The sequence below is a fragment of the Bubalus bubalis genome, chromosome 3 (assembly GCF_019923935.1).
Source record: "Bubalus bubalis isolate 160015118507 breed Murrah chromosome 3, NDDB_SH_1, whole genome shotgun sequence".
Lineage (NCBI taxonomy): Eukaryota > Metazoa > Chordata > Mammalia > Artiodactyla > Bovidae > Bubalus > Bubalus bubalis.
Window position 1 is genome coordinate 61,442,296 of NC_059159.1, and position 1,140,729 is coordinate 62,583,024.

The 1,140,729-nt window shown below is 39.2% G+C and overlaps 3 protein-coding genes, 2 non-coding genes and 1 pseudogene across 6 annotated transcripts; 3 read left to right on the forward strand and 3 right to left on the reverse strand.

The window, feature by feature from the left end:
• Positions 1-43,090: 43,090 nt before the first annotated feature.
• Positions 43,091-43,917, reverse strand: LOC123465581 (actin-related protein 2/3 complex subunit 3). Its single transcript, XM_045164967.1, has one exon. The coding sequence runs from the start codon at positions 43,879-43,881 to the stop codon at positions 43,345-43,347; it is 537 nt and encodes a 178-aa protein (XP_045020902.1). The 5' UTR covers positions 43,882-43,917; the 3' UTR covers positions 43,091-43,344.
• Positions 43,918-107,013: 63,096 nt separating this feature from the next.
• Positions 107,014-107,086, reverse strand: TRNAF-GAA. The gene has a single exon. It is a non-coding gene; the product is annotated as a tRNA-Phe (tRNA).
• Positions 107,087-132,266: 25,180 nt separating this feature from the next.
• On the forward strand, positions 132,267-973,054 carry CA10 (carbonic anhydrase 10). The gene is made up of 11 exons (XM_025281290.3): positions 132,267-132,367; positions 133,351-133,894; positions 134,789-135,415; positions 260,488-260,562; positions 472,207-472,349; positions 814,290-814,475; positions 945,873-945,968; positions 961,061-961,133; positions 967,006-967,160; positions 969,723-969,897; positions 971,742-973,054. Exons 3-11 carry the CDS (start codon positions 135,355-135,357, stop codon positions 971,762-971,764), a joined length of 987 nt encoding a protein of 328 aa, XP_025137075.1. The 5' UTR covers positions 132,267-132,367; positions 133,351-133,894; positions 134,789-135,354; the 3' UTR covers positions 971,765-973,054.
• On the forward strand, positions 400,849-400,921 carry TRNAS-GGA. The gene has a single exon. It is a non-coding gene; the product is annotated as a tRNA-Ser (tRNA).
• On the reverse strand, positions 949,079-949,757 carry LOC102406520 (annotated as a pseudogene).
• A 162,235-nt stretch (positions 973,055-1,135,289) lies between the features above and the next one.
• On the forward strand, positions 1,135,290-1,138,992 carry LOC123332729. Of its 2 annotated transcripts, none has more exons than XM_045164968.1 (2): positions 1,135,290-1,136,924; positions 1,137,153-1,138,992. In XM_045164968.1, the coding sequence occupies exons 1-2, from the start codon at positions 1,136,528-1,136,530 to the stop codon at positions 1,137,437-1,137,439; spliced, it is 684 nt and encodes a 227-aa protein (XP_045020903.1). In that variant the 5' UTR covers positions 1,135,290-1,136,527; the 3' UTR covers positions 1,137,440-1,138,992. The 2 variants fall into 2 exon arrangements, with proteins under 2 accessions (XP_045020903.1, XP_045020904.1); XM_045164969.1 differs by having other exon boundaries at positions 1,138,081-1,138,992.
• The last annotated feature ends 1,737 nt before the right edge of the window (positions 1,138,993-1,140,729 follow it).

Below are 1,140,729 nucleotides of genomic sequence, written 5' to 3' on the forward strand. Positions count from 1 at the left end.
AAATTTTGGGTTGTTGTTACCATGAGGTTTAAATATAGATATAGATTAAACAGATAGATGGTCTTCCCTGGTAACTCAGACAGTAAAGAATCTGCCTTTAATGTGGGAGACCTGGTTTTGATCTCTGGGCTAGGAACACTCCCTGTAGAAGGGCATGACAACCCACTCCAGTATTCTTGCCTAGAGAATCCCCATGGACAGAGGAGCTTGGTGGACTTCAGTCCTTAGGATTGCAAAGAAAATTCGGAAAACTCAGCTCAGGCCATAGGACTGGAAAATTTCACTTTTCATTCCAATCCCAAAGAAAGGTATTGCCAAAGAATGTTCAAACTACCACCTAGTTCTGCTCATTTCACATGCAACTAAAATAATGCTCAAAATTCTCCAAGCTAGACTTCAATAGTACTTAAACCAAGAACTTCCAGATGTTCATGCTTGATTTAGACAAGCCAGAGGAAGCAGAGATCAAATTGTCAACATCCATTGGATCAAAGAAAAAGCAAAAGAATTCCAGAAAAATATCTACTTTCACTTCATCGACAATGCTAAATCCTTTGACTATGTGGATCAGAAAAAAACAAAAAAAAAAGTGGAAAATTCTTCAAGAGATGGGATTATCAGACCACCTTATAATCCTCATGTAAAATATGTATGCAGGTCAAGAAGCAACACTTAGAACTGGACATGGAACAATAAACTGGTTCCAAATTGGGAAAGGAGCACATCAAGACTGTGTATTGATACCCTGCTTATTTCACCTCTATACAGAGTTCAGTTCAGTTCAGTTCAGTTCAGTCACTCAGTCATGTCCGACTCTTTGCAACCCCATGAATTGCAGCATGCCAGGCCTCCTTGTCCATCACCAACTTCCAGACTTCACTCAGACTCAAGTCCATCGAGTCAGTAATGCCACCCAGCCATCTCATCCCCTGTCGTCCCCTTCTCTTCCTGCCCTCAATCCCTCTCAGCATCAGAGTTTTTTCCAATGAGTCAACTCTTTGCATGAGGTGGCCAAAGTATTGGAGTTTCAGCTTTAGCATCATTCCTTCCAAAGAACACCCAATGGACTCTCAAGAGTCTTCTCCAACACCACATTTCAAAAGCATCAATTCTTCTGTGCTCAGCTTTTTCTTTATAGTCCAACTCTCACATCCATACATGACTACTGGAAAAACAATAGCTTTGACTAGATGGGTATTTGTTTGCAAAGCAATGTCTCTGCTTTTTACTATGATATCTAGATTGATCATAGCCTGTCTTTATTCCAGTACCATACCTATTTGGAACCAGTCTGTTTTTCCATGTCCAGTTCTAACTGTTGCTTCCTGACCTGCATACAAATTTATCCAGAGGCAGATCAGGTGGTCTGGTATTCCCATCTCTTTCAGGATTTTCCATAGTTGATTGTGATCCACACAGTCACAGGCTTTGGCATAGTCAATAAAGCAGAAATAGATGTTTTTCTGGAAGTCTCTTGCTTGTTCAATTATAATCTAAATCAAATCCCTTACGATTATACAGTGGAAGTTACAAAAAGATTCAAGGGATTAGATTTGATAGAGAGTGCCTGAAGAACTAAGGACAGAGGTTCGTGACATTGTATAGGAGACAGGTATCAAGACCATCACCAAGAAAAAGAAATGCAAAAAAGCAATATGGCTGTCTGAGGAGGTCTTACAAATAGCTAAGGAAAGAAGAGAAGCAAAAAGCAAAGGAGAAAAGGAAAGATATTCCCATTTGAATGCAGATTTCCAAAGAATAGCAGAGAGAGATAAGAAAGCCTTCCTCAGTGATCAATGAAAAGAAATAGAGGAAAACAACAGAATGGGAAAGACAAGAGATCTATTCAAGAAAGTTAGAAACAAAGGGAATATTTCATACAAATATGGGAACAGTTAAGGACAGAAATTATATGGACCTAACAGAAGCAGAAGATATTAAGAAGATATTAAGAAGAGATGGCATAGACATCCTATAGGACCCAGCAGTTCACTTCCTGTGGTCACCAGAGTTATGTGCTCTAGGGCTACCCTCTATGTGAACCGCATGAATCCTTCTGTTGTGGTGGGAACATAGGAAGTGGTGACTGACCTGGCCTGGTTGATTCCCAGGCCCTGCCTTGTATGGGAGCTGCTTGTTACTGGTGTGGGCTTCTTTGCTGGCTCAATGATAAAAAACCTGTCTGCCATTGCAGGAAACCTGGGTTTGATCCCTGGGTGTGGATGATTCCATGGAGAAGGAAATGACAACCCATTCCAGTATGCTTGCCTGTGAAATCCCATGGACATAGGAGCTTGATGGATGATAGTCCATGAGGTCACAAAAGTCAGACAACAATTACATATATATATGTTATATATATATATATATATATATATATATATATATATGTATTATATATATACAATATTTATGAGTTTTTAAGAGAATAAATCCTGAGTTCTCATCAAAAGGAAAAGCATGTTTTGTTTTGTTTTTCTCTTTTCTTGCTTTCTCTTTTTATTGTAGCTGCACCACATGATGAATGCTAACTAAATTTATTGCAATAGTCATTTAACAAAATATTCACATTAAACCATTGTGCTGTAGGCCTGAAATTCATGCAATTATGTATGTCAGTTGTATGTCTTAACAAATCTGGTAACAATAGAAGCTTTGGTGAATATCTCAATCACTATAAACCCAGGACCTGCATCTGTTTTGAAAATTAAATTGTTTTAAAAACAAATTTAAAGCTTTTTTTTTGGGGGGGGGTGGGTCTTACATTACTGATGCACGAAAAAAAGTGAAAAATTTTAATCTTACTAAGGAAATATTGCCTTCAATTTTTCCCTGAACTTTTTAATATGCACTCTTATTATCCTTCCATTAATCACATTTCATTTTTTTCTTTAAGTAGGGTTGTTATATCCAAAAGTACTAACATGATATTTATGAAATCAGTAGAGAAATGAATAGATGAGATTCTGATTGAGACTGTGGTGGTTTTGCATTTTTACTTCTTAGATATATTTTTCTCCATTAAGAATTAAAGAATCATTAAAGGAGTCTATGCTATTCATAATGTTCTTCCTAGAGCCTTCATTTCAGTCCAGTTGCATTAATTTAATGCTTAAGTTTATTGATCTAGTCTAATGTATATTACTCTTGTCAGCATTAAATTTAATTTAGTGCAATGGGATAAATGAGTTGCTGAAACCAGATTTTAATTCCTAAGCCATTAAAATATGGTGCCTTTAATATATAAGAACTTTATTATATACCAGTAAAATGTATGTGCCTATACAGCTATAGTTCAGCAGAATGTGCTTTTTGAATAGCTTTTCCTTTTTAAAATTATGTTTACTGTCTTTCATCTGTATATATGAATGTTCCAAAAATATTGAACTATTGAGGCATTTTGTTCTAACTTTTCTTCTAGATTTTTCTCAAATGAATAAATAGGAAATATTCATGAAACCCCAGCCAGATTACAGAATTCTGCTGTAATCATGTTGAGATCTTCTTAGCAGTTGATTTATTTTAAAAATCTATTAAAAAAGTTAAAGAGCATTCAGGTATTTTTTGTTTGTTTGTTTGTTTGTGGTTATCATTTTTATTTATTTTTTAATTTATTTTATTTTATTTTTAAACTTTACATAATTGTATTAGTTTTGCCAAATATCAAAATGAATCTGCCACAGGTATACATGTGTTCCCCACCCTGAAGTTATGTATGAATATGTGTGTGCTAAGTCACTTCAGTTCAGTTCTGTTCAGTTATCGCTCAGTCGTGTCCAATTCTTTGAGACCCCATGGACGAAAGCATGCCAAGCCTCCCTGTACAACACCAACTCCTGGAGTTTACCCAAACTCATGTCCATTGAGTTGGTAATGCCATCTAACCATCTAATCCTCTGTCATCCCCTTTTCCTCCTGCCTTCCATCTTTCCCAGCAACAGGGTCTTATTAAATGAGACAGCTCTTTGCATCAGGTGGTCAAAGTATTGGAGTTTCAGCTTCGCCATCAGTCCTTCCAATGAACACTCAGGACTGAACTCCTTTATGATGGACTGGTTGGATCTCCTTGCAGTCCAAGGGACTCTCAACAGTCTTCTCCAAACTACAGTACAAAAGCATCAATTATCTGGCACTCAGCTTTTTTTGTAGTCCAATTCACATTGTACATGATTATTGGAAAAACCATAGCCTTGACTAGATGGACCTTTGTTGGCAAAGTAATGTATCTGCTCTTTATTATGCTATCTAGGTAGGTCATAACTTTCCTTCCAAGGTGTAACTGTCTTTTAATTTCATGGCTGCAGTCACCATCTGCAGTGATTTTGGACACCAGAAAAATAAAGTCAGCCACTGTTTCCACTATTTCTCCATCTATTTGCCATGAAGTGGTGGGACCGCATGCATTGATCTTTGTTTTCCACTCTCCTCTTTCAGTTTCATCAAGAGGCTCTTTAGTTCTTCTTCACTTTCTGCCCTAAGGGTGGTGTCATCTGCATATCTGAAGTTATTGATATTTCTCCTGGCAATCTTGATTCCAGCTTGTGCTTCATCCAACCTGGCATTTCTCATGATATATTCTGCATATAAGTTAAATAAGAAGGGTGACAATATACAGCCTTGACGTAGTCTTTTTCCTATTTGGAACCAGTCTGTTCTTCCATGTCCAGTTCTAACTGTTGTTTCTTGACCTACATACACATTTCTCAGGAGGCAGGTCAGGTGGTTTGGTATTCCCATATCTTTCAGAATTTTCCACAGTTCATTGTGATCCACACAGTCAAAGGCTTTGGCTTTGTCAATAAAGCAGAAATAGATGATATTCTGGAACTCTCTTGCTTTTTCGATGATCCAGCAGATGTTGGCAATTTGGTTTCTGGTTCCTCTGCCTTTTCTAAAACCAGCTTGAACATCTGAAAGTTCACGGTTCATGTATTACTGAAGCCTCTCTTGCAGAATTTTAAGCATTACTTTTCTAGTGTGTGAGATGAGTGCAATTGTACAGTAGTTTGAGCATTCTTTGTCATTGCCTTTCTTTGGGATTGAGATGAAAACTGACCTTTTCCAGTCCTGTGGCCACTGCTGAGTTTTCCAAATTTGCTGGCATATTGAGTTCAGCACTTTCCCAGCATCATCTTCTAGGATTTGGATTATCTCAACTGGAATTCCACCACCTCTACTAGCTTTGTTTGTAGTGATGCTTCCTAAGGCCCACTTGACTTCACATTCAAGGATGTCTGGCTCTAGGTGAGTGACCACACCATCGTGATTATCTTGGTCGTAAAGATCTTTTTGCACAGTTCTTCTGTGTATTCTTGCCACCTCTTCTTAATATCTTCTGCTTCTGTTAGGTCCCTACCATTTCTGTCCTTAATTGTTCCCATCTTTGCATGAAACCTTCCCTTGGTATCTCTAATTTTATTGAAGAGATCTCTAGTGTTTCCCATTGTATTGTTTTCCTCCATGTCTTTGTACTGATCACTGAGGAAGGTTTTCTTATCTCACCTTGTTATCTTTGGAACTCTGCATTCAAACGGGTATATCTTTCCTTTTCTCCTTTGCTTTTTGCTTCTCTTCTTTTTACTGCTATTTATGAGGCCTCCTCGGACAGCCATTTCACTTTTTTGCATTTCTTTTTCCTGAGGATAGTCTTGATGCCTGTCTCCTATACAATGTCATGAACCTCTGTCCATAGTTCATCAGGCACTCTGTCCATCAGATTTAATCCCTTAAGTCTATTTCTTGCTTCCACTGTATAATTGTAAGAGATTTGATTTAGGTCATGACTGAATAGTCTAATGTTTTTCCCTACTTTCTTCAATTTAAGTCTGAATTTGGCAATAAGGAAGTCACTTCGGCTGTGTCCAACTCTTTGTGAACCCATGTACTGTAGTCTGCCATGCTCCTCCACCCATGAGGTTCTCCGGGCAAGAATACTGGATTGCTATGCCCTCCCACAGGGGACCTTCTCAACGCCGGGATCAAACCTGCATCTCCTGTGTTGGCAGGCAGCTTCTTTACCACTAGAGCTATATGAGAAGCCCAAAGCAACATATACTTGTAAAGAATTAAATTAGTTCACTCTGTATAATAGGCTCCAGTTTCATCCACCTCATTAGAACTGATTCAAATGTATTCTTTTTAATGGCTGAGTAATACTCCATTGTGTATATGTACCACTGCTTTCTTATCCATTCATCTGTTATAGGGAGGGAGGTGGGAGTGGGGTTCAGGATGGGGAACACGTGTATACCCATGACGGATTCATGTTGATGTATGGCAAAACCAATACATTATTGTAAAGTAACTAGCCTCCAGTTAAAATAAATATGTATAATATCATATATGGAACGAGTCGCCAGTCCAGGTTTGATGCACGATAGTGGATGCTTGGGGCTGGTACTCTGGGACGACCCAGAGGGATGGTATGAGGAGGGAGGAGGGAGGAGGGTTCAGGATGGGGAACACATGTATACCTGTGGCGGATTCATTTCGATATTTGGCAAAACCAATACAATATTGTAAAGTTTAAAAAAAATAAGATAAAATTTAAAAAAATAAATAAAATAAATAAATTTATATTTAAAAACAAGAATTCAATTAGTATGAAATATTCAGAACACTGTCCAGTTTCATTATATATCTTTCTATATATCTTCTTTCCTCTCATCTTTTCTACTCCACCCTCTCTTTGTATATGTGTATGTGCATACATGTTCATTGGCAGCATATGTATTTACTAAGCTCTCTTTCTTTGCATAGTACATAATTAACCATTCAAAAAATGTTTACAGAACAATTGATTAAATATTTTATTTTTTTGCATTTATTAATTGCATACAGATGCATGATGCTGTATGTAAAACAAAGCAATCAAAAACAACCTCAAATTGACTGAAAATGAGTTGTATTAACTCACGTAAGAGTGAGTTTTCAAGTAAAATAGACTTACAGGTTGATTTATTGGCAGCTCTATGATGTTTTCAAGGCTTTTTTTTTTTTTTTAATGTCTCTCTTCTCTGTGAAAATAAGATGAATCCCATGTTTCCATAACAATTAGAGCTCCGTGTTTCCTCATCTTCTTTCATATTGTAATCATAATTGATTCATATGAGTATTCCTCAACTAGTTCCTAGAAAAGAGCATGAGAATTCATTGTATCAATCAGGTCAATTGCTGATTCCATTCTGAAAAACAGAACTGTATGCCTGAGTGGTAGCCACCAAGCAAAATCTAGTTGCTAGTAAAAAGAAAAGGCAAAATGTATCTGGGTTTATCACACAAAAACTCCTATCATAATGTAAATCTCTTAAGTTCTAAGTGTTTCAATTATTTCTTTGGACTCACGTATTGACCTCAAGAATTATTGATGAGAATTGTTTTTACATTTAGTAAAATGCTTGCTTTTTATTTTGTTCTTAATGTGGTTTTGGTTTTAAATTTTGTGAGGTTTTGTGTGTGTGTGTGTGTGTGTGTGTGTGATCTTTTGTTTTGTCTCATTTTTGTTAATATCAAAGCTTTAAATTAAAATTGTGGACTCTCCAGAGATTATTTAGTAATATGTTATAACTTTAAAGTAATATATATAAATTCTATTTAATAATTTAGCAATTTCAATAGTATTATTGATACCATGACCTGAAAAATGAGTACATAATTAAACTTAAAATGCCTTCTATATACTGTATTTTCCTATTCTTGATTTTGATTAGTTATTACATTTTACATTGTCAGGTTTTATACTTTTTGCATTACAGTCCATCTAGTATGGATTGTAAAATCTATTTTATATATTTACATACATACAATGATCACTGCTATTTCTTTTATCTTCCAAAATACTGACATTCATTTTGATTTCATTTTCCATTTTCTCTTTCTTCTGATTGGCTAGATTTTCAAAAAGGATTAAATCAATCCATCTGAGTACAATTTTCCTCTAAGTTCTTAAATTGTTGTTGTTGTTCAGGTGCTAAGTTTTGTCTGGCTCTTTGTGACCCCATTGACTGCAGCATGCCAGACTTCCCTGTACTTCACTATCTCCCAGAGTTTGCTCAAGTTCATGCCCTTTGTGTGGGTGATACCATTGAATCCTCTCATCCTCTGTCGTCCCCTTCGCCACTTCCCTCAATCTTTCTCAGCATGAGTCTTTTTACAATGAGTTGGTTCTGGCCATCAGATATCCAAAGTATTGGAGCTTCATCTTCAGCATCAGTCCTTCCAATAATATTCAGGATTTATTTCCTTTAGAATTGACTGGTTTACTATCTTTGCTGTCCAAGGTACTCTGAAGCATCTTCTCCAGCATCACAATTTGAAAGAATCAATTATTTGGTGCCCAGTTTTCTTTATGATCCAACTCTCATATCCTACATGACAACTGGAAAAACCATAGCTTTGACTATATGGGCCTTTGTCTGTAACGTGATGTCTCTGCATTGTAATATACTCTGTAGGTTTGCTTTCCTTCCAAAGAGCAAGCATCTTTTAATTTCATGGCTTTAGTCACCATCTGCAGTGATTTTGGAGCAAGAAAATAAAATCTCTCACACTATCCACTTTTTCTCCATCTATTTGCGATGAAGTGATGGGACCAGATGCCATGATCTTTGTTTATGGATTGTTGAGTTTTAAGCCAGCTTTTTCTTCACTCTTCTTTTTTACCTTCATCAAAAGTCTCTTTAGTTCCTCTACACTTTCTGCCATTAGAGTGGTATCATCTGCATATCTGAGGTTGTTGACATTTCTCCTGGCAATCTTAATTTCAGCATGTGAATCTTCTAACCTGGCATATCTCATGATGTACTCTGCATATAAGTTAAATAAGCAGGGTGACAATATGCTGCCTTTATATTACTAAATTACAGACATTATTTTCTACACCATTGTACAATAACTTAGCGGGGTATGAAATCTCTGTATTCACTTTTCTCACAATTCTGAAAATATTATTCTAACATATTCTCCTGGTGAATTGTTGCTGAGAACTGTGAAGCCTTTTTTTTTTTTTTTTTTTTTTTTTTTTAGGTATTTCTGTTCTACCTAGATTACAGTAGTAATTTTTATATCTTGAAATTCACTGTAACTTCTATGACTGTCATGCTTTAGCAGTTCTCCCTCTGCCCATTTGATCACATAGTATTTTTTTTGAATTTGTACACTTATGGCTTAATTTATTTAAGAAAAACATTCTTGTACTATATCCATGAATACACTCTGCAATGTGAGAACAATCCCTTGCAGGGTTTAGACTTCCTTCTTTTTGGGGTCATCCCATACCAAGGGATGGAACTTCCCTGGTAGCTCACTGGTAAAGAATCTGCCTGCAATCCAGGAGCCACAGGAATCATGGGTTCGATCCCTGGGTGGGGAAGATCCCCTGGAGGAGGGCATGGCAACCCCCTCCATTATTCACACCTGGAGAATCCCCATGGACAGAGGAGCCTGGCAGGATACAGTTCACGAGGTCATGGAGAATTAGACATGACTGAAGTGACAGCACACACACATACCAAGGGAGAAAATCATGCAAAGATGGGCACAATAAAGGACACTTGTAGACTTTTGGATCGCAGCCATTCTGACTGGTGTGAAATGGTACCTCATAGTGGTTTTGATTTGCATTTCTCTGATAATGAGTGATGTTGAGCATCTTTTCATGTGTTTGTTAGCCATCTGTATGTCTTCTTTGGAGAAATGTCTATTTAGTTCTTTGGCCCATTTTTTGATTGGATCATTTATTTTTCTGGAGTTGAGCTGTAGGAGTTGCTTATATATTCTCGAGATTAGTTGTTTGTCAGTTGCTTCATTTGCTATTATCTTCTCCCATTCTGAAGGCTGTCTTTTCACCTTGCTAATAGTTTCCTTTGATGTGCAGAAGCTTTTAAGGTTAATTAGGTCCCATTTGTTTATTTTTGCTTTTATTTCCAATATTCTGGGAGGTGGGTCATAGAGGATCCTGCTGTGATGTATGTCAGAGAGTGTTTTGCCTATGTTCTCCTCTAGGTGTTTTATAGTTTCTGGTCTTACGTTGAGATCTTTAATCCATTTTGAGTTTATTTTTGTGTATGGTGTTAGAAAGTGTTCTAGTTTCATTCTTTTACAAGTGGTTGACCAGATTTCCCAGCACCACTTGTTAAAGAGATTGTCTTTAATCCATTGTATATTCTTGCCTCCTTTGTCGAAGATAAGGTGCCCATATGTGCGTGGATTTATCTCTGGGCTTTCTATTTTGTTCCACTAATCTATATTTCTGTCTTTGTGCCAGTACCATACTGTCTTGATAACTGTGGCTTTGTAGTAGAGCCTGAAGTCAGGTAGGTTGATTCCTCCCGTTCCATTCTTCTTTCTCAAGATCGCTTTGGCTATTCGAGGTTTTTTGTTTTTCCATACAAATTGTGAAATTATTTGTTCTAGCTCTGTGAAGAATGCTGTTGGTAGCTTGATAGGGATTGCATTGAATCTATAGATTGCTTTGGGTAGTATACTCATTTTCACTACATTGATTCTTCCAATCCATGAACATGGTATATTTCTCCATCTGTTAGTGTCCTCTTTGATTTCTTTCACCAGTGTTTTATAGTTTTCTATATATAGGTCTTTAGTTTCTTTAGGTAGATATATTCCTAAGTATTTTATTCTTTCCGTTGCAATGGTGAATGGAATTGTTTCCTTAATTTCTCTTTCTGTTTTCTCATTATTAGTGTATAGGAATGCAAGTGATTTCTGTGTGTTGATTTTATATCCTGCAACTTTACTATAGTCATTGATTAGTTCTAGTAATTTTCTGGTGGAGTCTTTAGGGTTTTCTATGTAGAGGATCATGTCATCTGCAAATAGTGAGAGTTTTACTTCTTCTTTTCCAATTTGGATTCCTTTTATTTCTTTTTCTGCTCTGATTGCTGTGGCCAAACTTCCAAAACTATGTTCAGCCACTATGGAGAACAGTGTGGAGATTCCTTAAAAAACTGGAAATAGAACTGCCTTATGATCCAGCAATCCCACTGCTGGGCATACACACTGAGGAAACCAGAAGGGAAAGAGACACGTGTACCCCAATGTTCATCGCAGCACTGTTTATAATAGCCAGGACATGGAAGCAACTTAGATGTCCATCAGCAGATGAATGGATAAGAAAGCCGTGGTACATATACACAACGGAGTATTACTCAGCCATTAAAAAGAATACATTTGAATCAGTTCTAATGAGGTGGATGAAACTGGAGCCTATTATACAGAGTGAAGTAAGCCAGAAAGAAAAACACCAATACAGTATACTAACGCATATATATGGAATTTAGAAAGATGGTAACAATAACCCTGTGTACGAGACAGCAAAAGAGACACTGATGTATAGAACAGTCTTATGGACTCTGTGAGAGAGGGAGAGGGTGGGAAGATTTGGGAGAATGGCATTGCAACATGTAAAATATCATGTATGAAACGAGTTGCCAGTCCAGGTTCGATGCACGATACTGGATGCTTGGGGCTGGTGCACTGGGACGACCCAGAGGGATGGTATGGGGAGGGAGGAGGGAGGAGGGGTCAGGATGGGGAACACATGTATACCTGTGGCAGATTCATTTTGATATTTGGCAAAACCAATACAATATAGTAAAGTTTAAAAATACAATAAAATAAAAATAAATTTAAAAAAATCTAGGAATCTACCACGTGCATGCATTCTTAATCTATTCAGTCATGTCCAAACATTCATGACCCAACTTACTGTAGCATGCCAGGCTCCTCTGTCCATGGGATTTTCCCAGCAAGAAGCCTGGAGTGGGTTGCCATGCCCTCCTCCAGGAGAATTTCCCAACCCTAGGATTGAGTCTGTGACTCCTGCGTCTCCTATATTTCAGGGGGATTCTTTAGTGCTGAGCCACCAGGAAAGCCCTAAAACTACCATTCGACCCAACAATCCCACCACTGGGCATATACCCTGAGAAATCCATAATTGACAAAGACATGCGTAGCCCTGTGTTCATTGCAACACTGTACGCGATAACTAGGATATGGAAGCAACCTAGATGTCCATCAATAGGTGAATGGATAAAGTAGTTGTGGTACATATGCACAATAGAATGTTCCTCAGCCATGAAAAGGAAGACATTTGAGTCAGTTCTACTGAGGTGGATAAACTTAGAGCTTGTAATATAAAAGCTGTAAAATACAATATGTAAAAACACACTGTGGGGGGAAATAAAAATATTGAGCTTTAGAATGTGTTTTAATTTGAATGACCATCATCAAGTAGATATGAAAATAAAAACCTACAATAGATATACAAAAATTAAAGAGAAAGAAAAGGTTTTTATAACCAAACACTAAAAAAATCAATCCACAAGAGACTAACAGAAGACAAGAACAGAGAAGAGCTACAAAAGTAACAAGAACATAAGTAACAAAATAGAAATAAGCAAATGCTTATCAATTATGACTTTAAGTATCAATGTAATAAATGCTCCAATCAGAAGAGCTATGTTGGAGATTGGAATAAGTAAAAAGAAACATCTATGTGCTGCCTACAGGAGATTCACTTAGAACCAATGATACACACACTGAAAGAACAGAGATTGAAAAGTTATTTCATGAAAATGGAAATGAAAAGAAGCTTGTGTAGCAATACTCACATCAGACAAATTAGAATTTGAAATAAAGTTTATTTTGATATTTGGCAAAACTAATACAATTATGTAAAGTTTAAAAATAAAATAAAATTAAAAAAATAAAAAAAGAAATAAAGTTTATAATAAAGACAAATACGGGCATTACATAATTACAACAAAGGCCAACCAAAGAAGAAGATATAACATAATAAATACATGTGCACCTAATGTAGGAATACCTAAATATATAAAGCAAATACTAATAGATGTAAAGCAGAAATAATCAGTATTTCAATAGTAATTGAGAACTTTTTACCACACTTGCATCAATAGATAGAACATCTAGACAGAAAATAAATAACCAGTGGCCTTTAATGAAACATACAACCAAATGGATTTAACAGATTTAAAATCTACAAGCTTTTACATCCTAAACAGCAACATCACATGTTTTTAAATTGGACATGGAATATTCTTCAGGATAGATCATATACTATGTCAAATAACAAATCTCAATTAATTTAAGAAGATATAAATTATATCAAGCATTGTTTCCATCCACTATTGTATACTAAAAATCAATTAATAGAAGAAAACTTAAAAAAATTTTTTTTCAAACATGTGGAGAAATGCTACTAAATAGAACAATGGGTCAATGAATAATTCAAATAGGAAATCAGATGTTGTATTGCAACAAAAGAAAATTAAAACACAATTTTCCAAAATCTTTGAGACATAGAAAAATAGTTATAAGAAGGAAGTTTTTAACAATATTATATTACCTTGAGGTAGAAGAAAAAAATCTCAAACAACCTAATTTTTCATCTTAAGGTACAAGAAAATAAGAACAAACAAAACTCAAATTCAGCAGAAAGAAGGAAATATTAAAGACCAGAGCAGAAATAAATAAAACAAAAGCCAAAAAGTAGAGGAAAAAAATCAATGAAACTCTATATAAAAAAGTAAATCATACTGATAAAACTTTAGCCAGACTGATTATTAAAAAAATAAAGGGCTCACATAAACAAAAGTAGTCTAGAAGTAAGAGAATTACAACCAATACCACAAAATACAAATAATTATAAGAGAATGCTGTGAAATGTTATACACCCAGAAATTGGACAACCTGGAATAAATAGATTAAGTTTAGAAACATACAATCTTCCATGACTAAATGGAAGATTACCATGATACCAAAACTAGACAAAAAATACTACAAAACAACGAAAATGACAGCCCAATACCCCTGCTGCTCCAAGATGCAAAAATGTTCAATGAAAGAGTAGCAAACCAAATTCAGCAATAGATAGATAAAACCATGCACTGTGAAGGAGAGAGATTTATTCCAGGAATGCAAGATTTTTTCAATGTTCACAATCAATGTGATTCATCACACACACACACATACACAAAAGGATAGAATTCACATGACTACCTTAATAAATTAGAAAACTATTTGAAAAAAATCAATATTGGTTTGTGATAAAAAGTTCAACAAAGTTGTTATAGAGGGAGCATAACTCAGCATACTAAAGGCTGTTGTTACCAAATCCACAGCTAACAACACACTCAATGGGGAAAATGTCAAAACTTTTCCTTCAAGATCAGAAACAAGGAGGCACAATCTCACCATTCTATTTAACATAGTATTGGAAGTCCCGGACACAGCAATCAGAAAAGAAAAAGAAGTAAAAGGCATCCAAATTGGAAAGGAAAAAGTAAAATTGTTACTATTTGCAAATGATAGGATACTATATATAGTAAACGCTGAAGTCTCCACCAGAAAACTATGATAATCAATACATGAATTCAGCAGTTTCAGGATATAAGATTAATGTAGAGAAGTCTGTTGCTTTTCTGTACACTAATAACATCTAGTTAAGGCTATGGTTTTTTCCAGTGGTCATGTATGGATGTGAGAGTTGGACTGTGAAGAAGGCTGATCGCCAAAGAATTGATGCTTTTGAACTGTGGTGTTGGAGAAGACTCTTGAGAGTCCCTTGGACTGCAAGGAGATCCAACCAGTCCATTCTGAAGGAGATCAGCCCTGGGATTTCTTTGGAAAGAAGGATGCTAAAACTGAAACTCTAGTACTTTGGCCACCCCATGCGAAGAGTTGACTCACTGGAAAAGACTCTGATGCTGGGAGGGATTGGAGGCAGGAGGAGAAGGGGATGACAGAGGATGAGATGGCTGGATGGCATCACTGAGTCGATGGACGTAAGTCTGAGTGAACTCCGGGAGTTGATGATGGACAGGGAGGCCTGGCATGCTGCGATTCATGGGGTCGCAAAGAGTCAGGCATGACTGAGCGACTTCTATCTGAAACAAATGAAGAAACCAATCCATTTACCATCTCATCAAAAAGAATAACATTCTTAGAAACAAAATTAATCAAGGAGGTGAAAGACTTGTACTCTGAAAACTATAGGACTTTGATGATGGAAACTGTGAATGATTCATTTAAATGATCACCAATACCAATTTCTGCATAAATCAGCCAAGATTTTCATCTTCAGGTAAGAACTAAATTGTCACATGACAACAAAAAGGGCAATATTGATCAAGGTGATAATGGATTTCATCAATGACTAGAGATGGAATTTCATTAAGTTGCATATCAGTAAGCATGAACATACTAACTGACATTGTCAATGGTCTCAGCATTTTTAAAAATCATGTTGAAATGATTAGAAACAATTACAGAAGTGACAAATACTATGAGTTAGATGCAAAAATTAATGCATAATTTATCTTTCTTTGTATTTTATTACAAAAACTAAAGCAAAAGAGAAGATCTTCAAAGATTTGATTTTCCTCCCCGTCTTTAAATTTCTTGTTCAGAATTTTGTTTTCATTGCTTAATTTCTATAATCATAAGAGACAGTCTTATCATCTAAGCACTTTTCTGGCCTTTGTCTGCATGATTTTCTGCTGCCTATATATTTTTCATGGATGTCAGCAAAAGAGCAAGATAACTCTCTTTAAATTTGAAAAATAACTGTACCAGCGATTCAAACTGTAACTTGACTCACACAGCGGGTTTTTTTTTTTTGTTTTTTTTTTTTCCTATATGGCACCATCTCTTATTCTAATAATCAGGGAAATTTAAGAAACCCAACAGTTTCCTCTCACTTCCTGCTTTAGAGGAATTCATGAGCTATCACTTCACTAAATTAAGAAGAAGTGCCAGGGGAAAAAAAAATGTATTAGCTCATTGTCTCCAAATGTCCAACTCTTGAGAGAATTTTGAGTGTAGATTCACTAAATATTCTCTTACCAGGATAGTCTTTAAACTCTGAAAATAAATTTTGTCTTTCTGAGCCTTTATTTCATTTATACAGATTTTGCAGAATATCCCTAGAAGCTTTTCCAGTTCTAATATTCCAGGATTTACAAGAAAAACACAACTAGCATTGTAATAGAGATAACTGAGTGACAAAGTCCCTAATGATTTGTAGAAATAAAGAAGAATCAAAGCAAAATGTTATTGACTTTTAAATAGTAAATGTTCTCTCATTCATTTCCTCATTGGTAGTGAACATAATATTAATATAGAATCTTTTAAATGCCCTAGATGATAGTTCTGGAGAAGGAAATGGCAACCCACTCCAGTGTTCTTGCCTGGAGAATCCCAGGGACAGGGGAGCCTGGTGGGCTGCTGTCTATGGGGTCGCACAGAGTCAGACATGACTGAAGCGACTTAGCAGATGATAGTTTATTTTTCCAATTCCTACTTGAAATACACTGAATTTTACATTTTGAATGAATTGTTAAATATACTTCTGCATTTTTGTTTATTTTTAGTAGGGTTAATTGAACTTGGCAGCATTATAGCTACAAGATCTATAAGGGGTATTTTGCTCTCAAGTGCTTTCTTTGTACAGTAAGTATATCTTTTGGTCTAGATGCTACCCAGTGTGCATGATATAAAACCACTTTTTATAAAATATGTAAATTTGTAGAGGAAATGATGGGGGAAAGAAATGGGAAATCCTAGTCTCACACTGTGATCCACAGGGAAAATGTCTCTCTGGCTCTGTATTCAAAATGGGTCTGTTCCAAAACATTTACTCATCATCACATCTCCACATGCTCCTCCAGGGTGACAATATCTTAAGCACACTCCAAAGTCTTATTGTTTCAAATATTGTTGTTTTCTTTCACTTTCTTGTACTTTCCCTCCCTTAATTTTGCAAGACACCCAGCATAATCAAAGTAAATGCCCTCTCTGCAATATATTTTTCTTTTCTTTTCTAAATAAAGAAGTGGGAGGCAGGGTGAATTTGTTCTACTTGAGTGTTTCTGCTTTTCCCAGAGGAACAATTGAACTTAAAATATTTTTTCCTGTTTTTCACAGCACACTTTTACATTTCCAAAAATAAGTGTGGATTCTAAACCCCATTCCTGTCTCCTATTCTATCTTGCCCTCATTCACACCACAAATAATGTCTCAACATTTCCTGATATTTCTTTTGTCAATTTTTCTCTGTTCCTCATTTGCTTTACCAACAGAACTTTAGCTCTAGTCACAGCTGTTTCTCTGAATTCCTACTAATGAAAAACTTTATATCAAAAGTCTTCCTTGGTATATTTTTAGATCTTTGACTCTGGGAGTAAAAAGAGCTAGAAGTGGGCCTCTATGTAGTCGTTCAGTTCCATTGGCTTAGACAAAATATACCTCCTGTTCATTACTCACCTACTAAAGCAGCTTGCTCAGACAAAATAAGAGATATGGAACATGAAATCTCACAAATATCTTAAAAAAGAGAAACTAGGAAGAAACTTTAGGAAAAAAAATATTAAAAAGAGTTTTATTACAAAAGCTGGATTCCTCCAAATATGTCCTAAAATATCCCCCTGCCACTTGGCTTATACCTTCCAAAATTTCATCAAACCCAAACAGAGTCATCTCTCTAAATGTCAATGCTAATTGCCATGTGACTATAAAATTTTTTTTCAAGCCTCTCCCCACAAAGCATCCAAGGGTAATGTCTTGGCCTTTAGCATGGCATAACTTGGGCCTTCCTAGTTCTTTAGTCGTATCTCTTCTGTCCCAACTCTGTCCTGCACCTCCAACTTGTATCCTATGCTTCAGTCACACACTGCACATCACTTAATGCATCTTGTTCGTACATCTCAAGTGTACACCCATGGCAGATTCATGTTGATGTATGGCAAAACCAACACAATATTGTAAAGTAAAAATAATAATAAAATAAAAATTTTTTAATAAATAAATAAAATAAAATAAAAATTATCCCAACTCTACATATCTCTGTTTTTAAAACAACTCATGATATGAAACCAGCTCTTGACACTGTCTTGGAAAACATTATTTTTTTTTCATAAATTTATTCATTTAATTGGAAGCTAATTACTTTACAATATTGTAGTGGTTTTGCCATACATTGATATGAATCCGCTACGGGTGTACATGTGTTCCCCATCCTGAAACTCCACCCCCATCTCCCTCCCCATCCCATTCCTCTGGGTCATCTCAATGCACCAGCCCCGAGCACCCTGTCACATGCATCGAACCTGGACTGGTAATTCATTTCACATATGGTAATATACATATTTCAATGCAATTCTCCCAAATCATCCCACCTTCGCCCTCTCCTACAGAGGCCAAAAGACTGTTCTATTCATCTGTGTCCCTTTTGCTGTCTCACATATATGGTTATCATTACCATCTTTCTAAATTTCGTATATCTGCATTAGTATACTGTATTGGTGATTTTTTTTTTCCTGGAGTACTTCACTCTGTATAATAGGTTCCAGTTTCATCCACCTCATTAGAAATGATTCAAATGTATTCTTTTTAATGGCTGAGTGATAGACAGAGTGCTGGATGAACTATGGATGTAGGTTCGTAACATTGTACAGGAGTCAGGAATCAAGACCATCCACAAAAAAAAACAAATGCAAAAAAGCAAAATTGCTGTCTGAGGAGGCTTTACAAATAGCTGTGAAAAGAAGGGAAGTGAAAACCAAAGGGGAAAAGGAAAGACATGCCCATTTGAATGCAGAGTTTCAAAGAATAGCAAGGAGAGATAAGAAAACCTTTCTCAGAGATCAAGGCAAAGAAATAGAGGAAAATAATAGAATGGGAAAGACTAGAGATATCTTCAAGAAAATTAGAGATACCAAGGGATCATTTCATGCAAAGATGGGCACAATAAAGGACAGAAATGGTAGGGACCTAACAGAAACAGAAGATGTTAAAAAGAGGTGGCAAGAATACACAGAAGACTGTACAAAAAAGATGTTCATGACCCAGATAATAATGATGGTGTGATCACTCACCTAGAGCCAGACATCCTTGAATGTGAAGTCAAGTGGGCCTTAGGAAGCATCACTATGAACAAAGCTAGTGGAGGTGATGGAATTCCAGTTGAGCTATTTCAAATCCTAAAAGATGATGCTGTGAAAGTGTTGCACTCAATATGCCAGAAAATTTGGGAAACTCAGCAGTGGCCACAGGACTGGAAAAGGTCAATTTTCATTCCAATCCCAAAGAAAGGCAATGCCAAAGAATCCTCAAACTACTACACAATTGCATTCATCTCACATGCTAGTAAAGTAATGCTTAAAATTTTCCAAGCCAGGCTTCAGTAATACGTGAACTGTGAACTTCCAGATGTTCAAACTGGTTTTAGAAAAGGCAGAGGAACCAGAGATCAAGTTGCCAACATCTGCTGGATTGTCAAAAAAGCAAGAGAGTTCCAGAAAAACATCTATGTCTGCTTTATTGACTATGCCAAAGCCTTGACTGTGTGTATCACAATAAACTGGAAAATTCTGAAAGAGATGGGAATACCAGACCACCTGACCTGCCTCTTGAGAAACCGATATGCAGGTCAGGAAGCAACAGTTAGAACTGGACATGGAATAACAGGCTGGTTCCAAATAGGAACAGGAGTATGTCAAGGCTGTATATTGCCACCCTGCTTATTTAAATTATATGCAGAGCACATCATGAGAAATGCTGGGCTGGAGGAAGCACAAGCTGGAATCAAGATTTCTGGGAGAAATGTCAATAATCTCAGATATGCAGATGACAACACCCTTATGGCATAAAGTGAAGAAGAACTAAAGAGCCTCTTGATGAAAGTGAAAGAGGAGAGTGAAAAAGTTGGCTTAAAGCTCAACATTCAGGAAACTAAGGTTATGGCATCCGGTCCCATCACTTCATGGCAAATAGCTGGGGAAACAGTGTCAGACTTTATTTTTTGGGCTCCAAAATCACTGCAGATGGTGATTCCAGCCATGAAAATTAAAGACGCTTACTCCTTGGAAGGAAAGTTATGACCAACCTTAACATCACATTCAAAAGCAGAGACATTACTTTGCCAACAAAGATCTGTCTCATCAAGACTATGGTTTTTCCAGTGGTCATGTATGAATTTGAAAGTTGGACTGTGAAGAAAGCTGGCACTGCAAGGAGATCCAACCATTCCATTCTAAAGGAGATCAGTCCTGGGTATTCTTTGGATGTTTGGCCACCTGTTGCAAATAGCTAACTCATTAGAAAAGACCCTGATGCTGGGAAAGATTGAGGGCAGGAGGAGAAGGGGACGACAGAGGATAAGATGGTTGGATAGCATCACCAACTCAATGGACATGGGTTTGGGTGAACTTTGGGAGCTGGTGATGCACAGGGAGGGCTAGAGTGCTGTGGTTCATGGGTTCGCAAAGAGTTGGACACGACTGAGTGACTGAATATTCCATTGGCTATATGTTACCACAGCTTTCTTATTCATTCGTCTGCTGATGGACACCTAGGTTGCTTCCATGTCCTGGCTATTATAACCAGTGCTGCGATGAATATTAGGGTACACGTGTCTTTTTCAATTCTGGTTTCCTCGGCGTGTATGCCCAGCAGTGGGATTGCTGTGTTATATGGCAGTTCTATTTCCAGATTTTTAAGGAATCTCCACACTTTTCTCCATAGTGGCTGTACTAGTTTGCATTCCCACCAAGAGTGTAAGAGGGTTCCCTTTTCTTCACACCTTCTCCAGTATTTACTGCATGTAGACTTTTGGATAGCAGCCATTCTGACTGGTATGAAATGCTACCTCATTGTGGTTTTGATTTACATGTCTCTGATAATGAATGATGTTGAGCATCTTTTCACGTGTTTGTTGGCCATCTTTATGTCTTTTTGGAGAAATGTCTGTTTAGGTCATTGGCCCATTTTTTTTGATTGGGTCCTTTATTTTTCTGGAATTGAGCTTCAGGAGTTGCTTGTATATTTTTGAGATTAATTCTTTGTCAGTTGCTTAATTTGCTATTATTTTCTCCCATTCTGAAGGCTGTCTTTTCACCTTGCTTATAGTTTCCTTTGTTGTGCAAAAGCTTTAAAGTTTAATTAGGTCCCATTTGTTTATTTTTGCTTTTATTTCCAATATTCTGGGAGGTGGGTCATAGAGGATCCTGCTGTGATTTATGTAAGAGAGTGTTTTGCCAATGTTTTCTTCTAGGAGTTTTACAGTTTCTGGTCTTACATTTAGATCTTTAATCCATTTTGAGTTTATTTTTGTGTATGATGTTAGAAAGTGTTCTAGTTTCATTCTTTACAAGTGGTTGACCAGTTTTCCCAGCACCACTTGTTTTTTTTTGTTTTGTTTTGTTTTTTAATGTGGATTCTTTTTTTTTTTTTTTTTTACTTTACAATATTGTATTGGTGCACCACTTGTTAAAGAGATTGTCTTTTCTCCCTTGTATATTCTTGCCTCCTTTGTCAAAGATAAGCTGTCCACAGGTGCATGGATATATCTCTTGGCCTTCTATTTTGTTCCATTGGTCTATATATCTGTCTTTGTACCAGCACCATACTGTCTTGATGACTGTGGCTTTGTAGTAGAGCCTGAAGTCAGGCAGATTGATTCCTCCAGTTCCATTCTTCTTTCTCAAGATTGCTTTGGCTATTTGAGATTTTTTGTATTTCCATACAAATTGTGAAATTATTTGTTGTAGCTCTGTGAAAAAATACTATTGGCAGCTTGATAGGAATTGCATTGAATCTATAGATTGCTTTGGGTATTATACTCATTTTCACTATATTACTTCCTCCAATCCATGAATACGGTATATTTCTCCATCTATTTGTGTCCTCTTTGATTTCTTTCACCAGTGTTTTATAGTTTTCTATATATAGGTCTTTGGTTTCTTTAGGTAGGTGTATTCCTAAGTATTTTATTCTTTTGTTGCAATGGTGAATGGAATTGTTTCTTTAATTTCCCTTTCTGTTTTCTCATTGTTAGTGTTTAGGAATGCAGGGGATTTCTGAGTGTTAATTTTATATCCTGCAACTTTACTGCATTCATTGATTAGCTTGAGTAATTTTCTGGTGGAGTCTTTAGGGTTTTCTATGTAGAGGATCATGTCATCTGCAAACAGTGAAAGTTTTACTTCTTCTTTTCCAATCTGGATTCCTTTTATTTCTTTTTCTGCTCTGACTGGTGTGGCCAAAACTTTCAAACTATGTTGAATGGTAGTGGTGAGAGTTGTCACCCTTGTCTTGTTCCTGACTTTAGGGAAAATGCTTTCAATTTGTCACCATTGAGGATAATGTTTGCTGTGGGCTTGTCATATATAGCTTTTATTATGTAGGTATGTTCCTTCTATTCATGCTTCTGGATGGTTTTTATCATAAATTTATGTTGCATTTTGTCAAAGCTTTTCTCTGCATCTATTGAGATATTCATATGGTTTTTATCTTTAAATTTGTTAATGTGGTGTATTACATTGATTGCTTTGCAGATATTGAAGAATCCTTGCATCCCTGGAATAAGTTAACTTGGTCATGATGATCTTTTTAATATGATCTTTGTAATATGTTGTTGGATTCTGTTTGCTAGAATTTTGTTAAGGATTTTTGCATCTATGTTCATCAGTGATATTGGCCTGTAGTTTTCTTTTTTTGTGGCATCTTTGTCAGGTTTTGGTATTAGGGCAATGGTGGCCTCACAGAATGAGTTTGGAAGTTCACTTTCCTCTGCATTTTTCTGGAAGAGTTTGAGTAGGATAGATGTTAGCCCTTCTCTAAATTTTTGGTAGAATTCAGCTGTGAAGCTGTCTGGTCCTGGGCTTTTGTTTTCTGGAAGATTTTTGATTAAAGTTTCAATTTCCATGCTTGTGATGGGTCTGTTGAGATTTTCTATTTCTTTCTGGTTCAGTTTTGCAAAGTTATACTTTTCTAAGAATTTTTCCATTTCTTCCAAGTTGTCCATTTTATCGGCATAGTTGCTGATAGTAGTCTCTTATGATCCTTTGTATTTCTGTGTTGTCTGCTGTGATTTCTTCATTTTCTTTTTTTTATTTCTCCATTTTCATTTCTAATTTTGTTGATTTGATTCTTCTCCCTTTGTTTCTTGATGAATCTGGCTAATGGTTTATTAATTTTATTTATCTTCTCAAAGAACCAGTGTTTAGCTTTGTTGATTTTTGCTATGGTCTTTTTTGGGTTTTTTGTATTTATTTCTGCCTTATTTTTAAGATTTCTTTTCTTCTACTAACCCTGGCATTCTTCATTTTTTCCTTTTCTAGTTGCTTTAGATGTAGTATTAGGTTATTTATTTGACGTTTTTCTTATTTCTTGAGGTAAGCATATATTCCTATGAACCTTCCCTTTAGCACTGCTTTTACAGTGTCCCATAGGTTTCAGTTTGTTTGTTTTCAGTTTCGTTCATGTCTGTGCATATTTTGATTTTTTTAAAAATTTCTTCTGTGATTTGTTGGTTATTCAGCAGCTTGCTGTTCAGCCTCCATATGTTTGTATTTTAATAGTTTTTTTTTTTCCTCTAGTTGACATCTAATCTCTCTGCATTGTGATCAGAAAAGATGTTTTAAATGGTTTCAACTTTTAAAAATTTACCAACGCTAGATTCATAGCCTAGGATGTGATATATCCTAGAGGATGTCCCATGTGCACTTTGAAAAAAGGTGAATTTCATTGTTTTAAGTGAAATGCCCTATACATATCAGTTAGGTCTAACTGGTCCATTGCATCATTTAAAATTTGTGTTTCCTTGTTAATTTTCTGTTTAGTTGATCTATCCATAGGTATGAGTGGGGTATTAAAGTCTCCCACTGTTGTGTTATTTTTAATTTCCTGTTTTATACTTGTTAGCATTTGCCTTACCTATTGCGGTGCTCCTATATTGGGTGCATATATATTTATAATTGTTATATATTCTTCTTGGATTGATGCTTTGATCATTATGTAGTGTCCATCTTTGTCTCTTTTCACAGCCTTAATTTTAAAGTCTATTTTATCTAATATGAGTATTGCTACTCCTGCTTTCTTTTGGTCTCTATTTGCATGGAATATCTTTTTCCAGCCCTTCACTTTTAGTCTGTATGTATCCCTTGTTTTGAGATAGGTCTCTAGTAGATAACATATATAGGGGTCTTGTTTTTGTATCCATTCAGCCAGTCTTTGTCTTTTGGGTGAGGCATTCAACGCATTTACATTTAAGGTAATTATTGATAAGTATGACCCATTGCCATTTACTTTGTTGTTTTGGGTTCGAGTTCATACAGTCTTTCTGTGTTTCCTATCTAGAGAAGATCCTTTAGCATTTGTTGGAGAGCTAGTTTGGTGGTGCTGAGTTCCCTCAGCTTTTGCTTGTCTGTAAAGCTTTTGATTTCTCCTTCATATTTGAATGAGATCCTTACTGGGTACAGTAATCTGGGTTGTAGGTTTTTCTCTTTTATCACTTTATGTCCTGCCATTCCCTTCTGGCCTGAAGAGTTTCTATTGAAAGATCAGCTGTTATCCTTATGGGAATCCTTTTGTGTGTTATTTGTTGTTTTTCCCTTGCTGTTTTTAATGTTTGTTCTTTGTGTTTGATCTTTGTTAATTTGATTAATATGTGTCTTGGGGTGTTTTGCCTTGGGTTTATCCTGTTTAGGACTCTCTGGGTTTCTTGGACTTGGGTGACTATTTCCTTTCCCATTTTAAGGAAGTTTTCAACTATTATCTCCTCAAGTATTTTCTCATGGTCTTTATTTTTGTCTTCTTTTTCTAGGACTCCTATCATTTGAATGTTGGGGTGTTTAACATTGTCCCAGAGGTCTCTAAGGTTGTCCTCATTTCTTTTAATTCTTTTTTCCTCTCTGTTTAATTTATTTCTACCATTCTATCTTCTACCTCACTTATTCTATCTTCTACCTCCATTATTCTACTGTCGGGTCCCTCCAGAGTGTTTTTTATCTCATTTATTGCATTATTCATTATATATTGACTCTTTTTAATTTTTCTAGGTCCTTGTTAAACATTTCTTGCATCTTCTCAATCCTTGTCTCCAGACTATTTATCTGTAACTCCATTTTGTTTTCAAGCTGCTGCTGCTGCTGCTGCTGCCAAGTCACTTCAGTCGTGTCTGACTCTATGCAACTCCACAGATGGCAGCCCACTAGTCTCCTCTGTCCCTGGGATTCTCCAGGCAAGAATACTGGAGTGGGTTGCCATTTACTTCTCCAATGCATGAGAGTGAAAAGTGAAAGTGAAGTCACTTAGTCATGCCCAACTCTTAGCTACCCCATGGACTGCAGCCTACCAGGCTTCTCCGTCCATGGGATTTTCCAGGCACGAGTACTGGAGTGGGATGCCATTGCCTTCTCCGTTTTTTCAAGATTTTATATCATTTTCACTATCATTACTCTGAATTATTTTCATCTATCTCTTCCTCTTTTTTTTTTTTTTTTCTTTTGGTTTGATGGTCATTTATCCTGTTCTTTTACCTGCTGCGTATTTCTCTACCTTTTCATCTTGTTTAGATTGCTGTGTTTGGGGTGGCTTTTCTGTATTCTGGAAGTTTGTTGTTCCTCTTTATTGCAGAGGTTCCTCACTGTGGGTGGGGTTTGATGAGTTGCTTGTCAAGGTTTCCTGGTTAGGGAAGCTTGTGTTGGTGTTCTGGTGGATGGAGCTGGATTTCTTCTCTCTGGAGTGCAATGAAGTATCTAATAGTGAGTTTTGAGATGGCTATGGATTTGCTGTGACTTTGGCCAGCCTATATATTGAAGCTCAGGGCTATATTCCTGTGCTGCTGGAAAATTTGTGTGGTATGTCTTGCTCTGGAACTTGTTTGCTTTGGGGTGGTGCTTGGTTTCAGTGTAGGTATGGAGGCTTTTGAATGAGCTTGTATAGATTAATATTCCCTGGAGTCAGGAGTTCTCTGGTGTTCCCAGGTTTTGATCTTAAGCCTCCTGTCTCTGGATTTCAGTCTTATTCTTACAGTAGCCTCAAGACTTCTACATCTATCCAGCACTGATGATAAAACATCTATGTTGATAATGAAAAGTTTCTCCATAGTGAGGGACACCCAGAGAAGTTCACAGAGTTCAATGGAGAAGAGAGAGGAGGGAGATATACGTGACCAGGAGGAGAAGAGGGGGAATCAAAAGGAGCGAGACAGATCCAGCCAGTAATCAGTTCCCCAAGTGTTCTCCACACCCCAGAATATGCAAAGAGATTCCCAGAGTTGGGTAGAGAAGAAAGGGAGGAGGGAGGAGATAGAGGCAAACTGGTGGAGAAAAAGGAGAATCAAAAGGGGGAGAAAGCAATCAAGCCAGTAATCACACTCCCAAGTAAAAATGGATACTGAAGATTGGGTTCTTAAAGGTACAAAATTGATTCCAAATACCAAAAAACAAAGATTAAAAATCTAAAGTAGAGGTTAGACTCTCAAAAATACAATATTAAAAAACAAAACAAAGTCACAAGATATTATAATATATATATATATATATATATATATATATATGCAGTTTGTTTTTAAAATAGGGTCTTTTTCTTTTTTGCAAGGTAATAGTAGATTATAAAAATGTTGTTGTATGGCAAAACCTATACAATATTGTAAAGTTAAAAAAAATTAAAATAATAATAAAAAAATTTTTAAATGACCATTAAAGGAGCAATAGAGGACTTAAAATTTTTTTTTTAATTTAAAAAATGATAATAGTAAAAATATTTCTAAGAATTTGGAGCTTTTGCAGGCAGTGTGGGGTCAGCTCAGTTTCAGATAGTTCCTTGATCCAGCTTATACTTCTCAACATCTATAGGCCCCTTCCAATGTAGTCGGTGATAACTACAGGTTTTTAATCTGTTGCAACTGTCACTTCCAAAGCAGTTCCTTCTGTTTATTTTAACTTCTTCTGTTTGCTGTTCTCTTCAGTGTTTAATTTCCGCCCTGACACAAGGGGGCAAAGGTGGTCACTTATTTGGGCTCACTTGTTCAGTCGTGCTGTGGGGAGAGAGGAACACTGCAAACAAATACCACTGGTGTTTGTGGGGAGTGCTCACAGTATTTCAGCTGCACAGGGTTTGTCCCTGTTCATGGTCTATGCTTCTCAGGCTCTAGGTTGCTCTGCCAAGAACTTCCTGAGGTGGGCCCTGGGTTGCGTGCACTTTCCAGGTCTAAGCCACTCAGGTTCAGGTTCTTGAGTACTCCCCAAAGGCGCAGACTCAGTTGGACCTGCATTTTGTGCGCTTCCCAAGTCCAAGCAGCTCAGGTGACCAGGTGCTTGGCGAGAGCAGTCACCCCCAGATGGGTGGTAGGTCATTGCCTCCTCCATGCCAGCCACTCAGTTTTCTGGATGTACAAAGTGTGTGCCTTCTCAGGTGTGCTGTGTGTCTCTTCTGGGGAGTTCATCTCTGGCTACAACCCTCCCAGCATATGTCAACCATCCAGAATCCCAAGAACTCTTGGTTAGCAATGGAATCTGTTTGTAGCTTGGTAGAGGATGCCTCTCTGGAGCCGTGATTGCCTCTTTCAGGCTCTGGCTGCCTACCCCCTGACTGCTTATCTCCAGCAGGGGATGGGTTGGTCTGCATCTGGCTAGCTCTCCTCTGGTGTTTGCTCAGTCCTTTGTTCTGTGAGCAGGCCTGGCAGTGCCTCAGGTTAGGGCTTTTCACAGGATAATTCTCTCTCTCTCTCTCTCTCTCTCTCTCTTTTTTCCCCCTCTTTCTCTCTGGGTATCCCACAGTTTGGGTTGCTATCTCACGTTAGTTAGTGATAGTTAGCTGCTATCCCTCCTCAGGGCCTTGGGCCCAAGTCCTTACCCGAAGCAATGCAGCCCGTGCTTCCCTGTTCAGCCCCTGCTTGCTGGTGGCAGCTGCGAGTTGCTGTTAGGCATATACTCTGTGGGTTTTAATTATTTTTTTATTTATTTATTTTTCCTCCCAGTTATGTTGCCCTCTGAGACTCCAAGAATCCCCACAGACCAGCCATTGAGAGTGTTTCCTGATGTTTGGAAACTTCTCCTCTTTTAAGACTCCCTTCCCAGGACAGATCTCCAGCCCTACCTCTTTTGTCTCTCTCTTTATCTTTTATATTTTGTCCTACCTCCTTTTGAAGACAATGGGCTGCCTATATGGGTGTCTGGTGTCCTCTGCCAGCATTCAGAAGTTTCTTTGTGGAATTTGCTCAGTGTTCAAATGTTCTTTCAATGAATTTGTGGGGGAGAATGTGGTCTCCCCATCCTATTCCTCCACAATTTTCGAAGGAAAACTTTAAACTCTTTTTAGAATACAGATTTATCTTACACACACATCTATCAGTACATGAGCAACCCTTCTCGTTCTTACAACAAACAGTCTTCTTTTTCCAAGGAAACTGTATGTTCAATAAGGGAAAGAACATGTCTGTCTTGTTAATTTCTGACTCTATAAGGTCTAAGAGTGCCTGCCATATAGTAAGTGTTCAGTAAATTTAAACAAATGAACAACTTAAACCATAATTTTCCTTCCTAAAATTCTATCAATGAGCACCTTAATTTTTGAACATTTTATCAAAGGACCATAGGAGCCTCAAGAAAACACTGGGTTTACTGTAACATGTAGTGTGTTGTCTTTATAAATTATACAAATAGTCACCCATTCAGATATGATTGGGGATTCATTCAGTGTATGTAGTTTAGGATAAAGGAGGAATGAAGAAAAGAGGGTCCCACTTTGGACCCATAAAAATCTGAGTCATACCCAATTCATTTTAAATTATGAAATGTCTCAATTTTAATGGTGCAACTTTTCATTTTGGACAGGACAATAAATCTTCTAAATTGCAGTTTTAACACCTGTTGTCAACTCTTAAATGTCTTTCTGATTTAAATTCTAAATATTAAAATTCCACTCACTTTTTAAAAATCATTGAATGGTAGTCTTAAAATGAGTAAATTTAATGGTGTGCAAATTATACCTCAATAAAGCTATTAAAAAAAAATTCCAGACATCTGGATTATGTGCATGGTAAAAGTAAGGGACAGTTTTTCCTTTTTTTTTTTAATTTTATTTTATTTTTAAACTTTACATAATTGTATTAGTTTTGCCAAATATCAAAATGAATCTGCCACAGGTATACATGTGTTCCCCACCCTGAACCCTCTTCCCTCCTCCCTCCCCATACCATCCTTCTGGGTCATCCCAGTGCACCAGCCCCAAGCATCCAGTATTGTGCATCGAATCTGGACTGGCAACTCGTTTCATACATGATATTTTACATGTTTCAATGCCATTCTCCCAAATCTTCCCACCCTCTCCCTCTCCCACAGAGTCAATAAAACTGTTCTATACATCAGTGTCTCTCTTGCTATCTCGTACTCAGGGTTATTGTTACCGTCTTTCAAAGTTCCATATATACGCGTTAGTATAGTGTATTGGTGTTTTTCTTTCTGGCTTACTTCACTCTGTATAATAGGCTCCAGTTTCATCCACCTCATTAGAACTGATTCAAATGTATTCTTTTTAATGGCTGAGTAATACTCCATTGTGTATATGTACCATAGTTTTCTTATCCATTCATCTGCTGATGGACATCTAGGTTGCTTCCATGTCCTGGCTATTATAAACAGTGCTGCAATGAACATTGGGGGACACGTGTCTCTTTCACTTCTGGTTTCCTCAGTGTGTATGCCCAGCAGTGGGATTGCTGGATCATAAGGTGGTTCTATTTCCAGTTTTTTAAGGAATCTCCACACTGTTCTCCAAAGTGGCTGTACTAGTTTGCCTTCCCACCAACAGTGTAAGAGGGTTCCCTTTTCTCCACACCCTCTCCAGCATTTATTACTTGTAGACTTTTGGATCGCAGCCATTCTGACTGGTGTGATGTGTATTACCTCCCCTTGCTCCCAATTATGATCATTCTTTCTGCCTTCAGCAAGGTGGCTAAGTTTCTCAATTTAACCCAGAAGTTTATATTTGGAAATGAACAGGATAGTTAAAACCTGGCAATGTATTTTCAAGAGAATAATAAAAGTCAAACTGCCATTTGTACCTTGCAGGGCCAACTGAAACAGATGGGTCATGGTGGAGAGTTCTGACAGAACATATTCCACTAGTTAAGGGAATGGCAAACTACTTCAACTTTCTTACAATGAGAACCTAATTAACAGTATATATATATATATATATATATATATATATATATATATATATATAAAAGACATGACACTGGAAGATGAGCCCCACAGGTCAGTAGGTGTCCAAAATGTCACTGGGGAAAAGGAGAGAAATAGCTCCAGAAAGAACAAAGAAGCTAGGAAATGATACCTGGTTGTAGATGTATTTTGTGGTGAAAGAAAATTTATATGCTTTAAAGAACAATGTTGAATAGGAACCTGGAATGTTAGGTCCATGAATCAAGGTAAGTTGGATGTGGTCAAGCAGCAGATGGCAAGAGTGAACATTGACATTTTAGGAATCAGTGAACTAAAATGGATAGGAATGGATGAATTTAATTCAGAGGACCATTATATCTACTACTGTGGGCAAGAATCCCTTAGAAGAAATGGAATAGTCCTCATAGTCAGCAAAAGAGACTGAAATGAACTACTTGGATGCAATCTCAAAAAACAAAACAAACAAACAAAAAACATTGCCTTCTCCAGATTATACAGTGGAAGTGACAAATAGATTCAAGGGTTTAGAATGATAGACAGAGTGCCTGAAGATCTGTGGACAGAGGTTCGTAATAGTGTACAGGAGTCAGTGGACAAAGTAATTCCCAACAAAAAGATATGTAAGAAGGCAAAATGGTTGTGTAAAGAGGCCTTAAAAATATCTGAGAAGAGACGTGAAAGGCAAAGGACAAAGGGAAAGATACACCCAACTGAATGCAGAGTTCCAAAGAATAAGTAGATGGAAAGAATACACAGAAGAACTATACAAAAAAAGGTTTCAATGACCCAGATAACCACAAAGGTGTTATCACTCACCTAGAGGAAGTCAAGTGGGTCTTAGGAAGCATCACTGCAAATAAGGCTAGTGGAGGTGAAGAATTCAAGCTGAGCTATTTCAAATCCTAAAAGATGGTGCTGTTAAAGTGCTGCACTCAATATGCCAGCAAATTTGGAAAACTCAGCGGTGGCCACAGGACTGGAAAATCTGTTTTCATTCCTATCCTAAAGAAAGGAAATTCCAATGAATGTTCAAACTACCCCACAATTACATTCATTTCACATACTAGCAAGATAATGTTCAAAATCCTTCAAGCTAGACTTCAACAGTGTGTGAACTGAGAACTTCCAGATATCCAAGTTGGATTTAGAAAAGGCAGAGGAGCCAGAGATCAAATTGTCAACATTTATTGGATCATAGAAAACCACGGAATTCCACAGAAACATCTACTTCTGCTTCATTGACTGTGCTAAAGCCTTTGACTGTGTGGATCACAGCAAACTGGAAAATTCTCAAGGAGATGAGAATACCAAAACACCATATCTTCATCCTGAGAAACCTGTATGCAAGTAAAAAAGAAACAGAACTGGACATGGGACAATGGACTGATTCAAAATTGGGAAAGGAGTATGTCAAGGCATATACTGGCATCCTGCTTATTTAACCTATTTGAAGAGAACATCATGTCAAATGCTGGGATGAATAAATCACAGGTTGGAATCAAGATTGCCAGGAGAAATATCAACAGCTTCAGATATGGATATGATACAACTCTATGACAGAAAGTGAAGACAAATTAAATCATCTCTTGATGAAAGCTAAAGAGGAGAATGAAAAAACTGGCTTAAAACACAACATTAAAAAAAAAAAAAAAACCTAATATCACGGCATCTATTCTCAGCACTCCATAGCAAATAGATGGGGAGAAAATGGAAACAGTGACAGAGTTTATCTTCTTGGGCTCCAAAATCGCTTCAGTAGGTGACCACAACCACAAAATTAAAAGTTGCTTGCTCTTTGGAAGAGAAGCTATGACAAACCTAGATAGCATATTAAAAAGCAGAGACATCACTTGCTGATGAAGGTCCATATAGTCAATGCTATGGTTTTTCCAGTAATCATGTACGGATGTGAGAGTTGGACCATAAAGACGACTGAACACAGGAGAATTGACACTTTTGAATGTGGTTATGGAGAAGACTCTTGAGAGTCCCTTAGACAGCAAGGAGATCAAGCCAGTCAATCCTAAAGGAAATCAACTGAATGTTCATTGGGAGGACTGATGCTGACGATGAGGATCCAATACTTTAGTGACCTGATACAAATATCTGATTCATTGGAAAAGACACTTGTACTGGGAAAGACTGAGGGTAAGAGAAGGGGATAATAGAGGATGAGAAGGTTGCATGGCATCACCGACTCAATGAACATGAATTTCAGCAAACTCTGGGATATACTGAAGGACAATGAAGACTGTCTCACATCAGTCCATAGGGTCACAAAGAGTTGGACATGACTTAGAGATGGACCAACAACAGCAAATGGTACGACTCTGCTCTTGAATGTTTCTGATTCCATATATCCTACCTCATTTATTTGCCCTAGACGCAAATATTCTCCAACTATTTGCTAACCTGTCTTTGACAACTAGACATACCTATAAATGAGCATTCTTCACCGTGAGCGCTCTACTCATTTTACTAAGGTATAAAAATTTTGAAGCAATCATCTAATTCTTTTTCCTTTTCTGATTGAAGCTGTGTGTTTTCTGCAAAGAGCCTTTAACAGATTGTGTGCATGACCTTAGTCAGTATATGTAAGCTCTTTGAATTTCAGTTTCTACATCTATGAAATGGAAATAATAAAAAATTATAGTGCAATAGTTAAGATTTATTACAATAATGTGTATTAGAAGAAGTGTTTGTCAATAATGTCCGACTTTTTGCAACACTATAGATGGTGTATCTCCAGGCTTAACTCTCCATGGGATTTTGCAGGCAAGAGTACTTAAGTGGGTTGTCATTACTTTTTCCAGGGTATTTTTCTAGCTAGGGATTAAACTTGGGTCTCCTGCTTTGCAAATGGATTCTTTACCATTTGACCACCAGGGAAACCCAACTGTGACATGGTGACACAAATCTGTGAATTGAATTTATTCAAAAAGCTTTGAAACTGCTCTTATTTTCAGGTGTTTGAATGCATTGGTGAATTAGCAAATTTCTGGAGCTTTAACCTAGAATGTTGAGTCAGATAATAAACAATGGACAAATTACTAAAGTATACACTATTGTGTATATTGTTACCCTGCTTATTTAACTTATAAGCAGAGTACATTATGCGAAATGCTGAGTTGGATGAAGGACAAGCTGGAATCAACACTGCCAGGGAAAATATCAGTAACCTTAGATAAGCAGATTACACCACCCTTATGGCAGAAAGTGAAGAGGAACTGAAGGGCCTCTTGAAGAAGTTGAAAGAAGAGAGTGAAAAAGCTGGCTTAAAACTCCAACATTCAAAAAGCTAATCATGGTATCCAGCCCCATCACTTCATGGCAAATAGATGGGGAAACAATGGAAACAGTGGCAGACTTTATTCTCTTGGTCTCCAAAATCACTGCAGATAGTCAGTGAAGTCATGAAATTAAATGACCCTTACTTCTTGGAAGAAAAGCTATGATCAACCTAGACAGCATATTAAAAAGCAGAGACATTATTTTGCCAACAAAATCTGTCTAGTCAAAGCTATGGCTTTTCCAGTAGCCATGTATGGATGTGAAAGTTGAACCATAAAGAAAGCTGAGCTGAAAGAATTGATGCTTTTGACGTGTGGTGTTGGAGAAGACTCTTGAGAATTCCTTGGACTGCAAGAAGATCAAAACAGTCAGTCCTAAAGGGAATCAGTCCTCAATATTCATGGAAAGGTTGATGCTGAAACTGAAGCTCCAATACTTTCACCACCTGATGCAAAGAGCTGACTCACTGGAAGAGACCCTGATGCTGGGAAAGATTGAAGGTAGGAGGAGAAGGAAATGACAGTGGACGAGATAGTTGGATGGCATCTCTGACTCAATGAGGTGGAGTTTAAGCAAGCTCTAGGACTTGGTGAAAGACAGGAAAGCCTGGCCTGCTGCAGTCCGTGGGGTTGCAAAGAGTCAGACATGACTGAGTGACTCAACAACAACAACACTGCATTATAGAATGATACATGCTATAAATTAAAAGATAAAGTGAACTATACATAGGACTGAAAGTGTAGAGGAGGACAAGAGAGATGTAGGTTGGAGCATTAAGGAAAATGACTGAGAAATTATAAAATTTGGCCACACAGATCTCTCGAGAGTGTGCTGTCCAGAAGAGACACCCACTGCCAATTAGATGTTCAAGGGAAAATTAACAGGACTGTGATTTTGGAGCTGAGCAATGGAGAGGGAACCGGTTGGGGGCTGAGATCAGAAGTGAGCAGTATCAACTCTGTAGGGCAAGGGGCCATTGTAAGGACATGGATCTTTACTCTGAGTGAGATGTTAGTTGCCTTAACTGTCACTGAAGTTTTGTATGATGATTACTAGATCCGATAGATAGAGTTGTTGAAGAACTATGGATGGAGGTTCATGACATTGCACAGGAGGTGGTGATAAAAACCATCCCCAAGAAAAAGAAATGCAAAAAGGCAAAATGGTTGTCAGAGGAGGCCTTACACATAGTTGAGAAAAGAGAAGAAGCAAAAGGCAAAGGAGAAAAGGGAAGATATATCCATCTGAATGCAGAGTCCTACAGAAGAGCAAGGAGAGACAAGAAAGCCTTCCTCAGTGATCAATGCAAAGAAATAGAGGAAAACAATAGGATGGGAAAGACTAGAGATCTCTTCAAGAAAATTAGAGATACCAAGGGAATATTTCATGCAAACACGGGCAAAATAAAGAACAGAAATGGTATGGACCTAACAGAAGCAGAAGATATTAAGAAGGGCTGGCAAGAATACACAGAAGAACTATACAGATCTTAATGACATAGATAACCATGATGTTGTGATCACTCATGTAAAGCCAGACATCCTGGAGTATGAAGTCAAGGCCTTAGGAAGCATCACTAAGAACAAAAGTAGTGGAGGTGATGGAATTCCAGTTGAGCTATATCAAATCCTAAAAGATGATGCTGTTAAGGTGATGCACTCAATACGCCAGCAAATTTGGAAAATTCAGCAGTGGCCAGAGTACTAGAAAACCTCAATTTTCATTCCAATCCCAAAGAAACGCAATGCCAAAGAATGTTGAAACTACCACAAAACTGCATTCAACTCACACAGTAGCAAAGTGATGCTCAAAATTCTTCATGCTAGGCTTCAACGGTATGTGAACAAAGAAAATCCAGGTGTTCAACCTGGGTTTAGAAAAGGCAGAACCAGAGATAAAATTGTCAATGATCATAGAAAAAGCAAGAGAATTCCAGAAAAGCATCTACCTCTGCTTTATTGATTAAGGCAAAGCCTTTGACTTTGTGGGTCACCACAAAGTGCAGAAAATTCTTCAAGAGATTAAAATACCAGAGCACCCTACCTGCCTCCTGAGAAATATGTATGCAAGTCAAGAAGCAACAGTCAGAACCAGAATGGAACAACAGATTGGTTCCAAATTGGGAAAGAAGTTCGACAAGGCTGTATAATGCCACCCTGATTATTTAACTTACATGCAGAGTGCATCATGCAAAATGGTGATCTGGATGAAGCAAAACCTGTAATCAAATTTGCCAGGAGAAATATAAATAACTTCATATATGAAGACGAAACCACCCTTATGGCAGAAAGCAAAGAGGAAATAAAGAGCCTCTTGATTATGGTGAAAGAGGAGAGTGAAAATGCTGGCTTAAAACTCAACATTCAGAAAACTAAGATCATGGGATTCGGTCCCACCAGTTCATGGCAAACAGATGGGAAAGAGTGGAAACAGTGATAGACTTTATTTTCTTGGGCTTCAAAATCACTGCAGATGGTGACTGCAGCAATGAAATTAAAGATATTTGCTCCTTGCAATAAAAGCTATCATCAGTCTCGACAGCATATTAAAAGGAGAAACAATACTGACAAAGGTCTGTTTGGTAAAAGTTATGGTTTTTCCAGTAGTCATATATGGATGTGAGAATTGGACTACAAAGAAAGCTGAGTCTGAAGAATCGATGCTTTTGAACTGTGGTGTTGGAGAGTCCTGAGTGTCCCTTGGACTGCAAGGAGATCAAACTAATCAGTCCTAAAGGAAATCAGTCCTCAATATTCATTGGAAGGGCTGATGCTGAAGCTGAAGCGCCAATATTTTGGCCACTGTTGCAAAGAACTGATTTTATGCTGTCAAAGATTGGAGGCAGGAGGAGAAGGGGATGACAGAGGATGAGACAGTTGGATGGCATCACCGACTCAATGGACATGAGTTTGAGCAAGCTCCAGGAGTTGGTGATGGACAAGGAAACCTGGTATGCTGCAGTCCATGGGGTCACAAAGAGTTGGACAGGACTGAGTGATTGAACTGCATTGATGATGATTATTAGAATCTTTTTCTTATTCTTTTATTCCCTTGGTGTAATGCCTTCAGTGAATTATGGGAGTTTCAATCAGTGGTGAGTCTTGTGAAATTAATATTCCAACACATAGAGGTGAAGAGGAATTCTATTCTAGGCAAGTGCACCATCATGTAATTCTGAAAGGACATGACATACATGGATATGTGAAAAGCTCTGTCCAACTAGTTCGTAATACACATATCTGAGAAGAAAGGAAAGACAATGACTGGGAAAACGGAATGAGATAAAGCTGGATGTGTTAAGTCAGATTATAAAAAGAACTGTTCTCCTGCAGATTTTAAATTTTCTACTAAGAAATAGAGAACAACATAGATTCAGATTCTTTTTTTTTTTTTAAGATGACATATCCAAGCTGAATAAATTTTGTTGTTTTTTTTTATTAGTATTATTAAATAGCTGGAAAGGAGAGTTTAGAAACACATCCCTTGAAGTACAGTTACTACATTATGTAACAAACTGATAATATTTTGCCTCAAACATCCAAAAATCACCAATTCTTTATATTAAATCATGCATTCATTCAATAAATATTTATTAAAATTTCTTTGTGCTAGATTTGTGGAACAAAGTGTTGACCAAGACAAGTATAGTCCTGGTTCTTGTGAGTTTACAATCTATTGGGAAATAAACATTATTGCTGAAAAATCATACAGAACAGATTGTTACAGGTTGTGATAAATGCTACTACAATAATATTATGTAGCCATGGCATTTGCTGATGCTGTTACCAAGCTTTCAGATTGAGCTCACACTCATTATCCATAAGAAATGTCTATGGAAGTTACCTCAACAAAATAGCAGTGTTACATTATTCATGGTATTTGTCAAGGAATTTAGAGTCAGTAACCTCATCACCAGGCTTCCCAGGTGGTGCTAGTGGTAAAGAACCTGCATACCAATTCAGTAGAGATAATAGATGTGGGTTTGATCCCAGGGTCAGGAAGATCCCCTGGAGGAGGGCATGGCAACCCACTCCAGTATTCTTATCTGGAGAAGCCCATGGACAGAGGAGCCTGGTGGGCTACAGTCCACAGGGTTGCAAAGAGTTAGTCATGACTGAAGCAACTGAACACACACACATACACAACCTCATCACAAACCATTGTAATATTTGTAACATTTTTTGCTAATTGAAATATTGATAAATTATTAGAAATTGTTAATTTTTGCTATAAAAGAGAAATAGTCAGCTTTTCTAGGCAAAATTATTTGAAATGTATAGGTTTACTAGGAAAAAAGGACAGATGGCTGAGCTAATGTTAGTGACTACAAGGGGAAAAAATCAACTGTTGACCTGAAAATGCAACTGAATTATTTTTTATAACATTCTAGTGACTAGTTAGCTTAAGTTCCTAGATATTACAAAATTTAGAAAAAAATAGCTGACTTCAGAAAATTTCCATAAGTGCAAGAATACCAGGCCAATTCTCTACATATATCTATATCATCTTTCCTTTCTTAACCCTCACTTACATTTCTCTGCAGTGATAATCACTAGTTTGATCTTTGTATCTGTCTGTGAGTCTGTGTCTGTTTACTTATAATTGTTTATTGTTTTTATTTTTCAGATTCCACATATAAGTGAAATCATACAATATTTGTTTTCTCTGTCTGAAGTGTTCAACTAAGTACAAGTATCCTTCAAGTCCATTCATGTTGTTGCAAATGGCAACATTTTATTAATTTTAAGTTAGATCATGAACTCCTTATTGCCCAATTCAGACTGAAATTGAAGAAAGTGGAGAAAACCACTAGACCATTCAGGTATGACCTAAATCATGACTATGACTATAACTATACAGTGACTATACAGTGGAAGTGAGAAACAGATTTAAAGGACTAGATCTGATGGAGTACCTGATGAACTATGGATGGAGGTTCATGACATTGTACAGGAGACAGGAATCAAGACCATCCCCAAGAAAAAGAAATGTAAAAAAGCAAAAGAGTTGTCTGAGGAGGCCTTACAAATAGCTGTGAAAAGAAAAGAAGTGAAAAGCAAAGGAGAAAAAGAAAGACACACCCATCTGAATGCAGAGTTCCAAACAATAGCAAGGAGAGATTTTAGAAAAGCCCTCCTAACTGATCAATGCAAAGAAATAGAGGAAAACAACAGAATGGGAAAGACTAGAGATCTCTTCAAGAAAATTAGAGATACCAAGGGAACCTTTCATGCAAAGATGAGCTGAGGAAAGAACAGAAGCAGAAGATATTAAGAAGAGGTGGCAAGAATACACAGAAGAACTGTACAAAAAAGATCTTCATGACCCAGATAATCATGATGGTGTGACCACTCACCTAGAGCCAGACATCCTGGAATTTAAAGTCAAGCGGGCCTGAGGAAGCGTCACTACAAACAAAGCTAGTGGAGGTGATGGAATTCCAGTTGAGCTATTTCAAATCCTGAAAGATGATGCTGTGAAAGTGCTGCACTCAATATGCCAGCAAATTTGGAAAACTCAACAGTGGCCACAGGACTGGAAAAGGTCAGTTTTCATTCCAATCCCAAAGAAAGGCAATGCAAAAGAATGCTCAAACTACCACACAATTGCACTCATCTCACACACTAGTAAAGTGATGTTTAAAATTCTCCAAGTCAGGCGTCAGCAATACATGAACCGTGAACTTCCAGATGTTCAAGCTGGTTTTAGAAAAGGCAGAGGAACCAGAGATCAAATTGCCAACATCTGCTGGACCATCAGAAAAGCAAGAGACTTCCAGAAAAACATCTATTTCTGCTTTATTGACTGTGCCAAAGCCTTTGACTGTGTGGATCACAATAAACTGTGGAAAATTCTGAAAGAGATGGGAATACCAGACCACCTGACCTGCCTCTTGAGAAATCTGGATGCAGGTCAGGAAGTAACTGTTAGAACTGGACATGGAAGAACAGACTCGTTCCAAATAGGAAAAGGCGTTCGTCAAGGCTGTATATTGTCACCCTGCTTATTTAACTTATATGCAAGGTACATCATAAGAAACCCTGGGCTGGATGAAGCACAAGCTGGATTCAAGACTGCCGGGAGAAATATCAATAACCTCAGATATGCAAATGATACCACCTGTTGGGAGCCGTGTTAGGCATTACTGACAAAATGGAGGCACGACCCCAACCCTCTCTCCTCATCCCACAGGCACGGTCCCAGGATGAAGGAGTTAGGTCTTGTGATTCTGACTTGTTTTTTCCTTTCTTCGGTTGAGCTGGCTAGAAAGAATATTAAGGTGCTTATTGTTCTTGAGAGAAGCATGAGAAAGCACAAAACCTTCTGCAGTTGTGCCCAGAAAAAAATCTATAAAGTAAACATTGACATTTGTTCAAGGATCTTTACAAAGAATGTTCCAGGATGAGCACATAGACCACAGCTTGAGGCCATGGGAAGGATTATTATCTGGGACCTATTTGTAAGGGGAATGTCTATGGCAAAGGAAGTTTGCTGAGCTTAGGGTTTAGGAATAATTAAGAATCGCTAGAAGCCTTTTTAGGAGATAGTGAGCTTAGGATACTAGGGGCAAGCGAGATTTAGAAAGATAAGAAATAAACTGAGAGATGTGGTATGCAGCCCAGACATAAGCATGAGTTACAATGTAACTCTGGTTGAAGAGCAACAGTGATTTATGGAGGCATTAAATCTGGGTGAGGGGAAGCTGAAAAAGTCAAACCTCTGACCTAATGCTTTTGTAAAAGTATAAAAGAAAACCTGATGCTTGAAATAAACATACAGTCCCGCACCTTGAGTCAGAGGCTGCATCATTCTCTGCTGACATGGCTCATCTCTTCAGGCTGATTCCCTGGCTACTGAAACCACCTTTATGGCAGAAAGTGAAGAAGACCTGAAGAGACTCTTGATGAAAGTGAAAAAGGAGAGTGAAAAAGTTGGCTTAAAGCTCAACATTAAGAAAACGAAGATCGTGACATCCAGTCCCATCACTTCATGGGAAATAGATGGGGAAACAGTGGCTGATTTTATTTTGGGGGGCTCCAAAATCACTGCAGATGGTGACTGCAGCCATGAAATTAAAAGACACTTACTCCTTGGAAGGAAAGTTATGACCAACCTAGACAGCATATTAAAAAGAAGAGATATTACTTTGTCAGCAAAGGTCTGTCTAGTCAAGGATGTGGTTTTTCCAGTGGTCATGTATGGATGTGAGAGTTGGACTATAGAGAAAGCTGAGTGCAGAAGAATTGATGCTTTTGAAATGTGGTATTGGAGAAGACTCTTGAGAGTCCCTTGGACTGTGAGGAGATCCAACCAGTCCATCCTAAAGGAAATCAGTTCTGGGTGTTCATTGAAAAGACTGATGTTGAAGTTGAAACTCCAATACTTTGATCACCTGATGCAAAGACCTGACTCATTTGAAAAGACCCTGATGTGGGAAAGATTGAGGGCAGGAGGAGAAGGGGATGACAGAGGATGAGATGGTTGGATGGCATCATCAATTCAATGGACATGGGTTTAGGTGGACTCCAGGAGTTGGTGATGGAAAGGGAGGCCTGGCATGCTGTGGTTCATGGGGTCGCAAAGAGTCCGACACAACTGAGTGACTGAATTGAACTGAAGTAATAGTCCATTGTATTTTATGTCTGAGTAATGTTCCATGTACACCACATGTTTTCTGTGGTAATTGTCTTTTATGTCTAAGTAATAGTCCATGTACACCACATCTTCTCTGTGGTAAAAGTGCTGTAATGAAAATGGAGGTTCCTATATCTTTTTGGATCCATGTTTTCATTTTCTTTTGGTATATATCCAGTCCAGTCCAGGTTCAATGCACAATACTGGATGCTTGGGGCTGGTGCACTGGGACGACCCAGAGGGATGGTATGGGGAGGGAGGAGGGAGGAGGGTTCAGGATGGGGAACACATGTATACCTGTGGCGGATTCATTTTGATATTTGGCAAAACTAATACCATTATGTAAAATTTAAAAATAAAATAAAATTAAAAAAAAAGAAAGTCATATATATATATCCAGAAGTGGAATTGCTGGGTCATATGGTTGTTCATTTTTTTTATTTTTCTGAGGAACCTCCATACTTTATCCTTGATAGCTGTACCAGTTTATATTCTCACTAACAGTGTACTAAGTTTCCCTTTCTCACCTTTCTCAGAAACACTTGCTATTTGTTGTCTTTTTGATGATAGCCATTCTAACAGGTAGGAGGTCGTATCTAATGGTAGCTTTGATTTGCCTTTATGTGATGTTTAATGATGTTTAGCATCTTTTCACATGCTTGTTGGTCATATGTGTGACTTCTTCAAAAATTTATGCTCCTTAGTTCTTTTCAGGATCCATTGATATTTTAGGATTATTTGTTTTAATTCTATGAAAAAATGTCACAGATATTTTGATAGGAATTACATAAATCTGTAGATTGCCTTTGGGAAGTATGGACAGTTTAATGATATTAATTATTTTAATCCAGAATATGAGATATCTTCCCATTTATTTGTTTCATCTCCTGTTTCCTTCATTAAGTCTTTTAGGTTTCAGAGTATAGTTTCTCCATATCCTTAGATAAATATATTCCAAGGTATTTTATTCTTTATTATGTGGTTTTTAAATGAGGTGGTTTTCTTGATTTCTCTTTCTGATAGTACATTATTGCTATGTAGAAAAGCAATATATATTTGTATATTAATCTTGTATCTTGCAACTCTTTTGAATTCATTCAGATATTTATTGGTGGAGACTAGTGTTTTCTATATAGAGTAGATATCATCTGCAAATCCTGACAGTTTCCATTCCTACCTTCCAATTTGGATGTTCTTTATTTCCTTTTCTTGTCTGTTGTGTCTAGGGCTTCCAATGCTATATTAAATAGAAATGATGAGAGTGGGCATCCTTGTCTTGTTCCTAATGTTGGATGAAAGGCTTTAAGCTCTTTATCATTGAGTGTAATGTTACACATGTATGTCATAAATGGCTTTATTTGTTGAGTCTTGTTACTTATATATCAATTTTGTTCAGAGTTTCTAATATGAATGTAGATAAATTTTCTCAAAGGTTTTCACTGCATCTATTGAAATAATCATGTGACATTTATCTTCTGTTTTAATAATACAATGTACCATATTGATTTATTTGTTGATTTGTATCATACTCTGGATTAAATCTCAGTTGATCATGGTGTGTGATCCTTTAAAAATATTATTGAATTTGGTTTATGAAATTTTGTTGATAATTTTTTATTTATTCATCAGAGACATTGACCCACAATTTTTTTTTTTTTTTTTTTTTTTTTTTTTTGTATGTTGTTGCTGTATGGTTTTGGTATCAGGGTAGTGGTGACATTTTAGAAAGTATTTGGAAGTATTCCCTCGTCTCCAGCTTTGGGATTAGTTTGAGAAAGCTGGACATTAAGTATTCCATTAGTATACATTTTGCCAAATATTCCATTAGTATACATTTTGCCAAATATTCCATTAGTATACATTTGGCCAAACTTCCATGAGAAGATATCCAGTCCTGGACTTTGATTTTGGGGATAGTTTTGATTGCTGACTCAGTTTCAATACTAATAATTGATCTGTTCAGATTATCTGCTTATTTCTGGTTTAGTCTTAGAAGATTGTGTATTTCCAGGAATTCAACCACTTCTTTTAGGTTTTCCAGTTTTGAGGGGTATATAGTTCATAGTATTCTCTATATGTGGAAACTTTTCTTTCATTTCTTATTTTATTTACTTGTTTGTTCTCTCTTTCTTTCTTTTTTTTTTTTTCTGACATGAAATGTTAGAAATTTCTTTATTATTATTTATTAAGCACCAGCTTAATACTGCAGACATTTCAAATCACCAGGCAACAACTCATTTTTCCCCACCCATCCCACCCCAAATTCTTGATAAAGACCTCTTCAAGTACAGACACACGCTCTTCTCTCCTCTGTATAAAACTTTATGAAATAAAGGCAAAGAACTGTGTACATCTTGCTGTGAATGCTGCCCACGGCTGTGGAGCCAGGGTCCACCCGAGGCTGCCTTTATTGTCCAGGTCCTGAAAGACTCTTGTTCATGAACTGTCTCTTCACAAAGCAAGTCCACCACTTGCTGGGTTTATCATTCTGAGGGTCAAAAACTTTCTCACAAAGTCTCAGTCCAGTCTCTTGCCTCAGTTGTTGTAAGTAGGCCCTCATCACCTCATCTTCCTGTTTGTTCGCAGGTTTGGCGTAAATGGCATTAAGTGGAAAACCAGGCTCTCCAGGAATGGGAAAATTAGTGATTCCCAGTGTATACATTTCTTTCTCGCCTTGGCTTTTAGAATTGCACTTTTGGAGTTTCTTTAGACACTCAGAAATGTAGAGAGTTATATATATTAAGGTCCTATCGGCTTCATTCTTAATTTCATAGTTTTTGAAGAAGACATTGGCCTTAAAGTAATAGATAGCTTCATCCACAATATCTGTATCTTTTGTCTCTCTAGGGGCAGGTCCTTTGAACTGACTTCTGATAGGCAATAGTGCCATGTTTCCAATGAGTTTGGTGTCAGGGTCCATGAGGGAAGAGTGGTAAGCTGGCATCTTGCAGGCGCCCGGGTCTCCACCCCAACGAAGAGAATCTCTCTCTTTCTTTCTTAGCACCGCCAAAGGCTTATCAATTTCTGCTTATTCTTTTATCAAATTTATAGGACTTATCATATCAATTTCTGTTACTGTTTCAAAAGACTAGCTTTTTGTTTCATTGATGTTATCTACCAGTTTCTTTTTCAGTCTCTTATGTATTTCAACTCTAATTTTATTATTTCCTTCATTCTGCTGACTTTGGGCTTTGCTTGTTCTTTATCTAACTTGTTAAGTTGGTACATTAAGTTGTTTAATTGAGATTTTTCTTGTTTCTTGAGGGAGACTTGTATGGTTAAAAAAAAATCCACTTAGAGCTGTTTTTGCTAGAACTCAAAGATTTTGAAAAGTTGTATTTCTATTTTCATTTGTCTCAAGACGCTTTCTTGTTTCTTCTTCAATTTATTCATTGACCCATTGGTTTTCTCACTGCGTCTTTTCAGTCGTGTCCGACTCTATGCGACCCCATGGACTGCAGCCTACCAGGCTTCTCCGTCCATGGGATTCTCCAGGCAAGAACACTGGAGTGGGTTGCCATTTCCTTCTCCAATGCATTAAAGTGGAAAGTGAAAGTGAAGTCACTCAGTCGTGTCTGACTCTTAGCAACCCCATGTACTACACCCTACCAGGCTCTTCCATCCATGGGATTTTCCAGGCTTTTTTAGTATGCTTGTTTTCTTTTTGTTTCATTTTTTCTTGTAATTTATTTCTAGTTTCCTGTTGCTGGGGTTGGAAAAAGAAAGTTGGATATAACTTCTATCCTCTTAAATTAACTGAGATTTGTTTTGTGGCCTAGAATATGATCTAATCCAGAGAATATTTCATGTGCACTTGAAAGAAAGTGTATTTTGCTGTTTGGGAGCTGTCCTGTTGATGCCTACTAAGTCAAACTTGTTTAATATGTCATCTAAAACCACTGTTTCCTTATTGTTATACTGTCAGGACTATCTATTGATGTATGTGGTTGTTAAAGTCCCCTACTATTATTATATTACTTTCAATTTTTTCCTTTATATTGTTAAAGTTTCTGTATATACTTAGATATTCCTGTGTTAGGTGCATCTGAATTTACGAATGCTATATTCTGTTTTTTAATTGATTTATTTATCACTATATAATGCCTTTATTTGCTTTTCTTATAGACTTTGTTTTAAAATCTAATTTGCCTGATGTGAATGTTGGTGCAAAATTTTTAAAAATTTCACTTTTATCTGTTTTGTGTATTTAGCTCTGAAGTGAATCTCTTCTTTGTAGCATACAGATGTATCTTTGTTTATCCAGTCACTCTGTGTATTTTGATTGGAGCATTTAGTCCATTGAGATTTAAAATCATTATTGATAGACATGTCATTATTTCCATTTTATTACTTGTTTTCTAGTTGCTGTTGTAGTTTTTCTTTGTTCTTTTCTTATTTTAGTCTTTTCTCTTGTGGTTAATGATTTTGTTTAGTATTACATTCATGTTCCTTTCTTTCTAGGTTTGGATGTCTACTGTAGATCTTTGATTTGTAGTTACCAAATAATTTTGGTATAATTTTAACTATTTGTTTTAAACTTATAATCATTTCAGTGCAAACATAATTTAAAAGTTATATTTTTTACTTCCACACATTTTGGATTTTATGTCATGGTTTATATTTCGATATCTATTCTTTAACTTTTTAATGTACTTATAGATGATTTTAGATTTCTTTTTCCTTTTAGCCTCATACTAGCTTATTTAAATGATTCATCTACTGCTTTTACTACATATTTGCCCTTTTATTGGATTTTCCCCTCCTTATATTTTCTTCTTTCTTGTTATAGACTTTTTTTTTTCACTTAAAGACCATTTCACATTTCTTATAAGGTCAATGTAGTTGTGATGAACTGTTACTTTTTGCTTGCTGGAAAAACATTTCTCCTTCAGTTTTGAATGATATCCTTGCTGGATAGAGTATCTTAGAATGTAGATATTCCCTTTCAGCCCTTAAAAAATATCACGACACTTCCTTTGTGCTTGAAAAGTTTCTGCTGAAAACTCAGCTTATAGCCTTATTGGGGGGGGGGATGCCTTGCATGTGGTAATTTTTTTTTATTTTTCTTTAAAATTTAAAGAAATTTTAAAATTCTTTCTTTTTAAAATCCTTTAAAATTCTCTTTATTTTAAACGTTTGCCATTTTAATTACAATATTTTTTAATTTATTTCTTTTTAATTTAAGGATAATTGCTTTACAGAATTTCGCTGTTTTCTGTCAAACCTCAACATGAATGAGGAATAAGTATACATATATGCCCTCCCGTTTGAACCTCCCTCCAATATCCCTCCCCATCCCACTCCTCTAGGTTGATACAGAGCCCCTGTTTGAGTTTCCTGAGCCTTACAGCAAATTCCTGTTGGCTATCTATTTTACATATGGTAATGTAAGTTTCCACCACATTAATCTCTCCATATATCTCACCTTCTCATCCCCTCTCCCCATGTCCATAAGTCTATTCTCTATATCTGTTTCTCCATTGCTGCCCTGTAAGTAAATTATTCAGTACTGTTTTCCTAAATTCCATATATATGCGTTAGAATACGATATTTATTTTTCTCTGTCTGACTTACTAAACTCTATGTAACAAGCTGTAGGTTCACCTACCTTATTATAACTGACTCAAATGTGTTCCTTTTATGGCTGTGTAATATTCTATTGTGTATATGTACTACAACTTCTTTATCTATTCATCTGTCAATTGACATCAGGTTGCTTCCATGTGCCAGCTATTTTGAATAATGCTGCAATGAACAATGGATACATGTGTCCATTTCAATTTTTCTTTCCTCAGGGTATATGCCTAGGAGTTGGATTGCTGGGCATATGGTAATTTTATTCCTAGTTTTTTAAGGAATCTCCACACCATCTTCCATAGGGGCTGTATCAATCTACATTCCCACCAACAGTACAAGAGTGTTCCCTTTTCTCCACACCCTTTCCAGCATTTATTGTTTGTAGACATTTGATGACAGCCATTCCAACTGGTGTGAAGTGATATCTCATTGTAATTTTTATTTGGATTTCTCTGATAATGAGTGATTGTTGACCATCTTTTCATGTGTTTGTTAACAATCTATATGTCTTCTTTGGAGAAATGTCTGTTTAGGTCTTTTTCCCAAAGCAAGACCCTCTATGATCCACCTCCAAAAGTAATGCAAATAAAAACAAAATCAAATAAGTGGGACCTGACTAAATTTAAAAGCTTTTGTACAGCAAAGGAAACTATAAGTTAGGTCAAAAGACAACCCTCAGAATGGGAGAAAATAATAGCAAATGAAACAACTCAATACCAGAAAAATAATTATGATATATTTTCATGTGTTGCACTCACATCATCTTATTGAGACTCTACTTCTTTATTTTTTATGAATTTTTTGTAATTTTTTTTAATTGGAAGATAATTTCTTTAAAATATTGTGGGGGTTATTGCCATGTATCGACATAAATCACACATGAAGGAGATCAGCCCTGGGATTTCTTTGGAAGGAATGATGCTAAAGCTGAAACTCCAGTACTTTGGCCACCTCATGCGAAGAGTTGACTCATCGGAAAAGACTCGGATGCTGGGAGGGATTGGGGGCAGGAGGAGAAGGGGACGACAGAGGATGAGATGGCTGGATGGCATCACTGACTCCATGGACGTGAGTCTGAGTGAACTCCAGGAGTTGGTGATGGACAGGGAGGCCTGGCGTGCTGCGAGTCATGGGGTCGCAAAGAGTCAGACACGACTGAGCGACTGAACTGAACTGACTGAACTGAATATTCCATTGTGTATATGTAACACGACTTCTTTATCCATTCGTCTACTGACGGGCATCTAGGTTGTTTCCATGTCCTAACTATTGTAAAGTGTTGCAATGAACACTGCACTATGTACAATGTGTTTCTTTCAATTCTGCTTTCCTCAGTGTGTATCCCGAGAAATGGGGTTGCTCTGTCTTTGGCCCACTTTTTGATTGTGCTGTTTGCTTTTCTGGCTTTGAGCTCCATGAGCTGATTGCATACTTTGGAGATTAATTCTTTGTCAATTGCTTCATTTGCTATTATTTTCTCCCATTCAGAAAGTTGCTTTTTCACCTTGCTTATAAATTCCTTCATTATGCAAAAGATTTTAAGTTTAATAAGGTCCCACTTGTATATTTTTGTTTGTATTTCTAAATACTCTGGCAAATCGGTCATAGAGGATCTTGCTGTGAGTTTTGTTTGTATTTCCAATAATCTGGCAGGTGCATCAAAGAGGATCTTACTTGTTCTGGTTATGTTTTCCTCTAAGGCTTTTATACTTTCTGAACTTATATTTATATTTTTAATCCCTTTTGAGTTTATTTTTGGGTATGATGTTAGAAAGTGTTTTAGTTTCTTTCTTTTACATATGGTTGACCAGTTTTCCCAGCACCACTTGTTAAAGAGATAGTCTTTTCTCCACTGTATCTTTTTTTTTTTTCCTCTCTTTTGTCAAAGATAAGGTGTCCTGCCTGGAGCCAGCATGAGGAACTCTGCCCATGGCAAAGGTCATGAGGAAGGAGGCTCAGCATACACAAAGGCGGGATCGAGCCTCAGGAGTCCCCCTGGAAATCCTCGAGCACCTACCCCCAAAACCAGAGTATGCCTACTTTACTGCTTTGTGCTCTCACCTACACCTCTGACTTTATGGGGGGCTGTCCCCCACCACCTCTCTCTGAAAAAGAGTTAACTTACAGCTCCAGTTAATAAAGTTCCTGGGTGTGACAAGAGTGTTTCAACCTACAAACTCTTTTGGAAGCCCTCTAGCCTGCCTGAACATGTTCTTCGAGCCACATGTGATTGTTCAGAGGCTCCCAACCGTGAGAGGCATGAGATGTTCTAAACTCTCTAAATATAGATTCCTTTGAGCAGTTAAAAGATTGATTAGAAATTGTATTGGTGAAGGGTTTTTCACCTGTTGGGCCAATGTTTGCTGCTAAGTTTCCATATCCCTTACCTACTGTGTCCCTGGGAGTGTATTGATTAATATAATTCTTGTATAGGAATGTAAGTAATAGCTTTAATGTTTGTAAACTTGGACCCTTGAGTTAATTATTTTCTTGTTATAGCCCTCCACACCTTTGCCCTATAGGAATGCAACTTTATCTAATGCTTTTGGAGGGTGGCGCCTGACTTTAGAATAATCACCTTTAGAGAAAAATAAGTTTTCTGAAGAAAGGATATTAAAATGTTAACAGGCCTCCTGGCCAGAAGATGATGTAAATCACCTAAACTTTTGCATATGATAAGTTTTCAGGAAGAAAGCCTGGCTTACTGCTGACTCTACCCCTTCCCCCATTATCCTCTATGCACAACTTAAGGTATAAAAACTACTTTGGAAAATAAAGTGTGGGTCTTGTTCACCGAAGCTTGGTCTCCCCATGTCGTTCTTTCTCTCACCTTCTGGCTGAATTCCCATCTGGAGCGTGGAGGCTCGTCAAGCCTACTAATTTTGCCAGGGCTTCTAAGATCTGGCCAGGGAGGCCTTAGTGTCTCTTCTCCTTTGGGAGAATGGGAGGATGCCTGCGGCTTACTTAGGTGACACAAATTCCTTGTCTTGGAATTTTATTGGCTTTCCACGTAAACCAAGTTATTCAGCCTCTTTTCTTCACTGAATTTCTTCGCTGAGCTATCCTTATTTAACCACTCTTTATATCTTTAATTCTATCATATCCTGATTGCTGAAGCCATCTCCATTTTGAATTCCCTGGATCCACCGGGGCTGGACCCTGGCAGTGTCCAAAGGTGCATGCATTTATCTCTGGGCTTTCTATTTTGTTCCACTGATCTATATTTCTGTCTTTGTGCCAGTACCATACTGTCTTGATAACTGTAACTTTGTAGTATAATCTGAAATAGGAAGGTTGATTCCTCCAGTTCCATTATTCTTTCTCAAGATTGCTTTGGCTATTTGAGGGTTTTTGTATTTCCATACAAATTATGAAATTATTTATTCTAGTTCTGTGAAAAATATCATTGGTAGCTTAATAGGGATTGCATTGAATCTATAGATTGCTTTGGGTAGTATACTTTTTTTCACTAAATTGATTCTTCCAATCCATGAACATTTTACATTTCTCCATTTGTGTCATCTTAGATTTCTTTCATCAATGTTTGACAGGTGTGTATATACATGTTTTTTGTTTCTTTAGGTAAATTTATGCCTAAGTATTTTATTCTTTTCATTGAAATAGTGAATGGGATTTTTTTTCCCCCTTAATTTCTCTTTCTGTTTTTTTCATTGCAAGTGTATAGGAATGCAAGATATTTCTGTGTATTAATTTTATATCCTGAAATTTTGCTATACTCACTGATTAGCTCTAGCAATTGTGATTTTCTGGGGGTATCTAGAATGTTCTATGTTGAGGATCATATCATCTGCAAACATTGAGAGTTTTACTTCTTCTTTTCCAATCTGGATTCCTTTTATTTCTTTTGCTTCTCTGATTGTTGTGGCTATGACTTACAAAACTCTGTTGAATAGTAGTGGTGAGAGTGGGTGCCCTTTGATTTTAGAGGAAATGTTTTCAATTTTTCATCATTGAGGATAATGTTTGCTGCATGCTTGTCATATATGATTTTAATTATGTTGAGGTATGTTCCCTTTATGCCTGCTATCATGAGAGTTTTTATCATAAATGGTGTTGAATTTTGTCAAAGTCTTTCTCTGCATATATTGAGATAATCATTTGGTTTTCATCTTTCAGTTTGTTAATATGGTGTATCACATTAGTTGATATGTGAATATTGAAGAATCCTTGCATCCCTGGGATAAAGTGTACTTAGTCATGATGTATGATCTTTTTAATATGCTATTGGGTTCTGTTCACTAGCATTTTGTTGCGGATTCGTGCATCTATGCTCATTAGTGCTATTGGTGTGTAGATTTCTTTTCTTTTCTTTTCTTTTCTTTTTTTTTTTTTGTGCCATCTTAGTCTGGTGATGATGGCTTCATTGAATTAATTTGGGAGTTTACCTTCCTCTGCAATTTTCTGGAAGAGTTTGAGTAGAATTGGCCTTAGCTCTTCTCTAAACTTTTGGTAGAATTCACCTATGAAGCCATCTGGCCCTAGGCTTTTGTTTGTTGGAAGATTTTTGATTACAGTTTCAATTTCCATGCTCGTGATGGGTCTGTTAAGATTTCTATTTCTTCCTGGTTAAGTTTTGGAAAGTTATACTTTCCTAAGAATTTGTCCATTTCTTCCAAGTTGTCGATTTTATTGGCATATAATTGCTTATAGTAGTCTCTTATGGGTTTTTTTTTTTTAATTTCTGTTTTGTGTGTTCTGATTTCTCTATTTCATTTCTAATTTTATTGATTTCATTCTTCTCCCTTTTTTGCTTGCTGATCAGCTAAAAGTTTGTCTATTTTATTTATCTTCGCAAATAACCAGCTTTTAGGTGTTTTTTTTGTTTGTTTGTTTGTTTGTTTTTAATCTTTGCTAGGGTCTCCTACGTTTCTTCTCACTTATTTCTGCTCTGATTTTTATGATTTATTTCCTTCTACCAACTTTGAGATTCTTCTGTTCTTCTTTTCTATTTGTTTTAGGTGTAAATTACGTTCTTTATTTTAAGTTTCTCTAGTTTTTTGAGGTGGCTTGTACTGTGCTGAACCTCCCTCTTAGCACTGCCTTTACTAAATCATGTTTTGGGTTGTTGTGCTTTCATTTTCATTTGTCTCCATGCATATTTTTATTTCCTTTTTGTTTCTTCTGTGATCTGTTGGTAATTCATTAGTCTCTAGCCTCCATATATTTGTATTTTTTGAGGTGTTTTTTTTTTTTTCATGTAGTTTAGATCTAATCTTACTGCATTGTGATCAGAAAAGATGCTTAAAATGATTTAAACTTTTTTAAAATTTTCTGAGGCTAGTTTTATGATCCATGATGTGATCAATCCTGCAGAATGTTCCCTGTGCATGTGAGCAAAAGATGAAATCCTTTGGTTTTGGGTGAAATGCTCTGTAAATATCAATTAGGTCTGCCTGTCCATTGTATTATTTAAAGCTTGTGTTTACTTGCTAATTTTTCTCTTTTTCTTGATCTATCTATATGTGTGAATGGAGTAGTAATGGTCCCCACTATTATTGGATTACTGTTAATTTCCCCTTTCATACTTGTGGCATTTGCCTTATGTATTGAGGTGCTCCTATGTTGGATGCATATATATTTATAATTGTTGTATCTTCTTCTTGGATTGATCCTTTGATCATTATGTAATGTCCTCCTTTGTCTCTTATCACAGTCTTTATTTCAAAGTCAATTTTATCTGATATGTATATTGCCACTCCTCCCTTTTTTTGGTCTCCATTTGTATAAAGTATCTTTTCCCAGCCCCTCCTTTTCAGTCTGCATGTGCCCCTAGGTTTGAGGTGGGTCTCTTGTAGACAGCACATACAGAGTCTTGTTTTTGTATCCATTCGGCCAGTGTTTGTCTTTTGGTTTGATCATTTAACTCATTTATATTTATGGTAATTATTGACAAGTATGATCCAGTTACCATTTATTTTTTGTTTTGAGTTCACTTTTACAAACTTTCCCTGTGTTTCCTGTCTAGAGAAGATCCTTTAGCATTTGTTGAAGAGCTGATTTGGTGGTGCTGAAATCTCTCAACTTTTGCTTGTCTGTAAATTTTTTTATTTCTCCTTCATGTCTGAATGAGATCCTTGTTGGGTAGAGTAATCTTAGTTGTAGGTTTTTATCTTTCATCACTTTTAGTATATCTTGCCATTCCCTTCTGGCTTGAAGAGTGTCTATTGAAAGATCAACTGTTATTCTTATGGGGATCCCCTTATGTGTTATTTGTTCCTTTTCTGTTGCTGCTTTTAATATTTTCTCTTTGTGTTTGATCTCTGTTAGTTTGATTAATATGTGTCTTACAGTGCCTGATGAACTATGGACGGAGGTTCGTGACACTGTACAGGAGACAGGGATCAAGACCATCCCCATGGAAAAGAAATGCAGAAAAGCAAAATGGCTGTCTGGGGAGGCCTTACAAATAGCTGTGAAAAGAAGAGAAGTGAAAAGCAAAGGAGAAAAGGAAAATTATAAGCATCCGAATGCAGAGTTCCAAAGAATAGCAAGAGATAAGAAAGCCTTCCTCAGTGATCAATGCAAAGAAATAGAGGAAAACAACAGAATGGGAAAGACTAGAGATCTCTTCAAGAAAATTAGAGATACCAAGGGAAGATTTCATGCAAAGATGGGCTCGATAAAGGACAGAAATGGTATGGACCTAACAGAAGCAGAAGATATTAAGAAGAGATGTAAGAATACACAGAAGAACTGTACAAAAAAGATCTTTATGACCCAGATAATCACGATGGTGTGATCACTCACCTAGAGCCAGACATCCTGGAATGTGAAGCCAAGTGGGCCTTAAAAAGCATCATTACAAAAAAAGCTAGTGGAGGTGATGGAATTCCAGTGGAGCTATTTCAAATCCTGAAAGATGATGCTGTGAAAGTGCTGCACTCAATATACCAGCAAATTTGGAAAACTCAGCAGTGGCCACAGGACTGGAAAAGGTCAGTTTTCATTTCAATCCCAAAGAAAGGCAATGCCAAAGAATGCTCAAACTACCGCACAATTGAACTCATCTCAAATGCTAGTAAAGTAATGCTCAAAATTCTCCAAGCCAGGCTTCAGCAATACATGAACCGTGAACTTCCAGATGTTCAAGCTGGTTTTAGAAAAGGCAGAGGAACCAGAGATCAAATTGCCAACATCCGCTGGATCATGGAAAAAGCAAGAGAGTTCCAGAAAAACATCTATTTCTGCTTTATTGACTATGCCAAAGCCTTTGACTCTGTGGATCACAATAAACTGTGGAAAATTCTGAAAGAGATGGGAATACCAGACCACCTGACCTGCCTCTTGAGAAACGTATATGCAGGTCAGGAAGCAACAGTTAGAACTGGACATGGAACAACAGACTGGTTCCAAATAGGAAAAGGAGTACGTCAAGGCTGTACATTGTCACTCTGCTTGTTTAACTTATATGCAGAGTACATCATGAGAAACACTGGACTGGAAGAAACACAAGCTGGAATCAAGATTGCTGGGAGAAATATCAATAACCTCAGATATGCACATGACACCACTCTTATGGCAGAAAGTGAAGAGGAACTCAAAAGCCTCTTGATGAAAGTGAAAGTGGAGAGTGAAAAATTTGGCTTAAAGCTCAACATTCAGAAAACTAAGATCATGGCATCCGGTCCCATCACTTTATGGGAAATAGATGGGGAAACAGTGGAAACAGTGTCAGACTTTATTTTTCTGGGCTCCAAAATCACTGCAGATGGTGACTGCAGCCATGAAATTAAAAGACACTTACTCCTTGGAAGGAAAGTTATGAGCAACCTAGATAGCATATTCAAAAGCAGAGGCATTACTTTGCCAACAAAGGTCCATCTAGTCAAGGCTATGGTCTATGGTTTTTCCTGTGGTCATGTATGGATGTGAGAGTTGGACTGTGAAGAAAGCTGAGCACCGAAGAATTGATGCTTTTGAACTGTGGTGTTGGAGAAGACTCTTGAGAGTCCCTTGGACTGCAAGGAGATCCAACCAGTCCATTCTGAAGGATATCAGCCCTGGGATTTCTTTGGAAGGAATGATGCTGAGGCTGAAACTCCAGTACTTTAGTCACCTCATGCGAAGAGTTGACTCATTGGAAAAGTCTCTGATGCTGGGAGGCATTGGGGGCAGGAGGAGAAGGGACGACAGAGGATGAGATGGCTGGATGGCATCACTGACTCGATGGACTTGAGTCTGAGTGAACTCCAGGACTTTGTGATGGACAGGGAGGCCTGGCATGCTGCGGTTCATGGGGTCGCAAAGAGTCAGACACGACTGAGTGACTGATCTGTACTGAACTGGGTGTTTAGCCTTGGATTGATTCTGTTTGGGACTCTCTGTGTTTCTTGGACTGGAATGACTATTTCCTTCCCCATATTAGGGAAATTTTTGACTATTATCTCCTCCAGTATTTTCTCATGCTCTTCCTTTTTGTCTTCTTATTCTGGGACACTTATGATTCGAATGTCAGGGCATTTAACATTGTCCCAGAGGTCTCTGTGGTTGTCCTCATTTCTTTGTTTTCTTTTTTTTTTTTTTTCCTCTCTTCTTCATATATTTCCAACATTCTATGTTTCACTTCACCTATCCTGTCCTCTGCCTCAGTCATTCTACTCTTGGTTCCCATCAAAGTTCTTTTAATTTCAATTATTGCATTGTTAATTATTGATTGACTCTGTTTTGTTCTCAAGATTTTAGACCATGTTTACTATCATTATTCTGAATTATATTTCAGGTAGACTCCCTATCTCCTCCTCTTTTGTTTGCTTTGTTGAGTTTTTATCATGTTCCTTCACCTGCTGAATATTACTCTACCTTTTCATTTTGTTTAGATTTCTGTAATTGGACTGGAAGCTTGTGGTTCCTCTTAGTTGTGAAGTCTGCTCCCTGTGGATGGGGTTGAACCAGTGGCTTGTCAAGGTTTCTTGGTTGGGGGAACTTGTGTTTGTGTTTTGCGGGTACGGCTGCATCTTTTCTCTCTGGAGTGCAATGAAGATTCCCGTAGTGAGTTTTGGAGTGTCTATGATTTTGGCATGGCTTTGGGCAGGCCATCTTTTAATGTTCAGAGTTATGTTCCTGCTGGATAATGAGCATGGTGTGTCTTTCACTGGAACTTGTTGACTCTTTAGTGAAGCTTGGTTTCAGTGTAGGTATGGAGATTTTTGGGTGATCTCTTATCTATTAATGTTCCCTGAAGTCAGGAGTTCTCTGATGTTCTAAAGTTCTGCAGCTAAGCCTCTTGCCTCTGGGTTTCAGTCCTTTTCTTACAGGAGCCTCAAGACTTGATTACCTACACAGATGTTTTCTATTTCATTTCAAGTTGACAGAGAAGTTATCATAACCCTTTTCTTATGATTCTCCACTGGAGTTGCCCACTCACCAGGCTCCCACCACTCTTACTCTAGTAGCCCAGGACTGCCTGTGCACTAGGGAACACCATCTTCCAAGGCCAGGCCAGCAAGAGCCTTCACTGGACCATTTCTCATGCCCACCAAGATTCTGTTTCCTGTACCTTCATATCTGTTTCTGTCATCAAGTTAGGAAAGGTATTAGCCATAATTTTATCATATGTATTTTCTACCCTTCTCTCTCTCTCTTCTCCTTCTGGAATCTCTATAATGTGAATGTTAGTACACTTCATGAGTAAAAGAGGTCCTCTACACATCTCATATTCATTTCTTCTTGTCAGGGAGGGGGAGCTATTCTCGTTGGTGATTTCTACTAATCTGTCTTCCAAGTTGCTTATTCTTCTGTATCAGCTAATGTGCTGTTAACTCCTTCTAGTGTATTTTTCAGTTTAATTATTGTATTTTTCAGCTCTGACTGGTTCTTATCTATATTTCTAGTCCTTTATTTTAGTTCTCACTATGTTCATCTAATCTTTCTCCAAGTTCAATTTACATGTTTGTTGCTATTGCTTTGGACTTTTTATCAGGTAAGTTTTTTTCTTTTTTTAATAGGGTATTAAGATATTTTCTATGGTTTTGTTTTTTTTTTATTTTAAACATATTTCTTTGTTTTCTCACTTCCTTAACTTTCTCTCCTTGTCTTTATGAAATTAGATTAAACAGTTACCTTTCTCAGTCTTGAAGTAATATTCTTGTGTGGCATCATCCCTGTGCTATCTGCATGTGTCTAGTGTCTTTTGTGGAAGAGCTAAATCTTAACTGAGAGTTAACTGTGTCTTCTCCTAGGGTGTACTGGCAACCACTGCTATGGTGGGAATAGGGCTGGAGTTGGAGAAGCTAAAGCCTGAGCCAGGTGCAAGCTGGGGTTTTGCCTACGCTTGATGATTGTTATCACCCTGTCAGAGTGGGGCTAGGGCCACAACGCCTGTAGCATGAACCTTTGGGGAGTTGGGTTTTTCCTTTTTGTGATGGTAGTCTCCACTTGATTGGTGATATGATGAGGGCCTGAGTGCTTAGAAATGCACTTCTTAGCTAGTTCTTTTTTCTCAGTGTGCATGTCTTGGTTAGAGATGGGGTTGGGCTGGAGGAGTTGGAGCCATGCTACCGAGCTATCTCTGATCCTTTTCAGGTGCCATAACATGCATTGGTAATGGTGCCCTCCATCTTAGTGAGGAGCAGTGCCAGAGGAGGACGTGCTGAAGCCAGGGTTGGTGCAGATTGCAGGACAATACATGATAGGGTAGTACTGCAGGGCCATGCAGAACAGCTGGAAATTTTAATCTGCTGCCTTCACACTAGGACTGAGAGTAAGCAAGTATATATGCACATCCTTCAGGACTGTTGTCTCAGTTTCTTACAGCTATCCACTATTTCCCATTGGCTTTTAGACCATTTATAGGGGGTTGCTTTTCTGGTGTCAGGACCCTGGGTGGGTTGTCTCTTAAGTACCCCTTGCTTCCCAAGGAGAGCAACTATGTGACATCCTCCTTTTCTGAGTCACCACCTAAAGATGTGACCCCCAGGCATGTTACTTTTCCTCCCTTCCTATCAGGCTCTGTGCCAGGGTCCAGCCCCAGCTGATCCAGGGTATTCGAAGGAGAGACGGCATAGGCGAGGGTCAGGAAACAACTGCTTAATTACACTTTAATTAAGGATACAAAGAGTAATAGAATAAGGATAGCTCAGTGAGGAAATTCAGTGGAGAAAAGCGGCTGAAATAAGGATAGCTCAGTAGGAAAATTTAGTGGAGAAAAGAGGCTGAGTAGCTTGGTTTACGCGGGAGACCAATAAAACTTCAAGACAAGAAGTTTGCACCACTTACGTAGGCCGCAGGCGTCCTTCCGTTCTCCCGAAGGAGAGGAGACACTGAGGCCTCCCCGGTCGGATCTTAGAAGCCCAGGCATAATTAGCAAGCATGGTGGGTTCCGCGCTCCAGATGGAGACTCAGCTAGAATTTGGGAGAGAGAGTGACATGGGGAGACCAAGTTTCAGTGAACAAGGCCCGCACTTTATTTTCCAAAGTAGTTTTTATACCTTAAGTTATGCATAGAGGATAATGGGGGAAGGGGTAGAGTCATGCAGCAAGCCAGGCTTTCTTCCTGCAAACTTATCATATGCAAAAGTTCAGGTGATTGACATCATCTTCTGGCCCGGAGGCCTGTTAACATTTTAAGAAACTTATTTTTCTCTAAAGGTGATTATTCCAAAGTCAGGCACCAGCCTTCCAAAAAGCATTGGACAAAGCTGCATTTTACATTTCTATACACCCATTATATCAATCAATACACTGCCAAGGACACAGTAGGTAAGGAGTATGGAGACTTAGCAGCAAACATTGGCCCAACAAGTGAAAAACCCTTCACCAATACAATTTCTAATCAATCTTTTAACTACTCAAAGGAATCTGTGTTTAGGCAGTTTAGAACATCTCCTGCCTCTCACAGTTGGGAGGCTCTGAACAATCACATGTGGCCGGAAAAACCCATTCAGGCAGGCTAGAGGATTTCCAAAGGAGTTTGTAGGTTGAAACACTGTCACATCCAAGAATTATTAACTGGAGCTGTAAGCTAACTCTTTTTTTCAGAGAGAGGTAGTGGGAGACAGCCCCCTGTAAAGTCAGAGGTGTAGGTGAAAGCACAAAGCAGAAAGTAGGCAGACTCTGGTTTGGGGGGTAGATGCTCGAGAATTTCCAGGGGGACTCCTGAGGCTCGATCCCGCCTTTGCGTATGCCGAGCCTCCTTCCTCATGACCTTTGTCATGGGTGGAGTTCCTCACGCTGGCTCTCAGCAGTGATAGAATTCCAGTTGAGCTATTCCAGATCCTGAAAGATGATGCTGTGGAAAGTGCTGCACTCAATATGCAATATGCACTCAATATGCAATATGCCAGCTCCCGGCAGCTCTGTATGGTTTTTACTTTACATCCTTACTTGTAGAACTGTTCTGCTAGTTTTTAGGTCATTCTTAGAAATATTTACTCTCTACATAATTATAGTTGTGATGTATTCATGAGAGGAGATGAATTCAAAGTCTTCAGACTCTACCATCTTGACCCACCTACATCTTAAATTAAAATAATGTCTTTTAAGAGTGTATAACCATCACCTTTTCATATTTTGTTAAAATTTTATCTTTGCTAGAGTTCCTGTAACACAGTACTACTAAATGGGCTACTTAAATATATAAAAAAATGTATTGTCTCACATCTGAAGGCTAGAAATCCATGGTCAAGGTGTTACCAGGACTGGTTCTTTCTGAGAATTGTGTTGAATAATATCTTCCATGTTATTTCCTAATCTTCTGGTGGTTTGTCCTTCATCTTGACATGACATTTTTCCATGTGTACTGTTTGTCATTTGTCTTCCATTTCCTCTTTCTATAGATTTTACCATTAATTCTGGAATAACAGTAAAAGTATGTGTTTCATCCATGTTGGGTCTACAGTATGATGATCATACATCTAATGTAAAATTAAAGCAACTATACTCCAATAAAAAGCAATTTGAAAAAAAACCAAAACAAACCTCATACCTGTCAGCAGTCACTGTACACCTCCACAGACTTGCTGCTACTGCTAAGTCACTTCAGTCGTGTCCGACTCTGTGTGACCCCATAGACATCAGCCCACGAGGCTCCCCTGTCCCTGGGATTCTCCAATCAAGAACACTGGAATGGGTTGCCATTTCCTTCTCCAATGCAGGAAAGTGAAAAGTGAGAGTGAAGTCGCTTAGTCGTGTCCAACTCTTAGCGACCCCATGGACTGCAGCCCACCAGGCTCCTTCGTCCATGGGATTTTCCAGGCAAGAGTACTGGAGTGGGTTGCCATTGCCTTCTCCATCCACAGACTTAGACAGCCACAAATATACTTTGTGCCTCTATTTGTTTGCTTATTCTGCACATTTAATATATGTGGAATCATTTAAGAAAATAATTAGAGCAATAGCAAAGAGTGGCCAACATGGAAGAGTAAGAAGACACTGAACTCACCTCCTCCCATGTGGATATCAAAATTACAACCATTTATACAGCAACTATTGATGAGAATTACCTAAAGGATAGGAGAAAAGTTTTTCCAAAACTAAATATATAAAGAACTAACCATACAAATGTTGGTTAGAGGAAGGAGATGCAGGATAGTGAATACCCACACCTTTTGATTAGTGATCCACAATGGAGAAGATAATAAAAAATGCAGAGGTTCTTTTCAAGTAATAAAGGATAGGAAAACCTACATGAAGATCCTGCATTGAGAAGGACATTTGGTTTGAAGATCAATAGGTTTTGCTTTTAGGAGACCTACAGGGCTCCAGAAAATAGACATCACAGGTAAATGACACACAAAAAAGCACACTCTGAATGCCCAGAACAGAGGAAATAATTTAAAATGACCTGAGTTAGATGCATTGCTGATCTTGGAGAGCCTACTGAAAAGTCAGAGGCAACTAAGATTCTTCCTGGAGATACAGACACTAGAGGTAGACAGTTTGGGGACCTCATTCTACAGTGAGGACACTGATACTGACAAGGACCATTTGAAATCTTCTCTGTATGCTATTAACTTTGGGGGCTTAAATATCCAACAGCCAATTGACACCAGTTCAGAAAACTACAAGCCAAAAAGCCATCCATGTTGGGGCACACCCTAACCAGGCAGGCCTTTGGAAAGGGTTGACACCTTCCCAAGATCTGCCTGAGTTCCACGGTCAACCACCCTAGGCCTATCTCCATCTACCAATTGGCCAGTACCAGCCCTGGTACCTCTCAGAAAAACAGCCAGTTTCCCCAAGACCTTGTCCCACCAGATGTCAAGCACAAGCCCTGGAACCCACAGGATCCACAACCATCCCTGGAATTCCTGGACCCAACAGCAGCTGCTGTGATATCTGACCCACTCACTGGTGTGTCAGGGAAAGATTTGGAATGCCCAGGAGCACCCAACGAGCAGAGACTATCCTCCACATGAGGCAAGACTTGGCAGAAAACCTTGTCAGGAGTCAGCTCCCAACTTCCAGAGCACCCACTGCTGACAGCCATGCCACTACAGAAGAGCCTATGAAGCCAATGTAGGGGACATGCCTAGGGCATATAACTCTTGTGACTAGAGAAGAGTGTGCTGCTAGGACCACAGAATATCTCTTACATAAGACCACTTATTCAAGATTGGAAAAGTAAGCAACCTAACTAATGCATAGATTAAAAATGGAAATTAGCCAAAATGAGGCAACAGAGGAATTTGTTCCAAATGAAGAAACAAGATAAAGCCCCAGAAGAAGAACTGAGTGAAGATAACAAATCTACCTGATAATGACTTCTAGGTAATGACTCAAAGAGTGCTTAAAAAACTCAAAAGAAGAATGAATGAAAACACTGAGAAGTTTAACAGAGCATTAGAAAATATAAAGAACAAATTTGAACTGAAAAACTAACTGAAGTAAAAACTACACTAGAAGTAATAACAGTGGTTAGATGATACAAAGGAAACAAATAAGTGAACTAGTAGATAGAGTAGTGGAAATCACCAAAACTGAACAGGAAAGAAATTTAAAAATAAGGACAGTTAAAGAGATCTATGGAACAACATCAAATGTCTACCACTTGCATCACAGGAATCTCAAAATAAGAAGAAAATGAAAAATTATTTGAAGACAAAGTAGTTGAAAATTTCCTTAACCTGAGAGACCATTCACTCATCACTCCAGGAAGCACAGAGTCCCAAGATAAGATGAATTCAAAGAGGTCCACACCAAAACATCTTGCTTTTAAAATGACAAATAAATAATAAAAGATAAGAGAGGATCTTAAAAGCAGCAAGGGAGGAGAAAGTCTGTACAAAGGAACTTCCATAAGGTAATCAACTGACTTTTCACCAGAAACTTATATATTCAATATGATTAACGAATAACACTTATAACCAAGATACTATAACCACCAAGATTAACATTCAGATGTAAAGGAGAGGTAAAGACTATTACAGAGAAGCAAAAGCTAAAAGAGTTCAGCATCTCTGAACTGGCTTAATAAGAACTTTTAAAGGGACTCTGAAAGTGGAAAAGATAAGGTCACAGCTCGAAATAAAAAAATACTGAGAAAGAAAAAATCTCCTTGGTAAAGGCAAACATGTAGGTTTATAAAGCTACTAAAAATATTAAAATACAAAGGTGGTAAAATCATCTATATCCATAATTAGTAGTTAAGAGATACACAAAACAAAAAGATGATAAACATGATGTCAGGAAACATTAAATGTGGAGAAAGAAATAAAAATGTAAATATAAACCTCATGGTGGACACACACACACATATATATGTAAACACAAATTAAAAATCTATGATAGATATATGAACATAAAGGAGAAAGGAATTCAAACAGAGCAATAAAGATAGTGACCAAATTATAAGCGAAGAGACCAAAAGAAAAAAGGAACAAAAAAGAACCACAAAGGAAACCCTAAAACATTAACAGAATGAAAATTAGTATGTACCTATTAATAATCACTTTAAATGCAATGGGCTAAATTCTTCAATCAAAAGTCATAAAGTGGTTGAATGATTTAAAAACATGACATATACATTTATGCTGACTCTCACTTCAGATATAAATATACACACAAAATGATAGTGAGGGGATAGAAAAACACGTTCCAAACAAATGGAAACAGAAATCTGGCAAGAAGATGGTGGAGAAGTAAGATGGGGAGATAGCCAACCTCCCCACAAATACATCAAAAACTCATCGAGATATGAAACAACTCCTACAAGGCAACCTTTAACGACAGCAGAAGATCCCAGACCTCCAGGGGACAGGCTAAGCTCCCTGAAATGAGATAGAGAGGAGAGAGACATAAAAAGACAGAGAATTTCTGGTCAGGAGCCCCAAAGGAGGAAGGGAGCCGGGAAACAAGAGGAGTTCCCCTGCACAGGGAAACTCCCTCACAGTCGGGACCAAAGAGGAACTGTGAAATCTCAGAAGACCAGGCAAAGCAGGGACTTGGAGGGCAGTAAACATAGAAAGCTGCACTTCTCAGCCCCTTAAGAGCTCCTGGACTGTGGCCTCAAACAGACGGCGAGCTCAGGGAACCGAGAGTTGGGTAGCATACATACAAACCCAGCCAGCATGCACAACCCTTGCAGCACAGAGGGCAGGCCCAGGTAGCCGCGTGTGACAAACTGCTGACGAAAGGGCGGGACTGGGGTTCCGATAGAGGGGAGGTAGACAAACTTGGGCAGCGCACACAGCCCTTCTGACACAGCCGAAAGAACAAATAACCCCGGTGAAAGAGATTGCAGGCAGTAAGATGAAACAAGTGCACACAAGCACCGCGACACAGAGGGCGGACCTCGGGAACTGAGACGAGTGTACAAGCCCCGTGATGCAGAGGGTGGACCTCAGGAACTGAGACAAGTGCATACAAGCCCCATTATGCAGAGGGTGAGCTCAAGGGCTGAGGGATGCACACAAGTGACCACGACGCAGAAGGATCCACACAGGCACCTACCTAGCAAGTTTCTGCCAGCAGTACAGGGCAGGACAGGGAAACAGAAGCACCAGCAATGATCCCAAGGACAAGCAGGGGGCTGTTGGCACTGCAGATATGCTGAGAGGGCCACTTTGAAGCTGCTCTGTATATAGATGCGGCCAACACCACAAAAGCTAGAAGGACTGCCCAAAGGCATCCTGAACCCATACTGAACTCTTCAAAACCTATTACTGAACACTGCACTGCCCTTCAGAGATACGAGGTCCAGCTCCAGCAACCAGAACACAGGCACAAGCTCCCCCAACAAGGAAAACATCACAGAACACTAACCCAACCCCATGCACAGGGGCAGACTCCACAACCAAGAGTACGACCTGGAGAACCTTTTTAAAATATTTTTTTTTTCTGTTTTCTTTGCTTGTTTCTTCTTTTATAAATCATACTTTATTCTCCCAACATATCTTCACCATCATACTAGCATTTAGCGGTGCTATGGAGTTTTCCTCGTTTAAAAAAAAATTCATTTTAATATGTTTTTTTCTTATAAATTACATGGTTTATTCCCCCTACATATTTCCATCTTCATATTAGCCTTTTGTGTTGTTGTGGAGCAATCCTCTTTGTGTTTCTTGTCAAAAAAGAAAAAAATTTTTCATTAAAAATTTTTTTTTTCTCTTTCACTTTTTAAAACTTAATTTATTATAATTGGAGGCTAACTACTTTATAATATTGTGGTGGTTTTTGCCATACATTGACATAAATCAGCCATGGGTGTACATGTGTCCCCCCATCCTGAACCCCCTTCCTACCTCCCTCCCCATTCCACCCCTCTGGGTTGTCCCAGTGCACCAGCTTTGAGTTCCCTAGTTCATGCAACAAACTTGGACTGATGATCCATTTCACATAAGGTAATATACATGTTTCAATGCTATTCTTTCAAATTATCCCACCCTTACTTCTCCCACATAATTCAAAAGTCTGTTTTTTACAGCTGTGTGTCTCTTTTGCTGTCTCACATATAGGGTCATCATTACCATCTTTCTAAATTTCATATATATGTGTTAATATACTGTATTGGTGTTTTCTTTGTGACTTACTTCACTCTGTATAAAAAGATCCAGTTTCATATACCTCATTAGAATTGATTCAAATGTGTCCTTTTTAATACCTGAGTAATATTCTATTATCTATATGCACCAAAACTTTCTTATCCATTCATCTGCCAATGGACATCTAGGTTGCTTACAGGTCCTAGCTATTGTAAACAGTGCTGTGATGAATATTGGGGTACACGTGTCTCTGTCAATTCTGGCTTTCTCAGCGTGTATGCCCAGCTGTGGGATTTCTGGGTCATATGGCAGATCTATTTTCAGCTGTTTAAACATTTTTCACAGAACTAGAACAAGTAACTTCACAGTATGAATGGAAATACAAAAAACCTCGAATAGCTAAAGCAATCTTGAGAAAGAAGAATGGAACTGGAGGAATCAACCTGCCTGACTTCAGACTATACTATAAAGCTACAGTCATCAAGACAGTATGGTACTGGCACGAAGACAGAAATATAGATCAATGGAACAAAACAGAAAGCCCAGAGATAAATCCACACACCTATAGACACCTTATTTTTGACAAAGGAGGCAAAAATATACAATGGAGAAAAGACAATCTCTTTAACAAGTGGTGCTGGGGAAACTGGTCAATGATTTGCAAAAAAAAAAAAAAGAAAGAAACTAGAACTCTTTCTAACATCATACACAAAATAAATTCAAAATGGATTAAAGATCTAAATGTAAGACCAGAAACTAAAAAATTCCTAGAGGAAAACATAGGCAAAACACTCTCTGACATAAACCACAGCAAGATCCTCTATGATTCACCTCCCAGAGTAATGAAATAAAAGCAAAAATAAACAAATGGGACCTAATTAAGCTTAAAAGCTTTTTCACAATGAAGGAAGCTATAAGCAAGTTAAAAAGACAGCCTCTATAATGGGAGAAAAGTCACTCAGTCGTTTCCAACTCTTTGTGACCCCATGGACTTTAGCCAACCAGGCTCCTCCATCCATGGGATTCTCCAGGCAAGAATACTGGAGTGGGTTACCATTTCCTTCTCCAGGAGATCTTCCCAACACAGGGATTGAACCTGGGTCTCCCACATTGCAGGCAGACGCTTTACCATCTGAGCCACCAGGGAAGCTCAATAGCAAATGAAGCAACAGACAAAGAATTAATCTTGAAATATACAAACAGCTCATTCATCTCAATTCCAGAAAAATAAATGGTGCAATCAAAAAATGGTACCAAGAACCAAACAGACATTTCTCCAAAGAAGACATACAGATGACTAACAAACACATGAAAAAATGTTCAACATCAGTCATTAACAGAGAAATGAAAATCAAAACCACAATGAAGTACCATCTCACATCAGTCAGAATGCCTGCTATCAAAAAGTACAATAAATAAAAATACAAACAATGCCAGTCAGAATGCCTGCTATCAAAAAGTACAATAAATAAAAATACAAACAATAAATGCTGGAGAGGGTGTGGAGAAAAGGGAAACATCTTTCTCACTTTTTTTTTTCTTCATGAATTCTTTGGATTTTGTTTTTGATATATTCAACTGTTTTTCCTACAGTTCTTTACTGGCTGTAGCTATACATCTATTCATCTTTTCTATTTTTTTCTTTTCTCTGTCTCTCTTTTTTATTCTCCCCCTTTTCCTTCACTTTTTCTTCTTTTATCAGATAAGTTAAATTGTTGAGCTCTCTATGCTATATTCCTAGGTGGACCACTGCTCATGCTCAGATTTCTAGATCGAGCATTAGCTAACTCTGCTTTCAATTAGTTGATATCATCTCTAGTTTCCCTTGCTCACCAAGTCAGATTCCTGTACTCTTTTCTGTAGAACATTTTGGTTATAACTGTATGTGTGAAAGTATGTATATATATATATATATATATATATATATATATATGTCCCAGTATTTCTGTAAGTACCTCCTTTATCTCCATCCACTAGAAAACAGGCACAAGTCACATCTAACAAGAAATCAATAAAAACCACCCAACCAACACTTCCCTCCAAGGGCAAAAATCAAAAGGAAGAATTAATACAACCCTAAAGTCTGGGAAAAGGAGACCTCAAGCGGAGCAAGTTAGAGAAGAAAAGAAAAAAGATGAAAAGACCGAAAAATACAGCACAAATGAAAAAGCAAGGAAGAAACTCCCAAAGCCAAATAATCAAAGGAGAAATAAGTAATCTCCCTGAAAGAGAATTCAGAATAATGGTAGCAGAGATGATCCAAAGACTTGAAAATAGAATGGTGAAAATGCAAGAAGCACTTAACACAGTTAATACAGTCACCAAGGACATAGAAGAAATAAAGAATAAGCAAACAGAGATGAATAACACAATTACTTAAATTAAAAATACTCTAGAAAGAACAAATAGCAGAATAACTGAGGCAGAAGAATGGTGAGCTGAAGGATTGAATGGTGGAAATAACTGCTAAAGAGCAGAATAAAGGGAAAGAAATGAAAATAATAGAGGATACCCTCAGATACTTTTGGGACAATATTAAACACAATGACATTTGAGTTATAGGGATCCCAGAGGAAGAAGAAAAAAAAGAAAGGCAATAAGAAAATTTTTGAAGAAATTACAATTGAAAACTTCAGCAACACGAGAAAGGTAATAGTCATTCAAGACCAAGAAGCACAGAGTCCCTTGCAGGTTAAACCAAAGGAGAAACACATTAAGACACATTTTAATCAAGCTCAAAGAGATTAAGAACAAAGAAATAATATTAAAAGCAGCAAGGTAGAAGCAACAAGCAACATACAAAGGAAAACCCATATGATTCAGTTCAGTTCAGTTGCTCTGTCGTGTCCGACTCATTGCAACCCCATGAATTGCAGCATGCCAGGCCTCCCTGTCCATCACCAACTCCTGGAGTTCACCCAAACTCATCGAATCGGTGATGCCATCCAGCTATCTCATCCTCTATTGTCCCCTTCTCCTCCTGCACCCAATCCCTCCCAGCATCAGAGCCTTTTCCAATGAGTCAACTCTTGGCATGAGGTGGCCAAAGTACTGGAGTTTCAACTTTAGCATCATTCCTTTCAAAGAACACCAGGACTGATCTCCTTTAGAATGGACTGGCTGGATCTCCTTGCAGTCCAAGGGAATCTGAAGAGTCTTTTCCAACACCACAATTCAAAAGCATAAATTCTTCAGCATTCAGCTTTCTTCACAGTCCAATTCTCACATCCATACATGGCCGCTGGAAAAACCATAGCCTTGACTAGATGGACCTTTGTTGGTAATGTCTCTGCTTTGAATATGCTATCTAGGTTGGTCATAACTTTCCTTCTAAGGAGTAAGCATTTAATTTCATGGCTGCAGTGGATATTTCAGCAGAAACTCTACAGGCCAGAAGTAAATGGCAGGATATATTTAAAGTACTTAAAGAGAAAAACCTACAACCATTACTATACTCAGCAAAGATCTCATTCAAAATTGATGAAGAAATCAAAAACTTCACGGACAAGCAGAAGTTAAGATAATTCAGCACCACCAAACCATCCTTGAAACAAATACTAAAGGGACTCACACAGCCAGTAAACACAAGAGAAAGGAAAGACCTACAAAAACAAACCCAATATTATCAAGAAAATGCCAATAGGAACATATGTATCAATAATTACCTTAAATGTAAGTGGATTAAATGCACCAACCAAGAGATACAGACTGACTGAATGAGTACAAAAAGAAGACACACATATATGCTGCCTACATGAGACCCACTTCAGACCTAGAGACAAATAGAGACTGAAAGTAAAAGGATGGAAAAAGATATCCCATGTGAACGGAAACCAAAAGAAAGCTTAATGACAATCCTTATTTCTGAAAAAAAAAAAAAAAAAGGCTTTAAAATAAAGAATATCATAAAAGACAGAGAAGGACTCTACATAATGATCAAGGGATCAATCCAAGAAGAAGACATAACAATTGTAAATGTCTATACACCCAACATAGGAGCACCTCACTACATAAGGCAAACACTAATAGGCAAAAGAGGAGAAATCAACAGCAACACAATAATAGTAGGGGACTTCATCACCCAACTTTCACCAATGGACAGATCATCAAAAAAGGAGAATCAATAAGGAAACACCAACCTTAAATGAAACATTAGGCCAAATAGATCTAATTGATATCTTCAGGACTTTCCATCCAAATGCAGAAGAACACACTTTCTTCTCAAGTGTGCATGGAACATGCTCCAGGGTATATCACATCTTGGGCTTCAAATGAAGCCTCAGTAAATTTAAGAAAATCATAATTGTATCAGCTATCTTCTCTGACCACAACGCTATGAGGTTAGATATCAACTAGAGGGAAAAAACAGCAAAAAAATACAAATTCATGGAGATTAAACAATGCATTACTAAATAACAAAGAGGTTACTGAAGAAATAAGACAAGAAATTAAAATATTCCTATAAACAAATGAAAATTAAAAGACAACAACCCAAAACCTATGGGATTCAGTAAAAGCAGGTCTAAGAGGGAGCAATACAATCAAACTTCAAGAAACAAGAAAATCATCAAATAGACAGCCTAACTCTGTATCTAAAGCAGCTGGAAAAAGAAGAACCAAAAACCCCCAAGGTCAGCAGGAGGAAGGAGATCATAAAAGTCAGAGCAGAAATAAATGAAAAAGAAATGAAGGAAACAACAGCAAAGATTAATAAAACTAAAAGCTAGTTCTTTGAGAAGATAAACAAAATTGACAAACCAGTAGCCGGACTCATCAAGAAAACAAGGGAGAAAAAATCAATTCAATAAAATTAGAAATGAAAAAGGAAAGGTTACAACAGAGAACACAGAAATACAAAGAATCATAAAAGAATATTATGAGAAACTATATGCTAATAAAATGGATAACCTAGAGGAAATGAACAACAGCAACACATTAAAAAGCTCATACACCATGATCAAGTTGGGTTTATTCCAGGGATGCAAGGATTCTTCAATATATGCAAATCAATCAACGTGATACACCATATCAACAAATTGAAAGATAAAAACCATATGATCATCTCAATAGGTGCAGAAAAAGCCTTTGACAAATTCGGCATCCGTTTATGATAAAAATGCTTCAAAAAATGGACATAGAAGGAACCTACGTCAATATAGTAAAGGCCATGTATGAAAAGCTCATAGCAAACATTATTCTCAGTGGTGAAAAACTAAAAGCTTTCCCTCTAAGATCAGGAACAAGACAAGGGTGTCCACTCCCACTGCTATTATTCGACATAGTCTTGGAAATCCTAGCTATGGCAATTAGAGAAGAAAAAGAAATAAAATAATCCAGATGGGAAAAGAAGAAGTAAAAATCTCAGTTTGCAGATGACATGATGCATGATACTATACATAGAAAACCCAATCAAAACTATCAGAAAATTACTAGAGCTAATCAGTGAATTTAGCAAAGTTGCAGGATACAAAATTAATACACAGAAATCACTTGCATTTCTATATACTAATAATGAAAAATCAGAAAGAGAAATTAAGGACTCAATCCCATTCACCATTGCAACAAAAAGAATAAATATCTAGGAATAAATTTACCTAAGGAGACAAAAGACCTGAATACAGAAAACTATAAGACACTGATGAAAGAAATCAAGGATGACATAAACAGATAGAGAGATATCCCATGCTCCTGGGTAAAAAGAATCAATATTATGAAAATGACTGTACTACCAAATGCAATCTACAGATTCAATGCAATCGCTATCAAATTACCAATGGAATTTTTCACAGAACTAGAACAAAAATTTTCACAATTCATACGGAACCACAAAAGATACCAAATAGCCAAAGCAGTCTCGAGAAAGAAGAACAGAGCTGGAGAAATCACCCTTCCTGACTTCACATTACTACAAAGCTACAGTCATCAAGAAAGTATGGTACTGGCACAAAAACAGAAATATAGACCAATGGAACAAGTTAGAGAACCCAGAGATAAACCAACGCACCTATGGGTACCTTATTTTTTACAAAGGAGGGCAAGTATGTACAATGGGGCAAAGACAACCTCTTCAATAAGTGGTGCTTGGAAAACTGGACAGTTACATGCAAAAAAAATGAAATTAGATCACTACCTAACACCATGCACAAAGATAAACTCAAAATGGATTAAAGACCTAAATGTAAGAGCAGAAACCATAAACTCTTAGAGGAGAACATAGGCAGAACACTCAATGACATAAATCAAAGCAAGATCTTCTATGACCCAGCTCCTAGAATAATGGAAATAAAAACAAAAATAATCAAGTGGGACATAATTAAACTTAAAAGCTTTTGCACAGCAAAGGAAACTACAAACAAGGTGAAAAGACAACCCTCAGAATGGGAGAAAATAATAGCAAAGGAAACAACTGGTAAAGAATTGATTTCCAAAATATACAAGCAGCTTATTCAACTCAATAGCAGAAAAACAAACAGCCCAATCAAAAATTAGGAAAGGGACCTGAAGAGACATTTTTCCAAAGACATAAAGATGGCTAACAAGCACGTGAAAAGATGCTCAACATCATTCATTATTAGAGAAGTGCAAATCAAAACTACAATGAGATACTACTTCATACCAGTCAGAAAAGCCATCATCAAAAAGTCTATGAGCAATAAATGCTGGAGAGGGTGTGGAGAAAAGGGAACCCTCTTACACTGTTGGTGGGAATGCAAACTGATATAGCCATTATGGAAGACGGTATGGAGACTCTTTAAAAAACTAGGAATAAAACCACCATCTGACCCAGCAATCCCACTCCTAGGCATATACCCTGAGGAAATAAAAACTGAAAGAGACATATGTACCCCTAATGTTCACTGAAGCACTATTCACAACAGCTAGAACTTGGAAGCAACCTAAATGTCCATCGACAGATCAATATACAAGGAAGCTGTACTACATATATACAATGGAATACTACTTGCCATAAAGAGGAACACATTTGATTGTGTTCTAATGAACTGAACAAAACTAGAGCCAATTATACAGAGTGAAGTAAGTCAGAAAGAAATATAAATATCATATACTGGCAATATATATGGAATCTGAAAAGATGGCACTGATGAATTTATTTTCAGGGCAGCAATGGAGTAACAAACACGGGGAACAGACCTATGGGACATGATGGGAGGACAGAAGGGAAAAAGGGAGATGTATGGAGAGAGTAACATAGAAATTTACAATACCATGTATAAAACAGGTAGTCAATTGAAATTTGCTATATGACTCAGGGAACTCAAACAGGGGCTCTGCGACAGGCTGAAGGGTGGGTTGGGGAAGGAGATGGGAGGGAGGTCCAGGAGGCAGGGAACATGGGTGTACCTATGGCTGATTTTTGTTGATATATGACAGAAAACCACAAAATTCTGTAAAGCAATTATCCTTCAATTAAAAATTAAAAAACAAAACTAAATCACCATGTGAAAGTCAATCATGTCTGACTAGCTTATTTTCTTTTCCTGAAATTGGGATTTTCAGATTTTTATCCAACTTTAATAAGAATTTTTATTTCTGATACGACATTGTGGATTTAAAAAAGCAAGAGTTGAGTTATTGTGGTAGGAAATCCACGAAGTTCTGGATCTACTATGATAGCTGCTATACCAAGAAACAGCGAAAACTCATTAAATCAAAAATAACTTAATGCCAAGCAGAATAGGAAAGGTATTTGTAGCCATACTCTATGACAGAGTTAACAACTCTCGAGATTTCAAGGGGTTATAAGACTTGAGCTTTGTTACAGAAACATAAACATGCTCTTGTCAGGTACTGTAAAATATCAAGGAAACAGTAAAAGTCACATAAACTGCTAACCAAGTAATGCTTTTCAACTCACTAATTCAAACACTTTCTCCTAACAAACCTTTGAATATTAATGGGTCTGTGAAGAGCTTTATTAGCTTGAATTATCTTATGTCTATTTTCCCCTTGAGAGGGAGAAGGATGTTAATAATACTTGTGAAAATATGCTTCTTTTGAATCTTTAATAAGTTACTATTTTTACAGGAAAAGGAATTAAAAGGATATGGACCAACTATTTAAATGGTCAACTATTTAAAAAAATTCTCTTCAAGTCACTAACTTCCCTCAAAATAGCATTTTCTAGTGGCTGTTTCTCACTATTCTTCCCATGAAATATAAAACAGATTGGCATCCTGCCCTCTTCACTTCAGATTTTTTTATACAAAAAAAAAAAAAATTGGATGGAATGAGATATGTTTTTTCCTCTTGTAAAAGTGAATTTCAGAAGGAGGTGATAATTTTGGGTGTGCTGCCATAATTTTTGAATTCAGTTCAATCAATAACTAGTTGAAACATGTATATTATATGTGAAACAGATCACCAGTCCAGGTTTGATGCATGAGACAGGGTGCTCAGGGCTGGTGCACTAGGATGACCCCGAGGGATAGGATGAGCAGGGAGGTGGGAGGGGACCTCAGGATGGGGAACTCATGTACACCCATTGCTGATTCATGTCAATGTATGGCAAAAACCAGTACAATATTGTAAAGTAATTAGCCTCCAATTAAAATAAATAAATTAATTTAAAAAATAACTACTTGAACTAGTTTTCTTCAATAGTCCTCCTTAACCAAAGGAGGAGTATGCTCCTTAAAATGCAGAATGAGTGCCATGCCCAAAGAGTTCTCTTCAGAAGTTTCCTAAAATTTTTAAGAAAATTGACTTTAGTATTATTGAAATCTTAAGAAAGTGTCACAAAATTAAATAATGGAAAGGTTAGATAAGGTTCACTGGCATAAAGAACTTGGGTCTATAATGATTCAAAGAGTGACTTTTTTCCAAATTGTTTTGCCAACTAAATGCTATCAAGGAGTGTCTCTTCTATTACTTTCAGTTTCTACCAACTGTATACTTTAAATCAGCAGGGTGTAACATTGAGGTAGCATATATATACTTTATCCATGTGGCAAAGAAATGATCAAATTTAAAATGAAGGTAAGTATAGGTAAGAGAATTCAAGAACCTCAATCTAACCTCTTCCCACTGAGAGGAAGTGATTTCTGGCCACTCCAAATATTTGGAAGACTAGGCTAAAGGTAAATCTCGTTGCTCAAAATCATTTCCAATGAGGCAGTGATGCCATCCAACCATCTCATCCTCTGTCATCCCCTTCTCTTCCTCCTTTCAATCTTTCCCAGCATCAGGGTCTTTTCCAATGAGTCAGTTCTTCTCATCAGGTAGCCAAAGTATTGGAGTTTCAGCTTCAGCATCAGTCCCGCCAATGAATTCTCAGGATTGATTTCCTTTAGGATTTAACTAGTTGGATCTCCTTCAAGGGACTCTCAAGAGTCTTCTCCAACACCACAACACCACAAAAGAATCAACTCTTCAGTGCTCAGCTTTCTTTATAGTTCAACTCTTAGACCCATGCCTGACTACTCGAAAAACGATAGCTTTGACTACATGGACCTTTGTTGGCAAAGTACTGTCTCTGCTTTTTAACATGCTGTCTACATTTGTTATAGCTTTTCTTCCAAGGAGCAAGTGTCTTTTAATTTCATGGCTGCAGTCTCCATCTGTAGTGATTTTGGAGTTGAAATAATAATAAAGTCTCTCACTTTTTCCATTGTTCCCAATCTAATTGGCATGAAGTGATGGGACCAGATGCCATGATCTTAGTTTTTTGAATGTTGAATTTTAAGTCAACGTTTTCACTCTCTTCTGTCACTTTCATCAAGAGCCTCTTTAGTTCTTCTTTGCTTTCTGCCATAAGGGTGGTGTCATCTGTGTAACTGAGGTTATCGATATTTCAACCTCCAATCTTGATTCCAGGTTTGCTTCATCCAGCCCAGCATTTTGCATTATGTACTCTGCATGTACATAAATTACATGCAAGTTAAATAAGCAGGATGACAATATACAGCCTTGAAGTACTCCTTTCCCAATTTGGAACCAGTCTGTTGTTCCACGTACAGTTCCAACTGTTGCTTCGTGACCTGTATACAGATTTCTCAGGAGGCATGTCAGGTGGTCTGGTATTCCCATCTCTTTAAGAATTTTCCATGGTTTTTGGTGATCCACACAGTCAAAGGCTTCGCCATAGTCAATAAAGCAGAAGTAGATATTTTTCTGGAACTCTCTTGCTTTTTCAATGAACCAACGAATGTTGGCAATTTGATCTATGGTTCCTCTGCCTTTTCCAAATATAGCTTGAACATTTGAAAGTTAACAGTTCATATACTGTTGAAGACTGGCTTGTAAAATGTTGAGCATTACTTTGCTAGCATGTGAGATGAGTGCAATTGTGCAGTAGTTGGAATGTTATTATAGTCCAGGGTATGAAAATGAAGTGTTGCTTCTCAGTTGATTTTCACAGTGCTTAATGATATCTAAGCTATACTTTTCTCTAATACACCAGCAGTTCTTTTGTTTTACCCACAACCTTATAAATATTTGACTTCCCAAAGCCTTTTTTTTGTGTTAATCTCTCACTGCCATATGAAACTAAGCAGATTACCCTTTAATTTCTTCTCCTAGCATTGAATTTGGCAGTTCTTAGTCTTCATTTGTTTCACCATCGTCAAAGGCTGAGCTTCCTCATAATCACGATTGATTTATCAATTTCCCAAATAACCAGCACCATCCTTGGTGCCTCTCACATCTCCCTAGAACCTGCCAGATAACAATGTATGTACAGAAAGAAAAACATCTTCTGGTCTGGAGACTTGACCCTGATATTATCTGAATTAAAGAAGAAATGCAGATGATTTTTATTGGTGTTAGTTTTTGGAGGTCTTGTAGGTTTTCATAGAACCATTCAGCTTCTTTGACATTAGTGGTTGCAGCATACACTTAGATTACCGTGATATTGCATGGTTTGCTTTGGAAATGAAGTGAGATCATTCTGAAGTTTTTGAGATTACACCCGAGTACTGCATTTGGAACTCTTTTGTTGACTATGAGGGCTACTCTGCTTCCTCTAAGGGATTCTTGCCCACAGTAGTAGATATAATGGTCATCTGAATTAAATTCTCCCATTTCCATCCATTTTAGCTCACTGATTTCTAAAATGTTGATGTTCACTTTTGCTATCTCTGGCTTGACCACATCCAATTTACCTTGATTCATGCACCTAACATTCCAGGTTCCTATGCAGTATTGTTCTTTACAGCATCAGATTTTACTTTTACCTCCAGACACATGCACAACTGAGTGTCATTTCCAATTTGGTCCAGCCTTATCATTCTTTCTGGAGCTATTTTTTCACAGATTTTTATTTTGTTGGGCTCCAATATCACTGTAGATGTTGACTGTAGCCACAAAATTTAAAAAATGATTGCTCCTTGGGAGAATAACTATGACAAACCTAGACAGCATATTAAAAAGCAGAGACATCACTGCTGACAGAAGTGTTTATAGTCAAAGCTATGGTTTTTCCGGTAATCCTGTATGGCTGTGAAAGGTGGACCATAAAGAAGGCTGAGCCCTGAAGAATTCAAGTTTTTGAATTGTGGTACTGGGGAACACTCTTGAAAGTCCCTTGGACATCAAGGAGATCAAACTAATTAATCCTAAAGGAGCCCTGAATATTCATTGGAAGGACAGATGCTGAGGCTGAAACACCAATACTTAGGTCATCTGATGCAAAGGGCAAACACACTGGAAAAGCCCCAACCCTAGGAAAGATTGAGGGCAGGAGGAGAAAGGGACGACAGAGGATGAGATGGTTGGATGGCACCATTGACTCAATGGACGTGAGTTTGATCAAACTCCAGGAGTTGGTGATGGACAAAGAAGCCTGTCATCCTGCTGTCCATGGGGTTGCAAAGACTTTGACAAGACTTAGCAGCTGAACAACAGCAACCACACAACTGATCTCCAAACTTAAAGATATTTGTAGGAACTCAGAAAGTGAATATACAATATAAACCATAATAACTGAGCAAAGCTTAATGGCAGAGGTAAGTCATCCTAAATTCAAAACTGTACTAATCTTAGATTCTGTGGAAAACACTGAATAAACAGTCACTGAGACATGAATCAGAAGGCTGGCATTTGAATCTGAAATATACTTTTCACCCAGCTATGGGATTTCAAAAGATATTTGAACCCTTAAAGCCACAGTTTCTTTTGTAATAACAGGATAAAATATCCTCCATATAGAATTGTTGAAGCAGTAAATAGAATAAAAACATTTAATATGTGAGTGGTACTTAATAATTACTAATATAAATATACACAAAATTATGACTTGAAAATACAATATGTGACTCATGAAACATGTCAACCAGGAATTTTAAAACATCAAATACCAGGCACTCGAGTATCAAGTTATAGTTTTCATCCATCTTTCTCTTATATTCACATGCGTCTCATTCACAGCCAATACAATGGTCTTTGTTAAGCTGGTTGGGTTTGGAATTTAGGGAAGGTGAATTAAAGGGGATGCAATCAGATATTTCTATTTTAAGCCAATATTTACCTAACTAACATCTGCCAACCTTTTTTTTTTTTTTTTTATTCTGATCAAGGAGTAAGAACATCAGGAAGATAAGATTTGAAGAAGAACTGAAATGAGAACCAGAAGACATGTGCTCAAATTACCACTAAGCAATTTAGAAAGCATGTGGATGAGGTATTTACTTTCCCCAGTCTGGATTGCTTAACTGTTGTTTTCATTTCTTTCTTTCTTTCTTTTTTACTCTGTAATAGTTTGTGTCTTTACTGTAATAGGTGGATTAGTATCTTCCACTAGGATGTTTTGGGGAATAAATGAGATAATGCACACAAAGTGCCTGGTACAACAGTAAGGTCTAAATACATGAGGCTATCATTGTCAGTTGCTGAGCATTCAGCTTTTGTGGACACATCAGTGAAATATGAATTTGAGTCCTGGCTTTGCTGCTTACCAGCTCTGTGATCTCGGGTAAGTCACTTAAAATCTCTAGGCCTTAATTTCTTTACCTTAAAAAACTAAAAGATTAATACTGAATCTCCCTACTTCACAGGGTTCCTGGATAGTGGAGCTGATGAAAAAAATCAGTGCAAAACACATTATATGTGTGTGTGCATACGCATGCATGTGTGAGTGTATATGTATATATATGCATATTTTGCATGTATTCTTATATATATATATAATGCATTTATATACATATATCCACACATATATACATAGACTTTGATTTTGAAAGTCTTTTAATGTTCAATATTATGTAATCTATGGTAGTCGTGAGGTAGGAATTTACTGATTAATGCAACAAAATTCAGGAGATGCTGTGATAATTGAGGGAAGAAAATGTAGCCTCTCCTTTGCTATAGAGAAACATTAATATCTTTATTCTATTCATTAATAATTAATTGGTCCAGGTTCTGACTCAGGTATGATTGTACTCTATGAAAGATCACAGCAGAGAAATACTATGCAAAACATCAATTTTATCATAAATAATAAATATTCAATTTAAGTTTAGAATAAATTTGTGAGCTGGTAACCTAAGCTTAACATAAAGTCATGGCGTGTAAATAGATTTGGAAAACAAAATGACAAGAGTGTGACAATTTATAAAGTGTATGGAAAATCCAGGATTGCTTCAACACATTGACAAAAAAGTTACACATTACAGGAAAGGAAAGCATTGTCAACAATTTTATTGTGCTTTATAACCTCAGTAGTCCAGCAAGTAGGCTGAATAAAAGGCTTCTCATAGAGCAAGGCTTGAGGGGATATGAAAAGGTAAACCTCCCAGAATGATGTTTTCCAAGTACCTTTGGTAGGGCCTGGAATTCTTCAGTGTCAGTGAAAATCTTGACTTTAGAGAAGCATGAGTGAAAAATACGACCACGAATTGGCATCAAAAATTTTGGGGCCTGGTCTGCACACTATCTTTTATTTGTTGGCTAACTATGAATAATGCCTGTTAACATCACTAGTCTTCACCCTATACATATGAAAAGTGGGCACTAATATTATTGTTAAGGAGGAATTAAAATGAAATCTTTTGTTAAAGCACTTTGTATATATGATGGAGGTTAATGAATTTTACATAAGAGGTGAAATGTAATGTTGCTGCTGCTCTTTGAGACCCCATGAACTGTAGCATGCCAGGCTTCCTGTCCTTCACTATCTCCCTGAGTTTGCTTAAACTCAGAAGGAAATGGCAACCCATTCCAGTATTCTTGCCTGGGGAATCCCAGGGAAAGAGGAGCCTGGTGGGCTGCCGTCTATGGGGTCGCACAGAATCAGACACAACTGAAGTGACTTAACAGCAGCAGCAGCATGTCCATTGAGTCACTGATGCCATCCAACCATCTCATCCCCTGTCCTCCCCTTCTTTTTTTTTTTTTTTTTTTTTTTAAATTTTATTTTATTTTTAAACTTTACATAACTGTATTAGATTTGCCAAATATCAAAATGAATCCGCCACAGGTTTACATGTGTTCCCCATCCTGAACCCTCCTCCCTCCTCCCTCCCCATTCCATCCCTCTGGGTCGTCCCAGTGCACCAGCCCCAAGCATCCAGTATCGTGCATCGAACCTGGACTGGCAACTCATTTCATACATGATATTTTACATGTTTCAATGCCATTCTCCCAAATCTTCCCACCCTCTCCCTCTCCCACAGAGTCCATAAGACTGTTCTATACATCAGTGTCTCTTTTGCTGTCTCGTACACAGGGTTATTGTTACCATCTTTCTAAATTCCATATATATGCGTTAGTATACTGTATTGGTGTTTTTCTTTCTGGCTTACTTCACTCTGTATAATAGGCTCCAGTTTCATCCACCTCATTAGAACTGATTCAAATGTATTCTTTTTAATGGCTGAATAATACTCCATTGTGTATATGTACCACAGCTTTCTTATCCATTCATCTGCTGATGGACATCTAGGTTGCTTCCATGTCCTGGCTATTATAAACAGTGCTGCGATGAAAATTGGGGTACTCGTGTCTCTTTCCCTTCTGGTTTTTTCAGTGTGTGTTCCCAGCAGTGGGATTGCTGGATCATAAGGCATGTCTATTTCCAGTTTTTTAAGGAATCTCCACACTGTTCTCCATAGTGGCTGTACTAGTTTGCATTCCCACCAACAGTGTAAGAGGGTTCCCTTTTCTCCACACCCTCTCCAGCATTTATTACTTGTAGACTTTTGGATTGCAGCCATTCTGACTGGCGTGAAATGGTACCTCATAGTGGTTTTGATTTGCATTTCTCTGATAATGAGTGATGCTGAGCATCTTTTCATGTGTTTGTTAGCCATCTGTATGTCTTCTTTGGAGAAATGTCTATTTAGTTCTTTGGCCCATTTTTTGATTGGGTCATTTATTTTTCTGGAGTTGAGCTGTAGGAGTTGCTTGTATATTCTCGAGATTAGTTGTTTGTCAGTTGCTTCATTTGCTATTATCTTCTCCCATTCTGAAGGCTGTCTTTTCACCTTGCTAATAGTTTCCTTTGATGTGCAGAAGCTTTTAAGGTTAATTAGGTCCCATTTGTTTATTTTTGCTTTTATTTCCAATATTCTGGGAGGTGGGTCATAGAGGATCCTGCTGTGATGTATGTCAGAGAGTGTTTTGCCTATGTTCTCCTCTAGGAGTTTTATAGTTTCTGGTCTTACGTTTAGATCTTTAATCCATTTTGAGTTTATTTTTGTGTATGGTGTTAGAAAGTGTTCTAGTTTCATTCTTTTACAAGTGGTTGACCAGAGTTCCCAGCACCACTTGTTAAAGAGATTGTCTTTAATCCATTGTATATTCTTGCCTCCTTTGTCGAAGATAAGGTGTCCATATGTGCGTGGATTTATCTCTGGGCTTTCTATTTTGTTCCATTGATCTATATTTCTGTCTTTGTGCCAGTACCATACTGTCTTGATAACTGTGGCTTTGTAGTAGAGCCTGAAGTCAGGTAGGTTGATTCCTCCCGTTCCATTCTTCTTTCTCAAGATCGCTTTGGCTATTCGAGGTTTTTTGTTTTTCCATACAAATTGTGAAATTATTTGTTCTAGCTCTGTGAAGAATGCTGTTGGTAGCTTGATAGGGATTGCATTGAATCTATAGATTGCTTTGGGTAGTATACTCATTTTCACTACATTGATTCTTCCAATCCATGAACATGGTATATTTCTCCATCTGTTAGTGTCCTCTTTGATTTCTTTCACCAGTGTTTTAAAGTTTTCTATATATAGGTCTTTAGTTTCTTTAGGTAGATATATTCCTAAGTATTTTATTCTTTCCGTTGCAATGGTGAATGGAATTGTTTCCTTAATTTCTCTTTCTGTTTTCTCATTATTAGTGTATAGGAATGCAAGGGATTTCTGTGTGTTGATTTTATATCCTGCAACTTTACTATAGTCATTGATTAGTTCTAGTAATTTTCTGGTGGAGTCTTTAGGGTTTTCTATGTAGAGGATCATGTCATCTGCAAACAGTGAGAGCTTTACTTCTTCTTTTCCAATTTGGATTCCTTTTATTTCTTTTTCTGCTCTGATTGCTGTGGCCAAAACTTCCAAAACTATGTTGAATAGTAATGGTGAAAGTGGGCACCCTTGTCTTGTTCCTGACTTTAGAGGAAATGCTTTCAATTTTTCACCATTGAGGATAATGTTTGCTGTGGGTTTGTTGTATATAGCTTTGATTATGTTGAGGTATGTTCCTTCTATTCCTGCTTTCTGGAGAGTTTTTATCATAAATGGATGTTGAATTTTGTCAAAGGCTTTCTCTGCATCTATTGAGATAATCATATGGTTTTTATTTTTCAATTTGTTAATGTGGTGTATTACATTGATTGATTTGCGGATATTGAAGAATCCTTGCATCCCTGGGATAAAGCCCACTTGGTCATGGTGTATGATCTTTTTAATGTGTTGTTGGATTCTGATTGCTAGAATTTTGTTAAGGATTTTTGCATCTATGTTCATCAGTGATATTGGCCTGTAGTTTTCTTTTTTTGTGGGATCTTTGTCAGGTTTTGGTATTAGGGTGATGGTGGCCTCATAGAATGAGTTTGGAAGTTTACCATCCTCTGCAATTTTCTGGAAGAGTTTGAGCAGGATAGGTGTTAGCTCTTCTCTAAATTTTTGGTAGAATTCAGCTGTGAAGCCGTCTGGACCTGGGCTTTTGTTTGCTGGAAGATTTTTGATTACAGTTTCAATTTCCGTGCTTGTGATGGGTCTGTTAAGATTTTCTATTTCTTCCTGATCGAGTTTGGAAAGTTGTACTTTTCTAAGAATTTGTCCATTTCTTCCTCGTTGTCCATTTTATTGGCATATAATTGTTGATAGTAGTCTCTTATAATCCTTTGTATTTCTGTGTTGTCTGTTGTGATCTCTCCATTTTCATTTCTAATTTTATTGATTTGATTTTTCTCCCTTTGTTTCTTGATGAGTCTGGCTAATGGTTTGTCAATTTTATTTATCCTTTCAAAGAACCAGCTTTTGGCTTTGTTGATTTTTGCTATGGTCTCTTTTGTTTCTTTTGCATTTATTTCTGCTCTAATTTTTAAGATTTCTTTCCTTCTACTAACCCTGGGGTTCTTCATTTCTTCCTTTTCTAGTTGAATGCCCCAACCAAAAGACAAAGACTGGCTGAATGGATACAAAACAAGACCCCTGCATATGTTGTCTACAAGAGACCCACCTCAAAACAGGGGACACATACAGACTGAAAGTGAAGGGCTGGAAAAAGATTTTCCATGCGAATAGGGACCAAAAGAAAGCAGGAGTAGCAATACTCATATCAGATAAAATAGACTTTAAAACAAAGACTGTGAAAAGAGACAAAGATGGTCACTACATAATGATCAAAGGATCAATCCAAGAAGAAGATATAACAATTATAAATATATATGCACCCAACACGGGAGCACCGCAGTATGTAAGACAAATGCTAACAAGTATGAAAGGAGAAATTAACAATAACACAATAATAGTGGGAGACTTTAATACCCCACTCACACCTATGGATAGATCAACTAAACAGAAAATTAACAAGGAAACACAAACTTTAAACGATACAATAGACCAGTTAGACCTAATTGATGTCTATAGGACATTTCATCCCAAAACAATGAATTTCACCTTCTTCTCAAGCGCACATGGAACCTTCTCCAGGATAGATCACATCCTGGGCCATAAAGCTAGCCTTGGTAAATTCAAAAAAATAGAAATCATTCCAAGCATCTTTTCTGACCACAATGCAGTAAGATTAGATCTCAATTACAGGAGAAAAACTATTAAAAAATCCAACATATGGAGGCTGAACAACACGCTGCTGAATAACCAACAAATCACAGAAGAAATCAAAAAAGAAATCAAAATTTGCATAGAAACGAATGAAAATGAAAACACAACAACCCAAAACCTGTGGGACACGGTAAAAGCAGTCCTAAGGGGAAAGTTCATAGCAATACAGGCACACCTCAAGAAACAAGAAAAAAGTCAAATAAATAACCTAACTCTACACCTAAAGCAACTAGAAAAGGAAGAAATGAAGAACTCCCCTTCTTATCCTGCCTTCAGTCTTTCCCAGCATCAGGGTGTTTTCCAGTGAGTCAGTTCTTCGCATCAGGTGGCCAAATTATTGGAGTTTCAGCTTTGCATCAGTCCTTCTAATGAATATTCAGGGTTGATTTCCTTTAGGATTGACTAGTTGATCTCCTTGCTATTCAAGGAACTCTCAAGAATCTTCTCCAGCACCACAGTTCAAAAGCATCAGTTTTTTGGCATTCAGCCTACTGGAAAAACCATAACTTTGACTAGACAGACGTTTGTTGGCAAAGTGATGTTTGCTTTTTAGTATGCTATTCAGTTATGTCATAGCTTTTCTTCCAATTTAATGATTTTTAGTATCTTTTGTTGTATGTTTTTAAAATTCACACTCAAACCACCCCTGCAGCTATTTATTCAATGCTAAATCTCTTTCTGTAGTTGTGTCCATTGATGATTTTCCAGGCTGTGCTTGCACACCTTGAGTAATGAAGAAGTGAACAGAAAGTTCCAACCCATCTATGACAATGTTTTCCAAAAGTGTTTTTTTTTTTTTAATATAACAAAAGCCACTTTAATTACTCTTATTGCTTAGGATAATTCCAAGTGTTTTAGGAACTCTGTGACAGAAATGAGAGGGATACCAAATATGTATTTCTTATAAGTCACAATATCAGAGCAAGAGTTCCTGAGGCCTAAAACTAGGCCAAGTTTTTAGATTTTGGATCTGTTTCAAGGGTAACATCCATAGGGATTCACAAAGGTTAGAGAAATGAAAAAAATAGAGGAGCTAAGAAATTTATTATGGAACACAAGCATATCAACTTTTGTAAGCAGACTAAAGAACCAATAGGTCCAAAAAGTTTTATTAACAGATGAGCAATAATATCCTGACATATCTCATTGGCAACATGGCATAACATATACAACACTGGACTAAGAACTCACACTTTTCTGAGCATTTTATCACTTGTAATTTGACCTTGAGCAGAGAAATTTCTCAGTTTCTTTATGTGTAAAAATTAAAGTGTAAGCTAGATGCTCTCCAAAAGTCCATTTAGTTCAGTTATGCAATGTCTTGAAGGGTTAAACAGAACGTTCATTTGCTAATCCGTGATAAAAAAAAAAAGATAACCCAGGAGACCCCCTCAGATGGAAGGAGGCTTTACCAATAGCTCTCCTCCACACCTGTTTTGCTTCTAAGGAACAGGTGGGTCTCCGTCCCTATGAGATGCTATATGGGAGACCTTTTATGTCAGTGACCTTGTTCTAGATCCAGAGGCTCAGACCCTCTGGTCTTACACCATGGCCATTGGGCAATTCCAATAGGAAATACCCTTATGTGGTGTCAACCCATACCCAAAAGATTCTAAAGAGTCATCACTATATGCTCCAGGGACTCAAGTCCTAATTAAAGTCTGGAAAGATGGGTCTCCAAGGGCTCAACTCCAGCCCACGTGGAAGGGTCCCTACTCTGTAATTCTTTCTACCCCGACAGCAGTCAAGGTACCAGGGCATGAATCCTGGATTCACTACTCCCAAGTCAAGCCATGGAAGGAAACAGAAGAAGACACTCAATACACCTGTGAGCCCCTGGGAGATCTCAGATACCTATTTGAGACTACATAAAAGTGCCATCCTAATGAACACCCCAAAAATTAAGTTTCTGGGTATAAGCTTTCTCAGGATAGCTCTAAAGAGTATACTCAGCTTGGCAGGGTTGTAATCCAAAAGAGACAGGTGATAGATCTCCTGACCACTGAACAATGAGGGACTTTAGCCATCTTGAATAAGATGTGTTGTTTCTGGGTAAATACCTCCAACCAAGTTGAAGAAAGTCTCACAATACTCAAGAGAAACATTCGGATCCTACAGGATCTCAAAGCTGAAGAGTCCTCCGGGTGGCTTCAATCTCTCTTTGGGGGATCATTCTCCTGAGTAGAGGGTATTTGAAGTTGGCTAATGCCCCTATTAACCATTGTTATCTACCATATTGATACTGCTTATGATTGTTCCATGCATTGCCAGTTATTTAATTCATTTTGTCTCTGTCCAGGTCAACATGCTACAAAATGCAGTGCTATTTCAACAAGGGTATACAAAATTGCAGTCAACCATGGAAAATACCTATCACTCACCCTTAGACAGACACTGCTATAAAGATTCTGAAGCTTGAGGCTAGCAAGAGGGGGAGGCCAAACATCACTCATTGTCCCAACTCAGCAGGAGTAGCCAGAGAGATCGCAAAGCCCCTATCCCCAAAGAATTGGGTCCCCCCATCTCTTGAGGGGGGAATGTTAGGCAATTAGAATGGGGAAAATGAGTCCAAAATAGTGGTGGCTAAAAGACAAAGAAAAGGAAAAGCCCATGAAAGGGAACAAAGGAAAAATTCAGAGACCAGAGTGAGAAACTCAGGTGAAACCAACATGCCCCCTTCTTGGTTAGCCCTAATTTGCATAGAGCAGAATCAGGAAGAAGGAGACAAACATATAAGAAGAGGAATCTAAGACTAGTTGAGGCCGACACTATCCTTTGTTTGCCAAATAAAACTCTGGGCTGTAACCGAGCTGTAACACTAGTCTGCCTTTTCAAATCTTTGTCATGGTGAGACAGAACTGAGGAAATTACACACTCTATCTACATATTTTTAGCCCATTGGTAATATTAGGAGACTTTGTTTCATACGGGAAGTATTTCCTAAGTTAAAAATGTAGAATTCCATTACAAATGTAACCAGTGAATTGAGATATCATTTGAAGCTTGCATGGAGTCCCATTTTAATGATATGACCTATAAAACAAAGTGAGTAAATAGAAAATTACCTTACTAATGCCTGGGGCACAGAGAAGAGGTTCAATTTAGTTATTATACATCAACTATATTATATGTTTGACATGTTTTGAGTCTTTTCAGTTAAAAGATTAACCTGAAAAGTCAGTAAATGTGTGTTCAGTGGGAGAAGAAGTACACAATGATTTAATTACATGTTATAGCTTCATTGATTGATGGCAAAAGTACTGAGATATTTGGCTTGGTAAACTGAAACTTGCATGGAATAATAAAAGAGAAAACCTTGATTGTGTAATCAGAGCATGTTAACATACTGTTATCATTTCAAATATGTTTTTTCCTTTTTGAAAAAAAATCTGAAAGAATCTTGGTTTTACAATCCAAGATCATGGAATATAAACATAAGAACAGCAGTAACTAAAGATGGAAGGGAGGTAGAAATGGGAAACATTTATATAAGGTGAGAGAAAAATCTAGATCAGGGAGAGGGCAAATTTGAACACTATACCTTTCTTTTCCAACATTGAGTAAAAATTTTCTTTCATGGATCTTGTCAACTTTCTCTTATTAACACTTTCGGTCTTCCTGCACACACACAAAAACATGTTCATTTGGAAGCTTTCTGCCTAAAATCAACCAAGTAAATTACAGGTGAATGTATTTTGTGGCACTTTTATGTTCTCTTGGCTAATCATTCTCAAGCTGTAATGACCATAGGAATCACATATGGAACTTGTTGAACATGCAGACTTCAAGACTCCATCCCTCAGAGATTCACACTTGACGTCGAAGATGGAGCTCCTAGCTTACTTTTTTATCAAGCATCCCAGGTGATTCTGATGCAGATGGTCACACATCACATTTGAATATCCATCTCTTAAGAAGCAACAGTGTATGTAGTCAGGTTCTTCCCCTTCACTGTGTCATAGTTGAGCTGATAATATTAATTTTTCTTGTTTGAGTCATTTACTCTTGCTGAAATTCTACAAGCAAATGGGTATTATTCCCATCACCAAGCTCACATACTATATAAAATACAAAATTCAAACCTATGCTACTTAAGGCAAGTGCACCAGGAAAATGAAAGTATAGGTGAAAATTTTTTATTTCAGCTCAGTAGAATTCAAGGTAAAAAAAAATGAAATGGCAACAAACTGATTATTTTATACTACTAAAGGCAAAATCTGCAATAAAGATATAATAATTATGAACATTTATTCACCTATTAATAAAATATCAAACATATTTTTAAAATATAGCTTCTTTAAAAACAACATTTTTTAAAGTCTATAGTTTTATTGTAGCTATAAATCGTGGTCTTGAAATAGTCTAGTAGCTAATTTTATCCTTTCCTCTATATTTAAAGGCAAAAAATGTTTCAACCTACCCATTGGAACTCAGAGATCATGGAGGCTGAATGAAGCCTATTTCCTAATTAAGAAATGGGGCACAAAGAAAGACTTTTTTGCCAAAGAGCCCCACAGGTCCCTGCTCAACCTCAATATTACAAGCTCATCTTGTACAGATTGTGTCCAGGAGCTAGAATCAAGAATTTGTCAAAGAACTTGGTATTTAAGAAAATAATCTGTGTAGTAGGTTTGTTCATTGCTCATGGGTTGGCCTTGTTTTCAGGCCTTTTTAATGGATAGAATTATGGTGGAAATATACTTCATATGTGTATCATATGTATATTGAGGTATGTTATATATGTACATATGTCTTTTTACAGATTTACATGCATATTAATTTTTCATGTTTGTATTTAAAGATAAAGCACATTATAAGTTTATACTTCCAATTAAAATGTAGACAATTAAGTTTTAACTTAATCTCATCAATCTTACATCTATACATTTATCTTTCTCTCATGTCAAAAGTCTTCATTCCTAGTATCATTAATTTAATTTCTAATTATTTAAATTCCAAAATTCATAGTCGTCTCAGAATAAAGACACCAATGCTACCTCAAAGTCACGTACTGAGATTTTTTTTTTAATTATTACTTTTACTCTCTTCGGATGAATCTCTTTAGAGCTATTTGGCATAACAAATGTTTTAAATTTTGCAAAATAATTCTTCTTTTCCTTGCTGGCTATGCTACCCACTCAATACACAGCCAGGTTCCTTTATTTCATTATGATTATCATTTTTTGGAATTGCTATTTAAATTTTATTTTTATTTTTTGATTATGTTAAAAATTTGACCCCAAGATCAAGCATATAAAGCAAGATATATTTAGATATTTCTGGCTTTAATCTCTGTCCCCTATAACTTTTTCCCTTCCATTAGGTTATCATTTTAGTTTTTCAACATATCAATTAAAAAAAAAATGTAAATCCAGCACATTTGTTTGTATACTCTCTTTTCAAACACTTTTTCTCCATCTTGCATTTTTCACTTATTATATACCATAGACCCCTTTATAACAATAAATAGATGATATACTGTATTTCTTGTACTAAGTACTATAAAGTAATTTCACACCTGTAACACAAATCAACCTAAAAATCAATAGATTAAGAAAAGGACTCTGACCAAATTCTGTTTCCTTTATATTCTGTAATTGGTAAGTGAAACTACGTTTGAATGGCTACTGAAGTTTTCACCAAGAATACAGTTTTGTCAGCTCTTCTATAGGATTTTTCTGCTCAATATAATCACGTTTTCTTTTGAATAAACAAATGTTTAGAGTTCCATTCCAGAATTTGATATACCAAGACATACAAGATGCCTTCTAGTCTTAAGTGGCTAAAAAGTTAGCAGAGAAAGCACTCACTTAAAACTGATATAAGTATGTTAAGTGCTTGGTACATGATGCTTATGCCTCTCTTCATCACTTTCCCTTTGCTGTTTGCCTTAATGGCATTGAATAATGGTGAAGCATGTGGAAGGCAAGTTGAAAGATTTCAAGAGGCGTCCAGTTCAGTGCAGTATCTGGTTTAAAGTTACAAGGAGACACGTGGACATATAAAAAACATTAGCTTTTCTCTTCTTCCCCCAGAGTGTCACCAAACTTCTACTAGTTTATTATTTTAAAGCTCTCCTTTAAAGCTCTCCACCCCATTCCTATCCTCTTCTTTCCTTTCTTCTAATGCTTCTATTGTATAACTTTCCAGTCATCCCTTCCTGCTGTTTCCTCTTTTACTCTAATGTAACCAATTCCACTCCTACAAACCCAATTCATTCCAAAATGAGACTTAATATGCCATAAAACTAATGGGAGATTGCTCTCAAGGTGAGCAAAAAGCTGACACCGCATACGGGTAATATTTGTACAGCAATATTTGGGAAGTATCAGCCACTGCGCTAATTGTAAATCATAGGGCAATTATCAGCTTTAGGTCCTTAATCACCAGAGCAAAACCCTTCAATGGTAAACACAAATAGTGAACCTGGATGCTAAAGAATAATAAGACAAGAGAAAGACAACCTTAGGTGTCAGGTGAAAAGCAGTGGAAGGAGTGCCTCTCTGGGGTCTTTAGGGAGGCAGTGAAGTGGTCAGTATCAGAGTCTTTGATCTCAAATAGACACAGGTTAAAATCGTACCATGACCTTGAACCAGTGCCTTGGTTTTCTTCCACAGAAAATAGACATGATATTCCCACTTTACAGATTTGTTACAGGAATCAAATTACATAATGTGTCTAAAGTGATTGTACTTAATAAACTTAAGAAACATAAAAATGTTTCTTCTTATTATCAATGCCTTCATCTTCAACTACCAAGTGTTGGAGGGTCTCCTGTGGAGGCCTGGATTGGCAGGGGCTCACCACAGGAATGGGTCCCCCCCTTGGCATAAACCCTCTTGGAGTTCACCATTACCCCCTACCATAGATCCCAGGGCTGGGTCACCTCAGGCCAATTACCAGTGATGGAGTATAACCTCATTCATCAGCAGATAGTTGGAATAAAGCTTTACTGAACAAGGCCCTGACCACCAGAGCAATACCTAGTTGTTCCCATTGCCACTGCCTCCCATCAAGAAGTTTACAGAAGCCATTTAGCCTTGTTTATCAGAGAGCAGACAGAATAAGTTAAAAAAAAAAAAAAAAAAAAACACAGTCGCACAGTGGCTAAAACAAAGACCATATTACTGAAAGTTAGTCATGGTGAAAAAGAAGAAAATTATGTCCCAGATTAAGGGTCAAGATAAAACCCCAGAAAAACAGCTAAATGAAGTTGAGATAGGCAAACTACCAGAAAAATAACTCAGAATTACAAAGTGAAAATGATCCAGAACTCAGGAAAACAATGGAGAAGATGAAAGAAATGTTTACCAAAGACCTGTAAGAACTAAAGAACAAACAAACAGAGGTGAATAATACACTAGAAGGAAACAAGAGCAGAATAACTGCAACAGAACAGATAAATGACCTGGAAGACAAAATGGTGGGAATATCTGCTGTAGAACAGAATACAGAAAAAAAAAAAAAATGAAAGAAAATGAAGACAGACTAAGAGACCACTGGTAAAACATTAAGTGCACCGACATTTGCATTATAGGAGTCCCAGAAGAAGAAGAAGAGGGATAAAGGACCTGAGTAAATATAAGAAGAGGTAATAGCTGAAATCTTCCCTAACATGGAAAAGGAAATAGTCAACCAAGTCCAGGAAGCACAGAGAGCTCCAGGCATGATAAACCTAAGGAAGAACACACTGAGACACATAGTAATCAAACTGACAAAAATTAAAGACAAAGATAAAATATTAAAGTGATGAAAGGAAGAACCTACAGGCAAGAATACTCTACCCAGCAAGACTCTCATTCAGATTTGATAGAGAAATCAAAAGATTTTCAGACAAGCAAAAGTTAAGAGAATACAGCACCACCAAACCAACCTTGCAACAAATGCTAAAGGAACTTTTCTCTCAGGAAACACAAGAAAATGAAAAGATCTACAGAAAAGCAACCCAAAACAATTAAGAAAATGGTAATGGGATCATGCATATTGATGTGGTTGTGGTTGTTGTTAGTCACTCTCTTGTGTCCAACTCTTTGCGAACCCATGAACTATAGCCCACCAGGCTCCTCTGTCCATGGACTTTTCCAGGCTAGAATACTGGAGCGGATTGTCATTCCCTTCTCCAGGAGATCTCCATATTGATAATTACCTTAAATGTAAATGGATTAAATGTACTGAGCAAAAGACATAGACTGGTTGGGCAGATGAAAACATGTGCATGTACGCATTTCCACTTTCCACATCATTCTGCTTGAGCTCACAAATTGTATGTAGTTATTTTATATTGTTAAGTAAATCATGCTCCAATTATGACTTGCAACTGTAATTATCTTTTATTTTTTGCCTGGCTATTGGTTGTGAAAACTCTTTTTAAAAGATAAGCATCTTTTACTGCTGTGATTGTGTAACTATTACTCAATACCATTGTATCATGATTGGTCAACAAAAAAATTGATTTGTCTATATAACAAAAACTAAGATTTAATAGAAAAACCTATAATCAGTTCTTAAATTTATGACTCACTCACTGTAAGCAGTGATTTTGGAGCCAAAGAAAATAAAATCTGTCACTGTTTCCACTTCTTCCCCTACTTTTTGCCATGAAGTGATGGGACCAGATGCCATTACATTAGTTTTTTGAACGTGGAGTTTTAAGCCAGTTTTTTTATTCTCCTTTATCACCTTTATCAAGAAGTTCTTTTGTTACTTTTCAGTTTCTGCCATTAGACTGGTGTCACCTGCATATCTGAGGTTGTTGATATTTCTGCTGGAAATCTTAATTTCAACTTGAGCTTCATCCAAACATCATTTTGCATGATGTACTCTACATATAAGTTAAATAAGCAGGGTGACAATATATAGCTTTGTTACTCTTTCCCAATGTGAACCAGTCAGTTGTTCCAAGTCTGATCCTAACTATTGCTTCTTAATCTGCATATAGGTTTCTCAGGAGACAGATAAGTTTGTACATCTGGAAGTTCTTGGTTTCAGTTCAGTTCAGTTCAGTTCAGTCGCTCAGTCGTGTCTGACTCTTTGTGACCCCATGAATCACAGCACACCAGGCCTCCCTATCCATTAGCAATTCCCAGAGTTCACTCAGACTCACATCCATCGAGTGAGTGATGCCATCCAGCCATCTCATCCTCTGTTGTCCCCTTCGCCTCCTGCCCCCAATCCCTCTCAGCATCAGAGTCTTTTCCAATAAGTCAACTCTTCGCATGAGGTGGCCAAAGTACTGGAGTTTTACCTTTAGCATCATTCCTTCCAAAGAAATCCCAGGGCTGATCTCTCCTTCAGAATGGACTCGTTGGATCTCCTTGCAGTCCAAGGGACTCTCAAGAGTCTTCTCCAACACCACAGTTCAAAAGCATCAATTCTTCAGCTCTCACCTTTCTTCACAGTCCAAGTCTCATATCCATACATGACCACAGGAAAAACCATAGCCTGGACTAGACAGACCTTAGTTGGCAAAGTAATGTCTCTGCTTTTGAATATGCTATCTAGGTTGGTCATAACTTTCCTTCCAACGAGCAAGCGTCTTTTAATTTCATGGCTGCAGTCACCATCTACAGTGATTTTGGAGCCCCCAAAAATAAAGTCTGACACTGTTCCCACTGTTTCCCCATCTATTTCCCATGAAGTGATGGGACCAGATGCCATGATCTTCGTTTACTGAATGTTGAGTTTTAAGCCAAATTTTTCACTCTTCTCTTCACTTTCATGAAGAGGATTTTTAGTTCCTCTTCACTTTCTGCCATAAGGGTGGTGTCATCTGCATATCTGAGGTTATTGATATTTCTCCTGACAATCTTGATTCTTCCAGCCCAGCGTTTCTCATGATGTGCTCTGCATATAAGCTAAATAAACAGGGTGACAATATACAGCCTTGACGTACTCCTTTTCCTATTTGGAACCATTCTGTTGTTCCATGCCCAGTTCTAACTGTTGCTTCCTGACCTGCATACAAATTTCTCAAGAGGCAGGTCAGGTGCTCTGGTATTCCCATCTCTTGAAGAATTTTCCACAGTTTATTGTGATCCACAGTCAAAGGCTTTGGCATAGTCAATAAAGCAGAAATAGATGTCTTTCTGGAACTCTCTTTCTTTTTCCATGATCCAGTGGATGTTGGCAATTTGGTCTCTCATTCCTCTCCCTTTTCGAAAATGAGCTTGAACATCTGGAAGTTCACAGTTCACGTATTGCTGAAGCCTTGCTTGAAGAATTTTGAGCATTGCTTTACTAGCATGTGAAATGAGTGCAATTGTGCAGTAGTTTGAGCATTCTTTGGCATTGCCTTTCTTTGGGATTGGAATGAAAACTGACCTTTCCAGTCCTGTGGCCACTGCTGAGTTTTACAAATTTGCTGGTATATTGAGTGCAGCACTTTCACAGCATCATCTTTCAGGATTTGAAATAGCTCCATTGGAATTCCATCACCTCCACTAGCTTTGTTCATAGTGTTGCTTCCTAAGGCCCACTTGACTTCACATTCCAGGATTTCTGGCTCTAGGTCAGTGATCACACCATCGTGATTATCTGGATCGTGAAGATCTTTTTTGTAGAATTCCTCTGTGTATTTTTGCCACCTCTTCTTAATATCTTGTGCTTCTGTTAGGTCCATACCATTTCTGTTCTTTATCAAGCCCATCTTTGCATGATTTACAGATTGCCAAAGCCTAGCTTGAAGAATTTTGAGCATGACCTTACTAGCATGTGAAATGAGTGCAGTTGAGCAGTAAATCGAACGTTCTTTACATTGCCCTCCTTTGAAATTGGAATGAAATCTGAGCTTTTTGAGTCCTGTGGCCACTGATGAGTTTTCCAAATTTTGTAACAGAATGCAGCACTTTAACCGCATCATCCTTTAGGGTTTTGAATAGTTTAGCTACATTCCATCACCTCCACTAGCTTTGTTCATAGTTATGCTTCTTAAAGCCCATTTGACTTCACACTCCAGGATGTCTGATTCTAGGTGAGTGACCACAACATCATGGTTATCCCAGTCACTAAGACCTTTTTTGTATAGTTCTTCTGTGTATTCTTGTCACCTCATCTCAATCTTTTCTGCTTCTTTTAGGTCCTTACTGTTTCTATCCTAGTACCCATCCTTAAATGAAATGTTCCCCTGATATCGCTAATTTTCTTGAAAAGATCTCTAGTCTTTCCCATTCTATAGCTTTCCTCTATTTTTTTTTTTTTTTTTTTTTTTTTTTTTTTGCATTTTTTACTTAAGAAGCCTTTGTTATCTTCTTGCTATTCTCTGGAATTCTGCATCCAGTTGGTTATGTCTTTCCCTTTCTTTCACCAGCTTCCCTGGTGGCTCAGATGGTAAAAATCTTCCCTCAATAAAGGAGACTTGGGTTCAATATCTGGGTTGGAAAGATCCCCTGGAGAAGGGAACAAATACCCACTTCAGTGTTCTGGCCTGGAGAATTTCATGGACAGAAGAGCCTAGCAGGCCACGGTCCATGGGGTTGCAAAGAGTTGGATACAACTAACACACTTTCACTTCCCTTCTCTATTTCCTTTTGCTTCTCTTCTTTTCACAGCTATTAGTAAAGCCTACTCAGACAACCACTTTACCTTCTTGCATTTCTTTTTCTTTGGGATGGTTTTGGTCACCACCTCCTGTACAATGTCCATAAAAAACCTATGTCCATAGTTCATCAGGTATTCTGTCTACCAGATCTAATCTCTTGAATCTATTCACCACCTCCTTTGTAGAATCATAAGGGATTTGATTTAGATTATACCTGAATGGCCTGTGGTTTTCTCTACTTTCTTCAGTTTAAGTCTGAATTCTGCAGTAAGGAGTTCATGCTCTGCTGCTGCTGCTAAGTCGCTTCAGTCATGTCCGACTCTGTGCGACCCCGTAGATGGCAGCCTACCAGGCTCCCCGTCCCTGGGATTCTCCAGGCAAGAACACTGGAGTGGGTTGCCATTTCCTTCTCCAATGCATGAAAGTGAAAAGTAAAAGTGAAGTCGCTCAGTCGTGTCTGACTCTTAGCGACCCCATGGACTGCAGCCTACCAGGCTCCTCCATCCATGGGATTTTCCAGGCAAGAGTACTGGAGTGGGGTGCCATTGCCTTCTCTGGTTCATGCTCTGAGCCACAGTCAAATCCTGGTTTTGTTTTGTTTTTTTCTGATTGTGTAGAGCTTCTCCATCTATGGTTGCAAAGAATATAATCAATATGACTTCAGTATTGACCATCTGGTGATGTTCATGTGTAGAGTCATCTCTTGTGTCACTGAAAGAGAGTGTTTTCTGTGACCAGTGTGTTCTCTTGACAAAACTCTGGTAAACTTTCCCCTGCTTTATTTTGTACTCCAAGGCCAAATTTGCCTGTTTCTCTAGGTATCTCTTGAGTTCCTACTTTTGAACTCACATCCCGTATGATGAAAAGGACATCTTTGTGTGTGTGTGTATGTGTGTGTGTGTGTGTGTGTGTGTGTGTGAGTTCTAGAAGCTCTAGCCTACTCTAGTAGATATAATGGTCATCTGAATTAAATTTGCCCATTCTCATCCATTTTGGTTCACTGATTTCTAAAATGTTAGTGTTCTCTCTTGCTATCTCCTGCTAGATCACTTCCAAATTATGTTGATTATTGGATCTAATATTCCAGGTTTCTAAGCAATAGTATTCTTTACACCTGCTGCTGCTGCTAAGTCACTTTAGTTGTGTCTGACTTTGTGTGATGCATAAATGGCAGCCCACCAGGCTCCCCCATCCCTGGGATTCTCCAGGCGAGAACACTGGAGTGGGTTGCCATTTCCTTCTCCAATGCATGAAAGTGAAAAGTGAAAGGAAAGTCCAATTCTTGACACGTGACTACAAGACACGTGTCAAGTAGTGCGCCCATGGACTGCAGCCCACCAGGCTCCTCTGTACATGGGATTTTCCAGGCAAGAGTACTAGAGTGGGCTGCCATTTCACCACCAGACACATCCACAACTGAGCATTGTTTCTGATTTGGCCCAGCCTCTTCGTTCTTTCTGAAACAATTTGTAATGGCCAAATTTCTATTGAACACCTTCTGACGTGGGGTGGGGGGGTTTCATCTTCCAGTGTCACAGCTTATTGCTTTTCCATACTGTTCATGGGCTTCTCACAGCAACAAGACTTAAGTAGTTCACCATTCCCTCCTTCAGTGAACCACATTTTGTCAGAACTCTTCTCTATGACACTTCAATACGATTTTTTCCATAGGTACTGATTGTTTTAACAGATTCAGTAAAAGAGAGGAATTTCAAAGGTCTCTGTCTGGATTCAACATCTAATATCATTACTATATATAGATTTACGTAACTGGAAATGACTTCATTGAAAATGAAATTATTTTATTCCAGCTTTTCCATTCTTGAATGAAAATCCCATGGAGTAAAGTGACACATCTAAGGGCAACATTTTGCATTGTGCAAAATGGAAATTAGAACTCTGTTCTTTCAATCCCCAGGACCATTGATTTTTTTAATTTTGTAGATGGCTTTGGATTTTAATAAATTAAATAATACTGTAAGTGTCTTTGATACAGATCAAGTAAACAAATTATGACAAAGCTTAATAAGAAAATGATAGTTTTTCTATTTCTTTGAAAATCACATTAGGCCTGCCATATCCTGCTAAATAGGGCCTCCCTGAGCTCCTGAACTGACAGAGGTTTGAAAGATTAAAACTGGAATTGATTTTAACAATGGAAGAAACCTAGATGTCCATCAGCAGATGAATGAATAAGAAAGCTGTGGTACATATACACAATGAAAGAATACATTTGAATCAGTTCTAATGGGGTGGATGAAACTGGAGCCTATTATACAGAGTGAAGTAAGCCAGAAAGAAAAACACCAAAACAGTATACTAACGCATATATATGGGTTTTAGAAAGATGGTAACAATAACCCTGTATATGAGACAGCAAAAGAGACACTGATGTATGGAACAGTCTTTTGGACTCTGTGGGAGAGCGAGAGGGTGGGATGATTTGGGAGAATAGCATTGAAACATGTATAATATCATGTATGAAACCAGTCGCCAGTCCAGGTTCGATGTACGATACTGGATGCTTGGGACTGGTGCACTGGGACGACCCAGAGGGATGGTACGGGGAGGGAGGAGGGAGGAGGGTTCAGGATGGGAACACGTGTATACCTGTGGCAGATTCATGTTGATATATGGCAAAACCAATACAATATTGTAAAGTTAAAAAATAAAATTAAATTTAAAAAAATAAATAAAAAGTTCACACACTTTTCAGGTGTATACTTTTGAACTTAAAATTCATGTGTCACAGTTTCACAATCATGAAGTTTAAGGGAAACCAGTTTCTTTCTTTTTTTTTTTTTTTTTTCATTCAAATAACAAGCAGATACAAAGTGTTTTTGGTAATTCTACTAATCCAAATGTCAAGAGTCTCAGCTTTATATAGGAGTCATAGGGACCTGTTTCCCATTGGTCCAAGGTTTAATCTATTGTGGTAATAAAATGTGAGTAAAACACAGATTCTTGAGACTTGCCTCCTAAGGAAGTTTCCATTTCTGCTCACCTACTTACATTTGAGGTTTATAGTATTCTCTTTATATGTAATTTCTGAAAAATTTTCCTCACTTTCTTAGAATTTAGCTATTAGTTTACAGGACTTTCAATATATTTTTAATAGATTTTCTAGGAGTTTTTATTGAAGACATTTTCTGGTTATCTAGTCTATTATATTGGCAGAACTGGAAATCTGAGACACGTACTAAAGACTAAATTAGCTACTGTGTAGCACACAGAAGACTTCTCAGTGTTATGTGGTAGCCTGTATGGGAGGGGAGTTTGTAGGAGAATGGATAAATGTATATGTATGCTGAGTCTCTCTTCGTGCACCTGAAATTACCACAACATTTTTAATTAGCTACACTCCAATATAAAAAGTTTAAAAATTTTAAAAAAAAATACTTAAATAAATGAAAAAAAAAAAACTAAAAATTGAATTTAGGCAGTAAGGATATTTGAGAATCAGGCTAGTTGACTACAGATATATTCTAATTGTTCTCATATATTAAAAAAAAAAAAATCATAGGTTTCCAGTCTTTATGGGGAAACTACTCAAGCTAAAAGGCCTGCTACAGGATGAGGGCTAGAGGGTATTTGGTTCTTACTTAAACACTGAATTTTGTCCCTTCCTTGATATATATGTTTAAAACATATGATAAATTACTTGCAAATAGTGGCAGACTAGTTTGTCTTGTTTCTTAAGAAAAGTGAGTGGAAATTAACGCAGCATGTTTCCTATTAGTATCCTATTAGGATCAAGTCTGTCATTCTTGATCTCTGTGATCATTACCAGTATCTGTAAATCAAATGTTTCTTAAGATACTGTGTGTTGTTTTTTTCTCTTGCCATCAAATTAATAAACTAGTGGCAATTCTGGTTTGTAACATCACAAAGATAAGTCATTGAGATCATTACTACTGATAGTTTCATCAGTTTCATTTTTATCTTTTAACTAGAGTACTAAAATCTTATAATCTAAGATTATAATCAAGAATAACAATACTTCATCCAAAGCAATAAAGTGAAAGTGTTAAAGTGTTAGTCACTTAGTCATGTTCGACTATTCATGGCTCCATGGACTGTAGTCTACCAGGCTCCTCTGTCCATGGGATTCTCCAGGCAAGCATACTGGTGTGGATTGCCATACCCTCCTCAAGGGGATCTTTCCCACCCAGGGATCAAACACATGGCTCTTATGTCTTCTGCATTAACAGGTGATTTATTCAATTTATAGGCAGAATACATCATGCAAAATGCCAGGCTGAGTAAAGCTCAAATTGGATTCAAAATCACCAGGAGAAATATCAATAAACTCAGATATGCAGATGGTACCATCCTAATGACAGAAAGTGAAGAGGAACTAAAGAGCCTCTTGATGAAGGTAAAAATGGGAGCAAAAATCTGGCTTAAATCTCAACATTTAAAAAACTAAGATCATGGCATCTGGTCCCATGACTTCATAGCAAATAGATGGTGAAAAATTGGGAAGAGTGACCAAATTTATTTTCTTGGACTCCAAAATCTCTGCAGATGGTGACTGCAGCCATGAAATTAAAAGATGCCTGCCCCTTGGAAGAAAAGCTATGACAAACTTAGTGTATTAAAAAGCAGAGACACCACTTTGCTGGCAAAGTTCCATCTGGTGAACGCTATGGTTTTTGCAGTAGTCATGCACAGATGTGAGAGTTGGACCATGGAGAAGTTTGAGTGCTGAAGAACTGATGCTTTGGAGCTGTGGTGCTAGAGAAGACTTTTGATAATACCTTGGACAGCAAGAAGAGCAACCAGTCATTCCTAAAGGAAATCAACCCTGAATGTTCATTGGAAGGACTGATGCTGAAGCTCCAGTACTTGAAAACCTGATGAGAAGAGTTGGTTCATTGGAAAACACCCTGATGCTGGGAAAGATTGACAGCAGGAGGAGAAAGGGATGACAGAGTATGAGATGACTGAATAGTATCACTGATTCAATGGACATGAATTTGAGCAAACTTGGGGAGATAGTGAAGGACAGGGAAGCTTGGCACGCTGCAGTACATGGGGTCACAAAATTGGGACAAAATTGAGTGACCAAACAACAAGAACAGCATTAGCAGAATGGAAAATAATAAATCAAATGATTATTTCAACAGAGAAATATTATTTGACAAAATTCAACACTGAATCATGACAAAAATCTCAACAGAGTTGGTACAAGGAAACCTATCTCAACATAAAAAAAGCCATTTATGACAAACCCACAACTAATATTTCACCCAATAGTGAAAAGATGAAAACTCCCCCCCACCCCCTGCCATATCAGGAACAAGATAAAGATTTTCACTCTTGCCATTTCTATTACCATGATATTGAAAATCATAGACACAGCAATTAAACAAGAAACAAAAATTAATGGCATCCAAACTAGAAGAGAAGTAAAAATGTCACTATTTGCAGATTATATAATGCTATTTATAGTAAACCCTGACATCTCCACCAAAACGTTGTTAGCATTACTAAATGAATTGAATAAAGTTTCAGGATACCAAATTAATGTACAGAAATCTGTTTCTCTTCTATACAATAATAATGAATGGCCAAAAATAGAAAACAAAAATAAATTCCATTTTCAATTGAATCAAAAATATAAATACCTAGGAATATCTTTAATAAAGGATATGAAAGACTTATGCTGTGAAACATATGACATTAATTAATGAAACTGAAGATGATATAAATACAGATATAATGCAATCCTTATCAAAATACCCATGACATTTCCACAGACCTAGATCAAATAATCCTACTATTTGTATGGAACTGCAGAAAACCTGAATAGCTAAAAAGCATGAGTGACAAAGAACAAAGCTGGAAGTATCACACTCCCCGATTTCAGACTATACTATCAATACACATGTAAAGTAATCAAAGAGTATGGTACTGGTACAAAAAAGCCACATAGATCCATAGAACAGAGGTTAGAGAGTCTAGAGGTAAGCCACACATATATCTTCAAGTAATCTATAATAAAGGATGCAAGAGTGCATGATGGGCAAAAGACAGTATTTTCAATAAATAATATTGGGAATATTGGACAGATTTATATCAAAAATACAATTAGAATATTTTCTTACACCATATACAGAAACAATTTCAAAATGGGTTAAAAAAAAAAAAAAACTAAATTTAAGGGTTGACACAATAATACTCCAAAAGGAAACATAGGCAATATGCTCACTGACATGGATCTTTGCAATATTTATTTGTATGTGTCTCCTCAGGCAAAGGATACACAAAGCAAAGATACAAAAAGCAAAGGATACAAAGATACACAAAGCAAAGGATACAAAACAGCAAAGATAAACAGATATGACCTAATCAAATTAAAAGCTTTTGCACAGTGAAGGGAACCATCATCGAATGTAAAGGGTCTATTCCTGAATGGGAGAATACTTTTGCAAAACATGTATATGATAAGGGATAAGTATTTAAAAATCACAAACATCTCATACAGCACAACAGCAAGGAAAACAAAAGTCTGATTAAAAATCAACAGAAGATCCAAATAGGCATTTATCCAAAGAAGACATACAGATTACCACTATGCACAAGAAAGATGCTCAACATAACTAATTACCAGGGAAATTCAAATCAAAATCATGAGCCATATCCTCACACCAATTGCAATTCAGTTCAGTTCAGCCACTCAGTTGTGTCTGATTCTTTGCCACCGCATCCTATTGGAATGGTTATTGTCAAAAATACAATAAATAATTAACATTCATGAGGATGTGTAGAAAATGGAACCCTAGTACACAGTTGGAATGTAAATTGTCACAGTATTATGGAAAACAGTACAGATAGTCCTCAAAATATTAAAAATGAACTACCATGTGATACAGCAATTTCACTCCTGGGTATATATCTGGAAAAAATAAAAACAATATATAGAAAAGATATATGCATCCCAATGTTCATAGCAGTGTTGCAGGAAGGGGGGCCACTTCCAGGGCCTGAAACTGGGCTTGTGTCTAACACTCAGAAATGAATTGTCGGAGGAGACACATGTGCTGACAAAGCAAGAGATTTTATTGGGAATGGGCACCTGGGTGGAGAGCAGTAGAGTAAGGGAAACCAGGAGAACAGCTCTGCCACTTGACTCGCAGTCTCAGGGTTTATGGTGATGGGATTAGTTTCCAGGTTGTCTTTAGCTAATTATTCTGACTCGGAATCCTTCCTGGTGGTGCACACCTTGTTCAGCCAAGGTGGATGCCAGAGGGAAGGATTCTGGGAGGTGGTCGGACATGTGGTGTCTCCTTTTGACCTTTCCTGAACTCTTCTGGTTGGTGGTGGCTTATTAGTTTCATGTTCCTTACTGTAAAACAATTTATGCAAATGGTTACTATGGTGCTTGGCCAAGGTGGATGGTTTCGGTCAGTGTGCTTCCCCTAACAGTAGCATTATTTACCATGACCAAGAAATGGAAGCAACTTAGTTATCTCTCAACAGATGCATTGATGAAGAGTATGCTGCTGCTGCTGCTGCTGCTAAGTTGCTTTAGTCATGTCAGACTCTGTACGACCCCATAGATGACAGCCCACCAGGCTCCCCTGTCTCTGTGATTCTCCAGGCAAGAACATTGGAGTAAGTTGCCATTTCCTTCTCCAATGCATGAAAGTGAAAAGTGAAGTCGCTCAGTCGTGTCCGATTCTTTGTGACCCCATGGATTGCAGCCCACCAGGCTCCTCCTTCCATGGGATTTTTCCAGGCAAGAGTACTGGAGTGGGGTGCCATTGCCTTATCCAGATGAAGAGTATTATATATATATATATAAAATAAATACATATATACTGCTACTAGTGCTAAGTCAGTTCAGTCATGTCCGACTCTGTGCGACCCCATAGATGGCAGCCCACCAGGCTCTCCCGTCCCTGGGATTCTCAAGGCAAGAACATAGGAGTGGGTTGCCATTTCCTTCTCCAATGCATGAAAGTGAAAAGTGAAAGTGAAGTCGCTCAGTCGTGTCCAACTCTTAGCGACCCCATGGACGGCAGCCTACCAGGCTCGTCCATCCATGGGATTTTCCAGGCAAGTGTACTGGAGTGGGATGCCATTGCCTTCTCCAAATACATATATAAGGGGATATTAATCATAAAAATAATTTTTATGATTTTTCCATTCAGAACAACATGTACGTGTATGAACCTGGAAGGTATTATGGCTACTTAAGTAAGTCAGAGAATGATAAATACTATATTTTACACTTATATGTAGAAGCTAAAAAGTAAAACGAATGAATATAACAAACAGAAACAGACTCACAGATACAGAAAACAAATTTTTGGTTACTCCCAACTGGGAAAGACTAGGAGGGACAGAAATGATAGCAAAAAGAGATTCAAATGTACAGACTACTAGGTAAGAAATAAATTATAAGATATAATTACACCTCAGGGAATACAACCTACATTTTGTAATAACTTCAAATGGAGAATTATCTATAAAAATATAAAATGACTATATTATATACCTGAAACTAATATAATATTATAAATCAGTTATACTTTAATAAAAAAGAAAATAATTGTGAAACAATATTAATTGTGTTCAGTTCAGTTCAGTCAGTTCAGTTGCTCAGTTGTGTCCGACTCTTAGCCACACCATGAATCGCAGCACGCCAAGCCTCCCTGTCCATCACCAACTCCTGGAGTTTACTCAAACTCATGCCCATCGAGTCAGTAATGCCATCAAGACATCTCATCCTCTGCCATCCCCTTCTCCTCCTGCACTCAATTCCTCCTAACTTCAGAGTTTTTTCCAATGAGTCAACTCTTCACATGAGGTGGCCAAAGTACTGGAGTTTCAGCTTTAGCATCAGTGGTTCCAAAGAATACTCAGGACTGATCTCCTTTAGGATGGACTGGTTGGACCTCCTTGCAGTCCAAGGGACTCTCAAGAGTCTTCTCCAACACCACAGTTCAAAAGCATCAATTATTCAGCGCTCAGCTTTCTTCACAGTCCAACTCTCACATCCATACAGGACCACTGGAAAAACCATAGCCTTGACTAGACGGACCTTTGTTGGCAAAGTAATGTCTCTGCGCTTGAATATGCTATCTAGGTTGGTCATAACTTTTCTTCCAAGGAGTAAGCATCTTTTAATTTCATGGCTGCAGTCACCATCTGCAGTGATTTTGGAGCCCCAAAAAATAAAGTCTGACACTGTTCCCACTGTTTCCCCATCTATTTCCCATGAAGTGATGGGACCAGATGCCATGATCTTCGTTTTCTGAATGTTGAGCTTTAAGCCAACTTTTTCACTCTCCTCTTTCACTCTCATCAAGAGGCTTTTTAGTTCCTCTTCACTTTCTGCCATAAGGGTGGTGTCATCTGCATATCTGAGGTTATTGATATTTCTTCCGGCAATCTTGATTCTAGCTTGTGCTTCATCCAGCCCATTGTTTCTCATGATGTACTCTGCATAGAAGTTAAATAAGTTAGTTAACATCTGTTGATGGTTTATAGCTGCCAAGCTCTGTTCTAGGCACTTCATGTACATTAACTCATTTAATCTTTAATATACTTTGCAAAATTTTTTAAATGAACAGAAAGCTTAATAAATGAGACAGTTATTTTAAAAAGATGTTTCTGGAAAGGAACTATGTAAAAATTTACAAAATAAAAAAAATTGATAAGTAAATCCTCCAGATTATAAAAGGGATGAAATTTGGATGAAAAAAATGAAACACCAGTGTGTAATTCTAATGAGATTTCCAGAAATGAATCCCAATTTAAATACTTGAAAAGGGGTAAAGGCAGAATTCAACTCTCTGTTCTCACAAGCATAAACCTTGTTGATAATATCCACTCTTGGTGTTGAGAAAATGCATCGTATTTGAAAAGAGAAAATCCCAAGAAGTGTCACTGCTTTGTGAAGAAGAATTTTTGGTAATAATTCTCAGAGAATATTGACAGTGACTACAAAATATATATCTTTATAATTTATGAAACTTGTCTCATTTTATCCTCATAACAATCTGGATAAGTCATTTTTATTCTAAATAGAATGCAGATGATATAAGAGAAAATGAAGTAACCAAAGTTAATGCTGAAGGTTTATACCTTTATTGTTATTTATGTTATTTTAATGATTTGTCATGGTCATAATCCTCATTTTCAGATAAGGTTATTTGGGTCCCAAGATCATGTTCTATGAAACAGTTTGAATAAAGATCTGATTCGTAATTCTGGGCTGTTTCATTACACAGTATTACATACACACACACTAATCCCTGCTATTTTACTCTAACCTTTCTATCAATGGATGACAGTTCTTAAATGAATGTTGAGCTTTTAAAATAAGTTCCTGGAAATCCTATCTCAAATGGCAACTTCATAAATGGACACTGATGGAGGGATGATAAACAAGGCAATTAGTAAATCCTGACTCCTCTATGTGCTGGTTACTTCTCTGCCTCTCTACCCAAACTTAAGTTACACACAGGACCCCAGCAGTTGACTATCTTTTTATAACCTGGCACTGTGGAAACTGTACTTGGCATCTATTCCTGCTGTGTAAGCAAGGCAATGGCTCCATGGTTAGAGAAGTAGGCGCACTTTCCACATCTACCACTTTTTAGTTCTAGGGCTTTAGATTTCTAAATCATTGGAGGTGTCTTTTTTTCTTCTGCAATAGAGACATCAACATATTTGCCTCAAAGAGTTGTCTCAAATAATTTAATTGTTATAAATGCTACAAACTGTAGTGTCATCTTATGTTATTATCTTTCATTATTTACTGTGTCTTATGCATTAGTCTTGTCTTGACAACAAGACTAAAATTTTGAGTATCTGCTTCAGGTTTATTTTTGTTTCTCCTCCAAGAATAGTGAATAAATGCTAGGCCCTCAGCAAGTACTTACTAAAATTATGAAACTAAATAATTATGTTCTCTCATTCCATACATGTTACTGTCTATTTTTCCCACCAGAATATCAATTCCATGAGGGGACATTTTTTGTATTGTTCTTTGTTGAATTACAAAGGCCTAGAACCCTATCTGATATGTTTGGGCAGTCATTAAATATTTAATGATGAAAAAGTGAGGGAATGTATGACATTCCCTGACCTAAGCTAGTTTTGAGTAAGGAATCCAATTTTTTTCAACACTACGTTATTTTTCTGGCCTATTAGGCACATTAATTTTTTTGGATGAATTTTTTAAGTCCTTACCTTTATGAATATTTTGCTCCCTTTCTGTCTGTTCTCATTGCTTTCATTTTTGTCCAGGTAGAATTAAATCACTTTCATATTATTTAAATATTTTCATAATTTTTATCTAAAATCATTCTTTTGTACTCCATATTGTATTATGCTGCCAGAAAAATCTACTTAAAATACAGATTTCAACCACTTATCTGCCCTAAAATATCTTCAGTGGTTTCACTAACTGAAAAATTTTATTGTGATTTTCACTATCACTAACACTTTAAATTCATCTGACTTTTCATTCATTTCCCTTAATATTTCCTCCTGTATCTGAAACCATTACTTGTAGCTAGCCTATCTCTTCTTATGTCTTTCATTTTCCCAGTTTTACTACTTCAGGCATATTAGTCACTACCTAAAAGGCTCTTCCTCCATAACTAACATGTCTATTCATCCAGTATACTTTAAGTCTGAACTCTTTATCTAAATCATATAATGCTTATCCCCATATTCCCTTTTGGTTCAAAAGTTAATATATTTTCAACAAGATTATGGAAGATTGCAAACAAATCCTGCTATTTATTACAAATTAATTAATTAATTAAATTTGTTTTATTTTACTTATTTATAAAATGTACTTTCAAAAATAAGTTGAATTTCATTATGAATATTATAAGAAAGCAATTTGAGTGATTTAAAGTGAAGAGTGGCATGATCCAACTAATGATTATAGCCGAGTTTCTCAACTTCAGCACCATTGGCATTTAAAATCAGATAATTTTTTGTTACAGGGTGTATTCCTGTGTATTGCACGATGCTTGTGGCTTCTACCTACCAGATGCCAGTACACCTCCATCTCTATTGTAACAATCCAAAATGTCTCCAGATATTGTCAAATGTCTCTTGATGGGTAAGCCTGATCCCTTTTGAGAATCATTGTCTTGAAGAATCTTCCAGACTGCTATGTGGAGAAAAGACAGACTATAAAAACAAAGAAAATAAATTTTTGTTCAAACATACCCACCATCTCTCTTACTCCAATCCTTAAGTTTGAGGGCCCGGATATAAGAAAGGAAGCCAAACACACACGCAACCATATAGAACCAGCTAGCACCAAGATCTGACCTCCAACAGACTCTGAGTCTAAATTGACAAATATGTTGATTTTATTATATTAGCATATTAAATGACACAACTATTGATAACCAGGACCAAAAAGGAATAAAAGAGAACTGGCACCCCACTTGTCCAAAAAGCCCTCCGCTTTCCGCAGAAGACAAATGCATGTGCCTCCTCACCGTTAACCTCACTCCTCCGTTTGTCTTTACTTTTGAAATTCAAATCATTCTCCCTAGGTGAGAGAGTGAACTTAATCTGTGAACTTAGTTCTATTCTGCTTCTGCATTCTTTGCCATTGAATAAAGCTTGTGCGGTGACAATCTCAGCTTGGTTCCCTTATGCACCTGAAAAGTGAAAGTGAAGTCGCTCAGTCATGTCTGACTCTTTGCGACCCATGGACTGTAGCCTATCAGGTTCCTTCGTCCATGGGATTTTCCAGGCAAGAGTGCTGGAGTGGATTGCCATTTCCTTCTCCAAGGGATCTTCCTGACCCAGGAATCGAACCCAGGTCTCCTGCATTTCAGGCAGACGCTTTACCGTCTGAGCCACCAGGGAAGCCTTATTCACCTACTCAACACAAATGGAAAAAGAACCCTCCCCCACCATCTAGGCAGAGAGCCTGGGCCAGGCTAAGGCCTGACGAGGGTCCATACAATTTAATTGGTAACACTAGTGCAATATTCAGAGTTTAAAAGGTTGTTTCTTGTTTTGAGAGATTTCTTTCTGTAATCAAATATGAATAACAAATTGTTAGTAATGAATTGATAGGAACAGTGGCTCTGTTCCTGCAGCCTGTGACTGGGGTAACTATTTCTCTTTAATCCTAGCCTGGAACTCCAGGACACTCTGGACTCCAGAATCAATCCTGCCTCCTGGCAGGAATGACAGGAGCTCCATGTCTTTTACTTTTTGGATCATCTTTGAGTATATATTGCTTTCATTCTAACTCAGCTTTGGAATAAGCTTCCCAAGCATCTGGTTTTTAATTTGATTTTTCATCTCTCTTAATGCTTGAATTTAAAGTGTTTTAAACCAATTCTTCTCACCTTATTTAGATTGTTCCCACCATTTTTCTGATTCTGGCTACTCCACTACAAAATTATAGTTTTTTCTTTTCATTAAAAATTATTTCTATAATGGTTTTGAATTATTCACTGAAAAAAAAATGAGAACATGAATATTTATTACATAAAAACACAAGCACTTTTCAATATCTGGAGTTTGGAGCTGAGTGAACTAATCTCTCCAGCTATAATAATTATATAGCAGTAATAATAAAAACCATGGCAGCAACAGGTATGTATCAGAACACATTTTCTCTTTTTCACTCGTCTTTTCTGCTCTGTCTTATTTATTATAGGATTGAAGGTGTTCTGTAAGAAAAATGATGCAACAGGTACAATATTTGGATAATGATAATACTCTAAATTTTTACTCTGAGAGGAAGACAATGCAGTGTAGAGAGTTTGTTTATCTTGAATAAGATTCTCTCTTTAGCAGAAGACTACTGTCACTATCCAGAGTGTTAAGTCAGAAAGAAGGTCTGCTATCCCCTCTCCAGGATGGATCTCTGACCCTTGGGAGAGAGTGGAGGAGGAGAAAGAAGAAAGGATGGTAAGGAGAAGGAATGAGAGGCCCATGATAAAAGGGACACCAGGATACCCATTATATAATCTGATAGATGATTTAATGAGAAAAGTAAAGGGACATTTTGCTCCACATCTGGCCTCTATGAATTCATGTCTCCCTAATAGAATCTTCTTTTTATGTTAATAGATTCAACTTACCCTCCCTCCCACTGAGGAGGAAACACCACCACTCCTGTAAAAACAATAAATATTAATTAAAGGCTTATTCATAGTGCCCTCTTGCTAAGCCTTTCACCAGCTCTTCCTCTGTATCCTAACAACAAAGCCTGATTTTTTTTTTCAGGTTTCTTTCTCAATGAATTTGGAAAGACCTGTGCCAGATGAGAGTACAGAAATACCTTGAAAACTTTGCTGTCAGGCAAGTTTAGGACCAGAGATCAAAGTGGGGCAGGTATTTTTTCCTAGAGACTGACTATTCAAGGAACTGTTTGGCATTAAAGATGTTTTGTTCATTTTTCAGTGACAGGAGCCTAGGGGCTGTAGAGAAAAGGTCCTTGGGAGCCCAGAGCTGAATTAGAAGGCAGCTTTCCCTTCCTAGATTCTAACTGAATCAATACTCTCTGAGGATCACTCTTTTTTTTTTTTTTTAATTGGAGGCTAAATACTTTGCAATATTGTAGTGATTTTTGCCATACATTGACATGAACCAGCCAAGGGTGCTCATGTGTTTCCCAATCCTGAACCCCCTTCCCACCTCCCTCCCCATCCCATTCCCCAGGGTCATCCCAGTGCACCAGCCCTGTCACATATGATAATATACACATTTCAACGCTACCCTCTCAAATCATCCCACCCTCACCTTCTCCCACAGAGTCTAAAAAACTGTTCTTTACATCTGTGTCTCTTTTGCTGTCTCGCATATAGGGTCATTGTTATGATCTTCCTAAATTCTATATATATGTGTTAGTATACTGTACTGGTGTTTTTCTTTCTGACTTACTTTACTCTGTAAAATAGGCTCATTAGAGGATCACTCTTGAACAAGCTCTGAGGAGAGACTATTGCACTGTGATTACCCAGTCTTTTCACAAGTGCAGGATTTCACTTAGTGGCATACTAGAGAGCTAAATAGTGTGTGTGTGTGGGGGGCGGTGATAATACTTTGAAAATCTGGGTTGAATATATTTTCACTTGTATCTGATGTTGGGAAGCTTTCATTATTTGACACGGTACAGCACACAATCTTTTTCCCAATTCCTCACCCTCTGCCCTTTGTCACTAATCACCCCCATGAAGTGCGTGACTTTACAATAATGTTCAGTAAACTACATCTAGAGGGAGCTAAATCCTCAAAGTGAAGGCAGTTTGTCAGTGCAATACTAAAGTGTGGAGAAGGAACGCTTCCACAAAAGTCTAGTTTGAGAATCTTTCAGAAGTGTACTTAATTTGAGCTGACTCAGAAAGACTGTTTGGATTCTTAGGTATTTGTAAGCATTATGTTTAGGATTTATTTTTGTCCAAAGTCTGCTTGTAAAATCTGCGATCCATCTGCAAAAATGTCTTCTTGAGCTTAATCCTGAATCCTTACTAGCCTGGAGTACTTCTGTGTTGGCTCAACCTACCTTAGGGCTGTGTTGTGAACATTACTTCCTTGCTCTATTTTCCCATTCCTTCCTCAACCGTCACCACCTCACCCAAAAATGGCTGCTAGATATATCCCAGACAAATGATATTTTAGCATAACATCTTAACTAGTCTTGCTCTCTCCAATTTTTACTTCTTTCATCAAAAAATGATGCATACTATTTTCCACATAGTTGTCAAAATGACCTTTCAAAAATATATGTCCATTATATTTTTCTCCTGTTTAAACTTCTATGGCTTCCTGTTGCCTATTGATTAAATCCAAACTGTTTATAATGAAATGCATGGTAGTTCTCTATTTCCACCCACTGTTATGCTATTCCATAGTTTCCAAGCCTTCTATATCTCTGACTGGAATTCTTCTTCTTAATGTCACAACTGGGGAAGTTCTATTCATTCTTAAAAATCTCATTTCAATAAACATCTTTTTGAAAGGCTTCTTTGTCTTATTGTCTATGTAATCATTTCCTCCTCAAAGTTATTTTTGTCTGTTGCATATGCTTGCATTTGTGCACATATTAGGCATTGTAGTTTCCTTACACCTCTGCCATATCAAATTATAACTATTTGAGATAAAGATTGTATCTTACTCATTTCTGTATTTTTAACATTTAGTAATGTATTGGGTTGGCCAAAACATTCATTCGGGTTTACCCAAATGAACATTTTGGCAGCCCAGTACCTGACACAGTAAGCTCTCCACAGCTACTTCTTGATTTGTTTTGTTTGTTCACAAAACTGGTGAATGTTTGATGGAAGCCAAAACAGTGTACAGACATAGAAAGAAATATTATTTCAAGTGGAAAAATCATAAATCAAGTAAGTTGTACTAGATTGATTCTGGTTTCTTTTAATTGTATAAACTGGAAGAGGTATCTTGTTACTTCTGATAGGTGAAAATAATTATATTTCTATTTTCATAGTCAGTCCCTCCTCCCCTTTCTTCACTTTTCTCTCTCCCTAGAACTAAAAGACACTGTTCTGAGTGCCTTCTATCCTCATCCTTCATTTCTTTTGTTGGACTTATCAGGAAAGCATGAGATCAGGTTAACCCAAAATAGGCCTAGGTTGCACTTGTCCTATTTTCAACATGAAAAAATGAATCCTTTCCATTTAGAGTTTAAAGGATTGGACAATAAATTTTGTGACCATTACTGCATACACACACACATATGTCCACAAACACACACACACACACATACCAGAATCAGAAAGTTGAAAAATCATAAAATAAACCATTTTGAGAGTCACCTGTATAGGTTTTTATTTCTGATTTTTTAATGACCATCTCCATCTTAGATGTTCTAAAGGGCTACAGAAATCAACACATGCAGGGAGGAATTTTTACATTACTTTGTTATGCCCTTCTACCCTTCAGCTCCTTTGGTATTCCCTTTCATGAATGGCACTATCACCTCCTTAGAAGTTGGAGACAGGATTCTGCTTTTAAAAATATTTTCTTCCCTCTCACACATCCAATCACATATTCTGTAGATGTTAATATTTGAATATATATCCAATATTATTCTATTTATATATATCCAGTATTAATTGGATATAAATACATATTAATTGGATATATATTATTAACTTAATATTAATTGGATATATATATACACATACACATATATACATATATATTATATATATATAGCCAATAATATATATCCAATATTATTCTATGTATAATATTACCATGTTTGAAATCTGTTGATTTTAATAATCAACATGAATACAAAATATCAGGACTAACAAGAATGTTTTATGAATTAGATATGGTTAGCTTTGAAATCCCATAAATCCTAACTCTCCAAAATTTATAATCATACAAAACAGCTGATGCAGTCTTATGTTACCTTGGCACTCTCACCCACCCAGCCCTCATACCTGCTAAGTCGCTTCAGTTGTGTCCGACTCTGTGTGACCCCAGAGACGGCAGCCCACCAGGCTCCCCTGTCCCTGGGATTCGCCAGGCAAGAACACTGGAGTGGGTTGCCATTTCCTTCTCCAATGCATGAAAGTGAAAAGTGAATATGAAGTCGCCCAGTCGTGTCTGACTCGTAGCGACCCCATGGACGGCAGCCTACCAGGCTCCTCCATCCATGGGATTTTCCAGGCAAGAGTACTGGAATGGGGTGCCATTGCCTTCTCCGACCTCATACCTACTTCCCTCAAAGTAAGAGTTAGTGTTTTCCTTCTATAATGAACAGATATCCATTTATGACTCAGTCTATATCATATTTAGAATAACTTATTTTCATATTTGCATTCCCTAGTGGTCTGTGTAATCCTCAGAATAGGATATTTTATATTACTAATCTTCAAAACCACAGGGCTAATAACAAAGTGTCTTAATACACTGCAGATTATGAGTTCAGCAATTATTATTGAATTTTTATTACCTTCTAAAGACTGATACCCTGAAACTCTTTAGGGTTTTTAAAGAATGTAATAAATATGTGAAGATAATAAATTTGGCTTCCAACACAAGCAAATTTTATTCAGTTAGTAATTAGAGTCAGAGGATAAAGGTTCAATTTCCTGGATTATACCATATTTTCTTTCTGTGAGTTTAAGCAAGATATTTAAACTCTGAGTTTAAATTTGTTCATCATTAAAGTTAGGGTAACAATTCATGACCTGCCATTTTACTGTGCAGATTAAATGAAATCATATATGACAAAACAAGTTTATAAATTTAAAAATGCTTTCAAAAGCAAGATATTATGATTATCATAAAATATAGTTTATCAGATGTTGAAAATATAATTACTCTATAATTTGAAATAATTCCAATTGAAAAAAACAAAGCAAAAAGAACATTGGCTTAAGAAACAGAAGCCAGGACTTCCCCAGTGGTCCAGTGACTAAGACTAGACTCCATACTCCCAATGCAGTGGGCCTGGGTTTGATCCTTGGTCAGGGAACTAGATTCCATGTGCCATAACTAAGAGTTCACATGCTGCAACTAAAGATCCTGTATGTCACAACAAAGATCAAAGATCCTGGGAGTTGAAAAGATGGTGAAGGAGTAGGTGGACATGGAGTGTATCTCCAGTGTACAGGAATACATATGTAGATGCAGAAGATCTCACAGAACACCAGCTGAGTACTAGCAGGAGTCCCTGGTCATGGGAAAAGAATACATACATCCATAGGATGAAGGAAAGAAGCGAAAAAGAAGAGGAGAGTGAGGAGAACCAGAACTGCACCTGGGTATGGGAGAGCTGAATCAAGGGAGAGATCTCCACATCTAGGGGAATCGATTAGGACAGAAGGGAACAATCGGAGGCTGTCAGAGAGTGAGACGTCTGATGAATGACAGTCTGAATGGAATGAGAACCACGCAGATGATCCTTGGTGCGGTCCTATGTACCCCAGACAGAGACACAAGTCCACCAGAATGCATGGCGACTGGTAGCTGGGGCATGGAAATTAGAGAGCAATTCAGGGCAAAGGCTGCTGTTGACTGCTGGGAGATGGCCCACGGGGATTAGGAGGGGGAAATCTGTGGCAGGAAATGCCTCTGGAGGAAGGGTAGCAGCCATAGAGGCAGGGTGCTACTGCTGAGTCACATGCCAGCATGGAGTCATTACTATAGCCTTTCTCCCCACACACTGGCGACACCAGTTAGGCAGTGAAGAAAGACCCAGTGAGGGTGGCCCTTTGAGCATACAATGTACTGAGCATTAGAGAAGAACCAGCCAGGAAGGTGCTTTGAGCTCCAGCTGCCAGAATCTAGAAAATAATCCTAATAGAGCCATATCTCCTGTGAGCCTGGCACTGCTGGGGTTCTCCTGATCCAAGCAGCCATGCCAGCTTTATGCCTAGTCCTCACTGGGTCAGACCCAAGTCCTCCAGCACAGCCTCAGGAGCAAACTCCTAAGGATGACCCACGTGTAGAACTTGGAATAAAACCACACTTTTGCTTCAGAGGTGGAGAAACCAAGGAAGAGAATCAAAAACATTTCTATGAGCTATCCAACCTGCAGATTAAATCCACATGATCAACTAGGTAATTATTTGTGTCTATGGAATATTAAAAGGACAATGAGTATTCCCACAAAAGAAAATGCTCTAGGTCTGGCAATTGTGGACATTGGAGGCAAGAACCTGTACAAGTAGGCTTTCAATTTAGATTCTCCTTACAAGTACAGTGTAGAAAGATAAACACAAAAAGAATATAGACAGGAGAAGATTTAGAAAAAAGAAAGAAGTAATGGAAGAAAGCAAAACTCTCAAAGACAAGACAAAACAAGATGAACAAAGTTAAAATAGTTTTAATTGCCTTTCTGCATAAATCCCAACATGGCATTTACTTTATAAAGAGCAAGGCAGTCTTCCTCCCTGGTCTCTCCTGGATGCTATGCAACAATTTTTTAAGATTACTAGTGAATTTGGTAGAGGTATTTATATTTTTAAGGTATGGAGAAATTAAGAATAGCCTTTGTTTTCACTAGTTCTGTTAAAGAGAGATGAAGAGCATCTTAAATAAGCATTGTAAAGATATTTTTTGAAAGCACAAAGGGTCATGACTCTGTTCAAGTATCAATTTAATCGAAGAGTATATTTTGGGCTGTGACTACTCTATTGAACACACTGCATTTTGCTTTTTTCTTATTGAAATATAATTGATTTACTATAGTGTGTTAGTTTCAGGTATACAACAAAATCTTTATTAAAAACATATCTGCATATATATCTGTTTTTTCAAGTATTTTCCATTATAGTTTATTACAAGATATTGAATACATTTCCCTTGCTATACAGTAAATTCTTGTTGTTTACAGGGCATTTTACAGTAGAATAATTCTGCAGCAGATGGCCAATTTCTGTTTTGTAAAGAGTGGATTTGGGATACCTTTTGCTTTTGATCATATTGAAAGGTGTTCTAAAAATTCAGAACCTATCAATCCCTTTTTATGTTTCTCATTTAAGCTAAAGCAAAATTGCATTAAAACTACTATTTAAAAATAGTAGAATTGGAATATATAATTCCGTTCACAAAAATGAAGACATTAATCCCAATGATAAATCTGAGACCAGAATACAAAATCAGAGTAACCACCTGCTTCCACCATCATGTGAAAAAAAAAAAAAACACTTAGTAGAAGCTATCTATTATGTATTTCTTTACAGCTTTTCCCATCTCCACCCTCTATGCCTTTTTTTCTGATATTTTATGTAGTCCTTAACTTAGGCTACAAAGGTAGTGAGATAGATGATTTTTTAAAAGCTCTCTGCTAGAAACTATTCATGGCCTCCTTAATTTAAGGTCTATAGTTGCTTTTATAGGCAATGCTATCTACCAATGTTGCAGATGCTAGGCTTTTGTGATGGACATAACTACATTCAGTCTCTATTTTTTGATTCAAATCATGTGACAACATTTTCAAGTCTAACCCTAAGACACCAAACCCATTTCTAGTTGCTATGTGTATTTATTTATTTTCATTGGTCAAGAAGCCTTCAGAAAAATTCAGTTGTCAGCTTTAAATGTTGTAGCTATTAATCTCTTAAATTGCATAGACATGAAATAAATTTACTAATATGCAAAAAGTCAACATTTTTTTTTCTTTAAACAATAAATTCAGGTGCGAGATAAAAAGGCAGAGGAGTAAGAAGCAGAGTTCACCTCCCTTCACAGAAACATTGAAAATGCATCTACAGTTGGAGTAATTCACACAAAACTGCTACTGAATATCTACAGAAGAACTCAGACGTCCAGAAAGATAAGAAAACCTCCACAGGACCAGGCAGAACAAAAGGAAAAAAAAAAAAATCAGGCCTATGCCCTGGGGAGGAAGCTGTGAAGGAAGAAAGTTTCGTGCACCTTGGGAAGACTCCTCACCGTGGAGAGATTAGACTGGACAGAGGGAGAATTTCAGCACCTAAAGAAGGAAGACCCTAATGCTGGGAGGGATTGGGAGCTGGAGGAGAAAGGGTGACAGAGAATGAGAAGGCAGATGGCATCATCGACTTGATGCACATTAGTTTGGGTGAACTCCGGGAGTTGGTGATGGACAGGGAGGCCTGGTGTGCTGCGATTCATGGGGTCGTGAAGAGTCGGACATGACTGAGCGACTGAACTGAAAGAAGAGAGAGCAGCAACTGGTTTGTGGAAAGCAAGATGGAGAGTAGCCTACACAGAGGGTCAGAACCACCACACTGAGTTCCCCAACCTGAGATACCCCTCTAATAGTGAGGGTGGGAGTCAGGTGCTGAAGCTTAAACTCCAAAGCTCAGGCTCAGGGAGAGGACCAGGGTTAGGAGTGGAAACAGCCTATGTTAGATGTAGAAGCAGCCAGGATTAGATTGGGCCATGGCAAATGTCAGTATACCAAAAAGAAGCCTGGTACACCAAAGAGGCAAAGCACCATTATTGGCAGGTTCTGAGGAGAGGTGCAAGATCACCATCATAATTTATTTCCCTGTGAACACTCCCAGGTGATGGGACACTGCATTCAGGAGCTCCAGTGTGGGTATAATTCACTGCCACCATCTTGGGCTCCATAGGCAGACACTGATCACATCTTCTAGATCCATGCACAGACACCAGGTCCCATATCCACTAACTTAGAAGGGCAAAGACAGATTTCCCCACTAGAAATTCTACCATTGGGCCATACGACCTGCCCCAATTGACCTTAAATGTATGGACAGTTTCAGCTACTATCAATGCTACCAGCAGGCCCCAGGACCCGCTCTTGCTGATCCAGAAGGTTGCGGATAACTTTCCCAACCACTGGAAATTCACCAGTGGATGCCAGAGCTTGCCTTACTGTACCAGGACTGTACACAAATCTCCCACTTCTAAGAAATACACAAGTGGGTGCAGGGACCCTCCATGCTGTCCCAGGAGTACGCTGATACTTGGTGCTAGGAAACTTACCAGTGGGTTCTGGGACCTGGGGGAGGGGCTGAAACTACAACTGAACCCCAGGGGTGTATGACTAAGGAAGAAGAGCTGAAATCTCTCCTCATGGGTGCATGAACTTTGAAGTTACATCTCCACCAATGGCTTCCTAAATTCAGCACATGGGAAACATGCAAAAGAACAAGTGCTCTTACAGCTGATCCAGGTCTGGCTTTAGTAATGATTATCTCTGTGGGCATGTAAGCACAAGGATTAGACCAGACCAGAGTCTGAGCTGCTTCTATAGCTCCCACCACGAGTCCAGATACTGTTGTAGTCCTGGGACCTGGACTCAGTGGATCTTCACCAGAGGCCAGGTAAAAACACCTGAGAATCACTACAGCGAGTTACCAGCATACCAGTTAAGACAGGACAAAGAGTAGTATCAACAGTAGTATACTTTGTGAGCCTGCACAATGAGTGAAAGGGGACACAAAAGAGCACATTCACAGATGAAAATCTCCAGAGGAGGAATGCTTAGTGGCTTGTCTCTCAGCAAGGCTGCTCCAATCTTGCCTACCTCAAACCACAAATCAGAATCACAGCCAAGAAACAGATCTAAGGGTCTCTACTTCAATAACTAGGGAGCAAACCCTACCCCTGATAGGGCAGTGACAACCACAGAACAAAGAGAAGACACTGCTGGCCACGGCCTCTGGAAAAATCTCACCCACAAAGGAGGAAGATAACAGAAACAAGAGGAACTATAAGCGTGCATCCTGTGGAATGAGCACAATAATTTTGACAAAATAAGATGACTAAGAAATGTGCTGCAGATGAAGGAGGCAGGCAAAAACCTATAAGAACAATTAAATAAAGAGGAGATAAGCAATCTATCTGAAAAAGAATTCAGAATAATGATACTAAAGATGATCCAAGACCTCAGAAAAAGAATGGAGGCATAGATCAAGAAGTTACAAGAAAACTTTAACACAGATCTTGAAGAACTAAAGAACAAGCAAAGAGATGAACAAGACAATGGCTAAAATGAAAAGTACACTAGAGGGAATCAATAGCAGAATAACTGGCACAGAAGAACAGAAAAGTAACCTGGAAGATAGGATGCTGAAAATTTCTGCCACAGACAGAAAAAAGAAAAGAGAATGAAAAGAAATGAAGACAGTCTAAGAGACTTCTGAAACAATAAATTCATCAACATTAGAGTTATAGGGATGCCCAGAAAAAGAAGAGCAAGTGCCTGAGAAAAGGTTTGAAAAGACTATAGTCAAAAACTTCCCTAACATAGGAAAGAAAATAATTACCCAAGTCAAGGAAGCACATAAGATAAACCCAAGGAGGAACTCTGAAACACATATCATTCAAATGAACAAAAATAAAATACAAATAAAAAAATTTAAAAGCAACAACTAATATACAAGGGAATCCCCATAAGGTTATCAGTTGATTTTCAGCAGACACACTGCAAGCCAGAACGGAGTGGCAGGATATGCTTAAAGTAAAGAAAGGGAAAAGTCTACAAGCAAGAATACTCTACCTAGCAAGGTTCTCATTCATATTTGAAGGAGAAATTAAAAGCTTTACAGACAAACAAAAGATAAGAGAATTCAGCATCACAAAACCAGCTTTACAACAAATACCAAAGTAAATTCTCTAGGCAATAAAAGTAAGAAAAGAGAACAAAAGAGGAAGGAAAACAGACCTACAAAAATCCCCCAAAACAATTATGAAAATGGCAGTAGGAATATATATATCAATGACCTCCTTAATGCAAATGGATTAAAAGTTCCAACAAAAAGACATAGATTAGCTGAATGGATACAAAAATAAGACTCATATATGCTGCCTATAAAAGAACAAATTCAGACCTAGACACACAGAAAGACTGAAAGTCAAAGGATGGAAAAAGATATTCCACACAAATGAAAATCAAAAGAGAACTGGAGTAGCAATATTCATATCAAACAATATAAACCTTAAAATAAAGACTGTTAAAAGAGAAAAAGAAGGACACTACATAATGATCAAGGGATTAATCTAGGAAAAAGATATAAAAATTGTAACTATTTATGCACCCAAGGTAAGACCATCTCAATATATAAGGTAAAAACTAACAGTCATAAAAGGGGAAATTGAGAGTAGCACAATAATAGTGGGGGACTTTAATACCAAATTTACACTAATGGACACATCACCCAGGCAGAATATTAAAAAGGGAACATAAACCTTAAGTGACACTTTAGACGAGAGAGACCTAATTGATATTTCATCTGAAAGCAACATTTTTTTCTGAAGTACACATGGAGCTTTCTCCATGATAGATCACACCTTGGGTCACAAATCAAGCCACAGGAAGTGGAAGAAAATTTATTTTAGATGCCATATCAAACAACTTTTCCAACCACAATGCTATTAAATTTAAAATAAACTACAGGGGGGAAATTATAAAAAACACAATCACATGTAGCTAAACATTGTGTTACTAAATAACCAATGGATCAATGAAGAAATCAAAGAGGAATTTAAGAAATACCTAGAGAAGAGTGACAATGAAAACATGACAAACCAAAACCTACGCGTCACAACAAAAGAAGTTCTAAGAAGGAAGTTTATAGCAATATAATTTTACCTTAAAAAATGTTAGCCACAGCAATCAGAAAAGAAAAATAAATAAAAGGAATCCAAATTAGAAAAGAAGTGAAACTCGCACTGTTTGCCGATTATGTCACCTTGTACATTTGTTGCTCAGTCACTCAGTTATGTCTGACTTTGTGACCCCATGGACTGCAGCAGAGCAGGCTTTCCTGTCCTTCACTATTTTCCAGAGTTTTCTACACAAAGAAAACCATGAAGATGCTACCAGAAAACTGGTAGAATGAATTTTGTAAACTTGCAGGATACAAAATAAATAACACAGAAATCCCTTGTATTCCTATGCACTAACAATAAAAGATGAGAAAAAGAAGTTATGGAAACAATCCCATTTACAATCATAACAAAAAAGAATTAAATACCTAAGAATCAGATCAGATCAGATCAGATCAAATCAGTCGCTCAGTCGTGTCCGACTCTTCGAGACCCCATGAATTGCAGCACGCCAGGCCTCCCTGTCCATCACCAACTCCCAGAGTTCACTCAGACTCACGTCCATCGAGTCAGTGATGCCATCCAGCCATCTCATCCTCTATCGTCCCCTTCTCCTCCTGCCCCCAATCCCTCCCAGCATCAGAGTCTTTTCCAATGAGTCAACTCTTTGCATGAGGTGGCCAAAGTACTGGAGTTTCAGCTTTAGCATCATTCCTTCCAAAGAAATCCCAGGGCTGATCTCCTTCAGAAAGGACTGGTTGGATCTCCTTGCAGTCCAAGGGACTCTCAAGAGTCTTCTCCAACACCACAGTTCAAAAGCATCAATTCTTCGGCGCTCAGCCTTCTTCACAGTCCAACTCTCACATCCATACATGACCACAGGAAAAACCATAGCCTTGACTAGACGGACCTTTGCTGGCAAAGTAATATCTCTGCTTTTGAATATGCTATCTAGGTTGGTCATAACTTTCCTTCCAAGGAGTAAGCATCTTTTAATTTCATGGCTGCAGTCACCATCTGTAGTGATTTTGGAGCGCAGAAAAATAAAGTCTGACACTGTTTCCACTCTTTCACCATCTATTTCCCATGAAGTGGTGGGACCGGATGCCATGATCTTCGTTTTCTGAATGTTGAGCTTTAAGCCAACTGTTTCACTCTCCACTTTCACTTTCATCAAGAGGCTTTTAGTTCCTCTTCACTTTCTGCCATAAGGGTGGTGTCATCCTTATATCTGAGGTTATTGATATTTCTCCTGGAAATCTTGATTCCATCTTGTGTTTTCTTCCAGTCCAGTGTTTCTCATGATGTACTCTGTAGAAGTTAAATAAGCAGGGTGGCAATATACAGCCTTGACGTACTCCTTTTCCTATTTGGAACCAGTCTGTTGTTCCATGTCCAGTTCTAACTGTTGCTTTCTGACCTGCATACAAATTTCTCAAGAGGCAGATCAGGTAGTCTGGTATTCCCATCTAATGTTGGCAATTTGATCTCTGGTTCTTCTGCTTTTTTTAAATCAATGATACTCCAATAAAATGTAAAACAAATAACTTTGAAATTATATTGCTTTTTATGGACACTTTGCAAAAATGTAATTTTGAAAATATATAATGAAAATGTGCTCTAAAGATTGAATATGCTCTTAAAGCTAGGAGAGTTAGAAGAGTCTTTACCATTTGAGTTTCAACCTTCTCCACATCCCCAAAGATTTTACTCCCTTTTTACAAGTGAGGAAACTTTACCAGGCAAATGAAAAACTTCCCATGGTGCCATGAATCATTGGCATGGAATCTCATATATTTTTTCTGATCTGTATTCATTCTACTTTTCAATATGAAAGATTTTTGAAATATTGAGGGTGCATTCAAACCCAAGTTCATAAAAGAGCTAATGTTTAACTGGTTGTATTAAAACTTCTAAAAATAAAAATACATCAAAGTGATACAAAATGAATCATCCTTTTCAAACATATCTCATTAGAATGTAGTTCAAATTATATGGTCTTAAATGAATTTTGATTCTCTAATAGAGACCCTGACACCCTGCCTCATCCTGGACCACCATCTCTTGCAGAGATAATCACTGTTACTTGGAGATCTTAATGGTTACTGGGGTCTTACTTCATGTAGATGTTTCACCTGTAACCAGACTATTTCCACAAAGTATAGATTGTTATGTCTTACAAATGTGGAGCACAGGCTCAGAATAAACTCAAACTTTCCACATCCTTTTTAATATTGTGCTTGGACTGTGAGTCACCACCATCAGGCACTTATCCTCCATTTTAGTTAATTCATTCATCTAGGTGCTATACCAACCCAGCACCTCTCTTTTCTCCTGGTAACGAGTGTCCATAGTTTCTTACACCAACATCTCCTAAGCTTAGACACCATTAGGAGATTTGAAGATAAATGAAAAGTTTAATGTAGATACCATGGATGAAGGTGATCTGTGCAAGGCACAGAATATTGTGATGTTTCAGTGACACATGTGTTTCTCATCCAGAAGATCACATTAAGCAGCATTATTTGGGTAAAATGGACTTATGACTGGGAATGAACCCTTCCTTCTGATACAGGGCCATGCTTCTTAATCAAGGTTTATGTACCTTAAACTTTCTCCTTCATTATTGTTGCTATCATCCAAGGAACCTTGCAGATGTGCTTGAAAATATCTGATGTAGCAATAAATAAATTGATCAGTAACTGCTTTAAGAACTTGATATAGTTAAAAACACAACCAATTCTAATTTTGGACTTTAAATGAACAGATGATACCAGCACCCTAGAGAGGTTTATTTGTAAGGTTTGGGCATTGAGGGGCATTTGACTGAGAATGAGTGGAACATAGGAATTAGGTTGCTCTGTGCTACTGCCCACATTTACTATTCTTTCTCACAACAACAGCAATTGATCTTGACTCTCTGAATGGCTAAAATTAGAAACTGTATTGGAGAATACTAGCAATGGCGATCATACTGTAAATACAACTTACAGGCATATATCTATATATATATATATATAGGCTTCCCTTATGGCTCAGCACTAAAGAATCCATCTGCAACGTAGCAGATACAGAATATAAGGGTTCGATCCCTGGGTTGGGAAGATGCCCTGGAGAAGGCATGGCAACCCACTCCAGTATTCTTGTCTGAAGAATTCCATGAATGTAGAAGCTTGGTGGGCTATAGTCCATAGGGTCACAAAGAGTTGGACATGATGAAGCAATTTATCACACATGCACTATATATGCATATATACGTATATATATTTGTTCAAATATATATTCAAACATATATATATATGTCTTTTTCTCTTTAAAGGATGATTACCTTAATCTTCAGATTATTTCAGATATTTGGAACTACTTTATTTTAATTTTTTTTCTTTAAAATTTTAATACCTTTTCCAAAGTTTTATTGAGGTCTTGTTGGTAAAAATTATATGCATTTGAGATATATAATATGATGGTTTTATAGAAATTTACATTGTGAAATGATCATGAAAATCAAGAAAATTGCCTTTTTTTTTTTTTTTTTGTTATTCCACCCCACCCCACCGCATACTCCTCCCCTCTAGAAAGTCCATGCTTGTTCTCTGTATCTATGAAGCTGTTTTGTTATTCCTGTTTACTTGTCTTGTTTTATATATAGCACACATAAGTGAAATTACACATTATTTTGTCTTTCTCTGACTTATTTTGGTTAGCGTTTAACTCCTCTAGAAATATCAATGTTGTCACTATAGCAAAATTTGATTATTTTTTATGGCTGAGTGTATATATATCACTTTAAAAAATTATTTATCCATCAGTGGACACACATATCTTGATTTTTTGCAAATAATGCTTCGATAAACAAACTAGACAATCTAATCACATGGACCACAGCCTTGTCTAACTCAATGAAATTAAGCCATGTTGTGTAGGGCCACCCAAGATGGACGGGTCTTGGTGGAGAGTTCTGACAAAATGTGGTCCACTGGAGAAAAGAATGGCAAACCACTTCAGTATTCTTGCCTTGAGAACCTCATGAACAGTATGAAAAGGCAAAAAGATAGATGAACTGAAAGATGAACTCCCCAGGTGGGTAGGTGCCCAATATGCTACTGGAGGTCAGTGGTGAAATAACACCAGAAAGAATGAAGAGACAGACCCAAAGCAAAAGCAACACCCAGTTGTGGATGGGATTGGTGATAGAAGCAAGGTCTGATGCTGTAAAGAGCAATATTGCATAGGAACCTGGAATGTTAGGTCCTCCATAAATCAAGGCAAACTGGAAGTGGTCAAATAGGAGATGGCAAGAGTGAACGTAGGCTTTCTAGGAATCAGCAAACTAAAATGGACTGGAAGGGGTGAATTTAACTTAGATGACCATTATATCTGCTACTGTGGGCAGCAATCCCTTAGAAGAAATGGAGTAACAATCATAGTCAACAAAAGAGTCTGAAATACAGTACTTGGATGCAATCTCAAAAACAACAGAATGATCTCTGTTCATTTCCAAGGCACACCATTCAATATCACGGTAATCCAAGTCTATGCCCCAACCAAACACTGAAGAAATTGAAGTTGAATGGTTCTATGAAGACTTACAAGACCTTTTAGAAATAACACCTAAAAAAGATGTCCTTTTCACTATAGGGGACTGGAATGCAAAAGTAGGAAGTCAAGAAACACCTGGAATAACAGGCAAATTTGGCTTTGGAGTACAGAATGGAGTAGGGCAAAGGCTAATAGAGTTTTGTCAAGAGAACGCACTGGTCATAGCAAACACCCTCTTCCAACAACACAAGAGAAGACTCTATACATGGACATCACCAGATGGTCAACACCAATATCAGATTGATTATATTCTTTGCAGCCAAAGATGGAGAAGCTCTATACAGTCAGCAAAAACAAGACCAGGAGCTGACTGCGGCTCAGATCATGAACTCCTTATTGCCAAGTTCAGACTTAGATTGAAAAAAGTGGGGGAAACCACTAGACCTTTCAGGTATGACCTAAATTAAATCCCTAATGATTATACAGTGGAAGTCACAAATAGATTTAAGGTACTTGATCTGATAGACAGAGTGCCTGATGAACTATGGACTGAGGTCCATGACACTGTACAGGAGACAGGGATCAAGACCATCCCTATGGAAAAGAAGTGCAAAAAAGCAAAATGGCTGTCTGAGGAGGGCTTACAAATAGTTGTGAAAAGAAGAGAAGTGAAAAGCAAAGGAGAAAAGGAAAGATATACCCATTTGAATGCAGAGTTCCAAAAATTAGCAAGGAGAGATATGAAAGCCATCCTCAGTGATCAAAGCAAAGAAATAGAGGAAAACAAGAGAATGGGAAAGACTAGAGATCTCTTCAAGAAAATTAGATACCAAGGGAATATTTCATAAAAAGATGGGCTCAATAAAGGACAGAAATGGTATGGACCTAACAGAAGCAGAAGATATTTAGAAGAGTTGGCAAGAATACACAAAGAACTCTACAAAAAAGATCTTCATAACCCAGATAATCACAATGGTGTGATCACTCACCTAGAGCCAGGCATCCTGGAATGTGAAGTCAACTGCGCCTTAGAAAGCATCACTATGAACAAAGCTAGTGGAGGTGATGGAATTCCAGTTGAGCTATTTCAAATTCTAAAAGATGATGCTGTGAAAGTGCTGCACTCAATATGGCAGCAAATTTGGAAAACTCAGCAGTGGCCACAGGACTGGAAAAGGTCAGTTTTCATTTCAATCCCCAAGAAAGTCAATGCCAAAGAATACACAAACTACTGCACAATTGCATTCATCTCACACGCTAGTAAAGTAATGCTCAAAATTCTCTAAGCCAGGCTTCAGCAATATGTGAACCGTGAACTTCCAGATGTTCAAGCTGGATTTAGAAAAGACAAAGGAACCAGAGATCAAATTGCCAACATCTGCTGGATCATTAAAAAAGCAAAAGAATTCCAGAAAGACATCTACTTCTGTTTTATTGACTACACCAAAGCCTTTGACTGTGTGGATCACAACAAACTGGAAAATTCTTAAAGAGATGGGAATACCAGACCACCTGACTTACCTCCTGAGAAATCTGTATGCAAGTCAAGAAGCAACAGTTAGAACTGGACATGGAACAATAGACTGGTTCCAAAATGAGAAAAGAGTACAACAAGGCTGTATATTGTCACCCTGCTTATTTAACTTGTATGCAGAGTACATTGTGCAAAATGCCAGGTTGTATGAAGCAGAAGCTGGAATCAAGATTGCCGGGAGAAATATCAATAACCTCAGATATGCAGATGACACCACCCTTATGGCAGAAAGCAAAGAACTAAAGAGCCTCCTGATGAAAATGAAAGAGAAGAGTGAAAACGCTGGCTTAAAACTCAACATTCAGAAAACTAAGATCATGGTATCTGGTCCCATTACTTCACAGCAAATAGATGGGCAACAATGGAAACAGTGAGATCCTTTTTTTTTTTTTAAACTCCAAAATCACTTCAGATGGTGACTGCAGCCATGAAATTAAAAGACGCTTGCTCCTTGGAAGAAAAGCTATGACCAACCTAGACAGCATATTAAAAAGCAGAGACAAAGGTCCTAGACGAAGGTCCATCTAGTCAAAGCTATGGTTTTTCCAGTGGTCATGTTTGGATGTGAGAGTTGGACTGTGAAGAAAGATGAGTGCCAAAGAATTAATGTTTTTGAAGTGTGGTGTTGGATAAGACTCTTGAGAGTCCCTTGGACTGCAAGTAGATTAAACCAGTCAATCCTAAAGGAAATCAGTCCTGAATATTCATTGGAAGAATGGATGCTGAAGCTGAGATTCCAATATTTTGACCACCTGATACTAAGAACTAACTCATTGGAAAAGACCCAGATGCTGGGAAAGATCGAAGGCAGGAGCAGAAGGGAACAACAGAGGATGAGATGGTTGGATGGCATCGCTGACTCCATGAACATGAATTTGAGGAAGCTCCAGAAGTTGGTGAAGGACAGGGAAGCCTGACATGCTGCGGTCTATGGGGTCGCAAAGAGTTGGACACAATTGAGCAATTGAACTGAATTGAACTGCAATGTACCATCAAATCTACCATCAAATCCAGGACACAAATGTAAGAAAGACTGAAGTTATTTAAATAAACAAATAGACTAATTAAAAATTTCAGAAATAGTTAACAGAATTCCTGCTATTTATTCATTCTAAATAAGTCTTTCACTTTTAAAATCTTGCATGCAGAAGCCTGGATACTTGAGAGAGAGAGATGAATTGTAATGAAAAGAAGAAAAGTATAGTATGGGTATTGCTAATTTCCAAACTGAATTTTAAGTTATTGACCAAAACTCTATAGAGTTAGCATGTACCTTTTCTTAGTAATTATTCTTCTGTCCTAATTTAAATAACAAATAAGGAATAGTACTTTACAGAAATAAAATATTCATTGTCTCCACTAAAAAATGAACCTTCTTATGTTGGTTACAAATTATAGGATGGATGAGAAGAATCCTATTTCAAAAATACATCCTCAGAGACAAACTAAAATTTAATTTCTCAAGGTTCATGCTGTTACTTTTGCAGCATTTGATGGAGGATCTTTTATATATATTGTAATAGATAAAAATAAACCAGATTGCCATTCTTTTTTCTTTCTTTGTAAAAGCAAACCATGTACCACCTTTTTCGGTTTAAATTGTATAGGATAAGTAAAACTGCATTCTATTAACCAATATGAGTGTATTTCTGTAAGTGTAGTTAATTTAAAATAGATTTAAAAAGCAAAAGACATGTCCTATTTCAAAAATATGTCAACATCTTAATCCCTAGAATTTGTAAATATCTTACCTTCTGTGGCAAAGGGAATTCTGCATTGTGATTAATTTAAATATTTTGAGAGGGAAGAGATTATCCTGGATTATCCAGGGAACTCAATGTAATCACAAGGATCTTTATTTAAAAAAAAGGGGGCAGGGAATCAGGGAGTAAAAGAAGGTATGATGATTGAAGCAGAGGTTGAAGAGAAGGCAGTGCTGAATGTGAGCCATGAGCAAAGGAATGAGGACAACCTCTTAGAAACTGAAAAAGGCAAGGAATGAATTCTCACCTTGAGACTCCAGAAACAAAGCTACACTTCAGATTTATTTCAGAATTCTGGCCTCCAGAACTGAAAGATTAAAAATTTCTGTCATTTTAAGCCACTCAATGTGTAATAATCTATCACAGAAGCAACAGGAAACTAAGACACTGCTTGGTGGCCTCAGCTTGCATGCTGAATTGTACAATTGTAGATTGCTTTTGAGGTTCTTCTCTCCCACCTACTAACTCCTGAGGATATCATTGCTCACAATCCATGTCATCATCTGAGTCTTCATCTGATCCTTCTTCAATATAGTTCTCAATTTCACCTATGGTTTACCTGCTGTGTCACTTTCCATCACACTCTGCAGTTTGGTGTACAACCATGTATTTCCTTCTGCTACCACCTCTACATTAGCTTTTGATCTGCTGCAAGACCCCTTATCATTGTAGCCTAAGTGTTGGTATACAAATTTTCTCACAGTGTTATAGTGTTTATCAATAGTCATCTGAAGACACAATAGAAAAGAAAAACATTCAAAGATACTTTTTAAGTGGTTACTATATATGATTGCTCTCAAATTACAGAATTACATGCTGATATTACTGGTTTCCCTTGGGGTATGTTCCTGCCTTACTATAAGGCTTCCTCCCTGCCTAGCTCATAGCCCACATCCAAGTGGCAGAATCCAGCCATCACCATTAAGCATGCTCCTGAATATATAGACTCCTTTGTCTCTCATCCTAACTCAGAGAGATGGAAGTATTTTTGCTTGGCTCCACACTAAAAGCTCATCTTCCAAGTTTTAATTTATGCCCCAAAAATTGCCTCTCTCCAGGAATGACTGACTGGACAATTTTCACAAACTTCAAGGAAGCTCTCCCCATCTAATACTAGGGAAGCTTATCATATGTCCCCAAGAAGGTAGTTACATTGTAACTTAATAGTCCAATACTGATAAAATATATAAAGATACAGAGACAACATTAGAGCTAATTCTTTGACTGATAACTTCCAAATTAAAATAACAGTCAGTTCAGTTCAGTCGCTCAGTCCTGTCCTACTCTTTGGGATCCCATGAATCCCAGCACGCCAGGCCTCCCTGTCCATCACCAACTCCCGGAGTTCACTCAGACTCACGTCCATCGAGTCAGTGATGCCATCCAGCCATCTCATCCTCTATCGTCCCCTTCTCCTCCTGCCCCCAATCCCTCCCAGCATCAGAGTCTTTTCCAATGAGTCAGCTCTTCACATGAGGTGGCCAAAGTACTGGAGTTTCAGCTTTAGCATCATTCCTTCCAAAGAGATCCCAGGGCTGATCTCCTTCAGAATGGACTGGGTGGATCTCCTTGCAGTCCAAGGGACTCTCAAGAGTCTTCTCCAACACCACAGTTCAAAAGCATCAATTCTTTGGCGCTCAGCCTTCTTCACAGTCCAACTCTCACATCCATACAGGACCACAGGAAAAACCATAGCCTTGACTAGACGGACCTTTGTTGGCAAAGTAACGTCTCTGCTTTTGAATATGCTATCTACGTTGGTCATAACTTTCCTTCCAAGGAGTAAGCGTCTTTTAATTTCATGGCTGCAGTCACCATCTGTAGTGATTTTGGAGCCCAGAAAAATAAAGTCTGACACTGTTTCCACTGTTTCCCCATCTATTTCCCAGGAAGTGATGGGACCGGATGCCATGATCTTTGTTTTCTGAATGTTGAGCTTTAAGCCAACTTTTTCACTCTCCTCTTTTACCTTCATCAAGAGGCTTTTTAGTTCCTCTTCACTTTCTGCCATAAGGGTGGTGTCATCTGCATATCTGAGGTTATTGATATTTCTCCTGGCAATCTTGATTCCAGCTTGTGTTTTTCTTCCAGTCTGGCATTTCTCATGATGTACTCTGCATACAAGTTAAATAAGCAGGGTGACAATATACAGCTTTGATGTAGTCCTTTTCCTATTTGGAACCAGTATGTTCTTCCATGTCCAGTTCTAACTGTTGCTTCCTGACCTGCATACACATTTCTCAAGAGGCAGGTCAGGTGGTCTGCCTCTTGACCTGACTCTGGTCAGGCAGGTCAGGTATTCCCATCTTTTTCAGAATTTTCCACAGTTTATTGTGATCCACAGTCAAAGGCTTTGGCATAGTCAATAAAGCAGAAATAGATGTTTTTCTGGAACTCTCTTGCTTTTTCCATGATCCAGCAGATGTTGGCAATTTGGTCTCTGGTTCCTCTGCCTTTTCTAAAACCAGCTTGAACATCTGGAAGTTCACGTATTGCCGAAGCCTGGCTTGGAGAATTTTGAGCATTACTTTATTAGCATGTGAGATGAGTGCAATTGTGCGGTAGTTTAAGCATTCTTTGGCATTGACTTTCTTTGGGATTGGAATGAAAACTGACCTTTTCCAGTCCTGTGGCCACTGCTGAGTTTTCCAAATTTGCTGGTATATTGAGTGCAGCACTTTCACAGCATCATCTTTCAGGATTTGAAATAGCTCAAATAATAACTCCTATAATTTTTGATGCTTCTCAAAATCTGAGTAACATTTCACATAGATCAGCAACAGTTTGCTAAAGTTGAGCTTCTCTAAGCCCAGTTGGGCTACAGTTTATTAAATATATCCATTTCTGATTATTTATGATTATAGTCTGCCTCTATTTGCAAAAGCTAGTGATCTATTTTGATGGATAACCTTGAGACATAATGGACATAAAATAAACTTCACATGTTTAAAGTGCACAATTTGAGAACTTTTGACATATGTATGTATCCATAAGCCATCAATGCAATTAAGATATTGAATATATCCATTACTTTTAAAAAGCTTCTTTTTACTCCTTTGTAACATTTCCCTCCTGTCCCTCTTCATTCCCCTGTCTCCCTTCCCAGATAATCACTATTATTCTTGAGTTAAATATGTCATGGAGATCAGAAACACATGCTGAAATTGTGAACCTATTTTGCCTGAATATAAGTTGACCAAGAGAGCAGTAGGGAAGAGAGATGGATCTGCTTTGTCTTCTAATATATAGAAGATCTGCCTCAGAGAAATGTGCCGTGATGGATGTCAAATTCTCAAAAAATTTTATCAACCAGATGAGTCATTCCTTTTTCAGTGGGGCTGAGTAAAAGAGAAGGTGGAAAAATAATCCAAAGAATTTCAATATTGTTCTCTTCTAGGGAATGGAAGAGTCCCTTGCTTTTTTTGGGAAAACTGGAATGGACTCTCACACTTGGACTCAGTCAAGACTTTCTATTGTATATGTAACATACTTTGTGCTGAATTTGTAGTAGAGAAATGTAAAGTAGGAAAAAGACAAAGACAGATATAGCAGAGAGAGATTCTTTGTAGTTATTAAGACTTGGGTACAAGTGTAAGATGGACAGCCAGTAAGAAGCTGCTCTGTAGTACAGGGAGTCCAGTCTTGGACTCTGTGACAACCTGGAGGGATGGCTTGGGGGGCCCCAGAGGGAGGGGATGTACAGACAATTATGGGGGATTCATGTTGTTTTACAGCAAAAACCAACACAATATTGTAAAAAGTTAAAAAAATTAAAAATATGAAAAAAAGGATAAGAATAAATATTTTCTAGCTTCATAGTGTTTTTTAAACTTCTTTTGTTAGTTTCATGGGCTAAAAAATAAACACAAATAAAGAGTGAAGACAGATATTTTAAAATTAATACACGCTTTTCCTGAGTTATTTTGTGGATTAAGATGAAAAATTTCTTAGAAAACATGGGTTGAGCCTAGAAGTAACTCAAGAAAATATTGTTTTTTTTCCTTCTAGAAAATGCTAACATGGAAACTAAATTTTGAGTGACTTTGAATTCACTGTTGTCTTCCAAGTGCCAAGAACTGAGTTGGCACTTAGCAGGCACTCACATTCTTTCATTAGAAATGCCTTAGAGGAAATTCTTTGGCAGTTCAGTGGTTGGGACTTTCATTTCCAAGGGCCCAGGTTCAATCCCTGCTCAGGGAACTAGGAACTAGGATTCCAAAAGCTGTGCGATGCAGCAATAAAAAACAAACAAACAAACAAAAACACCTTTCATTATTCAATTTCCAGTGATCTTTTCTTTCTCCCAATTCTAGATAAGTTAAGTTCTAAACTGCATAATCTACCATTACATTTCAATATGCCTTAAATTTTTTATTGTGGCCTCTACCTCCTCAAGATGACAAGATGATCCATTTTATTTTCTACAGTGAAGGGAGATGGTCTGTCACAGAATCTGAATCTGAAATGCTTAGCTCTGATCTCTACACTGTCAATTAGTAGTTGTGAGACCTTGGACAAATAACCACTCTAGGGCTTTGTATTATCATCTGTAAAATGTAGGTAATAACAGTATTTCCCTCATATATATGATTAAATAAGATTATTCAAAAAAAAAAAAGATTATTCATGGAAGGGATTTGGCAATGCCTACCACATAGCAAACAATTGATACATACATGTTACTATTTTAGTTAAATACTATCCTATGAATTGATGTTTTTTGGGTTTTTAATTAAAAGGACTTGGTGGCAGAGAACTGATTAAATATTCCTTGAGAGGGCTGAAGGTGAATATACAGACTGAAAAAAGAAAATTATTATTTTACTGGCATTGGCTTTTAAGGCAAAATGTAGAAGGTAATATAGTTTATAAGCGTCTTGAAAACAAGGGTTATGAATTTTTAGTAACAAAACTCCAACGACTTGCCAGTGTGCTTGACTCATATCTGGCATTCAGTTAATAATTGCATAATTCATCAGTAAACAAATGGGTGCGCTGTATTCAGTCCCTCAGTGCTCAGTCCTGTCTGAATCTTTGCAACCCCATGTACCCTACCAGGCTCCTCTGTCCATTGAATTTTCTAGGCAAGAATACTAGAGTGGGTTACCATTTCCTACTCCACCGGATCCTCCCCACCCAGGGATCCAACCCGAGTCTCTCGCTTCTCCTACATTGGCAGGATTCTTTACCACTGCCACCTGGAAAGCCCAGCTAATAAATGAATCCTGGTATAAAAATCCAGGCACTGTTCTGCTTCCAGAGAGAGCTCTCCTGCTGGCAAGCAGATTCTACTCCGAAGTGCAGAAGGTAGGTCACTGTCTATGGATTTCAAAAGCTCCCTAGGGTGGAATCTGTTCATCTTTAGCAAACAAACAGCTTTCTCTCTCTCTTCAAAACTCTCTTTTGGGCGGAACTTCCTCCCTCTCCCATGTATCCTAAAATGACTGACTAGTTCTCACCATCTCGATTCTTTTAATATTTCGAGATCTCAGTGTCTTTCCTGCTGAGCTCTCTGCATAAGAATCCTGGATTTCCGTCATCTGGGCCTAGATTTTTAATATGCTGACCACCTGGAGACCCTGGCCTTCATCTCAGAAAACAGATAGCTCAGTCACACGTCTGTCTTAAAAAGCAGTCGTCTGCTTGTGGTTCTTTTTTCGAATCCCTGAAGGCAGCAGAACTAAGCAGCTGTGGCTCCCAAAGTCTGCCCGGCCGAGAAAGCTCATGCTATTCGCACTGCTCACTCTCCCTGCCCTCCACCCCAACCCCGCACCGGACAGCCACTCTGCAAAAAGGCGGCTGCACTTCTTCCCGAACAGTTAGTTCAAGAATCCTGGGAACGCTGCACTGAAACTCCTTTGGTTCCAATCCCGCACTCTCACAAGCCACACTGCCTGGCAGACTCACTAACTTTACTGTGCAGATGAATGGTAACCATTTCCCTTCTTCTCTTTATGCAGTTATTAGACCGAACCCCAAACCTCACACTGAAATGGTTTCTAAACCCCCCCAAATAAAAAGTACAAACAACAACAACAACCCTTGCGGGTTACGTGTCTTTCTTTGTTGTGTGTCCATCCGCGCTCGTGCAAAATCTCCAAACGTCATAGTTTGCAATCTGAACAAGAACTCAGAGCAATCCGAGATCATTTCAGGGATTTCCCCTTCACTGTCCTCTTCTTCAGCACTCCCAAAGTGTTGAGTCTGGGGTTTTCTCAGACCTCTATAGCAGCTATAGAGGCCATACAACTCTGCAATTTTTTTTTTTTTTTTTTTCCTTTCGTTGCCAGCCTTCTCAAGGAAACAGTTCTGAGCCCAGGGTCTCCTTCCGACTCCTTTGCATCTACACCGCGAGCTGTTGACCGGAAGCAAGCCCTTTCATGGTCGCGGAGGGGACCTTCTGCGGAACACCGTGAGGCTCCGACCACAGCCTCCGCCTGGGTGGCTGCTGGCGCTTCGGCCGCCCCCACCTTCCCCGAGGCCTAGGAGCCGAGCTCTAGGCTTGTGTGTGTGCGCGCTCGCGCGGTTGGTGCGGGAAAATCTGAAGAAGCTGCTGAGTATTGCTGGCAGTGATCTGAAGCCCAGCAAAAGCCTGTAAAGCACTTGAGCTTTCCGAAAGAAAAACAGAATAAACGAAAGAAAAGAAGCGAAGCCCGTTCTCCTAGAGCCCGGGTTTCCAATAGTCCTGGATCTTCCTGGAGCTAGGCAGAGGCGTGTTTGGCAGTGGCCACTGCCCGCACCCGGGCTTGGAAAGACGGGTTTTCCCCGTTTCAGGAGGATGGAGGTGAGGGACTTGCAGGATCTGGTCTAGAAGCCTGCAGAGAGAACTCTGGGGTAAGTACTGTTCTGACACCGGAGCGGAAAGGGGGCAGGAGGAGGGGGGCAGGAGAGGGACAGGAGAGAGGGAACGGAATGAATTATGCAAAGAAAAAAAAAAAAATCCCCAATACTCCACAGCGGAGGGAGCGCAGCGCAGCACTCGCAAGATGAGTCCGCCCGGGTCTCCCGCTCCTAACCCGCTGGCGCAAAGTTCTTTTTAAGGAGAGGGAAAATCTCCCCAAATCCTGTAGTGACAGCAGCTGCCAGGGCGGGGCAGAGTGAGGGGCTGCGGCTCGGAGCTGGGCCTGGGCGGCAGTGCTGCCCCGAAGCCCGACGTCCCGCTTCCCGTTCTCATGGCCGCGTTAGGCCTCGCCTCTCCGCCGCGCCCTCCTGCCTCCGCCCCGAGCGGCGGGCGGCCGGGTTGACGCTGGGCCCGGGCTCGGCGAGACTGCTCACCTGGCCGAGCCCCTCTCCCGCCTCCCCGCCCCCGCCTCCCCGCGGAATCGGGAGGCGCCGGGATCTGTAGACGAGGAAATAACGACCCCTGCAGTTGCATTGCGGAAAATCGCCGCGGCGGCGGCAGCGGCGGCGCTAGTCGCGGACCATGGAAGCGAGGGAACTGGAGGTTCTGGGGAGACCAGAAAAATAGGAGAGGGACAGCAGGCGCGCGCGCCGTGGGAAGCCCGTGAGCTCGCGAGGCCAGCGGGGAAGCCGACCCCGCAGGGCCCCTGCTCCACGCCCTGGAGTGTCGCTCGAGCCCGGCTCCGAGGCGGCAGGCTGCGCGCAGACTGGGGCGGCAGGAAGGGTCTGCGGAGGCGGCAGGAGGACGGCAGTCTTGGGCAGTAACCCCTGCCTCTCTTTCTGTCTCTCTGTATGCTGTGTCTGCATCCCTCTGGCACCCGGGAGCAGGAGGAGAACGGCGCGGCGCGGAGCAGCCACCCTCTGACCATGCCCCGGTGAGGGGGGCGGACTTCGAGGGCAACTCGTCGCGGACTGCCGAGGCATAGCCTGCAAACTGCGAGCGGCCAGGGACCTAAAACTGCACGGCCCGGCCCGGCGGGGGGCTATCGTCTATGTCTTCTTGGGGAGCCAGGCGGATCGGGGTCTCGTTTTTGCAGGAAGAGCCCAGAGCTGGTGCGTTCGGGTGGCTGCTGCCGCCACTGCTAGTGCTATTTCCACCGCCTGTGCAAGGAGCAGAGACCGGTGAGCAAGGAGACCTCCTGGGCAGCGAGGCATCGGTCATGTGTCAGCACGTCTGGGGCGCACGTCTGTCGAGCCCGAGGGGAAATTTGCTGGAACAGTTCAAACTGCGATATTGATCTTGGGGGTGACTGTCCCCGGCCGACTATCCGGTGGAAGTGCGAGTGTGCGCTCGCTAGGAAGTGTGCGTGTGTGCATGTGTGTGTTCCTTGTGGGGCTCCCCCTTCCCCCCCTGTTTTCACGTCGAGTGATGCACTTGGAATGAGAATCAGAGGATGGAAATAGTCTGGGAGGTGCTTTTTCTTCTTCAAGCCAATTTCATCGTCTGCATATCAGGTATGGGACGCGTGCTGGAGTCACGGGCGGGTCCGGGTTATGTTGTGGTCTTTGGAATGTATGGGGTTTTATTGTGTGTAGACAATTAAGTAGCCTTGCGGCGTGGGACGGAAGAGGGATGGTGGCAGAGACCCTTTCAGCTTTGTGGGTTTGCTGCCTTAAGAATTAAAAAGCTTCTAAACCCAGGTGTGTGTGTGTGTGTGTGTGTGTGTGTGTGTGTGTTGGAGGTAATATCTGTATGGAGTTCAGCTTTGTGGGTTTGCTGCCCTAAGAATTAAAAAGCTTCTAAACCCAGGGGTGTGTGTGTGTGTGTGTGTGTGTGTGTGTTGGAGGTAATATCTGTATGGAGTCCTGGAACATTGTAGGGGTGGAGAGATAAGAAAGAAGAGGCAAACGGGTGTTGATTTTCAACTGTTTTCCTGGTTGAGAACTGTGACAAGGAAATCGGAGCCTTGGCAACCCCTGCTGCCTTCCTCTGGCTTTCAAAGTTCCCAAACTAGATGGTTCCTGGTTGTAAAAATATATGCAGAGCCCTGCCCTAATATCTAGGCACTTTCAGGAGACTGCAGGAGGGTATGGGGACTGGAGAGTACCAGCAGGGACCAAAGGGATGTAGATATACTCCATGCCTTCCCCAAATACATCAGAACCACCCCCCCAAAAAGCAAAATCTATCTGAAACAACACAGTATCATAAATACCCCTTTAAATCATGATCTTTCCTAATTTCCAGTGGTAAGGTTGTACTTAATGGCTCAGACTTACAGACTTCAGGCTACTGGTGCCAGTGTGTGGATTTAGGAGCATGTGGGAAGCCAGGATATTGAAATGAATAAGGCAGAGTGTGTGTGTGTGTGTGTGTGTGTGTGTGTGTGTATGTGTGTGTGTGTATGTATGTGTGTGTGTGTTAGGAAGGATTTTGATTTCCAAATAGTGTTCTTGTCAGTGAAGGAAGTTGAGGGTATGTAGTAGAGATACAAGAAAAAGCTCCAGGCTAAGCAATATTTCCCCATTCAGTTCAGTGCCTCCTCCCACTGACAGTGTCCACACCATTTCTTTCACATTTATCATTTAAACACCTAGGGTAAAGCCTGTTTGCAGTACTCCCCTCTGCCTGCATCCCTCTGCAGAACTGGGGACTCAGCCAACTTCCCATGAAGTCAACAGAAGAGAACAGAAACCTTGCCTTTGTGAGCAGGCCTATTTGAGCAGGATTAGGATGGAGGGACATGTTTCCTCTTTGTTTAGCTGAGCCAGTCCCCACCCTTTAAACCAGACTTGATTCTGGATGTTAAAAAACCCTTGTCTGCCCTTATTCTGGATCCAGTTCCAAATATCATTATTCAGGACAGGAATGAGGGATCTTTTATTTTAAATCATTCTGTTTGAGGCTTGGCTACCGTTGTTAGAAATTTGCCTCTACAAACTTTAGAGATATGTTGTATACCTAGAAGACAAAAGTGCCCTGGGGTCACTCCCAATCCTCTACTCTTTTATACATCCTACATGTATGAGAAAAAAAATTGCAGGTGACCTGTAAAGGTTTATATCAGTCATATGTCCAGGGATAGACTAGGTGGCATCTTACAAGGCCATATTTTACATCTTTCTCTTCCACATCTCTTTCAAGTTTTCTCTCTTTTCTCCATGTTATTTCACTAGTTATAAAATAGCCTTTTCTTGCCTCTTTCCTCACATCATAAATGATTTTCAAATCAGACAAACTGAGTTCCTTTGAGATTTACAAAAGGTTAACATTAATGCTCTGGACCTCCCCATCTTTTGTCCCTAACCTCTACTCTGCATTTGGGTGGGCCAGCACAGAGGAGAACCAGCTGAGAACGAGTCCAGTCTGTTCTTAGCTTCCAAAAGAGGCATAGTGAAATGTTTGTCACAGCTATACTAGATTTGGTGTATCAGCAGCTAAATTATATAAATAGAAGCTATTTCCAACCCAGGAGAGTTGCTGTGTAGTATGTGGCCTTTCACATGTATTTATTAAATTATCATTGTTATGTAACGAGAAAATAAAAGTATAAGCAAAATTGCTAACTATTAGGTTAGCATTCCTAAGGCTGACTGGAATGCCTTGTTATGATGAGCATTAGTTTACTTTTTATGAAGATATTTAGGCAGAGATAGAACATTATGGACTCATTATTTACACACTCATAAACTTAACTTTAAAAGGTCATTCTTTCTCTAAAATCAAGGTGGCCTCCTCCCTCTATAAGAAGAATAGAGATGCTCTTCGGTGATGTCTATGTATGTCACAATTCTCATTAGTAATTTATGACTCATCTTTGCCACAGTTTGGGAGACTTTGTTTCCCATCTGGCAGCCCTAAGAAGAATGCAATGCACTAAGGTTAAATAATTGGCTCAGGGAGGGTTTAGTGGGCTTATCATTTCTGTTTCTGTGATTTGCAGTCTTAATTTAATCATGAATGAGCTTTACTGAAAGGAATGTAAGTATGTATTCATAGAACCTACTAAATCTTAAATTTGAAAACAAAATTTTTTAAAAAGCACCTCTCTACCATCTACAGATCGATTGCCCTGCTAGTAAATGGGTACTATTTGTTACTGAGTTACCAGGAGTCTATGTTTATTACATTTGTAGGGTTGGCTTCCTTACTGAGGAATACCAGAGTAGAAGAAGCCAGCAAAAGTCTGCAGTGTAAACATTCTGCAAAAGGAAAATTTTGGAAGTAAGTTTGGCCTATAGAAAGTATATTGACTGAATTTCAGTTGGCTTTCAGGAACACTCTGGAATTTTGTAACTTAGTGTTTCCTTTACCAAAGGTTCCTACCCTCAGGGGTTTCCCTGGTGGCTCAGAGGATAAAGAGAATGCCTGTAATGCAGGAGGATTTGATCCATCCCTGGGTCAAGAAGATCCCCTGGAGAAGGGAACGGCTACCCAAATCAGTTATTCTTGCTTGAAGAATTCCATGGACAGAGGACCCTGGCAAGCTAACATCCATGGGGTCACAAAGAGTCAGACCTGACTGGGTGGCTAACACTTCCTTTTTCCTACCCTCATCCTACCCCACCCCCTAAATTAAAAGTACACCCAAAGGAATTTTCTCCCTGGGTCTATGTGTCTGTTTTGTTTAAAATACAGACACCTGGGCTTGTATGTTTCATGGCTTTGCATTAATCATTTTGTTTTGTTACGATGAAACTGAGTAAATTGGACGAGGGGTCTGCTAGCTAGCTTAACCAGCTTTAGTTAGCTGCTGGGGACCATAGCATGTGTGCCTTCCATTTGAGAAAATTTGGTTACTTCAGGACAGCATAGCTAGTCTGTGAGGAAATGTCATGATCTGGGAGTTCTTGGGTCTGTATGTTTGGCTGACATCTCATTTTACTGAAAATGTCAGGCGGCCAAGATTTGTGGAGATGAGAGAGAAAGAGAGAGAAAGAATATTTCCTCTTGCTAGCAAGAACACTATTTCCTTCTTACAAATGCAGCTCAGATCAGCGAAAACGAATACTTAGCAGCACCAGGAGAGAATTTTCTGGTCCAAAGAGAGCTGTCTGATTTAATTTGTATTGAACATCCTACTTTTCTATATATAACTGTATATAACTTTAGTTCCTTGTCAGTTTATTCATAATAACTGCAATAGTAATTAGAATTATGTGATACTTTCACATGTATTATGCAATATTGCACATATTTTAAGTCATCTAGTATCAAAATGTGTAGGGTGATTTTATAAATGAGGCAACCAAAGCCCACAGAAGTTGAGCTTGAAGGATTCACACTCAGTTCTGAGTCAAAATTCAGTATATCATTTATGTTTTGGTATAAGATTTCTTTTAAAGTTTTTGTTATTTTTTTATTTTGATATCTCCAATTGAATGAGTAAATTGTGTTAAATGGAGATAAGGCTTAGAGAGTTTCGAACTGGAATTTTAGGGCGATTGCAGTCTAGATCTAGAATTAAAACAGTGTTTGCGTTGTACGTGACTCTGTCATTCAAACAGAGTGACAAACTTGCCGATTTGCCTCCAGTGTTTCACGATCAGCAATACCTGAAAGAAATGATATTTCATACATTTTCTCCTAATCTAAAAGTTAAATGGTTTCGCATCAATGGCTTACATGTAGAAAGGGATAGTAGTATATATCCCATGTTTGTCATATAGATTAAATAAGATAATATGGTCAGTGATTTTCACTTAGCACAGTGTCTTAGACATATTAAGTTTGCAATAATATAATTTTGCCTGCAAAATTTGCATGGGTTTGTGAGGAATAAATAGAATATTTGCCTTCATCCCATAACAGGTTGTTTAAAAGCAAGCCAGCAAACAAACAAAAACTCCAAAAACAAACATTAGCTAGTGCATTTTGTAATATTGAGTACAAATCCTACTTTCAGTGAGGTGTTGGCTTGAAATGTCTCTTAATTTTCTTTCTCATATAAATGAAACTGGTAACATTGGGCTTTGGTACATAGTTATGAGTGTGACCCACTTTATCCGTGTGAGCCCAATATTGAGATGAGGCTTGGAAATCACTGGGAGCAATGTAGTGCTTATTCCCAGGGGAGCAGCAGCATTTTTCTTTTTTTTGCTTGTAAATTATAACTCAGTATAGACTCAACTTTAAAGTGCTTCCAAAATGGCAAACTGTATATGCTGTCAATATGATTTGTAATAGAAAATCCCATTAAATATGAAAAAGATAAAGAATAAAGAATCTGATGACCTTCTTGGTGATACATTTTCTTTAAATTCAGTTTCCCATTGTGATGTCTTATAGTCACAGATACCATAAATGGCAGATACAATAGATATGACTCTCTTGGCAGTGACATGAGAGATTTCCTAAGTAATACATCCTTGGTGTGTTGGGGGAGGGTAAAGAATTGTCAATGTCAAAAAACATTTTGTTGGGTGGGGAGAAGGAGTTTTATTGCCATCCTAGACAGTATGTATTTGAGCCTGAGGTGTAGGTCAGAAAGAGATCTAGGCCCATAAATGTATATGGTAGCAGGCCATTTTATAAAGAATATTGGAGTTTGAAGATCCACCCTGCAATCAAACTCTGCCTTAGTTACCTATATGACTTTGGGCAATTCTCTTAGCCTCTTAGAGTCTCTGTTTCCTCATTTGTGAAATGAGAAGTTCTGTCTTGTTTGCCTATTTCAAAGAACTGTTGAGGGAAACATCAAAGAGTGATCTTGAATGTTCTTTGTGTTACACAAATGTAAAGTATCTATGTCTTTAGCATGTTATGCTTAAAATATAGTTATAAAAGTAGAGATATACACGTATAATGTAGAGTGATATAAAAATATGAAGAATACTTATGAAAGCAGTGTTGTAATGCACAAAATGTATTGTGATATAAAGCAGTATGAATAATGCCTAATTATTTGCTAGAGTATATAAATGCTGCCTATGGAGAAGGCCAGGCTTGAAGGCAAAAGAGAATATTAAATAGGTGTTAGAGGTTTGGATAGAAAAGTTAGAGGGAACTATATCATCAAAACGAGATGAATAGGAATGAGTAAGATCCACAGTGGAGAATGTCTCAATTGGAAAAAAAGATTCACTTCAGGAGATATTCAAAAGTTGGGAGGAGTCCACTTTAGAAGCTGTTGAATTGAGAGAATATGGAGTGTTCTAATATATTTAATTTCTTGGTGATTTTTATTTTCTCTTTTGGATCTTTACATGGATTCAATGGATTGAACTTGGTTAAGATTTGGGAGAGATAGAGGAAGGAGAGTAAGTAGTGCCAGAAAGGAATTAGGGGTGAGTCTTAAAGGAAGCTTAAGGGTTGACTTGGAAGACTTTTATTGATTGACCAGGAGTGTGATAGGGGAGGAATCATCAGAGGAAACAACATTAGCAAAGACAGGGTAATCAGATAAGACATGATGAATTCAGGGGACTGTGAAGAGGTAAGTAGGGCAATAAGTAGACGGTGAAGTATGATGGATGAGGCTGAGATAGAAGAGCATTTAGGAAATATGATTCTAATAATAATAATGCTTTACATATGATAGTAGTAGAAATCACCCTTGTGCCTCTCTGTGCAAGGAGAGCAACTTTAAAAGGAGGGTCTGTCCTCAGGAAGCTAGGTCTAGTTTATACCTTTCTCTTATTTAGGAATAGACCAGTCAGGGTTAAAGCTTTTGGGTTTAGTCCAGCTATGCTCTGTTTTTACGAAATCACAAATTATTTTCCAGTATTGTCTCTAGTTCCAAGTAGCTTATGAGAATCTTGATATCTCAGATTTAGACTACAGAATTTATCTCCTCACTTAGTTTGTATTCATGTAATTCTGCCCTAGGGAAAAGAGCCAGGATGCTATTGGCTAACCCTAGATTTTGCAGTGTGGCAATTTCGTCTTACTCCCTTTGACAATTGTCAATTGAATCTTTCCTGTTACTTTTTTGTTTTCATCTTGTGTAATCTTAAGCAAGACTAAAAGACTTCTAGCATGTGAAGGTGGTGTGGGGAGCTGTGAATGTTAAGAAATGGTCTGGGATTGCCTTCATGATAAAAGCAAGATTGAGCTGGTAATGAGGTAGCCATTATTTGGGTTTGATTTTATTTGCATTAAGGTGCCTTCAGGATAAAAGTGGAAAGATCGTCAGTGTTGTAAAGGAGGCAGCCTACAAATGCCTTTTCCTCCTGATCTGGGAGAGGTGGGGTCTTTTTCATAGTAAATGGAGAATTAATCTTTAACTTCCTCTAATACATCACGCCCAGAGGCTGAAGGGGCTGAGAATAGGAAATGAAGCCTGTGACTTTCAGGTGAATTTTCCTGACCCAAATCCTGCTGGCTTCACAACACATTTGACAGGAATGCCACAGTTGGAATAAACATGTTAACTGAAGGATATGAATCAAAATATTCCTCTTTTGCTGCTCCCTCTTCCTGCCATACACACAAGCAAGCTTTCACCCTCAAGGCAAACAGTTTTGATGGCAGACTTATTGAGTGAATACAGGGCATTCCTGCTCCATGATATTAGAATAATATAAATACCTCATAGGATTCTTAAGAAGGACAAATACAGGTACATGTCTGTGGGAGGATTTTCTCCCACCCTGAAGAAATTTAATGTGCTGGTTCATTAATCTCACAAATGTTAATAAATGCCTCCTATGAGTGAGGCACTGGGCCAGACAAAAATATAGTAAGCTAAACAGCTTTTCTCTCGTAGAACATATATTTAGTGATGCACGTTTTCCCCTTTGCTCAACCTGGGGCTTGACATTTTAGTAGATACTCAATAATGAATGTTTGAATTGGTACATAAATGAATAACAAAGATTGATTTAGAATGACTTTCCTTGCTTCACAGACACTGGGGAACACAATTGAGATCTTGTATGGAGGTTAAGAGTGAGGGAAAATGAAGAAGACATCTCTGTTAGCGGCCCTCTTGCTTCTTACTGTATGCAGTCAGAACTAGAACTTTTTCAGGGAGCAACTTATTGAATAGTTTTATATTTCCTTCTCAGACTCAACTTTTATCTGCATTAAAGACACCAGTGTTAGTTGGGGCACTTAACTTTGTTTAAAATGTCTTTCTGCTCCTTTGTGTTCTGAGATTCCACTCTATAAGACTTGAACTAAGAATCCATGGGTACATTGTTGTTCTTCCTCCATGCTTCTCTGCCTCTGTAAAGTAAAGTGAAGGTTGCTCAGTCGTGTCCAGCTCTCTGAGACCCCATGGATCATACAGTCTATGGAATTCTCCAGTCCAGAATACTGGAGTGGGTAGCTGTTCCCTTCTCCAGGGGATCTTTCCAACCCAGGGATTGAACCCAGGTCTCCTGGATTGCAGGCAGATTCCTTACCCATTGGGAAGCCCAAACCACTAGATAGCTAAAGATATGGTTGTTTTCTCACTTGGTTCCAGCTTGGAAGATGCCAGCACTTGAGAAGGCTCACTGTTAGCAATGAAATAGAGTGCTTTAGGTGAAAAGCCTACCCATTCTTTAGTCTTCACGCAGATCAACACAGGAAACTGGTTTCTAAGGTGTTCTCGATCTTCTGTCAGAAAACTTTACTTCACCTGTTTCCTTTTGTAACAGAATTGTGGTGCCCAATGGTTCTTAACCCTGTTGGGGAGCCAGGAGCCTAGAAATTGAAAAAACATAATGGATTTGCTGTTCTTGGCTGATCATTCTGCCTATGCTCTTCTAGTTGCTCTTCATAACTATGAGGAAATGGTCAGTTGGATGGTTTGTTGTTTGTTTGCTTGTTAATTTGATTATAGAAAACATTGGAGGATATAGAAAAAAAAGGCTCCTACTGTTAATCTTGCAGTAGATATAATAAAATTATACTGAGAGTTAGAGACATCTATGAATAATAAACGTCTGTTGTGTGGCCTGGGTGTGAATAAAAATATGTCACTGTCTTTCTGTCTTGCAGTACCCAGTAATGATACCAGCTCTAAGTAACTCACATCTTACAGAATGAAATACGAAGTAGTAAAGTCATTATTTTGTGTTATCTCTAACAGGGTCCTTTCCCATTTTCCACTTGGTGAAGATGTTCTTGTAGTTTTAGTCTGTGTCTTTGAAGTTCTGTGTCGTAGTGGCTAAATGAGTGTGTGCTTAGTCGGTCAGTTGTGTCCAACTCTTTGTGACCCCATTGACTGCAGCCTGCCAGGCTTCTCTGTCCATGGGAATGCTGCAGGCAAGAATACTGGAGTGGGTTGCCAAGCCCTCCTCCAGTGGATCTTCCCAACCCAGGGATCGAACCCATGTATCCCGCTTTGCAGGCGGGTTTTTTGCTATTTGAGCCACCAGGGAAGCCTGGCTAAATGAGGGTCTTTTGCAATTAAAATACTGTGTAAGTTGGTGCAGCTTTTTTTTTCTTCCTCTTGCTATTAGAACTGCTGAAATTAGAGTCTGACTGAGCTAGGTAAAGTTTTTTAATGTGCCATATCTAAAGGTAAAATGTGTTGAGCAAATTAAAAATGAGACTTTTATTTATGCATTTGCTGTTTAGGCTAATTGTGTGTTCAAGTTGAAATGCTCCTTCTTGATCATTGCTCCTTACGAGCAAAGGACTGTATATGCAAGTGTTTTAGTGTTACAAACATGAATGATACTAGAAGTCATTGAGGTAATTTTAATGCTAAATATGACACAACGGTAGTATCAAACAGAGTTTACAAAAACAAACTGTTTCTTCATAGGCTAAATTTTTAATTTCCCAAAGTTTGCAGTTATAAATTTTTTCCTTTAAAGCTTTGTACTTAAAAACACACACACACACACAACTTTGCATTATATCTAAGTATTCCCCTGTGTTGCTATTCTAGTTGTGTTAGTTCAGGAAATTCAGGGTTTTGTGTTCAGTAAGCCCAACAATCTCAGAAACATAACAGAGCAGAAGCTCACCTCCTGCTCATGTTAATTATCTAATTGGTGTGTGTGTGTGTGTGTGTGTGTGTGTGTGTGTGTGACAGAGAGAGAGAGAGAGAGAGAGAGAGAGAGAGAGAATAGGGCTTTGGTGAGGGGGAAAAGATAAAAGAAGACATCCTGTTTGTGTAGTGATTTAGAAGTCTCAAGGCTGATAATCTCTGCAATCTTCAAGACATGGCTTCCAGTGTTGTTCCCAGCATCAAGATTAATAATAGGAAAAAGAGTGAGGAGGAGGATCATGGGGGAGGTGTTTATGAGCCTGACAGAAAAACTGTATATCTCATGTCTGATCAGTCACATGACAATATCTTATTGCAAAAGAAACTAGAAATTGCAGGCTAGTCTTAGGTCCAGGAATAAAGAGAAAGATTTGGTGAACAACTGGCTAACATTTGCCACTTTAACATTTATGATTTTCTTTGTAATAGTTTTGAAATAATTTATTCATCTAAAATAGCATTGTTTATATTTATCTTTTCCCCTATTTTTGAGCACCTATGTTGTTTCCAGTTTTAATATTCTGGGCATATGTTTTTATATCTATAGATATTTATTTCTATTGAACTATTTCCTTAAATAATCACAGTATTGAGATTACTGGGTAAAAGAATACAAAGTTTTTTTGTGGTTTTACCATACAATAGGCAGAAGTTGGAAGAAGGAAGTTAGTTGCAAAGATTTAATTGTTTAAGGCAAGGTTACCTTCCTTTGGAGGACAGCAGGAATCTACCTGGCAGGTTACCTCTTTAGTACTGACTAGGAAATTCCAGTGGAGAAGGAAATGGCAACCCACTCCAGTATACTTGCTTGGAGAATCCCTTGGACAGAGGAGCCTGGCAGGCTACAGCCCATAGGGTCACAAAGAGTCAGACACGACTGAGCGACTGATCACACAGGAAATTCCAGAGTGACTGGTTAACATAATATTTCTAGGACAGGCTGTAACTGGAGTTAGGTTAGGTATTAAGTCTTAGTTTGATGACACAAGCCTTAGCATAAATGACTCCATTTTGAGCCTCTTGTTTCTTTTTTGACAGGTGTTTTCGATCGTGGTCCATCCCCAGAAAGTATTAAGCAAAAGCTGTAAATAGCCATGGCATTCAAGATGATATTTTTGCTTAATGTCAGATCAGACAGGAAACCAGGGTTAAGGACAAGCAAATATCTCGTCTGAGTCCAGAAATTTGAGTCGTCTTGAGTATTGTTCCTAGAGCATGTTTTAATAAATTATTGGGAAGAATGACTCAGTTGATTTTCAAAAAAGATTATTGGGATGGAAGTTAGAACATGTTTTGGTTAGTATTTGTTTTTCCACTGTGTTGTGTTGTAAAAGAAGTAGTTTTAATTGTCTGAATCCCAGTTTTCTCCTTTTAAACAAGGATATTGAACTGGGTAATTTCTAGGTCCCTTTCTAACTTGGAAATTTTTTACTGTTATGAAACTTTTAAGAAAATTATCAAAGTTTGCTGTTGGTGCTAAATTTTTCTAGTTTTTGAAATGTCACGACAGCAAGACTAAATTATAGGAAGAATTTTGGAGGTTGTGGATAAGCAGAAAAGTGGGAAATGACTTTTGAGATGGGCAAGTGTAAGGATAACGTATAATAAAAGACTAACCCAAACTATATTTGTAGAATGCTGACCTTGTACCTCTCTAGTAAGACCCTGAGAAAGAGTTAAGGGGTCGTCATTGACTGCTTCATAAAAGCATTTACTGAAAACCTTGGGGGAGGGTCCTATATATTATTTATTATTATTTTTTTTTGATACTTAGTAGACATTTAATAAATATTTGCTGACACGGGAAAAATATAATGCCTCAGAAGGAAAACAGATAGTCGACCTGTTAGGCCTCAGATAGAAATGTTAACATTTAAGACATTTCTTCTCATCTCTGAGAACTTCCAACCTAGCAGAGGATTTTTTTTTTTTTTTTTAATGTACACAGAGAACTTTCTACAGGGCAGAACTTTGAGAACAGCACAGACAAAATGCTATCAGAGTATAAAGGAGCAGGATGGTATTCTGGAATGTTTCATGGAGGTGGTGGCATTTTCATGGGGGCCTGGAGGGGAGGGAGGGGATTGGATTATGATAGTTAATGGAGGGGAGGAATGGAAGGTGAGAATGCAAGGAATGCTATCAGCTTCTAGAAGTTAGAGCATCCTGGGGGATGAGTGGGTGCCAAGGCTGATAGTCAGAGGGGGGCTGTGGAAACCAAGCTAAGGAATTGGGGCTCAGTTGGAAGGCAGTGGGGCTTCCCAGATAGTGCTAGTGGTGAAGAACCCACCTGCAAATGCAGGAGACATAAGAGACAGGAGTTCGATCCCTGGGTTGGGAAGTTGCCCTGGAGGAGGAAATGGCAAGTGGCAGCTTTTGCAAGTCAGTGACAGGAATTAGCACAGTTGAACTGTAGAATGATGACAATCACTTATCTCTTATCAATCACTTATCTCTGATGAGTCAGCAAATTCTGTGTGTCCAAAGTCACTCTAAACTGATAAATTTGGATCTAATCAGACTGTGAATTTGTAAATAAGGCCTTGATCAGGGAAAAGCATAGCATAGTCACACAAAGGTCACCTGGTTTGCCTAAGACCATCCTGGCTTTAGCCCTGAAAGTCCTGCATTCTGGGAAACCTCTCGGTTCTGGGCCATCCAGGATAGTTTGTCACCTTAACCTCCAGGGAAGTGGTACTGAAAATAATGTTTTTAAGACAGCTGTTCTGAGTAAAGGATATCCCTTTGTATTCTTGGGGAAGAATCCATTCCCCATTGACCTTAATGTGATCACAGAGGTAGCCCTGAACACTGGGTTTCGTTCCAGATTCATTTGCTCTGTGTACAGCAAGCCCAACGCGGGGGTGCTGAGGTTTGTAGCAGAGAAAGTATTTATTCACAAGGCAGTCAAATAAGGACATGGGAGAACAAGTCTCATATCCGCTTCCCCGAAGGCATGGGGTGGAGATATTTATGGGATAAAGAAGCAATGAGGTCTTAGGCATGAGGAAAGGTGATTGGAGGTCAAGGAAATGCCATTGGAGGTTGAGAAAAGGTGAAGTAATCAGTGCTTTACCCAGGCATATCTAGGTTACATGCTTCTTCATGGGGTGTATGTTCAAAAGTGGAGGTGCCTGGCATGATCTGAGGGTGGAGTTTTTGGCCCTCTGATATAAAAGAATTATTCATCAGATGTCTGTGCGGACACAGTTTTAGGATCAGTGATCCCAACCAGTCTTAGCCAGCTTGAATCAAACAGGGTCCAACTCCATGTTCTTGGAGAATAAAGTCTTTAGAATTTAATCTCAACTCTGTTGTTGCTCATTGTGTGACATTAAGAAATATCTTAAAATCTCTAACTGAGAGGGTAACAGGCAGGAAGGCCAGAGGTCCCCAAGCAGCAGGAGGAAATAAACTGTAAGTGGCAGATATTTTTTTTTTCCTTCTCTACACAAAATTAAAAGAGACTTATTTAATTGTGTTGACCACACCTGGTTCTGGCTTGAGTTAACCAATGAGTTTTTCTTAATGTTAATGAAACTATGTATTTGCTTTGGAATTTGCCTTTCTTCAAAATGGTACCACCTAAGACTAACATTTTTCTTTTCTCAAACCTTGAACTGATGATGGCTCAACAAGCCAGTATTCTTTTCAATTGTTTTATTGCTGTGGGATAACACACCTTGTGCCATCCTATCTCAGAAGTGCATATTGTGGGAAAGGGGCCTGATGAAACTCCCTCAGCCTTGAGGTGTCTTACCTGATTAATAGCTTTCTAACAGACGTAAAACACCTTGCTAAAAACTAGCAAGAAGGCACTCTTTCTGTCCCCTTCTGATGTCTATATCAGAAGCTTTCCCTATCTCTATTATACTTTAATAAAACTTTGCTGCACAAAAAGCTCCAAGTGGTCAAGCCTTGTCTCTGACGCTGGATTGAAATCCTCTCCTTCAGAGGTCACGAATCCCAGCATAACACATGGCTCACAGCAGCAACCTTTCATAACTAATCCTTAGTGTCCTTTTTTGTTAACAGGAGATAAAAACAGATGTCTTTGGAGTTAAGGGAGACAAATTTAAAATGCAGCATAGTGCTTGACATATGTACTTGATAAATGGTGGGTTTTGTATTGTTGTAGCTGAAGCTAAAAGAAGAAAGACATGTTGGGCAAAATTAGAAAGGAATTTGGCAATATCATGTAAAACATGAGGATTAAATGAGCCAATTAATGTGAAAGTGTTTAGCTCAATGCCTGACCATAACACATATTCAGTTAAGGTTGGTTGAATCTGATTCTCTAGGGGAAGCTAGGATGTTTGGAGAATATTTTAGAGATTATAAGAAAGAAGACTATCATGACTTTTTCATAAAATTATCTTCAGAGATAATTTGCTGAGTCTGGCCCACATTTTTCTTTAATAATTACAAAAAATTAATGATGCATTTTCATTTTACAACTAGAGCTTAGACTTATCAAGGCCTCTAATATAAGCCTATGGTCTCATGTGACTCAGTAAATACTCAACCTTTACAACAATGAAATAAACAAAATCCTGATTCAGAAATGTGCTCATAGTTTTTATTTATATGTTTTTTCACCAGAGCAATAAAGATTTGAGGCATTATGATCCAATCCATTTATGATAAAATATATAATATTTATATGTTCTAAAACTGTCACTCATTTGCTTTTACTAGAATCTCCTTGCTCTCTTTTCATTATTTTGTCTTGCCAGCTTCTTCAGGCATTAATACACACATGGTAGCCTTAATACACACATGGTAGTTTTTTCAATAGATTTTCAACATGAAAAGATCATTTTGATTTATGTTTTGTATTCACATAAAAGAATGATTTTTATTTATTTTTTATTTTTTAATTAAATGCTAGACCATTTGTCGAATTGCATCATGGTTCCTTTTCAAATGTATCTGTCCTGAGAATTTAAGCAAATGCATAAAAGAAAAACTGAAAAGAAATAGGACAGATGACAAATGCTATAATGATGTTAAGTAAAAGCAAGCAAACTATGACCCAAGTGTGCCAGTCTCTACCGAGCTGGCTTTGGAGCATTTTTGAGTGTTTGGATTTTTTCTAGGATTTTTTTCCCAATCACTTTGGTAGAGGCTGGATTACAATTGAGAATGCAGAGATTAATGTCCTGTTTAGACTAATCCACTAAGCCTCTACACTTATTTCTATTAAGTTGATTGAATTTAGAGAAGCCAAAGATAGGCCCAGACCAGCTACCCTGATATTAGATCCCAGTGAATAAATGGGTCTTAATAACTGTAAGTACATATAACCAAGATTCATGGCACCTTCATGTAGTCACTTTTGCATTAGAAAACTCAATTATTTGTTAAGTAGAGTAGATCCCAATGTGTTATTTCATAATCTTTTTTTTTTAATAAGAACGTTTTTTACATGATTGAATTTAAAATAATTCAATTTTAATTAATTTAGAGAATGAGAAATGAAACAGATCACCTGAAATCACATAAATTGAATGCAACTGTTTTTAACAGTTTATTTCTCTTTAGGTTTTATTTAGAAGCATTTTTACTTATTTGAAATTGTATACTTGAGTAAAAAGTAAACTGTTATACTTGAATAAAAAATCATGTGAGATAAATTTATTGTTTGTGTGCACTGAAGCAAGGTACACCTAAAATGTAGACAAAAACAATGTGAAAATAATTACGTAGTGAGATAGACATGACATTGATTTAAAAATCACAAACTTTTGCTAAATTAGTGAGCTCAGATTGGATGAAATTTGAATAGAATTTATTTAATTTTTTAATTTGTATTTATTTTTAAATATACATTTATTTATTTTAATTGGAGGCTAATTACTTTAAATTTCTACATCTTTCATTTGAATGTTGCTTTTGGAAAAAAATATTTAGTAGGAAGACAAAAAGATGAAGAAGGTAATATAGTATTGCGGATTTTGAGTAGGAGAAACATTCTGAAGAGACAGTTTAAAAATGAGATTTTAAAAATATTTTGTTTTAATACAACAATATGTTTAAATGCACTGAGAAGCCATTTAGAAGAATAATTTAAAGCTTACAGACAGATAGACTTACATTTAAACCCATAGTCTGCTTCTTCTAAGCTGGATGGCTTTGTGTAAATTAAATTCTTCTGCATCTTAATTTTCTAATCTGTAAAATTGGGATAAAAATAACCACCTTTGTGACCTTTTCTAAGTACTAAGTGATATATGATAGTAAAGCACAATTTATTACTATCGGTTTATAATATATCATTGTTATGTTATCACATAACAATGACTTAGTAAGTGTGACTCATTAGTAACATGACATTCATAATATGTAAGATTCAGCCAGTCTCATTGTCTTTCTAAAGGAAGAGGATTCTTTGAGTTGCCTGCTTTGAAGGGAACCTTGTACTAAGAGCTCAGGGATCCTCAATACCTCCCACTAACTCTACAAAAGAGTTCACACTGTTAAAATTGGATGTGTGATACTCCATAAACCCTTTCCGACTTTGCTCCAGTCTGCTAGCTCACTATTCTGTGAATACATTTTATGCATACTTGCCCATGACTTTGTTCTTTGTTGTGTTTCTCTACCTGATTTTTACTCACCTTAAACATACCCACCTCACAAGAAGTCTCCTTTTCTGTGAATGCTGTTGTGGTCAGTCCAGTTGGCAGTGGTCTCTTGGATCTCTACACTGCATCAGCTTTTATCGATTCTAGTGCTGCTTGTCACTAACTTTTCTTCCTCATCAGTTTCAAATGGAAAACTCATTGTGATCTAGTTTCATCTGGTCTGCTTATATATCCTATTCCTAATTCTAGCGATTGGCTGGGTTTTACTCTCTAATCTGTAATGATGGTTATGAGATTGTCTGTAGATATTCCAAGTAATATCTGTGGATCTAAGTTTTATTTTTTCTTTTCCAGCCTACCTAGTCCCAGTTCAGGACAGGGCTCATCAAACAGTAGCCAGTAGGCCAAATCTGGCCCACCATCTAATTTTGTAAGCGAAGTTTTCTTGGAACATAACCATGCTCATTCATTTGTGCATTGTCTGTGGCTGCTTTTACACCATAGCCAGCAGAGTTGAGTAGTTGCAACAGAGAGTGCATTGCTTGAAATGTCTAAAATATTTACTATGTGGCCCTTTACAGAAAAAGTCTGCAACTTCTAATGCAAACAATTAAGGCTTTTCTTCAGTGAAACAATTTTCCTCAGTGAAAGATGGGCTCAATTTTATTTTTAAATTTTTATTTTATATTGGAACATACTTGATTAATAATGTTGTATTGGTTTTGGGTGTACAACAAAGTTATTCAGTTATACACAGCATGTATCTATTCTTTTTCAAATTATTTTCCTATTTAGGTTATTATAGACTAGAGAGCAGAGTTCTCAGTGCTATACAGTAGATACTTCTTGGTTATCTATTTTAAATATAGTAGTGTGTAAATCCCAAACTCCCAATCTGTCCCTCCTCCCACCCTTCCTCCCTGGTAACTGTAAATTCATCCTTTAAATCTGTTTCAGTTTTGTAAATAATTTCTTTTGTGTCATTTTTAAAAATTTCATATATGAACAATCATATAATATTTGTTTTTCTCAGTTTGACTTACTTCACTTTCAGTCTGTATGTGTCTGTAGACCTGAAGTAGGTCTCTTGTAGGCAGCATATATACTGGTCTTGTTTTTATATATATTCAGCCAGTCTACATCTTTTGGTTGGAACATTTATTTATTATTTTTTTAATTTTTATTTTATTTTTTAACTTTACAATATTGTATTGGTTTTGCCATATATCAAAATCCATTTACACTTAAGGTAATTATCAATATGTATGTTCTTTTTACCATTTTCTTAATTGTTTTAGCTTCGTTTTTGTAGGTCTTTTTCTCCCGTTCTTTCATTTTCTTCTCTTGTGATTTTATGACTAACTTACGTGTTGTGTTCAGATTTCATTTTCTGTTTGTTGCATGTATCAGTTGTAGATTTTCAGTTTGCGATTACCATGATGTTTTGATTTGGCAGTCCATATGTGAACAGTATTGTTTCAGGTTGCTGGTCTTTTACTTTTCAATGCATATCCAATATCTTCTATTTGTGCTCTCCTCTTCTCACAATTGCTGGTTTTGATATATTTGCATGCAGATAATTTTCTACCTTTTTTAATGTTTGCCTTTGCTGGTGACCTTTTCCATTCCTAATTTTTTTTTGTTTCTACTAGTAGCCTTTTCTTTTCTGCTTAGAGAAGTGCCTTTAGCATTTGTTGCAAAGCTTGTCAGGTGGTGTTGAATCCTCTTAATTTTGGTTTGTCTGTAAAGCTTTTGATTTCTCGGTTGAATTTGAATGAGAGCCTTGTTGGGTAGAGTATCCTCTTTTTAAAATTAATTTATTTTAATTGGAGGCCAATGAGTTCCCAGTATTGTAGTGGCTTTTGCCATACATCACCATGAATCAGCCATTGGTATACATATGTTCCATCATCCTGAATCCACTCCCACGTTTTTCCCCACCTCATCCCTCTGAGCTGTCCCAGAGCACCAGCTTTGAGTATCCTGCTTCATGCATCAAACTTGCACTTGTAACCTATTGTACATATGGTAATATACATGTTTCAATATTATCCTCTCCTATCGTCCCACCTTCACATTCTCCCAGGTAATCCAAAAGTCTCTTCTTTACATCTGTGTTTCTTTTGCAATCTTGCATATAGGGTCATCATTACCGTCTTTCTAAATTCCATATATTTGCATTAATATACTGTATTGGCATTTCTTTTTCTGGCTTACTTCACTCTGTGTAATAGGCTTCAGTTTCATCCATTTCATTGTAACTGAGTCAAATGTGTTCTTTTTTATACCTGAGTAATATTCCATTGTGTATATTTATCACAAATTCCTTATCCATTTGTCTGCCAATGGACATCTAGGTTGCTTCCATGTCCTAGCTATTATAAACAGTGCTACGATGAACATTGGGGTACATGTGTCTCTTTCAATTCTGGTTTCCTCTGTGTATATGCCCAGAAGTGGGATTGCTGGGTCATATGGCAGTTCTATTTCCAGTTTTCTAAGGAATCTCCACATTGTTCTCTATAGTAGCTGTACTACTTTGCATTCCCACCAAGAGTGTAAGAGGGTTCCCTTTTCTCCACACCCTCTTCAGCATTTATTGTTTATACACTCTTTGGTGGCAGCCATTCTGACCCAGGCATGAGATGGTACCTCACTGTGGTTTTGATTTGCATTTCTCTGATAATGAGTGATGTTGAGCATCTTTTCATGTGTTTGTTAGCCATTTATATGTCTTCTTTGGAGAAATGTCTATTTAGTTCTTTGGCCCATTTTTTTAATTGGGTCATTTATTTTTTCTGGTATTGAGCTATATGAGCAGCTTGTATATTTTTGAGATTAATTATTTGTCAGTTGGTTCATTTGCTATTATTTTCTCCCATTCTGAAGGCTGCCTTTTCACATTGCTTATAGTTTCCTTAATTGTGCAAAAGCTTTTAAGTTTACTTAGGTCCCATTTGTTTATTTTTCTCTTTATTTAAATTCCTCTGGGAGGTGGGTCATAGAGGGTCTTGCTATAATTTATGTCAGAGAGTGTTCTGCCTATGTTTTCCTCTAAGAGTTTCATAGTTTCTGATATTACATTTAGATCTTTAATCCATTTTGAGTTTATTTTTGTGTATGGTGTTAGAAAGTGTTCCAGTTTCATTCCTTTACAGGTTGTTGATCAGTTTTCCCAGCACCACTATTAAAGATATTGTCTTTTCTCCATTGTATATTTTAGTCTCCTTTGTCAAAGTTAAGGTGTCCATAGATGTGTGGATTTATTGCTGGACTTCTTATTTTGTTCCATTGATCTGTATTTCTGTGTTTGTGCCAGTACCATACTATCTTGATGACTGTAACTTTGTAGTATAGTCTGAAGTTAAGAAGGTTGATTCTTCCAGTTCCATTCCTCTTTCTCAAGATTGCTTTGGCTATTCAAGGCTTTTTGTGTTTCCATGCAAATTTTGAAATTATTTGTTCTAGTTCTGTGAAAAATACAGGTTGGTAGCTTGACAGGGATTGTGTTGAATCTATAGATTGTTTAGGTAGTATACTCATTTGCACTATATTGATTCTTCTAATCCACAAACGTGTCATCTTTGATTTCTTTCATCAGTGTTTTATAGTTTTCTATATATAGGTCTTTTGTTTCTTTATGTAAATTTATTCCTAAGTATTTTATTATTTTCATTGCAATGGTGAATGGGCTTGTTTCCTTACTTTCTCTTTCTGTGTTCTCATTGTTAGTGTATAAGAATGCAAGGGATTTCTGTGTGTTAATTTTGTATACTGCAAATTTACTATATTCATTGATTAGCTCTAGTAATTTTCTGTTGGTGTCTTTAGGGTCTATGTAGAGGATCATGTCAAGTGAGAGTTTTAATTCTTCTTTTCCAATCTGGATTCCTTTTATTTATTTTTCTTCTCTGATTGCTGTGACTAGGACTTCCAAAACTATGTTGAATAGTAGTGGTGAGAGTGGGCACCTTTTTCTTGTTCCTGATTTTAGAGGAAATGCTTTCAATTTTTCACCATTGAGGATATTTGCTGTGGGTTTGTTGTATATGGCTTTCATTATGTTTAGGTATGTTTCTTTTATGCCTGCTTTCTGGAACATTTTTATCGGAAATGGGTGTTGAATTTTGTCAAAGGCTTTCTCTGCCTTTATTGAGATAATTATATGGTTTTTATTTTTCAGTTTGTTAATATGGTATCACATTGATTGATTTGTGAATATTGAAGAATCCTTCCATCCTTGGGATAAAGCCCACTTGGTCATGGTGTATGATCTTTTTAATATGTTTTTGGATTCTGTTTGCTAGAATTTTGTTGCAGATATTTGCATCTGTGTTTATCAGTGATACTGGCCTGTAGTTTTCTCTTTGTGTGTGTGTGTGTGGCATTTTTGTCTGGTTTTGCTATTAGGAATATGTTGGTCTCGTAGAATGTGTTTGGGTGTTTACCTTCCTCTTCAACTTCTTGGAAGAGTTTGAGTAGGATAGGTGTTAACTCTTCTCTAAATTTTTGGTAGAATTCACCTGTGAAGCCATCTGGACCTGGACTTTTGTTTGTTGGAAGATTTTTTATTACTTTGATTTCTGTGCTTGTGATCAGCAAGCTTTGATTGCTGAAATTAAATCAGAAGCTTTGATTTCTGTGCTTGTGATGTGTCTGTTAAGATTTTCTTTCTTCCTGGTTCATTTCTGGAAGGTTATACTTTTCTAAGAATTTGTCTATTTCTTCCAAGTTGTCCATTTTATTGGCATATAAGTACTCATAGTAGTCTCTTATGGTCTTTTGTAGTTCTGTGTTGTGTATTGTGATTTCTCCATTTTTATTTCTAATTTTATTGACTTGATTCTTATCACTTTTTTTCTTGATGAGCCAGATAATGGTTTGTCTAGTTTATATATCTTCTCAAAGAGCCAGCTTTTAACTTGTTGATTTTTGCTATAGTCTCCTTAGTTTCTTTTTTGTTTATTTCTGCTCTGATTTTTATGATTTCTTTCCTTCTGCTAACTTTGGGTTTCCTCTTTTCTTCTTTTTCTAGTTGGTTTAGGTGTAAAGTTAGGTTATTATTTGATGTTTCTCTGGTGTCTTGAGATAGGCATGTATTGTTGTGAATCTCCATCTTAGCAATGCTTTTGCTGGATCCCATGGGTTGTGGGTTGTGGTGTTTTCATTTTCATTAGTTTCTGTGCATATTTTTATTTCCTTTGTGATTTCTTCTATGATCTGTTGGTTATTCAGGAGCATGTTGTTTAGCCTCCATATGTTTGTTAGTTTTTTTGCTCTAGTTGACATCTTATCTCTCTGCATTGTGATTAGAAAAGATGCTTTAAATGGTTTCAACTTTTAAAAATTTACCAAGGCTAGATTTGTGGCCTAGGGTGTAATCTATCCTGGAGAATGTCCCATGTGCACTTTGAAAAAAGGTGAATTCCATTGTTTTTGAGTGAAATGCCCTATACCTATATTAGTTAGGGCTAACTGGTCCATTGTATCATTTAAAGTTTATGTTTCCTTGTTAATATTCTGTTTAGTTTATCTATCCATAGATGTGAGTGGGGTATTAACATCTCCCACTATTATTGTGTTACTGTTAATTTCCCCTTTCATACTTGTTAGAATTTGCCTTACATATTAAGGTGCTCTTATGTTGGATGTATAAATATTTATAATTGTTATATCTTCTTTTTGGATTGATCCTTTGATCATCATGTCATGCTTTTATGTTCAGTGCTCTTACGTTGGGTGCATAAATATTTATTATTGTTATATCTTCTTCTTGGGTTGATCCTTTGATCATTATGTCATGTCCTTCTTTTTCTCTTATCACAGTCTTTATTTCAAAGTCATTTTGTCTGATATGAGTGTTGCTACTCCTGCTTTCTTTTGGTCCCCCCTTTTCATGGGCTTCCCTCATAGCTCAGTTGGTAAAGAATCCACCTGAAATGAAGGAGACCCTGGTTCGATTCCTGAGTCAGGAAGATCTGCTAGAGAAGGGATAGGCTACCCATTCCAGTATTCTTGGGCTCCCTTGTGTCTCAGGTGGCAAAGAATCTTCCTGCAATGCGGGAGACCTGGTTTTAATCCCTGGTTTGGGAAGATCCCCTGGAGAAGGGAAAGGCTACCCACTCCAGTATTCTGGCCTGGAGAATTCCATGGACTGTATAGTGCATGGGGTCACAAAGAGTCCCCATGCGACTTTCACTTCACTTGCATGGATTATATATTTTCCAGCCCTTCACTTTCAGCCTGTATGTGTCCCTAGGTTTGAGGTGGGTCTCTTGTAGACAGTATATACAGAAGTCTTGTTTTTGTATCTAATCAGCCAGTCTTTGTCTTTTGATTGGCACATTTAACCCATTTAGATTTAAGGTAATTATTGATAAGTGTGATCCCATTACCATTTACTTTATTATTTTGGGTTCATTTTTAAAAACCTTTCCTGTGTTTCCTGTCTAGAGAACATCATTTAGCATTTGTTGAAAATCTGATTTGGCAGTGCTGAATTCTTTCAGCTTTTGCTTGTTTGTAAAACTTTAGATTTTTCCTTCATATCTGAATGAGATCCTTGCTGGGTAGAGTAATCTTGGTTGTAGGTTTTTATCTTTCATCACTTTAAGTATATCCTGCCATTCCCTCTGGCCTGAAGAGTTTCTATGGAAAGATCAGCCTTTTTCCTTATGGGGATCCCCTTGTGTGTTATTTGTTGCTTTTCCCTTGCAGCTTTTAATATTTGCTCTTTGTGTTTGATCTTTGTTAGTTTGATTAATATGTGTCTTGGGGTGTTTTGCCTTGGATTGATCCTGTTTGGGACTTTCTGGGTTTCTTGGACTTGGGTGCCTATTTCCTTTCCCATATTAGGTAAGTTTTCAACTGTTATCTCCTCCAGTATTTTCTCATGCCCTTTCTTTTTGTCTTCTCTGGGACACTTATGATTTGAATGTTGGGGCATTTAACATTATCCCAGAGGTATCTGGGGTTGTCCTCATTTCTTTGTATTCTTTTTTCTCTCTGCTTCATTTATTTCCATCTTTCTATGTTCCATTTCACTTATCCTCTCTTCTGCCTGAGTTATTCTACTCTTGGTTCCGTCCAGAGTGCTTTTGATCTCAGTTATTGCATTATTCATTACTGATTTGACTCTTCTTTATTTCTTCTAGGTCCTTGTTAAGTATTTCTTGCATCTTCTCAATCTTTGTCTCTAGGCTATTTATCTGTAACTCCATTTTTTTTTTTTTTTTTTTTTTTAAGATTTTGTGTCAACTTTACTATCATTATTCTGAATTCTTTTTCAGGTAGACTCCATATCTCCTCGTCTTTGGTTTGGTTTGGTGGGTTTTTATCATGTTCCTTCACCTGCTGAATATTGCTCTGCCTTTTCATTTTGTTTATATTGCTGTGTTTGGGGTGCCCTTATGCAGTCTTGAAGTTTGTGGTTCTTCTTAATTGTGGAGTCTGCTCCCTGTGGTTGGAATTGGACTAATGGCTTGTCAAGGTTTCCTGGTTGGGGGAACTTGTGCCTGTTTTTTGGTGTGTGGAACTGGATCTCTTCTCTCCGGAGTGCAATGAAATATCCAGTAGTGAATTTTCGGGTACCCTTGAGTTTAACATGGATTTGGACAGGCTATCTTTTAATGTTCATGGTTGTGTTCCTGTTTTGCTAGAGAATTAGTGTGGTGTGTTCTCACTGGTCGAGTTTGGTTTCAGTGTAGGTGTGGAGACTTTTGGGTGAGCGCTCATCTATTAATGTTCTCTGGAGTCAGGCGTTCTCTGATGTTCTAAAGTTTTGGGGTTAAGCCTCCTGCCTCTGGCTTTCGGTCCCTGTCTTACAGTAGCCTCAAAACTTCTCCATTCACACAGCATAGACGATAAAACCCCCTAGGTTTATTGATGAAACAATTCTCCACAGCCAGGAAGACCTAGAGAGATTCACAAACCTATATAGAGAATAGGGGCCAGGATCACCCAGAGAGATTCACACAGTTATATACAGAAGAGAAAAGGGAGGAGGAAGATAGGAGGTGATCGGGAGGAGAAAAGGGGGAGTCAAATGGGGAGAGAGCAATCTAGTCAGTAATCTAATCCCTAAGTGTTCTCCATTGCCTGGAACACCCAGAGAGATTCACAGAGTTATGTAGAGAAAAGAAGAGGGAGAAAGGAGATAGAGGTTACCTGGAGGAGAACGGGGAGAGTCAAAAGGGGAGAGAGCAGTCAAGCCAGTAATTAAATCCCTAAGTGAAAATAGATACTGAAGATTAGATTCTTCAAAGTACAAAATTGATAACAAGTATCAAATGTCAAAGATTAAAAACCTAGAGGTTAGACTCTCAAAAATACAATATAAAAAATAGAGAATATAATTAATTGCAATAATGAAAAAAATACTTGGAATTTGTTTTCTAAAAAAGTAGGTTTTTTTTTTTTTTGAAAGGTAATAGTTGGCTATAAAAATGAAAGTTAAAGGAGTAATAAAAAACATTTTTTAAATTAAAAAGTGATAATAGTATAAATATATCTAGGAATTTCACTGGAACTGCTGTAGGCATTGGGGGGTCATTTCAATGTCAGATAGTCCCTTGTTTCAGCTTTTACTTGTTCTCTCAAGGTCTGTAGGTTCCCCTCAAATGACTCCAGCATTAAATACAGGGTGTTTTAATCTTTTGCCTGTGTTACTTCCAAAGTGGTTCCCCCTTCTTTCTTTATTTTGGTTTCCTCTGTTTTCAAGTCTCTTCAGTGTCTAATTTCTTCCCTGACACAAGGGAGCAAAGGTAGCCATTTATTTAGGCTCACTTATTCAGTTGTGTTGTGGGGAGGTAGGGACACTCCAAACAAATACCACTGGCATGTGTGGGGAGTGTTTGCAGTGGATGGATTACAATGGGTTTGTCACTGCCCAAGGCAGTATGTACTTCCTGAGTCTACACTGCTCAGGCTCCAGGGTGCTCTTTAAGGGCACTGTACTAAGTGGGCTCTGTGTTTGGTGCACTTCCCCGGTCTCAGCCACTCATGTTCTTGGGTGCTTTGCAAGGGCAGACCCAGATGGGCTGTACATTTTGTGCCCTTCCCAGGTCCAAGCAGCTCAGACAACCAGGTGCTTGTTGAGTGCACTGTCCCAGGTGGGTCGTGCATCTTATGCACTTGCCTGGTCCTGGCCTCTCAGTTGCCTGGGTGTGCTGTGACAGCACAGCCCCTGGTGTGCTCCATGTCTCTTCTGGGAAGTTGATCTCAAGCTGTGACAGTCTTGGCAGATGTCAACCATCCAGCATCCCAGGAAGACATGGTTAGCAACTGAGAGCCTGGTCACAGTTTGGTGGAAGATGCGGTCTCTGGGGCCAAGATTGCAGCAGCCCCTTGCCTTTCGGCTTGACTGTTACATGCCTCCCTCTCTGCTTCCAGGGAAGGAGGGCCCTATATGGCAACTGGCTTTCTGTCCTTCGGTATTCACTCAATCCTTTGTTCTGTGAGCACACCAGGGGTCATGGTGAGGCTGTAGAGCCTTTCGCAGAAGTCTTTTTTTTTTGTCTGTCTGGTGACCCCATGAATTATCTCACATTAGCTCCCTCAGATTGCTCTCAGGGCATTCAGGCCCAGTCCTTACGCTAAGGACTGATGATGTAGCCCACACCTCTCTGCCCAGCCCTCACTTGCTGGTGGCAGATGCAAGCATCTGGGTCGTTTATTTGCTAGCAGTTATGGTTAGGCGTATATTCTGTCTGTGTCTGTGTTTTTCCCCCTCCCTTGTTTTGTTGCCCTCTGAGATTCTGAAACTCCCCACAGACATGCATGTGAGAGGGTTTCCTTCTGTGTGAAGACTTTTCCTCCATCACAACTCCCTCCCCAGGATGAGTCTCCATCCCTAAATCTTTTGTGTCAGTTTTTGTGTTTTATATTTTGTCCTGCCTCCTTTTCAAGAGATTGGGTTGCCTTTCTTGGAGCCTGGTGTCCTCAGCCAGTGTTCAGAAGTTGTTTTGTGGAAGTTGCTCAGCATTCAAATAATCTTTTGATAAATTTGTTGGGGAGAAAGTGGTCTCACCATCCTATTCCTCCGCCATTTTGGGACCATCTTCAAGTATTCTGGATTGTAGGCTCTTCGTTTTCATCACTTAAGTATGTTGTACCACACCCTTCTGAGTTGCAGAGTTTCTGCTGAGAAATCAATCAATAACATTATGGGAGTTCCCTTTTATATTTGTTGCGTTCCCCCTGTTTCTTTTAATATCTTTTCTTTGTCTTTAACTTTTGTCAATTTGATTACTCTGTGTTTTGATGTGTTCCTTGTTGGGTATATCCTGCCTGGGACTCTCTGCACTTCCTGAATTTGGATGACTATTTCCTTTCCCATGTTAGGGAAGTTTTCAGCTATTATCCCTTTATATATTTTCTTAGGTCCTTTCTGTCTCCTTCTTCTGAGATGCATATAATATGAATGTTGGTGTGTTTAAAATGTTGTCTGGAGGCCTTTGAGATTGTCTTTGATTCTTCTCATTTTTTTTCCTTTTAATCTGTTCTGCAGCTGTGATTTCTGCCACTCCTTATTCCAGCTCCCGTATTCATTCTTTCACCTCACTTAGTCTGCTATCGATTCCTTGTAGTGTATTTGTTATTTCCGCTGTTGTATTGTGCATCTCTGTTTGTTCTTTAGTTCTTCTAGGTCTTTGTTAAACATTTCTGCATCTTCTCTGTGTCCCATTCTTTTTTTCAAGATCTTGGATCATCTTTGCTATCATTACTCTCAATTGTTTTTCCAGTAGATTGTGTATGTCTACTTTACTTAGTTGTTCTTCTGGGGTTTTATCTTGTTCCTTCACCTGAGACATATTCCTCTGGCATCTCATTTTGTCTGACTTTCTGTGGTTGCAATTTATGTTCCACAGGCTGCAGAATTGTAGTTCATCTTGCTTCTTCTGTCTGCCCTCTGGTGGCTGAGGCTGTCTAAGAGGCTAGTATAGGTTTCCTGATGGGTGGAACTGGGTCTTGTCCCTCTGGTGGGCAGGACTGTGTTCAGAAAGACTTTAAGCCACATACCTATTGAGTGAGTGGGGCTGTGTTCCCACACTGTTTGTTATTTGCCTTGAGGTGTTTCAGCCTGAAGCCTACAGGCTGTTGTGTGGGGCCAGGTCTTGTGGATGAAATGTTGTTTTCTAGGAGGGCTCATGCCAATGAGTACTCACCAGAATTGCTGCTGCAGTGTCTTTGTCCCCATGCTGAGCCACAGCCACCCCCTACCTCTGTAGGAGACCCTCCAATCCTGGCAGGTAACTCTGGCCCAGTCTGTAATGAGGTCACTTCTTTTATCCCTGGGTCCTGGTATGCACTAGACCTTGTGTGCACCCTCAGAGGGTGGAGTTTCTATTTCCTCCAGTCCTGTGGAATTCCTGTGATAAAATGCCTCTGGACTTCAAAGCCAGATTCTCTGGGGGCTCCTGCTCCCATTGCCAGAGACGCAGGCTGGGAAGCCTCACATGAGGCTCAGGAATTTTACTCTTGTGGGATAATGTCTGTGGTATAATTATTTTCCAATTTGTGGGTCACCCTCCCAGCAGGTATGAGAGTTGATTTTATTGTGATTGTGCCCCTCCTATTTAAAAAGTTTGTTTGTTTTTTCCTGTTGATGGTTGTTCAGCAGTTAGGATTTTGGTGTTTTTGTAAGAAGGGGTGAACTCAACGGCTTTCTACTCTGCCATCTTACTCTATTGTCTCTAAATTTTAGATGAAATATTAAAAATAGTTTCTTGAAACCTCGAGACTTTAGAAACTCCAAAATCATCTTGAATTTTGTGGATGTATTGGCAGTTTTTACTACCCAAAGAGGTTCCTTAAGCTTGTGCGAATGTCAGTAACCAAAAAAGAAATCTCAGCTTGTGCTGCTTTCGATTTTTAAACCTCCCTTTGCTGTCAGAGGAACTTGGAGTAGTTATAGCCCTGCCCAGGTAAATATTCTCAGGGGAAGCCTCCCCTAAGGGATGGTTTGTGCTAGGGATGTCAGCTTGGCAGAGAAGGAGGAAGCTTTGAGACTACTGTTCTTCTGCCAGTTGTTTGAAATAATAGTGCTCTTCTTTTGGGAATGTGAATGTCAGAGCACATTCAAAATAAGAACATCAACTGACAAGATAAGCAATTTTAGGAATGACAACCTGAAAAATCAAACCTTTCCTCCTGATAATTGAGCCAGGCCCGACATATAACCTGAGTCATGATCAGTTGCTGTACTTGGATAAAGCATTTTCTCCAAAGGAAAAAGCTGATTGAGCTTTGTGGGCCTCTGGGAGAAAGTTGTTGTCCTTCTTGGACATATGGGGAAATTGAAGTCAAAGGAAGCAGTGGCTTAGCCTAACCACAAAGGACATGGGTTCTGGGAAGGAACCCACAGAACTCACAGGAGCTAGATTCCCACTCTGTTAGACAATAGCATTTGCACTGATAAGACCCTAAAAAGGATGTCAAGATACTGCTTGACAGAGACTCTTGAGCTATAGAACAGGGCTTGGCAAACCAATAGCCCATGGGCCAAATTCACTCTTGTCTGCTTTTACAAGGCCCAGAGCTAAGGATGATTTTTACATTTTTAAATGGTTGGGAGGAAAATCAAAAGAAGAGTAATATTTTGTAATACATAAAATTATATGAAAACAAATTTCAGACCATAAATAAAATTTTATTGAAACACAGCCACACATTTATTTATTGTCTTTCGTTTATAACTGCTTTGGAACTATAATAGCAGAGTGGAGTAGTGCCTATGGCTGGCAAAGCCTATGGCTGGCAAAGTCTAAAGTATTTGCTATCTGTCCCTTCATAGAGGGGGAAAACAAAGAAAAAAAAAGAAAAAAACAAAACAAAACAAAAAATAACCTTTCCCAAGCTCTACACTATAGAGTGCATTTAATATAATAATTAAAATCAACTTTATTGGAGTGTAATATATAAAATGCACTCATTTTAAATGTACTGTTTGATGAATTTAGAAAAAGAAGACAGTCGTATAGCAACTGCCACAATAAAGATAGAACATTTTCATTATCCCCCAGACTTCCCTGTTCTCCTAAGCAGTCACTCTCTCTCCTATTTATGAACTCAGACAGCCATGGATTTGACCTCTGTCAATCTTCAATTCAGTTCAGTCGCTCAGTCGTGTCCGACTCTTTGCGACACCATGAATTGCAGCACACCAGGCCTCCCTGTCCATCACCAGCTCCCGGAGTTCACTCAGACTCACGTCCATCGAGTCAGTGATGCCATCCAGCCATCTCATCCTCTGTCATCCCCTTCTCCTCCTGCCCCCAATCCCTCCCAGCATCAGAGTCTTTTCCAGTGAGTCAACTCTTTGCATGAGGTGGCCAAAGTATTAGAGTTTCAGCTTTAGCATCATTCCTTCCAAAGAAATCCCAGGGCTGATCTACAGACTGGACTGGTTGGAACTCCTTGCAGTCCAAGGGACTCTCAAGAGTCTTCTCCAACACCACAGTTCAAAAGCATCAATTCTTTGGCGCTCAGCCTTTTTCACAGTCCAACTCTCACATCCATACATGACCACAGGAAAAGCCATAGCCTTGACTAGACGAACCTTTGTTGGCAAAGTAATGTCTCTGCTTTTGAATATTCTATCTAGGTTGGTCATAACTTTCCTTCCAAGGAGTAAGCGTCTTTTAATTTCATGGCTGCAGTCACCATCTGCAGTGATTTTGGAGCCCCCCAAAAATGAAGTCTGACATTGTTTCCACTGTTTTCCCGTCTATTTCCCATGAAGTGATGGGACCAGATGCCATGATCTTCGTTTTCTGAATGTTGAGTTTTAAGCCAACTTTTTCACTCTCCTCTTTCACTTTCATCAAGAGGCTTTTTAGTTCCTCTTCACGTTCTGCCATAAGGGTGGTGTCATCTGCATATCTGAGGTTATTGATATTTCTCCCAGCAGTCTTGATTCCAGCTTGTGCTTCTTCCAGCCCAGGGTTTCTCATGATGTACTCTGCATATAAGTTAAATAAGCAGGGTGACAATATACAGCCTTGACGTACTCCTTTTCCTATTTGGAACCAGTCTGTTGTTCCATGTCCAGTTCTAACTGTTGCTTCCTGACCTGCATACAGATTTCTCAAGAGGCAGGTCAGGTGGTCTGGAATTCCCATCTCTTTCAGAATTTTCCACAGTTTATTCTGATCCACATAGTCAAAGGCTTTGGCATAGTCAATAAAGAAGAAATAGATGTTTTTCTGGATGTTTTGCTTTTTTGATGATCCAGTGGATGTTGGCAATTTGGTCTCTGGTTCCTCTGCCTTTTCTAAAACCAGCGTGAGCATCTGGAAGTTCCTGGTTCACATATTGCTGAAGCCTGGCTTGGAGAATTTTGAGCATTACTTTAGTAGCGTGTGAGATGAGTGCAATTGTGCGGTAGTTTGAGCATTCTTTGACTTTGCCTTTCTTTGGGATTGGAATGAAAACTGACCTTTTCCAGTCCTGTGGCCACTGCTGAGTTTTCCAAATGTGCTGGCATATTGAGTGCAGCACTTTCACAGCATCATCTTTCAGGAGTTGAAATAGCTCAACTGGAATTCCATCACCACCACTAGCTTTGTTCATAGTGATGCTTTCTAAGGCCCACTTGACTTCACATTCCAGGATATCTGGCTCTAGGTGAGTGATCACACCATCGTGATTATCTGGGTTGTGAAGATCTTTTTTGTACAGTTCTTCTGTGTATTCTTTCCATCTCTTCTTAATGTCTTGTGCTTCTGTTAGGTCCATACCATTTCTGTCCTTTATGGTGCCCATCTTTGCATGAAATATTCCCTTGGTATGTCTAATTTTCTGTCAATCTTAGCAGCTTTTAAATGTTTGTTTCTAGAGCATTTTGTGTCACTAGAGACTGTGTTAAGGAGGGTGGTGAGGGAGGGTGTGTGAAAACATTAGGTTGATTTCATTCTCTCATTTGATAACTCTTTAATTCTCTCCAAACACCCAGTCCAAACACCCACTTACCTGTTTATAGTATTAGTAGCTAATAGACACTGTGCAGAGCTCTCCATCTGTTATATCATTTAATTATTTAACATTATAAGAAGTTCTTACCTGTCTCCCATTTTATTGAGAGGAGACAGAGGCACCCAGCTTGACTTGCTGAGGACGCACTGTTGATAAGATGTAATCGCCATTTTTCTGAATTCAGACCTTGAACCATGCCACACCACACACCACACTTATTCAGTCTTCTCTACAAACCTGCTTGGGGATATAATATTGGCATTTTAAACTCAGAGAGATTAAGTGACTGGTCCAAGTCACCCAGCTACTAATTGCTAGTCGATAGAAGGCCCAGACACAGAGCAAATGAAAACAAACAAACAAACAAAAACAAACATTATTTTGAAAAATGAAAATCACCGTGTCCTGCAAAGAGATGAACCAAGGGCCTGGGTGAATAAGGTATAAATAATGAAGGGGTGAGAATGGCATAGGTGAAAAGAAGTCTTAAGTCAGGTATACTTTTGCTTTCTAAAGTAATGAATATGCCCAGACTATTTAATTTAATATAAACATCTAACGGGATAAAGTGTTTTGAAAATCACCGAAGGACACATCCATGTTGACCAGTATCAAGAGTCAGAATCTCTTTTCCCATCCCTTCACAAACAGCATTAGTATCCATCTGTTTAGATTGATGAAGTCTAGGAGTAGGGCCACATAGACTATTCTCTTTCCATCCTCCTCTTCCTCACACCTATTACAATGGATGGTGTTACTGACCCTTAGTTAGAATGACTGCACTGCCTTTCTTCAGAGACATTTTACTCAGAGCTTGGCATCTAAGAGATACACCAAAATATCATTTATTATTATATTCTTTAGGAGCACTTCCATCAGCCTCTCTGCAGGCTCTTCTTACAACCCAGGACAGGAGGTTTTGTCCACTGGGATCCTTAGTTATAAATAATCCTTTCAAAATTAGTATAAGCAGAAAGATTTGTTAAAGCAGATATTCACTGAAACTTTGGGAGGGCCAAATAATTGGAATTGGAGGCTACATTTACAAGACCGTGCTTTGGAATTAGTCTAGAAAAGACCCCTGGCCCTGCCACTGCTGGGCAGAGACAGCTAGATCCCAGCACTCATGTGAACTAGTCACTAGACACCACTGGTGTTCAGAAAGCTGGACAGGTCTGCTGCCATTCTCACCAGAAAATGAATTTCACTTAAGGCCTACTTTCTCATTGTTGTTCGCTTCAGAACTGAAGTCTCAGGCATCTGAGATTGGCCAGAATATGTCAATGCCTGTGGAAGTAAAAGTTGCTCTGCTGCTGCTGCTGCTGCTAAGTCGCTTCAGTCGTGTCCAACTCTGTGCGACCCCAGAGACGGCAGCCCACCCGTCCCTGTGATTCTCAAGGCAAGAACACTGGAGTGGGTTGCCATTTCCTCCTCCAATGCATGAAAGTGAAACGTGAAAGGGAATTCGCTCAGTCGTGTCTGACTCTTAGCAACCCCATCGACTGCAGCCTACCAGGCTCCTCTGTCCATGGGATTTTCCAGGCAGGAGTACTGGAGTGGGGTGCCATTGCCTTCTCCAAAAAGTTGCTCAGTCATGTCCAACTCTTTGTGACCCCATGGATTGTGGCCTGCCAGGCTCCTCTGTCCATAGAATTTTCCAGGCCAGAATACTGGAGTGGGTAGTTGTTCCCTTCTCCAGGAGATCTTTCCAACCCAGGGATTGGACCCAGGTCTCCTGCATTGCAGGCAGATTCTTTACCATCTGAGCCACCAGGGAAGCCCAAGAATACTGGAATGGGTAGCCTATCCCTCTTCAAGGGGAACTTCCTGACCCAGCAATTGAACCCGGTCTTCTGCATTGCAGGAAGATTCTTTACCAGCTGACCTACCAGGGAAGCCCAGTGTCCTATCAAAAGTAAAGTCCAGGATTCTACCTGGGTGGAATTGAACCCAAGAGGTAATAAGTACTACAAACATAGTGGGTTGGCTGAATAATGGCCCCTCTCAAAGGTATTTACATCCTAATCTTGGGATCCTGTGAATACGTTACCTTACACGGTAAAAGGGACTTTGAAGATGTGATAAGCTATGAATCTTGAGATGGGAAGATTATCCTGGATTATCCATGTGAGCCTAGTGTAATCATAAGGGTACTTAAAAGAAGGAGGCAGGAAGATCAGAGTGAGAAAAAGGAGATAGAATGACTGAAACTGAGGTTGGAATGGTACACTTTGGAGATGGAGGAAGAGGACTGTGAGCTATTAATAAATCAATGCTAAAGGTCTCTAAGTAGCTGAAAAAGCAAGAAAACAAATCTGCTCTTGGAGCCTGAAAAAGGGACATCGGTCCACTGGCACCTTGATTTTAGCCCCCAAAGACTCATTTCAGACTCCTGAGCTCCAAAATTATTAAGATAATGAATTTGTATTGTTTAAAGCCACCAAGGTTGTAACAATTTGTTACAGAAGCAATGAGAAACCAATATACACGGGAAAAGCATCCAAAATGTGATGGGAAACCAGAAAGCATGAAAAATGTCCAGCCTAGCAGCACTTAAGGAGAGCTTGAGGAATTGTTTCTACATGCACTTTATAGGGTTACATCTCTTCACCCTTTGAGAGCATTCTAATAGAGTCCTGAAGCTAAGTTGGGTAACCCTAACCCTAAATTGTTTCTTCACCTACTTTATTTATATTACATGATTTATTCAACAAATATACTACTCACTAATAAAATATTTACTGGAGTTAAGTGCCAAGCACTGTGAAAGATATTATGACTATAAAGAAATCAGTTCTAACGAGGTGGATGAAACTGGAGCCTATTATACAGAGTGAAGTAAGCCAGAAAGAAAAACACCAATACAGTATATTAACGCATATATATGGAATTTAGAAAGATGGTAACAATAACCCTGTGTACGAGACAGCAAAAGAGACACTGATGTATAGAACAGTCTTATGGACTCTGTGAGAGAGGGAGAGGGTGGGAAGATTTGGGAGATTGGCATTGAAACATGTAAAATACCATGTATGAAACGAGTTGCCAGTCCAGGTTCGATGCACGATACTGGATGCTTGGGGCTGGTGCACTGGGACGACCCAGAGGGATGGAATGGGGAGGGAGGAGGGAGGAGGGTTCAGGATGGGGAACACATGTATACCTGTGGTGGATTCATTTTGATATTTGGCAAAACTAATACAGTTATGTAAAGTTTAAAAATAAAATAAAATTAAAAAAAAAGAAATATAATTAGAGTTAATTAGTCAGTAAGTTCATAGACACTGTGTTTAGATTTCACTGATTTTTAGTTGTCTCTATGTATTATATCCCATCAAAAATCCACATTGAGGTGGTTTGGAAGAATGGGAGTTAGGATATCCAGATTATCTTAGAAAGAGCCCCAATAATGCCTTAATGAAGAAATTATAACGTGTGTGTGTGTGTGTGTGTGTTTGTATAAATATGTATATAAATTGAGCCCCTATTATAGCAGCAGTCAATACTTATTGAATATTTTATGTGTTAAAGGTGATGTTTAGTATTTTATATGCTTTATTTTTATATATTTATATCAAGCGCATGAGGTATGGACAGTTATTATCCCCATTTTACAGATGAAAAGACTATAGGAAATATGACCAAATTCACTTTGCTGGGTTACAGAGCTTGGATTTGAACTTGATTTTAACATCAGAATTTGAACATCTGACTCTTGAGTACATATGTTTTGCCACCCTGCCTACTTGTGTATTAAGCCCTGAGTTAGAGACTAAGGATTCACATGTATAAGAGAAAAAAATCTCCAGAGAAGTGAATCTCAAAATTTAGTAGGTAAAATAAACTAAGGAATGCAGGAAAGCTAAGGTAACTGATTTATATATCCTCATTAGAATATATGATTTCTGATTCCTTTGATGAAAGATGATACTGCAACTGAAGTAGGAGCAAACTGTATGTTGCTTTCGCTAATTTAAGTATAAAATATAGTCTAGATATTTTAGTTTTAAAATCACATTCCATAAAGAATATATATGAATCATACTTTCCCCTTTCTCTTCCTCCTTTCTACATTTAGCTATAAGCTAATGGGTCAGGAAGATACCCTGGAAAAGGAAATGGCAACCCACTCCAGTATTCTTACCTGGAAAATCCCACAGACTGAGGAGCCTGGTGGGCTACATCCACAGGGTCACAAAAGAGTTGGACATGACTTTGTGACTAAACAACAAGGTCAATGCTTTGGTCAACAGTATTGTTTAGATTAATGCCCCTTGAATCCTCTTTCCAGAAAGTGTAAAGGTTGGGGATGCAACCCTCTAGCACCCTGCTCTAAGCCAGGTGCCTCCTCTTTGCAATGGCTCATCAAGCACCCAAACAGGAAATGTTGAGGCTGAATTGGACTGGGAGCAAGGATACACAGATCTTTCAACTGAAGAAAAACACACAATCTAAAAGTTGTGTGCTATTTTATTTGGGGTCCTTACTGAAGACCATAGCCTAGGAGACAGCCTTTCAGGTGTGTATGAAGAACTGTTCTGAAGAGGTAAGGGAGAAACCAGGATATATAGCATTTTTTTTTGCAGGAAAAAACAAAACAAACAAACAAACAAACAAGAAAACCCCTTGAATGTATAGTTGAATGTCAGATTACTGGTAATCATGAAAAGCAGACATGTCAAGTTAGTGAATTCAGTGCTTCTCTATGTACAGGAATATACAAGGGTCTGGGCTCATTGAAATAGTTCCTGGATATGCATCTTCACCACTGAGAGTCAGTATCCTGTTTTTCTGCATCCCAAATTCCCCTCAGGGTACACTGGCTAGGGTGGCTGCAGTGGCTGATGGCTTGATGGTGGACAATATTCTTTGTTTATTGAAGTGACAGGTGACTTTTTTTTTTTTTTTTGCCCACAGATATCATTTATTCCTTGCAGGTTGAGTAGTGTGTAAAATCTCTTGACCTCTGAGCCAAGTGATACATCTTACCCAAATGGCACCAGAATGTTCTGCTCCTTGGGTTCTGGAAGAGGATGTTACCATGTTACCACTTAGCAATCCTGTTGACAGGTGATGTGCCCTGCTTATTAAGATGGAATCCCCACTCTGAGGGCCCGAGGCATGTTGGGAGACAGACTTGGTGGTGTTTCATATGGCTAAATGATCTGCAGCTCAAGAATGTGAAGACAAATATTCTACTTCATTGTGTATCTACTAACTAAAGCCTTTTTGAGTTTACTCCCTATACTTTGACAGGGCACATTTAGAAAAGTGAAGTACTCTCAGCACTTACTAGGTCCATCATCCCATCACTTTCTCTTACACTGTGTTAGCTAGACCCTTTTTTAGACTTGTCTTCACATAATCTTTTATATCAGTTATCCACTGATTATAACTGATTAAAGATTTACTGGTATAAAGATTAAAAATTTACTGACCATGGCCCCACCCATCAGAACAAGACCCAATTTCCCCCACAGTCAGTGTCTCCCATCAAGAAGCTTCTGTAAGCCTCTTATGGTTATTTATCAGAGGGAAGACAGAATGAAAATGAGAGTCATAGAAAACTAACCAATCTGATCACATGGACCATAGCCTTGTCTAACTCAATGAAACTCTGAGCCATGCTGTGTAGGGCCACCCAAGATGGGTGGGTTGTGGTGGAGAGTTCTGACAAAACGTGGTCCATTGGAGAAGGGGATGGCAAACCATTTCAGTATTCTTGCCTTGAGAAACCCATGGATAGTATGAAAAGGCAAAAAGATATGACACTGAGAGATGAACTCCCCAGGTGGGTAGGTGCCCAATACGCTACTGAAGAAAAGTGGAGAAATAACTCTGGAAAGAATGAAGAGAAGGAACTAAAGCAAAAACAAAGCCTAGTTGTGAATGTGACTGATAGTGGAAGTAAAGTCCAATGCTGTAAAGAACAATATTGCATAGGAACCTGGAATGTTAGGTCCATGAATCAAGGTAAATTGGAAGTGGTCAAACAGGAGATGGCAAGAGTGAACATCTAAATTTTAGGGATCAGTGAACTAAAATGGATTTGAATGGGCTAATTTAATCAATATGACCATTATATCAACACTATGGGCAGTAATCCCTTAGGAGAAATGGAGTAGCCATCAATATCAACACGAGTCCAAAATGCAGTACTTTGGTGCAATCTCAAAAACAACAGAATGATCTCTGTTTGTTTCCAAGGCAAACCATTCAATATAACAGTAATTCAAGCCTATGCCCCAACCAGTAATGCTAAAGAACCAGAAGTTGAATGGTTCAGTAAAGACCTACAAGACCTTCTAGAATTACCACCCCCTAAAAGATGTCCTTTTTATCATAGGAAGTCAAGAACTACCTGGAGTAACAGACAAATTTGGCCTTGCAGTACAGAATGAAGCAGGGCAAAGGCTAACAGAATTTTGCCAAGAGAACATGCTGGTCATAGCAAACATCCTCTTCCAACAACACAACAGAAGACTCTACACATGGACATCACCAGATCATCATTACTGAAACCAGATTGATTATACTATTTGCAGCCAAAGATGGAGAAGCTCTATACAGTCAGCAAAAACAAGACCGGGAGCTGACTGTGGCTCAGATCATTAATTCCTTATTGTTAAGTTCAATTTAAATTGAAGAAAGTAAGGAAAACCACTAGACCATTCAGGTGTGACCTAAATCAAATCCCTTATGATTATACAGTGAAAGTGACAAATAGATTCAAGGGATTAGATCTGATAGAGTGCCTGAGGAACTATGGATGAGATTCATGACATTGTACAGGAAGCAGGGATCAAGATCATCCCCAAGAAAATCAAATGCAAAAAAGCAAAATGGCAGTTTGAGGATGCCTTACAAATGGCAGAGAAAAGAAGAGAAACTGAAGGCAAAGGAGAAAGGAAAGATTTACCTATTTGAATGCAGAGTTCCAAAGAATAGCAAGGAGAGATAAGAAAGCCTTCCTCAGTGATAAATGAAAAGAAACAGAGGAAACGAATACAATGGGAAAGAATAGAGTTCTCTTCAAGAAAATTAGAGATACCAAGTGAATATTTCATGGAAAGATGGGCTCAATAAAGGACAGAAATGGTATAGACCTAACAGAAACAGAAGATATTAAGAAGAGGAGGCAAGAATACATAGAACTTTACAAAAAAGTTGGCCCAGATAACCATGGTAGAGTGATCACTCACCTAGAGTCAGACATCCTGGAATGTGAAGTCAAGCGGGTCTTAGGAAGCATCACTACAAACAAAGTGAGTGGAGGTGATGGAATTCCAGTTGAGCTATATCAAATCCTGAAAGATGATGCTGTGAAAGCACTGCACTCAATATGCCAGCAAATTTGGAAAACTTAGCGGTGGCCACAGGACTGGAAAGGGTCAGTTTTCATCCCAGTCCCAAAGAAAGGCAATGTTAAAGAATGTTTAAATTACCATACAATTTCAGTCATCTCACACGCTATCAAAATAATGCTCAAAATTCTTCAAGCCAGGCTTCAACAGTACATGAACTGTGAACATCAGCGGAATCAGAGATCAAATTGCCAACATCCGTTGGATCATCGAAAAAGGAAGAGAGTTCCTGAAAAATGTCTTCTTCTGTTTAATTGACTACACCAAAACCTTTGACTGTGTGGATCACCAGAAAGTGGAAGATTCTTAAAAGAGATGGAATACCAGACCACCTTACCTGCCTCCTGAGAAATCTGTATGCTGGTCAAGAAGCAACAGTTAGAACTGGACATGGAGCAGCAAACTGGTTGCAAATCAGGAACAGAGTACATCAAGGCTGTATATTGTCACCCTGATTATTTAACTTCTATGCAGAGTGCATCATGAGAAATGCTGGGCTGGATGAAGCACAAGCTGGAATCAAAGTTGCAGGGGGAAATATCAATAACCTCAGATATGCAAATGACACCATCCTTATGGCTGAAAGTGAAGAAGAACTAAAGAGCCTCTTGATGAAAGTGAAAGAAAAAAGTGAAAAAGAAAGTGAAAAACCTTAAAACTCAACATCCAGAAAACTAAGATCATGGCATTTGGTCACATCACTCATTGCAAATAGATGAGGAAACAATGGAAACAGAGATTTTAATTTTTTTTGAGGGGGGGGGGCTCCAAAATCACTGCAGATGGTGACTGCAGTCATGAAATTAAAAGACGCTCGCTTCTTGGAAGAAAAGCTATGACCAACCTAGACAGCATCTTAAAAAGCAGAGACATTACTTTACCACCAAATGTCCATATAGTCAAAGCTATGGTATTTCCAGTAGTCATGTATGGATTTAAGAGTTGGACTATAAAGAAAGCTGAGCACTGAAGAATTGATGCCTTTGAAATGTGGTGTTTGAGAAGACTCTTGAGAGTCCCTTGGGCTGCAAGGATATCCAACCAGTGAATCCTAAAGGAAATCAGTCCTTGAAAATTCATTGGAAAGACCGATGCTGAAGCTGAAACTCCAATACTTTAGCCGCCTGATGTGAGGAACTGACTCATTTGAAAACACCCTAATGCTGGGAAAGATTGAGGGCAGGAGGAGAAGGGGATGACAGATGAGGAGGTGGTTGGGATGGCATCACTGACTGGATGGACATGAGTTTGAGCAAGCTCCAGGAGGTGGTGATAGACAGGGAAGCTTGGTGTTTTTGCAGTCCATTTGTTTGTAAAGAGTCAGACATAACTGAGTGACTGAACTGACTGACTGATACTTTGAACCATTAAGAGGCCTTCCTATTTGTTTTTAAAACAGCATTGTTCAGACCTATTTCTTCAGAGAGATTGTTAGAGGAAGAGACAATGGCCTAGGCAAAGAAGGGGTCTGGTTATGAACCCATGTAGCTTCATCACAGATAAGTGAGATTAGAGAACAACCATGTTAACAAGCTGTGTATTTATCCTAAGATAAATAGGCAACTTTGAGAGGGCCTTAAGCTAGGTGGGGGTATGGTTCACCTGGTCATGTTTGAGTTTTAAGATTTTTCCAGCTACAGAGGACAGAATTAACTGGGGTGAGAGGGACAGACAACCTTGAGAGGGACAGTCAGGAGACTATGGTGGCAGTCTGATTTAGAGGTCATCTACTGAAGACGGTGGTGGATGTGACAGCAGTGGAGAGAATCCAGAACTGTTTCGGACATGGATCAATGGAGCTTAATGAACTGCATGTGGTGGGGTGACGGAGAAAGGTGGGTTAGAGTGAGACCCAGATTTCTGGTTCATGAGATGGTGGATGTTAGACTCACAGATCAAGGTAACAATGGCAGAGGGGAACCATCGTACTTAGCTTGCCTCTGCATTGAGTCACAGAGAATTGAAAGACAACTTGAAGACGGGAGAGACAGTTGCAGAGTTTGGGGATGGGGAGAAAAGGAAATAATAATGAAAGAAAGAAAAGACAGTGTCATCTACCAGAGACTATTCCAGGGCATAAGAACACCAAAACCTCCTATTACTACAATTTTTAACTTGTATTGGCAACACCAGTATTACTAGATGTTATTGATTGCTTAGTGTATGTCTAAACTTTCAGACTTTATTTTTTTGGGCTCCAAAATCACTACAGATGGTGACTGCAGCCATGAAATTAAAAGACACTTACTCCTTGGAAGGAAAGTTATGACCAACCTAGGTAACATATTCAAAAGCAGAGACATTACTTTGCCAACAAAGGTTCGTCTAGTCAAGGGTATGGTTTTTCCTGTGGTCATGTATGGATGTGATAGTTGGACTGTGAAGAAGGCTGAGCACCGAAGAATTGATGCCTTTGAACTGTGGTATTGGAGAAGACTCTTGAGAGTCCCTTGGACTGCAAGGAGATCCACCCAGTCCATTCTGAAGGAGATCAGCCCTGGGATTTCTTTGGAAGGAATGATGCTAAAGATGAAACTCCAGTACTTTGGCCACCTCAGGCGAAGAGTTGACTCATTGGAAAAGACTCTGATGCTGGGAGGGATTGGGGGCAGGAGGAGAAGGGGATGACAGAGGATGAGATGGCTGGATGGCATCACTGACTCGATGGATGTGAGTCTGGGTGAACTCCGGGAGTTGGTGATGGACAGAGAGGCCTGGCGTGATGCAATTCATGGTGTTGCAAAGAGTCGGACACGACTGAGTGACTGAACTGAACTGAACTGAAACCTTCAGTAGGTTTCAGTTTTAACAAAAAGCACGTTGATAAATATCATTCATCACCGCCTATATAGCTGAACAGACTGAGGCTCAGGGGGTAATTTAACTGGAGTTAGAAAGCTCACAAATGGCCAAGCTATAATTTAAGTGCAAGTTTGCTTGGTTCTGAAGAATATACTCAAACATTTAGGGAAAACTAATGCCACAAGGGACAGTTAAAAAGTTCAGGGTTACAATGATGTTAAGAATAAAGTATTGAGATAACAAAGTGTCTGATAAGAGGTTATTTTAGGGATATTTCTTGGAGATTTGAGGTCTGCTTGTTTCTAGTATACAGGCTAAATCTCTTGGTGCATTAGTTTGAAGCAAGAGTAATTAAATGAGACTAATAACACATAGGGTGAAGGGGGCATCGGAGAAGGATGTTTTTGAAACATTATTCTGTTTTATACACTTTGATGATGCTACTTTGTCAGTGTGATAAGGCTCAAATACTTAGCTTGGCCTATATGACTCTCATGACATGTTAAGGTATTAATACATTTATAGACTCACTTCCTGCCTCCCCTCTGTGCCTCCTATGTTTCAACCATAAAAGATTTCTCATTTTTTTTCTTTTCTCCCTTCTTCCCTCTTCCCTTCTTTCTGTGCTTCCTTTCTTCACTCTTTCCCTTATTCATTCTTTTTTTCTTTTTTTTTTTTAACTTACTCAGTGGTCATAAATTGAGCACCCATTGCATACAGTGCTAGGAACTCTACTGAGTCTTGAGAGTCTTGGGATATCCTCAAGGAGATCATGGGCAGCTATAAAACACAGAGTTCATCATATTTGTTCTTTGAAATACACTATTACAAATATTGAGTTATATGAAAACAGACTTCTCTAAAGGATGTAAACTTTGACATAGGAGCACGTAGAAATTGGCCAAATATGTAGAGGAGTTGAGCTTTTCTGAAAGAAAATTACATGTGCCTTTAAAAAAATAAGCAGCAAGTACTCAGAGAATGTAAAACAGTGTTCAACAAATGTAGATTTGAATGGGTTTTGAGATGTGACGGTTATTTTTTCCCTGTTACCTTCCTTTTCATTTCTCTTTCAAAATTCCAAGGCCTCTTCTTCCATTGGTTTCTTTTTTCTGCTTTTTTTTACCTCTTTGCTGACTCTCTGGATTAAACTTTACGTTTCAGATCTCTGACAGTTTCTCCTCTGCTTTGCTAACCAGCTTAAAAAATAGACATTTAAAAGCCTCTATGGCCTCCTGCTAAGTTATGGCTCTTGTGCTGTGTGAATTCGTGCTCCCTGCCCAGAGGATGTGTGCCCCACCGCTGGGGCTCTGGCACATGTGAACTTGCCAGTAAGGTTTGCACCATAGGCTTTGCTGACTGAGAGTTTGGCTTTGGCTCCCTGAAATCAGTCATCTGCCACATGCCTGCCTTCAAAAAAGAGCACAGCACCAGATTGCTTGCATATCAACAGAATGAGGCCTGGACAGGGCAGTGAGGTAGCCCAAATCAACATAGATCCGGTCTAGCATGATTCCCAGCTTTCTCTGATCTTCAGTGCTGCATCATCCTTATCTACATACTCAGCCTTCCTGAAGTTCTCTGGGCTGCTCCAGAGTGGAGGCTGATTTAATCTGCCTCACCTAGTATATTGGGCTCTGGTCTAAAACAGCTATGGTGCTGTCTTGCTCTGGACTTTGCCTCGGCTGAGCCATGAGATTTCACCTGTGTCTGAACTGAACCCTCAGTTTGCCACTTGGACTTGATAGGGACTCCACTTGTAACCAAGCCAGGGCTTGTTTGCCTGCCCTTGGTATGGAGGTACAGAAAACCAAACTCTGACATCAGGTGTTTGCAGCAAAGTAATGGTTTGCAAAGCACCAAGCAAGGTAGTGTGAGACAAATCACAGATCTACTTTTTGATCTTTGAATTGGGAATGTTTTTAAAGGGGGAGGACCAAAAATCTGGGATTAATCATCATCTTGTGACATTTCTGTGACATTTTTAAATTGTAGTCTCAAGGAGTCAGGATGTTTCCAGCAGGGTGGCCCATGGCTTAGGGGTCTACTAACTTATCTTGTCCTGGAAAGACAGCCTGGGCTTGTGTATTAATGATAATATTTACAACAGCAATTTCAGTATGCTAACAATGTTATAAACAGCAGCAAACTTAATCATCTGACTCTGGTTGATTAGTGCTTAGTCAGCACAGGATTGAGCTCAGAGGAGAGAAGCAAGAATATACAGTTTTAGATAGATTAATCACAAACTAGGTAGCAGAACTTGGTTTTATTGAGGCTAAATTCCACTCTTCCTGTACCTAGTGGCTTCATTTTTAAAGGTATACACAGGGACTTTTAGGTTAACGGCCCAGGGCTGTCCCTAAATTTGGTTCCACTACTCATGGGCTAGCCTCACTAAACCCCACTGGACTCAGGTTGCCAGAGACCCAGGAAAAGATGCTTAATTCTGAATATGCATCAAGCCTTCATTCCCCATTGCTGTCCCCATATACAAGTCAGATCAGTTCAGTTGCACAGTCATGTCCAAATTTTTGTGACCCCATAAACTGTAGGACGCCAGGCTTCCATGTCCATCACCAAATCCCAGAGCCTGCTCAGACTCATGTCGACTGGTTGGATCTCCTTGCAATCCAAAGGACTCTCAAGAGTCTTCTACATCATATTTCAAAAGCATCAATTCTTCAGTGCTCAGCTTTCTTTATAGTCCAACTCTCACATCCATCATGACTACTGGGAAAACCATAGCTTTAACTGGAAGGACCTTTGTTGGCAAAGCAATGTCTCTGCTTTTAATTATGCTGTCTAGCTTAGTCATAGCTTTTCTTCCAAGGAGCAAGTGTCTTTTAATTTCATGGCTGCAGTCACCATCTGCAGTGATTTTGGAGCCCAAGTAAATAAAGACTCACTGTTTCCGTTGTTTTCCCATCTATTTGTCATGAAGTGATGGCACCAGCTACCATGATCTTCGTTTTTTGAATGTTGAGTTTTAAGCCAGGTTTTTCACTCTCCTCTTTCACTTTCACCAAGAGACTCTTTAGTTCCTCTTTGCTTGCTGCTATAAGCGTGGTGTCATCTGCATATCTGAGGTTATTGATATTTCTCCCTGCAATCTTGATTCCAGCTTGTGCTTCATCCAGCCTGGCATTTCACATGATGTACTCAGCATATAATTTAAATAAGCAGGGTGATAATATACAGCCTTGTCATACTCCTTTCCAAATTTGGAACCAGTCCTTTGTTCCATATCTGGTTCTAAGTATTGCTTCTTGACTTTCATACACATTTCTCAGGAAGCAGGTCAGGTGGTCTGGTATTCCCATCTCTTTATGAAATTTCCACAGTGTTTTGTGATCCACACAGTCAAAGGATTTGGCGTTGTCAGTAAAGTAGAAGTAGATGTTTTTCTGGAATTCTCTTGTTTTTCTGTGATCCAAAGGATGTTGGCAATTGATTTCTGCTTTCTCTTCCTTTTCTAAATACGGCTTGAACACTTGGAAGTTCATGGTTCACATACTGTTGAAGCCTAGCTTGGAAAATTTTGAGCATTGCTTTGCTAGTGTGTGGGATGAATGGAACTTTGCCATAGTTTGAACATTTTTTGGATTTGCCTTTCTTTGGGATTGGAATGAAAACTGACTTTTTCCAGTCCTGTGACCACTGCTGAGTTTTCCAAATTTACTGGCATATTGAGCGCAGAAGTTTCACAGCATCATCTTTTAGGAAGTCAAGACCCCATTTATTGGAAATTATTATTTATTCTAATCACTATGTATAATATAGAAGTTGGGCTTCTTAGGTGGTGCTAGTGGTAAAGAATCCACCTGCCAATGCAGGAGACACGGGAGACACGGGTTTGACCCATTGATGGGGAAGATTCCCTGGAGTAGAAAACAACAATCCACTCCAGTATTCTTGCCTGGAAAGTCCCACAGATGGAGGAACCTGGTGGGCTACAGTCCTTGGGCCATACACAGAATATCAGTTAACACATAAGTGCACTTACCCTTCCCATTTTTGTGCTAGATGCTTGAAAAGAATTAACTTACATGGCTTCACAACTGCTCTATGAAAAAGGCATTTCATGGCACTGAGATTCCAGCTCAGGGAGACTTGCTCCAAAGTCCATTGGAGTGAAATCCACTCTGGTATTCTTGCCTGGAGAATCCTGTGGACAGAGGAGCCTGGTGGACTGCAGTCTATGGGGATCACAAAGAGTCCGACATGACTGAAACAACTTAGCAGCAGCATAATTAAATTTTAGTTTGGGTAATGAATGCATGTTTTCTCAGTTGCTCAACTGTGTCTGACTCTTTGTGACTCCTTGGACTGTAGTCCACCAGGCTTCTCTGTGGAGTCCACCTCCTGGTGGACTTCAGTCCTCTCTCCATGGAATTTTCCAGACAAGAATACTGGAGTGGGTAGCCATTTCCTACTCCAGGGGATCATCCCTACCTAGGGATCGAACCTGTGTATCCTGCATTGCAGGCAATCTCCTGCACTGACACACAGATTCTTTACCACTGAGCAACGTGGGAAGCCCCTTGTGTGATGAATATGGCTTATCTGGTAGCTCAGCAATAAAGAATCCACCTGCAATGCAGGAGACATAGATTCGACTCCTGGATTGGGAATATCCCCCTGGAGAAGGAAATGGCAACCCAGTCCAGTTTTCTGGCATGGGAAATTCCATGGATGGAGCATCCTGGTGGGATATATTCCACTTAGCGACTAAGCTGCCACAATAATTTTGCAGAGTAAGTTGGGAAAGGCAACATGGATGAGGTACTTGACCATGGCTTTGAGGATTAGTTGACTGGAGAAAGGCAGAGAGGGAGTGATGATTTAGTCTTGACATTAGGGCTGTCTCCTTCAGTGGAGCACTGATGACCCTTGTTACAGTGTTTATTATTACCTGTTAGCAAAGTTTCCATCCAAATAAACAAGAGCCCAGGGTTCTGAGTCTAATCTGAAATCTTGGGGACTTATATTAATCATGGGGATAGAGTGTGATTCTTCCTTGTTAAGCAGAACATTGATTGAAATTTGATTCAAAAGATAGTGTTCAGGGGTGGAGATGACCTGGAAGCTGGACTATCAAACTAAGTTCCCACTCAGTAGTTGAACTGGGAGTCAGACTAAAGGCATGACCCAAAATATTGGAAACTGAGGCCTTGGTATGAAAGGGAAGAGGCAAGCTTCAATGGAATTCAATTGACAAATTAAGACAAATAAATTCTAATAAGGCATAGATACATTAAGTTATATCATCAGATGCTGAATGAATGGAATCCTAAGGGAATTGGTCATAATACAATTTGTTCGTAATGATAGAGATGAAATAATTGAGGAACCAGCCCCAGGACAGATGCCATATTAGGTGACCCAGGAAGCCATTGTCAGGTTCAGATTGGAGGACACTCATGATTTTAGATCATAAGGGAAGAAATTTTATGAGATTGAATAGTGAGTATGTCTTTCTTTCAAAATATATTTATTAGCTTTCTACTGTGTTTAAGGTGCTTTATTTTTTGAAACAGTGATAGACACAGTGGCTCAGCCATGCATCTTTCCACTGAGAAACTTGAAGTCCAAAATATAAGGTAAATCTTATTCACAAATAGTTAATTCATGGTAGATGGCAGCACCTGATATAAACAAGGCAAAAATAAAGGGCCTTGGGAAGGCAGAGGATGGAATGATTGCTTGCAGTGGAGCCTGGTGGGTCATCGTCCCAGAGTAAGCATTGGAATCATGAAGCCTGGGTCTAGATTTCTGCTATACAACTTAGAGGATGTTGACACCTTGATAGGTACATGTAACTTCTTTGGCTATACCTTCATCTGTAAAATATGGATCAAAATGTTTCCTTTCTAAAATAGCTATTTTGAAAATAGGATAGTGCAGATAGATGGTGTATGCTGTGTGTCACTTAAATGATAATTGCTATTAATTCCAGTGTACTATTGCATTAGGATCATATCCAAGGAAAGTGTGGGTCCAGAAGAATCTGATATAAGGTATCTAGGATCAAACAATAGAATGGGTAAGACTAGAGATCTCTTTAAGAACATTAGAGATACCAAGGGAACTTTTCATACAAAGATGGGCACAATAAAGGACAGAAATGGTATGGACCTAACAGAAGCAGAAGATTTTCAGAAGAGGTGGCAAGAATACCCAGAACTATTAAAAAAAAAAAAAAATCAAAATGACCCAGATAACCATGATGGTGTGATCATTCACCTAGAACCAGACATCCTGGAGTCCTAAGTCAGGTGGGCCTTAGGAAGCACAACTATGAACAAAGCTAGTGAAGGTGATGGAATTCCAGCTGAGCTATTTCAAATCCTAAAAGATGATGCTGTTAAAGTGCTGCACTCAGTATGTCAGCAAATTTGGAAAACTCAGCAGTGGCCACAGGACTGGAAAAGGTCAGTTTTCATTCCAATCCCAAAGAAAGGCAATGCCAAAGCATGTTCAAACTACTGCAAAATTGCACTCATATCAAAAGCTAGCAAAGTAATGCTCAAAATTCTCCAAGCCAGACTTAAACAGAATGTGAACTGAGAAATTCCAAATGGTCCGGCTGGATTTAGAAAAGGCAGGGGAATCAAATTGCTAACATCTGTTGGATTATTGAAAAAAGAAAGAGAGCTCCAGAAAAATATCTACTTCTGCTTTACTGACTATGCCAAAGCCTTTGACTATGTGGATCACAAGAAACTGTGGAAGATTCTTCAGGGAATGGGAATACCAGACCACCTTACCTGCATCCTGATGAAGTTTAAGAAGCAACACTTAGAACTGGAAATGGAACAATGGACTGGTTCCAAATTTGGAAAGGAGTACATCAAGGCTGTATATTGTCACCTTGCTTATTTAACTTATATGCAGAGTACATCATGTGAAATACCGGGTTGGATGAAGCACTAGCTGGAGTCAAGATTGCTGGGAGAAATATCAGTAACCTCAGATATGCAGATGGCACTACCCTTATGGAAGAAAGCAAAGAGGAACTGAAGAGCCTCTTTGAAAGTGGAAGAAGAGAGTGAAAACCCTGGCTTAAAACTCAACATTAAAAAAATGAAGATCATGGTGTCCAGTACCATCACTTCATGGCCGATAGATGGGGAAACAATGATAACAGTAACAGACTTTATTTTCTTGGGCTCCAAAATCACTGCAGATGGTGACTGCAGCCATGAAATTAAGCCACTTGCTCCTTAGAAGAAAAGCTATGACCAAGCTAGACAGCATAAAGCAGAGACATTACTTTGCTGACAAAGGTCCATCTAGTTAAAGCTAGTTTTCCCAGTAGTCATGTATAGATGTGTGAGTTGGACCATAAAGAAAGCTGAGCACCAAAGAATTGATGCTTTTGAACTGTGGTGTTGGAGAAGACTCTTGAGAGGTACTTGGACTGCAAGGAGATCAAGCCAGTCAATCCTAAAAGAAATCAGTCCTGAATATTCATTGGAAGGACTGATGCTGAAGCTGAAGCTCCAACACTTTGGCCACCTGATGCACAGAAGTGACTCACTGGAAAAGACCCTGATGCTGGGAAAGATTAAAGGCAGGAGGAGAAGGGGAGGACAGAGGATGAAATGGTTGAATGGCATCACTGACTCAATGGACATGAGTTTGAGCAAGTTCTTGGAGTTGGTGATGGACAGGGAGGCCTGGTATGCTGCTATCCATGGGGTCTCAAAGAATCAGACACAGGTGAGCTACTGAAATGAATTGAACTGAGGATCAACTGAAGATTGAATAACCAGGGCAAAGTAGTAAAAGGGAGGCATTAACTCTAGAGATGTAGTGGAGAAATATCACTATCCTGAATGTCTTCCACTCCTTCAGGATTTACTTGCTTAAAGTATGTATATGACCCCAGAGACTTAGAAGTCACCAGTTTCTCCTTCTTTATTCACTTCCTCCCTAAATGTTAACACAGTGATGTCTCCTAACTAGAGTGGATCCTGGTGGTGAAAGTGTAAATTGGTATTCTATTATTGGTGAGCAAGTCCTCAGTACCTATTAAAATTTAAATGAAGAAAAGTATGAATGTCCTGAAGCCATAGTGATAGTACTTATACCTAGTGTACACCCTGGAGAAATATGTACTAGGACGTACATAGACGATATTCAGTCTTGTATGGTTTGAATGTAAATACATTGGAAATAGCCTGAGTAACATGCACAAGGAATGGGATAGACTAAGATAAACTATGGTAGGTCCCTATAATACTATACAGCAGCAAAAAAGGATGTGATAGTGCTCCAGAGCTCTTTGGTTGTCTGTGGCAGGGACTCCAAAACATATCCTAATAAACAAATTTTCTGGATAGTATGCACAGTGTGCTATTTAGGTAAAAATACATGTATATATGTGTAATCATATATTAAAAAGTCTAGAAGGATACACAGTAAATTAATAATAGTGATTACTTCACAAGTTTAGGGAAGTTATGATGGGAGAGATGAGGAGATCAGAGTAACTTGATCCTATGAATGTTCAGTAGCTCAGTCTTGTCTGACTCTGTGATCCTACGGACTGTGTAGCTCACAAGCCTTCTCTGTCCATGGGATTTCTTGGTTAGGAATACTGGAGCGAGTTGCATTTCTTTCTCCAGGATCTTCCCAATCCAGGGATTAAACCTACATCTCTCATGTCTCCTGCATTGGCAGATGGGTTCTTTATGACTAGCACAACCTGGGAAGCCTGTAAAAATATTGTCAGAATTATTGTGCGGATGTCTTCAGATTTTATTGTAAAATTGCAGATAAACAAGTATATAAATACAATACTAAATAAACCCCAAATGTTTACCCCTATTTGCCATATCTTCACTCCCAGGCTCCTTTCAAAATGGAAAATATCAGATTCTTTTTTAGCAAATGTGGTATAGAAAAAACGTCTTAGTTTATTTTCAGGTACTAACTCCTTTAGAGCTAGTTAAGAATAAAGTGTGTTGCCATTAATTTTTTTTTTTTTTTTTTTTTTTTTTTTTGCAAACAGTTGACAAATTTTGTTCTTAAGTTTTATGGAGAATGATTTAGTGTTTTCCCATACACTTCTGGCATGCAGATATATGTCCTAAATAAAAGTGAACTACAATAGAAATATAAACATTGATGTGAGATGGACAGTGTTATTTAGCTTCTTTCTCCCAGAGGGACATAAAAATGTCCATGTCAAGTTTAGACAGGAAAATTCCCATTATTTCAATAGTAAAGGAAAAATAATCCTAGAGGTTGATGCTTTCTAATGCTTTCAAGTGCACAACAGTGAACTCATGACTTTTCCAACCATGCAGATACAATAGCCAAATATTTAGATGAGGAATAAAGCTGTTAGACAGACATTTGTTCATTTTCAAATATCTAAATGAATAATGGCTTTAAAAAATTCATGCATTGAATAAAATTGGGTAAATAGAGATGTTCAGTTCAGTCGCTCAGTCGTGTCTGACTCTTTGCAACCCCATGAACCACAGCACGCCAGGCCTCCCTGTCCATCACCAACTCACGGAGTTCACTCAAACTCATGTCCATCAAGTCAGTGATGTCACCCAATCATCTCATCCTCTGTCGTCCCCTTCTTCTCCTGCCCTCAATCTTTCCCAGCATCAGGGTCTTTTCAAATGAGTCAGCTCTTTGCATTGGATGGCCAAAGTATTGGAGTTTCAGCTTCAACATATGTCCTTCCAATGAACAACCAGGACTGATCTCCTTTAGGATGGACTGGTTGGATTTCCTTATAGTCCAAGGGACTCTCGAGTCTTCTCCAACACCACAGTTCAAAAGCATCAATTCAGCGCTCAGCCTTCTTTATAGTCCAACTCTCACATCCATACATGACAACTGGAAAAACCACAGCCTTGACTAGATGGACCTTTGTTGACAATAGTACATAAAATAATAATAGCACATAATAATAATAATGCATACTTGGTATGTTTTCAATAGTGTATTAATTTCCCTACATACCTGAACCTTATGGAAATGTTACTAGTTATCTGGGACTTCACTGGTGGCTTAGAAGTAAAGAATCGGCCTGCCAAGGCAGGAGATGCAAGTTTGATTCCTGGGTCAGGAAGATAACCCAGAGAAGGAAATGGCAACCCACTCCAATATTTTGCCTGGTAAATCACTTGGACAGAAGGAGCCTGGCGGGCTACAGTCCATGGAGTCACAAAGAGTTGGACGTGACTTAGTGACTAGAAAATAACTAGTTATTTAGAGAAGATATTCGATCCTAAAGAAAAAACAACAACAACAACAACAACAAAAACAACAACAACAAAAAAAAACCAAAAACAACTGTACCATTTAGTTTCAGAGAGATTTAATAGGTTGGCCCAGGATGCTGCTGCTGCTGCTAAGTCGCTTCAGTCGTGTCCGATTCTGCGCGACCCCATAGACAGCAGCTCACCAGCCATCCCCATCCCTGGGATTCTCCAGGCAAGAACACTGGAGTGGGTTGCCATTTCCTTCTCCAATGCATGAAAGTGAAAAGTGAAAGTGAAATCATTCGGTTGTGTCCGACTCTGTGTGACCCCCATGGACTGCCGCCTACCAGGCTCCTCCATCCATGGGATTTTCCAGGCAAGAGTACTGGAATGGGGTGCCATTGCCTTCTCCTGGCCCAGGATAGCATGTGCAATATCATAGGCACATTTTCCCTCACAGCACTTAGCAGTAAAGTATATTGTATGATTATTTTTATTATTTTTTCTACAATTAATTTGTTTTGATTGGAGGATAATTACTTTATGATATTGTGATGCTTTTGCCATACACCAACATGAATCAGCCACAAGTACACATGTGTCCCCCTGATCCTGAGCCCCCCTCCCACTTCCCTCTATCCTATCCCTCTGGGTTGTCCCAGAGCACTGGATTTGGGTGCCCTGCTTCATGCATCAAACTTGCACTGGTCAACTGTTTTACATATGGTAATATACATGTTTCAGTGCTGTTCTCTCAAATCATCCCACCCTCGCCTTCTTCCACTGAGTCCAAAAGTCTGTTCTTTACATCTGTGTCTCTTTTGATGCTCTGCATATAAGATCATTGGTACCATCTTTCTAAATTGCATATATATACATTAATATACAATATTTGTCTTATTCCTTCTGACTTACTTCATTCTGTACAATAGGCTCCAGGTTCATCTACCTCATTATAACTGACTCAAATGCATTCTTTTTTATAGCTGAGTAATAATGCATTGTGTATATGTACTACAGCTTCCTTATCCATTCATCTGCCAATGGACATCTAGGTTGCTTCCATGTCCTAGCTATTGTAAATACCACTGCAATGAACATTGGGGTACATGTGTCTCATTCAGTTCTGGTTTCCTAGGGGTGTGTGCCCAGCAGTGGAATTGCTGTGTCATATGGCTGTTCTATTCTGGGATTTTAAAGAATCTCCATACTGTTCTCCATAGTGGCTGTACCAGCTTGTATTCTCACCAACAGTGTTAAAAGGGTTCCTTCTTCCTCCACACCCTTACCAGCATTTATTGTTTGTGGACTTTTGTGATGATGGCCATTCTGACCAGCGTGAGATGATATCTTACTGTGGTTTTGATTTGCATTACTCTAATAATGAGCAAAATCATGGAAAATGTTGAACTAGATGAAACACAAACAAGAATCAAGATTGCAGGTAGAAACATCAATAACCTCAGATACACAGATGACACCACGCTTGTGGCAGAAAGAGAAGAGGAACTAAAGAGCCTCTTGATGAAAGTGAAAGAGGAGAGTGAAAAACCTGGCTTAGAACTCAAAATTCAAAAAATGAAGACCATGGCATCCAGTCCCATCACTTCATGGCATATAGAAGTGGAAACAATAGAAAGAGTGACAAATTTTATTTTCTTGGACTCCAAAATTACTGCAGGTGGTGACTGCAGCCATTAAATTAAAAGAGGCTTGCTCCTTAGAAGAAAAGCTATGACAAACCTAGACAGCATATTAAAAAGCACAGACATTAGTTTACTAACAAATGTCCATATAGACAAAGCTATGGTTTTTCCAGTAGTCATGTATCAATGTGAGTTGGACTATAAAGAAAGCTGAGCACCAGAGAATTGATGCTTTTGAACTGTGGTATTGGGGAAGACTCTTGAGGGTCCCTTGGACTGCAAACCAGTCAATACTAAAATAAATCAGTCCTGAATATTCATTAGAAGGACTGATGTTGAAGCTGAAACTCCAATACTTGGGCCACCTGATGCAAAGAACTATCTCCTTAGAAAAGACCCTGATGCTGGGAAAGATTGAAGGCGAAAGGAGAAAGGGATGACAGAGGATTAGATGGTTGGATGACATCACTGACTCGATGGACTCTAGTATTAGCAAGCTCAGGGTATTGTTGTTGGACAGAAAAGCCTGGTGTGCTATAGTCCATGGTGTTGCAGAGTCGGACATGACTGAGTGACTGAAGTGAATGAGTGATGTTGAGCATCTTGTCATGTGTTTTTGGCCATCTGATGTTTTCTTTGGAAAAATGTCTGTTTAGGTCTTTTGCCTCCTTTTTGATTGGGTTGTTCGTTTTTCTGTTATTGAAGTGCATGAGCTGCTTGTGTATTTTGGAGATTAATGCTTTGTCAGTTACTTTGTTTGCTAATATTAGCAAACAAATATTCTGAGGGCTCTCTTTTCACCTTGCTTATACCTTCCTTCGTTGGGCAAAAAGTTTAATTAGGTCCAATTTGGTTTTTTTTGTTGTTGTTGTTTTTATTTCCATTACTTGGGGAGGTGGATCATAGAGGATATTGATGTGATTTATGTCAGAGAATGTTCTGGCTATGTTTTCCCCTAGGTGTTTTACAGTCTCTGGTCTTATTAGGTCTTTAATCCATTTTGAGTTCATTTTTGTGTATGGTTCTAGTTTCATTTTTTTGACCATTAATGTATGACCTATATCAAATCACTTATGATTATATAGTGGAAGTGAGATAGATTTAAGGGACCAGATCTGATAGACAGAGTGCCTGATGAACTATGGATGGAGGTTTGTGACATTGTACAGGAGACAGGGATCAAGACCATCGTCATGGAAAAGCAATGCAAAAAATCAAAATGGCTGTCTGAGGAGGCCTTACAAATAGCTGTGAAAATAAGAGAAGTGAAAAGCAAAGGACAAAAGGAAAAATACAAGCATCGGAATGCAGAGTTCCAAAAAATAGCAAGGAGAGATAAGAAAGCCTTCCTAGCGTTCAATACAAAGAAATAGAGGAAAACAATAGAATGGGAAAGACTAGAGAGCTCTTCAAGAAAATTAGAGCTACCAAGGAAACATTTCATGCAAAGATGGGCTCGATAAAGGACAGAAATGGTATGGACTTAACAGAAGCAGAAGATATTAAGAAGAGGTAGCAAGAATACACAGAAGAACTGTACAGAAAAGATCTTCATGACCCAGATAATTACGATGGTGTGATCACTCATCTAGAGCCAGACATCCAGGAATGTGAAGTCAAGTGAGCCCTAGGAAGCATCACTATGAACAAAGCTAGTGGAGGTGATGGAATTCCAGCTGAGCTCTTTGAAATCCTGAAAGATGATGCTGTGAAAGTGCTGCACTCAGTATGCCAGAAAATTTAGAAAACTCAGCAGTGGCCACAGGGCTGGAAGAGGTCAGTTTTCATTTGAATCCCAAAGAAAGGCAATGCCAAAGAATGCTCAATCTACCTCACAATTGCACTCATCTTACACGCTAGTAAAGTAGTGCTCAAAATTCTTCAAGCCAGGCTTCAGCAATACGTGAACCATAACTTCCAGATGTTCAAGCTGATTTTAGAAAAGGAAGAGGAACCAGAGATCAAATTGCCAACATCTGCTGGATCATGGAAAAAGCAAGAGAGTTCCAGAAAAAACATCTATTTCTGCTTTATTGACTATGACAAAGCCTTTGACTGTGTGGATCACAATAAACTGTGGAAAATTCTGAAAGAGATGGGAATACTAGAACACCTGACCTGCATCTTGAGAAACCTATATTCAGGTCAGGAAGCAACAGTTAGAACTGGACATGGAATAACAGACTGGTTTCTAATAGGAAAAGGAGTACGTCAAGGTTGTATATTGTTACCCTGCTTATTTAACTTCTATGCAGAGTACACCATGAGAAACACTGGGCTGGAAGAAGCACAAGCTGGAATCAAGATTGCCAGGAGAAATATCAGTTACCTCAGATATGCATATGACACCACCCTTATCACAGAAAGTGAAGAGGAACTAAAAGTCTTTTGATGAAACTGAAAGAGGAGAGTGAAAAAGTTGGCTTAAAGCTCATCATTCAGAAAACGAAGATCATGGCATCTGGTCCCATCACTTCATGGTAAATAGATGAGGAAATAGTGGAAACAGTGTCAGACTTTATTTTTTGGGACTCCAAAATCACTGCAGATAGTGATTGCAGCCATGAAACTAAAAGACGCTCACTCCTTGGAAGAAAAGTTATGATCAACCTAGATAGCATATTCAAAAGCAGAGATATTACTTTGCCAACAAAGGTCTGTCTAGTCAAGGTTATGGTTTTCCCAATGGTCATGTATGGATGTGCGATTTGGACTTTGAAGAAAGCTGAGTGCCGAAGGAGATCCAACCAGTCCATCCTAAAGGATATCAGTCCTGGGTGTTCATTGGAAGGACTGATGATGAAGCTGAAACTCTAATACTTTGGCTACCTCATGTGAAGAGTTGACTCATTGGAAAAGACCCTGATGCTGGGAGAGATTGAGGGCAGGAGAAGAAGGGGATGACAGAGGATGAGATGGCTGGATGGCATCACTGACTCCATGGACGTGAGTTTGAGTAAACTCTGGGAGATGGTGATGGACATGGCGGCCTGGTGTGCTGCAGTTCATGGGGTTGCAAAGAGTTGGACACGATTGAACGACTGAACTGACTCTGAACTGACCAGTTTTTCGAATACCACTTGTTAAAGAGACTATCTTTTTTCCATTGTATGTTTTTGCCTCCTTTGTCAAAGATAAGGTGTCCTCAGGGGTGTGAATTTATCTCTGGACTCTGTATTTTGTTCCATTGATTTACATTTCTGTACCACACTATCCTGAAGACTGTGTCCTTGTACTATAGTCTGAAGTCAGGAAGGTTGATTCCTCCAGTTTCATTCTTTATAAAAACAAATTGAAATCATTTCAAACATTTTTCTGATCACAGTGCTGTATTTTTTATTCTGATCTCTCAATAGAATGAAAACTTTATGAATGCAGGAGCTTTGCCTGTTGTTTTCATTGCCTAGAATCGTATTGAGCACATGGATAGGAAAATTTCCATAAATGACTGTTGCATGAATGACTAGGATCTGATCCTGAGCTAGCACATATCAGCATTCTTTCCACCACATGTCATCACCTATCTTATAGAGTGATGATTACAAAGATGAGGAGGGATCTCCAATAAGAAAAATCAAGGAGAATCTGAACATGACCTTCCTTCTAGGAAAGACAGGGAATGTATCAAAAAGAAAATAATCAGGGGTGACATTGAAAGAGTCAGTCACAAAGTAATTATGGTGAGCTGGGGCCATGATCCAAGAGAAATTGCCACCGACCATGACTCAAGGGGGCTTCCAAGAGAAAGTAACATCTCAGCTGACACCTTCTGGAAGACTGAGTAGGACGAGGAGGCAGAGAGCACTGCATATGAAAGGCTTAGAAAAGAGAGAGCCAGTGGTGTGTATGTGAAAATTGAAGTTTGTTCAGGGTGAATAAAGAATAGTGTGAGAGGACTTGATAAATGCAGGAAGAGGCAAGGCTTGAAGATATAAGTAAGAACCAGGTCTGGAAGGCCCTTGGCAAGTCATGAATTTATAATGATCTTTATCCTGAGAGCTATGGGAAGCCACCTAATAAATAGTATTGTGAGCACAGAAGAGAACAAGTCTTACTCAGAGAATTTCATAAATTTTATTAAAGAAGGGTTTAAAAAGATTAATATGAGTGTGCCAGGTAAACGAAGTTGGAGGGGCGTTGCAGAGGAAATAGCACACGTAAAGGCTTGGAGTAATGAAGATAGAGGGTGAGGGGTCTTGCAAGGTCACCATGGCTGGGACACCATGGCAATAACAGTGAATGGTAGAACAGAAGCTGGGAAGTCAGATGAGCACGATTATGGGAATCTTGCATATCATGCTAAAGAAGTACTATATTCTCCAACACCTTCTGAACATTTTTATATGAATTTCATATGTCACTTATTATGTCAGGCTTAAACTGACTACGTGTTACATATCAGGCTGCTGCTGCTGCTGCTAAAGTCGGACCCCATGAATGGCAGCCCACAAGGCTCCCCCATCCCTGGGATTCTCCAGGCAAGAACACTGGAGTGAGTTGCCATTTCCTTCTCCAATTCATGAAAGTGAAAAGTGAAAGTGAAGTCACTCAGTCATGTATGACTCTTCGTGAGCCCATGGACTGCAGCCTACCAGGGTCCTCTGTCCATGGGATTTTCCAGGCAAGAGTACTGGAGTAGAGTGCCATCGCCTTCTCCGCATATCAGGCTGAGGTCCCTCATTATATAACAGAATTATTTACTCATATGAATGTAGTGGTGAAGTGCTTGCCTTGGGAAAAGGAGGCCTGGTCCTGAATCCTGGATTTACTACGTACTGAGGTCTGGGGTCAAAACACAACTTCTCTGACCTTCAGTTTCACTGTCCATGGAATGGGACCAATGATAACTCTTGCCTTGCCAACTTCATAAGATTGTTTTGAGGACCAGCTGAAAAATGTATGTAAGAAATTGTCCATGATGGACTAAATTGTGTGAGCAGGGTGTAAGTTGAAGGAGAAGAAAACACATGCAGAATTACAGGTGGTAAGCTAGAGTATCAGAGTTCCAGGAAGTACATACAGAAAGAGCCCCATAATCAAAATGGAGAAAATAAGATTGTCAGGGAGAGGCTGGAGAGTTCAAGTGAAGCAAACTTAAGAGACACAATCTGTGGGACCGATCATTAGTTTGTTGGTTTTGTTGGTCAATAGGTATGAATGAATAAAGGTGCTCCATAATGCTTTTTAATGAATGATTGTTCTTTAAAAAGGTCAGAAGGCCCTACTCCCATGGATGCCTGTATCTATCTTAATGGCACACATATCCAATCCTGATACCTTTTAGAATGCAGTCACATGTTAAAACAGTGATGGTGAAATAAACTCAGAACTCACATGCTCATTTATTTATTCAATATGGATAGAAAATGAAGAAAATATAGATATTGTGGCTTATTAAAATGATAGAATTTCATTAATATATGTTTGGCAATTTTTTTTTTTTTTCCAAAACCCAGGGCCTGTTTAGAGGTAGGGAGAAAAAAATCAGTTTGATGGTACAAAAACTGGAAATTACTGATTAAAAAGGATTTTGTTTGCAGAACAAGACTGTGCTAAGTCTGGGGATTTCCAATAATCATCTTTCCTGAATTAAAGCCATCACATTTGAACCCAAGGAGAATGTTTAAGCTTTTTAATAGTGATTTAAGTAGAAATGGGCCTTCATTGTGCTATAATATTCTAAGGCCTCTGTTTGTATTTTACTGTATTTTTTTAATCTGGAAGACTATATTGGAAACCAGCACCTTTGTACTTCCTTGTGATGAGAATTCGCAATAATTTGGAGAAGGGCAGAATGAGGGTAAGATAAATGAGGTATTTTCCTTGGGTGCAAGTTTAAGGGGGTGCCAAAAACTTGGAAATCAAGAAAGTAATATTTTAGCAAAATATTTTTTTTAAGAAACCAAAATTGGTATGAACAAACCCCATGATGAACAAAATATCCAAGTTTTTAATACAGATACAGTCATATTACTGATTTTTCCTTTGTCTTAGGCTTCAATATGTTCTGTCACAGTACTCTTGATTTTTTATTCTTTTGTTTTTACTTTTAAAAATTGAATAATAATTGACCTACAATGCTATGTTATTAATACTTTCAGGTATACAGCATGGTGATTCAGTATATTTATACATTACAGAATGACCACCACAGTAAATCTAGTTACCATCTGTTAATACAAAATTGTTGTGATTTCATTTCCTACATTCCCCATGTACATTTCATCCACTTGGCTGGAAGTTTGCACTTTTTAGTCTCTCTCATCTATTTAATTAATCCTGACATCCACCTTCCCTCTGGCAAACACTTATTTATTCTCTGTATCTCTGAATTTTTTTCTGCTTTATTATGTTTTTTAATTTACTTTTTAGGCTCTACATTTAATTAAAATCTTATGGTGTTTGTCTTTCTCTGTCTGACTTACTTCACTTCATAGTGTCTAGGTCAACCCATGTTGTTGCAAATGATAAGATTTCATTCTTTTTTGGCTGAATATTTTATTGTATATATGTTCCACATCCTCTTTATACATTCATCAATCAACAGACAATTGCAATCTTGACTATTGTAAATAATACTGAAATGAACTTAAGGATTAATATACCTATTTGAATCAGTGTTTTCATTTTCTTCAGAAAAATACTCAAAAATGGAATACTGGTTTGTATGGTAGTTCTTTTTTTGTGATTATTTGAGGAACTTCCACTATTGTTTTCAGTAGTGACTGCATCAGTTTATATTCCCAACAACAAGTATGAGGGTTGCCTTTTATCCACAGCCTCACCAACACCTATTATTGTTTATCATCTTTTTGATAGTACTCATTCTGACAGGTGTGAGGTGATACCTCATTGTGCTTTTGGATTTGCGTTTCCCTTATAAGCAGTGATGTTGAGCAACTTTTCATGTATCTGGTGGCCTTCTGTATGTCTTCTTTGGAAAAATGTCCATTAAAGTCCTATGTTCATTTTTTTTTTCAGATTGTTATTGATGTTTAGTTGTATGAGATATTTGTATATTTTGGATAGTATCCTCTTATCAGATATATGCTTGCAAATACCTTCTATTCAGAAGGCTGCTTTTTCTTTTTTTGATAGTTTCCTTCTCTGAGCAAAAGTTTTTTTGTTTTGTTGTTATATTTTAGTTTGATATGTTCTATTTATTTTATATTTTCTATTTGTCTATATGTTCTATTTGATAGTTCCGTTTGTTTATTTTTGCTGTTGTTTTTTTTGCCTGAGGTGACATATCCAAAAAATACTGATAAGACTTAACGTCACATTAGAGTATTACCTATGTTTTTTGTAGGTATTTTTTGGTTTCAGGTCTTATATTTAAGTCTTTAATCCATTTTGAGTTTGTTTTTGTACATGGTGTGAAAAGGTGAGTTTAATTTTTTTCTGTTGAGCTATCGAGTTTTCCCAACATCATTTATTGAAGAGACTGTCTTTGTGTAATCTCGCCTCCTTTGCCATAGATTAATTGACCATATAAACATGGGTTTATTTATGGCTCTATATTCCATTCCCCTGACCTTTGTGTCTGTTTTGATACCACACTGCTTTGATTATTGTGGCTTTGTAGTACAGTTTGAAATCAGTGAACATGATACCTCCAGATTTGTTTTTCTTTCTCAAGATGTTTTTTGGCTACTTGAGGTCTTTTGTGTTTTCATACAAATTTTAGAATTATTTGCTCCAGTTCTGTGAAAAACTGGTATTTTGATAGGGATTGCATTGAGTCTGTAAGTTGCCTCAAGTAATATGATTGTTATAATACTATTAATTTTTACAGTCCTTGAGCATGGTATGTCTTTCCATATGTGTCATCTTTTGTCAGTTCAGTCAGGGTTTTTTACAGTGTTCTCAGTATAGATCTTTTACCTCCTTGGTTAGATATGTTCCTAGGTATTTTATTTTTTGATGACATTGTAAATTGTTTTCTTAATTTCTCTCTCTGATAGATTGTTGGTGGTATATAAAATTGCAACTGACTTCTGTGTGTTAACTTTGTATCCTGGAACTTTACTGAATTTATTAATTCTCAGTTTTTTTTTTTTATAGAATCTTATATATATATATATATGTGTGTGTGTGTGTGTATATATATATATATATACACACACACATATACATACATATATATATGTGTGTATATATATATCAGTTCAGTTCAGTCAGTCAGACAGTTCAGTCGCTCAGTCGTGTCTGACTCTTTGTGACCCCATGAATCGCAGCACGCCAGGAGTGACAGTTGATCATATGATTTTTCGTCCTCAGTTTGTTAATATGGTGTATCATATTGATTGATTTGTGGGTATTGAACTCTCCTTGCATCCCTGGAATAAATCATTTGATTATGGTGTAGTATCCTTTTAATGCATTGCTGAATTTATTTTTATTATTTTTTTAAATTTTATTTTATTTTTAAACTTTGCATAATTGTATTAGTTTTGCCAAATATAAAAATGAATCCGCCACAGGTATTTGCCAATACTTTGCTGAGGATTTTTGGACCTATGTTTATCAGTGATATTGGTCTGTTAAGTTTTGTGTGTGTGTGTGTGTGTGTATAGTGACTTGGTTTGATTTTGATGTCAGTTATTGATGCTGACTTTCCAGAATGAGTTCAAAAGTGCTCCTTTCTCTTCAGTTTTTTGGAGTAGTTTGAGAAGGATAGGTGTTAACTCATCTTTAAATATTTGAGATAATTTACCTGTGAAGGCATTTGTGTATTGGGACTTTTTTGATTACTGGTTTGGTTTCACTACTGGTAATTGGTTCATATTTTCTATATCTTCCTGATTCAGTATTAGGAGATTGTACATTTTTAGGAATTTTATCCATTTCTTTTAGGTATTCTATTGAATTGGTGTATATGTGTTCATTGCAATCTGATGGTACTTTGTATTTTTATTTGTCAGTTGTAACTTCTTTATTTTTCATTTCTGACTTTATTGATTTGGGTCTGCTCTCTTTTTTTCTTGGTAAGTGTGACTAGAGGTTTATTAATTGTGTGGTGTTTTTTTTTTTTTTTGAAGACCCAGCTCTTAGTTTCATTGATTTTTTTTTTTCTATTCTTTTTAAAAGTCTTTAATTTATTGCTCCTCTAATATTTATCATTTCTTGCCTTCTGTTAAGTTTTTTTTTTTCTTCTTCTTCTTTTTATAGTTTCTATAAATATAAGGTTAGGTTGTTTTAGATTTTTCTCTTTTCCTGAGGGAGGCTTGTATTTCCATAAATTTCCCTCTTAAAACTCAGAACACAGTTTTTGCTCTGACCCATAGATTTTGTATCATTGGTTTTATATATGTTCAGGTATTATTTGTTGTTGTTGTTGTCTCTTTGATTTCTTCAGCAACTCATTTGTTGTGTAGTAGTGTATTGTTTAGCTTCAATGTGTTGTGTTTTTTGAAGTTTTTCCTTGTATTTGACTTCTAGTCTCATAGAGTTGTGATTGGAAAAGATGATTGATATGTTTTCAGTCTTCTTAAATTTACTTAGACTTGTTTTGTGGCCTAGCATGTAATTTGTCCTTCAGAGTTTTCCATGTGCACATGAAAGAAATGTTTGTTCTGCTGCTTTTGGATGCAGTGTTATCTCAGTTATGCATTTATGCAGTTTATTATGCAGTTTTGGATGCAGTATAGATTAAGCCCATCTGGCCTAATGTGTTGTATGATGCCAGTGTTTCCTTACTAATTTTTTTTTTCTTGTTGATGTTTATTGATGTAAGTGGGATGTTAAAGTCCACTACTATTACTGTGTTATAATAAATTTCTCCTTTTATGTTTGTCAATATTTGCTTTATATATTTAGGTACACCTACATTTGGAGCATATATATTTATAATTACTATATCTTCTAATAGGATTTATCCCTTCATCATTATGTAATATTCTTCTTTGTCTTTGGTTACAGTCTTTGTTTTAAAGTCTATTTTGTCTTATATAAGTAGTGCTACCCTGGCTGTTTTTACATCTCCATTTGTATGAATGGTAGTATGCTCACTCACCTAAAGCCAGATATCTTGGAATGTAAAGTCAAGTGGGCCTTAGGAAGCATTACTACAAACAAAGCTAGTGGAGGTGATGGAATTCCAGATGAGCCAATTCAAACCATAAAACAGGATGCTTTTAAAGTGCCACACTCAATATGCCAGGAAATTTGGGAAACTCAGTAGTGGCCACAGAACTGGAAAAGGTCAGTTTTCATTCCAACCCCAAAGAAGGGCAATGCCAAAGAACATTCAAACTACTGCACAATCGCACTCATTTCACATGCTACCAAGCTAATGCTCAAAATTCTCCAAGCTAGGCATCAACAGTACATGAATGAGAACTTCCAGATGTTCAAGCTGGATTTAGAAAAGTCAGAGGAATCAAATTGCCAATGTCCATTGGCTCATAGAAAAAGCAAGCGAATTCCAGGAAAACATCTACTTCTGCTTCATTGACTATGCTAAACCTTTTACTATGTGAATCACAACACTGTGGAAAATTCTTAAAGACATGGGAATACCAGACCACCTTACCTGCCTCCTAAGAAAACTGTATGCAGGTCAAGAAGCAACAGTTAGAACAGGCCATGGAAGAGTAGACTGGTTCCAAATTGGGAAAAGAATACATCAAGGATGTATATTGTCACCTTCCTTATTTAGCTTCTATGCAGAGTACATCATGCGAAATGCCAGACTGGAGGAAACACATGCTGAAATCAAGATTGCAGGGAGAAATATCAATAAGCTCAGATACACAGATGACACCACCCTTATGGCAGAGAACAAAGAGGAGCTAAAGAGCCTCTCAATGAAGGTGGAAAAGGAGAGTGAAAAAGCTGATTTAAAACTCAACATTCAAACAACTAAGATCATGGCATCTGTTCCCATCACTTCATGGCAAATAGATGGGGAAACAATGGAAACAATGACAGACTTTATTTTCTTGGGCTCCAAAATCACTGCAGATGGTGAGTGCAGCCATGAAATTAAAAGATGCTTGCTCCTTGGAAGTTGTGGATATCAGAGTTGGACCATAAAGAAGGCTGAGCACCAAAGAACTGATGCTTTTGAATTGTAGTTTTGAAGAAGACTCTTGTGAGTCCCTTGGACAGCAAGGAGATCAATCCAGTCAATCCTAAAGGAAATCAATCCCAAATATTCATTAGAGGGACTGATGCTGAAGCTCCAATATTTTGGCCACCTGATGCAAAGAGCTGACTCATTAGAAAAGACGCTGGTGCTGGGAAAGATTGAAGGTGGGAGGAGAAGGGGATGACGGAGGATGAGATGGTTGGATGGCATCATTGACTCTATGGACATGAGTTTGAACAAGCTCTGGCAGATGGTATGGGACAGGGAAGCCTTGCATGCTGTAGTTTATGGACTTTCAAAGAGTCAGACATTACTAAATAGCAACAACAACAATTTGCATGAAATACTTTTGTGCATCTCCTCCCCTTCATTGTGTGTCTTTAGGTCTGAAGTTATTTTATTTTAGGCAGTGTATACTTGGGTCTAGTTTTTGTGTTCATTCAGCCACTCTATGTCTTTTGACTGGATCATTTAGTCCATTACCCTTTAAAGTAATTATTGATAGGGATGTAGTTATTGTCACGTTGCTATTTGTTTTGAAATATTTCTTATTTAAATTTTGGATATTTTTCATGCAGATTTTTTGTATTAACTTTGTTTCTTCAAAATACTGTTAGAATATCGATTTCCTTGGTTGCTGAGTGTTTTGACACAAATTAAATTTTGCCTCATCTGCTTTATCCTCATCACCTTAGTCCCCAGCACCTGTGGTTCTTTATACAAATTTGATTCTGCAGCTCTTTTTCTTTCTTTCTTAAAAAAAACTTTGTCTTATGCATCTCCAATTTATTAACTGTTTTGGGTTTGTTAACTGTTTTGGTTGTTAACTGTTTTAATCCCTTTGATTAAGGGATGTATAAAGGGATATTTGATAGAGAGAAAAAGTCAGTAAGAAGTATATTTGTTGAAGATATGTTGGTTTCCTTATCCCAGTGCTAGGATAATTAGGGTTATATTCTGGAAGATGTACTAGGGAAGTGGGGAGGAGTGAGTAGGTCATGGCTTTTAATGACTAGCTTCTTGCCTTAGGCTTCTGAAGGCTTTTGAATGGGAGAGGAGCACAAACATGGCAAGAGCAGGAGCTTTGTTTGGGATACAGATTTACTTTTTGCAACACAACTTATGCTGTGTGTTCTGAGTTGAAAGTATGATAAAACTGGTGCCTTAACAGTGATTGGACATTAATATCCAGCATTTTATCTTTCCTGTTGTATATGTGGTGTGTGTGTGTGTGTGTGTGTGTGTGTGTGTGTATGTAAGAGAGCCAAAAGTGCCCTCAATGTTTTCCTCTTTTATGTGATTGCTGGAGGATGTCCAGTAAGAGCCCACAACTCTATTTTATTTTTCAGTGAAATTCTCTTTCTAGTGAAAATCATGGAATAAGTTTATAGTTCCATATATCTAAGCTTCATAGAGTGATTTATGGAAGAGCTGTTTAGCAATTTTGTTTTGTATATATACTACTACTAGTTTAGTATATGAGTGGTGGAAAAAAAAAAAAAGTGATAAAGCCAGTATTTAATCCTAAGAAGTTTGACTGTAGAACAGGGATCAGCAAACACTCCTTGTAAAGAGCCAGATAGTAAATATTTTTGACCTTGTCAATCAATATGGTCTCTGTCTTATCTACTCCACTATACTGTTGTAGTTTAAACAACAATGAAATTCATTGTAGTTTTGATTTGCATTTCTCTAACAATGAGCATAAATCTATCCCAGGCGCTTTAACCTAGTCTGTATATTAAAAAGCAGAGACATTACTTTGGCAACAAGGGTACATCTATGTTTTTTCCTGTAGTTAAAGCCATGGTTTTTCCTGTAGTCATGTATGGACGTGAGAGTTGGACTATAACGAAAGCCTAGGGCTGAGGAATTGATGCTTTTGAACTGCGGTGTTGGAGAAGACTCTTGAGAGTCCCTTGGACTGCAAGGAGATTCAACCAGTCCATCCTAAAGGAAATCAGTCCTGAATACTCCTTGGAAGGACTGATGCTAAAGGTAAAACTCCAGTATTTTGGCCACCTGATGTGAGGAACTGACTCATTTGAAAAGACCCTTATGCTGGGAAAGATAAAAGGTGGGAGGAGAAGGGGATGACAGAGGATGAAATGGTTGGATGGTATCACTGACTCAATGTACAAGAGTTTGAGTAAGCTCTGGGAGTTGTTGATGGACAGGGAAGCCTAGCGTGCTGCAGTCCATGGGATCACAACGAGTTGTACATGACTAAGCAACTGAACTGAACTGACCAAATAATGAGCAATATTAGGCATCTTTTCATGTGTTTGTTAGCCATCTCTATGTCTTCAGCGATCAGTGCAAAGAAATAGAGGAAAACAACAGAATGGGAAAGACTAGAGATCTCTTCAAGAAAATCAGAGATACCAAAGGAACATTTCATGCAAACATGGGCTCGATAAAGGACGGAAATGGTATGGACCTAACAGAAGCAGAAGATATTAAGAAGAGATGGCAAGAATACACAGAAGAACTGTACAAAGAAGATGTTCACAACCCAGATAATCACAATGGTGTGATCAGTAACCTAGAGCCAGACATCCTGGAATGTGAAGTCAAGTGGGCCTTAGAAAGCATCACTACGAACAAAGCTAGTGGAGGTGATAGAATTCCAGTTGAGCTATTCCAAATCCTGAAAGATGATGCTGTGAAAGTGCTGCACTCAATATGCCAGCAAATTTGGAAAACTCAGCACTGGCCACAGGACTGGAAAAGGTCAGTTTTCATTCCAATCCCAAAGAAAGGCAATGCCAAAGAATGCTCAAACTACAGCACAATTGCACTCATTTCACACACTAGTAAAGTAATTCTCAAAATTCTCCAAGCCAGGCTTCAGCAATATGTGAACTGTGAACTTCCTGATGTTCAATCTGGTTTTAGAAAAGGCAGAGGAACCAGAGATCAAATTGCCAACATCTGCTGGATCATGGAAAAAGCAAGAGAGTTCCAGAAAAACATCCATTTCTGCTTTATTGACTATGCCAAAGCCTTTGACTATGTGGATCACAATAAACTGTGGAAAATTCTGAAAGAGATGGGAATACCAGACCACCTGATCTGCCTCTTGAGAAATTTGTATGCAGGTCAGGAAGCAACAGTTAGAACTGGACATGAAACAACATACTGCTTCCGAAAAGGAAAAGGAGTACGTCAAGGCTGTATATTGTCACCCTGTTTATTTAACTTATATGCAGAGTACATCATGAGAAATGCTGGGCTGGAAGAAACACAAGCTGGAATCAAGATTGCCGGGAGAAATCTCAATAACCTCAAATATACAGATGACACCACCCTTATGGCAGAAAGTGAAGAGGAACTCAAAAACCTCTTGATGAAAGTGAAAGTGGATACTGAAAAGTTTGCTTAAAGCTCAACATTCAGAAAACGAAGATCATGACATCCGGTCCCACCACTTCATGGGAAATAGATGGGGAAACAAAGGAAACAGTGTCAGACTTTATTTTTCTGGGCTCCAGAATCACTGCAGATGGTGACTGCAGCCATGAAATTAAAAGACGCTTACTCCTTGGAAGGAAAGTTATGACCAATCTAGACAGCATATTCAAAAGCAGAGACATCACTTTGCCAACAAAGGTTCATCTACTCAAGGCTATTGTTTTTCCTGTGGTCATGTATGGATGTGATAGTTGGACTGTGAAGAAGGCTGAGCGCCAAAGAATTGATGCTTTTGAACTGTGGTGTTGGAGAAGACTCTTGAGTGTCCCTTGGACTGCAAGGAGATCCAACCAGTCCATTCTGAAGGAGATCAGCCCTGGGATTTCTTTGGAAGGAATGATGCTAAAGCTGAAACTCCAGTACTTTGCCCACCTCATGTGAAGAGCTGACTCATTGGAATAGACTCTGATGCTGGGAGGGATTGGGGGCAAGACGGGAAGGGGACGACAGAGGATGAGATGGCTGGATGGCATCACTGAGTCGATGGACCTGAGTCTGAGTGAACTCCGGGAGTTGGTGATGGACAGGGAGGCCTGGCGTGCTGCGATTCATGGGGTCGCAAAGAGTCGGACATGACTGATCGACTGATCTCATCTGATGTCTTCTTTGTAGAAATGTCTGTTTAGGTTTTTCACCTCTTTTTGATTGGGTTTTTTGTTTTTCTGGTATTGACTTATGTTAACTGCTTCTATATTTTGAAAATTAATAATTTGTCAGTTGTTTGATTTGCTATCATTTTCTTCCCTTCTGAAAATTGTGTTTTCAACTTGTTTATAGTTTCCTCTGCTGTGCAAAAGTTTTTAAGGTTTATGAGGTCCCACTTGTTTATTATTTTGTCTATTTCCATTACTCTAGTAGGTGGTTTATAAAGGATTTTGCTGTGATTTATGTCATAGTGTTCTGTCTTGTTTTTCCTCTAAGAGTTTTATAGTTTCGGGTCTTATATTTAGGTCTTTAATCCATTTTGAATTTATCTTTATGTGGTGTTAATAAGTGTTCTAATTTCATTCTTTTACATTTAGCTGTCCACTTTTCCAGCACCAGTTATTGAAGAGGCTGTCTTTACCCCATTGTATATTCTTGCCTCCTTTGTCAAAAATAAGTTACCCATAGGTTCTGGGTTTATCTTTGGGCTTTCTATCTTGTTCCATTTTCTATGTTTCTGTTTTTGTGCCAGTACCATACTATCTTGATGACTGTAGCTTTGTAGTATAGTCTGAGGGCAGGAAACTTGGTTCCTACAGCTCCATTCTTATTTCTCAAGATTCCTTTGTCTATTTGGGGTCTTTTGTGTTTCCATATGCATTGTGAAGTATTTTGTTCTAGTTCTGTGAAAAATGCCATTGGTAATTTGATAGGGATCACAGTGAATCTGTAGAATGCATTTGGTAATATAGTTATTTTCATAGTATTGATTCTTCCAACCAAGAAACATGGAATATCTCTCCATCTGTTTATGTCGTCTTTGATTTCCTTCATCAGAGTTTTATAGGTTTTTGTGTACCACTCTTTTGTCTCCCTAGGTCAGTTTATTCCTAGATATTTTATTCTTTATGTTGCGATGGTGAATGGGGTTGATTTCTTAGTTTCTCTTTCTGATTTTTCATTGTTAGTATATAGGAATGAAAGTGATTTCTCTGTATTGATTTTGCATCCTGCAACTTTGGTAAATTCACTGATTAGCTTTAGTAATTTTCTGATAGTATCTTTAGGGTTTTCTATGTATAGTATCATGTCATCTGCAAACAGTGAAAATTTTACTTCTTATCTGATCTGTATTCCTTTTATTTTTTTTTTTTCTTCTCTGATAGCTATAGCTAGGACTTCGAAAACTGTGTTGAACAATAGTGGTGAGAGTGCACACCCTTGTCTTGTTCATTGTCTTAGAGGGAGTGCTTTCAGTTTTTCACCATTGAGAGTAAGGTTTGCTGAGGGTTTATTATATATGCCCTTTACTATGTTAAGGGAGGTTCCTTGTATGCCCGTTTTTTGGAGAGTTTTTTTTTTTTTTTAAATCATAAATGGGTGCTGAATTTTGTCAAAGGCTTATTCTGAATCTTTTGAGATTATCATATGGTTTTTACTCTTTGAATTTGTTAATATGGTGTATCACATTGATTGATTAGCATATATTGAAGAATCTTTGCATCCTTGGGATAAACCAAAAATGATCATGGCGTATGAGCTTCTTAACATGTTGTTGAATTCTGTTTGTTAGAATTTTGTTGAGGATTTTTGCATACATGTTAATCAGTGATATTGGCCTACAATTTCTTTTTTTGTGTGTTGTCTTTGTCTGGTTTTGGTGTCAGGGTGATGGTGGTCTCATAGAATGAGTTTGGAAGTGTTCCTTCCTCTACAATTTTTTGAAAGAATTTTAGAAGGTTAGGCTTTAACTCTTATCCAAATTTTTGATGAGGTGTCCTGCACAGGGTGCTGCTGGCAGTTGGATGATGCTGAGTTTTGTATACAGGTGTTTCCCTTTGTGGGAGTTCTCACTAATTAATACTCCCAAAGGTTAAGAATTCTCTGATAGTTTAGAGTCTTGGAGTCAGTGCTTCCATTCCAAAGGCTCAGGGCCTGATTTCTGGTAAAGGAATGGGGATTCCGTAAATGGTTTGTTATGGCATTAAATGGGATTAAAACCAACACAGAAAAACAAGAAACAAAAGACTCATCCCCAAGATCGCAAGTACAAGATTGGACTAATAATAACTAAAAAAATGTAATACACACACACACACACACACACACATATATATATATATATATCCATAAATAAAACCCAAACAGCCCAAACAATAAATAGTAAAGTACAATAGGTTGACTCAGTGAACAAAGGAAACCAACAATGATATAAACCAGTTAAAAATAGAACTTCCAAGGCACAAACTAGAAAATGAAGCTAAACCAAGTTGTCAACTGGGGATTAAAGCAATAAAAGTGAAACAAAATAGCAAACATGATGAGAAAAAGGAAGAAAAGATAGAAACAATAGAAATGCAAAGTTAAATTGACTTAGATGAAGATTTCTATATATTAAAGAATAGCTACAATGAGATAAAAATAGGAAAAACAAACAAAAGACTAAATCTATAAAAAATAATAAATTTAAATGCAAAAGAAACAAAAGAGACCATAGCAAAAAATCAGCGAAGCTAAAAGCGTGTTCTTCAAAAAGATAAATAAAATAGATAAACCATTAGCCAGAGTCATCAAGAAACACAGGGAGAAGAATCAAATCAACAAAATTAGAAATGAAATTGGAGAAATCAAAACAGACAACACAGAAATACAAAGGATCATGAGAGACTACTATCAGTAACAATATGCCGATAAAATGGACAACTTGGAAGAAATGGGCAAATTCTTAGAAAAGTATAACTTTCCAAAACTGAACCAGGAAGAAATAGAAAATCTTAACAGAGCCATCACAAGCACGGAAATTGAAACTTCAGTCAGAAATCTTCCAACAAATAAAAGCCCAGGACCAGACGGCTTCACAGCTGAATTCTACCAAAAATTTAGAGAAGAGCTAAAACCTATCCTACTCAAACTCTTCCAGAAAACTGCAGAGGAAGGTAAACTTCCAAACCCATTCTATGAGACCACCATCACCCTAATACCAAAGCTAGACAAAGATGCCACAAAAAAAAAAAAAAAGAAAACTACAGGCCAATATCACTGATGAACATAGATGCAAAAATCCTTAACTAAATTCTAGCAAACAGAATCCAACAACATATTAAAAAGATCATACATCATGACCAAATAGGCTTTATCCCAGGGATACAAGGATTCTTCAATATTCGCAAATCAGTCAATGTGGTACACCACATTTACAAAAGATAAAAACCACATGATTATCTCAACAAATGCAGAGAAAGCTTTTGAAAAAATTCAACATCCATCTATGATAAAAACCCTCCAGAAAGCAGACATAGAAGGAACATACCTCAACATGATAAAAGCTATATATGACAAACCCACAGCAAACATTATCCTCAGTGGTGAAAAATTGAAAGCATGTCCCCTAAAGTCAGGAACAAGACAAGGGTGCCCACTCTCACCACTGCTATTCAACATAGTTTTGGAAGTTTTTGCCACAGCAATCAGAGCAGAAAAAGAAATAAAAGGAATCCAGATTGGAAAAGAAGAAGTAAAACTCTCATTATTTGCAAATGGCATGATCCTCTACATAGAAAATCATAAAGACTGCACCAGACAATTACTAAAGTTAATCAATGAATACAGTAAAGTTGAAGGATATAAAATTAACACACAGAAATCCCTTGCATTTCTATATGCTAACAATGAGAAAACATAAAGAGAAATTAAGGAAACAATTCCATTCACCATTGCAAAGAAAAGAATAAAATACTAAGGAATAAATCTACCTAGAGAAACAAAGGACCTGTATAGAAGACTATAAAACACTAATGAAAGAAATCAAAGATGACACAAATAAATGGAGAAGTATACCATGTTCATGGATCAGAATAATTAATACAGTGAAAATGAGTATATTACCCAAAGCAATCTATAAATTCAATGCAATTCCCCTCAAACTACCAATGGTATTTTTCAAAGAATTAGAACAAATAATTTCACAATTTGTATGGAAATACAAAAAACTTCACCTAGCCAAAGCAATCTTGAGAAAGAAGAATGGAACTGGAGGAATCAACCTGCCTGACTTCAGGATATACTATAAAGCTACAGTCATCAAGACAGTATGGTACTGACACAAAGACAGAAACATAGATCAATGGAACAAAATAGAAAGCCCAGAGATAAATCCATGCACCTATGGACACCTCATCTGTGACAAAGGAGGCAAAAATATACAATGGAGAAAATACAATATTTTTAACAAGTTGTGCTGGGAAAACTGGTCAACCACTTGTAAAAGAATGAATCTAGAACACTTTCTAACACCGTACACAAAAATAAACTCAAAGTGAATTAAAGATCTCAATGTAAGGCCAGAAACTATAAAACTCCTAGAGGAAAGCATAGGCAAAACTCTCTCTGACATAAATCATAGCAGGATTCTCTATGGTCAACCTCCCAGAGTAATGAAAATAAAAGCAAAAATAAACAAATGGGACGTAATTAAAGTTAAAAGCTTTTACACAACGAAGGAAACTATAAGCAAGGTGAAAAGACAGCCTTCAGAATGGGAGAAGGGAATAGCCAACGAAGCAACTGACAAAGAATCTCTAAACTAAACAGACGTTTCGCCAAAGAAGACATACAAATGGCTAACAAATACATGAAAAAAAATGCTCAACATCACTCATTATCAGAGAAATGCAAATCAAAACCACAATGAGGTAACATCTCACACTGGTCAGAATGGCTGCTATCAAAAAGTCTATAAACAGTAAATGCTGGAGAGGGTGTGGAGAAAAAGGAACCCTCATACACTGTTGGTGGGAATGCAAGCTAGTTCAGCCACTATGGAGAACAGTGTGGAGATTCCTTAAAAAACTGGAAATAGAACTTACATACAACCCAGCAGTCCCACTGCTGGGCATATACACCGAGGAAACCAAAATTGAAAGAGACATGTGTACCCCAGTGTTCATCGCAGCACTGTTTACAATACTTAGGACATGGAAGCAACCTAGATGTCCATTGGTAGATGAATGGATAAGAAAGTTATGGTACATATACATAATGGAATATTACTGAGCTATTGAAAAGAATGCATTTGATTCAGTTCTAATGAGGTGGATAAAACTGGAGCCTATTATTCAGAAGCCTATTAGTCAGAAAGAAAAGCACCAATACAGTATATTAACGCGTATATATGGAATTTAGAAAAAATGGTAACAATGACCCTATATGCGAGACAGCAAAGAGACACAGAGGTAAAGAACAGTCTTTTGGACTCTGTGGTAGAAGGCGAGGGTGGGATGATTTGAGAGAATAACATTGGAACAAGCATATTACCTTATGTGAAATACATCTCCAGTCCAGGTACGATGCATGAGACAGGGTGCTCAGGGCTGGTGCACTGGGAAGACCCTGAGGGATGGGATGGGGAGGGAGGGTCAGGATGGGGAACACATGTACACACATGGCTGATTCATGTGAATGCATGGAAAAAACCACTGCAATATTGTAAAGTAATTAGCCTCCAATTAAAATGAAATAAAAAAAATTAAAGTTAGAAAAATAATAAAAAGGACAGCCCCACAGAACCAAAAAAGACCAGTGTAGAGGCAGAAATATTTAAAAGAAAGTAAAGCTGTGATTAAAAAAATTCTCTAAAGCTTAAATAGTACTAATATTATTAGTACTAATGTTAATTACTAGTACTATTAGTACTAATAATATTAGTACTAATTATTAGTATTAATAAAGTCAACAACTACAACAAGAGAGGAAAGGGGAGAAAAAGGAAAAAGATCCAGAAGCAACTACAGAACAAATCAAAACATAAGAATAATAAATGTTTTTCTTGAATCTTGGCTGTCAATGTCCTTTTCTTTGCTGGGAGTCATTTTCCACCTCACACACCTAGGATGCCCTCCAATACTGGGCTGGTCTCTGAACCTACTGTAGGGGCAGCTCAGACTAATCTCATCCTACTCCTGTGTGTTCTTGCATCCAGTGTCCACAGCAGTCAGAGCTAGTGTGTTCTTTTGTGGGAACTCTCATTGTTCTTTTATATATTCCATAGACACAGAGTCTGTCTAGTTGATCGTGTGGGTTTAATCTGCAGCTTATACAGCTGGTGGGAAAGTTTTTAGTCCTCTTCCTTAGCCACAGTGTCCATGGGTTTCAGTTGTAGTTTTATCTCCCCCTCTGTATGTGAATCATCCACAGGGTTTGCTCCTGAGCCTGCCCTTGGAGTACTTGTGTCTGCCCTAATGAAAACCAAGTGCGGAGGTCGTGCAGCTGAGTGGGTCGCAGGGGCCCTGGCAGCACTGAGTACTGACCAGCACTAAGCTGGTGGCTGGGACAGCAGGAAATATGGCGCTCTTAGCGGTTTTTCTTAGCCTCTAGCAGCTCTGTCCCAGTGGGGATTGTGCATTGGAGATAGCATGGTTGCTTGAATCACGGGGACCCTGGCAATGCTGACTTTGCAGGACTGCTGTTGGCTATTGTCACAGGGGATATGGAGCTATTAAGGGTTTTTCTAGCCTGTGGCAGCTGTGCTCAGTGAGGATTGAGCATGAAGGTGGAGCAGCTTCTTGGGTCGCAGGGATTCTGGCAGCACCAAGTGTGTAGGGACACCAACCACCTCAGCTGCAGGGATTATGGTCTTATCAGAGTACTTTTCTAGCCTCAGGCAGCCTGGAGATCAGAGGGCCTCTTTGGCTCGCCATTCTCTGTTGCTCTGCCCATTCAGGCACTTAAAGGGCACCCCTGGCTGGGGTCCTACTCAGTTGTCCAGCGCATCAGGTGCTTAAAGAACCAGCCTCTCTGGCGTTTTTCTCTATTGTTCAGCTGCCAGAGCTGGTGTGTGGGGAGAGAGGCTACAGTGATGGCTCCACCCCTATGCGTGACTCACAAGTTTCACCTTGCCTCCATGGCTGCCAGGTTTTCCTCTGCAGGCCTTTCCCACCATGATAGCCTCCCTCATGTCTCATTGGGCCATCTCTCAGCAGTCAATAACAGCCCTCGCCCTGGGATTGTGCTGCTATCCCTTGACTTCCAGCTCCCAGCTGCTGTGCTTTTTAAGGGATCCATATCCCTGTGCGAGGTAGGTTTGGCTGCGGCAAGATTGTCTGATTCTCATTCCATTTGGGATGTCACAGATTAGCTGCTTTACTCTCAGCCTCAAATGTTTCTCCTGTGTCCCAAACAATTGCCCCAATATGGGAATCAAACCTCTGCTTCAGTTCCCCCACCCACCAAGGGCACGTTCAGTCCTGCTAACTTTCCTCTTTTTCCCCTTACTTCCTTCATCCTATCAAGTTTTGTGTGGTTTTATATATTCTTTTCTGATGGTCAGATACTCCTGCTTGCTCTTAGCTGGCATTCTGCAAGATCTGTGTCTGAAGGCATATTCCTGATGTATCTGTGGAGAGAGATGTTCTCCATGCCCACCTACTCCTCTGCCATCTTGTTCTCCCCCATTACAGCATGATTTTAAATACCTGGAAATAGTGCTTATTTTGGTCTTTGTTGGCAAGGTACATAATCTCTGTAGGCTCATCTACAAAATGGGCCTAATAATGCTCCTAGCAACCCCTTCCCAGTGTTATTTTAACAAGTATGCAACACAAGTGACTGGTAAAATAAATGACTAATTAAATGTAGGAAAATTATGGTTTTGTTTTTTTATTATTGTAACTTGGTGAATTTACACTAGATCAGGTCATTGCTAAGTCAGTGAATGATTTATGTTGATTTATGTGATTTATGTGATTATGTGATGTTATATTTCACTTGTGGTAGAAAAAGATATTCTTCCAGGATTGTCTTGCTCTGCTTTTCTTAAATACTCTCAGCATTTGTGCTCACCCTGTCTAAGCTAATATGTTCTATGTACTGTGACCAGAGATTAGGGAGTCCAACACAAATGGACGGAAGGAAAAGGATGCCGTTCATACTGTAAGTCTACTTTGTAGAGGGAAGCAGCTCTGCTTTGTTCTAAGTGTTTCAGTTTAGGTACTCAGAGGCATCTGTTCTTTTTCGTACTTGGAGGGCTTTGGCACTTCATTTTTTAAAAATATAATAGCCTGCATCTAGAGTCTGATGTTAGATTTATTTCCTCCCCTATATTCTGGAGAATAAAAATGTTAGGGTTTATTCAGACTGATCATGTGGAAACAATAGTTTTAGTTATAAATATAAGTGGCTATAAAAAGGACAAGCCCTGTGTTTTCTAGAGAATGTTCATAGAAAAAAAAAAAAAAACTTAAAAATTGAAAGGATTTTAACTGAAATTATCCTCTTGAGAATTTCTCCGTCATATATATGTGCTTGCACTTACCTATGACGTAGTACATAAATAGCATCAAAATTCAAAGAAGCTCTAGAGATTCCATCCTATCTTTCTTTTCTGTATAGCAAAAGTTACAATCAGGACTAGAAATCAGGGCATTGGGCTAACGTGGGGTGTATACCACAACAGTTGTAAAGAATAAAACAGAGCCATGGGCTTGTCTTACGGAAATCTTTCACAGATGAGGAAGTGAATTGAAAGTGAAAGTCGCTCAGTCATGTCTGACTCTTTGCGACCCCATGAACTATACAGTCCATGGAATTCTCCAGACCAGAATACTAGAGTGGGTAGCCTTTCCTTTCTCCTGGGGATCTTCCCAACCCAGGGATTTAACCCAGGTCTCCCACATTGCAGGTGGATACTTTACCAGCTGAGCCACAAGGGAAGCCCAAGAATACTGGAGTGGGTAGCCTATCCCTTCTCCAGTGGATCTCCCCAACTGAGGAATTGATCTGGGGTCTCCTGCATTGCAGGCGGATTCTTTAACAACTGAGCTATCAGGGACAGGCCCATATGCACTCCTATCTCCTGGCTCCTGGCCATGTTTCTTTATAAATCATCAACTGTATTAAGTCAGATGATCTTTCAGTAATGAATATGCAAAAATAAGGCAGATGATTTAAGGTTTAGTTGAGATGAGTCTCTCTACACACATATAGTTGAACTATAAAAGTAGTTTGGAGTTCAAAAGGCCAGTACTTTCTAAAAGTAACTTTACAAATATCATGTATGAAACGAGTTGCCAGTCCAGGTTCGATGCACGATAGTGGATGCTTGGGGCTGGTGCACTGGGACGACCCAGAGGGATGGTATGGGGAGGGAGGAGGGAGGAGGGTTCAGGATGGGAAACACATGTATACCTGTGGCAGATTCATTTTGATATTTGGTAAAACTAATACAATTATGTAAAATTTTAAAATAAAATAAAATAAAATAATAAAAACAATAAAAAAAAATGTCACTTAGCATTTAAAAAAAAAAAAGTAACTTTAGTTTTTAACCTGTCAAAAACAGGTAGTACTTCACCTTATGACCAATAGAGGGCGATCAAGTTAATACAATCTTTTTGAGCTGTTAGGCTTTCAATTAAAGTATGTATTTGAATAAATTAAACAAAAAAGCAAATTAGCATCGGTGTTTTAAAACAAACTCTTTAATCAATATTCCCTATATGGAGGAAACATATTTTGGTTTAATATACTATAGTCATTCACCAAGGAGTATTACATTTATAGCGCAGCCTGTAAGAGTAAATTAATTAAGCCTCTGAAATCCAGGAGATCAAACCAGTCAATTGAAAAGGAAATCAACCCTGAATATTCATTATAAGGACGGATGCTGAAGCTGAAGCTCCAATACTTTGGCCACCTGATACAAAGAGTTGACTCATTGGAAAAGACCTTGATGCTGGGAAAGATTGAGGGCAGGAAAAGGGGCAGACAAAATGAGATGGTTGGATGGTGTCACCGACTCAATGGACGTGAGTTTGATCAAACTCTGGGAGATAGTGAAAAACAGGGAAACCTGGCATGCTGCAGTTCATGGGGTCATAAAGAGTCTAACACGACTGAGTGACTGAACAACAATAATGAAATCCAATTTGCTTGTTCCTTCATCACTGTCAGGGCTATGATGAAAGTCAGGTAGAAGACACAGGCATAGAACTTGCCATGTATTTTTGTAAGCATTTTAGAATTTTTGTATTAGCAGCAACAGACAGTAGTATTCTGCCAGAGTGCAAGGACCTCATAATAAATGTGATGGCAGTTCTTAAGTCATTCTTCATACCTCCCTCTCCCTCTGTATTCAATTTTCAGGGACTCAGTGATAAATCAGTGGTGGAGGATTCCGTCTCCCTGGCTCATTCCATTGGCAACATAAATCAGGTCTCCTTTTGATTAGAGCCATGGGCAGGTTGGCAGCATTTGGAGATGGAATGAATGGCCCCATGGTCAGTGAGATGTTTACAGTCTTGAGACATGGGCAAGATTCGTTTGAGAGTGAAGGCAAATACAGATTCTCTGGTAATTCATTCATTCACTTACTTAGGAAACATTCATTGAACTGATGTGTGTCTGCCACTATGCTAAAAGCTGGAGAAACAAATGCCAGTAAGATATTTTGCTTTGTTTAGTAACTAGTCCAAGGCCCTGCAACTGGAAATCAGAGACTATACCATATATGTGTATAGAAATAATGGTGTATTTGTGTGCTCAGTCATGTCTGACTCTTGGCAGCCTCGTGGCCTGTAGCCTGTCAGACTCCTCTGTCCATGGGATTTCCCAGGCAAGAATCCTGGAGTGGGTTGCCATTTTCTACTCCAGTGGATCTTCCCAACCCAGGAGTCAAACCCATTTCTCCTGCTTCTCTTGGCAGGCCGATTCTTTACCACTATGCTGCCTGGAAAGCCCTATATAAATTATATATGTAAATTATTATATGTGTAAGCATTGTACATGTAAGGACTTGAACCTGAGCCTGATTCCAGGGCTGGGAGCATAACAGAAAGCCATTGGATTTTTATAAAAAATATTTAATTCCGTTAGTGTAAGAATCACCTGGAAGAAGATTCCTTGATCTGAGTTTAGTGACTTGACTCTAATCATCTATAAAAATTATCTTGAAAGGTTTTAAAACTTATTTGGCTTCACCCTAGATCAACTGAATGCAAATCCCTAAAGGTAGAGTCTCAGTTCAGTTTAGTCATGTCCAGCTAATTGTGACCCCATGGACTGAAGCATGTCAGGCTTTCCAGTCCTGCACTATCTCCCAGAGCTTGCCCAAACTCATGTCTGTTGAGTCAGTGATGCCATCCAACCATCTCATCTTCTTTCATCCCCTTCTCGTCCTGACTTCAATCTTTCCTAGCATTGGGGTCTTTTCTAATAAGTTGGCTCTTTGGTTCAGATGGCGAAAGTATTGGAACTTCAGCTTCAGCATCAATCCTTCCAATGAATATTCAGGGTTGATTTCTTCTAGCCCCACACATCAGCAGAAAAGAGGAATAAGCCTGTGTCTAACATATGTGCCTAACATAATTTTATTTATTATAATTCCATTAGACTCCTTTGGCAATTGGCATTTTATTATTATCTCCATTTTGTAGATACCAAGTGTAATCTCAATCAAAGGTGATCGCTAGCCCAAGGCTAAAATACTTCCAGAGGCAGAGCTGGGATTTGAACCCAGATCAAGCTGGCTGTAAGTCTGAGATAGTAACACTGCTTCAGGCTGGCTCCTTGTACAGTTGGAAGCATTTAACGTGTGACTGAGCACCCACACCAATGTGAAGTCATATCAAACTAACTAATCAAGTGAGGGGACCACTTTGTGTGGTAAGGAGAAACTGAGACCATGGAACAAATGAGACAACCATGAAAGAAGAAATGTACTGAACTGGATTCCTCATTTTGCATGAATCACTCTCCAAGCAGTAATCCTCAGGTCTGTGGCAGAAGAAAAACTCCAATGATGAAGTCACCACAGCCTAGGCAGATAGCACCTCACTATTCAAAGAGTCATGGGGTGTCATCCATTTGTTCATCCCGTTGGGGAGCTTGAAAGGCTGATCTCCCCTAATTTAGGGTCAGAGTCTCAGGTACAGGCAGGTTAACTGAGTCCCTCTGAGTAGGAAGGGAACTAACTCTTGAGCATGGCTGACCAGCTCCTGAGGGGGAACAATGATGAGATAGGGTAGTACCTAATAAATGACAAAAGTGCAGATGAGTGCAAGCCTGGCTGTCACTGTGGATTACGTTGTGGACACCTAGGAGAGGAATTAGAAGGAAGTTGATAAAGGAGCAAGTGATAGAGTTACTCTTATAGGAACTGAAAAGTTCTAAGTCTCTACCTGATCATAGGAGGCAGTATACTGGCACCCAAAGAAAGACAATTATAAACCTTTGCTCCTGTACTGAATAGCTTAATCAGGGACACATGCCAAAACTACTCAAGCTATATTTTATAAAACATAGATTTTTGGTGTCACCTCTAAGATGCTGATTTAGAAAATCTGGGACAATTTTTAGGTAGTTTGAAAATCTGTCCAAGTTATTTGTATCACCTTAGGCTGAGCCTTTTAATTTTAAAAGCTTAACGTCAAAGATAACAAAAAGAAGTGAAGACGCTGATCCAACAATCCATCTTCTAGGTATATACATATACCCGAAAGCAATGAAAACAGAATATATAGCCAAGGTATGGAAGCAACTTAATCATCCATTAACGGATGAATGAATAAAGGTGATAATATATATATACACACACACACACATATATGGAGTATCATTATAAGAAAGGTATAAGAAAGAAGTAAATCCTCCTATTTGACAACATGGATGGACCTTGAGTATTTATGCTAAGTGAAAAAAGCAATACAGACACAAATACTGCTTGGTATTACTTATATGTAGAATCTAAAAAAGGATTCATAGAAACAGAGTAGAAGAGTGGTTGCCAAGGGCTGGGAATTGAGGAAAATAGGGGAAGGTTGATAAAAGGGTACAAACTTTCAGCTATAAGATGAATACTATCTGAGATTCTAGCATAAACCATGACTATTCTTGATAATACTGTATTTTGCTAAGAAAGTAGGACTTAAGTGTTTTCAATAAAAACAGAAAAACAAAAGTATGTGGGGTGATGCATATATATGTTAATTAGCTAGATGGGGGAATCCTTTCATTATATGTATGCACATCAAATCATGATGATGTACACTTTAAATGTACACTACGAACTATGAACAAAACTAGTGGAAGTGATGGAATTCCAGTTGAACTATTTCAAATCCTAAGAGATGATGCTGTGAAAGTGCTGCACTCAATATGCCAGCAAAATTGGAAAACTCAGCAATGGTCACAGGACTGGAAAAGGTCAGTTTCCATTCCAATCCCAAAGAATGTTCAAACTACCGTACATTTGTACTCATCTCATACACAAGTAAAGTAATGCTCAAAATTCTCCAAGAGAGGCTTCAATAGTACATGAACTGAGAACTTCGAGATGTTCAACCTGGATTCAGAAAAGGTACAGGAACCAGAGATCAAACTGCCTACATGGGTTGCATAATAGAAAAAGGAAGAGAATTCCAGAAAAACATCTACTTCTACTTTATTGACTATGCCAAAGCCTTTGACTGTGTGGATCACAATAAACTGTGGAAAATTCTGACAGACGCGGGAATACCAGACCACCTGACCTGCCTCCTGAGAAATCTGTATGCAGCTCAAGAAGCAACAGTTAGACCCGGACAAGGTACAATGGACTGGTTTCAAATTGGGAAAGGAGTATGTCAAGGCTGTATATTTTCACCCTGCTTATTTAACTTATATGCAGAGCACATCATGAGAAATGCTGGGCTGGATGAAGCAGCACAAGCTGGAATCAACATTTCTGGGAGAAATATCAATAATTTCAGATATGCAGATGACATCACCCTTATGGCAGAAAGTGAATAGTAACCAAAGAGCCTCTTGATGAAAGTGAAAGAGGAGAGTGAAAAACTGGCTTAAAACTCAACATTCATAACACAAAGATTATGGCATCCTCTCCCATCACTTCATGGCGAACAGATGGGGAACAATGAAAACAGTAATAGACTTTATTTTCTTGGGCTGCAAAATCACTGCACATGGTGAAGGCAGCCATGAAATTAAAAGACACTTTCTCCTTGGAAGAAAAACTATGATCAACCTGGACAGCATATTAAAAAGCAGAGATATTACATTGCAGCAAAGGTCCATCTAGCCAAAGCTATGGTTTTCCAATAGTCATGTATGGATGTGAATGTTGGACCATAAAGAAATCTGAGTGCCAAAGAATTGATGCCTTTGAACTGTGATGTGGAAGACTCTTGAGAGTCCCTTGGGCACCAAGGAAATCAAGCCAGTCAATCCTAAAGGAAATCAGTCCTGAATATTCATTACAAGGACCAATGCTGAAGCTGAAACTCCAATACTTTGGCTACCTGATGGGAAGAAGTGACTCATTTGAAAAGACCCTGATGCTGGGAAAGATTGAAGGTGGGAGGAGAAGGGGACGGCAGAGGGTGAGATGGTTGGATGGCATCACTGACTCAAAGTACATGAGTTTGAGCAAGCTCTGGGAGTTGGTGATGCACAGGGAAGCCTGGTGTGCTGCAGTCCCTGGTGTTGCAAAGAATTGAAATGACTGAGTGACTGAACTGAACTGAACTGACATGTTAAATATCTTAGAATTTATCAATTATATCTCAATAAAGCTGAAATAATTTTTAAAAAATAAGTGTTGAGGGCATGTATATGGCAGTTTAAAAGTCTAATAAATGCAGTCTCTGGAATATTTATATTCATGTCAATAGTAACTATCTTCCATATAGTTTGAAAGGTAAGTGATTGCATATCTGGGATAAGATGCATTTTGGACTTTAATTAAGAATAATTTCTTATTCTTAAATCTTTAATTCAGTTGAGAAAATTTTATTTACTAACATTTTTTCTTGAGAACACTTTGTTTTGGAGAAATGCTCAGTAAAATTGCTTAGTAAGTGGTAGAGTGTGTTTAAGTGCCTTTGTTTCCCTGAAAATCTTGGTGTTTGGGAGAACAGAATTGTCTGTGAAATTTAATTTTGAATGAAATGTCATGAATTTGGAAATATGATCATTCCTTATGACACCATCACTCTTCAGTAGAGACTATCAACAAAGGAAGAGCAGAAGAGAAGGAGAGAGAGGGAGAAAAGGAGGAAGGAAGGAATTCATTAACTAGCATGTCTACAGGTGATTTTAGAACATTCCTATTTAAATCTCGTTCTATATGTGTTCAGCTTAATTTTATCCATACCCTGGGAATAGCTAGCACTTGAAGTGCCTTGGAGAAAAATACATACTCCAGAGGGTAGCATTTGATAGACAATTACTAGGAGTCAACAATTCAAAGGCAGCTAATCAACACTCCATATCTAAATCTATTCATACACCTAGAGACTTCGTGGATTAGCACAAATGTTAGAAATGCTTTTTTTTTAATTGGTGTAATGGATAGTATTAAAAACGTGTAGATCAACTAGAAGTATGTGTGATGACTCTGCCTTTGAGTGAATGGGGTGAGGGGCTTTAGCAAGCCCCCAAACCTTGCATTCTTTTCTAGTGGTGCCCTTAGCTTAGGGCTCTAGTTAAGTCCTAGGTCCAGCTACTCAATAGAGATTTTGGTTGTCTGATTCCAACTAGAAGATTGGCTGGATTCTTTCTGCTGACATACTGTCACATTTGATTTAAGTAACCCTTTAACATAAGGATCCTCTGAAAAGCTAAAGTGAGAGAAAGTGAAAGTCACTCAGTCGTATGCGACTCTTTGCGACCCCATGGACGATACAGTCCATGGAATTTTTCAGACCAGAATACTGGAGTGGGTAGCTTTTCCCTTCTCCAGGGAATCTTCCTGACCCACGGATCTAACCAAGGTCTCCCATATTGCAGGCGGTTTCTTTACCAGCTGAGCCACAAGGGAAGGGAAATAACAGAGAGATGGTGCTTTAGCACCTCACAAAGTAAAAACTTTTGTGCATATTCTGATGAATACACGTGTGTATGTGTTGTAAAAATCAGATGGAGACATGTTAATATTGAACCACTCCATATCGTGACCAGTTATGGGGGAAGAGATCTAGTATCCCTCACCAGTATCTCATTACTGAAAGACATTGATATGCACATCAAAATCCTACCAACTGAATGGTAGCCTGGCTCAGGCTTGCTGAAACTAGACTTCTTATGGGAGTCTATTAAAGATCTGAGTTGGCAACTCTGTGGGAAAGGGAGCTGTTGATATTGAGACTATGAATCAGAGTAGTAAAAAACAATTTAGAAGGCATAGGACAATTATTTCATGGGACAATCAGGACAGTTATTCCCTTCAAAGGGTAAAAAACTGTAACTGTAATACAGGAAAGACTTTGCTAACTGATATAATAAGACTGAGAAATCAGAGGAGGGAAAGACAGGTACCAATGATTGGGGGCAGGCATTGGGTGAATATTGGGAAAGGCTTGTTGGAAGATATACTTTTGAGGATGAGAGAGGATGTCAAAATACCAAATGAGAGGATATAGGGAGAAGGCTGTCAGGAAGGGAATATTTCAAGTGCCAGGAATGGTAATGGGGGAAGTGGGATATGACAAGACATATTTCCAGAAATTTAAGAGGTTTAAATGCTGAAGGGAATATTATATTTCATTTCCTCTCCCTAATTATTTAGAAGCTGCTTACCTCTTTCTTGCTCATTTTCATAAAGAGTTGTTAGTTTTCCTTTGGAATTATGGTAGGGTCTTGCTAGATGTTGGTTTCTCTGTTTTATTTGAGAGTGCTATTGCATTTGAGAATAGGTTGTACATTTTTCATCTCAAATATCAAAAATATGGAGAAGGATAGGAACACTTCATCTTGTGTTCTTGTCTATACACATCTCTTTTCTTCCCATCCTATTTCTATGAAGATAGTGTCTGTGCAACTATCAAAAACCAATCCTAATGCATTTGATCTAGATTCCAATTCGTTTACCTTCTCAAAGTTTTTGCTCCTGCAATTGTATCTTCCTTTAATCCTGAATCATTACATTATCCCTCTCCATTCCCATTATCATACAAATATGCTCTGGGGTCTCCTATGAATAAAAATGATCTACTGTTTCCTTCTAGCTATTTCTCTTTCTCCTTTCACATAAAATCTTGAGATATTTGTCTAAAGTCACTGTTCTCACTTCTTCACTAGCATTCTCTTTGCAACTTACCTGACAGACTTCCTTCTCCATCACTACTCTACAGTGACCATTGTCAGGGTCACCAGTAATCTCTGTGTTGCCAAATTCGGCAGTTGATGGATGCTCTGTTCTTATCTACCATTATCTTACAGTAGTATCAGATATGGTCATCTCCTGCCTCCTTGAACCACCTCTAAGACTCCATGTCTTATCTTTATTCTTCCTCTTCTTTAGTTGGATACTCTTCAGATTCCTTGGCTTGCCTTTTCTCATCAATCAGTAAGTGTGGCATGTCATGTGGGTCTGCCCTAGTAATCATCTATGTTATTTAGCTCCAATAGCTTGCCAGTTCTCTAGGAGTGTTTTCTGCAACTGACTTGGCATCTACACATAGAGTTCTAGCCAGTCTCTCCAATTTACCACGGTTAAATGAAACTGTTGCCTTTTGCCCTCAAACATACTCCAGACTACAACTTTCCTCAACAAAGTATGCCTGAACACCCAACTGATTACTAAGACCAAAAATCCAAAATAATATCTTGTAATTCAGTACAAAGGTAAGCTTTCCAGACTACCTCCAAAACAAATCCAAGATATCAAGGATGTCTAATGGCTGCAAATCACACTTAAAATAAAATTTAAATTCCTTGGTCTGACATATGTAGCCAAGAGGACCTTGCTCCTTCCTCCTTCCTCAATGTAAGTGTACATCATCCTCTACCCCCACCCATTATGCTCTAGGCAGCTCACCAGCCATTTTGAACTATGAACATATTAAGTACTTTCCTGCTTCCATCCAATACCATCTATTTTCTCTACCTTCATGTTTTCCTTGTCATCGATTTATGATTTTTTCCTTCTAATCCAAATCTCAGTCTAAATGATACCATCTTTAAGTGGTCTTTTCTCACCAACCAATCCATGGCAACCACTTTGCTACTCTGTCACCTCTTGCCGTTATCCTTGGCATCTGAAGTTCTTCTTGTTTATTTATTCATATATATCCCCAGAAAAATGTAACCAACAGAAAAATGTAAGCTCCATAAAAATGTAAGTGCCATGCAAGCTGTATATATAGCCCTAGAAAAATATAAGCTCCATGAGAAAAGAGACTTGGTCTCAGTACCTAAAACAGTGACTATTAGGTATGAGTGCTCAAAACTCTTTGTTAAAATAATGAAAGAAACATTATAATGCTTTGTTTAAGAATCTTATTTCACTGGAGCATTGCTTTAATTTGGCAATGGACCTTTAAACAAGGTAGCAGAAGCTCAGGTGCATTGTTGGAAGCAACTTTGGATGTATCTTCTCTATAAACTGACTTGGCCGGGTGAGCACTGGAATGCAACATCACTAGCCTCTAAATTAGTGTGGATGCAAAGTCATACGTGTACAAAACATACTTATACAAGTGAGAGAAGAGGAGGACTTGACTTCAACCTCAACTCTTCCTAAAAAGACTTAGAGGACTTAGGACAATATTTGTCCTTAGTATAACACTGGCAAAAAGTTGATGTGATATTAGGCTGGGTTAGTGTTGTGTAAAAATTAGGATAGTGTTAGTCCCATTATGGCATTACCAACTTGATGGATATGAGTTTGAGCAAGCTCCGGGAGTTGGTGATGGACAGGGAAGCCTCGTGTGCTGCAGTCCATGGAGTCGCAGAGAGTCGGCCACAACTGAGCTGAACTGAACACTGTCCCATATATCCCAAGTTGTTAAGACCCTAGCTACTTAAAATATGGTCCTCAGACCAGGAGCATCAGTATCATTTAGCAAGTTGTTTGGAATACAGAGTCTTAGGCCCTGCCCCAGACCTTCTGAATCATAATCGACATTTTAAAAGTTCCTTAGGTATTTCATACACACAGTAAAATTTGACACAGTAAAATACTTAGACCATTTCCTCACAAGTGTAAGTATCATTTTGGGTGGTATAATTTATGAGGGTTAAAGACAAGTCTGATACCCAACAACAGATATTAGCTTAAGAAGATGTGAATATATGTATTAATATTATCCAGCTATAAAAATGAATGAAATATTTCCATTTTCAGCAACATGGATGGACCTAGAGAATATTGTGCCTAGTGAAATAAGTCAGATAGAGAAAGACAAATACTATATGATGTCACTTACATGTGGAATTTAAAAAATAATACAAATGGATCTATATTAAACGTGGAAACCGATTTACAGACAAAACAAACTTATGATTACCAAAAGAACGATGGAGCGGGAGAAACAAATGGAATTGACAGATACAAACTATTATTCATAAAATAGATAAGCAGCAAGGATTTACTGAATAAGACAGGGAATTATACCCAATATCTTGCAATAACCTATAATCGAATATAATCTACAAATAATCAAATTCACCATACTGTACACCTGAAACTAATATATTGTTTTAAATAAACTGTACCTCAATTAAAAAAAAGTAAAGAAAATACAAGCCTGAGAGTAAGTAGGATGTTGAAAATACCTGAAACAGGTCACAAGCAAAGGTAGTCTCTTCCCAGAGGAAATGGTCAAAATATAGATAGGCATATTCTATAATTCAGCAATTCTACCTTTAGGTAGGCTTCCCAGGTGGCTCAGTGGTAAAGAATCCACCTGCCAGTGCAAGAGATGTGAATTTGATCTCTGGGTTGGGAAGACTCCCTGAAGAAGGAACTGGCAACCCACTCCAGTATTCTTGCCTGGAAAATCCCATGGACAGAGGAGCCCAGTTGGCTACCTTCCATGGGGTCACAAAGAGTCAGACATGACAGCAACTGAATACACAAACTTTTAGGCATACATTCTAGATTTTTTTTTTTTTAATGCCATATCCTAGTGTATAAACAATGAGAGTGTTCACTGTAGCACAATTTGAAATGGCTAAAAATGGGAAGTTGACTCCCAACTATTTATTAGTAGAGAAATAGATGAATCAATGATAATTTGTAACAGCAGTTAGAATGAATTGAGAAAAGCAAGTTCAAAAGAATGGATATGACTAGGTACATTTTACATACTTTTAACCACACTCTAAACAATAGTTTATGGAAGTTATGGGTAGAAAACCAAAATGATATAAACCAATGATTTATACCAACTCTAGAAGTGAAGTACCTCAAGGTGGTGGGGGTAAGGAGAAGGATGGGGAATGGAAATTCAGCTCTACCTAATATATATATATATATATATATATATATATATATATATATATATATTTGAAAGAGATCCTCACACATTTAACATGTCACCTTCTCTTCCAAAAGGGTGGAGGAGCAATTGATGTCTGTTACATTATTGCTTGTTTTTGGTATTTTACAACATATAATAAATTTTAAAAGTTAAAGGGAACCAATTGTCATGGAAGTTGAGGGGATGAAGGACAGGAGCATCAATTAGATTCCTTTGGAAGCTTGTTCACTGGGATGGCCGGGAACTTTTTCTCTAGGAGTGAACAAAAAAAATTGTATACCTGGGTTTCCAAGTCCCCTGGTCGTTACCCCATCCTAGCCCTTTATGATACTTTCACAGGCTTCTTGCTGAGTCCTTAGTTCCTGCCAGCAGGAGTTTTTCTTTCATCAGGGGGAATACCCACCAAGTTAAAATAAGGAATTATAGGTCAGAGAAAATATGATGGATAGATATTAGTGAGGTCCTCAAGCTCTGGTGGGGACCCTGAGACCTTCATTTACCTCAGCTCCTTTGTGCCTATGTTGGCAGCCAGGTGAACCTTATTACCATCCTTCCTTATACTTTTTTTTTTTTTTGATTCTTAATTTTATTTTTATTTGTAAAAAAATTTCATTAGAGTATAGTTGCCTTACAATGTTGTGTCAGTTTCTACTGTATAGCAAAGTGAATCAGCTATATATATATATGTATGCGTGCATGCATACTGAATAATTTCAGTTGTGTCTGACTCTGTGCAACCCTATGGACTGCAGCTTGCCAGACTCCTCTGTGGGATTCTCCAAGCAAGAATAGTGGTGTGGGTTGCTGGGGTGCTGTACCCTCCTCCAGGGGATCTTCCCAACCCCGGGATTGAATCCGATTCTCTTACAATCTAAGCTGCATGGACAGGCGGTTCTTTACCACTAGTGCCACCTGGGAAGTCCATAAATATATGCATATCCCCTCTTTTTTGGATTTCCTTCCCATTTAGGTTACCACAGAGCATTGAGTAGAATTCCCTGTGCTATACAGTAGGTTCTCATTATCTATTTTATGCATGTGTGTGCTCAGTCATGTCAGACTCTTTGCAACCCCATGGACTGTAGCCAGCCAGGCTGTCCTGACCCTGGGGTTTTCCAGGAAAGAATACTGGAATGGGTTGCCATTCCTACACCAGGGGATCTTCCTGATCCTGGGATCATGCTCTCATCTCCTGCATCTCCTCAGGCAGGTTCTTTACCACTGAGCCACCTAGGAAGCCCCTTATCTATGTTATACATGTATATCTTTGTGTATATATATATATATGCCTGCATGATATTTTTCACAAGCATTATTCTCTCAGATATTCACAATGCCTGTAAAACAATAAAAGCATCTTTGTTTTATAGGTGAGGAGCCAAAGATTCAACAAATTAAGTGGTTTGCTCAGGATCAGGGAGTTATCAGAAGGGAGTACAGATTCACACCACTGTTTTATGACTCTGCATATTACTGTCTTTCTACCACTTTCCAACTTCTGTCATTAGCACCTTATTCAATTGATACATTATTTGTATTATACTCTTACCTGCATCAAACATCAAAGATGTTTGTCAAATGGGGTCAGATTTCATGACTGGGGAGCAAAAAGAGGGAATGAAATTAAATATACCAAAACTCAGCCTAGGAGAGTAAATAATTTTTAGTACTTAATTAGTGTGCACTTCCTAGGACAAAGGAAATATTAGGTTTATTGTTGTTCAGTTACTAAGTGATGTCTGACTCTTTGTGACCTGAGGACTACAGCATGCCAGACTCCCCTGTCCTTCACTGTCTCCTGGAGTTTCCTAAAGTTCATCTCCACTGAAATGTGATATGCCACCCCCTTCTCCTTTTGCCTTCAGTCTTTCCCAGCATCATGTTCTATTCCCATGAGCTGGCTCATTGCATCAATCAGGTGGCCAAAATATTGGCACTTCAGCTTCGGCAACAGTCCTTCCAGTGAATATGCAGGGTTGATTTCCTTTACAATTGACTAGTTTGATCTCCTTTCTGTCCAAGGGAATAGCAAGAGTCTTCTTCAACACCCCAGTTCAAAAACATCAATTATTTGGTTCTTGGCCTTCTTTATAGTCCAACTCTCAATCCATACATGACTACTGGAGAAACCATAACTTTGACTATATGGATCTTTGTCAGCAAAGTGAGGTCTCGGCATTTAAAAATTCTGTCTAGGTCTATTATAGCTTTTCTGCCAAGGAGCAAACGTCTTTTAAATTCATGGCTGCAGCTATCAACTGCAGAGATTTTGGGGCCCTAGAAAGTAGAATCTGTCATTGCTTCTACTTTTCCCCCATCTGTTTGCCATGAATTGATGGGACAGAATGCCACGATCTTAATTCTTTGAATGTTGAGTTTTAAGCCAGATATTTCACTCTCCTCTTTTCAGCTTCATCAAGAGGCTCTTTAGTTCCTTTTCACTTTCTGCCATTAGGGTGTTGTCATCTGCATATCTGAGGTTATTAATATTTCTCCTGGCAATCTTGGTTCCTGCTTGTGATTCATCCAGCCCAGCATTTCACATGATGTACTCTGCATATAAGTTTAATAAACAGGATGACAATGTACAGCCTTGTTGTACTCCTTTCCCAATTTTGAGATAGTCAATTGTTCCATGTAAGATTCTAAATATTGCTTCTTGACCCACATAGAGATTTCTCAAGAGACAGGTAAGGTGGTCTGGTATTCACATCTCCTGAAGAATTTTCCACAGTTTGTTGTGATCCACACAGTCAAAGGTTTTAGTGTAATTAATGAAGCAAAAGTAGATGTTTTTCTTGGAATTCTCTTGCTTTCTATGTGATCCAATGAATGTTGACTATTTGATCTCAGATTCCTCTGCCTTTTCTAAACCCAGCTTGTACATCTGGAAGTTGTTGGTTCACATACTACTGAAGCCTAGCTTGAAGAATTTTGAGCATAACCTTAAGGATGTGAAATGAACACAATTGTAAGGTAATTTGCACATTCTTTGGCATTGCCCTTCTTTGAGATTGGAATGAAAACTGACCTTTTCCAGTCCTGTGGGCACTGCTGAATTTTCCAAAATAGCTGTCATATTGAGTGCAGCACTTTAACAGTATCATTTTTTAGGATTTGAAATAGCTCAGCTGCAATCTGTCACCTGAACTAGCTTTGTTCTTTTCTATCCTTCCTTGTGTCCATTTTGCATGAAATGTTCCCTTGATGACCCCATTTTCTTGAATAAACCTCCAGCCTCTCCCATTCTGTTGTTTTCCTCTATTTCTTTTTTTTTTTCTTTCTTTCTTTCTTTCTTTTTTTTTTTTCATGTACAGAGACTATCTCTCTTTGTTATTCTTTGGAACTGTTCATTCAGTTGACATCTTTGCCTTCCTTCAATGCCTTTTGCCTCTCTTCTTTCCTCAGCTATTTATAAAGCCTCCTCAGATAACCACTTTGCCTCCTTGCATATATAGTTTTAATGTCTGATAAAGGAAAGCTTTTCAGTATGATGAGAGTTATATGTTTTTAATTATAAGAAGCAGAGATCACATAAGTTTTTATACAGGAGGAGATTGTTGTATTGATAGACACAATTGTATTTCTAGTTACTAACTCATTGAGAAACAGTGTTGTTTTATTTGTTTTCTATTCCTTTTTTAATTGAGATACACCATGTGAAATTCACACACACATTACGAACCACTCACATCAAAATATAAAACTTTTCCAGCTCCCCACAGATGTTCTCCCTTACTCCTTTTTAGTCAGTTAGCAACTGCTCCATTCACCCCATTCAGTTCATTTCAGTCACTCAGTTGTGTCCAACTCTTTGCGACCCCATGGACCGCAGCATGCCAGGCCTCCGTTCCCATCACCAACTCCTGGAGTTTACTCAAACTCATGTCCATTGAGTCAGTGATGCCATCCGACCATCCCATCCTCTGTTTTCCCCTTCTCCTCCTGCCCTCAATCTTTCCCAGCATCAGGGTCTTTTCTAATGAGTTAGTTTTTCACATCAGATGACCAAAATATTAGAGTTTCAGCTTCAACATCAGTCCTTCCAATGAACACCCAGGACTGATCTCCTCTAGGATGGACTGGTTGGATCTCCTTTCAGTCCAAGGAACTCTCAAGAGTCTTCTCCAACACCACAGTTCAAAAGAATAAATTCTTTGGTGCTTAGCTTTCTTTATGGTCCAACTCTCACATGCATACATGACTACTGGATAAACAATAGCGTTGACTCCATAAAGTTAAAGAAAAATTGTTATGACTTTCATAAACATTGACTTATTTTGCTTATCCTTGAACATTTATAATATTAGTATCATACAGAATATACTCTTTGTATCTTGTTTCTTTAATTCAACAGTTTGTGAAACTCACCAAAGTTGTTACCATATAACTTTTTCATTCTTTTAAATTGATATGTAGTATACTATTGTATGAATATACAAATATATTGTTTTTTGTTTTGTTTTGCTTTTATTCTACTGTCACTGACATGTTGGTTGTTGACGGTTTTTCACTATAATGGGTAAGGCTGCTGTAAAAATTTTATGCAAGTCTGTTGGTATACATAAACTACAGTTTCTTTTGTATATGTGCCTAGGAGTGAAGTTGCTGGGTTATAAAGTAGATTGAGTTTGCAGTTTTAACTTTAAGAGTTACAGCCAAACAATTTTCCTGAATGATTGTGGCAATCAATACTCTCATCAGCACCAAATGAAAATTCCAGTTGCTTCATATTCTTGTCAGTACTTGGAATTGTCAGTTGTTTTAATTTTAGCTGTGCTGGTGGGTGTTAGTGGTCTCTCATTGTGCTTTTAATTTGACTGATAAGTAATGACATTGAGCAGGTTTTCATGCCATGCTGGCCATTTTGATGTCCTCTTTTTTGAAGGGCCTATTGAAGTCTTTTCCCCATTTTATAAAAAAAATTCATTGTTTGTATCTTATCTATTTTTTCAATTAATTAATTTATTTTAATTGGAGGATGATTACTTTACAATATTGTGATGGTTTTTTTTACCATACATCAACATGATTTATAAGAGTATTTAATATATCCTGGATAAAGATCTTTTGCTTGGGTGTATCTTCGCTTAATTAGTGACTTGCGATTTTGCCCTTTTAGTTATATCTTTAGGTAAATAGAAGTTCTGGTTTTTAATGAAGTCCAATTTATTGGTCTTTTTTCCCTGAGTGCTTAGGGCTATTTTTGCCCTGTTAAAGAAACTTTAGCTTGCCCTAAGGTCCTAAGGATCTCTTTCTGTGTATTTTTCTGGAAGCTTTATTGTTTAGTGTGAGAGAATTTTAAGCATATGAATTTTCTAGTCAAATCTTGGTTTAAGTCCCTATTTCCCTCCTTAACAGGTTCATAACCCTGCTCAAATAATTTGGAGCTTCAGTTCTCTCATATGTAAATGAAATAAAACCTATCTAATAAATTTATTGTGAGAATTAAACAAGCCATACATGTAAAGCATTTACTACACAAGTGAAGCTTGGTGAACCTAGTTATCACCTTTCCCTGTTCTGCCACAGGAGTATTTCTCTCCTGCACTCAAAATATTCAGAAATTAGATATTTACTGAGTTTGTACTGTAAAGGAGCACAGTAAAGACAAAAACTGAGGCTCACTTGGTTGAAGAGACTGTTACAAGGGAAATATAAAACAACAATACAAAGATTAAATAATAATTAAGAACACTAATTAAAGATTATTTACAGAAGAATACAGGGTAAACTGCTAAACAGGTAAAAATTGCCATAGATATTTGAAGAGAACCAGTTGTTTCTGTCTGCAGAAGCAAAGGAGGCTTTCAATGATTTGATTGTGATGATTTGAGCCAGTATATGAATAGTATTTGTAAAGGATGGTGAAATATCTCAGATGGAGTCTACTGATTTAAGCAAGAAAATACATTGCATATATATTTTATAGTTGGCTAAAGTGGGATATTTGTTGAGATGAGGACTGAGAAATAACACTATGAACTGGTTCATTCAAAATGCAACAGATAGTTATTGAGCATCTACCTTGTGTCCAGCTTGCTGATACTTGAGTTTCTCTACTATGTGCTCTCATTTAATTAACTGATATGTTTGTGCATGTGTGTAATATCTATTTACCTATCTAATGTGTGTGTATATATCTTCATGTATACCTCAGATATATGCATATTATATATGTATCTTTTAAAATGAAATTAAAAAGGACAAGAGAATAATGCATATACATTATATACTATGTATATATTAAATATTGTTTATCAGGTGGTACAGTGGTACAGAATCTGTTTGCCAAGGCAGGAAACACAAGAGATGCAGGTTTGATCCATGAGTTGGGGAGATCCCTGGAGTAGGAATCAGCAGCATGCTCCAGTATTCTTGCCTGGAAAATTCTGGACAGAGGAGCCTGGCCAGTACAGTCCGTGGGGCCACAAAGAGTCAGACATGTCTAAGTGAGCTAGAGCATCAAGCAAGCCCATGGATTATAGCCCATCTCAGGATCCTCTGTCCATAGATTTCTCCAGGTGATAATACTGAAGTAGGTAGCCATTCCTTTCTTAAGGGTTTCCTGACCCAGATATCAAACCTGGGTCTCCAGCATTGCAAGAAGATTCTTTACCATTTGAGCCACCAGGGAAGCCCCTTGCAAGTGTAGTCACAGACTAAGAATTGTGTTACTCCAAAGGGTGACCATTGGGGCTCACTACTACCTGAGACCAATCCCTATCACATACCTGAGATTTTGGACAAAAATCCTTCTTTGAACTTCAGTTTTATCCTCTTATGTTGCGGCAACCCACTCCAGTATTCATACCTGGAAAATCCCATGGACCGAGGAGCCTGGTGGGCTACAATCCATGGAATCACAAAGAGTCGGACGCGACTGAGTGACTTCTCTGTGTGTGTGTTGCTTCTGTTAGAGTGGCTTGAATGAAATAATGTATAATTAGTAACAGACATCATCCCAGGCAAAGTAGGAGCTGTTTAGTATCCCACCATCAATCTTTTTTGTTTCAATTCCACATGCAAAAAGAAGCAATGTTGTACAGAAAAAGAGACAGAAATAAACATTGAGAAAAAAAAAAAAAGAAATAAAAAGACAGAATCAAAGAGAGAAGACAGAGATCAGAGACAGAGAAGTTGTTTCAACTCTTGGCTTCCATAGAGATCTGTTGACATGTAGTGGTTTGTGCAGTGTTTGATGTTGTGGTCGATGTGTGGGTTGGAAAAGAATTTACAGACATGAGGCAGAATGAAAGGAAATAGAGTTTATTAGAGTGGGAGACACTGTTAGAATAGTGGGGCGTCTCAAGGGAGAGTTGACCCTTTCATAGGCTGCAAGCCAATTTTTATAGCTTCCTGCTGGAAGGGTGGTGCTAGGTGATTGGTCAGTGATAGCTTACAGTGTTTGGTGAATGGTGCCAACCGGATCGGTGGTCTCCGAAGGAGAAAACTTCATTCCGGGACCAAAGACAGTCTTGGTCACCCAGAGCTTTGTGTAACAGTTTTATTAGAATGAAAAGGATAAATAAAGCCTCCAGCAAAACGCACTGCTGCTGCTGCTAAGTCGCTTCAGTCGTGTCCGACTCTGTGCAACCCCATAGACGCAGCCCACCAGGGTCCCCTGTCCCTGGGATTCTCCAGGCAAGAGTGCTGGAGTGGGGTGCCATTTCCTTCTCCGGCAAAAGGCACTGCTGCTGCTGCTGCTAAGTCGCTAGGGAGCTAAAAGAGTACCCACCTCGCTAGTTTAAACATTATGTACTTTTCAAACTGGCGGCTGAGAATAGATAAAAAGAATACTTTAAGGTTGTGAGAGTTCCATTAGACCCTTTCCCAAAGCATGCATCCTGAGATAAATTCAGTACAAGATTAACCAGAAGGAATGAGCTCAGGGCAACGTGTTTCTGGGCAAGACATACATACTGTTGTTGAGAAACATGTTCCCAGGCAAGATTTGTTACAATTATAGTTATTAACATAGAATCTAAGAAAAGCATTTCCATGAGTAAGACATCCTGTTGGGTAGTCATTAGTTTGGGACCTAAAGAAAGGCCAGTTCTCTGGCAAGATACATTATTGCACAAGGCTTAAGGAAAGCATGGGTGAGAATGTTCATCTCCTTAAAGGGCCCTAAGCTTTAACTGTCTCATCAGGATGCTACAGGGTGGATGTTTTACCTAATATGGAGTTGGGAGCTTGTCAGGAGGGCTCATGGCAACAGTTGCTGTGGCACTCTGTTAACTCTGGAGAGTTTTGTCCTGTTGATCTTGGCTTAGGGCTTCACATTTGAGAAGCACCAGAATATGGGAGGAGCATAGGCAGCCTTCGCATTTCTCAGGTAACATTTATCTCATTCCTCATTCAGTTCTCTTCTGCACTTTTTATTCTGGAAGCCTCATGAAACTTAATTAGCTGTGAAGAGAGCAGGTCCTTCTAGGGTATATTTCATTGAGCACCTGATGTCGCTTTAGGAAGACCTCTTGTCATGGAGCTAGTCTTTGGGTTTACTAACAGTATTCAAGATTTCCTAATAAATTGAATGCTGACATAAATAACGAGACTCCCTAAAGTGAGGTTCTCTGTCATTTATAGCAACAAAGTGAAATTGAGTCCTAAATGTTATCACATTTCCTGAAGTAATACTCTGTGCTCCTTTCCTTAAAAATTTCCCTTAAAAAGCTTTCTCTGGTTTGCCATGTGTCTTATATGCATGAGTCAAAATGAATAAGAATCAGGAGCAATGGTTTTTACCCAGCAGCATGGTGGCCAATGTGTGAATAAGAAGTTATGCTCAGGAATGATTATCCTTTGGGTTTTCTTGCTGTCTTCTATAGGTCTGAAAGTTAGTGTTGAGGAAACTCATTATTTTAACCATAAGACGAGACTTGTTATGGTTTTAGCTGAAATCTGGGTCACTGGTTTGGGGAAGTTCAGCATACAGTGAGAGATTTTGCCTTTTAAATATTTTATAACTTTTAAATGCTAATCATAAAAAATAAATACATGTTACAAAAACTGTTCTAAAATACAGAAAATATTAAACTTAGAAAATTAACTCCAGTTCATAATAGGGAACCTGGAAATAAGCTGGTGTAACATTTGGTTGTAGCTCCTTCTAGATTTCATGAGGAGACTGATTATTTTAACCATAAGAAGAGACTTGTTAGAGTTTTAACTGAAATCTGGGTCATTGGTTTGGGGAAGCTCAGCATACAGTGAGAGGTTTTACCTTTTAAATGTTTTATAACTTTTTAATGCTAGTCATAAAAAATAAATACATGTTACAAAAACTATTGTAAAATACAGAAAAATTAAACTTAGAAAATTAACTCCACTTCATAATGTTGAACCTAGAAATAACGTTGTTTAACATTTGGTTGTAGCTTTATAAAGTTTTGATATCTGAATAGTAAGGCCCTAACAATATTCTTTTTAGTCTTATTTGTTTATTCTTCCATGCAAAGTTTGAAAAATATGTTATTTAAAAAAAAAACTTTTATACTGAGTTAGATTATCATTAAAACTGTTCATCCATTTAGGAAAAATGGACATGTATTCAGTCTACCACATGAAAGGATCTTATTGATCTCTATCTTACTGACTTGTCTACCTTACTCTTCTAAGATTGTTGATTTCCCAGCTAATTTTCAAAACTAGGTAATTGTTTATCTAATAAACATGTTTACTTACATTCATACCTATTTCTCCTTTCCTATTTTAAAATTGTGAATTATTTTGGATATACCAGAAAACTAATATGTCAAGCAATAATGTATTAATACTTGCATTATAAAATAGCAAATATTAACATTTTGTTTTATTTGCTTCTGATACTTTAAATAAATAAAATTTTCAGTAATCTACAAAATCACTCCTCAGTTATATTCCTCCCTTGATCTCCTCCTCTGGAGCTAATAACTTTGTTGAAGTTAATATGTATCTATATAACTTTATATGCACGCATGCATAAAATTTTAGTTTGTATTTTATGAGTTTTAAGAATATTATAAATGTCATATGTATTAGTTTACACTATATATATTTTGAATTATCAGTATCTTTTACAAGTTGTTTCTTTAATATAATTTTTAGCATGTCTTAATAGTTGTAGACCTAATTGATTTAACTACTGTAGAGCATTTTCTGCATATGAATTTGACAATTGACATATTCTTATATTGATGAATATTTAAATTGTTTCCATATTTACTTACAACCTTTTGTGCCATTTTATTTATTTAAAAATATCAGAAGGAAATACAACAAAATGTTTCCAGCCATAAAAAACGAATAAAAATGGGACTTCCTTTAAATTCTGCATCTGCCACTTATTAATTTGTGAGCTTGGACAAGGTATACAATGTTTCTGAATCTTAATCTCCACAACATTTTGTTTTGTAGATTTGTTCTGAATGAGTAGCATATTTGAAATCCCAAGAAGGTATCTGCAATGTAACATCATTGAAGAAATGGTAGTTTTACTTTTTCATCATTGCTGTAAGCGTCCTTGTCATTTCTAATTAGAATTATAATTCTCATTGATTTATTTCTCCCCGTGGACTCAAATAATTCCACTTCTAATATGTATCCTAATAAATTAACAATAGATGCAGAAAAGGTTCATTACCAAGAGTGACTAGCTGTGATGGAATATTCCAGCAGAAGGAGAGTGGTGGTGTTGTAGGAGTGATTTGGTCTTTGAGTGTCCATCTGAATCAGTTTTCTAGAGTCTTCTTGAAGCCTACCTTTTTTTTTTTTTTTTTTTTTTTTCCCCTAACTCTGTTTCTCCAGGATTGGAGACATTTAAGGTCAACAGTCATCTTTAACTCTCAGCACTTGACTACATTTATTTCTGTTTTAATTATAGTTCTCTAGCAATACGTGTGGAGAACGAAATGGCAACCCACTCCAGTATTCTTGCCTGGAGAATCCCAGGGATAGAGGAGCCTGGTGGGCTGCTGTCTGTGGGGTCGCACAGAGTCAGACACGGCTGATGTGACTTAGCAGCAGCAGCAGCAGCAATATGTGAACCATGAACTTCCAGATGTTCAAGCAGGTTTTAGAAAAGGCAGAGGAACCAGAGATCAAATTGCCAACATCCACTGGATCATTGAAAAACCAAGAGAGTTCCAGAAAAATATCTATTTTCGCTTTATTGACTATGCCAAAGCCTTTGACTATGTGGATCACAATAAACTGTGGAAAATTCTGAAAGAGATGGGAAAACCAGACCACCTGATCTGCCTCTTGAGAAATTTGTATGCAGGTCAGGATGCAACAGTTAGAACTGGTCATGGAACAACAGACTGCTTCCAAATAGGAAAAGGAGTACGTCAAAGCTGTATATTGTCACCCTGTTTATTTAACTTATATGCAGAGTACATCATGAGAAACGCTGGACTGGAAGAAACACAAGCTGGAATCAAGATTGCCGGGAGAAATATCAATAACCTCAGATATGCAGATGACACCACCCTTATGGCAGAAAGTGAAGAGGAACTCAAAAGCCTCTTGATGAAAGTGAAAGTGGAGAGTGAAAAAGTTGGTTTAAAGATCAACATTCAGAAAATGAAGATCATGGCATCTGGTCCCATCACTTCATGGGAAATAGATGGGGAAACAGTAGAAACAGTGTCAGACTTTATTTTTTTGGGCTCCAAACTCACTGTAGATGGTTATTGCAGCCATGAAATAAAAAGATGTTTTCCTACGTGGAAGGAAAGTTATGACCAACCTAGATAGCATATTCAAAAGCAGAGACATTACTTTGCCAACAAAGGTCCATCTAGTCAAGGCTATGTTTTTTCCAGTAGTCATGTATGGATATGAGAGTTAGACTGTGAAGAAAGCTGAGCCCTGAAGAATTGATGCTTTTGAACTGTGGTGTTGGAAAAGACTCCTGAGAGTCCCTTGGACTGCAAGGAGATCCAACCAGTCCATTCTGAAGGAGATCAGCCCTGGGATTTCTTTGGAAGGAATGATGCTAAAGCTGAAACTCCAGTACTTTGGCCACCTCACTCCAAGAGTTGACTCATTGGAAAAGACTCTGATGCTGAGAGTGATTGGGGGCAGGAGGAGAAGGGGACGACAGAGGATGAGATGGCTGGATGGCATCACCAACTCGATGGACATGAGTTTGAGTGAACTCTGGGAGTTGGTGATGGACAGGGAGGCCTGGCATGCTGCAATTCATGGGGTCACAGACTCGGACATGACTGAGCGACTGAACTGAGAGGAAAAAAAAAAAAGTTTTTGAGAGGAAATAAACATAGTGGTTAAGAGCATAGATTCTGGAGTTGTACTACCTGACTGTAAGTCTTAGCTCAAACACTTACTATCAATGAGACCTTAGGCAAATTACTTAGCATTTCTAATCATTAGAATTATCTAATCTACCTTTAGATTATTTAATATTAACATTATTTAGACAATAATTGAATCTTCAATAGTAATATCTACTACTGTGGGCAGGAATCCCTTAGAAGAAATGGAGTATCCATGATAGTCAACAAAAGAGTCTGAAACACAGTACTTGGATGCAGTCTCAAAAATGACGCAATGATCTCTATTCATTTCCAAGGCAAACCATTCAATATCATGGCTACCCAAGTCTATGACCCAACCAGTAATGCTGAAGAAGCTGAAGTTGAATGGTTCTTTGAAGACCTACAAGACCTCCTACAACTAACACCCCCAAAAGATGTCCTTTTCATTATATGGGACTGGAATGAAAAAGGAGGAAGTCAAGAAACACCTGGTGTAACAGGCAAATTTGGCCTTGGAGTACGGAATGAAGCAGGGCAAAGGCTAATAGAGTTCTGCCAAAAGAACACACTGGTCATAGCAAACATCTTCTTCCAAGAACACAAGAGAAGACTCTACACATGGACATCACCAGATGGTCAACACTGAAATTAGACTGATTATATCCTTTGCAGCCAAAGATGGAGAAGCTCTATACAGTCAGCAAAAACAAGACCAAGAGCAGACTGTGGCTCAGATCATGAACTTCATATTGCCAAATTCAGACAGAAATTGCAGAAAGTGGGGAAACCCACTAGACCATCCAGGTATGACCTAAATCAAATCCCTTATGATTATACAGTGGAAGTGAGAAATAGATTTAAGGGCCTAGATCTGATAGAGTGCCTGATGAACTATGGAATGAGGTTCGTGACATCGTACAGGAGACAGGGAGCAAGACCATCCCCAAGAAAAATGCAAAAAAGCAAAGTGGCTTTCTGAGGAGGTCTTACAAATAGCTATGAGAAGAATAGAAGTGAGAAGAGAAGTTAAAAGCAAAGGGGGAAAAAGAAAGTTATACCCTTTTGAATGCAGAGTTCCAAAGAAGAGCAAGGAGAGATAAGAAAGCATTCCTCAGGAATCAGTGCAAAGAAATAGAGGAAAACAATAGAATGAGAAAGACTAGAGATCTCATCAAGAAAATTAGAGATACCAAAGGAACATTTCATGCAAAGAAGGGCTCAATAAAGCACAGAAATGGTAGGGATCTAATAGAAGCAGAAGATATTAAGAACAGGTGGCAAGAATACACAGAAGAACTGTACAAAAAAGATATTCATGATCCAAATAATCACGATGGTGTGATCACTCACCCTCACCTGGAGCCAGACATCCTGGAATATGAAGTTAAAAGGGCTTTAGGAAGCATTCATCACTATGAACAAAGCTAGTGGAGGTGATGGAATTCTTTGAGCTATTTCGAATCCTAGAAGATGATGCTGTGAAACTGCTGCACTCAACATGTCAACAAATTTGGAAAACTCTGCAGTGGCCACAGGACGGGAAAAGGTCAGTTTTCATTACAGTCCCAAAGAAAGGCAAGGCCAAAGAATGCTTAAACTACTGCACAATTGCACTCATCTCACATGCTAGTAAAGTAATGCTCAAAATGCTCCAAGTCAGGCTTCAGCAATATGTGAACCATGTACTTCTAGATATTCAAGCTGGTTTTAGAAAAGGCAGAGGAACCAAAGATCAAATAGCCAATATCTGTTGGATGATTGAAAAAGCAAGAGAGTTCCAGAAACAAACAAACAAACAAAAAACCCATCTATTTCTACTTTATTGACTATGCCAAAGCCTTTGACTGTGTGGATCACAACAAACTGTGGAAAATTCTGAAGGAGATGGGAATACCAGGACACCTGACCTGCCTCTTGAGAAACCTGAATGCAGGTCAGGAAGCAACAGTTAGAACTGGACATGGAACAACAGACTGGTTCCAAATCAGGAAAGGAGTACGTTAAGACTGTATATTGTCACCCTGCTTATTTAACTTATATGCAGAGGACATCATGAGAAACTCTGAGCTGAAGAAGCACAAGCTGGAATCCAGATTGCTGGGTGAAATATCAATAACCTCAGATATGTAGATGACACCACTCTTATGGCAGAAAGTGAGGAACTAAAAAGCCTCTTGATGAAAGTGAAAGAGGAGAGTGAAAAAGTTGGCTTAAAGCTCAACATTCAGAAAACTAAGATTATGGCTCTGGTACCATCCCTTCATGGCAAATAGATGGGGAAACAGTGGCTGACTTTATTTTTCTGGGCTCCAAAATTACTGCAGATGGTGACTGCAGCCATGAAATTAAAAGAAACTTACTTCTTGGAAGGAAAGTTATGAGCACCCTAGACAGCATATTAAAGAGCAAAGACATTACTTTGTCAACAATGGTCTGTCTAGTCAAGGCAATGGTTTTTCCAGTAGTCACTGTATGGATGTGAGAGTTTAACTATAAAGAAAGCTGAGTGCCAAAGAATTGATGGTTTTGAACTGTGGTATTTGAGAAGACTGTTGAGAGTCCCTTGGACTGCAAGGAGATCCAACCAGTCCATCTAAAAGGATATCAGTCCTGGGTGTTCTTTGGAAGAACTGATGTTGAAGATAAAACTCCAATATTTTGGCCACCTGATGCGAGGAGCTGACTCATTTGAGAGACCCCCCCCCCGCCCCCCGCATTGCAGGGGCTTCTCTGGTGGCTCAGACAGTAACGTGTCTGCTTGCAGTTTGGGAGACCCGGGTTCGTTCCCTTGGTTGGGAAGATCCCCTGGAGAAGGAAATGGCAACCCACTCCAGTACTCTTGCCTGGAAAATTCCATGGACTAAGGAGCCTGGTAGGCTACAGTGCATGGGGTCGCAAAGAGTCGGACACGACTGAGTGACTTCACTTCATTTCCGATATTCATTACAGCACTGTTTACAATAACCAGGACATAGAAATAACCAAATGTCCATCAACAGATGAGTAGATAAAGGTGATATAGAGTATGTGTACAATGGAATATTACTCAGACATAAAAAGGAGGAAATTGGGTCATTTGTAGTGATGTGGATGAACCTAGCATCTGTCATACAGAGTGAAGTAAGTCAGAAAGAGGAAAGAAATATTACGTATTAATGCACATATATTGAATCCAGAAAAATGGTACTGATTAACCTATTTGCAGAACAAGAATACAGATTTTGGCATAGAGAATGGGCTTGTGGATAAAGGGTGTGAAAGATAGAATGGAATGAATTGGAAGAGTGACATTGACATAGATACACTATCATGGATAAAATATAGCTAGTGGGAAGCTGCTGTATAACACAGGCAGCCCAACTCAGTGCTGTATGATGACCTAGAAGGTTGGAATGGTGAGGGAGTGAAAGTAAGGCTAAGAGGGAGGGAATAGATGTATACATATAGCTGATTTCATGTTGTTGAAGAGGAAAAACACAGCATTGTAAAGCAACTCTCCTCCAATTAAAAAAGGATAAAATTAACAAAGTTCATTAAAAAGAGTTTATGTGAGTTTAATGAGTCAGTATACATTAAGTGCTTAGGATAATGCCTCGGAATAAAAACTATTTAAATGTTACCATTATTATTTCTTCTCTTTGTTGACTCTTGGCTACCAAGAAGACCTTCGGCTCCAACTAAAGCCTAAAAACTAATGCCAGCCTGTCCTAGACCCAGTGATGGCATCGTCGTATATCATACGTTCACCAAAGTCAGAATCTTTCCATTTAGCAGCCATTCATGAGAACCCTAATGACAAAAAAAAAAAAAAAAAAAAGGTACAAAAGTGACAGAAAAACTCAGTTAAGGTCAATACTGATATATTTCATATGAACTTCTTTATAATCTTCCAGTATGAAGTTTTTGAGCTTGAGAGTCAGAGCACAGCATTTGCTTCAGAGTACGTATACTCTTTCTATGTCTGCTTTTGGCTAACTTTGAAATTCAGAATTGCATGACTCAAAGAAAGTGGAATTTTAGAATTGCAGGATATTAATGTAATGATAGAATCAGGGTGATTGTGGCCTCATAGGATGAGGTTGGGATTGTGTCTTCATCTGCAGTTCTTCCTAAGATAGGTAACTCTTCTCTAAATGTTTGGTAAAATTCACCTGTGAAGCCATCTGGTTCTGGACTTCTGTTTGTTGGAAGTTTTTAAATCACAGTTTCAATTTCAGTACTTGTGATTGGTTTAGTCATATTTTCTATTTCTTCCTGGTTCAGTCTTGGAAAGTTGTACCTTTTTAAAGAATTTGTCCATTTCTTCTAGAGTTCATTTTATTGGCATAAAATTGTTTGTGGCAATTGCTTATGATCCTTCATTTCTAATTTCATTGTTGTGAGTCCTTTCTTTTGTTTTCTTGATGAGTCTAGCTAAAAGTTTATTAATTTTGTTTATCTTTTCAAAGAACCAGGCCTTAGATTCATGTATCTTTTCTATTGCTTTTTAGTCCCTATGTCTTTGTTTTCTGTTTTGATCTTTAAGATTTCTTTCCTTCTACCAACTTTAGGTTTTATTTGTTCTTATTTCTCTAAGTTGCTTTAGGTGTAAGGTAAGGTCATTTATTGGATATTTTTCTCATTTTTCTGAAGTAAGATTATATTGCTGTAAACTTCCCTCTTAGGATTTCTTTTGTTGCATCCCCTAGGTTTTAGTTTGTTGTGCTTTTATTGTCACTCTTCTCTAGGTATTTTTTATTTCCTCCTTGATTGCTTCAGTGATCCATTGGCTGTTTAGTAGCATAGTGTTTAACCTCCACATAATCTGTAAACTCTTGGAATACAAAATTATTACATAGAAATCTCTTACATTTCTGTATGCTAACAATGAAAAATCAGAAAGAGAAATTAAGGAAACAATCCCATTTGCTATTGCATCTAAGAGGAATAAGTCTATCTAAGGAGGTAAAAATGTGTACTCTGAAAACTATAACACGCTGATGAAAGACATTGAGGATGACACAAACAGATGTTATTTGTTTGGGAGAATCTGATCCCATCACTTCATGGGAAATAGATGGGGAAACAGTGGAAACAGTGTCAGACTTTATTTTTGGGGGCTCCAAAATCACTACAGATGGTGACTGCAGCCATGCAATTAAAAGACGCTTACTCCTTGGAAGGAAAGTTATGACCAACCTAGATAACATATTCAAAAGCAGACATTACTTTGCCAACAAAGATTCATCTAGTCAAGGCTATGGTTTTTCCTGTGGTCATGTATGGATGTGAGAGTTGGACTGTGAAGAAGGCTGAGCGCCGAAGAATTGATGCTTTTGAACTGTGGTGTTGGAGAAGACTCTTGAGAGTCCCTTGGACTGCAAGGAGATCCACCCAGTCCATTCGGAAGGAGATCAGCCCTGGGATTTCTTTGGAAGGAATGATGCTAAAGCTGAAACTCCAGTACTTTGGCCACCTCGTGCAAAGAGTTGACTCATTGGAAAAGACTCTGATGCTGGGAGGGATTGGGGGCAGGAGGAGAAGGGGATGACAGAGGATGAGATGGCTGGATGGCATCACTGTCTTGATGGACGTGAGTCTGAGTGAACTCCGGGAGTTGGTGATGGACAGGGAGGCCTGGTGTGCTGCAATTCATGGGGTCGCAAAGAGTTGGACACGACTGAGCGACTGATCTGATCTGATCTGATTTTGTCAAAATGACTGTATTACCCAAGGGTATCTACAGATTCAGTGTGATCTTTATCAAATTACCAGTGGCATTTTTTCACAGAGCTAGAACAACAAAAACAACAAAATTACAGTTTGAATGGAAACAAAACACCTCGAATAACCAGAGCAATTTTAAGACACAATAAACTTTGAATAGCCAAAGCAATCCTAAGAAAGAAAAATGGAGCTGGAGGAATCAGGTTCACTGACTTCACACTGTACTGCAAAGCTACCATAGTGAAAACAGTATGGTACTAGCAAAACTCAGATATATTCAGCAGGACAGGATAGAAAGCCCAGATATAAACCAACATACCTATATTCAATTAGTCTATAACAAAAGAGGCAAGACTATACAATGGAGAGAGGACAGTCTCTTCAGTAAGCTAGGAAAATTGGGCAGCTACATTTAAAAGAATGAAACTCGAACACTCTCTGATACCATCCATAAAAATAAACTCAAAATGGATCAAAGGACTTCCCTGGTGGCTCAGTGCAAAGAATCTGCCTGCCAATGCAGAAGACACAGTTTTGATCCCTGATGCAGGAAGATACACATGCTAGGCAGCAACTATGCCTGTGCACCACAGTTCCCGATCCTGTGCTTTAGAGCCCAGGAGCTGCAACTGCTGAAGCTCCGCATGTCCTAGAGCCTATGCTCCACAACAAGAGAAGCCACTGCAGTGAGAAGCTCATGCATTGCAACTATAGAGTAGCTTCACTCACTGCAACTAGAGAAGAGGCCGTACAGCAACAAAGACCCAGTTCAGCCAAAAATACATAAATAAAATTACATATTAAATAAAGGATCAAAGACCTAAACATAAGGCTAAACACTGTAAAATCATTATAGGAAAACCTAGGAAGGACATTCTTGGACATAAATCACAGCAGTATATTTTTGGACTTGTCTTATAGAGTGCTCTCTGTGACAACCTGGAGGGTGGTGGGAGGGAGATTCAGGATAGATGGGATACATGTATGCCTGTGGCCGATTAATGTTTATGTATGGCAAAAGCCATCCAAATATTGTAAAGTAACTATCCTCCAATTAAATGATTAAAATTTAAAAAATAAGGAAGTGGAAGCTAATTAACCTAATGATGATAGAGAATTTGCTTACTTTATAGACAAAGTATTGACTGGGGAAATCTCCTAGGATGATGAAAACATTTTATTGGCTGAGTTATTAATAATCTTTAATATAGTTTCCACTTTTGTGCCTGGTGATTTTTTTTCCCCTGTAAACTAAGGGTGGTGTGGCTCTCAGGAATAACTTCTTCCTTACTCCTGTGATAAAAGAGTATTTGTAAGGGTGTTCCTTTCTTTTCATTTCTTGGTTTTGGTATGACTGCATGCAACATTTATAACAGAAAGGCTGTTCTTGGCATTCCCAGAAATTTGAGAAAATCTTTTGTTTGAAGAAAAAAAGTAATTTTGAAGTACACTTTCCTCTGTTTCCATTAGGGATGAACTTTTAGAGGGGATCTCAGAGAAAGCAGCCTCTCATAATGCTTTCTTTTCACTCATAATGATCTGTCTTTGATTTACAAGTGAGTAGACCTTAAGAAGACATTGTGCACAGTTCTGAAAGTAAATGATTAAAGAACAGAAGGAATTTTCTGTAACTTATAACTCTGGAACTTATCAAAGTCTACTTCCACTTGGTTTTCTTAGTGGAAGTACACATTCTGTTCCAGGATCCTTTGCACATGTTAAGAATACCAAATCTCATTATCAGAGATTTGTTTGGTGGAATTAGTACAAATACTATCAGAAAATCTTGGAATTTGCTGGCTACTGTACTGATAATCCTAAATTACTGAAATTGGATGTTCTGTTTAAATGATGACTAAACTTTTATTTTACTACTCATTTAAAATCCTTTTATATGTAATTGGAAGAGCAGCAGTTTGATCACCAGAGACCTTAAGTCACAGTATTGGTTGGCTACCTGTTGTTAATTCTTCTGAAGGCTTTTACTCTTCTAAGTCTTAGTTTCTCCCTCTGCTAAATGAGGGGAACATCAAATAGGATTTCCAGCTTCTCTTCTGCATCTATAATTCAATGTTGTATTTATATTTTTCTGAATAAGTTAGCCCACCTTTAGAAGGAAATGAAATCTATTTAGATAATTTGTTTATAAGGTAATTATACTTTAATATATTCAGTCTCTTATACTACATCTCATTCCAGCAGCGATTCTCACTGTATTGGAGTTAAAGAAATGTTTGGGGGGTTATGTTGAATACTTATTTATTTTATTTTACTTTTTTTGCTGCAAAGTGCATCTCCAGTTTTTGTTTTCGTTTTTTTTTTTTATTACAGATTCACTTTTTTTAATATTAATTTATTTTAATTGGAGGCTAATTACTTTAAAATACTGTAGTGGTTTTTGCCATCATTGACATGAATCCGCCACGGGTGTACATGTGTTCCCCATCCTGAACCCCCTCCCACCTCCCTCCCCACCCCATCCCTCAGGGTCATTAATAGAGAAAGGTAACTTACAGAAGGAAACCCCTCCTTCCACTCAATTCCATCACCACCCAGCTTTTAACACATTTAATAACCTCAGTAAGCTTGTTTCCTTGAAATTTGTCTCTTTTCATCTAACATTTAAATAAGAGGAAATGTATCTGGGTCCTCAGGTTTCTAGTAATTGGGTCTGGGTTCAAATGAGTTGGTTTTCCTGATTTATCACCTGGTAAATGGTGATGGAGTTAGTAGTGTTGACTGAAAAAAAAAAAATGCATAGCCTAGAAGTTGAGAATTATGTTTTTTCAGGGCATTACAGAAGACTATTGCACAAGAAGGCATCACTTAATGTAGTTTTGAGAAATTGCTCCAAAGAATTAAGGGAGTAACCAGAATATATAGAAATTTTTGTTGAAAGAAAATGTAGTCAAACATCAAAAAGATTACTGCTAATCACAAAAATAGACATCTCAAGTTAATAATTTTAGTGTTATATTATTTTTGGGAGGATGCAAGAATCTGAGTTTATTGGAATCAGTCCTTTGGTCTACATGTTAACTATCTAGGATCACTCTCTTGTTTTTCCTCTGTCCTGAATTACCCTCAGAGAACACCAGTGGAACAGCTACAGTGGCTGATGGCTTTATGGCATCTTTGTTTACTGAGATGACAGGTGACATTCTTTATCCACAGCAGAGGAGAAAGAGTACAGGAAGGGAGGGAAAAGGTGCAATTCTTGATTTAGGTTAGATAACACACATACATGATGAAATTTTCAGCAATATGTGGCTAATCTGATATGTATATAAGTGCTCTGCAGGCTCTCTTCAAAATGGCTAAAGTGACATGTGCAAAAATGACCATATAATTTATCATTTAAACCACAACTTTTTGAGAGCCAAAGAGAGCCCTATTTATAAATATATTGAGACAGGGTAAATTAGGAATATCCTAGGCAAGTCAAATAGATTCAAGGGATAAGATCTGATAGACAGAGTGCCTGCAGAGCTGTGGATTGAGGTTCATAACATTGTACAGGAGGCAGTGATTAAAACCATCCCCAAGGGGCGGGGGGGGGGGGGGAAGGCAAATAGATTGTCCAAGGAGGACTTACAAATGGCTGAAAAAAGAAGAGGAATGAAAGGCAAAGGAGAAAGGGAAGATATACCCAATTGAGCAGAGTTCCAAAGAATAGCAAGGACAGAAAAGAAAGCCTTCCTAAGTGAACAATGCAAAGAAATAGAGGAAGACAATAGAATGGGAAAGACTAGAGATCCCTTCAAGAAAATTAGAGATACCAAGGGAACATTTCATGCAAAGATGGGCACAATAAAGGACAGAAACGGTATGGACCTAACAGAACAGAAGATATTAAGAAGAAGTGGTAAGAATACACAGAAGAACCATACAAAAAAGATCTTCATGACCTGGATAAACACCATAGTGTGATCACTCACCTAGAGCCAGACATCCTGGAGTGCGAAGTCAAGTGGGCCTTAGGAAACTTTACTATGAACAAAGCTAATGGAGGTGATAGAATTCCAGATGAGTTATTTCAAATCCTAAAAGATGATGCTGTGAAAGTGCTGCACTCAATATGTCAGCAAAATTGGAAAACTCAGCAGTTACTTCAGGAATGGAAAAGGTCAGTTTTCATTCCAATCTCACAAAAAGACAATACCAATGAATGTTCAAACTATCACACAATTGCACTCATTTCACATGGTAGCAGGGTAATGCTCAAAACCCTTCAAGCTAGGCTTCAACAGTATATGAACCAAGAAATTTCAGATGTACAAGCTGGGTTTAGATAAAGCAAATGAATCAGAGATCAAATTGCCAATATCTGTAGGATCATAGGAAAAGCAAGAGAATTCCAGATGAACATCTAATTCTGCTTCATTGACTATCCTAAATCCTTTGACTGTGTGGATCTCAGCAAGCTATGGAAAATTCTTCAAGAGATGGGAATGCCAGACCACCTTACCTGCCCTCTGTGAAACCTGTGTGCAGATTAAGAAGAAACAGTTAGAACTGGACATGGAACAATGGATGTGTTCCAATTTGGGAAAATAATTTGTTAAAGCTGTATATTGTTGCCCTGCTTATTTAAGTTATATGCAGAGTGCATCATGTGAAATGCTGGGCTGGATGAAGCAGCACAAGCTGGAATCAAGTTTGGCAGAAGAAATATCAATAACCTCAGATATGCAGATAATACCACCCTTATGACAGAAAGTGAAGAGGAATTAAATAACCTCTTGTTGAGGGTGAAAGAAGAGAGTGAAAAACATGACTTAAAACTCATTAATTCAAGAAACTAAGATCATGGCATCTTGTCTCATCACTTCATGGCAAATAGATGGGGAAACCATGAAAACAGTGACAGACTTTCTTTTCTTGGGCTTCAAAATCACTGCTAATGGTGACTCCAGCCATGAGATTAAAAGATGTTTGCTCTTTGGAGGAAAAGTTATGACAAACCTAGACAGCGCATTAAAAAGCAGAGACATTGCTTTGCCAACAAAGGTCCATATAATCAAATCTATGATTTTCCCAATAGTCATGCAGGATGTGAGAATTGGACCATAAAGAAAGCTGATCACCAAATAATTGATTTTTTGGAACGATGGTGTTGGATAAGACTTTTGAGAGTCCTTTGGATTCTTAGGAGATCAAGCCATTCAATCCTAAAGTAAATCAACCCTGAATATTCATTGGAAGGACTGATGATGAAGCTGAAGCTCCAATACTTGGCCCCCTGATGTGAAGAGCTGACTCATAAAAAAGACCCTGATACTGGGAAAGGTTTAAGGCAGGTGAAAGGGATAACAGAGGCTGAGATGGTTGGATGGCATCACCAACTTAACGAACTTGAGTTTGAGCAAACTCCCGGAGATCGTGAAGGACAGGGACTCCAGGTGTCCATGGAGTCACAAAGGGTCAGACATGACTGAGTGACTGTACACAAGAGGCAAGTCAGAAGTTACAGTCGTCCTAGCTATATATTCTCCTAGACATATTTCCTCCTCCTTTTGGTCCATCTTAGAAGAATGAGAAGCTTTCAAACTTTCTTCAGTATCAGTGTTATTGAACTCAAGACTGACTGCTCTCCACTGGAAAGCTAATACTCAATAGACAAGTGTTGATTGGAAAGTAAAGCTTGTTTTATTCAACAAGCCAACAACCTGGGAAGGTGGACTCTTGTCCAAAAACCAACTCTGAAAATTGTGCCTGACAATGAGTTTTTAAAGGGAAAATCATTTGGGGATGGGATCAGAACAAACAAACAACAACACTTGTGTGCAGACTGTTTTCTGATCGGCTGATGGTGAGGTAGCAGTGCAGTGCTCCAGAAATCTCATGTTCAGCCTGAGATTACCCTCTCCCACCTGGGCAGGGACCTTAGCTCCTATAGAAGAACTCAAAGGTGTTGTCGCAGAGAGTGGCAAAGACTGAGCAACAGAACTGATTGCTTTGCATATTCCTTAAGGAGGAACCAGGACCCTGCTCCACAGTTGCAGTACTGTTTCTTGACTGTTCAGCCTTTGTTTCTGCATTTCTTCCCTTCTACATTAAGCAACTATTTGAATCTGCCCTTTGGAACGCAATATGATCAAGGAATCTGAATGAAGCCTATGTTCTATAAATAAAAAACGGGGACACAGAAAGGATGTGTACCTCTGAGGGCCCATGATCTGGGTTCTGTTTCATCACTGTGAAATATAGAGGATTCTATAAGACTTACCTTCATTCTATGCAATTCAAAACTATCATGTAGTCTATAGCTGGACAACATTTCTCTAGCTTCCTTTACATTTAAATATATTTAAAAAACTAGATTCCAGTCAGTAAAATATAGAAAGGAGTAATGAGCATTATGAGCAATTCTAAGCTTATGCCATGAAAACAACTTTCTGCTTCTGACCTGTGATATACATACACACCATGGTTGTTTGAATTCATATATTGCAGAAAGTAGAGCCACAAGACAGAAAGCCTGGGCCCTGTTTTGGAGAATTGCACAACAATCAGTAAAACTAGTTTTGGATGTTACATATGTGAGAAATAAACTTGTACTATGCCATTGAGATTTTAGAGTTTATTTTTTTTTTTACAGCAGATAAACTAGCATTTTAATCACTTGCATTATCTTAGCTAATATATTGCACAAACATTAACCACAAATATGTTAAAAACTTCCTTTCAATTTCTTGTTGAACTTTGGGTCCATCCAAAATAGAAACCTAGAATGTGTAATCAAGTACAGTGAGTACATTCTAAATATTATTTTTGAAATGGAGTGGATTGAATTGAATCATGTTCAATTGGATTTAAATGAAATAAATTATACATAAAATGGTAAGAAACTTCAGAGATGACAAAGCTTTATTCCTGCTGGAAGGAACATGAAAGTTTTCAAGGAAAAAGTGGCCTTTAAGCTGATATTAATACCTGAAGAATTTTAAGTACTTTGCAGTGATGAAAGTGATGTTATAGGAAGAATAAATAGCATGAACAAACGACACATAAACAAGAGAGTTTAGTCTAACTAGGACATAGGGTCAGTCAGTGAAAAAAAAGTTTTGATTTATTTCAGCATCAGATCAGATCAGTCGCTCAGTCGTGTCCGACTCTTTGCAACCCCATGAATCACAGCACGCCAGGCCTCCCTGTCCAGCACCAACTCCCGGAGTTCACTCAGACTCACGTCCATCAAGACAGTGATGCCATCCAGCCATCTCATCCTCTGTCATCCCCTTCTCCTCCTGCCCCCAATCCCTCCCAGCATCAGAGTCTTTTCCAATGAGTCAACTCTTTGCATGAGGTGGCCAAAGTACTGGAGTTTCAGCTTTAGCATCATTCCTTCCAAAGAAATCCCAGGGCTGATCTCCTTCCGAATGGACTGGGTGGATCTCCTTGCAGTCCAAGGGACTCTCAAGAGTCTTCTCCAACACCACAGTTCAAAAGCATCAATTCTTCGGTGCTCAGCCTTCTTCACAGTCCAACTCTCACATCCATACATGACCACAGGAAAAACCATAGCCTTGACTAGACAAACCTTTGTTGGCAAAGTAATGTCTCTGCTTTTGAATATGTTATCTAGGTTGGTCATAACTTTCCTTCCAAGGAGTAAGCGTCTTTTAATTGCATGGCTGCAGTCACCATCTGTAGTGATTTTGGAGTCCCCCAAAATAAAGTCTGACACTGTTTCCACTGTTTCCCCATCTATTTCCCATGAAGTGATGGGACCGGATGCCATGATCTTCATTTTCTGAATGTTGAGCTTTAAGCCCACTTTTTCACTCTCCACTTTCATTGAACACCTGTTCTGTCACTATGACAAACCCATGAAGAAATAATTTAAGAAAATACTATATACAATAAGGCTGCTGCTAGGTCACTTCAGTCGAATCTGACTCTGTGCGACCCCATAGATGGCAGCCCACCAGGCTCCCCTGTCTCTGGGATTCTCCAGGCAAGAATACCGGAGTGGGTTGCCATTTCCTTCTCCAGTGAGTGAATGAAAAGTGAAAGTGAAGTCGCTCAGTCGTGTCTGACTCTTAGCGACCCCATGGACTGCAGCCTACCAGGTTCCTCCATCCATGGGATTTTCCAGGCAAGAGTACTGGAGTGGGATGCCATTGCCTTCTCCGATACAATAAGGCAGACGTATATAATACATCCTGTGAGAGCACAGAGAAATAACCCTCAAAGGAGACTAGAGTAAGTTTCAAAAATAGGCAAATGCACCACACCCTGAAAAGCATTGAAAGCTTCACTTGTCCATCATTGTGTAACCTATTGGAAACCACTGATGAGTGATTGTTTTGATCCTTGAGTGATGATCAATGAGCCTGGATATTGCCTTATAAATACTTGCTGCTGCTGCTGCTAAGTTGCTTCAGTCATGTCCGGCTCTGTGTGACCCCATAGATGGCAGCCCACCAGGCTTCCCCATCCCTGGGATTCTCCAGGCAAGAACACTGGAGTGGGTTGACATTTCCTTCTCCAATACATCAAAGTGAAAAGTGAAAGTGAAGTTGCTCAGTCGTGTCTGACTCTTTGCGACCCCATGGACTGCAGCCTACCAGGCTCCTGCGTCCATGGATTTTCCAGGCAAGAGTACTGGAGTGGAGTGCCATTGCCTTCTCCGTTATAAATAGTTGGCAGTCATCAAATAATTTTACAGGGTCAATGAAAGACACAAGTAGAGTGCTGCTTTAGGAAGAGGTGCCTTAATAGTGGGCCAGCTGTGAGGGCAGCATCAGGGAGCATGGAGACAAAAAGTCCTGTGATTAGGCATCTGTAACTGTCTATTAAGCCACTGCTGAGGGCCTCTGACTAGGTAGTATAAACGTGTAGGAAAGTGGATCAGAGCTACAGCAGAAGTAGAATTGATGTCTTAATTCCTTGGGTATTGGAGGTGAGCATATATCAATATGGATTAGTGTCAGCAGTGAGTAACAGAAAATACCAATAAGGTTTATTTATCTTTTCTAAGGGTAGTCCTTCCAGCTCCGTCTATCTTGTTATTGGAGATGAGGCTTAAGCTTCATAGTTCAGAATGGCTATTTTAGCTCTTCGTAACATGCCCACATTCTAGAATCCTGGAAGGGATGTGAAGAGGCATACGTCTTCCTGTAACATTTCCTGGATGTCCTGCACACTAACATCTCATTGGCCATAACTTAGTCTCATTTCCACACCTAGCTACAGGGAAGCTAAGAAGGTGTAGTCTATTCTGAGAAGTCAGTATGCCTTACTAAATACCAAGACTTGTCTTGTTAAGGAAAAAGAGGAAAATGAATTATTAGCACTGCTTCTGTCACAGAGGCAAAAGACTTATAATTGTGAACTTCTGGAAAATAGCAATGCCTTTACCTAATGGACTGCTAGAAAAATTGGATAGAACTGGAATGAAAAATCCAGGTGAGGAATATAAGTATTTAAGTTATCTTTATTGAAATAGTGGCTGAGAGATGGGCTTCTCTGGTGGCTCAGTGGTAAGGAATCTGCCTGCCAATGCAGTAGATACCAGTTTAATCCCTGGGTTGGGAAGATCTTCTGCAGAAAGAAATGAGAACCCACCCTAGTATTCTTGACTGGGAAATCACATGGACAGAGGATCCTGGTGGGCTGCAGTTCATGGGGTCACAAAAAAGTTGGCTACAACTTAATGACTGAACAAGCTGAGATATGTAGGATGAGCAAATCTTTCCAGCTCTCCAGATAATTCAAGTTTTAAACTTTTTTTTTTCTCTTTTGTCTTTGTTATGTCTTTTTTTTCTCTCGTCTTTAAATAATGGAACTCTAGTTTGGTTCATCTGCACAACGCAAATATGCTCATAATTCACTGTTTCTACCATTTATACAGTATGTGACAGCACCTGTCATGTAGTACATGATCAATAAATACTGAGTAGGTCAGAATCTGAAAGAAGGGTGAGATGTTGATCTGATGGTATATGAAAAAAAAAAAAAAAAAGTTCTTAAAACCATTTGGCCCGTTCCTAAGAATTATATCTGATCTTATTTCCCACCACACTAATTGATTCCAATGGGTCAGTTTGTCTGCTTTTCCTGCAGCCCCATTGGAACTTGGGCTTTGTCCCAGCAAATAACACAAGTTCTCTTCATAAGTTTCCTGAATCAGTTGTTTTCCTGCTTTGACTTCTGTTCTATTTTCACAGGTTTCTTGGTGACAATACTTTGACTTGAAAATGTCACGAGTGTTTTCAGGGGCCTTTGAACTCTCCTTGGGTCAGGAAGGGCTATTTTTTCCTTTTGTGAATTGGCTCAGAATCTGGAGAATGAAATGTGCAATTACTGCTTCTTCAAGCTATCATATAATTTCTTTTTCTTTAATTTCAACCCGATTCAAGTAAAATTGTGTTCTAGTTTATGTTTTCTGAACAACTTTCTACTTTGTGTCATTTGTCAGATTACTTTCCTGCCTTTTGGTTGCAGTGCCCCAGACCTTCCCCTCTTTCTCCCATGCCATACCACCAACCATTAACATCAAATAATAAAAGCAGTAGATATTATATTGTAAGCACAGAGTATCATATTGATGTTCTTTTGACAGCCTTTCAAGATAGCTGTTAACAATTTTAGATAAGAACACTGGATATTCTGTTTTTGTTTTTGTTTTTTTTCTTTTGAGAATTTGAAATATGAAATTATTTGCTCAAAGTAACACAAAATTGGGTAGTAAATTTAAATTCAATTACAGGTTGCTTTGTATTGTCCATTATTTCACCCTGCTTCTCAAAAGATACCAAAAAGTCTGCTTATTTCCTTTCTTTTCATTTGACTGCTGCTGCTGCTGCTAAGTTGCTCCAGTTGTGTCCGACTCTGTATGACCCATAGACGGCTAAATTCAAGCTTAAGATAGATATAGGAGATTTTAGTTTCATTCAAAGCTATTGGTTGTGATTGGAAATTATGTGTGAAATGAGATTAATCCCATAATTAACTAATTCATTTATTTTAAAACTTGTCAATAGTTTATCAACTGTGGTTTAAAAATTGATTTATTATGTCAATACTCTTTTAGTATTCTGATTATAGCACATACATTCTCCTTATCCCTGTGACTTGTGGGAGGCCAGGTGAATCTGGGCATGGACTTGAAACTTTTGCATCTGAAGTTTCATCTATCTGTTTTAAAACATGAATAGATTTTACTACCAAATTGATCTATAATATTTATGGATAATACATCTATACCTGATTTCAAGTTGATAAATAATAGTAATAAAGTAAAATACAAAATGTGTGTTCAGTTTGATGAAACATTCATCTCATGAATTTATGAAAGAAAAGAATCATTCATTAGATAGAGTTACAATATTTCTTGATAAATACTTCTTGCCTATTTTTCAGAAGTCAAATTATGTTTAAATGGATTAGTATTGTTTTATCATTGTCTGAAATTTCTTCAATATTCCCTTAAAAAATAATCACTTGCATTACCATGGCAATGCAAATTGCTAAATGTTTTTTTATAAAGTAACTTAACAAGTGCACTCATGCATTATTATTTGACCCTGATTTTGGTATACTGTCTCAAAGAAAAGTTCTTAAAGAGGGAGATCAGTGGACACTCTGAAACTGAAAAAAGATAATTGCAGTATTCAAACAAGAAAATGGTCAATAGACAGGAAATCACTGGGAAATTATGGCATGCTTACTGAAATAAATATTATATGCACATTAAAAATAATAGAGAAAATAACTCATGACACAATGTTTGGTGAAAGAAGCAGAAAACAAAATTATAGCTACACTTACACAGATTAGAGCTGATCTTTTTCTCCCCTTTCATTTGTATTCTACTATTGTTACTATTTTAGTTACATGGTTTTTAAAATCTAGAAACTATTTAACATTAAACTTCTTTTAAAGTAAGAAAATGGCAACCCACTCCTTTATTCTTGCCCAGGAAATCTCATGGACAGAAGAGCCTGGCAGGCTGCACTCCATGGGGTCACAAAATAGTTGGAAACAATTTAGTGATTAAACAACAACAAATGTGAGGAGGAGTCTGAGGAGTGGGTATTCCTAACAAACTTGTAAATAGCATTTCTGAATGGTGCTTTACATCTTTCTCTCTTCCTAGATTTATTAAACAAATATTTACTAAAACTGTGCCCAATGAACCTATTATATGAGTCGCATTATAGCAGACAAGGCACAACATTTGCACTTGAGATAGTTTTAATTTGCTTAAGGAGACAGGGATATAGGGAAATCACAGATTAGAAAAATGTGAAGAAATTGTTGCAGCCATGAGAAGACTAAGAAGACCTGAATCCTAGATGCCATCCTTGAACAGAAGAAGGGTGACAGACTAAAACTATAGGAAATCTGAATAAAGTGTGTGTGCATGCCAAGTCACTTCAGTCGTGTCCAACTCTTTGCAACCCTGTGAACCATAGCCCACCAGGCTCCACTGTCCATACTGAAGTGGATTGCCATGATCTCCTCCAGGGAATCTTCTTGACCCAGGAATCGAACCCACATCTTTTATGTTTCATGCATTGGCAGGTGAGTTCTTTACTACTAGCACCACCTGGAAAACCCAAATAAAGTGTGGACTTCAGCTAATAATAATTTTTCAACACTAGTTTATTAATTTTGATAAATGTAGTAATGAAGTATGTTAGTAATAAAGGAGATGGGAAAGCAATATATAGTATATGGGAACTCTGTACTATCTTTGTAATGTTTCTATATCTCTAAAAGTTCAAAAACAGAGAGAGAGAGAGAGGGGAAGAAGAGAAGAAGGAAGAAGAGAGAGAAGTAAAATAGTTAAAAGAATGGCATGAGGCCACTATTTTCTCTATTTCTTTGTTTTTACCAACTTAAGTTGCCTTTCTCAATTTCATTTTGTATTTCCCTCCTTGGTTTAACTTCTAAATATTGAACATCTTAGAACTCTATTCTGTCCTCTGGTCTCTCTCTACATATTTCCACTTTCTTCTTGGTGACCTCTTCTAAACCTATGGTTTTAAATATCATTTATATGTCAAAGAATCATAAATGTATGTCTTGTCTTGATCTCAGAATACCTTTTATATCTAACTGCATACTTAACATCTCCCCATAATTTCTCACTAGCCTTCTCAAACAGAGCTCTTTACTCCATGTTTCAAAGCTACTCTTCCCTTAGTATCCATTGTAATCTCAATAACTATCAACATTTAATCACTCAGGCCCAAAATGGTAGAAGCTATCCTTGATCTATGGTCTTTAACTTCCTTCATTCAACTTATCAGCAAGTCTTATCACTCTTCCTCTAAAATATACAGAGAAATAAAATATGTATGTATTTTATATAATTTTATATAATATGTATGTATTTTATATAGGAGTGTGTATGTGTAGTCCATTCACTTCTATTTTCACTAATATTATGCTAGTTAACTCGAGTAGGAAATGGCAACCTACTCTGATATTCTTGTCTGGAAAATTCAATGGACAGAGGAGACTGATGGGCTACAGTTGCAAAGAGTCGGGTACAACTGAGCAGGTACGCACACACACAAACACACACATATGCACATGCTAGTTAAAATCACCATCTTCTTTCTCCTGGACTACCACTTAAATCATTAGGACTCATCTGGACCCTTTTCCCCCATATGTAGACTATGGTTCAAACACAATGACCACTTTTAGGTTTATGTTTCTGGGAAAAGCTACACCTACTTGCTTTCTCAGGATCTTTTAATCCCCCTAAAATGCTATAGAAAATGATTTTCTGGAGGCCAGATCCTTTTTTGTTATTTAAATGTTAGATTAACTATCAAAATCTCAAAAGCCATCATTATCATACCATCTAATGTGTCTTCTTGCATGCTAAGTAACTTCAATCATGTCTGGCACTTTGAGACCCTATGAACTGTAGCCCACCACACTCATCTTGTCCCTGGGATTCTCCAGTCAAAAATACTGGAGTGGGTTGCCATTTCTTCATCTGGTGGATCTTCCCAACCCAAGGATTGAACCTGCATCTCCTGAGTCTCCTGCATTGGCAGGCGGATTCTTTGCCACTAGTGCCACCTGGGAAGCCCATTCTCTATTACCTCACTTTCTTTAGTTGTACCAAAAAGTACTTTCCTCTATTAGTATTTTTATTATAGTTAAATTCAATTTGTTTGCTTTTATCTGTCTCCTTCCAGTAGAACACAAGTTCTTGGAAAATAGACACTTTGTATTCTTGATGCTTATAATTCTGCCTGATAGTCAAAGGTACTCACCAAATGTTTACTGAATTAATGAAAGTGACAAATAATGCTGAAGAAGCTGAAGATGAATGGTTATACGAAGACCTACAAGACCTTCTAGAACTAACACCCAAAAAAGATGTCCTTTTCATTGTACACGACTGGAATGAAAAAGTAGGAAGTCAAGAACTACCTGGAGTAACAGGCAAATTTGGCTTTGGAATACAGAATGAAGCAGGGCAAAGGGTAACCGAGTTTTGCCACATGTACGTCACCAGATGGTCAATACCAAAATCAGATTGATTATAGTCTTTGCAGCCAAAGATGGAGAAATTCTATGAAGTCAGGAAAAAAAGAAAAAGAAAAGACCAGGAGCTGACTGTAGCTCAGATCATGAACACCTTATTGCCAAATTCAGACTTAAATTGAAGAAAGAAGGGAAAACCACTAGACCATTCGGGTATGACCTAAATCAAATCCCTAACAATTATACAGTGGAAGTGAGAAATAGACTCAAGGGATTAGTTCTGATAGAGTGCCTGAAGAACTATGGACGGAGGTTTGTGACATTGTACAGGAGGCAGGGATCAAGACCATCCCCAAGAAAAACAAATGCAAAAAGGTAAAATGGTTGTCTGAGGAGGCCTCACAAATAGCTGTGAAAAAAAGAGAAGTGAAAGGCAAATGAGAAAAGTAAAGATATACCGATCTGAAAGCAGAATTCCAAAGAATAGCAAGGAGAGATAAGAAAGCCTTCATCAGTGATCAATGCAAAGAGACAGGAAAACAATAGAATTGGAAAGACTAGAGATCTCTTCAAGAAAATGAGAGATACCAAGGGAATATTTCATGCAAAGATAGGCAAAATAAAGAACGGAAATGGTATGGACCCAACAGAAGCAGAAGATATTAAGAAGAGGTGTCAAGAATAAATAGAACTATACAAAAAAGATTTTCATGACCCAGATAATCACAATGGTGTGATCACTCACCTAGAGCCAGACATCCTGGAATGCAAAGTCAAGTGGGCCTTAGGAAGCATCACTATGAACAAAGCTAGTGGAGGTGATGGAATTCCAGTTGAGATATTTCAAACCCTAAAGGATGATGCTGAGAAAGTGCTGCACTCAATATGCCAGCAAATTTAGAAAACAATAGTGGCCACAGGACTGGAAAAGGTCAGTTTTCATTCCAATCCCAAAGAATGACAATGCCAAAGAATGCTCAAACTACCGCACAATTGCAACTCATCTCACATGTTAGCAATGTAATACTCAAAATTCTCCAGGCCAGGCTTCAACAATATGTGAACCATTAACTTTGTGATGTTTAAGCTGGATTTAGAAAACAGAGGAACTAGAGATCAAAATCAAACATGTGTTGGATCATCGAAAAAGAAAGAGAGTTCCAGAAAAATATCTACTTCTGTTTTATTGACTATGCTAAAGCCTTTGACTGTGTGGATCACAATAAACTGGAAAATTCTGAAAGAGATGGAAATAACAGACCACCTGACCTGCCTCCTGAGAAAAATGTATTCAGGTCAGGAAGCAACAGGTCTGCACATGAAGAATCAGAATGATTCCAAATCGGTAAAGGAGTACCTCAAGGCTGTATATTTTCACCCTGCTTATTTAACGTATATGCAGAGTACATCATGAGAAATACTGAGCTGGATGAAGCAAAAGCTGGAATCAAGATTGCTGGGAGAACTATCAATAACCTCAGATATGCAGATGACATCACCCTTATGGCAGAAAACAAAGAGTAACTAAAGAGCCTATTGATGAAACTGAAAGAGGAGAATGAAAAAAGTTGGCTTAAAACTCAACATTCAGGAAACTTAAGATCATGGCATCTGGTCCCATCACTTCATGACAAATAGATGGGGAAACAGTGGAAACAATGAAAGACTTTATTTTTTTGAGCTTCAACATCACTGGAGATGGTGACTGCAGCTATGAATTTAAAAGACACTTGCTCCTTGGAAGAAAAGTTATGACCAACCCAGACAGCATATTATAATGCAGAGACAGCACTTTGCCAACAAAGGCCCATCTAGTCAAAGCTATGGTTTTTCCAGTATTCATGTATGGATGTGAGAGTTGGACTATAAAGAAAGTTGAGCACTGAAGAATTGATGCTTTTGAACTGTGGTGTTGGAGAAGACTCTTGAGTGTCCCTTGGACTGCAAGGAGATCCAACCAGTCCCTCCTAAAGGAAATCAGTACTGAATATTCATTGCAAGGACTAATGCTGAAGCTGAAACTCCAATTCTTTGTCCATATGATGTGAAGAACTGACTCATTTGAAAAGACCCAGATGCTGGGAAAGATTGAAGGCAGGAGGAGAAGGGAATGACAGAGGATGAGATGGTTGGATGGCATCACCCACTCAATGGACATGAGTTTGGGTAAACTCGGGGAGTTGGTGATGGACAGGGACCCCTGATGTGCAGCAGTCCATGGGGTTGTAAAGAATGAGACATGACTGAGCGACTGAACTGAACTGAACTAAACTGAACTGAATGTTCTGAAATTCAGGAAGATGAGGGATTATAGTCGGAGGGGCTGGGGCAGGGGGAAGGTACGTCAACGATGTGGAGAAAAAAATAGATATGATATTTGTGGTATATTGGGAACAGCAGGTAGACAGAAATTTTGTAATGATTATAAGATCAGAATGAGTGGCCAATCCCAACTGTAATGATTCTAGAATATCAGGTTCAGAATCAGTGATGTTAAGGACTTTCCTTTTTTTCATTTTCAATTCCAGGTACCTTTGAGCATTTTAACCATGATATTATTTTAAGCCTTTTGTGTAAAACTGATATAGGCTACTCCACCACTTTTTTTAAACAAAATTCTTCATTTCTTAATGCAAAGTTTGATTTCAGCCCTGCTTGGGTCTGGGCCAAAATATAAGGTTATTCTAAATTATATCTTCTGTGGTTGGAACTGCCACAAGAAAGAGAATAAAATTGAAATAGGTTTTCCTTACTATAAAAAGAAGGACCTTGGATATGTGTATTTCCTTATCTGGTAGTGATGATAGCTTTCATTGTCAACACAATTTTTTTGACTAATTACCTTGATTTTTCCCAGGGGCTTGTTGCACATCAAGTAAAGATCCCAATCCATAGCTAAAGAGAAGTGGAGAACACAGCAGAAGCTAAAACTGCTTTCTGTTCACATGTTTGCTCTGAGAAATTCTTAATCAGCTCTTTACCCACTGGAAGTCAGATGGAAGCAACCACAAGATGATTATTGAGGACATTCCTGTGAAAGGCACTCGGTCATGTCTGACTCTTTGCGACCCCATGGACTATACAGTCCATGGAATTCTCTGGGCCAGAATACTGAAGTGGGTAGCCTTTCCCTTCTCCAGGGGATCTTCCCAACCCAGGGATTGAACCCAGGTCTCCTGCCTTGAGGGCAGATTGTTTACCACCTGAGCTACCAGGGAAGCATTAAAATGGAAATGCAGTACTTTTCTTGTTTCCCTTGCTCACATAAACCCCTATCGCACTACAGGAGAATTTTAAATGAGTTGTCTTTTAAATGTACTGCCCTGTCTTTCCAAATTGCCCATTTAAATGGGAATTTAAGAACATATGTGAAAGCCTTTGTTTTATTCATTTCTAATCTGTACCTATCATGTTTTGTAATTGATGTCATCCAGTGGGCCCTGCTCAGGCTGACTAATTTTTGCAGGGTGAATTTGGATCATTCTCAATGCATGTCAAAGAAAGCTAACAAAAACTCTGCAGTTCCATCATAAGAGACTTGATTCAGATGGTCTGACTCTCTTGCTGCCTGCTAAAATCTTATATAATGCCACATCTTAATGGATGAGTTGCTGAAGAAACAGTGAATGGAAATGGACAGAGAGCAAAGTGTTTTGCAATTCTCTTGATGTAACAGAGTCTTTCAGTATTGCTTTTGTCTGTTGCAACATTTTTAATTATCCAGGGGCTTCCTTTTGCTTATTTTTAAATGACATTTCTTGAATTGATTCTTCAGTCAGACTGATAGGTCTTCCTTATATAGATGTGTGTATGTACATATGTGTAGGGGGCAGGTTAAAAAAAAAAAAAAAAAAAGAGGTGAGTTAGAGATAAGTGACGGGAAATTCAAATAAGCTTAAATACATCCTTACTATTTCTCTTCAGTAGAAATATTCTGAGTGTGTTTTTTTTTTTTTAATAAAACTTTATGACAGTATCTTTACAGGTTAATAATTTGAAAATAAGGAGGTAGAACGTTACTGTTACATTCTATAGTTTGACTTTTGGATAGAAAATGATTATTTTATGTATAGTCACTCTTCTTTATTGGACAACCAGGATACAGTACTTCTCTGCTATCATCTTAGTCTCTTTTCTCCTTTGTTTTTTTCCTTTAGCTCAACAGAATTCACCAAAAATCCACGAAGGCTGGTGGGCATACAAGGAGGTGGTCCAGGGAAGCTTTGTCCCAGGTAAATGCACATTTATTCTTCTTACTTTATTTTTAGGAAAGTAATATGTGTGAAATCTATTATTTCCAGGATTTTGCATTTGCTATATGGCATGGAATCTATTGTATAAGTCACCATAGTCTGATTTAGGTGCTAGATCAATACTGCCTTAAGAGAAAGTTTATTAAGTGAGTGCCAATTTAACCAAGACCATGTTTTTTCATCTGAGCTTATATCTTAAGGTTCTTCTATCTACAGATGGCTCTGTCAATGAGAGGGCAATGCAGGACTCAGGGTTGAGGTTCTGTATGCTGAAATTTGGTTGAGAAAGAGCTTTTTTTTTTTTTTTTTTTTAATGTTAAGGAAACAGGAAGTCTGGCAAGGCTGATCATAGCAGTGGGGCTTACTGTGATGCACACTATCTCTGATGTTATTACTAAAGTAATATTCATGGTCAGGACTTAGTTGGGCCAAATATCAGATAAAAAATAATAGGCAAAGTGGATGTTGTCAGCATGAGGGGAGAGAACTGAAGACAGGTTAGAGCCAGAAGCATGACATAAGTTAAGTTTTGAAACAAGATGGAGGGTCCTTGTCTTCCCTGGCTACTCTTATCCTCTTCACAATCCTCAGTCTCCTGCTTCAAGACTTTCATAGGGAAAGAGGCAAGAAAAAGAGCAAGAATGTTAAAGAGAAGGATGGAAAGGAAGGCAGGTGAGATATTTCAAAGTATTTTTAACTGCTTATATATGAGAGGATAAGAAATAAAACTCTCAAATGGAGTCAGTATGGGGCTCCAAGTCAGGCACGGAAAATAGAGGACCTCAAGTGTCAGTTAAGGTTTTTGCAGTTGGTGGTAGGTGGGAAGAGTGGTGCCCCCAGGCCACCTGGTTCATTCTTGGATGCTATGTCTTCTTTCCCTGTCCTTCTGTTGCAGGAAAGGGGACCCCTTCTAGGGCCCAAAACTGGGCTGTTGTCCAACACTCAGAAAAGAATTGTCTGAGGAGACATGTGCTGACAAAGCAAGAGATTTTATTGGGAAAGGGCACCCAGGTGGAGAGCAGTAGGGTAAGGGAACCCAGGAGAACTGCTCTGTCACATGGCTTGCAGTCTTGGGTTTTATGGTAATGGGATTAGTTTCTGGGTGGTCTTTAGCCAATCATTCTGACTCAAGAGTCCTTCCTGGTGGTGCATGCCTTGTTCAGCCAAGATGGATGCCAGAGAGAAGGATTCTGGGACATGGTCGGATAGGTGGTATCTCCTTTTGACCTTTCCCGAACTCTTCTGGTTGGTGGAGGCTTATTAGTTCTCTGTTCCTTACTAGGACCTCCTGTCGTAAAACAACTCATGCAAATAGTTACTATGGTGCCTGGCCAGCGTGGGCAGTTTCAATCAGCGTGCTTCCCCTAACACTTCTGTAGACTTAATTATATCAACTGTGCAGAGCTAAGAGAGTGGTTAAACTCCTCTGAACCTCACTTTTCTCATTAGTATTGTGGGACATAAATTTCAATAAGAGGAAACCAGGCATGGTGAGAAAGAGTGAATGGCCCAGGGAAAAGGCAGCTGACTGCCAGTTAGTTTCATAAATTAGTATTATTGATAAATTTACTAGGGTACATTTATTTCTTGGTACAGTGGGCGTAGAAACTAGGCTTGAATAATTCACCTGAAAATGATCATGTTTCTAATAATAGTCTTACAATAACTTGATTGACACAACTGTGTTCATATGACATGACAGAGATAAATGACATTTTTACTTATGATTGAGGGCATCCCTTTCCAATGGCTAGAAGGCTTGCATATATATATATATATATATAGATTTTTTTTTTTTTTGAGGAATCTGCTTCTGATATTCAGGATATCTAGAAAATTACATTTATAATGATATTTTTTTATGCTTTGTAATTATTAAATTAGAGCAACAAGGGGCACTCTGCTAGGCTATAGGAAGTCTTGCTAAACTAGTAATATCTTCCCTACTGATGGAAATGCTCATGGATAATCCTGGGTAGGGTCTGAAAAATTTTACTTTTCTGCCCCATATTTTTAAAATTACTTTATTTACTTACTTTTATTTTTTAATATATATGTTTTATTGAAGTATAGTTGACTTACAATGTTTCATGTGCACAGCAAGGTGATTCATTTATACATAATACACATATATTAATATTGAAATTATTTTCCGTTATAGGTTATTGCAAGATATTGGCTATGTTTCCCTATGCTATACAGTAAACCCTTGTTGTTTGTTGCATATCTATTTTAATTAGAAATCTAGAATTATATTCATAGTCAGACAAGGGGAGTCAAAATGTCATAAATGTTTTAGTTAGGCAAAAATTCATATGTTTTCTAAAATATATGTATATACACATGAATTTCATATTCAAGTGTATATAAATATTATACATATATAATATATATACAAAAGCTTTTCTACTATGCTTGATGAAGTTTTGAGAAGGAACATCAAAAAAATAAAAAGAAGAGATGGAGAAATTGGAAAACATAAACTAAATGAAATGGGAGTACTGAATAATAAATAAAAAAAGTGAAACAAACTAGATAAAAGTAAAAGATTATCATATATTTCAGTTGTTTTTAAACATGGCTGCTCATTAGAAACGTATCTGTAGCTCTGGAGAAAATAAAATACCTGGGCATTTTTATTTTTAAAAAATGTTCATGACAATTCTGATATACATCTGGATTTTAAAAAGTGATTACAGGTTTTTCTATTAAATGTTAGTTTTGGTGATATAGATTTATTTTATTTTCCCGTTGATCAATCATGATACAATGGTGATAAGTGAGTAATAGTTACATAGTCAAAATAGTAAGAGATGTTTATGAGGTTTCACAATCAATAGCAGGAAAAATAGATAATTACAATTGCAAGTAATAATGGAAACATGATTAACCTAACTATAAGATAATTACTTACAATTTGGGGAGTCAAGCTGAGTGATGTGGTAAGTGGAAATGCATACATGCACATATTTTCATCTGCCCAGCCAATCTATGTCTTTTGGTTGGTGCATTTAATCCATTTACAGTTAAGGCAGTTTTCCATATGTATGATCCTATTACCATTTTCTTTATTTTTTTTTGGATTTCTTTTGTGTAGATATTTTCCTTCTCTTGTATTTCCTGCCTAGAGAAGTTCTTTTAGCATTTGTTGTAAAGCTGGTTTGTTGGTGCTGAATTCTCTTAACTTTTGCTTGTCTAGAAAGCTTTTGATTTCTCCATCAAATCTGAACAAGAGTCTTGCTGGGTAGCATATTCTTAGTTGTAGGTTCTTCCCTTTCATCACTTTAAATATGTCGTGCCATTCCCTTCTGGCTTGTAGAGTTTCTGCTAAGAAATCAGCTGATAGCCTGATGGGGTTCCCTTGTATATTTTTTATTCTTTTTCCCTTTGTGCTTTTAATATTTTATATTTGTCTCTAATTTTCATCAGTTTGACTGCCGTGGTCTTGGTTTATTCTTCTTTCGGTTTATCCAGCCTGGGACTCTTATGCTTCCTGGACTTGATTAACTATTTCCTTTTCCATGTTAGGGAAGAGTTCAGCTGTTATCTCTTCAAATATTTTCTCAGGTCCTATCTCTCTCTCTTCTCCTCTTGAGACCCCTAAAATGCAAATGTTGTTGTGTTTAATGTTGTTCCAGATGTTCTCTTATGATGTCTTCATTTCTTTTCATTCTTTTTTCTATATTCTGTTCTGTGGTAGTGATTTCCACCATTCTGTCCTCCAGGTCACTTATTCATCCTTCTGCCTCTGGAATTCTGCTATGGATTCCTTCTAATGTCCTATTCATCTCTGTTTATTTGTTCTTTAGTTTTTCTAGGTCTTTGGTAAACATTTCTTGCGTCTTCTCCATTGTTTCCCTGAGATCCTGGATTATCTTCACTATCATTATTCTGAATTATTTTTTTTGGAAGGTTGCCTATCTCCACTTCATTTAGTTATTTTTTTGGAGTTTTATCTTGTCCCTTCAACTGGGACATAACTTTCTGCTTTTTCATAATAACTTACTTTCTGTAATATGGTTTTTATTTTATCCACTGTGGGACTGTGGCTCTCCTTGCTTTATCTGTCTCCCCTCTGATGGAGGAGGCTAAGAGCCTTGTGTAAGCTTCCTGATGGGAGGGACTGGCAATGGGAAAAACTGGATCTTACTCTGGTGGGCAGGGCCATACTCAGTAAATCCAACTATCTGTTGATAGGTGGGGTTGTTCTCCCTCCCTGCTAGTTGTTTGGCTTGAGATCTTTTAGCCCTGAGGTCTAATGGCTTTATGGTAGTGTTAGTTGCAACTCCCAAGAGGGCTTACACCAAGGGGGAGCTTCCCAGCCTGCTGCTGCCAGTGCCCCTGTCCCTATGGTGAGTCCCTGCCTACCCACATCCCAACAAAAGACCCTCCAATACTAGCAGGTAGTTTTGGTTCAGTCTCCTGGGGAGTCATTGCTTCTTTCCTCTGATTCTTGGTGCATGCAAGATTTTATTTGTGTCCTCCAAGAGTGGAGTCTCTCTTTACTCAGTCCTGTGGAAGTCCAATAATCAAATTCCCCTGGTCTTCAAGGTCAGATTCCCTGGGGATTCCCAGACTCTTTGTCAGATCCCCAGGCTGGGGAGCCTGATGTGGGGTTCACAACTTTCAAAACAGTGGGAGAACTTCTTTGGTATTATTGTTCTCCAGTTTGTGAGTCACCTACCTGGCAGGTATGGGGTTTGATTTTATCATGATTGTGCTTCTCCTACCATCTTGCTGCAGCTTCTTATTTGTCTTTGGATACAGGGTATATTTTTTTGGTGGGTTTCAGTATCACACTGTCGATGATTGCTCAAAAACTAGTTTCAATTTTGGTGCTCTCTCAGAAGAAGTTGAATGTGCATCCTTCTACTCCACCATCTTGAACCACACTCCTTTGCTCCATATTTAAAAAATAAATAAAATTACTTATTTGTCTGCATTGGGTCTTAGTTGCAACACTCGAGATCTTCATTGTGTCATGTGGGATCTTTAATTGTGGCACACAGACTCTAGCTGTGGCACTCAGGTTCATTAATTGTGGCATGGGCACAGGGGCTATGTAGTTCTGGCAAACCGGCTTCAGAGTGCATGGGCTCAATAATTGCAACACACAGACTTAGTTGTTGTGTGGCATGTGGGATCTCAGCTTTGTGACCAGGGATCAAAACTATGTCTCCTGCATTGCAAGGCAGATTCTTAACCATTGTATACCAAGGTAGACCCCCTGCCCCAGTCTTTTTTTTTTTTTTTTCCTCTGTTTACACATTCTTTCTTTACATGTACATAAGTCCCTGTTTTGAGTTGATGCTTTTTAGAGGACCACAGGAGATGTTTTATCTTTTCTTCATGCATTGATTTAAAAGAACTAAGATTCCCTCATTTCCAGTTTTAAAATGAGTTAATATATATAAAACCTGCTATGTAGGAAGCAGTAAGATGTGGAGTTATGAGCATGGACTCTGGAGTTGGACAGACCTGGAGTTTAATCTGGGTTCTATGTCTTCTTTCTGGAAGAACTGTCAGCAAGTTGCCTACCAACTCTCAGTCCCCTGGGTTCTTCATCTGTTAGAATAGAAATAAGGGCCAAATCATTCTCACAATGTTTTGTGAGGATTAAATTATATAATGTAGGTAAAGTGTCTGGTGCATGCAGTGAGTCAGTACCAGTCAGTTACTGTTGGCCTTATTATCATTATTTTACCTAACAACATAATTGGATATTTAATACTTCTCTGTTTGAGAAAGTATATGCTGAAAAATATGCTGAAAAATGTAATCATGCAAGTGAGGGTCTCTCATGATGTTAGAACATGTAAGGTGCTTAGTAAATATTCCTTGAATTTGTAAGCTCAAAGTGTCTTTGATAACAGTGGTCATTGAAGAGGTAACTTCATCATCCTCTAGATTTAAGAGTCCCAAAGTGCTTTGGCTTCTTGGTAGACTGGTATCCGATGACCTCATTTTCTAAACTTTACAGTTCAGTTCAGATGCTCAATCATGTCTGACTCTTTGCAACCTCATTGAGTGCAGCACACTAGGTTTCCCTGTCCCATTACCAGCTCCTGGAGCTTGCTCAAACTCATGTCCATTGAGTTGACAATACCTTCAACCATCTCATCCTCTGTCGCCCCCTTTTTCTTCTGCCTTCAGTCTTTCCCAGTATCAGGTCTTTTGCATCAGGTAGCCAAAGTATTGGAGTTTCAGCTTGAGCATCAGTCCTTCCAGTGAATATTCAGGACTGGTTTCCTTTAGGATTGATTCTTTTAATCGTTTTGTAGCCTAAAGGACTCTCAAGGGTCTTCTCCAACACCACAGTTCAAAAGCACCAATTCTTCAGCACTCAGCTTTCTTTATAGTCCAACTCTCACATCTATACATGACTACTGGGAAAACCATAGCTTTGATTAGATGGACCTTTGTCAGCAAAGTAAATTCTCTGCTTTTTAATATGCTGTCTAGGTTGGGCATAGCTTTTCTTCCAAGGAGCAAGCATATTTTAATTTCATGGCCGCCTTCACCATCTGCAGTGATTCTGGAGCCAAAGAATACAGAGTCTGTCACTGTTTCCGTTGTTTCCCATCTTTTTGCCATGAAGTGATGGAACTGGATGCTATGATGGTTGTTTGCATCATAAGATTTATATATATATATATATATATATATATATATATACACACACACATACATACACACACACATACATACATATATGTATATAGTTCTTCTGTTTAAAATATTTTAAACTTTTGGGAACTTCAAATCTCTTTAAAAAGATAAGAGTCATGAGAATTTATGAATTAAGTAATTGGACCTGAGGCTCTAACATTTGACAGACTCCAGACTACCCACTTTATCTGAATTGGTGCTTTGGTCCATGGTCCCTTTTTCTCTTATTATCATTACTGAATACAAACTTAAGAGCGTTCTTTACTTTGCTGCTGGGACTTTTTTTTTTTTTTTAGGTTATCAATGTGTAAAAGAAAATAGACACTCATATGACTGGATTATTTGAAAAAAATTTTATTGTCCCATGAATTTTTACAAATGTCCAGAAATAATTATCAGTTGACATAATAGTGTAAATCTGTGACTTTAATGAAGCTTATGGTAGATAAAAATACTTGATTTCTGTGGCAGTGGCCAAAATAAGGTTGATTTAGCATTGGAATATCCCATTTTTCCCAGTTCAACAGTATTTAAGAAGTAGCCAGCTGATACTGAGCACACGTGTGGGACTGTTGTTAAAAATGTAACTGTACCTGGCTCTTATACAAGGGTAAACTCACACCCTAAAGAGGAAGATAAGCCATAAAACCATGACTTAGTATAAGGGTTCTAACAGGACTTACAGGACATGTAAAGGAGGTCATAAAGAGTTGGAATTCTGTCTGCCTGGTGTTCAACAGACTTTGTTGTTTACTTGCTTAAATCTATGCTTCATCCAGCATCACTTGTTTTGCCTTACAGACAGAGCCCCATTTTATTTGAGTGTTCACCTCCACATGGTTGTGAACTCAGGGAAGGAGACCTTCCCAGTCCCAAAAAGGTTTTTCTTGGCTGATATCTACACCAGTCATGGTGCTTTCAGCCTCTTTATTGACAGTAATTGATTTAGATGTCATGAAGGCCAATTTTATGTGTCAAATTGGTTGGTCTACAGTCAAATACCCAGGTATTTGGTCAAACGTTATTCTAGATGTTTCTGTGAATATATTTTAAAAATGAGATTAACATTTTCATTGGTAGACCCTGAGTAAAGCTTATTACTCTCCATAATGTTAGTGGGCTTCATCCAATCAGTTGTAGACTTTAAGAGAAAAAGGCTGAGGGAAATTGTGCTTGAAGAAATTTTTGGCCTTCAGTTGCAACATCAGCTGCCCAAAACTGATGACCTATCAATTTAGGATGGCCTAAAACTTTGGATATGTCCTTATGCTTAATCATGTGAACCAGTTCCTTGAAATATCTCTCTCTGTGGACACATGCACACACACACACACACACACACACACACATGAACACTCTGGTTTTTCTGTTTCTCTGCTTCTGCTGCTTCTGCTGCTAAGTCACTTCAGTCATGTCCAAGTCTGTGACCCTATAGACAGCAGCCCACCAGGCTCCCTCATCCCTGGGATTCTCCAGGCAAGAACACTGGAGTGGGTTGCCATTTCCTTATTCTCTGTTTCTCTGGGACACCCTAATACACTAACACAGATATGAACATATGATAAATATTTCTATTCATTGCTTGAAAGGGAAAGTCTGCTGAATAACTTGGGAGCAAAAACTACACTAAAGATGCCAGAACAGAAAGTTGGAAATAATCCAGATCTTTTATGGCCCTCTTGAGCATTGAATTAACCATTGGAAGGCCTCAGTGTTGTTTTTTTTTTTTTTTTTTGTAAGATAACAAGGCATCTTATCATAGGAGCCACTTTGATTTAGTTTTTCTTTTACTTGCAGCCCAAAGCATTCTTTGAGATGCACATTTTTCTGTAATGGGGAAAGCAAGAAAGTAAGTTTGAACTGGGTGTTGACAATCTTCAGGATTATCCAAAGTGAATAAAGAGAAGAATGTGAGGATTATCAGAGTACACAGCATTGGCAAAGAAGAGTGAAAACTTACTATGGGTTTGGGGTGTGGTGGGAACCTCTAAGTCTCTAAAAGGCAGGGTATGCAATGGGATATAATGAGTGAGGGGGTTAGCAGTGTTATCAGGGGCCGTAATGTGAAACTTTATGTTCCATGTTCAAGAGCTTAGACACAGTTTTGTTTTTGTTTGTTTTTTTTTTAATTAATTTGTTTTTTACTGACAGATAATTGCTTTACAGAATTTTGCTGTTTTCTATCAAACCTCAACATAAATCAGCCATAGGTATACAAATATCCCCTCGCTAGCGAAACTCCCTCCTATCTCCCTCCCCATCCCACGCTTCTAGGTTGATACAGAGCCCCTGTTTGAGTTTCCTGAGCCATACAGCAAATTCCCATTGGCTATCTATTATGTCTCTTCAAAGCTTTAAAAAGGTCTTAAAATTCTCCTATTAAAAGAACAAAACTTATTTTGTTTAATAGAAGAATTATAAGACATTTTTAAGCTCTGAAGAGACATAATCAAATATGTATTTAAAAGCCAACTATGTGTCAAATGGCCATGGGCATGACAGAATTATAACTATTTATAGTGCAGCTATTAATGAAAAAAGACTAGAAGACTAGCATAAAAGATATATAACTAAAGATATAAAGAAAGAATGACAAGACAGATTTGCGGGGGGGCGGGGGGCGGCGGGAGGGGTGCAGGGAGAGCGGGCAGAGACTCAGTATAGTTGAGACCTATATCCCCAGGTAGACATTTCACAGATAGGAGAATAATTACAGTTGCAGAAGTGTTCCTCAAGGAGCAAGGAATCCAATCCCACTTTGGACTCCCCAGCCTGGGGTTTCTGCACCATGAAGATGAGCCCCTAGAATATTTTACTTTGAAAATCAACAGGGCTTACTTTTGGGAGTGTCAATGGACTGGGAAATAGAGTCCACTCTTAAAGGGCCCACACAAAATCTCACATACTCCAGGCCAAGGGAAGAAACAGTAACTTAAAAGAATCTGGGTCAAATACACCTGCTTACCCTGGAGAGTCTACCAGAGAGGCAGGAGTAACTGGAGCTCACCCTGGAAACATGGAGACTGGCAGCAGTCATTTTTGGAAGCTCATTCTACCACAATTACACTGATTCTTATAAGTGCTATTTTTGAATCCTCTCTGTAGCCTGTTAGTACTATGACTGTCGCTGCCCATCAGTAGGATGGCTGCCTTAAGGACTCTGTGAGCCTACAGCCATCCAAAGAGCCAGCCCTTATACCAGAGGGCCCAGGACCCTGTCTTGCACATCAGTTCACTGACATTATTAGCTGTAGGACAAGTCTCACCAACCAGTGGACAAGCACCATCTCCAAGGCTCCCTGGGCTCTGCAACCTTGGGACATGGATCCAGCTACCAGTGGGCCTGCACTAACCCCAGGAACCCTAGGATTCTTCAGTTGGCCACTTCATGACCAAACCCTGACCACCAGTGACTGGCAACCTCCTCACAAGGCAGGACTAGCAACATTCAACCCATACAGGGCACACCTAGAGCATATAGCTCTTTGACTAGAGGTGAGTGTGCTGCTGGGATACCTAAGATGTCTCCTACAAAAAGCTCTTTCTCCATAGCTGGGAAATATAAGCAACTTTCCAAATAAATAGAAATAAAAACAGCAAATTAAGCAAAATTAGTCAACAGAGCAATATATTCCAAATGAAAGAACAAAATAAGACCAAAGAGGAATTGAGTGAAATAAAGATAACCTAATAGAGCTCAAGGTGATGATCATAAAGCTGTTCGAAAAACTTGGAAGAAGAATGGATAAAGTGAGAAGTTAGAAATTTTAACAAATGTTAAAAATGTAAATAAGTTGGAAAATGTAAAAAAAAAAAAAAAAAACGAAACAGAGCTGAAATAAAAGTGTACTAGAAGAAATCAACAGAAGACTAGGTGGTACAGAGGAACAATTCAGAGTTGGGAAACAGGGAAGGGGAAATCACTGGAATTGAACAAAAAGGAAAAAAACATAAAAAGAAATGAGGTCAATTTAAAAGACCTTGGAAGCAACATTAAGGGTACTGACATTCACATTATAGGTGTCTGAGAAATATTTTTTTCAATTTCTTTAATTTTGTATCTATATGAAATGATGTATAGTCACCATACTTATTGTGATAACCATTTTGCAGTGTGTGTAAATCAAATCACTATGTAGTATACATAAACTTATACACTGCTGTATGTCAATTATATCTCTATAAAACTGGAAGAAAAAAATGAATAAAAATTCAGCTATGGTGACAGTAATGGAGATGTACTGTATTTCAATAAGAATATCAAAGGCATAAACATCCATGAGGTGATTTTTTAAATCATCCAAGCAAGAGATGGCATGCACCTATGTTGACTATGAAAACCAAAACCAAAACAAACAAACAAACAAACAAACAAAAAAACGAACAAAAACCCCACAATTTTTAAATTAATTATATCATTGAAAGATTCAGCATGAAATTTATCTTATGACATACAGGCAGCATGTTTAAAATTTATGATAAATATATACACATTTACCACATTTCAGAAAATTTGTGCAGAATACTATCTGTTCACAATCCATTTATCCAAAGCAGTAGAAAAACTGAGCATACTTATCGAGGAGAGTCTGTGCCAGAAATTGGAAATTTAAAAAGGCATGGCTTCTAGCTTCATGGATCTTACAGTGTAGTGAGAGAGATAGTCTCTAATAATAATAAGCAGTCTCTCACCCTTAGCACCTTCTTCACATAGCAGTGTTTGGGTAGGATGCGGTATATATTTTTCCAACTTTATGGAACCTAGAGCAGGCAAAACAAACAAACAAACAAACAAAAAACCGTTTCCATTTTACCACCTCCAAAAGATCACTCCCAGGTAACTGGATGTGAATTCTTGAGCTCACTCATCAAGCAAGCTATCTTTGGACACCTGATTTCAGCATCACCATCCTTGGCTCTTGGTGGGTAAAGACACAAAAAAGGCCCACTATGACCTCAGTGAACTGAGCATAGTGGGAGAGGGATATCTAAATGTCTGTAACCTTATAATATTTTTGAGGATTGCCATGAAGGGTGTTTGGGGCTTCCTGGTCTGAGAGAGCACAGAGGGTATTCCAGATGGGCAAAGTTCTGAAGGCTGGGAAGAGAGAGGATCACTGGAATAAAAAGGCTCAGGGGAATCAGGGCCAAGAGGGCAGCGGGAGCCTGATGATGGAAGGCCTTACCAGTTGGAGTTTGGATTTTACCCCCAGGGCACTGGGGCACCAAGGGAGGTATTGAAACCAGTAGAGAATTCAGGGTGAGAGATGCAGGAGACATGAGCTATTATAATATAGTGGCAACAAGGACCCTGCAGTGGGTCCAGCTTCTAGAAGCAGGAACCTCATTTCCTTCTACCCCTACCTCTCCAGGTCATTGTGCAAATGTTTTGTACAGCAGGGGCTCAATATTTGCTAAATCAATTTGGATTAGAGCAGGAGAATTGTTGCCAGATATAAAGAAAAATAATCACAAGCAAAATAAACACATCATTACAAACTGCTGTACATGCTATAAAGGGTTTAGAGAAGTACAGCAAGAATAGTCTGGAAATAATGGAAGACCTTCCTGCAAAACCATGGGAAGGTGAGACTGGAAGTGTAGGATGGGCAGCAGCACTGAAGAGTGTGCCTAGAAAAGTGTTCCAGGCAGAGGAGTGAGCCTGAATATATGAACATGACAGATATAGGAAAAAGAACAAAATTCACTGTGGCCAGAGTGCACAGTGACGGAAGCAAAGTGGTTTGAAACTGGAGGTGGTCAGGAGCCAGATCACACTTAATGTAGGCCACAATTGATTCATGTTGATGTTTGGCAGAAACTAATAAAATTTTGTAAAGCATTTAGCCTTCAATCAAAAAATAAATAAATAAAAGAGATCTTAGGAATTATGGGAAGTCAGTAAACAGTTATAATCAATTTACTCTTTCTCAGAGATCTGGCAGTCAAGAAGGGATCATGAGACTGAGTTTCTAACCATCTGAATGGTTAATAGAGAAGTTTAAATCTTTGTTTTTGATCAGGATTGCATTAGGAGGTTGCTTTGGCTCATTATACCAGTGCCTTCTCTAAAATTAAGTAAAATTGTTCTCCCAGACCAATACATTTTCCCAACATGCAGTGTTCACCCCTGGCTTGTTGGATAATTTTTTTAAAAAAACCTCAAGATTGTTGGAAGATGAGGTTAATTATAATCTCTTGGCAACCACTTGTGATTTAGCCTTGATGACTGTGTTGCTGAAATGGCCAGTTTTCTTTACTTAAGAAAGGCTCCTATTAGACATTGGTAAGGAACTTGAACTCTCTTTTCTTTTAGCAGTCCTCTTAGGAAGGGAATCACACTCATTGGTAAAGATCCTTGCTGATCTAGAATGGCCTGCCTGGGGTCATGCATGACCTTCATTTTTTCCATGTAGTAAATGATGCCTGTATTAGTTTTCTATGTCTGTGTAAAAATTACCAACGTTTAGTGGTGTAAATCAGTGCACATTTATTGTCTCACAGTTTTTCCTTGGGTCAGGAATTTGGTCATGGTTTAGCTGGGTCTACTTAGGAGCTCATGAAAAGGTGTCAGACCAGCTGCATTGTCATTTGGAGCAAGCTAATGCATATTCTTGGCAGAAGTCTGTTAAAATTATATGACTGAGGCCCTCAGCTCCTATAAGTTACCCTTGTCTGTAGGAATTCACCATATGGCTGGCTGATTGTCTCAAGGCCAAAAGGAAAGTGTCTTTTTTTGAATCTCTCCTTTCTCTTCTGAGAAGGCTTGGACTCTCTATAAAATTTAGGCCTACTCAGGATAATATCTCTTTTGATCAACTCAAAGTCAAAAGATTGAGGACCTCATTCACATCTGAAAAAATTCCTTCCTTCTTTCAAATATAATGTAATCACAGGGGTGAAATTTCATCCTACACACAAATCCCTTCCATGCTCGGGCTGGAGGGATTATTCAAGTTATATGTACAGGTGGCAGGGATCTTGGGGCCATCTTAGAATTTGGCCTACCACAGTGACCCTCATTCCTACATATGGGAACCAGTGCCGCAATTACCTCAGTGTAGTGAACTGTTCCCCTCATTCCTTCATACAGTGGAAAATTATGGAAGGCTGCTAAAATGTTCAACCCAAATCACTTCCAGTATAGCATTTGAAGATGCATAGACATTGTTCTAGGCTAATATCTTTAAATTGAGAAGACGGAAATAATAGTCTTTGGATTGGATATTGGTTTTTTGCCTTTACACGAAGTTCAGTTCAGTATCTCAGTCATGTCAGACTTTGCGACCCCATGAACCATAACACGCCAGGCCTCCTTATCCATCACCAACTGCCAGAGTTTACCCAAACCCATGTCCATTGAGTCGATGATGCCATCCAACCGTCTCATCCTCTGCCATCCCCTTCTCCTCCTGCCCTCAATCTTTCCCAGCATCAGGGTCTTCTCAAATGAGTCAGCTCTTCACATCAGGTGGTCAAAATATTGGAGTTTCAGTTTCAGCATCAGTCCTTCCAGTGAACACTCAGGACCGATTTCCTTTAGGATGGACTCGTTGGATCTCCTTGCAGTCCAAGGGACTCTCAAGAGTCTTCTCCAACACCACAGTTCAAAAGCATCAATTCTTTGGCTCTCAGCTTTCGTTATGGTCCAACTCTCAGATCCATACATGACCACTGGAAAAACCATAGCCTTGACTAGACAGATCTTTGTTGACAAAGTAATGTCTCTGCTTTTTATTGTACTGTCTAGGTTGTCATAACTTTCCTTCCAAGGAGTAAGCGTGAACTGTATTCTCAGAAGAAAACCAAAGCTAGCTTCCCTGACACCACCTCAAATTTCTCAGCCAGCATTCCAAGATTTCTTACAAATGTAAAGTGAGAGGAAAAGTTCCCACATTTCTGACTTGGGAAACCTGTTGGAGAGTGGAGCTGTTCTCCACTGTGGAGAGACAGGAAAGAAGAAGTGAGGTGGGTGGGAGAGGATACGCAGAGGCTCCATCTTGATGACAGCTCTAGGGGACTCACCACGTCTCTCTTCAAATTCCTCTTCCAATCATTTCCTTTGCCTTATCTCCCTGGTCCTTTTATCCTCTGATCTCAGACTCTGGCTTCTGATGCTTCTCCCCTCCAAGTTCTTTGCTGTCCTGTTTGGTACATTGTCTTTTGTCAGACAGCTCAGGGTCAGTGTTTGCTTTATTCTCTCCTCTGTAACTCCTGGTCCACTTTCAGTTGACAGGCTCTACTGATGTTGGTGTCACATTTCACTCAGGACATAGGTTTTCTCTCCTCAAGGAATTTACTGCATGTCCCCTCAATCCTCATTCAGTCTCCCTTTGAAGAGAAGAGGATCCCACAGCCCCTCAGCTTACATACTCTCCAGCATCCCTCAGAGCAGGATAACTGAGTGCTACATAAAATCACTGTATTAGTTTCATGTGGCTGCTGCAACAAATTAACACAAACACTGGCAAAAAACAAGTTTATTACCTTATAATTCTGAAAATTGGATGTTCTAAAATCAAACCCCTCCTAATGACTCACTTTGTGATACCAGTTTCTTTGCTAAAAAAATGTATGCAAACCTTTTTGTTTGAGTATAGAATTTCATTTTAAATTCTCTTGCATATTGCTTGGTCAAGGGAATAACCCTCTGCTACTGGATGACCTCAGTCTTTACTGTGTAGGTTCTTATATTATCTGTTGAATTTCCTTGAGCATTGTTGTGGGTCAGTACACCTGTGTATTGTCCGTGGAGTTTGCTTCTGTTATTACCAATCTTCTTCCTTCTTTGTGTTTTAGAAACAGCAAGGAGTATTATAAAGTTCTCACTGGCTTGATTCATCCACTAACCAAACATGAAATCTTAGGCAAGTCACTTATTGTTTCATAATCTTTATTTTTCTATGTGTAAAATCAGAGTATGATTTTCAAGGACCCATTCTTGCTTTGTCTCTGAGGGTTTGCTAATGTGATATTAAATTGGTTTGGAGGCATTTTTTTTTTTTTTTGGTTTGTTTTTTTTTTTTAATTTTATTTTATTTTTAAACTTTACATATGTTTTGTGTCTCACTCCATCATGTAACAACAGTATGATGTTTGGAAATCACCTCATTTCTCAGAGTCACTTGTAAAATAAGGACAATAAAACTTAGCAGCATTAAAACAAAAACAAAAAATCTTAGCAGCATTGAAAAATAGAATATTGATCTAATTCACAGGATACTTCTATTATATTCTCAAAATCAGTGTTTGGACATGGAACCAATGATATAAGTGTTTCTCTAGATTTCTGCTCCCTAGTCTTTAGAGAAAGCAAATAGAATTTAATAGGTACATTCTCCTTAGTTTAAGAGGGTGATGTTACACTGACTAACCCTCAATTATAAATACCTGTGGTTATGTTTTTCCCCAAAATTGGAATGTGTAGAAATTAAAATTTATGCTGAGCCTAATAGGCAACATACACCTTGCTTGACACTGGAGATACAAAAAAGAACAAACTAATGCTCCTGATCTTGAGGAGCTCAGAGACAAGTTTAGGGTCAGACATACCAGTTAAGGGTTACAGTTTAGCTTGGTAGGGAATGTGAGACTAGAGTGGTGAGACAAAGGAGAAAACAACTATCTCTGCCTTTGGGGTCAGAAAAGGCTTTGCAGATGAAGACTTCCTTTGAAGTAGATCTTAAAAATATGTTGTATGATTGATTCTGTTCGTGACACCAGTTGTCTTCTTGTTCACACTGTTCACTGAATCCAGGGTAGGAAAGGCAGGAGCTAACAGTCTGGAAGAAGACTCGAGTAGCTATAGGAAATGCGGAAGCATTTATTCTTTCCTGGCTGATGCAGCAGCCATAGCAGCAGACACACTATATTCTCCTTTCTCATGGTTGACCCAGTGGACACAGTCTTGACACAGGAGTAAATGCCGCTGCTTTCTAGGTGGAGCTCACACAGATGTACTGCACACAGTATCCCGTGACCAAGCAAGTATCGCATGACATGCATGTAGAGTGCTATAAATGATCGCAGTTTTTCAGTTCAGTTAGTTCAGTTCAGTCGCTCAGTCGTGTCCGACTCTGTGACCCCATGAATCGCAGCATGCCAAGCCTCCCTGTCCATCACCAACTCCCGGAGTTCACTCAGACTCACGTCCATAGCGTCAGTGATGCCATCCAGCCATCTCATCCTCTGTCATCTCCTTCTCCTCCTGCCCCCAATCCCTCCAAGCATCAGACTCTTTTCCAATGAGTCAACTCTTCGCATGAAGTGGCCAAAGTACTGGAGTTTCAGCTTTTGCATCATTCTTTCCAAAGAAATCCCAGGGCTGATCTCCTTTAGAATGGACTGGTTGGATCTCCTTGCAGTCCAAGGGACTGTCAAGAGTCTTCTCCAGCACCACAGTTCAAAAGCATCAATTCTTCGGTGCTCAGCCTTCTTCACAGTCCAACTCTCACATCCATACATGACCACAGGAAAAACCATAGCCTTGACTAGATGAACCTTTGTTGGCAAAGTAATGTCTCTGCTTTTGAATATGCTATCTAGGTTGGTCATAACTTTCCTTCCAAGGAGTAAGCGTCTTTTAATTTCATGGCTGCAGTCACCATCTGCAGGATTTTGGAGCCCCCAAAAATAAAGTCTGACACTGTTTCCCCATCTATTTCCCATGAAGTGGTGGGACCGGATGCCATGATCTTCGTTTTCTGAATGTTGAGCTTTAAGCCTACTTTTTCACTCTCCACTTTCACTTTCATCAAGAGGCTTTTGAGTTCCTCTTCACTTTCTGCCATAAGGGTGGTGTCATCTGCATATCTGAGGTTATTGATATTTCTCCCCGCAATCTTGATTCCAGCTTGTGCTTCTTCCAGCCCAGCGTTTGTCATGATGTACTCTGCATAGAAGTTAAATAAGCAGAGTGACAATATACAGTCTTGATGTACTCCTTTTCCTATTTGAAACCAGTCTGTTGTTCCATGTTTAGATCTAACTGTTGCTTCCTGACCTGCATAGAAGTTTCTCAAGAGGCAGAACAGGTGGTCTGGTATTCCCATCTCTTTCAGAATTTTCCACAGTTTATTGTGATGCACACAGTCAAAGGCTTTGGCATAGTCAATAAAGCAGAAATAGATGTTTTTCTGGAACTCTCTTGCTTTTTCGATGACCCAGTGGATGTTGGCAATTTGATCTCTGGTTCCTCTGCTTTTTCTAAAACCAGCTTGAACATCAGGAAGTTCTCGGTTCACATATTGCTGAAGCCTGGCTTGGAGAATTTTGAGCATTACTTTACTAGTGTGTGAGATGAGTGCAATTGTGCGGTAGTTTGAGCATTCTTTGGCATTGCCTTTCTTTGGGATTGGAATGAAAACTGACCTTTTCCAGTCCTGTGGCCACTGCTGAGTTTTCCAAATTTGCTGGCATATTGAGTGCAGCACTTTCACAGCATCATCTTTCAGGATTTGAAATAGCTCAACTGGAATTCCATCACCTCCACTTTCTTTGTTCGTAGTGATGCTTTCCAAGGCCCACTTGACTTCACATTCCAGGATGTCTGGCTCTAGGTCAGTGATCACACCATGGTGATTATCTGGGTCGTGAAGATCTTTTTTGTACACTTCTTCTGTGTATTCTTTCCATCTCTTCTTTATATCTTCTGCTTCTGTTAGGTCCATACCATTTCTGTCCTTTGTCGAGCCCATCTTTGTATGAAATGTTCCCTTGGCATCTCTAATTTTCTTGAAGAGCTCTCTAGTCTTTCCCATTCTATTGCTTTCCTCTATTTATTTGCATTGATTGCTGAAGAAGGCTTTCTTATCTCTTCTTGCTATTCTTTGGAACTCTGCAACATATGCTTATATCTTTCCTTTTCTCCTTTGCTACATGATCATTATTTACAAAATGTGAAGTGAGAGAGCCTGAATGTGCCATGTTGGCTAATTTGCTCTCTCCCCACAGATATGTAGAAATCTGTTATGTGAACAAGATGGAAAAGGGCATTTCTGCTGGATTAAACATAATGGAATCTGACCTATTAGGAAACAATATATTGTAAACTTCTTGAAGCAATAATCACTTCTCTTTATCATTTCATCTATGACATTCCCTATTATCACTATACTTCAAAACTGTGTAGTAGAAAGTACACTTCACACAGAAGATTGTTACTTTGCGATGTTTGGAAATCACATAATTTCTCAGAACCTCTGTTTATGCACTTGTAAAATAAGGACAATAAAACTTAGGTCTTCAAATATTTTTATAAAAATAAAATTGTGCATTAGACATAGATATGCTTTATATACTCTGAAAAATCTACAAAGGTATTAGCATTTTGGGGCTTTCTAGGTGGCTCAATGGTGAAGAATATGCCTGCCAAGTAGGAGATGAAGGTTGGATCCCTGGGTCTGGAAAGTCCTCTGGAGAAGGAAACGTTAACCCACTCCAGTATTCTTGCCTGGAAAATCCCATGGACAGAGGAGCCTGGTGGGCTACAGTCCACGGGGTTGCAAAGAGTTGGACATGACTTAGCGACGAAACAATAGCATTAGTGTTTTCATTGTCATAATTTTGTGTTGTTGTTATTTATGACTGCAAGGAAGGAGTCTTCTCAGTTATCCTACTACTCTGAGTTCCTAATAATCCAAATTCAGGGAAGAACTGTAAGTCTTTTTAAGATATGTTACAAAAGCACATTGTACACAGGATGCAACTTGAGTACAAGTATCCATAAAAGCTGTAAGAGTTTTTTGGGGTCAGGTTGCAGTCATCCAATAATGACTACTCCTATTGGATTGGCTTCTGCACCATGTCTTCTCAGAGGTACATGGCTTTCCTGGTGCTACACTAATTCCAGTCAACACAGCTGTCCCTAGCCAAACGACCTCTTGGGAAATACTTTGGGAGCTTCAGAACCTATTCAGTCAGAGGTATATAAAGGAAAGCACACTGGTGATGGTCCACAGTGAGTGCAGGCAGTGAGGAAGTACACTGTCTGTGGAGAATTTAATAATAATGAAGAAACCCAGCAAAATTTTGATCTGCCTTTTATTATCCCCATATGCTGGAAATCCTAAAAATGCCAGCCATGAAATAACTCTCCCCTGTCAAAAGTGTTTAATTGCTCTAAGAACCAAATAATTCCCATGTTTGTTGTTGTGTTTAAAGAAAATATATGTAAACTTCAAATTAGCACTTTTTTTTTTTTTTTTTTTTTGCTACTTGTCCTTTAATTAGCACTGTATTCTACACAGAAGTTAACTGGGGGAACTCTCAGTTATTCAGCTAGCCTCAAATACACATGGACTTAGCTATATGTATTTGTTCCATGAGGATGTCTTAAGTGCTCATGATTGTTAGAATTAACTGTAGAACAGTCCCCATAGTACAATGTGTAGTACTGCATATTCTTAAGTTTAAACAGTTAATTGAAAGTAAACAATAACACTGTTATTGTAAGCACAAATAAGCAGGACTTGAATTACCTCAGTCATTCTATGTGATTATTTGGAGTTTTTGTTTGTACTTAAAAATTTAAAACACATGGGCAAAATGTGAATTGCAAGGTGTAATATTTTTGTTTGTTAAGTGCAATTTTCAGTTCATCCATAAAATATTTTATTGAATCTGAATAATGCCTGAACCACTGAAAATTTTAAATTTTAAAGAAAATGATTATTGATTGTTTTGTGGTTACTACTAAAAATCACTGTTGGAACGGGTATTAAAAAATGATCTGCCCTAGAGTCAAAAACTTTAGGTATACCTCTGTATACAGCCTTAAGTTCAGGAACTTTACATTCACTGAATAATCCTAAAGTAGAGGTGGGCAACCCAGAAGCAGAACTCAACACTGCCTTTTGGTCATGAAACACACGACTTCTTAGTGAAAATAATTTCCTTAACGTTCATAGCATTGTCCTCATTATTCCCTGGCTTCCTGGCTAGCTGAACATTCACTCTTTTCTCCTCCTGGCAAAACCTCCCATGTGAAAGACATGCTTACTTTGCCTTCGCAAGTCATAGATAGAGCTTTATTGAAAAGTGGCTTGCTGAAGTACTTGTAAGAGTAAACACTGTTCATTGAGTTGTTATGTGATAATATGATTGTTTACAGAGTCCATAGCAGGTTTTTTTTTTTTTTTCCTTCAGTTTATATCTTTTTTCAGATGGAAGATAATCAAAGGCAGCAAGACCATAACTTTAAACCAGGAACCCTACTTCTTATACTGGCAAAAATGACAGGGACTGTTATAAAATGTGGACTGTTATAAAATGTAATATTCTATAGCATTTTATTTTTTTATTTTTTATTTTTTTAATTTATTTATTTTAATTAGAGGCTAATTACTTTACAATATTGTATTGGTTTAGCCATACATCAACATGAATCCACCATGGGTGTATACATGTTCCCAATTCTGAATCCCCCTCCCACTTCCCTCCCCATACCATCCCTCTGGGTCATCCTAGCGCACCAGCCCCAAGCATCCTGTATCCTGCATCAAACCTGGACTGGAAATTCGTTTCTTATATGATATTATACATGTTTCAATGCCATTCTCCCAAATTATCCCTCCCCCCTCCCACAGAGTCCAAAAGACTGTTCTATACATCTGTGTCTCTTTTGCTGTCTCGCATACAGGGTTATCGTTACCATCTTTCTAAATTCCATATATATGCATTAGTATACTGTATTGGTGTTTTTCTTTCTGGCTGACTTCACTCTGTATAATCGGCTCTAGTTTCATCCATCTTTTCATTAGAACTGATTCAAATGTATTCTTTTTAATGGCTGAGTAATACTCCATTGTGTTTATGTACCACAGCTTTCTTATCCATTCATCTGCTGATGGACATCTAGGTTGCTTCCACAAAGACAGAAATATAGAACAATAGAACAAAATAGAAAGCCCAGAGATAAACCCACGCACCTATGGACACCTTATCTTTGACAAAGGAGGCAAGAATATACAATGGAGAAAAGACAATCTCTTTAACAAGTGGTGCTGGGAAAACTGGTCAACCACTTGTAAAAGAATGAAGCTAGAACACTTTATAACACCATACACAAAAATAAACTCAAAATGGATTAAAGATCTAAAACATAAGACCAGAAACTATAAAACTCTTAGAGGAGAACATAGGCAAAACACTCTCCAACATATTCTATAGCATTTTAAAAAAAGACAAAAGCGTTTATGTAGTAATTATCCAGCAAAGGATGTTCTTACTTGGAAACTTTGGTAATAGGAAAGAGTCAACTCTCCCCCTTGGACCCCAGCCTGTGTTGCAGGATCTCTATGTGATGGCAAAGGCTTTCTCCTCACAATCCACTCCGTAGACTGGCCACCATGGCAGCTGTGACAATTTCTTACATTCCAACTCCAAGTTTCCCCACAAACTGTCTTCTGACATCATTAACAAAATTGGGTCACCAGTTTGTGCCAAGTATCAAAGTCTGATCACCAGTGACTCTCCTTTCAGACACCTCCTCTTCCTTCTGGAAAAGTACACATTTATAGACGTACAGTTTCTAGATCTAAGGGCTTTGTAGCCTTTTGTGCCTTATCTTCCTCACTTCACTTCCAGGATCTGTGCTTCAGATCCTCTTTCTCTGTCATCTCAGGTCTTCTCACAGCTCCAGCAGCTACGTGTTTTATGTGAACAGCTCCAAAAATCTGTAACACTGGTTCCAGGTTCTTCTCAGTTATGGACTCACTTTCTAAGCTTTTGAACAAACTTGCCTCCTCATCTTTTCAGCACAGGTAATTCACAGGATACAGCTAATATCAGTTATAAACATTAGTATGTTTTATTTCAGGCTGCCTTACTCCTGAAGAGTTGACTTTTTTTCCTTTTGAATATTTTTCTCCAGAATGATCTTTCTAACACTATCGCAGTTGCCCAGAACCATGCCTCATTTTAGAATGTTTTATAATTAGACCTTGTTTTTCCTGGGAAAATATTACTTTATATGTAGTTTTAGAAGATTATACCTGTATCTCATCAATGTGAAAATATATAAGTAATATGTCATATTGTTATATGCATTATATAATATGTCATACTATGTCAGTTTTCTACTTTTTCATACAGAAATTGTGTTATAATTTTGAATTCACTTTATAATTTCCTGAACTCCAAATATTCAAGTTTTACTTATTTTATTTTATCTTTTATTTTTTGTTTTCTATAGAAAGGGTATATGGGTGATCAGTTATATGGGTCTTTTTGAATATTTTCTCAAGCCCTTTATCTTTCTCTTCTTTTTCTGGGACCTCTATCATGTGAATTTTGGTGCATTTAATGCTGTCCCAGAGGTCTCTGAAACTATTATAATTTCATTCTTTAAAAAAAAAAAAAAATTCTGTTCTGTGGCAGTAATTTCCATTACTCTGTCTTCCAGCTCATTTACTCATTTTCCTTCCAGTGTTAGTCTGCTCTTGATTCCTTCTAATGTATTTTTAATTTCAGTTGTGTTTTTCATCTCTGTTGTTTAAATCTTTGTTAAAGATTTCTTGTATCTTTTCAGTCTAAGATCTCCATTCTTTTTCTGAGATTTTGAACTATCTTTATTATCTTTACTCTGAGTCTTTTTTCCCATAGATTATCTTTCTCATCTTTATTTAATTATTCTTGTATCTATTTACCTGGCTCCTTTGTCTGCAGCATATTTCTCATTTGTTTCATTTTGTTTAACTCTCCATTTGTGGTCTCCTTTCTGCATGATGCAAGACTGTAGCTTCTTTTGCTTCTGGTGTCTTTCCCTCAGTGAGTGAGGCTTTCTGGTAGGAAGAAGAGACTTTCTGGTAGGAAGAAAAGAGTTTTGTCCCTCTGGTGGCTGGGCCATGTCAGGTGTATGGTTTGTGTGGCTGTGAGCTTAGTATTATTTTTGGCAGCCTGCATACTGATGTGTGGGATTGTGTTACCTTGCTGGTTGTTTGGCTTGAGGATTTCCAGTGCTGGAACCTACAGACTGTTGTGTGGGGCCAGATCTTGGTACAGAAATGGGGATTTCCAGGAGAGCTCATATCAATTAACATTCTTTGGCCCTCTGCTGTGGGTGTCATTGCCTTCACAGTGAGCAACAGCCAACCCCCACCTCTTTGGGACTCCAAAACCCATAGTTAGGTCTAGCCCAGGTTCCTATGAAGCTACTGCTTTGTGCTGGGTCCCAGTGTACATGACATCTTGTGTGCACCCTAAGAGTAGAGTTTCTTTTTCCCCCAGTTCTGTGGAGCTCCTGCATTCCAGCCCTACTGGTTTTCAAGGCTAAATACTCTGGGAGTTCTTCCTCCTGATTCTAGACCCTCAGACTGTCATTGAGGGCCATTTTCCTGTTGGATCATCTCTGCACAGCCCACGTGGGTTTAATATTTCTTTTTTAAAGAAATAGTAAATTTCTGTTTTAAAGAGATTTTAAATAGCAAATTTCTTTTTTAAACAGATTTTTTTTTAAGAAATAGTAAAGGCTGTTTTTAGTGTGGATGTCTTCCACCTCATTCCTCAATGTATCCTTTCCATTATTCCCTTGAAAAGAAGTTTGACTGATGTTGTGGTAACCAGAACTTGCCATGCATGTTGATCACAACCTTACCTTTGTTCTATGGATGTCACTGCCCTGTTGTAGGTTAGACCTGTTCCACCTATTCTAGTTTGGTGGCCACTGCTGAGTTTTGCAAATTTGCTGGCGTATTGAATGCAACACTTTCACAGCATCATCTTTTAGGATTTGAAATAGCTCAACTGGAATTCCATCAACTCCACTAGCGTTGTTCATAGTGATGCTTCCTAAGGCCCACTTGACTTCACATTCCAGGATGTCTGGCTCTAGGTGAGTGATCACACCATCATGATTAACTAGGTCATGCAGATCTTTTTTGTACAGGTCTTCTGTGTATGCTTCTGTTAGGTCCATACCATTTCTGTTCTTTGTTGTGCCCACCTTTGCATGAAATGATACCTTGGTATCTCTAATTCTCTTGAAGAGATCTCTGGTCTTTCCCATTCTATTGTTTTCCTCTATTTCTTTGCACTCATCACTGAGGAAGGCTTTCTTGTCTCTCCTTGCTATTCTTTGGAACATTGCATTCAAATTAGTTTACCATTTCATTCCAATCCCAAAGAAAGACAATGCCAAGACTTCTCAAACTAACCACACAGTTGCATTTATCTCATTTGCTAGTAAAGTAGTGCTCAAAATTCTCCAAGCCAGGCTTCAGTAATACATAAACTGTGAACTTCCAGATGTTCAAGCTGGTTTTAGAAAAGGCAGAGGAACCAGAGATCAGATTGTCAACATCCGCTGGATCATAGAAAAAGCAAGAGAGTTCCGGAAAAAAAAAAAAAAAACAAAAAACATATATTTCTGCTTTATTGACTATGCTAAAGCCTTTGATTGTGTTGATCACAATAAACTGTGGAAAATTCTGAAAGAGTTGAGAATTCCAGACCACCTGACCTGCTTCCTGAGAAATCTGTATGCAGGTCAGGAAGCAACAGTTAGAACCAGACATGGAACAACAAACACACTGGTTCCAAATAGGAAAAGGAGTATGTCAAGGCTGTATATTGTCACCCTGCTTATTTAACTTATATGCAGAGTACATCATGAGAAACACTGGGCTGGATGAATCACAAGCTAGAATAAAGGTTGCTGGGAGAAATATCAATAACCTCAGATATGCAGATGACACCACCCTTATGGCAGAAAACAAAGAGTAACTAAAGAGCCTCTTGATGAAAGTGAAAGAGGAGAGTGAAAAAGTTGGCTTAAAGCTTAACATTCAGAAAACTAAGATTATGGCATCTGGTCCCATCACTTCATGGCAAATAGATGAGAAAACCGTGAAACAGTGGCTGGCTTTATTTTTTGGGGGCTCCAAAGTCACTGCAGATGGTGACTGTCGCCATGAAATTAAAAGACGCTTACTCTTTGGAAGGAAAGTTATGAGCAACCTAGACAGCATATTAAAAAGCAGAGATATTACTTTTCCAATGAACGTCCATCTAGTCAAAGCTATGGTTTTTCCAGTAATCATGTATGGATATGAGAGTTGGACTATAAAGAAAGCTGAGCCCTGAAGAATTGATGCTTTTGAACTGTGGTGTTGGAGAAGACTCTTGAGAGTCCCTTGGACTGCAAGGAGATCCAACCAGTCCATCCTAAAGGAAATCAGTCCTGAATATTCATTGGAAGGATTGATGTTGAAGCTGAAACTCCAGTAATTTGGCCCCCTGATATGAAGTGCTGACTCATTGGAAAAGACACTGATGCTGGGAAGGATTGAAGGCAGGAGGAGAAGAGGACAACAAAGGATGAGTTGGTTGGATGGCATCACCAACTCATTGGACATGAGTTTGAGTAAACTCCAGGAGGTAGTGATGAACAGGGAGGCCTGGGTGATGCAGTCCATGGAGTTGCAAAGAGTCGGACATGACTGGGCGACTGAACTGAATTGAACTGATTCTATAATTGTCAGAGTAGAGGTTCCTAGGTCTGTTTTTTCAGCTGTATTTCTGATCTGTGGTATGAAGTAAGTGACTGGAGCACTCCCAAGCCCCTGCAGCTCCCCTTATGCCCCAGGTGATCTCCCTGCTCCTAAGAGTTTTCCCAGGATACACTAACTTTTCTTCTCCTTCAGTTCCCTCTCTGGGGGCAGTGGACTTTTCTCACTGCCTTACTCTTCCTTTCCCCTTCTTCTTGCTTTCATCTTTCCTGTTTATGCAGGGATTTTTCTTGTCCTTTTTGGTGTCTGATGTCCTCTACATGTGTTCAGCATTTGCTTTATGAGAATTGCTCAATTTGTAGATGTATTCTAGTTGCATTTGTGGGAAGAAATGAACATTCTTTCACTGCCCCATCTTGATTCCCCCTGTTGAAATTGTTGTTCAAGTTTTCCATATATTAACTGATTTTATCATTAATTCTTCATCAATTATTGAATACAGATTATTGAACTCTTCAACTATAACTGCAGATTTCTTGTTTTAGTTCTAATTACTTTTGCATCATGTATTTTAAAACACTTATTAGAATATGGGAACCTGAAAACAGTGTACATCTGTTTCCCTTCTCCTGAGCTATAGTATTGATGTTAGACAGTTTTCTCTAATGTATATTGTACATCCTGTTACAAATTTTTATTTTTGCTTTAAGTGGTCAGTTATATTTTAAAGAGATTAAAAATGAGAAAAATGTATTTCATATATATCCACTTATTTACCTTTTCTGATGTCATTTACTCCTGCATTGATTCAAATTTATATCCACTGTCAGTTACTCTCTGATCAAATAACTTCATTTCATATTTCTTTTATTGCTTATCTCCTGGCAATGAATATTTTCATATATTGTTTTGTTTACTTATATTTAATAAAAGAAAGAAATAAACAGTGTTTATCATTTATTTACAAGATATATTTTAACTAGGTTACAAATTACAAGTTTGCAGGTTTGTTTGTTTATATTTTCCTTTTAGCACTTGATTTTGCTCCACTTGATATTGCTCTACTACCAGTAGTTATGTATGGACCATACATACATGGGAGTTGTACTATAAAGAAGGCTGAGCCCTGAAGAATTAATGCTTTCAAATTGTGGTGCTGGAGACTCTTGAGAGACCCTTGGACTGCAAGGAAATCAAACCAGTCAATCCTAAAGGAAATCAAAGCTGAATATTCATTGGAAGAACTGATGCTTAAGCTGAAGCTCCAATACTTTGGCCACCTGATGTAAAGAGCTGAGTCATTGGAAAAGACCCTGATTCTGGGAAAGACTGAGGGCAGGAGGAGAAGGGAGCAACAGAAGGTGAGATGGTTAGATGGCATCACTGATTCCATGGATATGAGTTTGAGTAAACTCAGAAAGATAGTGAAAGAGAGGGGAGCCTCGGGTTCTATATTTTTGGACACGACTGAGCGACTGAACTGAACTGATACATATATATTTTCTTTTTCTGAATTACTTAACTCCTTTTGTGTATTTTTAAAGCTTTCATTTTTCATCAGGCCCCTGTTTACTTCTACTTCCTTGAGCACATGGAAAATAATTATAATAGCTGCTTTAATTTTTTTTGTTGTTTGCCAATTCCACTATCTGTTTATTTCTAGATTTAATTGACTGATTTTTCTCAAGGCCATAGGTTGTCTTTTTTTTTTTTAACTTTTTTATGACTTGCCATTTTGAATGGGTGGCAAATAACCACAGTTTTTACAGTTTTGGTTTCTGGATTTTGTAATATTCTCTTTCTAGTGCTGGATTTTATTCCAGCATGCATTTTGTTACTTTCAGTCTTTTGTTCATTTGCATCCTTGCCCTAGAAGTTTTTTTTTTTTTTTTTTCAGTCACTAAGTCATGTCTGACTCTTTGCATCTCCATAGATTGTTATACACCAGGCTCCTCTGTCCTCTACTGTCTCCCAGAGATTTCTCAAATTCATGTCCATTGAGCCAGTCAATGTTGTCTGTCTCATTCTCTACTGCTCCCTTCTCCTTCTGCTTTCCGTCTTTCCAAGCATCAAGTTCTTTTCCAGTGAGTCAGCACTTTGCATCAGATGGCCAAATTATTGGAGGTTCAACTTCAGCAACAGTCCTTCCAGTGAATATTCAGAGTTGATTTCTTAGGATTGACTGGTTTTATCTTTCAGTCCAAAGGACTCTCAAGAGTCTACTCCAGCACCGAAATTCAAAAGCATCAATTCTTTGGTGCTCAGCTTTCTTTATGGATCAAATATATGACTTCTGGAAAAACCATAGCTTTGACAATACAGACTTTTGTTGGTATAGCCTTTCAGTTCAGTTCAGTCACTCAGTCGTATCCGACTCTTTGGGATCCCATGAATCGCAGCATGCCAGGCCTCCCTGTCCATCACCAACTCCCGGAGTTCACTCAGACTCACGTCCATCGAGTCAGTGATGCCATCCAGCCATCTCATTCTCTGTTGTCCCCTTCTCCTCCTGCCCCCAATCCCTCCCAGCATCAGAGTCTTTCCCAATGAGTCAACTCTTTGCTTGAAGTGGCCAAACTATTGCAGTTTCAGCTTTAGCATCATTCCTTCCAAAGAAATCCCAGGGCTGATCTCCTTCAGAATGGACTGGGTGGATCTCCTTGCAGTCCAAGGGACTCTCAAGAGTCTTCTCCAACACCACAGTTCAAAAGCATCAAATCTCCGGTGCTCAGCTTTCTGCACAGTCCAACTCACACATCCATACATGACCACTGGAAAAACTGTAGCCTTGACTAGACGGACCTTTGTTGGCAAAGTGATGTCTCTGCTTTTGAATATGCTATCTAGGTTGGTCATAACTTTCCTTCCAAGGAGTAAGCATCTTTTAATTTCATGGCTGCAGTCACCATCTGCAGTGATTTTGGAGCCCAGAAAAATAAAGTCTGACACTGTTTCCACTGTTTCCCCATCTATTTGCCATGAAGTGGTGGGACCAGATGCCATGATTTTCGTTTTCTGAATTTTGAGTTTTAAGCCAACTTTTTCAGTCTCCATTTTCACTTTCATCAAGAGGCTTTTTAGTTCCTCTTTACTTAAGGGCTAATTTAGCTCTACTAACAAGACTGTGCCCTTCTATAGGTTCTACCTGATTCTCTGTGTACTCTGTGTATGCACTTGCTTATTTCCACTTTGGATGTTGAGAATACAATATCAGAAGTTGTTGTGACTCCTATCTTCCAGTGTTTTTCCCTGCTTTTGTTTCAGATCAGTTCAGTTATGCAGTCATGTCTGATTCTTTGTGACCCCGTGTACTGCAGCACTACCAGACTTCCATAACTAACTTCCAGAGTCTTCTCAAACTCATGTCGATTAAGTTGGTGGTGTCATCCAACTGTCTAATCCTCTGTCCTCCCCTTCTCCTCCTGCCTTCAATCTTTCCCAGCATCAGGGTTTTTCCAATGAGTCAGTTCTTTGCATCAGGTGGCCAAAGTATTGGAATTTCAGCTTCAGCATCAGTCCTTCCAATGAATATTCAGGTCTGATTTCCTTTAGGATTCACTGGTTGGATCTCCTTGCAGTTCAAGGGAGTTTCAAGAGTTTTCCCCAACACCACAGTTCAATTCTTTGGCACTCAGCTTTCTTTATGGTCCAACTGTCCCATCCATACATTACTACTGGGAAAAGCATAGCTTTAACTTTCTCGGCAAAGTAATGTCTCTGCTTTTTAATATGCTGTCTAGGTTTGTGATAGCTTTTCTTCCAAGGAGCAAGTATCTTTTAATTTCATGGCTTCAGTCAACATGCAGTGATTTTGGAGCCCAAGAAAATAGTCTGTCACTGTTTCCATTATTTCCCTGTCAATTTTCCATGAAGTCTTGTGTAGTTTCCCCTCTATATTTGCTAGGATTTATACAAAGCCAAGAACTCAAGGACCCTTTCTAAATATTTTTGGAACTCCCTCTTAGTTTAAGTTCCTCCTCTCAGTAAACTGCTCCACAATGTCTATCTCCCTTCAGCCTCTCCATCCCTAAATTCCATATTCTCACCTTAGTGCAATCACCAGGTTCTGAGTTTTCTCCTCCTGTCTTTAGCCTGGAGGTATTTTTCAGCTGGTAACCTGGCAGACTCACATGACTGATTTATTTTCCTTCTTTCAGGGATCATTATCTTGTACAAACTGTTTTCCAATGTCTAAAATATTTTTAGTATGTTTATTCCATTTTTCTTATTAAGGCAAGAAGGTAATCTGATCCCCACCATTCCATCATAGACTGAAATGAAAGTTTCTACATCAGTTCTCTACTTTGAGACGTATGTTTCACATCTGCAGAATGCAGAGAAGCCTTTAAAAACAAAATTAGAAGGAAATTACTGTGATGGAAGAGGATCTGAGGGCTCAAGTAACTCTAATACAAAAGGCGTGACTAAAGCAAAACAAAATACTCATAAATAGACCAGGTACTTGACATTAATTTGGAGTTAAAGTTTCATGTTTACAAATGAACAATGAAGCCCATGCTTCATCTCCAATAGAGGTGGTAGTTTTTTTGACCTGTTGATTTTGAAGGTCTCGAGAATAACTCAAAAAAGAAAAAGTGGGTGAGGGGGCGGGAATGTAATGCTAAAGCAACCTTTTATTTTCCAACCTATCTGATAGATATCCATCACCTCTGCTCACACAAGTTCTATGTCTTGTCAGTGCCACCTCTGGTAAGACCTGTTCTAACAGGAATGTTTGATCATTTGGAACCTTCTCTGTACCATTCAGTCAAATATTTCTTCTTTTATCTTCCTCCTATTTATTTATTTGTTTTTACTTAATAACATAAAATATGATCAATAATTGATGACCATTATGAGGTCTTCCTTAAATCTTTTCTATCTGGATTAAAATCCTTTTGTTTCTTATAAAGATCCTGAATTTCAGATCCTATCTCCCTCTTCATTATTATTCTTTGGACACTCTAATATGTTGATTTTACATTTAAGTACATTTTTTATATTTAGGTGATTGTCAGAAATAATGCTCTAAATGAAGAGTAAATGGATCAATTATTTCACATGGCAAAGACACTAGACTTTTATTAATGCCGTTAAAGGTGGCATTATTATTATTATTTAATATGGAGTCTATCTGAAGCCACACATAGTTTAAAACACATTTATTTTCTACTCCATTGATGAGTGGCTAGAAGCGGTGATCATAAGAAGCCCATTGGTTCTTCCATCTCTCTAAACTTTGAAGATTTATGCTGGTTTCTCAATCTTTTTTTTTTTTTTTAATCAAGATGAGTTTCATTCCCTGACTGGAAACAACAACAACAACAACAACAAAAACCTTCTATTTAAGATGATCACTTCTCTGAAATTTCCTATTAGCTGCCAGCTGACAAAAGGTGATATGAAGTATTTTTTTAAATCCCTGTCAACGTGAAAAAGTGGAGTCAATCTAATATTTAGAACAGAAAGATGCTCCTCCTAAATTTGTAAGGATAACTCATAGACAGAGAAATTTATGTAACATGCATTTCTTTTCCCCAGAATCATTTTAAGGGCAAGAAAATAAAGATTTCTCCAGATTCCTAGGAACCAATTTGAAAAGATGGGGGATGATTAAATCATGTTTCATACTTCAAATTAATTTCAGAAGAGTAAATAATCTAAAGATGCAAGATTTAGGAAAGATTTTAGAAATCATTTAATTCAATTCATTTTACGGGTAAGGAAAGTGAGACTATGAGAAGGGAAATTATTTTTAAATGGTCACATAGTGGGTTTGTGGCAGAACAGTCTTTCTGACCATCTTGACCCCAGTTAAAATTTCTACTGTACTATTTAGGGTGTTTCTTGAAAGAGACCATATCATTACATTATTTCTAAACAGGGTTTGGGAAACAAACACACATGGGCTTAATTGTAATCAAATTATAGTGATTAAGACAAAAAGAGAAGAATAAACAAAAACTTTGTGAGAGAGATGTTTCAAAGAGTGTAAGGTAGAGAAAATTCCGGGAGCCTAGAATAAATTATCTGTTAGATACATCTAACTTGTTTCAGTTTTCAGAATGCTTGCAAAATATGTTTTTTTTTTTTTTTTTTTTTTTTTTTGTGCTCCATGTCACAACTCTATGAGGTAGAGTTCTTTCCTTGATGAGGCTCAAAGTGGGTTAGTGACTTGAACAAGATAACTCATATCTAAGTATCAGAGACATGACAAAAATGTAGGCTATTAAACCTTGCTCATGGTTGTTTTTGCTGCACATTTTGTCCACACAATGATTAATTCATCTTTTAATTATAAGTTAACTGCTCTTGTATTGGCAGTACTCTTACCTTTTACTGGATCAAACAAGAGACACTAAATCTCTAGTCACACCTTGTTTAATGTTTAATTCAGTCTCTTCTTGTACACTGTAATTCATGAAAGCAATATGGTATCATACAAGGCCATAGTATTGTAGAAAAAGACTTAACTCAGTGCTGCCACTTATAAGCTGGCTTCCTACATAGCTTAGTTGGTAAAGAATCTTCCCACAATGCAGGAGACCCAGGTTTCATTCCTGTGTTAGGAAGATCCCCTGGAGAAGGAAATGGCAACCCACTCGAGTATTCTTGCCTGGAGAATCCCATGGACAGAGGAGTCTGGTGACCATGGGCTCACAAAGAGTCAGACATGACTTGGTGACTAAACCATCACCGCTTATAAGCTATGTGATTTGGACAGCAAATTGGTAGCCTATCCAAGCTTCTGTGCTCTCATTCATGAAATGGCAGTATTAACACCTACTTCATAATGTTCATGTGAAAAAAAAAAAAAAAATACAGGTGATGAATGTGTCCGGTAGGTACCTAGTTACTTGTCCTTTTCATAAGCTTTCTCTCTTCTCTCACTTGTCCTCCCCAAACTTCAGTTGTGTTTATCTCACTCTAGTATATAGACATTACTTCTTTATGAGTTTTCATATGCTTTTTCCAAATTATTTTAAAAATACTTTCTAAGCATGATACATTCTTTCCTTCATCCATTAAATAAATAGATTTTGAGTGCTTTCTATAGACCAGATACTTGAATACAGTAGATACAACTGAATGGGAATACAGACCTAGGCCAATGTGATCCTTCACCTTGTGGTGCTTATATTCACAGGAGAGACAGAGATCAAATAGGTAAATAAACAAGTGAAGTAAAGTTTGGGAAAAAAGTGCTGTATTGGGCAGAGGTTACTGGTGGGTGAGTAAAGTGAGAGGGTGTGGCATGGCACAGAAATCAAGCTTAAAATATGATTATAATTTTCTAACATATATTTTTTAATCATCTTGGGAAGACAGAATAACTCTGGTGTAAGGGAACAGAATAAACAAAGACCCAGAGGCTTGAAAACGCATGGTGTGTATGAGGAAAATGCAGAAACTGTCCATGTTGCTAGGACAATCTTTATGACAGGGTGTTGGGGTTGGGAGGGGGGTGGTGTGGCAAGGCTGGACTGGTGTCATCTAAGGTCAGATCACAGAAGGCCTGGAATGTCACAGAGGTCCTTGAGCAGAAACTGGAAGTTAATTACTTAAATCATTAGTCTTGAGGTTTCAGAAGGAGAGTTTTTATTTGTTTATGGAGAAACATAGCTCTTTGAATAATTAATATGTACGCTCTTTAACTTTTAACATGCAAATCTGTAGCCTTTTATGAAATGTCTGTGATGTAATCCACCAACCATAAAGCAGAGTTTAAAATTGTATCTCCTGGTTCTAAATCCAGGTGTCACACATTGTTCCTTATTTTGCATGATCTCTGGAGGATTCTGTATTGTTTCTCCTTGTCTTAACTACAAGGATGGTATCTCATGAATCTTGTCTCCGACTCTCAGTGCTGACACTATACATGTTGGTGTGGACCCTTTTCTCTCCACACAGTATCACTGGATCATTGAATTCACTTCTGTGACCTCAACTGCCAACTGAGGAACCCCAAATTTGCATAGCTGAGATGTTCCTTTTGTGTTCTAGACAGATCCCTTTACATATTCTGCCTGTTTCCAAAACTGAGCTTATCTTTTCTTCAAAATCTGCCCCTGCCTTTTGGATTACCACGTCACCCATCAATATCATTCTCCCTTCTTCCAGTTATAATGCTTAGTATAGCATGTCATTCTTCTGCCTAACTTCTTCACTGGCTGCCCATTGCCTTCACATAAAAAGATACTGTTGCAGGTAGTCCTTCATTGCCCAGGCTTGCTGGACTCTGTAACTTCATCTACACTTCATTCTCCAGGTCTGTTCATGACTGTGAATGTATTGTGCTGACACGCTGCTGCACTGTGGTAATAACGGTAGTAACAATTGTTTGTTAAGGGCGAATTGTGTTTCAAGCACTATGCCAAACCACTTTAAATTCATTATCTTATGTAATCCACACATCAACTATATGCTGTAGATTGTCTTCTGTGCCATTTTTTTGGAGAGGATACTGAGGTTTAGAAGATAAATAATGCGCCCAGGCTCACAGTTAATAAGAGACAGATCCAAAAATGCTACTGTTAAGTATGTGATGCTTCTCATAAGTCTCCTAACTCTCACACATAAGATGTTGCTTCTCATAAGTCTCACACAACTGTTCCATCTGTCGGGAATTTTCTTCTCCCACCTGCTTATTTTAACTAGTTGACTACAATTTATCCTTCCCGATGCTTCAAGAAGCAGGTATTTTTACCGTGGTCCCATTGCTTCTTACATTCCCCAACAGTCATATACGCCATATCAGCTGTTATCTCATTTCTAACCCATGTAACATTCATCTTTCAATATCTTGCTGGAGTCCAGCTCCAGCAGCCAGGGATTTAACCTGAAGGGGTGAGTGGTGTTGGCGAGAAACTGAGGCAGCCTCTCATTTTTCTTGGACTGCCTGTTTATTTCAAGCTTATGATTCTCTTTTATATTTTTACAAAAGCATTAGGTCAGAGGTTTGATATTTTTAGTTCCCAATGACACAAGTTTATTTTTCTCCAAAAATCATTGTTGCCCCTCAAAAGGAGTTCCATCCTCAGCGATTCTCTTATCTACTTTTTCTCATGTGTCCTTGTGAATACACTGTAACTCACGCTAATGTCTGCGCTGCATACAACATTCCTCAGTTTATTTCTTATCTTTCTAAGTCCTGTTTGCCCCTAGTATCCTAAGCTCACTATTTCTTAGAAAGGGCTTCTAGCTAATAATATCTCTAAAGTCCCTAATTTATATAAGCTATAGTAGAATATGCTAACATTACAGCAATCCTTAAATCTTTAGCTTCTAACTGTTTTAATTATTCCTAAGCCCTAAATTCAGCAAACTCCTTTGCCATAAACACTTTTCTACCAAATGGGCTTCAGATAACAATCCCTCCCATGGCCTCAAGCTGCGGCCTGTGTGCTCACCCTGGAAGACTTTTTTGTAAAAGTCTTTGAACAAATGTCAGTGATTAACTTTATGACTTATTCTTTGAGCACAGCAGCAGAATGTTTTATGCCTTCTCATGCTCCTCTCAAAAACAATAAGCACCTTAATATTCTCTTCAGTCAACTCAGCTGAGGAAAGGAAAAAACAAGACAGAATCACAAAGCCTAACTCCTTCATTCTGGGTCCATGCCTATGGAACAAAGGGTGGGGGTTTAGGGCTGCACCTCCATTTTGTCAGTAATGCCTAACGTGGCTCCCGACAATATCTACAATCAAACACAGCACCTAGGATATGGTTAGAACGTCATACAAATTTTTAGTATAAATAACATTTTCACAGAAGCCCCAATTCCCTCATTTACTGGCTTTATGACTTCATGTAGGAAGTTGAATCAATATATCTGGCATTATTCTCCTCATGTATAAAATAAAGAGGTTGAATCACAGCAGTGGTTTCCCAAGTATAATCCCTTAACCAGCAGCATTATGATTACCTAGGAACTTTGTTGGTAATACAAACTCTCCTGCTTCCAAACGTGAGGAATCAGAATGTCTAGGATTTGGGCCCTGAAACTTGTGTTTATAGAAAACTCTCTGGTAATTCTAAGAAACTTGTATGCAGGTCAAGAAACAACAGTTAGAACTGGACATGGAAAAATGGACTGCTTCAGAATTGGGAAAGGAGTATGTCAAGGCTGTATATTGTCAACTTGCTTATTTAACTTTTATGCAGAGTACATCATGTGAAATGCCAGACTGGAAGACTCACAAGCTGGAATAAAGATGGCTAAGAGAAATATCAGCAACCTCAGATGGAGATGGTACCACTTTAATGGCAAAAAGTGAAGAGGAACTAAAGAGCCTCTTGGTGGAGGTGAAAGATGAGAGTGAAAAAGCTGGCTTAAGACTCAACATTAAAAAAACTGAGATAGAGAAAGCCTGTGACAAAATTCAACATCAATTTATGATAAAAACCCTTCAGAAAGCAGGCATAGCAGGAACATACCTCAACATAATAAAAGCCATATATGATAAACCAAGAGCAAACATTATCCTCAATGGTGAAAAATTGAAAGCATTTCCTCTAAAGTCAGGAAAAGACAAGGATGCCCACTCTCAGCGCTGCTATTCAACATAGTTTTGGAAGTTTTAGCCATAGCAATCACAGAGGAAAAAGAAATAAAAGGAATCCAGATTGGAAAAGAATTAAAACTCTCACTGTTTGCAGATGACATGATCCTTTATGTAGAAAACACTAAAGACTCCACCAGAAAATTACTAGAGCTAATCAATGATTATAGTAAAGTTGCAGAATATAAAATTAACACACAGAAATCCCTTGCATTCCTATACACTAACAATGAGAAAACAGAAAGAGAAATAAGGAAACAATTGCATTCACCATTGCCATAAAAAGAAAAAACAAAAAAAATTAGAAATAAGGCTACCTGGGGGCTTCCCAATTTGCCTTGATTCATGGACCTGATATTCCAGGTTCCTATGCAATATTGCTCTTTACAGCATCAGCCCTTGCTTCTATCACCAGTCACATCCACAATTGGATATTGTTTTCACTTTGGCTCCATCCCTTCATTCTTTCTGGAGTTATTTCTCCACTGATCTCCAATAGCATATTGGGCACCTACTGACCTGGGGAGTTTCTCTTTCAGTATCCTATCATTTTGCCTTTTCATGCTGTTCATGGAGTTCTCAAGGCAAGAATACTGAAGTGGTTTGCCATTCCCTTCTCCAGTGGACCACATTCTGTCAGACCTCTCCACCATGACCCACCCATCTAGGGTGGCCCCATGGGCATGGCTTAGTTTCATTGAGTTAGACAAGGCTGTGTTCCTAGTGTGATTAGATTGATCAGTATTCTGTGAGTATGGTTTCAGTGTGTCTGCCCTCTGATGCCCTCCTGCAACACCTACCATCTTACTTGGGTTTCTCTTACCTTGGACGTGGGGTATCTCTTCATGGCTGCTCCAGCAAAGCACAGCTGCTGCTCCTTACCTTGGACGATTGGTATCTGCTCACCGCCACCCCTTCTGACCTTGAAGGTGGAATAGCTCCTCTAGGCCCTCCTGCGCCTGTGCAGCCATGGCTCCTTGGAGGTGGGGTTGCTCCTCCCCGCCACGGCCCCTGGCCTCGGGTGTGGGTTAGATCCTCCCGGCCGCCGCTCCTGGCCTCAGGCATGGGGTAGGAGCAAGGGAGTTCAAGAAAAACATCTATTTCTGCTTTATTGACTATGCCAAAGCCTTTGACTGTGTGCATCACAATAAACTGTGGAAAATTCTTCAAGAGGTGGGAAAACCAGACCACCTGACTTGACTCTTGAGAAATTTGTATGCAGGTCAGGAAGCAACAGTTAGAACTGGATATGGAACAACAGACTGGTTCCAAATAGGAAAAGGAGTACGTCAAGGCTGTATATTGTCACCTTGCTTATTTAACTTCTATGCAGAGTACATCATGAGAAACGCTGGACTGGAAGAAGCACAAGCTGGAATCAAAATTGCTGGGAGAAATATTAATAACCTCAGATATGCAGATGACACCACCCTTAGGGCAAAAAGTGAAGAGGAACTAAAAAAGCCTCTTGATGAAGGTGAAAGAGGAGAGTGAAAAAGTTGGCTTAAAACTCAACATTGAGAAAATGAAGATCATGGCATCTGGTCCCATCACTTCATGGGAAGTAGATGGGGAAAGAGTGGAAACAGTGTCAGACTTTATTTTTTGGGGCTCCAAAATCACTGCAGATGGTGACTGCAGCCATGAAATTAAAAGACGCTTGCTCCTTGGAAGGAAAGTTATGACCAACCTAGATAGCATATTCAAAAGCAGAGACATCACTTTGCCAACAAAGGTCCGTCAAGTCAAGGCTATGGTTTTTCCTGTGGTCATGTATGGATGTGAGAGTTGGACTGGGAAGAAAGCTGAGTGCCGAAGAATTGATGCTTTTGAACTGTGATGTTGAAGAAGACTCTTGAGAGTCCCTTGGACTGCAAGGAGATCCAACCAGTCCATTCTGAAGGAGATCAGCCATGGGATTTCTTTGGAAGGAATGATGCTAAAGCTGAAATTCCAGTACTTTAGCCACCTCATGCGAAGAGTTGACTCATTGGAAAAGACCCTGCTGCTGGAAATGATTGGGGGCAGGAGGAGAAGGAGATGACAGAGGATGAGATGGCTGGATGGCATCACCGACTCGATGGACGTGAGTCTGAGTGAACTCCGGGAGTCGGTGATGGACAGGTAGGCCTGGCATGCTGCAGTTCATGGGGTTGCAAAGAGTCAGACACAACTGAATGACTGAACTGATCTGAACTGAGGGGCTTCCCTGGTAGCTCAGACGGTAAAGCCTCTGCTTACAATGCGGGAGACCTGGGTTCGATCCCTGGGTCTGGACGACCCCTTGGAGAAGGGAATGGCAACCCACTCCAGTATTCATGCTTGGAAAATCCCATTGGCCAAAGAGCCTAGTGAGCTACAGTCCATGGGGTTGCAAAGAGTTCGACACGACTGAGTGACTTCCCTTCACTTCACTTCAAAGAAACAAAAGACCTATATATAAAAAAGTATAAAACACTGATGAAAGAAATCAAAGATGGCACAAAGTAATGGAGAAATATACCATATCTATGGATCAGAAGAATCACTATAATGAAAATGAGTATACTACCGAAAACAATTTATAGATTCAATGCAATCCCTATCAAGCTACCAATTGTATTTTTCACAGAACTCGAACCAATAATTTTACAGTTTGTATGGAAATACAAAAACCCTCGAATTGCCAAAGCAATGTTGAGAAAGAAGAATGGAACCAGAGGAATCAACCTGCCTGACTTCAGGCTATAGTACAAAGCTACAGTCATCAAGACAGTATGGTACTGGCACAAAGATAGAAAAATAGATCAACGGAACAAAATAAAAAGCCCAGAGATAAATCCATGCACCTATGGACACCTTATCTTTGACAAAGGAGGCAAGAATATACAATGGAAAAATGACAATCTCTTTAATAAGTGGTGCTGGAAAAACTGGTCAACGACTTGTGAAAGAATGAAACTAGAACATTTTCTAGCACCATAAACAAGATAAACTCAAAATGGATTAATGATCTAAATGTAAGGCCAGAACCTATAAAACTTCTAGAGTAAAACATAGGCAAAACACTCTCTGACGTAAATCATAACAGGATCCTCTATGATCCACCTCCCAGAGAAATGAAATAAAAGCAAAAATAATCAAATGGGACCTCATTAAACTTAAAAGCTTTTGCACAACAAAGGAAACTATAAGTAAGGTGAAAATACAGCCTTCAGAATGGAAGAAAATAATAGCAAATGAAGCAACTGACAAACAACTAATCTCAAAAATATACAAGCAAAATGTAAATGCAGCTTCTGCAGCTCAATTCCAAAAAAATAAGCGACCCAATAAAAAAATGGGCCCAAGAACTAACAGACATTTCTCCAAAGAGGACATACAGATGGCTAACATACACATGAAAAGATGCTCAGCATCAGTCATTATCAGTTCAGTTCAGTTCAGTCACTCAGTCGTGTCTGACTCTTTGTGACCCCATGGATCACAGCACACCAGGTCTCCCTGTCCATCACCAACTCCCGGAGTTCACTCAGACTCATGTCCATCAAGTCAGTGATTCCATCATTATCAGAGAAATGCAAATGAGGTACCATCTCACACTGATCAGAATGGCTGCTATCCAAAAGCCTACAAACAATTAATGCTGGAGAGGGTGTGGACAAAAAGGAACCCTCTTACACTGTTGGTGGTAATGTAAACTAGTACAGCTACTATGGAGAGCAGTGTGGAGATTCTTTAAAAAAATAACTGGGAATAGAACTGCCATACGACCCAGCAGTCCCACTGCTGGGCATACACACTGAGTAAACCAGAATTAAAGGAGACACGTGTACCCCAATGTTCATCACAGCACTGTTTATAATAACCAGGACATGGAAGCAACCTAGATGTCCATCAGCAGATGAATGGATAGGAAAGCTGTGGTACACGTACACAATGCAATATTACTCAGCTATTAAAAAGAATGCATTTGATTCATTTCTAATGAGGTGCATGAAACTGGAGCCTATTATACAGAGCGAAGTAAGTCACAAAGAAAAACACCATTACAGTATATTAATGCATATATATGGTATTTAGAAAGATGGTAATGATGACCCTATATGCGAGACAGCAATAGAGACACAGATGTAAAGAACAGACTTTTGGACTCTGTGGGAGAAGGCAAGGGAGGGGATGATTTGAGAGAATAGCATTGAAAGACATATATTATCATATGTAAAATAGATCGCCAGTCCAGGTTCAATGAATGAGACAGGTTGCTGAAGGCTGGATGGGATTGGGGAGGGAGGTAGGAGGGATGTTCATGATAGGGGACATGTGTACACCCATGGCTGATTTGTGTGAATGCATGGAAAATATCCACCACAATATTGTAATTAGCCTCCAATTAAAATTTTAATAAAGATTAAAAAGGAACAACAAATTTAATCATGATATCTGGTGCCATCATTTCATGGCTAATGGGGAAACAATTCAAACAGTGACAGGCTTTTTCTTGGCTTCCAAAATCACTTCAGATGGTGACTGCAGGATGAAATTAAAAGTCACTTACTCCTTGGAAGAAAAGGTGTGACAAACCTAGACAGCATATTAATAAGCACAGACATCACTTTGCCAGCAAAGACCCATCTAATCAAAGGTATGGCTTTTCCAATAATCATGTATGGATGCGAAAGTTGTAGTATAAGGCAGGCTGAGTGCCAAAGAATGGATGCTTTTGAATTGGGATGCTGAAGAAGACTCTTGAGAATCCCTTGGACTGGAAGGAGACCCAACCAGTCAATCCTAAAGGAAATCAATCCTGAATATTAATTGGAAGGACAGATGCTGAAGCTGAAGCTCCAAATCTTTGGCCACCTGATGCAAAGAGCTGAGTCATTGGAAAAGACCCTGATGCTGAGAAAAATTAGGGGCAGGAGGAGAAGGGGTCAACAGAGTATTAGATGGTTGGATGGTATCACCTGTTCAATGGACATGAGTTTGAGCAATTTCAAGAAGACAGTGAGGGACAAGGAAGCCTGGTGTGCGGCTGTCCATGGGGGTCACAGAGGGTCAGCCATGACTGAGTGACTGAACAATAATCACTGGTGATTCTGATGCATAGCATCATTTGAGAACTGCTAGAGTGGGATTGTCAAACTATGGCCTGAGGGCCCACAGGCCAGATCCCAACTAAGACCTGTTTCTGTAGTGAAAGGTTCTGCCAATCCCTGCACTAAGTGATATGATCACTTAGGGCCTTTCCAGTTCTGTGATACCTTGATCATGAGTAGAGTGTTTCAACCTCGATTGATGATGGATTGCCAATCAGGAGTTCTGGGTTCTACACCATCTGTTTCTACCTTGTTGTTGCTGTTCTGTCTTTCAGTCATGTCCCACTCTTTGCGACCTCATGGACTGTAACAGGCCAGGCGTACCTGTCCTTCACTATCTCCCTGAATTTGCTCAAACTCATGACCATTGAGTTGATGATCCCATCCACTCTCTCATCACCCCCTTTTCCTGTTGCCCTCAATCTTTCCAAGCATCAGGGTCTTTTCTAATGAGTCAGCTCGTCACATCATGTGGCTGAAGTATTGGAGCTTCAGTTTCAGCATCAGTTCTTCCAACGAATATTCAGGATTGATGGATTTGATCTTGCTGTCCAAGGGACTCTCAAGATTCTTCTCCAAACCACAGTTTGAAGCATCAGTTCTTCAGTGCTCAGTTTTCTTTATGGTCCATATCTCACATCTGTACACAACTACTGAAAAAACAGTAGATTTGACTAATGAACCTTGTCAACAAAGTGATGTCTCTGTGTTTTTTTTTAACACACTGTGTAGGTTTGTCATAGCTTTTCTTCCAAGGGCAAGTGTTTTTAATTTCATGACTTCAGTCATCATCCACAGGGATTTTAGAGCCCAAGAAAATGAAGTGTGTCACTGTTTCCATTTTTTCTCCATCTATTTGCCATGATAGGACCAGGTGCCATGACCTTAGTTTTTTGAATGTTGAGTTTTAATCCAAATTTTTCACTCTCATCTTTCATTTTCATCAACAGGCTCTTTAGTTCTTCACTTTCTGCCATTAGAGTATCGTGTTTGCATATCTGAGGTTATTGATATTTCTCCCAGCAATCTTGATTCCAGCTTGTGAGTCTTCCAGCCCAGCATTTCACGTGATGTATTCTGCATAAATAAATAAGTAGGATGACAATATTCAGCCTTGATGTACTCCTCTCCCAATTTTGAACCAGTCCATTGTTCCATATCCAGTTGTAACTGTTGCTTCTTGACCAGTGTACAGGTTTCTCAGGAGGCAATTAAGGTGGTCTGGTGTTCCCATCTCTTTAAAAATGTTCCACAATTTGTTGTGATCCACACACTCAAAGCCTTTAAGTATAGATTGTGAAGTAGAAGTAGATGGTATTTTCTGGAATTTTGTTGCTTTCCCTATGATCCAATGGAGGCTGGCAATTTGAGCTCTGATTCCTTTGCGTTTTCTAAGTCCAGCTTGTACTTCTGGATGCTCTCAGTTTATGTTCTGTTGAAGCCTAGCTTGAAGGATTTTGAGCATTCACATTGCTAGCATGTGAAATGAGTGAAATTATATAGTAGTTTGAGAATTCTTTCCAATTTTTCTTCTTTGGGATTGGAATGAAAAGTGACCTTTTCCAGTCCTGTGGCCAAGGCTGTATTTTCGAAATTTGCTGGAATATTGAGTGCAATGCTTTAATAGCATCATCTTTTAACATTTAAAATAGCTCAGCTGGAATTCTATCACCTGCATTAGCTTTGTTTATAGTAGTATTTCTTAAGGCCACTCGACTTTACACTCCAGGATGTTTGGCTGTAGGTGAATGATCAAACGATCATGGTTATCTGCATCATTAAGACCTTTTTTTGTACAGTTCTATGTATTTTTGCAACCTCTTCTTAATCTCTTCTGCTTTTGTTATGTCCCTACGGTTTCTGTCCTTTAATGTGCCATCTTTGCATGAAAGGTTCCCTTGGTGTATCTAATTTTCCTGAAGAGAGCTTCTAGTCTTTCCCATTCTTTTGTTTTCCTCTATTTATTTTCATTGCTCATTTAAGAAGGACTTCTTATCTCTCCTTGTTATTCTCTGGAACTCTGCATTCAGTTGGGTATATCTTTCCCTTTCTCCTTTGTTTTTGCTTCCCTTCTTTTCTCCAATATTTGTAAGGCTTCCTCAGACAACTATTTTACCTTTTTGCATTTCTTTTTCTTGGGAATGGTCTTGATCACCACCTCCTATACAGTGTTTCGAACCTCTGTCCATAGTTCTTCAGTCACTCTATCATACCTAATCCCTTGAAATTTGTCCCTTGTACTGTTTAATCATATGGGATATTTTTAGGTCATACCTGAATGGCTTAGTGGCTTTCTCTATTTTCTTCAATTTAAATCTGAATTATGCAGTAAGGAGCTCATGATTTCAGCTACAGTCAACTGCAGGTCTCATTGTGCTGACTGTATAAAGCTCCTCTATCTTTGACTTCTAAGAATATAATCAGTCTGGTTTCAGTGATGTCCGTGTGTATAGTTGTATTTTTATTGTTGGAAGTGTGTGCTTTCTATGACCAATGCCTTCTTTTTGCAGAATTTAAGTTATTTCTGCCCTTCAAACTCAATTTTCTTATCCTGAAAAATGACATTAGGTTAAACTTGCTGAGTCAGCCAGAGTCCAGTTAGAAAAAGAGAAACCATGCCAGCATTTCAAAGTAAAGGAAACCAGTATGGGTAATTGGGGTACACAGTTTTTTGAAATTGGAGGCAACTTTTCATGAATAAAAACAAGGCAGCTCCCTCTATTACAACTTGGGGATCAGGAAGGAAGAGGCCACAAAGATTTTTGGAATTGGAAAATGGGCCCTGAGCGACTATAACTTAAACCTCTAAGGTAATCACATGACAAGGTAGTGCTCATACTCCTAAGAAGGTTATTTCTTCTGGCTGATCCTTGGGAATACACAGCTTTATAGTTTCTTCGATTAATAAAAATGTTTGACCCAATAAGTACTTGAAAATATCAAGGGAGCTGTGGCTCAGAAGATACTAGGATAGTATGGCAGGGGCAGCAGGGTGAGGGGTTGTAGTTCTGCAACTGGAGACTGAGGTGGGGTGATAGTCCACTGAGAGGGTGAGGAATTGCAAGGTCAGTCCTGGGATTGGTAGGAAGGCTGAAGAGTAGAGTCCTAATTACTTTTTACTGCTGCAGTAAAGTTGAAAAGTATCAAAGCTTGAAGGGGGCCCCTTCATCCTTCCTCTCAAATTCCAGTTTCCCACCAGTGCTTTTCATTGGCAGAACCTGACATGAGGACAGCAGAAAGCAGACAAGAAATGCAACATATAGAGTTCAAGTCCCAGCACCACAGAACGGAGAATAGAAAGGGGAAATTCATCTGAAAATGCTGCCATATTTATTTCATCTCTCTCTCTCTCTTAAGAAATAAAGCTGCAATTATAGTTAGAACCATCTGTGTACTTCTCCTTAATCATTTTTCACTCAAACCTAGAGCAAGCCACTATCCAAAATTTCATATTTCCATGCAAGCTTTTTATTATATACTTTTACTGTATTTTCATATATATTTGCATTGAACAATTTAAAGCAACATTTGCATGCTCCTAATCTGTATTGGTATGATGGGACATATTGGTATTTATAGGACATAATATAATACATATCCTTCTATAGCTTGTTTTTTTTATTTTTATTCAGCATTTTCTAAGATTTATTTATATTTATATATTTATTTATATTTGGTAAATGTGTTGGGATTTAGTTCATTTAACTGCTGAATAGTGGTCCATTATATGGATGTGCTACAATTTATTTTCCATTTTACTATTGATAAATATTTAATTTATCTCTAATTTTTCAGTATTACAAACAATATACAGTAAAATTTCTATATTACTTCTTGGGCACACATGTTGTGTGTATTATTTCTTGATTATAATGTTAGTCACTTACTTGTGTCCAACTGTTTGTGACCCCATAGACCATAGCCTTCCAGGCTTCTCTGTCTATGGAATTCTCCAGGCAAGAATACTGAAGAGGCTTGCCATTTCCTTCTCCAGCAAATATTCCCGACCCATGGATTGAAGTCGGATCTCCTTCATCACATGCAGATTCTTACCGTCTGAGTCACCAGGAAGCCTATATTATAGAGTATACACATTTTAAGTTTTACTAGATAATTTCATAGTGCTTTCCAAATTGGTTGCACTCATATGAGGAATTAATACATATCCTTATCATGCTTTTGCATTTTCTTACTGTGGTGGAGGCTGAAATAACATCTCCTGTTTGTTTTCTTTGAGTTCAAACAAATATGAACCATGCAATGCAATTTTACTGCTTCACAACTTTGTGCTTGCTATTTTTCTTGGAGTGTTTTCCTGTTTCTTCACTTCACATATATTTTTCCTTCACTGCTGTTGTTGTTAAGTGGCATAAATCGTGTCCAACTCTTTGCGATCCCATGGTCTGAAGCATGCCAGGATTTCCTGTCCTTCACCATCTCCAGGAATTCACTCAAACTCTGTCCACTGAGTCAGTGATCTCATCCAATTATATCATCCTCTGTCATCCCCTTCTCTTCGTGTCTTCAATCTTTCCCAGCATCAGGGTCTTTTCTAATGAGTCAGCTCTTCACATCAGGTGGCCAGAGTATTGGAGCTTCAGTTTCAGCATTAGTCCTTCCAATGAATATTCAGGATTGATTTCCTTTACGATTGACTGGTTTTATCACCTTGCAGTCCAAGAGACTCTCAAGAGTCTTCTCCAGCACCACAGTTTGAAAGCATCAATTCTTCCACCCTTTTCCGTCTTTACTGTCCAACTCTCATAGCCATATACTATTGGAAAAATCATAGCTTTGACTAGATGGATCTTTGTTTGCAAAGTAATGTCTCTGCCTTATAATACGCTATCTAGTTTTGTCATAGCTTTTCTTCCAAGGAGCAGGTATCTTTTAATTTCATGGCTGCAGTCACCATCAGCAGTGATTTCGGAGCCCAAGAAAATTATGCCTGTCATTGTTTCCATTGTTTCCCTATCTATGTGGCATGAATTGGTGGGACCAGATGCCACGAGCTTCCTTTTATGAATGTTGAGTTTTAAATCAGGTTTTCATTCTCTTTCACCTTCATCCAGAGGTTCTTTATTTCCTCTCCACTTTCTACCATAAGGGTGGTGTCATCTGCATATCTGAGGTTATTGATATTTCTCCCAGCAATCTTGATTCCAGCTTGTGCTTCATCCAGCCCAGCATTCCACATGATGTACTCTGCATATAAGTTAAATAATCAGGGTGTCAATATACAGCTTAGACCTGCTCCTTTTCCAATTTATAACCAGTTGATTGTTCCGTGTCTAGTGCTAACTGTTGCTTCTTGACCTGCATACAGGTTTTTTCAGGAGGCAGGTGAGATGGTCTGGTATTCCCATCTATTTAAGAATTTTCCTCAATTTGTTGTGATCGATGCAGTCAAAGGATTTAGTGTAGTCAATGAAGCAGAAGTAGATGTTTTTCTGGAATTACCTTGCTTTTTCTATAATCCAGTGGATATTGGCAATTTGATCTCCAGTTCCTCTGCCTTTTCTAAATCCAGCTTGAACATCTGGACATTCTGGTTCATGTATTGTTGAAACCTAGGTGGGAGAATTTTGAGCATTACTTTGCTAGCATGTGATATGCCTGCAGCTGTGCAGTAGTTTGAACATTCTTTGGCATTGGAATAAAAATTGACCTTTTCCAGTTCTGTTGCCACTGCTGAGTTTTCCAAATTTGCTGGAATATTGAGTGCAGCACTTCAACAGCATCATCTTTTAGGATTTGATTTAGCTCAGCTGGCATTCCATCACCTGCACTAGCTTTGTTTGTAGTGATGCTTCCTAAGGCCTACTTGGCTTTGCACTCTAGGATATCTGGCTCTAGGTGAGTGATCATACCATTGTCATTATCTGAGTTATTAAGATCTTTTTTTTTTGTATATGTTCTTCTGTGTATTCTTGCCACCTCTTCTTAATATTCTCTGCTTTTGTTAAATCCATACAGTTTCTGTCTTTTATTGTGCCCATCTTTACATGAAATATTTCCTTATTATCTCTAATTTTCTTGAAGCGATCTCTAGTCTTTCCCATTCTGCTGTTTTCCTCTATTTCTTTGCACTGATCACTTAGGAAGTCTTTCTTTCATTAACCTCACTTAAAAACTCCTCTTACACCCCCTAGTGATCCTTGGTTTTCCAAATACATTTTGCAGTTTTCTCTTTTTTTGTTTCACAGAACTTTAATCTTACCAAATGTTAATGTTTTTATCAGTTGTCCTTGAATAATTATTAACAGTGCCCCTTTTTTTTCTCAAAAGTGACTCAGTTTAGACAATGAATCAATAGTGACTTCCTTCATATTAACTCCTTTATGGCTTATATTGTAGTTTTTTGACATCAGGTATTTGTCCATTCCCCCTCTCTCGCTTTGCAAACCTGAGGTCTCCTAAACCACTTCTTTTCCATCTAGAAGAAAAGTTTTTAGCCACTCATATTTTACTCTCTTTTGATGGGATCTAACTTGGTCCAGACACATCTTCTTACAAGAGAGAATGTGAAGAACTGTTTCTCTGTAGCAGGTTTATTCCATTTTCTTATTAGGACTCTGCCAAGAGGAGGCCAATATGAAGCCAATAGCTAAAGTAAAAGAAAAAGTTGCTTTATGTTTTTACTTCAAAATTTACTTGAGTTGAATTCCTTAAGATACTTAAAATAAGCTATTGTGTTTCTGATACTTGTGTATACTAGGTCACTTCAGTCCTGTCTGATTCTTTGAGACTCTATGGACTGTAGCTCACCAGACTCTTCTGTCCATGAAATTCTCCAGGCAAGAATACTGGAATGGGTTGTCATTCCCTTCTCCAGGGGAATCTTTCTGACCCAGGCATTGAACCTGGGGCTCCCAAATTGCAGACAGATTCTTTATCATCTGAGCCACCAGGGAAGCCCAGTGACAGATTTCATTTCCTTGGGCTCAAAAATTACTGCGGATGGTAACTGAGCCATGAAATTAAAAGATGCTTGCTCCTTGAAAGAAAAAGTATGACAAACTTAGACAGCATATTAAAAAGCAGAGACATCACTTTGCCAACAAAGGTCTGTATAGTCAATGCTATGGTTTTTCCAGTAGGTACATATGGATGTGAGATTTGGAATATAAAGAAGGCTGAGTACCAAAAAGAATTGATGTTTTTAAACCATTGTGCTGGAGAAGACTATTGAGAGTCCCTTGGACAACAAGGAGATCAAACCAGTCAGTCCTAAAGGAAATCAACCTTGAATATTCATTGAAAAAAACTGATGCTGAAGCTGAAACTGCAATACTTTGGCCACCTTATGCGAAGTGCCAACTCATCGGAAAGACCCTGATGGTGGGGAAGATTGAGGGAAAGAGGAAAAGGGGGTGACAGAGGCTGAGACGGTTAGAAGGCATCACTGACTCAATGAACATGAGTTTGAGCAAACTCAGGGAAACAGTGAAGGTCAAGGAAGTCTGGAGTGCTGCAGTTCAGGGGGTCGCAAAAGCACTGGACATGACAGCAACTTAACAACAGCAACAAATTGTGTTTCTAACATGTTAAAAAATATGTAACAGCTTATGCATTAGAATTCTTCAGGGAGCTATCAAGCAGACTGATAATGAAAGGGAATTTCTCTTCCAAGAAGGTGACCTGCAAAATGAAAATAATAAAAATACAATGATTTTGATAGCCTTTGCTTGCCATGGAAATGCTAGTTCCCCTGCTCCTTCTCGTTATTGCAGTTCATTTCAATATATTAGGTGCAGTAGACAATCACATATCCACTTTTATTTTTTCATAGGCTGTAATGGTAGGAGTAGGTCAAGGCTATATATTGTCACCCTGCTTATTTAACTTATATGCAGAGTACATCAGGAGAAACGCTGGACTGGAAGAAACACAAGCTGGAATCAAGATTGCCGGGAGAAATATCAATAACATCAGATATGCAGATGACACCACCCTTATGGCAGAAAGTGAAGAGGAACTAAAAAGCCTCTTGATGAAGATGAAAGTGGAGAGTGAAAAAGTTGGCTTAAAGCTCAACATTCAGAAAACGAAGATCATGGCATCCGGTCCCAACTGTGTCAGACTTTATATTTTTGGGCTCCAAAATCATTGCAGATGGTGACTGCAGCCATGAAATTAAAAGACGCTTACTCCTTTGAAGGAAAGTTATGACCAACCTAGATAGCATATTCAAAAGCAGAGACATTACTTTGCCAACAAATGTCCGTCTAGTCAAAGCTATGGTTTTTCCTGTAGTCATGTATGGATGTGAGAGTTGGACTGTGAAGAAAGCTGAGCACTGAAGAATTGATGCTTTTGAACTGTGGTATTGGAGAAGACTCTTGACAGTCCCTTGGACTGCAAGGAAATCCAACCAGTCCATTCTGAAGGAGATCGGTCCTGGGTGTTCTTTGGAAGGAATAATGCTAAAGCTGAAACTCCAATACTTTGGCCACCTCATCGAAGAGTTTACTTATTGGAAAAGACTCTGATGCTGGGAGGGATTGGGGGCAGGAGGAGAAGGGGACGACAAGGGATGAGATGGCTGGATGGCATCACTGACTTTATGGATGTGAGTCTGAGTGAACTCTGGGAGTTGGTGATGGACAGGGAGGACTGGCGTGCTACGATTCATGGGGTTGCAAAGAGTTGGACACGACTGAGCGACTGAACTGAACTGAATGGTAGTCGGTAGGCATAGAATTATGCATTTCATTTTGTGCATTGATATGACCTCTCTGTTGGGTTTGAAGGCAAAATGCTCAGTGCTTTTAACTTAATTCATTTTATTTGCATGCATAAAATGGGAGATGTTTAATGTGCCCATGATAACGCCTGTATTTTTCAGAGTGCTTACAATTTTAAATCCCTGCCCTTCTGTTAAAACTTTATATTTACTGAAAGTGTGTTCACAGCAGTTATATTGCAAAGATTCCAAAAATATTTCACATTCTTAATTTCTAATATTCTCAACTTTAATCAGTTTGTGCTACCATTTATTTTATGGATTGAGCAAGTTAGTGCAAATGGGGATGTTGGGGCTGAGAGGAAAGATGCTAACAATGATTGAATCCATGGTGTTACCAAGGAACTGTGTGAAGAACTTTACAATTATTTTTGTGTTTAATCCTTAAGATATTAGAAACCTTTGATTTTTTTTTTAGAAAAACATTTTGTAAAACAGAATACCAGATAATGGAGTTAATTTGCACACACTACTTCATAATATTAGTGACAAAGTCCATTACCATTTCCAAAATATGATGGTAACTGGTAAAAAAATTAGGTACTTTTTAGAAGTATAGAAATTTACATTATTGGGAACAATTAAACAAATTTATTTTGCTTTGCATTTCCAAGAGTTGGAGTCATTGTCAGACACCTAATTATAAGCCAAATATTTTATTTTTCTTTGCTAGTTGTATATCTGAGAACTGTGTATGTGGAGTAGCGACAGAAATGGTATCAGTCTGTACCCCTTTGCTTCCATCTGTCTTCAGTTCCCATAGGAAAAAAAGCAAATTTTCTATGTCATTCTGAACATCCCTTTCTCACCTCTTCCCTTCCGCAGAGACTGCTCTGTAGTACACACTCTTTTCCACTTCATTACATTAATGTTATTCAACACTTTTGCAACTCATCATTAAGAGAGAAAGGTCAATAGGCCCTACTGCATGATCTTTAAAAGCTGATAATGTCAAGATAAAGGTATTCTCTTAAATCTGTTTTTAAAGGCCACAATGATTCTTGCATTTCTGGGAGAGGATAATAACATCAAAATTATTACCAAGAGCCAGTCCCTATAATCATGAGGGCCAGCTAGGATTTATTGCTCAACTGGATGTAGTCTCTGCCACCAAAACCCTATTGTCTGTCCTTGGTGGACTCTATTTTAGGGTGTAAAGGATAAGTCATGGCTGTATACTCTGCAGCAAAGTGGTATGTACTCTACAGAACTGAACAGGTGCCTTTGCTTAACATAAAATTTTTGACTTTACATATAAAGTGTGGGAGAAAATAGACATGTAACATTGTGAAACAATAAATTAAAGAATAAATCCACTTTTCTGTTCAGCTATATGGCTTTTTCATATTTGAATATAAAATTAAATACATGGATAAGGAGTTAGAAGTTTCTTAGAACTATTTGTGATCATATTTCAATGGTCCATTCTCAATGTTTTTGCTTCCCTTCGTAGATTTAGATTCAAGGTGACTAAAGTGCCCACTGTTAGCCAGATACCATGCCAGGTATCTCACTCTCTTACAATAATGACCTGAATAATGAAATGATAGGGTAGGAATATATGGTATTTCATAGACTAGAAACAGAGAAGGCCTTGAGAGGTTGATACCTTGGCCACAGCTGTGGGATTTAGGTCTTTCAACTCCCAAGTCCTATGCTCCATTATTGTACCACTTCTTCAGTCTTGATAGAATTATTTTCAAGATAAGGCAACTGAAATCTCAAATGGTAACTTCAGTTCTATCTTATAAAATACCAAAGATGTACCCTTAAAAGACTTTGTGTAAATCATCATTTTTTTTCAGTTCCAATTTTTACTGAAATGCTACACATCATGAAACATGTTGAAGAAGAGTCTTTTTAATATAATCCAGAATAATTCTGTAAAAGATAAAGATAAAATCACCTATTGCTATAATTTTTTCTATTAATAGTTTTTATATAATAGATTTGCTTGAAAGCAAGTGCACACTGGTTCTCAGTTTCACTGTTACTTAATGGTAAATAGTGACTTCACATCTACATTACCTTCCTTAAAAATTGGGACTGTAAGCTTTGGCCACATACAACTCTGCAGCCTCTGTATTTTGCTGGTTATACCATAGTACTCCATGGGGTTTTCAGCACCATAATTAAAATGGGCTTATCTGGTTCTCACCTTGATTACTTAATTTATATTTCCACCCCTGGGAGGCATGGAGTCAGATGTTATTACATTATGTATAGAGGGGAAATTCTGAAAAGTTAGCCAACATTAAGTGATGGTCAGCAAGAGGACTCCAGGGAGAATGCAGGTCCAAATTCAACCCAGCCCACTAGTGTTTGTTGATCCTAGAGGCCCTTGGCACAGGGATCTGAGGAAAATGAGGTTCTATCTATTGCCCTTGTCTTCTTCTTGTTCTGCCCTGCCACTTATTAGAGACACTGTGATCTGAGACAAATTACTCAACTTCTCTGACTCACAGCTATGTTATTAGAAAACCACGTAGAATACCTACCTCAATTCCAGAAAGAGATTCTTTTCTAAGAAATACTAGCACCGACTCCGAGTGAGAATCAGGAGAAAAAAGGGTGGGGGTTGTGGCTTGCTCTTTCTGCACACCATGGCAAGGTCACTCCTTTGCTACCTTAAGGTTTCTTCCTGCCTAAATAGTTTTTTATGTGAGTGTCTTCTCTCCCCAATTTTTTTTCAGGTGTTTCATCTTTCTCAGTATCCCATTTTAGAACCTATAACAACAGTACTCTGAAAGTGTATGCTGATTTGAGAAGGTTGGAATGATTTTCAGCTTTTATATTTAACAGAAAGTGTCAGACGAAACACAGGATCCTAGACTCCCAGCATACCCAACTAGGATAGACTTCAGAGAATTTAATCCAGACTCTTCCTTTTACAGATGGGACAAATTGAGATCCAGTGAGGAGATTCCCAGAAGAAAGCTGGTTAGTTGTATTTCCTCAAAGAGGTTTTCTCTTGTCACCTGCTTTTATTTATGAAAAATTGAGGTAATTGGAAAAATTAAACTATAGAAAGAGGGACAGTAGTAGGTATCCATTGGGTAGAGAACCATGGGAGTTGTGTGAAGGGGGTTAAGATTCCCTAAGTCTGGAAAGACAGTGGTGGTTTGAAAGAGACTCAGAGATTATTTAATTTTACTTAACTGTACATTTATTACACACCCCACCTGCATCACTCTGATTTACTTCAGTGGGAGATCTCAGATTTCCTAGACTATTTCCTCAGCCTTCATTGAGATAGGTTTACTCATGAATAGGAGCCCATATCTGCCAAAATCTTAAACTTGGCCAAATTGGAAAACAAACAAACAAACAAACAAACTGTCTTTTCCCCTCGGTTTAAAAGATATTTTCCTTTACTTTTAATATATTTATATAATACACTTATAATAACTATATTTATATTTGGCTGTTATTTCACATATGTGTGTGTGTCTAAGTAAGAATACGCAGGTTGTGTGTTCTCGTCTAGTCAAGGCTATGGTTTTTCCTGTGGTCGTGTATGGATGTGAGAGTTGGACTGTGAAGAAGGCTGAGTGCTGAAGAATTGATGCTTTTGAACTGTGGTGTTGGAGAAGACTCTTGACAGTCCCTTGGACTGCAAGGAGATCCAACCAGTCCATTCTGAAGGAGATCAGCCCTGGGATTTCTTTGGAAGGAATGATGCTAAAGCTGAAACTCCAGTACTTTGGCCAGTTCATGTGAAGAGTTGACTCATTGGAAAAGACTCTGATGCTGGGAGGGATTGGGGGCAAGAGGAGAAGAGGACGAGAGAGGACGAGATGGCTGGATGGCATAACTGACTCGATGGACGTGAGTCTGAGTGAACTCGGGGAGTTGGTGATGGACAGGGAGGCCTGGCGTGCTGCGATTTATGGGGTCGCAAAGAGTTGGACACGACTGAGGGACTGATCTGATCTGATGTTCACTCTAAGATTTAGACTGGTACAGTATTAGAAGTATTGCCTCAAACTATATTTAGTATATACATACACACTTTAAATCTACACTTTGTATATAATATTAAATATTTATTTGTATATATTATATTATATTATATTATTTTGTTGTTTAGTCACTCACTTGTGACTGAATCTTTGTAACCCCATGGACAGTAACATGCCAGGCTTCCTTGTCCTTTACAATATCCGTCAATTCCTTTGCTTTATCTATGATCTAGTGGATGTTGGCCATTTGATCTCTTGTTCCTTTGTCTTTTCTAAATCCATCTTGTATATCTGAAAATTCTTGGTTCACAGAGTGTTGAAGCCTAGCTTGAAGGATTTTAACTACAACCTTGATAGCATGTGAAATAAAGACAGTTGTATGGTAGTTTTTTTTTTTTTTTATTTTTTTTTTAAACTTTACATAATTGTATTAGTTTTGCTAAATATAAAAATGAATCCGCCACAGGTATACATGTATTCCCCATCCTGAACCCTCCTCCCTCCTATACTTTGGCATTGTTCTTCTTTGAGATTGGAGTGAAAATTCACCTTTTCTAGTCCTGTGGCCACTGCTGGGTTTTCCAAATTGACTGGAATATTGAGGGCTGCACTTTAACAGCATCATCTTTTAGGATTTGATATAGCTCAGCTGGAATTCCATTGCCTGCACCAACTTTGTTCATACTAATATTTCCTAAGAGGCACTTCGCTTCACACTCAAGGATATCTGGGTTTAGATGAGTGATCACACCATTTTGGTTATCCATGTGATTATTTTATATATATATATATATATATATATATATAATTTTTTTTTTTGTATCACTCTTCTGTGTATTTCTGCCACCTCTTATTAACATCATCTGCTTCTGTTAGTTCCTTGCCATTTCTGTCCTTTATTGTGCCCATCTTTGTATGAAATGTTCCCTTGGTCTATCTAGTTTTCTTAAAGAGAGCTCTAGTCTTTCCCATTCTATTGTTTTCTTCTATTTCTTTGCATTGTTCACTTAAGCAGGTTTTCTTATCTCTCTTTGCTATTCTCTGGAACTCTGCATTCAGATGGGTGTATCTTTCTTTTTCTCCTTTGCCTTCCATTTCTCTTTTTTTCTCAGCTATTTGTGAGGCCTCCTCAGACAAACATTTTGCCTTTTGCTTTTGTTTTTCTTGCGAATGTTTTTCATCACCACCTCCTGTACAATGGTATGAACCTCTGTCCATAGTTCTTCATTCACTCTGTTTATCAAATCTAATTCCTTGAATTTGTCATTTCCACTGTATGGTTTTTATCTTCTTATTTCCTGAAGCTGCGGCAACATTGTTAACCAACTATTTGCATGCTAAATCACTTCAGGCATGTTCAACTCTTTGCCACCCTATGGATCATAGCCTGCCAGGCTCCTCTGTCCATGAAATTCTCCAGGCAAGAATACTGGAGTGGGTTGCTGTGCTCTCCTCCAGGGGATCTTCCCTACCTAGGAATTGAACCTGTGTCTCTTACATCTCCTCCATTTGCAGCCAGGTTCTTTACCACCAGCACCACCTGGGAATAACCAACTATATTCCAATATAAAATAAAATGTTTGAGAATGTACACTCTGGTGAAGGTTTGGTTTCTCTTTCTGTTATATATTTCCCCAGCCACCTGTGTGTGTCTCACTCCTTCACTGTTATTATCATAAAGAAGGCTGAGTGCTGAAGAATTGGTGCTTTTGAAATAGGGTGTTGGAGTAGACTCTTGAGAATTCCTTGGACAGCAAGGCGATCAAACAAGTCAATCCTGAAGGAAATCAATCCTGAATATTCATTGGAAGGACTGATGCTGAAACTGAAGCTTCCAGTACATTGGCCACCTGATGTGAAGATATGACTCATTAGTAAAGACCCTGATGCTGAGAAAGATTGAAGACAGGAGGAGAAGCGGATGACAGAGGATGAGATGGTTGTTATTATCATATCCCTCTTAACCCATAGTTTGAACAGCAAAAGCCATCCACTTGTCTCAAGAAAGTTGCCTAAGAATTCTGAAAAGACTGGTATGTCATGCATGCTTCATTTCTCTACAATCAGAAATATTTTAAGACAAATGGTTGGATGAAGCTCTAGAAGTTAGCTGAAGGACAGGGAAAACCTAGCATGCTGCAGTCCATGGGGTCGCAAACAGGTGGACATGACTAAGTGACATGACAAATGGGGATAGGAAATGTGTTTATGAATAGAAATGACAGTATTTTGATTTTATCAATTCCCAACTTGTCACCTAATCTATTTTGTTTAAGTGGCAGTTAGTTTTTTTTCTTTCACATTTTAAAAATGCAGTGTATTCAAAGCAAAAGACCATTTAGTCTTGAGTCTATGAACCTTAGGGAAATTGTTTAGCCTTCTTTATGGTCCAACTCTCATATCCATACATAACTACTGGAAAAACCATAGCTTTGACTAGATGGACCTCTGTTGGCAAGGTAATGTCTCTGATTTTTAATGTGCTGTCTAGGTTGGTCATGTGTTTTCTTCCAAGGAGCAAACATCTTTTAATTTCATGGCTGCAGTCACCATCTGCAGTGATTTTGGAGCCCAAGAAAATAAATTCCTTCACATTTTCCATTGCTGCCCCATCTATTTGCCATGAAGTGATGGGACCAGATGCCATGATCTTAGTTTTTTGAATGCTGAGTTTTAAGCCAACTGTTTCACTCTCCACTTTCACCTCCATCAAGAGGCTCTTTAGTTCCTCTTCACTTTCTGCCATAAGGGTGGTGTCATCTGCATATCTGAGGTTACAGATATTTCTCCTGGCAATCTTGATTCTGGCTGATGAGTCTTCCAGCTAGATGACTAGCATTTTGCAATACTGTATTCTGGAAAAGTTAAATAAGCAGGGTAACAATATACAGCCTTGACATACTCGTTTCCCAATTTTGAACCAATCTGTTGTTCCATATCTGGTTTTTATTGTTTATTCTTGACCTGTATACAGGTTTCACAAGAGACAGGTAAGGTGGTCTGGTATTCCCATCTCTTTAAGTATTTCCCACAGTTTGTTGTGTTCCATACAGTCCAATGCTTTAACCTAGTCAATGAAGCATAAGTAGATGTTTTCTTGGAATTCCCTTGCTTTTACTATGATACAGAAGATGTTGGCAATTTTATCTCTAGTTCTTCTGCTTTGTCTAAATCCAGTTTAAATATCTGCACATTTTTGGTTTATGTACTATTGAAGCCTAGCTTGGAGAATTTTGAGCATTACTTTGCAAGTGTTTGAGATGAGTCCAATTGTGCTGTAGTTTGAACATTCTTTGACATTGCCTTTCTTTAGGATTGGAATGAAAACTGACCTTTTCCAGTCATTACAAGCCTGTAATGTAGTTATTCATGACTATTACCATTTTAAGAAACCCGAAGCTTAGATACAAGAAATTACCTGCTTTTAGAGGGACACCTGTGCCTTCCAAGACAGCAAAAGATCTACATTTTATTCCATTAGTCTTTACACTATTACTTCCTGAAAACATTTCATTTGGCTCCTATTTCACATAGCTGTGTATGTCTAAGTAAGAATAAGCAGATTCTGTGCTTAGTCTATGATTGGAATTAGTACAATATAAGGAGTATCACCTCAAAATAGATTGTTGTCCTTCTGGTTATTGAAGAATAGCCTATACCAGATTGATTCTCTTTCTGAAAACTATATAACATGGAAAAATATTTTAAAATATTTGAGAATTATAGAGTGACTTTAGATTGTTAGGAGGTTAGGTTTCCTGGCCTTAAGAAGCCAAGAGCCGGTACAGCAAGGAGGAGAACATTCCAATGTAAGGAATTTTAGCTAGTAGATACAAAGTTGTTCACTTCATGAAAATTCATCAGGCTATACACCTGTGGTCTGTGCACTTATCTACATGCATGATATTTATCAGTTTAAAGAATAAATTTAAAGTTGTATAAAAATATAAGGTGTATGTTTAGATTATTCCTTGTAAAAAAAAAAGTCAAATAGATTTCAGTTATTGAAAGCTGTTAGTGGTAATTGGTTAAATGAAACAAAATTAACCCTTTTCTTCAAGTATTTGGAATGACTGAAGCAGTAACAGTTAATCTTTTCGACATGCTGCTGCTGCTGCTAAGTCGCTTCAGTCGTGTCTGACTCTGTGCAACGCCACAGACGGCAGCCCACCAGGCTCCCCCGTCCCTAGGATTCCTCAGGCAGGAACACTGGAGTGAAGTGCCATTGCCTTCTCCATTAAAGAGACTGCTGCTGCTGCTGCTAAGTCGTGTCCGACTCTGTGCGACCCCACCAGGCTCCCCCGTCCCTGGGATTCTCCAGGCAAGAACACTGGAGTGGCTTGCCATTTCCATATCCAATGCATGAAAGTAGAAAGTGAAAGTGAAGGCGCTCAGTCGTATCCAACTCTTCGCCACCCCATGGACTGCATGGACCCCATGGACGGCAGCCCACCAGGCTTCTCCGTCCATGGGATTTTCCAGGCAAGAGTACTGGAGTGGGTTGCCATTGCTTTTCAACAGGAGACTCAATCAAGAAAAACTTTTTTTTTTTTAATTTAATGAATTATAATATTAAAACAAAAAGCTGTATTGAATTTCATAAAAAGCTTGTAATTTTACAACTAAGATTGCCTTCTTTATTAAAGAGAATAAAGGCAATAAGAAAATGACCCCATTTTTAAACAACTAAAATGCACAAATGTTGGAATCTGTTTAAAAACAAGACAAAACTAGAATTAGCTCTTCCAAATCAATGTGACTTTACATGCATGGCAGTTGAAATACCAGACACCCTGTTGTGCACTGGAAATATAGGATAATAAGATGATGGGAGTGGTCCTTCCTCAAAATTATTATTCCTCTTTTGCAGTTGAAATCTACCTGTCATCTGCTTTCTGATCCAACCTTGGCATGATGCCACCTACCAAAGAAAAATGTCAGCAGCAAAAAGTGAAAAAGTATTTTACTTACATGTTTTTGGAGACTTTTTTTAAAAACAGAAAAAGCCATTATACAGTTTAAAACTTCTTAATTCAATTTTCTCTCCCTTTGCCACCAGAGGAAAAGTTGGGCATCATTTTTATTCTTGTTACATATATCTGTTCATAAACATTAAATCATGTCCTTTTGCAACCTGCCTTTTAAATTCATGTTATGTCTAGTCAAGGCTATGGTTTTTTTCTGTGGTCATGTATGGATGTGAGAGTTGGACTGTGAAAAAGGCTGAGCACTGAAGAATTGATGCTTTTGAACTGTGGTGTTGGAGAAGACTCTTGAGAGTCCCTTGGACTGCAAGGAGATCCAACCAGTCCATTCTGAAGGAGATCAGCTCTGGGATTTCTTTGGAAGGAATGATGCTAAAGCTGAAACTCCAGTACTTTGGCCAGTTCATGTGAAGAGTTGACTCATTGGAAAAGACTCTGATGCTGGGAGGGATTGGGGGCAACAGGGGAAGGGGACGACAGAGGATGAGATGGCTGGATGGCATCACTGACTCGATGGACGTGAGTCTGAGTGAACTCCGGGAGTTGGTGATGGACAGGGAGGCCTGGCATGCTGCGATTCATGAGGTTGCAAAGAGTCGGACACGACTGAGCTACTGATTGATCTGATCTGATCTGATATTTTCAAAATAATCTGAGTATCTATGTTTTTGAGTGTGTTTATAGTTTGTTAATTTTATCTGATCTTTATGATTTCTTGTATGAATATACTACCATTATTCATCCTCTTCCTTGAAATTTTTTCCTGTGTGTATGTGTGTGCTTAGTCGCTCAGTCGTGTCCGACTCTTTGCAACCCCATGGACTTTAACCCACCACACTTCTCTGTTCATGGGATTCTCCAGCCAAGAATACTGGAGTGGGTTGCCATTTCCTTCTCCAGGGGATCTTCCCCACCCAGGAATCAAACCTGGTCTCCTACACTGCAAGCAATTCTTCCCCACTGAGCTAGGAGGCAAGCCTAAATTGAGGGCAACATTTTGCTGATGAATGTGAATTGATATGTTGTTTAAATATTCATTTCTCTGGTTTACTAGCGGAAGTTAGCAGCTTTTCACATGATGGGATATCTTATGAGTTTTAATACAAATGATTTGTATGTTTTTAATGGATTTGTAAGGATTCTGGATACTAATATTATGTCATGTTAGTTTTGGGCCTAGCAAATATCTTGTGCACTGGCCCTGAGCTCCCTGTCTCATGCATCGAACCTGGACTGGCAATCTATTTCACATATGATAATATACATGTTTCAATGCTATTCTCAAATTGTCCCACTCTAGAGGTCATTTAAATTGTCAATAGTGAAAGAAAGTGAAAGTTCCTCAGTCCATCTAACTCTTTACAACCCCAGGGACCGTACCTGCCTGGATCCTTTGTTCATGGAATTCTCCAGGCAAGAATACTGGAGTGGGTAGCTGTTCCTTTCTCCAGGGGATCTTCACAACTCAGGGATTGAACCCAAGTTTCCCACATTGCAGGAGTATTCTTTACCTTCTGAGCCACCAGGGAAGCCCAAAGTGTCAATATGTCACATTTATTCATTCATCAAACTTTTTCTTTATAGCTTATGGATTTTATATTAGTTTATTAATCCTCTCCTATTTTGTACAAATATCCTTCTATATTTCTCTCTAAAGTTTATAATTTTGCTTTTCACATTTTTGTATTTTATCTATATGGCATGAAATAGGAATCCAGTTTTTCCCCAAAAGCAGTTGATACCCTTCAAATTATTAAGTAGTCTGCATGTGTGGTAAGTTACTTCAGTTGTGTCTGACTCTCTGCAACCCTATGTCTTATAGCCTGCCAGGCTCCTCTATCCATGGAATTTTCCAGGCAAGAATACTGGAGTTGGTGCCATTCCCTTTTCCATGGGATCTTCCAGACCCAGGGATCGAAGTGGCATCTCCTATGTCTCCTACATTGGTAGGCGGGTTGCTAGTGTCACCTGGAAAACCCTATTAAGTAGTCTATCCTTTCCTGTATACCCATCTTTAATGCCACTTCCATCATATTCCAACTTGAAATATGTACAAAGATAATTGTGAAATTTTTTTTTCTGCCACCTTGAGCTAGTTGTCTACAGATTATATAAGTTCCAATATCGGACATAGTGAGTCATTATTTCTTATATATCCAGTCCTTCTTGACTTGCCTTAGGTCTTTACTCTTTCATATAAATTCTGGAGTTGTTATTTCATTAATTTAAAATGTGTAACTTTGGTTTTATAAAAATGGGATCTTATATTCTTTTTATAATGTGGAAGTTTAATCCCATTTTCTTTTATTATGATTATGAATATATATGGTCATATTTCTATAGCATTCTGTTGTATTTTGTTTCTCATGATTTATCTTTGCTTCCTATAGTTTTTTAGAATTCTAAGTTTCATTTAATAGTTATCCTAAAACTTATGCCATACATACCTGAATTAATGAAATCTAAATTTAATCAATATAGTACCTTTGACATTGCAAAAGTAAAAGTGGAAGTTAGTAAAATGCTATCATTAAAAACATGAGAAAACAAACTATAAGTGTATAACCAAATAAATTATTGTTTCTTGGAAGATAATCTGTCTCTTTCTGTCCTCTATGTCACTGAATCTCTTTTTAATTTTTTTTTTTTATGGTTTTCTCTGTGTGCTGCATTCTGTGTGGCCTCCTCAACCTATTTTCTAGTTTTCTTCAGCTGAATCATATTTGTTGTTTAGTGTATCCCTTGAGTTTTAATTTTATAGTTATATATTCAGTCTATTGTCAATTATTTTTAGATCTAGTTTTCTTCTCCCCACATGGTTCCCCAACATGATTTTTGTCTCTTTTTTGCTTCATCTTTTGCAGGTAAATATGTTCTCTCTTTCAGGATTATATATTATTTCTAGCTCTTGGATTGCAAACTCTCACTTTTATTTTAGCTTCTTATTCTTCCCCATGTTGATTCATTTCATCATATCGTTTCACTTGGTTTAATAATTTTCTGTTCAGTGAGCACTCTCTTTTCTGTGGGATTTTTTTGTGTGTGGATAATTGTAAAAGTGTTTCTACAGAACTTTTATTTTTGCTTTTCCCAGGTTTGATCATTTCTCAGCTTAGCAGCTTCTTACCATTCTTAGTGCAAGATTTAACTTAAAACTTCTCATATGGCACTGATGTCTGTCTACATTTCTAGCCAGTAAACAAACTACACTGAGATTTTTCTAGTTCCCCTAATTGCCTGTCTATAGCAGAGGAATTCCCTGTAGCATCAATCCAGAGCAGAAAAGGCACTAATATCTGCTTAATTTTAAAGCAGATTATTTTGGTAACTAACACATTCCCATTTTCTCTTTTATATTCACACTTACCTTTGTTCAATCTTCCAGTTTTACAAAGAAGATTCACTTGATATTGAAGAATTATTAGACTATTAATTAGAAATCATTAAATTCAGTATCATGAAACTACACATGTGGGTAGGGCAGAATAGACTTCTTTGTGTGTGACTCCCATCTGCTTCTTTAACAAATAATTATTAAGCATATTGAATACATTTTGACTTTGAACCATTCACTTTTTTGTATTTTCCATTAAATAAGTAAAAATTAAGTGTAAAGTAATTACATTGGAATAAATGATAGCTAAGTTCTTTTTCAGCTCTAAAATTTCATAAAATTTGGGCTCTGTACAAAGTAGAACTCAATGGGCATTTCAGTTTACATAGCCATTACCATTTAGGAGCTTCTGGTATCATAGGAAGCAATATGGTACCCAAAGTTTTCATATACACATTTATATGATTCTGTGCTCTCTCCTTGGTTTCATGGATTTATATTTAAAATTTGGCTTTTATTTATTATCTATGAGGCCACTGTTAAGTTACTCAGTCTCTCCAAATGTTCTCATTTAATATTTTAATTGAGAATCATTTACTATTTATGATATTCTCATCTCATTATAAATAAGATTAATAATACTTAACTTGTAGGATTATTATGAGAATTTAGGATTTTGAGAGAATCAGGGCAAGTTCCTCTGTGTCTTCCATTTTTCTCATCTGTAAATTTAAAATAATAATTATTACAGAATTATAAGAATTTATAAAAATTACAAGATAAATTATAATAAATTGCTTAGCATTGTGTTTTAATAAATGTCACACTACTGTTACTAACTTAGTTCATGGCATATTGAAACAGAGAGGTGGAGGGTCTTTCTGGCTGGGCTTCTTCATAACCCCAGGTACATTCTCCCTGATGTAGCCCCATCGCTCTTCCTGGCTGTGAGCTTGCCTTCAGTCTTGTCAGTCCTCACAGGCATTTGTGTCTTTTTGGCCATGGACGACACTGAAGCTGTGTTCACAGCTGTATCCTTGGGGCTAGTTACTGGGAAAATGATGCTGACTACTTTTTGAATTTCCACTTTGCTCTTCCATTATTGCTAAGTCATTTCTCTATTAGCATGTGCTTCTGGTCTATGCTCCCTTGAAGACTGCCTTCCCTACAAATCTATATTCATTTTTCTGTATTCTGATCCCTTGTAGATTTTGCTGGGTCATGTCACTTACAATATGGGTAGTCCTTGTAGTAGGACATACATTTTACTACCTTTCTATTATAAAGTGTGAAAACAGCTATCCCATGTTATAGATATTTGAAATATAGTGGAGGAGAAGGGCAAATGGTTAGGAGGAGGAGTGGGGAGGGTTGTGGGTGCACGCTCAGTCATGTCTTATTCTTTGTGACCCCAAGGACTGTAGCCCACCAGGCTCATCTGTCCATGGAATTTTTTAGGCAGGAATACTGGAATGAGTGCCATTTCCTCTTCCAGGACATCTCCCAACCCAAGGATCAAACTTGAGTCTCTTGAGTCTCTTGCATTGGAAGGAAGATTCTTTATGATTGTGCCACCTGGGAAGGGAGAGGAGTGAGGAAAAAAAGAGGAGGAGAAAAGAAGATGACTAAGAGGGAGGAGAGGGAAGAGAAAGGAAGATGGAGAGAGAGAAGGGTGGGAAGAAAAGCAGAAAAATCTAAATGTACTTTGGCAAAATAGACATTTTTTTTTCTCATTTGCTTTAATAAATTACCTCATGTTTTATATATTGGTTAATATAACTAAATAAAAATTTTGGCTTTTTGTTATGATTAACTATTCTACCTTATCATGATCGGCTATAATGAACTAATGCCAAAGTAAGTCATTGAGAATGTAATTTTTAAAATTACCCAAAGTACTTGAACTAGAGCATTTTTCATGATCCTAGAAACAAACTACTTACTTCCACTTACAGCAGAAACTCAAGTCTAAATTTTGAGGCTTGATCCTATGACCTTTATTCCACCTGACTTAGTGGAAAATTCCCATCATTGTCATGATAAATATAATGATAAATGGTCATGATAAATGACTACAGATTATAATATAAATAATAGGTGCATAATAAGTATTAGGAGCCATACATATTTTTTTGTAACCCACATATTCAATTTGCGAGATCTAAATTTATGCACCTTTCCCAGGTGGGTAGTTGACCACCAGAGGACAGGAACCTTAGTCTTCCTGGCCCTACTGCTTATGCATTTGTATCATTTCACTTGGCATGCCACATCTCATTATTTTCTACAACAAATTTACTGAAAAGTGACTTATTTTCTGATCTTAGAACTTAAACTTTATGTATCTAATGGTAGAATAAATTTAGGACTTCATTTGGTGATGTAAGCTTTATTACATCTAATTGAAATGAGACAACTTGCATTTTTCTGAACTAAAAGTATTAATAAATACCCCTTGAATAATACATAAAAATTATATAAGTGGTTTACTATTTTGCTTTAAAATATGTTTTGAATTATAAACCATTCTTGCCCCTCTAAAATTAAACACCTCAAAATTATAAATTCAGAAATGTTTTTATAGATTACATTCTACCATTGCTTTAGAAATCCTCTAAAAGCTAGGGAATTGTGTGTGTATCCTTGCTACAACCAGTATTGAGAAGTCAATTAGAGAAGAAAAATAACTTTTAATACCCACAGGATGTCTTATCACCAAGTAATATGTCAAAAGCATAGCTCAGGAAACTTAATGCAGGCCTAGTAAAGATAGTGATTAAATAGTGAAGTGGAAATTTCAGTGTTTAAAATTTATATTTTAAACTGTTTATTCAGTAAATATTTATAATTTGCTTTGCTACATATAAAACACAAATTAGATCCTGGGATAAGAGAGTTTTACAGTCCTATGTAAATCACTGACCTATAACATAGAAAATAATATGGCACAAAAGAGAGATGTTAAACCACTGCTACTGCTAAGTCACTTCAGTCGTGTCTGACTCCGTGCGACCCCATAGATGGCAGCCCACCAGGTTCCCCGTCCCTGGGATTCTCCAGGCAAGAACACGAGTGGGTTGCCATTTCCTTCTCCATGTTAAACCACATTACAAATCAAAAGAGGAAAGAAATAATTTACAATTGGGAGTATAGAGGAAAGCTATGTAATAGAAAATGACTGACTCATGAAGGAGTAGGATTTAGACTTGTAGTGTTTTATGGTCTACTATTTAGACTTTTAGAGAAGAGGTAGACTAACATTAATGGCAAAATGACACACTTTTATCTGTACCAGAAACATTCATTTAGTACTCTGTGCTAAGAACTATACTAGGTCCTAGAATAAGAAAATATAAAAGCACTTTCTGTCATATAGGAGCCCTCAGTTTAATGTTCAGGTGGGAAACTAGGGAAAAGTGAAAGAGTGTGGACCAAAGTAGAAAGGGGCATCAACTCGTCTATTTAGAGAAGGCTATGCAAAAGCATAAGTAAGAAATAAACTCAGGAATGCCACCACATTCATATTTAAATTTAATTTAGTAATTTTTAATTTAGTAAGTACAAGAAACAAATTCTAATGAGAGTATCTTTCACAGTTTCTTTAAGTAGGAAGGAAATATGGAAGATTTGAAACTTCAGAGAATGTCTGCTACTTGATTTCTAGTTAAGATTACATTGTAATTTCATATTTTTGAGCACCTCTTTCTGCTTCAAACACCTATTAGTAACAAAAAATATAAAAGTAGAAATTAGGTTTACACAAAATCATCCCTTAAATTTTTAACATATATAAAATGTAAAAGGGCTTCCCAGGTGGCGCAGTGGTAAAGAATATCCCTGCCAATTCAGGAGACACAAGAGATGTGGATTCAATCTCTGGGTCAGGAAGATCCCCTGGGGAAGGAAACGGCGACCCATTCCAGCATTCTTGCCTGGAAAATTCCATGGACAGAGGAGCCTGGCAGACTACAGTCCATGGGGTCCCAAACAGTCAGATACTACTAAGTGGCTGATCTCACACTCACACACACGCTGTTACCTACACAATACAGTCATGTTTTAAACACTTTTTGTACTACCAACTTCCTAGTGATTTTTGTTTAAAGCTTTATCTTTTTAATAAAGGTAGTTCTTATTGTAGTTGTTTGAGAAAGAAATGGCAACTGGGAAATCCCATGGACAGAAGAGCCTGGTGGGTTACAGTACATTGGGATGCAAGAGTTGGTCACGACTTAGTGACTAAACAGCAAACACTGTATTTTTATCTAGTCAAGGGTTTGCAGTATTCTCATCATTTTTTTTTTTAAGTTTTCTCTGTTATTTTCAATACACATTGAATGTATGCACATCTTTATTGATTTTACTTACTTCCCTTGCATTCTCATACCTCAAGTATTTACAGTCTTGTAAAGGAATCCTCTGGAAACAAGCAGTAATGAAATAGGAAAAAAAACAAGAGATAATCAGCAAAATCAAAACTGGCCCTTTGAAAAAATAAACAAACAAGATTGTATTACCACTTAAAGAAGCAAGAATGATTAAAAAATGAGAGACTATACAAATATATATTATGAATAATGAAGAAGTAATGTAACTGTAGATATAGAGGAGACATAAGAGAGAATTTGATACTATTTGAGTCAGTTACTTAAAATTTTAGGAACTGGATAGCTTTCTAGAGAATTAGAAATAGTTAAATATACTTAAAAATGAACCAGTAACCATTAGAGAAATGTTTTCATAGAAAATTATAGAGATAAATGGATTTATGACTATAAATAATTCCCATATGATACCAACTGTACCAGGAAAATAGAAAAATAAGGAAATAGAAAATAAGGGAAACTGCAACTCATGTGAGGACAATAAATATCAATACCCAAATCAGATAAAAACAGAAAAGAGAATATATGCTCTTCTCAGGTATGATCACATATGCAAAATCTTAAAATTAGCATATTAAATCCAACATAATATTTAAAATACATTGTATTATATTAAAAGTCATTTTTGTCCAGAAAAATGATGGTGGGCCAATATTATAAAAGTCACCTCAGTGTACTTCTCTCCATTTATTTATTTATTTTTTAAATTTTTTATTGGAGGATAATTGCTTTATGGTATTGTGTTGGCTTCTTCTGTACAATATGTATCAGTTATAAGTATACATATAACCCCTCCCTCTTAAACCTTCCTCCCCACCCCATCTAACCCCTCCAGGTTGTCACAGAGCACCAGGCTGAGTTCTCTGTGTTAAATGCAACTCCCACTAGCTATCAATTTTACATGTGGTAATGTGTATATGGAGAGTGAAAAAGTTGGCTTAGAGCTCAACATTCAGAAAACGAAGATCATGGCATCCGGTCCCATCACTTCATGGGAAATAGATGCAGAAACAGTGTCAGACTTTATTTTTTTGGGCTCCAAGATCACTGCAGATGGTGACTGCAGCCATGAAATTAAAAGATGCTTACTCCTCGGAAGGAAAGTTGTGACCAACCTAGATAGTATATTCAAAAGCAGAGACAGTACTTTGCCAACAAAGGTTCGTCTAGTCAAGGCTATGGTTTTTTTTCTGTGGTCATGTATGGATGTGAGAGTTAGACTGTGAAGAACGCTGAGCGCTGAAGAATTGATGCTTTTGAACTGTGGTGTTGGAGAAGACTCTTGAGAGTCCCTTGGACTGCAAGGAGATCCAACCAGTCCATTCTGAAGGAGATCAGCTCTGGGATTTCTTTGGAAGGAATGATGCTAAGCTGAAACTCCAGTACTTTGGCTACCTCATGTGAAGAGTTGACTCATTGGAAAAGACTGTGATACTGAGGACTGGGGGCAGGAGAAGAAGGGGACGACAGAGGATGAGATGGCTGGATGGCATCACTGACTCGATGGACTTGAGTCTGAGTGAACTCCAGGAGTTGGTGATGGACAGGGAGGCCTGGTGTGCTGCGATTCATGGGGTCGCAAAGAGTCGGACATGACTAAGCAACTGAACTGAACTGAACTGAATGTGTATATTTCAATGCTACTCCCTTAATTCATTCCACCCTTTCCTTCCTCTGCTGTGCCTACAAGTCCATTCTCTATTTGTCTCTATTCCTGCCCTGAAAAGTGGTTCATCAGTGCCTGGAGAAGGTAACAGCTCTCCACTCCAGTATTCTGGGATAGAGAATTCTATGGACTTTAACATATATGGGAATGCAAAGAGTCAAACACGATTAAGTGACTTTCACCATTTTTCTAGATTCCATGTATGTTCATTAATAAATGATATTTATCTTTCTCTCTCTGACTTACTTTACTACGGCTTTGTGTTCATCTGCCTCAGCTCAGTTGATTCAAATTTGTTTCCTTTTATGGCTGAGTAATATTCCACTGTCGGAGAAGGCAATGGCAATCCACTCCAGTACTCTTGCCTGGAAAATCCCATGGACCCTACCAGAGGAGCCTGGTAGGCTGCAGTCCATGGGTCGCTAAGAGTGGGATATGACTGAGCGACTTCACTTTTACTTTTCACTTTCATGCACTGGAGAAGGAAATGGCAACCCACTCCAGTGTTCTTGCCTGGAGAATCCCAGGGACGGGGGAGCCTGGTAGGCTGCCGTGTATGGGGTTTCATAGAGTTGGACATGACTGAAGTGACTTAGCAATATTCCATTGTATATATGTATTAAATATTCTTTATCCATTCATCTGTTGATGGACATCTAGGTTGTTTCCATGTCCTGGCTGCTGTAAATATTAATGCAGTGAACTTTGAAGAACAAAGGTCATTTTGAATTATGTTGTTCTTAGAGTACATGCCCAGTATTGGGATTGGTGGATCATTTGGAAACTACAAACAAGATGAAAAGACAACCCTCAAACTGGGAGAAAATAATTGCAAAAGAAGCAACTGACCAAGGATTAATCCCCAAAATACACAAGTAGTTTATGAAGCTCAATATAGGAAAAATAAACAACCTAATCCAAAAATAGGCAGAAGACCTAAAGAGACATTTCTCCAAAGAAGATGTACAGATGGCCAACAAACACGTGAAAGCAATCTCAACACCTATCATTATTTAGTTCAGTTCAGTTCAGTTCAGTCAATTAGTCATGTCCAATTCTTTGTGACCCCATGGACTGCAGAACAACAGGCTTCCCTGTCCATCACCAACTCCCAGAGCTTGCTCAAACTCATTAAGTCGGTGATGCCATCCAACCATCTCATCCTCCATCATCCTGTTCTCCTCCTGCCTTCAGTCTTTCCCAGCATCAAGGTCTTTTCCAGTGAGTTTGTTCTTCACATCAGGGGGCCAAAGTATTGGAGTTTCAGCTCCAGCATCAGTCCTTCCAATGAATATTCAGGACTGATTTCCTTTAAGATGGAGTGGTTTGATTTCCTTGCTGTCCAAGGGACTTTCAAGAGTCTTCTCCAACACCACAGTTCAAAAGCATCAATTCTTTGGTGCTCAGCTTTCTTTATAGTCCAACTCTCACATCCATACAAGACCATTGGAAAAACCAAGAATAGATGGTTTTGACTAGATGGACCTTTGTAGGCAAAGTAAAATCTCTGCTTTTTAATGTGCTGTCTAGGTTGATCACAACTTTTCTTCCAAGGAGCAAGCCTCTGAATTCCATGGCTGCACTCACCATCTGGAGTAATTTTGGAGCCGAAGAATATAAAATCTCTCATCATTTCCATTGTTTCTCCATATATTTGCCCTGAAGTGATGGGACCAGATGCCATGATCTTAGTTTTCTGAATGTTAAGTTTAAGGCAACTTTTTCACTCTCATCTTTCACTTTCATCAAAAGACTCTTTAGTTCTTCTTCATTTTCTGCCATAACGGTGGTGTCATCCATGTATCTGAGGTAATTGATATTTCCCCTGGGAATCTTGATTCTGCCTGTGTTTCATCCAGCCTAGCACTTCGCATGATGTACTCTGCATATAAGGTAAATAAGCAGGGTAACAGTATAAAACCTTAAGCTTCTTCTTTCCCAATTTGGAACCAGTCTGTTGTTCCATGTCTGGTTCTAACTGTTTCTTCTGGACCTGCATACAGATTTTCCAGGAGGCAGATAATGTGGTCTGGTATTCCAATCTCTTTGAGAATTTTCCAGTTTCTTGTGATTCACACAGTCAAAGGCTTTGGCACTTTTAATAAAGCAGAAGTAGATATTTTGCTGCAGCTGTCTTGCTTTTTTGATGATGCAACAGATGTTGGCAATTTGATCTCTGGTTCCTCTACCTTTTCTAAATCCAGCTTGAATATCTGGAAGTTCATGGTTCAGGTACTGTTGAAGCCTGACTTGGAGAATTTTGAGCATTACCTGCTAGCACATGAGATGAGTGCAATTGTGTGGTGTTTTGAACATTTTTGACATTGCTTTTCTTTGGGATTGGAATGAAAACTGACCTTTTCCAGTCCTGTGGCCGCCGCTGAGTTTTCTAATTTTGCTGGCACATTGAGTACAGTATTTTCCAAATTTTCTGTCATCTTTAGTGCATCTCTTATTATTAGATAAATGCATATCAAAACTACAATGAGGTATCACCTCACAGTGGTCAGAATGGCCATCATCAAAAATGTACAAGCAATAAATGCTGGAAAGGATTTAGAGTAAAGGGAACCCTCTTGCACTGTTGGTGAGACTGTAGACTGATACAGTCAGTATGGAGAACAATATTGAGATTCCTTCAAAAACTAAGGAATAAAACTAACCTCCACTGAATTTTTTTAAAAAATTACATTGATTTCTCATTACAAACAGGAAAAATCTTTTGAATTTTAACATTTAACAAATATTGTGGGTGAGAAAAATTATTTTTGAAATAGAGATCAAATAAAATTTTCTTAATCTATTGGAAGGCATCTACCAAGGCCCTATAACAAATATCTTAATTATTGGATAATATGTTAAAATATTTGCAGTAATAGTGGTGCCACTTCCGACATTTAAATTATTACTAGAAGTCTCAGCCACAAAACAAACAAACAAACTATAAAAATAGAAGATTCAGAGAAGAAGGGAAAAAAATATTTTATTGTGATATAGCCAAACTCTTAAAAGAGTATTTAATACATTTTCTTATGAATATGCAAAAATTGAAAGTGTATTTGTTCTTCAGCCATAGCAAAATGGAGAATATAATAAGGGAAAATAGTACCACTCACAGTAATGACCATAAGGAACCTATTGCTACATATATAACGTGTGGAAGACCTTTACCAACAACAACAACAAAAAACAAAAACAGAAACAACATATGAATAAAAAGAAATTGGATGAAAGGGAAAGAATCACAATGTACATGAATGACAAGAGGTAATATTATAAAGAGGTTAATTTTTCCCAGATGAATTAATTCAATAACATTTTAATCAAAATTCTAAGAGGGTACAGGAATTGCCATGACATTTTTAGAAAAGATATATCTTTTCAGGAATACTTTACTACACTTAAATGGACTAGATATGCCCATGTCTGCACATAAATCTCAATCCATCTTGTATGAAAAAGCAAATTGCAGAATGAACAAGTTTTACACTTATGTAATGCTTTGATCAGCCCTGGGATTTCTTTGGAAGGAATGATGCTAAAGCTGAAACTCCAGTACTTTGGCCACCTCATGCGAAGAGTTGACTCATTGGAAAAGACTCTGATGCTGGGAGGGATTGGGGGCAGGAGAAGAAGGGAACGACAGAGGATGAGATGGCTGGATGGCATCACTGACTCGATGGACTTGAGTCTGAGTGAACTCCGAGAGTTGGTGATGGACAGGGAGGCCTGGTGTGCTGCGATTCATGGGGTCAGACACGACTAACTGTGAAGAGTCGGACACGACTGAGTGACTGAACTGAACTGAACTGAACTGAATGCTTTTAAAAAATGTAAGTAGGATCTGTTGTATGGATACACATATATGTAGTAAACATTCAAGAACAAGCATTGTAAAGGGCATAAAGCATAAAGCAGCTCACCAGTATAATAGAGGAAACATGGGCTTAAAAATTATGAAAATGTATCTTCCACTGAATTTGCATTTTTTTTCTCACAAAGCGATAACTGTGGAAAAAAATTACCATTGTTAACATTTGTTAAATCTGGGTGTGGGGTGATGTGGCATTTTTATATTATTCTCTATATTTTCTGTAATGTTTTAATTGCAATATTTCATAATTTTAGGCACAAGTGTGCCCCATTCCCCCCCCCCCCACTTTTTTTTTTGTTTTGTTTTGTTTTGTTTTGTTTATCTAGTTGGGAACTAGGGGGCAGAGAATAAAATAAGTTGTACATCATGACTTCACTTCATCCTTTCCATCATAGAAACATACTGGTTTATCACTGTATCATTTCATCTCTATCATGGGGTTTTGGATTTAGAGAGAGGCAGAAATCACACCGGATGCTACTTCCTTCTGTATATAAGAAAAAGATCTCTTATCATTTCCCTGTTGATCAGGGATTTAGGAGTAGTGCCTCCTGCATCTTTTCTCTCTGGAACTCATTACTTCAGAGTCTACATCAGGTAATGAAAGCTGAAATCTGACATTATCTCTAAAACTGATAGGAGCTCTGTCTGGCATAAAATTTTATACTTTTGGGCTGTTTTTTTCATTCTTTTTTCTCCTTGAACCCTTAAGTCAGTTTCCCCTCATCTTTCCTATCTTTTCATTTGTCACTCTTCTTTCATATCCAGATGTTGAAAGTTAACCTGTTTTATGGACCACAATTTTCCAGCCCCTGGTTGTTTCTTTTGCGACTAGTTGGTATGGGTTAATAGAGCCAAGTGACCAATATATTTTAGAGAAAATTTTCTGAAATCATTAATTTGTGAGGATATAAAAAAATGTTCTTCGAAATCTTATATTACATCAACATTGCTGGTCAAATGCCCACTAGCCCCCAACACAGCTACTCTGGACCATGAAAGTCTGATGAAGAAAGAATTGACCATCCATGAAATGGCTTAGACAGTTGCTCCAAACCAGTGAAACAGAGCTCTTGATGTCACTTATTTCAGTAGCATCAACTCTCTTGTTAATGTCTAAGGCCCAGATTGATTATACCCAAAAATCTCTACTGTCGATTTCTAAGACAAAAACATTCATTTCTTTCCCATGTTATTGGATATAAATCACAATTTTGGTGGAATTAGCAAGATATTGCACTTATTCTGGAAATGTACAGCTGGTGTTCTTGTTAACTGAGCAGTTTTGTTTTTCTGAATCTGATTCTCTTGATTGAAGAAATTATGGTGTGAGAAATTTGTTTCATTAACTCATAATACATGTGAATGTATACAAATACATCATTTGCAATTGACTGCTAAGGGATAACATAGGAAATTATATACTAATCATGGGGATTTATTCTGGTGCTGAAAAATGAGATGTTAAAATTATACCATAAGAAACATAATACAGTGAATTTTTATGATCTATAGAGATGGGCAAATTGAATTGCACATGATAAATGAGTTTTCAGCATGAAGATCCACAAATAAATCATCACCAGTGGATATTTTGATTTATTAATGAGAGGGTAACAGGCAGGAAGGCCAGGAGTCTCCAAACAGAGGAAATAGCCTGCACGTATCAGACATTTTTATCTCTCTTAAGCGGAAGAGGAAACAAACTAGCCATATTTTTTTCCTTCTCTATACAAATTTAAAAGGAGGTGTCTCTTAAAATACTGTGTTGCCATAATGACACATGGTTTCACCTGAAGTTAACTATTCTCAAACCTTGAGATAACCAATGCCTTTTTCTTATGGAAATGTTTGTCTTAAGCTATGCTACTGTATTATGCATTTACCCCAAACTCTGTCTTCAAGTTGGTTCCTCCTCTTGGCTCAGAACCTACTTGACAAGCCAGTATGTTATTCTCAGATACTGTTCCCCTAATCTGTGTAAAGGAAAGATCACCATATTTGTATGGTGATCTGCCCTTCTACAAGATTTAAGTTAATCATTTTATGGCCCAGGATGAGCAATTGGGTGCCAAGATTATCCCAAAATGCATATTATGGGTGAGGGGCCTGGTGCCATTCTGAGTTTTAAGACATTCCTTTCTTTTATTAACAGACTGCTAGTGACTATATAACATCCAGCTTAAGACTAGCAGGGGGGTACTCTTTCTGCCCCCTTCTGATGCCTATGTCAGAAGCTTTCTCTATCTCCTGTATACTTTAATAAAACTTTATTACACAGAGCTCTGAGTGATCAAGCCTCATCTCTGGCCCCAGATTGACTTCTTCACCTCCGGGGGCCAAGAATCCCGGTGTCTTTGCGTGATTCAGAAACAACCTTTCATTAATATAACTGGTAAACGGCCCTTTGGGTTGTGCATGTTATTTTCAGTGGTTGTCCTGGTAAGAGACAGGTAACTTATTTATGTGTTGTGTTGTTTTTTTCTATAAGTAACTTCTCTGAATATTTTGAGGGAAGAGTTTATTCCCTCAGGAATAAGTTTCCTTGTACATGAAGAGAGAATGGATGGTAATCTGATTATCTCCATGCCAACATACAGAGTTCAAATTTGATCAAATTAAGCAGGGCAGTTGTGAGGTCTCTTTCTCTACCTTTTACTTAAATGAAGTCATTGCATCTAAATGTACCTATTTCCCTAATGAGCAAACTCTGGGCATTTTATTTTCTACAAGAGTTGCAAAGTCCCATATCCTTGTCTTAAGCTTCTACTTCAATATAATTAGAATATTAATAAGCATTCATGTGTGTTTCCATCAACTGCAATCTAAAACTGTAACTTAAAAATTATTAAACAGAAAACAAAATGTTTCATCTACTCATTCCTTTAATAGGTAACAACTCTCTCCTTATAGATGAGGGATTATGGTAGAGCTTGGAGAAAAAGAATGAACACGATGCAACCTCTGCCTTCCCAGAAGTGACAGTAAAGAGAGAGAAATAAATATCTAAGTTGACTGTTATAAGTCTGGTTTGTGCTTGATTAGAACAAGGACAAGGTACCATGGAACAGATGTGTAAACTGGAGAGCATCCTTGAGGAGTTGAAATGTTTGCCACAGTACAAAAGGTGGTGATAAAAGACTTTGCTGCACTCAATATGCCAGCAAATTTGGAAAACTCAGCAGTGGCCACAGGACTGGAAAAGGTCAGTTTTCATCCCAATCCCAAAGAAAGGCAATGCTAAAGAATGATCAAACTACCACACAATTGCACTCATCTCACATGCTAGTAAAACTAATGCTCAAAATTCTCCAAGCCAGGCTTCAGCAATATGTGAACCGTGAACTTCCTGATGTTCAAGCTGATTTTAGAAAAGGCAGAGAAACCAGAGACCAAATTGCCAACATCTGCTGGATCATGGAAAAAGAAAGAGAGTTCCAGAAAGACATCTATTTCTGCTCTATTGACTATGCCAAAGCCTTTGACTGTGTGGAGCACAATCAACTGTGGAAAATTCTGAAAGAGATGGGAATACCAGACCACCTGACCTGCCTCTTGAGAAATGTGTATGTAGGTCAGGAAGCAACAGTTAGAACTGGACATGGAACAACAGACTGGTTCCAAATAGTAAAAGGAGTACGTCAAGGCTGTATATTGTCACCCTGTTTATTTAACTTCTATGCAGAGTACATCATGAGAAACGCTGGACTGGAAGAAGCACAAGCTGGAATCAAGATTGCTGGAAGAAATATCAATAACCTCAGATATGCATATGACACCACCCTTATGGCAGAAAGTGAAGAGGAACTCAAAAGCCTCTTGATGAAAGTGAAAGGGGAGAGTGAAAAAGTTGGCTTAAAACTCAACATTCAGAAAACGAAGATCATGGCATCTGCCCATCACTTCATGGGAAATAGATGGGGAAACAGTGGAAACAGTGTCAGACTTTATATTTTGGGGCTCCAAAATCACTGCAGATGGTGACTGCAGCCATGAAATTAAAAGACACTCCTTGGAAGAAAAGTTATGACCAACCTAGATAGCATATTGAAAAGCAGAGACATCACTTTTCCAACAAAGGTCCATCTAGTCAAAGCTGTGGTTTTTCCAGTGGTCATTTATGGATGTGAGAATTGGACTGTGAAGAAAGCTGAGCACCGAAGAATTGATGCTTTTGAACTGTGGTGTTGGAGAAGACTCTTGAGAGTCCCTTGGACTGCAAAGAGATCCAACCAGTCCATTCTGAAAGAGATCAGCCCTGGTATTTCTTTGGAAGGAATGATGCTAAAACTGAAACTCCAGTTTTTGGACACCTCATGCGAAGAGTTGACTCGTTGGAAAAGACTCTGATGCTGAGAGGGATTGGGGGCAGGAGGAGAAGGGGACGATGGAGGATGAGATGGCTGGATGGCATCACTGACTTGATGGACGTGAGTCTGAGTGAACTCCGGGAGTTGGTGATGGATAGGGAGTCCTGGCGTGCTGTGATTCATGGGGTTGCAACGAATCGGACATGACTGAGCAACTGAACTGAACTGAACCGAAAAGACTTCCAGGAGGAGATGATGTTCAAATTGAACCTTGAAAGATCTAAAGAGCAGTTAGTTATATCCCTGCAAGGAGAGTGGCCTGTACCACTATCTGTAGATTAAAAAGAGTATGTTTAGGGATCAAGAAGAGATCAGTGTGTTGAATGGTCTAGAATGTAACCTGAAGAGAATAGTGGAAGGATCGTGGTATTTTTTGAAGTCAGTGTTATTCTATATCATCTGCTTATTTTGTACATAGGGGAAAAATGTATAATGGTAAGACACTAAGGTTCTAGCCAGACTTGGAGTTAAAATTCCACCTTTAAAGCCTGCTCCTTGTAAAACCTTACCTAATCTTCTCAGCCTCAGCTTTCTCGTATGTTAGTTAACAACAATAATGATAACTAAAGACATGACGATAACACATATCAAGTTGTTGTCGTACTCATATGAGAAAACATGGAAGTGTTTATAGAGTGCATGACACATCCGAATTTTTAATGTATGTTAGTTTCCTTTTATTTTTGTTTCCTAATTTCTAAAATGGAGAACTTGATTCTTTCCTCCATAACTGGATATTGAGAATCAAATACAATTATTCATGGAAAATCACCAATAAGTGAACTTAGATATATTTCATGTTCATTATTTATTTCTGTGTGTGGGAATAGATTTAGAGCATTATTGGTAGAATGTCCCTATAAAGACCTCTATATAAGGAGTCCTTTACAGTTATTTATTCTCTAATCACTTACAGAAAGGTGGTACAGCAGTTAGGAAGATAAAACATCTAGTTTCTCATTCATTTTTATTCATTTCACTGAAAAACACCAGAGCTTTCTACTACCTTGTTCAAGCTCTTTCTTTCTCTCTGTCAGTATCTACTGATTCTTTAGGCCAAAGATCTGTCTTTCTAAAGTATATCAATGTAGCCTTTCTGGCTCATTCAGTTCTTTATTTCAAGATCAGAGAAGCAGCATTTGTTGATGTATGGCAAAAATCATCAAAATATTTTAAGGTACTTATCCTCCAATTAAAATAAATAAATTAAAAAAAAAAACAAAAACAAAAACAACAACAAAAAAAACCAAAACATAAGACCACAGATTAGGGTTCCCTGGTGGCTCCTGCTGATGCAGGAGAAACAAGTTTGATCCTTGATCCAGGAAGATCCCACAGGTCACAGAGCTACTAGGCCCAGTACACCACAACTGTTGAACCTGTGCTCTAGATCCTGGGAGCCACAACTACTGAGACCTCACACCAAAACTACTGAAGCCCACATGCCCTACAGCCTGTGCTCCACAATTAGAGAAGCCACTGCAATGAGAAGCCTGAACACTGCAACTAAAGAGTAGTCCCAGTTCCACCTGCCTCAACCAGAGAAAAGATGATCCAACAGCAAAGACCCAGCACAGCCATAAATAAATAAATTATATTAAAAATAACTAGTATACAAAACAAAACAAAAGAAAACACCTCTTAAAAAAAGAAAACAGACAATCTTTTGGCAAACTTTTCTGTACAGAATTGAATAGTAAATATTTTAGGATTTGTGAGGCATATAGGTCTTTGTTGCATATTCATCTTTGCATATTTCTGCAAGGCTTTGTGTACATTAGTCACTCAGTCGTGCCTGACTCTTCATGACTGCATGGAGCCCACCAAGCTCCTCTGTCCATGGAATTATCCAGGCAAGAATACTGGAGTGGGTTGCCATTTCCTTCTCCAGGAGATCTTCCCAACCCAGGGATCAAACCCGTGTCTCCTGCATAGCAGGCAGATTCTTTACCACTGAGTCACTGGGGAGATTGCCAAGCTTTTAAACCATAAAAATCATTTTTATGAGTCATACAGAAGCAGGCCTCAGACTGGATTAGGGCAAAATGACATAGATTCCTAATCCCTGGTATAAACAATAAAAGAATCACTAGCACTTAGACTGAACATGGACTACTATATGAGATTGCTAACAAAAAAGGAGTTCTCAGTACATGTTAGATATGGTATAGAACAATATTATGAGACAGGTACTATCCTTGGGTCAGGAAGATCCCCTGGAGAAGAAAATGGCAACCCACTCCAGTATTCTTGCCTGGAAAATCTCATGGACAGAAGAGCCTCGCAGGCCACAGTTCATGAGGTTGCAAAAATGTTGGACACAACTTAAACTAAAAAACAACAAGAAGTACATAAATACATTGTTAACACATTGAAGCTGGGTAAATTGTCCTCACCCAACTCTTAGCCCTTTGGACATCTATTGTTTAGATTTAGTTTATAAAGTATATAATTTAGCATCTCTTAATCTTTAAATTTCAGTTTCTTAATGTTAACAAGGAACAAAAATTATTACCTTTATAGGTTTTGTTTATTTGTTTATGTGTTTCTTGATGAGGATTAAATAATCTAATATGTGTAGGCAGTGTCTGATACATCATATATGCTACATAAATATCAACTTTATCATTATTACTTGTGGATCAGGTTATTGCTCCTTGTTCTGTCACTTGCTGTTGTTCCTTTGAGCAATTGATGAAGCCATATGATCAAGCCATATCCTTGATCAGTCGTTTATATACTTAATACTTATTTTCTGTTAATAAAGTAGGTGATAGTAGCATTTCAGGGCTACCTTGAGGATCCTGTTAAGAGATCTAGCAAAAAAATAAACATACAAATTTAAGAAATAATAATTACCATTTATTCACTATTATGTACCTAGCTTCATCCAAGGTCTCCATATCTATTATAAAATGTATTTATTATGGTAACCCTATAGCAGACATTGGAGAAGGCAATGGCACCCCACTCCAGTACTCTTGCCTGGAAAATCCCATGGGCAGAAGAGCCTGGTAGGCTGCAGTCCATGGAGTCGCGAAGAGTCAGATACAACTGAGTGACTTCACTTTCACTTTTCACTTTCATGCACTGGAGAAGGAAATGGCAACCCACTCCAGTGTTCTTGCCTGGAGAATCCCAGGGACAGGGGAGCCTGGTGGGCTGCCATCTATGGGGTTGCACAGAGTTGGACATGACTGAAGTGACTTAGCAGCAGTAGCAGCATAGCAGACATTTTGACAAATGGGAGACTAGTTTTAAAAATACTTGAAAGAAAAGAAGTATTGGACACATGTGTGGATTTAATGCTTTCACTGGACCTACAGGAAATGAGGACATTCAACAACCACAAATCTTGCTGTTAAGCTTCATTTTCATCACATACTTCTTCACACAGGTGGCTCAGGGCATGAGGACTCCCTTGGAGTATTTTACACATCTCAAGACCTAATTCCTAATAATGACTCTTATCTTCACAACAACACCATTTTTGAATTTAATTTGTGATTATCCATATATAAATTACCTATTTTGTGATGTCTGTGAACAAAAAGTGAGCCTCAGCACAATTCTGAGTCACTCTTCACTTTCACAATAGAGCCAGAAAGGAATATTGACTGATTAAGAAACAGTGATCTGAAGAAAGGAAGTGATTTCCTGGAATCGTTCAGTGTATGGGTCAGAATTTGATCAAAGAAACAGACCAAATAGGAGCTGTAGAAAAGAAGGGATTGTTAGAGGGATTGGACATTATGCAATGTGAGTGCTGGTCAAACAGTCTATGTGAGGCTGCTGCTACTGTGTCTAGCACTGGAGCCTGAAGTCCACATTTAAAAGAGTGGAGAAGAAAAAATGAATATGAAGAGGGGAAAGCAAAGATGAAATGGGTGAGCTAGGACACATGAGGATAACCTGAACACATATTAGTCTCTCATGACCATGAAGCTTTAAATTTTGATGATGGAATTATCTGTAAGGAAAGTTGACATTCTACTTCAAGGAGCTAAGCACACATACAGTGTCCAGTATGAACTAAAATTGCTGCATGTCTGGCTACTGTGTCATACAAACAACTCAAGCTAGCAATAAGCATGCAAGTGTTTGATCTACAACTAGTGCCTCAGACCTTGCACTAACCTTGTCCACATAAAAGAACGTGGCTGCTACTTCACTTCCATCTTCCATATCCCACCCAAAATGTCTCTTTTGACCCATGCTAACTTAGAACTGTGCAGCAAAAGTAATTTTGGGAAACAATTCAGTATAGCTAAATTAGCCCAGTATATATCCTCCTGTTTCAGTAAGTATGTGATGACACAGAACCTGAACTCTGTTTCTTCTAACTCTTAACCTTGAGACTTTTCCCAAAATGCTCTGCTGTCTGAATTTCCTTCTGTATAAACTGGAAGTCATAATGACATCCTCACAGAGTGCTTACACGAGAAAATGCTTCACATGCTAAAAATATCTCCTTTTTCTTAATGCCTACATAGGGGCCAAGAAGACACAATTAAGAGAGATAATTCTTTTCAGGGGAAAAGGGATTTATTGTATTACTCAAGAAAAATGATTAATTTGAAACAAGGTATTTTTTTTTTTTTTTTAAGATTATTCACTCCACTGCTGCTGCTGCTGCTGCTAAGTCTCTTCAGTTGTGTCCGACTCTGTTCGACCCAATAGACAGCAGCTGACCAGGCTTCCCCGTCCCTGGAATTCTCCAGGCAAGAACACTGGAGTGGGTTGCCATTTCCTTCTCCAATGCATGAAAGTGAAAAGTGAAAGTGAAGTCAAAAGCTGAGTCGTGTCTGACTCCTAGCGACCCCATGGACTGCAGCCTACCAGACCCCTCCGTCCATGGGATTTTCCAGGCAAGAGTACTGGAGTGGGGTGCCATTGCCTTCTCCATTCACTCCACTGATGCCCATTAAATAGTAGGGATAGTGGAGGGTCAAGTAACAATTTCAGTTTAAAACCTGGCTTTCACTCCTGTTTGAGTGGAGTGGAAGAAATGTGCTATTTCATATGGAAGAGGGAAGAAAGAGGAGGAGAGTGTCATTTGGTTACTCTCTGATTATGGCCTACCTGACACTACTGGTTGATTACACAATTATTCTGGGACCAAAATATGTTGATGAAAACCACAGTCCTGCTGCTGAGGTAAAATTAAGCCACACAGAATGATTGTAATACCATGCTCTTTCCTTATGGTATGTTGTATAGTAGAAAGTAATGGAAAAATATTTATTAGGCTTTATAAATATAAACAAATTGATGCACTCTGCAGAAAGCAGGCTTGGGGAGACCACAGTGAAAGTTGGTATTTTCAGAGTTGAGAGCTGTGTCTTTTAGTTGATAAAAGGAAAATGGGAATAAAGAAAACTACATCATTGAAAACATGGGTATTGCTATAATTCAATGAAGTTGATGTTTTGTGGAATAAGGAATTCCCAGGGACAATCATTAAAGGAAAGTAAAGTTAAATTTATACTTGGCTGACTCACTACATGAAGAAATGCAGAAGAACAAATATTTATATCACATCCTTTTCTGGATAGCCTTTCTCTCATCTCTATACCAATTGCATTCTTTCCATGTGCTGGTGCAGACAGAATGCTCAGTCCTATTCTACTCTTGTGACATCACGGACCTTGGCCTGCTAGGCTCCACTGTCCATGGGATTTTCCTGGCAAGAATACTAGTTGTTATTGTTGTTCAATCACCCAGTCATGTCTGACTGTTTGTGATTCCATGGACTACAGCATACCAGGGCTCCCTGTCCCTCACCATCTCCTGGAGTCTGCCCAAGTTCATGTTCATTGCATCATTGATGCCATCCAGCCTTCCCATCCTCTGATGCCCTCTTCTCTTTCTGCCTGCAATCTTTCCCAGCATCAGAGACTTTTCCAATGGGTCATCTGTTCACGTCAGATGACCAAAATACTGGAGCTTCAGCTTCAGCATAAGTCCTTCCATTGAATATTCAGAGTTGATCTCCCTTAAGATTGACTGGTTTGATCTCCTTGCAGTCCAGGGGACTTTCAGTTTAAACCACAGTTTAAAGGCATACGTTTTTTGGCATTCTGCCTTCTTTATGGTCCAGCTCTCACAATCGTCCATGACCACTGGGAAGACCATAACTTTAACTATACGGACCTTTGTCAGCACAGTAATGTCTCTGCTTTTCAACACACTGTCTAGTTTTGTCATCAATTTCCTGCCAAGAAGCCATCATCTTCTGATTTCATGGCTTCAGTCACCATCTGCCGTGATTTTGGAGCCTAAGAAGAGGACATCTGTCACTACCTCCACTTTTCCCCTTCTATTTGGAATGATGTTATGGGGGTGGATGCCATGATCTTAGTTTTTTTTTTTTTTTTTTAATATTTACTCTTAAGTTGGCTGCTTCACTCTCCTCCTTCACTCTCGCTCATCGAGAGGCTCTTTAGTTCCTCTTTGCTTTCTGCCATTAGAGTGGCATCATCTGCATATTTGAGGTCGTTGATGTTTCTCCCACCTGTCTTGATTCCAACTTGTATCACATCCAACCTGGCATTTCTCATGATATGCTCAGTGTATAGGTTAAACAAATGATGACAGCAGACAGCTCTGTCATGCTCCTTTCTCAATCTTGAAACAATCAGTTGTTCCATACAGGGTTATAACTCTTGCTTCTTGACCCACATACATATTTTTCAGGAGACAGATAAGATTGTCTGGTATTCCCATCTCTCTAAGAGCTTTTGACATTTTGCCATTATCTACACTGGTAGCTCAGCTAGTAAAAAATCTGCCTCGATGGAGACCTTGGTTAGATTCCCTGTCAGAATGATACACTGGAGAAGGGATAGGCTACCCACTCCAGTATTCTTGGGCTTCCCTGGTGGCTCAGGTGGTAAAGAATCTGCCTGCAATGTGGAAGACCTGGCTTCAATCCCTGGCTTGGGAGGGTCCCCTAGAGAAGGCAGTGGCTACCCACTCCAGTATTTTGGCTTGGAGACTTCCATGGGGTTGCACGAGTTGGACACGACTTAGCGACTTTCACTTTCACACTGTCAAAGGCTTTGGCATAGTCAATGAAACAGAGATACATTTTTTTTTTCCCTGAAATTTCCTTGCTTTTTCTCAGTTCAGTTTGGTCGCTCAGTCGTGTTCGACTCTTTGTGACTCCATGGACTGTAGCAAACCAGGCTTCTCTGTCCATCACCAACTCCCGGAGCTTACTCAAACTCATGTCCATCAAGTTGTTGATGCCATCCAACCATCTCATCCTCTGTTGTCCCCCTCTCCTCCCACCTTCAATCTTTCCCAGCACCAAGATCTTTTCAAATGAGTCAGTTCTTAGTATCAGATTACCAAAATATTGGAGTTTCAGCTTCAGCATTAGTCCTTCCAATGAATATTCAGGATTGATTTCCTTTAGGATGGATTGGTTTGATCTCCCTTCAGTACAAGGGTCTCTCAAGAATCTTCTTCAACACCACAGTTCAAAAGCATCAATTCTTTGGCCTTCAACTTTCTTTATTGTCCAACTCTCACATTCATAGATGACAAGTGGAAAAACCATAGCTTTAACTAAACAGACATTTGTTGGCAAAGTAATGTCTCTGCAATTTAATATGCTGTCTAGGTTGATCATAGCCTTTCTTCCAAGGAGCAAGCCTCTTTGAATTTCATGGCTGCAGTCACCATCTGCAGTGATTTTGGAGCCCCCAAGTTAAGGTCTCTCACTGTTTCCATTGTTTTCCCATTATTTGCCATGAAGTGATGGGACTGGATGCCATGATCTTAGTTTTCTCAAAGTTGAGTTTTAATCCAACTTTTTTTTTTTCCAAGTGGAAATTCAATTTTATTATTCAAATTAGATGTCATTGGCTATGTTAAAGTAACTGTTAGCTGCCGTAAACCCTAACCTGTCAGAAGCCTAACACAATTAAAGTTTATTTCTTGCTAATAGATCACATAAAGTTTAGTTGGTGGTGATGGATAAAGTGGACAGTGTTTCTCTTCTCTGTAGTCCTTTAGGGATCCAGACTGATGTAGGCTCCAACTTTTTCCCTCTCCTCTTTCATTTTCACCAAGAGGATTTTTAGTACTTTGCTTTCTGCCATTAGGGTGGTGTCATCTGCATATCTGAAGTAATTGATATTTCTCCCGGGAATTTTGCTTCTAGCTGTACTTCATCCAGCCTAGCATTTCACATGATGTACTACTCTGCATATAAGTTAAATAAGCAGGGTGACAATATACAGCCTTAATGTACTCCTTTCATGATTTGAAACCAGTCTGTTGTTCCATGTCCAGTTCTAACTGTTGCTTCTTGACCTGCATATCGATTTCTCAGGAGGCAGGTAAGGTGGTCTGGTAGTCTCATCTCTTTAAGAATTTTCCACAATTTGTAACAATCACACAGTCAAAGACTTTGGGGTAGTCGGTAAAGCAAAAGTAGATTTTTTATGGAACTTTCTTGCCTTTTCGATGATCCACAAATGTTGGCAATTTGATCTCTGCTTCCTCTGCCTTTTCTAAATCCAGCTTGGACATCTGGAAGTTCATGGTTCATATACTGCTGAAGCCTGGCTTGGAGAATTTTGAGCATTACTTTGCTAGCATGTGAGATGAGTGCAATTGTGCGGTAGTTTGTACTTTCTGTATAATCCAACAAATGTTGGCAATTTGATCTCTAGTTTCTCTTCCTTTTCTAAACCCAGCTTGGACATATGGAAGTTCCTGATTCACATACTAGATTAATTGGTTCTAGAATACTAGAGTGGATTGCAATTTCCTCCTCCAGGAGATCTTCTGAACCCAGGAATGAAAACTGCATCTCTCATGCCTCTTGCATTATCAGACAGATTCTTCAACATTAGCATCACCCGAGAAACCTCTGTCCATGTAATTGAGTGAACAAATAGTTCACTTCTTTTCTTGTTTGTTCATTTTTCTAATGGCATATCTTTATACTTGTTCTCCAGGATGCAGCCATTTGGGTGTATAATCAAACAACATAGGTAGCAATACTCTTGGAAAGTACATAGGCTCTGGCCTGGGTCCCCACCAGGAGGAACAACTGAGTCCCCAAATACCTCCTTTGTCTTTTGTCAACAACATGCTGCTCTCCAGTTTCAGTGAACATAATCCCCAGATTCTTCTGTACCTGTAGTTCACACTGGTAAAGTGACCTTGGATTTGGCATTGAAGACTGACATTGTTACTAAAGATTATTTTGATTCCCTTCTGTTTCTCTGAGTACTTATAAAGAATTAGGTGAGATATTTCCTCATGGTGTCAGTTTTTTTTGTTGTTGTTGTTGTTGTTGTTGTTTTTCAGTTGCTAAGTCATGTCTGAATCTTTGCAATCCCATGAGCTGCAACATCCAAGGCTTCCCTGACCTTCACTATCCCCCTCAGTTTGCTCAAATTCATGTCCGCTAAGTCAGTGATGCTATCCAACCATCTTATCCTCTGTTATCCCCTTCTCCTTCTGCCCTCAATCTTTTCTACAATCAGGGTTTTTTTCCAATGAATCAGCTCTTCACATCAGCTGCCCAAAGTATTGGAGTTTAAGTTTCAGCATCAGTCCTTCCAATGAATATTCAGAATTCATTTTCTTTAGGATTGACCGGTTTGATCTCCTTGCTCTCCAATGGACTCTCAACAGTCTTCTCCAGCACCACAATTTGAAAGCATCAGTTCTTTGGCTCTCAGCCTTCTTTGTGGTCCAACTCTACATCTGTATATGACTACTGGAAAAGCCATAGCTTTGACTAGATGGATCTTTGTCAGCAAGGTGATGTTTCCGCATCTTAAAACACTGTCTAGGTTTGCCATAGCTTTTCTTCCAAGAAACAATCATCTTTTAATTCTGTTGCTGCAGCTACCATCTGCAGTGATTTTGGAGCCCACATAAATAAAACCTGTCACTGTTGTCTATTTGTCATGAAGTGATGGGGCCAGATGCCATGATCTTAAAGTTTTTGAATGTTGAATTTTAAATAGCTAGGATTTTCACTCTCCTCTTTAATATTCATCAAGCGGCTCTTTATTTCCTCTTTGCTTTCTGCCATTCAGTGCGTATCATCTGCATATCTGTGATTGTTGATATTTCTTATGGCAATCTTATTTCAGCCTGTGATTTATCCAGCCCAGAATTTCACGTGATGTATTCTGCATATAAGTTAATTAAGCAGGGTGAATAATATACCTTGACACACTCCTTTCCCAATTTTGAACCAGTCTGCTGTTCCATGTCCTGTTCTAACTATTGCTCCTTGTCTTGCATGCAGGTTTCTCAGGAGACAGTTAAGGTTGGTCTGGTATCCCCATCTCTTTAAAAATTTTCCACAATTTGTTGTGATCCACACAGTCAAAGGCTTTAGCACAGTCAATGAAGTAGAAGTAGATGTTTTTTGTTATCCCCTTGCTTTTTCTGTGATCCAGAAACTGTTGGCAATTTGATCTCTGGTTCCTCTGCCTTTTCTAAATCCAGGTTCCATACCTGGGAGTTCTTGGTTCATGTACTGCTGAATCTTAACTTGAAGAATTTTGTGCATAATCTTGCTAGCATATGAAATGAGTGTAAGTGTATGATAAGTTGAATATTCTTTGGCATTGTCTTTTTTGGAGATTGGAATGAAAACTCACCCTTTTTCTGTCCTGTGGCCACCGCTGAGTTTTTCAAATTTGCTGGCATATTGAGTGCAGCACTTTAACAGCAACATCTTTTAGGATTTTAAATAGCTCAGCTGGAATTCCATCACCTCCACTAGCTTTATTCAAAGTGATGCTTTTTAAGGCCCACCTGACTTCACACTCCAGGATGTCTGGCTCTGGGTGGGTGACAACATCATGGTGATTATCTGTGTCATTAAGACTTTTTTGTTTTTTTGTACAGTTCTTCTATGTATCTTGCCACATCTTCTGAATCTCTTCTGCTTCTGTTAGGGTCTTGTGGTTTCTGTCCTTTAGTGTGCCTATCTTTGCATGAAATGTCCCTTTGGTATTTCCAATTTTCTTGAAAAGATCTCTAGTCTTTCCCATTCTATTATTTTCCTGTAGTTCTTTGCATTGTTCACTTAAGAAGGCTTTCTTATCTCTCCTTGCTCTCTTTGGAACTCTGCTCTATTCAGATAGGTATATCTTTCCTTTTCTCCTTTGCCATTTGCTTCTCTTCTTTTCTCAGCTACTTGTAAGGCCTCCTAAAAAAACCACTTTGCCTTCTTGCATTTCTTTTTCTTGGGGATGATTTTTGCTCACTTTCTCCTGTTAAATGTTATGAGCGCCATCTATATTTCTTCAGTTACTTTACCAGATCTCATACCTTGAATCAAATCAGTTTTGTTTTGGAATTACTAAATACTGTTCTGTGCTTTGAGTTTCTTGGAGAATGCTATTATGAATATGAGAGAGTTTCTCCCAGGTTGTGTCAAATACCATTTAATTGTTTCAGTATAGATACATCTAGATATATTTGTTCATCACTCCAACTTTACACATTTTGTGGAAAAAGCCTAGGTAGCCTTACTCTCTTCTACCACAGGATGAATTTAGTAACTGAAAATTTGAAAACTTAGGAAGTATTTTGCTGAGCTTGATTGCAAGTTTCAAAGTTCTTTTGTCTCTCTTTCTCTTAGGACTTCCTTGAGGCCTTCATATAAACAAGTTTTGAAAATCACTTAACTATCATTTTGTGAATAGATGTACATCAATTATTGATTTCTCGAGCAGCCAGACTACAAATATATTGGACATGTAATCTACCTTTTTATTGCCTTAAGGCATGTCATCTGGCATGATGCAACATGAAAGTGTACTCTTCAAAACATATTTTTTGAGACTCACTCTGTTCCAGGCTAGTGCTAGGTGGGTATGGGTGAATAAAATAAAGGTGTTCTCTATCATTATGGACTTTACAAACTTGTATAGAAAAGACAACAAATAAACAATAAGTATTTAATGATAAATTGGGGTAAGTGGTATAAAGGGATTAAATTCTATGATAGAGATGAGAGCAAGGGCTAACCTGAGAAGTACATCTAGAAAGATTTCTTGAAGAGTCTGACAATGAACCACAATTTGAAGAATAAGCAGGAACTCATCATGCAGAGTAATTGGAAGTCAGGGAGTTTAGAGTATAGTTCAGTCTTTGTCACCTAACAGCTCTGAAATCTCATGATGCTCCTATTGGCTGTGAGTAAGTTAGCTATTTAGATAAATGTATTAAATACGTAAAAAACAGTTGAGCACATTACGACAGCTCTCTTGGTGACATTTTACCACATGTGGATGTGTTGCACTTCGTTGTAGTGCGGTCCTCAGCTGTTATTTAAAAGTCAAGGTTTTGCCCTCATAGTGTGTGGTTGTTGAGTGAAGGGCCATCTGGTACCCCTTTGCAAGCTGGATGATGAAAAGCCAATGGGAATGGTTTTTTGGTCTATGGATTAGAATTTTGCCAGGAAGATGGAATCAGGAAGAAAGATATGCCAAGCATAGAAGAGGGAAATGTTCAAAGCTACAAATAATAGAAAGAACATAGCAAATTGAGAGAATCAAGAGAAGTTTGGTATAACCTGAATAATGATGTGGGACTTGAGGGTGGAGCTTGTGAAAAGTTACTTCAACCATGTTAAAGAGATTGAACTTGATCTTGTGGGAAAATCAGAGCCAATGGCAATATGTGTATTAATGCTGGTCAAAATTGGTTGTAATGATTTTTGGAGGGAGGAAAATAGTGGCAATGATGTTGTTGTAGTTGTCCAGGCAAGAGATGCTGAGGGCCTAATCCTTTAGAATTGAAATGAGATGGCTCAGATATTTCCAGAGTAGAAATTTCCGTTTGATATGAAAGGATGAAAGAGAAGAGGAAATATGACTTCAAAATGCAGACTGGATAATGACACCGTGAATAAGATGGGAGAGTCACCTCACTCCTATTGGAAAGAGCTTCTTCCTCATCTGTGCTCTTATAACACATCTCTTCCTCTATATTGACCATCTGCTTACATGTTTACTTCTCTTGGTTGACTGGGAACTCCTCAGTGGCAAAAAATGCTTTATTTATCACTGATTCACCAGCACAGCTGGCAAGATATATTTGAGGAATTCAGTAAATAATAAGTACTAATATTATTTGGCTTTCAATTGTTGTTTTACTGAATATGTGAAGTTTTGACAGTGTTATTGTGTATTCTATAGACTGTTGTGTATTTTGAGAATGTTGAGAAGTTGATTGAGAGAAGTAGCTTTGGTTATTTTATTTCAAGAAGAACAGTGAATACTCCTAAGGTAAGAAGAATATGTGATATGTGAAGGAACATATTAGCCAAACTAGATTCATTTTATTTCTAAAAGGAAGCCATGAGAAAGTGTTTCAAGCAAAAATAATACAAGCAATTACTTCTGAGAATCTAACTGTCTCAGTTGGGTCATCCTTAGCCCTGGATAGACAAAGAACCTTTGCACAAAGAACACGCAACTTTATCAGATATTATAGAAATGTAGACATTAATCTCAGCTACACTTTTTTCCATTAACATTCTCTTTTTGTTAGACCCAATTCTTTCAGTTAGAGAATGTCATGGAATGTAAGGACTGAATATAACTTTAATTAAAATGTTTATTTGGTCTGCTGAAGGTTTAATTTTTTTGAATGGTTGAATGATCAAGCTTCAGTTATTTGATCAAACCACTATTGGCCTAAGTTTTTTTTTTTTTTTTTTTTTCCCCTGAAGTCGTGCTGAGACATAAGCAAAATTCTTAGATGAAAATTCAGCAATTGTGTTTTGGGCATTTAATTTCCTGAATATTTTTACTTATTTGCAACAAACAAAGCACAGCATAGAAGCAATTAATTGTAATTAAAGAATGACATTTTTCTAATAATCCAAATGCTACGTGTTAGGCTTTATTCTCTTCTCTTGGTTGCTTTGTTTGTAATAAGTATTTAATGAACTTGAGATTTGAAAGGTAAGATGCTTTACATGGCTATCTTCCTGAAAGATAGCTTTGTGTATCAGTCACGATCTTGACATCTTTTCCCTTTTCTGTTTATATGACTATGCTTATTTATTGATTGCTAGGTTGTCACATTCAGTTCCATTCAAGCATCTTCTCTAGGTCTAATATTCTGCAAACCTTGTAAAGATAATTTATTATATGTCTTAGAATCTTTAGAGTCAGAATATATAGGTTGGAAGGTAGAAACAAGGATCTTCTAAGAACTTACTACTACTACTACTAAGTCGCTTCAGTCGTGTCCGACTCTGTGCAACCCCAGAAATGGCAGCCCACCAGGCTCCCCTATCCCTGGGATTCTCCAGGCAAGAACACTGGAGTGGGTTGCCATTTCCTTCTCCAATGCATGACAGTGAAAAGTGAAAGGAAGTCGCTCAGTCGTGTCCGACTCTTAGCGACCCCATGGACTGCGACCCACCAAGCTGCTGCGTCCATGGGATTTTCCAGGCAAGAGTGCTGGAGTGGGGTGACATTGCCTTCTCCATCTAAGAACTTAGCTATATGAAAAGTAAGACTGTTCTTTCCAGTTTGAATTATTAAATCAACCCATGGGACATTAGAAATAGATAGTCATCTTAAGAAGGGATGTCCCATAAATTTATTGAGAATTTATTTAGTGATCAATATATGTAGACAATATATTTTTACTGACATCTATAGAAAGAAAAATTGGTGACCTAAGAAAGTTTAGAGGAAAAGATAAGTCTGAGAGTTGAAAGTTCAAAGTGACTATTTAACTCTGTCTTAGAAAGGTTTTCCTGGTCCAGCCTACTATGAAGTAGTTCCTGTTGATGAACTGAGGCAGATGCTTTCAGGATATGTGTGTCATAAACATTGAAAACATTCAATTCCCTATGCTTTGAGTCCATGCTTAAGTAATCCTTGATTAAAATATGGCTTTCCCTTTAAGAAGAAAATTTCAGGATAGGATGATAAGAATGTGTATTATAAATCAAGAGCTTGATTCATAAACTTTAATCTCATAAATGTAGTCTATGTAAATCAGGTACTCAAGTCCAGATCATTGTAGCCTGATAAAATGAAGTTCTGGGACCTTCAAAGTGAGATGCCAAACACTGATGTCTAGTAAATTCATCAAGATAGCCTTCTAGCTTACTTCTGGAGACAGGCCAACCTCGTTCTCTACTATCAGTCAGATGTTTGCAGACTTTCGGTAGGATATGTCCTGCCCAAACTCCTTACATTAGAGTTGAAGAAACTAAAACCCAGACCAGGTGATTTAACTTGATTGAGGTCACATACAATTTTGGCCTGTTGATGTTTTCCTTCCATTACACCACGTCACCTAGTAATACACTATAATCCTTGGAGAACTGATCGTATTCAGCAAAGCTTGTCTAAATCATAGAAAGAAATGAAACTCCTGGATTATTTATTAGTCTAATCTTTATTCCAGTACCTCAGTTGATGATGGATCTAAATGCCATTTAATTCATCCTGTACTGTAATTTCTTCCTTCTGTTGGGGTCAGGATCTAGAAAATGCCAACTCATCTTTCAAGACTCACTCTATTTGTTACTTCCAATTTCAAAGCCTTCTCAACTTCTCCTAGTAGGATTGATCACTCCCTCCTCTGCACTGTTCATATCTCTACCATCATATATGTGAAATATCCAAATTCCTATTTTACTGCCTATTAAGATTTGAGCTCCTCAAAAAGAGTAATGACAGCTTTACTATCTCTGTATAACAGCACCCATTACAGCATCTTGTACCTAGTATATGTCATAATAAAAAAGAGACAAATCAAAAGAAAGAAGAAAGGGAGAGAAGGCAGGAGAGAGGGAGGACTTGAGTGTATTCTTGACAGGGAGAGATTTTGTTTTCTCAATAGATATCACTGGGATTGCATGAGAAGAGGAAGGTGTAGAAAATGTAGGCAGAACCACAAAGGAAGCTCAAAAAGTAATTTTTCCAGGCTAATTTGTAAGATCTTGAGTTATTTTCTTTCTTATTGCAGAATAAAATTATAAAGTATTAGAATTTTTCTTCACATTCCATAGTGGATTTAAATAATAATGTCCTCAGAATACAGGGAGTGGGGCACCAAGAGAATTTTTGCTCATAATTACACAGATGCTAATAAATACCTATTAATATCAGTTCTCTAAAGTGACCTCATGTCAGAGTTGAAGAGTGGTTGAGTCCTTTGGAAACTGAGATGTTTACATCAGTTGAACAGATGGAAAAGTATCAAAGTGTATGCTTGAGAAGAGGTTTTTATGACATTGTGTCAGAGACAACAGTGGATGTTAAACCAGCAGAGCTAATTTTATACTGGGGAGTGAAATATTATTTAATCAGTAGTGCTTCATACATAATTCAATTAACTGTCTTCACTCGTCAGTATTAATGAGAATGAGAGCCTGGATTAATGTGCAAGTGCCTCATAAAGGAGCTCCCAACCTACCTCAGTGCTGCCAAAACTTAATAAAGTCCTGCCAATCAAATTCTGGAATCTGAACCCAATCCATCAGGGCACTGATATTACAAATTATCCTGAATAATTCTCATTGTTTTCTAATTCTTTAATTATGCTGATCTTCGCACTAAAGTATTTAATTAGTGTATGGGGAAAGCAAGTAAGAGCGGTTGCTTCCTTGATTGTTGCTATTAAGTAAACAAAGGAGAATTTTATTGCAAATAGTATTAAATGGCAAATTCTGTTTTTGTTATTTTTTTTCTCTTAAGGTCATTGTGAGATTTATTTATTTATTTTTTAATCATAGCAAACTTTTATTTCTTTTTTAAATTTGAAATGTACTTGATGTATAATATTATATTAGTTTCAGGTGTACTACATAGTGATTCAACATTTAAACATTACAAAATGATCACCATGATAAGTCTAGTAACCATCTGCCACCATACAAAATTATTAGAGCATTATCAATGTATATTACATTCTCGTGACTAATTTATTTTGTAACTGAAAGCTTGTACATCTTAATTCCCTTTACCAATTTTACCCATTCCTCCACCTCTTTCACTCTGGCAACCATTCATTTGTTCTCTGTATCTATGAGTCTCTTTACATTTTTCTTTGCTTGCTTTTTTTTTTTTTTTTTTTTTTTTAGGTTCCACATATAAGTGTAATCATATGGTATATATCCATCTTTCCCGATCTGACTTATTTCACTTAACATAATACCCTCTAGATCCATCTGTGTCGTCACAGGTGAAAATATTTCATTCTTTTTTTATGTCTGAGTAATATTCTTTTTTCTTTTTTTTTTTTTAACCATTTATCTATCCATGGAATGGACCCTTGGGTTGCTTCAGTATCTTATCTTGGCTGTTGTAAATAATTCTGCAGTAAATGTAGGGGTGCATATATCTTTTTGAATTAGTGTTTTTTATTTCTTTGGGTAAATATTCAGAAATGAAATTGCTGAATCATGATGGTGGTTCGATTTTTAATTTCTAAGGAAACTCCATATTGTTTTCCATAATGTTTGTACCAATTTATGATCCCACTAAACAGTACACAAGAGTTCTCTTTCTCTTCACATCTTTGGCAACACTTGTTACTTGTCTTTTTCTTTTCTTTTTTTAGTTGAATTTATTGTTTTTATTATTTTTACTTTACAATATTGTATTGGTTCTGCCACACATATTGTTTTTAATTAGAGACAGCAAGTTGGGTTATAACAGACTGAAAAGCTGCTTTTACCTTGAGAGGATTTTTAAATATTTAGAATACTTGTCAGGTTATAGCTCAGCTTTTGAACTTCAAGAAACTTAATTTTGTCTCATTCTACTCTTAAGTCAGGTATTAGAGAAGAATAAAGATGCTAACAAACAAGTAATCAGGGCCACTTGAAATAATTAAGAGATTATCATTATTCTGGATTTTTTTCAAGATGAATGACTAGTAGCCTGAATATTATTAGAGAACTGGTAAAGGACAATGTCTAATGTGTTTTATGACTATGCCTGAAATCAGAGAATGTATGGCCATTGGTCCAGTCTTTATAACATTCATTTAATGTATAAATATGTGCCCTATGGCTCATATCGGAGAAGGCAATAGCACCCCACTCCAGTACTCTTGCCTGGAAAATCCCATGGATGGATGAGCTTGGTAGGCTGCAGTCCATGGGGTTGCAAAGAGTCGGACACGACTGAGCGACTTCCCTTTCACTTTCATGCTTTGGAGAAGGAAATGGCAACCCACTCCAGTGTTCTTGCCTGGAGAATTCCAGGGATGGGGGAATCGGGTGGGCTTCCGTATATGGGGTTGCACAGAGTCGGACATGACTGAAGGGACTTAGCAGCAGCAGCAGCAGCAGCATGACTCATATGCATATGCCATACGGCTATGTATACATATGGCTATGTATGAAGAACTTAGCTATGCTGTGGGTATATATAGGGCATTTTGCAAGAGAGTTCCAAATATCAGAAAAGCAAAACTCTACTGGCTGGAGTAGACAGATAAACATGATAGTGACAATAATCATGACAGCAATGATGGTGATTATGAGGATGATAGATCCAACTATTGTACAATTAACTCATTGTCAACCCTATTATATATTTTATTTCATTCTCATAACCCTATGAGATAGATACTATAACTCCACTTTTACAGAAAGTAAGGTCAGTTCAGTTCAGTTGCTCAGTAGTGTCAGACTGTTTGCGACCCCATGAACCACAGCACGCCAGGCCTCCCTGTCCATCACCAGCTCCCCGAGTCCACCCAAACCCATGTACATTGAGTCGGTGATGCCATCTATCCATCTCATCCTCTGTCGTCCCCTTCTCCTCCTGCTCTCAATCTTTCCCAGCATCAGGGTCTTTTCAAATGAGTCAGCTTTTCACATCAGATGGCCAAAGTATTGGAGTTTCAGCTTCAACATCAGTCCCTCCAATGAACACCCAGGACTGATCTCCTTTAGGATGGACTGGTTGGATCTCCTCGCAGTCCAAGGGACTCTCAAGAGTCTTCTCCAACACCACAGTTCAAAAGCATTAATTCTTCGGCACTCAGCTTTCTTTATAGTCTAACTCTCATATCCATACATGACCACTGGAAAAACCATAGCCTTGACTAGATGGACCTTTGTTGACAAAGTAATGTCTCTGCTTTTCAATATGCTGTCTAGGTTGGTCAATAACTTTCCTTCCAAGGAGTAAGCGTCTTTTAATTTCATGGCTGCAGTCACCATCTTCAGTGATTTTGGAGCCCCCAAAAATAAAGTCAGCCACTGTTTCCCCATCTATTTGCCATGAAGTGATGGGAACGGATGCCATGATTTTCATTTTCTGAATATTGAGCTTTAAGCCAACTTTTTCACTCTCCTCTTTCACTTTCATTGAGACACTTCTTCTTCACTTTTTGCCATATGGGTGCTGTCGTCTGCATATATGAGGTTATTGATATTTCTCCCAACAATCTTGATTTCAGCTTGTGCTTCCTCCAGCCCAGCATTTCTCATGATGTACTCTGCATATAAATTAAATAAGCAGGGTGACAATATACAGCCTTGACGTACTCCTTTTCCTATTTGGAACCAGTCTATTGTTCCATGTCCAGTTCTAACTGTTGCTTCCTGACCTGCATATAGGTTTCTCAAGAGGCAGGTCAGGTGGTCTGGTATTCCCATCTCTTTCAGATTTTTCCACCGTTTATTGTGACCCACACAGTCAAAGGTTTGTCATAGTCAATAAAGCAGAGATAGATGTTTTTCTGGAACTCTCTTGCTTTTTTGATGATCCAGCAGATGTTGGCAATTTGATCTCTGGTTCCTCTGCCTTTTCTAAAACCAGCTTGAACATCTGGAAGTACATGGTTCACATATTGTGGAGGCCTGACTTCGAGAATTTTCAACATTACTTTGCTAGCATGTGAAATAAAAATTAAACTCATAATAGGATAGTGGTGGCCTCAGAGGAAGAACGAAGAAAAATTGGATTGAAAAGTTAACAACTATATCTGAAGCACTTATACATCTTAAAAACCAGGACTTGAATAAGACATGACAAAGGGAAATACTTATGAAATCTGAGTTGTAGAGAGATGGATATTTTGCTTCTCTGTATATTTGAAGTGTTTTATAATAATGATCATTTTGCAGAAAGCAAGTGGCAGTCAGTGACAGAGGACTTGTAAGATGAGAGGGTAGAACTGGAGTAGGAGACCAAACTGAGAGGTTCATGGAGAGTTTTCTAAAGACTCTGGTGACACTTGTTATCAACAGAAGAGCTTTATTAAGTGACTATTGATTCCTGGCATTGTATCAGATGCTTGAGAAAGGAAATAAAACTATCCCAGGCTCCATCCATGAGATTTCACAATGTAGTTGTTAGTAAGTAAATAGAATATTGCATACACATATTATTTAACATGAATTGTATCTGAAGGACATATGCATTTTGGAGGTGGGTGATGTGGAAATGTTTGTGCTGGCAATTGGAAGCTCTAAAAATTTGAGGCCTCAAAACTCTTGTGGTTAAGGATAAGAAGAGAATGAGTATGAGATGTTATTTATCAGGGTATTATTTATACTGTATTTCTCATACATATTAGAGCCAGTTAAAACTATTAGAAACCCCTTTTTTTGTTGTTGTTATTTAGTTGCTAATTTCTGTCCAACTCTTTTGTGACTGACCCCATGCACTGTAGCCTGCCAGGCTCCACTGTCCTTGGTATTTTCCAGGCAAGAATACTGGAGTGTGTTCCATTTCCTTCTCCAAGGGATCTTCCTAACCCAGGGATCAGACAGTTTAGGAGGTAGGTAAAAATACCACATTATTGTAGGTGAAACCTGAGGTTCATAGTGGTTAAGTACCTCATCCAGTTAAGAAAAATGTAACTGTGGGAACACAGCTTTTAAGAGGTGGAAAGTATATTCACACAATAGACACCTCTACATCTTATCATAAAAACAATAAAATATAGGATGTAGCTGAGAAAATACTGATTTATTAAATAGACTGCTTAGCCAGGTTGCAAGAAATCTAGAAAAAATGAGAAATATAAATCGATCACATTAAAAATAACCAATTACTTATTTTTATTCAACTTCTTTATTTGCTATTTTTGAAAACTCTGATATAAGACTTTTTTACTGCCATACTTACATTACTAGCACTAAAAATAATTTCCTCTTAAGTGGGCAAAGATACAAGGAGAAATTTTAAAATTGATTTAGCTTTGGAAGATTTAATGAGTTCCCTTAGAGTAATCTTGATTCTAGTTGTTGCATGCAATTGAAAAAGTATGCTGCATTTGTTGTTGAAAGATAAAAGCAATATTTCTGGGTGAGGTCAAGCTTAATTTATCATGTATTCAAGGGTCTCTTTTAGGCTCACTTGCTGCCTAAAAATGCTTTACTTTGACGATTTAAATTTTGTAATTAAAAAAAAAAAGGCAAAAATGAAAAAAAAACAAAAAACAAACTCTTTGTGGAGTCTGCTTTTACAGGGGCAGATCCTGGGGCCATCTATGAGGCAGGTGGTATTTCTGCGTTGATGACACCTTAGAAAAGCAGCAGGATGTTAGCAGAAAGCTTGAGAATCTAACAAAAGACACAAGGTGTTTCCTTACCCAGGACTCCAAGTCTTTGAGAACATTTCAACTACTTCAGTGTGATCAGGTGAGAAACAAAAAGTTTAACATGCCAAAGGAAGAAGGAATAAGAATTGAACACCCCCAAAGTTTATGGCTGTTGACTGAGGGAAAATATATTGGATTAGATTGATTCAGTTAGTGCAAAACACAAGATAATCTGAAAAGATGATTAATGAATGTGCAATAAAAGTTATTACCTAGGTATTAAAATATTTTTGCCTTTTCATACTGTTCATTGGATTTTCAAGGCAAGAATGCTGAAGTAGCTTGCCAGTTCCCTTCTCCAGTGGGCCATATTTTGTCAGAACTCTCCACCAAGACCCATCCATCTTGGGTGTCCCTACACAGCATGGCTCTTAGTTTCATTGAGTTATCCAAGGCTTGGATCCATGTGATCATTTTGATTAATTTTCCATGGTTGTGGATTTCATTCTGGAGGCCCTGGGATTATAATTCTTGCTTCTTCTCTGTGCCCTTAGATGGATGAGATAAGAGGCTTGTGCAAGCTTCTTTAAGGGAGGCTGTGGGAAAAAGGGGGTCCTGCTCTGGTGGGCAGGGCCATTCTTAGTAAATCTTTAATTCAATTTGCTGCTGATGGGTGGGGCTGTGGTACCTCAAGCTGTTAGTTATTTGCCCTAAGGTGGCCCAGTCCTAGAGTCTACAGTCTCTATGGCAGGGCTATAGGCTCTATGGTAGGGCTAATGGTGACCTCCTCCAAAAGGACTTATGCCAACACACTGTGCCTCACAGGACTGCTATTGCCAGTGAACCCTGACTTTGGAGCAGGCCCTGTAAGCCCAGCCCTCTGTAGGAAACCCACAAACACTCACAGACAGTTCTGGCTTAGTCTCTTGTGAGGCCACTACTCCTTTCCCCTGGGTCTTGTGGCATACAAGGTTTTGTTTGTGCCACCAAGTGTCTCTGTTTCCCCCAGTCTGGTGGAAGTACTGTTATCTAATCCCACTGACCTTCAAAGTCAGATTTCCTGGGGATTCCCAGTCCCTTTGCCAGATCCCCAGATTGGGAAGTCTGATGTGGAACCTAGAACCATCATAACAGCATGAAAAATTCTTTGGTAAAATTGTTCTCTAGTTTGTGGGCTGCCCAGCCAGTACTCTATGCAGGACTACAGGCTTTATAGTAAGGCTAATGATGCCCTCCTACAAGAGGACTTACACTACAATCTGCAAAGTTAGAGATACCTAGGGAACATTTCATGCAAAAATGGGCATAATACAGGAAAGAAATGGCAAGGACCTAAGAGAAGCACAATAGATTAAGAAGAGGTGGCAGGAATACACAGAAGAATTGTACAAAAAGGTCTTAATGGCCCAGATAAGCATGATGGTGTGGTCACTCACCTAGAACCAGATATCCTGGAATGTGAAGTCAAGTGCACCTAAGGAAGAATTACTAAGAACAAAGTTAGTGGAAGTGTCAGAATTCCAGCTGAGCTATTTAAAATCCTAAAAGATGATTGCTGTTAAAACGCTGCACTCAATATGACAGCAAATTTAAAAAACTCAGAAATGGGCACAGGACTGGAAAAGGTCAGTTTTCATTTCAATACCAAAGAAGAGCAATGCCAAAGAATGTTTGAACTGTCATGCAGTAGTGCTCATTTCAAGGGCTAGCAAGGTAGTGCTTAAAATCCTTCAAGCTAGGCTTCAACAGAACATGAACTGAGAACTTCCACACATACAAGCTGAATTTAGAAAAAGCAGAGTAACCAGAGAAAAAATGCCAACATCTGCTGGATCATACAGAATTCCAGAGAAAAACATCTACTTCTGCTTCATTGACTACTCTAAAGTCTTTGACTGTGTGGATGACAGCATGTAGAAAATTACTAAAGAGATGGGTATACCAGACCACTTTACCTGTCTCCTGAAAAACCTGTATGCAAGGCAAAATGCAACAGTGAGGACTAGACATGGAACAAAGAATTGGCTCAAAGTTGGGAAAGAGTACATCAAGGCTGTATATTGTCACTCTGCTTATTTCACTTATATGCATGTGAAATGCTGGGTTGGATGAATCACAAGCTCGAATCAAGATTGCAAGGGAAAATATTAAAACAAAACAAAACAAAAAAAAACACCTCAGGTATGCAAATGATACCAGCCTAATGGCAGAAAGTGAAGTGGAACTAAAGAAGCCCTTGATGAAGATGAAAGAGGAGAGTGAAAAAAACTGGCTTAAAACTCAACATTCAAAAACAAAGCTCATGGCATCTGGTCCCATCACTTCAAGGCAAATGGGGACAAAATAGAAACAGTGGCAGACTTTATTTTCTTATGCTCCAAAATCACTGCTGATGGTGACTGCAGCCATGAAAATAAAAGATGCTTGCTCCTTGGAAGAAAAAATACCACAGATCTAGAGAATGCATTAAAAAGCAGAGACATCACTTTGTCAATAAAGTTCTATACAGTCAAAGCTATGGTTTTTCCAGTGGTCATGTATGGATATGAGAATTGGACCATAAAGAAAGCTGAGCACTGAAGAATTGGTGCTTTTGAACTGTGGTGTTGGAAAAGACTCTTGAGAGTGCCTTGGACTGCAAGGAGATCAAACCAATCCATCCTAAAGGAAATTAGTCCTGAATATTCTTTGGAAGGACTGATACCGAAGCTGAAGCTCCAATACTTTGGCCACTTGATGTGAAGAACTGACTCATTGCAAAAGACTCTGATGCTGGGAAAGATTGAAAGGAGGAGAAGTGAGTGACAGTATGAGATATTTGGATGGCATCACCAACTCGATGGCCATGAGTTTGAGCAAGCTCAAGGAGGTAGTGAAGGAAAGGGAAGCCTGGCATGCTGCAGTCCATGAGTCACAAAAAGTTGGAAATGACTTTGTGATTGAACGACAACAGATCGTTTCTCCAAATAGCACTATGTGCTTATTACCATGTACAATACAAGTCCTACCATGGCTGTTTTATAGAGGGGAAAACAGAGACACTGAAAGGTTATGTAACGTACACAAGATCACCCATCCTAAGACCCACATTGGTCTAGGTGCCCACAAACACCTAGCAATCAGTGAAATTGAAATTTGAAGCCAAGTGCCTCCAGAATTCTGAGTCTTAATCAACAGATTTCTATTTGCATATCTGGCTTTCCCATCTGATATACTTCAAGGGCATGTACTATACCCAATGCACTTTTTTCCCTAACCCCTATATAATATAAAAATGATTTGTGAAGGAAGGAATGGAAGGCTCATCTGTGCTCCTACTAGGACTATCTTTTAGGACCCTATGTCCTGGAGTATAAAGCATAGCCCTCATTTTATAGATGCAAGTAGATATTATTACTGGTTGGCAGGCTCTGGTCAAATCATCTCCTAGGAATCAGTTGTGTTTCTATTATTTTGCACTAATTTTATGCAGATATTTATGAAAGTTATATTAATAGATAATATTCAAACCCATTTTTTCTTCTAAAAGCAAAATTTCTTCCTGAGAATTCCTTGGTAATCCAATGGTTAGGATTCCACACTTTCAGGGACAAAAGCTCATGTTAAAAACCCTGATTGGGGGACTAAGATCCCAGAAGCTGTATGGCATGGCCAAAACAAAAAAGGTGTCTTCCTATGTATTTAAAAGAAAAATTGTACCTAACCAATTATTTAACAGGTCAGAGTTCTAGAGGAAGTTTTGCAAACTAATCAAATGACCATAATATGTAAAAATATTTAAGGAAGAAATTCAGAAGCTTAGATATTCCAAATCCAAACAACCACATTTTGAATATCTGTTGGTGTTCAGTCACTAAGTCATTTCCGACTCTTTGTGACCCCATGGACTGCAGCACAGCAGCCTTCCCTCTCCTTCACTATCTCCAGGAGTTTGCCCAAACTCATGTCTATTGAGTCAGTGATGCCATCCAACCATCTCATCCTGCATCATCCCCCCTCTCTTCCTGTATTCAGTCTTTCCACCTCAGGGTCCTTTCGAATGAATCATCTCTTTGCATCAGGTAGCCAAAGTGCTGGAGCTTCATCTTCAGCATCAGTCTTTTCAATAAATATTCAGAGCTGATTTCCTGTAGGATAGACTGGTTTGATCTCCTTACTGTCCAAGGGACTCTCAAGAGTCTTTTCCATCACCACAGTTCAAAAGTATCAGTCCTTCCAATGAATATTCAGTGTTGATTTCCTTTAGGAATGACTGGCTTGATCTCCTTGCAGTGACTCTCAATTCTATTCTAATAAAGGGACTCTCAATTCCTAGTCTAATAAATTCCTCACCTATCAAAAAAAAAAATTCTCCAGCACTCGGCCTTCTTTAGAGTCCAACTCTCACATCCAAGCATGACTACTGGAAAAACCATAGCTTTGACTGTACAAACCTTTAATGGCAAAGTAATGTCGCTGCTTTTTAGTATGCTGTCTAGATTTGTCATATTTTTTCTTCCAAGGAGCAAATGTCTTTTAATTTCATAGCTTCAGTCACTGTAGGCAGTGGTTTTAGAGCCCAAGAAAATTAAGTCTACCACTGTTTCTATTTTTTTCCCCATTTATTTTCATGAAGTGATGGAACTGGATGCCATGATCTTCAGTTTTTGAATGCTGAGTCTTAAGCCAGCGTTTTCACTCTCCTCTTTCACCTTCATCAATAGGTTCTTTAGTTTCTCTTCACTTTCTGCTATTGAAGTGATATCATCTGTATACCTGGTTGGTGTTTCCCCTGGAAATTGTTGATATTTCCCCTGGAAATTTTGATTCTAGATTTTGATTCATCAAACCTGGCATTTCACATGATGAAGTTAAATAAGGAGGGTGATAATATACAGCCTTGACTTTCTCCTTTCCTGATTTTGAAACAGTCTGTTAGATGTCTGGTTCTAACTGTTGCTTCCTGAGTTGCTTACAGATTCTCAGGAGACAGGTAAGGTGTCTGGCATCCCCATCTCTTTAAAAATTTTCCACAGTTCTTAAACTGTGATCCACACATTCAAAGACTTTAACATAGTGCAGTAGAAGCAGATTTTTTTTTTTTTTAATTCCCTTGTTTTTTTCTCTAATCTAAGGAACATTGGCAATTTGATCTCTGGTTCCTCTGCCTTGGTAAATCCAGCTCTACATCGGGAAGTTTCTCAGTTCATGTACTGTTGAAGCCTAGCTTGAAGGATTTTGAGCATTACCTTGCTAGCATATAAAATGAGCACCATTGTATGATAGTTTGAAAATTCTTTGGCAATGCCTCTCTTTGGAATTGGAATGAAAACGGACTTTTTCCAGTCATGTGGAGAAGTGATAGGGATGAAGATAATAGTGTTAAGAAATAATGAGGGAAGCACTGCAGAAAATTTGGAGGAAGTTTGAGTTAAACATATATAGTTTTGTTACTCAGTATGTGATCTATGTACCAGCATCATTTGATGACTTGTTAGAAATGTAAATTCTGATTCAGTAGGTCCAGGGTGTGGACTGAATTTGTGCATTTTCTGCAAGTTCCTCAGTGAGGCCAGTGCTGTTGATCTTTAGACTATACTTTGCTCCCTGGTGGCTCAGACGGTAGAGTCTGCCTTCAGTGTGGGAGACCCGGGTTCAATCCCTGGGTTGGGAAAATCCTCTGCAGAAGGAAATAGCAACCCACTCCATCATTCTTGCCTGGAAAATCCCATGGGTTGAGGATCCTGGCAGGCTACAGTTCATGGGGTTGTAAAGAGTCAGACATGACTGAGTGACTTCACTTTTTTCACTTTGCATAGCAAAGATCTAGAATTACACTATCCAATATGGAAATGAGTTGTGATATGATATATTTGTGAAATGTACACCAGATTCAAAGACTAAAGGAAAAAAAAATGAACTAGCTCATTTATATTTTTATATTGGTTATGTATTTAAGCAATAGTTGTTTTTTTTTTTTTTTTTGGTCTCCATTTTTTTTAATTTTATTTTATTTTTAAACCCCAAACACTGTATTAGTTTTGCCAATAGTTTTATTACATGAGTTAAATAAAACTTTATTAAGTCTGATTTCCTCTGTCCCTTGCAATGATTTTCAATGTGTCTACTACTTGGAAACCGAAAATTATTTATGTTGTATTCCATTGTGTTTCTGTTGCTCCAGATATTTTTAGCAGTAGGTTTCTCTGTAATATTTGTAGCTAATATTACTATAAAGCTAGATATAAGCATGCATATTCTTATGTAAGAGTAAAGATTCTGATCTTTAAAAAAAATATATATATATTAATTTATTTATTTTAATTGGAGGCCAATAACTTTACAATATTGTATTGGTTTTGCCATACATCAACATGAATCTGCCACAGGTGTACACGTGTTCCCCATCCTGAACCCCCCCTCCCACCTCCCTCCCCATACCATCCCTCTGGGTCACCCCAGTGCACCAGCCCCGAGCATCCTGTATCATGCATCGATTTTTAAAAAGATCAATAAAGAGTCTGATCTTTACAAAACTATTTTTATATTTCTCATTTCATATTACAATAGTGTTGTGAATTTATTGCAGAACATTTTTGGAAAATAGAAACAAAAAAAACCAAAATTAAATCGCTGACACACCTACTGCATTAAAGCAACTACTGTTAACATTCTGTTTTATACATATTCAACATTTTGTATGCATTTTAAAATATATACTTTACTTTTTTATGAGAATATTATTTCATTAGCATCTTGGGAACCATCTTCTCATTGTTTTTCTGCCTCACTGATTGCTATTTTTAATTTTCTTTCCTGATTTCATCTTCCCCATCTGCTGAACTTGTATGTTTAAAACTTTTTAAGTTAATGCATCTGAAATCCAACTCTTAATTTGTCTTTTACCCAGATGCTTTAATTTTAAAAACATTTTTTTAGTATCTGTAAGTTGTAATAATTGAATACATTTTTCTTATTATCTTAACCACATTCTTAATTGTTAGAGTAATTCAGAAAAATAAAGATTTTAGTTTGCCTTCATTTGTTTCTCTCTGATTCTCATCCTTTCTTTACGTGAGTAGATCTGAGTTTCTGACTTACATGATGAAAGTTATTATTTTCTCTAATAACTTATTTTAATATTTTTGCAAGGCAGATCTGTGGGTTACACATCCCTTCAATTTTTATTTTCCTTTTGAATTTCAATTTTTATGTATTTGTGCTTTACTTCTTTCCTTTCTTATTTACCTTGGTGAATAGTTCATCTATTTTTATGTTTTCACTGTTGTTATTTTTTACCCCTTTGAACAAAAGTCTCAGATTTAACCCTCAAATATCCACTATTTCTGTTTTATTTACTTATTTTATTCTTTTGTCCTGGAACATAGCTTTTAATAAACATTTATTAAATGGATTAAATTAATCTTTCTTCATACTACATACCCTTGGTTCTTTTGTATAACTTCTTAAGTTACAATTTGTTAATTATCTAAACTTTAAGCGTATATCAGCCATTTTATAGATAACTTTTTTGTGCCGTTTTCTCTATAGTGTCTTTTTTTTTTATAGTGTCTTTATAGTGTCTTAATGAGTTTAATTTCCTTTTTCACACAAGAGCTATTTGAGAGATTTAATTCTAAATAGCTTATTGTTTATCTTTTAACCATTTTTTTTTTTGCATTAAAAAAATCTTATTGAAGGTTGTTTGTACCATAAAAATAGATGGTAAATTTTTGCAAAGTTTTCATGGGTACTCAGAAGGTATTTGTAGAGTACCGAACTACATACACATGCACAAATATAAGCACGTATTAGATCAAGTTTTAAAATTATGTTATTTTGATGTTTAATTTTCTTCCTTTGCTTTGCCTTATTAGTCAGTCAAAAACAGGGAAAGAAATGTAGAAGTCTTCACTACATTGTTTCCTCAGCTTTCTCCTTATAATTTCCGTATATTCTGTAATTTTATCTTATGCATTTCAATGCAATATTATTTGGTATGTAAAATTCAGAACAGTCAAGTTCCAATTTATGTTTTACCCATGAAATCATCTTCTCTTCTCAGCTTCATGCTTTTCTGTCTAGAATTCTATTTGATTTGCTTTTTTTTTTTTTTTATTGTGGCATTGATTTTTCTTTTGTTTCCATTTCACTTTTGTATTTTTGTCCATTATGGTATAGTCTGAAATTGTGTGTATACAGAATTGTAGATGGGTAGGTGTTCATTTTTATATGAAAAGGTGCAGTGCTTTAATTAAATTAGTCATCTAATGAATCTAGAATCGATTATAGATTGTGAGTTGCCAGAATAGGACTAATTTGGGGAAAGCTAATTGTAGGAAGAGAAATATGATAGTCGTATTATCCATAGTCAGTTCTCACTTAAAAACTTTACATTGAGCATATTGGCCAAGGAGAACAGAAGTTAAAGTTCTCCTACCAAAATGGCTGAGAAAATTCTTTGACCCTGACATATGGCAAATGTCCCTTCCTTTTCTGAGCCCTGAAGTTTAATAATGGACTGATTTTGCTTTTGGTATAGTTGATTTCATCTTTGCCCTTCCCCTCAGTCTAGTTTATTTTTGCTGTAGGTGATATTTTACTTCATCTGTACATTCTCTTTTTTCCTTAATCATATTTCACCATATTCTAACTATGTACATGTGCAATAATCCAGGAGGACGTGCCAGCATAGGCTCACCTGAAAATTGTTCCTCCAGATATTCTTTTGACCTTACAGAAGGGAAAGCACACAGGCAATAACCCTACAGTTAAATGTTCTTTATTTGTTGGCATAACTTAAAATATATATATATGAAAAGAAAAGATATAACCATTTGAATGCAGAGTTCAAAGAATAGTAAGGAGAGATAAGAAAGCCTTCCTCAGTGATCAATGCAAAGAAATAGAGGAAAACAAAAAATAGGAAAGACTAGAGATCTCTTCAAGAAAATTAGAGATATCAAGGAAAAATTTAATGCAAAGATGAGAACAATAAAAGACAGAAATGGTATGGCCCTAACAGAAGCAGAAGATATTAAGAAGTTGCAAGAATACACAAAACTATACAAAAAAGATCTTTATGACCCAGATAATCACGATGGTGTGATCACCAACCTAGAGCCAGACATTCAGGAATGCAAAGTCAAGTGGGCCTTAGGAAGTATCACTACAAACAAAGCTATTGGCAGTGATGGAATTCCAGTTGAGCTATTTCAAATCCTAAAAGATGATGCTGTGAAAGTGCTGCGCTCAATATTACAGCAAATTTGGAAAACTTGGCAGGGTTGACAGGTCTGGAAAAGGTCAGTTTTCATTCCAATCCCAAAGAAAGGCAATGACAAAGAATGCTAAAACTACCACACAATTGCACTCATCTCACTTGCTAGTAAAGTAATGCTCAAAAGTCTCCAAGCCAGGCTTCAACAGTATGTGAACCATGAACTTCCAAATGTTCAAGCTGGCTTTACAAAAGGCAGAGGAACCAGAGATCAAATTGCCAACATCTGTTAGATCATCGAAAAAGCAAGAGAGTTCCAGAAAAATATCTACTTCTGCTTTATTGACTATGCTAAAGCCTTTGATTTTGTGGCCCATGACAAACTCTGGAAATTTCTGAAAGAGATGGGAATACCAGACCACCTGACCTGACTTTTGAGAAATCTGTATGCAGGTCAGGAAGCAACAGTCAGAATTGGACATGGGACAACAGACTGATTCAAAATCGAGAAAGAAGTATGTCAAGGCTGTATATTGTCACCCTGCATATTAAACTTATATGACAAGTATATCATGAAAAACCCTGGGCTGGATGAAGCACAAGCTGGAATGAAGATTGCAGGGAGAAATATCAATAATCTCACATTTGCTGATGACACCACACTTATTACAGAAAGTGAAGAACAACTAAAGAGCCTCTTGATGAAAGTGAAAGAGGAGAGTGAAAAAGTTGTCTTAAAGCTCAACATTCAGAAAACAAAGATCATGGCATTTGGTCCCATCACTTGATTGCAAATAGATGGAGAAACATTGGATACAGTGGCAGACTTTATTTTTGGGGGCTCCAAAATCACTGCAGGTTGTGATTGTAGCCATGAGATTAAAAGACGCTTCCTCTTTGGAAGAAAAGTTATGACCAACCTAGACAGCAAATTAAAAATCAGAGCCATTACTTTTCCAGCAAAGGTCCATCTAGTCAAAACTATGTTTTTTCCAGTAGTCTTGTGCTATAAAGAAAACTGAGCACCTAAGAATTGATGCTTTTGAACTGTGATGTTGGAGAAGACCCTTGAGAGTCCCTTGGACTGCAAGGAGATCCAACCAGTCCATCCTAAAGGAAATCAGTCCTGAGTATTCATTGGAAGGACTGACGCTGAAGCTGAAACTCCAATACTTTGGCCACCTGATGTGAAGATCTGACTCATTTGAAAAGACCCTGTTGTTGGGAAAAATTTAAGGCAGGAGGAGAAGGGGACAACAGAGGATGAGATGATTGGATGGCATAACTAACTCAATGGACGTGAGTTTGAGTAAACTCCAGGAGTTGGCAATGGACAGGGAGGCCTGGCTTACTGCAGTCCATGGGGTCACAAAGAGTTGCACACGACTGAGCGATTGAACTGAACTGAAATTTATATATATATATATATACACACATACACACACATACATACACACACACACATATATGAATTCTTACCCATCTACACTTCTGTGTACATACAATTTCAGAGTATAACATACAACATGTACATACATATATGTATCTACCCAATGCTATCTTCAATTATGAAGTTACAAGTGAAAAACAAATAGTCATTAGCTTCTGTTTCCATTATTGCATAACTAGGCCATCTTGTTGCTGAAGCTTTACTTGCTGAAATTTTATGTAATTATAATATCCTTTCATGTTTAGTTTACAGCCAAAGGCACAGTTATTTTGTTCTGCTTTTACATAAGACTTTAAATCAGGAAAATAAACAATTAAAAAGTAAAATACAAATGCAGTCATCTGGCAGTAAACCAGAGGAGTTCATTTTTTCTTTTGAAGTTAAATAGAGTATATTATTGAATTAGAGAGGCAAAGAGGTACTCTAATTGCAGATAAGTTATTGAGATTTCAATGGTACTTTTGGCATTGCACAGTATTGTGTAAGAAATCAATCAAACAAATCAGAAAACCTGATGTGAGAAAGATTGTGTACACTAATCCCCAATTTGTTTTTAGGAGAGAAAGAAAAGTTGTTCACGATGATAGAAAGCACTCTCTCTTATGATTGTTCTGGATATGAATTCAGCTTGAAAAATGCTCAGGTTTCCTGATACCCAGGAAGTTGATAAGGAACATTAAACAGTGAGTAATCTGGAGAGAGTTCACTTCATGGTGGATAAATGACATAATCTATTAAGGGTGATCAGATATAAAACAGAAAAGAGTTTTGAATCAAGAAAATAGGGAGAAAATATCATTTACTATAGGGAAAGTGAAAGTCAGCTCAAACATGTGCAACTGGATTAGTCTGGAAATAAAAAAAGCACTATTACTTGAGGAAGACTCATGTCTTAAAAAAAAAAAAAATAAAAAAATCTAAAACAGCTGAAACAGGTGTCTTCATGAAGTTGACACCTAAGCAAACTGTAAGAGTGATGGTCTTCCAAAATCTCTGCTTCATATAAACTCATTTTGTCTTTAATTGAACAGTGTTTTAGCACCTACAGTTAGCTAGACCACAAGGACACAAAGATTAATATTTCGAAGTACATTTCCTCAATGACCTTTCACATTCTCTAGAAAAGCTAGAGATGTGAGAACATAGACTGAAAATGCCTAAGGTTGGTGGGATATAGTTTTTTGGAGAGAGGCTGTGATATTTGCATAGTCCTGAGTGAAGAGTAGGATTTAATCAGCAGAGAAAAGGGGAATATTCCAAGTAGGGAAAGAGAGAAAACAGCACAGTGAGTCTTGAGTACTATAGATAGTTTAGAATGGCTTTAGAGTTAAAAATTAGCCCAAGTTAGGGTTGAACATATGAAACTGAAATCTCCTTTAATATTTTCTTTTATTAATACTTTATCTTTGAAGGTTGGAATGAATTAGTGCATTCATTTCTTTTCTTGAAGACCTTTAATTCACAGATGTAAGGGTATCAGATCTTTCACTAGGTACTGCTAAGTGCTAAGTCACTTCAGTTGTGTCTGACCCTGTGCTACCCCATAGACGACAGCCTACCAGGCTCCACCATCCCTGGGATTCTCAAGGCACTGGAGTGGGTTGCCATTTCCCTCTCTAGGTAAGTTCTGAGCAATTTCCAGAGAAGCTCTAGCGAGGAAGAGTCATTGTCCTTGCTCAGATGCTCAGATATGTCTGACTCTTTTGCAACCACATGGACTGTAGCTCCCCAGGTTCCTCTGCCAATGAAATTCTCCAGGCAAGAATACTGGAGTGAGTTGCCATTTTCTTCTCCAGGGGATCTTTTCCACCCAGGGATTGCACCTGAGTCTTCTGTATTGCAGGAGGATTCTTTACCAACTGAGCCACCAGGGAAATTCAGTGCTCCATAATATTTGATAGTATTAGCTGAAAATGTAGAGATTCTGTATGTTGTTGATAACAGTGATTAGAATCTCCTGCTTACTTGCATTCTGTGCTACCCAGGGGAGGTTGCTACACAACTGACATGCTGGTTGTTGTTTTTCATTCACTAAGTCATGTCTGATTCTTTGAAACACCAGATGACTGCAGCATGCCAGGTTTCCCTGTCTTCACTATCTCAAGGAGTTTGCTCAAACTCATGTCCGTTGAGTTGGTGATGACATCCAACCATCTCATCCTCTGTTGCCCACTTCTCTTGTTCTGAATCTTTCCCAGCATCAGGGTCTTTTCCAATTAGACAACTCTTCACATCAGGTGGCCAAAGTATTGGAATTTCAGCTGTAGCATCAGTCTTTCCAATGAATATTCTGGGTTGATTTCCTTTAGAAACAACTCATTTGACCTCCTTGCAGCCCAAGGGACTCTCAAGAGTCTTCTCCAGAACCACAGTTTCAAAGCATCAATTCTTCAGTGTTCAGCCTTCTTTATGGTCCAACTCTCTTATCCTTACATGACTACTGGAAAAGCCATAGCCTGACTACATGGACCTTTGTCAGCAAAGTTCTGTCTCTGCTTTTTAATATGCTATCTTGGTTTTTCATAGCTTTTCTTCCAAGGAGAGTGTATATCTTAATTTCATGGCTGCATTCACTGTCTGCAGTGATTTTGGAGCTCAAGAAAATAAAAGCTATCACTTTTTCCACTTCTGCCTCATCTATTTGCCATGAAGTGATGGGACCGGATGCCATGCCAAAAAACTTAGGAGTTTTTTGAATGTTAAGTTTTAAGCCAGCTTTTCACTCTTCTCTTTCACCTTCATCAAGAGTCTCTTTAACCCGTCTTTGTTTTCTGTCATTAGAGTGGTATCATCTGCATATCTGAAGTTGTTGGTATTTCTCCCAGGAATTTTGATTCCAAGTTGTGCTTTATCCAGCCCAGCATTTCACATGATGTACTCTGCATATAAATTAAATAAGCAGGGTGACAATATACAGCCTTAATATACTTCTTTCAGTTTTGAATCAGTCTGTTGTCCCATGTGTGATGCTGTTGCTTCTTTCCCTGCATAGGCTACTCAGGAAACAGGTAAGGAGGTCTGGTATTTACATCTATTTAAAAATTTTCTACAGTTTATTGTGATCCACAGAATCAATAGCTTTAGTGTAGACAATGAAGCAGAAATATATATATATATATATATATATATATATATATATATATATAATTCCTTTGCTTTTTCTCTGACCCAAGGAACATTAGCAATTTGATCTCTGGTTCCTCTTCCTTTTCTAAATCCAGCTTGTACATCTGGAAGTTTCTCAGTTCACAAACCATTGAAGCCTAGCTTGAAGGATTTTGAGCATAATCTTGCTAGCATGTGAAATGAATGCAACTTTATGATAGTTTGAACATTCTTTGACAGTACCTTTCTTTGGAATTAAAATGAAAACCTACCTTTTCCAGTCCTGTGGCCATTGCTGAGTTATCCAAATTTGCAATCATATTGAGTGCAGCACTTTAACACATCATCTTTTAGGATTTGAAATACCTCAGCTGAAATTCCATCGCCACTATTAGCTTGCTTTGTAGTAATGCTTCCTAAGGCCCACTTGACTTCACACTCCAGAATGTCTGGCTCTAGGTGATTGACAACACCATCATGGTTATCTGGGTCATTAAGGCTTTTATTATTATTATTATTTTTTAATAATTATCTGGTATTCTTGCCATGTCTTCTAAATATCTCTTCTGCTTCTGTTAGGTCCTTGCCATTTCTGTCTTTTATTATGCTCATCATTACATGAAATGTTAAATATCAAGAATGCTGGTTAAATACCAAGAAAAATAAAAATATTCACTGCAAGACACATTGCCTGTACTGTTTATGCATGATTTTTTTCCTCGATGTTTATCTAAACCACCAGATTCAGTATTGCAGGTAAGAGAGGAGAAGTTCGAAGGAATTTTTATAGCCTGTCAGTGAATTATGTTAAAATTCATGATTGGGACTCTAGCTTTACATCTGGTGTTTGTTTAATTGCTTGTAAAGCTAAATGGTACTTTTCCAAGCATGCCCTAAATTCTTAATATCTTTACATGTTATAGTCTGCCTATCTGTGGAATATGTTAGGGGAAAAGAGATGATAGATTCAGCGTATTTTCTGAATTCAGTCCATTCTTTCTTAACATTCAAAGGAGTTGTTTTGACTAAAGAGATAAATTCCTAATTGTCCACACCAATTTCAGTATTGTCACAATCTTCTATTTTTATTGTCATTTGATGTATATCTCAGTAAAAGGAAAAAAAGAAAAAAGAGAGAGTGAAAGAAACTAAATTCTGTCCTCGAGTCAGGCAGAAGCAAATGCTAGCTTCTATTACTAATCCCATGTATAGCCTTTAAAAAAAAAAAGAAAAAGAAAAAACTGATATAATCTACTTCATGTAAAATGCATATATACCTTACCTGTAAAATTCACTGAGTTTTGATGAGTTTAACCTCTGTAACACAATCTCCATCAGTGTATAGAACATTTTCACCACTCCAAAAACTTTTTTTGTGTCCCTTCCTATTTGTCATATTCATTCATTTGATTCAAATCCTTTCATCATAGACTAGTTTTAATCTCTTCTAGAACTTCATACAATGGAGTTATTTAGCAGGTATTCTCTTCTGTTTATAATGTTTGAGATTCATCCATATTGTTGCCTGTATCAGTAGCTTTTCTGACACCTGAAATATCCTATTTTTGACTCTGTCACAGTTTCAACGCAGTCTCAACATTTGTGTGCAAATCTTTATATGAATATATATTATCATTTTTCTTGAGTGAAGAGTGAAGAATCTGAATCATCTGGTGGGTATATATTTGATATTTTAGGAAACGTTCAGAACTTCTTCCAATGTGGTTACAACATTTTGTATTATACTTACACCAGCAATGTATGGGTATTAGAGTTGGTCCGTCTCCTCACCAGCATTTGGTGTTGTCAGGGATTTTAATTTTATCTATTCTATCAAATATTATCCAGTCCATTGTGTTTTTTACTTACATTTCCCTGATGACTAGTGATGTTTGTCTTATGATAGCATCATAATGATTCTGAACACTTTCATATTCTTATTGTCCAATTGTATATCACCTTTTGGGAAGTGACTGCAGATCTTTTGCACAGCTTCTAAAAGGGTTACTTGTTTTATACCAATGAGTTATTTACCTGTCATGGATACATTAATTGAATTACGTCAATAGAATTCTGTATATTTAACTGATATGGAATTTCTAGTTGAATTCCTAAATATTTCATTGAACTAAACCAAAATAATTTATGCTTTTATTGATATTCTAAATAGCAAAACTGTTTTTATTTTTCAAAACCTTATTGCCATTAAATAAGAACCAAATTGAGCTTTCTATATTGGTTTTATCTGTGATATTGATAAACTCAATTTTTAGTTTATCAGAACAAAAAGTCCTTTGCCATAATATATGTTTTGCAAAGATATTTTCCAGCCCATTAATTGCCTATTTATTTTCTGCCTTTTGATGAGAAGAATATTTTTATTTAGATGCAGTGTAATTTATTTATTTATTTATTTCATGACTAATGTGTACTGTTTACTCCTTTAAGTTCAGGAAGATATTTTACCACTTTTTCTTCTCTAATTTTTATAGTTTTAGCTAGTTTCTGATTCATGAAGTAAAAGCTGAGGTTTACTTCCCCCGCCGCCCGCAATGTATATCTAATTGTATAAGTACCACTTGTTGAAAATAGTTTCTTTTCTCCATTGTATTGCTTTAGTACTTTTGCAAAAACTCAACTGAACATAAAAGTGTGTGTGTGTGTGTGTGTTTTTAAATCTCAGTACTGTTTTATCAATCTGTTTGTTGTTGATATTATGTCAAAACCTCATCATTATTGTTATTTTGGCTTTATGCTAAAAGTTGAAGTTCTCTCAGTTTGTTCTTTCTCAAAATTGCTCTATTCTAGATTCTTTGTATATCTATATAAATGTTAGAGTCAACTTGTTTTGTTTCTATTACAGATGAGCCTTGCTGGGAATTTGCTTAGAAATGCATTGAATCTTTATATCTGTTTGGGAAGAAAAATTTTCTAATAATATTGAGCCATATACCCCACAGTATGGTATATCTTTTCATTTATTCAGGCCTTCTTCAATTCTTTCAGCAATGTTTTGTCAGTATAGGTCTTTAGTTCATTTTGAGTTAATTTTGTATTATGTGGTATTAAAGAGTGATCTAATTTCATTCTTTTACATGTATCCATCCAGTTTATTTCAGCACACTGGTTGAAGGGACTGTCTTTTCTCCATTGTATATTTTCACCTCCTTTGTCATAGATTGTGCTTCCCTGGTGGCTTAGAGGGTAAAGCGTCTGCCTACAATGCGGGAGACCCAGGTTCAATCCCTGGGTCGGGAAGATCCCCTGGAGAAGGCAATGGCAACCCATTCCAGTACTGTTGCCAGGAAAATCCCATGGACTGAGAATCCTGGTAGGCTACAGTTCATGGGGTCGCAAAGAGTCAGACACGACTGAGCGACTTCAGTTTTCACTTTCATTTTGTCATAGATTCAGATCAGATCAGATCAGTCATTCAGTCGTTTCCAACTCTTTGCGACCCCATGAATCGCAGCATGCCAGGCCTTCCTGTCCATCACCAACTCCCGGAGTTCACTCAGACTCACTTCCATCGAGTCAGTGTGTCATAGATTAATTGACCATAAATGCAAGGGTTTATTTCTGAACCTTCTGTCCTGTTCCATTAATCTATATGACTGTTTTTGTGCCAGTACCATATTGTTTTGATGACTGTAGCTTTCGAGTGTATTCCTCAGTCAGGGAGCATGATTTGTCCAGCTCCATTCTACTTTATCAACATTATTTTGACCATTTGGAGTTTTTTGTGTTTTCATACAAATCATAAAGCTTTTGCTCTAGTTCTTTTTATTTTTTTATTTTTATTTTTTTTTAATTTTATTTTATTTTTAAACTTTACATAACTGTATTAGATTTGCCAAATATCAAAATGAATCCGCCACAGGTATACATGTGTTCCCCATCCTGAACCCTCCTCCCTCCTCCCTCCCCATTCCATCCCTCTGGGTCGTCCCAGTGCACCAGCCCCAAGCATGCAGTATCGTGCATCGAACCTGGACTGGCAACTCATTTCATACATGATATTTTACATGTTTCAATGCCATTCTCCCAAATCTTCCCACCCTCTCCCTCTCCCACAGAGTCCATAAGACTGTTCTATACATCAGTGTCTCTTTTGCTGTCTCGTACACAGGGTTATTGTTACCATCTTTCTAAATTCCATATATATGCGTTAGTATACTGTATCGGTGTTTTTCTTTCTGGCTTACTTCACTCTGTATAATAGGCTCCAGTTTCATCCACCTCATTAGAACTGATTCAAATGTATTCTTTTTAATGGCTGAATAATACTCCATTGTGTATAAGTACCACAGCTTTCTTATCCATTCATCTGCTGATGGACATCTAGGTTGCTTCCATGTCCTGGCTATTATAAACAGTGCTGCGATGAACATTGGGGTACTCGTGTCTCTTTCCCTTCTGGTTTTCTCAGTGTGTATGCCCAGCAGTGGGATTGCTGGATCATAAGGCATGTCTATTTCCAGTTTTTTAAGGAATCTCCACACTGTTCTCCATAGTGGCTGGACTAGTTTGCATTCCCACCAACAGTGTAAGAGGGTTCCCTTTTCTCCACACCCTCTCCAGCATTTATTACTTGTAGACTTTTGGATCGCAGCCATTCTGACTGGTGTGAAATGGTACCTCATAGTGGTTTTGATTTGCATTTCTCTGATAATGAGTGATGTTGAGCATCTTTTCATGTGTTTGTTAGCCATCTGTATGTCTTCTTTGGAGAAATGTCTATTTAGTTCTTTGGCCCATTTTTTGATTGGGTCATTTATTTCTAGTTCTTTTTAAAATGACATTGATAGTTTGATAGGGATTACACTTAATCTATATTGCCTTGGATGGTATAGTCCTTTTCACAATATTGATTCTTACAATCCCAAAACATGTTATATCTCTTCATCTATCTGTGTCATCTCTGATTTTTTTCATCGGTGTCTTGTAGTTTTCAGAGTACAGGTCTTTGGCCTACTTAGTTAGGTTTGTTTCTAGATATTTTATACTTTTTGATGCAGTGGCAAATGAGATTGTTTCCTTAATTTCTCTTTCTTATTTCACTGTTAGCATATAGAAACTCAACAGATTTCTCTATATTAATTTTATATACAGTAACTTTACTGAATTTATTAGTAATCTCTAGTGCTTTTCTGGTAATGTTTTTAGGATTTTTTTGTCATGACACCTGCAAAGAGTGACAGTTTTACTTCTTCTCCAATTTGGATTCCTTTTATTTCTTTTCTTCTCTGATTGCTGTGACTAGGATTTCCAGAACTGTGGTGAATAAAAGTAGTAAGAGTAGACATCCTTGTCTTATTTCTGATCTTAGAGGAAATGCTTTCAGCTTTTCAGTGTTGAGTATGATGTTTGCTATGAGTTTGCTTTATATGGTCCTTCCTATGTTGAGTTAGCTTCCCTGTATGCCCACTTTTTGAAGAGGTTTTTCTTTTTGTTATAAATGGACGATGAATTTTGTCAAAAGTTTTTTCTGCATTGATTGAGATGATAAACTGTTTTTTCTTCTTCAGTTTGTTAATTGGTATATCATATCAATTGATTTGATGATATTGAAAAATCCTTGCATCCTTGGGATACAGCCCATTTCATTATGGTGTATAATCTCTTTAATGTATTGTTGGGGTTGGTTTGCTAGTGTTTGTTGAGGATTTTTGCATCTATGTTCATTGGTGATAAACTGGTTTGTAATTTTCTTTTTCAGTGGTACCTTTGGTTTTAGTATCAGGGTGATGGTGGACTCATAGAGTGAGTTTAGGAATATTCCTTCCTCTGGCCTTTTTTGGAATAGTTTCAGAAGGATAGATGTTAAGTCTTCTCTAAATATTTTGTAGAATTCACATGTGAAGCCTTCTGTTGTTGTTTAGTTGCTAAGCTATGGTTGACTCTTTTAGTGACCCATGAACTGTAGCCTCTGTCCTTGGAACTTCCTAGGCAAGAATATTGGACTGTCTTGGACTTTTACTTATTGTTGGGGGGGGGGGGGGTTAATGACTTATGCAGTTTCAGTAATGATAATGGGTATATTCAAATTGTCTTTTTTTTTTTTTTTCTTTTTTTCCTGATTCAGTCTTGGAAGATGGTACCTTTGTAAGAACTTGTCAATTTCTTCTAGATTGTCCATTTTATTTACATATAGTTGCTCATAGTAGTTTCATGGTTCTTTGTAGTTTGGGGTGTCAGTTTTAACTTATTTTTCATTTCTAATTTTATTGATTTAGGCCATCTTCCTTTTTATTTTCTTGATGTTTCTGGCACAGGGTTACTGATTTTATTTAAAAAACAAAACAAAACAAAACAGTTTTTCTCTCAATAATCTTTTCTCTCTTTTTTTTTAAAAGTCTATTTTCAAACACAATTTGAATACTCTGTATTCTCCTCCTCTCACAATTACTGTTGATAATTTTATATTTTGCATCTAATTATTTTGCATATCTTTTCACTGCCTGTTGAGGATCCAAATGATTTTACTGCTTTTGTCTTTTAACGTCCCTACTAGCTTTGTATATGGATGATTTCCTACCTTTATTGTCTGTCTTTAACAGTGAAAATTTCCATTTTGTAGTTTTCTTGTTTCTAAATGTGGCCTTTTCTTTTCTGCCTAGAGAAGTTCCTTTAGCATTCCTAGTAAAGTTAGTTTGGTTGGGCTGAGTTCTTTTAGCATTTGCTTCTCTGGAAAGCATTTGGTTTCTTCACCAAATATGAATGAGAGCCTTGCTGAGTAGGGTATTTTGGGTTGTAGATTTTCCTTTTTCATTGTATTATGTATATCATGTCACTCCCTTTCGGCCTGCAGTGTTTCTGCTGAAAAAATAAGCTGATAGCCTTATGGGAGTTTCCATGTATATGATTTGTTGCTTTTCCCTTGTTGCCCTTAATAATGTCTCTTTAATTTTTGTCCTTTTGATCACTTGCTGTGGTGTAATCCTCTGTGGGTTAATCCTATGTGGAACTCCCTGAACATCCTCTGTTGAGCACGACCACTTATAGGGGCATATCTAGAGGTAGCTATGGGCTCAAGAATTCTTTAGGCAACCTATCTGCTAAGGATGGGGCTGTGTCCCTGCCCAGTCTGTTTGGCCTGAGGTTTACCAGTAGTGGGATGAAATGGGGTCAGATCTTGGTACAAAAACTTTTAGCCTCCAGTAGAACTCACATAGATGAATGCTCCCCAATATATCTGCCACAAGTGTCTATGTTCCCAAGGTAAGTCACAGCCACTCCTCCCCCACCTCCTCCAAAGATTCTCCAAGACCAGCAGATACCAAGTTACTGCTTTGCCCTTGGTCCTTGTGCACAAAAAATTTGTGTGTGCCTTTTAAGAGTGAAGACTCTATTACCCCAGTCCTGTGGAGGTCTAGCAGCCAAACTCTACTGGCCTATAAGGCTTGATGTTCTGGGAGCCCCTTCCTAGCACCAGACCCCTGGGCCAGGGGCCTGATGTGGGGGTCAGAAATCTGACTCCTGTGGGAGAACCTCTGCAACAATCACACTCCAGTTTGTGGGCCACCCACTCCCAGGGGTTGTGTGATTTGATTATATCATGAATCCACCCCTCCTACCTACCTCCTTTCTGGTAGATTTCAACCTTTTTCAAGACTGAAAGGATAGTTGTCCTGTGAATTGTGATTTTCATGTGCCTGTGAGAGGAGGTGAGCTTATGTTCCTTTTGCTCAGCCATCTTCAAAATTCTCTCCCAAAATTTTACTTATAACTGTTTCTTCAGTGGATATGTGGTTGTGCTTGTGATTTGTAATTTTTCATCAAATTTGAAACATGTGTAATATCATGTATGAAACAAGTTGCCAGTCCAGGTTCGATGCACGATACTGGATGCTTGGGGCTGGTGCACTGGGACGACCCAGAGGGATGGTGTGGGGAGGGAGGAGGGAGGAGGATTCAGGATGGGGAGTGTATGTATACCTGTGGTGGATTCGTTTTGATGTTTGGCAAAACTAATACAGTGTTTCAGGTTTTAAAATAAAATAAAATTAAATTAAAATTAAAATAAAAGAAATGAAAAAAAAAAAAAGAAAAATTTTAACCTTTAGTTTTTCAAACATGCTTTTGTCCAGTTTCTCCCTCTTCCCCTGTAGAACTTAAGTTATAAATGTAGACACTTCATATTTTCCAGTAGGTCAGTGAGGCTCTGTTGTTTTTATCAAGGTTATTTTTCTTTTTCAGATTTAGCTCATAAAGATTCTTTCATCCTGTCTTCAAGTTCAATAATCTTTTTCAGCATCCATCAACTGTTAAGTCTATTCATTTTTTAAAATTTCAGCTATTGTAACTTTAAATTGTATAATTTTCATTCAGTTCTTCTTGTAGTTTCTAATCCATTGCTGAGATTTTTTTTTTTTTTTTTTTGGTCTATTTACTTAATCCTTTAAAAATTAGCTTAGTCATAATAGGTACTTTTAAAGCCCTCGTCAGCTAATTACAACATTATTGTCATGTCTGAATGTATTCCTATTTACATTTTTGTTCTTAGTTATGTATCATATTTCCCTGCTACACATTTTAGTAAATTATTATTGTATGTTGTACATTGTTGAGTGCCTCATGTTTAGAGTCTAAATGTTATCATCTTTCTTTAAAGTGCATTGACTCTTTTTTTCTGGAAAGTATTAAGAGTTAATTTACTGGAGAATCAGCTTTATACTTAACTGTCAAGCCTGTTTGGGCTTTGTTAGGATGGACTGAAAAGATAATTTAGGGAGAGTGTATCCCTACTCTTATTTGTGATTTGTGTAAAATTTTAACTGAATGCTTGGGAAAGCTAGTGAAACCTTCCCACTCTGAATGACCAGAATTCCAATATTTCCTCACATTATGCAACCTTCAGAAACTCTATTGAATTCCAGTTTCCCAGAAGTTATTATGTGCAAGATTCCATGAAGTCTAGCCTTTTGCATGTTTAGGCATCTCCAAAGCAGATTTAAATATAACCTAAGTATTTGTGCTTCTTAGAGAAGAAATTGTTTGTTAGAGAGAAGTATAGTTATTTTCTCTTTCTATCCCTGAGCTTGTGTAGATAACCATGATGTTGCCATTTGTGCATAGGAAACTGAAATCCTGACTGCCTAAAAATATGCATGGTATAGTCTAGATTCATTTTTAGACTCTCCTCATTACTGCCCTGATAGCTCAGTTGATAAAGGGTTCGATTCCTGGGTTGGGAAGACCTGCTGGAGAAGGGATAGGCTACCCACTCCAGTGTTCTTGGGCTTCACTTGTAGCTCAGCTGGTAAAGAATATCCTGCATGTGAGAGACCTGGGTTTGATTCCTTTGGTTGGGAGGATCCCCTGGAGAAGGGAAAGGCTACCCACTCCACTATTCTGGCCTGGAAAATTCCATGGACATTCCAAGGGGTGGCGAAGAGTCAGACATGACTGAGTGACTTTCACTTTACTTCACTTCTTCATTATTGGCCTGAGACTCCAAGATTATTGGTTTAAGCCAAATAGACATCTCTAGATCCTTAGTTACCAAGTCATTTATGACAATTTTCCAAACAAGTAAAACATTGTTATCTAGAAATTTATTTTATATACATTTGAAATCTATATTCAGGTAATACTCATTAACAAATTAACTCAAATTACTGTGTAACATCTGTTCAAATATGGAATGTTTAGAGCAATATTTCTCATGCAAATTCATGACATATTCAAGTACAATTTCATTATATCTTGTCTGTTTTCTCTGCAGCTTCTCTTCCCAGCCTCAAACCCACCTATTGTTGCTGGTTACTTTTACACTCCTCTCTATTTTGTTTCACTGCCTAAATGTAGATAGTTTACCTACCAATACAAGTATTACTTTATTTCTCAAAGTATGGCAGAGAAAATGAAACATATTTGTGACTTTTGATAAATGGAAATAAACAAAATAATGGAACCTTTTAGGATAAAATTTAGAATAGAATTTACCTTAATAACTTTGGAAAGGCTGATGTTAGATCACAAAAAGATTAATGCTTATCGTGCTTATCATATAAGAGCTAATAATTAAAATAATTTTGAATAAGCAAAATTGGCATTTCAGCATTTAAGCAGTGCAATATATCTGTGCATTCACTACAAAAAAATATTCAGGGTGATAGTAGAATCACTTTTCTCCTGTTAAAGCCATGCAGCATAAAATTTAACAAATTCTGCCATGATGACTTTAAGATTTTAGATTCTCATTCCTGACTTATCATGCTGCTGCTGCTGCTGCCAAGTCGCTTCAGTCGTGTCTGACTCTGTGCGACTACATTAGACAGCCTCCCACCAGGCCCCCCCCGTCCCTAGGATTCTCCAGGCAAGAACACTGGAGTGGATGGCCATTTCCTTCTCCAATGCATGAAAGTGAAAAGTGAAAGTGAAGTTGCTCAGTCGTGTCTGACTCTTAGTGACCTCATGGACTGCAGCCTACCAGGCTTCTCCATCCATGGGATTTTCCCGGCAAGAGTACTGGAGTGGGGTGTCATTGCCTTAGAGGGGAAAATAATAAAAATAATAAAACCAAAAAACTTCTTGTAGTTTGTGGAGGGATTTTTCTTTTCCCCTCAAAGAAATTACTTTCTTTGGAAAATCCCTTCTGTTTTTCGTATTAATTGTTAATCCACACTCAAAAATTAGATTGAAGGATTATGCTTTCCAGATACCATGAAAGGATGTTTGAGAAGATTATGATTTAATAGGAATTAAGTGAAGTGAAAACAGTCTAGGTTGCTCAGAATTGGACAACTTTTGCCCAGCCTTGCATAGTATTTTTTTAATTAAAGATGCTAGAGAAATTTCATTTGGAGTACAAAATCTGCATTGGCCTGAAATGTGTGCTCTATCTCTTCCCTGGGGCTATCTAACTATTCAATGTACTTTTATTATTCTACCAACAGCCCACTCTGTGACTCCATGATTTAGCTGTTGCACTGCAGATAGTGCATCCAGTCCCCACTAGAAAATTTAAGAGGAAGAAAGAGTATCTTCTCAGAGCAAATTTTGCTTGTTCTGTGTCTATTTCTTTGCACTTTTTCCCTCTGCCTGGAATGGGATTTTCTGCTCATCCTCTCTAAGATGCACACAGAAATTCCTTAAAGATTCATTCATTCATTCATTTTAATTTTTGATATAAACTTCTTTATGTAACAGTATCTGGCTCTAATATAATAGGGTATATTGTATATACATTACATTCTAGAATGTATGTATATGTATATACATATATATTACATTTATATAGAATAGAATACATATATATATTCTAATATTCTATAATATTCTAGTATATAAATATGTGTGTGTGTGTGTGTATACACCATTCCTAGCACAGAGCTCTTAAAACCCTTATAAATTTTTAACTAATAAGGGTACCAGAAGTATTTCTTATTATAATATTGGCCTTTGACCCTGTCCACAGAAACAGAAGCTCCTGTGCTTGGGATCTTCCTAGATCTTGCCCTATGTATCTCTTCATCTGACTGTTCATCTATATCCTTTATCTTCTAATAAATTGGTAAACATAGCATTTCCCTGAGTTCTGTGAGCTGCTCTGGAAATTTCGAGACCCTTCAATTTGTAGCCACATCAGACAGAAGTTATGGATAATTAAGCAACTGACTATCTGTGACTGGCATATGAAGTAGGAGGGGGGAGCAATCTTATGGGTCTGAGCACTTAAATCAAAGACTCTGACAGAATGTCAGGATAATGTCATAATGGAGTTAAATTGAGGTATGCTCAGCTGGTGTCACTGAGAATTGCTTGATGAGAATTTGGGAATAAAGACATGGTAGGAAAGAACTGAGTCTTTCTCTGGCACACACAGATATTCAATAAATATCCATCTAGTTGGAAGAATAAATAGGTAGTTCAATTCAAGCAAGAACTGGATTGTTTCCCATGGTTAAAACATATTTTTTCATTCATTATGCTCAGAGAATTTCAGGGAAGATATTTTAGAGGGACTTTCTAAAATATCTTTATTTCAGCCTTTCAAATAATTATCTTTCTTTCTAATAATAAAATGACTATATAGAGTTTATCATTTCTATCTCACAGCAATATTTAGATTCATGTTTGATTAAATAATGACAATAGTGAAGCAAACTACATAAAACTGATTGCAAAATGTATTATTTTCATTTTCATTTAGTTCAAAATATTTTAAAATGTTCTTTATACTCTCTGTGACCAATGTATCCCTTAGACATGTATACCTGTGGTGGATTCATTTTGATATTTGGCAAAACTAATACAATTATGTAAAATTTAAAAATAAAATAAAATTTTAAAAAAAGAAATATTTAATTTTAAAAGATTTGGGTTTTTTCAACATTTTTCTGTTATTGGATACTAGTTTAATTTCATTGTGGTCAGAGAATGTATAGTGTGCTATTTCAGTCATGTAAAATTTGTTGGGTCTGTTTTATGTCCCAAGATCTTGTCTATCTTGGTGAATGTTCCAAATACACTTGAAAACAGTGTATATTCTTCTGTTGTGTTGAATGTTCTATACATGTCAAGTAATCTGAGTCTTGTTCAGAACTTTTAGATCCTTGCTGATTTTGTGTTTACTTGTTGCATTAATAATTAAAAGGAATGTTTACAGTCTAACTAAATTTTTTAAATTAACTTATTTAATTGGAGAATAATTACTTTGTACAGTATTGTGGTGGTTTTTGATTTCAGCTTCAGTTTTTGCTTTGTACATTTTAAAGATATGTTGTTTGGTTCATACACATAACTTTGTTTTGTCTTCTTGGTAAGTGGACTCTGTCATCATTACAGTTCTCCGCCCTACCAGCTGAGCTATCAAAGGGTGAAATGACCCTGTCATCATGATATTATGTTCTTTGTACCCAGTAATTTTCTTGTTCTTATGTCTACTTTATTTGATATTAACATAGTCACTCCAGTTTTATTTTACCTAGTGTTTCATTTAGTTCAGTTCAGTCACTCAGTCATGTCCGACTCTGCGGACCCATGAATCGCAGCAGGCCAGGCCTCCCTGTCCATCACCAACACCCAGAGTTCATTCAAAGTCATGTGATGCCATCCAGCCATCTCTTCCTCTGTCGTCCCCTTCTCTGCCTGCCCCCCAATCCCTCCCAGCATCAGAGTCTTTTCCAAAGAGTCAACTCTTCGCATGACGTGACCAAAGTATTGGAGTTTCAGCTTTAGCATCAGTCCTTCCAATGAACACCCAGGACTGATCTCCTTTAGAATGGACTGGCTGGATCTCCTTGCAGTCCAAGAGACTCTCAAGAGTCTTCTCCAACACCACAGTTCAAAAGCATCAATTCTTTGGTGCTCAGCTTTCTTCACAGTCCAACTCCCACATCCATACATGACCACTGGAAAAACCGTAGCCTTGACTAGACGGACCTTTGTTGGCAAAATAATGTCTCTGCTTTTCAATATGCTATCTAGATTGGTGATAACTTTCCTTCCAAGGAGTAAACGTCTCTTAATTTCCTGCCTGCAGTCACCATCTGCAGTGATTTTGGAGCCCCCCAAAATAAAGTCTGACACTATTTCCACTGTTTCCCTATCTATTCCCCATGAAGTGATGGGAACAGCTGCCATGATCTTAGTTTTCTAAATGTTGAGCTTTAAGCCAAATTTTTCACTCTTCTCTTCACTTTCATGAAGAGGATTTTTAGTTCCTCTTCACTTTCTGCCATAAGGATGGTGTCATCTGCATACCTGAGGTTATTGATATTTCTCCTGGCAATCTTGATTCCAGCTTGTGCTTCTCCCAGCCCAGCATTTCTCTTGATGTACTCTGCATATAAGTTAAATAAGCAGGGTGACAGTGTACAGCCTTGACGTACTCCTTTTCCTATTTGGAACCAGTCTGTTGTTTCATGTGCAGTTCTAATTGTTGCTTCATGACCTGCATACAGATTTCTCAAGAGGCAGGTCAGGTGGTCTGGTATTCCCATCTCTTGAAGAATTTTCCACAGTTTATTGTGATCTACACAGTCAAAGGCTTTGGCATAGTCAATAAAGCAGAAATAGATGTTTTTCTGGAACTCTCTTGCTTTTTCGATGATCCAAAGGATGTTGGCATTTGGTCTCCGGTTCCTTGACCTGTCTAAAACCAGCTTGAACATCTGGAAGTTCACGGTTCATGTATTGCTGAAGCCTGGCTTGGAGAATTTTGAGCATTACTTTACTAGAGTGTGAGATGAGTGCAATTGTGCGGTAGTTTGAGTATTCTTTGGCATTATCTTTCTTTGGGATTGGAATGAAAACTGACCTTTCCTGGTCCTGTGGCCACTGCTGAGTTTTCCAAATTTGCTGGCATATTGAGTGCAGCATTTTCACAGCATCATCTTTCAGGATTTGAAATAGCTCAACTGGAATTCCATCACCTCCACTAGCTTTGTTCATAGTATTGCTTTGTAAGGACCACTTGACTTCACATTCCAGGATGTCTGGCTCTAGGTGAGTAATCAAACCATTGTGATTATCTGGGTCATGAAGGTCTTTTTTCTATAGTTCTTCAGTGTATTCTTGCCACCTCTTCTTAATATCTTCTGCTTCTGTTAGGTCTATATCATTTCTGTCCTTTATCGGGCCCATCTTTGCATGAAATGTTCCCTTGGTGTCTCTAATTTTCTTGAAGAGATCTCTAGTCTTTCCCATTCTGTTGTTTTCCTCTATTTCTTTGCACTGGTCGTTGAGGAAGGCTTTCTTATCTCTCCTTGCTATTCTTTGGAACTCTTCATTCAGATTGGAATGTCTTTCCTTTTCTCCTTTGCTTTTTGCTTCTCTTCTTTTCACAGCTATTTGTAAGGCCTCCCTAGACAGCCATTTTGCTTTTTTGCATTTCTTTTCCATGGGGATAGTCTTAATCCCTGTCTCCTGTACAATGTCACGAACCTCCGTGTATAGTTCATCAGGCACTCTATCAGATCTAGTCCCCTAAATCTATTTCTCACTTCCAGTGTATAATCATAAGGGATTTGATTTAGGTCATACCTGAATGGTCTAGTTGCTTTCCACACTTTATTCTATTTCATTCTGAATTTGGCAATAAGGAGTTCATGATCTGAGCCACAGTCAGCTCCTGGTCTTATTTTTGCTGACTTTATAGAGCTTCTCCATCTTTGGCTGCAAAAAATATAATCAATATGATTTCAGTGTTGAGCATCTGGTGATGTCCATGTGTAGAGTCTTTTTTTGCGTTGTTGGAAGAGAGTGTTTGTTATGACCAGTGTGTTGTCTGGGCAAAACTCTATTAGCCTTTGCCCTGCTTCATTCTGTACTCCAAGTCCAAATTTGCTTGTTGCTCCAGGTGTTTCTTGACTTCCTACTTTTGCATTCCAGTCAGCTATAATGAAAAGGACATCATTTTTGGATGTTAATTTTAAAAGGTCTTGTAGGTCTTCATAGAACCATTCAACTTCAGCTTCTTCAGCATGAGTAGTTTGGGCATAGGCTTGGATTACCATGATATTAAATGGTCTTCCTTGGAAACGGACAGAGATAATTCGGTCATTTTTGAGATTGCATCTAAGTACTGCATTTAGAACTCCTTTGTTGACCATGATGGCTACTCCTTTACTCCTAAGGGAATCCTACCCAGAGTAGTACGTATAATAGTTGAGTCTTACCTTTTCATATATATATATATATATATATATATATATTTTTTTTTTTTTTAATCTAATCTTCTGTGTTTTCATTTTGCTTAGAACATTTACTTTTATGTAATTATTGATATGGAGAGATTTGCATGCTCAGTCATTCAGTCACATCTGACACTTTGTGACCCCCATGGACTGTAGTCCACCAGCGTCCTCTGTCCATGGAATTCTCCAAGCAAGTATACTGGGGTGAGTTGCCATTTCCAACTGCAATTAATAGATTTAGGCCTATAATTTTATTATATTTCTGTTTGTTTGCTTTGGTTTTTTTTCAAGTTTCACTGAAACAAAATTAACAACAGCAATGTAAAGTTTAGTATGTACAGTACAGTGATTTTTAATAAATATTTTTATTGAAATATATTTGATTTATAATAGTATTTTCAGATGTAGAACATAGTGATTCAGTATTTTAAAGATTATATTTCATTAAAATTTATTACAAGATTGGTATATATATATATATATATATATATATTTAAATCTAATCTTCTGTGTTTTCATTTTGCTTAGAACATTTACTTTTATGTAATTATTGATATGGAGAGATTTGCATGCTCAGTCATTCAGTCACATCTAACACTTTGTGACCCCATGGACTGTAGTCCACCAGCGTCCTCTGTCCATGGAATTCTGCTAGCAAGTATACTGGGGTTAGTTGCTGTTTCTGACTGCAATTGATAGATTTAGGCCTATAATTTTATTATATTTCTGTTTGTTTGCTTTGATGTTTTTTTCAAGTTTCACTGAAACAAAATTAACAACAGCAATGTAAAGTTTAGTATATACAGTACAATGATTTTTAATAAGTATTTATTTTTATTGAAATTTATTTGATTTATAATATTATTTTCAGATGTAGAACATAGTGATTCAGTATTTTAAAGATTATATTTCATTAAAATTTATTACAAGTTTGGTATCCCACTCCAGTATTCTTGCCTGGAAAAGCCCCATGGACATAAGAAGCTGGTGGGCTATGATCCATGGGGTGGTAAAGAGATGGACACGACTGAGCATGCACACACACACACACACACACACACACACACACACACAATGGGTATAATTCCTGTGCTCTACAGTATAATCCTCTGCTATCCACTATATATATAATTATTTGTATCTCTTACTACCATACTCCTAATTTGTCCGTTCTCTCATCCTCTGCCCCTTGTCTTCTATATCTGTGGGTCTGCTTGTGTTTTGCACATACATTTTTTGTATTATTTAAAAAATTTCTATATATAAATGATATACAGTATTTTTGTCTGTCTGACTTACTTCACTGAGTGTAGTATTTTCTAGGGCCATCCGTGTTGCTGAAAATGGCATCATTTTATTCTTTTATAGCTGTGTAATACTCTATTTTATATATACACTCATCACATCTTCTTTTTACATTTATCTGCTGATGTGCCCCTCGCTAGCTTCAACATTTTGGCAAGTGTAAGTAGAGCTTCTATGGACATTGAAGTGTATGTATCTTTTTGTTTCAGTGCTTTTGTTTTGTTTTGTTTTTCTGCATTTATACCCAAGAGTGGAGTTGTTGGATCATATGGTAGTTCTGTTTGTAACTCTTTGATTAAAATCTATACTATTATGGACTATCCATAATGTTTTCCACAGTGGGTGCTCCTACTTACATCCCCATCAAAGTGTGCAAGAGTTGCATTTTCTCTATATTCTCTCCAACATTTGTCACTTGTAGACATTTTGATGATAGCCATTGTGACAGGTGTGAGGTGATATCTCATAGGGTTTTGATTTGCGTTTCTCTAAATGTGATATCAAGCATATTTTTGCATGCCATCTGTATGTCTTCTTAGGAAAAATATTTATTCAGTACTTCTGCCTGGTTTTTTATTTTTAATTTTTAAATATTGAGTTGTATGAAATTTTTATATATTTTGGATATTAATCCCATTGTCAGTCATATCATTTGCAAATAGTGTCTCCCACTTCATAGGTCTCTTCTCATTTTGTCAGTGGTCTCCTTGGCTGTCCAAAAGCTTCTAAGTTTAATTAGATACTTTTTTTTTTTTTTTTTTTTTGCCTTGGGAGACAAACTCAAAGAAATTTTGCTAATATTTGTATGGTAGAGTATTCTGCCTATGTTCTCTTCTAGGAGCTTTAATGGTTTCAGGTCTTTAATCAATTTTGGGTTTTTTTTTTTTTTTTTTTTTTTTTTGTATACTGTATGAAGAAAGGTTCTATCCTCATTGTTTTACATGTGGTTGTTCAGTTTTCTCAGCACCACTTACTGAAGAGGGTATCGTTTCTTTATTACCTTTTCTCTTGCCTCCTTTGTTAAGATTAATTGACCATAAGTATGTGTATTTTTTTTCTAAGTTTTACATTCTGTTCCATAGATCTATGGGTCTATTTTTGTGTCAGTATCATGCTGTCTTGATTATCATAGCTTGGTAGTATAGTCTGAAGTCAGGAAGCATGATACCTACAGCTTTGTTCTTCTTTTTCAAGATTGTTTTGGCAAACCAGGATCTTCTGTAGTTTCATATGTACTTTAAGTTTTTTTTTTTTTTTAGTTCTTTGAAAAATGTAAGGGTGTTTTGATAGGATTGAATATGGAGATCACTCTAGATGGTATGGGGATTTAAACAATATTAATTATTTCAATGTGAGAGAACAGGATATATTTTCCATTTCTTTGTATCATCTTTAGTTTCCTTCATCAGTATTTTATAGTTTTCAGAGTATAGGGTTTTCACCTCCTTGATTTAAGTTTATTTCTAGGTATTTTATTCTTTTTGATGAGACTTTAAATGAGCTTCCCCCCTACTTTCTTTTTTTGATGTTATTAGTATATAGAAAAGCAACAGATTTCTGTATATTAATCTTGTATTCTGTAAGTTTACAGAATTCATTCAGTTGTTCTAACAGTTTTGGAGTAGAGACTTCAGGGTTCTCTATATATCTGCCATCTGCAAATAGTGACAGTTGTATTTCTTCCCTTCCAATTTGGATGCCTTTTATTTCTTTTTCTTGACTGATTGCTGTAATTAGGTCTTCAAATAATATGTTAAATAGAAGTGGTAAGACTGGCCACCCTTTCCTTTTTTTTTTTTTTTTCTCTCTTAATTTAAAAGATTTTCAGCTTTCACCTTTGAGTATAATGTTAGCTGTGGGTTTATCATAAATGACCTTTATTATGTTGAGATGTGTTCCCTGTCTACCCACTTTGATTAGAGGTTTTGCCATGAGAGTTTTTGGATGTTGAATGTCAGATTTTTTTTTTTTTCTGAAATAGATGTGTTATTTTTATTCTTTATTTTTGGAGGTATTGTATCACATTGAAGTGAAGTAAAGTGGCTCAGTCATGTCTGACTCTTTGCAAACCCATGGACTGTGGCCTACGAGGCTCCTCTGTCCATGCGATTTTCCCAGCAAGAGTGCTGGAGTGGGCAGCCATTTCCTTCTCCAGGGCATGTTCCCAACGCAGGGATTAAAGCCAGGTCTCCCACATTGTAGGCAGACGCGTTACTATCTGAGCCATCAGGGAATGAGGATTGTATCACATTGATTGATTTGCAACAGTTGGACCAGTCTTGTGTCCTTGAAATAAATCCAACTTGATCTTGGTATGTATTACTTTTTATATATTGTTGGATTCAGTTTGCTAATATTTTGTTGAGGATTTTTATATGTATCTTCCTCAAAGATATTGGCCTGTAATTTTTTTCTTTGTCTTCTTTTGGTATCTTTGCAATGCCTGACTAGTAGAACAGATTTGGGAGTGTTCTGTCCTATGGTTTTATCGTCTTTCCCTGGTGGCTTGGACGTTAAAGCGTCTGCCTACAGTGTCGGAGTCCTGGGTTCAATCCCTGGGTCGGGAAGATCCCCTGGAGAAGGAAATGGCAGCCCATTCAAGCGTTCTTGCCTGGAAAATCCCATGGACAGAGGAGCCTGGTAGGCTACAGTCCATGGGGTCGCAAAGAGTCGGACACTGAACCACTTCACTTCACTTTATCCTCTCCAGTTTAGGGAGATAGTGAGAGAAGGATAGGTATATTATATATTTATATATTTGATATAATCCCCCAGAAGGCATTTGGTCCTGGGACTTTGTTTTCAGGAAATTTATTTTATTATAAATTCAATTTCACTATTAGTGATCGGCCCGTTCAACTTGTCTTTTTCTTCTTGATTCGGTATTGGTAGCTTATGTCTTTCTAGAAATCTGTCCATTTCTTCTAGATTTTCCAACTTTGACATATATAATTGTTCATAGTACTTCCCTATGATATTTCATATATCTGTGGCATTGGTTGTTTTGCTTTTCCTCTTTCATTTCTTATTTTGTTTATTTGGATCCTCTCTTTTCTTCTTGGTGAGCTTGGCTAAAAGTTTATCAATTTTGTTTATCTTTTCAGAAAAACAGCTCTTGGGTTTACTGATCCTTTCTACTATTTTATTTGGACCTTTATTATTTATTTTACTAAGACTTTTAAATAAAAAGGTCTCCATTTTTATTTTCTCTATGATCTTAATTATTTTCTTCACTCTGCTAACTTTGAGCTTTGTTTGTTTTCTTTTAAATCTTTTAGCTGGTTGGTTAGATTTATTTGAGGGTTTTGTTTATTTGTTGATGAAAGCCTATACTGCTACAAAAATTCACCTTAGAATTATTTTTGCTGCATCGCATAGATTATGGAGTGTTGCATTTCTATTTTCATTTGTCTCTAGATGTTTTCTGATTTTCTCTTTAATTTATTCTTTTTTTTTTTTTTTGTAGTAGCATGATGTGTAGTGTCCACATTTTTCTTTTACAAATTTTCTTTCTGTCTTTGATTTTTTGTTTCATGCTTTTGTGATTGGAATAAATTCTTGGTATAATTTCTATCTTCTGAAATAATTTCCTGAGACTCATTTTGTAGCCTACTGTGTTATCTGTACCATAGAACATTTCATGTGCACTTTAAAACAATGTTTATTCTGCTTTTGGGGGATGTGGTATCTTATATGTGGTATCAATTGTGTCACTTAAGACCACTGCTGCTTTATGTATTTTCTTTCTGGATGATCTGTCCACTGATAAGCAGAATGTTAAATTCCTCTACTATTATTGTATACTTGTCAATTTATCCCTTTATCTTTATTCAGTTCAGTTCAGTTCAGTTGCTCAGTCATGTCCAACTCTTTGTGATCCCATGAACCACAGCACACCAGGCCTTCCTATCACCAGCTCCCGGAGTCCACCCAAGGCCATGTCCATTGAGTCGGTGATACCATCCAACCTTCTCATCCTTGGCTGTCCCCTTCTCTTCCTGCCCTCAATCTTTCCCAGAATCAGGGCCTTTTCAAATAAGTCAGCTCTTCGCATCAGGTGGCCAAAGTATTGGATGAATATTCAGGACTGATTTCTTTAGGATGGACTGGTTGGATCTCCTTGCAGTCCAAGGGACTCTCAAGCGTCTTCTCCAAAACAACAGTTCAAAAGCATCAATTCTTCCAAGCTCAGCTTTCTTTATAGTCCAATTCTCACATCTATACATGACCACGGGAAAAACCATAGCCTTGACTAGATGGACCTTTGTTGACAAAGTAATGTCTCTGCTTTTCCAAATGCTGTCTAGGTTGATGGTAACTTTTCTTCCAAGGAGTAAGCATCTTTTAATTTCATGGCTGCAATCACCATCTGCAGTGATTCAGGAGCCCAGAAAAATAAAGTCAGCCACTGTTTGCACGGTTTCCCCATCTATTTCCCAGGAAGCGATGGGACCGGATGCCATGATCTTAGTTTTCTGAATGTTGAGTTTTAAGCCAACTTTTTCACTCTCCTGTTTAGCTTTCACCAAGAGGTTCTTTAGTTCTTCTTCATTAGTATTATGGAGAAGGCAATGGCAACCCACTCCAGTACTCTTGCCTGGAAAATACCATGGATGGAGGAGCCTGATAGGCTGCAGTCCATGGGGTCGTGAAGAGTTGGACACGACTGAGTGACTTCACTTTCACTTTTCACTTTCATGCATCAGAGAAGGAAATGGCAACCCACTCCAGTGTTCTTGCCTGAAGAATCCCAGGGATGGTGGAGCCTGGGGGGCTGCCATCTTTGGGGTTGCACAGAGTCTGGCATGACTGAAGTGACTTAGCAGCAGCAGCAGCATTAGTATTAGCTTTATATATTTAGGTGTTCCTGTATTTGGGGTAATGTCCTCTTATGTATTGGTCCTCATATGTATTTGGTGTAATGTCCTCTTATGTATTGGTCTCTTTTTCATTATATAATGGCTTCCCTGATAGCTCAGTTGGTAAAGAATCCAATTGCAGTACAGGAGACCCTGGTTCAATTCCTGGGTCAGGAAGATCCCTTGGAGAAGGGATAGGCTACCCACTCCAGTGTTATTGAGCTTCCCTTGTGGCTCACCTTGTAAAGAATCTGCCTGCAATGTGAGAGACCTGGGTTCAATCCCTTGGTAGGGAAGACTTCCTGGAGAAGAGAAAAGTTACACAGTCCAGTATTCTGGCCTGGAGAATTCCATGAAATGTATAGTCCATTGGGTCACATATATTGAGTCACAGAGTCAGACATGCTGAGTGACTTTCACGTTCACTTTGTCCTTTGCTGTGGCCTTCACTTTAAAGTTTATTTTGTCTGTTAAGAATTTTGCTACCCCTGCTTTCATACCATTTTCATTTGTATGAAATATTTCTTTTCGCGTTTCCTCATTTTCAGTCTGTGTTTGTCTTTTACCCTGAAGTAGTCTCTTGTAAGCAGCATATTGAAATTTTCTGGGTGTTTTTGTTTGTTTGTTTTATTCTTAAATAATTATTATTATTTTTTACTTTACAATATTGTATTGGTTTTCCCATACAGCAACATGCATCCACCACGGGTGTACACATGTTCCCCATCCTGAACACCCCCCTACCTCCTCCCTCCCCATACCATCCCTCTGGGTCATCCCAGTGCACCAGGCCCAACCTTCCTGTATCCTGCATTGAACCTGGACTGGCGATTCATTTCTTATATGATCTTATACATGTTTTAATGTTTGTTTTTTTTTTTAATGTAATGAAACAGCTTGTGTTTAGCTCATTGACATTTAGAGTAATTATTGACAGATGTACTTATTGCCATTGTATTACTAGATTTCTGGTTGTTTTGGTAGCTCTCTTTTCAATTACTGTCTTGGTTTCTTCTCTTGTTGTTTGATTATTTTTTTGGTAGTTTGTTTTTGGGTTTTGTATAGCTATTGTAGGTTTTTGATTTGTGTTTACCATGGGATTTTTATATGTTGACCGATAACTATATCTACTTGTTTTAAACTGATGGTCATTTAAGTTCAGACACATTCTAAGACATCTACTTTTTTTAATTTTCCTCACCACATTTTATGTTTTCAGTGTCATATTTTACACCTTTATGCTTATGCCTTAATTGTTTATTGTGGTTATATTTGCTTTTACTTTTTTTTTTTTTTTTTTTTGTATTTTGCATACTGGTTTACCTAAGTGTTTAATCTTCAATTCTTACAGTATTTTGGGACTCTATCCTATAAATTTGCCTTTCTTAGAGGGATTTTTCATTTTGTATAGTTTTTTACTTCATTTCAATTTAGAAAAGACCTTTAAACATTCCTTTTGGGATAGATTTTGTATTGATTAATTCTGTTAGTTTTTGCTTCTCTGAGAAAGTCTTTATCTCTCTTTCAATTCTAAATGATAATCTTGATGAATAGAGTATTCTCGGTCACAGGTTTTTCATTTTCAACACTTTGAATATATCATGCCCATCCTTTTTGACCTGAAACATTTCTGCAAAGAAATCGATTGATAGCCTTATGGAAATTGCTTGTATATGACTCTTTGTTTTTCTTTTGCAGACATTATAATTCTCTTTATATCTTTAATTTTGCCATTTTAATTATGATATATCTTGATGTCTATCCGTTTTGGTTCATCTTGTTTGGGACCCTTTGTTCTTCTTATACCTGGGTATCTGTTTCCTTCTTCACATTTTGGATGTTTTTAGCAATAATTTCCTCAAATACCTTTTGAATCACCTTCTCTCTTTTTCTTCTGGAACCCCTAAAATGAGAATTTGGAATAATTAATGTTATCCCAGGTGCTATGTTATTTAGTTGCTAAACTGTATCCAACTCTTTGCAACCCCATAGACTGTAGTCTGCCAGACTCTTCTGTGCATGGGATTTCCCAGGCAAAAATACTGGAGTGGGTTGACATTTCCTTTTCCAGGGGATTTTCCTGACCCAGAGGGTGAACACATATCTCCTGCATTAGCAGGTTGGTTTTTTTACCACTGAGCACCAGCCCAATGTTATATCAGAGATCACTTAACTTGCTTTCACTGTTTATTTATTTTTGGCCACTGCTCTGATTGGGTAATTTCCATTACTCTAGCTTTTGGATGACTCGTGTGTTCTTATGTATCTCTTAGTCTACTATTCATTTCTTCTAGACTTTTTTTTAAGCTATTGAAATCCTCATGTCTAATTGGGCCTTTTTTATATTTTCTATTTCCTTGTTACAATATTCAGTGATTATATCAAATTTTTTTCTTGATTCAGTTAATATTGTTATTACTGATTTTTTGAATTCTTTATCTGTTAAATTGTTCATTTCTGCTTCATTTTTTCCCCAAGTGTTTCATCTTGCTATTTAAATTATAAGTAGCCCCTATCACTTTTCATTTTGCTTAACTTTCTCTGCCTCTATGAATTTAAATGAAACTATTACCTATTTGATGTTTAAGGGGTGTTTTTTATGTAGAAATGTCCTTATGCAGACTGCACGTGTCTGATATCTTAGGTGGGAGAGCTGGTGTTGACACAGATGCCAGTCGCATCTTTCCTCAGAGTGTGCAGGCAGGTATCACCATGGCAGGAGATGGGACTAGAGATAGAAGGAGAAGAGCTGGTGCACACTGTTAGGCAGAACTCTCTTTTTTCTCATTGGCTATTATCATAGTGTCATGGGCACAATCTTAAGTTGCTGTAGCAGAAGCACTGACAGTCAAGATCAAGTTTGCAGCATTGTGGCCTTTAAATGTGTGTTGTTTTGCCTCTTCCTACATGAGGATCTTTACCTCAGAGAAGAGTGCTTTTGTGTAATCTGCTTTTTCTTCTGAGTCTCCTCCCAAGAATATATACAGATACTAACCCAATAACTTTTCTTCCCTTCCTATCAATTTATGTGTGTATCTTTCTTACAGGCTTGGTTTATCTGGAATCCTGCCAGTTTCCAGTTAGTTTTTAGTAAGAATAGTTTCAAATTTATACATCTAAATTTTTGATGTGTTCAGGAAAGGAGATAAGCTCCGCATCCCCTTATTCTGTCTTTTTGATCTCCCTTTCTACAGTATAATGATTTGACTTACATACATTGTGAAATAGTATCACAATATGTTTGGTGAAATCCCATCATCTCATATACATACAAAATTAAAGAAATAGAAAAAACATTTCCCTCATTATGAAAACTCTTAACTCTCTTAAGATTTACTTTCTTAACAACTTTCATTTGTAACATATAGCATTATTAATTATATACATTTTACATTATATCCTTCAATTCAGTTCAGTTGCTCAGTTATGTCTGACTCTTTGTGACCCCATGGGCTGCAGCACGCCAGGCCTCCATGTCCATCACCAACTCCCGGAGTTTACTCAAATTCATGTCCATTGAGTCAGTGATGCCATCCAACCATCTCATCCTCTGTCGCCCCCTTCTCCTCCTGCCTTCAATCTTTCCCAGCAGCAGGATCTTTTCAAATGAGACAGTTCTTCACATCAGGTGGCCAAAGTGTTGGAGTTTCAGCTTTAGCATCAGTCCTTCCAATGAATATTCAGGACTGATTTCCTTTAGGATGGACTGGTTGGATCTCCTTGCAGTCCAAGGGACTCTCAGGAGTCTTCTCCAACACCACAGTTCAAAAGCATCAGTTCTTCAGAGCTCAGCTTTCTTTATAGTCACTTACTTTATATGTAGAAGTTTGTATCTTTTCACTGCCTCTGTCCATTTCCCCCTCCTCTTACCTCTGGTTATCACAAAGCTGATCTCTCTTTCTGAGTTTGTTTGTTTTTGAAGTATAATTCATTTCCAGCACTTTCTTAGTTTCTTTTACACAACATGGTGATTTGATATTTCAATACATCTCAAAGTTACCACCTTGATAAGTCCTGTTACGATATGTCAACAAAGATATTACATATTTTTTAACTTTAATCTTAAATTTAAATTTAACTTTAAATGTCATGTCAATGACTCATTTATTTTGTAGCTGGAAATCTGTAACTTTTGATCTTCCTCACCTATTTCTTTCTCCCTTCCAATCTATCCCCTCTAGTAACCACCTGTTTATTCTCTGTATCTATTACTGTGTTTCTGTTTTTTTTTTTTTTATATTGGTTCATTTATTCTTATTTTTTAAGATACCACATATAAGTAAAAGCATAAAGTATTTGTCTTTCTTTATCTGATTTATTTCCCTTAGCATAATACCCTCTAGGTCCATCCATGTTGTTGCAAATGGCAAGATTTCATTCTTTTTGTGAATTACACTGTATATGTATAGCAGATCTTCTTTATGCACTCATTGACTGGTGGGCACTTAGGTTGTTTCTATATATTGTCTATTGTAAGTAATGTTGCAATGACACAAACAGATGGAAAGAGATGCCATACTCATGGTTTGGGGGAAAAAAAAAATAATATTGTTAAAATGACCATACTACAAAAATGCAAGCTACAGACTCAGTACAATCCCTATCAAAATTCAAATTACATTTTTCATAAGCTAGAACAAATAATCTGAAAATTTGTGTGGAAACACAAAAGATTCTGAATAACTAAAACAATCTTGAGGAAGAAGAACAAAGTTGAAGATATTATACCTCCTGACTTTAAACTATACTATAAAGCTACAGAAATCAAGTATGGTACTAGCATAAAAGTAGACACATATTTCATATGAACAGAAGAGAATGAGCTCACATTTACAAGGGCAGTTAATCTATGCCAACAGAACAAGAATAGGCAATGGAGAAAAGACAGTCTCTTTAAAAATGGCGTTGGAAAAACTGGACAGCTACATGCAAAAAAATCAAATTGAGCTAATCTCTCACACCATACATAAAAAATAAATTCAAAATGGATTAAAGACTCAAATGTACGATTTAAACCCATAAAGCTTCTAGAAAAAAAAAAAATATAGACAGTATGATTTTAAACATGTTTTTTTTTTTTTTTTTTTTTTTAATTAACGTTTTTGGCTATATCTCCTCAGGCAAGGGAAACAAAAGCAAAAAATAAACTATTGAGAATACATCAAATTAAAAAGCTTTTGCACAGTAAGGGATAGAAAGTACAAAAAAATGAAAATACTTCCTATTGAATGGGAGAAGATATTTGCAAATAATATGTCATAAGGGGTTAACATCCAAAATATGCAAAGAATTCATAAATTTCAACTTAAAAGGGCTTCCCTGATAGCTCAGTTGGTAAAGAATCTGCCTGCAATGTGAGAGACCTGGGTTTGATCCTTGTGTTGGGAAGATCCCCTGTAGAAGGGAAAGACTAACTACTCCAGTATTCTGGCCTGGAGAATTCCATGGACTATTTAGTTCAGGCGTCACAAAGAGTCGGACATGACTGAGCAATTTTCATTTTCACTTTCAACTTAAAAAAAAAATTAATTAAAATACTTGCAGAGGATCTGAATAGGCTTTTTCTCAGTAAGATATACAAATGGCCAACAGGCATATGAAAAGATGTTTAACATCATTAATCATCAGGGAAATGCAAATCAAAACCACAATGATATATCACCTCCAATGTCAGAATGGCTGTTATCAAAAAGATAGCAAGTAACAAATATTGGTGAAGATTTGGGGAAAAAGGAACCATTGTGCGCTGTTGAGGGGGGGATGTAAATTGGTGCAACCACTGTGGAAAACAGATAGCAATTTCACAAAATATTAAAAACACAACTGCCATATGATCCATATGATATATACTCTTGGATATTTACCCAAAGAAAATAAAAGCACTAATTAAAGAAGATATATATCAGTTTAGTTTTAAAAGCATTTGTAGAACTTTTCTGTCTTCTCCACACGTATGCCACCAGTGGTCAACCAGTGCTTTGTTTTGTATCATAATTCAGCTCTTGATTCAATGCATGTGCAGGTCAATAGTGAGCCTAGAACTTTGTACACAGATTTGGGGCTCATTTTCTCTTATCACATTCCCCTTTGGGGCTTCCCTGGTGGCTCAGAGGTTAAAGTGTCTGCCTGGAATGCAGGAGACCCAGGTTCGATCCCTGGGTCAGGAAGATCCCCTGGAGAAGGAAATGGCAACCGACTCCAGAACTCTTGCCTAGAGAATCCCATGGAGGGAGGAGCCTGGTAGGCTACAGTCCACAGGGTCGCAAAGAGTCGGACACAACTGAGCGACTTTCCTTCCTTTCCTTTCCTTCTCTATCACATTCTTCTACATGACTCCTGTTCTCTCTCAAGTTCCCAGGGGCTCCTCTCTCAGGTCTTCTGACTTTAAAATCAGGATTTTAGGTTTGCTGTGCTATTTCACAGGGCGTCCCTTGTAGCTCAGTGGTAAAGAAACGGCCTGCAATGCAGGAGCAGCAGGAGACCTGGGTTCAATCTCTAGGTCAGGAAGATCTCCTGGGAGAGGACATGGCAACCCACTCCAGTTTTCTTGCCATGGAGAATCCCATGGGCAAAGAAGCTTGGCGGGCTACAGTCTGCTGCTGCTGCTAAGTCACTTCACTTGTGTCCGACTCTGTGCGACCCCATAGATGGCAGCCCACCAGGCTCCTCTGACCCTGGGATTCTCCAGGCAAGAATACTGGAGTTGGTTGTCATTTCCTTCTCCAATGCATGAAAGTGAAAAGTGAAAGTGAAGTCGCTCAGTCATGCCCGACTCTTAGCGACCCCATGGACTGCAGGCTACCAGGCTCTTCCGTCCATGGGATTTTCCAGGCAAGAGTACTGGAGTGGGTTGCCATTGCCTTCTCTGGGGCTACAGTCTACAGGGTCTCAAAAAATTAGACACAATTGAAGCAATTAGTCATGCTTGCATATGTCATTTCACACTTCCTGTGACTTGGTTCACCATGGGAGCACCATTATTGAAGAGACTGTCTTTTCTCGATTGTATATTCTTACCTCTTGTGTCTTGGATTAGGTGATCACTGGTGCATCAGTTTATCTCTGGATTTTGTACCCTGTTCTATTGATCTATATCTCTGTTTTTAGACTATTACCAAATTGTTAAGTGAATTTAGCTTTAAGATAGAGTCTGAAGTCAAGAAGCCTGATTCCTTCAGCTCCATTTTTCTTTCGCAAGATAGCTTTGAATCAGTTAAGTTCAGTTCAGTCGCTCAATCGTGTCCAATTCTTTACGACCCCATTAATTGCATCACGCCAGGCCTCCCTGTACATCACCTACTCCCGGAGTTCACTCAGACTCACGTCCATCGAGTCAGTGATGCCATCCAGCCATCTCATCTTCTGTAGTCCCTTTCTCATCCTGCCCCCAATCACTTCCAGCATCAGAGTCTTTTCCAATGAGTCAACTCTTCGCATGAGGTGGCCAAAGTACTGGAGTTTCAGCTTTAGCATCATTCCTTCCACAGAAATCCTAAGGCTGATCTCTTTCAGAAGGGACTGATTGGATCTCCTTGCAGTCCAAAGGACTCTCAAGAGTCTTCTCCAACACTACAGTTCAAAAGCATCAATTCTTTGGCACTCGGCTTTCTTCACAGTCCAACTCTCACATCCATACCTCACCACTGGAAAAACCATAGCCTTGACTAGATGGACCTTTTTTGGCAAAGCAATGTCTCTGCTTTTGAATATGCTATCTAGGTTTGTCATAACTTTTCTTCCAAGAAGTAAGCTTCTTTTAATTTCATGGCTGAAATCACCATCTGCAGTGATTTTGGAGCCCCCCAAAATAAAGTCTGACACTGTTTCCACTGTTTCCCCATCTATTTCCCATGAAGTGGTGGGACCAGATACCATGATCTTCGTTTTATGAATGTTGAGTTTTAAGCCAACTTTTTCACTCTCCTCTTTCACCTTCATCAAGAGGATTTTCAGTTCCTCTTCACTTTCTGCCATAAGGGTGGTGTCATCTGCATATCTGAGGTTATTGATATTTCTCCCAGCAATCTTGATTCCAGCTTGTGCTTCTTCCAGTCCAGTATTTCTCCTGATGTACTCTGCATTTAAATTAAATAAGCGGGGTGACAATACACAGCTTTGACGTACTCCTTTTCCTATTTGGAACCAGTCTGTTGTTCTATATCCAGTTCTAACTGTTGCTTCCTGACCTGCATACAGATTTCTCAAGAGGCAGGTCGGGTGGTCTTGAACTCCCATCTCGTTCAGAATTTTCCACCATTTATTGTGATCCACACAGTCAAAAGCATTGGCATAGTCAATAAAGCAGAAATAGATGTCTTTCTGGAACTCTCTTTTTCCATTATCCAGCGGATGTTGGCAATTTGGTCTCTGGTTCGTCTGCCTTTTCTAAAACAAGCTTGAACATTTGGAAGTTCACAGTTCACGTATTGCTGAAGCCTGGCTTGAAGAATTTTGAGCATTACTTTACTAGCATGTGAGATGAGTGTGATTGTACGGTAGTTTGAACATTCTTTGTCATTGCCTTTCTTTGGGATTCAAATGAAAACTGACCTTTCCAGTTCTGTGGCCACTGCTGAGTTTTCCAAATTTTCTGGCATATTGAGTGCAGTACTTTCACAGCATCATCTTTCAGGATTTGAAATAGCTCAACTGGAATTCCATCACCTCCACTAGCTTTGTTCACAGTGATGCTTCCTAAGGACCACTTGACTTCACATTCCAGGATGTCTGGCTCTAGGTCAGTGATCACACCATCGTGATTATCTGGGTCATGAAGATCTTTTTTGTACAGTTCTTCTGGGTATTCTTGCCATCTTTTCTTAATATCTTCTGCTTCTGTTAGGTCCATACCATTTCTGTCCTTTATCGAGCCCATCTTTGTATTAAATGTCCCCTTGGTATCTCTAATTTTCTTTAAGAGATCTCTAGTCTTTCCCATTCTGTTCTTTTCCTCTATTTCTTTGCATTGATCTCTGAGGAAGGCTTTCTTATCTCTCCCTGCTATTCTTTGGAACTCTTCATTCAGATTGGAATGTCTTTCCTTTTCTCCTTTGCTTTTTGCTTCTCTTCTTTTCACAGCTATTTGTAAGGCCTCCCTAGACAGCCATTTTGCTTTTTTTCATTTCTTTTCCATGGGGATGGTCTTATCCCTGTCTTCTGTACAATGTCACGAACCTCAGTCCATAGTTCATCAGGTACTCTATCTATCAGGTCTAGTCCCTTAAATCTATTTCTCACTTCCACTGTATAATCATAAGGGATTTGATTTAGGTCATACCTGAATGGTCTAATGTTTTTTCCTACTTTCTTCAATTTAAGTCTGAATTTGGCAATAAGGAGTTCATAATCTGAGCCACAGTCATCTCCCAGTCCTGTTTTTGTTGACCGTATAGACCTTCTCCATCTTTGGCTGCAAAGACTATATGTTGACCATCTGGTGATGTCTATGTGTAGAGTCTTCTCTTGTGTTGTTGGAAGAGGGTGTTTGCTATGACCAGTGCATTTTCTTGTGAAAACTCTATTAGTTTTTGCCCTGCTGACAGAATGTGGTCCCCTGGAGAAGGGAATGGCAGACCACTTCAGTATTCTTCCTTTGAGAACCCCATGAACAGTATGAAAAGGCAAAATCATAGGATACTGACAGAGGAACTCCCCAGGTCAGTAGTTGCCCCATATGCTACAGGAGATCAGTGGAGAAATAACTCCAGAAAGAATGAAGGGATGGAGCCAAAGCAAAAACAATACCCAGCCGTGGATGTGACTGGTGGTAGAAGCAAGGACCAATGCTATAAAGAGCAATATTGCATAGGAACCTTGAATGTCAGGTCCATGAATCAAGGCAAATTGGAAGTGGTCAAACAGGTGATGGTAAGAGTGAACGTCGACATTCTAGGAATCAGCTAACTAAAATGAACTGGAACGGGTGAATTTAACTCAGATGAACATTATATCTACTACTGCGGGCAGGAATCCCTCGGAAGAAATGGAGTAGCCATCTTAGTCAACAAAAGATTTCAAAATGCAGTACTTGGATGCAATCTCAAAAACGACAGAATGATCTCTGTTCGTTTCCAAGGCAAACCATTCAATATCACAGTAATCCAAGTCTATGCCCCAACCAGTAACGCTGAAGAAGCTGAAGTCTAACAGTTCTATGAAGACCTAGAAGACCTTTTAGAACTAACACCCACAAAAGATGTCCTTTTCATTATAGGGGACTGGAATGCAAAAGTAGGAAGTCAAGAAACACCTGGAGCAACAGGCAAATTTAGCCTTGGAACACGAAATGAAGCAGGGCAAAGACTAATATAGTTTTGCCAAGAAAATGCACTGGTCATAGCTTTGGTTATTCAGGGATTTTTGTGTTTCCATACAAAGTGTAAGTTTTTTTTTTTTTTTTTTTGTTCAAATGCTGTGAAAAATGCCATTGACAATTTGATAGGAATAGGGATTGCATTGAATCTGTAAGTTTTTTAGGGTGGTATAGTCATTTTGACCAGAGAAGGCAATGGCCCCCCACTCCAGTACTCTTGCCTGGAAAATCCCATGAATGGAGGAGCCTGGTAGGCTGCAGTCCATGAGGTCGCACATGGTCGGACACGACTGAAGCGACTTAGCAGCAGTCACTTTGACAATACTGATTCTTCGAATTCAAGAGCATAATATATACCTCCATCTGTTTAGGTCATTCCTGACTCCATTCAACAGTATCTTATGGTTTTCTGAGTACAGTTGTTTTGACTTTTCATCATGTTGTATAACATATGTGCATGCAAAGCACCTTCAGCCATGTCAGACTTTACCAGACCCTATGGAATTACGAAACCCTATGGACCATAGGCGGAGAAGGCAATGGCACCCCACTCCAGTGTTCTTGCCCGGAGAATCCTAGGAACAAGGGAGTCTATTGGGTGCCATCTATGGGGTCGCACAGCTTCGGACACGACAGAAGCGACTTAGCAGCAGCATGGACGATTGACCGACAGGCTCCTCTGTCCATGGGATGCTTCAGACAAGAATACTGAAGGGATTGCTGTGCCCTTCTACAGGGGATCTTCCTGACCCAGGAATTGAATCTGCATCTATTATGTCTTCTGCACTAGCAGGAAGGTTCTTTACTCTTAGTGCCACCTGGGAAGCAGTTTTGGCTCATTCATTTCACTTCAGTTCTGCTCAGTCACTCAGTTGTGTCTGACTCCTTGGGACCCCATGGACTGCAAAACGCCAGACCTCCCTATCCATCACCAACTCTCAGAGTTTACTCAAACTCATGTCCATTGAATTGGTGAAGCCATCCAACCATCTCATCCTCTGTCATCCCCTTCTCCTCCTGCCTTCAATCTTTCCCAGCATCAAGATCTTTTCAAATGAGTCAGCTCTTCGCATCCGGTGGCCAAAGTATTGGAGTTTCAGCTTCAGCATCAGTTCTTCCAATGAACACCCAGGACTGATCTCCTTTAGGATGGACTGTTTGGATCTCCTTGTGGTCTTCTCCAACACCACAGTTCAAAAACATCAATTCTTCAGTGCTCAGCTTTCTTTATAGTCTATCCCTCACATCTGTATATGACCACTGGAAAAACCATAGCCTTGACTAGACAGACCTTTGTTGGCAAAGTAATGTCTCTGTTTTTTTAATATCAAATCTTCGGTGCTCAGCCTTCTTCACAGTCCAACTCTCACATCCATACATGTGTACTGGGGAAACAATAGCCTTGACTAGGTGGACCTTTGTTGGCAAAGTTGTATCTGTGCTTTTTAATAGGCTGTCTAGGTTGGTCATAACTTTTCTTCCAAGGTTTAAGCGTCCTTTTATTTCATGGCTGCAGTTATCATCTTCAGTGACTTTGGAGCCTAAAAAAGATAAAGTCAGCCACAGTTCGCACTGTTTCCCCATCTATTTTTCATGAAGTTATGGGACCGGATGCCATAATTCTAGTTTTCTGAATGTTGAGCTTTAAGCCAACTTTTTCACTCTCCTCTTTCACTTTCAACAACAGGCTATTTAGTTCTTCTTCACATTCTGCCATAAGGGTGTTGTATATCTGCATATCTGAGGTCATTGATATTTCTCCTGGCAATCTTTATTCCAGTTTGTGCTTCATCCAGCACAGCATTTCTCACGACGTACTCTGCATGTAAGTTAAATAAGCAGGTGACAATATACAGCCTTGACGTACTCCTTTTCCTTTTTGGAACCAGCCTGTTTTTCCATGTCCAGTTCTAGCTTTTGCTTCCTGACCTGCACACAGATTTCTCAAGAGGCAGGTCAGGTGGTCTGGTAGTCCCATTTCTTGCAAAATTTTCACAGTTTGTGGTGATCCACACAGTCAAAGGCTTTAGTATCGTCAATAAAGCAGAAAGATATTTTCCTGGAACTCTCTTTCTTTTTCAATGATCCAACGGATGTTAGCAATTTGATCTCTGGTTCCTCTGCCTTTTCTAAAACCAGCCTGAACATCTGGAATTTCACGGTTCACATATTGTTGAAGCCTGGCTTGGAGAATTTTGAGGATTACTTTACTAGCATGTGACATGGGTGCAATTGTGAGGTAGTTTGAGCATTCTTTGGTATTGCCTTTCTTGGGGATTGGAATGAAAACAGACTTTCTCCAGTCCTGTGGCCACTGCTGAGTTTTCCAAATTTGTTGGCATATGAGTACACTTTCCAAAGGCTCACTTGACTTCACATTCCGAGATGTCTAGCTCTAGGTGAGTGATCACACCATCTTGATTATCTGTGTCCTGAAGATCTTTTTTGTACAGGTCTTCTGTGTATTCTTGCCACCTCTTCTTAATGTCCTCTGCTTCTGTTAGGTCCATACCATTTCTGTCCTTTATTGAGCCCGTCTTTGCATGAAATATTCCCTTAGTATCTCTAATTTTCTTGAAGAGATATCTATTTTTCCCCATTCTATTGTATTTCTCTATTTCTTTGCCTTGATAACTGAGGAAGGCTTTCTTATCTCTCCTTGCTATTCTTTGGAAGTCTTCATTCAAATGGGTATAACTTTCCTTTTCTCCTTTTCTTTTCACTTCTCTTCTTTTCACGGCTATTTATAAGGCCTCTGCAGACAGCCATTTTGCTTTTTTGCATTTCTTCTTCTTGGGGATGATCTTGATACCTGTCTCCTGTACAGTGTCATTAACCTCCGTCCATAGTTCATCAAGCATCAGATCTAGTCCCTTAAATCTATCTCACTTCCACTGTATAATCATAAAGGATTTGATTTTAGGTCATACCTGAATGGTCTAGTGGTTTTCCACACCATATTCAATTTAAGTCTAAATTTGGCAATAAGGAGTTCATGATCTGAGCACTGTCAGCTCCCAGTTTTGTTTTTGCTGACTGTATAGAGCTTCTCCATCTTTGGCTGCAAAGAATATAATAAATCTAATTTTGGTGTTGGCCATCTGATGATGTCCATGTGTAGAGTCTTCTCTTGTGTTGTTGGAAGAGGGTGTTTGCTGTGCCCAGTGCGTTCTCTTTGCAAAACTCTATTAGCGTTTGCCCCACTTCATTCTCTACTCCAAGGCCAAATTTGCCTGTTACTCCAGGTGTTTCTTGACTTCCTCGTTTTGCATTCCAGTCCCATATAATGAAAAGGACAACTTTTTTGGTGTTAGTTCTAAAAGGTCTTGTAGGAGAAGGCAACGGCACCCCACTCCAGTACTCTTGTCTGGAGGATCCCATGGACGGAGGAGCCTGGTGGGCTGCAGTCCATGGGGTCGCAAAGAGTCGGACACGACTGTGCAACTTCACTTTCGCTTTTCACTTTTATGCATTGGAGAAGGAAATGGAAACTCACTCCAGTGTTCTTGCCTGGAAAATTCCAGGGATGGGGGAGCCTGGTGGGCTGCCGTCTCTGGGGTCGCACAGAGTCGGACACGACTGAAGCGACTTACCAGCAGCAGCACCAGGTCTTCATAGAACCATCACAGGCACAGTCACAGACAAGTAGCCAATCTGATCACGTGGACCACAGCCTTGTCTAACTCAATGAAACTAAACCATGCTCTGTGGAGCCACCTAAGATGGGCGGGTCATGGTGTAGAGGCGTGACAGAATGTGGTCTGCTGGAGAAAGCAATGGCAAACCACTTCAGTATTCTTGCTTTGAGAACTCCATGAACAGTATGGAAAGAAAATAAGTTCGTACACTGAAAGATGAGCTTCCTGGTCAGTAGGTACCCAATATGCTACTGGAAATCAGTGGAGAAATAACTCCAGAAAAAAATGAAGTAATGGAGCCAAAGCAAAGACAACACCCAGTTGTGGATGTGACTGGTGATGAAAGCAAGGTCCTATGCTGTAAAGAGCAATATTGCATAGGAACCTGAAATGTCAGGTCCATGAATCAAGGCAAATTGGGAGTGGTCAAACAGGTGATGGCAAGAGTGAACGTTGACATTCTAGGAATCAGCAAACTAAAATGGACTGGTAGCGGTAAATTTAACTCAGATGACCATTATATCTACTACTGTGGGCAAGAATCCCTTAGAAGAAATAGAGTAGCCATCATAGTCAACAAAAGAGTTTGAAATGCAGTACTTGGATGCAATCTCAAAAACAACAGAATGATGTCTGTTCGTTTCTAAGGCAAACCATTTAATATCCACCAAGGAAGCCCAAATATCATGGTAATCCAAGTCTATGCCCCAAACAGTAACGCTGAAGAAGCTGAAGTTGAACAGTTCTATAAAGACCTAAAAATGTTCATAATGAAGTTCAAAAATGGATTTATATGGTTTTCTAATTTTTTAAAACCTCTGTTTAATTAACCATTCTGCTCTAAGGGGTATTGCTCCTGAAGACTATTGTTACATCTGATCCAGGCAGCTATGTCCTAGATTTTGTAAATTAATTAAATAATTGAGCTTATTATGCAAATTAAGTAGCTTAGTTGGGGATACTGAGGTAATTACTTCTGCTGTGAATAGAGATAAAGTGTGTCAGTCAAATCTTTACTTTCTGAAGCAGGTTTTACCTTCATTATTGGAAGAAAGAAAGACAAGATCTTAAAGCAGAAATCAGGAGGGAGAAAACTAATCTGTTAACTCATAGACATGCCAGAAAGGTGAACTAATAAAGTCTTTCCCATGACTGACTTAGTATCTGTTGGAGCCCTTATTATAGGAATATTGTGGGAAGCAAGTGTTTTCTTCCAGAGGGATTAGATACTAAATTATATTTGTTTTTGTGGTTTTAAAATAGAATTTTGTATTAGATGGGTTTATGCTAAATTAATCCAGTTGGTAAATCAGGCAAAGAAAAAAAAATATATTTGAATCTTAATCTAGTAATTTCAAAAATGGAATGTGCAAGACAAACCATAGGAATCCAGGAGGAGACTATTATTCATTTATTTGTCAACAGCTTAAATGCCTATGATAAGCTAGGGACCAAGGATGAGGCAACAAATAGCAACAATAAAAGTAGATGAAAATATCTCTTCCCTCAGGAATGTTGCATTCTAATGAGAGAAAACAGATTATCAATATAAATACTGGTTGTCAGGTTCCTGGAAAGAAACAGTTGGCACACTCAAATGTAAGTAATTACGGAGAGTTTAATGAAGAGCTATGTATGGAGAGCTAGGCGGAGTTTGTGGCTTCCCAGGTGTCTCAGTGGTAATGTAGGCACCTGCCTATGAAGGAGATGCAGGAGATGCAAGATCCATCCCTGGGTCAGGAAGATCAGGGTTTAAGAGAAAGTAAAAGGAAATGGTGAGCCTCCCTAGGGGCTACCAAGAGTAGGAAGCTACCTCCCTCATGGGAGCAGGTAATGTCCTAAGTCATCCCAACAGATGAGGACATAGAAGGACACCCAACAAGAGGTGTGGCTTTGGGAGAGGAAAACAGCCATTTTCCAAATCGTGACCCTGCAGAGATAAATGCTGAAGGGATAAATGTCTGGTCTTCTCTCCACTCTTGCCTTCTTGTACCTACTAGTGCCTTCTACTGGCAACACTCAACTAGAAGCCAGAGTGCAAAGGAGCCTGGTAGATACAGGACAGCTTCCCAAGGCATGGAAAAAGGCAGAGGAGGGGGAGGAGGTAATGTTAAGGTAAATGGAGAATACACACAGCAAAGTACTCAGGAGAGTAATAAGCCAAGGAGGAAAAGGGGGAGAAGTAGGGCAAGGAGGGCATGGGGAAAGGTTTTAAATTTTAACACAGTGGTCACGAGAAAGTGGTATTTCAGGAAAGATATCAAGTAGATGAGCATGTGAACTGAGTGCCTAACTGTAGGAGAGGGAACAAGGTTAGAAACTATGATGTAAAAACATGTTTGGCAGGGTCAGGGGTCACTCATGAGGTTGATATGGGTACAGATGAACGAGAGAGAATGTTGGTTAGTAAATAGTGTCTTAGAAGATACCCAATGCCTATAATAATTAGTATAATAGTATATCAATTTAATTTATGAATAAGTATTTATAATGGACATGATTTTGAGTAAACTCCGGGAGTTGGTGATGGACAGGGAGGCCTGGCATGCTACAGCCATGGAATCACAAAGAGTCGGATATGATTTAGCGACTGAACTGAAATGAACTGATTTATAATGGGTTTGCATGCTAAATGTTGCTTTGTCACTGATAGGGCAACACTACCCAAAATTTTGGCAACCACTGAGTTGCTTTAAGATATTGCAGGTAAATAAACTTATTATTAAAATAGCTTATATAAAAGTTTCAAAGGGGCAACAGTGCTCTACTAGTCCAACACCATTTTCACAGATTAAGATTAGCCCAAAGTTACACCAAAGAACATGGCCTTGAACTCAAGTCTCCTAAAGTTCCTATTCAGAGCTTAGCTTTCCTACCTCCTGCTTTCCTCCTGCTTTATCATGTGTTGAAGGTCAGGTGTCTTAATAAGGAGTTCTATTTTGGCTTGCACACTAAATCGACATATTTTAATGTGGGATCTTGTCCACATTCACAGATAACCTTGCCACATCTGCCTGAGAGCCTCATCCACATAGCTCTAAGTTGAAATTTTGACACAGGAATCAAGATGTAGAAATTTTAAACATAATGAAAATATTTAAACATTGTCATTTTCTGTCAGGAACTCACAGCTTGATTGAAGGCAGATGCTCAGAGTTAAAATTTAATTCATGAATGATCTTGAAAATAGACATTTAAGTGACACTATAATCAAAGTTTTTGCAAATTCTTCTCAGCTATGAACTCTAGTATGGGTTATTATTAGCTATATTTAGCAAAAAAGTTAAACTTTAGAAGTAGTAGCATGCATGCCTTTCAATCACACATGTATAAATGTTTAGAGTTTCAAATTGTGGCAAAAAATATCCAAAAAATGTACTTTAACTGCTTTTTAAAAAAATTTATTTATTTTAATTGGAGGCAACTTACTTTACAATATTGTATTGGTTTTTCCATACATCAACATGAGTCCACCATGGGTGTACATGTGTTCTCCATCCTGAACCCCCTCCCAACCACCTCCCTGAACATACCATCCCTCTGGGTAATCCCTGTGCACCAGCCCCGAGCATCCTGTATCATGCATCGAACCTGGACTGACGATTCATTTCACATATGATATTATACATGTTTGAATGCCATTCTCCCAAATCATCCCACCCTCACCCTCTCCCAGATTCCAAAAGACTGTTCTATACATGTCTCTTTTGCTGTCTTGCATACAGGGTTATCGTTACCATCTTTCTAAATTCCATATATATGTGTTAGTACACTGTATTGGTGTTTTTCTTTCTGGCTTACTTCACTCTGTATAATAGGCTCCAGTTTCATCCACCTTGTTAGAACTGATTCAAATGTTTTCTTTTTTAATGGCTGAGTAATATTCCATTGTGTATATGTACCACTGCTTTCTTATCCATTCGTCTGCTGATGGACATCTAGGTTGCTTCCATGGCCTGGCTATTATAAACAGTGCTGCGATGAACATTGGGGTACACGTGTCTCTTTCAATTCTGGTTTCCTTGGTGTGTATGCCCAGCAGTGGGATTGCTTGGTCATAAGGCAGTTCTATTTCCAGTTTTTTAAGGAATCTCCACACTGTTCTCCATAGTGGCTGTACTAGTTTGCATTCCTACCAAGAGTCTAAGAGGGTTCCCTTTTCTCCACACCCTCTCCAGCATTTATAGCTTGTAGACTTGTGGATAGCAGCCATTCTGACTGGCGTGAAATGGTAACTCATTGTGGTTTTGATTTGCATTTCTCTGATAATGAGTGATGTTGAGCATCTTTTCATGTGTTTGTTAGCCATCTGTATGTCTTCTTTAGAGAAATATCTGTTTAGTTCTTTGGCCCATGTTTTGTTTGGGTGGTTTATTTTTCTGGAATTGAGCTGCAGGAGTTGCTTGTATAATTTTTGAGATTAATTCTTTGTCCGTTGCTTCATTTGCTATTATTTTCTCCCATTCTGAAGGCTGTCTTTTCACCTTGCTTATAGTTTCCTTTGTTGTGCAGAAGCTTTTAAGTTTAATTAGGTCCCATTTGTTTATTTTTGCTTTTATTTCCAATATTCTGGGAGGTGGGTCATAGAGGATCCTGCTGTAATTTATGTCGGAGCATGTTTTGCCTATGTTGTCCTCTAGGAATTGTATAGTTTCTGGTCTTGTGTTTAGATCTTTAATTCATTTTGAGTTTATTTTAGTGTATGGTGTTAAAAAGTATTCTGGTTTCATTTTTTTACAAGTGGTTGACCAGTTTTCCCAGCACCACTTGTTAAAGAGATTGTCGTTAATCCATTGTATATTCTTGCCTCCTTTGTCAAAACTAAGGTGTCCATAGGTGCGTGGATTTATCTCTGGACTTTCTATTTTGTTCCATTGATCTATATTTCTGTCTTTGTGCCGGTACCATATTGTCTTAATGACTTTGGCTTTGTAGTAGAGCCTGAAGTCAGCCAGGTTGATTCCTCCAGTTCCATTCTTCTTTCTCAAGATTACTTTGGCTATTCGAGGTTTTTTTGTTTTTCCATACAAATTGTGAAATTATTTGTTCTAGTTCTGTGAAAAATACCATTGGTAGCTTGATATGGATTGCATTGAATCTATAGATTGCTTTGGGTAGTATACTCATTTTCACTATATTGATTCTTCCGATCCATGAACATGGTATATTTCTCCATCTATTTGTGTCCTCTTTGATTTCTTTCACCAGTGTCTTATAGTTTTCTATATATAGGTCTTTAGTTTCTTTAGGTAGATATGTTCCTAAGTATTTTATTCTTTTCATTGCAGTGGTGAATGGAATTGTTTCCTTAATTTCTCTTTCTATTTTCTCATTATTAGTGTATATAAATGCAAGTGATTTCTGTTTGTTGATTTTATATCCTGCAACTTTACTATATTCATTGATTAGCTGTAGTAATTTTCTGGTGGAGTCTTTAGGGTTTTCTATGCAGAGAATCATGTCATCTGCAAACAGAGTTTTACTTCTTTTTTTTCCATTCTGAATTCCTTTTATTTCTTTTTCTGCTCTGATTGCTGTGGCCAAAACTTCCAAAATTATGTTGAATAGTAGTGGTGAAAGTGGGCACCCTTGTCTTGTTCCTGACTTTAGGGGAAATGCTTTCAACTTTTCACCATTGAGGATAATGTTTGCTGTGGGTTTGTCATATATAGCTTTTATCATGTTGAGGTATGTTCCTTCTATTCCTGATTTCTGGAGAGTTTTTTATCATAAATGGATGTTGAATTTTGTCAAAGGCTTTCTCTGCATCTATGGAGATAATAATATGGCTTTTTTTTTTTTTTTTTTTTTAAGTTGTTAATGTGGTATATTACATTGATTGATTTGTGGATATTGAAGAATCCTTGCATCCCTGGGATAAAGCCCACTTGGTCATGATATATGATCTTTTTAATATGTTGTTGGATTCTGATTGGTAGAATTTTGTTAAGGATTTTTGCATCTATGTTCATCAGTGATATTGGCCTGTAGTTTTCTTTTTTTGTGGCCTCTTTGTCAGGTTTTGGTATTAGGGTGATGGTGGCCTCATAGAATGAGTTTGGATGTTTACCTTCCTCTGCAGTTTTCTGGAAGAGTTTGAGCAGGATGGGTGTTACCTCTTCTCTAAATTTTCGGTAGAATTCAGCTGTGAAGCCATCTCGACCTGGGCTTTTGTTTGCTGGAAGATTTCTGATTGCAGTTTCAATTTCTGTGCTTGTGATGGGTCTGTTAAGATTTTCTATTTCTTCCTGGTTCAGTTTTGGAAAGTTATACTTTTCTAAGAATTTGTCCATTTCTTCCACGTTGTCCATTTTATTTGTATATAATTGCCAATAGTAGTCTCTTATGATCCTTTGTATTTATGTGTTGTCTGTTGTGATCTCTCCGTTTTCATTTATAATTTTATTGATTTGATTTTTCTCCCTTTGTTTCTTGGTGAGTTTGGCTAATGGTTTGTCAATTTTATTTATCCTCTCAAAGACCCAGCTTTTGGCTTTGTTGATTTTGCTATGGTCTCTTTCATTTCTTTTGCATTTATTTATGCCCTAATTTTTAAGATTTCTTTCCTTCTACTAACCCTGGGGTTCTTCATTTCTTCCTTTTCTAGTTGCTTTGGAATAGATTTAGGTTATTTATTTGACTTTTTTCTTGTTTCTTGAGGTATGCCTATATTGCTTTGAGCCTTCCCTTTAGCACTGCTTTTACAGTGTCCCACAGGCTTTGGATTGTTGTGTTTTCATTTCATTCGTTTCTATGCATATTTTGATTTCTTTTTTGATTTCTTCTGTGATTTGTTGGTTATTCAGCAGTGTGTTGTTCAGCCTCCATATGGTGGAATTTTTAATAGTTTTTCTCCTGTAATTGAGATGTAATCTTAGTGCATTGTGGTCAAAAAAGATGATTGGAATTATTTCCTTTTTTTTTTTTTTTTTTTTTAATTTTACCAAGGCTAGATTTATGGCCCAGGATGTGATCTATCCTGGAGAAAGTTCCGTGTGCACTTGAGAAAAAGGTGAAATTCATTGTTTTGGTGTGAAATGTCCTATAGATATCAATTAGGTGTAACTGGTCTATTATATCATTTAAAGTTTGTGTTTCCTTGTTAATTTTCTGTTTAGTTGATCTATCCATAGGTGTGAGTGGGGGTATTAAAGTCTCCCATTATTATTGTGTTATTATTAATTTCCCCTTTCATACTTGTTAGCATTTGTCTTACATATTGTGGTGCTCCTCTATTGGGTGCATATATATTTATAATTGTTATATCTTCTTCTTGGATTGATGCTTTGATCATTATGTAGTGTCCTTCTTTGTCTCTTTTCACAGCCTTTGTTTTAAAGTCTATTTTATCTGATATGAGTATTGCTTCTCCTGCTTTCTTTGGTCTATTTGAGTGGAATATCTTTTTCCAGCCCTTCACTTTCAATCTGTATGTGTCCCTTGTTTTGAGGTGGGTCTCTTGTAGACAGCATATATAGAGGTCTTGGTTTTGTATCCATTCAGTCACTCTTTGTCTTTTGGTTGGGACATTCAAACCATTTACATTTAAGGTAATTACTGATAAGTATGATCCTGTTGCTATTTACTTTATTGTTTTGGGTTTGAGTTTATACACCCTTTTTGTGTTTCCTGTCTAGAGAAGATTCTTTAGCATTTGTTGGAGAGCTGGTTTCGTGGTGCTGAATTCTCTCAGCTTTTGCTTGTCTGTGAAACTTTTGATTTCTCCTTCATATTTGAATGAGATCCTTGCTGGGTACAGTCATCTGGGCTGCAGGTTATTTTCTTTCATCACTTTAAGTATGTCCTGCCATTCCCTCCTGGCCTGAAGAGTTTCTATTGAAAGAATAGCTTTTAATATTTGTTCTTTGTGTTTGATCTTTGTTAATTTGATTAACATGTGTCTTGCCATTTTTCGCCTTGGGTTTATCCTGTTTGGGACTCTCTGGGTTTCTTGGACGTGGGTGATGATTTTCTTCACCATTTTAGGGAAGTTTTCAACTATTATCTCCTCAAGTATTTTCTCATGGTCTTTCTTTTTGTCTTCTTCTACTGGAACTCCTATGATTTGAATGTTGGGGCGTTTAACATTGTCCTGGAGATCTCTGAGATTGTCCTCATTTCTTTTAATTTGTTTTTGTTTTTTCCTCTCTGATTCATTTATTTCTACCATTCTATCTTCTACCTCACTAATCTTATCTTCTGCCTCCGTTAATCTACTATTTATTCCCTCCAGAGTGTTTTTCATATCATTTATTGCATTGTTTATTATATATTGACTCTTTTTTATTTATTCTGTCCTTAAGTGCTTTATAGTTATTGCAGTTTCAGCTAAGTAGCAGCAAAAATATATATTATACTGTCCTGATTACATATATTAAAGGGATTTAACAGGAATAATAAAATATTCTTTTAGAGTTGACAGTATCTTTTAAAATTATTTCTTTTGTTTTTCTCTAGCTATATAACATATACTTGCCAATTATAAAAACAAAAAAAAATTGCTTTTATCACTCAGTATATCATGGACATCTTTCAGGACAGTGATATTGATCAATAATGTGTTGTTTTTGTTTAACAAATGCAGATTTCCTGTACAGTTTTAGCACATGAATATACCATCTAAAATATAAATACAATATCAGAAATATAGTAAAAATCTGTGCAACTCAATTATAAATAATAAATATCTATTAAGGTACAGTCAAGAAAATACAAACCACATAATAATATAAACATAGAAAATTTAATATGAAATAATTGTTTAATCAGAGAGTTGGAAAGGGGAAAAAGAAACCCTGGTGTTTCTTAAGAGTCATAATAAGAAAAACAAACAAACAAACAAAAAAAAAAAAACTAATGATCCAGGACTGGGAGAACAGAGAGAAAGATGGGATGAGAAATTAGAAGCCTAACAGATGAGGTAACCAAACTGGGGGCTCTGAGTAGGTAGGGCTTACTGTTGAGGACTTTCAAGCTCAGAAGAGGTTCTGGTGAAATGGTACTCCAGACCTCTGGGGAGTGCTGCTGGCTTGTTAGTGTTTGTATCTCTAGGGGAATGTGATAAAGCTGGATCTAGGAGTGTGTGAGAGAAGGCCTGCAACGTGGAACCAAATGCCTACTTATAGAGCACAGCCACATCCCTGAGGTAATGGTAACTGGAACAGGATGAAAACCAGAAGGAGAGGGCCCTTCACATTTCCTTTTAAATCTCCCTATAAGCATTGTCTACAGAAGTGAGCTGGTAAATCACAGAAGGTACTATTGGAGCCCAGCAGCAGTGCCACAGGCAGAGTGTGAAAAAGCAGATTCGAAGCTGCAAGGCCTTCACACAAGTGAGTGTCTCATGTCAAGCCCCAGCGGTATTGGGGTTGTTGCTCAATCCCCACATTAAAATAAATTGTACAGTGCCTAAAGTCAGGTCTAGCTCAGTTTCCAGGGTCCCTTCTATTTGAATTTCTGAAGGACAGTTATCCCTGTTAGCAGAGAGATGGATCTGTTTATTGTGTGCCAAAGCCCCTGAGAATAATTATAGATGTGCATGCTTGGTCTAAACCCCACCCGCCTTTTCCTTTTCCTTGAATTTCTTAAGCCTTCCTAGTATCTTTGGAAAAGACATGTTTGATATTTTTCCGGAGACAGACTCTTGTACAATTAAAAATAAATATGCTATGTTATTTTTTAGGAATTTGCAACCAAAATGTTAAAAAGTTCTCAGAGAAGCTGAAGTATATCATCACAGACAGTTGCTGCATCATCTCATGATTACCAAGCTCTAATAGGTGTACCATGGGGTACAAGAGGGGCTTGAAAGAAAGAGCAGGAAGTTTTTAGTAGGAAAGGGGTAAATGACTTTATGCTACAAAGTGCTGTGTTGTTAAAAGTATGCATACACAATTTTAATCTAGTTTGAAAAAGGATCCCTGTCCTAACATGAAGAATTCAGACTATAGTGTCATATGCAGTGAAGTTAAACATCTGTCTATTTCCTGGGAGAAAAATTTCCCTGCTTTAATGTGACTTTACAAATGTATAGCGATACTTGTACAGCACGGATATAGTCTGCAAAGAGATCCACAAGGTCATGTCTACACCAGCAATAATATATGCTCTGTTTACAAAACTTAGGCAGGTGAACCTCCATTATGTTTACTGAGGTCTTCCCAGATGCCACTCTACAGAAATCAGGGATGCTTTTTCCTGAAATACCTCTTACCATCCACAGAAAAAGGTGGTTCAGAAAGTCTAGACAAAGTCTTTGACTTATTTTTTGTCATATGAAGATACATCTTAAAATCAAGATTTTGCATTGTAAAAAGTGCCCAAAGCTCTGTGTGGAACAAAATGGATGTAAAACACAGAAATTCATGAGTAATTATATTTTAAAGCCTAGGTAGAAAAAAATCTGTTCTATATGAGACAATGGAAGCATTAACTTTTTTTTTTTTAATGTTTTACCTTGTTCTTATTAATATTTTATTTTTTGACTAAGATATCCAAATTATTCTCACTGGCAGAAATGCATGAGTATATATAAGTGTGCATGCATGTGTGTGCATGCTATGTTGCTTCAGTCATGTCCAACTCTTTGCAACCTTATGAACTGTAGCCTGCCAGGCTCCTGTGTTCATGGGATTCTCTAAGCAAGAATACCAGAATGGGTTGCAAACCCTCCTCCAGAGGATCTTCCCAACCCACGGATTGAACCCTTGTCTCTTATGTTCTGAGCATTGGCAGATACCACTAGCACTGCCTGGCAACCCATTAGTGTGCATATGAGAGCAAAAATAAGAAAAGAGAGCCATCAGTGTGGTATGGTAGCATTTACTCAGCATCTGTGGTCAGGATTTCTCATTCATTCATCAATCAATTAATATTTTGTTACCACTGCTGCTGCTGCTAAGTTGCTTCAGTCGTGTCTGACTCTCTGCGATCCCGTAGACGGCAGCCCACCAGGCTTCCCTGTCGCTGGGATTCTCCAGGCAAGAACACTGGAGCGGGTTGCCATTTCCTTCTGCAATGCAGGAAAGTGAAAAGTGAAAGTGAAGTTGCTCAGTCGTGCCTGACTCATAGTGACCCCATGGACCGCAGCCCACCAGGCTCCTCTGCCCATGGGATTTTACAGGAAAAAATACTGGAGTGGGTTGCCATATAAGCTAAAAAGATATTAGGACATAAAAAATGTTTCTGCCATTTTATGAGACATTATAAGAAGGGGGCATAGGAGAGGTGTTGGATAACAGCTCTGATAGAATTTCAGAGAAAGAAGATAATACAATTTCACAAGGCAGAAAGAAATATTGAGGGTAATTCCTTGGAGAATGAGTATATTTTTAGTAAGTAGGCATATAGGCAGAGAGCACAGTACAGTGAAGAAAGGAAATCCCCAGGACACACAGAGAATGACAGAGTTCTTGTTTAGTTGGAGGTCAAGCTGCATGAAGAAGAGCAGTGGGAGATAAGGCTGCTTCCCGAGAGTGGAGGGTCTTGAAATCTACATTAACAAGGCCCTAGTGTACCATAACGGAGAGGGCAATGGCAACTCACGCCAGTACCCTTGCCTGGAAAATCCCATGGATGGAGGAGCCTGGTAGGCTGTAGTCCATGGGGTCGCAATGAGTCGGACATGACTGAGAGGCTTCACTTTCACTTTTCACTTTCATGCACTGGAGAAGGAAATGGCAACCCACTCCAGTGTTCTTGCCTGGAGAATCCCAGGGATGGAGGAGCCTGGTGGGCTGCCATCTATAGGGTTGCACAGAGTTGGACACTACTGAAGCTACTTAGCAGCAGCAGCAGCAGCAGTGTACCATAGGCAATGAAGCATTTAGATCCAAATGCAGGGAAAGGAAAGCAGGGAGAGTGAGTATTATGAGACTTCTCAATGGATGGTTACTTTAGAGTTTCAGGAGGTTAAAAAGATTTATAGAAGCAACAGAAATAGATAACATAGAAGAGACTTCATTCTTCATTTTGTACAAATCCTGGGATTCTTCCTGCTGTCCTTGGAGTCCTTTCACTTGCACTAATGGCATATGGCCTGAGGCTTAAAGCCTTTTTCAGCTGGTCTTGAGGTCACTGTTGGTAGTCTTTTTACCATATGCTCTTTCATATCTTTTTACCATATGGTCTTTCTTTCCTTATTCTCTTCTACTTTGCCTAGTTTTATTATTTTTACTTTTCCTGTCATAATTTTTGGATAGTGGAATACAGTCCTTATCTGGCCTGGATTTCTGATCTAGCACCATTTTGAAGCATTCTGCCACCCCTTCTAGGAGGGTATTTGTGCATTTCTGATCATAAGTGCTCAGACTGTTTGTAATACCTGTTACTGGAAGCAAGAGAAGTAGTCTGAAAGGAAGTGAGGAAGGGAAACACAAATACAGGACAGAATGAGGTTTAAAAGATTGGTGAAAAGGTGTGGAAAGCCAATGTATCCTACCTCAAAATTGTGTGGAATGCTGGCCAAACAAAGTGAGTTGATACTGAGAGTTGGATGATAGACCAGGAAATGAGACGATAATCTCTACATTAAATTGCTAAGTAAGTGGTTTGGGGAAAGAAAGAGTAAATTTAGTTGAGATGAGCTTAACTTGCATCTTCTGGAAGTCCCTGGTACTCACAAGGTACAAGTGCCTCAGCTATCCTGAATCTTCTATTCTCAGTCCAGAACGAGTCCATGTTTGCTTAAGCTGAATTTAGTAGTAGAATAAAATCAAGTGTGTGCCATAAGTTTCAGTTTTTCTTCAAGGGGGCTAGAAGGCCTGGTGTGTATGTCAGTGACATTTATCCCTTCCTTAATGGAACCTCCACTTTCTGGGGAGCTAATACTCTGAGCCTAAGGACTTCACACCTCCTGAAAGATAAAATGCAGGCTTTTCTGAAACCTCCTGTTATTATTTCCTCCTCTTTGGTTTTTCTTGAGATTGGAAAAGATTTGTTAGCCAATTATGATGAAAACCAGCCAATTAGCTAAATCCCTATTAACTTCTTATGCCTAAGGGCAGAGATAAACGGAAAGAAATCTTGCTCAATATATTGAGGTTTCTCATGTCTCCTGTTTGGCAATTGCAAAGTATGACTGTTGTTTCTCTCCATTCTTACACAAAGGGAAGATTATCATTTGCATTATATTCCTGGCTATACTCAGATCTTTACAGTTAGCCAAGAAATTTGGAAAGTGAGTCCAGGCAGGCAGTCTTTCTTTATCTTGCCACATTGAAAACAGATGTTATAAAACAGTTTAACAGATAATTCTTGGAAGGATTAAAATTTGGCCCAAACAAGCAGTCTTTAATTTTTTTTTTTTTAATTGTGAAAATACAACCTGCTCATTGTGAAAAGCTTGGGACATATGGACATATTTGCATATACAGTAATATTCACCTATAATTGGACTATCCAGAGATAAGTTCTATCCAGATTTTGGTTTGTCTTCCACTTCATTGCAAATTTTTTTATGTATTTCAAACAATAGTCTATATAAAATTTATGTTAAAGAATATATAAATATTCTTTATGTGGATATACCTTATTTATTAAAAATTTTCCCTACTATTGTTGTGCATTTATGTTTTTTTTTAGTGCCTCATTATTATGCATTATGTTCTGGTGAAGACCTATTCACAGATTATGTTTGATTTTTAAATATAGTTTGTGGTTTCTAAACTAATAATATTAATAAGTATAAACTCTCTTCTGGTAAAGTTGAGGTGGGACCTGGTTGCTGATAATGCATGTCAGAGTCCACATATTGGTCAAACCCTCAAGGCTGATGCACAGATTCTCAAATCAGGAAGCATAATATTCCTGGTATATCCACAGCTCATCTGGCCTTTGGGACTTGCTGTTTCTCATGAAAATAGCACAGGATGATGAATAAGTCATCTTGGTAGTCAACTTTATAATGGGGAAATTGGGAAACCCACTCCCCAAACCCTGCCCCCAATAGCTAAACCATTTTTCTTTTTTGAGATTCTGAAATTTGGGAATGTTTATTGAGGTTTCCTTGATGGAAAAGGAATTAGAACAAAAGAAGATGACTAAACTTAAGGGCTACAAGTTCTGGTGAAATATTGCTACCTCCACTGAGAAATACCCCTCTGTGCTTCTCTCATGTGACAGGACAGGAAGCAAAATCTGAATGTTAGTTTCTTTGATTTATTCCTCCTTATCAACCAACCCATTAAGCTATCATTATTCAGATTGCATTGCTGTGAATTTAGAAGACCAATTTTCCCTCATTATATGTTAATTTTATCAGCTGATTTGTTTGTTTGTTTGCAATTTTTATGGTCTATGAACAACCTGCATTGTAAGCACCTGTGCTGCTTGTTGATAATGCAAATCGCTGGATCTCACATAGCTTTATTTAACCCAAATCTCTGGTGTGAGGTCCCTAACCAGTTATTTGGACATTTGGTTTGTATGTTTATGTAAAGTTCAAGAATCAAGGTGAGTGATATCACATGGAGTTTTAAGTTTAAGAGATGCAGGTTACAGAGCCAGATTGCCTGGCATTGAATCCAGGCCTGACTTCATACTAGCTTTGAAACAATCTCCCTGAGCTTGTTTCCTCACCTGTTAAATAATTCACATTATAGGACTGTTGTGAGGATTAAACTGAAACAGGGCCTAGAATTGAGTTAGCACTTAACAATAAACCATTAGGCCAAGTCTCCATTTATAACAGCATATAAAGACCTTTGACCCTTTAACATTTTACCCTGATTCCTTCTTTTTTTCCCCAAACATTAATCTACTCTCTTATTTACTTTCTGAACCAATATCAACTGAGTGCCTCTTATGCTCATAACTTCTTCTTATTCCATGATATTAACACTTCATCATTACACTAAGGGTCTGTTGGTATATGTTCATGTGTGTGTGTGTGTGTGTGTGTGTGTGTGTGTGTGTGTGTGTGTGTTAGTTGCTCTATTGTGTCCAACTCTTTTTGACCCCATGGTCTGACCCTGGAAATCTCTAGGCAAGAATAATGGAGTGGGTTGCCATTCTGTTCTCCAGGGGATCTTCCCAACCTAGGGATCTAATCCGGGTCTCCTGCATTGCAGGCAGATTCCTAACTGTCTGAGCTACCAGGAAGCACTGGTTTATGTTCATAGCTATCAGTAATTCATCACCTCTGATTACTTCTGGATTTGGGTTTTCTTCCAACTTTCTAGTAGATAAAAAAATGTAAAGAGTTGCCTCCTTCCAAGAGAATAGGTTCAGTTCAGTTCAGTTCCTCAGTCATGTCTGACTTTTTGCGATCCCATGGACTGCAGCACACCAGGCCTCCCTGTCCATCACTAACTCCTGGAGTTTACTCAAACTCACGTCCATTGAGCCAGTGATGCCATCCAACCATCTCATCCCCTTCTCCTGTCGTCAATCTTTTCCAGCATCAGGGTCTTTTCAAATGAGTCAGTTCTTCCCATCAGGTGCCCAAAGTATTGGAGTTTCAGCTTCAGCATCAGTCCTTCCAATGAATATTCAGGACTGGTTCCAAATAGGGAAAGGAACATGTCAAGGCTGTATATTATCACCCTGCTTATTTAACTTATATGCAGAGTACATCATGAGAAATGCTGAACAGAATGAATCGCAAGCTGGAAACAAGATTGCATGGGGGAAATATCAATAACCTCAGATATGTAGATAACACCACCCTTATGACAGAAAGTGAAGAAGAACTAATGAGACTCTTAAAGAAAGTGAAAGAGGAGAGTGAAAAAGTTGGCTTAAAACTCAACATTCAGAAAACTAAGATCATGGCATCTGGTTCCATCACTTCATGTCAAATAGATGGGGAAACAGTGGAAACATTGACAGACTATTTTCTTGGGCTCTAATGGCGATTGCTGATCACTGCTGATGGAGACTGCAGCCAAGAAATTAAGACACTTGCTCCTTGGAAGAAAAGTTATGACCAACTTAGACAGCATATTAAAAGGCAGAGACATTACTTTGCCAACAAATGTCCATCTAGTCAAAGTTGTGGTTTTTCCAGTTGGCATGTATGGATATGAGAGTTGGACTATAAAGAAAGATGAGCACCGAAGAATTGATGCTTTTGAACTGTAGTGTTGGAGAAGACTCTTGAGAGTCCTTTGGACTGCAAGGAGATCCAACCAGTCTATCCTAAAGGAAATCAGTCCTGAAGAGAATAGGTTGTACATTTTTATGTTTAGTGACCCAGAGTTTGCACAGGATTTTTTTTTGTTAAACTGCCAAATTGTTGATGAACTTGTATACATTTATATCAGAGAGTAATGGAACTGAGTGTTTTGAGAAAATGTTTTAGAACCCTCAAAGTGTTGCAAAAGTGAGGACTTTGCTGATTTTCCTTGATTTTCCAATGCATAAGCAAAACCAGGAGATGGTGGTTAGAACTTGGAGTTGAGCCTCAGGGTGTTTACAGAGGAAGCTTTTAAGAATCTAGTCATTGTTGATTATATTTCTAATCACTCCTTGCTGACTTTCCTAGGCATCTCAGCCTTTTTTTTTTTTTTTTAATCTATTTAGTTTTCACTGAAGGATAATTGCTTTACAGTATTGTGTTGGTTTCTGCCATACATCAGCGTGAATCAGCCATAGTTTATACATATGTCCCCTCCCTCTGGTACCTTCTCCCACTTCCCACCCATCTCACCACTGTAGGTTGTCACAGATCCCTGGTTTGAGTTCCCTGAGTCATACAGCAAATTCCCACTGGTTATCTATTTTAAATATGGTAGTGTGTGTGTGTGTGTGTGTGTGTGTGTGTGTGTGTGTGTGTATATATTTCCACATTACTCTCTCCATTCATCCCACTCTCTACTTCCCTGCTGCCATCTCCCCCTCCACTCCATGATGCCTGGGTCCATAAGTCTGTTCTCTCTATGTCTACATTTCCACTGGTGCCCTGCAAATGGTTTCATCAGTACCATCTTTCTAGATTATATATATATATATTACTTGTTTTTTTCTTTCTGACTGACTTCACTCTGTATAATAGGCTCTAGGTTCATCCACCTCATTAACACTGGCTCAAATGTGCTCCTTTTCATAGCTGAATAATATTTCATTGTATATATGTATCACAGCTGTTTTATCCATTCATCTGTCAGTGGACATCTAGGTTGCTTCCATGTCCTAGCTATTTTAAATATTGCTTCATTGAAATTTGAGGTACATGTGTCTTTTTCAATTGTGGTTTTCTCAGGGTATATGCCCAGTAGTGGGATTGTTGGGTCATATGGTAGTTTTATCCCTAGTTTTTTAAGGACTCTCTATACTGTCTTCCATAGTGGCTGTATCAGTTTACATTCCAACCTGCAGTGCCAGTTGCATCTGGACTTTTAAATGAAAATGCTCTTTTAATCTGATCTCACTCTGAACTCCTGTTTTCTCCAAGCACTTCAAGTTCTTCTCAGAAAAGACTAGGGAGTTACCAACAATAATGAGGAAAGTTCAGGGTCTCACTGTTTCAAAAAGATTTTGGAATTTAATGTCCTGAGCCATTGATTTGAGAGAGTCTTCTAAGCTAGATCAGTTTCTAAAAGAATGCTTCACTTAGATCAGTGTGAATTTATTTTGCTGTGTTGCCATGGATCCCTGGAGAGACCTAAGTTGGAGTATGGTTTATTAACCACCTCACTTTTTCTTAAATGATAAAAAGGCCAGCCTTCATGCCACCTATTTGAGCAAGCATCACAGCGTAATCTGTTACTTGTACTTACTACTCAAACCTGAGTCGTACTGCCAGGAAAACAAAATTGTACTGAATTGCAGAGATCATACTGACCAAGAATGTACTAGTCATTATAAGTATGTTGCAACCTAAACATGAATAATTAAGAAATCAGGATAGTATAATAGTTTAAAAAGCACCTTTATTTTAATTATAATTGAATCTATGTACAGTGCTCTGTGAAAATGAGAAATGTTTTTAAAAATGGAAACATAAGTACCAGCTTGAGTAGGCATTCTTTTATGTTCTAAAGCCATATTGGCCAGTGGTCTTCTGTGGTGGTGCCGCTACTTCTTTTTCCAATATTATCATTTGATGCAACCTTCAGTCTACCTTCTGTGATTAGTACAAGGATGGATCAAATGTCTGCTGTGGCTATATTTTCAAAAGCTCAGAGCATACCATGACCACAGAGACAGAAATAAGTAAAATGCTTCTCTGTATCCTTACTGCCTGACTCATGAAATTCCTTTTTTCCTTTTTCTACTGCCTATTGTGAGTCTACAACATTTCTGTCCTTTATTGTGCCTGTTAGGTAGTTAGAACAGGAAAAAAACCAAAACAAACAAACAAAAAACAAGGAGTCCAAAATAGCGGTGGCTAAAAGACAAAGAAAGGGATAAGCCCGTGAAAATGGGACAAAAGAAAATCCATGTACCCATAGTGAGAGCTTCAGGTGAAACAAATACATCCCCTTCTTGGCTAGCCAAATTTGCATGGGGTAGGTTTAAGGGGTGAAGGAGACAAACGTATAAAAAGAGGAAGCCAAGATGTATGGAGGCTTCTCCTTTAGGGTCGGCCCACCCTCATGCCTCGAGGGTGTACTATCCTTTGCTTGCTGAATGAAGCTGAGCTGTAACACTGGTCTGCCACTTCAAAGTTTTGCTGTGGTGAGACAGAACTGAGGAAGTTACACGCTTCACTAACATATCTGGTACTATTTCTTGGATTTAGCCGTCTGAAACAATCTCGGCTCAGCCCCTGTGAGGCAGAAGCCAAGCACAGCTGAAGCCCAACTTGCAAAAGCTCACATGGTAGAAGCTAGACGGGAAAGAAATTCAGTGCAGTGAAAGTGACAAGAAGCCTAGTGTGCTAGAAACTGGGACAACAAAAACAAACTCGGCAGAAAGTGCACATGGCTCAGTCTCAGATTCCAAAAGACCTCTGGTTAAGTTAGGAGGTCTTTGCCCCTATGGCTGGAGGGACATATGGCTAACAAAATCTTAATCCTTTAAAATCTCTTGTTTCTTGTCTCGAATCTCCTGGGAACAGGCGAGCGGCAGTGGGTGCAATTGAGGGACTCTGGCAGGGGCTACTCCCCAGTGTCTCCTGAAGGCTCTTCTATCTGCTGTGCTTTAGTAGCTATTGCCCAAATGGGTGAGGGTTCTTCTGTCCTTAATCTTCTTTGTGTCATCAAGCCAGTGAAAACTGTTGGCACTGGTCAGGTATTTAGCAGTTTTTCTGGCAAGTTATGAAACGGGTTCCTTGGCATGTTTTTCCCACTGCATTTTCCTCCCATCCTTCAGCTCCTCTCTCCATCTGGGCCACTGCTTACAAAGTATTGGGCAGGTCATCATCTTTCCTAAAGGGGAAAAGTTGTGTTTAAAACTGTTTGCCTAAGATTGGGACTCAAACTCACGTTGCAGGGACTCTGTGCTATGCTTAGTCACTCAGTCATTCCCGGCAGGGACTTGAACCCGGCCAAACCCATGGTGCCTGGTTTCTGGACCTAATGAAGCTCAGGTTCATGATATCTTATTAAAAAGGAATTCAGTGAGAGACACAGAGATAAGTAAGAGGTAGATTTGTTAGGATTCATAGAGAAGCACACTCCACAGGCAGTGGGCCATCTCAAAGAGTGAATGTGACAGCCATGAAATGTAGTGTGATTAGTTTTTTTATGGGCTGGGTAATTTCATATGATAATGAGTGGGAAGATCATTCCAAAAATTGGGGAACCACCCACTACTTGGTCTTTTGATAGCACCTTGGAACTCTCAAGACACCTCTGGATGTGTCATTTAGCTTGCAGACTGATGATCAAGGTTTAGTTGAATTTGAATTGTCTGTTATCTTGGACCCATTTGATTTTAATCAGTTTATGTTATGCCCTTGGGCTATGTCATTCTTTCAAAAGTTGTGCCCTTCCCCCTTCCATCCTATTTTATGCTCTTTTCATGAGCACTAGTCCCACAATGTTGGCTCTACAGTCTTCTGGAGAGACAACCAGAAAATAGCTGGCCCTTGGGAGGGAAAGACTGTATAATATCCAATCCCTCTAGAGATACAGGCCTTCATCTTCCATGTTTCTACAACATGTGCAACAACAGCATCTCTCAGTGAACCCGCTAGGGCAGGTGACAGGCACACAATGCCTGATAGAAGTCCATCTGCTGGCATCCCTTCAAAGGCAACTGGGCTTCCAGGGATAATGTTGGCCACTTTAGGAGTTAACCCTGCAGGCTGTTTGGGCCCAAACCCTTATACCACTCTTCTCCTAAAGTTACAAACATACCCCTGGGTCAAATCTCTACTCCACTTTTATGGAACATCTGGTCTGTTGCCTCTTATCAATTTGTCCTTAGGCAACTTACTAACCCCTTCAACCAGGACCCTGTGCCCTTGTAAGCAACATCTCTCCACCCCACTTATTATTAAAATACTCTTAATGCCCTTAACAGGACCAGATAACCCACTCCTTTGTCATTACTTCTGTTACTACCTAAAGTGGGTCTATGACAATGAAATGTTTACCATTGGAAACACCATAAACTACTCTTATGGAGGACTAGGGGGAAAAAAAAAAATCAGTGACTTACATTACCTCAGAGCAATAAGAGGATAAGGCTTATGGCTGTTTTGCCAGGTTCACAGTCTCAGGGCACAGGCTTTGATTGCTTTACATCATGGCATCTATTCCCATCTGCAATGGACAAACCCGCAATGAGTTAAGATTATAACCTCTTAATCCTACCCAGCACTGGTCATGCTGGAGAACTTGGGGATGCCCAACTCCAGTCTAGGGGTCCCAGGAGGTCAACCTGCCTTAACTTGCATAGGGATCTGGTCCTCAGAAGGTTACCACACCCCAACCTTCTCAGAGATCCGCCAGTTCAGGGGTCACAGGAGGTCAACATGCCTCAACCTGCCCAGGGATTTGATCTCCAGGAGGATGTCACACCTCAGCCTGTCTGGGGATCTTCACCCTGATCCAGGGAGGCCTGGCTCTCAGGTTGAAACAGTACTGGGTAGGATAAGCCTCAGAAAGACTTAGCACCCATGGAAATAGAAGGAAGCCTATTAGTTGTGGGACTGTGCCCGGTCTCAGCAATTACTCAGGACTCCAGTGAGAACCCCATTGCCTTTTTGGAAAGAGGCCTCCAAAAGTTTACCAATCTGGACTTATACTCTTACTAGGCACAGGTGATTTTAGAGGACAAATTTATTCCCCAATGTGCGTTGGAAATCAGGATACAGTTACGATAGCTACAGCAGCAGGACCCCTGCTGCCTCTTTTGATGAGATGGTCTAGACAGCCAGCATACCTTTTATAACAGAAAACAGGAGAGGGAGGTCAAGGCCCAGGAAAGAGAGATAAGGAAAGAGACAAGGCATGCCCAGATAGGGCTTCCCTGGCTGCCTTCCAGGGAAGCCCTATGGCAAACCCTAAGTCCTTGAAGGACAAGGCAGGAAGCAAGTGCCTAATCTGTAGACAGGCAGGACATTGGTCCAAAGAGTGTCCAAACTGTGACAGGTCTCCTAAAATGGCTTGCTTCAAATGCCATCAATTGGGACATTGGGTGACATTCTGCCCTGGGGACACAAGAGCCTCAGGGTTAAGCATGAAACCTTCCCTCATGATGGTTCAAAAGGACTGAAGCGGTTCACTCCAGCCAGCCCACCTCTCACAGATAACCATCACAGAACTGGAGCCAAGGTCTCATCAGGATGTGGCAGGTAGGTCCAAAAATTTCTTGGTTGACAGAGGGGCTACCTATTCTGTCCTGACCTCCAACTCTGGACCTCCTACTCTGGAGCCTTCTCCTCCCGCACTTGTATCATTTTGGGTGCTACAGGAAAAACAACTGCAAAAACACTCACCTGAACACTTCTTTATTGCTGGGATGGACAGTTTCCCACCAATTGCAGGTGGTCCCTGAGTGTCCTACTCCCTTACTGGGAAGAGATCTTTCCCTGCATTTGAAATATTGCAGCTATTGCAGTCCTGATAGAAGATGCTTTAAAACTCTCTTTTGGGAGTAAAATAGCTATTTTTACCAGCTACCAAGAGAAGCAGCTCCTCAATGGGCAAGGCCATTTATGGATGTCTGATCAAAGAATCCTCAGATATCAAGTAGTGCTGATGGAAAATTCAGGCCTGACTGTATCCTTTTGCAAGGTTCTTAACACAGCCACTCCCCTGCCTACCCCCAAGGGCTCTCTCCCCTTTCACTCTTGCCTAGAAACTTTGAACAACACCCAGAAAGGGATGGTCAGAAGACCCTTTGACGAATCCTGAGAAAATCTCATACACTGATGGAAGCAATTTTGTCTTGGATGGGAAAAGAAGAGCTGGGTATGCAGTAGTCTCCAAATTTGAGACCATAGAGCCTAAACCTTTGCCACCAGGTACTTCAGCCCAATTAGCTGAGTCATTGCCCTGGTTTGAAGCTTTGGAGTTGGGAAAAGGAAAAAGTAGACATTTACACTGACTCCAAATATGCCTTTCTGGTGCTACATGCACATGCTGCTATTTGGAAAGAAAGAGATCACTTGACCACCCAAGGGCTCACAATCAAATATGGTGATTAAATCCTTAGGCTCTTGGAAGCAACACATCTGCCCACTAAGGTTTCAGTCTCCGATTGTAAATGACACCAAAAAGGGAGCATGGAGGTTGCACAAGGGAAACAAGCAGCTGCTCAGACTGCTAAGAGAGGAAAATTACAGAACAATGACCTAATAGGGGTTGCACCTTAGATCGACAGACTAATTTGCCAGAAACTCCTTCATATACTGAAATTCAGTTCAGTTGCTCAGTCGTGTCCAACTCTTTGCAACCCCATGGACTGCAGCACACCAGGGCTCCCTGACCATAATCAACATCCAGAGTTTACTCAGACTCATGTCCATTGAGTCAGTGATGCCATCCAAACATCTCATCCTGTCATCACCTTCTCCTCCCTCCTGCAATCTTTCTTTTCAAATTAGGGTCTTTTCAAATGACTCAGTTCTTCACATCAGGTGGACAAATATTGGAGTTTCAGCTTCAACATCAGTCCTTGCAATGAATATTCAGGACTGATTTCCTTTAGGATGGACTGGTTGGATCTCCTTGCAGTTCAAGGGATTCTGAAGAGCCTTCTCCAACACCCCAGTTCAAAAGCATCAGTTCTTCAGTGCTCAGCTTTCTTTATAGTCCAACTCCCACATCTGTACATGACTACTGGAAAAACCATAGCTTTGAATAGACAGAGCTTTGGTGGCAAAGTAATGTCTCTGCTTTTTAATATGCTGTCCATGTTGGTCATAGCTTTTCTTCCAAGGAGCAAACGTCTTTTAATTTCATGAGTGCAGTCACCTTCTGCAGTGATTTTGGAACTCAAGAAAATAAATTCTTTCATTGTTTCCATTGCTTGTCCATTTATTTGCAATGAAGTGATGGGACCAGATGCCATGATCTTAGTTTTCTGAATCTTGAGTTTTAACCAACTTTTTCACTCTCCTTTTTCAGTTTCATCAAGATGTTCTTTAGTTCTTCACTTTCTGCCATAAGGGTGGTGTCATGGGCACATCTGAGGCTGTTGATATTTCTCCCTGAAATCTTGATTCCAGCTTGTGCTTCATCTAGCCCAACGATTATCATGATGTACTCTGCATATAATTTAAATAAGCAGGCTGACAATATACAGCCTTGACGTATTCCTTTCTCAATTTTTAACCAGTCTGTTGTTCGATTTCCAGTTCTAACTGTTGCTTCCTGACCTGCATACATATTACTCAAGAGACAGGACAGGTGGTCTGGTATTCTCATCTCTTTCAGAATTTTCCATAGTTTGTTGTGATCCACACAGTCAAAGGCTTTGGCATACTCAATAAAGCAGAAGTAGATGCTTTTCTGGATTCTCTTCCTTTTTTGATGATCTAGTGGATGTCAGCAATTTGATTTCTGGTTCCTCTGCATTTTCAAAATCCATCTTGAACATCTGAAAGTTCGCGGTTCGTGTACTATTGAGGCCTAGCTTGGAGAATTTTGAGCATTACTTTACTAGCATGTGAGATGAGTGTGATTGTGTGGTAGTTTGAGCATTCTTTGGCATTGCGTTTCTTTGGGATTGGAATGAAAACTGACCTTTCCAGTCCTGTGGCCACTGCTGAGTTTTCCAAATTTGCTGGCATATTGAGTGCAGCACTTTCACAGCATCATCTTTCAGGATTTGGAATAGCTCAACTGGAATTCCATCACCTCCACTAGCTTTGTTCACAGTGATGCTTCCTAAGGACCATTTGACTTCACATTCCAGGATGTCTGGCTCTAGGTGAGTGATCACACCATCATGGTTATCTGGGTCATGAAGACCTTTTATGTATAGTTCTTCTGTGTATTCTTGCCACCTCTCCTTAATATCTTCTGCTTCTCTTAGGTCCATGCCATTTCTGTCTTTTATTGTGCCCATCTTTGCATGAAATGCCCTTGATATCTCTAATTTTCTTGAGAAGATCTCTCTTCTTTCCCATTCTATTGTTTTCCTCTGTTTCTTTGCATTGATCACTGAGAAATGCTTTCTTATCCTTCCTTGCTATTCTTTAGAACTCTACATTCAAATGGCTATATCTTTCCTTTTCTTCTTTCCTTTCACTTCATTTCACAGCTATTTGTAAGGCCTCTACAGAGAACCATTTTGCCTTTTTGCATTTCTTTTTCTTGACGTGGTCTTAATCCCTGCCTCCATCCACTGTTCTTCAGGCACTCTGTCTATCAGATCTAATCCCTTAAATCTATTTTTTACTCCCACTGTATAATCATAAGGGATTTGATTTAGGTCATACCTGAATGGGCTAGTGTTTTTCCCACTAGATGAGACTCTTAAACCTAAGAGTGAGGGCTTTTAAGAAGATCATATGAGGTGTTTTCAAAAGAAGGGACTCCTATTTCTGCCTAGGAACCTCCAATGGAAGTTGGTTAATTCCTTACATGCCATCACTCATTTAGTGGAGAAAGCCCTCCAAAGATTACTAGAAAGTTCCATCAGAGTAACAGACCTCCAAAGGACTATAAGGCAATAGTCTCCTTTTGTCCCACATGCCAGTTAAACAGCCTCCAAGGAGCTCTATGATCCCAGCTGGCCCAGCCCATCCAATGGCATGTGTCCTACCCAGGAGAGGACTGGAAGATAAACTTCACCCAGATGCCAATTTCTTAAGGGTATAAATACCTACTAACCATGATAGATATATTCATATGATGGAGTGAAGTCTTTCCCACCTGGACTGAGAAAGTTGAGCAGGGGCAAAAACAAACAAACAAACAAACAAACAAAAAAACAAAACAAAAAACAAAAACTGCTCAGTGAAATCCTTTCAAGATTTGGTCTGCCCAGGTCATTACAAAGTGACAATCGGATATCATTTACTTCTAAAGTCACTTAAGGGGTCTCTAAAACTTTGAGTATTACTTATCTCCATTGTGCCTGGAGGCCTCAGTCTTGAGGAAAAGTAGAAAGAGCCAACCAATTTTTAAAATCAGTGATTATATATATATATATGTGTGTGTGTGTGTGTGTGTGTGTATATATATCCCAAGAGACCTCCCTGGGTTGGAAGGAGGCTGTACAAATAGCTCTCCCCTGCATCTGTATTGCCCCTAAGGAACAGGTTCCTGTTAGTCTTTATGAGATGCTATATGGGAGACCATTTTTTTTTTTATGTCAATGACTTCTTCATAGATCCAGAGGTGCAGACACTCTGGTCTTATGCCATGGACATTGGTCACTCCCAGCAAGATATACGCTTGTGGGGTGTCAGCCAGGACCCAAAAGATTCTAAAGAGCCACCACTATATGCTCCAAGGACTCAAGTCCTAATTAAAGTCTGGAAAGATGGGTCTCCAAAGGCTCAACTCCAGCCCACATGGAAGGGCCCCTACCCTGTAATATTTTCTACCCCACAGCAGTCAAAGGACCAGGACACGACTCCTGGATTCACAACTCATGAGTCAAGCCATGGAAAAAAAACAGAAGAGGACACTCACTATACCTGTCAACAAACCACAACATGCAATGCCAGTTCAACAAGGTTATATAAAACTACACCCAACCATGGAAAATATCACTCACCCTTAGATGGACACCAGTATAAGGACTCTGAGGCTTGAGACTAGCAAGATGGGGAGGCCCAATGCCCGTGACCATCCCAGCTCAGCAGGAAGTAGCCAGAGAGACATCGACAACACTATTCCAAATGAATTGGGCCTCCCATCTCTTGAGCAGGGAATGTTAGGTAGTTAGAATGGGAAAAAGGAGTTCAAAAATAGCAGTGGCTAAAAGACAAAGGGAAAAGCCTATGAAAATGGAACACAAGAAAATCCATGGACCAGAGTGAGAACTTCAGGGGAAGCAAACACATCCCCTTCTTGGCTAGTCAAATTTGCATGGGGCAGGCTTAGGGGGTGGAGGATACAAACATAGAAGGAGAAAGCCAAGATAGATTGATGCCTCTCTTTTGGGGTCACCCACCCTCACACCTCTAGAGTGTACTATCCTTTGCTTGCTGAATAAAACTGAGCTGTAGGCGCTTCCCTTGTGGCTTAGCTGGTAAAGATTCTGCCCACAGTGTGGGAGACCTGGGTTTGATCCATGGGTTGGGAAGATCCCCTTGAGAAGGGAAAGGCTACCTACTCCAGTATTCTGGCCTGGAGAATTTCATGGAATATACAGTCCATGGGGTCGCAAAGAGTTGGACATGACTGAGAGACTTTCACACACACACACACACACACACACACACACACACACACACAACCGAGCTGTAACACTGAACCACAGCTTCAAATTTTTGCTATGGCAAGACAGAACCAAGAAAATGACACATTCCCCCGACATGCCTATTTTTGCATGAAATGTTCCCTTGGTATTTCTAATTTTCTTGAAGAAATCTCTAGTCTTTGCCAGTCTACTCTTTTCCTGTATTTTTTGCATTGATCTCTGAGGAAGGCTTTCTTATCTCTCCTTGCTATTCTTTGGAACACTGCATTCAAATGGGTTTACCTTTCCTTTTCTCCTTTGCCTTTAGCCTCTCTTGTTTCCTCAGCTATTTGTAAGGCCTCCTCCTACAACCACTTTGACTTCTTGTATTTCTTTTTCTTGGGGATGGTCTTGATCCCTGCCTCCTGTACAATGTCACAAACCTCCATCCATAGTTCTTCAGGTGCTCTGTCTATCAGATCTAATCCCTTGAATCTATTTGTCATTTCCCCTGTATAAAAATAAGGGATTTGATTTAGGTCATGACTGAATGATCTAGTGGTTTTTCCTGCTGTTCATGATCTGAGCCACAGTCAGCTCCTGGTCTTGTTTTTGGTGACTCTATAGTGGTTCTCCATCTTTGGCTACACATAATATAATCAATCATGTCCAGTTCTAACTGTTGCTTCCTGACCTGCATACATATTACTCAAGAGGCAGGTCAGGTGGTGTGATATTCCCATCTCTTTCAGAATTTTCCACAGTTTATTGTGATCCACACAGTCAAAGGCTTTGGCATACTCAATAAAGCAGAAGTAGATGCTTTTCTGGAAAAATTGAGAAAGGAGTGCATCAAGGCTGCATATTGTTGCCCTGCTTATTTAACTTATATGCAGAGTACCTCATGCAAAATACTGGACTAGATGGAGAACAGGCTGGAATCAAGATTGCTGGGAGAAATACCAATAACCTCAGATACACAGATGACACTGCCCTTATTGCAGAAAGTGAAGAACTAAAATGCCTCTTAATGAAGTGAAAGAGAAGAGTGAAAAAGTTGGCTTAAAACTCACCATTCAGAAAAATAAGATCATGGCATCTGGTCCCATCCCTTCATGGCAACAGTTCAGTTCAGTTCAGTCGCTCAGTCATGTCTGACTCTTTGGGACCCCATGAATCACAGAACGCCAGACCTCGCTGTCCATCACCAACTCCCAGAGTTCACTCAGACTCATGTCCATCGAGTCAGTGATGCCATCCAGCCATCTCATCCTCTATTGTCCTCTTCTCCTCCTGCCCCCCAATCCCTCCCAGCATCAGAGTCTTGTCCAATAAGTCAACTCTTCGCATGAGGTGGCCAAAGTACTGGACTTTCATCTTTAGCATCATTCCTTCCAAAGAAATCCCAAGGCTGATCTCCTTCAGAATGGACTGGTTGGATCTCCTTGCAGTCCAAGGGACTCTCAAGATATATATAGATGGGGAATCAGTGGAAACAGTGACAGAATATTTTCTTAGGTTCCAAAGTCACTGCAGATGGTGACTGCAGCCATGGAATGAAAAGACCCTTGCTCCTTGGAAGAGGAAGAAAAGCTATGACCAAGGTAGACAGTGTATTAATAAGCACAGTCATTACTTTCTCAACAAAGGTCCATCTAGTCAAAGATATGGTTTTTGCAGTAGTCATGTATGTATGTGAGAGTTGGACCATAAAAAAGCTGAGTGCCAGAGAATTGATGCTTTTGAATTGTGGTGTTGGAGAAGACTCTTGAGAGTCCCTTGGAGTGCAAGGAGATCCAGCCAGTCAATCCTAAAGGAAATCAGTCCTGAATATTCATTGGAAGGACAGATGCTGAAACTGAAACTCCAATAATTTGGCCACCTGATGCGAAGTACTGACTCATTGGAAAAGGCCCTGATGCTAGGAAAGATTGAAGGCAGTAGAAGAAGGGGACGATAGAGGATGAAATGATTGGATGGCATCACTGACTCAATGGACATGAGTTTGAGCAAGCTCTGGGAGTTGATGATGGACTGGGAAGCTTGGCATACTGCCGTCCTTTGGATCACAAAGAGTCCATCTCGACTGAGGGATTGAACTGATTGCATGTCTCCTCCCTCATCTACTTTCTTCCTTTGATTTTGCATCTCAAATAATTATTTTTTCTTTCTTTCATTTGGTAAGCCAACTTTGAATTTTTGCATCGATGATAATGCTATCAAATTCTTATTTCTTCTGGTATTCAGGCTTCACAATCCTGATAAATAAGACTGTATCCATAGATTTGGATCTTCCCTTCCCATTTCATCTGGGAAGAGTGATCAGACATTAAATAGACATTCTGAATAAATGCCAGATACCTGGTCTGTCATAAAATAATACTCTGTAAAATGCAATCGTCCCTATTGCTAATCTTTTGTCTCTTCTTCCACTAGTGTATATCAAGTTTTGACTACTTTTTATTCTTGTTTTAAAATGAAACTATATTACCTATGAATTTATTATATAGCAGGCACTAAGTGTAACAACAATGAGTAGAAGTCTGTGTTCAAAAAAAATTCTAATTTTTTATGGAAACAGACATGTGCAAAATTACAGGTTGTATTAATATCAAATATTAATAATAAATACAAGAAATTTTATTAATATTAAAATAAAGACTGCCCTAGTTGTACAAATGTGGGACATGAGATCCATCAAAAGTGTAGAAAGTGGAAGAAGTAACAGATTTGGAAATATTCCTACTGGGGTCTCTTTGACTTTAATTTTTAATGATGAGAAAGTTCTCTTTGCATGGACTTTATCGGGAAGGTCATTCTAGACAGTGGTACCATTGTGGGCAGTACAGGTTAGTGGAACCACAAAGAGCTTATTTGGGCTGAACATATTTTAGGGGGAGCTAAGTGGTGAGATGAGTCAAAGTAGCACTAAATCTATTTCACTGCTGATGTCTTTTCAAGCAGAAATCTTTTCTTTAAAGGTTCCTGAAGAGAAAAACCTCAAATAAACAACTTAACCTTACATCTAAAGCAACTAGAGAAACAGGAACAAACAAAACCTAAACTTGTAAGAAAGAAATATTAGTAGAAGGAAAGAAATCATAAAGATAAGAGCAGAAATAAATGAAATAGAAACAAACAGAACAAATAGAAATAAACAAACAAAAATCAGTGCCTATAAAAGCTGGTCATTTAAGATGATAAACGAAATTGATAAATCTTTAGCTAGACTCATCAGGAAAAAGCAAAAAGGCTCAAATCAATAAAATTAGAAATGAAAAAGGAAAAGTTACAACTACCACCAAGAAATAAAAAAGATGATAAGAGACTACTAGAAGCAACTATATGCCAATAATACCTGCCAAGCATGCTAAAGTTGCTTTAGTTGTGCCCTATTCTGTGCGACCCTATGGACTGTAGCCTGCCAGGTTCCTCTGACCATGGGATTCTCCAGGCAAGAATACTGGAGTGAGTTGCCATACCCTCCTCCAGGGGATCTTTCACACCTAGGGACTGAACTCATGTCTTACATCTCATGCTTTGGCAGGCAGGTTCCTTACCACTAGTGTCACCTGGAAAGTCCATATGCCAATGAAATGGATGACAGAGAAGAAATGAATGAATTCTTAGAAGACAAACCTTCCTAAGACTGAACCAGGGAGAAATATAAAGTATGAACAGATCAACTACAAGTACTGAAATTGAAACTGTGATAAAACTGTGATTAAAAAACCTCCAACAAACAAATGTCCTGTATCCGATGGTTTCACAGATGAATTCTGTCAAACATTCATAGAAGAGTTAGCACTTATCCTTTGAAAACTCTTTCAAAACATTGCAGAAGAAGGAATATTCCCAAACTCATTCTATGAAGTTACCATCATCCTGATACCAAAAGCAAAGGTATCACAATAAATATATAAATAAATAAGTTAAAGGAAAATTACATGCCAATATCAATGATGAACAGAGATACAAAATTCTTCATCACAATGCTAGCAAACTAAATCCAAAAACAGATTAAAAGGATCATACACAATAATCAAATGAAATTTATCCCTCGGATGCAAAAATCCTTCAGTATACACAAATCAATCAATGTGATACACTGCATTAACAAACTGAAAAATAAAACCTTTATAATCATCTCAATAGATGCAGAGAAACCTTTTGACAAATTTCAACACCTATTTGTTATATGAAACATAATTTGAAAAAAATATTTGAACACCAATGTTCATTACAGCATTATTTACGATAACCAAGACATAGAAGCAACCCTAATATCCATTGACAAGGGAATGGATTAAGAAGGTGTGAAGGGAGTGAGGAGGACGTCCAAGGTAGCAGAGGAATAAGATGCGAGATGGGCTCCTTCCCCACAAATATATAAAAGATTCATCTGCATATGGAACAACTCCTACAAAACTCCTTCTGAGCACTGACAGAAGATCCCAGACTTCCAAAATAGCAGTCCGATCTCCCTAAAATTGGGTAAGGCAAAAGATAAAGGTAAAAAATGATAAAGGATTTGAGGATGAAGACATGCACCTCACAGAGCGAGTTATGAAGGAGAAAAATTTTCTGCATGTTCAGAAACTCCCTCACAGGTGGGAGGAAATTTCAGAACCTCAGAGGGGCCTATGGCAGTGGGTGCTCAGGTTGCAAAACGGAGAGACTCCACTACAGAGTTTGTTGCCAAAAAGGACTTCCCAGCCTAAAAGTGGCTCACAGGGCTGTGCCCACAGCAGAAAGTGGAAGCAGAGTGCTGAGGCTCAGTCCTGGGTGTCAGGTCCCAGGGAAAGGACTGCGGTTGGCTGCTGCAAGAATACTCTGAAGGGGCTTGTCCAATACAGCTGGGTGTCTCGGAGAAGCAAGGACACTCTAAATCCACGGTTGGCCACCAAAATCAGCAAAACCGGTATGAGCACTAGCAGCAGGACTAGACATGACTGCAGTTTATGATCCCAGAGGGTGAAACATAAGCCCCTAGCCACTACCAAAGTAGCTACAACCAGGCTGTGAGCAGGCAAGGGTTACTGCCCACACATTGCTAGGAGCCTGAGCAACTTGGCTGTACTTAGGGTTCCATGAACTGGGGCCAGTTCCTTTGGGAGGGCACATGACCTGCCTCAGACTGTAACAACATCTAGTAGGTCTCTGCCACTGCAGGCACTCCTCATAATCCCAGTTGTGGCTGTCATACCCCTCCCTTTCCCCACCTCAAGTTAGCAAGTGAGCCCAAATAAGCTTTGGCCCTGGCCACCTCTTGCATAGGTGGTGAAGAAACAATAGAAAGTGGCCCACAAGCAGAGCTGTACCCACAACCAAAGAGGAACACCATGGGCTGAATGACAGAAGAGGAAGAGAATTAGCTCCTGTAGCAATGGGTTAAATCCTTAAAATTAGCCTGAAACTGGTCTTTAGGGGCAAATGTGGACTTTGGGAGCAATAGAGTTTTGCCAAGAAAATGCACTGGTCATAACAAACACCCTCTTCCAACAACACAAGAGAAGACTCTAAACATGGACATCACCAGATGGTCAACACCAAAATCAGATTCATTATATTCTTTGCAGCCAAAGATGGAGAAGCTCTATACAGTCAGCAAAAACAAGACAAGGAGCTGACTGTGGTTCAGACCATGAATTCCTTATGACCAAATTCAGGTTGAAATTGAAGAAAGTAGGGAAAACCACTAGACCATTCAGGTATGACCTAAATCAAATCCCTTATGATTATACAGTGGAAGTGAGAAATAGATCTAAGGGACTAGATCTGATAGACAGAGTGCCTGATGAACTATGGACAGAGGTTCGTGACATTGTACAGGAGACAGGGATCAAGACCATTCCCATAGAAAAGAAATGCAAAAAAGCAAAATGGCTGTCTGCAGAGGCCTTACAAATAGCTGTGAAAAGAAGAGAAGCAAAAAGGAAAGATATAAACATCTGAATGCAGAGTTCCAAAGAAAAGCAAGAAGAGATAAGAAAGGTTTCTTCAGCGATCAATGCAAAGAAATAGAGGAAAACAACAGAATGGGAAAGACTAGGGATCTCTTCAAGAAAATCAGAGATACCAAAGGAACATTTCATGCAAAGATGAGCTCAATAAAGGACAGAAATGGTATGGACCTAACAGAAGCAGAAGATATTAAGAAGAGATGGCAAGAATACACAGAAGAACTGTGCAAAAAAGATCTTCAGGACCCAGATAATCATGATGGTGTGATCACTGACCTAGAGCCAGACATCCTGGAATGTGAAGTCAAGTGGGCCTTAGAAAGCATCACTACGAACAAAGCTAGTGGATGTGATGGAATTCCAGTTGAGCTATTCCAAATCCTGAAAGATGATGCTGTGAAAGTGCCGCACTCAATATGCCAGCAAATTTGGAAAACTCAGCAGTGGCCACAGGACTGGAAAGGTCAGCTTTCATTCCAATCCCAAAGAAAGGCAATGCCAAAGAATGCTCAAACTACCTCACAATTGCACTCATCTCACATGCTAGTAAAGTAATGCTCAAAATTCTCCAAGCCAGGCTTCAGCAATATGTGAACCGTGAACTTCCTAATGTTCAAGCCGGTTTTATAAAAGGCAGAAGAACCAGAGATCAAATTGCCAACATACACTGGATCATAGAAAAAGCAAGAGAGTTAGAGAAAAACATCTATTTCTGCTTTATTGACTATGCCAAAGCCTTTGACTGTGTGGATCAAAATAAACTGTGGAAAATTCTGAAAGAGATGGGAATACCAGACCACCTGATCTGCCTCTTGAGAAATCTGTATGCAGGTCAGGAAGCAACAGTTAGAACTGGACATGGAACAACAGACTGGTTCCAAATAGGAAAATGAGTTTGTCAAGGCTGTATATTGTCACCCTGTTTATTTAACTTATATGCAGAGTATGTCATGAGAAACGCTGGACTGGAAGAAACACAAGCTGGAATCAAGATTGCCAGGAGAAATATCAATTACCTCAGATATTCAGATGACACCACCCTTATGGCAGAAAGTGAATAGGAACTCAAAAGCCTCTTGATGAAAGTGAAGGTGGAGAGTGAAAAAGTTGGCTTAAAGCTCAACATTCAGAAAACGAAGATCATGGCATCCGGTCCCACCACTTCATGGGAAATAGATGGGGAAACAGTGGAAACTGTGTCAGACTTTATTTTTTGGGGCTCTAACATCACTACGGATGGTGACTGCGGCCATGAAATTAAAAGACGCTTACTCCTTGGAAGGAAAGTTATGACCAACCTAGCTAGCATATTCAAAAGCAGAGACATTACTTTGCCAACAAAGGTTCGGCTATTGTTTTTCCTGTGGTCATGTATGGATGTGAGAGTTGGACTGTGAAGAAGGTTGAGCGCCGAAGAATTGATGCTTTTGAACTGTGGTGTTGGAGAAGACTCTTGAGAGTCCCTTGGACTGCAAGGAGATCTAACCAGTCCATTCTGAAGGAGATCAGCCCTGGGATTTCTTTGGAAGGAATGATGCTAAAGCTGAAACTCCAGTACTTTGGCCACCTCATGCAAAGAGTTGACTCATTGGAAAAGACTGTGATACTGGGAGGGATTGGGGGCAGGAGGAGAAGAGGACGACAGAGGATGAGATGGCTGGATGGCATCACTGACTCGATGGATGGGAGTCTGAGTGAACTCTGGGAGTTGGTGATGGACAGGGAGGCCTGGCGTGCTGCGATACATGGGGTCGCAAAGAGTCAGACACGACTGAGTCACTTATCTGATCTGATCTGATCTGATAAGCTGGAGTAAGTTCAGATCTGAAACTAAGCTCATCTAATACTGCCCACAACAGGTCCAGAGACCTTTCTAGAAATATTGGAGGATATTCTGAATAGGGAGATTGACTGAAATACACTATGTGTAGTGGAAAAACAGATGAATCACAAGAGCCGTCCTCTTACTACTACTCAATATATGGTTTTCTCACTTTTTTCTTTTTAATATTGTTCTAATATTGTTTTCTGTATTATTCATTTTTAATCTTTTATAACCTATTTTTTTTTGCAAGAACATCTTATTTTCATATAAATTCACTTTATTTCATTCCCTTGGTTTTACAATGACCTTTATGTATATTGCATTTTTCCATGGTATTGATTTTGTATTCTTGCTAGTCTAATTTTTTGTATTCATTTTCAGTTATAAGTTCCTTTATTTACGTCATTAGTCTCTTCATTTTTGACTCTAGTTTTTATCATTTTTGTTGTTGTTGTTGTTCTCTTTTTTCCTCTTATTTTCTCTTAGTAAGAGTGTGAGTTTCTTTGTGTATACTGGGCTGGTAAGTGTTGCATTCACCACAAGCCTTAGAGTTTTGTCTTCTGTACTGTGTAGACTGTGAATTCTTGGTGCAACAGTAATTGGTTGGGCCTGAACCACGGAGATGGGAGAACCAAGTCCAGGACATTAGGCCACCAAAGAATTCCTGACCCCATGGCACGTTTATCAGTGAGAGCTCTCTCAAAGGCCTCCATCTCAACACTAAGATCAAACCTCACCTGAAGGCCAGCAAGCTCCACTGCCAAATGCACCATGCCAGTACTTTAGCAAAACAGGAATACAACCCTGCACATTAGTGGACAGGCTGCCCAAAGTCATACCAAACCCCAAAACACTACTGGACATGGCACTGCACTTCTGATAGACAAGACCCAGTTCCATCCACCAGAACACAGACACAAGTCCTACCAACCATAAAAACTTCAAAAGGCACTGGTCCAACCCGACCCACAGGAGGAAGACTCCATAATTAAGAGAACTCTGAACTCCTAGCATACAGAAAGGAAACCCCAAACATACCAAACTAAACAAAATGAAAAGACAGACAAATATGCAGAAGAGAAAAGAACATTATAAAATCCACAAGACCAAGCACATGAAGAGGAAAAGGCTGTTTACCTAAAAAAATAAAAATACATATTAATGATGATAAAGATCATTCAAAATCTTGAAAATAAAATGGAGGCACAGATATATAGACTGGAGGCATGAAGCAAGAAGGAACAAGAAATGTTCTGCAAGGACCTAGATGAAATAAACAATAGGTAATCAGCAATGAACAACAACAAAAAAACTGACATTAAAACTACGCTAGAGTGAACCAATAGAATTATTAAGGCAGAAAAATGGATAAGTTAGCTGGAAGATAGGATGATGGAAATAACTGAAGCAGAACAGAATAAACAAGAGAATAAAAAGAAATGAGAACAGTCTCAGAGACCTAGGGGACAATAATAAATGCACCAACAATCAAATTATGGGGTAGCAGAAGAAGGAAAAAAAGAATATGAGAAAATATGTGAGGAGATTATAGTTGAAAAATTCCTGAACATGGGAAAGGAAATAGTCACCCAGGTCTAGGAAGCCCAGAGAGTCCCATACAGGGTAAAGTCAAGGAGAAACATGCCAAGACACCTATTAATGAAACTAAGAAAACTTCAACACAAAAGAAAATAAATAAATAAATAAATAAATAAAAGCAGCAATGGAAAAGCAACAAGAACTTACAAGGGGATCCCCATAAAGCTAATGGCTGATCTTTCAGTGGAATCTCTGCAGGCCAGAAGGGAGTGGAAGGATATAGTTAAAGTGATGAAAGAGGGAAAACCTACAATGATTACTTTACAGTGAGTTCCACCAAGGAACTTATTGAGATTCAAAGGAGAAACCAAAAACTGGACAGACAAACCAAATTTAAGACAAGTCCACACCACCAAGCTAGCTTTACAACAAATGACAAGGGAAATTCTCTAGACATGATACACAAGCGATAGAAAAGGCCTAAATACCCCCCAAAATGAAATAAATAATAATACAATCATACACATCAATAATTACCCTAAATGTACATGGATTAAATACTCCAACCAAAAGTCACAGATTGGCAGAATGGATACAAAACAAGACCCCTATATATACTGTCTATAAGAGACCAACCTCAGACCTAGACATGCATACAGACTGAAAGTGAGGGACCTTAAAAAGATATTCATACAGATTGAAATTGAAAGCAAAAGTAGCAATACTTATATCAGATAAAACATACTTTAAAATAAAAACCGTTACAAGAGACAAGAAAGGACACTATGTAATGATCAAGGGATCAATCCAAGAAGATAAGACAATTATAAATATACATATCCCCAACATACTGGCACCTCAATACATAAGGCAAATGCTGTGGCTGTGTGCTGTGCTGTGCTGTGCATACCAAGTCGCTTCAGTCATGTCTGACTCTTTGTGACCCTATGGACTGTAGCCCACCAGGCACCTCTGTCCATGGGATTCTCTGGCCAGTATACTGGAGTGGGTTGCCATGACCTCCTCCAGGGGATCTTCCTGACCCTGGGTTTGAACCCATGTCTCTTTTGTCTTCTGCATTGGTAGGCAAGTTCTTTACCACTAGCACCACCCAGAAAGCCCCAGAGCAAATGCTAACAACCATTAGATGGGAAATCAACAGTAACACAACAATAGTGATACACTTTAATCACCCATTCACACTAGTGGACAGATCATCCAGACAGAAATTCATTGCACTTGTTGGACCTAATTGATATCTACAGGATGTTTCATCCACAAAGAGTAGATTTCATTTTTTTTTCTCAAGTGCACATGCAACATTCTCTAGCACATCTTATGTCACATCTTGTATCACAAATCAATCCTTGGCAATTTTTTGAAAAATAGATATCCTTTCAAGCATTTTTTTTTTATCACAATGCTATGAGATTAGAAATCAACTACAAGGAAAAAACTATAAAACACACACACACATGGAGGCTAAACAACACACTTCTGAATAAACGAGAGGTCATTGAAGTGATCAAAGTGGAAATCAAAAATACCTTAGAAACAAATGACAAACAAAGCATGACAGCTCAAAACTTACAGAATACACCAAAAGCAGTGCTAAGAGGGAAGTTTATAGCAATATAACCATACCTCTCAAAACAAGAAAAACTTCAAATAAGCAATCTAACCTTACAAGTAAAGCAACTAGAAAAAGAATAAGGTTACCAAAGTAACCTTAAAGTTAGTAAAAGAAAAGAAATCCTAAATATCAGAGCAGAAATAAATGAAAAAGAAATTAAGGAGACTGTAGCAAAGATCAATTAAACTAAAAGATTATTTTTGCAGAAAATAAAATTGAAAAACCATTAGCCAGACTCATCAAAATAAGAATAATAATAAAATAAATATAATTAGAAAAGAAAAATAAGATATAATAGACAACACAGAAATAAAAATAATCATGAAAGTACTACAAGCAACTATATGCCAATAAAATGAACAAAATCAAATAAATGGGCAAATTCTTAGGGAAAAAAAAAATAACCTTCCAAAACTGAACCAAGAAAAGATAGAAAATAAAAGCAGATGTATTGCAAGCATAGAAATCAGAATTCTAATAAAAGATTTTCCAAAAACAAAAGTCCACGGCCAGATGGTTTAGCAGGTGAATTCTACCAAAGGTTTAGAGAAGAGCTAAAACCTATCCTGCTCAAAATCCTTCAGAAAATTAAAGAGGGAGGAAAACTCCCAAACTTGTTCTACAAGGCCACTATCACTCTTATACCAAAACCAAACAAAACTGCAACAATAAAGAAAATATCACTGGTGAAAGTAAATGCAAAAATCCTCAACAAAATTATAGCAGAATCCAAAAACACATTATAAGGATCATACATCATGATTAAGTGGGCTGTATTCCATGTATGCAAGGATTCTTCAATATATGCAAATCAATCAATGTAATACACCGTATTAACAATTTGAAAGATAAAATCCATGTGATCATCTCAACAGATACAGAGAAAGCTTTCCACAGAATTCAACACCCATTTATGACAAAAATTCTCCAGAAAGTAGGCATAAAAGGAACATTTGTGTGCGTGCCTACTTGCTTCAGTCATGACCAACTCTTTTGTAACCTCGTGGACTGCAGCCTGCCAGGCTCCTCTCTCCACGGCATTCTCCAGACAAGAATACTGGAATTGGATTGTCGTGCCCTCTTCCAGGGGATCTTTGACTCAGGGATCAAACCTATATCTCTTACATGTCTGCATTTGCAGGTGGGTTCTTCACAACTAGTGCCACCTGGGAATTCAATCCTGAATATTCATTGGAAGGGCTGATACTGAAGCTGAAGCCACAATACTTTGGCCACCTGATGCGAAGAGCTGACTCATTAGAAAAGACCTTGATGCTGGGAAACATTGAAGGCAGGAGGAAAAGGGTACAATAGAGGACAAGATGGTTGGATGGCATCACCAACTCAATAAAGATTTGTCTGAGCTGGCTCCAGGAGATGGTGTAGGACAGAGAGGCCTGGCGTGCTTCAGTCCACGGGGTTGCAAACAATGGAACATGAGTAATCCACTGAACAACAGCCTGGGAAAAGGCCATATACAACAAACCCACAGCAAATATTATTCTCAACATGAAAAACTGAAGTATTTGCTCTAAGATCAGCAACAGGACAAGGGTGCCCACTCTCACCACTGTTATTCAACATAGTTTTGGAAGTCCTAGCCACAGCAATCAGAGAACAAAAAAAGAAAAAATAAAAAGAAAGTAAAGGAATCCAGATTAGAAAAGAAGAAATAAAACCCTCACTGTTTGAAGATTGCAGATGACATGATACTATACATAGAACATAGAACACCTTAAAGATGCCACCTGAAAGTTATTAGAGCTAATAAATGAATATAGTAAAGTTGCACAATACAAAATTAGTACATAGAAATCCCTTGCATTCCTGTATACTAACAATAAAAACTGGCTTCCCAGGTGACACTAATGTTAAAGAACCTGCCGGCCAATGCAGGAGACCTAAGAGATGCAAGTTTAATCCCAGGGGTTGGGAAGATCCCCTGGATGAGGGCGCAGGAACCCATTCCAGTACTCTTGCCTGCAGAATCCCATAGACAGAAGAGCCTGGCGGGTTTCAATCTGGTTGATCACAGACAGCTGGACACAACTGAAGCTACTTAGAACACATGCAACAATGAAAATCAGAAAGAGAAAGAACAATATCATCCACCATTGCAACCAAAAAATACCTGGGAATAAACCTACCTAAAAAAACCAAAAGACCTGTATGTAGAAACCATAAGACATTGATGGAAAATAAATAAATCAATAAAAATCAAAGACAACACAAACAGATGGAGAGAAACACCATCTTCTTGGATTGGAAGAATCTATATTGTGAAATGACTGTATTACCCAAAGCAATCTACAGATTCAATGCAATGCCTTTCAAACCACCAATGGTATTTTTCACATAACTAGAGCAAAAAAAAAAAAAAAAATCACAATTTTTATGGAAACAGGAAAGAACTCAAATAGCCAAAGCAATCTTGATAAAGAAAAATGGAGCTGGAGGAATCAACCTTACTGACTTCAGATAAATACTGTAAAGCTCCTATCACCAAGATAGTATGATACTGGCACACACACACACACACACAAAAGGAATATAGACCAATGGAACAAGATAGAAAGTGCAGGGATAAACCCATGCTACTATGGACAACTTACCTTTGACAAAATATTGAAGAATATACAATGGAGATAAGACAAACTCTTCCTTAAGTGATGCTGGGAAAAATAGCTACATGTAAAAGAATGAAACTAGAACACCTCCTAATACCATACACAAAAATAAACTCAAAATGGATTAAAGATTAAATATAAGGCTAGATACTGTAAAACTCCTAGAATATAGGCAGCACACTCCTTTATGTAAATCACAGAAAGATCCCCCATGACCCACTTCCTAGAATAATGGAAATGAAAACAAACAAAAACACAAAAAGCAAATAAACAAGTGGGACCAAATTAAACATAAAAGGTTTTGCACCACAAACGAAACTATAAACAACGTGAATAGACAACCCTCAGAATCAGTTCAGTTCAGTCGCCCAGTCATATCCGACTCTTTGTGACCCCATGGACTGCAGCACGCCAGGCATTCCTGTCCATCACCAACTCCCAGAGTTTACTCAAACTCGTGTCCATTGAGGCAGTGATGCCATCCAACCATCTCATCTGTCGTCCCCTTCTCCTCCTGCCCCCAATCCCTCCCAGCATCAGGGTCTTTTCAAATGAGTCAGCTCTTCACATGAGGTGGCCAAAGTATTGGAGTTTCAGCTTCAGCATCAGTCCTTCTAATGAACACCCAGGACTGATCTCCTTTGGATCTCCTTTCTGTCCAAAGGACTCTCAAGAGTCTTCTCCAACACTACAGTTCAAAAGCATCAATTCTTCGGTGCTCAGTTTTCATTATTGTCCAACTCTCACATCCATACATGACTACTGGAAAAAACATAGCTTTGACTAGATGGACCTTTGTTGGCAAAGTAATGTCTCTGGTTTTTAATATGCTGTCTAAGTTGGTCCTAGCTTTTCTTCCAAGGAGCAAGCGTCTTTTAATTTCATGGCTGCAGTCACAATCCACAGTGATTTGGAGCTGAAAAAAATAAAACCTGTCACTCTTTCCATTGCTTCCCCATCTATTTCCCATGAAGTGATGGGACTCGATGCCATGATCTTAGTTTTCTGAATGTTGAATTTTAAGCCAACTGTTTTACTCCCCTCTTTCACCTTCATCAATAGGCTCTTTAGTTCTTCACTTTCTGCCATAGGCTGTGGCAGAATGGGAGAATATAATAGCAAATGAAACATCTGATAAAGGGTTAATCTCCAAAATACATAAGCAGCTCATGCAGCTCAATACCAGACAAACAACCCAGTTAAAAAAATCAATAGAAGACCTAAACAGACATTTCTCCAAAGAAGTCATACATATGGCTAATAGACACATGAAAATATGCTCAACATTGCTCAGTATTAGAGGAATGCAAGTCAGGATTTCTATGAGGTATTACCTCACACCAGTCAGAATGGCCATGATCAATAAATCTGGAGACAGTAAATGTTGGAGAGTGTGTGGTGAAAATTGAATGCTGTTACCCTTTTCGTGGGAATGTAAACTGATACAGCCACTATGGAAAACAGTATGGAGATTCCTTAAAAAGCTAGGAATAAAACTGCCATATGACCCAACAATTCCACTACTTGGCATACACCCTGGGGAAATCATTATTGAAAAAGATGCATGTAACCCAATTTTAATTGCAGCACTATTTACTGTACCTAGGATATGGAAGCAACCTTGCTGTCCATCAACAGATGAATGGATAAAGAAGATGTAGTACAAATATTCAATGGAATATTACTCAGTCATATAAAGGTACACATTTGGATCAGTTTCAATGAAATGGATGAACCTAGACCCTATTATACAGAGTGAAGTAAGTCAGAAAGAGAAAAACAAATGTCGTATTTCAATACACGTATATAGAATCTAGAAAGACTGTACTGATGAATCTATTTGCAAGGAAGCAATGGGATGAGACGCAGACATAGAGAACAGACTTGTGAACACAGTGGAGGAAGGAGAGAAGGGACAAATTGAAAGTGTAACATTGAAACATATACATTACCATATATAAAATATGTAGCCACTGGCGATTTGCTATATGATGTAGCGAGCTCAAGCCTGTGCTCTGTGACAACCTAAAGGGGTGGGACATGGGACAGAAGTTCAAGAAGGAGAGGACATATATACACCTATAGATGATTCATGTTGATGTTTGGCAGAAACCAACACAATATTGTAAAACAACTTTCCTTCAATAAAAAATAAATAAATTTACTCAAAATACAGAGAAAAAGAAGCTGTGGTACATGTATGCAATGGACTATTACTCAGCCATAAAAAAGAATGAAATTATGCCATTTGCAGCAACAGGAATATACCTAGAGATGGTTATGCTGAGTGAAGTAACTCAGAGAAAGACAAACATAAAATTATACAGATTTTTTAAAATAAATATACAAATGAACTTATTTGCAAAACAGTGGGTCACAAAACAAACTTATGGTTACCAGGGGGAAAAGAGAGGAGGGATGATTTGGGATATTGGGATTGATATATACAGAGTACTATATCTAAAATAGATAAAAAATAATAGCATACTGTATAGTACAAGGAACTCTATTCAATACTCTAATGAACTGTATGGGAAAAGAATCTAAAAAACATGGTTATATGTATAATTGATTCACTTTGTTGTATACCTGAAACTAACATAATAATATAAATCAAGTTTACTCCAATAAAGTTATTTAAAAAATTCGAGAGATTTAATCTTGATCACTTCATGAATTCTATTTTATAGGCCTAGGCCCTATAATCAGGTGCTGTGCTATGTCTAAGTTTCTGATCTTGAGGTGCTTACTTGTACTTAGTAAATTCTATTAATAAATTTACAAAACATTGAACAATATAACCATGTATAATTAAATGTGAAATTATGTGGCATCTTACAAGCTTCTCTAGAAATCTAGAGTGATGACTTAACCAGTAAAGGATGATTTATGGAAGAACTAGAATTCAAATTAGCAATTGTAGAATGTAAATGATTTGATCAGAGAAGCTCAAGAGACAAAGAATAAAAATGTGAAACCTAAAGATTCAAACTCATAGACCTGTAGAACAGAACAGCAGCTGAAGAATGGGGACATGTCTGGCTATTTGTGGCCCAATGGCCTGCAGCATGCCAGGCTTCCCTGTCCTTCACTATCTCCCAGAGTTCACTCAAACTCATGTTCATTGAATCAGTGATGCCATCCAACCATCTCATTCTCTGTCATCCCCTTCTCCTTCTGCCTTCAATCTTTCCAAGCATCAGGATCTTTTCCAATGAGTTGGTTCTTTGCATCAGATTGCCAAAATACTGGAGTTTCAGCTTTAGTATCAATCCTTCCAATGAATATTCAGGGATAATTTCCTTTAGGATTGATTGATTTAATATCCTTGCTGTTCAAAGGACTCTCAAAAGTCTTATCCAACACCACAGTTGGAAGGCATCAGTTTTTCAGTGCAAAGCTTTCTGGTCCAGGTTTCACATCTGTACATGATTACTGGAAAAACCTTAAATTTGTCTATATGGACATTTGTCAGCAAAGTGATATCTCTGCTTTTTAATATGCTGTCTAGGTTTGCCATAACATTTATTTGAAGGAGGAAGCATCTTTTAATTTCATGGCAGTGTCCACAGTGATATTTTTGCCCAAGAAAATAAAGTATGTCACTGTTTTCATTCTTTTACCATCTATTTGCCTTTAAGTGATGGGACAAGAGTCCATAATCTTAGCTTTTTGAATGTTGAGTTTTAAGCCAGCTTTTTCACTCTTCTCTTTCACCTTCACCTCTTTAGTTCTTCACTTTCTGCCAGAGAGGTGGTGTCATTTGCATATCTGAGGGTTTTGATATTTCTCCTAGAAATTTTGATTCCAGCTTGAGCTACATCCATCCTGGACTTTGCATGGTGTACTCTCCATATAAGTTAAATAAGTAGGATGACAGTACACAGCTTTGGCACCCTCCTTTCCCAGTTGTGCACCAGTCCATAGTTCCACATACAGTTCTAACTATTGCTTCTGTACCTGCATACAGGTTTCTCAGGTGACAGGTAAAGTGGTCCAGTATTCCCATCTCTTTAATTATTTTCCACAGTTTGTTGTGATCCACATGGTCAAAGGCTTTAGTATAGTCATTGAAACAGAGGTAGATGTTTTCTTGAATTCCAGTGCTTTTTCTGTGCTGCAACAGATATTGGGAATTTGACCTCGGGTTCCTCTGCCTTTTCTAAATCTAGCTTGTACATCTAGACGTTCTTGTCTCACATATCGTTGAAGCCTAGCTTGTAGGTTTTTGACCATTGCCTTGCTACCATGTAAAATGAGTGCAATTCTGTGGTAGTTTGAACATTCTTTGGCATTGCCTTTCTTTAGGATTGGAATGGAAACTGACCTTTTCTAGTCCTGTGGCCACTACTGAGTTTTTCAAATTTCCTACAAATTTCCTGAATGCAGTACTTCAACAGCATCACCATTAGGATTTGAAGTAGCTCAGCTGGAATTCCATCACCTCCACTAGCTTTGCTCATAGTAATGCTTCCTAAGGCCCACTTGACTTCACATTCCATGATGTCCAGCTCTAGGTGAGTGATCACACTATTGTGGCTATCTGGGTCATTAAGATGTTTTCTGCATAGTTCTTTTGTGTATTCTTGCCACCTCTTCTTAATAGCTTCTGTTTCTGTTGCATCCATATAATTTCTGTCCTTTATTGTGTCCATTTTTTGCATGAAATGTTACCTTGGTATCTTTCTAATTTTCTTCAAGAGATCTTGTCTGTTCCATTCTATTCCTTTTCTCTATTTCTTTGCACTGTTCACTTCAGAAGCCTTTCTTATCTCTCCTTGCTGTTCTTTGGAGCTCTGCATTCAGATCGGTTTATCTTTCCTTTTTTTTTTTCCTTTGCCTTTCACATCTCTTATTTTCTCAGCTATAGTAAGACCTACTCAGACAACCATTGTGTCTTTCTGCATTTCGTTTTCTTGGGGCTGGTTTTGATCACCACTTTCTGTACAATGTTACAAACCTCCATCCATATTTCTTCTGGCACTCTGTCTATCAGATCTATTCCTTTGAATCTACTTGTCACTTCCACTGTATAACCATAAGGAATTTGATTTAAGTCAACCTAAATGGCCCAGTGTTTTCCCGTACTTTATTTAAGTCTGAATTTGGCAATAAGTTCATGATCTGAGTGACAGTCAGCTCTCAGTCTTGTTTTTGCTGACTGTATAGAGCTTTTCCATTTTCAGCTTCAAAAACTATAATCTGATTTCAGTGTTGACCATCTGGTGATGTCCATGTGTAGAGTCATCTCTTGTGTTGTTGGAAGAGAGTGTTTGATATGACCAGGGCATTCTCTTGGTAACACTCTATTAGCTTTTGCCCTGCATCATTCTGTACTCCAAGGCCAAACTTGCCTTCCTTGACTTCCTCCTTTTGAATTCCAGTCCCCTATGATGAAAAGGACAATTTTTTTGCTGTTAGTTCTAGAATATCTTTTAGGTCTGCTTAGAACTATTCAACTTCCTATTCCTTGGCACTAGTGATTGGGTCATAAACTTGGATTACTGTGATGCTGAATGTTTGCCTTTGAAATGAACCAAGATCATTCTGCCATTTTTTTTTTTTTTTTTTTTTTTTTTTTGAGATTGCACCCAAGTTCTGAATTTCAGGCTCTTTTGCTGACTATGATGGGTACTCTAATTTGTCTAAGTGATTCTTGCTCACAGTATTGGACATAATGTTCATATGCTTTAAATTTGCCCATTCACATCCACTTTCATTCACTGATGACTAACGTCAAAATTCACTTTTGCCATCTCCTTTTTGACCACTTCCAATTTACCTTGATTCATGAACCTAACATTCCAGGTTTTTTGTAATATTGTTCCTTACATCCTCAGAGTTTACTTTCACCACCAGATGCATCCACAACTGGCTGTTTCTGCTTTGGCTCAGCCTCTTCATTCCTTCTTGAGATATTTGTCTGCTCTTCTCCAGTAGCATGTAAGACACATATTGACCTGGAGGTTTGTCTTTTAGTGTCGTATCTTTTTACCTTTTTATGCTGTTCATTGGGTCCTCAAGGCAAGAATGCAGAATTTGCTTGCCATTCTCTTATCCAATATGCCACATTTTGTCAGAACTCTCCATCATGACCCATCTATCTTGGGTGACCCTACACAGCATGGCTCATAGTTTCATGAAGTTACATATAGCTGTGAACCATGTGATTTTTTGTATGTGTGTGTGTGATTGTGGTTTTCATTCTCTCTGCTCTATTAAGTAGATGTTGAATTGTTGTGTGTGCCAAGCATTGGAATGGGAACTGAGAGTGTAATGATGGCACAGAATCAGATTTCTAGAGCTAAAGGTAACAGTAATATTATATTGATCTTATTGTGTACTAAGTTCTGTTGTGAATCACAGATTTAGCCCATTTTCCAGTCATGGTTCTTCCTTGTATGCTCAGCTCTCATGCCATTTGTGATGTGGAACATTCCCTGGAGTTGGGGAATTTATCTAAGGAATTATTGCAAAAAGTAAAGTACACGGCATTGGGAATCTGGATTAGGCTAGTGGTACCTAGGTTGGACAAGAATCATTCCAAAGCAGAGAACTCACCCAGATTTGATCTTTGATAAGATTGTTGGGGATGGTAGAGATCTATAGCTAGTGAAATGCCTGCGTGTTTTCTTGCTTGCTAATAAGCAGCATGGTGATCGAGAGTCAAATAGGAATGTTAAGAAGAGAAGTTAAACGTGTTGGTAGAAGTCACTATGTTATAGAAGCTAAATCTAGAATCTCAACAGAAAATACATGCAGGCTTATTGAACAATCCATCCCAATGCAGAACTGGGAAAAGACCAACAGATCATTTGTGTGTTTTTGTTCCCTGTTTAGTGACTGATTCTACTGTATTTGGGTCCCAGGATTCAGTGATGGCATGAAGATTAATTTTCCTGATGCATTATGAAGATAATAAAGCCCTTACTTTTGCAAATGGTAAAGAAAATGCCTTAAATACCTGCCAAAGTCAAGACAGACTGAAACTGCTTGAGATTTCTGTAAGATTATGTGAATGTGAACACACTGATTTGCAAATGATTACTCATCTTCACACGCATCTGAGCAGCAGAGCTCTCACAATTTGCCAACTTTTGCCATGTGTATAATAGGTAACTTTATGCATACATAAAGACAGAGTGAGAATTAGAGGGAGAGAAAGTCTACAATATGGATATGGATATAGGGCACTCAATTAGATATGGGTAAAGGGCACTGTATTCTGAGATATCCACATGTTTTGCAGGATTTTAAGTGTTTCACCAGATGTTTGAATTTATATGGAATAGTTGTCCAACAGCATGTTGGTAAATTTTTCAGAATTTAGAGTAGTTAAGTTTCTAGAGTCACTAATTATAGCAAGTTTCCCTGGAACATTTATGGGCCTTTAGAGGTAGCAGGGGGAAAGAGAGCAGAAAGCCTGATCTCATAAATGGTCTTAAATTTTACTATGCTCAAAACAATATGGCACTAACATAGGAATATAAATATAGTTTGGATAATCCAGAAAAATTGGAAAAAATGTAATGTAATGTATATGGAAACTTAATATGTGATAAAAGTAACACTCAATTTGGTCACAAATGATCATTTATTTAATTAATAATAATGGCTTATTCACTTTATATCTGGGAAAAATCTTAAACCCCTGTATCATAGTATAAGATAAAATTGTAGAAATTATAACAATAAAATATTTTTAACATTTAGAAAAATGCTTATACTAGTTTGCATTCCCACCAAGAGTGTAAGAGGGTTTCCTTTTCTCCACACCCTCTCCAGCGTTTATTGCTTGTAGACTTTTGGATCACAGTCATTCTGACTGGCGTGAAATGGTACCTCATTGTGGTTTTGATATGCATTTCTCTGATAATGAGTGATGTTAAGCATCTTTACCTCAGTGTTCATTGCAGAACTGTTTATAATAGCCAGGACATGGAAACAACCTAAATGTCCATCAGCAGATGAATGGATAAGAAAGCTGTGGTATATATACACAATGGAGTATTACTCAGCCATTAAAAGAATACATTTGAATCAGTTCTAATGAGGTGGATGAAACTGGAACCTATTATACAGAGTGAAGTAAGCCAGAAAGAAAAACACCAATACAGTATACTAACACATATATATGGACTTTAGAAAGTTGGTAACAATAACCCTGTATGCGAGACAGCAAAAGAGATACAGATGTATAGAACAGTCTTTTGGACTCTGTGGGAGAAGGAGAGGGTGGGATGGTTTGGGAGAATGGCATTGAAACATGTATAATATCATATATGAAACAAATCGCCAGTCCAAGTTTGATGCATGATACTGGTTGCTTGGGGCTGGTGCACTGGGATGACCCAGAGGGATGGTAAAGGGAGGGAGGAAGGAAGGGGGTTCGGGATGGGGAACACGTGTATACCTGTGGTGGAATCATGTTGATGTATGGCAAAACCAATACAATATTGTAAAGTAATTAAGCTCCATTTAAATACATAAATTTATATTAAAAAATAAAAATAAACAAAAAATAAAATAAGAATCAATCAAAAAGAAAGAAAGAAAAATGCTTATATACTCTAGATGATTATGCAATATGAAATAATACAGAAAACACAGAATCTTATTCACAAATAGATGGATAAGCCAACCATATAAAATTTTAAAAATCTCTAGATAACCAAATTAGGTAATAGGCTAGGAGAAAATATTTATAGCATGTGACAGAGGTCTATTATTTCTAGAATCCAAATGATAGGTAAAAATCACATAAAAGCATAAATAGTCCAGAGAAAAATACATGAAGAATATTATCAAAAGAGAAATGAAAATAATTAAAGAGCATATGACAGGATACTCATCCTGGGCAGTAGTTAAGGAAAGCAAATTAAATCAGTGAAGTTCCATGCTTCCTGTTAGATTGCCACAATGAAATATACAAACAAATAGAGCCTATTATACAGAGTGATGGAGAAGGCAATGGCACCCCACTCCAGTACTCTTGCCTGGAAAATCCCATGGACGGAGGAGCCTGGTAGGCTGCACTCCATGGGGTCTGTATGAGTCGGACACGGCTGAGCGACTTCACTTTCACTTTTCACTTTCATGCATTGGAGAAGGAAATGGCAACCCACTCCAGTATTCTTGCCTGGAGAATCCCAGGGACAGGGGAGCCTGGTGGGCTGCCGTCTCTGGGGTCGCACAGAGTCGGACACGACTGAAGCGACTTAGCAGCAGCAGCAGCAGTATACAGAGTGAAGTAAATCAGAAAGAGAAAGACAAATATCATGGTATATTAACACACATATATGGAATCTAGAAAAATAGTACTGAGGATCTTACCTCAGTTCAGTTCAGTTCAGTAGCTCAGTCGTATCCGACTCTTTGCGACCCCATTCATTGCAGCACACCAGGCCTTCCTGTCAATCACCAACTCCCGGAGTTCACTCAAACTCACGTCCATCGAGTCGGTGATGCCACCCAGCCATCTAATTCTCTGTTGTCCCTTTCTCCTCCTGCCCCCAATCCCTCCAAGCATCAGGGTCTTTTCCAATGGGTCAACTCTTCGCATGAAGTGGCCAAAGTATTGGAGTTTCAGCTTTAGCATCATTCCTTCCAAAGAACACTCAGGACTGATCTCCTTCAGAATGGACTGGTTGGATCTCCTTGCAGTCCAAGGGACTCTCAAGAGTCTTCTCCAACACCACAGTTCAAAAGCATCAATTCTTCGGCCCTCAGCTTTCTTCACAGTCCAACTCTCACATCCATACATGACTACTGGAAAAACCATAGCCTTGACTAGATGGACCTTTGTTTGCAAAGTAATGCCTCTGATTTTGAATATGCTGTCTAGGTTGGTCATAACTTTCTTTCCAAGGAGTAAGTGTCTTTTAATTTAATGGCTGCAATCACCATCTGCAGTGATTTTGGAGCCCCCTAAAATAAAGTCTGACACTGTTTCCACTTTTCTCCCATCTATTTGCCATGAAGTGATAGGACCAGATGCCATGATCTTAGTTTTCTGAATGTTGAGCTTTAAGCCAACTTTTTCACTCTCCTCTTTCACTTTCATCAAGAGGCTTTTTAGTTCCTATTCACTTTCTGCCATAAGGGTGGTGTCATCTGGGATCTTACTTAGAGGGCAGCAAAGGAGAGGGGCGAGGAGAGGGTGTGATGATTTGAGAGACAATATTTAAACATACATATTACCATATGTAAAATAGATAGCCAGTGGGAGTTGGATGTATGATGCAGGGAACCCAAAGTAGGTGCTCGGTGACAACCTAGAGGGTTGGGATTGGGAGGGACTTGGAATGGAGGTTTAAGAGGGAGAGGACATATGTATACCTATGGCCAACTCATGTTAATGTGTGACAAAAATCATCACAATATTATAAAGTATTTTTCCTCTAAAGTTTTTTTTTTTTTTTAAAGAAGAAAAAAATGCAACTCCCCCCCCAAAAAAAATAAATAAATAAAATAAACAAGCAAATAGCATTTAGGGTCATGGTGATTATGGGGAAATGTAGATGATAGGAACACAAGTTTTCATAGAAACTGCCAGTATTTTTTAAAGTTATGAGGCAACATCTATTAAAATAAAGCATGTGCATACTTTGGGAAAATATTGAAGGCAAAAGAAGAAGGGAGTGACACAGCGTGAGATGTCTCGATAGCATCACTGTCTCAATGGATGTAAATCTGAGCTAGCTCCAGGAGATATGGAGGACACAGGAGCCTGGTGTGCTGCAGTCCATGGAGTCACAAGGAGTCATACATGACTTAGCAACTGAATAACAACAACATACTTTGACTAAAAAATACTACTAATATGAAAAGTATATTTGAAAGTATTTATTGCAGCATTAATTTTCATAGTAAAATAAAATTGAAGTAATCTTAATGTCTTTCATCTATGAAATGGGTTTAGAAAAGTAAGGTATATTCAACCTATGAAAGCTCTGTAGCTTTATACATGGATGAGTAACTCTGTAGCTCTTACACATGGAGGACATGCATATTGTTACTTGAAGCAAAATGTTTTTTTATAAGTGGAAATTCTCCATATTTATATGTATTTGAATGTGTTTGTATGAGCATGGTGAAAGATGTTAAATTGTTCACACTAATTACCTCATGATTGACATTGGAAGAAAGAAGAGGGAGATGATTACCTGTTTTATACACCTGTGTATTGTTTCACATGTTACTACACAAGCATTACTTTGGTTCCTTTGTCTGTCTGGTTATTTCTTTATCTTAGACAAAAAACCTAATCTCAAATTCTAGTCCCTCTGCTTACTGGATTGCAAAAGGGAATGGCAACCCACTCCAGTATTCTTGCCTGGGAAATCCCATGGGCAGAGAAGCCTGGTTGGCTACAGTCCATGGGATCACAAAAGAGTTGGACAGAAATAAACAACAGCAGCATCTACTTACTGCCTAAATGGTCTTGGAAAGTCACATAACCTCTTTAAGTCTTATTTTTTCTCATCTGAAAAATAGCAATCATATTATCTCACAGAATTGTGGGGAGGATTAAGCAAAATAAGATTTTTTCTGTGGGGAGGATTAAGGAAAATAATATATACCTAATTCCTAGCACAGAGCTAGGAAAACTCCCCTCTTCCTTTTACTTAACTCTCTGTTGATGTGTTTTCAGGGATGCAAGCCAGTTACCATATTAGAACTAATCTCAATGAATGGTTGAAGCCACTGTGCAAACAAATTATTCAACAAATTCTAAAGCTAAATTAAAATTATTTTCTTTGATGATAAAACCATTTAGGATAACCTATATCACTGTTCACTCCCTTCATCTAGACATTAAGAGTTATAATAATTAATTTCATATGGCCCATCAAAAGTATGAAATTAAGTGACCAATCCTATGACCTACACTGGTTCTTACTCTGAATTCAGGTTGGGTTGTGTGGGGGTCTGAAAGCTTCTTCTCTTCCCAACCAGCTGTTAAGGATATGGTAGCTCATAGTCTTTCTCCTATACAATAAAAAAACTCTCCAAGTTGGAGAAGTCAGACGATTCAATGGCTTAAAATCTCCCTGCATAATAGTTATTCAAATTCCAGCAATAATTTCTCTCAGTTTCTAAGAAAACGTTCGTCTTTTAACTAGTATAAGACTTGCATGGCTTGCAGCTTCTATTCATACATTTGGATGAATCCAAATGTCTCCTGCTAGAAAGGCTAATGCCGAACTTTAGGGAAGGACAGAGTCAGTTTACTCCCCTGTCTCTATTTAGATTTTAATATTCACGTGCCTAATTATAACATATTTTATTATAACATGATTTGTTAGCTTGCCTATCTTCCCACCATTAAAGGTCTCCATTAGAGTAGGGGCATTAAAAAAAAAAAAAACAAAAACACTGGCTCATTGGAGATGTTCCATAATTTTTAGATGAATACCATTTTAAATGAATGGTATTGAGTAGAATATTTTCAACACTTTAGAGACTCCCAAATGAGAGAAGGGGAAGCCCTAGTTAGAAGCCCTCCATGTAATTTGCATCAACATCCCAACAGTGGAGAAGAGTCCAGTAGCAAAGGAATTATTCAAAGCCAGTTCCCCTCATTATATAAATCTAAAATACGAAGCGGCCAAAACCTGCAGCAGTGAGCATGTCAAACATGCTTATTAATAATGGCTCAAAATGGAGATTTACTACAGTTAAGAATAAGGAGAGGGACCATAAATCAACTGTGGTGAGGAAAAAGCAAAGAAAAATTCTTATTTAAAATATATGCATATGCTTTGTAATCCTAAAATGGAGATTGCTGTATTGAAATGGAGTCTTTATTTGTAAGATTGAATTCACTGAAAATATGTTTTATGCCAGTATTCATTTTACCAAATTTCATTTGCTTTCCTTTGGCTGAAAAGTTGAGGACTTAGTTTATTGCTTGAAAGCAAAAGAAGGTTTTCTTAGTTGAATCTCTTCATCCCTTGCTTCAAATGATTACTTGTAATGCTCTATTTGGCTTATGGGAAAATGCTGCTTTATGGGCACATGTGTTGAAGAGAAGTGTTTTTAAAACATTCAATTAGCGTGCCTTCAAGTTAAAATTAAAAAAAAAAAAAAGTGATAGAGTTAAATTCTCATAAAAACCCAACTGTTGCTTAGAAACCAATTATTTTCCTATTCAAAACTACTACAAGGGTCATCAAGCTCACTCTTGGTTGTATTCCAACCAAGGTGGATACATGTGTTTACTTCATAAATCAGACCATAACACTCCCTTGGCCCAAATTCTTGGTTGCTTTCTAATACAAATCCCTGTCCCTGTTAAATGCAAATCCCTGTCCCCAGTCTCCCCGGCCAAACTTATCTCATCTTATTTTTCTTCTCATCTGGCTCATAAAGTTCAGATTAACTGACTTCCTCTCCACTGCTTGAACACATCAGTCTCTTCTCTGCTAAGACCTGTACCTCTCCTCTGCTTTGAACACCCTCTCCCCTGCCATTCTTCCAAGAGTAACTGCTCTCAGTCCTTTGAGAGTCTGTTAGATGTCACTTCCAAATAAATTATTTCTTACCATTCTATCTAGGTTATCTCCCCTATCCATAATATATTATATAATTCATAACTTTTGTTTCTAGAACATACTTGCAAGTAGTTCTGATTACATGTATATGCATATATAAACTTGGAGATAAACAATAAGATGAACAATATCTCCCATATTCCTCACTAGATGGCAGGATCATGAGAGCAGGAGCCATATCTGTTTTATTTATTGCTGACTACCCAGCAATTATGACATTGCCTGGCGTATAGCATAGTTCCTCAGTAAATATTTGCTGCAGGAATTCTCAGTATCAAGCCTAATGCTTGGCACATAATAGGTTGCCAATAAACACTTTTCAATTGAGTCTGTTTCATTTCCATAGAATTTAGTGAGTCCCATAAATTCCATAAATTAATTCCAAATGCCAAACTCCTACCATAACAGCAGGGTCTCTGGAAATTCTGCTGAAATGACAAATGACAATTCAGGACAGATGAATAAGGAGGATGCCTAAAAGCTCAATCTGAGTTTAGAGATTCTTTTCTAGGATAAAAATGCCACCAAGATAAATTTTAACTCTATCAGAATTAATCCCTCTAGTTAATTGTTCTCTCAAGCTATTTCTTTCTAGTGGGAGACTTTTGGTTTTACCTGGGAGTTACCATGATGCGTTAATAAACTAACTTGAGCTTTTTGTTTCACTTGTTTTTGAAAAAGCAGCTGATAGGTTTCACTTTGAGTTTTCCAAGACTCATGCTTTAAGCAGCTGAGATCATAGTCACTGCACATCCTGTATAGCTCACTAGATCCAGAGCCAAGAGACTATTGGAATTTGTAGTTTATGATACAACGACAGCATTAACACAGGAAAATGTTTTGGCAAGATAACAAATAGCTGTGATGAAGCGGTTAAGTTCCATTTGTTTAGGCTCTGTGAAAATTAATTTGCAAAGCTTTCTAAGTCTGGTGTGTGTTCTAGTTTATATGTAAATTAAAAGATTGTGTGAAAAGGATTCTAGAGATGATGCCATTCAGACATTTCAGACAAGTTGTCCACTAATTAATTTTCACTCTATTTTACTTTATTTACATTCACATTTTCCTCAAAAGTAAGTTGTATTAGTCAGGCTAGAAAAGGACACCTCCATAGCCAATAAGCCATAATGACTGATGCTTTTTTAAAAAGGGCAGAAGACATACAGATGGCTAACAAACACATGAAAAGATGCTGAACATCAATCAATATCAAATAAATTGAAGTCAAAACCACAATGAGGTACCATTTCACGCCAGTCAGAATGGCTGCTATCCAAAAGTCTACAAGCAATAAATTCTGGAGAGGGTGTGGAGAAAAGGGAACCCTCTTAGACTGTTGGTGGGAATGCAAACTAGTATAGCCACTATGGAGAACAGTGTTGCTGCTAAGTCACTTCAGTCATGTCCGACTCTGTGCAACCCCATAGATGGCAGCTCACCAGGCTCCCCTGTCCCTGGGATTCTCCAGGCAAGAACACTGTAGTGGGTTGCTATTTCCTTCTCCAATGCATGACAGTGTGGAGATTCCTTAAAAAACTGGAAATAGAACTGCCTTATGACCCAGCAATCCCCCTGCTGGGCATAATCACTGAGGAAACCAGAATCGAAAGAGACACGTGTACCCCAATGTTTATCAGAACACTGTTTATAATAGCCAGGACATGGAAGCAACCTATATGTCCATCAGCAGGTGAATGCATAAGAAAGCGATTGGTACATATACACAATGGAGTATTACTCAACCATTAAAAAGAATACATTTGAATCAGTTCTAATGAGGTGGATGAAACTGGAGCCTATTATACAGAGTGAAGTAAGCCAGAAAGAAAAACACCAATACAGTATACTAACACATATATATGGAATTTAGAAAGAAGGTAACAATAACCCTGTATGCGAGGAAGCAAAAGAGACACAGATGTATAGAACAGTCTTTTGGACTCTGTGGGAGAGGGCAAGGATGGGATGATTTGGGAGAATGACATTGAAACATGTAAAATATCATATGTGAAATGAATCTCCAATCCAGGTTTGATGCATGATACAGAGTGCTCGGGGCTGGTACACTGGGATGGTCCAGAGGGATGGGATAGGGAGGGAGGTGGGAGGGGGGTTCAGGATGGGGAACACGTGTACACTCATAGCGGATTCAAGTCAACGTATGGCAAAACCAATACAATATTGTAAAATAAAATTAATTAAAAAATAAATAACAAAATAAAAATGGCAGAAAATTAAAATTTTGACTGGGACAACCATGGGAGTTAGAAAAATAATTCAGCGGTGAGTCTCTAAATTTGGAAATAGAAACTCTCCTAGCATTCTACAAAGACACTTCTCTTTCCAAGGGTAATATCAGGTGTTTATAAACCTGAAGGATCAAAAATATGGAGCATAGTTAAGTATTAAAAGTCTGGGGATAACTGAGAGCTCTGCACAAATCCATTGAGGGAGAGTTTCTTACTCTGAATCTTGAAGCCTTAGTTCATTTGCCCCGCTTTGCTCTGCAGGTAAAATCCACAGGCTCATTCCATGGCAGAAAGTGAAGAAGAACTAAAGAGCCTCTTGATGAAAGTGCAAGAGGAGAGTGAAAAAGTTGACTTAAAGCTCAACATTCAGAAAATTAAGATCACGGCATCCAGACCCATCTTCATGGCAAATAGATGGGGAAGCAGTGGAAACAGTGGCTGACTTTATTTTTCTGGGCTCCGGAATCACTGCAGATGGTGATTGCAGCCATGAAATTAAAAGACGTTTACTCCTTGGAAGAAAAGTCATGACCAACATAGACAGCATACTAAAAAGCTGAGACATTACTTTGTCAACAAAGTTACGTCTAGTCAAGGCTATGGTTTATCCAGTAGTTTTGTATGGATGTGAGAGTTGGACTATAAAGAAAGCTGAGCACCGAAGAATTGATGCTTTTGAACTGTGGTGTTGGAGAAGCCTCTTGAGAGTCCCTTTGACTTCAAGGAGATCCAACCAGTCCTTCCTAAAGGATATCAGACCTGGGTGTTCATTGGAAGGACTGATGTTGAAGCTGAAACTCCAATACTTTGGCCACCTGATGCAAAGAGCTGACTCATTTGAAAAGACCCTGATGCTGGGAAAGATTGAGGGCAGGAGGAGAAGGGGACAACAGAGGATGAGATAGTTGGATGGCATCACTGACTCATTGCACATGAGTTTGGGTGGACTCTGGCAGTTGGTGATGGACAGGGAGGCCTGATTTGCATGGTTTGTTGGGTCGCAAAGAGTCGGACACTACTGAGCAACTGGACTGAATAAGTATGGGCACCCCTTGTTCTGTTTTCACAGCCTTCCTCTTATAGCATTTCCCTAGAACCTAGATACACCACATTTGTAGACCTATTCTAGGTCCTTTTTTCACCTGAGGTCCCTGGACTGGTTTGACACATTAATTATATCTCAACACATACAGTGATTCTAAGAGCATTGACCTCTTTCATCAGTCCAGCTCTTCATGAGCAGTTATCCCCATTAGGTCTTATTGGGGCCCTGAAGATGAAAAACATCTTTTCTTGCATGAAACAAAAGCTTATTCTACCCACCTACAGTAGAATGGTTTTCTAAAGTCCTAAACTTTTTTTGGAATGATTGATATGTAAAGCAACTGATTTGAACTTTTGCACTTTAAATTGATTTCAACTGGAGTCTAGACATTAATGTTCCTCTTGCTTTACCAAAAAAGAAATGGCAGCAAAAGTTTTACAATGGTCATAACAACAACTTAACACTGAAACCCTGATTCTGGTAATCTGCTCATGTATGAAAACTGCTAGGTACCAAGGGATTTCAAGCAGTTTGAGTCTTGAGACCTGAGTACTGATGCTTACTCTGTCCTTCCCTGCCTCTCTCTGGCTGTTTGGTTTTGAGCTGAGGACATTCTCTCCCCTTATGGCTTTCATTTCATTGTAGCCATTTAGATTAGATGACCTCTAAGGTGGCTTTGGTTTCTGAAAGATCATTAATTTCTGGCTGACTTAAAATGAGTAATCCAATGGTAAATAAACTTTGATACCCTTTCAGGAATGAAGCTAATGGTACACTTGAACAAGAGTGATTCTCAATTGTCTAAGCATGTAGTTAGAACAAGACAAACAGGCTTTAGGAGTGAAGTGGATGTATAAAACCCTGAAACTTTTTGTCATAAAGAATGCCATGCCCAATTTAAAAGCAAATCAGATATTCGTATAAAACTTCCACTGTGTTTTTGTGGGGGTACTTTTGGGGTGTGAAGTTTATTAATGAAACACAGTAGCATGGTATATTTCTCCATATATTAGTGCCCTCTTTTATTTCCTTCAGCAGTGGAGAAATATACCATGTTCAAGGAGCGGAAGAATCAATATGGTGAAAATGAGTATATTACCTAAAGCAATCTATAGATTCAATGCAATCTCTATCAAGTTAACAACGGTATTTTTTACAGAGCTAGAACAAATAATTTCACAATTTGTATGGAAATACAAAGAAAACCTCTAATAGTCAAAGCAATCTTGAGAAAGAAGAATGGAACTGGAGGAATCAACCTACGTGACTTCAGGCTCTACTACAAAGCCACAGTCATCAAGACAGTATGGTACTGGCACAAAGACACAAATATAGATCAATGGAACAAAATAGAAAGCCCAGAGATAAATCCTCACACCTATGGACACCCTGTCTTTGACAAAGGAGGCAAGTATATACAATGGAGAAAAGACAGTCTCTTTAACAAGTGGTAAAACTGGTCAACCACTTGTAAAAGAATGAAACTAGAACACTTTCTAAAATCATACACAAAAATAAACTCAAAATGGATTAAAGATCTAAATGTAAGACCAGAAGCTATACAACTCCTAGAGGAGAACATAGGCAAAACACTCTCTGACATAAATCACAGCATGATCCTCTATGACTCACCTCCCAGAATATAGCAAATAAAAGCAAAAATAAGCAAATGGGACCTAATTAAAATTAAAAGCTTCTGCACAACAAAGGAAACTATAAGCAAGGTGAAAAGACAGCCTTCAGAATGGTAGAAAATAATAGCAAATGAAGCAATGGACAAAGAATTAATCTCAAAAATTATACAAGCAACTCCTGCAGCTCAATTCCAGAAAAATAAACCACCCAAACAAAACATGGGCCAAAGAACTAAACAGATATTTCTCCAAAGAAGACATACAGATGGCTAACAAACACATGAAAAGAGGCTCAACATCACTCAATATCAAAGAAATGCAAATCAAAACCACAATGAGTTACCATTTCATGCCAATCAGAATGGCTGCTATCCAAAAGTCTGCAAGCAATAAATGCTGGAGAGGGTGTGGAGAAAAGGGGACCCTCTTAGACTGTTGGTAGATATGCAAACTAGTACAGCCACTATGGAGAACAGTGTGGAGATTCCTTAAAAAACTGGAAATAGAACTGCCTTATGACCAAGCAATCCCACTGCTGGGCATACACACCAAGGAAACCAGAATTGAAAGAGACACGTGTACCCCAATGTTCATCACAGTACTGTTTATAATAGCCAGGACATGGAAGCAACCTAGATGCCCATCAGCAGACAAATGGATAAGAAAGCAGTGGTACATATACACAATGGAGTATTACTCAGCCATTAAAAATAATACATTTGAATCAGTTCTAATGAGGTAGATGAAACTGGGGCCTATTATACAGAGTGAAGTAAGCCGGAAAGAAAAATACCAATACCGTATACTAACACATATATATGGAATTTAGAAAGATGATAATGATAACCCTGTATGCCGAGGCAGCAAAAGAGGCACAAATGTGTAGAACAGTCTTTTGTACTCTGTGGGAGAGGGCGAGGATTGGATGATTTGGGAGAATGGCATTGAAACATGTATAATATCATATGTGAAATGAATCTCCAGTCCAGGTCCGATGTATGATACAGGGTGCTCAGGGCTGGTGCACTGGAATGACCCAGAAGGATGGGATGGGGAGGGAGGTGGTAGGGGGGTTCAGGATGGGGAACACGTGTGTACCCGTGGAGGATTCATGTTGATGTATAGCAAAACCAATACAATATTGTAAAATAATTAGCCTCCAATTAAAATAAATTAATTAAAGAAAAAAAAAAAGAAAGAAAGAAACACAGTAGCATCTGCCCACCCAAACTGCCATAAAAAAGCAGCACAATGCATTTATGGGGTTGGATTATTTTTGTTAATAATTTTCATGAGAGTATTGAAAATGCAATATGTACCAGCTGTTACTATGTTGATCATACACATCTGCCTTCCAAGGAAGATTCCTAAGAAATCATAGGAAAGGGAATTGTATTAGTTTCCTGTTGTGTTTCTGACAAATAATAGCAACTTAGTGACATAAAACAACACAAATGTATTATCTTAAAGTTTGGAGGTGAGAAGTGTGAAATGAGTCTCAGTGTCATCAGGCTGGTCAGCATTCCTTTTGGAGTCTCTAGATGAAGAATCTGTTGCTTTGCCCATTCCAGCTTGTAGAGGCCAACTGTGTTCATTGGCTCATGTTTCTAACTCCTCTGCTGACCTCTCTGACCTCTCTTTTCATTCTTAAATATTTTCTCTGTATCTGTGACCTTTCTACACCTCTCTCTGAAAATAGACCCTTGTTATTTTGTTGGGCCCAGATAATCCAAGTAATCTATGCATCTCAAGATGCTTATTAGTAACAATTTATAATTGATTAATTAGTTTTAGTAATTTCTTCCCAGTATATTTTACAACATAAGGTGACACATTCACAGGTTCTGGGGTTTGGATGTGGACATCTTTGGAGGAGTCTATTATTCAGCCTATGTCTGAGGCCAGAGATAACAACAAAGGCCTAAGAAGTAAATGACTATCTAAGGTAACACAGCTAATTTGTGGCAGTGCCATGAATATATCCCCAGGATCCTCACATTGGCCCTGTTTATGTACATCGCTGATGAAAACAGGTAGGAATATGCACTGATGGAGGCTTTATTTTTATAATAATCTTGAAATGATTGAGAAATAAATATAAAATTCAGTGAATTTAAAAGAGCATTTTACATATACACAATGGAGTATTACTCAGCCATTAAAAAGAATACATTTGAATCAGTTCTAATGAGGTGGATGAAACTGGAGCCTATTATACAGAGTGAAGTAAGCCAGAAAGAAAAACACCAATACAGTATACTAACGCATATATATGGAATTTAGAAAGATGGTAACAATAACCCTGTATACGAGACAGCAAAAGAGACACTGATGTATAGAACAGTCTTATGGACTCTGTGGGAGAGGGAGAGGGTGGGAAGATTTGGGAGAATGGCATTGAAACATGTAAAATATCATGTATGAAACGAGTTGCCAGTCCAGGTTCGATGCACGATACTGGATGCTTGGGGCTGGTGCATTGGGACGACCCAGAGGGATGGTATGGGGAGGGAGGAGGGAGGAGGGTTCAGGATGGGGAACACATGTATACCTGTGGCGGATTCATTTTGATATTTGGCAAAACTAATACAATTATGTAAAGTTTAAAAATAAAATAAAATTAAAAAAAATAAAAGAGCATTTTAGAGATGATAGTTTATATTTTTTCAAACATATTTTTAATGCAAGAGCTTCCTTAAAATTTTAATTTTGCTGGGTCATGGTACCTTCTAATGATAAAGTGACTTGCAGTGATAACATAACTTAAATAATGATGGGAAATGAAAGTGCTAAGGAACAACATGTACATATTCGCCTATCTACTTCTTCCCCTCCTTGTCCTTCTCTTTCTCCTTCTGAAACTGGTCATTGCTGCCATTTTGAAAATCTGCTATAACTGGAAAGTTAATTGAAACTTTTTAAACTGAAGGGAATGGAGCTACCAGAGGCTTATTACCATGGTTTATCCAAATAGTTATTTGCCATATTTCACAATAAAGTCCACCTAATTTTGATGTTGACTCATTCTTCTAAGGCTCTAAGGGAATTGTTTTTATCTCTTCTCCCACTTCTACACACTAATTGCTGTAACAGTTAAAAGGGTTATAGAATTTTGAATTTAGATGAGATTAGACATATTGTCCAGCCCAATACTTTTCTCTTTCACAGTATCTTTGGCAGATATTTGCCACATTCCTCTCTTGCCTGTTTTCTTCACCCATGACATGGGAAGGAATGATGACTGCTGTAAATTAAGCAGCTGTATTTAGTTTGAGTTCCTGAGAGAGTAGGTATTTTTGAGAGGGTTGTGGCTCTATATTATTAGGCTCATGTTCTTTACTTCCTCTGCTGCAGGCTTTGGTGCTCCTCTTCTAGAGTTTTATACACACGTGACCTAATTGCATACTGTTCCCTACCCCCAGTGCAGTAATTGTTCTTACATGTATCTGCCTTCAAAATTCAACCTAACCCAGCGATGGACATGCAATAATAGTTCACTGTACTGCTGATGGATGTGGTAGGTGGATGAATGAATGATGACCATATAATGTCAGAGACATGACGCATGGATCCAAAGAGATACTAAGGGGGCAGGGAAAGGTTGAAGTAACAGCTTCTGATCGTCACTGATATAAAATTAGTAGGCTAGCTACACTACTATTCTGCTAACTTTCTTAAAAAGAGTAAAATATGACTGGAAATAGGACAGAAATGTATTTAATAGATTCTTTAATATGACACCAAAAATAAGTGGATGATTTCCTTTCAGATATTTCCATTCAGCACTCAATTCCTTCCTTTTCTGCTTATCAATGAACACATCATTCATCTGCTGTTACATTAAGTCAAGTTGCCAAGCTGTTGTTTGGCATTGATTGCATGTATGCGTGCTCAGTTGCTTAGTTGTGGCTGATTCTTTTCAACCCTATGGACTGTACCCTGCCAGTCTCCTCCCTCCATGGGATCCTCCAGGCAAGAATACTGGAGTGGGTTGCCATCTTCTCCTCCAGGGGATCTTCTTCACCCAGGAGTTGAACCTGAGTCCCTGTGTTGGCAAGTGGATTCTTTACCACTGAGCTACCTGGGAAGCCCCCTGATATTCTGGGGGTACATAAAATAATCACTGCCTCAGTTTGGTCTTGACAACATATAGAATAATGCCTTGTATATGTTGAATGCTTTCTAGGACAAGGTTGATTCCTATATCATTCCTGTCAAACAAAGAAGCAAAGTATCAGCTAGGAGTTGCTAAATATTTAGTGCACCTCAATATGACCAGTGGAGAAGGAAATGGCAACTCACTCCAGTGTTCTTGCCTGGAGAATCCCAGGGATGATGAAGCCTGGTGGGCTGCCATCTATGGGGTTGCAGAGAGTTGGACACGACTGAAGCGACTTAGGAAAAAAAAAAAACATAAATCTATGAACAGATGATGTGGCTGATCTATGCCATCTTCTTATTAAGGTATTAATTTTGACTGTACCCATCAAAGAGGCCATAGGATAAATGAGTCTGAAATAAGAATCTCTGATCTTAAGACATCATTAAGGTAAGACTTAGAGAAGCTGACCAAGATTCAGGCTAGGAAACTGCCATAATGACACCCAAGGATGTCTATGGGTGGGGAACATTGTATGGCTCTGTGATTTTATGACTTTCATGCCATAGTTCTTATTACATTGTTTCCCCAGCCTTCCACCCAGCTTGATTCTACTTTTTTTTTTTTTTTCCCTGTTTCTAGTTCCTTCTTTCTGGGGATTGGTGAACTCAGCTTGGAATCTTTGCTCTGTGGGGAAACGGCAGTCACCAGTCAACATAGAGACTAGTCATATGATCTTTGATCCCTTTCTAACACCCCTTCGCATCAACACTGGGGGCAGGAAGGTAAGTAGCCATGTTGCTTCCATTGTGAAGTTGAGGATAGGGGAGATGCTGATTCTGAAAGCCAAACTTCTAGTCCTTGATCTCTGTGATGAGTTTGTCTTTCCACCCAGGAGTAATATCACAGACTTCAGGTCTATTGCTAACAAATATGTCTTAATCATGCTTTTTCTCGCTACACAGTCAATTTCCATGTTTCTGATTACTTCCTTGTACTTCCTGGATGTTTCCTGAAGTCCTATCCCTTGGAAGCCCATGAAGGAAAGTCAGAAAACAGTGTTTGCTGCCCCTAAATATCATGCTGGGAAATTCTTTCTCTCAGAAACCTCTTTACTGGGGCTTCTTTTAACCTCAACAAAGTGAAAATCTTTTTATCAAAAGTAAAATCATACATTTATCATCCTGTAAGAAAAACAAACAACCACAACCTTAGGTGGTTTATGAGAAAATCAATAATTAATCTTACTGGGGCTTCCTGGCTAAGAATCCTAGCTTGTGCATAGAAATGCTGAACTATGATTCCCATTCTCATACCAACATCTCTCCTTTCTTCCCACCCACCTCCCCCCACCCATGATAACCTTCGCCTTTGTTTGTAGAAGAGTATAATGTCCATGGGGTCTTCTCATCACAGGAATCTAGCATTTCTTTTGTTACCTTTTACTGTTGAGTAGGTTGTTGAAGGTGGGAAAAAAAAAAAAAAAACTACAGAAAATTATGTTTGAAGGTGACTTAGCTGTTGTGAACTCAAGAGAAATGGAAAATCATTTATGTATAAGAAACTGAGGTTAAAATTATGGATAACTTTTGCTATTGCTAGTAACTGATTTTCCAGGGTTTGGGCTCCTTGGGGTCTGGTTTATATACCCCTTATGCAGTCGGTTCACCTTGATTACCACAAGTTTGTAAGCAATCTTTTTGCTTTCTGACTTTTTTTTTTTTTTTTTTGTCATGTAGTTTTCACACACATACAGAAAAGTCAAATGGCCCATCAAAATGCTGTTAGCAACTTTGATTCAGGTCACAAAGCAAGTTTTAAAAGATCTTCTTGTGATTGATACTATTTAGCTAAGTAGAGTTTGTGTGCTGTTTTAAATATGACTTAGGAAGCATTTTTATAAAAAGGTCCTATAAAAAGGACCTTATTTCATGTAGTTTATTGTTCTGATTCTTTAAAAAACTAACCTGCCTTAGTTTTTCTTCCATTCTCAGTTTTATTTTTGCAAACCCTAAGAGGAACTTGAATTGGGTGCAATATATACCTTTCTCTAAAAAGTTGACCATTCAAGTCATCGTAACCATGTATAGGTTCCCTGACCAGTGTATTAAAGAAGGCAAATTTGAGTATTCAATCATTCTTTCTTTCTTGAAGAGGGTGATTGAGGGAATAACTGTACCCCAGGCAAAGTGAAAATTTTAAAAATGTAACCATACACACACACAAAGTAGACAGAAGGTTGGTACCTGAATTCCAGAGATTACCTGAAGATGGTGAGAAAGGCTGAATAACAGAGACTGAAGAGGAGTTAATGAGGAGATAAGTATGAAAGAGTAATGTGAGGTGAGATCCTCATGCCATGTTAAAGAAATGGATTTTTTCATAAGGGTATGCAAGGATTTAAAGCATTATTGGGTAGATGGTACATAGGGAGTGGAATAGAATAGGAATTAAGCTAACACAAATAGTGAATATATAAGTTTCATTTTTCATCATACCATCTTAGAGGAAAACCTTAATGTGAGAGAAATTAAAAAACAAAACAAAATTAGGACAACTTCTCTCTAAAATGTATTGGAGAAAAAGAGAAGGAGAGATAGCTGGAGTTAAAAATCATTCATAATTTATGTTGCTTTTCAGTGTTTTTTGTTATTATGTGATTTTTAAAATATATTTTCAATTTAGTAAAGTGTTCCTGATCCAAGTTAACTTTTAAATGCTTTAGAGTTTGGAATTTTTGAAACATTTACTTTTGATGGTGTTAATTTTATATCTGACATAATTTGTGTTGTCAGCTGTTAGAAGAGCTGAGAACTGTCTGATGATATCCTTTGCATTTGTGAAAGGCCAAAAATAAAACATAAATGGTAGTTGGATATACTAATGGGTAATAAAATACCTGAACTTGATAGGCAATAGTTAAATCATGCTTGCAGTCTTTTAAGAGATGCTACTTACTGAATCGGGGTTTATTTTGGAAGTGAAGTTTCAAATCAGTGGCTCTGAATTTAGATTTTCCTCAAAGAAACGTGTATCTAACTCAAAAGGTTTAAAAACCTCCCTGTAAGAATGGGAGGTTTTGTAGAATTTCGGAAAGCTGCAACATTTTGAAGTCTAAGATCAGCTGGGTATCAATGTGGAAAATCCATCCCAGACATCATGTGTTTTATTTGACACTTTTATCCACAAGCATCATTCTTTTTCATGTTTAAATGAACCGGGTTTACAAAGCCATGAAGCCGCTTTGATGCAGTACCTGACTGTGTTACTATGTTTGTTTGAACATATTTGACCTGGCATAAGGCTCAGATGATGAATTACAGGTTTTATTTGTTTTTCTGCATTTTGTTTTCATTTTGTTTTTTGTTAGGGCTGAAATTCAATGTGAACACAGGAATGCAAACAGTAATAATACATGAAAATCAAGGTATAATCATGCCTTGATACAATAAAAGGTATTTATCATATGTGAAAAATGATTTCTTTTACCTTTCAAGTTGCTTACTTACAATGGTAGTTTTTAAGCAAAGGTACTTTTTATTCCAGTTGTTCATATCTGACACATAGGACTCTTATGGACAAAATCCAAAATAAGCATACTTTCAAACAATACTCACATATGTTTGCATTGCATATGCATATAAGAATCCTATTTTTGGGAGAAATGTTGCCAAGATGGAGGAATAGGAAGACCCTGAGCTTACCTCCTCCCATGGGCACACCAAAGTTACAATTACAGAGCAACTATCAACAAGAACCTCAAGACTAGCTGAAAGATTTTCCATAACTGAAGATATAAAGAAAGAGCTACAATGAAATGGATATGAGGAGTGGAGACATAATACAGTCAAGACCCATACCCCTTTCTAGGCAACCAATAAACAGGAGAACAATAACAAATGCAGAGCTTCTCTCCAAGAAGAAAGAGCTCCAAGCCCCACATTAAGCTCACCAACTAAGGTGTCCTGTACCAAGAAGATGAGCTCCAAGAATGTCTGGCTGTGAAGGTCAACAAAGTAGTTGGCCCTGACACAACAGACAGTGCCACATAGAGGAGACTCTTAGAGCATATAGCTCTGCTGACCAGAAGAGAATGTGTTCATAGGCTCCATAGAATATCTCCTACATGAGTCCACTTCTCCAAAATCAGGTAAAGTAACCAAATTGTCTAACACTAGAAATAAATACAAAATATAGGCAAAATGAGGTGATAGAAATATGTACCAAAGAGGGAACAAGACAAAATCTCATGAAAAATGTTAACAAAATGGAGATAAGCAGTCTACAGCCATGGAGATACTCAGTGAACTCAGGAGAAGAAAGGAAGAACACAGTGAGAAATGTAACAGAATTAGAAAATATCAAGAACCAAATAGAACTAAAATTTAATTTAAAAATACAATTTAAAAAAGATTAAATTTAAAAATCAATTTAAACTTAAAAATGAGTGCAGTAAGACAGAAAAAAAAAACACCAATACAGTATACTAATGCATATATATGGAATTTAGAAAGATGGTAACGATAACCTTGTATGCGAGACAGCAAAAGAGACACAGATTTATAGAGCAGTCTTTTGGACTCTGGGGGAGAGGAAGAGGGTGGGATGATTTGGGAGAATGGCATTGACACATGTATAATATCATATATGAAATGAATCGCCAGTCCAAGTTCAATGCATGATACTGGTTGCTTGGGTCTGGTGCACTGGGACGACCCAGAGGGATGGTATGGGGAGGGAGGAGGGAGGGGGGTTCGGGATGGGGAACAAGTGTATACCTGTGGGGGATTCATGTTGATGTATGGCAAAACCAATATAATATTGTAAAGTAATTAACCTCCAATTAAAAAAATATATTAAAAATAAAAGTACAGTGGAAGGAATCACATTAGATTAAATGATACAAAGGAATGGATCAGTTAACTGGAAAAGAGTAGTGGGAATCACCCTAACTGAACAAAAAAAAGTTTTTAAAATATTTATAAAATGAAGGTAGTTTAAGATACCTCTGAAACAACATCAACCACTCTAGTGGTCTCAAGACCACTAGTATAGGGGACTGAAGGAGAAGAGAGAGAGAAGGGGCAGAGAACTTATTTGAAGACATAATAGCTGAAAACTTCCATAACCTGTGAAAGGAAACAGATTCAGGTCCAAGTAGCAAAGGAGTTCCAAAGAAGATAAAATGAAAGAAGACCACAATAAGACGCTGTAATTAAAATAGCAAAATATAAAGATAAAGAGAGAATATTAAAAGTAACAAGATAAAAGCAACTAGTTACATATAAGGGACTTCTCGTAAGTCTATCAACTGACTTTTCAGCAGAAACTGCGTAGGCCAGAAGGGAGTGTCACAATATATTCAAAGTGATGAGAGGAAAAACCCTACAAACGAGAATATTCTACCCAGCAAGACTATCATTCAAATGTGAAGATGACAGAAATAATTTTATAGACAAGGAAAACAAAAAAGAGTTCAGCACTACTAACTGTCTTTACAAGATATGTTAGAGGGACTTATCTAAGCAGGTAAGATGACAACTAAAAATATGAACATTGCAAAAGGAAAAATCTCATTGGCAAAGGAAAATATACTATAAAGAAAAGAGATCACCCATTAATAAATCTACCTATTTTTGTTGTTTTACAGTCATTCAATCATGTCTGACTTTTTGTGACCCCATGGACTGCAGCACACTAGGTATCCCTGTCTTCATCTCCCAGAGCTTGCTCAAACTCAAGTCCATTGAGTCAGTGATATGACCCAACCATTTCAGCCTCTGTTGACCCCTTCTTCTCATGCCTTCAAGCTTTCCAAGCATCAGGGCCTTTTGGAACAAATTGGCTCTATGTATCAGATAACCAAAATTTGAAGCTTCAGCATCAGGCTTTCCAGGGAATATTAAGGTCTGATTTCCTTTCAGATTGACTGGTTTGATCTCCTTGCAGTCCAAGGGACTCTTGAGTCTTCTTTAACACCACATTTCAAAAGCATCATGTCTTATTTTGCACTCAGACTTCTTTATGGTTCAACTTTCACATCCATACATGACTACTGGAAAAATCATAGCTTTGACTAGATGGATGTTTGTCAGTGAAGTAATCGTTCTGTTTTTTAACATGCTGCCTAGACTGGTCATAGCTTTTATTCCAAGGAGCAAGCTTCTTTTAATTTCATGGTTGCAGTCATCATCTCCAGTGATTTTTGAGCCAAGAAAATAAAGTCTGTTACTATTTCCAATGTTTTTCCATCTATTTGTCATAAAGTAATGGGACTGGATGCCACGATCTTAGTTTTTTTAATGTTGAGTTTTAAGCCAGATTTTTCATTCTCCTCTTTCACTTTCATCAAGAGGCTTTTTAGTTCTTCTTTACTTTCTGCCATAAGGGTAGTGTCATCTGCATATCTGAGCTTATTGTTATTTCTCCTGGCAATCTTGATTTGAACTTGTGCTTCATCCAGCCCAGCATTTCAGTTCATGTACCTCTGCATAGAAATTAATAAGCATGGTGATAATATACAGCCTGACATACTCCATTCCTGATTTGGAACCAGTCTGTTGTTCCATGTCCAGTTCTAACTGTTGCTTCTTGACCTAAATACAGGTTTCACAGGAGGCAATTAAGGTTGTCTGGTATTCCCATCTTTTTAATAATTTTCCACAGTTTGTTGTGATCCACATAGTCAAAGGCTTTAGCATAGTCAATGAAACAGATGTAGATGGTTTTCTGGAATTCTCTTGCTTTTTCTGTGATCCAATGGATATTGGCAATCTGATCTCTGGTTCTTCTGTCTTTTCAAAATCCAGCTTGAACATCTAGTTGGAGAACTCTGAGCATTACTTTGCTAGTGTGTGAAGTGAGTGCAATTTTGTGGTAGTTTCAATATACTTTGGCATTGCCTTTTTTTGGAATTGAAATGAAAACTGATCTTTTCTAGTCCTATGGCCACTGCTCAGTTTTTCAAACTTGCTGGCATATTGTGTGCAGCACTTTAACAGCATCACCTTTTAGGATTTGAAGTAGCTCAGCTGGAATTCCATCACCTCCACTACCTTTGTTCACTGTGATGCTTCCTATAGCCCACTTGACTTCATACGTCAAGATGACTCGCTCTAGGTGAGTGATCACACTATTATGGTTATCTGAGCCATTAAGATCTTTTTTTTTTTTTTTTTGGTATAGTTCTTCTGTATGCCTCCCACCTCTTCTTAATATCTTCTGCTTCTTTTAGGTTCATACAGTTTCTGTCTTTCTTGTGCACATCTTTACATGAAATGTTCCATTGGTATCTCTAATTTTCTTGAGGAGGACTCTAGTCTTTCCCATTTTATTGTTTTCCTGTATTTCTTTGCACTGTTCACAAAGGAAGGCCTTCTTATCTCTCCTTGCTATTCTTTGGAACTCTGAATTCTTTGGAATTCAGGTGGGTATATATCTTTTGTTTATTCCTTTGCCTTTCACATATTCTCTTTTCTCAGCTATTTTTAAGGCCTCCTCAGAAAACCATTTTGCTTTTTTGAATATCTCTTTTTCTTGGGGATGGTTTTGATCACTGCCTCATGTACAATGTTACATACCTCCATCCATAGTTCTTCAGGCATTCTGTCTATCAGATCTAATCCCTTGTATCTATTTGTCACTGCCATTGTATAATCGTAAGGGATTTGGTTTAGGTCATACCTGAATGGCCTAGTGGTGTTCCCTACTTTCTTCAATTTACATCTCAATTTTGCAACAAGTTCATGATCTTATTGCATGGGAGAGACACAGTCAGCTCCCAGTCTTGATTTTGCTGTCTATATAGAGCTTCTGCATCTCTTTTTTTTTTTTTTTTTTCATACATGATATTTTACATGTTTCAATGCCATTCTCCCAAATCTTCCCACCCTCTCCCTCTCCCACAGAGTCCATAAGACTGTTCTATACATCAGTGTCTCTTTTGCTGTCTCGTACACAGGGTTATTGTTACCATCTTTCTAAATTCCATATATATGCGTTAGTATACTGTATTGGTGTTTTTCTTTCTGGCTTACTTCACTCTGTATAATAGGCTGGTTGCAAGGAATATAATCTATCTGATTTTGGTATTGAGTATCTGGTGATATCCAAGTGTAGACTTATCTTTTGTGTTGCTGGAAGTGGATGTTTGCAATGACTAGGTGTTCTCTTACTAAAACTGTTAGCCTTTGCCATGCTTCATTTTGTACTCTAAGGCCAAAGTTGCCTGTTACTCCAGGTATCTCTTGACTTCCTACTTTTTCATTCCAATCCTTGATGATGAAATTCACTTTTTTTTTTTTTTTTTGGGTGTTACTTCTAGAAAGTTAGTAGGAAAGTTAAAAGGCCAAAGTAGTAAATTTATCTATATCCATAATAAATAGTTAAGAAATACACAAACCAGAAAGCTATAAAATATGAGGTAAAAAATTAAGTATGAGGAGTAAAAAAGGAAGGTTATCACAATGCATTTGAAGTGAAGAACTCATCATCTTAAAATAATCATATATTGCTATATAAAAACTTCATGGTAACCACAAACCAAAAACTGATAGCAGATACACGCATGCACACACACACACAATAGAGGAATCCAAGCATAGTGCTAAATATTGTCATCAAATCTCAAGAGAAGAGATCAAAAGAAGAAAGGAACAAATAAGAACCACAAAAGGCAATCCCAAAATAATTTTTAAAATGGTGATGCTTGCATACTTAACAATAATTACCTTAAAGTTAAATGCACTAAATGTGTCAATCAGAAATCATACAGTGGGTAAACAGATAAAAATCAAGTCCCATATATTTTCTGCCTGCAAGACACCTACCTCAGATCTAAAGACACACACAAACTAAAAATGAGGGATGGAAAAAAGTATTCCTTGCAAGTGAAAAGGAAAGAAAAACAGGCATGCTTATAGTTCCATCAGAAAAAAATAGAGTTTGAAACAAAGATTGTAACTGGAGACAAAGAAGGACATTATATAATGATCAAGACTTAAATCAAAGAAGAAGGTATAACAATTTTCTAAAATAGGTAGAAGCTCGTAAAATAAATAGGAGCACATAAACTCATAAAACAAATACAAATATATATATTAAAAGGAGAAATTGACAGTAACTCAATGATAATAGGAGAGTAATATCTCACTTACATAAGTGGACAGATCATCCAGATGGTAAATCAGTAACACTGGCCGTAAATAATATGCTGTATAAGATAGTATTAAAAGATATATATAGAACATTTCATCTGAAAGTAGCATAATACACATTATCTTCAAACTCATATGGGACATTATTGAGAATAGATCGTATGTTAGGCCACAAAAAAATTTTCTTTTTTAAATATTGAGTTTTTAATCACATCAAGCATTATTTCTGACCAAAAAAGTTTGAGACTACAGATCAACTAAAAGGGGAAGAAAAAACTGCAAAAGTCACAAACACAAGGAGTCTAAACAATATGATACTAAACCAACCAACTGGTTACTGAAAAAAATCAAAAGGAAATGTAAAAAAAAAGGAAAAAAATTGAAGACATATAAAGATAGAAATACACAGTCCAGAATCTATGAGACCCAAATAAAGCAGTTCTAAGAGGGAAGTTTGTAGTGATGCAGCCTTCTTCAGGAAACAAACAAACAAATCCCTCAAATAAACAGTCCATCTGTACATGTAATGGAACTAGAAAAAGAAGAAAAAAAAATGAAGGTAGTAGAAAGAAAGAAATAACAAAGATCAGAGCAGAAATAAAATAGAGAAACGCAATGGTTTTCTTTGAAAAGACAAGCAAAACTGATAAACTTTAGCAAGAATCATCAAAAAAGAGAGATGAACCAAAGCAATAAAAACAAAAATAAAAGAGGGAAGTCAAACTGACACCACAGAAATACAAAGATGTAAAAAAACCTTATGAAAAATTATATGCCAACAAAATGGATAACCTAGAAGAAATGGATTCATTTCTAGAAATGAACAATCTCCTAAACTGAATTAGGAAGAAATTGGAAATATGAGCAGACTGATTATCAGTAATAAAATTGAATCAGTAATTAAACAATTCCCAAAAAACAAAATGGCTTCACAGATGAACCAAATGGCTTCACAGCAGAATTCTACCAAACATTTAAAGGAGAGTTAACAACTATTTTTTCAAACTATTAGAAAATAATTTACGTGAAAGGAAGACCTTTGAACTTACTCTATGAGGTCAACATCAACCTGATACCAAAAGCAGAGGAAGACTCCATGAAAAAAGAAAGTTAGTATCAAATATCACACTGATGAAAATAGGTGGAAAATTTCTCAACAAAATATTAGCAAACCAAATTCAACAATATAGTGAAAGGATCATGCACCATGATCAAGTGGACTCTATCCCGGGGATTCAAGCATGGCCCAATATCTACAAATTGATCAACATGATATATCACATTAACAAAACAAAGAATGAAAAATCATATGACCATCTTAATAGATGCAGGAAAAGCCTTTAACAAAATTCAACAACGATTTATGCTGAACACTGCCAACAATGTGTTTACAGCGGTAAGATACCACAGCACAATAAGGGCCATATATTATGAGCCCAGAGCTAATATCCTCGAGGGTAAAAACCTGAAAGCATTTCCTGTAAGGAAGAAGATAAGGATGCCCTCTATCACCACATTGTTAGAAGTTCTAGCCACAGCAATCAGAGAAGAAAAATAATGAGTTCAAATTGGAAAAGAAGAAGTAAAACTGTCACTATTTGCAGGTGACATGATAGTATATAGAGACAATCTTAAAGACACAAACAAAAAGTGAGAACTAAAAAACAAATTCATTAAGGATCCAAGATATATTGTCAATATACAGAACTGTGTTGCATTTCTTTCTTTTTTTTTTTTTTTTGCATTTCTGTAAACTAACAACAGACTATCAGAAAGAGAAATTTAAAAAAGAACCCTATTTACAGCTGCTTGAAAAAAATAATATACTTAAGAATAAATCTAATCCAAAAGGTACAAGATCTATACTCAAAATGCTGGAAGACATTTACTAAACTAATTGAACATGACAAAAACAATTGGGAAGGTATACCATATTTATGGATTGGAATTAATATTGTTATAATGAGCATACTACCTAATCAATCTACAGATTCAATACAATCCCTATCAAAGATACAAATGGCATTTTTCCTAGAACCAGAACAAATAATTATTGCTAAATTTGTATGGAAACACAAAAGATCTCAAACAACGAAATAATCTTGAAAAAAAGGACAAATCAGGAGGTTTCATGCACCTGATTTTCACCCATTCTATGAAGCTGTAGTAATCAGAATAGTATGGTACTGGCACAAAAACAGAAACATAGATCAATGGGACAAAATAGAAAGTCCAGAAATAAATCCATGTGCCTGTGGTTAATTAATCTATGAAAAAGGAAACAAGAGTAAACTTGTTTATTATTATTATTATTATTATTATTAAATAAGACAGCCTCTTCAGTAAATAACATTGGGAAAATTGAGCAGCTCCATACTAAAGAGTCAAAGGAAACTGTTTTCTTACACCAAACACAAAAATAAATCCAAAGTGGATTAAAGACCTAAATGTAGAATCATAAAGCACAAAACTAGAAGAAAGCATAGGTAATATATTCTTTGACATTGGCCTGAGCAATAGTTTGTTTGTTTGTTTGTTTGTTTGTTTTTGCATATGTCTCCTTAGGCAAGGGAAACAATGAAAAATTAAACAAATTAGATTATTGAAACTAAAAGCTATTGCATAGAGAACAAAACTCTCAACAAAGTGAAAAAGCCACTGGCTTAATAGGAGAATATATTTGCAAATGATGTATCTGATGAAGGTTAATATTCACAATATACAAAGTACTTTTATAACTCAATATTAAAAAAAACCCTGCAATCCAATTTTTTAAAAAGGCAGAGAACCTGAATTAGACGTTTACCTCAAGAAGACACATAGATGGCCAACAGATACATGAAAAGATGCTAAACATCACTAATCATCAGAGAAATGCAAATTAAACCCACAATTCTACTTCTGAGTATTTTTACAAAGACAACCAAAATACTAATTTGAAAAGATATGTGCATCTCTATGTTTATAGTAGCATTGTTTACAATAATCAAGATAGTTGAAGCAACCTAAGTGTTCATCTATAGATACATGAAGAAGATAAGGTGTATCTGTACAATGGAAAGCCATAAAGGGGAGTGGTATTTTCGACCTAGAGTGCAGTATGCTAAATGAAATAAGTCACAGAAAGAAAAATACCATGTGATTCCACTTATACGTGGAATCTAAAAAACAATGAACAAATGAACAAATGTTTAAAAAAAAAAAAAGGGGGAAAGAAAAACAGATCAAATGAATAGATACAGAGAACAAATTGGTAGTTACCAGAGAACAAATTGGTGGAGGGATGAGTGAAATAGCTGAGGGTGATTCAATGTACAAAATTCCAATTACAAAATGAGTCATACAATGAAATACATAGAATGGGAAATATAGTCAATTATATTTTAATATCTTTGTATAGTGACTGATGATAACTAGACATATCATGAGGATAATTTTTAATGTACTGAAACATCAAATCAATATTTTGTCACTTGTAACTAACATAATATGTTTGTTTTACATCAATTAGAAAAATAGTATGTAGACACTTGAAGGACATGAATCAAAATGCTAATGATGTTTGTCTCTGCAGAGATGGGGATTATAAGTGATAGTTTGTTTTTGCTTTGTTTTCTTATGTATGTTGTTACCTTCAATGAAAATGTATTTCTTGTAAGAGTATAAATAAAACAATAAACATCATTAAAGATTACAAGTGAACATAGATATATAGAAGTTAAATGGAGGTTGAAGTGAAGAAGTGAAGTGAAGTGATGTGAAGTGAAAGTTGCTCAGTCGTATCTGACTCTTTGCAACTGTACAGTCCATGGAATTCTCCAGGCCAGAATACTGAAGTTGGTGGCCTTTCCTTTCTCCAGGGGATCTTCCCAACCCAGAAATCGAACCAGGGTCTCCTGCATTGCAGGCAGATTCTTTACCAACTAAGCTATTAGGAAAGCCCTATGGAGGTTACTTTAATTAAATAACTATTTTGCCATAATTATGGAAATCATTAACTGTAAAATCAGGCATATTGGCAATAATTTTTCCAATTTGATTTTTATTTTATACTGGGGTATGGTTGATTTACACTGTGGTGTTAGTTTCAGGTGTATAGCAAAGTAATTTGGATATTCATATACATATACCCAATCTTTCTCAGATTCTTTTCCCATGTATCAATAGATTATAAGAGAATACTGAGTAAAGTTCCCTGTGCTTCACAATAGATCCTTGTTGGTTAGTTTATATATAATGGTGTGTATATGTTAATTCCAAACTCCAAATTTATCCCTCCTCTGTCTGCTTTTCCACTTTGGTAACCATAAGTTTGCACTGGAAGCCCATTAATCTGGTTATATTTCTTAAATAATTCATTTGTACCATTTTTTTACATGCCATATATAAGTGATATTTATTTTTCTCTATCTGGCTTACTTCACTTAGTATGGGTAATCTCTAGTTCATTTCATGTTTCTGAAAAGGACATTATTTCATTATTTTTTATAGCTCAGTAATATTCTACTATATATGTATACACCATCTTCTTTATCCAGTCAATTGTCAATAACTATTTAGTTTGCTTCTATATCTTAGTTATTGTTTATAGTGCTGTTATGAACTTTGGAGTGCATATATCTTTTTGAATTATGCCTTTCTCTGGATCAGTGCCCAGGAGTGGGATTGCTGAAGGATATGGTAAGGGGGTGAGAGAGGATGAGATGGTTGGGTGGCATCACCGACTCGATGACATCAGTATGACATGAGTGTGAAAAAACTCTGGGAAATAGTGAAGGACAGGGAAGCCTGGTGTGCTGCAGTCCATGGGGTCACAAAGAGTTGGATGTGACTTAGCAACTGAACAAGAATGGTAACTTTAATTTTTAAGTAATCTCCATACTGTTCTCCACAGTGGTTGCACCAATTTACATTCACATCAAAATTATAGGAGCATTTGCTTTTCTCCATACCCTAACCAGCGTTTATTCTTTGCAAAAATTTTAATAATGGCTGTTCTGACTGGTGTGAGGTGATACCTCATTGTAGTTTCAATTTGCATTACTCTAATAATTGGTGGTGCTGAGTCATATTTTCATGTGCTTCTTGGCCATCTGAGTGTCTTCTTTGGAGAACTGTTTATTTAGGTCTTCTGTCCATCTTTAGATTGGTCTTTGTTTGTTTGTTTGTTTTCTAATGTAGAGCTTCATGAGCTGTTTGTATATTTTGGAGATTAATCCCATGTAGGTCATTTAATTTGTAAATATTTTCTCCCATTCTGTAGGTTGTCTTTTCATTTTGTTTAGTCCTGAGTACTGTTATTTTGTCTCCTCAGGTAGGTTTATTTCTAGATATTTTATGCTTTTTGAAGTGATGGTAAAATGACTTATTCCTTTTCCTGCACAAAAGCTTTTAAGTTTAATTAGGTCTCATTTGTTTATTTACTAAAAGTGTAATTACTTTAATTAATTTAAAGTTAGATCAAAAAAGATATTGCTGCTATTTATGTCAAAGAGTGTTCTGCCTATGTCTTCCTCTAAGAGTTTTGTCAGAGAAAGCAATGGCAACCCACTCCAGTACTCTTGCCTAGAAAATGGACGGAGGAAATGAAAATGCTCTTCCTGCCATGGACGGAGGAGCCTGGTAGGCTGCAGTCCATGGGGTCGCTAAGAGTCAAACACGACTGAGTGACTTCACTTTCACTTTTCACTTTCATGCATTGGAGGAAATGGCAACCCACTCCAGTGTTCTTGCCTGGAGAATCCCAGGGACGGCGGGGCCTGGTGGGCTGCCGTCTATGGGGTCGCACAGAGTTGGACACGACTGAAGCAACTTAGCAGCAGCAGCAGCAAGAGTTTTGTAGTATCTGGTCTTACATGTAGGTCTTTAATCCGTTTTGAGTTTATTTTTGTGTATGGTGTTAGAGACTGTTCTAATTTCATTCTTTAACATGTAGCCATCAAGTTTTCCCAGCACCGCTTACTGAAGAGACTTTTCTCCATTATAAATTCTTGCCTCCTTTGTCATGGATTAGGTGACTGTTAGTGCATGGGTTTATCTCTCGACTTTCTATATTGTTCCATTACCAGTGCCATTTTTATTTTTTATTTTTTTCTTTATTCTGCACCATGCATCAAACTGTTTTGATTACTGTAGCTTTGTAGTATAGCCTGAAGTCAGGGACAGTGATTCCTCCACCTCCATTTTTCTTTCTTATGATGGTTTCACTTTTCTGGAGCTTTTTTGTTTCCATACAAATTTAAGATTTTATTTTTTTGTCTAGTTCTCTGAAAAATGCCATTGATAATTTGATAGAGGTTACATTGAATCTGTAGGTTATTTTGGGTAATATAGTAATTTTGACAATATTGATTCTTCCAGTCAAACAAAACATCTCCCCATCTGCTTGTGTCATATTTGATTTGTTTCATCAGTCTTATAGTTTCCAGAGTACAGTTATTTTGTCTCTTTAGGTAGGTTTATTCCTAGATAGTTTATCCTTTTTGAAGTGATGTTAAAATGGATTATTTCTTTAATTTCTCCTTCTACTCCCTTGTTGTTAGTGTATAGAAATGCAAGAGATTTTTTGTGTATTAATTTTTTATCCTGCAACTTTACCAAATTCATTGATGGACTCTAGTAGTTTTCTGGTAGCATCTTGAGAATTAACTTTGCATAACATCTTGGCATCTGAAAACAGTGACAGCTTTACTTTTTTTTTTTTTTTTTCCAATTTGGATTCATTTCTTTTATTTTTTTTTCCTCTGATTACCATAGCTAGGACTATCAAAATTACATTGAATAAAACTGATGAATGAACATCCTTTTATGTTTCTGATCTTAGTTGAGATGCTTTCAACTTTTTACCACTGAGAATGATGTTAGCTGTAGGTTTGTCATATGGACATTTATTATGTTGAGATAGGTCCCTCTATGCCCACTTTCTGGAGAGCTTTTGTGTGTGTATGTGTGTTTTGTTTGTTTTTTAAATTTTTAACCATAAATGGTTGTTGAATTAGGTCAAACCTTTTTCCTACATCTGTTGACATGACTATATGATTTATATTCTTCAATTTTTTGATGTGATGTATCACACTGATTGATTACAAGATATTGAAAAAATCTTGCATACCTGGGAAAGACCTCAATTGATCATGCTGTGTGATTCTGCTAATGAACTGTTGGCTTTATATTATTAGGATTTTGTTGTGGATTTTTGCATCTATTTATCAGTGATAATGACCTGTACTTTTCTATATTTTTGGTATCATTGTCTGGTTTTGATATCAAAATGACAGTGACTTCATAAAATGAGTTTGAAAGTATTTAATCCTCTGCAGCTTTTTGGAATAGTTTCAAAAGCATAATTTTAGCTCTTCTTTAAATGTTCAGTAGAATTAGCCTGTGAAGTCATTTGGTTTATTTGAAAATTTTAAATCAGAGTTTCAATTTTAGTACTTGTTATTCATCTGTTCATATTTAATAGCTCTTCCTTTTTTAATCTTAGTAGATTTTATGTTTCTAACAATTTGATCATTTCTTCGAGGCTGTCCATTTTATTGGTATATAATTGCTGGTAGTAGTCACTTAAGATCTTTTGTATTTCTGTGGTATTAATTGTAACATCTTTTTCATTTCTAAGTCTATTGATTTGAGTCTTCTCCCTTTTTTTCTTGATGAATTTGGCTAAACGTTTATCAGTTTTATTTATCTCCTCAGAGAACCAACTTTTAGTTTCCATGATCTTTGCTATTGCTTTCTTTTTCTCTATTTCATTTATTTCTGCTCTGGTCTTTAAGATTTCTTTTCTTCTACTAACCCTGGATTTTTTTTGTTGTTGTTGTTCTTAATTTCTCTAGTTGCTTTAGGTATAAGTTTAGGCTGTTTATTTGAGATTTTTCTTATTTCCCAAGTTAAGAATGTATTGCTAGAAACTTACCTCTTGAAACTGATTTTGCTGTGTTCCATAGGTTTCAATGTCATGTTTTCATTTTTATTTGTCTCTAGATGCTTTTTAATTTTCTCTTAGATTTTTTTTCAGTGCTCCATTGGTTGTTTAGGAACATATTGTTTATTTTTGACAGTTTTTTTTTTTTATTTTTTTAAAGTGTATTTCTAATCTCACAATATTGTGTTTGAAAAAGATGATTGATATCATTTAAATTTTATTAAATTTATTGAAATTTGCACAGTGGCCAGCATGTTGGTCTATGCTGGAGGATGTTCCATGTGCACTTGAAAAGAACATGTGTATTCTGCTGCTTTCAGATGGAATGCTCTGTGCATATAAATTAAGTCCCTCTGGTGTAATGTGCCACTTAAGGCCTGTGTTTCCTTATTGATTTTCTGTCCAGATGGTCTTTCCATTGACATAAGTGGAGTGTTAAAGTTTCCCAATATTGTATTATTATAAATTTCTTCTTTTATGGCTAGTAGAATTTGCCTTATATATTGATGTGCTCCTATGTTGTGTGCATTTATATTTATAATAGTTATATCTTCTTGGGTTGATCCCTGGATCATTATGTAGTTTTCTTCTTTGCCTATTGTAATAGCCTTCATTTTAAACCCAATTTGTCTGTTCTGAGTACTGTTATTCCACCTTTCTTAGATTTCCATTTGCATGGAATACCTTCTTATATAACCTCACTTTCAGTATGTATGTGTCCCTAGATCTGAAGTGGGTTTCTTGTAGACTTTCTGTTTCTGTTCTGTTCTTATTTTCTGTTTCTATTCAGACAGTCTATGACTTTTGGTTGGAACACTTAATCCATTTACATTTAATGCAGTTATTGATATGTATATTGCATATATATATATATATATATATATATATATATATATATATGATTGTTTTAAGTTGCTGGTTGCTGGTATCTTAATTTCAAATGCTTTTCCAATATCCAGTATTTGTACTGTCCTCATGATTGCTGGTTTTGATATCATATTTGTGTGTGGATGGTTTCTTACCTTTATTATATGTTTGCCCTTACTGATGAGCTTTCCCATTCATAATTTCTTTTGTTTCTAGTTGTGACTTTTTCTGACAACAATGAACTTTTAGCAATTGTTATAAACCCAGTTTGATGATGCTAAATTCTCTTAAGTTTTGCTTGTCTGTAAAGTTTTTGATTTCTTCATCAAATCTGAATGAGTGTCTTGCTATAGACCATTCTTGGTTGTAGATTTTTCCCTATCATCACTGTAAATATATTGTGCCACTCCATTCTGACCTACAGGTTTCTGCTAAAAAATCAGCTGTTAACCATATAGGGATTCCATTGTATGGTATATGCTGATTTTTGCTTGTTGCTTTTAAATATTTTATATTTTTCTTGAATTTTTGTCAATTTGATTAATATGTGTTTTGTTGTCCTCCTTGGATTTATCCTGTATGGGACTTTATGAGCTTTCTGGACTTGAATGAGTGTTTTTATTTTTATTTTTCCCATGTTAGGGAAGTTGATGGTTGTTACTTTTTCCATTTTTTTCTCCTAGCTCTTTCTCTCTGTCTTCATTTTCAGGAACCCCTATAATGGAAATGTTGGTACATTTAAGATTTTTCCAGAGGTCCCTGAGATTGTTTTTTTTTTTTCATTTTTCTTTCATTTATTTTGTTCCACAGTAATGATTTCCATCATTCTTTTTATTCATTATTCATTCTTCTGCATGTTTTACTCTACTATTGTTACCTTCTACAGTATTTTTCATTTCATTTTTTGTTTTTAATCTCCATTTGTTTGGTTTTCACTTGCTTGTTCTTTTGATGGAATACATTTCTTCTAGTTGTCCTTCATGTGGAATACATTTCTCTGACATCTCATTTTTTATAACTTTTTGTGTTTTTAGCCTCTTTTTCTCAGGCTACAGGTGTGTAGTTCTTGATTCTGGTGTCTTTCACTTGCTGAGTGAGGTTGGCCCAGGGGTTTATGCAGGCTTACTGGTGGGAGGGACTGATGCATGCCCAGTGGAGTTGAGCTGGGTCTTATCCTCTGGTGGGCAGGGCTGTATCAATGGGTGTATTTAGAAACATCTGTTTTTTCAGGATGACTTTGGGCAGTTTTCCTGATGAAAATTGCAGCTATCTTTTCACCCTGTTGATTATTTGGCCTGAGGTGTCCCAGCACAGGAAGCTTCAGGCTGTTAGGTATGCCCAGGTCTTGGGTGCCAAAATGACAAACTCCAGGAGAGCTCACACGGATGAATATTCTCTCGGGCATCTGCCACCCGGGTTCTTTCCCCCTCAGTGAGCGACATTCAACCTCCACCTCCCCAAGAGAACCACCAAGATCACAGGTAGGTCTGGCACAGTTTCCTATGGCATCACTGCTTTGCCTTGAGTCCCAGTGCATGTGAAATCTTGTGTATGAAGTTTAAGAGTGGAATCTCTGTTCCCCTGGTCCTTTGCAGCTCCTTCACTCCCTGTTCACATTCAAAGTCAAATTATATAAGGGCCTCTCCTCCTGATATTAGACTCCCAGACTGGGATGCTTGACATAAGACTCAGAACTCTCATTCCTTGTGGGAATGTTTCTGATAAAAGTTATTTTTCAGTATGTGACTATATTGCAGAAGTGCTTCCCCTACCATCTCATTTTGGCTGCTTCTTTATTTTGGATGTAGCAGATCTTTTTGATAGGGTCCTGTCTTTTGTCGATGGTCATTTAGCAGTTGTGATTTTGGTGTTTTTTTAAGAGGAAGTGAGACCAGTCTTTTACTTCACCATCTGCTTTCTCTAATCTCCTTGAAGGCTTCTTCATACAAGCAAAATTTCTGGCAAAAGAAGACACCTCATCCTTTTTGAAAAAGTGGCCTAATTAGCAACAGCACCATCAAGAAACCAGAAGAAAGAGTGGAAGAGACAGAGGGATAACATTCATTTTTATAGGGTCAAAAAATTGAAATTTTTAATCAGGCTTTATGGGGTTGCTAGAATATGAACTAGCATGAAACATCAAGCAGAATGAAATATTACTTGGAGGAGGATCTTTTAAATATTAGATATTCTGGCTCCAGATTTGTGAAAAATGAATGACCTACATGTATTTCATTGTGGATTCTATTCCAAAAAGTGTTATTGCAAGGAACGAAGCCACTTGAGACTGTAGAAGAAGCTTAAGCATCAAATTAGACTCTTGTCCTGGGAATCCACTTCCAGTCTAGAAACTCTTTGATTTTATTTGAATAGTTGTTAGACAGAAGACAAAGAATATATTTCTTTGAAGCTGACCCTGAAATGATGATCTAACTAGGATTTAAACCCTCTAGTTTAAATGGAACCTTCCTTTAAAGCTCTAGCATTGTTTTGGAAGAAACTTGCATTCTTCTCTTCTATCAAAATTATTCCTCAAAATTTTGAATGCAGGACTCTTTCTACTCTAAGATATTTTTCTCTGAGTAGCTAGAATGGATAATTCAGGATAAAACAAATGAAAGGATTTTGATTAATGGCTTAAAAATAGGGCCAAAATAATTATGTTTATGTGCAGAGCTTTTGGAAAGCAGTGGAAGGTTTCAGAGCATAGTATTGAAAAGTGATAAAAGTTAAGCCAAATGAGAAAGGCTAAGATGCTGTATTCTAAGTTGGGAAACAAGTTTAGAGTAAAGATGTTCTGTTGTTGATACCAGGCTCTGGTACATGGTTGCTTAGCTTACATCTGGGCTGAGGATTACTGCACACTGTCTTGGTAGTTTCATGGAAATATGTACTTCTTGACATATCCCAGAAAGTAAATCAATTCAGAGTCTTTAGGCAAGTCTCCCAAAGAAACACCTGGATACTGGCTTTAATTTTTTTTATAAATATATCTAGATCTCATTCTTTACTATTCTGGTGATTTTTTTTTTAAATAGAGTTTGCTTTCTTCTCCTGCTTCTTGTTCTTTTCCTCTCTTTCTCTCTACTCATCTCTCTCATTCGTCTCCATCTCTTATTCCTTTTTGCTCTCTTACCCTTTCTTCCCCTCTCCAATACTCTCCAATTTTCTTTCTCCTCTTCACCTTTTCCTAAACCTCTGTTCTCCCCTTCCTTTCTTCCCTCCTTTCTCTTCCTGAGTACATTTAACTAAGGAAACTGTGCCTCTCTCTTCTGCATCAAAGTGGAATAGGTTTTCCTCTTTTATGCATTTTAGAGGGATTGTAACTGTATGATTTTTGTGCCAATACATAAATTACACAAAACTCTAGTTATCTGAGAACCAAACACAACTTTTATAAAAGGATACAGGAAGAATTAACTGCAGGTGTTTAACGAAATTTAGGCAGATGAATTTCTAGAAGGAAATTTTTCCTTTAGTAATCTCACAAATTAAGTATCTGTTACATGCAGTTTTTTGGTTACATGATTCCACAGATAATACAAAAGAACTAAATTAAAACAAAATCTAGAATAAAAAATATGATTTGGGGAGTTTCAACAACATAAACAATCGAATAATTGAGCAATTATCAGACTTTTAATTTTTCTTATGAAAATTTAATGTGATATATTTGCAACTTTATTAGTGTTGCATGAAAGATTAAGAATAACTAAATAACAAAGCATTTTACAAATTAACTGTTCTTTCAAAAATAGACAATAAAGCATCTGATTCACATACAATTTCTTTCCATCCATCTAAATATGAGGGAGAAGAAGATCAAAGGAGGGGGAGATGACCTAATTTTTACAGATTTCTTCCCAGATAGACTTATCTCTCAAGCATTTCAGAACAAGTGTCTCCATCACAATCAAGAAGATAAAACTGACAGAGGAACTGAGTGACATAGAAACAGTCACACACACAGCGAAATTCTGAATTTTAATATTAAGAATCTGATTATCAGTTGTGTTTTCTTGAAGAATGTTCTCAAATTGGGCAGCCTACTCCTCATAAGACTGATCATTTTGCTGGATAAATCAGCAAAGCTCTCCCTACATGAACATTAGACTTTGAATCCTGTTTAAGGGCTATCACAACCTAGAAAACTTTGGTCTGAATATAGAAACAAAATGCATTTTCTTATCACTTCAGCAGAAAAAAAAAAGTATATTCTATTTGAAGGACTTAAGAAAATGCTAATTTTCTTCTAAGTTCTGTTTTTCTAAAACAAAAGAACTAGATTAAAACTGAAAATATAGAATAAAAAGTATGATTTGGGGAGTTTCAGCCTCATAAACTGCAGTTGGTGACTGCAGCCATGAAATTAAGAAGCACTTGCTCCTTGGAAGAAAAGGTAAGGCCAACCTAGACAACATATTAAAAAGCAGAGATGGTACTTTGCCCACAAAGGTCCATCTAGTCAAAGCTATGGTTTTTCCAGTAGTCATGTATGGATGTGAGAGTTGGACTATAAAGAAAGCGGAGTGCCAAATAATGGATGCTTTTGAACTGTGGTGTTAGAGAAGACTGTTGAGATTCCCTTGAACTGCTAGGAGATCCAAGCAGTCAATCCTAGAGGAAATCAGTCCTGAACATTCATTGGAATGGCTGGTGCTGAAGATGAAACTCCAATACTTTGGTCACCTGATGCAAAGAACTGACTCATTGGAAAGACCCTGATGCTGGGAAAGAGTGAAGGCAGGAGGAGAAGGGGACGACAGAGATAAGATGGTTGGATGGCATCACTGACATGATGGACATGAGTTTGAACGTGCTCTGGGAGTTGGTGATGGACAGAGGAGGTCTGGCATTCTGCAGTCCATGGGGTCACAAAGAGTCGGACACGACTGAGTAACTGAACTGAACTGTACATTATAAACAATTGAACGTTTGAGCAACTATCAGACAATTTTTATGAAAATTTATTGTGATATAGTTGCAAATTTATTAATGTTGCATGAATGATTAAGAATAACTAAATAACTAATCCATTTCTTTTCAGTATCTCATCAGTCAGTTCAGTTGCTCAGTTCAGTTCAATTTAGTAATGTGTTTCATTTTGCACCCACTTAAAGTACTGAACAGATTATTTTCCTATTTTTTTCCTCAGATCTTCATCAGATGTGATATTTAATATGACATTTAGTCATATCTGGCCCTTATCCCTGAAACACCCATTTTCTGACCATAAACAAACCATAGTACATATGATCTCATTTTTATCAATAAGTGAACACATACACACTCACAGTTTGAATAAAATCCTATCAAACTAGCAGCATCTCACCTGCCTGAAACTGTTTTCTCCCATCTTTAATACACAAATATGCTTCACATCACAACACAAGGAACAGAGATTGTTTTGTGTAGTTTGAATTTTTGTCTAAAAATTCAGAAAATATTCATTTTTTATTGAAAGAAAGGTACTTTTGTTTCAATTTTTAGACAATTAGTTTTACTAATTTTTCAATGTAAGAAAAAAACATTCCATGTGCTGTGATGGAGAGAGGGGATATTATGGAGAGCACATTGCTGCTTAGTGCTCATTTGTTAGGTAGGATTGAATGTAGAAATCAGCTCAGTGTTCAGTGACTACTAAATTATTTATTCTGAGCTGGAGAAACTCTGATATAATAAGATTTTAGCAAAATTATTATTCAAAATAAGTGTTGCATCACCTTTTTGTAGCCTGATGTTCTCCAAGGCCAGATTTAGAGCCTGAGATAGAGATTCCCATGCAAATGATTTGCAAAGTAAGTATTTTCAAGTGAAAGCTTCAATGGAATGGGGGAGGCAGGGCAAGGGAAGAAATTCAGCAAAGATATGGGTCCAACTAGAATCCAACTGGAGCCTGATCTTACAGGGAGTTCTTCAGCATGAATGCCATCACAGTGCTGTCTGTCTCCCACCTATCCCTGGGGCTAATGAGGCAGCCTAAACTGAATCTAACCTTCCTGGAATCCCCAGGCAAGACAGCTTTTCACAATGCTGGACTTGAGAAAGATTCACATTAACTTTCAAGAGCCCATCTTGTGCATCTCTTCCCTCATTTGCACTCAGTGACTTAAAGTTGTTAACTTAAAATCCACTGTGGTAGGAATGTTTATACTACAGAAATCTGGACATGCTACACACCAGGATCTTGGTTTATCAATCAAGAGAGCTGGTTGATAAACACTTATTAGAGCATTACTATTCTTACAGGGCAGCAGCAATTCCTAGGAGGAGGGTAAGCTGATTGCAGCCAACATTCAAAGAAATTGGGAGGCCTTTCCACTGACCTAGAAAAGGAGATTGGGGTGAATTGACAACAGCATCTATTATACCTAGTGTTTAAAAAAAGTCTTTGATTTATTACAAGTATCCATATTGGAAACCCTTTCAGTGACTGTCATGGTCTGTGTGAGGGCTGGAAAAGAATTTCCAGACGTGAGGTAGAATGAAAAGACAACAAAGTTTATTAGAGCAGGAGACACTGTTAGAACAGTGGGCCAGCTCAGGGGAGAACCAAACCCTTTTGCTGGCTCTGTGCTTAGTAATGTCCAGCCCTTTGCAACCCCATGAACTGTAGCCTACCAGGCTCCTCTTTCCATGGGAATTCTCCAGGCAAAAATACTGAAGTGGGTTGCCATGCTCTCCTCCAGGGGATCTTCCCAACCCAGGGACTGAACCCAGGTCTCCCACATTGCAGATGGATTCTTTACCATCTGAGTCACGAAAGAAGCCCTAGTAGTCAATTTTTGGCTGCTAGACCAATTTTATAGCCTCAAGACAGAGAAAAATCCTCTGTCTAGTAGCCAAGTTTTATAGCCTCAAAACGGAGAAAATTCCTACTAGAATGGTGGCATCAGGTGATTGGTTAGGATGCTATAGGGTGGGTGAGTGAAATTGCTCAGTCATGTCCAACTCTTTGTGACACTATGGGCTATAGCCTACCAGACTCCTCCATCCATGGGAGTTCCCAGGCAAGAATTTTCTTGCAAGTGGGTTGTCATTGCCATCTCCAGGACATCTTCCAGACCCAGGGATTGAATTCAGGTCTCCCACATTGCAGGCAGACTCTTTACCATCTGAGCCACCAAGGAATCCCTTAGGGTGGATAATAGAGTAGCATTTTATTTAATATGGGGTCAGGAAACTGGCTGGTTTAGATTCAGAAGCTCATGGTAACTGTTGCTATGGGGAATTCCAGAGATTTTTGTCCTGTGATTTTTGTCACAGGACAAGAGACTTTGTCAGTTCTAGAGATTTTTGTTCTGTGACCTTGGGTAAGGATTCACACCTGTGACCTTGGTATAGGGCTCCACAGTGACCATCTTATGCCCTCCTGAAGCATCATTCAAACTGGGCTGCCTATGCCCTGTCCATGCCCTTCCCAAACACAGTTGCCACTAACTGGGGAATGGATTGGAAGCATGGAAGTAATTATGTGGACTCTGACTTTCCATACAGTCATCTTAATTCCTGTCTGAATACATCATCTGTATTTGCTTGCCTCCTCCATGGCTATATTCCTCCTAATCACATTTTTGCAAGAGGTAAGCTTGGAATATAAAAGTGCCTCAATCTTTGGAAATTACGAAGCAATTCACTCAACTTATTTTGCAGTTTTAGCCACCACTATTCCACAACAAGAGATGTCCTAGGTTATTGCACAAAACCAGTCACCTACCCTCTAGTGATACCATGTTTCTAGCAAAGAAATAGAGGAAAACAATAGAATGGGAAAGACTAGAGATCTTGTCAAGAAAGTTAGAGATACCAAGGGAACATTTCATGCAAAGATGGACAGAATAAAGAACAGAAAATGTATGAACCTAACAGAAGCAGAAGATATTAACAAGAGGTGGCAAGAATACACAGAACTGTACAAAAATTCTCAATGACACAGATAACCACCATGGTGTGATCACTCACCTAGAACCAGATATCCTGGAGTGTGAAGTCAAGTGGACCTTAGGAAGCATCACTATGAACAAAGTTAGTGGAGGTGATGAAATTCCAGCTGAGCTATTTCAAATCCTAAAAGTTGATGCTGTGAAAGTGCTGCACTCAGTATGTCAGCAAATTTGGCAAACTCAGTAGTGACCACAGGACTGGAAAAGATCAGTTTTCATTCTCATCCCAAAGAAAGGCAATGGCAAAGAATGTTCAAACTACCACACAATTGCACTCATCTCATATGCTAGCAAAGTAATACTCAAAATTCTCCAACCCAGGCTTCAACAGTACATGTGCTGTGAACTTCCACGTGTTCAAGGTAGATTTAGAAAAGGCAGAGGAACCAGAGATCAAATTGCCAACGTCTGTTGGATCATCGAAAAAGCAAGATAATTCCAGAAAAACATCTACATCTGCTTCATTGACTCACTAAAGCCTTTGACTGTGTGGATCACAAATACCTGTAAGAAATTCTTCAAGAGATGGGAATACCAGACCACCTGACCTGCTTCCTGAGAAATCTGTATGCAGGTCAAGAAACAACAAAACTGGACATGGGACAACAGACTGGTTCAAAATTGGGAAAGGAGTATGTCAGGGCTGTATATTGTCACCCTGCTTATTTAACTTACATGCAAAGTATATGACGTGAAATGCCAGACTGGATGAAGCACAAGATTGAATTAAGATTGCCAGGAGAAATATCAATAAACTCACATATGTGGATGACACCACCCTTATGGCAGAAAATGAAGAGGAATAAAAGAGCCTCTTGATGAAATTGAAAGAGGAGGGTAAAAAAACTGCCTTAAAACTCAACATTCAAAAAGAAAAGAGCATGGCATCCAGTCCCATCATTCCATGGGAAAACAATGGAAACGGTGACAGACTTTATTTTCTTGTGCTCCAAAATCACTCAAGATGGTGACATGACTGATACCATGAAATTAAAAGACACTTGCTCCTTGGAAGAAAGGCTATGACCAACCTAGACAGCATATTAAAAAGCAGAGACATTACTTTGCTGACAATGCTATGGTTTTTCCAGTAGCCATGTATGGATGTAAGAGTTGGACCATAAAGAAAGCTGAGCACTGAAGAATGATGCTTTTGAACTGAGGTGTTGGAGAAGACTGTTGAGAGTTCCTTGAACAACAAGGAAATCAAACCAGTCAATCCTAAAGGAAATCAGTCCTGAATATTCATCAGAAGGACTGATGAAGAACTGACTCATTGGAAAAAAACCCTGATGCTGGGAAACTTTGAAGACTGAAGGAGAAGGGGATGACTGCTGATTCAAAGGTGACCCTCAGTTCTCAAACTGCACCAGGAATAAAGTAATTAAATCAAAGGCATGCAATTCCAATGTTAGTTAGCCCAGTATCTGCACTCAGGAGCATTTCTAGAGCTTACCCCAGCCTCCTACTCCCTCTTTCTGCATGTGGTGGGGTGGCATATGCTTCCTCGGAGTGTAATGCATATGGAGATGGGGGTCACTTCTGCTTCTCTCACCCACTAGTTCTCTATCCTTCTCTCACAAATGCTGCTGAAACATGGTACTATTATTCTCACTCTCTCAGTGTATTTCTCCAAAGCAAACAGAGTTTTTCTCAAGCTAAAATGGTCTGACCTGGAAGGGACTTCATCCTTTTTTTTTAATTTCTCAGAATATATATCAATATTCCAATTTCATAGGAGTCTCTGACAAAAAGTTTAAAAGAAGAGCCTGGGGACTTGTCTATAAACTGTTTGAGTGGCCATGCCTGATGGAAATTAGAAGCACTGTTCTCAATTAGCAACAAAAAGATGTCTTGCTGAGGGCATTTTTTTTAGAATCTCTTCTGCCTCACAGTGATTCACCCAGCCTGCAGTTCCCCAGCTACCAAAAATTGGTACATTTTCTCTCCTTGTTTTACTTGAGATTCTTACTGTCAGTTTCTCTTTGCTGATTTCTTAAGAATGCCCTGAAAGCTTTATGTAGATGGGTTCTTAGAAACTAGGATCAATACCCCTGTGATTCTAGAGTAATAGACAAATTAAGCCAATCTTGTATGGTTGGCCCTTGGTATTATTGGGTTTCATAGCTGTGGATGGTTATGTTTATCACACTGTGCCATTTTATATATGAGGCTTGAGCAGATTTTGTTATTCATGGGGATTCCTGGAACCAATGTCAAAGGCCAACTGTGTTTAACTCACTGTGCACAAGAAATCCACTCCACCCCACCATCTTGCTAATTGAAAGGAAGCCTTTATAAATAAGTGGCCTCTACTCTGCCCTTGGACTGCAAGGAGATCCAACCAGTCCATTCTGAAGGAGATCAGCCCTGGGATTTCTTTGGAGGGAATGATGCTGAAGCTGAAACTCCAGTACTTTGGCCACCTCATGCGAAGAGTTGACTCAGTGGAAAAGACTCTGATGCTGGGAGGGATTGGGGGCAGGAGGTGAAGGGGACGACAGAGGATGAGATGGCTGGCTGGCATCACTGACTCAATGGACGTGAGTCTGAGTGAACTCCGGGAGTTGGTGATGGACAGGGAGGCCTGGCGTGCTGCGAGTCATGGGGTCACAAAGAGTCAGACACAACTGAGTGACTGAACTGAACTGAACTAAACTCTGCCCTTAAACTTCCACATTTCCCCTGCTATAAAGAGTGCAGAGTCACAGGGTTAAGCTTTTCCTTCTGTAAATGAAGGATATTCATTCCTAGAACAGATTGGTGAGCTAGTGAATTTTTTAATGTTATTAATGTGAGTGTAACATTATTAGAATATATTTTGAGTTTTAGATGGATATTTTATTCTTTTGTTACCAAGGCTTTTCAAGCAATAAAATGTATTTTATACTTTTTGAAGTATTTGAAAGTTCAGTAAAATATGATAATGTTGCTTCACATGCTGTTCTCTTGGGTATGATACCAGTAAGATGTTTTCCTAACACTCTCTTATAATGGATGAAAATATTCCCTCTCATTGTAGGCACAGTGCTGGTTTTGAAGCATATCATTGGAGTCATGTAATCACCCTTTGAAATAGTGGTATTTGAAAAGCAAATTTAAGTCATCAGACATTTTTGCTTTATGGTCATTGACAGTGATGTTAGTAAACTCTCTAGCTATAGAGAAAAGATACAGCAGACAAAGTTTTTTTTTTTTTTTTTTTTTTCTTCCCCATTTGCCATTGCTTTTTAATGATTACACCATATGGAGCAGAATAAATAAACTATGAAGGTAGCAGGATACATAGAAAAAAGAACTTGGACTCTGACAGTCCTTAAGCAAGTTACTATATCTCCTTGAGTCTGTTTTCTAATCAATAAGGTAGAGTTAATATTAAATAATTGAGGGAAGGACTTAAGATCAAGGTGGTGAAGTAGGAAGATGCTGAACTCATATCCCCTCATGAACATATCAAAGCTACAGCTACATATAGAATGACTCTCACTGAAATTTATATGGGGACTAGATGAACAAGTTTTCTACAATCAAGGCCATAGAGAAAAATCTACATGGAGTCAGGTAGAAGGGGAGGAAGAGCAATCTGTTTGGGAACCATGCCCCTAGGAGGCAACACAGAAGAGGAGGGGGTTATCCAGGTTTGAGATCCTGTCTGGGGAGCAAGGAGTTTAATTACATATTAAGCATCTCATCCCTGAGATCGAAACCCCTTAACTGGTGTGAAAACCCATGGGGCTTACTAGAGGGTAGTAAGAAACTGAGACTCTACTCATAAAAAGTGAAGACATTTTTGCCTACTCTTTGTCACCGAGCAGAGAAAGCAGATTTTAAACAGCCTGGGGCTGAGGCTAGCTTGGAAGTGCTGCCCAACGGGGCCAGTCTGCTCCAGGTCCCTGCTCTAGCCCCTCTCGTTCAAATGTTGCTCCTCACTAAAGAGGAAGCTGTAATTGTCAATGAGAGTGTTCACACATGAGGTAACAGAGCCTGCTTGGGCCCTAGCCCTGCCTCTGGACAGAGTGGGGGCAGACATTGCATGCGCATGCATTGGTACACACACTCAGAAGAGACCAAGACTAGCTCCTTGGCAGAGACCACTATAATTAGGGAACCATGTCGTTGTGCACTGTAGGAGGGAGAAAGGCTAACTTCAGGTTGGAGACCACATCCATGTACATCTGGGTGAGGACAGAGCCAGCTCAGTGATATGACACCAAACCCTCTGGTCCGCATGTAGCCTCTAACCAAGGCTCACACACTTGAGGGTGGGTAGAGTAAAGACAACACAAAAGTATAAGCCCAAGCCCTCAAGCCCTGAACACATCCCAAATAAAGGCAGTGGTTGCCCTCACACCCAGGTGAAACCCAATTACCTCCCTACTCCATCTCTACAGACTTTGCCTATACAGACTCCCTATAAGGTGGCGATAGCTGTTGAGCATAGGAGAAACCTTGGCTTGCATATTACTCTGATTTTAGCCTCTCCAACTCTAGCCATTTTTTCCACAAAGGAGTTACTTGTCAGCACACCTTAAGGGAGAAGATGCTCATTTCAAATCAAGCTCTATCAAAACCACTGGGCACACACAGAGCCATTTCCCACAAGAACATGCCTTCAAGACTAGAATAAGTATCTAGTTCACATAATTTCATAGAAAGAGAAAGTAAAGTGAGAAGACAGAGACTATGTTTCAAATAAAGAACAAGAAAAAAGGCCCTTATTAAACAAAGGTAAGTAATTTGCCAATAGAGTTCAAAGCAATAGTAATAAAATGACATACAGATGGCTAAGAGGCACAGGAAAAGATGCTCAACATCCCTAATCATCATGGAAATGCAAATTAAAAAAAAAGAGATATCACCTCACACCTGTCAGAATGGCTGTTGAGAAAAATACTACAAAGAATAAATGTTGGTTAGGATGTAGAGAAAAGGGAACCTTAATTCACTGTGGTGGGAATATGAGTTGGTACATTGACTATGAAAAACATTATGGGATTCCTAAAAAAAAAAAAAAAAAAAAAAGAACATTATTAAACAATTCTACCCCTGGATATAATGTGTGAAATAAATGAAAACTCTAATTCAAAAAATATATGCAGTCCAATGTTCAGAGTAGCATAATTTACAATAATTTACACATAGCCAGCATAGCAGCCTAAGTGTCCATTAACAGATGAATTGATAAGAAAGACATGATACATAAGGGATATATCATATATACCATGTGATATACCACATGGTATATATACCATGTGGTTATATATATATATATATATATATATATATATATATATATATATAAAACTTTGTATATTATATATATATATAGATAGATAGATAGATAGATAACTTTGAGTATTGGAGTATATTATACTTCATGAAGTAACTCAGACAGAGAAAGACAAATAGTGTATGTTCTCACTTATATGTGGAATCTGAAAAATTTAAAAAAAAATGAAAGAACATAACAAAACAGAAACAGATTCATAAATACAAAGAACAAAGTTGTGGTTACCAAAGGGGAGAGAGATGGGAGAAGATAACAGTAGTGGATGGAGATTAAGAGCTCCAAACTACTACTCATTTTATTAAATGAGATATGAATATATAATATACAATACAGGGAATATGTTGTACACATGAATCAAATGTAAATTTATAAATTAACTACACTTCACATTAAAAAAAAAAACAATTTTTGTGATGGTCGTAATTTATTGAGATGGTCCTGTTATTGTGCCGAATACATCATGTTTCCATAATTTATTTGTGATTTAACAGAGAAATAGCTGACCCCGGAAATTATTTCAGCATTGTCTACCTTGGTGGTGCAGCGGTAAAGAATCTGCCTGCAACACGGGAGACCTGGATTCAATCCCTGGGTTGGGAATATCCCCTGGAGGAGGGCGTGGCAACCCACTCCAGTATTGCTGCTTGGAGAATCCCCATGGACAGAGGAGCCTGATGGGCTACAGGTCATGGAGTCACAAAGAGTTGGACATGACTGAGTAATTAAGCACACACACACACACCCAGGTGGCACAGTAGTAAATAATCCACCTGCCAACTCAGGAGATACAAGAGACATTCGTTCAATCCTTAGGTTTGGAATATCTCTTGGAGTAGGAAATGACAGCCTACTCCACTATTCTTTCCTGGAAAATTCCATGGAGAGTGGAGCCTGGTGGGCCAGAAAGAGTCCATGGGGCCAGAAAGAGTCATAAATGGCTGAGCACTGTTGTTGTTATTCAGTCACTAAGTCATGTCCGACTTGTTGTGAACCCGTGAACTGCAGCATGCCAGGCTTCTCTATCCATCACTATCTCCCTGAGTTTCCTCAAACTCATGTCCATTGAGTCAGTGATGCCGTCCAATCATCTCATCCTCTATTGTCCCCTTCTCCTCTTGCCCTCAATTTTTCCCACCATCAGGGTTTTTTTCAATGAATCAGCTCTTCACATCAGGTGGCCAAAGTATTGGAGCTTCAGCTTCGGTCCTTCCAATGAATACTCAGAGTTGATTTCCTATAGTATTGACTGGTTTGATCTCCTTGCAGTCCAAGGGGCTCTCAAGAGTCTTCTCTAACACCACAGTTTAAAGACATGAGTTCGTTGGTGTTCAGCCTTCTTTAAGGTCCAGCTCTCACATCCATACATAACTAATGGAAAAACAAACAAACAAACAAACAAACAAAAAACATAGCTTTGACTCTACAGACCATAGTCAGCATGGCTTTTTAAAACACTGTCTAGGTTTGACATAGCTATTCTTCCAAGGAGGAAGCATCTTTTAATTTCATGACTGCAATCACTATCTGCATTGATTTTGGAGCCCAAGGAAATGAAATGACACTGTTTCCACATTTTTTCCATCTATTTGCCCAGAAGTGATAGAACCAGTTGCCATGGTCTTGGGTTTTTGCACGTTAAGTTTTAAACCAGATTTTTCACTGTCCTCTTTCACCTTCATCAAGAGGCCCTTTAGTTCCTCTTCACTTTCTGCCATTAAAGTGGTATCATCTGCATAACTGAGGTTCTTGCTATTTCTCTCAGCAGTCTTTATCACAGCTTGTGATTCACCTAGCCCAGCATTTTGCATGAGACACTCTGCATAGAAGTTAAGTAAGCACGGTGACAATATATAGAGTTGAAGTACTCCTTTCCCAATTTTGAACCAGTCCTTTGTTCATGTCCTGTTTTAACTGTTGATTCTTGACCTGCATACAGGTTTCTCAGGAGGAAGGTAAGGTGCTCTGGTATTCCCATCTCTTTAAGAATATTACACAGTTTATTGTGATCCACACAGTAAAAATGAAGCACAAGTAGATGTCTTTATGGAATTCCCTTGCTTTTTCTATGATCTAGAATATGTTGGCAATCTGAATGATTATATTCTTTGCAGCCAAAAATGGAGAAGCTTTATACAGTCAGCAAAAACAAGACCTGGGACTGACTGTGGCTCAGATCATCAGCTCCTTATTGCAAAATTCAGTCTCAAATTGAAGAAAACAGGGAAAAACCACTAGGCTATTCAGTTATGACCTAAATCAAATCCCTTATAATTATATAGTGCTGATGACCAATCTAAAGGGACTAGATCTGGTAAACAGAGTGCCTGAAGAACTATGGATGGAGGTTAATAACGTTGTAAAGGAGGTGATGACCAAAACCATCTCCAAGAAAAAGAAATGCAAGAAGTCAAATGGTGTCTGAGGAGGCCTTACAAATAGCTGAGAAAAGAAGTGAGAGACAAAGGATAAAGGGAAAGATATAACCAACTGAATGCAGAGTTCCAGAGAGTAGCAAGGAGAGATAAGAAAACCTTCTTCAGTGACCAATGCAAAGAAACAGAGGAAAACAATAGAATGGGAAAAACTCTTTAAGAAAATTGGAGTTACCCAAGGAAAGTTTCATACAAAGATAGGCACAATAAAGGACAAAAATATCAAGAACCTAACAGAAGCAGAAGAGACTAAGAAAAGGTGCAAGAATACACAGAAGCACTGTACAGAAAAGCTCTTAATGACCCAGTTAAACAAGAAAATGTGGTCAGTCACCTAGAGCCAGACATCCTGGAGTGTGAAGTCAAGTGGGCCCTGAGAAGCATTACTACGAACAAAGTTAATGGAGGTGATGGAATTCTAGCTGAGCTATTTCAAATCTTAAAAGATGATGCTATTAAAGTGCTACCCATGTAATAATAAATTCATAATTTAAAGTAAATTTTATTTATGCCATACCTTTAGTTCACAAGAGAGGTAAAAAATGCTACCTATAATATGGAGAAATATATGATAGATTACAAGTTTTGTAATGTGTTACTTGCTCAGTGCTGTCCAACTCTTTGAGACTCCATGGACTTTAGCCAGGTTTTCTGTCCATGGAATTCTCCAGGTAAGAATACTGGAGTGGGTTGCCATTCCTTTTTCCAAGGATCTTCCTGACCCAGGGATCGAACCTGGGTCTCCTGAATTGCAGTCGGATTCTTTACCATCTGAGCCACCAAGATGGGAGAGAAATGTATATCTTTTTTCTCCTGTCTTCCTAGGTTCTCCCAGCAAGGGCCTTATAAATTATATTGACAAAAGACAGATTAACAAGAGAAAAACAAACAGAAGCTTATTCAAATGTGCTTGGAGACTTTTATCACTTTGTAATACCCAGAACTGAGTAACTCAAAGTGGGTTTTAGAATTTGGGGTCTATATAACTAGCCTAATAGGGGAAAGAGAGGAGGAGAAAGGGCACATATAGAAAAGAAAGTGACTTTTGGAAGGATAAATGGGCCCTTGTGAGAATAGATGGGAGATATTATTTTGTGACAATAGTCTGCCTATGAGCGTGGTACTGTCGCAAAGAGAAGACTGGAATTGATAGGGGGTTATAACAATTGAATTCTCTGGGAAGACTATGCTTTTTGGCAGATAAGAGGTTTTGGGAACTCAAATGCATTCAGCCTAAAATAATTTTTATGCAAAGTGGCATTCTTTGAGTTGGCATGATTTGATTGCCATGAATGATATCTATACTTCATAGTCTTTATGAAGTACATTTCTCATATATTGTATAATATGGCATATAATTTAACCATGTCTGGTAGTCTGCTTGCTTACCCCTGAGGCCATATTTTATTTGGGTGCCCAGTAAGTATACACTGAGATTTTTGGTTGGTGCTTGATTAATGTTTATTGTATTTAATTTGGGCTAGGATTTAGCAGCAGCAGCAGCAGCAGTGTGACCAAAGTAGGTAAAGTAAGAATATCCACAAATATGGTTGTTATCATAACTCCAATGAAAAAGACATACCTCCAGAAAAAGACAAGGGGGTAATTCAGAATTTTACTGATTGAATAAAGTAATATCAATCACATTAAATGATTAATACTTAGTAGACCAGCCAGCCTTCCACTTGAGTTTTCAAACTCCTTTTAGTGTCTCATTGCTATTTTATCACAGTTCTTTGAGCTCCTTCTGGATTGTCAGTTTGTATCATTCATACCAGTAGTCTCAATTCACTCCCTTATTCATACATGATATATGCAGCATCTTTTGCATCACTCTGCTCAGCATAATGAATCACATACTCTACTATTCTCTTGCTCCAATTTTTTCACAATATTTTCCTGCATCCCTGACTGTCCCAGGATCAGTTCATTCTCCACCAAGCATCGGGTCAATTTCCTGAAAATTCTATAGGCCCATATATTGGAATAAACATCACATCTATTATAATTTACCCATTAACTGTGAATATATAAATAACATCCCTGATCATTTCTCTCATTTAATCTTCAGAACAACTTTTTGAAGTAGTCAAGGTAGGATATTGGAAGGCTATTAGCACAATAATGCTATTTAGCAAAAACTACAATGCCATTTAACAAAAAACTACAAAATTGCAGTGGTATAAAACATACATATATTTCTTGCACATGGGCCTTCAGGTCTCCTGGAACAGGACTCACTGATGCTCCAAGTAAAGGTCAGATATGTTCTATGACCCAAGCTGAAGTGTCAGCAACTACCTAGAGTCTGTTCTTTTGGCTGAGATCAAACGTTTTCAGTCAGGAAAATAAAGTATATAAGCCTTAAATGCAAAACTGGCCTACTGTGACTTCCACTAATATTCCACTGGCCATGTTGAATGCCCATCCATAGTTTCCAATACATTCTCTCTACTGGGTGCCTTTTTGTGAAAAAAATTTCACATAAAACAATCCAAAGTTAACAAGGTGATAAACTGAAGGACTACAACTTACCAAATTTCCCCCTTGCCCCAGTCACAAACATCTTTGATTTATTTTGCTTTATAAAACTCAAATTTATGAGCAATTTAGGGGAAATATCTACCCTTAAATTGCTGCTGGTATTTTATAAACAACATTGTGTCATTGGGTCTTCCTGAAGGAAACTCTAGGTAAGAAATTTCTTTAATACTAAGTGCTTGGGAAAACTTTGCTTCCTCTGTACAATTGATTTTCTTTTTTCCGCCATGAAAATTGTGTGATTGTGTTGTTCATTTCCCTTTGAGGGTCAAGATTTTCAGAACCAAGTTTTTACCTGTTATAAAATCAGTGGGACTTTATAACCTGCTGAGTTCCTCTCTGGATCCTGTTGTTCTACTCTAATTTTTTGCTTTATTTGATTCTTTTGCTATTTGTAATGTTATATACATTTTTTCTATAAACTATATTAAGTCTTTTGTGGAATGAGGAAACATAGAAGGAAGAACAAAGCAAATAAATAAAGCTATGCATTGTCAAGAGTACCTAATTAAGAAGAGGGAAACCAGCTGGTCTGTTTTTCTACTTTTATTACTTACCATTGATAGGAAAATATTTTGTTTATAATAAAAATTAAACTAGATCTTTGGTGTTAAGCTTTCCAGAAGAGCTGAAGAGTAAGATCAAAGGGGTTTCTGTGCATTTTCTCTAAGGCTCCCATATGACACTATCCCCTCTATAAGCCTCCCTTCTCCCCTCCTTCCAGCCCAAACCCACAAAAAGATGTGAACTTTTCTTTCTCCTGTTAATACTTGTCACTCTGCTTCTGACTGCTGGATATAGTTTAAATAGATTCAGTCACCAGAATTTGAAAAGAAAGCAAAACAGATATAAGTGGAGCAGATTAAGCAAAGCACGGCAACATTTTATTCATGTCTACCATTTCAAAATTTAAAGTGGAAAATATTCCCAGTTGCATATGGAGTGGAAAAGAGTGCAATAGTTTCAAAGACCCAGTGCAATGAAAATGGAGGAGGGGGCTATGAGTTGGCCTGCTGGCTGTTGAGGAGAGGGATATTTCTTATCACTATTAGTTAACTTCTGTGGTTAGCATCAAGGAGGTGAGCACATTGCACAAGAATGAATTCTGCAAATTTCAGGGGTACTAAATAGCCTTCTAAGAGAAGAATATGTTTGTTTGTTTGTTTGTTTTTTCCTGGGAAATCAAATTATAAAAATCTGAGCCTCCAGGTGACTTTTGAAGTAAAAGCTATCAAAAAAAAAAAAAAAAAAATCTGTAGAAGATTTCCTGAAATGGGCTTGTTGTCCTTTTAGTGGATGATTGGAAATTGATAGGTTCAGTCTCGTTTCAAAAGGTGTTGCTTTTCATTTCTAGTGTTTTCCATGCTTCTGAAGTGTCTTCCCATGTCTCAAAATAGCTCAATAGAAAGAGCAGAGGACACGATATTTTCCTCTTTTCAAACTGATAGAGTTTATCTCTGAATTTCACCTGCCTTGTGTGGCTTTCATTTCCTGAAATCATGGTAAGGAGCTCTATGCTCAGTTTGGAGATAAGTAGTAACTAATTCTGAAAACCTGACCTCTATTTTCAGAGAAACTTGAAGTCCCTACACTGTAATTTTGCAAAACAGAGATGGCATCCAGTCTTATTTAATGTTGCTTTAACTGGAAAGTCAGTTTTGTCTTTTTGTTGTTGATATATATATATATATATATATATATATATATACACACACACACACACAGGCCAGGGAAGAGCTATCTTGGTACACCTTTTATGTTACTGGGAAATGACTACAAATATATACTGACTGTAGAAAGGACAGCATAGCTGCTCTTAAAAAAAAAAAAAAAAAAAAAGTGTGTGTTTATGATGCATTCACTTGAGTTATGGTCTTCCCTGAAATACAAAGGACGCTGTATCTCTTGCTTTTTCAGAGAACCAAATGAAGTCATGTCAACAAAGTGGTTATGAAATCCAAGGGCATTTTAACCTATTTCACTAATGTCCTTGCATCAGTATCAGATTAGCATAATCAGAGTTTGATTCTGTCTGCATTTGGACAGATGCCACAGCACATAGCTTTTCTAGTGATTTGGTAAAGTAGGGTTCTAAACATATCACTGGAATATGATCTGTGATGCTGTGAGTTTTAATCCAGAAGATGCTACAGGAGTCATTTGGAAGATACAGTATCATTCTTTAATCAAACAGGTTTTTTATTTAGTAACTGATTTTGTATTTGTCAGATAGTTTGGAATGAAGATATTGAATATACTCAACTATTTCTATTGGCTGCCTCCCATTTTATTTTGGCATAGGGCTAGCTAATACAAAAAGTATCTTAAGTGAAAGTCAAGAATAGAGAAGACACAGAGTTGAATGCTTTCAGAGGAAAATACACTTTCCTGATAAAATCTAATCTAGCAGGCAGGAGTTGTCAACATGATAAATATTCTAGTCTTTAATATTGGCTTAAATATCTTCCAGGGCAGAAGAAAGGGAAAAATTATTCACACACTCAAAATTTGTTAAAATGATGTTGTTTGATTTCAAGTGACAGAGGCCCAAGGAAATTCAAAATTAAGATAGAAATCTGTCAGGCTGAGCCTGGGTCTAGATTCTTCAGGGGCTTTCTGGTGTATTGATGCCATCTAAGTAATTACACTGCCATACATGAGGTGTCCCAGGTTTGCCATTTGTGATGATGAGTTCCTTCAAAGTCTCATCTAGCACCAAGCACATGCAGAAACAAAGGCAGTGTTTCAAATTTGACTGAATTTCAAGGTTACTTGTTGGTAAATGCCTTCCTAGTAGTGTTTGTGAGGCAGAGAGCACTGGCTTTAAAATCTTACAGAACTGGACCTATTACCAGTTCTGCCACTTTATTCATTTGTTTGGCAACTATCTGTTGAACACCTACTGTGTTCCAGGCACTGTTCTAGGCTCTATATATAGCTGAAAACTGGACAGATTAAGTCCCATCACTGGTGGATCTTATCTTTTAATGGAGGTGTTGCAGGTCAGATTCTCCAAGAAAAGAGTCTGAGATTGGCATTTGTGTGCAATAAGTTTATTCAAGAGAGATTGCAAGTTTAACTCTTATATGGGAAAGGAAGGAAGAAAGACTGAGTGGAGGGAGAAGATGGACTGTGATACTATCTCAACAAAGGCTGAAGGCGAACCTATAGTGAGCTCTGAAGCTGAGAGGCCTTTCAGAATGGTACCCCACTAAAGTGAGGGGCTCTCACCTTTGTTTCAGTACATGACTGAGTGTTATCTAGGGAGGCAGCATGGCCTTGGACAGGAGCTCTTACCTGCTAAAAGCAATTCTGGCAGCTGAGGACTCCCAACAGCTGTTCTCACAGCAGTTGTAGATGTAAAAATGTATTTGTATGAGAGAAGGGGAGTTAGAGAGGAATGGGGATCAAATTAAGCTTTGTTTGTTTTCCATACAGGAAAAATTAAGACATATTTATATGTTGATGGGAATAATCAAATTCACTTGTAATGCTAAGGAAAGATAAATTACCCGTAGGTTTCAAGTTATCCTGTAAGCAAAAGCACGTGGGAACCAGTGTAAAAAATGAGGTACTAGGCAATGGCACCCCACTCCAGTACTCTTGCCTGGAAAATCCCATGGATGGAGGAGCCCGGTAGGCTGCAGTCCATGGGGTCGCTAAAAGTCGGACACGACTGAGCGACTTCACTTTCACTTTTCACTTTCATGCATTGCAGAAGGAAATGTCAACCCACTCCAGTGTTCTTGCCTGGAGAATCCCAGGGACGGTGGAGCCTGATGGGCTGCCCTCTATGGGGTCGCACAGAGTAGGACACAACTGAAGAGACTTAGCAGCAGCAGCAGCAGCCATCAGTAGGTGAAGGAATAAATCACTCCCATGGTTGGAGGGATGAGAAAGGTCTAGGTGTGGATGCAGTTGGGGGAGAATGCAGGGTTATGGGAAAATAAAGAAGCTTTATATACGATTGTTTTATGTTATGAGTCAAATATTCAAGGGCTTTACATCTGTGTCTCCTTTTCTGTCCTGTACATAAAATCATTGGTACCATTCTAGATTCACTGTATATGCCAGTGGGAGAAAGAGAAGGTGGGGTGGTTTGAGAGAAGAGCATTACATTACCATATATAAAATATATAAGCAGTGTGAGTTTGCTATATGAAGCAAGGCATCCAAAGCCAGTGCTCTGTGAAAACCTGGAGAGATGCCCTGGGGAGGGCAGTGGGTGGGGGGTTCAGGATTCAGAGGACACATCTATGGGCAGGCAATTCATATTGATGCATGGCAAACCATCATGATACTGTAAAGTAATTATCCTCCAATTAAAATTTAAAAAATAATCAAGGGCATAAATTGAGAGTGAAAATGGGAAGGATAATTTGACGAGGGTGAGGAAAGGATATAAAATAGGGATTCCTGAGTACACCAGACCACCTTACATGCAGAAACTTGTATGCAGGTCAAGAAGCAACAATTAGAACCAAACATGGAACAATGGACTGGTTCCAAATTGGGAAAGGAGTATGTCAAGGCCATATATTGTCACCCTGCTATTTAACTTACAAGTGCAGACTACATCATGAAAAATGTCAGGCTGGATGAAGCATAAGCTGGAATCAAGACTGCCGGGAGAAATATCAATAACCTCACATATGCAGATGACACAACCATTATGGCAGAAAGTGAAGAGGAATTATAGAGCCTCTTGATTAAAGTGATAGAGGAGAATGAAAAAGCTGGCTGAAAACTCAACATTCAAAAAACTAAGATGATAGCAACTGGTGCCATCACTTCATGGCAAATAGATGGGGAAATAAGGGAAAGAGTGGCAGACTTTATTTTTGAGGGCTCTAAAATCACTTCAGATGCTGACTGCAGCCATGAAATTAAAAGATGCTTGCTCCTTGGAAAAAAAGTTATGACAAACCGAGACAGCATATTAAAAAGCAGAGACATTGCTTTGTGACAGAAGTCTGTCAAATCAAAGCTATGGTTTTTATAGTGGTCATGGATGGATGTGAGAGTTAATTTCAGTTCAGTCACTCAGTCATGTCCAACTCTTTGCAGCCCCATGGACTGCCACACTCCAGGCCTCCCTGTCCATCACCAACTACCAGAGTTTACTCAAACTAATGTCCATTGAGTCGATGATGCTATCCAACCATCTCATCCTCTGTTCTCCCCTTCTCCTCCTGCCTTCAGTCTTTCCCAGCATCAGGGTCTCTTCCAATGAGTCAGTTCTTCACATCAGGTGGCCAAAATATTGAAGTTTCAGCTTCAACATCAGTCCTTGAATGAATATTCAGGACTGATTTCTTTTAGGATGGACTGGTTGGATCTCTTTGCTGTCCAAGGGACTCTCAAGAGTCTTCTCCAACACCACACTTCAAAAGCATCAATTCTTCAGTACTGAGCTTTCTTTATTGTCCAACTCTCACATCTATACATGACTACTTGAAAAAACCATAGCTTTATTGGGCCATGAAGAAGGCTGAGTTCTGAAGAACTGAAGCTTTTGAATTTTGGTGCTGCCGAAGACTCTTGAGAGACCCTTGGATCTCAAAGAGATCAAACCAGTCTATCCTAAAGGAAATCAACCCTGAATTGGCCATTACCTGAGTTGGTAATGGCCAATACTTTGGCCACCTGTTGCACAGAGCCAACTCATTAGAAAAGATCCTGATGCTGGGGAAGATTGAAGGCAGGAAGAGAAGAGGATAACAGAGGATGAGATGGTTGGATGACATTCCTGACTCAAAGGACATGAGTTTGAGCAAGCTCTGGGAGATGGTGAAGTATGGGGAACCCTGGTGTGCTTCAGTCCATGGAGTTGCAAAGAGTCAGACATGACTGAGTGACTGAACAACAGCAACAGCAAACTGACAAAAGCAATGTGAAAATCCCCACAGTGCTGAGCGAACATTTATGGCACAAAAGAAAATATAGTTGTATGGTTATATTTGTATGAATCCAAATTCATTCGAGTTGGGGCAGGAACAATGTAGGCATAATGCTAAATCCAAACAACTATAGTGTGTGCCAGATGAGTGTGATGAAAGGAGAGAGAAACAAAGGAATTAAGTTATGGGAAATGCACTGATTATGGTGATACATTGGATCCTAAGCAAGTAAGAAGAGAAGCCAAGGAGTGAGAGAAATGCTACGTTTTAACCATGTAGGTTTGATTCCTTTTGCTGAAAGGGAAAATGAAGTCTGCCCAACTTAAGAGGGATTAAGTATTTTCTCTGAGTCCCATGCTTTTAGATCCAGTCTTAATTCTCATAAGCCTGAGAGGTTGAGAGGAATTATCCTCATTTGAGACCTGATATTTGCCCAGATATTTCTAACTCCATATGTAAGCTCCATTTTCCAATTCTGCTGTTGTCTCAGTGCCATAGGGGAGAGTCAACTGTAATTGCTGGGGCACTGATGAATAACTTTTTTGTTTCCAACCTTAGGGATAATCTTCAACCTTTACTTGCCTTAATGAAGAAAATATAAAGAACTTTCTTGTATCTTTAATTGTTGCAGTTCTTGGGTTTCTCATAATTATCTCTCATGGTGAAAACAGAAGCAAACCAAGCAGTCTTCTTGGAAGGTTGAAAGTGAAAGTGTTAATCGATGAGTTGAGTCTGACTCTTTTTTGACCCCAGGAATGTATTCCACCAGGCTTCACTGTCCATGGAATTTTTCAGGCAAGAATACTGGAGTGGTTTGGAACAGGTAAATATTACTTTTTAATGTTTTTAAGTCTCTATGAGTAACATAACATTTAGAGAGATGAAGTATTTCATCCAAGCATATTCAACTAGAAAGCAGAAGAACCAGCATCTGAAACAAGTTCTGAACAGGGAGAGAGCACCAAATCCATGTGGTTTATATTACATTCATTGCCTCCTACAGCCATGAGAAGTGGAAGGAGCCTAGAAGAGAGGCATCTTCATTAAGCCTGAAAATAATAGAGGCAAAGAGGAGTGGGGGATTGGTTAGAGAAGGGATTAACACTGTTAGATATGCAATTAGAAAATAAGGAAACTGAAAACCCTTGTACAACAAAACAAGAGAAGACTCTACACGTGGACATCACCAGATGGTCATGACTGAAATCAAATTCATTATATTCTTTGCACTCAAAGATGGAGGACCTCTATACAGCCAGTAAAAACAAGACCAGGAGCTGACTGTGGCTCAGATCATGAACAACTTATTTCCAAATTCAGACTTGAATTGAAAAAAGAAGGGAAACTACTAAACTGTTCAGGTATGACCTAAATCAGATCCCTTACTATTATACAGTGGAAGTGACAAATAGACCATCCCCAAGAAAAAGAAATGCAAAAAGGAATAATTGTGGCCTGAGGAGGCCTTACATATAGCTGGGAAAAGAAGAGAAGTGAAAGGCAAAGGAGAAAAAGAAAGATATACCCACCTGAATGCCAAATTCCAAAGAATAGGAAGGAGAGATAGAAAGCCTACCTCCATGATAAATGCAAAGAAATGAAGGAAAACAATTGAATGGGAAAGACGTGATCCCTTCAAGAAAATTAGAGATACCAAGGGAATATATCATGCAAAGATGGGCACAATAAAGGACAGAAATGGCATGGACCTAACAAAAACAGAAGATACTAAGAAGAGGTGGCATGAAAACAAAGAACTATACAAAAAGATCTTCATGACCCAGATAACCACAATGGTGTGATTACTCATCTAGAGCCAGACATCCTTGAATGAGAAGTCAAGTGGGCCGAGGGAAGTATCACTACAAAAAAAGCTAGTGGTGGTGATGGAATTCCAGTTGAGCTATTTAAATCCTAAAGATGATGCTGTTAAAATGTTGCACTCAATATGTTAGCAAATTTGGAAAATTCAGCAGTGGCCACAGGACTGGAAAAGCTCAGTTTCATTCTAATTCCAAAGAAGGACAGTACCAAAGAATGATCAAACTACTGCACAACTGCATTCATCTCACATACTAGCAAAGTAATGATCAAAATTCTCCAAGCAAGGCTTCACAGTACATGAGCCATGAACTTCCAGATGTTCAAGCTGGATTTAAAAAAAAAAACAGAGGAACCAGAAATCAAATTACCAACATTAACTGGATCATAGAAGCCGTGAGAGAGTTCCAGAAAAATATCTACTTCTGCTTTATTGATTAAGCAAAAGCCTTTGACTGGGTAGATTACAAGAAGCTGTGGAAAATTCTTAAAGAGATGGGAATACCAACCACCTTACCTGCCTCCTGAGAAATCTGTATGCAGGATGAGAAGCAACAGTTAGAATGGGACATGGAACAACAGACTGTTTCCAAATTGAGAAAAGAGTACATGGAGGCTGTATATTGTCACCCTGCTTATTTAACTTATATGCAGAGTACATCATGAGAAATGCCAGGCTGGATGAAGCACAAACTGGAATCAAGATTGCTGGGAGAAACATCAAAAACCTCAGGCATGCAGATGACACCATCCTTATGGAAGAAAGTGAAGAGGAATAAAAGAGCCTCTTGATGAAAGTGAAAGAAGAGAGTGAAAAAGCTGGCTTGAAACTCAATATTCAAAAAACTAAGATCACGGCATCCCGTCCCATCACTCGATGGCAAATAGATGGAGACACAATGCAAACAGTGACAGAGTTTATTTTCTTGGGCTCCAAAATCACTGCAGATGGTGACTGCAGCCATGACATTAAAAGATGCTTGCTCCTTGGAAGAAAAGCTATGACCAACTTAGTATATTAAAAAGCAGAGCCATTACTTTTCCAATAAAGGACGATATAGTCAGAACTATGGTTTTCCCAGTAGTCATGTATGGATGACCCACTCCAGTACTCTTGCCTGGAAAATCCCATGAATGGAGGAGCCTGGTAGGCTGCAGTCCATGGGGTCGCTAAGAGTTGGACATGACTGAGTGACTTCACTTTCACTTTGCACTTTCATGCATTGGAGAAGGAAATGGCAACTCACTCCAGTGTTCTTGCCTGGAGAATCCCAGGAACGGTGGAGCCTGGTAGGCTACAGTCTATGGGGTCGCACAAAATCGGACACAACTGAAGTGGCTTAGCAGCAGCATGTATGGATGTGAGAGTTGGACTATAAAGAAAGCTGAGCACTGAAAATTTGATGCTTTTGAACTGTGGTGCTGGAGAAGATGCTCGAGAGTCCCTTCGACTGCAAGGAGATCCAACCAGTCCATCCTAAAGGAAATCAGTTCTGAATATTCATTGGAAGGTCTGATTCTGAAGCTGAAACTCCAATATTTTGGCCACCTGATGTGAAGAACTGACTCATTGGAAAAGACCTTGATGCTGGGAAAGCTTGAAGGTAGGAGGAGAAGGGGAGAACAAAGGATGAGATGATTGGATGGCATCACTGACTCAAAAGACATGAGTTTGAGCAGGCTCCAGGAGCTGGTGATGGACAGGGAAGCCTGGAATGCTGCAGTCCATATGGTCACAAAGAATCAGGCATGACTGAGTGACTGAACTGAGCAGATCTGAACTGAACTGAGATAGAACTTGCTGCATATGTTGGGTTGGGCAAAAGGTTGGCTCAGGTTTTCTCATTATTAGAGAATTCCAAAAGTACATTTTTTTTTTCTTTCACTACTTTTTATTCTCCAGAAAAGCTAGTTGGCTTATAGTTTTTTAACAATGTTGTTAATTTCATGTGAATAGCAAAGTGTATCAATTATACATATACATACATCTACCCTTTTTTAGATTTCATTCCCTAATATAGGTTATTTCCTTTCTAATATAGGTTATTTCCAAGTATTAAGTAGAGTGTCCTATGCAATGCCATGTCATCATTAATTATTTAATATGTAATTGTGTTTATATATCATTCCTAAACTCTCAATTTATTTTCCCTCCTTTTCCCCCAGTAACCATAAATTTGTTTTCTATGCTTGTGATTCTACTTCTGTTTTGTAAGTAAGTTTATTTGTACTATGTTTTAGACTCCTCATATAAGCTATACCATATTATATTTATCTTTCTCTGATTTGTTTCACTCAGTATGACAATCTCTAGGTCGATCCATGTTGCTGGATCAAAAATTTATTTCATTATTTTTTATGGCTGAGCAATATTCAGTTGTATATGTGTACCACATGTTTTTCATCCATTCCTCTGTTAATAGGTTACTTTCAATGAATATTTGGGTGCTGCTGCTGCTGCTAAGTCACGTCAATTGTGTCCTACTCTGTGCGACCCCATAGACGGCAGCCTACCAGGCTCCACAGTCCCTGCGATTCTCCAGGCAAGAACACTGGAGTGGGTTGCCATTTCCTTCTCCAATGCATGAAAGTGCAAAGTGAAGTCGCTCAGTCGTGTCCGACTCTTAGCCACCCCATGGACTGCCACTTACCAGGCTCCTCCGCCCATAGGATTTTCCAGGCAAGAGTATTGGAGTGGGTTGCCATTGCCTTCTCCAATATTTGGATGCATGCAACTTCAAATTATGGATTTATCTAGATATATGCCCAAGAATGGAATTGATGGATCTCATGGTAGCTCTATTTTTAGTTTTTTTAAGAAACCTCCATACTGCTGTCCATAGTGGTTGTAACAATTTACATTCCCACCAACAGTGTGGGAGGGTTCTCTTTTCTTATCTCCAGAATTTATTGTTTGTAAACATTTTGATTATGACCATTCTGACTGGTGTGCAGTGTTACCTCCTTTTTTTGCATTTCTCTATTAGTGATGTTGAGCATATCTTCATGTGCCTATTGGCCATCTGTATACCTTTTTTGGAGAAATATCTTTTAGTTCACCATACCATTTTGTCGATTGGGTTGAATTTTTTTTTTTTTTTTTCATTTTGAGTGGCATGAGCTGTTTGTGTATTTTGAAGATTAATATCCTGTCAGTTTCTTCATTGACAAATATTTTCTCCCATTCTGAGGGTTGTCTTTTCATTGGGTTTATGGTTTCCTTTGCTATGCAAAAGCTTTCAAGTTTAATTAGGTCCTACTTTTATATTTTGAGATTGCATCCAAGTACTGCATTTCAGACTCTTTTGTTGACCATGATGGCTACTCCATTTCTTCTAAGGGATTCCTGCCTGCAGTAGTAGATATAATGGCCATCTGAGTTAAATGCACCCATTCCAGTCCATTTTAGTTGGCTGATTCCTAGAATGTCAACGTTCACTCTTGCCATCTCCTGTTTGACCTCTTCCAATTTGCCTTGATTCATGGACCTAACATTTCAGGTTGCTATGCAATATTGCTCTTTACAGCGTCAGACCTTGCTTCTATCACCTGTCAAATCCACAACTGGGTATTGTTTTTGCTTTGGCTCCATCCCTTCATTCTTTCTGGAGTTATTTCTCCACTGATCTCCAGTAGTGTATTGGGCACCTACCGACCTGGGGAGTCCCTCTTTCAGTATCCTATCATTCTGCCTTTTCATACTGTTCATGGGGTTCTCAAGGCAAAGGGAATGCCAAAGAATGCTCAAACTACCGCACAATTGCACTCATCTCACACGCTAATAAAGTAATGCTCAAAATTCTCCAAGCCAGGCTTCAGCAATACATGAACTGTGAACTTCCAGATGCTCAAGCTGATTTTAGAAAAGGCAGAGGAACCAGAGATCAAATTGCAAACATCTGATGGATCATCAAAAAAGCAACAGAGTTCCAGAAAAAACATCTATTTCTACTTCATTGACTATGCCAAAGACTTTGACTGTGTGGATCACAATAAACTGTGGAAAATTCTGAAAGATATGGGAATACCAGACCACCTGACCTGCCTCTTGAGAAACCTATATACAGGTCAGGAAGCAACAGTTAGAACTGGACATGGAACAGCAGACTGGTTCCAAATAGGAAAAGGAGTTTGTCAAGGCTGTATATTGTCACCCTGTTTATTTAACTTATATGCAGAGACATCATGAGAAACGCTGGACTGGAAGAAGCACAAGCTGGAATCAAGATTGCTGGGAGAAGTATCAATAAACTCAGATATGCAGATGACACCACCATTATGGCAGAAAATGAAAAGGAACTAAAAAGCCTCTTGAAAGTGAAAGAGGAGAATGAAAAAGTTGGCTTAAAGCTATAGAACAGTCTTATGGACTCTGTTAGAGAGGGAGAGGGTGGGAAGATTTGGAAGAATGGCATTGAAACATGTAAAATATCATGTATGAAACGAGTTGCCAGTCCAGGTTCGATGCATGATACTGGATGCTTGGGGCTGGTGCACTGGGACGACCCAGAGGGATGGAATGGGGAGGGAGGAGGGAGGAGGGTTCGGGATGGGGAACACATGTATACCTGTGGCGGATTCATTTTGATATTTGGCAAAACTAATACAATTATGTAAAGTTTAAAAATAAAATACAATTAAAAAAAAAAAAAAAAAAGCTCAGCATTCAGAAAACGAAGATCATGGCATCTTGTCCCATCACTCCATGGGAAATAGATGGGGAAACAGTGGAAACAATGTCAGACTTTATTTTTGGGGCTCCAAAATCACTGCAGATGGTGACTGCAGCCATGAAATTAAAAGACGCTTACTCCTTGAAAGAAAAGTTATGATCAACCTAGATAGCATATTCAAAAGCAGAGACATTATTTTGCCAACAAAGGTCCATCTAGTCAAGGCTATGGTTTTCCCAGTGGTCATGTATGGATGTGAGGGTTGGACTGTGAAGAAAGTTGAGCACTGAAGTATTGATGCTTTTGAACTGTGGTGTTGGAGAAGACTCTTGAGAGTCCCTGGGACTGCAAGGGGATCCAGCCAGTCCATTTTAAAGGAGATCAGTCCTGTGTGTTCTTTGGAAGGAGTGATGCTAAAGCTGAAACTCCAATACTTTGACCACATCATGCGAAGAGTTGACTCATTGGAAAAGACCCTGATGCTGGGAGGGATTGGGGACAGGAGCAGAAGGGGACAACAGAGGATGAGATGGCTGGATGGCATCACCGACTCGATGGACATGAGTTTGAGTGAACTCCGGAAGTTGGTGATGGACACGGAGGCCTGGCATGCTGCAATTCATGGGGTCGCAAAGAGTCAGACATGACTTAGCGACTGAACTGAACTGAACTGAACTGTTTATTTTTGGTTTTATCTTTATTACTCTAAAAGATGGGTCAAAATTTTTCTTGCGTGATTATGTCAGAGAGTGTATAGTCTATGATTTTCATGTTTGTCCAGTTTTCCCAGCCTTGCTTATTAAAGAGGCTATCTTTTCTCCATTGCTATATTCTTACCTCCTTGTCAAAGATATCGTATCTGTAGATGTGTGGGTTTATCTCTGGATTTTCTATCCTGTTTTTGTGATCTATATTTCTGTGTTTTTGTTTTTTGCCAATTTCAAAGAGGTTTTTGTTTGTTTATTTCTTTTTACTATAGCTTTATAGTATTGTCTGAAGTAAGGGAGTCTAATTTCTCCAGCTTCATTTTTCTTTCTCCAGTGCTTTGTCTATTGGTAGTCTTTTGTATTTCCACACAAATTGTAAAGTTTTGTTCTCATTCTGTGAAAAACCACATTGGTAATTTGATACAGATTGCATTAAATCTGTAAATTGCTTTGGGTAGTGTAGTCATTTTCACAATATTGATTTTTCCAATCCAAAAGCATGTTATATCTCTTCAACTATTTATGTCATCTTAAATTTTTTTCATCAGCATCTTATAGTTTTCTGAGTGCAGATCTTTTGTCCCTAACTAGATTTTTTTCCTGGGTATTTTGCTATTTTTCATATGATTGTAAATGAAATTATTTCTTTAATTTCTCTTTCTGACCTTTCACTGTTAGTATATATGACTTCAATAAAATTTATGTGTATTAATTTTGTATCCTGCAACTTTACTGAGTTCATTGATGAACTCTAAGTTTTCTGGTAACTTCATTAGAATTGCCTATGTATAGTATCATGTCACCTGCAAACAGGGACAGTTTTACTTCTTTTCCAATTTGAATTCCTTTTATTTCTTTTTCTTCTCTGATTGCTATGGCTAGGACTTTCAAACTATATTGAATAAAAGTGATGAAAGTAGGCATACTTGTTTTGTTCCTGCTGTCAATTTTTTACCACTGAGAATGATGTTTACCATGTGTTTGTCACATATGGCTTTTATTATATTAAGGTAAGTTCTCTATGCCCACTTTCTGGAGAGTTCTATTGCTGTTTTTGTCATAAAAATATACTGAATTTTGTCAAAAGCTTTTTCTGCATCTACTGAGATGATCATATGATTATTATTCTTCATTTTGTTAATATCATGTATCACATTGATTGATTTGCATATATTGAATACTTTCATCCCTGGGATAAATCCCACTGGATCATGTTTTGGATGTATGTTCATCAGTGATATTGGCCTGTAATTTTCTTGTTTTTGACATCTTTGTCTGGTTTTGGTATCAGGGCGATTGTGGCCTTATAGAATGAGCATGGGAGTGTTCCTTCCTTTGCAAATTTTGTAAGAGTTTCAGAAAGAAAGATGTTAACTTTTGTCTAAATGTTTAATAGAATTTGCCTGGGAAGCCATCTGGTCTTAGACTTCTAGTTCCTGGAAGTTTTAAAATCACACAGTTTCAATTTTAGTACTTGTGATACGTCTGTTCATATTTTCTATTTCTTCCTCATTCAGTTTTGAAAGGTTGTACTTTTCTAAGAATTTTTTTCCATTTCTTCTAGGTTGTACATTTTATTGCATATACATAGTGCATACGGTAGTCTCTTATTATCCTTTGTATTCCGGTTGTGTCAGTTGTAATTTTTCTTTTTTTGTTTCTAATTTTATTGATTTGAGTACTTTTTTTTTTTTTTCCCCTTGATGAGTCAGGTTAAAAGTATATCAATTTATCTTCTCAAAAGAACAGATCATAGTTTCCTTGATCTTGCTATTATTTTCTTCATCTCTGCTTAATTTATTTCTGCTCTTATCTTTATGACTCTGTTCTTTCTATCAATTTTGGGTTTTCTTTGTTCTTCTTTTGCTAGTTGCTTTAGGTCTAAGGTTAGGTTCTTTATTTGAGATTTTTCTGGTTTCCTGTAAAGTTCTAAGTTCCTACTTAGAACTTCTCTTGTTGTGTTCCATAGGTTTTGGATCACTGTGTTTTGATTGTTGTATCTCTCTAGTTTTGTTTTTTTTTTTTTTTTTTTTTTTTTTAATGTTTCCTCTTTGATTTCTTCAGTGATACATTAGTAGTTTAGTAATGTATTGTTTAGACTCCTTGTGTTTGTGGGTTTTACAGTTTCTTTCTTTCAATTTATTTCTAATTTCATAATGTGGTTCATAATAGAGAATGTGCTTGATATTATTTCAATTTTCTTAAATTCATGGAGTCTTGATTTCTGATCAAGATGTCCATCCTTGAGAATGTTCCATTTGCACCTAAAGACAACTATTATTCTGTTACTTTTGGATGAAACATCCTATGAATATCAGTTAAGTTTATCTGGTCTAATATGTCATTTAAGGTTTCTGTTTCCTTATTAATTCCTGTCCTCATTTTTTCATTCTCTTCCCTTTGTTCTCTTCCATGGCAGTTATTTTTATGGTTCTATCTTCCAGGTCCCTTATCTGTTCTTCCACCTCAATTATTCTGCTATTGATTACTTCTACCATATTTTTAATTTCAGTTATTGTATTATTTATTTTCCTTTGCTTGTTCTTTAGTTCTTCTTCTTCTGCTGCTGCTGCTAAGTCGCTTCAGTCATGTCCGACTCAGTGTGACCCCATAGACGGCAGCCCACCAGGCTCCTCCGTCCATGGGATTTTTCAGGCAAGAGTACTGGAGTGGGGTGCCATTGCCTTCTCCGTTAGTTCTTCTAGTTCTTTGTTAAACATTTGTTGTATCTTCTCAATGTGAAACTTCATTATTTTTCTGAGATTTTGAGCCATAAATGGCAACCCACTCCAGTGTTCTTGCCTAGAGAATGCCATGGTCAGAGGAGCCTGCCGGGCTACAGTTCATGGGATTGCAAGAGTCAGACATGACTTAGTGCTATCTTTCTTTCTTTCTTACTATCATTACTCAGTTCTTTTTTAAGTAGACTGCCTATTTCTTCTTCATTTAGTTATTCTTATCCCATCACTTCATGGTAAATAGATGGGGAAACAGTGTCAGACTTTATTTTTCTGGGCTCCAAAATCACTGCCGATGGTGACTGCAGCCATGAAATTAAAAGACGCTTACTCCTTGGAAGGAAAGTTATGACTAACCTAGATAGCATATTCAAAAGCAGAGACATTACTTTGCCAACAAAGGTTCATCTAGTCAAGGCTATGGCTTTTCCTGTGGTCATGTATGGATGTGAGAGTTGAACTGTGAAGAAGGCTGAGCGCCAAAGAATTGATGCTTTTGAACTGTGGTGTTGGAGAAGACTCTTGAGAGTCCCTTGGACTGCAAGGAGATCCAACTAGTCCATTCTGAAAGAGATCAGCCCTGGGATTTCTTTGGAAGGAAATGCTAAATGCTAAAGCTGAAACTCCAGTACTTTGGCCACTCTTCATGCGAAGAGTTGACTCATTGGAAAAGACTCTGATGCTGGGAGGGATTGGGGGCAAGAGGAGACGGGGACGACAGAGGATGAGATGACTGGATGGCATCACTGTCTCGATGGACGTGAGTCTGAGTGAACTCTGGGAGTTGGTGATGGACAGGTAGGCCTGGCATGCTGTGATTCATGGGGTCGCAAAGAGTCGGACACGACTGAGCAATTGATCTTATCTGATAGGTTTTAATATTGCTCCTTTGTCTGCAACAAATTTCTTTGATGTTTCTGTTTTGTCTATAAATTTTTGTGTTTGTGGTCTCCTTTCCACGGGCTTCAGGATCATATCTCCTCTTGCTTCTGGTGTCTGTTTCCTGGTGGGTGAGGGTGGCCCTCAGCCTTTTTCAGGCTTCTTCGTGGTTGGAACTGGTGCCTGCTTTTGGTGGGTGGCACTGAGTCTTATCCTTCTGGTTGGAAGGCCTACGACAGGGGTTGAGTTTTGAGATGACTGCAAGCTCAAGAAAACTTTAAACAGCCTATCCTCTGATGGATGAGGCTGTCTTCCTTTCTTGCTACTGTTTGGTTTTGAGCAGGATCCCATTTCCAGCACTGCATCCTACAGGTTTCTGGGTGGGGCTGGGTATAGGTGCCAAAATGGGGACCACTGAGAGAGTTCACTCCAACCAATATATCCTTGGGCATCTGCTGTCAGTGTCCTTTCCCCCATTGAGATGTGACTTTCTCCTACTCAGGAGATGCTTCAAGATCCCTCGATATGTCCAGGCAAGTGTCCCATGACACTGCTGCTTTGTACTGGGTCCCAGTGCATGGGAAAGTTTGTGTGCACCCTCCAAGTGTAGAATCTCTGTTTTCCCAAGCCCTATGGGGCTGCTGAGCTCAAGTCCTTCTGGCCTTCCAGGCTAAATGCTCTGGGAGTTCTTTGTCCCAATGCCAGCCTTCTTTCAGGACTGTCTTGCAGGGCTATTTTTATGTAGGGATATCCCTGTGTAGCCTTGTGTTTGTTCATTTTTGTTGTGAGGGCTGTTTTATTATGGATGCTTGCCACTGCTTTCCTCAATGTATGGCCATTATCCCATTGATAGGTGATTTGACTGGTGTTGTGATGACCAGAAACTGTTCTGGATATTGAGCAGGGCTTCCCCTTTGCTCTTTGGGTGTCTACTCCCCAGTTCTTACAGTAGATGCTCCCAGATATGTTTCTTAGCTGTTTCTGATCTGCCACAGGAGGTAGGTGGGATTGGTACACTCCTAATTGGAGAGAAGACAGACACTGAGTACTCCTCTTCTTGAGCTGCTTACCTGTGAATATGCTTTGTGTGTCACCTTTCACCTGTTGTCCAGGCTCACTCTCAGCCCCACCTTAACCATAGGTATGCCAGAAACTGGCCCTGATGACTCGCAGGCCTTGTTTTCACCATGTCACCAGTTCAGATCCACTGAAATCAGGTCCCAGGATGGCAGTAGTCCTGTACCTGTACCCACTGTGGAAGCTGTGGAAGCAGCTCAGACTCTGGCCTCACACAACTCCCATGTGTACATGCCCACAGAGCCTACAGTTGCTAAAACTAGCCCTGTCTCAGCTGCAGTAGCACTTGTTGTCCATTCAGATGTTCGTCATGTGCTAAGTTTAAGAAGCCATCAGTGGAGGTGTCCCTCCATGTTTTGTGCAGCTATGAGGAGAGATTCCTACTCTTCTTCCTTAGTCACATGGCCCCTAGGCCTCAGCTATTTTTTTTTTTTTTTTTTTTTTTTAGATCCTCCTCTGTATATGGCCATCCACTGGCATCTGCTCCCAAGACTGCTGGAGCATACAAGTATGTCAGGTAGGAGGAGGTGAAGGCAGCAATCAGGGTGCCTGGGTTGTCTAGGTCAGACAGTGCCAGGATGGCTGTTAGTATGTGTAACCCCATCACAGAGGAGGGAGCCAAGGTGGTAACTGGGGCAAGTGGGCCACCCAGGCATAGGGGGCAGAGGAGATGCTGACTAGGGGCTTACAAGCCACTCCATCATGAGCCCTGTCTGGTGCCCTTGGAGATACTGGCCTATGATTAAATGAGAATCTGCAGTGGTGGCCCTGTCCTTTGTATGTCACTCAATAAAGGCACTTTTCTTCTGTGGAGAACCAGACTTCCTCCCCAAGAATTCTCAGGTGCAGAGATCTGCACTCCCATCCCCAGGCTGTCACCTCACAACCAATAGCAGTCCTCTTCCTGGGTCTGCTTTCCAAACCCACGTTCCAGCACCAAGCCCCCATGTGCACCCATGACCACACATCTCAGGTTGAGGGAATGCAGAGCTGTGCATGGACTATCTGTGTAGGTCTCACTCTGTACTGTCTGCCACAGGCCAGTTGATACACTTTTCTGATAGCCCTGAAGCTCTTCTTTTGTCTCAACTCATTTCCCTGCCAATGAGAGGGCTTTCCCATAAGTGGGAACCACTCCTCACTTTCAGCTCCCCCCACCCAGAGGTTCCACGCCCATCCTACGTCCACTCCTCTTTTTTTTTCCTTTCCTCTTTCCTTCATCCTGCTTGATTGCATGGGATCTTTCTTGTACTTTTAGGTGGCTGAGGTCCTCTGTTCATGTTTAGCAGGTCCTCTGTGGAAATTTTCCATTTGTAGATGCATTCTTGATGTGTTTGTGTGAAGAGGTGAATTTCATGACCTCCTACTCCTCCACTATCTTGACTGCTCCCTTCATTGCTCCAAACATACATTTATATTGTGAGATTTTTGAAGTCTTTTATAACACGTTGAAAGTTTATAACCCATAAAAATATTGAATCACTATGTTGTACACCTGAAACTAATGTAATATTGTAAATCAACTATATTTCTTTTTTTTAATTTTATTTTATTTTTAAAATTTACATAATTGTATTAGTTTTGCCAAACATCAAAATGAATCCGCCACAGGTATACATGTGTTCCCCATCCTGAACCCTCCTACCCCTTCCACCCATACCATCCCTCTGGGTCGTCCCAGTGCACCAGCCCCAAGCATCAAGTATCGTGCATCGAACCTGGACTGGCAACTCGTTTCACACATGATATTTTACATGTTTCCATGCCATTCTCGCAAATCTTCCCACCCTCTCCCTCTCCCACAGAGTCCATAAGACTGTTCTAAGCATCAGTGTCTCTTTTGCTGTCTCGTACACAGGGTTATTGTTACCATCTTTCTAAATTCCATATATATGTGTTAGTATACTGTATTGGTGTTTTTCTTTCTGGCTTACTTCACTCTGTATAATAGGCTCCAGTTTCATCCACCTTATTTGAACTGATTCAAATGTATTCTTTTAATGGCTGAGTAATACTCCATTGTGTATATGTACCACACTTTTCTTATCCATTCATCTGCTGTTGGACATCTAGGTTGCTTCCATGTCCTGGCTATTATAAACAGTGCTGCGATGAACATTGGGGTACGCGTGTCTCTTTCCCTTCTGGTTTCTTCAGTGTGTATGCCCAGCAGTGGGATTGCTGGATCATAAGGCAGTTCTATTTCCAGTTTTTTAAGGAATCCCCACACTGTTCTCCATAGTGGCTGGACTAGTTTGCATTCCCAACAACAGTGTAAGAGGGTTCCCTTTTCTCCACACCCTCTCCAGCATTTATTACTTGTAGACTTTTGGATCGCAGCCATTCTGACTGGTGTGAAATGGTACCTTATAGTGGTTTTGATTTGCATTTCTCTGATAATGAGTGATGTTGAGCATCTTTTCATGTGTTTGTTAGCCATCTGTTTGTCTTCTTTGGAGAGATGTCTATTTAGTTCTTTGGCCCATTTTTTGATTGGGTCATTTATTTTTCTGGAGTTGAGCTGTAGGAGTTGCTTATATATTCTCGAGATTAATTGTTTGTCAGTTGCTTCATTTGCTTTATATTCTCCCATTCTGAAGACTGTCTTTTCACCTTGCTAATAGTTTCCTTTGATGTGCAGAAGCTTTTAAGGTTAATTAGGTCCCATTTGTTTATTTTTGCTTTTATTTCCAATATTCTGGGAGGTGGGTCATAGAGGATCATGCTGTGATGTATGTCAGAGAGTGTTTTGCCTATGTTCTACTCTAGGAGTTTTATAGTTTCTGGTCTTACGTTGAGATCTTTAATCCATTTTGAGTTTATTTTTGTGTATGGTGTTAGAAAGTGTTCTAGTTTCATTCTTTTACAAGTGGTTAACCAGATTTCCCAGCACCACTTGTTAAAGAGATTGTCTTTAATCCATTGTATATTCTTGCCTCCTTTGTCAAAGATAAGGTGTCCATATGTGCGTGGATTTATCTCTGGACTTTCTGTTTTGTTCCATTGATCTATATTTCTGTCTTTGTGCCAGTACCACACTGTCTTGATAACTGTGGCTTTGTAGTAGAGCCTGAAGTCAGGTAGGTTGATTCCTCCAGTTCCATTCTTCTTTCTCAAGATCGCTTTGGCTATTCGAGGTTTTTTGTATTTCTATACAAATTGTGAAATTATTTGTTCTAGCTCTGTGAAGAATGCTGTGGGTAGCTTGATAGGGATTGCATTGAATCTATAAATTGCTTTGGGAAGTATACTCATTTTCACTATATTGATTCTTCCAATCCATGAACATGGTATATTTCTCCATCTGTTAGTGTCCTCTTTGATTTCTATCACCAGTGTTTTATAGTTTTCTATATATAGGTCTTTAGTTTCTTTAGGTAGATATATTCCTAAGTATTTTATTCTTTCCGTTGCAATGGTGAATGGAATTGTTTCCTTAATTTCTCTTTCTGTTTTCTCATTATTAGTGTATAGGAATGCAAGTGATTTCTGGGTATTGATTTTATGTCCTGCAACTTTACTATAGTCATTGATTAGTTCTAGTAATTTTCTAGTGGAGTCTTTAGGGTTTTCTGTGTAGAGGATTATGTCATCTGCAAATAGTGAGAGCTTTACTTCTTCTTTTCCAATTTGGATTCCTTTTATTTCTTTTTCTGCTCTGATTGCTGTGGCCAAAACTTCCAAAACTATGTTGAGTAGTAATGGTTAAAGTGGGCACCCTTGTCTTGTTCCTGACTTTAGAGGAAATGCTTTCAATTTTTCACCATTGAGGATAATGTTTGCTGTGGGTTTGTCATATATGGCTTTTATTATGTTGAGGTGTGTTCCTTCTATTCCTGCTTTCTGGAGAGTTTTGATCATAAATGGATGTTGAATTTTGTCAAAGGCTTTCTCTGCATCTATGGAGATAATCATATGGTTTTTATTTTTCAATTTGTTAATGTGGTGTATTACATTGATTGATTTGCGGATATTGAAGAATCCTTGCATCCCTGGGATAAAGCCCACTTGGTCATGGCGTATGATCTTTTTAATGTGTTGTTGGATTCTGATTGCTAGAATTTTGTTAAGGATTTTTGCATCTATGTTCATCAGTGATATTGGCCTGTAGTTTTCTTTTTTTGTGGGATCTTTGTCAGGTTTTGGTATTAGGGTGATGGTGGCCTCATAGAATGAGTTTGGAAGTTTACCATCCTCTACAATTTTCTGGAAGAGTTTGAGCAGGATAGGTATTAGCTCTTCTCTAAATTTTTGGTAGAATTCAGCTGTGAAGCCGTCTGGACCTGGGCTTTTGTTTACTGGAAGATTTTTGATTACAGTTTCAATTTCCGTGCTTGTGATGGGTCTGTTAAGATTTTTTATTTCTTCCTGGTCGAGTTTTGGAAAGTTGTACTTTTCTAAGAATTTGTCCATTTCTTCCACGTTGTCCATTTTATTGGCATATAATTGTTGATAGTACTCTCTAATGATCCTTTGTATTTCTGTGTTGTCTGTTGTGATCTCTCCATTTTCATTTCTAATTTTATTGATTTGATTTTTCTCCCTTTGTTTCTTGATGAGTCTGGCTAATGGTTTGTCAATTTTATTTATCCTTTCAAAAAACCAGCTTTTGGTTTTGTTGATTTTTGCTATGATCTCTTTTGTTTCTTTTGCATTTATTTCTGCTCTAAGCTTTAAGATTTCTTTCCTTCTACTAACCCTGGGGTTCTTCATTTCTTCCTTTTCTAGTTGCTTTAGGTGTAGAGTTAGGTTATTTATTTGACTTTTTTCTTATTTCTTGAGGTGTGCCTGTATTGCTATGAACTTCCGCCTTAGGACTGCTTTTACCGTGTCCCACAGGTTTTGGGTTGTTGTGTTTGAATGGCAAGACATACTTAAAATGATGAAAGAAAATAACCTACAGCCCTGATTATTGTTCCCAGCAAGGATCTCATTCAAGTATGAAGGATAAATCAAAAGCTTTTCAGACAAGCAAAAGCTGAGAGAATTCTGCACCACCAAACCAGCTCTCCAACAAATACTAAAGGATATTCTCTAGACAGGAAACATGAAAACGGTGTATAAATTCGAACCCAAAACAATAAAGTAAATGGCAATGGGATCATACTTATCAGTAATTACCTTAAACATAAATGGGTTGAATGCCCCAACCAAAAGACAAAGACTGGCTGAATGGATACAAAAACAAGACCCCTACATATGTTGTCTACAAGAGATCCACCTCAAAACAGGGGACACATACAGACTGAAAGTGAAGGGCTGGAAAAAGATTTTCCAGGCAAATAGGGACCAAAAGAAAGCAGGAGTAGCAATACTCATATCAGATAAAATAGACTTTAAAACAAAGACTGTGAAAAGAGACAAAGAAGGTCACTACATAATGGTCAAAGGATCAATCCAAGAAGATATAACAATTATAAATATATATGCACCCAACACGGGAGCACCGCAGTATGTAAGACAAATGCTAACAAGTATGAAAGGAGAAATTAACAATAACACAATAATAGTGGGAGACTTTAATACACCACTCACACCTATGGATAGATCAACTAAACAGAAAATTAACAAGGAAACACAAGCTTTAAATGATACAGTAGACCAGTTAGTCCTAATTGATATCTATAGGACATTTCATCCCAAAACAATGAATTCCACCTTTTTCTCAAGTGCACATGGAACCTTCTCCAGTATAGATCACATCCTGGGCCATAAAGCTAGCCTTGGTAAATTCAAAAAAAAAATAGAAATCATTTCAAGCATCTTTTCTGACCACAATTCAGTAAGATTAGATCTCAATTACAGGAGAAAAACTATTAAAAATTCCAACATATGGAGACTGAACAACACGCTGCTGAATAACCAACAAATCACTGAAGAAATCAAAAAAGAACTATATTTCAATTAAAAAATATATCTCATTTTTTCTCTGTCCTCTGGTTAAAAAAACCCTAGAAAATGTAAATGGAGCTCTGGGCCTGCTTCATGAACAGAGAATGAATGAGCCAAAGAGACTCTTCTCTGCTGAAGTGAACAATTGACTGCATTTACCTAAGAAGCAGTGAGGATGTAAGCATGGTACCTAAGATGTAATGAGGATCAGGGTCAGAGCAGAAGAAAGATGGTAAAAGAAAAGTAGGGATTTGCACTAATGAGCCACTTTATAATAAGAACTATCTCTGATGTTCCTATGAATAGTTAGCCTCTTCCTCTACAATGGTCAAAGAAGAGAGTATAGTTGGTTTTTCATTTATTCTAATGTAAATATCCCAGTGTCATCTGTTTCCTTCAGGGGAAGATGCTTCAGGTTAGGTATAATGCTTAATAATGAATAATATGGATATAATTGCCATTTTCTCTTTAGGAGTGTATTTGTGACTTGTTGAGAAAAGAGGAACAATCCAAATTTATCCTCCATTCATAAACTGAGGACAAGAGGATAATCATCTACTATACTAAATGGTGGGGAAGGAGAGAATAAAGTCACAGAATGATAAGTAATAGTGAATCTATCAAATTATTTTAATAAAGGTTAAAAACATTACAAATCAGACTACTTCCAATCAGCATCTGAAAACTATCCTCTGAATGTCCAAGCCTTTGAGGAAATTTCACAATTTCTGTTAGAGTGCTGCAAAGAAACTCTCCTTTGAATAAAAAGTATAAATCATGTGCTTTTTACAACACTAATTAACTACGCTTTATCACATTTATTGCATTTCTGTTTTAGTATAAGTCTGTTTTAAGTCTGTTTGATTCATTCTGTCATCTCCAGTAGATGATAATCCTTGTAGATAAAGATAAGTGTTCTTTACTCTGTATCACTAGAATCTAACACAAGGCACAGCAACAAGAAGGCACTTGGTGATTATTTGTTGAAGGAACAGTGGATGAGTGAGGAGCAACATGTCCCTCTTCTAAGAGTCTATGACACCTCATTATGTCTGTTTTACACTACTCTTCCCACTGTATTATACTTCTAGATTTAATTCTCTGTTTCTCCACATAGGCTTCCTGAAGGCCACTACCACCAAATCCCCAAGACTTTCATAGTATTAATACTTGGTATATAATGAATGAGTTTGCATGAATAGCTGAATAAAAGAATGTGATATAATTGGTATTCATGTGATATTGCTGAGAGTTGCAATATACCAGATTTAGAGTAGGCATTATACAGGACCTCCACCCATTAATATTTTAGGTAGCTGATAGCCTGATAAGCTTTTCTTCCCTTCCAGGAGTAATCAGAATTCTACATAGAGAGCTATTGTCATTGAAGACAGCACCGAATGAAGAGCTGAGATTAGAGTCCATTGTCACATATTAACTAGCTTATGGTGTGATATTTGTAGGTCACTGTTGTCATTGTCCCTTATTTTCATGGGCATTAATAATGTTCAGTATCCTAATCTCTTAAGACTCTTGTGAGGAACAAGTGAAAAACGTTGAAAATACAGTTACTGAGGAATGAATAAATAACTATGGATACCAAAGATGACTTATTCCTCATTTTTTTGATTCACCAGAGGCATCTTTCTGTTTCTGAGAAGTCTGTTCCTTTTTTTGTGAATAATGAAGTAGGGACTCTAAGAATGAACTTTTAGGAAATGACTTTTTACCTGATGAAGAACAAAACCTAACCTATGTTTCCTGTTGCTCCTAAAAGACCTTTTGAGAATAAACATTGCCTAGTCATTTCCAGAAAAGAATGTCCATATTGCTTATTTTATTTTTTAAATTTTAATTGGAGGCTAATTAATTTACAATATTGTCTTGGCTTATTTTAAATAAAATTTTGTGTTTTTCATAGTAAAATTAACAAGTGTTTGTAAAAGATAATCAAAAATAAATTAAAACAAGTAAGAAAAAAGTAGAGTTCCATCTTTGGGTATCAGCCATCTTTTAATATTATTAATATATCATGTTTCTCTCCAATTTTTTCAAGAAGTTGTCTTACAAATGATAATTTTTTATCTTACTTTTTTCATTTATTCCCTTTATTATAAACTCTCAATATTGTCATATTATACTGAATGTATAACTCAGCTTCAGGTTAACTCAGAATTTTTTGTTTTTTATTTGTTTTTATTGGAGGAAAATTGCTTTACAATATTGTGTCAGTTTCTGCTGCACAACAGTGCAAATCAGCCATAATTATACATATACAACCTCTCTTTTGAGCTTCCCTCCTCTCCCCCTAGCCTACCCCTCAAGGTCATCACAGAGTGCAATCCGGGCTCCTGTGTGTTATATAGCATTTTCTTAGAAGCTGCCTGTTTTACATATGGTAGTATATGTATGCCAATGCTACTTTCTCCATTCATTCCACTCTCTTCTTCCCCCACTGAGTCCACAAGTCCATTCTTTATATCTGTGTTTCTAATTTCTTCCCTACAAATAGGTTCATCAATACCACTTTTTCTAGATTATATATATATATACACACACACACACACACACACACACACATATATATATATATATATACATTAATAGGTGATATATATTTTTCTGCTTCTGCCTTACTTAACTCTATATAACAGATTCTTGATTCATCCACCTGACTAGAACTGACTCAAATTTGATCATTTTATGGCTTAGTAATATTCCATTGTATATATGTATCACATCTTCTTTATCTATTCATCTGTGGATGGACAACTACGTTGCTTCCATGTCCTTTGCTGCTGTTGTTCAGTTGCTAAATCGTGTCTGACTCTTTATGTCCCCATGGACTGCAGCACATCAGGCTTCCCTGTCCTTCACTATCTCTCAGAGCTTGCTCAAACTCATGTCCATTGAATCAGTGATGGCACCCCATCGTCTTGTCCTCTGTTGTCCCCTTCTCCTCCTGCCTTCAATCCTTCCTAGCATCAGGGTTTTTTCTAATGAATTGGCTCTTTGCATCAGGTAGCCAAAATATTGGAGCTTCAGCTTTAGCATCAGTCCTTCCAAGGAATATTCAGGACTGATTTCCTTTAGGATGGGCTAATTTGATCTCTTACAGTCCAAGAGACTCACAAGAATCTTCTCCAACACCACATTTCAAAAGCATCAATTCTTTGAAGCTCAGCCTTCTTTATAGTCTAACTCTCACATCCAACATGACTACTAGAAAAACCATAGCATTGACTATACAGACCTTTGTCAGCAAAGAAATGTCTTTGCTTTTTAATATGCTGCCTAGGTTTGTCATAGATTTTCTTGAAAGGAGCAAGTATCTTTTAATTTCATGGTTGCAGTCACCGTCTGCAGTGATTTTAGAGCCCAATACAATGAAGTCTGTCACTGTTTTCCATTGCTTTCCCATCTATTTGCCATAGAGTAATGGGACCGGATGCCATGATCTTAGTTTTTTGAATGTCCTAGCTATTATAAACAGTGGTGTTATGAACATTGGGGTGCATTTCCCTTTTTCAATTATGGTTTTCTCCAGCTAAATGCCCAGTAGTGGAATTGTTCAGTCATATGGTAGTTTTAGTCCTTTTTTTTTTTTTTTAAACAGAACTTCTATGCTGTTCTCCATAGTGGCTGTATAAATTTACATTCCTACCAAAAGTTCAAGAGGACTCCTTGTCTTTCACATCCCCTCCAGCAGTTATCATTTGTAGATTTTTTGATGATGGCCATACTGATTGATGTGAGGTGTTAATCTCATTATAGTTTTGATTTGCATTTCCCTAATAATTAGTGATGTTGAGCATCTTTTCATATGTTTTTTTGGCTATCTGTACATCTTTGGAGAAATGTCTGTTTAGGTCTGCCAATTTTTTGATTGGGCTGTTTGTTTTTCTGATATTGAGCAGTATGAGCTACTTATATATTTTGGATATTAATACTTTGTAAGTTTCATTTGCAATTATTATCTGCCATTCTAAGGATTGTGTTTTAGTCTTGTTTATTGTTTCCTTTGCTGTGAAAAAGCATTGTGTATTATTTCCACCTGTATTAAAGATAAGATGCCCATAGGTGTGTGGATTTATCTCTGCACTTTCTATCTTGTTCAATTGGTATATTTCTGTTTTTGTGCTACTACTATGCTGTCTTGATGCCTGCAGCTTAGTAGTATAGTCTGAAGTCAGGTAGATTGATTCCTCCAGCTCCGTGTTTTTTTTTTTTTTCTTTTTCCCTGAAGATTGCTTTGAGTTTTGGGGGTCTTTTGTGTTTCCATGCAAATTGTGATATATATATGTATATATCACATATATATATATATATATTGTTGTTGTCCCTGTTCTGTGAAAAATACCATTGGTAGTTTTGGACAGTATAGTCATTTTCACAATATTGATTCTTCTAATTCAGGAACATATGTATCTCTCCATCTGTTTGGATCTTTTTTCATTTCTTTCATCAGTTTCTTATAGTTGTCTACATACACGTTTTTTGTCTCTCTAGGTAAGGTTACACCTAAATAGTTTATTCTTTCTCTTGCAATGATGAATGGAATACTTTCCTTAATTTATCTCTGAATTTCCATTGTTAATGTATAGGAATGCAAGGGATTTCTGTGTATTAATTTTATACACTGTGACAACTATATTCATTGATTAGCTCTAGTAATTTTCTGGCGGCTTCCTCAGGGTTTTCTATATATAGTATCATGTCACCTGCAAATAGTGAGAATTTTACTCCCTCTTATCCAATCTAGATTCCTTTTATTTATTTTATTTTTTTAGATTCCTTTTATTTATTTTTCTTCTCTGATTGTTGTGGTTAAAGCTTCCAAAACTATGTTGAATAATAGTGGCAAGAGTGGGCATACAGTGTTGTTGCTGATCTTAAAGGAAATGCTTTCAGATTTTCTTTTTCTTTTTTTTTTTTTCTAGTTTTATTAATTAATTTTTTTACTTTACAATATTGTATTGGTTTTGCCATGCATTGACATCAATCCACCATGGGTGTACATGTGTTCCTCATCCTGAACCCCCCCTCCCACCTGCTTCCCGATCCCATACATCTGGGTCATCCCAATGCACCGGTCCCAAGCACCCTGTATAATGCATCGAACCTGGAATGGCAATTCATTTCACATGTGACATATTTCAATGCCATTCTCCCATATCATCCTGCCCTTGCCCTCTCCCACAGAGTCCAAAAAACTGTTCTATACATCTGTATCTCTTTTGCTGTCTCACATATAGGTTTATAATTACCATCTTTCTAAATTCCATATATGCATTAGTATACTGTATTGGTGTTTTTCTTTCTGGCTTACTTCACTCTGTATAATATGCTCCAGTTTCATCCACCTGATTAGAACTGATTCAAATGCATTCTTTTTAACAGCTGAGTAATATTCCATTGTATATATGTTCCACCGCTTTCTTATCCATTCATCTGCTGATGGACATCTAGGTTGCTTCCATGTCCTGGTTATTATAAACAGTGCTGTGATGAACATTGGGGTACACATGTCTCTTTGGATTCTGGTTTCTTCAGTGTGTATGCCCAGCAGTGGGATTGCTGGGTCATATGGCAGTTCTATTTCCAGTTTATTAAGGAGTCTCCACACTGTTCTCCATAGTGGCTGGTTCTAGTTTGCATTCCCACCAACAGTGTAAGAGGGTTCCCTTTTCTCCACATCGTCTCCAGCATTTATTGCTTGCAGACTTTTGGATAGCAGCCATTCTGACTGGCATGAAATGATACCTCATTGTGGTTTTGATTTGTGTTTCTCTGATAATGAGTGATGTTGAGCATCAGATTTTCACTATTGAGAATAATGTTTGCTGTGGGGTTGTCTTGTATGGCCTTTATTGTTTGAAGTACGTTCTTTCTACAGAGAAGGCAATGACACTCCACTCCAGTACTCTTGCCTGGAGAATCCCAGGGATGGGGGAGCCTGGTGGATTGCAGTCTATGGGGTCGCACAGAGTCGGACACGACTGTAGCGACTTAGCAGCAGCAGCAGCATGTTCCTTCTATGCTGATTTTCCGGAGAATTTTTATCATAAATGAGTGTTGAATTCTGTGGAAAGCTTTCTCTGCATCTATTGAGGTGATCATATGTTTTTTTGTCTTTCAATTTGTTAATATGTTGCTAATTGTTGTTAATATTTGTTAATTGATTGATTTGCATATATTGAAGAATCCTTGCATCCCTGGGATAAAGTCCACTTGATCATGATGTATTATCCTTTTATGCTGAATTCTGTTTACTAGAATATTGTTGACGATTTTTGCTCAATATCACTATGTTCTTCAGTGATCAGATCAGATCAGTCACTTAGTCGTGTCCGACTCTTTGCGACCCCATGAATCCCAGCACGCCAGGCCTCCCTGTCCATCACCAACGCCCAGAGTTCACTCAGACTCACGTCCATCGAGTCAGTGATGCCATCCAGCCATCTCATCCTCTGTCGTCCCCTTCTCCTCTTGACCCCAATCCCTCCCAGCATCAGAGTCTTTTCCAATGAGTCAACTCTTCACATGAAGAGTGGCCAAAGTCCTGGAGTTTCAGCTTTAGAATCATTCCTTCCAAAGAAATCCCAGGGCTGATCTCCTTCAGAATGGACTGGTTGGATCTCCTTGCAGTCCAAGGGACTCTCAAGAGTCTTCTCCAACACCACAGTTCAAAAGTATCAATTCTTCAGCGCTCAGCCTTCTTCACAGTCCAACTATCACATCCATACATGACCACAGGAAAAGCCATAGCCTTGACTAGATGAACCTTTGTTGGCAAAGTAATGTCTCTGCTTTTGAATATGCTATCTAGGTTGGTCATAACTTTCCTTCCAAGGAGTAAGCGTCTTTTAATTTCATGGCTGCAGTCACCATCAGCAGTGATTTTGGAGCCCAGAAAAATAAAGTCTGTCACTGTTTGCACTGTTTCCCCACCTATTTCCCATGAAGTGATGGGACCAGATGCCATGATCTTTGTTTTCTGAATGTTGAGCTGTAAGCCAACTTTTTCACTCTCCACTTTCACTTTCATCAAGAGGCTTTTTAGTTCCTCTTCACTTTCTGCCATAAGGGTGGTGTCATCTGCATATCTGAGGTAATTGATATTTCTCCCGGCAATCCTGATTCCAGCTTATGTTTCTTCCAGTCCAGCGTTTCTCATGATGTACTCTGCATATAAGTTAAATAAACAGGGTGACAATATACAGCCTTGACGAACTTCTTTTCCTATTTGGAACCAGTCTGTTGTTCCATGTCCAGTTCTAACTGTTGCTTCCTGACCTGCATATAGATTTCTCAAGAGGCAGGTCAGGTGGTCTGGCATTCCCATCTCTTTCAGAATTTTCCACAGATTATTGTGATCCACACAGTCAAAGGCTTTGGCATAGTCAATAAAGCAGAAATAGATGCTTTTCTGGAACTCTCTTGCTTTTTCCATGATCTAGCGGATGTTGGCAATTTGATCTCTGGTTCCTCTGCCTTTTCTAAAACCAGCTTGAACATCTGGAAGTTCCCGGTTCACATATTGCTGAAGCCTGGCTTGGAGAATTTGGGGCATTACTTTACTAGTGTATGAGATGAGTGCAATTGTGCGGTAGTTTGAGCATTCTTTGGCATTGCCTTTCTTTGGTATTGGAATGAAAACTGACCTTTTCCAGTCCTGTGGCCACTGCTGAGTTTTCCAAATTTGCTGGCATATTGAGTGCAGCACTTTCACAGCATCATCTTTCAGGATTTAGAATAGCTCAACTTTAATTCCATCACCTCTGCTAGCTTTGTTCGTAGTGGTGCTTTCTATGGCCCACTTGACTTCACATTCCAGAATGTCTGGCTCTAGGTCAGTGATCACACCATCGTGATTATCTGTGTCATGAAGATCTTTTTTGTATTGGCCTCTAATTTTCTTTTTGTGGTATCTTCATCCCATTTTGGTATCCAATTAATGCTAGACTCATAAAATGAGTTTTGAAGTTTTCTCTCCTCTGCAATTTTCTAGAAGAGTTTGAACAGGATAGATTTTAACTCTTCTTTAAATTTTTGGTAGAATTCGCCTGTGAAGCAATCTGGACATGAGCATTTTTTTTTTTTTTTATTGGAAGGTTTTTGATTACAGTTTCAATTTCTGTGTTTGTGATTGGTCTATTCATATTGTCTATTTCTTACTGGTTCAATTTTTGAAGGTTATACTTTTCTAAGAATTCATCCATTTCTTCAAGGTTGCCCATTTTATTGGCATAGAGTTGCTCATAATAGTCTCTTATGATCCTTTGTATTCTGCATTGTCTTATATAATTCCCCTTTTTCATTTATAATTTTATTGATTTGCATCTTCTTTTTTTCCTTAATGAGTCTACTAATTGTCAATTTTGTTTAATTCTCAAAGAACTATTTTTTAGTTTCATTAATCTTTGCTATAGTTTCCTTCATCTTTTTCATTTATTTCTGCTCTGGTCTTTAGGATTTCTTTCTTTTTACTAACTATGGAGTGTTTTTTGTTCTTCTTTTTCTAGTTGATTTAGGTGTAAGGCCAGGTTTTTATTTCATGTTTTTCTTGATTTTTGAAGTAGGCTTGTATTGCTCTGAAGTTCCCTCTTAGCACTGCTTTTATTGATCCCCCCAGGTTTTGGGCTCTCATGTTTTCATTATCATTTATTTCTGTGCATATTTTGATTATTTTTTTTTATTTCCTCAGTGCTCTGTTGGTTATTTAGAAGTGTGTTGTTTAACCTTCATATATTTGTTTATATATATATATATATATTTTTTTTTTTTTTCCCGGTAGTTGATATCTAATCTTACAGCATTGTGATCAGAAAAAATGCTGAACTGATTTAATTTTTTTAATGCTCTGAGACTAGATTTGTGGCTCAGGATGTGATCTATCCTGGATAATGTTCCATTTGCACTTGAGGAAAAGGTGAAACCCATTGTTTTGGGTAATATGCTCTGTAGATATCAATTAGGTCTAACTGATCCAATGTATCATTTAAAGCTTGTGTTTTGTTGTTAATTTTCTCTCTGGGTGATCTGTCCATTGATGTGAGTGGGGTATTAAAGTCCACCACTGTTATTGGGTTACTATTAATTTCCCCTTTAATAGCTGTTAGAATTTGCCTTATGTATTTAGGCGCTCTTATGTTTGGTGCATATATATTTATAATTGCTACATCTCTTTCTTGGATTGATCCCTTGATCATTATGTAGTGTTCTTTTTTGTCTCTTATAACAATCTTTATTTTAAAGTCTATTTTGCCTGATATGAGTATTGCTACTCCCTCTTTCTTTTTGTCTCCATTTGCTTGAAATATCTTTTTCCAGCCCCTCACTTTCAGTCTGTATGTCTCCCTAGGTTTGAGGTGGCTCTCTTTTAGACAACATATATAGGGATTTTGTTTTTGTATGCACTCGGGCAGTCTTTGTCTTGGTTGGAGCATTTAACCCATTTGTGAATGTCACTAAGTCGTGTCCGACACTGTGACATTGTGGACTATATAGTCCATGGAATTCTCCAGGCCAGAATACTGGAGTGGGTACCTGTTCCCTTCTCCAGGGGATCTTTCAAACCCAGGGGCCAAACCCAGGTCTCCCAAATTGAATGCAGATTCTTTACCAACTGAGCCACTAGGGAAGCCCTATGATCCTGTTACCATTTACTTTATTGTTTTGGGTTCATTTTTATAAACCTTTACCATGTTTCCTATCTAGAGAAGAGCCTTTAGCATTTGTTGAAGAGCTGGTTTGGTGGTGCTGAATTTTCTTAGCTTTTGCTTGTCTGTGAAACTTTTGATTTCTGCTTACAATCGGAATGAGATTCTCGAGGGATAGAGTAATCTTGACTGTAGCTTTCTCCTTTTCAGCACCTTAAGGATACTTTGCCATGCCCTTCTGGCCTGCAGAGTTTCTGTTGAAAAATCAGCTGTTATCCTTATGGGAATTCCATTGTATGGAATTTGTTGCTTTTCCCTTGCTGCATTTAATATTTGTTCTTCATGTTTAGTTTTTGTTTGTTTGATTTATATGTGTCTTGACATGTTTCTCCTTGGGTTTATCCTGTATGGGACTCTCTGGGCTTCTTGGACTTGGTTGGCTGTTTCCTTTCCCACTTTAAGGACATTTTTTTGCTATTATCTCCTCAAATATTTTCTCATGCCCTTTTCTTTTGTCTTCTTGGATTCGAATGTGGAGGTGTTTAACATTGTTCCAGAGGTCTTTGCGGCTATCCTCATTTCTTTTCATTCTTTTTTTTTTTTTTTTCTGCTTTGCTTCATTTATTTCCAACATTCTATCTTCCAGCTCAGTTATCCTTTCTCTGCTTCAGTTACTCTGCTGTTGGCTCCCTCCAGTGTTTTTAATCTCAGTTATTGCATTATTAATTATTTATTGACTATTATTTATTTCTTCTAGGTCCTTCTTAAACATTTCTTGCATCTTCTCAATACATGTCTCTAGTCTATTTATCTATATCTCCATTTTGTTTTCAAGATTTTTGATCATATTTACTGTCATTATTCTGAATTATTTTTCAGGTAGACTCCCTATCTCCTCCTCTTTTCTTTGGTTTGGTGGATTTTTATCATGTTCCTTCACCTTTTGGCTATTTCTTTGCCTTTTCATTTTGTTTAATTAGCTGTGTTTGGGGTCTCCTTTCTGGAGGCTGGAGGATCATAATTCCTCTAAACTTTGGAATCTGCTTCCTGTGGGTGGAGTTGGAGCAGTGTCTTTTAAAGGTTTTCTGGTTGGGGGAACTTGTATCTGTGTTCTGATGGATGGAGCTGGATCTCATCTCTCTGGAGAGCAGTGCAGTGTCTGGTAATGCATTTTGCAGTGTCTTTGGGTTTGGTATGGCTTTGGGCATTCTGTCTTTAATGTTCAAGGTTGTGTTCCTATTTTGCTGGAGGATTAGTGTGGTGTGTCTTGCACTGGAGCTTAGTGACTTTGAAGAAAAAATAGTTTAATTTAATTGTAGAATAATTACTTTACAATACTGTGACAGTTTTTGCCATACATAGACATGAATCAGCCATGGATATACACATGTCACCTCCATCCTGAAACCCCTCTCCCTCCTCCTTCCCCACCCCATTGCTCTGGGTTGTCCTGGAGTACCAGTTTTGGGTGCTCTGCTTCATGCATCAAACTTGCACTGGTCATCTATTTTACATATGATAATATACATATTTCAATGCTATTCTCTCAAATCATCCCACCCTCATCTTCTCCCACAGACTCCAAATGTGTGTTCATTACCTCTGTGTCTCTTTTGCTGCTTTGCATATGCGATCATCATTAATGTCTTTCTAAATTCCATATGTATATGCATTAATATACAGTATTTGCCTCTTGAGAAATTTGTATGCAGGTCAGGAAGCAACAGTTAGAACTGGACATGGAGCAACAGACTGGTTCCAAATAGGAAAAGGAGTACGTCATGGCTGTATATTGTCACCCTGCTTATTTAACTTATATGCAGAGTACATCATGAGAAACGCTGGGCTGGAAGAAGCACAAGCTGGAGTCAAGATTGCCGAGACAAATATCAATAACCTCAGATATGCAGATGACACCACCCTTATGGCAGAAAGTGAAGAGGAACTAAAAAGCCTCTCGATGAAAGTGAAAGAGGAGAGTGAAAAAGTTGCCTTAAAACTCAACATTCAGAAAACTAAGATCATGACATCTGGTCCCATCACTTCATGGGAAATAGGTGGGGAAACAGTGGAAACAGTGTCAGACTTTATTTTTTTGGGCTCCAAACTCACTGCAGATGGTGATTGCAGCCATGAAATTAAAAGACGCTTACTCCTTGGAAGGAAGGTTATGACCAACCTATAGCATATTCAAAAGCAGAGACATTACTTTGTCAACAAAGGTTCGTCTAGTTAAGGCTATGGTTTTTCCTGTGGTCACATATGGATGTGAGAGTTGAACTGTGAAGAAAGCTAAGCGCCAAAGAATTGATACTTTTGAACTGTGGTGTTGGAGAAGACTCTTGAGAGTCCCTTGGACTGCATGGAGATCCAACCAGACCATCCTGAAGGAGATCGGTCCTGGGTGTTCATTGGAAGGACTTATGCTAAAGCTGAAACTCCAATACTTTGGCCACCTCATGCGAAGAGTTGACTCATTGAAAAAGACCCTGATGCTGGGAGGGATTGGGGGCAGGAGGAGAAGGGGACGACAGAGGATTAGATGGCTGGATGGCATCACCGACTCGATGGATGTGAGTTAGAGTAAACTCCGGGATTTGGTGATGGACAGGGAGGCCTGGCGTGCTGTGATCCATGGGGTCGCAAAGAGTCGGACACGACTGAATGACTGAACTGATGGCAGTTCTATTCCCAGTTTTTAAAGGAATCTCCACACTGTTCTCCATAGTGGCTAAACCATTTTGCATTCCCACCAACAGTGTAAGAGGTTTGGCTTTTCTCCACACCCTCTGTAGCATTTATTGTTTGTAGACTTTTTGATGATGGCCATTCTGACTGGCATGAGATCATAACTCAGTATGGTTTTGATTTGCATTTCTCTAATGATGAGTGATGTAGAGCATCTTTTCATGTGTTTATTAGCCATTTGTATGTCTTCTTTGGAGAAATGTCTATCCACTTTTTGATTGTGATTTCTGACTTTTGGTTGGAGCTTGATCTCAGTGCAGGTATGGAAATTTTGAGGTGGGCTCTCATCTATTAATATTCCTTGGTGTCAGGAGTTCTATAATGATTCAAAGTTCTGAAAATGAGCCTCCTGTCTCTCAACTTTGGCCCCAACCACTTACAGTAGCATCAAGACTTCTCTGTCCACATAGCAAAGAAGACAAAACCCCTAGGTTAATGGTGGAACAACTGTCCATAGCCAGGAACACCCAAAGAGATTCACAGTTATATAGAGAAGAGAAGAGAGAGGGAGGAGATAGAGGTGACCAGGAGGAGAAAAGGGAGAGTCAAAGGGAAGACAGTAATCAAGCCAGTAAGCATAGCCCTAAGTGAAAATGGATATTAAAAATTAAACTCTTAAAATACAAAATTAATAGCAAAAGATCAAAAACCTAGAATAAAAATTAGACTCTCAAAAGTACAATATATAAGAAAACAAAATAAAAAATAAAGAACCTTATTAGGAAGGGATGAGAGAAAAGGGGAAAAGAGGACAGGGAAGAAAGTTTTTAAAAAATGAGAACAAAAAGAATGAAGGATTAAAAGACATTAAAGAACTAAAATTATTTAAAATTACAAATAATAATATAGAGAAATATATCTAAGAATTTCTCTGGAGCTTTTAAGGGCAGCGTGGCGCTCATTTCAATATCAGATAATGTCTTGTTCTGGCTCGTACTTGTTCTCAATGTCTACAGTTGCCCCTCAAATGTACAGTCTCAGCTTAACTGCAGGATTTTAATATGCTACTACTGCCACTTCTGGATTGATCCCTTTCTTTTCTTTGCTCAAGTTGGCTGCCTCTGCTTCAGTCTCTTAAGTTTCTAATCTCTGTCCTGGCATGAGGGAGTGAAAGTTCCTGCTTATTCAGGCTCACTTGCTCAGTTGTGCTGTGGAGAGGGAGGGACACTGCAAACAAACTCTGTTGAGATATGTGGCACTTGCTCCTTTGAAGAAAAGCTATAACAGACCTAGACAGCATGCATGAGACAGGGTGCTCGGGGCTGCTGCAGTGGGATTATCCTGAGGGATGGGATGGGGAAGGATGTGGGAGGGGGGTTCAGGATAGGGAACACATGTCCACCCATGGCCGATTCATGTCAATGTATGGCCAAAACCACTACAATATTGTAAAGTAATTAGCCTCCAATTAAAATTAATTAATTAAATTAAATTTAAAAAAAAAAAAAAAGCAGAGACATTACTTTACCGACAGAGGTCCATATAGTCAAAACTATGGTTTTTCCAGTAGTCTTGCATGGATGTGAGAGTTGGGCCCTAAGGAAGGCTGAGCACTCAGAAACATGTTTTTTAACTGTGGTGTTGGAGAAGACTCTTGAGAGTCCTTTGGACAGTAAGGAAATCAAGCCAGTCAATCCTAAAGGAAATCAACCCTGAATATTCATTGGAAGGATTGATGCTGAAGCTGAAACTCCAATACTGTGGCCACCTGATGCAAAGAACTGACTCACTGTAAAAGACCCTGATGTTGGGAAAGATTGAAGGCAGGAGAAGGGGACGAAAGAATATGACATGGTTGGATGGCATCACTGACTCAATGGATATGAGTTTGAGCAAACTCTATGAGTTGGTGATGGACAGGGAAGACTTGTATGCTGCAGTCCACGGGGTCACAAAGAGTCAGACAGGAATGAGCGACCTAACTGAACTAAGATGTGTGGGGAGCGCTTGCAGTGGATGGACAACATGGGGATTTTTGTGGTCCAAGGCAGTGTGCACTTCCCAGGCCTATGCCATTCGAGCTTCTGTGTGCTTCATGAGGGCACAGTCCCATGTGGGCCACGTGTCTAATGCCCTTCCCAGGCCCAAACTGCTCAGGTCCCTGGGTGCACACCGAAAGCATGATTTCAGGTGGGCTGTGTATCTCCCCATGGCAGCTGGTCTCAGGCTATGACATTCTAGCAGATATGAACCATCCAGCATCCCAGGAAGGGTGGTTAGTGACTGGCAACCTGCTCGCAGCTTAGTGGGAGATGAAGCCTCTGGGGCTGAGATTGCAGTTGCTCCTTGCCTTCCTCTTCTGGTTGTCACACACCTCCCTCTCTGCCTCCAGAGAGGGCTGTAAATGGCAGCTGGCTTGTTCTTTGATATTCACTAGGGAGAAATCCTTTGTTCTGTGAGTGTGCCAGGGGTCACATTGTGGCATTAGAGCCTTCCCATGGGAAAGGCCTTTTGTTTTCCTTTGTCTTTCTGGCATTCCCTCAGTTTGGGTTGCTGTTGAGTTGCTATTTGGGTCACATTAGTCTCCTCAGAGTGTCCTCAGGGCATTCAACTCTTGTCCTTTCCCTTAGGACCGACTGTGAAGTTCATGCCTCCACACCCAGTCCCCACTTGCTGTGGGTGAATGCAAGCATGTCAGCCACTTTTTGATTGGTAATTTTTCAGTGCAAATTCTGTGGTGATTTTTTTTTTTTTTTTCAGTTATGCTGCCCTCAGAGATTCCAAAGTTCCCCACTGACCCTGCCTGTGAGAACGTTTCCTTAGTTCAATTCAATTCTGTTCTACCCAAACTCATGTCCGTTGAGTCGGTGATGCCATCCAACCATTTCATCCTCTGTTGTCCCCTTCTCCTCCCACCTTCAGTCTTTCCCAGCATCAGGGTCTTTTCCAATGAGTCAGCTCTTCGCATCAGGTGGCCAAAGTATTGTAGTTTCAGCTTCAACATCAGTCCTTCCAATCAACACTCAGAAGTGATCTCCTTTAGGATGACTGGTTGGATCTCCTTGCAGTCCAAGGAACTCTCAAAAGTCTTCAACACCACAGTTCAAAAACATCAGTTCTTCAGTGCTCAGCTTTCTTTATAGTACAACTCTCACATCCACACATGACACTGAAAAAATTATAGCCTTGGCTAGACAGACCTTTGTTGGCAAAGTAATGTTTCTTCTTTTTAATATGCTCTCTAGGTTGGTCATAACTTTCCTTCCAAGGAGTAAGCATCTTTTAATTTCATGGATGCGGTCACCATCTGGAGGGATTTTGGAGCACTGTATGGAAAGTTTTCCTTCATGACTTCCTCTCCAGGGCAGGTTTTAATCCCTTAATCCTTTGTATCTCTTTTCATCTTCATCTTTTGTCTTACCTCATTTTGAAGAGATTGGTCTACCTCTGGGTATCTAGGGTCCTCTGCTAGGTTCAGAATTTGTTTTGTGTAAGTTGGTCCTCATGCTGATGATCTTTTGATGTATTTGTAGGGGAGAAAGTGGCCTCCTCATCCTATTCCTCTACCATCTTGTAACCACCCCTTCGTGTTCATATATATATATACATATGTGTGTGTATATATATATATATATATATATATATATATATATATATACAAGTTCATTTATCTTCCCCAAACAAAATCAAATCAAATTTTAGTTATTCCAAAAAGCCATGTCATAAAAATGACAGTACTTTTTTAAACTTCCATTCCTCACCTTCCCATAATAGTTTAATGTGAATCCTTCCAGATCTGTAGTATGCACATAAAATCTGTCCCATCAATGAAGTGTTCCCAGTACCTTAACTGTTATAAGATGGCCTGAGAAGAATTACACTTGTAGGGAGTACAACTCTCCTCTAAGAGAAGTGCCAAACTAATATTTTGTTCCATGAAAGGAGAATAAATAATGATATCTGACGTTTTTAAAGGAAATTTTGCTGGAACCACTTTGCAGATTACCTAGAAATGGAAGAAGGTGGCAACGCTGGATGTCTGAGCTAGTCGATTCCAGTCTTGACTCTGCTGTTTCCCATGGATAACCACAGTCTTAGCAGATCTGAGTTAGAAAGGGATGGGGAATATCCTTCATTAAGTACCAAGTATAGATATCTAGTTCAGGGACATCATTATAGACATGTATCACCATCATAAACCTAACTGTGAAAAGTCAGTCTTAACAGTCATGTCTTATGAAAGTTAGCCACGTTTAGTTGTATCATTTGAAGCTGGAAGCTAGATTGATATCGTCTCCCAACACCTATTTACACACACACACACAGATCACACAATACATACATGCACAATTCATATTTGGCATTCATGAGGCTCTAAGGTTTTAGGACAACTTGGGGGATGGGCAACCAAAAGTGAGAGAGATCGTGGATTTCCTTGCACTAAGATATATGACCTGGGGAATGTTTCTTTTTTTTTTTTTTTTAATGATCAGCTGGGGAAAATAGAGGTATGATGATATAATACTATGAATTTATGAAAGCTTTTTATTCATTTATTTATATTTTTATGTTTGTATAAATAAAATACAGACATCTTTATTCATATAGAAATATATTTACATATATAAAATATATGCACATTTATAACATAGTTAATACTGTATGTGTCATTTTATTTTGCAACTTTCTTTCATTCTGTTTTTTCTTTTCCTTTTAGCCGAAAGCATAAGATAGGTACCTTTTTTAAAGTCAGACCATGTATGTCTATTCTTTCTTTTCAGCAACTGTGAAAGTATTCCACAGTGTTCAACATGTTCCTATTAATGAACCTTTAGAATACATCTGCTTTATTAATACAAAAATATTTCTTCTAACATTTTGCATTTGAGCAAGCATCCCAACAGAGCCAAGAAGTCACAAACTTGTAATTGTGATGGATTCTGCTGAATTGTTCTTCCCTGATCTGTTTATCAGAACTGTGTAAGAGGTTCCTTTTGGCCTTTACCCTTGCCAGCCTGGATATTACCAGTTTTAAAAATTTTGGCTAATCTGGTATGTAAAAAATGCTCCCATTGTTGACTGAATTTGCCTTTTCTTGATTGCTAGTGAGGTTCACCTTTTCATGTTTATCTGCTTTTTGTATTTTCAGTGACTTGTCTATTCTTATACCTTGCTCTATTTTTCTAAAGCCTCTCATATTGATTGTTTATCAGTTTGTTATACATTATGAATATTAACCATTTTTCTGTTTTAGATGTTGCATTTTTTTTCTATTTCATCAACTTTTAAAAATATATATTTTTAGTAACCTTTGCTGGCATACAGAAACTTCCACTTTCAAGATACAGAATCAGTAATTCTTTTCCTTTGTGGTTTCTGGTTTCATCCTGGCTTGGAAAACCTTCTTTAGCATAAGATTATAAGAGCATTATTCTATTAATTTAGTCTTTTTTTTTTTTTTTTTTTACATCTCAGAATTAGTCTATTTCATGGTGAAGTAATCTGCCTAACATTTTCCAGTTACTTAGTTTATTGAATGAATTATTCATCACCACTAATTTGAAATGCGACTAAGTTCCTCTATGTAGGTGGGTCTATGTACTATGTACTGTGTACTATGCTTTCTCTTTTAGTTTCTCTCTTCATCCATTCACCAATGTCGCAGGGTTAATTGTTGCTGTCTTATCATTTGATACGTTTTTACCTCTATCTTTTAAAAAATCTTGCTTCTACATAGGTATTTTACCTACTTATTTATTTTTTATTACCTAAACCTACTGGATATGTCAAGAAGGGCTTTCTACAGGAGTTTGACAGTCCAATTTTCTGCAGAAATGTGGCAGTCAATTTCAGATAACCAGGAGTACCACAGTAAGAAAGTTTTTTTGACCTAAAATATGATATATTAATAGAAAATTACAATAAAACCAACTGATCAGAAGTCAAATGCCATTAAAAAGATAATTTGTTAATCACAGTTCTCAAGGGAAGTGGGCATGCCACATAATAGGGAGCCACATTGGGGAGCACCAAGGTCTATCAGGAACTTAGAAAACACATAAGTTATGAGTTTTGAGTTAAGTTTTATTGGGGCAAATGGAAGACTTCAGTCTGGGAGACAGCACCTCAGATACCTCTGAGAAATTGATCCAAAGAGGCAGGAGGGAATGCCAGTATATGTGATTTAGGTAAAGAGGGAATACATGCAATCAAGCACATATTTTAAAGAAGGCTTCTGCAAGTCTTGTGAAGCTTTTACTAGTCGTGAGGCATAGTCGGCACCATGGAGGATTTTAGTGCTTTACTAGATATGAGGAAATATAAGAATTGGGCTCATAAAATCAGTTTCTGATAATATCTAACTATCTTAAGACCTGTTCTGCAAGTTTCTCCCTGAGCACAGAGCGTCTCATTTCTTCTCCACCCTAAACTCCTTTCTGTGGGGTAGGGGCAAGGGGAGGGGGACATTGAAAATCAGCAACTGCAACAGCAAATGATTTAATCCTTGTAGAGGTAGATAGCAAGCTGCCACAGTAAACGCCAATTTGTAGTTGACAAGGAGGCCAATAGGAAGGAGGGAATTGTGGGCATAAGCCCTTATTATGGTTTCCAGGAAAAAACTAGGGAGTCAGGATAAGACTGAAGTTGGGCTAGTTTGAATAAAATCAGTAGGCTCTTGGGCATAAGGGTTATTCTTAGTTGTCTGCTATCTGGCCATGGGTGATTAGAGCAGATGGATAGTGACCCTGATTGTGAGAGTCTAATAAGAGAGGTAGTAGAGATATAAACTCTGGAGTAGTTGAGTTGCATATGAAAAGCACACTCACAGGCAAGTTGTTTACTACCTAAGAACTGATTAAGCTTGGAAGATCAACAAGGGCCCAGATATCAAAGTATCAGAATACAAAATATAAACAACATAGTTAGTGCCCATTACTCAAGGAGTGCCAACCTCAGTGAATTTCATTCCTGTACATGTTTCACTGCCTTTCTTTTTTAAAATAATTAATCTCTCTAATATGAAGTTTGGGAGATTCACTGTATTCCATTGCTGCTGGTCATACTTGATGTCCATGTGGAATTCCTCCAGGACTGTGCTGGAAACAATTGGCTCTCCTCTATGCAGGGACATTTTCTTTCGTCTCCTTTAGGCCTCCCTGTTCTCTAGTCTTTACTTCCTGCTGAACCTATCTTATTTGTTTTTTATTATTCAGAAATTCCTCAAGATTTCTGTTCATTACAATATTCCAGGGTTTTAATGGATTTAATTCTTTGCTTTATACCCCTTTGTTCATTTTAATAATATTGGGATATTGGGATAAGTAAAGATGTGCTCTTGAACATGCATGATCTTATACAGGGATCCCACCATAAGTTTATTCAAATGGAAGAGGGAAGGGGTAAAATCGATGTGTTAGAAAGATAGTATTGGCAGAAGTAAGGAAGATGAATAGAGGGAAAGGAGAGTGGAGATCATTTAGAAGTTGCACTTGTGCAACTATTTGTAATATTTGAGTTCATAATGATTCCAATTCTAATGGTCTATCCTGAAAGAAAAAAAAAAATGCAGAGCTACAAGTAAGAATATGTATAAAAACAATATTCCTCAAGGCATGAAGTTCAAAACTGAATGAGATTCTCATTCAGGCAGAGTGTTTGTCAGTGAATGAACAAATTTGAAAAACATTTATTGGGCCCATCAGACCAGATCAGATCAGTCACTCAGTCATGTCCGACTCTTTGCGACCCCATGAGCCACAGCATGCCAGGCCTCCCTGTCCATCACCAACTCCCAGAGTTCACTCAGACTCACGTCCATCGAGTCAGTGATGCCATCCAGCCATCTCATCCTCTGCCATCCCCTTCTCCTCTTGCCCCCAATCCCTCCCAGCATCAGAGTCTTTTCCAATGAGTCAACTCTTTGCATGACGTGGCCAAAGTACTGGAGTTTCAGCTTTAGCATCATTCCTTCCAAAGAAATCCCAGGCTGATCTCCTTCAGAATGGACTGGTTGGATCTCCTTGCAGTCCAAGGAACTCTCAAGAGTCTTCTCCAACACCACAGTTCAAAAGCATCAATTCTTCAGTGCTCAGCCTTCTTCACAGTCCAACTCTCACATCCATACATGACCACAGGAAAAACCATAGCCTTGATTAGATGAACCTTTGTTGGCAAAGTAATGTCTCTGCTTTTGAATATGCTATCTAGGTTGGTCATAACTTTCCTTTCAAGGAGTAAGTGTCTTTTAATTTCATGGCTGCAGTCACCATCTGCAGTGATTTTGGAGCCCAGAAAAACAAAGTCTGACACTGTTTGAACTGTTTCCCCATCTATTTCCCATGAAGTGATGGGACCAGATGCCATGGTCTTCGTTTTCTGAATGTTGAGCTGTAAGCCAACTTTTTCACTCTCCACATTCACTTTCATCAAGAGGCTTTTTAGTTCCTCTTCACTTTCTGCCACAAGGGTGGTGTCATCTGCATATCTGAGGTTATTGATATTTCTCCCGGCAATCTTGACTCCAGCTTGTGCTTCTTCCAGTCCAGCGTTTCTCATGATGTAATCTGCATTTAACTTAAATAAGCAGGGTGACAATATACAGCCTTGACGTACTCCTTTTCCTATTTGGAACCAGTCTCTTGTTCCATGTCCAGTTCTAACTGTTGCTTCCTGACCTGCATACAGATTTCTCAAGAGGCAGGTCAGGTGGTCTGGTATTCCCATCTCTTGAAGAATTGTCCACAGTTTATTGTGATCCACACAGTCAAAGGCTTTGGCATAGTCAATAAAGCAGAAATAGATGTTTTTCTGGAACTCTCTTGATTTTTCCATGATTCAGCAGATGTTGGCAATTTGATCTCTGGTTCCTCTGCCTTTTCTAAAACCAGCTTGAACATCTGGAAGTTCACAGTTCACATATTGCTGAAGCCTGGCTTGGAGAATTTTGAGCATTACTCTACTAGCATGTGAGATGAGTGCAATTGTGCGGTAGTTTGAGCATTCTTTGGCATTGCCTTTCTTTGGTATTGGAATGAAAACTGACCTTTTCCAGTCCTGTGGCCACTGCTGAGTTTTCCAAATTTGCTGGCATATTGAGTGTAGCACTTTCACAGCATCATCTTTCAGGATTTGGAATAGCTCAGCTGGAATTCCATCACCTCCACTAGCTTTGTTCATAGTGATGCTTTCTAAGGCTCACTTGACTTCATATTCTAGGATGTCTGGCTCTAGGTGAGTGATCACATAATTGTGATTATCTGGGTCGTGAAGATCTTTTTTGTACAGTTCTTCTGTGTATTCTTGCCACCTTTTCTTAATATCATCTGCTTCTGTTAGGTCCATACCATTTCTGTCCTTTATCGAGCCCATCTTTGCATGAAATGTTCCCTTGGTATCTCTAATTTTCTTGAAGAGATCTCTAGTCTTTCCCATTCTGTTGTTTTCCTCTATTTCTTTGCATTGATCGCTGAGGAAGGCTTTCTTATCTCTTCTTGCTATTCTTTGGAACTCTGCATTCAGATGCTTATATCTTTCCTTTTCTCCTTTGCTTTTCGCTTCTTTTCTTCTCACAGCTGTTTGTAAGGCCTCCCCAGACAGCCATTTTCTTTTTTGTATTTCTTTTCCATGGGGACGGTCTTGATCCCTGTCTCCTGTACAATGTCACGAAACTCATTCCATAGTTCATCAGGCACTCTATCTATCAGATCTAGGCCCTTAAATCTATTTCTCACTTCCACTGTATAATCATAAGGGATTTGATTTAGGTCATACCTGAATGTAAAGCTTTCTCAGATTCAATTCCATTGACTCAGTGATGCTATCTAACCATTTCATCCTCTGTTGCCCCTTCTCCTTCTTCCATCAATCTTCCCAGCATCAGGGTCTTTTCCAGTGAGTCAGCTTTTGCATCAAGTGGCCAAAGTATTGGAGTTTCAGCTTCAGCATCAGGCCTTCCAGTGAATATTCAGGGTTGATTTCCTTTAGGATTGTCTAGTTTGATCTCTTTGCCATCCAAGGGACTCTCAAGACTCACTTCTAGCACCACAATTTGAGAACATCAATTCTTCAGTGCTCAGCTTTCATTATGGTCCGACTCACACATCCATACATGACTACTGGGAAAACTATAGCTTTGACTAGACAGACTTTTGTTGGAAAAGTGATGTCTCTACTTTTTAATATGCTGTCTAGGTTTATCATAGTTTTCCTTGCAAGGTGCAAGTCTCTTTTAATTTCATGGGTGCATTAATCATCCACAGAGGTTTCAGAATCCAAGAAATTAAAATCTATAAACTGCTTCACTTTATCCCCGTCTATTTTCCATGGGCTGATGGGGCTAGATGTCATGATCTTTGTTTTTTGAATGCTTAGTTATAAGCCACATTTTTCATTCCCCTCTTTCTCCCTCATCAAGAGGTTCTTTAACTCCTCTTTATTTTGCCTTTAGAGTGGTATCATCTGGATATCTGAGGTTGTTGATATTTTTCCTGGCAAACTTGATTCCACCTTGTGATTCATCTAGCCCATCATTTTGCATGAGGTTCTCTGAATATAAGTTTAATAAGCATGGTGACAATATACAGCTTTGTCATACTCCTTTCCCAATTTTGAACCAGTCTTTTGTTCTATGTCTGCTTCTTACTGTTGCTTCCTGACCTTCATACAGGTTTCTCAGGAGATAAGTAAGGTTTTCTGGTATTCTCACCTCTTTCAGAATTTTCCATAGTTGATTATGGTCTACATAGTCAAAGACTTTAATATAGTCAATCTAGCAGAAGTAGATGTTCTCTGGAAATCCCTTCCTTTCTTCATGACATAGTGAGTGTTGGCAATTTTATCTTGGGTTCCTCTGCCTTTTCTAAATCCACCTTATACATCTAGAAGTTCTTGGTTCATGTACTGCTGAAGCCCAGCTTGAGGGACTTTGAGAATAACTTTACTGGTGTATGAAATGAGCATAATTCTACAATAGTTTGAACATTCTTTGGCATTGCCATTCTTTGGAATTGTAGTGAAAACACCTGTCCTAGTCCTGTGGTCACTGCTGAGTTTTCCAAATTTGGTGATATATTAAGTAGAACACTTTAACATCATCACCCTTTAGGATTTGAAATAGGTCAGCTGAAATTCCATCATCACTCCACTACTAGCTTGCTTTGTAGTAATGCTTCCTAAGGCCCACTTGACTTTGCACTCCAGGATGTCTGACTCTAGGGGAGTGGCCACACCATCGTGGTTATCCTGGTCACTTAGAGGTTTTTTGAATAGTTCTTCTGTGCATTCATGTCATCTCTTCTTAATCTCTTCTGCCTCTGATAGGTCCTTACTATTTCTGTCCTTTATTATGCCCTTCCTTGCATGAAATATTTCCTTGATATCTCCAGTTTTCTTGAAGAGATCTGTAGTCTTTCTCATTCTTTTATTTTCCTTTACTTCTTTGCATTGATCACTGAAAGACCTTCTCATCTCTCCTTGCTATTCTTTGGAACTCTGCATTCAGTTTGGGTATATTTTTCCCTTTATCCTTTGCTTTTCACTTCTATTCTTTTCTCAGCTATTTGTAAAGTCTCCTCAGACAACCACTTTGCCTTCCTTCATTTCTTTTTATTTTGAATTATTTTGGTCATGGCCTCCTGTACAGTTTTATGAGCCTCTGTACATAGTTTTTCATCCACTCTGTCTACCAGATCTAATCCCTTGAATCTAGTCATTATCTCCATATAATAAATAAATAATAAAATAAATAATAAATAAATAATAAAAATTATAAATAAATAATAAAATAAGGGATTTGATTTAGGTCATACTTGAATGGCCTGGTAATTTTCCCTATTTTTTTCATTTTAAGTCTGAATTTTGCAATAAGGAATTCATGATTTGAATTACAGTCAGCTCCCGTTCTTGTTTTTGCTGACTATATAGAGCTTCTCCATTTTTGGCTGCAAAACATATAATCAGTCTGATTTTGTATTTATCATTTGTTGACATTAATGTGTAGAGTTGTCTCTTCTGTTTTTGGAAAAAGGTATTTTCTATGACCAGTGTGTTCTCTTGACAAAACTCTGTTAACCTTTGTCTCACCACTTCATTTTGTATTCCAAGGCCAAACTTGCCTGTTTCTCCAGGTATCTCTTGACTTCCTACTTTTACCTTCCAATCCTCTAGGATGAAATGGTCATCTTTTTTTTTTTTTTTTTTGGTGTAGTTCTAGAAGGTCTTCATAGAAAGGGTCAACTTCAACTTCTTAGGCATCAGTGGTTACAGCATATACTTGGATTACTGTAATGTTAAATGGTTTGCTTTGGAAATTAACCAAGATCATTCTGTTGTTTTTGAGATTGCACCCAAATACTGCATTTTGGACTCTTCTGTTTACTATGAGGACTACTCCATTTAAGCTAAGGGATTCTTGGCCACAATAGTAGATATAATGGTCATCTGAATTATTAAAAATTTATCCATTTTCTTCCATTTTAGTTCACTGGATTCTAACTTATTGATGTTCACTCTTGCCATCTCCTGCTTGACCATGTTTTTTACCTTGATTCATGGACCTAACATTCCAGGTTCCTATGCAATATTATTCTTTATAGTATCAGACTTTACTTTCACCACCAGACATATCCACAACTGTATATCATTTCCATTTTGGCCCAGCTGCTTCATTATTTCTGGAACTATTCATATTTGCCCTCCACTCTTTCCCAATAGCATATTGGACACTTTCTGACCTGGGGAGCTCATCTTACACTGTCGTATCTTTTTGCCTTTTCATACTGTTCATGGGCTTTTCATGGTAAGAATACTGAAGTGGTTTGCCATCAATTCCTCCAGTGGGCTACATTTTGTCAGAACTCTTCAATATGGCCCATCTATCTTGGGTAGCCCTGCATGGCATGGTCATAGTTTCATTGAGTTACATAAACTCTTTAGCCATGACAAGGTTATGATCCATAAATGGGAGTGGTTAAGTAAGCAGTAGAATGTAGATCCATTCAACATTCTTCTCTATTACATAAAGTTGTCTCACAAGGACAGTGAACTATGAACAGAGCTTAAATGACTTTTAGGATCAAAGATATTTGTTGTTCGATTGCATTTACTGTTGTGAGTATCAAGTTTATTCATAGTAAGATGTATACTTTTGTAGTAATACCATGGCTCTGTCTAAAATCCAGGCACAGATTAAAACGACGCCCCTTATTCTGTCGCTCACCCGACTCATACAGGATGCCCAAGGGTAAGTGTGGAGACATGCCTACAAGGGAGTGATCCAGTTGAAGATGCAGTATCCTTAGGTATAGTAGATAGGCTGTAGGACTGATAGAAGCACCAAACTTCATGTTTTAGTGTTATTTCAACTCACATCTACATTTTATTTGTCAGGCCTTTGGTTTGTAATATACTCTTACAACTTTTAGCTCTAATAGTGAACAGTTGCCTGAGGTGCTATAAACAAAGCAAGGAAGAGCTGAATGACAATGTTTTCAGCATATTTTACTTTTGGAGCAAGGTTAATGTAATACACCTTGCTAATAATGAGGTGATATTCAAGAACCCAGCTCTCTGTCTCATTTGACTTTTTTGATGCATGCCATCAGAGGCTATTCTAATCAACTCTGTTCACCTCCTGATATTTTGATTGTTGAAACAAGTATTATTGCTTAGGAAATAACTTGGAAATGACTTGAGTAAAAGAACACAGAAACGAAAAGGGATTTTTGGATATTTGAAAATAATTGCTTTTAGAGTGGGTACTAAGATGGCAGTTTTAAAATGGAATTAGTAAATAAATGTTGGGGTTCGATGCTACCTCCACTAGGACTAATAAAATGAACACAAAACTGAATCTTGGAGTTCAAATAAAACTTTTCCAAGCAACTCCATCTTCTCTCAGTTTATACAAGGAATGGCCTTATCTTCCAAGTTCAGCAGCTACTGTGTTATTCTGTCCATGAAAGCCACAGCCCTGTAAAATTGTTTAACATCCTTTGAGGATTTACATATATGAAAACAGACTTAGAAAAGTGTTCTGGCTTTCAGGAATGAATATACCTTTCTCTCACAGTGTGCACAGAAAAACCATAAAACAAATTATTCTAATTGCAAGCCATTGTGAGCTGGGTCTTTTTCTTCCACAGAGAAAGGAGGGTTGATGAATATGAAAAGAAAAAAAAAAGAGATTCACATTTACTAAGTATTTCAGGCCAGACACAATACAGATGTTTTAGACTCACTGTACTATGTTCCTGTAAATTCTTTCCCAAACCATGTTTATTAGTCATGGTACAGTTGCAGAACACAAACAACTGCTTGGTTACTTGAAGTTGTTTAACACAACTTGAAACATCCCTAGAAGGGCTGGAGGAGGACTATAGGCTGGGGTTTCAGGAACAACATTGTGAACACCAGGGGAGATGCTCCTGCTGCACAGACAGAAAGAATGGAATCAGAGGTCCACTGCATCCAGCACAATTGCCTCTCAACACCCCAACCCCCCACAGCCAATCATGAACACTGGAACTCTGCTTCAGAAAAGCCCAGTGTCTCCACAACCATACTTAACAACATGAGCCAAGAAATGAAAAATTGGCCCTGCCTTGCATCTGCATTCCAAGTCCTACACAGGTGCATCTTAGTAGTAGAATATAATTCACATCTGAATGCTAGCTACAGGAATGTCTGGTAAGTATAATTTTTGCCTTTTAGCCTCTGCAATACTGAGAGCAGAATGATTTGGAGTTCCTGCTACCTAACTCACTACACGCTGTGAAGTATCAATGCTACTATATGAAGAAGAAGAAGATCAGAGAAGTTAGATAATTTTAACAAGATACAGCTCCAGAAAGAATGAAGATGATGAGGCCAAAATGGATAAAATGCCCAGTGGTGGCTGTGTCTGGTGGTGAAAATTAACTCTGATGCTGTGAAGAATGATATTGCATAGGAAGCTTGAATGTTAGGTTCGTGAAACCAGGTAAATTTGAAGTGGTCAAACAGGAGATGGCAAAAATGAACATTAACACCAATGAATCATTGACACAAAGATATCAGTGAACTAAAATGGATGTAAATTGGAAAATTTAATTCAAATGAGCATTATATTTACTAATGTAGGTAAGAATCCCTTAGAATAAGTGGAGTAGCCCTCATAGTCAGCAAAAGAGTATGAAATACAGTACTTGGATGCAACCTCAAAAATGACAGCATGATCTTGGTTAGATGTCAAGGCAAACCATTCAATATCACAGTAATCCAAGCCTATGTCCCAACCATTAATACAGAAGAAACTGAAGTTGAATGGTTCTATGAAGACCAAGACCTTCTAGAATACACACACACACACACACACACACACACACACACAAAGATGTCCTTTTCATCATAGGAGGTTGGAATGCAAAGTAAGAAGTCAAGAGATACTTGGAGTAACAGGCAAGTTTGGCCTTGGATTACAAAATTAAGCAGGGCAAATGCCAACAGAGTTTTGCCAAGAGAACTCACTATTATAGAAAACACCTTCTTTCAAAGATCTCTTCCAAAAGAAATACCCATCTAAATTCAGAGTTCTAAAGAATAGCAAGAAGAGATGAAAAAGCCTTCTTATGTGAACAATGCAAGGGAATAGAGGAAAACAACAGAATAGGAAACGCTAGACATATCTTTAAGAAAAATAGAGATTCCAAGGGAACATTTCATTAAAATATGGTCAAAATAAAGGACAGAAGCAGAAAATATTAAGAAGAGGTGGAAAGAATATACAGAAGAACTGTACAAAAAAGGTCTTAAAAACCCTGATAATCACGATGGTGTGATCACTCATCTAGAGTCAGAAATCTTGAAGTATGAAGTCAAATGGACCTTAGGAAGCATTACTACAAATAAAGCTCATGGAGGTGATGAAACTCCACCTAAACTATTTCAAATCCTAAAAGATGATGCTGATAAAGTGCTGAACTCAATATGCCAGCAAATTTGGACAACTCAGCAATAGCCACAGGACTGCAAAAGTCAGTTTTAAGTTCAATCTCAAAGAAGGGCATTGTGAAAGAATGTTCAAACTACCACAAAACTGCACTCATTTTATACGCTAGCAAAGATAATCCTCCAAATCCTTCAAACTAAGCTTCAACAGTCTGTGAACCAAGAACTTCCAGATGTACAAGCTGGATTTAGGAACAAGAGATCAATTGCCAACATCATTGCTCAGATATGCAGATGATACCACCCTTATGCCAGAAAGTGATGGCCAATACTTTAGACACCTGATGCAAAGAACTGACTGATTGGAAAAGACTCTGATGGTGGGAAAGATTGAAGGCAGGAGGAGAAGGGGATGACAGAAGATGAGTTGGTTGGATGGCATCACTGACTCAATGGACATGAGTTTGAGCAAGCTCTGGGATTTGATGATGGACAGGGAAGCCTGGGGTGCTGCAATCCATGAGGTCACAAAGAGTCGGAGAGTACTGAATGACTGAACAACAACAGCAACAAGATTTTACAAGCTGGGAAGCAGTAGTACTAACATTTGAACTTACATTAGTCTGTTACCAAAGTTATTTATTAGGTGCTTATTCTATTCTATATGGGCTTCCCTCGTGGCTCAGATGGTAAAGAATCTTCCTGCAATGTAGGAGACCCAAGTTCAATCCCTGGTTCAGAAAGATCCCCTGGAGAAGGAAATAGAATCCCACTCCAGTATTCTTGCCTGGAGAATTCCATGGACAGAGGAATCTGGCTGGCTGCAGTCCATGGGGTCGCAAGGAGTTGGACACGACTGAGAGGCTGGCAGTTTTACTTTTACTTCATTCTATTCTATACATTATTCTGAGTGCCTTCACATATCATCCTATTTAATCTTTATATCTCTGTTACATAAATATTAAGATCCCTATTTTCCAGATGAGAACGACACAGTACAGAGACAGATAAACAGACATAAATAAACTTCCATAAAGCACACAATTAGGAATAGAGCTAGTATTCTTAGATGCTGTAGTTCAATGCTTCTACTCTTTCCACTGCAGCATGCATAGTCTTGACTAGTATAGTAGGCTTTTGACTAGCACCACTGTTCATATCCATTTACCAAGGAACTTCTTTGGACATCAACATTCCATTCATCATAGAATATGGAGATAATCCTCTGAAAGTCTTTGTGTGCTCATAGCTAACTGATGTGGAATATTTGGGGACTCTTAAAAAGCAAAATGTTCAGTATGGTATGGTAAAAATTTAATAAATTACTCTCTGAAAATAAGATTCAAAAGCTTGGAGCCTTTTCCAGTTTCCATACTATAAATACTCCCACTCTGATCAATTTGCAGTTACCAATATAATATTAACAAGCTCACAAAATTTCTGACTATTTAGCAGTTAGACCTGGCAAATCCAGAATGAGCCAGATTCAGATAGCACCACAAATAGGCTTTATTATTTAGAACTCAGGATACCCTTGCAAGAAAACTTACATCCTTTTCTACATTTGAATTTCTGACATATATTGAGACATCTTAAATGCTGAAGATGTTCTGATAGATGGCAGATAGCAAGATAGAAAGGAGAGACTAAGACATCTCTGAGGAGAAAAATACTAAATTAAGCATGAGCCTATCAGGATGGACTTGATAATATCTGAGGGAACAATGATTAGGTGCTATTTTTTTTAATTTCTCTGGTTTAATTCTCTTGGTTTAACAAGCATTAGAAAGGAAATAAATGGATTTTTAAAGTTTTCAAGACACTTTCTAAGGGAGTAAATAAGTGATGAACCTGATAAAACTCTATGACTAAGGTTCCACATCACTGTTTAGATTAGCTTCTATCCTTTTTGCTAGAAGGAGGAGGAGGTAGTTCCATTCCAGAAACTCATGTGAGCACCAGCAATGCCACAGTGGTTCACAGGGAAGACTGAGTACAACCACTGCCTTTCTCTTCTCCAGGTCTTTAACATGGTATTTATTAGCTTTTTTTTTTTTTTTCCTATTTCCTTACTGGAGAAAATTCTATCTCTCAGTCAAAGTTCAAATGCCGTCTTGTAGAGTATACTTTCTCGAAGTCTTTAGAGTTGAAATTAGTCATTCTTTCCTTTGCTTATATTCTTTATTAAATGACATGTTTGTTCTTACTGGCATTTTTATTATATTCCTACATGTGATTTTTTATAATAGTTGGTGAACTCTCTAATAGCAGGGGTGGTAGCTCATTTGTATCTGCAACTCTGCTTACATAAGCAAGTGCTCGCTAAGAATGCTGGCATTGCTAATATAGTGTGAATGCTGCTTCTGCTGCTAAGTCGCGTCAGTCGTGTCCAACTCTGTGCGACCCCATAGACGGAAGCCCACCAGGCTCCTTTGTCCCTGGGATTCTCGAGGCAAGAACACTGGAGTGGGTTGCCATTTCCTTCTCCAATGCGTGAAAGTGAAAAGTGAAAGTGAAGTCACTCAGTCATGTCTGACTCTTAGCGACCCCATGGACTGCAGCCTACGAGGCTCCTCCGTCCATGGGGTTGTCCAGGCAAGAGTACTGGAGTGGGATGCCATTGCCTTCTCCGATAGTGTGAATAGGAGCATCTAATGCACTTTCCAAAAAACAATCTGGGATGAAGCTAAAGGGGAGGAAATTAAGGAGGGGAGGAAAGAAGGGAGAGAGGACAAGAGGATAGGAAAGAAAGAGGGAAGGAAGTTTACCTCCCAACTCATTCATTATTTGGCTCAAAGTTGGGGGTACATCTTTCCCCATGACCTGAGATTAAAAACATGGTTTTAGAGGAAAGCAAAAAATCCATTTAGAACATCTTAGAGCTACCTACCTGAGAAGCTTCTTTCATGATGTAAGTGTATCTTTCTGTATTTCCTATTTGTGAATCATCTTTCTAGTGATATACATGTTCTCCATGAAAATTATTCACCAGAGGGATTGTCCTTGGAAAAGCCCTTGACTAGAGGCTAAAGCATTGTTTCAGTCAATGTGCCAATGCCTCCTTGATAGAAAATGCTTCTATGATGCAAACACCTTCATCACTTTGTGTTTCTCTCAGTACATCAATAAGTGCTCATTATATAATATATGTGTGCTTACAGTATTTATAATATGTTGGATGTATATGGTTTGTTTCCCATGCCTGAAAGAAAAGCTGATATATTTCATAACTTTTATGGACTATTTTGGGCATCCCAGGTGGCACTGAACCCACCTGCCAATGCAGGAGACTTAAGAGATGTGTGTTTGATCCCTTGGTCAGGAAGATCCCCTGTAGGAGGGCATGACAACCCACTCCAGTATTCTTGCCTGGAATCCCTTGAATAGAGGAGCCTGCTGAGCTATAGTCCACAGGGTCACAAAGAGTGGACACACTGAAGTGAGTTAACATGCATGGACTATTTTATTATTCTCAACATCACATCCATTCTCTTTGCATGCATATTTTATAGCAGCTTGATGGATTTATTTGATTTGACCTAGTGTTTTAATGACTGGAGAAGGGCATAGCAAACCACTCTAGGTCTCTTGCCAAGAGAATCCCATGGACAGAGACTGGCAGGCTGCAGTCATAGGGTTGCACAGAGTCAGACACAACTGAAGAGACTAAGCAGCAGCAGTGTTTTAATGACAGCATGGCTATAGGAAGAGCATATTAATTTACAAAAAATAATTTATTCAAGTCACTTCAGAGTGTGATCTTGCCCTCAGATGATTGGTGAGCTGCCAGCCTTTTCATGATGGGCAAAATAGCATAGCATAGACTATAAAGCTACGGCTTAAGAGAAGCTCGTGGTGATTCCTGAATCAGCAGGTCAATCTCTTGAAGAGTCTGCTAATTGTATAAATAAAGTCAGTCATTACCATAACTGTATCACTGGATTCAATTCTATGTGATTCTTTTCTTCTGAATTTCAACTTCCTTATAGAGATAGTGAAGGACAGAGCATAGTGATGATAGGTAAGATCCTAGAATCCTAAAAGTTCATACACCAGTGTAATGGTCTAAATAAATGCTAATTAAAGGAGTGATATGGGTAGGAAGGTCTGAGGCTTCATTTTGGATAACACCTGAATTCTTCTTCACTCTCAGTTTTGGGGAAACCACTCCTAAACTCCAAAGTTTTACATTCTTGTCTTTTTGGTGCCCTAGTTTTTAACTGGTTAAGGGGAATGACTTGTACCCTAAGACAAAGCATATTTATTTATAGTAGTATAACCACCCATCCTTCTCCCCATGGTGTTACCTCAGATTATCTTATCTGACGGACAACCCAGAGGGAAGGGGTGAGGAAGGAGGAGGGAGGGGGTTCAGGGTGGGGGGACATGTACACCCATGGCTGATTCATGTCGATGTATAGAAAAAGCCATCACAATATTGTAAAGTAACTATCCTCCAATTAAAATAAATAAATTAAAAAAAAAACATATTTGGTGTAATGATAGCCTTTGGAAGTTTGCCTGATTCCCAGAGTAACTTGTCTGTCTATGTTTGTGCTAGATTGCAGTATCTGAAACACATTAATTCATTCAGTACATGTTTTAGCATTCTTTTTCAGTGGTCTAGTAAGTACCAGACACTTGATAAGACAGGTACTCTATTTATAAAACTTCTTTAACACCAGTGCATGTCAGACTCACCTGTGAGTGATTATAAAATATGGGAATCTCTAGAGAGAGGGCTCAAATGGGCACTAAACCTCAAGGGGCTTGCTTTATGAAGCTTCTGATCTTTCCAGAGATGCTAAATGGGTTCTCATAGACATCTCTCTAAAGTGATAGGGGAGCCCAAACAGTGCATTGACAAACTTCATCTGAGGTAGTTGAGGCCAGTTTCCCAAAGATTTGACATCCAGACTCTTTCTCATCCCTTGATTTTTTTTTCCTACTCTATCAGATAAACTCCTTTCACTCTTTTCCACATCCTGAGTCATAATAGTTGTCCAGGATCCTGAAACCTGCCTTCTACATGGTCATCATATGAAATAATACCAAGGATCTGGAAAAGACACTCCTGTTTAAGTTCCAGGTGAGTTTTTCACTGTTTCCTGATAATCTCTTTTATTAACCAAACTTGAATGCTGTGTGGCTTATACAGTTTATAAGTATAAGCTGAGGCCCAAAAAGATCATAAAGAGTTCATGGCAGGACTAAGACCAGATTCCAGGCTTCCTGATCTTAAAGCACTTAGTCTTCCTATGACAGTGGGTTCCCTCTGATTTTCTTTCTTTGCCATCAAAGATTCTGCTTGTGCATTTTAAGTGGTTTGTGGTCATCAAAGGGGTATACATCAGAATTCACTGTTCAAGACTGAGATTTTACAGTTTAACTTCAATAGAGATGAACTTCTTAACCTTACGATTGTATTAATTTTTTGTACCTGGCTTTAATTATTAATAGTAGCCTTATTATTAACTATTAATATTGACTAATTATTAATAGTTTTCCTTTTGTATAGAGTTTCTTTTTAACTTTTTTCACTATTGCATTTTAGGTTTAAAAACTAATGTATTATAAGCATTAGCATCATTCTGTGTCACTATATTTTGAATGTCATTAGAGGGGTGTAAGTCTTTTTATAAAGTAGTGTGCTCCTATTAAATGTGATTAGAACAAATTAGACATTATTTGACTTTCAATTTTGTATATATGTATATATGTTTGTGTTTCTGTATGTATAATTTTTAATAAAAAGTCTTAGGCTTCATAGCTAACTTGTAATTTCTTCCTATAAGATTTCTTTGAGAATGATCATTAATGTCCAACATCAACCTTCTTGGGCAAGACCTGAGGAGGATGAGTGATTATATAAACACTGAGCTGTGTCCAAAAGACCTGCTTATGAGTGTTGTTTGGGAAGGGGAGGGGTGTCTTAAGGTCAAACAGGAGATGCCAAGACACCAGGTGGTTAGGCTGAGTGGTGCTGGGCCGGGAAAAAAGAAAAGGAAATAAATATTGTAGTTGGATATTAGAGATGCAGCTAAATCAAGGCCACAACCCTGTTGAATTTATTAAAAGGGAGGCTAGATGATCAGGAGGTATATCAACAAAAGTTAGACAAAGATTGGGTAGGGCTCATAGTGTGGAATAAGGTCAGTTTAGGGATAAATCTTATATCTTAGCCACTTTAGTGCCTTTTACTGGGGACTTGGCACCCTCATACTGGGTAGGGCAAGAGATAGCTGCTTTAGGTCATAAGCACCTTTTTAAAGAGTAGGTCAATTTCTTCCAGGAGCAGTACCACAATCATGCATTTGTAACTCACAACAGTAAAAATAATTTGAGCATTATGAAAAAGTGTAGAAAAGATCCTAAGGCTTCATGTAAAAACCTTTAAATCCTCATTTCATTAAAAATTCCTCTCTGCAGCTAGTAGCAGAGAATACCATGATTCACCATCTGAGCAGATTAATGTATAATAAAAAAGAAAGAGAGGGAAAGAGCAGCAGATAAGATGAATGCTTTCCCAGATGCAGCAGAAATAAAAGGTAAAGTATCCTTCCATAAATTTTTTTTTTCACATCTCATCTTACACCTGTTTTATTTGAATCTTGATACAATTGTTTAAGGAAAACTCAAATTTATTTGTATTTAAAAGACTGAATAATATAGAAACTGTGGGTTATTATCAAACACTTATGCATCCATCATTCACATTGAAAGGCTTTAAGAATATGATGGAAATAATTAGGCAACCTTGGCATTTCACTTTTACATGTCCCATTCTGGGAAGATTTCCCCTACTATTTCCAGCTTGAGTTCACAGGGCAGAACCTCAGAATATGTACTGGTGAACGACAAATTGCCAGTTGCCTCTAAATCTGAATCTGATCAGTCACAAAAGTGCATCTCATTCATAGGCTGACTTTGCTTCAGTGGACCATTGGATGGTTGTCTTCCAGTAACTAGAGTTTCTGGTAAACTTATAGAACCAGATTTTTTATTTGTTTTTTTGAGCACCTGCAATATCAGAGACACAAGCTTTGCTTTACTTGCACTGTCTCTTTTAATCCTCACAATCACCTAAAGAAGTAAACAGTATTAGCATTCCCACTTTATTGTAGAAGAGACAGAGACATAATTTGAGGAACTTGTTACATGTCAGCAAGTGAATACATATTAAAATTTACCTTAGAAGTCAGATATGTCTCCTTCTAAAGCCCATGCTCTTAACTATTACACTTTACAATCTCATTCAATAATTAGGTTAGGTTACTTGCTATTCAATTTGGGTACTTATAGATCCAGCCTTACTATTGGGAATTCCATGTCCCTGCAAATCATACTTTTCACTCTCAATATGCCACAAATCATCATTCTCAGCAGCAGAGAGGATCCTGCTGCAACTACAGTTGCTAATCAAATCTGTATCAATGCTTACTTACATTCTATGTAGACATGTGGACTCATTTCTTACCAAAATGGTCAGTAGTCTCAGTTTTACATGACTTTTTCTAATAGCATAGGGAAGCCAAAGAAATGTCATCCTTATTGCCAACCAAATAAAAATAAATCACTGTGTCATATTCATCAGTTGGGGATTCCAGGTATTTCTGAATTTTAACTTTTTAATCAAGGGGACTATCTGTGGAACTATGTCTTACCATTATTTTCAAATTTCCCCTTTAATTTTTCTACTAATAGTTCTATTAATAATTTAACTTGCATTAAAAATATTTTCAGTGTTTATTCATGGGATTTAAAAACCATTAAATGAGGCTACATTTCTACTAAAATTCAAAAAGTAAACATCATATGTCACATAACATATGATTATGTAACTATGTTAGAAGACATTCTGGGATCAATTTCATGCTCTCTGGCTGGCCCTCCTCAAGGTGGTTTGATACAGGCTGGAAAATAAATGAATCAAAAAAGATGTCTTCCTGTTACCTCTAAAGGAGACTCTGATAGTCATAAAGTCCAGGGGGTATTCTGAGTGCCGGTCATATGATTTTCAGGGTGCAGAAAGAGATAAGATTCTGATTCTGGTCTAGGTCCAAAGAAACCTGGTAGCTGGGAATATGCTAGAAATATGGTCCAATCTTAGAAAAAGCCAGATAAAATGTATACAGGAGAGAACTACAGTAAAAATAAGCTGCCAGGAGGAAGAAGAACAGTTATGTGGAGAGGACATTACATGAACTCCAGTCTACCTTTAAGCAAGGCATGGAGACAGCATACTAATTTCCGAGCCCTCTCCCTGTTAGAGAAGTGCCTCAGGGGGGGCCTAATCTAGTGGCTTACTGGGGCTTTCTTAGCTCAGATCTGGAAAGTGGGTGTTTTGTTCCTTTGATCTTTCATGACAGTATGTGTCCAGGGGCACAGTCAATATGAGGGAAGCCAATAGCTCATTCACTGCAGCATTTTTACATCTGCCCTAGGCATTCTGTGAATGGTGCAAAGGGGCATGTAACCCCAACCTTACACATCATCATGTTTTGTTTTTTTTTTTCCTTGATTAATTTATTTTTAATTGAAGGATAATTACTTTACAATATAGTGTTGCTTTCTGCCATGCATCAGCATGAATCAGTCATAGGTATATGTATGCCCCCTCCCTCTTGAAACTCCCTCTCTCCTCCCACCCTATCCCATTCCTTTAGTTTGTCATAGAACACAAGTTTGAGCTCCCTGAGTCATAGAGCAAATTCCCACTGGCTATTTTACATATAATAGTGTATATGTTTTTGTGCTACTCATTCCATTTATCCCACCCTTTCCTTCCCCTCTCTGAGTCCACAAGTATGTTCTCTATATTTGTGTCTCCACTGATTCTCTGCAAATAGGTTCATCAGCACCATCTTTCTAGATTCCATATATATGTGTTAAAATAGAATTTTTTTTTTCTCTTTCTGACTTACTTTACTCTGTATAATAAACTCTAGCTTCACCCACCTCATTAGCACTGACTCAGATGGGTCCCTATAAAAAGAAAACCCCATTGTGAATTGGCCCCATGGTGGCCAGAGCAGTGACGATGCTGTGGAGCCCTCCGTTCCCCCACAGCTCCTGGACTGCGGATGAGCCCCGGGGCAGCCACCAACAGCAGAGAGGCCAAGGAGCCCTCTGCTCCTGGGACTCGTCCAGTATCAATTGACTCCAGGCAACAACTACAACAGGGCCTTTGCCCAGGCCCCCGGGTGGCACTTTGGCCAGCACCCGGTGGCCAGTGAAGCTTTGCAAACTCTAGAGTTCTAGCCAAAGCTCATGCATGTCCTATGGCTGTGTGGGGCAGCTAAAGTGCATGTCCCTGATAGTCAGGGCCTGACAAAGCATGGTTCACTGGAGAACGGAATGGCAAACTACTTCAGTTTTCTTGAAAACTCCATGAAAAGTATAGAAAGACAAAAAGATATGACACTAAAAGAAGAGGCCTCTAGGTCAGTAGATATCCAGTATGCTACTGGGGAAGAGCAGAAAATAGCTACATAAAGAATGAAGAAGCTGAGCCAAAGTAGAAAGGAAGTCCAGTTGTGGATGTGTCTGGTGGTGAAAGTAAACTCCAATGTTGTAAAGAACAATATTCCATAGAAATCTGGAATGTTAGGTCCATGAATCAAGGTAAATTGCAAGTGGTCAAACAGGAGATGGTAAGAGTGAACCTTAATATTTTAGAAATCAGTGAGATAAAATGGATAGGAATGAGCAAATTTAATTCAGATGACCATTATATCTACTACTGTGGGCAAGAATCTCTTATAAGAAATGGAGTAACCTTCATAGTCCAAGAAAGAGTTCAAAATGCAGTACTTAGGTGAAGTCTCAAAAATGAAAGAATGATCTCAGTTCGTTTCCAAGGCAAACCATTCAACATCACAGTAATCCAACTCTATGCCCTAACCACTAAAGCAGAAGCTGAATTTGAATGATTCTAGGAAGAGCTTCAAGACCATCTACAACTAACACCAAAAAAGATGTCCTTTTCATCATAAAGGACTGGAATGAAAAAGTAGAAAGTCGAGAGATACCTGAAGTAACAGGCAAGTTCGACCTTGGAGTAGAAAATTAAGCAGGGTAAAGGCTAACAGAGTTTTCCCAAGAGAACACACTGGTCATAGTAAAACCCTCTTCCAAAGTACAAGAGATGACTGTACATGGAAACATCACCAGAAGATCAATCCTGAGAGCAGACTGATTATATTCTTGGCAGCCAAAGATGGAGGAGCTCTATACAGACAACAAAAACAAGACCTAGAGCTGACTGTGGCTCAGACCATCAGCTATTGGAAAATTCAGTCTCAAAGAAAGTAAGGAAAATAAAGAAAGTAAGGAAAACTAATAGGCCATTCATATATAACCTAAATCAAACCCCTTATAGTGGAGGTGAGGAATAGATTCAAGGGATTAGATCTAATAGACAGAATGCCTGAATAACTATAGACAGAGATTCATGACATTTTGCAGGAACCAGTGACCCAAACAGTGCCCAAGCAAAAGAAATTCAAGAGGGCAAAGTGAAATGGCCTACAAGAACACACACACACACACACATTAGGCAAAGTGGGTGTCTGACAAACCCTTACAAATAGCTGAGATACTAAAAGCAAAGGAAATAGGGAGAGATATGCCCCAATGAATGCAGAGTTCCAGAGAATAGCAAAGAAAGATAAGAAAGCCTTCTTAAGTGAAAAATGCAGACAAATAGAGAAAAACAATAGAATGGGAAAGACCAGAGATACATTCAAAAATTTTAGAGATTCCACAGGAAAATTTCATGCAAGATAGGCACACAAAAGGGCTGAAACAACAAGGACATAACAGCAGCAGAAGAGATTAAGAGGTGGCAAGATAAACAGAACTATACAAATGACCAAGATAACCATGATGGTGTGGTCACTCACCTAGAGCCAGACATCCTGGAGTGTGAACTCAGTGGGCCTTAAGAAGCATTACAACAAACAAAGCTCATGGAATTCCAGCTGAATTATTTCAAATCCTAAAATATGCTGTTAAAATGCTGCACTTAATATGCCAGCAAATTGGGAAAACTCATCAACTGCCATAAGACTGGAAAAGGTGAATTTTCATTTCCAATCCCAAAGAAAAGAAACACTAAAGATGGTTCAAACTACTGCACAAATGCATTCATTTCACATGATAGCAAGGTAATACTCAAAATCATTCAAGCTAGGCTTCAACAGGACATGAAGTGAGACTGACCAGATGTACAAGCTGGATATAGAAAATGCAGAGGAACCAGAGATGAAATTTCCAACATCCATTGGATCATAGATAAAGCAAAAGAATTCCAGAAAAAACATATACCTCTGTTTCATTGACTATGCTAAAGCCTTTGATGGTGTGGATCACAACAAACTGTGGAAAATTCTTAAAGAGATGGGAATATCAAACCACTTTACCTGCCTTCTGGGAAAACTGTATGCCTGTAAAGAAGCAACAGCTAGAACAGGATATGGAAAGACTGGTTAAAAAATTGGGAAAGGAGTATGTTAAGGCTGTATATTATCACCCTGTTCATTTTTATTTAGAGTATGTTATGCAAACTACAAGGCTGGATGAATCACAAGCTCGAATCAAGATTTCCAGGAGAAATATCAATAACCACAGATATGCAGATGACACAACCCTAATGGCAGAAAGCAAAGAGGAACTAAAGAGCTTCGTGATGAAGGTGAAATAGGAGAGTGAAAAAAGCAGGCTTAAATTTCAACATCCAAAAAACAAAGATCATGACATCTGGTCCCATCACTTCATGGCAAATAGATGGGGAAAAAATGACAAATCTAGACTGGTTATTAAAAAACAGAGACATCACTTTGCCAACAAAGATTTGTATAGTCAAACTATTGTTTTTCCAGTAGTCTGTAAAGAAGGTTGAGCACTGAAAAATTGATGCTTTCAAACTGTGATGCTGGAAAAGACTCTTGGAGACCAAGGATATCTAACTAGTCAATCCTAAATCAACCCTGAATACTCACTGGAAGGACTCATGCTGAAACTGAACTGCCAGTCTTTTGGCCTCCTGATGTGAAGTGCTGACTCTTTGAAAAAGACCCTGATGCTGGCAAAGATTGAGGGCAGGATCAGAAGCAGGTAACAGAGGATGAGATGGTTGTATGGCATCATTGACTCAGTGTAAATGAGTTTCAGCAAATTGAGGGAAGAAATGCAGGACAGGGAAGGTTGACATGCTACACTCCATGGAGTCATAGAGTCTGACACAAGTGAGGGACTGAACAACAACAACATTCCATTGTATATATGTACCACAGCTTCTGTATCCTTTCATCTATTGATGAACACCTAGGTTGCTATTGTGTCTTAATTGTTGCAAATAGTTTTACAATCAACGATGGGCTACATGTATCTTTTTCAATTATGATTTTCTAAAGGTATATGCCCAGTAATGGGATTGTTGGATCATATGGTTGTTTTGTTACTAGTTTTTTAAGGAATCTCCATACTGTATTTCTTCAAGCTAGGCTTCAACAGTATCTGAACCAAGAACTTTCAGATGTATAAACTGGATTTAGAAAAGACACAGAAATCAGAGAACAAATTGCAAACCATTGTTGGATTGTAGAAAAAGCTAGAGAATTCCAGAAAAAACATCTACTTATACTTTGTTGACTACACGAAAGCCTTTGACTGTGTAGACCACAACAAACCAGAAAATTCTTAAAGAGATGGAAATATAACCACCTTATCTGCCTCTTGAGAAATCTGTATGCAGGTCTAGAAGCTACAGTTAGAAGTACATTGTCACCCTGCTTATTTAACTCATATGCAGAGTACATCATGTGAAATTCTGGATTGGATGAAGCACAAGCTGGAATCAAGCTTGCTGGGAGAAATATCAATAACCTCAGATATGCAGATGACAACCATCCTTATGGCAGAAAGTGAAGAGGAATAAAAGAACCCCTTGATGAAGGTGAAAGAGGAGAAGCAAAAAGCTAGCTTAAAAACCAACATTCAAAAAATTAAGAAGACATCCAGTCCCATCACTTCAGGCCAAGCAACTGGGGAAACAATGGAAACAGTGACAGACTTTATTTTCTTGGGCTCCAAAATCACTGAAGACAGTGACTGCAGCCATGAAATTAAAAGATGCTTGATCTTTGAAAGAAAAGCAATGATAAACCTAGAAGGCGTATTAAAAAGCAGAGACATTACTTTGCCTTCAAAGGTGTGTGTGCATGCTAAGTCACTTCAGTCATGTCCAGCTCTGTGCAACTCCGTGGACTATAGCCTGCTAGGCTCCTCTCTCCATGGGATTCTCCAGGCAAGAACACTGGAGTGGGTTGCATTCCCTTCTCCAGGGGCTCTTCCCAACCCAGAGATCAAACCCACGTCTTTTACATCTTCTTCATTCGCAGGCGGGTTCTTTACCACTAGCACCACTTGGGAAGCCCACCTTTAAAGGTCTGTAGAGTCAAAGCTGTGATTTTTTCAATAGTCTTGTATGGATGTGAGAGCTGAACTTTAAAAAAGGCCGAGTGCAGAAAAACCCATGTTTTCAACCTGCGGTGCTGGAAAAGACTCTTGCTAGTCTCTTGGACAGTAAGGAGATCAAACCAGTCAATCCTATAGGAAATTAAGCCTGAATATTCATTGGAAGGACTGATGCTGAAGCTGAAGCTTCAGTACTTCAGCCACCTGAAGCTAGGAGCCAACTCACTGGAAAAGACCCTGATGCTAGAAAAGATTGAGAGCAGTAGGAGAATGGGACAACAGAGGATGAGGTTGTTGAATGGAATCACTGATCCATTGTACATGAATGTGAACAAATTGGGAGATAGTGAAGGACAGGGAAGCCTGGCATGCTGCAGTCCATGGGGTGGCAAAGATTTGGACATGACTGAGCAACTGAATCACAACAGAATATTGTCTTCCATATGGCTGTATCAATTTACATTTCCACCAACAGTGCAAGATGGTTCCCCTTATGTACACCCTCTTCAGCATTTATTGTTTAGAGGTCTTTTGATGATGACCATTCTGACTGGTTTAAGGTGATATCCTATTGTATTTTTAATTTGCATTTCTCTAATAATGAGCAATACTATGCATCTTTTCATTGTTCATTACCCATCTGTATGTCTTCTTCTGAGAAATGTATGTTTAGGTCTTCTGACCACTTTTTGATTGGGCTAGTTGTTTTTCTGATATTGAGTTTCATGAGCTGCTCATATATTTTGGAAATTAATCCTTTATCATTTTTTCATTTGCTATTGTTTCATCCCATTCTGCGTGTTGTCTTTTCACCTTGTTTATAGTTTCCTTTGCTTTGCAAAAGTTTTTAAGTTTAATTACATTCCTTTTTTTCTTGTTTGTTTGTCTTTATTTCCATTTCTGTAGGAAGTGGGTCATAGAGAATCTTATGGTAATTTATATCATAGTGTGTTCTGCCTATGTTTTCCTCTAAGATTTTAATAGTTTCTGGTCTTACATTTAGGTCTTTAATCCATTTTGAGTTTATCTTTGTGTATCGGGTTAGGAAGTGTTCTAATTTCATTCTTTTACATGCACTTGTCATGTTTTCCCAGCATCACTTATTTTAGAGACTATCTTTTCCCCATTCTATATTCTTGCCTCCTTTGCCAGAGATAAGGTGCCCATAGTTGTGTGGCCTTATATCTGGGCTTTCTATCTTCTTTCATTGGTCTATATTTCTGTTTTGTTTTTGTTTGTTTGTTTGTTTGTTTTGCCAGTACCATAACTGTCTTAATGACAGTAGTTTTCTATTATAGTCTAAAATCAAGATGGTTGATTCCTGAGCTCCATTCTTCTTTCTCAACATTGTATTGGCTCTCTGGGGTCTTTTTTGTTTCTATATAAATTGTGAAATGTTTTGCCTAGTTATGTGAAAAATGCTATTGGTAATTTTATAGGGATTGCATTGAATCTGTAGATTGCACTTGGTAGGTTAGTCATTTTCTTTCTGTTTCCTCAGTTCTTTGTGTTTCCTCAATAAACTGTAATTCCATTCTTCATACCTTGTTTATTGAAAACATATCTTCTACTTTTTACTGTATACTGAAATGTACTGTATTATTCCTAATCACTTTAATTACATGTTTAAATTAGAATCCTCAGCTCTTAAAACCTTAATTTTTAGTAAAGCTAAGAAGTAAGCAATTATGAGCTAGCTTTACATTGACATTGATTAGTGAGCATAAACAGCAGTGATAATATCTAAAAGCATATGTTTTCTTATAGAGAACATCTCAGGTGATAGCAAATATTTTCATTAGTATTCCCAAGTATCTTTAGTTTTTCTAATTAGCAATTGATGCCTCAGTATCTTTTAGCTATTTAATAAATTTTAATAACTTAACACAGCTCTAGAATTTTAAGTTACCAAATATCTGGAAATATCATTTTAAGTACACTTTTCTAAAATATAATTACTTTAAATATTTTATTCCAAAGTTATTTCATATACATCTACTTTAAAATTTCACCATGTTATTTTTATTGCAAGTTATCTAATAAGGTCTTATGTATTAAACCTTGTATAATAATCTTAACAACATGGCACATTAATAAGATCAACAAACTTAAATATTCTTGACAGTTATCAACTTAATATTGAATATTTCCCAGTTCACATGAATCTGAAAGCCATTTTGGCCAGTTTCTGTAAATGCAGGCACTTTTTATTAAAATTGAATAAAGCTCTTTATAAACATAATTTTGATAGTACTTTTTAGAAGTACAGATATCTCATGTGTATAATGTGTGAAAGTGAAAGTTGCTCAGTCGTGTCCGAGTCTAGTCCAGGGAATTCTCCAGGCCAGAATACTGGAGTGAGTAGCAGTTCCCTTCTCTAGGGGATCTTCCCAACCCAGGGATCGAATCCATGTCTCCCGCATTGTGGGTGGATTATTTACCAACTGAGCCACAAGGGAAGCCCAACAATACTGGAGTGGGTAGCCTATTCCTTCTCCAGCAGATCGTCCCGACCCAGGAATTAACCTGGGATCTCCTGTATTGTAGGCAGATTGTTTACCAACTGAGCTATCAGGGAAGCCCTACATGTATATAGACATAAACAGGCAAACTAGAGATCGCATGGCTTAATTAAAGATTATATATGAATCATATATTACAATATAAATCTACTAGTTTACAAACAGAGTGCATTAAAGTTGCTTGCAAGGATGACTAAAACTTACTATCTATAATTTTGGCTAATGACCATTTCCAGTGCTTTGAATTTTTAACACTGCCTTTGTTTTCCCCTTGGCTTTAGATTTTGCCTCTTTTAGCTAATTCAGGTCCTTGTGGCCAGCATTTATATTTCTGACTTTTAGACACTTGCAAGACAAAGACAATTGCTTTTAGTTTCCCAAAGAATAGTTCTAGTTCTGTCGCCTAAAGTTACTAAAATCAGTGACAAGATTTCTAACTAAACTGAAACTTATATGAATTGTAGGTTCTAGAAATTTAATTTATCACACCTTTAAAGGTTTACTTGAGGCATTCAGCAAAGATCTTTCTCAATTTACAAATTAAATAAAAGCAAAATCACTATTTTTATTTTTATTGGCCCTTGCATATTAGTTCTCAGTTTTTACATATTTGTATGGCTAAGGTAACCTATTTGCTTCCTCAGTACGTTTAGTTAATATTTCATACGTTTGCTCAGTCACTAAGTTGTGTCCAACTCTTTGAAACCACATGGACTGTAGCCTGCCAATCTCCTCTCTCCGTGGGATTTTTTATTGGTGAGAATCTATATGTCTTGTCACAATAAAAAAAATTAAAAATAACTAAATAAAAATAAATAGATAAATAAATATTAACTAAATAAAAAATAAATAAAGAACTAAAGAGCCTCTTGATGAAAGTGAAAGAGTAGAGTGAAAAAGTTGGCTTAAAACTCAACATTCGGAAAACTAAGATCATGGCGTCTGGTCCCAGCACTTCATGGCAAATAGATGGGGAAACAATGGAAACAGTGAGAGACTTTATTATTTTGGGTGCCAAAATCACTGCAGATGGTGACTGCAGCCAAAAAATTTAAAAGATGTTCACTCCTTGGAAGAAAAGCTATAACCAAACTAAACAGCATATTAAAAAGCAGAGGCATTACTTAACCAAAAAATGTCTGTGTAGTCAAGCTTTGGTTTTTCTAGTAGTCATATATGGATGTGAGAGTTGAAATATAAGGAAAGCTGAGCACCGAAGAATTAATGCTTTTGAACTGTGGTATTGGAGAAGACCCTTGAAAGTCCTTGGACAACAAGGAAATCAAGTCAGTCAATCCTAAAGGAAATCAGTCCTGAATATTCATTTGAAGGACTGATACTGCAGTCCATGGGGTTGCAAAGAGTCGGATATGACTGAGCAACTGAACTGAACTGGACTGATATAAAATTGGTATATTTAAAATGGGCTTTATATAAGATGGTTGCTCGTCTTGTTTAATTATATTTTTGAATCAGTTCAGTTCAGTTCAGTCACTCAGTCATGGCCTACTCTTTGCAACCCCATGGACTGCAGTATGCCAGGGCTCCCTGTCCATCACCAACTGCCAGAGTCTACCCAAACTGATGTCCATTGAGTCGGTGATGCCATCCAACCATCTCATCCTCTGTCATCCCCATCTCTTCCTGCCTTCAATCTTTCCTGGCATCAGGGTCTTTTGCAATGAGTCTACTCTTTGCATGAGGTGGCCAAAGTATTGGAGTTTCAGCTTCAACATCAGTCCTTCCAATGAACACCCAGGACTGATCTCCTTTAGGATAGATTGGTTGGACCTCCTTGCAGTTGAAGGGACTCTCAGGAGTCTTCTCCAACACCACACTTCAAAAGCATCATTTCTTCGGTGCTCAGCTTTCTTTACACTCCAATTCTTACATCAATACATGACTACTGGAAAAACCATAGCCTTGACTAGATGGACCTTTGTTGGCAAAGTAATGTCTCTGCTTTTTAATATGCTGTCAAGGTTGGTCATAATAGTTTTTCCTAAATTGACTTAACTTTCAAACCTTTAACTTGAGGATTAGGATTTCATTAGGATCCTATCCACAAGTTTTGGTCTTAGAAGAGGGGTTTTAGGAAGCTTGGGGCTGGTGCACTGGGATGACCCAGAGGGATGGTATGGGGAGGGAGGTGGGAGAGGGGTTCAGGATGGCGAACATGTGTACACCCATGGCAGATGCATGTTGATGTATGGCAAAACCAATACAATATTGTAAAGTAAAAAATAATAATAAAAATTTAAAATTTTTTTCTTTTTTTTTTTTTCCTTTTTTTTTTATTTTCTTTGGGATTGTTTGATGATTTTTTTTCCCATTAATTTCTTTTTTTTTATTTTATTTTATTTTATTTTTAAACTTTACATAATTGTATTAGTTTTGCCAAATATCAAAATGAATCCGCCACAGGTATACATGTGTTCCCCATCCCGAACCCTCCTCCCTCCTCCCTACCCATTCCATCCCTCTGGGTCGTCCCAGTGCACCAGCCCCAAGCATCCAGCATCCTGCATCGAACCTGGACTGGCGACTCGTTTCATACATGATATTTTACATGTTTCAATGCCATTCTCCCAAATCTTCCCACAGTCTCCCTCTCTCACAGAGTCCATAAGACTGTTCTATACATCAGTGTCTCTTTTGCTAAATAAAATAGAAGAAGAGGGGTTTTAGAAGTTTGTTGTTGTTCACTGTCCATTCACCTACTTTATATAAAAAGCTCTGTAATCCCCAGTTGGAGTTGAGCCAAGAAGGTCAGGCCCTTTGGCTCAATTGTCCCAAATAATGCTGGTCAAATATTTCAGTGTAAATTTTTCATGCTTCTTAAATATATATATATATATTTAAAACTGGGATAAATAGAACAGTCTCTTTTGGTTTTTATTGTTGGGGACTAGTAAGAGGTCTTTTTTGGTCCATTTAACCTGAGGTAGTGTAGTAATATCAAATCTTGCTTTAATTACATAAATGTCTATTTATCCCATTCTAAATAACTGTTCAAAAATTTCTTTATTCATTTGAGATAACTCCTTTTAAAATGTACCTTGTTGGAAATTATAGCCAGATTTTCCTTTCAAGTTTTCCTATTGACATTATAATTATTCTAATGTTCTTATTAGCATCTGTAAGAGCCAGTGAGGGGAAGCAAAGACCACAGATAAAGCTTCTCAAACCAGTTTTTCCTTAGTTGTTTTAAAACTATGTAAGTTTTCCAGTTAATTATTATAATTTTCACACCTTTAATTTGACTTTTGTTTTATATGTACCAATTAAACAGTTGTTTACAATGAGAGTGCTCAAGATTGACCAATTTGTTAGTCTCTCCAATTTTAAAAAGGATCCATCATTTGGCCACCAGTAAAATATATCTCTGGAGAAGGGCATTGCCATCCACTCCAGTCCTCTTGCCTGGAGAATCCCATGGACAGAGGGTCCTGATGGGCTACAGTCCATAGGTTTGCAAAGAGTTGGACATGACTTATCACTTTTAAAGTGACTTAGTACACAAAATGGCACCCCACTCCAGTACTCTTGCCTGGAAAATCCCACGGACAGAGGAGCCTGGTAGGCTCCAGTCCATGGGGTCACTAAGAGTCAGGCACGACTGAGCGACTTCACTTTCACTTTTCACTTTCATGCATTGGAGAAGGAAATGGCAACCCGCTCCAGTATTCTTGCCTGGAGAATCCCATGGGCAGTTGAGCCTAGTAGGCTGCCATCTATGGGGTCGCACAGAGTCGGACACGACTGAAGCAATTTAGCAGCAGCAGCAGCAGCACACAAAATGTGTCTCAACAGAGATTCAAACTATTAAGATGCAAAGTGAAGTGAAAGTTGCTCAGTCATATCCAACTCTTTGCAGCCTCATGGACTAAGTATTCTTATTGAAGTGGGTAGTCTTTCCCTTCTCCAGGGGATCTTTCCAACCCAGGGACTGAACCTAAGTCTCTGGCTTTGCAGGTGGACTCTTTACCAGCTGAGCCGCAAGGGAATCCCTTAAGATTCAAAAGTCCTCCCCATAAGAGAGTTGAGGAGGATTTAACCTAAATTTAGGGGGTCTTACTTTCAAGGCCAAATTTTGAAAAACCTGAACAAACAAAACACACAAACATAGACTGGCCTAGGAAGAGCCGATTGAAAAAAAATATATATATATATACATCTCAATGACACAGAGAAATGTGTGCATTCCCCTCAGTTCAGTTCAGTTGAGTTGCTCAGTCATGTCCGACTCTTTGCGACCCCATGAATCGCAGCACGCCAGGCCTCCCTGTCCATCACCAACTCCCGGAGTTCACTCAAACTCACGTCCATCGAGTCAGTGATGCCATCCAGCCCTCTCATCCTCTGTCGTCCCCTTCTCCTCCTGCCCCAGTCCCTCCCAGCATCAGGAACTTTTCCAATGAGTCATCTCTTCGCATGAAGTGGCCAAAGTACTGGAGTTTCAGCTTTAGCATCATTCCTTCCTAAGAACACCCAGGACTGATCTCCTTCAGAATGGACTGGTTGGATCTCCTTGCAGTCCAAGGGACTCTCAAGAGTCTTCTCCAACACCACAGTTCAAAAGCATCAATTCTTCAGTGCTCAGCCTTCTTCACAGTCCAACTCTCACATCCATACATGACCACAGGAAAAACCAGAACCTTGACTAGACAGACCTTTGTCAGCAAAGTAATGTCTCTGCTTTTGAATATGCTATCTAAGTTGGTCATAACTTTCCTTCCAAGGAGTAAGCGTCTTTTAATTTCATGGCTGCAGTCACCATCTGCAGTGATTTTGGAGCCCCCTAAAATAAAGTCAGCCACTGTTTCCACTGTTTCCCCATCTATTTCCTATGAAGTGATGGCACCAGATGCCATGCTCTTCGTTTTCTGAATGTTGTGCATTCCCCTAGAAGACCTTTATTTACTGTTTTACCAAGCCAGCTTTTACGTTTAACAGCATACACAATTGGGAAAAAACAAAAACAAACAAAAAATACCCTTAATTTCCAGGACAAGATTTTCTCCAATTTCCAATCAAGCAAACACTTGTAAATTTTGCATGTACATTTATGCAGCTGGAGTATTGGCAATCTGTCATTCCTTTTTCTTTTATTTTGAAATATTTATTTCCCATTTTTTATGTCAGTTTGTTGAAATAAAATTGCTAATGATTTTGTGGTGGGCCAATGTGTGATGCTTGGCAGCTTAACTTCTCTGGTTTTGCTCCAGGGTTACTTTAGCCCCATCTTGTGTTCTTTGGGTCTTCCAGGGGAGTATAAGACTTCCACAGGTGCTTGGATCATGAAATGGCCAATTCTAATGTGTGTCCCTGGTTAATCAGTCTGCTAATTATATGAGTGTATTTCCCTACATGGACAAGCTATGCAGCATAAGATCTGGCCTCCACCACTCCCACAAATTTTTCAGTCACCTAAGAAAACTGTTGCAACCAAGGAGGAGAGAGTCCCTTCTTTGGAGCTCAGAAGCTCTCATAAGGTTTCAGTTTTATTTCAAAAAACTCTCTTAAGGTAACGAATTCAAGGAAGAACAATAGGCTAGTCTTCCCTCTTAGCAACCCACCTTACTGAGCGTTGAACTGAGCAAGACTTCCCAGTTGCTAAACTGAGACTAACCACCAAGTATCCAAACTGAGTCTTCCTAGTGCTTTTACACTGAGGGTCCCCTGCTGTCAAGGCACGAGCCAGGAAGTTGGAAGGAAATATGAGGAGCCTTAGGAACCACAAGCATGCTTTATTTGCTAATGGCTGATGCAGCAGTAAAGCAGACATGCTTTATTCACAGTGGCTAACGCAGCCTCTGTTTACAGAACATGGGGTCGAGGGAGCCTGATCACTGCCATCTTGGCTAATTGCTATTTCTCTATATTCTACCCTTCAGGGTATCTCTCTTTGCAATCTTTGTGCAGTCCATCTTCCACAATGCTCACTTGACAATTAGCACTGACCCCTGGACCCACATACCACAGCAACAAACTACTAGGGTGCAAGTTACATCTCCAGTACAGAGCAAAAGCCAATGCCAAGTACTGGAAACTTGACTTGCTCACAAGGGATCAGGTACTGTTTACCTAATGTACAACCTGGAACTCATGTTGCAGTCCTTGGCCCCACAAGGCTAGAAGAGTCACCCACTGCATGTGGGGTGCCTTTATCTTCCATGGCCCAGTCTAGCCCACCATCTGTCCTTGACCAGTTGGAGCCAGTAGTGGGATGCAGGAGATCCTCCACAGGGGCAACTGCACACCTGCAGGGCTTCTCATTAAGGACCCAAAAAACTATCTCTCAGCACTGGACCTATCCTTGAAAGAGGGGATTTCTGTTGCTTTCACAGCCCACTCACATGATTCCAAATGTTCTATAAGCTCTGGTGCACACTGTTCTAAATCTGCCAGGGAATCAGAGGTTAGTAGCACATCATCAATATAATAGAATAATTTCACTGATGTTGGATGCTTCCATTTCACCAAGTCTTCTGCAACCAGGCTGTAACATATTGTTGGGCTGTGCAAATATCCTTGGGAAAGGACCTGAAATGTCCATTGGCTTCCCTACCAAGTGAATTTAAATTCATATTGGCTCTCATCATCTATAGTTATAGAGAAAAAAGCATTAGTTAAGGCCACCACATAGTAATAAGTGCCCAACGCTGTGGTCAGTACATCCACAAATAGATCCATCAAATCAGAAATCAATGGCACGGCAGCATGCATAGGTGGCAGCACCTTATTCTCTGTAGTTGACAGTCGTTCACCATGATCCATCAGGTTTATGAATAGGCTACACAGGGGAGTTAAACAGACTATGAGAAGGCCATACAATGCCCACTTTTTCAAGCACAATGGTGGCCCCTATTTCTTCATGGCCAACTGGTAGACAATACTGTCTCATAGCTGTTAACCTCCATGGTTCTGGCAGTAACTGTGGGCTATGCTTCATGCATTCTCTCACAGCAGCCTTTGCCCATGTTCTGGGAGGCAAAATCCCTCCACAGAGATTTGCATCATTAGGCCTTGAAGAATGTCTATACCCAAGATATATTCCAGGATTGGATAATACCTGAACAGGGAGTTGTCCAGTTCCCAAAGATAAGGACACAGCCTTTACCTTAACTGTTTGGCTGCCATAGCTTTCAATTTGTGCACTAGGACTGGGAAACTGCTTTGGCTTGCTGTATATAAGACTGCAATGGCACCCCACTCCAGTACTCTTGCTTGGAAAATCCCATGGATGGAGGAGCCTGTTAGGCTGCAATCCATGGGGTCACTAAGAGTTGGACACGACTGAGCGACTTCACTTTGACTTTTCACTTTCATGCATTGGAGAAGGAAATGGCAACACATGTTCTTGCCTCGAGAATCCCAGGGACGGGGGAGCCTGGTGGGCTGCCGTCTATGGGATCGCACAGAGTTGGACACAACTGAAGTGACTTAGCATAGCATATAAGACTGCATTCAACAACAGAGTCAACCAGAGCCATTGCTCTCTGTGCATTAGCCTGTGACAGAGAATTGCAAGCTCTACATGGGGCCTTTGGTCCCCCTTGGGCTGTTCAGGTTGGCACATTGGCCTGAGCCCCATTCAAAGTGGAAAAGGACATGTGAAGCAACATCCATGGGCACCATGTAATCTTCTAAATAAACCACCTGTATCTCTTTCTGTGGATGCTTCCCACACTTGGTAAACTGCTGCTCTGGTCTCAGTTGCCTCCATAGCTCTAGAAGCATAGCATTGGGCTGTTGATCAATTTTGTTTCTGTCAACTCCCCCTGCTGGCAAATTGGCCCACATTTGCATCACCTAGATGGGGCCTTTACCAGCTCGAGCCTCCTTCAGGGTCTTCATGCTTCTAATCCCCTTTGCCTGCCACCATCCCTCTACTTTTCTCAAGCTTGCCAACATCGAGGTCACTTTGTAGATGGGGCAGCCCACATAGAGCTTAAGAATAGCAGTTAAGGACCTGAGAGAGGTAGACAGGGTATTGTTCAAAATGGCATCTCACATGCCACCTGTAAATTGCTCATTATCAAGGCCTTGAATATTTAGGTTAAACATAGCCTGTTTCATGCACAGTTCTCTCTCACCTTTGGTTAACTTGGCAAAAGGTATGCCACTTACACTGTCTGGGATTTCTCCCACATTTGTCCACACAGAGCGGATGGCAGTGTTAATCCATTCCATCAGGGTATGTGTTTGGTTAGGTGCCCCCTACCTGAGTCACCTAGAGTTCTGTAATCTTTGTCTCAGTGAGGTTAGTGGTTATAGATGCCAACTGTTCTATTTTATCCCCGGAACAAATAATACCATCAACCCTGTGTCCCAGGGTTGCAAAAACCAAGCTTCCAAGGGTTCCTCTTCCTGCTGCCGAAATTGCTTACCCAAATCAACCAACTCCACCTCGGAATATGGTCAATAAGTTATATACTCAGTCACACTGGAGGCTTCTTGGGAATGCCCCCCACCCCGGGCCAAAGGTTGCTGATGTTTCATCTTCTGTTAAACAACAGGCCTTGCTAATAAGCAGGGACCCATGGTCTCATAATGTTCATTGTCATGATCCCTTATTATCTCATTGTCTTAGGCACTGGGTTCATCAAGGCTATGCATTTCTTGCTCCAGCAAACACATATGCTCTTCTAGTACTTCCTCCCTTATCTGAAGTTTATGCACTTGCACAGAATCATGGAGGGCATTATCCATGTTAGCCTTCAGGCCAGTCAGGAAAATCCACCCCATGGTGCCAGCAGGAGTACGTGCTACTTTGTTGGGCAAACAGGAGCTTACCACCTGAAACACCTTTTCAATGCTAACCATTGACTCCCAGTCTTTCACCAAGGCCCACGCTGAGAGGCCCGTGGCCACCAGGTACCACATGTTATGCAGTGACCACTGGGTTCCTCTATCCATTGGATCATCAGACTCCCCTACCTGATGGACATTGTTGACTATGCCAGTTGTCTTGCTGATCACTGAATATAGGGGAGACAAGGCTCAAGCAGGGAGGCTGGAAGAAAATATAGGAAGCTGTAGGAACTGCAGACATGCTTTACTCACTAATGACTGACACAGAAGGAAGGCAGGCATACATTATTCACAGTGGATAATACAGCCACAAGGGATTTTCAGGTGGTGTTTGTATACATACACAGAACAAAAGGGGGCACATGGCCAAGGGCTTGTCTCATGATGTGCATGTGCATTGTTATAAATGATCTCAGCTGTTACATAACAATGTAAAGTCATTGTTTACAGAACATGTGACAAGAGAGCCTGACCAGGCCATCTTGGATAATTGCTATTTCTCTACACCTGCTCAAGCAAAATCATCCTAGTGCCTTCTACATTGAGTGTCCAGACACAGTGTTTAAACTGAGCAGCACAGGTACCTCTTCTTGAAACCAACTTTCAAGGATAACTTCCCCACCCCCACCCCCACCAAATAAAACTCCAAGTCTATGCCCTGACCAGTAACACTGAAGAAGCTGAAGTTGAATGGTTCTATGAAGACCTACAAGACCTTTTAGAACTAACACCCAAAAAAAGATGTTCTTTTCATTATAGGGGACTGGAATGCAAGTAGGAAGTCAGGAAACACCTGAAATAATAGGCAAAATTGGCCTTGGAGTACAGAATGAAACAGGGCAAAGGCTAATAGAGTTTTTCCAAGAGAACACACTGGTCATAGCAAACACCCGCTTCCAACAACACAAGAGAAGACTCTACAGATGGACATCACCAGATGGCCAACACCAAAATCAGATTGATGATGTTCTTTGCACCAAAGATGGAGAAGCTCTATGCAGTAAACAAAAACAAGACTGGCAGCTAACTGTGGCGCAGATCATGAACTCCTATTTGCCAAATTCAGACTTAAATTGAAGAAAGTGGGGAAAATCACTAGACAATTCAGGTATGACCTAAATCAAAACCCTAATAATTATACAGTGGAGGTGACAAATAGGTTTAAGGGACTAGATCTAATAGAGTGCTTGGTGAACTATGGACAGAAGTTCATGACACTGTACGGAGACAGGAATGAAGACCATCCCCAAGGGGGGGAAAAATGGAAAATATGAAAATTGGCTGTCTGAGGAGGTATTACAAATAGTTGTGAAAGGAATAAAAGTGAAAATCAAAGGAGAAAAGGAAAGATATACCCATTTGAAAGCAGAGTTCCAAATAATAGCAAGGAGAAATAAGAAAGCCTTTCTCAGTGATCAATGCAAAGAAATAGAGGAAAACAATAGAATGGGAAAGACTAGAGGTCTCTTCAAGAATATTAGAAATGAGTCGCCAGTCCAGGTTCGATGCACAACACTGGATGCTTGGGGCTGGCACACTGGGACGACACAGAGGGATGGTACAGGGAGGGAGGAGGGAGGAGGGTTCAGTATGGGGAACACGTGTATACCTGTGGCAGATTCATGTTGATATATGGCAAAACAAATACAATATTGTAAAGTTAAAAAATAAAAAGAAAATCAGAGATATCAAGGGAACATTTCATGAAAAGATTGGCTCAATAAAGGACAGAAATGGTATGGACCTAACAGAAGCAGAAGATATTAAGAAGAGGTGGCAAGAATACACAGAAGAACTGTATAAAAAAGATCTTCATGACACAGTTAATTATGATGGTGTGATCACTCATCTAGAACCAGACATCCTGGAAGATGAGGTCAAGTGGGCCTTAGGAAGCATCACTACAAACAAAGCTAGTGGAAGTTATGGAATTCCAGTTGAGCTATTTCAAATCCTAAAAGATGATGTTGTGAAAGTGCTACACTCAATATGTCAGCAAGTTTGGAAAACTCAGCAGTGGCCACAGGACTGGAAAAGGTCAGTTTTCATTCCAACCCCAAAGAAAGGCATTGCCAAAGAATCTCAAACTACTGCACAATTGTACTCATTTCACATGCTAGTAAAGTAATGCTCAAAATTCTCCAAGCCAGGCTTCAGCAATACGTGAACCGTGAGCTTCCAGATGTTCAAACTGGTTGTAGAAAAGGCAGAGGAACCAGAGATCAAATTGCCAACATCCGCTGGATCATCAAAAAGGCAAGAGTTCCAGAAAAATATCTATTTCTGTTTCATTGACTATGCCAATACCTTTGACTGTGTGCATCACCACAAACTATGGAAACTTCTTAAAGATATGGGAATACCAGACCACCTGACCTGCCTCTTGAGAAACCTGTATGCAGGTCAGGAAGTAACAGTCAGAACTAGACATGGAACAATGGACCGGTTCCAAATAGGAAAAGGAGTACGCCAAGCCTGTATATTTTCACCCTCCTTATTTAACTTATATGCAGAGTACATCATGAGAAACACTGGGCTGGAAGAAGCACAGGCTTGAATCAAGATTGCCGGGAGAAATATCAATAACCTCAGATATGCACATGACACCACCCATATGGCAGAAAGTTAAAAGGAACTAAGGAGCCACTTGATGAAAGTGAAAGAGGAGAGTGAAAAATTTGGCTTAAAGCTCAACATTCAGAAAACAAAGATCACGGCATCTGGTCCCATCACTTCATGGGAAATAGATGGGGAAACAGTGGAAACAGTGTCAGACTTTATTTATTTGGTCTCCAAAATCACTGCAGATGGTGTTTGCAGCCATGAAATTAAAAGACGCTTACTCCTTGGAAGGAAAGTTATGACTAACCTAGATAGCATATTCTGGAGAAGGCAGTGACTTCCCATTCCAGTACTCTTGCCTGGAAAATCCCATGGACAGAGGAGCCTGGTGGGCTGCAGTCCATGGGGTCGCTGAGGGTCGGAATCAAGTGAGCGACTTCCCTTTCACTTTTCACTTTCATGCATTGGAGAAGGAAATGACAACCCACTCCAGTATTCTTGCCTGGAGAATCCCAGGGATGGGGGAGCCTGGTGGGCTGCCGTCTATGGGGTTGCACAGAGTCAGACACAACTGAAGTGACTTAGCAGCAGCAGCAGCAGCAGCAGATAGCCTATTCAAAAGCAGAGATGTTACTTTGCCAACAAAGTCCATCTACTCAAGGCTATGGTTTTTCCAGTGGTCACATATGGATGTGAGAGTTGGACTGTGAGGAAAGCTGAGTGCTGAAGAATTGATTTTGAACTGTGGTATTGGAGAAGACTCTTGTGAGTCCCTTGGACTGCAAGGAGATCCAACCAGTCCATCCTAAAGGAGATCAGTCCTGGGTGTACATTGGAAGGACTGATGCTGAAGCTGAAACTCCAATACTTTGGCCACCTCATGCGAAAAGTTGACTCATTGGAAAAGTTCCTGATGCTGGGAGGGATTGGGGGCAGGAGGAGAAGGGGACGACAGAGAATGAGAATGCTGGATGGCATCACCGACTTGATGGTCATGAGTTTGGGTAAACTCCGGGAGTTGCTGATGGACAGGGAGGCCTGGTGTGCTGCAATTCATGGGAGCACAAAGAGTGGAGGCGACTGAGCGACTGAACTGAACGGAATTTTTCAGACTTCAAGCCCAGGAGATAGCTTCTCAAATTACCTGATAGAACTGTTCTGAAGGGGGTGGTCCGGTGAGGGGAGAGGAAGAAAGAGGAAAAAGTCGGGTTATACAGAAGTTTGCAGCAAGGGATTGGTAGTCTGAATATTAAAAGATTACTGTTAATTAAGGAAAACCAGATATTTCAAGTTAAGAAATTTGGTGTTTGTGTGTGTGTGTGTGTGTGTGTTTTATTTATTTATGGGAAGATACAAGAGTCTGGGCCTACTGAAATCATTCATTTCATATGCATCTCAGCTATCTGGAGTCAACATTCTGTCTTTTCCCTCCTGAAACTCCTCAGTGCTTGTTCTAGGGAGTGTTGGCAAGGCAGCTCAATAGCTGCCAGATAGCAAACATTGTTTTTCCTGGGCATTCTCCAGGCTAAGAAATTCATATCTGAATGGTCAGCAAGCTGATGGCTGTGAAATCCTTGTTTATTGATATGGTAGAAAATACTCCATTTCACACTAGCCTTTCAGAGTCCATTCAGCATGTTTTTAAAATTTATTTATTTATTTTTATTTTATACATTTCTTAATTGGAAGACAATTGCTTTATAATATTGTGTTGGTTTCTGCCATAGAGTATACACACCTGCCCTCCCTCATGAACCTACCTCCTGCCTCCCACACCATCCCATCTAATCTGTTGTCACAGTCCTGGGTTCAAGCTCTCTGCATCAAGCAGCAAATTCTCCCTGGCTATCCATTAAGAAGGTCATAGTTATGGAGTGCTTTTCAGATGTAGCTTTTAGTTATTCCTCTTTCAATATGTCTTTGAATTGTCTAGTACTATGCATAAATAATCTTTATTCAACTCTTATTTTCTGTATATGTGTTCATTGTTCACATTAGACTCCTTTTATGTAAATCAAGTTCCTAGATATGAAGAAACAAACAAACAAAAAAATCCAGGTTAATTGGCTAATTTTCAAAGGTTTCTTCTACATTGATTATAGCTGTTTCTTTCTTCCTTGAATTTTTAATTACGCTCTCCCTTTGCTATGCAAAGAGTTGCCTTGTAAAGTTGGTATTTAGAAAGTTGACCCAAATCATCTCAAAAAACCCGCACACATTGTGACCTGTTTCTCAGTTTTCCAGTTCAGCAAGTTTAAAATATAACAAGGAGGGGAAAAGAGCTGTGGAGGGTGGACGTGGGGGTGGTGGTGGCGGCGCCTATTTCACAGGTGTAATTCTTTTCTACTGCCTTTCTAACCTTGTGCTTTGCATCTGTCCAACATTTTCTCTTGTATCCTCATTTTTCCACCTTTGCAATTTTAACCTGTGAATTTATTAAACTTAGACTAAAATCAGAAGATTAAATAGCACTGGGTTTGAAAGAAAAAACACCCAGTCTTTGTAGTTTAGCAGACACCTACCTCTGACTGTTCCCACCTCCCATCTCCCACCTTCCCACCTGATAGGAAATTCACATTTTCCCTAAGCAGTAAGCCTTTGTATTTCTCACTTTCATAAAATCACTGTTTCTCCTAAGCAAAATTACTCCTTTTCTCCTATCTTGGGTCACCAAAATCATGTCTTATTCCTCATCTACTTCAGAGTTCTGAAGATGAAGAGACTTAAGACTTTAGTCCCCTTTGCTCTTTCCAAGTCCTTTATTCTCTAGCCTAAAAGGAATGTAAGTAGTCTCCTTTTTATTCCTGCTAATTTTAAATGGCAAAACAAGAGAAAGATACAGCTGCCAATTTTGTTTTCCTAAATCTCCAAGTTTAATGATATTGGTTTATATAACAAATTTGCAGGAAACTGCATAGTCACTGTTCTACTATAAAAAGTATTACACACACACATATGGCATGAGAGTTGTTTTATGTTAAAATTTCAATAAGTACAGTGTCTATCCTTGATTTAATAAGAGATCACAAATAGCTCATGAGTAGTGAAGAAGAGGAATGAATCAAGTGTTTAGTGCAGTATCTCTTGATACCATTCTTAGTCTCTTTCCCCCCTAATTTCCACTTATTAAGTTAGCTATTGCTAGTGTTTATATTCTGAATACTCCCAGTATTTTTTAATTAATTTATATTTTATTGAAGGATAATTGCTTTACAGAATTTTGTTGCTTTCTGTCGAACCTCAACATGAATCAGCCATATGTATACATGCATCCCTTCCCTTTTGAACCTCCATCCCATCTCCTTCTCATCCCACCCCTCTAGGTTTACACAGAGCCCCTCTTTGAGTTTCCTGAGTCATACAGCAAATTCCAGTTTGCTATATATTTTACATATGGTAATGTAAATTTCCATGTTACTCTTTCCATACATCTCACCCTCTCTTCCCCTCTCCCCATTTCCATAAGTCTATTAACTAGGTCTGTTTCTCCATTGTTGCCCTGAAAATAAATTATTCAGTACCATTTTTCTAGATTCTGTGTATATGCTTTAGAATACAATATTTATCTTTCTCTTTCTGACTTACTTCACTCTGTATAATAGGTTCTAGGTTCATCCACCTCATTAGAACTGACTCAGAGGTGTTCCTTTTTATGCTTGAGTAATATTCCATTGTGCATATGTAACACAACATCTTTATCCATTCATCTCTCCATAGACATCTAGGTTGCTTCCGTGTTCTAGCTATTGTAAATAATGCTGCAATGAACAATGGGGTACGTGTGTCTTTCTCAATTTTGGTTTCCTCAGAGTATATGCCTTGGAGAAGGCAAGTCAACCCACTGCAGTACTCTTGCCCGGGAAATCCCATGGATGGAGGAGCCTGGTAGGCTACAGTCCATGGGGTCATGAAGAGTCCAACACAACTGAGCAACTTCATTTTAACTTCTCACTTTCATGCACTGGAGAAGGAAATGGCAACCCACTCCAGTATTTCTGCCTGGAGAATCCCAGGGACAGGAGCCTGGTTGACTGCCATGTATGGGGGTCACACAGAGTCGGACATGACTGACGTGACTTAGCGGCAGCAGCAGGGTATATGCCTAGGAGTGGGATTGCTGGGTCGTATGGTGGTTTTATTCCTAGGTTTTTAAGGAATCTCTATACTGTCTTCTTTAGTGGCTGTATCAATTTACATTCCCACCAACAGTGCAATAGCATTCCCTTTTCTCCATACCCTCTCCAGAATTTATTGCTTGTAGAGTTTTTGATGATATTCATTCTGAATGGTATGAGGTGATATCTCATTGTAGTTTTGATTTGCATTTCTCTAATAATGAATAATGTTGAGCATCTTTTCACCTGTTTCTTAGCCATCTGTATGTCTTCTTTGGAGAAATGTTTGTTTAGGTCTTTTTCCTACTTTTTGATTGGGTTGTTTGTTTTTCTGGTATTGAGTTGTATGAGCTGCTTGTATATTTTGGAAATTAATCCTTTGTCAGTTTTTTCAATTGCTATTATTTTCTCCCATTCTGAGGGTTCTCTTTTCACCTTGCTTCTAGTTTCCTTTACTATACAAAAGCTTTTAAGTTTAATCAGGTCCCACTTGTTTACTTTTGTTTTTATTTCTGCTACTGTAGGAGGTGGGTCATGGAGGATCTTGCTTTGATTTATGTCATCAAGTTCTGCCTATGTTTTCCTCCAAGAGTTTTATAGTTTCTGGTCTTAGATGTAGTTCTTTAATCCATTTTGAGTTTATCTTTGTGTATGGTGTTAGGAAGTATTCTAATTTCATTCTTTTACATGTAGATGTCCAGTTTTCTCAGCACCATTTATTGAAGAAGCTGTTTTTGCCCCATTGTATAGTATTGCCTCCTTTGTCAAAAATAAGGTACTCATAGGTACATGGGTTTATTTATGGGCTTACTATCTTGTTCCACTGGTCTATATTTCTGTTTTTATGCCAGTATCATACTGTCTTGAGGACTGTAGCTTTGCAGTGAAAAGTAGTTGTTGAACCATGAAAGACACCAGGATTCTTGGCCTCCAGAGGAGAAGAATTTAATGCAGGGCCAGAGACGAGGCTTGATTGTGCAGGGCTTTTGTATAATAAAGTTTTATTAAAGTATAAAAGGGATAGAGAAAGCTTCTGACACCGACATCAGAAGGGGACAGAAAGAGTGCCTTCCTGCTAGTCTTAGTCAGTTCAGTCACTCAGTCATGTCTGACTATTTGCAACACCATGGACTGAAGCACACTGGGCCTCCCTGTCCATCACCAACTCCCAGAGTTTACTCAAAGTCATGTCCATTGAGTCAGTGATGCCATCCAACCATCTCATCCTGTGTTGTCCCTTTCTCCTCCTTCCTTCATTCTTTCCTGTCATCAGAGCCTTTTCAAATGAGTGAGCTCTTCGCATCAGGTGGCCAAAGTATTGGAGTTTCAGCTTTAACATCAGTCCTTCTAATGAATATTCGGGACTGATTTCATTTAGAATGGACTCGTTGGATCTCCTTGCAGTCCAAGGGACTCTCAAGAGGCTTCTCCACACCACAGTTCAAAAGCATCAATTCTTCAGCACTCAGCCTTCTTCACAGTCCAACTCTCACTTCCAAACATGACTACTGGAAAAACCATAGCTTTGACTAGACGGACCTTTGTTGATGAAGTAATGTGTCTGCTTTTTAATATGCTGTCTAGGTTGGTCATATCTTTTCTCCCAAGCCGGATGTTATATAGTTACTAGCAGTCTTCTGATTAAAGAAAGGAAATGTCTCAAACCTCAGAGAATGACACCAGGCCCCTCACCCACAACATGCATTTTGAGAACACACTGGCACCAGGTGAGTCATCCCTGTCCATAAAGCGATTGACATGAAACTTGAAGAAATGCAGATTTCTGTACAAATATATAGTTTCATTAACATAGATTAGGAGAACAATATATAACATACTGGTTTGTCAAGTCAATTCTGAGCCTTTAGGCAGAACCAACCTGAAGACAGAGTCTAGGGTAAATGCATAGTACATTAACATAGCTTAAGACAAACATTTCCATAAGAAAAATGCATTGAACAGTTCAAGGTTTGAGAAAAGTTAAGTTCAGGTGAAACCAGGTGTCATTATGGAAACACAGAATTTTAAGAGAAGCCTCTTTTTAAATTTGTATAGAGAAGGGGAGAAAAAAATAACACTAGTTGGTTTCCTCCTGCCACTTAACAGAGAGATGAAAAAAATGTCTGAAACTTGCAGCCAATTTCTTCCATTTGGTCTTCCTGCCTGTTACCCTCTCAGTATTATAACCTGAAGTTAAGATGATTGATTCCTCCAGCTCCATTCTTCTTTCTCAAGACTGTTTTGGCTATTCAGGATCTTTCATGTTTCCACATGAGTTGTGAAATTTTTTTGTTCTAGTTCTGCGAAAAATGCCATTGGTAATTTGATAGGGATTGCATTGAATCTGTAGACTGCATTTTTTAGTATGGTCATTTTTACAATATTGATTCTTCCTATCCAAGAACATGAAATATCTCTCCATCTGTTTATGTCGTCTTTGATTTCTTTCATTAGTTTCTCATAATTTTACGTGTACAGTTCTTTTGTCTCCTTAGGTAAGTTTCTTCCTAGATATTTAATTATTTTTGTTGCAATCATGAAGTGTACAGATTCCTTAATTTCTCTTTCTGATTTTTCATTGTTAGTATAGAAGTGCAAGTGTTTTCTCTGTATTGATTTTGTATCCTCTAACTTTGACAAATTCGCTGATTAGCTCTAGTAACTTTCTTTCAGTATCTTTAGGGTTTTCTTTGTAGAGTATCATGTCATCTGCAAACAGTGAGAGCTTTACTTCTTTTCCGATCTGGATTCATTTTATTTTTCTTCTCTGACTGCTTTAGTTAGGAGTTCCAGAATTACGTTGCATAATAGTGGTGAAAGTGTATACTCTTGTCCTGTTCCTGGTCTTAGGGGGAATGCTTTCAATTTTTCACCATTGATAATAATATTTGCCATAGGCTTATCATATATGGCCTTTACTATGTTAAGGTAGGTTCCTTCTATACTCATTTTTTTTTAAGAGTTTTAATCATAAATGGGTGCTGAATTTTGTCAAAGAGTTTTTCATCTCTATTGAGATAATCATATGGTTTTTATCTTTCAATTTGTTGATATGGTGTATCACACTGATTGATTTGATATACTGAAGAATCCTTGCATCCCTGGAATAAACCCAATTTGATCGTGGTGTATGAGCTTTTTGATGTGTTGCTGAATTATGTTTGCTAAAATTTTGTTTAGTATTTATCATCTATGTTCATCAGTGATATTGGCCTGTAGTTTTCTTTTTTTGTGTTGTCTTTTTCTGGTTTTTGTATCCGGGTGATGGTGGCCTCATAGAATGAGTTTGAAGTGTTCCTTCCTCTGCAATTTTTTGAAAAAGTTTTAGAAGGAGACATGGGTTCAATCCCTGGGTCAGAAAGTTCCCTGGAGAAGGAAAAGGCAACCCACTCCAGTACTCTTGCCTAGAAAATCCCATGGACGGAGGAGCCTGGTGTCCATGGGGTCGCAAAGAGTCAGACACGACTGAGCAACTTCACTTTCACTTTATTTTAACTCTTCTCTAAATGTTTGATAGAATTCTCCTGTGAAGCCATCTGGTCCTGGGCTTTTGTTTTATGGGAAATTTTTGATCACAGCTTCCATTTCAGTGCTTGTGATTGGGTTGTTCATAATTTTTATTTCTTCCTTTTTCAGTCATGGAAGATTGAACTTTTTTAAAGAATCTGTACATTTCTTCCATGCTATCTATTTTATTGCCATATAGTTTTTCATAGTAGGCTCTTATAATCCTTTGTATTTCTGCATTGTCTGTTGTTGTATCTCCTTTCTCATTTCTAATTTTGTTGATTTAACTCTTCTTTCTCTCTCTCTCTCTCTTTTTTTTTTTTCTTGATGAGTCTAGCTAAAGGCCTGTCAATTTTGTTTATCTTCTCAAAGAACCAGCTTATAGTTTTATTAATCTTTACTATTGTTTCTTTCATTTTGTTTTCATTTATTTCTGCTTGGATCTTTATGATTTCTGTCTACTAATTTTTTGTTGTTGTTGTTCTTCTTCTTTTTCCAGTTGTTTTAGGTGTAAAATTAGGTTGTCTATTTGATGTTTTTTCTTGTTTCTTGAGGTAGGATTGTATTGCTATAAACTTCCCTCTTAGAAGTGCTTTTAATGCACCCTACAGGTTTTGAGTTGTCATGTTTGCATTGTCATTTGTTTCTAGAAATTTTTTGATTCCCCTTTTGATTTCTTCAATTACCTGTTGGTTATTTAGAAACATGTTGTTTAATCTCCTTGTGTTTTTGTTTTTTACATTTTTTTTTTTCCCTCCTCTTGTACTTGATATCTAGTCTCATAGTGTTATGGTTGGAGAAGATGGTTGATATGATTTCAATTTTCTTAAATTTACTGAGGTTTGATTTGTGACCCGAGATTTGGTCTATCCCAGAGAAAGTTCCATGTGCACTCGAGAAGAAGGTGTATTCTGCATTTGGATGCAATGTCTTGAAGATTTCAATGAGATCCATCTCATATAATGTATCATTTAAGTCTTGTGTTTCCTTATTTTTTGCTTTGATGATCTGTCCATCAGTGTAAGTGGTGTGTTAAAGTCTCTTACTATTATTGTGTTACTGTCAATTTCTCCTTTTATGTTTGTTAGTGTTTGTCTTATGCATTGAGGTGTTCCTATGTTGGGTGCATAGATATTTACCATTACTCTGTCTTCCTCCTGGATTGATCCCTTGATCGTTATGTAGTGTCCTTCCTTATCTCTTGTAATATTATTTATTTTAAGGTCTATTTTGTCTAATATGGGGATTTCTACTCCAGCTTTCTTTTACTTGTTATTTGCAGGGAATATATTCTTCCATCCTCTCACTTTCAGTCTGTATGTATCTTTAAGTCTGAAGTGGGTTTTTTGTAGACAGAATATATATGGGTCTTCTTTTTATATCCATTCAGCTAGTCTGTGTCTTTTGGTTGTAGCATTTAATTCATTTACATTTAAAGTAATTATTTTTATATATGTTCCTATTGCTATTGTATTAATTGTTTGGGGTTGATTTTGTAGATCTTTATTCTTCTCTTTATTTCTTGACTATGTAAGTCCCTTTGTCATTTGTTGTAAAGCTGGTTTGGTGGTACTGAATTCTTTCAACTTTTGCTTGTCTGAAAAACTTTGTATTTCTCCATCAATTTTGAGTGCAATACTTGCCAGTTACAGTAATCTTGGTTGTAGATTTTTCCCTTTCAATAATTTAAATATATCCTGCCATTCCCTCTGGCCTATAGAGTTTCTGCTGAAAGATCAGCTGTTAAGCATATGGGGTTTCCTTTGTATGTTACTTGATGCTTCTCCCTTTCTGATTTTAATATTCTTTCCTTGTGTTTAGTCTTTGTTAGTTTGATTAGTATGTGTCTTGACATGTTTCTCCTTGGATTTAACCTGTATGGGACTCCTTGTGCCTCTTGGACTTGATTGACTATTTCCTTTTCCATGTTGGGGAAATTTTTAACTCTAGTGTCTTCAAAACTTGATTGACTATTTCCTTTTCCATGTTGGGGAAATTTTTAACTCTAGTGTCTTCAAAATTTTTTTCACAACCTTTCTTTTTCTCTTCTTCTGGAACCCCGATAATTCGAATGTTGTAGTGTTTGATATTGTCCCAGAGGTCTCTGAGATTATTCTCAGTTCTTTTCATTTTTTTAAAAAATTTTATTCTGCTCTTCAGAAGTTATCTCTACCATTTTATCTTCCAGCTCACTGATTTGTTCTTCTGCTTCAGATATTCTGATTTTTATTCCATCTAGAGTATTTTTAATTTCAGTAATTGTGTTGTGTGTCTCGGTCTGTTTAATCTTTAATTCTTCCAGGTCGTTGTTAATTGATTCTTGCATTTTCTCCATTTCGTTTTCAATGTTTTGATCATCTTTACTATCATTATTCTGAATTATTTTTCAGGTAGTTTGCCTATTTATTCTTAATTTTTTTTGACTTCTGTGTTTCTAGTTTGTTCCTTCATTTGTGTAGTATTTCTCTGCCTTTTCATTGTTATTTTTTAACTTATTGTGTTTGATGTCTCCTTTTCCCATGATTCAAGGAAACCTGGATTCTTTCTTTGAAGAAGGTTGAATTCTTTCTTCCTTTTGGTTTCCGCCCTCCTAAGACTGGTCCAGTGGTTTGTGTAAGCTTCACAGAGGGTAACTGAATACTCCCAGTATTTTAATGGAGGAGAAAAATCAATAGCTGCTATGCTGACATTGGCATAAATATCATTGTATGTTTTCCAATTTTATAATGTGTTTCTGCTACATGGCTAAAGTCTAGGAGGTAGAAAAAACACACTTGCTGCTGGTCCTCCAAGTTTGGCATTACTGATAACTATTTGGGACTGCTAACACTAGGGACAGTGGCTTCTCCCAGTGACTCAGCAATAAAGAATCCTCCTGCCACTGCAGCAGAGGCAGGTTCTATTTCTTAATTGGGAATATCCATTAGAGAAGGAAATGGCAATCCACTCCAATATTCCTACCTGGGAATTCCCATGGGCTAGGGTTTATAGGGTCACAAAGAGTCAGACACAACTTAGCAACCAAAAAACCGCCACCAATATTTTTGTGTGGGTGCTCAGTCATACTCAATTCTATGTGACCCCAGACTTTCTCAGAGCAGTAAGTGTGGATAATAGCCAACTATCCTGCACCAGTCAGTTCTTTGCCTAAGATATTTATCCTTGCAGACCTTCTGCATGAAATGGCAGGCCCACCTCCTCCCTGGCATCAAAATATATATTTCACAATTGGCCCAGTTTCCCAATCACTGCTTGTAGTCCTACTTTCAGCCACTTAACTTGAAAAGAGTTTCAAGGAAGGAAAAAAAAAAAATAGAGAATTAGAGAGAAGGCTGTAAATGAGTCCTCTTGGACTGGCAAAGAGAACTGCAAATCTGGTTGTGCCTGAACCTCTCCATAATTGGATGGTTCCAAATGGAAAGGACTAATTTCATGGGGCTGGTGCTGGGTCCCCTAAAAGTGTATACCATTTAAAAATTAATATTTGATGAGTGATAAGTCCAAGGTATTTCAATAGACCAGAAAAGAAAGGCTTTCAAGAATTTGGATTTGAAAAGAGTATAAGAATGAAGTGGGATAAATTCACATGAAGAAGAAAAACTGTGAAGAAGTTCAATTCTAATAAATCAGAAGTAAGTGAACTTACTCCCTCCTTGCACCATCCATGTTCCATAGTTGTGTGGCCTGGCATGACCTAGTACAGCAGTCTCTTGCCTCTCACCAGTGTATCCTTTCCTCATTCAACCTTACTGCTCTGACTTTGGATAAGAAAAACATTTCATTTTATGTAGGCAATCTTCAACCACAGAAACCCTCAGAATTGTCAATATAGGAAACTGATCAGACAGTGATGGTCCTGCTAACAAAAGTAATAAGTAACATTTATGTAGTTCTTTACAGTTGATAATGTTCTTTTGTGTTATGTCTTTTAGTCATAAAAAAAAAAAACTCTGTGAAATGAATAACAATATCATTTCAATTTTTGGATAAGAAAATCAAAGCTAAGAGAGATTGTATAATTTGTCCAAGATTATGTCAATAGGCAATTTCCCTTGTAACAAAGATGGTAAGGAGTCTGCCTGCAATGCAGAAGACTGGGGTTTGATCTCTGGATTGGGAAGATCCCATGGAGAAGGGAATGGCAACCCACTCCAGTATTCTTGGCTAGAGGATTCCATGGAGAGATCATGGAGTCGCTAAGAGTCAGACATGACTGAGCACTAAACAGAATGTCAACAGGGAGTGGAGCAGGACTTGAACCCAGCTCTCATAACTAGTATTTTCAATGACCTTTGTGATCTGTGGCAAAAAAAAAAAAAAAATGTGCCTCACTAGTTGGGTGGGTCCTCCAAGGTTATTTCCAAACCCAGCCAAAAGTATAATTCCAGACACTCTTCTAGGTCAAGTAATTCCGGTATGAGGGAAAAGAATAACAAACATGGAGACCAGAGAGGTCCTAAAATAGCACAGGGTGTGGACAGTGTGCCAGGTCCTGATTTCACTCACACACAGACAAGGCTAAGAAGGAATGTAATCTTACCATAGCCTAGAATCCTTCAATAAAAGAAGAATAAGCTAGGATTAATCATTATTAATTCTGAGTTATATTAAGAAAGTGGAAGTTCCTCAAAATATTGAAACTAGAACTACCACTTGATTCTTCAATCCCACTTCTGGGTATATATCCCAAGGAAATGAAAACAACATCTTAAAGAGATATCTGCATCCCATGTACATTGTGGCTTTATTCACAAAAACCAAGATATGGAAACTACCTTGGTGTTGATGGGTAAATATATAAAGAAAATGTCTCTCTCTCTCTCACAAACACATACACACACACACACACACATACACACACAGAGGAATATCATTCAACCTTAAAGAAGAAGGAAATTCTCTCATTTGAGATAACAAGGATAAACCTGGAAGGCATTATGCTAAGTGAAATAGGATAGACATAGAAAGACAAATACTGCTTTATTTCATTTATATGTGGAATCTAAGATAGGCAAACTGGTAGAAGCAGACTGGTTGTTACCAGAGGAGAAGTGGGGAAATGAGGATGTTGATGTTGGTAAAATGGTACAAAGTTTCATTTATGCAGATGAATGAATTCGGGAGAACTAATGTATAGCATGGTTAGCAGAGTTTAGTATTTTATTATATATTTTGCTAAGAGGGCAATAAAACTTTAATCTTCTCAAAATGTATACATAAGCATACAACATGATAACTATGATAACATGATAATGAATAAATTATTTAGCTTGATTCTGGTGATCTTTTTACCACATATATATATCAAAACATCAAATATAACTTTTATGTGTCAATGATGTCTCAATAAAGTTGTTTTAAGAAGTAAGTGATTATAACAGGAAGGTATGGTTACAAAATTGCAATCTGCTATAGATTCAAAAACCCAGCCCTGATGCAGAAGAGTTAATATTAATACCTAACTTTTATTGGTCACTTACTATTTTCTTTACCTGTCTTATTTAATCCACACCACATCCTATCTGGCAGGTACCATTGTTGTTCCCATTTTATACAGGGGAACTCTGAGACTTTTGAGAGGCTAACCCATTCACACAGGAGTTACAAGGCAGCTCTAGGAGTCAAGCTTGCTTTGACTTCAGCACTTATCCTCTCCATTATTACGTCACATGGCATAGATTTGAAGTATGTCTTCACCTTCCCCTTACTAGCCACAAAAATCATTTCATTATGACATGGGGACTGCACAAACGTGCTGGCCACAACATTTACAATATTCTAGCTGAGATGGGAACCAAGGTACATTGGAGCAAAGTGTTTTAATATCTTCCTGTGCTAGCTGTTATAAAAATAGAACTGTGCTTCAGGTTCAAAGAATGAAATGTGCAAAGGTAGAAGGAGCTCTCAAAGTCAACTTTCAGAATTATGTCTTGGCTGGCCTTTGTAAACAACTTTTATATTCCACTTTTGGACTGTGTATAATGAAATGACTAACATTTTCAGCTATAACTAGAGCACAGGAGTTGAGGGTTTTGTAGCTGGAAAGGTGAAAATTGGTGGAAAGGGTGAGCTGTGGGGATTCCTTGCCTCTGCAAAGACAGTTTGTCTACTCTCAGTGGGAATGGCCTGCATAAAGCAAACAAGGTAAGAATACCAAGTAAATCACACTGTGCCTTCTCAGCATAAAATGAAGCTCTTATCTGCATGTTTCACTTCTGATTTTAATGTCATTGGACCGTCTTTCTTGCTCACTAAAATGGAGAATATAGTGAAAAAGTAAAAGTGAAAGTCACTCAATTGTGTCAACTATACAATCCATGGAGCTCTCCAAGCCAGAATACTGGAGTCGATACCCTTTCCCTTCTTCGGGGGATCTTCCTAACCCAGGGATTGAACCCAGGTCTCCCATATTGCAGGCAGATTTACAAGCTGAGCCATCAGGGAAGACCAAAGTGGAGAATACAGTTTTATTTTATTTTTTAAATTAATTTATTTTAATTAGAGATCAATTATTTTACAATATTGTGGTGGTTTTCAACATACTTCGACAAGAATCAGCCACGGTGTACATGTGTCCTCCCATCCTGAACCTTCCTCCCACCTCCCTCCCCACCCCATCCCTCTGGGTTGTCCCAAAGCACCAGCTTTGAGTGTCCTGCCTCATGCATCAAACTTGCACTGGTCATCTGTTTTATGTATGGTAATATACGTGTTTCGATGTTGTTCTCTAATGAGGTGGATGAAGCCGGAGCCTATTATACAAAGTGAAGTAAGTCAGAAAGAGAAACACCAATACAGTATATTAACACATATATATGGAGTTTAGAAAGACAGTAACAGTGACCCTGTATGCAAAACAGCAAAAGAGACCATGTATAGTTTTATTTTTAATCTTCCCCTAAAGAAAACTACAAGCTACAAAACTATAAGATTCCAGGTGCCCACCTAGAATTCAGAAACTTACATGATTTGCATTTGTAATGGAGATTCCCAGAGAGGTCTTTGGTGAGTAGTTTCTTTCCTCCTCTTTCATGCTTTACATAATAATATCTATATTTGCAGGTCACAGTGATGAATATTCAGAAAAGGATAATATGAGCTTACTGAGCCCCTTTTCCCTGAGTTTCAGAAAGTAGGCCTCACAGCTAATTCAGTGATGCCAGCTAATGAGTAAGTCCTGAGTTTCCCATTCAATCTTAACCTTCAGATCAGATCAGATCAGATCAGTCGCTCAGTCATGTCTGACTCTTTGTGACCCCATGAATCGCAGCACGCCAGGCCTCCCTGTCCATCACCAACTCCCGGAGTTCACTGTGTTAAAAATGAGTATTTTCTAAGGTTAGAGCCTATCACAAAATCAGAAGATTGTTATTATACTTATTCCTGCAGACTAGACCAAAAATCATAAATTATAGGAGCAGAATAATATGCCTGTCTGTTTGCTGTCTTTGATGACAAGCAGATCACAAATACAGACCACTCCATTTTTTTGCCCTTTTATATAAGAATGGGAGAAGGTAATGGCAACCTGATCCAGTACTCTTGCCTGGAAAATCCTATGGTCAGGGGAGCCTGGTAGGCTACAGTCCATGGGGTCGCGAAGAGTCGGACACGACAGAGCGACTTCACTTTCACGCATTGGAGAAGGAAATGGCAACCCACTCCAGTATTCTTGCCTGGAGAATCCCTGGGACGGGGGAGCCTGGTGGGCTGCCATCTATGGGGTCGCACAGAGTCAGATGCAACTGACGCGGCTTAGCAGCAGAAGCAGCCTGTAAGAATGACTGTGAGAACAGTCAGAATGTGAGATTGTTGTACTTCCCCCAAACCCAACAATAGTTTGTTGCTGTAATAGAAAAAAAAAAAAAAAAAAAAGGTCATGAGTGATTGTGCCATATCATGGAAGGTAAATTAGGTGAGTATCCTTACCTGGAACAATTTGTTACCTTAAACCTTACGGTATTGTGCTCAGGATTATGAGTGAACTGTGAAGAGCTATGCTAATAATGGTACTTCTCATCCAAGGCTTTTTGTTAAAATAGGAGAATTTTTTTTTTCCTGATAAAATCAGTAGCATATGGTAAAAAGTGTATACTGCAGGTGGGATAAAGCAGTCTTTAGAGTCTGGTAGCCTTTTCTTTAGTTCTTGCTCTGCCATGATAGACAGATTATGTCCTTTCTCAGAACCTCAGTGGCCTCATCTACAAAATGGGCATAATAATATATTTAAGATGGTTGTGGTGAAGAATAAATGGGACACAAAATGACTGTATTGTATATGCAGTGCAAAGCAATGAATTTGTTTTGAGGAGGGAAGTTTAAAAATAAAAAAAAAAAAAGTAAAATACTGGCAACGGTAGATTCTCAGTAAATAGTGCTTTAGTATTATTATCAAGGGTAGTTTTTTTTTTTTTTTGGAGAAGAGCAGTGGCTTTGGTTCATTTGGAAGACAATAGCTTTTAATTTTGTCATGTTACTTCCCTCCTCAAAACAAATTCATTTCTTTGCACTGCATATACAATACAGTCATTTTCTGTGTGTGTGTATATCCATCTGTCTGTCTGTCTCTCTCTGTGTCTCTGTCTCTCATGTCTCTCTACACCTGTCTCTCTCTTTTACAACACACTTATACACATGAAATCCATTTTGGAGTCATCATCCTCTGGATTATTGTCCTGAATCAGGGATTTGGTTCCTGCCTCCTCAGTCGCCTGGGCTTCCCTGGGGGCTCAGATGGTAAAGCTTTTGCCTGCAATGAGGGAGACCTGGGTTTGATTCCTGGGTCAGGAAGATCCTCTGAAGAAGGAAATGGCAATCCACTCCAGCACTCTTGCCTGGAAAATCCCATGGACGGAGGAGCCTGATAGGCTGCAGTCCATGGGGCTGCAAAGAGTCGGACACGACTGAGCCATTTCACTTTTCACTTTCCTCAGTCACCTAGAATGTCAATTCCTCTTCTCTCATCCTGTTGAACTGTTAAAAAACTATTCCACTTTTGTATTCTTCTCCACAGGTCTTTTCACAAGGCCTTCAGCTCAAATTAAGGCTTTCTGCTTCTTCAAGTAATCTTTGTTGTATTAATACCTCTACCTTAGTGCTCTACACTGGCAGCTATGTAGTAAAGGAGTCTTTCTGCTTTTTCTCTGCTTCACAAGAATGTGAGAGTCCACCAGCCCAAGAATTGTGGCATATTCATCTTTGCATTCCTCCCAGCAATGGACCAAGTAAATGGATATAAATTTGAGTTGAAGTTTAGTGTTTATGAAGCTCCTATCTCTGTTCTGAATTTTTCAGTACTTTATTTGTAATTTGTGTCTTATTATTTCTTGCTCCTTGGCAGACACTTACTTTACGAATATCAGTCCTTTTATATAAGACACTTCTAGACAATTTGTGGGCTCATTCAGGAATTTAGAAATTGTTATTTTTGTTGTTTTGCTGAAATGTGTCTCTCTTCTGTTTCCTTGTGAGTGACTCTTTAAATAACCAGCATTAACAATAGGACACAAACTAAAACAAGAGTTTGGAATGCAGCATCTCTTCCAGTGCTACTTTATGGATGAAAGAAGGATCTCAGATGTATTAGGATTGGCTCTACTTTAGGAAGAATTTTTGCTCTGGTTTGTTAGTTTATTTTCAAGTGGAAGGCTCAGGCAGCAAAAGGACAGGATTGTCCAGGGGACAGGTCAGAAATGCTTGAAGTGTTGGAAATTCCAGTTTCCTAATACCATCTTCAGTTTAGCTGTTTTACAGTAGCATTAGGTGAAGACACATACTTGTTCAGAGCCCCCAAATACCTCATTGTTTCATTCTTCAGCCCCTTAGTGGTAGCCAGGTAAGTGAGGTTCAAAGGTAAACCAACCAACCCAAGTCCCATAGGAAATTAGGGAGAAAGCTGGAGGCCAGGACAAGAGTCTCCAAGTTCTGAGTCCACTGCTTTTTCCTCTCCTACATCCTGTTATAGTTAATGTTGCTGTTGTTCACTCATGTCTGACTCTTTGCTACCCCATGGACTGCAGCATGCCAGGCTTCCCTGTCCTTTACTCTCTCCCAGAGTTTACTCAAACTCACATCCATTGAGTCAGTGATGCCATCCAACCATCTCATCCTCTGTCATCCCCTTCTTCTCCTGCCTTCAATCATTCCCAGCATCAGGGTCTTTTCCAATGAGTCAACTCTTCGCATCAGATGGCTGAAGTATAGGAGATTCAGCTTCAGCATGAGTCCTTCCAATGAATATTCAGGGTTGATTTATTTTAGTATTGAAAGGTTTGATCTCCTTGCTTTCCAAAAGACTCTTGAGAGTCTTCTCCAGCAGAAGATACCTCCAGTTCGAAGGTATCAATTCTTTGGTGCCCAGTCTTTTTTGTTGTCCAGCTCTCACATCCATACATGGCTACTGGAAAAACCATAGCTTTGACTATATGGACCTTAGTAGGCAAAGTAATGTCTGCTTTTTAATATGTGTTCTAGGTTTGTCGTAGCTTTTATATTGAAGAAGCAAGTGTCTTTTAATTTCGTGGTACAGTCACCATCCTCATTGATTTAGGAGCCCAAGAAAATAAAGTCTGTCATTGTTTCCATTGTTTCCCTATTTGCCATGAAGTGATGGGAACAGATGCCATGATCTTCATTTTTTTTTTAATGTTGAGTTTTAATCCAGCTTTTTCAGTCTCCTCTTTCACCTTCCTCAAGAGGCTTTTTTATTCCTCCTCATTTTCTGCCATGACAGTGGTCTCCTCTGCATTTCTGAGATTATTGATATTTTCTCCTGGCAATCTTGATTCTGGCTTCATATGAAATGCTGGGCTGGATGTCATATGTCATACTCTGCATATAAGTTAAATAAGCAGAGTGACAATACACAGCCTTGACATACTCCTTTCCCAATTTGGAAACAGTCCGCTGTTTCATATCGGGTTCTGTTACTGCTTAACCTGCATACAGGTTTCACAGGAGGCAGGTAAGGTGGCTTAACATTCCCATCTCTTTTAGAATTTTCCAGTTTGCTGTGATCCACACAGTAGTCTCTTCCAGTTCATGGATTACTCACACAATCCAAACTGTATTATTTTCAAGGTTCACCTAAGGAATTAGTCACTGTCTTTATCATAACCTCTTTTTACTTTGAGAGGTAGGGCCAGACTTTGGCATGACTGAACTCTGTGGCTCCGCAAATGAAGAGACTGGTGCAGTCTAATTGCCTGAAATCACCTCCTACCAGCAGACAGCTTGCCAGTGAGCACCTGTGTTTTGTTCTTTGGTTCCTTTGTGGTCCTGCTTCCTCATAAAATTGACACTCTGTTTGTATTGCTTTATTTCCTTGTTGTGGGTGATGGGAGGGGGCTGGGATCCTAGATTCTTTTAGGTTGTTTGTCCATAGGTATACTACACTGTATTTAGCATCACTGAAACTGAGATGTTTCTTATAGTCAATCATGTGTGACAGCTTATCAATATATTTTCTTAAATGATGATCCATGTTACTGTCTTGCCATTGTGGAATTAAAAATATATCATAGTTCAAATTGTATAAAGTGCTTTCCCATAAAATAATAAGAACTAACACATATAGAATGCTCAGTGTGTGTCAGGCACTGTGGGCTTGATGTGTCATACTAATTAATTTATCCCCTCCTCATAATGGCTTCCAACTGGCATTATCCCCCATTTCATAGAAGAGGAAAATGATAAAATAATTTTGTCAAACTCACAAAAGTAGTAGGATACAGAGCTATAACCACACCCAAGACAGCTTTAATACAAAGCTGAAATTCTCTCCTCTTCTCCTCCTACTGAGTTTTGCTCTCAAATCTATCCTAGAGTCAAATTGGTGTCAAGATGAACAGCATAACAGCACAAACTCTCAAGTGACCTTGTACAAGTTACTCAACCATTTTGTGCCCCATCTGTAAAATGAGGATGAAAATAGAACCTTCCTATAGTCAGTGGTGAGGATTCAGGGAGATGAACTATATAAAACACTGATCCTGGGATAGGGGTGGAGTTACACACCATGGGTTAAGTAAATGTGAGTGATATTAACCAAAATTTTGGAAATGGAGACCTGCTTGAAATAAAGAAACATCTATCTGTGGTCTATTAGAATTGCAGCCTGGAAGACACAGATTCAAATAACACTTGAATTGTGTTCCAGTGGACTGGGGGAGGTTTTTAAAGGCAAAGAACTCCAAATTGTTTGTCAAGAAGTATGACTGGAGCTGACATGACCTAGGGGTATTTTTTTAAGCAAGGGTTCTTTGGGGTTCAAAATTGTTACATAGTTGTAAAGTAGGGGGCATTTTTGAAACTACAAGTTTTCAGCTGGCAACTGCTCGCAGATATTGTTTTGAAAATGACTGGTAATGGCCTTGAATTTGATACAGTTCAGAAAACTCAAGTTCTCAGTGATACAGGAATGTGTCTGAAACCACATTCACAATGGCCACAATGAGAGACTGTCCCAAAGTGGCAGTGGGGGAAGGTCAATATATAAGGTTTGTGTGAAGACAGAGTTCAATACCATTACACACTCATTTTACAAAAGATTTTTGTTAGTCATAAGGATCTGATGTCACCATGAAGGGACTTTAGTGCTTATCTAGATATGAGAAGATGCTAGGGTTGAGATCACAAAATCTGTTCCTGAAAACATCCAACTATCTAAAGACCTGTCCCTTCGAATTCCCTGGAGCACAGAATGCCTCATCCAACTCCCTCAGAGGCTGTTGAAGGCAAACAGCTATAGCAGCACCAGGTTCAATCTCTGCAGAGGCAGATGGCAAATGCCATTATTGTTCAGTCATTGGCAATGCTCTTGGTTAGTGCCAGTTTGTAGTTGACAGGACTCTCAAGAGTCTTCTCCAGCACCCCAGTTCAAAAGCACTATTTTTTCAGTGCTCAGCCTTTTTTATGGTCCAGCTCTCACATCCGTACATGACTACTGGAAAAACCATAGCTTTGGCTATACAGGCCTTTGTCAGCAAAGTGATGTCTCTGCTTTTCAATACACTGCCTAGGTTTCTCGTAGCTTTTCTTCCAAGGAGCAAGCATCTTTTAATTTCATGGCAGCATTCAACAATCCATAGTGATTTTGGAGCCCAAGAAAATAAAATCTGTCACCGTTTCCATTGTTTCCCCATCTATTTGCCGTGAAGTGATGGGACTGAATGTTTTGCCAAAAGTTTTCACTTTCGACTCAGGTTCAAAGGATTTGTTAACAAAACAAGGCACTTGTTATATACAGATAAACAGTACAAGTACTTATTAGAGAACTATCTACTATACTTGCAATGTACTAACATTAGAAGGGAAATAAAAGACATAGAAACAGCAGAGGAGAGCAACAGTACATACATGACCAAATGGCCCCCAGACTTAAACAGTGCTGGGAAGTCCCATGTCACAGCAGTCCAGAGTTCCATTTGGGAAAAGGTCCCAGGCAGCATGTCTACTCAGTGGGTGAGACTTCAAAGATACAGTTTGGGGATTCCCACTTATAATCCCAGGATGGACTCAAACTGATATGATCATCAATTTGTGACCAAATTGCCAACCTGGTTTCATGTTAATGCTGTTGGTTTTGTCATGTGAAATATGAAATGTTGCTAAACCTGCAGCTTGGTTGGTCATGCCCTCTCCAGGGACTCAAGATTCCTAAGTCTCAAGATTCCTCTAAAGATTCCTCTCAATCTCAAGATTCCTCACTCATATTATCTATGGTGCTGCAAGTCTTGCACTCACAGCAGGCAGTCACTCAAAGTCATTTCCAATCAGGACAGTGTCCAGGCAGGTTAGAAGCAAGGTCAGAGTGTTGCAGGAAAGAGACCCTTCCAAGGCCCAAAACTGAGCTCTTGTCTAACACTCGGAAATGAATTGTCTGAAGAGACACATGTGCTGACTAAGCAAGAGGTTTTATTGGGAAAGGGCGCTGGGTCAGAGAGCAGTAGGACCAGGAGAACTGTTCTGCCACATGGCTCGATGGGATTAGTTTCTGAATTGTCTTTAGCTGGGAGCTGACTGTGACTCAGATCACGAACTCCTTATTGCCAAATTCAGACTTAAAATAAACTAGGAAAACCTACTGGGCCATTTAGATTGACCTAAATCAAATTCATTATGGTTATACAGTGGAAGTGAAAAATAGATGTAAAGGACTAGATCTGATAGAGTGCCTGATGAACTATGGATGGAAGTCTGTGACATTGTACAGAAGACAGGGATCAGGATCATCCCCAAGATAAAGAAATACAAAGAAGCAAAATGGCTGTCTGAGGAGGCCTTACAAATAGCTGTGAAAAGAAAAGCAAAAGAGAAAAGGAAAAACATACCTATATGAATGCAGAGTTACAAAGAATAGCAACAGGAGATCTAAAAAAAAAAAAAGTGATCAGTGCAAAGAAATAGAGGAAAACAATAGAATGTGAAAGACTAGAGACCTCTTCAAGAAAATTAGAGATACCAAGGGAACATTTCATGCAAAGATGGGCTCAATAAAGGAGAGAAGTGGTATGGAACTAACAGAGCAGAAGATATTAAAAAGAGATGGCAAAAATACACAGAAAAACTACAAAAAAAGATCTTCACTACCCAGATAATCACCATGGTGTGATCACTCGCCCAGAGCCAGACATCCTGGAAGGTGAAGTCAAGTGGGCCTTAGAAAGCATCACTACAAACAAAGCTAGTGGACGTGACGGAATTCCAGTTGAGCTATTTCAAATCCTAAAAGATGATTCTGTGAAAGTGTTGCACTCAACATGGCAGCAAATTTGGAAAACTCAGCAGTGGCCACAGGACCGGAAAAGGTCAGTTTTCATTCCCAACTCAAATAAGGGCAATGCCAAGAATGCACAAACTACCACACAAATGCACTCATCTCAGAAGCTAGTAAATTCTCAAAAGTATCCAAACCAGGCTTCAGCAATACATGAACCATGAACTTTCAGATCTTCAAGCTGGTTTTAGAAAAGGTAGAGGAATCAGAGTTTAAATTGCCAACATCTGCTGGATCATTGTAAGTGCAAGAGAGTTCCAGAGAAACATCTATTCCTGCTTTATTGACTGTACCAGAGCCTTTGACTGTGTGGATCACAATAAACTGTGGAAAATTCTGAAAGAGATGGGAATACCAGACCACCTGACCTGCCTCTTGAGAAATCTTTCAATCCGTATGCAGGTCAGGAAACAACAGAACTGGACATTGAACAACAAACTGGTTCCAAATAGGAAAAAGAGTGCATCAAGGCTGTATAATGTCACCCTGCTTATTTAACTTATATGCAGAGTACATCATGAAAACCCTGGGCTGAATGAAGCACAAGATGGCATCAAGATTGCTGGGAGAAATATCAATAACCTCAGATGCAGATGACACCACCCTTATGGCAGAAAGTGAAGAAGAACTAAAGAGCCTCTTGGTGAAAGTTAAAGAGGAGAGTGAAAATATTGGCTTTTTTTCACTTAAGAAAACTAAGATCATGGCATCTGGTCTCATCACTTCATGGCAAAGAGATGGGAAAACAGTGGAAACAGTGAGAAACTTTATTTTTAGGGACTCCAAAATCACTGCAGATGGTGATTGCAGCCATGAAATTAAAAGACACTTACTCCTTGGAAGAAAAGTTATGAATAAACTAGTTCAGTTCAGTTCAGTAGCTCAGTCGTGTCCAATTATTTGCGACCCCATGAACTGCAGCACGCCAGGCTGCCCTATCCATTGCCAACTGCAAGAATCTACCCAAACCCATGTTCATTGAGTTGGTGATGCTATCCAACCATCTCATGCTCTGTCGTCCCCTTCTCCTCCTGCCCTCAATCTTTCCCAGCATCAGGGTCTTCTCAAATGAGTCAGCTCTTCACATCAGGTGGCCAAAGTACTGGAGATTCAGCTTCAACATCACTCCTTCCAATGAACACCAAGGACTCATCTCCTTTAAGATGGAATGGTTGGATCTCCTTGCAGTCCAAGGGACTCTCAAGAGTCTTCTGCAACACCACAGTTTAAAAGCATCAATACTTTGGTGCTCAGCTTTCTTTATAGTCCTACTCTCACATCCATACATGACTACTGGAAAAACCATAGCCTTGACTAGATGGACCTTTGTTGACAAAGTAAGGTCTCTACTTTTTCAATATGCTATCTAGGTTGGTCATAACTTTCTTTGTGTGGCAGAGTTTTATTAAAGCGAAAAAGGGACAGAGAAAGCTTCTGACATGGACATCAGAAGGGGGTGGAGAGAGCCCACTCACTAGTGTTAGCAAGGGAGTTATATATGTTTTTAATTAATTACAATAAATCAAAAGAATGTCTCAAGATTGTAAAGATCTTACTAGACCCACTCCCATTATATACATTTTAAGATGACAGGATTAGTCAGAAGGTGTTCAGGAAGGAGAAACTTGTCCTCAAGAAGGATACATTATTGTTATATAATCCTTACTAAGGAATGTAGAAAAAAACATTTGTCCTTTCCTCTTCCTCGAGAATTCCAGACTCCTGTGTCCTCCTTGAGAGCCCCAGACTCCTTTCTCCTCCTCGGCGACCCTGGACTTCTATCAACCTGCCTAGGAATTGACTTTCTCACTTATTCATGGGAATTTTTCAATAGTAAATAGTATCCATGTATGAGGAATTACAGATTCAGTGGAACCTTGGATAGAGAGGACTCTCAAGTAGGGAAGGCCTACTCTAAGTTATCAAGGACCCAGCACATCAAGTGTTACAAGTCCGGCCCATATCTTCTTACAGGATTTTTGACTGCACAGAGGGTTGGCACTCCTAATCCCCTAGTTGTTCAAGGGTCAACTATAATTGAGAAAAAAGGAATATATATATATATATATATATATATATATATATATATATATATATAGCCTTAAGTGTCCCTGGAAGTCAGTTACCTCCATTCATCACATTAGTGTGCAGACCAAGAACAAACCTGATCTTCTCCCCTGCAAATCAGTGAACCTGGCATCTTCTCAACTGGAACCAGGCTGTGGTCATGGTTAAGGGTCCATCCATCTCTATGCTGTCAACAAACATGGAAAAGCTCACTGCTGTGTGATCTTGACTCCATCTCTGGCCCCTTAAATTTTGAAGACTCCATTATGTTAGGTCCTGGATAGCATGGATTGCCTATATATTTCTTCCACTTAATTATATAATCCAAAGAAGAAGAATACATAAAAAATTCCATTGTTGAGTGTGGATTTCTGGCTGGCAATCACATATAAAACTCTTAATATCTCTCAAAACAAAAAGATTTGAGTTATAACTAAGGGTGGGAAAAAAGTTTAGTGAAATCTAATCCTTTTAACTGAGATAAGAGGTATTTAGCTAGAATTTCCCATTCTGAAGAGGACAATTCATAATCAGATATGATGAAAATGACTCAGTTTTACTATTTGCTAACAGCTTGTTCAATGTCTCAGAGGTTAAAGCGTCTGCCCGCAATGCAGGAGACCTGGGTTCGATCCCTGGGTCAGGAAAATCCCCTGGAGAAGGAAATGGCAACCCACTCCAGTATTCTTGCCTGGAGAATCCCATGGACGGAGGAGTCTGATGGGCTACAGTTCACAGGGTCACAAAGAGTCGGACACGACTGAGCGACTTCACTTTAACTTTCACTTTTGTTCAATTTGTGCAACAAATATTTATCAAGAGCCCAGTTTGTGCTCAGCACTTTGAGAATGATGATAGAAGGATAAGTGGTCACAGACTTACCTTCTATACCAGACTTACCTTCTATACCAATCTAGTCAGGAAAACTGACCCTAAAATAGGTTTAATACAGAATTAAAAAATGGTTAGATAGCATAATAAAAAATAATGATTGGCTATCTCTAAAACTCTGACTGTCACTGTTGTTCTATCACCAAGTCATGTTTGACTCTTCACGACCTCATGGACTGCAGCATGCCAGGCCTCCCTGTCCCTTACCATCTCTTAGAATTTGCCTCAGTTCATGTCCAATGAATTGGTAATGCCATCCAACCATTTCATCCTCTGTCACCCTCTTCTCCTTCTGCCTTCAATCTTTCCCAGAATCAGGATCTTTTCCAATGAGTTGGCTGTTTGCAGCAGGTGGCCAAAGTATTGAAGCACTGACTACAAGCTCCAAGTGCTTTACGTGTATTCCTCAGAACAACCCTATGAGGTACACACTTCTATTACTATTTACAAGTGAGGAAGTTGAAACAGCCTGCACAGCTTGAGAGTGGTAATGCTGACTTGAATTCAGGTTTGTTTGGCTTCATTTGTGGCTTCTTTCTCCTGTGCCCAAGTTCCTTCATCCGGAAGCAGGGCTACTGTGTAATACAGCTTCACATCACAGTTTAAATCGCAGATTACAGAGTGTGGAGTTGTGCAGCATATAGCTTATGAAGCTGTATAAAGATAATACGATGGGTATTATACTCTTTTCAGAGATAAGAAGATTGAGATTTGAGGGGCCTAATGATATCTCCAAAGTCATAACTGTAGTAAGTGACTGTGCCTAGAACTGGGTATCTTGCCTCTGAGCACAATGCCAGGATTTCTAGATGCCAGGCTGCCTCTACTTTGCTCCCCATAAACCACTTTCAGAGCACAAGGAAGGGGCATTCAGTACAGGCTAGTCTGGAAAAATGGTCTGGGCAAGTGGTGGGGTCGGTGTCATGCAGTGTTTTAAGAGCTGAGAGTACAGTGATATCCAAGACACTTGCTTTCGTGAGGCTTCTATTCCAGTGCAGTATCTGCTTCCTAGGTGTCCTTGCTTATGTAACTCAACCTCTCTCGGTGTTAATTCTCTCACATGTGAAATGAGGACAGTGGTGTCTGGCTCAGAATTATTGAGAAGTTGAAATGAGATAATGTAATGTGCTTTGCAGACACCAGGCCCATTGCATGTTGTCATCTTGGTCTATTCTCCACCCACCTACCCCTATAACATGAATATGACTAGACCTGCATTTGCCACTCATTTGAATCCTTCTGAGATGGTGATTGTACTTGTTGCTCCTACACAAAGTTGATAGATTATTTCAAGTTCATTCAATCAATATGGATTAGAGCAATGAACTGCTGCTCCATGTTGCTCTACTTTATATACATTATGACTTTATATATGGAACTGTAAAGCTCAGGACAGGTTTATCCATATGACATATTGTGTATTTTCACAGAAATGTTTTGCCAGGCACCTGTAATACACTGATATATGTGAGCAGTTTTCTGAAGTTTATTTCTCATAGATCTCTTAAATTGCATTGGAAGTCACATTTTATAGTTTAACTTTTGTTTTCATGACATAGCCCCAATTTACATCTTTTCTCTAGTACTCAAGACTTCTCTGCTTATAGCACATATGTTTCTCCTGAAGTATTTTTTTCAGCCCCACATTTCATCAAAAAGCTATTTTTATTCATTAAAAATATTTTATTGAATATAGTTGATTTAAACTGTTGTGTTTAATTTCTGCTGTATAGCAAAATGACTCAGTTATACATACATATGTTCATATTCTTTTCCATTATGACTTATTACAGAATATTGAATATAGTTCCCTGTATTATAGTAAGACCTTGTTGTTTATCCATCCTATATGTAATAGTTTGCAAAAACAGTTTCTGTTTTATTATATCTAGTTTTCTTTGTCTAATTTTGTATTTTCCTTTCCCAAAGAGGAACCTTTAATATTATTTTCATATTATGTAAAGCAAATTATTTTTCCTATTAATAATATTATTATTATTAATTTTAATGATGAGGAGTAAACATGAGTGTCCCTGTCTCCTCAACTAACTGAAGAAAATGACCTTAATTCAGGTAAAATGTCAGGAACTGATCCCTGTAGGGAAAAAGCATGCTACATATTGCCTAGTATAGTTTAAAATTCTTTCAATACTCCAAGAAAAGGGACAGGTATAGGCATAGAGAAATAGACAACAAAAAGATTGTACAGCTAAGCATACTAAAGTGTAGTCAAGTATAGAATGAATAGAACATTTTCATTTTGGTTAGAGAAAATTTTCCTCAAGGTGGTAAAGAGTTCTTTGGAGCAAGCTGTGTGTAAGCTACATGCCATAATTCCTTGAAAAAAGTGAGATTTTCTACTTCTATGACAACTTGGATAAAGCAAAACCAAGCAAACCACCCCTGCCAACCCAATAGCCAATTATTCATCATTTGTGTATAAAATTAAGTCTTTTGTGTTTGAATATTACATTTTCAAGAGAATGTATATGTATCTTAATTTTACCATGGCCAATGCAATCAATGATCATTTAGCTATCTGGTAGTCAAACAAAAACTATTGCTGAAGTTTTGTTTTGTTTTGTTTTGTTTTTAAATAACAATACCTGGGCATTTGTATTTTTCAAAAAGCTTCTAAGATAATTCTGCTTTGAATCTGTATTTTAAAAAGTGACTGCAAGTTTTTCTATTAAATGGTAGTTTTAGTGATATAGAATTCTGTTATTTTTTGTTGACCAATCATGATGCAATGATACTAAGAGAATAAACCTAATCACAACAGTAAAAGATGCTTATCAGTTTTCACAATCAATAGCTAGACAAAAAATAGAAGATAATTACAATTGCAAGCCATAATGGAAACAAGATTAACCTAACAATATAAACTAATTACATACAATTTAGGGGTTAAGTAGAGTGATGTGGTAATTGGAAATACACAGATGCACATATTCTCATCAGCCCAGCCTGTCTATGTCTTTTGGTTGATGCATTTAATCCATTTAAAGTTAAGGTAATTAATATGTATGATCCTATTACCATTTACTTAATTGTTTTGGTTTTATTTTGTGTAGATCTTTTCCTTCTCTTGTGTTTCCTGCTAGAGAATTCCCTTTGCTGGGTAGAGTATTCTTGTTTGTGAATTCCTCTCTTTCATACTTTAAATATAGTGTGCCATTCACTTCTGGTATGCAGAGTTTCTATTGAGAAATCAGCTTATAACCTTATGGGAATTCCCTCATTGTCAATTTTTCCTTGTTGCTCTTAATTTATCTTTAATTTTTTTAATTTTATTTTATTTTTAAACTTTACATAATTGTATTAGTTTTGCCAAATATCAAAATGAATCCGCCACAGGTATACAATTTTTATCCATTTGATTCCTATGTGTCTTGTTGTGTTCCTGCTTGGGTTTATCCTGACTGGGACTTTGTGTTTCCTGAACTTGGTTGACTATTTCCCAAGTTTGGAAAGTTTTCAGCTATTATTTCTTCAAATTTTGGGGGGGTCTGTTCTCTCTCTCTTCACCTTCTGGGACCCCTTTAATGCAGAATTTGGTGTGTTTAATGTCCCAGAGGTCTCAGCCTGTCTTCATTATTTTTTTTTCCATTCTTTTTCTGTATTCTGTTTTGTGGCAGTGATTTATACCTTTCTACCCTCTACATCACTTAGCCATTCTTCTGCATAAGTTATTCTGCTATTGATTCATTGTAGTGTATTTTTGGGGGTTTGTAAAAAGTTAATAAACTGAATAAACTGTGTGGACCACAACAAACTGTGGGAAATTCTTTATGATATGGGAATACAGTCTAGACTGCATTACCTGCCTCCTGAGAAGCCTGTATGCAGGTCAAGAAGCAAGTTAGTATCAGACATGGAACAGTGGAATGATTAAAAACTGGGAAGGAATACATCGAGGCTGTATATTGTCACCCTGCTTATTTAACATCTATACAGAGTACATCACGTGATATGTTGGGTTGGATGAATTACAAGCTGGAATCAAGATTGCCAGGAGAAATATAAATCACCTCAAATATGCATATGGCACCACCCTAATGGCAGAAATTGAAGAGAAACTAAAGAACCTCTTGATGAAGGTGAAAGAGGAGAGCAAAAACAGCTGGCTTAAAACTCAACATTATAAAAAAAAGAAAAAAAAGGCAAATATCATGGCATCTGGTCGGTGGCAAATAGAAGGGTAAAAAGTGGCAACAATGACAGATTTTATTTATTTTCTTGGGCTCCAAAATCACTGCAGACAGTGACTGCAGCTATTAAATTAAAAGATGTTTGCCCCTTGGAAGAAAAGCTATGACAAACCTAGACAGCATATTAAAAAACAGAGACATCACTGCTGAACAACAACAATAAAAAAAGGATGCTCAAACCTATGGTTTTCCCTGTAGTTATGTATGGATGTGAGAATTGGACCATAAAGAGGGCAGAATGCTAAAGAATTGATTCTTTCAAATTGTGTTATTGGAGAATCCTTGAGGGTCCCTTGGACTGCAAGGAGATAAAACCAGTCAATCCTAAAGGAAATCAACCTTGAATATTCATTGGCAGGACTGATGCTGAAGCTCCAGTGCTTTGGCCACCTGATGCAAAAAGTCACACATTAGAAAATACCCTAATGCTGGGAAAGGTTGAAGTCAAATGGAGAACACAGCAGCAGAGGCTGAGATGATTAAATAGCATCACTGACTCAATGGACATGAATCTGAGCAAACTCCAGGAGTTAGTAAAGGACAGGGGTCCATATCATGCTGTAATCCATGGAGTCACAGAGTTGGACATGGCTTAGTGACTGAACAATAACAACAACCAGGAGAATGTTAAGAGAAATTCTTTTGGAAATCAAAAATTGCTATGACTACTTCAAATGCAGCAACTACTACAGTGCCTACCACATAAGACACACTCAGTAAATAAATATTTGAAAAATGACTATTCAAACTAATGTATTTGTCTAAGTAGATGGAGATAATAACTAGTTATGCTCTGCCCACCTGGAATTCCTTTTTTTGCCTTGGATGCTTGCAGGTTTGGTACAATGGAGAGAATCAGACTTTGCAATGAACAGATCTGAATCTGAAGCTTGACTTCACAACTTACCAGCTATTGGTGGAACTTGGTGTGACCTACATCAGTTTAATTAATCTTTCTGAAATAATTTCCTCTATAAGGTTAATACCACCAAATTTTCAAGTCCTTAGGAAGATTACAGCTCTTCAAAGTGTTTTGAGTCTGGCTCATAGGAGATGCTCAATAGATGTACATTCTTTCTTTTCCATTTTGTTTCAGAATTTTATGGAAAGTGCAAGTCAAAAAGCCTGAGTCTACCTCAGGCAAAGAAAATAATTTGGAGAAGGAGTAGTGAGGTTTTGGGTTTTCCTGATGGCTCAGATGGTAAAGAATCTGCCTGCAGTGCAAGCGACCTGGGTTCCATCCCTGGTTTGGGAAGATACACTGGAGGAAGGCATGACAACCCACTCCAATATTCTTGCCTGGAGAATCCCCATGGAAAAAGGAGCCTGGCAGTCTAGTCCATGGGGTCCCAAAGAGACGGACATGACTGAGCAACTAAGCAGAGTGCAGTGAGGTTTTAGGAGCTCCCCTGGTGGATCAGACATTAAAGAATCGACCTGCAATGTGGGAGACCTGTGTTCCATGCCTGGGATAGGAAGATCCCCTGAAGGAGGTCACGGCCATCCACTCCAGTATTCTTGCCTGAAGAATAGAAATGAATGGAGGAGCCTGGTGGGCTACTGTCCATGGTGTTGCAAAGAGTTGGATACAACTGCGTGAGTAAGCACAGCACAGTGAGGTTTTATGGCAGCTATCATATCAAGGGCTCTAACCACACAAAGACTGGAACCAGTCTCTTTGCATTAATACCCCATAAACACTGTGGATATGGAACATGACTAATCCAAATCCATTTCTACGAGACAGCAACAAATGGACTGACCTCTCTAGGAAAGATGCCAAACTGGGGTCTTTATAAATAGCTTCTTGACAAACTGAACCAGAACTACCTGATAGTGTTGGAGGGTCTCCTGTGAAAGTGTGTGTCAGAAGTGGCTTGCTGTGGGGACAAGGGCACTGGCAGCTGCGGTCCTGGAAGGGACTTCTTGGCCTAAGTCCTCTTGGAGGTCACCATTAACCCTACCATAGAGGCCTTAAACCCCAGAGCTTGAATGTCTCAGGCCAAACAACTAACAAAGAGGGAATGCAACCCCATCCATCAGCAGATAATGGAATTGAAGTTTTACCGAGCACAGCCCTGCCAACCAGAGCAAAACACAGTTTTTCTGACCACCAGCTCCTCTCATAGCAGAAGATGTTAAGAAGAGGTGGCAAGAATATACAGAAGAACTATACAAAAAATATCTTCATGACCAGATAATTATGATGGTGTGATCACTCACCTAGAGCCAGACACACTGGAATGCAAAGTCAAGTGGGCCTTAAGAAGCATTACCATGAACAAAGCTAGTGGAATTCCAGTTTAGCTATTTCAAACCCTAAAAGATGATGCTGTTCAAGTGCTACTCTCAGTAAGCCAGCAAATTTGGAAAACTTAACCGTGACCACAGGACTAGAAAAAGTCAGTTTTCATTCCAATCCCAAAGAATGTCAATGCCAAAGAGTATTCAAACTACCACACAATCACATTCATCATACACACTAGCAAAGGAATGCTCAAAATTTCCCAAGCCAGGCTTCAACAGTACATGAACTGTGAACGTCCAGATGTTCAAGCTGAATTTAGAAAACCCAGAGGAACTGGAGATCAAATTGCCAACATCCATTGGATCATTGAAAAAGCAAGAGAGTTTCAAGAGAAAAAAAAAATCTACTTCTGCTTTATTGATTATGCCACAGCCTTTGACTGTGTGGATCACCACAAACTGTGGAAAATTCTTCAAGAGATGGGAGTACCAGACCACCTTACCTGTCTCTTGAGAAACCTTATGAGGGTCAGAAGCAACAGTTAGAACCAGACATGGAACAACAGACTGGTTCCAAATTGGGAAAGGAGTATGTCAAGGCTGTATATTGTCACCCTGCTTATTTAAATTATATGAAGAGTACATCATGTGAAATGCCAGATTGGATGAAGCACACGCTAGAATCAGGATTGCCTGGAGAAATATCAATAACCTCAGATATGCAGATGACACCACTCTTACGGCAGAAAGTGAAGAACTAAAGAACCTCTTGATGAAAGTGAAAGAGGAGAGTGAAAAAGTTGGCTTAAAGCTCAACATTCAGAAAACTAAGATCATGGCATCCTATCCCATCAGTTCATGGTAAATAGATGGGGAAACAATGGAAAGAGTGAGAAACTTTATTTTGGGGGTGGCTACAAAATCACTGAGGTTGGTGACTGTAGCCATGAAATTAAAAGATGCTTGCTTCTTGGAAGAAAAGCTATGACCAACCTAGACAGCTTTTGTAAAAGCAGAGATATTACTTGGCCAACATAGGTCTGTCTAGTCATTGCTATGGTTTTTCCAGTAGTCATGTATGGATGTGAGAAGTGGACTATAATGAAAGCTGAGCACCAAAGAATTGATGCTTTTGAACTGTGGTGTTGGAGAAGACTCTTGAAAGTCCCTTGGACTGCGAGTAGAGCAAACCAGTCAATCCTAAAGGAAGTCAGTCCTGAATATTCATTGGAAGGATTGATGCTGATGCTGAAGCTGTAATACTTTGGCCACCTTCTGCAAAGTACTGACTCATTGGAAAAGACCCTGATGCTGGGAAATACTGAAGGCAGGAGTAGAAGGGGATAATAGAGGAGAGGATGAGATGGTTGAATGGTATCACTGACCTGATGGACATGAGTTTGAGCAAGCTCTGGGAGTTGGTAATGGACAGGGAAGCTTGGCGTGCTGCAGTCCATGGGGTCACAAAGAGTTGGACACAACTGAGTGACAAGTGAACTGGGTTGCTCTCATCAGGAAGCTTCTACAAGATTCTTAGCCTCATCCACCAGAGGGCAGACAGAGAAGGAAGAAGAGTCGCAATTCTCCAGCAGCTAGCATCAGTCTTGCGAATGAGTATTGAGGGTTGGTTTACTTTAGGATTGATAGCAAGTCTCTTTGCTGTCCAAAGGACTTTCGAGTATTCTCCAGCACCACAATTTTTTTTATTTTATTTTTTTAACTTTACAATATTGTATTGGTTTTGCCATATATCAACATGAATTCGCCACAGGTATACACGTGTTCCCCATCTTGAACCCTTCTCCCTCCTCCCTCCCTGTACCATCCCTCTGGGTCATCCCAGTGCACCAGACCCAGGCATCCAGTATCATGCATCGAACCTGGACTGCCGACTCGTTTCAAAATTGATATTATACATGTTTCAATGCCATTCTCCCAAATCATCCCACCCTCTCCCTCTCCCACAGAGTCCGAAAGACTTTTCTATACATCAGTGTCTCTTTTGCTGTCTCGTATACAGGGTTATTGTTACCATCTTTCTAAATTCCATATATATGCATTAGTATACTGTATTGGTGTTTTTCCTTCTGGCTTACGTCACTCTGTGTAATAGGTTGCAGTTTCATCCACCTCATTAGAACTGATTCAAATGTATTATTTTTAATGGCTGAGTATATGTGTATATACATATACACATGATGTACATTGTGTATATGTACCACAGCTTTCTTATCCATTCATCTGCTGATGGACATCTAGGTTGCTTCCATGTCCTGGCTACTATAAACAGTACTGCGATGAACATTGGGGTACACATGTCTCTTTCAACTCTGTTTTCCTCAGTATGTATGCCCTGCAGTGGGATTGCTGGGTCATAAGACAGTTCTATTTCCAATTTTTTAAGGAATCTCCACACTGCTCTCCATAGTGGCTGTACTAGTTTGCATTCCCACCAACAGTGTAAGAGGGTTCCCTTTTCTCCACACCCTCTCCAGCATTTATTGCTTGTAGACTTTTGGATCGCAGCCATTCTGACTGGCGTGAAATGGTACCTCATAGTGGTTTTGATTTGCATTTCTCTGATAATGAGTGATGTTGAGCATCTTTCATGTGTTTGTTAGCCATCTGTATGTCTTCTTTGGAGAAATGTCTATTTAGTTCTTTGGCCCATTTTTTGATTTGGTCATTTATTTTTCTGGAATTGAGCTACAGGACTTGCTTGTATATTTTTGAGATTAGTTGTTTGTCAGTTACTTCATTGGCTATTATTTTCTCCCATTTTGAAGGCTGCCTTTTCACCTTGCTTATAGTTTTCTTTGTTGTGCAGAAGCTTTTAAGTTTAATTAGGTCCCATTTGTTTAATTTTGCTTTTATTTCCAATATTCTGGGAGGTGGGTCATAGAGGATCCTGCTGTGATTTACATCAGAGAGTGTTTTGCCTATGTTCTCCTCTAGGAGTTTTATAGTTTCTGATCTTACGTTTAGATCTTTAATCCGTTTTGAGTTTATTTTTGTGTATGGTGTTAGAAAATGTTCTAGTTTCATTCTTTTACAAGTGGTTGACCAGTTTTCCCAGCACCACTTGTTAAAGAGATTGTCTTTAATCCATTGTATATTCTTGCCTCCTTTGTCAAAGATAAGGTGTCCATATGTGTGTGGATTTATCTCTGGGCTTTCTCTTTTGTTCCATTGATCTATATTTCTGTCTTTCCAGCACCACAATTTTAAAGAATCAATTCTTCACCACTCACACTGAGCCTTCTTTATGGTCCAACTCTCACATCCATACATTACTCCTGGGAAAACCATAGCTTTGACTATACTTTTTTTTTGATCAGCAATGATGTCTCTGCTTTTTAATATATTGTCTAGCTTTGCCTTAGCTTTCCTTCCATGGAGCAAGCGTCTCTTAATTTCATGGCTGCAGTCACTGTTTTGGAGCCCAAGAAAATAAAATCTGTCATTGTTTCCACTTTTTCCCCTTCTGTTTGCCATGAAGTGATGGGACCAGATGCCCTGATCTTCTTCTTCTTTTTTTTTTTTTTTTTTTTAATGTTGAGTCTTAAGCCAGCTTTTTTCACTCTATTCTTTCACCCTTATTAAGAGGCTCCTTAGATACCCTTTGCTTTCTGCCATTAGAGTGGTATGATCTGCAGATCTGAGGTTGTTGATATTTCTCCCAGCAATCTTGATTCCAGCTTGTGATTCATCCCACCCAGCATTTCACATGATGCACTCTGCTTGTAAATTAAATAAGTGGGTTACAATATACAGCGTTGTCGTGGTCCTTTCCTAATTTGGAACCAGTCCATTGTTTCATGTCTGGTTCTAACTTTTGCTTCTGACCCTCATAAGGTTTCCCAAGAGACAGGTAAGGTGGTCTGATATTCTCATCTCTTGAAGAATTTTCCACAGTTTGTGGTGATCCACACAGTCGAAGGCTTTAGTGTAATCAATGATGCAGAAGTAGATATGTTTCTGTAACTCCCTTGCTTTCTTCATGACACAGTGAATGTTGGCAATTTGATCTCTGGTTCCTCAGCCTTTTCTAAACCCAGCTTCTACCTTTGGCAGTCCTCAGTTCACATCCTGCTGAAGCACTAGAAGGATTTTGAGCTTAACCTTACTAGCATGTGGTGTGAGTGTAATTGTATGGTAGTGTGAGCATTATTTGGCATTGCCTTTCTTTGGGATTGGAGTGAAAACTGACCTTTTCCAGTCCTGTGGCCACTGCTGAATTTTCCACATTTGCTGGCATATTGAGGGCAGCACTTGAACAGCATCATCTCTTAATATTTGAAATAGCTTAGCTGGAATTCCATCACCTCTACTCGCTTTGTTGTTAGTAATAATTCCTAAGGCCCACTTGACTTCACACTCCAGGATGCCTGGCTCTAGGTGAGTGACCACACCCTCATGGGTATCTCAGTCATTAAAACGTTTTTTGTATAGATCTGTGTATTCTTGACACCTCTTCTTAATATCTTATGCTTGTGTTAGGTTCTTACCATTTCTGTCCTTTATCATGGCCATCCTTGCATGAAATGTTCCTTTGATGTCTCCAATTTTCTTGAAGAGATCTCTAGTCTTTCCCATTTTACTGTTTTTGTTTGCATTGTTTATTTAAGAAGGCCTTCTCATCGTTCTTAGCTATTCCCGGAAACTCTGCATTCAACTGGGTATATCTTTCCCTTTCTCCCTTGCTTGTTGCTTCTCTTCTTTCCTCATCTATTCATAAATCCTTCTCAGACAATCACTTTACCTTCTTGAATTTCTTTATCTTTGGGGTGGTTTCATTGTCTTGGTATGTCACTATAAATGAGTGTTTTTACTGACACAAGAAAATACTGACCCACATAGAACTAATTATTCACTTCCTGAGTTCACTGTTATGCCTGGTACATATTATGTACCTAACACATACGGAGAATGTTCTCACTGAACACTGTGGGATGAATCAATGAATGGATTCATTTACAATACCCCTGTTGAATATATTGCTCATGTCTGTGTGTGTCAGTGGCCACAGGCTGGCTCTGTGTATCCCTAGTTCCTGACACAGCACCTGGCAGAGATCCGGGACTTGCTGAATGAGGGTGTGAGTGAAAAGAGAATTGCCATCAAACCAATTTAGGCACAATTAGAAACAATCAGTCTAATCTCAGAAATGTAACCAAAGTTGGGCCTAGGATAAACAAAGTGCGGCACTAGCCTCAGGTGCAAAATTTTTTGAAAAAATTTATAAATCAAGGTATATATTTTCATACAACATTTTAAATAATCTTGACAGGGTCCAACAGAGGATAGAGTAGGGTAAGACAATGAGGTGTGTGACCCAGGTGAAGACCCAGATTCTGCTTTTGTTTAAAATTTTGTTTTTATTCTGCATCTTGTATTTCTTTTATTAGTCTTAATTTAAAAAAGATATATATTGCATGAAAGTATTACTCGTCTTGTTAACTAAGACTTTGGTTCCTCTTAAGTATTACATCCAAGGCCAGGCCTCAATTACCTCCCCCTAACCCCAGTCCCAGAAAACCAACAGCAGTAAGAAAGATGCTTTCACATCATAGGGATAATGTTTTATATACATAAATACAGAAGACATACAAAAGCTTCTTATCAGGAAGATATTTTTGTGATGTCTTTTATAGACTGTATGACTGATATTTGAGCAGGCAATACTATTTTCTTAGAGTCTCAGAAATGTATCAGTTCTGACTAAGATACTCATTTTCTCAGCTCCTATCTCCCAAGGAGTGCTAACCAGAACCTGGATACAGGAGCCCCTAGCCTATCAGCCTCCAGCCTGAATCAGCTTCATGCATTTACCTTAGCATGATTTACAAATGCCATATTCAACTGAACACCAAGATTCCTGCCATTATATGAAGCAGCATGATTTTATGTACCATGTCACTGCTGCCCCCAAGATGACAGCAGCTGGAAGGTGCTAATAACTGAAAGGTACATACCAACCTCAGAGATTTTATACTGTCCCAAATAAGTGCCTCTTAGAATGGAATAGAAATATTATATTATCATATTCCAAGTGGCCATGAAAAAGTTTGGGGAGATTCTACACAAGGGTACAGTGCAGTGACATATGAAAAGGATTTTTATATTTTGTGTATTTCAACATTCAGAAATCCATGCATTAGGCTCAGTTCATTGAAAGTTGATGCCATTCCTGCAATTAGATAAACTTTAATCTACCAGAAAGGTAGAGGATCCTTAGCAAGGAGACCGCTTCATTTGTGCTTTGTAGAGATTTCTCCAAAAGAGAAGATATTGCAGTATTAGTCTTCTGATTATGTTATTTTTCAAGGAGTTAAGAAGTTTTTGTTATTCATTCATTTAGGTGTGTCTGAATCTTCACCACCCAAAGACTGCAGCACAACAGGCTTCCCTGTCCTTCACTATCTCTTGGAGTTAGCTCAACCTAATGTCCATTAAATCGGTGATACCATCCAATCAGAGCATGATCTCTGTCATCACCTTCTCCTGCGTTCAATCCTTCCCTGCATCAGGGTCTTTTCCAATGAGTCAGCTCTTCACAACAGCTGGCCAAAATATTGGAGCTTCAGCTTAGTATCAGTCCTTCCAATGAATATTCAGGGTTGATTTCTTTTAGATTTGACTGGGTTGATCTCCTTGCAGTCCAAGGCACTCTCAACAGTCTTCTCCAACACCACAGTTTGAAAGCATCAATTCTTCAGCATTCATCTTTCTTTATGATCCAACTCTTACATTCATACATGACTACTGTAAAAACCATAGCTTTGACTATATGCACATTTGTTGGCAAAGTAATATCTCTGCTTTTTATTATTCTGTCTAGGGTTGTCATAACTTTTCTTTTCAAGGAGCAAGTGTATTTTAATTTCATGCCAGCAGTCACTTTCCACAGTGATTTTGGAGAGCCTAAGAAAATAAAGTCTGTCACTGTTTCCATTGTTTCCTCATCTAATTTCTATGAGTGATTAGACTGGATGCCATGATCTTAGTTTTTTTTAAATATTGAGTTTTAAGCCAGTTATTTCACTCTCCTCTTTCACCTTCATCAAAAGGTTCTTCAGTCAGTCCCTCTTTGCTTTCTGCCATTAGGGTGGTGTCATCTGTGTATCAGAGGTTATTGATATTTCTCCTGGCAATCTTGACTACTACAGCTTATAATTCATCCAGCCTGGCATTTCACATGATGTATTCTGCATATAAGTTAAATAAGCAGGGTGACAATATACAGTCTTGATGTACTCCTTTTCCAATTTTCAACCAGAAAGTTGTTCCATGTCATGTTCTAACTGTTGCTTTTTAACCTGCATTCAGGTTTCTCAGAACACAGGTATGGTGGTCTGGTATTCCTATCTCTTTTAAGAATTTTCCACAATTTTTTATGATCCACACAGTCAAAGGCTTTAGCATAGCAACTGAAGCAAAAGTAGTTGCTTTTCTGGAATTCTCTTGCTTTTCTATAATCCAACAAATGTTGGCAATTTGATCTCTGGTTCCTCTGCTTTTTCTAAATTCAGTTTGAATATCTGGAAGTCCTCAGTTCATGTACTGTTGAAGCCTAGCTTGAAGAAGTTTGAGCATTACCTTGCTAGCATGCAAAATGAGTGCAATTGTGTGGTAGTTTAAAGACTGGCATTACTCTTCTTTGGGACTGGAGTGGAAACTGACCTTTTCCAGTCCTGTGGCCACTGCTGAGTTTTCCAAATTTGCTGGAATATTGAGTGAAGCACTTTCACAGCATCATGTTTTAGGATTTGAAATAGCTCAACTGGAATTCCATCATCTCAACTAACTTTGTTCTAGTAATACTTCCTAAGGACCACTTGACTTCACACTCCAGATATCTGTCTCTATGTGAGTGATCACAACATCATGGTTATCTGGGCCTTTAAGATTTTTTTTTTTTTTGTATAGTTCTTCTGTGTGTTCTTGCCATCCCTTCTTAATATCTTCTGCTTCTTTTAGGTCTGCATCATTTCTGTCCTTTAATGAGCCCATCATTGCATGAAATGTTCCCTTGGTATCTCTAATTTTTTTTTATATACTTCTCTAGCCTTTCCCATTCTATTGTTTTCCTCTGTTTCTTTGCATTGTTCACTTAAGAAGGCTTTCTTTTCTCTCCTTGCTATTCTCTGGAACTGTGCATTCAGATAGGTATATCTTTCTTTTCTCCTTTGCTTTTCACTTCTCTTCTTTTCTCAGCTATTTGTAAGAAGTTTATCTATCTACAGAGTTATTTGGGACCACAGAATAAAGAGGAAAGGAAAGATCTGATTTGAGACTCAAAATCTATTTTCCTTAGCAGGTGAATGTGTTACATTAAAGTTTATTTATACTTAAAATATACACAATGATGCATTTATCCAAATAAGCATTGACTTCCTATTTTCAAAAATGGTCACAAAACAGCTGTCTGCCTTCCCATCATTAACTCTTGTTTGTATATATCTACCAAGCACAGACACAAGCTAGCCTTATGTTGTAACTACAAGCTCACCACGGTTAGAACTGTGTGATTTGCTTAAAAGTCCTAAAATTCTACCTTGTGCCAAATTTTATCAAAATTCCAAATTAGCTTTAGTAAAGAGAGATTAATATGGAGGGGCATTGTTTGAAGATAGATTGTCCAGGTTTAAATCCAGCTTTGCCCCTTACTGTATCTCATTTTCTTTCTGAAGCGGGGATAGTAATAATTACTTCTTCAAGTTATTAGGAGGATTTAATGAGCTAATACTCTAAAACACCTAGAACACTCTATAGTACTTGTTGTTTGCTAGCATTTCTGATCACAGGCAGCTCCAGCACAGGATTACTACATATAGATGATCAACTGTTTTCATTCATTCCAGGGGTATGAGCCTATGGTACTGAGCTTGCAGTGTAAGTGGATTTGTTTCTTCTCTCTTGTTTTTCCGCCTCCTTCAACAGGGATGGGTGCAGTTATCACCTTGAAGAGGGTTCCCATCCAATTTCTAATGGTGAATGAACCTGCAGGCAAATATATTCTGGAGTGAAAAAGCATTCGCCAGACTCAGCTCATCTCTTTTTTTTTTTTCCTATTGACCTGTGCACATGTTTGCATTATTGTCCTCGCCATACTGCATGTGGTGATCTTTTTATGGAGTCATCTCCTTGATGGATAATCTTAGGTCTTTATCTTATTTTACCTTGTCTGCTCAGGACCTGAGCACCTGTCCTTGGTACACTCCAAGGACTGGATGGATCTGGTGTATTAAGCAATGACCAATGACTGACTCTGTATACCTGTGTCACATCCTTGTGAGGGCTCAGTTCTCAGGAATCCTCTCCCTCCTTTGTATACTCTGGTATACAAAGTATACCTCTCCCTCTTTTGTAAATTCACTGGTCAGGCTAACAGAGCAGTAGAGCAGCCTTCACTGAACTTTCTGAGGAGTAAAGGAGACCAGAGACCAAATATGAAATACATACAACCCTTTAAAATCCTCTAAAGCTTACTGAATAGAATGCCAGTGTTGGAATTTGCATTTAAGGGCATTTTCCAAGGAGATTATAAGACATTTTAGATGATCTTTGAAATATCTGAGGTAATAAAACTAATAAATCTCTTTTATGAATATGGCAGCCACTCTTTATTTAGAATTTTTATATCTCAGAGATGATAGAGCTTTATTAGTTAATTCTATGGTAGAAAGAAGCCCACTTTTTAATTTATCAGAAATAAGAGATGAATAAGTAGTGGAAATGAAGTTACAGAAAATTATGATGGCCTTAGGGGGAGAAATCTCTGTTCAATTTTAAATGCATTGTGACTATAATTACATCTTCAGGAACTTTGTGTGCATGCTAAGTTGCTTCTGACTCTTGAGACTGTATGGACTGTAACCTGTCAGGCTTCTTTATCTATGGGCTTCTCTAGGCAAGAATATTGGAATGGATTGCCTCCAGGGGATCTTCCCAACCCAGGGATCAAACCTGCATCTCTTATATCTCCTATATTGGTAGGCACTTCTTTACGAGTGCCACCTGGGAAACCCAGAAACTTTGGAGGCAGGGAAATAGATCTGAGGGAGCAAAGGTATTAGTTGTTTGTTGCTACATAAAAAATTATGCAAAGGCTCAGTGGCTTGAAACAATGAATACTTATTATCAGTTTCTGTGAATAAGAAATTTGGAATTCACTTACTTGGGATTCTGGCTGAGAGTTTCTCAGGGAGCTGCAGTCAGCATGCTGGCAGAGGTGGCAGTCATGTGAAGGCTTGGCTGGGGCTGGAAGGTTCACCCTTAAGTTAAATTGCCCACATGGCCATCGAAAGGAGGCCTTCGCTCCTCACCATAGGGACCCCTCTGTAGGTTGAGTGTCCTCATGACACAGCAGTTAACTTGCCCTGGAGTTAGAGGTCCAAGAGAGATAGTGAACAAAGAGAATTCTTCAGTGCCTTCTATGATTCAGTTTCCAAAGGCATCCTATGCTAGTTTCCTAGAGCTGCCTTTGGAAAGAACCACAGACTGGGTGGCTTAAAACTATAGAAATCTATTCTCTCACATTTCTGGAGGTGAGAATTCCAAAACCAAGCTGTCAGCAGGGACATGCTATCTAAAAGAATCTAGGGGATAATTCCTTTCTTGACTCTTTCTAGTTTCTTATAGCTGCCAACAACATTAGCAGTTCTTGACTTCAGTATGCACCCGAAGTCTCTTGCTGTTCAGTTGCTCAGAGTGTGTCCTACTTCATGGGCTGTTACACGTGAGGTTTCACTGTCCTTTACCATCTCCTGGAGCTTGCTCAAACTCATGTCCATTGAGTCGGTGATGCCATCCAAACATCTCATCTCATCACTTTCTCCTACTTTCATTCTTTCCTACCATCAGGGTATTTTATAAAGAGTCAGTTCTTTGTACCACGTGGCCAGAGTATTGGAGCTTCAGCTTCAGCATCGGCTCTTTTAATGAATATTCAGTGTTGATTTCCTTTAGGATCGACTGGTTTGTTCTCCTTGCAGTCCAAGGCAATCTCAACAGTCTTCTCCAACACCACAGTTTGAAAGCATAAATTCTTCAGTGATTAACCTCATTTATGGTACAAATCTCACAACTGTACATTACTACTGGAAAATCCATAGCTTTGACTAGATGGACCTATGTTGGGAAACTGATGTCTCTGGTTTTTAATATTCTGTCTTGGTCTGTCATAGCTTTTCTTCCAAAGAACAAGGGTCTTTTAATTTCATGGCAGCAGTCACCATCCAGAGTGATTTTAGAGGCCACGAAAATAAAAGCTGTTACTGTTTCCACTGTTTCCCCACCATTTGCCATGAAGTGATGGGACTGTATGGCATGATCTTAATCTTTTCAATGTTGAGTATTAAGCCACCTTTTTCACTTTTCTCTTTCATTTTCATCAAGAGGTTCTTCAGTTCCTCTTCTATTTCTGCCATTAGGATGGTATCATCTTCCTATCTGAGGTTATTGATATTTTCTGCCAGCAATCTTGATTCCAGGTTGTGATTCATTCAGCCTGGCATTTTGCATGATGCATATTGCATATAAGTTAAATAAGCAGGGTGATAATATAGTCTTGACATGATTCGTTTCCAACTTTGAACCATTCTGTTATTCCATGTCTGGTTCTAATCATTGCTTCTTGACCCGTATACAGGTTTCTCAGGAGGCAGGTGAGATGGTCTGGTCTTCTCATCTCTTTAAGAATTTTCCACAGCTTGTTGTGACTTACACAGTCAAAAAATTTAGCATAGTTAGTGAAGCAAGAGATTTATTTCTGGGATTTTTTTGCCTTTTCTATGATCCAATGGATGTTGGCAATTTGATCTCTGGTTCCTCTGCCTTTTCTAAATCTAGCTTGTACATGTGGAAGCTCTCAGTTCACATACTGTTGGAGTCTAGCTTGAAGGATTTTGAGCATTGCCTTGCTAGCATGCAAAATCAGTGCAACTGTGCAGTAGTTTGAGAATTCTTTGGCATTGGCTTTCTTTGGGACTGGAATGAAAACTGACCTTTTCCAATCCTGTGGTCACGGCTGAGTTTTACAAATTTGCTGACATATTGAGGGCAGCACTTTAATGATATCATCTTTTAGGATTTGACATAGCTCAGCTGGAATGCTATCACCTCCACTAGCCTAGTTTCTAGTGATGCTACCTAAGGCCCACTTGACTTCACACTCCAGGATGTCTGGCTCTAGGTGAGTGATCACACCATTGTGGTTATTGGGGCCATTAAGATATTTTTCTATGTAGTTCTTTCTGTGTATCCTTGCCACCTCTGCTTAATATCTTCTGCTTATGTTATGTCCATACTGTTTCTATCCTTTATTGAGCCCATCTTTGTATGAAATGTTCTCTTGGTAACTCTAGTTTTTTGTTGTTGTTGTTTTTAAGAGATCTCTAATCTTTCCCATTGTATTATTTTCCTCTATGTCTTTGCATTGTTCACTTTTTTAATTTTTTATTTTAATTTTTAATTGATCAATTTATGTATTTTACTTTACAATATTTTTTTTCTTGTTAGAATCATATATTTATTTATTTATTTTTATTTTTAAATTTTTTATTTATTTATTTTTTGCTATTAAATACTTCCACTTATTTTTTTATATCACACGTCCATGTGACTACAAGCTCCATGAAGACAACAAAACAAAACAAATTTTTTTGTTGTTGTTAAACTTTAAAATATTGTATTGGTTCTGCCATATATCAAAATGAATCCGCCACAGTCATACATGTGTTCCCCATCCTGAATCCTCCTCCCTCCCCAATATTATAATGGTTTTGCCATACATTGACTTGAATCCTCCATGAGTGTACATGTGTTCCTCATCCTGAACCCCTTCCCACCTCCCTCCCCATCCCATCCCTCATTGTTCACTTTGGAGGGAGGGCTTTCTTATCTCTCCTTGCTATTCTCTGGAACTATGCATTCAGATGAGTGTACATTTCCTTTTTCCCTCTGCCTTTCTCTTGTCTTTTTTTCTCAGCTATGTGTCAGGCCTTCTCAGACAACCATTTTGCCTTTTTGATTTTCTTTTTCTTGGGGATCCTTTTGATCACCACCTCCCATAAAATATTATGAAACTCTGACCATAGTTCTTCAGGCACTCTATCAGATCTAATCCTTTGAATCTCTTTGTCTCCTCCACTGTGTAATCATAAGTGATTTAATTTAGATCATACCTGAATGACCTAGTGGTTTTCCCTACTTTCTTCAGTTTAAGTCTGAATTTTGAAAGAAGGATCTGATTCACAGCCAGCCCCTGGTCTTGTTTTTGCTGATTGTATAAGGATTGTCCATCTTTGGCTATAAATAATATAATCAGTCTGATTTCAATATTGACCATTGGTAATATTCCAGTCTCTGCCTTCATCTTAACATGACTCTCTTCTCTCTGTATGTCTGTTTTATTATAAGACACTAGATATTGGAAGAAGGTCTATCCTAATCCGTTCTGACTTCATCTTCAGTTCAGCTCAGTTCAGTTCATTTGCTCAATCGTGTCCGACTCTTTGCGACCCCATGGACTGCACCACACAAGGCCTCCCTGTCCATCACCAACTGCCGGAGCTTACTCAAATTCATGTCCATTGAGTCAGTGATGCCATCCAACCATCTCATCCTCTGTCGTCCCCTTTTCCTCCTGCCTTCAATCTTTCCCAGCATTGGGGTCTATTCCAATGAGTCAGATCTTCACATCATTTGGCCAAAGTATTGGAGTTTCAGTGTCAACATCAGTCCTTCCAATGAATATTCAAGATTGATTTCCTTTAGGATGGACTGGTTGGATCTCCTTGCAGTCCAATGGACTCTCAAGAGTCTTCTCCAACACCACACTTCAAAAGCATCAATTTTTCGGTGCTCAGCTTTCTTTATACTCCAATTCTCACATCCATACATGACTACTGGAAAAACGATAGCCTTGACTAGATGGACCTTTGTTGACAAAGTAATGTCTCTGGTTTTCAATATGCTGTCTAGGTTGGTCATAAGTTTTCTTCCAAGTAGCAAGCGTCTTTTAATTTCATGGCTGCAGTCACAATCTGCAGTGATTTTGGAGCCCCCCAAAATAAAATCTGCCACTGTTTCCTCTGTTTCCCCATCTATTTGCCATAAAATGATGGAACTGGATACCATGATCTTAGTTTTCTCAGTGTTGAGTATTAAGCCAACTTTTTCACTCTTCTCTTTCACTTTCATCAAGAACCTCTTTAGTTTTTCACTTTCTGCCATAAGGGTGGTGTCATCAGCATATCTGTGGTTATTGATATTTCTCCCTGAAGTCTTAATTCCAGGGTGTGCTTCATCCAGCCCAGTGTTTCACATGATATACTCTGCTTAATGCACTTAATGTACTCTCGCATGATGTACTTAAATAATCAGGGTGACAATATGCAGCCTTGATGTACTCCTTTCCCCATTTGGAAACAGTCTATTGTTCCATTTTGAGTTCTGTCAGTCCTGATCTGCATACAAATTTCTCATGAGGCAGGTCAGGTGGTCTGGTATTCCCATCTCTTTAACAATTTTCCAAATTTCATTGTGATCCATGCAGTCAAAGTCTTTTGCATAGTCAATAAAGCAGGAATACGTTTTTCTGGAATTCTCTTGCTTTTTCAATGATCTAGCAAATGTTGGCAATTTGATCTCTGGTTTGTCTCCCTTTTCTAAAACCAACTTGAACATCTGGAAGTTCACAGTTCACGTATTGTTGAAGCCTGTTTTGGAGAATTTTGAGCATTACTTTACTAGCAGATGAGATGAGGGTAATTGTGCAGTCATTTGAGCATTCTTTGGCATTGTGTTTCTTTGGGATGGAATTAAAACTGATATTTTCCAGTCCTGTGGCCACTGCTGAGTTTTCCAAATTTGCTGGCATATTGAGAGCAGCACTTTCACAGCATCATTTGTAGGGTTTGAAAGAGCTCAACTGGAATTCCATTATCTCCAATAGCTTTGTTTGTAGTGATGCTTCCTAAGGCCCAATTGACTTTGCATTCCAGGATGTCTGGCTCTGGGCGAGTGATCACACTATCATGATTATCTGGGTCATGAAGATCTTTTTTGTACAATTCTTCTGTGTATTATTGCCACTTCTTCCTAATATCTTCTGCTTCTGTTAGGTCCATACCATTTCTGTCCTTTATTGAGACCATCTTTGCATGAAGCTTTCCCTTGGTATCTTTAATTTTCTTGAAGAGATATATAGTCTTTCCCATTCTATTGTTTTCCTCTATTTCTTTGCACTGATCACTGAGGAAAACTTTCTTATCTCTCCCTGCTATTCTTTATAACTCTGCATTCAAATGGGGATATCTTTTCTTTTCTTCTTTGTTTTTTGCTTCTCTTCATTTCTCAGCTATTTGTAAGGCCTCCTCAGATAGCCAGTTTGCTTTTTGGCATTTCTTTGTTCTTGGGGATGGTCTTGCTCCCTGTCTCATGTACGAATTTCCATCCATATTTATTTGGGCACTCTGTGTATCAGATCTAGTCCCTTAAATCTATTTCTCACTTCCACTATATAATCATAAGGGATTTGATTTAGGTCATTCCTGAATTGTTAAGTGGTTTTCCACACTTTCTTCAATTTAAGTCTGAATTTGACAATGAGAAGTTAATGGTATGAGCCACAATCAGCTCCCAGTCTTTTTTTTTTTTTTTTTTTTTTTTTTTTGCTGACTGTATAGAGCTTCTCCTTCTTTGGCTGCAAAGAATATAATCAATCTGATTTTGGTGTTGACCATCTGGTGATGTCCATGTGGAGTGTCTTCTCTTGTATTGTTGGTAGAGGGTATTTGCTATGACCAGTGCATTCTCTTGGCAAAACTCTATTAGCCTTTGCCCTGCTTCATTCCATATTCCAAGGCCAAATTTGCCTCTTACTCCAGGTGTTTCTTGACTTCTTACTTTTTCATTCCAGTCCCCTATAAGGAAAATGACATCTTTTTTGAGTGTTAGTTCTAAAAGGTCTTGTAGGTCTTCATAGAACCATTCAACTACAGCTTCTTCAGCGTTACTGGTTGGGGCATAGACTTGGATTACTGTGATATTGAATGGTTTGCCTTGGAAACGAACAGAGATCATTTGGTGGGTTTTGAGATTTCATCCAAGTACTGCATTTTGGACTCTTCTTTTGACTATGATGGCTACTCCATTTCTTCTGAGGGATTCCTGCCCACAGTAGTAGATATAATGGTCATCTGAGTTAAATTCACCCATTCCAGTACATTTTAGTTCACTGATTCCTAGAATGTCGACGTTCACTCTTGCCATCTCCTGTTTGACTCCTTTCGATTCGCCTTGATTCATGGACCTAACATTCCAGGTTCCTGTGCTATATTGCTCTTTACAGCATCGGGCCTTGCTTCTATCACCAGTCACATCCACAAATGGGTCTTGTTTTTGCTTTGGCTCCTTCCTTTCATTCTTTCTGGAGTTATTTCTCCACTGATCTCCAGTAGCATATTGAGTACCTACCAACCTGGGGAGTTCCTCTTTCAGCATCCTATCATTTTGCCTTTTCATACTGTTGATGGGGTTCTCAAGGCAAGAATACTGAAGTGGTTGCCATTCCCTTCTCCAGTGGACCATTTTCTCTCATACCTCTCCACCATGATCCACCCGTCTTGGGTGTCCCCACACGGCATGGCTTAGTTTCATTGAGTTAGACCAGGCTGTGGTCCATGTAATTAGATTGACTAATTTTCTGTGATTATGGTTTGGGTGTCTGCCCTCTGATGCCTCTCGCAACACCTACCGTCTTATTTGGGTTTCTCTATCTTGGACATTGGATATCTCTTCATGGCTACTCCACCAAAGCGCAGCCACTGCTCCTTACCTTGGACAAGGGGTTTCTCCTCCCAGCCTCCCCTCCTGACCTTGAACGTGGAATAGCTCCTCTAGGCCCTCCTGCACCTGCACAGCCACTGCTCCTTGGACATGGGGTTGCTCCTCTCATCTGAGTTAAATTCACCCAATTCCAGTTCATTTTAGTTTGCTGATTCCTAAAATGTTGACGTTCACTCTTGCCATCTCCTGTGTTTGACCTCCTGGGTTTGACCACTTCCAGTTTGCCTTGATTCATTTATCTTACATTCCAGGTTCCTATGCGACATTGTTCTTTATAGCATCGGGCCTTGCTTCCATCATATCCACAACTGGGTGTTGTTTTGCTTTGGCTCTGTCTCTTCATTCTTTCTGGGGTTATTTCTTCACTGATTTCTAGTAGCATATTGGGCACCTACCGACCCGAGGAGTTCATCTTTCAGAGTCCTGTCTTTTTGCCTTTTCATACTGTTCATGGGGCTCTCAAGGCAAGAATACTGAAGTGGTTGCCATCCCCTTCTCCAGTAGGCCAGGTTTTTTCAGAACCCTCTACCATGATCAGTCCATCTTGGGTAGTCCTAAATGGCATGGCTCATAATTTCACTGAGTTAGACAAGGCTGTCATCCATGTGATCAGATTGGTTAGTTTCTGTGATTGTGGGCTGATTCAGAGGGAAACTGGGTCTTGTTCTGATGGGCAGGACCATGCTCAGTAAATCTTTAATCCAATTTTCTGTTGATGGATGGAGCTGTGTTCCCTCCCTGCTATTTGCCTGGGGCCAAATTGTGGTGGAAGTAATGAAGATAATAGTGACCTCCTTCAAAATATCCCATGTATGTACTGCTACACTCAGTGCCTCCAACACTGCAGCAGGCCACCACCAACTCATGCCTCCACTGGAGACTCCTGGACACTCACAGACACAACTGAGTCAGTCTCTTGTGGGGTCATTTCTCCTTCCTACTGGGTCCTGGTGCACAGGTTTCAGTTTGTGCCCTCCAAGAGTCTATTTCCCAGTCCTGTGTAAGTTCTGGCAGCTCTATGGTGGGGTTAATGGAAACTTCCTCCAAGAGAGCTTATGCCATACCAATGTCTGCTGCACCTAGAGCTCCTGTCCTTGTGGCAGCCTACTGCTGACCCATATCTCCACAGGAGATGCTCAAACACAGTTCTGTCTCAGTCTCTGTGGGGTCCCTGGGTCCTGGTGTGCACAAGGTTTGTTTGAGCCCTCTGAGTGTCTCTGGCAGGAATGGAGTTTGATTTTAAAAGTGAATTTGCCCCTCCTACCATCTTGCTGGGGCTTCTCCTTTCCCCTTGGAGGTGGGGTGTCTCTTCACAGCCGCTTCAGCACCTACCATCTTACTGGGGTTTCTCTGACCTTGGACTTGGGGTATCTCCTCACAGCCAATCCAGCAAAGTGTGATGACTGCTCCTGACCTTGGATGTGGGGTATCTCTTCATGGCTGCTCCCACAAAGCACAGCTGCCACTACCGAGTTTGGACGTGGGATTATATCCGCAAAGATTTTTTGTGCAAATAAGGTCACATTTTGAGGTTCTGAGTGGACACAAATTTTCTATTGTGAAGAGAAGTATTTATTCAACCCAGTATCAACACATCATCACTACTGTTTTATTCACTTTGTTAGAAGCAAGTCTTTAATCAGCTCACACTCAAGAACAGAGAAATTAGACTATGCCTTTTAAAGAAAGAAGTATCTGAAAAACGGTGGGTATATTTTTAAAATACCACAAGGGCAAACTGGGCTTTTCTAGTCTCATATGCAATAATGTGGCCCAGTATAAAGAGAATGTTTTCTGAAGTTCCATCTTATTGAAGAAAAATCGATATTTGAAAATGACCAAAGTGAATTTTTTTTAATGGAGAACAAATTTACTTTTGAAAAATAAATGAAAAGATATTTTGGATTTTATAATGAAAAATAATTAGAATACATGTATTTTACTTAAATTGAAAAGAAAATAAGTGAAAATATAACTGTATTAATTTTTAAAGAATGATCTGGTTTTGTTTCTCACTTTGTTTTAATTTTTCCAACAAAACCATGCAATTTTCACAACAGATCCTTCAATTTTAGATTGACTTTCTCAGCAAAGTCATAAAAAATATTGTTTTTGAAAAATTCAAGGATTTTGTCATTATTCCCTGATTTATTTGTTATTAATCACATTCGCTTCTATAATGACAAGGCTATCATTATGCTTGAGGATTTCTTCTTCTTTGAATAATGCCTACTTATGTTTCTGCCAAATCATTATTCAATAATAATACTTCATGTGTTTCTAGCCGTTCTTCAACAGTGCTTATTTATTTATTTATTTTTTAACTTCGTGAAATATTTCATTCGAGGCAAATTTTTAAAATTTACTTTATAATCGTTTACAAAGTATATTTGTAAACTTTCTTGGAGTCAATGAGAGATTTATAATTACACTGATTTAGGCTATAATTTAGAGACTGATTTTGAATGGGTATTGTAGTTTATAAGTGGTCAGTTTGGTAATAGATATGTTCATATAATTGTGACAGTATTTATCTCTCAGTTCAGTTCAGTCACTTAGTCATCTCCGACTCTTTGTGACCCCATGAACCACAGCACGCCAGGCCTCCCTGTCCATCACCAACTGCTGGAGTCCACCCAAACCCATGTCCATTGAGTCAGTGATGCCATCCAACCATCTTATCCCCTGTTGTCCCCTTCTCCTGCCTTCAATCTTTCCCAGCATCAGGGTCTTTTCAAATGAGTCAGATCTTCACATCAGGTGGCCAAAGTATTGGAGTTTCAGCTTCAACATCAGTTCTTCCAATGAATACCCAGGACTGATTTCCTTCAGAATGGACTGGTTGGATCTCCTTGCAGTCCAACGGACTCTCAAGAGTCTTCTCCAACACCACAGTTCAAAAGCATCAAATCTTCAACCCTCGGCTTTCTTTATACTCCAACTCTCACATCCATACATGACTACTGGAAAAACCATAGCCTTGACTAGATGGACCTTTGTCGACAAAGGAATCTCTCTGCTTTCTAATATGCTGTCTAGGTTGGTCATAAGTTTTCTTCCAAGGATCAAGCGTCTTTTAATTTCATGGCTGCAGTCACCATCTGCAGTGATTTTGGAGCCCCCCCCCCCCCTCAAAATAAAGTCTATCACTGTTTCCACTGTTTCCCCCATGTATTTGCCATGAAATGATGGTACTGGATGTCATGATCTTAGTTTTCTGAATGTTGAGCTTTAAGCCAACTTTTTCACTCTCCTCTCACCTTCATCAAGAGACTCTTTAGTTCTTCTTCACTTTCTGCCGTAAGGGTGGTGTCATCTGCATATCTGAGGTTATTGATATTCCTCCAGGCAATCTTTATTCCAGCTTGTGCTTCCTCCAGCCCAGCGTTTCTCATGATGTACTCTGCATATAAGTCTCTCTCTAAGACCTTTTGAATAGATCCTTCAGTCACAAAAACCCAAACAACAAAGACTCTCTGAGCTTTTTACCCTCTTTCTACAACTCCATTCCTCATCACACTAAATATATCATTAAGATCTTTCAGTTTCCTTTAAAACAATACTGTGAAAAACAAACAATAAACAAACAAACAAACAAAATTAGAATTATTGTGGTATATTGTTGTAAGAAAAGGATAGTGTATATAACCAGAGACTGTTAGTAGGATTTCATTACCTCAGAAATTCTTTTTACTGAAGATGGACCTATATCATTTCAGATAACCAGAAGGTAGTACAATGCCTTGGGTCTAAGAGATTCTTCCTGTGGGAGAAAAAGCCAACCAGCATCAGAGGATTCTAGTTTACCCTTCCCTGTAGCAGAGGTCTGAAACTGTTTTTTGAAAGTTCCTTTCAGGCAAAGTCTTGGTCTAATGTTCAAGGCAATTAAAGTGACAAAACAAATGAAAATTTGTCTTATCTTACAAATGCAATGATTTATTCAAAGGCAATGTGTTTAGATGGCTGTCAATTAGAGAAGTTTTTCTGAGCCAGATGTTAGCCAGACATCATAAGTCACCGCCGCCCTAAAGACAATGGCTCTTTTCCAAAGCAGCCCACTCAAGTCTCCACCTGCCAACTTAGAATGTGCTAGGTGCATGGAGTCCCCTTCAAGGAAGAGACTGTATCCGCTCTTGCAGATATTCCCATGGTTAATTTCTTCTGTAGCTGTTTTTATACTTTCACTCTTGCTTAACTCTGGATAAATTTGTCTGCACACTTTATGTCTCCATCAATTCCATCTTTCTTGCATACACAATATATTCAGCAGTGAATGCAATCATAGTACTTATCATTCACAAGTAACTTAACAAAGCTCTGTTATAAGCATCCTTCTTGCTCAGCCTCTGGAAATAGTGCATTTGCAGTTCTTACTCTGCTCATTTTTCTGCAACAGAAACACGTTTTTGCTTCTGTTTTATAGCTTTGTTTGTAAAAACTGAAAGCCTATCTTCAGGTAGAAAGCCAGGTTTTATGATTCCAGACAGAATGCTTAAACTTTAATGACTTATTGATTTATTGATGTAACTTTTTCTTCTTCTTTTTTAAATTATGAAAGTATGATAGCACATATACAGGAGACTTAAAAAATACAGAACAAGGTTACATATGGTTCACATAATAGGGTGAACACAACAGTAGGATGCAAATTCTATCCAAGATTCCATAGACTATGAATTAGGAGACACTGGAACATATCCAGGGACATAAAACAAGGTACAAAAATGTATGGTCTAAAGGTGCTGAAATCATAGAAAGTCTGTTCTATCATTACCGTGGAGTTATTTTAGAAATCAATATCAAAAGATATCTGAAAATAACCCACATTTTCAAGTGCAATGTGACGCTTACCAAGAGAGATCTTTGACTCAGCCATTGACAGTCTCAGTAAAGTTAGAGGTCTGAAAAAACACAGCAAGTGATTGCAGAGAAGAAAGCATTTAATTGAGAAATTAATATCAAAGATACTTTAAAACTCCCATGTATTTGGAAGTTAAATGTTCACTGTTAAATGAAGTTAAAAATCAAAAGAAGGAAAATTAGAAAATATTTGTAACATAATAAAAATAAAAGAGAATTTACCAGAATTTGAGGCATAGAGTCAAAGCTGGTGAATGCAAGTAAATACAATATGGAGCCTTCATAAGGTATGAAAACAAACAATAGACACTAGCATAAAATTTTGTGAAATTTGATCAAAATCTGTATTTTAGTTCTGTATCTCATGTTAATTTACTGTTTTGATTTGTTTTTTACAACATAGCATTTCTTTATATTCTCAGAATTTGGTTAGAATTTTCAAGTCTCATTCAATTTTTTAAAATCACTAAAATAATAACTTATTTTTTTTATTTTTAGCAGTAATACTGGATGCTAAAATACATAGAACCATATCAAAGTTTTGAGTGAATATAAAAAATGATCATATAGCCCAATTGTTTTTAAACATAACTGCTTATTAGAAACACATCAATACTGGATCCCTGGGGCTAGTGCACTGGGATGACCCAGAGGGATGGTATGGGGAGGGAGGAGGGAGGAGGGTTCAGGATGGGGAACACATGTATACCTGTGGCAGATTCATTTTGATATTTGGCAAAACTAATACAATTTTGTAAAGTTTAAAAATAAAATAAAATTTAAAAATTAAAGAAAAGAAAAGAAAAGAAACACGTCTGGAGCTTTGGAGAAAAGAACCAATACTTGGGCATTTGTATTTTTCAAACAAAAATCTAATTCTTAAAAAGTGATTACAAGTTTTTCTATTAAATGGTACTTTTACTGATTGAGAATTCTATTTTATGTTGAACAGTCATGATACAATGATATTCAGTTCAGTTCAGTTCAGTCGCTCAGTCATGTCCAACTCTTTGCAACCCCATGAATCGCAGCATGCCAGGCCTCCCTATCCATCACCAATTCCCAGAGTTCACTCAGACTCACATCCATCGAGTCAGTGATGCCATCCAGCCATCTCATCCTCTGTCGTTCCCTTCTCCTCCTGCCCCCAATCCCTCCCAGCATCAGAATCTTTTCCAATGAGTCAACTCTTCGCATGAGGTGGCCAAAGTAATGGAGTTTCAGCTTTAGCATCATTCCTTCCAAAGAAATCCCAGGGCTGATCTCCTTCAGAATGGACTGGTTGGATCTCCTTGCAGTCCAAGGGACTCCCAAGAGTCTTCTCCAACACCACAGTTCAAAAGCATCAATTCTTTGGCACTCAGCTTTCTTCACAGTCCAACTCTCACATCCGTACATGACCACTGGAAAAAGTATAGACTTGACTAGACGGACCTACAATGATATTAAGAGTTACATAATCACAGTAGTAAAGTGAAAGTCGTTCAGTTGTGTCCGACTCATTGAAACCCTATGGACTCCAAGCCAGAATGCTGCAGTTGGTAGCCTTTCCCTTCTCCAAGGGATTTTCCCAACCTAGGGATCGAACCCAGGTATCCCACATTGCAGGCGGATTCTTTACCAGCTGAGCCACCATGGAAGCCGGTTAAGCGACTGCCTGCAGTGAGGAAGACTTGAGTTCGATCTCTGAATTGGGAAGATCCCCTGGAGAAGGAAATGGCAACCCAATCCAGTATTCTTGCCTGGAGATCCAAAATATGGAGGAACCTGGTGGACTACAGTCCATAGGGTCACGAAGAATCAGATAAGACTGAGTGACTTAATTTTTTAAATCGAAGTAGTAAAAGACATTTATTTGTGTTCATGATCAATAGCCAGACAAAAGATAAAAAGACAATTATAATTGCAAGCCATAATGAAAACATGATTAGCCTAGCAATATAAAATAATTACATACAACTTGGGAGGTTAAATAGAGTGATGTTCTAAGTGGAAGTACATACATGCACACATTCTTATCAGTCAAGCCAGTCTATGTCTTTTGGTTGGTGCATTCAATCTATTTACATTTAAAGTAGTTATTGATATGCATGATCATATTACCATTTTCTTAATTGTTTTGGGTTTATTTTGGGTACGTCTTTGCCTTCTCTTGTGTTTCCTGCTAGAGAAGTTCCTTTAGCTTTTGTTGTAAAGCTGCTTTGATGGTACTGAATTCTCTTAACTTTTTCTTGTACAGAAATATTTTGATTTCTTCATCAAATCTGAAGGAGAATCTTGCTCAGTAGAATATTCTTGGTTGTGGGCTCTTCCCTTTTCTGCCCTTTCATCATTTAAAATATGTCACGCAATTCCCTTCTGGCTTGGAAAGTTTCTGTTGAGAAAACAGCTTATAACCTTATGGGAGTTCCCTTGTATATTATTTGTCATTTTTCCCTTGTTGCTTTTAATATTTTATCTTTGTCTTTAATTTTCATCAATTTGATTACTATTTGTCTCAGTGTATTTCTCCTTGCTTTTATCTCACCTGAGACTCTGTGATTCCTGGACTTGGTTGACTATTTCCTTTCCCATGTTAGGGAAGTTTTCAGCTATTATCTCTTCAAAGATTTTCTCAGGTCTTTTCTCTCTTCTCCTTCTGGGACCCCTACAAAGTGGATTTGGTGTGTTTAATGTTCAAGAAGTCTCTTAGAGTTGTCTTCTTCTTCCTTTTTTTTTTTTTTTTTTTTTCATTCTTTTTTCTATCTTCTGTTTGTGGTACTAATTTCCACCATTCTGTCTTCCAGGTCACTTATCGGCTCTTCTGTTTCAATTATTCTGCCATTGATCCCTTCTAGTGCATTGTTTGTCTCTGTTTGTTTGTTCTTTAGTTCTTCTAGGTCTTTGGAAAACATTTCTTGATCTTCTTCATTCTGTTTCCAAGATCCTGAATCACCTTCACTGTTATTGTTCTGAATTATTTTCCGTCTCCATTTAGTTGTTTTCTGTTGTTTTATCTTGTCCCTTCATCTGGGATATAATTTCTGCTTTTTCATTCTGACTAACTTTCTGTAATTCAATTTTGGTTCTAGCCACTGTGGGATTATGGTTCTTCTTGCTTCTTCTGTCCATCCTCTAATGGATGACTCTAAGAGGCTTGTGTAAGCTTCCTGATTGGAGGGTTTGGTGTGGGAAAAACTGGGTCTTGCTCTGATGGGCAGGGCCATGCTCAGTAAACTTTAAACCAATTATCTGCTTATGGGTAGGGTGGCACTCCCTACCTGTCAGTTGTTTGGCCTGAGGTGACCCAGCTCTGGAATATATAAGATCTGTAGAGGATTAATGGTGACCCTCAATAGGACTTAAGCTAAAGGTCAGCTTCCAGGACTGCTTCTGCCACTGCCCCTGTCCCCATGGAAACACACTGCCAACCTACACCTCCACAGGAGACCCTTCAATACTAGAAAGTATGTCTGGTTCAGTCTCCTGTGGAGTCACTGCTCCTTTTCCTGGGTCTTTGCGCATACAAGATTTTGTTTGTGCCCTCCAAGAGTGGAGTCTGTTTCACCCAGTCTTTTGGAAATCTTGTAATCAAATCCTGCTGGCTTTCAAAGTCAGAATACCTGGGGATTCCCAGACCCTTTACCTGATCCCCAGGCTAGGAAGCTGAATATGAAGCTCAGAACCATGACAACAGTGTAAGAACTTCTTTGGTATTATTATCCAGTTTGTGGGTCATCTACAGAGCAGTTATTGAATTTGATTTTATTGTGTTTATACCCTTCCTACCATCTTATCACAGCTTCCTCTTTGTCTTTAGATATGGAGTATCTTTTTTGGTGGGTTACAGCATCCTCCTCTGGATGGTTGGTCAACAGCTAAATGCGATTTTGGTGGTCCTGCAAGAGGAGATGAGAGCACATCCTTCTCCACCATCTTGAACTGGAAGCCTATTGATCCAAATTTTATTAAAAGGAACATTATTTAATATGTATGAAAAAATAAGTTATTAGTTATATATATATGTGTGTGTGTGTATGAATGTTATATAATAATACATATATAATTTCTCTGTGTAAGTTTATATGTAAGAGGGACTTTTGCACCAATGCATGTTTGATGCATTACACTTTACAGGGAAATGTTTCCAATGGGGTAAATCTAATAACTACAAACCCTTTAAAATTACACATAATACAGATCATAGTAAATGTCAACTCTAACATTGCACACATTCTGAGAGTAAGTGCAGAGTTATCTGACTTTGCAGTGCTCAATCACAGTTGTGTCTAATGGATACATGAGATATTTTGGTATTTCTGCAGCTGCTGATCATGACATCCAGGTCTTTAAATTTCCAGGTTTTGTTTCTAATGGTATCAAGGTTTACAAAACCAGAATCAGTTGTCCATAATTAGTATATCCTATTGATCCTTGTCCTATTCTAATAAAGTTCTTTGTTTTTAATTCTATTTTCTTTTAAAATAAAATATATTATATACAGAGAATGGGTTATAAATTAGACCCTATCAGCTGCCCATTTTAAATCTGTCCTCATTTCTACCTTCATTGGCAGAGTACTTATTTTGTTAAGGTGGTTTCTCTCAGTAAATATGACTGCTAAATGGGCAAAGCCCAAGATCATCATTGTAATCTCATACCACTTATAAGTGACTAACTTAGAGGTGGATGTGTGACCTTGTTCAAGCTAAAGAGTTGAGAAATTCATGGAAGGCACTCACAGGAAATATTCTCTTGCTCTTAAAAAGAGATATAAGGGGGAGACAATACTATTTCTTTCTCTAGTCATTGACATGCCTGAGTATGTTGCCTGGAAGTGCTGATGAAGCAAAACCCACAAAGGAAGACAGGGCCACAGAGAAGTGAGGTCAGAGCCCTGATGCACCCTGCCTTGAGCCTTCCCCACATATAGATGGCTTGCATTGTGAGATAATAAATCTCCTTAAATTTACATTGACCAGGTACAGGTTTTCTGCCAATGTAGCCAAAAGGATAAATCAATGCATGCTGTGTCTGCTTGGAGGAGCTTCTTTCCATGTTTACATGGACAGGTCCCTAGTCCTACAACCAATGGTGCCTAGTCTTCACAGTGGAATGAACTATTGCCTCATCCAATTTCTCTTGAAACGTTTTGTGCAAATTTCCTGCTATTTTTTTCTATTTACTGGTACATCTTTATGAATTTACCTGCTTATGGTTTCAGACAAATTCACATTACAAGTTTTCTTACAGAAGAGTCAGATCTGTTCCAGAAATAGTACTAGGATCATGACTCAGTAAAATATTTACCAGCAAAGAAGATGAAATCCTATGCACACATCAGAAAATATGCAGTGAGAATTAGAGGCAATACAGTAGAATGGATATGTGTGAATGTTATGAAACCAGCAAAAGAGACTATAAAATCTAACTCTCAGTGCATACACACAGTTAAAGTCACATATGATGGCAAATATAAGTGACACAAGAACTGAAGATTCAATGTTGGGGTAGGAGGATATAAATACTAAAATCAGATTGATTATATTATTTGCAGCCAAAGATGGGCAAGCTCTGTACAATAAGTAAAAACAAGAACTGGAGCTGACTGTAGCTCATATCATGAACTATTTAGCAAAATATAGGCTCAACTTGAAGAAAGTAGGGAAAACCACTATTCAGGTATGACCTAAATAAAATCCCTTATGACTATACATGGAGGTGATGAACAGATTTCAAGGAATAAGATCTGGAAGATAGAGTGCCTGAAGAACTATGGATGGAAGTTCATAACATTATACAGGAGCTGGTGACCAAAACCCTACCCAAGAAAAAGAATTGGAAGAAGGGAAAGTGGTTGTCTGAGGAGAACTTACAAATAGCTGACAAAAGAAAAGATGCTAAAGGCAAAGGGGACAAGGAAAGATATACCCAACTGAATGTAGAGTTCCAGAGTATATCAGGGAGAGATAAGAAAGCCTTCTTAAGTATGCAATGCATAAATAGAGAAAAGTAATAGAATGTGAAAGACTAGAGCTTCAATGTGTCTGCCCTCTGATGCCCTCTTGCAACACCTACCATCTTACTTGGGTTTCTCTTACCTTGGGTGTGGGGTATCTCTTCACAGCTGTTCCAGCAAAGCACAGCCACTTCTCCTTACCTTGGACGAGGGGTATCTTATCACCGCCGCCCTTCCTGACCTTCAACATGGGATAGCTCCTCTAGGCCCTCCTGTGCCCACACAGCTACCGCTCCTTGGACGTGGGGTTGCTCCTCCCAGTCACCGCCCCTGACCTCGGACGTGGGGTAGCTCATCTTGGCCACCGCCCATGACCTCGGACGTGGGGTAGCTCCTCCTGGCCGCCGCCCCTGACCTCGGACTTTGGTAGCTACTCTCGGCCGTTCCTGCGCCGTCACAGCCTGGCACTCTTGGCCACTGCCCCTGACCTCGGACATGGGGTAACTACTCTTGGCTGCCGCCCTTTGGACATGGGGTCCTCCCGGCTTCTGCCTCTGACATCAGATGTGGGGTAACTCCTCTCAGCTGTGCTTAGTGCACCGGTCAAGAAAACTAGTCAATCTAATCACACTAGGACCACAGACTTGTCTAACTCAATGAAACTAAGCCATGCCCGTGTGGCAACCCAAGACGGGCAGGTCATAGTGGAGAGATCTGACAGAATGTGGTCCACTGGACAAAGGAATGGCAAACCACTTCAGTATTCTTGCCTTGAGAACCCAATGAACAGTATGAAAAGGCAAAATAATAGGATATTGAAAGAGAAACTCCCCAGGTCAGGAGGTGCCCAATATGCTACTGGAGATCAGTGGAGAAATAACTTCAGGAAGAATGAAGGGATGGAGCCAAAGCAAAAACAATACCCAGTTGTGGATGTGGCTGGTAATAGAAGCAAGGTCCGATGCTGTAAAGAGCAATATTGCATAGGAATCTGGAATGTCAGGTCCATGAATCAAGAAAAATTGGAAGTGGTCAAACAAGAGATGGCAAGAGTGAATGTCGACATTCTAGGCATCAGCAAACTCAAATGGACTGGAATGGGTGAATTTAACTCATATGACCATTATATCTACTACTGTGGTCAGGAATCCCTCAGAAGAAATGGAGTAGCCATCATGGTCAACAAGAGTCCGGAATGCAGTACTTGGATGCAATCTCAAAAACAACAGAATGATTTCTGTTCGTTTCCAAGGCAAACCATTCAATATCACAGTAATCCAAGTCTATGCCCCAACCAGTAATGCTGAAAAAGCTGAAGTTGAACGGTTCTATGAAGACCTACAAGACCTTTTAGAACTAACACCCAAAAAAGATGGCCTTTTCATTATAGAGGACTGGAATGTGAAAGTACAAAGTCAAGAAACACCTAGAGTAACAGGAAAATTTGGCCTTGGAATATGGAATGAAGCAGGGCAAAGACTAATAGAGTTTTGCCAAGACAATGCACTGTTCATAGCAAACACCCTCTTCCAACAACAGAAGAGAAAACTCTCCACATGGACATCACCAGATGGTCAACACCAAAATCAGATTGATTATATTTTTTGCAGCCAAAGATGGAGAAGCTCTATACAGTTACCAAAAACAAGACCAGGAGCTGACTGTGGCTCAAATCATGAGCTCTTTATTGTCAAATTCAGACTTAAATTGAAGAAAGTAGGGAAAACCACTAGACCATTCAGGTAAGACTTAAATCAAATCCCTTATGATTATACAGTGGAAGTGAGAAATAGATTTAAGGGCCTAGATCTGATAGATAGAGTGCCTGATGAACTATGGAATGAGGTTTGTGACGTTGTACAGGAGACAGGGATAAAGACCATCCCCATGGAAAAGAAATGCAAAAAAGCAAAATGGCTGTCTGGGGAGGCCTTACAAATAGCTGTGAAAAGAAGAGACGTGAAAAGCAAAGGAGGAAAGGAAAGGTATAAGGATCTGAATGCAAAGTTCCAAAGAATAGCAAGAAGAGATAAGAAAGCCTTCCTCAGTGATCAATGCAAAGAAATAGAGGAAAACAACAGAATGGGAAAGACTAAGGATCTCTTCAAGGAAAGTAGAGATACCAAGGGAACATTTCATGCAAAGATGGGCTCGATAAAGGACAGAAATGGTATGGACCTAACAGAAGCAGAAGATATTAAGAAGAGGTGCAAGAATACACAGAAGAACTATACAAAAAAGATCTGCACGACCCAGATAATCACGATGGTGTAATCACTTATCTAGAGACAGGCATCCTGGAATGTGAAGTCAAGTGGGCCTTAGAAAGCATCACTATGAACAAAGCTAGTGGAGGTGATGGAATTCCAGTTGAGCTATTCCAAATCCTGAAAGATGACGCTGTGAAAGTGCTGCACTCAATATGCCAGCAAATTTGGAAAATTCAGCAGTGGCCACAGGACTGGAAGAGGTCAGTTTTCATTTGAATCCCAAAGAAAGTCAGTGCTGAAGAATGCTCAAACTACCGCATAATAACACTCATCTCACATGCTAGTAAAGTAATGCTCAAAATTCTCCAAGCCAGGCTTCATCAATACTTGAACCATGAACTTCCTGATATTCAAGCTGGTTTTAGAAAAGGCAGAGAAGCCAGAGATCAAATTGTCAACATCTGCTGGATCATGGAAAAAGAGAGAGAGTTCCAGAAAAACTTCTGTTTCCGCTTTATTGACTCTGCCAAAGCCTTTGACTGTGTGGATCACAATAAACTGTGGAAAATTCTGAAAGAGAGGGGAATACCAGACCACCTGACCTGCCTTTTGAGAAATCTGTATGCAGGTCAGGAAGCAACAGTTAGAACTGGACATGGAACAACAGACTGGTTCCAAATAAGAAAAGGAGTATGTCAAGGCTGTATATTGTCACCCTGATTATTTAACTTCTATGCAGAGTACATCATGAGAAATGCTGGACTGGAAGAAACATAAGCTGGAATCAACATTGCTGGGAGAAATATCAATAACCTCAGATATGCAGATGACACCACCCTTATGGCAGAAAGTGAAGAGGAACTCTCAAAAGCCTCTTGAACAAAGTGAAAGTGGAGAGTGAAAAAGTTGGCTTAAAGCTCAACATTCAGAAAAAGAAGATCATGGCATCCGGTTCCATCACTTCATGGGAAATAGATGGGGAAACAGTGGAAACAGTGTCAGACTTTATTTCTGGGGGCTCCAAAATCACTGCAGATGGTGACTACTGCCATGAAATTAAAAGACACTTACTCCTTGGAAGGAAAGTTATGACCAACCTAGATAGCATATTCAAAAGCAGAGACATTACTTTGCTAACAAAGTTCCGTCTGGTCAAGGCTATGGTTTTTCCTATGGTCATGTATGGATGTGAGAGTTGGACTGTGAAGAAGGCTGAGCACTGAAGAATTGATGCTTTTGAACTGTGGTGTTGGAGAAGACTCTTGAGAGTCCCTTGGACTGCAAGGGGATCCAACCAGTCCATTCTGATGGAGATCAGCCCTGGGATTTCTTTGGAAGGAATGATGCTAAAGCTAAAACTACAGTACATTGGCCACTACATGCGAAGAGTTGACTCACTGGAAAAGACTCTGATGCTGGGAGGCTTTGGGGGCAGGAGGAGAAGGGGACGACAGAGGATGAGATGGCTGTATGGCATCATTGACTCAATGGACGTGAGTCTGAGTGAACTCCAAGTGTTGGTGGTGGACAGGGAGGCCTGGCATGCTGCGATTCATGGGGTCACAAAGAGTTGGACATGACTGAGCACCTGAACTGCAAGAAAAGTGATGATACCAAGGGAATATTTCATTCAAAGTAGGGCATGATGAAGGACAGAAACAGCAAGAAACTAACAGAAGAAATTAAGAAGAGGTGGCAACAATACACAGAATAACTCTACAGAAAATATCTTAATGACTTGGAAAACCATGATGGTGCTTTTACTCACCTAGTGCTAGACATCCTGGAGTATGAAGTCAAGTGGGCCTTAGGAATTATTGCTGTGAACAAAGCTAATGGAGGTGATGGAATCCAGCTGAGCTATTTAAAATCCTAAAAGATGATACTGTGAAAGTGCTGCTCTCAATATTCCAGCAAATTTGGAAAACCCAATTGTGGCCACAGGACTGGAAAATGTCAGATTTTATTCCAATCCCAAAGAAAGTCAATGCCAAAGAATGTTCCAACTACTGTACAATTGCACTCAGTTCACACGCTAGCAAGGTAATGCTAAAAATCCTTCAAGCTAAGCTTCAACAGTACATGAACTGAGAACTTCAGATGTACAAGTTGGATTTTAAAAAAGCAGAGGAACCAGAGATCAAATTGCCAACATCTGTTGGATCAGAGAAAAAGCAAGGGGATTCCAAAAAGCAATCTGCTTCACTGACTACATGAAAGCCTTTGGCCCTGGATCACAACAAACTGTGGAGAAGAGATGGGAATACCAAATCACCTTACCTGTCTCCTAAGAAACCTGTATTCAGGGCAAGAAGCAACAGTCAGAACAAGACATGGAACAATGGACTGGTTCAAAATTGGGAAAGGAGTATGTCAAGCCTGTATATTGTCACCCTGCTTATTTAACTTAAATGCAGATTCCTGTGCCATGCTGAGTTGCTCCGTCATATCTGACTCTTTGTGACCCTATGGAATGTGGCCTGCCAGGCTCCTCTGTCCATGGGGATCCTGCAGGTGATAATACTAGAGTGGATTGTCATGCCCTTCTCCAAGGGATCTTCCCAACCCATGGATCAAACCCAGGTCTCCTGCATTGCAGGCATATTTTTTACCCTCTGAGCCAGCAGGGAAGCCCAAGAATACTGGAGTGGGTAGCCTGTCACTTCTCCAGGAGATCTCCTTGACCCAGAAGTCAAACCAGGATCTTCTGCATTGCAGGTACATTCTTTACCAGCTGAGGTACCAGGGAAGCCCGTATGCGGAGCATGTCATGCAAAATGCTAGGTTGGATGAATCAAAAGCTGGAATCAAGATTGTCAGGAAAAAGATCAATAAACTTAGATATGCAGATGATGCTATTCTAATGGCAGAAAACAAAAAGGAACTAAAGAGCCTCTTGATGAAGGTGGAAAATAAAAAAAGAACAGTTAAAAAGCTGGCTTAAAATTCAGCATCCAAAGTACTAAGATCACAGAATCACATAAAGTTGCATCAATGTATGGCAAATAGAATGGGAAAACATGAAAAGAGTGACAGATTTTATTTTCTTGGACTCCAAAATCACTGGGGATGATGACTGCAGCCACAAAATCAAAAGATGCTTGCTCCATGGAATAAAAGCTATGAGAAACCTAGACAGCTTAAGAGAGGCATTACTCTTCAACAAAGGTCCATCTAGTTGAACTATTTTTCTTCCAGTAGTAATGTATGAATGTGAGAGTTTGCCTGTAAAGAAGACTGAGCACTAAAGAAGTGATTCTTTCAAATTGTAGTGCTGGAGAAAATTCCTGAGATTCTCATAGACTGCAAGGAGATCAAACTAATCAATCCTAAAGGAAATCATCCCTGAATATTCACTGGAAGGACTGATGCTAAAGCTGATGCTTCAATACTTTGACCACCTGATGAGAGGAGCTGACTCATTGGAAAGGATCTTGATGCTGGGAAAGATTGAGAGCAGGGGGTAAGGGGGCGATAGGGGATGAGATGGTTGGATGGCATCACTGACTCATTGGACATGAGTTTGAGCAAACTCCAGGAGATAGAGAAGGACAGGGAATCCTGACGTGTTGTATTCCATGGGGTTGCAGAGAGTTGAACCCAACTTAGTGACTGAACAACACGGAAGGTTAAGCCTTGACTTTTTGCAGCTACAAGAAATTAAAGAGGAATAAAAAGAACATATCCTTCTTGAGGGTGAACAAAAGGAATTGTGTATCATATAAGAATCTGGTCCTCTCCAGGAAAGCCTGACTGTTTGGCTTATGGAAATGAAGGCCAGTACTATCTGTCTCTACCACTATGACTTAGCCCTTCAGAATATTAATTTACCTTTACTTCTGAGCAACCACAAGGGTCTCATGAAATGGATTCTGCCCTGTTTTGCCATGGGCTCGGCTCTGTTTTGCTTTCTCTTTCTCAACTGATAAACTGCGAGTTTATTCTCACAAGATCTTCCTGTGCTGCTGCTTTGATTTCAAGGTTGATCTGTTTCATTTAAGGTATCTGTACTTATAGCACACATTCTTGGACTGTGGTTCTGGTGTTTTACTTCAAAACTCAAAGCCTCCTAGCTTTCTCCCTCATGTAGTCAGTTGCTCTCGACAATGCCTTTATGATGTGTTTCTCATTTGTACTTTCCTCTGTACTGGTATAATGCATAGGAATCTCAAACCCAATATATTCAAAACTAAAATCATCCTTCTTATCCTTAGGCTTAGACTTACTCTCCAAATTAAACAACATAAGAAAAGGCTATAATTAATCCTTCTTTTTATCTGTAATTTACCAACTCTGTATCATTAAAGACACAAGGAAATTTTATTAGGGCATTTTTGTCCTAACCTGAATCTAAACTCAGTGAGAGATCGAGATAGAAGTCAAAGTTCAAGTTGAACAGAAGGTCCTAATAACGTGATCAGAAGTGCTGTACTCTGCCTTTTGGTTCATGTCAGACATCTAATGAATGTGTGTCAAATCACCCAGAAAGACAGCAAGCACGAAGGAATATCAGTTTGGAATAAAGAGGGCTGGGTGTAGTAACTCTGCCTTGCTAGATTGCAGTCTTGAACTAAAGAAACAGTCAATAGGTAATGGGTTCTATACAGGGTACTGTACTAATAAGTACTTTACCTGCCTCATCAGTGAGATGGGTACTATCATTTGCCCCTATACTGAAGGTAAAAATCCTGAGGATTAGCATGATTTTTCCAAGCCCACACAGTTAAATTTTGAATTCAGTATTCAAACCCAGTTCTGCCAGACAAAAAAGCTGGCTTCTTAATACTATATTGTATTTACTTTATCCCTACCATCCCAAGTTTTATCCATAAAAGAAATCTAAGTGCTTATTTTCCAGGTTTAGTGTAATGGATAAGTTATACTGTACAAGGAAGGTACCACCCTGTATGACACTGAGGAACAGTAGTAGGGACCCCATGGCTCATTGCTTGGCTGTGTTTTGCTGATTTCCATAATTGATTTTCATTTGAATTCCTTTGTTAAAGCTCTATTTTGTATCTGTTTCAAAGTTTTCCAATTTTCTTTCTGTTTAATTCTTCCTTTATATTTAGGCTTTTGGTTTACTTTATTTAAGTTACTTGATTATAGTCCAGCCTATAAGACCCTCCATAACCTTGCCATTTCATTTTTATACATAGTCATTATTGCATGTCTGGACCACAGTAGCAATTTACCTAACATCTGATGAAAAAAAAAAAAAAATCAGTGATTTTTGTCATTTACATATTAACTTACCTCTTCTAAAAGACAGAGCTTTTTAAACTGCATCACTCTGTACATGGTAGGAAAGCACAGGATATATTGAGAGCCTGCTGATTCTTGATTTTTTTTACTCAATAAGGAATATATAATTAACCAAGGTCTATGAATCCCTGATTTCACACACTTGTGTCTCCCTCTAACATTTTTGAGGGCCTTAGGTTTTGTAGGGTACTCTGTTAGGTATCAAGGCTAAAAATGTTTATAAAATAAGATATCTGCCATTAGGATGTATGTACTCAATTTTTTCGGGAAAATATAAGACATTAAAATAACTACTATTCACAGAGTTCTATAAAGGGCACAGCGGTGGTGGATGGGAAGGAGAAGAGACAGGCAAGAGCAGGGTCACAGAAGCTGCTAGAGAGCTAATCTAAAGACTCTCTTGAGGAAAATTGTGTATTCTCAACCATTTACTGTTGAGAAGTACAGGGTATGTATGTAGAGATGTTTGCTATGTAATGGTGGGGGCACTTGCTCGGGCGTGGAATGTCTCATTGAATTTCTGTGGAAGTTTTGATAATGCATCGTCATTCCAGAAAAAAAAAAAAAATTTGTCAGTCTCCAAATAAGAAACAAGGCACTTTCACTCTGAGTAATAACTGCATTCAGTCCCCCACAGTAATTAAGCAGTTCCATATCCTATTATTGAGTTAGAATACCACTTCAATTCAGTTCAGTCGCTCAGTCATATCCGACTCTTTGCAACCCCATGAATTGCAGCACACCAGGCCTCCCTGTCCATCACCAACTCCCGGAGTTCACTCAAACTCACGTCCATCGAGTCGGTGATGCCATCCAGCCATCTCATCCTCTGTCATCCCCTTCTCCTCCTTCCCCTAATCCCTCCCAGCATCAGAGTCTTTTCCAATGAGTCAACCCTTCAAATGATGTGGGCCAAAGTACTGGAGTTTCAGCTTTAGCATCATTCCTTCCAAAGAACACCCAGGGCTGATCTCCTTTAGAATGGACTGGTTGGATCTCCTTGCAATCCAAGGGACTCTCAAGAGTCTTCTCCAACATCACAGTTCAAAAGCACCAATTCTTTGGCACTCAGCTTTCTTCACAGTCCAACTCTCACATCCATACATGGCTGCTGGAAAAACCATAGCCTTGACGAGATGGACCTTTGTTGGCAAAGTAATGTCTCTGCTTTTCAATATGCTATCTAGGTTGGTCATAACTTTCCTTCCAAGGAGTAAGTGTCTTTTAATTTCATGGCTGCAATCACCATCTGCAGTGATTTTGGAGCCCCAGAAGATAAAGTCTGACACTGTTTCCACATCTATTTCCCATGAAGTGATGAGACCAGATGCCATGATCTTTGTTTTCTGAATGTTGAGTTTTAAGCCAATTTTTTCACTCTCCTCTTTCACTTTCATCAAGAAGCTTTTTAGTTCCTCTTCACTTTCTGCCATAAAGGTGGTGCCATCTGCATATCTGAGGTTATTGATATTTCTCCTGGCAATGTTGATTCCAACTTGTTCTTCTTCCAGCCCAGCATTTCTCATGATGTACTCTACATATAAGTTAAATATGCAAGGTGACAATATACAGCCCTGACGTACTCCTTTTCCAATACTTTGGCCACCTGATGCGAAGAACTGACTCATTCAGACTTAAATTAAAGAAAGTAGGGAAAACCACTAGACCATTCAGGTTTGGCCTAAATCAAATTCCTTATGATTATACAGTGGAAGTGAGAAATAGTTTTAGGGGACTAGATCTGATAGATATAGTGCCCAATGAACTATGGATGGAGGTTCGTCACATTGTACAGGAGACAAGGATCAAGACCATCCCCATGGAAAAGAAATGCAAACAAGCAAAATGGCTGTCTGGGGAGGCCTTACAAATAGCTGTGAAAAGAAGAGACTTGAAAAGCAAAGGAGGAAAGGAAAGATATAAGCATCTGAATGCAAAGATCCAAAGAATAGCAAAGAGAGATAAGAAAGCCTTCCTCAGTGATCAATGCAAAGAAATAGAGGAAAGCAACAGAATGGGAAAGCTAGAGATCTCTTCAAGAAACTTAGAGATACCAAGGGAACATTTCATGCAAAGATGGGCTCAATAAAGGACAGAAATTGTATGGATATAACAGAAGCAGAATGTATTAAGACGATGTGGCAAGAATACAAAGAAGAACTTTACAAAAGATCTTCACAACCCAGATAATCGTGATGGTGTGATCACTGACCTAGAGCCAGACATCCTGGAATGTGAAGTCAAGTGGGCCTTAGAAAACATCACTACGAACAAAGCTAGTGGAGGTGATGGAATTCCAGTTGAGCTCTTTCAAATCCTGAAAGATGATGCTGTGAAAGTGCTGCACTCAATATGCCAGCAAATTTGGAAAACTCAGCAGTGGCCACAGGACTGGAAAAGGTCAGTTTTCATTCCAATCCCAAAGAAAGTCAATGCCAAAGAATGCTCAAACTACCTCACAATTGTACTCATCTCACACGCTAGTAAAGTAATGCTCAAAATTCTCTAAGCCAGGCTTCAGCAAATTGTGAACCATGAACTTTCATATGTTCAACTGGTTTTAGAAAAGGCAGAGGAACCAGAGATCAAATTTCCAACATCATCAAAAAAGTAAGAGTGTTCTAGAAAACCATGTATTTCTGCTTTATTGACTATGCCAAATCCTTTGACTGTGTTATGTACACTTGAAAAATTATTTCTTTAAAGAATGGTGTTCACTTTTTTCAGAGTAGTGTTGTATAGTGGACAAAGCATATGTTTTGGCATAAAAGAGACCTGACATACCAGCTGCATAACATATGAAAGAGAATTTCTATATTCCAAGCTACAATTTCCAGCCATTGATGGAATGAATGTAACCTTTCATGCCTAATAGTTATACAGTGTTATAAGAATTAAATAAAAATATTATAGCCTTTGTCAAAGGGTGGACCATCAGAAATAGTAGATCTCACGTCTTCAACCCTACTGTATTTGGTAAAGTAGGATCCTACTTCCATATCATTTGCCATGATAATGCTGTAAAAGGAGGGTCATAATGTCTATAAACAGTTTGCAAAGGAAAGGCTTACAAAGTTTGCTATTTCTATTCTTTCAGTACTGCTCCTTTGAAGAATTTTCCTGAAATGTTGAATCTTACACAAAATCCTTTCACTGACTTACTTCCAAAGTTATTTTGTGTGTGTGTGTATGTGTGTGTGTGTGTGATTTGACTTCAAACCAGTATATATATGCACCATTTATTATGACAATATAAAAGTTCACACAACATTTTGCTTCCTAATCCCCAGCTTTATATTCCCCTTCCCTCTTTTATTATCCCTTTACTCTGTTTTTCCTCAGTAAAACATTACAGTGAAAGGAAATAAGTATATACAATAAAAATTAAAACAAAAGACAATCTCCTCCCTCCTTCATACTCTCATATGTTCACTTTTAGGTAGATTTTTTTCACATCCTGGCAAATTCCAGCCCACCAGTTATTTCAATTATCTGTTTCTGTGCTATCACTGTTTCTTAACATTTGGCACATATAATATACAATTATTTTTCATATGTCCATTTTTCTCACATACTGAGAGATCTTTGACCATGGTGTCTACAGAAATCCGCACAGGCATTCTACAAACATTATTGCTGCAAGTGAATTAATGAACATATCTATTTTTCTTGACTTTGTTTTACTATCTTGTGGAAATGGATGTTGGCAAGATACTAAATTAGATTACCTGCAGTTTACTGTGATGAAGACCTGGGTTCTACATATGCCACATACCCTCTCTTCTTGCTGCCTCATCTCTGTTTTTAGACTTCTTGGCCATGGCCACCTCCACACTGGGAACTCTGACTGAATAAGAAGACTTTGGCTTCTTTACAACACTGGCTTTGCCTGCATACTGGATGTTGCTGCTTTTTTGCAAAGTGCTTTTACATAGAGAATGTCACTGAATTTACAAAGGAGTTATAGGATCTTGGAGAGAAAAAAATCCCAGGAGAAATAATAACATTATTTCCTGTATAGTGTGTTTACCTCGGCAAGCAAAAATAACAGATGAGAGGTTGAGAGCCAACCTTCAGCCTACAGAAAGAATGCCTTGCTTTTTGGTGCAGTCAAAAAAGGTTGTAGTAGTCCTATTTATGTTTGTTTATCATGGTCCCTTCTGAGTGAATGAGTGGAAAATATATGTTGAAAGCCTGCACTGAGAGACATGGTTCACCCACTAACAAAGAACATGAGCTGGGTTTAGACCATCATCATAAAGGTTAGTTTTACCTTACTGATGATATTTATAGCAGCTGGAAGTTTATATCTCTTAAATCTTATTTAATTTTTTTTTTCCCATTCTACTCGTCCTCTTCTTTTACCTCTTCTCCCTTGTGTTTGGATTGCCACCATCATTAGTACCACCACATGACTTTGTTTGTGCTCTTCCTTCCAGATGTGTCTAGCTAATACTTACACTTACTCACTCTTCTAGCTCAAATGTCCCTTCTCTTACCTTCCTCATATTCTCTGTTGTGCTTCAATAGCATTTGTTTGTTAGTCATATAGTACTTACTGCTAGTATTGCCTATTTAGTGGACTGACTGCACACCTAATTTAAAGACAGGTATTATTGTTTTGTAAAAACACTATAACCTTTCAAAACTTAACCAGGAAGAATTAGAAAATATTAACAGACCCATCACAAGCATGGAAATCAAAACTGTAATAAAATATCTTCCAACAAACAAAAGTCCAGATGGGTTCACAGGTGAATTCTACCAAAAATTTAGAGAAGTGCTAACACCAATCCTACTGAAACTCTTCCAGAAAACTGCAGAGGAAGGTAAACTGCCAAACTTATTCTATGAGGCCACCATCACCCTATACCAAAATGAGACAAAGATGCTACAAAGAAAACAAAACTACAGGCCAATATCACTGATGAACATAGATGCAAAAATCCTCAACAAAATTCTAGCAAACAGAATCCAACAACATATTAAAAAGGTCATACATCATGACCAACTGGGCTTTATCCCAGGGATGCAAGGATTCTTCAGTATTCACAAATCAATCAATGTGATATACCACATTAACAAATTGAAAGATAATAAGCATACAATTATCTCAATAGATTCAGAAAAAACCTTTGTCAAAATTCAACATCCATTTTTTTATAAAAACCCTCCAGAAAGCAGGCATAGAAGGAACAAACCTCAACATAATAAAAGCCATATATGATAAACCCACAGTAAACATTATCCTCAATGGTGAAAAATTGAAAGCATTTTCCCTAAAGTCAGGAAAAAGACAAGGGTGCCCATTCTCACCACTACTATTCAACATACTTTTGGAAGTTTTAGCCACAGCAATCAGAGAAGAAAAAGAAATAAAAGGAATCCAGATTGGAAAAGAAGAAATAAAACTCTCACTGTTTGCAGATGACATGATCCTTTATATAGAAATCCCCTAGAAACACCACCAGAAAATTACTAAGCTATTCAGTGAATATAGTAAATGTGCAGGATATAAAATTAACACGTAGAAATGAGAAAACAGAAAGAAAAATTTAGGAAACAATTCCATTCACCATTGCAATGAAAAGAATAAAATTCATAGGAATAAATCTACTGATATAAACCAAACACCTATATATACAGAAACTACAAAATACTGATGAAATAAGTCAAAGATAACATAAATAGATGGAGAAATAAAACATGTGCATGGATGAATCAATACAGTGAAAATGAATCAATATAATGAAAATGAGTATACTACCCAAAGCAATCTGTAGATTCAATGCAATCCCTATCAAGCTACCAACGGAATTTTTTACAGAATTAGAACAAATAATTTCACAATTTGTATGGGGGGGGGGGGGAACTCTAATAGCCAAAGCAATCTTGAGAAAGAAGAATAGAACTGCAAGAATCAACCAGCCTGACTTCACAAAGCTACAGTCATCAAGACAGTATGGTACTGGCACAAAGACAGAAATGTAGATCAATGGAACAAAATAGAAAGTCTAGAGATATATCCACACACCTATGGACACCTTATCTTTGACAAAGGAGGCAAGAACATACAATGGAGGAAAGACAATCTCTCTTTTTTTTTTATTTCATTTTTAAAAATTACATAATTGTATTAGTTTTGCCAAATATCAAAACGAATCCGCCACAGGTCAAGTGATACTGGGAAAAATGGTACACCACTTGTAAAAGAATGAAACTAGAACACTTTCTAACACCATACATAAAAATAAATTCAAAATGGATTAGAGATCTAAATATAAAACCAGAAACTATAAAGCTCCTAAAGGAAACCATAGGCAAAACACACTCTGACATAAATCAAAGCAGGATCCTCTATGACCCACCTCCCAGAGTAATGGAAATAAAAGCAAAAATAAACAAACAAATGGGACCTAATTAAACTTAAAAGCTTTCATACAATGAAGGAAACTATCAGCAAGGTGAAAAGATATCATTCAGAATGGGAGAAAATAATATCAAATGAAGAAACTGACAAAGAACTAATCTCAAAAATATACAAGCAGCTCATGCTGCTCAATACCAGAAAAATAAACGACCAAATAATAAAATAGGCCAAAGAACTAAGCAGACATTTCTCCAAAGAAGACAAACAGATGGCTAACAAACACATGAAAAGATGCTCAACATCACACGTTATCAGAGAAATGCAAATCAAAAGCACAATGAGGTACTATCTCATGCCGGTCAGAATGGCTGCTATCCAAAAGTCTACAAGCAATAAATGCTGGAGAGAGTGTGGAGAAAAGGGAACCCTCTTACAATGTTGGTGGGAATGCAAACTAGTAAAGGCGCTATGGAATACAGTGTGAAGATTCCTTTAAAAACTGGAAATAGAACTACCATAAGACCCAGCAATCCCAGTACTGAGCATACCCACTGAGGAAACCAGAAATTAACGAGACATGTGTACTCCAATTTTCATCGCAGCACTGTTTACAATAGCTAGAACATGGAAGCAACCTAGATATCCATTGGCAGATGAATGGATAAGAAAGCTGTGGTACATATACACAATGGAATATTATTCAGCTATTAAAAATAATGCATTTGAATCAGTTCTAATGAGGTGGATGAAACTGGAGCCTATTATACAGAGTGAAGTAAGTCAGAAAAAAAAAAAAAACACCAATACAGTATATTAATGCATATATATGGAAATTAGACAGAGAAGGCAATGGCACCCCACTCTAGTACTCTTACCTGGAAAATCCCATGGACGGAGGAGCCTGGTAGGCTGAAGTCCATGGAGTCACGAAGAGTGGGACACAACTGAACAACTTCACTTTCACTTTTCACTTTCATGCATTGGAGAAGGAAATGTCAACCCACTACAGTACACTTGCCTGGAGAATCCCAGGGACGGGGGAGCCTGGTGGGCTGCTGTCTATGGGGTTGCAAAGAGTCGGACACGACTGAAGCGACTTAGCAGCAGCAGCAGCATGGAATTTAGAAAGATGGTAACGATGACCCTATATGCAAGACAACAAAAGAGACACAGAGATAAAGAACAGACTTTTGGATTCTGTGCAGAATGGGAGGGTGGGATGATTTGAGAGAATAGCATTGAAACATGTATATTATCATATGTGAAATAGATCACCAGTCAAGGTTCATTTCATGAAATAGGGAGCTCAGTGCTTGTGTACTGGGATGACCCCGAGGGATGGGATGAGGAGGGAGGTGGGAGTGGGGTTCAGGAGAGGGGATACATGTACACCCATTGCTAATTCATGTCAATGTACAGGAAAAATACACTACAATATTGTAAAGTAATTAGCCCCCAATTAAAATAATTTAATTAAAAAGTAAAACTCATAAAATGCTTAGAGTGTTGTCTGCAGACAGTAAAACTCAATAACTGTTTGGAGTTGGTAGTGTTAACCGACTACCATTGCTGCATTCCCTGGTGCCTAGAAAGTAGTATGCTAAATGCTTACTTTATTGTATTAAAATATAACAACAACAATAATGTCTTTCTTATGAATCTAATTACATTTTACTGTTTGCTAGTTTGCTCAGTGCCCATGGTAGTTCATAGTGAGTCCAAGGAGGAAAGCCTGGGAGCATATGGTGAATAATAGGCCATGGCTAGAATGTTTTAGTTCAATTTAGCTCAGTTGCTCAGTCGTGTCTGACTCTTTGCGACCCCATGAATCACAGCACGCCAGGCTTCCCTGTCCATCACCAACTCTTGGAGTTCACTCAAACTCACCTCCATCAAGTCGGTGATGCCATCCAGCCATCTCATCCTCTGTCGTTCCTTTCTCCTCCTGCCCCCAATCCTTCCCAGTATCAGGGTCTTTTCCAATGAGTCAACACTTCGCATGAGGTGGCCAAAGTATTGGAGTTTCAGCTTCAGCATCAGTCCTTCCAATGAACACCCAGGATTGATCTCCTTTAGGATGGACTGGTTGGATCTCCTTGCACTCCAAGGGACTCTCAAGAGTCTTCTCCAACACCACAGTTCAAAAGCATCAATTCTTTGGTGCTCAGCTTTCTTCACAGTCCAACTCTCACATCCATACATGACCACTGGAAAAAGCCTTGACTAGATGGACCCTTGTTGGAAAAGTAATATCTCTGCTTTTAATATGCTAACTAGGTTGGTCATAACTTTCCTTCCAAAGATTAAAAGCCTTTTAATTTCATGGCTGCAATCACCATCTGCAGTGATTATGGAGCCGCAAAAAATAAAGTTTGACACTGTTTCCACTGTTTCCTACTCTATCTGCCATGAAGTGATTGGACCAGAGGCCATGATCTTAGTCTTCTGAATGCTGAGCTTTAAGCCAACTTTTTCACTCTCCTCTTTCACTTTCATCAAGAGGCTTTTTAGTTCCTCTTCAGTTTCTACCATAATGGCCGTGTCATCTGCATATCTGAGGTTATTGATATTTCTCCCAGCAGTCTTGATTCGATCTTGTGTTTCTTCCAGCCCAGCATTTCTTATTATGTACTCAGCATATAAGTTAAATAATCAGGGTGACAATATACAGCCTTGACGTACTTCTTTTCCTATTTGGAACCAGTCTGTTGTTCCATGTCAAGTTCTAACTGTTGCTTCCTGACCTGCATATACGTTTCTCAAGAGGCAGGTCAGGTGGTCTGGTATTCCCATCTCTTTCAGAATTTTCCACAGTTTATTGTGATCCACACAGTCAAAGGTGTTGACATAGTCAATAAAGTAGAAATACATGTTTTTCTGGAACTCTCTTGCTTTCTCCATGACCTAGCGGATGTTGGCAATTTGATCTCTGGTTCCTCTGCCTTTTCTAAAACCAGCTTCAACATCTGGAAGTTCACAGTTCACGTAATGTTGAAGCCTGGCTTGAAGAATTTTGAGCATTACTTTACTAGCGTGTGACATGAGTGCAATTGTGCAGTAGTTTGAGCATTCTTTGGTATTGCCTTTCTTTAGGATTGGAATGAAAACTGACCTTTTCCAGTCCTGTGGCCACTGCTGACTTTTCCAAATTTGCTGGCATATTGAGTGCAGCACTTTCACAGCATCATCTTTCAGGATTTGAAAGAGCTCAACTGGAATTCCATCACCTCCACTAGCTTTGCTCATAGTGATGCTTTCTAAGGCCAACTTGACTTCACATCCCAGAATGTCTGGCTCTAGGTGAGTTATCACACCTTTGTGATTATCTGGGTCATGAAGATCTTTTTTGTACAGTTCTTCTGTGTATTCTTGACACCTCTTCTTAGTATCTTCTGCTTCTGTTAAGCCCTTACCATTTCTGTACTTTATTGAGCCCATCTTTGCATGAAATGTTCCCTTGGTATCTTTAATTTTCTTGAAGGGATCTCTAGTCTTTCCCATTCTGTTGTTTTCCTCTATTTCTTTGTATTGGTTGCTGAGGATGGCTTTTTTATCTTTCCTTGCTATTCTTTGGAACTCTGCATTCAGATGCTTATATCTCTCCTTTTCTCCTTTGCTTTACACTTCTCTTCTTTTCACAGCTATTTTTAAGGCCTCCTCAGACAGCCATTTGGCTTTTTTTGCATTTCTTTTCAACGGGGATAGTCTTGATTCCTATCTCCTGTACAATGTCACTAACCTCCATCCATAGTTCATCAGGCACTATATCTATCAGATCTAGTCCCCTAAATCTATTTCTCACTTCCACTGTATAATCATCAGTTCAGATAAGTTCAATTCATTCACTCAGTCGTCCTACTCTTTGCCACCCCATGAGTCTCAGCACACCAGGCCTCCCTGTCCATCACCAACTCCCGGAGTTCACTCAAACTCATGTCCATCGAGTCGGTGATGCCATCTAGCCATCTCATTCTCTGTCGTCCCCTTATCCTCCTGCTCCCAATCCCTCCCAGCATCAGAGTCTTTTCCAATGAGTCAACTCTTCCCATGAGGTGACCAAAGTACTGGAGTTTCAGCTTTAGCATCATTCCTTCCAAAGAAAACCCAAGTCTGGTCTTTAGAATGGACTGGTTGGATCTCCTTTCAGCCCAAGGGACTCTCAAGAGTCTTCTCCAACACCACAGTTCAAAAGCATGAATTCTTCTGCACTCAGCTTTCTTCACAGTCCAACTCTCACATCCATACGTGACCACAGGAAAAACCATAGCCTTGACTAGATGAACCTTTGTTGGCAAAGTAATGTCTCTGCTTTTCAATATGCTATCTAGGTTAGTCATAACTTTCCTTCCAAGGAGTAAGCATCTTTTAATTTCATGGCTGCAGTGATTTTGGAGCCCCAAAAAAATAAAATCTGAAACTGTTTCTACTGTTTCCCCTTCTATTTCCCATGAAGTGATGGTACCAAATGCCATGATCTTAGTTTTCTGAATGTTGAGCTTTAAGCCAACCTTTTAACTCTCCTCTTTTGCTTTCATCAAGAGGTTTTTTAGTTCCTCTTCACTTTCTGCCATAAGGGTAGTATCATCTGCATATCTGAGGTTATTGATATTTCTCCTGGCAATCTTGATTCTAGCTTGTGTTTCTTCCAGCCTGGTGTTTCAGGGATGTTTAAATACAATGTATTGTCAGCAGACCAAGGTTTCACTTTTGAGGAACCCTAAAGTAAATATTGACTTTCATAATATTGATACATGTATCAAGCAAAGTGGTCTCTCTTCTCAAACATATAAACCAAGGCACAGCTTCAGCTCCAATCCAAACCTTATCACCTACTCCTCAACAATTTTTCCCAACTCTGTTTCCAGCACATATCACCCTTCGTTGTTGGCTATTATATCTAAAAGTGAAAGAGGTTTAGAGTTCCCACAAGTTAGAGGTATAACATGCCAGGAATAAACAACTCCCCTGAAGAACTGGTTTCCAGCTGCAAGATATTTTTCTACAGCCCTTTTGAATAACTGAGATGCAAGTGCAAATCCTTCTTGTCATTCTTTTGAGAGTACTCTCAGACTTTACCTAAAAATAATATAGTAACAGGGTGTCCTACCCCCAAAGCACAACCTCACAGTATATCCAGCCAGCTTGGCCTATGGACAGTTCTCCACATAAAGGAAAGAATGGGGAATAATCTTGCATATCCTCTGCTTGCACATTTCCCCAATAAAATATGATTTTGCATGATATTGGAATGATTTCAATTATATCCAGTCCCCATCACTGGCTACCTTTAATTCCTTCCATAACCATATGAGAGTATTTCATCAGCCCCTTTTAGCAGCTAAGGAGCTGACTAGAGTGCAACTAATTTAAACAACTTTCTCAAGGACTTCTAGTAGATGGAGAAGCAAATGTTCAAGTCCAAGCTTGTCAGGCACCAAAGCCTTAGTGTCTTTGCCCCCTGCCTCATATTGCAGGTGTCCCCTCACCTGCCTCCTGAGAAACATGTACGCAGGTCAAGAAACAATGGTTAGAACTGGACATGGAACAACAGACTGGTTCCAAATTTGGAAAGGAGTTTGTCAAAACTGTATATTGTCACCCTGCTTATTTAACTTATATACAGAGTACATCATACGAAATGACAGGCTGGATGAAGCACAAGCTGGCATCAAGATTGCTGGGAGAAATATCAATAACCTCAGATATGCAGATGACACCACCCTTATGGCAGAAAGTGAAGAAGAACTGAAGAGTCTCTTGATGAAAGTGAAAGAGGAGAGTGAAAAAGTTAGCTTAAAACTCAACCTTCAGAAAACTAATATCATGGCATCCAGTCCCATCACATCATGGCAAAGACATGGGGAAATAAAAGAAACAGTGAGAGATTTTATTTGCTGAGGCTCCAAAATCACTGCAGATGGTGACTGCAGCCATGAAATTAAAAGATGCTTGCTCCTCGGAAGAAAAGCCATGGCCAACCTAGACAGCATGTTAAAAAACAGAGACATTACTTTGCCAACAAAAGTCCATCTAGTCACGGCTATGGTTTTTCCAGTGGTCATGTATAGATGTGAGAGTTGGATTATAAAGAAAGCTGAGCACTAAAGAACTGATGCTTTTGAACTGTGGTGTTGGAGAAGACTCTTGAGAGTCCCTTGGACTGCAAGGAGATCCAACCAGTCCATCCTAAAGGAGATCAGTCCTGGGTGTTCATTGGAAGGACTGATGCCGAAGCTGAAACTCCAATACATTGGCCACTTAATGCAAAGAACTGACTTTATGGAAAAGACCCTGATGCAGGAAAAGATTGAAGGCAGGAGGAGAAGGGGGCAACAGAGGATGAAATGATTGGGTGACATCACTGACTTGATGGAGATGAATTTGAGTGAACTTCAGGTGTTTGTTGATGGTCAGGGAAGCCTGTTGTGCTGCAGTCCGTGGGGTCACAAAGAGTCTGACACAACTAAGTGACAGAACTGAAATTGAACTCTCCACAAATATGAGAAACCATGTACTATGGGAGAAAAAGATACTCTTGACATTTCAGATGTGTATACTCAGCTTGTCTCTCTGAACCTGTAGTTTAAAAGGAAGTGAAACCAACAGTGTAAGAGGGTTCCTTTTTCTCCACACCCTCTCCAGCATTTATTGCTTGTAGACTTTTGGATCGCAGCCATTCTGACTGGTGTGAAATGGTACCTCATAGTGGTTTTGATTTGCATTTCTCTGATAATGAGTGATGTTGAGCATCTTTTCATGTGTTTGTTAGCCATCTGTATGTCTTCTTTGGAGAAATGTCTATTTAGTCCTTTGGCCCATTTTTTGATTGGGTCATTTATTTTTCTGGAGTTGAGCTGTAGGAGTTGCTTGTATATTTTTGAGATTAGTTGTTTGTCAGTTGCTTCATTTGCTATTATTTTCTCCCATTCTGAAGGCTGCCTTTTCACCTTGCTAATAGTTTCCTTTGATGTGCAGAAGCTTTTAAGTTTAATTAGGTCCCATTTGTTTATTTTTGCTTTTATTTCCAATATTCTGGGAGGTGGGTCATAGAGGATCCTGCTGTGATGTATGTCGGAGGGTGTTTTGCCTATGTTCTCCTCTAGGAGTTCTTTAGTTTCTGGTCTTACATTGAGATCTTTAATCCATTTTGAGTTTATTTTGGTGTATGGTGTTATAAAGTGTTCTAGTTTCATTCTTTTACAATTGGTTGACCAGATTTCCCAGCACCACTTGTTAAAGAGATTGTCTTTAATCCATTGTATATTCTTGCCTCCTTTGTCAAAGATAAGGTGTCCATATGTGCGTGGATTTATCTCTGGGCTTTCTATTTTGTTCCATTGATCTATATTTCTGTCTGTGTGCCAGTACCATACTATCTTGATATCTTTGGCTTTGTAGTAGAGCCTGAAGTCAGGTAGGTTGATTCCTCCAGTTCCACTCTTATTTCTCAAGATAGCTTTGGCTATTCGAGGGTTTTTGTATTTCCATACAAATTAAAAAACTGAAAATAGAACTGCCTTATGATCCAGCAATCCCACTTCTGGGCATACACACTGAGGAAACCAGAAGGGAAAGAGACACGTGTACCCCAATGTTCATTGCAGCACTGTTTATAATGTCCAGGACATGGAAGCAACCTAGATGTCCATCAGCAGATGAATGGATAAGAAAGCTGTGGTACATATACACAATGGAGTACTACTCAGCCATTGAAAAGAACACATTTGAATCAGTTCTAATGAGGTGGATGAAACTGGAGCCTATTATACAGAGTGAAGTAAGCCAGAAAGAAAAACACCAATACAGTATACTAATGCATATATATGAAATTTAGAAAGATGGTAACAATAACCCTGTGTATGAGACAGCAAAAGAGACACTGATGTATAGAACAGTCTTATGGACTCTGTTGGAGAGGGAGAGGGTGGGAAGATTTGGAAGAATGGCATTGAAACATGTGTAATATCATGTATGAAACGAGTTGCCAGTCCAGGTTCGAAGCACGATACTGGATGCTTGGGGCTGGTGCACTGGGACGACCCAGAGGGATGGTGTGGGGAGGGAGGAGGGAGGGGGATTCAGGATGGGGAGCGTATGTATACCTATGGCGGATTCGTTTTGATGTTTGGCAAAACTAATACAGTGTTTCAGGTTTAAAAATTAAATTAAATTAAAAAAAAAAAAAGAAAGTGAAACACTGGTGGCCTAAGTTCATTATGATCATTTGTACAACAGGCAGTTTTTCTTTCTTCTAAGGAATTGCCATTGTATGTATAATGCTTTTGGGAAGCATAGACAGAGAATCCATGGAAGGAGACATCTTCTTGAAGAGTATCCATTCTCTTTCCATTTTCCATGAAAACCTTGAAAGTGCTATGTGCAATTTTACTTTATGAAACTAAAGTTTGAGATAATCTCTAAATTATTATCATGTATTACATATTGCTTTTCAAAGGAAAATAATATGCATTAAAAAGATTTGTTCAATCTTAAACCTGCCTCTGAGCATCCAAGATCAATGTAGAAGCTGATTAAGTTGTGTTCTATAAATTTCTGCAGTCAAATTCATTAAGGCACCCATTTCTTTTCCACTAATGATGCTGAACTCCAAACTCTTCTCGGAAGTGCTTTAATTTTCACATGGTCATTGTGAGAAGAGAGTGATTTAATGAGTTGCAAATAGGGAAAGAAAATTACATAAATCATCTCTATATCCGTTTCAATGGTCTTACTATCACTGTTCTTTCATCATTATGATGACTCCAATGGCTTCCTTGTACTCACAGGGTGAATATTAAATTATAAACCACAGTTTTGGTAAGGTGGCTCACCAATAAAACCATAAAATAATTAAGATAAATGTAAGCTCACTCACTTCAGTCATGTCTGACTCTGTGACCTTATGGACTGCAGTCTACTAGGCTTCTCTGTCCATGGGACTCTCCAGGCAAGAATACTGGAGTGGGTTGCCATGCCCTCCTCCAGGGGATCTTCCCAACCCAGAGATGGAAACTGAATATTCTTTTCCCTCTGAGCCACAAGAGAGGCCCTTTAGGATAAAGAACAAAGATAAATTAATGTCAACATGGCAAAATATCATTTTACCTTGTATGATAATAACTTTCTCCTAGATGATTCTTCTTAGTTTTTTCTTTTCATTCTTTCTTTCTTTTTTTGGAAACACTGTCTATCAATGCAGGTTTTACAAAGCCAACTTCCAAGAAGAGACTTCTACACCACATTCTTTTTTATTCTTTGGCAGACAGCCCTGCCTTTCAAAAAGATAAGATAATGGTTCTGAAGTTGGAACATAGCTCCATGTTTTAAAGGTAGCATTGAAAATTAGTGAAGTATTACTCAAAGATTAATTAAAAGTGCTAGACATTTAGTAAATTCAGTGTATTTTGCTTTATTCTAAGTGGTCCAGTTTGAAAGAGTGTTTGAACTTAGTTAGAAACTGGAAACGAGTTGCCAGTCCAGGTTAGATGCAGGATACTGGATGCTTGGGGCTGGTGCACTGGGACGACCCAGAGGGATGGAATGGGGAGGGAGGAGGGAGGAGGGTTCAGGATGGGGAATACACGTATACCTGTGGTGGATTCATTTTGATATTTGGCAAAACTAATACAATTATGTAAATTTTAAAAATAAATAAAATTAAAAAAAAAAGAAAGAAATAAAAAAAAAAAAAGAAATTTGATCAGCTGGCTGGAAGTTGGGAGAATAAAACAGGGATAGAAAGAAATAATCCTCAGGGTAAGCGCTTAAAAATGCATCAAAGCCTATTGAAAAGAGCACTCTTAATCTGTGTCATGTTGGAGAAAAAAGTGCTGACAGGAGAAGGACAGAATGCCTTGGCTTGGCTTGCCATCTTGGGTGGTGGCATTACTGAGATCTGCCAGTGAGAACAGGAGTCATCCTGCTTTCCTTTCAGAACAAGCCTCTCTCACTAATGCCCAGGGTAGAGGCCTGTTTGCCCAAAAGACTTGACTGTCACTTCCCAGCAAGGGCTCAGAGAAATGAGTGAAAGGGCAGAGAGATCAAGCCTGTCTGACTCCAAGACTCCTGTGCAAGTTAAACTCTGAATTTTCATCCTGCTGAAAAGGTAGATTCTACCCATTCCAGTGCCTCTTATGAGGTTGGTATTTGCCTGTCCTTTATCTCACAAAATCATGGATCTCAGAGCTAAAAAGGTTCTCAGAATCATCCAGTCATAATTCCATGCCTCCATCCAAAGACCAGTTATCTCTACAGGAGACCAGGGTTGCTTGATTACCTCCCATTACAGGAAACTCACTTCTCACCAACATCATTCATTACCCTGTTGCTTAGCTCATACTGCATATTCTTTCTTATGTTGTCCATAATTTATCTTTAGCAGTATGATTCTTGACTTCAATCTGTGGAACCTAAAATTATAAGCAAAATCACTATTTTATAAGCTAATCCACTGATGTTTAAAGGCAGCCAGCATAAAGCTCATGAGTTCTTCAGATTAATCCTCAATATTTATTAAGCAATCTGCTGTGGATCTTGCTGCTCAGTTTGCATGTGCCAAGGTAAAATGAAAAGAGACACGTAGACCTGGTGACTAATTCTGCCCCTGCTGCTTACCAAATGTACCCTCATGTTCATCATGACATCTTTAAGTGTCTAATGCCTCAGCTATTCAAAGGGATTGTATGAAAATCAAAGGAGATAATGTGTGTAACATTTTTTATAACACACTTGTAAACACACATTTGGCAAACATCTCACCTTGTGGTTCGTATGAAACTATATGTCCTAAAATCATGAAGTTATACATTGTCAAGCTACTCTCCCTAGGAGGGTTATGTGTCAGATCATCCCACATTAATATTCCTCCTCCCTCTAAATTATTGTTCATCATGTGCAAGGAATCGTGTGTTACCACAGCTTCACGTTAACCCATGAGGAAGCACTATTGCTGCCTCTATTTTATGGATGAAGAAATAGAAGTGAAAAAGTTCTTGCCCAGGTCACACTGGGCAAATGACAGAGCCATGACTCAAACCCCAGTCTCTCTGATAATGGGTCCATTGGAAGGTTCTGAAGCATCTAGAAGCTGTCCTGGGGAAAATGGAAACAGAATCTAGGAGTAAAGCTTCCTCTTATAGGAGCAGATTCCTATTGCCAGTTCTGGTCAAAGGGAGGGTAAGCTTGGGATGTAATTGTGGTACACATCAGTTGCTTATCCAGGAGCCACCCTCTTTTTCCTTTCTTGATATTAGAAGCTGGATTTTCTAGCCCCTGGCACTAAATCATGTTTGGTCTAAGCTTATAATTGCCATTATATTTCTTTTGGTCAGACGCTCCCTTTGGTACTCTTATGACCCAGTTCTGGTAGATGAAAAAAAAAAAAAAAAGGAGAAGCTTCTAGAAAATATTTTATATAAAAAAAATAACGAAGGAAAGCTTCTTTTCTTCCCATTCATTTATTTTCAACTTGGAAAAACAAAGTGTGAAGACATGTTGGGAGCCATTGAACCAACCTTAAGATAAAAAGTGAGCACACAAAACTTGGGAGGATAGAGACTGAACTTCTAATCATACTTTAAGCTGTTGCTCTAATTCTAGAGTCACCTATTGTTTATCACTTGACAGTGCTTGTCAGGGCTCTAAATTACAAAATCACAGCATTCACTGTAGTTAGTTTGAGTAAAAACCAGTAAGTTTTAAAAGATGTTAGCTGGCTCACAGACTCTGAAGGAGAACCAGAGAGCTGGGCTTTGAAAATGTAGAGATAAGAATAATGACTAAGCATATCAAGGGAACTGTTTTATTTTAGTGAAGACATCACTGTCATAGTAATTACCCCTCATCTTCAATGCTGCTCATGCCTGAATGCTAGAGGGTCTGAAGAAGTAGAAGCCTACATTACAATGATCACCAGCATAGTGAGAGCCGACACCTAGTTCTTTCCTCAAATTGCCCACTTTTGAACCCAAGTCTTACATGGATACAACCGATTTGCAGAAGCCCAGTCACAAACCTAGACTTTAGCTGCAAGGGAGTCTGGGAATACACGTTTTATGGTCCCTATCCTTGTGCTTGTAATATGAAATACAACCAACATATAGAGAGGATAGGGGACAATGACAAGAGACAAATAGCCAGTAGAGTGAGACAATCACATAGCATCATTTCTTAAAGCAGTATCAGTCAAATATTCTATTTCTTGGCTTCCTTCTCTCCATCAGGTGCAAAGTAAGCAGAGAGGTTGCACAGTGTCCCTCCCTGAAGCAGAGTATCATCTTTCTATCTCTGGAACACCTGGAGTGCAATCATAATTGCTCAAGCCTGTGCTAAAGCCATTTAATGAGGTGAACTCCTAAACTTTTCAAGATTTGTACCTCATTTGCATTAGCAGATCATAAACTTTTCATGAATAAGGATAACAGGAGCTACAAAGCATAAAAGCATAGAACTGTAAGGCTGGAATAGACCTCAGAAATGGTTTCTTAAAAACCATAATAATCTGTATCAGGTGCACTTTATTTTTTTATTTTTATTGGAGTACAACTGATTTAAATGTTGTGTTATTTTCAGGCATACAGCAATGTAAATCAGTTATGTATGTATATGCACATAACCTCTATTTTTTAGATTATTTTCCCATATAACCCACTACAGAGTATTGAGTAGAGTTTTGTGTGCTATACAGTAGGTCCTTACTAGCTATCTATTCTATAACTGTGAAAGTGAAGGTGTCAGTTTCTCAGTCAAGTCTGACTCTGTACAACCTCATGGACTGTAGCCTGCCAGGCTCCTCTGCCCCTCAAATTCTCCAGGCAAGAATACTGTAGTGGGTAGCCATTCCCTTCTCTCGGGGATCTTCCTAACCCATAGTAGTGTATATATGTCAATACAAGTCTCCCAGTGTATCCCTACACACCACTTGTGTTTGCATATGTTTGCTCAATTGCTCAGTTGTGTCAAACTCTTTGTGACCCTATGGACTGTAGCCCACCAGACTCCTCTGCCCAGGGGGTTTTCCAGGCAAGAATACTATAGTGGGTTGCCATTTCCTTCTCCAGGGTATTTTCCAGACCCAGGACTTAAGAAGCATCTCCTGTGTCTCCTGCATCTCCTGCATTGAGAAGCCTATTCCCCCCACTTAACCCCAGTATCCATAACCATAAGTTCATTTTCTACATTTGTGACTCTCTTTTTGTTCTGTACAAGTTTTTTAGATTCCACATATAAGCAATATCACATGGTGTTTGTCTTTCTGTATGACTTACTTCATTCAGTATGACAATCTCTGGATCTATACATGTTGGTGCAACTGGCATTATTTCATTTTTTATGGCTGAGTGATATTCCATTATATATGTAACACATCTTCTTCATCTATTCCTCTGTTGATGAACATTTAGGTTGCTTTCATGCCCTAGCTATTGTAAATAGTGCTGCAGTGAACATTGAGTGCGTGCAGGTTTTTGAATTTTGGTTTTCTCTGCATGTATAGCCAGGAATGGGATTACTGAATCATATGATATCTGAATTTTTAGTTTTTCTTTTTTTAAAAGAACCTCCATACTATTCTGCATAATGGTGGTGCCAATTTATATTCCCACCAACAGTGTAGGAGGGTGCTCTTTTCTCCATATCCTCCCCAGCATTTATTATTTGTAAATTTTTTAATGCTGGCACTCTAACATGTGTGAGGTGATACCTCACGTACTTTTTGATTTTCATTTCTCTAGTAATTAGTGATGTTATACATGCTTTCATGTGCTTTTTAACCATATCTATGTTTTCTTTGGAGAAATATCTATCTAGATCTCCCACCCATTTTTTTTATTTTTTTATATTGATCTGCATAATCTATTCATATGTTTTGGAGATTAATCTCTTGTCAATCACTTCACTTGCAAATATTTTCTCCCATTTTGAGTTTTTTGTTTGTTTGTTTGTTTGTTTTTGATAATTCCCTTTGCTGTGCAAAAGCTTTTAAATTTAATTAGGCTCTATTTGCTTATTTTTGTTTTTATTTTCAAAACTCTAGGAAGTGGGTCAAAAAAGATCTTGCTATGATTTATGTCAGAAAGCATTCTGCCTGTGTTTTCCTCTAAAAATGTTGCATTCTCCAGCATTATATTTAGCTCTTTAATCCATTTCAATTAATTTTTGTATATGGTGTTAGGGAGTATTCTAATTTCATTCTTTTACCTGTAGCTCTCCAGTTTTCCTAGTACCACTTATTGAAGAGATTGTCTTTTCTCCACTGTATATTCTTCTCTTCTTTGTCAAAGATATGTTGACCACAGGTGCCTGGGTTTATTTCTGGGCTCTCTGCCCTGTTCCATTTATCTCTATTTATGGTTTTGTGCCAGTACCATACTGTTCTGATTACTGTAGCTTCGGAGTAGAGTCTGAAGGTAGAGCCAAATTCCTCCAGCTCCATTGCTCTTTCTCGAGATTGCTTTGGGTATTCAGAGTCATTCCTTTTTCCATACTTCCATACAAATTATAAAACAATTTTGTTCTAAACCTGTGAAAAATGTCTTTACTAATTTGATAGAGATTGAATTGAATCTGTAGATTGCTTTGGGTAATATAATCATGTTGACAATGTTCCAATCCAGGAACATGGAACATCTGTACATGTGTTTGTGTCATTTTTGCTTTTTTTCATCATTATCTTATAGTTTTCTTGAGTATAGATTTTTTGCCTCCTTAGGTAGGTTTATTCCTAGATATTCTAATCTTTTTTGATGCAATGGTGGATGGGATTGTTTTCTTAATATCTCTTTCTGATAATTCATATTTATTGTATATAAATGTAAACGATTTCTGTGGGGAGAGAAAGAGAGAAAGACATCCTCATTCTATTATACATGAGGTGAATTGCATGCATTTTGGAATTGCCTGTGTGCATCTTCTTGACATTTATATGTACAAAGACCCTTTCTCCCTTATTGCGAGGGTCATTCCTGAATTTCATGATGGTGTCTCAATCATCTTATGTTTTCAAAATAAACAAAAGCTTTGAAATCAACTTAGCTTGGACGCTTTTTCTATCTGAATGATCTTGAGCAAGCAACTTGTCTCTAAATCAGTTTCTACGTTTGTAAATTTGGAGTGACAATTAAAACTCCTCACTGGGCCACTATGAAAGTTAAAAAGCTAACCTGGTAATGAAGACCTCTAGAATGATGCCTGGCACATAGTAAGCACCTAAACAAATGCTAGTTTATATTCTCCTTTCCTCTCCCTCTGTAGTTCTTCTGTCATTGTGGTGGTGATTGTGGTATACTCACTAACTTGTATCTGACTCTTTGTAACCCCACGGACTATAGTCCAATTGCCTCCTCTGTATTTGGGATTCCCAGGAAAGAATACTCGAGTGGTTTGCCCTTTTCTTCTCCAGGGGATCCTCCTGACCCAGGGATCGAACCTGGGAGCCCTGCATTTGAAGGCAGATTCTTTACCAAATAAGCCACCAGGGAAGTTCACCCTTCTGACATTGTACTGGTTTTCAATTGCATATATGTCCCTTGTGACTCTTTGTCCTAAGTATTAGCATGAAACATTCAACTGTCACTCCTTGCTGCTGCCTTTATTTGTGTGGATCTGTCTTTGATCCCCCATTGAACCTGGACTTCACTGCTCTCCTGTCCTGCCTCAGCCCAGCCCCTCACAGTCAGCTCCAGGCATACAGTGCTTGAGTTTGATGGGAGCAGGAATTGAAACTTCCACAATCCATGTATATAAAAAAATGCTTATAATCACTGAAGCTATTAACTTAGTAAAGATTTAAAACACTTTAAAAATTAAAGGGGGAAACTTCAGAGATGTTGTAATGGGCTCTTCAGAGGATTCAGAAGACATGGGGGGATAGTCTTTTAATAACACAAATCTCTGCTGCCTACATCTTTCATTCCTGTAAATTCACTTAGACTTTCAAGAAGGACTATGTGTATCAAGAAAATGAGAAAGAACCAAAAAGAGCTGGAGATCAATTCTCAGAGGGGGTTTGCTGGACCATGATATTGGGACTCCTGTTGTCCTCCTAGGTCCTATAACATCAGAAGTCTCTGACATGGAGCTTCTGTAGTTGCTTAGAGCTTCACCTTCACCACCAGCAATGATATTTGCACAGGGCTTGTATTGTGCTCTGAATCAACAATTTTGCTGGTTAAAAATAATATTTGGATACCTGGCCCAATGGAACAGTGCTGGTATGAGGGGAAAATAAAATAATATTCTATTCTTAGTGAGACCTTCAACTAGGCATGTAGACAAATGTTCTCATGGTTAATTCTTAAAATAGTCCCCTATTAAGGGGTATGGTTAGGCATGACCACCAAACCACCCCTATTTACAAAGATAAAATTATATTTTGCATATCTATAGTGAAGAAAATGTGGTTCAGAAAAATTACACCATTTGTCCAAGCTTATATAACTAGAATCAGGTGTTTGAATCCAATATCCATAGAGCTTTTCACAACTATCTTCTAAGAAGATATAACACTGCCACTTCCACAAGTAAATAGCTGTTACTCTGAAGCAGAGATTGACAATGTTTTCTATAATGGACCAGAGAGTAAATATTTTAGACTGTGCTGGAAACATATGGCCCAATGCACATTCTGCTTTATCTATGTCTTTGTTGTATACCTTAAAATGATAACAACTATTCTTAGCGTATGCGGATATGCAAACACAGGCAGTGAACTGGACCTGAATAATGGAACTTAGTTTGCGGACCCAGGTGAAAATTAGACATCTTAATTAAATCAGTGAATAAAACCCCTAGCCCATGAAATAATAAAAAATAGCTAACATTTAATGATTTCTTACTGTGTGCTATGCACTATTTTCAGCACTTTACATGTAGTTACACAAAGTTACACAATGCATTAAAAACTAGGTCATTTTTCATTCTAATCCCAAAGAAAGGCAATGCCAAAGAATATTCAAACTATGGCACAATTACACTCATTTCACATGCTAGCAAGGTAATGCTCAAAATCCTCTAAGCTAGGCTTCAACAATATGTGAACTGAGAATTTGCAGATGTTCAAGCTGGATTTAGAAAAGGCAGAGAAACCGGAGCTCAAATTGCCAATCTCTGCTGGATCATAGAAAAAGCAAGAGAATTCCAGGAAAACATCTATTTCTGCTTCATTGACTATACTAAAGCCTGTGTGTGAATCACAACAAGCTATGGGAAATTCTTCAAGAGATGGGAATACCGGACCACCTTACCTGCATCCTGAGAAACCTGTGTGCAGATCAAGAAGCAGGAATTGGAATGGGACACGGCACCACAGACTCATTCCAAATTGGGAAAGGAGTACGTCAAGGCTGTATATTGTCACCCTGCCTATTTAACTTCTATGCATAGAGTGTCATGCGAAATGCTGGGCTGTATGACTAATAAACTGGAATCAAGATTGCCAGGAAAATATCAGTAATCTCAGATGTGCATATGACACGACCCTTATGGCAGAAAGTGAAGAGGAACTAAAGAGGCACTTGATGAAGGTGAAAGATAAGAGTGAAAAAGCTGGCTTAAAACACTACATTCAAAAAGCGAGGATCACGGCATTTGGGACCATCACTTCATGGCAAATAGATGGCAAAGTGATTGGAAACAGTGGCAGATTTTATTTTACTGTGCTCTAAAATCAATGCAGATGGTGACTGCAGTCATGAAATTTAAAAATGAATCAGCTGACCAATAACTAATCTCAAAAGTATACAAGCAACTCCTGCAGCTCAATTCCAGAAAAATAAACGACCCAATCAAAAAATGGGCCAAAGAACTAAATAGACATTTCTCCAAAGAAGCCATACAGATGGCTAACAAACACATGAAAAAATGCTCAACATCACTCATTATTAGAGAAATGCAAATCAAAACCACAATGAGGTACCATTTCACACCAGTCAGAATGGCTGAGATCCAAAAGTCTACAAGCAATAAATGCTGGAGAGCGTGTGGAGAAAGGGAACCCTCTTACACTGTTGGTGGGAACACAAACTAGTACAGCCACTATGGAGAACAGTGTGGAGACTCCTTAAAAACTGGAAATAGAACTGCCATATGACCCAGTAATCCCACTGCTGGGCATACACACTGAGGAAACCAGAATTGAAAGAGACATGTGTACCCCAATGTTCATCACAGCACTGTTTATAATAGCCAGCGCATGGAAGCAACCTAGATGTCCATTAGCAGATGAATGGATAAGAAAGCTGTGGTACATATACACAATGGAGTATTACTCAGTCATTAAAAAGAATACATTTGAATCAGTTCTAATGAGGTGGATGAAACTGGAGCCTATTATACACAGTGAAGTAAGCCAGAAAGAAAAGCACCAATACAGTATAGTAATGCATATATATGTAATTTACAAAGATGGTAACAATAACCTGTATGTGAGACAGAAAAAGAGACACAGATGTATAGAACAGTCTTTTGGACTCTGTGGGAGAGGAAGTGGGTGGGATGATTTGGGTGAATGGCATTGAAACATGTATAATATCATATAAGAAATGAATCGCCAGTCCAGGTTCGATGCAGGATACAAGATGTTTGGGGCTGGTGCACTGGGATAACCCATAGGGGTGGTACAGGGAGGGAAGTGGGAGGGGTGTACAGGATAGGGAACACGTGTACACCCGTGGTGGATTCATGTTGATATATGGCAAAACCAATACAATATTGTAAAGTAATTACCCTCCAATTAAAATAAATAAATTTAAATTTAAAAAATAAAAAATACAAATAAAAATGCTTGCCTCTTGGAAGAAAATCTATGACAAACATAGACAGCTTATCAAAAAGCAGAGACATTACTTTGCCAACAAATGTATGTATAGTCAAAGCTATGGTTTTTCCACTAGTGATGTATGGATGTGAGAGTTGGACCACAAAGAAGGATGAGCACTAAAGAGTTGATGCTTTTGAACTGTGGTGTTGAAGAAAACACTAGAGAGTTCCTTGGACCTCAAGGAGATCAAACCAGTCAATACTAAAGGAAATCAGCCCTGAATATTTATTGGAAGGACTGATTTTGAAGCTGAAGCTCCAATACTTGGGCCACCTGATGTGAAGAGCTGACTCATTAGAAAAGACCCTGATGTTGGGAAAGATTGAAGGTAGGAGAGGAAGGGGTGACAGAGGACAAGATGGTTGGATGGCATCACTGACTCAATGGACATGAGTTTGAGCAAGCCTGGATGATGGTGAAGTACATCTGCTGTGATACTATCCATGGGGTTGCAAAGAGTCGGACATGACTGAGAAACTGAAAAACAACAACTATGTATTATTATTGTTATATTCAGATATTACAAATGAGAAAAAGATTAAACTATTTAGTATCACACACCTGATTAGTTTCCAAATACACATTCTTAAACTATCACCAACAGTCTTTGGAATCTTGTTTGTTGTTGTTTACTCACTAAGTCGTGTATGACTCTTTTGCAAGTCCGTGGATTATAGCCTGCCATGCTCCTCTGTCCATAGGATTTTCCAGCAAGAATATTGGAGTGAGTTGCCATTTCTTATTCCAGGGGATCTTCCCAACCCAGGGATGGAACCTGGGTCTCCTGCCTTGGCAGGCAGATTCCTTACCACTAAGCCACCTGAGAAACCCGTATTTTAACAATAAAATCCTGCTTAATTTAATGAACAAAATGCATTTACCTACAAAATAGCCCATTGGAAAGTCTGTGGATAAAATAATTATTTTTTGCTTAGTTTTCAAAGTTTTTCTCAAAATCGGATTCCTCTTGGAGTCTTGGATTAGATTATTTATATTTATTCAAATGGCGGGATTTACTTGGAGACACTAAATATGTGAGGAAGGTCCCAAGATGTCTTATTTGACTATACAGAGTTCTAGTAATGCATTAAAATATTTTTTGAACATGCACTCAACGCCAGCCACTATATGGTGTGCTTGACCTCATGGAACTTGTGGCAAAAGACAGAGACAGACATAGAGAGATGAAATGCAACTTTAGAAGTGTTTTAGGAAAACTATGCCCAAAGGGCCAGGAAGAGTAAGCAAGGGAGCAGCTAGCTCTTGGTAAAACATGGGGAAGATATCAAAGAAGAGAAGGCTGGGTGTAGGCATATGTCCTGAGTTTACAGAGGCCAACGTTGTGTACAATGTCTAGCCACAGGCCACACTCCTAAACCCAGCCACTCCCTAGGCACAGGAGGGTTGTGTTAGTTTATGTAACACCAGCCACAATATGAAGCAGATGAAGCCCAGAGTCTCTTTGACTTTGTACAATAGAAATATATTTCTTGCTTAGTCAAAATTGAAACAGTGTTTATGGGAGGTTGTGTGTAGAGGGAACTTGTATGTTAAGAAATGTAGGCTAATGATATGTCTGCAAGTTCAACACATGGCCTCCAACTTTGCTATTCCACCAGTCGATGAGAGAAGAGAGTAGGAAGGGGAGAGTTTTGTGGGCCAAACTTGAAAGCAGCCCATATTATTTCTGACCACATTGTATTATGAGGAACTCACATGCCACACCTGTGACGAAGATTGAGAAATGCAGTTAGTTGTCTGCACATGAGGAAATAGAACTGGGCTTGGCTTTGTCAACAGTGAGCCAGCCTCTGTCACGGAACTCACTCAACCACTCCTAGGATATTATTTGTATGTCTGCAGATGGTGTTAATTACCTGCCAAGCAGGATACTAACAACCAATTTATAGAGAAACAACAATTAAATAATAAAGGAAATGCTCAGGAGTTACATATAACATTGACTAGTAAAAGGCATGCACCAGAGTTTGCCAAAATATGTTCCATAGTGCTCCATTCTGATGAATTTTTTCTACTCAGAAAGTGATCTTCAAGAGAGAACAATTGAAAGGTGTACATTATCTTATATTCCATGTTCAAAGAACACTTTTTAATATTTTAACATCTGTGAAATGGTAATACATTTTATAGTAGATGGTTTCTTGCAGTTACACAGCTTGTGCATGTGCATGTGTGTGTGTGTTCTCTCCTGTGGTATGTAACATGCATGATAGCAAATAAAGGCTCTCAAAAGTCTTACAGTTAAAAGGGGAGTTGATGGAATGTAGTTTGTTAAGCCCATGAGTCCCAAAGGTATCAAAACATGAAAAAACCTTTTTAATGTCACTAATATCCATTATACCAAATATTAATTCCACAGTATTCACTTTGGCAAAAGTTGGCAAAAATATAAACAAAGGGAGATATGAGCTCAGAGCAAGGTACATTAGCTGGCTGCTGCATTGGGATTTGCTAGGAGAGCCTAACCAGTCTCCTAAGAAACTTGCATGTGGGTCAAGAAGCAACATTTAGAAATGGGCATGGAACAATTGACTGATTCAAAATTGGTAAAGGAGTGTAAAAAAGCCTGTTTATTGTCACTCTGCTTATTTAACTTATATGCAGAGTACATCATATGAAAAGCTGGGCTGGATAAATCACAAACTGGAATCAAGATTATTGTCAGAAATATCAATCACTCCAGATGATACCACTCTAAGGCAGAAAGTGAAGAAGAACTAAAGTCTCTTGATGATGGTGAAAGAGGAAAGTTAAAAAGCTGGATTAATTTATAGAAATGCAAGGGATTTCTGTGTGTTGATTTTATATCCTGCAACTTTACTATATTCATTGATTAGCTCTAGTAATTTTCTGGTGGAGTCTTTACGGTTTTCTATGTAGAGGATCATGTCACCGCCAACAGTGAGAGTTTTACTTCTTCTTTTCCAATTTGGATTCCTTTTTCTGCTCTGAATGCTGTGGCCAAAACTTCCAAAACTATGTTGAATAGTAGTGGTGAAAGTACTACTTTTTTTTCACAAGTGTGAAAAGCACACTTGTCTTGTTCCTGACTTTAAGGGGAATGCTTTTAATTTTTCACCATTGAGGATAATTTTTGCTGTGGATTTCTCATATATAGCTTTTATTTGGTTGAGGTATGTTCCTTATATTCCTGCTTTCTGGAGAGGTTTTTTTGTTTGTTTTTTTTTTGTTTGTTTTTTGTTTTTTAATCATAAATGGATGTTGAATTTTGTCAGAGGCTTTCTCTGCATCCCTTGCACTCCTATATACTAATAATGAGAAAATAGAAAGAGAAATTAAGGAAACAATTCCATTCACCATTGCAACGAAAAGAATAAAATACTTAGGAATATATCTACCTAAAGAAACTAAAGACCTATATATAGAAAACTATAAAACACTGGTGAAAGAAATCAAAGAGGACACAAACAGATGGAGAAATATACCATGTTCATGGATCGAAAGCATCAATATAGTGAAAATGAGTATACTGCCCAAAGCAATCTACAGATTCAATGCAATCCCTATCAAGCTACCAGCGGTATTTTTCACAAAGCTAGAACAAATAATTTCACAATTTGTATGGAAATACAAAAAACCTCGAATAGCCAAAGCAATCTTGAGAAAGAAGAATGGAACTGGAGGAATCAACCTGCCTGACTTCAGGCTCTACTACAAAGCCACAGTCATCAAGACAGTATGTTACTGGCACAAAGACAGAAATATAGATCAATGGAACAAAATAGAAAGCCCAGAGATAAATCCATGCACCTATGGACACCTTATCTTGGGCCAAGTAGGCAAGAATATACAATGGAGAAAAGACAATCTCTTTAACAAGCGGTGCTGGGAAAACTGGTCAACCACTTGTAAAAGAATGAAACTAGAAAACTAACACCATACACAAAAATAAACTCAAAATGGATTAAAGATCTAAACATAAGACCAGAAACTATAAAACTCTTAGAGGAAAACATAGGCAAAACGTTCTCTGACATAAATCACAGCAGGATCCTCTATGATCCACCTCCCAGAATATTGGAAATAAAAGCAAAATAAACAAACGGGACCTAATTAAAATTAAAAGCTTCTGGGAGGCTACTGGGGTGGCATGGCCGCCAATGTGCAGATGCAGCTGGTGGACACAAAGGCCGGATAGCCCCGGACTTCTCCTCAAAGCGTGATGGCGTCTTGTTCACCCTGTTGTGACTGCTCCAGTGACACGTTCCTGTTCTGCTCTGAAGAAACTTGTCAGAAGAATCCTGAATTTCCTTCAGCTGGCATGCATGCCTTTGGACTCATGGACAGAGTTCTTTGGATTGTGGCTTAATTCTTGATTTTTATGAATATGGGTCTGATTTTAGCATGATCTTTTTTTGTGAATGCTAGCACTGTTTTGCATTCTTCCCCCACATTTTTCTTTCCACCTTCAACCCCTCTGCCTTATTGATTTTATTGGTAAGCAAAGACCTGCTTTTATTTGTTAATTTGTCACCATTTTTTTTATATTTTGGAATGTATGCAACCCGTAAGCACAATGATCATTTCTATTCATATGAAACTGCAGCAGAGTAGTGTCTGCATGCTTTATGAAGTTGCTTGTGTGGGACCCCACAGGATGCCAGATGGAGAGTTCCTGGCTGCCATGGGTGGATGATACTGCTGCTATTAGAGAAAGGTGAGCTGTGGCACCAAGTCACATCAGTTTCACAGAAAAAGGCAACTTGTAGCTTATTTTAGAAGTATGACTTTTATTTAGTTAGAATTATAATAAAAGAAAAGCTTGCATTCATAAGGCAATAAATAAATAAATAAATAAAAAATAAAAGCTTCTGCACAACAAAGGAAACTATAGGCAAGGTGAAAAGACAGCCTTCAGAATGGGAGAAAATAATAGCAAATGAAGCAACTGACAGAAAACTAATCTCAAAAAGATACAAGGAAGTCCTGCAGCTCAATTCCAGAAAAATAAACGACCCAATCAAAAAATGGGCCAAAGAACTAAACAGACATTTCTCCAAAGAAGACATACAGATGGCTAACAAACACATGAAGAGATGCTCAACATCAGTCATTATCAGAGAAATGCAAATCAAAACCACAATGAGGTACCATTTCACGCCAGTCAGAATGGATGAGATCCAAAAGTCTACAAGCAATAAATGCTGAAGAGGGTGTGGAGAAAAGGGAGCCTTTTACATTGTTGGTGAGAATGAAAACTAGTACAGCCACTATGGAGAACTGTGTGGAGATTCCTTAAAAAACTGGAAATAGAACTACTATATGACCCAGCAATCCCACTGCTCCGCATACACACCGAAAAAAACGTAATTGAAAGAGACACATGTACCCCAATGTTCATCACAGCACTGTTTATAATAGCCAGGGCATGGAAGCAACCTAGATGTCCAACAGCAGATGAATGGATAAGAAAGGTGTGGTACATATACACAATGGAGTATTACTCAGCCATTAAAAATAATGCATTTGAATCAGTTCCAATGAGGTGGATGAAACTGAAGCCTATTATACAGAGTGAAGTAAGCCAGAAGGAAAAGCACCAATACAGTATACTAACGCATATATATGGAATTTAGAAAGATGGTAACGATAACTCTGTATGTGAGACAGCAAAAGAGGCACAGATTATAGAACAGTCTTTTGGACTCTGTGGGAGAGGAAGTGGGTGGGATGATTTGGAGGAATGACATGGAAACATGTATAATATCATATAAGAAGTGAATCACCAGTCCAGGTTTGATACAGGATCCTTGGGGCTGGTGTACTGGGATGACCCAAAAGGATGGTACGGGGAGGGAGGTGGGAGGAGTGTTCAGGATGGGGAACACGTGTATGCCTGTGGTGGATTCAGGTTGATGTGTGGCAGAACCAATACAACATTGTAAAGTAATTAGCCTCCAATTAAAATAAATAAATTTAAATTAAAAATAAATAAATCATATATATGTGTGTGTATATATATGTATATATATATATATCTGAATTAAAACTCAATATTCAAAGAACTAAGATGATGGCATATGGTCCCATCACTTCAAGACAAATAGAAGTGGACAAAATGGAAAGAGTGGCAGATTTTATTTTCCCGTGCTCCAAAATCACTGCAGATGGTGACTGCAGCCATGAAATTTTAATGCTTGCTCCTTGGAAGAAAAGCTATGAGAAACCTAGACAGTATATTAAAAAGCAGGTCCATCACTCTTCCAACAAACTCTGTATAGTCAAAGCTGTGTTTTTTTTTCCAGTAGTCATGTACAGATGTGAGAGTTGTACCATAAAGAAGGTAGAGTGCTGAATAATTGATTCTTTCAAGTTGTTGTGCTGGTGAAGACTCTTGAGAGTCTCTTGGACTGCAAGGAGATCAAACCATAATAAAGGAAATAAACTCTGACTATTCATTGGAAGTACTGATGCTGAAGCTGAAGCTCCAATACTTTGGTGACTTGTGAAAAGCTGACTCATTGTAGAAGACCTTGATGCTGGGAAAGATTGAGGGCAGGAGGCAAAGGGAGCAACAGAGGATGAGAAGGTTGGATGGCATCATCAACTCATTGCACATGAATTTGAAGAAACTGTGGGAAATAGTGGAGGACAGAGGAGCCTGGTGTGCTACAGCCCATAGGTTTTCAAAATGTCAGGATGGACATTACTTAGCAACTGAACAACAAAACAACAAAGGACAGCCTCATGAAGAAGGCAATACCTTGAGAAGTAGATGAATCAATGAGGGTCCCAGTAGGAAACTATAACACAAATGAAAATAACTTGAGAAAGGTTTGGTGTGTGCCTGGTGTACGTACATTATAGGGAGAATGCAGTGCCCAGAATTGGCCGTCACTGCCTTTTGACTGGAAGGAAAAAAATGAAGGAGAGGGTCAGGCAGAGAGGGCTGCCTTAAAAGAGACGGTGACAGCTGAAGGACATAGCCAGCCCTACTGGGACCCTGAGAGTGAGGAATAGATGATGGAATAAGTCCTCTGGCCTCCTTTTTTGACCCAGTCTCCTTTCACGTTTTTCATTGGCCAAATCAAAGCAGATGCCAGCATGTAATGGAAGCTGATAAAGACCATAAGGCTCATTGTCCCACAGCAGAGACATTGGGAAAGGGTAGAGGCAGGATCAAGAGGGATAATGCAGAGTATCCAGCACAAGAAGGAATTTAGAGGGCATGAGAATATGGATTGGTGGTTTGGTTTAATCACTAAGTTGTGTCCTACTCTTTATGACCCTATGAACTGTAGCCCACCACGCTCTTCTGTCCATAGGATTTTCCAGTAAAGAGTATTGGAGTGGGTTGCCATTTCGAACATGGAGTGGTCATAATTAAGTCTGTCCAGGGAAAATACAATGAGCTATGTAAAGCTATGATAAAATCACTATATTGCTTCATAGCTTATAAAACCCTCTTACATTTTCTTTCATTTGCTGTCACAACAGCCCCATGAGGTACAAAGAAGAGTAATTCTTCATATTTTACACATGATGAAACCATCTTTCTGACACCTGGGCTTCAAAGGTCTGATTGGAACTTGTAGGTGGAATTTCCTGGAACCAACCCCCATCCCCACCCCCCTGCACCCTGCCCCGATGCAAGTTTTACCATGTACATGACACATCTTACTGATGGTGTCCCAGCAAGGTCATCTCCATGAAAGGATGTTATTAATCACTTACTGCTACATTTTTCTGTAGTTGGAACCCTTCACTTCCTCTATATTTATATGGTGTTTCATACTTTCTGGGGCTTCCCTGGTGGCTCAGACAGTAAAGAATCTGCCTGCAATGTGGCAGACTCAGCTTCAATCCCTGGATCAGGAAGATCCCCTGGAGAAGGCAATGGAAACCCACTCCAATATTCTTGCCTGGAGAATTCCATAGACTGAGGAGGATGTTGAGTTACAGTCCATGGATTTCAATGAGTCTGACATGACTAAGCAAATAACACACACACATGCACACACAGTTCCTATTGATTGCATAGAAAGGTCATGGAAAATCTACAGAATCCTCTGACTGCTCAGGAGCTAGAGCTACTGGGCATAATCATTCCTCTATTCCTTCTCCTACATGTATTTACTACTATGCTATTTTGCACAATGAAAAGATGAAATCCCAATAAATTAAGAGAGATCACATGTGTGTTGAGTAAAAGAACAATAAATTTTGAGGGATAGGCAAACTAAGTACTGTTAATTGTTCTGAGAAGGATAGATTACTTCTATTAATAGCTTATCAAGGAAGGCAACGTGAAAAGGTAGCTTTTTTTTTTTTTTTTTTTTTTAATTTTGAGCCTTGGATCAGGACCATCAAAAATCGTCTTGGGCAGGGCACTGCTTCTATATGTAAGGCTTATGGAATTAAGAACAAAAGCAAATTCATGCAAAATATATGAATTCCAGTAACTACATGTAACTTAAGAGGTTTGATATCTTTTAGGCTAGGATTCTGGAGTCATACCACCTAGGTTCACATCCTATCTCTGACACTCATTAACTGTAAGGCCTTGGGCAAATTACTTAGCTTCTCTGAGCTTGTTTCCTTATCTGTAACAATTAAACACATGTAAATTGCCTGGCATAGAATACATTCTAGGTTAACCATTATAATGATATATAAAAATATTCCCAGAAAGACAAAAAAAAAAAAAAAAAAGAGCATCAACTCTGATTAAACCTCACCTGTTGAGAGAATCTTTGATAATGTAGCTTTAACATTTTTGTGCATCCTTTAATCCTTTCTTTCCACTTGTGGACACATGGTCAATAGGCAAATGCAGCAGGACTCTGATTGACACTCAGAAAGTGTTGCTTTTAGCATGCTTACTGACTTCCATTTTTTGTTTTAATTAGGTTAGTTTATAAGACTTACATTTCATCTCACTACATTCAGCTCTTTCAATTTTCTGTGTTTCACTCATATTCACAAAATAATAAGGGAAATGCAAAGAAATAATCCAGTAATTGAACAAGTTGACAGTACAGACAATAGTTCTGACAAGCTGAACTAGTAGCTGATAAATGAAGTCAACAAACGCTTTCCAGCGGCCATTGGTTAGTAAGGTGAAGGGATCAGAATTTCTGGAGGCAACATTGTATAAGAGATGTCACATAGTACTATGTGACCAATCCACCATGGTTTAGAGAGATTTATTAAACACACTAAACTGCCAGTGGTTCAAGAGGAACATATCTCAAAGTCCATGAGGATTTGAATGAGACCTGGAGAGCAGAAGACCTGGAGAATAAGAGATTTAACATACCACTCTGACTAGAAGGTAGGGTAGGAGTCAGGGTAATGTCAACGTTTTAAATAAAGATGGGTCAGGGAATTCCCTGGTGGTCCAGTGGCTAAGACTCTGTGCTCCTGATACAGGGGGGCTGGGTTCGATCCCTGGTCAGGGAACTAGTTCCAACGTGCCACAACTAAGACTCTATGCAGCCAAATAAATAAAAATAAATATTAAAATAAATAAATAAAGATGGGTCAGTGATGGGTTGAACCACATTGGAGCTTGAGACAAAAGGAAAAATCAGTAATACTGTTCCTTTATTTATAAATTTGAAGTTTTGTTTACCATGCGTTTTTCAGCATGAATTTTTTTTATTATTTTTTAATAGGGCAGTAAAACATTTATTTTGATTACTGGATTATTTGTTGCCTCATTAAATTGTGCAGAAATGATTGCCTCACTTGTCTCACCCTAACACTGGTTCTGCTAGAATGTAGGGTGTGTAAAAGGACACATTAATAAAGGTATCTTAGAGGTCAGATGGCCTGGGATCAAATCTTGGCTCAACTCTACTCTCAGCCTTATCCTGAGTATGTTATCTTCCCCTTTGATTGGTTTCTTCCTTAAAAGCAATAAAACCTACTATATTGGTGTTTTTCTTTCTCACTTACTTCACTGTGTATAATAGGCTCCAGTTTCATCCACCTCATTAGAACTGATTCAAATGCATTATTTTAATATCTGAGTAATATTCCATTGTGTATATGTACCACAGCTTTCTTATCCATTCATCTGCTGATGGACATCTAGGTTGCTTCCATTTCCTAGCTATTGTAACAGTGCAGTGATGAACATTGGGGTACACGTGTCTCTTTCAATTATACTTTCCTCAGTGTGTATGCTCAGCAGTGGGATTGCTGGGTTGTATGGGAGTTCGGAGAAGGCAATGGCACCCCACTCCAGTACTCTTGCCTGGAAAATCCCATGTATGGAGGAGCCTGGTAGGCTGCAGTCCATGGGGTCACCAAGAGACAGACACGACTGAGTGACTTCACTTTCACTTTTCACTTTCATGCATTGGAGAAGGAAATGGTAATCCATTCTAGTGTTCTTGCTTGGAGAATCCCAGGGACAGAGAAGCCTGGTGGGCTGCCTTCTATGGGGCCGCACAGAGTCAGACACGACTGAAGTGACTTAGCAGCAGTAGCATGGGAGTTCTATTTCCAGTTTTTTAAGGAATCTCCACACTGTTCTCCTTAGGGGCTGTACTAGTTTGCATTCCTACCAATAATGTAAGAGGGTTCCCTTTTCTCTGCACCTTCTCCAGCATTTATTGTTTGTAGGCATTTTGATAGCAGCCATTCTGACCTGCTTTTGGACTCTGTGGGAGAAGGCGAGGGTGGGATGATTTGAGAGAATAGCATTGAAACATGTATATTATCATATGTGAAACAGATCACCAGTCCAGGTTCAATGCATGAGACAGGGTGCTCAGAGCCAGTGCACTGGGATCACTCTGAGGGGTGGGATGGGGAGGGAAGAGGATGGGAGGTTCAGGATGAAGGACACATGTACCCCCATGGCTGATTCATGTCAGTATATGGCCAAAACCACTACAATATTGTAAAGTAATTAGCCTCCAATTAGAATAAATAAATTAATTTTTAAAAAAGGGAAAAAAAACCTAATGCATGGAATTTTTCCTTTATCTATTAGTAAATATTTATTAAGCACCTATTATATGTTAGAGATGTAGCAGTTATCAGAAACAAAACAAAGTGCTTAAAGTGTTTTTATTTTAGCTTGGGGAGTAATGCTCCATAAAAATAAATACATAATATTATGTAGCATAGTTATGACATTTTCTTAAAAGAAAAATGAATCAGGGTAGAGTGACTGAGAGTGTTGACAACAGAGGTAAAGAAAGAGGTGGGACTAGTTTAGAAAAAGGTTATTGAGAGGAACAAAGGAGATAATTCTCTCTGTGTGTATCATAATGTATAACACAACTTAATACCCTAGAAAATGATTATTGTTTATCTTGATGAAGCAGGGAAAGATAGGTTTGGAATGGCGGGGATGAATGGACATGCCTTTAAAGCTGAAACTCCAGGATTCTGAACAATTCTACCATAAAATGTACTGATATAGCATTAAAGTGTTAACAGCTATCTTCATCAGTTAGTTCAGATGGGAGTCTCTGACCTTAAGGCCCAGAAAATTCAGTTATCTGAAAAAAGCTTCACCCTTATCTTCCTCCATAGTGAGCACACTTGGGCTTCATCCTTATTCCTTGCAGCAAATGGAGGGGAAAGACCATATATCCATTTATGTTGAAGAAGTAAAAGAGATGAGAAGAACCACAAATCAGCTCTTTGGTAACTCGGTGTACCAGAGTGAACATAAGTCCTTTCCAGAGAAGCAGCCAACCATGGCAGAAAACAGCAATAAAGACACTGCACTTCATTAGAGCTGGAGCCCTTTTCCCTAACCCCTGACTTCCAGTGGGTTGGCTGATCTGGCCTGGTCTGGCCCACATGGCCCTTTGCCAATACTCTGGATGTGGGTATCTGGCATTTCACCAACTTATTTTATGGTGCTTGGGTTCTGGTAAAATAGCATGTAAAGAAAGAAGTAAACATTTTCTTTTCTCAACCTGGAATTTTTATTTATTTATTTTTTTTTTTTTTTTTTGACTTTTAAAAACAAACGAAGACAAAACAAAAGTAAAGGAAACAAAGTACTACCTAGTTTAGGAAAAGCAGGGCTCACAAAAAATATTTTTAAAATATCTTGGTTGATAAAACCTCTCCAGTAAATTATTAGGGATGAAAAGAAGATGAGGATGATGAGAATAAATCTACATGTCTTCCTTAGACTATGGCAGAAGGATTCTGTCCTTCTTTTCATCTAGAATCACTTAAAGTTCCCCAAATACATCATGTTTTTTCTTCTTTAGAATATTTGCACATAGTATTTGCATTCTCCATTGAATTTCAAACTATGCAGGGCTGCTGCATAGTTTCTCCATTTTCTGTCTGGCTAATATTACCTTTTAATTTTTCAAAACTCAGAACAGATGGCACATTTTCCAAAAGGGACTTATGACTTCTCACTCTGCTTCGCCAAGTCCTGCAGGCTGCCCCTTCTCTGAGTCTCTGGCTCACCGCCCTTTACATTCTATCTGTCTACATTCGCTGAGTACTTACCGTGAGCCAGGCACACTTTTACATACTAGGAAAACATCAGGGAGCCAGACAGACATCACAGAGCTTCCATTTCATGAGGAAGAAGACAGGAAACCCCTGAACAATTAGATATATGTCCAACTACATTGTCCTTAAAAGAAAAATTAACAGAAGGGCTTGCATAATTCAGTGAAGCTATAAGCCATGACATGCAGAGCTATAAGACAGATTGGTCATAGTGGAGATATCTGACCAAATGGGGTCTACTGGAAGAGGGAGTGGCAAGCCACTCTAGTATTCTTCCTATGAGAACTCCATTAACAAGTACAGTATGAAAAGGCAAAAAGATATGACACCAAAAGATGAGCCCCCATGTTGGAAGTTATCCAATATGCTACTGGGGAAAATGGAGGGAAATTACTAATGTCTCCAGTAAGAATGAAGTGACTGTGTCAAAGCAGAAACAACACTCAGTTATGGATGTGTCTGGTATTGAAAATAAAGTCTGATACTGTAAAAAAAAATTGCACAGGAACCTGGAATGTTCAGTCTATGAATCAAGGTAAATTAGAGTTGCTTGAGCAGGAGATGGGAATACTGAACATCAGCATCTTAGGAGTCCGTGAACTAAAATGGATGGGAATGGGTCAATTTAACTCAGAGGACCATTATATTTTCTACTGTGGCCAAGAATCCCTTAGAAGAAATGGAGTAGCCATCATAGACAACAAAATACATACTTCCCTATGCAGTAGCCCTGCATAGTTTGAAATGCTGTACTTGGGTATTTCAAAACAACTGAATGAGCTCAGTTCATTCACAAGGCAAGCCATTTAACATCACAGTAATCCAAAGCTGCCCCCCCCCCCCAACCCACCAAACACTGATGATGAAGAAGCTGAAGTTGACTGGTTCTATGAAGACCTACAAGACCTTTTAAAACTAACACCAAAAAAAGATGTCCTTTTCATCATAGGATTTTGGATGCAAAAGTAAGAAGTGAAGAGTTACCTGGAGTAACGGGCAAGTTTTGTCTTGGAGTACAAAATGAAGTGGGGGAAAGTCTTACAGAGTTTTGTCAAGAGAACACTGGTCATAGCAAACACCGTTTACCAACAACACAAGAGATGGTTCTACACACAAACATCGCCAAATGATCAATACTGAGATCAGATTTATTATATTTTTGCAGCAAAAAATAGAGGAGCTCTATATAGTCAACAAAAACAAGAACTGTAACTGTGGCTCAGATCATGAGCTTTTTATTGCAAAACTCAGGCTTAAATTGAAGAAAATGTAGAAAACTTCTAGGCCATTCAGGTATGACCTAAATCAAATCACTTATGATTCTACAGTAGAGGTGATGAATAGACTCAAGGGATTCGATCTGGTAGACAGAGTACCTGAAGAACTGCGGACAGAGGTTTATAAAATTGTGCAGGAGGCCATGACCAGCATTGCAAAGAAAAGGAAATGCAAAAGGGGAAAGTGGTTGTCTAAGGAGGCTTTACAAATAGCTGAGGAAAGAGGAAAAACAAAAAGCAAGGGAGAAAGCGAAATATATATCCAACTGAATGCAGAGTTCCAGAGAATAGCAAGGAGAGATGAGAAGGTCTTCTTCGATGGGCAGGGCAAAGAAGTAGAGGGAAATAATAGAATGGGAAATCTTCTAGAAAATTGGAGTTATCAAGGGAATATTTCATGAAAGGATGGAGACGAGTAAGGACAGAAACAGTTATGACCTAACAGAGGCACAAGACATTATGAAGAGGTGACAAGAATGGACAGAAGAACTACACAAAAAAGAGTCAAAATGACCTGGATAGCCATGATGTTATGGTCACTCACCTAGAGCCAGACATCCTGGAGTGTGAAGTAAAGTGGACCTTAAGAAGCATTACTAAGAACAAAGTTAATAAAATTGATGGAATTCCAGCTGAGTTATTTTGAGCCCTAAAAGATGATGCTGATAAAGTGCTGCCCTCAATATGCCGGCAAATTTGGAAAACTTGGCAGTGGCCACAGGACTGAAAAAGGTCAGTTTTCATTCCAAGCCAAAAGAAAGACAGTGCCAAAGAATGTTCAAACCACCAGACAATTGCACTCATTTCATAAGCTAGTAAGCTCAAAATCCTTCACTAGGCATCAGCAGTAAATTAACCAAGAGATTCCAGATGTGCAAGCTGGGTTTAGAAAAGGCTGAGGAACTAGAGATCAAATTGCCAAAATTTGTTGGATCATAGAGAAAGCAAGGAAATTCCAGAGAAAAATCTTCTGCTACATTGACTATGTGAATACCTTTGACTGTGTGCATCAAAAAAAAAAAAAAAACCTGTGGAAAATTCATAAAGAGATGTGAATACCAAACCACCTTGAGGCCTCATGAGAAACCTGTATGTGGCTCAAGAAGCAACAGTTAGAACTGAACATGAAACAATTGACAGGTTCAAAATTGGGAAAGGAGTACAACAAGGCTATATATTGTCACCCTGCTTGTTTAACTTTTATGGAAATGCTGGGCTGGATGAATGACAAGCTAGAGTCAAGATTGCTGACAGAAATATCAGCAACCTTAGGTATGCAGATGATACCACTGTAATGGCAGAAAGTGAAGAGGAGCTAAATAGCCTCTTGATGAGAGTAAAAGAGGTGAGTGAAAAAGCTGGATTAAAACTCAACATTCAAAGAACTAAGATCATGACATCTGGTTCCATCACTTCATGGCAAACAGACTGGGGCAAAGTGGAAACAGTGACAGATCTTATTTTCCTGGGTTCCAAAATCACTGTGGGCAGTGACTGCAGCCATGAATTTAAAAGAGCATTGCTCCTCAGAAGGAAAGCAATGACAAATGCAGATAGCATATTAAAAAGCAGAGACTTCGCTTTGCTAAGAAAGATCTGTCTAGTCAAAGCTATGATTTTTCCAGTGCTCATGTATGGATGTGTGAGTTAGACCATATAGAAGGCTAAGTGCTAAAAAATTGATGTGTTTGAATTTTTATGCTGAAGAAGGTTCTTGAGAATCCCTTGGATGTCAAGGAAATTAAACCAATCAATCCTATAGGAAATCAACCATGAATATTAATTGGAAGGACTGATGCTGAAACTGAAACTCCTGGTCATAGCAAACACCCTCTTCCAACAACACAAAAGAAGAGTCTACACATGAACATCACCAGGTGGTCAATACTGAAATCAGATTGATTATATTTTTTGCAGCCAAAGATGGAGAAGCACTATATAGTCAGCAAAAACAAGACTAGGAGCCGACTGCATCTCAGATCATGAAATTCTTATTGCTAAATTCAGATTTAATTTGAAGACAGTAGGGGAAACCACTAGACCTTTCAGGTATGACATAAATCAAATGCCTTACAATTATACAGTGGATGTGACAAATAGTTTCAAGGGATTAGATCTGATAGACAAAGTGTCTGAAGAACTATGGACAGAGGTTCGTGACATTGTACAGAAGGCAATGATCAAGACCATCCCCAAGAAAAAAAAATTCAAAAAGGCAAAATTGTTTTCTGAAGAGGCCTTACAAACATCTGAGAAAAGAAGTGAAAGGCAAAGGAGAAAAGGAAAGATATACCCATTTGGATGCAGAGTTCCAAAGAATAGCAAGGAGAAATAAGAAAGCCTTCCTCAGGGAACAATGCAAAGAAATAGAGGAAAACAATAGACTTGGAAAAAAACAAAGATCTCTTAAAGAAAATTAGTAATATGAAGGGAACATTTCATGCAAAGATGGGCACAATAAAGGACAGAAATGGTATGGACCTAGCAGAAGCAGAAGATATTAAGAAGAGTGGCAAGAATACACAGAAGAACTATACAAAGAGAGCTTAATGACCCAGATAACCATGATGGTGTGATCACTCATCTAGAGCCAGACATCCTGGAATGCAAAGTCAAGTGGGTGGGCCTTAGGAAGTACCACTACAAACAAAGCTAGTGGAGGTGATGTAATTCCAATTGAGCTATTTCAAAGCCTAAAAGATTTTACTGTGAAAGTGCTGCACACAATATGCTAGCAATTTGGAAAACTCAGCAGTGGCCACGGGACTGGAAAAGGTCAATTTTCATTCCAATCCCAAAGAAAGGCAATGCCAAAGAATGCTCAAACTACTGCATAACTGCGCTCATCTCACACATTAGCAAAGTCTCAAGTCTCAAAATTCTCGAAGCCAGGTTCATGGTACATGAACTATGAACTTCCAGATGTTCAAGTCTGATTTAGAAAAGGCAGAGGAATCAGATATCAAATTGCCAACATCTGCTGGGTCATCCAAAAAGCAAGAGAGTTCCAGAAAACATCTACTTCTGCTTTATTGACTACACCAAAACCTTTCACTGTGTGGATCACAACAAACTGTGTAAATTCTTCAAGAGATGGGAATACCAGACCACCCTACCTGCCTCCTGAGAAATCTGCATTCAGGTCAAGAAGCAACAGTTACAACTGGACATGGAACAACAGATTGGTTCCAAATTGGGAAAGAAGTGCATCAAGATTGCATATTGTCACCCTGCTTATTCAATGTATATGCAGAGTATATCTTGCAAAATGCCAAGCTGGATGAAGCTCAAGCTGGAATCAAGATTGCCAGGAGAAATATCAGTAACCTCAGATACATAGATGAAACCACCCTTATAGCAGAAATCAAACAACTAAAGAGCCTCTTGATGAAATTGCTGACAAATATCCATCTAGTCAAAGCTATGGTTTTTCCTGTAGTCATGTATGGATCTGAGAGTTGGACTATAAAGAAAGCTGAGCACCAAAGAATTGATGCTTTTGAACTGTGATGTTGGAGAAGACTCTTGAGAGTCCCTTGGACTTCCAGGAGATCAAACCAGTAATCCTAAAGGAAATCAGTCCTGAATATTCATTGCAAGGATTGATGCTCAAGCTGAAACTCCGTAACTTTGATTACCTCATGTGAGAAGCTGCCTCATTTTTATAGACTCTGATCCTGGGAACGATTGAAGGCAGGAGGAAATGAAGACAGTGGGTGAGGTGGTTGGATGGCATCACCAACTCAATGGACATGAGTTTGACAAGCTGTGAGAGTTGTTGATGGATAGGGAAACCTGATGTACATGGGGTCCCAAAGAATCCGACACCACTGAGTGAATGAACTAAATTGTACTGAGGTGTATCAAACAAGATTCTTATCTTCAAAGAGTTTATAACCCATGGAGTCATGGAACAAATATTTATTGAGTGCCTACTATGAGTCAGTCGGGAATGCCTTTTTTGAGTGCATTCTATGTGCCATACAAAAAACAAGGACACACTGAAGTGGGGATGGTGTGGATTCAGTCTGAAGACAGTCTAAGCGTTTACAGTTGAGGTTAGTGTTACATGCAAGTTTCAGGTTCTAGAGTCAGATTTTTAGGTTTTAAATTCTGGCCATGTCACTGGCTAGCTATGGAACTTGAGAAAATCCAATTAACAGCTCTGAGTGTCATCTATAAAACAAGAATGATGGTAGTGACCACTTTATAAAATCCTTATAATGGTTAAATGAGAAGATGGATATGAGAACTCATCCTAGGGTAAATAGTCAAACAAGGACAGAAAGACAGTGAGAGTGCACACTTCTGGCAACAAATAGGATTTGAGTGGAACTCTGGAGATTGGATCTAAATTCATGAAGAAGAGAGAGGATGAAATTACTCTGGACAGAGTTCTCAATCTAAAAGAAAGTACAAAGGGGCACCCGCAGCCCTAGGCTCCAGGCTCTGGAGGAAGACTACACCTGTATCACTTCTTCCTGGAGGAAATATGAATGTGGGACTTTCAGCCCTTGGGAAACTGCTGGAAATTATGTTCAGGTTGTACATCTGCTAAGTTGTTTCAGAGGGTGATTACTTTTCAGTTTCATTTGCCCGTCAAGGGTTTCTTAATGAGGCTAATTAGCCCCAAACAACAAATTCTCCCAGTGCTCCATGGAAAGCTTGGTTGTTTATAAAACAATGAGCCTGGGACCTCTGTCCATGGCTAAGAAGCCTGCTTTCTGGGCATCAATCTTATCAGAGCTTAATGCTAAAGACATTTCACAGTTAGTAAGGGTTTGCAGTGGCCTTGTATCCAAGGAAGCCATCAAGCACAGAAGACCAATCCTGTGGCTAGAAGGAGGCTGCCTCTGAGGGGACCCATATGCATGTTAAATCAGATGTCAAGGGGCAACATGTGGCTGGAGAGAAAACAGTGGCAGAAGATTTACCTCAGGAAGTTTAATTTGTTTATGGGTGATTACTTCAGTACTCATACTTGCTGACATAAAAATGTGAAAAAAATACATATTTAAAATCTCATTTAGTGATATCAAGTAAGAGACCTAAATTTACAGTGATTTTCTTGAATGCAGCTTTTCTCAATAATAAAAATGGGCAGATAGCCATGGCTGCTAATACCTTGTTTCTTAGCATTCTTTTTGTAGATCTCCAGATGGCACATCACATAGAGTCCACTAGGAGGTACTAGACATAGGATCCCTACTTTAGGTTGCTAGAACAATAGAAGTAATTTAGCTAGCATTTATCAAGTCTTATTATATTCCATGGACTTTAACCCCCCAATACACTATGAGGTAGGTACTACAGGTCTTCCTCAACAAGGGGGTTATATCCTGATAAACACATTGTAAGTTGGAAGTATCATAAGTCGAAAATGCATTTAATACACCTAACCTACCAAATATTGTAGCTTAGCCCAGCCTACCTTTAACGTGCTCAGAACACTTAACATTAGCTTATATTTGGGCAAAATAATCTAAGACAAAGCCTATTTTATAATAAAGTGTTGAATTATCTCATGTAGTTTGTTGAATACTGTACTGAAAGTGAGAAACAGAATGGTTGTCTGGGTACACGATCAGTATATTGGTTGTTTGCCCTGGTGACCAAATGGCTGATTGGGAGCTGTGGCTGCTGCCCTGCTCAGCATCATGAGAGTGTCATCCCCCATATCATTAGCCTGGAAAAGAGCAAAAATCAAAATTCCAAGTATAGTTTATCCTGAATGCACATCATTTTTGCTCCATCATAAAGTCAAAAAATTGTAAGTTGAGTACTGTCTGTATTACTATCTCTCTTTTGCAGGCAAGGAAAGAAAGACTCTACAGAAAAAGGAAGCAGCAAGCTCAAGGTCTCATTTGTTAGTGGCATTCAAAGCTAGACCATCTTCAAACCAAAGCTGGCAGATTTAGCATTGCACACTTACCCCTTTAGGAAATAGACACATTGATGGTTATGACTTTTAAGCTTAAACAATCATCCCCCAAGTCAGGTGCTCTGAACAGGACCCTCCTTTAGGAGGCAAGAAAGTATTGTGGAAAACATAGTCTCTGGGAATCATGGACTAGAATTGCAGTCTCAGCCCATAGTTCCTGGGACACACAAAACAAATAACTGCCTCCTGGCACCCATGTTTCCTCAATGGCTAAAATAAGAATTAGCTTAGAAAGATCTCTTAACTCCCTTCTAGCTCTGGCATTCTACCATTATATGATGTGTGAAATAATGGAATCAAATAAGATATATATTTTTAAAAAGGAAAAGTCAGATGCTAAAAAGGTTTGTGAGTCTTTCAAAGAAAAATATGTTTTTCCAGTGCAAGATTAAAAAAGAAAAATCAACTCATATATTTATTTCCTTTCTTCTTTCAGTGAGTTTTAAATTACCCATCAAGTAGGATTAAATTATCATTTTGTTTTTACAGTTGAATAAACTGAGGCTCATTTTGGTTAATGAATTAATTAGGATCACATAGCAATTCAACAGCAGAGGACAAATAAGCATTCACCATGTATCATTTGAAAGACCACTCTGAATTGGCAAATGTCAGAGACTTTGTCACTGAGTAACCACATCCATAACATGAAAGTCTTTGATAATGATGCTGCTGGCAGCGAACATGATGGCAGAGAGCAATACTGGGCAGTATACACTGTAGCGAACATGGAACCAAGCTGGGTTAAAAGCCCAGTTCTGCAATTTACTATTTATACTAACTTGGGCAAATCTTACGATTTCTCCCACTTCCCACTACCCAATTCCTGCATTCCACATAGTAGGGTTTTAAGAAATATATATGATGATTGCATGATGGTAGTTCCTGTCTCACATTCCCTTAACTTCTTATGACTCAGTTTCCTTAACTGTAAACAGGTTGTTATCATATCTTCATTGCTACTTGCAGATATACTGTTGTAGCCACACTTTCTGGAAAACAAACTCACTCAGAAGGACAATGTAGATAGTGCAGTGCAGTTTATTACACCGGTGGGCCCAAGGCAGAGTCTCCTCTTAGCCAAGGACCCCAAACAGTTTTTGTGAAAACCTTATATACCCTAAGTGTATAAGGTTCCCGGAAACTATTCTGAATAAAGGAAAAAGAAAGATACAATCAAAGTTAACCCATGATCATATGCCTTAAGCCTAGGTAGTTAACAGTGGACAATTATCAATAGGCCTAGGCCTGTGATCATACCCCAATAACCAAAATAGAATGTATGATTCTATTCGGTTACACAGATAATTAGGGTATTCTTTTAGCAATGGAGAGCCCTAGGGCTCTTCCTTGGTGGTGGGGGGGGGGGGGTTGGGGGCAGGGCGGGGGCCTGTTTTTCCAGTTGGTTTGTCCTTTCCATAGATACTGGGCATATAGCGCAAAGTCCACAGTCCTGCCCAAGATGGAGTCCTGCTTTCAAGATAGAGCCTGTTCTGTTTCCTCCTTCAATACCACTGGAAGGATATGGAACAAACTGCCCTTGTTAATCTGCTTCATGCATTCCTCCATATATGAGGATATTTGTCCACTTGATCAAAAGAAATAACCCAAAGGAAGCATCAGTATATTGAACCAGTTCAAGCAGATGCCAAAGGGACTGCCAATTCTGGCTTAGAATTTAGTCAATGCCCTTAGGTGACAGGAACTGCTGTGTGTGCCCTTGGAACCTCCTAATTGGATTTGAAGATAGCATCTCCCCAGGTTTTCCATCCATACAAAGAGGCTGCTACTTTTCCCTCCCACTACCATCTAAGTGAAAAAAGCAGAGCCCAGGGCAAAGGGTAGCAAACTTTTCCTTAAAGAGCCAGATGACAAATATTTTAGGTTTGCAGGCCTTCTGGTCTTCACCTCACTTCTGCCAGGAAAGCAGCTCAGACAATATGTAAACAAATGATAGACTTGTGTTCCAATAAAATGTGACTTACAAAAACAGGAAAGTCATTGCTTTTTCTCGATTTAGGGAAAAGCAGCCTTTCTTGGTAATTCATAATAATCACTTCATCAGCAGCACATGACATATATGTTCTCCTCTTTACTCTTCCCAACCACCCTGTGATAGATGATATGATTATTTTCAAGAAGAAGTTTAGAAGCCAGGCTGAGAGCAATTAAGAAGCTTGGCAGGCTTAATCAGCGTGGCTGTGGCAAAAAAAACTCCTCGAATCTCAGTGGCTTAACAGCACAAAGTTTTCTCCCTTGCTCATGGTATGGCCCAATGTGGGTTGGCAGGGCACACACATCCCATCCTTGGGGATGGAATGGTGCCTTGGGGGGAAGAAGAGCTCTGATCCATGCAGTCCACTCAGAGAGCAGGGGCTCTGAACTTTTTTGTGCCACAAACCCCTTTGTCAGACTGCTGCTGCCTACGAACCTTCTCTGAAAAATTTTTGTAAATGAATAACATAAAATAGGATAAAATAACATAGGATTACATAGAAAATCAAATTGGAAATAGTTATAAAAATAAATATTAAAATTAAAAGAAAAAATGTAATATAGTAATGTGTGTTCTTTATTAGTGCATTATTAGACAGATTAAGCAGCCGCTCTTGGGGCTTCCTTGGTAACTCAAACAGTAAAGAAGCTGCCTGCAATTCTATTGGTTTGACCTGACTTCAATCTCTAGATTGGGAACATCCCCTGGAGAAAGGAATGACTTTTCACTACATTATGCGTGCCTGGAGAATTCCATGGACGGAGGTACAGTCCATGGGGTCACAAAGTGATTGAAAAGAATGAATGACTAACAATTTTTAACTGATAACTACTATAATCAAAAGGTTGTTGTTCCGTTGCTCAATAGTGTCCAACTCTTTGTGACCCCATGAACTGCAAACCAGGCTTCCCTGTCCTTCACAATCTCCCAGAGTTTGCTCAAACTCATGTCCATTGAGTCGATGATTCCATCCCACCATTTCATTCTCTGTCATCCCTTCTCCTCTTGCCCTCGATTTTTCCCAGCATCAGGTCTTTTCCAGTGAGTCAGCTCTTCACATCAGGTGGCCAAAGTATTGGAGTTTCAGCTTCACCATCAGTTCTTCCAGTGAATATTCAGGGTTGATTTCCTTTATGATTGACTGGTTTGATCTCCTTGAGGTCCCAGGGACTCTCAAGAGTCCTCTCCAGCACCATATTTCAATCACTGCAGATGATGACTGCAGCCATGAAATCAAAAGACATTTGCTTCTTGGAAGAAAAGCTATGACCAACCTAAATAGCATATTAAAAATCAGAGGCATCACTGTGCTTAGCTTTCTTTATGGCCCGACTCATATCCATACATGAATACTGGAAAAACCATAGCTTTGCCTATATGGACCTTTGTTGATAAAGTGATGCCTCTGCTTTTTAATATGCTATTTAGGTTGGTCATAGCTTTTCTTCCAAGAAGCAAATGTCTTTTGATTTCATGGCTGCAGTCATCATCTGCAGTGATTTTGGAGCATAAGAAAATGAAGTCTGTAAGTGTTTCCATTTTTTAGCCATCTATTTGCCATGAAGTGATGAGACCAGATGCCATGATCTTCATTTTTTTAATGTCAAGTTTTAAGCCAGCTTTTTCACTCTCCCTCTTTCACATTGATCATGTGGCTCTTTAGTTCCTCTTTGCTTTCTGCCATTAGGATGGTATCATCTGCATATTTCAGATTATTGTTATTTCTCCTGGCAATCTTGATTCCAGCTTGAGCTTCATCCAGGCAAGAATTTTGCATGATGTACTCTGCATAGAAGTTAAACAAGCAGGATGACAATATACAGCCTAGACATACTCCTTTCCCAATTTGGAACCAGTCTGTTGTTCCATGTCCCATTCTAACTGTTGCTTCCTGACCTGCATACAGATTTATCAGGAGGCAGGAAAGGTGGTCTGGTATTCCAGTCTCTTTAAGAATTTTCCACAGTTTGCTGTGATCCATGCAGTCAAAAGTTTTAGCACAGTCAGTGAAGCAGAAGTAGATGTCTTTTTCTGAAATTCCCTTTCTTTTTCTATGATCCAGCAGATGTTGGCAATTTAAGCTCTGATTCCTCTGCCTTTTCTAAATTCAGCTTGTACATCTGGAATTTCTTGGTTAACCTACTGTTGAAGCCTAACATGAAGGATTTTGAGCATTACCTTTAGCAAAAATGATATTTTTAGATATTGATGTAATAACTATAATGTGATATGAAACCATCTTGATTTCTATTAGAGAAGGAGTCACACGTACTATTAGCATTACAATGGTTTGCTTGCTTACACTCAAATTGAGAAACTGCTAACTTTCAGAGGTTAGCAAAAATAAATTAGTGTTTCCCTTCCCAAGTTCCAGCATTTTTGGACCTCTTGGGCACCCAAAGGTCTAAGTTTTGGAATTCCTTAATCCAATGTCTAGATCAGGCCTCAGCATTCTCCACTGGATTCTCTGCTGGAAGGTAGATGGGAGCAGAGTTGGAAGGTTTCATCAGCAGCTTAGGGGCCAGGATCAGAACAGGTCACATAACTTCATCTCTATCCACTATCATGTACTGCTGCTGCTGCTGCTAAGTCACTTCAGTCGTGTCCAACTCTGTGCGACCCCATAGACGGCAGCCCACCAGGCTCCGCCATCCCTGGGATTCTCCAGGCAAGAACACTGGAGTGGATCGCCATTGCCTTCTCCATTGTGTGAAAGTGAAAAGTGAAAGTGAAGTCGCTCAGTCGCGTCCAACTCGTAGCGACCCCGTGGACTGCAGCCTACCAGGCTCCTCCATCCATGGGATTTTCTAGGCAAGAGTACTGGACTGGCTTGCCATTGCCTTCTCCAATCATGTACCAAGGCATAGGATTTACCAATCTGTGGCAAGGAGCAGGGAGAGGCTTGCTGTATGAACTTTTCCTGTATACCAGGAAGCAGAGGAGAACCACATTACTGTGAGCCCCAGAAAGGCTCTTTCACATTAGCAGAGCTAGGATTTGACTCTGGCTTTCAGGCAAATGGTCCGAGTTCTTTCCACTACTCTACACTGCCTCAGTAACGTGGCACATGCCCAAACTATCTCACTTCCTTAGTCCAGGGTTTCTGTACTTCAGCACTATTGACACTTTGAATTACTTGTGGGGGATGTCCTATGCATCAAAGGACAGGACAATTTAGTAGCAATTCTGGCCTTTACCCACTAGATTTAGTAGCACCTCCTAAAGTGTCTCCAAGTATCACCAAATGTCTCTTAGCAGAGGGGACATTTGGGTGGATTGATCCTGGTTGGAAACTGCTGCTTTACTCCCCTTACCCAATCCTCCCTCTTCAGTATCTGGAGTATATCTCTGGAATGTTCAGAATTGCTTGGAAAGAAAAAGCAGTCAGACCCCCGAAGTCATATTTACAATGCATGATCCTTTTAGACTAGGGCACAGAAGCCTCTGTACACCTTTTCACAAATTCCCTTTCCCGTATTTTTGCTGGATGTTTAAGTCTGGACCAGCCATGCAGTGATGTGAAGTTAGCTTAGTACACTAGCAACTCAGCATTTCATGGGCAACAAGTTAAAGTCAACAGGGACTGGAGTGACTGCCCAACCCTACTGGATCAAAGCAAACAGGAAACTGAAAAATACAGGTAGTTTAAATTTATTGTGAACAGAAGGCTGAAATATATTTCTGCTAATGACCCCACCACTGTGTACTGACTCAGAGACATAATATCAGCTCTCCTAGTCACACTATCTTGATTCAGTTCAGTTCAGTTCAGTCGCTCAGTCGTGTCCGACTCTTTGCGACCCCATGAATCACAGCACGCCAGGCCTCCCTGTCCATCACCAACTCCCAGAGTTCACCCAGACTCACGTCCATCGAGTAAGTGATGCCATCCAGCCATCTCATCCTCTGTCGTCCACTTCTCCTCCTGCCCCCAATCCCTACCAGCATCAGAGTCTTTTCCAATGAGTCAACTCTTCGCATGAGGTGGCCAAAGTACTGGAGTTTCAGCTTTAGCATCATTCCTTCCAAAGAAATCCCAGGGCTAATCTCTTTCAGAATGACTGGTTGGATCTCCTTGCAGTCCAAGGGACTCTCAAGAGTCTTCTCCAATACCACAGTTCAAAAGCATCAATTCTTTGGCGCTCAACCTTCTTAACAGTCCAACTCTCACATCCATACGTGACCACAGGAAAAACCATACCCTTGACTAGACGAACCTTTGTTGGCAAAGTAATGTCTCTGCTTTTGACTATGCTATCTAGGTTGGTCATAACTTTCCTTCCAAGGAATAAGTGTCTTTTAATTTCATGGCTGCAGTCACCATCTGCAGTGATTTTGGAACCCCAAAAAATAAAGTCTGACACTGTTTCCACTGTTTCCCCATCTATTTACCATGAAGTGATGGGACTGGATGCCATGATCTTCGTTTTCTGAATGTTGAGCTTTAAGCCAACTTTTTCACACTCCAATTTCACTTTCATCAAGAGGCTTTTTAGTTCCTCTTCACTTACTGCCATAAGGGTGGTGTCATCTGCATATCTGAGGTTATTGATATTTCTCTCAGCAATCTTGATTCTAGCTTGTGTTTCTTCCAGTCCAGCATTTCTCATGATGTACTCTGCATAGAAGTTAAATAAGCAGTGTGACATTATACAGCCTTGACATACTCCTTTTCCAATTGGAACCAGTCTGTTGTTCCGTGTCCAGTTCTAACTGTTGCTTCCTGACCTGCATATAGATTTCTCAAAAGGCAGATTAGGTGGTCTGGTATTCCCATCTCTTTCAGAATTTTCCACAGTTTATTGTGATCCACACAGTCAAAGGCTTTGGCATAGTCAATAAAGCAGAAATAGATGTTTTTCTGGAACTCTTTTGCTTTTTCTATGATCCAGCAGATGTTGGCAATTTGATCTCTGGTTCCTCTGCCTTTTCTAAAACCAGCTTGAACATCAGGAAGTTCACGGTTCACGTATTGCTGAAGCCTGGCTTGGAGAATTTTGAGCATTACTTTACTAGCGTGTGAGATGAGTGCAATTGTGTGGTAGTTTGAGCATTCTTTGGTATTGCCTTTCTTTGGGATTGGAATGAAAACTGACCTTTTCCAGTCCTGCGGCCACTGCTGAGTTTTCCAAATTTGCTGACATATTGAGTGCAGCACTTTCACAGCATCATCTTTCAGGATTTGAAAGAGCTCAACTGGAATTCCATCACCTCCACTAGCTTTGTTCATAGTGATGCTTTCTAAGGCCCACTTGACTTCACATTCCAGGATGTCTGGCTCTAGGTCAGTGATCACAACCATCGTGATTATCTGGGTCATGAAGATCTTTTTTGTACAGTTCTTCTGTGTATTCTTGCCACCTCTTCTTAATATCTTCTGCTTCTGTTAAGTCCATACCACTTCTGTCCTTTATCGAGCCCATATTTGCATGAAATATTCCCTTGGTAGCTCTAATTTTCTTGAAGAGATCTCTAGTCTTTCCCATTCTGTTGTTTTCCTCTATTTATTTGCATTGATCGCTGAAGAAGGTTTTCTTATCTCTTCTTGTTATTCTTTGGAACTCTGAATTCAGATGCTTGTATCTTTCCTTTGCTCCTTTGCTTTTTGCTTCTCTTCTTTTCACAGCTATTTGTAAGGCCTCCCCAGACAGCCATTTTGCTTTTTTACATAGATTCTACTAAAGATTAGTTAATTCCACAGATCATGAGCTCCACAGAAACCTAGTTTCACAAAATATTAATAAATTTTCAGAGAGGCAGACTATCTTTCATGTATGTGTGTGTGTGTGTATATATATATATATATATAGACTTCCCAGATGACCCTGGTAATGCAGGAGAGCTAAGAGACACAGGTTCAGTCTCTGGGTCAGGAAGATCCCCTGGAAGAGCACATGGCAACCCACTCGAATATTTTTGCCTGGAGAATCCCATGGACAGAGGAGCCTGGGGTCAGTCCATAGGGTCTAAAAGGGTAGTACACGACTGACTGAGGTGACTTAGTGTACATGAACACATGTGTGTGTGTGTGTGTGTGTATATATTATATATATATGTATATATATAATATGTATATACATATATATTATATGTACATATATACATATACATTTTAGCAACTATTTAAGTAAGATAATTTTGTTTTCTTGCTGTAGAACTTACCAGAGCCTTTACTGTGCCTTGCACTTTTAACTTTCTAGGCAAAGATAGAGCATACAGTATTTCCCACTCATCTTTTTTTTTTTTTCATAGAGTATCTTCAGGGATTAATATGCTCCCAAAATATACTTTATAAAATGCTGCTGACATCTCTCTAGGTCTCAGTTTCTTCACTCTTACAATGGGGTAAGACTGTGTGCCATGCTGACCTTACAGAGCTATTGGGAGAAAAATATTAGAAAACAATTGAGAAAGTGATTTGTAAACTCTAAAGAGTTTAAGAGGTCAGTATTAATGCATATTTATTAATAATTTACTAGTAATAAAAATTTCCCTGCCTCAATTAGATGTTGAGTTGTTATATGTCATAATTGAAGCAGCAGAGATCCCAAGAGGTTAAGGTCTTGCCCAAGGTTGTGTAGCTAGAAATGGAGCTACAGCGCATATAAGTTAAGGTCACTATACGGATGTGCTCTGAGCTGAGGAAAGTACTCTCTGCAGTGTCAGTTGCTTTTGTTGTTGGGGTGGTTATTATTTTGACTGTAGTGGTAAATAAGACAGTAGGAAATCAGATAGTGGCAAAAGACATCCAGAAATTTGGAATTAATGAGTAAAGGGCAGTAGACTGAGTCAGAACATGCCGTGAGCTCTTCTGTAAGCTATTTGACCTCTGTTCTCCAATCTACAAAGTAACAGTTTTTTGTTTGTTTGTTTATTTAAATGACACCTACCTTCCTGTGTCAGGAAGATACTCTGGAGAAGGGATAGGCTACCCACTACAGTATTCTTGGGCTTCCTTGATGGCTCAGCTGTTACAGAATGTGCCTGCAATGTGGGAAACCTGGGTTCAAAACCTGGGTTGAGAAGATCCCCTGGAGAAGGGATCAGCTACCCACGCCAGCATTTTAGCCTGGAGAATTCCGTTAACTGTATATCTATGGGATTGCGAAGAGTTGGACATGACTGAGTGACTTTTACCTTCATTTTCTTTCACCTTCCAGAGTGCTTTCACCTTCCAGAGTGCTTGCAAGCATTGGAATATCCATGGGATGTCAGGATTGGTGTAATGGGTTATAGTGTGGGGAGTGGAGACTATTTGTAAGAGAAAGCTTTCATTCTTATCTTGAAATTGCATGAAACTTTTTGGAGAATCCTCTAAAGGCTACAACTCTATAATGGACAGACCCTATGCAGAGGATGCAACAGAGGCAAGTGGCACAATTCCAGAACTCCAGGTGAAACATGTGAATGACTATGCAAAACAACATTGACCTGAGGGAGACTCAAGGGATAGAGTGAGAGTTGCTGGGGTTCTGAAGAGAGCTTACTGGTGTATCTACAAGGGCTCCTTGCAGGAGGTGGTACTCGTAGTGACCCTTCCCTCTTCACATGTAAGTGTAGGCTTCGTCTTCCTCACACCTCTGGCCCTCACCACAGCTGCCCAGATGAGCAATCTGGGTATGGAAAAAACCAATGTATTGATGCCAAGACTACAGCACTGAAACCTATTTGAGAATTCCAGTGTGAACACGGGTAATAAAACATGTCCTGTTGAAATGGCACAATTACATCTCAGCATTGATGAAGTACTTTAGGCCTTTAAAGTATTTTATAACCATTAATTACATGGACTGTTGTTCTGCCAGAGACAATCATTTTAGGAAGCCCCTTCCTTCAGAGCACAGAACTCTTGTCCCTCCCCAATTGGTAAAATTTTAATCTGTTATATATGACTCTCTTTTTAATATTTTCTATCTGCTCTGTACTTTTCTATTATCTGACTTGTATAAGTGAAATCTTAATGCCAATTACAAGTTTTAAAAAGTAAATAAAAGTTAAGCATCTTGATTTTTTTTGTTTTGTTTTACATTTATTTAATTGGAGGATAATTACAATATTTAATGTTTTTTGCCACACATCAACATTAATTAGACATGGGTACACATGTGTGCCTCCATCCTGAACCCTTCTCCCTCCTCCCCACCCCATCCCTCTGGGTTGTCACAGAGCACTGGTTTTGAGTGCCCTGCTTCATGCATCAAACTTGCACTGGTCATCTATTTTACGTATGGTAATATACATATTTCAATGCATCTTTATTTCTAAGCCATACCCAAAGTAAATAATTTAAGACACAAAGTTGTGCTTGTCCTCTTAGGTTATGATGAACAGTTTGGAAGATTACTAAACATGATGCCCTCAACCTGGCAGCTCCCTGTCAGTGCTCTGAGGGAAGCAGAACTTCCCTGAGCTTTTTCTTGCCTTTCAAACCAAAGGCCAGAAATCAGCCTGGGAGCAGGTAGGGCTCAGGGAAGTAGAAGGAGAATCAGGAAAGCATATCTTGGTAACTAAAAACAGGACTCTTTAAGCAAAGGAAAGCCAAGTGTTGTAGGTTTCATACCAGAGAGTGGAAGAAAAATGCATATAATTAATTCCCTTCTCTGTCAGCTCTCTTGTCAACTGTATATAGTTCTTGAATCCCCTCAATGATCCCCTGCCCTGATTTTAGTGCCTCAGTGTAAGGCCTCAACATTTGTGGATTAGCCTAACAGTGGGGTGTTGGTTTACCAACAGCTGGAGATAGAGAGAAGCTTTGACTTTAGTGTTTGTCAATTCCCATGTTATAACTACTTCTGTTATGGCAAATCTCCAGCTAACAAAATGAAAGATACCATTAAACATGGAGTAAGAAAGAGAGGCACAGTGGCACATCATTTTACACCATTTCTACCATAAAAGATAATATATATATATATATATATATATATATATATATGATTTTAATAATCTCCAGAGCAGAGAAAATCATAAAATGTAATAAAATAATTTGGAAGTAATGAGTTTTGAGGATGCATTGCTATTGTTTCAATATAATTAAATTTAATGGAAAGTTTATAGATTTTAATTATCAATAATGATGTATTTAACAACTTGCAAAATTCCTAAAATTTAACAATAGGCTCTCGCAAGCTAGTACAAGTGGACTGTAGCACTTTAATTGTAGCAATCTTTTAGCTATGCCATTGCCTTCCAGCCAAAGGCCACAAGGAACACATATTCAGTTAAACAAATCTAGTCTATTGCTCGTACAAATGAGGCAGAATGGGTATCATGGGGCTTCTCAATAGCAGGTGCTAGGGAAGATTTATTATAAGATTTAAACTTGTGTTAGGTGCTTTGGAGAAGGGTTCAAGGAAGAGGAAACAGCTCTGAACTGTGTGTTGTCAAGAAATGCAGATAATTCTGAGACTGTATATCTTATCTATAATACTGGAAGAATGAAACACGGTGAAAAGTGTAATTGGTAAAGCAGCATCAGTGGCTAACTTTAACAGGAAAGGGGGATGTTTGGTCATTTTTATAGTTAGGACAATGTTTGTGCTTTGTGTCTGTGTGATAGGATTATGAAGTAGTCTTGTTTTTGGCTTGACCCATCATGGGCAGTGGAGAAGGCAATGGCAACCCACTTCAGTACTCTTGCCTGGAAAATCCCATGGGCAGAGGAGCCTGGTAGGCTGCAGTCCATGGGGTCGCGAGGAGTCGGACATGACTGAGCGACTTCACTTTCACTTTTCACTTTCATGCATTGGAGAAGGAAATGGCAACCCACTCCAATACTCTGGCCTGGAGAATCCCAGGGACTGGGGAGCCTGGTGGGCTGCCGTCTATGGGGTCGCATAGAGTCAGACACGACTGAAGCGACTTAGCAGCAGCGGTAGCAGATCATGGGCAGAGTGGCCTTCTCTCTTGTGGTCTGTGAAGGCATTTATGTTCATCAGGGGAACACCAAGTTCTGACTGACAGTCCCAGCCAGGTCCTAGAGGTCAGGAACTACTTTTCCCTTTCCCAGCTGAAATCCTCACCCCAGTCTTGTGTCACCAAAAAGTGTCTTTCCATACTGTCAGACTTTCTAAAACAAAGATCCAATTGTGACCATCCCCACTTAAAACCATCCGATTGGTTTCTTTTAAATTGAATCCTACTAAAATGGAAGCTTACAAGTCCTGGTGGAATCTAGTCCCTGCCTCATTTTGACCATCATCTTTAGGTACCAGTTTGACACTTTCCAGCTCCTCTCCAGTGGCTTTTCTCCACTATGTCATTCCTGTCATATTCCCATATTTAACAATGTCTTCTCTCACTTCCCTCAGCCCTCCCACTTCTATTCAGACACTGCAGACAATCTATTTATCCTTTGAGGCCTATCTCAATTGCCACCTCCTACAGAAAGCCATTTTGACATCCACCCCTATTTCTATCCAAGCTGGAAAACTTCCTTGGTGCTCCCAAAACATCAATTAATTAATTCAACAAATATTTCATGAAAGTTTATTTTCCAGGCTTTGTTCTAGGCTCTAAGAATTCAGCTAGGAATAAGGCAGACATTGTCTGTGTTCTCTTTGATGTCACATTCTGATGGACAGAAATAGTCAATCTCTTAAAAGCTACAAAATAAGAGACACACCAATACTAATTTATAGATTTATAATTGGGTTCTAGGAAAAGACTGGCTGAGATTTATAATTGGGTTCGGAAAAGGCTGGCTTACTGCAGAGGTGACAATCCGAGGTTGAAATCCAAGTGACTAAATAGCCTGAAGCATATTCTAGCCTTATTACCTTATTGGGGACCCATTTCCTTACAATACTAAAAGAGCATGGGATCATTCTTCCTCCTGGGCTTTTGAGCTGCTGGGATCTCCCCCTGTCACCTCCAGGTACCCAAATCTCATCCATGGTGAAGCCTAGTGAGGATGTCCCTACCCTGAATGTTTTGCTGGCTGCTGAAGACTTTGGCAGTCCTGCAGCATCTGTAACCTGCATCACACAATGATCTTCAAAACCAGGATGTTGCAGATGAGCAACTTGACTCCTGGCCCCAGCACTGTCTTTCTGTAGGACATTGAACAAGTCATTTGACTTCTCAGTACTTTTTACATCTGTTCAGTGGATGAGCTCCCTTGTGATATATTTTTCTTTGCATATATTTACATAGAGCTGTAAGAACTGTATCTTATTTATCTTTGTATCCCCAGTGAAACAGATGGGTGTTGTTTCCTGGGGCTCTGAAGAGCTCCAGTACCATAGTCCTTTTGGTCTTAGTACAGAAAGAATTCAGTGAGAGACAAGCTGATAGTTGAGAAGTGATTTATTATTCTTGTGGGGCTTCCCTGATAGCTCAGTTGGTAAAGAATCTGCCTACAATGCAAGAGACCCCGGTTCAATTCCTGGGTCAGGAAGATCTGCTGGAGAAGGGATACGCTACCAACTTCAGTATTCTTGGGCTTGCCTTGTAGCTCAGCATGTAAAGAATCCACCTGCAGTGTGGGAGACCTGGGTTCAATCCCTGAGTTGGGAAGATCCCCTGGAGAAGGGAAAGGCTACCCACTCCAGTATTCTGGCCCAGAGAATTCCATGGACTGCATAGTCAATGGGGTCACAAAGAGTAGGACACGATTGACCTAATAGTTAAGGAGTGATTTATTAGAATAGGATGATTGTGAGGCTTACAAGTGGGTGGGCAAGGGTGTGCCACTCCCTGAGACCTCACTGAGCTATAGTTTTATAATCAAAGAAAAAGTGAGGAGGGAAAGAAGTACTTCTTTGCCTTTCTTGAGCAGATGTCATGATTTCATCATCAGCTCCTCCTCCAGGTTGAGCAGGGGAGTTTTCTTGTCCCTACATGGTCAAACTAGGTCCAGAAATCTTTGTTTTTTATGTGTGCAAAGAGGATGTCCTAGGAATCATTAACTTACTGAGCTCACTGAGAAGGGTATGGGTCTAATGTCACCATTATTTTATTCTTTCGGGGCATGTCTTGTGCTTCTGTTGCAGGGTTTTGTTGCTAAGCAAATAATCATTAATTACAATGGTCTCCCAAGTGCTTCCTAAGTGTCTCAGCAGTAAAGAATCCTCCTGCAATGCAGGAGATGCAAGAGATGTGGGTTCGATCTCTGGGTCAGGAAGATCCCCTGGAGGAGGGCATGGCAACGCTTACCAGTATTCTTGCCTGGAGAATCCCATGGAAAGTGGAGCCTGGTGGGCTATGCTCAATGGGGTCGCAAAGAGTCAGACACAAATGAAGTGAATAAGCACATACACACACACACACTCACAAGGGTCTCCCATATTTTTTTCTATTTACAATCCTCTAGTGGGATTAATTAATCACCTACTTTGTCCCTTTACCCTAACTCTATCACTAGCACTGAACACAATGCCTGACACACATTCAGTTCAGTTCAGTTGCTCAGTCGTGCCTGAGTCTTTGTGACCCCATGGACTGCAGCACACCAGGCCTCCCTGTCCATCACAAACCACTTCAGTATTCTTGCCTTGAGAACCACAAAAACAGTATGATACACATTAGATGTTTATAAATGTTTGCGGAATAAATGGATGGGAATGATCATAACCACTTTCATCAAGGAATGTTTTTGACATAATTAATATCAAATGTCTAATAGTAAATAGGTCAAAATAAACTCTTAAGTCTTCACACTTACATCAGTCTTTTTTTCCCATATGTTTTTTGTTCCTTTTATTTACACTGTTATATTTTCATTTTATTCCTCATAGTGCTATGATAAGTCTTTGACGCAAAGTTAGGGCTTAATAAACCTCAGTTTACTGGTTTAAGAATGTGATGTTGTTAGAGACATTTGATAGCTCTGAAAAATAGACAACATCTAAAAATATGCATCAAAGATATTGGAAATTGATCTGTTTTGTCTTAAGATGTCACTCTTTAAGTTATAAACATAGTGCACGCTCATTAAAGAAAATTTAAGAACTATATAAGAGTATAAAGAAAAGCAATATTCTAGTTATCCCATCTAAACATAATCAGCTCATGATGACAATTGAGTATATATGCATTTTAATAAACGTGTACTGTTGAGTAGTTGAAACATATTGTACATGCAATTTCATTTACGTTTTTCCCTTAGCATACCAAAAGAACTTTTCAAGCTATTGTCTAAATTTTAATGTCTGAATTATATTCCATTTAAAAGATACACCACAGTTCACATAGACATTCCCTATCATTGAATATTTATTTGTTTCCTATTAGTTTCTATTCTAAATAATACTGCAACTGGTGTTTGTGTGGACATTCTACCTCAGAAACAAAACAAAATAATAAGTTCAAGAAATTGTGATGCAGATGTAAATATGAAATTGCCTCTAGAATTCTTTTCTGTAAAGCAAACTATGTGAAGTATTTTTCAAAAAACAATCTCTTAGATCCAAACTCTGTTGTCTTCATTGATACAGGTTGAGAAATAAGAAAAAAAAAAATCAGGAGATAATTGGGAAATAACAAGTTGAGTATATTGTCTAATCTAAACCTATTGGATAAGCATTTATTGCAATACAAAATCTTGACACATGTATAGTCTATAGCAGTGGTCCCTACCTTCTTGGCACCAGGAATCAGTTTTGTGGAAGACAGTTTTTCCAGGGTTCGGAAAGGGAGTGTGTGTTGGGGAAAGGATGGTTTGGGGATGAATCTCATTAGGAGTGGGCAACCTAGATCCCTTATGTGCACAGTTCACAGCAGGGTTCATGCTCCTGTGAGAATCTGATGCTGCCGCTTGTCTGACAGGAGGCGGAACTCAGGTGAGAATGCAATAGATGGGGAACAGCTGTAAATACAGATGAAGCTTTGTTTGCTTGCCCACTGCTCACCTCCTGCTGTGGGGCCTGGTTCCTAATTGGCCACAGACCATTACCAAGCCCCAAGATCCAGGGGTTGGAGACGCCTGGTCTATAGTAAGCTTAAAGATGTTTATTGACTGAAGTCTTGAAATCAACAGCCTTTCAAGCAGAGCTGTGGCTGTGCTGCATGTTCCTTGAACAGTGCGGTTGGTTACAGAATTCCCTGAGCCTAATACTCCCAAACCTGGTCTTACTTTTCAGAGCTGTTATAAGAGAACAAGAGATGACAATTAGAACCTTTTGTTATTGTTTTCATTCATCAAATCTGTTGAGAAGTAACTTGCATTCAGATACATGCACAGATCTTAAAAGGACAATTTGAGGACTTATATATGTTTACACCTGTGTTACCTCCATTAAGATCAAAACAAAGAACATATCCAGCACCCTGGAAAATTCCTTCATGCCCCCTCTCAACCAGCAGCTCCCTATTTAACTTAACCTCTGTCACTATTTTGCCTGTTTTTAAACTTCATTTGAGTAAAATCACACAATATGAACTATTTTTTTGTCCTGACCTCTTTTATTGATTATATGTTAAGATTTCTGATGTTTTGTGAAACAGTAGCTCACTCTTTTTCATTGCTATTCTATTATGTGACTATATCCATTCTACCACAATGGACATTTTTGCTATATCTACTTTTTGACCATTATGCTTAAAGGCACTGCGGACATTTTTACAAGTCTTTTGGTGAACAATAGGCATAAGCTTTTAAGTGTTTTCCAAGCTAGTGGTGAGAACAGTGGACCAGAAGCTAAGGGACCCAGATTCCTTTTAGAGTTCTGCCATTTTCTAGGTATATAATTTTATGCAAATCACTTCACATCTCTGGATCCAAATTTGCTCAACAGTAAAATGGATGAGGACTTTTCACTCTGAGAGTTCATGACTTTCTGACTAAATACTTTTGTAAAATGAAGGAAAGTCATTTCATTTCCCTAGGTCTTGATTTACTTATCTGTAAAATAAAGTAGGTGAACCAAATGCTTCCTAAGGTCCCTTCTATCTGTAATTCCATGTTTTAAAAGAATTTGATATTGTCTGCATTCCAGAGATAATCATTACATTCCACAGGAACACATCTAAGTGTCATGGGTATAGCATTTCTTTCCAAGATCCACCATTCAGCAAAGGGATTTGGAGGCAAAAGTCATATTTGAATCTCAGCTCATATTTTAGGAATGCACCTCAAAATTCCTTGTTTTTTTTTTTTTCTCCATCTGTAAAATGAAGATAATGAAGTCTGACTTATGCCCCTCTCAAGCCTATTGTATGATATTGTGATTTTCAGCTTCCTCCAACATGACGGCTCCATGCAGAGAGACTTTTACTATCTTGTCAAATTGTATACCACCCATGTACAGTGCCTGGTACAAGGCAGGTACTCAGAAAGAATTTCCTGAATGAATAAAAGTCCTTTGAAAACTATACATTGTTACACAAATGTTGACTTCCATTATTATCTCACATTGTATTCCATGTGCTAATGGAATAAAATCTCAAGTTAGATTAATTTATGCAATTGAAATTATACATTGCTTCTCTTGTGCATTAAATATGTTACTTGCTGAGAGGATTCAAAACATGAGGCATGGCCTCAGCCCTTGAAGAAATGCATTATTCAATTCAACAAATATTTATTTCCTGAGCACCTGTTACTGAATCAGGCATAGTGCCAGGTGCTCATAATAAAAAGATAAATAACACGTAATTCTTTTTGCTATCTCATTGTTGTTTGTTATTTTTCCATTAGCATACTTATTTGGTGAGTTTTCCCCTACCAAGTAATCCACCAAAGTCATGCATAACGTATAGAGGAGATAGACAAGTAGATTATTAATAATCCCTTATAATTGGTTTTTAGTGAAAATGTGGATAGAGCTCTATGGGAACAAAAGTGAGGGCACAGATAAAGCCAACCAAAGTAGGTTACATTTAATCAAATCTTAAAGGATGAGTAGAAATCAGCCACATAGACATAGGTTTCTATCTTTCTGCTTTTCTCTTTGGCCACTCTCTAAACTCAGCTCTGCAAAGCTGCTAGGAATCTTTGAAAAGGAGAATCATAGCATGTTGCACTTCTACATAAAACCTTCAGTGATCTCCCATGCTCTCAGAGGGAAATCCAAGATCCTCACCATGCAACAAAGCCTGGAACATTCTGGATCCTGCCTCCTGCTCTGTTCTCACCCTTGTTCATTTTGCACAGTGGCCTCCATTTTGCTCCTGAACCATGCAAAACTCTTTCCCTCCTCCAAGGAGGACCAGTTTGTGCACTTCTCTCAATCAAGAGAGCTATTATCCATATTCCTTGTAAAAATGGTTTATTTTCATCCTTACAATTTAGCATAGCTGTTCCCTCCCCTTATTTACTCTGCCTAGTGTTTCTCAGTCCATCATGCACATTAAAACTATCTGGCAAATGAAATGTCTAGAAAAGGAAAATCTGTAGAAAGTAGATCAAGGGTTTCTTAAGGCTGGGGGTGAGAATGAGGAGTACTACAAAGGAGCAGAAGGAATCTTCTTATTTCTCAGTAGCTCAGTTGTGTCCAAATCTTTGTGACCCTATGAACTGAAGCACCAGTATGCCAGGCTGCCCTGTCCTTCACTGTCTCCTGGAGTTTGCTCAAATTCAATTAATGTCCATTAAGTCAGTGATGCCATCCAACCATCTCATCCTTTGTCATTGCCTTCTTCTCCTGCCCTCAATCTTTCCCAGCCTCTGGGAAATGAGTCAGTTCTTTGGATCAAGTGGCCAAAGTATTTGAGCTTCAGCTTCAGCATCAGTCTTCCCAATTAATATTCAGGGTTGATTTCCTTTAGTATTGACTGGTCTGATCTTGCTCTCCACAGGACTCTCAAGAGTCTTATCCAGCACTATAGTGAGAAAGCATTAATTTTTTGGAAGTCAGCCTTCTTTATGTTCCAACTCACACATCCATATGTGACTATTGGAAAAACCATAGCTTTGACTAGACAGACCTTTGTCAGCAAAGTGATGGCTCTGCTTTTTAATATGCTATCTAGGTTTGTCATAACTTTTCTTCCAAGGAGCAAGCATCTTTTAATTTCATGGCTGCAGTCACCATCCACAGTGATTTTGGAGCCCAAGAAAATAAAGTCTGTCATTATTTCCATTTTTTCTCCATCTATTTGCCGTGAATGGAAATATTTTAAAACTGAACTATAAGGATAGTTGCACAACTTTGTTGTTTACTAAAAATCATCAAACTATATGTTTTATACAATGGGTAGTATAAATTATATTTAAATAAAGCTGTTTTTAAAAATTACTCAGGCAGTTTTAAAAAAATACAGGTGTCTCATTCCTAGAAATTCTGGAGATGAGGCCTAAGCACCTGTAAATTTTTAAAGCTCTCCAGTTGATTCTAATGTTTGGACATAACTGAGAACCACTATTCTGTCTTATCACTCTGATTATTACCTTCATAGCACTGTAATTATATTATTTACTCAGTTGTTTATTTGATTCAGTAATCCTGACCACACAAAGTAAAAGTTCCCTAATAAAGAGTCTTTTACTGGATCAACTTCTGAATCTCCAGCATCTAAACATACAGTAACTTCTTAATATATGTTTATTAAGTAAATGAATAGAAAATTGGAAGACAGAGGGAAAGCCTCTAAGGCACAGAAACACAAATAACATGGTGCTGTAACATGGCACCCTATCCCCAGATTGGCAAACATAGAACTGGAACTATATGTATATAAGATTCATTCAGTCAGTGCTGAAAGGGACTGGTGAAACCACAGATCCAGTGGTCTCATAGCCCTGCAAAGCAGTATGGAAAGACTTCAAACACAGGAAATGGAAATGTTCAGTAAAGGATCCCAGAAATATGGGAATGGAGAGTTCAGGCAAAGTACTGTCTTTCCCCTTACTGACACCCTCAGTGTAGGAAATTTTATATTTGAGGATTTCAAGGCCTGTTGTCACTATCTCAAGAGATATATTCACTACTATGTTCATACATTTGAGATATGGAGATTTTTAAACAAACTAAGTATCCATCAATAGGTGAATGGGTAAATAAAATGTAAAATACAGATTCAATGGAATATTATTCAGCCATAAAAAGATGAAAACACTGCCATTTTTGACAAATTGTGTAGACCTTGAAAACATTATGCTAAATTAAATTAATCAGACAGAGAAAGACAGATACTGTATAATCTCACTTTTATGTGAAATCTAAAAACAAACAAACAAACAAACTAAAAACAGAAAACAGTTTGCTGGTTGTCAGGGGTGTCAAGCTGAAAAATATTCACAACTTTAAAGTTGAGAGTTGTGTTTATTTGGTGGGAATTTTTTAGGACTTGAAGCCTGGGAGACTGCATCTTAAGTAACTCTGAGACAATTGCTCCAAGAAGGTGAGAGGAGGAGCCAAATTATACAGAAGTTTTGCAACAAAGGGCAGGTAGTCTGAACATCAAAATATTTTTTGGTAAATTAAAGAAAACCAGCCATCTCAAGTTAAGAAATTTAGTATTTTTCTATTTATGGTAAGATGTAAGAGTCTGGGCTCTAAAGTCATTATTTTGATATGCACCTCAACTCTTTGGGGCCAGTATCCCTTTTTCACATCCTGAGTTTCTCAGGGCTCATCATAGCGAGTGGCTGCAGTCTTATGGCTGCTAAATGGCAGATTTTCTTCTCCTTTCTGAGTATTCTCTAGGCTCACTGGCTCACACTGAAGGGCTGCAATTGCTGATGACTGTAGCATCCTTGTTTACTGACGTGGCTGGGAATATTCCATTTCTCAGGGGCAGGGAGTGAGGGAAATGGGTGAAGGTGGTCAAAGGGTACAAACTTCCAATTAAAAGATGAAAAAATTCTGGAGATGTACCATACAGCATGATGGCTATAGTTATAACACCACATTGTACATTAGTAAGTCATTAAGTAGTGTATTATAAAAGTCCCCACTACACACAAAACTGAAATTATATGAGGTGTTGGATATGTTAACTAATCTTATTATGGTCATCATTTTGCAATATACACATATATAAAGTCAGTATGTTGCACACCTTAAACTTACACAATGTTATATGTCAATTATATCTCAAAATAGTAAAGAACAAAATAAAGAACTGAAATGGTATGGATCTAACAGTAGCAGAAGATATTAAGAAGAGGTAGAAAGAATACACAGAGAAGTATACAAAAAAGATCTTCATGACCCAGATAATCACAATGGTGTGACCACTCACCTAGAGCCAGACATCCTGAAATGTGAAGACAAATGGGCCTTAGGAAGCATCACCAGGAACAAAGCTAGTGGAGGTGATGGAATTCCAGTTGAGCTATTTCAAATCCTAATATATGATGCTGTGAAAGTGCTGCAGTTAATATGACCACAAATTTGGAAAACTCAATAGTGGCCACAGGACTGGAAAAGATCAGTTTTTATTCCAATCCCAAAGAAAGGCAATGCCAAAGAATGTTCAGACTACCCTCACAAATGCACTCATCTCACATGCTAGCAAAGTAAGTCTCAAAATTATCCAATCCAGGCTTCAACAGTACATGAACCATGAACTTGCAGATGTTCAATCTGGATTTAGAAAAGGCAGAGGAACCAGAGATCAAATTGCCAACATCTGTTGGATCATCCAAACAGCAAGAGAGTTCCAGAAGAACGCCTACTTCTGCTTTATTGACTTTGCCAAAACCTTTGACTGTGTGGATCACTATAAACTGTGGAAAATTCTTCAAGAGATGGGAATACCAGACCACCCTACCTGCCTCTTGAGAAATCTGTATGCAGTTCAGTAATCATCAGTCAGAACTGGACATGGAGCAACAGACTGATTCCAAATCGGGAAAGGACTATGTCAAGGCTGTGTATTGTCACCCTGCTTATTTAACTTATATACCGAGTATATCATGCAAAATGCTGGGCTGGATGAAGCACAAGCTGGAATCAAGATTGTTGGGGGAAATATCAATAACCTCATATATGCAGATGACACCACACTTATGACAGATAGCAAAGAAGAACTAAAGAGCCTTTCAATGAAAGTGAAAGAGGAGAGTGAAAATGTTGGCTTAAAGCTCAACATTCAGAAAACTAAGATCATGGCATCTGGTCCCATCACATCGTGGCAAATGGATGGAGAAACAATGGGAACAGTGAGATACTTTATTTTGAGGGGATCCAAAATCATTGCAGGTGGTCATGGCAGCTATGAAATCAAAAGAGTCTTGCTCCTTGGAAGAAAAGCTATGACCAACCTAGACAGTATATTAAAAAGCAGAGACAATACTTTGCCAACAAATCTCTGTCTAGTCAAAGCTATGGTTATGATGTGAGAATTGGACTATAAAGGAAGCTGAGCACCAAAGAATTGATGCTTTTGAACTGGTGTTGGAGAACACTCTTGAAAGTCCCTTTGAGGATGAGATAGTTGGATGGCATCATTGACTCGATGGACAAGTAGCAAGCTCTTAGAGTTCATGGTGGACAGGCAAGCCAGGCCTGCTCCAGTGCATGGGGTTTCAAAGTGTCAGACACAACTGAGTGACTGAACTGAACTGATATCTCAATAAAACAGGAAAAACAACATTATTGCAAAAAGAAGGTTAAGGAAAAAGGTCTTATCTGTAAACCTGTGGAAACCCAATGGGTATTTTACATTCACTGATATAGAGCATCAGACAGATAACTAAATAATAAAATATAAAACAAAGGATGTACATATATATTTAAATAGTAAAAATAGTCAAGAAAGTTTTCAGGCTCTTCTCCTTCCATTTCAATTAGATGTAACTTCATTTTGCATTGTTGCAGGTAATTTTCTCCTAGGAAAGCAAATTTATTTTTTCTCTTTGGTGTTCCATCCAAGTTAGAAGATTGCAGATGGAACTTCACCCAAAACTTGGTGCAGACTGAGAGTATAAATAGAAACAGAGGTTTATTTCGATGAGAAGAAACCACAATGTCCAAACTGAGGTCAAAAGTTGACTCTCAACAGGCTGCAGTTGCAAGTTTCATAGGAGAGGACCAATAAATAGTAATGGGAGTCTAGAACTGGAGAGATCTTGGGTAAAGAGCATAGATAGGATAGAACAAGTTGGGATAGGACTTGTCCAGAGCTAAGCAAGCTATCTTTTTTTTTTTTTTTTTTTTCTGTGTATGTGATTGTCATTGGTGCTCCTTATCCCAATTCCCTGACTTAAAACAAGTATTTTGTGCTAGTCCATGTTACTGCAGGCCACTTGGGCTTAAGATTAAGACCCAGGAATAAAAGAAAGATAGCTAACAACAAACTGATCTATTGAACAGAGTTAGTGAAAACAATCCAATTATGCTTTGGAGGATATCTGTGACCAATAGTGATTTTAACTTTTAGTACAGTTGATAGCCAAGCAAATATCTGTGAAGAGTTATTTAGCAAAACCATTGATCAGTTTCAGCAGCTCCCAGTATGTGGTATCATAGAAGACAATCCTAATTTCTATGCCTGAGCAGTTTGCATGCAGGTGATTGTAAAGCTATTTAAGATCATCAACATGTAAGCTAAGAAGAGGTTTCCTTTTGTGACTAAACATAATTATCTGATTTCTCAAAAGAGGAAACTGACCTTAGTTCTCCTAATAGAATTGTGAGGCAACTTTTGTCTACATCAGTAACTAAGTATTGACAAGTAAAATTCATACCAGGTCAAGTTAAAGGCCAAGAAGAGGTCAATGAAAGCTGCAAAGATTTTGTATTAATTCTTGAAAGGTTTTTCACAAATGTTAATGAGTATAAGAGCTGTCAATAGCAGATTAATTTTGCCTATAAAAAAGTCCATAGAAACACTGACCCATATGTTAAGGAAGAAATGCATATGTATTTCTTTGTATATGTCCAAGATTTATGCATATGTGATACCCAACCAAATTTTTGTAGGAAGTAAAATCATTTTCTCTACAAAGATGCTGCTGCTGCTGCTTAGTCGCTTCAGTCGTGTCTGACTCTGTGCGACCCCATAGACGGCAGCCCACCAGGCTTCCCCATCCCTGGGATTCTCCAGGCAAGAACACTGGAGTGGGTTGCCATTTCCTTCTCCAACGCATGAAAGTAAAAAGTGAAAGTAAAGTCGCTCAGTCGTGTCTGACTCTTAGCGACCCAATGGACTGCAGCCTACCAGGCTCCTCTGTCCATGGATTTTCCAGGCAAAAGTACTGGAGTGGGGTGCCATTGCCTTCTCCGCTACAAAGATGAGTAAATTGTATATTTGGTGCAATAATGCCATGATAATTATAAGGGTAAACATGTTTGCAAAGGTCAAGTCTGCCTGTCAGAAAGGACTTGAACTCTTCCTGGGGCCCCGGAGTCTTTATACCTTAATTAGATTATGCTAACAGTTTATTAATCAGATTGTGATATGTGAATTACCAAGCGAGTAGCATATTTACACCTGATTCTGGGAAGATACCCCCCAGTGCATGACTAAGAATGCAGCCAGAAATGCAAACTGTGACTCTCACTAAATCTTCCTAGAGCAAGGTGGCCAAGGCCTTTTCTTCTTTTCTCTCCCATCTCCTGCGAACGTTACATTCCTCCCTATTCTGAAGGCTTATGGAAGAAACTGATCTATTGTGGAGGTGCTGCTGCTTCTGCTGCTAAGTTGCTTCAGTCGTGTCCGACTCTGTGCGACCCCATAGACGGCAGCCCACCAGGCTCCTCTGTCCATGGGATTCTCCAGGCAAGAACACTGGAGTGGGTTGCCATTTCCTCCTCCAATACATGAAAGTGAAAAGTCAAAGTGAAGTCGCTCAATTGTGTCTGACTCTTAGCGACCCCATGGACTGCAGCCTACCAGGCTCCTCTGTCCATGGGATTTTCCAGGCAAGAGTACTGGAGTGGGGTGCCATTGCCTTCTCCATTGTGGAAGTAACTCAAGTATTTTATATTTTACTGTTCTGTTTTCTCATGACCTCTGTAACTGTTCACAAGAAGATCTTTCAGTTCAGTTCAGTTCATTTCAGTCACTCAGTCATGTCCGACTCTTTGTGACCCCATGAATTGCAGCACACCAGTACTCTTGCCTGGAAAATCCCATGGATGGAGGAGCCTGGAAGGCTGCGGTCCATGGGGTCGCTACTAGTCGGACATGACTGAGCGACTTCACTTTCACTTTTCACTTTCACGCATTGGAGAAGGAAATGGCAATCCACTCCAGTGTTCTTCCCTGGAGAATCCCAGGGACGAGGGAGCCTGGTGGGCCGCTGTCTATGGGGTCGCACAGAGTCGAACACGACTGAAGCGACTTAGCAGCAGCAGCGGCAGCAGGGCTCCTTGTCCATTACCAACTCCCGGAGTTCACTCAGACTCACGTCCATCGAGTCAGTGATACCATCCAGCCATCTCATCCTCTGTCATCCCCTTCTCCTTCTGCCCCCAATCCCTCCCAGCATCAGAGTCTTTTCCAATGAATCAACTCTTTGCATGAGGTGGCCAAAGTACTGGAGTTTCAGCTTTAGCATCATTCCTTCCAAAGAAATCCCAGGGCTGATCTCCTTCAGAATGGACTGGTTGGATCTCCTTGCAGTCCAAGGGACTCTCAAGAGTCTTCTCCAACACCACAGTTCAAAAGCGTCAATTCTTTGGCACTCAGCTTTCTTCACAGTCCAACTCTCACACCCATACTTGACCACTGGAAAAACCATAGCCTTGACTAGAGGGACCTTTGTTGGCAAAATAATGTCTTAATTACATAATAATTTAATGTCTTAAATTATTCTTAATTTGTGACATATCATTGTCCATATTTCTCCTTCCTATGTTCTCCTTTTGTCTCATTCATAGATTCTCAGAACTGAAATTTTGCAAGTGACTATGAAAGTTTGTTGTTGAATCATGCAAAGACACTGGGATTCTTGGCCCCCTGAGGAGAAGAATTCAATCCGGGGCCAGAGACAAGGCTTGACCGCTCTGAGCTTTTGTGTAATAAAGTTTTATTAAAGTGGAAAGGAAATAGAGAAAGCTTCTGACATAGGCATCAGAAGGGGGCAGAAAGAGTACCTGGTTGCTAGTGTCAACAATGAAGTTATATATTCCAAAGAATGTCTGGAGGTTGTAAAGACCTCATCAGACCTACTCCCATAATTTACATTTTAAGATAACAGAATTAGCCAGAAGGTTTAATCCAAAGACTGTCCTCGGGCAGGATACATTATTGTTATATAATCCTAAGGAATGTGGAGAAAGAAAAAAGTTTGTCCTTTCTTCCTCCTTGAGAATTCCAGACCCCTCTCTCCTTGGGGACCCCTAGACTCCTTATCAACCTGCCTAGGAACTGACCCTCTCAACTACTAACCCAAATCAAGAAATGAACCATCAACTGTAGTCACTTGCAAAATTTCAGTTGTGAGAATCTATGAAGGAGACAAGAGGAGAACATAGGAAGGAGAAATATGGACAATGATATGTCACAAATTAATAATAATTGGCTAATCATGTGTGGCAGATGCTATCATCAATGGATTTATGCTCTTACTCTTTTTCCCCAGATTCATTTCTAGAAATTTGTATTTTTGAATAGGCTTGACATTGGAAGACGTAAGTTCAGAAAGAGTAAGAATCGTTTCAAAATCTTTATAGATAACACTAACTTAGCAGTTAATATGTGCCAGGCAACATTTAATTTTTTTAAGAATTAATTTATTTGTTTCTCAGGATAACCCTCATGATAACCCAGTGAGATAGGCACGGATTAATATGAAGAAACTGAGACACAAAGAAGTTCAGTAACTTGGTCGAGATCACACAGTGTCTAAATCAAGCTTTGAGCCAAACAACATAGCTCCTAGATCTCTACACTTAACTATTAGGTTCGTGCAAAAGTAACTGTGGTTTTTGCATTTTTGAAATTTGCTTTTTGATATTGGAATATATTCTTAAATAAATGTGGCTATTGTCGTTATCTTGCACATCATTTTAATGAACATCTCTAGCCTTGGAGTTTTTTGCTAATGACATTACTTGTTTTGTTTTGTTTTGTATTTATTTTCGACTATGGAAATGATGTTAGACAAAAAGCAAATCTAAGTGATATTTTTTTTTTTGTTTGAGTTCAAAATGGGTCATAAAGCAGTGAAATCAACTCATAACATCAACAACACATTTGGCAAAGGAACTGGTAATGAATGTTCAGTACAGCAAGAAGTTCAAGAAGTTTTGCAAAGGAGACAAGAGACTTGAAGATGAGGAACATAGTGGCTAGCCATCAGAAGTTGACAACAACCAATTTAAACCAATCATCAAACCTGATCTTCTTACAACTACATGAGAAGTTGTGAAAGAATTCAACATTGACCATTCTATAATCATTTGACATTTGAAGCAAATTAGAAAGGTGAAAAATCTCAGTAAGTGGGTGCCTCTTGAGCTGACTGAAAATCAGAAAAAAAAAAAATCATTGAAGTATCGCTTTCTTTTATTCTACACAACAATAAAGAAACATTTCTTGATTGTGACATGTTATGAAAAGTGGATTTTATGTGACAAGACGATGACTAGCTCAGTGGTTGGACTGAGAAGATGATCTAAAGCACTCCCCAAAGTCAAATTTGCACCAAAAAAAGGTCAAGGTCATTGTTTGGTGTTTTGCTGCGGGTCTGATCCGCTACAGCTTTCTGAATCCTGGCAAACCCATTACAACTGAGAAACATACTCAGTAAAGTGATTAAATGCACTGAAAAACTTCAGTGCTTGCAGCCAGTATTGGTCAACTATAAGGGCCCAATTCTTCTCCGTGACAACACATCACACAACCATCACTTCAAAAGTTGAACAAATTGGGCAGTGAAGTTTTGCCTCATCTGCCATATTTGCTGGACCTCTCATCAACTGACTACCACTTCTTCAACATCTTGACTTTTTGCAGGGAAAATGTTTCCACAGCCAGCAGGATGCAGAAAGTGCTTTCCAAGAGTTTGTTGAATCTCAAAGCATGAAATTTTACACTACAGGGAAAAACAAACTTATTCCTTGTTAGCAAAAGTGAGTTAATTGTAATGGTTCCTATTTTGATTAATAAAGGTGTGTTTGAGCCTAGTTACAGTTATTTAAAATTCACAGTCTGAAACTGCAATTACATTTTCACCAACCTACTGAGTCCAAGCTCACGTTGCCTGCTGCACAACAAGCCAATAAATCCAAGAGATGGGGTGTTGAGGCATGGAATATGAATTTATTTGGAAAGCCTGCTGACCAAGAAGATGGCAGAATAATGTCTCAAAATAACCATGGATGGATGGTATGGATGCTAGATTCTTTTATGGAACAGACATGGGGGGAGGTGAGGAAATGAAGTAAAAAAAAGCCATTAATCTTGCAAATGTCTCCTAGAATGGCAAGCCTTGGGGAGGAGTTGTGTTAATTTCTTCCTTCCTGTAGCTACCTATAGGAAGACAGGGTCCTGAACAAAGGCTCTTTAATTTAACATTAAGTAGAGGGGCAGGGTTCCCCAAGACAGGCCATTATGTGTAAAAAACACCCTGTTAGTGAATAAAAGCAAGGGAAAGCAAAGGTTTAAGGAACAGATCCAGCGTTGAGTCAGAATTTGCTATTCCCTGTAACACTACATGTTTCCTATAAAATACAACGTGGGAAGGGAATCTCTTTTATTATCTTTGTCTTGCCTGCTTTTAATTCATTGACAAAAAGAAAGATGCTAGAATCATTACAACTTAGTAACTTAAAACTCCATTTGTGCTGAAAATTGAAAACACTGAAAAGTAAATTTAATTAGTTCACTGATAATTATTGTCTGACTAAATTGTACTTTAAAATTTAATATACCAATCGCCACTTAATTAGCCATATGCTCTTAATTTGACTAAAATTGGTGCTTAAAAATAAACATTGTGTAGATCTCTGCTTTTCCTAAATTGTAGTAGTTTTTGTTTATTTCTCCATCCCAATCTCCCCACCCCCAGCCAGTAAATGAATAGAAAAAAATAGAAAAGGTAGAAATAAATAAAAAATTTCCAAGACTTGAAGTCTCCATCAATTTTTCATTGTTAGGTTAGAGTTTATAGTGGAGAAAGAGATACAGAAATCATGATTAGAGGGAAAGAATGAGTGAAAAGGAAATGAGGTCTCTAGTGAAGGCCTAGAATACAGGTAGGCTGAGAAGGAATAAGCAGTTGGGAAGCTGACCATTTCTACCTGCCATTTTGGAACAGTGAAGGCTCAGAGGGGGAAGACTCAATCTCAGGAGGATGGAAGACAGGGCTACTTCTTCTTCAGGAAAACTTGGACAGGGTTCTCCAACCTCATCAGCTTCAGAGCCCTTTTGGCTAGACTGTATTAGTTTCCTACCAATCCAGAGGTTTGAGCATTATTCATTTCTGGTACAATTTCAAGAGATGTCAGGGAAAGTAAGAGAAAAACTGGCTTGTACTGTGACAGGTTTATTCCCCATTTAAACTTGGAGTAGCATGTCAATCCCTTATTCAGAAGGGTGTCTGGGCATGACTGTCAGGGTCCTGAGATGTTAGGCTATGAGTCTCACTGTCTGTTACTCTAAATTTAGTGTCAATAAGATGGAAGTTCTACTGTCAATCTCTCAACAGAGATAGATGATTTTTAGTGATTGAACATGCCATGGTAGGAGTACTTGTCAATCAAGAGTTTTGATTAGACTGAAGTGTCACATTGAACAGAAATATGAAATCTCAAAAGAGTATGTTTAATTGGTTGCTTTGCCTCTCCAGTGTTTTCAAATACTCTGAAGAACTTAGTATGTTCACCCAGCCAAATCCAACATTTTTGTTTACCACTCAGTTCAGTTCAGTTCAGTTGCTCAGTCATGTCTGCCTCTTTGCGACCCCATGAACTGCAGCACGCCAGGGCTTCCTGTTCATCACCAACTCCCGGAGTTCACCCAAACTCATGTCCATCGAATTGGTGATGCCATCCAGCTATCTCATCCTCTGTCATCCCCTTCTCCTCCTGCCCCCAATCCCTTCCAGCATCTAACCTAAAAAAAAAAAATTAAAATATTTTCATAAAAAAAAAAAAAAACAATAAGATATCAGTTCCACTGTTATTGGTGAAGGGATAGTGGCACGTAAATATGGAAGAGATTTAGCAGAATCTGAAAGTGAATATAACTTGGTTACTTGAAAGAAGGTTACAGAACCTGCTGAAATCAGGCAAAGATTGCAGGCTTCTAGTATCATGTCCTAATGAAATAATGGGCATGAAATAGAGGTATCTAGGTCCTTCATCACAACAGTTTCTAGTATCATCTGCACATTAACTGGTTGTGGGTACACTCTATGGATGCCCCTAGCCATCTATCCGGAGAAGGCAATGACACCCCACTCGAGTACTCTTGCCTGGAAAATCCCATGGATGGAGGAGCCTGGTAGGCTGTAGCCCATGGGGTCGCAAAGAGTCAGATACAACTGAGCAACTTCACTTTCATTTTTCACTTTCATGCATTAGAGAAGGAAATGGCAACCCACTCCAGTGTTCTTGCCTAGAAAATCCCAGGGACGGCGAAGCCTGGTGGGCTGCCATCTTTGGGGTCACGCAGAGTCAGACACGACTGAAGCAACTTAGTAGCAGCAGCCATCTATCCCTCAGACTGAATCCAGACTCATCAATCCCCTCTCAACTTAAAATTAATCCTCAGATGTACTTTGGATCATGTGAAGCTCTTTTGATTTTCCAAATTTCATGTACAAGTCCTCCCTTCAAGAACATCCTGACTAGTACATTAGGTGGAGTTCAAATACACTGGACTGAGGAGGACGGTTTTTCCAAAGTGGAAAGTAACTTTCTTCTACAATACCAGGGATTGATTGTGCTGGGCACTTGTGAGAACCACATGAGTTGAAATATTCAAATCCGTTTTGAACTAAGCCCATGTCACTAAGTAAAGCCCAGACAAAGCCCATGGCACTAAGTAAGTAATGTATAACAGATCACAATTATTATTACCCCTACTTGTAAATGAAAAAAAATGTAGCCTCAGGGAAATTAAATACAAAACCAGGATTGAGAACATGTGTGATTGATTCCAAATCCTGTCCTTCTAGGATGCTGTCTCCCTTAGGAAAACTAATAAGAAACATAAACAGCAGACCTATTGGCCATACCATAAGACCAGTCTTACTCCCAGCCCCTGCTAAAAGCCTAGGTAGGCATAATCAATAATAGTGCACTTTTTCCAATTAAAGTTCTGAAGCAGCTTCTGAATGCTTCTCAACATGGAATGCCATGCAGCCACTTCCCATCATTTAGAATTCTGTTGAAAAATGAAGCTATTTGCCACCTCTGAGTTGTGATACCCAACTATGAGGATAGGTGATAACAACTATGTAGATCCTGTGAACCATACTTTGTAATCCTTCCCTGAAGCTTAATCGATTGTGGTCTTTTCAGCTTGTTCTCTGAGGAATATCTCTAGTAAGGCTGTAATTAAGAGTTCAGAATGACAATCTCACATCCTTCAAGCATAAATACTGTTATGAGAATCAGTTCAGTTCAGTGCAGTCACTCAGTCGTGTCTGACTCTTTGTGACACCATGAACTGCAGCTCGCCAGGCCTCCCTATTCATCACCATCTCCTGGAGTTTACTCAAACTCATGTCCGTTGAGTCGATGATGCCATCCAACCATCTCATACTCTGTTGTCCCCTTATCCTCCTGCCTTCAATCTTTCCCAACATCAGGGTCTTTTCAAATGAGTCAGTTTTTCGCATCAGATGGCCAAAGTATTGGAGTTTCACCTTCAACATCAGTCCTTTCAATGAACATTCAGGACTGAATTCCTTTAGGATTGATTGGTTGGATCTCCTTGCAACCAAGGAACTCGCAATTATATACCTCAAACACCAAGATCAAAGCTTGCTGATGTCATTGAGTTAGATACTTTTTGTAAAACATGGGTTGTCTTGCACTAGAATGCCTTTCTTTTAGGTCACCCTAATTTTTGTTAAGTTATAACCTAAATCTGGAATCATTCAAAGCAAAATGTCAGACCCAAGAGAACTAACATAAAGTAGACATGGCATCCACAATGCTCTTCTAGATTTGCTCACTGCTCTTTCTAGGTTTTGTTTCTGAGAAAGATTGCTTCTTGTCACTATTTTTTCTTAATTGCCTTTCCTCACGAGAACATTCTATAATTCACACAAAGTGTTTATATAGGGAAGATAGAATTTAAGAACTTATTTTTTTCTCCTCTTGTGTTAAAATTAGAAATAAAGAATATTTATACTGTTAAGAAAGTGCCAGAGAGCCTGCCTATGATGAATTTATTCTCTTATCTGTCCTAAAAGAGACTGGTGAATTTTAAGAGGGAGAAAAGAATTCTTGCCAGTTCCCAAGGGACACTGCAGATTACTGACAATCAAAAGATGGATAGGTAGTGCTTTTGTCCATTCCATTGTCTGCCAGTCAATAGCTCTGACTGTCCAAAATGAATATGTATGTGGTTTTTCACACTCTCCTTAGTGGAATCTGCCACCAGGAGCAAGGTGTCTGTCACCACAACACATGCCAATCACATCCTGTCATGGGGGAAATAAAAGATGCCTGAAGGACTTCAAAGGCAGAAATGACCACCAGTCACTGAGGGAAAGGTAGGCTTATTCTATGACCAGGCTCCCCTCCCTGTAAAGAGTTAAGAGATACTCAGAAAGTCCAGGGACTCCTAGGACAGGGATACAGTGAAATGGCAGGGCAGGCTGGACTAATGAGGACAGGTACTTCACCTAGTCATACTTGTTGACATTGATGGAGACTGGGAGTCATGAATTGAATCTAGGCATTGTGTGTGAGCATAAAATTTGAATTTGTAAGAATGAAAGATCTCTGTTTTTGTTGAATAGATTTAATTTCAGATGCTACAAACATTTCTTTAACATGCATTGTGTTTTATTGATTCTAAGACACATATTTTTCTACAGTTAACATCTCTGAGGGCTTCATTTGTGGCTCAGCTGGTAAACAATCCATCTCCAGTGCAGAAGATGTGGGTTCAATCCTTGGGTTGGGAAGATCCCCTAGAGGAGGGCAAGGCAACCCACTCCAGTATTCTTGCCTAGAGAATCCCCATGGACAAAGGAGCCGGGCGGGCTACAGTCTACAGGGTCACAAAGAGTCATACGTGTCTGAGCATCTAGGCACATCTCTGAAATCAGAATACACATTATAATTATCTGTTGTAGTTAATTTGTCAGTATTTTTTCTTTCTTGGTGATACATAAAATAATGGTGCATATTACAATCTACAGCACCACAGTTTTCATGAAGTATGGTTACATGGCCAGGTACTATACTGGTACCTTCATAGGAATTAACTTATTTAATTTATGTTTTCTACTAGAAGCTTTGTTGAGATATCATACAATTCACCCAAATAGTTTATAATTCAATGTTGTTGTTGTTTATATTTACAGAGTTGTGCTGCATCACAACAATTTTATAACATTTTTTATCATATCATAAAGAAAAAATTTACCATGTAGAAGTCCCTTCCATTTCACCCAACCCTAGGCAATAAATTTGCTTTCCAACTCTATAGATTTGCCTATTCTGGATATTTCATATAAATGGAATCATATAATATGTGGCCCTTTATGTTTGGCTTTTCTCATTTAACATGATGTTTTCAAGGCTTATGCATGTTGTAGTATGTGTACTAATTAATTCCTTTTTCTGGACAAGTTATTCTATTGTATGAGTATGCTACATTTTGTCTGTTCATCAATGGATGGACGTTCGGATTGTTTCCACCCTTTGGCTCTTATGAATAATGAGGCTACAAACATTTGTGCATGAGTTTTTGTGTGAACTTATGTTTTCATTTGTCTTGGGTATATTCATGAACTGGAAATGCTAGGTCAAATGGCAAATCAATGTTTAACTTGTTGCAGAACAGCCAGACTGTTTTTCGAAGTGATTTCTCCAATTTCAGTTCAGTTCAGTTGCTCAGTCGTGTCTGACTCTTTGCAAACCCATGAATCACAGCACACCAGGCCTCCCTGTCCATCACCAACTCCCAGAGTTCACTCAGACTAACGTCCGTTGAGTCAGTGATGCCATCCAGCCATCTCATCCTCTGTCCTCCCCTTCTCCTCCTGCCCCTAATCCCTCCCAGCATCAGAGTCTTTTCCAATGAGTCAACTCTTCGCACGAGGTGGCCGAAGTACTGGAGTTTCAGCTTTAGCATCATTCCTTCCAAAGAAATCCCAGGACTGATCTCCTTCAGAATGGACTGGTTGGATCTCCTTGCAGTCCAAGGGCCTCTCAAGACTCTTCTCCAACACCACAGTTCAAAAGCATCAATTCTTTGGCGCTCAGCCTTCTTCACAGTCCAAATCTCACATCCATACATGACCACTGGAAAAACCATAGCCTTGACTAGATGGACCTTTGTTGGCAAAGTAATGTCTCTGCTTTTGAATATGCTATCTAGGTTGGTCATAACTTTCCTTCCAAGGAGTAAGCGTCTTTTAATTTCATTGCTGCAGTCACCATCTGCAGTGATTTTGGAGCCCAAAAAATAAAGTCTGACACTGTTTCCACTGTTTCCCCATCTATTTCCCATGAAGTGATGGGACCAGATGCCATGATCTTCGTTTTCTGAATGTTGAGCTTTAAGCCAACTTTTTCACTCTCCACCTTCACTTTCATCAAGAGACTTTTTAGTTCCTCTTCAGTTTCTGCCATAAGGCTGGTGGCATCTGCATATCTGAGGTTATTGATATTTCTCCTAGCAGTCTTGATTCCAGCTTTTGTTTCTTCCAGTCCAGCGTTTCTCATGATGTACTCTGCATAGAAGTTAAATAAGCAGGGTGACAATATACAGTCTTGACGTACTCCTTTTCCAATTTGGAATCCGTCTGTTGTTCCATGTCTAGTTCTAACTGTTGCTTCCTGACCTGCATACAGATTTCTCAAGAGGCAAGTCAGGTGGTCTGGTATTCCTATCTCTTTCAGAATTTCCCACAGTTTATTGTGATCCACACAGTCAAAGGCATTGGCATAGTCAATAAAGCAGAAATAGATGTTCCTATAAACAATGTATGAGTGTTCAATTTCTCCACGTCCTTGCCAATACTTGTAAATATCTGACGTTTTGGTGCTAGTCACCATAGTACACATGAAATAACATCTCACTGTGGTTTTGATTTGGCTTTCGAGGTGGTTCATTGATAAAGAATCTCCTGCAATGAAGGAGACTTGCAGGAGACAAGAGTTTGATCCCTGGATCGGGGAGATCCCTTGGAGAAGGAAATGGCAACCCACTCCTGTATTCTTGCCTAGAAATCCCCATGGATAAAGGATCCTAGCGGGCTACAGTCCATGGGATCACAAAGAGTCAGACACAACTGAGTGACTAAACAACAATGAATAATGATGTCAAGCATTTTTTCCCCATGCTTATTGGCCATATGTGTATCTTCTTTAGAGAACATTCAATTCATTTGTTGTGACAAACTTTTTTTTTTATAATCAATTTATTTATTTTAATTGGAGGCTAATTACTTTAAAACATTGTAGTGGTTTTTGCCATACATTGACATGAATCAACAATGGGTGTACTTGTGTCCCCCATCCTGAATGCCCTTCCCACCTCCCTCCCCATCCCATCCCTCAGGGTCATCACAGTGCACCAGCCGTGAGTGCCCTGTCTCATGCATTGAACCTGGACTGGTGATCTATTTCACATATGGTAACATACATGTTTCAATGCTATTCTCTCAAATCATTCCACCCTCGCCTTCTCCCATAGAGTCCAAAAGTCTGTTCTTTATTTCTGTGTCTCTTTTGCTGTCTCACATAGAGGGTCATCGTTACCATCTTTCTAAATTCCATATATATGCATTAATATACTGTATTGATGTTTTTCTTTCTGACTTACTTCACTGTGTATAATAGGCTCCAGTTTCATCCACCTCATTAGAACTGATTCAAATGCATTCTTTTTAATGGCTGAGTAATATCCCATTGTGTATATGTACCACAGTTTTCTTATCCATTCATCTCTGATGGACATCTAGATTGCTTCCATGTCCTAGCTATTGTAAACAGTGCTGTGATGAACATTGGAGTACATGTGTCTCTTTCATTTCTGGTTTCCTCGGTGTGTATGCCCAGCAGTGGGATTGCTGGGTCATATGGTAGTTCTATTTCCAGTTTTTTTAAGGAATCTCCACACTGTTCTCCATAGTGGCTGTACTAGTTTGCATTCCCACCAACAGTGTAAGAGGGTTCCCTTTTCTCCACACCATCTCCAGCATTTATTGCTTGCAGACTTTTGGATAGCAGCCATTCTGACCGGCATGAGATGGTACCTCATTGTGGTTTTGATTTGCATTTCTCTGATAATGAGTGATGTTGAGCATCTTTTTATGTGTACGTCTTCTTTGAAGGAATGTCTATTTAGTTCTTTGGCCCATTTTTTTATTTTATGGTTTATTTTTGTGGTATTGAGCAGCTCTGCATGAGCTGCTTGTATATTTTTAGGATTAGTTCTTTGTCAGTTGCTTCATTTGCTGTTATTTTCTCCCATTCTGAAGGCTGTCTTTTCACCTTGCTTATAGTTTCCTTCATTGTGTGAAAGCTTTTAAGCTTAATTAAATCCTATTTGTTTATTTTTGCTTTTATTTCCATTACTCTGGAAGGTGGGTCATAGAGGATTCTGCTGTGATTTAGGTCAAGGAGTGTTTTGCCTATGTTTCCCTCTAGGGGTTTTACAGTTTCTGGTCTTACATTTAGATCTTTAATCCATTTTGAGTTTATTTTTATGTATGGTGTAGAAAGTCTTCTAGTTTCAGTTTTTTATAAGTGGTTGACCAGTTTTGTTTTAATAAACTTTTTTATTGAGTTTTACTGTATTCTAGGCATGTGATGATATTAATGGCCTCAATTCTTTACTTCTTTCTGTATTCATACCCTTTGCCAATTAATTCGGTACTTGTTAGTACCAATTTGGAAGTACCCTATCATTTGGACTCAGAACTTAACCATATGTCTTGCTTTGTCCAGTGAGATATTAGGAGATTCTTACCCAATCTAGCTTGTTGAAGCACCAGATATGGGGTGAAGGGCTGAGTCATCCCAACCAAGACTATTGTTACATCCAATAGCCAGGTAACTCCCTGATATGTGAATGAACCCAGTAAATTTGTCAGAGCTGTCTAATTGACTTAGAACTAACTACAGATATATGAACATATTCAGCTCAGATCATTTGAACCCCTGAGACTCATGAGCTAGATAAATGTTTAATGTCATCTGCCACTGAGGGTTTGTGACTATTTTGCAGCATCATTATGGGACCAGATAATTAATACAAGACAGTATCCTAAGTACTGAGAATAGAAATAGAAAATGAAAGATACAGTTCTTGCCCTTACAAAGCCATATTGAATTAATTTGGAAAGGCCATAGAGTAATTTGTAATTCGGAATGCCATAGAGTAATAATATAGTTCAATCTGTGCTATCAAAGACATATGAACACTCTTTTAACCAAATAGCCATCAATGTCCATTTTGCATAAGAGGTTTTAGGAGTTTGAGTGACAAAACTTCCCACCATTTTCTCCACCTTGTGCATTTGACTCTTCCTTGATGTTCAGTGCAATGTATCCTATACATTCATCATGTTCTTCCTGGAGTCATTAAAAATGTTTGGCAATGTGAAGAGTTGCACAAAATTTTAATTATAAATCTTGGTTACTCAAATTAGTGTACTAGCATAACATTATTTAAAAATTACTGCTTCATATTTCTCCCAAGTTCTGCCCTGATAAAATTTTATTATCCTTTTAAGTCTGTGTCTTAAGCTTTCTCTGGCTTTATTTGCCTTTTCCTTGAGACTTTTTGGCTTGACCATGCTTTTGCTTCATATTAGTGACAGTGCAATTTTAAATCAACCTAACTTTTTCTCTCAAGTTGCATTAGCTTTTATGTTCATGTCCTCTATGTTGACACTTTATCAAACACTTTCATTATGCTTAGCATAGCTAGATGTGTCAAAAACCAGTAGGTTAAGCTAACTTCCTAAAGTAGATTTTTTTTCTTCTTTCTTTCTTTCTTTTTTTTTTTTTTTCCCTAAGCCATCCCCTTCAAAACAGTAGGAAAGCAGCCTCTTATTATGGATATTATATGTTAGAGGTTCAAGTTACTTTAGGTAGAAGGTAGATCTTTTTGAACATCTGGTGAAAGCTATGAACCTTCTTCAAAAAATAAGGAGAGATGTGTGTATACAGAAATATTTATACATTTTTAGAGGCTAATTTCTAAAGACCCAGAGTTGCTCTAAAGCTTTTCAGTCTCTTACCTAAGGGACTCATGTTGTAGAAAGATGAGCTTCCAAAGGGAGGTCAAGTTAGATTAAATATCTGTTGATCAATAAATATGTTTTCCTAGTCATGTGCACATGTGTTGTAAACCGGACAAAATAGGTAAACTAGTTTGGCCATTAACAGGGGATGGGGCAGTATATGTTGGTGTTGTTGATTAGTTGCTAAGTCATGTCTTACTCTTTAATGATTCCATGGACTGAAGTCCACCAGGCTCCTCTGTCCATTGGATTTCCCAGGCAAGAATACTTGAGTGGGTTGCCTTTTCCTTTGCTGGGGTATCTTCCTGACCCAGAGATCAAATCCATGTCTCCTGCATTGGCAGGTGGATTCTTTACCACTGGGTCACCAGAGAAACCTGTAATATATATTGTAAGAAGAAGCAAAGACATAAGAAGTCACTGATTTGCTTCTAGATCCCTGTCTGTCAGGGCTTTGCCATGGGTCCAACACAGGTCTATTCCCAAGGCTGTGGCATCTTCTTCAATAAGAATTACTCTGGTGAAAAGGAGGCATGTGAACTATAATCATTGGTTATCTAATCCATGGATGCATGATGAGCTGACTACACCCAAATCATTTAGAAAGGTGTTCATATATAGATTTTTTTTCTTTACTTTTAGATATTCTGATTTACTAGGTCAGAGGGTGGGATCCAGTAATCTGTAATTTCTAAAAGCTCCCAGGTGGTTAGTTTGGTCAGTAAGCATGGTCAAGTGTAAGAACCATTGGATTAAATGATCCAGGAAGCAACAGTTAGAACTGGACATTGAACAACAGACTGGTTCCAAATAGGAAAAGGAGTATGTCAAGGCTGTATATTGTCACCCTGCTTATTTAACTTATATGCAGTGTACATCATGAGAAACGCTGGGCTGGAGGAAGCACAAGCTGGATTCAAGATTGCCAGGAGAAATATCAATAACCTCAGATATGCAGATGACACCACCCTTATGGCAGAAGCTGAAGAGGAACTCAAAAGCCTCTTGATGAAAGTGAAGGTGGAGAGTGAAAAAGTTGGCTTAAAGCTCAACATTCAGAAAACGAAGATCATGGCATCTGGTCCCATCACTTCATGGGAAATAGATGGGGAAACAGTGGAAACAGTGTCAGACTTTATTTTTTAGGGGGCTCCTAAATCAATGCAGATGGTGACTGTAGCAATTTCTTAAAAGACACTTACTCCTTGGAAGGAAAGTTATGACCAACCTAGATAGCATATTCAAAAGCAGAGGCAATACTTTGCCAACAAAGGTTCGTCTAGTCAAGGTTATGGTTTTTCCCGTGGTCTTGTATGGATGTGAGAGTTGGACTGTGAAGAAGGCTGAGCGCCGAAGAATTGATGCTTTTGAACTGTGGTGTTGGAGAAGACTCTTGAGAGTCCCTTGGACTGCAAGGAGATCCAACCAGTCCATTCTGAAGGAGATCAGCCCTGGGATTTCTTTGGAAGGAAGGATGCTAAAGCTGAAACTCCAGTACTTTGGCCACCTCATGCGAAGAGTTGACTCATTGTAAAAGACTCTGATACTGGGAGGGATTGGGGGCAGGAGGAGAAGTGGACGACAGAGGATGAGATAGCTGGATGGCATCACCAACTCAATGGATGTGAGTTTGAGTGAACTCCAGGAGTTGGTGATGAACAGGGAGGTCCTGGGGTCACAAAGAGTCATATACGACTGAGCGACTGAACTGAATTGAAGGCCAGTTCTAGAACCATCACTCCACAAGTCAGTAATCATAATGTGTTTTTGCATGCACTTGGAAGATCCACAAAAACATCATTGTTATACATAGTACAGTCAAATGCGGGTCCAATTTCATGCTGTCTGCCCTCAGTAGCTATTCCATGCCCAAACAAATAGCTGGGGCTGTCTGTGATAGGTCTGCTTGCCTCCCTGATGCCAGAGCTGTGCAAAGGCTCTCTAGATTCTACTTCCAGCTGATGGGCAGCTGTTCTGGCAGACACAGCTGGCAGATGGTCTGTAGGTAAGAAATGTATTTTCTAAGACACTTCTAGGATGCTTCTGGGGAAAATAATATAAGAGATGTCTTTAAAGGTGAGGATAATGACTGAATACCTGTTAACAAGGTCATCATCCTCAATTTTAAAGACACTTATTCTGTGCTTTATAGATTAAAAAATGCCAACAGCTGTGGGAAGTGGCTTTGCAATGACCTTCCCAAGCCTTGATAGCTTTAGGGAAAGCAGCAGTGCTCTTGGCATGGATGCTAAAGGACTTGGCAACAAACAGAAGTTTGGAGGGTTGGAGAGGAAGGGACAAAATAACAGATACTACACTGTAATTAGGAGATGGCTTCCCTCATTTGAAGTGCTTCAGGCAACCGAACTCTAGGTAGAGAAAAACCCACAGTAACCCACTCTTATGACTATTGTGGATTTAGCTTTAATCCCAAGCTAGAGTGGTCCAGACCTCAGGAATTTTACTTGAATTACCCACCCAAAAAGATTTAAAGCACATGATTATAGGTCTCCTCATATAGTCTGTTGACTTAATCTACTCCTCATCTCCTTTATCACAAAGGGAGAAGGTTTCTCTGAATAGAACCCCAGCATGTCCTCATACATGGTCCGTGAACTTACACTTCTGAGAGTGATAGAAGCATGTTGGTCCTCTTTGAAGACTAGATAGCCACAGACTGCATATGGAATTAGAATGACAGTGGGCCTGTGATAGGGGTGGTAAGCTCTGGTCAGGCTCTTTTACTGATTTTGATGAGATCCTGGGCAAGCCCCATTGTCTTTCTGGGCCTCAGTGCCATTCTCTGGAAAAGAATAGAACTGGAACAAGAAACCTGTGAGATATATCCCCTCTGTAGCATTCAACTTCATGTTAATGGTCAAGGAAAGAAAATCAATAGCCAGGTTGTCAGAGATGGCAATAAAAACTTGGATGAAGAATAGCACTTTAGATTCTGATCCCATTGCTGCCATTACTAGAAACCTCTGTCCCTTTCCAGATTCCATAAAATAAAGTTATCTAGATAAGTTGCTCTGAGTTCTAGGATTTTACAAAAAAATATTTTGTTTTTTTAGAGCAGTTTTAGGTTCACAGAAAAACTGAGAGGAAGGAACAGAATTTCCTGTAGACCCTCTGCCACTACCCATATATGTCTTTATCAACATTCCCCACTAAAGTAGTATATTTGTTATGATTAATGAACCTATAATGATACATCATAGAGTACATAGTTTACATTAATTAGGGTTTACTCTTTGTGTTGCATATTCTATGTTAGGATGTATGTATAATGATAGGTATCCATCATTGCAATATCATAAAATATGTTCACTAGTCTAAGCATCCTCTGTGCTCTGCTTGTGCGTCTCTCTCCACTCGACCTCTGGTAACCACAACCTTATTACTTCTGCCAAAATTTGCCTTTTTCAGAATGTCATATAGTTATAATTGGCTTCTTAGTTGACTCAGTGGTGAATAATTTGCCTGCCAATGCAGGAGACGCAGGAGACACAGGTTCTATCCCTGGATCAGGAAGATCGTGCAGAGGAAGAAATGGAACTCACTCCAGTATTCTTGCCTGGAAAATCCCCTTGACAGAGGAGCCTGATGGACTATAGTCCATGGGGCCACAAAGAATCATAAACAACTGAACAAGCATGTGTACATATAGACTGAGCAAACATGCATACATACATACATACCTATATATATATATATATATATATAGTTGTAATCATATAGAATGTAGCCTTTTCAGATTGGTTCCTTTCTACAACCTTTTTATCACATAATTTTTTGGTTCTTTGGATTCTGGCCTCAACTCTCCAAATCAAATTTTTGAAAAGTGGGCTTCCTTGATAACTCAGTTAGTAAAGAATCCACCTGCAAAGCAGGAGACCCTGGTTCAATTCCTGGATTGGGAAAATCCACTGGAGAAGGGATAGGCTATCCATTCCATTATTCTTGGGCTTCCCTTGTGGCTCAGCTGGTAAAGAATCCACTTGCAATGTGGGAGAACTGGGTTCAATCCCTGGGTTGAAGATCCCCTGGAGAAGGGAAAGGCTACCCATTCTACAATTCTAGCCTGGAGAATTCCATGGCCTGTATAGTCCATGGGGTTGCAAAGAGTTAGACACAACTAAGCAACTTTCACTTATTCACTCAGAGTATTTTACACATTCAGAAGCATTAACATATATGCTTACCAGTTCTTCCTTACAAGTGCCCAGCACAATGTTGCCCTCTAACCACCATGAGTGTGGTGGTCACTTGCAGAGGACACTTTGTGCCATACTGGGATCAGCCCTGAGCTCTATCAGCACTAGTCCCATCCTGGAGCAACTATTTTTAGGAAGGACACTCAGGTCCTTTACCTCCCAGAGGAAGCTGAGGCCAAGAAACCGACCTTCATCCAAAGACACTTATATTAGGTTAGTACAAAACAAAACCTCAGTCACCCTCAACTCTTATAGAAACCATGTTATTTGAATCTTCTGATTGACTTTGCAATGGCTAAAAGTCTTTTTAAATAAAAAATATTCTCTTTTGTTAAGTAGAAAACACCAGTAAGAATGGAATCTTTATTAGATGGCTGTGGCTCCCCTGGAACCTTGTCACATAATTCTGAATGTTGGTTCTGTTTCATCTTATGAGGAAAATGATGCTAGACACAATTCTGAGTATGAATCAAATCCAAGAAAGCCTTCTGGAAGTTCAGTTTTAGAAGTGAGGAAAAGCAAGAAGACTTACAGAGCATGAGCTGTGTGTCAGCTTCTAGGCTGGGTATTCTGCATACATTGTATCATCCCAATCTAACAATTAAGCCTTGCATTGACCTTTTACAAACAATGAAACTGAGCAGCAGAAGAGTTAAAGCTTCTGGAAAATCTTGATCTGAATCTATGTCCTTTCTAGATGCCATCATGCTGGTACATCCTATATTCTTTATGGTTTGTCTCTTTCTTCCAGAGCAGAACTAGCAACTCAGTTGTGATTAACTGAGAGTCCTGGATAATTCTCTTCTAGTTAACTGAGATTTCATCATAAATCCTACTTAAACTGAGCATTTTTAGGTTTTTTTAAAAAGTTTCAAATATCTTGTTTTATATTTGTAGAAATATTATTGATTTTACTGTAATCAATATATTTTGGGGGTTGCACTCTCTACTTTTTTCTTTCCTTACTTTATTCTCTGCCTTTTCCCTCTATTATTATAAATTCATCATAATATTTATATTATCAGATCAGATCAGTCGTTAAGTCGTGTCTGACTCTTTGTGACCCCATGAATTGCAGCATGCCAGGCCTCCCTGTCCATCACCAACTCCTGGAGTTCATTCAGACTCACTTCCATCGAGTCAGTGACGCCATCCAGCCATCTCATCCTCTGTCTTCCCCTTCTCCTCCTGCCCCCAATCCCTCCCAGCATCAGAGTCTTTTCCATTGAATCAACTCTTCGGATGAGGTGGCCAAAGTACTGGAGTTTCAGCTTTAGCATCCTTCCTTCCAAAGAAATCCCAGGGCTGATCTCCTTCAGAATGGACTGGTTGGATCTCCTTGCAGTGCAAGGGACTCTCAAGAGTCTTCTCCAACACCACAGTTCAAAAGCATCAATTCTTCAGCGCTCAGCCTTCTTCACAGTCCAACTCTCACATCCAAACATGACCACAGGATAAACCACAGCCTTGACTAGACGAACCTTTGTTGGCAAAGTAATGTCTCAGTTTTGAATATGCTATCTAGGTTGGTCATAACTTTCCTTCCAAGGAGTAATCATATTTTAATTTCATGGCTGCAGTCACCATCTGTAGTGATTTTGGAGCCCAGAAAAATAAAGTCTGACACTGTTTCCACTGTTCCCCCATCTATTTCCCATGAAGTGATGGGACTGGATGCCATGATCTTTGTTTTCTGAATGTTGAGCTTTAAGCCAACTTTTTCACTCTCCACTTTCACTTTCATCAAGAGGCTTTTGAGATCCTCTTCACTTTCTGCCATAAGGGTGGTGTCATCTGCATATCTGAGGTTACTTATATTTCTCCTGGCAATCTTGATTCCAGCTTGTGTTTCTTCCAGTCCAGTGTTTCTTCCAGTCCAGTGTTTCTCATGATGTACTCTGCATAGAAGTTAAATAAGGAGGGTGACAATATGCAGGCTTGATGTACTCCTTTTCCTATTTGGAACCAGTCTGTTGTTCCATGTCCAGTTCTAACTGTTGCTTCCTGACATGCATACAGATTTCTCAAGAAGCAGATCAGGTGGTCTGGTATTCCCATCTCTTTCAGAATTTTCCACAGTTTATTGTGATCCACACAGTCAAAGGCTTTGGCATAGTCAAGAAAGCAGAAATAGATGTTTTTTCTGGAACCCTCTTGCATTTTCCATGATCCAGCAGATGTTGGCAATTTGATCTCTGGTTCTTCTGCCTTTTCTAAAACCAGCTTGAACATCAGAAGTTCACGGTTCACATATGGCTGAAGTCTGGCTTGGAGAAATTTGAGCATTACTTTACTAGCGTGTGAGATGAGTGCAATTGTGTGGTAGTTTGAGCATTCTTTGGCATTGCCTTTCTTTGGGACTGGAATGAAAACTGACCTTTTCCAGTCCTGTGGCCCCTGCTGAGTTTTGAAAATTTGCTGGCATATTGAGTGCAGCACTTTCACAGCATCATCTTTCAGAATTTGGAATAGCTCAGATGGAATTCTGTCACCTACACTAGCTTTGTTCATAGTGATGCTTTTTAAGGCCCACTTGACTTCACATTCCAGGATGTCTTGCTCTAGGTAAGTGATCACACCATCGTGATTATCTGGGTCATGAAGATCTTTTTTGTATAGTTCTTCTGTGTATTCTTGCCACCTCTTCTTAATATCTTCTGCTTCTGTTAAGTCCATACCATTTCTGTCCTTTATCGAGCCCATGTTTGCATGAAATGTTCCTTTGGTATCTCTGATTTTCTTGAAGAGATCCCTAGTCTTTCCCATTCTGTTGTTTTCCTCTATTTCTTTGCATTGATCGCTGAAGAAGGCTCTCTTATCTCTTCTTGCTATTCTTTGGAACTCTGCATTCAAATGTTTATATCTTTCCTTTTCTCCTTTGCTTTTCACTTCTCTTCTCTTCACAGCTATTTGTAAGGCCTCCCCAGACAGCCATTTTGCTTTTTTGCATTTCTTTTCCATGGGGATGGTCTTGATCACTGTCTCCTTTAAAATGTCATGAACCTCATTCCATAGTTTGTCAGGCATTCTATCTATCAGATCTAGGCCCTTAAACCTATTTCTCACTTCCACTGTATAATCATAAGGGATTTGATTTAGGTCATACCTGAATGGTCTAGTGGTTTTCCCTATTTTCTTCAATTTAAGTCTGAATTTGGCAATAAGGAGTTCATGGTCTGAGCCACAGTCAGCTCCTGGTCTTGTTTTTGCTGACTGTATAGAGCTTCTCCATCCTTGGCTGCAAAGAATATAATCAATCTGATTTCGGTGTTGACCATCTGGTGATGTCCATGTATAGAGTCTTCTCTTGTGTTGTTGGAAGAGGGTGCTTGTTATGACCAGTGTATTTTCTTGGCAAAACTCTATTAGTCTTTGCCCTGATTCATTCCGTATTCCAAGACCAGTATTTGCCTATTACTCCAGGTGTTTCTTGACTTCCTACTTTTGCATTCCAGTCCCCTATAATGAAAAGGACATCTTTGTTGGGTGTTAGTTCTAAAAGGTCTTGTAGGTCTTCATAGAACTGTTCAACTTCAGCTTCTTCAGTGTTACTGGTTGGGACAAGGGTTGGATTACTGTGATATTGAATGGTTTGCCTTGGAAACAAACAGAGATCATTCTATCATTTTGAGATTGCATCCAAGTACTGCATTTCGGACTCTTTTGTTGACCACAATGGCTACTCCATTTCTTCTGAGGGATTCCTGCCCGCAGTCGTAGATATAATGGTCATCTGAGTTAAATTCACCCATTCCAGTCCATTTCAGTTCGCTGATTCCTAGAATGTCGACATTCACTCTTGCCATCTCTGTTTGACCACTTCCAATTCGCCTTGATTCATGGACCTGACATTCCAGGTTCCTATGCAATATTGCTCTTTACAGCATCGGACCTTGCTTCTATCACCAGTCACATCCACAGCTGGATATTCTTTTTGCTTTGGCTCCATCTCTTCATTCTTTCTGGAGTTAGTTCTCCACTGGTCTCCAGTAGCATATTGGTCACCTACTGACCTGGGGAGTTTCTCTTTCAGTATCCTATCATTTTGCCTTTTCATACTGTTCATGGGGTTCTCAAGGCAAGAATACTGAAGTGGTTTGCCATTCCCTTCTCCAGTGGACCACATTCTGTCAGTTCTCTCCACCATAACCTGCCCATCTTGGGTTGCCCCACGGGCATGGCTTAGTTTCATTGAGTTAGACAAGGCTGTGGTCCTAGTATGATTAGATTGACTAGTTTTCTGTGAGTATGGTTTCAGTGTGTTTACCCTCTGATGCCCTCTTGCAACACCTACCATCTTACTTGGGTTTCTCTTACCTTGGGCGTGGGGTATCTCTTCACGGCTGCTCATATTGAAATTCTGACTATATGCCAGAGTTTACAGAAAGGCCCTAAGTAAATATTGATTGAAATAATGAAGATATTTATGAAAATGCATTTTACATTTAGTATATATATATTATACATGATGTTTGTTTCTATTTGATATCAAATTTTAAATATCATACAATTGAATTTAAATTGTATATAAAAAGGAACACGGCCTTAGTAAGAGAAGGTGTGTTAGAGCCCAGTGCCTAGAAATTAAAATGAATACAATATAGTTAGATGACACCTGCTGATATGGGATAAAAAGAGCTAGTCTCCACTTCCATCTCTGCCACCAGTTACCTGTATGAACTTGAAACAAGAATGTAACCTTTCTGACTTCAGTTTTCTCCTGGTGAAATGGAGATGGTCCTTCCAGCACTTGTCTTCCAGCTTTATACCATATCTATACTTGTAGGTGCCCAGGAAGCATAATTCCCTGTTTACATACTCATTTTGGTTAACAGTGGAACCAGAAACAAACTAAAAATGCACCTTTCCCTCTTGGGATACTCAAGAAACTCCAGGTGACTGGTGTAATTAATTTCTCTATTTGAGCCTTGTGAGACACAACAAAAAACTCTGGCCAAAAAGAGGCTGTTTTAATTTTCAAATATCTGCATTGCGTAGGTCAATTCAGCTTTCTTCCAAACAACTACTAGCATCTGTTGACTTTTCAGAGATGGGTCCGGCAGTCACCATTTGGTGTTTGAATTAATGTGTACAAAGGGAAAAAGACTCTGAAAAGCAAATCCTCATCAGATTGTATTGGATGTGAAGAATCTTGGTATACACAAATATTCTAGGGCAGATGGAAGTGCAGCAGGGTCGCAGAGTTGGACACAACTGAGCGACTGAACTGAACTAACTGAACTACCCTGAATGAAGAGTCTGCAAAGGAAGGTCAGAAATGAAGTGGTAAGGAAAGAAAGCACGAGGAAAGCAAAGCATGTCTAAAAGATGATGGGGGGGGGGGGGGATTGACTTTCCTACATATATATTCATCTTTGCATGAAATGTTCCTTTGGTATCTCTAACTTTCTTGAAGAGATCTCTAGGCATTCCCATTCTATTGTTTTCCTCTATTTCTTTGCATTGATACTGAGGAAGGCTTTCTTATCTCTCCTTGCTATTCTTTGGAACACTGCATTCAAATGGGTATAGTTTCCTTCTCTCCTTTGCCTTTCATTTTCTTCTTTTCTCAGCTATTTGTAAGGCTTCCTCAGACAGCCATTTTGCATTTTTGCATTTCTTTTTCTTGGGGGATCCCTGCCTCTTTACAATTTCATAAACCTCTGTCCATAGTTCTTCGGGCACTCTGTCTATCAGATCTAATCCCTTGAATCTATTTGTCACTTCCACTGTATAATAGTAAAGGATTTTATTTAGGTCATACCTGAAAGATCTAATGGTTTTCCCCACTGTCTTCAATTTAAGTCTGAATTTTTCAATAAGAATTTCATGATCTGAGATGCAGTCAGCTCCCAGTCATTTTTGCTGACTGTATAGGGCTTTTACATCTTTGGCTGCAAAGAATATAATCAATCTGATTTTGATATTGACCACCTGGTGATGCCCATGTGTAGTCGTCTCTGTGTTGTTGGGAGAGGGTGCTTTCTATGACCAGTATGTTCTCTTGGCAACATCCTGTTAGCCTTTGCCCTGCTTCATTCTGTACTTCAAGGCCAAATTTGGCTGTTACTCCAGGTATATGTTGACTTCCTACTTTTGCGTTCCAGTCCCCTGTAATGAAAAGGACATATTTTGGGGAGTTTAGTCCTAGAAGGTCTTGTAGGTCTTCATAGAACCATTCAATTTAAGCTTTTTCAGCATTAGTGGTTGGGGCATAGACTTGGATTACTGGGATATTGAAAGTTTTGCCTTGGAAACCAACAGAGATCATTCTGTTGTTTTTGATACTGAATTCCAAAAATGCATTTTGGACTCTTTTGTTGACTATGAGGGATACTCCATGTTTTTTTTTCTAAGGGATTCTATCCCACAGTAGTAGATATAATGCTGATATGAGTTAAATTCACCGATTCCAGTCCATTTTATTTCACTGATTCCTAAAATGTCAGTGTTCACTCTTGCTATCCTCTGTTTACCATTTCCATTTTGCTTTGAATCATGGACCTAACATTCCAGGTTCCTATGCAAGATTGTTATTTACAGCATTGAACTTTGCTTCTATCACCAGTCACATCCACAACTGGGTATTGTTTTTGCTTTGGCTCTGTCTCTTCATGCTTTCTGGGGTTAGAAATAGAAGAAAGGGAATAGAAATAGTCTTTCCTAGTAAAATGGGAAAGACTAGAGAGCTCTTCAGGAAAAGATGGGCACAATAAAGGACAGAAATTTTATGGACCTAACAGAAGCAGAAGATATCAAGAAGAGGTGGCAAGAATACACAGAAGAACTATACAAAAAAAAAAAAAAAAAAAAAAAACTTCATGACCCATATAACCACAATGGTGTGACCATCCACCTAGAGCCAGACATCCTGAAATGTGAAGTCAAGTGGGCCTTAGGGAGCATCATTATGAACAAAGCTAGTGGAGGTGATGGAATTCCAGATGAACTATTTCAAATCTTAAAGCATAATGCTGTGAAAGTCCTGCACTCTATACACCAGCAAATTTGGAAATCTCAGCAGTGGCCACAGGACTGGAAAAGGTCAGTTTTCATTCCAATCCCAAAGAAAGGCAATACCAAAAAATGTTCAAAATACCTCACAATTGCACTCATCTCACATACTAGCAAAGTAAGGCTCAAAATTCTCCAAGTCAGGCTTCAACAGTATGTGAACTGTGAACTTCCAGATGTTCAAACTGGATTTAGAAAATTCAGAGGAACCAGAGATCAAATTGCCAACAACTTCTGGATCATCGAAAAAGCAAGAGTTCCAGAAAAACGTCTACTTCTGCATTCTTGACTACACCAAAACTTTTAACTGCCTGGATCACAACAAACTGTGGAAAATTCTACAAGAGATGGGAATACCAGACCACCTTACATGCCTCCTGAAAAATTCGTATGCAGTTCAGGAATCAATAGTTAGAACTGGACATGAAACAGCAGACTGGTTGCACATCAGGAAAGGAGTATGTCAAGGCTCTGTCTTGTCACTCTGCTTATCTAAATTATATCCAGAGAACATCCATAAAAACGCCAGTCTGGATGAAGCCCAAATTAGAATCAAGATTGCTGGGGAAAATATCAACAACCTCAAATATGCAAATGACACCACGCTTAGAGCTTCCCTGATGGCTCAGATGGTAAAGCGTCTGCCTACAATGCGGGAGACCTGGGTTCAATCCCTGGGTTGGGAAGATCTCCTGGAGAAGGAAATGGCAACCCACTCCAGTATTCTTGCCAGGCGAATCCCAGGGATGAATGAGCCTGTTAGGCTACAGTCCATGGGGTCGCAAAGAGTTGGACAGGACTGAGCGACTTCACTTCACTTCACTTCACTTCCACGCTTATGGCAGAAAGTGAAGAAGAACTAAAGAGCCTCTTGGAAAAGTGAAAGAAGAGAGGGAAAAAGTTGGCTTAAAACTCAACATTCAGAAAATTAAGTTCATTGACTCCGGTCGCATCATTTCATGGCAAATGGATGGGGAAATAATGGAAACAGTGAGAGACTTTATTTTGGGGGGCTCTAAAATCACTGCAGGTGGCGACTGCAGCCATGAAATGAAAAGATCCTTGCTCCTTGGAAGAAAAGCTATAACCAACCTAGATGGCAAAGGTTCATCTAGTCAAGGCTATGATTATTCCAGTAGCCATGTGTGATTGTGAGAGTTGGCCTATAAAGAAATCTGAATTGTCGCTTTTGAACTGTGGTGTTGGAAAAGACGTTGAGAGTTCCTTGGACTACAAGGAGATCAAACCAGTCAATAGTAAAGTAAATCAGTCCTGAATATTCATTGGAAGGACTGATGCTGAAGCTGAAACTCCAGTACTTTGGCCATCACAAGTGAAAATTTGACTCATTGAAAAAGACCCTGAAGCTTGGAAACAATGAAGGCGGAGAAGGTGATCGCACAGGATGAGGTGGTTGGATGGCACCACCAACTCAATGGACATGATTTTGAGAAAGCACTTGGAGTTGTTGAAAGACAGGGAAGGCGAACGTGCTGCAGTCCATGGGGTCGCAAAGAGTAGGGCACGACTGAGCAACTCACCTGAACTGAACATATGTACCATGTAGGTCTGTGTACTAATTTACAAAGGAGTTCTTTGGTGTTTCCACTGTTTCATCATACAAGAGAAATGTTTCAGTAAATTTGTCTAAACCTAACCTCTAGTCAAAAACTATTTATTTTATCTTTCTGTCTTGACCAAGCAGTTTCGACACAGGGAAGAATTGACATAATGTATATTTTTTCCTCATTTTTCAGCCAGTAATGACTTCTGGACTTTAATATATGTCATGTGACTAATGGGGCAAGCAAATAATCTTAAACCATCTTGTCACATAAATCTACAGCCAGATAGCTGTCAAAAGAGGCATCTTGGTTTTTGTTTCTCTGAATTTTTCCCCAAATGGCCTCTGATCCAAAGGAATTTGTCAGTAATTCAGTTCATGGCATGGAATTCTCTCTGTCCCTTCCTCTACTCCAAGTTTATGTTAAAACACAAATCATCTTTTGCTATTCTTTCAACGTAGATGGACTCAAATACAAGGTATTCTGGTTCCTCAGTATCATGGGCCATGCAGAAAGGATAGAAGATGGAAATAAAGTGACTAGATAATCAGTTCTCTCCATGAACATTACTAGGGAGAAAAAAACTGAACAAAAGCAGTACCTTGAAGGTCTGCATTCTCACTGTTGCTTTTCAATTAACTATTGACAGCCTTGGACAAGAACTTCTGGACCTCTGTTCCTCACCTGTAAAGTATAGTGTTGTTTTAGGATTAAAATAGATTAGGGGTTTGGCATTACATTTAAGCTACAAGTAGCTGCATAAACATAAGATATTATTGTAGTTGTAATAGTAACTTTTAGGAAAGACATTGATCATCCCTAAAGTTTACTCGCACATGGTTTATGACTCTTATTTGCATCATACAGACCAGCCTCTCCATTAGATCTTTTGGTCCTGATGCTTATTTTCCTTTTATTTTTTTTTTTCCCTAGGTGGATTTAGACATAAAATAGCTACGAGTCGATTTTTTTTTTTAAACATAATTAACAGAATGCTATCATGATGGCTTTACATATATCTGGCAATTGAGGCTGAGCTTCTATACTAGGCTTCATTCATTAGTTCAATCTTTGCTTCCTATTTTAATGAATTAGCTTTTCATAATGTAGTCACTTTGATAAACATATGCTGTCACCCATCTTCCACTGCTCAAGTACTTTGAAGCTGTTAAATAGGATTTGATTATGTTTAGCTATGATTACATACCCTCTATCTGTTATTGGGTTTATCAAGTCACAGTTCAACAATTACTAAGCTTTTAAGCAAAACATGAGGAGGTAGCTCATAAAATGGGAGAACAGGCTTTGAAATCAAACAAAATTGGGCTCTATTTCTAACTCCACCATTTGTAGTTGTCATTACTTAGAGAAAGTTGCTTAACCTCTCTGTGCCTGTTTTCTCTTTGGTAAAACTGGAGAAGTAATATCTATCTCTCAGGTGAGAACTATCCATAATATATGTTAAGTGTGTGAGTACATCCTAAGTTGCTTCAGTTGTGTCTGACACTTTGCAATCCTGTAGACTATAGCTTACCAGGCTCCTCTGTCCGTGGGATTCTCCAGGCAAGAATACTGAAGTGGGTTGTCATGCCCTCCTTCAGGGGATCTTACTGGCCCAGGGATTGAACCCACATCTCTTGTGTCTCATGCATTGGCAGGCAGATTCTTTACCACTAGTACCACTTGGGAAGCCCATATGTAAAGTACCTGCCACAATACCTAAACTAAGAACAGGTACAATGTCATATTTTTTTACTTATTCATCCTTCAAGTTCTCTCTCTGTGCATCATGCGTGATGTTTCTCTGTGTAGATAGGAATAGTGCTTATTTTCAAGAATTTACCATCTAGTAGAAAATACAGAAATATACCCAAGTAATTTTCATGCAATTCAGAATTGAATGGGTTATAAAAGAGAGGTTCAAACCAAGCTCTATATCATTACAGTTGAAGTGCACTAATACCCGAAATGAGAAGACTAAATTTCCTTCAAAGGCTACCAGGATTCCAACAAGTGGCAAGGTGAGAATATTCACTTACATAGTTAACCCAGAAGAGCTGATTCTACCACAGCACCATTAAGAATTCATTTGTGTCTAGTCATCTGAGGTGGTAACACCTCAGTGTTGGTAATTCCCAGACACAGGCCTCCATCTACTTATGGTGTATGGAATAATTTCTTTAGGTTCTTGATCACAGACACTTGCCTTAATATGAGTCAGAGAAGCACTTACCTGGTGGCTCAGTGGTAAAGAATCTTCCTGCCAATGCAGGAAACATGGGTTCAATCCCTAGACTGGGAAGATCCCTTGGAGAAGGAAATGGCAACCCATTCCAGCAGGCCTGGGGAATCCCATGCACAGAGGAGCCTGGAGGGATACAGTCCATGGAGTCCCAAAGACTCAGACATGACTTAGTGACTGAGCACATATGCATGGGCCAGAGAAAGTGAGATTGGATCAGGCAATCCAAAGAGTCATATCAATATCCTCCTGGTGTAGTCAGTGAGAAAGTTTAGCAGTTGCAAGGAAACGAGCTAAGAATCCACAGGGTGTTTAAAAAACATTTGTTGAATATCTATTGTGTATAGGCACTGTACATTTCAATCAAAAATATATAGATTAGATATTAATTGTACCTTTGTATCTAAAGATTGAATTTTAAGAATTCATTGTAATATTGTCATTTGATCACATGAACTATTTTGGGTGGAAATTCAAAATGACATACACTTCTATTAGCATCATTAAACTAGTACAGTAAGCAAATAATGAATGGAGTATATAGGGCTTAGTCTACCTCTACTATTTACTATGTATGTGATCCACTATACTATTACAGCATACAGAGAGAAACTATATTCTCAATAATTACATAATCAACACTATTCTTCCTAAAGTTCTTCAAGGTATGTATCTTAGTTAACATTTTCCTGATATAGAAACTAAAGCTATATAAAGACAAGTAACTTGCCTAAAGACACATGTTACATAGCTGAGAGAGCCTGGACTTAAACCTCAAAACATAGTTTGTCCTCCTGACCAACATGTTATGTTGCTTCCATGGGAAGTGGATACTACCCCAGAAGTGGAGATAATATCTATGAAAATGATGATGTGTTGGAAAACTGTATACAGATAATTATTACAAGTAGCATTTAGTACATTATTAACATCAATATAACCAAGATACAAAGCTAGTTCAATTCAATCACTCAGTCCTGTCCTACTCTATGTGACCCCTATGATAGCAGCACGGCAGGCCTCCCTGTCCATCACCAACTCCAGAAGTTTACTCAAACTCATGTCCATTGAGTCGGTGATGCCATCCAACCATCTCATCCTCTGTCATCCCCTTCTCCTCCTGCCTTCAACCTTTCCCAGCATCAGGGTCTTTTCAAATGAGTCAGTTATTTGCAGCAGGTGACCAAAGTATTGGAGTTGTAGCTTCAAAATCAGTCCTTCCAATGGATATTCAGAACTGATTTCATTTAGGATGGACTGGTTTGTTCTCCTTGCAGTCCAAGGGACTCTCAAGAGTTTTCTCCAACACCACAGTTCAAAAGCATCAATTCTTTGGCGTTCAGCTTTCTTTATAGTCCAACTCTCACATCCATACATGACTACTGGAAAAACCATAGCCTTGACTAGACGGACCTTTGTTGGCAAAGTAATGCCTTTGCTTTTTACTTTCTTATTTTTTTTTAATTAAAATTTATTTTATTTTTTAACTTTACAATATTGTATTGGTTTTGCCATATATCAAAATGAACCCACCACAGGTATACATGTCTCTGCTTTTTAATATGCTGTCTAGGTTGGTCATAACTTTTCTTCCATGCTGTAACCATCTTTTAATTTCATGGCTGCAATCAACATCTGCAGTGATTTTGGAGCCCCTAAAAGCAAAGTCTGCCACTGTTTCCATGGTTTCCCCCACTATTTCCCATGAAGTGATAGGACTGGATGCCATGATCTTAGTTTTCTGAATGTTGAGTTTTAAGCCAAACTTTTCACTCTCTGCTTTCACTTTCATTAAGGGGTTCTTTAGTTCTTCTTTGCTTTCTGCCATAAGGGTGGTGTTATCTGCATAGCTGAGGTTTTTAATATTTCTCCTGGAAATCTTGATTCCAGCTTGAGCTTCATCCAGCTTAGCATTTCTCATGATGTACTCTGTGTATAATTTAAGTAATAGGTTGACAGTATACAGCCTTGACAACTCCTTTTCCTATTTGGTTTGGGGGCCAGTCTGTTGTTCCATGTCCAGTTCTAACTGTTGCTTCCTGACCTGCATACAGATTTTTCAACAGGCAGATCAGGTGGTCGGATATTCCCATATCTTTCTGAATTTGCCACGGTTTGTTGTGATCCACACAGTCAAAGGCTTTGTCATAGTCAATAAAGCAGAAATAGATGCTTTTCTGGAACTCTCTTGCATTTTCAATGATCCGATGAATGTTGGCAATTTTATGTCCAATTCCTCTGCCTTTTCTAAATCTCGCTTGCATATCTGGAAGTTCATGGCTCACATATTGTTGAAGCCTGGCTTGGAGAATTTTTAGTATTACTGCTAGCGTGTGAGATGAGTGCAATTTTGCAGTAGTTTTATCCTTCTTTGGCATTGCCTTTCTTTGGGATTAGAATGAAAACTTAGCTTTTCCAGTCCTGTGGCCACTGCTGAGTTTTGCTGGCATATTGAGTGCAGCACCTTCACAGCATCATTTTCACAGAGCTAGTAGAACATTTAAAATTGATCTACCTATTCATCTAACCCTTTCATAGTAACAGAATGAATTTGAAATCAAGTTTTTCACAGCTTCGTAGAGAAGACACATTTTTAAGCAAAAAAATTAAAATCTATTTTTGATAAATTTAGGAAGAGAATTGTGTCCAGGGCAGACAAGAAGCCAAAGTGGAGAGAGTGCTTACCTGAGCTAGGAAAATGGAAGGATAAAAGACAAATCAATATGGGTTTTTCAAATGCAAGAGGTACAATCTCAGTTACCTGTCACTTAAGGTAGAGATTTATTACTTGCAACTCAGAGGACAGTTGTCACAACAGGAACACCATCCTATTGGAGATAGAAGTAGGCCCAGCTGCAAGCACATTTGACTGTCATCTTCTTACTGAGTTCTCCTTTATTCTCTTCATTTTGGCACAGTCATCAAGGGCCCAGGCAAGCAAGGGAAGTCAGATGTCAGGGCTCTAGTGGAGCCGCACATTAAGACAGGTCCCAGGCACCCACCAAGAATGAACCCTTGTTCCTCACTCATTGGTCTGTACAAGCATGTGATTTACAATGGCTCCTCCCATGGCCAGCAAGTAAGGAAGCAGCTAAGTAAACCACTGACCAGGCTTTACTTAACAGGGCAGGGATGGAGCTGGCTGCTGCTGGTGCAGACTGTGGGCCCATCAAAGGGCCTGGAAAGTGATGGGGAGGTGAGACATATACCTTATTATGAGAAGAGTTGTGTCTAGAGAAGCCACCTATTTTCATCTGTCAGAGAGTCATCTCCCCAGTATCACCTAAGACTAAGAACCAGAGCCATTTGCTGGGCTTCACAGGTAGAACACGAGAGGAAAGTGACAAATGAGTTTGTGAATGGGGGTGTAACCACTACCTGTGTATGGATGCCTACATGTGAAACAGGCTTAGGCAGCCATTGCAAGTTGGGGCTAAGGGACCACCTCCCTAAGATATTTTCAGCCAGGTGGAAGTCAGGGGAGGTGAGAATGGGCAGAGCAGCTGCTGGTTTCCCAGCAGGGGAAATACCATGTGCACACACTGGCAGAGGGTTACAGCTGGGAGCCAGAAACCATGCAACGTATATTAGAGTGTTTCCTGCAAGGGCAGAATCAGAGCAAGATTTGTCTCTGGTGCATTGAAGAAGCTAATGGCAAATGTACTGAACCTGTTCTTTTAAGCTACAGGCTCTAATCTGATAGAAAAAAAAAAAAGGTGAATTACAAATAAATACAGCATTATAGTGTTACAATAAGATAAATGTCTTTTATTAGAAAACTGTATAATTGAGAACTAAATTATATGACAAATACTGCAAATGCCACTGAATGTCAGAGGAAAGGGGAAAAGAAGAGGGGAAACTAGATTTATTTTGTTATTCTTCAGTTGTATATTCTATATAGGTAGGTTTTTCTTTCATCGAAGTGTTTCAGAAGAGGAAACTGAGCCTCAGGCAGGTAAGTAACTTGCCCAGAATCACACAGATAATTAGCAATAGAGCCTGGAATTGGACCTGGATCTGCTCATTTTTTAAGCCTCAGTAGAGTGGTCAGGGAAAATCTTCCAGGAGGAGGAGAAATGGGGTTCCCTGGAGATTCTTCATAGTAGATTTTGATGGGAATCTTTTAAAACCAACATATTTTAAATGAAAACCTATCTAATTCCCATAACCAGACATAACAGCCTCCTGAATTCTCTTACACCAACATCAGCACCCAGCACAAGCTGCCCTTGCCCTCTGTTTGCAAATAGAAAAGGATACCTCAGGAAATTCTCAGTTGTCCCAGTAAGATGACTCATTCTTAAATCTACCAGGCTTTTTATTCACTTTATTACCTTCTCTTTTCTTCTCTCTTCTTTTTAGTCTTCTCCTCTTTGCATCTCATCTTCTTCTTCCCTGCCTCAGGATGGAGAGTGGAACAGCATGAACTAGATGGACTTCAGTAGTAACTGTTACTGTGAATTTCAGCTTCTCTATTAGACATTGAAAATATGACTTAACCTTGCTGAGTTCAAGTTTTTCTGTCTAATGTAGATAATACAATATTTGGGTATTGTTTATGAAGACTGAATGTGATGTGCCTGGTAGTTACTCTTTGAGACAACACAGGTATAGAGCATTACTACCATTCTGAAAAGTTCCTTTATTGTCCTTCCAGTCAGCATCCCCCAATAAGTAACCACTTTTCTGACTTCTGTATTTTCATAGAATGACTTCACCTTGGCACAAATACATTTGAGACAAGATAATTTTTTATTGCAGGGGCTGTTCCATGCACTATAGGGTATTTGGCAGTATCCCTAGGCTCTACCCACTTGACTCCAGTAGTAAACCACCTCCTCCTACCAGCTGTGAAAGCAAAAAATGTCTTCAGACATTTCCAAATGTCCCTCAGTGAAGGGTGGGGATTCACCCTGGTTGAGAACTACCAGTCTAAATTAGTGTTGCTTGTCCTGAAATTTAACATGAATAGAACCATATAGTAACAACAACAAAAAAGGACCAAATGTGAAAATACCTAGGTTTATATCTATTAATAAAGACCTGTTTTGATCTGTTAATAAGGACCAATTAAATAATTCAATGGGCTTCCCAGGTGTCACTAGTGGTAAAAAAAATTCCTGACCATACAGGAGATGTAAGAGATGTGGGTTCAATCCCTGAGTTAGGAAGAGCCCCTGGAGAAGGGCATGGCAACCTTCTCCAGTATTCTTGCCTGGAGAATCCCATGGACAGAGGAGCCTGGGAGGCTGCGGTTCATAGGGTTGCAAAGAGTAGGACATGACTGAAGTGACTTAGCACACATGCAATTAATTCATTAAGTGATCAAATATGTATTGGCTGAGTACCAAGTGTGTTCAAGACACTGTTTTACATTTCAGGCACGGAGCAATGAGAGAATAAAACACTATCTTTCATACTTCTCTAATGGACCACTTGAATAAGTACTCATTTCCAAATAAGTTCTTGCTCTGCGGACATCTTCCTGCTCATCAGCATCTCTGAATTGGGAAGAAAGGAAAGAAATAAGAGTTTCCCATTAGCCAATGAAGGAGCTCTGGGGAAAAAAAAATTTTAGACAGCTGGGAGATTGTCAGTAAAACTGTATTTTCCAAACTATGTCACCCAGGATTCTTGGTTGCAAAAAATAGAAATAACTGGCTGTCTTAGCAAAAAGGATATTTGTTGTAAGGATATTAAGGGCAGGCTAGAGGAGAAGACGTGGAACAAGAGATATCAAGCATTAGAACAACCACCTCTAGTCAGGAGGCCACCAAAGACTCTGAAGCATCATTGTTGCCATCACTGTTGCACCATCACTAGGACAAGTTGACCTCTGTCAGGTCACCATTTACTATTGTGAAATGCAGTCTCCTACTTCCTGGATGTATGGAATATTGCAAGGATCTGAGCCTCAGACTTCTAGAGAGAAAGACAGGCACTGGGAACTGGTCTCCTGCCAAGACCATATACACAGGAGAAGAGAGAGATTCCCTCTTAGAGGACTTGGGTTTTAAACAATCAAAAAACCATCCTATGTCTATCGTGCATCCTGTTTCCACGGAGAATTGAGAGGTGAAAAAAGTAACCATAGTCTTTTCTTATCAGAAAAGAATGGATCAATGCTTGACATCAATCACCAGTATTAAAAAAAGTACAGTCCAATGGACCATGATTTGAATTTTTTTAATTTATTTATTTTAATTGGAGGCAAATTATTTTACAATATTGTAGTGGTTTTGCCATACATTGACATGAATCAGCCATGGGTGTACATGTGCTCCCCATCTTGAACCCCCCTCCAACTTCCCTCCACATCCCATCCCTCAGGGTCATCCCAGTGCACCAGCCCCGAGCACCCTGTGTCATGCATCGGACCTGGACTGGCAATCTGTTTCACATATGCCAATACATGTTTCAGTGCTATTCTCTCAAATCATCCCACACTCACCTTCTCCCACAGAATCTAAAAGACTGTTCTATACATCTGTGCCTCTTTTGCTGTCTCGAATATAGGGTTATCAAACCATCCTTCTAAATTCCATTTATATTATGCGTTAGTATCCTGAAATGGCATTTTTCTTTCTGGCTTACTTCATTCAGTATAATAGGCTCCAATTTCATCCACATCACTGCAACTGATTCAAATGTGTTCTTTTTAATGGCTGAGTAATATTCCATTGTACATATGTACAACCGTTTTCTTATCCATTCGTCTGCTGATGGACATCTAGGTTGCTTCTATGTCCTGGCTATTACACAGTGCTGTGATGAATATTGGGATACACGTGTCTCTTTCAGTTCTGGTTTCCTCAGTGTGTATGCCCAGCAGTGGAATTGCTGGGTCATATGGCATTTTTATACCAGTTTTTTCAGGAATCTCCACACTGTTCTCCATAGTGGCTGTACTAGTTTGCATTCTCACCAACAGTGTAAGAGGGTTCCTTTTTCTCCACACCCTCTCCAGCATTTATGTTTGTAGATTTTTTGATAGCAGCCATTCTGACTGGCGTGAAATGGTACCTCATTGTGGTTTTGATTTGCATTTCTCTGATAATGAGTGATGTTGAGCATCTTTTTGTTAGCCATCTGTATGTCTTCTTTGGGGAAATGTCTGTTTAGTTCTTTGGCCCATTTTTTGATTGGGTCATTTATTTTTCAATTGAGCTGCAGCAGTTGCTTGTATATTTTTGAGATTAATTCTTTGTCAGTTGCTTCGTTGGCTATTCTTTTCTCCCATTCTGAAGGCTGTTCTTTTCACCTTGCTTATAGTTTCCTTAGTCGTGCAAAAACTTTTAGCCTTAATTAGGTCCCATTTGTTTATTTTTGCTTTTATTTTCAGTACTCTGGGAGGTGGGTCATAGAGGATCCTGCTGTGATTTAAGTCAGAGAGTGTTTTGCCTATGTTTTCCTCTAAGAGTTCTATAGTTTCTGGTCTTACATGTATATATTTAATCCATTTTGAGTTTATTTTTGTGTATGGTGTTAGAAAGTGTTCTAGTTTCATTCTTTTACAAGTGGTGGACCAGTTTTCCCAGCACCACTTGTTAAAGGGATTGTCTTTTCTCCATTGTATATTCTTGCTTCCTTTGTCAAAGATAATGTGTCTGTAGGTGTGTGGATTTATCTCTGGGGTTTCTATTTTGTTCCATTGATCTATATTTCTGTCTTTGTGCCAGCACCATAATGTCCTGATGACTGTAGCTTTGTAGAATAGCCTGAAGTCAGGCAGGTTGATTCCTCCAGTTCCATTCTTCTTCCTTAAGATTGCTTTGGCTATTAGAGGTTTTTTGTATTTCCATACAAATTTTGAAATTATTTTTTCTAGTTCTCTGAAAAATACTGTCAGTAGCTTGATAAGTATTGCATTGAATCTATAGATTGCTTTGGGTAGTACACTCATTTTCACTATATCGATTCTTCCAGTCCATGAACATGGTATATTTCTCCATCTTTTTTGTGTCCTCTTTGATTCTTTCATTGGTATTTTATAGTTTTCTATATATATATAGGTCTTTTGTTTCTTAGGTTGATATATTCCTAAGTATTTTATTCTTTTCATTGCAATGGCTAATGGAATTTTCTTTAATTTCTCTTTCTGTTTTCTCATTGTTAGTGTATAGGAATGCAAGGGATTACTGTGTGTTTATTTTATATCCTGCAACTTTACTATATTCACTGATTAGCTCTAGTCATTTTCTGGTGGTGTGTCTAGGGCATTTTTATGTAGATGATCATGTCATCTGCAAATAGAGAGAATTTTATTTCTTCTTTTCAAATATGAATTCTTTTTATTTCTTTTTCTGCTCTGAATGCTGTGGTCAAAACATCCAAAACTATTTTGAATAGTAGTGGTGAGAGTTGCCACCCTTGTCTTGTTCCTGACTTTAGGGGACATGCTTTCAATTCTTCACCATTGAGGATAATGTTTGCTGTGGATTTGTCATATACAGCTTTCATTATGTTGAGGTATGTTCCTTCTATTCCTGATTTCTGGAGGATTTTTATCATAAATGGATGTTGAATTTTGTCAAAGGCCTTCTCTACATCTATTTAGATAATCATATGGCTTTTATCTTTTAATTTGTTAATGTGGTGTGTTACATTGATTGATTTGTGGATATTGAAGAATACTTGCATCCCTGGGATAAAGGCCACTTGGTCATAATGTATGATCTTTTTAATATGTTGTGGGATTCTGTTTGCTAGAATTTTGTTAAGGATTTTTGCATCTATGTTCATCAGTGGTATTGGCCTGTAGTTTTCTTTCTTTCTTTTTTTTTTTCTTTTCTTTTTTTTTTTTTTTTTTTTTTTGTGGCCTATTTGTCAAGTTTTGGTATTAGGGTGATGGTGGCCTCATAGAATGAGTTTGGAAGTTTACCTTCCTCTGCAATTTTCTGGAAGAGTTTGAGTAGGATAGGTGTTAGCTCTTCTCTAAATCTTTGGTAGAATTTAGCTGTGAAACCGTCTGGTCCTGGGTTTTTGTTTGCTGGAAGATTTCTGATTATAGTTTCGATTTCCATGCTTGTGATGGGTCGGTGAACATTTTCTATTTCTTTCTGGTTCAGCTTTGGGAAGATATACTTTTCTAAGAATTTGTCCATTTCTTCCAAGTTGTCGGTTTTATTGACATATAGTTGCTGATAGTAGTCTCTCATCATCCTTTGTATTTGTGTGTTGTCTGTTGTGATTTCTCCATTTTCATTTCTAATTTTGTTGATTTGATTCATCTCCCTTTGTTTCTTGATGAGCCTGGCTAATGGTTTGTCAATTTTATTAATCTTCTCAAAGAACCAGCTCTTAGCTTTGTTGATTTTTGCTATGCTCTCTTTTGTTTCTTTTGCATTTATTTCTGACATAATTTTAAAGAGTTCTCTCCTTCTACTAACCCTGGTGTGCTTCATTTCTTCCTTTTCTAGTTGCTTTAGGTGTAGAGTTAGGTTATGTATTTGTTTGTTTCTTGAGATAAGCCAGTATTGCTATGAACCTTCCCCTTAGCACTGCTTTTACAGTGTTTTTAGGTTTTGTGTTTTCATTTTCATTCGTTTCTATGCATATTTTGATTTCTTTTTTGATTTCTCCTGTGATTTGTTTGTTATTCAGAAGCGTGTTTTTTAGCCTCCATATGTTGGAATTTTTAATAGTTTTTCTCCTGTAATTGACATCTAATTTTATTGCATTGTGGTCAGAAAAGATGCTTGGAATGATTTCAATTTTTTTTTTTAATTTACCAAGGCTAGTTTTATGACCCGTGATGTGGTCTATCTTGGAGAAGGTTCCATGTACACTTGAAAAAGGTGAAATTCATTTTTGGGTGTGAAATGTCCTATAGATATCAATCAGGTCTAACTGGTCTATTGTATAAGTTTCATTGTTAATTTTCTGTTTAGTTGATCTATCCATAGGTGTGAGTTGGGTAATCAAGTCTCCCACTGCTGCTGCTGCTTCTGCTAAGTCGCTTCAGTTGTATCCGACTCTGTGCGACCCCATAGACGGCAGCCCACTAGGCTCCCCTGTCTCTGGGATTCTCCAGGCAAGAACACTGGAGTGGGTTGCCATGTCCTTCTCCAATGCATGAAAGGGAAAAGTGAAAGTGAAGTTGCTCAGTCATGTCCGACTCTTCATGACCCCATGGTCTGCAGCCCACCAGGCTCCTCCATCCATGGGATTTTCCAGGCAAGAGTACTGGAGTGGGGTGCCATTGCCTTTTCCGAAGTCTCCCACTATTAGTGTGTTATTGTTAATTTCCCCTTTCATACTTGTTAGCATTTGCCTTACATATTGTGGTGCTCCTACGTTGGGTGCATACATATTTACAATTTTTATATCTTCTTCTTGAATTGATCTTTTGATCATCATGTAGTGTCCTTCTTTGTCTCTTTTCACAGCCTTTATTTTAAAGTCTATTTTTTCTAATATGAATATTGCTACTCCTGCTTTCTTTTGGTCTCTATTTGCGTGGAATATCTTTACCAGCCCTTCACTTTCAGTCTGTATGTGTCCATTGTTTTGAGGTGGGTCTCTTGTAGACAACATATATAGGGGTCTTGTTTTTGTATCCATTCAGCCAATCTTTGTCTTTTGCTTCAGGCATTGAACCCATCTACAGTTAAGGTAATTAATGGTAAGTATGATCCTGTTGCCATTTACTTTGTTGTTTTGGCTTCGAGTTTTTACACCCTTTCTGTGTTTCCTGTCTAAGGAAGATCATTTAGCAATTGCTGAAGAGCTGGTTTGGTGGTGCTGAATTCTCTCAGCTTTTGCTTGTCTGTAAAGCTTTTGATTTCTCCTTCATATTTGAATGAGATCCTTGCTGGTTACAGTAATCTGGGCTGTAGGTTTTTCTCTTTCATCACTTTAAGTATGTCCTGCCATTCCCTCCTGGCCTGAAGAGTTTCTATTGAAAGATCAGCTGTTATCCTTATGGGAATCCCCATGTGTGTTATTTGTTGTTTTTCCCTTGCTGCTTTTAATATTTGTTCTTTGTGCTTGATCTTTGTTAATTTGATTAATATGTGTCTTGGGGTGTTTCACCTTGGGTTTTTCCTGTTTGGGACTCTGGGTTCCTTGGACTTGGGTGACTATTTCCTTCCCCATTTTAGGTATGTTTTCAACTATTATCTCCTCAAGTATTTTCTCATGGCCTTTCTTTTTGTCTTCTTCTTCTGGGACTCCTATGATTTGTATGTTGGGGCGTTTAACATTGTCCCAGAGGTCTCTGAGGTTGTCCTCATTTATTTTCATTCTTTTTTCTTTTTTCCTCTCTGCTTCATTTATTTCTACCGTTCTACCTCTACTTCACTTATACTATCTTCTACCTCCATTATTCTACTGTCAGTTCCCTCCAGAGTGTTTTTATCTCATTTATTGCATCATTCATTATTAATTGACTCTTTCATATTTCTTCTAGGTCCTTGTTAAACATTTCTTGCCTCTTCTCAATCCTTGTCTCCAGGATATTTATCTGTAACCCCATTTTGTTTTCAAGATTTTTGATCATTGTTTCTATCATTATTCTGAATTCTTTTTCAGATAGACTACCTATCTCCTCCTCTTTTGTTTGGTTTCATGGACATTTATCATGTTCTTTTACCTGATAGGTATTTCTCTGCCTTTTCATCTTGTTTAGATTGCTGTGTTTTCGGTAGCCTTTCTGTATTCTGGCAGTTTGTGGTTCCTCTTTATTGAGGAGGTTCCTTGCTGTAGTTGGGGTTGGACAGGTGGCTTGTCAAAGTTTCCTGGTTAGGGAAGCTTGTGTCAGTGTTCTTGTGGGTAGAGATGGATTTCTTTTCTCTGGAGTGCAATGAAGTGTCCAGTAGTGAGTTTTCAGATGTCTGTAGGTTTGGTATGACTTTGGGCAGCCTGTATATTGAAGCTCAGGGCTATGTTCCTGCATTGCTGGAGAATTTGTGTGGTATGTCTTGGTTGGAACTTGCTGGCTCTTGGGTGGTGCTTGGTTTCAGTGTAGGTATGAAGGCTTTTGGATGAGCTCTTATTGATTAATGTTCCCTGGAATCAGTAATTCTCTGGTGTTCTCAGGTTTTGGACTTAAGCCTCCTGCCTCTGGTTTTCAGTTGTATTCTTATAGTAGCCTCAAGACTTCTCCATCTATCCAGCACCAATGATAAAGCATCTAGTTTAATGATGAAAAGCTTCTCTACAGTGAGGGACACCTGGAGAAGTACACAGAGTTACAGGGAGAAGAGAAGAGGGAGGAAGGAGACAGAGGTGTCCAGGAGGAAAAAAGGGGGAATCAAAAGGAGAGAGACAGATCCAGCCAGCATTCAGTTCCCTAGGTGTTCTTCACAGCCTGGAACACACAAGAGATTCACAGAGTTGGGTAGAGAAGAGAAGGGGGAGGGAGGAGATAGAGGCGACCTAGTGGGGAAAATGGAAAGTCAAAAGGGGGAGACAGCAATCAAGCCAGTAATCACGTTCCCAAGTAAAAATGGGTACTAAAAATTGGGTTCTTAAGGGTACAAACTTGATAACAAATACCAAAAAGCAAAGATTAAAAATCTAGAGTAGAGGTTAGACTCTCAAAACTACAATATTAAAAAAAGCAAAACAAAGTTACAAAAATTATAAAATATATATATGAAGTTTACTTTTAAAATAGGGTCTTTATTTTGCAAGGTAACAGTAGGTTATAAAACTGAAAATTAAAGGAGTAATAGAGGACTTAAAATTAATACGAATTAATTTGAAAAATGATAATAGTAAAAATATTTTTAAGAATTTCTCTGAAGCTGTTGCAGGCAGTGTCGGTTCAGTTCAGTTTCAGATAGTTCCTTGATCTGGCTTATACTTCTACTACAGGCCCCTTCCAATATAGTTGGTGCTAACTACAGAGTTTTAATCCGCTGCACCTGTCACTTCTAAAGTGGTTCCCTCTGTTTTAGTTTCTTCTGTTTGCTTGTCTCTTCGTGAGCAACTGATCTGATCTGATCAGTGTCTAATTTCTGCTCTGACACAAGGGGGAGTAGGTGGTCACTTATTTAGGCTCACTTGTTCAGTCGGCCTGTGGGGAGGGAGGAACACTGCAAACAAATATCACTGGCAAGTGTGGGGAGTGCTCTCAGTGTCTCTGCCACACTAGGTTTGCCCCAGCTCACAGCGCGTGTACTTTCCCAGTCTAGACTTCTCAGGCTTTAGGTTGCTTTGCCAGGGAACTGTCCTAGGCGAACCCTGGGTTGTGTACACTTCCCAGCTCTAAATTGCTCAGGTTCAGGTTCAAGTTCTTGGGTACTCCACAAAGGCTCAGGCTCAGTTGGGCCTGTGTTTTGTGCCCTTCTCAGGTCCGAGCAGCTCAGGTGACCAGCTGCTTGGCAAGCACAGTCTCCTCAGGTGGGGAGTGAGTCTTATCACTTCCTCGGTCCCAGTCGCTCAGTTTCCTGGGTGGCCGCAGGTGCGCCCATCTTAAGTGTGCCCATGTGTCTCTTCTGGGGAGCTGATCTCTGGCTGTAACCCTCCCAGTGAATGTCAACCATCCAGAATCCCAAGAAATCTTGATTAGCAACTGGAAGGCCATTAGCAGTTTGGTAGGGAATGCCATCTCTGGGGCTGAGCTTGCCCCTTGCCTTCCGGCTCTGACTGTGGCCCGCCTGCCTCTCTGCCTCCAGTGAGGGGTGGGCCAGTCTGCAGCCAGCTAGCTCTCCTCTGGTATCCACTCAGTCCTTTGTTCTGTGAGTGGGCCTGGCAGTGCCCCAGGTTAGGGCTTTTTGTGGGATAGTTCTCTCTCTTTCTTTGTTTTTTTCCTCTTTCTGGCTGTCCCACAGTTTGGGTTGCTATCTCACGTTAGTTCCCTCAGATTGCTCTCAAGGCATTCAGGCCCAATCCTTACCCTAAGCAATGCAGCCCGCACCTCCCTGTTAGCCCTCACTTACTGGTGGCGGATGCAAGCATCTGGGCTACTTCTCTGCTGGGAGTTGCCATTAGGCACATAATCTGTGGGTTTTATTTATTTATTTTTCTTCCTGGTTATGCTGCCCTCTGAGATTCAAAAACTCCCCACAGATCTGCTGATGAGAGTGTTTTCTGGTGTTTGAAAACTATCCTCTATTAAGACTCCCTTCCTGGAATGGATCTCCATCCCTACCTCTTTTGTCTCTCTTTTCATCTTTTGTATTTTGTCCTACCTCCTTTCAAAGACAGTGGGCTGATTTTCTGGGTGCTTGATGTCCTCTGCCAGCACTCAGAAATTGTTTTGTGGAATTTGCTCAGCATCCAAGTGTTTTTTCAATGAATTTGTGGGGGAGAAAGTGGTCTCCCTGTCCTATTCCTCCACCATCTTAGGACCGCCCCCCATGTTTTGAATTTAACTGAGAAGGTATTTTCGCCTAGAAGATGCTGAGTATCAGGTCTCCTCAACAGAGAGACTTCACTTCTGGGTGGACTTGTCATCTGTAATTAAAACATCCAGGTGCTTGTGTTATGATTTGTAGGCCAATATTTTCAAGCAGCTGTTATAATGCTGCTTAGCATATAAACAGAGAAAATTATTTCCACTCTTGCCATATGTCAAAAGAGTGGTAATTTCCAAAGGCCAAGAATGAGTTAGTAATGCATTCTTTGGAACAATCCAAGTGACTGTGGGACAAAAGACTTTTCAAATTAAGTCTTAAGGAATTTAATAAATGTTAACTTTTCCATCATAAATTGGGTACTGAGGAAAAAAAAATATTCAGAAACACAGTCTGGTTGAGGAAAGAGGCTGACTTACAAGGAATAATTTGGAACATCAAAAGATAATGCACAAATAAGTATCCTTCCAGGGCACAATTATATGCTTTGAAATCAGGCAAATCTCACTCAAATCCCAGTCCTCTCACTTGGTAGCTATAAAATTTGGAGAATGTATTCTATGCCCCAGTTTTCTCACCTGCAAAATAGGAGTAATAACAATAGTTACATCACTGTTATATAACCATATCATTATATAATATCTACCTCATGTAATAGAAGATATGGAACTGAAGTACAGAAATTGTTGAGGATAATGCCTTGCATGTATTAAGAAGTAAAAAATATTATATACCATTACTGCTATAAGATCAAAAGTCTACATGGCACAGGAATGAAAGTAGGACTTAAAGAGGAGAAAAGAAAGAAGGCACACAGATGGAATGATGGATATAAGGCATCTCTATCAAACACTGAGTTCTACTGGCTGCAAGATGCCATAGATACAGAGATGAAAGTTCCACTTTCAAGATGCTAACATCCAGTGGAAGAAATGAATAAAGACAAGAGAAAATTTGCTGGAAGGATATTAATAGCTTTTCATTAGGCTTAATATAAGTTGTTGTCCAATCACTCAGTCATGTTCGACTCTGTGACCACAGGCTTCCTTCTCCTTCGTTATCTCATGGAGTTTGCTCAAACTCATGTCCATTGAGTGGGTGATGCCATCCAACCATCTCTTCTTCTGTCGCCCCCTTCTCATCCTGCTCTCAATCTTTCCCAGCATCAGGGTCTTTTCCAATGAGTTGTCTCTTCACATCAGGTGGCCAAAGTATTGGAGCTTCATCATCAGTCCTTCCAATGAACATACAGTGTTAATTTCTTATAGGATTGACTGGCTTAACCTCCTAGCTGTCCAAGGGACTCTCAAGAGTCTTTATGGTCCAACTTTCACATCAATATATGACTACTGGAAAAAATCATATTTTTGAACTAGACAGACTTTTGTCAGCAAAGTAATATCTCTGCTTTAACTAATACAATTTTGTAAAGTTTAAAAATAAAACAAAATTTAAAAAAATACAGTCTAGATTTGTCATACCTTTTCTTTCAAGGAGCAAGCTTCTTTTAATTTCAAGGCTTCAGTAATCATCTGCAGTAGTTTTGGAGCTCCCAAAAATAAAGTCTTCCACTGTTTCCACTGTTTCCCCATCTATTTGCCATGAAGTGATGGGAACGGATGCCATGATCTCAGTTTTCTGAATGTTGAACTTTAAGTCAACTTTTTCATGCTCCTCTTTCACTTTCATTCAGAGGCTCTTTAGTTATTCTTCTCTTTTGGCCATTAGGATGGTGCCATCTGCATATCTGAGGTTACTGATATTTCTCATGGAAGTCTAAATAAGTTCGGATAATAAGAGGCTATTCGACCTTGAGCCTAAATGGAAAAATATTCCATTGAAGAATTCCCCTCTGAACGTATAGCTAAACAGCCTCTCTCCTTATTAACCTGCTATTGAAAACAAGTACTTCGCTTCTTGAGGCAATTCTGAAACCATGGCAAATCAACATTCCCATCTCTAAATGTATCCTATTTGTAGAGCATTAGCAACTATTATTTTATAGCAAAATGCCAGGAATTGTGCTAGATTTATCTGAGATAATATTCACAACAGTCTTTCTTAGGGAGTTACTTTGATCACTATTTCACAGGTGAATATACTAAGGCTCAGAGAAGATAAGTGACTCATGCAAGCAAGTCTTTACCATTCAAATACCTTCTTAACTTGATCCTTACCAAGCTAAGATCATAGAAAAACCAAGAGAGTTCCAGAAAAACATCTACTTCTGCTTTATTGACTATGTCAAAGCCTATAACTGTGTGGATTACAGCAAACTGGAAAATACTTAAAGAGATGGGAATACCAGACTACCATACCTGCCTCCTGAGATATCTGTATGCAGGTCAAGAAGCAACAGTTAGAGACAGACATGGAATAAAAGCCTGGTTCCAAATTAGGAAAGGAGTATGTCAAGTCTGTATATTGTCACCCTGTTCATCTAACTTATATGCAGAGTACATCATGCAAAATGCCAGGCTAGGTGAAGCACAAGCTGAAATCAAGATTGCCAGGAGAAATATCAATAACCTCAGATATCCAGATGACACCACCCTTATGACACAAGCTGAAGAGAAGTTAAAGAGACTCTTGATGAAAATGAAAGATGAGAATGAAAAAAGTGGATTTAAAATTCAATATTGAAAAAACTAAGATCATGGCAGATGGTCCCATCACTACATGGCAAATAGGTGGGGAGACAATGGAAACAGTGACAGACTTTATTTTCTTGAGCTCCAAAATCATTGCAGATATTGAATGCAGCCATGAAATTAAAAGACACTTGCTCCTTGGAAGAAAAGCTATGACCAGGCTAGACAACGTATTAAAAAGCAGAGACCTTACTTTGCCAACAAATGTCCATCTAGTCAAAGCTATGCCTTTTCCAGTTGTCATGTATGAATGTAAGAGTTGGATAATAAAGGAAGCTGAGCACCAAAAAAATGATGTTTTTGAATTGTGGTGTTGGAGAAGACTCTTAAGAATCCCTTGGACTGCCAGGAGACCAAATCAATCAACCCTAAAGGAAATCAGTCCTAAATATTCATTGGAAGGATTGATGCTGAACCTGTAGCCCCAATACATTGGCCTCCTGATGTGAAGAACTGACTCATTAGAGAAGACCCTGATGATGGGTAAGATTGAATGCAGGAGAAGAAGGGAATGACGGAGGATGAGATGGTTGGATGGCATCACTGACTCAATGGGCATGAGTTTGAGCAAGCTCTGGTTGTTGGTGATGGACAGGGAAACCTGGTATACTGCAGTCCATGGGGTTGCAAAGAGTTGGCTATGACTGAGCAACTGAACCGAACTGAACTGAAGCTAAATGGATTCCTCTTTTGTCATACTTTTCATTGTTAACTACTTATATACTTTAGAGTGGCATGCAAACTATATCCCACTGGCCAAATCTGGCTAACTGCCTAATTTTATGGGCTTCCCTGATGATGCAGCAGGTTAAGAACCCACCTGTAAAGCAGGAGACACAGGGGATGCAGATTCAATCCATGGGTTGGGAATATCCCTTGGAGGAAGAAATGGCAACCCACTTCAGTATTTTTGCCTGAAATGAGTCATAAAGTGTCAGACAAAACTGAGTAACAAAGCACAGCCTAAAGCAGGGATGTGCCCATTTGTTTGCACATTTTCTGTGGCTGAAAGATTAGAGCAGTTGCAGCAGAAAACCTATGACCTACAAAGTCTAAAATTTTTATTTCCTTGCTCTTCACAGAAAATGTTTATGACATCTACTTTAGAGTTTTCTCTCCTCCAGTCTCTTGAACATTTGCTTTCTGCCAGATGTGCTATTTCTTTCATCAGGATGATGAATTTTAACTTCTAACTCAAAGCCCTCTGAGACTTTCTGATTTCTCAAGAAGTTCATTTTTTCCTCTCTGGAGTTACCACTGTTCTACATACATTTCTGCTTAGCGTCTGTCCCACTATATTTCAGTTATTCATTTACATGCCTTTGTGATCTAAAGGACAGCAGTCTTATTTTATGCATCTGTATATTTGTCATGCCTAGAAAGCACGTTAAAAAGAAGAGACATCATTTTGATGACAAAGTCCTATGGTTTTTCCCTTTTCTTGTCAAATCTATGGTTTTTCCAGTAGTCATGTACAGATGTGAGGGTTGAACCATAAAGAAGGCTGAGTGCTGAAGAATTGATGCCTTCAAATTGTGGTGCTGGGGATGACTCTTGAGAGTCCCTTGGACTGTAAGGAGATCAAATCAGTAAATTCTGAAGAAAATCAACACTGAATATTCATTGGAAGGTCTTCCCTGATGACTCATCTGGTAAAGAATCTGCCTCCAATGCAGGAGTCCTGGATTTGATTCCTGGGTTGAGAAGATGCCCTGGAGAAGGAAATGGCTACTCACTCCAGTATTCTGGCCTGGTGAGTTTCATGGATTGTATAGTCTATGGGGTCACAAAGAGTCAGACACAACTGGAGACTTGCACTTTCACATTCATTGGAAGGACTGATGCTGAAGCTGAAGCTCCCATCCTTTGGCCATCTGACGTGAACAGATGAAGACCCTGATACTGGGAAAGATTGAAGGCAAAAGTAGAAGGTGGTGGCAGAGAATGAGATGGTTAGATAGCATCACCAACTCAATGGACATGAATTTGAGCAAACTCCAGGGGATTGTGAAGGACGGGGGAGCCTGTTGTGCTGCAGTTCATGGGGTCACAAAGATTAGGAGATGACCTACTGACTAAACAACAACAGTATATCTCTCATGCCACCAAATTCCTGTGATATATTAGGTTCTTATTTAGTATTTATTGAAATAAATTGCAGCTCTTCCTTCCTTCCCTGTTCTCTAGCATATTGTAGCCATATAATGAGAGTATCTTAGAGGCTATAGTTGTGCCAGAAGGAGGCACTGGAAGCCAGAAGCCAAGATTCAGGAAACATGGTGTCACTTTTCCTGTCTTTAGATAGCTCATTTCATCACTTGAGTGATCTTGGGCAAATGCCTCATCTGTCTGAGTCAGCAGACTTTCATCCACACTTCTGAAGATATTAGACTCCACTCTCTCCAATGTCTTTTTTTTTTTTTTTTTTTTTGGTCCTAAAAATTCTATGAGCCAGGAAGACATTTAAGTCACAAACTCTCCCCTTTTCTTGTCAAAGAAGGTTTTATTGGCAAGAATACCAAGACTGTTCCAGAAATCCAGGTTGGATTCTATGATTATATTCCCAAAGCTATCTGTTTTCTTTTATTTATATAAAAGAGAGAGAATTAATTAGCAAGTCATGATGCCTTCTTCTTGTTTTCATGTTTACGGGATTAAACTACTACTCATTCAGAATCCACAGAGAGACATAGTCTTTTCTACATTATGTATGGCAAAGACAAACCAGAAAGGATTAGTAAATGGCATCCTCATGTCCCATCATCATCCATCCCCACAGATGGCATTTTACAGCCATGATCAGCTCCAGTTTCTACTTGGAGCACATTCCCCAAACTTGTCTTATGACAAGAGTCATATGAGTTACTTTTTAAGCTATAGATTTCTAAGCCCCATATCTGAACTCCTTGAACCTGAATCACCAGAAGTGGGGCTGAGTAATCTATAAATTCACAAGCAGTAATTCAACAGGCAAGTCTGAGAATCCTGACTTAAGAGTCTGAGTCCAAGCCTAAAGTTCCACTGGCTTCATCATCAGCTGCATTTGTCACCTAAAAAGAAAATGGCAATACAAGGAAAGCACTTGCTGAAGGGGAGGCATTTTTCAAGCTCCTCTACAGCACCTTTAGGTAGGTCGCATTTGCATACCCGCATATTTTCCTCAGTTTTCCAGTATAACCTTCTGTGAATCCTTGACGTTTTGCTAATTGAATCTGAGAGCACTGGTTTCTTAATCACTATTAATACAGCTCATGGACACAGAATTTGTAATGAATTATTTGTGGAGTAATTTAATTTTTTAAATTATAAAACCATTTAGTGTTCATCTGAAGGCCAGAATCCTGTCTTGGAGGGTAGAGGACAGAGGAGGCTGCTAGATAGGCAGGAAACCTGAGATGCCAAACCCTCAGCAGGGCTCTCAATCCAGCCACTACTAATATTTCCCCCAGTTTTGGAAAATGGAAAGCAAGGTCTGTCACTACCTGCCCCTAGACCTCTCTCCATTTTTAAACCCTCCCTGGCTCTGACCACTTAATGGTTTTCAGTTTCCTTATAACTCCAGATTCAGCACTTCCTGCCACAAACTCTCTATCTATGTTTTTGATTTTGTGAATCAAAAGTACCCAGTTCAAACAACTGATGCATGACTGCAGCTTGTAGGAGGTGGGAAATGGAGTTCATGACTCCCAGGACCCGTCTCCCCTCAACTCTTTGACCTGACAACATGAGACTTCAGAGCTTCTGTTTCATCAACAGTCTCATCATAGGTTACTTTCTCTGAGGAAATTTCCCCGTATTTTCCTCCCTACACAGCTGGAGCTGGAAGCCTCACTTCTGTGATTCCCTCCATCAAATCTTCTAGCACATTCTACCATGATTGTCTGTTTATTGATTCTGCCTCCGGAGCAAAAGCAAAAACAGCTCAGCCTTGGCCTCCCATTCCTTACCACAAGGCCTTGGGAAAACGTCAATGCTTTAAAGCTTCAACATGAACAAATGATTAAGCACTGGACTATTTCCTTTGTATAAAGATGTTAGATGTGATTTTACAGCTATCACGACCATTATTATGTGGTCAAGGTGTGTTTTCTGCAATATCATCTAAATGATATCATCTAATATCATCTAATGATGGAATAAAACCTAACCAAGTGTGAAATCCTGTAAGACTTTACTGTCTGTGTCATCTTGAGTGGTCCTGTTCTAAAATAGATTTGGTCCTGTTACCCAATCAACTGCCAAGCCCACAAGCCAGCCAGCTATGCCTGACTTCCAGAAAACACTGAATCTGGAGGACTTGCAGATTGTGCCACTGGTCCTCCTCTGATGTCAGTGGAGTCCTGGGAGAGTTGCCTGTAAACCTCACACTGAACTTGACACATGTTGACAAGACACATACAATTGATGGGTCCCGGGGAGATTCAAATAAAACCTTACACTCAATTCAGTTATTGGGAAATTTCTAAGTATGCTTACAATTTAGGAGTATGAATCTACTTTCTCAACTATAACTTTTATGAAATATAAACTCATATCAAGTATTTCCAAATATAAGTTGATATTTATTCAAAATGAGATGTCCATGGATTTAAAAACACATGCAAGATATCCAGTTAATATTTTCTTTGACTACATGTGAAATCCTTGAGATTTACTTAGGTTAGACAATATGTGTTGTTTTTAAATTAATTTTTTTTAATTGGAGTATAGTTGATTTACAATGTTTTGTCAGTTTCTGCTATACAGCAAAGTGAGTTAGTTATATATGCACATATATTCACTCTTGTTTAGATTACATTCCCATTTAGGTCATTACAAAGTATTGAAAAATTCCCTGTGCTATTAAGTATGTTCTTATTAGTTATCTATTTTATATATAGTAGTGTGTATATGTCAATGCCAGTCTCCCAAGTTATCCCTCCCCCAGTTGCCCCCTGGTAACCATAAGTTTGTTTTCTAAATTTGGTACTCTATTTCCATTTTGTAAATAAGTTCATTTGTACTCTTAAGATTTCATATATAAGCAATATCATATGACTTTTGTCTTTCTGTCTGACTTACTTCATTCAATACCACAATCTTCAAGTCCACTCATGTTGCTGCAAGTGGCATTATTGCATTCTTTTTTTATGCTTGAGCAGTGTTGTACTGTATATATGTATTACATCTTCTTCATCTATTCCTCTGTTGATTAACATTTAGGTTGGGTGCATGCATCTTCTCAAATTATGGTTTTCTCTGGATATATGCCCAGGAATGAGACTGCTGGATCATATGGTAGCTCTATTTTTAGTTTTTTAAACTAATTTATATTGCCACCAACAGTGTAGGAGCTTCCCTTATCTCCACACTGTCTCCAACATTTATTGTTTGTAGATTTTTTAATGATGGCCGTTCTAGCCAATGTGAGGTGATATCTCATTGTCCTTTTGATATGCATTTCTCTAGTAATTAGTGATGTTGAGCACCTTTTTGTGTATTTGTTGGTCAGCTGTATGTCTTCTTTGGAGAAATATCTATTTAGGTCACTCATTTTTTATTGGGTTGTTTATTTGATATTGAACTACATGAGTTTTTTAGTATATTTAAAAGATTAATGTTTTGTCAGTTGCTTCATTTGCAAATATTTTCTCCCATTCTGAGGGCTGTTTTTTGTTTGTTTGTTTGTTTTATGGCTTACTTTTCAGTGCAAAAGCTTTTAAATTTAATTAGGACCCCTTTGTTTATTTTATCTTTATTTCCATTACTCTAGAAGGGGGGGCGGGGGGGTCAAAGAGGATCTTCCTGTGATTATGTTAAATATTTGTATGTCAAAGAGTGTTCTATGTTTTCCTCTAAAAGTTTCATTCTCTGACATTATATTTAGGTATTTAATGCATTTTTATTTCATTTTCCTACTTGCAGTTAAGAAGTGTTTTAATATCATTCTTTTACATGTAGCTGTCCAGTTTTCTGAGCACTATGTATTTAAGACTACCTTTTATTCGTTGCACATTTTTGCCTCCTTTGGCAAATATCAGGTACCCATTAGGTGTATCAGTTTGTCTCTGGGATTTCTTTCCTGTTTCATTAATCTCTATTTCTGGTATTGTGCCAGTACCATGTCTTAATGACTGTCTTTGTAGTATAGTCTTAAGTCAGAGAACCTGAATTCTTCAGCTCTGTTTTTTTGTTTGTTTGTTTTTTAATTTTTTCTCAAGATAGCTTTGTCTATTTGGAATCTTTCATATTTCCACACAAATTGTAAAAATTTTGTTCTAGTTCTGTGAAAAAATGCCTTTGGTTATCTGATACAGATTGTATTAAATCTGCAGATTGCTTTCAGTATTAGTCATTTCACAATATTGATTGTTCCAATCCAAAAGCATAATATATCTCTCCATCTGTGTGTGTCATCCTTGATTTCTTTCATTAGTGTCTTATAGTTATCAGCATACAGGTCTTTTGTCTCTTTAGGTAAGTTTATTCGAAGGTATTTTATTCTTTTGGTTGCAATGCTATGTAGGACTGTTTATTTAATTTCACTTTATCATTTTTCTTTGTTAGTGTATAGGAATGCAAGAAATTCTTGTGCATTACTCTTGTATCCTGCAACTTTACTAAATTCATTGATTAGCTCTATAAATTTTCTGGTGGCACTTCAAGGCTTTTCTAAGTATAGGATCATGACATCTGTAAATTGACAGTTTTACTTCTTTACAAATTTGGATCCATTTTATTTCTTTTTCTTCTCTTATTGTCATGGCTAGGACATGCAACACTACATTGAACAATAGTAGCAAGAGTGAACACCCTTGTCTTATTCCTGATCTTAGAGAAAATGCTTTCAGGTTTTCACCACTGAGAATAGTGTTGATTGTGAGTTTGTCATATATGGCATTTATTATGTTGAGGTAGGTTCCCTCGATGTCCACTTCCAGGGAGTTTTTATTATAAATGGGTATGGAATTTTGTCAAAAGCTTTGTCTGCATCTACTGAGATGGTCATATGGTTTTTATCCTTCAGTTTGTTAACATGGTATATCACATTGACTGATTTGTGGATTTTGAAGAATGCCTGCATCCCTGGGATAAAGACAACTTGATGATGATGCATGATCCTTTTTATGTGTTTTTGGACTATGCTTGCTACAATTTTGTTGAGGATTTTAAAATTTATTTTCATCAGTAATATTGCTCCTATAATTTTATTTTATTTTTTTGTGATGTCTTTGTCAGACTTTATTTTTGGGGGGCTCCAAAATCACTGCAGATGGTGACTGCAGCCATGAAACTAAAAGACTCTTACTCCTTGGAAGGAAAGTTATGACCAACCTAGATAGCATATTAAAAAGCAGAGACATTACTTTGCCAACAAAGGTCCATCTAGTCAAGGCTATAGTTTTTCCTGTGGTCATGTATGGATGTGAGAGTTGGACTGTGAAGAAGGCTGAGCACCGAAGAATTGATGCTTTTGAACTGTGGTGTTGGAGAAGACTCTTGAGAGTCCCTTGGACAGTAAGGAGATCCAACCAGTCCATTCTGAAGGAGATCAGCCCTGGCATTTCTTTGGAAGGAATGATGCTGAAACTGAGACTCCAGTACTTTGGCCACCTCATGCGAAGAGTTGACTCATTGGAAAAGACTCTGATGCTGGGAGGGATTGGGGGCAGGAGGAGAAGGGGACGAGAGAGGATGAGATGGCTGGATGGCATCACCCACTCAATGGACGGAAGTTGGAGTGAACTCTGGGAGTTGGTGATGGACAGGCAGGCCTGGCGTGCTGCGATTCATGGGGTCGCAAAGAGTTGGACACAGCTGAGTGACTGAACTGAACTGAACTGTCTCATTTTAGTGTCAAGGTGGTCGTGGACTTGTAGAATAAGTTTGGGAGTGTTCTGTCTTCTGAAATTTTTTGTTTGAGTTTGAGAACAATAGGTGCTAGTTCTTTTCTATATATTTGATAGAATTTACCTTTAAACCCACATGGCCCTGAACTTTTGCTTGTTGGAAGATCTTTGATCCCCATTTCAATTTTAGTACTTATGATTGATCTATTCATAGGTTCTATTTTCTTCTGGTTCAGTCTTGGAAAGTTATACTTTTCTAAGAATTTATCCATTTCTTCCAAGTTGTCCATTTTATTGGCATATAGTTGCTTCTAGTAGTCTCTTATGATCCTTTGCATTTCTGTAGTATTAGTTGTACATTTTCCTTTTTTTTTATTGCTAATTTGATTGATTTGAGTTTTCTCTCTTGTTTTCTTGATGAGCCTGGTAACAGTTCATAAATTTTGCTTATTTTCTCAAAGAACCAGCTGTTAGTTTTATTGATCTTTGCTATTGTTTCCTTCATTTCTTTTCATTTATTTCTGATCTGATCTTTAGGATTTCATTCCTTCTTCTAACTGGGTTTTTGTTTTTTTATTTCTCTAATTGCTTTAGCTATAAGGTTAGGTTATTTATTTGAGATTTTTTCTTGCCTCTTGAAGTAGGATTGTATTGCTATAAACTTTCCTCTTAGAGCTGCTTTTACTGCATCCCATGCATTTTGGTTCATCATCTTTTCACAGTGATTTGTCTCTAGGGATTTTTTATTTCCTCTTTGATTTCTTCAGTGATCTCTTGGTTATTTAGTAACACACTGTTTAGCCTCCATGTGTTTGTGTTTATTAAGATTTATTTTCCCCCCAATAACTGATATCTAACCTCATAGCCTTGTGGCCAGAAAAGATCCCTGAGATGATTTCAATTATCTGAAACTTCAAGGATTTTTTTGTGACCCATCATGTAATCTGTCCTGAAGAAAGTTTTACGTGCTCTCAAGAAGAAAGTGTGTTTTGCTACTTCTATATGAAATATCCTGTAAATATCAATTAAGTCTACTTAAATATCAATTAAGTCTATACATTAAGTCTAATGTATTATTTGCAATCTGTGTTTCCTTAATAATTTTCTGTCTGGAGGACATTTCCATTGGCCTAAGTTGGTGTTAAACTCATCCACTATTGTGTTGCTGTTGGTTTCTCCTTTTATGGATTTGCTTTATTATTATTACTGTAATTATATACATTTATATGTATATACATTATATACATTACTATTATATATGTTATTATTTCATATTAATGTTTGCCTTATGTTTTGAGGTGCTCCTATATAGACTTTTTATATCTTCTTGGATTGATCCCTTGATCATTATGTAGTGTTCTTTCTTTGTCTATTTTAACAGTCTTTATTTTAAAGTCTATTTAGTCTGATAAAAGTATTGCTACTCCAGCTTTCTTTTGATTTCCATTTGCATGGAATATCTTTTTCCATCCCCTCATTTTCAATCCGTATGTGTCCCTGGGTCTGAAATGGGTCTCACAGATAGCATATATACAGATATTATTTTTGTATCCATTGAGCCATTCTGTGTCTTTTAGTTGGAATATTTAATCCATTTACATTTAAGGTATTATCAATATTTATATTCCTATTACCATTTTAAATTGTTTTTTAAGTCTTTTCCTTCTCTTGTATTTCCTGATGAGAGAAGTTCCTTTAGCATTTGTTGCAAAGCTGGTCTGCTGCTGCTACTGCTGCTGCTAAGTCGCTTCAGTTGTGTCTGACTCTGTGCAACCCCATAGATGGCAGCCCACAAGGCTCCCCCATCCCTGGGATTTTCCAGCCAAGAGTACTGGAGTGGGGCGCCATTGCCTTCTCCGAAAGCTCATCTGGGGGTACCGAGTTTTCTTGGTTGTAGGTTTTTCTCTTTCATCACTTGAAATATATTCTGCCACTCCACTCTGGCCTACAGAATTTCTGTTGAAAGATCAGCTGTTAACCTTATGGGGATTCCCTTGTATGTTATTAGCTGATTTTTCCCTTGCTGCTTTTAATATTTTTTCTTTGTGTTTAATTCTTGTTAGCTTGATTAATATGTGTCTTAACTTGTTTCTGTTTGGGTTTGTCCTGTATGGGACTCTGCACTTCCTGGACTTGACTATTTTCTTTCTCACGTTAGGGAAGTTTTTGATTATAACCACTTCAGACCCTTTCTCTTGCTCTGTCCTTCTGGGGCCAATATAATGCAAATATTAATGCATTTGATATTGTCCCAGAAATCTCTGAGAGAATCTGTCCTCATTTCTTTTCATTCTTTTTTCTTTATCCTATTTTGTGGCAATGATTTCCACTACTCTGTCTCCAGTTCACTTATTCTTTTGCCTCAGTTATTCTGTGATTAACTCCTTCTAGTATATTTTTTCATGCCAGTTATTGTATTGTTTATCTCTGTTGGTTTGTTCTTTAAATTTTCTAACTTCTTGTTCAACTTTTCTTGTATCTTAACTCTCTGTGCTTTCACACTTTTTCTGAGATTTTGGATCATCTTTATTATTATTTCTTTGAATTTGTTTTCAGATACATTGCCTATCTCTGCTTCATTTGGTTATTCTTGCACATATTTACCTTGTTCCTTTGCTTGCAGCATATTTCTCTGTTGACTCATTTGTCTGAATTTTGGTGTTTGCGGTCTACTTTCCATGGGCTGCAGCATCATAATTCCTCTTGCTTCTGATGTCTGCTTCCTGCTAGGTGAGGTTGATCCAGGGGCTTGTGTAGCCTTCTTGGTTCCTGCCCTTTCATTGGTGGAACTGGATCTTGTCCCTCTGATAGGCAGAGAAGTGTCAAATGGTGTGTTTTGAGGTGGCTGTGAACTCTGTATGACTTTAGACAGCCTGTCTTCTGATGGGTGGGGCTCTGTTCCTGTCTTGGTGGTTTTTTGGTCTGAGGCTTTCTAGCTCTTGAGCCTGCAGGTTTAGGGGTGGCCTGGTCTTGATGCTGAAATGTGGACCTCTAGGAGATCTCACTCTGATCAATATTCTCTGCAGCTTCTGCTACCAGTGTCCTTGCCCTCACAGTAGGTGATAGTTGCTTTTCACCTCACCAGGAGAACCCCTAAGACCCTTAGCCCAGGTTCCTATGCAGATACTGCTTTGTGCTGGGTTCCAGTGTACATGAGAACTTGTGTGCATCCTCCAAGAGTGGAGTTTCTTTTTCACCCAGCCCTGTGGAGTTCGTGCACTCAAGATCTGTTAGTCTTCAACGTTAAATGCTCTGGGGTTGTCCTGCCTGATATCAGATCTTCAGACTGCCTTGGAAGGCTATTTTATGTGGGAACATATCTGTGTAGCCTACATGGGTTTAATATTTTTTGGTCCGAGGTTTTTTTTATGATATTGATGTCTGCCACCTCTTTACTCAGTCTATGCTGGCCATTATCTCCTTTGTAGGAGGCATGACATATTGTGCTGACCCAAGCCTGCTCTGGGTATTGAGCAGGACCTCTTCTTTCACTATGTGGTTGTCACTTCCCTGTCAGAGGTGGGTTCTGCTCCCTAGTTGTTGGAGTATAAGCCTTCATAACAGTTTCCTTGTGTTTCTGATCTGCAGTGATAGGTAAGTGAAACCGGGGCTCCAGCTGGGAGGGAAGGTGTTGAGTATTCCTTCTGTGGAGCTGCTCAACTGTGGGTATATTCTGTTGTCACCTTTCACTTGTTGTGTGAGCTCTCAGATTATACTATTGTTGGGACTTCTCTCAGTCCCACCTTAACTATGGTTTATCAGCAATTGACTGTAGGTGTTATTTTCACCAGGCCACCAGCATAGATTCCATTGAAGTCAAGTATCAGGATTGCAACAATCAAGGATCTGGACCTGCTGTTGGTGTTATGGGGGCAACTCTGACTCTGTCCTGGCCCAACCCCCATGTGTATGTGCCCACACAGTCCACAAATGCTAAAGCGTAAAGCTATTTGCATCTTGGTTGCAAGAGCATTCATTGTCCATTCAGATCTTCTGTAGGCAATGAGTTTACAAGGCCAGTCACAGGGGTTTCAGTTCATTATTTGGGCAACTGAGAAGTGATTTCAGCTTTTCTTCCTTAGCTGCATGTCCCCTGGAGTACAGCTGTGGTTTCAACCCCACATCTATGTGTGGGCCACCCACAGGAGTTTGCTCTTGAGGTTGCCCTGAAGCACATCAGTCCACCCCAGTGAATAAAGAGCATGGAGACAGCATAGTATGTTGGATGAAGGACACCGTTTGGCTAACGGTGGAAAAGCTCCCCTTTTAGTGCTCCCATCCCTCTAGCATTCCATGGATCCTGGGGTAGTATTCCAAAGAAAGCCATTCACCCTTTTAAAATATTATGAACAAGCTAAATATTAATACTAGTCAGTTGAGCTATTTCAAATCCTAAAAGATGATGCTGTGGCCAAAGGACTGGAAAAGGTCAGTTTTCATTCCAATACCAAATAAAGGCAATGCCAAAGAATGTTCAAACTACTGCACAATTGCACTCATTTCACATGCTACCAAGGTAATGCTCAAAATACTTCAAACTAGGCTTCAACAGTATGTGAAACAAAACTTCCAGATGTACAGCTGGACTTAGAAAAGGCAGAGGAACCAGAGATCAAATTGGCAACATCTATTGGATCATAGAAAAAGCAAAGGAATTCCAGAAAAAACGTCTACTTCTGTTTCATTGACTACGCTAAAGCCTTTGACTATGTGCATCGCAAAAAAAAACTGTGGAAAATTCTGAAATAGATTGGAATACCAGACCACCATACCTGCCTCCTGAGAAACCTGTATGCAGGCCAAGAAGCAACAGTTAGAATAGAACATGGAACAATGGATTGGTTCAAAATTGGGAAATGAGTATGTTAAAGCTGTACATTGTCACCCTGCTTACTTATATGCAGAGTACATCATGCAAAATGCTGGGCTAGATGAAGCACAAGCTAGAATCAAGACTGCTGGGAGAAATATCAATAACCTCAGATATGCAGATGATATCACTCTAAAAAAGTGATATCACTTTCTGAAGAAAAACTAAAGGGCCTCTTGATGAAAGTGAAAGAGGAGAGTGAAAAATCTGGCTTAATCTTCAACAGACAAAAATGAAGATCATGGTATTTGGTCCCATAACTTCAGGGCAAATAGATGGGGAAAAATGGAAACAGTGACAGACTTTATCTTCTTAGACTCCAAAATCACTGTGGACAGTGACTGCAGCCATGAAATTAAAAAACAAATCAAAATAAAACAAACAAACAAAAACAGTTGTTCCTTGGAAGAAAAGCTGTGACAAAACTAGACAACATATTAAAAGCATAGATATCACTTTGCTGACAAGGTCCATAAAGTCAAAGCTATGGCTTTTCCAGCAGTCATGTACAGATGTGAGATTTGGGCCATAAAGAAGGCTGAGCACTGAAGAATTGATGCTTTCTTACTGTGGTGTTGGAGAAGACTCTTGAGAATCTCTTGGACAGCTAGGAGATCAAACCAGTCAATCCTAAAGGAAATCAACTCTGAATATTCATTGGTAGACAGATGCTGAAGCTGAAGCTCCTATACTTTTGCCACCCAATGCAAAGAGCCAGCTCATTGGAAAATAACTTGATGCAGGGAAAGACTGAGGGCAGGAGAAGAGGGCAACAGAGGATGATATGTTGGATGGGATCATTGACTCAACAGACCTGAGTTTGAGCAAACTCCGAGAAATAGTGAAGGACAGGGATGGAAGCCTGGCGTGCTACAGTCCATCAGGTCACAAAGAGTTGGATATGACTGAGTGACTGAACAACAACAACAATAAAATAATATTTTCTCATTGAGTTGCTCTAAAAAATGGCAAGAACAGATGAAATGCAGTATAAAGATATGAAAATGTTATTTGTTTTTAAAAAAAAATTGAAAAAGAACCTGTACATAACTGCAGACTATTTTGAGAGCAGCCCTGGGAAAGTTGGTATGGAGAGAAAGAGTTTGCTTTGAATTTTCCCTGTTCAGTCTGGTCCTGTCATCAGTTTTCCTCAATAACCTTTTTGTAAATGCAATGATCTCTCAAAATTGAGTTCTGAGACAAGTTTGACTTTCTTTTGTTCTAGGACAAAAGGAAACACAAATTACATGCCTGCTATGTACTATGTACTAGCCACACTGTAGATTCACAGGGCTCATCTCTACATTATTTTTGAAAACATTAAAGAAATTTGACTACAAAGTTAATGTGGCAGCAATGAGGAAAAGGTCCCTATGATCAGTTTGGATTTGATGTAGTGCTAGGCTCTAAATTTAGAGTTAGGGACCTGACATCATAAATGTCTCTATCTGTGTAAGTACACAAAAGAAATGTCTCAGTCAGAAGTTTTCAATAGAAAGTTATACACTAAGATCAATAGAGCAATATTTTATGAAATTCAATTTATCAGAAGATTTGACATTTTAAAGATGATGGAATATCTTATTTATAGGCAAGTGTGGAAACTTCAGAAATGTTTGGTGCAGTGAATACAAACGCCCAAAATTGACTTGAAATTTTCCATTCTTGAAAGAAGACAGTGATGGAGAGTTACTTTTGAAAGCTGAATCCAAATTTCAAACCCGCATTGCCACAGTAAAAGCAAGCCAACATTCCTAGACAAAATGAAACTATCATTTGCAATAAGTTTTCAGAATTGCTTCTACCAAAATCAAAATAAAAAAAAAAAAAAACAAGCAAAAATCTAGTTTATCTTTACAAGTGAGTATAGCATACAAAAATATTAGCTTTTAAATTTATCCCTATGCCAACCATCTCCCAAATGAATTTGAAACAAATTAAAACTCATAGTCACTTAGACCACAGCCTTGTCTGACTCAATAAAACTATGAGCCATGTAATGTAGGGTCACCCAAGATGGACAGGTCATGGTAGAGAGTTCTGACAAAATGTGGTCCACTGGGAAGGGACCATAAGGGAAGGGAATGGCAAACCACTTCAGTAGTCTTGCCTTGAGAACCCCATGAACAGTATGAAAAGGCAAAAAGACATGATACTGAAAGATGAATTCCCCAGGTCAGTAGGTGTCCAATACGCCACTGGAGAAGAGTGGAGAAATAGCTTCAGAAGGGATGAAAAGGCTGAGTCAAAGTGAAAACAATGCCCAGTTGTGGATGTGACTAGTAATGGAAGTAAAGCCCAAGGTTGTAAAAAACAATATTGCATAGGAACCTGAAACATTAGGTCCATCAATCAAGGTAAATTGGAAGTGATCAAACAGGAGACAGAAAGTGTGAACATCAATATTTTAGGAATCAGTGAACTAAAATGAAATGGAATGGGTAAATTTAATTCAGATGACCATTATATCTACTACTGTGGGCAAGAAACCCTTAGAAGAAATGAAGTAGTCCTTATAGTCAACAAAGAGTCCAATTGCAGTACTTTGGTGCAATCTCAAAAACAATGATGCTAATCAACCACTAGTGCTGAAGAAGCTGATGTTGAATAGTTCTATGAAGACTTACAAGACCTCCTAGAACTAACACCAAAAAAGATGTCCTTTACATCATAGGGAACTTGAATGAAAAAGTAAGAAGTCAAGAGATACCTGGAGTAACAGGTAAGTTTGACCTTGGAGTACAAAATGAAACAGAGTAAAGGCTAAAAACGTTTTGCCAAGAGAATGCATTGGTCATAGTAAAACCCTCTTCCAACAATATAAGAGATGACTTTACACATGGACATCACCAGATAATCAATACCAAAATGAGACTGATTATATATTTGTAACCAAAGATGGAGAAGCTCGATATAGTCAGCAAAAGCAAGACCAGAAGTTGACTGTGGTTCAGATCATGCACTCCTTATTGTAAAATTCAGACTTAAATTGAAGAAAGTAGGGGAAACCACTAGATCATTCAGGTATGACCTAAATCATATCCCTTACAATTATACAGTGGAAGCAACAAATAGATTCAAGGGATTAGATCTGATAGATAGAGTGCCTGATGAACTATGGATAGGGGTTTGTAACATTGTACAGGAGGCAGTGCTCAAAACCATCCCCAAGAAAAAGAAATGCAAAGAGGCAAAATGGTTATCTGAGGAGGTGTTGCAAATAGTTGATAAATGAAGAGAAGCTAAAGACAAAGGAGAAAAAGAAAGACATATCAATCTGAATGCAGAGTTTCAAAGAATAGCAAGGAGAGATAAGAAAGCCTTCCTCAGTGACCAATGCAAAGAAATCGAGGAAAACAATAGAATGGGAAAGCCTAGAGATCTATTCAAGAAAATTAGAGATACCAAGGGAACATTTCATGCAAAGATGGGATCAATAAGACAGAAATGCTATGGACCTAACAGAAGCAGAAGCTGTTAAGAAGAGGTGGCAAGAATACACAGAAGAATTATACAAAAAAGATCTTCATGACCCAGATAACCACAATGGTATGATCACTCACCTAGAAACAGACATCTTGGAGTGCAAAGTCCATTAAGCCTTATGAAGCATCACTATGAACAAAGCTAGTGGAAGTGATGGAATTAGAGCTATTTCAAATCCTAAAAGATGATGCTGTGAAAGTGCTGCAGTCAGTATGCCAGCAAATTTGGAAAACTCAGCAGTGGCCACAGGACTGGAAAATGACAATTTTTATTACAATCTCAAAGAAAGGCAATGCCAAAGAATGTTCAAACTACTGCACAATTTCCCCCCATCTCACACGCTGGTAAAGTAATGCTCAAAATTCTCCAAGTGAAGCTTCAACAGTACATGAACCAGATGTTCAAGCTGGATTTAGAAAAGGCAGAGGAACCAGAGATCAAATTACCAACATCCATTTGATCATAGAAAAGGCAAGATAATTCCAAAAGCATATCTACTTCTGCTTCATTGACTACGCTTAAAGCTTTGACTGTGTGGATCACAATAAACTGGAAAATCCTGAAAGATATGGGAATGCCAGTGCACCATACCTGCCTCCTGAGAAACCTGTACGCAGGTCGGGAAGCAACAGTTAGAACTTGACATGCAACAAAGGACTGGTTCCAAATTGAGAAACAAGTATGTTAAGGCTGTGTATTGTCAGCTTGCTTATTTAACTTATGTGCATAGTACATCATGTGAAATGCCAGACTGGATGAAGCATAAGCTGAAATTAAGATTTCACAGAGAAATATCAATAACCTCAGGTACGCAAATGACACCACCCTTATGACAGAAAGTGAAGAGGAACTAAAGCCTCTGGATGAAAGGAAAAGAGAGTGAAAAAGCTGGCTTAAAACTCAACAATCAAAAAATGAAGATCATGGAATCTTGTCCTGTCCCTTCATGGCAAATAGGCAGGAAAACAATGGAAACTTTGACACTTTTATTTTCTTGGGGTCCAAAATCACTGCAGATGTTGACTGCAGCCATGAAATTATAAGTCTTTTGCTCCTGGATGAAAAGCTATGACAATCTTAAACAACATATTAAAAAGCAGAGACATTACTTTGCTGCCAATGGTCCACCTAGTCAAAGCTATGGTTTTTCCAGTAGTCATGTATGTATGTGAAAGTAGGATCATAAAGAAAGCTGAGAGCCAAAGAATTGATGCTTTTTAACTGTGGTGTTGGGGAAGACTCCTGAGAGTCCCTTGGACAACAATGAGATCAAACCAGTCAATCCCAAAGAAAATCAGCTCTGAACATTCACAGGAAGGACTGATGCTGAAGCTGAAGCTCTGATACTTTGGCCACCTGATGCGAAGATCTGACTCATTGCAAAGACTCTGATGCTGGAAAAAGATTGAAGGCAGAAGTAGAAGGGGATGACAGAGGGTGAGAAGGTTGCATGGCATCACCGACTTGATAGACATGCAATTTAGCAAGCTTTGGAAGTTGGTGATGAATAAGGTAGCCCGGCATGCTACAGTCAATGGGTTTGCAAAGTGTCAGACATGACTGTGCAACTGAACCGCACTGATCCTGGATTGTGTTCTGTAACAGAAAAATGGCACAAGTGGAAAGTCTGATGAAATCCAAATAAAACCTATAGTTTAGTTAGTAGTGATGTACCAATGTTAATTTCTTAGCTGTGACAAGTTTACAGTGGTTATATAAGATGTTAACATTAAAGAAATTTGGGTGGGGATATACAAGAACTCTCTATACTCTCTTTGCAACTTTTCCCTAAACCTAAACTTAAATTTATTCCCAAATTTAAAGATTATTTTAAAAATCTAAGAGGATCAAATCCAGAAATCACTGAGGAAGAGAAATGAAATACAATAAAGAATGTGAGACATGGAATCCATCCAAAGGCTGGATATAGTGCTCCCCTCTCCTGTTATTTGCTGTCCCTCTGCTTAAGTTCTTAACCTACCTGAGCCTCAGTTTTTTTCATCTTTAAAAGCATAGAGTCATAGTTAACCAATCTTCATCTAATCATTATGATGATTAAATGACATAACATAAAAAAAAAACTTATAGATAGTAAATATCCAGTGTACATTAGTTGAATTTAGTAAAGACCAAGATAAGTATCAAAAACTGAAAAATAGATTTTTTTTAATTAAATCTGGGAAATCTTTGTCAAGCCACCTCCCATAACTTCTAGACAACCAGGAAAATCTCATTTCAAGGACAAGAAAAATTGATAGGCATTGCCAGTGTTGCCCATCAGGGACCTCTGGCAATAATTTGAGTTTGGCACAATCCATTTCTCACCTTAAATAAACACCCCAATTAGTGTGTTATTATTGCAACCCTTTGACTTATGGAAATATTCTTTTTCCACAAATTTATTTCCAAGTTATTTAAATTAACAGCAATCTTAATTGGGGCTTTCCTGATGGCTCAAATGGTAAAGCATCTGTCTGCAATGTGGGAGACCTGGGTTCAATCCCTGGGTGGGGAAGATCCCCTGGATAAGGAAATGGCAACCCACTCCAGTACTCTTGTCTGGAAAATCCCATGGACGGAGAAGCCTGGTAGGCTATAGTCCATGGGGTCACATAGAGTCAGACACAACTGAATGACTTCACTTTCTCTTTCACTTTCTTTACTTTCCTAAGTAAGTTCCTCTCTAGGTAAGAATTGCTTCAAGGGAAAGAATCCTGATTTTTATTTTTTCTTCTCTCTGGTTTTAGAGAAATAAATAGAAAACAAGCAAAAATAAGCAAACTGGTATTTATCTTCCCATCGCCTTTGAAATGGATAGACTGCCAAACAAATTAAATGTAATTTAAGGAAACTACAACTCAGATAAGTTGAGCAACCTGCCCAATACCACCCAGGTAAGAGCAGAGAAATCAGCTTGAACCTGACTCTAAGAGCTGTTCTCTTTCCTCTATGTTACCTGTCCTCTCCCCTACAGTTAAGCTGAAGGGTACTAGTGAACTCATCTCTCCTATCTGGGTTTTCCCTCCAAATCAGAGCTTCCCAACATGAATGGGCAGCATGTCAGAGGATCATCTACTCCTGCATGGAGACTTGTGAAAAATTTATTCCATCTACTTCCATATTTAAAATCAAATAGTTATCTTTTCACTCTTGAATGTAGATTATAGAATCAAGCAAGCCTGACCATGAAGCCCTTGCTCTTAAAGGAGCTACTGAATGTGGAACTTCTTAAAAAGATACCCATTGGGCTGGGTTGCCCTTGCCCCCATCACCACTAAGTGCCTGGTCCTTCATACACTGTATGGGCAACTCCAAATCAGTATGAATTTCAAGCATATTTTCTTGCTTCCCAGCCTAGATCCTGCACTCTTTTCCTGTCTAGCACTCCTGTTTTTTGATTGAATCTCACTTACCTTACCTAAAAGAGCCCATGCATCTTCAGTTCAGATTTCACACTTGATACTACCTACCTAGTAGTAACCTCAGCTTCTTTATTCAAGTATGATTTCAGGGCTCTCAGACTATATATTCTTGACTTTCCCATGAATGTATTTGTCTGCCTGGCTTGAGTCATCTCAGCTCTCCAAAACCTGTCCTAAAGCCCTCACAGTTTCCTGACTTTCCTGCTGGATTGCCTGAGCCCAAGACACACACACACACACAGTCACAGCTATCTGACTTGCAAGCACTTATTAGCATTAAATACCAAGTTTTAGGAATAACCAGCCTCCTTGTTACAAGTAAATCAGAGATTACTGCACTGATGCAGTAATGGAAATGTAATAAAGGGATTTATTGTCCTTGGAAGATACTCTCTGCCACACAAACCCCATGAGATATCTCCAGATAGTTATTAACTCCATGCCTTTATTAACTCTGGCCCATAGTTATCTCAGGAGGACCAGGACCCTGCAGTTCTCCATATTAAAAGTATATTTGCTTACAAAAAGAACTGTGCTTTATTGAATTGCAGTATTTTGATCACTGGAAATTGACATATGGGGCTCATTATCTAGGCAGTTGTATAGTTAATTTATGAAGTTTCCTCAGATCCTGTCCCAGACAACTCATTGATGGAGCTAAACAGCCCACAATGATCTAGAAGTAAGTTACTCTGGCAGGGTTGCACTGTATATCTCTCATTAAAGAGATAATGAACAGAAAACTTTCCTAGTGCAGATACTGCTCGTCACCCCTTGCTCCCCTCTCCCACCTCAAAATGATTTTGGTTTATTGTAACCTGATACCATTTGCTGGGCAGTCTTATTCTGCTCATTAGCACCATTTTTTTTTTTTTTCATTTAAAATGCTTCAGCTGCTAAGATGAAAAGGCAATCTGAGTCTTTGCCTTTACCTTTAATATTTAAAAGTGTTCACACAGCCTTTTTTAAAAAATCAAATATTGATGCTGCTACATGTTGTATTTCAAAGTGAAGCAATTATACTCCAGGCACTTCATGGCAAGGCTGTTTTTATTAGAAATGAGAATGGAGATATTAAGGAGGAAATTTTTTCCCCTCTCCATGGCCTCCCCCTTCTGCCCTGGATGGAAATCTGGGAAGAGCATTTAGCTCCTACTAAAGTGCTGAGGCAGCCACCTGAAAACAACTAGTGGGCGGGCTGACCAGGGACAGGGAGATGTGAGAAGCATCCCCAAAGGAGGTCCTGGAGAACAGTGAGGCACACATGGAGCTTTATAGCCTGTGAGGCTTTCAGCCAGTTTGCCCACAGGAGGTTGGCTTCCTTTAATCTCTGCAACCAACATTCCTGGAGAACAGCAATTTCTAATGGGCCGGATAAAACACAAGCTGGAATCAAGATTGCCAGGAGAACTATCAATAACCTCAGATATGCAGATGACACCACCCTTATGGCAGAAAGTAAAGAAGAACTAAAGAGCTTATTGATGAAAATAAAAGAGAAGAGTGAAAAAGTTGGCTTAAAACTCAACATTCAGAAAACTAAGATCATGGCATCCGGTCCCATCACTTCATGGCAAAGAGATGGGGAAGCAATGGAAACAGTGGCAGACTTTGTATTTTTGGGCTCCAAAATCACTGCAGATGGTGATTGAAGCCATGAAATTAAAAGATGCTTGGTTCTTGGAAGAAAAGCTATTGACCAACTTAGCATATTAAAAAGCAGAGGCATTACTTTGCCAACAAAGGTCCATCTAGTCAAAGCAATGGTTTTTCCAGTAGTCATGTATGGATGTGAGAGTTGGACTATAAAGAAAGCTGAACACCGAAGAATTGCTGCTTTTGAACTGTGCTGTTGGAGAAGACTCTTGAGAGTCCCTTGGACTGCAAGAGGATCCAATCAGTCTATCCTAAAGGAAATCAGTACTGAATATTCATTGGAAGAACTAATGCTGAAGCTGAAGATCTAATACTTTGGCCATCTGATGTGAAGATCTGACTCATTTGAAAAGATCCTGGTGCTGGGAAAGATTGAAGGTTGGAGGAAAAGGGGACAACAGAGGATGAGATGGTTGGATGGCATCACCAACTCAATGGACATGAGTTTGAGTAAGCTACAGGAGTTGTGGATGGACAGGGAGACCTGGCATGTTGCAGTCCATGAGGTTACAGAGAGTCAGACATGGCTGAGCAAATGATTGAACTGAATGGTTCCACTCTGCCCTCTAGGTTGGTGTTACCAGAAGCTATGAGCATCATGCAGTCCTCATCTGCGTTCAGTAGTATCTAGCCCAGGACCTGCCCTGTGCCAAGGACCCGGAATGTTGAGGTCAATAAGACATGGAGCCTGTCCTAAAATTCCTCAAAGTCCTTGGAGGGGAATTCATAGGCTGGTAATTATAAAGCAGCATGTATGTATTTTTACACAGGATGCCATGGGAATTCTGGACAAGACAGCTTTATCACCATGTCTATAAAGCAGGAGTCCCCAAACCCCAGGCCATGGACAACTATGTCTGTGGGCTATTAGGAATCAGGCACCCACAGCAGAGGTGAGCTATGGATGATTGAGCAAAACTTCATCTGCAACTCCCATTGTTTACATTACACCTGATTCATTACCACCTCCAGTCTGAGGAAAAGGAGACGTAACTCAGGGTCTGATTGTGTAGGGGCTGCTTTCCCCCTATAAAATTGTATGAGAGATTAGGAGACAATTGTAAGTGTTTAGTTGAGAAACTGTGTGTCAATTTTAAAGATACACATGTTCTTTTCATATTTTAATATCTGTTTGGGATGTGTTCTATAATGATGGTGCTTGTCAATTTATTTGTAGTATTTTTTCTTTTCATCGTGAGACATAAAATCATGGTGCATTTTAAAAATCTATGACAACTAAGATTTGAGAAAATACAGTAAAATAAAGGTTTAAATTAGGCAGTGAGTGAGGGGTAGAAAGGAAAGAACAGCATAAAATATAGGGATATAGGAACAGAACTATATACCCTAGTGGGCAGAGAGAAGGGGACAGGTTATAGAGACTTTGGGGAGGTGAGATTTTTAAATAATTGTATGTCAGAGACAAAGATGAGGAGAGTTCCTCTTGTGTGTGTGTGGGGGGGGGTGGGGGTGGAGTGGGGGGCAACAGTTAGAAGAAACTAGTAAAAAGAGGTTTTGGCCTATTACAGGTTCTTTTTAAAAGAGGTATATTAGTTATTCAGTCATGTCTGACTCTGCAATCCCATGGACTGCAGCTTGATAGGCTCCTCTGTCCATGGATTTCTTTAGGTAAGAATACTGGAGTGGGTAGCCATTCCCCTCTCCAGGGGATCTTCCCAACCCAGTGATTGATCAAACCCCAGTCTCCCTCATTATAGGCAGACCCTTTACCTTTTGAGCCTCCAGTAGGGGGTTGCATAAACAGAAAGGTGCTCTGAGATCACCTCATTAAAAAGAAATCTGCATAAGTTTTCAATGGGTAGGATGATAGAAGCAGAACAGGGAAGGCATGTGGGGAAGAATTGGATGATTTCTTTTTGGCCCTCTGGGTTTAAGATGGCCTTCTCCCTATAGAAAACAGGAACATAGCACGCCTTTAATTTGCTCAAACTCATCTGTGAATATGCTCTTCTAATATCAGCTACATCAATTGTACAAATAACTTTTGAGCCATTCACTACTTTTGCCATGGATGAAATTGAAAGGTACTATTTGCTTCCCCATCCTGAATACCCAGAGAGATAATTTTAGGATCCATTACAAAGAATCTTCACCCTCACAGCACACACACTGCACAGTCTTCTTTCAGTAGGCATTTTACTATATTAAGGATCCAAATTGGCTCATGTAAATGATGCTTTGGAGCCATGAAATAGAGTATCAGTTGCATAAAATTGAGCCATGTATTTCTGAGATATTATTATTGCAGTATTTATCATCTCATCCCTAAGGTGACATTCTAGCAGGTACTGTCAACCACTTAACCATTTATTTTGGGCTTTTACTCATTGGTGATTTTTAGATTTATTTCTATTAGTCAAAGACTGGGGAAGAGGGAGAAGAGGGTTGACAGGGGTGGCAATGGTGGTTGGTACAATCATAAGCATTACAGAGGAGAGAGAGATACAGAAATGTGGCAAATCAGAAGAATCAGTATAGTAGAACAGGGCATGCCAGCAGGAAATTATTTTTAAAGAAAAGTGTACTTTTCTAACATAATTTCACAGTATATTGGAAAGAGTGGGACCGATATGCACTCAAATCCTTCCTTCTTTGCTCGCTGGCTGTGCAGCCTCAACAAATCCCTGAACATCTCTGAGCCCAGTTTTTCTTTATCTATAACAGAGAGAACCTCACAGATTTTGCAAACAATAAAAGGAGATGATCTGTGTAAAGCATTAGCTAGGAGTCTGTCACACCCCAGTCACAGGTTCCCCATGTCATCCCATGCTTGCTCCTGTCTCAGTTACTCTAGGAATACTAATTATTTCTTCCATTCCCTTTTGCACCTTTTATATTTTCCCATCCCCAGGTCTCTGCTATCCTAAGTATGTCTGGACATTCCCAAATCCGATCCCCAAGGCTCATTTCAGTGACAGCTCCTCTAGGAAACATCACTGGCACTCCTGAATAGAAGTCATCTCTCCCTTCTCAAAGCCAGTGTATGCAGTCCACATGGGCTATTTCACATTTACCATCTCTGACACTCACAGTTTTGTGACATATTTGCCCTCACTGAGCCTCAGTTTCTTCATCAAAATGGTTGATAATAAAAAAATATCTGTCTCTCAGGGCAGCAGCAAGGATCAAGTTGTTAATGCATGCACAGCTACAGACACACAGGCTTGACAGATGAGAGTGATGCTGATATATTCATCACCATAGATCTAGATGTGACCTCTAGTCAGAAAACGTAACTGTCTTGACTGCCTGTTTCTAGAAAGGACCCATTCTATTTCTAGAAATTGGTGTCTTTTTTTTTTCCCTCACTGTCACCCCTCACTTTTTAGGGGCTACAGCTGTCAATGACAGCAGTATGAACCCAATAAAATATTGGATTGTGTCAGTCGTCCTTGAATTTCACTTGTGGATTATATTTACTTATCAGCCAAAGACCTTAAGTCTTCCTTCCATGGCACAGGAAAGGTTCATTATGGTTGCAGAACCACTGAAAATTGCAAAGCACATAAAAACTGGACAATATGAAATCCCAGCTGCATAGTTGTTAACTGACAAGACAGTTTAATTAATGCTTTAATTAATACAAAATAAGTGACTTTCATGTACGAGACAAAGGCTATCTATTCCTGGGAGGAGAAGAAACAGTGGGATAGCAGCACTTGGGAATTCTCCCATTTGTATTCACCAATACACCTGTGAGAAAAAGGTTTCCCACTTTTATGTAATTTATCTTCTCATTTTATTTCATGATTTTCAGATTCAGCCAACTTCTTAGGAGGAATATTAAAAGGTTTATAATTTAGATAACAGGACCTTAGTGAATAGTGGTAGGCAATGCATATCTGAGTTTCAAGGACATTAGATTCTAAACACCAGCCCAGGTGACTGTCATTTGTCTACTTTCATGCATGGTTGCTCCATAAATTTTACAATATGAATCACTGAAAAATAAGAGGATAAGAAAAGAAAAATCTGAACAGATAGTGAACTGTGTATGCAGGTGGGAAGCAGACACTTACTGCTTATTAGCATACAACTTACTAATACCATGCTCCTAATTTATTCCTGGTGTGTTTAGTGCTCCTGAGTCTAGCATCTCCAACAGCTGCCCAGTTTTCTTAGTCCTTAATATGAAACTATGAGAAAGAACAGGTTGGAAAAGAAGACTGACTAGGCTACCCTGTCCAGAAAGGCAGTCACATGTGGCTATTGCATACCTGAAATGTGGCAAGTCTGAATTGATATGTTCTTTGAGTGTAAAATACATATTGAATTTCAAAGACTTTATGAAAAAGTAAAGTCAAACATTAATAGTTTTGTATAGGTTGCATGTTGAAGTAATATTTTGGATATATAGAATTAAACAAAATACATTCTTAATTTTTTTCTTTTTTTTTTTCTTTTTACATGTAACTTTTCATTACTAGAAAATTTAAGATTGCAAATGTAACTTTGCTTTCTATTTCTATGGGAAGCTACTCTAGACTAGCTCCTGGGCCCACATCATAACCATTGTACCTCATCCAAGATTTAGCATTTGATGTGATTGTCCAAAGTGTATCTTATTTCAATTTAAAAATCATTTTGTTTACTTATAAATTTAAAACAATACCAAAAAGCACAAGAGTGCAAAGTGAATTTTGTATCCTCTGCCTCTCCTTTCCCTGATTCCCATTGTTTCTCCCCCCGAGGCAAGCATCACCCGATTTATCTTGTACACCCTTCGCGAGATACCCAGGACACTGCCCCCAATTTCCCCCACCATTTCCATCACACCTCACCTACCTCACTTATTTATGTTGCCCATTGATCACTGTGGACATTTGAGTATGTTCTAGAGGGTAGCAGCTCTTGATAAGCAAGAGTCCATAGGGTCAAGAACATGGTGAGAGATAAATGTTAAATAATTACCTTGCATACAATGGCATGAGGAATGAACCAAAGGACTTATTCTCTAAATACTATCCCAACATTTGCTATGTTTAATTTCTTTGAAAAAACTGACATCAAGGATTCTAACCCAACAAGTGGGACCCAGGACACCCATGTGGAAGAATGTTAAGAAGGTGATCTGTCTGCTCTTTTGGTGCCTATGTGCCCTTGTGTCCCACCAAGCTCTTCTTAGGATACATTTTTCTCTTTGGACACCAAATAACTGGAGATGGAGAGTTACTTGGCTAAAGCCTGTGCATCAGAGATTGGATTAAGTGACATTAATCTAGAAATACTTTTCTAAGATAAGTTTTAGTATGTTAATTAGGTGGACTAACCTTGAATTTTCACAGAGTAAGGATAAATGGTGTCCTGAAAATGAGTCAATATATGTTTAGAAAGAGATTTTATACTATTGTCTTTCTTGGAATTATCTTTTTTACTTTTTATTTTTAATTGGAGAGTAAAGACTTTATAACGTTGGATTGCTTTCTGCCATACAACAATGTGAATCAGCTACAAGTATATATATATATTCCCTCCCTCATGAGCCTCCCTCCCATCCCCTCATCTCACCTCTCTAGGTCATCACAGAACATAAGGCTGGGCTCCCTATGTTATTATATAGCAACTTCTCACCAGCAATCTATTTTACACATGGTAATGTATATATTTCAAAGCTACTCTCGGAATTCATCTCACCTTATTCTTCCACTACTATGTCCACAAGTCCATTCTCTATGTCTATGTCTCTATTCCTGCCCTGCAAATAGGTTTATCAGTACCATTTTTTTTTTATATTCCATATATATGCATTAATATATGATATTTGTTTTTCTCTTTCTGACTTACTTCACTGTGTATAATGGGCTCTAGGCTTGGCCACCTCAGTTCAACGGACTCAAATTCATTCTTTTTGTGGCTGAGTAGTATTCCATAGTATATATGTACCACCTCTTTATCCATTCATTTGACACTGGACATCTATGTTGCTTCCACATCCTGGCTATTGTAAATAGTGCTGCAATGAATATTTGGGCGCATATGTCTTTTTTTAATATAATATATGTTTAATTGCTTAATTAATTTTGAAGTATAAATGATTAACAATGTTATGTTAGTTTCTGATGTATATCAGAGTGATTCATTTACATATACATAATATATATTTTTTTTCATATTTTTTTCATTTATTTGTTTTCTTAATTATGGTTTTCTCAAGGTATATGCCCTGTAGTGGGATTGTTGGGTCATACTGGCACTAGTGGTAAAGAACCAGCCTTCCAGTGCAGGAGACTTAAGGGATGTGGGTTCAGTCCCTGGGTCGGGAAGATCCCCTGTAGAAAAGCATGGCAACCCACTCCAGTATTCTTGCCTGGAGAATCCCATAGGCAGAGGAGCCTAACAGGCTATACCCCGTAGGGTAACACAGAGTCAGACATGGCTGAAGTGACTCAATACATCATGGCACTGTTGTTTTATCTCTAGTTTTTTCTTCCATAGCAGATGTATCAATTTACATTCCCATCAACAGTGCAAGAGGGTTCCCTTTGCTCCACACCCTCTCCAGCATTTATTGCTTTTAGATATTTTGTTAATGGACATTCTGACAGGTATGAAGTGATACCTCATTGTAGTTTTGATTTGCATTTCTCCAGTAATGAGTAATGTTGAACATCTTGTGATATGCTTGTTGGCCATTACAGATGTCTTCTTTAGAGAAATGTCTGTTTAGGTTTTCTGCCCGTATTTTGATTGGGTTTTGTTTTCTGATATTGAGCTGCATGAGCTGTTTGCATATTTTGAAAATTAATCTTTTATCAGTTGCTTTGTTTGAAATTATTGTCTCCCATTCTAAAGGCTTTCTTTTCATCTTGTTCATAGTTTCTTTTGCTTTCAAAAAGCTTTTAAGTTTAATTAAGTCCCATTTACTTATTATTATTTCCATTAGTCTATAATGTGGGCCAAAGAAGATCTTGCTATGATTTATGTCAAAAGTTGTTAAGCCTATATTTTTCTCTAAGAGTTTTATAGTTTCTGTTCTTATATTTATGTATTTAATCCATTTTGAGTTTATTTCTGTTTATACCATTAGGACGGAGAAGGAAATGGCAACCCAGTCCAGTACTCTTGCCTAGAGAATCCTGTGGACAGAGGAGCCTGGTGGGCTGCTGTCCGTAGGGTCACCCAGAGTCAGACATGACTGAAGCGACTTAGCATACATGCATGCATTGGAGAATAAAATGGCAACCCACTCCAGTGTTCTTGCCTGGAGAATCCCAGGGATGGGGTAGCCTGGTGGGCTACCATCTATGGAGTTTCACAGAGTCAGACACGACTGAAGCAACTTAGCAGCAGCAATGATACTGTTAGGAAGTGTTCTAATTTAAGTCCAGTTTCCCAGCATCATTTATTGAAGAACTTGTCTTTTCTCCATTGTACTTTCTTACCTCCTTTGTCAAAGATAAGGTGCCCATAAGTGCATGGTTTATCTCTGGTCTATCTTGTTCCATTGATCTATATGTATGGTTTTGTGACAGTATTATACTGTCTTGATTATTGTAGCTTTTTGGTATAGTCTGAAGTCAGGAAGGTTGACTCTTCCAGCTGTTTTTCTTTCTCAAATTTGCTTTGACTATTCAAGGTACTTTATGTTTCCGTACAAATTGTAAATTTTTGTTGTTGTTCTAGTTCTGTGAAAAATGCCATTGGAAATTTGATAGGGATTGCATTGAACCTACAGATTGCTTTGGGTAGTATAGTCGTTGTCACAGTACTGATTCTCCCCATCCAAGAACATGGTATATCTCTCCATCTGTTTGGGCTGTCTTTGATTTCTTTTGTCAGTGTTGGAGATGTCTGCATACAGACATCTGTTTCCTTAGGTAGGTTTATTCCTAAGTATTTTATTATTTTTCTTGCAGGTGAATGGGATCCTTTCCTTAATTTCTCTTTCTGATATTTTGTTATTATTGTATAGGAATCCAAAGGATTTCTATGTATTAATTTTATATCCTGTGACTTTACTAAGTTCTCTGAATAGCTCTATTAATTTTCTGGTGGCATCTCTAGATTTTTCTGTGTATCATATCATGGTATCTGCAAACAGTGAGAGTCTTACTTCTTTTCCAATATGGATTCCTTTTATTTCTTTTTCTTCTCTCATTGTCATGGCTAAGGCTTCCAAAACTATATTGAATAATAGTGGCAAGAGTGGTGCTCTTGTCTTGTTCCTGATCTTAGAGAAAATGCTTTCAATTTTTTACTGTTGAGAATAATGTTTGCTGTGGGTTTATGTATATAATCTTTATTATGATGCAGTGGGCTCCTTCTATGCCCATTTTCTGAGAATTTTTTTTTTCTTTTTATCATACATGGATGTTGAATTTGCTATCATCTTTATAATTATCAAAGAAACTCCTTGAAACATAAAGAATAGGGAAAAGATAAAGAAAATTATACTGTACTACCGTGCACCCCCACCAGTACTAAATATGTCTGGCTTGCTTAAAATGAACATTAAGGGCAATCTGGAAGAAGAAGATGGCAGTTTCCTGAGTCCCACCGCAGACATTTTGGGTCAATCTGAGGGTGGACCTGGAGCAGCATCCAGATATGCTCAGAATATTATCTTGTCCACTTCTTCTCAATAAATAAAAAGCAAGCAGTATTGAGGTACTAGGGATACAACGGGATGTGTGAAAGGTAAATACAGAGAAACATGTCTATATTATTCCCCTCCCTACCAAAAATTATTTCCATTTATAGGCATGTACTCAACCTAAGCTTAATTTGAGCTATCACGCAACCCCCAAAAGGAGTACTTGTTTTTCAGACATTAGGTCATGTCTGACTCTTTGAGACCCCATGAACTGCAGCATGCCAGGCTTCCCTGTCCTTTACTATATCTTGGAGTTTGCTCAAACTCATATCCTTTGAGTCAGTGATGCCATTCAACCATCTCATCCTCTGTTGTCCCCTTTTCCCACTGCTTTCAATCTTTCTTAACATCAGGGTGTTTTCAAATGAGTCAGTTCTTCACATCAGGTGGCCAAAGAACTGGAATTTCAGCTTGAGCATCAGTCCTTGCAATGAATATTCAGGGCTGATTCTTTTAGGATTAACTAGTTTGATCTCCTCAGTCCAAGGGGCTCTCAAGAGTCTTCTCCAACACCACAATTCAAAAGCAACTATTCTTCAGTGTTCAGCCTTCTTTATGGTCCAACTCTCACACTTTTACATGACTACTGGAATGATTATATGGACCTTTGTCAGAAAAATGATGTCTCTGCTTTTTAATACACTATCTAGTTTTGTCATAACTTTTCTTCCAAAGGGCAAGAATCTTTCCATTGTGGCTGCAGTCACCAGCTGCAGTGGTTTTAGAGCCAAAGAAAATAAAATCTATCATTGTTTCCATTTTTTCCCCATCTATTTGCCATGAAGAGATGGGACTGGATGCCATGATCTTAGTTTTTGAATGTTCAGTTTTAAACCAGCTTTTAAAGTCTCCTCTTTCCACCTTCATCTAAAGGAATAGAGGAGCAAATATTTCCAAGAGGATAGCACTGCTGGTCAGTCAGCTGATACCACCTTGATTCTGATTACTCTGTACAGTTGGTCACTCTCTAGAGAATCCAAAATTTTAGAAACAAATGAGATGCTTGGCAAGAATTCTCTAGGCATTCAAATACCTAGCATGCTGATTTAGAGTTCTAGTCCAACTAAGAGAATTGGAGAACTAATCCTTCACCTAAAACTGAACCACAGTGATACAGATGAGGCTGGCTTTTTAAGGGCTAGGAGAAGCACAGTGGAGGAGAAAGAGACCAATCTTGAAATCAGACAGTTTGCATCCAATCTCTGAGTCTTTAGCCCACTAGCTGTAATGTCATTGAGCAAGTTACACAACCTTCTGTGTTTTAATTTCCTCATCTGGAAAATGGGAATGTCACACCTACCTCTAGATTTTGTGAAAGGGTTTAAAATGTTCATAAGATACAGAAGTAAAATTATCAAAATTAAATTTTATTCATAAGATTAAATCATTCAAATAACACTAAATTAATAAAATCATTAGTTGGCAGCAATAAACAAGAAATATATCGGACTCATGCCTGGAAATCTATATACCAGGGTTATAGTGGAAAAACTCATTCCAGACACATCTTTCTGCTTCCCTCTTCCTGGTCAGATACTGGGCAAACCTAGGGCATAGGTGAAGGACTTCAGTACCAACAACTATGGAAGGCAAGAACATGCCAAGTCTAATGCCAGCTACCTGCCTATGGTCGCCTTAAGAGAGATGGAACATAAAGAACATTCTCTTTACATAGCCTATACCTTTGCAGATCAGGCAATATCTTTCACAATATTCCTAATTCCTCTTGTCATTGCCACTAGCACCAATCATGTTAAGGGATACTTTACTGCAGCCAAGCAGCCCTGAAGTATTCAAATTGAAAGATATCATCTGTGATTTGATGAGTCAGTATTACCATACATAGGTTAAATTTTTATCTTAATAATAATAATAGGATTAGTATAATTATAAGAAGCACATTTGATCATTGCATTTAGTTTTTCAATATTGACTCCAAACTCCCAGTCTCTTCATATAGGAAGAGCAGAGTGACTTAGACGGATGGGTTACAGAGAGACAAGTAAATTAGCATTCCTAGGGAATAAAACCTCTATCCTCCCTGCAGGGTTAAGAGTGGTAGGTGAGATTGTACTTTAACCTGCCTGTCCAGCTCCTTTTTCTTTTTACCCACATTTTAGTTAGTCCCTTTCTAACTACTCCAACTTGCAAGCTCCAAATATTTATCTTCTCTTTCTTTCAAGGGTACATTGCAAAAATGCCTGCTTCTAATACTCCATATCATTTACCTTCATCTCCCCTCTCAGCATCTAACCCCCTTCATTTGTACTCAGTGCTCTAAAGTCATGGCACAAAACATTTGAACAACTACTGAGAGGAGCTCTATATCCAGATGAGTGATATCATGTAAATGATATGTCCAGGTGTCAGGCTGATTTTTTTTTCTATTTTTTTATTGACTGTGTATACATCTCTAGTAGTTGTGTATACACCTCTCAGTGCTCTGACATTTCTGAGTCCGTATTCTGGTGTACCCTCAGTGTAAAACAATTTAAAAGGCAAATAAAAGAATAAGAGGAAGGGATGATGTGCTGCACAGAGCAAGAAGTAGAGTTAACTGGTTGATTTCTAGTCTTGGGTCTGCAACTTAGTTATTATACAATCTTAGATAAGTCTCTCAACCTCTCTGTGTCCCAGTTTCCAGGTTTATTGAGTGAAAAATTGGGCTTGATTATCTCTGAAGTCCCTCTCACTCTAAAATCCACCTCAATTTTGCCAATCTATGTATATGTACACTATAGTGAGGCCAATAATTTGACTCCAGTTGTTTCTGCTACATCGTTTTTCTTCCCTGGATGCCTTCAGAGTGTCTCTATGAACAATAAGCCTACTGGCTTCATGAATTCAGCCTTTAGAAATCAACCCTGTGGCATCTTGAGCTACTCTGTAGGAAACCAGACTAAGTGATGTTCTTAAATTTCTTGGGCCCACTAACTACATTCAAAGGCCCATTACATACCTCAGCAGAGCAGTCAGAGACACATCATAGGAAACCTCAGTTGCAAAGAAATGACACCTGATTACATGACATGATTGTTGGAACTTCTTCAACTAATCCCTCTAGGCACTGAGCTAACATTATGAGTTTGACCACTCAGTTGATAAAGCCAACACTAGGATAATCAGGTATGAATCCATATCCCAACAACCAGCAAGTGTGTACTGGGGTTTCTCCTGCTGCCTGGATGGTTAAGAAATCCCCAAGGATATTTAGGCCAGGCCTGGCCAAAAAAATTAAACCCAACCTCTCACATCTGTGGGGAATCATATTTGGATTTTAAGAGTTTATCTCCAATCCCAGCAGCTACTTATAAGATAAATGATTTTGCAAACACTCTTTGTGCTAATTCCTGCCCTCTTCTCTTTTAAGAGCTGTATAATTTGGAATCAGACAAGCCAGGGATGCATTCTGACTCTGCCAGTTTCTAAACTTACAGCTTTAGATAGAGTCATGTAGCCCCTTGAGCCTCCATCTCCTCCTTTTATAACATGGATCTTAAGGTCTTCCTCACATGGGCAGCACAGGATTAAGTGGAGACAGTAACTTAAGCCCTAGCACACAACATAATCATTGATACTGTCGTGGATGTTAGGGTTACAGTCACCAGCCCAGTGTGTTCAGTCAAATTACTGTAAAAAAAAAACCTGCTAGAGAAGACTGACTCCTAAAGGAAAGAGTAGCACAACTTCTGTTAGGAATGAGATGGGTTTCTGCCAGTTCTATATGAGAAAATAAGTTGGGATTATTATTAAAATTCTACAATGTAAGTGACAAATAGATTCAAGGGATTAGACCTGATACACAGAATGCCTGCAAGAACTATGGATGGAGGTTCATAACATTGTACAGGACGCGGTGATTGAAATGATTCCCAAGAAAAAGAAATGCAAAAAGATTGTCTGAGGAGGCCTTACAAATAGCTGAGAAAAGAAGAGAAGTTAAAGGTGAACGAGAAAAGGAAAAATATACCTATCTGAACACAGAGTTCCAAAGAATAACAAGGAGAAATAAGAAAGCCCTCCTAGGTGATCACTGCAAAGTACTAGAGATACACAATAGAATGGGAAAGACTAGAGGTCACTTCAAGAATACTGAAGATACCAAGTGAACATTTCATGAAAAGATGGGCACAATAAAGGAGAGAAATGGTATGGACCAAAGAGCAGCAGAAGATATTAAGAAGAGGTGGCAAGAATACCAAGAACTATACAAAAAAAAAAAAAAAAAAATCTTAATGACCCAGATAACCACGATGGTGTGATCACCCACTTAGAGCCAAACATCCTGGAGTGCAAAGTCAAGTGGGCCTTAGGAAGCATCACTATGAACAAAGCTAGTGGAGATGATGGAGTTCCAGCTGAGCTATTTCAAATCCTAAAAGGCGATGTTGTTAAGTGTTACACTCAATATGCCAGCAAATTTTGAAAATTCAACAGTGGCTGTAGGACTGTTAAAAGTCAAATTTCATTCCAATCCCAAGGAAAGGCAAAGCCAAAGAATGATCAAACTACCACACAAAGGCACTTATTTCACACACTAGTAAAGTAATGCTCAAAATTCTCCAAGCTAGGCTTCAACCATTGAACCAAGAACTTCCAAATGTTCAAGCTGGATTTAGAAAAGGCAGAGGAACCAGAGATTAAATTGCCAACTTCTGTTGACTCATAGAAATAGAAGAGAATTGCAGGAAAACATCTACATCTGCTTTATTGACTATGATAAAGCCTTTGACTGTGTGGATAGCAACAACCTGTGGAAAATTCTGAAAGAGATGGGAATACTAGACCAAGTTACCTACCTCATGAGAAACCTGTATGCAGGTCAAGAAACAATAGTTAGAACCATGCATGGAACAATGGACTAGTTCAAAATTGGGAAAGGATTATGACAAGGCTGTATATGGTCACCCTGCTTATTTAACATATATGCAGAGTACATCATGCTAAATGCTGGGGTGGATAAAGTGCAAGCTGCAATCACAATTTCCAGGAGAAATATCGATAACCACAGACATGCAAATGACATAAACCTTATGGCAGAAAGTGAAGAGGTAGTAAAGAGCCTCTTGATGAAGGTGAAAGAGGAGAGTGAAAAAGCTAGTTTAAAATTCAACATTCAAAAGACGAAGATAATGTCATCTGGTTCCATCACTTCATGGCAAATAGATTGGGAAACAAGGGAAACAGTGACAGACTTTATTTTTGGGAGCTCCAAAATCACTGCAGATGTTGACTGTGGACATTAAATTAAAAGATGTTTGTTCCTGGGAAGAAAAGCTATGACAAATCTAGACAGTATATTAAAAATCAGAGACATTACTTTGCCAAAAAATGTCTGTCTAGTCAAAGCTATGTTTTTTCCAGTAAGCATGTGTGAATGTGAGAGTTAGACTGAGGGCTGATCTCCAAAGAATTGATGTTTTTGAACTGTGGTTCTAGAGAAGACTCTTGAGAGTCCCTTGGACTGCAAGGAGATCCAACCAGTCCATCCTAAAGGAAATGATCCCTGAATATTCATCGGAAGGACTGATGCTGAAGCTGAAGCTTTAATATTGGTCACCTGATGTGAAGAGCTGACTCAGTAGAAAAGACCTGATACTGGGAAAGATTGAAGGCAGGAGGAGAATGAAACAACAGAGTATGAGATGGTTGGATGGCATCACTGACTCAAAGGATATTAGTTTGAGCAAGCTCTAGGAGATGGTGAAGGACAGGGAAGTCTGAAGTGCTGCAGTCCATGGGGTAGCAGAATAGGACGTGACTGAGCAACTGAAAAACAATAAAATATTTAAATTCTAAAGTGTATAGGGTCATTGAGAAATGGAGTGCAGCATCTGTATGGCAGCTTTGAATCTGTTGTCTAAGACAGCAGGAAGACCATGAGCTTTTGCTCATAAAGTCTTTTGAGTGGTAGCACCCTCTCTTGCTCTTCACATAACCTTGAATAGCCTTTAGCTTTTATTTTTACCTAGTTTTATGATCCAAAATGTGACATGGCATGTGACACATAAGTTCTCAAAAATCTTGTGTGTTTTCTACCCTGACTCCCATCCATCTGTGCTAAGAATCAACATTTATTCATCAGATGACAGTCTTTCCCTTTTACACAGCTGGAAATCTGTTTCCTGTTCTATACATGAATGCTGTGGGGAATTTTTTCTGGGTATTTAGAGGAGATTTCAGTCAGACTGCTTTGAGAGAAAATAGAAATAGAATAGAATAGAAATGTCACATAAGCTTTGTAACACATCAAACAAGTAACTATTTATTGAATGTTTTGTAATTTCTGAAGGTGAGATTCACTCAAGCTTAGCTGTCCACAGTAGACATAAACCATACAAGTGCTATCTCCATTAACCCAAAAGATTGTCAATATATTTATTTTGTGAATTAGGTCTTTTAATAAAGATGCACTTCCTCTTTTTTTCCACAATCCGATAATAGGGAGTTTGACAACCTGAAGGACTTGAACAGAATCATCTCTAATATCCCATGCAAACTCAAAGATAAAGCTATCTTGTGTGTATAACCAATTTATTAAAAGCAATTTATTTTAAAAGTTATTAATAAATTGTTTCTTTTTAATTGTTCTGTAATTCAAACATACATTATTACAAACTGGCTCTACTCCAATATGACTAATGTTTGGAGAACAACTTTAGTATAGTTGACTTTATAAACTATATAATATAGAAATTATGTGTGCATGCATACTAAGTCACTTCAGACTCTTTGTGACCTTAAGGGCTGTGGCCCACCGGGCTCCTCTGCCCATGGGATTCTCCAGGCAAGAATATGAAGTGGGTTGCCATGCCCTCCTTCAGGTGATCTTTCCAACCCAGGGATCAAATGCGTATCTCCTGTAGCCCCTGCACTGCAGGCTGATTCTTTACTGCTGAGCCACCAGGGAAGCCCACAGAAAATACATATGATTATATTACATATATCAGCCTGTTACGTGTGGTATTAGCACAGCTGCTTAAGACCTGTTTAAAGAAAATGTAGTAAAGAAAGTAAATGGGATTTGAAGATAAATATGATGGTTAATTTTATGTCTTAAGTTGTCTGAGTTATGGTGCCTGGGTATTTGGTCAAACACTATTTTGGATGTTTCTGTGAGGGTAGTTTAAGTAAACTCTGGGAGTTGGTGATGGAGAGGGAGGCCTGGCATGCTGCAATTCATGGGGTCACAAAGAGTTGGATAGGACTGAGTGACTGAACTGATTGATTGACTGACTGTGAGGGTAGTTTTGTATGATATAAATTTTTAAGTCAGTGGGCTTTGAATAACGCAAACTTCCCCTCATAATTTGTCTGGGACTCATTGCATCAGTTGAAAATCTGAGTAGAACAAAAAGACTGGCCTCCCCAGGTAAGAAGTAATGCCACAGTAATTGGACTTAGGACGTGAAGTACATCATCAGTTACTTCTGGGATCTCTAGCCTGCCAGGACACCCTTCAGATTTTGGACTCACCAGCCTCCATAATCACGTGAGCCAATTCTTTAAAATAAATCTCTTTCCACATTGTATTGATTCTGTTTCTCTAGAGAACCCTAATATAATAAATAACCCCAGATCCTATGAACTCTGAACCACTGAGGGTTTCCTATGCTATCAATCCATATTTGAAGAATGCATTGGTAGGTAATCAGTGTGTGATCTAATCGTTCCCAGTGGTTAAAAGTATAGGCTTTAGAGCCAGAGACATGTGGGATCAAGCTCTGTCTCCCTTGTTCTCTTTGCCTCAAGATGCGAAGAAGCCACAGAGATCAAGGAGAACAGGTATGCCTGTGGAAGGCCTCCACTCTATGCAGGCTTGGCACCAAAGCTTCACATCCAAGAAGAAGCAAACAGCACAGATCTAAGTACCACACTGGATTTGGTGATGGAGAAATTGTGAAGATTAATTAAGTTCAGATTCAGTACTTAGCACCGTGTGTGTACATGCCTGCTGAGTCATGTCCAACTCTTTACAACCCCATGGACTGTAGCTCACCAGGCTCCTCTGTTCATGGGATTTCCCTTGCAAGAATTGTGTAGTGGGGTTCCATTTCCTCTTCCAGGGGATCTTCCTGACCCAGGGATCAAACCCGAGTCTCCTGCATCTCTTGCATCGCAGGTGGATTCTTTACCATTGAGCCATCCAGGAAGCCTGTACTTAGCACCATATCTGACACCAATTAAGGATTCAAACCAAGATGTCAAGTGTTATAAATAGGATTGTTGCTCATTTTCAAAGAATGAAAAATCCCCTTAATATTGGCTGAATTTTTTTCCTTCTAATACTGCAATGTCAGCAGAATGAAAGAGGAAATGAGTCCATTAATAAGAGGTCCTGGCTAATTGTGAGCTGCCAAAAAGCACTGTATCTGCCATATTAGAACAGCCAACTTTACAATGTGAGCATTTGCTCAAATCAAGATCATTAGACTTGGAATCAGGAGACAAGGCATTGAGCATTCACCAACCACACTTACTTCTCTCACTTACAAAATGGGCATGACATCTCTCATCTCATTTTGTAGTGAATTAAAATAAAACAAAAAGGAGAATTGTGAGGCAGCCAGAGGCAACCTGGATATCTCCTGCAGCTTCAACTTATATCCTGAATGGTCTGAACTCAGTTTCCTGGTCTACATAATATAACTTTTTCCAACATGCTGTGCATCAAAGTAGTTCACAAAGTAGAACACTATAAATTAGCATTACAGGTAAGATGACACTGCTGCAATGTTAATTACTAAAGTGCAGATGTACCATTAGATATCATATATAATGTTGTCAAGCCTTTATTTTTAAATTAAATTGCAACACACCATTACCTTGGATACACATTTTTTTTTTTAATCAGTGTCTGGGGGAAGGGTAGGGGGATAGGGGTATTGTCTCTAATTGTTAGAATACATAAGCAAATGGTAGAATTTCGGATGGATTTCCCCATAACTTCTTTCCCTCACTCTGGTCTCTATAATAATAGAGATTGTGAGCTCCTTGAGGCAGGGACCATTCCTGCTTTCCCTCACCACACTGTCCCCAGATCCTAGCACACAGCCAGAGGAATGAATAAAGATAGAGCCTTGGAAGTAGAAGTCTGGAAGTATGGAGTGGGAAAACTAGAAGACACACTAGTTTATTCCTGATTATCCTGGTTTCAAGTTTGCTTCATGGCCTTTAAAATGATCTTGGATATTCCCCATATCCAAAGCTTTAAAATACGAAATGAGAGGCAACTGAATCATCACAATGCAGAAGTCAGTAAAAGTTCTTCATTGTGACTTTTAGAAAGTGGCACTATTGGGCTATAGTCTCTTGACATCAGGTCCCTTCACATGAGCTAAGCACCCATTGTCAAAAGTAAGGAAGGAAAATAATTAAAATGTTTGATCATTACATGTATTAAATCTCACAACAACTCATGAAGGATTTTTTCCCAATTTTTATCTGTGTAAAAATCACATCTTAACCACATCTTAACACACATCTTAAAACCACATCTTAACCTTAACTTGTACATTCAGCAGTATTAAGTACAACCTCCATCCATCTCTAGAACTCTTTTCGTCTTGCCCATCTCAATGGGCATAACTCTATGCCCATTAAGCAATAACTTCCATTCTTCTCTGCCTCTCCTCCCCAACCTCTGGTAACCATAATTCTGCTTTCTATTTCCATGGTTTTGACTATTCTAGGTACCTCACATAAGTGGAATCCACTTACACTTGAAGTAATTACTGAAGAGCTTATTTCTATCATTTTGGTATTTATTCTATATATCTTATAATTTTTTTATCCCACATTTTCATAAGAGAAATTCTCTTGTCTCTATTTTACTATTAAGGAAACCGAAGCTTCAAGAAATTAACTGAACTACTGAAGTAACCAAGAGGCATATTGGGAATCCTTTGACTCAAGAGACCTTTATTCTTGTCTCTACTTTGTGTCAGGGTGTTTTCTAAGTACTTGGAAAGTGCAGACAAACATAGGACATGGTCTCTGCTTTGTTTCAGTGGGCAATAAGTTTCTTAGGAAAGTTCAACAAATACACTGAGATGATTTTTAGAAGCGCAGGGAAGTCAAATATACTCGTTTATTTGACTAGAGCATATATCCTATAAGAATTTGAAGTAGCTCCTGTATGCAGCTTGTATACTATAGGTACCTCATCAATGTTGCTAGTTGAATTAAGGTCATTTGAAGAGAATTTGAGATCCAGTTCTGCTTTGTGGGATCGACTCTCGACAACAGATGGCTTTGACAATAGACAATAAGCACTGCAATAATGCGTACACCATTTAACCCAGAGTTTGCATAATGAAATATCTCTGAACTAGTAAAAATGTTTTTCCATAAGGATGCTCATTGCAGTATTCTGTTGTTGTTGAATCAAAGATCCAGTTGTAGTGCTATACAATTTTCACACAAATGATTTCAAATACTCCCATATTAATCTCTTTTTTCTTCTACTCCTATATTGCTTCTCCCTCCTTCCCTTGCCCCACTGGTAACCACACTGCAGTATTTTTAGCAATAGTGAAAAGGAAAAGTGTAAAGTGAAAATGTAAAGATTCAACAGTAAGCTATATATTTTTACAGTGGAATATTATGAAACCATTTCAAAGTGATATTGTAGCAGAATGGTTAATAACCTCAAAATATTCAAGTGACTAAAACTAATATATGTTTACTAGATATTAGTATAAAATGATATGTAATAAATATATTAAATTATTATACAAATAGTTGTATGTAATATGTTATATATATAAATTTTATATAATGTATTTACATATGTAGACAATCCATGTGAAAATAATTTATTACATATATAAAATGATCTCATTAAAATATAGGCATATATGGTTATGAGTGTGAAGAGGTATATATCAAAATATTAGTGTTGATTATTGGTTAGCTGCCAGGGTCCAGCCCCAGCTGATCCAGGGTATTCGAAGTGGGGATGGCGTCGGCGACCCAGTTATTTATTTCTTCACCAAAGATATAAAGAATAATAGAATGAGGATAGCTCAGTAGGAAAATTCAGTGAAGAAAAGAGGCTGAGTAGCTTGGTTTACGCGGGAGACCAATAAAACTTCAAGACAAGAAGCTTGCACCACTTACATAGGCCGCAGGCATCCTTCCATTCTCCCGAAGGAGAGGAGACACTGAGGCCTCCCTGGTCGGATCTTAGAAGCCCAGGCATAATTAGTAAGCATGGCGGGTTCCATGCTCCAGATGGAGACTCAGCCAGAGGTTGAGAGAGAGAGAGACATGGGGAGACCAGTCTTTCGAGAAACTGATCCCAATTCTTTATTTTCCAGAGTCTGTTTTTATACACTGAGATGTTATACAAAAGTCACGCGGGGACAGCAGTCCTGACTTTTATTAAAGTCAGGCGCTTCATACAAATGTATACAGAGGTCTTAGGGGTGTTACATCATCTTCTGGCCAGGGGGGGCCTGCTGACAATTTATGACCCTCTCCTTGTGACAGCGGTCAGTCAACACTTATTTCTCCAGGGGTGATTATTCTTAAAACAGACACCACCCAAATAAAGTTACATTCCTATAGGGTAACGGTGTAGTGGGTTTTAATTAAGGAAAGAATTTACTTAGCCTAAGGTCTAACGTGATTAATATCAAAGGTTAATACTTATTTCTTCTATATATTCATTAATGTGTGTAAGTGCAGGGGATGTAGAGACTTAGCAGTAAACATTGGCTCAACAAATGAAAAACCCTTCACCAATACAATTTCTAATCAGCCCACTATACTTATACTAATAATGTTCTAACTTCTCTAAAGAACCTGCTTTTAGAAGGTTTAAAGCATCTCATGCCTCTCACGGTTGGGAGGCTGTGAGCAATCATATGTGGCCGGACAAGCCTGTCAGGCAGGCTAGAGAACCTTCAGAGGAGTTTGTAGGTTAAAACACTCCTATCACGCCCAGGAATTATTATTAACTGGAGCTCTAAGTTAACTCCTTCTCCAAAAGAGGTGGTGGGGGACAGCCCCCCGTAAAGTCAGAGGTGTAGGTGAGAGCACAAAGTAGTAAAGTAGGCAGGCTCTGGTTACGGGGGTAGATGCTCGAGGATTTTCAGGAGGACTCCTGAGGCTCGATCCCACCTTTGCGAATGTCGAGCCTCCTTCCTCATGACCTTTGTCACAGGCAGAGTACCTCATGCCAGCCCCCAACAGTTAGCTGTGGAATTGTGACTGATTTTTATTTCCTTGAGCTGTTCTGTATCTTCCTACTTATGTATAATGCCTATGTATTATCTTAATAGGTAGAAACAATAAATTTTGCTGAAAGATGAAAACAGTGTCAAACACAAATCGATCTCTACCATTTCATTGCAAAGAAAGACTTGAACTGAGACAAGAAAAGAAGACAAGCTCTTGTTATGTAACACTGACTAAATATACATTTATTTGAGATTGGAAAAAGAAGTAGAGTCTTTGACATGCATCATTTGGTTCAAGGAATAGATAACTTACAAAATATAAATCCCTTTGTAAGATACAAAGTATCAGAGGAAGTGCAGCCTGGGCCTCATGAAGGAACTGGAACAAAGATGTGCAAAGGATTTCTGAAGGTAAAGTAGATATTGTCTCCAATTCTCTCTCTTTGCATAGTTTCCTCTGCCACTGTTGACATATCTACTGCCTTCTTCTCTTGCTCTGGTAAGACTTTCTAGCTGATCAGCAGACTGACTATCTGAGCCCCAAGAGACTTTCTAGTTCAGCTACTCTATACTGTCCAGAGTTTTTGTTGATAGTTTCAGACTCACAGGACAGAGAAGATGATTGACTTAATATATCAGTTGTATTTTGCTGTATAAAAAATCTCAAAGCTTAGATGCTGAGAACAGCCAATTGTTTTAGCTCCACAGGGTGTGGAAAGCTATGGTCTGTGGATAGGGAAACAGTGGAAACAGTGTCAGACTTTATTTTTCTGGGCTCCAAAATCACTACAGATGGTGACTGCAGCCATGAAATCAAAAGACGCTTACTGCTTGGAAGGAAAGTTATGACCAACCTAGATAGCATATTCAAAAGCAGAGACATTACTTTGCCAAGAAAGGTTCGTCTAGTCAAGGCTATGGTTTTTCCTGTGGTCAAGTATGGATGTGAGAGTTGGGCTGTGAAGAAGGCTGAGCGCCGAAGAATGGATGCTTTTGAACTGTGAGAGTCCCTTGGACTGCAAGGAGATCCAACCAGTCCATTCTGAAGGAGATCAGCCCTGGCATTTCTTTGGAAGGAATGATGCTAAAGCTGAAACTCCAGTACTTTAGCCGGCTCATGCGAAGAGCTGACTCATTGGAAAAGACTCTGATGCTGGGAGGAATTGGGGGCAGGAGGAGAAGGGGACGACAGAGAATGAGATGGCTGGATGGCATCACTGACTCGATGGACGTGAGTCTCAGTGAACTCCGGGAGTTGGTGATGGACAGGGAGGTCTGGTGTGCTGCGATTCATGGGGTCGCAAAGAGTCGGACACGGCTGAGCGACTGATCTGATCTGAAACCAGGCAACTGGTGGATCCGTCATAGAATGGCCTAGTCTAAAATGGCTTCTACTGGGATGGTTCTCCTCACTCTGGTATCATGCTCTAGCAGGCTACCCCAGGCTTGTCTGCATGTTGGTCTCAAGTTTCTGAAAAGGAGTAAGGACATATACAAGGTCTCTGAAAGCCTGCTCTTAGAATATTGTATCCAACAAGTGACAAGAATTGTCCAAATTCAAGGGGTGAAGGAGAAAGCTCCTCCTATCTTGATGTGAGTAGCTACAAGCTCACATTGTAAGTAGTGTAATTACAGGGAGAGGAAGAATTCTAACCATTTTTGCAATTTGCCAATAATCTTCCAAGGACCCAGGCTGACACAGGTTCCATCTTATAGCTATACCACATTTACATATTTCCATATTGCCCCCTTGATTGATACAGCAGGTGAAGAAAGAGACTGGAGAATTGTGCATAAGCTTTTCACTGTTTCAGCCTGGAAATTACACTTGTCATGGGCCCTCACAGACCATGGCCAACATCAGCCACATGAGCTCTACCTTCTAGCAAGATGGTGTAATAATAAGTCAGTGAAGTATTTAATGAGCACTGGTGTCTCTGCTACAGTGAGAAATCTATAGAACTGAAATAATTAATCATTCACAGGACTGGTGTTAGGAAACTGTAGGGGCAGGTAAGGCTAATGCTATAGAGCAAATATATGAAAAACCTATCTAATGAAGTTATCAGAAGTTATGTGAATCCCCTAAAAAGTCCCTAGGGCTGAACCCAAAGAAGTCAGAGTAAATAGGTAGAAAATCCAAGAAGCTCAGCAACCAGTAGCCCAGAAGCATATCATCCAGACCCAGTCAAAGTTTCCTTTAAGCTTTCAATCTGCTCCTAGAGCTAGGTTGACCCAGGAGACAAAGGCAATGCAGCTCCAGGTAGGATTCAGTGTTTTAGAATCAAGTGTTGAGAGGCACTAAGGTCATAGTCAGGAAAATGAAAGTGAGCATCAAGTCAAAGAGGAAAGAAGGAAAAGAAACCTTAAGTAGTAAGGTTAGCAGCTTGCATGGGCTGAAGCAACAGGGAATAAGAATCTGTGAAATGAAAAACTTGTATGAAACTCTTTAGCTCAATATTGAGTCCATGAGTTGCAAGGACAGATCAAAGTTCTGACTCTGTACAGAGTAAGAGAAGGACCTAAAACAAGACACTCCAGACTGGATGCTTGAGACTTCAGACCTAAGCCTCAGTCTCCCCCTAGAGTTTGCTCCTGTTCACTCATTTTATCTTCCTCATTTCTCTCCTGGTAACATCTCATCCTTACTAATTGCTTTCTTCAATTTCTCTCTCTCTCTCTTTTTAAATTTTATTTTATTTTTAAACTTTACAATATTGTATTGGTTTTGCCAAATATTGAATTCTCATACCTGAGATTTTAACTTTTGCAGCATCTTTACATTCCAAATATTTATGGTAAGAAGCCAAGTTAATTGTTTATAAGGTGCAGTGCCCAAAATATTAGTCACAATTGATGAGGTCTCCTTTGAATTTCTACCTCAGATTCCTAATTGACAATGTGGCTTGTGCATCACAGAAAGTACCATAGAGGCCATGTAAGACAGGAATGCCTGTCTTACTTAAGACAGGAAGCCTGTCACTTCCTACTCCATATGTGGACTTAGCTTAGTATCTTACTATCAAAAAGAAACAAAAGAGATTGGTCTAAACACCATACTGGGTTGAGTGAGAAACTGAGAAATGGAAGACGAGCCTTTTTTGACCTGTTTCCCATTGTCTTGCAGGTCAGTGGAACAATGTACAACACTGGAAGACATGTGTCCTTGCGTCTGGACAAGGAGCACTTGGTCAACATATCAGGAGGGCCAATGACATACAGCCATCGGCTGGAGGAGATCCGGCTACACTTTGGGAGTGAGGATAGCCAAGGGTCAGAGCACCTCCTCAATGGACAAGCCTTCTCTGGGGAGGTATGTGGGGTTATTGAAGTAGTATGAGTAAGTGCCAATTAATAAAATTTGATGCCTATTTATATCCAAGGTGGGATGATAGATTGAAAGACTGCTCTTGAATCTATGAAATAAGAAGATCTGTGCCTCCCTTTTCCATCTGTCTTTTACAAGTTGATATAGATGTTTATAATGAGCTTCCAGTGTTCTCCAGGGAAGACCATAGTGATACTTGAAAGTTCCTCCTGAGACATTGGTAAAGCTCCTTTGTGACTAATGACCTAAGATATCACCAGAACATTATTTCAACCCTAAACCCTCACCTTCTATGTATGTCTTCATTAACATTCACACTATCTGGGCAATCAGTCTTCTATATGTCACATATGTTCACATAAATTCCATAATTCTCCTTTCTGGTAGAATGGGTCTTATTTGCACAAAACTATAACTTATAGCAACGTAAATGTCAGGGAGCTAAATAGTCTGAGTTTCCATAGAATGGAAAGGTCATTGTGTGCCACCATTAATGGTGAGTATCATCATGTTCATTAACCCAGACAGAATTCAGACCACATCAGTGAGCCAATTACTCCTTCAGTTATAGACAAGAGCTACAATTTAAGTGAATATCATATGTGTTATGACACTTGACAAGCAGGGTGTAGTTAATTTGACCTGTTTTGCCCCCCTTACTCTTGAGGGTGGTTATCATTAGAGGTCAGGCATCCTTATATGCTAAGTACCCTCTAACTAGGTTTCTGTTTAAGAGTTCTCAATAACTGATGTCAAGAGGGTATTGAAATAACAGAAGTGTGTATCTCACTATTTATTTGGTCTTGACTAATATTGATTAATGTTTTAATCAAGATCATGTTTAAACTTAGCATTGTTTTTAGTATGGTAAGTTCATATACTGAGAAAGAGATCTGCAAGCTTAATGAGGAGAGTGGCTGGATTTTCATGATCATTCAAAATATATCAACTGAGGACCTAACTAGGTACTGTGCTAGTTACTAGGGACATGGACATTAAAAATAAAATAAAGACAGAGCTCCTACCACAGAGGAGCTCAAAGAAATATTATCTTCAAATCAGTAAAGTATAATGTCATGCTGTAGAGTCTTCCAAATGGTGCAGTGGTAAAGAATTTGTTTGCCAGTGCAAGAGACATGGGTTCAATCCCTAGATTAGGAAGATCTCTTGGAGTAGGAAGTGGCAACCCACTTCAGTATTATTGCCTGGAAAATTCCATGGACAGAGGAACCTGATGGGCTACAGACCATGGGGTCACAGGAGTTGGACACAATTGCACAACTGAATATGCCCACACTCTGCTGTAATGGAGATGTAACAAGGCCCTGCCTAACTTTAAGGAAGAAATGACAAATTTTTATTGAAGTGTTCAGAGTAAGCTTCACAAAGGAGGTGCCCTTTGAACTGGGCTGAGAAGAGAAGCAATGCAAAACAATTTTAAGTTTGGGAGTCAAAGATACACACTAATTGTGTGACCTTTATGTGGTTACTTGATCTTACTAAAGCTGAATTTAGACACCTCTCTAGGTTGTTTAGAAAATTAAGTGGGATTAAAGATGTAAGGAACACCAAAAATACTCAATAGTTGATAGACAGTAAAGATAAAGCAGGAAATGAGGGACAGCAAAGGGCTTACATTGTGTCAAGGCACTGTGCATGGGGGTAGCTACACATCGATTTCATCTGTGATCTATTAGTAAGGGCTACCTGGAGGACCAGGCTGAGCAGGACTATGACTTTCCGTCCTGTATCTGTAGGAAACAATTCTAGGAATGATTTGGGTTGTCTTCCAAAGGGACATAGGCTTTACTGCACCTTCTAATGACAAAATCCTACCTAACCTATGATTTCCTTAGGGGAATTGTTTTCCATTTGGATTCTGCTGAGGGTTAGCCTCAGTGAAGTAACTATATTCCATCCTGCACGTTAACATTTTATTTTTATTTTGAGCTATTTTCAGAGCCTCCTTTGGTTTCTATTTGGGGCTATCCTCTGAGAGGACCCAAGTAGACACCTCAGCAACAAAGCATGTGTTTCTTTTGTTGATGGTGAATAATCACATTGCCATCTGCCCCATCTATCATTACAGATCGTGATAAGTCAATTAATGTCAGGCATTTTCCTCGGCACAGTGGAACAGTCATTTATCTGAAGAGCTGTAGATTAATTGCAGTCTTGTCTAGAGAGGTTATTGTAATTGATGGCAATCATTTGCTTTGTTTTATAAAGCTGCATGGATGTATGACACAGTCAGCAACTGTGTTTTTATAAAAATTATTCATGTCCTACACAATAAGTCCTAGATGCTTTGTTGGGGGTTGGTGATAAATGAGCATATCCAGATATTCAAATATCTAGATTTTTTAAGATAGGAAAGTTAACCATTTTTAATAAGTACGAACTTTAGCTTGCTAATCAAGTCTCAGTAGTTAAATTAATGCCCAGTATATAGTAAGGAGGAGAAGGCAATGGCACCCCCACTCCAGTACTCTTGCCTGGAGAATCCCATGGACAGAGCAGCCTGGTAGGCTGCAGTCCATGGGGTCGCTAAGAGTCGGACACGACTGAGCAACTTCACTTTCACTTTTCACTTTCATGCATTGGAGAAGGAAATGGCAACCCACTCCAGTACTCTTGCCTGGAGAATCCCAGGGACTGGGGGGCCTGGTGGGCTGGCGTCTATGGGGTCGCACAGAGTCGGACACTACTGAAGTGACTTAGCAGCAGCATATAGTAAGGTATTAGTGAAAAGTAAAAATACATTAACCAGAAAAAAGATAATATTTGAAAATAATCATTCTATGGATTAAGTTGCAGTAGTGAGGCTAAATAAGAAGAATCTTTATATTATTGGGGAACTGTAATAATCATTTTGAAAACCTTCCTTAAGTTCTTCATTTCAAAGGGTTAAGGGGGTACAATGAGAATTGTACCAGCCACTTCATGGGATTCCTGTGGCCAGTTCCTGGCCAGATCCAGTTTCTTGACTCTTGATTCTGTTCAAACACATTTGAAGATGGAAAAAGTCTATAATTGTTGCTATGTAGATAAGATCTGTTTAATTAAAAAGAGAAATAAAAGTCCCATGTAAAATATGTAGTTTTGTGACTTTGAATCAGAGAAACAAGTATCTCAGAACAAACAACTGAGACTAAACAACAGATAATGCAGGCCTTGTCCTCTTAAAATCAGTTATGGCATCTTTCAGAGATTCATTTCATTAAAGTAACACAAATTTGTAAGAATAAATAACTAAAACCAAATTTTCCTGAAGTGTGCAAGGGTATGAAAGTGCTGAAGTACACATGCCTGAGCACCAGAGCCTGGTGAGGTACTGAATATTTCTTGGTGGAGGTACTAGAGAAATCTAACTAGCACTCTGTGGGATCCTGGGACTTCCTGATAGGGATGATCCATTAGCATGATTGGAGATTTGAGGGGGAATGAAAATTGGAATATTTAAAAATAACAGATTTGCAAGTAATAAACATGAAAGAGCTACTTGAGTGCCATGGTAAAACGCTTCCCTCTACTCTGATTACCAGCTGTCTCCCTCCCCCTATATCCAGCACAGCCCATCTGCTTGTTTTCCAAGCCCTCTTCCCTCCTCCCAGTCTGTAAAGTGTTGTTGTCTCCTTTGGACTTCCAGAAAATCCTGTATTCATCTATTGTAAAAGTCCACAAACTGTAGACCATGGGACAAGTATAGCCGGGGAGCTAAGGATGGTTTACACTTTTAAAGGATGGCTTTTTTGAAAAAGAAGAATATGCAACAGAGATCATGTGTGGCTTGCAAAAGCCAAAATATTTACTACCTGACCATTCAGAGAAAAAATTTGTTGATCCTAATTCTACTAAATTACCCATCACTATAAATTTTATAGCTGTTTATTCTCATTTCTGGAAATATAGTTCTTTGTTAATAGTAATTTAATCTTAATCATGACTGTATTCCCAGAACCTTAAACTCTCACATGACAGCAGAGTCAATAAAGGTTTGCTGAATTAAGGAAAAAATAATCTTGGTAATTACCACAAGGGCAGATTTTTGTTGTTGTTGCTATTCATCTTTGTATGCCATGCACCTAGAACTGGACATGGAACAACAGACTGGTTCCAAATAGGAAAAGGAGTATGTCAAGGCTGTATGTTGTCACCCTGCTTATTTAACTTATATGCAGAGTACATCATGAGAAACGCTGGGCTGGAAGAAGCACAAGTTGGAATCAAGGTTGCTGGGAGAAATATCAATAACCTCAGATATGCAGAAGGCACCACCCTTATGGCAGAAAGTGAAGAGGAACTGAAAAGCCTCTTGATGAAGGTGAAAGAGAAGAGTGAAAAAGTTGGCTTAAAACTCAACATTCAGAAAATGAAGATCATGGTATCTGGTCCCATCACTTCATGGGAAATATATGGGGAAACCGTGTCAGACTTTATTTTGGGGGGCTCCAAAATCACTGCAGATGGTGACTGCAGCCATGAAATTAAAAGACGCTTACTCCTTGGAAGAAAAAGTTATGACCAACCTAGATAGCATATTGAAAAGCAGAGGTTTTGAAAAACAAAGGTCTGTCTAGTCAAGGCTGTAGTTTTTCCAGTGGTCATGTATGGATGTGCAAGTTGTTCTGTGAAGAAAGCTGAGCGCCAAAGAATTGATGCTTTTGAACTGTGGTGTTGGAGAAGACTCTTGAGAGTCCCTTGGACTGCAAGGAGATCCACCCAGTCCATTCTGAAGGAGATCAGCCCTGGGATTTCTTTGGAAGGAATGCTGCTAAAGCTGAAACTCCAGTACTTTAGCCACCTCATGCAAAGAGTTGACTCATTGGAAAAGACTCTGATGCTGGAAGGGATTGGGGGCAGGAGGAGAAGGGGACGACAGCGGATGAGATGGCTGGATGGCCTCACTGACTCGATAGACATGAGTTTGAGTGAACTCCGGGAGTTGGTGATGGACAGGGAGGCCTGGCGTGCTGTGATTCATGGGGTCACAAAGAGTCAGACACGACTGAGTGACTGAACTGAACTGAACCTAATCCTATTCCAAATATGGTAAAGAACAGAAAGGGACTGAACAATTGTGTCACCTTGGAGGAATTTTGTATCCATCGGAAAGACAAGGCACAAACATGAATCAATTATTGTGCAGTGCAACCCAGAACTTATTCAGTCACATCCGTAGGTGACTACAGATTCTCACTCTAACATCTAGTCATTATTATATATGTGTTGTGATTTACTTTCACTTATTCTCTTAGTTAACAAATAATGATTGAGAGCCTACCATGTGCTACCATAAATAAAATAGGTAAAAATCCTGCCTATAAGGTGATTAAGCCTCAGTGTTGTTGTTTAGTCATTAACTAATGTCCGACTGTTTTGTAACCCTATGCACCTGCCTTTAAGGAGTATTTAATCTACTGGAAAATCCCACTTTCCCACAGACTGTTAAATCCCTTCAGCCATAGAGTAGGTTGTACTTTGTAATATCTTCCCATACATGTGACAGGAACTTAGTAGATTGAATGAGTAAATGAATGTTATTTAAGAGATTGTTGTACAGTCACTAAGTCATGTCCAACTTTTGTGACCCCATGAATTGCAGCATGCCAGGTTTCCCTGTACTTCACTATCTCCTGGAGTTTGCTCAAACTCGTCCATTGAGTCAGAGATACCATCCAACCCTATCATCTTCTGTCTCCCCCTTCTCCTCTTACCCTTAATCTTTCCCTGCATCAGGGTCTTTTCCAGTGAGTCAGCTCTTTGCATTAGGTGACCAAAGTATTAGAGCTTCAGCTCCAGCATCAGTGCTTCCAATGAATATTCAGGGTTGGTTGCCTTTAGAATCGACTGATTTGATATCCTTGCAGTCCAAGGAACTCTCAAGAGTCTTCTCCAGCACCACAGTTTGAAAGCATCAATTCCTCAATGCTCAGCCTTCTTTCATGCCTAATTGTGGCTCAGTGGTAAAGAATCTGCTAGCAATGCAGGAGACCTGGGTTCAGTCCCTGAGTTGAGAAGATCTCCTGGAGAAGGGAATGGCAACTCACTCCAGTATTCTTGCCTGGAGAATCCCATAGACAGAGGAGCCTGCCGGGCTACAGTCCATGGGGTCACAAAGAGTCAGACACGACTGATCGACTAACACTATCACTTCACTTTCCGGCTTCTATAAGGTCCTCTTCTAACATCCGTACAGGACTACTGGAAAAAATCATAGCGATAACTGTATGGACTTTTGTCAGCAAAATGATGTCTCTGCTTTTTAATACTCTGTCTAGGTTTGTCATAGCTTTTCTTCCAAAGAGCAAGCACCTTTTAATTTCATGGCTGCAAGTCACTGTCCACAGTGATTTTGGAGCCCAAGAAAATAAAACCTGTCACTGTTTCCACTTTTTCCCCTTCTGTTTACCATGAATTGATGGGACAGATGCCATGACCTCAGTTTTCTGACTGTTGACTTTTAAGCCAGTTTTTTTTTTTTTTAAGCCAGTTTTTTCACTCTTGTCTTTCACCTTCATCAAGAGGGTCTTAACTTCCTCTTCACTTTCTGACATTACAGTGGTATCATCTGCATATCTGAGGTTGCTAATATTTCTCCCAGCAGTCTTGATTTCAGCTTGTGATTCATCGAGCCAGGATTTCACATGAGGTACACTGCATAGAAGTCAAATAAGTAGAGTGACAATTTACAGATTTGATGTACTCCTTTCTCAATTTTGAATTAATTTGTCATTCCATCTCCAGTTCTACCTTTTGCTTCTTGTCCTGCATACAGGCTTCTCAGGAGACAGATTAGGTCTTCTGGTATTCCCACCTCTTCAAGAATTTTCAGTTTGTTGTTATCCATGATTGTAATTTTCAGAAGGTATAAATTATGCCCATTATGTCATAAAATAAATTCTGCTGTCTTAAAGGCAAACCTAATAAAATCAATGGCATTATTAATATAGAAGTTCTTGGTGTTTATATCAAATTATTTATAAATATAAGGTAAATGAATTTTTTATATACCTATAAGAAGCAATGGAAAATTGATAGCTGGTGTGCTAGAAAAATTCGTTTATATTCCTCATTTTAGCCTTGGAATTACCAGTAAGATCAGACAAGGGAACTTGCCTTTGCCAGTGTTAGATGCCAAAGCTCTGGATTCCAGGAACCGTTCCTACCCAGCAAGCAAACTGGCCTTTAAGAAGCAAAGCAAACAGAGATCAGAAGCCCAGTGGTAAAGCTAATTATGATGGTATCAGCAAGCAGGTGATGATGCTGATTTAAGTATAGGCACTTTTCCCTTTGAACATTTTTATAATTACTTTGGGGAATGGACAGCCCAGTCCAACTAGCAGCTTCTTGGATTACAATTTTAGATGGATACTTTGTGGCTGCCTAAAAGAGAAGACACTGCATCTGAAGACAAATTGCTGAGATCAACTCATTATCCCATTGATTCTATCCTAACCTGCAGCATAATTTAACCTGGTCCTGCCAGGATGGCATTATGACAGCCACCATCTTCCTGTACTTGATGTACTTCCTGTATCTTTCCTCTTTATGAGGATCTCAAAAGAAGCATACATGACTGAATGACTAAACAACAAACAACAACTGCTTTTAACACTTCCATGAACCATCTACTGGCAAGCACTTAAGTTGACACCATTGAAATAATTAGTGTTATTTTGTTCAGTCACTCACTCATGTCTAGCTCTTTGTGACCCCATGGACTGCAGCATGCCAGGCTTCCTATCCTTCACCATCTCCTGGAATTTGCTCAAACTCATGTCCAATGAGCTGGTGATGCCATCAAATCATCTCATCCTCTGTCATCCCCTTCTCCCCCTGCCTTCAATCTTTCCCAGCATCAGTATCTTTTTCAATGAGTCGGTTCTTCACATCAGGTGGCCAAGTATTGGAGCTTCAGCTTCAGCAGCAGTCCTTCCAATGAATATTCAGGACTGATTTCCTTAGGATTGACTGGTTTGATCTCCTTGCAGTCCAAGGCACTCTCAAGAATCTTATCCAGCACCACAGATGAAAAGCATCAATGCCTTGGTGCTCAGCCTTCTTCACTGTCCAGCTCTCATTTCATACATGACTACTGGAAAAATCATAACTTTGACTATACAGACCATTGTAGGTAAAGTGATGTCTCTGTTTTTTAATACACTGTCTAGGTTAGCCATAGCTTTTCTTCCAAGGAGCAAACTTCTTTTAATTTCATGGCTGCAGTCACTGTCCACAGTGACTTTGAAGCCCAAGAAAATAAAGTCTGTCACTGTCTCCACTGTTTCCCCATCTATTTGCCTTGAAGTGATGGGACTGGATCCCATGATCTTCATTTCTGAATGTTGAGTTTTAAGCCAGCTTTTTCAATATCCTCTTTCACCTTCATCAAGAGGCTCTTTAGTTCTTCTTTGCTTTTGGACATAAGAGTGGCATCATCTGCATATCTGAGGTTATTGACATTTCTTCCTGCAATCTTGATTCCAGTCTGTGCTTCATCCAGCCCAGTGTCTTGCCTGATATAATCTGCATATACATTAAATAAGCATGGTGACAGTGTACTGGTGCACATCAAGGTGACTCATTATACAAATGCACATATATTATTTTTGAAAATATTTTCCATCATAAATTATGTTAATGTATAGACTATAGTTCCCTGTGCTATACAGTAAACCTTTATTGTTTGTTGAGTATCTATTTTTTAATTAGAAATCTAGCACTCTATTCATACTAAGTCAAACAAGTGAAATCAAAATATCATAATATTTTTAGTTAGGCAAAAATTCATGTTATCTAATATATATATATATATATATATAACACATACTTTATATATTTATATATATATATACAAAAGGTTTTTTTTTACTACAGTTGATAAAGGTTTCTTAAAGAACATCAAAAAATGAAGAAATGGAGAAATTGGAGAACATAAACTGAATGAAATGGGATCACTGAATATAAAATACACACATTGAAACAAACTAAATAAAAGTAAAAGATCATGATATAGTCCAGTTATTTTTAAACATGACTGCTCATTAGAAACATGTCTAGAACTCTGGAGAAAAAGGCAATACCTGAACATTTTTTTTTTTTTTTTACATTTGTATTTTTCAAAAAATTTCAAGACAATTCTGATATACATTTGGATTTTTAAAAAGTGATTACAGGTTTTTCTATTAGATCCTAGATTTGGTGATATAGAGTTCTATTATTTTTCTGTTGATCAATCATAATACAGTTGTATTAAGAGACTAATAGTTACATAATCATAATAGTAAAATATGTTTATCAGTTTTCACAGTCACTAGCCAGACAAAAAAATAAATGATAATTACAATTGCAAGACATAATGGGAACATGATTAACTTAAAAATATAAAATAAGTACATAAAATTTGGGGGGATCAAGCAGACTGCTGTAGTAAGTGGAAGTACACACATGCACATATTTTCATCCACCTAACCAGTCTATGTTTGTTGGTGCATTTAATCCTTTTATGTTAAAGGTACTTGATGTGAATGATCCTATTACCATTTTCATAATTTTGGGGGGTTTATTTTCTGTTTCTTTTCCTTCTCTTGTGTTTCCTGCCTAGAGAAGTTCCTTTAGCATTTGCTGTAAAGCTGGTTGGTGGTGTTGAATTCTCTTAGCTTTTACTTGTCTGTAAAACTTTTATTTTTCCATCAAATCTGAAAGAGAGTCTTGCTGGGTAGAGTATTTTTGGTTGTAGGTTCTTCCCTTTCATCACTAAATATATCATGCCATTCCTTTCTGGCTTATAATGTTTCTGTTGAGAAATCAGTTGATAGCCTAATGGGAGTTCCTTGTATATTATTTGTCATTTTCCCTTGTTCCTTTTAATATTTTAACTCTGTATTTAATTTTTGTCAGTTTGATTACTGAATGTCTCAGTGTGTTCTTCCTTGGGTTTATCCTTCCTGGACTCCCTGTGCTTCCTCGACTTGGCTACCTATGTTTGGGAAGTTTTCAGCTATTATCTCTTCAAATATTATCTCAGGTCCTTTTTTTCTTCTCCTTCTGGGACCCCAATAATGCAAAAGTTGGTGTGCCAGAGGTCTCTTAGGCTGTCTTCATTTCTTCTCATTCTTTTTTCTATATTCTGTTCTGTGCCAAGGATTTCATCATTCTGTCCACAGTTATTCTGCTCTTGATTCTTTATAGTGTATTATTCATCTCTGTTTGTTTGTTCTTTAGTTCTTCTAGATCTTTGGTAAACATTTCTTGCATCTTCTCAATCTTTGCCTCCATTCTTTTCCAAAGATCCTGGATCATCTTCACTATCATTATTATGGATTATTTTTCTAGAAGTTTTTTATATCCATTTAATTTTGTTGTTTTTCTGGGATTTTATATTTTCCCTTCAACTGAGACATAACTTTCAGCTTTATCATCATGATTAACTTTCTTTTGCAAAACTTTGTTTTGCCTACTGTGAGGGTGTGCTTCTTCTTGCTTCTTCTGTCTGCCCTCTGATGTCTGAACCAGAGAGGCTTGTGTAAGCTTCCTGATGGAAGTACTGGTGATGGGAAAACTGGGTCTTGCTCTGATGTGCAGGGCTTTGCTCAGAAAAATCTTAATCCAATTATCTGCTGATGGGTGGGGTTGCACTCCCTTCCTGGTAGATGCTTAGCCTGACATGACCCAATACTGGGGTCTATGGGCTTAATGGGTCTATGGTAGGTTTAATAGGGGACTCCAAAAGGGTTTACTCCAAGGGGGACCTTCCAGTGCCCCGTTCCTGTGGTGAGCCCCTGCTGACCCACGCCTCCATGGGGGACCCTCCAACACCAGCTGGTAACCGGTTCAGTCTCTTGTGAGGTCACTGCTCCTCTCCTATAGGAGCAAAAAAAAAAAAAAGTTGTTTTTGCCCTCCAAGACTGGAGTCTTTGTTTCCCTCAGTCCACTGGAAGGCTTATAATCAAATCCCAATGGCCCCCAAGGCCATATTCCCTGGGTGTTCCCAGCTCCTTTGTCAGGTCCCCGGTCTGGGAAGACTGATGTGGGATTCAGAACCTTCACAATAGTATGAGAACTTCTTTGGTGTTATTGTTCTCCAGCCTATGGGTCACCCAGCCAGAGGGTATGAGATTTGGTTTGGTAGTGATTGTGCCCCTCCTACCATCTCACTGCAGCTTCTTCTTTGTCTTTGGATGGGGGTATCTTTTTCTGATGAATTTCAGCATTCTTCTGTTGATGGTTGTTCAACAGCTAGTTGCAATATTGCTGCTCTTGCAGAAGATGAGCACACATCCTTCTACTTCATCACCTTGAACTGGAAGACCCAACAATTTTCCAGTTTGTTGCGATCTACACAAAGTCTTTAGCATAGTCAATGAAGCAGAAATTAATGCTTTTTCTGGAATCCTGTAGCTCAAATGGTAAAGAATCTGCCTGCAATGCAGAACACCCAGGTTAGATCCCTGGGTCAGAAAGATCCTCTGGATAAGGGAATGGCAGTCCACTCCAGTATTCTTGCCTGGAGAATCCTATGGACAGAAGAGCCTGGAAAGCTACAGTCCATGGGATAACAAAAAGTCGGACACGACTGAGTGACTAAACACTACTAGTACTAGCTTTGTCTATGATCCAACAGATTTTGGCAATTTGATCTCTGCCTTTTCTAAATCCAGCTTGTACATCTGGAAGTTCTCAGTTCACATACTGCTGAAACCTAGCTTGAAGGATTTTGGGTGTTACCTTGCTAGCATGTGAAATGAGTGCAATTGTGCAGTAGTTTGAACATTCTTTGGTATTTCCCTTCTTTGGGATTGGAATGAAAACTGATTTTTTCCAGTCCTGTGGCCACTGCTGAGTTTTCCAAATTTACTGGCATATTAAGTACAGCATTTTAACAGCAGCATCTTTTAGGATTTGAAATAGCTCAGCTGGAATTTCATCACCTCCACTAGCTTTTTTTGTAGTGATTCTTCTTAAGGTCCACTTGACTTCACTCTTCAGGATGTCTAGGTGAGTAATCACACCACCATGGTTATCTGGATCATTAAGATCCTTTGTTTGTTTGTTTGTTTGTTTTGTTTTTGTTTTTTAGTTCTGTGTATTCTTGCCACCTCTTCTTATTGTTATGTTTTTATCAATTTCCAAAGGCACAGGAATAAAATCAACTGGAAAAGAAAATGCAAGCTAAAATGACTTACTTGTTCACTACTAATCTGACCAACGTCAATGTTCATTAAAATTTGTAAAATTTTCACCAAAGATCATATCTCCTCTTCAAAATGCACGCATGCTATTTTATAAAGAAGTCTCCACAAAGCCTAAACTTAAAATATCAGTGTTAGAGGTCCCACTGAGATCATTTCTTTCAACCTTCTTACTTACACAGAGAAAATTAGAGTCAGGGAGGGCAAGATACTTGCCCCAAATCACCGAGATTTGGGACCAGAATCCAAGTTTCCTGGCTCTTACTTTGAGATTTTAAATATTTTAAATAAAAACTCAATTATATAAAATCTTAAGATTCAAAAGACCCTTTTGCAACTGACTCATTGAGACTCCATGGACTACTCCACGGAATTCTCCTGGCCAGAATACTGGAGTGGGTAGCCTTTCCCTTCTCTAGGAGATCTTCCCAGCCCAGGGATTGAACCCAGGTCTCCCACATTCCAGGAAGATTCTTTACCAGTTGAGCCACAAAGGAATCCCAAATAAAAATTCAGTTATATAAAATCCTAAGATTCAAAAGTCCCTTTTAGGTCAGCTGGTTTAGTTGCCCAGGAAGGCAAGTGTAGTGTGATATTCAGATTTCCTGCTTTAGTGATCAGAACCCCATCACAAGGGCACTTATACAATCAAACTCATAAAAGCAAATATATTGACAGATTATTTTACAAACATGGGCAATGATGAGTGTCCAACCAAAACACAATCAATCTGAGAACCTTTTTAGTCCCTGATTGCAAGAAGTATGGAAATAAAAGTTTAGAAGACCAAAATAGAAAATGAAATGCCTTAAAGATCCTTCATTTTTGTCTCAATAGGAAGATGCAACCTTACTATTACATTAAGAACCCAAGAATACAAGCCATGCTTTTCTACAGTTTGAATCATTCCTCTCACCCACTCTCCTCAATAAATATCTAGAATATTATAGATTCAGTAATATAAAATATAAGTAATCTAATTAATAATATTGCAAAATTAAATAATTAGATGTCTAGCTGATCCATGGATGTGCTGCTACACAATTCAAAATAAAGCCATTTAAAACCTCCAGATTCATTTGCTCTGACATATCAATAAACTTTTGCTGAAACAAAGCTAATCATTTCAGAGGTGCCAACTTAATTGCTCACCAGTTGATAGATAATAAACAGACCTGAAGATTAAAATATGAACTAATTACTCTACTCAATTCCATTTACTTGATTTCATGTTCCATTAATTCTTTGCATCATTTCTGGCAGAAGTCTTAGATTTATGGTCACCTCAAATGAATTATGCCACTTAGTTGCCTGTGGTGTGCTCACATTCAGAATTGATTGGAAAGGACAGAATTCCGGGCAGTTATTATTTAGCCAAAGCAGCCTAGGATATAGTAAGTGATGGTAACTATCTATTCCCAAATACCAGCCAGACTCATCCTCTATAAATCTGTCCCCATCTCAGTAGTAAAAGGGCAAAAATAGGATTGTTCTCATGATTATTCCTTTGATCAGCTTGTTAGAGGCAGTCTCCAAGAGCAGTCGTTGCCTTGGTCTGGAAGAGAGCTGCAGGAAAGCAGAGACAAATGCATCATGAGGAAAGAACTTTGGCCCAGGAGACAGACACTGGGACCATGGGTCAGAGGGCAACATTTTGAAGTAGATCTAACCTTGAGACCCTATTCTGTCATTTACTAGTTGTGTGAACTTTGTAAAGGCAGAACTGGGCAAGTCTTTGGACTTCCCTAACCTTTTAAGCTGTGACAAGAGGTAATAATGCCAGTTCTATAAACACTATAGAGTGATTGTGTGATGTCAAAAAAAAAAAAAAAAAAAAAAAAGAACAACCTGAGATAGGGCTTTAAAAAGTGCTGTGCAAGTCAGTTATTAGCCAGTAGAGCTCATATAGTCCAATATCCTTGCAGATAAAACATATAAAGATACAATGTACTGATGTAAAAATACCATCAGATTTCATTTATTGAGCATGCACTATGTTCCAGCTTTTGCTCAGGGCCTTATTGCACCCAATCCTCACAAGAAATTTGTGAGGTAACACTTATCAGCACCATTTTACAAAGAAGGAAGGAAAATTGGAAAGATCAAACAGCCTGCCTTCAGTCAGTTGGTTGGTATGGAGAAGAGCTAGGATTTGAACCCAGCAATGCACTGAATGACCTTAGATATAAGTCAGATCACCTCTCTAGTTATGCCTTTAAGTAGCTTCTTGATCATACTGTCTGTTCTCTCTAATCATAAATTATTATGCCTGTTACGTGAAATGATCTTTTGGCCTCTCCCAGTTATATACCAGCCTTAAGATTAACCTGTATTTTTTCTGACTGTAAAGTGAGGCAGGAGCCTATTTCTCCAAGTGGCAGGATTGCTATGCAAAATATGACACAGAATCATTTTGAATGCCTTCTGAAAACAATAATAGCTTCATTTGCCTTCTCAAATGGACAGCAACTGGAAAGTTTCATACAGATACATATATTTTTCTCTCACTTCTTTGAAATATGATAAGCAAGATATTATATATCTGTGAATTTGGTTGTATACAAACACATCTGTTTCCCTCTACAAAACATGAGAAACCATATTCCTTAGTCTCACAAGCAGCTTGAATGAATACAATTTCTTGCTTTGGATCTATTTGCTGAGCCAGAAATTTCTGGATTGAGCCTTGAAACTGAATCCTACAGGAGCTATTTGACAAAATGAGAATAGCCAGGAGGTTTTAAATCACTTTACCCACCAGAGGAAGAGAGAGACCCAGGGGCCAGATTCCTGCCTCAGGACTCAGTGCCATATACTAGTTTTTCAAAGCAAATAATTCTCTGCTTCAAGAATCACTCTCTGACATACATCACAGCAGGATCCTCTATGACCCACCTCCCAGAATATTGGAAATAAAAGCAAAAATAAACAAATGGGACCTAATTAACCTTAAAAGCTTCTGCACATCAAAGGAAACTATTAGCAAGGTGAAAAGACAGCCTTCAGAATGGGAGAAGATAATAGCAAATGAAGCAACTGACAAACAACTAATCTCGAGTATATACAAGCAACTCCTACAGCTCAACTCCAGAAAAATAAATGACCCAATCAAAAAATGGGCCAAAGAACTAAATAGACATTTCTCCAAAGAAGACATACAGATGGCTAACAAACACATGAAAAGATGCTCAACATCACTCATTATCAGAGAAATGCAAATCAAAACCACTATGAGGTACCATTTCACACCAGTCAGAATGGCTGCGATCCAAAAGTCTACAAGTAATAAATGCTGGAGAGGGTGTGGAGAAAAGGGAACCCTCTTCCACTGTTGGTGGGAATGCAAACTAGTACAGCCACTATGGAGAACAGTGTGGAGATTCCTTAAAAAACTGGAAATAGAACTGCCTTATGATCCAGCAATCCCACTGCTGGGCATACACACTGAGGAAACCAGAAGGGAAAGAGACAGGTGTACCCCAATGTTCATCGCAGCACTGTTTATAATAGCCAGGACATGGAAGCAACCTAGATGTCCATCAGCAGATGAATGGATAAGAAAGCTGTGGTACATATACACAATGGAGTATTACTTAGCCATTAAAAAGAATACATTTGAATCAGTTCTAATGAGGTGGATGAAACTGGAGCCTATTATACAGAGTGAAGTAAGCCAGAAAGAAAAACACCAATACAGTATACTAACGCATATATATGGAATTTAGAAAGATGGTAACAATAACTCTGTGTACGAGACAGCAAAAGAGACACTGATGTATAGAACAGTCTTATGGACTCTGTGAGAGAGGGAGAAGGTGGGAAGATTTGGGAGAATGGCATTTAAACATGTAAAATATTATGTATGAAACGAGTTGCCAGTCCAGGTTCGATGCACAATACTGGATGCTTGGGGCTGGTGCACTGGGACGACCCAGAGGGATGGGATGAGGAGGGAGGAGGGAGGAGGGTTCAGGATGGGAAACACATGTATACCTGTGGCGGATTCATTTTGATATTTGGCAAAACTAATACAATTATGTAAAGTTTAAAAATAATATAAAATAAAAAAAAAAGAATCACTGTTGATGTATGGCAAAAATCAATACAATATTGTAAAGTAATTAACCTCCAATTAAAACAAATAAATTTATATTAAAAAATAAATAAATAAAAGCCAGGCAGAAAACGTTGCCAAAAAAAAAAAAAAAGAATCACTGTGGTAGGCCCATGTGGCCACCTCAGAGCAGCTACTGTCTCCATAAGGGCCTTTGTGGAGGACACATTTCCTCCCTGCTGTGCCTGTCTCCCTAGGACTGTTGTGTTTCCTGTCCGGTTGGGCAGCAGAGACCTACTTGTGTGAGCAGCTGTTAATTGCAGAAGTTAAGATTGATGCAATTTTTCATTCTGGTTTTTGAATCTTCATCTGTCACTTATCAGTTGTGGCCTTAGACAAGTTATTCAACCTCCTTGTGTTGCAGTTCCCTTGTTAATGAGACTAACAGTAATGCTCATGATATAGAGTTATTTTCCATCCTCCATCAACATTTAACAAGAATCCAGAATGACATCTGTGTAGGAGGTAAGATTTCTAAAAATTCCATCAGCCATTGGGAATTGATTCCAAAAACTCTTACTTTAAGAAGATGGGTCTGAGGCCCTTTCTGACTGCCATTTTCTTACCAGTTTTAATACTCCTTGGAACATTAACAAAACATATACTGCACAAGTCACCATCCCCTCCTTTGTGTATTTGTCCTTAGCATATTTGCACCTTCTTCTGATACTCACACAGGCTCTGCATAGGCCAATCAAACCCCTAATAACACCAGCTTAGACTTACAGGGGATATTCATCAGATTGAACAAGTACAAGGAAGTTTACCCCCATCCTGGGCTGCTACGAGCACCTTTGCCACCCCCAGATAATAACTCATGCTTACAAAGGGTAACAGCAAATGGCATGTTTTCTCATTCCCTGTGAGTAGAAGGGGAAATTTTGAGCTGTTTACACAGGATTATCACATGCCCTGGTTTGCTTGGGACAGTCCAGCTTGATTCCAGTTGGTCCTGGTGTCATCATAACAGCACCTCCTTTTATTCTCAACAGTGCTGCAGTTTGCACAGTGTATCAATCATATGGTTACCCTCTGTCTAGATAACCTTAGTTAAGTAAGCAATTAACCTCTCTGACTCTCCTTTTCCTCATCCAGAAAATGAAAGGATTCAGTTCAGTTCAGTCTCTCAGTCATGTCCAACTCTTGTGACCCCATGGACCGAAGCACCCCAGGCCTCCCTGTCCATCACCAACTCCTGGAGTTCACTTAAACTCATGTCCATTGAGTCGGTGATGCCATCCTAACATCTCATCCTCTGTTTTCCCCTTCTCCTCCCGCCTTCGATCTATCCCAACATCCAGGTCTTTTCAGATGAGTCAGGTTTTCATATCAGGTGGCCGAAGTATTGGAGTTTCAGCTTCAACATCAGTCCTTCCAATGAATATTCAGGACTGATTTCCTTTAGGATGGACTGGTTGGATCTCCTTGCAGTCCAAGGGGCTCACAAGAGTCTTCTCCAATATCACAGTTCAAAAGCATCAATGTTTCGGTGCTCAGCATTCCTTATAGTCCAACTCTCATATCTATACATGACTACTGGAAAAATCATAGCCTTGACTAGATGGACCTTTGTTGGCAAAGTAATGTCTCTGCTTTTCAATATGCTATCTAGGTTGGTCATAAATTTTCTTCCAAGTAGTAAGCATCTTTTAATTGCATGGCTGCAGTCACCATCTACAATGATTTTGGAGCCTCAAAAAATAAAGTCTGCCACTGTTTCCCTTATTTCCCTATCTATTTGCCATGAAGTGATGGGACTGAATGCCATGATCTTAGTTTGCTGAATGTTGAGTTTTAAGCCAGCTTTTTCACTCTTCTCTTTAATTTTCATCAAGAGGCTCTTTAGTTCTTCTTTGCTTTCTGCCATAAGGGCGGTGTCATCTGCATATCTAAGGTTATTGATATTTCTCCTGGCAATCTTGATTCCAGCTTGTGCTTCATCCATTCTAGCATCTCTCATGATGTACTCTTGCATATAAGTTAAATAAGCAGGGTGACAACACACAGCCTTGATGTACTCCTTTCCCGATTTGGAACAAGTCTGTTGTTCCATGTCCAGTTCTGACTGTTGCTTCCTGACCTGCATACAGATTTCTCAAGAGGCAGGTCAGGTGGTCTGCTATTCCCATCCCTTTAAGGATTAGAGTTGCTCAACCAGTGCCCTCCCAACACCAAGAGACCCAGGGAAGAAAAATACTACTGCATAATTTTATCATCACCTATAAACAATGACTGAGTGGATCATTGTGCTGTCTGGAGAGTCAGAAACATTGATCTGTAATAAAAACTTTATGTTGTATTTGGTAAGTTCTGCCAAAGATTAAATATATACTTTAAAAATAGCCACCATCATACATCCTTTAAGGTGAAAGCTTTGGAAATTCACTCATTTGATATAATACCAAAAATTAAAACTCAGATTGTTCTGCTGTCTTGGATATGTCACCTTTACTTGTTATGATGCTTGAAATATTGAACTCCCTATTCATGCCCCTGCCATCACCAGGCTACCAGCACACACATACACACACACACACACACACACACATTGTCACACATCAGTCATTCAACTGCTTCCAAATTTAAATATTCCTCAGGTTAATAAGGTATTTCACTAAAACTAGCAGTTATCCTTGAACAATTTTCTTTGTATATTTTAATTGCAATTCCAGTTATTTCCCTATGCTGAGAACTCCTGGGAAGAAATCCCAGGAATTGTCATCAACATCCATTTAGACTTTGTTTCAGTTGTGGTCTTTAGAGAGTCAGAACAGCAAGAAGTTTCTGTCACATTAAACTCTTTCATAAATCCCTATTGGTGTCAGCATTTAGCCTCCTTTATCAACATACAAAATGGAGAGTGTTTCTGCTCCAAAAAGTAGATGCAGGCTTTGGTTTTGAAACCTCAGGGGCATCCAAACACTTCATCCCAACATCCTCTAATACTGCTTCTGCAGTATTCATTTAACCTGATTTACATTGTTTTAATTTTCTTAAGGCTGTCTTTATTAGCTGGAGGGTGACTTTTTCTCCTTAATTAAAGAATAAGTTAACTTCAAAGCACATAGGAACAACAACAAAAAGAATCCCCTTTCATACACTGCCTCACTTGTCTCTCTCTTCTAATGTTCTCTCTCTGAGTGTTTTTCAGCTTTCATTGTACCTGCCTCCTCCAACTGGAAACAAGGTGGAGCAACAGCAAGGCAAGGCCTGCCTTTCAATGGAAACTACTTTTCCTTGATTTCAATTAATTTAATTTCCTAGAGCATATGACAATTTAGGGAAGGATGAGTAGTATTATCTCTATGTTTTAGATTTAAAAAGCTGTATTCAGTAAGCACAACTTGACAAATATTCGTGGAGTTAAGCCAAGAACTGTGCTAGCCTAAGTCTACACAAATGAACAAACCTGGCCACACAGAGTTGCAATTTCCAAGAGGCTCTTAGCTATGGTGCTTTGGTGTACAAATAACAGAAACTCACTCAAGCTGGGTTAAGGTACCAGGGAAATTTACTGGAAGTCCTCTAGGATGTATCACAAGCCCCAAGAGCTGTTGACCCAGTAGAGACTGGCATCCAGAAATGAAACAAGGCCATGACCCCGGAAACTACTCCTATCCCATTTCATATCTCTGCATTGGTTGCTTTATTCTCATTTTCTCCATAAGCATTACTTTTTCTGATTTACTGTGCACATGGAGATCTTTAAATGCTCTACCCCCTTAAACTCCCTTAAACTTTGGATGAAAATCATCCTGGACTGGATGGCTGGCAGACTCTTCATCCCAATTTCAAAATCTCCAAAGAAGAGATTTTATTTTCCCAACCTAGACCTGAAGTTCTCTCTAATTGTGTCAGCTATGTGGGTAGGGTGAGGTCGTGTAGATAAACAGGTCTTAGAAGACTTGCCCCTATATTGGAGATAGCAATTATATGGAGAATACAGGCATTGCATGCTATGTACACATCCCCTAAAATGTCTACTGTGGTGGGGAAAAAAACAAAAACAGTTATTTTCTGTTCAGCCTAACAAAATGCTAAAGTGCTAAAGTTCTATGGACACATTTGATTCAAATCTAGGGTTTGGAGAAGGCTTCTCACGTGAGCACTATCTTAAAAGAATAGTATGAGTATGTCATGAGTAGGATGCAAGCATCCCAGGCAAATAGGAATATCACTTATAAATGGAAAGAATAACTGTAGTCAATCCATATTGTGCATTCAAAGGGTTCTGCACCTTGTAATTAAGAGCCATGGCAACCTTATACATCATAGGGACATTAGGAGCACATCACAACAGTGTCACTCACCTTCCTGGTTGCTGACATTGTTCTTCTCCTTCTTTGCTTCTGCCAAATCACAAGTCACAATTTGGGCTCAAATAAATTATCTAGGGGATAGCAATCAAGTGGCAGTTCTGCCTCTTAATTGTGTGTCCTTTAACAATTTATGTAGATTCCTCCTAAATGAGAAAAAAAAAAAAGTAATAATAATGTCAGTCTCAGAGGGTTGTTTGGATAAAAAAGAAAGTGCAAGGTAAAGAATCTTAGTACTGTGTCTGGCAGAGAGAGGATGTCAAGAATGTTTTCAGCCCCTTCCCTCTCTATCTTCTTTTCTTCTCCTTTGGTGGACTGATGAGTGTCTTGAATTTTTAAAAATGCAGACTTAGGGATGGATATGTGGGCTAAATTGGAACAGAATATTTAAATTAAGACCCACTCCCCCCCCCAAAAAAAAGCAGGAAGTTTATCAACATAATCAATGTGCCTTGAGACATATTCTCACCTCTTGTTTCACTATTATGTAGTATCTGTCCCTTCCAAGGCACTGTGACAACCTCACAACTTATTAAATCCCTTACACTGACTTAACTCTGAGTCTCAGATATAGGATCGTCTCCAAAACTTGTTTGAATATTGAAGTCCAGGATATCCACATTGAAAGTTTTCTCATTATTAATGTTTTTAAAAATTCCAACAGTTTAGAAATACACAGTTTCCAATGTTAATCAGACTCAATGTTGAGTTTGATCAACATTGCAGGTTATCTTATTTAATGTTGATGCTTCGTTTTTGTGTCAATATATCAATACACTTATTTTTAATCCCATTTTCATTTTGGTTTATTATAATGTGTAACATTGTTTTTTACATATGATCTTAAATTAATTGTAGCTCTTAAAAAGTTTTTATTGAAGTATTTTGATTTATAGTATTGTTCTAGTTTCAGGTACCTAGCATAGTGATTCGGTATTCTATTAAATAAAAAGTTCAGTTCCAATGGAATTTTAATATTGAAGATGCATTTTTTTGTTATTTTAATACTGGTATGTATTCAATTTCTTCTTCAAAAGGAAAAAGAGTTTGTTCAAGTTAAGAGCTGGGGATCTGCGTTAAATTTGCAAAACTGGTTTTGCAAGCTATAGTATGATTTTCTTCACTGCAAATTCACATTGGTTGCTTTAACCTTGCTTAAGTCTCGGTTTCAAGGCCAGATTTACAAAACATTTATATTAGGAAATAATGGCCAACAAGTTCAGAAAAAGAATCTAAGGAGAATATGTTCTTGACTGGTGTGCCTAATAACTTCTTCATCAAGGAGCTAGAATGACTAATCCAAAATAATGAATACTCCAAAAACTCTCTGTAATGGATTACATGTATTCCTCATAGACACACATTTGAGTTTCTCCTTAGTGAACTTTTTTGCCAACCTCTAAGTTAAAATATGGATAATGCACAATCCATGTCTTCCAGGAGCTTCCATTCTAGTAAGGAGATAATTACAGTCCTTCTTGGCAAGTTAATTTTGTGCTAGGATAAAGCACTGCCTGTAGTAGGAAAACAGAGAAGATTGCTATTATCTGTACTAAAGCCACTGAGATGGAGTTAGGAACACATCCAGATTCCTCGAACTTGATTCCAGCCTCCTGTGCTGGTACTAGCCTTGGGGGAGTTATTTATCAGTCCTTACCTTACTTTTCTCATCTATAAAATGGGAATGATAATGGTGCTAATTTATGCCTTACTGATTCATCTGTACTGATTCATTGGTCATTTGAGAAACAGGTCTATTCAAGACATATCCCCTTACTGACCATGTGGGTTAAGTTGGCTTTTATGCTTTCTTAAAATAAATGTCATCTCAATATCAACATAATTAGAGAAAACAGTTTTGTGAGAGTTAGCAGGAATGAAATGATACAATACAACACATGCCAGCTGAAGTTTTCAGAGTACTTTCCTGGTCTTTCCAGTTATCCTTTCTCTACCATCACAGCATAGCTACTAAAAAGCCAGCTTTGTCTATCCTGCTGGAATGCCTCTACTGAGAGCTACAAGGATTAGGTGTTTATTGGGTGGGCAAAAATTGGACCAAAATGATGACTATAAATGAAACTTTAGAAATCCTGGATTCTGTCTCCTTTAGAAATACTGGAAACTTTCACTCAAAATGTCAATTTCTCCTCAAAATATATTTTTCATGCATAGGTTGGTAAGAAACGTGATGCAGATGCCCCTTTAGCAAATTAAGAGAGAGCAACAGAATGCATTAATGCCTGTGTGCGATAATTTAAATACCAGTGTGCATTTAGAACTGTATCAGTGTCTAAGGCAAGGAAAGAGCAAACCTGTAAACCTGGCAATGATAACTCTCAAAAATAAAAAGCAGCAAAGAAGGTGGAAATTAAACAGTCACGGTTGTCTATTGGTTTGCCATGTTGCTGCTGCTGCTGCTGCTGCGTCGCTTCAGTTGTGTCCGACTCTGTGTGACTCCATAGACGCCAGCCCACCAGGCTTCCCCGTCCCTGGGATTCTCCAGGCAAGAACACTGGAGTGGGTTGCCATTTCCTTCTCCAATGCATGAAAGTGAAAAGTGAAAATGAAGTCGCTCAGTTGTGTCCGACTCTAGCGACCCCACGGACTGCAGCCTACCAGGCTCCTCTGTCCATGGGATTTTCCAGGCAAGAGTACTGGAGTGAGGTGCCAGCAGGCCCAGTCAACTAAAGAAAGTGCCCAATACACGATTTTATGTGAGACTTCCCTCTAACTCAGTGCTGATGTCCCAAGTAACAGGGGGACCTACTCACTCACTGGGTCTTGGGTGTGTTGTGTGTATGTGTTGCAATTTAAAGCTGATACAGAAAAAGAAAGCAGATGAGGCATCTTGAAGTTATCAGCAGTGAAGGCTCATGCTGCTATTTTTGATAAGAAGGTTAAGGTAGGCATCACTAAAAAGATGACATTTCAGCCAAACCTTAAAGGAAGTCAGGAGGCTGGCTGTGAGTGGTGAGGGGGAAGAGATTTTCCCTGGAGGAAATGGCCAGTGCCAAGACCTGATTATGGTGCCTTAGTATGCTTGGTGCCTTTGAGGGACATTAATGCAGTCAGTGGGGTCTAGTAGAAGAGGCATGAGGTCAGATAGATAGTGGTGGGAAGGACAGAGAGTGGAAATTTGTGGGCCAGTGGAAGGGGTTTGGCATGCCCTCTGGGTGGAAAGGAATTGTGAGAGTGAAATGTAGAATGCTGCTGCCCTTGTTCCTGCATTAGAAGCTTCCCTCTCCTTAGATCCCCTTCCCCCAACTTTTTCACTTCTTTTTGTTATTCAGATCTCAGCTGCAGTTGCCCAGTCACTCACAGTGACAAAGTGACTGTTTCACCTCTGAGATCATTGTTTTGAGTTACCGATGATAATTTTGTTTGTTTTTGTTTACTCATTTACTTGAAGTTTCCTATCTCTTTTCATTAAAAAGCACAGTCCACCTGGGACTTCCCTGGTGGTCTAGTGGCTAAGACTACATACTCCCAATGCAGGGGGCCTGAGTGATCCTTGGTCAGGGAACTAGATCCCATGTGCCACAACTAAGAGTTTGCATATAGCAGCTAAAGATCCTGCATGCTGCAGCAAATATTAAAGATCCCAAGTGCTGCAACTAAAACCCAGTGCAGACAAATAAATAAATAAAATACTTTTAAAAAGGGAAGCTCCACTCTAATTCCCCACCCCTTGAGTGGAGACAGAACTTGGAGACTTGCTTCCAAATAATAGAGAGCTGAAAGGGAAAAATAGTAACTTCACAGAAGAAAAATCCAAAACAAGTGATCATCATAACATCAGCAGAAAAGTCATGTGGGTATCAGGTACTCCTGAGACATGATGAGGAGTGCATTTTATCTTTGTCATTTTTGCAAACAAAAATCCATAATCCGGGTATAATCATGGGAAAACTTCAGACAAATCCAAATTGAGAAATAGTGTATAAAATATGGTGAAAAACAAAGACTAAAGAGCTATGTCAGATTGGAGGAGACTGAGGAGAGATTGCTACTAAATGAATGTGGGATCCTGCATTGGACCTGGAACAGAAAAAGGTCAGTAGCAGAAAAGCTGGTAGAATCTGAATGCAGTCTCTGGTTTTGTTAATAGTTTTGTGCCAATGTTAATTTCATAGTATTAATAAAATTACTACAGTTATGTAACACTAAGGGAAGACAGATGAAAGGTATATGCAAACTCTCTCTACTCTCTTTGCAACTCTTCATAAAATACAAAATTATTTCCAAATAAAACATATTTTAAAAAGCCAGATCTGCAGTATTAGAAGCACTGTCTTTTTTTCACTGCTTTGTCCCTAATGTTTAGAGTGGTACTAGGACCTCAATAAATATTCAATAAATAATTAGTATGGATACTCAATCAACTCATTAATGATAGTGTTTAAAAAATGAAGAAAACAAAATGCTTTGCGAAATGCAAAATATTTTGCAGTCAGCTCTTTACAAACATAAGGGAATATCATTATTATTCCATTTTCATGTTGAAATGGGGAAAAGACTGCCCATCTCCTTGGGGCAGAGCTGCTAAAAGAGACCAGGACCAGTCCAGTCCAGGACCACTAAAAGCAACTATATGGGATCAAGACACTACTGGGCATCAAAAACCTGCAGCCAACTCTGTTCATAAAGATTCTCCAACTCAGAAACTTTGAGAAAAGAGAACTTAAGTTAATTTTTTAAGTCATCATCTTGTTGACATCTTATTAGTCTGAGTTTATTAAGAATTATGTGGGATACTACTACTCTATAGCTGATTGTTACCCTGAAAACGCTTGCCAAACACAAGGGAGATAGTGTTTTTTTATGACATATAAAAGTGAAAGAAGGAGATTATTTCCTCTTCCTTCCTCTTTCAACCTCTAAATGCCAGCTGCTCTATGAAAATTATCCTTGGAAGGCTCAGGTTGAAGATAGTCCATTGATGAAGAATCTTAGCTTCTGGAAATGTAAGCTCCTATCAGCCGTGATAGTTGGGGGCACTAGGATGAAGTGTAAAGGGGCCTAGCAAGTGTCTGAAGAGAGAGCCACATCAAGGCAAAGGGGCAGTTGACATACATCAAGCACCATAGTATCCACCATCCATATATCCACCCAACTATTCAGTAACTAAAGAAGCAGATGATAGAACAGACAGACTGATACCTGAGAACAGGAAGACCTGGGTCTGATCACATCAAATGGTTTCATAAATGTAGGAAATTCATTTCCTGTCTCTGGTCCTCTTATCTGTCAAATGAGGACAGATCTCTGGAAAAGCTAGTAAGTCCTTGTCTGGTATCCAAAGTTCATATTCAATATTTCTGGGAGTTCTGTACTATGCTTGTCATAGTAAGGCAACAGAATATGCATAGGATATTCTCTATGCTTTCCAAAAGCCACCAGCAGTATAGTCAGGAAAAAAAGAGACATACCTTGAAAAGTTAAGTAACAATAGAAGGCATTAGATGAATAAGTGTTGACAAATGATTCTATAAGATTCTTTTAAAAGGAAGCCAAATATTCCCTTGTTGTTGTTGATCAGTCACTAAGTCATGTCCGACTCTTTGTGACTCCATGGACTGCAGCACGCCAGGCTTCCCTGTCTTCTGCTATCTCCGAGTTTCTCAAGTTCATGTCCATTGAGATGATGATGCTATTTAACCATTTTATCCTCTGCAGCTCTCTCTCTCTCTTTTTTTTTTTTTCCTGCTTTTATTATTTTGCTTAATGAGAGTTCATCTGCAGAGTTGGGTTGGTTTTGTTTTTTTGTTTTTTTTTTGTTTTTTTTTTTTAGGATTTGAATTTTTTTTTAATTTAATTTTATTTTTAAACTTTACAATATTGTATTAGTTTTGCCAAATATCGAAATGAATCCGCCACAGGTATACCTGTGTTCCCCATCCTGAACCCTTCTCCCTTCTCCCTCCCCATACCCTCCCTCTGGGTCGTCCCAGTGCACCAGCCCCAAGCATCCAGTATTGTGCATGGAACCTGGACTGGTGACTCGTTTCATACATGATATTATACATGTTTCAATGCCATTCTCCCAAATCTCCCCACCCTCTCCCTCTCCCACAGAGTCCATAAGACTGTTCTATACATCATTGTCTCTTATGCTGTCTCGTACACAGGGTTATTGTTACCATCTTTCTAAATTCCATATATATATGTTAGTATACTGTATTGGAATCAGGCAGGGTCTTTTCTAGTGAGTTAGCTCTTCACATCAGTGGCCAAAATATTGGAGCTTCAGCTTTAGCATCAGTCCTGCAGATGAATATTCAGAGTGTTCCTTAGGTGGTCTAGGTCCACTTCTTACAAAAAGTGAGAGTTAGAGGGGTCTTGAAAGGATGCATCACATTTACATAAACAGAAAACAAAAGAGTAGTTTTTCAGTCATTTCTCTGACAACAATGTTCTTTTGCATTTCCAGGCCTTTGAGTAGGCAGTTCCTCTGCACAGGACACTCAACTCTCTTGCCCTGCTTATAGGCTTGTCAAATCCTACTTCTCCTTCAAGATTCAGTTCAGATGTCCACCACATCTCTGAAGCCCTCTCTGTGCCTTTACCTTGTCAGCATCACTATTTCCACTCCCAGACAGGATTATTCTCCTCAGGGTCCCACAGGATCTGGATATATGTCCTTGTTGCATACTACAGTTTTTTTATACTCAGAAGGTCTTTACATATCCAAGATTTTTCAAGGTCTCTGTCTTTCTTACCTATCTGTCTCCAGTAAAAGATGTGAGGCCCATCAGAGGATAGACACTATGTAGATGATTGGATGAATGAATGAGACTGTAGAAACAAACTCTGAACCAAATACAGCTGACCATTAGTATCTACCACCTAATTAAACCTGTGGGACAGGGATCAGGATGAATATAGAAAAAAACAGAGAAGTTGTAAGAGAAAAGAGACCCCTCTCAATGAGCAAACATACCTTCTTTGATGCTAGAGAAGGAGATAGAAAAAATCAACCTTCCCCTATCAGCCAGAGAGTGGCTATAGGATACCTTTCTTGTGCCACTTCTACTTGATACAAAGGACTGGGAACACCCAGGATGGCTCACTACTAGCCTTGCCATTGAGAGGGTTACTATGGAAGTCCCCTCAACCTGATGACATGCTGGGCAGCTGAGCACATTTCTCCTGAGACACATGGCTTGGGAAAAGGAAATCTTGACAGTCAAACATTCTAGAAAGGTGGAAGATATCCATTCTATTTCATGCAAACATTTCATGCAAGTTTAGTTTAGTTCAATCGCTCAGTCATGTACCACTCCTTGCAACTCCATGAACTGCACTATGCCAGGCTTCCCTGTCCATCATGTACTCCCGGAGCTTACTCAAACTCATGTCCATTGAATCACTGATGCCATCCAACCATCTCATCCACTGTCAGACCCTTCTCCTCCTACCTTAAATCATTCCCAGCATCAGGATCTTTTCAAATGGGAAAAGACCACATCAGGTGGCTAAAGTATTGGAGTTTCAGCCTCAACATCAGTCTTTCCAATGAATATTCAGGGCTGATTTTCTTTAGGATGGACTGATTGGTTCTCCGTGCAGTCCAAGGGACTCTCAAGAGTCTTCTCCAACACCACAGTTCAAAGGTATCAATTCTTTGGTGCTCAGCTTTCTTTATAGTCCAACTCTCACATCCATACATGACTATTGGAAAAACCATAGTTTTGACTAGATGGTCCTTTGTTGGCAAAGTAATGTCTTTGCTTTTTAATATGTTGTCTAAGTTGATCATAGCTTTTCTTCCAAGGAGCAAGCGTCTTTTAATTTCATGGCTGCAATCACCATCTGCAGTGATTTTAGAGCACCCCCAAAATAAAGTCTGTCACTGTTTCCATTGTTTTCCCATTTATTTTCCATGAAGTGATGGAACCAGAGGCTATGACCTTAGTTTTCTGAATGTTGAGTTTTAGGCCAACTGTTTCACTCTCCTCTTTAACTTTCACCGAGAGGCTCTTTAGTTCTTTGCTTTCTGCTGTAAGGGTGGTGTCATCTGCATACCTGAGGTTATTGACATTTCTGCCAGCAATCTTGATTTCAGCTTGTGCTTCTTCCAGTCCAGCATTTCTCATGATGTACTCTGCATATAAGTTAAATTATCAGGGTGACAATATACAGCCTTGACATACTCCTTTCCCAATTTGGAACCAGTGTGTTGTTCCATGTCCAGTTCTAACTGTGGCTTCTTGACCTGAATACAGATTTCTCAGGAGATAGGTAAGGTAGTTGGGTACTCCCATCTCTTTAAGAATTTTCCACAGTTTATTGTAATCCACAGTCAAATGCTTTGGCATAGTCAGTAAAGCAGAAATAGATGTTTTTCTGAAACTCTCTAGCTTTTTCGATGATCCAACATGTTGACAATTTGATCTCTGGTTCTCCCAGCTTTTCTAAATCCAGCTTGAACATCTGAAAGTCCATGGCTCACGTAAGGTTGAAGCCTGGCTTGGAGAATTTTGAGCATTACTTTGCTGGTATGTGAGAGGATTGCAATTGTGTGGTAGTTTGAACATTCTTTGGCATTGCCTTTCTTTGGGATTGGAATGAAAACTGACCTTTTCAATTCCTAAGGCAACCACTGCATTTCCAAATTTTCTGGCAGATTGATTGCAGCACTTTCACAGCATCATGTTTCAGGATTTGAAATAGCCCAACTGGAATTCCATCACCTCCACTAGCTTCGTGAATAGTGATGTTTCCTAAGGCCCACTTGACCTTGCATTCCAGGATGTCTGGCTCTAAGTGAGTGATCACACCATCATAGTTATCTGGCTCATGAAGATCTTTTTTGTATATTTCCTCTGTGTATTCTTGTCACCTCTTCTTAATATCTTCTGCTTCTGTTAGGTCCATACCATTTCTGTCCTTTATTGTGCCCATCTTTGCATGCAATATTCTCTTGGTACCTCTAATTTTCTTGAAGAAATCTCTAGGCTTTCCCATTCTCTTGTTTTCCTCTATTTCCTCTCACTGATCATTGAAAAAGGCTTTCTTATCTCTCCTTGCTACTCTTTGGAACTCTGCATTCAAATGGGTATATCTTTCCTTCTCTCCTTTGCCTTTCACTTTGCTTCTTTTCACAGGTATTTGTAATGCTTCCTCGGACAACCATTTTGCCTTTTTGCATTTCTTTTTCTTGGAAATGGTCTCGATACCTGCCTCCTGTATAATGTCATGAATTTCCATCCATAGTACTTCAGGCATTCTGTCCATCAGATCTAACCCCTTGAATCTATTTTTCACTTCCTGTGTATAATACTAAGGGATTTGATTTAGGTCATGCCTGAATAATCTAGTGGTTTTCCCTCCTTTCTTCAAATTAAGTCTGAATTTGGCAATAAGGCATTCATAATCTGAGCCACAGTCACCTCCCAGTCTTGTTTTTGCTGACTGTAAAGAGCTTCTCCATCTTTGGCTGCAAATAAAATAATCAATCTGATTTTGGAATTGAACATCTGGTGATGTCCATGTGTAGAGTCTTCTCTTGTGTTGTTGGAAGAGGGTGTTTGCTATGACCAGTTCGTTTTCTTGGCAAAACTCTATTGGCCTTTGCCCTGCTTCATTCTGTATTCCAAGGTCAAATTTGACTGTTACTTCAGGTATTTCTTGACTTTCTACTTTTGCATTCCAGTCCTCTATAATGAAAAAGACATCTTTTCTGGGTGTTAGTTCTAGAAGTTTTTGTAGCTCTTCATAGAACCATTGAATTTCAACGTCTTCAGAATTACTGGTAATGGTTTAGACTTGGATTACTGTGATACTGAATGGTTTTCCTTGGAAACTAACAGAGATTATTCTGTTTTTTGAGATTTCATCTAAGTGCTTCATTTTGGACTGTTTTGTTGACTATGATGGCTACTCCATTTCTTCTAAAAAATTCTTGCCCACAGTAGTAGATATAATGGTCATCTGAGTTAAATTCACCCATTCCAGTCCATTTTAGTTCACTGATTCCTAAAACGACAATGCTCACTCTTGCCATCTCCTGTTTGAGCACTTCCAATTTACCTTGATTCATGGACCTAACATTCCAGGTTCCTATGCAATATTGCTGTTTCCAGAATCAGACTTTACTTGCATCACCAGTCACATCCACAACTGGATGTTGTTTTTGCTTTGGCTCTGTCTCTTCATTCTTTCTAGAGTTATTTCTCCTCTGACCTCCAGTAGGATATCAACCTCAGAGGTTCATCTTACAGTGTCCTATTTTTTGCCTTTTCATACTGTTCATAGGGTTCTCAATGCTATGGTTCTCAAACCACTGAAGTGGTTTGCCACTCCCTTCTCCAGTGGGTCACATTTTGTCAGAACTCTCCACCTTGACCCATCCATCTTAGGTGGACTTACATGGCATGGCTCATAGTTTCATTGAGTTAGACAAGGCTGTGGTCCATGTGATCAGATTGATTAGTTTTCTGTGATTGTGGTTTTCAGTCTATCTGCCCTCTGCTGGAAAAGGATGAGAGGGTTATGGAAGCTTCCTGATGGGAGAGCCTGACCTAGGGGAAAAGTGGGTCTTGTTCTGATGGGGGTGCCATGCTTAATAAATCTTTAAATTATTGTTTATTTATTAAATTTATTTATCAAAAAACTTTTAATCTTTCATGCAAAGATGGATACAATAAAGGACAGAAATGGTATGGACCTAACAAAAGCAGAAGATATTAAGAAGAGGTGGCAAGAATACACAGAAGAACTATATAAAAAAGATTTTTCACAACCCAGATAATCACGATGGTGTGATCACTCACCTAGAGCCAGACATCCTGGAATGCAAAGTCAAGTGGTCCTTAGGAAGAATCACTTCAAACAAAGCTAGTAGAGGTGATGGAATTCCAGTTGAGCTATTTCAAATTCTAAAAGATGCTGCTGTGAAAGTACTGCACTCAATATACCAGCAAATATGGAAAATGCAGCAGTGGCCATAGGACTGGAAAGTATCAGTTTTAATTACAATCCAAAAGAAAGGCAATGCTAAAGAATGCTCAAACTACCACACAATTGCATTCTACTCACACACAAGCAAAGTAATGCTCAACATTCTCCATGCCAGGCTTACACATGTGTACACGAACCACACTTGAATTTCCAGATGTTCAAACTGGATTTAGAAAAAGCAGAGGAACCAGAGATCAAATTGCCAACACTTGTTGTATCTTTGAAAAAGCAAGAGAGTTCCAGGAAAGCATCTACTTCTGCTTTATTGACTATGCCAAAGCCTTTGACTGTGTGGATCAAAACACACTGTGGAAAATTCTTCAAGAGATGGACACATGACCTGCCTCGTGAGAAATCTATATGCAGGTCAAGAAGCAACAGTTAGAACTGGACATGGAACCACACCCTGGTTCCAAATCGGGAAAGGAGTAAGTCAAGGCTGTGTATTGTCACCCTGCTTATTTAACTTACATGCATAGTACATAGTGAGAGATGCTAGAATGGATGAAGCACAAGCTGGAATCAAGATTGCCAGGAGAAATATCAATAACCTCAGATATGCAGATGACACCACCCTTATGGCAGAAAGTAAAGAACTAAAGATCCTCTTGATGAAAGTGAAACAGGAGAGTGAAAAAGCTGGCTTAAAACTCAACATTCAAAGAACTAAGGTCATGGCATCTGTTTCCATCACTTCATGGCAAATAGATGGGGAAATAAGGGAAACATTGACAGACTTTATTTTGGGGTGCCCTAAAATTACTGCAGATTGTGACTGCAGCCATGAAATTAAAAGACACTTGCTCCTTGGGAGAAAAGTTATGACCAACCTAGAAATCATAGTAAAAAGAAGAAACATTACTTTGCCAAAAAAGGTTTGTCTCATCAAAGCTATGGTTTTTCCAGTAGTCATATATGAATGTGAGAGTTGGACTATAAAGAAAACTTCCCCAGCGACCTAAAAAATGTAATTCTTTTTAAATTATGACTATTTACTTCCCTAAAGTGATGTCTTTCCTAAAGATGACACTCATAGGATCATTCAGTGGACATTATGTCCAGTCCTGTGTGCTACTGAAAGGCAGCATGCTTGTCCCCACACCATATTCCAGGCATTGATAGCACTTAGTGGCCATTCACATCCTTGGTTCTGAACATTGTTCTTCATTCTACTCCTGAGCCTCTTGGTATCACCTGCATGGTTCATCCTACATTTTCATCCCTTCCCTCTTTGAACTTGACATTTGGCACTTATATTCTAGCTACAACCCTGATCTTGCTTATCACAATTCAAGTACTCCAGTAAAAGATATATCCTGAGATAGCCTGAATAAATACATACCCAGGTTTGATTCATCCTGGCATTCATCCTTCCACTAACCTATGTAAATGGCAACTTACTCATTTGGCCCAATCTTATAATTAGGAACTGGAAACCATCTTTGAAGGCTCATTGATAAAGCTGAATTACTGTTGTTGGTCTAATTTTTTGTCAATCAACTATTCACTCTTTGTTTCATCAAGTGGGGACCTAACTTCATGAGCAGTCTTTATTCATAGACTGTGGTATAAGGGGGATAAACCATTTGTTATTAAAAAAAGAGAGAGAGAGATAACTGATGTAACCAAGGGAGAGATGTACCAAAATAAGGATCAAGACAGATGGGTTGCAATCTATCAAAGACCATGAGGCATTGGGTAAGTCCCTCACTTCCTGATCTTCCAATCATAAAATGAAGGAGTTGTGCCACATGATCTCCAAGACACCTTCCAGGTTCAATATGTTTTGATTCTTTTATTACCAATGTGTCTTTATGAGATTCCATTTTCTCATTTGGAAAATAGTGTTAATACCTAGTCCAAACTTCCTCCCAGGGCTATTGTGAGTGTCAAATAAGAAAGTGGATGGGAGCATGTGTACACCCATGGCGGATGCATGTCAATGTATGGCAAAACCAATACAATATTGTAAAGTAAAAATAAATAAATAAATATATACATATATGATTTTTTTAAAAAAGAGAAAGTGGATGAAAGACCACAATATACTTTAAATTTTGATATGTGGGCATAAAATCTGACACCATCCCACAGCCTAAGATTTAGCAGAGTTACTTACATGAACTGAGATGGTGAATATGCATCCTTCTTCCTCATTTCTTCAATTAAACTTTCAAATCATACAAAATAGACCTGGATTAAAAGAACACCCACATCTGCCCTGATGTAAGGTACTTGTAAAGGAAAAAATGTCACAAACCCACAAGATTGGAATTGACCTTGATGTTGGAGTAAGAAGTTGGTCTAGTGGAATCTGGCCAAATCACTGAAAGAGTTGAGGAAACCTGAGCATGAACAAACATTTGCATAGTGTCTGTTGTGATCTGTCATTCTTGGCACATTATTATTAGCTCAGTCTTTGGAATAATGTTGTGAAGATATACTTGATTGTTATTATTATTACTATTACTTCTGCTGCATTCATCTCAGTGGTGGAAAACTAGAGCTCAGAAATCACATACTATTCCAAAGCTCAGAACCAAATTGCAGTCTATCTAGTCCTCAACACCCACCTCATCACTTCTTTAAAAGGCTGGAAAATGCAGGTTCATCTCCATCGCATATACTTAACCTCTTAAATCATGAAGGATAGACATCTGCAAAAGGGTTTTAACCTCTCTAAGACAGAGACAGCTCTCCTTCCCATTCAGAAACATTCAAGAAAAACAATTTCTGACACCTACTGTATCCGTATCCTATATTAGGTTTTGAGATTACAGGGAGAAATACAACATAGATCTTGCCTTTAAATCCCCAGTGACTCAACTTCCCAGTCTGGTTTTCAACAATAGGCTGAGTTCAAGTGTCATCTAAGTTCAGTGATGAGTGATATAATTATTGCACAAGTTTTTGTGAGGACAAGTTAAAAAGAAAAAGGAGGGGAGCCATCTGGGAGTTTAAAATTTCATGCTTCAATTTGCAATGTCATGCATCATTTATGTGGGGGTTTTGATGGCATTTATTTATTGAAAGCCCATTTATCCTGGACTCTCTCCAGTGCTGTGTGATATTTTATAATTCATCAAGTTCCTTTTCTCCATAATATAGTTTTGCATGCATGCTGACATGCGGTATCCTTAGATGAGCTCTCAGAAGGAAAAAAGAGACTAGAGTGAGATCAGAGGAAAGGTGTGACCTTTCTGGGGACTGCCTACTGTTTCCAGTTTACAATGCTGTGCTAAAAAAAAAAAAAGTACAAAAGCCTTCCTTACTGAAGTAAGTTTCCAAAAATGGCAGCTTAGATTTCATAGATTACTCCCATAACACTGTAACTAATTTTCCATGTCCACATCCTACTTAAGATCCTCGTGTCTGCATTGTCAAACCTTGAAAGAACAAAACTTGATAAGCTGGGCCTGGTGAATCTTGGACTTTTTGTCAAAGGTAAAAGCAATTTTTCAGCAGCAATCCTGAAGGGTGTATAAAGGAACAGATTTTATATTCAGTTCAACATTTATTGCAGCTTATAATTTAGTAGGGGAGGTAGCATATGCTTAAAATACCTTTCTACAAATAATGTGAAAGGAATTGCAGCTAATGGGGCAAAATGAGGTTCCCAAGTTTATACATTTAGCAAATGGTGAGGTATTACTTAAACCATGGTACTGACATCACCTGAAAGGGTAGCTCTGTTACTTTCACCAGCAAGGGTTCAATCCTGGAGGGAGAAGAGGAGAAGGAGAAAGGACCCAAAGGAATAACACTGGCATTTTTTTCTTTTTTCTCTCTTTTTTTCCTCTGAAAAAGTGTGACTTTTTTGATGCAAAAGAGGGAACTGTGAATATTTTAGACATCTTTTCTTTGGATATAGTTTCATACCCAGGTACGTTTCTTCTCCCCCAAAATATTTCCTTAATCTTATCACCTTCAGGCCCCAGACTCTCCCCACTCCAACCAAATTCCTCTGAAAATGACCCAAGGAGCTGTCATGTGTAAACCTCATTTGCTATATCAAATCTGGAGGGAAAATCCCTCAGTGAGGTGGCCGAAGGGACTGTCCTCAGGTGAGGAGTAAGAAAAATAAAGCAGAGCCATTTTTTACATTGTTTTGAAGAGCATTTATTAAGTCAAAAAATAATAACACAAAATTCTGAATGAAATTTCTTGGAAAGTGAAAGTCACTCAGTCCTGTCCAACTCTTTGCAACCCCATGGATTTCCAGGCCAGAATACTGGAGTGGGTAGCCTTTCATTTCTCCAGAGGGTCTTCCCAACCCAGGGATCTGCAGTGATTTGGGAGCCCCCCAAAATAAAGTCTGACGCTGTTTCCACTGTTTCCCCATCTATTTCCCATGAAGTGGTGGGACCAGATGCCATGATCTTCGTTTTCTAAATGTTGAGCTTTAAGCCAACTTTTTCACTCTCCACTTTCACTTTCATCAAGAGGCTTTTGAGTTCCTCTTCACTTTCTGCCATAAGGGTGGTGTCATCTGCATACCTGAGGTTATTGATATTTCTCCCAGCAATCTTGATTCCAGTTTGTGTTTCTTCCAGTCCAGCATTTCTCATGATGTACTCTGCATATAAGTTAAACAAAGAGGGTGACAATATGCAGCCTTGACATACTCCTTTTCCTATTTGGAACCAGTCTGTTGTTCCATGTCCAGTTCTAACTGTTGTGATCTCCAGTAGCATATTGGGCACCTACTGACCTGGGGAGTTCCTCTTTCAGTATCCTATCATTTTGCCTTTTCATACTGTTCATGGGGTTCTCAAGGCAAGAATACTGAAGTTGTTTGCCATTCCCTTCTCCAGTGGACCACATTCTGTCAAATCTCTCCACCATGACCCACCCATCTTGGGCTGCCCCACGGGCATGGCTTAGTTTCATTGAGTTAGACAAGGCTGTGGTCCTAGTGTGATTAGATTGACTAGTTTTCTGTGAGTATGGGTTCAGTGTGTTTGCCCTCTGATGCCCTCTTGCAACACCTACCGTCTTATTTGGGTTTCTCTTACCTTGGGCGTGGGGTATCTCTTCATGGCTGCTCCAGCAAAGTGCAGCCATTGCTCCTTACCTTGGACGAGGGGAATCTCCTCACCGCTGCCCCTCCTGACCTTCAATGCGGGATAGCTCCTCTAAGCCCTCCTGCGCCCGTGCAGCCACTGCTCCTTGGACGTGGGGTTGGTCCTCCCGGCCACCACCCCTGGCCTCAGTCGTGCAGTTGCTCCTCCCTCCCATCACCCCTAGCCTGGGGCTTGGGGCATGGGGTATCTCCTCCCTGCCGCCGCCCCTGACCTCAGACACGGGGTAACTCCTCTCATCGCCGCCCCTGGCCTCGGGCATGGGTTGCTCCTCCCAGCCACCGCCCCTATATACTGGAGAAGGGAATGGCAATCCACTCCAGTATTCTTGCCTGGAGAACTCCATGTACAGAGAAGCCTGGCGGGCTACAGTCCATGGGTTTGCAAAGATTTGCACAAGACTGAGCAACTAACACGTGTGTATATACAAGAAAGGAGCCGGGCTTGCTTGGGAGATGAGAAAAAGTATCCCGGAAGAATGGTGGGTAAGCTTTTCATAGAAAAATGAGTGATTCTCCCTGGGCAGAGGATGGGAAAAAGACAAGTGGTTCATACAGAGGTCTTGTTACAAGAGGACTAAGAGTTTAAGGGGCAAAGAAAGGAATCAAGACTTGCTGTAAAACTAAATGTTAGAAAAGGTCATAAAGGCCTTCTTAAGCATGTTAATCTTTAGCCTAAAAAGATTAGGAGTCCCTCCTCAGAGGACAAATTAGAAGAGAAAAAAGACAGATTTTCTTTTGAAGGGCCCACTCTCTCTCACTCTGCCTACATTATAGGAGGTAGATTGGCGGGGGTAAGTGTACAGAGGAGACTACTTAATATATTATTGCAGTATTTGCATTTCTGTGATGAGCTTGTTTTACACTGAATTCATCTGGATGTAGAATCTTACTATGTCTGACCTGGAAAAGATCTCAGATCGGTAGTTCAGCTACATTATTTTATGGATGAAAAGATTGGCCTAGAGAGAAGTGACTTGCCCAAGACCACATGGCCAATTAAATCACAGAATAAGCACTCAAACCAAGGTTTTCTGACCTAGATTCTTGTGTCTCTAACTATTGTTTTAGTATTATATCTTCCATGTTTGACAGGAGTAAGTACTCAGATTATGTTGGATGATTTAACAGAGAGGAAAACGGATGGATGGAAGGATAGAAGGTTGCATGAATGGCTTTAGAAAGAAGGATGATAAGGCAGTTCTATTTCCAGTTTTTTAAGGAATCTCCACACTGTTCTCCATAGTGGCTGTACTAGTTTGCATTCCCACCAACAGTGTAAGAGGGTTCCCTTTTCTCCACACCCTCTCCAGCATTTATTATTTGTAGACTTTTGGATCACAGCCATTCTGACTGGTGTGAAATGGTACCTCATAGTGGTTTTGATTTGCATTTCTCTGATAATAAGTGATGTTGAACATCTTTTCATGTGTTTGTTAGCTGGGCATACACACTGAGGAAACCAGAAGGGAAAGAGACACATGTACCCCAGTGTTCATTGCAGCACTGTTTATAATAGCCAGGACATGGAAGCAACCTAGATGTCCATCAGCAGATGAATGGATAAGAAAGCTATGGTACACAATGGAGTATTACTCAGCCATTAAAAAGAATACATTTGAATCAGTTCTAATGAGGTGGATGAAACTGGAGCCTATTATACAGAGTGAAGTAAGCCAGAAAGAAAAACACCAATACAGTATACTAACACATATATATGGAATTTAGAAAGATGGTAACAATAACCCTGTGTACGAGACAGCAAAAGAGACACTGATGTATAGAACAGTCTTATGGACTCTGTGAGAGAGGGAGAGGGTGGGAAGATTTGGTAGAATAGCATTGAAACATGTAAAATATTATGTATGAAACGAGTTGCCAGTCCAGGTTCGATGCACAATACTGGATGCTTGGGGCTGGTGCACTGGGACGACCCAGAGGGATGGTATGGGGAGGGAATAGGGAGGAGGGTTCAGGATGGGGAACACATGTATACCTGTGGCGGATTCATTTTGATATTTGGCAAAACTAATACAATTATGTAAAGTTTAAAAATAAAATAAAATTAAAAAAAAAAAAAAAAGAAAAGAAAGAAGGATGATCTTTCTTTGACACTCCAAACACCCATAGCAACAGTTGAAAGAGAAGTCATTTTCCTTTAGTGGGACTTATACTTCACAACTTGTCATCAGCCAACATTAATTGATCTATTAGATACAGGGTATCCTACCAGAGGTTTATCTCAGACCAATTGGACATTCTTCTTTGTCCTCAGAGCACTAAACTGGAGACCTCATTCCAGCTCCTAGTTAGCTACTTTCTCCACATAAACCTCCGCCTCGTCTTCTACCAAATGGACCACAGTAATTTGTGCACAGGAAATTCCAAATAAGATATACACAGAACACTTAAAATTGGATTATTTAAGGAATGTGTTTTACAAAAAGACTGTTTATAAAGACATGAATATGAGGGAGCCTCCTGGAATAATACACTAATCCAGGGGTTGCTTGGAGGCACAAAGGGAGGGAGAGGTTAACAGAAGCTGGAAAGAGAGAAATTCTTGCGAGGTTGGCAGCCCTGAAAGAAGCAGTGTACCTTTGGGACACAGCCAGCTCAAGATGACTTCACAGGGCAGGAAACAGGGGCATAAGGACCTGATCACCCTGGCCTCTTCCCTCTGATATTTTTTTTTTTCCAGGGCTGCCATTAGTGGAACCCCAAGATAGCTAGAGGGCATGTGAGGTTCAAATTGGTGCAGTGCACAAGTTGGGCTCCCCAGGTAGAGTGTAGAAGGATGGAGAGGGGCTCTGGGGGCACAAATAGAAGCCACCAGACACAGCACCTGCTCTACCTGCATGGAAATGTAATATGTCCATGGAGGGATAGGTGTCCTGTAACGCAGAGAATGCCAAACTAGTAAAAAGTTACTAAATAGCTTGAAAATAAGAACTGTCACCATCCCTCTATATGCTATTTAGTGTGCCCCCCCAAAAGGGGTGAGAATGATATAAAAGAAGAGGCAGAGTAAGATCTACTTTTCTCTTCTTCAAATTGAATGATAAGGAGCTGGGTTTCAAGGCAGTAAACCTGAGAATCTTTGTTTGAATGTGTATCTACCAACTACCAGATGAGTCATCACAATGATTCCTCTCTCTGCCTCTGTGCCCTTGTCTGTACTACAAGGCCATAATGCCCACCTAACAGCGTGCTATGAGATTTTAAGGTGATAGAAAGGGAAATTCATAATGCCTGGTACATAGTAGGTGCTCAAGAAATATATTATTATCTGAATGAATTAATGATTACCAGTATCCCTCTGGCTCTTGGATGATAGGAGTCTGATTCACTAGACTGATTACCAAGTTCTGAGAAAGGACATCTGAAGGAGGAAATAAGCTGAGGACAAAACTAAGGCAGGACAGGTGGTTGGGGAAGGAAACTGTGACTGCACGCTCTGCAGAAAGAAGGGTTCTGAATGGAGGTAACACATCTAAAAACTTTATCTCTCTTCATACAGACTTCAGCAAGTTGTGGCAGCCTCTAGTAAGTGAAATTTGAATATAAGCTAGAAACTTTAATAGAATGTCCAATTTGTCAAAGTAAGATTCTTCTGGCAATACATTAGAAAAATTACTGTGAAATTACCTTTCTTGGTCAGTTTCCAATATGAATAGATACCTGATAATTAGTTGTTATGAAAATTTCATTTAGGGTTAAAAATGATATTTTAAAAATTAAGAACTTGAGGGAAGGAAGTTGACATTTGTTAAGTATCTTGGGATTCAACCAGTGCACGTAACAAAGGTTCCAATCTTTACTTAGGGAAAGTAAGCAATAAACAAGAGCTTAGGGAAACAGACAATAAACAAGAAACATATAAGAATTAAATTATTATTATGACTTGAATTGTGGCTTCCAAAAGGTTATGTTCAAGATCTAACTCCCAGTACCTGTGAATATGACCTTATTTGGAAACAAGATCTCAGCAGATTTAATCATTCTAGCTAAGGTGATATCATCAGGGTGGGCCTTCATCTAAGGACTAGTGTCCTTATAAGAAGAGGGAAATTTTGACACATGCAAACAAAAAATAGCCACATTAAGATGGAGGCAGAGACTGGAATTATGCTGCCACAACCCAAGTATTGCCAAAGATTGCTGGCTCTCTTCAGAAACTAGGAGAGAGGAATGGGTCAGAATCTTCCTCAAAGACACCAAAAGTAGTCAACCCTGCCCACACCTAAGTTTGGACTTCTAGTTTCCAGAACTGTGAAGGATAGTTGCTGTACAATATTATACATGTTACAAGTGTACAATACAGTGATTCACAATTTTTAAAGGCTATACTCCATTTATAGTTATTACAAAATATTGTAATATTGCCATCACTTCATGCAAACAGATGGGGGGAAAATGGAAACAGTGACAGGCTTTATTGTCTTGGGCTCCAAAATCACTATGAACAATTGCTGCAGCCATGAAATTAAAAGACGCTTGCTCCTTGGAAAGAAAGTTATGAGAAAACTAGATATTGTATTAAAAAGAAAAGACATCAGTTTGTAGGCATCAGTTTGCCTACAAAGATCCTTATAGTCAAAAGCATAGTTTTTTCAGTAGTTATGTACAGATGTGAGAGTTGGACCGTAAGGAAAGCTGAACACTGAAGAATTGATGCTTTCAAACTGTGGTGCTGGAGAAGACTCTTGAGAGTCCCTTGGACAGCAAGGAGATCAAACAAGTCAATCCTAAAGGAAATCAACCCTGAGTATTCATTGGAAGAACTGATGCTGAAGCTGAAGCTCAAATATATTGGTCTCCTGATGCAAAGAGCAGACTCATTGGGGAAGACCCTAATTCAGGGAAAGATTGAGGGTGGGAGGAGAAGAGGGTGACAGAGGATAAGATGGTTGGATGGAATTATTGACTTAAAGGATGTGAGTTTGAGCAAACTCCAGAAGACAGTGAAGGACAGGGAAGCCTGTCATGCTGCAGTCCATAGGGTCGCAGAGTCAGACATGACTGAGCGACTGAGCAACAACAAAAATATATTGGCTATATTTCTCATGTTGTACAATATATACTAATAGCTTCAGTTTAGTTCAGTCACTCAGTCATGTCCGACTCTTTGCGACCCCATGAACCACAGCACGCCAGGCCTCCTTGTCCATCATCAGCTCCTGGAGTTTACCCAAACCCATGTCCATTGAATTTGTGATGTCATCCAATCATCTCATGCTCTGTCATCCCCTTCTCTTCCTGCCCTCAATCTTTCCCAGCATCAGGATCTTTTCAAATGAGTCAGCTCTTCACATCAGGTGGCCAAAGTATTGGAGTTTCATCTTCAACATCAGTCCTTCCAATGAACACCCAGGACTTATCTGGATGTTTAGGATGGACTGGTTGGAAACCCTCAAGAGTCTTCTCTAACACCATAGTTCAAAAGCATCAATTCTTCAGTGCTCAGCTTTCTTTATAGTCCAACTTTCGCATCCATACATGACTACTGGAAAAAAACATGACCTTGACTAGATTATACACCTAATAGTTTGTACCCTTAATCTCCTACCCCTATATTGCTCTTCCTCCTTCCCTCTCCCCACTAGTGGTAACCATTAGCTTTTTCTCTATATCTGTGTCTGCTTCATTTTTGTTATATTAAGTAGTTTGTTGTACTTTTTTGGTTCCACTTATAAGTGATATCATAGTTTTTTTCTTTCTCTGTTGAACTTAATTTACTCAGCATAATGCCCTCCAAGTCCATCCATGTGACTGCAAATGGCCAAACTTTATTTTTTTTAAAGGCTGAGTAGTGTTTCATTGTGGTATATATATTTTTCTTTATCCATTCTTCTGTTGATGGACATTTAGGCTACTCTCATATCTTGGCAATTGTAAAAAATGATGCTGTCATCTTTGGGATGTATGTATCTTTTCCCATTAGTATTATTTTCTTTTTTTGATATACACCCAGGAATGGAATTGCTGGACCATATGGTAGCTCCTATTTTTAGTTTTTTGAGATACCTCCATGCTGTTTTCTACAGTGCCTGCACCAATTTACATTACCAACAATGTCGAGCATTCCCTTTCTCCACAACCAACATTTGTTATTTCTGTTCTTTTTGACGATAACCATTCTAGTTGGTGTGAAGTGACATCTCATTGTGATTTGTATTCGCATTTACCTAATTATTAGCTGCAGTCCATGGAGTTGCAAAGAGTTGAACACATCTTAGAAATTGAACTGAATTGATAATTGGTGATGTTGAGCACCTTTGCATATGCATGTTAGCCATCTGCATTTCCTCTTTGGAAAAATGTCTACTCAGTTCATCTGCCATTTTTTAATTGGGTTGTTTTTGTTTTTGATGTTGAGTTGTGTAAGCTGTTTATATATGTTGGGTATTAATCCCTTATCAGTCATATCTCTTGCAAATATTTTCTTCCCTTCAGTAGATTGTCTTTTTGTTTTGTCAATGGTTTCCAGTGCTGTACAAAAGTTTTTAAGTATCATTAGGTCCCATTTGTTTATTTTTGCTTTTATTTACTTTACTTTAGAACACAGATCTGATTTTTTTTTTTTTTTTTAGTATATTGCTGTGATAAATTTTTGTTGTTTTAGTTTGTGGTAATTTGTTATGACAGCCTGGGGAAGCTAACACATGTAGTATATTGAAAGATGGCAATTGCTACAGAGAAAAGTAATATATGAAGTGTGATGAGAAGGATGAAGAAGGAAGAAGGCAGGTGGGCAGCCAAGGCAGGTCTAAAGAAAGTGGGGCAGGCAGCTTGGAGAAGGTGAGACATAAGCAAAACTTGAGGGTGTGAGGTGAGCCAAGCAGATATGGGAGATGACTATGCCATGAAGGAAGCAGATGTGGTGGAGACCTCATGGTGGAGTGTGCCACATTTGAGGAAAACCAAGGAGACCAATGTGACAGGAGTATGAACAACCAGAGTTGACCATGGGGTCAGATCATGGCACAGCCCTGTTGGCCATTGCCAGGGTTTATACTCTCACATGCGCTTGGGTAGGGAGCTGTGGGATGGTTCTGAGAGTTGCAGTCACAGTCTGGAAAAGGACTGAAAATGCTCACTTTTCTGCTGTATTGAGAACAGATGGAAGCAAGTGAAGGCTACAAGGAGGGAACCTGTTAGAGGCCAGCACAGCAATTCAGCTAAGAGCACTCCCTGTGCAGAGATCTTTGCCAGTTCCCCCAGCAAGACCCTGCCAGTTAGGGGACAGAGCTGGTGTTCCCTGTCTGGTTCTCTCCTCAGCATCAATCACCTAGCAGGCCCATCACCTAAAGGTCTGGTTTCTAACCACAGACTTGACGTAAACTGGCTCTGAGACCTGGTGAGGAAAGAAGGGTTTCACTTTGCATGAACTCCTGGGTTTCATTGCCCTTAACTCTAATGTCTACCTCTTAGGGATATTGCAGAAATGATATGAAGGAACAACTATGGAAGCATTAAAAAGCATAAAGCACTAGATAAATGCAAGTGATTGGAAACAGTACGAATAATAGTCACCTCTCTTTACCCTGCAACCACCAGTCTATAAATACTGCTAAAATAACTTGTAAATGAATATACTGATTTCTATGAGGAGATGAAACTGGTGTACACATAACTGGGAATGATTTATCATTTAATAGAATTCATTTTTTAAAAAGATCAGTGATATCAGTGATACCCTGTCGCCATAGGCTATCTGTTGGGCTAGGGACGTGGCCTTTTCAGGCAGAACTGTACCTTCAGGTGGGACAGCAGTTTACCAACATATTGTAACTTAACTCATTGGATTCTTCTATAAGGCTATTTTTATTTTTAATGAAGACTAGCTTTGTTCTTGATGCTTGGGAGAGATGTCTTGGTTGAAGCTAAGTGAAGGATGGGTGTGAGGTCAGAGGACACCTGCTGGCAGACAGGTACTCACATGAATTGAGGCCCTGGAAGCTGCCCACATCTCTGAAGGAAGAGGGAGGAGTTTGGCTCAAATGAAGCTTGGAGCAAAGACCAGAGAGAAAGGTGACAATGGGGAGCAGGTTCACATCTGTCATATGTTTGTTCTAAGTCCTAAGTAAAACTGAAAAGGACACACAATTTGTCACACAGTCTTGAAAGGCTTAGAGCACAAGTTGTTTTGCTTCAGGGTCCAGGTGAGCCTTGGCAACAGAGAGTAGAGGAGAGGAACATTTTCTTCCTTTCTGGGGAGAACAAAGCAATAGTAGTCAGAGTCAATGATGGAAGAGCAATAGTAGTAGATACTGTATTGGGCAATGAGAAAGCAGCAGCATGATCTGCTGGATCAGGAGGGTGGCAAGGAAGCAGTATCCCATGGAGGGCTCCTCATGACTTCAAGTATCTGAAACCACTGAAAGCCTGGAGCTGGAGAATAGGAGCAGACTGGTAACAGGGACCACTTTATGTTGTTGGGTTAGTCACTCAGTTGTGTCCGACTCTTCATGACTCCATGGACTGGGGCCCACCAGGCTTCTCTTTCCATGGGATTTTCCAGGCAGGAATACAGGAGTGGGTTGTCATTTCCTTCTGCAGGGACCCCTTAAGGGTCTCATGAATGACTACACAAGATAAGAGTGTCAGGAGAGGGAGCTGAGGTCCTGCTGCTGTGCAGGGGTGTCAGTAGTAAAGTTGGAGTATTAGAATTGCTCATAATCCCAGGATGAAGAAAACTGGGGAAGTGGGGTACACATCAATAATAGCTAATTTCACTGCAGTAACTGAAAGATTTAATTCTTGTATATATTCATTTATTTACTTATTCATTATTTCATTCAATAGATATTTGTGGTGGCCTTCCCTGGTGGCTCAGATGGTAAAGAATCTGATTGTAATACAGGAGACGTGGGCTTGATCCCTGGGTTGGGAAGATCCCCTGGAGGAGGGTGTGGCAACCTACTCCAGTATTCTTGCCTGGAGCATCTCCGTGGAGAGAGAAGCCTGGAGAGCTACAGTTCATGGGCTTGCAAAGAGTTGGACATGACTGAGTGACTAAGCATAAGTACTATATGCCAGGCTCTCTTCTAGTTGTCAGGGACACATCAGCCAGAAAAAGCAAAGCGAATGGTCTCAGGAGTGGGTGGAAGAGGGTGCAGAACTAATTAGTGTAGTCAAGATAGACCTCATGGAGGAGGAAACATGCAAGCCAACATTTGAAGAGGTAAGACACTGGGTATCTGAGTGAGACATGTTTTGAGCAAAGGGAAGAGCTGGTGCAAGTCTCTGAAGTAGGCACTTGCCTGATGAGTTTGAGGAATAGCCAGGAGGTCAATGCAGCTGGAGATGAGTGTGCAATGGAAGGATATCATAGAATTAAGTGTCATGGCAGTCTGAGTGCAGGTTGGAAAAGGCTTTCCATGAGCATTTCAGAAGGGGGTGAGTTTATTAAAAATAAAGAGTAGAGATAATGAATGTGCCCTGCACACAGTGCTCTGACCACCTGACAGAGTTGATGCTTTTCATGGGTTAGCAGTCAATTTTTATAGCCTCAAGACAGAAAATTTCTGCTGAAAGTTGTTATTAAGATAGAGTGCTATAGCGTGACTACTGGTGTGGACATTTTTGCCTAATTTGAGGTCAAAAACCCTGTTGGTGATGATCAGGGTGACTTTTTACAATTTGTTTTAGGCTCTGCTTCTGTGGCCTTGGTGCAAGGCTTTGCACCTGTGACCTTGGGATAGGACTCCACAATAAGTTCAGAAAGGAATGGGAGGTCTAGGTTGTGTAGGACATTTGACACATTTAATCCTCAGAATAAAAATTGAAATAGACACTGAAATCCACTGGTATAGGCCATAGAGCTCAGCCTCTACAAATCATGAGACCGCATGAACCAAGTGAAGATCAAGAAAATTACATTCTGTGTGGATGAAACAGTTGGTGCAAGATTCCAAACATGGGAATGAACTTGATGTTTGAGGTCAGAATGTTTAGGCCTCATGGATAAGAGAGGAACGATATAAAATGAAATTATAAAGATGAGATGCAAAAGGTCATGGAGGGCTTCAAAATTCAGGATACTTAGCTTGGATTTTATTCTATATGGAATGGAAGCCATCAGATGTTTCTACGCAGAGTATGACATGGCCTGGTTTTAACTGTAAGACCACTTTGGATATCAAAAGGAGAACAGATGAGGGAGAAGCTAAATATAAGCAGACAGAACCTGGTGGTCCAGGTTAAGAGTCTGTCTGCCAATGCAGGGGACACCGGCTTCAATCCTTGGTCCAGGAAGTTCCCACATGCTGCAGACACCATAGCTACTGAACTTTCACTCTAAAACATGTGCTCCACAACAAGAAAAGCCACCACAATGAGAAGCCTGCACATCATGACTTGAGAGTGGCCCCAGCCTGCCAAAACTAGAGAAAGCCCACATCCAGCAATGAGGACCCAGCACAGCCAAAAATAAATAAATAAACATTAAAAAAAAAGCAGATATTAAATGATCCAGTTTAGGCTGGATGGTTGGAGATTGTTGTTATTTTCAAGTTAGATTTGAAGAATTTGTTGATAGCTTGGATATAGATACTCAGAGAAAGAGCAAAAGAGCAAGAATAAGAATAAAGTTTAGTGGATGGGGAGGCCTGGACAGAACCAGGCATAGAGTGGGGATATAATTGTGTTTGACCCTGTTAATTTTAAGACACCAATTATATTAGAGTCAATCTTAAAGGAAATCAGTCCTGAATATTCACTGGAAGAACTGATGTTGAAACTGAAAATCCAGTACTTTGGCCTCCTGAGGTGAAGAATGGACTCATTGGAAAAGACCCTGATGCTGAAAAAGATTGAAGGTGGGAGGAGAGGGGGACGACAAAGGATGAGATGGTTGGATGAGATCACCAATGCGATGGACATGAGTTTGAGTAGACTTCAGGAGTTGGTGACGGACAGGGAGGCCTGACGTGCTGTAGTTCATGGGGTTGCAAAGAGTCAGACATGACTGAATGAGTGAACTGAACTGAATTGAGTAAAGAAGTCTAAAGCAGAGGTTTTCAAATTTGGTTGAACACTGGAATCACCTGCACATTGAACTCATTGATGCCTGGGTTCCACCCCCAAAGATTCTGACTAATTGGTCTAGGGTGTGGTCTGAATGTTGAGATTTTTGAAAATATCACTGTCAGGTGATTACAGTATTTAGATAACTTTGAGATCCACTGACCTAGAGCTTCAGAGAAAGGCTGCTGCTGCTGCTAAGTCACTTCAGTCATGTCCGACTCTGTGTGACCCCATAGAGAGCAGCCCACCAAGCTCCCCCGTCCCTGGGACTCTCCAGGCAAGAACACTGGAGTGGGTTGCCATTTTCTTCTCCAATGCAGGAAAGTGAAAAGTGAAAGTGAAGTCCCTCAGTCGTGTCCGACTCCCAGCGATCCCATGGACTGCAGCCTACCAGGCTCCTCCATCCATGGGATTTTCCAGGCAAGAGTACTGGAGTGGTGTGCCATTGCCTTCTCCGTCAAAGAAAGGCTAGAAAGGCTAATTAAAGATTTAATTTTAAATGTTGACAGATTATAGATGATACTTAAGGTCAAGGAACTGATTGAGATTCTTTGCAAAGGTAGTGAGACTGGATAAGATCAAGGTCCAAGCCCTCAGGTGGCACCAAAGCATGGGGCACATCAATGTTTAGAGATTGACCAAAGGAGCTTATGAAAGAGCATGAGAAGCAGCAGCCAGGACTTAACTCACAGAATGTTCAGCAGGTGATTTTCATTTGTCGTTTGTCTTTGTGGAGCATAGGGTACCTGTAAGGCAGGCATTACTCTGATCATTCTTCTCCCTCTGACTTTTCTGGGGCTCTTTTTCAGCAAAGGAGACTGGCTTCTCTAGCCTTCCTCTCTGTTGGCTCTTTGGCTGCTGCTCAGGTCCATTTCTATTCCCTGGTCAGTGTAATGCAAAACAATTCATTTAGCAGATGTTCCTCCTTTTGATTGTTTGTTCCAAGACATATTATTCCACATGTGTCCACATTAAACTGCATTTTATCACCCAATATGCCAAGTCCTTCAATGATCTGGGCCCTCTGTGTTTGATTATAAGGTTTGGTGATTTGCTGTGCCTGCATAAGCTGTCATTTGCAGATTTAAAATTCTTCTAGCAGGGCCATTATGTGAGTCATTAGTATCAGTAACACAAAGGCAGCTTTGTATAGGCAGGAAGAAACACGTTGAACATGGGTCAGTTCGTTTTCTGGAAAACACAGTGACACCCAAGCCCTCCTCTAACCCACCTCTTACAGGGCTTCCTTCCTGGCGTGTACCGACACTCAGAGTGTCTCTAATGGTTCACAGGCTTCAACTATGATTCTTCATGCCATCCTCCCTGGCATCCATAGCCTTCAGAAATCTTAATAATTTATTTTTCTTTTTTTCAATCTATCATTTTTTTTTAAACTGAGGTATAATTGCTTTACATTGCTGTGTTAGTTTCTGCTGTACAACCATGTGAATCAGCTAAATGTATACATATATTTCAGAGAAGGCAATGGCACCCCACTCCAGTACTCTTGCCTGGAAAATCCCATGGACGGAGGAGCCTGGTAGGCTGCAGTCCATGGGGTGGCTGAGGGTCAGACCTGACTCAGTGACTTCACTTTTACTTTTCACTTTCGTGCATTGGAGAAGGAAATGGCAACCCACTCAGGTGTTCTTGCCTAGAGAATCCTGGGGATAGGGGAGCCTAGTGGGCTGCCGACTATGGGGTCGCACAGATTCGGACACGACTGAAGTGACTTAGCAGCAGCATACATATATTTCCTTCCTCTTGAGCCACCCTCCCCCCAATACTCCATCCCTTCTCTATAGGTCATCACAGAGCACTGAGCTGAGCTCCTTGTGCTATACAGCACTTTCCTACTAGTTATCTATTTTGCACATGGTAGTGTATATATGGGTTTCCCAGGTGGCTCAGTGGTAAAGAACCTGCCTGCCAATGCAGGAGACATAAGAAATACCAGTTTGATCCCTGAGTTGAGAAGATCCTCTGAAGGAGGGCATGGCAACCCACTCCAGTATTCTTGCCTGGAGAATTCCAGAGACAGAGGAGACTGGTGGGCTACGGTCCCTAGGGTCGCAAAGAGTTGGACAAGACTGAAGCAACTTAGCACACATGCATGTAGTGTATACATATCAATATTACTCTCTCAATTCATCCCACCCTCTCCTTCCCCTGCTGTGTAAACCACTCACACCAGCATGTGTCTGGCTATTTCTTATCAAGCTAGGTCCATTTTCCAACCATCTCTCACTTAATTTTAAGGAACATTTCTGGACATCAAACATATATTTGCACTTCCAGCATTTGAGTCTTCATATACCATAGCTGATAAATGATATGTCACTACTGACATACCCTATGATTCAACTCTGACACTCACATAAGGCCTACAAGGAAATTTAAGAGGCTGTTGCCTGTCTAACTTTTGCAGTCAGGAATACAGGGCCAAAAGTGGTGCTCAGAAACAGGACCTCAAACCCCATCCTTCCTCCCTCCCACCCCAGGCACCAGGACATCTCTTCCTCTGCTCCTTTTAATGAGGTTTTATTTCATTATTTCTGGCTTATACTTTTTAATATTTTAAGGCACAATAAAAACTTCTTGGAGGCCTGAGAAATAATTAATGAAATAACTTATTTATTTTCTTCACAAACACTTAAAAAGCAGTACTCTCAGCCAAGTGGTGTGCCCTGCTGTGCAGAGGTCATAGAAGCATGAATGAGTTTCCAGTAGACTGCTGTCCCAATAATGCTAATGAAAATTGTTGAGCTTTAAGGGTATATGCTTCTAATTCTACTTTTCCAAAGCCTGCTCCCACATGCACCTTTCCTCCCCAGATGCCTCAGCTGTATAAGTTACTATTCTCAACTGGGCCAATGCCATGAAGCATTTGGGCATATATGGGTATGTTTGGGGTGATCACAGTGACTTGGGAGGGAAGCTGACATTAACATCCTGCAGGACTGTAGATGTCTTGCAATGCTCAGGACCAACCTGCACTAACCTGCCAACTGATAAACACTCAGAGAGAGCGTGCATTAGTTTCCTACGGCTGCTCTAACACATGACCACAAACTTAGTGCTTTTAAATAACATAGATGTATTATTTACCATTCTGGAGATCAGAAGTCTAAAATTAACTTCCCTGGGCTAAAATTCAGATATTGATAGGGCTGTGTTCTCTCTGGAGGCTCTAGGGAAGGATTCATCTTCAAAGCCAGTGGTGGTCTGTTGAGTCTTTCTCATACTGGATCACTATACTTTGTGCCCCCAATAGCACATCTCCTTCTCTATTTCCCTCCCTCCCTCTTTCACTTACAAAGACCTTTGTGATAAATGAGTTCACTGGAATAATCCAAGATAATCTCTCCATCTGAGGATCCTTAATTTAATCAAATCTGCCAAGTCCTTTTTTCTATGTAGAGTAACAGATCAGATTTCAGAGACGTGGGTGGGGGGAGGGGGGACATTATTCTGCCTGAAACAGGAGGGATGAAAGTCTACGTGTCTGAAGGTGCATTGACAACCTTATCCACTAGAGGATGCAGACAACACTCAAGTATTCTTCCTAAACTTGGTTAATATTCAGTATCCAGATTAATCCACTAGAAAATTTGCTGCCACATGTCATGAGTTTCAGAACTGGGCACAGATGGCATTGGAGGGTGGCTGACCCTATTATTTTTTTTGATTGGCATATAGTTGATTTACAATGTTGTGTTGGTTTCAGGTGTACAGCAAAGTAAATTAGCTACGCATATACATATATCCACTCTTTTTTTAGATTATTTCCCCATATTTTCCATTACAGAGTACCTAGTAGAGTTCCCTGTGCTACACAGTAGATAACTATCTATTGTGTATATGTCAATCCTGATTTCCCAATTTTCCCCTTCCCTCCCCCTTAAGCCCTAGTAAGCATAAATTTGTTTTCTACATCTGTGACTCTAATTTTGTTTTGTAGATAAGTTCATTTGTAGCATTTTTCTATATTCCACATGATATTTGTCTTTCTCTATCTGAATTACTTCACTCAATACGACAATCTCTAGGCCTATCCATGTTGCAGCAAATGGCTACCCTGGGTTTCTTATGTTGAGTAACAGGCTTCAATGGGAATACTATTCATGTTTCTTGTATCTGTCAGTAACAAGCTTTAATCAAGATTGCCAAGAGAAACATCAATAACCTCAGATGTGCAGATGATACCACCCTTATGGCAGAAAGTGAAGAATAACTAAAGAGCCTCTTGATGTAAGTGAAAGAGGAGAGTGAAAAAGTAGGCTTAAAACTCAACATTCAGGAAACTAAGATGATGGTGTCTAGTCCCATCACTTCATGGCAAATAGATGAGGAAAAAATGGAACCAGTAAGAGACTTTATTTTGGAGGTGGAGGTGGGGGTTGGGCTCTAAAATCACTGAGGATGGTGACTGCAGCCATGAAATTAAAAGACTCTTGCTCCTTGGAAGAAAAGCTATGACCAACATAGACAGTGTATTAAAAAGCAGAGACATTACTTTGCCAACAAAGGTCTGTCTAGTCAAAGCTATGGTTTTTCCAGTAGTCATGTATGGATGTGAGAATTGGACTATAAAGAAAGCTGAGTGCCAAAGAATTGATGCTTTTGAACTGTGGTGTTGGAGAAGATTCTTGAGAGTCCCTTGGACTGCATGGAGATCCAATCAGTCCATCCTAAAGGAAGTCAGCCCTGGGTATTCTTTGGAAGGAATGATGATGAAACTGAAACTCCAATACTTTGGCCACCTGATTCGATGGACTGACTCATTGGAACAGACCCTGATGCTGGGAAAGACTGAAGGTGGGAGGAGAAGTGATTGGATGGCATCACTGACTCGATGTAGATGAGTCTGAATAAGCTCCAGGAGTTGGTGATGGACAGGGAAACCTGGCATGCTGCAGACCTTTAGGTCACAAAGAGCTGGACATGACTGAGTGACTGAAATGGAGTATGAATTTCATTTTCTCACACTGACCAGACAATGGAAAGTGACTCAAAGGTGAAAAGGAAAGTTCAATTTTTAAAAAAGCTTTGCACAAAATAAAAACTTGTTTTGTGGATAACTGGGAATCAATCTAATCAGAACTCTGTAATGTTAGGGCCTCACAGAGTTTGCCATTTGCAAAACTCTTTCATATACATTATCTCATTCAGTCTACACAATGAATCCACAGGCAGTTGGAGCAAGTATTATTTTTTATCACCTTTCAGTGGCACCCCACTCCAGTACTCTTGCCTGGAAAATCCCATGGGCGGAGGAGCCTGGTGGGCTACAGTCCATGGGGTCGCTAAGAGTCGGACACGACTGAGGGACTTCACTTTCACTTTTCACTTTCCTGCATTGGAGAAGAAAATGGCAACCCACTCCAGTGTTCTTGCCTGGAGAATCCCAGGGACGGGGGAGCCTGGTGGGCTGGCGTCTGTGGGGTCGCACAGAGTCAGACACAACTGAAGTGACTTAGCAGCAAAAATGAAAAAGCTGTAACCAGGAGAACTTTAGTAACTTGTCCAAGGTCACAGAATAAATAATGTGCAAGGTTGGAGTTTCCATCTTAGGAGTCACAGGTGTTGTCTTCTCCACCACATGGGATCTCAAAGCTCTAAGGAGCTTATATGCAAAGCAGTAACAAATTTCAAGGCCATCTTCTTTGAATAAAGTAATGCTAACAAAATAGCACTCAAAATTCTCCAAGCTAGGCTTCTCAGTACATGAACTGAGAATGCCCAGATGTTCAAGCTGCATTTAGAAAATGCAGAGGAACCAGAGATCAAATAGCCAACATTTGTTGGATCATAAAAAAAAAACAAGGGAACTCCAGAAAAACATCTACTTCTGCTTCATTGACTACACTGAAGCCTTTGACTGTGTAGATCACAATAAATTGTGCAAAATTCTTAAAGAGATAGGAATACAAGACCATCTTACCTGCCTCCTGAGAAACCTGTATGCAGGCCAAGAAGCAACAGTTAGAATCAAACAGGAAACAATGGACTGGTTCCAAATTGGTAAAAGAGTACATCAAGGCTGTATATTGTCACCCTGCTTGTTTACCTTATATGCAGACTACATCATGGAAAATGCTGGGCTGGATGAAGCACAAGCTGGAATCAAGATTATGGGGAGAAATACCAATAACTTCATGTATGCTGATTGACACTACACTTACAGAAGAAAGCAAAGAGGAACTAAGGAGTCTTTTATGATGAAAGTGAAAGAGGAGAGTGAAAAAGCTGGCTTAAAACTCAATATTTTAAAAACTAAGATCATGGCATCTGGTCCCATCACTTTCTGGCAAATAGAAGGGGAAACAAAGGAAAGAGTGACAGACTATTTTCTTGAGCTCCAAAATCACTGCAGATAGTGACTGCAGCCATGAAATTAAAATACACTTGCTCCTCGGAAGAAAAGCTATGAGAAATCTAGACAGCATATTGCAAACTAGATACATTACTTTGACAACCATGGTCCATATGAAAGTGAAAGTCCATGGAATTCTCCAGGCCAGAATATTGGAGTGGGTAGCCATTACCTTTTCCAGTGGATCTTCCAAATCCAGGAATTGAATCCAGGTGTCCTGCATTGTGTGTGGATTTTTTACCAGCTGAGCCACAAGGGGAAGCCCCAAGGTCCATATAGTCAAGGCTATGGTTTTTTCCAGTAGTCTTGTACAGTTGTGAGAGCTGGACCATAAAGAAGGATGAGCACTGGAGAACTGATGCCTTCAACCTGTGGTGTTGGAGAAGACTCTTGAGAGTCCCTTGGACAACAAGGAGATCAAACCAGTCAATCCTAAAGGAAATCAATGCTGAACATTGCTTCAGTATTGACTGGATTGATCTCCTTGCTGTCCAATGGACTCTAGAGAGTCTTCTCCAGCACCATAGTTCAAAAGCATCAATTATTTGGTACTCTGCCTTCTTTATTGTCCAATTTTCACATTTGTACATGACTACTGGAAAAACCATAGCTTCAACTACATGGACCTTTGTAGGCAAAGTGATGTCTTTGCTTTTTAATACACTGTCTAGCTTTGTCATAGTTTTCCTTCCAAGAAGCAAACATCTTCTAATTCAATGGCTTCAGTTACCATCCACAGTGACTTTAGAATTTTAGAGACCAAGAAAAGAAAATCTGTCACTGCTTCCAATTTTCCCCTTCTATTTGCCATGAAGTGATGGAATCAGATGCCATGATCTTAGACTCTGAGAAGCAGGTTATCTTCACCTAAAGTACAACAGACATGACTTGTCCCCAGGACCAAGTACAGTGGCTGGCACTGAATGAAAATGGGGTACGTTGTGGTATTTACAGGCCACAGAGTTTTGAGATCTGCAGTCAAAATTTTGATTAAAAAAATTAAAAAAAGCAATCCATGTTTCTTCTTTCATTCAAAACAACTATAACTTATTTCACTCACCCTAACCAATGGTTTTCAACCATGCACAATTTTGCTCCCCCAGAGAAGGGTAGATGCCAAGGCTGCTTCTAAAAATCCCCCAATGCACAGGACAGCATCACAACAAATAATTGTCGAGCCCAAAATTAATAGTACTAAGTTAACTAAAGTTAATAGTACTAAGATAAGGAAACACTGACTTACACCAATTGTCATGCTTGGCTAAAATTGATTCCCATCTAATTTTGCCAAACAGCCTGTAACAGCAACTCTTTTGACAGAAAAAAACCCATATGTGATCATCAAAGCAGAGAAAGAGGAAACACATTTACTGGGTGCCACTATGGGCCCAAATATTGTGCTAAGCCTGTCCCAAAGTTTATCTCAGTCCATCTTTTTAACAATCCTTCACCATACCCATTTTACAGGCCAGGAAAATAAGGTTAAGAACATTTAAATAATTGACTAAGGGTTACTCAGCTCAGAAAAGACAAAACTGAAATCATACCAAGCTCTTTCTAATTTTAAGGCCAGTGATCTAGCCACCATATACATTGATCATGGGTAAATGGTAGCCATAGACCTTTATCTCTACCCAAATCATATCTTTCATGGGCACTGTAATTATCACCTAAAACATAGGTTCCCTTTGAATTTTTACATTATCTGGCATTTTGGCTTTTCTTGGAATCTGAGGGGAAAAATAAAAGACTTTCAGCCAAGCATCAGCATCAGTATCCATGTGAGTGGCATTTCCTTCATCCAGTCTTTTTATTCCTCAACCCATGGCCTTTCTGCACCATAGCAGAGTCCAAGCCTGAAATTGTTAGTGGGAGTGCTATTGATATTTAGGAAAAAAAAAAAAATTGATGTTGCCCAGAATTACAGTCCTCTGTTTTTCATTACAGTTGCTTTTAGCATCTCTGGCACCTGGGCAGTAAATGTCAACAGATATTCTCCAGTTATTGTGACACCCTGAAACACACATACCCCAACACTCTCTTAGGGCCAGTGTCACTACCCAACTTTGAGAATCCTGGGTCCCAAGTTCTTACTCCAATAGTATGCCTGTGCTTTTTTGTTGCTCACAGATACATGTGTAATTCAGCTGTTTTTATCTTCCCAGAGTTGGGAATGGGGTTTCATTGTGTCAGATCATTTCTCTTTCTTATTCAAAGGGAAGCTTTAAGGATGCTTTCGCATTGGCATTCTGGTCAGTTGCCTGGTTTGTTTATGTTTTTGACACTGAGATCTGCAGTCACACCCCCTGCTTTTCCCATTCCCAAGACTTTGTACCTACTAGAATTCTTTCTTCCCTAAACACAACTGTTCAGGTCCTCCCCACTTGTCTATCTATTCCTAACTACTCAAATGCACTTCCAAATCAGATGCAGTTACCACTCAGATGCACTTTCTCCTTGAGGTTTCCCCTGATTAATCAAGCAGAATCTGGTCTCTCTTTCTGCCCTGAAATCCTTTAATATATTATACCAGTGGAAAATAAAATCTTCCTGTAAAACGCCAAAGAATAAATATTTTAGGTTTTGCAGGCCATATGGTTTCAGTTGTAACTGCTCAATGCTTCCTTTGTAGTAGGGAAGCAGTCACAAGCCTATATGTAAAGGAATGGGTGTATCCATGTTCCACTGAAGTATTACTTATGACATTAAAATTGGAAATATATATATATATATATATATATATATATATATATATATATATTTAGTTGTCATGAGATAGCATGTTTTTCCCAACCATTTAAAAGTATATAACCATACTTAGTTCACAGGTCATACAAAAACAGGTAGCAAGCCATATTTGACCCAAAAGCCATCATTTGCTGAAACTTGCTTTATATCATCACTTTCTTTTTGTGGTTATCACATTCTAGCTCCTTGACATGTCAAGCGGGGTCCTCAGACCAGCATCATGGATTTCACCTCAGTCCTCTGAGAAATTCAGAATCTCATGTATAATGAATCAGAATCCTCATTTTAATGAGATCTCTAAGTGATTTATGTACTCAATACAGTCTATATACACTGATAAGGCTTGCTTATTAATTGTTTGTGTCCACACGCTCACCTCCCACCTCCCCACAGTAGACAGTAAACTCTTTCATGGCAAATATGCCTGTCATATATATCTTTGATTCCTTACACGTCACAAAAAAAGGAATATGATTGCTTTTGAGAGTGAATTAATTAATGGGTTATGAAAGCTTAATTAATATACCTCTTGGTCTTCAGGCTGCCTTTTCTCTCTTTCCCTTCACTCTTTTTATTATCTGTCTCTCCCAAAAGCTTGATTTTCTATTTTCTGGATAATCCATTAGGGAAAAAGAACAAGTCTTTTCTGTGTTAATTAAGATAAAGAGAGAGGCAGAATCTTGGAGATTTCAGATCCTCCCTAATTGTGATTGGAGAACTGCCAGTTTTATGCTCTCAGAAGGGCTTGCCTGTATGCTTTGCCTTCATATTTTTCTCTTGGCTGCATGAAACCATTTTTCTGACCTTATATTAGATGTTCATCTCTTTTAGAAGCAGCTGAATTGTTAACAAATTTCATAGCTCCTGATTTCTACATGAAATTCCTGGACTAGCAAGGTCAAATTTGTAACCACGAACACATGCTGGAAGCCACTCGTCCTTCACTGAGATCCCCACATGGATCAAGGGATTTTTAGTTATAGCAGGAAGCAACAGAATCTTTTTAAATGGTCGTGTTTTTCAGGAATAACTACATAAATCATGCAGGCTCAACCTTTCATCTCTTTTTGTTCTTTAAATATACATACATAAATATTCTTTAATTTATAGCAACATTAAATTGACCATGTTAAAGTGAACAATTCCATGGCTCTTAGAACATTGATAATGTTGTGCAAACACCACCTTTATTTAGTCCTAAAACAATTCCATCACCCCAAAAAGAAAGTTTGTTCTTACTAAATAGTTATTCCCCATTTTCCCCCTCCCTCAACCCCTGACTGCTACAAATCTGCTTTCTGATGTGGATTTAACTATTCTGAATATTTCATATAAATGGAATCATACAACACATGACTTTTGGGTCTGCCAGCTTCTTTCACTTAGCACAATATTCCCAAGTTTCATCTCTGTTGTAGCAAGTATCAGATATTCCATGATATGAACAGGCCACAGATTGTTTATCCATTTGCCTATTAACAGACCTTTGGATTGTTTAAACCTTTAGTCTATTATGAATCGTATGGCTATAAATATGCATGTGCAGGTTTTTGTTTGAGTACCTACTTTTAATTCTTTTGGATATACACCTAAGAGTGGAATTGCTGGGTTATATGATAATTATGTTTCACTTTTTGAGGAACTGGCAAATTGTTTTACTGTATTTTTTGCAGGGCATTTATCTTATGCCAAGCATTGAGCTCGAGTTCACAGAGCACTTTGACCAAAAAAAAAAAAAAAAAAAAATCTAGAGACAGGATGAAACCAGAGGACTGAAGTAGTCTAAGCAGTCTTTAGGAATCCATGACAGTTGTGCCTCTCTTGTTCTTTCTCCTCTGCCTTAATTATCTTTCTCTTTCCATGTATTTTCTCTTTACTATTATTATTAAAATGTACCAAGAAGGAGGGGAGGGCAGAAGCACCATGGAGAGTTACCATCAGCAAGGATTAATAACAATAATAACCACTATTTATTGGACAAATATTATGCCATGTAGTAGGCATTATCAACACTTTTTAAAACATTTTCACAGTTTTTTCTTGATGAAATTAAAAATACAATGTCAAAAATGAATAAGATCATTTTTTGAATAGTAAAACTTTGCTAATGAGAAGAATAACATTTTACTTAATTGGAGTTTAAAGTTACTGTTTCTTATCAGAATTGACTATGAATGTTCATATTTAATGTTGATTTGTAATGAGGTTTTGTTTTATTTATTTATTTTAAAAACTTTTAAGTTTTATTTTAGAGTATAGCCAGTTAGCAATGTTGTGATAGTTTCAGATGGACAGCAAAGGGACTCGGGCATATGCATCCATTCTCTCCCAAACTCCCCTGTCATCCAGGCTGCCATATAACAATGAGTAAATTTCTCTGGGCTATACGGAAGGGCCTTGCTAGTTATCCATTTTAAATATAGCAGAGTGTACATGTTGATCTCAAACTCCATAACTATCTCTTCTCCTCATCCTTACCCTCTGACAAGCATAAATTCATTCTCTAAGTCTGTGAGTTTGTTTCTGTTTCATAAATAAGTTCATTTGTACCATTTATTTATAGATCCTGCATATAAGGGGTGTTATACAATATTTCTCCTCTGTCTGACTTACTTCACTCAGCATGACACTCTCTTCATCCATACATATTGCTGCAAATGGCATTATTTCATTTTTAATGGCCAACTAATATTCCATTGTATATATGTACCATATTTCCTTTATGCACGGCTCTGTTGAGGAATGCACAACTGGTATTTTCAGGAAGGGATTGAAGACTTTGAGAATTAAGAAGCATATTCAGGTTTGAGTGTCAGAACCAGAATTTGGTCTGTATAACAACAAAATGTATAGTCTTTCAAAACACTATCATGTTGCCATTTTTTGACCAGTAGTAACCAAAAAATCTCAACACAAACATCAAAAATCACATGTCAAGGCTGCCCTTGGCTATTAGGGAGTCACAGAGGGTTAATTTACGCCAGTCGACTCCACCGTAGAACAATCATCATACTTGTAGTTTGGCCTAAGTGCTAAGGAAGAGTACACTCTCAGTAATATCTATGAAGATCATAGAGTATAACTACCATGTAATACAGCAATTCTACTTCTGGATATTGATCTGAAGGAAACAAGAAAACTAATTCAAAGAGATATCTGCATTCCATTAATTTTGGCATTATTTACAATAGAGAAGATATGGAGGCAACCTGTGTCCATCAGGAGAAGGCAATGGCACCCCCACTCCAGTACTCTTGCCTGGAGAATCCCATGGACAGGGGAGCCTCGTGGGCTGCCATCCATGGGGTCACACAGAGTCAGACACAACTGAAGTGACTTAGCAGCAGCAGCAACTGTGTTCATCAATGAATGAATGGATAAAGAAGATATATCATGGGATATTAACCACAAAACAAATGAAACCTTGGCATTTGTGAAATATGGGTGGACCTAGAAGGTATTGCTGCTGCTACTGCTGCTGCTAAGTCACTTCAGTCATGTCCGACTCTGTGCGACGCCATAGATGGCAGCACACCAGGCTCCCCCGTCCCTGGGATTCTCCAGGCAAGAACACTGGAGTGGGTTGCCATTTCCTTCTCCAGTTAGAAGGTATTATGTTAAACTAAATAAGTCAGACAAAGACAAATGTTGCATATTTTTACTCATATATGGAATGTAAAATACAAATAAAACAAAATAGATTCATAGATACAAGATACAAATTGGTGATCACCAGAGTAGGGAGAAGTTAGAAGGAGCAGGTGAAATAGGTGAAAGGGATTAAAAGGTACAAACTTTCAGATATAAAATAAATGCCATTGGGGTATAACATATAACCTAGTGAGTATAGTCAATAATACTGTAATAACTTTGTATGGTGCTAGATGGTAATTAGATTTATCATGGTGATTACCTCCTAATGTATATTAGTATTGAATCAGCATGATGCAAACCTGAAAGTAATAGGATATTTTATGTCAGTTATATTTCAATAAAAAAGAAATCTCGAAAAAGACCCTAGATCATTTCTATAGGGACCAGTTGAGAGCTTAATGGCATGACATGGGCCTGAGGTGACTCTCCATGCATAACTGCCCAGAATGGTCTGGTATTGTCACTGAAGTAAAGTAAGGGGCACACAGTTTTCTCAAAGTGAGGAGTGTTGCAAATGATTTATTTTATATAAAGTAGAGAAAATTCAAATCTACCCCTAAAGCAGTATCTCTGTCATTCTCTTTGCTTGTAGGTAGGTTTTTTAATATAAGAGGAAAGAAGGTAGCTGTAAAGTTACCCCAAAATCTATCTCAGAGCTTCTGGAATTTGAGAAATCATCAAAATCACATGACTTGCTTGAAAACACATTCCTGGGCCTAACTGCCAGAGATGCTGATGCAGTAGGTCTGGGTAGGGCACTCAATGCTACATTTCTAACAAGCTCCTAGGTGATGCTCAGCCTGGATGTGCCACTCACAAGACAGTTCAGAGTAGGCAAGTGAGAAGGATAATGGGAAAGGATCCTAGAGATCTGCTTGCAGAACCTCTATCCTTTGGTCCCCTCCTGTCTCTAGATAAGCGCTCTACATTGCAAATTTTTAAACCCTGTGCCTGGCACAGGTAATGGTCAGTTTTTAAATGTAAGGAAATAGTTTGGCAGTTCCTCAAAAGATTAAACATAGCATTACCATATGACCCAGCAATTCTACTCCTAGGTATATATCCAAAATAATTGAAAATAGGTGCTTAAAAACGTGTATACACAAGTTCATAAATACCACTTCAAGTCCACTGAGAAGCCCTACCACACACATGTTTATAGACTGCACTTGAAGTAGCACTGAGCAATCTTAATTGTGCTGAAACTTCCAATAACCAGCCATTACTGACAGCGCTTTATGACTCTACAAGGTATCTGTGGGTTTTTCTCAAAAGCAGCATATTCCCATGGGAATCTGTATCACACGAATGTCATGTATGTGTTCAGTTAAGATAAAATTTTAAAACCATTAGCCCAGAGATTTGGGAGATTTAAAGAGTCACAGATCCCATTCATATTGCTCAGGCTACAAGAACAATAACAATTATGCTAACATGTCAGTTTTACTCCTGAAACTCCTTGGCAGGTTAAGGGGATTTGCTTATGAGGCAGAAGTAAGCCAGGTGTTCCCTCCCAGCAGCTGCCTCTATCATAGTGTCCTCTGCAAAGCTACAATTTCTGACCTTCATACCTCTTTAGAGCTCATCTTTTATGATGGAGCATCTTCCTTGAGATGGTTCTAAAGTTTATTCAAGGCAACTGGGAGGCAAAAGTCTGTGAGCTGAAGCTCAAAGAAAATGAAATGAGAGCAGTGTTAATTTCATGTTAATAACAGCAGAGCAATTTTCTTACAGGAAATAACTAGTTACGTTAATCATTTTAAGTAGTTATTAGCAGCAGTCTAAAAGGATGTTTATGCTTATCACAATATGAGCACAAAGGAAATGAAGGCATGAATAGCAAGACTTTAAACAGATTTCTGGCATCCTCCTTCTAGGTAGATGATTAAATGGTATTAATCTTTAAAACTGACTTCAATCCTGAGATCATAACCATGTGATAAAATGCTAAATTAACTGCTGGAAATAGAGGTGGGCCCAATAGATTTATTGTGCCAATTTACCAACAGCAGAAGTGTGCACCACTGTTGTGAGGAAGGCCAAAGAAAAGAAATAATGACAGGTAGATATAGGGATTAATTAATTAAATGCATATAACAGCATCTTTCCCAATATAATGACTTCCTCAGAAGCTGCTCTGTATGTTTCTGAGAATAAGAAAGCTACAATGTATCATTTGTTGTTTCATTCCACCCCACCCCCAAGATAATGATTGGACATTAGAAAATGAATAAAACTCAGGCAACTTATGCAGACCACATCCACACAATAGAAAAGAAAAAAAAAATAACTGCAAAAGAACAAAATACTTGTTCAAAGATTTTATAGTTTTAAGACATATCAAGTAATTTTTTCCTAAGTAAGAGGACAATTCTTCCCTGCGATCATTGTACTTTGTAAGAAGAATCAGCTTGATAATTCAGGAAAATCATCCATATCAACAAAGTGCATTTAGTAACCAGTGATGCAAGAGGGGCTATGTTAGGTCCTGGAGAGAAACTTTCTGTAAACTACATTCTGCCTTTCAGTAATTCTCATCATTCTGGAGATATGTTTCTATAAACAGCATTTGTAACTTGGAGTGGTAAATGTCTTAGTTTATGTTGTAAATAAACTATGTTGTAGGAATAAAGGTAACACAGAGGCACAGGAGAACATTTCCACCTGGAAGGTGAAGCCTGGGCAGGGTTTCAAAGAATGAGTAAGAGTTTGCCAGATGGACACAGTACTGAAGGATATATCTGGTGGAGGGAAGTTCAGTCCAGTTCAGTTGCTCAGTCGTATCTGACTCTTTGCAATCCCATGGACTGAAGCACACCAGGCCTCCCTGTCCATCACCAACTCCCGGAGTCCACCCAAACTCATGTCCGTTGAGTTGGTGATGCCATCCAACCATCTCATCCTCTGCTCTCCCCTTCTCCTCTCACCTTCAATCCTTCCCAGCATCAGGATCTTTTCAAGTGAGACAGTTCTTCACATCAGATGGCCAAAGTATTGGAGTTTCAGCTTCAACATCAGTCCTTCCAATGAATATTCAGGACTCATTTCCTTTAGGATGAACTGGTTGGATCTCCTTGCAGTCCAAGGGACTGTCAAGAGTCTTCTCCAACACCACAGTTCAAAAGCATCAATTCTTCAGTGCTCAGCTTTGTTTATAATCCAACTCTTACATCCATACATGACTACTGGAAAAACCATAGCTTTGACTAGATGGACTTTTGTTGGCAAAGTAATGTCTCTGCTTTTTAATACAGTGTCTAGGTTGGTTATAGTTTTCCTTCCAAGGAGCAAATGTCTTTTAATTTCATGCCTGCAGTCACCATCTGCAGTGATTTTGGAGCCCAATAAAATAAATAAAGACTCTCACTGTTTCCATTGTTTCCCCATCTATTTGCCATGAAATAATGGGACCAGATGCCATGATCTTAGTTTCCTGAATGTTGAGCTTAAAGCCAACTTTTTCACTCTCCTCTTTCACTTTCATCAGGAGGCTTTTTAGTTCTTCTTCACTTTCTGTCATAAGAGTGGTGTCATCTGCATATCTGAGGTTATTGATCTTTCTCCTGGCATTCTTGATTCCAGCTTGTGCTTCAACCAGCCCAATGTTTCTCATGATGTACTCTGCATATAAGTTAAATAAGCACGGTGACAATATACAGCCTTGATGTACTCTTTTCCCGATTTGGAACCAGTCTGTTGTTCCATGTCCAGTTCTAACTATTGCTTCTTGACCTGCATACACAGTTCTCAGGAAGCTGGTCAGGTCGGGAGAAAAGCATCTTCAAAGGTGCAGATGTGCAGTTGGGTCTGTCTAGGAAACTGCATAGGGTTAGCATATATGGTTTGCAGAAAGAGTGAAAGGTTTGAAATTGTGAAGGGATTTTCAGTGATGCAAAAGAGCCTAGATGTTTCCCTAAGGAGAATGAGGTGTTAGAAGAATTCCCTAAGCAGGAGAGTAAAGTGTTTAGGCTAAAGTCACCATAATGCCCACTGTGCCTAGACTGGATTAGAGCGACATAAGGTTGGAAGCAGCAACGCTAGTTAGGAAGTTATGAAATAATCCTGGTAAGGTTAGACATGGCCCTGAACTAAAGTAGTGGTGTTGGGAATAAAGAGGACAGGGGTAATTAAAAGAACTATTAGAAATATTCCTGATAGTCTAGAGGACTTTGTGACTGCTCAGAATAAGGAAAACAAGAGTCTTCCTAAGTAGATCTGTTGCAAGTGTATCAGTGCAGTGCTGGGTGGATGATAGCCTTGTTAGAGGGCTTGCAAGAGGAGCAGATCCAAGAGAAGTCCAAATGGTGGGACTGTGAGCATGGTTTAGTATAAGCTGCAGCTTGGAACATAAAATTTCCTGCAAGAGCTCAAAAGTTTCCCCTGCCTAGATGCAACAATTTACCACAGCCATTTGGGGAAGCCATATGGGATTGCCTTGGGTTGGCCCTGTATCTTTCCCATCTAGGGTTTTAGGCGTTCTACTTTCCAAATGCTGAAAAATTAGAATGAGCATAAGAAGCTCATAAGAAGCTTCAGGGCTGTTATTGGGAGGCTGTGTTTCTCATCACGGCTCTACCTCTCTCTACATTCACTGACCTAGAAAGCAAAGAATAGTCCTTGCTGGAACCCATTCAATTCAACAGGCCATAAGGCATGACGCATGTTCAACACAATTACCAGCAAGAGAGGTATGTGCTTTTGTGTCAGTCCAAGACAGAGTTAACCTTCTTGTCTCCTGGGCAGGCCTAAGGGTGTACCACAGAAAAACCTGTTATTGGAGTTCTCCTTTCAGGCTTCCTCTCCTACAAAGCTTATTGGAACTCCCAACAGAAAGCAACCAATCCCTGAGGGAACTCATTTTATCTATTGTAGGAAGTGACAGAAGGGCAAGAGATCTGAAATAAATTCCATTTATTTCTGTTTAATTCAGAATTTAGTTCTGTTCAATTCAGATCTACTGTACAGAGCTGGGATAATAGCTCTGGCAGAGGTATTGGGACATGAGCTTTGCCTGAATTCCTGCAACCTTACCTGAAGCACTGGAGAGGGTTCAGGAAAGAAAGCAAGATCTCTGGAGTCCAGTTTTATTTTGGCTCTGGTTAAGAGCTGGGAATGGAATTAGGCTCTGGGATTAAAATTCTAGCTCTTAAATGCATTAGCAAAATGGGATATTGGAAAAGCTACTTAACTTCTTTAAGCCTTAGTTCTTTGAATGTGTGCATACATGCATGCTAAGTCACTTAAGTCATGTTTGTCTATTTGTGACTCTATTGACTGTAACCCATGAGGCTCTTCTGTCCAGGGATTCCCCAGGCAAGAATATTGGAGTGGGTTGTAATGCCATCCTCCAGGAGATCTTTCTGACTCAGGGATTTAACCCATGTCTTCTGCCTTGAATGCATTGAAAATGGATTCTTCCCACTGAGCCACCACAGAAGCCCTAGTTCCACCCTACCTCTGTAAAAGGGCGATGATGAAATTATTATTACATGACCTCACAGGGGATTCATTGAGAGGATTAAATAAGATAATATTTGTGAATCACCAAGTACAACACCCAGTATATATTAGGAAACCAATAAGTGTCAGTTATATTACTATACTAACTTAGGGCAGCTGACCTCCAACCCATGTATTAGTAACTTATATGTAAAACAATGAACTGCTAATGAAACTTACAGCTCAAACATGCTGTGATCCCATGTACATTGCAGCCATCTTCATGATTGCAGTAGTGGTGGTGATGGAGGTGATATGTGTGTATGTAGGTATATTTGTACTTTGGGGAAGAGGTAATAAAAAAAGTTGGTTTGAAGGGGAAATTAAGATTGTTGAATGCCTAGTATATGCCGGGCATGTGCTGTGTATTTTATATGCATTAATTTATATAATCACTTGCTAATAAGTTGAAAAACTAGAGAAATAAGTTTTATCAGACCACCTTATCTGTCTCCTGAGAAATATGCATGCAGGTGAAGAAGCAACAATTAGAACCAGACATGGAAGAATGGACTGGTTCAAAATTGGGAAAACAGTACATCAAGGTTGTATAGTGTCATCCTGCTTATTTAGCATATGCAGAGAACATCATGCAAAATTCTGGGCTGGATAAATTACAAGCTGGAATCAAGATTACTGGGAGAAATATCAATAACCTCAGATATGCAGATGACACCAATTTAATGGCATAAAGCAAAGAGGAACTAGAGTCTCTTGATAAGAGTGAAAGAGGAGAGTGAAAAAGCTGGCTTAAAACTCAACATTCAAAAAAATAAGATCATAGCATCTGTTCTCATCACTTCATGGCAAATAGATGGGAAAAGTGGAAAGAAAAGCAGATTTTCTTTTCTTGGGCTCCAAAATGACTGTGGTGACTACAGCCACAAAATTAATAGACACTTGCTCCTTAGAAGAAAAACTATGGCAAACCTAGACAGCATATTAGAAAGCAGTAAGTCACTTTGCCAACCAAGTTCCATCTCATCAAAGCTATGTTTTTTCAAGTAGCCATGTATGGATATGAGAGTTGAACCATAAAGAAGGAGGAGTGCCAAAGAATTGATGCTTTCCAATTGTAGTGCTGGAGAAGACTCTTGAGATTCCCTTGGAAAGCAAGGCAAATCAGTCAATCCTACAGGAAATCAACTCTGAATATACATTGGAAGGACTGAAGCTGAAGTTCCAATAATTGAACCATCTGATGTGAAGAGCTGTCTCACTGGAAAAGACCTTGATGCTGGGAAAGATTGAGGGCAGAAAGAGAAGAGGGCAGCAGAAGATGAGATGGTTGCATGGCATCACTGACTCAATGGACATGAGTTTGAGCAAACTTCAGGACACAGCGAAGAACAAGGAAGCCTGGAGTGCTGAAGTCCATGGGGTTGCAAAGAGTTGGACATAACTTAGCAACTGAACAAGAACAACAATCCCTATCTTAAAAATGAAGAACCTCAAGTTCATAGAAGTTAACTCACTGGCTCTAAGTCACAAGAGATAAAGCCAGGCCAGGGTCAGATTTACAATTTTTTCCACTACTTAGAGATTTTGGGGGGATTTTTACAAACATGCAAAAGTTATCATTTAAAACAGTAAAAGCCAACTTTTAGTGCTATACGAATTCAAAAAAGCAAGAGAACAAATTCAGACAGGGAAGTCAAGAAAGCTACTATGCAGAACATGGCAGTTAGGAGGGTCTTTCAATTGGCAGAAAAGATGGCTTAAGAAAATGGCCATTCCAAGTGAAGACCAACAGCACAGGCAAAGGCCAAGCTATGTAAAGCTATTCAGCATGTGGAGGGAGCAGCCAGGAGCCCCTTGCATGACTAGTTGGGGTGGGGGAAGGGGTAGAGAAGAGTGTGAGAGAATACTGGAGTTGATGGGGCTGTGGAGGCTCTGAGGACCAACAAAGGGCAGGGAGACCTGGAGGTAGGAAGAATGAGACAGTATTAGCAGTAGGGAAAGGCCAAGAGGCTGATCCCAGGCCAGAACTTACAGGGGAGTGATTGGCAGTGTGTCTGGAGTATCTCCTGCCCAGGAGAGACAGAACCTGAGACACAACAGATAGACACATAGAACCTATCCTCCCAACCTTAGAGATAGGATCCCAGGCAGCTGGAGCTGAGGCTGGAGGATGAGTAAAGAGAATGGATTTCTGGTCCTTTTCTCCACAACTAACATTAAATAGCACGCAGTATCAGTGGCCTTCACTCCATAATGAGTAATTTGTTTAGCCAGCCGCTCAAACCTGAATGGTCATTCCCAGTCCCGAAGAGTTTACATCCATCTGGAGGCCACGTGACTTCACAGTTAACATCTTGTCTTTGGCATCTTGTTTGATCCATTAATAACTGCGTGACTTGAACATATTACTTAACATCTCTATGCTTTAGTTTCCTTTTCTATAAATTGGAGGTAATGATAATTTTCTCATGCATGAAGTTTTTGTGAAGATTAAATTAGACAAAGTATGTGAATGAGCTAACACAGTCCTGGCTCAACTATAGGCTCAGTAATAATGTTCACAAGTGTTCCTGTCATTATTCATTGACAATATGAGATAAACATGTGGAAATTTGGGAGTAGAATGAACAGTCCAGATACAGCCAGAGAAAGGCAGAGATGGAGGGGGTTTCAGGTATCATTCAGTCTCTCATGTTCACACATGAGTTGGTATCCCGTAGGTTCAGGGAAGAAAAAGGAATGCAGACCAGAATGATCAGGGAGGCTCTAAGCAGGCAGGACAGTCACAAGAATCATGTAGAAGCAGAGGCTGCACCTAAGGCCAAAGAGCAGGTTTGATTCATAGTCCCACATTCCACTAGATGGAGGACTTCAGACAAGTCATTGCACCTCTCTGACCTCAGTCTCCTCATCTGTTAACTGGGGGGAAATTGCTGCTGGTATAGTTGTTATAAGAATTAAATGAGAGGCATTCAGGACCCTGCTGGCTCATAGAAAGACTATATAATAGTTCCCTTAATATTTTTGAAATTGAAGATTAGGCAAGGTGTTGCCAAAATCTTGGCTTTCTGTCAAGTATAAATACAGAAAGAATTTTGGATGAAAGAGAGCCAGGCAGCTCAGTAGCTGGGTCTGGTGTCTCTGAGGTTATCAGCTATCAAATTTATTTCTGAAATGCAGAATACTACAAGGGAGTGTACAGGGAGAAGAATGCAAGGTGCAGAGTATAATTCATATGGATTCATAGTAATTAGCTTTATGAAAGACAAGTCTAGCTACAAGTGTTTGTTAATGAAGTAATAGCTAAAGAATAACCAAGATTGCTTAACTCTTGCAGCCTATTTGGTTGGATAGTGCCTAAGGCTGTTGACTCAATTCTATTTTTGCTGCAACAAATTACTCACTGCTAGTTCATTCCCACCATTTCAATGGAGAAAGGAAAAGGTCATCCTTCTCATCTTATTGAGGACAAAACTTCAGTTTTACTTCACTTGACAACCATCAGCTGTCCAACCCTGTGGAGGGCATCAGTTCAGTTCAGTTCAGTCGCTCAGTTGGGTCCAACTCTTTGTGACCTCATGGACTGCAGCATGGCAGGCCTCCCTGTCTGCCTCCAACTCCTGGAGTTTACTCAAACTCATGCCAATAGAGTTGGTCATGCCATCCAACCATCTCATCCTCTGTCATCCCCTTATCCTCCCACCTTCAATCTTTCCCAGCATCAGGGTCTTTTCAAATGAGACAGTTCTTCACATCAGGTGGCCAGAGTACTGGAGTTTCAGTTCAACATCAGTCCTTCCAATGAATATTCAGGACTGATTTCCTTTAGGATGGACTAGTTGGAACTCCTTGCAGTCCAAGGGCCTCTCAAGAGTCTTCTTCAACATCACAGTTCAAAAGTATCATTTCTTCTGTGCTCAGCTTTCTTTTTTTTTTTTTTTCCAGGTCTTTTTTATTTTTATTTTATTTTTTTTTACTTTACAATATTGTATTGGTTTTGCCATACATCAACATGAATCTGCCACAGGTGTACACGTGTTCCCTCAGCTTTCTTTATACTCCAACTCTCACATCCATACATAACTACTGGAAAAACCATAGCTTTAACTGGATGGACTTTTGTTAGCAAAGTAATGTCTCTGCTTTTTAATATGCTGTCTAGGTTGAACATAACTTTTCTTCCAAGGAGCAAGTGCCTTTTAATTTCATGGCTGCAGTCACCATCTGCAGTGATTTTGGAGCACCCCCAAAAATAAAGTCTGCCACTGTTTCCACTGTTTCCCCATCTATTTCCCATGAAGTGATGGGACCAGATGCCATGATCTTTGTTTTCTGAATGTTGAGCTTAAAGCCAACATTTTCACTCCCCTCTTTCAATTTCATCAAGAGGCTCTTTCATTCTTCTTCACTTTCTTCCATAAGGGTGGTGTCATCTGCATATCTGAGGTTATTGATATTTCTCCAGGCAATCCTGATTCCAGCTTGTGCTTCATCCAGCCTAGTGTTTCTCATGATGTACTCTGCATATAAGCTAAATAAGCAGGGTGGCAATATACAGCCTTGATGTACTCCTTTCCCGATTTGAAATCAGTCTGTTGTTCCATGTCCAGTTCTAACAGTTGCTTCCTGACCTGCATACAGGTTTCTCAAGAGGCAGGTCAGCTGGTCTGGTATTCCCATCTCTTAAGAATTTTCCACAGTTTGTTGTGATCCACATAGTCATAGTCTTTGGCAGAGTCAATAAAGCAGAAATATATGTTTTTATGAAACTCTCTTGCTTTTTTGATAACCCAGCGGATTTTGGCAATTTGATCTCTGGTTCCTCTGCCTTTTCTAAAACCAGGTTGAACACCTGAAAGTCCATGGTTCACGTACTGTTGAGCCCTGGCTTGGAGAATGTTGAGTATTATTTTACTAGCATGTCAGATGAGTGCAATTGTGTGGTAGTTTGAGCATTCTTTGGCATTGCCTTTCTTTGGGATTGGAATCAAATCCTCTCCCACCCCAAGAGATGAGAACCCTGAGAGATCTTTATTTTGAGGATGAGGAATGATGGTCTATCTTCTCTAGCTTCTTTAGACAGGCAAAGGTCTAATAGACCCTATTTAGTTGGATCACAGAGCTCTCTCCCTGTGTCACTCACCCCACAGTGACTTCTGTTGTTATTTCAGCTGGATCTGTTCTGAGGAGTGGCTGGATTCTCTGAAACACCATTATCTTGATGTGAAAATGTTGTAACTTTAAGGAGACAAACTTAACAAGTGGTTTTAAAAAAAAGGCAGAAGCCAAAGATCAGGAAAACAACAACAGCAAAACTATTGTAACCAGGAGCCAAAGCAGAAGAAAGGACCAAGTTACATTTCATAACAATTTTTATTGTGGTCCAGATAGAGTCAGCTCTTTTGTTATCTTGTCCAAAGGCATGGAGACATTTGGCATGGTCATACCTATTTTTGATGTCTTTTTTTAATTTACTCAGTATGACTGATGTTGTTATAGCAGATACAGAAATAGTTGGAGGAGTGACAACCTGAATATTAATAGAAAAAAATAGATCTTATTTAGTCCCTGAATCCTAATGTAAACCTGGCACTTCAAGGAGACTTGTAGCCAGGTAGTCACTTGTCTAATTTTATCTCAGTAAGTTTCAATCTTTGATGTGATAGTAATACATAAACCAAAGCAATTGTCACCATTGATAACTTTAGTGTTTTTTAGGTATGAGATGATTTAAGAGTCTGGGTTCATGAAAATCCTTACCTGAAAATATCTATCTGAAGGCCTGTTTTGTCAGTTTTTCAAAGAGAACAGGATGAGTGCTTCATTTCTGATCCTCATTCTGAACTCCTTTTAGGGAGTGTTGAAGGTCAACAACTGTAGTGGCTATGGTTTAATCTTTGTAGAGATAAACTGCAAGTTCCAATTTCCAATCAGTAGGATCTTGTCATGATCATAAATTCAACCATAGTTGGGAAGGGCATTTTATGATCATTTCAGTCCATGGTGATAAGAATGCTCATTCCTAGGTCTGGCAAAGATTTTGCTGATGGGCTGCTCAAATTGCTATTATTGGATTAGTCCAGAATAGTAGCAAAAACGGAGAAGGCACTGGCGACCCACTCTAGTACTCTTGCCTGGAAAATCCCGTGGATGGAGGAGCCTGGTAGGCTGCAGTCCATGGGGTCGCTAAGAGTCAGACATGACTGAGCGACTTCTCTTTCACTTTTCACTTTCATGCATTGGAGAAGGAAATGGAAACACACTCCAGTGTTCTTGCCTGGAGAATCCCAGGGATGGGAGAGCCTTGGTGGGCTGCCATCTATGAGGTTGCACAGAGTCGGACACGGCTGATGTGACTTAGCAGCAGCAGCAGGAGCAAAAAGTCTCTGTTCCCCCTGTCTTACTAGCCTCTTATGGACCAGGAAAATATTCCCTCTTACTGCTTCTTCCCATAGCAAGAGTTACATTATAGCAAACATTGATCTCATATGGAACTACAGAGTTTTATTTGAGGCTTATTCACACTTTCTTTGGTAATGCAAGAAACAACAATCTTGTGAAACAGGCAAAATGCAAATAATATATCTAGTAGTATTAGTAAAGTCATTAAGAATTCAGCCAAGAACTTCCATTAGGTACAGCTTAGTACATCCCAGGTCGTCTGACTTAGTCTGTTCACTGCATGCTCAGTTGCTTCAGTCGTGTCTGACTCTTTGTGACCCCTGTGGACTGTAACTCACCAGGCTCCTCTGTCCATGGGATTCTCCAGGCAAGAATACTGGAGTGGGTTGCCCTCCTCCAAGGGATCTTCCTGACCCAGGGATCAAACCAGGGTCTCTAAGTACGATTTAATTGTCTCCACCATAGAAGAGCTTTTAAACTTAAATTACTGTAGCCCGGTGATTAACTACATAAATTCATCCCATATTTGTGGGATGTTTTATTCCTTGGCTGAAATTATGCTTGTTGCTCTTATTGAACTTGAGTAATAGAGGAAAGTTTACATTTATGGTGAGGGTCAGAGCAGGTATTATTTACTGGCAGATGAGGGTATCCTCATCTAACAATAATAGCCTAAACACGACTCTAATTTTTCTTTTAAAATAAATTTCTTAACAGCCAACCAGTTAGAACCTTAGAGTGGAGAAATCCACTCAGGTAACCCAGAAGTACTAGACACAGGTAATTTGACACACCCTCAGCAATTTGATTGATTTTGTTAAACTAGCATAGTATCATAAGCAAAGGTCCAAGAAGTCAAAAAAACATTATAAATGATCATATGTTTCCAGCTGAGGATCTTGGGCAAACTGTTTTCTTCTGTTGTCGTGTTCTTCTTGTCCTGGTGTGAGTGTAATTTCTCCTCTGCTTGAGCACTGTTTTAAGGTGATTTTGAAGTCAGCAACCCTCTCTATAGACCAGTCCAGTGCAGGGGCCCTTTGTGAGTGGAAACTAATCCAAGAGTCAACTCCCTTCAGCTTCCCTGTGCATGAGCTAGTTAAAAGTGCCTGATAAGAGTCCTTGCACCCTGGTAGAAGAAAGTCCTTTAAATTATGTCTTTTCCAGTATGCATAATCCCCTGGTGCAAGTTATGGGGCATCTGATCCTCATTCAAAGATAGATTGCTGAGATAAGCTTTAGAAATAAATATAGAGTACGCTTTAATAATTTAATTAAGGTTTTCAGCAATATAAAACTACAGCAAAGAATTATCTGGGAAATGAGTCTTGGTAAACAGACTTTAAGTAACAAAACTAAAACTTAATATTCAGTGAAACATATTTTTGTTTTCCAAAATTACCCCCATTTTAATTAAACACAGTCAAGACTAATTTGTTGTTGTTTTTTAAATAAGTTTGGTCCATTGACCACATGGGTTTCCTTTACATTGACTCACATAATTTCTCAGGAGTCTCAGACTAAATTCCCAAGGGCCTTTCAAGGCCAAGAAAGCCACACCAAGGGTTTTCCATTCTTGGAGGGTTTCTCTCAAGAGATTTTCAAAATACTTTGAGATTTCCTGTACATGTCCAGAGGCACTCTATTTTTATTTTTATTTTTTTTAAACTTACCTGATAAGAATGCTTAGAACTCAAGCATCTCTAATCTCTGAAGGGACAAGCCAGAGAGAGAAGAAAAATGTTTTAAATTTAAATTACTTAATTGTGGTAAATCATAAGTAGTTTGAGGAAAAGAAGTTTCTCTCTCTCTCTCTCTCTCTTTTTTTTTAATCTGAGAAGCAAAGATTAAAAAACCACAATACAAAAAGTCATAAAATTTATAATCATATTAAGCACTTAGTTTAATCCCATATAAATAATCTTTTTTGTGTTTGAACCTAGTTTGCCCATTAGTTTTGTTGCCCTTCCCTGATGATTAAGGATGACAGTGACAGTGATGATTTTAAGAAGTTTGTGAAGTTTTTATTAAGGTTTGTATGACTTGTCTATCGAATTAAAAAATATATATATATAAGGTTTGTCCAGGACCTGGGAAGAGCCAGGTGACCATCTTGGATTTGCCATAGTCCTGACTATTTAATTTACAGCTATTGTTGTGTGAGTGCTAAGTCGCTTCAGTTGTGTCTGACTCCACGACTCTGTGGATTGTAGCCTGCCAGGCTCCTCTGTCCATGGGATTCTCCAGGCAAGGATACTGGAATGGCTTGCCATCCCTTCATCTAGGGGATCTTCCTGACTCAGGGATCCAACTGCCTCTCTCTGCTTTGGCAGGTAGGTACAGTCCATGGAACTTTCTAGGCCAAAATGCTGGAGTGGGTAACCTTTCCCTTCTTCAGGGGATCTTCCCAACCTAGGGATTGAACCCAGATCACCTGCATTGCAGGCAGATTCTTTACCAGCTGAGCCACAAGGGAAGTCCATAATCTTCATAAATCATAGTAAAATAATAATTATTTACTCTACCAAAATGACAAATCACTTTAAAGTTGAATGTAAATCACTTCAGTTCAGTTCAATCTTTCAGTCATGTCCAACTCTTTGTGACCCAATAGACTGCAGCACTCCAGTCTTCCCTGGCCATCACCAACTTCCGGAGTTTACCCAAGCTCATGTTCATCGAGTCGGTGATGCCATCTAACCATCTCATCCTCTGTTGCCCCCTTCTCCTCCCACCTTCAATCTTTCCCAGCATCAGGGTTTTTCCAATAAGTCAGTTCTTCACATCAGGTGGCCAAAGTATTGGAGTTGTAGCTTCAACATCAGTCCTTCCAGTGAATATTCAGGACCTATTTCCTTTAGGATGGACTGGTTGGATCTCCTTGCAGTCCAAGGGACTCTGAAGCGTCCTCTCCAACACCACAGTTCAAAAGTATCAATTCTTTGGTGTTCAGCTTTCTTTATAATCCAACTCTCACATCCATACATGACTACTGGAAAAACCAAAACTTTGACTACACAGACCTTTGTTGGCAAAATGCAATGAAATTCACACAGCCTGTTATCAAAAGCAGCAGAAGAATTGTTCTCTGTCATTCATTCTTTAGCATTATAACTAGTGTTTTGTTTTTTTTTTTTACCTTTTTTTAATTGGAGGAAAATTTCTTTACAATATTGTGTTGGCTTCTACCATACAACAATGAGAATCAGTCATAATTATACATATATTCCTTTCCTCTTGAGCCTCCCTCCCCTCCCCCATCTGAAAGAGAAAAAAATATTGTATATTAACACTTATATATGGAATCTACAAAAATTATATTGATGAGCCTATTTGCAAGGAAGGAATGGAGACACACATGTAGAGAATAGACCTGTGGACACAGTGGGAGAAAGAGAGGATGGGATGAATTGAGAAAGTAGCCTTGACATATATTCACTATTATGTGTACAATAGATAGTTAGTGGGAAGTTGCTATATAGTACAGGGAGCCCAGCCTGGCACTCTATGAAAATTTGCTCTTAACAGGGGGAACCAGATTCCAGTCTGGTACTAGCTTACTGTTAATCACAAAATTTATTTGCCTAATTAAATTTAATCTAGTCCTAATCAATTTTAGAAAGTCCTGATGATATACCAAATTATTTTCCCAGTGTTTCTTTTTACAGGCCTTTTATCATTTTTTGGATACATATTAACTTGTTCCATTACTTCCCATCTATACACCATTAATCTCCTCATTTTCTTCAAAATAATATCGCCAGTATTTATTTCTTCTTTTGCCAACAACCTATAAACTATCTTGCTTTACATGTTGAAATACTTCCCTTGTCACTTTAATAGCTCTGGTTACATATTATACTTTTAAAACCCTTAAAAAACTTGGACTTTTAGTGAAAACCAATAAGAAAGCAATTGTGAGCTGTTTGTTCTATTGGCAATTTTTAAATTAGCAAACTTGAGAACATATTCTGTAACCTCTAAAAACATGTATTTTCCCAAGGCACAATTTCTTTTTTCGATGTAATACAAAACCCATGACTAATAAACCCAAACATCTTTAGGTTTTCTCTTGTATTTAAAGTCATTTGGTTTGTAAGCACTTACTTTTCTTTTGGAGACAGAAATGGCAACCCACTCCAATATTCTTGCCTGGAGAATTTCATGGACAGAGGAACCTGGCAGGCTATAGTCCATGGAGTTGCAAAGAGCTGGACACAACTGAGTGACTTAGCACTTTTCTTTTAAGCTCATTCACAAATTAGCCTTAGCAATATTATCCAAAGACAAAGACACATACTGATACATACACATATTGCCAAAAAAATAGAGATCTCATAGTTTCCACTTGAGATGTAAAATGCCTTCTGCTCCCCACCCTCCTTTCACCCAAGGGTGAAGGCTTAGGCAAGGTGGACTGTGTATCTCAAGGACATGATAAGAGTTAACTTCAAGCTTTTTCCTAGGCATATTTTTGTTCTCCCAGGGACAAAATTATGAAGAAGAAGAAGAAAAAAGTATTTAAAGAAGCTCGCTTTTTCTAAGTGAAAGTTATTCATCACTCAGTCATGTCCTATTCTTTGCAACCCCATGAACTGTAGCCTGCCAGGTTCCTCTGTCCCTGGAACTCTCCAGGCAAGAAGACTGGAGTGGGTAGCCATTTTCTTCTCCAAGAATTGTTCCCAACTGAGGGGTCGAATCCTCCTACATTGCAGGGGAATTCTTTAGCATCTGAGCCACCAGGGAAGCCTTGTTGCAAATGCATAAAGAAACAGTTTTGCAATTCCAAAACAGTTTCATTTTAACCAGTTTTCTCTGGAGCCTAAGGAATATCAGGGCTATCTAGCATCAAAATGTCATCTCTCCTTTCTGTAGTCATGGTTTCACAGCTAACATATACACCAAATACTGCTCAAATTGGCCTTAATATCAGAGGCAGACTGGCTGATAAAATGTTGTCCTAGCAGGGATTTTTTTCCTCTAGGGAGTTGGGGGTCTTAGTTTGATCAGAATAGTTTGATCAAAAGGAGTAAGGGAACTTGCAGGAGTAGGGGAAGCTTGGTTCTCCCCGCCTGAGAGTTGAGAGACGTTAGAAGGGCATCATTTAAAATGTTCGGAGAGATTCAGGGCTTTTGATTGTAGAAGCACAAAGAACAGGATTATGATAAAGTCCTGAACAAAAGAAGTCTCAGTCCATTTTTTTTTTTTGGTCATTGGATCATAGCTGTACATCAGCCAGTCATTCAAAACTTTCCCCAAGGGATTCCTATAAAATAGAGGTGGAACCTTATAGGAATAGCATCCCATTTTGGCTAAATCAGCTGACAATAAACTTTAAATGTTTGCACACTCAAAACAGAATTAAATTTTTACCTCACCATCTGGTAATCACAAGTAAAGGAAACAGAAAAGAGATGCTAAAAAAGAGAAAGACATATGGCAGAAAACTTCCCAACATGACTTTTGAGTCCCACTAGACCTCGACCATTACCCAAAGCAGCACCTTACATCAGAATTTCCCTCTTCAGGGAAAATTTCACATCAAGGTTTTCCTTTTCAGGGAAATCCGCAAGTTTGAAACTGAGGTTCCCCTATGGACAAGGTCAAAGGCCCAGTCTGGGTGACTCACCAAAGTTAGTCTCTTGGGTACATTGTGAGTTCCAAATCCCCTATTTCTGATCCTCCAGTAGTCAGTGTTCTCCTCGGAGTGGAAGTTCAAGCCATTACAGACAAGAGAAGAGACAGTGTCCTCAAGGCAAAATAAGCCTCAGCCGCTGCTACTTCAAACTGTTCCCTGTTCTCCACCACAGTCTTGAAGTTCTGCAACCCAGTCAGTGGGTCAGATGTGATTGAGACATGGGTCTATGGCAGGGAGTCCCTGGCAAACTGGCCTGAGAGAAGTCTTCCAACCCTCTTCTCTCCTGGAGGAGGCTGACATGGAGAGAAATCCCCAAGCATCCAATCAAGGGGCCAAGTTTTGGGGGAAACAGAAAAAGTAGCTTTATTTCTTTGTCAGGCAAAGAAGGAACACAGCAGGCTAGCAACTCAAGAACTGTGCCACTCCTTCCCTGGGGAATAGAAAAATGACTTGTAGTCAGGGCTCTTTTGGTCTGGGGTAGGTTAAAAGGATCAGAGTAGTGGAGGTCTTGTATTATTTTCTTCTGCAAAATTTTCAGCTAAAGATGGAGTTAGGTGGCTAGGTAACCAGGTCTGGAGTCTCCAAGTTTATCGGGGTTATCAGATTGTGAACTTCTTTGTGAAATGCAGAATGTTACAAGCTGGCTTGCTTTCAAAAAATGTTGAGTTTGGCTCAACATTCAAAAAACTAAGATCACGGCATCCTGTCCCATCACTTCATGGTGAATAAATGGGAAAAAAAAAAATTGAAACAGTGACAGACTTTATTTTCTTGGGTTCCAAAGTCACTGTAGATGGTGACTGCAGCCATGAAATTAAAAGATGCTTGCTCCTTGGAAGAAAAGCTATGACAAATCTAGTCAGCATATTAAAAAGCAGAGACATCACCATCATCCCCACCATACTCCAACTGTTTATACTGGAGAGGTTGCTTGAAAATATATGGGAGGCCTTTAGTATTTTAGGATTTTCACCATGATCAAAGCAGAGGAGTAAAGAAGCAATTAGTGGGAGGCGAACAAAGGTTGTAAAGGCTCTGCAATGCATGGGACAGTTACATACAATAAAGTCTTGTCCAGACCCAACTGTCCACCACTCTGTGATTATAAAACACTGCTTGGATTGAAGAATGAGGGCTGGATTCTAAGACTATATTAGGTTGGCAATAAGCCCATTCTTCTGCATTCATCACAGTCTCCTCCTTCTTCAGTGTGGACTGTTTTTGTGGCTCCCCCTCTCCTATAAGGCATTTAAGTACTCGGAAAACAGATTCCACTATCCTCTGGCTTTTGGCTTAATTTTGAATTACAATAAAAGGCCAAAACCAATGTGCAAATTAGTTCCTGAATTATCACAGTTATATTTTTATACCTACTTACTGGGGCTTTCTTGGTATTTTTGTCAATTATTTTCTAATAATTGGATGACCTGCATCTTACTTTTTAGAATAAACTACTATTCTCTGTATTTACCCAAAGTTCTTTTGTACTCATTATATTCATCTTTCATAATATTCTTGTATATTTTTTCCTGATTTTTCAAAACCTCTTTGATAGCCTTCCTTTTCCTATAATATGGATTAATATGTTTTTTCTTACTCTTTTTAATTATATATATATATATATATATATAATTGAAGTATAGTTGACTTTCGATGTTTGTACAGCAAGGTGATTTGATTATACAAATATACATGTATTGTTTTAGAAATAATTTTCCATCATAGGTTATTATAAGATATTCACTATAGTTCCCCAGCAAAAGTCTATTTTTTAATTAGAAAGCTAGCATTCTATTCATACTAGGTCAAACAAGTGGAATCAAAATGTCATAATGTTGTTAGGCAAAAATTCATAAGTTTTCTAAAATATATATATTATACATATTAATATATATGTATATAAAAGCCTTTGTGCAACACTTGATAAAGGCTTGAGAAAGAATGTAAAAAAAAAGAAATGCAGAAATTGGAGAACATAATCTAAATGAAATGGGAACATTGAATATGAAATAGAAAATGTGAAAAAAGCTAGATAAAAGAATCATATAGTCCAGTTGTTTTTAAACAAGAATACTCATTAAAAACATATCTGGAACTCTGGAGAGGAAAAAAAAAAAAGGCAATACCTGAGCATTTGTATTAAAAAAAAAAAATTCAAGACAATTCTGAATGCAACTGGATTTTAAAAAAGTGATTACAGGTTTTTCTACTAGATTCTAATTTTGGTGATATAGAGCTCTATTATTTTTCTTTTGATCAATCATGAAACAATGGTATTAAGTAAATATAGTAATAACTATTAGAGTTACATAATCACAATAGTAAAAGATGTTTATCAGTTTTCACAATCAATAGCCAGAAAAAAATAAAAAAGATAATTACAATTGCAAGCCATAATGGGAAGATGATTACCTTTACAATATAAAATGATTGTATACAAACTGGGGGGTCAAGCAGAGTGATGTGGTAAGTGGAAAGCCATACATGTACATGTTTTCATCCACCCAGCCAGTCTATGTCTTTTGGCTGGTGCATTTACGTTAAAGGTAATTTTTGATATGTATGATCCTATTACCATTGTCTTCTTTTAGGCTTATTTTCTGTAGGTCTTTTCTTTCTCTTGTGTTTCCTGTCTAACGAAGTTCCTTTAAAATTTGTTGTAAAGCTGGTTGGTGGTGCTGAATTCTCTTAACTTTTGCTTGTCTGGAAGTTTTTGATTTCTCCATCAGATCTGAAGGAGAGTCTTGCTGGGTATTCTTGGTTGCAGGTTCTTCCCTTTCATCACTTTAAATATAACATGCCATTCCCTTCTGGCTTGTAGAGTTTCTGTTGAGAAATCAGCTGACAGCCTGATGGGACTTAGTTCCCTTGTATGTTATTTGTCATTTTTCCCTTGTTCCTTTTACTATTTTATCTCTGTCTTTAATTTTCATCAATCAGATTACTATGTGTCTCAGTGTGTTTCTCCTTGGGTTTCTCCTGCTTGGAACCCTCTATGCTCCCTGGATTTGGTTGACTATTTCTTTTTCCATGTTTGGGAAGTTTTCAGCTATTATCTTTTCAAATGTTTTCTAAGGTCCTTTCTCTCTCTCTTGTCCTTCTGGGGCCCCTATAATGCAAACGTTGGTGCATTTAATGTTTTCCCAGAGGTTTCTTAAGCTGTCTTCATTTCTTTTCATACTTTTTTCTATATTCTATTCTGTGACAGGGATTTCCACCATTCTGTCCACCACGTCATTCATCTGTTCTTCTGCCTCAATTATTCTGCTATGGATTCCTTCTAGCGTATCATTCATCTCTATTTGTTTGTTCTTTAGTTCTTCCAGGTCTTTGGTAAACATTTCTTGCATCTTCTCAATCTTTGCCTTCATTCTTTCCACAAGATTCTGGGTCGTCTTCACTATCATTATTATGAATTCTTTTTCTGGAATGTTGCCTATCTCCACTTCATTTAGTTAGTTCTCTGGGATTTTATCTTGTCCCTTCATCTGGAACATAACTTTCTGTTTCATTATTGTGATTAACTTTCTGTAAAATGGTTTGGTTTACCTGCTATGAGGCTGTGCTTCTTCTTGCTTCTTTTGTCTGCCCTCTGATGGCTGAGGCTAAAAGACTTGGGTAAGCTTCTGGATGGGAGGGACTGGTAATGGGAAAACTGGGTCTTGCTCTGGTGGGCAGGGCCTTGCTCAGTAAAGCTTTAATCCAATTATCTGCTGATGGGTGGGATTGTACTCTCTCCCTGGTAGTTGTTTGACCTAAGGCAACCCAGACCTGGAGGTTTATGGGCTCTATGGTAAGGTTAATTAATGGTGAACAAGAGGGTTTATGCCACAGGGGAACCTTCCAGTGCCCTGTCTCTATGGTAAGCCCCCTCCACAAGACACCCTCCAACACTAGCAGTTGGTTTGGTTCAGTGTCCTGTGGGGTCACTGCTTCTCTCCTTGGAGACTTGGTTAATGAAAAATTTTGTTTTCTCCCTCCAAGACTGGAGTCTCAGTTTCCCCCAGTCTTCTGGAAGTCTTATAATCAAATCCCGCTGACCCTCAAAGCCAGATTCCCTGTGCCTTCCCTGTCCCTTTGTCAGATCCCCAGGATTATGTGGGGTTCAGAACCTTCACAACAGTGAAGGCACTTTGGTATTATTGTCTCCAGTCTGTGGGTCACCCTATTCTGTACGTATAGAATTTGATTTTTATCATGATTGAACCCCTCCTACCATCTCATTGCCGCTTTTCCCTTGTATGTTGGATATCTTTTTTTGGTGGGTTCCAGCATCTTCCTGCCAATGGTTGTTTAACAGCTAGATGAGCACATGTCATTTTACTCCACCCTCTTGAACTGGAATCCCTTCTTGCTGCTGCTGCTCTCAGTTGCTTCAGTCGTGTCCGACTCTGTGCAACCCCATAGGCTGCAGCCTACCAGGCTCCTCTGTCCTTGGGATTCTCCAGGCAAGAACGGTGGAGTGGGTTGCCATGTCCTTCTCCCATGCATGAAAGTGAAAAGTGAAAGTGAAGTCGCTCAGTCATGTCTGACTCTTCACGACCCCATGGACTGCAGCCTGCCAGGCTCCTCCGTCCATGGGAGTTTCCAGGCAAGAATACTGGAGTGGGTTGCCATTGCCTTCTCCAGGAATCCCTTCTTACTCTTGTTTAAATTTAAAAAAAAAAAAAAGAAAAGAAAATCACTAAATAACTTGTAGTGTATTTAATGATTAAAATATTTAGACAGGTATTCAAATTACTTTAAGCCTGTAAAACACCATTGCATGAGGTATGTTATTGAATTTAATTGACCTGATTCCAGGTTTTGGAATACATGGCTGACTGAAAAGCTGGGCAGATTCTGAAAGGGCAAGAATAGGGGAAAGTTGGAAGGTGGTTGGCAGTGTGATTCATGGAAGAGTCAGACACGGTAGTGAGAAAATGTGCTATAGTGAAGAGTCTCTTCTATAGTGAAGAGACATCTACTTCTCTATAGTGAAGTAGTTACAGACTTCCCTCTACAGTCTTTGGCTGTGTGATCTGCACCAAAAGTAAATCTGATATTATCACCATTCCCACTCCTCTACACACATGCACCTTAAAATTTTTGGTGACTTTCCATTGTTTTTAAGATAAAGGCAAAATTCTTAGCAGGGTCTTCAAGACTAGGAATAGTCTGGCCCCTACTTTTTACTCTTAGATTATTTTACCTTTGTTTCCCCTTAACTTCTGCATTCCAACCTGTACGTTTTACACATGCTGCAGGGCCTTTGGACATGTGCTTCCTTCTGCCTCTAAGATCTTACCTTTTTTATCATCTCATACCCAACAAAGTACTAAGTATATAGGAAATATAAATAAGCTATATTGAAATAATAAATGAATGAAGACTTGGGAATCAATTCTGAGGCTTGGGGTATTTTGTTTTCTTTGGGTTTGATTTAATTTAACCTAAACATTATCATATGAGAAACCAGAGGTCATAAACTGGCAACCAGGAGCCGCAGGGACTCTTCCTAACCTGTACATGTGTTCTTTTGCTGTCATCATGCCCAGCACCCTTCTCTTATCTTTATGACATATGTTGCATTATAATGATCAAGCATGATGAATTTTCATACATGTGTTTGTCTATTGGAGTATTTATGTACTTAGAATATGTCAGGTATTACATCTACAGCCTGCTTTGTCACATTCATGCACTTTAGCTCATTTACATGTTTTAACTTATTTAATCATCCCAACAACTCTTTCAGTGGTTGTATTGTAATCACATTTTTGCATGTGAAGAAATTGAGACTCAAAAAAGACAAAATAACCCAGGACTTGAACCTAGGATGTTAGACTCCAGGACAAATAAGTGATCCTCATTCATGTTCTCTGCTGGGATGCTTTTAAGGTAGAGAAAGCATAGGTGGAAAGTAGGCAGTTGAAGAGAAATGAGATGGAAACAATGAAGTCTGTGTTACAGGAAACAGTGAGGCAAAGCCTTAATTAAAATTAGGTGAAGGTCTAAAAGTACCTTCAGGCCCCACCTTTAGATACTGACAGGTAACAAACAGTCCATGTAGGTCTATTCTGGGATCATCTGGCCCTCATTACAGAAGGTCCATCCTGCTCCAGCTTTCAGCAGTTTCTTTCATGAGAAGTGGAAAGGGTATGGCTGCTTCAGAAATAGGATCGTAAGAGCAAAGATCAGCTTCTAGAAACAGCTATTAATATTTTTTCAGGATATTTCAAGTAAAAAAGTATCAGGAAACATCCTAATTCAATGATTCTATAAAAATGTGAGAAGGTTGTGAAAACTCTCTGGAAGATTCTTGGCGTTCAATTTCTTTTGTGATAATAAATTTGAAGTCAGGAAAGCAATAAGAAGGAAAGCATGTTCGATCTTTGTGTCATGGAATGAAAAAGCAGTGTTTGATAACTGCCTTTTATATGTGTGGTTCTTTGTATGTGTCACCTCATTTATTTTGCTTATTTGATTATACTCTGCCTAGTTCCTGAAAGGCTGTGTAGTAGACTATCTTGTTTTATTCTCATGACAATCCTTAGATGCATCCCCATATTATATATGAAGAAACTAAGGCACAGAGGAGCTAAGTCACTACCCTGAGGTTACTGAACAGAGGGGTATCTGAGGAGGCCCAAAGGATTGCCTTTTCTATCATTATCCTGCACCCAAACATATCATTCCACACTTGTGCAAACTGCAGAACTCTGTGAAAAACACCATGCTTTAAAATCCAAATTTTGCTATCTTCTTGGGGGGGGGGGGGGGTTGGTGGTGGAAACACTATATATCACTCTGATGTTATAGGTTGTGATGTGATACCTGAACCACATTTGGAGGTCTTCACTCAATGAAACTTAAGCACTTCTTTTTATTCTTAGCTGTAATTGCATTTTAAAATGCAGGATACCATCAGTCACCAGGTAGACCAAAGATAATTGCCAAACTGAGAGTGAGAATGTGACAGTTGGTAAATCTCAAACTGTTCTTCTCTGCAGACTGTGTGTGTACTTACACAGAGAGAAAAACTTATTAATGACTTTCCATAAATAAATTCTAGCTTATAACCAGCAGCAGCTGTTGAAATGTAATCTACCCTCAAATATTAAACATCTTTCATCTCTGTGGAAAAAAATGTTGTACACTCAAAAAGGAAAGTGGATCAGGATCACAATTTGACTGTGTGACCTTGGAAGAGTTGCTTAACTTCTCTCTGTACCTTCCTTATATCTTTTGTCTATTTTAGGAACAAATGGGGTAACATGGGCGAGCTCCTCAAGGATTTGGAAATATATGGCATTTGCATCTGGATTTCAGGAATCTGACATTTGATGGTCACTTGAGACTTGTGCACTGACTACTATTAAATTCACTTGAGATATATATGCCTTGAAAGGTTTAGAGGGCTATAGAAATATAAAGTGGTAATCATTATAATTTAAAGGGAAGGGGAAGTATGATACTTAGATTCTTTAAATATGTATTTTCTTCCTATCTCTACAGAATGCTGTGCTGTGCTGTGCTAAGTCACTCAGTTATGTCCAACTATTTATGACCCAATGGACTGTAGCCCACCACATTCCTCTGTCCATGGGGATTCTCCAGGCAAGAATACTGGAGTGGGTTGCCATGCCCTCCTCCAGGGTCTCTATAGAATAATTTATGGAAAATATATGCCCATAAAGTATTGTTTTCATTTCTCAAATTTAAACTAGCAGTAAAGTATAGTTTGCCACCATTTTTATAAACAAAGGTTTGTTGGAACCCAGCCATGCCCACTATTTTATATTTTGTCTATAGCTGCTTTCATGTAAAAGCAGCATTGTATGGGTGTAATGGAGACCATATAGCTAATATGATCATATTTGCTAACTGACTCTTTACAGAGAAAGTCTCCCGCTACCTGAATTATAGTATGAGCTGCTGGGAATGCATTTCTCTTTAAAAGTTCTCACCTCATCCAGTACTTGGAACACAGTAGGTGCTCCATGCATGTCTAGATGAAACAGGATATATTGGAGATTGATATAGTTTGTGAATAGGTAACACCTCAAAGTGAGAATCCAGAAGATGGGGCTTCACACATCTACCCCTTCAGGAGTTGAAAATTCTATTATATATGCTTTATATAACAATTATAGTGTGAAAACAAAAGTAACTAATCATTGAGTGCTTACTAGATTCCTTGGTGTCTCAGCTGGTAAAGAATTGGCCTGCAATTCAGGAGACCTGGGTTCAGTCCCTGGGTTGGGAAGATCCCCTGGCAAAGGGAAAGGCTACCCAAGCCAGTATTCTTCCCTGATGAATTCCATGGACAGAGCCTCGCAGGCTACATCCCATGGGGTCACAAAGATCAGAAACGACTGAACAATTTCTACAAGTATCAGATTTCTATATTCAGTGTCCTAAAACCATCACCACACTTTTATGAATTAATTAGTATTGTGATGTCTTTTTTTTTTTTTTAATAAATTTTATTTTATTTTTAAACTTTACATAACTGTATTAGATTTGCCAAATATCAAAATGAATCCGCCACAGGTTTACATGTGTTCCCCATCCTGAACCCTCCACCCTCCTCCCTCCCCATTCCATCCCTCTGGGTCGTCCCAGTGCACCAGCCCCAAGCATCCAGTATCGTGCATCAAACCTGGACTGGCAACTCATTTCATACATGAAATTTTACATGTTTCAATGCCATTCTCCCAAATCTTCCCACCCTCTCCCTCTCCCACAGAGTCCATAAGACTGTTCTATACATCCGTGTCTCTTTTGCTGTCTCGTACACAGGGTTATTGTTACCATCTTTCTAAATTCCATATATATGCGTTAGTATACTGTATTGGTGTTTTTCTTTCTGGCTTACTTCACTCTGTATAATAGGCTCCAGTTTCATCCACCTCATTAGAACTGATTCAAATGTATTCTTTTTAATGGCTGAATAATACTCCATTGTGTATATGTACCACAGCTTTCTTATCCATTCATCTGCTGATGGACATCTAGGTTGCTTCCATGTCCTGGCTATTATAAACAGTGCTGCGATGAACATTGGGGTACTCGTGTCTCTTTCCCTTCTGGTTTTCTCAGTGTGTATGCCCAGCAGTGGGATTGCTGGATCATAAGGCATGTCTATTTCCAGTTTTTTAAGGAATCTCCACACTGTTCTCCATAGTGGCTGTACTAGTTTGCATTCCCACCAACAGTGGAAGAGGGTTCCCTTTTCTCCACACCCTCTCCAGCATTTATTACTTGTAGACTTTTGGATCGCAGCCATTCTGACTGGTGTGAAATGGTACCTCATAGTGGTTTTGATTTGCATTTCTCTGATAATGAGTGATGTTGAGCATCTTTTCATGTGTTTGTTAGCCATCTGTATGTCTTCTTTGGAGAAATGTCTATTTAGTTCTTTGGCCCATTTTTTGATTGGGTCATTTATTTTTCTGGAGTTGAGCTGTAGGAGTTGCTTGTATATTCTCGAGATTAGTTGTTTGTCAGTTGCTTCATTTGCTATTATCTTCTCCCATTCTGAAGGCTGTCTTTTCACCTTGCTAATAGTTTCCTTTGATGTGCAGAAGCTTTTAAGGTTAATTAGGTCCCATTTGTTTATTTTTGCTTTTATTTCCAATATTCTGGGAGGTGGGTCATAGAGGATCCTGCTGTGATGTATGTCAGAGAGTGTTTTGCCTATGTTCTCCTCTAGGAGTTTTATAGTTTCTGGTCTTACGTTTAGATCTTTAATCCATTTTGAGTTTATTTTTGTGTATGGTGTTAGAAAGTGGTCTAGTTTCATTCTTTTACAAGTGGTTGACCAGAGTTCCCAGCACCACTTGTTAAAGAGATTGTCTTTAATCCATTGTATATTCTTGCCTCCTTTGTCGAAAATAAGGTGTCCATATGTGCGTGGATTTATCTCTGGGCTTTCTATTTTGTTCCATTGATCTATATTTCTGTCTTTGTGCCAGTACCATACTGTCTTGATAACTGTGGCTTTGTAGTAGAGCCTGAAGTCAGGTAGGTTGATTCCTCCAGTTCCATTCTTCTTTCTCAAGATCGCTTTGGCTATTTGAGGTTTTTTGTTTTTCCATACAAATTGTGAAATTATTTGTTCTAGCTCTGTGAAGAATGCTGTTGGTAGCTTGATAGGGATTGCATTGAATCTATAGATTGCTTTGGGTAGTATACTCATTTTCACTACATTGATTCTTCCAATCCATGAACATGGTATATTTCTCCATCTGTTAGTGTCCTCTTTGATTTCTTTCACCAGTGTTTTATAGTTTTCTATATATAGGTCTTTAGATTCTTTAGGTAGATATATTCCTAAGTATTTTATTCTTTCCGTTGCAATGGTGAATGGAATTGTTTCCTTAATTTCTCTTTCTGTTTTCTCATTATTAGTGTATAGGAATGCAAGGGATTTCTGTGTGTTGATTTTATATCCTGCAACTTTACTATAGTCATTGATTAGTTCTAGTAATTTTCTGGTGGAGTCTTTAGGGTTTTCTATGTAGAGGATCATGTCATCTGCAAACAGTGAGAGCTTTACTTCTTCTTTTCCAATTTGGATTCCTTTTATTTCTTTTTCTGCTCTGATTGCTGTGGCCAAAACTTCCAAAACTATGTTGAATAGTAATGGTGAAAGTGGGCACCCTTGTCTTGTTCCTGACTTTAGAGGAAATGCTTTCAATTTTTCACCATTGAGGCTAATGTTTGCTGTGGGTTTGTCATATATAGCTTTGATTATGTTGAGGTATGCTCCTTCTATTCCTGCTTTCTGGAGAGTTTTTATCATAAATGGATGTTGAATTTTGTCAAAGGCTTTCTCTGCATCTATTGAGATAATCATATGGTTTTTATTGTTCAATTTGTTAATGTGTTGTATTACATTGATTGATTTGCGGATATTGAAGAATCCTTGCATCCCTGGGATAAAGCCCACTTGGTCATGGTGTATGATCTTTTTAATGTGTTGTTGGATTCTGATTGCTAGAATTTTGTTAAGGATTTTTGCATCTATGTTCATCAGTGATATTGGCCTGTAGTTTTCTTTTTTTGTGGGATCTTTGTCAGGTTTTGGTATTAGGGTGATGGTGGCCTCATAGAATGAGTTTGGAAGTTTACCATCCTCTGCAATTTTCTGGAAGAGTTTGAGCAGGATAGGTGTTAGCTCTTCTCTAAATTTTTGGTAGAATTCAGCTGTGAAGCCGTCTGGACCTGGGCTTTTGTTGGCTGGAAGATTTTTGATTACAGTTTCAATTTCCGTGCTTGTGATGGGTCTGTTAAGATTTTCTATTTCTTCCCTGGTCCAGTTTTGGAAAGTTGTACTTTTCTAAGAATTTGTCCATTTCTTCCTCGTTGTCCATTTTATTGGCATATAATTGTTGATAGTAGTCTCTTATGATCCTTTGTATTTCTGTGTTGTCTGTTGTGATCTCTCCACTTTCATTTCTAATTTTATTGATTTGATTTTTCTCCCTTTGTTTCTTGATGAGTCTGGCTAATGGTTTGTCAATTTTATTTATCCTTTCAAAGAACCAGCTTTTGGTTTTGTTGATTTTTGCTATGGTCTCTTTTGTTTCTTTTGCATTTATTTCTGCTCTAATTTTTAAGATTTCTTTCCTTCTACTAACCCTGGGGTTCTTCATTTCTTCCTTTTCTAGTTGCTTTAGGTGTAGAGTTAGGTTATTTATTTGACTTGTTTCTTGTTTCTTGAGGTGTGCCTGTATTGCTATGAACTTTCCCCTTAGGACTGCTTTTACCGTGTCCCACAGGTTTTGGGTTGTTGTGTTTTCATTTTCATTCGTTTCTATGCAAATTTTGATTTCTTTTTTGATTTCTTCTGTGATTTGTTGGTTATTCAACAGCGTGTTGTTCAGCCTCCATATGTTGGATTTTTTAATAGTTTTTCTCCTGTAATTGAGATCTAATCTTACTGCATTGTGGTCAGAAAAGATGCTTGGAATGATTTCTATTTTTTTGAATTTACCAAGGCTAGCTTTATGGCCCAGGATGTGATCTATCCTGGAGAAGGTTCCATGTGCGCTTGAGAAGAAGGTGAAATTCATTGTTTTGGGATGAAATGTCCTATAGATATCAATTAGGTCTAACTGGTCTATTGTATTGTTTAAAGTTTGTGTTTCCTTGTTAAATTTCTGTTTAGTTGATCTATCCATAGGTGTGAGTGGGGTATTAAAGTCTCCCACTATTATTGTGTTATTGTTAATTTCTTCTTTCATACTTGTTAGCATTTGTCTTACATACTGCAGTGCTCCCGTGTTGGGTGCATATATATTTATAATTGTTATATCTTCTTCTTGGATTGATCCTTTGATCATTATGTAGTGACCATCTTTGTCTCTTTTCACAGTCTTTGTTTTAAAGTCTATTTTATCTGATATGAGTATTGCTACTCCTGCTTTCTTTTGGTCCCTATTCGCATGGAAAATCTTTTTCCAGCCCTTCATTTTCAGTCTGTATGTGTCCCCTGTTTTGAGGTGGGTCTCTTGTAGACAACATATGCAGGGGTCTTGTTTTTGTATCCATTAAGCCAGTCTTTGTCTTTTGGTTGGGGCATTCAACCCATTTACGTTTAAGGTAATTACTGATAAGTATGACCCCGTTGCCATTTACTTTATTGTTTTGGGTTCGAATTTATACACAATTTTTGTGTTTCCTGTCTAGAGAATATCCTTTAGTATTTGTTGGAGAGCTGGTTTGGTGGTGCAGAATTCTCTCAGCTTTTGCTTGTCTGAAAAGCTTTTGATTTCTCCTTCATACTTGAATGAGATCCTTGCTGGGTACAATAATCAGGGCTGTAGGTTATTTTCTTTCATCATTTTAAGTATGTCTTGCCATTCCCTCCTGGCTTGAAGAGTTTCTATTGAAAGATCAGCTGTTATCCTTATGGGAATTCCCTTGTGTGTTATTTGTTGTTTTTCCCTTGCTGCTTTTAATATTTGTTCTTTGTGTTTGATCTTTGTTAATTTGATTACTATGTGTCTTGGGGTGTTTCGCCTTGGGTTTATCCTGTTTGGGACTCTCTGGGTTTCTTGGACTTGGGTGATTATTTCCTTCCCCATTTTAGGGAAGTTTTCAACTATTATCTCCTCAAGTATTTTCTCATGGTCTTTCTTTTTGTCTTCTTCTTCTGGGACCCCTATGATTCGAATGTTGTAGCATTTAATATTGTCCTGGAGGTCTCTGAGATTGTCCTCATTTCTTTTAATTTGTTTTTCTTTTATCCTCTCTGATTCATTTATTTCTACCATTCTATCTTCTAATTCACTAATCCTATCTTCTGCCTCTGTTATTCTACTATTTGTTGCCTCCAGAGTGTTTTTAATTTCACTTATTGCATTATTCATTATATATTGACTCTTTTTTTATTTCTTCTAAGTCCTTGTTAAACCTTTCTTGCATCTTCTCAATCCTTGCCTCCAGGCTATTTATCTGTGATTCTATTTTAATTTCAAGATTTTGGATCAATTTCACTATCATTATTCGGAATTCTTTATCAGGTAGATTCCCTATCTCTTCCTCTTTTGTTTGGTTTGGTGGGCATTTATCCTGTTCCTTAATCTGCTGGCTATTCCTCTGTCTCTTCATCTTGTTTAAATTGCTGAGTTTGGGGTGTCCTTTCTGTATTCTGGCAGTTTGTGGAGTTCTCTTTATTGTGGCGTTTCCTCGCTGTGTGTGGGTTTGTACAGGTGGCTTGTCAAGGTTTCCTGGTTAGGGAAGCTTGTGTCGATGTTCTGGTGGATGGAGCTGTATTTCTTCTCTCTGGAGTGTAATGAAATGTCCAGTAATGAGTTATGAGATGTTTATGGTTTTGGAGTGACTTTGGGCAGCCTGTATCTTGAAGCTCAGGGCTGTGTTCCTTTGTTGCTGGAGAATTTGCTTGTTATGTCTTTCCCTGGAACTTGTTGGCCCTTGTGTGGTGCTTGGTTTCAGTGTCGGTATGGAGGCGTTTGATGAGCTCCTGTCAATTAATGTTCCTTGGAGTCAGGAGTTCCCTGGAGTCAGGGATTGGACTTAAGCCTCCTACTTCCAGTTATCGGTCTTAATTTTACAGTAGTTTCAAAACTTCTCCTTCTATACAGCACCACTGATAAAACATCTACGTTAAAGATGAAAAGTTTCTCTACTGTGAGGGTCACTCAGAGAGGTTCACAGCGTTACATGGAGAAGAGAAGAGGGAGGAGGGAGTTAGAGGTGACCCAAATGAGATGAGGTGGAATCAATAGTGGAGAGAGTGGGCTAGCCAGTAGTCACTTCCTTATGTGCACTCCACAACTGGACCACTCAGAGATGTTCACGGAGTTATACAGGGAAGAGAAGAAGGAGGCAGGAGACAGAGGTGGCCAGAAGGATAAAAGGGGGAAATGAAAAGGAGGGAGACAGATCCAGCCAGTAATCAGTTCCTTAAGTGTTCTCCACCGTCTGGAACACACAGAAATTCAGAGTTGGGTAGAGTAGAGAGGGGTTAGGGAGGAGATACAGGTGACCTGGTGGAGAAAATGGAGAGTCCAAAGGGAGAGAGAGCAGTCAAGCCAGTAATCTCGTACACTAGTGAAAAATGGGTCCTGAAGATTGGGTTCTTAAAGGTACAAAACTGGTAACAAATACATAAAAACAAAAATTAGAAATCTAGAGTAGAGTTTGGAATTTCAAAAATGCGATGTTAATGAAAAGGAGAAGGAAAAGAAAGAGAGAAAAAACGAACAAAGAAAAACAAACAAGGTCGTGAAAGTAATAAAGAAACTACAGGTACAAAATTGATAACTAATACCAAACAGCAAAAATTAAAAATCTAGAGTAGAGTTTGGAATTTAAAAAATACAACGTTAAAAAAAAAAAAAAAAAGAAGAAGAAGAAAAATAAAGAGAGAAAACAAACAAACCAACAAAAACAATGTCGCAAAAATTATAAAGAAAATACAGGTACAAAATTGATATCAAATACCAAAAAGCATAAATTAAAAATCTTGAGTAGAGTTTGGAATTGCAGATATACGATGTTATATAAAAGAAGAAGAGAAAGAAACAGAGGAAAAAAAAAGTCACAGCAATTATGAAAAAAACTATAGGTACAAAATTGATAACATATATCAAAAGGCTAAAATTAAAAATCTAGAGTAGAGTTTGGAATTTCAAAAATACAATGTTAAAGAAAAGAAGAAAAAGAAAAAAGAAAAAAAAAAAAAACACGGTCAAAAAATTATAAAATATATATATGAAGTTTGCTGAAGAAGAAAAAAAAAAATAGGGTCTTTTTTTTTTTTTTTGCAAAGTAATAGTTATAAAAGTGAAAATTAAAGGACAATAGAGGACTTAAAAAAAATTTTTTTAATTAAAAAAAAAAGAAAGAAAGAAAGATTGATCGTAAAAATAGTAAAAATATATCTAGGTCTTTCTCTGGTTTTGTTGTGAGTATTGTGGGTTCAGTTCATTTTTGGCAGTTCCTTAGTCCGACTTATATTTCTCAAGATCTATAGGCCCCTTCCTATGTAATCCGTAGTAACCACAGGGTTTTAATCTATGGCCTGTAGCTTCCAAGGCGTTTCCCTCTGTTATAGCTTCTTCTGTTTGCTGGTATCTTCAGTGTCTGATTCCCGCCCTGACACAAAGGGGATGGTTGAGGACACTATTTTTTTTTTTTTTTAATTTAGGCTCACTTGTTCAGCCGCGCTGTGGGGAGGGAGGGAGGGATGCTGCAAACAGATAACACTGGCGTGCTCTCGCAGTGCCTCAGCCACACTGGGTCTGCCCCCGCTCACGGCGCGTGTAGCCTCCCTGCCCACACTGCTTGGGCTCTAGGTTGTTCAGCCGGGAACAATCAGAGGCCGGCCCTGGACTGAGCTCCCAGGTCCAAGCCGCTCAGGTTCAGGCACTCGGGTAGTCCTCAGAGGCGCAGACTCGGTTGGGCCTGCGTTTTGTGTTCTTCCCAGGTCGAGCAGCTCAGGTGATGAGGTGTTTGGCGGGCGCCAATGCTGCGACTTATCGCCTCCCCGCCACTCGGTTATCTGGGTGTAAAACCGGCGCACCTTCTCAGGCAGATGTTGACCGTCCAGACCCCCAAGAAGTTTTAGTTATCAAAGAAGCCTGCTTACAGTTTTATAGATAGTGTCTCTCTGGGGCTGCGATTGCCCCCTTCCGGCTCTGGCTGCCTGTCACCGGAGGGGGAAGGTCTGCAGCCGGCTATCTCTGTTCAGTCCTTTGTTCTGTGCGCGGACCTGGCCGTGTCTTAGGTTAGGGCTGGCTTTTCGCGTGGTAGATATCCCACAGTCTGGTTTGCTAGCCCAAATTATTTCGCTCAGATAGCACTCAGGACATTAGGCCCAATTCTTACTCTAAGGGACACAGCCCGCGCGGCACTTCCCTGCCCAGCCCCCGCTTGCTAATGCCGTGTGCAGGCGTCTGCGCTGCTTCTCCGCTGGGGGAGTTACCGTAGGGCTCACAATCCGCGATTTTTAATTGTTTATTTTTTTTTCCCCTCCCTTTTATGTTGCCCTCTGTGCTTCCAAAGCTCGGCACAGATTGGGCAGTGAGAGGGTTTCCTGGTGTTTGGAAACTTCTCTCTTTTTAAGACTCCCTTCCCGGGACGGAACTCCGTCCCTCCCTCTTTTGTCTCTTTTTTTGTCTTTTATATTTTTTCCTACCTCCTTTCGAAGAGTTGGGCTGCTTTTCTGGGTGCCTGATGTCCTCTGCCGGCATTCAGAAGTTGTTTTGTGGAATTTACTCGACGTTTAAATGCTCTTTTGATGAATTTGTGGGGGAGAAAGTGTTCTCCCCGTCCTACTCCTCCGCCATCTTGGCTCCTCCTCCCTTGTGTTCTTTTTGATGATAGCCATTCTGATATGTGTGAGGGGATTTGTGGTTTTAGAAAATGGAAAAAAAATCATTGTGGTTTTGATTTTCATTTCCCTGTAGTGGTGTTGGGCACCTTTTCTATGCCTGTTGGCCATCTGCATCATCCCTGTTTTTATTTTTATTTTTTAATTAATGAATTTATTTATTTACAATATTGTATTGAATTTGTCATACATTGACTTGAATCTGCCATGGGTGTACATGTGTTCCCTAACCTGAACCCCCCTCCAATCTCCCTCCCTATCCCATCCCTCTAGGTCATCACAGTGCACCAGCCCCGAGCAACCTGTATCATGCATCAAACCTGGACTGGTGATTTATTTCACATATGATAATTTACATGTTTCAATGCATCCCTGTTTTTAGATGAGAGGCCTGCCTTGTCCAGGGGTACAATGGTGGAGAGTTCTGACAAAATGTGGTCCACTGGAGAAGGGAATGGCAAACTGCTTCAGTAATCTTGCCTTGAGAACCACATGAACAGTACAAAAAGGTAAAAAAATATGATACTGAAAGATGAACTCCCAAGGTTGGTAGTTGCCCAACTGCTACTGGAGAAGAGTGGAGAAATAACTCCAGAAAGAATGAAGAGACAGACCCAAAGCAAAAACATCCCCAGTTGTGGATGTGACTGGTGATGGAAGTAAAGGCTGATGTTATAAAGAGCAATATTGCATAGAAACCTGGAATGTTAGGTCCATGAATCAAGGCAAATTGGAAGTGGTCAAACAGGAGATGGCAAGAGTGAGCATTGACATTTTAGGAATCAGTGAACTAAAATGGACTGGAATGGGTGAAATTAACTCAGATGACCATTAATCTACTACTGTGCACAAGAGTCCCTTAGAAGAAATGGAGTAGACCATAGTCAACAAAAGAGTCCAAAATGAAGTACTTGGGTACAATCTCAAAACAACAGAATGATTTCTGTTCATTTCCAAGGCAAACCACTCAATATCACAGTAATCCAAAGTCTATGCCCCAACCACTAATGTTGAAGGAGCTGAAGTTGAATGGTTTTCTGAAGACCTACAATACGTTCTAGAACTAGTCCACCCAAAAGATGTCATTTTCATTATAAGGGACTGGAATGCAAAAGTAGGAAGTCTAGAGATACCTGGAGTAACAGGCAAATTTGGCCTTGGAGTACAGAATGAAGCAGGGCAAAGGCTAGCAGAGTTTTGCTGAGAGAGAGCACTGGTCATAGCAAACACCCTCTTCCAACAACACAAGAGATGACTCTACACATGGACATCGCCAGATGGTCAATACTGAAATCGGACTGATTATATTCTTTTCAGCCAAAGATGGAGAAGCAGTATACAGTCAGCAAAAACAGGACTGGGAGCTGACTCTGGCTCAGATCATGAAATCCTTAATGCCAAATTCATACTAAAGTTGAAGAAAGTAGGGAAAACCACTAGACCATTCAGGTACAATCTAAATCAAAACCCTTATGATTATACAGTGGAAGTGACAAATAGATTCAAGAGATTAGACATGATAGACACAGTGCCTGAAGAACTATGGACAGAAGTTCATTACATTCTACAAGGAGGCAGTGATCAAGGCCATCCCAAGAAAAAGAAATGTAAAAGGCAAAATGGTTGTCTGAGGAGGCCTTACAAATAGCTGTGAAAAGAAGAGAAGAGAAAGGCAAAGGTGAAAAGGAAAGATATACCCACCTGAATGCAGAGTTCCAAAGAATAGCAAGAAGAAAAAAGAAAGCCTTCCTCAGTGATCAATGCAAAGAAATAGAGGAAAACAATAGAATGGGAAAGACTAAAAATCTTTTCAATAAAATTAGAGATACCTAGGGAATATTTCATGCAAAGATGGGCACAATAAAGGAAAGAAATGGTATGGACCCAACAGAAGCAGAAGATATTAAGAAAAGGTCACAAGAATACACAGAAGAACTACACAAAAAAAGATCTTCATGACTCATATGTGGACTTCATAACCACAATGGTGTGATCACTCACCTAGAGCCAGACATCCTGAAATGTGAAGTCAAGAGGGCCTTAGGAAGCATCACTATGAACAAAGCTAGTGGAGATGATAGAATTCCAGTTGAGCTATTTCAAGTTTTAAAAGATGATGCTGTTAAAGTGCTGAACTTAATTTGCCAGCAAATTTGGAAAACCCAGCAGTGGCCACAGGACTGGAAAAGATCAGTTTTCACCCCAATCCCAAAGAAAGTCAATGCCAAAGAATGTTCAAACTACTGCACAATTGCACTCATCTCACACGCTAGCAAAGTAATGCTCAAAATTTGCCAAGCCAGGCTTCAACAGTACATGAATCACACTTGAACTTCCAGACATTAAAACTAGATTTAGAAAAGGCGGAGGAACCAGAGATCAAATTGCCAACATCCATTGGATCATTGAAAAAGCAAGAGAGTTCCAGAAAAACATCTACTTCTGCTTTATTGACTACACCAAAGCCTTGGACTCTGTGGATTACAACAAACTGTGGAAAATTCTTCAAGAAATGGCAATACCAGACCACTTTATCTGCCTCCTGAGAAATCTGTATGCAGGTCAAGAAGCAACATTTAGAACTGAACGTGGAACAACAGACTAGTTCCAAATCGAGAAAGGAGGACATCAAGGCTGTATATTGTCAACCTGCTAATTTAAATTATATGCAGAGTGCATCATGTGAAATGCAAGGCTGGATGAAGCACAAGCTGGAATCAAGATTGCTGGGAGCAATATCAATAACCTTAGATACACAGATGATACCACCGTTATGGCAGAAAGTGAAGAAGAACTAAAGAACCTCTTGAGGAAAGTGAAATAGGAGAGTTAAAAATGTTGCCTTAAATTCAACATTAAAAAAATTAAGATCAGGACACCAGGTGTCATCACTTCATGGCAAATAGATGGGGAAATAATGGAAACAGTGAGAGACTTTATTTTCTTGGGCTCCAAAATCACTGCTGATGTTGACTGCAGCCATGAAATTCAAAAAGGCTTGCTCCTTGGACGAAAAGCTAGGATCAACTTAGACAACATATTCAAAAGCAGAGACATTATTTTGCCAACAGAGTCTATCTAGTCAAAGCTATGGTTTTTCAGTAGTCATGTGTGGATGTGAGAGTTGGGCTATAAAGAAAGCTGACTGTTGAAGAATTAATGCTTTTGAACTATGATGTTGGAGAATACTCTTGAGAATCTCTTCACTTGGAAGGAAATCTAACCTGTCAACCTAAAGAAAACCAATCCTGAAAATTCATTGGAAGAACTGATGCTGAAGCCAAAGCTCCAATACCTTAGATGGGAAGAAATAGCTCACTGTAAAAGGCCCTGATGCTTGGAAAGATTGAAGGCAGGAGGAGAAGGGGAGGACAGAGGATGAGATGTTTGGATGGCATCATTGAATTGATGGACCTGAGTTTGAGCAAGCTCCAAAAGTTGGTGATGGACAGGGAAGTATGGCTTGCTGCACTCCATGGGGTCAGAAAGAGCCAGACAAGAGTGAGCAACTGAACTGAGCTGAACTGAACCCAATAGCAAAGCCAGGATTCACAATCCACATAGCCTAATATGATATTTAGTTTCTGGGTTGCCATTAGAGATACACTTTATGATTCTGGACTGTTCCACTAGTGACTCAGCCAAGCACCTTTCTCTCCTTGTCCCTCAGAACATCCCATTTTGTTGCATTATTTTCATCCTGCAAGCTTTTCTTTATTCATTTAACAATTATTTATATGTTGATACTTCTCATATGTGACAGATACTATGCTGGGTAATGGAAGGATCCCAAGAGGCAACTGGATATAGTCTTTGCCTGGATGAAGCTTATGTTCCAGTGAAAGTGATGGGCATTACTCAATCACACAAAAAATATATGCGTTTCAAAGGAGAAAGGCAAAATATGCCATAAGACTGGTTTATGGTGATCTTCCTCAACTGATGACCCTTAACTTGAGAACTAAATGGGAGTCATAGTGCTCATAATGGGAGTCAAATTGCTCATAAATGGGAGTCAGGCACAGAAGGGAAGGAAATGTGTTCTAAGCAGAAAGATAGTGCATACACAGATTCTAAGTAAGGAGGAAGCATCGTGCATAAGGGAGACAATAAGAAGGTCTCTCTGGCCAGAGCACATTAAACAAGGAGACATTATTGGAAAAGTCAGGGGCCACAAGGCCTGTGTTCAGATTTGCATCTTTGTCTTAAAAGCAATAGCAAGCCACTGAGGTGTTTGAGCAGTGGTATTCAGGTGTGGTGTTATCACTCCAAATGTCAAGTATTGTCCTCTGAGCAAGGTGTATCTTTCCTGAATTCAATAAGGGGCTTCTGATAATGCAACTTTATGCTGAGGAAGACAAAATAAAGTGTATACATCAGTCTGAAAACACAGCTGGTCTATTTGCTGAGGCCTGAGGAACAAGTGAGCTGCAGCCTGGTGTGCAAAGTGAAGATGTGATTGGAGACCTTTATACCAAAGATTGTGCAGAATCTAACCAATAACAAGGACAACTTACTGTCAAGTTGGAAGCCTGCTTGCAGTATGTCTACTCATTTAGTAAATATAAGTACTTGTCAATTAGCTTGAAAGCTGGGTTACTTGTCACCAAAGGCCAGTGTTTGCCTTGCTCCTCACTTCAGTTATGGGGCAGAGGAAAAGCTTTCCTTTTGGTCCTAAGAGAATTCTAGGACATAAACTTAATTTTATGTCACCCTTAGAATGGAATCCAAACCTTAGGTCTGCCAGCGTCTCCACAGTCTGGTTCTGCTTCCCTATTTAATTTCTCCTCATATGATTCTTCTTCACTTACAAATTTCTAGTAAATACTTCTTGAACAGGTGGATATACAAATGACTACATAATCTTGGACAAGGCAGAGCCCTTTTCTTATCTCAGTTTCTTCATTTTGAAAAATGGGCTGGCCTGGGTTTTCTTTAAGGCCCAACTCTATGAAATGCAGAAACAGCAACCACTTTCCAACATTTCCTCTAAGCCAAGTCCCATGACAGGCACCAGGATGATCCCTGCTCTTGAGATGCTTTTTCAAAAGTAGATACAGACATAAAGAAAGCAGTTTCAAAATCACACGAGGCATGCATGTGTGCTCTATAGTCATAGGAACTAGGCACAATCCTAACTCTACCACTTCCCTGAGAAAATCATCTCTCAGTGCCTTAGTGCCCCCCATAACTTAAATGGAGATAATGCCACTAACTCGTGCAGTTTTGTAAGATTTAAATGAGATGATGTTACTACTGACATTGTCTCTGGCACAAAGCAGTACTCAACAAATGTTGGTGATGATCATCAACAAATGATGATGACTGCTAGCATCAACAGGATATTCAACATATATATTGTATAGTCACTATACCATGTGACCACCAGTTATCAATGGCTTTTATCTATTCTGATTACCTAACTACTCATGCCATCCTGGTTGTAAGATAGTTTGAACTTGCCCACTGAATGAAAGCAAGTGATAGCAGAGAGGAGCTACACTTAATGCTCAGGGTCAGTGGTTCATGGAATGTGTCTGGAGGAAGATGGAACCAAAGCTGAACTGTAAGGTAAAGAAGAGTAGACAAAGCTTCTTTTAACTTTGCCCTCTAACAGTTAACGGAGGAATTTTTCAAAAGTGCACATCAGAAAAATCAAACAAAGCAATGCATAACAGACCAATTGATTTTGATTTCTTCCCTAAAACCAGTGACCATCTGTTGCACTTGGAATAAAATCAAAACTCTTCAATAGGGTCTACAAAGCCTTGTAGGAGCTAGTTCTATCTTGAGGCACCTTTATACTTTCCAACCACAGTCTGCTATTTATCCTTACCTTGGGCTCCTTGTGCTGACTCCACTGTTTGCCAAATATACACTTCCCTTTAGCCCTCCCATACCTGGATCCTTTTCATCAGCAGAACTCAGTTTCAGTGTCATTTCTGTAGAGAGACCTTCACTAGCTATACTACCTGGCATTGTCCCAACTCCTGTATACCACCCTCCAATATTTTCATTACTGTAATTCACTTTGCAAACCAAAACTTTCTTTTGTTTCCTTCAAACAAATTTTAAAGATTTATTACTCTCATCTGAAATGATCTCTAGGAGAACAAGGATTTTATCTGTCTCACTTCATTTGGCTTCAGCACATAGATGACCCTCAAAAAAAAATTTTTTTTTTAATGAACAAGTTCTAGGTCCTTGTAAATATTTGAGGTGAGACAGCATATTAGAATGCTACACAATGATGAATCACATCAGATCTCAGAGAACTTAGATACAGAAAGTTCTCTGAAACACAGTGTGTGCCATGTCTGAGCATCATGAAAAATCCACCATCTTATTTCTTTCTCTAAGACAGCTATTTCTCAATCTTGCATTTCCAAGACTGAAGAGGATACCTGTCTGAACTAATTAAAAAGTCATGATTATGAAATAATTTCCAGTAATCAAGGTTTAGCTCTTTCGCATGGTAATTCCAGCTAGGCTAACAGAAGCCTTTGGGGTGTTTCTTTAATGAATAGCTAAATGTAGTGTTTAATTAGCATGTCATCATTAGCCCACAAAGAGTTTGCTCTTGTAAGCAGTTTTAGCATTGTCCCTGAAGTTCTAGTTGCCTCACACTCTTGCTCAGAAGGTCAAGCATTCACTTATTAATCTCCCATCTCATGTCAGATATTTTGATAACCTTGAGTAAGCTCCATAGTTGGTGCTCAAACTACAGCTTAACTGGTCATCCAGATGATTCAAAATTCTGACTTTGTAGGATTGGATTTTAAAATATTACCCATAAATGACAGAAAGTATCCACATACATCACTTTCAGGATTCACTCAGCAAAATCTTATACTCTTTTCCTAGAGGGCTAAGATTTGCACACAGCTGCTCCTGTCAACTTAAAATATTCACAACGTAAAATTTGAGTTATGTTTTATTTGACAGGAATTTTTAGGACTTCAAGCCTGGAAGACGGAATCTCAAGTAACCTTGAAAGAATTGTTCTGAAGAGGCGAGAGGAAGAAACAGGTTACATGGAAGTTTTGCAACAAAGGGCAGGTAGTCGAAACATCAAAAGATTATTGTTAAATAAAGGAAGCCAGATATCTCAAGTTAAGAAATGTAGTGCTTTTCTATGTATGGGAAGATGAGAGAGTTTGGGTTTAATGAAATTGTTCCTTTTATATGCATCTCACCTCTCTGGGGCCAGTATCACTTGATTTTCACATCTTGAGCTCCCTTAGGGCTCACTGTAGAGAGTGACCAAATCTCAGGTGTTCCCCTTCCTGAGTGCATTTAGAGCTCACGTTGGAGGTCTGGAATTACTGATGACTGTGACATCCTTGTTTATTGACATGGCAGGAAATATTCCATTTCTCAACTCCCAATCCCAAATTAATAGAAGGACCAGAAGCAGACCCCTTTCCCCTAGTTCTACCCACACTTATATATGATGTGTGCAGTTAGTGTGAATTGGATTGGCTCTACTGTGCTTGCCTAAGGTACAACAAAATCAATATCCACAGGAATTATAATTGCTGCTGACAAGGACTTAGGAGGCAGGTGAAAGGGAAGCAGTACTTTTTCACAGTTAAGCCCTGCTTTTGATGCATGAATATCCCTCTTGCCTTTGATGCCAAAATTGTGTTCTGATGGGTGGAAACAAGACTGGCCATTGTCAAGTTGCCTCCTGAAGTCTTCTGGTGTGAGGCCTGGGGGCTCACTTGGTGCCCACACACAGGCACATCCTATAAACTGCAAAGTCCTATGGAACATTCTCTGCCTTAACAGCCGCCACCAGAAATTACATCCTAGCTATTTCCAGTCCCTCCCTGCTTGTCTCCCTCTTACAGTTTTCCCTAGTTCCTAGTCTATACCTCCTATGATCAGAACTCAGCCTATTATCAGCATTAAAAAAAATAGTCACAACCTAAAAAATAGAAGTTATGTTTTTTGCAGTAGGAATTTTTAGGACTTCAGGCCCAGGAGACAGCAACTGAAGTAACCTTGAAAGAAAGCTTTGAGGAGGCAAGGGGAGGAGCCAAGTTATATAGAAGTCCGACAACAAAGGGCAGGTAGCCAGAACATCATAAAGATTATTGTTAATTAAAGAAAACCAAATATCTCAGGTTAAGGAATTTAGCACTTTTCTATGTATGGGAAGATCAAAGATTCTAGGCTCACTGAAATCATTCCTTTCATATGCATCTCAACTATCTGGGGCCAGTATCCTGTGTTTTTCACAATCTGAGTTCCTCAGGACTCAACTGATGGCTGCCAGAACACAGGCATTTTCCTTCTTGAGTGCCTTTAAGCATTGGAGGGCTGGAATCACTGATGACTGTGACATCTTTGTTTACGGATATGGCAGGAAATGCTCCATTCCTCAGTCCCTCACCATGGTAAAAAAAATTTAACCAGTATTTGAGAGATATTTCATGACCATTTTTTTGTTTCCCAGCACTGGGATGCTCATCCCAGATCAGGCAAAAGTATCATTATGCCATATATGCCATATATGTGGTACATGCTGTGCTACACTCAGTCATGTCCTGGGGTTGATAGTTTGAGTACAATGCAATTAGCAGGAAATCTTGATATTTCTGCAACACATAAAAGTTTAGAATAATCAGTAGAAATATGACTGATAACATTATATTAAGACATATCAGATTAGTAATTCCGTATAAATTCTGGAATATATGAATAACATTCATACATACATTACAACTTAAGGTTCACCTTCAATCACTTGACAACATTTCTGAATTAAAAATACCAAATAAACTTAGTTTAACATACCTCTCTGAGTTGTCTCAGAGATGTTTCTTTGAAGCATATGAGTCAGCTGGAGGCTAAAAGAGCTTTACTTAGATTTTGAATTTGGGAAGTTTGTTAGAAATATCAAAAAAGTTTTAAAAGACAACAGGATCATAGGTCACTGAAAAAAATTATTCATTTAACCAAATTCACAATACCTATTAAAAAAATAAATACAGATCACTTACAGGCACAGAAACTCACACAATTTGTTATCATAAAGGAACACTTTTAACAGAAAGAGGAATCAATACCGAATTCACAATACCTATTAAAAAAATAAATACAGATCACTTACAGGCGCAGAAACTCACACAATTTGTTATCATAAAGGAACACTTTTAACAGAAAGAGGAATCAAACTACAGTCTTGCATTAGCTTACTCAACAAAATGCATTTAATTAACTTCAATCTAAGCTTAGTTAATCCTGACTAGGCATATAGGTTTTTCTTCTTCAGGGTTCCTTTTCACAGTATCTCATCATTTTTTGTATCCACCTGTCTCTCATTTTCTATCCAAATAAAATCAACCAGCTCATTCTTTCTCTTTGCTCAGTAAAGTGTAATTCAATTCCTCATACCTTCTTTGTTGAAAACACACATTCTACTTCTTACCATATATTGACATGTTACTGTATCATTCTTAAAAGCTTTAATTACATGTTTAAATTAGAATCCTCAAATCTTAAAACCTTAATTTTTAGTAAAAGCTAAGAACTAAGCAATTATGAGCTTTTTCATTGGCATTTTATAGTTCAGTGAGTATAAACGCCAGTGATAATTTCTAAAAACTTTTGTTTTCTTATAGAGGACATCTCAGGGTGACACCAAATATTTTTCATTAATAATCCTAAATATCTTCAGTTTCTCTCTTCAGTCATTGATGTCTCAGTATCTTCTACTATTTAATAAACTTAAATTAGCATAGCTCTAGATTAAGTTACCAACTATCTGGAAAGAACATTTTAAGTAGACATTCCTAAAATGTAAAAGACAGTCTTATGGACTCTGAGAGAGAGGGAGAGGGTGGAAAGATTTAGGAGAATGGCATTGAAACTTGTAAAATATCATGTATGAAAAGAGTTGCCAGTCCAGGTTCGATGCACGGTACTGGATGCTTGGGGCTGGTGCACTGGGACGACCCAGAGGGATGGGATGGGGAGGGAGGAGGGAGGAGGGTTCAGGATGGGGAACACATGTATACCTGTGGCGGATTCATTCTGATATTTGGCAAAACTAATACAATTATGTAAAGTTTAAAAATAAAATAAAATTAAAAAAAAAAAAGAAATGGTGAATAAGGAAAAAAATAAAATAAAATAAAATGTAAAAGAGACTACCCTAAAGCTCTGATCTCATTTACACTTTCTTTAAAGTTTCATCATATCAAGTTATTTTCCTTGCAACAGATATGCTGTGCTATGCTTAGTCGCTCAGTTATGCCCACCTCTTTGTAGCCCCATGGACTGTAGCCCACCAGGCTCCTCTGTCCATGGGGTTTCTCCAGGCAAGTATACTGGAATGGTTTACCATGCTCTCCTTCAGGGGATCTTCCCAACCCAGGGATAAAGCCCAGGTCTCCCGCGTTGCAGGCAGATTCTTTACCCTCTGAGCCACCAGGGAATCCCTTATTATAATGGTTTCAGGCTTCTCTGGTTGCTCAGAGGGTAAAAAACCTGCCTGCAATGTGAGAGACCTGGGCTCAATCCCTGGATTGGGAAGATCCCCTGAAGAAGGGAACAGCTACCCACTCCAATATTCTTGCCTGGAGAATTCAAAAAACAGAGGAGCCTGGTGGGCTACCATCCAAGGGGTTGAAAAGAGTCAGATATGACTGAGAAATAGATATAATGAGGTCTTATTTATTAAACCTAGCTACAGTAAAGTATTTAATTTTGATGACTCTTAATGACATGGCTATATTAATTAGTTTAGCAACATTAAATATTAATTAATTTTAATTAATACCAGGTCTCAATAATACTCAGTAATACCAGGTATGAACTTAATATTCAACTAAATATTTAATGTTTCCCGTGTCATGTGAGCTTGAAAGTCACTTTGGCCAGTTTCTTTAAAGGTAATTGCTTTCATTTTAAATTAAATAGAATTCTTTATAAATTTAATATTGACAATGCTTTCCAGAGGTAGTGATATCTCATATTTATAATGTGTACACAGATATAAACAGACAAATTTAGAGTCTCATGCTTCACTAAAAGCTTAGTTATGAACCAGGCATTATAATATAAACTTAAAATTAGTAAGTTACGATTAACTTACAATTAGTAAGTTACTTACAATTGTGACTTAAACTTAGCAAGTTACAAACAGTTGGAGAGTATATTAAGGTTGCTTGTTCATATGATTAAGGCTTACTATCTGTAAAGTTTGGCTGAGGGAGCATTCCCAGTGGTTTGAATTTTTAAGTTGCTATTTTCCCCCCTTGATTTCAAGTCTTGCCTGATTGACCTAATTAGCTTAGTCTCAGGTCCTTGTGGACTGTATTTATATTTTGTTTGTAGAGATTTGTAAGAGAAAGACATTTGTTTTAGTTTCCTAAAGAACAGTTTTGCCACCTGCTGCTACTGCTGCTGCTAAGTCGTGCCAGTCATGTCAGACTCTGTGGGACTCCATAGATGGCAGCCCACCAGGCTCCTCTGTCCCTGGGATTCTCCAGGCAAGAACATTGGAGTGGGTTGCCATTTACTTCTCCAATGCATGAAAGTGAAAAGTGAAAGTAAAGTCACTCAGTCGTGTCCGACTCTTAGCGAACCCATGGACTGTAGCCTATCAGGTTCCTCTGGCCATGGGATTTCCCAGGCAAGAATACTGGAGTAGGATACCATTGCCTTTTCTGTTTTGCCACATAAAGATACTTAAATCAGTGACAACATTTTTAACTAAACTGAAATTTATTTTATGAGTTCTACATTGTATAACTTTTACAGTTTAATTTATCATGCCTTTTTGAAAAGGCTTGTTTGTAAAGACTTTTCTGAGTTTACAAATTGAATCCAAAACAAAATCACTGTTTTTATTTTTATTAGCACTTGTATGTTAGCTCCCAGTTTTACTTACTTGTATGTCTCAGGCAAACTTATTGGTTAAGTGTGTTTAGTTAATATTTCCTTAGTGACAAGCTATATGTCTTGTGTTATAATACCACACAGGGGAATTATTACCAGTGAAACGTATCTATCACATAATATAATTATACAAGAGATGTAGCCATCTTATATAAGTCCCATGTAAATATGTTGTAGGAAGGGGGGCCCACTCCAGGGCCATAAGAGTGACAAAGCAAGAGACTTTATTGGGAAAGGGCACCTGAGTGGAGAGCAGTAGGGTAAGGGAACCCAGGAGAACTGCGCTGCGACATGGCTCACAGTCTCGGGTTTTATGTTGATGGGATTAGTTTCTGGGTTGTCTTTAGCCAATCATTCTGACTCAGAGTCTTTCCTGGTGGTGTACACATTGCTCAGCCAAGATGGTTGCCAGAGAGAAGGATTTTGGGAGGTGGTCCGACATACGGTGTCTCCTTTTGGCCTTTCCCAAACTCTTCCTGTTGATGGTAGCTTATTAGTTCCATGTTTCTTCCCAGGACCTCCTGTCATTAAAACAACTCATTCAAATGGTTACTAGACACCCCATCTATGGTGGACGGTTTCGGTCAATGTGCTTCCCCTATCAACTATACCAATTTTATATACTTTCATCTAAATTTGATCAAGTTTTATGCCTTTAAACTTCAGCTTTTAAATTAGGATAGAATCTTAGAGGAGGAATTTCAGAAGTTTTTCTTTTTTCTTCTATTCCCTGTCCATTTTACCTACTTTTATATAAAAGTTCTGGGAGTGAGGCTGAGCCAAGGAGGTCAGGCCTTTGGCCTAATTTTGTCCCAAATAATTGCTGGCCAGATATCTCAGTGCAAATGCTTTCAGCCTCTTAAATACATATTTTAAAACTGGAATAAATAGAACAAATTTGTTTTGTTTTTATTGCAAATGGTCCCTTTTAGCCCATTTAACCTTAGGTAGTGTGCTGTGCTTAGTTGCTTAGTCATATCTGACTCTTTGCAACCACACGGACTGTAGCCTGCCAGGGTCCTCTGTCCATGGGGATTCTCCAGGCAAGAATACTGGAGTGAGTTGCCATGCCCACCTCCAGGGAATCTTCCCAACTCAGGGATCAAACCCAGATCTCCTGCATTGCAAGTGGATCTCTTGCATTGCAGGCAGATGCTTTACCATTTGAGGCACCAGGGAACCCCAAGAATACTGGAATGGGTAGCTTATCCATTTTCCAGAGGATTTTCCTGACCCAGGAGTCAACTGGGGTTTCTTACAGTGCAGGCAGATTCTTTACCAGCTGAGCTACCAGGGACGACCTTAGGTAATGTAGTAATATCAAATCTTGTTTTAATCACATAGATGTCCATTTTAATTATCCCATTTTAAGTAGCCAAACAAAGACTTCTTTATTTATTTGAGATAATTCCTTTTAAAATTTACCTTGCTGTAAATAATAGCTATACTTTTCTTACAAGTTTTCTGTTAGCAATTATTTGAATGCTCTTAATAGCATATCTAAGACCCACTGAGGGGAAGCAAAGATCACATATGAAAACTCTCAAGTTTGTCTTACTTGCTTTAAACAACAGAAGTTCTTAGGTAAAACGTTAGACATCATTTTTCAACTTTAATTTTTGTTTTATAGGTGCCAATAAAATAAGAGTTTATAATGAAAGCACTCTAGATTTGCTTCCCTGGTTGCTCAGTGGTTAAACCGTCTGCCTCCAACGGAGGAGACCTGGGTCGGCAAGATCCCATGGAGAAGGAAATGGCAACCCACTCCAGTATTCTTGCCCGGAGAAATCCATGGACCGAGGAGCCTGGTAGGCTACAGTCCATGGGGTCGCAAAGAGTCAGACACAACTGAGAGACTTCACCTTCACCAATTTTAAAAGGATCCATCAATAGCATTATCTCAATAGTGCTTCAAACCACTAAGATGTAAGGGGAGGATATAACCTAATTTCAGAGAGTTTACTCTCAAAAATAGTAAGACAAAGACCAAGTTTTCAAAAACATGAACAAACAAAATGCACAAACACAGAATGTTCTAGAAAATAACATGGTACATTTACATCTCAAATAAACAGAGAAATGCAGATTTACCCCTAGAATGCCTTTGTTTAAAGCCTGAAAAGATATTTTTTCTAATCCAGCTTATAACCTTCAGTTCAGTTCAGTTTCTCAGTCATGTCCGACTCTTAGTGACTCCATGAATTGCAGCACGCCAGGCCTTCCTGTCCATCACCAACTCCCGGAGTTCACTCAAACTCACGTCCATCGAGTCAGCGATGCCATTCAGCCATATCATCTTCTGTCGTCCCCTTCTTCTCCAGCCCCCAATGCCTCCCAGCATCAGAGTCTTTTCCAATGAGTCAACTCTTCCCATGAGGTGGCCAAAGTACTGGAGTTTCAGCTTTAGCATTATTCCTTCCAAAGGAATATCCAGGGCTGATCTCCTTCAGAATGGACTGGTTGGATCTCCTTGCAGTCCAAGGGACTCTCAAGAGTCTTCTCCAACACCACAGTTCAAAAGCATCAATTTTTCAGCACTCAGCCTTCTTCACAGTCCAACTCTCACATCCATAAATGATCACTGGAAAAACCATAGCCTTGACTAGACGGACCTTTGTTGGCAAAGTAGTCTCTGCTTTTTAATGTGTTATCTAGGTTGGTCATAACTTTCCTTCCAAGGAGTAAGCATCTTTTAATTTCATGGCTGCAATCACCATCTGCAGTGATTTTGGAGCCAAAAAATAAAGTCTGACATTGTGTCCACTGTTTCCCCATCTGTTTCCCATGAAGTGATTGGACCAGATGCCATGATCTTCGTCTTTTTCACTCTCCTCTTTCACTTTCATCAAGAGGCTTTTTAGTTCCTCTTCCCTTTCTGCCATAAGGGTGGTGACATCTGAATATCTGAGGTTATTGATATTTCTCCCAGAAATCTTGATTCCAGCTTGTGCTTCTTCCACCCAGCGTTTCTCATGATGTACTCTGCATATAAGTTAAATAAGCAGAGTGACGATATACAGCCTTGACTCACACTTTTTCCTATTTGGAACCAGTCTGTTGTTCCATGTCCAGTTCTAACTGTTGCTTCCTGGCCTGCATATAAGTTTCTCAAGAGGTCAGTCAGGTGGTCTGGTATTCCCATCTCTTTCAGAATTTACCACAGTTTATTTTGATTCACACAGTCAAAGGCTTTGGCATAGTCAATAAAGCAGAAATAGATGTTTTTCTGGAACTCTCTTGCTTTTTCCATGATCCAGCAAATGTTGGCAATTTGATCTCTGCTTCCTCTGCGTTTTCTAAAGCCAGCTTGAACATCAAGACGTTCACGGTTCACATATTGCTGAAGCCTGGCTTGGAGAATTTTGAGCATTACTTTACTAGCATGTGAGATGAGTGCAATTGTGCAGTAGTTTCATTCCTTGGCATTGCCTTTCTTTGGGATTGGAATGAAAACTGCCCTTTTCCAGTCCCGTGGCCACTGCTGAGTTTTCCAAATTTGCTGCCATATTTAGTGCAGCACTTTCACAGCATCATCTTTCAGGATTTGAAATAGCTCAACTGGAATTCCATCACCTCCACTAGCTTTGTTCTTAGTGATGCTTCCTAAGACCCTCTTGACTTCACATTTCAGGATGTCTGGCTCTAGGTGAATGATCACACCATCGTGATTATCTCAGTCATGAAGATCATTTTTTACAGTTCTTCTGTGTATTCCTGCCACCTCTTCTTAATATCTACTGCTTCTGTTAGGTACCATTACTGTCCTTTATTGAGCCCATATTTGCATGAAATGTTCCCTTGGTATCTCTAGTTTTCTTGAAGAGATCTCTAGTCTTTCCCATTCTGTTGTTTTCCTCTATTTCTTTGCATTGATTAATGAGGAAGGCTTTCTTATCTCTTCTTCCTATTCTTTGGAACTCTGCATTCAGATGCTTATATTTTTCCTTTTCTCCTTTGCTTTTCACTTCTTTTCTTTTCACAGCTATTTGTAAGGCCTCCCCAGACAGCCATTTTGCTTTTTTGCATTTCTTTTCCATGGGGATGATCTTGATCCCTGTTTCTTGTACAATGTCATGAACCTCCATCCAAAGTTCATCAGGCACTCTATCTATCAGATCTAGGCCCTTAAATCTGTTTCTCACTTCCACTGTGTAATCATAAGGGATTTGATTTAGGTCATACCTGAATGGTCTAGTAGTTTTTCCTACTTTCTTCAATTTAAGTCTGAATTTGGCAATAACAAGTTGATGATCTGAGCCACAGTCAGCTCCTGGTCTTGTTTATGTTGACTGTATATAGCTTCTCCATCTTTGGCTGCAAATAATATAATCAATCTGATTTCAGTGTTGACCATCTGGTGATGTCCATGTGTAGAGTCTTCTCTTGTGTTGTTGGAAGAGGGTGTTTTCTATGACCAGTGTGTTCCCTTGGCAAAACTCTATTAGCCTTTGCCCTGATTTATTCTGCATTCCAAGGCCAAATTTTCCTATTACTCCAGGTATTTCTTGACTTCCTACTTTTGCATTCCAGTCCCCTATAATGAAAAGGACATCTTTTTGGGGTATTAGTTCTAAAAGGTCTTGTAGGTCTTCATAGAACCATTCAACTTCAACTTCTTCAGTGTTACTGGTTGGGGCACAGACTTGGATTACTGTGATATTGAATGGTTTGCCTTGGAAATGAACAGAGATCATTCTGTCATTTTTGAGGTTGCATCCAAGTACCTCATTTCGGACGCTTTTGTTGACTATGATGGCTACTCCATTTCTTCTAAGGGATTCCTGCCCACAGTAGTAGATATAATGATAATCTGAGTTAAATTCACCCATTCCGGTCCACTTTAGTTCGCTGATTCCTAGAATGTCGACATTCACTCTTGCCATCTCCAGTTTGACCACTTCCAATTTGCCTTGATTCATGGACCTAACATTCCAGGTTCCTATGCAATATTGCTCTTTACAGCATCGGACCTTGCTTTTATCACCAGTCACATCCACAACTGGGTATTGTTTTTGCTTTGTCTCCATTCCTTCATTCTTTCTGGAGTTATTTCTCCACTGATCTCCAGTAGCATATTGGTCACCTACTGACCTGGGGAGTTCCTCTTTCAGTATCCTATCATTTTGCCTTTTCATTTGGTTCATGGGGTTCTCAAGGCAAGAATACTGAAGTGGTTTGCCATTCCCTTCTCCAGTGGACCACATTCTGTCAGACCTCTCCATCATGACCCGTCTGTCTTGAGTGGCCCCACAGGGCATGGCTTAGTTTCATTGAGTTAGATCAGGCTGTGGTCCGTGTGATTAGAGTGATTAGTTAGCTTATTTAACTATGTGTGCAATGAAAGAGACCACTTAATTTTAAGAGTGAGATTTCTTTTAATTCCCAGGTAAGTTTTGTACATATATTTACCTAGCTGGTGTACTGTCTAGAGGCTGGCAGTCTGTCATTTCCTTTTTTTTTTATTTTGAAACCTTTATTTCCTATTTTGAAGTCGGTTTGTCAAGAAAAAATTGCTAGTAACGATTGTGTGGTGGGCCAGTGTGTGCTGCTTGGGAGCTTAACTTCTCTGATTTTGCTCCAGAGTTGTTTTAACCCCTTCTATCATATTGTTAGGGGAAGCACACTGATTGAAACCGCCCACCCTGGCCAGGCACCATAGTAGCCATTTACATGAATTGTTTTATGACAGGAGATCCTGATAAGGAATATGGAACTAATAAGCCACCACCAACTGGAAGAGTTAAGGAAAGGTCAAAAGGAGACACCGTGTGTCCATCTACTTCCCAGAATCCCTCTTGCTAGCATCCCTCTTGGCTGAGTGATGCATGTGCCACCAGGAAAGACTCTGAATTATAATGAGTTACCAAAGACCACCCAGAAACTAATCCCATCACCATAAAACCCGAGTGCGAGCCACGCCGAAGAGCAGTTCTCCTGGTTTCCCTTACCCTACTGCTCTCCACCCGGGTGCCCTTTCCCAATAAAATCTCTTGCTTTGTCAGCACATGTGTCTCCTCGGATAATTCATTTCTGAGTGTTAGACAAGAGCCCAGTTTCGGGCCTTGGAAGGGGTCCCCCTTCCTGCAACAATATTGCAGGTCTCCCAGTGTTCTCAGATCTTCCACGATGTGGTGCTCAGGTCATGGAATGACCAATTTTTAAGCATGTCCCTGGTTAAGCAGTTTGTTAACTACATGAGTGGGTTTCCCTATAGGGACAGCTTTGTGGTATGAAGTCTTGTCTCCACCACTCCTGCAAGCTTTTCAGTTACTTGAGAATGCTGTTGCCGACCAGGAAGAGAGAATCCTTTCTTCAGTGCTGAGAACCTCTTATAAATTTTCAGTTTTATCTTAACAAACTTTAGTAAGGTAGCCAATTCAAGGAAAGTGACAGGCCAGTCTTCCCCCTAACCATTCAGTTCCATTTTATGCAGTATGTAATTGAGCAAGTCTTTCCAGTTTTTAAACGGAGAACAACTACTCAGTATCCAAACTGAGTCTCCCCAGTGCATTTACACCCAGGATAACCTTCTCAGTGCCTAAACTGAGCAAAATCTTCCCAGTCCTTCAACTGAAGATAACCCACTCAGTGTTTAAACTGAGCAACCCAGGTACCTCTTCTTGAAACAAAATTTCAAGGATAACCTCTTCTCCCACTGAGTAAAACTTCAGTTCATCATCCAATAACAGGATATCCTAGAAACAGGAGAGACTTACTCAAATTTGTCTAACATCCAAGGAGATGGATAGACACACGTAACCCTGCTGGTACCAAGGGTCCAGATCCTCAAAGAGTTCAGGTGGAGGAGAGGAATCTTCTCTGGCTTGCTCATGATCACCATAACTGTCGATATAAAAATACTAACCTAAAGTTGGTAGTTATCTTTTATTTGGTGAGAATCTTTAGGACTTCAAGCCCAGGAAACAGCATCTGAAGTAACCCTGAAATAACTGCTCTGAAGAAGTAGACAGAGGAGTTAGATTATATAGAAGTCTTACAACAGAGGGAAGGTAATCTGAACATCAAAAGATTATTGCTAATTAAAGAAAACCAGATATATAAAGTTAAGGAATATAGTGCTTTTCTATAAATGTGAAGCTGAAAGAGTCTGGGTTAAATGAAAGCATTCCTTTCATATGCATCTCAACTATCTGGGGCCAGTATCCTGTATTTTTCACATCCTGAGCTCCTCGGAGCTCAACTTAGGTAATGGCTGCAGTCTGATGGCCGTTAGATCATAGTTATTCTTTTCCTTCCTAAATGCCTTTAGGCATTTGAGAGTTGGAATCACTGTTGATTGTGACATTCTTGCTTACTGATGTAGCAGAAAGTATTCCATTTCTCATCAATAAACAATGATACCAGAGTCATCAGTGATTCCAGCCCTCCAAGGTAAGCCCTAAAGGCACTCAGGAAAGAAGAATGTCTGTGACCTGACAGCCACCAGGACTGCAGACACGCTCTACAGTGAGCCCAAAGGGAACTCAGGATTTGAAAAATACAGGACACCAGCCCAAGATAGCTGAGATACATAGGAGAGGAATGATTTCAGTGAGCCCAGCCTCTTGAATCTTCCCATACATAGAAAAGTGCTAAATTCCTTAATTTTAGATATCTGGTTTTCTTTAGTTAATAATAATATTTAGATGTTCAGGTTACCTGACCTTTCTTGTAAGACTTCTTTATAACCTGACTTCTCCCCTCGCCGCCTCAGTGCAGTTCTCTCAGGATTACTTGAGATGCTGCCTCCTAAGCATGAAGTCATAAAAGTTCCCACCATGTACAACGTAACTTTCAACATTTATGCTGTGACTACTTTTTATGTCAACACCGATATGGCAGGAAATACTCCATTTCTCACTGCCTTCCAACATGCATAACACAAACACCCTTAAACTCATTCAAAATGAATCAGAGATGGGTGAACAGCCAGACAAAATAGGGCCCTGCTTAGTAGTCAACAGTATCTGTTAAACCAGTCCTTCTTAAGTACTAATAATGCACATTCAAATCACTGGGAATTCGTGAAAATACAGATTATGATTCAAGAGGTATAGAGTAGGGAATAAGATTGTGCATTTTTCTAACCAGTTTCCAGATCTGTGGCTGGTCCCTGCACTGCACAGTGAGGAGCAAAGTACTATGTCATCTTTTTAAAATATCTAATTTGTGAGAGGAGTAGGAGGAAATATATTCAAAATAGATTTATTTTAAGTTGATGCTAACTCTATAAAATCACCATTTTTGTAAATTAAAAGGTCAATTTCATATGGTTCAATCTGATCTCAATCTTAGCCAACTTACCTTGAAACACAGAGGAAGCAAGACTTAGGATCAAAATTCTAAATGTGTTAACTTGAGTTTAGAGAGAGCAGAGCCTCACTTCTAAATTGCCAGTCCCTTTCTCACAGTCCCTGGCACCATGGAACCCCACTATATGGGGTACCCAAGAGACATCTTCCTGCCTTTTTTACTCTTATGCATTGGAGAGAATAATCACTCCACTAGATTGCCATCTATTTTACTGTTCTCCAAAGCCTAGTTCTCAGAACATGTTGAAATTTCAAAGAATGTTTTCTAGGTCACATGGTGGGAAGGTCTTCAGTTCAGTTGAGTTCAGTCACTTAGTCATGTCCGACTCTTTGAGACCCCATGAATCACAGCGTGGCAGGTCTCCCTGTCCATCACCAACTCCTGGAGTTTACCCAAACTCATGTCCGTTGAGTCAGTGATGTCATCCAGCCATCTCATCCTCTGTCGTCCCCTTCTCCTCCTGCCCCAATCCTTCCCAGCATCAGGGTCTTTTACAATGAGTCAACTCTTCTCATGAGGTGGCCAAAGTATTGGAGTTTCAGCTTCAGCATCAGTCCTTTCAGTGAACACCCAGGACTGATCTCGTTTAGGATGGACTGGTTGGATCTCCTTGCAGTCCAAGGGACTCTCAAGAGTCTTCTTCAACACCACAGTTCAAAAGCAGCAATTCTTCAGCGCTCAGCTTTCTTCACAGACCAAATCTCACATCCATACATGACCACGGGAAAAACCATACCTTTTACTAGAAGGACCTTTGTTGGCAATGTAATGACTCTGCTTTTAAATATGCTATCTAGGTTGGTCATAATTTTCCTTCCAAGGAGTAAGTGCCTTTTAATTTCATAGCTGCAATCACCATCTGCAGTGATTTTGGAGCCCCCCAAAATAAAGTCTGATACTGTTTCCATTGTTTCCCCATCTATTTCCCATGAAGTGATGGGACCAGATGCCATGATCTTCGTTTTCTGAATGTTGAGCTTTAAGCCAACTTTTTCATTCTCCTCTTTCACTTTCATCAAGAGGCTCTTTAGTTTCTCTTCACTTTCTGGCATAAGGGTGGTGTCATCTGAATATCTGAAGTTATTGGTATTTCTCCCAGCAATCTTGATTCCAGCTTGTGCTTCTTCCACCCAGCGTTTCTCATGATGTACTCTGCATATAAGTTAAATAAGCAGAGTGACGATATACAGCCTTGACATACTCCTTTTCCTATTTGGAACCAGTCTGTTGTTCCATGTCCAGTTCTAACTGCTGCTTCCTGACCTGAATATAGGTTTCTCAAGAGGCAGGTCAGGTGATCAGGTATTCCCATCTCCTTAAGAATTTTCCACAGTTTATTTTGGTTCACACAGTCAAAGGCTTTGGCATAGTCAATAAAGCAGAAATAGATGTTTTTCTGGAACTCTATTGCTTTTTTGATGATCCAGCAGTTGGCAATTTGATCTCTAGTTCCTCTGCCTTTTCTAAAACCAGCTTGAACATCTGGAAGTTTGCGGTTCATGTATTGCTGAAGCCTGGATTGGAGAATTTTGAGCATTACTTTACTAGTGTGTGAGATGAGTGCAATTCTGCAGTAGTTTGAGCATTCTTTGGGATTGGAATGAAAACTGACCTTTTTCAGTCCTGTGGCCACTGGTGAGTTTTCCAAATTTGCTGCCATATTGAGTGCAGCACTTTCACAGCATCATCTTTCAGGATTTGAAAGAGCTCAACTGGAATTCCATCACCTCCACTGGCTTTGTTCGTAGTGATGCTTTCTATGGCCCACTTGACTTCACATTCCAGGATGTCTGGCTCTAGGTGAGTGATCACACCATTGTGATTATCTTGGTCATGAAGATCTTTTTTGTACAGTTCTTCTGTGTATTCTTGTCAGCTGTTCTAAATAGCCTCTGCTTCTGTTAGGTCCCTATCACTTCTGTACTTTATTGTGCCCATCTTTGCATGAAATATTCCCTTTGTTTCTCTAATTTTCTTGAGGAGATCTCTAGTCTTTCCCATTCTGTTGTTTTCGTCTATTTCTTTGCATTGATAGCTGAGGAGGGCTTTCTTATCTCTCCTCGCTATTCTTCAGCACATGCTGAAATTTCAAGGAATGTTTTCTAGGTCACATGATCTGAAGGTCTTAATAGATGGCAGAATGTGCTTTGATTCTCATTAAGAAGCTTACTAAACATTAAGAGGAAGTGTAACAGGCCTCTCCATAGCTCCTGTTTCTCCATCTATGTAAAATCTTGACTGTGTGGTGGGAAGGAAAAGGTGGGGGGAGACTGATGAGCACAGGCGTGTAAGTTTGCCTGGCCTGAGTTCTGTACAGGCATGACAGATTCACCACCTCCTGCCTGAGGTTGACTTTTTGATAACAGAATAACTGCTGTATAACCATTTGCCATCATTGGCAAAACTCACAAGAAGTAAAGAAGTGATAAACAAATAGGATATTTCAAGAGCAGCAATAATATGTGCTCCCACTAAGAGAAGCTCTATGGACTCAAAATGATCAAGATATTTTTAGAATAAAAGTACCATCCTTCTGAGTACACACTGATGGGATATGGATATTGATGTTTATTGGCTGTGTTGCATTGGTCTTCCACTCCAGCTACCCTCTAATTACAGAATTTTAAAAAGTACCAGTGCCTTGTTCCCACCATAAATGAATCAGAATTTGGCATAGGTGGATTTTAAAAGCACCCAGGTAAACTGGATGCAAAGTGAAGGTTGCAGTTCACTGGTTTGGAAATGTTTTTGCAAAGAGCAAGGAAAAATACCCTTTTCTGGTCATTAACTTTCACAATTTCTAAAAAAAATGCCTCCTTTTAAAATTCACTATATGATATTGGGAATAATGAATACTTTTTATACTTTCAGAGTCATAAATCACTTTTATATGCACCATTTTATTAGATACTCCAATAAGTAGTGCTACATATTAGAGTAGTCCAATAAGTGTCTTATCACTTAAGACAAGATGGGGACCCAGAGGGATTCTATGGGGAGGGAGGTGGGAGGGGGGTTCAGGATTGGGAACACGTGTACACCCGTGGTGGATTCATGTTGATGTATGGCAAAACCAATACAATATTGTAAAGTAATTAGCCTCCAATTAAAATAAATAAATTTAAATTTTAAAAAAGATGGGGAAGTAGAAGGACGTGTGCTTGTCTTCTTCTAAAAGAATCCCAAAACTTCAACTTGCTGGTGAACAATCATTGACAGGAGAATGTTGGATCCCACAAAAAAAAGATACCCCACATCTAAGGGAAAAGGAGGAACTCCAACAAGAGGGTAGGAGGGGAGAACTCGCATTTAAAATCAAACCCCATACCTGCCAGAGAAGTTTGGAGGGCTCAAACAAAACCTTGTGGGCACCAGGTCCCAGGGGCCTCACAGAGACTTAGCCAGACCTGCCTTTGAATGTTTGAGTGTCTCCTGTGGAGGTACGGGTCAACAGTGGCCTGTCACAGAGACAGGGATTCTGGTTGCAGCAGACCTGAGTCGTGCAGCATGTGGCATAAGCCCTCTTGGAGAAGGTCACCATTAACCCCACCATATAGTCACCGAGCAGATGAACCAAAAAATGCAGAACAATTATAGCAAAGAAATTCTCACCCTGTTAAGAAAGTTCTAAGACCCACAGTAGATTTCCCAATCTGGGAATCTGGAAAAAGGACTGAGAACATGCAGCAAATTGGACTTTGGAGGCCAGTGGGATTTAATTGCAGAACTTCCACAGGAATGGGGGAACAGACTCTTGGATGGCATAAACGAAACTTTGTGTGCACCAGGAACCAGAAGAAGACAGCAGTGTCCCCATAAGAGACTAAGTCAGACTTGCCTGTGAGTGTTCAGGAGTCTCCAGTGGAGTTTTGGGTGGACAGTTTGGCCTCACGCTAAACAACAGGGAGGGAACACAGCCGCACCCATCAAAAGAAATTTGGATTAAAGATTCACTGGGCATGGTCCAGCCCATCAGAAAAAGACCCAGCTTTCCCCACAGTCAGTCTCTCCAATCAGGAAGATTCCATAAGCATCTTATCCTTATTCATCAGAGGGCAGAGAGAATGAAAACCACAATCACAGAAAACTAAACTGATCACATGGACCACCACCTTGTCTTACTCAATGAAACAATAAGTGCCCCCCCTGTAGGGCCACCCAAGATGGTGTAGAGTTCTGAATAAACATCGTCCACTGGAGAAAGGAATGGCAAACCACTTCAGTATTCTTGACATTGGATCACTGAAAAAGCAAGACAGTTCCAGAAAAACATCTACTTCTGCTTTATTGACTATGCCAAAGCTTTCACTGTGTGGATCACAACAAACTGTGGAAAATTCTTCAAGAGATGGGAATACCACACCACCTTACCTGCCTCTGGAGATATCTGTATGCAGGTCAAGAAGCAACAGCTAGAACCAGACATGGAAAAACAAACTGGCTCCAAATTGAGAAAGGAATACATCAAGGCTGTATACTGTCACCCTGCTTATTTAACTTAGATGCAGAGTACATCATTAGAAATGCTGGGCTTGTGAGAAGCACAAGCTGGAATCAAGATTGTCCGGAGAAATAGCAATAACCTCAGATATGCAGATGACACCACCCTTATGGCAGAAAGTGAAGAAAAACTAAAGAGCATCTTGATGAAAGTGAAAAAGGAGAGTGGAAAAAAAAAAAACACAAAAAACCCTCAACATTCAAAAAACTAAGATCATGGCATCTGGTTCCATCACTTTATGGCGAATAGAAGGTGGAAACAGTAGAAAAAATTGAGAGATTTTATTTTGGGTGCTCTAAAATCATTGCAGATTGTGACTGAAGCCCAAAAATTAAGACACTTTCTCCTTGGAAGAAAAGCTATGACAAACATAGACAGCATATTAAAAAGCAGAGACATTACTTTGCTGACAGAGGTCCACCTAGTCAAAGCTCTGTTTTTTCCAGTAGTCATGTATGGATGTAAGAGTTGACCATAAAGAAAGCTGAACACTGAAGTACTGATGCTTTTGAACTGTGGTGCTGGAGAAGACTCTTGAGAGTCCCTTGGACTGCAAGGAGATCAAACTGGTCAATACTGAATATTCATTGGAAGGACTGATGATGAAGCTGAAGTTTCAATACTCTGGCCACCTGATGCAAAGAACTGATTCATTGGAAAAATACCTTGATGCTGGGAAAGATCGAAGGCAGGAGGAGAACGGGATGACAGAGGATGAGATGGTTCTATGGCATCACTGCCCTGATGGACATGAGTCTGAGCAAACTCCAGAAGTTGGTGATGGACAGGGAAGCTTGGCTTGCTTCAGCCCATGGGGTCGCAGAAAGTCAAACATGCCTGAGCGACTGAACTGAACTGGTTACATACTCACATCAACCTGTGGAAAATGCTAATATCACTATAGAAGGATGTATGCTAATCTTGTTGTGACATTATTTACAAGAGACAAAAAATGGAAATGACCTGAAAACTATTGAGAGGATGGTAAACGTGTTGCAACGCATTTATATGATGGAGAATTCTACAACTATTAGAAAGATTTAGGTAGATTCATTTACATGGACTTAGCAAGATATCTACCAACATTTTAAATTTTTAAAAAAAGTTTTAAAAATCAAGTTCATAATTATTTACAAATGATTCCATTTCCGTTGTCCATTGTTTATTTTCTTTTCTTTTTACTCAATTGGTTCTATGATAGATTATAGAACGTTTTATACAAATAATATATAAAAACAAACAAAAAATAAAGAAAACATTTTTAATCTTTCAGTACAGTGCAACTGCTTGCATACAGGGGCTGGCATTGAGTGAACAGGCAAGAAGAGTTACAGACTGACTAGAGGAGGGAGAGGAGGTGGGAAATGGTAGAACTGAAGGATCATCAGCAATAGGAGGTGGATGGCAAGCTGTGATTTCACTCACATCTGATGATGATAGCACAGGTTCTGGTTCCTTGCTGGATTCAATTCTATCTACCCTCTTGTTCTGGGACATCTTGAACTTGAAATAAAGATACTGTACTACTGAACACTATACAGTACTGTACAGTGAAATACACAAATAGGATGCATGTATATGACAATGTACGTAAGACATGAACTAACTTATATGATTGGACAAGGAACGCATATTCGCACCTTTGAAACTTAACTACTTCAAGGTTCATATGTAGGGGAATTCCTGTAAGTCTCTACTTACATGACCACAGACAATGACCCAGCAAACCCCTGCACATCACAGAGTAAATCCTAGTCCCTGATCCATTACAAGAGCTCCTCCAAGCCATAACAACACCTGACATCATCATAGGATTTTAATTCAATACTAGAATTATCATTAAGTCCATTAATACTCTGACAATGCGGCTGCTACTGTTGCTAAGTTGCTTCAGTCGTATCCGACTCTGTGCGACCCCATAGACGGCAGCCCACCAGGCTCCCCTGTCCCTGGGGTTCTCCAGGCAAGAACACTGGAGTGGGTTGCCATTTCCTTCTCCAGTGCATGAAAGTGAAAAGTGAAAAGTGAAAGTGAAGTCGCTCAGTCATGTCTGACTCTTCGCTACCCCATGGACTGCAGCCCACCAGGCTCCTCCATCCATGGGATTTTCCAGGCAAGAGTACTGGAGTGGGGTGCCAATGAGACATCATCCTAAAAAGCCCCTCCCAAGACCATTCTACACCAACTTTTCAAAAAGGACTTTAATCTGGACTAACTCTTTACCTGCTTTCAGAGGTCCTTTTTCTTTTTTTAGTTTTTAAAATACATCTCACCCTCTCCTCCCCTCTCTCCATGTCCACAAGTCTATTCTCTATGTCTGCTTTCTCTATTGCTTCCATTTAAATAAATTATTCAGTAACATTTTCTATATTCTGTATATATGTGTTAGAATACAATATTTATCTTTCTCTTTCTGACTTACTTCACTCTGTATAATAGGCTCTAAGTTCATCCACCTGCTTAGAACAGACTCAAATGTGTTCCTTTTTATGGCCGAGTATTATTCCAGTTTTTTCCATTTCCACTGTTTTTCTTTCACTTTTTATTTTTATTGATATATTTTTGATGTATAAAAATTGTACACATTTAAGGTGTACACTTTGATATTTTGATACATGTATACATTGTGAAAGACCACCAGAATCAAACTAAATAACCTATCCATCACCCCAACATAGTTACCAGTGTGTGAGTATGTGTGATAAGATTTAACTTAGAATCTATACTTTCAGAAAATTCCAAGTGTACAATATAATATTGTTAGTTATCACCACCATTCTGGTGCTTCAGAGCTCCAGAAGTTATTCACTTTCATGACTGAAACTTTGTACAAGGGTACAATAATCTCATTTCCCTCTCCACTCAACCCCTGACAACCACCATTTTTTAAATTTATTTATTTTAATTAGAGGCTAATTATTTTACAATATTGTAGTGGTTTCTGCCATACATTGACATGAATCAGCCATGGGTGTACCTGTGTTACCCATCCTGAACCCCCTATCCACAACCCACCCATTCCATTCCTCTCGGTCATCCCAATGCACCAGCCCTGAGTACCCTGTCTCATGCATCGAACCTGGACTGGTGATCTGTTTCACATATGATAATATACATGTTTCAATGCTCTTCTCTCAAGTCATCCACACTCCCCACCTCCCACAGAGTCCAAAAGACAGTTGTATACATCAGTGTGTCTTTTGCTGTCTTACATATAGGGTCATTGTTACCATCTTTCTAAATTCCATATATATGCGTTAGTATACTGTATTGGTGTTTTTCTTTCTGACTTACTTCACTCTGAATAATAGGCTCCAGTTTCATCCACCTCATTAAAACTGATTCAAATGTATTATTTTTAATGGCTGAATAATATTTCATTGTGTACACCTACCACAGCTTTCTTATCCATTCGTCTGCAGATGGACATCTAGGTTGCTTCCATGTCCTGGCTATTATAAACAGTGCTGCAATGAACACTGGGGTACATCTGTCTCTTTCAATTCAGGTTTCCTCAGTGTGTATGCCCAGCATTGGGATTGCTGGGTCATATGGCAGTTCTATTTCCAGTTTTTTAAGGAATATCCACACTGTTTTCCATAGTGGTTGTACTAGTTTGCATTCCCATCAACAGTGTAAGAGGGTTCCCTTTTCTCCACAACCTCTCTAACATTTATTGTTTGTAGACTTTTGGATAGTAGCCTTTCTGACCGGTGTTAGATGGTACCTCATTGTGGTTTTGATTTTCATTTCTCTGATAATGAGGGACGTTGAACATCTTTTCATGTGTTTGTTAGCTATCTGTATGTCTTCTTGGGGAAATGTCTGTTTAGTGCCTTGCCCATTTTTTGATCGGGTGGCTTATTTTTCTGGAATTGAGCTGCAAGAGTTGCTTGTATATTTTTGAGATTAATTCTTTGTCAGTTACTTCCTTTGCTATACTTTTCTCCCATTCTGAAGGCTGTCTTTTAACCTTGCTTAAAGTTTCCTTCGTTGTGAAAAAGTTTTTAAGTTTAATTAGGTCCCATTTGTTTATTTTTGCTTTTATTTCCATTACTCTGGGAGGTGGGTCATAGAGGATCCTGATGTGATTTATGTTGGAGAGTGTTTTGCCTATGTTTTCCTCTAGGAGTTTTATAGTTTCTCATCTTATGTTTAGATATTTAATCCATTTTGAGTGTTTTTTTGTGTATGGTGTTAGAAAGTGTTCTAGTTTCATTCCTTTACAAGTGGTTGACCAGTTTTCTCAGCACCACTTGTTAAAGAAATCTCTTTAACAAGATTGTCTTTTCTCCATTATATATTCTTGCCTCCTTTTTCAAAGATAAGATGTCCATAGGTGCGTGGATTTATCTCTGGGCTTTCTATTTTGTTCCATTGATCTATATTTCTGTCTTTGTGCCGGTACCATACTGTCTTAATGACTGTGGCTTTGTAGTAGAGCCTGAAGTCAGGCAGGTTGATTCCTCCAGTTCCAATCTTCTTTCTCAAGATTGCTTTGGATATTCGAGTTTTTTTTTTTTTTTTTGTATTTCCATACAAATTGTGAAATTATTTGTTCCAGTTATCTGAAAAATACCATTGGTAGCTTGATAGGGATTGATTGCATTGAATCTATACTTTGCTTTGGGTAGTATACTCATTTTCACTATGTTGATTCTTCCAATCCATGAACATGGTATATTTCTCCATCTATTTGTGTCCTTTTTATTTCTTTCATCAGTGTTTTATAGTTTTTTTATATATAGGTCTTTTGTTTTTTTAGGTAGATATATTCCTAAGTATTTTATTCTTTGCATTGCAATGGTGAATGGAATTGTTTTCTTAATTTCTCTTTCTGTTTTCTCATTGTTACTGTGTAGGAATGCAAGGAATTTCTGTGTGTTAATTTTATATCCTGAAACTTTACTGTATTCATTGATTAGCTCTAGTAATTTTCTGGTGGATTCTTTAGGGTTTTCTATGTAGAGGATCATGTCATCTGCAAACAGTGAGCGTTTTGTTTATCCTTTTCCAATCTGGATTCCCTTTATTTCTTTTTCTCCTCTGATTGCTGTGGCTAAAACTTCCAAAACTATGTTGAATAGTAGTGGTGAGAGTAGGCACCCTTGTCTTGTTCCTGACTTTAGGGGAAATTCTTTCAATTTTTCACCAATGAGGATAATGCTTGCTGTGGGTTTGCCATATATAGCTTTTACTATGTTGAGGTATGTTCCTTCTATTCTAACTTTCTGGAGGATTTTATCATAAATGGATGTTGAATTTTGTCAAAGGCTTTCTCTGCATCTATTGAGATAATCATAAGGTTTTATCTTTCAATTTGTTAATGTGATGTATTACATTGATTGATTTGCAGATATTGAAGAATCCTTGCATCCCTGGTATAAAGCCCACTTGGTCATGATGTATGATCTTTTTAATATGTTGTTGGATTCTGTTTGCTAGAATTTTTTTTAAGGATTTTTGCATCTATGTTCATCAGTGATATTGGCCTGTAGTTTTCTTTTTTTGTGGCATCTTTGTCTGGTTTTGGAATTAAGGTGATAGTGGCCTTATAGAATGAATTTGGAAGTTTACCTTCCTCTGCAATTTTCTGGAAGAGTTTGAATAGGATAGATGTTAGCTCTTTTCTAAATTTTTGGTAGAATTCAGCTGTGAAGCCATCTGCTGCTGCTAAGTCGCTTCAGTCGTGTCCGACTCTGTGCGACCCCCATAGATGGTAGCCCACCAGGCTGCCCCGTCCCTGGGATTCTCCAGGCAAGAACAGTGGAGTGGGTTGCCATTTCCTTCTCCAATGCATGAAAGTGAAAAGTGAAAGTGAAGTCGCTGTTGTGTCCGACCCTCAGCAACTCCATGAACTGCAGCCTTCCAGGCTCCTCCTTCCATGGGATTTTCCAGGCAAGAGTAATGGAGTGGGGTGCCATTGCCTTTGGGTTTTGTTTGCTGGAAGATTTCTGATTACAGTTTAAATTTCCATGCTTGTGATGGGTCTGGTAAGATTTTCTATTTCCTCCTGGTTCAGTTTTGGAAAGTCATACTTTTTTAAGCATTTGTCCATTTCTTCCAAGTTGTCCATTTTATTGGCTGATAGTTGCTCATAGTAGTCTCCTATGATCCTTTTTATTTCTGTGTTGTCTGTTTGATTTCTCCATTTTCATTTCTAATGTTGTTGCTTTGATTAGTCTACCTTTGTTTCTTGATGAGTCTGGCTAATGGTTTGTCAATTTTATTTATCTTCTCAAAGAACCAGCTTCTAGCTTTGCTGCTTTTTTTTTGCTATGGTCTCTTTGTTTTTCATTTATTTCTGCCCTGATTTTTAAGGTTTCTTTCCTTCTACTAACCCTGGGGTGCTTCTTTTCTTCTTTTTCTAATTGCTTTAGGTGTAGAATTAAGTTATTTATTTGACTTTTTTCTTGTTCCTTGAAGTAAACCTGTATTGCTATGAATCTTCCCCTTAGCACTGCTTTTACAGTGTCCCATAGCTTTTGGGTTGTTGTGTTTTCATTTTCATTTGTTTTTATGCATATTTTGATTTCTTTTTTGATTTCTTCTGTAATTTGTTGGTGATTCCGAAGCATGGTTTTTAGCTTCCATATGTTGGACTTTTTAACAGTTTTTCTCCTGTAATTGACATCTAATTTTGCTGCATTGTGGTCAGAAAAGATTTCCAAGGCTAGATTTATGGCCCAGGATGTGATCTATCTTGGAGAAATTCCGTGTGCACTTGAGAAAAAGGTGAAATTCATTATTTTGAGGTGGAATGTCCTATATATATCAATTAGGTCTAACTGGTCCATTGTATCATTTAAAGTTTGTGTTTCCTTGTTAATTTTCTGTTTAGTTGATCTATCCATAGGTGTGAGTGGGGTATGCAGGTCTCCAACTATTATTGTGTTATTGTTAATTTCCCCTTTCATACTTGTTGGCATTTGCCTTACATATTATGGGGCTCCTATGTTTGGTGCATATATATCTGTAATTGTTATATCTTCTTCTTGTATTGATCCTTTGATCATTATGTAGTGTCCTTCTTTGTCTCTTTTTATGTGATATCAGTATTGCTACTCCTGCTTTCTTTTGGTCTCCATTTTTGTGAAATATCTTTTTCCAGCCCTTCACTTTCATTCTGTTTGTGTCCATTGTTTTGAAGTGTTCTCTTGTAGATAGCATATACAAGGGTCCTGTTGTTGTATCCTTTCAGGAACCTTTTGTCTTTTGGTTGAGGCATTCAACCCATTGACGTTTAAGGTAATTATTGATAAGTATGATCCTGTTGCCATTTACTTTGTTGTTTTTTCTGTGTTTTCTGTCTAGAGAATATCCTTTAGCATTTGTTGAAAAACTGATTTGGTGATGCTGAATTCTCTCAGCTTTTGCTTGTTTGTAAACTTTTGATTTCTCCTTCATATTTGAATGAGATCCTTGCTGGGTATAGTAATCTTGGCTGTAGGTTTTTCTCTTTCATCACTAAGTATGTCTTGCTATTTCCTTCTGGACTGAAGAGTTTCTATTGAAAGTTCAGCTGTTATCCTTATGAGAATCCCCTTGTGTGTTATTTGTTGTTTTTCCCTTGCTGTTTTTAAATTTTTTCTTTGTGTTTGATCTTTCTTAATTTGGTTAATATGTGTCTTGGTATGTTTTGAATTGAGTTTATCCTGTTTGGGATTCTCTGGATTTCTTGGAGTTGGGTGACTATTTCCTTCCCCATTTTAAGGAAGTTTTCAACTATTATCTCATCAAGTATTTTTTCATGGCCTTTCTTTTTGTCTTCTTCTGGGACTCCTATGATTCAAATGTTGGGGTGTTGAACATTATCCCAGAGGTCTCTGAAGTTGTCCTCATTTCTTTTAATTCTTTTTTTTTTTCTTTTTCCTCTCTGCTTCATTTATTTCTACCATTCTAACTTCTACCTCACTTATCCTATCTTCTGCCTCTGTTATTTGACTGTTGGTTCCCTCCAGAGTGTTTTTGACCTCATTTATTGCATTATTCATTATTGATTGACTCTTTTTTTATTTCTTCTAGGTCCTTCTTAAACATTTCTTGCATCTTCTCAATTCTTGTCTCCAGGATCTTTAGCTGTAACTCCATTTTGTTTTCAAGATTTTGGATCATTTATTCTAAACTCTCTTTTTATGAGTTTGACTACTTTATTTTCTACATATGAGTGAGCTTATTAAGTATGTGCCTTTCTGTTTCTGGCATATTTCACATAGCATAATGCACTTTTGGCTCATCTAGTTGATAGGTGTTGTCACAAATAATAAGATTTCAGTCACTATTATTATTGAATAATCTTCCGGTGTGTAGGAAGGGAGGGGCATGTATCACATTTTCCTTATCCATTCATCCATCTGTGGACACTCATGTTGCTTACATATTTTAGCTATTGTGAATAATGATACAATGAACATGGGAATGCAGATACCTCTTTAAGAGTCAGATTTCATTTCTTTAAGACATATATGCACAGTGGTGTTGCTGGATCATGTAGTAGTTCTCTTTTTCATTTTCTGAGAAACTTCTACACTGTTTTCCATCGTGGCAGCACCAGTTTACACTTCTACCAACAGTATGCAGGTGTCCCCTTTCCTCCACATCATCATCAACATTTGTTATCCCTTGTCTTTTTTTTTTTTTAATAGCCATTATATGACCACCTGACCTTCCTCTTGAGAAACCTATATGCAGGTCAAGAAGCAACAATAAAAACTGGACACGGTACAACAGATTGGTTCCAAATAGGAAAAGGAGTACATCAAGGCTATAATTGTCATGCTGCTCATTTAACTTATATGCAGAGTACATCATGAGAAATGCTGGACTGGAAGAGTCACAAACTGGAATCAAGATTGCCAGGAGAAATATCAATAACCTCAGATATGCAGATGACACCACCCTTATGGCAGAAAGTGAAGAGGAACTAAAAAGCCTCTTGATGAATGTGAAAGAGGAGAGTGAAAAAATTGGCTTAAACTCAACATTCAGAAAACGAAGATCATGGCATCTGGTCCCATCACTTCATGGGAAATAGATGGGAAACAGTGGAAATATTGTCAGACTTTATATTTTTGGGCTCCAAAATCACTGCAGATGGTGATTGCAGCCATGAAATTAAAAGACGCTTACTTCTTGGAAGAAAAGTTATGACCAACTTAGCATATTTAAAAGCAGAGACATTACTTTGCCAACAATGGTCCGTCTAGTCAAGGCTATGATTTTTCCAGTGGTCATATATGGGTGTGAGAGTAGGACTGTGAAGAAAACTGAGCACCAAATAATTGATGCCTTTGAACAGTGGTGTTGGAGAAGACTCTTGAGAGTCCCTTGGACTGCAAGGAGATCCAACCAGTCTATTCTAAAGGAGATCAGCTTTGGATGTTCTTTGGAGGGAATGATGCTGAAGCTGAAACTCCAGTACTTTGACCACCTCATGCAAAGAGTTGACTCATTGGAAAAGACTCTGATGCTGGGAGGGATTGGGGGCAAGAGGAGAAGTGGATGACAGAGGATGAGATGGCTGAATGGCATCACCGATTCAATGGACGTGAGTCTGAGTGCACTCCGAGAGTTGGTGATGGACAGGGAGGCCTGGCGTGCTGTGATTCATGGGGTCACAAAGAGTCGGACACGACTGAGCGACTGAACTGAACTGAACTGACTGATAACAAGTGTCAGGTTATATCTCATCATGGGTTTGATTTGAATTTCCTCAATGATTTGTGATATTGTGCACTTTTTCATGTACGGATTGGACATTTGTGTGTTTTGTTTTGAGAAATGTCAATTTCTCAAATTGAGAAATTATTTGCCCATTTTTAAAATCAGGTTTCTGTTTTTGTTTTTGCTGTTGAGTTGTATGAGCTACCTGTTTATTTTGGATATTAATCCTTAAAAGATACTTAGTTTGAACATATTTTCTCCTTTTCTGTAGATTGCCATTTTACTGTTTTGTTTGCTTCCTTTGAGCTTCTTAGGTGGCTGTTGTGATAAAGTATCCACTTGGTAATGTAGGAGATGCAAATGATTCAGATTAGATCCCTGGCTCGGGAAAATCCTCTGGAGTAGGAAATGGCAATAAATGCAAATGGTAGGAAATGGAAAATTCCATGGGCAGAGGAACCTGGCAGGGCTACAGTCCATGGGTTACAAGGAATCAGACATGACTGAGTGACTGAGCACACACACATTTTACTTTGCAGAAGCTTTCTAGTTTGACACAATTCCACTTTTCTATTTTTGCTTATTGTCTGTGCTTCTTGCTGTCATAATCAAAAAAACATTGGTAAGACCAATGCCAAAAAACCTTTTCCTATGTTTTCTTTCATCTACAAGTTTTACAGCTTCAGGTCTAATGCATAAGTCTTTAATAAACTTTTAGTTGACTTCTATAGGTATGAAGCAGAGTCCAATTTCATTATTCTGCATGGAATAGCTAGTTTTCCCAAAATAATTTACTAAATAGTCTATCCTGTATCATTATGTGTTCTTGACACCCTTGTTGAAGATCAGTTGACCATAAGTGTGAGGGTTTATCCCAGGGTCCTCAGTTCTGTTACACTGTGGTTTGCCATGCCCTCCTCCAGGGGATCTTCCAGAACCAGGGATCTAACCTTCATCTCATCCCGTATGTCTCCTGTATTGTCAGGCAGGTTCTTTACCACTAGCGTGCCACCTGGGAAGTGCATTGTTCTATTAGGGATATTGGCCTTTTTAGTTCTGTTTTCTTGCAGTGTCTTTGTCTGGCTTTGTGTCAGGATGATTCTGGCCTAATAAAATGAATTTGGAAATGTTATTTCTTCTTCTGTGTTTTTTAAGAGTTTAAGAAGGATTGATATGAATTCTATTTGAAAGATTGGTGGAACTCACCCACAAAGCCAGGGATTTTTTTAGCTGAGAGGGTTTTGATTGCTACTTCAATCACTTTATTTGTACTCATTTGTTCATGTTTATATGTTCTCTTGATGCAATATTGGTAGGTTGTATGCTTCTGGTAATTTACTCATTTAATGTTTTTTAAACTCTCTCTCTGTGACTGTGTGTGTGTGAGTTATAAACACAAAAATATCTGCAAGTATATGTAGTAAACTCTTAATAATTATATTGCTTGGACTACAATTAGAAAGATGGGGGGGCTTTTGTTTCAATTTCTCTATCGTTTAGTTTATTAAAAAATTATACCACCATACTGTTAAAACATGTTTTAAAACCACAGCCTGAAATGAATGCATAAAGGCTCAACAGGCATATTACTGATCTTCATTCAATAAGGAGCAAGTTAAGTCTGGCACAGATAACCTGGGCAGGCTGATGCATCAGAAACCTAAGCCATAAACTTCCTCTCCCTTAGGAGCACTTCATCTTTCAAGTTAGCCAGTCTCCTCCAAAGTCACTTGGCTGAAAGGATTTAGCAATTCCCTGCTTGCTCATGGCCATGAGGAATATTTACTTGCTGCTTATGGCAACTGTACGTGCATCCTGGAAAGCTGGCCCACCTCTGTAAGGCAATTCTGCTTCTAACAAGGGAATGTAACTTTACATACCCTTTAAATGAAGCCAGAGCCAGATGGGCACTGAACTTATTAAAGCCATGATTGTTACCAGAAAATAACTGCAAATATGTATGAGTATTTTTGTATGTGTGTGTGCATGTGCATGTATTTTATGACACACGCCATATCCCTGAAATCTCAAGTAAAGAACTATCTTTCCAATTTTTTTTTACAATTTACTTTACAGTTTACCCTTATGTAGGGTGGCTATGGGGTGCATCATATCTTTTAATGTTACATTGTTGTTCTCATTATTACATTATTGCTTTTTCCTCCTTCCAGGTGCAGCTCATCCACTATAACCACGAGCTATATACCAATGTCACAGAAGCTGCAAAGAGCCCAAATGGATTGGTGGTAGTTTCTATATTTATAAAAGTAAGTGTGTTGCATTCCTTCATTCTTCTCTTCTTACCATTTCCATCCCAATCAAAATATCAGTTTATAGTCCTGTTGAATCTTAGAAAAAGAGTAAAATAACCCAAGCTGCATAGATATTACCAAAGGGAAATATCTATGTCCAATATTTATGTCCATGAGGTTTATGAAAAATAAAGACTCTTTCAGTGAGATGCAAAAACAATGAGTTTAGAGTACTGGGGCCTGAGGATCCAGGTAGTTTCTGTCCTAGAGAGAAAAATGATGCTGGATCCGGGGGCAGGTTCTAGGTTCCACTCATGCAGAAGAATCAGAAGGAATAAATAGAAGGGGAGATGGTTTCTTGCTGATACCCAACAGGATTAAAGGGCTGTCAATCAGATGACCCTTGGAAAAAGGAATAAAAAGAAAATGTGAGATGTCCCTTCCCTCCAGGCACTGCACTAAACAGTTCCCTCCAGCTTTCAGGAATTGCTCTGAGTATCATCTTTCCCTCCCAGTTTACCTCTCTCATGTAAACATCCCTGTGAATAATTAAGAAAATTCACCAATGCTGGCTTTATGACATTCTAGGGTAGCTCCACATCTCCTTATAGTTATCATCAACACACACTTCCAACAAATCAAAGTTTAAGTTGTTAAAAAATCACACAACATTTTGACCATTTTTTGGGTGAAACAGGTTTGCAAATTAAAAAAAGAAGAAGAAGAAGAAGCGCCTGTCATCAGGCGCTAGGAAAGGTCACCAACAGGACTGATCCTTTCACTATAGCCAGTGGATTATGGGAAAGGCTACCACTATAGCTGGATCTCTTGAACTCCTGGCCATTGGCTTCCCTGTGTACTTCCTCACTGGCTGGACTATATCTCTTGCAGCCACTGATCCCCCATGCATCTGTTTTTGCCAGGGCTCCTGTGACCCAGCAGCCAGGCCACCTCCATGCCCTGTCCTCCCCAGGCCAGATCTGATTGCTTTGGGGAAGCCTCAGGAGCAGACCTCTGTGGGAGGCCCACATGCAGAGGTGGGGCTAAGGCCTTAGCTAAAGCCCAAGAATAGAGTGACTAAGGAAGAGGAATGAAAATCTTCTCATGTAATTGCACAAGCCACAAGTTAAATCCCCATGATTATCTTGATAAACTGTGCATCTGTGTAATATATGAATGGACAATGAATTTTCCCACAACTGAGACCAGTCGATGGGGTCAAGTACATATTATGGTTGGGCCAGCTCAGAGTCTGAGCTGCCCACACCTTGTCCATTGCAAGTCCAGAAGCCTACCTAGAGAATACTAGGGAAAGCAGAATTTGGCTGGGGATCATAGTGGGGGTAAAAACACTGACAGATGAGACACCAGGAAAATATTCTTATTGCTGTTTATATGTTCTGTTGCTGCTTTCATTTTTTTTAATGCAATTTTTATTTTTCTATTTTTACTTTACTTTTCCATTGTTTTGTGTTCTTTCCTTGTTTTGTTTTTAACATTTATTTTACTTTATTTTTAGTTTGCATTCTACTTTGGTTTTCTTAGTTTTGTTTTTAATTGTTCTGATTTTGTTTTTAGTTTCTTTTATTTGTCTGGTTGCTTTCTGTTTTTTTTATTTTCATTGTTTTTGTTTACTTTTTTGTATGTGTGTGTTTTAGTTTTTATTTTTCTTTGTTTCATTTTTCTTTTACCATCTATCTTGGGTTTTATTTGTTTCTTCATTTTCCTTTTTTAAAAACTATCTTTCTTTGTTTTTGTCTTTGCCATTTGTCTTGGGTTTTGTTTGTTTATTTTCTTTCCTGACCCTTTTTTTATTGCACTGTGTGGCTTGCAGGTTCATGGTTCCCTAACCAGGGGTTAGGCCTGAGCCTCTGAAGTGGGAGTGCCAAGGCCAGGACATTGGACCACTGGGGAATTCCTTGTTGATGTTCAGTCACTAAATCACATCTGGCTCTTTGCAACCCCATGGGCTGCAACACCCCAGGCTCCTCTGCCTTTCATTATCTTGTAGAGTTTGCTCAAATTCATGTCCATTGAGTCAATGCTGTTATCAAGCATATTCTTTACCACTGCACCACCTGGGAAATCCCAGAGAATTCTGAGACCTGGGGAATATTAATTGGCAAGATCTCAACAGAAAGTCTCTACCTTGACTCCAAGATACTTAATACGTCACACTAAAAAACAAGCATAACTGGAACACAAACCCACCTATTAGCAGACAGGCTGTCTAAAGTGCTAAGCACACAGATATACCAAAACACACTACATGATATGGGCCTGCCCATCGGAGGGACGAGACTCAGCTCTACCCACCAGAGCACAGGCACCGGTCCTTTCCAACAGGAAACCTACACAAGCCATTTGGCCAACCTCATTTGTTGGGGGCAGATACCATAAGCAACAGGAGCAATGGTCCTACAACCTGCAGAAAGGAAACTTCAAAGACAGTAGCTTAGATACAATGAGAAGAATAATAAATATGGTGACACTAGTAAAAATGTAAGATCAAATAAATGAAGAGGAAATAGGCAATCTGTCTGAAAAATAATTCAGAGTAGTGATAGTAAAGATGATCCAACTCACAGAAATAAACTTGGAGGCATGCACAGAAGATGGATGAAGTGTTTAACAAAAACTTAGATGAACTAAAGAAAAAACAGTAATGAACAACACAATAACTGGAATTGAAAACACACTGCTGCTGCTGCTAAGTTGCTTCAGTCGTGTCCGACTCTGTGCGACCCCATAGAGGGCAGCCCACCAGGCTGCCCTGTCCCAGGGATTCTCCAGGCAAGAACACTGGAGTTGGTTGCCATTTCCTTCTCCAATGCATGAAAGTGAAAAGTGAAAGTGAAGTCTCTCAGTCCTGTCTGACTCTTAGCAACCCCATGAACTGCAGCCTACCAGGCTCCTTCATCCATGGGATTTTTCCATGCAAGAGTACTGGAGTGGGGTGCCATTGCCTTCTCCACTAGATGGGGTCTAAAAGTTCCTCCAGATATAATTCCACAGACTCAAGTCGGCAAAAGCACCCTGCGCTCCAGGGACATCCTAAGGAAATCATAATGCCTTAACCTCAAAAATGAGGACTGAGGAGGTGGTAGTTTTTCAGAAAGGAAATGTCACTTGGGTCCTTCCTGCACTGGGAGCTGCACTGACAGATCACGGTCCAGCCTGGAGTCGTAATTCACGAAACTGAAACTCATTTCCCAGGGTGAGTGTGTTCTGGAATAAACTTGCACATCTTCACTCCAAGCAGCTTTGCTGCCACCGCCTCCATGACAGCACCTGTGCACAGCAGGATCTTTCCCCGGGTCAGGAGCTTGATGGTTTCTGACATTTTCCTAAGACATTCCTCTGAGAGATAGGGGCGATCTGCCATGACGATGGCAAAGCTGTGTGTGGCGATCCTCTCGGGTAAGTCCACAGGGTTCTTGTAGTCATAGTAGACAAAGTCCTTTCCGTATACGGGAAACCTCCGGTTGTACTCAAAGATCCAGAGGAAGACATCATCTCTGTGCCACTCTCTCAGCTTCTGGTAGACGCTGGGGGCGCTCACACACGCTATTCTGCCGCCCTCCCCGGCAGCTGCCAAGGCGTCCTCAGCAAGGTACAGGGCCGTCTCTGGGCTGTACCAGAACTGGCTCACCCGCCAGTTCTCTTCTATTATCCCGATGTTGTACTTGTCATCACCACGGAGGTGAGAGTGGTGCTGCTGCTGCTCAGCATAAAATTCCTACAGAGCTGCAAGGGTGTATGAAGAAAGCTGGGAGGGGGGGCCTCGTCTTCGCAGTCACTCATCTCACACCCTGACTGTGTCGGTAGATGCCCATGAGCTGAGTAGGCGCAAGCTCCTCACTCCACTTGCTGCTCAACTCCACGCATGCTCCGTAGCCCCAGGGGCCTGGTCAGGCAGCCAGCTGCGTCTGCGCGTGCACACTAGAAGGAATCACTGCTGCTGCTGCTGCTGCTGCTAATTCGCTTCAGTCGTGTCGGACTCTGTGCAACCCCATAGACAGCAGCCCACCAGGCTCCCCCATCCCTGGGATTCTCCAGGGAAGAATACTGGAGTGGGTTGCCATTTCCTTCTCCAATGCAGGAAAGTGAAAAGTCAAAGTGAAGTCGTTCAGTCGTGTCCTACCCTCAGCGACCCCATGGACTGCAGCCTTCCAGGCTCCTCCTTCCATGGGATTTTCCAGGCAAGAGTACTGGAGTGGGGTGCCATTGCCTTCTCTGAAGGAATCACTAGAAGGAATCAATAGCAGAATAACTGAGGCAGAAGAAAGGATAAGTGACAAAGAAGATAGAAAGGTGGAAATAACTTCTGCAAATCAGAATAAAGAAAAAAGAATGAAAAGAAATGAAGACTGTCTCAGAGACCTCTGTGACAACACTAAACACAATAACATACAAGTAATAGGGGTCTCAGAAGAAAAAGAGATAGAGAAAATGTCCTAGAAAATATTTCAAAAGATTTATAGTTGAAAATTTCCCTAACACAGGAAAAGAAATAGTCGCCCAAGTCTGGGAAGCAAAGAGAATCTCATACAGGGTACAACCCAAGAAGAAACACACCAAGACATATATTAAACTAACAAAAATTAAAATAAAAATAATAAAAGCAGCAAGGGCAAAACAAGAAATAACATATCAGGGAATCCTAAGGTATCAGTTAATGTTTCAGCAGAAACTCCGCAACCCAGAAGGGAGTGGCAGGATATATTTAAAGTAATGAAAGGGTAAAACCTACAACCAAAATTACTCTATCTAGCAAGGATCTCATTCATATTCAAAAGAGAAATCAAAAGCTTCACAGATAAGCAAAAGCTGAGAGAATTCAGTACTAACAAACTAGCTTTATAAAAATTGCTGAAAAAACTTCTCTAGATGCTAAACACAAGAAAAGAAAAAAGAACTAAAAAAAAAACTAACCCAAGACAATTAAGTAAATGGCAAGAGAAACATACATATTGATAATTACCTTAAATGTAAGAGGGTTAAATGTGTCAGCAAAAAGACACAGATTGCTGAATGGATTCTAAAAAGAGTTCATATGTACTGTCCACAAGAAGTCCACTTCAGACCTAGGGACACATACAGACAGAAAATGAGGAGAATAAAAAATATATTCCATGCAAATATAAATAAAAAGAGAGGGGGAATACCAATAGTCATATCAGGAAAAAAAAAAAAGACTTTAAATTAACAACTGTTACAAGAGACAAGGAAGGGCACTACATAATGATCACGAGATCAACCCAAGAAGAAGATATAACACCTGTAACTATTTATGCACCTAATATAGGAGCACCTTAATACATAAAGGAAATGCTAACAGCCATAAAAAGGGAAATCAATAGTAACACAATAATAGTGGGGTACTTTAATATCCCAAGCATACCAATGGACTGATCATCCAGACAAAAAATTTAATAAGAAAACAAAGACCTTAAATGACACATTAAAACAGAGAATTAATTGATATTTTTAGGACATTACATGTAAAAGCAGCAGAATACACTTTTTTTTCTCAAGTGCACACAAAACTTTCTCCAGGATAGGTCATATATTAAGTAACAAAACAGTTCAGTTCAGTTCAGTTCAGTCACTCAGTCGTGTCCGACTCTTTGTGACCCCATGCATTGCAGCACGCCAGGCCTCCCTGTCCATCACCAACTCCCGGAGTTCACTCAAACTCATGTCCATCGAGTCAGTGATTCCATCCAGCCATCACACCCTCTGTTGTCCCCTTCTCCTCCTGCCCCCAATCTGTCCCAGCATCAGAGTCTTTTCCAATGAGTCAACTCTTCACATGAGGTGGCCAAAGTACTGGAGTTTCAGCTTTAGCATCATTCCTTCCAAAGAAATCCCAGGGCTGATCTCCTTCAAGTCTTGGTAAATATAAAAATTGAAATTGCATAAAGTATATTTTCCAACTACAGCACTATAAAATTAAATTTCAATTACAGGGGGAAAACAACAACAACAACAACAGTAAAAACCACAAACACATGGATACTAAATACTATGCTACTAAAGGGGACGACAGAGGATGAGATGGCTGGATGGCATCACTGACTAGATGGATGTGAGTCTGAGTGAACTCCGGGAGTTGGTGATGGACAGGGAGGTCTGGCGTGCTGCGATTCATGGGGTCGCAAAGAGTTGGACACAACTGAGCAACTGATCTGATCTGATCTGAAGTAGCCAAAAGATTACTGAGGAAATCAAAGAGAAATTCAAAAATACTTAGAAATAAATGACAATGAAAACACAACAACCTGAAACCTATATGATACAGCAAAAGCAATTCTAAGAGGGAAGTTAATAGAAATGCAATCCTACCTCAAGATTCAAGAATAATCTCAAATATACAACTTAACCTTACAACTAAAGCAACTAGAGAAAGAAGAAAAAGTTAGTAGGAGAAGAAAAAGTTATAAGGTCAGAGCAGAAATAAATGAAATAGAAATTAAGAAAACAATAGCAAATATCAATGAAACTAAAAGTTCATTGTTTGAGAAGATTTTTTTAAATAAATTGATCAACCTTAGCCAGATTCCCCAAGGGGAAAAAAAGGGAAGAGACTCAAATCAATAAAACTATAAATGAAAAAGGAGAGATTATTAAATAAAATTCAATCAATTAAATTAATACAACTGACACTGCAGAAATATAAAGGGTCATAAGGGACTACTACAAACAACTATATGCCAATAAAATGGGAAATCTGGAAGAAATTAACAAATTTTGTAAAAGGGAAAACCTCCCAAGATTGAACCAGAAAGAATCAGAAAATATTAACAGACCAATCACAAGTAATAAAAATGAAACTCTGATTAAAAATCTTTCAATAGACAAAAGTCCAGAACCAGATGGCTTCACAGATGAATCCTATCAAGCACTTAGAGATGAGCTAGTGCCTATTGTTCTCAAACTCTTCCAAAAATATTACAGAGAGAGGAACATTCCCACACTCATTCTACAAGGCCACTATCACCCTGATACCAAAACCAGACAAAGATATGCCAAAAAACAGCCCAATATTACCAATAAATATAGATGTGCTATTCCTCAACAAAATACTAGCAATCTGAATCCAACAATACATTAAGAGAATTATACACCATGATCAAGCAGGGTTTATCCAAGGGATGTAAGGATTCATCAGTATATGCAAATTGATCAATGTGCTAAAACTTATTAACAAACTGTAAAAGAAAAACCATATGCCACGTGATCATCTCAGTAGATGCAGAAAAAAACTTTTGGAAAATTCAACACCCATTTAGGATTAAAAAAAAATGTCTGCATAAAATGGATATAGAGGGAACATACTTCATCACAATAAAGGCTATATATGACAAAGGTCCTGCAAACAAACTCCTCAATGGTGAAAATTTGAAAGCATTTCCTCTAAGATCAGGAACCAGACAAGGGATTGTCCTCTCTCACCATTATTATTCAACATAATCTTGGAAGTATAATAGTCACAGCAATTAGAGAAGAAAAAGAAATAAAAAAGAATCCAAATTGAAAAAAAAAAAAAGGTAAAACTGTCATTGTTTGCAGATGACATGATACTATTCATAGAAAACCTAAAGATGCCACCAGAAAACTTTTAGAGCTAATCAACGAATTTTGTAATGTCACAAGAGACAGAATTAATACACAGAAATCTGAACCCCTATATGCCAACAATGGACCATCAAAGAGAAATCAAGAAAATAATCTCATTTACCATTGCAATAAAAACAATAAAATACCTAGGAATAAACCAGACTGGTTGCAAATAGGAAAAGGAGTACGTCAAGGCTGTATATTGTCACCCTGCTTATTTAACTGATATACAGAGTACATCATGAGAAACGCTGGGCTGGAAGAAGCACAAGCTGGAATCAAGATTGCTGGGAGAAATATCAATAACCTCAGATACGCAGATGACACCACCCTTATGGCAGAAAGTGAAGAGGAACTAAAGAGCCTCTTGATGAAGGTGAAAGAGGAGAGTGAAAAAGTTGGCTTAAACTCAACATTCAGAAAACGAAGATCATGGCATCTGGTCCCATCACTTCATGTGAAATAGATGGGGAAACAGTGGAAACAGTGTCAGACTTTATATTTTTGGGCTCCAAAATCACTACAGATGGTAACTGAAGCCATGAAGTTGAAAGACGCTTACTCCTTGGAAGAAAAGTTATAACCAACCTAGATAGCATACTGAAAAGCAGAGACATTACTTTGCCAACAAAGGTTCGTCTAGTCAAGGCTATGGTTTTTCCAGTGGTCATGTATGGATGTGAGAGTTGGACTGTAAAGAAAGCTGAGCGCCAAAGAATTGATGCTTTTGAACTGTGGTGTTGGAGAAGACTCTTGAGAGTCCCTTGGACTGCAAGGAGATCCAATCAGTCCATTCTGAAGATTCAAGAATAATCTCAAATATACAACTTAACCTTACAACTAAAGCAACTAGAGGAAGAAGAAAAAGTTAGTAGGAGGAAAAAAAGTTATAAGGTCAGAGCAGAAATAACAAGCAGTCCATTCTGAAGGAGATCAACCCTGGGATTTCTTTGGAAGGAATGATGCTAAAGCTGATTGGCCACCTCATGTGAAGAGTTGACTTATTGGAAAATACTCTGATGCTGGGAGGGATTGGGAGTAGGAGGAGAAGGGGATGACAGAGGATGAGATAGCTGGAAGGCATCCCTGACTCGATGGACATGAGTCTGAGTGAACTCCGGGAGCTGGTGATGGACAATGAGGCCTGGCGTGCTGCAATTCATGGGGTCACTAAGAGTCAGACACGACTGAGCGATTGAACTGAAGGAGGCCAAAGATCTGTATGCCGAAAACTATAAAATAAGATTAAAAAAATCAAAGATGACACAAACAAATGGAAAGATAGGTCATATCCTTGGATTCAAACAATCAATATTGTGAAAATGACTATATTACCCAAAGCAATCTACAGATTCAATGAAACTCCATCAAATCACTGATGGCATTTTTCACAGAACTTAGAACAGAAAATTATACAATTTGTATAGAAATACAAAAGGTCCTGAAAAGCCAAATCAATCTTGAGAAAGAAAAACAGAGCTGGGCAATCAGGCTCCCTGACTTCAGATTATAGACAAAGGTACAGTCATCAAGACAGTATGGTACTGGCATGAAAAACAGAAATGCAGATCAATAGAAGAGTATAAGAAAACCAGAGATAAACTCACACACCTATGAACCTTGTCACACACCTTATCTTTGACAAACGAGACAGGAGTATACAATGGAGAAAAGATAACCTCTTAAGAAATGGTGCCAGGGAAACTGGACAGGTACATGTGAAATAATAAAATCAGAACACTCTAACACCATGTACAAAAATAAACTCAAAATGATTTAAAGACCTAAAGGTAAGGTAGGATAATATAAATTCTTAGAGGAAAACATAGGCAGAATACTCTATGACATAAATTGCAGGAGGATCTTTTTTGAGCCACCTCCTAGAGTAATAAAAATAAAACAAAAATTAACAAATGGGACCTAATTAAACTTAAAAGCTTTGCATAGCAAAGGAAACCATAAACAAGATGAAAAGACAACTCTCAGAATTGGAGAAAATATTTGCAAATGGAACAACTGACAAAAGATTAATCTCTAAAATATAATTTATACATTCAATATAAAAAACTCAATTAAAAATTGGTCTGAAGACCTAAACAGATATTTATCCAAAAAATACATACAGATGGCCCACAAAGCCATGAAAAGATGCTTAGCATCACTAATTCCTAGAGAAATGTAAATCAAAACTACAATGATGTATCACCTCACACCAGCTAGCCTATCATTAAAAAAATCTACAAAAAAATTGTAAAGCAATTATCCTCCAATTAAAAATATATATTTTTTAATTATACAAACTGGAGAGAGTGTGGAGAAAAGTAAACCCTTTTGCTGTTGGTGTGAATGTAAATTGATACAGCCACAATGGAAAACCATATGGAGGTTCCTTAAAAAAAACTAAAAATAAAACTACCATATGACCCAGCAACACTACTACTGTTCTTATACCCAGACAAAGCCATAATTCAAAACGACACATGCACCCCAATGTTCATTGTAACACTATTTACAATAGCCATGGCATGAAATCAATCTAAATATCCATCAACAGAGGAATAGATATATATACACACAGACACACAATGGGATATTACTTAGCCATTAAAAGGAACAATACTGGGTCATTTGTAGAGACTATCATACCTAGATAGTGGACCTAGATAATGGACCTAGAGATTACCATCTAGATAATGGACCTAGAAACTATCATACAGAGTACAGTAAGACAGAAAGAGAAAAACCAAATATCATGTATTAACACATATATGTGGTATCCAGAAAAATGGTATACATGATCTTATTTGCAAAACAGAAATAGAGACACAAATATAGAATACAAATATATGGACACCAAGGTGAGAAGGAGGGGTTGGATGATTTGAGAAATTGGAATTGACATATATACGCTATTGTTACTATATATAAAATAGATAACTAATGAGGACCTACTGTATAGCTCAGGGAATGTTACTTAGTGAGTGCTCTGTTGTGACCTAAATGGGATAAGATCAGATCAATCACTCAGTCGTGTCCGACTCTTTGCGACCCCATGAATTTCAGCACGCCAGGCCTCCCTGTCCATCACCAACTCCCGGAGTTCACTCAGACTCACGTCCATCGAGTCAGTGATGCCATCCAGCCATCTCATCCTCTGTCGTCCCCTTCTCCTCCTGCCCCCAATCCCTCCCAGCATCAGACTTTTTCAAGGAGTCAACTCTTCGCATGAGGTGGCCAAAGTGCTGGAGTTTCAGCTTTAGCATCATTCCTTCCAAAGAAATCCCAGGGCTGATCTCCTTCAGAATGGACTGGTTGGATCTCCTTGAAGTCCAAGGGACTTTCAAGAGTCTTCTCCAACACCACAGTTCAAAAGCGTCAATTCTTTGGTGCTCAGCCTTCTTCACAGTCCAACTCTCACATCCATACATGACCACTGGAAAAACCATAGCCTTGACTAGACGAACCTTTCTTGGCAAAGTAATGTCTCTGCTTTTCAATATGCTATCTAGGTTGGTCATAACCTTCCTTCCAAGGAGTAGGCGTCTTTTAATTTCATGGCTGCAGTCACCATCTGCAGTGATCTTGGAGCCCAGAAAAATAAAGTCTGACACTGTTTCCACTGTTTCCCCATCTATTTCCCATGAAGTGGTGGGACCAGATGCCACGATCTTTGTTTTCTGAATGTTGAGTTTAAGCCAACTTTTTCACTCTCCTCTTTCACTTTCATCAAGAGGCTTTTGAGTTCCTCTTCACTTTCTGCCATAAGGGTGGTGTCATCTGCATATCTGAGGTTATTGATATTTCTCCCGGTAATCTTGATTCCAGTTTGTGTTTCTTCCAGTCCAGCGTTTCTCATGATGTACTCTGCATACAAGTTAAATAAACAGGGTGACAATATACAGCCTTGACGAACTCCTTTTCCTATTTGGAACCAGTCTGTTGTTCCATGTCCAGTTCTAACTCTTGCTTCCTGACCTAAATGGGAAGGAAATCCAAAAAAGAGGGGATATATGCATATGTATAGCTACTTCACTTTTCTATACAGTAGAAACTAATGCAATATTATAAAACAGATATACTCCAATAAAAATTAATTTTAAAAATGTTCTCCTACTCTTGGCCTGGGGATGTTCCTTGATTAGATTTCATTTCTGCTCCCTGAGATAATTAACTTGTTCACAATCCTCTGAATGCCTCAGCTCTTCCTGTAGGGTTTTCACCTCTTTGGGTAAGAAATATCTGTTATTATAATTCTGATTTCTATCCATAGAATGTTAGAAGTCCAGAAATCTTACTTCTATTTGAACTATTGCAATTCTTTTTATCCAAGCAGGTAGTTATTTTATTGGTATAATGGACTTTAAAACTTGATGAATTTTCTATGAATCTGATGCATATGTACTCTATATACATCCTAAAATTCAGTACTTCTGAAGTAATGAATTGCATCTAATTTCCCCCCACCTCCCCCAGGACAGGGCTTTCTCTACTCTGGTTGCAGCAAATTCCTGTAGGGAAAAAAATAATGTCCTTAGGATTATTAACAGCCTATTTGTCTTGCTGAGGACTCTTATATTTAGCTTAGAACTTTTAGAGATATTACAAAGGGTCTTCTGTACAAGTTCCTATAGATGAAAAATTTGCCAAATGTTCTATGTCATAACTTGGTTCACCATTTTTTTCAGTCTCTACTAACAGTTGCCTCATTATTTTCCAACCTCCATCTATAGCCTGAATTCAAAGCCAATATTAAGTATGTACAAATTATTATGAAAACAAAACCTAAAATGGGCAACACCCACTTTCAGATACCAGTTTTTACATCAATTAGCTTTTGCTGTTTTAATATTTGTTTTAAACAATAAACATTTCTAACTTAAAAAACAAAAAAAACAAACAAAAAAAAACTGTCCTTCCCAAAAAGGCAGGGGTGGGGGGGGGGGGGGTGTTGCAGTGTGGCAGTTCTAAAAGTTGGCAGTCATTGTGTAACTCCTTGGGAAGTTTTAGCCAAACCATTAGAGGAAGTGTCCCAGTCAGAACTTCGAATCTAATGACAGTCAATAGAAATTCAGCATTTGGCACTAGGGAGTTTTAACACAGCTCTCATGAAGACATTATCATCACACAGAATGGGCACAGGGGCAGCCCCAGACACCACTCCCTCTCCTTCTTCATGAGCATCATCTTTTACAACAGTCACTTTGCTCTGTCTGGTCATGCAGCCTCCTAACTTCCTCTCCCTCACCTGGGTCAGATTAAGCCTTTTTTTGTGGTCCCAGGAGAGCTGAACCCTGGATATGCTGCTGCCACTGACCACCAATCCCACCTCCTTTAGCTTGTCACTGGCAAATATAGAAAAGGGCTTTTGACCAGGTAAGTATGATGTTAGGCTTTCTTAATCCCTAATAAAACTTCCCAAAGGAAATTGGTCTTGGTACAGATAGATCCTTCCAATCCCTGTTCTATACCTCTTGGCATCATCACAGACCCTGTTATAATAAATAGTAGATTACTAAATGCAAGGCACTGAGACATGTACTTTACATACATATTTTATCATTTAACCCTAATAATAAACCTGTGGAGTGGACATCAGTGTCCCTAAGGAAAATGAGGAAAATGGTACAAATAATTTTTGACATTACATCCTCATTCATGTAGCTCATAATAGTACATTCAGGAAAGGATCCCAAGTCTTTCTTGACTTTAATATCGACACTAATGACCTTGTTCACATAAAGCTGGAAGGGAGAAAACAGAAAACAACATTTAAAAAATTTCCCCTACATTCCCATGCTGCCCACAAACATAGGACAAATATCTATATCCCTCAACCAGCCACAATTACGACATTGATAACTTCTTGTTGTGTTCAACCTGGGACATACTTACTCTTATGCAGCCTGAAGGCATTTCACAATATTAGGCAATGCATATCCAAGGGCTCACATCTCCTGTAGATTTCCCAAATCTAGGCCTTCTGTAAGTAACTCTCATGACCAACACGGACTGCCCAACAGTTCTTGACCTTTGGTGAGTGCCTCAGCCTCGGCCACTGACATTGTCTCACTTTGCTCAAAGTTTTTGAGTCAGTGAATGTCATCCTGGCAATGCGGGCACATTACAGCTTACAGGGTGATTGATTTGCCAGAAGTGAGCCTACTAACTGAAAACTACTGGAATGTTTCACAGGCTTCTGTAGAAACACTCATTCCACTTAGATTACTGACACAGGTCCTGATTGTTGCCCTGTGGGTTACTGAGAGGAACTTATGCCCCAGATCCTGCGATCAGTAAAAGGATTGTCCCTAGCTCCTGCATCTTCTCAGGACAGTTTGGCTCTTAGGGATGCTTCCAGTCTTTCCCTGAGCAAACCTGAAACTTTCAGGCTGGATCTCAAAATAAGCTACAGCATTTCTATCTTTGTCCAACATAATCAACTCCAAGATGCTCCACAGTGAATCATCCAAGCTGTGACTTGCCATTCACTTATTCCCAAACTGATTATGCATGGGACACAAGCCAAACTTTTCTGGGCACTGATACCTAGAAATGACATGAACAAAGCCTCTGGCACTCTTCCCCTCCTCCTGATCTTTCTACCTCCCCTTCCCAGTTCCCTGCAAGGTAAGCAGTAACAGAAATTGAGAAGCCCCATATCTACATCCGCTGAACCCTTGAGATGTCAACCGACCAAAATCTGCGTCATAAAAGGGTTGGAATAGTTTGTTAAAATAAGAGATTTGTTTATCTGTAGGTTTCACTTATCTCTGTCCCCTACTAATCCCCCACCTTTCCTATAACCACAGGGAGCAGAGATTTGGCTATGATTGCTTCTCAGTCACACACCATTAACTTCCAATTTAAGTGCATATATACCAAGTACATATTTTATCCTCTCACCCACATAGTCAGCACACTAAAGTCCACAAATTGTCTGTGTGCATTTTGGAAAATTTTCAATTATTTTCAATCAGCTCAAAAGGGTCTAGTCCTAATGTTAGCTCCGCCCAGACTCACCAGGTACCAGGGACCCAAGACACTCAATTAAAGGACATAGCAGATTCCTTACCTAACAGGACAATCTATTTTTTGACTCTCCTTTCATGGGTTGCATCAGAACAAATACTCTTGGCACTCTTTCTGTTTCTCTTTGTACTTGGATAACTATCCCCTTCCTAATATGTCACTCCCTACTCTCTACTAAAATCCTCTGATGGTTCCCTATTCCTAGAAAATAAACTTTAAATGCCCTAATATGACATTCAAAACCTGGCATGAGCTATCCCCTGCCTACCTCTCTATCTTTACCTCCCATCCTTCCTCCGTTCTCTCATTTTCACGTACCCTGAAATGCTTCCCTAAGAATGACTAGTTGTCCCATGTCTATGTGTGCGCAATATGTTTTCCCTCACCTTTTCTCCTTTTCCACCGAAGTTAACTTCTGCCTACCTTTTACTAATATTTTCTTTCCCCCCCCCTAGGTTTCTGATTCATCAAACCCATTTCTTAATCGAATGCTCAACAGAGATACTATCACAAGAATAACATATAAAAGTAAGTTTGGCTGAATTTTCTATATAGCAACTATTCTATAAAGGTTAGTCCTGTTTGAAGGCAGAAAGCCAGAACTAATGATCTCCAAGGGCCTCTTTCAGTTTCATGATCATTCAATTCTGTAGAAAATCACTCTGAAGAGTCAGGATTGGCTAAGAAACAACTCATTTCAAGCAGAAACCCCCAGAGTGCCTTTTTCATCCATTCCTGTCCAAAGAAATAATGATTATGATGATGATGGTCATCATTATCCTATGGATTGGTAATGAGCTGGGAGACTCTACTAGCTGACGGACTCCAACATATCAGCTGGCCACATTTAGGGTTTTGCCAATTATGTGATTGAGAAAGCATTCACCAGGTGGTTTGATCCAACTTCAACACATTCCAAGGCCCTCAGCTGGACCACATCTCCCCCTCTGTGTCACTGGGTCTCCCTTTCAGGTTAGACAGGGTGGCATTTTTCTTCATTTCCATGTGTGACACAATGAGCTATAGAATTCTGCCCAATTTCCTTGGGTTTCTAGAGTGTATAATTCCCTGAATCTGTAAGCAGAAAAGAGATAATGGTGCAAAGTTGAAAAGAGTAGAGTGGAAAGGATGCCACTGTCTTCTGCAGCAATCTTAGAGGTTGCAGGACTTGGTGAAAGTTAAGGAAATACTACACACAAAGGGATTAAAGAAAATAACAGGAAAAAGTTTAACTAATTAGAAGTGAGCAGGAAAGTGGGATTTTGTCCTTAAGCAAAGAGCTTCCTCACTTTGTTCCTTCCTTTGTAAAGAAGTTGAAATTCAGTTTCTAAGGTCCTTCTAAATCTAGGATTTTAAATCTGATTTTTGCAAAAGAGAAAATCAGTACACAAACATTCTAACACCCCACATCCCTTTGGCTTGTCCTCACTTGGTGTAGGACACTGCTATGGATGGTGATGTGGAAAGACAAAGTGAATGCCTTACAGATCTCACCTAGGACTGCTGGAGGAAGAGTGTGGAGAATCCTTCTCTTTTTCAATTACTCATCAATTCAGCAAGTATTTCTTTCATGCCTGCCCCATGACAGCACCAAGTGAAGCTCTTGGGATATAAAGATGGGCCAGACACCAGCCCTCCACACAGAACACCCCCCTATGAAGAGTTTGGGAATGCTGGGAACCCTGGATAATCAGCCAGAAGAATTATCTCCAAAACCATCCCAGTCTTCCTCATAAGTACCCATAGAGTCCTTTAAGCTCAAACTTAGATTGCTTAGCAAAGGGAGATATTTCTGTGTTGGGTTGCAAATACATTTTATAACCGCTCATAAAGATTATTAGTTTTTTAACTTTTTTGCTGAAAGAGCATAAAATTAAATAAAATGCTTTCAAATATCTTGAATTTGCAGTTTAGAGACCATGAAAAGCCATCAAATTACATTTTAAAGCCCAACACACCATCTAAGAGATTGCCAGCTGCAGTCAACCATTAGTCAAACTTTGCACCCCACCCCACCTCATAGCTCTAGGCTGATTAATGTTAAGTGATGTGGCTGCTTCCAAAGATAAAACCAGTCATACGGGTTTGCTCTATGGGAAGGTGGCCTTTCACGTGAACAATGAGTCTCTCACTCTTTAGTCAGGGAGACAGACATATAATGGTGTTTCTTAAAGATTTGTGTAATAAGCACAATGTATTAAAAATAGGAACAGAACTCTTGGGATCATAGAAAATCTGCCTAAAATTCATGGCAGATTTTAAAATAGGGATTGCTATTCAAGTAAGTACTAAATAGATGAACAACCATTGTGAGGAAAGAAAGAAGGAAAGAGAGGGAGGGAGGAATAGAGGAAAGAAGGGAGAGGAAAGGGGAGGGAGGGAAGAAGGGAGGGAGAGAAAGAAGGAGAGGGAAAGGAAGGAAAGAAAGAGGGAAGGAGAGAGTGAAGGACATTCCAAACAGCATACACAAATGCAAGGAGAGGACTTAAAGGACTCTGAAAAGTTCAAAGACAAGAAATTTGCCTTCATCAGCTCTTCCTCTGCATGGACAAGTGAGAATAACCTAGACACTTCAATGCCTAGGACATGTGGCTGAAAGGGATGGATTTTCTCAGTAGGAAAATGCCAACACTCTTCTTTCTAGCTAATCACCTAGAGGCAGCCAGCCTGTGGAAATTTGTCCAAACAAGGGAGCAACAAGGAAGTTTCTGAAACAGGAGTCATGCCTGAGGACACAGCCAGTGGGTGGGAAACATAAGCCTGAGAAGTCCCTCCAGGGTCTTTGCAGGAGACACGAGGTTATGCTGGCATTTTCCCATGAACTCTCGTAGACAATACCTCCTGCTCCGGGGCACCTACCAGAGTCCTCTGCTTTCATTCTTTTAAGCAAGCAAGAAAAAAATGAATCCCCCCAGCTACTATCCAACCACAATACTTAGGAACACCTGACCTTGGCCCCTGACCACCCTCACAACCAACCCATTCTTCTGCTGCTACCCAGAATTAGACTCCAGTGTAGCTTCAATCTGCCACACTCACTCATATGTGTACACACTCTGCTAACTGCGTCAGCATCAGGAACATGGAAGTAATGCTAGCTAAGCATTTTCCACACTCTAGGCTCTCTGCTAGAGCTTCACATGCATCATCTCACCTGGTGCTTACATAGTCCTATTCCCAAAATAGGTATTAATAGCTATCCCAGTTTACAGATGAGGAAAACAAAGCTCTGAGAAGTGAGGCCCTCTGTCAATGATACACATTTAGTGAGTGGCTCTATTAGTCAGCAAATTCTGTGTAATGAACAAGCATTCAACAATAGGCATTGATTTCTCACTGCTGCATCTGTGGATTGGTTGGTGACTTAGTAAATCTGCAGGTCAGATAAGGTCAGATAACATGGCCTTCTTTTGTCTAGGATCAAGTACTTCTCATGTTGGGGATCAGAAATGCATGATGTTGTTTTAGGTCTAGTCTTGAAACTCACACACTGTCACTTCTATCCACTGTTCACTGTTCAAAGCAAGTCACACGGCCAAACCCAACATCAAAGTGCTCCCATGGATTTGGGTCTGGGAAGGGAATGAACATTTCCTGAACAATAGTTTACTCATCCATAGTGGGATAGAAAGGATTTAACATAGGTCATCCCAGGGATGTTCGTAGGCTCTTTCTGTCCTATTGTCTTCCTCCCTAATGGGCAAGGAAAGCTTAACTCTGAGGTCTTAAAACTAGTTGTATCGCTAATACTCTCACATTACATGAAGCTTTTCAGCTTGTTCTCTTAATCCCAAATTTAGTTCAGTCTGAAGAGAATTATTTTTTGCCTTTTGCCAATGTTTCCACTTTGGAAGGGTCATAAACTAAGCACAGAACTTGTGGGTAATTTGAAATTTCAGTCTCATAGCATCCTAAGCTCCCTGAAACTCCTGCTTCTCCTTTGGCATGGGACTACTGGTGAAATCATTGTCATTCAAAGGAAGACAGTGGCATCACCATTATTGGGTACATACTGAAACCAGAGGAGACATAGAGATTAATGCTAAATGGGGTCAATCTTCCCCATTAGTCTTTCCTTTGGGGATGTTTCATAATGAAAAGTCAATCTAAGACTCTGAGCAGAGAGTGATGTGATCTCCTGACAAAAGGATCACTCCATTTGCTTGGATAAAACATATTCATGGGTGAGAAGGGAATCAGAAGTTTCAAATATGTTAAGCTTGAGATGGGCCTCAAAGAAGAAGTATAGAGTAGGCAGCTGTATATATGAGTGTGGATTTCAAGAGAGATAACTACAGATATAAATGTGGAAGTAACTTGGATCCAGATAGCATTTAAACCTGGGTGAGATCATGGCAGAGAATAAATAGAGAAGAGAGAAACATATCCTCATTTTTTTTTTTTGCTTTTTTAAAAATATAAATTTATTCATTTTAATTGGAGACTAATTACTTTACAATATTGTATTGGTTTTTGGACACTGTGGGAGAGGGCGAAGGTGGGATGATTTGGGAGAATGGCATTGAAACATGTATAATATCATATATGAAACAAATCGCCAGTTCAGGTTCCATGCAGGATACAAGATGCTTGGGGCTGGTGCACTGGGATGACCCAGAGGGATGGCACAGGGAGGGAGGTGGGAGGGGGTTTTAGGATGGGGAACTCGTGTACACCTGTGGCGGATTCATATTGATATCCTCATTTTTTAAAGAACAGCTCATATCCCCATGATCTAACATTGTGAATCATTTCTAAAGATAGTTTTAAATTCTACCCTGGAAGAGGCTCTTGCATATCTGTCTCATCAACTGGTTCAAGAGGTGTAAAGAGGGAGGAGTTAGCATGGAATCATGGGGTAAAATCACCACAAAATGGCAGCCAGTACTCACATTGTCCATTTGCTTGATTTGAACATACATTAGATGACTAGGGAGAAAAAAGGAATTGTGCAAAATCATTCTGTTCAGCCAGCTGAGAAAATCAATGCCAGTAATCCATAAAAGGAGGAAACAGAAGAATATTGCCAAAAGGACTGTGAATTTTGCTAGTAAATGCTATACTATATAGGACTATACTGCTACTCTATACTTATAGGAATCAATATGTTCTGGTGAAGAGATATAGAACTAAGCAGACCTCGGCACCTAGCTCTACCATATCTTTACTGTATAACTTTGGCAAGTTTCTTAACCTCTTTGAGGTAATTTCCTCATCAATAAAATGAGGATACTAATACTGATATTGAGAGAGTTGAGATGAGGGTTAAATAAGGTAATAAGTCTGGTGCCTGGAAAAAGACTGGTATAAACAAGGTGCTTAATAACATGTGTTTCTCTATTATCCCTAGGTATGTTTTGGTCAAATCTAGCTTCTTGGGAGGTGAGAGAAAGGTCAATATAATACTAAATACAATTATCTTCAAGGTGAATACAACACAGGGCACATAAGCAACATAGCTTGTTTACTTAAATGAACTCCAGCTTCTGTGTGGGACCCATCCAATGCATGGTAATAGTCTAGTGAGCTTCTACTTTCCTTGAAAGTTTGGATTTCATATGTCTGACCAAATCTTATAGCACACTCTCACTAAACCAGACTGACAATGGAAAAAAAAAAAAAAAAAAAACCAGCCTAAATTAATTTCAGGCTGACTTTGGAAAGTCTTTCAAAGAAAATCTACACAGCAGCAGAATCTGGGATATCAGCACAACAGTGTTTTGGAAGCAGATTGTTACCCTTCTACATGGGTTAAATCCATAAACATAGCCTCTTGATTCTGGCCTTCCCTCTCTACCCCAACACACACAGACACACACCCCCAACCCCTGTCCTCAAATGTGTATGCAACACAGAGGCTGATTATAGTTCCAGAAAAACCTTAATTTTTTTTTCTTTACTCTAGAACCATGCCTGGAATGCCCCTCATTCTGTAGTCTCCTTCAGTCCCTCCTCCCCATCACCCTTAATAAAATAAAATACAATAATAGCAGCACGCTAAAGTACCCAATATGGTCAAAGTGCAAGCTTGGTTAAACAAATCACATTAACCTTTAATAAGGATGTGCTGAATGCTTCCTTTTCTTATTCATTACATTCAACTTCATATTGTATGGCCAAGCCACCATCAGAGGAAGCATTATTAAGTGCAAATTTTATCATGCCATTCCTCTGCCTAAAACATTTTGGTGGCTCCATATTGCCATGACTAGTACTAGAGCAAAAAATAAACATATTTTTTGTTTAAAATGATTATATTTGGGGGACTGTTTGTTCCTGCAGCCTATCCTGACAGTCTACTGGAATCTGAAAAGGACTATATATATATATATATATATAATCAGTAATAACCAACACTTCCTCAAGAGTCCTAATTCTTAAGTCTTATTTTATTCTTCAGATGATGCATATTTACTACAAGGACTTAATATAGAAGAACTATATCCAGAGACCTCTAGTTTCATTACTTATGATGGGTCCATGACTATCCCACCCTGCTATGAGACGGCAAACTGGATAATAATGAACAAACCTGTCTATATAACCAGGATGCAGGTGAGTTTCTCTGTGGTCTTTTAGCTAGTGGGGAAGATGATGTGAAGACTGGCTGGGTTTTTGGAGTGCTTATTGTAATTATTTGCCTCGACTGCTTTAACAAAATACCACAAATTTGGTGGCTTAAACTGAAACATATTACCTCACAGTTCTGGAAGCTCTAAGTCCAAGATCATGCTGTCTGCCGAGACATTTCCTTCAGATGAAGTAAGGAAGAGTTTGTTCTATACTTATCTCCTGGTTTCTGGCAGTTTTCTGAAAAGCTTTGGTATTCCTTAGCTTATAGAAGCATCACCTCAATCTCCCTTTATCTTTACATGGCATTCTCCCAATGTCTGTGTCTCTTTGTCCAAATCCCCCTTAATAAGAACATCAGTCAAACGGGATTAGGGTCTACCCCAATTAGTCATTAGATTAGGGCCCACTTCAATAACCTCATTTAATTACATCTATAATGATCCTCAAAATTCAAAAAACAAAGATCATAGCATCCCATCCCATCACTTCATGGGGAAACAGTGAAAGACTTTATATTCTTGGGCTTCAAAATCACTGCAGATGGTGACTGCACCTGTGAAATTAAAAGATGTTTGCTCCTTGGGAGAAAAGCTATGGCAAATCTAGACAGCATATTAAAAACCAGAGATATTACTTTGCTGACAAAGGACCATATAGTCAAAGCTATGGTTTTTCCAGCAGTCAGCATGGATGTGAGAGTTGGACCATAAAGAAGGCTGAGTGTCGAATAATTGATGCTTTTGACTGTGGTGTTTAAGAAGACTCTTGAGAGTCCCTTTTACTGCGAGGAGATCACACCAGTCAATCCTAAAGGAAATAAATCCTGAATATTTATTAGAAGGACTGATGCTGAAGCTGAAGCTCCAATACTTTGGCCACCTGATGCAAAGAACTGACTCATTGGAACAGACCCTGATGCTGGGAAAGATTGAAGGCAGGAGAAGGGGACGACAGAGGATGAGATGGTTGAATGGCATCACCAACTCAATGGACATGAATTTGAGCAGTCTCTGAGAGATGGTAAAGGACAGATAAGTCTGGTGTGCTGCAGTCCATGGGGTTGTGAATAGTTGAAGACAACTGAGTGATTGAACAGCCTAAGGACCCTATTTCCCAATCAGGTCATATTCTGAGGTACTGAGGGTTAGGGCTTTAACATTTGCATCTGTGGGGTAGACAATTCAGCTCATCACACCTATGTTTAAGGAATTAGTATCTGGAAAGACTGAACTTGAAATAATTATAGATGTGCCCTACCTGCCTGAGTGAGAAAGGAATAAGGGTTAGTTTCCAAAGTGTGCTCCACCAACTCTAGTATTCAAAAAGCAGATGAGCAAAATGGATGATATTGTTGAATATGTTTGAAAAAACTGTACCTAAAAAGAGCCAAATCACTTTCATTGCTGGGAGACTTCTTAGGGTCTTTAGAATGATAATATATGTCTATCTCCAAGAGGAGGCAATACGATGTGTAGCATTTCATAAGCATATTTGAATGTAGGATTTTTTAAAGCTTCCCACAATATTCCTTGTTGGGCTAGCTAGCATTTCTCAAAACTGGATGGGAATCAGGAAACCTGGCTTCTGAGATCAGCTTTGTTAATGGATCATTACGTACTTCTAAGCCTGTGGCCCCACTTCTGTGAAGTGAATTCTCTTCTTTATAATGAGGGGGTAAATTACATTAGTCTATCCTGTGGTTGTGAGGGTCTATAAAAGCTCAGAGGAAACACAAGCAAAGGAAGCAAAACCAAACTCCTTTATAGGACATGTACTCACAACCTGACAACTCTTTGAACAATTTTAAGTGCCTGATGCTATCTGTATTTATTGGGATATTTTAGTGACAAGCAAACCCTTTGGGATAACTTGAACTTAGAAAAAGGATTTACTCATGACATCCTGGGTCATCTTATGGAATTTAAGATCAGAAATTGATGTCAAGAATTCACTGGAATCAAAACTGCAGAAGCCCTTTCACTCTGCACTCTCCTGCCCCCTCCTGCACCATGGTTCATCCTCCTCTATGCTAGAGAGTTTTCTTTAGTTTCCCAGTCCTGGGTGGAACATGGCTGAAAGCATTTTAATCCAGCTCTTGGTCCTGATAGTCACAGAAAAATAACTTAATTAATCCAACTTAGTTTAGCTGTGACTCCTGTACCAGTCACTATAGTTTTGATAATACTCATATCAGAAAATAATTCCCTTAATTACTCACCTTCAGGGTCTGAGAGTGAGAAGAGTCTCTGGAGAATACCCATTTGGGTTTTCTCCTTTGACAGTGTGTCATAGGACAGAAAATAATCACTGGCTTGTCCAGAGGCACACCAGGAACAAGTGAGCTTAAAGTAAGGCTCTTTCCAAGCATGGAGACATCAGTGGGTTGTGCCCACTGAACCCATGGGTCAGGGTCTGTGGAAGGCTAAGGTACACTTTCCTAGACAGCTGGCACTACCCAGGCTGGCCATGGTCTATGTAGTCTTACTTCTTCCGTACTACATGTAAGAGGATTGGTGGATCTCACAGCTGTTTCTCTCCCCTCAGATGCATTCCTTACGCCTGCTCAGCCAGAATCAACCATCTCAGATCTTTCTGAGCATGAGTGACAATTTCAGGCCTGTCCAGTCACTCAACAACCGCTGCATCCGCACCAACATCAACTTCAGTTTACAGGGGAAGGACTGTCCAAACAATCGGGCCCAGAAGCTTCAGTATAGAGGTGAGTTCAGAGGGCAGTAGACACAAGTCACTCTAGTCTTCTTACTTAAACCTACTCTGAAAGGTTTTGAACTATCTCTCTTTATAGGAATCATGATTGTAAATGATATTTTCATGGTGCTTTTCTATTGAAAAATTTTTATGTCATAATCAGAAACACAGATCAAATCTTTAAACCTTGTCTAGTACAGACAAGATAGCATTTTTATCACCATTTTACAGAAGAACCCAGAGAAGCTGATTTCCCCAAAGTTATGTGTTAAAATAGGACAACTAGAAGCACTGAAACTTTTAGTTATATACAAATAGATCCCTTTTCCCCTAGAAGGTGAGCAAATAACTCTAGATACCAGGTGGTTAGGGCCCAATGAGATATGTGTCTGAACACATCTTTTTCCAGTGCTTTGTGTCTAGAAGTGATTAGAATTCCTACTAAAGGGGGTATTCAGGGTGCCTCCCACCTTCTGTAACCCACATCCAACCCACTCTCTTCCCCTCTACACACTAAGTATCTATTGAACATTGTTGTAAAACCCCAATATGGAAAGGAAAGTGGAGATGAGTCATGGAGATGTCTTCAACCAGGAGATAGGACATCAGAGTTCCAGGCCTGGTTCTGACACTAACAAGTCAAATCATTTACCTCTCTAGCCCTGGCTCCCATGACAGTCTTTATACCAGCTACATCATGATTTGTTGTGAGGAGAAAATGAGAGGCTGGATAGGGAAGTCTTTTGTACTGATAATATGTTACTTGAATATGGGGACTGTGAATGTTACCATACAACTTTTAGAAGCAACTACCACTACTAGCCTCCACCTTATCACTCCAAATTCCCCCAAATTTATTTAATTTTCTCTCTCTTTCAGACATACCCAGAGTACTAAAACTATAATTTCTGTTTCTTTCCATCCAGAAATACTCAACTCATTCATTCATTGAGCCTTCTCTTTATTCAACATCTATTTATTCTGTACTTTTTATGTGCTAGGCTTCCCTGGTGGCTCAGCTGGTAAAGAATCTGCCTGCAATATGGGAGACCTGGGTTTGATCCCTGGGTTGGGAAAATCCCCTGGAGAAGGGAATGACAAGTATTCTCCAGTATTCTGGCCTAGAGAATTCCATGGGCTACACAGTCCATGGGATAGCAAAGAGTCCGACACGACTGAATAACTTTGACTTTGACTTTCACTTTCACTTATGTGCCAGGCACTTAGCTAGGTGATGAAGATATGACCTTATCCCTACAGAACTTATAGTCTAAGAGTTGGATCAGCTAACATTTTCTGCAAAGGGCCAGATGAGAAATATAGGCTTTGTGCTCTGCTGTACTCTGATGTTGTAATGTGAAAGCAGCCACAGACAATATGTAAATAAATGGGTGTGACTGTGTTCTAATAAAACTATATTCACAAAAGCAGTTCACAGCTGGATTTGGCTTGCAGGCTGTCATTTGCCCACCTCTGGTCTAAAGCAACACCATCCACTATAGCTTCTTGACACAATGGAAATGTTCTGTGTCTGCATTGACCAATATGGTAGCTACTGGCCACATGTGGCTATTGAACATTTGAAGTGTGGCTAGTATGACAATGCAACCAATAGTTTTAATTAATTTAGATATATATCAGCCACATGCAGCTAATGACAATACTATTAGATATCTCAGGCTCAGAGGCTCATAAGAAGGTGGAGAGGATAGTTGGGATACATACAAGTAAGCAGACATTTAAAAACTGCCCCTTCCCCTTTGGAGTAAGCTGCCCAACCCGTGTGAAAATTCATCCAATTATGCCTTGTTTTGTGTCGTTCATTTTGTTTTATTTATTTCTCTCTCTTTCCAGTAAATGAATGGCTCCTCAAGTAGGGAACCAAGCCAAGAAGAATTCCACCTCAGTGAAATGCTACGACTGTGAATTGATGTAACCTGAAATGTCCCTCTTCTTTCTTCTCTCTCCTTCCCTCCTTCAAGCTTCATTCACTCTTCGGATTGGCCCTTCCTTCATGAAAAGTGTCTGCAAAACCTTGGCAGAGGAGTACATCTCTTACACTCACAAATACACATACATGCAAATATATCTACATACAAACACACTCACACAGCACCCAAGACGGGAAGTCAAGTTTCAGAAACAAAAGGCTCATTCATTAAAGGTTTTAGAAGAAAATAACCAACTAACCTGAGTACAATTTTGATACTGTTTTCTGGAACAAATAAATCTACCCAATGAGACTTTTCAGTCTTTGTACATACAAAATTCTTCTGAGAGAGAGGAGAAAACACAGCTCTGACAGCATCAAGTGGACTGTTCTTTGCATCAAATGATCTTGGATAGTGTCCTAAGATCCTTTAAGGGTGCTGGTAACAGATGAGCCAGGATAAAGTTAGCCAACGACGCATTTCTAGATTATGATTCTTCCATTTACTCAGCAACTCAAAAAGAAAAAGGACAGATATTGAAGAGATACACATTGTGTATGTGTGTGTGTGTGTGTGTGTGTGTGTGTATATACATATATATGTGTGTGTATATGTATATATATTTCACCACAATTAAAAAATGGAATTATTGCTCCTTTTTGTCATATATCTATACTAGGATTTGCCAAGTTCAGATTGATCCATTGCTGTTTCTTGTTTTCCAAAGGTCATACATTGTGTTTGGTTATTGTTAAAAGCTCAATAAATGTGTTTAACAAGTTAATTTCATTTTTCTTGCTTTGATCTATTCTCCTTCCTTATAGGCTAAGCTCTGTCTTCATACAACTGCATTCTTGCTTTTACTTGTTCCTTCATCTATGTTTTATTAATTTGCAGCCAGTTTTTTACTGAATTTGTGGCAATCAGGAATGCATTTGATAAGCTAAGCATAATTTTAATTCCACTCCATGGCTTGATCATGCATAGGAGGTGAGCTTCATCCTGAGATAGCAGGCAACAGATTTCCTGCATTTCAAAACTTCTACCCCCATGCCAATGATGCTCCCTTGAAGGAATGCACTTTGCCTTGTAAATTCTTGGGTAAGGGGTGTCTTTTCTCTCCAGGTGCAACTGGATCTCACAAAGTACAAATGAATGCCTTTCTTTTCTTGTTTATAATGGTCACTCACTGTGTTTGGTTACTGTCAAGAAATCAATAAATGTGTTTAACAAGTTGCTCAGTACCCCTGTCTGAGTTTATTGAAGAGGACAACGTTCTTTGCTGAAGGCTCTGAGTCCTGCTGGGTCCACAAGCAATTGTATTATGGCCAGCAGGGCAGCTGAAGCTGCCAGAACAGCCCATCTGTTTATATTCCTAGAGCCAGATAATTAATACCCTGTTGAGAAAGCATATAGGCTTAGCTGCTAGAAAGGAAGACTTGGATGTTCATCCAGAGGCCAAATTAAAAATAACTTTCATCTCTTATTTCTGTTATAGCCTCCAGAAAGTGGGAAACCACAAGCATGCATAGTCTGTGTACATGGGAACATTTACAAATATGTCAAAAACTTCAGCCAGGTAGCTAGGTTCGTTGACGAGAAAAAAAGAAAAAAAACTGTCATATATTTCATATTTGAAATAATACACTTAATTGGATTTTTAAAACATTTTACACCAAAATGATGATGGATTTAACCATGATGACATGTGACCCTGTATCTAAGCATCACTTTTGCATAAAACCAGATCTTCCTGAAAATATTTAAGGTGGGCAAATGGTAGTCTTTCTCTGTATGGCTTGCTGCCTTCCCTCTGAGTCAAAATATTATTTAAACTGCAATGAAAAGGGTGATATATTGTATCAGCCAGGCCTGACTTCAAATCTTTAGTGTACCATTTGCCTACTTGCTGTGTGTGATCCTAGGCAAGTTGCTACTTCTCTGATCTGTTAATTGGAGATCCCAATAACTGCTTCTATGAATTAAGAGGCCTTAAATGCTACATAGCTGATTAAAGCAACTCACAAAATTCCTGCAATGATTGTTATATAAATAGTGCCTATAGAGCATGTGTGTGGCCTACCAATTATAGGTTTTCCTGTACCATACTTTCCCCAGGGAGGCGTTAGCACCAATCACAAAAAGGACACCAAGTTAATACCAAATGACAGCAATAGATACCCAGCATTCAGCACATAGGTAAGTACATATAGTCTGTTGGGGCAAAAAGGAAAGAGTATCAGTGAGAAAGGAAGATAAGAGGCTGAGTTTCTAGGCCTTGTTCTGTTACCAGTCTCTTCTGTGACTTTGGACAAGTCAACTGCCCTCCCTGGAAGAATGTTCTTGTACATAAGTGATTTGGATACAGTGATCTCTCACAGACTTTCTATTATTCCTTAACTCTTGTCTCTTAGTCAGTTATCAGTACAAAGAGGAAAAAGGGAAATCAGGTTGTCATCCCTTGGGGGGTCCCTTGACACAAGCAGAGTTTCACTCTGGCCAAACAGAACTCAAAATGGAGTGAACTAGCCTGTCTCCCACATCTTAAGCCCATCCAAAAATGCCCTTTCTCCCACTCACTGGATTTCCCAAACTATGAAATGAAAATTGGAGTACTTTGCCTTCAAACCAGATAGAAGTAATAAAGATTAGCTAGATTTATACCACTTTAAAAAGTGAAGAAGAAGAAGAAGAATTTTAAAAAGCACCAAAAGCCCCCGACAGTTGGCTTGATAAAGTCATCAAGGAATAAAAATGCATTTTTCATTTTCAGTCCATGGTGCTTAGGAAGGTCAGGCAGTGATGCTGCTGTGCTCTTCAGTGTGTGAAGCACAGCTGGTTTTGCCCAGTAAGCCACAGGCTTACAGGGACATTCCTTTCACCTCAGAAGTTGGACACAACTGAGCAACTAACATTTTCACCTTCACTCCTTCTGAGGAAGATAATTAAACATTTCAGGAAAATAAATGTTGAAACCCAATTCCCTCCTTAACAAATAGCAGAGGGAGGTAAATATATACAGAAGAGAACTCTGGGCAAAATGTAGGAGAAATATAATAGTGTGGAGATCCACAGTTCCCCTCTCAAGAACATTTTTTGCAGTTTCCAAGACCAATTAAGGACTTGTTCCCACTTCCGTCAGTAGCAGTTTGGTTTCCATGGTGATGTCAGAACAACCACAACTCACTGCACCATATGTTTTGAAATGTAACGGTCATTTGGTATTTGGACAGGAGTTCAGTCCTCAGGCATGGTCCATAGCCACCTGCACCAGGCTAAAATGTCTGATTGAGGAAAATCAATTAACATGAAAACACCTTTAGGGGAGTCCTTATTCACCCTACAGGACCCCAGAGCAGTTTTAGGCTCTCTGGAACGTGAAAACTGGGGAACTGTGATAGTTCACAAAAGTATCCCAGTTCTTTTGTTCCAGAAAGCCTAAGATAAGGATTGCTAGAAGCAGAAACTCACATTCCCATCATTCACCAGTTAGCACAATTGACCATAAGTCAGCAACTACCAAGACCCAGCCAAGGAAACATATTAATAAAATCTACCATGGATCACACATTTGCTGTGGGTTAAGTCTTATGCTTAGCAATTTATAAATATCATGTCATTTCACACAGCAATCTTCAAGGTAATCACCATTGTTACTTTGCAAATGCAGAAAAATTTCATACTGTTCATGGGGTTCTCAAAGCAAAAATACTGAAGTGGTTTTCCATTCCCTTCTCCAGTGGACTATGTTTTGTCAGAACTCTCCACCATGACCTGTCTGTCTTGGGTGGCCCTACATGTCATGGCTCATAGTTTCATTGAGCTAGACAAAGCTGTGATCCGTGTGAATGTGACTGGTGATGGAAGTAAAGTCCAATGCTGAAAGAACAATATTGCATAGGAGCCTGGAATGTTAGGTACATGAATCAAGGCAAATTGGAAATGGTCAAACAGGAGATGACAAGAGTGAACATCAACATTTTAGGAATCAGTGATCTAAAATGGACTGAAATAGGGTAATTTAATTCAAATGACCATTGTATCTACTACTGTGGCTAAGAATCCCTTAGAATAAACAGAGTAGCACTCATAGTCAACAAGAGTCCAAAATGCAGCACTAGATTGCAGTCTCAAAGACGCCAGAATTATTTCTGTTCATTTCAAAGCAAACCATTCAATATCACAGTAATCCAGGGCTATGTCCCAACTACTAATGCTAAAGAAGCTGAAGTTGAAGGATTCTATGATGACCTACAAGACCTTCTACAACTAACATTAAAAAAAAAAAAAATGATGTCCTCTTTATCATAGGGGACTGGAATGCAAAAATCAATAGATATCTGGAGTAACAGGCAAGTTTGGCTAGGAGTACAAAATGAAGCAGGTCAAAGGCTAACAGAGTGTTGCCAAGACAATGCACTGGTTATAGCAAACACCCTCTTCCAATAACAGAAGAGACAACTGTACACATGGACGTCACCAGATGATCAATACTGAAATCAGATTGATTATATTCTTTGCAGCCAAAAATGGAGAAGCTTTATACAGTCAGTAAAAATAAGACTAGGATCTGACTGTGGCTCAAATCATGAACTCCTTATTGACAAATCCAGACTTAAATTGAAGAAAGTAGGGAAAACCACTAGACCATTCAGGTACAACCTAAATAAAACCCCTTAATGATTATACAGTGGAAATGACAAATATATTCAAGGGACTAGATGTGATAGACAAAGTGCCTAAAGAATTGTGGATGGAAATTCATGACATTGTACAGGAAGTGGTGATAAAAACCATCCCCAAGAAAAAGAAACGCAAAAAGGCAAAATGGTTGTCTGAGGAGGACTTACATATAGCTGAGAAAAGAAGAGACATTAAAGACAAAGGAAAAAGGAAAGATAAATCCATCTGTATGCAGAGTTCCAAAGAATAGCAAGCAGAGTTAAGAAAGCCTTCCTCAGTGATCAATGCAAAGAAATATAGAAAAACAATAGAATGGGAAAGACTAAAGATCTCTTCAAGAAAATTAGAGATCCCAAGGGAACGTTTCTTTCAAAGGTGGGCACAATAAAGGACATAATGGTATGAACCTAATAGAAGCAGAAGATATTAAGAAGAGATGACAAGAATACATGGAAGAACTATACAAAAAAGATCTTAATGACCCAAATAACCATGATGATGTGATCACTCACCTAAAGCCAGACATCCTGGAATGTGAAGTCAAGTGGGCCTTAGGAAGCATCACTATTAGCAAAGCTAGTAGAGGTGATGAAATTCCAGCTGAGCTACTTCAAGTCCTAAAAGATAATGCTGTGAAAGTGCTGCACTCAATATGCCAGAAAATATGGAAAACTCAGCAGTGGCCACAGGACTGGAAAAGGTCAGTTTTTGTTCCAATCCCAAGAAGACAATGCCAGAGAATGTTCAAACGACCGTTCAGTTGCACTTATCTCATATGTTAGCTGAGTAATGCTCAGAATTTTCCAAGATAGGCTTCAATAGTATGTGATTTGAGAACTTCCAGATGTTCAATCTGGATTTAGAAAAGGCAGAGGATTAGGACTGGGAGACCACTTTCTCCCCCACAAATTCATCAAAAGATCATTTGAATGCTGAGCAACCTCCACAAAACAAATTCTGAACACTGGTAGAGGACACCAGAAAGGCAGCCCAATCCCTTTGAAAGGAGGTAGGGCAAAATATTATATATGAAAACAGAGACAAATTTAGGTATGGAGACCCGTCCTGAGGAGGGAGTCATGAAGGAGGAGAAGTTCCCACACAGTAGGAAACCCTGTCACAGGCGTGTCTCCGGGGAGTTTTTTTTTTTTTTTTTTTTTTTTTGTAAAGATATTTTAATGTAAGACAAATTAATTTTTCTTTTTCTTCCAAGGAGCAAGCGTCTTTTAATTTTATGGCTGCAGTCACCATCTGCAGTGATTTTTGAGTCAAAAAAAAAAAAAAAAGTCTCTTACTGTTTCCACTGTTTCCCCATGTATTTGCCATGAAATGATGGGACCAGATGCCATGATTTTAGTTTTCTGAATGTTGAGTTTTAAGCCAACTTTTTCACTCTCCTCTTTCACTTTCATCAAGGGGCTTTTTAGTTCTTCTTCATTTTCTGCCATAAGGGTGGTATCATCTGCATATCTGAGGTTATTGATATGAGGCGGATTCATTTTGATATTTGGCAAAACTAATACAATTTTGTAAAGTTTAAAAATAAATTTAAAAAAAAAGTAAAAAAAAAAAAAAGATTGCTGGGAGAAATATCCGGGGAGCTTTGAAATCTCAGAGGGCAACATAACTGGGAGAAAGAAAAAACAACAACAACAAAAAAAAAACAAACAAACAAACAAAAAAAAACACCAAAGACTATGTTCCTAACTGCAACTACTAGCAGAGAAGTGTCACAGATGCTCGTGTCTGCCAGCAGTGAGTGGGAGCTGGGCAGGGAGTCATGGGCTGTGTCATTGGCCCTTAGAGTAAGAACTTGGACTGAATGCCCTGAGGACAACCTGAGGGAGCTAATGTGAGATAGCAATCCAAACCCTGGGATGCCAGAGAGACAAAAAAAAAAAAAAAAAAAAAAAAAAAAAAAAAAAAAAAAAAAAACCTCTGCTGCAAATGGAACAAAGGATTGAACGATACCAAAGGAGTATAAGCCCGCTGCCATATAGGACCCTCCCTCCTCAATGGCAGAGAGGCAGGTGTTCAACAGCCAGAGCCACAAGGCAATGGGCTGCTGCAATCTCATCCCCAGAGACTACATCTGCCACTAAATTGTCAGCAGGTTCCCAGTTGCTAACCATGTCTTCCTGGGATCCTGGATGGTTCACATCTGCCAGGAGTGTCACAGCCTGAGATCAGCTCCCTAGAGGAGACACATGGCACACCTGGGAAACCAAGCAGTTTGGACCAGGGAGGTTCATAAAATGCAAGCTTCACCTGGGATAGTACTCACCAAGCACCTGGTTGCCTGAGGTGCTTGGACCTGTGAAGGGCACAAAACACACAGCCCTTCAGGATCTGCACCCTTACAGAGCACCTGAGAACCTGAACAGCACAGACCTGGAAAGTGCATGAAATTCAGGGTCCACATGATACTGTGTACTTTCAGAGCACCCTGGAGCCTGAGAAGTGTGGACCTGGGAAGTACATGCCACCTTGGAATGTGGCAAACCCAGTGTGGCCCATGCATGGTGAGCATTCCTCACACATGCCAGTGATATTTGTTTGTAGTGTCTCTCCCTCACAGCACAACTGAACGAGTGATCCTAAATAAATGGCCACATTTGCCCCATTGTGTCAGGGTGGAAATTAGACACTGAAGAGACCTGAAAACAGAGGAAGCCAAAATAAACAAAGATGGGAGAACTGCTCTGGAAGTGACAGGTACAAGAGATTAAAATCCTTCAGTTAATGCTGAGATTGTGCATTTGAGGGGCAACCATAGACCTTGAGAACAAGTAGAAACATGAATAAGGGACTATGTGTCACTGAACTGACCCCACACTGGGCACAACAGATCTAGAGAAATTTCTAGATATATTTTTACTATTACTACTTTTTAATTTAAATGAGTTCTTTATTCCTCCATTACCTTTCATTTTTATAACCTACCTTTCAAAAATACTATTAAAAACAATTCCATATACATCTTTTTGTGTGTGTGATCGATTTTGTTTTGTATTTTTTATATTGCATTTTTGAGATTTTAACATTTTATTATAGATTTTTAATCTTTGCTTTTTGGTATTTGTTATAAATTTTGTGCCTTTTAAGAATCTAATATTCAGTATCCATTTTCACTTAGGGATTTGGTTACTGGCTTGATTGCTCTGACCTTTTGACTCTCCCTTTTCTCCTCCAGGTCACCTCTATCTCTTTCCTCCCTCTTCTCTTCTAAATATAACTCTGTGAACCTCTCTGGGTGCTGCTAGCTGTGGAGAATTCTTTCACAATTAACCTAGTGTTTTTATATTCTGTGCTATATGGATGGAGAAGTCTTGAGGCTACTGTAAGGGAAGTACCAAAAGCCAGAGACAGGAGGCTTAACTCCAGAACTTTAGAACATCAGGGAAATCCTAGCTCAAGGGAACATTAATAGACAAGAGTTCACCCAAGAGTCTCCATACCAGCATTGAAACCAGGCTCCACTCAAGAGCCAATAAGTTCCAGTGAAAGACACGCCATGCTAATTCTCCAGCAAAACAGGAACACAGCTTTGAACATTAAAAGACAGGCTGCCCAAAGCTGTGCCAAACCTATAGACACCCCAGAACTCACTACTGGACACTTCACTGCACTTCAGAGAGAAGAGATACAGGTCCACCCACCAGAATACAGATGAAAGCTCCTCCAACCAGGAAACCTTGACAAGTTCACTAGTCCAGCTCCATCTACAGGGAACAGACTCCACAATTAAGAGTAAGCCCGAACTTCCAGCCTGCAGAAAACACACCACAAACACAGCAATCTAAACAAAATGAAAAGGAAGAGAAATATTCAGCAGGTTAAAAAACATGAGAAAACCCCTCCAAACCAAACAACGGAGGAGGAAATAGGGAGACTACCTGGAAAATAATTCAGAATAATGATAGTAAAAATCATCTAAAATCTTGATAACAAAATGGAATTACAGATAAATAGACTAGAGACAAGGATTGAGAAAATGTAAGAAATGTTTAACAAGGACATAGAAGAAATAAAGAAGAGTCAATCAATAATGAACAATGCCATAACCAATTAAAAGCACTTTGGAGGGAACCAACAGTAGAATAACTGAGGCAGAAGAGAGGATAAATGAGGTGGAAGATAGAATGATGGAAATAAATGAAGCAGAGAGGAAAAACATAAAAAGAATTAAAAGAAATGGGGACAACTTCAGAGATCTCTGGGACAATGTTAAACACTCTGACATTTGAATCATAGGTGTCATAGAAGAAGCAGACAAAAAGAAAAGGCATGAGAAAATACTTTAGGACGTAATAGTTAAAAACTTCCCTAAAATGGGAAAAGAAATAGCCACCCAAGTGCAAGAATCACAGAGAATCCCAAATAGGATAAATCCAAGGTGAAACAACCCAAGGCACATATTAATCAAACTTAAAAAAAAAAAATTAAACACAAAGAGAAAATATTAAGAGCAGCAAGGGAAAAGCAATAAATAACATACAATGGGATCCCTATAAAGATAAAAGCTGATCTTTCAATAAAAACTCTTCAGTCCGGAAGGGAATGGCAGGACATGAATAAAGTGATGGAAGAGAAAAAACCTACAACCAAGATTACTCTACCCAGCAAGGATCTCATTCACATGAAGGAGAAATCAAAAGCTTTACAGATAAGCAAAAGCTGAGAGAATTCAGCATCATCAAACCAGCTCCTCAATGAATGCTAAAGTATTTTCTCTAGACAGGAAACACAGAAAAGGTTTATAAAATAAACCAAAAATGAAAAAGTAAATGGTAATGGGATCATACTTATGAATAATTGCCTTAAATTCAAATGGGTTAAATGCTCCAACCAAAAGACAAAGACTGGCCAAATGGATAAAAAAATAAGACCCCTATATATGCTGTCTACAAGAGACCCACCTGAAACCTTAGGGGCACATACAGACTGAAAGTGAGGGGCTGGAAAAACATATTTCATGCAAATGAAGACCAAAAGAGAGCAGGAGTAGCAATACTCATATCAGATAAAATAGACTTTGAAATAAAGACCATGGTAAGAGGCAAAGAAGAACACTACATAATGATCATAGGTTCAAGTCAAGAAGAAGATATAACAATTATAAATATATATGCATCCAACATAAGAGCACCTCAATACATAAGGCAAATGCTAACAAGTATGAAAAGGAAAATTAACACTAACACACAATAATAGTGGGGGACTTTAATACCTCACTCACACCTATGGACAGATCTACCAAACAGAAAATTAGCAAGGAAACACAGCTTTAAATGATACAATGGACCAGTTAGACCTAATTAATATCTACGGGGCATTTTACCCCCAAACAATAAATTTCACCTATTTCTCAAGTGCTCACGGAACATTCTCCAGGATAGATCACATCCTGGGCCACAGATATAGTCTTGGTAAATTTTTAAAAATCAACATCAATTCAAGCATCTTTTCAACTACAGGGGAAAATAGCTATTAAAAACTCAAGCATATGGAGGCTAAACAACACATGGAAGAAATCAAAAAGGAATTCAAAATATGTGTGAGTGAGTGAGGGAGTGAAAGATGCTCAGTCATGTCTGACTCTTTGTGACCCTCAAGGACTGGGGCCTGCCAGGATCCTCTGTCCATGGAATTCTTCAGGCCAGAATACTGAAATGTGTTGCCATTCCCTTCTCCAGGGGATCTGCCTAACTCAGGGATTGAACCCAGGTCTCTCATATTGCAGGCAGATGGTAAATATACTGTCTGAGCCTCAAGGGATAGAAACAAATGGAAATGAAAACTCAAAACCCCCAAACATATGGGATTCAGTAAAAGCAGTGCAAAGAATGAGCTTCATAGCAATACAAGCCTACCTCAGGAAACAAGAGAAACATCAAATAAACAACCTAAGTTTACACCTACAGCAACTAGAAAAAGAAGAACAAAAGAACTCCAAAGTTAGTAGAAGGCAAGTAATCATTAACATCAGAGCAGACTTACTTCACTCTGTATAATAGGCTCCAGTTTCATCCACCTCATTAGAACTGATTCAAATGTATTCTTTTTAATGGCTGAGTAATACTCCATTGTGTATATGTACCATAGCTTTCTTATCCAGGTGCTTGGGGCTAGTGCACTGGGATGACCCAGAGGGTTGGTATGGGGGGGGGGGGAGGAGGGAGGAGGGTTCAGAATGGGGAACATATGTATACCTGTGGCAGATTCATTTTGATATTTGGCAAAACGAATACAATTTTGTAAAGTTTAAAAATAAAATAAAATTATAAAAGAAAACATCAGAGCAGAAATAAATGAAAACAAAAAAACAAAGGAGACAAAGGAAACAAAGCAAAGATCAACAAAACTAAAAACTTGTTCTTTGAGAAGATAAACAGTCAAACTGTTAGCCAGATTCATCAAGGTTAAAAAAAAAAAAAAAAGAAGAGGAGTCAAATCAATAAAATTAGAAATGAGAATGAGAAATCACAATAGACAATATAGAAATACAAAAGATCATAAAAGACTACTATGAGCAATTATATGCCAATAAAATGGACAACTTGGAAGAAATGGACAACTTGGAAGACACGGACAAATTCTTAGAAAAGTATAACAGCAATTATATGCCAATAAAATGGACAACTTGGAAAAATGGAGAATTTCTTAGAAAAGTATAAGAAAAGTATAAGAAAACTGAACCAGGAAGAAATAGAACATCTTAACAGACCCATCACAAGCACAGAAATCAAAATGGTAGTAAAAAAATCTTCCAACAAACATAAGCCCAGGGCCACATGGCTTCACAGGTAAATTCTACCAAAAATTTAGCGAAGAGCTAACACCTATTCTTCTCAAATTCTTCCAGAAAATTCCAGAGGACGGTAAACCTAAAAACTCATTCTATGAGGCCAGCATCACCCTAATTTCAACCAGACAAAGATGCAACAAAAAAAGAAAACTATAGAAGACGGTGGAGGAATAGGACAGGGAGACTATTTTATCCCCCACAAATTCATCAAAAGAACATTTGAACGCTGAGTAAATTCCACAAAACAACTTCTGAATGCTGGCAGAGGACATCAGGCACCCAGAAAAACAGCCCATTGTTTTCAAAAGGAGGTAGGAAAAATATAAAATAAAAAAGAAAGACAAAAGACGTAGGGATGGAGATCCGTCCTGGGAAGGGAGTCTTACAAAAGAGAGGTTTCCAAACACCAGGAAACACTCTCACTGGCAAGTCTGTGGCAAGCCTTGGAACCACAGAGGGCAGCATAGCCCAGAGGAAAAATAAATAAATAATTAAAACCCACAGATTACACCCCCAATGGTAACTCCCAGTGGAGAGCAGTGCAGACGCCCGCATCTGCTACTAGCAAGCAGGGGCTAGGCAGGGAGCTGAGGGCTGCATTGCTTAGAGTAAGGACTGGGCCAGAATTCCCCAAGGGCAATCTGAGGGAACTAACTTGAGATATCAAATCAGACTGTGGGATAGCCACCCCGCAAAAAGCCCTAACCTAAGACACCTCCAGGCCTGCTCGCAGAACAAAGGACTGAGCAGAGCTAGCTGGCTGTGGACTGGCCCATCCCCCTCCGGAGACAGGTAGGCGAGTGCAGCCAGAGCCGGAGGGGGGCAATCACGGCCCCAGATAGGCATCATCTACCAAACTGCAAGGAGACTTTGTTGCTATCCAAGACTTCTTGGGATTCTGGATGGTAAACATCTGCCTGAGAAGGTGCGCCAGTTGTACACCCAGAAAACGGAGCAGCAGGGACGGGAGAGGTGATAAGTCACAGTGACCATGCTCACCAAAGACCTGGTCATCTGAGCTGCTTGGACCTGGAAGGGCACACAACGCAGGGCCAACCGAGTCTGCACCTCTGAGGAGTACCTGAATATCTGAACCTAAGCAGCTTAGACATGGGAAGTGCATACAACCCAGGGCTGGCCTCAGACAGTTCCCTGCAGAGCAACCTAAAGCCTAAGCAGTGTAGACAGGGAAAGCACACACGCCATGAGTGGGGGCAAACCCAGTGTGCCGAGACACTGTGAGCACACGCCAGTGTTATTTGTTGGCAGGGTCCCTCCCTCCCCACAGCACGACTGATCAAGTGAGGCTAAAAAAGTATCCACCACCGCCCCCTTGTGGCAGGTTGGAAATTAGACACTGAAGAGACCAGCAAACAGAAGAAGCTAAAACAGGGAACCGCCTTGGAAGTGACAGGTGCAATAGATTAAAACCCTATAGTTAGCACCAACTATATAAGAAGGGACCTATAGATCTTGAGAATTATTAGCTGGATCAAAGAACTATCTGGAAATGAACTGACCCCACACTGTCCACAACAACACCAGAGAAAGTCCTAGATATATTTTTACTATTATCATACTTAAATTAAAAAAAAATGTTTTTAAGTCCTCTATTACTCCTTTAATTCTCATTTTTATAATCTCCTATTACTTTGCAAAAAAAAAAAAAAAGAGAGACCCTATTTGTTAAAGCAAACTTCATATATATATATATATTTTATAATTTTTGTGACCTTTTTTTCTTTAATACTGTATTTTTGAGAATGCAAACTCTACTCTAGATTTTTAATCTTTGCTTTTTGGTATTTGTTATCAATTTTGTACCTTTAAGAACCCAATCTTCAGTAGCCATTTTTACTTTGGAGCAAAATTACTGGCTTGACTGCTCTCTCCCCCTTTGGACTCTCCTTTTTCTCCACCAGGTCACCTCTATCTTCTCCCTCCCCCTTCTCTTCTCTACCCAACTCTGTGAATCTCTTTGTGTGTTCCAGACTGTGGAGAACACTTAGGGAACTGATTACTGGCTGGATCTGTCTCTCTCCTTTTGATTCCCCCCTTTATCCTCCTGGCCACCTCTGTCTCCTACCTCCCTCTTCTCTTCTCTGTATAACTCTGTGAACATTTCTGAGTGGTCCAGACTGTGGAGCGCACATAAGGAAGTGATTACTGGCTAGCTTGCTCTCTCCTCTTTTGATTCCCTCTCGTCTCATCCTGGTCACCTCTATCTCCCTCCTCCCTCTTCTCTTCTCCATGTAACTCTGTGAACCTCTCTGGGTGTCCCTCACTGTGGAGAAACTATTCATCTTTAACCTATAGATATTATCTACTAGTGACCTAGTAGATAGGTCACTGCGACTTATCACCTCCCCCATCCCTGCTGCTCCGTTTTCTGGGTGTACAACTGGCACACCTTCTCAGGCAGATGTTTACCATCTAGAATCCCAAGAATTCTTGGTTAGCAACAAATTCTACTTTGTTAAAGTAGATGTTTTATCATCAGCAATGCATAGATTGAGAAGTCTTGAGGCTACTGTAAGAATAAGACTGAAAACCAGAGGCAGGAGGCTTAACTCCAAATCCTGAGAACACCAGAGAACTCCTGACTCCATGGAACATTAACTGATAGATCATCAAACACCTCCATACCTACACTGAAAGCAAGCACCACCCAAGGGCCAACAAGTTCCAAAGCAAGACATACCACATAAATTCTCCAGCAACAGAGGAAGCCCTGAGCTTCAACATACAGGCTGCCCAAAGTCACTCCAAACCCATTGACATCTCATAACTCATTACTGGACACTTCATTGCACTCCAGAGAGCAGAAATCCAGTTCCACCCACCAGAACTTCGACACAAACTTCCCTAGCCAGGAAACCTTGACAAGCCACCTGTCCAACCCGACCCACAGTGAGGAAACTCCACAATAAAGATAACTCCACAAACTGCCAGAATACAGAAAGGACACCCCAAACTCAGCACTATAAACAAGTGAAGAGACAGAGGAATACCCAGCAGGTAAAGGAACAGGATAAATGCCCACCAAACCAAACAAAAGAGAAGAGATAGGGACTCTACCTGATAAAGAATTCCAAATAATAATAGTGAAAATAATCCAAAATCTTGAAAACAAAATAGAGCTACAGATAATAGCCTGGAGACAAGGATTGAGAAGATGCAAGAAAGGTTTAACAAGGACCTAGAAGAAATAAAAGGGTCAATATAAAATAAATAATGCAATAAATGAGGTCAAAAGCACTCTGGAGGGAACCAACAGTAGAATAACAGAGGCAGAAGATAGGATAAGTGAGGTAGAAGATAGAATGGTAGAAATAAATGAATCAGAGAGGAAAAAAGAAAAATGAATTAAAAGAAATGAGGACAATCTCAGAGACCTCTGGGACAATGTTAAACACTCTAACATTCGAATCATAGGAGTCCCAGAAGAAGAAGACAAAAAGAAAGACCATGAGAAAATACTTGAGGAGATAATAGTTGAAAACTTTCCTAAAATGGGGAAGGAAATCATTACCCAAGTCCAAGAAACCCAGAGAGCCCCAAACAGGATAAACTCAAGGTGAAACACCCCAAGACAAATATTAATCAAAATAAAAAAGATCAAACACAAAGAACAAATATTAAAGGCAGCAAGGGAAAAACAACAAATAACACACAAGGGGCTTCCCAAAGAATAACAGCTGGTCTTTCAATAGAAACTCTTCATGCCAGGAGGGAATGGTAGGACATACTTAAAGTGATGAAAAAAAAAAAATAATAACCAACAGCACAGATTATTGTACCCAGCAAGGATCTCATTCAAATATGAAGGAGAAATCAAAAGCTTTACAAACAAGCAAAAGCTGAGAGAATTCAGCATCACCAAACCAGCTCTCCAACAAATGCTAAAGGATCTTCTCTAGACAGGAAACACAGAAAGCGTGTTTAAACGTGAACCCAAAACAATAAAGTAAATGGCAACGGGATCATATTTATCAATCATTACTTTAAATGTAAATGGGTTGAATGCCTCAACCTAAAGACAAAGACTGTCTGAATGGATACAAAAACAAGACCCCTATATATGTTGTCTACTAGAGACCCACCTAGAAACAAGGGACACATACAGACTGAAAGTGAAGGGCTGGAAAAAGATATTCCACACAAATAGAGACCAAAAATAAGCAGGAGTAGCTATACTCATATCAGATAAAATAGACTTTAAAACAAAGGCTATGAAAAGAGACAAAGAATCACACTACACAATGATCAAAGGATCAATCCAAGAAGAAGATATAACAATTATAAATATATACGCACCCAACACAGGAGCACCACAATATGTAAGACAAATGCTAACAAGTATGAAAGGGGAAATTAACAATAACACATCAATAGTGGGAGACTTTAATACCCCAATACCCCACTCACAGCTATGGATAGATCAACTAAACAGAAAATTAACAAGGAAACACAAACTTTAAATGATACAATAGTCCAGTTAGACCTAATTGATATCTATAGGACATTTCACCCCAAAACAATGAATTTCACCTTTTTCTCAAGTGCACATGGAAGCTTCTCCAGGATAGATCACATCCTGGGCCATAAATCTAGCCTTGGTAAATTCAAAAGAATTGAAATCATTCCAAGCATACTTTCTGGCCACAGTGCAGTAAGATTAGATCTCAATTACAGGAGAAAAACTGTTAAAAATTCCAACATATGGAGGCTGAACAACAGGCTGCTGAATAACCAATAAACCACAGAAGAAATCAAAAAAGAAATCAAAATATGCATAGAAAAAAATGAAAATGAAAAATAACCAAGCTAAAACTGTGGGACACTGTAAAGCAGTGCTAAGAGGAAGGTTCATAGCAATACAGGCATACCTCAAGAACCAAGAAAAAAGTCAAATAAATAACCTAACTCTAGGCCTAAAGCAACTACAAAAGGAAGAAATGAAGAACCCCAGGGTTAGTAGAAGGAAAGAAATCTTAAAAATTTGGGCAGAAATAAATGCAAAAGAAACAAAAGAGACCATAGCAAAAATCAACAAAGCCAAAAGCTGAATCTTTGAGAGGATAAAATTGACAAACCATTAGCCACACTCATGAAGAAACAAAGGGAGAAAAATCAAATCAATAAAATTAGAAGTGAAAATGGAGAGAACACAACCGACAACACGGAAATACAAAGGATCATAAGAGATTACTATCAGCAATTTGATGCCAATAAAATGGCTAACTCATTTTCACTATATTGATTCTGCCGATCCATGAACATGGTATATTTCTCCATCTATTTGTGCCCTCTTTGATTTCTTTCACCAGTGGTTTATAGTTTTCTATATATAGGTCTTCAGTTTCTTTACGTGGATATATTCCTAAGTATTTTATTCTTTTCATTGCAATGGTGAATGGAATTGTTTCCTTAATTTCTCTTTGTATTTTCTCTCATTATAAGTGTATAGGAATGCAAGGGATTTCTGTGTGTTTATTTTATATCCTGCAACTTTACTATATTCATTGATTAGCTCTAGTAATTTTCTGGTGGAGTCTTTAGGGTTTTCTATGTAAAGGATCATGTCATCTGCAAACAGTGAGAGTTTTAATTCTTCCTTTTCAATATGGATTCCTTTTATTTCTTTTTCTGTTCTGATTGCTGTGGCCAAAACTTCCAAAGCCATGTTGAATAGTAGTGGTGAAAGTGGGCACCCTTGTCTTGTTCCTGACTTTAGGGGAAATGCTTTCAATTTTTCCCCATTGAGGATAATGTTTGCTGTGGGTTTGTCATATATAGCTTTTATTATGTTGAGGTATGTTCCTTCCATTCCTGTTTTCTGGAGAGTTTTTATCATAAATGGATGTTGAATTTTGTCAAATGCTTTATCTGCATCTATTGAAATAATCATATGGCTTTTATTTTTCAATTTGTTAATGTGGTGTATCACATTGATTGATTTGCAGATATTGAAGAATCTTTGCATCCCTGGGGTAAAGCCCACTTGATCATGGTGTATGATCTTTTTAATGTGTTGTTGGATTCTGATTGCTAGAATTTTGTTAAGGATTTTTGCACCTGTGTTCATCAGTGATATTGGCCTGTAGTTTTCTTTTTTTGTGGCATCTTTGTCAGGTTTTGGTATTAGGGTAATGGTGGCCTCATAGAATAAGTTTGGAAATTTACCTTCCTCTGCAATTTTCTGGAAGAGTTTTAGTAGGATCGGTGTTAGCTCTTCTCTAAATTTTTGACAGAATTCAGCTGTGAAGTCGTCTGGACCTGGGCTTTTGTTTGTTGGGATATTTCTGATTGCAGTTTCAATTTCCGTGCTTGTGATGGGTCTGTTAAGATTTTCTATTTCTTCCTGGTTCAGTTTTGGAAAGTTGTAGTTTTCTAAGAAAATTTGTCCAGTTCTTCCAAGTTGTCCATTTTAATGGCATATAATTGCATATAGTAGTCTCTTATGATCCTTTGTATTTCTGTGTTGTCTAAAGAAATGGCAACCCACTCCATTATTCTTGCCTGGAGAATCCCATGGACAGAGGACCGTGATAGACTATAGTTCATGGCATTGCAAGGAGTCAGACATGACGAAGCTCTTTTTTGTACAGATCTTCTGTGTATTCTTGCCATCTCTTCTTAATATCTTCTGCTTGTTAGTTCCATACAATTTCTGCCCTTTATCAAGCCCATCTTTGCAGGAAATATTCCGTTGGTATCTCTAATTTTTTTTTTTTAAGAGATCTCTAGTCTTTCCCATTCTGTTGTTTTCCTCTATTTATTTGCATTGATTGCTGAAGGCTTTCTTATCTCTCCTTGCTATGCTTTGGAACTCTGCATTCAGATGCTTGTATTTTTCCTTTTCTCCTCTGCTTTTCCCTTCTCTTCTTTTCACAGCTATTTGTAAGGCCTCCTTAGACAGCCATTTTGCTTTTTTGCATTTATTTTCCATGGGGATAGTCTTGATCCCTGTCTCCTCTTCAATGTCACAAATCTCCCTCCATAGTTCATCAGGCACTCTATCAGATCTAATCCCTTAAATCTATTTCTCACTTTTACTGTATAATCATAAGATATTTGATTTAGGTCATACATTAATTGTCTAGTGGTTTTCCCTACTTTATTCAATTTAAATCTCAATTTAGCAATAAGGAGTTCATGATCTGAGCCACAGTCAGCTCCTGGTCTTGTTTTTGCTGACTGTATAGAGCTTTTCCATCTTTGGCTGCAAAGAATATAATCAATCTGATTTTGGTGTTGACCATCTGTTGATGTCCATGTGTAGAGTCTTCTCTTGTGCTGTTGGAAGAGGGTGTTTGCTATGACCAGTGTGTTCCCTTGGCAAAACTCTATTAGCCTTTTCCCTGCTTCATTCTGTACTTCAAGGCCAAATTTGCCTGTTACATCGGGTGTTTCTTGACTTCCTGCTTTTGCATTCCAGTCCCCTATAATGAAAAGGACATCTTTTTTGGGGTGTTAGTTCTAAAAGGTCTTGTAAGTCTTCATAGAACCATTCAATATCAGCTTCTTCAGCATTACTGGTTGGGGCATAGGCTTGGATTACTGTGATATTGAATGGTTTGCCTTGGAAACGAACAGAGGTCATTCTCTTGTTTTTGAGATTGTATAGCTACCCCACAATCTGGCTTGCTATCTCAAGTTCATTCCCTCAGATTGCCCTCGGGGCATTCAGGCTGTGTCCTTACTCTAAGCAATGTAGCCCACCCCTCCCTGCCCAGCCCCCTGCTTGCTAGTAGCAGATGGGGGCTGCTTCTCTGGTGGGAGTTACCACTGGGCACATAATCTGTGGGCTTAATTATTTATTTATTTTTCCTCCAGGTTTTGTTGCCCTCTGAGGATCCAAGGCTCGCTGCAAACTCGCCAGTGAGAGTGTTTCCTGGTGTTTGGAAACTTCTCTCTCTTTTAAGACTCCCTTCCCATGACTGATCTCAGTCCCTACCTCTTTTGTCTCTCTTTTAATCTTTTATATTTTTTGCTACCTCCTTTTGAAGACAATGGGCTGCTTTTCTGGGTGCCTGATGTCCTCTTCCAGCATTCAGAAGTTGTTTTGTGGAATTTACTCAGTGTTCAAATGTTCTTTTGATGAATTTGTGGGGGAGAAAGTGGTCTCCCTGTTCTATTCCTCCACCATCCTAGGACCACCCCCCGGAAAATTCTTGAAGAGGTGGGAAAACCATACCACCTTACCTCCTCCTGAGATACCTGTATTCAGATCAAGAAGCCACAGTTAGAATCGGACATGGAAAAACAAGCTGGTTCCAATTTGGGAAAGGAGTACATCAAGGCTGTATATTGTCACCCTGTTTATTAACTTATTTGCAGAGTACATCATGTGAAATGCCAGGCTGTATGAAACACAAGCTGGAATCAAGATTGCAGGGAGAAATATTAATAATCTCAGATATGCAGATGATACCACCCTTATGGCATAAAGTGAAGAGGAACTAAAGAGCCTCTTGATGAAAGTGAAAGAGGAAAGCGAGAAAGCTGGCTTAAAGCTCAACATTCAAAAACCCAAGATCATGGCATCCAGTCCCATCACTTCATGACAAATAGGGAAACAATAGAAACAACAAGAAACTATTTTCTTGGGCTCCAAAATCGCTGCAGGTAGTGACTACAGTCATGAAATTAAAAGACACTTGCTCCTTGGAAGAAAAGTTATGACCAGACTAGACAGTATATTAAAAAGCAGTGACATTGCTGACAAAAGTCCGTATAGTCAAAACTGAGTTTTTCCAGCAGTCATGTATGGATGTGAGTGTTGGACCATAAAGAAAGCTAAGCACCTAAGAATTGATGCTTTTGAATTTGGTGTTTGAGAAGACTCTTGAGAGTCCCTTGAAATGCAAAGAGATCCAACCAGTCAATTCTAAAGGAAATCAGTCCTGAATATTCATTGAAAGGACTAATGCTGAAGTGAAGCTTCAATACTTTGGCCACCTGATACAAAGAACTAACTCACTGAAACAGACCCTGATGCAGGGAGAGATTGAGGGCAGGAGGTGAAGGGGATGACAGAAGATGAGATCATTGGATGGCATCACCAAATCGATGGACATGAGTTTGAGCAAGCTCTAGGAGTTGGTGATGGACAGGGAAGCCTGGTGTGCTACAGTCCATGGGGTCACAAAGAGTCGGACATGACTGAGTGACTCTACTGAACTGAAATGCAGAAACTACTTCATAAAGATTGGGGACATTCTCAGGGTCACATAGCTCTTAAACAGCATGACTTCATAAGCAGAACTTAAGCAACTGATAGCACGATTATCAGCATTACTGGAAAACTGGATAGAAATACAAATTCTTAGACAGCATTACAGAACTCTGACACTCAGGGAGTGGGGCCTAGTCATTTGTATTTGAACAAGCTCTGCAGGTAACTCTGATGCACGCTTAAGTGTGAAAAGCACTGTAAATCAAATATCCACCCACTAACTCCTCTCAAACTTTGCTATTCATTAGATTTTCCTGGTATGTTTTAAAAATTTCAATGGCCAACCTGTATTCCAGTGATATCAGTATCAGAATATCTGAAGGTGTCAGAGTTTTATAAAGTTCTCCAGATGATTCCAACATGCTGCAAAACTGGGAACCACATTCTTGCCTGATGGACTTGCTAAGAAGTGTGCTCTCCTGTAAGGTGGGTTCATGGGAGCCTAGAGGCCAGTGTTAGCTAGCAAGGCTTTCCTTTTCAGAATCATATTCTAACCCCCATGATTCTGAATGTTCAGAATGTTCCCCAGCAGCCTTATGCTCCCCAATCAACAAGTCTAGAATTTGAATAACATATCTCCTGACATGCTGCCATTCATGGGGTTGCAGAGTTGGACACGACTGAGCAACTGAACTGAACTCTTTTAAATAAAAGAAGCAGTAGTATTTTAAATAATGACTTGGTGACAGTCTTCCAAAGCCCACCCCGAGACACCACTCTGATTACTCAGATTGTAATATTTCCAAGACTTCAGAATACTACGAACAAATGAAAACAAGCTATGAGTCAGGAAACCAAAAGTTTGAAAACTTAAACTGGTTCCATAATTAAAAGTCACATGCAAATTACAACCTGTCACTTCCACTGTCATAGTGTCTCTTCCATGCAGTTCTTCCTTCTCCAGCACAGAAGCCCTGTGACAAGCCCTAGCTCTGCCTTCATTAGTTTAGGCCAGACTATAGTAATAGCTATCCAATATGTCCTCTGCCTCCAGTCTCCAGAAAAGTGAAAGGTCCTAGGCCAAGAGCAAAAACTACCCTGGCTTTTCTCTCAAATAAATGAAATTTGAGTCCACACTGAGGAGAGGGTGTATGAAATTTAGGCTAGAATGGTGAGGGTATGGATAATGACCTGAGATACTTCCCAGGGGAGATAATGAAATGGAAAACTAAGCAGATCATCCAAAGGGCAGCGCTCCAAATTGATTGGTAAAGAAATAGACTCCAGGTGCAATGTGAGAGGACAGAACCTCTGTGCTGTAACTGGAATGCAGACTGGGACGCAGAACCCAAGGGCATTTCCTGAGCTGATCTTCATAAGATATCTGAGGCTTTGGTCATGGGCCAAGGTGAGGAGGAAGAGATGGGGAGTCATAACCTGACCAGAGATTTCCAACACACTCCCATCCTGTCACTAGAATCGGTGAACCAAAATCTTCAAATGGAGCATATGTCCCAGGACACAAATTTCCATTGATAACCAGTTGTTTTCAGGTTGAAGATTCAAATCCTTTGGCAAAGCAGGCAAAGCCTCCCTTGATGGACTTTTAGCAGAGATCTGCAAACTCATATCTCAAACTCTCAGTCTCAGTTATATCATCCCTCAGCTTGGAATGTTCTTTTCCAGTTCTTCCTCACCTGTGGAAATGCAACACATTTTAAAAGAACCAACTCAAATCCACTCCAGGCTTCCCTGTTACCCTCAAGGAAAATTACTTCTTCCTTGCTCTGAGCTTGAACAACATATTGATTTTATCTCCAGTTAACATTTACTACACTTGGGTTTATATTACAAATGTAGATACATATAAAAATATATGAATGTTATATATAGAATCCATTGGTTTCTTTGTTTTCCTACCTGTATTTACCAATTTTAAATTTCCTGAACAAAGACATTCTCTTCATTCATCTCTATTGTTATTATATATACAGGAAGAAAAAAGAGGCAGACCTCACATTATCAGTTCAGTTCAGTTCAGTTGCTCAGTCATGTCCGACTCTTTGCGACCCCATGAATCACAGCACGCAGCACGCCAGGCCTCCCTGTCCATCACCAACTCCCGGAGTTCACTGAGACTCACGTCCATCGAGTCAGTGATGCCATCCAGCCATCTCATCCTCTGTCATCCCCTTCTCCTCCTGCCCCCTATACCTCCCAGCATCAGAGTCTTTTCCAAGGAGTCAACTCTTTGCATGAGGTGGCCAAAGTACTGGAGTTTCAGCTTTAGCGTCATTCCTTCCAAAGAACACCCAGGGCTGATCTCCTTCAGAATGGACTGGTTGGATCTCCTTGCAGTCCAAGGGATTCTCAAGAGTCTTCTCCAACACCACAGTTCAAAAGCATCAATTCTTCAGCACTAATCTTTCTTCAGAGTCCAACTCTCACATCCGTACATGACCACTGGAAAACCATAGCCTTGACTAAAAGGAGCTTTGTTGGCAAAGTAATGTCTCTGCTTTTCAATATGCTATCTAGGTTGGTCATAACTTTTCTTCCAAGGAGTAAGCATCTTTTAATTTCATATTACAATGCTTAGCAAATAATAGATACTTAAAAATGTTTGGTGATATATAGACTTTCCCTATGAGATGGAGGATAATCTTTGATTATTTTCAACCTATAATTGCTGAGGTCCTTCTTTGTAACATGTGTATACCAGGCAAAATGCTGAGTTTTAGAAATATATATATATTGCTGAGTCACTTCATTCGTGTCCAACTCTGTGTGACCCCACAGACGGCAGCCCACCAGGCTCCCCCGTCCCTGGGATCCTCCAGGCAAGAACACTGGAGTGGGTTTCCATTGCCTTCTCCGAAATATATATATATATATATATATAAATTTTATCATGCTTGTAGCAATTCTGCCAAGTAGTTCTTGACTGTATTTTATATAGTTATGACAAGCTTAAATTATAATTGAATAATCACAATTGAGGTATACAAAGATGGAGTCAGGTAGCTATTGTCTCAGACATATCACTGCAGCAATGAGAAGTTGAACTTACTTTGAACTGTAAGAAACCCAAGGACATCACAAGCCATATTCAGAACACCTCCCAATTGCAACATTATTGTCTCAAGTTCTTTCCTTTAACTATGCAATTCTTACCTCAAATTATCCTTACCTGATAAGCAGCATATTGAAAAAAAAGCAGAGACATTACTTTGCCAACAAAAGTCCGTCTAGTCAAGGCTATGGTTTTTCCAGTAGTCATGTATGGATGTGAGAGTTGGACTGTGAAGAAAGATGAGCACCAAAGAATTGATGCTTTTGAACTGTGGTGTTGGAGAAGACTCTTGAGAGTCCCTTGGACTGCAAGGAGATCCAACCAGTCCATTCTAAAGGAGATCAGCCCTGGGTGTTCTTGGAAGGAATGATGCTAAAGCTGAAACTCCAATACTTTGGCCACCTCATGCAAAGAGTTGACTCATTGGAAGACTCTGTTGCTGGGGGGGATTGGGGGCAGGAGGAAAAGGGGACGACAGAGGATGAGATGGCTGGATGGCATCACTGACTTTATGGACGTGAGTTTGAGTGAACTCCAGGAGTTGATGATGGACAAGGAGGCCTGGCGTGCTGTGATTCATGGGGTCGCAAAGAGTCAGACACGACTGAGCGACTGAACTGAACTGAACTGAATAAGCAACAGCAGCAATAAGCACTTTTAGGGCTTCCCTCATAGCTCTGTCAGTAAAGAATCCATCTGCAATGTAGAAGTCTGCCTTAGTTCTGTCACGCAAGTGTATGTTCCTCGGTTCTTTGTCTCATCACAACAAAGATTTGGAGTGACAGACATTAAAGCCCTTGGTGCGTCACAGCTCTTGGGTCTTGGACAAACTGTGCTACAGCTCTTAGGCAAATCAGTGTTACAGCTCTATTTTACTTAGAAGATAGCAGGAGAGTGAGAGAGAGAGAGAAAGAAAAGAGTGCACACATGTGGGAGAGAGTCCGAGAGAAAGCGCTTTGGCTCCTCCTTTTATATGTTTTTTCCTCCACCTGGGCCTGCCATATGCAAATTGGGCTTAGCCAGGGGTGCTGTTTGTTTTGTTTGTTCTGCCTGAAGTCTTCACTCTGGTCCTTCCTTGTCTTAGCCACCGCCATTTTGGACTCATTTTCCCTATTCTACCTACCTAACATTCCCCCCTCAAGAGATGGGAGGCCCAATTCTTTGGGAATAGGGGAGTCGAGGTCTTTCTGGCTACTTCCTGCTGAACTGGGGCGGTGAGGTGTATTGGGCCTCCTCCTCTTGCTAGTCTCAATCCTCAGAGTCCTTATAGCGGTGTCCAAGGGTGTGTGATATATTCCGTGGTTAGCTGTAGTTTTATATCTTTGTTGAACTGGCACTGCATGTTGTAGCTGGTTGACCTGGGCAGAGACAAAACATGTTATACAATTGACAGTACATGGAATAATCATAATCATCATCAATATAGCATAACAAGGACTAGTAGGGACATTGGTCAATTTTAAATTCACATCGCCAGGATAGCTCAAGTCCCTCCTTGTTCAGGGATCAGAAGATCTATCTCCTGTCTCTCTTGGAGTACAATCTCTGTCAAGCTGTGTTGGCTCCTTAGAGTTATCCTGAGAAATGTTATCCCCAGAAACCAGATTTTGGGGGTGTTCATTAGAATGGCACTCATTTGTAGTTCTTACTAGGTATCTGAGATCTCCCAGGGGCTCATAGGTATATTGAGTGTCCTCTTCTGTTTTCTTCCATGGCTTGACTCGTGAGTAGTGAATCCAGAAGTCATGTCTTGGTACCTTGACTGCTGTGGGGGTAGAAAGTATTACAGGGTAGGGACCCTTCCATGTGTGCTGGACTTTAATAAGGACTTGAGTTCCTGGAGCATATAGTGGTGAGTCTTTAGAATCTTTTGGGTCCTGGTTCATACCCCACAAGTGTATATCCTGTTGGAATTGCCCAATGGCTATGGTATAAGACTGGAGGGTCTGAACCTCTGGATCTAGGAAAAGGTCATTGACATAAACAAGAGGTCTCCCATATAGCATCTCATAAGGACTAAGACCAACCTGTTCCTTAGGGGCAATGCGGGTGCAGAAGAGAGCTATTGGTAAAGCCTCCCTCCATCCCAGGGAGGTCTCCTGGGTTATCTTTTTTATCACTGATTTTAAGAATTGATTGGCTCGTTCTACTTTTCCTGAAGATTGAGGCCTCCAGGCACAATGGAGATAATAAGTAATGCCCAATGCTTTCGAGACTCCTTGGGTGACCTTAGAAGTAAATGATGTCCCATTGTTACTTTGTAATGACCTGGGCAGACCAAATCTTGGAATGATTTCATGGAGCAGTTTTTTTTTTTACCACCTCCTCAGCCTTCTCAGTCTGGGTGGGAAAGCCTTCAATCCATCCTGTGAATGTATCTATCATAACTAATAGGTATTTATACCCTTGAGAAACTGGCATCTGGGTGAAGCCTATCTGCCAGTCCTCTCCTGGGTAGGCCCCACATCGTTGGATGGGCTGGGCCAGCTGGGGTCTTCGAGTTCCTTGGGGGTTGTTTAATTGGCAAGTGGGACAAGAGGAGACCACCTGTCTTATAGTTGTTTGGAAGCCTGTTCCTCTGAAGGACCTTTCTAGTAATCTTTGGAGGGCCTTTTCTCCTAAATGAGTAGTGGCAAGTAAGGAGTTAACCAACTTCCATTGGAGGTTCCCAGGCAGAAAAAGGAGTCCCTCCTTTTGGAACCACCCCATACGATCTTCTTGAAAGCCCTCACTCTTAGCTTGAAGAGTCTCACCTTCAGTATATGAAGGAGTTTCTGGCAAATTAGTCTGTGGAACTAAGGAGGCAATCCCTATTAGGTCATGGTTCTGTAATGTTGCAATCTTACCTTCCTGATCAGCTGCTTGGTTCCCTCATGCCACTTCCGTACTCCCTTTTTGGTGTCCTTTACAGTGGGAGACTGAAACCTCAGTGGGAAGATGGACTGCCTCCAAGAATTGAAGAATCTGATCGCCATATTTGATTGGAGACCCTCGAGTTGTCAAGTGGCCCCTTTCTTTCCAAATAGCCGCACGTGCATGTAGCACCAGAAAGGCATACTTGGAGTCAGTGTAAATGGCTATTCTTTTTCCTTTTCCCAGCTCTAAAGTTCGAGTCAGGGCTATGAGCTCAGCTAATTGGACTGAAGTGCCTGGTGGCAGAGGCTTAGCCTCTATGGTCTCAAAATTGGAGACTACTGCATACCCGGCTCTTTTTCTATCCAAGACAAAGCTGCTTCCATCAGTGTACCAGATTTCCTCAGGATTGGCCAGAGGATCTTCTGACAATCCCTCTCGGGGTTTTGTCCAGTGGTCCAAGGTTTCTAGACAATAGGGAAACGGGAGACAGCCCTCGGGGGTAGGTAGGTGGGTGGCTGGGTTAAGAACCTCACAAGGGGATATAGTGAGGCCTGGATTTTCCATCAGCATTACTTGACATCTGAGGATTATTTGATCAGACATCCATAAATGGCCTCTCCCATTTAGGAGTTGTTTTACTTGGTGGCTGGTAAAAATAGTTTGCCCCCCAAAGGAGAGTTTTAAAGCATCTTATATCATGATTGCAATAGCTGCAAGATTTCGAAGGCGGGGGGCCAACCTCGGGAAGTTGGACCAAGCCTCTTGGATAAGTAAGCTACAGGCTGGGGCTCAGATCCCAACCTTTGAATTAATACTCCCAAGGCTATTCCCTCTCTTTCATGGACATAAAGTTGGAATGCTTTTTCTGGGTCTGGCAACCTCAAGGCAGGTTCCTGAGTTAAGGCCTGTTTTAGTGTAGCCTCTGCCTCCTTTTGAGGAGTTCCCCACATTAGTGGGATTGAATCATCTCGTCCCTTTAAGCTTTCATACAAAGGCTGGGCAATTAGACCATGATTGGGTATCCAGATTCTACAATAACCAGTTAGCCCCAGGAAAGCTCGTAATTGTTTTCGAGTTGTGGGGGAGGGCAACTGGAGGATTCCTTGTACCCGATCAGAGGACAGCCTCCTGGACCCATGTGTAATCTGAACTCCCAAGTAAGTGACCTTTGTCTCGACCATCTGTGCCTTAGCACGGGAGACTTTATATTCCCTTTCTGCCAAGAAGTTTAGAACCTGAAATGCATGTTGTTGGGCACTTTTCTCATCTGGAGAGCAGATTAGTAGGTCATCTACATATTGTAATATTTTCCCATTAGGTCCCAGGTCCAGATCTAGGAGATCCCGGCTAAGGGCCTGTCCAAACAGGTGGGGGCCATCTCTGAACCCCTGAGGTAATACTGTCCAAGTCATCTGTTGGTGTTTTTCTCCTGGGGCCTCCCACTCAAAGGCAAAAAGGTATTGGGATTCTTTAGCCAGTGGTATGCAAAAAAATGCATCTTTAAGACTCAAGGCTGTAAACCATTTGGCACTGGGTGGGATTTCTCCCAAGATTACATAGGGATTGGGTACTGTGGGATGGAGGGGGAGAACAGCTTCATTTATAATCTGGAGATCTTGAACCATTTGCCAGGTTCCATCTTTTTTCTTTACTGAGAGGATTGGGGTGTTACATGGCGAACTGGTGGGGAACAATAGCCCACAAGGAAGGAATTTATTTATTAAAGGCTGTAGTCCCTCCCAAGCCTCTCTTTTGAGAGGATATTGTTTCTGGTTAGGAAACCGAGTGGGATCTCAGAGGACAATGATTACCAGTTCAGCTTGGTGGGCTCGTCCAGGAATACCCTGGTCCCACACCTGGGGGTTAATTTTGTCTTCCCATAGTTTTTGGTCCCTCTGTGTTGAAGGTGTAATGGGTTCTTCAGTAGTAACCAGGAGCAGTAGAGCTCTAGGGGCTGAAAAACATCCCATCACAAGAGTGGTCCCCAGTTTAGTGAGTATATCTCTTCCCAATAAGGGGGTAGGACACTCAGGGACCACCCAGAAACTGGTGGGAAAATATTTGTCCATCCCAGCAACAAAGAAGTGCTCGGGTGAATCTTTAAGTGGTTGCTTTTCCTGTAACACCCAAAATGGTACAGGTTTGGGAGGAGAAGGCTCCGGAGTAGGAGATCAAGACAGAGTAGGTAGCCCCTGTGTCAACCAAGAAATTCTCAGACCTACTTGCCACATCTAGTTGCACCCTTGGCTCCAGCCCCGTGATGGTTATCTGTGACAGTCGGGTTGGCTGGAGTGGGCTGCTTCAGTCCTCTTGAACCATCGTGAGAGTAGGCTTGATGCTTGACCTTGAGGCTCTTGGGTCCTAAGGACAGAGTGCTGCCCAATGTCCCAGTTGATGGCATTTGTGGAAAGCCGTTCTAGGAGACTTGTCACGGTTTGGACACTCTTTGGCCCAATGCCCCGCCTGTCTACAGATCAGGCATCTGTCTCGTGCCTTTTCCCTCAAGGACTCGGGGTTTGCCATAGGGCTTCTCTGGAGGGCGGCCAGCATCTGGGCATGCCTTGTCTCTTTCTTTCTCTCCTTTTCCTGGGCATTGGCCTCCTTCTCCTGTTCTCTGTTATAAAAGGTATTGGTGGCTGTCTGGACCATCTCATCTAAAGAGGCAGCAGGGTCCTGCTGTTGTAGCTACTGTAACTTAATTCTGATATCTGATGCACATTGGGACAGGAATTTGTCCTTTAAAATCACCCATCCCTCGTAAGAGTCTAAGTTCAGGTTGGTAAGCTTTTGGAGTGCCTCTTTTAGCCTCTCCAGAAAGGCAGTGGGGTTCTCACTGGGCTCCTGAGTTATTGCTGAGACTGGGCACAGTCCCACAAGTAATAGGCTTCTTTCTGTTTCAATAGGTAGACTTCCTTAGGGGTGAGTCTTTCTGAAGCTTATCCTACCCAGAACTATTGCAACCTGAGAGTCAGGTGTCCCCAGGTCAGGGTGCAGATCCCCAGGCAGGTCGAGGTGTGATGGCCTCCCAAGGATTGGGTCCCTGGGCAGGTCGAGGCATGATGACCTCCTTGGACCCCTGGGACTATAGGATCCCCGAACAGGTTGAGGTGTGACAACTTTTTGAAGACCGATCCCTAGGCAGGTCAAGGCGTGATGACCTCCTGGGACCCCGTGGACTGGAGTTTGGGTGTCCCCAAGATCTCCAGTGTTAACAATGCTGGGTAGAATTAAGAGGTTTGTTTTGCCCACTGTGGACGGGAATAGATATGATGTAAGTTCATCCTACCCAGAACTGTTGCAACCTGAGAGCCAGGCGTCCCCGGGTCAGGGTGCAGATCCCCAGGCAGGCTGAGGCGTGACAGCCTCCTAGAGATTAAATCCCTGGGCAGGTCGAGGTGTGACGGCCTCCCAAGGATTGGGTCCCTGGGCAGGTCGAGGCATGACGACCTCCTGGAACCCCTGGGACTAAAGGATCCCCAAACAGGTTGAGGCGTGACAACCTTTTGAAGACCGATCCCTAGGCAGGTCAAGGCGTGATGACCTCCTGGGACCCCCGGACTGGAGTTTGGGCGTCCCCAAGATCTCCAATGTGACCAGTATTGGGTAGGATTAGGGGGTTGGATATTATAGAGTATTTGCCTCCCAAGGCCAGCTATTTTCTGGTTGTCTGTCCAGAAGATTGTAGAGGCAACCTTGTGGGTCTGGATGGGGCTCAGGAAAAGAGCATGAAACAGGAGGGAAGGGTCAGAGCACAAACTTTGAAAGAATGACATAGCACAGGGGTATAATGTAAGCCAATTAAAATAAATTGGGTCCAAGATTACAAGTCAAATTCAAGTAAACCTTAATCCCCGATCTATAAGCCAACAGACACACCCAGAGGTGGCAAGACAGCTCCAAGGCACAAGGTCAAAAGAGGGAAGAGTGGGTGGTTCCCCAATGGCTGGGATGATCCTCTCACTTACTAGCATATGAGTTCCACCCCCTCACAAAACCTAGCCAGGCCTAATTCCATGGCCGCAGCCCTTGCCCTAAGCAATGGTTCACACCCTGAAGGGTGGCTTCTCTCTGGATTCTAACAAATCTACCTCTTATCGCTTCATCTGTCAATGGATTTTTGCAATGAGACATCAGAGCCTGAGTTTCATTAGTTTTGGCAGGGCTTGAGTCCCGGGAGAGAGCTGAAGGACAGGAGGAAAAAGCAGTGGGAAAAACATACCAAGGAATCCCCTTCATAGCCCGCCAGAAAATTTGCTAAATATCTGACTGGTGCTCACAGTTTCATTGGTCTGATCCTTGGCACAGAGAAGAGAAAGGACAAAAGAACCCCCACCAGCTTGGGTAACAGATACTGGGGCTCAGCAGATAGCGCCTTTGGGACATACTGAAGAGTAGCCTCTCCAGAGTCCCTCCATTGTGCCCCTGCCACCCGCCTGTTCGCGGGAGGTTCAAGGAAACAAGAAATGAGAGATTGTAAAGGTCCCTCCAGCTATAGGAGCGAGGACCTCTTACCTTAACCAGAGGTCTTCTGGAATCTGAGACTGGGCCGCGTGAGCTTTCTGCTGAGTTCGTTTTTTGCTGTCCCAGTTTCCAGCAAGATGGGCCTTCCCCTGAGCTGTGTTTCTTCGCCTCCTGCTTCTAGCGTGGGAGCTTCGCTGAGTTGGGCTCCTGCTGTGCTTGGCCTCTTCCACGCAGAGGTTGTTTCAGCCATGTTATATCTGAGTCACGGCACCATAGATGTCACGCGAGTGTATGTTCCTCGGTTCTTTGTCTCGTCACAACAAAGATTTGGAGCGACAGACATTAAAGCCCTTGGTGCGTCACAGCTCTTGGGTCTTGGACAAAATGTGCTACAGCTCTTAGGCAAATCAGTGTTACAGCTCTATTTTATTTAGAGGATAGCGGGAGAGTGAGAGAGGGAGAGAAAGAGAGAGAGAGAGAAGAGTGCACGCACGTGGGAGAGAGAGTCCGAGAGAAAGCGCTTTGGCTCCTCCTTTTATATGTTTTTTCCTCCACCTGGGCCTGCCCTATGCATATTGGGCTTAGCCATGAGTGCTGTTTGTTCTGCTGGAAGTCTTCACTCTGGTCCTCAGGCCTTCCTTGTCTTTTAGCCACCGCCATTTTGGACTCCTTTTCCCTATTCTACCTACCTAACAGTTCAATTCGTGGGTTGGGAAGATCCCCTAGAGAAGGAAAAGGCAACCCACTCCAATATTCTTGCCTGGGAAATCCCATGAACAGAAGAGTCTGCAGGCTACAGTCCATGAGGTCACAAGAGTTGGGCATGACTTAGTGAATAAACCACCACCAATAAGCATTTTTACTTCTTGCCAGTTCAAATTATAATTCTTAAAAAATAACTCATGTAAATAATGATAACCTTTCAGGTTTTGTCTTTATAAGACTCCCCTATTTTATAGTCTGGCAGAACACAATTCAAGTGCTTCTTGACAGTGTGTCTCTGAACATTAGTCTTAAGAACGCCAAATAAACATATTTTTATTTCAATCAGGTCTCCCTTTCTTACAATTTGGTTAATGATAGATTTTAAAAGTTAATCAGAGAGGTAAAGATATTTACCCCAAATCACACAGTTGGTGAGTATTAGGACCAGTAATGTATCACAAAGGTTGAGGCAATATTAGCTCTTAGCTGGTGCCAGAATGGAAGGGCTCAAATTATTATATCCTTTCAAACTCAGAGAAAGTCATGGAGACTGGAGACTAGCCTACAAGGCATGGGGGACAAAAAGATCTTCATGCTCAGGAGTCACACAATGTCCTGCTAGTCATCACCTATTAATTACCCCAGCCATGCAAATTCAAATGGCAGAGTAGAAGGATGTATGCTCATCTCCTCCTTTAGACCACCAAAACTGCAACTAGCTATTGAACAACCTTCAGCAGGAGGATGCTGGAATCCACCAAAATGATGCCTTTTGTCCAAAGACAAAGAAGAAGCAAGAGTGAGACAGTAGAAGGGGCACAGTCCAATAAAATCAAATCCCATACCTACTGGAACCCACAGACTGGAGAACAGCAATACCAAAGAAGTTATCACACTGTTGTGAAGGTTCTGAACCCTATTGTAGCCTTTCAGAGAAGGGAAACTGACAAAGGAACTTGGAACATCCAGGGAATCTGGCCTTGAGAGGGGCCAGTGGGATTTGATTATAAGACTTCCAGGAGGCCTGGGGAAAACAAAGTATCCAGTATTGGAGGACACAAACAAAATTTTGCTAGCACCAAGACCCACAGGAAAGGATCAGTGATTCCACAGGAAACTGAACCAAAACTACCTGCTAGTGTTGGAGGGCCATCTGTGGAGGCATGGGTCCGCAGGGGCTCACCACAGAGATGGGACACTGGAATAAACCCTTGGCATAAACCCTCTTGGAGTTCACCACTAACCCAATCCAAGGGCTGGGTTGCCTTAAGGCTAAACAGCTACCAGGAAGGGAATGCAATTCCACCCATCAGCAGATACTTGGATTAAAGCTTTACTGAGAAAGGCCCTGCCCACCAGAGCAAGACCCAGTCCCTCCCAGAAACTATAAGTCAGGTGAAAAGACAGCCATCACAATAGGAGGAAATAATACCAAATGAAGCAACTAACAAATAATTAATCTCCAAAATATACAAGCAGCTCACGCAGCTCAATACCAGACAAATAAATGACCCAATCAAAAAATGGACCCAATAACTAAACAGACATTTCTCCAAAGAAGGTATATGGCTAACAACCACATGAAAAGATTCTAAACATCACTATCAGAGAAATGAAAATCAAAACCACAATGAGGTACCATCTCATGCTAGTCAGGATGGCTGCTATCAAAATGTCTATGAACAATAAATGCTGGATAGGGTGCAGAGTAAAGGGAACACTCTTACACTGTTGGTGGGAATGCAAACTATTACAGCTACTATGGAGAACAGTGTGGAGATTCCTTAAAACCTGGAAATAGAACTGCCATACAATCCAGCAATCCCACTGGTGGGCATTAACACTGAGGAAACCAGAATTGAAAGAGACACATATACCCCAACGTTCATTGCAGCACTGCTTACAATAGCTAGGACATGGAAGCAACCTAGATGTCCATTGGTAGACGAATGGATAAGAAAGCTGTGGTACATATACACAATGGAATATTACTCAGCTATTAAAAAGAATACATTTGAGTTAGTTCTAATGAGGTGGATGAAACTGGAACCTATTATACAGAGTGAAGTAAGTCAGAAAGAAAACACCAATACAGTATATTAACACATATATATGGAATTTTAAAAGATGGTAACAATGACCATATATGCAAGACAGCAAAAGAGTCACAGAGATAAAGAACAGACTTTTTGACTGTGGGAGAAGGTGAGGGTGGGATGATTTGAGAGACTAGCATTGAAACACGTATATTACCATATGTGAAACAGATCACCAGTCCAGATTCAATGCAAGAGACAGGGTGCTCAAGGCTGGTGCACTGGGCTGACCCGGAGGAATGGGTTTGGGAGGAAGGTGGGAGGGACATTCAGGATGGGGGGCAAAGGTACACCATGGCTAATTCATGTCAATGTATGGCAAAAAACCACTACAATATTGTAAAGTAATTAGTCTCCAATTAAAATAAATACATTGACTAAAAAGAGAGAGAGATCAGATTTGGGGTTACCAGAGGCAGGGAGTGAGGGGAAGAGGAATTGGATGAAGGCAGTTAAAAGGCACAAACTTCCAGTTATAAGATAAATATGTATTAGGGATAGAAGATACAACATAATAAATATAGTTAACATTGTTATATGTTGTACATGAAAATTGTTAAGAAAGTAAGTCCTAAGAGTTCTCATCACAAGAAAGAAATTTTTTCTTTTTCTTTTATTTTGTATGTATATAAGATGATAAATGTTCACTAAACATATTATAATCATTTAATGATGTATATAAGTCAAATCACTATGTACTACACATTAAACTTATACAGTGCTATATGTTAGTTATATATTAATAAAACTGGATGGAAAAAATAAAAAGAAGAAGAAGAAGAATCAGCTTCCGCAAGCCTCTCAGCCTCAGCCATCATAGGGCAGACAAAAGAAGTACACTAGAAGTAATCTACAGCAGAAAAACTGAGGCATAAGAGTGGATAAATGACCTGAAGGACACAATGATGGAAATCTGCCACAACATAATATAGATAGAAGAATGAAAAGACATAAAGACAGTCTAAGAGACCTTTGGGACAACATTAAATGAACCAATGTTCACATTTGTAGATAGCATATTTAAAAGCAGAGACATTACTTTGCCAATAATGGTCCATCCAATCAAGGCTATGGTTTTTCCAGTGGTCATGTATGGATGTGAGAGTTGGACTGTGAAGAAAGATCAACGCCGAAGAATTGATGCTTTTGAACTGTGGTGTTGGAGAAGACTCCTGAGAGTCCCTTGGACTGCAAAGAGATCCAACCAGTCCATTCCGAAGAAGATCAGCCCTGGATGTTCTTTGGAAGGTATGATGCTAAAGCTGAAACTCCAGTCCTTTGGCTACCTCATGCGAAGTGTTGACTCATTGAAAAAGACTCTGATGCTGGGAAGGATTGGGGGCAGGAGGAGAAGGGGACGACAGAGGATGAGATGGCTGGATGGCTTCACTGACTCGATGGACAGGAGTCTGAGTGAATTCCGGGAGTTGGTGATGGACAGGGAGGGCTGACGTGTTGCGATTCATGGGGTCGCAAAGAGTCAGACATGACTGAGCAACTGAACTGAACTGAAAGGAGAAGAAAGAGAGAAAGGACCTGAGAAAATATTTAGAAGAGATAGAAATATCTGAAGAGATAAAAGCTGACAACTTCCCAAACATGGGGAAGGAAATAATCAACCGAATCCAGGAATCACAGAGAGTTCCAAGCAGGATAAACCAAAGGAGGAACACACCAAAATATGTAGTAATCAAACTGACAAAAATTAAAGACAGAGATAAATAAACAAGGGGGAAACAGGACAAGTAACATACAAGGGAATTCCCATCAGCTCATTTCCCAACAGAAACTCTACAAGCCAGAAGAGAATGGCATGATATATTTAAAGTGATGAAAAGGAAGAACATACAATCAAGAAAACTTTACCAAGAAAGACTCTCCTTCAGATTTGATGGAGAAATCAAAAACTTTCCAGGCAAGCAAAAGTTAAGAGAATTCAGCATCACGAAAACCTATTTACAACAAAGGCTATAGGAACTTCTCTAGGCAGGAAACACAAGAGAAGGAAGAGACCGACAGAAAGTACACCCAAAATAATTAAGATAATGGTAGTAAGATCATGCATATCAATAATTACCTTTAATGTAAATGGATTAAATGCACCAACCAAAACACATACACTGGTTGGATGGATGAAAACATGTACATATATGCACTTCTGCTTACCAAATCACTCTGTTTGACCCAACCCCCAACTTTACATTATTATTTTATATTGTTAAGTTAATCATGTTTCCATTATGGCTTGCAATTGTTCAATTCAGTTCAGTCCCTCAGTCATGTCCGACATTTGCAACCCTATGGTCTAAAACATGCCAGACCTCCATGTCTATCACCAACTCCTGGAGTTTACTCAAACTCATGTCCATTGAGTCGGTAATGCCATCAAACTATCTCATCCTCTGTCGTCCCCTTCTCCTCCCACCTTCAATCTTTCCCAGTATCAGGGTCTTTTCAAATGAGTAAGCTCTTCCCAGCAGGTGGCCAAAGTATTGGAGTTTCAGCTTCAACATCAAAATGGACAAAATGAACATCCAGGACTTCAAGATGAACATTCAGAACTGATTTACTTTATGATGGACTGGCTGGATATCCTTGCAGTCCAAAGGACTCTTAAGAGTCTTCTACAACACCACAGTTCAAAAGCATCAATTCTTTGGCATTCAGCTCTCTTTATTGTCCAACTGTTACACCCATACTTGACTACTGGAAAAACCATAGCTTTAACTAGAGGGACCTTTGTTGGCAAAGTAATGTTTCTGATTTTTAATATGCTGTCTAAGTTGGCCATAACTTTCCTTTCAATGAATAAGCATCTTTTTATATCATGGCTGCAGTCACCATCCACAGTGATTTTGGAGCCCCCAAAAATAAAATCTGCCACTGTTTTCACTATTTCTCCATCTATTTGCCATGCAGTGATGGGACTGGATGCCATGATCTTTCTTTTCTGAATGTAGAATTTTAAGCCAACTTTTTCACTCTCCTCTTTCACTTTCATCAAGAGGTGAAAGTGTCATCTGCAGGATGGTGGTGTCATCTGTTTATCTGAGGTTATTGATATTTCTCCTGGCAATCTTAATTCCAGCTTACGCTTCATCCAGCCCAGTATTTCTCATGATATTCTCTGCATATAAGTTAAATAAGCAAGGTAACAATATAGAGCCTTGATGTACTCCTTTTCCTATTTGGAAACAGAAGTTGTTCCATGTCCAGTTATAACTGTTGGTGCCAGACCTGCATACAGATTTCTCAAGAGGTAGGTTAGGTGGTCTGGTATTCCTACCTCTTTCAGAATTTTCAACAGTTTATTGTGATCCACAGAGTCAAAGGCTTTGACATAGTCAATAAAGCAGAAATATATGTTTTTCTGGAATTCTTGCTTTTTCGATGATCCAACAGATGTTAGCAACTCAATCTCTGATTCCTCTGCCTTTTCTCAAACCAGCTTGAACATCTGGAAGTTCACGGTTCATGTATTGCTGAAGCTTGGCTTGGAGAATTTTGAGCATTACTATGTTATCATGTGAAATGAGTGCAATTGTGTGCTAGGTTGAGCATTCTTTGGCATTGACTTTCTTTGGGATTTGAATGAAAACTGACCTTTTCCAGTCCTGTGGCCACTGCTGAGTTTTCCAAATTTGCTGGCATATTGAGTGCAGCACTTTCAAAGCATCATCTTTTAGGACTTGAAATTGCTCAACTTGAATTGCATCACCTCCACTAGCTTTGTTCGTATTGATGCTTCCTAAGGCCCACTTGACTTCACCATTCTAGGATGTCTGGAATGGCGAATGATCACACCATCGTGATTATCTGGGTGAAGAAATTATTTTTTACCGTACTTCTGTGTATTCTTGCCACCTCTTCTTAATATTTTCTGCTTCTGTCAGATCTATACCACTTCTGTCCTTTATTGAGCCCATCTTTGCATGAAATGTTCCCTTTGTATCTCTAATTTTCTTGAAGCGATCTCTAGTCTTTCCCATTCTGTTGTTTTTGTCTATTTCTTTGCACTGATCACTGAGGAAGGCTTTCATATCCCTCCTTGCTATTTTGTGGAACTCTGCATTCAAATGGGTATATCTTTCCTTTTCTCCTTTGCTTTTTGCTTCTCTTCTTTTCATAATTATTTTAAGGCTTCCTCAGACAGCCACTTTGCTTTTTCACATTTCTTTGTCTTGGAGATGGTCTTGCTCCCTGTCTCTTGTACTATGTCACCAACCTCTGTCCATAATTCATCAGGCACTCTGTCTATCAGATCTAGTCCCCTAAATCTATTTCTCACTTTCACTGTAAAATCATATGGGATTCTATTTAGGTCATACATGAAAGGTCTAGTGATTTTCACCACTTTCTTCAATTTAAGTCTGAATTTCGCAATAAGGAGCTCATGATCTGACCCACAGTCAGCTCCCAGTCTTGTTTTGCTGACTGTATAGAGCTTCTACGTCTTTGGCTCCAAAGAATATAATCAGTCTAATTTCAGTGTAGACCATCTGGTGATGTCCATGTATAGAGTTTTCTCTCGTGTTGTTGGAAGAGGGTGTTTTCTATGACCAGTGCGTTCTCTTGGCAAAACTCTATTAGCCTTTTCCCTGCTTCATTTTGTACTCCAAGGCCAAATTTACCTGTTACTCCAGGTGTTTCTTGACTTCCTACTTTTGCATTCCAGTCCCCTATAATAAAAAGGACATATTTTTTGGGTGTTAATTCTAGAATGACTTGCAGGTCTTCATAGATCCATTCAACTTCAGCTTCTTCAGCATTACATAGACTTGGATTACCATGATACTGAATGGTTTGCCTTGGAAATGAACAGAGATCATTCTGTAATTTTTGAGACTGTATCCAAGTACTGCATTTCAGACTCTTTTGTTGACTGTGATGACTATTCCATTTATTCTAAGAAATTCTTTCCCACAGTAGTAGATATAATGGTCATCTGAGTTAAATTCACCCATTCCAATCCATTTTAGTTCGTTGATTCCTAAAATGTCAATGTTCACCCTTGCCATCTCCTGTTTGACCACTTCCAATTTGCCTTGATTCATTGACCTAATATCTCAGGTTCCTATGCAATATTGCTCTTTCCAGCATCAGACCTTGCTTCCATTACCAATCGCAGTCTAACTGGGTGTTGTTTTTGTTTTGGCTCCATCCCTTCATTTTTTGTGAAGTTATTTCTCCACTAACCTCCATCCCTTCATTTTTTGTGAAGTTATTTCTCCACTAACCTCCAGTAGCATATTGGGAAACTTCAAACCTGGGGAGTTCATCTTTCAGTGTCCTATCTTTTTGCCATTTCATACTGTTCATGGGGTTCTCCAGGCAGGAATACTGAAGGGGTTTGCCATTCCCTTCTCCAGTGGACCACATTTTGTGAGCACTCTCCACCATGACCCGTCCACCTTGGGTGGCCCTATATAGCATGGCTCATAGTTTCATTGATTAGACAAGGCTGTGGTCCGTGTGATTAGGTTGCTTAGTTTCCTGTGACTGTGATTTTCAGTCTGTCTGCTCTCTAATGGAGAAGGATAAGAGGCTTATGAAAGCTTCCTGATGGGATACACTGACTGAGGGGGATGTTGGGTCTTGCTCTAATGGGTGGGACCATGCTGAGTAAATCTTTAATGCAATTTTCTGTTGACGGGTGCAACTGTGTTCCCTCCCTGCTTTTTCAGTTCAGTTCAGTTCAGTTCAGTCACTCAGTCATGTCTGACTCTTTGTGACCCCATGAATCAGAGCACACCAGTCCTCTCTGTCCATCATCAACTCCCGAATTTCACTCAGACTCACGTCCATCGAGTAAGTGATGCCATCCAGCCATCTCAACCTCTGTCGTCCCCTTCTCCTCCTGCCCCCTATCCCTTCCAGCATCAGAGTCTTTTCCAATGAGACAACTCTTTGCATGAAGTGGCCAAAGTACTGGAGCTTCAGCTTTAGCAACATTCCTTCCAAAGAAATCCCAGGGCTGATCTCCTTCAGAATGGACTGGTTGGATCTCTTTGCAGTCCAAGGGACTCTGAAGAGTCTTCTCCAACACCAAAGTTCAAAAGCATCAATTCTTCGGCGGTCATCTTTCTTCACAGTCCAACACATGACCACTGGGAAAACCATAGCCTTGACTAGATGGACCTTTGTTTGGCAAAGTAATGCCTCTGCTTTTGAATATGCTATCTAGGTTGGTCATAACTTTCCTTCCAAGGAGTAAGTGTCTTTTAATTTCATTGCTGCAGTCACCATCAGCAATGATTTTGGAGCCCCCAAAAATAAAGTCTGACACTGTTTCCACTGTTTTCCCATCTATTTCCCATGAAGTGATGGGACAAAAAGCCATGATTTTAGTTTTCTGAATGTTGAGCTTTAAGCCAACTTTTTCATTCTCCTCTTTCACTTTCATCAAGACGCCATTTAGTTCCTCTTCACTTTCTGCCATAAGGGTGGTGTCATCTGCGTATCTGAGGTTATTGATATTTCTCCCGGCAATCTTGATTCCAGTTTGTGTTTCTTCCAGTCCAGCATTTCTCATGATGTACTCTGCATATAAGTTAAATAAACAGGGTGACAATATACAGCCTTGACGAACTCCTTTTCCTATTTGGAACCAGTCTGTTGTTCCATGCCCAGTTCTAACTGTTGCTTCCTGAACTGCATACAGGTTTCTGAAGAGGCAGGTCAGGTGGTCTGGTATTCCCATCTCTTTCAGAATTTTCCACAGTTTATTGTGATCCACAGAGTCAAAGGCTTTGGCATAGTCAATAAAGCAGAAATATATGTTTTTCTGGAATTCTCTTGCTTTTTTGATAATACAGCAGATGTTGGAAATTTGATCTCTAGTTCCTCTGCCTTTTCTAAAACCAGTTTGAACATCTTGAAGTTCATGGTTCCCGTATTGCTGAAGCCTGGCTTGGAGAGTTTTGAGCATTACTTTACTAGCGTGTGAGATGAGTGCAATTGTGTGGTAGTATGAGCATTCTTTGGCATTGCCTTTCGTTGAGATTGGAATGAAAACTGTCTTTTTCAGTCCTCTGCCCACTGCTGAGTTTTCCAAATTTGCTGGCATATTGAGTGCAGCACTTTCACAGCATCATCTTTCAGGATTTGAAATAGCTCAACTGAAATCCCATCACCTCCACTAGCTTTGTTCTTAATGATGTTTTCTAAGAGCCACTTGAGTTCACATTCTAGGATGTCTGGTTCCAGGTGAGTGATCACACCATCTTGATTATCTTGGTCATGAAGATCTTTTTTGTACAGTTCTTCTGTGTATTCTTGCCACCTCTTCTAAATATCTACTGCTTCTGTTAGGTCCATACCACTTCTGTCCTTTATCGAGCCCATCTTTGCATGAAATGTTCCCTTGGTATCTCTAGTTTTCTTGAAGTGATCTCTAGTCTTTCCCATTCTGTTGTTTTCCTCTATTTCTTTGCATTGATTACTGAGGAAGGCTTTCTTATCTCTTCTTGTTGTTCTTTGGAGCACTGCATTCAGATGCTTATATCTTTCCTTTGCTCCTTTGCTTTTCACTTCTCTTCTTTTCATAGCTATTTGTAAGGCCTCTCCAGACATCCATTTTGCTTTTTTGCATTTATTTTCCATGGGGATGGTCTTGATCCCTGTCTCCTGTACAATGTCACGAACCTCCATCCATAGTGCATCAGGCTCTCCATCTATCAGATATAGTCCCTTAAATCTGTTTCTCAATTCCACTGTATAATCAAAAGGGATTTGTTTTAGGTCATACCTGAATGGTCTAGTGGTTTTCCCCATTTTCTTCAATTTAAGTCTGAATCTGGCAATAAGGAGCTCATAATCTGAGCCACAGTCAGCTCCTGGTCTTGTTTATGTTGACTGTATACAGCTTCTGCATCTCTGGCTGCAAAGAATATAATCAATCTGATTTCGACGTTGACCATCTGGTGATGCCCATGTGTAGAGTCTTGTGTTGTTGGAAGAGGGTGTTTGCTATGACCAGTGCATTTTCTTGGCAAAGCTCTGTTAGTCTTTGCCCTGCTTCATTCCGTATTCCAAGGCCAAATTTGCCTGTTACTCCAGGTATTTCTTGACTTCCTACTTTTGCATTCCAGTCTCCTATAATGAAAAGGACATCTTTTTTCGGTGTTAGTCAGCTTCTTCAGGGTTACTGATTGGGGCATAGAGTTGGATTACTGTGATATTGAATGGTTTGCCTTGGCAATGAACAGAGATCATTTGTCATTTTTGAGACTGTAAGCAAGTACTGCATTTCAGCCTCTTTTGTTGACCATGATGGCTACTCCATTTCTTTGAAGGGATTCCTGCCCGCAGTAGTAGATATAATGGTCATCTGAGTTAAATTTGCCCATTCCAGTCAATTTTAGTTCACTGATACCTAGAATGTCGATGTTCACGGTTATCATCCCCTGTTTGACCACTTCCAAATTGCCTTGATTCATGGACCTGACATTCCAGGTTCCTATGCAGTATTGCTCTTTATAGCATCAGACCATCATGGTCAACAAAAAAGTCCGAAATGCAGTACTTAGATGCAATCTCAAAAACCACAGAATGATCTCTGTTCGTTTCCAAGGCAAACCATTCAGTATCACAGTAATCCAAGTCTATGCCCCAACCAGTAATGTGGAAGAAGCTGAAGTCGAACAGTTCTATGAAGACCTACAAGACCTTTTAGAACTAACACCCCAAAAAGATGTCCTTTTCATTATAGGGGACTGGAATGCAAAAGTAGGAAATCAAGAAACACCTGCAGTAACAGACAAATCTGGCCTTGGAGTACAGAATGAAGCAGGGCAAACACTAGTGGAGTTTTGCCAAGAAAATGCACTGTTCATAGCAAACACCTGCTTCCAACAACACAAGAGAAGACTCTACACCTGGACATCACCAGATGGTCAACACGAAAATCAGACTGATTATATTCTTTGCAGCCAAAGATGGAAAAGCTCTATACAGTCAGCAAAAACAAGACCAGGAGCTGACTGTGGCTCAGACCATGAACTCCTTATTACCAAATTCAGACTGAGATTGAAGAAAGTAGGGAAAACCCTAGACCATTCAGGTATGACCTAAATCAAATCCCTTATGATTATACAGTGGAAGTGAGAAATAGATTTAAGGGACTAGATCTGATAGAGTGCCTGATGAACTATGGACGGAGGTTCGTGACATTGTAGAGGAGACAGGGATCAAGACCATCTTCATGGAAAAGAAATGCAAAAAATCAAAATGGCTATCTGGGGAGGCCTTACAAATAGCTGTGAAAATAAGAGAAGCAAAATACAAAGGAGAAAAGGAAAGATATAAACATCTGAATGCAGAGTTCCAAAGAATAGCAAGAAGAGATAAGAAAGCCTTCCTCAGTGATCAATGTAAAGAAATAGAGGAAAACAACAGAATGGGAAAGACTAGAGATCTCTTCAAGAAAACTAGAGATACCAAGGGAACATTTCATGCAAAGATGGGCTCGATAAAGGACAGAAATGGTATGGACCTAACAGAACCAGAAGATATTAAGAAGAGGTGGCAAGAATACACAGAAGAACGGTACAAAGAAGATCTTCACGATCCAGATAATCACTATAGTGTGATCACTCTTCTAGAGCCAGACATCCTGGAATGTGAAGTCAAGTGGGCCTTAGAAAGAATCACTAAGAACAAAGCTAGTGGAGGTGATGGGATTTCAGTTGAGCTATTTCAAATCCTGAAAGATGATGCTGTGAAAGTGCTGCACTCAATATGCCAGCAAATTTGGAAAACTCACCTGTGGCCACAGGACTGGAAAAGGTCAGTTTTCATTCCAATCTCAATGAAAGGCAATGCCAAAGAATGCTCTAACTACTGCACAATTGCACTCACCTCACATGCTGTTAAAGTAATGCTCAAAATTCTCCAAGCCAGGCTTCAGGAATACATGAACCGTGAACTACCTGATGTACAAGCTAGTTTTATTTTTTTATTTTTTTCCAAAGTTTTTTTTTTAATTTAATTTAATTTTTTAACTTTACAATATTATATTGTTTTTGCCATATATCGAAATGAATCCACCACAGGTATACATGTCTTTCCCATCCTGAACCCTCCTCCCTCATCCCTCCCCATACCATCCCTCTGTGTCGTCCCATTGCACCAGCCCTAAGCATCCAGTATCGTGCATTGAACCTGGACTGGCGACTCATTTCATATATGATATTATACATATTTTGATGCCATTCTCCCAGATCATCCCACCCTCTCCCTCTCCCACAGAGTCCAAAAGACTGTTCTATACATCAGTGTCTCTTTTGCTGTCTCGTACACAGGGTTATTGTTACCATCTTTTTAAATTCCATATATATGTGTTAGTACACTGTACTAGTGTTTTTCTTTCTGACTTATTTCACTCTGTATAATAGGCTCCAGTTTCATCCACCTTTTGAGAACTGGTTCAAATGTATTCTTTTTAATGGCTGAGTAATACTCCATTGTGTATATGTACCACTCCTTTCTTATCCATTCATCTGCTGATGGACATCTGGGTTGCTTCCATATCCTGGCTATTATAAACAGTGCTGCGATGAACATTGGGGTACACGTGTCTCTTTCCCTTCTGGTTTCCTCAGTGTGTATGCCCAGCAGTGGGATTGCTGGATCATAAGGCAGTTCTATTTCCAGTTTTTTAAGAAATCTCCACACTGCTCTCCATAGTGGCTGTACTAGTTTGCATTCCCACCAACAGTGTAAGAGGGTGCCCTTTTTTCCACACTCTCTCCAGCAGTTATTGCTTGTAGACTTTTGGATCACCGCCATTCTGACTGGCGTGAAATGGTACCTCATAGTGGTTTTGATTTGCATTTCTCTGATAATGAGTGATGTTGAGCCTAATTTCATTTGTTTGTTAGCCATCTGTATGTCTTATTTGAAGAAATGTCTATTTACCTCTTTGGCCCATTTTTTTATTGGGTCATTTATTTTTCTGGAATTGAGCTGTAGGAGTTGCCTGTATATTTTTGAGATTAGTTGTTTGTGAGTTGTTTCATTTGTTATTATTTTCTCCCATTCTGAAGGCTGTCTTTTCACCTTGCCTATAGTTTCCTTTGTTGTGTAGAAGCTTTTAAGTTTAATTAGGTCCCATTTGTTTATTTTTGCTTTTATTTCCAATATTCTGGGAGGTGGGTCATAGAGGATCCTGCTATTATGTATGTTGGAGAGTGTTTTGCCTATGTTCTCCTCTAGGAGTTATACAGTTTCTGGTCTTACGTTTAGATCTTTAATCCATTTTGAGTTTATTTTTGTGTATGGTGTTAGAAAGTGGTCTAGTTTCATTCTTTTACAAGTGGTTGACCAGTTTTCCCAGCACCACTTGTTAAAGAGATTGTCTTTAATCCATTGTATATTCTTGCCTCCTTTGTCAAAGATAAGGTGTTCATATGTGCATGGATTTATCTCTGGGCTTTCTGTTTTGTTCCATTGATCTATGTTTCTGTCTTTGTGCCAGTACCATACTGTCTTGATAACTGTGGCTTTTTAGTAGAGCCTGAAGTCAGGCAGGTTGATTCCTCCAGTTCCATTCTTCTTTCTCAAGATCGCTTTGGCTATTCGAGGTTTTTTGTATTTCCATACAAATGGTGAAATTATTTGTTCTAGCTCTGTGAAGAATACCGTTGTTAGCTCGATAGGGATTGCATTGAATCTATAAATTGCTTTGGGTAGTATACTCATTTTCACTGTATTTATTCTTCCAATCCATGAACATGGTATATTGCTCCATCTATTAGTGTCCTCTTTGATTTCTTTCACCGGTGTTTTACAGTTTTCTATATATAGGTCTTTAGTTTCTTTAGGTAGATATATTCCTAAGTATTTTATTCTTTTCATTGCAATGGTGAATGGAATTGTTTTCTTAATTTCTCTTTCTATTTTCTCATTCTTAGTGTATGGAAATCCAAGGGATTTCTGTGTGTTGATTTTATATCCTGCAACTTTACTATAATCATTGGTTAGTTCTAATAATTTTCTGGTGGAGTCTTTAGGGTTTTCTATGTAGAGGATTATGTCATCTGCAAACAGTGAGAGTTTTACTTCTTCTTTTCCAATATGGATTCCTTTTATTTCTTCTTCTGTTCTGATTGCTGTGGCCAAAACTTCCAAAACTATGTTGAATAGTAGTGGTGAAAGTGGGCACCCTTGTCTTGTTCCTGACTTTAGAGGAAATGCTTTCAATTATTCCACCAATGAGGATAATGTTTGCTGTGGGTTTGCCATATATAGCTTTTATTATGTTGAGGTATGTTTCTTCCATCCCTGCTTTCTGGAGAGTTTTTATCATAAATGGATGTTGAATTTTGTCAAAGGCTTTCTTTGCATCTATTGAGATAATCATATGGTTTTTATTTTTCAATTTGTTAATGTGGTGTATTACATTGATTGATTTGTGGATATTGAAGAATCCTTGCATCCCTGGGATAAAACCCACTTGGTCATGGTGTATGATCTTTTTAATGTGTTGTTGGATTCTGATTGGTAGAATTTTGTTAAGGATTTTTGCATCTATGTTCATCAGTGATATTGGCCTGTAGTTTTCTTTTTTTTTGTGGCATCTTTGTCAGGTTTTGGCATTAGGGTGATGGTGGCCTCATAGAATGAGTTTGGAAGTTTACCTTCCTCTGAAATTTTCTGGAAGAGTTTGAGTAAGATAGGTGTTAGCTCTTCTCTAAATTTTTGGTAGAATTCAGCTGTGAAGCCGTCTGGACCTGGGTTTGTATTTGCTGGAAGATTTTTGATTACAGTTTTAATTTCCGTGCTTGTGATGGGTCTGTTAAGATTTTCTATTTCTTCCTGGTCTAGTTTTGGAAAGTTGTACTTTTCTAAGAATTTGTCCATTTCTTCCACGTTGTCCATTTTATTGGCATATAATTGCTGATAGTGGTCTCTTATGATGCTTTGGATTTCTGTGTTGTATGTTGTGATGTCCCCATTTTCATTTCTAATTTTATTGATTTGATTTTTCTCCCTTTGTTTCTTGATGAGTCTAGCTGATTGCTTGTCAATTTCATTTATCCTTTCAAAGAACCAGCTTTTGGCTTTGTTGATTTTTGCTATGGTTTCTTTTATTTCTTTTGCATTTATTTCTGCCCTAAATTTTAAGATTTCTTTCCTTGTACTAACCCTGGGGTTCTTCATTTCTTCCTTTTCTAGTTGCTTTAGGTGTAGAGTTAGGTTGTTTATTTGACTTTTTTCTTGTTTCTTGAGGTATGCCTGTATTACTATGAACTTCCTCCTTAGGACTGCTTTTATAATGTCCCACAGGTTTTGGGTTGTTGTGACTTCGTTTTCATTCGTTTCTATGCAAATTTTGATTTCTTCTGTGATTTGTTGGTTAGTCAGCAACGAGTTGTTCAGCCTCCATATGTTGGAATTTTTAATAGCTTTTCTCCTGTAATTGAGATCTAATCTTACTGCATTGTGGTCAGAAAAGATGCTTGGAATAATTTCAATTTTTTCGACTTTAACAAGGCTAGATTTATGGCCCAGGATGTGATCTATCCTGGAGAAGGTTCTGTGTGCACTTGAGAAAAAGGTGAAATTCATTGTTTTGGGATGAAATGTCGTATAGATATCAATTAGGTCTAACTGGTCTATTGTATCATTTAAAGTTTGTTTCCTTGTTAATTTTCTGTTTAGTTGATCTATCCATAGGTGTGAGTGGGGGTATTAAAATCTCCCACTATTATTGTGTTATTGTTAATTTCTCCTTTCATTCTTGTTAGCATTTTTCTTAAATATTGTGGTGCTCCCGTGTTGGGTGCATATATATTTATAATTGTTATATCTTCTTGGATTGATCCTTGGATCATTATGTAGTGACCGTCTTTATCTCTTTTCACAGACTTGTTTAAAAGTCTATTTTATCTGATATGAGTATTGCTACTCCTGCTTTCTTTTGGTCCCTATTTGCATGGAAAATTTTTCCAGCCCTTCACTTTCAGTCTGTATGTGTCCTCTGTTTTGAGGTGGGTCTCTTGTAGACAACATATGTAGGGGTCTTGTTTTTGTATCCATTCAGCCAGTCTTTGTCTTTTGGTTGAGGCATTCAACCCATTTATGTTGAAGGTAATTATTGATAAGTATGATCCCATTGCCATTTACTTTATTGTTTTGGGTTCGAATTTATACACCTTTTTTGTGTTTCCTGTCTAGAGAATATCCTTTAGTATTTGTTGGAGAGCTGATTTGGTGATGCTGAATTCTCTCAGCTTTTGCTTGTCTGTAAAGCTTTTCATTTCTCCTTCATATTTGAATGAGATCCTTGCTGGGTACAATAATCTGCACTGTTGGTTATTTATTTATTTATTTTTTCCCATCACTTTAAGTATGTCCTGCCATTCCCTCCTGGCATGAAGAGTTTCTATTGAAAGACCAGCTGTTATTCTTTGGGAAGCCCCTTGTGTGTTAATTTGTTGTTTTTCTCTTGCTGCCTTTAATATTTGTTCTTTGTGTTTGATCTTTTTTATTTTGATTAATATTTGTCTTGGGGTGTTTCACCTTGGGTTTATCCTGTTTGGGACTCTCTGGGTTTCTTGGACTTGGGTAATGATTTCCTTCCCCATTTTAGGAAAGTTTTCAACTATTATCTCCTCAAGTATTTTCTCATGGTCTTTCTTTTTGTTTTCTTCTTCTGGGACTCCTATGATTCGAATGTTAGAGTGTTTAACATTGTCCCAGAGGTCTCTGAGATTGTCCTCATTTCTTTTAATTCATTTTTCTTTTTCCCTCTCTGATTCATTTATTTCTACCATTCTATCTTCTACCTCACTTATCCTATCTTCTGCCTCTGTTATTCTACTGTTGGTTCCCTCCAGAGTGTTTTTGATCTCATTTATTGCATTATTCATTTTATATTGACTCTTTTTTATTTCTTCTATGTTAAACCTTCTTCCTTGTTAAACCTTTCTTGCATCTTCTCAATCCTTGTCTCCAGGCTATTATCTGTAGCTCTATTTTGTTTTCAAGATTTTGGATTATTTTCACTATTATTATTCGGAATTCTTTATCAGGTAGATTCCCTATATCTTCCTCTTTTGTTTGGTTTGGTGGGCATTTATCCTGTTCCTTTATCTGCTGGGTATTCCCTCTGTCTCTTCATCTTGTTTAAATTGCTGAGTTTGGGGTGTCCTTTCTGTATTCTGGCAGTTTGTGGAGTTCTCTTCATTGTGGCGTTTCCTCCCCGTGTGTGGGTTTGTACAGGTGGCTTGTTAAGTTCTCTTGGTTAGGGAAGCTTGTGTCGGTGTTCTGGTGAGTGGACCTGGATTCTCTCTGGAGTGCAATGAAGTGTCCAGTAATGAGTTATGAGATGTCTATGGTTTTGGGGTGACTTTGGGCGGCCTGTATCTTGGAGCTCAGGGCTGTGTTCCTTTGTTGCTGGAGAATTTTCTTGGTATATCTTTCCCTGGAACTTGTTGGCCCTTGTGTGGTGCTTGGTTTCAGTGTATGTATGGAGGGTTTTGATGAGCTCCTGTCAATTAATGTTCCCTGGAGTCAGGAGTTCCCTGGAGGCAGGGTTTGGACTTAAGCCTCCTGCTTCCAGTTATCAGTCTTATTTTTACAGTAGTTTCAAAACTTCTCCTTCTATACAGCATCAATGATAAAACATCTAGGTTAAAGATGAAAAGTTTCTCCACCGTGAGGGCCACCCAGAGAGGTTCACAGCGTTACATGGAGAAGAGAAGAGGGAAGAGGGAGTTAGAGGTGACCCAAATGAGATGAGGTGGAATCAATAGAGGAGAGAGAGGGCTAGCCAGTAATCACTTCCTTATGTGCACTCCACAACTGGACCGCTCAGAGATGTTCACGGAGTTATACAGAGAAGAGAAGAAGGAGGAAGGAGACAGAGGTGGCCAGTAGGATAAAAGGGGGAAGTGAAAAGGAGGGAGACAGATCCAGCCAGTAATCAGTCCTCTAAGTGTTCTCCACCGTCTGGAACACACAGAAATTCACAGAGTTGGGTAGAGTAGAGAGGGGTTAGGGAGGAGACACAGGCAACCTGGTGGAGAAAAAGGAGAGTCCAAAGCGGGAGAGAGCAGTCAAGCTAGTAATCTCACTCCCTAGTAAAAAATGGGTACTGAAGATTGGGTTCTTAAACGTACAAATTTGGTAACAAATACATAAAAGCAAAAATTAAAAATCTAGAGTAGAGTTTGGAATTTCAAAAATACAATGTTAAAGAAAAGAAGAAGGAAAAGAAAGAGAGAAAAAGAAAAAGAAAAAAAACAAAGTCACAAAAATTATAAGGAAAATGTAGGTACAAAATTGATAACAAATACCAAAAAACAAAAGTTAAAAATCTAGGGTACAGTTTGGAATTTCAAAAATACAATGTTAAAGAAAAGAAGAAGAAAAAGAAAGAGAGAGAGAAAAAAAAACACAAACAAAAACAAAGTCGCAAAAATTATAAAGAAAATATAGATATAAAATTGATAGCAAATACCAAAAAGCATAAATTAAAAATCTAGAGTAGAGTTTGGAATCTCAGATATACAATGTTAAAGAAAAGAAGAAGAGAAAGAAAGAGAGGAAAAAAAGTCACAAAAATTATAAAAAAAAAAAATAGGTACAAAATTGATAACAAATACCAAAAAGCTAAAATTAAAAATCTAGAGTAGAGTTTGGAATTTCAAAAATACAATGTTAAAGCAAAGAAGAAGAAGAAAAAAAACAACAACAAGGTCACAAAAATTATAAAAAATATACATATGAAATTAGTTTTTTTTTTAAAATGGTCTTTTTTTTTTTTTTTTTGCAAAGTACTAGTAGGTTATAAAAGTGAAAATTAAAGGAGTAATAGAGGACTTAAATTTAAAAAAAAATTAAAAAAAGAAAGAAAGAATGACTGTAAAAATAGTAAAAATATATCTAGGACTTTCTCTGGTGGTGTTCTGGGTATTGTAGGGTCAGTTCATTTTCGGTTAGCTCCTTGGTCCAGCTTATATTTCTCAAGATCTATAGGCCCCTTCCTATGTAGTTGGTACTAACCACAGGGTTTTAATTTATTGCCTGTAGCTTCCAAGGCGGTTCCCTCTGTTATAGCTTCTTCTGTTTGCTGGTCTCTTCAGTGTCTAATTTCTGCCCTGACACAAAGGGGACGGTGGCGGACACTTTTTTTTTTTTTTTTTTAGGCTCACTTGTTCAGTCGCCCTGTGGGTAGAGAGGGACGCTGCAAACAAATAACACTGGCGTGTACTCGCAGTGCCTCAGCCACACTGGGCCTGCCCCGTTCATGGCACATGTAGCCTTCCTTCCCACACTGCTCAGGCTCTAGGTTGCTCCGCCAGGAACCGTCCGCGGCCGGCCCTGGGCTGCTTGCACCTCGCAGGTCTAAGCCGCTCAGTTTCAGGCACTCGGGTAGTCCTCAGAGGCGCAGACTCGGTTGGGCCTGCATTTTGTGCCCTTCCCAGGTCCGAGAAGCTCAGGTTATGAGGTGTTTGGTGAGCATGGTTGCTGCGACTTGTCGCATCCCCGCCGCTCGGTTATCTAGGTGTACAACCGGCAGACCTTCTCAGGTGGATGTTGATGGTCCAGAACCCCAAGAAGTTTTAGTTAGCAAAGAAGCCTGCTTACAGTTTTGTAGATAATGTCTCTCTGGGGCTGTGATTGCCCCCTTCCGGCTCTGGCTACCTGTCACCAGAAGGGGATGGTCTGCAGCCAGCTATCTCTGTTCAGTCCTTTGTTCCATGTATGGGTCTGGCGGTGTCTTAGGTTAGGGCTGGCTTTTCATGTAGTAGATATCGCACAGTCTGGCTTGCTAGCCCAGATTATTTTGCTCAGATAGCACTCGGGGTATTCAGGTCAGATCCTTCCTCTAAGCGATGCAGCCCACGCCGTGCCTCCCAGCCCAGCCCCCGCTTGCTAGTGGCATGTACAGGCATCTGCACTTCTTCTCTGCTGGGGGAGTTGCTGTAGGGCTCATAATCTGTGGGTTTTAATTGTTTATTTATTTTTCCTCCCTGTTATGTTGCCCTCTGTGCTTTCAAAGCTCGGCACAGATTCGGCAGTGAGAATGTTTCCTGGTGTTTGGAAACTTCTCTCTTTTTTAAGATCCCCTTCCCGGAACAGAGCTCCATCCCTCCCTCTTTTGTCTCTCTCTCTCTCTTTTTTTTTTTTTTTTTTTGTCTTTTATATTTTTTTCTACCTCCTTTCAAAGACAATGGGTTGCTTTTCTGGGTGCCTGATGTCCTCTGCCAGCATTCAGAAGTTGTTTTGTGGAATCTACTTGGCATTTAAATGTTCTTTTGATAAATTTATGTGTGAGAAAGTGTTCTCCCCATCCTATTCCTCCGCCATCTTAGCTCCTCCTCCAAGCTGGTTTTAGAAAAGGCAGAGGAACCAGAGATCAAATTGGCAACATCCACTAGATCATCGAAAAAGCAAGAGAGTTCCAGAAAAACATCTATTTCTGCTTTATTGACTATGCCAAAGCCTTTGATTGTGTGGATCACAATAAACTGTGAAAAATTCTGAAAGAGATGGGAATACCAGACCACCTGACCTGCCTCTTGAGAAATCTGTATGCAGGTCAGGAAGCAAAAGTTAGAACTGGACATGGAACAACAGACTGGTTCCAAATAGGAAAAGGAGTACGCCAAGGCTATATATTGTCGCCCTGCTTATTTAACTTATATGCAGAATACATCATGAGAAGCGCTGGGCTGGAAGAAACACAAGCTAGAATTAAGATTGCCAGGAGAAATATCAATAACCTCAGATATGCAGATGACACCACCGTTATGGCAGAAAGTGAAGAGGAACTAAAAAGCCTCTTGATGAAAGTGAAAGAGGAGAGTGAAAAAATTGGCTTAAAGCTCAACATTCAGAAATGAATATCATGGCATCTGGTCCCATCACTTCATGGGAAATAGATGTGGAAACAGTGTCAGACTTTATTTTTCTGGGCTCCAAAACCACTGCAGATGGTGACTGCAGCCATGAAATTAAAAGACACTTACTACTTGGAAGGAAAGTTATGACCAACCTAGATAGCATATTGAAAAGCAGAGACATTACGTTGCAAACAAAGGTCCTTCTAGTCCAGGCTATGGTTTTTCCAGTGGTCATGTATGGATGTGAGAGTTGGACTGTGAAGAAGGCTCAGCGCTGAGGAATTGATGCTTTTGAACTGTGGTGTTGGAGAAGACTCTTGAGAGTCCCTTGGACTGCAAGGAGATCCAACCAGTCCATTCTGAAGGAGATCAGCCCTGGGTGTTCTTTGGAAGGAATGATGCTAAAGCTGAAACTCCAGTACTTCGTCCACTTCATGCGAAGAGTTGACTCATTGGAAAAGACTCTGATGCTGGGAGGGATTGGGGGAAGGAGGAGAAGGGGACGACAGAGGATGAGATGGCTGGATGGCATCACTGACTCGATGGACTTGAGTCTGAGTGAGCTCCGGGAGTTGGTGATGAATAGGGAGGCCTGGCGTGCTGCAATTCATGGGGTCGCAGAGTCGGACACGACTGAGCAACTGAACTGAACTGTCAGCATCGGACCTTGCTTCTTTCACCAGTCACATCCACAACTGGTTATTGTTTTTGCTTTGGCTACATCCATTCATTCTTTCTGGAGTAATTTCTCCACTGATCTCCAGTAGAATATTGGGCCCCTACTGACCTGGGGATTTCCTCTTTCACTATGCTATTATTTTGCCTTTTTGTACTGTTCTTGGGGTTCTCAAGGCAAGAATACTGAAGTGGTTTGCCATTCCCTTCTGCAGTGGACCACATTCTGTCAGACCTTTCCACCATGATCCGCCCATCTTGGGTGGCCCTACGGGCATGGCTTAGTTTCATTGAGTTAGACAATGCTGTGATCCTAGTGTGATTAGATTGACTAGTTTTCTGTGATTATGGTTTCATTTGTCTGCCCTCTTATGCCTTCTTGCAACACCTACTGTCTTATTTGGGTTTCTCTTACCTTGAACGTGGGGTATCTCTTCACAACTGCTCCAGCAAACTGCAGCCACTGCTCCTTAACTTGGATGAGGGGTATCTCCTCACCACCACCCCTCCTGACCTTGAACATGGAATAGCTCCTCTAGGCCCTCCTGCACCCGCGGAACCACTACTCCTTGGACGTGGGGTTGCTCATCTCGGCCCGCCGCCCCTGGCCTCGGGCATAGGGTAGTTTCTCCCGGCTGCCGTCCCTGACCTCGGACATGGGGTAGCTCCTCTTGGCCGTTCCTGTGCTGTTGTAGCCTGGCTTTCTCGGGTGCTGCCCCTGACCTCGAATGTGGGGGTAACTCCTCTTGGCTGCTGCCCCTCGGGCATGGGGTCCTCTCAGTTTCTGCCCCTGACCTCGCACATGGGGTAGCTCCTCTTGGCTGCGCTCTGTGCACCATCACAGCCGCCCGCACTCTATGCTTTTTACACAGAGTTCCTGCTTTTTACCTGGGGCCAAACTATAGTGGAGGTAATGAAGATAATGGTGACTTCCTTCAAGAGATCCCATGTATGTACTGCTACATTCAGTGACCCCAACCCTGCAGCAGGCCACCACCATCCTACACCTTCTCTGGAGACTCCAAGACACTCACAGGCAAGTCTCCTGTGGGGTCACTATTCCTTTCTCCTGGGTCCTGGTGCACAAGGTTCTATTGTGCCCTCCAAGTGTCTATTTCCCAGTCTGGCAGCTCTATGATGGGGTTAATTGCGACCTCCTCCAAGAGGACTTATGCCATACCCACACCCAGAACCCCTGTCCCTCTGGCAGACCACTGCTGACTCGTACCTCCACAGAAGATGCTCAAACACAGCTCTGTCTCAGTCTCTGTGGGGTCCCTGTGTCCTGGTGTGCACAAGGTTTGTTTGAGCCCTCTGAGCATCTCTGGCTGGAATAGGATTTGATTCTAAACACAAATTCTTCCCTCCTACCATCTCGCTGAGGCTTCTCCTTTGCCCTTGGACATGGGGTATCTCCTCACAAATGCTTCAGTGCCTACCATCTTACTGGGGTTTCTCTGACCTTGGACATGGGGTCTCTATTCACAGCTGCTCCAGTGAAGCACAGGGGCTGCTCCTGACCTTGGACGTGGGGAATCTCCTCATAGCCATTGCTCCTGACCTTGGACTTGGGGTATCTCCTCTTGGCTGCTCACCACTCCAGAGCTGCACAGCTATAATTATCTTTTATTTTTGGTCTGGCTATTGATTGTGAAAACTGATAAACATCTTTTATACTTCTGATTATGCAACTATTACTCACTTAATACCATTGTATCATGATTGGTCAACATAAAAATAAGAAAACTCTCTATCACCAAAACTACCATTTAATAGCAAACCTGTAATCACTTTTTAAAATTCAGATGCATATCAGAATTACCTTGAAATTTTTTGAAATATACAAATACTCAGGTTTTGAGAGTATTTCCCACAGCTCCAGATATGTTTCTAATGAGCAGTCATGTTTAAAAACAACTGGACTATATGATGATGTTTTACTTTCATCTAGTTTGTTTCACTTTTTCTATTTCATATTCAGTGCTCCTATTTCATTTAGTTTATGTTCTCTGTTTTTTCATCTCTTTTTTTTTTGATGTTCTTTATCAAGCCTTTATCAAGTATAGTAGAAAAGCTTTTGTGTGTATGTATGTGTGTGTGTGTATATATATATATATATAATATTTATATTTTATGAAATGTGAATTTTTGCCTAACTGAATTAGCTATGAAATTTTGATTCTACTTGTTTGCTTTAGTATGACTAGAATGTTAGTTTTCTAATGAAAAAATAGAGATACACCAAGCAACAAAAGTTTATTGTGTAGCATAGGGAACTATGGTCAGAATCTTGCAATAACCTATGATGAAAAATAATTCTGAAAATAATACATGTGTATTTGTATAGCTGAATCACCTTGCTATGCACTGGAAACATTGTAGGTCAGCTATATGTCAATAATATATATTGACAATAAATAAATGAAATAAATTAAAAACATAAAAAAAGAAAAGAATAGATGGGCTGTACCCATTGAGACTTGGATCACTTAGTCCTATTCTTTAAGGGTAGATTCAAGGAACAGGAAGTCTGACAATGGTTCTTAGCCCCAGATCAATTAAATCATAGTTTCTGACTATAAGTCCAGGACATTAGTTAACTTTTAAAATTTTATTTATTTTTAATTGAAGGATAATTGCTTTATAATATTGTTTTGATTTACTCCATACATAAAGAAGAATTAGCCATAGGTGTACATATGTCCCCTCACTGTTGAACTTCCCTCCCACCCTTTCCCACCCCTCTAGGTTGTTATAGAGCCCCAGTCTGAGTTCCCCGAGCCATATGGGAAATTTCAGTTGACTATCTACTTTACATATGGTAGTATATATGCTTCAATGTTACTCTCTCCATTCATCTCACCCTCTCTTTCCTCCCCTCTGTCCTTGTCCATAAAACTATTCTTTATGTCTGCATCTCCATTGCTGACCTGCAAATAGGTGCATCAGTACCATCTTTCTAGATTCCATACATATGTACAAATGTATATATTTCCTTTTATTTTTCTGACTTAACTTCTCTGTATATAATAGGCTCTAGATTCATCCAACTTATTAGCACTGACTCAAATGAATTACTATTTATGGTTGAGTAATTTTCCATTGTATATGTGCACCACAGTTTCTTTATCCATTGATTGGTTAATAGACATCTAGGTTGCTTCCATGTTCTAGCTATTGCAAATAGTGCTTCAATGAACATTGGGGTACATGTGTTATTTTCAGTTTTGGTTTCCTCAGGGTATATGACTCAAAGTGGTATTGCTAGGTCATATAGTGGTTTTGAAGAGGAAAAGTTAAAATTTTACATAACCTCTTTCTCCTTCTGCTTCTAACTCAGCTTGCCCCTTGCCAAGTCTAAATCATGTAGGTCATGGAGTCTAAGAAAGTGGAGACTTGCAATACAAGGAAGTGGATTTTATCTCACTCACCCTTGTCCTGATCTTTGCAATTGCCCAGCCCCTGCAAACCTGCTTAATCATGCCTGTACAGGACAGGCATCCCTCTCCCCATCTTGACTGCTGTTCCTGTGTGCACAAAACCCCCTAGTTTAAACCAGCCTATTAACAGCTAGTGTTGCCCACTACAGTTTGTCTATAAAAACTCTGTAATCCCTTTGTTAGGGGCTCAGAGCCTGGAGTGTTAACCCCTCTGGGCCTGCTGGCATAATAAATCTGAGTTCTCCAGCTCTCCGAGTGTGGTGCTTGGTTTCTTGAGTGCTGGCTTCTGCAACAGTTTTATTCTTAGATTTCTACAGAATATCCATACTGTCTTCCACAGTGGTTGTATTAATTTACAATCCCACTAGCAGTGCAAGAGAGTTCCCTTTTCTCCAACACATGGTGTTTGTGGACTTTTTGATGATGACCTGTCTGACTGGTGTGAGCTGATAACTTTTTGCATGTTTGATTGTCATTTCTCTAATAATGAGCAATATTGAGCATCTTTTCATGTGTTTATTGGCCATCTGTATGTCTTCTTTGGAGAAAAGTCTGGTTAGCTCTTTTGCCTTTTTTTGACTGAGTTGTTTGTTTTTCTGGTATTGAATTTTATGAGCTGTATATTTGGGAATTAATCCTTTGTCAGTTGTTTCATTTGTTATTATTTTCTCCCATTCTGAGGGTTATCTTTTCACCTTGTTTATGGTTCGCTATGCAAAAGTTTTTGAGTGTATTCAGGTCCCACTTGTTCATTTTTGGTTTTATTTTCATTATTTTAGGTGGTGTGTCATAGAAGATCTTGCTATGATTTAGGCCATACAATGTTCTGCCTTTGTTTTCTTCTAAGAGTTGTATAGTTTCTGGTGAGTTTGAGCAAACTTCAGAAGATAGTGAAAGACAGGAAAGCCTGGCATGCTGCAGTCCATAGGGTCACAAAGAGTCAGACATTATTGAGAGATGAGACAATAAAATTTGTGAAAATCAACCAGAGAAGAGGTGAGAAAATGCATGGAGAAAGTGTCTCACAAATGTAAGATAAGGAAGGAACCATGCAAATTCTCCTGATGCTCTGGATGAAGATGCACCACTATCGAATGAGCAGAGTGAGGGGCCCTGGTGGACGTTGATCCAGCAACCTTTGAGTGAGGGCTTATTCCTCAAATAACCTAGAAGAGGAAATGAAATTCCAATGTTTCATGGGATACACCTTCATGATGCAGACAGATTTTAGAGATGAAAACTTGAGTTGGACCTTATAAAACACTTTTTAGAGAGTTAGGAATGTGGGTTAGAAGGAAAAAAAAAAAAAAAAAGAACACCTAGGAAATTGTAGGAGCAAGGAATTGATTCTGATAGAGGCTTTTGGCTCCAATAGAAACCTTCTGTGATGGAGTGGCATCTAAGATGACAGAATTCAAAATGTAGTTGGATGTATAGGGAAGGAGTCAGAATTTTGGAGAGGAAGCAACCTGAAGAAACAGGCTGGTTGTGTTTCCAAACAATATCTACTTAAATATATTTACAACCTAAATTTTAAGAGTTATGTTTAATTAAGCAGGGACTTTAATGACTTCAAGCCTGGAGACAGCATGTTAAGTAAACCAGAGAGAATTGGTCAGAGGAAGTGAGATTTGAAGTCTAGGTTACATAGAAGTTGCAACAAAGGACAGATAGTTTGAATATTAAAAAAATATTGTTAACTAAAGGGAACTAGATATTTCAAGTTAAGGAATTTAACAATTTTCTATGTATGGAAAGATACAAGAGTCGAGGCTCACTGAAATCATTCTTATCATATGCATCTCAATATCTTGTGCTTTTTCACATCTTGAGCTTTTCACATCCTGAGCTTCCTTGGGTTCAAAATAGGGAGTGGTTGCAGTCTCATGTTTGTTAGATTGAATCTAGTCTTAGTACTGTTCTTAGTATTATGATCTTAACATGATGTCTTAGTATTGTTCTCCTTCCTGAGTGCTCTTAGGGCTAAGGGATTCAAATTTGAAGAGATGGAATAGCTGATGACTATGACATCCTTGTTTACTGATAGGGCAGGAAATACTACATTTCTCAGTCCCGCCCTAAGGTCAATAATACTAATGTCTTAGTATTATTCTCCTTCCTGAGTGCCCTTAGGGCTTAGGAATTCAAATTTGGAGGGATGGAATAGCTGATGACTATGATATCCTTGTTTACTGATAGGGCAGGAAATACTACATTTCTCGTCCCACCCTAAGGTCAAAACTCAGCCAATATTTGGGAGACACTTTATGACCATTTTTTGCCCCAAGGCACTGGGGAGCTCGTCCCAGATAGGGCAAAAGTTCTCATTGATATGCTATTCCAGGTGCTAATTTCTGGGTTAGACCTAAAAATAGATAATAAGATTCTCTGGATCATCTACAGTCTATTCTATTCTGACAGAATGTGGTCAACTGGATAAGGGAATGACAAATCACTTCAGTATTCCTGCCTGGAGAATCCCATGAACAGTATGAAAAGGCAAAAAGATAGTACACTGAAAGATGAAATCCCCAAGTCGGTAGGTGCCCAATGCTACTGGAGGTCAGTGGAGAAATAACTTCAGAACGAATGAAGGGGTGGAGCCAAAGCAAAAACAACACCCAGTTGTGAATGGGACTGGTGATAGAAACAAGGTCTGATTCTGGAAAAAGCAATATTGAATAGGAACCTGGAATGTTAGGTGCATGAATCAATGCAAATTGGAAGTAGTCATACAAGAGATGGCAAGAGTGAATGTCGACATTCTAGCAATCAGCGAACTTATATGGACTGGAATGGGTGAATTTAACTCAGATGACCATTATATCTACTACTGTGGGCAGGAATCCCTTCAAAGAAATGGAGTAGACATTATAGCCAAAAAAAGAGTCCAAAATGCAGTACTTGGATACAATCTCAAAAATTACAGAATGAACTATGTTCATTTTCAAAGCAAACAATTCAGTATCATGGTAATCCAAGTCTATGCCCAGACCAGTAATGCTGAAGAAGCTAAAGTTGAATGGGTCTATGAAGACCTACAAGACCTTTTAGAACTAACACTCAAAAAAGATGTCCTTTTCATTGCAGGGGACTGGGATGTAAAAGTAGGAAGTCAAGAAACACCTGGAGTAACAGGCAAATTTGCCTTGGAGTACAAAATGAAGCAGGGCAAAGGCTAATAGAATTTTGACAAGAGAATGCACTGCTCATAGCAAGCACCCTCTTCCAACAACACAAGATACAACTCTACACATGGAAATCACTAGACGGTCAACACCGAAATCAGATTGATTATATTCTTTGCAGCCAAAGATGGAGAAGCTCTATACAGTCAGCACAAACAAGAATGGGAGCCAACTGTGGCTCAGATCATGAGCTCCTTATTGCCAAATTGAGACTTAAATTGAAGAAAGTGGGGAAAACCACTAGACCATTCATGTATGACCTAAATCAAATTCCTTATGATTATACAGTGGAAGTGAGAAGTAGATTTAAGGGACTAGATCTGATAGACAGAGTGCCTGGTGAGCTATGGACCGAGGTTCATGACACTGTACAGGAGACAGGGAGCAAGACCATCTCCAAGAAAAAGAAAGGCGAAAAAGCAAAGTGGCTGTCTGAGGAGGCCTTACAAATAGCTGTGAAAAGAAGAGAAGCAAAAAGCAAAGGAGAAAAGGAAAGATACACCCATTTGAATGCAGAGTTATAAAGAATAGCAAGGAGCGATATGAAAGCCTTCCTCAGTGATAAATGCAAAGAAATAAAGGAAAACAACAGAATGGGAAAGACTAGAGATCTCTTCAAGAAAATTAGAGATACCAAGGGAACATTTCATGCAAAGATGGGCTCAATAAAGGACATAAATGGTATGGACTTGACAGAAGCAGAAAATATTAAGAAGAGGTGGCAATAATACAGAGAAGAACTGTACAAAAATAATTTCTTGACCCAGATAATCACGATGGTATAATCATTCAACTAGAGCCAGACATCCTGCAATTGTGAAGTCAAGTGGGCCTTAGGAAGCATCACTGTGAAAAAAGCTAGTGGAGGTGATGGAATTCCAGTTGAGCTATTTTAAATCCTAAAAGATGATGCTGTGAAAGTGCTGCCCTCAGTACGCCAGCAAATTTGGAAAACTCAGCAGTGGCCACAGAAAAGGTCAGTTTTCATTCCAATCCCAAAGAAAGGCAATTCCAAACAATGGTCAACCTACTGCACAATTGCATTCATCTCACACGCTAGCATAATAATGCTCCAAACTCCCCAAACCAGGCTTCAGCAATACATGAGCCGTGAACTACCAGATGTTCAAGCTGGTTTGAGAAAAGGCAGAGGTCCCAGAGATCAAATTTCCAACATCTGTTGGATCATCAAAAAACCAAGAGTGTTCCAGAAAAACATCTATTTCTGCTTTATTGACTATGCCAAAGCCTCTGACTCTGTGGATCACAATATACTGTTGAAAATTCTGAAAGAGATGGGACTACCAGACCACCTGGCTTGACTCTTGACTAATCTGTATTCAAGTCAGGAAGCAACGTTAGAACTGGACATGTAACAACGGATTGGTTCCAAATAGGGAAAGGAGTACGTCAAGGCTGTATATTGTTCAGTTCAGTTCAGTTCAGTTCAGTTGCTCAGTCGTGTCCGACTTTTGCGATCCCATGAATCACAGCATGCCAGGCCTCCCTGTCCATCACCAACTCCCGGAGTTCACTCAGACTCATGTCCATCGAGTCAGTGATGCCATCCAGCCATCTCATCCTCTGTCATCCCCTTCTTCTCCTGCCCCCAATCCCTCCCAGCATCAGAGTCTTTTTCAATGAGTCAACTCTTCACATGAGGTGGCCAAAGTACTGGAGTTTCAGCTTTAGCATCATTCCTTCCAAAGAAATCCCATTACTGTGCTTATTTAACTTATATGCAGAGTACATCATGAGAAACACTGGGCTGGACGAAGCACAAGCTGTATTCAAGATTGCCAGGAGAAACATCAATAACCTCAGGTATACAGATGACACCACCCTAATGGCAGAAAGTAAAGAACTAAAGAGCCTCTTGGTGAAAGTTAAAGAGGAAAGTGAAAAAGTTGGTTTAAAGGTCAACGTTCAGAAAATTTAGATCATGGCATACAGTCCCATCGCTTCATGGCAAGTAGATGGGAAAACAGTGGAAACAGTGGCTTACTTTATTTTTATGGGCTCCAAAATCACTGTAGATGGTGATTGCTGCCGTGAAATTAAAAGACACTTACTCCTTGGAAGGAAAGTTATGACCAACCTAGACAGCATATTAAAAAGCAGAGACATTACTTTGCCAACAAAGGTGTGTCTAGTCAAGGCTATGGTTTTTCTATTAATTCTGTATGGATGTGAGAATTGTACCATAAAGAAAGCTGACCACTGAAGAATTGATGCTTTTGAACTGTGGTATTGGAGAAGACTCTTGAAAGGCCCTTGGGCTGCAAGGAGATCCAACCAGCCCATTCTAAATGAGATCAATCCTGTGTGTTCATTGGAAGGACTGATATTGAAGCTGAAACTCCAATACTTTTTCCACCTTCTGGGAAAAGCTGACACATTCAAAAAGACCCTGATGCTGGGAAAGACTGAGGGAAGGAGGAGAAGGGGACCACAGAGGATGAGATGGTTGGATGTCATCACCGACTCAATGGACATGAGTTTGGATAAACTCTGGGAGTTGGTGATGGACAGGGAGGCCTGGCATGCTGGAGTCATGGGGTCACAAAGAGTCAACCTGACTGAGCAACTGAACTGAATTGATTTATGATCCAGTAGATAGTTCCCTAGGTGCTTCTTCCTGTACCTCGAATCACACTAGTACAATTCAGTTCAGTTCAGTTCAGTTCAGTCGCTCAGTCATGTCTGACTCTTGGCGACCCCATGAATCGCAGCACACCAGGCCTCCCTGTCCATCACCAACTCCTGGAGTTCACTCAAACTCACGTCCATCGAGTCAGGTGATGCCATCCAGCCATCTCATCCTCTGTCGTCCCCTCTCCTTCTTACCCCAAACCCTCCCAGCATCAGAATCTTTTCCAATGAGTTAACTCTTTGCATAAGGTGGCCAAAATACTGGAGTTTCAGTTTTAGCATCATTCTTTCCAAGAACACCCAGGGCTGATCCCCTTTAGGATGGACTGGTTGGATCTCCTTGCAGTCCAAGGGACTCTCAAAAGTCTTCTCCAACACCACAGTTCAAAAGCATCAATTCTTCGGCGCTCAACTTTCTTCACAGTCCAACTCTCACATCCATACATGACCACTGGAAAAACCATAGCCTTGACTAGATGGACCTTTGTTGGCAAAGCAATGTCTCTGCTTTTGAATAAGCTATCTAGGTTGGTCATAACTTTTCTTCCAAGGAGTAAGTGTCTTTTAATTTTATGGCTGCAATCACGATCAGCTGTGATTTTGGAGCCCCCCAAAATAAAGTCTGACACTGTTTCCACTGTTTCCCCACCTATTTTCCATGAAGTGATTGGACCAGATGCCATGATCTTCGTTTTCTGAATGTTGAGCTTTAAGCCAACTTTTTCACTCTCCTCTTTCACTTTCATCAAGAGGCTTTTTAGTTCCTCTTCACTTTCTGCCATAAGGGTGGTGTCATCTGCATATCTGAGGTTATTGATATTTCTCCTGGCAATCTTGATTCCATCTTGCGCTTCTTCCAGCCCAGCGTTCCTTTTGATGTACTCTGCATATAAGTTAAATAAGCAGGGAGACAATATACAGCCTTGAAGTACTCTTTTTCCTATTTGGAACCAGTACAATTACTGATTTTATATACCACTACCTATCTGATAAATTGCTTCAAGTTGTGTAGTCATCATTATATTTGTTGGAGTCCTATTTACACACTGTAAGAGACAACAATCATAAAATAGACAGATATCAGTAATGTAGCTAGTAACATCAACAAAGTCATATAGTGTAGCAGAGAGACAATATCATTAACAATTTGGGAATGAATAACAAATTAAAATGTTTATTATTATAACTAGTTGTCATTTTGTTGTAGTAAGCTATCAAGTCCATCCGGGAGCCAGCTTGAGAGGCTAAATTCTAGCAGAATCAGATAGAGAAAAAGATAAATGTTTCAGCTTTGTTTACAAAAATGATACTTTATTAACTTGTTGTAGGTCACAGCATAAGATAAAATGTTTTACTTTAAAACAGATTCAAATTGATATGATTTCCAAAATCAAAGTCACGAATCATATTTATCAGTTCATTCAGTCCCATGTAAGTGATTCTTGTTAACTTGCATGATTTAATCAGGTTTTCCATTATAGGTTGTCATTTGTTACCAGTTCGGTGGCATTATCAAAAGGCTTTTAGAAGCTTATATTTGCTTAAATTGGTTATTTTTATGAGTCCTCATGAAAATCTTCATTTTGTAAAAACGGTGCAAAATTATGATAGTTTATAAAAGATAAAAATTGAAGTATCATAGTTAAACATTTGAGTATAATGCAATTAACAGGAAGCAAATATTTTTGTAACATATAAAATTTTAGGATAATCACTGGAATTATATCAGGATGTTAGGGATTCCATATAAAATTTGGGGATGTCTATATTAATGGCATTTATCCATGCATTTTAAACTAAAGTTTACCTTTAATCATTTGACAATATTTCTGAATTAAAAATTTCAAATAAACAGTTTAATATTCTGCTCAGATATATCTCAGAAATATTTGAAGCATCCCAGAGTCAGCTGGAGGCTAAAGGTCTTTAGTTAGATTTTGATATTTGGGAAGTTTGTTAGAAATATCAAAAACGTTTTAAAACCCAAGGAGACCACAGGAAACTGAAATAATACTTATTTAACCAAAGTCACAGAACAATTACAGGAAAACAAATATAGACCACTTAAGTGCATAGAAAGTCACATTTATTTTTTATTTTTTTAATCTAAAAAGAGCACTTTTAACAGTGATAAATTAGATTCCAGTCCTGAAATAGCTCACCTAACACAATCCATTTAGTTAATTTCAATCTAAATTTAGTTAATCCTGACTATGCATAAAACTTTTTCCTCCCTGGGGTTCCTTTCCATAATCTCTCATAAGTTTCTGTCTCCAAACTGTCTCTCATTTTCTATCCAAATAAAATCAACCAGCTCATTCTTTCCATTTCCTCAATAAAATATAATTCTATTCCTCATACCTTCTTTATTGAAAACACACATTCTACTTCTCACTGTAACTTGAAATGTTACTGTATCATTCCTAATAGGTTTAATTACATGCTTAAATTAGAATCCTCAATTCTTAAAACCTTAATTTTTTGTAAAATCTAAGAAGCAATTATGAGCTGTCTTTTACACTGGCATTTTATAGTTTGGTGAGTATAAACACAAATGATAATTTCTAAAAACATTTGTTTTCTTATAGAGGACATTTTGGGGTGACACTAAATATTTTCATTAATAGTCCTAAATACCTTGAGTTACTTTACTTAGTAATCAATGTCTCAGTATCTTTTAGCTATTTAATAACTTCCATTATTTAAATTAACACAATTCTTGAACTTTAAGTTACCAAATATCTGGAAAAGTCACTTTAAGTAAACATCTCTAAAATATAGTCACTTTAAAGAATTAGTCCCAAAGTTCTTATGTCACTTACATTTACTTTAAAGTTTCATTAGATTTAGTAAGGTCTTGTTTATTAAACCTAAGGACAGTAAGGGCTTTCCTGGTGACTCAATATTAAATAAGCTACCTGTTAATACAGGAGATACAGGAGATGCAGGTTTGCTCCCTGGGTCAGGAAGACCTCCTGGAGAAAGAAATGGCAAGCCACTCTCAGAATCCGGGATTCTGAGAAATCCCATGCACAGAGGAGTCTTGTGGGCTACAGTCCACAGGGTCACAAAGAATTGGACATAACTGAGTGACAGTAAGGTATTATTTTTTGATTTTAATAAAATTAATTTCAATTAAAATTAAGTAATACTTTTAACAAAAATTAATTTTAATTTTTTGGTGACTCTTAGCAACAGGTCTTCTATTAATTAGATCAATAAACTTAAACAGTAATACCAGGTATCAACTTTTAAGATTGAATATTTCCTAGTTCACATGAACCTGAAAGTCATTTTGGTCAGTTTCTTTATATGTAACACTTTATATTAAAAAGAAATAAACTTCTTTATAAATTTAATTTTGATAGTACGTTTTAAAAAGTATATATATCTTATATGTATAATGTGTATGCAGACATAAGCTGGCAAATCTAGAGATATCATGGCTTCAGAGTTAGTTATGAACTAGTAAGTTTATATTATACTGCATTCACAAACAGTTGGAATACATTAAGGTTTCTTGCTTAGATGACTAAGGCTTACTATCTGTAAGATTTGACTGAGAGAGCATTCCTGGCAGTAAGAATTTTAAAACTGCCCCCTTTTCCCCCTTGATTTCATCTTGCATGATTGAGCTCAATCAGGTTTTTCTGGCCTATATTTCAATTTCTGTTTTTTTTAGAAATTTGTAAGAGAAATCCTGGGCTTCTGTGATAGCTCAGTTGGTAAAGAATCCACATGAAAAGGAGGAGACCACAGTTAGACTCCTGGATAGGGAAGATCCACTGAAGAAGGGATAGGCTACCCACACCAGTATTCTTGGGCTTCCTTTGTGGCTCAGCTGGTAAAGAATCTGCCTGCAATGCAGGAGACCTGGGTTTGATCCCTAGGTTGGGAAGATATCCTGGAGAAGGAAAAGGCTACCCACTAGAGTGTTCTGGCCTGGCAAATTCTATGGACTGTATAGTCCATGGGGTTGCAAAGAGTCAGATACCACTACTTTCACTTTCAAGAGAAATCCAGTTGCTTTTAGTTCCCCCAAGAACAGTTCTGTCACCTAAATATACTAAAATCAGTGTCAAGATTTCTAACTAAACTGAAATTTGTATGACAAGTTTAATGTTATAGAATTTTAGAGTTTAATTCATTATGCCTTCAAAGGTTTGTATAAAGCACTCATCAGTCTTTTTGCATTTACAAATTAAACCAAAGCAAAATCACTATTTTATTTTTATTAGCCACTGAATGTTAGTTCTCAGGTATTTCTTACTTCTATGACTCAGGCAACTACTGGTTAGCACGTTCAGTTAGTATTTCCTTAGTGGCAATCTATATGCCTTGTCTTATAATACCAAGCAGGGGAGCTATTCTGTGGTGAAACATTTCTATCACATAATATACAAAAGATATAACTATCTTCAGTTCAATTCAGTTCAGTCGCTCAGTCGTGTCTGATTCTTTGCAATCCCATGAACTGCAGCATACCAGGGCTCCCTGTCCATCACCAACTCCTGGACTTTACACAAACTCATGTCCATTGAGTTGGTAATGCCATCTAACCATCTCATCCTCTGTCGTCCCCTCCCCTTCTCCTCCTGCCTTCAATCTTTCCCAACATCAGGGTCTTTTCAAATGAGTCAGCTCTTTGTATCAGGTGGCCAAAATACTGGAGTTTCAGCTTTAACATCAATCCTTCCAATGAACACCTAGGACTGATATCTTATCTTACATAAAGCCAATTTAAATATACTAAATTTATATACTTTCATCTCAATTTGGTCGACTTTTATACCTCTAACTTTAGTTTTTATTTTTTTTATTTTAATTAGGATACAATCAACAGGTTTTGTGATCTTAGATTTTTTTTTTTTCCCTAGCTTTTGTTTCCTGTCCATTTTACCTACTTTTACATATCAGGCTCTGCATTTCCCAGAGTCTGATTGAGTCAAGGAGGTCAGGCTGATCAGATAGCTCATTGTAAAATTTTTTGAACCCCTTAAATCTGTTGGTAGGGGGCTTCCCTTGACCCCAGTACCAAGTTTGTTCTCAGAATTCCCAGAGTAACCTTTCCTGGGGCTCAACTGGCCTGAGGGCAAACAGTGCCCACCATGTCTTGGATGGTCTGCTTAGTGGACACACTTGGACCCAGTATCAGGAGCTCTGGTAGAAGTCATCTTGGGGGAATGGTTAGGGTATAAATATAGGGGGGTGGTGAAAGGGCTCCCAGGCCATTCAGTGGTAAAGAATCTGTCTATCAATGCAGGAGACACAGGTGACAGATATTCAATACCTGGGTGAAGAAGATACCCTGGAGTAGGAAATCGTAATCCACTCCAGTGTTCTTGTCTAGAAAATGTCATGGCAGAGGAGCCTGGTGGGTTGCAGGGATCACAAAGAGTCAGACATGACTGAGCAACTGAGCATTCACACAATATGTATATTTTAAACTGGGGTAAATAAAATAGTTTGGGACCAGAAGCGGGTCCTTTTTTGCACATTTAACTTTAGGCAGAATGCTGTGCTGGGCTAAGTTGCTTCAGTCATGTCCAACTCTTTGTGACCCTGTGGACTGTAGCCTTCCAGATTCTTAGTAATGTAATATCAAATTTTTTTTAATGACATAATTGTTCACATTATCCTATTTCACATAACCATCTAAAGATTTCTTAGTTTGAGATAATTTTTTATTTTTTTATTTTATTTTTTTTCTAAAGCATTTGTTGTTGTTTTTTTTTTTAAACTTTACATAATTGTATTAGTTTTGCCAAATATCAAAATGAATCCGCCACAGGTATACATGTGTTCCCCATCCTGATAATTTCTTTTAAAATCTTGTCTGTGTGTGTGCTTGGTTTCTCAATTATGGCTGATTCTTTGTGACCTCATGGAGTGTAGCTTACAAGGATCTTCTGTCCGTGGAGTGAATTGCCATTTTCTACTCCTGGGATCTTCCTAAACCAGGGATTGAAACTTCATCTCTTGCATCTCCTGCATTGGCAGGCTGATTCTTTACCACCACCGCACCACCTGAGAAGCCCCATTTAAAATCTTACCTTGTTGGAAATAATAGCGAGATTTTCCTTATAGGCCTTTTTGTTAGCATTAATTATTCTAATACTCTTAGTAGCATCTGTAATACACATTGAGGGGAAGCAAAGACCACATATGAAGCTTCCCAAACCAGTTTTACTTACCTTTTTTAAACTATGGAAGTTCTTAGATTAATTACTAGATATACTTTCATATAAATAAATACATGAAATTATATAGTAGTAGTAGTATTAGTCACTTAGTCTTGTCCGACCCTTTGTGACCTGTTGGACTGTAGCCCACCAGACTCCTCTATCCATGGATTTTTCCAGGCAAGAATACTGGAGTGGGTTGCCATTACCTTCTCCAAGGGATCTTCCCAACCCAGGGGTTGAACCTGGGTCTCCTGCATTAGAGGCAGAATATTTACTGATTGAGTCATGAGGGAAGATCATGAAATTATATACATATATGTGTGTGTATGTATATATATATATATATATATATATATATATATATATAAAGCTAGGGGATGTGATGGCATTCAAGTAGAACTATTAAAAACCTTAAAGGATGATGCCATCAACATGTTGCATTCAATAAGTCAGCAAATCGGGAAGACCCAATAGTGGCCATAACTGGAAAAGGTCAATTCTCATCCCAATTCCCAAGAAAGGTAATACTAAAGAATGTGCTAACCATCAGACAATTGCGCTCATCTCCCATACTAGTAAGCTTATGCTTAAAATCTTGCATGCTAGACTTCAGCATTATGTGAACCAGGAACTTCCAGATGTCCAAGTTGGGTTTAAAAAAGGAAGAAGAACCAGAGATCAAATTGCCAATATTCCCTGGATCACTTTGACTGTGTAGCCCACAACAAAACTCTGAAAAATTCTTAAAGAGATGGGAAAAGCACACCACCTGACCTGCCTCTTGGGAAATCTGTATGCAGGTCAGGAAGTAATTGTTAGAACTGGACATTGAACAACAGACTGGTTCCAAATAGGGAAAGGAGTACGTCAAGGCTGTATATTGTCACCCTGATTATTTAACATATATGCAGAGTACATCATGAGCCATGCTGAGCTGGAAAAAGCACAAGCTGGAATCAAGATTGCCAGGAGAAATATCAATAACTTCAGATATGCAGATGACACCACCCTTAAGGCACAAAGCAAAGAACTAAAAAGCTTCTTGATGAAAGTGAAAGAGGAGAGTGAAAAAGTTGGCTTAAAACTCAACATTCAGAAAACTAAGATCATGGCATCTGGTCCCATCACTTAATGCAAATAGATAGGGAAATAGTGGAAACAGTGACAGACTTTATTTTGGAAGGGCTCCAAAATTATTTCAGATGGTAACTGCAGCCATGAAATTAAAAAGCACTTGCTCCTTGGAAGAAAAGTTATGACCAACCTAGACAGCATATTAAAAGGTGGAGACATTACTTATCAACAAAGGTTTGTCTAGTCAAGGCTATGGTTTTTCCAGTAGTCATGTATGGATGTGAGAGTTGGACTATAAAGAAAGCTGAGTTACAAAGAATTGATGCTTTTGAACTGTGGTGTTGGAGAAGACTGTTGAGATTCCCTTGGACTGCAAGGAGATCAAACCTGTCAGTCCTAAAGGAAATAAATCCTGAATATTCATTTGAAGGACTGATGCTGATGCTGAAACTCCTATAATTTGGCCACTTGATGCGAACAACTGACTCATTTGAAAATACCCTGATGTTGGGAAAGATTGAAGGCATGAGAAGAGGGGACAACAGAGGATGGGATGGTTGGATGGCATCACTGGTTCAATAGACATTAGTTTGAGTGAACTCCAGGAGTTGGCAATCGACAGGGATGCCAGGCATGCTGCAGTCCATGGGGTCTCAAAAAGTTGGACATGACTGAATGACTTAATTGAACTGAACTGGATCATAGAGAAAGCAAGGAAAATCCAGAAAATCATCTACTTCTGTTTCATTAACTACACAAAAGCCTTTGACTGCGTTGATCACAGCAAACTATTGAAAGCTCTTCATGAGTTGGAAATACCAGACCGTCTTACCTATCTCCTGAGAAACTTGTATGTGGTTCAATAAGCAACATTTAGAACACTGTACAGAACAACTGATTGGTTCAAGATTGAGGAGTATGACAAGTCTGTCTGCTGTCACCCTGTTTGTTTAACCTATATGCTGAGCACATCATGGGAACTGATGGGCTGGATGAGTAACAAGCTGGAATCAAGATAGGCTGGAGAAATATCCACGACCTCAGATACATGGATGATACCACTCTAATGACAGAAAGCGAGGAGGAACTAAAGAGCCTCTTGATGAGAGTGAAGGAGGAGATTGAAAGATCTGGCTTATAGCTAAATATTAAAAATAGGTCATGGCATCTAGCCCCATTACTTCATGGAAAATAGAAGGGAAAAATGTGGAAGCAGTGACAGATTTCCTCTTCTTGGCCTGTAAAATCACTGCAGGTTGTGACTGCAGCCTTGAAATCAGAAGATTGCTTCTTGTCAGGAAAGCTATGACAAACCTAGACAGTGTGCTGAAAATCACAGGCATTACTCTGTTAACAAAGGTTCATATAGTCAATGCTATGGTCTTCCCAGTGGTCATGTATGGTTGTGAGAGCTGGACCATAAAGAATGCAGAACATTAAATAATTTATGCCTTCAAACTGTGGTGCTAGAGATGACTCCTCAGAGTCCCCTGGACAGCAAGGAGGTCAAAACAGTCAGTCTTCAGGGAAATCAACTCTGAATACTCATTGGAAGGATTGATGCTGAAGCTGAAGCTCCAGTATTTCAGTCATCTGATGTGAACAGCCAACTTATTGGAAAAGCCCCTGATGCTGGGAAGGCAGATGAGGGCAGAGAAGATGGCATCAGAGGATGAGAGGGCTGGATGGCATTACCAGTGCAATAGACATGAACTTGGGCTAACTTCCCAAGACAGAGCCCCCCACCAAAACTGAAGATGTTTCCCCCACTAAATGTAGACAGGAATCCAATAAGATATCATGCATAGAAAGGAGACCCTCTACTGCAAATAGAGATGAGCTCCTTGAATTAACTTGAGAGTGATGGACAAGGAGGCCTGGTGTGCTGCAGCCCATGGGGTCACATGACTGAGCGACTGAACTGAACTGAAGATATATATAATAATGACATTAAATATATATATCTAATATAAGACATGAGAGGCCTCCCCATAAGAGATTGGGAGAGTATGTAACCTGAATTCACTGAGTTTGTCTCAAAAATAGTATGGCAAAGGCCAAGTTTTCAACAAAATGAACAAACAAAATACACAAATACAGAATGTCCTAGGAAGATCAGATAGAGTATCTACATCTCAAAGACACAAAGACATGCAAATTTCCCTCTAGAATGCGTTTGTTTAAAGTCTAAAAATATACTAAGCCAGCTTATAACCATAATATAACTCAGCTACATAGACAATGAAAAAGAAAGTGAAAGTCGCTCAGTTGTGTTGGACTCTTTGCAACCCCATGTACAATATAGTCCATGGAATTCTTCAGGCCAGAATACTGGAGTGGGTATCTCCAGGGGATCTTCCCAACCTAGGGGTGGAACACAGGTCTCCCACATTGCAGGCAGATTTTTTACCAGCTGAGCCACAAGGGAAGCCTAAAACACTGGTGTGGGTAGCTTAACCCTTCTCTGGTGGATCTTCCAACAGGCAATGAAAGAGCTTCATCAATTTTATGTCAAAATTTACTTTAAATTCCAATTAAGTAAATATTTGCACGTTTTGTATATACATTTATTCAGCTGGGTTATTGGCAATCTGTTGTTCCTTTTTCTTTTATTTGGAAACCTTTATTTCCAATTTTGAAGTCAGTTTGTTGAGATAAAATTGCTAGTGGCAGTTGTGGTGAGCCAGTGTGTGCTGTTTGGGAGTTTAGCTTCTCTGGTTTTGCCCCAGAGTTGTTTTAGCCTTTTCTTATGTGTCCTGGGTCTCCCAGTGGAGCATAAGACATCCATGGGTGCTCAGATTGCAGAATGACCAATTCTTATGAACGTCCCCAGTTGAACAGTTTGTTAATTATATACGTGGGTTTGCCTTGGTGACTTTAAAAAAAAAGGCACAATGTTAGAGCTGTGAGTTAAGTTTCATCAGGGGCAATATGAAGCCTGCAGCCTCAGAGACAGCACCTCAGATAGCTCTGAGAAACTTTTCCAAAGATGTAGGGTGCTGTGGCTAGTGCAGCAGGTAGGGATCAAAAGTGGTCAATGCACAGTTTGGAAAAAGGAAACTGGAGACAGAAATAAAGTTTTAAAGATGGGACAGGGGGACTCAAGACCTCTAGGATCAACAGCCCTGCTGACCGATTCCACATCATTTTTTTTTTTTTTTGAGCTCTTGGTATGTAGAAAGTATCTGGATTTTTAGATACCATAAAGTTCTCATGCCCCCAGTTATGTCCCAGAGTTAATGTTCTTTTCTGTTTTTTATGTTATCTCCTAGTACCATCAGCATCACACAACAGCCAGAGGCAGCAATTCCCTCATGAACATCGGAAGAACAATCAGTGCCTGCACAAGCAGCGTTCTGAACTTGCACCAACCCAGCCTTCCAAGGTCCACACTATGTTCCTCCTCAGATCAGCAGGGCATGATGACCCCAACTAATCAGCCTGATGTATTTTTGTTTAGATTATACTTAACTGTTATATCTCACTTTTATTCTATTCTCATGTTCTTCTCATGGCTTAGCCAGAGCGACATGTGGCTGTCTATTAACCCCTACAGTAGGGGGAAAGGTTATTATATATGCAATTTTGGTAAAGTGGGAGTACATGCAATCAAGCACATTTATTTTTTGAAAGTTTCTGCTGGTCTTGTAAAGTCATGAGAAACAGTCACCACCATGAAATATTTTAGTGCTTTTCTAGATTTGAGGACATACAAGAATTGGGCTCATAAAATCAGCTCATTAGAATATCTAACTATCTATAGATCTGTCCTGCCAGTTCTCCCAGAGCACAGAGTGCCTCATTTCTTCTCTCCATCCTGAGCTCCTTCAGGGGTATTAGAAGCCAGTAGCTGCAGCAGCACATGATTTAATCCTTGTAGAGGTTTAGATGGTAAGCACCCACAGCAAGTGCTAATTTGTGGTTAACACCCTATAGGGACAATTTTGAATCATGAGATGTTGCCTCTTTCACTCCTGCAAGTTTCTCAGTCACCTTGTTGTAGCCACGGGCTCTGGGAAACAAACTCACTCAGAAGGACAATGCAGATAATGGAGTGCAGTTTATTACACCAGTGGGCCCATGGCAGAGTCTCCTCTTAGCCAAGGACCCCGACCAGTTTTTGTGAAAACCTTATATACCCTAAGTGTACATGCCCACCTCCCCAAATTTCCCTGAAACTAGTCTGAACAAAAGGATAAAGAAAGATACAATCAAAGTTAACCCATGATTCATAGGCCTTAAGTCTAGGTAGTTAACAGTAGACAATTATCAATAGGTTTGTGGTCATATCCCAATAATCATAATAGAATGTATGATTCTATTTGGTTACACAGATAATTAGGGTATTCTTTTAGGCAGTGGAGAGACCTGGGGCTCTTCCTTCCATGGCTCTGGTTTTCCAGTTGGTATGTCGTTTCCATAGATACTGGGCATATAGCTCAAAGTCCACAGTTGGGCCCAAGATGGAGTCCTGCTTTCAAGATAGAACCTGTTCTGTTTCCTCCTTCATTCCCCTCTCTTGATGCTCTTAACTCATAGTATTGGGAGGGTAACAGGCAGGAAGGCCAGGGGTCTCCAAATGGAGGAAATAGCCTGCAAGTGTCAAACATTTTTATCCCTCTTAAGTGGCAGGAGGAAACAAACTAGCGATATTTTTTTTCTTCTCTATACAAACTTAAAAATAGGTCTCTCTTAAAATACTGTGTTGCCATAATGACACCTGGTTTCACCAGAAGTTAACTGTTCTCAAACCTTGAGATAACCAATGCAGTTTTCTTATGGAAATGTTTGTCTTAAGCTATGCTAATGTACTGTACATTTACCCCAAACTCTGTCTTCAAGTCGGTTTCACTTAATGGCTCAGAACCGACTTGACAAACCAGTATGTTATACTAAGATATTGTTCCCCTAATCCATGTAAACAAAACTATTTGTATGGTAATCTGTCCTTTGACAAGATTCAAGTTAATCATTTTATGGCCCAGTATGAACCATTTGGTGCCAAGATTATCCCAAAATGCATCTTATGGGTGAGGAGCTTGGTGCCATTCTGAGTTTTAAGACATTTCTTTCTTTCATTAACAGACTGCTAGTGTCTATATAACATCCAGCTGAAGACTAGCAGGGGGGTATTCCTTCAGCCCCCTTCTGATGCCTATGTCAGAAGCTTTCTCTACCTCCTTTATACTTTAATAAAACTTTATTACACAAAAGCTCTGAGCGACCAAGCCTCATCTCTGGCCCTGGATTGAATTCTTCTCCTCTGGGGGCCAAGAATCCTGGCGTCTTTTCATTCAACAACAACCTTTCAGTATGAGCATCATTCATAAGGACATATTGCAACCTGGCTCTCCATCCACCAATCTGGGAGAATGACACCAACCTTTGGTTTACAAAGTTCATAATACATTGCTAAATGCAAGATCCACAAAACAGAACTATCAAGGCAACTATAACAATGGTAAATACAGTTTTCCACCGATCACCCTTCACCCAAGATAATACCAAAGTACAGAAAGGAATGTTTTCATTTGACATTGCTTTTACCTGGTTTTTCATGACATCTAAAGCAGCAGATACATTGTCAGATAAATCAGGAATATATACACAACATTCAACTTTAATTATAGCACAAGTCCCTCTTTGAGCAGCTGTGAACATGTCCAAAACCATTCTATTTTGAATTACCACTTCTGTTACTTTTATGAGACTGGTGTTTACATAATATGTAACCCCATGACACAAGTCTATTGACTGTAGGTGGGCTTACATCAAAGGAGCAGGAGAGATTATGATTGTGTCCCAGAAAAGAGCAGAGTGGTTTAAAATCTCCTTGGTGGAGCGGTGACAGCCACCAGGGAAATCTATCCATCATAGATAGAGATATAGCCCCACATACCCAACAGTTGGAGATATTGTGGAAGTTGGCATAGGAATGTGCATGTTGATGAGGTCAAGCAGCAGTAGCTGATCATGAGATTTCATCCTGAAGGGGCTCATCCTGGATCTTTTTTTCCCCTTCTTTTTAAGGATGGTTTTAGTCTCTCGGGGTACAGTGTCCCTCTGTGCAGTCTACTCAATGTTTTCTGGGTCTGCGTGATATGCTCTCTTCACCCTTGTATGATGGATCCAAAGGGCAATACCTGCAACTTTAACTGCAGTAGGGGTAGTTAGAATAATATAAGGGTCCTTCCACCAAGGGGCTAGTAAATAATGTTTCCAATTTTTAACATACACTTGGTCACCAAGCATAAATTTATGAATCTGTTCCCCAAGGGGGAATGGCATCCTTTCTTGTACAAACTTAGTTTCCAGATTTATTATCTTACCCAGTTCCATCTGCTGTGAAATCCTATACCCCCTTACCTGAAGCAAATTTGTTGAAACCTGTTTTATTATGGGAAGGAGCCTCCCATACACAATTTCGTATGGAGAATAGCCTTGGGACCGTGGGGTCATCCTGAGTCTGAGCAGAGCCATCCGAAGCAAGTCCACCCAGGAGCAGTCAGTCTCTATGATCCACTTGAAGAGTCTCTTTGAGTGTCTGGTTGGTTTATTTCACCGTCTCAGAACTCTGGGCCTATATGCAGTGTGCAGTTTCCATTTGATGTTTAAAGTTTTGTTTACTTGTTGTACTAAATCAGCTACAAAAGCCAGACCATTGTCTGGTCTAATGCTGGTAGGAAATCCAAATCTGGGAAATATTTCCCTAACCAGGCACTGGGTTACTTCTGATGCTCTTTCAGTCCAGGTAGGGAAAGCTTCTACCCATCCTGAGAATGAACAAACCATGACCAGCAGGTAATGGTAGTGTCAGTGAGGTTTCATTTCAGTGAAGTCCACTTCCAGGTGTTCAAAGGGCAGTGTGCCTTTCAGCTGAATACCCGGAGGTTTTTGTCTGTGCTGAGAGGCAGCATTAACCTGTGAGCAGGCTGCATGGCCTAGGTGGGTCGCTTGGTGTGTTTGGCTTACCAGAGTGTGTGCCAGCTCTTCTGGTACCAATAATTTGCCACTTGGCAATTTCCACCATCTCTTTTCAGTCTTGATGGCCCCTTCTGCTTTGGCTAACCTGACAGCAGTTGTCCTTGTTTTATCAGGCTAGTGCCATCAGTATATAGGACCCATTTAGGGTCTGGAACCTTGTGCTCTTCTTTAAAACAAACCCCAGATACCTTACCTCCTCCTTGCAGATCTGTGCCTTCTTCTTTGACACCCAGTAACCTGCTTCCATCAGCAGCTGGAACAGTGTTTTTGCCCCTTTCCAGCATTTTTCATTGGTCTCAGCAGCCAGCAGCAGGTCATCGACATATTGTAGGAGCCAACATCTGTACTTTTCTGGCTGGAATGAGTCCAGGTCAGAAGCCAAGGCTTCCCCAAAGATGGTTGGGGAATTCTTAAACCCTTGTGGGGGTGTCCAGATGAGCTGTTGTTTGGTGACCCAGACTGGATCTTCCCATTGAAAGGCAAAGATGGGCTGTGACGCTGGGGCAAGACATATGCAGAAGAAGGCATTCTTGAGATTTAGGCAAGTATAAACTTTAGTCCTCTGCAGGAGGAAGCTAAGTAAGGTATAGGGGTTTGGAACAGTGGGTTGTAAAGTCACAGTAGCCTGGTTGACTGAGATCTTATACAGGCCTATAGTCCTGTCCTCCTTCCTTTTTGACTAGCAGGATTGGCATATTCCAAGCCAACTGGCACTCTAACAGAATGCCCTCTTGTTTCAATCTATTGATATGGGGGTAGTATGCTGGCCCAGGCCTCTATTTAGCCAGCGGGGGTGGGGGGGGGGGCGGTGAGTTGTCTTCTGCCTAGACCTCAGGGAATGACTGAATTAGCTCTCTCTCATGCTCTTCTGGCCCACTCGGTTCTTCCTTCAGAGGCTCATGCAACCACCACTCATCTTGGGGGGTATTGAGAAAGAGAGAGAGAGAGAGAGAGCAAATAAGTTATAGTGTCCATCTGGAAGGTGGCCTTTCCTCAGGGGAGAAAGTCACTTCTGCTCCTAGTTTGGAGAGCAAGTCTCTTCCCAACAGGGGTACTGGGCACTCAAGAATGTTTGGTCCCCCACTTTTAAGGTTACCATGGGCTCTTGGGGACCTAATATCTCTGAGCCCCGGCAGCCCTATTTAATTTCCAAGCCAGCAAGCCCCACAACTGCAGGAGCTTCCTCTTCCTTCCTTGCCTTAGGGCATTTATTTGTTCAGGGGCCAAAACCTCTGCACAAGCTACACTGGTTTGGCTGTAACGGGGCCCAGGGCCTCCGTTGGGACAGGTTGAAGGACTGTCCTGTCCCTGGGACAGAGGAGGTTTTCCGGAGGGCCCAAGATAGACTTTCCCAGAGCAGCAGCTAGCACTGTAAATCTCTTGTCTGTTCTCTTTCATTCTCTCCAGCTCTCTGGGAGAGCACAGTCTCTGCTTAATTCTAATGCCTCCCTCCCCTTCCTGTCAGTACTCACCAGGAGAGGTGGGTATAGCCTGGGCAGTTCAGCTGGAGTTGGAACCTGGAAGTGTTGGCCAGAGGCTTCTGTCACCGGGATCAGAGCCTGTTGAGGTGGCGGCTCTACGACCCCTGGGAGAGCTGGCGGAGGAGCAGCAGCTGCTGCAGAAACTTCACTGGCCCTGGATCGGGCATTAAGGCTGCCTCAGGTCCTGGTGGAGCACTGAGGGGTGGGTGCGTCATCACCCAGTATAGGGGAGGGGCAGGGAGAAAGGGGATCGACATGTCTCCACCTCCGCTCAGCATGGCCAAACCAGAACATCACGTGGTCCAAGATTGTTTCTCCCTTAAAGTCCATTCTGCCGTGGTGGGGTTGATCAGGTGCGGATGAAAACACAGATGGGTTAAATATCCCATGTCCCAGGCTGTCTCCGGAAAAGCCAATTCATACTCACTTATGCATCCCCCTCCTTCTAGCCTGACAATTCCAAGGGGGTCAAGGACTTCACAGCAGATGGAATACCTCCTGGGGGAGGGCAGAATACAAGCATAAAAGGACCAGTTTCCTAAGCTAAAAATCCCCTGGTGATTGCTTGGTAATAATTTTCCCTGAGACGGCGTGGACACACCTACTAAATGATCTTCACAAATTTCTTTCCTAAGCCCTAACACAGTCATCGACCTGTGTACCAAGCAATTGCTGTCTGCCTATTCCAGGCTTTAGTGGGTCCCTGCTCCTTCTAGTCCGTCCCAGGAGTGTGGTCAGGCCCCCTCTTCTACACTGCTGGGTGGGTTCCTCCTCAACCAAGCACTCAGTTCCCTTGTTGCCATCCACTACCTGCTAACGTGAAAGGCCCAGGCATTGAGAAGCAGAATCCTTCCAGAAGGGTAAGTCACCTTCCCCCCTCTAGAAGATTCAAGCCACAAGGCCCCAGAGTAGTCCCAAATGGGACTTATCTCCTCAAAGTGAGGAGTTACCCTGCCAATGCACCAAATGTTCTAGCCACGCATTCTGGGAAAAAAACTCACTCAGAAGGACAATGCAGATAGTGGAGTGCAGTTTATTATACCAGTGGGCACAAGGCAGTCTCCTCTTAGCCAAGGACCCCAACCAGTTTTTGTGAAAACCTTATATACCCTAAGCATTTGTGTCCAAACCTGCCTCCCCCAAATTCCCTGAAACTAGGCAATGGCACCCCACTCCAGTACTCTTGCCTGGAAAATCCCATGGGCAGAGGAGCCTGGTGGGCTGCAGTCCATTGGGTCGCTAAGAGTCAGACGTGACTGAGCGACTTCTCTTTCACTTTTCACTTTCCTGCATTGGAGAAGGAAATGGCAACCCACTCCAGTGTTCTTGCCTGGAGAATCCCAGGGACGGGGGAGCCTGGTGGGCTTCCGTCTACGGGGTTGCACAGAGTCGGACACGACTGAAGCGACTTAGCAGTAGCAGCAGCGGTCTGAACAAAAGGAAAAAGAAAGATACAATCAAAGTTACCCGTGATTCATAAGCCTTAAGACTAGGTAGTTAACAGTGGACAATTATCAATAGGCTTGTGGTCATACCCCAATAAGCATAATAGAATGTACACATATAATTAGGGTATTCTTTTAGGCAGTGGAGAGCCCTGGGGGTCTTCCTTCTGAGGGCCTGGTTTTCCATAGATTTCTTGGAAATGTCATTTCCTGGTATGTTGTTTCCATAGATACTGAGCTCAAAGTCCATAGTCCGGCCCAAGATGGAGTCCTGCTTTCAAGATAGAGCCTGTTCTGTTTCCTCCTTCAACCTGAGAAAGTCATTGCTGGCCCAGAGGAGAGAGTCATTTTGTTGGAGCTCAGAAGCTCTAATAAAATTACAGTTTTATTTAGACAAACTATATTAAGGTAGCCAATTCTAGGAAAAACAAAACTTGTCTTCCCCCCAATAACTCAGTCCCTCCTTGATCAGTATTTAACTGAACAAAATCCTCCCAGTCTGTAAACTGAGGATAACCAACTCTACAGCATCCAAACTGAGTTTTCCCAGTTCCTTTTTCACTGAGGATAACCTGACCAAGGAAAATCTCCCCAGTACCTTTTTCATTGAAAATCACCTGCTCAGTGCCTAAACTGAGCAAAATCTTCCCAGTTGTTCAACTGAGGATAACCTACTCAATGTCTAAGCTGAGTAATCCTGGTACCTCTTCTTGAAACCAAGTTTCAAGGATAACCTCTTTCCCCACCGAATAAAACTTAGGATCATCAACCAATAATGGGAGATCCCAGAATCAGGAGAAACTCAAATTCGTCTGGACTCCCTGAGGAGATGGATGGGCAAAAGGGACATCTGCTTGTACCAAGGCTGTCAACCGTTATAGAGTTCAGGCAGAAGAAAGGAATCTGTTCTGGCCCCCTTATAGTCATCAAAACCATTGACAAAAAATTCACAACCTAAAAGTTGAGAGTTTTTTGTTTGTTTGTTTGTTTGTTTTTTTAGTAGGAATTTTAGGACTTGAGCTTTCCTAATAGCTCAAAGGAAGAATCCACTTGTAATGAGGGATATCTGGGTTTGATCCCTGGATTGGAAAGGTCCCCTGGAGAAGGGAAAGTCTACTCACTCCAGTATTCTGGCATGGAGAATTCCATAAACTGTATAGACCATGGTGTCACAAAGAGTCCAACATGACTGAGCGACTTTCACTTTCAGGCTTCAAGCCTGAGAGACAACAACCCAGAGAGAACTCCTCTGAGCAGATGGGGGGAAAAGTCGTGTTATGTGGAAGTTTTGTAACAAAGGGCAGGTAGTCTGAGCATCAAAAAATTATTGCTAATTAAAAGACACCAGATATCCCAAGTTAAGGAATGTAACAATTTTCTATGTATGGGGGGAAGCAAGAGTCAAGACTCATTGAAATCATTCCTTTCATATGCATCTCAGCTATCCTGGGGCCAGTATCCTGTGTTTTTCACATCCTGAGCTCCGTTGGGCTCACAATAAGGAGTGGCTGCAATCTGATAGCTGTTAGATTACAAGTGTTCTCCTTCCTGAGTGCCCTTAGGGCTCAGGAATTCACATTTAGAAGGTTGGGGTTGCTGATGACTGTGACATTCTTGTTTACCTATATGGCAGGAAATAGTCCATTTCTCGGCAGTGAAATGGCCATTGTGACTTAAACGGAACAAAAACCTTGAGGTCACCTGTGGATGTCAGTCAGATCTAACCTGCAGGAGTTCTGCTGGGTCCCTTAAGAACCAAGTGCTGACACTTGCCTAAGTCCCTAGACTGACTGGATACTAACGTCCTAACACCAAGTTATATAGCTGGCTCTAGGCCTAGCATGATGGAGAAAACTGAAAGATAAAATGTAGCTCCTGCCCCCAAGAGGCTTCATAGAATGAGTATGTAGCTCTTGCAATCTACATGACTTAGGAATGCATTACACTCAGAAGACAATTATTTTTGAAGCTGTCAGATAGGCAAGTTGGCCAAATGTGTTTCTATAGCCTGTACACTGCACATAAGTGCTCAGTTGAGAGAATGAATGAAAATGTAATTCTCACAAAGACAGTGTTTATGCTAGCTGAGGCCCTTAGGAAAGCAACTTTAAGAATTATAAGAGATAATAAAAAATGAGGAACAACAGTTTAATTGAAAAGCTCAATGGAGAGCTTTAGTGAAGGAAATTTGAATTGGGTCTGCCAGGTGGCAGAATTGGAATAGTGGGAGGCAGGAGGATGGTGTTCCAGATAAGTAGAACAGCTGGGTCTAAGATCTGGGGCTAGAAGTCTGGCTGGTACTCAAGGCATAATGAGACTTCAGTTACTTAGTACAGATCAGATGAAAATACGCCATGGAAAAATGAACTGGGTTTGTGTTCAGGAGGTCAGAGTGAATGGCAGTGTGCAAACCATAGGGAACAGGTACTCCTGGGTCTTGCTAACATGTCCAAATCTGAGTCTTACAATTTGCTCATCAATGACACTGGCAATTATCTTGTGCCTTCCAGTCTAAGATCCCTCATTTATTAAATAAAGAAAGGAAGAAAGAAAGAAATTTCCTTTGTAAGCAAATGCACAGAAATAAAATGGGAAAGAGCTACCTACCTCACAAGGTTATAGATGGGTTTGTTGTGTGTTTTGAGCAGAAATATGACAAGAAGGGGACACATGAGTCAACTGGCAGTTTTTAGAGAGGGCCCCTCCCCTGAAAAGTAGATAGCAGTAAGAGATCTGGGCCTTAGATACAGGGAGTATGTGAAAGGGAGGAGGAAGGCAGCATCAGATTTGGATTTCTGTTGGTCAGGTAGGAATAGGCTCATATTCCAGTTCCTCTAAAGCTTCTACTTTCAGAGATCCTGGTCCTCCAGGGTCCCAAGACTCCCTGTGTTAAAGGGAGAGCTCAGAAGTTCAGCTACCCTAGCCAAGAAGAAACTTTAGCTTGGCTGCTGCTTGGCTGCTCTAGGAAGTAGATGAGAGACTCTGAAACAAATGGGGTTTAAAATGGAAATTCCAGGAAGGAAATATACTGGGAAGGTGTCACTGAAGGAGAGGGTGACAGTGATTGCTAATGTTCATTAAAGCACAGGCTATGTATATCAACCCATTTAATCATCACAATCCTCCTATAAGGTAGAAAATGTTGTTATGAATTCCATTCTACCAAGTAGAAAACAGATATAGAGAGGTCAAGCCCCTTGCCCAATATTGCTCAACTAGTAAGTAACAAAGGAGAGAGCCTGGTACCAGAGCCCTCATTTCTTACTACTCTGTCATGATACCTTTCAGACAACCTACAAGTAAGAAACACCAACAGAGATGAGTTAAAATAAGTAACCAATTTATAATGCAAATAATTGAAAACAGAAATTCAAACATGTACACACATGTTCGTAGCAATACCATTTACAATTGCTAAAAGGCAGATATAAACCAATTGTCCATCAGTGAATGAATGAATAAAGAGAACGTGGTATATCTGTACAATGGAATATTAGAATATTATGTATCAAAAGGAATGAGGTACTGCTATAAGCTATCCTGTGAATGAACCTTAAAAAAACAGTATGCTAAGTGAAAAAAGTTACACAAAAGTTACACATTATATGATTTCATCTATAGAAAGTGTCCAGATTAAGTAAATCCATAGACAGAATACAAATATCCAGACTAAATTAATCCATAGACAGATTTTCAGGGGCTGAGGCTGGGACAAATAGGAAGCAATTGTTTAACAGGTAAGGTATTCTTTCCAGGTGATCAAAAGGCTTTGTAACTAGATAGAGGTGATGGATGAAGGAGTCTTTGGGCCTAGAAAAGAAAACAATGGTTTCAAAGGCCCTTGCTGAATCATCTAACTTCGGAGAAAACAAAACTGAACTTTAAGTCTCACCTTGATGCTCTGGGTTTGTTACATCTACCTGGGACTTATCACCCCCTGCCCAGAAACCTCCCACCACCTACATCTGCCCAGGACTTATCACTCCCTGCCCCAAACCTCCAACCCCCTGTTCAACTACAAATGCTATTTCAACTAAAGAATACCCAGAACGTCCTCTCTGACTAACATTTCCCTTATCGTTTCCACAAACCTCCCTTTAAATATGAAGCCTCCCTGATCCCTCTCATGCTCAGCCTGGTCCTCAGGCCGACTGTTGCCCTTCCTTGCCTGAATAAAGGTAATCTACCTCCGTTGAGGTTGTCTCTCCTTCTTTTCTGCCTCAGCCCGAACTCTACCTTGCAGTGGAGATAGTATATTGTGAAGATACTAAATGGAACCGGATTGTATAGTTTTAAATGGTTAACTTTATGTTATGTGAATTTCAGTTCAGTTTGGAAAAAACAATAATTAGTAACCAAATCTAAGGATGGGGAAGGAGCTAGTCAGGAAGGCACCTGCTTGGATGGAAGGGTTGAAATTATACAGAGGTATGAAATACATATTCAGTCTCTGACTTGTGCACCACTGGCTTATTTAAACCCAACTTTGTGACATCACTTGGTTGGTGGGAAATGTAATGAATAGTAATGTATGCTAGTCATCAAATATTTCCCACGTTTTAGGCATTGTGAGAAGGCAATGGCAACTCACTCCAGTACTCTTGCCTGAAAAATCCCATGGACGGAGGAGCGTGGTAGGCTGCAGTCCATGGGGTCGCTAAGAGTAGGGCATGACTAAGTGACTTCACTTTCGCTTTTCACTTTAATGTATTGGAGAAGGCAATGGCAACCCACTCCAGTATTCTTTCCTGGAGAATCCCAGGGACAGAGGAGCCTAGTGGGCTGTTGTCTATGGGGCCGCACAGAGTCAGACACGACTGAAGCAACTTAGCAGCAGCAGCAGCAGGCATTGTGCTAAGCACTTTTCTAGCATTATCTTATCCAGTCCTCCAACAGTCATTTGTAATAAAAATATGTATTGTCCCTAAGCACAATGAATGAGCCAAAGGTGGTTCAAAGCTGCCCAGTAACCTACTTTTAGTAAGTGCCAGAGAGCCAGAATTCAAACCTTGTCCCTCAGACTTCTGAACACTGCATTCTTTCATATTCCTCCCTCCTACCCTGAAACTTCAGAATTGCTCCACACACAGGGTTTCTCTGACACTGAGGAGATCACTACTGCAGACATCTAGCAACACTTCCTCCAGCCTGTTACCATCCTTCAGGCAAAGAGAAATGAGTTTATTCTCCCAGCATTAAAGTGTCCTAGAACTCCCTTCCAGGAAGTGGTTTGAACCAAGAATGGTAAACTTCGCCACGCTGTTTCCAATTTTCTTTCCCACTCAGGGATGGACAGAAGTCATTGGAACTCAGATAAAGTGCTTTGCTGCCAATTAATTAAAACACTTTTATAGCTTTGAGGACATCTTCTGTACTCTTGCTATAGAATTATTCAGAAGAGTAGCTTGCATGAAAAAGGGCCAAATCAAGTATAGTGAGAAGCCCAGCATTAAAAAGAACCCAGATTCCTTCTTGAAATGTCCTCAAGCGTGGAAATAACAAAGGATCTATAAAACACCCAAGCTGAAGCAGAGGATGGAAAAATAAATAAATAAACCTTTTCAAGAGGAACCTGGTCAGTGCCTGAGAGAAAGTAGTAGAACTGGACCAATTCCAGGAATTCCATAGCTCAGCCCTCACTCAAATGGCAAAAAAACAAAACCTCCCAGAAAATCCAGAAATGAAGAGAATTGATGACACTAAGGAAAGTATAATAAGAGAGTAAAACTTGATGGAGAAGAGGAGAAATCTGATGACCCTGGGCACTAGAAGCCTCAAGAAATAACTAGCACTACTTCCCTACCCCACCCCCCTCCCCATAAAATCCCACACTTCAGCTCATGTTTGAGATCAAAGAAAGATATGCAGCTAATTGAGCTTCCATTCAGCATGTTTTATAAAATAGATACCTTTTGAAAAAATGCTCCAATTTTTGTTTCTGAAAAATTCAAGGTCACTGCTTGTCATTGACGATTCTACATCTATAATTAAAAATATTAGCAGAGCAATGTGAAGGTAAGTCTTGATTTGGGTGGAGAAATTTGTCAAAACTAGGAACTCTTTACATGCCAGCTCCTCCATGTATCAGAGGTACAGACCCAACCCCCAAACTTGGTTCCCTTAATGTAGAAATGTGACCTCATGCTGGGCTACTTAGGAAATTGCGCAGGAACAGATTTGAAAGTTATGATTACAGACTGGCCACTTTCTAAAGTGAAAGTGAAGTCGCTTAGTCATGTCTGACTCTTTGCAACCTCATGGACTGTAGCCTACCAGGCTCCTCTGTCCAAGGAATTTTCCAGGCACGAATGCTGGAGTGGGTTGCCATTATTTTCTCCAGGGGATCTTTCCGATACAGGGATCGAACTCAGGTATCTCCCATTGCTGGCAGACACTTTACCATCTGGCCACTTTCTAAGAGAACTTCAATTATCAATAGGAGAAAAAGAATATGGACTTTCTGCATGCATTCAGACCCCAGTGCTTTGTCTTACTGGCCAGATGATCTGGTCATGGCACTTCCCTCTACAACCTTCCCTTTTCTAATCTAAGACAGTGGAGTATCATTTTTTTTTTTTTTAATTTCTTTTCACTGAGAGAACACATGGTTGGTACAACTTTCTGAACTTGCACAGCAGCTCACTAACAGATCCCCACTGCATCATCAAATGATGTATTTCTTCATATCACCTTGCTTTTCCTCAAAAACCATTTTGAAAGTTTCATACAGTTTTACATGAGGGTCACTTCTCTCCTTCCCAATCATGGCTCCCCAACTACAGAGCTATTTAATTTTTTTTAATAAAAAAAATTAATTTTTAAAATAATTTATAATTTTTTTTAGATAAGAGCTATTAAATTTTTTTGAGCCACAGTGACTTCTTATGCAAAAAAGAGGTAGTGAATAATAATTGATATCTAAGTCTCATGATTTTGAGAAGATAAAGTAAACTAACATGTGTGAAGATGCCTAGCATGTAAACATCCATTCCAATATCCTTTTCATCTTTCCTAAGAGAGGAACCCCAGAATAGATGTGGTATCTCTCCACACATACTAGTAAACATTTTCTCTCTGAATAGTTCATATCATATTAAGTACATATCTGAGACATAATCACTAGGTATAGGCAAGGGAGTATCTAACCAATGACTAAGAAGAGGAGGACATATTAGTAAGGTCAATTAAAGCTGGCTGCTATAGGAATCAAATCTTAGGTGTTTAACTTTATATAGATTTTGCATCACAGTTCAGTGCCAACATCAGTGTTTCTTGGTAGCTCTCCTCCAAGCAGTACATGACTCAGGGATCCAGGTTCCTTTTACTCAGGCCATTTTGGAAGCACTGTACTTAATGTTTCCCCACGTCTTATTGTCCATAACCCAGTCATAAGGTCCATTTGAACTGTAAGGAAAATGGAAACAGTCTTCTGTGTGACCAGAGGAGCATGGAAACTGTTTGATCTGCATTTGACTTCCCCTAACACAACCTGGAAGGCACTGCAGGGAGGATTGCTATCCCACTTCACCTGTTGACTTAAGAAACATCAACAGCTCAGTATCCTGTTACAATGAGCCTATCCAGGTCTCACCCTGATCCTAAAAAGTTTCTCTGTTCTTAGTCCAAATGAAGAATGTCCTGGGAGAAAGCTGAGCCTCCTGGTCAGGAGGTGAGGATCCCACTCAATACTGCCTGTGCAAGTCCTGGGATAGAGACTTGACTCACCTCGCAAGGAGAGAGGCATTGGTGAGAGCCAAAATCTTTGCAGGAACATAAGCACTTATCAGGGATGCCAATACAGAAAGAACGTACAGATCTTCCTTGACTTATGATGGGGTTACGTGCTGATAAATCCATTGTAGACTGAAATATCAAAAGCTGAAAATACATTTAATACACCTAATCCACCAAACATCACAACTTAGGCCAGTCTACCTTAACATTCTAAGGACAATTCCATTAACCTACAGTTGGGCAAAAATTATCTAATCAGAGCCTATTTTATAGTAAAGTGTTAAAGATCTCACATAATTTATTGAATGCTATACTGAAAGTGAGAAACAGAATGGTTATCCTGGTACACAATTTTCAGTGTATTAGTTGTTTGACCATGTAGCTGACTGGGAGCTGCAGCTGCTGCCCCATATAGCATCACAGAATAGTGTTGGCCTTCACATCACTAGCCAGGTAAAGAGCAAAATTTTAAATTCCAAAGTATATTTTCCCCTCAATGTACCTCACTGCTGCTCCATCATAAAGTTAAAAATTCTAAATCAAACCATCATAAGTTGGGGACCATCTGTATTTAAAACTATTTCAGATATGTTTCCTTTTTTGGTAACCCAACTTTTTTTTGCCATTATGCCTTTAGGAAAGTGGAGACTAAAACAAATTCAAAAATGTGAAAGACAGTTTGTAGGGAAAATATTGACCAGCAATAATAACAACAAAGCTTTTCCTCCTCATGGGAGCACAGGAGTGGAAGTGGAAGGACAGGACTTCAGACACCAGTGTCCTAGAACCTCTGCATACACACATCCCAAGAGAAAAGTTCCTCAGTCCCCAGGGTGCTACCAAGTCTACTCTTGCTTTTTCAGATCCATTCTCCTCTCTTCTTCACACTGCTCTCTGGCCCACATGTGCACCCATTAGCAGATTCCCTGGCTCTCTCACTTTCATTTTAGTCCATCAATGAGTCCTTGTCACAGGCAGGAGACTGGAGGATGGGAAAAAAGTGAGGTGGAAGTATTTATTCCCATCACACTTTCTCTTGGGCAATCAGCCTACAGTGTCTGGATGCTCTGTTGAATGCCACAGCTGCAGTGGTCAACCCCTTCCTGTAGCTACAGGTGTCCAAGGACAGCTCTCCCTCCCCTTTCCCCATGTTTACTCATCCACAATGCCAGTCTCCACCATGTTCCTTTGGAAAAACATTTATACTGTCTGCTGAGTCCATCTGATCTAAATACCTGGTAGCTTCCCATCAAAGCCCCAGAGGCTGAGGGAATCATATCTGGACCCTAAGACTGAATGACTAAACACAAGAGACCTTCACTGCAGTTAACGCACAGGAGGCTTTGGATGCTCCAGAAAGAACTCTAAGTTCTAGACCCATTTACATCAATAATTTGTTTCACAAAAGTAGGCGGATTTCTCAGTTTCTCTAAACTTCATTTTTTGCTTATCTGTAAAACTAAAGTGATACTATCCCTGTCATGTGGATTCAGTGAGCAATGTAAATGGAACATAGTGACAGTGGAGCCTTGATAATATGTCACTTTCCTTCCATTGTCCCTTTCTTGCTCCCTCCCTTTTAAATTCCTCACCTATAAAATAAAGGAAAAATGTTTGAAAACTCAGATTTGAAACAATAACCTTAATTAAGCATCTACTGTGCATGCAACTCTAAAAGTGCAGTGGATGCTCTAAGGTTATATGAGCTCCTGAGTGTGCTAACAGAGGGGTTAGGATTCTGACAAGGAAGACAAATAAATTCCCATTTCCTGCAATAGAAGTAGGCTGTAACCAGAGGACTGAACACAATGCCAAGGGAGCACAGTGCAGGGAGCAATTAATGGGACTTGGGAAATGGAAAAACACCCCCTGACGGAATATAGTCCTGAAGTTATGGGGTTTTGATGAAATGGTTGGGACTTTTAAATGTCTATTCCCACCAAGAATTCATTCCATACAGCAACCTGACACTGTGTAGAAGATGAAGCCTGATGTTCAATTCTGCCCTGGGCAAAACATTCTTCAGAGTGTAATGACATTTTCTTATAGTTCTGTTCAAAAAATAGGAAAGAATGCTAAAAAAAAAAAAGGAAAGGAGGGGGAAACAACAATACTTTACACTCTGGACTTTTGACTGCCAACTAACAGTTGATTTGTTGAAGAAGTCACTAAAGTCTTCCCTGCAGCCCAGTATAGCCTCACCCCCCTCACCCCTCACATCTCTTACATCTGACTCATCACTCCCAGTTTTCACCCTTAAAGGTCCTTCACTGTCCCTAGAATAAAGATGAAATTTAGGCCACTGATCTGGTCCATGAGGCCTTTCAATATCTGACCTGCTTCTCTCCTCACCCTAGTATGCTAGATCCTCTCCCTTTCACCCTCTGCTGCTGTCCACAATTATTTACTTGTAAGGTTTTGAACAAATCACCATACAGTTGACCCATGGATTTCAACTGCAGCAGGTCCACTTTTAAGTGGGGTCTTTTCAACAGTAAATACTACAGTATTGTGTGATCCATGATTTGTTGAGTCCAGGGATGAGAAACCCTGGGTTCAGAACTGCAGTTAAGGAGGGCCAACTCTAAAGTTACAGGTGAATTTTTAACTGCAGAAGAGTAAAGTTTTTGTCAAGGGTCAAATGTATTCCAAGCTGTGGTATATACTTTCCTCTCTGCTTGGAACATCTTTCTCCAACTTGTCCCACTCTCATTTACTTATTAAAAACTATTTTTAAGTGTACCACTTTTCCCCAGAAAACCCCCCTTACTTTCTCATCTGAGCCTTCTGCCCCTTTCCATATATGACAAACATTTTGCACTGCACTGGAATTGTTTTCCTGTCTAGACAAGCATCACCCACTAGATGAGCACCTCTTTGAAGGCAAGTGCAATGTCTTATTTGTAATCCAAGCATGAAGCAGAATGCCTAGCACACAGTAGATGTCAAATTAATGTGGAATGAATCAAATAACAGTAGAGTGAACGTTAAGAGAGACAATTCAGAAATCCAACCAAATACATTCATTCATTCAGTGAAACCATCATGTACACTTCAGGCCTGAGAGAAGCCTCTGGAATCATGTACACGCATATTGGTATGAAGGGGATGCCTTTCTGGAGAGAGAGCAAATGCAACAGTCACTTGGCAGTTGCTGGAAATCAAGCTGCATCTACGAGGAAGGAAATAGCATAGTTAGTCCTCAGTGTATTCCTGTTTCATAGGTATAATTGCAATCTCCATTTAACATATTAGCAACCAATACTTGCTTGTCTTATAGCTAATAAGTGGTGAGCCAGAATGCATATCTAGGCATCTTGACATTGGAGTCACATGCTCAACACTTACACAATAGTCTCCCAACTTGGCCAACAGTTCCTCATCACTCTCCAGGTCCCTAAAGACCAGACTCAGTTTCATACACATGAGGAACATGATGCTACCTGAACTCTTATAGATATGCCCTACACGAGGCCTGCAAAGTTTGTGTTTCCTGTGGCCCCAAAGGCTAGACTAGGGACCCTCTGATAGAGGCTTATGCAAAGAATGCCTAAGATAGGATCCTTGGCCAAGGTCATGGATGGGAGGAACTAAGTAGCCCTGCTGAGGGTAAGGAAGGATACAAGAGGGAAGGATGCATGGGAGTACAGTCTGCCTGGGAAAATGTGCACATGTTGGACATTTTAGAAAGCAAAGTTCTCCAAATCATTTAGGACACTGTCCCTAAAGCTTCTCTATCTGTCCATATAACGAGTTCATATTTGTAATTCACTCTAAGTGTTTATTGTTTCTCAGAGAAAATATATCCTAGAAGCTATCAGTTTATGTCTCTGAATAACCTAAGCTAAAAACACCAGAAGAATTCTAGGTACATAGAGTCATTGAATATTGGAGCTAGAGTAATTAAAATAGTAAAACAAGCTGCAGTTAGCACATATGGGATGAGCATTTGATATACAGTCATCTAATTTTCACACAATCATCCTTACAAAGTGATATCATCCTAATTTTTATGACTGAACAGTGTTAAGATAGGAAGGATTAATTAATACATCTAAAGCAAAACAGTTGATGTCTGAGCTGAGGGTCAAATTCAGGGTGTCTAAGCCTAATCTGCATATCTCAGATATGCAGATGATACCACCCTTATGACAGAAAGCAAAGACGAGCTAAAGAGCCTCTTGAAGAAGGTGAAAGAGGAGAGTGAAAATACTGGCTTAAAACTCAACATTCAGAAAACTGATCATGGCATCTGGTCCCATCACTTCCTGCAAGTAGATGGGGGAACAATGACAACAGTGACAGGCTTTATTTTCTTGGGCTCCAAAATCACTGCAGATGGTGACTGCAACCATGAAACTAAAAGACACTTGCTCCTTGGAAGAAAAGCTATAACCAAACTAGACAGCATATTAAAAAGCAGAGACTTTACTTTCCCAACAAGGGTCCCTCTAGTCAAAGCTATGGTTTTCCCAGTAGTCATGTACTGATATGAGAGTTGGACTATAAAGAAAGCTGAGTGCTGAAAAACTGATGCTTTTGAACTGTGCTGTTGGAGAAGACTGTTGAGAGTCCCTTGGACTGCAAGGAGATCCAACCAGTCCATCCTAAAGGAGATCGGTCCTGAGTGTTCACTGGAAGAACTGATGTTGAAGCTGAAACTACAATACTTTGGTCAACTGATGTTAAGTGCTGACTCATTTGAAAAAATCCTGATGCTGGGAAAGATTGAAAGCAGAAGGAGAAGTGGAAGACAGAGGATAAAATAGTTGGATGGCATTACTGACTCAATGGACATGAGTTTGAGTGAACTCTGGGAGTTGCTGATGGACAAGGAGGCCTGGAGTGCTGCAGTCCATGGGGTTGCAAAGAGTCAGACAAGACTGAGTGACTGAGCTGAACTGAACTGACAAGCAAGAATACTCTACATAGCAAGGCTCACATTCAGACTTGATTGAGAAGCTAGAAGTTTTACAGACGAGTAAAAGTTAAAAGCCTCAGTACCATCAAACCAGCTATACAATAAAGGGTTTTTCTAAGAGAAAAAGAAAATGCTACAGTTAAAAACATGAGAATTAAGAAAGGAAAATGCCCATCAATAAAGGCAAATATACAGTACAGGTAATAAATTACCCACACACATAACTATTAGGAAGGTTAAAAGACAAAAGTAGTGAAGCCATCTATATCCACAATAAGAAGCTAAGAGATATACAAAGAATAAGAGATCAGCAATTTAAAACAAACATATACACATGTAGATGGAGATTGACACATATAAACCTCATGGTAGCCATAAACTAAAAATCTATAATAAATACACAGAAAAGAGAAAGGAATTTAAACATAACATTAAATACAATGATCAAATCATAAGGGAAGAGAACAAAAGAAAAAAAAGGAACAAAAAAAATTAAAAACTATCAAAAGAAGTCAAAAAACAATTAAGAAAATTGCAATAAGAATATATTTATTCAAATTACTTTAAAAGTAATAGGACTAAATGTTCCCATCAAAAGACATAGAAGAGCTGAATGGATACTGTAACAAGACCCATATATATACTGCATATATAGACTCACATCACATCTAAAGACACACATAGATTGAAAGTGACATACACAGACTGAAAGTGAGAGGATTAAAAAAAAAAAAGATACTCTATGTAAATGAAAATAAAAAGGAAGCCAGGGTAGCAATACTTACATCAGACAAAATAGACATCATAGTTGTTTTTAAATTTTTATTGGAGCATAATTGCTTTACAATGTTGTGTTAGTTTCAGCTGTACAACAAAGTGAATCTGCTATATACATATATCCTCTTGCTCTTGAGCCTCCTTCCTGCTCTTCTAGGTCATCACAGAGTACCGAGCTGAGCTCCCTGTGCTATATGGCAGTTTCCCATTAGGTATCTATTTTGTACATGGAAGTGTGTATATGTCAATACTATTCTCTCAGTTTATCTCACTGTCTCATTTCTCCTTTGTGTGCATAAGTCCATTCTCTGTCTGCATCTCTATCCCTACCCTGCAAATAAGTAAATCAGTACCATTTTTCTAGATTATATATATATATATATATATACACACACACACATAATATTTGTTTTTCTCCTTCTGACTTGCTTCACTATGTATAACAGACTCCAGCTTGCTTAATCTGTGCTGTGCTGTATATAGTCAACTGCTCACTTGTATCCGATTCTTTGTGACCCCGTGGACTGAGGATCCTACGGCTCCTCCAGGCAAGAATATTGGAGTGGTTTGCCATTTCCCCCTCCAGGAGATCTTCCTGACCCAGAGACCAAGCCCATGTCTCTTTCATTGGCAGGTGGATTCTTTACCACTGAGACCTATGGGGAGTCAGTATAGGTTCACCCACATTACTACAAATGCCTCAATTTAATTTCTTTTTATGGCTGAATAAAATTCCATTGTTTATATCTACCATATCTTCTTTATCCATTTATTTGACAATAGACATATAAGTTGCTTCCATGTTCCGATTATTGTAAATAGTGCTATAGTGAACATTGAGGTACATGCATCTTTTTTAATTATGGATTTCTCTGGATATGTTTGTAGGATGGTATTGCTGGGTCATATGGTAGTTCTATTTTTATTTTTTTTAAGGAATCTGTATACTGTTCTCCATACTGGGCATATCGATTAACATTCCCACCAACCAATTAAGAAGGTTCCCTTTACACCACATCCTTTCTAAAATTTTTGTTTATAGACTTTTAATGATGGCCATTTTGACTGGTGTGAGGTAATACCTCTTTGTTGATTTGTGTTTCTCTAATAATTAGTGATGTTAAGCATCTTTCCATGTGTTTGCTGGCCATCTGTATATCTTCTTTGAAGACATGTCTATTTAAGTCTTTGACCCAGTTTCTTGAAACTGTTCTTTGTTTTTTGATATTGAGCTGCATAAACAACTTGTATATTTGGAGATTAATCTTTTGTCAGATTTTTCATTTGCAATTATTTTCTCCCATTCTATGAGTTGTCTTGTCATCTTATTTATGGTTTCCTTTGCTGTGCGAAAATTTTTAATGTTAATTAAGTGCTAATTGTTTATTTTTGTTTTTATTTTCATTACTCTAGGAGGTGGATGTAGCTTTGTAGCACAGTGTATAGGTTGTGGTAGCTTTGTAGTATTAGTCTGAAGTCAAGGACCATGATTTCTCCACCTGTGTTTTTCTTTCTTAAGATTTCTTGGGTTGTTTGGGAGTCTACTGTGTTTCCACAAAAATGTATGACTCTTTGTTCTAATTCTGTGAAAAATATCATTTGTAATTTGATAGGGATTGCATCGAATCTGTAGTTTACTTTGGGTAGTATAGTCATTTTCACAATATTGATTCTTCCCATCAAAGAACATAGTTCAGTTCAATTCAGTCACTCAGTTGTGTCCAGCTCTTTGTGACCCCATGAACAGCAGCATGCCAGGCTTCCCTGTCCATCACCAACTCTCAGAGTTCACCCAAATGCATGTCCATTGAGTTGGTGATGCCATCCAACCATCTTGTCCACTGTCATCCCCTTCGCCTCCTGTCCTCAATCTTTCCCAGCATCAGGGTCTTTTCAAGTGAGTCAGTTCTTCACATCAGTTGACCAAAGTATTGTAGTTTCAGCTTCAACATCAGTTCTTCCAATGAACACCCAGGACTGATCTCCTTTAGGATGGACTGGTTGGATCTCCTCGTAGTCCAAGGGACTCTCAACAGTCTTCTCCAACAGCACAGTTCAAAAGCATCAATTCTTCAGTGCTCAGCTTTCTTTATAGTCCAACTCTCACATCCATACATGACTACTGGAAAAAAAGAACATAGTACATCTCTCAGTTTGTTTGTATTGTCTTCGATTTCTTTTATCAGTGTCTTACAGTTGTCTGCTTATAGGTCTTTTGCCTTCTTAGGGAGGTTTATTCCTAAGTAGGTTTATTCAATTTGCTACAATGGTAAATAGGATTGTTTCTCCTTTTGATTTTTCATTGTTAGAGGATAGGAATACAAGACATTTCCACATATTAATATGGTATCATATGACTAATAAATTCATTGATTAGCTCTAGTAGGTTTTTTTTTTTTTGGTGGCTTCTTTAGGATTTTCTATGTATGCTATCATGTCATCTCCAAAGAATAACCATTTTTACTTCTTTTCCAATTTTTTTTATTTCTTTTTCTTCTGTGATTGCCATGACTAGAACTTCAAAACCAGGTTGAATAATAGCAGAGAAAGTTGTCACCCTTGTCTTGAAGCAAGCTTCTGATCCTAGAGGAAATACTCATTTTCCCACCATTTCACCTTGTTTGCTATGGGCTTATCAAATATGGCCCTTATTATATTGAGGTAGGTTCAGTCTACGCCCACTTCAGGAGGGTTTTTATCATAAATGTGTGTGCAATTTTGTCAAAAGTTTTTTCTGCATCTAATGAGATGATGATGTGGTTTTTATCCTTCAGTTTCTTAATATGGTTTATTACCTTGGTTGATTTCCATATATTGATAAATTATTTTTTTCCTGGGATAAACCCCATTTGATCATGTTGTATGAGACCTTTAATCAGTTGTTAGATTCTTTTTGCTAGTTTTTCATTGAGGACTTTTGTGTCTATGTTCATCAGTGACATTGGCCTGTAATTTTATTTCTTTGTGATACACTTTGTTTTTGTATCAGGGTGATGGTGACCTCATAGAATTAGTTTGGGAGTGTTTCTCTCTCTGCAGTTTTTTTGAAAAAATTTGGGAAAGATAGATGTTAACTCTTTTCTAAATGTTTGATACAATTTGTCTTCAAAGCCATATGGCCCCAGGATTTTGTTTGTTGGAAGATTTTTAAATCACAAATTTAATTCCAGCTCTTGTGATTGGTCCGTTTATGTTCTCTATTGTTCCCTGTTCAATCTTGATAGGTTTACTTTTATAACAGTGTGTCCATTTTTCCAGTTTGTCCATTTTATTGGCATATAGTTGCTCGTAGTAGTCTCTTATTATCCTTTGTATTACTCTGATCTTTATGTTTTCTTTCATTCTACAAACTGGAGTTTTTTACTTGTTTGTCTAGTTGCTTTAAAGTTAGATTGTTTATTTGAGATTTGTCTTGTTTCTTGACAAGGCTTGTATTACTATAGGCTTGTATTACTATAAACTCTTCTTAGCACTGCTTTTGCTGCATTCCATAGGTTTTGGGTTGTAGTGTTTTCTTGGTCATTTTTTTTTCTTTGATTATTTAAGTTATCTCTTGCTGATTTAGTAGTATATTGTTTAGCCTCCTTGTGTCTGTGTTTTTAAAGGTTTTTTTTTTTTCTGTAATTGATAGCTAATCTCATAGTGCTGTGGTCAGAAAAGAACCTTGATACACTTCCAAATTTCTTAAACTAACTGAGGCTTGATTTGTGACCCAAGATGTGATCTATCCTGGAGAATATTCTGGTTGCATTTGAGAATTAAGTGTTTTCTGGTGCTTTTGGATGAAATGTCCTATAAATATCAGTTAAGTTTACTTGGTCTTTTGTTTCACTTAAGACTTGTGTTTCCTTATTAATTTTCTGTCTAGATGATGTCACCATTGATGTATATGCTCTACTAAAATCTGCCACTATTATTATGTTGGCCTTCCCTTGTAACTCAGTCGGTAAACAATCTGCCTGCAGTGCAGGAGACCCAAGTTCAATTCCTGGATCAAGAAGATCCCCTGGAGAAGGAAATGGCAACCCACTCCAGTGTTCTTGCTAGGAGAATCCCATGGACAGAAGAGCTTGGCTGGCTACAGTCCATGGGGTTGCAAGAATTGGACATGACTTAGTGACTAAACCACCATTATTTTATTACTGTTGATTTCCTCTTTTATGGCTGTTAGCATTTGCCTTATATATTGGGGTACTCCTTTGTTGAATGCATAAAAAACTGCTATATTTTCTTCTCAGATTAAACTCTTGATTCTTATGTAGTGTCTTTACTTGTTTCTTGTAACAATCTTTATTTAAAAGTCTGCTTTCTCTGATATGAGTATTACCATTGCAGCTATCGTTTGATTTCCATTTGAATGGAAATACGCTCACTTTCAGTCTGTATGTATCTCTAGGTCTGAAGCTGGTCTCATGTAGACAGCATATATAGGGTATTATTTTTGTATCCATTCAGTTAGCCTTGTTTTTTGGTTGGAACATTTAATCCATTTACACTTATGATATTTGTTGATATGTTTCTATTACCATTTTCTTAATTGTTTTGGATTTGTTTTTGTAGGTCTTTTTCTTCTCGTGTGTTTCCTTGTTAGAGAAGTTCCTTTAGAACTTTATTCAAAACTGGTTTGTTGGTGCTGAATTTTCTTAACTTTTGTTTGTAAAGATTTGGTCTCTCCATTGAAATGAGAGCTTTGCTGCACAGAACAATCTTGGTTATAGGTTTTCCCCTTTCATTATTTTAAATATATCCTGACACTAACTACTGGCCTGGAGAGTTTCCTGATAGATCAGCTGATAACTTTATGGACATTCCCTTCTGTATTATTTGTTGCTTTTCCTTGGTACTTTTAATATTTTTTTCATTGCATTTAATTCTTTTTTGTTTGATTAAAATGTTTCTTAGCAGGTTTCCCTTTGGGTATCCTGTATGGGACTCCCTGAACTTATTGACTTTGATTGATTATTTCCTTTCTCATGTTAGGGAATTTTTCTAATATAATCTCTTCAAATATTTCCTCAGACCCTTTTACTTTCTCTTTTTTTTCTGGGACACCTATCCATAATAACAGATATTTGATATTGATAGTTACTCAGTTATTCTAGTATTGATTCCTTTCAGTGTATTTTTAATTTCAGTCACTGTTTTTTTCATCACTGTTGGTTCTTTAGTTATTTTATGTCCTTATTAAACATCTTGCATTTTCTTCGTTTTATTTCTGACATTTTGGATCATCTTTACTCTCATTACTCTGAATTACTTTTCAGGTAGATTGACCATTCTCTTTTCATTTGTTTGGTTTTGTGGATTTTTACTTTGCTCCTTCATCTGAAAATTATTTCTCTGTCTTCTTATTTTGTCTGTCTTACTGTGTTTGAGGTATTTTTTCCCCCAGGCTTCAGGGTCATAGGTCCTTTTGTTTCTGTTCTCTTCCCCCAATGGTTGAGTTTGGTCCAATGGTTCATGTAGTCTTTGTGGTAGGCAGGAAAGCTGCATTCTGGTGGGTACAGTTGACCCTTCTACTTCTAATGCACAGATCTATTTCAGGTAGTATGTTTTGGGGTTCATGTGAACTTAGTATAACATTGAGCAGCCCATCTGCTGATGGTTGGGTTTGTGTTTCTGTCTTTCTTATTGTTTGGCAGTGCTGCAGTGTAGGCAGTTGGATGGGATCAGATCTAGGATTCAAATAGAAGGCTCTGTGATACCTCTAGCCAAGTAATATTCCATAGGCCAGGAATTCTATCATGGTCCAGTGTCTTGGACTTGGTGCTCACTCTAGAGGCTCTGGGCCAACTTCCAATTGGGAAACCAAGATCCTGAATGCTGCTTGTTATGGAAATAAAGGGGATAAAGAAAAGAATAATAAAGGCAAAACCTCAGAGAAATGGTAAAAGCAAAAACAAACAAACAAAAAAACCACAATATAACATACACATTCACACAAAAGAAACAAAATAACCAAAGAAAGCAAAAAATGAAAACAACCAGACAAAAGAACCCAAAAGCCAAATCCAACAATTAATAACAAAACTAAGAAAAAACACAAAAGCAGAGCAGAGTACCAGTTGAAAAATAAAGCAAAGAAAAAAAACAAACAGACAAATTATTATTTTTTTCTTTTTTAAAAAAGGGAGAAAACACAGAAGAGAAGATGGTGGAGAATTAAGTCATCAAGATCACCTTCCTCCCCAAAAATACATCTTCATGTGGAACAACTTGTACAGAACACCTACTGAATACTGGCAGAAGACCTCAAACTTTGATAAAGGCAAGCTAGTCTTCATGTTGGGAAGGCAATGGCACCCCACTTCAGTACTCTTGCCTGGAAAATTCCATGGATGGAGGAGCCTGGTAGGCTGCAGTTCATGGGGTCGCAAAGAGTCGGACAAGACTGAACGACTTCCCTTTCACTTTTCATTTTCATGCATTGGAGAAGGAAATGGCAACCCACTCCAGTGTTCTTGCCTGGAGAATCCCAGGGACAGGGGAATCTGGTGGGCTTCTGTCTATGGGTCGCACAGAGTTGGACACGACTGAAGCGACTTAGCAGAAGCAGCAGTCTTCATGTAATGGGGTAGGACAAAATAAATAAGGAAAAAAGGAGACAAAGGAATTGGGATGGGACCTGCAGCACCTTGAGGAGGGAGCTGTGAAGGAGGAAAAAGCTTCCACCAATCAGAAACACCCTTATGGGTGGGGAGAAAGAGAAACTTTGAAACATCAGAGGGAAGGACAACAATAGGGGCATGGAAGGCAAAGCAGAGAAAATTCAGAATAGAGATAGGTGCTAATCAGCATTTCTCAACCTGAGATGCTTGTCTGAACACCTGCCTTGGGGAATGGGGCTGGGGGCTGAGGCTCAAGTTTCAAGTGTCAGAATATAGGGGCTGACTACTGGGAAGATATTCTGAAGAGGTTAGTACAAGGCAGCTGAGGGAGTCCAGAAAAAAAAGCCTGGGACGGTCAGAAAGGCAAAAAGTTATTGTCATGGGGACTCTCTAACTGCACACTCACAGACCAGAGGACACCACTTTCAGAAGTGCCAGAGATAAGGGATGAGACAAGTCTGTAGACTGCGACTTGGAGATGGAAAGGCTGGCTAGCCATTGCGAAGTCTGGTGTAAGTATCAGAGGTAGAAGGTGAGATGAGGCTGCAGGCTGTAATCCCATAGGTGTACATGATGACCTCTGTAGGTATTGCCAAGCTGTGAGCAGGTGCAGGTCACTGACTGCAGCTTTCCAGGAGCCTGTGCAGTCTGACACTGCCTAGAGACACACAACTAGGGGCCAGTTTCCCTGGGAGAGCACAGGAATTGCCTAAGGCTATAGCAGGTTCTCACTGGCTTCTGCCAGTGCAGGCACATCCCACCCATCACAGTTATGTCTTCTCTGTCCCTCCTTTTTCCTAGCCTGATTGAAAAATTTAGTTCTCCACAGCTTCTACGTTTATTCCCTCTTATGTGACCAAGGCACAGATACCAGAGGGCAGCCTACACACAGAGGCGAAGACAACATCAAAGCTGAGCACCAGAGGTTGTGTGACAAAAAAAAAAAAAAAAAGGAAAAGAATTTGTTATTACATCATCAGGAGGCTTCCCTGATAGCACAATTGGTAAAGAATCTACCTGCAATGCAAGAGATCCCAGTTCAACTCCTGGGTCAGTAAGATGCACTGGAGAAGGGATAGGCTACCCACTCCAGTATTCTTGGGTTTCCCTTGTGGCTCAGCTGGTTAAGCATCCACCTGCAATGCAGGAGACCTGAGTTTGATTCCTGCATTGGGAAAATCCCCTGGAGAAGGGAAAAGCTATCCACTCCAGTATTCTGGCCTGGATAATTCCATGGACTGTATAGCCATGTGGTCACAAAGAGTCGGACATGACTGAGCAACTTACACTTTTACAGCAGGAGGTGGGTTTAAATCATCACAAATGGCTTAAAGTTGTGGACTTTGGGGGCAATTGTGAACTCTGGAAAAAAGTACAAGATGAAGTAAGGCCAAACCTGTGTCTGAGTTAAGCCCACAGTGCCTACAGCAGGCCCAGAGATCTTCCAAGAAATATTGGAACTCATCTGGACAAAGTGGATGGACTAGACTTCACTGTGTGCTGAAAAAACTGATAACTGATGCCACAGGCAAATATTATATATACTACTGTTTTCTCTCTCTATCTCTGTGTTCACCGCTCAGTTGCTAAGTCATGTTCAGTATTTACCATCCCTCAGAATGCAACATGCCCGGCTTCCTTGTCCTTCACTATCTCCCGGAGTTTGCTCAAACTCATGCCCATTGAACCAGTGGTGTGATCCAACCATCTCATCCTCTGTCATCCCCTTCTCAGCTTGCCTTCAATCTTTCCCAACATCAGGGCCTTTTCCAATAAGTCAGCTCTTTCCATCAAGTGGCCAAAGAATTGGAGCTTCAGCCTCAGCATCAGTGCTTCCAATGAACATTCAGGGTTGATTTCCTTTAGAATTTACTGGATTGATCTTGCAGTCCAAGGGACACTCAAGAATCTTCTCAAGCACCAAAAATCAAAAGTATCAGTTCTTTGGCGCCCAGACTTCTTTATCGTCCAACTCTCATTTCCATACCTGCTGAATGGAAAAACCATAGATTTGACTGTATGGACCTCTGTCAGAAAGTTAATCTCTGCTTTTTAATATGCTGTATACATTTATCAAGGGACATACTTTATTTTCTTGGCTCCAAAATCACTGCAGACAGTGACTGTAGTCATAAAATTAAAAAAAAAAAAAAAGTTTGCTCCTTGGAAACATGCTATAACAAACCCAGAAATGGGAAGCATCACTACGAACAAAGCTAGTGGAGGTGGTGGAATTCCAGTTGAGCTACCCCAAATCCTAAAAGATGATGCTGTGAAAGTGCTACACTCAATAAAACAGCAAATTTGGAAAACTCAGCAGTGTCCACAGGACTGGAAAATGTTAGTTTTCATTCCAATCCCAAAGAAAGGCAATGCCAAATAATGCTCAAACTGCTGCACGATTGCACTCATCTTACACGCTAGTAAAGTAACCCTCAACATTCTCCAAGCCAGGCTTCAAAAGTACATGAACCATGAACTTTCATATGTTCAAGCTGGTTTTAGGAAAGCCAGAAGAACCAGAGATCAAATTGCCAACATCTGCTGGATCATCAAAAAAGCAAGAGAATTTCAGAAAAAAAAACATCTATTTCTGCTTTCTTGACTATGCCAAAGCCTTTGACTGTGTGGATCACCACAAACTGGAAATTTCTTAAAGAGATGGGAAGACCAGACCAACTGACCTGCCTCTTGAGAAATATGTATGCGGACCAGGAAGCAACAGTTAGAACTGGACATGGAACAGCAGACTGGTTCCAAATAGGGAAAGGGGTACGTCAAGTCTGTATATTGTCACCCTGCTTATTTAACTTATATGCAAAGTACATCATGAGAAACCTTGGGCTGGATGAAGCACAAGCTGGAATCAAGATTGCTAGGAGAAATATGAATAAATTCAGATATGCAGATGACACCACCCTTAGGGCAGAAACCAAAGAACTAAAGAGCTTCTTGATGAAAGTGAAAAAGGAGTTAAAATGTTGGCTTAAAGCTCAAGATTCAGAAAACTAAGATCACAGCATCTGGTCCCATCACTTCATGGGAAATAGATGGGGAAACAGTGGTAGACTTTATTTTCTTGGGCTCCAAAAATCACTGCAGATGGTGACTGCAGCCATGAAATTAAAAGATGCTTACTCCCTGGAAGCAAAGTTATGACCAACTTAGACAACATATTAAAAATCAGAGACATTATTTCACCAACAAAGGTCTGTCTAGTCAAGGCTATGGTTTTTCCAGTAGTCATGTATGGATGTAAGAGTTGGACCATAAAGAAGACTGAACACCGAAGAATTGATACTTTCAAACTGGTGCTCGAGAAGACTCTTAAGAGACCCTTGGACAGCAAGGAGATCAAATCAATCAATTCTAAAGGAAATTAACCCTGGATATTCATTGGAAGGACTGATGCTGATGCTCCAATACTTCTCCCATACGATACATCCAAAGCTCAAAACAAAACACAGCAAAACAAAACCAGTATGTCCTTATGTCCTTGAACAAGAGATACTACTGCCTATGAAGCCTATTGTCTAAGGCAAAAAATGTGAAAGAATGTTTACTTAAAGGGGCCTTAGGCTTGGACTCCTTATCAACCTGCCTAAGTTAACTCTCTCATTAAGAAAGATTGAAGACAAGAGAAGGGGAAGACAGAGGACGAGATGGTTGGATGGCATCACTGATTCAATGGACATGAGTTTGAATAAACTCCAGAAGATGGTGAAAGACATGGAAGCCTAGCATGCTGAAGTCCATGGGGTTTCAAACAGTCAGACATGTCTGAGTGAGTGAACAAAAACTACAGGTTTGTCATAGTTTTTCCTCCAAAAAGCAAGTGTCTTTTAATTTCATGGCAGCAGTCACCACCTGCAGTGATTTTAAAGCCCAATAAAATAAAGTCTGTTGAAAGGGAAAGCCACTCAGTCGTGTCTGACTCTCTGTGACCTCATGGACTATATTCTGGATAGGCCAGAATACTGGAATGGATAGCCGTTCCCTTCTCCAGGGGATCTTCCCAACCCAGAGATCGAATCCAGGTCTCTCACACTGCAGGCAGATTCTTGTTATCATTTTTTCCACATCTATTTTCCATGAAGTGATGGCACTGGATGCCTTGATCTTCCTGTATTGAATGTTGAGTTTTAAGGAAACTTTTTCACTCTCCTCTTTCACCTCTATCAAGAGGCTCTTTAGTTCCTCTTCACTTTCTCCCATTAGTGTGGTATTACCTGTATATCTGATTTCTCCTGGAAATCTTGATTCTAGCTTGTGATTCATCCAGCCTGGCATTTTTCATGATGTACTCTGCATATAAGTTAAATAAGCAGGGTGACAATATACAACCTTGATGTACACCTTTCCCAATTTTGAACCAATTCATTTTCCAATGTGTGGTTCTAACTGTTGCTTCTTGACCTGAATACTGGTTTCCCAGGAGGCAGGTAAGGTGGTCTGGTACTCCCAACTCTTTAAGACTTTTTCACAGGTTGCTGTGATCCACATAGTCAAAGATTTTAGTGTGGTCAGTGAATCAGAAGAAGATGTTTTTTCTGGAACTCTTTTGCTTTTTCTGTAATCCAATGGATGTTGGTAATTTGATCTCTGTCCCCTTTGCCTTTTCTGAATCTAGCTTGTACATCTGGAAGGTCTCTGTTCATGTACTTCTGAAGCCTAGCTTAAATAATTTTGAGGATAGTCATGCTAGCATGTGGAATGAGCATCATTGTCTGGTAGTTTGAGCACACTTTGGCACTTCCCTTCTTTGGGATTGGAATAAAAAGAGACGTTTTTCCAGTCCTGTCTCCACTGCTGAGTTTTCCAAATTCATCTTTTAGGATTTGAAGTAGCTCAGCTGGGATTCTATCAACTCCACTAGCTTTATTCATAGTCATGCTTCCTAAGGCCCACTTGACTTTACATTTCAGGATGTCTGGCTCTAGGTGAATGACCATGGCATCATGCTTATAATGGTCATTCAGACTTTTTTGTACAATTATCCTATGTATTCTTGCCACCTCTTCTTAATCGTTTCTACTTTTCTCAGGTTCTTACCATTTCTGTCCTTTATTGTACCCATCTTTGCAGGAAAATATTCCTTTAGTATCTCTAATTTTCTTGAAGAGATCACAAGTCTTTCCCATTGTATTGTTTTCCTCTATTTCTCTACACTATTCACTTAAGAAGGCTTTCTTATCTCTTTTTGATAAGTTTTGGAACTCTGCATTCAATTGGGTGTGTGTGTGTATGTATGTGTGTGTGTGTGTATATATATATATATATATATATATATATATATATATGTATATGTATTTCAGTTCAGTTCAGTTCAGTCACTCAGTCATGTCTGATTCTTTGCAATCCCATGAATTGCAGCATGCCAGGCCTCTCTGTCCATCACCAACTCCTGGAGTTCACTCAGACTCACATCCATCGAGTCAGTGATGTTAACCAGCCATCTCATCCTCTGTCGTCCCCTTCTCCTCCTGCCACCAATCCCTCCCAGCATCAGAGTCTTTTCCAATGAGTCAACTCTTCACATGAGGTGGCCAGAGTACTGGACTTTCAGCTTTAGCGTCATTCCTTCCAAAGAAATCCCAGGGCTGATCTTCAGAATGGACTGGTTGGATCTCCTTGCAGTCCAAGGGACTCTCAAGAGTCTTCTCCAACACCACAGTTTAAAGGCATCAAGTCTTTGGTGCTCAGCTTTCTTCACAGTCCAACTGTCACATCCATACATGACCACTGGAAAAACCATAGGAAAAACCATAGCCTTGACTAGATGGACCTTTGTTGGCAAAGTAATGTCTCTGCTTTTCAATATAAAATGAAAACACACACTGAAAAGTTGACTGGCCAAAAATAAAAAAAAAAAAAGGAATAAAATGCAATATAATGAAAAAGTACTGTAGAAATAACAATAATATAAAATACATTTATTTAATATTAAAAATATTAAACAAATTTGGAAAGAGAAATGGTAAATAAAAATAAAAATTAAAGTAACAATAAAAAACAAATAGAACAAAACAAAAAAGAAAAAGTACTATATATATATAATTTTTTGTTTTGTTCTGTTTTTTATTGTTACTTTAATTTTTATTGTTATTTACCATTTCTCTTTCCAAATTTTTTATTAATATTTTTAATATTAAATAAATGTATTTTATATTATTGTTATTTCTACAGTACTTTTTCATTATATTGCCTTTTATTCCAATTTTTTTTAATTTTTGGCAGTCAACTTTTCAGTGTGTGTTTTCATTTTATGGATTTGTTTATTGATTTGATTGCTCTCTTTTCTTGGCTCCTCTTTTTATTATTATTATTTTATTTTTTATATTATTATTTTACTTCCTTTCTTTTCTTTCTGTGAATGTATTTGAGTTTCTTTGTGTACTCTTGTCTGTTTAACCTTGCTTTTATGATTTGTCTTGGGGTTTTCTCTGTTCATTCTTTTTTGTTTGTATGTTTGTTTCATACTTTTTTAATCTATTGTGTTATTTCGCTTTCTATTCTATGCCATGTGGCTAATGGAGTCTTGGTACTCCAGTCAGTGGTCAGATCTGAGGTACCAAAGTGGAAAAGATTAGTCCAGGAGGTTAGACCACCAAAGAACTCCTAAAGCCATGGGTTATTAATCAATGATGGATTTTCCAACTTCTTTCATCTCAACACTAACACGTAGCCCCACCCAAAGGCCCGCAAGCTCCAGTGTCAGGCACTTCATGACAAACAAATAGCAGAATAGGAACAGAACTCTACCCATTAGCAGACAGGCTGCCCAAAGCCACACCACACTCACATATACTCCAAAGCATACCACTGGATGCAGCACTGCCTTTCAAGGAGGCAGTATCCAGTTCTACTCACCAGAACACAGGAACCAGTCCCTCTAACCCGGAATAACCAAAGCAGGCTTGAGAAAGGGAAAACAGTGCTGGAGAAATCTGCCTTCCTGACTTCAGACCATAATACAAAGCTAAGTCATCAAGACAGTATAGAACTTTCAAAAAAGAGAAATATAGACAAATGGAATGAAATAGAAAGCCCAGAGATAATCTTATGCATCTATGAACACCTTTTTTTTTTTTTTATAAAAGAAGGAAGAATATACAATGGAGAGAAGAGACAGCTTCTTCACTAAGAAGTGCTCGGAAAACTGGACAGCTATGTGTAAAAGAATGAAATGAGCATACTTCTAATGCCATTCACAAAAATAAACTCAAAATGGATTAAATAATTAAATGTAAGGCCAGAAAACATAAAGCTTTCAGAGTAAAACATAGGCAGTACACACTTTGATGGCATAAATCACAGCAAGATCCTCTATGACACACCTTCTAGAATGATGGAAATAAAACAAAAATAAACAAATGGGAACTAATGAAACTTAAAAGCTTTTGCACAGCAAAGGAAACTAAGACAAGATGAAAAGAGAACTTTCAGAATCGACTTTCCTTGTGGTTCAGACAGTAAAGAATCCACTTGTAATGCGAGAGATTTGGGTTGGATCTCCAGGTTGGGAAGATCCCCTGAAGGAGGGGATGGCAACCCACCCTAGTATTCTTGCCTGGAGAATCCCCATGGACAGAGGAGCCTGGTGGGCTACAGTCCATGGGGTCACAAAGACTCAGACATGTGAATGACTAAGCACACAGCATACAGAATGGGGAAAAAAAAAATGCAAGTGAAGCAATTGACAAAGGATTCATTTCCAAAATATATATGCAGCTCATACAACTCATAATAAAAATAAAAAAAATCAAAAAATGAGTAGAAGAAGTAAACAGGCATTTTTTTTCAAAGCAGACATACAGATGGCCACATGAAAGGAAACTCAACACTGCTCGTTATTAGAGAAATGCACATCAAAACTACAGTGATATATTACCTCACACCAATCAGAATGGCCATCACCAAAAAAATCTACAAGCAATAGCTGGTTGAGAGGATGTGGCAAAAAGGGAACCCTCCTGCTCTGTTGGTGGGAGTATAAATTGATACAGTCACTATGGAGAACAGTATGGAGAGTCCTTAAGAAATTAAGAATAAAACTACCCTATGACTCAGCAGTCCTACTACTGAGCACATACTCTGCATGAGTGCTCAGTTGTTTCCAACTTTTTGTGACCCCAAAGACTGTAGTCCACCAGGCTTCTCTGTCCATGGGATTATTCTGGAAAGAATACTGGAGTAGATTGCCATTTTTTCCTCCAGGGGGGATATAACCTGAGAAAATCACAATTCAAAAAGACACATGTGCCCCAATGTTCATAGCAGCACATATTTGCAATATCCAGGACATGGAATCAACCTAAATATTCATTGACATATGAATGGATAAAGACAATGTGGTACACATACACAATGGGATATTACTCAACCATAGAATGAATTTGAATCCATTGTAGTGAGGTGGATGAACCTAGAGCCTGCGTTACAGAGGGAAGTCAGGAAAATGAATATCCTATATTAATGCATATGTATGTAATTTGGAAAAAAAAATAGTGCTGATGGACCTATTTGCAGGGAAAGACTGAAGACACAGATGTAGAGAACAGATTTGCGGACACAGTAGGGAAAAGAAAGGGTAGGAAGAATTGATAAAGTAATATTGGCATATATACACTATCATGTGTAAAATAGATAGCTAGTGGGAACAGCTGTAAACCCAAGGAGCTCAGCCTGGTGCTCTGTGATGACCTAGAGGGATGGGATATGAGGTAGGAAGGCAGCTCAAGAGGGAGGGCACATATATATGATTATGGCTGATTTACATTTTACAGCAGAAACCAATGCAACATTGTAAAGTAATTATCCTCCACTTCAAAAATAAATTAAAACACAAAAGAAGCAAACAAAACCCACAAAACAACAGAAAAGTATAAAAACATTTTTAAATATTAAAAAAAAAAATCCTCAAAGGCTAAATAATAAAAACAACAGCAATGACATAGAAGAAAAAAAAAAAAAAAGAACCAACAACATAAAGAATGGATACACAGCAAAATAGTTGTAACAATAATGTTTTCTTTGAGTCTCAGCTGTCAGTATCCTTGCCTCCTTAATGAGCCACAGCCAATCTCCACCTCCCAAGGGAGCCCTCTAGTACCTCTAGACTGGTCTTCCGACTTGCTGTGGTCACTGTGGGGACAGTTCAGACTCTGATTTGGTCTAACTCCTAGTTGTGCTTCCTCTAAAAGTCCACTGCTGCCAGAGTTAAACTGTTGGGAACCCCAGCAGTGCCAGGTGCACAGTGAAGCTGGCAGACATAATCCCAAGAGATACGGCTATTGGGAGCCTCTTCTAGGGCCCAGGGGCAGGCAAAAAAAGGGCCAGCACTGGCTGTGCTTTTTCTAGCACCTGGTGGCAGGTATGCAAGGGCATGTCCTGGCTAGGCTTTTTCTATTGATCAGTGGTGGGCACTGGTTTGTGAGGAAAGAGAGGCTACAGTGGTGGCTCCACCAACTGAGTGACTAAACAGTGGCACTCTGCTTCCTTGGCAGTCTGGTTTTGCTCCATATACATTCCCTATTTGGGATTTCTTCCCTCCCATCCTCTCAGGCTATCTCCCCAAAGCCAACAGCAGTCCTCACTGTGAATTTTCTCTCTAATCTCCACACTCCACGTCCCAGCCCCCATATGAACCCGTGAACACCATCCCAGTATGGGCATGTAGGGCCATTGGATTTGTGCAGCTATCACTCTGTTCTATCTGTCTCAGATCAGCCACTTCACCCTCCTCTGATAGCTGCAAATGCTTCCCTTCTGTACCAACAAATTCCCCTATCAATGAAGGGGCTTCCCTAGGTGTGGGGATCTCTGCCCTATTTTATTTCCTCATCCCAGGGGTCCAGATCATGTCCTGCTTCCTTTCCTCCTGCTTCTCCCTTCTATGTTTCATCCTACCCATTTATGCTGGGATCTTTATATTCCTTTCCAGTGACCAAGATTTCCTGCTAGTGTTCAGCCAGTGTTCTGTGAGAATTGTTGCATCTGTAGATGTATTCCTGATGCATCCATGGAGAGAGATATATTCCATATTCTCTTACTCCTTTGCCATCCTGAAACTCCCTCCAAATAGACCTTGTAACAGAGACTAAGAAGGATATCAAGGAATCAATCCAAAAAGAAGATATAAAAGTAGTTCATTTATATGCTCCCAACACAGGAGCACCTAAATATAAAGCAAATATTAATTTGCAGACATAAAGGTAGAAATTAACAGTAATACAATAATTGCAGGAGAATTTAACACCCAACTTACATCAATAGATATATCATCCAGACAGAAAATCAATATGGAAACACTGACCTTAAGTAATACATTAAGTCAGTTAAACTTATTAGATATATAGAGAGAATTCCATTCCCAAAACAACTAAATACACACTCTTTCCAACAGCACATGAAATATTTTCCAGCTGAGATAACATGCTAGGCCACAAAATGAATCTCAGTAAATTTAAGAAAATTGAAATCATATCAAGCATCCTTTACAACCACAACCATATGAGTAAAAATTAACTATAAGGAAAGAACTGCAAAAAAATCACAAGCATGTGGAAGCTAAACAATATACTTCTAAACAAGCAATGCATTGGTTAAAAAAGTTGAAAAAAGGAAATAAAAAAAAAATTCTGAAGACAAATGAAAACAAAAATGCAAAGGTCCAAAATCTGTGAGATGCAGAAAAAGCAGTTCTAAGAAGGAAGTTTATAATGGTACAAGCTTATCTCAGGAAACAAAAATTTCAAATAAACATCTAAATTTACTCCTAAAGAAACTGGAAACAAACAAATAAAACCCAAAGTTAGTAGAAGGAAAGAAATGATAAGGATCAGAACATAAATAAGTTAAATAGAAACTAAAAAGTTAGAGGACATCAATAAAAATAAGAGCTAATTATTTGGATAGATGAACAGAAATGATAAACATTTAGCCTGACTCAACAACAAAAAGAGGTAAGGGTGTGTCAGGAAGCATTTAACAGGAGGCTTCCTCTGTGCTGTTTTGGATCTGTCATGAACCCTCTATCCCTTATTAATTCCTGAATATTCAGGAATTAAGTAGAGTAGCAAACCATTCCCAGAGGCTGAAGAATAAATCCATTTCTTAGTTTTTCCATGTGGTGATAAGTAACTATTTACGACCCTCTTCCTTTTTATGAACCATAAGGTAAAAATGATTATTTACAACCCTCCATTTGATATGGATGGCCTTATGTTTCCTTGATAATTTGTAAGTCTGGACTTTTGATTTTTATCTTTGCTGAAAATAGCTACCTTGTAAGACTATATATATATAGTCTTACAAGGTATATATATAGTCTTACAAGGTAGCTATATATATATATACATATATATATAGATATAGATCGATAGATATAGATATAGATATATACCTGCACTATGTTGAATAATACACCTTTGCTCCATCAGAGCTTGGTCCCCGTGTCTTTCTTTCTCTCTCTCTCTCTCAGACTAATTCTTTGGAGCGCAGAAGCCCACTGAGCTCACTTTCTTGCCTGGGCTTCTAAGACCCTCGAGAGGGCACCTGATGCCTACGTGTAGCAGTGCAAGCCCTGTGTCAAAGGGCTTCATTGGTTTTCTGAGTAAACCAAGGAATATCAGCCTTTCTCTCTCTCTTTTACTTTCTTATTGTCGACTCTGGACCACCAGGTTCCAGTCCATTAAAGACCTCAAGAAGGGTGTAAATAAATAAAATCAGAACTGAAAAAGAAGTTACAAACAACATCAAAGAAATACGAAGATCGTTAAGTGATTACTAAAATCAACTATATGCCAGTAAAAGAAGAAATTGACAAATTCTTACAAATGTACAATTTCCCAAGGCTGAAGGAAGAAATATAAACTATTAACAGACTTATCACCAGTATAAGTCTATACTTGAGCTATAATTTTAAAAATTCTCAACAATCAAAAGCACAGGACCAGATGGTTTCACAGGTAAATTCTATCAAACTTTTAGAGAAGACTTAGCACCTATCCTTCTCAAATTACCCCCAAAAATCACAGAGGAAGGAATGCTCCTGAACTCATTCTATGAAACCTGTGTCATTCTAATACAAAAACCAGAAAAAAAAAATTCACAATAAAAGAAAATGAGAAGTCAGTATCTGATTAACATACATGCTAACATCCTCAACAAAATATAGCAAACTGAATTCAGCAATACATCAAAGGGATCATACATTATGATCAAGTGGGATTTATCCCAAGGATTCAAGAATAGATAAGTATTTACAAATTAATCAATGTGATACATCACATTAGCAAACTGAAGAATAAATCATATGAAAATCTCAATAGATGCAAAGAAAGCTTTTGACAAATTTAACATCCATTTATGACAAAAATTCTCCAGAAAGAGGATATAGAAGAAGCTCAACATAATAAAGACCATATGTAAGCTCACAGCTAAAATCTCAATGATAGAAAACTGAAAACATTTTATCTAAAGTCAGAAATAAGACATGCATGCCCACTGCTCACCAGTTTTGTTCAACACAGCATTGGAATTCCTAGTGACAGCATCAGATAAGAAAAAGAAATAAAAATAGCATAAATTGGAAAGGAAGATGTGAAACTATCACCATTTCCAGATGACATGATACTATATATAGAAAATCCTAAAGATGCCACCAGAAAACTACCAGAGCTTGTCATTGAATTTGGTAAATTTGCAAGATACAAAATTAATCTATAGAAATCTATAAATTATCGATGAACTATCAGAATGAAAAATTAAGGAAACAATGCCTTTACAAGCACATCAAAAAATAAAAATGAAACATCTAGGAATAAATTTACCTAAGGAGGTAAAATACCTGTACTCAGAAAACTAAAAGACACTAGTTAATGGATTGAGACAGTATTGTTAAAATGACTATACTATCCAAGGTAATCTACAGATTCAAGGCAATCCCTATCAAAATTCTTGTGGCATCTTTCATTAAATGAGAACAAATAATTTTAAAGTTTGTGTGGAAGCACAGAACACCTCAAATGGCCAAAACAATCTCTAGAGAGAAAATAACTGGATAAATAACACTCCTTGCTTTCAGATAGGGCTTCCCTGATAACTCAGTTTGTAAGGAATCTGCCTGCAATCCAGGAGAACCCGGTTCAATTCCTTGACCAGGAAGATTCTCTGGAGAAGGGATAAGCTACCCACTCCAGTATTCTTGGGCTTCTATTCAAAACTGCAGTAATCAAAGCAATATGGTACAGGTACAGAAACAGACATACTGAGCAATGGAACAGAATAGAGAGCCCAGAAATAAGCCTAAACACTATAGTCAATTAATCTATGACAAAGGAGGCAAGAAAATCAAAGAGGAATAGTCTCTTCAGTAAGTGGTGCTGAAAAAAAAAATGGACTGCTGCACACAATCAAATGAAATTAGTCCATTCTTTATCCATATACAAAAATAAACTCTAAATGAATCAAAGGGATAAATGTAAAGCTGGAAATCATAAAACTTCTAGAAGAAAACATAAGCAAAAGTACTCTTTGATATAGTTTGAAAATATAGTTTCAATCTCTCTTAGAGCAAATAAAACAAATTAAAAAAAAAACAAATTAAAACACATTAAAAATAAAAATGGGCTCATCTGTATCATTTTGAAGATTTCATATACATGCATTAATATACAATATTGATTTTATCTTTCTGATTTCCTGTACTCTGTATGCAGAGCAAGAATAGGCACTGACACAGAGAATGGGCATGTGGACATGGGAGGAGAAGGGAAGTGGGATGAAGTGGGACTGACATATAGACACTACCATGTGTTAAATAGACAGCTAGTAGGAACATACTGTATAATACAGGGAGTTCAGTTCAGTACTCTGAGGTGACCCAGTTGGGTGGGAGAGAGGGTGGGGTAGGAGGGAGATCCAAGAGGGAGGAAATATTTATATACATATTCACTTTGCTGCACAGCAGAATCTAGCACAACATTATAAAGCAAGTAGTCTCCAATTTTAAAAATGGGGCTTGAAAGCTTTTGCACATCAAAGGAAACCACTAATAAAGTGAAAAGAGAACCTACTGAATGGAAGAAAACATTTACAAATGATATGACTGATAATGGATTAATATACATTTATATTAAAGTTCATAGAAATTTAAAAAACTGATTTTTTAAAATGGGAGTTTTGAATAGATGTCTTCCCAAATCTATCTTTGAATAGGTATTTTTCCATACAGATGGCCAACAGGCACATAAAAAGATGCTCAACATTGTTAATCATCAGAGAAGTTCAAATCAAAACCACAATGAGATTTCACCTCACAGCTGTCAGAATCAGTTTGGTTCAGTTCAGTCACACAGTAGTGTCCAACTATTTGCAACCCCAAGGACTGCAGCATCCCAGGCTTCCCTGTCCATCCCCAACTCCTGGAGCTTGCTCAAACTCATGTCGATGGAGTAGATGATGCCATCCAACCATCTCATCCTGTGTCGTCCCCTTCTCCTCCTGCCCTCAATCTTTTCAAGCATCAGGGTCTGTTTCAATGAGTCAGTTTTTCACATCAAGCAGCCAAAGTTTTGGAACTTCAGCTTCAGCATCAGTCCTTCCAATAAATATTTAGCGTTGATTTCCTTTAGAATTGACGGGTTTGATCTCCTTGCAGTCCAAGGGACTCTCAAGAGTCTTCTCAACACCTGTCAGAATGGCTGTCATCAAAAAGAACAAATGTTGGTGAGGATGTAGAGAAAAGTGAAAAAGTGAAAGTGTTAGGCACTCCTTCGTGTCCTACTCTTTTGTGACCCCATGGATAGTAGTCCACCAGGCTCCTCTGTCCATGAGATTTCCCAGGTAAGAATACTGGAGTGGGTGGCCATTGCCTTCTCCAGGGGATATCCCCAATCCAGAGATCGAACATGGGTCTTCTGCATTGCACGTGGACTCTTTAACATCTGAGCCACCAATAGAGAAAAGGGAACTCTTATATACTATTGGTGAGAGTGTAAATTGGTACAGCCAGTGAGGAAAAAGCTATGGAGGTTTTAAGAAAAATAGAACTACCATGTTGTTGTTCAATTGCCAAGTAGCATCCAACTCTGAGACCCTATGGACTGCAGCACACTGGGCATCCTTGTCGCTCACTATCTCCTGGAGTTTGTGCAAGTTCATGTCCATTGAATTAGTGATGCTATCCAACCATCTCATCCTCTATCTCCCTCTTCTCCTTCTGACTTCAGTCTTTCCCAGAATCAGGGTCTTTTCCAATGAGTCAGCTCTTTGCATCAGGTGGAAAAAGTATTGAAGTTTCAGCTTCAGCATAAGTCCTTCTAATGAATATTCAGGATTGATTTCCTTTAAGATTGACTGCTTTGATCTCCTGTCCAAGGGGTTCACATGAGTATTCTCCAGTACCATACTTCAAAAGCATCAATTTTTCAGCATTTTGCCTTCTTTATGGTCCAACTCTCACATCCATACATGACTACTGGAAAGACCATAGACTTGAACAAATGGAATTTTGTAGGCAAAATGATGTCTTTGCTTTTTAATACACGTCTAGGTTTGTCATAGCTTTCCTGCCAAGAAGCAGTTGTCTTCTAATTTCATAGCTGCAGTAGCCATCCACAGTGATTTTAAAACCCAAGAAGAGGAAATATCTCACCACTTCCACCTCTTCCCCTTCTATTTGCCATGAAGTGATGGGACCTGATGCCAAGATCTTAGTGTTTTTTTTTTTTTTTTTAATACTGAGTTTTGAGCTAACTTTTTACTCTCTTCTTTCACCCTCATCAAGAGGCTCTTTACTTCCTCTTTGCTTTCTGCCATTAGAGTGGTATCATCTTCATATCTGAGGCTGTTAATATTTCTCCCAGAAATCTTGACTCTAGCTTGTATCTCATCCAGCCTGACATTTCACATGATGTGCTCCGCGTATAAGTTAAATAAACAGGGTGACAATAAACAGCCTTGTAGTACTCCTTTCTCAATTTTGAACCAGTCAGTTGTTTCATATAATATTCTAACTTTTGCTTCTTGACCTGAATACAGATTTCTCAGGAGACAGGTAAGATCTGTCTGGTATTCCCAACTCTTCAAGAATTTTCCACAGTGTTTTATGATCAACATAGTCAAAGGCTTTAGCATAGTCAATGAAACAGAGGTGGATGTTTTTTTCTGGAGATCCTTTGTTTTCTCAATGTTCCAACAAATGTTGGCAATTTGATCTCTGGTTCTTTTGTCTTTTCTAAACCCAGCTCGAACATCTGGAAGTTCCCAGTTCATGTAATGCTGAAGACTAACTTGAAGGATTTTGAGCATAACCTTACTATCATGGGAGATGAGTGCAACTGTCCAGTAGTCTGAACATTCGTTAGTACTGCCCTTCTTGGAAATTGGGATGCATATTGACCTTTTTCAGTCCTGTGGTCACAGCTGGGTTTTTCAAATTTGCTGACACATTGAGTGAAGCATGTCAATAGTATAATCTTTTAGGACTTGAATTAGCTCTGCTGGAATTCCATCACCTGCACTAGTTTTATTAGTAGCAGTGCTTCCTAAGGCCCACTTAACTTAACACTCCAGAATGTCTGGCTTTAGGTGAGTGACCACACTTTCATTGTTTTCCAGGTCATTAATATGTTTTTTGTACAGTTCTTCTGCGTATTCTTGCCATCTCTTCTTGATCTTTTCTGCTTCTATAGATCTTTACCATTTCTGTCCTTTATTGTACCCATCTTTGGATGAAATGTTCCTTTGATATTTCTGGTTTTCTTGAAGAGACCGCCAATCTTTCCCCTTAGGCTATTTTCCTCTAATTCTTTGCATTTTTAATTGAAGAAGACTTTCTCATCTCCCCTTGATAGTCTCTGGAACTCTGCATTTAGTTGGGGATATCTTTCCATTTCCTCCTTGGTTTTTGCTTATCTTCTTTCTTTAGCTATTTATAAAGTCTCAGACAACCACTATGCCTTCTTGCAGTTCTTTTTCTTTGGGATAGTTTGTTCATTGCCTTCTGTACAGTATTATGAACCTCTTCCATAGCTCTTCAGGAACTCTGTTTACTAGATCTAACACTTGAATCTATTTGCCATTTCCTTAGTATATTATAGGAGATTTTATTTAATTTGTCCCTGACTGGCCTTGAACATCAGGAAGTACATGGTTCACATATTGCTGAAGCCTGGCTTGGAGAATTTTGAGCATTACTTTACTAGGGTGTGAGAAGAGTGCAATTGTGCGGTAGTTTGAGCATTCTTTGGCATTGCCTTTCTTTGGGATTGGAATGAAAACTGACCTTTTCCAGTCCTTTGGCCACTGCTGAGTTTTCCAAATTTGCAGGCATATTGAGTGCAGCACTTTCAGAGCATCATCTTTCAGGATTTGGAATAGCTCAACTGGAATTCCATCACCTCCACTAGCTTTGTTCAAGTGATGCTTTCTAAGGCCCACTTGACTTCACATTCCAGGATGTCTGGCTCTAGGTCAGTGATCACACCATTGTGATTATCTGGGTTGTGAAGATCTTTTTTGGACAGTTCTTCTGTGTATTCTTTCCATCTCTTCTTAATATCTTCTGCTTTTGTTAGGTCCATACCATTTCTGCCCTTTATCGAGCTCATCTTTGCATGAAATGTTCCTTTGGTATCTCTGATTTTCTTGAAGAGATCCCTAGTCTTTCCCATTCTGGTGTTTTCCTCTATTTCTTTGCATTGATCACTGAAGAAGGCTTTCTTATCTCATCTTGCTGGTTTTATAAAAGGCAGAGGAAACAGAGATCAAATTGCCAACATCCACTGGATCATAGAAAAAGCAAGAGAGTTCTAGAAAAATATCTATTTCTGCTTTATTGACTATTCCAAAGCCTTTGACTGTGTGGATCACAATAAACTGTGGAAAATTCTTCAAGAGAAGGGAATGCCAGACTGCCTGATCTGCCTCTTGAGAAATTTGTATGCAGGTCAGGAAGCAACAGTTAGAAGTGGACATGGAACAACAGACTGGTTCCAAATAGGAAAAGGAGTTCATCAAGGCTGTATATTGTCACCCTGTTTATTTAACTTATATGCAGAGTACATCATGAGAAATGCTGGACTGGAAGAAACACAAGCTGGAATCAAGATTGCAGGGAGAAATATCAATAACCTCAGATATGCAGATTACACCACCCTCATGGCAGAAAGTGAAGAGGAACTAAAAAGCCTCTTGATGAAAGTGAAAGTGGAGAGTGAAAAAGTTGGCTTAAAGCTCAACATTCAGAAAACGAAGATCATGGCATCCGGTCCCACCACTTCATGGGAAATAGATGGGGAAACAGTGGAAACAGTGTCAGACTTTATTTTTCTGGGCTCCAAAATCACTACAGATGGTGACTGCAGCCATGAAATTAAAAGACGCTTACTCCTTGGAAGGAAAGTTATGACCAACCTAGATAGCATGTTCAAAAGCAGAGACATTACTTTGCCAACAAAGGTTCGTCTAGTCAAGGCTATGGTTTTTCCTGTGGTCATGTATGGATGTGAGAGTTGGACTGTGAACAAGGCTGAGCACCGAAGAATTGATGCTTTTGAACTGTGGTGTTGGAGAAGACTCTTTTGAGTCCCTTGGACTGCAAGGAGATCCAACCAGTCCATTCTGAATGAGATCAGCCTTGGATTTCTTTGGAAAGAATGCTACTAAAGCTGAAACTCCAGTACTTTGGCCACCTCATTGAAGAGTTGACTCATTGGGAAAGACTCTGATGCTGGGAGGGATTGGGGGCAGGAAGAGAAGGGGACGACAGAGGATGAGATGGCTGGATGGCATCACTGACTCGATGGACGTGAGTCTGAGTGAACTCCAGGAGTTGGTGATGGACAGGGAGGCCTGGCATGCTGCGATTTATGGGGTTGCAAAGAGTTGGACACGACTGAGTGACTGATCTGATCTGATCTGATCTGGCCTTCTGGTTTTCCCCACTTTCTTTAATTTAAGCCTGAATTTTTCCATAAGGAGCTCATGACCTGAGCCACAGTCAACTTCAGGTCTTATTTTTTACTTCAGTGGGCTCATCTCTATTTGCAGCAGAGTGACACCTTTTTAGGTTCGGTGTCCTGGGTGTTCCTCTCTAGTTGTGGTGAAAGGATCCTTACTAGCTCTGAAGGGGCAGTGCCTCTGTTTTTGTTGCTGGGGGCTCGCCTCGTGATGCAGAATAGGGCTCTTCTTAAACTGAGGCAGATTATCATGGTTTCTCTTGAGTTGCAGTGGGGGTCTCTGGAATCTTCTCAAGTTGCATCAGGGGGTTTGGGGTTCATCTTGAGTTGCGACGGGAAACTCAGGTTTCCTCTCTAGTTGAAACAGGTGAAATGGGGCTCCACTCAATTTGTGGCTGGGAACTCAGGGTTCCTCTTGAGTTGTGGTTTGAAACTTGGGGTTCCTCTCGAGTTGCAGCTGATGACTCAGAGCTCCTCTTGAGTTGCGCTGGGTACTCAGGGTTTGTCTCAAGTTGCAGCTCGGGACTCAGGCTTCCACTCAGCCATGGCAGGGAACTTGGTGTTCCTCTCGAGTTGAGGAGGCTACTCATTGTTCCTCCCAAGTTGTAGTCAGGCCTCCTCTCGAATTGTCTTAGGGCGACTCAACTCTAGCAGGGATGTACAGGGTTGCTCCTGTCTTGTAATGTGTGGGTGGCTGCTCACTAGTTTTGGGACTTCTCTATCATTGTAGTCGGGGTCAACTCTGTAGCTGTGGTGGTTTCGATTCTCTCTGGTTGTGGTGTGCAAGCTGGTCTCTAGTTTTGGTTTGCAAACTACTCTCTAGTTGTGCCAGGGTTGGCTCCTCTTCAGTCGTGGAACGAAGGTTCCTGTCTTGTTGAGGTAGATGTCTCCTCTGGAATTGTGGTGGGTGTGACTCCTCTCTTCTTGTGATGTGAAAGGGCGGTTTCTCCAGTTGAGATGTGAAGGATACTCTCTAGTTGTGGAAGGGGGTGTGCTCTTTAGTTGTGGCATATTGGGCTCCTCTCTACTCATGGCAGGGTTCTTGTGTTTAATTGTGCTATGCAGGTTTGTTCCTCTCTAGTGGCGATGTTCAGTGGGGCCAATGTCTAGTTGCAGTGGGGATCTCCTCTCTAGTTGAGTTATAGGACACCTCTCTTATTATGATCCGAGCCAGAGCTCCTCTCTAGTTGTGGGGGCCTTTTCTCTGGTTGTAGTGTGGAGAGAATCAATTCCTAGGCAGGTTGATAAGAAGTCCAGGGGTCCCCATGGAGTGAGGGGTCTGGAATTCTCAAGGAGGAAAAAAGGACAAATGTTGTTATTGTTGTTGTTGTTTCTCTCTCTCTCTCTCTACAATCCTTAGGATTGTATAACAATAATGTATCCTGCTTGAGGACAGTCTCTGGAAAAAAACCTTCTGACTAATCCTGTTATCTTAAAATGAAAATTATGGGAGTGGGTCTAGTGAGGTCTTTACAACCTCCAGACATTCTTTTGATTCACTGTAATAAGTAATTTAAAAAGTATATAATACCGTTGCTAACACTAGTGTATGGGGTACTCTTTCTGCCCTCTTCTGATGTCTATGTAAGAAGCTTTCCCTATCCCTTTTATACTTTAATAAAACTCTATTACACAAAAGTTCTGAGTGATCAAGCCTCTGGCTCCAGATTGAATTCTTTTCCTTTGGAGGTCAAGAATCCTGGCATCTTCTGTGGTTCTGCAACAACCTTTCAGTGTGAGGGCTCCTCTCTAATTGTGGAGGGGTGCTCCTTTCTAGTTGTGACAGGGGTATCTAAGTAGTTTCAGGGTTCAAGGGGATCACAACTTGTGGCTGAGGCTCCTCTCTAATTGTAGCAGGAGGCATCTCTCAAATTGCTGCATGGGGCACCTCTTAAGTTTCGGTGGGGGGCTCATCTGTAATTGTGGTGAGGGACTCCTCTCTAACTATGGTGTGGTGCCTCCTTTCTAGTTGTGGTGTGCTGGTGAGCTCCTCTTAAGTTTCAGTGGGCAGCTCCTCTCTATGTGTGGTGGTGGACTCCTCTATGGCTGTATAATGGGGGGCTCTTTCTAGTTGCAGTATGCAGGCTCCTCTCTAGTTGTGGTCAGTTGCTCTTCTTTAGTTGTGATGTCTGAGGTAATACATCTCTCATTGCGATGTGAAGGGGATCACCTCTATTGCTGTGGTGTGGGGCTTGTCTCTATTTGCTGTGGATGGGCTCCTCTCTAGGTGTGATGTCCAGAGGGCTCCTCTCTCATTGTGGATGGTGGCTTCTCTCGAGTTGCTTTGGAGGACTTCTCTGCAGTTGCCACAGGGTACTTGGGCCTCCTCTTGAGTTCAGTAATGCCTCCTCTCACGTTTTTCATGTGGGGGGGCTCCATGGTGAGGGGGTCTTCTCTACTTTCAGTGTTAGGGGTTCCTCATTAATTATGGTGGGGTGATGCTCTCTAGTTGTGACAGGTGCTCAACTCCCTAGTTGTGGTGAGGGAGCTCCTCTCCAGTTGCTTTGGATGGGGCTTTTCCTCAATAGTTGTGGTGTGTATGGGGCTCCTCTCCACATGAGGAATGCAGGCTCCTCTGGAGTTGTGGCAGGAGCCTTGTCTATTGTTGTGTCAGCGGGCTCCACTCTAAGTTGATTTCCATGGGCTCCTGTCCTTTTATGAGGGGCTTCTCTCTAGTTGTGATGTGTGGGCTCCTCTCTAGTTTTGGTGGGGTGCTACTTTCTTGTTGTGTCAGGGGACTCCAAGCTAGTTGAGGTGTCCAAAGGACTCTCGAGTTATGGTGGGGGTATCGCTGTACTTGCGGTGGTGGGCTCCTCTCTGTCTCAGGAAGCACATATCAAATTGCTGTGGGGGTTCAGGGCTCCTCTAGAAGGAGGCAGCAAATCCTGTCGAGATGAAGCAGGGGTTTCCTCTCGAGTTTCAGTGGGGGTCCTCTCTGGTTGTGGTTGAGGACTCCTCTCTACCTGTTACATGCAGTTTTCTTTCTAGTTGCAATGTGCTGGTGAGCTCCTTTGGAGTATCACTGGGGGCTCCTCTCTAGTTGTGGTGGGGGATTAATTCTTGCTGCAGTGTTGCCTCTACTTTCTAGTTGTGGTGTGCTGGCGGGCTTCCCTGTAGTTGTGGTGTGTGTGCTCCCTTCTAGTTATGGTGAGGGGCTCTTTAGTTGCTATATCCGAGGGAAGTCCACTGTTATTGCAATGTGTAGGGCCCTCCTTTCTTGTGGTGGTGGGGAGGTTCATCTATATTTCTCACAATGTGATTCCTCTCTAGGTATGATGTCTGGGGAATCATCTCTTATTGTGGCAGGTGGCTTCTCTCGAGTAGCAGCTGAGTCCTCCCCTTGAGCTGTGGCAGTGCACTCAGTGCTCCTCTTGAGTTGCAGTGGTCCCCCCTCTTAAGTTGTGGTGGGGGACTCTGCATGGGGGTCGTTTCTTCTTTTGGCACAAGGTGTTTATCACAAGTTTTAGCATTGTTGTTCCTACAATAACGACTGCAACAACTTGAAAGAGCCATCACACCACAACTAGATAGAAACCCCCAGTACAGTGCAAGAAGAGAGTGGCTTTGGCTACAACTAGTGTGTTGACCATGCACCAAAATGAAAGAAGAGCCTACACAATGAATCTGGAGAAGTGTGTCCTGCATACCACAATGATTGAAGATCACCACCTCCCAACACAACTAGAGAAGAACATTTGAGTCTTTTGCTGCAACATTAGAGTATCTATGGGCCACAATCCAAATGAGCCCCCTATCTGAACAGGAGATGTTCACCCTACACAAGTAGAGATGAGTCCATCAAAACATCACACATAGAGAGATGACCCTCTACCTCAGATAGAGACAAGCCCCCTGAAGTAACTCGAGAGGAGCCCCTCACAAGTAGAGAGGAACAACTATGCTAAAATTTGTGAGGAACACCTAGTGCCAAAAGAAGAGAGTACCCCCCGAAGAGCCCCCCATCACAACCTAAAAAAGTTGTGATGACACAACAGTTCACTGACACAACTCAAGAAGTGGACTCTGCCTCTACTCGAGAGAAGCCACCAGCCACCGTTTGAGAGGAGCTCTCCAGGCATCACATCTAGAGAAGAGCACATCCTCTCCAAATAGAGACCACCCCGCAACTAGAGGATAAATACTGCACAACACAATGAGAGAGGAGTCCCCTCAGACATCCCAACTAAAGAAAAGCACTACAACTAGACAGTAGCCTGAACATTGCAACTAGAAAAAAGCCCCAATATTACAGCTATAAAGGAGTCCATCACCACACCTTGAGAACAGCTGCCCACTGAAATTTAAGAGGAGCTTGACAGCACACCACAGCTACAAAGGAGGCATCACGCCACAGCTAAAGAGGAATCCATCACAAGTACAGATGAGCCCGTCTATAAACTCGAGAGGTGCCTCCCACTACAACTAGAGAGGATCCCCAGCCACAAGTTGAGAGCCCTGTGCAACCTGCAACTAGTTTAGAGCCTCCTGCCACAACTAGAAAGGAGCACCCCTCCACAACTAGAGAGGAACCTGCACACCACAACTAGAGAAAAGGCCCCCGCAACTAGAGAGGAGCCCCATACTGCAACTAGAGGGGAAAACTCCACCACAACTAAACATTAGCCCCACTGAATATTGCCAGTAGAGAGGAGCACACCCACACATCACAATTAAACATAAGCCCTCTCACAAGCTCTTTCACTTCTTTGCACAGCATCACATGCCCTTTCATGATTTCAATGCCCTCGATCAATCTTGAAAGCCATCATAGGCCCTTGCATTCTCTCCAACTTCTTCCTATGGCCTCGTATGCTCAACCATGCCCTCACCCTTACAGGCTCTCACGCACCCTCACGTGCCCTAGCACACCTGTTCATGCCCTTGCATGGCTTTACACACCCTCACACATCCTCGCATGCCATCGAATGTGCTCCCACGCTCTCACACTATCTCTCACATCCTCGCACACCCTCACATGCATCACATGCTGTCACATGCCAGCACACACACTCGGACACTCCAGCACACAGTCACTCACCTTTTCGTGCTCTCACATGCCCTTGTAAGCTCTAGCAAGCCCAAGCACATCCTCACATGATCTCGTACCCCTTCGCATGCCCTAGCACACCCGTGCACACCCTCACACACTCTCAAAGTCCCTCACAAGCCCTCACACGCCCTCATATGCACTCCATGCACTCACTTGCCCTCGCATGTATTTTGTGCGGTCTCATACTACCTGGCACACCCTCGCACACACACCACACCCTCACATGCCAACACACTCACTTGCAGACTCTCACATGCCCTCATATGCTCTCACACAACCTTACACACCCTCTCATGCCTTTGCACACCCTAGTGTGTTCTTGCACACTCTATCACATCCTTGTACACCCTCGAACACCCTTGCATGCTCTCACACACTCTTGCAAGTCCGTGGATGCTCTCACATGCCCTCATGTGCTCTTTCACGGCCTCGGACACCACTGCACACCTTTGCACACCCTTGCATGTCCACGTACATCTTCACACAGACTTGTACGTTCTTGCATGCCCTTTCATGCTATGTCAGGCCTTCACACATTCTCACACGCCTTCACAAGCCCTTGCACATCCTCACACACCCTCGCACAGCCTCACACTCTCACACACACTCATTTGCCCTCACATGCACTCGCACACACTTTCAAACACTTGCACGCCCTTGCACACCCTTGCACATGCAGGCACACCCTCGACTCCTTTTCACCATTTGCATGTACTTACATATCCTTGCACACCCTCGCATATCCTTTTACACCTACCCATGCCTTCCCACAGCCTCGACTACATCCAACTCCCTCGCATGGCCTCGGGCACCACTGCACACTCTCGCACGTTCATGCATGCCCTCATAAGGCCTCACAAGGACTCGAATGCCACTGCATGCTCTCACAGTTTCTTGCACATCCTCTTAAAACTTCACATCCCCTCACACTTCTTGGCAAGCACTCGCACACCCTTCACACACTTTGTCACACTCTCACAAGCCCTTGCACACTCTTGCACGCCGTCCAATGCCCTCATATACTCTCGCACGCACTTGCATGGCCTCCCGCATCCTCACACACACTCACACGCCCTCACATGCTCTCACATGCTCTCAAACTTTCTGTCATGCACTTGCACACTCTCCCCCACTCTGCACAGCCTCATATGACTTCACACATGCTTGAATGGCCTTATTCACCCCCCTACACCCTTGCATGCACTCACAAGCTCTGGCACATACTCACACACCCTGGCACACCCTCGCACATCCTCACACAATTTGGCATGCCTTTGACTCCCTCGCATGCCCTCATACATACTCGCACACCTTCACACACTTTCACACATCCTTGCACACCCACACACACCCTTGCATGCCCTTGAATTGGTTGAACACCCTAGCACACCCTCGCATGCCCTCACATTCTTTTGAATGCCCTTGAACGGCCTCAAATCCCCTCACAAGGTTTCAAACACCACTGCACACTCTCATAGGTTATCACACACCCTCGTATGTCCTTGCACTCCCTCGTACGACTTTGCACACTCTCTCACACCCTTGCACACCCTTACATGGCCTCACATGCTCCTGCAAGACCTCACATGCTCTTGCTTGCCCTTTCAGGCCCTCTCATGCAAACACACCATTGAACACTTTTGCATGCCCTCACATGCACTTTAATGCTCTGGCATGCCCTTCCATGATGTTATGTGCTCTAGAACACCTTTCCAAGCCCTCACACTCCTTCGTACATCCTTGTACAATGTCTATGACCTCGCACACTCTTGCACACATTCACATGCTCTCTCATGCCCTCACAAGCTCTCACACACTCTCGTTTGCCCTCACACGCCCTCACATGTCCTCACACAACCTCACAGGTCCTTGCATGCCCTTTCACCTCCTAAGATGCCCTTGCAAGGCCTTGCACACCCATGCAGGCACTTGCACAACCTCACACGCACTCACATGTCCTGGCAAGCATGCCCACATCCTCACACGCTCTTTCACTCCCTCTCACAGCCTCGCATGTCCTAGCACACAATCTGAAGGCCTCACACAATCTTGAGTGCTCTTGAACATCTTTGTTCACTCTCGCACACATGTGCATGTTCTCGCATACCCTCACAAGACATTGCATGTCCTCACATGTCCTTGTATATACTCACACATTCTTGCAAAATCTCACATGTACTCACACATTCTCTCACAACATCACATGCCTTCACATGCTCTCACACAACCTTTCAAACCATCCCAGATTCTCGAACACTCATGCACACCCTTGCAGGCCCTCAACTCAATCCCATGCCCTCGTACATCCTCACACACCTGTTTGGCTACCCATGCCTTCACACTTGCACTGCCTCCCACATCCTCAGGGACTTCACACACCTTCACAATCCCTTTTAAGTCCTCTGTGAAAGGCTGATGGTCTCATGTCTTAGAAGCCAGCCAGATCCTGCTAAATAGAGACCTGAAAACAAAGTATTTGTTGATATCTCTCTTTGCAGGAAGGAACGTGGCTTTCCAGGCATTCTGTGTGCTGAGAGTCACACACTGCTTGAAAAGGTTTACTCAGAGGTCAGTTTTAGTTGGAATTTCCCCTGAGGGTTTGACCATAGGGATGGACCCCAGAGTAACAGGGAAAGGCAAACCAACATTCAAACAACTGTTCAATCACGTTTTATCTGCAGGAGAGATCCAGTGAACATATGTCTGTCCAGAACATTCTTGGATCCTGGTGGGGCAAACCCTGAGTGTGAACCTGGATTCTGTAGTTTGGTTTCAATATTCACATTTTTTACTCCGTGGGCCCTAAAGTGGTAGGACCTAGCAACTGGTTGAAAATCCATCCAAATGCTGTTTTCTTACTTTGGACAGCACTAGCTTTGCTACACCCTTTGAGATTTCAGAGACAAGCAGATGGCTTGCAACTCCTAGACATGGGCCCATTTGCAGTGGAATGTCACCTGGACTAGGTGACCACAGTAAGGCACAGAGCACTTTCAGACACAGTCCCACAGCTTGCTTCCTCATGGGCAGTCATAGTATGGCCTAGGAATGTGTTTGCAAGTCTTGGAAAGTGCAGGGAGACACACTGTCCTGACTCTGGAAATGAGGCCCTCTGGGCATGCCTGGAGGGGTCAAGTCTTTGAAACTAGACATTTTCTGCTGGATAGAGGCCTGAAATGGAGAAGACAATGGCACCCCACTCCAGTACTTTTGCCTAGAAAATCCCATGGATGGAGGAGCCTGGTAGGCTGCAGTCCATGGGGTCATGAAAAGTCGGACATGACTGAGCGATTTCCTTTTCACTTTCATGCATTGGAGAAGGAAATGGCAACCCACTCCAGTGTTCTTGCCTGGAGAATGCCAGGGACGGGGGAGCCTGGTGGGCTGCCATCTATGGGGTCGCACAGAGTCGGACACGATTGAAGTGACTTAGCAGCAGCAGCAGCAGCAGAGGCCTGAAAACACACTCTCGGTTGATACCTTTCCTTCCTAGAAGGAGCATACTTTTCCCAGCCTTCTCTGTACTGAGAATCACATACTGCTTGAAAACCCTTGCTTGGAGGTCATTTTATAATCACAGTTTCCCCTGAGGGTGTGACCATATGGAAGACCCCAGAATCACAGGGATCAGCAAAAGACCATATAGACATCTGTTCCATCATGTTTTCTCTGTAGGAGGGATCAAGTGAGTCTAGGTCTGTCTGGAAAATTCTTGAATCCTATGGGAACACACCCTGAGTGTGAACCTGGATAATTGATCTTGATGGAAAAATGCACATTTCTCTCTCTGTAGGCCCTAAAGCAGTGCGGCCTAGCAACTACTTGAAAATATATCCAGCTGATGTTTTCTTACTTCTGACAGTGATAGCTTTGTTCCACCCTTTGGGATTTCTGAAGCAAGCGAGGAGCTCACAACTCCTAGCCATGGGCCCATTTGAAGTGGAATCTCACCTTGTTAAGGTGACCACAATATGGCATCCAGCACTCTCAGACACACTCCTTCAGCCTGCTTCTTCATGGGAAGTCCCAGTATAACCTAGGAATGTGTTTGTAAGGCTCAGAAAGTGCAGCGAGACACATTACCCTACTCTGGAAATTAGATCCTCTGGGGAAGCCTGGAGGTTTCACGTCTTTGAAGGTAAACAGTTCCTGCTGAACAAAGGGCTGAAAACACACTCTCTGTTGATGACTTTACTTCCTTGAAGGAAGATATCTTTCCCAACATTATGTGTGCTGAGAGTCACACAGTACTTGAAAGTGATTTCTTGGAGTTCATTTTTCAGTTGCAATTTCCCATGAGGCTGTGAGAGAAGGGAAATGACCCACACCCACAGCGAAAGGCAAACCAACATCCAAACATCTGTTCCATCATGTTTTCTACATAGGAGAGATCCAGTGAACCTAGGTATGTCAGGAAAATTCTTGGATCCCTGAGTGTGAACCTGCATAATGGACTTTGGTGGCAATATTTACATTTTTCTCTTGGTGGGACCTAAAGCAATGCGGCCTAGTAACTGCTTGAAAATTCATCCAATTGCTGTTTTATTGCTTCTTAGTGTACTAACTTTGCTCCACCCTTTGGGATTTCGGAGGCAGTCATGAGGATTGCAACTCCTCGCTGGGGGCAGATTGGCAGTTCAATGTCACCTTGACTAGGTGAGCACAGTATGGCATCCAGCACTCTCAGACACACTCCTGCAGCCTGCTTTCTCATGGACAGTCGCAGGATGGCCTAGCAATGTGTTTGCAAAAGACAGAAAATGCAGGGAGACAAACTGCCCCTACTCTGGAAGTTTGGTCCTTTGGAAAAGCCTTCAGTTCTCACATCTCAGAAGCTAAAGAGGTCTTATTAGATAGTGGACTGAAAACCAACTTATGCCTTCCTTTCCTTGAAGGAAGATAACTTTCCCAGCATTCTGTGTGCTGGGAGTCACAAACTACTTGAAAATGCTTGCTTGGAGGTCATTTTTCAGCCACAATATCCCGAGGATGTGTCTGTAGGGAAGTGCCCCACAATCACAGGGAAAGGCAAACCAACATCCAAACATCTGTTCCTTCAGGATTTCTCTGTAGGAGTGATCCAGGTAACCTAGATCTGTCTGGAAAATTCTTGGAACCTCAGGGACATACCCTGAGTGTCAACCTGGATACTGGACCTTGGTAGCAAAGTAACCCTTTTTCTTACAGGGTGCCCTAAAGTCGTGTGGCCTAGCATCTGCTTGAAAATCAATCAAAATTCTTTTTGCTTATTTCTGACAGCACTAGGTACGCTTGCCTTTTGTGATTTCTGAAGCAAGAGGGAGACTCTCAACTCCTCGGCCTGGATCCATTTTCAGTGCAATGTCACCTCAATTTGGTGACCACAGGATGGCACACAGCAGTGTCAGACACACTCCCACAGCTTGCTTCCACATGGGCCGTCCCATAATGGCCCTGGAATGTGTTTGCCACACTCGAAAATGCAGGGAGCCAAATTGCCCTGTCTCTAGTAGTTAGGTCCTTTGGGAAAGTCTCTAAGTCTCACGTCTCAGAAGCTAAACAGTTCCTGCTAGTTAGAAGCCTGAAAACACACCCTCTGTTATCACCTTTCCTTCCTCAAAACAACACAGCTACCCCAGCATTCTCTGTGTGGAGAGTCATGCACTGCTTAAAAGCTCTTGCTTGGAGGTCAATTTTCATTCACAATTTCCCCTGAGGCTGTGACTGGAGAGAAGGTACCCACACTCACAGGGAAAGGCAAACCAACATCCAAATGTGTGTTCCATCATGATTTCTCTCTTGGACAGATCCTGGGAGACTTGGTCTGTTTGCAAAAATCTTGGATCCTATGGGGACACACCCTGAGTGTCAACCTGGATACCAAACCTTGGTGGCAAAATTTACATTTTTCCCTCGGGGGCCCTAAAGTGGTGTGGCTTAGTAACTTCTGGCAAATCCACCCTATTTCTGCTTACTTACTTTTGACAGTGCTTGCTTTGATCTACCCCTTGGAAATTCTGTAGCAAGCAGGACACTTGCAATTCTTGCTGCAGGCCCATTTGTGTGGAAAGCCACCTCAAATAGGTAACCACAGTATGGCACCCAGCACCCTCAGACACATTCCCACTGTCTGCTTCCTCATGGGCAGATGCTGTACAGCATAGGGATGTGCTTCTAAGGCACAAAAATACAGGGAGACACACTGCCCTGACACTCTGCCATGACGCTTGTCATGCCTGGAGGTCTCAGGTCTCATATACTAAAGAGTTCCTGTTAGACAGAGGCCTGAAAACACACTCTGTTGATGCCTTTCATTCTTCAAAGCAAGATAGTTTTCCCAGATTTCTTTGTGCTTAAAACCATACACTGCTTGAAAGCACTTCGCCAGAGGTCATTTTTCAGTCACAATTTCCCCCAAGGCTGTGACTGGAAGAAAGGACCCCACACTCACAGGGAAAGCAAAACAACATTCAAACGTCTGTTTCATCAGATATTCCCTGTAAGAATGATCCAGGAAGCCTAGGTCTGTCTGAAAAATTCTTTGATCCTGTGGAGAAACACCCTGAGTGTCAACCTGGTTACTGGACCTTGGTGTCAAAATTCACATATTTTTCTTGGGGAGCCCTAAAGTGATGCAGGCTAGTAACTGCTTGAAAATCCATCCAATTGTTACTTGCTTATTTATGACAGTGCTAGCTCTGCTCCACGCTTTGGCATTTGTGAAGCAAGGGTGCACCTAGCAAATCCTCACCACGGGCCCATTGGCAGTGCAATATCACATAGAATAGGTGACCACAGTATGGCACCCAGCACTGTCAGACACACTCTCGCAGCCTGCTTCCTCATGGACAGTCGTGGTATGGCCTAGAAATGTGTTTGCAAGGGTTAGAAAGTGCAGGGAGACACACTGCCCTGACTCTGGAAGTTAGGTCCTCTGGGCAAGCCTTTAGGTCTAACGATTCAGAAGCTAAACAGTTCCTGCTAGATAGAGGGCTGAAAATAAGCTCTCTGCTGATGTCTTCTCTTCCTCAAAGGAAGAGAGCTTCCGCAGGATTCTGTGTACTGTGTGTCACACGCTGCTTGAGAGCGCAGGCTTGGAGGTCATTTTTCAGTCGAAATATCCCCTGAAGATGTGACCATAGGGAAGAACCCCACACTAACAGGGAAAGGCAAATCAACATCCAAACGTCTATTCCATCACGTGATCCAGGTAAGCTATATCTGTCTGGAAAAGTATCGGACATCGGAGGACACACCCTGAGTGTCAAGCTGGACATCAGACCTTGGTGGCAAAATTCCTCTTTATCCCCTGGGGTGCCCTAAAGCAGTATGGCCTAGCACCTGCTTGAAAATCCATTAAATTTCTTTCTGCTTACTTCTGACAGTGCTAACTTTGCTCCATCCTTTGGGATTTCTGAAGCAAGAGTGTGTATCGTAACCCCTTGGTGTGGGCCCATTTTCAGTGCAATGTCAGCATGACTTGGTGACCACAGGATGGCATCCATCACTCTCAGACACACTCCTGCAGTCTGCTTCCTCATGCCCAGTCCCATAATGGCTTAGGAATGTGTTTTTTTTTTTTTTTTCAGCACACAAGAATGCAGGGAGACACACTGCCCTGACTCTGGAAGTAAGGTCCTCTGGACAAACCTGGAGGTCTCAGGTCTCAGAAGCTAAACAGTTGCTGGTAGATAGAGGCCTGAAAACACCCTCTCTGTTGATGCCTTTCCTTCCTTGAAGCAAGATAGCTTTGTCAGCATTCTGTGTGGGGAGAGTCACTCACTGCCTGAAAGCTCTTGCTTGTAGGTCATTTTTCAGTCTCAATTTCCCTTGAGGCTGTGACCAGATGGAAGGTCCCACCCTCACTGGGAAAGGCAAACAACATCCATATGTCTGTTCCTTCAGGTTTTCTCTGTAGGGGTGATCTAGGGAGCCTAGGTCTGTATGAAAAATTCATTGATCCTGTGGTGACACACCCTGGGTGTCAACCTGGATACCAAACTTTGGTGGCAAAATTCACATATTTTTTGGACGTTGCATTTTGCAAGACTTAAAAACACATCCCTAGGCCAGACTATGATTAGGCTGTGGGAGTGTGTCTGAGAATGCTAAGTGCCACTCTGTTCATCTAGTGTAGGTCACATTGCAATGTGATTGGGCCCACAGCAAGGATTTGCAAGGCAAACACTTGCTTCAGAAATCCCAAAGCATGGAACAAAGTTCATGCTGTCATAAGTAAGCAAACAGTAATTGGATGGAATTTCAGGCAGTTGCTAGCCTGCACCACTTTAGGTGATGTAGGCTAGCAACTGCATTGCCTGCTTCCTCATGGGCAGATACACTATGGCCTATGAACATGTTTTCAAGGCTCAGAAACTGCATGGAAAACCACTGCTCTGATTCTGGATGCTAGGTCCTCTGGGCAAGACGTGAAGTTTCACGTCTTAGAAACTAGACAGCTCCTGCTAGATAGAGGCCTTAAAACATAGTCTTTGTTGATGCCTTTCCTTCCTCTAAGGAAGATAGCTTTCCCAGAATTCTGTGTGCTGAGAGTCACACACATCTTGAAAACCCTTGTTCAGAGGTCTTCTATGAATCTCAATTTCCCCTGAGTCTGTGACTGTAGGGAAGGACCCCACATTCACAGGGAAAGGCAAAGCAACATCCAAACGTCTGTTGCATCACATTTTCTCTGTAGGAGAGATTCAGAGAGACTAGGTCTGTTGGGAAAATACATGAATCCTGCAGGGTCATACTCTGAGTGTGAACCTGGTTCCTGGAACTTTGTGGCAAAATTCACATTTTTCACCCAGGAAGTCTAAAAGCAAGGCAGCCAGCAACAGATAGAAAGTCCATCCTATTGCTGTTTTAATTTTGACAGGGTTAATTTTGATCTGAAGAAGGCAATGGCAGCCCACTCCAGTACTCTTGCCTGGAAAATCCCATGGGCGGAGGAGCCTGGTAGGCTGCAGTCCATGGGGTCACTAAGAGTCGGACACGACTGAGCGACTTCACTTTCACTTTTTACTTAAATACATTGGAGAAGGAAATGGCAACCCACTCCAGTGTTCTTGCCTGGAGAATCCCATGGACAGGGGAGCCTAGTGGGCTGCCCTCTATGGGGTCACACAGAGTCAGACATGACTGAAGTGACTTAGCAGCAGCAGCAGCTTTGATCCACCCTTTCAGATTCTGAAGCAACTTGAAGCTGACAACTCCTTGTCACAGGACAATTTTCAATAGAATGTCACCTGGACTAGGTGAACAAAGTATGACACCCAGCACTCTCAGACACACTCCCTAATCATGCTTCCTCATGGGTAGCTGAGGCATGGCCTAGGAATGCGCTTGCAAGGCTCGGAAAGTACAGGCAGATATACTGCCCTGATTCTGGAAATTAGGTCCCCTGGGCAAGCCTAGAGGTCTCATGTCTTAGAAACTAGACAGTTAGTGCTAGATAGACTACTGAAAATACACACTCTCTAGAATCCTTTCCTTCCTTCATGGAGCACAGATTTCCCAGCATTCTGTGTTCTGAGAGTCACACACTGCTTGAGAACACTTGCTTGTAGTTAATTTCTCAGTCTCAAATTACCATGAGGCTATGATTGTAGGGAAGCGACCCACACTCACAGGGAAAGGCAAACCAACATCCAAACCTCTGTTCCATCAGAGTTTTCTCTGTAGGAGAGATCCAGTGATCCTACGTCTCTCTGGAAAATTGTTGGGTCCTCTGGGGTCACACCATGTGTGTGAATCTGGATACCTAAGCTTGACGGCAAAATTCACATTTTTCTCGGTGGTCCCTAAAGTGGTGTGGCCTAGCAACAGCTTGAAAATGCATCCAATTGCTGTTTTCCTACTCTGACAGTGCTAGTTTTGCTCCACCCTTCAGGATTTCTGAAGCAAGCTGGTGGCTCCCAACTCCTCTCCGCAGGCCCATTTGTAGTGAAATGTCACCTTGTATAGGTGACTACAGTTTGGCACCCAGGACTCTCAGCTCCTACAGCCTGCTTCCTCATGGGTAGTCACAGTATAGCCTAGGAATATGTTTGCAATGCTTGGAAAGTGCAGGGAGACACACTGCCCTGACTCTGTAAGTTAGATAATCTGGGCAAGCCTGGAGTTCTCATGTCTTAGAAGTTAAACAGTTCTTGTTAGATAGAGGACTGAAAACATACTCCTTGTTGATACCTTTCCTTTCTCGAAGGAAGATAGCTTTCCCAGCATTCTGTGTGATGAGTGTCATACGTTGCTTTAAAACACTTGCTTGGAGTTCGTTTTTAAGTAACCATTTACCCTGAGGCTGTGATTGTTGGGAAGGGGACCACACTCACAGGGAAATGCAAAGCAACATCCAAATTGTGTTCCATGACATTTTCTCTGTAGCAGAGATTCCAGTGAGCCTAGGTCTGTCTTGAAAATTCTTGGATCCTGCGGGGATACATTTTGGAACCCAAAATGTATCCCCAACAACAAACTGACCTGAGGGAGTGGTGCCACAGAAGTATAAAGAAAAATAAGTATCAGAAATAAATTGGGGGCCAGGAGGCTGATGCCATTCACAGGCAAAAGCCCAGATCCTAATGTTTGCATGCCCTTTATTGTTAACATCTATTACCTTGTACATGCTCTAGAGATGTTTGTTCTTTACAATCTCAGGTCGGGGATAAAGAATTACAATGAACAGTCCTCAATGTCAAACCTTCAGGCCTTTCATGACTCTGTTTAGCCCTTTGGCTAGTGTTGCCCTTTCTCAGAAACTCCCTCAAGGCGCTGGTTACAGGAACAATCACTAATGGTTTCCGATCAGTCACATCAGTACTTCAACATCTTGTTTTCAACATGTCTTTTGATGATGTAGTTTTTACTGTTCCCAGCCCTGCATCTGGTGGTGATGAGAAAGTCATTCTTACTTTTCATAGAAGCCCTTCTAATTATAGTAAGGCCTGAGCATAGCATATTCCATACAACACACTCTGAGTGTAAACCTAGATAACAGACCTTGGTGGAAAAATTTGCATTTTTCTCTCAGAGGGCCCTAAAGTGGTGAAGCCTAGCAACTGCTTGAAAATCCATCCAATTGCTGTTTTCTTACTTCTGACAGTACTAGCTTTGCTTCACCCTTTGGGATTTTTGAAGCAAACGGGTGGCCCACAACTCCTCTTCACAGGCCCAATTGCGGTGGGATTCACCTCAACCAGGTGAACACCGTATGGCACCCAGAACTCTAAGACAAACTTCTGCAGCCTGCTTCCTCATGGGCAGTCATGGTATGGACTAGGAATGTGATTGCAAGGCTCGGAAAGGACAGTGAGACACACAGCCCTGACTCTGGAAGTTAAGTCCTCTGGGCAAGCCTGGAGGTCTCATGTCTTAGGTTCTAAACCGTTCCTGCTATATAGAGGCCTGACAACCCACTCTCTATTGATGTATTTCCTTCCTCAAAGGACCATAGCTTTCCAACATTTTAGGGCCAACCAAGAGGAAAATGTGAAGTTTGCCACCAAAGTCCCATATTCAGCTTCACATTTGATGTGTCCCCGCAGTATCCAAGATTTTTTGCTGGGAGCCGGCATATTGCATATTGAGTGAGGATCTGGAATAGCTCAACTGGAATTCTATCACTGCTGAGAGCCAGCGTGAGGCACTCCACCCATGACAAAGGTCATGAGGAAGGAGGCTCGGCATACGCAAAGGCGGGATCGAGCCTCAGGAGTCCCCCTGGAAATTTTCGAGCATCTACCCCCAAAACCAGAGTCTGCCTACTTTCTGCTTTGTGCTTTCACCTACACCTCTGACTTTACGGGGGGCTGTCCCCCACTACCTCTCTCTGGAAAAAGAGTTAGCTTACAGCTCCAGTTAATAATTCCTGGGTGTGACAGTGTTTAACCTACAAACTTCTTTGGAAATCCTCTAGCCTGCCTGAATAGGTTTTTCCGGCCACATGTGATTGTTCAGAGCCTCCCAACTGTGAGAGGCAGGAGATGTTCTAAACTGCCTAAACACAGATTCCTTTGAGTAGTTAAAAGATTGATTAGAAATTGTATTGGTGAAGGGTTTTTCACTTGTTGGGCCAATGTTTGCTGCTAAGTCTCCATACTCCTTACCTACTGTGTCTTTGGCAGTGTATTGATTGATATAATGGGTGTATAGAAATGTAAAATGCCGCTTTGTCCAATGTTTTTTGGAAGGCTGGCGCCTGACTTTGGAATAATCACCTTTAGAGAAAGATAAGTTTCTTAAAATGTTAACAGGCCTCCGGGCCAGAAGATGATGTCAATCACCTGAACTTTTGCATATGATAAGTTTGCAGGAAGAAAGCCTGGCTTGCTGCATGACTCTACCCCTTCCCCCATTATCCTCTATGCATACCTTAAGGTATAAAAACTACTTTGGAAAATAAAGTGCGGGCCTTGTTCACTGAAACTTGGTCTCCCCATGTCACTCTCTCTCCCAAATTCCAGCTGAGTGTCCATCTGGAGCGTGGATGTCCTCTGCGACCATTTATTTGCCTGGGCTTCTAAGACCCACTCGAGAAGGTGTCTAAGGTGGGGCACCTTCCGCTATTTGAGAGGGCGCCTGCGGCCTCCGTGGTCAGAGCTAACCTGGTGTCACGGGTTATATTGATTTTCTGCGTAAACCAAGCCACTCAGCTTCTTTTCTCCACTGAATTTTCCTACTGAGCTATCCTTATTTCAGCTGTTTTTCTCCACTGAATTTCCTCACTGAGCTATCCTTATTTCAGCCGCTTTTCTCCACTGAATTTCCTCACTGAGCTATCCTTATTCTATTACTCTTTGTATCCTTAATTAAAGTGTAATTAAGCAGTTATTCCCTGACCCTCGCCTAGCCGTCTCTCCTTCGAATACCCTGGATCAGCCGGGGCTGGTCCCCGGCAGGTGGCGCCCGAACAGGGACTTCGAAGGTAAGCTCCCTGCAATTAGGGTCATCAGCCCTTTTTGCTCCCCCGTTCTCGGAACAACTGGGTCATCAGCTCTCTTGTTCCCCCACGGAGCAGTTTGGGTCATCAGCTCTACTGCTCCCCCCTCGAAACAGTTTGGGTCATCAGCCTTCTGTTTCCCCCCCGGGACAATCTGGGTCATCAGCCCCTATTGTCCTTCCAATGTTCGGGACGGCTAGGACCCCACTCAAGGGTGCTGCGGACCCCCCTGTAGGATAGACAGGGCTGAGGAGTGGGAAGTGTTGAAAGTGTTGAAGACTTAGAGAAAACGGTTTCTGAAGTTAAAAGGCCAAAGAAAAGCCTGATCTTTTAAAAGCTAAAAGCTTTATCTTCTATTATACTTAATTTTCTGACATGGGTAACACTGAAACTAAGAATGGCAACTCTTTATACAAGTAATCTTGAAACTGTTAAAGAGGCTACTGTTAATTTAGATACTTGGGTGAAGGTAAAAAACAACTAAAAACTTATCCTATAAATATGATTAAAAATGTTCTGGACCCTCCTCATGAGGCTGTGGGATAGCCTATGGGAGAAGCTATAGCGGTGGATGGTAGTGGGTCTCCACCTTCTGCGCAGATCATATTTTCTGCCATTGACAAAGGAAAGGAGGGACACTGTGCTCTACCTCCCGAGGAAAGAGAGGGCTTACAGGACGCTGCGGCCGGGCGCCCTGGCGAGCCCCCTCCCCCTCTACACAAACCTTTAAAAATTTATCCAACAATTTCTGATTTAAGACAACTACCCCACCTCCGCTTGCACCTCCCAGGGCCTAAGAATTCCCCAGTTTACATCCAAAGCCTCCCAGAACATTGCCTAAGGCTGAAAAAAAAAATTCTTTTAAACAAAGGGGCTTTTAAAAAATACACAATATACAGAGCCTGCTCATTGCAGAAAAACCCCTCGGGGGGCCTCACCCAAGCAAAAAAAAAAAAAAAAAAAGTGGAAAAAAAAAAAAGGAAAGAAAATAAAAAAAGATCTAGAAAAAGAGCTAAAGAGTGAAAAGGAGAGGAACAAAAAAGGAAGGAATCAGGGAACACATCAAGATAGAAAAAAGAAGTTAAAAGAGATACAGAAAAAAAGATAGAAAAAAAAATTAAGGAAGAGAAGAGGGTAAAGAAAAAAAAACGAAAAAAAGAAGGGTAGCGAAAAAAGAAGGGTGAGAAAAAAGTGAAAAAGGCAAGAAGAGAGAGAGAGAGACAGTAAGAGACGCTGTGACCAGGTGCCCTGGCGAGCTCCCTCCCGCTCTGCGCAAACCTTTAAAAAACAAAAAACTTATCCACCACTTTCTGATTTAAGGCCATCGCCGCCGCCTCCGTTTGCGCCTTCTAGGGCCCAAGAGTTCCCTGCTTTGCCCCCAAAGCCTCTCAAAGTGTTACCTAAGCCTAAAAAAAAAAAAAAAGTTTTTTAAACAGTGGAGCTTTTAAAACAAGACTGCATGCACAATATGCAGAGCGTGCTCCTTGGAGAAAACCCCCTCAGGGGGGTCTCACCCAGGCTAAGAGAAAAACCTTAAGGGGATTTAGCAACAATATTAACCCTTGACTAGCTGGTTGCTCCGATTCCAATGGGAGTGGCTGGCCCCCTGCCTGAGGGCATTGTAGGACTTGTGCTAGGGCGTAGCTCGCTTTCTTTTCAAGAAATTTTGGTGGTGTATGGTGTGGTAGATTCTGATTATATTGGAAAAATTAAAGTTTTGATCTCGCAGCCTACTAAAACTGCAAATTAATAAAAGTCAAAAAATAACACAGTTTTTGCTTTTACCTTATCAGACAGGAAAAAATTTGACTTCTCAAGCTAAGAGCCACAGAGCGTTTAGATCTAGTGATCTAGCCTTTTGGGTGCAGGAAATTACAGCTCCAAGGCCTTTAAAAGATCTTTTAATTCAAGAAAGTAAAATCTCAGGGCTATTAGAAACAAAAACAGACGTCTCTTAACATTTCTGGGAAAGACTGACCCAGCTCCTGGCCAACACGTACTACTGAAAATGAGTTGGTGGGATTAGAAAAAGCAGAGTGAAAATGCTGTAGAAAAAAAGGTGAGGGAGTGTTTAAAACCTTGAAGAGTAGTGAGTTCCCCGTTGCTGGAAGTATTCAAACAAAGATTAGATGGTTGCTTGTCATCTAAAAAGCTTTAGACCAGATTTAGGTTACAAAACAATAACTGGAGAAGCTTATAAAGATGTTGTACAGCACCTCTTTACTTGCTTCTCATATTTAGGTGCCAAAAGTTTTAAAAATTAATAATGCCCATTTGAAGCTGCAGAGAGATTGTTTACTAACTTTAAATTATTTCCAAAAATTATTAGGGGTTATTAGGGGACAGTAATTGGATACGCCCACATTTAAAACTGACTACTGCAGATTTAAAGCCTTTGATTACTTAAAAAACAATCTTAATTCCAGTTCTAAGAAAAAGTTGACTAAGACGACAGACGGCTCTTGTTAAAGTAGATGAGACTTTAAATGATCAGTTAATTAAGATTAATATTACCAAAAGATGAGATTAAATTATTCTTGCCACAGAACATACACCTACAGAGTGCTTGTGACCAGTGACACCAAGAAAAATAGTTTTATCTTTTCCCAGCTTGGTGACACAATTAATTATAAAAGGAGAAAATAAGAAGTGTAGAACTTTTTAGAAAAGAAGTAGCAAATATAATAATTTCACTTAATAAGGATCAACTGCAAGTCTTTTACAAAATACTGATAATTGACAAGTTGCCTGATAGATTTCAGGGGTCAAATTTTGTTTCATTTGCCCTCAAGCCCCCACAGTAGTTAAAAGTTCAAAAATGTTAGATTGAAAGTTTGAAGATACCTGTGAAACTTTTCAACCCTATGTAGTTCCTATGCTCCCCTTTACCCTATGGGGGAGGGACATGCTATCTCAAATAAGAGATATTCAGAGAAGGAGTTTTCTCAATTTCTTAGTTATCAACAGGAGGTACAATTAACAATACTTTATATGTTGTTATAAATACATAATATAAATATATTTACATAATTACAGTTTGCCTAGTTAGGTATGGGTATATATAAAATATAATAAAGGTACACCTAATTCTATTTATAGATCTATACTTGATTAATTTGTATATAAATTAATATGTATACTATATATGCATATTATATATATACTGTATAATTGAATGTATATTGCAGTAATATAATGTGTGTGAGTGGCTGATATTAATTGGTATAGATTGATGTGCTGTGATGATATATGTTCTATATACTGTATAATTATATTATATATGTGTGACATGTATTATTGCAGTACATTGGTTCGTGTTGGTTGGTATTAGATGTGTACGTGTTGTATTGCTGTAATATATATTAATTAACATTAATTATAAAGATTAATTCAAGTATATTGATTATGTCAATAAGTTTATACTTGTTGCCATATATAAATATATATATAAATACATTTTACATTTAGGTATATCTGTATACTAAAATGAGATAAGGAGGTTATACATTTATTATTTAAATTTATACAAAGACCTAAACTAAACATTAGACCTAAATTAACATATCTTTAAATTCATGTTGTTAAAATGTAAATTTTAAAAATTAAAAAATTAAATTGACAACTGCTTGACAATTCCTTTGCCATAAAACCCCCATAGGTGTAATTGGGGAAGCCAGGCAAAAAATTGGTTTTATGGCAAAACGGCTCCCTAGAGTGGGTCCATCTTCCCGCTCAAACTAAAAAAGTAGTGGCTTCTTATCTAGGATTAATAGCTACTTTGATATTAAAAGAAAAAAGCGGAACATTGAATTATTTGGTAAAGAGCCATCAGAAATTGTAATTCCATATAATAAAGAACAACTTGATGTGCTTCTAATGTTTGATGAAAATTGACAGATTGCTATAGGAAACTATTTTGGTCAAAATTTTTGCATCATTTACCTTCACATGCTTTGCTGAATTTTATATCCAGACATCCAGTTAATTTTCCTGTCAGATATAAACAGTCTCCTATTCCAAATGCTCAGATAGCCTTTACTGATGGGTCAACAAATGGTAAAGCCTTCATAGTTACTAAAAATCACCAAAAAGTTTTAAAAACACAAAAAACTTCAGCTAAAAGAGCTGAAATAACAGCAGTCATAGAGGCTTTTGCTATGTTTACAGATGAGGAATTTAATCTTTACTCTGATTCTCAGTATGTGGTCAGGCTGTTTCCACACATTGAAACTGCGGTTTTGCCTGAAAATAAAACTATATTTCATTTGTTAACTAAATTACAACAACAAATTTGGAAAAGAAATAAAATATTTTTTATTAGACACATTCGGGCTCATTCCAGATTGCCCAGCCCTTTAAATGCCTTTAATGATTTGGCTGACTTGTTAACCAGAAATACAGTGGCTGCTGTGGTTGAGGAGGCCAGAGCCTCTCACTCACTTCATCATCAATACGCTACTGCTTTAAGATATCAATTCCAAATTCCCAGAGAGACTGCTCGAGAGATTGTGCGTTCTTACTTACACTGCCCTACTGTTTATAATAATCTACCTATGGGAGTTAATCCTCATGGTCTCAAACCTAACGTACTCTGGCAGACAGATGTAACTCATGTTTCTTCATTTGAAAAACTGTCCTTTGTTCATGTAACTGTAGATACCTTTTCTCACGTTATTATTGCAACTGCTCGTACCAGAGAGGCAGGTAAAGATGTGATACAACATCTCTTTACTTGTTTTTCATATTTGGGCCTGCCAAAAGCTCTGAAAACTGACAATGCTCCTGCTTACACTTCTAAGTCTTTTCAAAAATTTTGTATAAAGTTTCAAATTAAACATAATACAGACATCCCTTATTATCCACAGGGACAAGCCATTGTTGAAAAAACACATCAAACATTAAAAATCCAAATTCAAAAACTAAAAGAAGGGGAGTTTAAGTATAGTTCTCCCCATCAAATCTTGCAACATGCTCTTTTCGTAATAAATATTTTAAATACTGATTTCAGCCAGAACTATTGCAATGCTTCGTCATTGGTGCCTGGAGCAATTAAATGCAAAACCATTAGTCAAATGGAAGGCCCTCTCAGGACAATGGAAGGGTCCTGACCCATTATTAACTATCGGTCGAGGATGTGCTTATATTTTTCCACAGGATGCAGATTCTCCAATTTAGACAGGCTGATTCACCATGTTGCAGACCCCCAGACATCCAGTTCACCCATTGCTTCGATCACAAAAGAGGAGCCCGCCAGAAGGGGAGGCAAGATAAACATCGAGATCCCGGCGGGACCGACGGGGCTGCTGCAGCGCGAACTCCAACCAGAAAATAATTCTACTTATTCTGATTTGGCTTGTCTACCCTCTCCTTATGTTTTTCTCTTTACCAACGATTCTGGAAAACTTAATGTACATGTGACTTTAAACTGGTGGACCCAATGTAGTGACCTGTGAATAATGTATGCTCTCATCTTGTTTAAACCCTCAATATAATGTTTGCTCCTTTGTAGTGTTACAACGTCCACCTTATCTTATAATGTAACCACTTATTGATATAACTATAGTCTTGCTGTATTACAACAACTTCAGGATTTAATGCGATTGCGACGATTTGTGGGCTTACTTATTTTAGGAATATCAGCTTTAATAACCGCAATTACTTCTGTTACTGTGGCAGCAATATCATTGACTCAACAAGTGCATACTGCCCAATATGTTGATACCATGTCTAAAAATGTTTCACTAACTCTAACAACACAGGAAGCTATAGATAGGAAATTAGAGATGAGAGTAGACGCCTTAGAAGAGGCAATAATGCATATTGGGACTGATTTACAGGCTTTAAAAGTGAAAATGGCTTTGTCTTGCCACGCTGATTACCGGTGGATATGCGTGACATCTTTAAAGGTAAATGAGACAGATTATGAATGGAAAAAAATCAAAAATCATATCTCAGGTGTTTGGAACAGCTCTGACATTGGCCTGGACTTAGGGAAACTTCATAATCAAATACAGACCCTGAAACACTCTTGACTGGATTTTACCGCAGCTAATGACTTTTTTCACACCTTCTCTAACTTTCATTTCAAGAAAAAACATTCTGTCTAATATCCTTGGATACATCGCTGCTGGTGCTTTAATTTTGCTTCTCATATTCATTCTTCCTTGTATTGTCAGGATTCTTCGGCAGAACATTCAGAAGCTCGCGACTGAGCTGCATCTGGCTGTTTTTAAGAAAAAAAAGGGGGAGATGCTGGGAGCCGGCATATTGCATATTGAGTGAGGATCTGGAATAGCTCAACTGGAATTCTATCACTGCTGAGAGCCAGCGTGAGGCACTCCACCCATGACAAAGGTCATGAGGAAGGAGGCTCGGCATACGCAAAGGCGGGATCGAGCCTCAGGAGTCCCCCTGGAAATTCTCGAGCATCTACCCCCAAAACCAGAGTCTGCCTACTTTCTGCTTTGTGCTTTCACCTACACCTCTGACTTTACGGGGGGCTGTCCCCCACTACCTCTCTCTGGAAAAAGAGTTAGCTTACAGCTCCAGTTAATAATTCCTGGGTGTGACAGTGTTTAACCTACAAACTCCTTTGGAAATCCTCTAGCCTGCCTGAATAGGTTTTTCCGGCCACATGTGATTGTTCAGAGCCTCCCAACTGTGAGAGGCAGGAGATGTTCTAAACTGCCTAAACACAGATTCCTTTGAGTAGTTAAAAGATTGATTAGAAATTGTATTGGTGAAGGGTTTTTCACTTGTTGGGCCAATGTTTGCTGCTAAGTCTCCATACTCCTTACCTACTGTGTCTTTGGCAGTGTATTGATTGATATAATGGGTGTATAGAAATGTAAAATGCCGCTTTGTCCAATGCTTTTTGGAAGGCTGGCGCCTGACTTTGGAATAATCACCTTTAGAGAAAGATAAGTTTCTTAAAATGTTAACAGGCCTCCGGGCCAGAAGATGATGTCAATCACCTGAACTTTTGCATATGATAAGTTTGCAGGAAGAAAGCCTGGCTTGCTGCATGACTCTACCCCTTCCCCCATTATCCTCTATGCATACCTTAAGGTATAAAAACTACTTTGGAAAATAAAGTGCGGGCCTTGTTCACTGAAACTTGGTGTCCCCATGTCACTCTCTCTCCCAAATTCCAGCTGAGTGTCCATCTGGAGCGTGGATGTCCTCTGCGACCATTTATTTGCCTGGGCTTCTAAGACCCACTCGAGAAGGTGTCTAAGGTGGGGCACCTTCCGCTATTTGAGAGGGCGCCTGTGGCCTCCGTGGTCAGAGCTAACCTGGTGTCACGGGTTATATTGATTTTCCGCGTAAACCAAGCCACTCAGCTTCTTTTCTCCACTGAATTTTCCTACTGAGCTATCCTTATTTCAGCTGCTTTTCTCCACTGAATTTCCTCACTGAGCTATCCTTATTTCAGCCGCTTTTCTCCACTGAATTTCCTCACTGAGCTATCCTTATTTTATTACTCTTTATATCTTTGATGAATAAATAATTAAATAAGTCGCCGACGCCGTCCCCGCTTCGAATACCCTGGATCAGCCGGGGCTGGACCCCGGCAATTTTTCAACATAAACACTAGGTTCACTTAGGATAACTATATCTCTCCCACAGAGAAGCGTGATGTAACAGATATTTGGATGTTGATTTGCCTTTCCCTGTGAGTCTTTTGGCCTTTGCTATGGTCAGACTGTCATGGGACATTGCTACTGAAAATGACTTCCAAGAGTTTTCAAGCAGTGTGTGACTCTCAGCACACAGAATGCTGGGAAAACTATGTTCCTTTGAGGAAGGAAAGTCATCAACAGTTAGTATGTTTTCAGGCCTCTGTGTATCAGGATCAATCAGGATCTGCAAATTCCGAGCCTTGCAAACACATTTTTGATCACACGGGAATGCCCATGAGGAAATGGACTACGGGAAAGTGTCTGAGAATGCTCCACACCATACTGTCCTTACCTAGATGAACTGACATTCCACTGTAAATGGGCCAGGGGCCAGGAGTTACGAGCCACCTGTTGGTTCAGAAATCCAAAACGGTGGAACAAGGCTATCAGTGTCAGAAGTAAGAAAACAGGTATTAAGTGGATTTTCAAGCAGTTGTTAGGCCACATCGTTTTATGGCCAATGGAGAGAAAAATGTGAATTTTCCACCAATGCCTACTATCAAGTTTCACAGCCAGGATGTGCCCCCCCCAGTATCCAGGAATTTTCCAGATGGACTTTGCCAACTATATCTCTCCTACAGAGCCAATGTGTTGAAACAGATGTTTGGATGTGGTTTACCTTTCACTGTGAATGTGGTGCCTTCCCTCCAGTCACACCTTTGGGTGAAATTCCTGCTGAAAAAAATGACCTCCAAAAAAATGATTTCAAGCAGTGTGTGACACTCAGGAAGCAGAATGCTGGGAAAACTATGTTCCTTCAAGGAAAGAAAGGCATCAGCAGAGAGTGAATTTTCAGACCTTTATCTATCAGGAATTGTGTAGATTCTATGATGTGAGACTTCCAGTCTTGCCCCGAGGGTCTACTTCCAGAGTCAGAACATTGTGTTTCCTTGCACTAACCCAGGTTTTTAACCATATTTCCTATGTCATATCAGAACTGCCCATGAGGAAACAGCCTGTGGGAATGTGCTGAGGCTGCTGCATGCCATAATGTTCTTACCTAGGTGAGGTGACATTCCATTGGAAATGGGCCAATAGTAGAGCTGCCTGCCTGCTTCAGAAATCCCAAAGTGGGGACAAAAGCTGTCTCTGTCTGAAGTACAAAAACAGCAATTGGATGAGTTTTCAAGCAGTTGCTAAGCCACGCCATTTTAGGGCCAATTTAGAGAAAAATGTGAATTTTGCCATCAAGGTCTGGTGTCCAGGTTCACACTCAGGATGGGACCCTGCAGTATCCTAGAATTTTCCAGACTGACCTAGGCTCACTGGATCTCTCCTTCAGAAAGGACATGATGAAACACATGTTTGGATGTTGGTTTGCCTTTCCCTGTGAGTGCAGGGACCTTCCATACGATCACACTGTCAGGGGAAATTCCTACTGAAAAAATAACTCCAAGCAAGTGTTTTGAACGAGTGAGTGACTCTCAGCACACGGAATGCTGGGAAACCTATGTTCCTTCGAGAAAGGAAAGGCATCAACAGAGAGTGAATTTTCAGGCCTCTATGATCATTAACTGTCTAGATTCTAAGATGTGAGTACTCTGGGCTTACCCAGAAGACCTAACTTCAAGTCAGGACATTATATTCCCAGCACCTTTTGAGGATTGTAAACACATTCCTAGAAGACACTGGGACTGCCCATAAGGAAACAGGCTGTGGGAATGTGTCTGAGAGTGCTGGGTGCCATACTGTGCTTACCTAGATGAGGTGACATTCCATTGGAATTAGGAAAATGGCTAGGAGTGGAGAGCTGCCTATTTGCTATAGAAATCACAAAGGGTGATCCAAAGCTATCACTGTCAGAAGTAATAAAATAGCAATTGGTTGGATTTTCAAGCAGTTTCTATGCTGCACTGTTTTAGGGCCAACTGTGGGAAAACTGGAAATTTTGCCACTAAGGTGCAGTGTCCAGGTTCACACTCAGGATGTGGCCCCACAATGTCCATGAATTTTCCAGACAGACCTAGGCTCAGTAGCCACTCCTATATGGAAAACGTGATGGAACAGATATTTGGATGTTGGTTTGCCCTTCCCTGTGATTTTTAGTGACTTCCTTACCGTTACACCATCAAGGGAGATTCTACTGAAAAATGACCTCCAATCAAGCATTTTCAAGCAGTTAGTTGCTCTCAGCACACAGAATGTTGGGAAAGCAATTTTCCTTTGAGGAAGGAAAGGCAACAACAGAGAATGTGTTTTCAGGCATCTATCTGTCAGGAATTGTCTAGATTATAAGACATGAGACCTCCAGGCTTGCCCATAAGGACCTAACTTCCAGTGTCAGGGAAGTGTCTTCCAGTGCACTTTCTATGCCTTGTAAACACATTCCTAGGTGATACCAGGACTGTCCATGAGGAAACAGGCTGCGGGAGTGTTTCTGAGAGTGCTATACTCTGTGTAATTTGAAAGATGTCATTCCAATGGAAATAGGCCAGTCACTAAGAGTAATGTTCTTCCTGCTTGCTTCAGAAATCCCAAAGGGTGACCCAAAGCTATCCATGTCAGAAGTAATAATAATAATAATAATAATTAGATGGATTTTCAAGCAGTTTCTAGGCCACACCATTTTAGAGCCAACCTAGAGATAAATGGGTATATCTTTCCTTTTTTCCTTTGCTTTTCACTTTTCTTCTTTTCACAGCTATTTGTAAGGCTCCTCAGACAGCCATTTTGCGTTTTGTATTTCTTCTTCTTGGAGATGGTCTTGATCCTTGTCTCCTGTACAATGTCATGAACCTCTATCCATAATTCTTCAGGCACTCTATCAGAGGTAATCCCTTGACTCTTTTTGACATTTCCACTGTAAAATCATAAGGGAATTGATTTAGGTCATATCTGAATGGTCTAGTGGTTTTCCTTATTTTCTTCAATTTAACTCTGAATTTGGCCAAAAGGAGTTCATGATCTGAGCCACAGTTAGTTCTGGTCTTGTTTTAGCTGACTGTATAGAGCTCCTTCATCTTTGGCTGCAATGAATATGATCAATCTGATTTTGATGTTGACCATCTGATGATGTCCATTTGTAGAGTCTTCTCTTGTGTTGTTGGAAGAGGGTGTTTGCTATGACTAGTGCATTCTCTTGGCAAAATTCTATTAGCCTTTGTGGTGTTTCATTCCATACTCCAAGGCCAAATTTGCCTGTTAATCCAGGTAGTTCTGTGATAGGTATTTCTTGATTTCCTAATTTTGCATCCCAGTCCCCTATAATGAAAAGGATATCACTTTTGGGTTTTAGTTCTATGGCCACCCACTCCAGTACTCTTGCCTGGAAAATCCCATGGATGGAGGAGCGTGGTAGGCTATAGTCCATGGGGTCGCAAAGAGTCGGACACGACTGAGTGACATCACTTTCGTTTTCACTTTTCTTTTCTATACCGTCTTGTAGGCCTGCATAGAACGATTCAACTTCAGCTTCTTCAGCATTACTTATTGGGCCATAGACTTGTATTACTGTGATATTAAAAGGTTTGCCTTGGAAACAATAGAGCTCATTCTGTCTTTTTTGAGATTGCATCCAAGTACTACATCCCGGACTCTTTTGTTGAGTATTATGGCTACTCCATTTCTTCTAAGGAATTCTTGCCCACAGTAGTAGATATGATGGTCTTCTGAGTTAAATTCACCCATTCCAGTCAATTTTAGTTCCCTTATTCCTAAAATGTCGACATTCACCCTTGCCATCCTGTATGACCTCTTGCAATTTGCCTCGATTCATGGACCTAACATTCCTGGTCCCTATGCAATATTGCTCTTTACAGTATCATGCTTTGCTTCTATTGCCAATCACATACACAACTGGGTGTTGTTTTTGCTTTGGCTCCAACTCTTCATTTTTCTGGAGCTATTTTTCCTTTGATCTCAAGTAGCATATGGGGCATCTACTGACCTGGAGAGTTCATCTTTCAGGGTCCCATATTTTTGCCTTTTCATACTGTTCGTCAGGTTCACAAGGCAACAATACTGAAGTGGTATGTCATTCCCTTCCCCAGTGGACCAAGGGAACATTTCATGCAAAGATGGACACAATAAAGGACAGAAATGGTGTGGACCTAAAAGAAGCACAATATATTAAGAAGAGGTGGTATGTATATATAGAAGAACTACACAAGAAAGATCTTCATGACCCAGATAATCACAATCCTATGATTATTCACCTAGAGCCAGACACTGTGGAATGTGAAGTCAAGTGGACCTTAGGAAGCATCACTATGAACAAAGCTAGTGGAGGTGATGGAATTCCAGCTGAGCTATTTAAAATTCTAACAGATGATGCTGTGAAAGTGCTGCACTCTATATGCCCACAAATTAAGAAAACTCAGCAGTGACCACAGGACTGGTAAAGGTCACTTTTCATTCCAATCTCAAAGAAAGGCAATGCCAAAGAATGCTCAAAGTACTGCACAACTGCACTCATCTCACATATTGGTAAAGTAATGCTGCAAATTCTCCAAGCCATGCTTCAACAGTACATGAACCGTGAACTTTCAGATGTTCAAGCTGGATTTAGGAAAGGCAGAGGAACCAGCGATCTAATTGTCAACATCTGTTGGATCATGGAAAAAGCAAGAGAGAACAAAATCTATTTCTGCTTTATTGACTATGCCAAAGCCTTTGACTGTATGGATCACAACAAACTGTGGAAAATTCTGGAAGAGATGGGAATACCAGAGCACCTGAACCTGGCTCTTGAGAAGTCTGTATGCAGATCAGGAAGCAACAGTTAGAACTGGACATGGAAAAACAGACCGGTTCGAAATAGGGAAAGGAGTATGTCAAGGCTGTATATTTTCACCCTGCTTATATAACTTGTATGAGGAATATATCATGAAAAACCCTGGGCTGGATGAAGGACAAGCTGGAATCAAGACTGCCGGGAGGAATAACAATGACTTCAGCTATGTAGATGACACCATCCTTATGGAAGAAAGCAGAGAAGAACTAAAGAGCCTCTTGATGAAAGTGAAAGAGGAAAGTGAAAAATTTGGATTAAAACTCAGTTCATAAAGCTAAGCTCATGGCATTTTGTCCCATCACTTCATGGCTAATAGATGGGGAAACAGTGGAAACAGTGATAGAGTTTTTATTTTTTGGGGCTCCAAAATCACTGCATATTGTGACTGTAGCCATGAAATTAAAAGAAGCTGACTCCTGGAAGAAAAGTTATTGTCAACTTAGACAGCATGTTTAAAAGCAGAGACATTACTTTGCCAACAAAGGTCCATCTAGTCAAGACTATGGTTTTTCCAGTAGTCATGTATGGATGTTAGAGTTGGACTATAAAGAAAGCTGAGTCCTGAAGAATTGATGCTTTTGAACTATGGTGTTGGAGAAGATTCTTGTGAGTCCCTTTTACTGCAAGGAGATCCACCCAGTGAATTCTAAAGGAAACCAGTCCTACATATTCAATGGAAGGACTGAGGCTGAAACTCAAATAATTTGGGCACATGATGAGAAGAACTGGCTCATTTGAAAAGACACTCATGCTGGGAAAGATTGAAGGCAGGAGGAGAAGGGGACGACAGAGGATGAGATGGTTGGATGGCATCACAGACTCAATGGACATGAGTTTGGGTAAACTCTGGGAATTGGTGATGGACAGGGAGACCTGGTGTGCTGCAGCCTATGGGGTCACAAAGAGTCGGACATGACTGAGAGACTGAACTGAACTGAGAGAAAAATGCGAATTTTGCCACAAAGGTATGGTGTCCAGGTTCAGACTCAGGAGCTGTCCCCGCCATATCCACGAGTTTTCCAGACAAATACATATTCAGTTTATTGCTGCTACAGAGAAACCATGATGGGGCAAACATTTAGAGGTTGGTTTGCCTTTCCCTGTGAGTGTGGGGGCCTTCCCTTTGGTCACACTGTCAGGGGAAATTTCAGCTGAAAAATGACATCCGAGTAAGCATTTTCAAGGAGTGTGACTCTCAGCACACAGAATGCTGGAACGGTATGTTCCTTCAAGGTAGGAAAGGCGTGATCAACACAGAGTGTGTTTTCAGGCCTCTATATATCAGGAACTGCCTTTATTCTAAGAAGAGAAACTTCCAGGCTTGCCCAGAGGATCTAACTTCCAGAGCCAGGGCAGAGTGTTTCCCTCCACTTTCCGTTCCTTGCAAACACATTCTTTGGTCATACTGGGACATCCCATGAGGAAATATGCTGTGGGAGTTTGTCTGAGAATGCTGGGTGCCATACTTTGCTTACCTAGATGAGGTGATATTCCACTGGAAATAGGTCAGCAGCTAGGAGTGGTGAGACGCTTGCTTGATTCAGAAATCCGAAAGGATGGATTAAAGCTATTGCTGTCAGAAGTAAGAAAAGAGTAATTGGATGGATTTTCAAGCAGCTACTAGGCATCACAGTTTTAGGACCAACAGAGAAAAATGCTAATTATGCCACTAATTCTGTTATCCAGGTTCACACTCAGGATATGTCCTCGAAGTATACACAAATTTTCCAGACAGACCTGGGTTCACTGGCTCACTCCTACCGACAAAATGTGATGCAACAGAGTTTGGATGTTGGATTGCCTTTCCCAATGAGTGTGGTGGCCTTCCCTAAGTTAACATTGTCAGAGGAATTTGCTACTGAAAAATGACCTCCAAACAAGCATTTTCAAGCAGTGTGTCACTGACTCTTAGCATACAGAATGCTGGGAAAGCTATGTTCCTTCAAGGAATGAAAAACATCAACAGAGATTGTGGTACCAGGCCTATATCTATCAGGAATTGTCTAGAGTCTAAGATGTGAGACCTCCAGGCTTGCCCAGGGACCTAACTCACAGAGTTAGGTAGTTTCCTTGACTTTTACTGTGTTTCCTGTGTTCACTGTGTTTCCTTGTGTTTTACTGCACTTTCAAAGGCTTGTAAACAAATTCCTAGGTCATACCAGCACTGCCCATGAGGCAACAGGCTGCAGGAGAGTGTCTGAGTGCAGTGTGCCATACTGTGCTTACCCAGATGTGGCATTCCCCTGGAAATGGACCAGAGGCTAGGAGTGGCGAGCCGTCTGCCAGATTCAGAAATCAAAAAGGGTGGACCAAAGCTATCATTGTCAGAAGTAAGAAAACAGCAATTGGATGGATTTTCAAGCAGTTGCTAGGCCGCAGCATTTTAATCAACCAAGAGAAAAATACTATTTTTGCCCCAAAGTTCTGGTATCCATGTTCAGACTCAGGATGTCTGCCTGCAGTATCTATGAATTTTCCAGACAGAACTAGTCTCAGTGGATCACTCCTACTGAGAAAACATGACAGAACAGATGGTTTGTATGTTAGTTTTCTTTCTCTGTGAGTGGCGGCGGGCATTCCCACAGTCTCAGCGTCAGGGGAAAGTGCTACTGAAAAATGAGCTCCATGCACACATATTCAATCTGTGTGTGCCTCTACACACGGAATACCGGGAAAGTTATGTTCCTTTGAGGAAGGAAATGCATCAACAGAGACTGTGTTTTCAGGCCTCTGTCTATCAGGAGCTGTCTAAATTCTAAGATGTGAGACCTCCAGTTTTGCGCAGAGGACCTAATACCTAGAGCCAGGGAAATGTGTTTCCATGCACTTTCCAAGCCTTGGAAACACATTTCGCATATACTGGGACTGTCCATGGGAAACAGGCTGCAAGAGTGTGTCTGATGGTGTTTAATGTCATACTGTGCTTATCTTGATGAGGTGATGTTATGATGGAAATTGGCCAGCAGCTGGAGTGGTGAGCAACCTGATTGCTTCAGAAATTCAAAAGGGTGGATCAAAGCTATCACTGTCAAAGGTAAGAAAACAGCAATTGGATGTATTTTCAAGTAGTTGCTATGCTGCACCATTTTAGGACCAACTGAGATAAAAATGTGAATTTTGCCACCAAGTTCATGTACCCAAGTTCACACTCATGACGTGTCCCAGCAGTGTCCACAAATTTTCCAGACAGACCTAGTGTCAGTGGATCTCTCCTACAGAAATAATGTGATGGAACAGATGTTTTTATGTTGTTTTGCCTTTCTCTGTGAGTATGGGAACCTTCTCTACCCTCACACCTTCAGAGGAAATTGCTACTGAAAAATGACCTACAAGTCAGAGTTTTCAAGCTGTGTGTGACTCTCAGCACACAGAATGCTGGGAAGCCTATGTTCCTTAGAGGAATGAAAGGCATTGACAGAGAGTGTGTTTTTAGGCCTCTATCGATCAGTAAATGCCTAAATTCTAAGCCACGAGACCTCCAGTCTTGCCCCGAGGACTTACTTCAAGAGGAAGAGTTATGGCAGGAATCTTGGAGTTCTTCTCAAGTTGTGATGGGGATTTCAGGGAGCCTCTCGAGTTGCCTCAGGGATGTCAGGCCTCCTTTCTCATTGCGAGGGACACCTCAGGACTCCTCTCAGGTCTCTGCAAGTGAATAGGGCCTCATCTCTCATAGAATCAGGAAACTCAGGGTTCCTCTCCAATTGTGACAGGGATCTTGGGTTTCCTATCAAGCTTCAACAGGGGAGTCAAGCCTTTTCTCTTGTTGAGGCATGGAACTCCAATTTCTTCTCAAGTTGTAAAAGGTGTGTCAGTCCTCCTGTAGAGTTGAGGCGGGGGATGGGGCTTTTTCTAAATGTGCAACAAGGGAGTCAGACCTCCCTTCATGATGTGAGGGGAAACTCGGGGTTCCATTTGTGTCACTGCAGGGGAATCAGGTCTAATCTTGAGTTGAGGGTTAGGGTTAGTTGAGGGTTAGGTGTCCTTGTGTCTTTAGGCCAGAACCCTGGGGTTCTTCTTGATTTGCAATAGGTGAGAGAGGCCTCCTCTTGATGTCCAAGGGGAAAGTGAGGATTTAACTCGAGTTGAAGAAGGGGAATCAGCACTCCTCTTGAGATGAGGTGGGGAACACAAGGCTTTTCTCAAGTTGCTGTGGGAAATTCAAGGTTCTTCTTGAGTAGCAACGGGTATCTCAGGGAACCTCTGGAATTGTATAAAGGGAGTCAAGCCTCCTTTTGAGTTACAAGGGTGAATGCAGGATTGATTTTAACTCACTGCAGAGGAATCCTGCCTCATCTCATGTTGAGGGTGGAATCTCATGGTTTTTCTCGAGTGGTGGCAGGAAGCTTGGGGTTCCTCTCGAGTGGTGACGGGGACTTCAGGGAACCTCAGGGATGTCAGGCCTCCTTTCTAGTTGTGAGGGGTACCTTGGGATTCCTCTCGACTCACTGCAGGAGAATAAGGCCTCATCTCAAGTTGAAGAGGGAAACTCACGTTTTCTCTCCATTTGTGACAGGGATCTCGGGGTTCCTATTGAGTTTCAACAGGGGTCTCAGGCCTCGTCTCCTGTTTAGGCATGGGAATCTGCTTTCTGCTCAAGTTGCAAAAGGGGTGTCAGGCCTCCTGTTAGTTGAATCGGGGAACTTGGCTTTTAATAGAGGTACAATAGGGGAGTCGGACCTCCCTTTGTGTTGTGAGCAGAAACTCAGGGTTCCAACGAGTCACTTCAGGGGAATCAGGCCTTATCTCGAGTTGAGGGGTAACTTGGTGTCCTTTGCCCCTGTGGCAGGAATCTCTGGGTTCCTCTCATGTTGCAATAGGTGAAACAGGCCTCCTCGTAAGGTGCAAGGGGAAAGTCGGAATTCATCTCGAGTCAAAGCAGGGGAATTGGCTCTCATCTCGAGGTGAGGTGGGGAACACGAAGCTCTTCTCGAGATGTGGAGGGAAACTCGTGTTTCCTCTCGGGTTGCTACTGGTACATAAAGGGAGTCAAGCCTGCTTTCAAGTTGTGAGAGGGAACTCTAGACTGCTTTCAAGGCAATGCAGGGGAATAGGGCTTCGTCTAGAGTTGAGGCAGAAAACTCAGGATTCCTCTCCAGTTGTCACAGGGATCTCGTGGTTCCTATTGAGTTTCAGCAGGGCAGTCAGGCCTCATCTCCTGTTGCGACATGGAACTCTGCTTTCCTCTCTGGTTGTAAAAGGTGTGTCAATTTCCTGTCGAGTTGAGGCACGGAACTTGGGCTTTTCTAGAGGTACAATAGGGTAGTCAGACCTCCCTTCATGTTGTGAGGGGAAACTCGGGGTTCCAACGAGTCGTTTCAGAGGAATCAGGCCTTATCTCGAGTTGAGGGGGGACTCGCTGTCCTTTGGACTTGAGGAAGGAAACTCGGGGTTCCGCTCACTTTGCAATAGGTGAGAGAGGCCTCTTCTTGAGGGCTGAGGGGAACGTCGGGATTCCACTTGAGTCCAGGCAAGGGAATTGCCCCTCATCTCGAGAGGAGTTGGGCAACATGGGGCTCTTCTCGAGTTGGGGTGGGAAACTCGGGGTTCCTCTCAAGTTGCGACGTGTATCTCAGGTAAGCTCTGGAGTTGTATGAAGGAAGTCAAGACCCCTTTTAAGTAGTGAGGCAGAAGCGGGAATGCTCTGGAGATGCTGCAGGGGATTCGGGCCTCATCTCCCGGTGGGGGGAGGGGCTGGTGGAAATCTCGAGGTTTTTCTCGAGTTACAGAAGTAAGCTTGGGGTTACTCTCGAGTTGTGACAGTGCCCTCAGGAAGCCTGTCATGTTGCCTCAGGAACATCAGCCCTCCTTTCACATTGCAAGGGGCTCCTCGATATTCCTCTGAAGTCCCTGCAGGGAATCAGGCCTCATCTCCCCTTGAGTAGGAATCAAAGGTTTTTTCTCAAGTTGTTTTTGGAATCTGGTGTTCTTCTCGAGTTGCGATGAGGACCTCAAGGAACCTCTTCAGTTGCCTCAGGGATGTCAGGTCTCCTTTCAATTTGCGAGATGAAATGTGGGGTTGCTCTGCAACACTGTAGGAGAATAGGGCCTCATCTAGAGTTGAGGTGGAAAACTCAGGGTTCCTCTCCAGTTGTGACAGGGATCTCAGAGTTCCTATCTAGTTTCAACAGGGGAGTAAGGCCTCGTCTCTTGCTAAGGCATTGAATGACGATTTCTTCTCCAGTTGTAAAAGGAGTGTCAGTCCTCCTGTAGAATTGAGGCGGGGAACTGGGCTTTTTCTAGACGTGCAACAAGAGATTCAGACCTCCCCCATGATGTGAGGGGAAACGGCATTTCATTCATGTTGCTGCAGGCAAATCAGGTCTTATCTGGATTTGAGGGGGAACTCAGTGTCCTTACACCTTGTGGCTGGAACCTCAGCAATCCTCTCCAGTTGCAATAGGTGAGAGAGGCCTCCTCTTGAGGCCCAAGGGGAAAGTCGGGATTCCACTTGAATAGAAGAAGGGGAATTAGCCCTCATCTCGAGAAGAGGTGGGGAACACGGGCTCTTCTTGAGTTGTGTCGGGAAACTCGGGGTTCCTCTCAAGATGTGACGGGTATATCGGGTACCCTTTGGAGTTGCATAAAGGGAGTCAAGAGTCCATTCATTTTGTTACGGGGAACATGGGATTGCTCTTGAGTCACTGAGTTGATTCAGGCATCATCTCGCATTGAGGGGGAAATCTCTATTTCTATCTAGTGGTTTTTCTTGAGTTGTGATGGGGAACTCGGGGTACTCTTGAGTTGAGACGTGTATCTGGGGGGACCTCTGGAGTTGCATAAAGGGAGTCAAGCCTTCTTTCAAATTGTGAGGGGGGACATGCGATTGCTCTCAAGTCATTGCAGAGTAATCGAGCCTCATCTCTCATTGAGTTGGAATCTCCTGGTTTTTCTTGAGTTGTGACCAGAAGCTTGGGGTTCTACTCGAATTGTGACGGGGACCTCAGGGAACCTCTGGAGTTGCCTAATGGCAGTGAAGCTTCATTTTGAGACCCAAGGGGGAACATGGGATTCATTTCAATGTGCTTCAGGGGAATCTAACCTCATCTCATGTTGAAGGGGGAATCTCATGGTTTTTCTCCACGTGCCTCAGAAAGCTTGGGTTTACTCTGGAGTTGCCTCAGGGATGTCAGCCCTCCTTTCGGGTTGTGAGGGGCACCTCGGGATACCTCTTGATTCGCTGCAGGAGATTGAACCTCATATCGAGTTGAGGCGGGAAACTCAGTGTTCCTCTCCAGTTGTGACAGGGATCTCAGGGTTCCTATCGAGGTTCAACCGGGGAATCAGGCCTTGTCTCCTGTTTAGGCATGGAATTATTTTTACCTCTCAAGTTTTAAAAGGATTGTCAGACCTCCAGTCATGTTGAGGTGGGGAACTCGGGCTTTTTTCAAGGTGAAACAGGGGAGTTGGACCTCCATCCGTGTTGTGAGGGGAACCTCTGTTTCCATTCAAGAAGCTGTGGGCGAATCAGGCCTTATATCTAGTTGAGTGGGAACTCGGTGTCCTTTCAGCTTGTGGCAGGAACCTCGGGGTTCCTCTCGCATTGCAGTAGGTTAGAGAGATCTCTTTCTGAGGTCCAAGGGGAAAGTCGGGATTTCTCTTGAGTAGAAGCAGGGGAATCGTCCCTCAGCTCGAGATGAGGTGGGGAACATGGGGCTCTTCTCTGAGTTTCAGCAGGAAACTCGGTGTTCCTCTCTAATTTTGACTGGTATCTAGGGGAACCCCTGGAGTTGCATAAAGGAAGTCAAGCCTCCTTTCTATTTGTGAGGGGGAACATGGGATCATGCTCAAGTTACTGCAGGGAATTGGGCCTCATCTCACTTTGAGAGTGTGATCTCGTGATTTATCTCCAGTTGTGGTGGGAGTTTTGGGGTTCCTCTCGAGTTGCAACGGGGACCTGAGGGAACCTCTCATGTTGCCTCAGGAAAGTCATTCCTCCTTTTGACTTGCAAGGGGGACCTAGGTATTCCTCTTCAGTTGCTGCAGGGGAATAGGGCCTCATCTCGAGTTGAGGTGAGAAACTCAGGGTTCCTATCCAATTGTGACAGGGATCTCAGGATTCCTATCTAGTTTCACAGGGGAGTCAGGCCTCCTCTAGTGTTGAGTCATGGAACTCAGCTTTCCTCTCAAGTTGTAGAAGGGGTTCAGGGCTCCTGTAGAATTAGGTGGGAACTGGGCATTTTATAGAGGTGCAACAGGTGAGTCAAACCTCGCTTCCTGTTTTTCGGGGAAACTTGGGGTTCCATTTGAGTCAGTCCAGGGGAATCAGACCTTAACTCGAGTTGAGGGGGACCTCGGTGTACTTTCAACTTACAGCAGGAACCTTGGGGTTCCTCTCCCATTGCAATAGGTTAGAGAGGACTCCTTTTGAGTTCCAAAGGGAAAGTTGGGATTCCTCTCGGGTCGAAGGAGGGGAATCAACGCTCATCTCGAGAGGAGTTGGGGAACTCGGGGCTCTTCTTGAGTTGCGGCGGGAAACTCGGGGTTCCTCTCAAGTCGACAGCTATCTTGGGGAACCTATGGAGTTGCATAAAGGGGGTTAGGGAACCTCTGGAGTTGCAATTCAGTGGATTAGGGCCTCATCTCGCCTTGAGGGGGCAATCTCGTGTTTTTTTCTTGAATTGCATCAGGAATTTTGGAGTTCCTCTCAAGTTGCAAAGGGGACCTCAGCGAACCTCTCGTGTTGCCATAGTGGAGTCAGGCATCCTGTCTAGTTGCAAGGGGCATCTCTGATTTCCTCTCACATTGCTGCAGGGGAATCGCACCTCACCTTGAGTTGTGGCGAGAAACTCAGGGTTCCTCTCCAGTTGCCACAGGGATCTAAGGGTTCCTATCGAGTTTCAACAGGGCAGTCAGGCCTCGTCTTGTGTTGAGGCACTGAACTCCACTTTCCTCTCTTGTTATAAAAGGATTGTCAGGCCTCCTGTAGAGTTGAGGAGGGCTCTCAGGACTTTTCTAGGGGTGCAACATGGAAATCAGACTTCCCTTCGTGTTGTGAGGGGAAACTGGGGGTTCCATTTGAGTCACTGAAGGGGAATCAGGCCTTTTCTCTAGTTGAGGGTGTACTTGCTGTCTTTTTGACTTGCATCAGGAACCTCAATGTTCCTCTGGAGTTACAAAAGATGAGACAGTCTTCCTCTTGAGGGCTGAAGGGAATGTTGGGATTCCTCTCGAGTCAAAACAGGCGAACCGGTCCTCATCTTGAGATGAGATGGTGAACACGGGGAACTTCTCGAGGTGTGGTGGAAAACTAGGATTTCCTTTCCAGCTGCAACAGGTATTCGGGGCATCTCTGTAGTTGCATAAAGGAAGTCAAGCCTTCTTTCCCATTGCAAGGGTGAACACAGGATTTTCTCGAGTCACTGCAGGGGAAACGGGCCTCATCTTACATTGAAAGGGAATCTCATGTTTTTTCTCAAGTTGCCATGGGAAGCTTGGGGTTCTACTCGAGTTGGGATGGGGACCTCAGTGAACCTCTCCTGTTGCCTCAGGTAAGTCAGGCCTCCTTTCAAATTCTGAGTGGCACCTTGGAAATCCTTTCAAGTCGCTGCAGGGCAATAGGGCCTCATTTCGAGTTGAGGTGGGAAACTCAGGATTCCTGTCCAGTTGTGGCAGAAACACAGGACTCTTCTCGAGTTGTGCCGGGAAAGACGGGGTTTCTCTCGAATTTGAACAGGTATCTCCTTGAACCTCTAGAGTTGCATAAAGGGAGTAAAGCCTCCCTTTATGAGGAGGGGGAATGAGTTGGGAGAGGGAACGTGGAATTGCTCTTGAGTCATTGCAGGGGAATCAAGTCTCATCTCGCATTGAGCAGGGAATCTCATGGTTTTTCTCAGATTGCAGTGGGAATTGGGGGGTTCCTCTCGAGTTGTGATGGGTAGTTCAGGGAACCTCTCATGTTTCTTCAGGGACATCAGACCACCTTTCAAGTTGCAAGGGGCACATCAGCATTCCACTCAGGTCGCTACAGGGGAATAGGGCCTCATCTCGAGTTGAGGATGTAAACTCAGTGTTCTGCTCCAGTGGCCAGAGGGATCTCAGGGTTCCTATCAAGTTTCAACAGTGACTCAGGCCTCATCTCCCATTGAGACATGGAATTCTGCTTTCCTCTTGAGTTGTAAAATGGATGTCAGGCCTCTTGTTGAGTTGAGGTGAGTAACTCGGCCTTTTTTTAGAGGTGCAACAGGGGAGTCCAACCTCCCTTCATGTTGTGATTGGAATCTCGGGGTTCCAATGAGTGGCTATAGGGAATCAGGCCTTATCTTGAGTTGAAGGGAAACTCGGTGTCCTTTGGACAATGGAGGGAAAATCGGGGTTCCTCTCGAGTTGCAATAGATGAGACAGGCCTCCTCATAAGGTGTGAGGGGCAAGTCGGGATTTGTCTCAAGCCAAAGCAGGGGAATTGACCCTCATCTTGAGAGGAGGTAGGGAACATGGAGCTCTTCTCAAGATACAGCAAGAAACTTGGGGTCCTCTTGCATTGCCATGGTTATTCAGGGAATCTCTGGAATTGCATAAAGGGAGTCAAGCCTGCTTTCAAGGTGTGAGAAGGAACTCAAGATTGCTTTCGAGGCGCTTCAGGGGAAACAGGCCTCATCTCGCACTGAGGGGGGGGGGAGTCTTGTGGTTTTTCTTGAGTTGTGGTGGGAAGTTTTGGGTTCCTCTTGAGTTTCGACAGGGACCTCAGAGAACCTCTCATGTTGCCACAGTGGAGTCAGGCCTCCTTTTGAGTTGCAGAAGTCACCTTGTGATCCCTTTCAAGTTGCTGCAGGGGAATAAGGCCTCATTTAGAGTTGAGGCAGGAAATTTAGGGTTCCTCTCCAGTTGTGATAGGGATCTCAGGCTTCTTCTCAAGTTGCAATAGGTGAGATAGTCCTTCTCATAATGTGCGGGGGGCACATCAGTATTCATCTCGAGTCAAAGCAGGGAAACCGGCCCTCATTTCAAGAGGAGGTGGGGAACTTGGGGCTCTTCTCGAGATGTGGAGGGAAATTTGGGGTTCCTCTTGAATTGTGATGGGTATTCAGGGAACCTCTGGAATTGTATAAAGGGAGTCAAGCCTGTTTTCAGGTTGCACGAGGGAACTCTAGATTGCTCTCGAGGCTCTGCATGGAAAATCAGGCCTTATCTGGAGTTGAGGGGGAACTCGCTGTTCTTTGGACTTGAGACCAGAAACTCAGGGCTCCTCTCGTGTTGCAATAGGTGAGAAAGGCCTTGTCTTGATATCCGAGGGGGACGTCCGGATTCCACTCGAGTCTAAGAAGGGGAATCAGCCCTCATCTTGAGAGGAGGTGGGGAACACGGTGCTTTTCTCAAGTTCCAGCTGAAAACTAGGGGTTCATCTTGCATTGCGATGGGTATATCCGGTAACCTCTGTAGTTTCACAAAGGGAGGCAAGCCTCCTTTCAAGTTTGAGGGGGAAGCAGGATTGCTCTCAAGGCATTACAGGGGAATTGGGCTTCATCTCGGGGTGAGAGGGGGAATCTGGAGATTTTTCTCGAATTAAGGCAGTAGGGGTTCTCTCTAAACGTGGGGTTCCTCTCAAGTTGCGACATGGATTTAGGCAACTTGTCATGTTGCCTCAGGGACGTCAGGCCTCCTTTCAATTTGCAAGGGGATCCATGGTATTCCTCTCAAGTCACTGCACGATAATTGGGCCTCATCTCCCATTGAGTGGGAATCCTGTGGTTTTTCTCGTGTTGCAGCAGGAAGCTTGGGGTTGCTCTCAAGTTGCAACAGGGACCTCAGGAAGCCTCTCAAGTTGCCTCAGGGACATCAGACCTTTTGAGTTGTGTGGTTCACCTCAGGAATCCTCTTGAGTCACTGCAGGAGAATAGTGCCTTACTCTCCAGTTGCAACAGGGATCTTGGGGTTCATATCGAGGTTCAACAGGGGAGTCAGTCTTCATCTCCCCTTGAGGCATGGAACTCCACTTTCCTCTCGAGTTGTAAAAGAGGTGTGAAGCCTCCTGTTGAGTTAAGGAGGGAAATCAGGCTTTTTCTAGAGGTGCAACAGGGAAGTCAGAACTCCCTTCATGTTGTGAGGGGAAACTCGGGGTTCCATTTGAGACACTGCAGGGGAATCAGGTCTTATCTCTAGTTAAGGTGGCACTCAGTGTCCTTTCGACTTGCAGCAGGAAACTTGGCATTTCTCCTGAGTTGCAATAGGTAAGACAGGCATGCTCTTGAGATCTGAGGTGAAAGTCGGGATCCCTCTCGAGTCGAAATAGGCCCTCATCTCAAAATGAGGTGGGGAACACTGGGCTCTTTTCGATTTGTGGTGGGAAACTCGGGGTTTCTATCGAGTTGTGATGGGTATCTCAGGGAACCTCTGGAGTTGCATAAAAGGAGTCAAACATTCTTTCAAGTGCGAGAGGGAACTTGGGATTGCTCTCAAGGCAATTCAGGGGAAGAGGGCCTCATCTCACCTTGAGGTGGGAATCTTGCAGTTTTTCTTGAGTTGCAGCGGGAATCTTGGGGTTCCTCTCGAGTTGCGACAGGGACCACAGTGAAAATCTCATGTTGCACCAGGTAAGTTGGCCTCCTTTTGAGTTGAGAGGGGCACCTCGGGATTCCTCTCAAGTCGCTGCTAGGGAATAGGGCCTCCTGACAAGTTGAGACAGGGAATACAGGCTTTTTCTACAGGTGCAACAGGTGAGTCTGACCTCCTTTCCTGTTGTGAGGGGAAACTCAGGATTCCACTCGAGTAGTTTCAGGAGAATCAGGTCTTATTTATAATTGAGGGGGAACTCTGTGTCCTTTCTACTTGTAGCAGGAAACTCGGGGTTCCTCTCACATTGCAATAGTTAAGACAGGCCTCCGTTTGAGGTGCGAGGGGAAAGTTGGGATTCCTCTCCAGTTGAAGCAGGGAAATATACCCTCAGCTGGAGATGAGGTATGGGACTCTTCTCGAGGTGAGGTATGGGACTCTTCTCGAGGTGAGGCGGGAAACTTGGGGTTCCTCTTGAGTTGCAACGGGTATCTTGGGGAACCTCACGAGTTGCATAATGGGAATCATGCCTCCTTTTAAGTTGTGAGAGGGAACTAAGGATTGCTCTCCAATCACTGAAGGGGAAAAGGACCTCATCTCACATTAAGTAGGGGAAACTCGTGGTTTTTCTCGAATTGTGGTGGGAATCTAGGGGTTCCTCTGGAGTTGCGACGGAGAGGTTGGGCTTCCTCTCGAGTTGTGAAGGGGACCTCAGGCAACCTTTCATGTTGCCTCATGGATGCCTGGCCTCCTTTTGAGTTACTAGGGGCCCCTTGGGATTCCTCTTGAGTTGCTGCATGAAAATAGGGCCTCATCCTGGGTTGAAGTGAAACTCAGACTTCCTCTCCAGTTGTGACTGTGATCTCGGGCTTCCTATTGAGTTTGAACAGTGGAGTCAGGCCTTGTCTCCTGTTGAGACATGGAACTCTGCTTTCCCCTCAAGTTGTAAAAGGGTTGTCAGGCCTCCTGTTGATGCAGGGAACTCGGGCTTTTTCTAGAGGTGCAATAGGGGAGTCAGACCTCTCTTCATGTTGTGAGGGGAAACTGGATTCCAAAGTGTTGCTGCAGGGGAATAAGGCCTTATCTCGAGTTGAGGGGGAACTTGGTGTCCTTTGGACTTCCAGAAGGAACCTCAGTGTTCCTCTCTTGTTGCAATAGCTGAGAGAGGCCTCGACCTGAGGACCAAGGGGAACGTTGGGATTCCACTTGAGTCAAAGCGCCAGGGAAGTCAGGTCTCCATGCGCGTGGCGAGGGGGAGCGCGTCATGGCTCTCGAGTCACGGGAGGGGACTAGGGCCTCGAGACGCATTGAAGAAGGACTCTCGAGGTCTTTCTCGGGTGGCGGCGGGAAACCCTCGTTTCCCTCGCCTTCTGCCGGGGATCTTAGGGAACTTCCCAGGGTGCCTCTGAGAGGCGAGGGATCCTGTGGAGTTGGCGGGGCCTCTCGGGACTCCGCTGGGTCTGGCGCAACGGAAGAGGGCCTCACCTCGAGGGGAGGCAGGAACCTCAGGCTTCCTCTCCGTTTCGGCTCCGACCACAGGGTCCCTGCAGAGTTGGGACAGGAGAGTCATGCCTCGTCTTGTCTGAGGAAGGGAACCCCGCTTGCCTCTCGAGTTGTCAGGGGTTTCAGGCCCCTGGTCGAGCTGTGTGTGGAACCCGCGGGTCTTTCCGGATGATGCACGGGGGTGTCAGTGCCCCTTCGTGTTGTGCCTTCACCCACAGGGTTGCCTTCGAAGAGGGGTCCGGGCCTCGGGTCCTTCTCAAAAGCGGACCGGGGAATCGGGGGCATTTGGCATGTGGCACCACCCACGTGGCTCGTCTCGAATTTCCCTGTGAGACCGGCCTCATCCTGAGGTGCACCGGGAAGGCCGGGAACCCCTTCTGAACCACGCAGGGGAATCGACTCTCCTGTCGTGATCAGGAGGGGAGAACGGGCTCAGATGAAGCTGTGCCGGGACTCTCGGTGTTCCCTCGAGGGTACCCGGCGTGTCGGGGAGCTTTTGGGGGTCGCACGAAGGGTGTCAGGTACTGTTTCGCACTTCAGGGCGGAACATGGGACTTCCCTGAGACGCTGTAGTGGGCAAGGGCCTCATCTTGCGAAGACGTTGGAACCACGTGTTTTTTCTCGAGTTGCGGCGGGATTCTCGAGTGACGATGGGGATTACAGGCTTCCTCCTCTGTTGGCCCTGGGAAGCCCAGTCTTCCATTCGATTGGCGAGGGAAAGCTGGGGGTTGCGCTCGAGTCACTGCAGGGCCAAAGAGACCTCATCTAGGCTTGTGTCCAGGACCTAATGTTCCTCTCCAGGGAAGGCAGGGATCTCGGGGTTGCATTCCAGGATCCCCCTGGGTGTCAGGCCTCGTCTCGAGGGGAAGCAAAGGACTCTGCTGTCCTCCCGAGTCGCGACGCGGATATCTTGGAGCCCCCTAGTGGCGTCAGTGGAGTCAAGCCTCCTCTTCATTTTGGAGAGAGGGCTCGGGATTGTTCTCCAGGCCATGCAGGAAAAGAAGGCCCTTCACATCGCGAGGACGGGGGCGTCTCAGGGGTTTCCTCGAGCTGCGGCGCCCGTGGGGGTTTTCCTCGCGAGGCACGGCGAGGATCTCAGGGAGCCTCTCGTGCGGCGCCAGGGAAGTCAGGTCTCCCTGCGCGTAGCGAGGAGGAGCGCGTTGTGGCTCTCGAGTAATGGGAGGGGACTAGGGCCTCAAGACGCGTTGAAGAGGGACTCTCGAGGTCTTTCTCGGGTTGTGGCGGGAAAAAGTCGTTTCCCTCGACTTCTGCCGGGGACCTTAGGGAACTTCCCAGGGTGTCTCTGAGAGTTGAGGGATACTGTGGAGTTGGCGGTGCCTCTCGGGACTCCGCTGGGTTTGTCGCAATGGAAGAGGGGCTCATCTCGAGGGGAGGCAGGAACCTCAGACTTCCTCTCTGTTTCGGACTCCGACATCAGGGTCCCTGCAGAGTTGGGACAGGAGAGTCAGGCTACGTCTTTTCTGAGGAATGGAACTCCGCTTGCCTCTCGAGTTGTTCATGGGGTTTCAGGCCCCTTGTCAAACTGTGTGTGGAATCTGCAGGTTTTTCCAGACGATGCACGGGGGTGTCAGTGACCCTTCGTTTTGTGTCTTCATCCACAGGGTTGCCTTCGAAGAGGTGTCCGGGCATCGGGTTCTTATGAAGAGCGGACCGGGATATCGGGGTCGTTCAGCATTTGGCACCACCCACGTGGGTTGTCTCGAATTTCCTCATGAAACCGGCCTCATCCTGAAGTGTGCCGCGAAGGTCATGAAACTCTTCCAGACAAAGCAGAGGAATCGACCCTCCTGTGGCGATCAGGAGGGGAGAAGTGGCTCAGATGAAGTGCTGCTGGGAACCTCGGTGTTTCCCTCAAGTGAGACAGGTATGTCGGGTAACTTTTGGGGTCGCATAAAGCGTTCCAAGTACCGTTTCGCTCTTCAAAATGGAACGTTGGACTTCTCTTGGGGTGCTCCAGCGGGCATGGGCCTCATCTTGGAATGACTGCGGAACCACTTGGTTTTTCTCGAGTTGCGGTGGGATATTTGAGTTACCACAGGGAATTCATGCTTCCTCTTGTGTTGGCCCACAAAAGTCTTATCTTCCATTCGAGATTCGAGGAAGAGCTGGAGGTGCGCTCTAGTCACTGAAGGCAAAAGAGACCCCACCAAGGCTTGTGTGCAGGACCTAATGTTCATGTCAAGGCTCGACAGAAATCTCGGGGTTGCATTCCAGACTCACCTTGGAGTCAGGCCTCAGTCTCGAGGGGAAGCAAAGGACTCTGCTCTCCTCTCGAGTCGGACGGGTATGTCTTGGAGCCCACTGAGTGGCTTAAAGGGAGTCAAACCTCCTCTGGTGTTTGGAGGGAGGACACGGGATTGCTCTCCAGGGAATGCATGAAATGAAGGCCCTCATCTCCCAATGACTGGGGCGTCTCGTAGGTTTTCTCGAGCTGTGGCGCTAGTGTGGGGTTTCTCACGAAGTAAGACTGGGAGCTCAGTGAGCCTCTCACGTGGTGCCAGGGCAGTCAGGTCTCTATGCACGTGGTGAGAGGGAGCCCGTCATTGTTCTCGAGTCATGGTAGGGGAATTGGGCCTGAAGACGTGTTAAAGAAGGACTCTCGAGGTCTTTCCTGGGTTGCAGCAGGAAACCCTGGGTTCCATCGACTTGTGCCAGTGACCTCAGGAAGCTTCTCAGCGTGCCTCTGAGAAGTCAGGGTCACTGTGGAGTTGGGAGGGGCCTCTCGGAACTCCACTGGGTTTGGTGCAATGGAAGAGGGCCTCATGACAAGTTGAGGCAGGAACCTCAGGGTTCCTCTCCTGGCTTCGAATGCGCCGGATCTGACTCGGATCGCAGAGTCCCTGCAGAGTTGGGACAGGAGAGTCAGGCCTCGTCTTGTGTGGAGGAATGGAACTCCGCTTGACTCTCGCGTTGTTCATGGGGTGACAGGCCACTTGTCGATTTGTATGTGGAACTTGCGGGTTTTTCTGGACGATGCACCGGGGTGTCACTGCCCCTTCGTGTTGTGCCTTGATCCACAGGATTGCCTTCGAGTTGGGTTCTGCCATCGGGTTCTTATCAAGAGCGGACCAGGGAATTGGGGTCTTTTGGCATGCCGCACCACCCACGAGGCTATGTCTCAAATTTCCTCGTGAGACTGGCCTCATCTTGATGTGCGCCAGGAAGGTCGGGAATGCCTTCCAGACAAAGCAGGGGAATCGAACCTCCTGTCGCGATCAAGAGGGGAGAAGAGTCTCAGATGAAGTGGTGCCGGGAACCTCGGTGTTCTCCTCAAGTGAGACTGGTATGTCGGGGAACTTTTGGGGTCGCATCAAGGGTTCCAAGTAACTTTTCGCTCTTCAATACGGAACGTGGGACTTCTCTTGAGACGCTGTAGCGGGCAAGGGCCTCATCTTTCGATGACGGGGGAACCACGTGGTTTTTCTTGAGTTGCGGCGGGATTCTCGAGTTACGACGGGGAATTCAGGCTTCCTGTTCAACTGGCCCAGGGAAGTCCAGTTTTCATTCGAATTGCGAGTTAGAACTGGGGATTGCTCTCGAGACACTGCAGGGCCAAATAGACCTCATCTAGGCTTGTGTCCAGGACCTAATGTTCCTCTGCTGGGGCGACAGCGATCTCGGCATTGCATTCTCGACTCACCCGGGGAATCAGGCCTCGTCTCGAGGGGAAGCCAAGGACACCGCTCTCCTGTCAAGTCGCGACGGGTATATCTTGGAGCTCACTGTGTGGCCTAAAATGAGTCAAGCCTCCTGTGGAGTTTGGAGAGAGGACTCAGGATTGCTCTCCAGGCCATACAGCAAAAGAAGGCCCTCATCTCGTGAGGACTGGGGCGTCTCGTGGGTATTCTCGAGCTGCGGCTCCAGTGTGGTGTTGCTCACGAGGTATAATGGGGAGCTCAGGGAGCCTCTCCTGTGGCGCCAGGGAAGTCAGGTTTCTATGCGCGTGGCTAGGGGGAGCGCGTCATTGCTCTCGAGTCATGGTAGGGGAATCGCACCTCAAGACGCGTTGAAGAAGGACTCTCGAGGTCTTTTACGGGTTGGGGCAGGAAACCCTTGGTTCCCTCGACTTGTGCCGGTGATCTCAGGAAGGTCTAAGGGTGCCTCTGAGAAGTCAGGGATACTGTGCAGTTGGGAGGGGCCTCTCGGGACTCCACTGGGTTCGGTGCAATGGAAGAGGGCCTCATCTCGAGTGGAGGCAGGAAACTCATGTTTCCTCTCCTGACTTCCCCTGGGCCAGATCTGACTCGGATCGCAGTTTCGCTGCAGAGTTCGAACAGGAGAGTCAGGCCTCGTCTTGTGTGGAGGAATGGAACTCTGCTTGCCTCTCCAGTTGTTCACGGGGTGACAGGTCACTTCTCGAGCTGTGTGTGGTACCTGCGGGTTTCTCCGGACGATACCCGGGGGTGTCAGTGCCCCTTCGTGTTGTGCCTTCATCAAAAGGGTTATCTTCAAAGAGGTGTCCGGGCATTGGGATCTTATCAAGAGCGAACCGGGAAATCGGGGTCTTTCGGCATGTGTCACCATCCACGAGGCTATGTCTCGAATATCCTCGTGAGACCGGCCTCATCCTGAGATGCACCGGGAAAGGCGGGAACCCCTTCAAGACAAAACAGGGGAATCGACCCTCCTGTCGCGATCAGGAGGGGAGAAGGGGCCCAGATGTAGTGGTGCCGGGAACCTCGGTGTTCTCCTCGAGTCAGACCAGTGTGTCGAGGAACTTTTGAGGTCGCATCAAGGGTGCCAATACCGTTTCGCACTTCAAGACGGAACGTGGGACTTCTCTTGAGACGCTGTAGGGGGCAAGGGCCTCATCTTGCGATGACGGGGGAACCACGTAGGCGTTTCTCGAGTTGTGGCGGGATTCTCGAGTTTCGACGGGGAATACAGTCTTCCTCATGTGTTGGCCCAGGGAAGTCCTATCTTCCATTCGAGTTTCAAGGGAGAGCTGGGGATTGCCCTCGAGTCACTGCAGGGCAAAATAGACCTCATCTAGGCTTGTGTCCAGGACTTAATGTTCATCCCTAGGGGCGACAGGGATCTCGGGCTTGCATACCAGACTCACCCGGGGAATCAGGCCTCGTCTCGAGGGGAAGCAAAGAACTCCGCTGTCCTTTTGAGTCGCGATGGGTATCTCTTGGAGCCCACTGTGTGCCCTAAAGGGAGTCAAGCCTCCTGTGCTGTTTGGATAGAGGACTCGGGATTCCTCTCCAGGCCATGCAGGAAAAGAAGGCCCTCATCTCGCGATGACGGCGGCGTCTCTGTGGGTTTTCTAGACTGCCGCGCTAGTGCCGGGTTTCTGACGAGGTACGAGAGGGAGCTCAGGGAGCCTCTCGTGTGGCGCCAGGGAAGTCAGGTCCCCATGAGATGGCTAGGGGGAGCTCGTCATTGCTCTCGAGTCATGGTAGGGTAATCGGGCCTCAAGACGGGTTGAAGAAGGACTCTCGAGGTCTTTCTCGGGTCACTGCATAAAACCCAGGGTTCCCTTGACTTGTGCCTGCGACCTCAGGGAGCTTCTCAGAGTGCCTCTGAGAAGTCAGGGATACTGTGCAGTTTGGAGGGGCCTCTCGAGACTCCTCTGCATTTGGTGGAATGTAAGAGGGACTCATCTCGAGTTGAAGCAGGAACCTCAGTGTTCCTCTCCATTTCTGACTCAGATCGCAAGGTCCCTG

Excerpts from the sequence above, each read along its gene's own strand:
- LOC123465581 (XM_045164967.1), bottom strand. The coding sequence starts at position 43,881 with ATGCCAGCTTACCACTCTTCCCTCATGGACCCTGACACCAAACTCATT.
- CA10 (XM_025281290.3), top strand. The coding sequence starts at position 135,355 with ATGGAAATAGTCTGGGAGGTGCTTTTTCTTCTTCAAGCCAATTTCATC. Across the intron at positions 814,476-945,872 it reads GACAAGCCTTCTCTGGGGAG|GTGCAGCTCATCCACTATAA; the intron begins GTATGTGGGGTT and ends TCCTCCTTCCAG. Across the intron at positions 945,969-961,060 it reads TAGTTTCTATATTTATAAAA|GTTTCTGATTCATCAAACCC; the intron begins GTAAGTGTGTTG and ends CCCCCCCCCTAG.
- LOC123332729 (XM_045164968.1), top strand. The coding sequence starts at position 1,136,528 with ATGGAACTCCGCTTGCCTCTCGAGTTGTTCATGGGGTTTCAGGCCCCT. Across the intron at positions 1,136,925-1,137,152 it reads GTTTCCCTCAAGTGAGACAG|ATTCGAGGAAGAGCTGGAGG; the intron begins GTATGTCGGGTA and ends CTTCCATTCGAG.